This window comes from Pleurodeles waltl, chromosome 8, assembly GCF_031143425.1.
Source record: "Pleurodeles waltl isolate 20211129_DDA chromosome 8, aPleWal1.hap1.20221129, whole genome shotgun sequence".
Lineage (NCBI taxonomy): Eukaryota > Metazoa > Chordata > Amphibia > Caudata > Salamandridae > Pleurodeles > Pleurodeles waltl.
Genome location: NC_090447.1, coordinates 82143771 through 83297203, shown reverse-complemented (window position 1 = coordinate 83297203; position 1153433 = coordinate 82143771). Strand labels below are relative to the sequence as shown.

Genomic DNA, 1153433 nt, shown 5'->3' with positions numbered 1-1153433 from the left:
TTCCTGCATATAAACAATGATTGAATAATAACCAATTGTTATTTCTATGCGTGCTGCATTATGCAGCACACATAGAAGTAACAAATCGCCGTTATTGATTGTTTATGTGCAGGAAGGGACACCTTTCTTCCCATAAACAATCTTTCCCTACCATGCAGGCACCCTTGCACAATAGTGCCAGGGTGCCAGCGTTGGCACTAGGCAGCTAATTTTAGCACCAGCGCTAGGGGAAACACAGGGGTACGCCGTATTGTAGCAAATACGGCGCTCCCTACGTTTCTGAATTGACGCAGCGCGGTGCTGCAAAATTTTCCGCTGCACCACTTCTTTGAAAATGAGGCCCTAAATATGGTAGTTTACAAGTAGGAACAAATGAGTCTTTTCTGTGCTTCAGTAAGCACGGCACGGAGTAAGAAAGCAAACTGAAAACCTTTAAAATCATTTTTACTCGGAGAACATGCTTAATGGGTCGAAATGAGTACTAAAGTGGTTTATAAAGATGGTATCCAGAGTAGCAAACGGGGCATTTCGGGATTAGATAGAAAACTATAAATGGTAAAAATAATATACCTCAAACAGTTAAGGAGAAAACCACCCCGAATAAATGAACGAGCAGCATACAAAATAAAATTTTAATTAAGCTAAACCAAAGACTATCTATGTTCAAAACAATGACAGGATATGGGGGGGGGGGACAGGAGGACGTACCCCGAGACTTGCGTGCTTAACCCCGACACAGCTAGTGCGAGAAGGAAGTTTTGTTTGTGGTCAGAATGTGAGTCGGGGGTAATTAAAGGTTTTTCGGGGTATGAGGATGCCCTGTTTTGAATGTAATGCAGTGAAACTATGGGGCAATGAGAGATCAGTAGCAGCAAGATGAACTGGTGGGGTGGTCTGAATTCAGAGAACACGTACATTACATTTTTTTTTATAGTCACAAAAATAATCTACAGATGATGTGAATTTTCTTTCAGTTTATTGAGGTTCCCTTTCTCACTTAAGGATCTGTGATGCAGTATCACACACCCGCAAAACAGTATTGCATTAAGTTGTTAAAAAGTTTAGTCATCTCACAACCATGAGTCAGATTTTTATCTGATTTACAGCCTTTCTGTTTTACCTTAAATACTAGTGTTAAAAATAAAATCTGCAACATTTTTTATTTGCTGTTTTGATTTAGGACAGTACTGTATTTGAGCCTTATTCGAATTTATTTGGATTTCTTGGAATTTGAGAAACATGTCTTGTGTATATGTTGAACCTTCAGGCAGAGAGATAAGCAGGACTGTGTACATTTTGTTTTATTTCTTGATTGCATGATATATTCTCCAGATGGGGAGTAAAGTGAGTTTGGGTTTATGAGATGTTGCAAAAAGTGTCTTTTGCTTAATTCACAAGACGTACTTGGGGGTAAAAAGATTCAAGCCATAAGGTAAAATGATTCAAGCCAGGAACAAGTTTAAACCTAAAAATATATTAAATTTGACTGTATTTTAAATCGGCGTGCTTAGGCATGCACGAACGGTGAGTATGTATTGGTCATGCAGAAAATATTCTATAATAGCTTAATGTAAGCGGTCCTAAAATGATGCGTAAACATAGTGGGTGGGGTGGGCGTCTCCAGGGTCGAAAACTAGCAAGAAGGGTTCGTGTCGTGGAAGTCATCAAGGTCATGCAATGCACAAGGGCCACACAAAATCACATGTTTTTAGGGGAGTCACAAATGTTTTTGGCCCATTTTGCAGAACATTTTAAGCTTGAATGACAATAAATTAAAAAGTACAAAAAAGTGTACAATTAAATTTGGTTTTCATAGAATGAATGTAGGAGGGGATGAAACATACACGATTAATGTTGATTTAGCTATAAAAAGCACACAGTAAAACATTCAGAAGTTGGAGAAATTTCCAGACTCTATAGTTGTGTAATGTATGGACCAAACAAACGTGATAACCATTTAAAGCTCCCTTGACAACTCTTAAAATCGTATTTTTCAAAAACTACTGAATTGATATACACTAAACTACCAAAACAGGTTTCTGAGTAAAGTTTTAACTTAAAGCGAAGTTTGGTGTAAATCCATTCAGCTGTTTGGTCTGCAGATGAGAGCAACATTTATCATGGGAGCTAAAATGGGAAACTACATCTCCCTCCTTAACATTTCTCTGTGCATGGATGTGCATGCAATTGTCATGCCTGACTTTAGCTGACTGCCCAAAGGGATTCCCAAACCTGGTGGTGAACCATTTCTTGGCTAAGTTATAGGCACACACACACACCAATATATATATATATATATATATATATATATATATATATATATATACAGTATATATATATATATATATATGAATCTATTATGTATATATCTCTTCCTCTCTATATATCTATTAGGGGTGTGTGGGGAGCTCCACTCTACTGGTGGAGCTACCAGAGTTTTTTGAACTCCACGCTTCACTTGGAGCATGGAGTTGTCCAGAAAACTCCGCTAGACCCACCAGCAGAGCGGAGCTCACCCAGTGCGTGCTGCAGCCAGTATGGGCTGCACAGCGCAAGTGCAGACACTCTGCCCTTGTACTGTGCAGCCCAAAACTGGGCTGCAGCGCAAACTGGAGAAGAGGAGGGAGGCTGTCATACTGAGAGGAATCATTGGAGAGGAGGACCCCCGGGAAGACCCAGGTAAGTCCTCTTCTCTTTTCTTGTCATTGTTTGTGCCTACGGCCCTGGCCTGAACTTCCGGCCTGTTATGCACCGGCCTGTCTCGTGTGCACTACACACGGGGCAGGCCGGTGCACAATGGGCCTGCAGTTTTTGCTGCCTATGGCCCTGCACTGAATTCAGGCCAGGGCCGTAGGCAGCGAAAGAAAGCTGCCATTTCATGCCTCTTGTGCCCAAGCCTACCCGTGTGCACAGCACACAGGACAGACCGGTGCACAAGAGGCCTGAAATGGCAGCTTTCACTGTCTTCGGCCCTCCTGAATTCACCCATCTCGGAAGCACTAAGCAGGGTCGGGCCTGGCTGACCAGGCCCAACTCTGCTTAGCGCTTCTGTGATGGACGCATTCAGGAAGACTCAGTGGGGCAGAGAACTCCAGCTTCGTGGAATTACATGGAGTTTTTTTCAATTCCGTTGAATTCTGAAAAGCCGGACTCCTTTCACTCTGCCTAGGCCACACATATATATATATATATATATATATATATATATATATATATATATATATATATATACACAACTTTACCACAGGGGATAGTTCTAGTCAGGAGCTAGTTTCCATCGGTAAAGCATTTTTTCTTTTGCCAAAATCTTTGGCGCTGTGACGAATCTTCACAACATTTTCAACATTAGTTTGCCACTCACTCCTGCTGCTGTTTGGATAGGGTTATTTGTCAAGCAACGGCTAAGAAAAAGGAGGGTCTCAAAACATGTTTCCTCTATGCAATTTCCCATAACTATTTTAGACACAACTACATCCTGAACTGCTGGATGGAATTACACCAAATTTGGCAGAAAGCTGGCTCTTGGTCCAGAAAGAGTACATTTTGTGATTTGGTGTAAATCCATTCTGTAGTGTTGGAGTAATTAAAGAAAAAACAACATTGTACATCTAGGAACGCAGATCCTCCACAATTTAGGAAGAGCTCATGCAATCTGATTGGCTGCCTACCCTTCAACCAGGGAGGGGGACTGTGGGACCCCACTTCGTAGGCCCTTTATGGCCCTGGGGACTGCCACCTCCCTTGGGCTTGGCCTTAAAATAAGGAGTGGTGTGTGGACCCCCTCTTGAGCCCTAAAGTGCTCTGGGGACTACCACCTCCCCGGGGCCATAGTCATATTCAGAGAGGGATGGAGGTGGGTTGCTCCCCCGGGCCATATTTATCCCAGGGAGCAACCACCTCCCCAGGGCTGGCCCTACAAAAAACAAAAAAGGGACCGCATGGTTCCCCACCTGCAGCCATAATTGGCCCTGGAGACTGCCACCCCCCAGGGCTGGCTCCCTATATCCCAAGGTGCCCACCCTCAGCACTTAGTTGTTTGCTGTCGCTTGGTGGGAGATTTGACAGCTCCCGCCAAGCAAGAGCAAACAGCAAGTCTGCTCCCAGAGGGTGGGAGAAGTGACCCTGCTTCTCATCGCAGGAGCAAACATTTCATCTGTTTTCCTGCCCACTATCAAGTGGGCAGGAACAGAGATGAAAAATTGCTTTCACATACAAGGAGCAGCAGTTCTTGCTGCTCCCTCATATGCAATGCCAGCTCATGGTAGTGGAAGGGAGCCGGCAGGGACGGCAGTGGCGTTGAGGCTCCCAAAAAATGCACATGGGGTTCCCTGGGTGGGACCAGGGTAACCAGGATGAAGTGCCCACGCCTCAGGGGATGGGGCCCCCAGGACCGAAATCGGCCCAGAGAGGTGGGCGGAGTGGCCCTCCTTCCCCTTTCAAACTCTAGCCAGGCCCGAGGAGATGGGGTCCCTAGAGCCAAAATCGGGCCAGTAACTGCGGCCACCGCATGTGGTTGAGGGCTGTGCCTGGTGAGGGATTGGGTGTCTATTGGGGGTTGGCTGAAGGGCCTGGCCGCAGGCTAGGACCTGGAACTAACCCCCACCACACACAGCTGAAGGTCATGTGTGGGAGGGGTTGGATTAATGTTAAGTAATTAAATATTACTTAACATTACAAAAACATTGGAATTCACTAAAAAAACAAAGGTTACAGGGATGTTATAGTTAGGAAATAGAATTAAACAAAACCTTGGACATTCACTGAAAAAAACAAAAGGTTACAGGGCCGTTATAGTTAGACACATTTTACAAACACAAAACCACAGAAACTCAACATTTATAGTTAAACGTATCTCGAACAATTATAGCTTGTGCCCTTAGGTAACTATAACTTGCCTTCTCGTCATGCACTGCTAATTACCCCACATATTACATCAGACATGACATCTTCAATGACATCATTGAATATATCACTGCAACATGTGCAATAAAATTATTGGTGAGAAAATTGTGCATGGCAGGGGTGCAAGTTATGTGTGCCTTAGGGCACAAGGTATAGCTTCTTGAGATGAGTATAACTGTAACTGTTGAATTTCTATAGTTTTGTCCCTGTAACCTTTGTTTTTTTCCAGTGAATATATATACATACTGTTAGACTTTTCATCCTTGGCGTGGTCTCCCCCAACTTTTTGCCTCTGTTCCCCAGGTTGTTGATGTGTGCTGGACTCTGATTTTACTGTTTTTGTTACTCTGGGCACTTTACCACTGCTAACCAGTGCTAAAGTGCAAGTGCTCCTGTTTAAAATGTGTACATAATTGGCTTATCCATGATTGGCATATTTGTTTTACTGTTAAGTCCCTAGTAAAGTGCACGAGAGGTGCCCAGGGCCTGTAAATAAAATGTTACTAGTGGGCCTGCAGCACTGGTTGTGCCACCCACACAAGTAACCCTGTAATCATATCTCAGACCTGCCACTGCAGTGTCTGTGTGTGTATTTTTACACTGTAAATTCGACTTGGCAAGTGTATCCACTTGCCAGGCCTAAACCTTCCATTTTATTACATGTAAGGCACCCCTAAGGTAGGCCCTAGGTAGCCCCAAGGGCAGGGTGCAGTGTATGGATAAGGTAGGACATATAGTAATGTGGTTTATATGTCCTGACAGTGAAATATTGCCAACTTCGTTTTTCACTGTTGCAAGGCCTGTCTCTCTCATAGGATAACATGGGGGCTACCTTCAAATATGATTAAAGTGTAGATTCCCCTAGAGCAGTGTTCCCCAACCGCCGGGCCGCGGACCGATGCCGGTCCGTGGATCAATCGGCACCGGGCCGCCCCACTGTGGCGGGCGGTAAATGTTTGATAATTTTTCCGTGGCCCGCTTGTCACACAATGGGACAAGCGGGCCACGGAAAAATTATCAAACATTTACCGGTCCGCAGCGGTAAAAAGGTTGGACAACACTGCCCTAGAGAGTAGATGGACATGTGGAGTTTGGGGTCCCTGAACTCACAATTTAAAAATACATCTTTTAGTAAAGTTGATTTTGAGATTGTGCGTTTGAAAATGCCACTTTTAGAAAGTGAGCATTTTCTTGCTTAAACCATTCTTTGACTCTGCCGTGTTTGTGGATTCCCTGTCTGGGTCAGTTTGACAGTTGGGTTGTTTTTCACCTCACACTAGACAGTGACACAAAGGGAGCTGGGGTGTAACCTGCATTTCCTGATTAGCCATCTCTGCTAGGAGGGAGGGGTGGAGTGGTCACTCTCATCTGAAAGGACTGTGTCTGCCTCTGACAATGCAGACTCCAACCCCCTGGTGTGTGTCTGAGGCCTTGCCTGGGCTAGGCAGGATTTCACAAGTAGGTGTGAGTCCCCTTTGAAGAAAGGTGACTTCAAAGACTAAAATGGGTATAAGAAGGGCACCCAAATCTACAGAGTTTAGAAACACTTCTGGAACCATGAGGAACCTCTGCCTGGAGAAGAGCTGATAGCTGAGGAAGAAGTGCTGCCCTGCCTGTGACTGTGCTTTGTGGAGCTTTCCTACAGTGCTGCTTCTGCCAGAGTAAGAGGGCAAAGACTGGACTTTGTGTGCCTTCCATCTTGTGAAGAAATCTCCAAGGGCTTGAGTTAGAGCTTGCCTCCTGTTGTTTGAAGTCTCAGGGACAGCAAAGACTTCTCTCTGCCAGCACTTGGAGTCTCTGGAGAGACTCCTGCTCTGACAAGTGGTGTCCTATCCAGTTCCTGGGCCCTTGAAAGGAAAGCTGGTGGAAATCCAAGGAAATCGACTTCGGACGACACCGGATCGACGCCGCTGCTGAATCCGGTGACGCCGCCTGCACCCGACGCCGTGACCTTTGCTGGAACGCGACGCTCTTCGCAGGCCCGACGCCACAGCAGCCCCGCTGAAGTCCACGACTCCGTGGAAGTCGCCGCACCACGTCATGACCGACGCCGCTCGAAGTGCACGGATTCAACGTTTCGCACAGACGCCGCGATCCCCGACTTCGCGCATCGGCTTGTTTTCACTCTTCACCAAAGGTACTGTACTTGGGGGTCTACACGACTCCGTGTCCGGCGCCGCTGGTGTCGGCTTGTTGGGAACGACTCCGTCACGACGCCGTGTTACCATCTCATCGAAGCATTTTTGTTTCTAAGCGCTATTTTTTAGTTTAAACTCTAAAAATTCATAACTTGACTTGTGTATGTCGTATTTTTGTCATTTTGGTCTTGTTTTGTTTAGATAAATATTTCCTATTGTTCTAAACTGGTGTTGTGTCATTTTGTAGTGGTTTCATTAAGTTACTGTGTGTGCTGGTACAAATACTTTACACCTAGCACTCTGAAGTTAAGCCTACTGCTCTGCCAAGCTACCAAGGGGGTAAGCAGGGGTTAGCTGAGGGTGATTCTCTTTTACCCTGACTAGAGTGAGGGTCCTTGCTTGAACAGGAGGTAACCTGACTGTCAACCAAAGACCCAATTTCTAACACATACAGAGAGAGAAAGAACAAACACAGAAAACAGTGTTTCAGTAGTCATGTACATTAGAGATTTCCACTTGCAGTAACATATTTACAATTAATATCTGCCTGACCTGTTGTACCAACTCAAGAATGTAATTTAAGTGTGAACGCTGTTAAGCAATGGTAATCAAAATATGCAGATAAAAATTTTAGTGTTTCCCTCAACTGTGCAATAATCATGGTTGACACCTGACTAATGCAAGATGATACTGTTCCCTAGAAGACTGTAGAGAACAAATTAATGATCACAATGTGCCTCCCTGCAGATGCCATGGTACAGAATTTGAAAGGTCTCGACAAAAAGAGTAACATACATGTTAGTATAAACTATGTTTACACATTTGGGCATGTAACATTTTAATGCTTACTTACATAGTTGTATGTGTGACTCATGCATAATGTATGTGTTACATTGTCTACAGTACATTTATAGGTGGCTTTTTCTATCATACCATAATACTAGGCAATACACGTATTCCAAAACTAAAATCCCATAGGATGACAGAGACATTTCTCACATTCTCCCCTTTGGATCGATGTTCCAAAAGTGAAAATGTGCATCCAAGTGATCTGATTGGCTGTCACAAGAGGAAAATGTATTTTGCCGTGGCAATTTCAGGATGCGGGGCATGGCTCCTGTGTTCTGAACAAAAAACCTGAAAGGCCATAGAAGTGGGTAGGCTAGGTACATCTGACCCCCAGTCCATGGTGGGGGACCCTGGAAAAGGTCCCACATGGAATACATATTAAAAAAGAATTGAAAATGACTCATAGGGTCAGCAGATACGTTTTGGTATTTCAGAACACAGACACCTAAATTGATAGCTATGGTCTGCATAATGAAAACAGGTACTGTGGACCTCAGGCAGCATATGAGGAATTTGTGGTCTATGAATCTGAAAATGAAACACAAATCAAGGAAAAGCTTCATGCTCTGGTACCGCCAATCCAAGGCAAGCTTCATAACTCATGCATCACCTAAAGAGGATTTGCGAATATGGAGTTCAAGCCATGAACCATAGAAAGTAGCTGCATTGGTTGGTGAAGCTTGTCTTGGATTCAGTATTCCAAATAAGGATCTGTAAATCAAAAAATATATACATTCACATATATACGACCTGGCCACAGGCCAAGTTGTTTGTTCCAAGCTGAAGGTACAGTCAGAGAAAACTTCCTGCAGCAGGCTGGGCGTAGGGCATAATCTGCCATTATTTTCATCATCTTTAAAAGGGCCTCTCTACATCTCTGGACACCCATTTCCTCTTCCACCATTTCTTTTCAATGAGTAAGATTAGGGCCGGGAGCCTCCACCGTGTAATCACTTGTTTCAAAAAATATTTGTTACATTGCTCTATTCCCCTCTTCCGTCCACATTCCCTCTTTCTATTAGAACCCCTGCTTTTTAGGTTTTGCCTGATTAGCGCTTGTACTGTGGCAAAACATTCGCCTTTGAAGAAAAATCTAAAAAAGGGAGTTAAAGCCCACCCACCAGCTTGCACATCTCACTCACAGCCATGACATTATTTACCATTGGTTGGCTTCTCTGGTCACTCTCCTGTCCCTGCTTCTCATTGGTTAGCAGGAATACTTACGTCAAGAGGTTGTACTTTCTCTCTTCTCCTTAGGGCTTTGGCGGTTCTCTGGAGCTCAGATGGAGCTTGGACAAAGTACTCCTTCCGGTTGGGGATCAGTGGCTGGCCCCTGTGTCCTTCCATATGCTGTGTGCTTCTGAGGTACTTCTTTTTTTATTTATGCCCTCAGCGCCTCCCACTGACCCCCGCTGCATACAGACACACCAGATGGAGCCAAGTCCCAGGCCATCTCCCCATTCCCAGTGCACTTCTGAGGAACTTTTTTTTTGCTTTTTTCTTTGCCGGCGGTGTGTCTGCAAAGTCGGCATTTGTATTGCGCCTTTAAAAGACTCTCCATTCAGCAGCTTGAAGTCCTGTGCCACTCCCACAGATTCTTATCATCTTGGAGGCACGGCCGCCGATTTACCCTTGGTGCTCACCATGCACCCCATCCTGCACCTCAGCTCCCACAGCTACCCACCGAACAAAGACCAGAGATGGGGACCTGCAGCAAAGAGACATGCTGAGTCCTGCCAACCCACTCAGCTGAGATCTATAGTGCTCAGGGCAGTCCCAAGAACAGCATGAGCCTCAAACACTCTCAGAGCTGCCTGCTCACACCCTCCTTCCTGCCCCACACACACATATACTACGCACACACACCAAATGGAGCCGAGTCCCGAGCACCTCCTCGCTCCACAGTGATGGTCTGCCATCCCTGTGCTCCGCTCAGGACTCACCTCTGCCCACTATCACTCTCTTCCCCTTCTCATTCCATTCCTCTCCAGCTCTGTCCCCCTACAACCTTGCACTTGTCTTTTATGCAGCCCGGAAGAGACCACTCTATCTCTGGCCCCCGTCTGCTGCCAGGAGCTGGTTATCTCTGACAGCATCAGAGAGGTGAAGTGAGAGTGGACTAGAGGTTCTGGCCCAGCTGGGCACCAGAGGAGGGGTCCGGGTACATAGAACACATATGCACTCAGCATTGTCTGTTTCAGAGGAAGATACAACCTTAATATTACAAATGTACCTTCTTGATGTGTTCTTTCTTTCCTTCAGTGGATATGTCACATGACAGTGCAAGTCAGTGTCACCGCTGCCGTCCGCCCTTGCTGAACCCATATGTGAACCGAACTGCATGATAGGGGGTTGCGGTCAAGCAGAAACCCCCTCATAATGCAAAAAAATGCATGTTGTTGTGGGATAGTGTATGGTGCATGTTAACACTGCATGAAAGTCATTTGTGTAATGGTCACTTTCTATGTATAAGCAAGGGCCACCTGTCTTGACTCTGGGTGCAATTGCGACTGAAACTAGTCAGCATTCAAGAGAGTATTAGTTATGAGCAAAAACAGAAAATACTCACAGGAGTATGGCGGCTGTGTCCTCGTTTTACTACAATAATATATGACTGATATTGCAATATATTACATTGTGGTATACGCACAGAGGGAGATACATACTCATATCATTTGTGGACTGTATAATGGGCTGTTGCGTAAGTGTATAATACTTTATTAACCTGTGTATTACATTTGTGTTTACCATTGTGCCAGGCATTAAAAGCTCTGAAGCAATCCAACACAAAATAACACTGTCTCACATCCAGGCCTATGGCAGTAAACCTCTTCAATGCAGTTCAGTGTAGATCTCATCCCTCCCACCACACCCTGGTGTGGAATAGTTTCAGTGAGGATCATGCAAGCCACAAGTGAATCACAAAGCCCCTAACTGAGAGCTGACACTTCTTTTGGGCGTGCACTGTCTGTAACTAGTGCAACACAGTCAAAGTAATATTATTGTTAATGCCTTTAGCACATTTATTGCCATATGTGGACACATTAAAGTGCGCAGAATCAGAAATTCCAAAAACAAAATGCCGGTGTGCATATTTACCACTCCCACCCCCCCTACACACACACACACACAGACACATGCATATTTTTTATTACAGTATTTTCAATATCATATATCTCTTTATTTGGTACCACAACATATACACTTAAGCACACAACATCACCATACCATTATACTTGAATCTCCTTATATTTAATATCCTTTGCCAGTCTATTTATATATTGCAGTGTTCGCTTCTACTCTCTCGAACTCTGTCTGCCCCACCCGAGCACTCAGTGCTCCTTCTGTGTCCCCTTGCTCCTTCTAGGGGTTCCCCTTTGCTGCCATTGCCTCCTTTGAGGAGTTTCTATACTTGCTGTTTTTAGCCATGCTCCTTGGTTAGTTGTTCATGGTCCATATGCTCTCATCCTAGCTGCACTTTCTGTGTTTTCCTTTCTTAGCTGCTAGGTTCTCACACATGCTGTGTTCCTGCACTTTCGAGCTGTGATCCTTTTTAAGCTGCCCTCACACTTAGATTAGGTTAGATAGCTGCATGAATTGCAAAAAGAAAAATAATAGAAAACAATAACAAAGCCAAAGAAGAGGTTACATAGGCGAAAGCTATTGGCTTTGCCAATGCTTGTTTCATAAACAACGTAAGGGGTAATTCCCAAACCCTCATTTACTCAGCACCCATCTAAATGACAGTTCTTTTTTAGGTCTGGTCTTTGGAACAGCTTTAGCTGTCTAGCCTGACTACTGTTTTGAGACAAAAATGATTATGAATTATAAAGTAATAAAAGGTCTTTTTGGCAACCCTCTTCAGCTCTAGGTCTGTTCGTCATTGTCTCATCATCTCTTTACTTCTTCCCACCACAGCATAAAGCATGGGCAAAGTGTCAACTGACTTCAGTAATTGGCTTCCCTGAATGTGAGTCACGGCATTCTGATGGTGAACTACATACAGATCTACCAATAATGTAATCCCTTTTCCGTGCCACGGGCTCATGGGTTAGACTGTCCCTTTTTAAGAAAGATAGATTATATTCTCTTTTAACTAATTTTTGTAGCTTTTTTGTGTGGGCCTAAAAACACCCCACGTTCCCTGATGCTTGCAGTACTCGGGATCCTGTGAGAGCACTGTAATGGCGAACATCTATGAGTCCTTTTACATTTTTTATTATCTACTTCTAAAAAAAATACAGAATTTGTCCACATTTAAATAACTTTGTTACCTTTGTTGCGAGGCATATCAGCTTCCCACAGACTGCTACCATGTACTCACTGCATGCCACATCCTATGGGCTTATGTCATGTCACTCATAGGCACCATAATGAAAAAGAAAACTTTTGGCACTCTACTTGACTTGCTTTCCATGGACCAATCACTCAAATAACAGGGATGCACTTTTTAGCAGTAGCCAATGGGTGCAAGAATGGTTTGACACACCCAACCAATCAGTGTGAGCAGGGTGCTGATGACACACCCAACCAATCAGCATGTACTTTGCCTTTTGTACATCACTGAAGGCAAATAAATTCAGCCATGACTGTATTGTCTGATCTTCTCAGCATGAGTTAATATAGTTCTTGGATGTTTGGACAAAATATTGACTTAAAAATATCAGGAGAAAGAAATATCGGAAATTACATAGTATGACACAAAAATATTGTGATGCACAAACATTGTTGACAAAAATATCGTTTTTTGAGGTAAGTAATATCGTTTTAAATAAGATTGATGATTTGAATATCACTTTTATTAATATAGTGGTTACACATATCGGGGGTTCTTACAACTTTGGAGGAGGTGTTAATTCGTCCCAAAAGTGACGGTAAAGTGACGGATATACCACCAGCCGTATTACGAGTTCCATTGGATATAATGGACTCATAATACGGCTGGTGGCATATCCGTCACTTTACTGTCACTTTTGGGACGGATTAACATCTCCTCCAAAGTTGTAATAACCCCCATTGTTTTTTTATTATTTGATTGTGTTTTACTTGATATATTCATTTCATTTGTTACTATTGTTTTATAAATGTTATTTTTTTTAATATAGCTTGTAATTTTAAGTGATTTAGAATTTTCTATTTAATTGTATATAGTAGCCTATAGTGTCATAGTGGGTTTTTGGGTTTACAATGGGATCGGTTTGGAAGTCCATTAGGTTGTAATACATTATGAATTGTTTAATACATTTTATTTAATTATATGATTTATATTTATTATGTATATTAGGCAATACCGATTTATTTTCATTATGTATTATCTGTAGGTTGTTAGGTTTGTTGGAGATAGAGTGGGAAGTTAATTAAGTAACAATTAATTATTAATGACTTATTTAATTGTTTTTTAGTTATTTAATTTATGGAATACTTTTATTATCGTTTGGTTATGGGCTGCAACGTTTATAGGGGTGTAACGTAGAAAGCTAATTAAGTAATAATTGATTATTAATTCTTAATTACTTATTTAATTGTTTTTTTCTTATGATTTTTACACATTTATTCAGTCAGTGGACACAGAATTATTTAATTTACGCCAAGAAAATAAAGATGTATTGACACCTATAACAACTTTCAATAGATTAGTGGCAGATTCTGGCTGGCTCGAGAGTAAAAGAAGTTCTTTGTTTTATAATGGATTAAGAGATGAATTCAAAGACCTATTGGCTCAAGTAGTAGACCCCCAGAAAATCGTAATGAAGTAACAGAACTAGTTTGGAAGTTAGATCATCATTTAGCGACGTGAGAAAGGTCAGCCTGAGACCAAGATAGTAGTATATAAGGAGAAAAAGAGTTACTCTGAAAAAAATGATGAAATAGAGCCCATGCAGATCGGAACCTCAGAGGGCCATTGAGCAAGGACGAAATGCAGAGACATAGGGCATTAAAACTTTGCCTCTACTGTGGCAACAAAGGACATTTTCTACGGGATTGTCCTGTGAAACAGAAGAGGAAAGGAGAGGCAGGAAACTAGAGCCCCCGGAACTCAGCAAGGTGAGTATTTGATTTGTGAACACTAATCTAGTCTCAAGGACTCTAGCATAAACATTGTATTTACATCAGTACTGCCATCTATTTCTCACAGCTCCTCTTACATGGTATGGGGCAGTACAAGTTTCCAATTACTAGTTGAGTAGGGGGCCACAGGAAATGTCATAGATCAATTCCTAGTTTCATTATATGGCATTCCGCATGAACAGAAAGAACAGGTGGCCTAAATTAAAACAATTGCTGTTAGTGCCCTAAAGTTAGGTCCCATTAAGCATTCCACCACTAGCATAGGGCTCAACATACAGGGAACCCACATGGTGAAAATTATGTTTGATGTGATTTAGGCCAAGCAGTTCTAAGCTGTTCTGGGAATACCCTGGCTAGACTCCCACAATCCCGACCTAGACTGGAAGAGTTGTAAGATAACCTTCGGTTCTTCCTATTGTAATGAAAATTGTTTTCAAGGGGCCCTCAGCGTATGTCCAGAGAAAATAGTAGCAATATCCTCAGAGGTAAAGGGTCCTTCAATTTCACCATGCTATCAAGATCTAGCAAATGTTTTTGATAAGCAACAGATTTCTATTCTCCCTCCACATCACCAATATGACTGTCAAATAGATCTGATTCCTGGAGTACGTGTACTATGCAGTAGAATCCATGCATTGACTGAGAAAGAAACCATCCATCTCAGGGACAATCTAGATGAAATGCTACGTACAGGGTTTATCAGGCCATCTCGTTCCCCAGCTTCATTCCCCTTATTCTTAGCACCAAAGAAAGAGGGTGAGTTACACACCTATATAGATTATACAGCCTCAATGATGTTACAGTTAAGAATTGCTATCCCTATCCCTTGAGTACAAGAAGAAAGCCAAGAAAGGGCGTGGGGAACATGGCGGCCTGTGAGGAGGCAGGTGGCTGAGCCTGAGAGGAGGGGCTTGGCCAGAGGGTACGAGAGGAGAGGAGTGAGGCGCTCGGAAGTGCCGTTTTGCCTGTGGCATGGAGGAGAGTGGGGGCAGCTCTGGACTTACTGCGGTCTGGGCCCACGCAGTCCTGGAGCTCAGAAAGAGCTGTTCGGCTATCACGCGCTTCCCTCTCTGAGGAGGTCGAAGCAGCGGCAGAGTCAGCACAAGCAGAGTGCTGATGGTGACGGAAGGTGCAGCTGATGGAACGGCTGGAATCGGGGCGAGAGGAGGAGGTTTCACCAGCCAAACCCCATGAGCACAGGAGGTGGAAGTAGTGAGCTCGTCAGGAGGCAGGATGAGGTGAGGAGGTGAGGAGAGAAAAGCCTTTGGGGTAGAAAGGATGTGTGTGCCACTGGAGCGGAGGGCAGCACCAAAGATAAGAGTGAGGACTGGAGGGGTGTGCCAGGAGAGTGTGAAGAGAATACCCTGGCAGAAAGGGTGCAACAAGGGTTTCTTTTAGTACAAAAACTGGAAGGGAGCAGTGTATTTCATCCCTCCAAGTCAGGAAAAAGTAACTTGGGAGCAAAGTTGGGGTAGAAAGGGAAAGCGAAGTCCCCTATTCTTGGGAGAATGAAGATTACCCCTTTGTTAAGGTCCTATTTTAAAATCCTCCCTTCAGTGGGGTATATTGGAATTCTAAGTGATTTCTGCAGTCCAATGGAGGCAGGGGTACAAGTAAATGGAGTCTCTTTCCGAAACGGTGTTGGATAAGGACGCTGAGGTACAAGAGGTGGAGACGACAGTGGTTATGGAAAGTGATGAAAAAAACAAAAGGAAAGATCCCAGTCCTGAGTGTAAATTTGGAGATTCAAAATGAACTGGCTGAGGAGACCCCCTCTGAAGAGAGCCCCTTAAGCAGGGTTGAGGCACAGAAGGAAAACAAGGTACAAGATCAAATGCAGGCCACGATGATTGATGAAGTGGCACACACTCAAAAGAGCTCCCCTATAGAAGGTATGATTGCAAAGTTATCGGAGGAGATTAAAAAGGGGTTTTCGGTGTCTGAAGCTAACCAAGCCAATATAAGAAAGGCCTGTGAAATACTGGAATTATTTTTTGATTTGTTGGCTAAAAGAACACAGGTATTGGAAGACACAGTGGAAGTTTTGAGGGGTGACGTAGAGTCGAATAAGCGGGAGTTGCGACAGTTGAAATGTTTTGAGCAATTATTGCAAGAAAAGCTGGAACGGTTAGAGAATGTGGAAAGGAGAAATAACTTGAGAATTCTTAATATACCGGAGGGAGTGGAAGGAGACAATATTAAGACATATATAGGTTCAATTATAAAAAGTGCATTGCAGTTGGATGAAACTGATATGGATATTGTTGCAGATATTCAGAGGATTCATAGGGACCCCTTAAGAGAGATCCCGGTAAAAAGAAGCTGCATAAGATTTTGGTAAATTTTCAGACCTATGCATTGAAAGAGAAGATTTTGTTAAAAGCATTGAAGCATAAATCACTAAAAGGGAAGGACTTCTCTTTAGAAGTTAGGTCGGATCTTGCCAGAAGTACTCTCAATAAACAGTGGGAATTGGGGAAACCTCTTGAGTACTTCAAGAAATTAGGTGTTTAAGCGCAACTTTCCAGCCTTCCTGCGTGTGATGTACAATAACAAGATGAATAATGTGAGAAATCAAAAAACAGCGGAGGAATTATTAGAGACCATTAGGAATGGAAAATCCTAGATGAGAAGGTTTGTTGGTTCACTCTCTCACAATCCTCTGGCCAGGTATCCCAGAGACGCTCTAAAAACCGGGCACATCATCCGGCCTTTAAGGAGACAGGGATAGGTTCCCCATGGATGGGGTGTGGGGGGGATCACGGGGCGAAGTGGATGGGGAGCACAGGAAGGGGAGCATTAGGGAGAAAAAGAAAAAAAACCTCATTCATCGCAGGCATATTAGATGGCAAAATCACTTGCAAAAAAATGGGAAGTGATGATATGAAACAGGGGGAGATAGTAGCCTGTTGCAAATTATGACATGGAATGAGAACGGGCTGAGTATTAGAGGAAGAAGAAACAGAATTCTGCAGTACCTAAAGGATACCCCGGCGCATATTATCATCTTGCAGGAGACACATTTGACGGGAAGGGAATGTTCAAAATTGTTTAAAGCTCGAAATTGGGTTCAATACTTGGTGTGTACGGCAAATGATTGTAATATTAGGGAGGGGCTATAGTGATTAAACAACAGATTAATGCAGGAGTGTTGAATGTAGTTTCAGACAATGCCTGACGATGGACCATAGTCTAGCTTCAGGTATATGGCATTCACAGTAGTTTGCTTTTATGGCCCAAACTGTGATGACTTAGATCCAATGAGGAAGATGTTTTACCATCTTTTGGATTTTTCTGACCCAGTTATTATGGCAGGGGATTTCAATGTGCTGATGGATAATATTTTGGACATATCATTGAGAGCAAGGCTGATAGCTGTGCCAAGATCTCAGTGTTTCCTTAAGACAAAAATGAGAGAATTTGGTCTGTGTGATATTTGGAGGGTGAGAGCAGGAGGGCAACACATTTTCTCATTTTCGCCTCTAGGATAGACTACTTCCTGATAGATCAAGGATTGGCGGAGGCGGTTGACAAAATAGTTTATTTGGCAGCACATTTATCAGACCACTCAGCGGTGGTTCTAGTAATAAAACTTGCTACAAGAAGGGAGATGAGAAGGTGGATATTAGATCGATCTCTGTGGCTGGAGAATGATGTGGTGACACAATTGTGTATAGAGACAGAGGAGTTTTTTAAATTTAATTTAGGATCCTACCCTATGTGTGTGGTGTGGGACACGTTTAAGGCATTTATAAGAGGTAAAATAACAAACCTCACTATGTTTAGGAATAGGAGGTATAAGATGGAAATGAGCACGTTAGAAGAAGAATTGGCTGAATGTGACCGCTTAGATAAGGATGGGATGGAACCTTTGGATAAAATGGAAGGTAGGAAGAGACGGTTGAAAACGCAATTGGAGGAGGTACTACAGATGAGGTTAATAAGAAGATGGGAAGCCAGCAAATTAGCCCATTTTGAATATGGAGACAGTGTGGAAACTGCTGGCATGGAAAGATAGAACAGACCAAAAACCATGTTAGAGAGATTTCCGGCCAAGTGGGAGAGAGATGGGCAAATTGTAATGATATAAGAAAGGCCTTCCAACTGTTCTTCTCAGAGTTATATAAGGAAGATAAACTTGGGAACAAAGGAAGGGTAAGAAGCTCGGCAGGTACAGATATATGACCCAAAATTACTGCCAAAGAGAAGGAACTTATGAATAAAGAAATTACTCTGGGAGAGATTAGGGCTGCGCTCAGTATAGGTAAGGGAGGTAAAGTGGCAGGTCCGGATGGTATCCCGATAGAATTGTATAAGGTATTGGGGAAAATGATAATGCCAGTTCTCTTCTGTTTGAAGAGATTTATGATAACGGGGGAGTCTTCCAGAATCATGGAACGATGCAATAATAGCTTTGGTTCTGAAGCCATATAAAAACCTGTCTAGATGTAAGTCATACAGACCAATCTCGCTGTTGAATTCTGATTATAAGATCTTTGCTAAGGTGCTGGCAGAGAGGATGAATGGGGTGGTAGGTGATCTTCTTCATAAGGATCAGAAAGGTTTCACAAAGGGTAGGCATCTTCATGAGATAACATCTAGCTTAATAGGAGCTATCGACTTGGCAACAACGTTTAGTCTCCCTCTAGCAGCTGTTACATTGGATGCCTCGAAAGCTTTTGATTGAGTGAAATGGGTCTATTTAGTTACTATTTTAAAGGAGTATGGATTTGGGGATAAATTCTGTCGGATTGTGGGCCAAATTTACCTGAACCCTTCAGCTAGGGTGTTGTTGAATGGGAGTATGACCTTCTCTTTTAAAATAACTAGAGGTACGAAACAGGGATGTCCACTGTCTCCAATATTGTCCAAATTGTATATTGAACCTCTAACCAGAAGAATAAAAAAGGAGCAAAGGATTTTACCTTTTTTATGCAGTGGATGGGATAACAAAGTTTATTGATATGCCGATGATCTGCTGCTGTGTACACTGGTCCTAAGTACAGCTCTTCAAGCAGTTTTTGACATAGTTGAGGAGTTTGGGAAAGTGTCTGGTTATCAGGTTAATGCAGAGAAGACAGAAATAATGGTGTGGAATCAGAGGATGGAGAGCCCCCTAATTAAAACCGAAATGAGATACTTAGGCATTAATATTGTACAAGATATTGAGCAGATCCAAGTAGATAACCTTAAAAAAGTGCGTGTAGAATGTAGTAATTTGATAAGAGGCTGGATGCATCTGCCTCTGTCAATTCTAGGTAGAGTGAATCTGGTAAAGATGGTGATTTTGCCTAAGGTTAGTTTTTTATTTAATTCAATCCCATTACAATTGGATAAGAAGCTGACAGCTAAGATCCAACAGGATATTAATTCATTTATATGGGCACAGAGGGAGCAAGAATTTCATGGAAGACGTTATGTAGAAAGAAAGTCGGACTAGCCTTGACAGATTTGCAGTTATATGGTTGGGCCTTTTAACTTAAAAATGTAAGGATGCTCTTTTCCGCCCTTGATATGACAGATGTGGGATGCATGTTTAAGGCTATGTTAGGGGAACTGAAGAGGGCTGCAAACCATTTCTTGTTTAAATTCAGGGATCACAAATTGTTTAAAAAAATCAAACTAAAAGTGTTGAAAGATGCAGCAAAACCATGGTATAGTGCAGTGCTACTCAAAGTACGGCCCCTTTTGACCTTTACATGCGGCCCCCACTGCAACGGTAGCACTAGGATGCTGTTCACTGGACTCAACAGGCAATACTTTATTTAAACATTATTGAAGATAAAGAAAGGAAGTAAGGAATTTGTACTGAACCTTTTAACTGCAGGAACACTTTCATTGTTTAAAGAAATCTTGCAGCAAATGTCTGCAACTATGATAAGGGTTCTTATAAATTCAAAACGTGTTTTTCATTTACACGCAGGACCATTTCATCTTACTACTTAAGATTCTATCAGTGCATGGAGAAGTATTTATTTTAGGACAATAGATTTCAAACATAAATTCAGAAACATCCATTCATACCCCCACCTTGATAACAATGCCAATAATGAATTAAGCCAGTTGTTATCTGCACTCTTTGATAGGCCTGATTTGCTATTATACAAGAACAACTTCATAGTTTATTAAATAAAACACAGGAGAAGGGTTTGCACAGCACACATACTAAAGTCATGCATTGTGAGGTCCTCCTACATACAAAAATGAAGTAAATGAAGGGAACGTGAAATAAAACAATTGCCTAGGATCACACAATTTGGTAAAGTGGGGAAGCTGGGATTAATGCCAGGTTTTCTGGTTTCACATTGAGCGATTCAGCCACTCGATCTTTATGCTTTGCTGCCCCTACATCCCCCATAACGCCACAACCCCTCCCCATCCAGAGACCCCCCTCCTCCCTTTGATCGCCATGCTGCTAGCATCAGTGCGGCCCTCGGTCACACCACAGACCAAACTTTGTGTCCCCTGGGAAAATGTTTCTGAGTACCCATGGTATAGTGTAATGTGCACATGCAAGGTAGAATACTATAGTCGCTGGGTACCTGTTTGGGACTCGCCAGGCACACCAGAGTGTCTAAAGGACATTTTGGCTACTCCAATTAAGAAAGCAGGGTTTACAAAATTGGCATGATTTATTTAAGGAAAGCAGCTTACTCCTGTGGGAGGAAATGTGGGCAGAGACAGGTAGCTGAGCTGAAAGGATGGGCACAGAAGGGGTGTAGGAGTTTTGGTCTGAAGATAATGGGAGCCCCTCCCCCCAAAAAAGAAGTGGCCATTTGGTATTAGGAGATGATTGATGTGGTGAATGGTGAATTTAAGTTAGCAGATGATCTGTGGTGAAATTTCTTCCCGGGAGTACAGTTGCAGGATGTGTGGCAGACGTCTATGCGTACCTTGTACTCTGTGGTCCAACCGGCCACTTACAGAAGAAACCACTTGTTTTCAATGCATAGGGCATATGTGTCACCCTGTAAATTGTCAAAAATGGGGAAGAGCAATGTGGCCAAATGCAGAAAGTGTGGAATGGAAAAGGCAGCAGATGTACATATGTTTATGGAATGCCCGGAAATAAAACTCTTCTGGGAGGCAATGAGGATAATGATTTCAAATGCCCTGGGAGTTGATATCAAAATTAGCCTTCTTATAGCCCTCCTAAGCTAAAAAGCGACATTCAGAAATTGCTGTTTTATTTGTTGGCTAGGCGAGAAATTTGTAGGAAATGGTTAGGCTAGGTACCCCCTTCTTATATTGAGTGGCTGGAACATCTGGTCAATGCTTTTAGAATGGACACAGCAAGGGGGATCACTAAGGCGAAGAGATTCTGGTTACCGCTTAAAGCTTAGACAGACTAACATGTGGAGACGGTATAATACCTTGTCCTATGATTACACTCCTTCCGTTTTCTCTTGAAGCTGTTTAACCAGTCCTGTATATCAGCCCCCTGTCTGGGGTATGGTAAGAGAAAGGAAGGCCCTCCTGGCTAAGGCAGCAGGTGTTTTCCAAGAGTGAGGAAGGACCTGGAGCCTAGGGTGAATGAGGACACAAAAATAATCGCTATCCCTTACCTCTCATTTCCAGCCCATTGGATCAAATTAAGGAGGCAAGAGATTTCACCAAGTTAGATCAGAGAGGCACCTATCACCTGGTGTGGGTAAGGGAGGGTGATGAGTGGAAGACGGCTTTTTGCACCAAGTTTGGCTTGTATGAATATCTAGTAATGCCGTTTGGGCTGTGTAACACCCCAGCTGCTTTTCAGTTCTTTATCAACAAGACATTGAGGGATTTTGTGGATGAGTGTGTTGTGGCTTACCTTTATGACATCTTAATATACTCCCCTTCCATGGCAGAACATGAGAAACATGTTAGAGCCATACTACAATGACTAGGGGACAATAAACTCTTTGGCAAGCTTGACAAATGTGAATTCCATATTCCCAAGGTTTCCTTCTTGGGTTACATTCTATCCCCACAAGGAGTTAGTATAAACCCACAAAAGGTTACAGCAATCTTGCAATGGAAGTCACCTACATCAGAAAGACGTACAATGTTTTCTAGGATTTGCCAACTTCTATTGGTGATTTATTGATCACGTTTTCATAGTAGTAACCCCCATAACACAGCTACTAACAAAGGGGGTAATGTTTAAATGGACTGAGGCTGTGGAACACGCCTTCCAGCATTTGAAACAGGCTTTTGTCAATGTTCCCTACTTGCAACATCTTGATACCACACAACCATTTATAGTGGAGGCTGATGCATCTAGCGTAGCATTTGGGGGGGGGGGTTGTGTCACAAAGAAACAGGCCAGCTCCATCCCGTAGCTTATTTCTCTCATAAATAAAATCAGCAGAAGCAAACTATTCTGTAGGCGATAGATAGCTCCTAGCTATAAAGAAGGTTTTAGGGTTTTTGAGGAATAGCAACAAATTATTTAATGGGTGCCTTGCATACTGTTACTGTATTCACTGACCACAAAAACCTTAAGGCCCAGATTTAAAAAAAAGTGGTGCTTCACATCATGAAGCGCTACTTTTCTTGCGCCCCCCCTAACGCCACCATGTGTGTGCCGTATTTAATATATGGTGCACCATGGCGGTATTAGGAACAATAGCATCAACATTTTTGGTGCTATTGTGGCGCATTGCTCCACTGGCGTGGAATTCTGACGCTAGTGGAGCAAATTGCAAGGAGGCCCATTGATTCCAATAGGTGCTCTCTTTTTAAGTCTGCTTTCAGTGACGTAATGACGTCATATGACGTAAAAAATGGAGCAATGAAATTTTGCAGATTTCATTGCACCATTTTTGCGGACCTCCTTGCGCCGGAGTGCCTCCTTTGCATACATTATGCATCGCACAAGCATAATGTGGCGCAAAGGGTCACAAAGTGGCACAATGCATGCATGTAGATATGGCGCTGCATTTGTGGTAATCTAATGCCACATTAGCATCAGAAAAATGAAGCTAATGTGGCGTTAGGTGGCTCAAGGCCATCCTTAAATTTGGGCCTAAGTTTTTTAAATCTGCCATGGTCCTGTCTATGAGACAGTTACAATATACCCACTTCTTATCTGCTTATGATTTTGTTATACAGCTTCAGGCAGGTAGGCAGCATGGGAAAGCAGATGCATTATAATTTCTTGAGTATGAAGTGATTGAGCAAGAGACTGAAAGTCCTCTGATCATACCCCTGACCATGTCTTAGGGGCCATAATTTCAAAAAACTCCATTTTGACACAAGTAACTGCAGCACAACAAACTACAGAAGTAGAAGAGATTATACAGACACATGGTAACAAGCTATTGAATGATGTGTACTATGTACAGAATGGTCTATTTGTTCCCACTACCACCTTATACCAACAGGCATTGCAATGGTGCCATACTAATTTACTTGCAGGGCATCTGGGTGAAAAGAAAATGTTCAATTTGGTAAAGCATAATTTCTGGTGTACAACAATGTACTGTTTGTGCTTAAAACAAAAGCTTACACCAAGCACCTGCTGGTCTGTTGCACCCACTACCCACTTTATTACTTCCATGATACTATAGCCTTAGATTGTATATCAGAGTTACCAAAGACAGACCATGGCTATACTGCTTTAATGGTCACAGTATATATGTTTTCCAAAATGACACATTTTACACCTTTACCTGGTTTACCTACTTCTAGGGCATTAGCAAATGCTTTTTTACAATCCATAGTATGTTTACATGGTTTACGGGCAGAAATGGTGTCTGATCGAGATCCTCAGTTTATTTCTAAATTCTGGAGAGCCTTTTGGGAGGTTTTACCTGTGGTAAATTTGTCCACTGGTTATCACCCACAAACAGACGGTCACACTGAAAGGATGAATCAATGTCTAGAGCAATATATCAGGTGGCAGGTGTTAACTGATGCTGCTGATTTGGATAAGTTTCTTTGGGCTGCAGAGTTTGCATTTAATAATGCACAACATAGTTCCACCAAAGTCACCATTTCAATGTATATTGGTCTATATCCCTGTTTTCTGCTGTATTTATCCACTTTTACAATAGAAGTCACTGCAGTTCAGGACTATGTAGCCCAGATAAAAGACTTCCAACACACAGCACAAGTCAATTTTGATCAAGCAAAACTGACATATAAACACAATGCAGACAAACATTGGAAGGCAATTTCTGAACAGCAAGTCGGAGAGCAGGTATGGCTATCCACGCAACATCTCAATTTGAAAGGCGCACAGAAATTTCAACCAAAATACATAGGCACATACCCGATTGTCAATAAAATCATTGATGCCACCCTAAAATTACAATTATCCCCTTCAATACGAGTACACCCATTGTTTCACATGTCTTTATTGAAACTGATTGCCCCTGTAATATAACTCCCTTACAAACCCACAGCTATTGTTGTGAATAACTAACCTGAATTTGATGTCAAGATGATCTTGGACTCTAAACAAATATGTAATAGATTCTATTATTTAATCCAATGCCTCCCTAACTTTCACCTGCCCTCCGCGTCTCATTTCAGTCTGGTTGCTCTTGCGTTCCTTTTTCCTGCTGTGTTGGTGTTGACCTCATCTGGTTTGCAGCAGTTCTTCTTCTTCTGCTCCTTCAGCTGGATGATATCATCGCACCCTGCAAAAAAGCTGAAAAGGAACACATTGAGAATGACAGCGACTTCTACGATTTGGTAACGTGATGTTAGCATTTTTTGGAAAACATTGTAATACTTATCAGAATTGGGATTCTTGACATTCCTATGTGTAGCATTTCTTTTGCTTCTTCAATTACCTGTAAAATACGAGAAAGGAAAAGTCAGCAGTGAGAAGGAACTGGTGATTATTCCTTACTGGGACAAACTAAATTATCCTGGGAGGTATTGAAACTGTGTACCTTTAACTCTCATATAAAGTGGATACAAGGAGCATTAATTTTTACTCATTACTATGTTATTTTCTGATAAACTCTGAATGAGATGTATTAGTTTAAGTATTACTAGGACTCCTAAGGAAGCAGTATTGCTCACCTGTGCTGAATGTGTTTAGGTATATGTAGTAACATTAACAACACTCACTAGTATCAACGTACATGTATATTTGCTATTTGAATTTATATTTTGGGTTTATCATTATAGATCCAGTTATCATATCCTACATTCAATACTACACCTATCAAAATATGGAGAAGGGATATTAGATAAATCTATGAAGTAACTATATCCTAATTACCCTTATAGTACAAGCAGTCAGCAGTACTAAATGTTGGTTATTTTCCTGTAGAAGCTGAGAAGAGGTCAGACAAACCAGAAGTAGCGAGTTTCAGCCCGGTGTTCTCAGTTATTGTCCCTTCCCTCCAGTAGGCCAGGCTGATTCCTTACGTTTGGATCTGCTTGGTCTGCAGGGAAGAAGGGAATTGTCGTGTCCATTTCACCCCAGTGAACCGGTAAGAACCTGACAAACCTCTAAAAGGAATGTTTGAAGACTCCGACATCTGGTTAAAAGACAAAAGGTACTTTCTCATTTATCTAATCTTAATGCTCACATTGCCTTTATACAAGAAACTCATTGCTCTGCTGCATAGTTGATTACATTAAAACAACAATGGGTTAGCCAGGTTTTTTCTCTCCTACTATTGATCATAAAGGTGGTGTTGCTATACTATGTCATAAAATGTTGAAAGTATAGTTTATATGTACTGAATGTGACACCAATGGTCAGTGGGTACTGGTCAATGCCATTTTACAGAACCAACATGTTTTTCTCTTTAATAATATTTATGGTCCTGACAAATCCAACCTGGAGTTTTGGCACACTATTAAAGTAAGACTTGTTAAATTTGAGTTTACTTTCTTGTCTTATGTACATCATACAATGTCTAGAATGGATTATGTTTTAATTTCAAAATCATTGGTCCACAGTTTACATTCCTCTGAAATAGGCTCTATTTTCATTTCGGATCATGTGCCAGTTCTATCCTCTTTTGATTTTTCTAATTTTGACCCCAAATCAGGCAGATGGAGATTCAATAATTCCCTCTTGTATTATAAAAAATCATAACTGATGCCAATGTCTTTAAGCAAGGTTTTCTTTTAACTTTACAAATATATTGTCACTTCTAATCCTAATCATTGAGATGCTTTTAAGGCCTTCAGTGAGTCTGTGACTGGGTGCATGAGTGTGTGACTGGGTCTATGAGCGGGTATCTGAGTGAGTTTGTGACTGGGCAGGTGAGTGAGACTGTGAGTGGTTATGTACATGTGTCAGTAAGTCTATGAGTGGGTGTGTGACTGTCTAATTGAGACTGAGAGTGGATGTGTGAGTGTCTGACTGGGTCTGTGAGTGGGTGTGTAGTGTCTGAGTGGGTCTGTGAATGTGTATGACCTTTCTGACAAATTGTGTGTAATTCCGTACAGTAGTTTTGGCGCTATCGCTGTTTAAAATCCCTATGGAAAAATGAATGGGGAAAAGGTGTTTAAGGACCCCCCCCCTTTTCTCGCCCCCGACAGATCACCCTAAAACCTTACAGACAGCAGCTCAATTGCGCTTCATATTTTCTTGGAAATCTTCGGGAAGATTCATCAAGCAGTGGCAGTTATTATCAAAACAAAAACACTCTTTCTATAGAAACTTGGTCCTAACTATAACTACCTATATATAACAGAATCCTATATTAGCAGGCATCTTTACCTGCTTCAAAGCCCTAGCTTACAGGGAAGCACATTTACCAAATTTGTGTATATATATATATATATATATTTATACACACTCATATAGGCGCTTTGCAGGAGGTAAAGATGCCTGCTAATATAGGATTCTGTTTATCCACATACAATTCAATGTAGGGAACATGCCGGCACTCAAAACATGAATATCAGCCAATTTAATCAGTGACACATTTCAGGTTCAGAATGTGCCCACTTACCTAAAAGCATATACACTCAATTTAGTGGAAATAGGAGACATACTAATCCATCCCTCGTTTTAGTCTTCCTTTCAGCAGTCATGCATTCATTTTGCAATACATGGTATCTGGCTATTACATAAAATCTACTGAGTTGCATATGACATATAAAGAATTCATACATAATTTCCGATTATAATTGTTACGTTCCTCTGATTTGATCATACATAAAAACAGAGAAAATACTGCAGTTTCAATTGTAGTCTTTTTTCTCACTGTTATCAAATTATTTGGCTTTGTGAGATCTAAAGTAAATAAACATTTTCTCGATTTTGAGCAATTGATCCTGTAATCCATGTATGATTAAACAATACCATCAGAATGAATTCATAATCCAATGGTCTGGTTTTATGGAAGCCGTAAGATTACCTATTGAAGAATGCTCTAAGGTTTACCCTCCAACCCTATTGTTACTACCAAGTTTCCGTCCCGTACTCCATGAACTTCTTCTACAATATACTTTCCTTGTGAAAATACTATCAGTTGTTTTACATAAATCATCACACTCTCAATTAATAGGCCCTAGACTACAACAAAAAAGGGAGAGCAAGGAGAGGAAAAATACGAGGAGGGAGAGGACATGCATAAATGTACATGTAACTGCCCCACTGACCATAATATCCAGGCAGCCTCATCCATGCATCTATGTATATTGTAATTGTATTTATATAGCGCATACTACCCCTGACGAGGCGTTGAAGAACTTTTGGCAAGTAGCACCCTACTCCAGAACCCAAAAGGATTAGTGGTGAATTGGTATACAGAAATATGAGTGTACTATTAGTACTGGTATAGGGAGGTATGAGTTAATTTGAGCGGAGGGCGTGAGTCTGTTAATTGGATTGAATAGAATAATGGACGGATAGGAGAGCAAAGAATCAAGAAGTGTTAATTGGGAGATCACAGTAGTAAGATGAGGGTTGGGATGAGTAAAGGAGAAATGGAGGACGCAAGAGTGTAGAAATGGATTAGAGAGATCTTAGAAAATAAGGTTTGGAATGAGTCAAAGGAGAGATATGAGAGAGAGAAGTTTATAGGGCTGATTAGGAGATTATAGTAGTAAACTGAGGTTTGGGGTGGAGGGTTATTTTGGAGACCATAGTAGTAGAATGGTTTTGGGACGAGTCAGAGAGTGGAGGTAGAGGATAGATTGATAGAGGTACAGGGTGATGGTGAGACAGAGTAAAGCGTTTGAGAGAGTAGTTTCTTTTTCCTCTTGTGCAGAAGGACTAAAGTAATAAATATATAGATACATGATTACATAGTAGCAGAATATATGTGTAAGGAACATAATATATTTGGATTTATCGGTATGTTAAATTATGTCACTGTAATGCTACTGGCACGTGTTATTTGTGGAGGAGAATGTGTGAGAGGACCACATATATTCCTGGCGGTGCGATGTGTGGGCTAAAAGATTTTTCTCTGTTCCTCATGTAAATATTTTGTATAACCGGCTGCTTCACGGCCGGTCTTATGCATGGAAATCTACCATTTGCCCCCTGACTGTAAATATGTCGCTGCTGTGACCAATTAACCTGCTGACATACCGGACGCGGATTGGTACACGTGACCTGGGGGTTTACAAAGAGATCTCTGGTGCGTGAATGAAGTTTAAACTCCCTACTACGTGATCCATGTGGGCTAATGCCAGGCTGTAACCCAGGAAATAAATGGTTGGAAGGGTTGGAGTGTCTCTACTGTCAGTGAAGGGATGGAGTGTTACTATAGACACACTGGTCTCCTCATTAGTTTTTAGGGTGCAAGGATGATGCTGCCAAGGGTTAATGATTAATTTTCAAGTTGTCAGAGTTACTATTGCACCGGCTTATTGATTCATTTTTACAGCGCACAAATTTGATTTGGACTGGGTTACGGATTACTTTTTAGGGTGCAAGGATGAGTGTTGCACCAGGTTACTCTTTAATTTTCACTGTGTAGGGACGGGTTTTGCACTGGGTTACTAATCTGCTTCTAAGTGCATGGATGGGTTTTGCACCGGCTTAAAGATCCGTTTTTAGGGTGCTCGTACGGGCATTCCATTTGTTTACTAATTCGTTATTAGGGCGCAGGTATAGGTATTGCAACCAGGTTAGTGATTACCTTTTAGGATGCAGGGATGGGAATTGCACAGGGTTACTGATTAGTTTTTAGGGTGCCAGTATGGGTATTGCATAGGGTAATTCATTAGTTTTTAGAGTGCAGCAAAAACAATTTGCACCAGGTTACTGATTAGTATTAGGGCTCACGGATGGATTTTGTATTAGATTACTAATAAGTTTTTAGGTGTCAGAGATAATCTACATTGCTATGTGTATGCAACATTTTCGGTTAAGTACACACTCACTGTGTCACTAAATGTTTGTAAAGTAATATGCTCATGAGATGCTAATTATTGAGACTATCATGAAGGCAACAGCTGTACAAGTCTATGCCATGAATATATGTATCATTGATGTGAATATGTACATAGTTTAGCATATGTGAATGTTTTCGAGTTTTCTGGTATTGAATTAAGTAACATTTAATTTAGTGCAACATAACATAGATGCAAAACATAATTGATCTCTACTATGGTCATGGAATCCATATACTTTCTAAAATGTGGAATGAGTTTGTCATTTATCTATTCACAAGTACATGTTTTGAATCATTAGTATCCCCAATCCATGTCTCAAACGTTTGTTCAAAGTGTTAATCAGGAACATTAAGGGCCATATTTATACTTTTTGCTGCAAAACTTCGCAAACGCAGTTTTGTGGCAAAAAGTATAGCACCGACTTGCACCATTCCACAGCGCCAGCCACGGGCCGTATTAAAGGAATGGTGCAAGCCGGTACTAAACTTGGGCTAGCGTCTTACAAAAAGATGCTAGCCAGGTCGGGGTGGTGGTAGGGAAGGAGGGGGTGTGCGTCAAAAAATGACACTAGCCTGGTTAGAGGCAAAAAAAATGTCCATAACCTGACTAGCACCATTTCCTGGAGCACAACCACCAAAAACACTACTCCTGCCTTAGGAAAGACAGGAGTCATGCCCACCACCACAATGGCTAGCACAGAGGACAAGTGTCCCCTGGGCATGACCATTGCACCCTGTGCCAGGCAGGGGGTCCAAAGTTAGGGCCCCTGATGGCAAAAAAAAAGTATTAAAAACTACTTACCTGGCATGGGGTCCTCATCCTCCGGTGTCCCTCTAGTGGGGATGAGGGTGATCCTGGGGCTTGGAGTGGGCACCTGGGGGCCCCTTCCATAGCATTTAGCTGTGGAAATGGGCCCACAGGTGCTCTAATGCCTGGTCTGACCCAGGCATTAAATAATGGTGCAAAGTGAGCTTTGCACCTTCATTTAGATCCTCATCTCAGCACAGGGATAAATATGGGGCTATGGGGATAGCAACATTACTTAGATGGGAATGCCTACCTTGCATCTTATTGGCGCACAATAGGTTCACACATCCCAAAAATGGTGCAAACTCCAATATTTTGACACTAGACATGTCTAGTGTCAAAATATAAATATGGAGTTAAGTTTGTGCAGAATTTGCGTTAAAAAAAATGCAAGTTCAGGGCAGAGTATAAATATGCCCTTAACTGTCTAGTGCAGATACATCTGTATTTCCTTTAAGAACAAGCTTTTATTACTCTGCTCATTATATACCCTTGACAATTGGTTTCTATTAATAATTTATGATCAGCAGATGTGACTGTTAACTTTAACATACAGCACCTGTTTTGGCATCCCTAATTGCTTGTTTTTTATTCCCTTTTCCTTCCTTCAGTTCCTTCATTAGTGTCCTCCATCTCAGCTTGTCCTTTTGGTTGACTGTCTATTAACTTCTGTTTCTTGTACAGACTCACAATTGTGTATCCACCACCATCCTGGGGTCTTTGCCGTATTCCTGGTTGACTCTGGGGTTGTCATAGCATCCTTCACTGCTTGAACTGGGAAGGCTTGTTTTAGTTCTGACCTATATGTTACATTCCAGCTGGTGTCCATACTCACTTTCTGCCCTGTGTCTTGGAAACAATAAGCAGAAATTGCCTCCCTATTTCTGACATTTTCTGTCTAAAATTCATCAATTGACTGTGAGAATTTCTGATTTATATTTATGAAGATTAGACACCTTAAATGTAAAAAACAGGTGCTTGATGACCATTTCATAAAAATAGAGAAAAACGTAACAAGCAAGATAAAAAATGTAATAGTGAAATGGCACAAAAGGGGAACTGAGATATGATTTTTTAAAGTTTAAGGCAAAAAAATGCTTTAAACATAAAGCACCATTAAAAAATACTAGTTTGTGGTTCACTAGATCGGAGGTGTGATTGCAAGTTAACTGTAATGAATAAGAGATCAGAGGCACAAGGCAGGACACCCCATTCAACATTTTTATCTTCGGACTTCATATTTGAAATGGAAGTTAAAATCCTTGAGTGTGGCAAAGTCTAAGGCTGAGCCAGGCAAGGGTCCTCGAAGTCAGATATTATGTTGGCCAAAATCCTGGTGAAGCTGATGGTTTTGGCACCAAAAGCTCCCAACTAGACCAGGCTGGATTTCATAGCCACTGAGGTAGGTTCGCCAGTGGGATGGATTTACAACCTTGCCCCGGTTCAAATATTTACCTTCACTCAGAACCATTTGTTTGGTACTCAAACACTTCCAACGGGGGAGGCTTAAAGATGTATACAGGCAGGGCACCATGAGGATAGATACCTTCACCACGAGAATCAGCACTTTCCCTCTTCAGTTTTGTAGAAAGTTCGGAGTAGGTCAAACCTGGTGTTTTTGCCTAGTTCAGGTGTCACCACCCTGGGCTGGCTTAGAACCTGCCACCGTCCTTTGGAAGTTGAAACATTTCTAAGACCCAACTTCTGGTCATTTCTACTATCCCTACCATGCTAGGCAGTGTTCTAGGCCCTAGGTCTCTCCTCAACCAGGGCCCCTGAATGATGCAGTTCTCTGTGGTCAGGCTGGCCTTCCTGGAACCAAACGTCAACATGCCTTTTTTTCAGGGAAACAGGATGCCGGCCCCTGACACTTAGAGAGCAGCTCAAGTCCCTGAGTGCTATGCAGAGCAAGAGGTCTTCTTTCTTCCAGGAGGCCTTCTTCTTCAGGATTGTTGTCCAGGTTTAGCAATGTTCAATTGGGGGTGATGGTGAGGTACCAATGTTAACCTGTGCACTAGTTTGTGATTTTAGACATTTCGTTATCCAGTCCTGGCTACTTTCTCATCCTATGCCCACATCCTTTTGCAGCGCCTCCTATTCACTTCACTGTGCAGATTGCCAGATGTCCTCAATCCATGATGACTGAACTCTTCTTCCCCTAGAAGTGTCCCTGCCTGTCTCCAAAATCACTTCCCTATTTAGATGAGGGTCTCCTCCTTCTGGTAGCATCTAAAATGGTTCTCTCTCCTGAAGACAGGTGTCTAGAAGGGCCTTGGTGATTAATAGGAGGAGCTCCATTTGTGAGCTCAAAGTCTAAATAGGCAGTGTCAATCAAGGCTATCAGTTCTTTGACCCGACATCTGTTCCTGCCTCCTCCCAGACAGCTAGGCCCGTATTTAAACTTTTTTTGCGCCGCATTTGCGTCGTTTTTTGATGCAAAAACGGCGCAAACTTGCAAAATGCCATTGTATTTTGAAGGTTTGCGCCGTTTTGCGTCAAGAAGCGGCGCAAATGCGGCGCTAAAAAAAGTATAAATACGGGCCCTAATGCCTTTTAAGGGCCTCAATATAGCTAGGAGTAAAATTGTGCAATGATTCAAGATGGCCCTTGTCAGAGAAAACGGCTGATGTGAAGGAAAGGACAAACATTTCCTGCTGTAGAGGCAAGCGACTCATGCAATTTTACCAGCTGGAATTACCGGCTAGTAACAGTAACTCAGTTGTTCCTGTACCTGGGAAAACCTGGTGCAGGAATAGTGGGCCAGTCATGATCAGGTGAAGTTTATTTCCATACAGGAATTACGCTCCACCTAACTTGTAACCAGGACATTAGTGGCCAGTTGTTAACATCTCTTCTGCCTTCCGGGCCCGGAGGCCAGGCCACTGTCTTCTGTCAGACAAAGTCATTAAATCAAACCAGAAACATGTACCATCCACTCTGGGGATGTGATGAATGGAACTGATGGTTTTAATCCAGTTTTGGCTCAAGCAGCCCAAAATACATTTTTATGAAGTTACTTATTCACCAAAAATACCACAAAATCTGATTACACCCTTGAATTATATTTTGAAAATTGAGTGGAAAATAACTTTGATATTTTTCTAGCACTTTCCCAAGCAAAGATGTGACATAAATACTATAATTACACCTGCCCTATCTGTGAAAAATCTAGCCTAAACCTTCACAGTGAAAATAGATTTTAGACCTTTAGTCCCTGTGTGAGTACCTATTTCAAGTTTATAGCTTGCCATGTTTTATACACTAGCCTCCCTGCATTGACAAGGCAAACTTCAGACTTCACTTCTGTATAAATAAAAATAACTGTCCTTACTTTGTAAAGATATTGTCCTTGTCATGTGGTACTGGCCTTTAAACTGCACCTCAGCCAGAGCAGAGTGGTGCTCCTGGTAGCCACATATTTCTGTCATGTATGGTGGCTACTGCTGTTGTGAGGTTATTTTAACAGTATTTTATGGGCATGTTATTGTAGCCATAGGTCTGCAGCTTGTGCCCTTTGGCCTAATGATTATTATTATTTTAATTCATTTTATTTTCTGAGCAGAAGCTTCATTCTTCAGTGATGTTTTATTTCTTTAATTTTATACACGTTTAGCCTAGAAACTTTTTTTATTTTTTTAAGCTTGACATTTCGTTCTGTGCTTTGCTCAGTGCTGTATGCAATTTTGTTGCCGGTACAAAGTGGAATACCACAATCTCTGCCACTACACTGAAACATATTTGTTCTTAGGTTAAGGCCGTTTTCTTAGAACACCAGCTGTTTTATTATAAAACTTCTCTCTGCCCCCTGTACAGGCCTAGGGGGGCCTCAAGTGATTCCCAGGGGAGGAGGGGCAGGCTGTGGCCAAAAGAAGCATTATGCAGATAACAGTGCTATGTTTTAAGTAGAAAATATTTTATTGCATTATTTAAAAGGTAACAGAACTTAACTGCAATGTTTAAATAAGTCTAAACACATTTAAACATTGCCAACTTAACAGAATTATTGTGAAAATTTCTGAGTGGGGGCCCAATTATTTTTTTCCCCACTGGGGTGTTATGGCCTTAAAAAGTTTGAAAACCACTGCGTTAGAAGGAAGTTCCAGACCGAAATTTACACTGCATGCTGCAGCTTCATTGCAGCTGCCTGCTGAGACTTGATGTCTTTTTCACCTACATCGGAGATGACTTGGTAGACAAGCAAACCCCCTTCGCTACTACCAAATGCAGGTATGGGGAATGGTGTCTTCCCTGAGGTCCTGAAGGGCGGATTAGGGCTAACACTGATGTGCTCTATTTTAGAACCTTAGCAGTCTAGGTAGGAATTCTAACACTTAGCATTTTGACATTATAGTGGGACTTTTCTTATGTTTCACCTTCTTTGTCACCACTCTGTTGTTATTATGTTTCATTATCCTAATCATTGCAGTCCATGCCATTTTATCTAGAATGCAGCTGATTTGATAAAATACATTGAACCACTCTTCTGCTTCTGTTTGTCTTTGCATGTGTGAGACGAATGTAACTGAGAGAAAAGGATGAGATCTGTTTCATCACGATTTCCCTGAGAAATGAGAATGTCATGTTCATGGCTACCACAAATCACCACCACTTTCGGGTGCTGGTGAGGTACTGCTAGCTTGCCGGGAGAGTTAGGCCGACAGTTGTTGCACTGTGTTGGTTTGGTCTCAGTTCCCCACAATCCAGTGGTGCTGCAGCTCAAATCCAGCAGTCTCATTGTTAGAATGAGAGCAAACATGACAGTGCATACACTGCAGCACACAGATGACATTTAACTTCCAAGCCATTCATGCAATTTCTGCACTGTCTATCATGGCTTTAGAGGAAAGTTAAAGGAACTAATTGCTTCAAACCAATTTTAGCAATACCATTTAATGAACAGAGCAAATGCACTATGGCAGTGCATTGCAGTGTCACAGTGCACACGGTTCTAATATCAGTCACAAATAGAGTCCAGCAATAGGCAAAAAGTCAAACCATGTAGAGAAGGCAAATTTCCTTCATTTTGCTACAGTAGGTGTGTCAAAGGATTTTCAGTTTTTCTCTCCTGATTAGGTACATCATTTGTCCATTGCTTGCTTAGAATATAGTATTGTTATACGTAAACCACAACCCAGGTTTGTGATTTATGATGCAGTGTTCTACAGGTGAGTTTATTTTATGGGTATGCTGGTTCTATCTTTACGGTGTATGTTGGTGTGGTGCTTGACAGTGTCATTGATTTGACTTTAGTTTGCCAACAAAATAGCTTTAGAACCATGTTGTACACATAGAAGCGAGAGGATTTTTTGAGCATGTTTATCTGAATATGAGCAAGTTTATGTAGAACTGGAATATGGTGTGTTGTTTTATTCTTGGGCGTAATATGCAGTTATATGTATGATAAAAATCCAAATACGACTATCAGGCATTTGTTGATTGCAATAGAGATCCCATTCTCTGAGTGGAACTGCACACAATAGCAATGTTTAACCACAGAATAACGGAGTTAACAGAATATCAATATGGGCCCAAAACAACTTCAAAAGTGAATGAAAATTTGGTGCACAAACATTTCATCTACAGAGAAGCAAGAGCTGCAGAGTTTGAGAGCTGCAGATCATATTTACTAAAGCACAAACTCTGAAAGATGGCAAGCTTTTCCACTATTAAATGTCACTCCCTTGGAAACACAAATGTTCCCATCACCTTTCCTACAAACCACTTAAGTCCTTGGTGCATAGCTCTTTCATAAGAAAGAAAAATCATGTTTGCAAACATAATGAATACAAATAGAATCTCAAGTGCCAAACAATTATGCTAAATATCTCCATTATTCCTCTCAATGTGCAGTTAGAAAAACAGACCATAAGAGAGAAAAGCTATGTTTATTTTTGTAATGATTGCTTTAATTATGCTCCAAACCTGACCTGCCTTTTAACTCAGATGTTGGCTCAGGCAGCAGGCATTGTCATGACCGCAAAACTCATGGGTATGAAGCCACTGCCATGGTGGTGGTGTCCCCCCTACCTTATTACAATGTTCCCGCCAGTCTGACTGATGGAAACATTGTGATAGAGTGTTCCCGCCGGACAGAACGGCAGGAACAGTCCTACGAGATAGCACTCGGCTCCCTTAAAGGAGCTTAGTGCTATCTCGTAGCACAGAGGGGGCCAACCAGCATCCTCGGAGCCCAAACTGTTTGCAGTGCAGACAGTGCGCATCCCAATGGAACTGGGCAAGGGGGCCCATGCACTGGCCATGCCATAGGTATTTGGCCCCCAGTAAACCCTCACCGACAGCCTGTCCATGACAGTGAAACCACCATGGAAAGGCTGGCAGTGAGGGGGGTTGTAATCAGCCAGGCGGCGCTGAGTTCAGAGTCACCCTGGCTGAGTTGCACACTGACTGCCGTCATGCTGTCGGGAACCATGACAAAGGGTCAAAATTCAGGACAAAAATTCAGGACGAAGGGTCAAATTCAGGATAAAAATTCAAGAACAAACGTCAGTTTTACAGACACACCCACAAGAGGCCATACTTCATTACGTTACATCAGTGCATTTTTTACTCTTTTTTTTTTAACATAGCCCTATTTATTCATTGTGGTCTTTTTGTGATTGCCTTGTGATATGCTACATTCAGGTGTCACATTACGTCCTTGATCAGTAATAAATTAATGCCCTTCAGCACTGTGTCAATGTCATCAACCCAACCCATATCTACCCAATCTTTCTTAAAGAGAAAGTAACAACAACATTTTTATTATGTTTCTGAACATTTTAAAACCCCTGGCAAACAGTTTGGAAAACATTAAGGTAATTAACCTTATGCTAGTTTAAACAAATTAAACAAAAACATCTGGCTCACCCCAACCGCCCATGTACTTTCAACCTAAAAAAAATGTAATGAGGCAGGGCAGATGGTGTGGGTGACAGTCTCACACCTAATGTCAGGATGTGAGGTACCCACAACTTGTCTGTAGTCTCACAGCATTAGAGTGTATGTCTGGGACTCTATGTTTATCTCAGAATAGGGAGCCCGGACTACCAATCAAAGATAATAAAAGAGGAGGATGAAATTGAGATCAAAAGGGAGGTTGTTGCTAGGAACCGGATAAATAAGGAAGAGACGAACAATGTGGGACAATTGCTAAAATCAGACAAGATGGGTGCACCAAGACTATCGGAAGGTATTGGGTACCCGGGGAAGTGTCTCTGCAGACAGGAGGAGAGAAACAGAAGAGGCACTGTCAAGTGGTTGAATAAGCAGCACCCTCCCACCTTGGCAAACTCTTCTGGTGCAATGGTCCACTGTTCTTGCTTGTGAAGGGTGGGCAGGGACCAGATACCTTGCAAGGTTGGGCAAGGCAATTGTCCGCTTTGTCCATGTCTTAAAATGGTTTTGAAATTGAGCAAACGCCACAAACTAGTGATCTGGGTTATCCCTAAGTGTCAAGTATACATAAAATCTTCAATATATTTGGGATATAATTTGCACAAACAAAATGTAAAACATTTAAAATGTAATTAGTGTTTCTTTAACATATGTCACTGATTTCCTCTTTATAATTAATTAGACCTCAGATAGAACTGGGAACTCGTTACCTTTCAATACCTAGTGATTAATATCTACCATTCTCCCACTGATTTGCAGGATGAAAGTCTTGGCAGAGCGTCATGGTCCCTCTGAGCCCAGTTTGCTTTTTGGTCTTCTCTTCTGTTTTCTGTAGTGGGCCACGTGGCACTAGTGAAGATGGTGTGCTACCATACTGATAGTTTTATTTTGCAATCCTTCCTCTGCGCGTCCTTCTTTCCTTCTTCAGGCATGATACACTTCTAATTTGGTTGCTGGGACACCGTCGAGTAATTCTTTCCACTCTAAAGCTACCCGTGACTGCAGGTGGATTAGGCCTTCTGGACTTAGAACGCTATTATTCAGCTGCACAGGTCCAATGGGTGGCTCGCTGGATTTCTGACCACCCCCCTGCATGAGATGGGGTTTATTCGTAAAGTCTTTTAAGGAGGGCTTACTGCACTGCTCATTGTTTCCTACTGACCATTCTACGGATCACCATCTGGGGTTATCATGCACAGCTTTCTCTTGCTTTGCTAGAACCAGTAAACTCACTGACACAAAGAAACCCTGTGTCCTGCCCTACCTTTGCTAAGCCTTCCCACTCGCACAGGATGACTGTTCTCAGAGCAACTCCATCAGTGGCATGTTGCAGGTGTCTTAAAATTTGGGGATTTGTTTCTGGATGGTGAGCTACTACATATTAAAAAATTGTGGCAGATCATGCATACTCCACTCCACTCTGCTGTGCACCACTCCACACCACTGCACCCTACTCTCACTCCACTTTACACCACTCTATGTCACTGCACTGTGGGACACTACACTCTTCTCTACTCTTCTCCACTCCACTCTATGCCACTGCACTCTATGCTACTTCACACTATGCCTCTCTACTCTACTCTGTACCACTCTACTCTACGCCAATGCTCTTTACTCCTCTCTACACCACTGCGCTCTGCACCTCTGCAAGCTATACCACTCCAGTCTAGGCAACACCAATCTACTCCGCACAACTCCACTCTATGCCACTCTGCAACACTGCCCTGTATGCTACTGCACTTTATGCTAGTGCACTTTATTCTGTAACACTCAACTCTATACCCCTGAACTCTACATCAATACACTGTACGTCATTCTAATCTACTCTATGCCACGGCACTCTACACCACTTTACTGCCTTCACATTTTAAGCCACTCTATGCAATTCCACTCTACCCTGCACCTCTCCACTCTACGTCACTTCACTCTACTGTGAAACAATCAACTGTATGGCACTGCACTCTGCGCCACTGCATTCTATGCAACTGCACTCTACCCTACACCTCTCCACTCTATGCCACTGCACTCTACTCTGAGACAATCTATTCTCTATGCCACTGCATTCTACGCCACTCTGCCCCACTGCACTCTAAACCACTGCACTCTACTTCAATGCACTCTATATCAATGCACTCTAAACACCAGCTGTGAGAAAACAGGGCTGATTGCAGAGGCCCCCTAACTTTTTGCCCCCATTTTCCACTTTTTGCTGGTGTTTTCCTGACTCTGATGGTGCCCTGGGTACTGCTAACCAGTCCCAGGGACTGTGCTCTGTGTAAAATGGATATGCAAATTAGGCTAATTATAATTGGCTAAGTTAACTTACCTATAAGTCCCTAGTATATGGTAGGGCATGTAGGTTTAGGGACCACAGCATAGGTAGTGCACCCATGGGTGCACTGCTGAGGTGCCCAGTGTCATTTTTAAGGCAGGCCTGCCTTGCTGGCTGCTTTTAAAGTAAAGTTATATGCAAATTCGACTTTGGAATTAAAAATAGTTCCAAAGTCCTAAACTACCTTATTTTTACATATAAGTCACCCCTAAGGTGTGCCCTATGTGCCCCTAGGGCTGGGTGCCATGTAACTATAAGCAGGGACCTTATAAAAATAGTTTTATAAGCCTTGGTGAGGTAAAAACAGCCAAATTCGTTTTTCCCTCATTGTAGTAAATGGCCTTCATAGGCTAGAATGGGGAGACTTTATTTTAATTTTTAAAGTCCCCTTAAATGATGGATCCCAAGAGTTTGGTATCAAATTAATTGTTGTAATAAATCCCACAACTTCCAGTTGTGGGATTTAATATAACTTGTTCAGGTAAAGAGTTTTAAACTTTACCTGAAAGGTTGCCAATTTCAGCCCTGCATTGTTTTTGCTGCTGTGCTCTGATTGGCCAGCCTCTAGCAGCCTGGCCAGGCTGCATTGATGAGGTGTGAAGTGGCCTGGCTTCATACAAAGGAATGTGCCTGTGGGAGGGAATCTCCCCGCAGCAGATTGTGAGGCAGGAAGGGGGAGAGCTGCCAAACTGGTCTTCAAAGGCAGAGAAGGACATTTGGAGCAACCAGCAACACCCCCACATCCTGCAACCCCAGACAACTAGGTGCCCCCTTGATTAGATTAGGAGAGGGCAGGAGAGGGGTGTGTTTATGATTTTTAGCCACACCAGTGGGTGGGCTCAGCCAGATGTAACCTCCAAAAATCAGATTCAGCCATGATGGATTTTTGGAGAATGTTGCCTCCTGGGATTGATTTTTGCCACACTTCCCAGGAAGTGGTCATCACAGGGGGAAGGACCCTGCACCTGATTGGAGAACCAGGACACCCCTGCTTTTCACCCAGGAGCAAGGATAAAACTGGCAGACCTGCACCCACACCTCAGATCCCCATCAGATTCCAACAAGGAAGAACCAAAGGAGAAGAAGGACTGCCCTGCTGGACCCCTGGCCTGCACCTGGAACCTGAACTCAGAAGGACTGCACCAGCTGCACACTTGGGCTTCATCACAAGAAGGACTTTGCCTGGCTTCAACTGGTTCAAGGAGGCACTCCCTGTTTGCTACAGGTGAAAAATTGCTAACCAGAGTCCCCTGCACCAACTCCTGAAGAAATCAACCAGCTGGCCACTGCCCAGTGGCCAAAAAGGAGTTTGTGCCAGGTGCATTCTGGGAGTTGTAGTCCGCACCCCCAAGGACCATCTCAGAACTTCTGGGCCCTTGGGGTGAGCTGTGGACCTCAAAAGAACCTTAAAAGGACATCTGGGAGAAGCCCCAGAAGTTTGGAGAAGTTTGGAGAACTTTTGAAAAAAAGCTCCATAGAGGGACCGACCCGCCGCGGCAACTCTAGCCGGCTTGCCTCAACCGCGACCCGGCCTGATTTGCTGGTTCGTCCCGGTAAAGAAAATCTCAGAAAAAGAGACTAAGTCCGAAGGTAAAAATTTGACCGAGACCTCCCAGCCAGCGTATCCGAGGAGGGCTCCAGGGACGTCGGATCAAGATCCAGGTTTACCCTGGTCGAAGGATTTTCACCTCAAAAAAACGACTAAGTCCGAAGGTAAAAATCTCCACCGAGGATTCCCGCGACGCGTATCCGGAGAAGGGCTCCAGGAGGTCGGATTGGACTGGCAGGTTCGTCCCACTGAAGAAAATCTTCGAAAAAGAGACTAAGGGGGTCATTCCTACCCTGGCAGTCCGAGACCGCCAGGGTAGGGGACCGCGGATGCACCGCCAACAGGCTGGCGGTGCATCCAGGCCCATTCTGACTGCGGCGGTAAAGCCGCGGTCAGAAAAGGGAAACCGGCTGTTTCCCGCCGGTTTTCCCCTGGGCTGCAGAATCCTCCATGGCGGCGCTGCAGGCAGCGCCACCATGGGGATTCTGACCCCCTTCCCGCCAGCCTGGTTCTGGCGGTTTTGACCGCCAGAACCAGGCTGGCGGGAACGGGTGTTGTGGGGCCCCTGGGGGCCCCACATTGATTTCCAGTGTCTGCATAGCAGACACTGGAAATCGCGACGGGTGCAACTGCACCCGTCGCACAAAAGCAACTCCGCCGGCTCCATTCGGAGCCGGCTTCATCGTTGCTGTGGCTTTCCCGCTGGGCGGGCGGGCGGCCTTTTGGCGGTCGCCCGCCCAGCGGGAAAGCCAGAATGACCGCCGCGGTCTTTTGACCGCAGTACGGTCTTCTGGCGGTTCCCGCTTGGCGGGCTAGGAATCAGCCCCTAAGTGTGAAGGTAAACTTTTAACCGAGGCCTCCCACAGCCTGTAGCCGAGCAGGGCTCCATCGCGGTCGGCCTGAAACTTTGACTTTGCCCCAGTCGAGGTGCAACCAGATGACCCAATTGGCGCTTTTTGTTTCTAGGCGCTAAAAAACAATAATTCTTTAAAAATTCATATCTCCGGTTCCCCTTATCCGATTTTATTCATTTTTGTGTCATTTTAAAGATAAAAATATAATCTATATTTATAAATTGGTTTTGGATTTTTAAACTGTTTCCTGTGTTTTATTTAATTACTGTTTTGTGATATTTGAATGCTTTACACTCTGTCTCCTAAGTTAAGCCTTGACGCTCGTTGCCAAGCTACCAAGGGTTGAGCTGGGTTTAATTTACTGAGACCTAACTGGACCTAAGTGGAGGTTAGTGGCCTATTGCTAAGTGTAGGTACCTACCTGCTCTTACCAATGACCCATTTTCCAACACCAGCAATATACGCCACTGCACTCTGACACTCTACTCTCCAACACTGCACTGGCCGCCACTATACTCTACACCACTCTACTCTGTAACACTTCATTCTGCACCAATACAGTCTACAGTCTATTCCACTGCACTCTGTACCACTCTACTCTACATAACTCCACTCTACGTCACTGCACTTTACAGCACTATACTCTGCTCTGCACTGCATCACTCTGCACCAGTCTATGCCACTGCACTCTATGCCACACAAGTCTACTCTGCATTCTATGCCACTGCACCACTCTGCACTACTGCAGTCTCTGCCACTCTATAGTATGTCACTCTACTCCACTGCACTCTATGCCACTCTACTCTGCCCCATGCCACTCTATGCCACTGCACTCTACGCCAATGCACTCTAAACTGCACTGTATGCCACTGCCCGCTACTCTGCACCACTGTACTTCACGCCACTGCTCTCTGTGCCAGTCTACGCCACCCTACTCTGTACTACTTCGTTCTAAGCCACTGTATTCTTCAGCACCATACTCTACTCTGCATTGCACCACTCTACACTACTACACCCTGCACCACTCTACGTCACTGCACTCTATGCCACACGAGTTTACTCTGCACTCTGCCACTGCACCATTCTACACTACTGCACTATCTGCCACTCTAGTGTATGCCACTCCAATTGACTGCACTCTATGCCACTCTACTCTGTCCCACGCCACTCCATGCCACTGCACTCTAAACCACTACACTCTACGCCAATGCACTCTACATGACTGCACTGTACCCCACTGCACTCTACTCTGCACCACTGTGCTCTATGCCACTACTCCTATGCCACTCTACTCACTCTACACCACTATACCACTAACAGCAGCCACTGTGGTGTATAACATGGCTAAAACACATTGACAAAGCCAATAACTCTTAGGTAGACGAGACCTTTGTCAATGTTTGTTAGTACTATGAGGTACTGAGGTCCCTGAAAGAACTGTGAATGTGTAAGTCCTCATTTTAAACATGCATTACACACATCATAATATAGGCTGCTACAAAATGCACAAATACATTTCGGTTAAATAAATAAATAAAAAGCCCTTCTAAAATACAGATTTGAATAATATACCGTTTATACCTTGTACTAACATCTTTTTATAACAGTCCAATAAAACCACACACTCCACAGGTCACCTTGGAACACCCTTACAGTACCTCTCTAAAAGAAAATTTATTTACCATCAGAAAGCTTCAAGTGACTACATTGATTAAAGTCCATGCAGGTTTCCAAGCCTCATTCCATTTGCATTTCATTAGGGAAGGAGACACCCCAGCAATAAGGCCTGTTTCTTATCTGTCTGCATCTCCCTCCCTCCCTCAGAGCACAGGAGACTCCTTGCATTTCAATCCAGCTGGGGAAACTGATCTGTCCTAATTACATTTTGTCCTTTAGGTGAAAGGCTAAAATTACGTCCAAATGCTGTCCCTTAAGCCTTTCATCATGGACAACGGAAGGCAGGGCCAAAATACGGGCAATTCCCTGAAAATTACTGACGGGTGGTCACCCTGCCCCTCTCCTTTTCCTCGACTCACAGGGGCATGAGATGCAAAGGGTGCCACAGCTGCGAGAGTGGTATTGCTTGCACTTAAGCTAAAGCTTAAGAGTCAGTCCATCCATAACTGTTGCAAAAAAATAGATGCAAGCCTGAAGTACTTTCTAAATTCGTGGTGTTTTTTGTTCAACTCCTGCGGAAACGAAGAGCAGACCTTCCACTTCCGGTCTGATCGTCATGCATAACACCTGCCTCTCGCATGCACGTGCCCTGAAGCACTTATTTACAATTTCGCATTATCCTGGCCTGCGAGAACACGCTGCCTGGGAGCTGCTTGGAGTCACTGGACGAAGTAGGCGGCTCATCTGGACGTGGGCACTGGCAGGTGGGTGGGCTCGGTGTAAGGCCAATTACTTTCTGTAGGATATGGTGGTTTCAAAGGCCCATCACACATTCGGTGGGAGGCCCCTTCATTTTATGTCACACTACGGGGGCTGGGGCTCAAATGAGGACCTGGGAGGGAGCTTTCAGTTGTGGACCGTGGTACCCCATTTAGACCTAAAAGCTCCCCCCTAGTCCGCAGTTCACCAGGGTAAATGTCCGGGTGACTGGCAGTCGGTATTGTCTTTCTACGAACTCAGATGACTTCTCAGTCTACTGAGACTAATTACATAGCTAATTGCTACCCAGCTTGTTCTGTTCTCCAGTAATGCGTTTTTAACCTTATAAGAAGCCTAGAACGCGTATTGTCAGCTAAATTTTGAAAAAGCTAATTAAAGAGGAAGATTAGAGTCATTTTTCACCAGGCCTATTTTCTGCCAATTTACATGTGTAAAAAACTTTTTGTAATTTAAAATTTCGTTTTAGAGTATAGTGACGTTTCTAAAATGCAGCCATTTAACGTTGAGGTTATTTTGAAATCTTCTTCTACTAAAACGTTCCCGTATTCCAATCAGTGTAATTTTCAAAAGTGTAGGGACCCAATACAGTTTGCATCGACCATTGCTTAATTTATTTTAAAAGTACGATAGTTTGTAACAGTACAGATTTTTTTTAACTACTGAACAAAAATTACCAGTTTTAAATGAATCCCTTTCTATGTAAAAAATGATGAGTATTCTGTGCAATTAGTCGTGAAAGGAACTGTTTTCACTGTTACGAATGCTGTCCTTATGCAAGCATCAGGCAAGGTTCCAATTGTTGCTTTAGACGAGTTATCAAGAAGACGTGGGTTGTTGGTGAGGTTGTATTTGTTTTGAGGAGTACCTTGAGGATATTCTCTATGAATTGTAGAGAGAATTAAATGTTACACAATTGCATACTGGACTAAAACAATAAAAATATTAACCATCACTACTCTTATAACACAATATTTAAGGAATGACGCTAGCCGGTGAAAGGGCACTCATGAAGTATTCCTGTTCGTTCCTGGTGTGCATGACCTAGTTCCAGAATGTCGCCGATTGGCCTTCTTTGAAATACTTTTTCAGAAAATGATGGGAAAATAGGCCATTTGCCATCTCAAAGCCCGTAAAAAATGTCTAAAAAAAGCAATCAGTGAAACAAGTTGCTCAGTAAATACACTTTTACCTGGCGTATCATTTACCGTGATATCAAGCAGAAATTCTACATTTAATGTCCTTTCATTTTCCCCATCCTTCTCTTTCCAAGAACATTCCACATAATATGTTGAAATTTATCACCCACTGGAAGCAGTGAGGGCTGAAAAAACGTATCACAATCTGTATGAAATACCCTGCTGTGAATGTCTCTTCTATGTCATTTAGTTTTCAGATGTCAACAAATAACTCCCAGAAACGGGTTTCTAGTTTGTTTGGTGCATACAAACAGCCAGTGTGTTTACAGTTCTTCATGTCACTGGCTTATGACTAAATAACAGACATTATACTACATAAATAGTGCACATTTAATCAACCATGGACACAAGAAATCCAAGAAGGACTCCTTGAGACTAAGGACTGATCTAAGGGGCATAGTTAAGAAAAGTAGCACGGCACACAGTGCAGCGCCAATTTTCTTGCATCCCCTTAGACCCCCCCTAAAGCCATGTGTACGTTGTGTTTAAAATACATATAGTGCACTGTGGCAGAAGTTAGAGGACTAGCGTCTGAATTTTTGACAATAGTCTGGCACTTTGCAGGATCAGCGCAAGAAATTCTGATGCTAATCCTGCAAAACACCCAGTAGCCTATTGTAAGCAATGGAAAACCTCCTTTTAGCGCCTGCCCGAGCAGGCATTAAAAATGCTGAAATAATGGCGCAAGGAAATCTCTGAGATTTCCTTGTGCCATTTTTTTGCCCCCCCCCCATTTAAGGGAGGAATGCCCCCTTTGCATACATTATGCCTGGCATAAATATGGCACAATGTTTTTGGCCTTCTAACACCACATTAGCGTAAAAAAATGACACTAATGTGGCATTGGAATGGCGCTATGGCCACCCCTAAGAGTGTTAACCCACTGAGCTATTTCACTAGCTCTTTGCATGTACCTGTGAAATTTAGATCTAAGAATGAAAATGTATTTAATACTTCTTAAGTAATAACTTTTTATGATCCTTATTATTAAGGAAGACACAACATACTTTTGTGGCTCATCTTGTTACTCAGACTCTTGAATCTGGTCCAAAATATTTGAATCATTCTGTAAACCTTATCAGAATGCATGCATGTTAGCAATTATGTTTCTGGTTGGCAGAAGTATGCACCCTGTCCAAGCAGGAACCACAATACCAGTTAGGGTAAGACTCCAAAACACCCTTAATTAACCTGTGCTCACCCCCTGCTAACTTGGCACAGATCAGTCAGGCGTAAAAGGCTTTAAGTTTGTGCAATGCTTCAAACAGTAAAACAGTGAAAACACCACACAAAAAGATACCACACCTGGTTGGAAGAATAGTGCTTAATTTAATAGACAAAAGATGACCGAAACGACAACAATTCAATTTGTAGTACTTGAAACATGCATTGTAAAATAATAAAGGTAAAACAGCTCTTAGAAGCAATAAGTGCTTACTTGGGATATCTGGATGCACTGTACCGGGATAAAGTCAAAAGTTCAGGCCAAACGCGATGGAGCGCAGGCTGTCTAAAGGGTCCCAGGGAGGTTGCGCTGAGCAAAACTCCCTTAATCCCAGTTGTTTAGGTAAAGATGCGGGGTACAGAGGAGGCGAATCAGTAGTGTCGATCCCCACAGCAGAGCAGAGGTGTTTATTTTCCCCACGCAGTTGAAGAGGTGCGTAGATTTTCCCCATGCAGCAGTGGCAATGTAATGATACCCAGGTACAATGGTTCCAAAGGTGAAGCGCAGGTTCTGTCCTTGCAGCAGTGGTGATGCATAAAAGTTTATCCTCACAGTGGAGGCGATGCGTCAGTTCCAATCCATGCAACGGGGAATGGACTGGTTCTGTCCCTCGCACTAGCAGCGATGGATCAATTATGGATGGAGTAACACTTTGTACACCCTTCCAAGGGCCAAGGACTGGGTTGGTGGAACTTGGCAGGGCAAGACTCAGGGTTGGCAGAGTTGAGGTGCTGGAGCAGGTGAGTTGGATGTCTTTTGTGTCCTTGATACTTCAGAAAACAGAAGACCAGTCAGCTGGCCCTTTGAGCCACTCTGGTGTTGTGTTCAAGTGATGTGGGTCTTGTCCTTCTCACCCAAGCAAGGAGGGCAGCAGGCAGCAGGTCAGCACAGCAAGCAATCAGTTCTTCTAGAACAGCAGTCCGGCAGAGTAGCAGTCCTTGTAGCAGCACAACAGTCCTTCTTCCTGGCATAGTATTCAGAGGTCTAGAAGTGTACTGAAGTGGTGGCGATCAAAGTCCAGTATTTCTATTCCGGTCCCCTAGTTCTGGAAGGTAGGAGAACCTTCTAGACAGTGACTTTGAAGTGCAAGGAATCCCCTTCAGCTCCACCCCTGGTTTGAAGCTGGCTGGAGTAATAACACAGGGACTTTAGGCCTGTTGTAAGAAGACAGAGCACAGCTTATTCTGATGCAAGTGGGGTTGTGGTTAGCTCCATCCCCATCAAGCCAGTTAAGGCCCACCAGGGCCCAACTAGTCACACCTAAGCTCCCATTGTGTGTGGCTGTCTAGAGGAAATGCACAAAACCCAGCTACCACACATCCCCAGATGTGTATTGGTGACAGGATGCAGGCACACAGGGCTAACAGCAGGAAAATGCCAACTTTCTAAAAGAGGCATTTCCAAAACTGTAACAATAAATTTGACTTTCCGCTAAAGAGGATTTACCATTACAGTTCCATAGGTACTAAACATGACAGATCTTCCCCTTCCTAAGCAGGAATTACAGTTTATTAAATGTAATAAGGAATCCCCAATGTTATCCTATGAGAGGGGTAGTCCTTGCAGTAGTGAAAAAGTGAATACATGTCCTTCCTCTTTTAATTACACAGCACCCTGCCCTATGGACTACCTAGGGCCTACCTTAGGGGTGACGTGTAATAAAAGGGAATTGTAAGGCTTGGAAATGGGTTTTAAATGCCATGTCGACATGGCAGTGTAACTCTACATTCAGGGGCTGCAATGGCAAGCCTGGGTCATGTTTTAAATGGCTATTTAAAGGAGGAGGAGGAGACAGCAAGTCCTGGACAACATTGTGGTCAAGGTCCTTACACAACAGCTCAGAAAACTGGATGCAACCACCCATGGGTGGGTTCTGCACGGATACCCTTTGGACGTCGAACAGGCTGGCCTGCTCACCGATTCTGGGTTTGTACCAAACAGGTGAGCCGTGTTTTGTATCCTTGCCTGTTGTATTAGAGTGACTGCGTTTTGCCCGTGAATTTTTATTTTGCATTGTCATTTTTCACATACACTTGTGAAGTCGGACATGAAGTTTTCCATGAATAATCTTTTGTAGGACCCTGGGTTTGCCCCCTCTTTGTCAAGGTGACCAAGATATAATGGCTACATTTTCACCTCTAGTTTAGCTACATTTACACAAATCATGTACTGCCTAGGCATTTCCACTCTATAATCTGGCTCTCGAAATTGGGCCAAGTATGCCCTATTTGCACTTGACTCATATGTTATAAGGGCAAGCAGTCAAAGGCTTTACGGGGAGTTAGTGTAGTGGGGGTGCGAAGAGCTCTGAACTCAGCACTCAATCAGCAGATGCAATAACGTAATTTCCAGCCCAGTACTTATATTTCAGTCAAAAAGAAAGTAATCTCACATCAAACCAAAATACCAGACAAGGTTCCAAGCTCATGTACAGGTTCTAGTGAAGCACTACACACAGGGACTCTAAGTAATCTCACATCAAACCAAAATACCAGCCAAGGTTCCAAGCTCACTTACAGGTTCTAGTGAAGCACTACACACAGGGACTCTCCTCTCTGAGCAGGACGGCAGATCTCTGGGTGTTAGGCAAACCCTCAGCTTCTCCAGCAAGTTGCACAGATATCCTGTGAAGTCTCCTCACCACTGGGAGTCTGGCTGTCCTGCAGACACCAGCCCTGGTTAAACAGAAGCTCTTGCCGTGCTCTTCCATACTTATATTGGAAACAGGAACAAAGTGGGCTGTTTGGTTCCACTTTTACATTCAATTCCGAGACAGGGGATCCACTTCCTATGGTCCTGGAACAGTTTTGTGGTGGTTCTCTTTCAAATGCCACTTTCTGCTTGTAGTGAAACGCATCCTTTGTGCAGTGCCGATTCTTACTGTAGGTGGTGATGATGCTGGCTCCAAACAGGAGCATCCAAAACATGGGCACAGTGAAGTGTGGAGACTGCACCTGGCTTTTGTCAGCCTTCCTGAAGTAGCAATCAGGGACTGATAAAAGGGCAGGCCCTGTCTAGAAACGTTCCCACCTTTGCAACAGAATCTGCAAAGTCACCCCCTGCACAATGACAGTGATCCAGAACTCTAACCAGCAGTACCCTGCTAAAATGTCCTTTTGGAATCTCCTCACTGTCTGTGTCTCTACCCACTGACCACTGAAGTACAAGCACTACATTTCTACTGTTTGTAGAAGCTGGATCTGTCTTTCATCTTGTGCCATCGGCCACCATGCAAAATGAATTCCACTGATCCCACAAATATTCCCACATTGTACACAGTCTGTGTCATGTATGTTGTGTACAAATGCAATGTAAATATGTACTTGACATTGAAACTGAATGTTCATGCAAGGGTCTGGGTGCCACATTGAAGTGGAAATTCACACAGGTGGGGCTGGTAGTTTTTTGTCATCTCTGACAGGGTTATTAATTCACAAAGAAGCCTTATGGTGTCACCACTGCTTCAAGTTAACAACCCCTTGGCATTACCATAGGCAGGCATGGGCCATCAGTGCACATACTAGATTAGCCTGATAGCTTGGCCATTAAAATGTCAGGACACAAACTTCACTTGCAGTCTGGTTACTCAGGGCCATGGTACACATCCATACACCATGCAGGGACATTCCGGGTCCAAACCCAGCTCTAGTAAGTGACCTTCCTTACAACATGGTCAGTTTGTCTTCACTATTGATATGAAAGCTGAAACATGGTGGTTGGCCAATAACTTGGGGATTGTTTACCTCTGGTGTACACTGTTGGGGGGGGGGTGCAAAAGAATGCTAAGTTTTTTTTATATTTGTTAGTGTCTTGAGTCTTGTCAGATGACTTTTGTTTCTGATCTGTTTGTCTCTGACAGTGAGCCTTGAATTGCCTCTCCTGGTGTTTTTGTCCTTCAAGAAGGACATGCTGCCACCATGTCTTGGTGTATAGAGCATCATGTTGCACAAACTTACTTTTAGACAATGCAATGTCATTTCTAAAGCATGTTCTATACATACTGATTCATCTACCTCTAATAACAATGTGTGGTAATTCTAAGACTGCAGGTTACACTCTGCTGCTGTGTACACCCTGCTTCTCTCTTCCAGGACGACTACTCATCAGACAGGCAGCTGTGCTTAACATTAAACATGCACAGACTGCAGCCCTGGTTTAAAGAATAACTATTTATTTGAATACACAGCCCACCCAAAACAAAACGTACCAAGCATACTCTCTCCATACATACATTATAGGTAACATTTACAATACGCAACCAACATACTTCCAATATCCCATAATCTGTGTTTCATCGGCTATCCAAAGGCACTCAATAACATTACCACATGCCAACCTTCCAGATACCCCTACCCATGTCCATCCTCAGACAGAAGGGTGTCGTAGAGTGGGTTGTCGTAGAGTGGGGTGGGGTGTCATAGAGGGGGGTGTCGGAGAGTGGGGTGCCGTAGAGTGGAGTGTCTTAGAGTGCCATGGAGTGTTGTAAATTGGAGTGTTGTAGAGTGGGGTGTCGTAGAGTGGGGTGTCATAGAGTGGTGTGGAGTAGAGTTGAGTAGAGTGGTGTGGAGTAGTAGAGTGTTGTAAAGTGGAGTGGCATAGAGTGGTGCAGTGGCACAGAGTGACATAGTAGAGTGGAGTATTGTGCCTAGAGTACAGTGGAATAAAGTGGCATAGAGAGAGTTGTGTACAGTGTCGTATACTGTTCTAGAGTGGAGAGGCATAGAGTGGAGTACAGTTTCAAATGTGTGCGACAAAAGTTCTGGAAAATCACTAGAGTGACCTGGTTGACAGTAACAGACAATGTCCCCTATGATGAGGGAGCCGGTAATGTGTAGAGAAAGCCCAAGCAGTTCAAGCGTAAGGGACCTCAGGCTCCAAATGCCTTTAAATATTACTGCCAGCCTGTCTCTTCTGCATAAGCGACAAGGGAGGTACATTAATTTAAATCCTGCAAGACAGAAACCGGCTAGGTCAGGATTAGACTCAGTAGTGGTCCAGGTTTCAGTAATAAAAAGTATATCTAATTTCTCTGAATCAACACATCATGGATTTCCTCTACATCTTTTACAAATGAACGTGCTTTGATTAAGTCGGTATGGATGAGCAGGTGCCTCCTGACAGGGCACATATGCATTTCAAGGTAGACTCCATCACCAGACTTGACTAACGGGTCTGACACACTGAACTCTCAGGAGGTCAGTCTGCTGCATTCGGGACAGTGTTGTGACTCAAGCCTAAGAAGTTAGGAGGTCTATAGGTGTTTGAGAATTTAAGCCGAGTCTTCCCCAGCCTAATAGCATCTCCCTGGATTACCTTATGTGATCTGTAATAGAAGACATTTTGTCTTGTAGCTGGTAGATGGATAACCTGGTAGCATGGCTGGCGCTGTATGTGGCTGGTGGCATAGATGGGTGCAGACATGCTGCCTAAATAAGTGTGATCCTACCCAGACATCCAATGAACTAGAACGCCAAGACAAATGGCATCTAGTAAGGTGCCAAACAAAGATGGCATCTGCTGTCACGTGTTCACATCAGAAGGCCTCCAAAAGCAGTGGTTTCCAAAACGAATCAGTTCTCCAGGTCAGCAATGCAAATTTAGGACTTTAGGATTGAATATAGTTAACGTTAAAAATAGATGGTGAATGTCTGTGAAATAGCTGGTACTTTCAGAAAAGTGTCTCTGATATAGGCATGAATTTCCATGACTATTGAAACAAAACATTTTCAAGACGATGGATTTGTCCTTTCCACCTTTTTTGGATTTCATCGAATTTTGTGAGGGTTGTGATTTCTGCTACAGACAAAAAGCCCATTTCCCACCCATTTTTTGTGAATGTTAACACCACTATAAATGCCCAACACAGCAATTAACAGCTGTAAGGTGACCAGGCCACATTTGCAAAGTGACTGGCAAACTATTGTATCCTTTGTGTAGCTTTTTTAGGAAACTTTGGTCCCTCTGAGCTAGAACCTTTATTTTTTTTAATTAAATTCTTTGAACTATTCAGCAACAGTGAATTATGGGGGTTATTCCAACTTTGGAGGAAGTGGTAATCCGTCCCAAAAGTGACGGTAAAGTGACGGATATACCACCAGCCGTATTACAAGTCCATTATATCCTATGGAACTCGTAATATGGCTGGTGGTAAATCCGTCACATTTGGGACGGATTACCACCTCCTCCAAAGTTGGGATAACCCCCTATGTGTCAAGTGGAGCAAGTCCAGAAAGTTACTTGACTGTAGTGTTTCCACTAGATGGAAAATGCAGTTAAATTCAGTCTTTTATGAAAGTGATTGTTATTTGCTACAGTTGCAGAGGTTTAGAAATCCGAGGCAGCATTGAAGCTGGCTGAAGGGGGCCATGCTGGGTGCCCCCCCCCCTCGGGATAGGGTGGCCTCCCTCAGGCTTGGGTGGCTTGGGCTACTCCCCCCTCTGGCCTGTGCCTCCCTCAGGCCTGGGTGGCCTCCTCACAGGCCTGGGCCTCCCTCAGGCCTGGGTGGCCTGGATGCCCCCCAATCGGGCCTGGGCCTCCCTCAGGCCTGGGCGGCCTCCCTCTGGCCTGGGCCTCCCTCAGGCCTGGGCAGCCCCCCTCGGGCCTGGGCCTCCCTTGGGCCTGGGTGGCCTCTCCTCGGGCCTGGGCACCCCTTTCCCTCTAGCCTGGACCTCACTCAGGCCTGGGCGGCCTCCTCTTGTGCCTGGGCCTCCCTGAGACCTGGGCGGCCTCCCTCAGGACTGGGTGCCCACCCCCTCGAGCCTGGGACTCCCTTAGGCCTGGGTGGCCTCCCTCTGGCCTGAGCCTCCCTCAGGCCTGGGTGGCCTCCCCGCGGGGCCCCTCCCTCTGGCCAGGGTCGACCTCAGGCCTGAGCGCCCATCCCTCCTCGGGACTTGGCGGCCTCCCCTCGTGCTTGGGTCTCCCTCAGGCTTGGGTCTCCCTCTTGCGTGGGCCTCTGTCAGGCCCTGGGCAGCCTCCCCTCGTGCTTGGGTCTCCCTCAGACCTGCGTCTCCCTCAGGCCTGGGCCACCTCCCCTTGGACCTGGGCCTCCCTCGGGCCTGGGCCATCTCCCTCAGTCCTGGGCGGCCTCCCCTCGTGCTTGGGTCTACCTTGAGTCTGGTTCACACCTCTGGCCTGGGCCCAACCTCTGGCCTGGGCCCCACATCTGGCCTGGGCCTCCCTCAGGCCTGGGTGGCCTCCCCTCATGCTTGGGTCTCCCTCAGGCCTGGGTGACCTCCTTCAGTCCTTGGAGGACTCCCTGGGCCTGGGCCTCAGCCACCTCAGATGTTTCAGATGCACGTCTATTTATCCCGTGCGGGGTTCTGATTCCGGCTGGATTCATGCACCTCTCCCTTTGCTGGAAGGGGATCTTTACCTTAGCATTATAAAGGGCGTACAACAAAGCCAGGCCGAGCAAGCAAGCAGTGATTTCCGTGCGCGGCTGTCGCTGGTAGTTACTTTTCTCTGTTTGCCGAGGGGGCCTCCTGTGCGCTGTGCGAGCGTGGCAGATCCCAGGCTTGGATGCTAAATGGGATCTGATGCAGGAGAGGTGCGTGCTGGATGGGCTGTGCGCGCGTGCCGGGCTGTCTGTGCGCCACGAGCCATGTGCGCGTAGGCTGGGCTGTCTGTGCGTCGCGAGCCAGGCACGTGCTGCCAATAGACTGGGAATCAATCCATGTTTGTGCTAGGGAGAGACGTTTTAAGGCATGAGCCAAGAGGGCTCTGGCCCAGGGGCCCAGGCTTTCAGGGGTCCCCCTGATACAGCCAGCTCTGATCTGCAGAGTCTAACCCCAATGACCTTGAATAATTCTTAAACAGCTTGTTTTAAGTTTTAAATACCAGTTTCCTGTAATTCATTTTTAATGTGGGTGATGATTGAGAGTCTTTTACAGACATTTTACAGGACCTCACACATGAGAAATGGAGGGTGTTGCAGATTATTTGCAGTTATATTGTGAGCTGCTGATGGGTTAAATACTGAAAACACGTTGCCATCCCTAAATATTAGATGTAAACACATTTAGAATTTGGACGAGTGACCTGACCAAAGAGGGCATGAAAGAGATGAAACTGAATCATAAATTCAAAGCTGTTCTGAACAGAGGTCCCCAAAATCCGTTTGGCCCAGGGTCCCCAAAATCCTTAACATGTCCCTGGTACTGGGCCTGCTGCAGGTGGGAAGCCTCCTTGTGATCATTAGTACCAAGCAGGACCGGTTCTACAAAATCAGGGGATGCACAGTCCATGGGAGTATCCTTCCTCAAAGCTTGACGCTGAAGATTGACTGTCATGCTAAGTTTAAGCATAGCTAGTCTGTATTAAGACAAACATAAGTTTGCAGCATTTAAAAAGACTTCCAAAACCCGGCTTAAGCAACCAGGTAATACATTTAAAAATATCGACAGACATACTTAACTGTTGAATGAATATTCCTGCTGAACTTAGCATGCTTGATATGAAATGAACATACCTACCCTAGCAGCTTACTGAAAACAGCATAGTCACTGGAAGGTGTACACACTTACTGAACTGGGTATTCCTGCTGTGGCGTAAGCATGCGTTGCATACCTGATTTGTTTTTATTACCGTGAGAATGCATACCTTTTAAGAGCATGCTGACTGTGAAATGAGCTCCCTTGCCACAGCATGCTTATTGTGCAATTAACATACTTACTTTATATTTGAGGAAAGATAAATACATGTTAGAAAAGTACACTTATAATTTTACAAATCTTGAAAGTCTGTGTTTATACAATACTACCTTTCTTCTCAAATTATTATACCCATTTTTATATTTTTTGCTACTTTTCTTCTCATATTATTATACCCATTATTATATTCCTTGAACATATATTCCCTTACTATGTATTTACAGATCTATTTATTTATGACTGTAGTCCTATTGTACTAGAGAAAAATTAAATAAAAATTCATAAAATAAAATCTATAAACAAAATTCAAATCATAAATACGTTAAAGTAAAAAATAATAAGAAGAATAAGAATGAATAAATAAATTAAAGAAAAAATAAAAATGATTTAACAAATGCTTATATATATATTATATATATATATATATATATATATATATATATATATATATATATATATATATATATATATATATATAATTATAAATAAATACTAATAATATAAATCAACTCTCTTGTAAGCTTTACTTTGTCTTCCCATCACCCTATGTCATGTCTCTATCAATCTATCCTCCATCCCCAATCTGACGCATCCCAAACCCATTCTACTACTTTTTAATCTCCAAAATAACCCTACCTAAGCTCTTCCCTCCTCTTCTACATCTAGCGCACTCCAAACCTCAGTTTACTACCATGATCTCCCAAACAACCCTACTAAATTCTCCCTCATTTATCTCACCTTTGACTCATACAAAACCCCTGCTGCTACTACGATCTCCCTGACCCTTTCCACATACTCTTCCCTCCTCCATCTCTCCTTTATTCATCCCAAGCCTCATCCTATTACTCTGAATTCCCAATTAACATTTCTGGAGTCTTCCCTCCTCTATCCCTCCATTACTCCAGTCAATCCAACTAACAAACTCACATATGCTCTACCCAAATTAACTCATATTAATACTAAAACTATATTCATATTTCCCTATACTAATCAACCACTAATTTCTGTTGAGTTCTGGAGTAGTGTGCTACTCGCCGAAAGCGCTTCGACGCCTTGTTAGGGGTAGTAAGCGCTATATAGATACTATTACAGTTACAATTACAATTTAAGTGGGTGGCACAATCAGTGCTGCAGGCCCACTGGTAGCATTTAATTTACAGGTCTTGGGCATCTGGTTTACCACTCCACAAGGGACTTACATGTAGATTAAATATGCCAATCAGGTATATGTCCATCAAACCATGTTTAGGGGAGTGAGCACAAGCACTTTTACACTGGCTAGCAGTGGTAAAGTGCCCGGAGCCTTAAGGCCAACAAAAATGACTTCATCAAAAAAGTTCAGGAGAAAGGCAAAAAGTTAGGGGGTGACCCTGCAGATAGGGCTATTTCCAGCAAAGCACATACTGCATTGTATGCTATTGTAGTCCCATTTGTATAGATCTTTATACATCATTGCAAAGTGCTGAATGACAGTATTAGACAGGTAGCATGCTACAACGTGGTGGTGTGATAGGTTAGAAAGGTGTTGTACTTGACTGTCAGCCTATGTGGGAAGTGTTTTATAATTGTGTGCGAGTGACCAGAGTTTTGTGCTTATCGTGCTGGGTCACAGCTCATGGCATTGTGATGGAGGAGGATGCCTGAGAATTAGAGAGACTTCTAGTACCTTATCTGGCTGTTCTAAATTACTCAGTGAGCACTATATGTGGCTTATGGTGATGATTATAGAAAACCTATGCCCTCTCAGTGCTCCTTAGTTTTATATCATCCAAGATCCTCAGGACACATTCAAACCCTGAACTCTCATAAACACAACTGTGCCTTGACACCCTTACAACAATTCCACCGTGCTCTTTAGAACCTCATCCTTCAGTCATGTAACAATAGCCAAGCAACCCCTGCAGTGAGGGGGGCTGAGCTCCAGGGGCTCCTCTGGCACTGTGCACAGGTGGCATGCCCCTGGATGAGAGCTCCTGACTAGGTCCAGAGCATGGGGGTACCCCTCTATGTATTTTGCGAGGTGGGCTCCCTCAAGTTTGGTTACGCCACTGCCCCCCCTTTATCCGCGCCGACCTTCTCAGGTCTATAAACTGCATTCTTCAGGCCCTAGAAGATGTACTTCTTCTGTGTGTGTTGCTAACTCCCCTCCCCTGTACTAGTCAGCCTCCTCAGGCTCATCCCTGAGTTCTTCATGCCCAATAAACCTCCCCAGCACCACTGTCCCAACCACTTTTGTACTATTGACTCTCTTGAGAAGAACAATGACAGGTTCTTAGTGCCCCTTGAGCCACCTGTGCTTTTTAGCCTCACAGCCGCTTATCTCCTAATCTCCCAGTGCACATTAAGCGTGTTGTATTTCTGAGCTCTTCTGTGCTCTTGACGTGCCAGTATCCCCCCAGTTCCTTTTCAAACTTCATCAGCCTCTCAACACTCTCTACTCTGTAATCTGCAGTTGTCGGGACACCACAGGGCACTTAATCTGGCTGCCGCCCACTAAATTCATAGGTTCCATATTCAATCTGGGACACCCAGGAGTTCTTCCACCTTAACCGGTAGATGTAGTAGCGGCTCGCAGGGCTTTGGTGGGGCAGAGCGGTGCAGGAGGTGCAGGTGGGGGGGTTTCGGCGACGTATTAATCAATTAAAAAAAAAACACCTGCTTCTCCGCTGCTGCCTCGCTGCTCCTCTGCTGCACTGCAGGCACAGCCTCCCAGCCTGCCCTGTGACCGATCCAGACGCTGCTCAAGGCAGCGTTAGGGTTGGCTGGGAGCGCCCAGCCAGGGCGCTCCCAGGCAGACTGGGAGCCTGTACAGGCTCTCTCCAGCCCGGCAACAGTGTTGCTGGGCTGGAGAGAGACTACTGCACATGTATGTTTGTTTGGCCTTTACGGCCGGCCAAACATACATATGCAGTGAGGGGAGTGCACAGTGCATCCTCTCATCGTTGTCACCCCAATGCCCTGCCCATCTAACAAACAAAAGTATAATGAACATGGTTTATTATTGTTTGGTTTGTTAAATGTAATTTGCAGCGGCTGCTGCTTGTGGGGGGGGGGAGGGCAACACTCCTCTGCCCTAACGGAGGAGCCACACCTGGGTAGATGACTTCCTGCTGTTGCAGACCCATTACTCAGTTGTTCCCAGACCAGCCCCATCTCTTACACAACTGCTGCAATCTCACTCTCTGATGCTCTCTCTCACTCACTTTCTCATCCTCTCTGATTGCATTTCTCTCTCTCACTCTCTCATTCATTTGCTCACTCCCAGTCGCTGTCTCACTCTTCTTTCTCACTCACTCTTGTATTCACTCTCATTCTCACACCCATTCTCTCTCAGTCTCTCATTATTCTTCTCTCTCTACTCACACTCTCACTCTATCCTTTTCTATTTCTTACCTCTTTCATTTCACCCTGCACCTCCTTGTGTATTTCAATTAATCCTCTTGACGGATCACACCTCTCCCTCTGCCAGGCTCCCATTATACATTTCTCTACTTAGGGGGTCATTCCGACTCCCGCCGGCGGCGGTAACCGCACGCCCGGCGGGAGCCGCCGAATGACAGCGGTCAAATGACCGCGGCGGCCATTCTGGCTTTCCCGCTGGGCTGGCGGGCGACCTCCAGAAGGCCGCCCGCCGGCCCAGCGGGAAAGCGCCTTCAACGAGGAAGCCGGCTCCGAATGGAGCCGGCGGAGTTGAAGGCGTGCGACGGGTGCAGTGGCACCCGTCGTGATTTTCAGTGTTTGCTTGGCAGACACTGAAAATCAATGTGGGGCCCTGTTAGGGGGCCCCTGCAGTGCCCATGCCATTGGGGCCCCCACGACACCTGTTACCGCCATCCTGTTCCTGGCGGCAAAAGCCGCCAGGAACAGGATGGCGGTAAGGGGGTCGGAATCCCCATGGCGGCGCTGCTTGCAGCGCCGCCGTGGAGGATTCCCTGGGGCAGCGGGAAACCGGCGGGACACCGCCGGTTTCCCGTTTCTGACCGCGGCTGTACCGCCGTGGTCAGAAAGCCCATGGAAGCACTGCCAGCCTGTTGGCGGTGCTTCTGCGGTCGTTGGCCCTGGCGGTCGGGGACCGCCAGGGTCAGAATGACCCCCTTAATCTCATAACTCTCTCCGCACCTCACAACTTTCTATCTCTCCACCTCTGTATCACGTCACCTCTTTCCCTACCTCATGTCTCATCTTCACCTGATTTCTCTTTTTACCCTTTATGATCTCTGTCTGCCTTTCTCTCTGCTCCACTATCCCACCTTCTTTTCTCTTATTTCTCTTTGCACCTTTGACTCTATTGTAACCAACCATCTTACCTTATTTTACTGCCCTCTTTGCAAATCTCTTTACACAGCTATCTATCTCATATCTCTGTTTCGGTCTAGCTTACAACTTTCACTCCACTTGACAATGCTCTCTTCCTCGCCAGCTCTGTATCATCTCATCTCTCGTTCTCTACCTCTCCTCCCTCAAGTTCACTTCTTTTGCCTTTGCACTACATTTATCTTTCTACCTTTCAGGTCTTTATTTCTTCCTACCTTCCTTTCTGCCTTGTCACCATGTATATTTGACCTGTCTTTCTTTATCTTTTCTTAAGTTGGTGCTCTCTCTCCCTCACCACAGTCTCTACCTTGCTTTTCGCTATACTTTTCTCACTACCTCACCTCTCTACCCATGTACCTCAATCACTGTCAAACTCATGCCTCTTTTTACTTTACTCCTTTCTCTTGCCCCCCAGTATACTCTACCACCAATCCTCGCTCTACATTTCCTTCTCTTTTTCGCTAGCTCTCTTTAACTCACGCTGAATCCTTACCTATTCCCTAACTCTTTTGACCCCCAAATCAGTTCTGTACCTCTTTATAGCTATCTTTCTGGGTCCCTTGATTTCTTTCCTTATCCTACATCTTTACGTGACTCACCTATTGCCCTGCCTCTTTCTACCCTAACATTCTCCATATACTTTTGCCTTTTCATTTCCTGGTACTCTACCTTTTCCCCTTTACCTGACGTATTTACCTACCTCACCTATTTCTCTACCTCATCTCTAATAGTACTTCCTTCTTGCTTTAATTTACTTCTCTCACTCATCTCTAATAGTACTTTACTTTACTTTTCTCACTATACCATCATTTTTAGGGTTGAGCCTGCGAGTGCATGCGGTTGTCCATAAATCTCGTATTGGAGAGGCTGTTGTGTTCAGTACAAGGCCTGGAGCCCACCTGTCGCTCACCATTTGTTGGTTTGCAGGGCACTATTCTTTACAGCCTCGTAATTTGTCAAGGCACGCCTGGCATCACTTCCATTTCTCTGTGTGGAGCAGGGATCAAGCACTAATTGATGCAACTTAATTAGTGCCCATCCGCTGGTCGCGATGTGATCGAGGTGCTATTTTGTTAAACTTCCAGTGCCCAGCAAACAGAAGGCTTGTGCCTGGCAAAAACGTACCCAGCAGGCACAAAATTGCAAAGTTTTATAAGTCGTGTTTTCTCAGTTTCTTCCCGTGTTTTGTTTTGTTTTTTCTTGTGGGCGCTGCTGTCAAAAGATGGCAATTAACTTGTACGAAATATTCGAGACCTATTGCATTGCAAATGGTTGTTACCTGTTGGTATTTCTTCAGTCTCCAGCCCCTCCCATTTCTTACCCGACAAAGTCAGAAGCACTTTGAAGCCAGAGAAGTGTACAAACAGGAAACAACGAGAGGGACAGGGAATGGGAAAAAGAATTAAGGAGAAAATGATCATCTCAGATTTCACCTGGGTCGAATGGTAAAAATCCTCAGAGCAGTGCTTTGATTTTCACTGCCTCAACAAGGATGCCAGTTGTGAAACCGCAACTACACTTTCAAGCCAGTATGTATATTTTGTATTTTAATTTTATACACTACATCACTAAACTTAAACCAAGCCAGCTGTATGTTGTGCTTCAAATGAAGGAACACTTTTGGTTAGACACGGAATTCCAAATAGACTACGGCTCAAAACAAATAAACTAGTTCAAAAAGCAAAAATAAATGCTCTTACCAATGTGTGCTTGAGCCATCAGCTGTTTTTAGTTTGCCCCATACAAATCATTTATTCTTGGCATCACAAGAGTTTGAGGTACTGGAAAACGGGTGACACAGTTAAGGTTTTTCTGAGGTGGTGGCCCCATGTGTCTATGTGCTTACCCGGGGCATCAAAAATCCGGAAGGAGGCTTTGTCGAGGACTGATATCTAAAATCATTTTTACAAAAGGTTGTGGGCATCACTCAGCTAAAGGTATTTTTAGATAAGAGAGAACTCTGAAAAGAACGAAGCAATATCCTGTACTTAAGACACGCCAGGGTGAGCCCGACGACCCAGTGAGCAATGAGACCATGAATACATCTCACCAGTTGTGATGGATGATTGACAGGGGAGCATTAGAGCAGCAAAGTGTGTGTTTGGGGCATCTTTCGGGACTTATCCTTTCTCCAGAAGTCAGAGGATAAATACCATAGATGTGCAGCACTTGCACATTATTATTTTTACCTCTTTTAATGCAGTGAGACGGTCCTCCCGTCAGAGACAGAGCACGGCTGCTCCCCTGCCCATGGTGCACGGGCCAGATCCGTCCACTAAGCACGTGCTTGTAAATTATTCAGGGAATGACCTGCTTGTTGCCAAGGCAGAGAGTCATCAAAGTACAGGAGCTGAGGAATTGATTGATCTGCCTTAGGGCATTACGACCTGTATTCACAAGAGCATAGAAGGATGGAGGCTGTCTCTCTCGTTGTAAGTTTCTCCTTGTGTTTGGCATTTTTAATAGAAGCGCAGAAATCGTGCCTGTTAGCAGGGAAATGTGTTCATCGTTTTAGGCACGACCTTCAAACTCCTTATCCTTGTCTGACAATGTCATAATGTCCTCTGCCGTGTCAAATTTAGCATCTGATGATGATGAACTATATATACTCCTACATGTGCACAATCTCTGTAAGGCATTTAAACATTGGACTGTCACCAATTCTTTACCTTGGTTGGCTCTTTTCTAGTGTTCAGTAAACAACTGTAGTGCAATCGTCTGTGTTTGCAAATATTTCTATTTAGCTGGCACATTTCGACAATAAATGGGCTCCAGGGGCTGTAATACTGAAAATAGTAAATTGTGTATGTCTGCGCTGTATTTATAAATAGGGTGCTACCCCACAAGGCAGCTGTTAGAAATGGGGTTTTTGGTTGGCAGTCAGGTTACCCTCTGTCCACGCAAGAACCCTCACTCTATTCATGGTAAGTCACACACAATCCAAAATTATCCTGTGCCCACCCTCTGGTAGCTTGTCACAAGCAGTCAGGCTTAACTTAGAAGGCAATGTGTAAAGTATTTGTGCAATAAATCATACAATAACACAATATAGCACCACAAAAATACACCACACAGTGTTTAGAAAAATATATAATATTTATCAGGATAATTGTAGGTCAAAACAAATAAAGATGCAATGTGAAATTGTAGAGATATCACTGAAAAGTGATATAAAGTGTCTTAAGACTTTAAAAAGCAAACAAAGTCTCTTTCAAGCACAAAGTACCTGGTTTAAAGTGGAAACTCTCCGCAAAGGGGCGCAGAAGAAGAGATACGTGGAAAAATGGCGTATGCGTCGATTTCTCCCCTGCACACATGGACTTGCGTCGTCATTTTTGACGTGGGGAAGTTGTGCATTGTTTTCCGGCGCGCGGACAGTCTCTTTCTGTGGGTCGCGGGATTACCAGATGTCCCGGGGTCTGTGCGTGGATTCTTCGGCTTTTTTTTCCGGCTGCGCGTCGTTCCAGGAGGCTGTGCGTGGAATTCTCGTTCTCACAGCAGGTGTTGCGTCGATTTCCCCTCTGGAAGTCGGGCGGCGTTGTCCTTGCGAGGCCGTGCGTCGAAGTTCCAGTCGCCCCGAAGGTGTTGCGTCGATCAGCGTCGGTGTGCAGCGATTTTCTCGCCGCGGAGCAAGCTGTGCGTCGAAATATTCAGCGCACGAAGAGTCCAAATGAAAAAGAGAAGTCTTTCTGGTCCTGAGACTTCAGGGAACAGGAGGCAAGCTCTATCCAAGCCCTTGCAGAGCACTTTTACAGCCAGACAAAAGTTCAGCAAGGCAGCAGGGCAACAGCAAGGCAGCAGTCCTTTGTAGAAAGCAGTCAGGTGAGTCCTTTAGGCAGCCAGGCAGTTCTTCTTGGCAGGATGCATGTTCTGGTTCAGGTTTCTTCTCCAGCAAGTGTCTGATGAGGTAGGGCAGAGGCCCTGTTTTATACTAAATTGCGCCTTTGAAGTGGGGGTGACTTCAATGAGTGGCTAAGAAATGCACCAGGTCCCCTTTCAGTTCAATCCTGTCTGCCAGGGTCCCAGTAGGGGGTGTGGCAGTCCTTTGTGTGAGGGCAGGCCCTCCACCCTCCCAGCCCAGGAAGACCCATTCAAAATGCAGATGTATGCAAGTGAGGCTGAGTACCCTGTGTTTGGGGTGTGTCTGAGTGAATGCACAAGGAGCTGTCAACTAAACCTAACCAGACGTGGATTGAAAGGCACAGAAAGATTTAAGTGCAAAGAAATGCTCACTTTCTAAAAGTGGCATTTCTAGAATAGTAATATTAAATCCGACTTCACCAGTCAGCAGGATTTTGTATTACCATTCTCGCCATACTAAATATGACCTTCCTGCTCCTTTCAGATCAGCAGCTGCCACTTCAACAATGTATGAGGGCAGCCCCAATGTTAGCCTATGAAGGGAGCAGGCCTCACAGTAGTGTAAAAACGAATTTAGGGGGTTTACACTACCAGGACATATAAACTACACAGGTACATGTCCTGCCTTTTACCCACACAGCACCTTGCTCTAGAGGTTACCTAGGGCACACATTAGGGGTGACTTATATGTAGAAAAAGGGGAGTTCTAGGCTTGGCAAGTACTTTTAAATGCCAAGTCGAAGTGGCAGGGAAACTGCACACAAAGGCCTTGCAATGGCAGGCCTGAGACAAGGTTAAGGGGCTACTGAAGTGGGTGGCACAAACAGTGCTGCAGGCCGACTAGTAGCATTTAATCTACAGGCCCTAGGCACATATAGTGCACTCTACTAGGAACTTACAAGTAAATTAAATAGCCAATCATGGATAAACCAATCAATTGTACAATTTTTACAGAGAGCATATGCACTTTAGCACTGGTTAGCAGTGGTAATGTGCCCAGAGTTCAAAAGCCTACAACAACAGGTCAGAAAAAATAGGAGGAAGGAAGCAAAATGTTTGGGGATGACCCTGTCAAAAAAGCCAGGTCCAACAGCAGCCTTGAAAGGTGGACCAGTGTTTGAAACCATAGGTCTGCTTTTCAATAATTAGGGTCCTTCCTCAGGACTTAAAGAGGGGGTAGGTGATCCCTCTACTGTTAGGCACAGTTTTTAACTACATCTGACGAATACCTGGAGTGTCCCTTGGACCACCCATGGCCCCACTCCCAAGAGGTGCACTGAGAGGCACATGGACTGCACCATCGCATCACAATTAGTGCACCTCTCAACAGATTAATTTGCCTCTGTGCATGCATTTGTAATATAGTGCTGGAGCAAAGGATAAGGTAATCCCTCATTTGCATGTTGCCATGCCCCCAGTGAAATGAGGGAACACCCCCTTGGGACCACAAAGGTATTACAGAAGTGGCTTAACAACCACACACAACCCATAGAGAACAAAAATGCAATTATTACATCCCCAGGGCACTGTTGACCTCACTATGAGTTGGTGTATTTCACCAAGAGAGAAAATTCTGGGTGAAATACCCAAGTCACAATTATGAGTCTCTGATCCTATAATTATTGGGTTTGAAAACTCCGGGCCCAATAATTCTAGGCCCAGAGACACAGTAAGGCCTATTCACAAACTGCACTTATGTAGTAATTTTTGTAGTTACTCAATAGTCCTACTAAAGTTCAATAAAATGCTATTCACAAACCTACGACTGTAAATCTCCACCACCACCTCTCCTATCTTTTTCTATGGGGTGATTCTCACACATGTAAATTTGCTACTTAATACTAAATGTGGGAGGGACATGGGGAGTAACTGGAAAAAAAGGAATACTTAGTATTACATGTGAGACAATAAGGGAGGAGGAAGGAGAGATTTAGAGAGAGTTTGGTAGGGGTTTACGGATGGACATGCACCCTCCCACAAAAGAGTAAGCACATTGCTAGTCACAAACTGCACCACTAGAGTTAGGACAGCAAAAAGGGACCGAAAACAAAAGTAAATGACTCCTGCTCAGACTTGGAATAAGTTCATCATCACACATCACTAACCACTGGTAAGGCAACACACTCCCATAAAAAGGCAGAGGCTTAAAATAAAACCCCATAGGAAATACTGTTGAATTAAATGTAAAAGGTTTGACTAGCAAAAATATAATTTAATATAAAATAAATCTAAGAAAAAGCATATTATTATTTAATTACAGAGTATTTTAACAACCTTTTTTTAAATGAATAATTATTGTAACATCAACTGCTATGCACCAGAGATGTATATAATCAAAGCAATTTAATTACATTTAAAAAAAGTATAATTATATTAATTTTAAAATAAAAAAACCTGAAATATTTATAATTAAATAATACATATGTACAATTTGTATATATTTTTCTTAACATTAAATTACATTTATTTATAGTTTTAGCCACTTTAACTTTTTCAAATTTCATTTACATGATTTCCTATGGGGTTTCATTTTAAGTCTCCACTTCCCTTATTTTCAATAGGAGGGTGTTGGAGTATATGTGATTGGCCACGTGTGGTGCTGGATTTACTACTTGTTTTGCCTGTAGTAATTTACACACATAGATTACACTTCAATTTTGTGAACAGCCAAAAGTAGTAAAGTTGCTCAAAAGTCTAAGATTAAATTATATTTGCAATTTACTTTTGCAAATAATCCAGTGCGTCTGCTACTTTAGCTGCTACTTTAGCTGCAGAGGCTGCTGACAGCAACATTGCATGCCTTCTCCTATCCCCTACAGGAATCTGGGAGGAGTAGATAGTGTTCTCCCCCGGACAGGCACACGCGTGTCCTGCAATCCTCTACCAAACCCTCCTGTCCCAGCGCTTCATTAACACTTTCTTTCTGGGTAGAGCAGTCAGAGTGCCCTATCCTCCTTTACTGAACAGTACAGTGTAGATCTGAAGAACCCTCTTCCCCCACACTCATGATGCAAGTCATGTAGATACCTGAGGTAAGCAAATGCACCCGATATTGGAGTCCACTGTAATTTTCTCTCTGATTTAAACTGATCACTACTGTATGGTTTGTAGTGATATGGATGTTTGGAGGTTTGTTTGCTCGGTGCCTTAGGATTAAGTACAGGAAGCTACGCTTAAATATTTTCAATATTTTTATGTTATTATATTTTATCATGAACTAGTAAGATACAGTAATTAACAATACTTTGCTTTATATATCGTCTTCCACTGCAAGTCAATAGACAAAATCATACTGACACTTTAAGTATGTTCCTATGGGCAAGGACTCCAGCTGTGACAACTTAGGGGTCTATATTATCTTGTCCTGATGATTGCTCAAGACCACTGTTTGGCTATAAACTACAGGGCAGAAATATATTAAATTTGTAAAATAGAGACTATGTTGCGCCATGGGCGCTGCTTCGGCCTGTGTCGCAGGCGCTGCCTCGGCCCGCATTGCGGTCCTCACAGACCCCGCAATAACTTCACATCTGCGTTGACATCACCATAAGAGAAAGAGGCTGGCGGCAGGAGCCCAGGCATTGTTCCCACTGTGCAAATCACGATGTGCCTTCCTGGCAAGGCAACTGTGGTGGGGATTCCTCCACACCTGAGTTAGTGGATCGGAAGGGAAATTGAGGCAAAAAACTATCTTTTTCTTCTCTTCCACTTTCGTTTTCGACTGAAACCTGACCTGACAAGTCTTGAACTTGCTGTAGCCACTTGACCACGACTGAAAAAGACCCCATTGTTGCCAGACTCCTAGGTATTATTTATTTATATGTAGTGCTGCTTTGTCACTTAACATTAGCTTGGGACCCATGCCTTTCAATACATGTCCAATAAATATATTTCTAAAATGTTTGTAATGCATATGTGCTGGAACTAGTTGTGTCAGTATTGAAATGTAACACACCTGTATCAACACCTATTGAAAAAAAAATCTAAATGTGTTTTGGTGCAAGTATTTATTACCATATTGCATGCTTGCACCAGATACTCAGGCCCTCATTTTGAGTCTGGCAGCCCTTGGACCTCTAGACCGGCGGTAAAGACCGCCATATTACGATTTGGCAGCGTGGCTGAAGCCAAACTGCTGAAACGCCCCCTGTACCACCAGGGTGGTGGGACTGCCGGGCTAGAATTGAGCACCTCTGGCCTGGCGGTAGCCACAATACTGCCATCCGCATTACAGCATTACGACTCAGCAGGCCACCAGCATTTCTGTGGTGGTCTTACCACCACGAAAATACTGGCGGTCATGCACCCAGTGACAGGAATCTCCATTGCTGTCTCCGGCCGACACCCCACCACATGACCGACAACCTACATTCACGCACGCCCACTCGCCCACGCATTAACTTACAAACACCCTGTTGGACTTTTCTGCTTATGCAGGGTCATCCCCAATCTTTTTGCCTCCTGCCTCCTATCTTTTCTGACCTGTTGCTGTTGGCTTTTGAACTCTGAGCACTTTACCACTGCTAACCAGTGCTAAAGTGCATATGCTCTCTGTGTAAATTGTATGGTTGATTGGTTTATCCATGATTGGCATATTTGATTTACTAGTAAGTCCCTAGTAAGGTGCACTAGAGGTGCCAGGGCCTGTAAATCAAATGCTACTAGTGGGCCTGCAGCACTGGTTGTGCCACCCACACAAGTAACCCTGTAATCATGTCTCAGACCTGCCACTGCAGTGTCTGTGTGTGTATTTTTACACTGTAAATTTGACTTGGCAAGTGTCCCCACTTGCCAGGCCTAAACCTTCCCTTTTATTACATGTAAGGCACCCCTAAGGTAGGCCCGAGGTAGCACCAAGGGCAGGGTGCAGTGTATGGATAAGGTAGGACATATAGTAATGTGGTTTATATGTCCTGACAGTGAAATACTGCCAATTTCGTTTTTCACTGTTGCAAGGCCTGTCTCTCTCATAGGATAATATGGGGGCTACCTTTAAATATGGTTAAAGTGTAGATTCCCCTAGAGAGTAGATGTACATGTGGAGTTTGGGGTCCCTGAACTCACAATTTAAAAATACATCTTTTAGTAAAGTTGGTTTTGAGATTGTGTGTTTGAAAATGACACTTTTAGAAAGTGAGCATTTTCTTGCTTAAACCATTCTGTGACTCTGCCTTGTTTGTGGATTCCCTGTCTGGGTCAGTTTGACAGTTGGGTTGTTTTTCACCTCACACTAGACAGTGACACAAAGGGAGCTGGGGTGTAGCCTGCATTTCCTAATTAGCCATCTCTGCTAGGAGGGAGGGGTGGAGTGGTCACTCTCATCTGAAAGGACTGTGCCTGCCTCTAACAATACAGACTCCACCCCCCTGGTGTGTGTCTGAGGCCTAGCCTGGGCAAGGCAGGATTTCACAAGTAGGTGTGAGTCCCCTTTGAAGAAAGGTGACTTCAAAGACTAAAATGGGTATAAGAAGGGCACCCAAATCTACAGACTTTAGAAACACTTCTGGAACCAAGAGGAACCTCTGCCTGGAGAAGAGCTGAATAGCTGAGGAAGAAGTGCTGCCCTGCCTGTGACTGTGCTTTGTGGAGCTTTCCTGCAGTGCTGCTTCTACCAGAGTAAGAGGCCAAAGGGTAGGTCGCTCCCCCTGCCGCTGCAGCTCCTCCAAGTTCCCGAGTTCCTGTGTTCCTGAGACCCACCTAACTGTAAGTACCCCCCTCCTCCCAGCCCCTCGCCCTGCCCCGCGCCACTCACCTTCTCTCCTGCTCCTGCTTCTTTTCCTCCTCTCTGTCTCTTCCTCCTCGCTCCCCCTCTGCAATCTTCTTCTGTGTTCTTCTGTTCTTCTCTTCTGTTCTTCTGTTCTTCCCTTCTGTTCTTCTGTGTTCTTCCGGTCTTCTGTGTTCTTCTTCTCTGTTCTTCTCGGTGCTTCTGTGTTCTTCTTCTCGGTTCTTCTGTGTTCTTCTGTGTTCTTCTGTGTTCTTCTCTGTTCTTCCGATCTTCTGTGCTTCTGTCTTCTGTTCTTCTGTTCTTCTGTCTTCTGCTCTTCCGGTCTTCTGTTCTTCTGTCTTCTGTTCTTCTGTCTTCTGTTCTCCTGTCTTCGGCTCTTCTACCTCCTCCGTCTTCTTCCCCCGAGCCTGCCCTCCTGCTCCTTCCTCATCCCCCTCCCTCACTCGCCTCCCCCTCTCTCACCCCTAGCTAACCCGTTCGCTATCTACCTCCCTCACTCCTCCTATCTTCCTATCTCTCTAGCTCCCTATCTCACTATCTAACTCCCCCACTCTCCACCTCCTCCTACCTACCTATCTGTCTATCTATCTATTTCCCTATCTATCGACTTCTCTATCTATTTTCTCTATCTATTTCTCTATCTCTCCCCCCCTCCCGCCACCCCCTCTACTACCTATCTCCCTATCCTCTCACTCTACCTCTCTCCCTCACCCACCTCTACAACCCCCCCTCCCCTATCTTCACAACCCTACTCCTATCTCTCTCCCTAATCTCCAAACCTCCTAACACTCACCCTCCTCCACCCTAAACCCCCTCCCCCAGCTCCTCTCACTCTACCTGTCCCCCCCCTCCCTCGCGCTTTCCCGCCGCGACCTCCTGCACGCCCCCGCCCCCCAGCTCCCATTCGCCCCCAGCTGACCCCTCCCCCCCCTCCTACCTCTTATGGCGGCCGCTGCGCGACTGCGCAGCGGGCGCGCGCAGCGGGCACGCCCCTGGCGCGCCAGAGGCGCGCCAGAGGCAAGCCCGTCTGCGCCCGTCCGCGCCTGGCCCGCGCCCAGCGCCACGACCCCTGGTCCCCAGCTCCCCCAAGCCCCGCTGATCCGCTACGACCCCACCACCCTCCACGCCCTCAACCCAGGGCGCTCCAAAACCTGCTTCCTAGCTCACCCCAAACGCACCCATGGACCCTTCGCCTGCAACTCCTGCAAACGCATCTTCCACCACGCAACTACCACGACCACAAGCCCACGCGCCATCAACCACCTCAAGTGCATCCTGGTCAACGCTCGTTCCGTCCACAAGCACGCCGTTGAACTTTGGGACCTCCTGGACTCCACAGCCCCGGACGTCGCCTTCATCACGGAGACATGGATGAACGCCTCCTCTGCTCCAGACATCGCTACCGCCATCCCCGAAGGCTACAAGATCTCCAGAAAAGACCGCACCAACCAAGTAGGAGGAGGTGTCGCCATCATCTTCAAAGACTCCATCAGTGTCACCACCTCCACCGAAGACCCCCCCCTCGCCGCTGAACACCTGCATTTTCAGATTCGCACCGACCCAAGGACCACCCTCAGAGGATCCCTCGTCTACCGTCCTCCCGGACCTCGCGCCTCTTTCAGCGACGCCATCGCCGACTTCATCTCCCCGCACGCCCTCGCCTCACCGGACTACATCCTCCTAGGTGACCTCAACTTCCATCTGGAACAAAACAACGACCCCAACACCACCACCCTGCTCGACAACCTCGCCAACCTCGGCCTCAAACAACTGGTGAACACCGCCACCCACATCGCCGGACACACGCTCGACCCTATCTTCTCCGCCAGCAAACACGTCTTCTTCAGCCACACCTCTGCCCTACACTGGACCGACCACAGCTGCGTCCACTTCACATTCCGACGCGAGACCTCCCACCTCCGCACTCAACCCATCCCTCGTCGACAGTGGAACTCTTCTCCGCTCTCGCCGCCAACCAACCCACCCTCACCACCGACCCCAACGACGCAGCTCTCAACCTCACAAACTGGATCTCCAACTGCGCTGACAACCTTGCTCCCCTCAAACGCACGCATCGACAGACCAACACCAAAAAACCTCTCTGGTTCTCTGACACCCTCAAAGAATCAAAGAAAACTTGTCGTGCCCTTGAGAAGGCCTGGCGCAAGGACCACACCGCTGACAACATGACCGCCCTCAAGAACGCTACACGCGAACACCACCACCTGATCCGCACTGCCAAAAGGAACTTTTTCACCGACAGACTAGACAAAAACAGCCACAACAGCAGAGAACTCTTCAGCATTGTCAAAGAGTTCTCCAACCCCAGCGCCAGCGCCAACGCCGTCACGCCCTCACAGGATTTGTGCGAATCCCTCGCCACTTTCTTCCATCGCAAGATCAGCGACCTCCACGACAGCTTCGGACACCAGACCCAACCATACACCACTGAACCCGCTTCCCCGGACATCACCCTCAACAACTGGACCCACATCAACACGGAAGAAACCAAATCCATCATGAACTCTATCCACTCCGGCGCCCCTTCGGACCCCTGCCCGCACTTCATCTTTAACAAAGCCGACGACATCATCGCCCCGCACCTCCAGACCGTCATCAACTCTTCTTTTTCTTCTGCTACCTTCCCCGAATGCTGGAAGCACGCTGAAGTCAACGCCCTACTAAAGAAACCTACGGCTGACCCAAGCGACCTGAAAAACTTCCGCCCCATCTCTCTTCTACCTTTCCCAGCCAAGGTAATAGAAAAGACCGTCAACACACAGCTGACCACCTTCCTGGAAGACAACAACCTGCTCGACCCTTCACAAACCGGATTCCGAACCAACCACAGCACGGAAACCGCCCTCATCTCAGTCACAGACGACATCAGAACCCTGATGGACAACGGTGAAACAGTCGCCCTCATTCTCCTCGACCTCTCGGCTGCCTTTGACACCGTCTGTCACCGCACCCTAATCACCCGCCTACGCTCCACCGGGATCCAAGGCCAGGCCCTGGACTGGATCGCCTCCTTCCTCGCTAACCGCTCCCAAAGAGTTTACCTCCCTCCGTTTCGCTCAGAACCCACCAAGATCATCTGCGGCGTACCTCAAGGCTCATCGCTCAGCCCGACACTCTTCAATGTCTACATGAGCCCCCTCGCCGACATCGTACGCAAGCACGACATCATCATCACCTCCTACGCCGACGACACCCAACTTGTACTCTCCCTCACCAAGGACCCCGCCAGCGCCAAGACCAACCTACAAGAGGGTATGAAGGACGTCGCAGATTGGATGAGGCTCAGCCGCCTAAAGCTGAACTCTGAAAAAACGGAAGTCCTCATCCTCGGCAACACCCCGTCCGCCTGGGACGACTCCTGGTGGCCCACGGCCCTCGGCACCGCACCGACCCCCGCAGACCACGCCCGCAACCTCGGCTTCATCTTGGACCCTCTTCTCACCATGACCAAGCAAGTCAACGCCGTGTCCTCCGCCTGCTTCCTCACTCTCCGCATGCTCCGCAAGATCTTCCGCTGGATCCCCGCCGACACCAGAAAAACCGTGACCCACGCCCTTGTCACGAGTCGCCTGGACTACGGCAACACCCTCTACGCCGGGACCACCGCCAAACTCCAAAACCGCCTGCAACGCATCCAAAACGCCTCGGCCCGCCTCATCCTCGACGTACCCCGCAACAGCCACATCTCCGCACACCTGAGACACCTGCATTGGCTCCCAGTCAGCAAAAGGATCACCTTCCGTCTTCTCACCCACGCACACAAAGCCCTCCACAACAAGGGACCGGAATACCTCAACAGACGCCTCAGCTTCTACGTCCCCACCCGCCCCCTCCGCTCCGCTGGCCTCGCACTTGCTGCCGTCCCTCGCACCCGCCGCTCCACGGCGGGTGGGAGATCTTTCTCCTTCCTGGCGGCCAAGACCTGGAACTCCCTCCCCACCAGCCTCAGGACCACCCAGGACCACTCCGCTTTCCGGAGACTCCTAAAGACTTGGCTGTTCGAGCAGCGATAACCCCCTCTTTCCCCCCTAGCGCCTTGAGACCCGCACGGGTGAGTAGCGCGCTTTATAAATGTTAATGATTTGATTTGATTTGACTTTGTGTGCCTTCCATCTTGTGAAGAAATCTCCAAGGGCTTGATTTAGAGCTTGCCTCCTGTTGTTTGAAGTCTCAGGGACAGCAAAGACTTCTCTCTGCCAGCACCTGGAGTCTCTGGAGAGACTCCTGCTCTGACAAGTGGTGCCCTATCCAGTCCTTGGGCCCTTGAAAGGAAAGCTGGTGGAAATCCAAGGAAATCGACTTCGGACGACTTCGGACCGACGCCGCTGCTGAATCCGGTGACGCCGCCTGCACCCGACACCGTGACCTTCGCTGGAACGCGACGCTCTTCGCAGGCCTGCCGCCGCAGCAGCCCCGCTGAAGTCCGCGACTCCGTGGAAGTCGCCGCACCACGTCGTGACCGACAGCGCTCGACGTGCACGGATTCAACGTTTCGCACAGACGCCGCGATCCCTGACTTCGCGCATCGGCTTGTTTTCACTCTTCACCAAAGGTACTGTATTTGGGGGTCTACACGACTCCGTGTCCGGCGCAGCTGGTGTCGGCTTGTTGAGAACGATTCCGTCACAACGCCGTGTTAACATCTCATCGAAGCATTTTTGTTTCTAAGCGCAATTTTTGAGTTTAATCTTTAAAAATTCATAACTTGACTTGTGTATGTTGGATTTTTGTCGTTTTGGTCTTGTTTTGTTTAGATAAATATTTCCTATTTTTCTAAACTGGTGTTGTGTCATTTTGTAGTGTTTTCATTAAGTTACTGTGTGTGTTGGTACAAATACTTTGCACCTAGCACTCTGAAGTTAAGCCTACTGCTCTGCCAAGCTACCAAGGGGGTAAGCAGGGGTTAGCTGAGGGTGATTCTCTTTTACCCTGACTAGAGTGAGGGTCCTTGCTTGAACAGGGGGTAACCTAACTGTCAACCAAAGACCCCATTTCTAACACACCCCCACCCAAACACTCACCCATTCACCCATTCACTCGCACACAAGCACTCGAACATACACATCCACTCACATGTACGCACTCAGACATATGCATTCACTCACATGCGCACACTCAGACATACACATCCACCCCCATGCACGCACTCAGACATGCACATCCACTTGCATGCACGCACTCAGACATACACATCCACTTGCATGCACGCACTCAGATATACACCCCTCCCCCCACATTCACAAAAACATACACGCACTCACACACACACACACACACACACACACAACAGCCCGTTTGCCCCCTTGGCATACATGCACTTACACACACACACACACACACCCTCCCCCCGCATTCATACACACAAGCAGACACCACTCACATTCACAAAACACCCCCACCCTCCCACCTCCCCCTTTTCGGATGATCAACTTACTTGCTTCGGCTAGCTGGCCGTCCGAGGGGGGATGGATCCCTGAGCTTTCCACTGCTGGCACCACACTGCTAGGCAGGAAACTGCCCGCCGTATTACGGGTCGTAATACGGCAGGCGGAGTCCTGCTGGCGTGGCGGTGCCGGTGGTAGAAACTGCCTCTATTATGACATCGGAAAGGCTGATGGTGTCGGATTTCTACCCAAAATCGGGTGGAAAACGGTACAATATCGTAATATGGCAGTCTTCTCTGTCATAAAGTGGCGGTCTTTTGTCGCCTGCGCCTTCGGTGGTCTTACGAAAAGACCGCCGAAGTCGAAATGAGCACCTCAATGTCCATCACAATTGGCAGCAATGACAATGTTAGAACATTGCTATGGGACTTGTCAGTGAATGTGGTATTTCCACTAATGAATGGGAGTCAGACCATGTATCTCAGTGTTATATCAATCCCATTCCATTTAGACAATGAATTGTACAGCAATAATCAATGTGGGACAAACTTTGTGTAAGTCAAAAGTCTATTATTCTGTCATTCAATACTTCTCTCGGTTGGAAAGTGGATTATTGGTATGGGCAGGTAAGTACCTACACTAAGCAATAGGCCACTAACCCCCACTAGGTCCAGTTAAGTCTCAAACAATTAACCCACGCTCACTTCTTGGTAACCTGGTAACTTCGCAACGAGAAACAAAGCTTAACTTAGGAGACAAAGGCCCTCATTACAACCCTGGCGGTCGGTGATAATGCGGTGGTAATACCGCCAACAGGCCGGCGGTAACCAAAATGAAACTATGACCACGGCGGAAACCGCTCAGTCAGACAGCCACTTTAACACATCGACCGCCACAGCAGAATCAACAAGCACCACGGTGGTAACTGCCAACAGCCAGGTGGAAGACAATGTACTGCCCACTCTATTAAGACTGTCCAATCCGCCACCTTTTCAGGGGCGGTACCAACAACATCAAAAGCCTGGCGGAAACACTGCACAGAAGTCAAAGGACTCACCTCTGGAGACTCCGGGAACAACCACAACGCCATAGAGCCTGAGTTGCAAACATTTCTGATGCTCGTCTACCTTCTGCTGCATTATGAACACAATGCCGGCGAAGACGACCACGGTGAGTACTGCCGCCTAGCACACAGGGGAGGGAGGGAGGAAAAAGAGAGTGACACACACACGCAACACGCAACACCCCCACCCCCAACACCATGCACACAACCAGATGCAGTAACATTACATATTCACCCCGTACCCCTCAGGAATAATGCAAGAACAAAATGATTTGAAGAAAGTGAGTGTAATACGATAAAATAACATGAATAAGTGCATCAAAATACAAATGTATATACCAATAACTTTTATTCGGTATGAAAAAATTCATCCATTACAATAAATAATCTTCAATACATTTGTTAAAATTAGCAATAAAACCATAAATAATAAGAACACCCATCAGGAGTAAAAACATATATAACCACATACGTAAAAACAATAAAATAGAAGGATTCATTCTAAAAACTCTACATTGTTACGCCAAGTAATAGCTCCCTTCAGGAATGATCCCAGCCCCTTCCACACCAATACATCTGAGGTCATCTGCAGCCACATAAAAGCCGGACGATATTGCACAAAACCCTTGGGCTTTAGGAGAGGTAATAGAAAACGAGTTCTGAATGGTGCATAAAAAACACAAAACAAAGTAAAATGGGGCAAGGTCTGTTGGGACACCCCATCACAGGGGCAGGGTCTAATACATTTGTCCCCATACTGACCTAACGGGAAACACAAATTACTTCTAATGATCCCCAAACGGAAACGGGTTATGAGAGACCTTTCCCTCACATCCTTAATCTCTAGGAGATAGCGCTCAGGTCCTACCCACATCTTTAGCATAATGAAATCCCTGATCGATTTTTTCCTTAATGCCTCCCCCTCCCTCCTGTTCTTCTGGATTTTTAAAAAATTCTCCTTAACCCATTTCTTATCACACCTGGTCAGGCCTACAGGATAATCAACCAAATCAGGCCGCCCCAAATCATGAGCCATCTTCCTTATGTGCATCAGCCAGGGAATATTCTTTACATTGTCACAAGCCAGACAATCCTTTAAGATATCCCTATTCAGAGTGGCATCCTCATTAGTCCAAATTGAAATCCATAGCAGAAGGGGAGCCAACTGAATGGTGTCCTGGACAAACTCAAGCTCCAGCTCCAAGTGAAGGCTGAAACCAGGGATATTTTGTCCAACTCCCAATAGCCTTCTACAGAACTGATTTTCTTCCACCGTAAGGGCTCGGGAGTCCCTATACCCCCAAAGTGCAGCACTATACAGCAGGACGGGGAGGCATTTCCTCCTATAAATTTCAAGCAAGGGCTTGAGGGGTTTACTACCTACCCTTACAGCAGAATCAAAAGTTGTGCCAACTACTGCATGAAAAAGCGCACCCCTTCTGGCAATACAAGGTTTCCATGATCCTTTCTCATCAAAAATAATCCCTAGATATGGAAACTCATGGACCCTACTAATAATTTGATCCTCCATCCTTAGCTCCCCCACTCTACTCAGGGGTCTTCCACACACCATAAAATGAGATTTCTTAAAATTGACCTCTAAACCCAAAGCTGACGTAAAGGAGGCATAAGCTCTAACTGATTCCCGGAGACCATTCATAGTACGGGCCATAAGGACTGCGTAATCCGCGTACGTTAGTACAGGGATATCAGTACCATTCACCTTTGGAACATCCCTACAATGTTTCATCAGAAAATCAGACAATCCATTTGTATATAGATGGAACAAAGTAGGAGCCAGAACACACCCCTGGTGCACACCCCTTGAAAGCTTAAAGGCCTCTGAGCATTCCCCTTTTGACCCCACCCTAACATTAGCAATCGTCCCAGAATGTAAATATCGGAGCAACTCTACAATATTAGAATCCAGCCCTAGCTGAATTAATCTTTCCCATAATATAGACCGGTTCACCTTATCAAAGGCACAGCTAAGATCCATAAAAGCAAGATAAAGCGTACCTTTCCTAGCCTGCGTGTATTTACCGATCAGCATCAATAGATGAAGACATTGATCTTGCGTGCCAAGGCCTTCCCTGAAACCATACTGATCCCGGCTTAAGATATCATTCTCTATCACCCAGGACTCCAGGCGCCTTAAAATAATCCGTCCCAGAATCTTCACCGAAGAGTCCAGTAGAGAAATAGGGCGGTAGGACTTAGGATCATTTTGGTCGCCCTTTTTAAACACTGGGACAATACATGCCAGTCTCCAAGAGGCAGGGATACCCACAGTAACTGCTGCATTAAGGACATTCAAGAGAACAGGTGCCCATAACTGGGGGTTCGCTTTATACAGGTCCATAGGGATCGAATCCGGGCCCCGGGCTTTATTGCATGCACTACTCTGTATCGCATCCATAACCTCCTGGAGCGAAAACCTAATTGCTAGGTTGGGAGCCATCTCATACTCATTTTCCTGATTATTTCTTAGGGGAGAACCTTCAAAGATACTACAAAAGTGAGTTACCCATGCTTCCGGGGCGATGTTACAGCCAAGGCCCTCAGATGTATCTGTTCCAAAGGAACCTCTATTTACCACTCTCCAAAACAGGCCAGGATCTTTCAGAGCTATGGCACGTTCTAACTCTTCCCAGGCTTTATCTTTATGTTTAATCTTGCTATCCCTCAGGGCCCTTTTGTATTTCATTCTAGCTTCTTTTATGAGGACCCAATCTCTAGGATGTTTCTTAGTGGCCATCTTCAGGTTTGCCCTTGCATCATAGCAGATCTTGTCATACCAACCACAATTACGTTTACTAGGTTGGCTGCTTACTGAAAAAAGGCAGTCTCTCACTGCTGCATTTACTATTGTTATTGCATTCATAACAGTTTTAGGATTAGGGGCCTCCGTCAAGAGTGTGTCCATAAATAGATCTAAATTTTTCCCCACCACCCTTTCAACAATTTAAAGATATAGTCAATAGTGGATTCAAATCCTCTTCCCACATAAGTTGGGAGTGCCTGCGGCTTCTATATCACACACATTCAGAAGACCCAGCTTCCTGAGTTCCTTGATTAGAACCCTGCCTCTGGCGTCCTGCAGACCGTCCACTAAATAATCCTCACAGTCAAGAATAAAGGGATTAACCACAGTACTGAGCCTCCCCAGCTTAGCATTAAAGTCTCCAGAGACAATAGCACAGAATTCTAACCCCATCTCCTCCATTCTGTATTTCAAAACCTGAAGAACGGAAAACAGGGCCCCAATTTGGCATCCCATATCCCATACAGCATTATAAAAGTTAACCAGTAAAATATTAAAATTATTAGAGAAAATTACCCATACCAGCAATATACCTTGGTGATTGCAGTTAATTTGAAATGCACCCACTATCTTAGAGAGGCGAATTAGGGTAACCAAGCCACCTTTTGAGCGGCCACCAAGAGACTTCACAGCTGGAATTGCAAATCTGTTGTACCCATCCCACACAGACAACCCCTCTGACCAGGTTTCCTGAAGCATGATCACATCAAAATTCGTCACACACCTAATCCACGCCTTATCGGATAACTTAGCATCATAGCCCGCAATATTCCATGAGATAAGTTTACACTGTGTGGGCACCTCTTCCCATATAGCCAGGGTCTTGGCGCATTGTCAATCAAACCCCTTCCAAGGATAGATTACTGTTAGTGACAGTTCTTCTGCTGGTTGCCTGGTGACTATTCTGACCCAGGGGAGGAAACCTACCAAAGCCCGAAAAAACCCCGGCACTCAATCGCATGTGGTCATAAAAATAACCCAAAGGGACCATGCCAATTGTACCAGGTCTAAATACAGCAGGGTGGTAGGTAGAAAGGAGCCTTTGACTCAAGGCTGGGTATCTGACATTTATAATAATACAATCATCATCCCTCACCTTATTTTTGGGCCCAACCCATCCAATTCTTCTGGCTAACAGAATATCGTTGAAATCCTTACATGAGAAATCACAATTCTTACTCAACCAATATCCATGCTTGTTTATGAGTTGAGCCGTAGACTCAGTAACCCCAGGGGCAAGAGCAGGAACATTCGTTAATACCACCACATAAGGGGCACAAGCTGGAGGGAGATCCAAACAGGTCAATTCAGGCCTGGCTGTCTGGAGATTCAGATTATTATTTCCAACCAGCTGTTGGGCAGCCCCTCCGTTACCACAAATTCAGGATCAGGCTGCCTACTACAGCTAGGCCTATTGACAGTCCTATCCGCCCTTAATAAAGAAGTCGGTGCAGCCGGTGCAATCTCAGCATGAGCGCCCTGTCCCCTAGAATTTCCAGAATTAACCAATAGCTGAGATGGATTGCCCAGAGGCCCCAATGGCCCTGCAGCGTCCTCCGGCAGGAGCAACTCCTCACAAGGATGGGATCGTCTGGGCAGGGCCACACATCCACTAGTACAATGCCTCCCCTGACTACCTTGCACAGATATCAGAGAAACTGCCTTTTCTATGGCCGAAAGTTTTGCCACAACGAGGGATAAAATCTCCAGGATCATTTCACGAAATGTTTACAAAAAAATAGTAACATCACAACCCAGCTGCTGGCAAGGTGCAGGGTCACTACTCGTACCCTTAGGGAATTCCAAGGGGGATGTTTTCGATTTGGTAATCGATTTCTTTAAGGCCTTTTTTTTCCTTGGGGGTGGGCTGCATTTATCCAGGGGGCAGGCCGGGGGAGAAGATAATAAAAGCCATTTGCTTCTTCTGGAAGGGCCTTGACCACCAGAACCCTCTATAGTCTCTATTTGCTCAATTTGAGCAGGTTCAGCAGCAAGCATAGCAGTACCTTGGTCTCCCGCCGGATAAGTCACCTCCACATCCACAACCTCACGAGGACCACTATATATTGGGGCCAGACGCCAGTCCTCCAGTTCCATTGATAACCTCCTTTCTGCCAGATCAATCTCCTTTGTTACGACCCCGACAGCTCTTGCAAGAAAGGAGTCCAATGTGGTGGTACCATTTCCCTGTCTACTGCTACCACCACCCCCTCCCATGGGGCCAGTTAACGGACCTCTTTTCCTGCCCATATTAGCAGAATGTTACAATAACGAAATAACAAACAAAACAGACAAAAAAAAAGAAAATATTAAAAAACCCACTAAGACTCACTAAGAAGGCTCCAAAATTATCCCCAATATATAGTGAATATACAATAGTCAACATTTCACTGGAGAGGAAAGAGGGGTGGCCCAGCCCAGCCTCTACCGGGCGATGACGGGCGCAAGATGGGCCCGCCCTTGGCCCTGGCTTGGCCCGGGCGCCGCACACGCGCGTCCCGCGGTTGCGGGAGCGCGAAACAAATTTAAAGGGCTCCTGCCCGAGTCTGTGGTGCTGCTGGCCGCCTCCTCCTCCTGACGCGCTTCCCACAGTTGCAGGAGCGCGAAACAAATTTAAAGGGCTCCTGCCCGAGTCTGTGGTGCTGCTGGCCGCCTCCTCCTCCTGACGCGCTTCCCGCGGTTGCGGGAGCGCGAAACAAATTTAAAGGGCTCCTGCCCGAGTCTGTGGTGCTGCTGGCCGCCTCCTCCTCCTGACGCGCCTATACAAAGGTTGGGACACTGCCCAGTCCTCAGTGTCCGTGGGCCACAGGGCCACAACACATAGGCCAAGGCCCCACCTCACTCCTGCAACAACACGGAGAGAACACTGCAGGAGCATCAGGTCGAAAATACACAGGCACCTCAGGGGTACGTGGGAATGGGGGGGCACCTCAGCTGCAAGATGGTACAACACCACTGGTCCTGGAGGGAGTAACATGCCTTGTGCGATGTCCTGGGGAGTGCAAGGCCACAGTCTCTCAAGTTGGTGGTTGGCCCACTGCTTGGTCCTGGGGAGTGCAAGGCCACAGTCTCTCAAGTGGGTGGTTTGCCCACTGACTTGTCCTGGGGAGCGCAAGGCCACAGTCTCTCAAGTGGGTGGTTTGCCCACTGCTTGGTCCTGGGGAGTGCAAGGCCACAGTCTCTCAAGTGGGTGGTTTGCCCACTGACTTTTCCTGGGGATTGCAAGGCCACAGTCTCTCAAGTGGGTGGTTTGCCCACTGACTTGTCCTGGGGAGTGCAAGGCCACAGTCTCTCAAGTGGGTTGTTTGCCCAGTGCTTGGTCCTGGGGAGTGCAAGGCCACAGTCTCTCAAGTGGGTGGCTTCTTCTGGAGCCCAGTGTGTTTCATCCTGGGAAGGATGGGGTGAGTGGATGGCTTCTTCCATTGGTTCTGGAGGGGGCATTGTGCCCAGTGTGCTTCATCCTGGGAAGGATTATGTGAGGAAGGGTGCGGTGAGTGGATGGCTTCTTTCACTGCTTCTGGATCGGGCAGTGTGCCCTGTGATGCAGATCTTGGGGAGTGCAAGGTCACAATCTCTCACCTGGGTGTCAGACCCACAGGATTTGCAGGGCCCAGGCTGCACAACAGCCCATAGTTGCAGGACTACACACTGTCCGCCAGCAGTGATGGCTGCTCAGTGGTGGCAGTGGTGGTACTTGTATCAATGCTAGTAGCAGTGGGGGGAGGCTCCAGCCCTTCCACTGCAGCCTCAGACAGCTGCCCACTGGGGCTGCTAGCAGTGGTGCAGGTGGCGGTGCTGGCAATGGTGGGGGGAGGCTCCAGCCCTTCCCCTGCAGCCTTGGATGGCTGCCCACTGGGGCTGCTGGCAGTGGTGCTAGTGTCGGTGCTTGCAGTGATGGGAGGAGGCTCCAGCCCTTCCCCTGTAGCCTCGATTGGCTGCCCACTGGGGCTGCTGCTGCTGGCAGTGGTGCTGGCAGTGGTGCTAGTGGCTGTGCTGGTGGCGGTGCTGGCAGTGGTGGGGGGAGGCTTCAGCCCTTCCCTTGCAGCCTCGGATGGCTGAACCACCATGGTTGGTGGTGGGGCTCCGAATGAGTCCCAGCACCATGCCTCCTGTCCTTCCTGCCTGCTGATGCAGGCCCCTTGCCCTTCCTGTCAGCAACTGGGTATTGCCCCTTGCCCTTCCTTGTCACAGCTGGTGGTGCCTCCTTGCCCTTCCTAGACGCTGCTGCTGGTGGCTCCTTGCCCTTCCCCGTCGCAGCTGGTGGTGCCTCCTTGCCCTCTTTAGGCACTGCTGGTGGTGCCTCCTTGCCCTTCCCTGTCGCAGCTGGTGGTGCCTCCTTGCCCTTCCTAGATGCTGCTGGTGGTGCCTCCTTGCCCTTCCTTGAAGGACCTGGTGGAGGCACCCTTTCAGTGTGGCTGCCTGGTGTCTGGGATCCTCTCCCACCTGCAGTAGATATCGACACTACTGTGGCCGTGGACTGGGTGGCTGAGGTGCTCGCCTGAGTTCTGAACACCCTGGCCCGACGTGAAAGATGGGGGGAGTGGTAGGGAAGAGGTCAAGGGTGGAGAGGAAAAGCTTCTTAGGGACATTGGGGCGGGAAGAGGGTGAAGGTTTGGGAGTGGAGGAAGAGGAAGTGGTTGTAAGAGGTGTCTGTTTACTGATTTTGGGTGCAGGTGCATGGGCTGGATGCTGTTGTGAGGTGGATGGCTGTTGGGTGTCTGAGTGCATGTGTTTGTGTACTTTGGGAGGAGGTGGCACAGATGCAGTGGGAGAGAACACAGGAGACGTGTGCATGGATGTGGGGGTGGTGACTGCCAGTGAAGGGTGTGTACTAATAGGTGTGCTGGTGATGGAGGTAGTGGATGAGGATGTAGTGCATGCAGGTGTGAGTGTAGACACTACTGGGAGGGAGGTGGATGATGAGGAGGAGGGGGACACTGGAGGCAGTGGATGTTGGTATGTCTGCATCTGGATGGTGTTTGTGTGAGTGCCTATAGGATGATGTGTGGTGCTTGTGTTTTCCTGAACCACTCCTGTGTGTTGTCCTGGGTGCCTGCTGGTCTGCCTGTGTACTTGGGATAGGTTGGGGTTGAGGTGAATGGGATTGGGTAGAGGAAGTTGGAGGGGGGAGGCTAGAAACGGGGACAATGACTGCCATCAGGGAGGAGGCCAGAGCCTGGATTAATCTCTGTTGGGCTGCCATGCCAGAGTGAATGCCCTCCAGGAATGCATTTGTTTGTTGCTAATGGGCTGCCAGCCCCTGGATGGCATTCACAATGGTTGACTGCCCAACATAGATGGATTGCAGGAGGTCAATAGCCTCCTCACTCAAGGCAGCAGGGCTAACTGGGGCAGGGCCTGAGGCACCTGGCGCGAAGGAGAAGCCCACCCTCCTGGGTGAGCGGGCACAGGAAACACGCTGAGGGGCTGTTGGGAGGGTGGTGCTGGTACGGGGGTGGCGGTTGTACCTGTAGTTGGGGTGGGCACAAAGGTGTTCGCCAACACCAGGGAGCTTCCATCGAAGAAGGTATCACTGTCAGAACTGTCCCCTCCAGTCTCTGCCTTGGTGCTCCCCTTGCCCTCCATCCCACTGGTGCACTCACCATCGGTGGATTCGGCCTCCTGAGCCCTGTGGGATGCAGCTCTCCCCGTTGCCGGTGCCTCTGCTCCTCTGCCAGATGATGCTAATGCACATAACGACAGGGCGACAAAACAAAAAGGTGGGGGAGAGACAAAGGATACACTTGGTCATTGGCGCCAACAACACCACCGTTGGTGTACACAACATACACACACACAGGGAACAGCCCTACACACTAGGCAATGCACTCACAATGCTAGTCACCAGCCCATAGACAGTGATACCTAACGCCAATTGCAGCATACCTGAGACCCACAGACCCCTGCCCAGTAGTGGATGCCTACTAGCTTGGTTGGAGGAGGTTTACATCAGACCCTCCCCAACATGGAACCTACCCTGCAATGTCTGGCCTGGCCTAGGGGCACCCACAGGCCCACATCCCCCACCCAAATGCCACCCCACTACACGCAAGTAGTAAATTGGGGCACTGTACGCACCCCCTTGTGGCTGCTGTGAAGCCCCCAAGCGCCCATCCAGCTCCAGATATGTGGGCCATCGGGGGTCAAGGTTCAACGGGCACCCCTTCCTCGTTGGGAGGCCATCCACAGCTGGGCCTCCACGGTCTTCCATGCCCAGCGTCTCAGGTCCTCCCACTGTTTCCGAAAGTGGGTGCTCCGCCTGCCGTAGACCCCCAGGGTCCGCACGTCCTTGGCGATGGCACGCCATATACCCTTTTTTTGATGGGCGCTGACCTGCAGAGTGTATTTCTCTGCAGGTCAGCGCCCATCAAAAAAAGGGTATATGGCCTGCCATAGGAAAAGGTATCAGTCAGACCGTCCTGCCTGTTACACTCATGGCCCACCATAGCCCTCACATCCCCTTATGCACAGACATGGCCCACCATACATGCAGTACGCTGCCTAGGGCCCTTCCACCAACCCCCTACATGAGGCCCTCACACACAGCACTCCATGCATTCATGCCCCATGCATCGTGCTCACAGTGTACTCATCTGTTGGTCTGGAGGCCCATACAGCATTCGGTACTGGGGTAGGACCCCATCCACCAGTTTCTCCAAGTCTGCAGCGGTGAAGGCAGGGGCCCTTTCCCCAGTGACACGAGCCATGGTCGGTTCCAGACACTGGTCACAGCAGCACTTGCAGTGTAGGTCCTCTCCAGTTGAAGGTCAGGTAGCAAGTGTGTGAACAGATAGAAAATGGCGGTCACGTCCACGGCGGTGCGTACAGTCACCACCGGCGTACATCACCATTGGCCACTGGAACCCATAGGGTCCAATGGTATCCAATGAGGAGTTGTACAGTGGTTCTCGATCGCCTCCCTCAATAGCACACAACGTCAGCGGAATTACCTCATTTCCACCTGTCCCTCCATACAGGACAGGCAGACGCCATTTCAGGGGAGGGCAGGCCATGGCACCTAACTGTGTCACAGTACACATTGGGGGTGATTCTAACCCTGGCGGTCGGTGTTAAAGCGGCGGCCAACCCGCCAACAGGCTGGCGGTAAAAAATATGGGATTCTGACCCTGGCGGGAACCGCCAACACAGACAGCCACCTTAACACTCCGACCGCCACGGCGGTACAAACAAACAGCGCGGCGGTCACCGCCAACAGACAGGCGGCAGACAATGTACCGCCCACACTATTCCAACTCACCAATCCGCCACCTTTTCCGGGGCGGGAGCACTGCCGATAAAAACACGGCGGAAACAGACTACGGACGGGAAAACGCTCACCACTACGCACTCCAGGAGGAAGGAGGACAGCATGGAACCCGAATTAAACATCCTACCTGCTCTCGTCTACCTTCTCATCTACCACGAGTACGAAGTCCGGCGCAGACGACAACGGTGAGTACTGCACCTACGACACACGGGAGGGGGAGGACGAAAGGTTACGGGCACACACATATGCGACCCCCCCCCCCCAACTATGTACTCACCAATGCAGCGCACCAAGTCACAGTGACACCACCCAAACACCCCTGAAAAATGCTAGGACATAATCATATTTTGAATAAATATTTATGTACCAAAAAGCTCCAGAAAATTAGCGTACAACCATGAAAGATATCCACAACAAAACTAATGACACACACATCAGTGTATAACTGAAGTACCAAGTCCTGCACATCCTACGATTTCAGCATGTCCGTGGGCCAAAGTCTTGAGAAACAAGGGCAAAGCCCACACAGGAGACCTGAGTCCTTTGGAGAGAACACTGCAGGGGCATCAGATGTAAAAACTACAGGCACCTCAGGGGGAAGGGAAGGGGGGGGCACCACAGCCACATGAGTCCACGACGCCAGATCCACGAGGAGCCACCATGCCCACGGGACCATCCTGGGGAGTGCAAAGCCACAGTCTCTCAATGTCTCTACAGTGGGTGGATTGCCCACTGGACCATCCTGGGGAGTGCAAAGCCACAGTCTCTCAATGTCTCTACAGTGGGTGGGCTGCCCACTGGGCCATCCTGGGGAGTGCAAAGCCACAGTCTCTCAAGTCTCTGCAGTGGGTGGATTGCCCACTGGACCATCCTGGGGAGTGCAAAGCCACAGTCTCTCAATGTCTCTACAGTGGGTGGGCTGCCCACTGGGCCATCCTGGGGAGTGCAAAGCCACAGTCTCTCAAGTCTCTGCAGTGGGTGGATTGCCCACTGGACCATCCTGGGGAGTGCAAAGCCACAGTCTCTCAATGTCTCTACATTGGGTGGGCTGCCCACTGGACCATCCTGGGGAGTGCAAAGCCACAGTCCATCAGGTGGATGACAGTCTCCACTGGTCAAGGAGGAGGCATGGTGGGCACAGTGAACCATAAACGGTGCTTGAGACGGCGGTGCCCTGTTCAGCGGTGCTTGCGACGGCGGTGCCCAGCGGAGCGGTGCTTGAGACGGCGGGGCCCTGTTCAGCGGGGCCCTGTTCAGCGGTGCTCTTCTGCACCGCGGGCCCTGTTCAGCGGTGCCTATCTCTACGGCGGGGCCCTGTTCAGCGGTGCTCTTCTGCACCGCGGGCCCTGTTCAGCGGTGCTCATCCAGCAGGTCAAGGGAGCCAGACCTGGCCTCGACTCCCTGCTCAGTCGCCCTCGGACCGTGACGTTTCTGGACCCTTCGGGGACGGACTCCTGGCCTCCTTAGAGTCCTCCTTCCCAGCTGGGATGTGGCATGTGGGGTCCACCTTCTCCGCGCTCCTGCTGCCCTTCCGCTCCTTTGATGGGGCTCTCGGGCCCTTGCCTCCCCTAGATGGTGTGGGTGGTGAAGTGGCCGCACATTGCTCCTTGGGGGCAGTCCTGTCGGTCCTCGCACGGCGGTCCTTGTTTTTGCGGGTCCTCTTGCCGGGGGGGGCTGGACGTGTCCTTGCTGCTGATCGATGTGTCACTGCTGGCAAAGGGTGGGCTCCAGAACCCAGGCACAACAGTGACACCCGAAGCTGGGCTGGTGGTGGCTGCGGTGCTCTTGGGACTCTTTGAAGATGGATGGGGAGCTCATCGGGGGGAAAGAGGTTAAGGTTAGCCAGGAAACGTTTTTTAGGGCCAAGGTAAAGGGTAGGAGAAGTGGAGATGGAAGTGGAGGTAGAGGAGGTGGTTGTAGGAGAGTCAGGTGTGCTGTCATTGGGTGAAGGTGCTGGTGCTGTAGGCTGTCGTGAGGTGGATGGCTGTTGGGTGGGTGGCTGCCTGCGTTTGTGTGTCTTGGAAGAGGGGGTGACAGACACAGTGGGAGAGGACACAGGGGACGTGTACATGGCAGTGGGGGTGGTGACTGCACGAGTGTGGACTGTACTGGAGGGTGAGGTGGTGATGGAAGCACTGGCTGATGTTGGGGTGCATGCAGGTGTGAGTGTAGACGTCACAGGGAGGGAGGAGGGAGACGAGGAGGAGGGGGACACAGGGGTGGCAGTGGCTGTTGGCATGTCTGCATCTGGGTGTTGCTCGGGTGAGTGTTTGCGGGATCTGTGGTGCTTGTGTTTGGATGAGCTGCTCTTGGGTGTTGAGGTGTGTGCAGGCTGGTCTGATGGTGTGGATGGGATAGGCTGAGGAACAGGAGACAGAGACAGGCTGGAGGCAGTCAGAAGAGGGAGGCTGGAAACAGGGACAATGGCTGCCGTCAGTGCTGAGGCCAGAGCAGTGAACGCTCGTTGATGGGCAGCCTGACCCGAATGAATGCCCTCCAGGTACGCATTGCTCTGTTGCACCTCCCTTTGCACACCCTGTATGGCATTCAAAAGGGTCGTCTGCCCAACAATGAGCGTCCTTACCAGGTCAATGAGCTCCGCACTGAGGGCAGCAGGGGCAACAGGGGCAGGGGCTGAGGTGCCTGGGGCGAAGGAGACGCGCGCCTTCCTGGGCGAACCGGCACGGAGCGAAGACTGAGGGGCTGCTGGGAGGGCGGGGCTGGTGCGCTGGGTGGCGGCTGTACCTGTAGAGGCGGGGGGCACGGATGTTGCCGCCACCCCTAGGGAGCTCCCATCCGAGGACGTGTCGCTTTCGCTGCTATCACCAGCGGTCCCCGTCGTGGTGCTCCCCTCGCCCTCCGGATCACTGGTGCCCTCGGTGTCTGTTCCTGGGCCCACCGGGGCCTTGTGTCCTGCAGCTCCCTCGTGCTCCGATGCCATATCTCCTCCGCCTGATGATGCTAATGCACACATGCACAAGAAGATGAAGAGAAAGGGTGGGGGGAGAAAAAAGAAGACCAGGTTGAGTGCATGCAATGTCAACACCGTTGGCGGAGAGGACAGACACAGGTGCCTAATGCACTAAGCCGCGCATTCGGGGTACACTACTCAGTACTACTGACTAAGACAACAGGCCAAGAGACGTCAAACGCGCACATGGGAGATGCTGGACCTTCAATGGCTGTACTTGTCACCCTACCGAGGTGGGGGCCGGGGGCACAGGGCCATGCCTAAGGGAGAGGACTACACTACAGAAAGCGCCCTGGCCTAATGTCACCCACAGCCCTCCTCCCCCACCCAGACGCCTCCACTGCGCTGAAAGATAGGAGAATGTGCTGATACTCACCCCCTTGTGTCTGCTGTGATGTCTTAAAGTGCCCATCCAATTCAGGGTAGGCCACCGCCAGGATCCGGGACATCAGGGGGGTCATGGTGCGACTGGCACCCCTCCTAGGTTGGGAGGCCATCCCCAGCAGTGTTTCTGCGGTCTTCCTTGTTCCGCGGCGGATGTCCTCCCACCTCTTGCGGCAGTGGGTGCCCCGTCTGTTGTGGACCCCCAAGGTCCGGACTTCCTTGGCGATGGCACGCCAAATGTCGATCTTCTGATGGGCGCTGACCTATTAGACATGTACAGGGTGGAAAGGAGGAAATCATCAATGACCTGCATGTTAGATGTAATTGGCCCCCCCCCACCCACTTTGCCATATGGCACATGCTCTCATCTGTCGGGCGTTGCACTCCTCATTCGCCCCCCACCCCACCAACTTACATCCACCCCAATCCACACAGGCATAGCCCATTCCATTAGCACCCGGTGTACTCACTTGTTGGTCTGGAGGACCGTAGAGTAGCGCATACTGGGGGAGGACCCCATCCACGAGCTTCTCCAACTCTTCAGACGTGAAGGCAGGGGCCCTTTCCCCAGTCGCAGCAGCCATTGTATCTTCCAGACCGAGGTCACAGCAGCACTTGCAGTATAGGTCCTCTCCTGTGGATGATCAGGTCTCGAGTGATTAAGCAGATAGAAAATGGCGGTCACGTCCGCGGCGGTGCGTACCGCGACCGCCGGCGCACTTCGTTATTGGCTCCTGAAACCCATAGGCTTCAATGTTAACCAATGCGGCTTTGCGCCGCGGTCTTCGACCACCTACCGCCACGGTGTGCCCCGCCAGCGCATTGACCTCACATCCCATTGTCCCACTTCACAGGTCAGGCAGCCGCCATTTCAAGGGCCCACATGGCTTAATTTTGACTGCGACACACAGGCCTAGGCCTTGCATTGCCACACATACACGCCTTTCAACCCATTGCCATTCTTTAACTGTGCAAGCTGTCTGTACGTACCTGTGGTTTGGCTGACTCTGTGCTCCATGTTGTCCTTCCTAGGCACCGTCCGCTGGGACTTGCGATGAGAAGGAGGAATCCTCGCGTGTACCGACCGCTGGTGGACCTGTCGACAATGGAAGAACGCCATATAATACTTCGATACAGACTTGACCGTGCCACTATCCATGAACTGTGTGCCCAGCTGGAGCCAGCCCTGATGTCCCCCATCCGCCAACCCACAGGGATTCCCCCTCTGGTGCAGGTTTTGTCAGTCCTCCATTTTTTGGCCAGTGGGTCATTCCAGACCACAGTGGCCATGTCATCTGGAATGTCTCAGCCTATGTTTTCTAAGATTTTGAGCAGAGTGTTGTCTGCCCTGATGAAACTCATGCGGAGCTACATCCTTTTCCCCGAGGAGGGTGACTTGCCTACAGTGAAGGGTGATTTCTATGCCCTTGGACATATCCCCAACATCATTGGTGCCATTGATGGGACCCATGTGGCTTTGGTACCCCCAAAAGACGATGAGCAGGTGTACCGAAACAGAAAAAATTATCATTCGATGAATGTCCAGGTGGTCTGTTTGGCTGACCAGTACATCTCCCATGTAAATGCCAAGTTCCCAGGGTCAGTGCATGACGCGTATGTGATGCGAAATAGCAGCATCCCCTATGTGATGGAGCAGCTACAGAGACAACGTGTGTGGCTAATAGGTGACTCTGGTTACCCCAACCTGCCGTGGCTACTGACCCCAGTAAGGAATCCCCGGACAAGGGCAGAGGAACGCTACAATGAGGCCCATGGGCGTACTAGGAGGGTGATTGAGCGAACCTTTGGACTCCTGAAGGCCAGGTTTAGGTGCCTGCATATGACTGGTGGATCCCTAATGTACTCACCAAAGAAGGTGTGCCATATCATCGTGGCCTGCTGTATGCTTCACAACCTGGCTTTGCGACGCCAGGTGCCTTTCCTGCAGGAGGATGGTCCAGATGGTGGTGTTGTAGAAGCCGTGGAGCCTGTGGAGAGTGAAGAGGAAGAAGACTCAGAGGACGACACAGACAATAGGGATAGAGTGATACAACAGTATTTCCAGTGACACCCAGGTAAGAATCACCCACGCCATTTCCCAATTGCTTCTAGCCTCCTGCATCTGTACTTTCTGTAGTTCCCCACAGATGTTTTTCAGTAATTTTTGCCTTTCCCTTCCCTTCTCAGTGCTGTCTGACTCAGTACCTGACTTCTGCTTGGTTCGCCCATGAAATACAGCGTATTGACATTGGTATGTTGTCATGACTAATTGACAGAACAGAAATTGAACAGTAATATGTAATACATTTGTTAATAAGACAGCATGACTCAAAACAGATTAGTGTGCAAAATGTGATTTATTTACAGTGCTAGATATCGGTACATGTGATTCTAAGGGTGATGGGTGGGGGTGGAGGAATATCCATGGCAGAGTCCAGTTCTCAGTCTCACAGGTGCATTGTTCTTTTGCCTGTGGAAGGATGGAGCATAGGCAGTTCATGGTTGGACAGGGTGGCAATGTGGGACAGTGGGAAGAGTTCAGGGGATATGTCCTGCTGGCGGGGGTCTTGACATCCTACTCTGTCTTTTTCTTTGGTCTCAGGCTCCTCTTACGGGGTGGTTGTTCTTCAGCAGGAGGTGGGGTTCTGGGGGGCTGTCGAGGTGTTGGGACCTCCTGTCCACTAGCGCCGGCGGAGGTGGTAGGCTGTTCCTGGTCCGGCCTAGTGACAGGGGCCCTGTGTGGTGCACCATGGTCCCGCAACGCGTCCTCTATCCTGTGGAGGGCCAGGACGATGGTCCCCATTGCGGTCCCGATGATTCTCAGCTCCTCCCTGAACCCCATGTAGCGTTCTTCCTGCTGTGCCTGGATCTCAGTGAACCTGGCCAGTACCGTCGCCATCGTTTCTTGGGAGTGGTGGTATGCCCCCATGATGGTGGTGAGGGCCTCTTGGAGAGTGGGTTCCCTGGGCCTCTCCTCCCCCCCCTGTCGCACAGCAGCCCTCCGAGCTGCCCGGTTTCCCCCGGCCTCTGTCCCCTGGCCGGTGTGCCCGCTCCCACTGCCCCCAGGTCCCTGTTGTTGTTGGGGTGTTGGGTTAGCCTGGGTGCCCTGTAGTGGCGGACACACCGCTGATTGAGCTGTCCTAGAGACAGAGGCATGGGCCCGCTGGGTGGGAGCTGTGCTGGTGTCGGCAGAGGGGGTCGGGTCTGGTGTGGCCTGTGGCTGCCTGAGGGGAACCGACTGCCCAGAGGTCCCCGATGGTCCGGGCTGGTCATCAGGTTCACTGTCGACAGAGCTGCTATCCTCAGTGTGGGCCTGTTCCGGTGGTGGGATGGACACTTCTGGACCCTCCTGGCTGGTGTGTTGTCGTTCGGGTCCTGCATGGGGTAAGAGAGTTTGGTTATTGTTTCTGTGTGTGCAATAGCATGCGTGTTATGGGTGCCCTTGTTCCCCAGTGCAGGCATTCCCTTGAGGGAGGTGTTGTGAGGGTATTTAGTGGGGGGGAGGGGTTAGTGCAGTGGTCATGCATAGGTGATGGGTGCCAATGATTTGTGTTGGCATGCAGGAGTTGGTGTTGGGATGGGTGGGTTGTGCTGGTGAGACATTGTCAGGGAGGATATGTGCTGGGGAGTTGGGGGTGAGGGTGGGGGTGTGGGTTGGCATGCTGGTGGGGTGGGGGGGATATAGTAGTTGAGATGGGACTTACCAGAGTCCATTCCTCCGGCTACTCCTGCGAGGCCCTGAGGATGCAGGATGGTCAAGACCTCTTGCTCCCACGATGTAAATTCGGGAGGGGTGGGTGGGGGTCCGCCGCCAGTCTTCTGGACCGCGATGTTGTGCCTGGAGACCATCGATCGAACCTTCCCCCGTAGGTCGTTCCATCTTTTGCGGATGTCCTCCCTATTCCTGGGATGCTGTCCCACCGCGTTGACCCTGTCCACGATCCGCTGCCATAGCTCCGCCTTCCTGGCTATACTGGTGTGCTGCACCTGCGAGCCGAAGAGCTGGGGTTCCACTCTTAGGTCCGAAAAGCGTGGGTGCCTTTGGGGTGCCATGGGGTGGTGTGGGTGAGGTGTGGGGTGGTGTATGTGATGAGGAGTGTGTTGGTGAGTGGTGCTTTGTGCTACTATGTGGTGTGTGTGATGGTGTAGTGTGCCTCAGTGTGTCTTGCTATGGATTGTCTGCTGTGTCTCTCTCTCCTTCTCTCAGTAATTATGGTCGCAGGTGTTTGTGGGTGATGTGGGTGTGTGTTTTATAGTTGGTTGATTGTGTGGGAGTGGTGTGTGTATGTGTATCAGGTGTGTGTATTTCAAATTGTCCAATGTGGCTGTGTTTTGGTGATGTGTGTGTATTCTGACCGCGGCGGTGTGTACCGCCAATGGAATACCGCGTTTGAATGACCGCCGTGTGGATTCGTGGGTCGTAATGGCATGGGCGTATTTCTGTTGGCGTGACGGTGGACGTTTGGTCATCTCCAGTTTATCGCTGCCCGCCGATGTGGCGGGCTGCAGTGGAGGACGGATTTTTGGAGGTTTGGCCGTTGTGGGTCAGAATGACCGTGGCGGTTGACCGCGGCCGCGGCGGTGTTATGGCGGTCTTATGACCGGCGGTAAGGGCATTTTACCGCCGAGGTCAGAATCACCCCCATAGGCACCATTTGACCATTTGGGCCTATCCAACAATATACTGTTTGAGTCAAAACATGCAGTGCAGTGTAATGTTTGAAAATATGGAATACTGACCAGCTGCTCACCGTTTTGCCCCCTAGATTGCAACCGCTGCGGATGAATAGGAGATGGAGACATCCCCCCGTGGACAGGCCCCTGGTGGACTTGGCAACAATGGAGGACAGGAACATTATCCTCACCTATAGACTTGACAGGGCCCCACCACAGAGCTGTGTGCCTAATTGGAGCCTGACCTGATATCTGATATCCGTCAGACCACCGTGACCCTACTCTTGTGCAATTCCTATCTGTGCTCTATTTTCTGGCAACTGGCTCCTTCCAAGTGACCGTGGGCTTGGCAGCAGGAATGTCTCAGACAATGTTCTCAATAGTGCTGACCAGAGTGTTGTCTGGCCTGATTAAAAACATGCGCAGCTACATCGTTTTCCCCCAGGAGGAGGATTTAGCCACAGTTAAAGCTGATTTCTATGCAATGGGACATATCCCCAACATTATTGGAGCTATTGATGGTACACATATTGCATTTGTCCCCCCATGGAGAAATGAACAGGTGTTCAGAAATCGAAAGAGCTTTCACTCCATGAATGTGTAGATAGTGTGCCTGGTGGACCATTACATCTCCAATGTCAATGCTAAGTATCCAGGGTTGGTGCATGATGCCTTTATCCTGAGGAATAGCAGAATCACAAATGTGATGGCTCAACTCCAGAGGCACCGGGTGTGGCTAATAGGTGAGCCATGGTTCCCACCCAGTCGATGTTGGTGCATGCGTATGGTGTGGGCCCTAAGGGTTAGTGTGTGTCTAAGAGTTGTCCCTCGATATTTGCAGGTGACTGGTTACCCCAACCTCTCATGGCTACTGACCCCTGTGAGGAATGCCAGGACAAGGGCAGAGGAATGTTACAAAGAGGCACATGGGAGAACAAAAAGAATCATAGAGAGGACCCTCAGCCTCCTGAAAGACAGGTTTTGTTGCCTCAATCTAACAGGTGGATCCCTGTACTACTCACCAAAGAAGGTCTGCCAGATCATTGTGGCATGCTGTATGTTGCACAACCTTGCCTTATGTCACCAGGTGCCTTTTCTGCAGGAGGATGAGGCTGGAGATGGGCGTGTGGCAGCAGTGGACCCTGTGGACAGTGAAGATGAGGATGCAGAGGATGAGGACAACAAAAGTGCAATAATACTACAATACTTCCAGTGACACACAGTAAGACACTGTAACTTCACTTTTCATTGATAGTTTTGTGTTTGACATTGTCACTGGCAGGCTGATTTTCCCACTTCAGTACCCTTTGACATCTCTATTTGCAGATATTTGTGCCCCACTATCGCTCCTGGTGTGTTGACTGCAGCCAACTACAGGTCATTCCTATGTATACATTACTGTACAGTTGTATTGCAGTATTTAAAGCTTGTTAAACAAATACATAGTTAAATCATTTGACAGACTCCATACTTGCATTTTTTCAAATGGTGTTTATTTCAGTGCTAATAAGTAGAGGGGGATGTGCAATGAACTGGGGTGATGATGGAGGAAAGTCCAGGATAGAGTCCAGTTTATTTGTATCACAGGTGCAGTGTCCAAAGAGACATAGGAAGAGGAGCAATGGCAGTTCAAGGTGGACAGGGTGACAGAGTGGGACACAAGGGTGACAATCAGGAGAGTCTTATTTCCTGGCGGGTGTCTTGGCAATAGTCTCTGGCTTCTGCCTGGATCACAGGGACCGTTTGCGTGGTGGTTCTCCTTCTGCAGGGGGAGGGGTGCTGGTGGCCTGTTGGTCCTGTGGCGGGGCATCCTGTCCACTAGCAGCAGCGGAGATGGAGGGCTGGTTATCGGTTTGGCTAGTGGTAGGGGCCCGCTGTTGTGCCACTGCCTCCCTCATAGTGTTGGCCATGTCTGCCAGCACCCCTGCAATGGTGACCAGGGTGGTGTTGATGTCCTTCAAGTCCTCCCTGATCCCCAGGTACTGTTCCTCCTGCAGCCGCTGGTTCTCCAGCATCTTGTCCAAAATCTGGCCAATTGTCTCCTGGGAATGGTGGTATGCTCCCAGGATCTTGGTGAGTGCCTCCTGGAGAGTCGGTTCCCTGGACCTGTCCTCACCCTGTCGCAAAGCAGTCCTCCTAGCTTCCCTGTTGTCCTGTGCCTCTGTCCCCTGACACTTGCCAAGACCAAGACCACCGCCAGGAAATGAGTCTCTCCTGATTGTCCCCCTTGTGTCCCACCCTGTCACCTTGTCCATTTTGAACTGTCATTGCTCCCCTTCCTATGACCCCTTGGACACTGGACATGTGCTACAAACTGACTGGAACAGTACCCTGGACTTTTCTCCAACATCACCTCACTTATATAGCACTACAATAAACACCCTTGAACTAAATTTGAGTAACACTGTTTTATGTGTCTTTATTGTGCATTTGTGGGAACAGTCACATCGACTGCATATGATCTGAACACTGTAATAGCTAACAAATAATGACCTGGAACAGTCTGTAGTGGTCACATCAGGACAATGTTGTCATATCACCAACATCTGGAAAATGAGAAGCCATAGGTGACAGCAAGTTGAGATGCAAAGGAAGTGAATGCAATCATGCCACAGGCACACAGATAAATCAATAGTCAGAGTAACGGTCAATACCACTGCCTCACCTGTTTGTCATTGGAAGTATTGTTGTATAACTGATGTTCTGTTGTCCTCGTCCTCATCCTCTGCCTCCACATCCTCACTATCCTAGGGGTCCACTGCTGCCACAGGGTCATCTCCAGTTCCCTCCTCCTGCAAAAAAGGCACATGTGGTCTGAGGGCCAGGTTGTGCAACATGCTGCATGCCACTACTATCTGGCAGACCTTTCCGGGTGAGTAGCACAGGGATCCACCTGTCAGATGGAGGCACCTGAACCTGGCCTTCAGGAGGCCGAAGGTCCTTTCAATAATTCTCCTGGTTCGCACATGTGCCTCATTATAACGTTCCTCAGCCCCTGTCCTGGCATTCCTCACAGGGGCCAGCAGCCAAAATAGGTTTGGGTAGCCAGAGTCACATGCAAGTATTGAGGGACAACATTTAGCCTTACACAATCCTATGGGGAGAATACCTGAAGGCATTCACTGACATATAGTGGGTGGGGGATCTGGCTCACCTATTAGCCACACCCTGTGTCTCTGAAGCTGGGCCATCACATTTGGGATGCTGTTATTCCTCAGGACAAAGGCATCATGCACCGACCCAGGATACCTGGCAGTGACGTGGGAGATGTACTGGTCCGCCAGGCAAACCATTTGCACATTCAGTGAGTGGAAACTCTTCAGATTCCTGAACACCTGTTCATTATGGTGGGGGGGACTAACGCAATATGTGTACCGTCAGTCACACCAATTATAATGGGGATATGGCCCATTGCATAGAATCCTGCCTTTACAGTGGCCTAATCTTCCACCTGGGGGAAAGCAATGTAGCTGCACATGTGTTTCACCACAGCAGACAAGACCCTTGCCAGCACAATAGAAAACAATGGCTGTGACATTCCAGCTGCCAAGCCCACTGTCACTTGGAAAGAACCAGTTGCCAGGAACTGCAGCACTGATAGCACTTGCACAAGAGGGGGGATCCCAGTGGGATAACCAATAGCTGATATCAAGTCAGGCTTCTATTCTCTGTGATTGTGGACTGTCCAGTCTATAGGTGAGTATATTGTGCCTGTCCTCCAGTGTAGTCAAGTCCACAAGGGGTATGTACGTGGGGGTTCGTCTTCTCCTCCCATTCATCTGCAACTGTAGGTATCTAAAGGTCACAAGAGTGAGTAGGCTGTCACAATTTGAACAATGGAACCACAACCTAAGTGTACATGTTGCATTTATGTGATGGACAGTGGCAATGATAGGTATGTGCAAATCTAGGCAGTGACGCAGTAAAGGTTAATCTGATGGTTGTCCATCTCCATGACATTGCGTCTGCCAGCCCTTTATGTAGGGACAGGTGGAAGTAAGGTAACTCCACCGACGTTGGACATCGTGGCGGAAGGCGGTTTTGCACTACCATGCAATTCCTCATTGGATAATATGGGGCTCTATGCAGTACAGTGGCCAATGGGGATCAATGCCGGCGGTGACGGTGTACACCGCCGCGGATGTGACCGCCATTTTCTATCTGATTCCTCACTTGTTTCCTGACCTTCAACAGGAGTACACCTACACCGCGTATGCTGCTGTGACCTGTGTCTGAAACTTACCATGGCCCATGTGACCAGGAAAAGGGCCCCTGCCTTCCCTTCGGAGGAGTTAGAGCGATTGGTGGATGGGGTCCTACCCCAGTATGGTCTGCTGTATGCGCCTCCAGACCAACAGGTGAGTACACCTTGGGTACGATGCATGTGGGAAGGATGCATTGAGATGGTGTACATGGTGTGCGCCGGGCGATGTGTATGCCAATGGTGACGGAAACGGGGTTGGTGGGCCATATGGTTGACAGGCTGGATTGTATGTGTAATGGTGTCCTCCTGTATGTATCGCCTCTGCAGGTCAGCATCCATCAAAAGAAGGGATTATCGGGTGCCATCACCAAGGACGTGCAGACCCTAGGGATATATGGCAGGCAGAGCACCCACTGTCAGAAACGATGGGAGGACCTGAGACGCTGGGCACGTAAGACCGCGGAGGCCCAGCTGGGATGGCCTCCTAACGAGGAAGGGGTGCCCGTCGGACCCTGACCCCCCCCTGTTGGCCCGCATACTGCCCGTGGCACACCCAGAGCTGGATGGGCGCTTGAGGGCATCACAGCAGCCACAAGGGGGTGTGTACAGTAGGCATTACTACAATATTTGGTAGGTGGCATGGGATCCGGGTGGTGGGTGTCAGTTAGTGGGTGCACCTTAATACCAGGTGAGACACTGCAGCGTGATCCAGCTCCAAGGTAATGGTTAAAAGGGAAAAAAAGGTGACCTAGCTAGGTTGCATTCCATGTGAGACAGGGCTTAGTGGGTCCCAGGAGACATGCAGTTGGCCGTGTTTGGCTCTCATCTTGCTGTGGCATCTAGCTAAATCAATGGCAGTGCAATGCATAGTGCTCAATCCTGATTCCTGTGTGTGACGGTACTGAGTATGCCAACAGTGGTGTTGGTGCAGTAATTGACCCTATGTTCTCTTTCTCTTTCCTCCCCTTTATCTTCTGTGATCTGGTCCATGTGTGCATGAGCATCATCTGGCAGATGAGCAGGGGCACCGGCAACAGAGGGAGCTGCATCCTACAGGACCCAGGAGGCAGAGTCTACAGACGCCGAGGGAACCAGTGGGACGGAGGGTGAGGGGAGCACCACGGCATAGACAGAAGGTGACAACACAGACTCAGATACCTCCTCTGATGGGACCTCCCTGGTGGTGGCGGACACCTCTGTGACCACCAGAGCTACAGGTACAGCCGCCACCCCCCCTTATCAGCACTGCCCTCCCAGCAGCCTGTCAGGGAGTTGCCTGTGCCCACTCATCCAGGAGGGTGGGCATCTCCTTTGCCCCAGGCACCTCAGGCCCTGTCCCAGTGAGCCCTGATGCCCTGAGTGAGGAGGCTATTGAACTCCTGAGATCCATCTCTGTAGGGCAGTCAACCATTGTGAATGCCATGCAGGGGCTGACATCCCAGATGCAGCAATGCAATGCATTCCTGGAGTTCATCCACGGTGGATTGACGGCCCAACAGAGATTGATTCAGGCTCTGGCCTCCTCTCTGATGGCAGCCATTGTCCCTGTCCCTACTGTCCCCCCTCGAACTACCACTTACCCATCCCAGTCTCCTCAACCCCAACCCATCCCATGCACACATACAGACGAGCATGCACATAAGACAACACACAAGAGTAGCACAGTCATACACATGCACCACACTTCAACACACAAGCACTCACCCAAACACCAGGCATTTGTAGACACAACCACATCCACTGCCTCCATTGACTCCCCCTCCTCCTCCACCTCCCTCACAGTCACGTCCACACTCAGACCTGCATGCACTGCTTCAACAACCACCACCAGCATCACCACACCAAGCAGCACAAACACCTCACTAGCAGACACCTCCACAGCATCCATGCACGCATTCCCTGTATCCTCTCCAACCCTGTCTGTCCCCCCTCCTAAAGCACACAAACGCAAGCACTCAGACACCCAACAGCCCCAGCACAGAGAAATGGACATGGAGCCCCCTCCAGAACCAATGGGAAAGTCACCTACCTGAGAGACTGTGGCCTTGCACTCCCAACACAGAGAAATGGGCATGGAGCCCCCTCCAGAACCAGTGGGAAAGTCACCACTTGAGAGATTTTGGCATTGCACTCCCCAGCACAGAGAAATGAGCATGGAGCCCCCTCCAGAACCAGTGGGCAAGTGCCCCAACTCAGCTGAGGTGCCCCCACACCTCTTCCCCCTGAGGTGTGTGCCCACTTACAACGTGCCCCTGCAGAGTTATGTGCAGTTGATGTCAGGAGACAAGTTGGGCCTTCGACTGTGCCCTGTGGCTATGTGGGCCCTTTGTACTTTAGACTGGGCATTGGCCCTTTGTAGACAATTGTACATATCATGTTCATGTGGTGGCTTTTCCCTGGCTAATATATTTTCAGTACTTACGTACGTTTTATTGTGCTGTGTGTCGTGTGCGATTGGTTTACGTGTACAGCTGGTTGTGTGTATGGTGTGTGTATGATGTGTGTTGTGCGTGTGTATCACTCTCCTTTTCCTCCCTCCCTCCCTCCCTCCCTCCCTTGTGTGCTTGGAGGCTATACTCACCGTTCTCGTCTTCATTGGCGTTCTGTTCCAGGTGGAGTATGGCTTAGAAGAGCATTAGAAAGACTTGCAGTTCCGGTTCCATGGCAGCAGAGGAGTCCTCTGTGTACTTGTTGGTGAGTCTTTTGTTTTCTGTGTTTGGTTTCCACCAGGCTTTTGATGTGGCGGTGTGCTGTGTCATAATATGGTGGTGGTACATTGTCTTCCACCTGGCTGTTGATGGCGACCGCCGTGGTGCGTGCTTCCGCCGCCGTCAAAATACCCAAGATTGCACCGCCAGCCTGTTGGCGGTGCAATCGCCAAAACAGCCCTGGCGGTCTTTGAACGCCAGGGTTGTAATGACCCCCAGAGTCTCTTGACGTTAGCCTATGGAGCCCACTCACTACAGTGAGGTACAAAGAATTTGGCTATTTGTTCATCACCAGGGCTTATAAAATATCTTTTATAAGGTCCCTTCTTATAGTTACACTGCACCCAACCCTGAGGGCACCTGGGGCACACCTTAGGGGTGACTTACATGTAAAGATAAGGTAGTTTAAGACTTTGGAAGTACTTTTAATTCCTAAGTCGAATTTGAAGGTAACTTTAATTTATTTAAGCTAGGCATGCCTGCCTTTAAAATGACTCTGAGCACCTCAGTGCACATACAAGTGCACCACCTATGATTTGGACCCTAAACCTGCATGCCCTACCATATACTAGGGACCTATAGGTAGGTTGATACAGCCAATTATAATTAGTCTAATTTGCACAATCATTTTACACAGAGCACAGTCCATGGGACTGATTAGCAGTGCCTAGGGCACCATCAGAGTCAGGAAAATGCCAGCAAGAAGTGAAAAATGGGGACAAAAAGTTGGGGGCCCAGTCCAGTTTTTCCAACACTCTCGTATACATTATTTTGCCAATTTAACACATATGGTAGCAGTAAACAATGTTTGTAGGATACAATTTCTCCTGCCTTTGTTTCCCTTAACTTGTTGCCCACCTATAGTTCAGGGGCTTCTATTGTCCACATATCAGGTACCACAGGGCTTGTGTTTGGAAGGTGGGTAGGTGTGGTAATTGTCAAGGCAAGGTAGTGGAAGAATTGGGAAGGAGGAAAGAGGGTAGGAGAGGTGTGAGTGTATTTGCTGAGTGAGGTAGAGGGAGTTGGAGTAGGTGATATGGTTGTGTCTCTGTGTATGGCAATTGCATGTGGGTCTGGTGTTTAATGAGTATGTTTGGTTGTGTGATGTGTTGTTGCTGTATGACATTTAGGTGGGTGTGATTGGTTCTGATTAGTGATGTGTGCTTTCGTGTGAGTGTGTGTAATTGTGTTGGTTGGTCTGGTTGTGGTGTATGTGAATGTAGCGTAAATAGTATGTGTAAGGTGTATGTTCGGACTTAATATATTGTGTGTTTCCTGCAAGTAAGTGTTGTGTTGTGGTGGAATAGCAGAGGATTATGGTGTGAATGGAGTGTGTTGTATAGCGTGGTGTGCCGGTGGACACATACAGCCACTGTACCGCTGTGTGCTGCTGACATCCATTCCGTAGCCACAGGCATAGGACGATGTTAGACCCCTCCGGTACCGGACTCCCTCCATCAGGACACTGCCACCAGAACAGCGCCAGTACAACTGTGAAACCTAAATATGGTCGGCTAACCCACCATCCTGATGACAATGGATTATTGTTAGCCAGCATAGCAGTCCGCTGTGCTGTTGGCAGAGCAGCACTTACACAATGGATAACACTCATCGGTCAGAGGCTCAGCCACAATGCATCTAAATACGGCAGCCGGAACACATTTGGCTTGATGGAGTACTTGAGACCGCCACCACAGAGGGATGGGAGGAGTTCCGTCAAGATCTAAATCAGGCCCTAAAAGTTTTCAGCCATGAGTGGTGGTTCCCTTAGGGTTGCTGAAGACAGCATGGAAGTCAGGTATGCTTGGTCTTAGGTTGACTGACAAAAAAGTGAGAAGAGGGAAGTTCCCTAGAGTGGCTGGGCTCCTTCATGACTTCTCAGTTGCTGCACGGTATCCACCTCTGTGATGTGCATATTTTTAGAGTTTGCTGATAGCCTAGTGTGACAACATTGAAAATGTATGCAAGTAGGTGAAGAAGATTATCATTTGCATGTATTTTTAAGACACATAACCGTTATTAGGAGAATAAGGGGGCATAATTGATTTCTGGAGGAGATTAGTTTGCCCGTTAATTTTTACATCCACTTAGATTCTGCTTATCAGTGTCTTCTTTTAATTTCCTCCACTTAAGACAACTAAAGAAGTCTAAAGCCAAAGGGAATGGAAGCAAAATCATGTCCACAATGGCTGAATGTGTGTCCAGTGCTTTTAAGTCATGTTCATATACGTGTCTTTGGTTTAAAAATAATTAATCTCACCTCATGCTCGACTGGCAATTTAGCATGGCTTTCTATATTTTCTTTTTTACAATTTTCTTAATTTAACCTTTTGTCTCTTTTAGTTTCTGTTGAAACCACACACATTTGTGTTCTTTTTTTAGACCCTTCTGTTTCCTCAGTCTATTTCCTTCTGTCTCTTCTGAATTTTTGTCTTTTTCATACTGTGGCGGCAACCTCTTCTTTACCCTTTTTTTAGTTTTCTCCTCTTCCTTTAGGTCATCCTTCTCAATTGTTTTCCTGATTCTTTTCAATCCATTTCCCATAGTTTGTTTAAATGCATTGCATTGAAATTTTGATTATTTCATTTTTATAATGTAGAAATAGACCTTTCAAAGTGATGCTTTGTCTAGCAATTATTTCAACTCCTTTAGGATTTATTACTTGTGAAACTACTGTGGTTTGTGATGATGCTAATAAATAACTGTCTTTCGTCTTTGGTATTTATTAGAGTCAACCCTTGAGGATGAGGAAGAAAATGAGGATCAGAATTGGGGGACATGAACAGTGGCTGCTGGGGCAAGTTGTAAATCAAGTTGCTTTCTACAAGACAACTACTGATTTCTTTAACCCTTACAAGGTTTTAATTCCATGCCTCTCAGCCCGGTACCAAATCCTTTTTGATCACTTTACTATGTCTATGTCTCTGTCTCTTGGTCATTGGGTAGAAGAGTGTTTATTACCTATACTCACCATCTCCTGTTCTGTGAAGTCCTGTCCTGGCACATGCAACATTTCTCCTAAGCCTTCTTTCTTTAGAGCTGCTGCTCCCACATGAGGCCAGTCCCAGGAGAAAGATGAGGACCAATGTCAAAAGAACAAGCAGAAGTTAGTCTCCCACTTATACTAGGTGAAAACTGATTCCAATGTGTGGCCTTCCGACAACTAGGGGTAAAGGGCAAGAGTAAGCATCAAAGGACAGAGCTCTGCCAACTTCTCATCTGGATGGTGAACACCTCCGCCAACATGGGCAGTCAAGACAACCTCCACTTGCCCTACAGCCAGCCAAAGATGTTCCATTGTCCTCTCCCTACATGAGTTTCTTTGCCAGCCTACTCCCAATTCAAACAGCCACAATCCTGAAGTTGGTGTGGGACAGCTGACCATGCTCAACACATGCAACCTCCTTCATGATTTGTTGTCAACTTATACCCTTCCATTATTAGAGGCTACGTCCTGCATCCCATCTGTAGTAAGCATTAGGTCCTAGTAAACATGGAATAGATGACATGCCCCTGAATCCAACCCAAATTTTTCCCTCTTCACCTGAGCATGGATGGCAGTAAACTAAACCCCCCTGTGAGTAGTCATTGATGCGGAAGCTTTGCCCAGGGACTAACTGCTGATAGCTTGGACAGAGCTAAATGTAGAACACACAGTAAACTAGTTTTTTTACATTGAGTGGAGCAGGGGAACCAGTAATGGGATTCTGCAAAAAGAAAAAAAGAGTGAGTGGAAATCTAAGATATAGTCCATCCTAAAGCAACACAGTGCTGAGTAATTTACTAAGAATCCTGTATTATTTTATTATAGAAACTAAAACGAATATTGCATATAACAACAATGTTGTATAAATTATAGAAAACTAGAGATTATGGGGTTGATTACGAGTTTAATGACGGAAAACTCAGTCTGCCAAACTCCTCAAAGGTTGGCTGCCGCCTACACGGTGACCTCTCTGATGGAGCTAGTATGGGTTTCCTGCTAGGTTATCAGGCGAAACTAGGCTGGCCTAGTGGGAAACGGGCTACAGTATTGTCTCCAGCTCATAATCGAGCCGGCAGCAATGCTGTAGCCAGCAGGATGCACCAGGACTTGCAGACAGTGAACATAGCGAGGGTGCTGGTCAGGGTGGCCCCCGCACTGCCCATGCCAAGTGCATGGGCAGTTCAGGGTACACCTGGGGCCCCCTGTGCCTGTTCTATGCCAGCCTTTTTATGGCAGTGCTACTGCCATGAAACTGCTGGCAGAGAACGAGGTTGTAATGGTGGATTAGGACCTCCGCCACCACCAGACCTCCGGGATCCAAGATCCTGTTGGAGCTGGCAGTCCGATCTCCAGGGTTGTAATGTGGAGGTTGGAACGCCACACTCATAATGAGCCCCTATATGTCTCACCAGGACATAGATTTTGAATAAAAGTACACACTATCTAGCCTTATCCAACTATTCACTAGTATAATTTATTTTCAGTACTTGTATGTCTCTTGGTCATGGTAGGGAAGATTGTGTGGACAAATATGCAAGTTTTGTTACCTGAAACAGTTGGTCCTACATTTGGCCATACCACATCCGCTCCACCAAATGTGAGATTTATTGATGGTGGATATAAATCACAGTCTAATAAATCTCACAACTTGGGGGAAAAGGGTTAAATTATCAATTAATGGATGGAAAATTTATGAGAGAGACAGAGGCAGCATTCAGACACTCACGTAGATAAAATTATATAAGCAATCTTTATCAGCCCACCATCTGCTTCCAAATGAGTTATCTATGCTGCAAGGCAAAACAGTGATGGTACACAGTTCAAAATGATTTAAGATAATTAAAAACAACATCGCATAAAAATGGTGCAATTGGGACCAGGGCTGAACTGCTGAACCAAGAGGTTTCACAGTCAAGAGAAGACCTATTAAAGAAGAAAAAAGAACAATACTGTTTGAGAGTAGCGGTCATTATGCCATGCCAGGTACCAGACAGACAAACCTAAACTGGCATAAGGACTATAAACTAAAGGTCATTTTAATACCAATCCCAGAGACACGTAGAGGCGTACAACTGTGCAGAGAGAATAATAACCTAAACATTAAACTTAGCACGTATAGTTAACCCTCACCCTTCTGTTACATTAATCATTAGGCATTCAAAGAATATTCCAAATCAGCTCTTTCCATATTAGTTTGGTACCTATCTATGTATCTTTTTTCCATAGAAGCCCCACATATAAGCAGCACAGTCCTTTCAATTGTCACTGACCATTGAGCACAGGAAGCAAGGGTTAGACCTTGGAGGCACCTTGTTCATTTAGGAAATGGAAGAGCACATTGCAGGCTTAAATGTCATTGTTCATTGCAGTCAGTGCTGTGGGTGACCTTAAGGTTTGTGTATAACCTATTACCACTCAGCCAAAACAATGTGCTTAACAGATCACTCTGAATATGCCTCCATCTACCAGGGCTTTCGCGATGTTATCTCATTGTCAATGCCAACAAATCCAGTCCTGCGACGTCTAGGTTGCCGCCATTTGTAGACGTTAGTATTTAACTCTTACAGGATGTTGGGAGCTGTAGGTGTGCTTTCTCCATGGCGAACAATGCAACTGTTGAATGCTGGTAAACCTCTTTAAAAACATCAGTAATAATGAAATTGGGTAATCACCTTAGCAACCAATATGAGCACTTCACTTTGCAGCTGTGGCTTAGTGATGGTTGAAAAATAAGTCTGAGTTGGAGCTTTCAATTCTGGACAAAGGGCCTTCAGAAATTCAAGAAGCCTCTTTGTTTCCACCAAAGAAAGGAGGAGGATGTTGAGCATTAGCATTTTGGCAAGATCCCCTTTGCATAAATGGACCTTAATATATTTTAGTGGTAAAGTATTTCCTTGTTGAAAAAAGGAAGTCATGGTGTTCTTTGTTTGGGTGAAGCTACAATGATCCCACCACAAGGGATGTTTGTGGTGGTAGAGTACTTTGACACTATGGGGTGAGTATAATAAAATCTCCCACTTCCATGTGCCAAGCAGAGTTTACTGATGGTGATAAATGCACCTATGAGCAGCAGGGCTTCTTGTTATATCTCAACATCTCATCTTCCTAATCACCTCTTCCTCTCAGTTTGGGATTGTCTATCTCAAGAACTCTGAGGAATTGGGTTGTTGGTTGAAATCGTTCTCAAACAACAGCGGCCATCCTTGTCAGGATGAACCACAAAAAGTCACTAAACTAACATGTTCCTAAACCTCTGATACCTTGGCTCAAAAGTAGTCAGGCTTAACTTAGAGGAAGTGTGTATAGTATTTATGCAGCACTTAAACAGTAATGAAGTGAAAACACAAAACAAACACACACAATAATGTAGACACATAAAGTAAATTTTAATAAATGAATTGACACCAAAACAACAAAAATCCAATCAGTAAAACTTGAATTATGAATTTTTAAAGTTTAAAGTGAAACACAGCACAGAAGAGATCAAGGAGATCAGAGAGCTAGCCGCAGACATCTTGGCGAGCAAGTCCAGGCAAGACTGAAGTGTATTGGGCCCATCTCTGCTTGCCTTTTAACTTAAAAGAACGTTTGAAGAAAAATGTCTGAGAAGGTAAAGCTCAGTGGGTAAGGGAGCTGGTGGTGTCTGAGGAGTCATCATCATCAGGAGGCTGCTGGAACAAGTCACAGTGAAGATTTCTACATTTGGACTTAGTTGGGAGCAGTCATGAAGGCCAGTCAACCAGTGATGTACCTTGATTGGATTGGCTTGCAAATTGCTCCCAGTTTCCTCTCAGAACTATTTTTGGCAGAACATTTTCTATGTCCCAAGGTTTGGAGTTGCTCACCTACAGCACCACGTCTGAGGGTCCAGAACTGGAGACACACCATTTGGAGGGTCAGGCACACTCAGTAGCCTTTTATATCCCTAAGGCTCTGATCAGAAGGCCAGCCAACTAACTTTTGGAGTCACTCTGGAAGTCTTGGGTTCAAGCAGGTAAACAGGTCCCGGCAGCAGGGTAGTCCTCTGAAGGAACAAGCCAGGCTTCAAGCAGCAGAATATTCCTCTTGGTGCAGCAAGGTAGTCCTCTGAAGTACACAGCAACCCACATGTAACAGAGCAGTCAATGAGAGACCTTCAGCAGGTCTGGAAGTGAACTGAAGAGTGGGTCTGAGAGGCCTAATTTTGAAACTGGTGCCAGCTTCGAAGAGGAAGTAACATCTAGAGCTTCCCCTCCCCCCACAGGAGTGTTAGGGATTTCTTTTCTCCCACCCTCGCCTCAGTTTGTCTGCAGCTACACTAGGCTATTGGGAATCTGTTTGTGTGAGAGCTGAGTCAGGGTCTTTGAGGTACAAGTGAGGCTATGCATGGCTCCACCACTCTCATTTTGTTAGTATGGATCATCCTGCCAATGCCTATCCTTATATTATGTGGCTCTCTTGGAGGAATACATAAAGGCCAACTGCGGACTACACCTAGTCACGTGACCTAGAAAATAGGCTGCAGGCACCAAATGGTTAGGACAAGAAAATGCTAAGGCACATATTTATTCTTTTTCAGCGCTGCATTTGCGTCATTTTTTGATGCAAAATCAGCGCAAACTTACTAAATACAATTGTATTTTGTAAGTTTGCGCCGATGTTGCGTAAAAAAATGACGCAAATACGGCGCTAAAAAAGTATAAATATGGGCCTAACTTTCTAACGGTGGCATTTTCAGATTTGTGACTTTTCTACCTGTTTCCAAACACCTATTAAATGTAATAGGATAAACCAATGTTATCCTATGGGAGAGGTAGGCCCCATAGCAGTGAAAAACCTATTTGTGAGTTGTCCAACTTTTTAAATACAATACACTCTGCCCTCTGGGCTGGCTAGGGTCCGTAAGCACAATATATTAACTAGAAATATATGTGACAAAAAGAAAAAATGAGCACAAATATTGGTGGGCTTTTAAATGGCTATTTCATATAATGTTGTAAGCAGAAGGCTTTCAAACGTGGCTGAAAATGGCTAATAACCTATGATCTGACATTCACACTGGTTTCACAAAAGGACTCATAAGCTCATAGCTTTGCAAGGAGGAAGGCAGAGAGAAAAATGACAAAGTGCCCACCTATGTTTTACACATTGGTTTCACAAGAAGGTGAATGAGCATACAACTTGGCCAGGTGTAAGGCATGGAGAACAAACAAAAACACAGCCTATGAGGCACACACTTGATTCACAAAATAATAGATGAACATATGCTGAGCAAGGACGAGCATGGCAGACTTAGAAAATGTCACTTCCTGCCCTGGCTGGAGCCTTTCCCTCCATCAACACACACTTACAACAGCAAAGCCAGTACTGCATAAAAATAGACTTAAAATGTGCCTGTGCCCATCTTCTTGGCTTTACGTCACCATTAAAACAGTAATGGTAATGTAGAAAAATCGAGAAGATAAAAAAATATTAACAGCAAAGCAATATGGGAACTGACAAAGACATTTTAAAATAAACTTTTAAAATGGGCCACATGCAAACAGCCCTAGGCAGCAATTACCAAAGCCAAAGACTAAGGAAGTTTGAAGAATGTGGCTGAGAACAAAGGAAGATATATGGCTACACTGGCCTGGAGTCCTGGTGCCACCCCACACCAGCCACCATTAGGCACTTGCAGATGTAAAACAAAAGAAATAACCTACATTTGTCATACATTGAAGCCCATCCCGAAGCCCCTCAAATATATCTATCATAGTTTCAGTGAAAACATAAAATGTATTTCCCAGCCTGGTCTCATTTACATATCCTAAGGTCAGGGCCTCAGTTAACTTTCCCAGTCCTGCTACCAGGGAATTAGAAAACAAGTAGTCATCAGGGATTATGGTTATGTTTCAATATTTGTTCCTGTATTTCTATTTGTCCTTTCCCCATCACAGCCCCTAGTGGTACTATGACACTGTCTTTTGGGATCTGCACTGATTGCTAAGTCTCATATATGAGAGCTGAAGATGGCAATAAATATAGATTTCCCAGATGATCCCTAGAGACCTGCAACACCATGGCTGACTGTCTGGACTGGAAAACAGGTGAGTCAAACTGGGGTCATGTAATTAGGAGGCTATTGAGGGAAGTGTGTCTGTGTGTGTGTGTGTGTGTGTGTGTGTGCGTGCGTGCACGCACGCGCGCATTTGTGTTCCTGCATGTCCTGGATGCTGCCATACCTTTTGTCAAATTCCACCAACTAAATTTACATCCACAATATTCTAGGAACAGTTTTGGTCTATTCCTTCTTGTTGCTGTATAGGCAGCCCCACATGCAGCCCCACTGTTGAAAGATTGAACTGTGAGATGGCTGATTGGATAAAAGATGGTAGTCAGATATGGCTCTGCGGTGGTCTGTTCATCTAATTCCCTGAGTATCTGAAAATAAATCATCACTTGTGATTAGTGGGAGTCTGCCACTTTTGGTTGCAAAAACAATCTTTATTACTAAATATGACCCTGCCTTGCATGTCAGACAAGAGTAGAATTGCTTCCAATCTATTTTACTACTCAAGTCCCTGGTACCTACGTTCTTTCCCTTCATTATTCCTTTGTATTTTTAGATCATGGTTTATGTAATCAGTGTATATTTGTGAAGTATGTAACAGCTCTCCTGTGTAAACTGAATAAATTGGGTGAATTTTGGCATAAATATGTGGGTTCTATTGCCACATTACCTGGGTGATATTAAAGATTAAGGCCTTCATTATGAGCCTGGCGGACGCATGACCGCCAGACTTGCTGTGGCTTTCCCACCGCCAACAGGCTAGCGGTGGGACTGCCACATTATGACCACGGGGTGCCACCACGGTCGGACCACCGACACCACCAGGCTGCCACAAGCAGGTAGCCTGGCAGTCCCTGTGGTTTTCATCCTCCAGGGCAGCGCTGCTTGCAGCACTGCCCTGGGGATTACGAGTCCCCATACCACCAGCCTTTCCATTGGCAGTTTACACCACCATGGAAAGGCTGGCAGAATGGGGGCATCACTGAATTACGGCAGTGGAACGCGCAACGGGTGCTGCTGCACATGCCGCACTGCCACATTGGCACCGGCTCTATTAGGAGCCGACGTCAATGTTAAGGCCCTGTTCATTGCAGGGCCGGGAAGTGGAAACTTTTTTTCCGCCCGCCGGCCCTGCGGTGAACTCCTAATAGGACCGGCAGGGTTCAGGCTGCATAGGCGGTCTTTAGGCGGAAGAGTCTGGCAGGCAGCCTCCGCCGCCCCCAAACTGGTAATGAGGGCCTAAATGTATTAAAAGTCGCTAATCATGCGCTGTCAGATTATGTTCTTTGACATTGACTTGTCAGTGAATTCTTTGACTTTATTAAATACATTATGAAGCCCAGTATCGTGGAATCAAGTGCATCTTTGTCCTGGCCTAGCGATATTGAGTATGAGCCATGGACATTTGTTTCACATCGTGCTAAATACCCTGTTTGTGGAACCACATAGGAATTTGGCTGAACCTAGTGAGCATTGACCACAATCTGTCTTCAATCCCTCAAACCCCAACAGTACCCCCTTTAAACAGTATTGATAAAGACCCTGGCATGGCTTTCAGTCTGTTGCCCACCTTCCAGTATCCACTGGACATGGCTGCTGGACATGTTAATTCATTACCTGTTACAGGTCATGGCGTTTGAGAATGTTGTGCACCCCCAAAATGGCAACAGGTCACTGGCAAATTACCACTTTTGTAGCGCTCCATGGAAATGCCCACCAATTACTAGATACAGGTCATGACCTTCTGCAACAGTGCCGGAAATATGAAAGTATTAACTTATGTTTGCGATTGTTGAATATTTGCAATATCCCCACAGTTCTTCCATAAATATGGAACCTAAATTAACAAGCCAATGACCAGTGGCAAACATGCAACTAGGTTGCATTCAGCAGTGAGACATTTTGTATCTAGGTAATGTATAACAGTGTTATTGCCAGCATTTGTTGGAAACACAGGCTTTCAATCACCCTCTGTACAATTATCTGCCCAAGCCACTGGTGGGAGCAAATACACAGGTAGCTAACTAACTAACTAACTTGCACATGCAAGTAAGGACATTTTAGAAATGGGGTCTTTGGTTAGCAGTCAGGATAACCCCTGTCCAAACAAGGACCCTTACTCTAGTCAGGGCAAAGGAGAAACACACCTGGTTATCCCCCACTCACCCCCTTGGTAGCTTGGCACGAGCAGGCAGGCTTAACTCAGAAGCAACGTGTAAAGTATTTGTACTGACACACACAGTAATATAGTAAACACACTACAAAATGGACACCACACCAGTTTAGAAACATAGCCAATATTTATCTAAATCAAACAAGACCAAAACAACAAAAATCCAGCATACACAAGTCAAGATATGAATTTTCAAAAGAATAAGGGCCAGATGTAGGAAAAAAACAAATTGCGACTTGCAATTTGCGAGTCCGTGCGACTCGCAAATTGCAACTCACAATTTGGTATGCAGAAAGGTGTCTCAGCCAACTTCTGCAACTCGCAATGGGGTCGCAAAGACCCACCTCATTAATATTAATGAGGTGGGTCGCATTTTGCGACCCCATTGCGAGTATGGGCACTCACGGGGATGGTGGCCTGCTGGAGTCAGCAGACCACCATGTCCGTGACTGCTGTTTAATAAAGCAGTTTTTTTTTCTTCTGCAGCCCGTTTTCCTTAAAGGAAAACGAGCTGCACTTAGAAAAAAACCTGAAACCTTTTGTTTCGGTATATTTCAGAGCAGGCAGTGGTTTTTGTTTCCATTCACAAAGGGGAAGGGGTCCCATGGGGACCCATTCCCGTTTGCGACTGGGTTACCATACACTTCAAGTGGATGGTAACAGCGATTTCATTTGCGACCGCTTACGCAAATGAAATTGAATAGCATTGCGACTCGCAAATAGGAAGGGAACACCCCTTCCTATTTGCGAGTCGGAAATGCATTTTGCGAGTCGGATCCGACTCGCAAAATGCATTTCTGCATAGCAAAGAGGCTTTTGCGCCTCGCAAACGGCGTTTTTCGCTGTTTGCGAGGTGCAAACACTTTGCTACATCTGGCCCTAAGAGTCTTACTCCATGGAGAACAATGGAAATGTTGATTTTACACAAACTACCTGGTTTGCGTACAAAATAAAGCCACACAGGTGAGCGTGCATCAGAAAAGTCAGCGATGCTTCGTTTCCTTACTCACAAGTGAGGCTGTGCGTCGTTTCTTCTCTGGTCGGGTTGACGATGCGTTGTTTTTCTCACAAGAAAGTGATGCATCGATTTCTGGATAGGGCACCTCGGATCTGTGCATGGTCAGGATAATTTTGACGCCAGGGACGATGCGTGATAAATCTGGTCACACAGTGTTAGAAAAACATGCTGTGTGGTGCTTGCTTCATTATCAGCAGCTGCAAGTGGGTGTTGAGCGTTGTTTCTCCAGCTGTGCAGCGTCAATCTCCCCATCGCAATACAGGTGGAGCGCCGATTTCAGCTGCACAGCGTGCCATTTATCAGACACGTTGCAGATGGTGCATCGAAAATTTCCCTGCATAGTGTTCTGTGCATAGATTTGAGCTCTTGTTCTGCCAACTTCACCTATCAAGGGCCCAGGGACTGGATAGGACACCACTTGGCAGGGCTGGAGTCTCAGCAGAGAGTCCAGGTGCTGGCAGTGGAAGTTTTTGATGGCCCTGAGACTTCAAAACAGGATGCAATCTCAATTCAAGCCCTTGGAGATTCTTCTTAAGCAGTAATGCACAACAAAGTCCAGTATTTGTCCCCTTTCACAGGCAGAAGCAGCAACTGAAGGATAGCCCAACAAAGCACAGTCACAGGCAGGGGCAGCACTTCTCCTTAGCTCTTCAGCTCTTCTCCTTGGCAGAGGTTCCTCTTGAATCCAACAGTAATCTTAAAGAAATTTAAAGTCTTGGGTCCACTAATTATACCCCTTTCTGGCTTTGAAGTAGGAAAACTTCAAAGGAAACTCTCTGTTGTTCACAATATCCTGCCTTGCCCAGGCCAGGCCACAGACACACACCAAGCAGTAGGAGACTGCATTGTGACAGGGCAGGCACAGCCCATTCAAGGGCAGGCACATTCAGGTGTGACCACCCCTCCCTCCACTCTAGCACAGATAGCTCATCAGGATATGCAGGCTACACCCAGCACCCTTTGTCTCCCTGTCTAGAGGGGATTCACAAACAGCCCAACTATCAAACTGACACAGACAGAGAATCGACAAACAGGCACAGTCACAGAATGGTTAAAGCAAGAAAATGTCCACTTTCTAAAAGTGGGATTTTCAAACTAACAATCTAAAAACCAACTTTACTAAAATATGTATTTTTAAGTTGTGAGTTCAGAGACACCAAAATCCACATTTCAATCTGCTCCCAAAGGGAATCTGCACTGTAAAGTTATTTAAAGGCAACCCCCATGTTAACCTATGAGAGAGAGAGGTCTTGCAATAGTGAAAACCCAATTTAGCAGTATTTCACTGTTTGGACATGTAAAACACATCAGTACATGTCCCACCTTTAACATACATTGCACCCTGCCCAACGGGCTACCTAGGGCCTACCTTAGGGGTGCCTTAGATGTATAAAAAGAGAAGGTTTGGGCATGGCAACCGGGTACACTTGCCAGGTCGATTTGGCAGTGCAAGACTGCACACACAGACACTTCAGTGGCAGGTCTGAAACATATTTACAGGGCTACTCATGTGGGTGGCACAACCTGTGCTACAGATCTACTAGTAGCATTTGGTTTACAGGCCCTGGCACCTCTAGTGTACTTTACTAGAGACTTACTAGTAAATCAAATATGCCAATCATGGAAAGCCAAATATACATACATTTTACACAGGAGCACTTGCACTTTAGCCCTGGCCAGCAGTAGTAAAGTGCTCAGAGTATCAAAAAAGGCAAAACAGAGTCCAGCACACAGTCAAAACATGGGAAGCAGAGGCAAAAAAAAGGCAGGGGAGACCACGCCAAGGATACCAGGTCTAACAGAACAAGACTATTAGCAGCCCCTTCATACAACCAACCCAAAATTGGGGGCTGAGTGCTAGAAAGAACTGCTTCTCACCTGAAGAATAGGGTAAAAATAACTACATTCTTCTGTGGCACTTTCCCTGCTGGGACACCGGCACACTGGAGGGACAGAGGGATGACAGTGACATCATGCTCTCTTTTCAGGCTTGAAACAGGATCTATTGCTAACAAAGGGAGCATTCTGATTGGCTGGTCAACTCCCAAAGTTCCATCTAAGGTGCTAATTTAGGTTAGTGCTATACACTCTGGAAATTCCATTGTGAAATGAGAGTACTTTCCAACCTCTGTTTGTGTCTCATCCTATGATACCTAAAAGATCAATGTTTACCCTTTGTCCTTAAGCAGTACACAATGCACAAATGCTATAAATTGTCTATTGTCATAAAAATGACCCATGCAGTCCAGTGTCAGTTTAGAGAACATGCCCCTGGCCCTTTGTTACACCATTGGCAGGATAAAGGGATTACTGTGGAGTGGGTGCTAAAAATGGGTTAGTGCACCACGATTTTTTACTTTTAATCACCTGGTTTGTGGACCTTTACTGTGGGTGTGTTTCACTACCTGAGTCTCCCCATTGGTTATTTAATGGTAATTGAAATAAGCATGCTTCCTGCCAGTGTCTGCCTTTTAGGATAAGGCAAATAGGTTAAGGGACCCTTATCTGGTAACACTTGAACACTTGTCCACATGAGTGTGCACGTGCGTGTGGGCTGCATGTGCAAGACTACCATTGTGTGCAGACCAGTATTTGCACACAGGTAGACTGGCACATAAGGAACTCTGCAATGATAGATATAGACTGAGGCAAGCCTTATGGGTGAAATATGCCTTGAGGTTTGCACCACTTAGGCCTTCATTGTCCAGCAACCTGCCAAACTGGAGTAAAACATGCAAGCCAAAGTTGATGTTGCAGGTTCCAATAACATATATATGCCCCTTTTTGGTAATCAATAATCGTCATATTTCTCTGGCTCAGCTTTTATTCAGATTCCAAGCTTTTACTTCCCACACAAAGTTAGCAACTATCAGCAATTGACCCAGTTCCTGGTAGAGGGAAGGGGCTGGAGGGGCTGCATCTGATATTTAGCTGTGATTTTGCACCTATGCTGGGCCAGCACAGGCCCAATGAACAAAGGTGGAAGCGCAGGCATCTGGAGCCAACACAGGAGGGGCTTTGACATTTTGATAGGAACGGATTTGGCAGTGATGTCAGCTCACCACCACTCTTCAGATCACTTCTGGATCTTTGGAAGACTCAGAAGAAGGACTGCCCTGTTGCCCTGCTGCTGGAAGGACTGCTGTGCTGCCCTGCTTCCTGAGCAGAGAAGATTGGACCTGCTGCTTGAACTCTAGTCAACCAGAATGCCTCTAAGGGTTAGCTGAGCTGAATGAGTTCCTGTGTGAGATATAGGAACACAACAAGCTTTAAAGACCCTGTAACATATCTGCCTGTTGGTGCTGATCCCTGCTGGAATCAGTCCTAGCCCTCAAGTGGTCCACCAGGTCCTGGACCCTTGAAGTTGTGCTGGAGTGACTGGCTCCTACCAGAATCCAAAATCTGGGATTTAGAAAGCTTTTCACCAAAAACTTCCACGTGAAATTACAGGAGACCAGGACCTAGCTGCAAGCTGATCTGCCAAAGGTGCATCACCAGTGGTTCCCTATTGTCTATGGCCTCCTCTTGGCTACAGCCTGCTACCTTGCTCTGCTGAGACCATCCTTTCTCCATAACTTTTTCTTTTCTTGAAATTTCGTCTAAGTCCAGAAGATAAGCCAAGACTTGGCCTAATACACCCCTTGTATGCGATCTGCACTTCATCGCAGTCAGTCTTAACTTTGGACTTTGCCCCACTCTCATGCAAGAGACATCTTCTGTTGACGCTTTGATCTTTTAGGTGCTAGATTTCACTAAAAAAATTAAAAATCAAAACTACAGGTCTATTTATTCATTTTAACTCATTTTGGTGTAATTATTTATTAAAATGTACTTTATTTTTCTAAAGTGGTTTGGCATTTCTTATGTGCTATGTTTTCATTGTATTACTGTATGTGCACCTCATAAATACTTTACACATTGACTCTAAAAAAAGCCTGACTGCTCATGTGCCAAACTACCAGGGTGTAAAGCTGCAGTTAATTTAGTGACTTTTTATGGTTCATCCTGACAAGGATTTTGTTTATTTATTTGAGTAGGCCTTATGCTTACCTCAACCCTGGGCCTCTCATTTTCATCACCCCAGGGTTGCCTTCTCCACACACCTTTGGTCACAGCAGATTTTGGTTAGGGAGTTATATTATCCCACAAAAGCTTATGTTTCTAGGTGGAAACTGTAAATGTGCACACATATAGGGAAGCCATCTTCGAAGGAATTTTGTTGAGCTTTACAATTGTTTCAAAGATGGCTGCTGCAGAAGCACACATTTTGATGGCAGGCATCTTTGAATATATTTTCCTATATTACGAAAATTCATCGAAAAATGACCACTACACATGCATGCCATGTACAGCAGCCAGTTAGCAGCATTTAGAATCCGAGAGAACTGCAGTCATTAAGATGGAAAGGGGACTTTTAAAAAAGAGAGTGGGTGAAGAGCAGATAGAGAACAGGGAGAGTTAGAGAGGGACAGAAAAAAGTGCCTCTTATGCATTGCAAGGTCAACATCATCAGTGAAAGACACTGTGAGACCAAAATGCTCCTTCAGCAGGAGTAAGTAAAGCCACCCAATCATGAGTAAGGGGGGTGACCCAAGCCTTACTTTATGTAATGTGCTGCCCTTAATAGGTCTTCAACAGGAGACAATTAAACCTATCTGCAGGCGAGAGCTCATACATGTGGGTGCCCCTGAAGATGCATCTCCTCACTCTTCCCCTGTGCCACCTTCGTTTTAAACTATTGTGAATGATCCCCTGGGATGCAGAAACACTATACAAAATAACAATAAAATAATGTATGTGTCTTCTATTCTTTCTAGCAATATGTATTCTCAGTGATTGTCTGTGCATTCTGACCACCCATGTGGTTTGCTCCCTTAAAGAGTTTGACAGTGATATTTTTGTTTTCAAATCTGAACTCTTGTAATTGAATTATGAACACAAATGCTGGGTATCTGGCTTTTCATATTTTTGTCAGTGTGAAAGGTCACTGTATTCAATGTTCGGGTATACACCCTTCCTAAACATATATTCACACACATTGAATGATTGCTTTGAACTTGGCTCCAATTGAAACCTTTAAACTGAGGGCCTCATTTACAAGCCTTTTGTACCACTGCTGTGTTATTTTTTTTTTGACCCAGTGGTGGTACTAGCAGTGCACTCCTCCATATATACAAACTGACGCATTGGGCCTACTGTATCAGATTATACCTGCGCCAGGTATCATGAATGCGGAGTAGGCGTTCCTAGACAAAAGGCCATGCAGAACTGACGCAGTGAAATTTACAACATTTTAAGTGTTTGTTACATCACATCATCATATTTATTTCTACATAAGTGTATTTTATTAAATACTGGGCGCACCGCTGAAATAATGAATTACTTAGGCAGTTTATGATGACTGATTTGCTAGTAGCATGTGTTTTTTTTGTTCTGGATTGGGTGACCACTATATTGTTCATCTGCACATTCTTACTAGATTAATTGTTTTTTATGTTTATCTGTTTATTATTACTATATATCAGTATGTGTTGTCTGCTTTATACATTTTGATAGTACTCATAGACCCTCATTATGAGCATCCTATGAATGCTGTGATATTTATTGTACCTGATAAAATCAGTCTCCGCAGTGCTGGAAATTTATCGGGTGTGATATATTTCACCTGATTACTAGTTTTTGGGGGATAACATGCAGATTTTGTTGCTTACCAATACCAGGCATTTTTTCCCAATAAATTTCATCAGGTTTGACCTGTCGGAGTATATCAGGGGAAAACAACCAGCGTGTGATAACTCATAATTCCAGTCCCTGTGCCAAATCGGGTTTGCACTGAGACCGTTATTTAGTTTTAATGCACAACTAGTGTGTTCTTGGTGTGTAATATGGTAAGGAAATTCCAATCAAAATCACAATGGTTGTGATAATCACTATAAAAGATGTCTTCAATGTTCTGGTGGAGAGAGGAGCATTGTCGACAGGGGCGGCTGGTAAACTTAAAAAGTGGGGGCAAGCGAAATGCCCCACTACTTCCCAAAAAACCAAATAAAATACCCTCCCTCCAAAAGCCCTTACTAAAACACCCTCTCCCTTAAAAGCCCAAGATAAATTACCTTCTCCCTCCAAAAGCCCATAATAAAATATCCCCTCCCTCCAAAAAAATTAAAGTAAAAGGTACTTTCCGAACTTAGGACGTCCTCCTCAGTGTTCTGCAAACTGCAGTCTGCTGTGGAGCACCCCTGACCAATTCAGACACTGTTCTCGTGCTGTTAACCAGCATGAGAGAAGAGCCTGGATTGGATGGAGCAGGCTGGCCGAATGCTTCTGCAGTCCCTGGAGGCCTGCACTTTTTCTCCACCCAGCTCTCTAAGACAGCTGATTGGAGAGCTTGTGCATGTCTCTTTAGCCAGTGAAAAACAGCCAGCCAAAGTGACATGAGCAGTTTGGATCATCCAGCCAGCCACTGCTTCAATTTTCTGCTTCCCATCCACAGAAAAGGACACGCCCCCATGTCTTTTGCCTCGGGCCCGGCGCACACATCGAGGGAAAAGATAAAATTCAGTAGCAGCTTGCGGGGCGCTGAAGGGGTGGGCGGCGTGTGGGGGGAGGGAGGGAATAAATATTTATATAATTTAATAAAACAATAAAACACTTACCTTTCCTCGCTCCTCTCTTTCGACGGATGCTGTAGGCACAGGCTCCCACCCTGCCCTGCGCCAATCCGGACGCTGCTCAGGGCAGCATCAGGATTGGCTGGGAGCACCCTTGAGAGAGACTACTGTGCAAGTGTGTTTGGCTGGCCCAAGACAGCCGGCCAAACATACATGCGCAGTGAGGGGGAGTGCTTGCTGCTCTTCACCCCGTGGTCCAGCCCCCTTTATCAGAAAACGATCATAAACAAAGTTTATGATCGTTTTCTGGTAAAGGCTGTGCATCTGCCGCTGCTGGTGGAGGGGCAATGCTCCTCCATCCAAAAGGAGGAGCCTCTACTGATAAAATGGCAATGAAATTACTTCATTGACATTTTATGTTTGTCACCTGTGGCATGCAGTGGGCAGGGGGGCAACGCTCCTCTGCCCTCATGGAGAAACCGCCTCTGATTGTTGAATTCTAAAGACCTTGTTGTTTCTCTATCAAAGCTACTGACTTGTAAAACACTAGAGTCTCATAAAGGGGATGTATTTGACCTTGCAGGCTCCAGCACACCTTAAAACATTGACTTTGAGGCATACAGCACATGCAAGTCATCGCCCAGGATGGCAGACCTTTAAATGCTAACAATTGCTCATCAGGGTTTATTAAGAAAGGATTTCATACACTGTTAAATGTTGTATGTTTTCATATCATTCACACTTTCTTTGTTCATAATCCCCACACCTCATTTAATAGTTTTCAAAAATATTTGTTTGCAAACACTGCACTAGAATAGGTTATATTAAAATGTTATTTTCTGTGGGTGCTCTCATGGGAGAAGGGTGAAGGGAGACAGCTTAAATAATTCCTCCTGGTATATTCGGGGGACACAACCCATCGGTTTCCCCTGCTCTGAATGATAGATTGGTATTCCTACACTTATTGGGGGCGTGCAGAATTAAGTTAAAGTTCAACAATTCGCAGATTACAATGTAACTCAAAACTGATACAAAACCACATATATAATGGAACTATGCTGTGAAACAGTTTAACTAAATGACATTGTTGTCAAAGCTTGGAGGTACTTACATATATAAATAACGTAAAATAATTATTGAATAAAGCTAAAAAAACAAGATTAAACATTACTAAATTCTCCAAACCTCATGACTGTATTACATCACCAATTTATATTCATCCTCCTGAAGTAAAGTAAAATGCCATGCAGGAATGAGGAACTTTACAAACAAAATATAAATGTCTGAGACATTATGGGCCTCATTCTGACCTGCGGACGGCGGAGGCCGTCCGCCAGGGTACCGCCGCTGAATGACCGCACCGCGGTCAAAAGACCGCAGCGGCCATTCAGACATTTCCTCTGGGCCGGCGGGCGCTCTCCAAAAGAGCGCCCGCCGGCCCAGAGGAAATGCCCCTGCAACGAGGACGCCGGCTCAGAATTGAGCCGGTGTAGTTGTAGGGGTGCGACGGGTGCAGTTGCACCCGTCGCGTATTTCAGTGTCTGCTTAGCAGACACTGAAATACTTTTCGGGGCCCTCTTACGGGGGCCCCTGCCGTGCCCATGCCATTGGCATGGGCACGGCAGGGGCCCCCAGGGGCCCCGCGGCACCCCCTACCGCCATCCTGTTCCTGGCGGGCGAACCGCCAGGAACAGGATGGCGGTAGGGGGTGTCAGAATCCCCCATGGCGAAGCTGCGCCGCCATTGGGGATTCTAAGGGCAGCGGTAAACCGGCGGGAGACCGCCGGTTTGCCTCTTCTGACCGCAGCCGAACCGCCTCGGTCAGAATGCCCTGCGGGGCACCGCCGGCCTGTCGGCGGTGCTCCCGCCGACCCTGGCCCCGGCGGTCTTAGACCGCCGGGGTCAGAATGACCCCCTATGTGTGCTAGGTATATGTATTTTACAAATCAACTAACATTTCTAAGGCAAACGGTAATGTCTGAACCAAAGTACCTCTTTCAATCATGGGTTTTATAAATAAAATAATATACTTTTCGTGGGTTTCTTCCTAAAGCAGCGAGCTCGTTACACATCAAAATGAACTCAATCAAGAAATTCCAATCTATGGGAGGTTTAGAAAAATGGAGGAACTAATCGGCTTTGCATTGCTATAAAAATAATTCACGCTGGATATTGATATTTATTCTGGAGAAGTCAAATTCATTTATACAATACCACAGTTCTCCTTTTGCATACAAAGCAGAGGCATCGTGACTTTCGCAACTCTACATTGCTAAATCTTGCTTCAAATCTTAAAGGAGTGGACTGAAGTTGCAAAATGGCAAACATGCGGTGGCCGCAAATCTCAATGGATGGTTGAGAGGGGTCCAGGGGACGGGGAAAGAACAAAAATAAAAAATAAAAGACACTTACCTTCCGCCGCCGACTGCTGCTACCTCGCTTGTTGCTTCTCTTCTTGTGGCGTCAGGCAACAGCACAGGCTCCCCAGCAATCCTGGCGCTGCTTTTATGCTAAAGCTAGGATGAAAGCAACGTCAGGATTGCTTTGAGTGGCAGTGACTACCGCTCAGACATAGCGCTGGGGGGGTCTGTGCAGTTTCTCCAGCCCGTTTGTCAAACTCATCCAGGCTAGAGAAACCTAACTGCGCATGTGTGTTTGGCCGGCCTCGAAGCACATTATTTGGTCATCAGTTACTTCATTTAAGGCCACATTTCTTTGTAAAAAAACAAATGAGTATTAAATGGTTTCTAGGTTGTTTTAAATTTTGTTTATGATCTAGAAAGATAGCTCTGATTAAGGGACTTTACTACGGTAATCACTTAGTCCCTTGTGAAATTGTATTTAGCTGTGTAATCACATTTGTCACATAACACAATATAGTTAAGAGGGCGGTTTACAGAAGAAATCGTTCCACATTGAGTTGCATTTTATTCGACCATTGGTCGTGGGAAAGGCCAGTCCAAGGCATGGTAGTTTAGGCTGGAGCAGCATTATATGCTCCTCACATGGTGCTGCAGCAGAATTATCGGACATAGACACAGTCTTTCCATCCCTCAGTCCATGAAATTCCAAAACACATAATTATACTCCATAAAATAAATGCAAATTCGCAACATGGCACATAATTCCACACCTTATCACACTACTCCACACCATACCACATAATACCTCTCCAAACCATCCACATACTTTTACACAACACCACACAATTCAATGCCACACAGTTCTGCACCACACAACATAATTACACCCCACATAATACCACTCAGTGCCACATAGTTACATTCCACATAATTACACTTTTAGCAACACAACATAAAAATACCCCACAGAAATGCATTTTGTGCCACATACCAGCAATCGACATAAATACACTACACCCCATAGCACGTAATTCCAATAAGCATAATTACACTCAACACCATACAGCTCCACGACACACAATTTAACTCCACACATTTCTAAAACACACCACATAATTCCACAACAAACTACATATTTCAACCACACAACACAATTCCACAACAAACCACGTATCTCCAATACACACCACAAAGTTCAACATCATGCCACAAAATCTAGCAGCACACCACATAACTCACCTCCACAACATGCCACTCCACAAAACCATTCCACATAATTAAGTCCATAACACACAATCTCACTCTACATAATTCCACAATTAATACCATTTAAATATTATCCACATAATTCTCCGCTAGTTTGATTTCATTAGACCCCAAGTCTATGGCCAGCGCTAAGAAATTGTCAATTGATGACCGCAAGTGTGTTTGTGGGCCCGAGGAGGAGCCAGTATTTGCCTTCCTTTGCCCATATTAACAGATCTTCCCAGGGACCGAGGAGAAATCACAAGAGGCACACACAGATCTGTCACCTAAATGATATCCAAAAGTAAACGTAAAAACAAGACAAGATGAAAAAACAGCCTTGCACCAGGCACTTACAGTGAAAAGTGGTCCACAGAAGAGAGTAGGCCCAGCCCAGCCTTTGCCGCTCTATGACGGGCTAAGATGGGCCCGTCTTGGCCCGGGCATGTGCCAGGGCACGTCCTGTGCACGTCCCAAGCTGCGGGTGTCTGTGGCCTCCTTTATGCCCGAGTGCCTCCTGGCACAGCAAGATCGCGTTGGCGGCTCGAGCAGCGGGTGGTGCCTGGGTGTGTAGGCAAATGCCCCAGCCATCAGAGATATGGTGCCCCACGCTGAAGGTGTCTGTGGCCTCCTTTTTGCCCCCAACACCTCCTGGTGCAGCAAGATTGCATGGGCTGCTCCGGCTACAGGTGGTGCTGGGTGTGTAGACAAACACCCCAGCCAGCAAAGATATGGCATCCCACGCTGCAGGTGTCTGTGGCCTCCTTTATGCCACTGGTGCCTCCTGGCACAGCAAGATCAAGTAGGGAGCTCCAGGCATAGGTGGTGCTGAAGCGTGTAGGCATATGTCCCAGCCAGCAGAGATATGGCATCCCGTGCTGCAGGTGTCTGTGGTCTCCTTTATGCCCCCAGCACCTCCTGGCACAGAAGATCGGGTGGGTGGCTCCGGCTGCAGGTGGTGCTTGGGCATGGAGGCAAATGCCCCAGTCAGCAGAGATATGGCGTCCAGTCACTTTTAATCTTGCGAAGTACAGAATGAATTTGTTATTCACCATTATTCACCATTTGTCTTGTATTTGCAAAAATAAAGCATGAAACCAATTTGTTTCAAGATGTGTTTGTTTTTTAGATTGTTTTTATGAAATCAGAAGTGTGACGCGTTGCACTGGAGAATGTATTTATTTTACAAAACCTAAAGCTGCAGAAAGTAATCATTGCTCATCAAGACACTGTTCACCCTCTCTTCTTTCAGTGGTGGCTGCTGATCTCTGAATGTTGTGGAGAGTAATACTTACCCTGAATTGTAGTGTTCGGGGGTCAGCTTCTTCTAGGGAGAGTTTGACAGGAGCTCCTCTGAGAACATTTTGCACAAAATGGCGTTAAGTAGTGAAATTTAAAGCACAATGTTCACATAACTTTGTTCAGAAGCCAAAGGTTCTGAAAGGGCATTTAAGTCCTTTTAGGAGTTGCCAAGTCAATGAGACCTGACGCTCCCCAGATGTTGATCCCATTTTTTTCAGAAGGTGCTAAGAATGCCCTCTTATATAAAAAAATTACCTCCACTGTGAAAAGGTCTTTATTTTGTTATGGGTACCCCCTATCTACCATGGGTGCCCCTTTAGGCCAGAACTCACATATAATATGCCAGTACCACAAAGTTGTCATTGGACCATATACCATAGGTGACCCTTGAGTCAACAATTAACTCTAGTATGTCATGCAAGTATTTTGTAACAGTCGTCCTCCTTAAATCATGAATTACCGCCAAGGTGCCAGCTCCAGCGTTTTCCTATGCTTGCCCCATGCTAAGAATTATCTCCATTATGCATGTGTCAGCCTTTTGTCACAAGTACCTGTCATGCTATGAATTACCTTCAGTAAGCCAAGACTTACTTTCAGGATGCCAGGGCCTACATCATACTCACAAAATAACACCACATTTTCACTCACACTCATTTACATTTACTCAACCACACTTATTTTCATTCTCTCATATTCAGTTTCATTCACACTCACTCAGTCTGATTCCAACTCACTCATTCACACTCAGTCATACTCGTTCTCTTTCAAGGTTACTTTGGTCCCTCATAGTCATTCACACTCACATGCAACCCATCTACTCTCAATCACTCATTTGCACTCATTCTCATGCTCTTTGACCCACTCTTCATTCATTCACACTTACTTTCACTCACATTGCCTTTTACTCTCACTCGCTCATACTTACTCACTCTCACTTGCACTCACTCATACTCATCCTCACTTATTCTCACTCACTCTAACCCACTCATTCTTACTCACAGTTGCACTCACTCAAACTAACAGTTACACTCACTGTCACTCAATATCATTCATTCACAATCATTCTCACTCACTCTCCCTTATTCTATGTAACACTCCTTTAGTCTCATGTATTCTCACAAACATACTCTCACTAAATTACAGTGACTCTTACTCTTACTTATTCTTACTCAGTCTGACTCACTCACGCTCACATGCTGTTTGAAATGCGATCTCTAGTTGGCACTGGTTTGCACTCTGTCCAAGTATGGACCCTCACTCTACTCAGGGTAAGAGAGTCACACACTTAAGATTACCCCTGCTCAGCCACTTGGGAGATTGGCACAAGCAGTCAGGCTTATTTCAAAGGCAATGTGTTACGTATTTGTACACACACACACACACAAAGTAACACAGTGAAAACACTACAAAAGTACTCCACACCAGTTCAGTAAAATAGCCAATATTTATCTGAGTAAAACAAGACCAAAACATCAAAAAACCAACATACACAAGCAAAGATATGAATTCATAAAGATTGAGGTGGTCATTATGAGTTTGGCAGTGTTGGACCACCCCACCGGCGGTGGAGGTGCGACCGCCGATAGGGTGGCGGTCCGGACTGCTGTATTATGACTCCAGTGGGAAAATGTGAGCAGACCAGCCACTTCCCCGCTGCTACCACCAGAGCGGGAGAGCGGCCGACGACAGCAGTGGCCATCTTCAGGCCGGCGGAAAGGCCCTTCCTGCCCACCGTATTACGACACATCACACCGCCACGATTTCAGGGGCAGAACCACTGCCACACAAAGCCTGGCGGAAGTGAGCCGTACATAAGGAAACACTCACCGTAGGGACATAGACGACGCAGACATGGAGCGTGAACTGGAAATCTTCCCAGTGCTGATCCTTGCGATATTCCTCCAGGACCGTGACTGCCGATGTAGATGACAACGGTAAGTACAGTTGCCTAGCACACAAGGGAGGGAAGGGGAGAATTACACACCCACACACCACACGCATCTCACACACGCACCACCACATACACGCACACCAACACCTTTACACACACCCTCACCACCAACACCCCAATGCACACACACACACACACCTAAACTAGGTACACATTCTGTACAGGTAGACACTTACCTGACACATACACAGAAAGAAAATACGAGGCACATACCTGTGTACACGACCCTTCCACATTGAATGCTGGACTACGGACTACGGAAGAACATTGCACCAACATGCCTGTTGGCCAGATATATTAAACCAGAAACTGGAGGCAGAAAAATATGTACAGAAAAGGCCATAGGCCAGTCCTCTCCAACAAGGCCCCCACTTGACTCCTACCACGACCATGGCATCCACAGGGAAGGGGCATCAATGGGGCAGGCAGGCACCTCAGGAAGCAGGGGTATGGGGTGGCAGGGGTGGGGACTCAGGCTTGGAAACAGGGGTACTTTAGCTTATGTTTTGGAGTGGGTGGGGTTTTGGGCTTGCCCTGAGAAGGAGTGGGAGTGGGCTTGGACCGGGGGGTGGAAGAGGGATCAGGCCTCCTACATGTTCTTTTCCTCCCTGGGGAAGGGGCATGGGACTGTGAAGGGAGGGCTGGGGGGGATTCTGATGAGGAAGGAGTGGATTTGGTAAGGCCAAGGGTGTGTTTAGGGGTAAAATGGGATGGGCCAGTGGGTTCAAACAGTTCGACACGGGAAAGGAAAAGCTTCTTAGGTGCAGATGGAGGGGCTTTGTAGATAGGTTTGGGAGTTGAGGTTGAGGGAGCGTAAGTATGTGGTGTAGGCGTGCTGTCAGTGGATGCAGGTGCATGCTTAGTCTGCTGATGTTTGGTGGATGGCTGTTGCATGGATGAGTGGGTGCGTTTGCGTGTACTGGGAGAAGGGCCGGTAAAAGTGGGAGAAGACAGGCAGCTAGTGTATATGGATGTTGTGCGGGTGTCTGCAGGTCTGGTGACTGTGCAGCAAGTGTCTGTGAAAGTTGTTGTGGTGAGTGTGGGTGTGGTGTCTTGGGTGCATGCGTGGATGTCAGCAGTTGTGTTGACTGTGAGAATGGGGGCAGGAGCAGTGACTGAGGGTGCAAAGCATGTGGGTGTGCATGGTGAGGTGACAGACAGGGAGGAGGGGGTGGACCACATAGTGTGGGAAGTGGATGTTGTTGTGTGTGCACTTGGATGTTGGGTGTGTGCCTGCTTGTGTTGGGACCTGTGGTGCCTGTGTTCCTCTTTGAGTTCCCTGTGTGTTGTCTTGGGTGTATACTTGTCTGTATGTGTGCTTGAGATGGGTGAAGGGAGTGGGGTGCTGGAAGGGGCAGAGAAGGTGGGAGGGGGCACGGAAGAACCAGGGACTCTGGCTGCCATCAAAGAAGAGGACAGAGCCTTAAAAGATCCCTGTAGGCCAGAAATGGCACTGTGAATGCCTTCCAGGTAGGCATTGCATTGCTGCATCTGAGATGCCAGCTCCTGGATGGCATTCACAATGATTGCCTGCCCTACAGAGATGGTTCTCTGGAGGTCAATAGCCTCCTCTTTGAGGGCAGCAGGACTGACTGGGGCAGAGGCAGTGGTACCTGCGGCAAAGGAGACACCCACCCTCCTGGGTGAGCGGGCACCCGCAACTCATGGGGTGGCTACTGGTGCGGGCAGTGCTGGTACGGGGGATGGCGGAAGATGTTGTAGATCCAGTGGTCCCAGAAGGGTCCGCGACCACCAGGGAGCTGCCATCAGAGGAGCTGTCAGAGTCACTACCTGCAGTGGTAGTTGCCACCCCCATGGTGCTCTCCTCGCCCTCCATCCCACTGGTCCTCTCGGCGTCGGTGGTCTCAGCCTCCTGGGTCCCATGGGCAGCAGCATCCCCACTCACCCGTGCCTCTGTTCCTTCGCCAGACGATGCTAATGCACACAAGATCACAGAGGGGGAAGTATGCTGTCAATTCCTAATTGAATGCCATGTTGGCACAAATGCACTCTCACCCATCCCAGACACTATCCCTCAACATCACCCATTACATCAAGATAGGTACCTCTGATTGGTGGTCTAGCTCCCACACTACACTGACCTACCTACACTTTACTGGCCAACCACATCACCATCCATCCCCTACATCTCCAAATATGTTGAGTTGGCCCAACGGAGAGGGACACTGTTCCACCACAATGTGTCTAGTCTCAGAGGACATACATCAGACCCACTAGCCCAACCCTTGGAACCTATTACAGGACAAAGAACCCACCCCTTCCAAGCAGACTTCACAATCCCACTGACGGAGAGGGGGATGCCTGCATGGACACACCTGTGTACCACCCAGCCACTACTTGCCAACCACCCTTTTGCACCCAGCTATACTTCAGAAAAAAGTAATCTGAACAGTGGTGGTACTCACCCCCTTGTGGCTGCTGTGCTGCCTTCAAGCGTCCATCCAACTCCAGATTGGCCACTGCCAGAATGAGGGCCGTCAGGGGAGTCAGGGTCCGATGGGCACTCCTTCCTTGTTGGGAGGCTGTCCCCAGCTGGGCCTCTGCGGTCTTCCGGGTCCAGCGTCTCAGGTCCTCCCACTGCTTCCTGCAGTGGGTGCTCTGCCAGCTGTATTCCCCCAGGGTCCACACTTCTTTGGCGATGGCTTGCCAGAATCCCTTCATCTGATGGGCGCTAACCTGCATGTAATACACAGACAAAAATGTATCTGTGAGTGGAGGCACACTATTAACAAATGGGGTACAACAGCACCTGCAAATGTACCATGCAAAATGACTATCATCCATGAGCCACCACACATACACCCTGGCACACTGCACCTATCCATGCCCACATTCTACAGTCATACGCACAACAATCTGATGCATTGGCACACATTGATAGGACGCATGAATACCACTCACCTTGTCCTCTGGTTGCTCAAACAGCATTGCTTACAGGGATAGGACCCCCGTCCACCAGCTTCTCCAACTCCGCCAATGTGAAGGCCAGGGACCGTTCCCCTGTAGGCCATTCCATTTCCAGAACCAGAGCCAGGACACAGCAGCACACGCAGTGGAGTAGTGGCCGTCTCGAGGTCAGGATTCAAGTGGCATAGGCAACCCAAAATGCCGGTGTACACCGCAGCGGTGTGCACCTTCACCGCTGGCGGTGATCATGATTACCCCTTGTTTCCCATACTTACTAATATTAACCAATGAGGAGTTGCATGGAAGTGTACACTGCCTACAGCCATGACGACACACACCAGCAGTATGATGTCATTTCCTATTCTCCACAACTTGTATGACTGGAGGTTGCCATTTTATGAACAACAGGACAGGGGCAGTGTATATGGCGCCATTTCATCTACCGTCAAGGACCTAGAGGTAATATAACAAATGTGTAAACCCATATCATGGTTGCAAGTATTCCTACACTTTAAAATGTCCCTTCCACAACAATCACAAGACATTGCCCATTCTGGGTTTGATCCTGCTTTGTATCTGATACTGTGTAGTGTGTGTGGAATACACATACAATGGATGTGAGAAGTGAATGGAGAGTAATTACACCTACACAACTTGTATCTACCTTTTTTTCCCCATAGCCTCTGACTCATGTGGAGAGAGAGGGCTCCAGCTGTCTACAGACCCCTGGTTGATCTGGCAACCATGGAGGAGCGCCACATCATCATCAATTATTGCCTGAACTGTTACACAATCCATGAGCTGTGTGCCTAATTGGAGCCTGTTCTTGTGCCTGCAATAAGAAACCCCTATGCTATCCCTCCAACATTGCAGGTACTATCAGTCCTACATTTCTTTTCAACTGGGCCATTTCAGGTGACAGTGGGAATAGCATCCAGTGTGTCACAGCCAGTGTTCAGCAACATCCTAACTAATTTCTTGGGTGGCATCTTCCAACACATGCAGAGTTACATCCAGTTTCCCCAAAGCTCTGATCTCACTACTATCAAGTCAAATTATTATGTCATTGCCAACATACCACATGATTGGTGCCATAGATGGCACCCACATACCCCTAACACCTCCCAGAGCCTATGAACAGGTGTACAGAAATCGCAAGAACTACCACTCACTTAATGTGCAGTTGGTCTGTCTTGCAGATCAGTATATCTCACAGGTGGCAACACGATTCCCTGGATCTGTCTATGATGCCCCCATACTGAGGAACAGCAGTGTGCCACACATGATGACATTACTACAGGGGAGAGAGCCTGGCTAATAGGTGGGTGTGTATGACACTGTTTCCAGTCATACCTGACTGTTAGCTTGTTTGCATTGCAGTAAAGTGTATTTTGAACTCATTTTACCCCTCTTCCCAGGTGATTCAGGTGACACCTGTGAGAAATCCCAGGACAGATGCAGAAAACCGGTATAATGATGCCCATGGTCGCGCAAGAAGGGTGATTGAGCGGACCATTGGGCTCCTGAGGGCCAGATTCCGCTGCCTGCACATGTCCGGTGGATCACTGTGCTATGTCCCTGACAAGGTGTGTCAGATTGGAGTGGCCTGCTGCATGCTCCATAATTTAGCTTTGAGGAAACATGTTCCACTACTGGAAAGGAGGATGCTGCACTGCCACCCCTAGGATCTCAGGGGATGGATTACAGTGATGGAGAAGATGAGGGGGATGAATTTCACTCTAGGACCGAGCTAATACAGCTCTACTTCCAATGACTCTCAAGTACATGTTGCTCTGTGATATTAACTAGACTGGGCTAGATGTCAGTGGCAGATGTAGACTGTACCTCCACAGTGCTGTGTGGACAGGAGTATGTCTATGTGTAGATGTTTGAGGATCCACTATTGGCCATCTGCTGAGTGTTGAACAGAGTGGTCACAGTAGTTTTGCACATCATCATTATCTGCATGACACAGTGATGGCTCTTTTCTCCACATACCTCTGACCCCATTTCTAACAAGTAAGGTTACCCCTGTTCAAGCAAGGACCCTCACTCTAGTCAGGATAAAAGAGAATCACCCTCATCTAACTCCTGCTACCCCCTTGGTAGCTTGGCAGAGCAGTAGACTTAACTTCAGAGTGCTAGGTGTAAAGTATTTGTACCAACACACACAGTAACTTAATGAAAACACTACAAAATGACACAACACAGGTTTAGAAAAATAGGAAATGTTTATCTAAAAAAACAAGACCAAAACGACAAAAGTCCACAATACACAAGTCAAGTTATCAATTAAAAAGCAAAAAGAGTCTTCATGTAGTTTTAAAAACACACTTACACTGTTAGCGTGAAAATGTACCTTGGGTGCGTCAAAAATAACCCCGCACGGGCACGTGTGCATCAAAAAGGGCTTGTGATGGGTCGATTTCACTCACAAGTGAGACCTTGCGTCGTTTCTCCTTTCGTCGGGTCGGGGAGCGTCGTTTCTTCTCTCCGCAGGAGAGCAATGCGTTGATTCGGTCAGCACTCTTGGGTCCGGGCAGGCCTTGCGATGTTTTTACACACCCAGTGGTGCTTGCGTCAGAAATCCAGCCACACGCTGACCTGAAAATCACGCAGCGTGGGTTGCGATCTCCCAGCCTCTATCAGCAATGCTGCACGTCGTTTCTCCAGCTCCGTGCTTCGATTCATTGGTCGTGTTTCCGGCGAGTGTTGATTTTCAGCCGCGGAGACGGAGGCGTGTCGTTTCTTCAGCCGCAGATCGGAGTCGCGACGATCTTTTCCCCACACTGCACTCTGTGCGTGGATTTCTCACTCTTGGGCTGCCAGCTTCTCTTCTCAGGGTCCCAGGAACTGGGTGGGCACCTCAGGGCAGAGTAGGAGTCTCTCCAGAGACTCCAGGTGCTGGCAGAGAGAAGTCTTTGCTGTCCCTGAGACTTCAAACAACAGGAGGCAAGCTCTAAATCAAGCCCTTGGAGATTTATTCTCAAGATGGAAGGCACACAAAGTCCAGTCTTCGCCCTCTTACTCTGGCAGAAGCAACAACTGCAGGCAAGCTCCACAAAGCACAGGCCGGGCAGCTCTTCTTTCTCGGCTCTTCAGCTCTTCTCCAGGCAGAGGTTCCTCTTGGTTTCCAGAAGTGTTCTAAAGTCTGTGGTTTTGGGTGCCCTTCTTATACCCAGTTTCTCCTTTGAAGTAGGCCTGCTTCAAAGCAAAGTCTCTCTTGAATGTGAAATCCTGCCTTGCCTAGACCAGGCCCCAGACACTCACCAGGGGGTTGGAGACTGCATTGTGTGAGGGCAGGCACAGCCCTTTCAGGTATGAGTGACCACTCCTCCCCTCCCTCTTAGCACAGATGGCTCATCATGATATGCAGGCTACACCCCAGCTCCCTTTGTGTCACTGTCTAGTGTGAGGTGCAACCAGCCCAGCTGTCAAACTGACCTAGACAGGGAATCCACAAACAGGCAGAGTCACAGAAATGGTATAAGCAAGAAAATGCCCACTTTCTAAAAGTGGGCTTTTTCAAGCACACAATCTTAAAATCAACTTTACTAAAAGATGTATTTTTAAATTGTGAGCTCAGAGACCCCAAACACCACATGTCCATCCACTCCCAAAGGGAATCTATGCTTTAATCAGATTTAAAGGTAGCCCCCATGTTAAACTGTGAGAGGGGCAGGCCTTGCAACAGTGAAAAACGAATTTAGCAATATTTCACTGTTAGGACATATAAAACACATTACTATATGTCCTACCTTAACCATACACTGCACCCTGCCCTTTGGGCTACCTAGGGCTTACGTTAGGGGTGTCTTATATGTAAGAAAAGGGAAGGTTTAGGCCTGGCAAGTGGGTAGACTTGCCAAGTCGAATTACAGTTAAAACTGCACACACAGACACTGCAGTGGCAGGTCTGAGACATGATTACAGAGCTACTTATGTGGATGGCACAACCAGTGCTGCAGGCCCACTAGTAGCATTTGATTTACAGACCCTGGCATCTCTAGTGCACTTTACTAGGAATTACTAGTGAATCAAATATGCCAATCATGGATAAGTCAATTACACACACATTTTGTAAAGGAGCACTTGCACTTTAGCACTGGTTAGCAGTGGTAAAGTGCCCAGAGTAACAAAAACAGCAAAATCAGAGTCCGGCACACAGCAACAACTTGGGAAACAGAGGCAAAAAGTTAAGGGAGACCACGCCAAGGATGAAAAGTCTAACAGGTCGTAACTTTAAACTAGATTCCTATGCTGAAATGGGGGGTGAATTACTGGCAGCAAATGTGGCTTCTGTTGTATTAGTACAGTGCAGTTAAAATTGTATTACATTTCTGTTGCTGATAGTTGCTGCTATGGTGTCCTACCCCTGACATATGGCTACATCATAGATGATGAAGGGATGTATTTAGCACTCCCACAGTGTGCAGTGTCACGTACGTGCCATCCGCCTCTCTGTACCATGTGCTCCTACAAGATGTGTGTACTTAGGTTCATGTTTGATGATGTCGCATACATTGAAATTTTTTAAACTGGTATGAAATATTACCAATTATTTGTTGTGATCAGGTAATGTTTATTGATTTTGTGCATGACAAAAGGGATGGGAATGTGGAAGGAATTGGGCACATGGTGTACGGAATACTCAGTTTTATTTCCACAGCCGTTGGTAGCACAGGGGCAGAATCCATGGGACCAAAGTGAAATGGGCAAATGGTAGTGAATAGTCAACAAGGTGGCTCAGTCACACACACGGGAGACAGTTCAGGGCAGAGTCACTTCTTGGCGGTGGGCTTGGTCTTGGCTACAGAGTCACTGGGATGTCTGTTTCTCCAGCCAAGTTTGTGAGGGACTTCCTGGGATACAGGGGAAGAGATGCTGGTGCCCTGTGAGTCATCTGACAGGGCCATCATTCACTAGCTGCTGCAGATGTTGATGGCTGGGCTGAGTCCTGGCTAGTAGAATGGGCCTGCTGGTGGGTTTTGGACTCTGGCAAGATGTTAGGCAACCTCTGCAACACCCATGCAATGTAGGCCATGGTAGCATTGACTTGTTTCCATTGCTCCTTCGCCTCCTGGTGGTGTGCCACCTGCAGCCTCTGGTTGTCCTGCAACATGGCCAGGATCTGGTCCATCCTGTCCTGGGAATGGTGGTATCCCCCCAGGATCTCTGATATGGCCTTATGGGCAGCTGCATCCCTCCTTGGCCCATCCCCCTGGGCCACTGACACCCTCCTACTGGGCCTTGTCCCTGGTGCCTGTGTCCCCACCACAGGACAGCAGGTCCCACTTGCACTGGAACCTTAATCATTCTGCCTGGTGGTGGGTGGTGACTCCGGTCCCTGTACAGGTGGGCAGACAGTCTGTGACCTGGAGACACTGGTGTGGGGACATTGGGCGATGGATGATGGTGGTGACTGAGAGGTGGAGGTGGCAGTGGTGTCCTGTGTGGGGGTTCTGGAGGCTGACTGCCCAGGGCTGTGGGATAGGCCAGGGTATTCATCTTGGCTGAGATATCCAGCTGCCCTCTCCTCACTGGGGCCTTCTTCTTCTTGTGGGGGACTTGCACTTCTTGCCATCTCCGGCCAGGTGGCATGGGCTGTGGTACATGTGTGTCACATGAATGAGAATTTGGTTTCCTGCAATGTGTTATACATTGTGGCTATTGGGTGACAGTGCAGTGGCAGTGTTGGAGGGGTTATGGCATGGACAGTACTGTCCCTGAGTATTTTTGTCATATTATATGTGTTTGTTTTGTAGTTTTTGCCATTATCATGTGTTTTCTCCTGTCTTCTGCCCCCCTTGCTGTCATTGTCATATCCCTTGCAGCACTAGACACCTGTTTGTTGTGCTTCCATTCCCAGTCACTTGCATGCAGGGGCCCTTGGGGATAGGTGTGATGCATTTTAAGTTAAGGAATTGGTAGTGCATTGTGGGTGATGTAGTGCAGCATACATTACATGCAGGGGTTGGTGATTGTGCTCACAGGGATGGGTTGTGAGTTGGATGGGGGTTGTGGGCATGCAAGGATTCTGCGTACGGTTGTATTTGGGATGTTGGATGTGTATGGGATAGGGTGTTTAGTGGTAGTGAGAGGGGTAGGGTGAGACATGCATTACAGATGGGATACATGGTAGGGGAGTATATATGACTTACCCAAGTCCAGTCCGTCAGGGAGTCCAGTGAGGCCCTCAGGGTGCAGGATAGCCAAAACCTTCTCCTCCCAGTCGGTGTATTCAGGAGGTGGAGGGAGGGCCACCGTTAGCCTTCTGTACTGCAGTTTGATGTTGTGATGACATGGAACGTACCTTACCCCGCAGGTCGTTCCACCTCTTCATGATGTCGTCCCTTGTGCGTGGATGGTTTCCCACTGCGTTCACCTTGTTGACAATCCTCTGCCGTAGCTCCATCTTCCTGGCAAAGAATGTCTGCTGTACCCGTGCCCCAAACAGCTGCAGTTTGACCGTGAGTATTTCGTCCACCATGGTCCTTAGCTCCCTGTCAGTGAAGCGGTAGTGCTTAGGAGGTGCCATGGTGTGTGATGTGCATAGTGTTGTGAGGGTGAGTTGGTGGGGGTGGTGTGGTATGTCTGTGTATGTGTGGGTCCTGGTTGTGGGTGTGTGGTAGTTGTGTAGTTTGTGTTGTTTTGTGTGTGTGTGACTCGTATAATAGGTTTGTTGAGTGTGTGCATGGTGTTCTTGGCAATAGCCATGGTGCAATTGGCATTGCAAAAGATTGTGGGATGTGTGTGTTTTATAGTGGTGTGGGTGGGTGGATGTAGTGTGTGTATATGTGTCTCAGCTGAGGGGCTTTTCAATAACCCAATGCATGCGGTTGGTGTTGGTGGGTGCCATTACTGTCTGCGGCGCTCAGTACCACCAATGGTGTACCGCCGTTGAATGACCGTGGGCCTGATTTGTGGATCATAATTTGGTGGGCATATTTTTGATGGCATGGCGGTGATGGGTTGCTGAGTGCCGCCTTTCCGCCATCATTGTCCGTGGCAATGTGTGAGGATGTACAGCTTTTTAGGCGTTTGTCTTTTTGTACTCATAAAACGGCAGACTGCATTCTGCCGACACTGCCGGTCTTTTGGCAGCCGCCAGCACAGTGGTTGGCGGTGTTTCCGCCAAACTCATAAAGAGGGCCTAAATCCCAATAAAGCGCTTAGAAACACAATAGCTCGAACTAGGGCAATCACAGTGTCGTTGATGGAGTCGTTCCCAACAGTCCTACGGCACTCGCGAGGGAGTGCAGCGCCGGTCACAGAGTTACACTTACCCTAGGTACAGTATCTTTGAAAACGATGTTGCACAGAGTCGGGAAGTTAAGGCGTCGGTGGAGTCAGTGTGGCGAGGTTCCTCACTCCTACTGGGGAGGTGAGGCATCAGTTCCTTACTGTGAGGCAGGGTTCCTTACGGTTGCAGGGGAGGTGATGCGGCATTGGTAGCAAGGTGTCAGTTCCTTACGATCCGGCGGGCTTGATGAATTTGGCAGGTCAAGACACGATGGGGCAACCTCTTGGGGCTGCGGTCACACCACAGGCCCACAGGAGACACGGCGGAGTCCGGTGTCATGGATGTCAGTGACATAACATTCGGAGCTCATGATGTCACAGGACTTCATAGGTGCTGCAGTGGCTTCAGGCCTGCAAGGTCAGTCACGGAGTCACACTCCAACGGGACCACGGCTTTGGTGCAGGCAGTGGCGTAGAGTTGGGCAGCGTCACCAGTTCAGGAGTTGTCCGGAGTCGAGGTGCCTGGTTCTTGTTGTTTTTAAGCCATCTTTAATTTCTAAGGGCCCAGGAACTGGAATAGGCACCACCTGGTGAGTCAGGTCCTGAGCATGAGAACTCAGAGGCTGCTAGGTGAAGTCTTTGCTGACCTTGAGACTTCTTAACAGGAGGTAAGCTCAGTCCAATCTCTTTGAAAAACCTCACAAGCAAGATACACAGCAAAGTCCAGTCTTTGTCCTTTCCAAAGCAGAAGCAGGAAATGCAAGCCAACCTAGCAAAGGACACACACCAAAGAGGCACTACTCCTCCTCACTGCTCTTCAGCTTTTCTCCTAGGCAGAGGTTCCTCTTGATCCAGAAGTGTTCTAAAGTTGAGGGGTCATCAGTCCAATACTTATACTCATTTCTGCCTTTTAAATAGGCTAACTTCAAAGGAAAGTCTTTGTAGTGCACAAATCCCTTCTTCTCCCTGTCCTGGCCCCAGACACGCTCCAGGGGAATTGAGACTGTATTGTGTAAGGACAGGCACAGACCAATTCGGGTGCAAGTGTCAGCTCCTCCCTCCACTCTAGCCCAGGAATATCCATGAGGATATGCAGGACACACCTCAGCTCCCACAGCCCAACTGTCAGTCTGACCAAGACATGTATCCAGCAACCAGGCAGAGGCACAGAATGGTTAAGCAAGAAAATGCTCACTTTCTAAAAGTGGCATTTTCAAACTTACAATATAAAAACCAACTGTACGAAAAGATGTATTTTTGAGTTCCTAGACCCCAAACTGCATATGTCTATCGGCTCCCAATGGGAAACGGCACTTAAAAGAAATTTCGAGGCAATCCTCATGTTACCTTATGGAAGAGATAGGCCTTGCAACAGTGAAAAACGAATTTAGAAGTATTTCACTATCAGGAAATGTAATACACACCAGGACATGTCCTACCTATTAAATACACTGCACCCTGCCCATGAGGCTGCCTTGGGACTACCTTAGGGGTACCTTACGTGTACTAAAAGGGAAGGTTTGGGCCTGGCAAGTGGGTTCACTTTGCAGGTCGACATGGCAGTTTACAACTGCTCACACAGACACTGCAGTAGCAGGTCTGAGACATGTTTACAGGGATACTCATGTGGATGGCTCAATCAGTGCTGCAGGCCCACTAGTCGCATTTGATTTACAGACCCTGGGCACTCATGGTGCACGATACTAGGGACTCACTAGAAAATCAAATATGCCAATCATGGATAACCAATCATAATCACAATTTATACAGGGAGTACTTGCACTTTAGCACTGGTCAGCAGGAGTAAAGTGCCCAGAGTCCTAAAGCCAGCAAAAACAGGTCAGTAAAAAATAAGAGGAAGGAGGCAAAAAGTTTGGGGATGACCCTGCAAAAAGGGCCATGTCCAACACATGCTTACACTCACTCTCACTCATTCTCACTCAATACCTCTCACTCATTGACACACATATACATATAAACGGATATGCACGCTCACATATACATGTTTTCTCTCACACAAACACACTCTGATCACAGCATGCCTTTAAAAGATTATATATTTTTTTCTTTTACTGCCCTCCCATTTGAGCTTCTGGTGTGCCTTTTTCTTTTACACTAATAGTGAAAAATAACCTATTAGTCATCATTAGTCTAATAAAAGATGGGCAAGAAACAAGGAGGGTGGACCGATGCCCATAAGAGCAAGTTACCCCCGTGTCCTTGGTACGATTTTGTTACCTCTGAGGCCAGGGGTCACAAAGGCAGTGGTAGAAGTTGGAAGGGACAGGACAGGGTTGGCAGCTGGATTCCTTGGGGACTCATAAATGATGTCAGTGACGTCTGGGTGAACCCCTGTCAAATGAAGGTGAGAGGACAGAGACGGCTTTTGCATTCAGGTATATTGCCTTGATAGACTGAAAAAAGAGTGCACCTGTGTGCGGCAAGAGGTACAGTGGAAACATGCTCTGTGCATAAGAATCGATGGTCTGGTCCAATAAAGGCTAAAGGCCATGTGGGTTTATGCTGAGAAGCTAGACCCAGGAGTCACATTTTAAAAAATGGACACAGACAAGTCTTGTTGACCATTTGCAATTTAAGGTTGTTGTGTTTTGTATATTGTTATAGGATGAGGCTTACAGAGCTCTGCAGTCCACACAGAGAATGAGGATACCATGAAACAGGATTTATGAAACCGGGGAATCTCAAACCGAGGCAGATGGTGGAGAAAATGCTAAGTCTAGGGAGCTAGTGGCACAGGTTTGTGTCAAGAAAGATAGGTGCGATGCCAATGGAAGGACGAGAGAGCAAGGTCGGATTTGGGAACCAAAAGCAGCCCCGGCAAAAATGCTCAAACCAGCCCCTCGACCTTCATCTTCTTTTGCAATCTCTCTCTTTCCATCCATCCATTCTCACTATTTCCTTCTCTCCCTCTCTTCACCCTCTCTGATCACTTTCTCTCTACCTTCCCCTCCATGCCTTCCTCTCTCTCTCCTGAAGCCTCAGTGTGATTGATGCACTTAACCTTGGGAAATAGACAAAGGCACCAGGAGGTCTCTCGCACTTGAAACTGGCCCACAGGGGCTCCAGCCTGCAAAGGAAATGCCCAGTGGGATGAAAGGCCTGTCCGGCCCTGCTAGAGAACTTCAAAGAGATAATGGATCATGCATCATGAATTGCGCCATAGATTACGCACTGGAATATTTTAATGAGTGTGTCCTTCCATTTAATTTACTTCGAGTGTGTCATGTGCACGTAATGAATAGTAATGACACAGCATCATTTTCATAGTTATAATATTATTGTAATGTGTTAGTTTTCTAGATATGTAGGACTTGCATCATGAGATGCCAGAATCAATTTGTATTCCATGATATTTTTTATTGCAATAGTTATGCACTCATCACCGTGCCATTTTATGCAAAATCAAATATGCAATGCTCTGATAAGATCCAGACTGATTGTTGGAATGGACTAATTGGAATTTAATCTTGGCAGGAGAGTTATCGCCCATCTGCGCTATTGAATGCTAATGTTATAATTTTGCTGGGTGCCAGACATAATGGTTTTATCTGTTTATAAAAAAGAAAAATGTATCATTTTCCCCATGCCAACATATTCAAATCACTCAACCATCTGCATCACGGAAGGAAGTTGGCACCAGTCAACCAGATTAAGGTACCCACAAGCGGAAGTCAAACCCTGTGCTTTCAAAAAGAAAACGTTTTGTTTTTGTTAAGATTGGTTCCAATAATTGCATGACATGGAGAGAAGTATGCACACTTATGCACGGAAATTGCATTAAATTGGCCATCTAGTGAAAAGTAAAAAGCTTGTCTTGTTATACAAGTTTAAACCCTCAACATTCGCCAACAGTACGGGTGTCCGGAAGTCTCTTTGTTTGATGATGTCTGGTCCGGTGTACATTGGACTGTGACACCAATGACATCAAAAGATGGCAGCTCTGGCCGGGGACTTTTTTAAAAAGCTTTTCCAACAGTGCCGGTAATACCTCTCCTTTGCCCTCTTTTTAATTCCGGCAGAATAGAAAATAAACAATCACGTTTTGCTGCTAAATTATTGCAGTTAATGTAGCATAAGGTTTTGCATCACTGCAAATTATTTGCATAACATAAGCAGTCATGAAATTTAATTTTTAAATTTACAAAGAACTTGAAAATTCTTAACAGGATTATTCTGCCGTTTGGAAACGATTCCTGACAGATCACAGGAATAGCCTAGGAAATGTGTATAAGTCGTAGATTTCACATCCCTAAGAATTACTGTTGCACTTTTTCAAATATTTAGAAAATTTTGCGTGTGTAAGAGTGACAAGACAGACAAGTGCTTTTGCACACTCAATGTACATCTTTGACAAGTCAAACATATGTTTTCCATGGATTAAAATCTTTGCAAAAGTATTAGGATGTATCTGCATCATTTCAACCCCGGATGTGCATTCGATCCTGCTTTCTAAGAGAGAATATTTGCATGATTTTCTCACAGGCGCCGTCCAACAGTGCCCCTCATCTATAGCGCTAATCTTACCAGTGTAGGGTGTCACAGCACTTTACATCACACACACATTATACAGAGACAATGAATCATACATGTGTAAATAAGGTGGGATTGGGTTACTGCCATGAAGAGCCACCTTATATCTTGTAGCCCAGGTAATTAAAGGTGAAGGGAACAACTTATTTGTTCTAGATTGTAGAGTGTGAATGTTCCTGTAGAATTTCAGAGTATTGTCTATAATCTTGTTTTAAAATGGCGTTCCACCACCGAAATCAACTACATGTAAGTTTGAGACTCTAACCACCAAAATGGCAAGTAGAGCATTTGATGGAAAAATGCATCAATTAAAACATATTGGTTCCCAGTCACAACCTACCTTGCATACCATATCTGAAGTTTATCAAAAGAGTACTTTAAGCCACATAAGTAATATTTAATGGAAATACAAATGGGACAAAAAAGTCCTCCACAAAATGTCCTGCTCATAAAGGACAGACAATCCAATCAACGGCAAAACATGATAACACGTGAAAACCAAAAGCACAAATGAGAAAACCCAAATCCAACTCTCCATATTTCTTACTATTGTACTTTTTGAACGATTGATGACCTTGGTTTTTCCAACAGCTAAAGTTGTTTATAGCCAGACCTAAAAACATAAGGGTCCACCTTGTTAAACAACCTGGGGCGCATATCTTTATTATTGCACACTAACCAACTCTCACAATACCAACCTGCGTCCAGTAGGAGTGATGTGGAGATACTCTGCCCCCAGTCTACTTCAACAACCACAATGCTATGAATTCCTACACAGAATCAAGACTTGCTGAGTAAGTGGAATGAGAAGTGGAAGGGAAAGAATAAGGGTGCGTCAAATGAGTGAGTTGCTAAGAATTTCCCACGAAGCTCTGCCATTTGTTGAGGTCTTCAAGTCACCCACTAGCTCGCCCACATGGCAGCTTCAAAGCCTGACTTCAGATTTAGAGGGCTGGTGCTCCAATCAATATCAACAAAAATGTTCACCTGTTTATGCCCTGTCAAATCGCCTTACTATTCCAATACTTAACTACTCCCATCACCTGCTAATCTCAAGATCATCATTTGTCATTCAGGTTATGCAGGATGCTGGGTAATCTCCCTGCATTGAAAAGGAAATAATATTGTTAAAGTTACCACAGAGGTTTTGACAATTCTGAGTTAGCCAAGTGTTTACAAATTGTCCCCAGGTTTAATTTGCTGCTACTATGGAGGCACTGCTGAACAATTTAATCCTTGAACCATCTCCTTCTTCTGTGACTCTTTTAACAACTTTTATTTTCACACCAAATCAAATAAACTTCTCAGTAACAATCTGTTTTAACTTGCATATTGAATTCAAACGATTTCATCCGTATCCTCTAAAGACTCTAACATTGTCTTGTAAAACTTCCTTGTAATTGTTCTAGAGTTTTTTTTGTACTTAATGCTTTCTTTCATTTCACAGGTAACTTCCAAAGGAGAAGATGGCGTTAGCCACAGTGAGTAATAGTCAGCTATGGCACCAGTGCCTTACCTCTAATTGGTCAGTTTGAGTTTGCAAAAACAGGCCCTGATTTATACTTTTTATGCACAGCATTACCGTCATTTATTGATGCAAAAGCAGCGCAAACTTACAAAATACAATGTAAGTTTGCACCACTTTTGCATCAGAAAATGACGGTAATGTGATGCAAAAAAAGTATAAATCAAGGCCACAGTTCCTAACTTGTCTTCTTTTTATCCTTTCAGAATGCTGGGAGTCTAGGGGCCATATTTATACTTTTTCAGTGTCACATTTATGTCATTTTCTGACGCAAAAGCGGCGCAAACTCACAAAACACAGTTGTATTTTGTAAGTTTGTGCTGCTTTTGTATAAAAAAATGACGCAAATGCGGCGCTAAAAAAACATAAATAAGGCCCCAGATCTTTGCCACAGCCACTGAGCGGCCAGGAAAGCGGAAAATCGGGTAAATGGAATGAGAGCTTCTTTCTCATTGAAAACCATGATACCAGATGAAGTCTGCTGTTGTGGGTGTGGTTTAAATAAGCCATGCACAAGATGGCGCCCATTCTTGCAGGAATTTGAAGTTCCAGAAGAAAATCTCTTGGAAAAATGGGACATCCCTGAAGGTCACCACAGTGCTGTTAGCCACTATTGAAGAAACCAAGGTCCAGATGTGGGAAGGCATTAGCTCCTCGCAAACAGCGAAAAACGCCGTTGGTGAGGCGCTAATGCCCTCACGCGATGCTGAAACACATATTGCGAGTTGGTAAATGTGTTTCAGACTCGCAAATAGGAAGGGGCGTTCCCTACCTATTTGCAAGTCGCACCGCGATGTAGAGTTGATTTGTGACAGCGAAAGCGGTCGCAAATCAACCCGCAGTTACCATCCACTTGAAGTGGATGGTAACTCATTCGCAAACGGGAAGGGGTCCCCATGGGACCCCTTCCCCTTTGTGAATGCTCCCAATAATATTTTTTCAGAGCAGGAAGTGGTCCTATGGACCACTGCCTACTCTGAAAAAAAACGAAACTAAAAGGTTTCGGTATTTTTTTCTATGTGCAGCTCGTTTTCCTTTAAGGAAAACGGGCTGCAAAGAGAAAAAAAAACTGCTTTATTTAAAAGCAGTCACGGACATGGTGGCCTGCTGGAGACAGCAGGCCACCATCCCCGTGAGTGCCTAGACTCGCTATGGGGTCGCAAACTGCGACCCACCTCATAAATATTTATGAGGTGGGTCTTTGCGACCCCATAGCGAGTTGCAGAAGGTGTCTGAGACACCTTTCTGCATACCAATTTGCGAGTTGCAAATTGCGAGTCAGAAGGACTCGCAATTTGCAAATCGCAAATTGGTTTCTACCTACATCTGGCCCCAAGCGTCTATCTTTGGTGAGGATGGCAACAGTAGTTGCATCAGGCTCGGAGTGGCTGACTGCCAATTCACAGAGCTCCGGAATATGTGAGGAATGAAGGATCTGATATGGTGACTGTGAAAAATTGGGGTAAAGTAAGGGCCTGCATGCTTGTCTGTATCTCTTTATAATGTATTGAATGCAGTCCCAAACATCAAGTTTAATACTAAATTAAGCTACGGGTCTATACATGTACACCCCTTTTCTATGTCCACACACTGTATCCCATTTGAGTCTGATAAAGCAAAAGGAGAGCAAACTATGGGCCAGATTTACAAGGCCCTTCCGCCCCTTAGTGCCACATTTGCCGCAAATGTGACGCTAATGGGCCACTATCATAGCACCATATTTACAAGGTGGGGCAAACTAGATTTGCGCTGCTTTGTAAACCCTTTGCGCCACATCATACATAATATATGCATGATGTATGCAAAGGGACATTCTCTCATTAGAGGGCTGCTACAAATGGCGCAATGGAATCTACAAGATTCTGCTTAAAGCAGCCGTTTAAATGAGGCTCCCATTGATTTCAATGAGCCTCTTAACATTATACTGGATTAGCGTCATTTTTTTACACTAATCCGGTATAACGTTAGAATAGCATCAATAAAATTATGTTATTGCCCCTAACATGTGCCATAGTGCACGGTATTGTAAATACGGCGCCACCATGGTGGCGTTAGGGGACGCACAGGGGTCGCAAGAAAAGTGGTGCATCACAAGTGATGCAGCACTTTCTTGTAAATATGGCCCTTAATATTTCTATGACCCTTTCTTTTGAATTAATTTACCTAATCTAAAGCAAATTTCCTCAATAATTTACATTGTTGCACAACATAGATGGAGTTGACAATGAATGTGTTTGGTAACGTGGTTCATTACTTCCCATCATTAGTTCTTCTTAAAATAAAGAATTGTTTACCGAACGGACTGTAGTCTCAAACTTTGTTCAAAGCTCTTTTCAGACAGATAAATTGAGTGAGAAATTACCTGTGAAGGAAGGGAGATTTAGAGTGGGAATTTTTACCAGTTTTGTTTATGTGCCTTTCTTTATCTGTGATTCACTCTGGAGTAAATGAGACATTGCAGAGGTCTTCCTTTATTATGTACAAAGATTCTACTGAAGTTTGTATTGGGTTCAGTAAAACCCACAACCACCAAAACTCTCAAAAACTGTTTCTTTCAGAGTGGGAACATGATTTATAAGGGGAAGGCTTATTTCTTCTTTGAAAACACTTCCCTGACAGTGTCATTTGACATTACAACATGAGGTCTCTGGGTTTTTATTACGGATGACCAGTCTTGGGTCCAAACTAACTCGGATGGTTTGATGAGTCTGATTTTTTATTTTTGCAAGTGGAAAGTCTAAGTCATGAGGGACTATTATAGTAGGCAATTGTTCTGGTTCTACCAGGCGACTCTGGCACTCCTGAAAGTTCATGATAACTTGCATCTGTCATCTCCCTAGAGCGTCCCGGTTTTCCTTCGCTTCAACCCGAGCAGCTTTTGCCCAGCTTCGCCTCTCACATATGTGACCTGCCTAGAATGGCCCAGATTTCCATTGCCACTCACCTTCAGCTTCAACCCAAGCAGCTTTTGATCAGTATTGCCACTCGCATTTGTGACCAGCCTAGAGTGGCCCAGGTTTCCTTCACCGTTCATCTTCAGCTTTAACCTGAGCGGCTTTTGCCCTGCTTCACCCCTTGCATCTGTGACCTGCCTAGAGCGGGCCAGCTTTCCTTTGCCGCTCACCTGCAACTTCTGCCTGAGCGGCTTTTGGCCAGCTTCACCGCTCGCATCTGTGGCCTGCCTAGAGCGGCCTGGTTTTCCTTTGCCACTGAACTTCAGCTTCAACTACAGCAGCCCTCTTTCTTCTGCTGCTCACCTTCAACTTTAACCCAAGCTGCTTTTGACCAGCCTCGCCACTTGCATTTGTGACCTGCCTAGAGTGGCACAGCTTTCCTTTGCCACTCACCTTCAGCTTTAACCTGAGTGTCTTTTGCCCTTCTTCACCCCTCACATCTGACACTTGTCCAAAGTGTCCTGGCTTTCCTTTGCAGCTCGCCTTCAACTTCAACTGGAGCAGCACCGCTTTCCCTTGCTGTTCATCTTCAACTGCAACTCAAGCGGCTCTGCTCAGCATATCCACACACCACTCCTGCTAAGAGCACAACCAAGGACATTGCACACCCATGCAGAGGAGTCCCCGGCACTGCACCACCCCTTTGATCTATTACCTTTCTGCATATTAATCTTACTATTTTTGAATCTACAAAGCCATTACTTTGCTATTTGTGAATTGGAACTGTATTATGCTAAACATAAAAGTAACCAGATAAACAAGTTTTCTTTTTCTAAATCTGTGTGAAGTATTTTTCTGAGGTGTATCTCTAGTGACTATTAAGTGTGTTTACAAGTACTTTACACATTGCCTTCTAAGTTAGGCCTGCCTGCTCTGTGACAAAGCTACCAGAGGGTGAGCACAGAATAATTTATGACATTTCATTGACTTGCCCTGACTAGGATTGCAATCCCTACTTGGACAGGGTGCATACATCTGCCAACTAGACACCCAATTCCTAACACTCGTTTAATATACTATTATAAATAGATGTATACATATATTAAAGTTGTTAAATGCTGAATTACTATAGTACTGCAAATTCATTGTGTGGAGGCTAGTGTATTAGATAGATTTTTTTGCAACTACGAATTCCCCCACCTCAATCCTAACTTCACATGAATGGTGAATCCATGAATGGGTTAAATTCTTTCAAGAAGGCCTCTTCTTGAAACAATATGATTTAGAACCAAGATAGTTACAATGTCTTCCCTGCAATTCATAACATGTATAGCCTCCACCCACTTTGTAAAAACAAGTGAGGTTAGGCACAAACTGGTAAAATGAAATTTAGTTATTATTCTACTTGAAGGTCAGTTCAAAGAAGAATTCAATATTTGTTCCAGAGGAGTTGTATGTTTCGGGGAATTAGGCTGGCATTAGGCACAAACTTTAAGACTAGTGTACTATTTCTCTCACAATATGAATTGTCTTTTTGAGGCCCTGCTGCCCTCGTGATTGAGGGATGTGTTATAGCTCATGTTGCTTTAATGTGTAGTGACATCACATAGAATGTTATGATTGTAGCAGGATAAAGGTTCTAGCTAGAGGTAAAGCAAGTTGTTTGCTAGTTGCACTGAAGGAATAAAAGTCATTTCCAAAAACTGGATGTGTTAAGACTTCTTAAGAATGGGCATGATATAGCAAGTCGTCTGCAAAAAGAACATGGGGCTACCCAATTTCACAATATGGACTGCTCATATTGCGTTAGTAATTCGTTCTGAAATTAAAAGTATTCTAACACCTGAGCAGAATCTTCAGCTCTTCTTTCCATACATAGGGGGTCATTCTGACCTCGGCGGTAAAAGCCGCTTACCGCCGGTCAGAAGACCGCCACAACACCGCCGTGGCCGCGGTCAGCCGCTACGGACATTCTGACCCACAACTGCAAAACCTCCAAAAATCCGACCTCCACTGCAGTCCGCCACATCAGCGGCCAGTGGTAAACTGGAGATGACCAAACCTCCACCGCCACGCCAACAGAAATACGCCCATCCCATTATGACCCACAAATCCACGCGGCGGTCATTCAACCGCGGTATTCCATTGGCGGTACACACCGCCGCGGTCAAAATACACACACCTCTACAAACCCCTACCACATTGGACAATTTGAAAGGCACACACCTGAAACACATACACACACCACTCCCACACATCCAATACCATATAAAACACCCACCCACATCACCCACAAACCCCCACAACCAAAAATCAGAGACGAAGGAGAGAGAGACACATCAGAGAATAGAGAGCCAGACACACAGAGGCACACCACAACATCACACACACCACATAGAAGCACAAAGCACCACACACCAACACACACATCATCACATACACCACCCCACACCTCATACACACCACCCCATGGCACCACAAAGGCACCCACGCTTTTCGGACCAAGAACTCAGGGTCATGGTGGAGGAAATTCTAAGAGTTGAACCCCAGCTCTTCGGCACACAGGTGCAGCACACCAAGATAGCTAGGAAGGCGGAGCTCTGGCAGCGGATCGTGGACAGGGTCAACGCGGTGGGACAGCATCCCAGAAAGAGGGACGACATCCACAAACGATGGAACGACCTACGGGGGAAGGTGCGATCGATGGTCTCGCGACACAACATCGCAGTGCAGAAGACTGGCGGGGGACCCCCACCCACTCCACCCGAATTCACAGCATGGGAGCAAGAGGTACTAAACATCCTGCATCCTGCTGGGCTCGCTGGAGTACACGGAGGAATGGACTCTGGTAAGTACAAGCCCAACCACTTCACCCCCCCCCAGCATGCTAACCCCCACCCTCACCCCCAACCCCCCAGCACTCATCCTCCCTGAGAATGTCTCTCCAGCACAAGCCACCCAACACCAACCCCTGCATGCCATCCCCAAACTATGGACACCCATCACCTAAGCATGACCACTGCACATACCCATCCCCCCCCCCACAAAACACCCTCACAACACCTCCCCCAAGGGAATGCCAGCACTGGGGGACAAGGGCACCCATATAACGCAAGCCAATGCACACACAGAAACAATAACCATACCCTCTTACCCCATGCAGGACCCGAACGACAACACACCGGTCAGGAGGGACCAGAAATGTCCATCCCACCCCAGAACAGGCCCCTAGTGATGACAGCAGCTCTGTCGACCTGGACCCTGATGACCAGCCCGGACCATCGGGGACCTCTGGGCAGTCGGTTCCCCTCACCCAGACACAGGCCACTGCAGACCCAACCCCCTCTGGGAACAACAGCACAGCTCCCCCCCATCGGGCCCATGCCTCTGTCTCTAGGACAGGTCAAGCAGCTGTGTATCTACCACTACAGGGCACCCAGGGTAACCCACCAACCCAACAACAACAGGGACCTGGGGGCAGTGGGAGTGGGCACACCGTCCAGGGGACAGAGGCCCAGGGAAACAGGGCAACTCGGAGGGCTGCTGTGCAACAGGGGGGGGGAGGAGAGGCCCAGGGAACCCACTCTCCAAGAGGCCCTCACCACCATCATGGCAGCCTACCACCACTCACAAGAGACGATGGCGACGGTACTGGCCAGGTTCCAGGAGATCCAGGCACAGCAGGAGGAACGCTACATGGGGTTCAGCGACCAACTCACCAACATCTCAAACGCTATGGGGAGCATAGTCCAGGCCCTGAACCGTATAGAGGACACGTTTCGGGACCATGTGGCATCACACAGGGCCCCTGTCACTAGCCAGGAACAGGAACAGCCTACCACCTCCGCCGGCGCTAGTGGACAGGAGGCCCCAGCACAACGACAGCCCACCAGAACTCCACCTCCTGCTGAACAACAACCACCCCGCAAGAGGAGCCTGAGATCAAAAAAATCGACAGAGTAGGATGTCAAGACCCCCGCCAGCATCACATACCCCCTGAAGTCCTCCCACTGTTCAACATTGCCACCCTGTCAAACCTTGAACTGCCCCTGCTCCATCCTGCCACAGGCATATGGACAATGCACCTGTCAGACTGAGAACTGGACTCTGCCATGGACATTACTCCACCCCCACCCATCACTGTTTCACTATCATGTACCAATATCTATGCACTAATAATAAATCACTCATTGCACTTAAATCAATCAGGACTCAGCCTGTCTTATTTACAAATGTATGACACATTACATATCAATTACGTATTTTTAACATTGTGAATTACACATACCGAGGTAACTTAGCATTAGTCCATGGGCCAACCAAGCCGAGGTCACGCAGTGGCTCATACAGCACAGAAAAGGGAAGGGAAAATCAAACATCATGTTTATAGTTCTGGGGGGAAATCGACAAAGTTGAGATGCAGGAGGCTTTCAGGAAATGTAAAGTGGCATGGGTGATTCTTACCTGTGTGCTACTGAAAATACTGTTCTATTACTCTGTCCCTGTTGTCTGTGTCGTCCTCTGAGTCTTCCTCCTCTTCACTCTCCGCAGGCTCCACAGCTGCTTCAACACCACCATCTGCACCATCCTCCTGCAGGAAAGGAACCTGACGTCGCAATGCCAGATTGTGAAGCATACAGCAGGCCACGATGATATGGCACACCTTCTTTGGTGAGTACATCAGGGATCCCCCTGTCATATGCAGGCACCTAAACCTGGCCTTCAGGAGGCCAAAGGTCCTTTCGATGATCCTCCTAGTTCGCCCATGGGCCTCATTGTACCGTTCCTCTGGCCTGGTCCGGGGATTCCTCACTGGGGTCAGTAGCCAAGGCAGGTTGGGGTAACCAGAGTCACCTATTAGCCACACACGTTGTCTCTGTAGCTGCTCCATCACATAGGGGATGCTGCTATTTCGCATAACATACGCGTCATGCACTGACCCAGGGAACTTGGCATTTACATGGGAGATGTACTGGTCAGCCAAACAGACCACCTGGACATTCATCGAATTATAATTTTTCCTGTTTCTGTACACCTGCTCATCGTCTTTTGGGGGTACCAAAGCCACATGGGTCCCATCAATGGCACCAATGATGTTGGGGATATGTCCAAGGGCATAGAAATCACCCTTCACTGTAGGCAAATCACCCTCCTCTGGGAAAATGATGTAGCTCCGCATGAGTTTCATCAGGGCAGACAACACTGCTCAAAATCTTGGAAAACATAGGCTGAGACATTCCAGATGACATAGCCACTGTTGTCTGGAATGACCCACTTGCCAAAAAATGGAGGACTGACAGAACCTGCACCAGAGGGGGAATCCCTGTGGGTTGGCGGATGGGGGACATCAGGGCTGGCTCCAGCTGGGCACACAGTTCATGGATAGTGGCACGGTCAAGTCTGTATCGAAGTATTATATGGCGTTCTTCCATTGTCGACAGGTCCACCAGCGGTCGGTACACGCGAGGATTCGTCCTTCTCCTCGCAACTCCCAGCGGACGGTGCCTAGGAAGGACAACATGGAGCACAGAGTCAGGCAAACCATAGGTACGTACAGACAGCTTGCAATGTTAAAGAATGGCAATGGGTTGAAAGGCGTGTATGTGTGGCAATGCAAGGCTTAGGCCTGTGTGTCGCAGTCAAAAGTAAGCCATGTAGGCCCTTGAAATGGCGGCTGCCTGACCTGTGAAGTGGGACAATGGGATGTGAGGTCAATGCGCTGGCGGGGCACACCGTGGCGGTAGGCGGTCGAAGACCGCTATACGAAGCCGCATTGGTTAACATTGAAGCCTATGGGTTTCAGGAGCCAATGACGATGTGCGCCGGCGGTCGCGGTACGCACCGCCGCGGTACGCACCGCCGCGGCCGTGAGCGCCATTTCCTAGCTGATTGATCACTCGAGACCTGATCATCCACAGGAGAGGACCTATACTGCAAGTGCTGCTGTGACCTCGGTCTGGAAGTGACAATGGCTGCTGCGACTGGGGAAAGGGCCCCTGCCTTCACGTCTGAAGAGTTGGAGAAGCTCGTGGATGGGGTCCTCCCCCAGTATGCGCTACTCTACGGTCCTCCAGACCAACAAGTGAGTACACCGGGTGCACATGGAATGGGCTATGCCTGTGTGGATTGGGGTGGATGTAAGTTGGTGGGGTGGGGGCCGAATGAGGAGTGCAACGCACGACAGATGAGAGCATGTGCCATATGGCAAAGTTGGTGGGGGGGGGCCAATCACATCTAACATGCAGGTCATTGATGATTTTTTCCTTTCCACCCTGTACATGTCAAATAGGTCAGCGCCCATCAGAAGATCGAGATTTGGCGTGCCATCGCCAAGGAAGTCCGGAACTTGGGGGTCCACAACAGACGGGGCACCCACTGCCGCAAGAGGTTGGAGGACATCCGCCGCGGAACAAGGAAGACCGCAGAAACACTGCTGGGGATGGCCTCCCAACCTAGGAGGGGTGCCAGTCGCACCATGGAAGTGACAATGGCTGCTGCGACTGGGGAAAGGGCCCCTGCCTTCACGCGGTGGCCTACCCTGATTTGTAATGGGCGCTTTAAGATATCACAGCAGACACAAGGGGGTGAGTATCAGCACATTCTCCTATCTTTCTGCGCAGTGGAGGCGTCTGGGTGGGGGAGGAGGGCTGTGGGTGACATTAGGCCAGGGCGCTTTCTGTTGTGTAGTCCTCTCCCTTAGGCATGGCCCTGTGCCCCCGGCACCCACCTCTGTAGGGTGACAAGTACAGCCATTGATGGTCCAGCATCACCCATGTGCGCGTTTGACGTCTCTTGGCCTGTTGTCCTAGTCAGTTGTACTGAGTAGTGTACCCCGAATGCGCGGCTTAGTGCATGAGGCTCCTGTGTCTGTTCTCTCCGCCAACGGTGTTGACATTGCATGCACTCAACCTGGTCTTCTTTTTTCTCCCCCCACCCTTTTTCTTCATCTTCTTGTGCATGTGTACATTAGCATCATCAGGCGGAGGAGATTTGGCATCGGAGCACGAGGGAGCTGCAGGACACAAGGCCCCAGTGGGCCCAGGAACAGACACCGAGGGCACCAGTGATCCGGAGGGCGAGGGGAGCACCACAACGGGGACCGGTGGTGAGACCAGCGACACCGACACGTCCTCGGATGGGTGCTCCCTAGCGGTGACGGCAACATCCGTGCCACCCGCCTATACAGGTACAGCCGCCACCCAGCGCACCAGCACCGCCCTCCCAGCAGCCCCTCAGCCTACGCTCTGTGCCCGCTCGCCCAGGAAGGCGCGCGTCTCCTTCGCCCCAGGCACCTCAGCCCCTGCCCCTGTTGCCCCTGCTGCCCTCAGTGCGGAGCTCATTGACCTGGTGAGGACGCTCATTGTTGGGCAGACTACCCTTTTGAATGCCATCCAGGGGGTGCAAAGGGAGGTGCAACAGAGCAATGCGTACCTGGAGGGCATTCATTCGGGTCAGGCTGCCCATCAACGAGCGTTCACTGCTCTGGCCTCAGCACTGACGGCAGCCATTGTCCCTGTTTCCAGCCTCCCTCTTCTGACTGCCTCCAGCCTGTCTCTGTCTCCTGTTCCTCAGCCTATCCCATCCACACCATCAGACCAGCCTGCACACACCTCAACACCCAAGAGCAGCTCATCCAGACACAAGCACCACAGATCCCACAAACACTCACCCAAGCAACACCCAGATGCAGACATACCAGCAGTCACAACCACCTCTGTGTCCCCCTCCTCCTCGTCTCCCTCCTCCCTCCCTGTGACGTCTACACTCACACCTGCATGCACCCCAACATCAGCCAGTGCTTCCATCACCACCTCACCCTCCAGTACAGTCCACACTCGTGCAGTCACCACCCCCACTGCCATTTACACGTCCCCTGTGTCCTCTCCCACTGTGTCTGTCACCCCCTCTTCCAAGACACACAAACGCAGGCAGCCACCCACCCAACAGCCATCCACCTCACGTCAGCCTACAGCACCAGCACCTTCACCCAAAGACAGCACACCTGACTCTCCTACAACCACATCCTCTTCCTCCACTCCCATCACCACTTCTCCTACCCTTTACCTTGGACCTAAAAAACTTTTCCTGGCTAATCTTAACCTCTTTCCCTCCGATGACCTACCCCCTCCATCTGCAAAGAGTCCCAAGAGCACCGCAGCCACCACCAGCCCAGCTTCGAGTGTCACTGTTATGCATGGGTTCTGGAGTCCACCCTTTGCCAGCAGTGACACTTCGATCAGCAGCAAGGACACGTCCAGCCCCCCCCCCCGGCAAGAGGACCCGCAAAAACAAGGGCCGCCATGCGAGGACTGACACGGCTGCCCCCAAGGAGCAATGTGCGCCCACTTCACCAGCCACACCATCTAGGGGAGGCAAGGGCCCGAGAGCCCCATCAAAGGAGCGGAAGGGCAGCAGGAGCGCGGAGCAGGTGGACCCCACATGTCACATCCCAGCTGTGAAGGAGGACACTAAAGAGGCCAGGAGTCCGTCCCCGAAGGGTCCAGAAACATCACGGTCCGAGGGCGACTGAGCAGGGAGTCCAGCCCCACCGTGAAGATAGGCACCGCTGAACAGGGCCCGCCGTGCAGAAGAGCACCGCTGAACAGGGCCCCGCCGTGAAGATAGGCACCGCTGAACAGGGCCCGCCGTGCAGAAGAGCACCGCTGAACAGGGCCCGCCGTGCAGAAGAGCACCGCTGAACAGGGCCCCGCCGTGCAGAAGAGCACCGCTGAACAGGGCCCGCCGTGCAGAAGAGCACCGCTGAACAGGGCCCCGCCGTGAAGATAGGCACCGCTGAACAGGGCCCGCCGTGCAGAAGAGCACCGCTGAACAGGGCCCTGCCGTGAAGATAGGCACCGCTGAACAGGGCCCCGCCGTGAAGATAGGCACCGCTGAACAGGGCCCGCCGTGCAGAAGAGCACCGCTGAACAGGGCCCCGCCGTGAAGATAGGCACGCTGAACAGGGCCCGCCGTGCAGAAGAGCACCGCTGAACAGGGCCCGCCGTGCAGAAGAGCACCGCTGAACAGGGCCCGCCGTGCAGAAGAGCACCGCTGAACAGGGCCCGCCGTGCAGAAGAGCACCGCTGAACAGGGCCCCGCCGTGCAGAAGAGCACCGCTGAACAGGGCCCGCCGTGCAGAAGAGCACCGCTGAACAGGGCCCCGCCGTGAAGATAGGCACCGCTGAACAGGGCCCCGCCGTGAAGATAGGCACCGCTGAACAGGGCCCGCCGTGCAGAAGAGCACCGCTAAACAGGGCCCCGCCGTGAAGATAGGCACCGCTGAACAGGGCCCCGCCGTGAAGATAGGCACCGCTGAACAGGGCCCCGCCGTGAAGATAGGCACCGCTGAACAGGGCCCGCCGTGCAGAAGAGCACCGCTGAACTGGGCCCTTCATCTCAAGCACCGCTCCGCTGGGCACCGCCGTCTCAAGCACCGCTCCGCTGGGCCCTTCCTGTCAAGCACCGCTCCGCTGGGCACCGCCGTCTCAAGCACCGATCCGCTGGGACCTTCCTCTCAAGCACCGCTCCGCTGGGCACCGCCGTCTCAAGCACTGCTCCGCTGGGCCCTTCCTCTCAAGCACCGCTCCGCTGGGCCCTTCCTGTCAAGCACCGCTCCGCTGGGCACCGCCGACTCAAGCCCCGTTCCGCTGGGCCCTTCCTCTCAAGCACCGCTGAACTGGGCCCTTCCTCTCAAGCACCGCTGAACTGGGCCCTTCATCTCAAGCACCGCTCCGCTGGGCACCGCCGTCTCAAGCACTGTTTATGGTTCACTGTGCCCACCATGCCTCCTCCTTGACCAGTGGAGACTGTCATCCACCTCATGGACTGTGGCTTTGCACTCCCCAGGATGGTACAGTGGGCAGCCCACCCACTGTAGGGACATTGAGAGACTGTGGCTTTGCACTCCCCAGGATGGTACAGTGGGCAGCCCACCCACTGTAGAGACATTGAGAGACTGTGGCTTTGCACTCCCCAGGATGGTCCAGTGGGCAGCCCACCCACTGTAGAGACATTGAGAGACTGTGGCTTTGCACTCCCCAGGATGGTACAGTGGGCAGCCCACCCACTGTAGAGACATTGAGAGACTGTGGCTTTGCACTCCCCAGGATGGTACAGTGGGCAGCCCACCCACTGTAGAGACATTGAGAGACTGTGGCTTTGCACTCCCCAGGATGGTACAGTGGGCAGCCCACCCACTGTAGAGACATTGAGAGACTGTGGCTTTGCACTCCCCAGGATGGTACAGTGGGCATGGTGGCTCCTCGTGGATCTGGCGTCGTGGACTCATGTGGCTGTGGTGCCCCCCCCTTCCCTTCCCCCTGAGGTGCCTGTAGTTTTTACATCTGATGCCCCTGCAGTGTTCTCTCCAAAGGACTCAGGTCTCCTGTGTGGGCTTTGCCCTTGTTTCTCAGAACTTTGGCCCACGGACATGATGAATTCGTAGGATGTGCAGGACTTGTTACTTCAGTTATACACTGATGTGTATATAATTTGTTTTCTTGTAAATATTTTTCATGGTTGTACGATAATTTGCAGGAGCTTTTTTGTACATAAATATTTATTCCAAATTTGATTATGTCATAGCATTTTTCAGGGGTGTTTGGGTGGGGTCACTGTGACTTGTTGCTCTGCATTGGTGTGTACATAGTTGGGGGTGGGGGGGCGCATATGTGTGTGGCCGTAACCTTTCGTCCTCCCCCTCCCGTGTGTCGTAGGTGCAGTACTCACCGTTGTCGTCTGCGCCGGACTTCGTACTCGTGGTAGATGAGAAGGTAGACGAGAGCAGGTATGATGTTCAATTCGGGTTCCATGCTGTCCTCCTTCCTCCTGGAGTGCGTAGTGGTGTGCGTTTTCCCGTTCGTAGTCTGTTTCTGCCGTGTTTTTATCGGCGGTGCTCCCGCCCCGGAAAAGGTGGCGGATTGGTTGGTTGTGATAGGGTGGGCGGTACATTGTCTGCCGCCTGTCTGTTGGCGGTGACCGCCGCGCTGTTTGCTTGTCCCGCCGTGGCGGTCGGAGTGTTGAAGTGGCGGTCTCTGTTGGCGGTTCCCGCCAGGGTCAGAATTCCATTTTTTGGACCGCCAGCCTGTTGGCGGGTTGGCCGCCGCTTTAACACCGACCGCCAGGGTTAGAATCACCCCCATAGTCATTTCTGGTTAATGTTGTGGCTACAAAATATTTCACAAATGATTGAATACAATAAGACAAGCGGGTTATCCAGAACAGTGAGCAAATATGAATTTGGTAAATCTGCACTCATCTGCTAATTTGGCAGCTCCCCATTTTCTTCCACTTGTAACCAGGGAAAATGAACAGTGGAAACAGAGGTGCAATGTCACAACAGTCAGAGACTGCAAAGGACACATCCACAGCTTTCAGATACTTTTCAAGGCTAAGGTTTGGATTCTAGATATTGCTATTGCCATAAAAGGTATCCAGTATCCCCATATAAGGATCCACCCACTTGTTTTCCTGGACTTAAAATGACAACCTATTGTGTAGTAGGTCCTGATAAAGGTGGTGTAGAAAATGAGTAACCAGCGAAACTTATGTCGACCAACATTACATGGAAACCCTAGATCATCGTAGGACTAAGTGAAAAGTGGTCCCTATATTGAGTAAAATTGTACAATATTAATTTATTTCTGAGGTTTTTGGAGAGAGAGTGTGTGTTTTGAATGTGGATGAAGGTAGTTCAAAATGAGTGATGCTGATTCAAGTGGGGTGGTGAATTGTAGACTATACATGGATGCTTAATAATTATTTGAAATTTGTATTGCAATTGTTGGTGTCTTAATGAATATTTTGCTGAAATTTTGAGACACAATGAGCGTATAAATATTGAAGATATGTTTTTAAGAAAATGATAAAAAATAAATGCAATTTATAAAAAAAAATTGATTTGTTACACATTATAGTCAGAGACTTGGTCGGATATATTCCGCATATTAATAGAAATAGGTTATGCAGGAACAAAACAACACTTTGCTGTTAGTTCACAGTCGCACAAGCCTTGAATATATACTGTGGCTGTATGTATTTTCAATAGGAAATGAGGACATACACAGACTATTAGAAATTCAATAGGTGAACTTTATCCATCAAAGTTTAATCCTGGGGATTGGTGACACCTTAAAGATCTTAAATTGAATTCATTTTATACAATTATTTTATTTGAGATGTACTTACAACCAAATGTCAGTGGAGTGGTCAATTCTTAAAAGTTGCATTCAACTATCCCCTACATTTCCCTGAGGTCTAGCCAATGTCACAAGAGTTTTCTGGAGTACCAGCACCTTAGACACGTTCTTGGAACACGCAATTAGAAACATTAGGCTAATAACATTCTTGATACTTCAATGATAACTAAGGCCCTCATTACAACCCTGGCGGTCGGTGATAAAGTGGCAGTAATACTGCCAACAGGCCGGCGGTAATTACCGCCAAATTATGACCATGGTGGAAACAGCTCAGACAGACAGCAACTATAACACACCGATCACCAGGGCGGAATCAACAGGCACCACGGCGGTAACCGCCTACAGCCAGACGGAAGACAATGTTCCACCCACCATATTATGAGAGGCCAATCCCCCACCTTTTCCGTGGCGGTACCATCACCATCAAAAGCCTGGCAGAAACACTGCACAGAAGTCAAAGGACTCACCTGTGGAGACTCAGGGAACAACCATGCCGCCATGGAGCCCGAGTTGCATGTCTTTGCCATGCTCTTCTACGTGCTGCCCCACTACAAACACCAACGACGGCGAAGACGACCACGGTGAGTACAGCCCCATAGCACACAGAAAGGGGGGGAGAGAGTGACACACACACGCAACACGCAACACCCCCAACACCATACACACAAGCAGATGCAGTAACATAACATATTGACCCAGTACCCTTCAGGAACAATGCAATTTCAATAGAGCACAAAGAGTGTAATAAGAGAAATTAGTAGCAATACATGCATCCAAATCAAAAAGTATATACATATTTACAAATCAAGGGACACTGCCCAGTCCTCAATGTTCGTGGGCCACAGGGCCACATTACAAAGTCAAAGGCCCCACCTCACTCCTGCAACAACACAGAGGGAACACTGCATGGGCATCAGTTAGAAAATAGCCAGGCACCTCAGGGGGATGGGGGACAGGGGGCACCTCAGCCAGAAGATGGAACAACGCCACTGGTCCTGGAGGGGGCAACATGCCCAGTGCTTGGTCCTGGGGAGTGCAAAGCCACAGTCTCTCAAGTGGGTGACCTGCCCACTGGCTCTAGAGGGGGCAACATGCCCATTAGTCTGTCCTGGGGAGTGCAAGGCCACAGTTTCTCAAGTGAGTGACTTGCCCACTGCCTCTGGAGGGGGCAAAATGCCCTGTGCGCTGTCCTGGGGAGTGCAAGGACACAGTCTCTCAAGTGGGTGACTTGCCCACTGGCTCTGGAGGGAGGCATCATGCCCACTGAGCTTCATTCTGGAGAGGATGGGATGAGTGGATGGCATCTCCACTGGTTCTGGAGGGGGAATCGTGCCCTGTGATGCAGATCTTGGGGAGTGCAAGGTCACAGTCTCTCAGCTGGGTGTCATACCCACAGGATTTGCCGGGGCCAGGCCGCACAATAGCCCATGGATTCAGGACTACACACTGTCCGCCGGCGGGACAGCTGTTCAGTGGTGGCAGTGGTGGTGCTGCTGGTGGAGCTGGTAGTGGTGGGGGGAGGCTCCAGCCCATCCTGTGCAGCCTCGGACGGCTGCCCACTAGTGCTGCTGCTGCTGGTGGTGGTGCTGGTCGCAGTGCTGCTGATGAAGCTGGAGGTGGTGGGGGGAGACTCCAGCCCATCCCCTGCAGCCTCGGACGGCTGCCCACTGGTGCTGGTGGTGGTGCCGCTGGCGGAGCTGGTGGTGGGGGGAGGTTCCAGCCCATCTCCTGCAGCCTCGGACAGCTCCACCACCATAGTTGGTGGTGGGGTCTCCGACGGAGTCCCAGCACCAGGCCCCTTGTCCTCATTGCCTGCTGGTGCAGGCCCCTTGCCCTTGCTGCCAGCAGCTGGGGCTGGCTCCTTGCCCTTCCTTCCTGCAGCACTTGGGGCTGCCTCCTTGCCCTTCCTTCCTGCAGCACTTGGGGCTGGCTCCTTGCCCTTCTTTCCTGCAGCACTTGGGGTTGGCTCCTTGCCTTCCTTCCTGCAGCACTTGGGCCAGGCACCCTTTCCGGCTGGCTGGCTGGTGGCCGGGATCCTTTCCTATCTTGAGTTGCTGGGGACACTACTGTGCCCGTAGACTGGGTGGCTGAGGTGCTTGCCTGGGTTTTGACCACCCTGGCCTGACATGAAGGACGGGGGAGGAGTAGGGAAGAGATCAACGGTGGAGAGGAAAAGCTTCTTAGGGACATTGGGGCGGGGAGAGGGAGATGGTTTGGGAGTGGAGGAAGAGGGAGTAGTTGTAGGAGGTGTCAGTCTGCTGTGTTTGGGTGCAGGTTCATGGGCTGGATGCTGTTGTGAGGTGGATGGCTGTTGGGTGTCTGAGTGCTTGTGTTTGTGCACTTTGGGAGGAGGGGGCACCGACACAGTGGGAGAGGACACAGGGGACGTGTGCATGGATGTGGGGGTGGTGACTTCCAGTAAGAGGTGTGTACTCATAGGTGTGCTGGTGATGGTGGTAGTGGATGAGGATGTAGTGCATGCAGGTGTGAGTGTAGACGCAACTGGGAGGGAGGTGGAGGAGTAGGAGGAGGGGGACACAGTGGATGCAGTGGATGTTGGTATGTTTGCATCTGGATGGTGTTTGTGTGAGTCCCTGTGGGATGATGTGTGGTGCTTGTGTTTGCCATGTCCACTCTGGTATTTTGTCTTGGGTGCCTTCTTGTCTGCCTGTGTGCTTGGGATAAATTGGGGTTGAGGGGAATGGGATTGGGATTGGGTGGAGGAAGTTGGAGGGTAGAAACAGGGACAATGGCTGCCATCAGAGAGGAGGCCGGAGCCTGGATTGATCTCTGTTGGTCCACCAAGCCAGTGTGACTGCCCTCCAGAAATGCATTGAACTGTTGCATTTGGGCTGCAAGCCCCTAGATGGCATTCACAATGGTTGACTGCCCAACAGAGATGGATCTCAGGAGGTCAATAGCCTCCTCACTCAGGGCAGCAGGGCTCACTGGGGCAGGGCCTGAGGTGCCTGGGGCGAAGGAGATGCCCACCCTCCTGGGTGAGCGGGCACAGGAAACTTGCTGAGGGGCTAATGGGAGGGCGGTGCTGGTACAGGGGGTGGCGGATATACCTGTAGCTGGGGTTGGCACAGAGGTGTCCGCCACCACCAGGGAGCTTCCATCGGAGGAGGTATCCGTGTCCGAACTGTCCCCTCCAGTCTCCCCTGTGGTGCTCCCCTCGCCTTCCATCCCACTGGTGCCCTCACAGTTGGTGGATTCAGCCTCCTGGGTCCTGTGGGATGCAGCTCCCTCCGTTGTCAGTGCCTCTGCTCCTCCGCCAGATGATGCTAATGCACATAAGGACAGGGTGACACAACAAAAAGGGGGGGAAGAGACAAAGGATACACTTGGTCAATGGCGGCACCAACACCACTGTTGGTGTACACAACACACACATACACAGGGAACAGCTCTACGGACTAGGCAATGCACTACCAGTTACAATGCTAGTCACCAGCCCATGGATAGGGACACATACCACCAACTGCAGCATACCCGAGACCCACACACCCCTGCCCAGTAGTGGATGCCTACTAGCTTGGTTGGAGGACTGTCACATCAGAACCCTGCCCAACATGTGACCTACTCATCAATGTTAGGCCTGGCCTAGGGGCACCCACAGGCCCTCATCCGCCACCCGGATACCACCCCACCAGGCGTAAGTAGAAATGAAGGGCACTGTACTCACCCCCTTGTTGCTACTGTGATGCCCCCAAGCGCCCATCTAGCTCCAGATAGGCCACCACCAGTGTGTGGGCCATCAGGGGGTCAGGGTTCGACGGGCATCCCTTCCTCATTGGGAGGCCATCCCCTGCTGGGCCTCTGCCGTCTTCCATGCCCAGCATCTCAGGTCCTCTCACTGTTTTGGACAGTGGGTGCTCCGCCTGCCATAGACCCCCCGGGTCTGCACGTCCTTGGCGATGGCATGCCACATATGCTTCTTTTGATGGGCGCTGACCTGTAGAGGAAATGCACACAGGGAAAGGTATTAGTCCGACCGTCCTGCCTGTTACACTTACGGCCCACCATGCCCCTTCCCATTCCCATTAGAACAGACATGGTCCAGTATACATGCTGCATGCTGCCCACGGCCCATCCACCAACCCCCCCCACATGAGGCCTTCACACACAGCACTCCATGCATTCATGCCCCAGGCTTTGTACTCACAGTGTACTCACCTGTTGGTCGGGAGGCCCATACAGCAGTCGGTACTGGGGTAGGACCCCATCCACCAGTCGCTCCAACTCTGCCGAGGTGAAGGCAGGGGCCCTTTCCAAAGTCACACGAGCCATGGTCGGTTCCAGACACAGGTCAGAGCAGCACATGCAGTGTAGGTCCTCTCCTGTTGAAGGTGAGGTAGTAAGTGAGTGTACAGATAGAAAATGGCAGTCTCGTCAGCAGTGGTGCGTACCGTCACCGCCGGCGTACCATCACCATTGGCCACTGTACCCCATAGGGCCCAATGATAACTGATGAGGAGTTGCACGGCGGTTTTCGACCACCTCCCTTAACGGCGCATAACGTCAGCGGAATTACATCATTTCCACCTGACACTCCATACTGGACAGGCGGACACTATTTCAGGGGTGGGGGTAGGCCATGGATCCTAACTGCATCACAGTACACAATCTCACATTCTGGACATGTGCCACCAAAATATTGTAACAATCACAATATGCATTGAACTGTAGTGGTTACAACATACAGATAATGACCAGCTGCTCACTCTTTTGCCCCATAGATTGCAACCGCTGTGGATGAATAGGAGATGGAGACATCCCCGTGTACAGACCCCTGGTGGACTTGGCAACAATGGAGGACAGGCACATTATCCTCACCTACAGACTGGACAGGGCAACAATCACAGAGCTGTGTGCCCAATTGGAGCCTGACCTAATACCTGCTATCCTTCACCCTACTGGGATCCCCCCTCTTGTGCAAGTCCTATCACTCAATGAATGTGCAGGTGGTGTGATTGACGGACCAGTTCATCTCCCATGTCAATGCTTAGTATCCTTGGTCGGTGCATGATGCTTTTATCCTGAGGAATAGCAGCATCCCAAATGTGATGGCCCAACTCCAGAGGCACCGGGTGTGGCTAATAGGTGAGCCCTGGTTCCCGCCCAGTGGATGTTGGTGTATGGGTATGTTGTGGGCCATAAGGGATAGTGTGTGGCTAACAGTTGTCCCTCGATATTTGCAGGTGACTCTGGTTACCCCAACCTATCAAGGCTACTGACCCCGTGAAGAATCCCAGGTCAAGGGCAGAGGAAGGTTACAATGAGGCACATGGGCGAACAAGAAGGATAATAGAAAGGACATTCGGACTCCTGAAGGCCAGGTTTCGTTGCCTCCATCTAGCAGGTGGATCCCTGTGCTGCTCACCCAAGAAGGTCTGCCAGATCATTGTGGCATGCTGTATGTTGCACAACCTTGCCTTACAACGCCATGTGCCTTTTCTGCAGGAGGAGGAGGTTGGAGATGGCCGTGTGGCAGCAGTGGACCTTGTAGACAGCAAAGATGAGGAGGCAGAGGATGAGGACAACAGAAGTGCAGTCATTCGTCAATACTTCCAATGACACACAGGTAAGACAGTGTTATTTCACATTTCATTGACAGTTTGATGTGTAACATTGTCACTGGCAGGCTGTGAATTCCTACTTCTAGGACCACTCACTGTCCCCTTTGGCATCTCTTTTTGCAGATGTTGGTACCCCACTATTGCTCCTGGTGTGTTCAGTGCAGCCAACTACAGGTCTTCCTTATGTAAACATTACTGTACTGTTGAATTGTAATGTTTGAACCTTGTTAAATGAATAGATTTTGAAATCATTTGACATACTCCATACTTGTATTTCTTCAAAGTGTGTTTACACGTTTCCCGTATGGGTGTATAGTTAATGATATTTAGAATTGACAATGTGTTTCCAGAAAGCCATCTGCAGTACATCTTTCCAGAAATATTCTCTGATGTGTGCTTGGGGAAATTCCAAGCACATTTTACCTGTGTGGAGAATTATTTTCCTAAATAGCCATCAATTTTGAGAGTTCTGATCCAGTTCCAACTCTGATAAGGGATTTTCTCCTGCCATATTTCTGACCTTATTCAGGGTGTGGATGTGTCCAAGAGGAATTATTCAGTACAAATAAAAGAGTACATTTGTGGGTGCAAAATATCTTTCAGGGAATTTCAGTTCTGGACCACCCACCCCCAGACACCCCAGAGTATATTTAATTGTGTGCAAATCGTTTGGGTTTCGATATTGCACCATCTTGCTCACCTTACACTCTGAGGAGGCTAAGAAGCTACTCCTGAGAAGAATAGGGGAAATGGAATGGGAAAGACACAGATCACTCCTGAGTCAACTAGAACAGATAAATGAGCATTTATTATTTTATGATACTTCATTGTTACATCTCATATAAGGGGAGCTGCACCGATGTGAACTATATTTAATATAAATGTGTCTGGGTACTCAGAGGAAACACCCCTAGTTCCTCCGAGCTTTGTTGTTTCATTATCAGAGATGCTTACATTTCTTGGGAAAACTTTTTTTATAAAATTTGTGTCAAATCCACAACGCAAGCAACCGCTAAAGTCATGATGAGCCCCTAAGTACCACCATGAAACCTCTGATTGGGTCAAACCTGGTCCCTGTAGCAGACTTGTGCTCCATTGAAGTCGGCCTCAAATCACGCCTAGGACCCAGTGTGCTATGACCAGTTGATCTCAGTTGATCCTTAACTCTTTTTGGTGCAATTTGTATTTAAGATTTTTTTTCTAATCAATTCTTAGGTTTTTCTTATTGGATTTTTGTTGATTTGGTAACAGTTTATGTATAAAAATATTCTCTGTTTTTCTAAATCAGTGTGGGATTGTAATTGAGCTATTTTTTGACTTTATCACTGTTTTGGTACTGCGTAAATACTGTCCTCCAAGTTGTCTGTGCTCTGTGCCATAGCTACCAGGGGTTTGAGCTCAGGTGAATTTAGTGGTTCACCATGACCAGGACTGTTTACTACTTAAGGTGGGTTGTCACCCTGCTTAACTAATGACCCGTGTTCTTACTCACATCATAAAATAAAAATTTTTAGAGACTAAGGTTAAGAACCAAGATGTGCACCACCCATTATATTAGATACCATTAAGGCCTATTTGGATTGTGATCTAGTAAACACAGACACCCATTTAAAAAAAATGTAAACTACTTTGAGTTATAAATTGCACTAATTGTGAAGAGCAGTAAAGCATCCAGGAGCTGTAATTGATATATATTCCAAACACAGGAACTGCATCATGGCATTCTCTTGTGTTGCCCCTTTCCTGTGGGTACTGCACACCAATCTGAGGCAAAATGTGTCTATTCAGTACTGTAGACACAGGTGACCATCCAGAAAAAACAGCCACCTGGAAGTGCCTGCAAACCTGGCCCGGTTAGTAAGGCTGCCACTGGGTGACTCACACCACTCATTAGAGGCCCTCTCCCCGGTAAGAGGGCTAGTGAAAAATAAGATTAGGGAAATTCAGCCAAGAGTAAACATATGCAAACTACTTCTTATACATGTTTGCCGATATATAGAAATCCAGGCCACAGAAAATGTCCCTGCCCAGTCCACCCAGTGTGCACTCCATCCTGAACGAGTTTCTCGCCAAAGAGGGTCCCAAATAGCCCCTGCTGAGGTTTGCCTTCCAGGGATGACATACTTCTTGACTGAGCTACCACCTTTGATAAGAGTCCCTGCGATTTTCCATTGAAAGCCACCGGAGTCCATAACGTGATATGAGTATGTGTGAAATAGTCATCAAACTGATGGCAAATGTGCTCATCTGTGTAATTTTGACATAAAACGCCATTTAAATATAGTGCATTAGGACAAACTTTACAAAGTAGCAGAACATTTTCTTTGTACCTCTTGCCCTTGACTGGAAAGTCCAAAAAGTACTGTACAGGTACATTTGGAAATCCTGAAATTGAAAAGTACAGTGTGGTTCATTTAGTGCATAAATCGTCAGCCGACGGCGGGTTTGGGAATAATGTGTAACGGAGTAGTAGCAGCCCACGTCCTTCTGGTTTACCTTCTGAGCAGATAAAGATGTCAGCACGCGAGGGAGAAATGTACTGTCGAGTCAGGTTATCACACACTACGATGGAATTATGCACCTTTCAGACGGTGCTCATTACAGCCCCGCACACTGAAGCTGAGTAAACATCCTTCTGCACAGATGGGATCACCGCACAGGAAAAGCAATGTTTCCAATCTGCTTCTCAAATACAAAGCGTTGTATTTATGTCCTTTCAAAATGGGATTCGCAATCCTATTATAACCCTGGAAATAAGAAAACTGCTGCAGAGACATAAACGGTGATTACCCCGCACCTGTGTTCATTTCTTTCTTTCAGGAGTGAAGGGTTTTTGAGATTTTCTGTAAGTATGTATTCTGAGTTTAGAATCTGTCAACAGTTTGGTAACGCACTAAAAAAGGTCACAGAATTCATTCTTTCCAAAGGGCAACCATTTACAGCACTTGAATCGAGTGATATCAGTAACCAGTGCTCATATCCCACAAAGCCAGCTGGCCTGTTCCAGAGGCTGCTGCTGGCAGAAAGGGCTGGTGGGGCAGCGTGCAGAGCCTGGGGGTGGGAGGGTAGGGGGGGAAGGAGGGGAGTGGTGGTGGTGGTTGGGGCACCTGCCATGCCGTGCCATCTCGCCTCCGCCCCCTCGGTGCTTCAGCCTACCTCCCCTCTCCTCCCCATCCAATCCAGATACTTCTTTCATGCTGTGACACAGCATGAAAGAAGCACCAGGATTGGCCTGAGTGGGCTAAAATGCCTCTTAGGGAGGAAGTGGGACCCTGCACTTGGTCTCCAGCTGGCTGTGAAACACAGCTCGTGTGGAGAGTTCTAAGTGCGCATGGCATATTGGCCGGCCTCAGACAGCCGGCCTAACCGACATGCGCACTTGGAGTGCCCCTAGCACACCTTCCCCCCAACTCCCTTCGGATGTGCAGAACCCCCACCTAAGGGGACAAATAAAATGATAATAAAAGAGCTTTTATTGTCATTTTATTTTTCTGCTTTCCTGCTTCCTCCTTTCATCAGGGGCCAAAGCTCCTGTCTGTAACTTCTCTTTGTAACTGCATTGCTGCCCTTGTGGTACCAGCGTGCTATATTCCACTATACAAACAACACGTTTCGACACGGAATGAGTTAGGGAGTGTGTTAGGCACTGAGAGCAGAGAACGAGAGGGTGCAGGGTGTGTGCAGAACACATGGTGCAGGGGAGCACAGGAAATAGCCGGGGCACAGCCTGAAAAGTAGGAGTAGAAGTGAAAATGGGGAGTGTACACTTCTTCCACACTGACAGAGCAGATAAAGCTGCAATGTGTGCTACCTCCACAAGCACGTAGGTAACAGGGATAACGTGGGTATCAGCAGTACAGGCTCCCCCCGTGTGCACACAATGGGCCCGATTAAGAGTTACTTCATCTCAGCGTTGATGGGTATCCCGTCTGCCGAAATATAAATCTCATAGGATATAATGGAATTTATATTTCGTCGGATGGGATATCCGTCACCGTTGTGCTTGAGTAACCCCTCCGGCAAACTCTAAATCAGGTCCAAAGTCATTATATTCCAAAAGGGGTGGATGTAATTCTGTGTAGTGCAATCACATCGAATTACCTACGAACCACACAAGATTATGCATAAATTACGCAAGAAGAGTACTTCTGAGTTTAGTGCTATTTCATAGTGCAAAAATGCTCCCTCACATCTAAAACTGATATAAGGATAGAATTTTGAGCTAAAAAATTGTGGGAACTGCAACAGAACATAAAAAGCAGTGTGAGCAGCTACTCACACATGCTAAATGTCTTCTTTCAGTAGGACTTTCCCATATTTCTGTAGAGCAAAACTGTACCCTTGTTTCCAGATTGTACACAAGGATGCAATATGCTTTAAGAAAGATCACTAATTGCAGCAGGACACTAATAGAAAGAACAAGGGCTGCTGGTACTTGCTAATTCAGCTCTCACAGGATGATTTTCCCCCTAAAATGATTCTTAATTACATAAGAAGCTGTAATTGCATAATTATCTGTAATTCTCTGTCAAAGACTAAAGCAAAATTACCAAAATTACTCCAATTACTCCGCCATAGTCAAAATTCTGACCATGCCTATAATCCAGGTAGCAGCAGTGCAAGCTTAACTAACACAAAATAGCAGTATGTTGTGAGTAGCAATGGTGCAAGACTCAGTAACACACAGAGAACGGGTCATGAAGACACAGCAGCAGTGAAAACATCCTTCACATACACAGCAATATATTACACAGGCTGGAGCACAGATAACAGCACTGCAAGCTTCCCTCAAATACAATGATGTTATGTTTCCTCATCCACTGCATTCATTTTCTCTCAAGCCATTGGATTCACACTTTGGCAACCCTCAAGATTGTCATGAACATCCATAACAAGTATTCCTTCTACACCACGGTGAGCTAATTAATGCTAGTGCGCCTCTAAGCAACATTCACACTTCATGCTTTGTGAGTTTTCATACAGAGAACCCAGTCAAAGGCAATTCTGAACACTACAAGAATTTTTTGGAGCAAATGATGTGAGTGCCCTAGAGCAGTGGTTCCCAACCTGTGGTCCGGGGACCCATGGGGGTCCGCAAAGCCTTCACAGGGGGTCCTCGACTGCTCAGAAAATTAAATAATATTAACAGATTAGGTCCCCAGCTTTCAGTAATGACTAAGTGGGGGGGTCCCCAGATAGCAATTATGATTCAGTGGGGGTCCCCTGGTTTCAGTAATGATAAAGTGGGGGTCCACAGAAGTCAAAAGGTTGGGAACCACTACCCGAGAGTGAGACACTCACCACGGACCTAAAAGGAACTTTATTTCAATGGGAAGGGATGTGCTGGATGTGTTGGGTATCAGAGAGGGGACAAGACCTCAAACATTACTGAGGTTGGGGAAGAGGGTGCAGGGGAACAAGAACAATTGTGAAGGAAAAAGAAGGGGGGAAGTTGAGGCAAAGACAGAGAGTGAAGGAAAGGGAAAAATAAATAGAAGCCTCAAGGGAATAAACTCAGAGGTAATAATGGAAGGGCAAAATCTGGGATCTGGGAGAAGGCAGAAGCAGAGGTAGAATGGGACATTAAGAGACCAGCAAAATACAAGCTGGGGATAAGGAAGAAGCCTATGGTAATGACTACCACTTACCACAAGAAACACCCTAATGGGACATCAGGGACAATCAGACCACAAACAGGTGAAGAAGGTGTACCAATTGAGGGAATGCAGGTGCAACTCAGGGCATTGGGGCTGAATGGGACAGAGATGGGATGGTTGGTGCATAGAGCATAATGACATTGAGCGCCTTAGTAAGGGAGAGTAAACACCGCCAAATTCTAAATCTGACCCTTGATACAGGATTATCACATCATACTAGACTTGGGGGTCGACAATTGTGGGCGCACTATAATAAACACCACATGCAATTGGATTCTGTCTCTCTTCTGTGAGGCTGAAATAATAGTGGTAACTTCTAGTCAGCCTAGTAATTTGTCAGGGGTAATCTAGATCTGAAGAGATACAAATATTGTTTGGATATCTTGGGCCAGATTTACTATGCCCTCGCACCACATGTGCGTTGAGCAAAACCTGTTGCTAAAGTCTTTTGGCATAGGTGTTTTGCTCATTCATGGTGCAAAACCTGCTTTTCACTGTGTTATGTCAATGTTTTTTAAATATATGCAAGGACTACAAATTCCAAGGAAAACCTATGCAAAACACCCTACTATTCTTATGCGAAGTTATGCTTAGTAGGGCATAGGACAACTTGAGTAGAAAAATAATGCAAGGTGTAAAAAGTTGGACTAACCTCCCCTGTAGAAGACAACACTCCTTACACTGTGAAACAACCGTTGAGAGTGTTATCCTGTGACACAGTTGAGGGCATATTTAAGAGCCCCTAGAGCCACCGGAGTGTCATGTTTAGTGACGCTCTGGTGGCGCTATGCCCTGCACCGTATTTACAAGGTGGCGTTAAGCTTGTAAATACAGCCTCTTCACATGCAGCCCTTTACCTTGAAGGGGCATACAATGGGTGTTGCTGTGAGCGTGCCACAGCAACATCCATTGCATTTTGACGCTGCTTCAGATTTACGAGATTTCATAAACCTGAGGCAGCACCAAAATATAATGCCACCCCAGGGGTGGCATTAGCAAGGCGCAACGAGGAGGAATACTCTTATTCCTCCAAGTTTTTTGCTTTTTGTATGAGTGCTTGATTCTGCAGCATGCATAGAAAGAGTAAAATGCTGGACATGATTGTTTATGTGCAGGATGGTGTCCCTTCCTGCACATAAACAATCATTTCAAAATGACTCTTTGTCATTTTGCAGCACACACAGAAGCGCCAAATCGGCATTAGTGATTGTTTATGTGCAGGAAGGGACACCTTCCCTAAAAAATCAAACCCCTCAACACAGACATCCTTGCACAATGGTGCAAGGATGCCTGCGTTGGCGCAGGCAGCTTAATTTAAAGCCAGTGCAGGGGACAAGACAAGGGTGCGCCGTATTCAATTAAATACGGCGCATCCCTGCATTGTGAAAATGACGGAGTGCGGCGCTGCCAATACTGGCGCAGTGTCGCGCTCCGTCATTTTCTTTTAAATATGGGCCTTAGTGCCTACGCCCCTGCCAAATTGCCAGAAGGAGGCATAGAAAGGAGGGGCTCTTTTTACAGAGGTTCACTTTCGTTTAAAAGAGATGATGGCATTTTTAAATGTCAGAGACTAAACTTGGGGTCAGCTTGAAGCCCACCACAGTCAGATCACATGCCATACCAGCTCGTGTCAAGATCTAAGTATTACTCTTCCTACTTGGCTCTGGGTCATTTTCCAAGCAATGTGAAAATGGCAGCCATCTCACAAAGTGCACTCTTTGCATTCCTGCCACCGGCTCTTGATGCCATCTTGGAAATTACACACTAGCACCAATAATTACCAAAACCCGGAAGTGAACAGCTACAGATAACTCAAGGCTTCCACCAGCTAACCCAATTCCACCATGTGCTAAGTTAAATGGACTGTACCCACTACCAGACACCACTCACCTCTGCCAGAATCACAGTCAGTGTTCAGACCAAATGCAATGACTGATACTGCTTCACCAACGTCATGGCCAAATACCATAGGATTGAACGTGGCTCCTCCATCTTCTGGCACACCACTGTAAATAAATGTTTAGAAAGCAGTATGTATAGATACAGACTATTGCATGGTAAGTAGACATGAAATGTACATCTCTCACAGAAAAACATGTTTTGCTATGTTTGCTTCATCTGTGGATGACATAATGGTTATGTCAAGACGACTCAAGAGCTTCATGGCTCATCATACACAAGGCATTGCATGATACAACCTATGTGAACTATCAGCACATAAGGTACATAACCACTGTGCCTAAAGTCCTGCAAAAATCATAATGGCGCCAGCACAAATTTCAAACCCCTTACAGATTATGGCATAAAAATAATTGCCTTTGCGCTAACATACATTCATGCTGGAGGAATTCAGTAACCACCACAAAAGGATGTCATTAAGAGTAAGCACCATGTAACAGTTTTAGTGGTCTCAAACATTTCCAGAGAGACAATTTCAAACACAAACCTATTCACATATGTGTACGTCTTCAAGTACATATGTCACATTGGGGTGTGACACTCAGAAAGCCCCATAATGAATTTGTGACTCAATATTAGAAGAAAAAGATGAGCAAAGAATGCGTTGCCTTGAAAGTCTTTCACTAACATGGGCTTGTCATAAAAGCATCCAGAGAAGAAATGTGAACTTGTGTGTGATTGTTGATGTGTGTGACTGATGGCACAGTCTCCAAAGGTTAGGTGCATTTGAAATTACGTAATTGACATACCATGAGTACAATTACAAAGAACAGCTACATGCCTCAAAGAGTATTGATCAATGCCACCAGTAGTATTTAACATTTTAACTTGTGCACTCATGACAGAATAATGTGAGCATCCACGTTGATGTCACCTGCCAAAGAGAGACATGTCATTAACAATGATAGTATATTGTGAAATTCAACCCATCCTACTGACACATTCCACGTCTGTCAGCACTGATTCAAGTAGCTGAAAAATAATGCTTATATAAAGAGGTAACTATGCACAGACCGAAGATCCCCAGAAAATAATACGGAGTATATTCCGTGTAAATGCTGCCCCCTCTGGTTTTACAGTTCAAAAAAAAAAAAAATAACAAAGAAAAGCGGTCTCAGGGTCTTGCAGTGAACCAGAAATCCGCAGTTACCTTTAATATGAATATCATACGTCACCTAAGATGATCCAGTTAACTTGTTTATGTTTTAGTGATGTTTTTGTATAATTTGTTGTTGACCATCACCACATCTGACAAAGCTCAGTCCTGTTCGGTAATGATGGGGGGTGGTCTTCTCAAAATGTGACATTCTGTAACATAGACAATCCACCCATTGCATGGTACACTAATATGCATCTTACAAGTGAAAGGTGGACACGTTAAAAATATCAAATGACTGTTGTGGTGCAACATTCCTAACCTGTAACTCCACTTTCCTCAATAAGTGAGTGGGGCTATGTCCGGTGGCTATGGTTCATGACACCGTTTGGTACCTCCAAGACTCCAGTAGACATCTCATACGATGCAGTATGGCAATCTACTAGATCCATCATGGAAAGAACATTTAGGATCCTGAAGTCACAATTTTGTTGTCTGGATCTCTTAGATGGAAGGTGACTGTACAGTTCAAAAGAGTTACATAGAATGGTACTTGCACTGCTCCATACGCCACAACATTGCAGAGAGCTGGACAGTACATCTTGATGAAGGAGAACAGTTAGGGAAGACATTTTACAGTTGTTCTCTGATGTGGACTCTAACGCAGAGGAGGGCTAAAGGGGATAGCTGACATTTTGAATAATTTCTAGTCTTATGAATTCTACTTTGACATCCCCGCAGCCAATCGAAAAATCTAAATTATGAATGTATCTGTCCCCTGAAACACAGGCCGTAAGGGTATGAGGGATACCTTTGGAAAGGAGGCATCTACCCTTTCCAATTATATCTCTTATTAGTGGATGTCTGCTCAGGGATCATGACAGGATACCAGCCCCCAAAAAGGGACTCACCCACTAGCCACCTGGGATTGGGGCCCTCCAAGGTCACATTTTTATTCAAAAAGTGGGATTAGGGTCAACCCATCTTGGCATCTAGCCACATCCCCATAGTCACCCAACAGTTTTACAGTTCCTAACTGCTGAGTCTTCCTATGGAATGTATAAGAAAACAAAAATAATATATATGGTTTTAAAGAATAAACATATTTTTTAATTGAATAACACAGTAAATAATGGTATTAAGGGGGCGTGGCCAAGGAACATGGCCGGCGGGACACGCTCCTAGTGAACTCCAACGCCCGGCGACATCCTCCAAAGATCCTGGGGTGCCCAAGGCTGTGGGGACCCCTCTTCGGCAGTGGGACGTAGTGCCGAGAGATCGTGCACAGCACGGTTCCCCCTTTTGATACCGGAGTTGAGCCGGGGAGAGCGCGCCACTCCTGGGCAGTGCTAGAGGTGGTGGCTCGGCCCGGCCCGGGGAGCTCAAGTTGGTGCAGCACGGGGGCCCTTCTGGACCGCGAGGAAGGCAACAACGCCCCTGAGGGACCTGACAGTGACGGCTGTGCCCTAGTGGTAATCACGGTTGTCGTGAAGCCCTCCCCTGGGCTGATTGGGGATTGGCTGCTGGGCCCGTTGCTGGGTGCGGCCTACGGGGTCAGGCAGCGTCTCCCATGCTGCTGTCTTGGACGGGCCTTTCGGCTGTGTGGCCCCAGCATATAGTACTGGTTGTCCGGGCCTGGTGATGTGAGGCGGTGTTCTGGGGAGGCACCGGGGGAGTTGGCCGTACCCCAGGGGGGTCGCATTGAGTTCTGGAGGACTGCAGTTGCTGGATGGCGCCCCCCAGATGGGCATGAGCAGAAGAGGCCCCTGGACCTACATTTTTTTGCTTTCCTGCTCCTTTTGGCTCCTACCTGTGAGTACCTTGTGAGGAATCCTCTCCCATTGGAAGTACCTGCGGCCCCTGCGCTGGACACTTGGGACACAGTGGTGGATGGTGGTGCCTGACGGCCCAGAGCGCGGCTGACTTTGCTTTTGTGTCACTTTGTGATCTGGCCTTCACTAGTGGCCTCTTGCCGCAACAGGGACTGGGTTGGGGCCCTTGTCCGTGCGCGGGATGGGGATGCATAAGCGAACTGATACATCGCAGGGTAACACCATGGAGCACTATACTACCCTGGTGCCCTTGCCACAGAGTCCAGCCTGATCGGATGAGAATGGAGACAACATAAGGGCACCTGCGAATCCTGAGAAGCCCTCGCATGCAGAGCTCCTTGCGGCCATCCAGGGCTCTAGGGTGGCACTGGAGGGTAAGATAGAGACTGTGGCAGTGGAGGTGAACCTGCTTCGGGCTGACTTTCGGAAGTTGTTCGATAAGGTCAAAGTGGCAGAAGGGTCCATTGTGAAGCTACAGATGGAGGTGGGGGCCCTGTGGAAACAAATGGTGGAGGCTAATTCAACGGTCGGACGGCGGGAGGTGAGGTTGGAGGATGCAGAGGGGAGGTCACAGTGAAACAATGTCAGGCTGCTGGACTTCCCGGAGCGTGCGGAGGGGTCTGCTGTGGAATCCTTTGTAAAAAACTGGTTAAGAAATGTGCTGCAGCCTTCTGGGCTATCCAAGGTTTTTGTAGTGGAGTGTGCACCTAGGGACCTTGTTTCCCCCCCTGCGGCCTGGTGTTCTGCCCAGGGCCATTATAGCCCCTCTTCTGAACTATAGGGATCGGGACTGCGTGTTGCGGGCCACCCGTGAGTCTGATAAGGCCATCTATGAGAACCTGCAAGATATGCATTTATCCTGATTACACAAACAAGGTGCAGAGTTCTCAAAAGTGATTCATGGAGGTCAGGGCAAAACTTTGAGCCATGAACGTGCGATATATGCTTCTGTACCCGGCACGTTTAAAGGTGATCTCACTTCTTCGATCGTTCGGAGGAGGTGTGGCGATGACTGGAGATGTGGGATAAGGCGGTTCCGGGGAGGACAGAGAGAGCTGGAGGTGTCGCTTCCAGGGCCTCTGGAGCGGAGAGCCCAGATTGGAGATCACGTGAGGCAGGTTAGCCGGTGGATGCCGCGACTGGCGTGTCGGCTCAGGACTCCAGTCATAGAGTGGAAATACAACAGAACAGAACACTGCCGGTAGTGTCTACCGGTTTGTCTGGGGGTCAGGATGTGGAACTGGGGTGAGGAGCCGGAGGGGTTCCTGTGCAAGTCTGATCCTCGTGGTTCGGGGTGTCATTGTGTTCTTCTTTACAGGGGTGGTGTCAACAATGGATGTTTTCTTTTTTTTCTAGGGGAGGGCTGCGGCCTCACATACGGTTTGGTTCCTGTGGGGCCTTCTTTTCTGGATTGGGCTCCGTAGGTCATCAGGAGGGCTTTGGATAATTCCTGAACCAAGACTAAGGCGGTACTCAGGTCATCAGTGGATTGATGCTGGGGTAGGTCACTCCACTTCTGTGGTAGGACTTAAGACATGGTAAGTTGGGGCTTAGGCTGTTGTCCTGGCAGCGTCTATGGACTGGAATTACAGTATGATTTGCTCTGGTTGTTTTACTGTATATCCGGGATGGGTGGTTTGTGGGGTTTGATTGACCAAGTTTGTCAACGTTTGCAGTTTATTCAACAGTGCAGGTATGAGGGCGTGACATGTTATATGTGCTTTCCTTGTCTTCCCATTTGTGTGGGGCACAGGGGGAGGTGTTCAGCTGGGATGGAGGGCAATTCAGTATTACTATGGGTCCTCAAATCAACATGTTGACCTGGAATGTCCGGGGGTTGAAGAGTTACGCCAAGCGATATAGGGTACACTCATTTCTTAGGAGACATAAAATTCACATTGCCTGCCTCCAGGAAACACATATGACGGAAGAGGAAGCACAGAAGCTGTCTAAGAAGTGGCGGGTCAGATGTTTTCATCCTCCTTCTCCTCCTATGCGTGAGGAGTGTCTGTAGGGGTAGCACCGGGGGTTCCGTTTACCCACATATACAGCGAAGTAGATGTCGAGGGCTGATATGTTCTGGTGGAAGGAATGCTGGATGGCTTACACATAGTCATCCTCAACACATATGCTCCTAACACTGACGATCCCTCCTTTTACACCAGAATACCTGAGATCTTAGGGGACATTGTGGATGGGCCTTTAGTCTGGGCGGGGGATTACAATTGTGTGTTACACGGTGATCTGGACCGCCTTCCGGCAAAGCTGGGAACTAAGCCCTTGATGGTGAAGTCCCTTGGGGAGGTGATGACACATTTGGGTCTATGGGATAGTTGGTGGGAGCTGCACCCAAAGGGCAGGGAATACACTTGTCATTCCAAAACATATAATACACATACCTGATTGGACAGGTTCCTGATGGGAGGTCTTAATAGCTCGCAAGTACTGGATGTCACGCATATGGGTAGATTCTTGTCCGATCATGCACCGATGCGGTTACAGTTTCAGTGAGGTTCAGAGGCTGCCTTTCTAGTGCGTAGTTGGCGCATGCCTGCAGCCTTCCCTACTGATACGGGGTGTTGTGAACAGGTGGGTGAGGCCTTGAAACAGTACATGGAATTGAATTGGAACACTACACAGACTAAGGGCCTGGAATGGGAGGCTATGAAGGCAGTCATAAGGGAGGAGTGTATAGGCATGGCATTTGGGGTGCATAAACAATTGGAGCGGGATCTTACTGCGTTGGACGAGAAATCACCATGTGCGAAAATGGAAGAACGGGAGGAACTTAGGTTATACAAGGAGGTTAATAGTTGTTGGGATACTTTAAGCCGGATCACTCCTAGACGGTATAGACAGCGACTGCACCTTGAGGGAGATAAATCTGGCAAACTCCTGGTGTCGATTCTGAAACGGGAGGTGGAGGCCCCTCCTATACTGCATATTAGGAATGCTGACGGTGAAATGCTCACGAAGCGCGAGGGCGTTCTGTGAGAACTGGCGGCGCACCTTCAAAGGGTTTCGAGGGCTGGTGCTGTCTCATCTGAGGAGGGTGTGTTTTTTTTTTTAAGCAGATGTGTCTTCTGCACTTGTGCTTGGAAAGTAGGGATGCCCTTGAGACTGCGATTACTGTTGAGGAGGTGAGTGAGGCAGTTGCTGCAATGACTAAGTCCAAATCCCCTGGGAGTGACGGTTTTCCTGTTGAGTTGTATCAAACCTTTTCCTTGTCTCTACGGGAGAAGCTCCTGGAGGTCTTTGAGGAAGCTCAAGTGCACGGTAGGTTGCTGGACTCCATGCGTCAGGGTATTGTTAGCTTGATGCTCAGGCCGGGGGGATCCTGGAGACCCCTCCTCATATCGCCCACTTACCATGTTAAACAGTGATGTCAAGATACTTTGTAAGATCTTAGCCACCCGGCTCCGGGGGGTGATTGGGGGTCTAGTGCACGAGGACCAATGTGGGTTTATCCCTGGTCGCAGTACCTCCTATAATTTGTGCAGCTTGGCACATATCCTGCATGAGACTGAAGATGTGGAGACTGAGTTGGCGCTAGTGTCCTTGGACCTGGAAAAGGCCTTTGACACAGTTGAGTGGGGGTACCTCTTAGAGGTCTTGCAGGGCATGGGGTTCGGCCCCGGTTTCTGCAGTTGCTGTATACTACTCCTACTGCACAAGTCAGGGTGGGGGGTGAGCTGTTGAATACCTGGGAGATCTGTAAGGGCACAAGGCAGGGATGCCTGCTTTCGCCTCTTTTGTTTGCTGTGGCGGTGGAACCACTAGCGATTTGGCTTTGTGAGGAGATGGAGCAATGGGGGATCCAGGTGGGATAGTCTACACATGTAATCTCCCTGTGTGCAGATGATGCATTGGTTTATGTACGGACCCTTGTGTCTCGGGGCTGATGCTGCTGCAGAGGCAGGAGGTTTTTGGTGCTGTCTCTGGTCTTAGAGTCAACAGAAAGAAGTCGCTCCTGTTCCCCTTGGGGTCCCTTCGTGGGATTTTGTGTGCTGACTTGCCTGGAGCAGGACTTCGATGGGAGGTTGAGAGTTTTCAGTACCTGGACATATGGGTCACTAATTCTTTGGCTGAACATGAGAAACACAATGTCGAGCGAGTAATAGCTGGCCTGGAACCTCTGGTCTCCTTTTGGAACAGGTTGCCTCTCTCTGTGATGGGCAGGGCTACAGTGGCTAGCATGGTGTTCTTGCCACGGTGTCTATACTTGGTTCGGAACTTGTTATTTCCGTTGGCTGCCCTGCTCTTTCGTCGTTTGGATAGTCTGCTGATCTCTCTTGTCTGGGCTAGTCGGCGAAGTAGGGTGGCGCTGCCGGTGTTGCAGAAGGATCTTGAAGGGGGCGGGCTGCCGATCCCTAACATTAGACACTACTATTACGCAGCATACTTGCAATATGCTGCCCAGTGGATGAAGGACACTGATAATTGGGAGAAGAGGTTGTATGCAGGATCGTGCGATGGGCAGTCATTGGTGCACATATTGATGTTGGGGTAGATTTGACCCCGCTGCACCCTACCTGGTCAAGACTACTGCTGGGATTTGGGAGCAGGTAGTTAAACATGTACTCAGATGTGCCCCCTATGATAGGGAGCTGAAGTTGTGGGACTTAGCCCCATTTCAAGACATGGAAAAGTTAATGTCAGTAGAGGCATGGAGATCCGGAGGATGTGAGGTGGCTGGGGATCTCTACCCTAATGGAGAGTTTCTCTCTTTTGCTGACACTCAATATTTGTTTGATCTGGGTCCGGGTCATTTATGCATGGCAGGCAGTGGTAGCAGTGATTGTGGTGGCCACGGGATTGGCGTTATGGGTAGCACCGATAACTTGTCTTCTGGGAGTGGTAAGGAAGCTGTGAGGTCGGGGCATTCCATATAAATTGGCACAGCTCGCCCTGGTGCTGGCCAAGCATAGATTAACATCCAGCTGGATGAGTTCCCAGAGCCCAATGGTCTCCAGTTTGCTCAGGGACTTATTGGAATGTGGTGCAGCCGAGGAGCAGCATATGCGCCTGACACGAAGAGATGAGAAGGTACTCGCTGATGTAGCTGCTTGGGGAACCTTGCTGGAACAGTTCACTGGGGGGGGAAGACATAAGCTCCATAAGCAGTGCGGAGGATGAGGAGGGTGGGGACACTCCGTGGGTCCTATGAATAGGGGGAGGCCAACTATGGTTTAGATATGTTCCTGCTTGCTAAAGCTGTTTAATGTTTGGTCTCACAATGCTCTGGGTTGGGGTGGCGGGATGGAGGGTACTGTTCGTACAGTGGTTATGTCTCTCACATGACTTGAACTTGGACTTGAATGGCACTCTCGTGCCCCTTTGTAAGGATGATGTATTGTCTTGTTATTATCTGCACTGCACGTATGCTCTTGTTGGTTTTAATTTAACAAAACTCAATAAAAAGAGTTTAAAAAAGAATAATAATTGCATTAATATATATTTTAAATATAGAACAAAATGAAAAAATGCTACAGCATGATGAACTTTATTTTGAATTAACTTTAATAAATTAAATGGAAATTTATTAGATTAATTACAATCTGATGTTTAAATTAAAAAACATACCTAAAGAAAAAAGATATTTTAATGGGCACTACAATTATTGAAATTATACATAGAAATATTTAAAATACATGCATCTATATTTCAATAGAAATTGTTGCATTAATTTTTAAATTCAAAACAGTATATTACAATATTTTATAACTCAATAATAAATATATACTATTTCTATATATTTTTAACATTATATTACATTTATTTGTCCCAGGATTTGGGCCACCCAAACCACTTTCTAGACCAGATCCTGGAGGACACCGAATACTGTAGACTATCTAGTACAAAGGTTCCTCAAGGCAAGTAGTGCCTTCTTGGAAACAAGGAGTGTTGGCAAGCAACCAAGGTGGCAAAGTCTTTACAGCCACCACGGGGGTGGGTGTCCAGGGCTCAGAAAGGCACTGGTCACTGGTCCTGAGGTGTTTTCCATATCAGCTCCTGCTACTATATCCTTCTGTGCCACTGGTTGGCCTCTCCCTTAGATTGTGCAGATGATTCTACCTTAAATACACAAATAAAGAAAAACTGTAAGTTACAAAATGGCTGGTACCTGTAAAACAATAATTTTTTTAGTAATCATATGACAAAGATATGCTAAAGATAACATAAATCCCAGGGACTACATCATATTTCTTCCAATACCCAGAACTAAGGGCCTGATTTATACTTTTTTTAGCACCGCATATGCATCATTTTTTGACGCAATAGCTGCGCAAACGTACAAAATTCTGATATATTTTGTACGTTTGTGCCGCTTTTTGCATCGAAAAATAACACAAATGCAGCACTAAAAAAGTATAAATCAGGCCCTAAGAATAACATTTAAAAAAATGTATCTTCAATTGTTTACACATATTATAAATAAATTAGAACCAGCATATAAGTAATCTTTTTTTTAGACGTAAGCCATTCACATTCCGAATAAAATAAGGCCTTTTTTACACCTTGGCAGATGTATTACAAGTGACATTGACAAGTGAATTTGTCATATGGTGGATCCCCATCTGCCATGATTGTCTCATTAATGCACAATGCTTTATATTGATATATGTTATAAAACACAGTTTCAAATGTATCCTTTTTCTCATGAGGCACAGACACATTACATATGCTATTTTAACATAATCTGTGCTAGAGCTCTACCTCTACCTGCTCTACCTGTGTAAACATTTATGTATCTGTGGCCCTTATTTCGACCTTGGTGTGTGGCCCGATAGCCTGCCTTGAGTTTAGAGGTCATGACCTCTGGCACCCTGGTGGAGAAGTGTCCACCTGATTAATAGATCACTGCCTACTTGGAGGGACAGATAGCACCCTTCCACCCCGGCATCTCCTTTTACCAAAGTGAAGTATTCTAAGTGTGCATCCATCCTGGTTAAAGCACACTCCTTTCATATTTTGTTTTTAATAGCAAGAAACAAAGTTATAATATGGCATTTTCTTTAATGAGTGAAAAAATAAATGGGCCAAATGACCAAGGGATTTCTCCACTGTGCATGTGGAATCTAAATCATTTTCTTGACACACGTCCAGTATGCATTGCATATGGGACATGGGTAAGAAAGCCTAGTTAGCACTGTTCTTCTATAAATACATACTTGTTTTTCCAGATTGTGAGAAGCCCTGTTTTATGGCTTTCCTCCCATCCATCTAATGAAAAATCTTGAATGACTTCTTTAATGAATGACTAAGGGCCTGATTACAAGTTTGGCGGTCTTAGTACTGCCTTGGTGGTGGCATTGGACTCACTGCAGCAGCATTGGTTGTCCGACCTCCGTATTACAATGCATGAGGTTACATAGACGAAAGAGCACCACGGACCCGCCTCCAACAGCAGCCTCTCACCACTCACATTTGACGGGAGTCCAGCCCCTGTTCTCACTGGCGGTATTACGATGTGGTTCACCGCCAAGCCAACTGTGGCAGGAAGACCTCCATGCTCAAATCGGCAGAAACAAGAGAAATAAGGTAAGTTCTCACCTTATGTCCAGTTTCCACTCCTCTTCCCACAACGGAGCTCCTCAACAAGGTCCTCCATTTGCTGCAGACACTTGTCCATGAAGAAAATCCACACAGTATGGGTCACCTCTCAAGGTAAGCTACTCCTACATGTCATCATTTTTACAATGGCTGTTGTCCCGTGCTGTTGGACAAGGTATGTTTTGCATGGGTGAGATACATATGTGCGTATCTTTTTTCAGATTTGCTTCATGTACATACACACATATACATTTGCACTGTGGAACAATACTTGCAAATAATGAGGTTCCTAGCATGACGGTCCATCTCTGTGGAAAGACCACTGCTGCGAGATTGCAGGCACTGCAGAAACATCACAATACGTCGGGCAGAAGACCGCCGGCTCAGTGGTCTTTTTGGGACTTCCGGGATGGCGGTGGAACCACCAAACATGTAATAGGGCCCAAAATTTGTATTTTTTATTTTGATAGGTCAATGAAATATACTGTTTTAAATACCAGGAAATGATGAAATGATTTCAGTACATTGCAGAAGAACAACATATTCTTAACACAAGATCGTTGTGAAGTTACGTATTTTGTATCAACTATAAAGAAAGAGACTCATTTTGGTTTATTTATCAACCAAACTCATACCTCATGTTTTAAAGTCTAGTTATCTCATGTTTGAGGCTCACTTCTTTGGTGCTGAACTGTGGCCTGCAGCTGATCCACAATCCGCCAGGTCAGGGTACACTGTCTCCAGTACGTGCCACATCTGCTTTTTCTTTCGGGTTGCCCTTCCCTGCTGGTTCAACAGCAGGGGAGTGCACTTTCAGCGAAGTTTAGCCATGAAACCTGGAACCAGTCTTCCTTTCCCAGAGTGCAGAACAGACAGCTTCATTCAAGACAATTGAGCACCTTATCAGCATCCGTGAGAAAAGTATCTTCTCATATGTATCATTTCGTACCTATAGTAGTACTTGCAATAGTATGCTGTGGTTTCTGGAGGAGCGGCCTGGGATGAATTCTACCTGTCAGTGATGTGTCAGGCTAGGCAGGGCTTTCTTAAGTCTGTTCACTAGCAACTTGGTCAAGATTTTCATTGAGGAGTGTGGTTGAGTGGTGGCTCGTGCAGTCAGTTGGATCTTTGTTTGCTTTCAGAATGAGGCAAAGAATGGTCTTATTCTATTCAGCCTTCTTAAAACCTTGGCATATGATTGGGGTCACTATTTGCCTGTTCTGCTTGTAAAGCTCCATAGGGAAATTATTATCTCCCAAAGTCTTGCTATATGACATTTCCGAGATAGCTGCAGACACCTCTTCTTCTTTTATATCCCCATATAGAAGTTGTCATCCAGCCAGACACTATCCATTAATTCTCGTTCACCTATTGGAGCGTCTGGTGCTTTAGCTCTGTATGGGGTTCACACATAGTGGGTGAAGGTTTCTGCTATTCGTGCTGGTTGCATGACCAAGCGACTATCCCCGTCGTGAATTGCTGGTGTGGCAAGGTGAAACTCGAGCAGTCAGAACCGTGCAACCATTAGTCTGCCCTCCTCCACACCTTGTTTGTTGTGTTGCATTTTTAGGCACAGTAAGGTGTACTCTGCCTTGGATGTAAAAAGAAAAATCAGATCCATTTTTTCGGTGGCGTAGAACAGTGGGGGGGGGGGGGTGTTCTGTGTACTATGTCATCAGGGCTTGTACTTTATGTTCCAGGCATCTTTGTTAAGCAGATAGTTCCTGTTTACAGATTGCAGAGTCATGCACTAGATTGTCCTTCAGGACAGTCTTACTGGTAGCTCCTGCTTTACTAGAAGTTGTTTGCAATAGGACACATTGAGATGCCAGTGTTTTGCTGCTTGGAAAACATGACCCAGGTCCAGGTCTAATCGGTTTGGGAATGAACTGCTACTCCCCCTTCCAATATTCCACAGTACCTCAGTGCCACCAGGGTTGAGTGGTTCAGGAGAAAATAATCCATCCTGGAGCAGGTGCATGTAAGTGCATACCCTCTTCAAGGGATGGATAATCTTATCATGTATATTTTTTAATATACAATAACTATAATGACATTTGTACAGTTGTATTATTTAACATTATATAAATGCAGACAATTGTTACTCACACCTGTTTTTCTAATTAAACAAGATATGTTTATTCGGTTTTTGGTGGACAGTCCCCTCAACCCACCAGGGTGGTAAAGGACAAATTCTGCCACTCTGGGAGATGACTGTCCATCACGTTTAAGCATCTCCGCCTGCTAGGCTGAGATTTCTGTTTCTTTAGAATAGGTGGCGGAAAACAGGACATCCGTCGTGGTGATGGACCACCTCTTCCATCAAACTCTTCATAGGACCTTTGGTGAGCATGATGATGAAGTCACTGCTAAATATATATTTCCTTTAGGGACCCAATCTTGCTATATAATCCTGTTTAGTCATGTAGCTTGCTGGAAAAAAGTTTAAGAATAATAAATGTTCTGAGATCTCAGTAGAAAACCTGACTATAGTGGCCTGACAGACTTGAGTGTTTTCTTCTAATTGTTTGAAGAGGTTTTCATACATTAAATTACTTATATGTATTTGATGAAACATTGAGCCTCCTTTAAAACTTCAATAAAGTTAAGACATATATACCTCCACAAATCTTTGAAAAATGTAAAGTTACAGTTTTGAGCACATACTATTAATATTATTATGCACCCATGACCTCATAGGCATACAGTTCATGCAATAATTGTCTGTCTACACCCATGTTTGCCTGCTGGACCACATAACTAAGAATACTTTGACTGGGCACCTTCCGCCAGGATCTCCAGCTCTTCTATGGTGAGGTTGGGTGCACTGTCACTAGATTCTGAAGCCATGATCTCTTTTGTGCAGAATAATTTGCCAGCACCATCTGAATAGGTGTTATCAACTCATTGGTGGCAAGACAAATAAAATTCGTAATCACCGTTGTTGAGATGCTGCACATTGGTCGTCATTTCAACAGTAACTCCTTTGACAATGTCATCCTCCATAAACAGCAGACAAGTATGTCAACTGCCATGTTGTGTCCACTATAATCTCCACTTATTGTCACAAAAGTAAATGACTAACAAGTTGGTATATAGAAAATGTATTATAGGGCACAGCCGACATCAATCATGTTGTGTCCTTCATGTTTACTGGTCTTGTCTGCCATGATGCAGTGCATTTAAACAATTTACATTAATCAGAACAAATGACGGAAGGACCAAGATGGATGATGGAAAAGTACACAACTGACAGTGGATGACAAATCAAAGAAGAACAAATATCAGTCCTCTGCCAGCACCCATTGCATAATGGGCCTGATTTTGAATTTGGCAGGCGGAAATGTCTGTTTGCCAAACTCCTGACAGGGTGGCTGCTGCCTATGCGGTGACCTCCCTGCCGGATTTATGATGGTTTTCCCACTAGGTCAGCGGGCAGAAAACTGAGTTTCCGCCGCTGGCCTACCTGGTCCCTGCACTGCCCATGCAAAGTGTCAATGTTCCTTCATGCTAAGTGCATGGACAGTGAAGGGGACCCCAAGGGCCCCCTGCACTGGTTCTCCACCAGCATTTCCATGGCAGTGCTACCACCATGAAAAGGCTGGCAGAAAACAAGGTTGTAATCCCCAGCAGCGCTGCTCTGGTGGATTAGGACTGCCACCTACCACCAGACCGGCGGGATCCCTGATCCTGGCAGAGCTGGCGGTCCCCTGCTGGCCCGACTGGAAGGGTTGTAATATGGCGCTAGGATCGCTGCATTGGCTGCGGTCCAACAACCATCCATGAACCAGGTGGTCTAGTGACCACCAGGTGTGTAATGAGGCCCAATGTGTCTGCCAAAAAAACAGGGGACAACAGCCTGCATAGCATTACATAGTCAATCAAATGATGTTCCAGAGGATTTTTATTTTAATATAAATAATAAGAAAATAATTCTGAAGAGCATTTTTAATTTTTCATATTTAATGTAATAAACTTAAAAAGAATGAAAATTGTAAAAAGCATTAGTACGTTACATGTAAAACATATGTAACCACATTCTAACATGGGTTAGATTTACTAATGCATAATGTATAGTGAACGTCTGTTTAAGAAATGTAAAAGCTTTAAACACAAGCTAAAATTAAAATATCGTAACCGTGTACCACACATACATTACTTTGAACTATAATATGTTAGTTATATAATTATTTTGTTGTGTGATATGCATAGGTTTAAAACCGTACATTTTATATGTGCTTTTTAATAGACAAATACAGTGTTGTATGTTAGGTATGTAATGACTGTATATAGAGGTAATGTCATGATCGCCACACCATGCACGAAAGACATAATATTAGGAAATACAAAATACACCACAACACAATATTGACTTTCGAAAGCATCTTTAAAATATCTTGTATTATGTTTTAATATTTTTACTGCAATATCAACACTTGTTATGATCAAGGGCATTGTTACACTTGTGTGAAACTGGATCATTCCAAGGTACTGAATCAAATGGAATGTTGCAACCAACATTTTCTGCTGTGCTCAAAAAGGTTCTGGAAGTTATACTTGTACATTCGATATTAATGTGTTAACTTCACTGTTGATACCACAAAAACTACAACTTTAAGGCAGAGTTCTGTGCTTTAAGAGGAATTTCACTTGTGTTTGACATTATGGATTGTCCCTATGTAACCTTGGCTCTACCTCAAGACCAGAAGCAGGAGTACCACATACAAAAGCACTTTAACTCAATCAATGTTCAGCACTTTCACTCAATCAATGTTCAAACTTCTTCATTGCCAGTGTCTGTGCAGGCTTTCCAGGATCAAAATGACTCATTCAATGATGGTTTGCAATAGCAGTATGCCACAGCAGCTCTATCACCGAGGGGTGCTTGAATTGTTTTTAATAATAATAATAATAGTTCAAATGGTTTGAAAAGTCTTCAAAAATCTACTAAACTTGTAATGTATTTTATTGCACGACACGTAGCCTCTCTGAGGGTAATATGGTTTTAAACACTTAAAGAACTCAGCAGCACCAGGGAGGCTTGCCATAATGAAGCACGGGTCCATAGCAGAAGACCAGTGAACATACATTGAGCCTACTAAAGGCCAAGTTCAAATGACTTGGTAAGACCAGCAGTGCTTGAAAGTACTGTTGTGGCAAGATCTGTAAAGATTGTGGTGCTTTGCTGCATGCTGCACAACATTGCCCTAGAGTGAAACATACCATTCATCACTGATGAGGACTATCGGACACAGCAAGAGGGCGATGTTAGTTTTGGACAACAGCATGACTAATGATAAAGTCATCCAGGCAGATTATTGTGTAATCAAAGTTTTACTTCAAGTAAATGATATACACTTTAACCTTTTTGTGATTTTTCCACATTACAATCACACTTAGGTATGTACATCATGGTCATATGTATGTTGATTCTCTTGTCAACAGTATTTTGAGTTAATATTCGATACATATTAGGTTTTGCTTTGAAACCATCCTAAGTTAGTGTTGTTTCTTCATAGACCAGTTCATCTTGTCATCTGCTGCCTTGCCACAGAGTCACGTGTGGGGCCATTTAATCTTGAGCAAACATTGGAAATGAAGAGATGGCAAGTAGAAGATCCATGCACACTGTTTGAATGAATGAGCTTAGGGGTATGGTATTCCAATAGTTTGTCATGTTGTGATGTCAAATTAATATGGCTTTTCTCTTTTATAGCTAGAAAATGTGGAGTCCTTCTGCGAATGTACCACTTGCCTTTTTGACAGGCAATAAACAACTACACTCTCATCTACACACATACTCACACACAGGCACAAAAACACGCTCACAATGACAACCACACAACAACGCTCACCTGAATGTTACACACAGCAACACAACATACAACAACCATACACAATGACATTGAACTCACATACCGAGACAACTACATCATCCACTCCAGCTACCTCTGCCTCAACCAGCCAATCTCATAACACACACACATACATGTACTGACTCACATACATAACTAGTAGCACAGCATCACAGATAAAGGTCCCCTTGCAATGTCCACACATGGACATAGTCAATGGGTGTGAATGTACCGTCACTGTGGTGCCAGCATTCATTTGGCAATAAATACTGACACCACAATGACAGTTGTGTATGTGTGTGATATGTGTCATGTACCAGTGTATCCCCATTCATGTACCATACAAATGTGTCCAGACATATGCATGTAACTGTAATTAAACAAAATTACTGTGACATGTATGTGACTGCAGTGGTCCCGTGCCAATATGCCGTGCCCCTACCACGTAAATAGCCAATGCAGGTTCCTACCTTCAAGTCTGGTGACAGGGGGGTTGTGTTTTCTCCATGGTCCAGTGGCAGCAGCGAGGGAGGGTGTTGTCCAGTCAAAAATGGAAGCAAAAATAGCAGATATGTAGGAAAAGATAGGTTTTGGGCACCTCTCTCCTCCGATCCACTAACTCAGGTATAGAGGTCAAACTGCTGCAGTTGGCTTGGCCTTAAGGCACATCCAAATCTGCTTGGTGGTAAAGGTGGCTGGAGCACCGTCGTCAGCACCTATTCCCAATGCTGCTGTCGAAATTCTTGGTGGAGCCAGCAAGACTCAGGCATTCTTTCACCTATGGTCCCACCAGCATCTAAATCGCGGTGGCGACCACCAAGGTGGCGGGTGGGAAATCCAGTGGTATTTTGACGGTGGAACTGTTACTGCTTAGATCTAAATCAGGCCCTAAATGTATGTGTACAAACACAATTTTTATGCGATAAGTTTTGCCAGCAAAAAAAAGTTGTGTGTTACACTCTAATTCAATATCCAGCAGCTTACCTGCTCAGAAAAGTGCAACACACACAGGAAATGAGCCATTGGCTACATATACTATCTCATTGAACTATATTTAAATCATGGTATTTAAAAAAAAAATCTTCCAGTGTAGAAATATATCATGTAATTCTCAAAAATTTGTATCTTCTGCATAGCGTTTGAAAAACAGGGTGGGCTATACATATTTTGAAATGATTTTTCATTGTGAACATTTCTTTCACTTCTGCTGTGTAAGAATAAACAGTACAAAGTTTGAAACAGGGCCGGTCTTACTGCTGGTGGCCCCCTGTGCAAGTGTGTTTGCTGACACCCCCAAAGACCACCACTGCCACAGATTCCCTCACTACCACCCTTTAACAGGCCCCCTCAAGACTCCATAACTACTCTCTCTCAATTAGTTTTATAGCGCAACTCATAGTAGAGTAGGGTGTCAGAGTACTTTACTTTGCACACACATTACACAGAGACATTCAATCAGTGTATAAGAAATGTTACATAACAGAGGACTACAAGGTGTAGGAGTCATGGATCATCCATACTGATAGACTATATAGTTTGAGTGCTTAGTCTGGTGGAGCACAGACTCAGCATGTAAAATGTAACACCCTGGTTGGAGGTTTCACTTTGATAATAAGAACTGATTTATACCCAAATGAACCATTTTTGCAAAATTAGGATAAAGAAAGACGGGGAAACAGCATAATGCTCTAATCTATATCTTGCAGCATGCATGCAGTTCTTTGATGACAGTTCACAGCTCACATTTCTATATTAGGATTTTAACTTACAAACTGTAAGTAACAAAAGGACCTCTTTGACAAAAGCAGCAATTTACTGACCTGTCTGCATTATATGCACTTTGTGATCTGCATGGTACGCGTTACTTGCAGCAGGCATTTTAACCATCTCTGCTACTTTAAAACCCTTACTAGAGCAAAACTCCGATCTCTCTCCAGACAGAACATTAATCAGCAGAGTTATCTTGACATTTTAATTGTTGCCTGAAAATTGCTCGAGGCAAGGAACACCGCAGCAGCTGCTTTTAAAAACATAATATACCTGCACACACGGCACCCCCACCTGAAGCCAGCACCCAGTGCGGTGGAACCGGTCACACTGCCCTGCAGCTGGCCCTGGTTTGAAACATAATGTGATACAAACTTTCCTTATGAAATTAGTTATTTCTTTTCTTAGTGGTGGTTTCTCAGTGTTGTATCAGCTGAACCTGCAGAACAGCTGTGGTAGTGGCAATTGTGGGGCAGGATCTTGAACAGGGTTAGATCACATATTTTTCCCACTTTTGATGATCTCGACCCAGACTTATTAGACAATTGGGAACAAGAATTGGTGTCAAGTTCACTCAGACTTATAAATATTCTGGTAGAAAATTCAGAGAGGAAAGTGACTAAACTACAAGCAGAGATCTTGGAATTAGAAACAGATATTAAAAATATGAATATGGGAGAACCAACTGCCAAGAACTTTAGAATTCTGAATGGCTGTGTTTGCTGTATATATTCTTGAAATTCAAGGACGATTTTCTTGTATCAAGGTGGACTCTGTATGTCTATAATTAAAGAACATATGAACTCTCTATGGTGTTATTCCACACTGAAGATTTGAATAATTACGTACCTTCAATTGTACGATCATGAGTGCCCTGACAACCTTTTAGTTCATTGTTAGTTTCCCTTGAAACATTGGAGGATTAAGGAAGATCCTCTTGCCAGGAGCACCGTGACAGATTTGGATTGTCAATATGATTTATGGACTCACTGTGAGCGCCCAATTCCTATGACTTGCTTCCTATGTGCTTTTGTCTTAAATTGTTGTTGTTGACATAGGGGTGCTGCTCCAGCCCATTTGCATTTCTGTTTATAATATATTGTATGCCTGTACTTTATATCGTGAATATGGATCGTGAGAAATTAGCAGCGGATATTTTTGGTAGTTTAGAGCAGACAGGTACTATACCAAAGTCATACTCAGGCAGTACCCAACACACCAAAATGGGGCTCCGAGACAAGTTTTTCAAATTAGAAAAATTGAAGAAACAGGAGGTATCCAAATGGTGGGATGGGGCCACCTTAAAACAATATGTAAAGCTTAACAGGATACCTAGAGGGTTAAGATCACATATTTTTCCCACTTTTGATGATCTCGACCCAGACTTATTAGACAATTGGGAACAAGAATTGGTGTCAAGTTCACTCAGACTTATAAATATTCTGGTAGAAAATTCAGAGAGGAAAGTGACTAAACTACAAGCAGAGATCTTGGAATTAGAAACAGATATTAAAAATATGAATATGGGAGAACCAACTGCCAAGAACTTTAGAATTCTGAATGGCTGTGTTTGCTGTATATATTCTTGAAATTCAAGGACGATTTTCTTGTATCAAGGTGGACTCTGTATGTCTATAATTAAAGAACATATGAACTCTCTATGGTGTTATTCCACACTGAAGATTTGAATAATTACGTACCTTCAATTGTACGATCATGAGTGCCCTGACAACCTTTTAGTTCATTGTTAGTTTCCCTTGAAACATTGGAGGATTAAGGAAGATCCTCTTGCCAGGAGCACCGTGACAGATTTGGATTGTCAATATGATTTATGGACTCACTGTGAGCGCCCAATTCCTATGACTTGCTTCCTATGTGCTTTTGTCTTAAATTGTTGTTGTTGACATAGGGGTGCTGCTCCAGCCCATTTGCATTTCTGTTTATAATATATTGTATGCCTGTACTTTATATCGTGAATATGGATCGTGAGAAATTAGCAGCGGATATTTTTGGTAGTTTAGAGCAGACAGGTACTATACCAAAGTCATACTCAGGCAGTACCCAACACACCAAAATGGGGCTCCGAGACAAGTTTTTCAAATTAGAAAAATTGAAGAAACAGGAGGTATCCAAATGGTGGGATGGGGCCACCTTAAAACAATATGTAAAGCTTAACAGGATACCTAGAGGGTTAAGATCACATATTTTTCCCACTTTTGATGATCTCGACCCAGACTTATTAGACAATTGGGAACAAGAATTGGTGTCAAGTTCACTCAGACTTATAAATATTCTGGTAGAAAATTCAGAGAGGAAAGTGACTAAACTACAAGCAGAGATCTTGGAATTAGAAACAGATATTAAAAATATGAATATGGGAGAACCAACTGCCAAGAACTTTAGAATTCTGAATGGCTGTGTTTGCTGTATATAGTCTTGAAATTCAAGGACGATTTTCTTGTATCAAGGTGGACTCTGTATGTCTATAATTAAAGAACATATGAACTCTCTATGGTGTTATTCCACACTGAAGATTTGAATAATTACGTACCTTCAATTGTACGATCATGAGTGCCCTGACAACCTTTTAGTTCATTGTTAGTTTCCCTTGAAACATTGGAGGATTAAGGAAGATCCTCTTGCCAGGAGCACCGTGACAGATTTGGATTGTCAATATGATTTATGGACTCACTGTGAGCGCCCAATTCCTATGACTTGCTTCCTATGTGCTTTTGTCTTAAATTGTTGTTGTTGACATAGGGGTGCTGCTCCAGCCCATTTGCATTTCTGTTTATAATATATTGTATGCCTGTACTTTATATCGTGAATATGGATCGTGAGAAATTAGCAGCGGATATTTTTGGTAGTTTAGAGCAGACAGGTACTATACCAAAGTCATACTCAGGCAGTACCCAACACACCAAAATGGGGCTCCGAGACAAGTTTTTCAAATTAGAAAAATTGAAGAAACAGGAGGTATCCAAATGGTGGGATGGGGCCACCTTAAAACAATATGTAAAGCTTAACAGGATACCTAGAGGGTTAAGATCACATATTTTTCCCACTTTTGATGATCTCGACCCAGACTTATTAGACAATTGGGAACAAGAATTGGTGTCAAGTTCACTCAGACTTATAAATATTCTGGTAGAAAATTCAGAGAGGAAAGTGACTAAACTACAAGCAGAGATCTTGGAATTAGAAACAGATATTAAAAATATGAATATGGGAGAACCAACTGCCAAGAACTTTAGAATTCTGAATGGCTGTGTTTGCTGTATATAGTCTTGAAATTCAAGGACGATTTTCTTGTATCAAGGTGGACTCTGTATGTCTATAATTAAAGAACATATGAACTCTCTATGGTGTTATTCCACACTGAAGATTTGAATAATTACGTACCTTCAATTGTACGATCATGAGTGCCCTGACAACCTTTTAGTTCATTGTTAGTTTCCCTTGAAACATTGGAGGATTAAGGAAGATCCTCTTGCCAGGAGCACCGTGACAGATTTGGATTGTCAATATGATTTATGGACTCACTGTGAGCGCCCAATTCCTATGACTTGCTTCCTATGTGCTTTTGTCTTAAATTGTTGTTGTTGACATAGGGGTGCTGCTCCAGCCCATTTGCATTTCTGTTTATAATATATTGTATGCCTGTACTTTATATCGTGAATATGGATCGTGAGAAATTAGCAGCGGATATTTTTGGTAGTTTAGAGCAGACAGGTACTATACCAAAGTCATACTCAGGCAGTACCCAACACACCAAAATGGGGCTCCGAGACAAGTTTTTCAAATTAGAAAAATTGAAGAAACAGGAGGTATCCAAATGGTGGGATGGGGCCACCTTAAAACAATATGTAAAGCTTAACAGGATACCTAGAGGGTTAAGATCACATATTTTTCCCACTTTTGATGATCTCGACCCAGACTTATTAGACAATTGGGAACAAGAATTGGTGTCAAGTTCACTCAGACTTATAAATATTCTGGTAGAAAATTCAGAGAGGAAAGTGACTAAACTACAAGCAGAGATCTTGGAATTAGAAACAGATATTAAAAATATGAATATGGGAGAACCAACTGCCAAGAACTTTAGAATTCTGAATGGCTGTGTTTGCTGTATATAGTCTTGAAATTCAAGGACGATTTTCTTGTATCAAGGTGGACTCTGTATGTCTATAATTAAAGAACATATGAACTCTCTATGGTGTTATTCCACACTGAAGATTTGAATAATTACGTACCTTCAATTGTACGATCATGAGTGCCCTGACAACCTTTCAGGATCTTGAACAGGGTCTGGCTGTCAGGAGGAGCAATGTGTGGGACAGCTGTGCTCTCAATGACCAAACCGTCCAAACTAAAGGCTGTTAGTGTTGTATTAAGTTTGCCAGAAGATACATTGGTCCCCTTGATTACAGACTGTATTAACTACCCTTGTGGAAGACAGCCATCCATACCTATATATTTGCATCTGCCTGGCTGGAATCATAGTGAGTTAACATGAGGCACGGCCACATAAGGCAAAGCAGCTCTCATAGGCAACCACCGTGTTCAATGTGGGCTCTCACACTCTTTTTCATTAACTAAAGCTTACACATATGAACATATTAAAAAATGTGAAAATTATTACTTTGAAAATCACCTGACACTATTGTATTGTTGACCCAGCAAGTGTGTTATTTTTTCAACAATTCCTGTTTGGGTCTAACCGTCTTTTCATACCAGACCCAGACATCTTAATTATTTATTGTAAACACATGCAATCAAAATATAGGACCATGTGATGTACAGTGGCCAAATCCAGTACAACAAGATAGAGCAACCCAATGTTCCTCCAGGAGACTGAGTACAAATATATAAACACTGTTCGACCCCTGAAGGAGGAGAATTTACACTTATTTATTTGTTACGAGGATATGGTACCAAGAATATCCAACCCCACACATAATTCAATTCAAGCAAAATTCATAATAATTACATGAATTATACATTTACACTTGAGTCCTGTAGTCATGCTTCTCTTTCATAAACAGTGTTTATTTAACAAAATATTACACATATTCATAGTCAGTGAACTAGCACTAGGCCTCTGCTGAACACCAATCATCAAGATTCAAGAAATTAAAGATAGTGACCAGTGACAGACTGTTTTTTTAGGAAATAACTAATTGTAAATCCTCCTCCTTTGGGGGGGGATTTCTGTTTATATAGGTTGACCAAAGGCACAAGGCAGAAAAGACCATGCCACCTGTAGCCAGGATCCACATAAAGTGGTCAAATATATGAAAATACCCTAAGCAAATAATGTCAAAACCGGCAAACTAGTAGAAGGCTCACGAAACCCATTTCAAGCAACAATAAGCACATATCATCCAACATAATACCAGTTTCTTGAATCCTCAAAAAAGGAACACAGTTACCAAAGACTATGAATCCAGGAAGCCTTGTTCCAAACAATAAAACCTAAACTAGCTAAACAAATACATTATGTGCATGAAATATTAAGGAAAAAACTAATTTATATATAGAACAACCACCTCTAGACTACCTATACTCCATAGGTTTAACCCTATTATAAAGAAAGCATCAGAAATCAGATAGAAAACAGTAAAAGAACAGTTAAAATAAAAATGTGGTATTTCTTACATTTATTGAAAATATATTAAAATGTAATATTCAACAAATATAAAAATGCACATAAAAAATATAATCCATCAGTGCACAAACAAATACATATGAAAATATGTAGAAAAAAATAACTATTTTATTAATTCGAACACAATACAATTAAATACATTAAAACATATAACTAAATGTATTATATTAATATTAACACATACAAAACTTGTCTAGATTCATACAAATTAGCATATTATGTACTATATATTATATACTACACCAAAACATCAGACAGATCAGACAGGATTTGCAGAGCTTGGCTAATCACCCGTAAGCGTATCCAGGCACTGGGATCTTGCTACTGAAGGTGGTATCAGTCACAGAGCCAGGTCTTGAGTCCCTTTCTGAATTTTGGGAGGGAGGGGGATGTTCAGAGGTAGGGTGGAAGGTCATTCCAGGTTTTGAAGGTGAGGTAGGAGAAAGAGCTTCCTCCACTGCAGCTTCAGCTGATGCGGGTGGTGTGGGCAAGAGGAAAAGGATAGCAAGTGTCTGAAGGGTAGATGGAGGTGCAGGCAGTGGTTGATATATGCTGGTCCTTGTTCCTTAAGGGCCTTATAAGCATGTATTAGCATCTTGAAATGGCATCTCTTGTGGATGGGAAGCTCCTTGAGCTGGGGGGGTGATGTTTGTCCGATTCGTGAATTCGAGGATGAGTCTGGCAGCAGAGTTCTGCATCATCTGGAGTCCCTTCAGGAGTTGGGTGGTGATTCCTACATAGAGTGCGTTGACATAGTGCAGGTGGCTCATGACTAGGGCTTGCGTGACAGTTTTCTGGTATTGACAGAGAGCTAAAGCTGAGGGATCTGACATTTTTCAGAGTATGTGGATAGTGAGAAGCAGGTGGGAGAGACTGCATTGATCAGACTTCTTATGGAGAGATTGCTGTCCAGGATGATGCTGAGGTTGCAGGCATGGGTGAGGGTCTTAGTTCAAAGGGCAACCAGGAGTTGTTCCAAGAGGAGGTGTTGTTCAAGAAAATCAGTACTTCAGCTTTGTCATTGGTGAACTTCATGCAGTTGTTCCTCATCCAGTCCGCAATGCACTCCATGCACTTGTGGAATCTGGCTCTAGTGGTGGAGGGGTCTTCTGAAAGCAAGAGGATGAGCTGGCTGTTGTCTGTCTAAGATATGATGTTGAGACCGTAGGCTCTGATGATGCTGGCTTTGGGTGTCATGTGAGTGTTGAACAGGGTGAGATAGAGGAATGAGCCTTAGGGGACTCTGCAAATGATGCTCTTCGTTCTGAGGTGGAAAGTAGTAGGTGGATTCTCTGAGTTCTTCCAGTGAGGAAGGAGATAATCCATTTGATTGTGTCTCCTTGGATCACAATTTAATGAAGTCTCTTGATCAGGGTGTGGTGGGATACGGTGTTGAACACTGCTGAGAGGTCGAGGAGAATCAGGGCCGCTGTTTCTCCCTGATCAGTGGTGGTTCAGATGTCATCAGTGGCAGCGATCAAGGCGTTTTCGGTGCTGTGGTTAATATGATATAAGCAACATTTTACAAACAAGCCCTCCCACAATAAAAAAATCTAAAAACGCAAAATCACAATTTTTTGGCAGTAGTGCATTTTCATATATTTTTCTCAACAGCTAGTACCCCAAAATAGGAACCTAAAACACAATGCAAAAACTGAAATACAAAAATAAGTAGAAATAATAATGACTTCAATGCAAAAAAATCCATGCCACACAAATTACCCTTAAAACCCAAAACAGAAAATGGCTCCACACTGAAAACCAAATAATAGAAGGAATCACTTTAAAAACTGAGATCAAAAAACTATCTTTACTAATTCCCTTTAAAACAAACCCCCTCCCAAAAGAATCAGTTTTCAGTCAAAGAAAACAAGCTTGATAGAAGTCTTCATCATTTTTCTAAAAGAAACACATAAAATGTAATCCCAGTCGAACCCACAAACATTAACAGATAAAATAAATAACTCCACTCCAATATATTACATCCTTAAGCATATATAAATATTATAAATAAAACAAATTACATATACCTGTACTTCACAGTAACGCTAATATTCAAAGTAAAAAAATACATATACTAGTCAAATACAACATACCTAACCATTAAAAAACACAACTACACTGCAAAAACGTATAAATTACCTACTCCTCAAACTCTAAATAAAATGTAAACAATTTTTAAAATTAACCTTACCTGATCGAAAAAAGACATTTCCACCTACGTCCTCCATAACACTGAAAGCAAAATAAATGTAAAAAGAAAGTATACAAAGCAGTGTATGCTGAAAAAAATGGTGTCTTATATATATATATATATATATCTATCTATCTCAAAATAATGAAAAAATGTACAACCGTTCAAAACATGTGCAAAAATGTTATGCAATGTTACAAAATATAGAATATTTTTAATGTGAAGTATGTATTAGTGTGCATTAAAAGTTGGACATGCAATTTGGGAATTTTTTATGTAAACAATATATTTGTTGACAAAGAAAATTAACAAAAAATGTAATGTTATTTTTTTTAAATGTAAAACCTAAAAATATTACACAAATAAGAAAAAATATTAAATATACCTGTCCCATGTTTAGAAACATAAAATATAATTCAAAATGAAAAGTGTATAAGAAATATGATATTTTGTTGAAAAAAGTAAATGCATGTAATAGAATTATTCACATATGTAAGAACACATAACAAATATTAAAAAAATTAAACATAGTGTACCAAATGTTAATATATATTTGACAAAAATGTTGTGTTGCAATTCCTGTCTCAAAAATATCAAATATATTAAAACTAATTATCAAACTGAATATGCATTTTATTGCACTACAAATAGAAGAACTTGTACAATGATATAATATATTTTATTAGAAATGTCGTATATGCAAAAAAGAGCTGGGAACCCTGGATAGTTTTAAAATTTTAGGTGGAAAGCAGCTCCTTCATATTGAGCACTCTATAACACCACCAACACTTCAAATCTGCCCACATCCAAGGTCTGTTTTTCTAGCAGTTTTTAGGCATAGGATTAGCACAGTGCCACTCACACCGAACTAGAAAGTGAAAAGGCCTTTTGCCATTTTTATAGTAAAGTCTTTAAGCATAGAATTAGCAAGTGCCATTTGCACTGAGATGAAAAATGACAAAGCTGTTTTACCATTCCAGGCACAGTATTACAGCTTTCTAGCAGAGTTCATGGTGTAGTCGTAGGGAGGAAAACGCATATTGGGAAGATAATCTACCCTCTCTATAAATTGCTCACTGAAGGTACCTTAGAAGCTCAATGAGGCTAAAGGTCACTGTCTTTGACCAGAACCATTGGCACCCCAATGGAAGGCCTTGCCAAGGGCCAAACATATACTTATAAAACCTAAAAAAAATATTGAAAACAAATATTATTTGTTATAAAAAGTCATGGAAATTCACAAAAAACTTTGGTCAAATAGATGTCATTTGTAAATCTTAAAAGTAACTGACATTTGATAGTTATTCTAAGCAACACAACTACAACCACTGCTTAGTGGCTCACCTCGTTGTCATCTGCCACAACCTAGTGGACTATGTTAGGGACCAGATGACATCTTACAATTGTCATACTCGTTCTTGTGTTTCTCAAAGACTCTGTCCTTTGATGGTAAGCCACTGCCTCTACTTCTTAGTGTTGTCAGGCATATTAGCTTTAGGCCCAAATTCCTTGTCACCCAGGGACACTAGGGTTAACTCTGTTCTCCCCCCAAAACTAACTTGGACAATCACCTCCCCGAGCACTACACTTGAAATAATCAGTGAGCAGGCTGCTTCCTGTGAGGGCACAAGGCATCAACCTTTCTGTGCCTCAGCTGGTAGAACTTAAAGTACTTGTGCTGAAAAAAGCCCTAGGGTTTCTTCCCATTGAATTTTACAGTCTCCAGGTCAGGATTAGACTGGGATTCCTTCCCCGTTGTGGGCCTTTAGAGAGCTCCTTCTTGCTTTCCTTGCCCCCCTTTAGCTGGTGGCAACCCTGTCCACCTTTCTTGGAGTCCCCAAGGTCCCTTCGTGGACACTCTGGAAATAATTCAGAGGTCAGACTTCTTTGTAAGCTCTCTGGATACAGTGAGCTTGAAATCAATAAGGTTTTGATGCAGCTCTGCAAAACAACAATTAAACGAGCTCCCTCATGATTATATTGTACAGGCCATTACAAAAACTCACTTTTGTTACATTCCCAACCATCTAGTACCTTACAAATCAACCCAGGACTGGCTAGATGATTTCTGACAGCCCATAAACATTAAATTAAATTTCTCGGGGTCAGACCTAGCTTGACAATAGGAGTAGCTTTATGGGGTAATACCTCATTCTCAGCTTTCCCAAGGGCCAGCAAGGTATCTCAAACTAATTGACATATGTTTCCAGAAACGAGTCCCCCAATCCTGCTTTGGTACTCTGTACATATTGAAGGCCACTTCATAGGCCTCAAATCATTTGACAATGCCACCCCCTATCACAAAGCTAGGCACCAGGGTTTTGAGAATGTGGTCCCTCTTGTCTCCTCTAGGCACTGCAGTGTTGTCAACAGCTTCTTCACAGGACTCTGATCTTCCTTTTCTTCAAGTCCAGTTCTTTCTTGCTCATCTCATGGACCTGTGGGGGCTTCTTCTCTTCCAAAGCCAAGGTTAAACGTTTCCTCTCCAATGCCTGCTCTGGCTGTGTTTTCTTTGGGAGGAAATAATGCTCCCTGCTCTGGATGGGGAAGGGACCTCACTCTTAGAGCTCCATTTCCTCTTCCACTTCTGAGACCAGTGCTGTAATATCCTACTCTCCATCTATCTATGGGGCAACTGCAGGGTCATTTCCTCTTCTTCAAACGCTTCCTCATCTTCTTGTTCCTGTGTTGTAGGCTGCAGCATATGGATTTCCTCCCAGGCTCTGAGAGGCTCAGGTACTCCAGATTCTTTAAACCTTTGGCCAGCTAGTGCACTCTCTCCTTATACAATCTTCTCAGATCTGCGTTATTGAAGCCCTCAGTTTTGCTAAGACCCACCTCGATTCCTTCAAAAATTACAGGTGTAAAATATGAGTGGAATATTGAGGAAAAATGCAGAAATGGCAATTTAAAAATAGAAGAATTTAAAAAAGAAAAAAAAAAAATTTTGATGTCAATATTTGAAAGGGAATTTGTTGGTTTATACAAATCACTGAGTGGTATTGTACAAACATAAGGAACGGATTCCCACTGAATACCAATATATGAAATTAGATTAATAGATGAAGGGGGAGAGAACGCACTTCAAATAATAATAATAATCATTTTCAGGGTGAAAAAGAAAATACACTAAATAAACCTGTGTCAAGTCCCCTGATAACTTGGCACAAAGAAGTCAGGCTTAACTTAGTGGCAATATGTAAATTATTTGTGCATTACTAAAATAGTGATAAAGTGAAAACACAACGTAAGAAAAATCCTAAACCAGCTGAATAAAATTGAGAATATTTTAGTAACTAAAATGGCACAGCAATCCAATAAATAGAACCAGAGATATGATTTTTTAAAGTTTGACTTGTAAATAGCTCCAAACAGTACAAAGCACCGATCACTGGTATCTTGTCACACTAGACTGGGTCAAAGTCAAAAGTTAAAGCTGATTGAGATCGATCTCTGGTCTGATACAGGGACCAGATTTGTCCCAGCTGAAAGTTTACCTTCTGAATAAGAAACTTTTATGGAGAAAAGAGGTCATCCATGAGTGTTCGACAGGGCAAGTTGGATCTGAAGCACAGCTCGATGACGGTGGACTGCTGAAGAGTGAGGTCCCAATGCAGTCGTTGAAGGTGGGAAAGGTCTGAGTGGGTGAAGTCCGTAGTCTGTTACATGGAAGGTCTTGACATTTATTGGATGCTGTTTGGTGTCAGCCCTGGTGAAGCTATCTACGTTTGGACTTGAAAACTTTTCTAAAAGTCAGATCTCCTTCATTGGGACAAACTAGCTAGTTGAGGCTGACCTGCAAGTCAACAACTGTGGCTTTGACAATGACCCCTGGTACTCCAGGCAGAAAGATGGCAAAAAGTATCTTTTCTTGCAGTGTGGGGATAGAAGATGTACACTCTAATACCAGCCAAGGGTCTAGGATCAGAAGGCACTACTTGTGAGTTAGGATGCACTACAATAGAGGCCAGCAGCTGGGACAGGGCATGTCCATTTGGAACTGGTCAGCTGGGTAGTTGCAGGGAGAGAAGCCTCTGGAAGATTATTGTGTCACTGCTCAAGCTGAAGGCCAGTCTACTGGTACTTCTACTCACTTCTGGGATCCTAGGTTCAAGGCAAGTGGATCCAGTCATCCTTCAGGTTCTTAGAACAGCAGCGCAGTCCTTCTTATGATTCTTCACATTTCCAGGATTATGCCCAGTGACTGTATATGGGTCAAGGGCAGCCCTTTGTCTACACCCTAAACCAATACTTGTCACAGTTCCTTCCCTCCCACCGGGTTTGGAGCCAACCAGACTTGAAACACAAAAGGGAGACAGGCCTAGGTGTGAGCTTCATCTGCCAGTGACAGGATAGGCATTCTTTGAAGCTCAGGAAGAAGCTTGGCGCAGACCCCAGGTCATCCTGTCAAGGAAAGAGACCCTCTTCTCAAACCCAGAGCCCGTTGTCCACTGTCTGGGAGCAACACACATCTTACTACAGGGGAGCCATCAGGGGTCAGGTGGCAGCTGGACACTGACAGGAAAACATTTTTGGTTTTAGGTAGGAAAATTACAACTTTCTCAAAATGTTATTTCCAAAATAGTAATATAAAATTTGACTCAACCATCAATTTAGATTTCAAATTACTATTAAAATGAGCTCTTCAGATGTTGTTCTAGCAATTTCCAAAATAAATTTAGCATTTATTTAGTGTACTAGTGTAAACCAGTCTTAACCTTGACCCTTGGGAGAGTCAGCCTGGCCACAGATTAAAAAAGAGTATGAAGGTTTTCTCTGCCAGTAAAACTAAGTCAATAGGTCCTACTTTTCAATGCAATGCACCCTGCTGCCTGAGCTTTTTAGGCCTTCTTTATGGGTGACTTACAAGTATTAAAAAGGAAGATTTGTTCAGTTTAGGCATGACTAAAGGGTTATTTAAAACTGCACACCCCAGGCTGGGGTGGCCGACCTGGAGACATGTTTTCAATCCCTAGTTTCTGAGTGGCACAATGAGTGCTGCAGCCCACTAGAAGCATTTAAATTGCAAACCTTGGCTAAAGGTGGCACCATATACAGGGACCAACAAGCAAATTAAATGTGACAGTATACCAATTTTAACATGTTTGAAAGGGAGAGTACAAGTACCTTACCACTAGTTAGTAGGCATAAAGTGCACAGAGTTCTATGGCACAAAAACGGGTTCACAAAGGGGAGATAACAATATTGGGAAAGACCATGCAGAAGCTGTTCATTTCCAACAAATATCACCTCTGGCCAGGTGAAAGATGGGCTTCATGGGTCCGCTACTTGCAGCCCCTTCACATTCTGCCACAGTTTCTTTCCATTTCAGCCACTCCTCTTTAACAAGTTGCAAACAGGGAACTCTGAGAATGTGAATGGAGAGAACAAGGGCCTGATGTATGCAGGTTTGGCTTTGCAATTTCCTAATAGCAAATCTTAGCGATTCTCTATTAGGAAATCATAAGCTGGGATGTATAACAGTATGTTTAATACTGTTTGCGATTCCCAATGGGGCTGCAAATGACCCACCTTCTCAATATTCATGAGGTAGGTCGCAATTTGCGACTCCATTGGGAATGACCACATTCACAGAGATGGTGGCCTGCTGGGGACAGCAAACCACCATGTCTCTGTCTGCTTTTTAAATAATGCAGGTTTTTTAAAAATGCAGCCCATTTTCCTTAAAGGAAAACAGGATGCATTTCAAACAAAACAATGAAAAGTTTCCTTTTCCTTTTTTCCAGAGTAGGCAGTGGGACCACTACCTGTTCTGAAAAAATATTTTCACTTCCATTCACAAAGGGAAAGGGGTCCCATGGGGTTGCGAATTGGTTACCACTAACTAGAAGATGGTTGTACTGCGATTGCTATGCAACCGCATACACGGTTGCAAAACAATCTTACACCCCCCTGGGGTTTGCTATATGGAAGGGATGCCCTTGACACGCCCTTGGCTTTCATACATCTCGCCCAAGGTCTGCTATCCCTGACATTCTTTCATCTCAAAATTGGCAGCCAGTTCCATGGATGTGCAGAGGGGATACTCTCCATTAATATTCAAATAGCTAGATGTCTGCGCCTCCTTGCAAATATCCTATTTCATCGTGCTAGGTTACTTCATCCGATCCAGTTTAAAAAAACGAAATTAATTTAATTGTTGTTTAATGTGGGTTTAATGCAGAGGAGAAATACTGAGGCCCAGATTCTCAAAGGTCTAGCGTCGGTTTAGCGTTGCTTTTTTAACGCTAAACCGGCACTAAACTTTTTGGGCATTCACAAACCAGCACAAATAGGTATTTGCATTGGTTTGTGTGGCAAAGTCACGCGAAGCAGCGCAAAAAGCAGCTTTGCGTTACTTTGCGTCAAGGGGGCGCCACATGGGTGGTGCCTGGGCGTAGCCGTGATACCACCCATGCTTTTTGATGCTAAACCCTTTTCTGAAAGACCAGAATAAAGGGTTTAGTGCCAAAAACGAATGCCTTTTAAAAGCCAGCTCAAAACGGAGAAGTGTTTTCATTAGTCCCTGCTTTTCTGACTTTGCTTGTGTGCTGCACTGTACAGAACACATACAAAGTGGGAAAAGCATTTACACTTGTCTAGGCACAGTATTTTGTGCAGGAAGGATACCCTTCCTGTACAAAACCTATGCTGGACTCACGCACACACCCTAGCACTATGGCGCTAAGGTGTATGCGTGGCGCACGGCGCTGGGGAGAGGGGAGGAGAGAGCCGTTTCTATGTGATTTTTTGGGGATGCTGCATTGCTCTGCGGGACACCTTTCAGAATCTGGGCCTGAATGTTTTGAGTAAAGTGAATCTAGCATCATCATAAAAATAAGTGGAGTAAGTCCACCCTCTGCTGGTCATCCAAGCATTTACACATCTGTAACAATGGAAGCTATAAAACTCGCATAAACATTTTAAATTATGCATTTTATTAGGAAAATGCTGACAAGGGCAGAGTAAGATTTTGAGACAATAAATATATGACACAAAGACAGAGCCTTTGTAAATATGTCAATAATTGTGATAAGGTTAACGTCAGCTTGTGCAGTCCAAGAAGAAGGAACTGCTCTTGGGTAGCTCGTGGGACCTATGCTTTTACTACAGAATTCGGTGTGGAAGGAGAAGGTCCTAACATTAAACCGCGGAGCCTTTCATCCTTCTGAGGAGGATAAATGATTACTATTGGGGAGTAAATTGCACTTGCTATTGCTACGCTTTTACACTTAGGTACTAAAGGGGTATATAAACAAAGTTTGTATAAAAACAAGGGTACTATCGTGATTCTTCATTGCAGTATTTTTATTGGCGCTGCCATCTGTTAACAACATGAAAAACATTCCTTCTACAGTAAACGCTGTCACATTGACGCCCGCGTCCCTTCCAGACTGACCCTTTCATTGACAGCTCATGGAAAGATTAAAGAGCGGAGACTGCACTAAAATAAAAGTCTGGCCCCATTTTGGCAACAAGCAAAACTTTATGGTTGGGAAGCTGCTTGTTGTTCCTCAATCTGAAAACAAAACATTGACTAAAAGCAATAACACATAGTGGAGCAGCCAATGGCTGACGTGGGGCGAGCTGATGCCCTTTAATGGATGCTTGACTGGGTTGGGGGAAAATGTGAATGACAAAGCCACAGACATGTGTGTCCTAAAGCCACTGTAAGTAACTACGTGTTAATTTCTGTGGAAGCAAAAGGTCTTGGCTACCGCAGATCTATGAAAGCCAACCATTCTGCCATTGGCTGCCAACCCTTTGCCTTTAAGAAGGAAAGAATGATGGAAAGAAAGAAGACAGGAATGAAGTGAAGGAAAAAGGAATAGATGAGAAAAAAGAGAAAGGCAAGAAATAAGTAGGGAAAGAAAGAGAAATAAAGAGAAAGAAAACGATAGATAGATAGATAAATAGATAGATAGATTGATTTAATCCTGGGCAAAGTTTATTAACGACATATTGGTGAAATTGAGTCCATAGCAAAAGTGTTCTGAAGAATTATCTGCTCATGATTTTACATGTATAAAAATACTGAGACTCTCAGGGGCAGATTTATAGAAAGTGGCGCTGCACTTTGTGCAGAGCCACTTTCCCTGCACCTACCGCCACCATGTGTGCGCCGTATTTAAAATACAGCTCACCATGGCGCAGGGTAGGGGGCAATATAGTAATTTCTCATGACGCTATTGAAGTACTCTGCAGGAGTAGCGCCAACATATTGGTGCTACTCCTGCAGAGTACATAGGGGCCCATTATAAAAAATAAAAGCCCCTTTTTATAACGACTGCTCTGAGCAGGCATTAAAAGTGCCATAAAAAATGGCGCAAGAAAATCTCATAGATTTCTCTACGCCATTTTTCCGGCTTCCCTAACAATGGAACGCCTTCTTTGCATACATAAAGCCTGGCGCAGGCAGAATATTGTGCAAAGGGTTACAGAGTGGCGCAATGCATGCATTGCACAACCCTGTAAATACGGCACAGGGATTTCGGCCTGGTTGGGCCACATTAACGTAAAAAATAATTACATTAATGTGGCACAAGGTGGCGCTAGGGCATTATAAATATGCCCCTCAGTTCGTGTACTGTATGCACAGTGAAAGGATTATAACTTAATACAGAGCAGTTTCAAATGGATGCAACCTGTTATGCTGTGAAATACCATCAGGCCGATAATGAGAGTACATTGCAAAAGGAGTTTACAACAGCATTGGCATGGGACAGGAATGCATGAAGCATGGAATGTGACCTGTGCTAACATCTGGTTTCCCCCAGGCTCTAAACACAAAGGCAACACTAAAGTAATCAAAAAGTAAAAACATAAACACTGCCACTGAAGGGAACTATATTGTGCTCGTAACTGTTCATTGTAAGACTGTAAAATGCAGTCACTTAGAATGACGTTATCCAGATGCTGAAGTAGGCTGAACACTTGCCCCATGCTGTATGCTGTAGTGGGTGGAAGCAAAATATGAATGACACAACAACAGACCAATGGTGAAGAGAGGTTCTGAAAGTGCCTTTAAGTAAGTATATTATACATATAATTTTAATAAAATCAAAAAGGTCTTGGCTAAGGCCAGACCTAAAAACACTTTGCCGCCCCTGCTTAGAGTGAATTGTTCATGTGCTAGGTATACAGAAGTCTAGTCAAGTAGTCACTGCATAAATAAATCTGGATTTCTAGAGCGCAGCTAACCACCACCAGGGTCTCCAAGTGCTGAGAGCCAAGCTGTTCAGTTGGAGTCAGTGGAACAGCCACGTCTTGAGCCCCTTTATGAATTTCTTAAGGGAGGGTGAGGTCTGGAGGTGGAAGGGGATGTTGTTCCATGACTTAGCAGCAAGGTAAAAGAAGGGGCGTCCTCCACTGTTGCATCAAGAGCTCTGCACTCAGGCATAGAAGGGAAATGTGCACCAGTTTTGAATGAAATCAGACTTTTGAGTGCTTGTCCTATTCTAGTATCTGTACGAGTTAGGACTAGGCTCAGGCGTAATTTTAATTACGCTGGCAAAATCAGAGTAATTTTGGTAATTGTATTACCCTTTGACGTGGAATTACTAATAGTAACACTAATATGCCCGATCATATAATTTTGAGTAATTATGGGGGAAAACAATTCTACCACAAGAGCACATTTAGATGACCGTGAGCAACTGATCATGCTCGCTAATAGTGTGCTGCTGAATTAAGCACTATTTCTGAATGCAAAATGCCTCCTCGCTTCCAAGGATGCAAGGGTGGATTTTGCGCCAAGAAAACAGTGCTAAATGCCAGAAGCAAGTTTAGGGAGAAATTCCACCCCAACAGCACATTTAGCACTATTTTGTATTTCAAAACACCTTTTGGCACCCATTTTGAATGTGAGTGGGGCATTTTGCGATAGGAAAATAATGCTAAATGTGGGGGTTAAGTTGGGTGAAAATCTTACCCCCAGATCACATTTAGCCAGAGCGAGCAGCCGTTAGTGCTTGTTGTTCGTGGTCTGTTGCTTTTAACACAATTTCTTAGTGCAAATTGCATTCTCGCACCATTTTTGGCATTCAGGAATCCTGCTAAATGCAGAATTACTCTTCTTGCATAGTTATGCATAATCACTCATAATTTTGATGTAATTCTACATGATTACGCTATGCTGAATTACACAAATTATGCCCACCTCCAGTTAGGACGTGAGCTACAGATGGTACAGCTCGGAAAACAGAGAGCTGTGTTGCCATTCTGTGTTTCCCAGTTCCTTTTGCTGAGAAACAGAGCCATGAGCCCTAATGCAGGAAACTAAAACAGGCTCTCTGGGCCCATGGGTGGGCAATGAAAGACAGTCACAATTGGAGCAAAACAGATTTCTAGGCTCCAGTGTACCTGCATCTGCCTCACTACTGACAGCTAAGGGCGTGCTTGCTCACAGACAGGTGCCCATGGTGCCCATAATGGTATCCCCATGCAAGATCTCAGCCCCCACATCCTTCTTTTTCTTACCTCCCAGCTTGGCTATTTCAGAAATGTTAATAGGATCTTGACAAACAAAGAGTCAGGCAACCCAACCACTAACTCCTAGGCCTCCTTAGGAAATCACTGCCTTCATGTGACACACCCCATAATTGATGTTCTGGTCCTGATTTGTTTTCTTCCCTCTCTGCATTCATATCACAAGAGAGGGGTCTAGGTTTGAGTTGAGGACTGCACTGTTTAAGTGATAGCTGCTTCAGATAGATTCAGGAGGGGTGGGATAATCCAGCCTCATGACACTCTGGTGGGGCCAATTCACAAACTAGTACAAAAGTACTACTAACATCCTACAAAATGCTATTCACAGGCCTGAGTGTAAACCTCCACCACCATCACCACCTCTGCTATCTTTTCTATGGGGATATTCGCACACATGTTACTTTGCACACAAAGGGGTGTTTCCACCCACAGGCTGGCAGTGGGCATACAAGTGAGATCAATTGAACCTGAAATCAGAAAACCCCTGGACCTGAGAAGATTCAGAAAAAGGACTGCCCTGCTGTCTGAAGAAGGAAGATTGACTTGCTTACCTTGAAGCCCCAGAAGTGACCTTTTGGAGCTAAAGGGAAACAGCAAGCTTCCAGGGGCCTTTCCTGCTTTCGAGCAGACTAGACCCCATTGGACCTGACCTGGACCCCTCTGCTGGCCTCTGTGTAAGTGAGTTCTGACCCCAAACTGCTATCCTCAAGGTCCTCAACATTTGGCTGGAGTCCGGAGTACTTCTCCATGCAGAGCAGCACTTGGCGGTGCACAGCCTCGCATTGCAGCACTGCACAGATTCTGATCAGAGGCTTTACCAGACCCGAAGCAGAGCGAAGCAGGTCCTTGCATTGCAGCACCACACAGCTCCTGATCACCGGCTTCAGTGGATCTGATGCAGAACGATTTTGGGGGTCATTACGACCCTGGCGGCCGGTGGAACACTGGAGGTAACACCGCCAAGAGGCTGGCGGTGTTCTGCCAGTGTATTATGACCGTGGCGTATTAGCCACGGCCACACCTCAGGCCCCTCCACTATACCGCCAAGCGGTCATAATCCCCAACCTCCGGTTAACATCGCCATGGAAAGGCTGGCGGTAAGGGGAACTCGGGGTGCCCCTGGGGGCCCCTGCACTGCCCATGCACTTTGCATGGGCAGTGCAGGGGCCCCCAGGCACAGCCCCATTGCGCATTTTACTGCCCGAATTTCGGGCAGTGAAATGCGCGAAGGGTGCTGCTGCACCCGCTGCACATCAACATTGCCGCTGGCTCTACTATGAGCCGGCTTCAATGTTGATGTGACTTTTCAGCTGGGCCAGCGGACAGAAACGCTGTTTCCTTCCGCTGGCCCAGCGGAAATGTCAATATAGGGTGCCACCAATACCGCCAGCACTGGCGGTATTGTGGCGCCCGCGGCTTTGGCGGTCTTTTTTCAAGACCGCCGAAGTCGTAATGGGGGCCTTAGAGCCTTGCATCATAGCACCACACAGCTCCTGATTGCTGGCTTTACTGGATCCGTTGCGTGGTGAATCAGAGCCTCGCATGGCAGCACCACATAGCATCCACACCAAAGCCTCAAGATTCAACTCCCAGCGAGCCAAAACCAGGTCCCTTCCCAGGCCCACGGTCCATAACGGTCAGTCGTATCTACTGACTTTGTTCCGGTCTGGTCCAACTAGATGCTTAGCATATGCAAATCAGTCATGACCCAGCTCCTATAAGAACAGTCCAGCCAAACTGCCAAGCCAGGCGCTCTCTGAACTGCAGGTGGGTCTATCCTGAGTTGGCATAGTGGGCAAAAGAACAATGGGTTTGAATGCTACCCAGAGTGACTGCCAGTGGTTAGACTTATTGCAAGCATCCCCCATCACCTTTTGTGTGTTTGGTGTAATGCCCTTAATGGCCAAAGTTATGCCCATTGAGGGGTCCCTTGCTAACTATGCAACTGGAATCAAGCTACTTTTCACTGAAGATCCCCAATTAGAGAAAAACTGGTCTTGAGTTGCTTGCAGAATACTATATAAAAAGCATTAATAACTTTCATTAAACATTACATTATTTAGAATATCTTAAAGTAAAAATTGTTTCCACAATTTAAATTAAGAAAAAAAACCATGAAAAATATACATTTTTAGTTTTAAAAACTATAAAAAGGATGTATAGATTTAAATAATTAAAAGTAAAAGTAATTTTGGGTCTAATTTAGGTTTTGGTGTACGGGTTACTCTGTCACAAGGGTGACGGAGTAACTCATCTGCCGAAAATGAAATCATGCCCTAAATTATTTTGGTTCAAATGTAATGTTATCTCCTTTTTAAAATTAAAAAGTTATTCAAATGTTTAATTATGAAATAATAAATATGTTTTTTATGGATACTTTTTGAAACATTAAATTACATTTATTTATATGTTTAAATAGTTTACACAATTACATTTAATTTAACATTAGTTCCTATTGGTGTTTATTTCAAGGCCTACCGTCATTACTTTCAATGGTAGGGCATGGCAGTAGCAGTGGTTGGCCATGTGTGGTGATGGTCACACTCCATCTCTGAGCTGGCGTATACTTACTACTTTTTCAGGTCATTTTTGGCTGTCATAACTTTGGAAGTGCAGTTTGTGAATAGCAATGAGGGTACTCTTTTATGGGTGGGTGCATGTCCCTCAGTAAACCCCTTCATAGACCTCCATAAACCCTTCCTTTTGTAGGATGTTAGTAGTACTACTAAAAGTACCATAAGTATAGAGCCCCTAGCTCCACCTTGTGCTGCCATAGTTTCATTTTCTTTTTGTTTATGCTACGGCGGTGCTAAGGTGGCTTTTCTCCTGAGCCGTATTTACAAAGTGGTGCAATGCTTGCATTGCACCACTTTGCATCCCTTGCACTACATTATGCCTGCATCCGGCATAATGTATGTATTGGGGCTGTCCGACGAATAGGAAGGCCCGGAAAAATGGGTCAGTGAAACTCACAACATTTTACTGCAGCATTTTTTCTTTCATTTCTAACAACTGCTCAAAGCAGGCGTTCTATTGATGTACCCATTTTCATCAATGGGCCTCCCTATGCTTTGCTGCACTAGTGTCAAAATTGTTGACGTTAGTGCTGCAAAGTGCCACAGTAGCATACAAAATGTTGAGGCTAATGTCCTAATGACCACCATCGTGTGCTGTATTGTAAATATGGCGCAACCATGATGTCGTTAGGTGGGACAGGGGCGTAGAAAGAAAAGTGGCTCATCGGGACCGATGTACCACTTTCTTGTAAATATGCCCCATAGTTTGTGAATAGGCCCCCTTATTCGCACAGCAGTATTCGAAAGTGCAGTTGAATTATTTCATGAAAAGAGGGATGTATTTTTTAACTTGCTACAGTTATAACTTTTACACAGTTAGTTTGGGAAACTGTTTTGTGTGGGGATTCCAAATTATGAGGTGGGTGCACTATGTACATTAAAACATTAATAGGGCCAGATGTAGCAAATTATTTTACCCATGTGTTTGTACATATGGTCCTAAGAACATTTCCATATGCAAAACATGGTTTTCTTTGGTTAACAAAGTGTCATGGTGTCAGCACTCAGCATCAGTATTTGTACATGGAAATCTGATCATTTAGTTCAAATAACTCAGGTTATTTACTGCACTCCGAGATAAGTGTTTCCTCTTTGTTGTTAACAGGTCAGAGAAAAAAATGCAGAAGCTTAAAGTCTAAGCCAGCGGTTGCACTTCTGTTGGGGAACTGAGACAACAAACTCTTTTTTGAGTCTGGCCTAGAGAGAGCTTTACTCTTTGCGCAGCCTTGTGTTTATAGACAAATAATCTAAATATACACATTTAGAGAAAAGAGGCTTTGGGTCAGCCTTTCTTTGCCATTTGTTACTCTGAGTGTCAATCATACTTTCTGCCTAAATGGCACCTTCATTTAGGACCCGATTTACAAAGAGTTCACGCAGTAAGTAAAGCTGCTGTGCTGCATTGCATGAAGAGGAAAGAGAAGAACTGTGCCATATCTATTGTGATTGGGAACAATTCTGTTCTGACCCTGCGCAAGCGTGCTTACTGCAGTCATGCCCCATCGCAGGCACCTTTGACCCATAGTGCAAAGGTGTCTGTGTTATGATCAGCATAGGCTTTTTGCAGGAAGGGGTATTTTCCCCCATAAACACTATGCTGAAAAACAACATCCTATTTGCATGTTTGTTGTAGGATGCAGCAGACATGTAAAAAGGAAAAAATAACAATAAAATATATTTCTCCTCTTTACGCAAGCCTCGGTAATGCAGAGGGTTTTGGTACAAATCCATGTCTACATGCCTTTATAGAAATAGATTTGCATAAAAATGCATGGGTGGATACATTGGAACGCCCATGCATCACCAAAGGAACGCATACCTGAACCAAAGTAACATAAGTGCAGTTCACCATCATACATTACCCATGTCACGCCATTTGCGTTGGTTTGTATATACCAACCCGGATTGTGCATCGCGTCTGCATTAAAAAAGTAACACAAAATCTTTGCAAATTTGGTCCTTTGTGGATTTGTTCTTGAGAGCCATTGGTGTATTTCATATTGCATTTGATTGCTTTCATTAGGTGCTCCCAGTTGCTGTTTTCTTAAGTGAGGGCATTTTTCCTATATAGAAAAGTATGTGTGCTTGCCCCTAGTGCTTTGATTTTTCCTTCTTGTTTTCATATTCTGTGTTTACCATTGCATGCCACATTGAATGTGATATATACATTTTCCCCTAAAAAGTGTGCATCACACTTCAGTTGCTTTGGTCGCCATCTAGTAAGCACACTTTTGCATTTCTTTTTCATGGGTAAAAAGCGCATCCATTGTGCTAATAGTACAATAAATAGTGAGTCTTCACACATAACACTGTGATGCAAAGGCATTTATTGAGTGTTGTACAACATAAGCCTCATCCATCAGCAACCTACCAGCAATGACCTGTTCCTTATGTAAGCTCAACCCTCCTCAGCATTCCAACCAATACATTCCAATCACTTAGCAACTCTTCAGCTGTTCCAGAACTGGATGATCAGCTGACGATACAAGTGTATATCAAGGATGCTATACGCCCCCAAAACTGTAAAGCCTCTGGTTTAATATTTTTTTTCACTATTTCTAGTCACATATTTAGCTAACTCACATCATTTTGAACATTTTGTTGACCATGTTTGTGTTTGGAAGCCCTTAATTTACATTTTATGAGTTTGACATTTAATGGAGAAATGCTTCCATATTTCGCAGTAGATTTTACTGCCTGTTTATACTGACACCTAAGGCCCATACTCTATTATAAACTCTAGAACATGTTTTATACTCTTGTCTTTAAACTTTGTCAGAAAATATGCAGGCGGTACCCTTTACAATCTGTGTGCTGCTTCTCTGACGTCAAAATATTGTTACCTTCACATGGTGTCCAAGTGGTGGGGAAGTGCCAGAGAGAAGATGTCCATACTTCTGTGGGGCTCCTATTGTTTTAGGACTATATCCAACATACTTTGCCATCACTACCGCAACTTTGAGGAATACAATATGCGGTGCTTGGTAGTTATCAGGTGTGGCTCCCCCGCTATGGCGGAGGAGCATCGCCCTTCCACCAGCAGCAGCTGCAACACTTTAAAAATAAAACGATAATAAAGAATGTTTATTATCGTTAAATTTTTAAAGGGGCAGGGCCATGGAGGGGTGTGCACTGAGTACTCCCCTCAGTGCGCATGTATGTTTGGCCGGCCATCTTGAGCTGGCCAAACACACATGTGTATTGGGCTCACTCCAACCCGGCACTGTGTTGCGGGATTGGAGTGAGCCGGCAACACAGTGATTGGCCACAGAGCAGGCTGGGAGCCTGTGCCTGGAGGGTGGCGGAGAGGGGTGGTGCGGTGGTGAGCTTGAGGTAAGTTTTTTATTTTTATTAAAAAAAACATTTTTTGTCGCCCCTGCCCCACCACTGTGCCCAGTCGCCAGCCGCGATTGGTAGTTATACCCTCCCCCAACAGCCATAGGTGTTAATATCCAAATCTCAGGAGACTGTCACCCGCCAAACTCAAGCATGAAACAAGATGTCAGTAACACACAGGAAGAATATGGCAGCCTCTGGAAGAGGTGATGACCCTACTGTTACATAATAGTATTAGGTTGAGCTGCCAAAGGCAAGTAAGCGGAAATGTGTCAGCGTGGCTAAGATTTGTTAAGGGGGGGGCAGCAGATGGAGAGTGGTGACTAAGTTCATTGGCGGGCTGTGACCACAGGACTAAACACTCAAGAGGTCTGCCGCTCCTCTTCAGGCAACCCTGGGTCATGGCTAAGACAGCTTCTTGCATGGGTGTAGGAAGTGTGGGGGATGCGGGGGGATTTATCCCCCCCCAGATTTTAGAGTGGGGGAGACACCGAGGGCAAGGTTGAGAGGATGACAGGGACTTAAAACGTTACCACCCGAGGGCCTCCTCAGCCCTGCACTGACTGCTTTCTAAAAGTCCAGTTTCTCCGTAACAAAGAGGCCGAACAATGTGCAGCCCGCCCTACTCCTGCAGACTTGGGAGGCAATCTGCAAAAATTAAGCAGAAGATGAGTTTCTTTTTTCTTTTTGCATTTAAAAGAGTCAAAGGTTAAGAGTCAACACCTGCTTGTCAAAAGTTATAATAAAATCTGTTAGCATGTAAATCTGTGTTTAGCTTTGTCTTCCAGGAAAGCATGGGCATTTTCAAAGAGCTGACACATTGGGGGTCATTACGACCCTGTCGATCTTAAGACAGCCAGGGCAGCACTGGTGGTCGGACCGCCGCCATTGTGGTGGTCCGACTGCCACATGATGACTGTGGCGGTAGCACCACGTTCGGACCGCCAGCACTGCCAGATTATGAGTTTTCATCGATATGGCGGTGCTGGCGATCCTAATCCACCAGGCAGTGCTGCAAGTAGCACTGCCCTGGGGATTACGATTCCCTTCTCCTCCAGCACCACCATGTATTGGCTGGCGAAGACGGGGTGCAGGGGACCCCAGGGGGGGGAGGCCCTGCACTGCCCATGGACTTGACATGAGCAGTGCAGGGGCTCCCTGGACAGCCCGTTGCGATGTTCACAGTCTGCTTTACAGACAGTGAAAATTGCAACAGGTGTTGGTGCACCCTACGCACTACAGCATTGCCACAAGCTCCATTATGAGCCGGCATCAAGGTTGTAGGCCGTTTCCCACTGTTCACCAGCTGACCCATTGGGAAACTCTTAATGGGGCCCTTGAGAAGGCGGCTGCACTGGCGGCAACCTGACCCACGGGACTTCGGCGGACGTCCTTCTCCGTCCACTGAAGTCATAATCGACCCCATTCTATTTTGATTTCCATTATCAAGGAGCATGGCTCAATTAAAGGAATATATATATATATTTGTTGGCATTTAGCTGTTGCATAATTCATATTGTGTTACCACTGATGGACGGACACACAAATCAGTCATACTGTATTTTAACAATCTGCCATACTGGTCCGGATTCACAAAAGTAAAATTACATTTTTGTGTAAGTTTACGATTATTTTCTATTCACAAAGGTATTTTACTGGTAGTATCTTTAGGACAGTCCTGTTTTTCGATGTGTGTAGACGTCCCAGTCGTAAAGATTCTACTAGTAAAATACCTTTGTGAATAGGTACATCACTGGAGACTAATTTTTAAAAATGTAATGAAGGCGATGCCTGCACCCTATGGAAGGCAAAGGGTTCATTCATTGGCTATTTTCAATAATTCAGCACACAGGTACTTTCAACCTCCTTATTATTTGTGTGAGCTGACTCTAATGGCCAGTTCTTCCACTGTGAAAATTATTTCAGCTCCACTGCCAGGTAAGGGATTAATGTTGGTGTATCCATGTATACCTGAACAACGTCTGAAGTTTAGACAGAGACAGCGATGCACTCCCTGCTTAAACATCACTCCTTTTCAGTGCATTAAAAGCACTGGCACTGTGATTGTGACTACACGGGGGGCAGGGGTAGAGATGTGGAAAAATATAACAAAATATATTGTATTCATTTTGCTGACCTTTTACTTACAGATAAGTCAGGAATATACGTTTATTTATAGATCCAATGGTCTTTTTGCACCAAATTCAAAGTTGTTTTTTTTCTCTTATACAAAATATTTCATAAACACATTCTTATTTAAGAAATGAGGAGACCACGGGCCATATGTATGAACACATTTTCCCATAGACACAAAATGGGTAAAACTGTTTGATACATCTGGCCCCATGTCTTAAAAGGCATTTAAAATCCTTGAATGAACTATGCTCATTGCTTACTTAATTTCAGTATGGCTCTATTCATAAAGTGACCATGAGAGGTTCCTAAGCAGGATCTTTGATACCTGTGCAACACAGCCATATGCAAAGACCACACAGGCAGAGGTGGAGCTGAGTGTGTGAGTAAACCAACTCCTTGACACACAACACAATTGAATGTCATGTGGTAGGAGTTCAGGGCTTTTGTCTTGAAGCTTTATCATTCTCTCACCCTTTGCCGGCTATTTCTTTCAGTTCTGTGTTTTCTTACATGCTTAGAGATTTCATCTGCTGTTTTCGGAATTCATGATGGTGACTACATTTCACATAAGGCTGAGCATAGCCAGTCTTGACAAGTGCTATTGCACGGTTAGGTGCTTATATTCTGCACATATGTGTGTGGGTCAGCTTGTGACTTTTACTAATGTTCGGTCGAACAGTACAGCGTGAGCAGGGACACAGGAAAAATGTGATTCTGTGGCTCTTGCATTTTCCACATTAGTATGTATTTGCCACATTTGTCACATAATTTGCCATCTGCTGAATAATCTAGAGTTGAACTAAAATGTTGTTTCTAGATCAAACGGATAAAAAGTTACTAAAAATACAGCAACATGAACCACCATGCAGTACAAAATCTCTTCGCAAAGGTTGACCTTCCACCTGTCAGTTGCTTATTCCTGTATTTTGGCATTAAACTGGTACGAATTAGGTGAAACCTCTGCCCAGACAATGGTAACCTTTGTAAACATTTCTAATTAATTAAGTAACACAGTCACAAAATATGACCCATAATTTGCTTTTTAGTGGCACATAATTTTGTCAGTTGGTTAATATGATAATTTCAGATATGTGTGTGTGTAGGTGGTTGGTGCACTGGGACTAGTCATTTGTGTGTTAATACACCTATGAGGTCCCAGTCTGGGAGAGAAAGCACTGTGAATGTGCTGTTTGGTCAGTTAAAAAAAATAAATTACACTCACCATATGATGGGCTGCACCCAGTATGGATAAGATAGACAGACAGAAAATGTGCAAAAAGACCTGGTGGAGGGGGCAGAGGCTACCAACACTTTTCACCAGGTTTGCATTACAAAAGTGATGCAACGCAGGGCAAATTGTAGTGCTGGGATTTACTTTACAACACTTATTCTGAGTTGCAATGGAAAGGTGGGTAATGTAACACGAAGTTGTGCTACACCTTACTTTGCGGCAAGTGGACATTCCATGGGTTGTACATGGGCATGCCCATGTAACCACATGTTTTTTGATGATTTTGATGCAGTGCCCTATCTAGTTAAAAAATGTAGACATGACTTTATGCCAAAAATGTATGTCTCCTCAAGGCAGGCATAAAGTATGAGAAAAGTGTACCGCACTTTACAACATGCATACAGTGTTGAGTGTTACGCTATGCCAACACATAGGCCCTTATTTATACTTTTTTAGGACTGCATTTGCGCCATTTTTTGATGCAAAAGCGGCACAAACTTACAAAATACAATTGTATTTTTTAAGTTTGCACCGCTTTTGCGTCACAAAGTGGCGCAAATGCGGCGCTAAAAAAGTATAAATATGGGCCCTGGTTATTTGTAGTGGAAGGTCACCCTTCCATTACACAACCTATGCTTGGCATGATACACATCCTTGCACTATAGTGCAAGGGTGTGTGCATTGAAGCAAGGTAGCCAAAAGTGCACCAGCATAGAGAGAGACAAAGTAGACACCATATTTTAGTAGATATGTTGCTGTTCTACTCTTTCCTACTGTTGTGCTGTGTTGAATGAAAGGTAGAAATGTGCCCCTGAGTATGTAAGTAGTTACAGTGCTTTCAAAGTGTTTTCTCTTTTTAGTAATACACACTCAGGCAGTACTTTGTGCAAACCTTTCACAGAACTGGTAACTACCAAAAAAGAATAATTCATTGACATCAGGACGCTTCAAATGATTCTAAGAATTAAAATGTTTTCTGGCTCTAAAGAAGCCTTTAGACTTGCTGAATAACCAAGCCTCACCTGCACTCACAAGCCTGTGCCACTTTCCCCAGTCAGGGTTCAGCGTTTAAATAGGTCTGAAATTCCTCCCAGAAGCCACACAATAGATAAGTTGTGATTAACATGGTTGGCCCGAATGAGCAAAAATAAACCCCCTGAATCTCATAAATTATGAAGAGAGTGGGCTGTCATAATCATTTTTGACATTATATTGTCAAATACTGTTTGACTATGAAATCCTGCTGGACAGGTCTTCTGGGTTTTAGATGCACCACTTGGAGTGCACGTCAAATGGCAAAAACAGGATGCTAAGACGATTCTTGTGTATCCACTGTCTGGTTACTGGAAAACCCTGATTTTTTCTTACCAGAATTCCGTCTCTGGGTTTTACGCGCAACACTTGAGGAGCACTTCAGTGGATGAAAACAGCAACAATTAGCAAGGAGATGGTTGAACTCCCAGTAGGAGGTTCACTCAGAGGTCTACAACACACAGGGGGAGTTAGCCACTGTGGAACTCAGCCCCACCGGTCACTGTTACAAAATAGTTATCAGTATTCGCTTCTCCGGAACGGAGGAGCACCGTTGGGGCATGTTGACTTGAGTCGCCCTCGACAATTCCAGTTGCAGACAACGAGTTACTAGTTCTGGACCCCTTTACAAGGAGACTCCACATCTGGTGCATGAAGACTTGAGCTGCACCAGATGGTTACGCTCACATGTGAAAAGTGCTCAGTGTTGTACCTCCACAAAAATACGATACAACATCAGGGGCCAGATGACCTAAAACAGCCCGGCCATATGATCACTTCAAAGTCAATTCCCAATGGGGTACCTCCTCAGGAGGAGGCACAAGTCTGGTGCTTGATGACTTGAACTGCACCAGATACTCCAGGATGCTCCTAAAAAGAACATAAATCCCACACCTCTCTGGTATGAGGCACAACATCTAGCGCTCGATGACTTGAGCCAGATTAGATCCTCTGGTCACACAAGGAACTTCATTTCCGTAACTTTCTGGAATGAGGCACAACATCTGGTGCATGATGATTTTAGTCGCACCAAACTCCGCGGTCACACACTTCGATGCAAGTTCAGCTGTACCATACAAGGCAGTGTATAGCACAACTCCAGTTGCACCGCAACCTCTGAACGGGGCACAGCACGCAAAGCTTCAGCAGCTGAGGGTCACATGAGAGAAATGCGACTCTCTTGACAACAGCGGGGCATGCGGGGTCCCGCAACGGGTGATCCCTCTCACACCACAATACGTCTTGGCATGCAGTAGTCCCCTCTGGTGTGGGTGGGGGTGGGTGGGGGTATCCCTGGGCCAGGGAAGGGCACCTGTGGGCTCTTTCCATGGTCTCGGACCATGGAAACATGCCCACAGGTCCGCTAACTGCTGCTCATACCCAGGCATTAAATAATGGTGCTAAGCAAGCTTAGCACCATTATCTAAGGCCCCCATCCCCCATGCTAGATTTTAGCATGGGGGGATAAATATGGCACTAAGGCCAAACCGCCATTTTTTGGCCGGGAACGCCTACCCTGCATCTTATTGATGCAAGGTAGGTTTCCACGTCCATAAAATGACTTTAACTCCATAACTTTAGCGCTAAAAGTGCCTTGCGCCAAAGTATAAATATGGAGTTAGGTTTGTGCTGAATTAGCGGAACAAAAAAAAGGACGCTAATTCAGCGCAAACCAAGTATAAATATGCCCCTAAGTGCGGACAGTACTTGCATGCACCAGATGGGGTAATTCCAGTCTCCAGACACAATACTTCATCCACCCTCACGCCGCTGCTGCCTGGTGGAGTCCAGCTTACAATGTAAGCACAGAAGAGGACACCACCCTCCAGATGGTACCGGCAGACAATGTAAATCGCTCACAGGAGGTCTTTGATGTCCCTGAGATTTCTGCAGAGAACAGGGGGCAGCCAACCTGCCCTTGGACAGCACACTTTGGGTTGCTACACAGCAGCAGGCAGTCAGCTCAGGCCAGCCTTGATACAGGAAGGGTACGCGGATCCCTTCCTCAGACAGTTATCCTCATGTGCACAACAGATTTCTCTGGCAGTGTGCACCACGTGGTCTAGCAGCACCAGTGCAACATCGCCATAGATGCAAATATGCCTTGCTGAAGGATAGTGCCCCTAGTTATATTAACATGTGCCTTTGAAGTTAGGGGTGGTTCAAAGGGTTCTCCTTTGAACCACAAATGTCTCCCATAAACTTCCTCCCAATCTGCCCCAAAGACATGGAATGTAGATCTTTATCTTTAATGGGTCCATGCTCTGACTCCGAAAGGCCAATTGCCAGAAATCTCTCCCTCCAATCATCTATCCCAGGTCGTAAATGACAGAGGTGCTCTTCCCCTGCAACCAGAGGCATGAAGCTGAATTTACAGGACACATGAAACCTTTTAGAATTTAGGAATGCCCACTTCCTAGAAGTGGCATTTCTAGTGCATTAATAATAAAACCACCTGTACCACTAGAGGGCGTTTGTCCCTCTGAATCCATTGATACCAAACATCATGAGGTTGCTCATCTGCAATACACTATTGCAGCCAGACCTAATAAGGCTCTTTCCTCCCATGTTATCTTATTGGCAGAACAGCTCTTATGGGCAATGGGAACATGCATGGGTATTGAGCAGGCCAGAGGGACATGTGCCCCGGCACACATACAAGCCTGCAGAGGCAGGCTGGAAACTTTGGTTGCAGCCACCACAAGGGTGCAAGTGCGGTAATGCTAACCTGCGCTCAAGCTCAGCCCCTAATTGTGTGCAAGTGTGCACACTGTGGCATGTGATGCTAGAACCAATATCTACATGAAAACCACCCATGTGCCAGCATGCGCACACAGGATGGAACCAGACTCACTATAGCCATGGTGCCCTGTTGCAGGTAGGCACCTAGAAGCCAGCTATACCAGACTCAATGTATATAAAACCACCATCATGTAGGGGGGCATGACAGCCTGTTGGGTCAGGCTCTGCACCTCCAAAGGGCTTCTGATGCAAGTGCACACCCCGGGGCCACCCACGTTGGTCATCGCAATCTCTTTCTCAGTAGAGGACATGAACATATACTTCCACCCTGCACCCACAGGGGACAGTGCCCAAGGCTCCAAGGGCACTGCTAGGGGATCGGCCCATCCGATGTGCACGGCTGACCCCCCCAGAAAGGGGTCACCCACGTGGGGGTCTTCCCTACCAGTTCACAGTAGCCCTTGTATACCTGCCCTGCCCTAAGGGTACCACCTGCCTCGTCTTCGGGGTCCTCCCAGGGCGTAAGACTGGCCCAGGGTTGGCCCCTGCATGGGGGCTGCCACACTGAGCACAGGAGCACTAGTGCCCCGCCAGCCCTCGAATTGGGCCTGAGACATGGTTGAGAGGGTCTTCTAGGGGTGTCACACGCAGTGTAAAGTCCCACTAGTTGACAGAGCCATACCTGCCCTAGGTATGTGGGGTACCTTTTTTACAGGGTTTTCCTGGGTACAGCACCTCAACCATCCCCACACCCGACCCTTCGAAACATAGGTAGGAAGGGCGCATGCATTTTCCCACTGCCAAACATGAGGAAGTGCCCAGAGTCCTAAGGTCACAAAGATTGGGAGAAAAAAGCTAAATGTTTTAGGAAAATTCCCCAAGAAGTGCCATTCCAACAATGGCCTTTAGAAATCTACTCCTGTAGTTAATTGGTGTTAGGAATGGTGTCTTTGGTTGGCAGTCAGGTTACCCACTGTCCAAGCAAGAACCCTCACTCTAGTCAGGGCAAGGGAGAAACACACCCGGTTAACCCTTGCTCACTCCTTTGGTAGCTTGGCATGGACAGAAAGGCTTAAACCAGAGACAACGTGTAAAGTATTTGTACCAACACACCAGTAATACAGTGAAAACACTACAAATTGACAACACCAGGTTGGAAAAAAGCTAATATTTATCTCAACAAAGCAAGACCAAAATGCCCAAAATCCAACATACACAAGCAAAGTTCTGAATTTTTAAAGATTAAACTTCAATATAGTGTTTAAAAATACAAACACTTTGAATTGGTGATATCACAGCGTCATGACGGAGTCGTTCCCAACAATCCAACGCTAATGGCGCCGGTCACAGAGTCACATGGACCCTCAGGTACAGTACCTTGTTAAAATAAGGAAAGAAGCCGGAGCACGGAGTTGGGGATTGGGCTGTCGCTAGATCTGAGGCAGCGTCGGTTCTGGTGCTGTGGAGCGAAGGTGTCACAAAGAGGCATCGGATCCTTGCTGCGGTGTGGTGAAGGTGAGGCGGCGTTGGTGCAAAGCGCTAGGACCGCGCACTTCCAGCGGGGTTGATATCCAGTGGTCATAGCGTGGTACGGTGAAGTCGGGTGTCACAGATGTCGGTGACATGGCTCTTCAGCTCTTCTCCTTGGCAGAGGTTCCTCTTGGTTCCAGAAGCAAATCTTGAAGAAATCTAAAGTCTGGATGTTTTGGGTCCACTGCGTATACCCCTTTCTGCCTTTGAAGTTGCCCAACTTCAAAGAAAAGTCTCTTTTGTTTACAGGCTCCTGCCTTGCCCAGGTCAGGCCCCAGACACACACCAGGGGGTTGAAGACTGCATTGTGTTAGGGCAGGCACAGCCCATTCAGGTGTAAGTGACCACTCATCCCTCCCCTCTAGCCCAGATGGCTCATCGGGATATGCAGGCTACACCCCAATACCCTTTGTGTCAGTCTAGAGGAGATTCACAAACAGCCCAACTGTCAGTCTGACCCAGACAGGGAATCCACAAACAGGCAGAGTCACAGAATGGTTAAAGCAAGAAAATGTCTACTTTCTAAAAGTGGCATTTTCAAACCAACAATCTCAAAATCAACTTCACTAAAATATGTATTTTTTAAATTGTGAGTTCAGAGACCCCAAACTCCACATTTCTATCTACTCTCAAAGGAAAACTGCACTTTAAGAATATTTAAAGGCAGTCCTCATGTTAACCTATGAGAGAGATAGGCCTTGAAAACTGAATTTGGCAGTATTTCACTGTTAGGACCTTTAACATATGCTGCACCCTGCCCATGGGGCTATCTAGGGCCTACCTTAGGGGTGCCTTATATGTACAAAAAGGGAAGGTTTGGGCCTGGCAATTGGTCACACTTGCCAGGTCGAATTGGCAGTTTAAAAGACTGCACACACAGACACTGCAATAGAAGGTCTGAGCCATGTTTACAGGGCTACTCAGGTGGGTGGCACAATCAGTGCTGCAGGCCCACTAGTAGCATTTGATTTACAGGACTGGGCGCCGCTAGTGCACTTTACTAGGGATTTACTAGTAAATCAAATATGGCAATTATGGAAAAGCCAATTACACATACAATTTCACATAGGGAGCACTTGCACTTTAGCAGTGGTCAGCAGTGGTAAAGTGCCCAGAGTAACAAAAACAACAAAAACAGAGTCCAGCACAGAGAAACCACCTGGGAAGTAGAGGCAAAAAGTTAGGGGAGACCACACCAAGGATGCCAGGTCTAACAAATGGGATTTAAAGGACTGAAGCCAGAAGGTAAAACAGTTGACCTAGACAGATCCGATGGATGTATTGGACCAGCGGTCCCTCATGTTCAGCTTCTAATTGCACATAGGTCTCAATCTACTAAAACCATTTGCTATAATTTGGGCTATGAGATTTTTGCCGCTATTTCTACATAAATTGTTTCTGAATAGTCAATTTGCATTTTGAGGTTTAGGGATGGTCACTGAGAATATTTTGTTTATTATTCCTTTGTTACCGTCCAACCCTTGATTGCTTAGTAAATGAATACGAAAGTTTAATGTTTTTTTCACATATTTTCTAATTATTTGCAGAATGTAAAACCCAGTAAGGCTTACTGGCAAACTGTGATTACCTGCCGTCTTTATCATTGCTACACTTTTTCAATTAAGAGCTAAGGGATTTTATACGGTTATTGAAGCCTACTGCTCGTAGACCACTGGCAATTTGTACAGGGTCAATGGAGAGTTCCAACAGCTGTACCTGACCCCCCCCCCCCTCAAGAAATTTAGTGTCTCCTACACCTCTGGCTCCCTGCTAGGAAATTCATGTTGAAGTAGTGACTTTATTAGGGTCGGTGCAGCAGGCCTCCATGCAGCACATGTTGCTTGATTTTCTGAACCTTATTGCGGGCCATAAATGTAGTAGGCTCTGCAGGAGCTAGGCCCATAGCTCCAGCCTCTTGTTATTATCATATACGCTGGTGACCAATAACGTAGGACATAAATTCAGGGCCCTAAACATAACAGCAAAGTGCCTAGTTGGAGGAAACCTAAGCAGAGGTCACTGGGCCTGCTCGTTTCCCCCGACCTGTAAGCCACATCTAGAGGAGTGGTGGGGCTCTCCTGGAGCTAGACATTGCAAGGAGAATAGGATTCACAGGCAGACAAGCTTGAAATAAAGCCAGCAGGCACCTGTAAGGCTAGCTGGAAGTAAGACCAGTATTGGGTAAACAACTGGGCCTGGTATAATGCGATGAGAACCCACCAGAACTAAGTACTGCACACTAGGGACACAGGCCCCATCCAACTGTTTGTGTGACAATGGGGTAGACAGATGGTCGGCATCAGAAAGTGCTGTTTAAACCACAATGTGGCAAAAGAATGATGGCTGAGCATAATAGCTCAGTGGGTGCACAAAATGCATTGCGTGAACCTGAAGACATTAAATCCCTCTTCAAGTCCATGCACTAAAGCCTGCTGGTGACTGACAACAAAAACGACGCCTTCAACACTAGTGATTAACTACAAAAGGACATCTTCAACACTAGATTGGATTTGATATCGCTCAGGCTTAAGAAGTATGATGCTAGATTGAAGGAGGCCGAGCAACTAATATCAACTACAGAAGACAATATGCTGAATATAGAAAAAGTGCTGCAGGTCGCATCAGCAAACAATGAAGATCTAGAAGGCAGATCCCACTGCAATAACATTCAGATAATAGGCATTCAGGAATCTAGAAGTACATGTACATTGGAGGACTATGTGGAGGGCCTACTACTTGCAATATCTGGGGATGAAGCTTTCTCCCGACTCCTTGTGGTAGAGAGAGCGCACAAATCACTGGCTTCCAGACCACTGCCAGGAGATCCAGCCACACCTATTATGACATGCCTGCTCATTTATCAGGACACTGATTCTGATTTATGACTGGCTCACAGAAAGAGACACGATCAGCTTTGAAGGCAATGAGAGATCCCTGTATCCAGATTTTACTATTGCGGTCCAAGATGTCAGGCACAAATTTGCCTCCATCAGACAAAAGCTCCATAAGGCGATCATACACTGTTGTATCCTGCTTGGCTGTGAATCACCCAGCAGTGTAAACAACACATATTTTAAATGACACAGCTAGCAGCACATTATGGAGTGATACCATGGTCAATGGCGGCCGGCAGTTTTAGGAGGGAGGGGGGCGGGCGTGAAGCACACTCACACTCATTCTTTCACACACACATGCATGCATGCACATCCATTAACAACATTCATGAACATTCAAACATGCACGCACACACCAAACATTCATTTAAAAAGATCACACACACTTACCTTGAGCCTCGGAGATCCCAGGAGGGTTGGGACTGCTGCCTTCCCTCACTGGCTGACCTTATGTCAGCCAATGAGGGAAGGTATCAGCCCCAACTTCGTCACAGAGTGGGATGGGGTCAGTGAGACTGCTGACGCCACCTCACTCTGTGACGAGGTGTCACTGATTGACACTCGCCCAGGGCGCTTCAGGGCTTAAACCTGAAGCACCCAGGTCGAAGTCAATGGGTGACGCTTCCCTCGTCACCCGGGGGAGGGCCTTGAGGCACCTTTGCTGAGCCGAGAAGATCACGCCCATAGGAGCTGTGACCTCTTCAGCCCAGCAAAGTTCAGCTAAGGCAGCCAGGAGTCTGCGCAAATCGCGCATGTCTACTCCTGGCTGCCTGAGCTGAACATGAAGAGTGTCTGTCAGGCTGACCTTTGCTCAGCCTGACAGACACTCTTCACGAGGGGCAAAAGGTTGGGGGGCGTGGCCCCTCCGCCCTAAAGGACGGGCCTGCCTGACCATGGTGAAAGCCAGGAGCGGCTAGATTCTGAAAGCTTGACAGAGCTTCATGGACAGCAGGATGACACAATATGGACAACTGTAATGTTAATGGAAAGATCACTGCTGAATGTAAAAATGTTATTAAAATATGGCTGTGTGCTATGCTGAAGTAAGAGCCATATGATACATCTCCATGACTGGGCCTCCGAAGCAAACATAATTTTATGGTTCCAGACAGAATTCAGTAAAAACACGGGACCCGGACACCATCATATCACTGGCTCTCCACATCCACTGGACATTGGCTAATAAGCGTGCACTGCACGCCTGCTTTTTAGGTTATAAAAAAGACTTTGATAGCATTGACAGGTCAAGGTTGTGGCAGAAACTATGCACCTGGACGTAATACTCAATGACATCATCGCTCTTTCTTCGAACACTTGGTGCAGGTCAAACTAAGCATGGACGGGACCTGTCCAACAGAGTTCCTATTAGCAAAGGGTAAAACAGGGATATTTTAACAACCAGCCATTATTTGTCTTCAGTGTACCGATGATACAGTTTTGTTAGGTTTCTTGGGTATTGGCCTGCCATCTTCACTTAACAATTTGGCCATTTACTGCAGCACCCACAGGCTAGAAATAAATCCAGGAAAAAACTGAATAGTCACTTTTAAAAGGTTATGTCAGAGGCACCCTTGGTTGTGGAGACTTAGAAACCACATCATCGATAACTCAACTGGATACAAAATATCTAGGCACTGAGTTTGAGGTCTCAGTCGTCTACAGTCTCCACAAGGAAGCCTTGCAAAAAGGAGCCTCGGCGTTAGCCACCGGGCTTTCCCTTCTATTCTGCCTTAATTATAAGTTCTAAAAAGATACGTTTATGCCTTTGATGGAATATGCCTTGAAGCTTTTCCTGACAAAGTTGGGGATTGGCTAAATTGGCAGCATTCAAGGCTATTTCAACAAATATTCTGATTGCCTAATTCCTCCAGGGAAGCTCAGCTTTGTTTAGAATTCAGCCTCACAGACGAAATATTGAAACAGTGGGCCAGTCAATAGAAAATTATATTCTCACACTAAAATCTAAGGGGCTTATTTAAGGACCCCTAGCGCCTCCTTGCGCCACATAGCATAATTGTTTTTATGCTAATCAATCAATCAATCATAGCATTTGTAAAGCGCACTACTCACCTGTGAGGGTCTCAAGGCGCTGAGGAGGCTGCTGCTACTGCTCGAACAGCCAGGTCTTGAGGTGTCTCCTGAAGGTTAGCAGGTTCTGTGTCTGTCGCAGGTGGATAGGAAGAGTGTTCCACGTCTCGGCGGTGAGGTGGGAGAACGAACTGCCACCGGCAGTTGTTCTGTGGATGCGTGGAGCAGTGGCGATGGCAAGGTCAGTGGAGCGAAGCTGGCGGGACGGGGTGTGGAAGGAGAGTCGTGTGTTGAGGTATTCGGGTCCGGCGTTGTGCAGTGCTTTGTGAGCATTGGTGAGGAGCTTGAACGTGATTCTCTTGTTGATGGGGAGCCAGTGCAGGTCTCTCAGGTGGGCTGTGATGTGGCTGTGGTGGGGGATGTCCAGGATGAGGCGTGCTGAGGCGTTCTGTATGCATTGCAGTCTTTTCTGGAGCTTGGCTGTGGTTCCTGCATAGAGGACGTTGCCGTAGTCAAGTCTGCCGCTTACGAGGGCTTGGGTGACCGTCCTTCTGGTTCCAGTGGGGATCCATTTGTAGATCTTCCAAAGCATGCAGAGGGTTTTGAAGCAGGAGGAAGAGACGGCATTTACTTGCTGGGTCATTGATAGTGATGAGTCCAGGATGAACCCCCGGTGCCGTGCGTGGTTGGTGGGTGTCGGTGTGGTTCCCAGTGTGGTAGGCCACCATGAGTCGTACCAGGCAGATGGGGTGGAGCTGAGGATGAGGACCTCAGTCTTGTCAGAGTTCAGTTTCAGGCGGCTGTTCTTCATCCATTCGGCGATGGCCTTCATTCCTTCGTGGATGTTGGTTTTGGCAGTTGTGGGGTGAGGGAGAGGATCAGCTGAGTGTCATCGGCTTATGAGACGATGTGGAGGGAATATGACACTAAACCACTACTACCTAAACAACTACTACTTAAACAACGACTTCCCAACACCGAAAAAACTTATAAAACGAATTATTTTACAACGAAGCCTAAACAACGAAAAAAAACATTAACTAAATTATTCCTTAACAACAAACACCTATTTAACGACTACGAAAACCACTAAATCATGAATCTTCCATGAAACGACTACTATGTAAACGACGACTACCTAAACAATGACTCCACAAATAACTACTACCTAAACAACGACTACCCAAATAATAAATTACCTAAATAACGACTCCCCAAATAACTAGTAACCAAACAAACTACTACCCAAACAACGAATACTGAAACAACGTATCCTAAAAGAACTACTGCCCAAACAAATGACTAGCTAAACAACGAATACCCAAATACTATCCAACACCGAAAATGCCTAAACACCGAATATATTTAAAACGAACTCCAATATTAATAATTAATACCACAACTAAACAATAACCATTAATAAATAAAATATTAAAACCACTACATTACTACGTAAAAATTAAACGAAAACGAAAATAACTGTATATTTTCTACATACAAAAATACAAAACATCACAAAAATCCAAAACATATAAACACCGTTTTAAAATAAATTAAATAATACTTAAATAATTATAAAACAAACACAACACTAAAAAAAAAACCCACATAAAACGATAGTCCTACAAAACTTTCGACATGACCCAGGAAGTACTTTCTCTACTAAACAAACAAAAACCAACTTAAAAAAAAATGCAAACTACAAAACAAATACACTCCACAATTATATAAATCTAACATCACAAACGAATTTGCAATAAAAAAACACATCCAAAACACATTCAATTTACAAATAAAACAATAGTTACAAAAACACATATAAATACGAACCACCTCCATTTTCTACCCATTAATACACCAAACAACTTACAGAGAAGACGAGCATATCACTACGGAAAAGAATCAAAATATAATTTATCCAATACCGCCATCTACTGAGATAACAAGGTAAAATATTCATAATAAATAAATGTAAATAAATTTACTAACCTATAACACAGCTAAAATAATATATAATTAACATACCTTTCGTACTATTTTGTTACAGGCATAAATATCAAGAATCTAACCAAAAAAGATAAACACAACACCTTCAACATCAAAGGTAAACCATTACCATTATTCAAAAACAATTTCACTAAACCATAAACAAATGCATTTAAAAAATTGTTAAATAACGAATACCAAAATAGAATTAAAATATATATATAACATATTAAAAGTACAAATTATTTTTAAAAAAAGAGAAAAATCACCTAATAAATTTAACCTAAAACAAAATATTATTCACCAAATTTGAAACCTACTAAAACAATTACTCCTAAATCAAAATAACTAAATAATTAATAAAACAAAAGAATAAACTAAATAATACACTTTTTCTTATTTCTTAGAGATTCGAAGAACCCAAAAAAACACCAGAAAAGCTAAAAAATTGAAAGAAATCAATTAAAAAAAATAACTTCTAAAATACGAAAAAAAACTCAAAGTAAGTATAATATTTTCATTATCACATACAACCAAATTCTCTAGTTAAATAAAACAAAACAAACCCCTAGCCCCCACCCCCTCCCCAAAACTAAAAACGCCCCACACCCACAACCCCACCCTAAAACTAAAATCCCCTGACTCCACACCCACTCCCCAAAACCAAAAACGCCCCACACCCCCAACCTCACCCAAAAACCTAAAATCCCCTTACCCCACACCCACTCCCCAAAACCAAAAACGCCCCACACCCCAACCCCACCCAAAAACCTAAAATCCCCTGACCCCACACCCACTCCCCAAAACCAAAAACGCCCCACCCCCCCAACCACCAACCCCAAAACATAAAATCCCCTAACCCCACACCCACTCCCCAAAACCAAAAACACCCCACCCCCCCAACCATCAACCCCAAATAATTACAAATAGAATACATTATATATTTTAATTAACTTACTAAGTGGTAAACTAAATCCACCACAAATTTAATAATAAAAACCGCAAACTTCTTTTAACCTGTTTCTTTTATATTATTTACAGATATTTCACAAATGGCATCGCAAGGAGAAGCAAGTTACATAACCTCAAGAACCGGAAACCAGCTACTAAAGTATGAAGGTTATCTTTATTGCAGAGACAAGGTTGTCAACCTCTGGAGCCATTGGAGGTGTGTACAATTCTACTCTTCACATTGTAGAGGCAGAGCTGTAACTCTAGAAAACACTGTTGTTAAAACAACAGATCACAACCACTCTGCCTCTGCAATAGAAATTGAAATAAGAGAAAACATACAAAAAATAAAAAACATTGCACATACCTCCAATGCCTGCTGCGGACAGGTTATAAGGGAGGTAGTACAAAATATTCCAATACAGATTTCTGGTAGCATGCCTTCTGTACCAAACCTTAGGAGAATATTTCAACGAGAAAGACTGGCAAGTAATCCCCAACATATAACACCACAAACCTATGAAGACATTAACATCCCCTCAGAACTAACAATTACCTTCTCCAAAGAAAATGTCCTCATCCACGACAACGAAAACCCTCAAAAAAGAATACTAATATTCAGCACAACATCCAACTTACTAAACCTACAAAATTTGGATGATGGATAGAACCTTTAAATCTACACCCCATCTATTCACTCAAATTTACACCATACATGCCACAAAAAATAACACTACAATCCCCCTAGTGTATGCATTACTACCTGATAAACATTCCTCTACTTACAGTGAATTTTTATCAACAATCAAAAACAAAACAGTAAATAAAACACCTAGAAAAATAATACTAGATTTCGAATTATCAATGATCAATACAATACTAAAAATATATCCACAAACCCAAATTCAAGGATGCTTCTTCCACTTTTCTCAAGCATATTGGCGAAGAATACAAAAATCATCTCTAAGTAGAGAATATTTCTCAGATTGCATACTACAATTTGAATTAAAAAAACTCACAGCATTATGCTTTGTACCACCTACAAAAGTAGATGAGTATTACACCACAATAATAGAGTCTAACTATTATACACAAAATGAAGAAAAATTAGAAGCCTTACTAAATTACTTCGAAGAAACCTGGATTGGACACCTAAACAGATCTGGTCGCAGACGAAAGCCAAGATTTCCAATAGAATGGTGGAACTGCTACCAAACCTGTTTAGAAGGTGGTGCAAAAACTAATAATGCCATAGAAGGATGGCACAACGCCTTCAATAAAGTAATAGGTAAACCCCAGCCAAACCTGTATCATTTCATGGAAATTTTGAAAAAGGAACAAAGTTTCCAAGAAATGAGACTTGCTCAATCAATGTCAGGTAGCCTGAATCCACACACAAATAAAAGAAGCAAAATAATGACCAAAATAATTTTGGCAATAATACAACAATTTGATACAATAATACCATCAGACTACCTCAACAGTCTAGCATACATTCTACATTACTAACAACAACTAACCTACTTAAAAAATTACTTGCCAGTTCTAAAAAAAAAACAAACACCATGAATTAAATTAGCATTTTTCAAATTATTTTTACACTAAATTTGCACAACAAATATTGTTCCTACCTTTGAAGTTTTCATGTCTTTATCCAAACACATGATGGTTAATAAATCTTCTTGATTAATATAGAAAAAAGCATCTCATACTGAGAAAAGAAAAAAAAACATTAATCATCCAAAAACTAATCAAAAATATTCAGATTAAAATCTTGATACAAAAACCAACTCTATATACTATAATAACAATCAAAAAATAAAATATAATACTTCACTAAACAGGAAATTGGAAATATATCTAAATAATGTAAAATACCAAATATACTTTTTTTTTACCAAAAAAAAGTAAAAAAAAAAATCACATACTAACCAAAACCACATCATTTATTAAAAATTAACTATCAAGAAAAAGACATGAAAACGAAATAAAGGATACTACTAACACAAAAAAAAATAACCACATAACCTATTACAAAAACGACATTTTTTTAAATAAAACGAACAACTGATTCCCTCAAAAATCCCAAAAATAATTTTTTCAAAAATATATTCAATTCTTTCCAACTACAACAAAAGCAGTATAAGCATTTATAAGATATAACACTGCTAAACAAATTTGTTTACTTTTACGAAACCACTATCGTATACAAAACTATACGAAAAGAAATAATTCAACATAACAAACATAACTAACACCGAAAATCTACTTCCTACCTTGTAACTACCTCCGACAACCATTTCTGTAATAAAAATACCCGACTACATACTATAAAAAAAGTTATAATCCCACTTACCTGAACGACGTCTCCGCTTCCGTCCTATCTTGACCGCGACGCTCCTCCGACTGAATACAGAAGACGTCAAACAACGTAAACATGGAAGACCACTAAAAATAGAAAACGGACTATTTCACTCATAGACTATAATAGGGAAATTAAGAAAATAACACTAAAAATAGATAAAGATATATAAATAAATAATGAACAAATTTCAAAAAATATGTAAAAATCAAATAATACTTAAACATTTTTTTTTGCTTTTTTTAAACTTGCTTTTGATCAAAATAAAAAATATTTTGAAAAAAATGAATGGCATTTTTTTTTGTTTCATTTAATATGCATGGAAAAAAACATTATTGCAATTGCAAACATTTTTAACACCTAAAAATAATACAACTATTCTATATATAACCTAAAAATCATTTTTTAACTAATTCATTTTTAGAAATAATATGCAAACAAATGAATATATATAAAAAATTATACATCCTAAAAAATAATTAAAAAATATGAAGATTATTAATTACATAACATCAAAAAATATAATAAAAATAATACAAAAAAAATATTTTAAATTTTTTTTAAATTCACATTTTTAAAAAAAAATCTAATAAACATTAAAAATAAAAAAATATATAATTATTATATTCCAAAACCTACTATACCAACTACTATACTATTAAAAAATCAAATATAAATTTTTAAACATAACTATTTTAAAACTAATTTATTTTTACACCTTCAATAACCAAAAAAAAATACAAAACCTAAAAATATAACACAAAAATATAATTCACCCATAATAAAAAAATATAAACTATCAATACATGTCCAAATCAGAATCCACCAATAAAGCAAAGTGCATCCCAAAAAAAAATAATAACCTAAAGTAAAAAAACTCAAACATATAAATAAATACATATTCATAAAAACAATACCCCAACCATAAACCCTACATCCACCATATCCCACCCCTAATTCTAAATATACTTTCAATAAAAATAAAAAAAACAATTAATTAAATACAATAAATAATACCAAACTAATAAAATACAACTACTTAAATTAATACCCAAATATGTATACACTCCCCCACCCATAACTCCATCATCCCATATAACCCACACCAAAACCCACAAAAACAATTACAACATATAAAAAAACACAAGGACTTAAATTAATACCTAACTATTAATACACTTCCCCACCCATAACCCTTACATCCCACATATACCACCCCTAAACCCACAACATAAATTACAACAAATAAAAAAACACAAATACTTAAATTAATACCTAACTATTAATACACTTCCCCACCCATAACCCCTACATCCCACATATACCACCCCTAAACCCACAACATAAATTACAACATATAAAAAAACACAATAACTTAAATTAATACCTGAGTATTAATACACTTACCCCCACCCACAACCCCTACATCCCCTATATCCTACACCTAAACCCCCAACATAAATTACAACCTATAAGAAAACACAATAACTTAAATTAATACCTGAGTATTAATACACTTCCCCACCCATAACCCCTACATCCCATATACCCCACCCCTAAACCCCCAACATAAATTACAACATATAAGAAAACACAATAACTTAAATTAATACCTGAGTATTAATACACTTCCCCAACCAAAACCCCTACATCCCATACATCCCACCCCTAAACCTACAACATAAATTACAACATATAAAAAAACACAAGTACTTAAATTAATACCTGAGTATTAATACACTTCCCCACCCATAACCCCTACATCCCATATATCCCACCCCTAAACCCACTACATAAATTACAACATATAAACAAACACAAGTACTTAAATTAATACCTGAGTATTAATACACTTACCCCACCCACAACCCCTACATCCCCTATATCCCACACTTAAACCCCCAACATAAATTACAACATATAAGAAAACACAATAACTTAAATTAATACCTGAGTATTAATACACTTCCCCACCCATAACCCCTACATTCCATATATCCCACCCCTAAACCCCCAACATAAATTACAACATATAAGAAAACACAATAACTTAAATTAATACCTGAGTATAAATACACTTCCCCAACCAAAACCCCTACATCCCATACATCCCACCCCTAAACCTACAACATAAATTACAACATATAAAAAAACACAAGTACTTAAATTAATACCTGAGTATTAATACACTTCCCCACCCACAACCCCTACATCCCCTATATCCCACACCTAAACCCCCAACATAAATTACAACATATAAGAAAACACAATAACTTAAATTAATACCTGAGTATTCATACACTTCCCCACCCATAACCCCTACATCCCATATATCCCGCCCCTAAACCCACAACATGAATTACAACATATAAAAAAACAAAATTACTTAAATTAATACCTGAGTATTAATACACTTCCCCACCCAAAACACCTACATCCCATACATCCCGCCCCTAAACCTACAACATAAATTACAACATATAAAAAAACACAATAACTTAAATTAATACCTGAGTATTAATACACTTCCCCACCCATAACCCCTACATCCCCTATATCCCGCCCCTAAACCCACAACATAAATTACAACATATAAACAAACACAATCACTTAAATTAATACCTGAGTATTAATACACTTCCCCACCCATAACCCCTACATCCCATATATCCCGCCCCTAAACCCACAACATAAATTACAACATATAAAAAAAGACAAATACTTAAATTAATACCTGCATATTAATACACTTCCCCAGCCAAAACCCCTACATCCCATACATCCCACCCCTAAACCTACAACATAAATTACAACATATAAAAAATACACAATTACTTAAATTAATACCTGAGTATTAATACACTTCCCCACCCATAACCCCTACATCCCATATATCCCGCCCCTAAACCCACAACATAAATTACAACATATAAAAAAACACCTGAGTATTAATACAAAACCCCACCCATAACATCCACAACCCATATAATCCATGACTTAATCTACACAATATACTTTAAAAAATTAAACATATAATAATTAAACCCTAAACAAATAAAAAACAAAACACAACACTCACCTTAAAATTCATCAAAAAATAAATCACTTACCTTAAAATTCGTTGTTCTAGCATTAGTTGTTAAGGTTAAATCGTTGTTAAACCAGTAGTTGTTCAAAACTTCGTTGTTAAGACCCAGTAGTACTTCAAGATTCGTTGTTTAAACAAGTAGTAATTCAAACGTAGTTGTTCAGGTTGTTTCCCATGTGGAGGTTGTGTGATCAGACGATGTTTGCGAGCGGAGCCATGTAAACATTAAAGAGGGTCGGGCTGAGGGACGACTCCTGGGGTACGCCGCAAATGATCTTGGTGGCTTCAGAGCGGAATAGAGGGAGGCGGACTCTCTGGGCTCTGCAGTGAGGAAGGAGGTGATCCAGTCAAGGGCTCTGTTGCGGATCCCTGCATCGTTGAGGGGACTAGAGGTCCAGGAGGATGAGGGCCGCGGTTTCGCCTTTTGTCAAGTAGAGTCCTGATGTCATCGTAGCTGTGATGAGGGCCGTTTCGGTGCTGTGGTTTCTGCAGAATCTGGATTGGGACGAGTTCAGAGTGTTGTTCTCCTCGAGGAAGCGGGTCATCCACATGACACATGGTTGGCGTGTATGAGCTCTCTGTTTCAGGTGCATGAACTCTCTGTGTTTTAAAGATTTGAATGGTTTTAATTAGCCATCAAATAAAGATATGTTATTATTATTTTTTAAAAAGCCAGTTTGTTCAGGCTTGTGTTTTAGAGGGGGTGTCGGAATACTGTCCTGGTATATTTGGGCCACTAGTGTGGGAGGGAGAGGATATTATTCTTTGAAGGGTATTTACTGTTCAACTAAGTATAAGAGTCTCCATCATATTAGAACATAAGGCAGAGATGGCATGCTGCTATACATCGAAGCATTCCATCACATGCTGAATGCCCCAAACACCATAAAGACTGCATAATGTGCACAGGAACAAGCCAATAACATGCCTGACATGAAATATAAGGCATCTAAATAAACCCTGAAAACTCTGCTAAGTACTTGCAAACCTCAAGAAGCATCATATCAACATTGCTTTATTGCAGGAGACCCTTTCTTGTATCGAAAACAGATCCCAGGCTAGCTAATAGATGGGCTTCCTGTTGTATATCATCCTGCTCTGCCTACCCCCAGGCATAGTTATTTTAATGAAAAAAGATGCTGGTGTGACGAACATGGTAGATATGTTATAGTATGGGGTAAATTGGGACTAGCTCACTCACAATTGTTAATACATGTGGTCCAAATATCCATGACCCCAGATTTTATCATACACTCTGGGGTTAAATGCTTTCAACACAACCACAATCGTTGATATGGGGGTGATTTTAATTACACAGTTAATGAGCAGATGGACAGATCAGGGAACACTACAAGTACTAAATCCGTGGCATTCGCACACTTGAAAGCAATGATGACTGATCACAACTTGGCAGACCTATGGAGACAGAGGCATCCACTGATTAGGGAGGGTCCCTTTCACTGTCCTGATCATACTTGTTAAAGGCTAGTTTATTGGTTGCTATCACAGGACATGAGCCCTTGAGTACGTGAGATTAAACATGTGCACCCACCTCTCAGACCATGTACTAGTGCTATTTGTAGTGAGGATTGAAGGCTCAACGCTGATAGGGGGCTTGTGGCGACTAAGGACCCAATTCACAAATCTAAACTTACACCAAAAGTCTAAGTTTACGACTTTTGGTAGACACAAAGGTAAGTTAGGAGTAGTACTTTTACGTCTGCACTTGGGGTGGAGTTTCCACACTCGGAGTGGAATCTCCACACTCGGGGTGGAGATCTGCCCTGAGTGTGAAGATTCCACCCCAAGTGCATAGATTCCATTCCGAGTGTGGACATTCCACTCAGAGTGCAAAGTGGAATCTCCGCACTTGAAATTCCTCCCCGAGTGTGAAAACTCTGCCCAAGTGCAGACATAAAGATACTACTCGGAAATTACATATGAATACCGAAAGTCTTAAAATTAGACTTTTGGTCTAAGTTTACCTTTGTGAATTGGGCCCCAAGTCCAGAATCAGTGTTAGATTATTTCCTGAAGAGATAACAGGCCATAAGTATCATGCATTTTGCGGTCCTAAATGGCCTGATCGGGCCGTTTGCAACCACAAAAATGCATTTTGATATGTAAGCATACATACAAATTCATTATCAGGAAGGGGCGTGTCAAGGGCGTGCCTTTGATAACACGTCCCGCCCTAGGTAATTTACTTACTCTGGGACTCGTTTTAGGCCAATGAATCTTTTGACCCTGATTGGAGGCACCTTAAGACGAGATAACTAATCAGCATATCAATCGATAGATCAATAACCTCATCAATATTCACAATAGCGAATTAATCAAAGTAGTTAATGACATTATTAAGAATCCAAACTCACCATGACTTTTCAGCCACGAATAACCACACGAAATTTAGTAATAGTTATGATATTTATTACCTATTAATTACACTCTACTAGCAAGTTTATTAGTCTCAAAACCAGGAAACACATCAATAAGGTCACAATATGGCAACTTGGGTAAGATTTAAGCAAGGCAAACATTATAAACATTAGAACGAAACACGGTGTCAACATGGATCTACTTAGCAGAGTATCATTAGCGCATCTATTCAACACAGCAAAGATTCAGTCATTTTGTCTATTTGCATGTGTTTAATGAACTCCTTAACTAATCTTGAATTAGCATCAGCATGTTGGGCTTCATGCAAAAACAATTTAGTAACACAAATTTGGAAAACATCTAACTAGGGTCTCTGTCAAAAGCAGTTGGTAAACAGACAATTACAATTCTTATTATCATATAGTTACCCTCCGTAATGGGTCAGCGTACAGAGTCAGTCTTCGTCCTCAGGACAGTAGTCGATCCGCCATCATCCAGGACAGAACAGCAAAGTCTCAGCAAACAGGGCAGAAAGTTCTTCCCTCTTAAGGAGGTGAAGTAAATGTTGGGTAAAAGGATGGTTCAAGTAAGAAAAAGGTCTCTCAAAGTAACGATAGGTAATGACTTCAAGGAACGGCGAAGGATGGCAAAAGAGTGGGCGATTTCTCCTTGCAGCATGTCAATATATTAAATCCATCGAACAAACCCTCAATTTCCAATTGGGCAAAATTCTGGCGCACCACTATCTCTGTCCAATAGTTGATTGGTCACCTCACTAGAATTTTCACCAAAGGCAGGTCTCATACAGTTCATTGGCTCCTGTGATTTACGTCTTCATCGGGTGAGATGGCAGGTAAGAAAAAGTAACTCTCCTTGCTTCAGTCAGTAGCTCCATTGTCTTTACCGGTTTGGGCGACCTTGTACCTGTTTTGCGAAATACACTGTTGCATTCAGCAAGAATGTCTCCTTAAGCAAGTCGGGTCCCATGAGAAAGAATTTACTACGGTTACACACATCTCTACCTTCTGGAAAAGTACAGCTTCTCGTCTTTAGGAAGACAGCACATTACACGTTGGGAAAAAACACATTTAATATGAGACCAGGCAGCTAGGCCCAGACTCTTGCTAACCAAGGCCTAATGACTTATTCAACAAACCCTTAACATATAACTCTTAATGCTAAAACAGAATCATACATTAGTACATTAATAATTCATTATTAGTCAATTTCATTAATCATCGTTTACATTGGTGGCCACTCCCCATGGGCACATTTCAAATCTGTACATTAGAAACATTTAATGCATTTTCTAAGCGGCTTCATTGTTCCTTAATTTGCAAGTAGTTCATGTTAATTTTGATTATAAAAGTTACACTCTAACAATCCCTCCTCTGATGACTCTTGTCATCACAAGAATCCTTCCTTCAACTACTTTATCACTTCTTGATCTCTTTCATCTCAATTTCTTCCTTTTGTTTTGCCTTTTCATATTTTGCTCTGAACATCTTCTCCCTTTTCTTTTCTTCCCTCCTTGCTTTATGTTTCGCCAATTTTGCTTTAATCCTTTTGCTAATTTTGCATGATAACCATAGTCCAAATAAACAAGCCAGAATAATCACTATTCCCTGTATTAATTTTCCCAATATCCCATGCCAAATACTACTAAACCAACTTCCCACATTAGCAAGCCCTTTTCCAACCTTTTCCTAAACTCCTGGTTCCTTCAAATCTACACTATCTCTTGTTAGGTTAGTAAGCATACTTCTAATCTCATTACTATTGTCAGGTATGTAGACACAGCAGTGACGCTCATTAAGCATCTCACAGACCCCGCCACTCTTCGCTAAAAGAATGTCTAAAGCAAACCTGTTCTGAAGAGTCATAGCCCTCTCCGCAGCCAGTTCAGTATCCATCAGGGGTATAGCCCCTGTGAAGTTCGTCAACATGTTATCCACAATAGTAGACAACTTTCAAATCTTTACGGAGTTTAAGACAACTCCTACTGAAGGAATTATCGCTCCAAATATGTCTCCTACTACACCAGCAGCAGTTTCCCTCTTTTGTCTAGCACAAAGTAATTCAGTCACTTTCAGAAATTTCTTTAAGTCTTCCAGCTGGTAAATCTTTGGGAAAACTATCCCCAAGTAACATGTCCCATACCATCCCTTTGGAAGATGGTAATAAGCATTAAATCCACAAATATAGTAAACCCCTGGGATCGCTTGACCCATTCCATTTCGCATGAAGGTCCATTTATTCTGAAACAAAAACACATGCTTACACTCACTCGTTCCCACAAACACATTGTCATAATATGACTTTGGCTGTGTTATGCAAAGCTTACCTATATGTTTCGCATCTAAAGCTAGCTTCCCTTGTTCCCTAATCCCATCGTAATTACCATTATTAAGAAATGATCGTTGCTGCAAGCCTTTTTCTAATTTCCCCTTTAAAACCCTTCTTTTATCTTCAGTGTGATCTAGAAAACTTTTTTCTACGGGTGTAAGCAAGCATGTCAAATTATTGCAGTGTGCATATAATGTACTGATCGCTACTCTAGGTTCAAAGAGCCATTTAATCAACTTTATGGTGTAATATTTAGCTACATTATTCAGATCTTCTATGATAGGCACATAAGAGAATACTAGGTCACAGTTAGAGTAAAAATATTGCACTTCAATACACTACAGACTACAACTAATCCCATAGGTTAGTGGCAAGCTGTGATATGTAACCCCCTCTTGGACTAAAAGAGGAATTTGTGCACACACATAACAAGTCTTAGCATCCATAGTGTCAACATACTCACTCAGCAAGCAATAGAAAACGTCAGTAGACAGTTCCCCTTTTGCATTAGTTTCGTCATGCAGATACTTTGTATATTGCTCAAACTTCTCCCACGGTGTTAATGTAGCGGTCTCAGAAACTGTAGCATTGTTAGCTTAATTCTCATCCACCAATTGCATCTGCACAAACAAAGCTATAATGAATATCACGCACACAACACCCAAAGCAACACCCAAATAATTACATCCCCTCACTATCCTCTCCCGTACTAGGCATGATCTGTAAAGAATCAAAAAGTGAAGTACTACAAATGTAAACGACAATCAACAGAGGATGGCTAAAAGCTTTTTTCCCTTTTTTTTCTCTTTTACAGCAAAGCAAAGTCTCTCTTTAGCAAGTATTCACAACTTCTTCATTCGCTCCTAGGGTCCTTTGTCAATCCGGTTAGCAGCTTGTCACAGTCAATTTTCAAAAGTCACTTCAGGTTAATAGCGTCACATCCGGTAATTTATCAGTCTCTGTTTTCAAGTTTCTTTAATTCAATTTCAGCTAAACACAGTCTCTTTATCCCGTGGCTGAACTCAGGTACCATAGTATTGACCTGGAACTTCTCGATCAAAGCAAAATGCTAGGAACTCTTGTTGCCACTCTGCTGAAGTTGCATATGCCTATTCAGGACCTGCGTATCTTCTGTTTGCTATTCTCTTTCTTTTCAATTTGCGGTCCCCTTGTATTTCTCCTTCACTCAGGTCTTCTTTCCTTGTTGTATCTATATCCTCCTCAATTGTTTCATCAATGACCACTTTTCCTTTTACTCCTCGCGACTCTGGCCACTTATTTCCTTTAAGTGTCCCTTTGTCGTTTGGCCTTTCTGGTGACTGTTCAATGCCCTCCTCTTGTGCTATGCTGTTTTCTCTCGCTGGACCTGCAAGTGGCTCAGGAGGAGTCTGGATTCTTGGACTCCCTTCTGTCTCAACTCCTTCGCCTTCTGGATCTGTCAAGGGTTCGACTTCAAACCCGTATCCGTCTGCTTCTGGGAGAACCTCTCTCTGGGTCGGTTCTCCTGGTGCCTCAGCTGAGATAGGCCCACTGTCACCCTTCTGGATTTTGTTTACTGTTTGAGTGACCAGGCCGTCCTCAACAGGCTCTCCTCCAGTCTCAGTTCCCCTTTGATTACTCTCCGGCCCTGAGACTTCCTTTTCTGCAGCTGTTATTTTTGATAATTCAATTTCCTCATCAGTTGGACACGTCACCTTCTTTGTGTGACTGGCATGGATCCAATTTGGAATTCCCGCACACTTCACAGCAGTGGTAGTTGTTAGTATCACTTGATACGGCCCCTTCCAACGTGGCTCTGAACACGACTTCCTCACATGTTTCTTGACAACAACACAGTCACCAGCTTTCAGGTTGTGACCTGGATCATTTATCGGTGGCAATGTGGTTGCTTCCACCTGGTGAGAGAAAGAGCGGACCACGTCAGCCAGACCCTTGCAGTAGTCCAACACCATATCATCTGTGATATTCACAAGAGCATTCGCAGGTACTGCAGGCAATCACATAGCTCGGCCCATGAGAATTTCATGAGGAGATAGTCCTGTTTTCTTGTTGGGTGTGTTTCTCATTGACATCAACACTAAGGGCAATGCATCCGGCCATTTCAAATTTGTAGCTGCACACATTTTTGCCATTCTAGACTTCAGATTACCATTCATTTGTTCCACTAGTCCTGATGCTTCAGGGCGGTAACTGTAATGCAACTTCTGTTCAATGCTCAACGCAGCACACAAGAGCTTAACCACCTCATTGTTGAAGTGACTTCCTCTATCTGATTCTAGAGAGGTCGGAAACCCGAAACGTGGTATCAATTCCCTAAGCAGCAACTTCGCTACTGTGAGACTGTCATTCCTACGTGTAGGGTAAGCTTCAATCCAGTGGCTAAAAATGCACACAATCACCAACACGTATCTCAGACCTCCACACACAGGCATCTCGATAAAATCCAATTGCATCCTGCTAAATGGACCTCCAGATCTCCCAATGTGGCTCAAATTCACCACTGTCCCTTTCCTGCTGACAGATGATGCACCGGTGACAGATCACTTCTGCGGCTTGTCTGAATTTTGGATTGAACCAATCAATTTTGAACAATCTAATCATGGCGTCTCTCCCAATATGTGCTTGCCCATGGTAAAACCTTGCAAACTGAGACAAAAGACTGTTTGGCCAAACCATTTTCCCCTCATCTGAAACCCACAAATCATCTGGTCTTTGTACACACTGTATTTTAAGCCAAGAGCGTTTCTCCTCCCTGCTGGCACGACCCTGTAACAATTTTAATTCTTCCATTGTGTCAACCACCCTCAATGCGTAACCTGTGCATGTTTCATTTTCTGTCTCAGGTAACAATTTCCACTGATCCTTGAACAATACACAATTCAGTGTGCAAAACCTTGCGACTTGATCTGCATATCAATTTCCCATTGACACAAAATCTTGTGATTTCACATGAGCACTGCATTTCACCACAGCAATTTCAAGAGGTAACTGAAATCGCATGCAACAATTCCTTAATTCTTTTGACATTTTTCACCGGAGAACCAGAAGAGGTCATGAAACCCCTCTGGGACCATAGCTGGCCAACCTCATGGACAATTACAAACCCGTATCTGCTATCGGTATAGATAGTCACTTTCAATTTGTCAGTGGCATGGCATGCCCTAGTAAAAGCAATCAATTCAGCCACTTGGGCAAAATATACCCTTTCAAGCCAAGATGCTTCTAGGATACCAGTGATTGTACCTACAGAATATCCGGCTCTCAGTACTCCTACTGAGTCTCTCAGACATGAGCCATCAACAAAAATAATGTAGTCATTTTCTTCCAATTGAGTATCCTTAATGTCAGGTCTTGGTTTGGTGCACAGTTCAGTTACCTCAAGACAATCATGCTCTACCTCTTCGGCATCATCAACATCTGTATTTTCATTGGGAAGCAGAGTTGCCAGGTTTAATACAGTGCAACGTTTCAGTGACACATTTGGTGACCCCAATCTAATTGTCTCGTACTTGGTCAATCTAGCATTTGTCATGTGCTGGGTCTTAGTTCGGGTCAATAGTATTTCAACTGAATGTGAAACCATTACTGTTAAAGGATGTCCCATCACTATGCCTTCGCACTGAGTGAGGCTTTGACCAACTGCTGCAACTGCACACAGACAACCCGATAAGGCTGCTGCGACTGGGTCCAAAGTAGCTGAAAAATATGCTTCTGGTCTGTTTGCACCTCCATGGACCTGGGTCAGGACAGACAAAGAACAAGCATCACGTTCATATCAAAACAGGACAAAAGGCTTTATGTAATCAGGCATACCTAGAGCTGGAGCCCTGCACATACACTCCCTCAACTCAATGAACTCCCTTATCTCTTTCTCGGACATAGTTAGGGTATCTGGGCCATCCTTAACCTCCTTAGCTGTCAGTCTCACCAAGGGCTTGGAGATAATGGAGAAATTCGGGATCCACTGATGACAGTAGCCCACCATTCCCAGAAATATCCTGACATCTCTCCTGGATGTCGGGGGATTCATCTGTAATATGGCAGTCACTCTTTCCTTAGATATTTTCCTCGCCCCTTTCTCAATCAAATGGCCTAAATATTTCACCTCTTTCTGACAGTACTGCAGCTTCTTTGGGGACACCTTGTGCCCATTCTTTCCCAAGTGATTCAATAGGGCAATAGTATCGTACTTGCAATCATCTCTGGTTTTAGAGGAAATCAACAAATCGTCAATGTACTGTGCTAGAGTCGATTGGAAAGGCAGTTCCAATGACTCCAAATCTTTCTTCAGAATTTGGTTGAAGATAGATGATGACTCCGAAAGCCCCTGAGGGATTTGACACCAACTGTAAACCTTGTCCAGGAATTTGAAACTGAAGAGAAATTGTCTGTCTTCATGAAGAGGCACAGAAAAGAACGCTTGTGACAAGGCAACGACTGAGAACCATTCTGCGTAGCATGGAACTAGGAACATGATCACAGCTGGATTTGGCACTATTGGGCAACACTTCACCACTATGTCATTGATCTTTCTCAAGTCTTGAACAATTCGGACTTTCCCACAGGGCTTTCTTAGACTCATTATCGGTGAATTACATGGGCTGCTCATTACTTCCTTCAAGACCCCCTGTTTCACGAAGTCTGCAATTATCTACGTCACTTGTATGAGGACATCCTGTGCCATGTGGTACCGCGGTACCTGGGGAAACACAGCATTTGGTTTCACATTGACTTTGACTGGTTCTACTCCTCTTATCAGTCCCACTTCCTTTCCTGTCAAGTCCCACACCTTCTCTGCAGGCAAATCAGTCATTGTGAACATCAGGAAGAAGCTTATCAAGGGGTACTCCTCCCCTGTAGTCTCTGTTTCTGGCTCTGAGATCTGAGATCTGACCATCATCCCCCTCATCATCACTGTTTGTCTGTACCTCGATTCCCTCATTCGAACAGGTGATAGAGCACCTCGTCTTACACAGTAAGTCTCTGCCCAGTAGGGACATGGGACTTGAATCACAGACTACAAACCTGTGCAATCCCTGAAAGGTACCAATTTTGACTTTGAACCGGATCTGTGATCGGGTTGGTCAGGAGCTGGTTTGCCACTCCCACTACTTTTATTGTGCGTCCTGAAAGGGGTAATTTCTGAACCTCTGCACTTCTGACTGTAGAGCGTGTAGCTCCTGTGTCGACCAAAAATGAGACCTTGTGACCCATGACTTTCCTGTGCACATAGGGTCCCCTCTGATCTACTTCTAGGGATGCTGCAAGCCTGCACTCCTCACTATCTGAACTGTCATCTGACCATTCATCGTTTATTCCATTCTCACCATGCAATGGGAACTACTGCACTGTGTTATTTTGACCCATTCCTTGACTTGCGACCTGTTGAGGAAGCATCACCTGTTGCTGTCCCATTGGCGCTAAGAGCAACTGCATTTGCTGTCTAGGTACCACTGGAATCTGCTGTTGTACTTGCTGCATCTGCACTGGTTGCATATGTGGCATCTGCACCTGTTGCATGGGTTGGAGACCCTGCATTTAAACCATGTTATTCTGAAAATTTGAATTAGGACCCCTCATTCTTGGTCCTTTAACATTTTGAAATGCACTGACATCACTGCTTTGTTGAACCGTACCCTCCTGCACCATCATCGGACATTCCCGCTTCCAGTGTCCCACGCCCCCGCACGCGGGCATGGTAACACCTTCTTCATCCCTTGCACGTCATTTTGTACCACAACAGTATTCAAATCTGGACCACGGTGGACAAAACCTCCTCGACCTCTGCCTCTCATTTGCGTCTGAATCATTCCGTTTCCCTACAGCTGTTGCACCATCTGTTGTACTCTGTTTCCCTTCATCCCTGCTTGCGCTGCCTTAATTTGCATCACCATCACCTTCTCCTTCAACTTTCTCTGGTTCAAATCGATTTCATCACTACAGTATTTTGCATACTGCAACACCTCATCAATTGGCTTTGCTTGCCAGCAGATCAAATGATTCTTAATCATCTGGCTAATCTCTGGTCTTAGCTCTTCAACAAACCTCAACACAAGATGATTCATATCTTTCGGCTGTATGACCTCGGTACCACTGTAACGCTTGAATGCTTTCAACAACCTCTCATAGTAAGCATGTATCGACTCTTTGCCTCCTTGTGCCGTTCGATCAATCTTTTGCCAATCAATATTCTGCCGCGACACTTTCTGCTTCAAAAACTCAATCACCTTATAATAATGCTTCATTACCTCCGGAGAGGGTGCTCCGGTAACCCTATCTCTCGTCGGTTCTGCAGTCAGCCAGTCAACACTTCTCTTGCACTCAAGCCACAAATCGTCAGGAACTATAATCTCAAACAATGTATTCAAGTCTTCCCAAAGCCACTTCGCAAGCTTCACAAAGCTGTCTGTCTGCTGATACCACTCTATCGGCTTTTCCCTCAGCCTGGAGAAGTCATTTGTGATGGACAGAATATCACCTCTGGACCACGGTACGTGGACAAGAACCCCTACGGCTGTCTCTCTCATGGGTAGCATCTTTTTGGTACCGGTATCTGGCACTGGTTTTGCCTGCTGCTGCTCCAAGCAGTCACTTTTCCTTTTATCTCTCTTCTTTGCCCATCTGCCTTCCCACTTCTCTAAGGCTCCCCAAACCTGCGCGCTCTGCAAAATTTCTTTAAGGTGTGCTTTCATCCCAGTAGATCTCATGTGATCAAAATCTTTGGGTTCGAAGTCCAATCTGTAACTCCTCTTTAGATGCTTAGTATTGTCTAAGTCTATGCCATATTTGTCTGCTAGATTCGCCAACCTTTGATGCCCCTTGCTCACTTCTTTAGTAATTTTTGGACACAGATATCTCAATTCTGCTTCAGTGTATGACTCTAGCCTATTCACCCCCATGCTCCCTTCAACTAATTCAGCTGCTTCCACGCCCAACCTCACAAAATTCAGGTATACCTCTCTCTCGGACCGCTCTGCTGTCGCAGGAGTAGTCTGTGGTGAACTCGGCTTGTCCAGCCATTCATTCAGTTGTTGCGCAGTCAGACCTTGCAACTAAATATTTTTAGCCTGCATCATTGGTGGTTGCGACATGTTCGTACTGGGTATCTGTGGAGTTAGTAGTCCCAACCCAGCTTGTCTCATTGTCTCTAGAGGAACCCCAATCGGACTGAAATCCGACAAGGACCTAAATCTCTCTGCTATCTGTTCTCCTGGTGTCATCCCTTGGGAACTTCCTGTGAACCCTCCTCTTAGCACCTCTTGAGTCATTATCCCTTGGTCACATACACTAGGCTTCGCCTGTGCATACAAAGGTACGGGTGGACCAACTGCAATCGGCAAGGATATAGCAGCTGGCGCCTGCCTGTTTCCCAAACCCTGGGGAGCATTAGCTTCCTTAGTCCGATTAATTTCGGATGCGTCTTTTCTGCTTTTCTCATTCTCCTCTCAAGCTTTTGTTGCCTCAGTCGTATGGCCATTAATTCCCAAATTGCTAACGCCTCAAACTGTGCTGGCCTTGGAGGTGGCTTTTGCTCATTTAACGCCTTCCGCAAATTCTCTAGAACCCCTATGTTGAATGTCCCATTCTCTGGAAAAGCCAAACACCCATCTTTCTCTGTTAATTTTCACCATTGCTTTAGCCAAAGACATGGCGCGACTCCCTTCTCCTCCATCATGGCATAAGCCGGAGTATCCTCTGGCGGTGTAGGCTTCCCCACACTCGCAGTAATGTACATATCTCCCCTTAAAGCGCTCTTTAGAGCCTTGTAGAACTTAATTTTTACATCTCTTATTTCATTTACAACTGAATCAGGAAGTGACTTTAATTACCAGAACACCCTTTACCTACCGTCACAACCAATCACCTCTCACGTACGGCTGCCAATCCATGCGCGACCCTTCTCACTAACTGACATATCCCAGCACGGTTCCAATGATGTCACACTCACACACCCTGCGGCTGAAAAAGTCCTGCGGCTTGTCTTCCACACTCTTTATTCACGCAAACTAATGCAATATATTGTGAGCACTTTAACAACAAAACTCAAATTTGCCGGTTTACTACAGGAAGGGTAACACAATCGCTTCAGAACTTTACAGAGATTTCACTTGAAGCCTTGGCCGCTACTCTCTCCTTCTCAGATCCCGCACTCGCAAGCAAAATTTGACCCGCAAATTTCACTCTCGACTTGTCAATGGCTCGTCCTAGTGCACTTTAGAACTTACCAAATCTCCATTGAAGGTTTCATTCACTCACTTTGACTCAAACTCAACTCGTCAATCGATGGTTCAAGTAAGAAAAAGGTCTCTCAAAGTAACGATAGGTAATGACTTCAAGGAACGGCGAAGGATGGCAAAAGAGTGGGCGATTTCTCCTTGCAGCATGTCAATATATTAAATCCATCGAACAAACCCTCAATTTCCAATTGGGCAAAATTCTGGCGCACCACTATCTCTGTCCAATAGTTGATTGGTCACCTCACTAGAATTTTCACCAAAGGCAGGTCTCATACAGTTCATTGGCTCCTGTGATTTACGTCTTCATCGGGTGAGATGGCAGGTAAGAAAAAGTAACTCTCCTTGCTTCAGTCAGTAGCTCCATTGTCTTTACCGGTTTGGGCGACCTTGTACCTGTTTTGCGAAATACACTGTTGCATTCAGCAAGAATGTCTCCTTAAGCAAGTCGGGTCCCATGAGAAAGAATTTACTACGGTTACACACATCTCTACCTTCTGGAAAAGTACAGCTTCTCGTCTTTAGGAAGACAGCACATTACACGTTGGGAAAAAACACATTTAATATGAGACCAGGCAGCTAGGCCCAGACTCTTGCTAACCAAGGCCTAATGACTTATTCAACAAACCCTTAACATATAACTCTTAATGCTAAAACAGAATCATACATTAGTACATTAATAATTCATTATTAGTCAATTTCATTAATCATCGTTTACATTGGTGGCCACTCCCCATGGGCACATTTCAAATCTGTACATTAGAAACATTTAATGCATTTTCTAAGCGGCTTCATTGTTCCTTAATTTGCAAGTAGTTCATGTTAATTTTGATTATAAAAGTTACACTCTAACAATCCCTCCTCTGATGACTCTTGTCATCACAAGAATCCTTCCTTCAACTACTTTATCACTTCTTGATCTCTTTCATCTCAATTTCTTCCTTTTGTTTTGCCTTTTCATATTTTGCTCTGAACATCTTCTCCCTTTTCTTTTCTTCCCTCCTTGCTTTATGTTTCGCCAATTTTGCTTTAATCCTTTTGCTAATTTTGCATGATAACCATAGTCCAAATAAACAAGCCAGAATAATCACTATTCCCTGTATTAATTTTCCCAATATCCCATGCCAAATACTACTAAACCAACTTCCCACATTAGCAAGCCCTTTTCCAACCTTTTCCTAAACTCCTGGTTCCTTCAAATCTACACTATCTCTTGTTAGGTTAGTAAGCATACTTCTAATCTCATTACTATTGTCAGGTATGTAGACACAGCAGTGACGCTCATTAAGCATCTCACAGACCCCGCCACTCTTCGCTAAAAGAATGTCTAAAGCAAACCTGTTCTGAAGAGTCATAGCCCTCTCCGCAGCCAGTTCAGTATCCATCAGGGGTATAGCCCCTGTGAAGTTCGTCAACATGTTATCCACAATAGTAGACAACTTTCAAATCTTTACGGAGTTTAAGACAACTCCTACTGAAGGAATTATCGCTCCAAATATGTCTCCTACTACACCAGCAGCAGTTTCCCTCTTTTGTCTAGCACAAAGTAATTCAGTCACTTTCAGAAATTTCTTTAAGTCTTCCAGCTGGTAAATCTTTGGGAAAACTATCCCCAAGTAACATGTCCCATACCATCCCTTTGGAAGATGGTAATAAGCATTAAATCCACAAATATAGTAAACCCCTGGGATCGCTTGACCCATTCCATTTCGCATGAAGGTCCATTTATTCTGAAACAAAAACACATGCTTACACTCACTCGTTCCCACAAACACATTGTCATAATATGACTTTGGCTGTGTTATGCAAAGCTTACCTATATGTTTCGCATCTAAAGCTAGCTTCCCTTGTTCCCTAATCCTATCGTAATTACCATTATTAAGAAATGATCGTTGCTGCAAGCCTTTTTCTAATTTCCCCTTTAAAACCCTTCTTTTATCTTCAGTGTGATCTAGAAAACTTTTTTCTACGGGTGTAAGCAAGCATGTCAAATTATTGCAGTGTGCATATAATGTACTGATCGCTACTCTAGGTTCAAAGAGCCATTTAATCAACTTTATGGTGTAATATTTAGCTACATTATTCAGATCTTCTATGATAGGCACATAAGAGAATACTAGGTCACAGTTAGAGTAAAAATATTGCACTTCAATACACTACAGACTACAACTAATCCCATAGGTTAGTGGCAAGCTGTGATATGTAACCCCCTCTTGGACTAAAAGAGGAATTTGTGCACACACATAACAAGTCTTAGCATCCATAGTGTCAACATACTCACTCAGCAAGCAATAGAAAACGTCAGTAGACAGTTCCCCTTTTGCATTAGTTTCGTCATGCAGATACTTTGTATATTGCTCAAACTTCTCCCACGGTGTTAATGTAGCGGTCTCAGAAACTGTAGCATTGTTAGCTTAATTCTCATCCACCAATTGCATCTGCACAAACAAAGCTATAATGAATATCACGCACACAACACCCAAAGCAACACCCAAATAATTACATCCCCTCACTATCCTCTCCCGTACTAGGCATGATCTGTAAAGAATCAAAAAGTGAAGTACTACAAATGTAAACGACAATCAACAGAGGATGGCTAAAAGCTTTTTTCCCTTTTTTTTCTCTTTTACAGCAAAGCAAAGTCTCTCTTTAGCAAGTATTCACAACTTCTTCATTCGCTCCTAGGGTCCTTTGTCAATCCGGTTAGCAGCTTGTCACAGTCAATTTTCAAAAGTCACTTCAGGTTAATAGCGTCACATCCGGTAATTTATCAGTCTCTGTTTTCAAGTTTCTTTAATTCAATTTCAGCTAAACACAGTCTCTTTATCCCGTGGCTGAACTCAGGTACCATAGTATTGACCTGGAACTTCTCGATCAAAGCAAAATGCTAGGAACTCTTGTTGCCACTCTGCTGAAGTTGCATATGCCTATTCAGGACCTGCGTATCTTCTGTTTGCTATTCTCTTTCTTTTCAATTTGCGGTCCCCTTGTATTTCTCCTTCACTCAGGTCTTCTTTCCTTGTTGTATCTATATCCTCCTCAATTGTTTCATCAATGACCACTTTTCCTTTTACTCCTCGCGACTCTGGCCACTTATTTCCTTTAAGTGTCCCTTTGTCGTTTGGCCTTTCTGGTGACTGTTCAATGCCCTCCTCTTGTGCTATGCTGTTTTCTCTCGCTGGACCTGCAAGTGGCTCAGGAGGAGTCTGGATTCTTGGACTCCCTTCTGTCTCAACTCCTTCGCCTTCTGGATCTGTCAAGGGTTCGACTTCAAACCCGTATCCGTCTGCTTCTGGGAGAACCTCTCTCTGGGTCGGTTCTCCTGGTGCCTCAGCTGAGATAGGCCCACTGTCACCCTTCTGGATTTTGTTTACTGTTTGAGTGACCAGGCCGTCCTCAACAGGCTCTCCTCCAGTCTCAGTTCCCCTTTGATTACTCTCCGGCCCTGAGACTTCCTTTTCTGCAGCTGTTATTTTTGATAATTCAATTTCCTCATCAGTTGGACACGTCACCTTCTTTGTGTGACTGGCATGGATCCAATTTGGAATTCCCGCACACTTCACAGCAGTGGTAGTTGTTAGTATCACTTGATACGGCCCCTTCCAACGTGGCTCTGAACACGACTTCCTCACATGTTTCTTGACAACAACACAGTCACCAGCTTTCAGGTTGTGACCTGGATCATTTATCGGTGGCAATGTGGTTGCTTCCACCTGGTGAGAGAAAGAGCGGACCACGTCAGCCAGACCCTTGCAGTAGTCCAACACCATATCATCTGTGATATTCACAAGAGCATTCGCAGGTACTGCAGGCAATCACATAGCTCGGCCCATGAGAATTTCATGAGGAGATAGTCCTGTTTTCTTGTTGGGTGTGTTTCTCATTGACATCAACACTAAGGGCAATGCATCCGGCCATTTCAAATTTGTAGCTGCACACATTTTTGCCATTCTAGACTTCAGATTACCATTCATTTGTTCCACTAGTCCTGATGCTTCAGGGCGGTAACTGTAATGCAACTTCTGTTCAATGCTCAACGCAGCACACAAGAGCTTAACCACCTCATTGTTGAAGTGACTTCCTCTATCTGATTCTAGAGAGGTCGGAAACCCGAAACGTGGTATCAATTCCCTAAGCAGCAACTTCGCTACTGTGAGACTGTCATTCCTACGTGTAGGGTAAGCTTCAATCCAGTGGCTAAAAATGCACACAATCACCAACACGTATCTCAGACCTCCACACACAGGCATCTCGATAAAATCCAATTGCATCCTGCTAAATGGACCTCCAGATCTCCCAATGTGGCTCAAATTCACCACTGTCCCTTTCCTGCTGACAGATGATGCACCGGTGACAGATCACTTCTGCGGCTTGTCTGAATTTTGGATTGAACCAATCAATTTTGAACAATCTAATCATGGCGTCTCTCCCAATATGTGCTTGCCCATGGTAAAACCTTGCAAACTGAGACAAAAGACTGTTTGGCCAAACCATTTTCCCCTCATCTGAAACCCACAAATCATCTGGTCTTTGTACACACTGTATTTTAAGCCAAGAGCGTTTCTCCTCCCTGCTGGCACGACCCTGTAACAATTTTAATTCTTCCATTGTGTCAACCACCCTCAATGCGTAACCTGTGCATGTTTCATTTTCTGTCTCAGGTAACAATTTCCACTGATCCTTGAACAATACACAATTCAGTGTGCAAAACCTTGCGACTTGATCTGCATATCAATTTCCCATTGACACAAAATCTTGTGATTTCACATGAGCACTGCATTTCACCACAGCAATTTCAAGAGGTAACTGAAATCGCATGCAACAATTCCTTAATTCTTTTGACATTTTTCACCGGAGAACCAGAAGAGGTCATGAAACCCCTCTGGGACCATAGCTGGCCAACCTCATGGACAATTACAAACCCGTATCTGCTATCGGTATAGATAGTCACTTTCAATTTGTCAGTGGCATGGCATGCCCTAGTAAAAGCAATCAATTCAGCCACTTGGGCAAAATATACCCTTTCAAGCCAAGATGCTTCTAGGATACCAGTGATTGTACCTACAGAATATCCGGCTCTCAGTACTCCTACTGAGTCTCTCAGACATGAGCCATCAACAAAAATAATGTAGTCATTTTCTTCCAATTGAGTATCCTTAATGTCAGGTCTTGGTTTGGAGCACAGTTCAGTTACCTCAAGACAATCATGCTCTACCTCTTCGGCATCATCAACATCTGTATTTTCATTGGGAAGCAGAGTTGCCAGGTTTAATACAGTGCAACGTTTCAGTGACACATTTGGTGACCCCAATCTAATTGTCTCGTACTTGGTCAATCTAGCATTTGTCATGTGCTGGGTCTTAGTTCGGGTCAATAGTATTTCAACTGAATGTGAAACCATTACTGTTAAAGGATGTCCCATCACTATGCCTTCGCACTGAGTGAGGCTTTGACCAACTGCTGCAACTGCACACAGACAACCCGATAAGGCTGCTGCGACTGGGTCCAAAGTAGCTGAAAAATATGCTTCTGGTCTGTTTGCACCTCCATGGACCTGGGTCAGGACAGACAAAGAACAAGCATCACGTTCATATCAAAACAGGACAAAAGGCTTTATGTAATCAGGCATACCTAGAGCTGGAGCCCTGCACATACACTCCCTCAACTCAATGAACTCCCTTATCTCTTTCTCGGACATAGTTAGGGTATCTGGGCCATCCTTAACCTCCTTAGCTGTCAGTCTCACCAAGGGCTTGGAGATAATGGAGAAATTCGGGATCCACTGATGACAGTAGCCCACCATTCCCAGAAATATCCTGACATCTCTCCTGGATGTCGGGGGATTCATCTGTAATATGGCAGTCACTCTTTCCTTAGATATTTTCCTCGCCCCTTTCTCAATCAAATGGCCTAAATATTTCACCTCTTTCTGACAGTACTGCAGCTTCTTTGGGGACACCTTGTGCCCATTCTTTCCCAAGTGATTCAATAGGGCAATAGTATCGTACTTGCAATCATCTCTGGTTTTAGAGGAAATCAACAAATCGTCAATGTACTGTGCTAGAGTCGATTGGAAAGGCAGTTCCAATGACTCCAAATCTTTCTTCAGAATTTGGTTGAAGATAGATGATGACTCCGAAAGCCCCTGAGGGATTTGACACCAACTGTAAACCTTGTCCAGGAATTTGAAACTGAAGAGAAATTGGCTGTCTTCATGAAGAGGCACAGAAAAGAACGCTTGTGACAAGGCAACGACTGAGAACCATTCTGCGTAGCATGGAACTAGGAACATGATCACAGCTGGATTTGGCACTATTGGGCAACACTTCACCACTATGTCATTGATCTTTCTCAAGTCTTGAACAATTCGGACTTTCCCACAGGGCTTTCTTAGACTCATTATCGGTGAATTACATGGGCTGCTCATTACTTCCTTCAAGACCCCCTGTTTCACGAAGTCTGCAATTATCTACGTCACTTGTATGAGGACATCCTGTGCCATGTGGTACCGCGGTACCTGGGGAAACACAGCATTTGGTTTCACATTGACTTTGACTGGTTCTACTCCTCTTATCAGTCCCACTTCCTTTCCTGTCAAGTCCCACACCTTCTCTGCAGGCAAATCAGTCATTGTGAACATCAGGAAGAAGCTTATCAAGGGGTACTCCTCCCCTGTAGTCTCTGTTTCTGGCTCTGAGATCTGAGATCTGACCATCATCCCCCTCATCATCACTGTTTGTCTGTACCTCGATTCCCTCATTCGAACAGGTGATAGAGCACCTCGTCTTACACAGTAAGTCTCTGCCCAGTAGGGACATGGGACTTGAATCACAGACTACAAACCTGTGCAATCCCTGAAAGGTACCAATTTTGACTTTGAACCGGATCTGTGATCGGGTTGGTCAGGAGCTGGTTTGCCACTCCCACTACTTTTATTGTGCGTCCTGAAAGGGGTAATTTCTGAACCTCTGCACTTCTGACTGTAGAGCGTGTAGCTCCTGTGTCGACCAAAAATGAGACCTTGTGACCCATGACTTTCCTGTGCACATAGGGTCCCCTCTGATCTACTTCTAGGGATGCTGCAAGCCTGCACTCCTCACTATCTGAACTGTCATCTGACCATTCATCGTTTATTCCATTCTCACCATGCAATGGGAACTACTGCACTGTGTTATTTTGACCCATTCCTTGACTTGCGACCTGTTGAGGAAGCATCACCTGTTGCTGTCCCATTGGCGCTAAGAGCAACTGCATTTGCTGTCTAGGTACCACTGGAATCTGCTGTTGTACTTGCTGCATCTGCACTGGTTGCATATGTGGCATCTGCACCTGTTGCATGGGTTGGAGACCCTGCATTTAAACCATGTTATTCTGAAAATTTGAATTAGGACCCCTCATTCTTGGTCCTTTAACATTTTGAAATGCACTGACATCACTGCTTTGTTGAACCGTACCCTCCTGCACCATCATCGGACATTCCCGCTTCCAGTGTCCCACGCCCCCGCACGCGGGCATGGTAACACCTTCTTCATCCCTTGCACGTCATTTTGTACCACAACAGTATTCAAATCTGGACCACGGTGGACAAAACCTCCTCGACCTCTGCCTCTCATTTGCGTCTGAATCATTCCGTTTCCCTGCAGCTGTTGCACCATCTGTTGTACTCTGTTTCCCTTCATCCCTGCTTGCGCTGCCTTAATTTGCATCACCATCACCTTCTCCTTCAACTTTCTCTGGTTCAAATCGATTTCATCACTACAGTATTTTGCATACTGCAACACCTCATCAATTGGCTTTGCTTGCCAGCAGATCAAATGATTCTTAATCATCTGGCTAATCTCTGGTCTTAGCTCTTCAACAAACCTCAACACAAGATGATTCATATCTTTCGGCTGTATGACCTCGGTACCACTGTAACGCTTGAATGCTTTCAACAACCTCTCATAGTAAGCATGTATCGACTCTTTGCCTCCTTGTGCCGTTCGATCAATCTTTTGCCAATCAATATTCTGCCGCGACACTTTCTGCTTCAAAAACTCAATCACCTTATAATAATGCTTCATTACCTCCGGAGAGGGTGCTCCGGTAACCCTATCTCTCGTCGGTTCTGCAGTCAGCCAGTCAACACTTCTCTTGCACTCAAGCCACAAATCGTCAGGAACTATAATCTCAAACAATGTATTCAAGTCTTCCCAAAGCCACTTCGCAAGCTTCACAAAGCTGTCTGTCTGCTGATACCACTCTATCGGCTTTTCCCTCAGCCTGGAGAAGTCATTTGTGAAGGACAGAATATCACCTCTGGACCACGGTACGTGGACAAGAACCCCTACGGCTGTCTCTCTCATGGGTAGCATCTTTTTGGTACCGGTATCTGGCACTGGTTTTGCCTGCTGCTGCTCCAAGCAGTCACTTTTCCTTTTATCTCTCTTCTTTGCCCATCTGCCTTCCCACTTCTCTAAGGCTCCCCAAACCTGCGCGCTCTGCAAAATTTCTTTAAGGTGTGCTTTCATCCCAGTAGATCTCATGTGATCAAAATCTTTGGGTTCGAAGTCCAATCTGTAACTCCTCTTTAGATGCTTAGTATTGTCTAAGTCTATGCCATATTTGTCTGCTAGATTCGCCAACCTTTGATGCCCCTTGCTCACTTCTTTAGTAATTTTTGGACACAGATATCTCAATTCTGCTTCAGTGTATGACTCTAGCCTATTCACCCCCATGCTCCCTTCAACTAATTCAGCTGCTTCCACGCCCAACCTCACAAAATTCAGGTATACCTCTCTCTCGGACCGCTCTGCTGTCGCAGGAGTAGTCTGTGGTGAACTCGGCTTGTCCAGCCATTCATTCAGTTGTTGCGCAGTCAGACCTTGCAACTAAATATTTTTAGCCTGCATCATTGGTGGTTGCGACATGTTCGTACTGGGTATCTGTGGAGTTAGTAGTCCCAACCCAGCTTGTCTCATTGTCTCTAGAGGAACCCCAATCGGACTGAAATCCGACAAGGACCTAAATCTCTCTGCTATCTGTTCTCCTGGTGTCATCCCTTGGGAACTTCCTGTGAACCCTCCTCTTAGCACCTCTTGAGTCATTATCCCTTGGTCACATACACTAGGCTTCGCCTGTGCATACAAAGGTACGGGTGGACCAACTGCAATCGGCAAGGATATAGCAGCTGGCGCCTGCCTGTTTCCCAAACCCTGGGGAGCATTAGCTTCCTTAGTCCGATTAATTTCGGATGCGTCTTTTCTGCTTTTCTCATTCTCCTCTCAAGCTTTTGTTGCCTCAGTCGTATGGCCATTAATTCCCAAATTGCTAACGCCTCAAACTGTGCTGGCCTTGGAGGTGGCTTTTGCTCATTTAACGCCTTCCGCAAATTCTCTAGAACCCCTATGTTGAATGTCCCATTCTCTGGAAAAGCCAAACACCCATCTTTCTCTGTTAATTTTCACCATTGCTTTAGCCAAAGACATGGCGCGACTCCCTTCTCCTCCATCATGGCATAAGCCGGAGTATCCTCTGGCGGTGTAGGCTTCCCCACACTCGCAGTAATGTACATATCTCCCCTTAAAGCGCTCTTTAGAGCCTTGTAGAACTTAATTTTTACATCTCTTATTTCATTTACAACTGAATCAGGAAGTGACTTTAATTACCAGAACACCCTTTACCTACCGTCACAACCAATCACCTCTCACGTACGGCTGCCAATCCATGCGCGACCCTTCTCACTAACTGACATATCCCAGCACGGTTCCAATGATGTCACACTCACACACCCTGCGGCTGAAAAAGTCCTGCGGCTTGTCTTCCACACTCTTTATTCACGCAAACTAATGCAATATATTGTGAGCACTTTAACAACAAAACTCAAATTTGCCGGTTTACTACAGGAAGGGTAACACAATCGCTTCAGAACTTTACAGAGATTTCACTTGAAGCCTTGGCCGCTACTCTCTCCTTCTCAGATCCCGCACTCGCAAGCAAAATTTGACCCGCAAATTTCACTCTCGACTTGTCAATGGCTCGTCCTAGTGCACTTTAGAACTTACCAAATCTCCATTGAAGGTTTCATTCACTCACTTTGACTCAAACTCAACTCGTCAATCACGCCCGATTGACCTATTAAACCATGCAAATTACAACATAAACCAAGTGTCTCATACACTGATCAGTATACTCTGGAGTCTTAGACCACACAGGGTCCGTACATCACCAACAACCATGTGGACAATTTTTTAGCACAAAGCGCCACACTCACATGAAGTTCGCTGACTTCCCTACTCTCATACTGCGGATTACGCCCACTCCTACTAAAACATCACCTGGCCTAAAGAATTCTCACAGACCTCACAATTAAACTGCGATATGCATAAGCTGTGCAAGCGCAAAGCCTACTTCACTCATACCATCACTAGAACATCGAGAACATACCCAACTCACATCGGCAAGCTCCGTGGTCCCGGGAAAGTCATTTGGAGCTTAGGGGAACGTCATCTCTCCAATTTGCATCATTTCAAAAACAATCCTAAACAATGGACCCTCGTCTTAGGGCCCCAAAGGGCTGAAACCGTCCTCTGCTACCAGAACTGATAACGCGTCTCACCCTAGGTAATTTACTTACTCTGGGGCTCGTTTTAGGCCAATGAATCTTTTGACCCTGATTGGAGGCACCTTGAGACGAGATAACTAATCAGCATATCAATCGATAGATCAATAACCTCATCAATATTCACAATAGCGAATTAATCAAATTAGTTAATGACATTAATAAGAATCCAAACTCACCATGACTTTTCAGCCACGAATAACCACACAAAATTTTGTAATAGTTATGATATTTATTACCTATTAATTACACTCTACTAGCAAGTTTATTAGTCTCAAAACCAGGAAACACATCAATAAGGTCACAATATGGCAACTTGAGTAAGATTTAAGCAAGGCAAACATTATAAACATTAGAACGAAACACGGTGTCAACATGGATCTACTTAGCAGAGTATCATTAGCGCATCTATTCAACACAGCAAAGATTCAGTCATTTTGTCTATTTGCATTTGTTTAATGAACTCCTGAACTAATCTCAAATTCGCATCAGCATGTTGGGCTTCATCCAAAAACAATTTAGTAACAAAAATTTGGAAAACATCTAACTAGGGTCTCTGTCAAAAGCAGTTGGTACCTAGAAAGGAAAGGCAAACAGACAATTACAATTTAATTATCATATAGTTACCCTCTGTAAGGGGTCAGCATACAGAGTTAGTCTTCTTAATGAGGTGAAGTAAATGTTGGGTAAAAGGATGGTTCAAGTAAGAAAAAGGTCTCTCAAAGTAACGATAGGTAATGACTTCAAGGAACGGCGAAGGATGGCAAAAGAGTGGACGATTTCTCCTTGCGGCATGTCAATATATTAAATCCGTCGAACAAACCCTCAATTTCCAATTGGGCAAAAGTCTGGTTCACCACTATCTCTGTCCAATAGTTGATTGGTCACCTCACTAGAATTTTCACCTAAGGCAGTTCTCATACAGTTCATTGGCTCCTGTGATTTATGTCTTCATCACGTGAGATGGCAGATAAGAAAAAGTAACTCTCCTTGCTTTAGTCAGTAGCTCCATTGTCTTTACCGGTTTGGGCGACCTTGTACCTGTTGCGAATTACAGTGTTGCATTCAGCAAGAATGTCTCCTTGAGCAAGTCGGGTCCCATGAGAAAGCATTTACTACGGTTACACACATCTCAAGCTTCTGGAAAAGTACAGCTTCTCGTCTTTAGGAAGACAGCACATTACACGTTAGGAAAAAACACATGAGACCAGACAGCTAGGCCCAGACTCTTGCTAACTAAGGCCTAATGACTTATTCAACAAACCCTTAACATATAACTCTTAATGCTAAAACAGAATCATACATTAGTACATTAATAATTCATTATTAATAAATTTCATTAATCATCGTATATATTGGTGGCCACTCCCCGTGGGCACATTTCAAATACGTACATTAGAAACATTTAATGTGTTTTCTATGCGTCTTCATTGTTCCTTAATTTGCAAGCAGTTCATGTTAATTTTGATTATAAAAGTTACACTCTAACACCTTGCTAATACCGCACCCCAGCAGTCTGAAGTAATGTTTTGTGACTGAAAAGCGGTTGCAAAACATTCACATTTTACTACCTACTTCAAGTAGGTGGTAATCCATTCACAAGTGAATAGGAGCGAAAACATTTTTTAAGAGCAGGCAGTGGTCCCACAGATCACTGCCTACTCTTAAAATGAAAAGAAAACTTTTCGTTTTTCTTTTTCAAACAAATCCCATTTTCTTTTAAGTAAAATGGGCTGCATTAAAAAAAACAAATGCTTTATTTAAAAACAGTCACGGACATGGTGGTCTGCTGCCTCCAGCAGGCTACCATCCCTGTGATTTTTGCATTTTCTAATATGACACATATTGCAACCTGCTTCATTAATATTAATGATATACGTCGATTTGCGACCCATTAGGAAACGCTAAATGAAAGTCATGGAGTTTCATACATTCGAATAGCGAAGAATCACAACTAGGTAATCACAATTTGAAATAATTATATATCCAGCCCTAAATTTGAGATATTAGAATAATTTGAGTTTAATCTAGGATCAGTGGAGCATATAAATACGATTTGGGGTGCCTTTAAGCAACAATTAGAGGAAAATGCATTGCCAAACAAAACAGGGTCCTTAAAGGACTTCAAGCACATGTATGACATTTAGAAAACAAAATCACGGCATAAGGCAAGAAAGAGAGTGGGGCAAATCTCTGATGAAGCAAATTAAGGCCAAACTACTAAAATATATGGAGGTGGCAAATAGGGAATGTGTGCACATAATTAAATATGGAAGTCTCAGAGCATACGAAGAGGGAGAAGTACCAGCGAAATCCCTCACCAGCTCGATAAAAAGACCATGGCTCATATTTATGAAATGTTTGCGCCGCCTAAGCAGCATTTTTTTGTATGCTAATTCAGCGCAAACCTAACTCCATATTCATAGTTTGATGCTAGACCTGTCTAGTGTCAAAATATTGGAGTTAGCGCAATTTCTAGGAAGCGCTAACCCACCTTGCGTAAATGAGATTCAAGGTAGGCGCTAACACTCTAGTGCCATATTTAACACCCAGCTCTGAAACAACGATCAGGTGGGAGGTGGACAAAATAATGGGACTAACCCCGCTTAGCGCCACTATTTAACGCCTGGGTCACAACAGGCCTTAAGGTCCAGGTAGGCCCATTTCCATGGGGAAACACCGTGGAATGGGCACACCGTGGAATGGGCACAAAGATGCCCATCCCAGCACCCAGCAACACCACCACCCTCACCACAGGAACACTACAGGGGGATGAGCCCATCCCAGGTAAGTGTCTGGGTATGTGCGTGGTGTACCATTGGGGGCCCCTTACATGGGGCCCCCTGCCTGGCACTGGGTATGTAGGGCTTGCCCAGGGGACACAGGTTCCCTGTGGTGGTCATTGGGGTGGTGGTCATGACTCCTGTCTGTACTTAGTTGTGAGTCATTCTTTGGCTGCCTGTGCGTCTAAAAATGTCGCTAGGCTGATTAGCGGCAAAACGTTTGCCGCAAACCAGCCTAATGTCATTTCTGACCTACTAGCGCCATTTTGCCTAAAGCCATTCCTCACCGGCTGGCGTCATTTTGTTCAGACACTAGCCAGTCCTTTGCTGCATCGTGTTTTATTTTATAAATGTGGTGCATGGATGGCGTTAGGGAATGGCACTAGCCTGCATTAAAAAAAATGATGCATAACTGTGTTAGCGCAGTTGTGCGCCATTTTTCTTAAATATGGACCCATGTTTTGCCAGCCATATATTGGAAATCAAGGACACGCGGGTTACAGTACAATAGGTACATCAGGGTGCTGCTCAAATACATACAGTATTTGTGGACTATTTTTAAAACCTGTGTACGTTAACATGTAAGAGAAGTTTGGCATAGATAATAGAACATTTGAATGACGTGCAACTGTGCTGGCTGGGTGATGTGCAGCCCCTCTTTCTAGAGCAACCCTTCACAATAGATAATAATTACAAAGACTTCCCACATCTAAAGTGCCAGATGCAGGTGGCCTACCAGCAGAATTTTAAAAAAAGCAAATATTTGGGCCTATACTTACCATAGGTATTCTAGGAGGCTCAGGAGTGGAGGATGCAGTCACTTTGGTGAGGGAGGCGGTGCTTGTTGCACACCTGAAGCTGAGAAAGCCAACAACTCTTTGTGAATCATATCGTGGCATCTCACTGACTAGCTGTGATGCTAAAATACTGGCTAAATTGATCGCTAATAGGCTCTCCCTTGTACTGCCTGACCTTGTGAGGCCAGATCAGTCTGGATTCATTCCAGGAGAGTCAACAATACACACTCTGTGCAGTCTGTTTTCTCTGATACCAAAGCTAAACCCAGAAATCAGTACTTCCAACAGGTTTTCTGGATGCCTCTTTGGTGCGGAATTACCTTTTATTAATGACTAGGCATGCCCCAAGCATTTATAGACCGAATTTGTCTTATCTGGTGCGCCAGTGGTCAGAATCCGCAAAATAAATCCCCTATACAGTTTTCCCGTAGGACCCACCAACGTTGTCCCATCTCCCCACCCCTTTTTGCTGTGGCTTTTGAGCTGTTGGCAGCCAAGCTTCACCAGCACTATTCAGAGCACGCCTTGTGTAATATTCTCTATATCCAGATGATGAGACACTGTATGTTGAGAAGCTCAGTGAATGCCTAAACCCTATACTGAGAGAATGTATTACATTTGGTATGCTAATTGGCATTCATATTAACTGGGCTAAATCACTCATCTTCCTTCCGACTGTCGACACCATTCAATTCCAGCTTGACTTTCCCCTTTAATGATGCATGGGATCCTTAAAATACTAAGGAATATGGATAAACCAAGATAGATGTTATATACGTAAATGAGGGCACAATAAAGTCACAAAACAAATTAGACAATGAGTCTCACTTTCACCTTTACTGGCTGGCTGTCTAAGTCTAATGAAAATTGTGATTATCTGAAGAGGTGTCCATCTTTTCATGCACATACCCCTTTCACTCACAGCGTCAATCTTCACAGCATTCAGGTCCCAGTGGATTAGATCAGCATGGGAGGTGGACACAGGAGATGTGAAGTTTCGGATCTAGAGCTCTATTATTTAAGCACTAGGATGTACTTTGCAATATACTGGTACCGACCACCACCATTCCTACCACACTTGTGGGTCAGTGAGGATGGTGTAGCCCAGATTTCTCTTTTTTCACTAATTGGCACAGAGGTGTAGGTATGCTCTACCAACATGGCCACTACTACTTGTACAATCAGAGCATGGGATGATTATGTAAAAAGGTTGGTGTGATCCTTATTTACTCATGTAATCTACCAGTAAGTTACCGTCCACTAGTACCTGTCGGGCACGAGACAAAGGCTATAACCCAGTTAAAGGTACAACAGCCTTACACAATGAGGAGACCAATTTAAATATAACACATTCATTGCACTGGAGGATTTTAGGGTACCACCACATACACTCCCCTCAATGTCTTCTTATATTATCAGCCAAGAGGTATGTGTTAGTCAGCTGACCCGAACTTTCCGGGTGAACCAGATACCTTTCAAACCCTGGAGAACCTGCTGAAGGCTGCACAATATTGTTCATCCCAGGACTAACTACCATTGAGTACTTTATCACCCTGAGCACAGTGGGAGAAAGAAATGGGTGTAGATCTCTCTGATGGGGAATTGGATGCCTCATGTATGCAAGTAAGACTTAAAACCCAAGCCTACCTTGTTCTTTCAATATTCTGGAAACCTCTCTCATGAATACAACTCCAATGGCTCAGACAATATAACTTTTCTTATTCCTTCCAGGTATTATTCAATGCAAAAATATATGTTAATTTTCCTTAATATTCAATTTTAGTTCAAACATGATTACAGTTCTTTAGAAAACCATAACATTCTTCTCATCCATAACCATACAGACTACACAGTTTTCGTACTTCTCACCCATACAGCCAATAAATAAAAACATAATTCTTATGCCATTATAGGTCTTGAGGATATTTCCAGAGAATCTACGTGCATCCTGATATTTTATACCAAATATCACAATTACAGTAATCAGATCTGTCATTACTTCATTTTTATATTATTCACTTCTCTTTTTTTTTTTTACAGGTGATGTTTCTATTCTTTTCCACAACTGTGGTAAACATTTTGAGTAGTCCATAAGTGTTTCATTGTAAAAACCCTCTGTCAGGAATGCCACATTTCAAATCCCCTAGCACAAGATTCCAGAACCTGTGGGAACATAATATAATATCTTACTGAGCCACATCTTCTAGACATTCTACATAGATATACAACATAAAACATAGGACATCCCAGTGAGAACACCGCTCGCCTAGTCCTCGTTCCAACATACATAAACTTTTTGGTGTATGTGAGGGCCACTCTACCACAAATCCGCCACTTCAGTATTCCTTCAATGCAACAATCACAGTGGCTTGCACTTAGGTGATTATCCACCATCACCAAAACACCATGACACCATAAAGTGAGTAAGGGATTGAAGGCTGTAATAGGTTTGCTTTTCAAAATGAGGAATGTCAGACGAATCAATCTAGGAGGGAATCCTTAAAGCAATGACACCAAGTCCTCACTGTCTATATAACAGAAACAAAAATAAAATAAAAGCAAATGTGGAGCTAATTTAGGCCCTGGGTAAGTGAACGGTCTTATGCATATATACTCTACCTGGGTGGCTCCCAAAGAGTCATCAAGAGGGCTGGAAGAAATTCTTCCTTGAAACATGTGATCTTTTCAATACTCTTGTTGCAGTGTTAGATATGCCTCCCATAGAAGACCATTGGGAGATAAAGTGAATCACAAGCTTGATTATTCCCTTAACCTGATTTCAGTTCAGAAAGGGTACAACACTCCTGAAGGTGCAATGAGCTTAGGTGTGGCCCTTAGAGGTACTCAACTCATACTCTATCACTAGGGGCCTCATTTACAAGTGTCCTGCGCCGCCAGAACATCACTTTTTTTGATGGACCGGTGCTGCAGGCTGCAGGGCCACATCGACAGAGCCATGCAAAGCCACTTTTTGTTGCTTTACATGGACTTGTAGATATGGCCCCCTTTCACGCATTACTCTGCATGAAAGGGGCATTCCATGGGTGGTGTTGTCTGTGTCTCCACGCAACACCCATGGAATCTGACACATTTCAATGATTACAAGGTTTTGTAAACCAGGGAATGCGTCAGTTTCCTACGCCACCCCAGGAGTGGCACAAAGGTGGCATAACAGGAAGAAATAACATTATTTCTCCCCATGTTTTTCCTCTTTCTATGTGTGTTGCATTCTGCAGCACACATAGGAGGAAAACACCTGTTGTGATCTTTTTTGTGCAGGAAGGTGTTCATTCCTGCACAAAAACAATCATACCCGCAATGCAGGCATCCTTGCACCATAGTGCAAGGGTGCCTGCGTTAGCATATGGCAGCAATTTGTGCACCAGCACAGGGGACAAGGACATGAATGTGCCAATCACCAAGGAGGGGATCCAGGCGCTTTGCAGTTGGGTGGGCGGCTGTCTCCCTGGTTGGTTCATTGGAAAAGCCAGATCTTCTGTTTCTTAAGGAACTAAAAAAGCGCTGAGGAGACTCTGATATGATGTGGGAGGTCAAATTGGAGCTTCTGTTAGTAAAGAGGCAGGTGGCTTGTTGCTGGGGACAGGAGAAGACCCCCAGAGGTATTGCTGAATTACCTAATATTCAGCAACGAACAACTACACACTGAGCTCCTTCCACCTCCTTCCAGGCCTAGAGATATTTTGGATCTACTTTGATCCTATCTGCTTACCCAGCAGCATAAGGGATGGGGGGGCTTCCACTAAATACCAACTGGGACCTACTGAGATGCCTCCCAAGTTAGAGTTGAGTGAGTTTAACTGATTATGTACTGAATGACATGTTGTGGATTTAATAGCATGTTCTTTTAGATTATTTGATCCCCCCTTGTTTAAGGGCGTAAGGAGGGGACGTGTGTGCTGAAGGCGTATATGACACATGTTAGACCACAATACCATTGTGTGGAATCATGCTTTGTATTACGAAAATAACATTGAGTATCTGCATATGTCTAAATTCAGTGAGCCGTTTCCAGCTGACTTCAGTTTTCCAATGTGTTAATGCTTCAACATAGTGGAATACCTTTTGGGCCTGATTACAACCTTGGCGGAGGGCATTACTCTGTCCCAAATGTGACGGATATCCTGCCCGCCGTGTTACAAGTTCCATAGGATAATATTTAATTTTCAATTCAGCAGGTGGGATATCTGTCACATTTGGGATGGAGTAATCCCCTCCGCCAAGGTCGTATTCAGGCCCTGTATTGTTTACTGAAAAAGTGATAAATTACATATGAAAGACAATGGCAAAAGTGGTATTCATTTAATTGGCATTTCGCTATGGTGGCATGTGATTATTTCTACACCTGGCGCAGGCTTTGTTTGTATTCATTTGAGTGTTTAAAGCTGTAGCGCTTGCATGGTTATTCGTGAAAATTGGATCCATTGCAGCTTTTCTGCATGTGGTCTGTGTTGTGTGTACAACAAATTAGGAACAAAGGTGAAAACATGTTTTAACACTAAATTAAATGTATTTCTTCACATCTAAAAAGCCCATGTTTTTCCCACTTAAGTTGTTTTGTATTTATAATTACCAATGTTTATTTGGATAAAGATAGTATAACGCTTTTGTATACTACAAAACATTTTTTATTGCTTGGCTGAAAAAAACATGCACAATTACAATGTATATCCACCAAGTACTATGATTAGTATTCCGTTGCTGCTTCTTATGCATTGAAATACAGCTGCTGTAGCTGTAAGTAAGTTACAAGCACACTCACTTTTATGTTTCAAGGTCATGTCATAAAAACGTCTCCAAAAGCCTGAAACAAAAGCCTGAAAAAGGTCTATGGCATCTCAGTTATTAAAGTTAAATGTATCTCACTTATTACTATATTGACATCGTCGATGCAGATATAACAGTTTAAATGTTATATTCATGGAGGAGCCTTGTTGGACTTAGCCCTCTCTGCAGGGTCATCCTCAAACTTGTTGCCTTCACCCCTCCTGTCTTCTGAACCCATTTTTTGTTGGCTTTTAGGACTCTGTGGCCCGTATTTATACTTTTTTTGCGCCGCATTTGCGTCGTTTTTTGACGCAAAAACGGCGCAAACTTGCAAAATACCATTGTATTTTGTAGGTTTGCGCCGTTTTGCGTAAAAAAGCGGCGCAAATGCGGCGCTAAAAAAAGTATAAATACGGGCCTGTGTACTTTACCACTGCAAACCAGTGCTAAATAGGGCTGGTCTGGGAAACCAAGGCAGCTCTGGCAAATTTTGTCAGACCAGCCCCGTGATATAGTGAGTGAGATTGACCACTACAATGGGGCTTGAGGTGTTTTCCCTTCCACAAGAACATTTGGGAAAAATGGCAAAAACAGTGCATTCTACAATACATTTTTCTTCATATATTCAAGTGTATTAGTTAGTTTGTAAAGCACAGTAAATGATAACCTTACAGTGCAACAGGATATGGCAATCTTTGTTAGGTATCTTCAATGATTCCCTCACCATCACCCTCAAACAGTGCCTCACATCTCTCCATAGCCACTCGCTCACATGCATTTTATTTGGCTTATAGCACCTCTCTTACCAGCGTAGAGTATTGGAGCACTTGATATTACACACACAGGCTGAGGCAATCAGAGGCGGCCCCCCCTTATTAGGGGGCAGAGGAGCATCGCCCCCTGCTGCCAGTGCAGAAAACGTGAAAAATAAAATGGTAATAAAATGAATTACCATTTTAGTTTTCACTGCTGCTGACTGTCAGCAGGGGAGTGGCGCTCACTTCCCCAGTTTACACTGTGCATGGCAGTTTGGCTGGCTGCCTTTAGTCGGCCAGCCTTACATGATCAGTGTAAACCTCTCCACTCAGTAGTCTGAGACAGCCTGGTGGAGAGCAGACACAGGCACCCTGTGCCTGCTGGGGCGTCGAGGCAGCCCTCTGCAGGCAATCCTGGCACTGCTCTCATGCTGCTCATCTGCAGCATGAAAGCAGCGTCAAGATTTGGAGAGTGGAACTGCCTGAGGCTCCAGGAAGTGCCGTTTGGCAGACGGCACGAAGATGAAGATGAGCACAAGGAGCAGGAGAGTGTGTAAGTTAATTATTTTTTTTGTTGCCCAGTGACAGGATCTGTGAGGAACTCACATTGCCTTCGGCTTTAATTCCAGAGCTCTCAGTCAAGGCCCGTTATAATAACGAGCCATGATTAAAAGCATTGGAATTTGAGCCTAAAGGCTTTACCATGCTTGCTACTGGACTGCGGCTCGATGACCCTCCACTCTTGAGGGTCACTGGCCGCCACTGGAGACAATGGACCATCCTCGTGTAAATCAGTGTACAGAAAATGTTACATAAGGCAAAGGAAACTACAAGGTTTAGAATTCACCTCATCCATGCTGGTAGACATTATTTTACAGTGATCGGGTTTCAAAAAGTAACACAGTGGTTAGGGGTGACTTACTAATAACAATTTATTTCTACTGAAACAAACCCTTTCAAACTAAATTAGGATAATCAGAGACTGACAAAAAAACATAACTTGGTAACCTGTACCATGCAGATGCAGGCAGCTCTTTGTCTGCAGTTCAGAGCTCGCTGTGTTAGATTATGAACTGCACAGTAACAAAAGGATCTCTGTGACAAAAGCAGTATCCAAGTGAGCAGTGCCCATAAAATACTGTTCTGTGATCTGCATAGTACACTTACGTTGCAACAGGCAAACAGACTCTCAGACCCACTCTTCATTTGACGGCTGGGACCCCCAGAAAGACTTCCTTGTACTTCAGAGGACTGCCCTGTGGCTTGGGTCTGCTGTGTACCTCAGATGAAAGCCCTGCTGCTACCAGAGAACTGCCCTGCTGTATGAAGCCTGCCTTGTACCATCAGAGGACTCCCCTGCTGCTTGAGGCCTGCCGTGCTACTTTATCACAGGACAACCAAAGTGACTGCAAGGGCTAGTTGACTGGCCTCCTGTTCTTCCTTACAGGAACACAACAAGCTGCAGCAGCTTAAACCCTGGCACTGGACTCTGCCTATAGTGAGTCCTACTCTCCAAGTGGTGCCCACCCCATCCTGGCCCCTTGGAGGTGGTGCTAAATGTGCCCAAACAGCCAAAAACCAAAGCTTGGAACTTAGAAAATGTCCACCAAAAAGAGGCCTTGGAACCGACAGGAGAATGGGACCTACCTGCTCGCGGATCTGCTCAAAGAGCATTGCTGATCAGCCTTACTTTGCATTAGCTCCATCTATGTTATTCTCTGTAGCAGTAAATTCTGTTCAGCAGCTCCTCTTCAGAAGGGTTTCTGGCTCCATGGAGCCCTCGTCGGCTACTGTCTGCAACTCCATCCTGCTGGGTGTTTTTGACTTCTAAAACAGTGACAAAAGCTAAGGGTAGAAATCATCACAGGGACTTGGTCCAGAGGCTTCCTGACTATGACACCTCCTCCTCGGACACTGCTGGCAGCCTTCCCCTGCTGAACTTTACCTTCTCAGACATTTGTAAAATTTCTTCCCAACATAAGCAGAGATCAGGCCCAATAAACTCAATTTAGCAGAACTGTGCTCCACTGCGGTCCACCTTAAATTTGGACTTTGCCCCGTTCTCAAGCGACCAGCTACCAGCGGTTGGTGCCATTTCCTTTGCCATTTTTCATTTTAAACCTTAAAAAATCACAATATAGGTTTTACTGATATGCTTTTTGTCATTTTGATCTCCAAGTATTCAATAGGTGTTTTTCTATTTTTCTGAATTGGAATGGGATCTTTTGTGTGTTGTGCTTTCACTTTATTACTGTTTGTGTGCAGCATAAATACTTAACACAGTGCCTCTAGGTTAAGCCTGACAATTTTGGTGCCAAGCTACCAAAAGCTTAAGCACAAGTTAATTTAGTGACTATTGTTGTTCACCCTGACCAACATTATGGTTGTTGCTTGAGTATGGTTTCATTGCTCTCAACCAATAATACAATTTCCAACAAGCCGTAACTGCCATGATTTCCTAAACTTCCAATGCTGTACATGAAAGCGGTACCTTCACAATTTATGTGCAGTGTTTCCTGCACTACTATATCGACACTTAAATGCACATATAACATATGTTATTGTATCTCTGTGGAACACTGATCTAACATCTTCACAGTTCAACACTGTACCTACTATTGCACTGTTTTTCGTGGGAAAATTAAATTCCACCCCTCCAAAATCCAATTCTTTCCCTACTGTTGTACAGACTGGAGTGGGAGTAGTAAATTTAACCCCTCCAAAGTCCAACTCTTTCCCTACTATTGTGCTGTTTGGAGTGGGAATAGTAAACTTCACCCCTCCAAGATCCAACACTTTAGAATAGTTGCACAGACTGGAACGGGAATAGTACATTTTATCCCAGCAAAAGCCAACACTTTCCCTACTGTTGCATTGTTTGGAGTGAGAATAGTAAATTTAACCCCTCCAAAGTCCAGCACTTTCCCACTTGTTGTGTAGACTGGAGTGGGAATGGCAAAGGTACATTCACCTCTCCGAAGTCCAATGCTTTCTCTACTGTTGTACTGACTGAAGTATTAATAGGAAATCTAACTCCTCTGAAGTGCAACTCTTCCCCTATTATTGAGGTGACTAGGGTAGGAAGTGAAAATCTAACTCCTATAAAGTCCAACACTTTCCCTCCTTTTTTTGTAAAAAATAGAGTGGGAATAGTGTACTGAATATTCTTAGACTCTGATAGTTTTCATAATATTGGTTGAATTTAATTCAAGGTAATAATTGTTTTGTTGTTAATTTATTTTAATTTTTATAGTTTTTTGTTAATTTGTTTTTTTGGATTTTTCAATTTTCAATATTTTATTTATTTATTTTCTACATTAAATGTTATACTTTTTCTTATTCAATTGTTTATATTTGTTATGGTTTTATTGTATGCAAGATATATGGTTTTATTGTGTGCATATATTTATTAATATATACTTATATAAGTATAAATTAATATTTTGTAATAAATATTAGGTGGACTATATCTAATGCATATTATATTACATTTATATATTAAAATATCTAATATATACTACTTTAAACTCTGTTGATAGTCAAAATCGATATTTTTGTCTATTTTTGATGATATTAGTGTTAATAATATTTTTTTCCGATATTTTTGTACTTATCATTGTCTCAAAACACAATATTTTGGTAAACGATATTTTTGACATGACATTTGTGCCAAACGACACATCCACAAATAATTAGGACTATTGTTATTCATAAATTACATTTGCAACATTACTACAGCTCAAAACGCGCCAAATTAGGTGCAGACAGGTATAACTGTACTACAACCAAGCCTTGGAGTAATTCAAGAATCACACATGGCCAATAACAGGTACTACAACACACTCCTACAGAAAACAGTGGAGACAAAAAAAAAAGTGGCACCCTATAAGAATTAAAAAAGGAAATTAGCTTGACACATTACATTATTCTTTTTTTGAAAAGTTATTGTATATTCAAATTAATTATTATTTAATGCATATTTAATTTGATGAGTTAATGTGTGATAACATTTCATCTATTAGTTTTTGCATTCGAATACATATTTTGTCATAATTTACGTTTATAGTTTACATTAAAATATTTTAATGAATAATAAACTTTAATATTTTTTCCTATAATTGTTCATAGAGAGATCTCAACTACAGTGCCAGAGATCTCCATGTAGATGTGAAAAGTTATTAGTAGTAACTTTAAACTCATATATTCTGATCTTAATCTATATATAAATCTACATTCACAAATGGTGAATTGTAACAAAGCATATAGCTATACCTGAGTGTAGTTTTACGTATACATGAGTACATTTACCCTTGTGAATGGGCCTCTAAGATTTTAAATGAGTGTTGAAAGGTATTTCGAGGTTGTTAGGAATACTTGTATATGTGATTTTCTGTTAATATTTAGCGTCTAATTAGCAATTTCTTGAAAATGGGGAGAGGCAAAGTGCGTTTGCACACTTCTCCTAACTGTAAGCCTAGCCTATGGACTGGCTATGTCTGACCAATTTTTGAGCACAGTTTAGGGGAAATAGGTGTACATCTGGCAATCTAGGATTTTCTGTGGATATACCTACAAATAATGCAAGTCTACATCTATGGCAAGTAAACGTTTCCAAATCAGAGCATACTTCATGAAGGAAACACCTTGCATCTTTGTGTTTTACAGTGTTGCAATTACAAAAAGAATTGAAGGAATATTCATGGGATTTGTGAGAAATTGGGATGTTGGTTGAGGAGGGTTTGAGCCCTTCTCAAGCAGCAGCCACAATAGTTGTCAGGGTGAACCAAAAAAATCAATAAATTAACCTGCGGTAAACCCTCTGGTAGCTTGCCACAAAAGCAATCAGGCTTAACTTAGCGGCAATGTATTTATGCAGCACTTAAACAGTCACATAGTGTAAACACAACCCAAGAAAAATCCCACACCAATTTAGAACAAGCATTTGCAATGCAACGGGTCTCGCGTTTGCTCGTGTTAGAGCTGATAGCGTTGCAAACACCTAACCTGACTTTTCACTGGTAATGAAACCTATCGGCAAAAGTGCATTTATGTACGTAACCCGAAAAAGTGTAGTTAACTGTGTAACAGGGCCGATATTATGTAAAGCGCTCGACTTCTGCCAAGCGAGATCGGGCTGGGAAAATAGAGAAAAAGTAGTCCACGAGCCGGGCAGAAAACAGCGAGCCTCGCACGTTTTCTGTACTTGGTCTATGCACTCGGGGAGGGCTAGCCACCGGAAAAGGCATGACATGTGCATGCCTTCCACTAATGAAATCAAGCACATTCTAACAGGCAAGCCCAAAAGCCAATGACAGACACTGACATGAAGTGGACAGGGCTCAGAGCCCTTTTTTATTACTAAAGCGTCTCGCTTAGCGAAATGCATGCGCAAGCGCATGCGACGCAGGCTCGACCCTAAAAATAGAGTAAAATGCAATACTTTGACACTAAAGTGGCAAAAATTCCACCTTTGGACCAGAGTATGAATATTTAAATTTTAAAGTGAAAAATAGTGCTAAAAGAATCAAAACGCCATCCATTGCCATCTAGTTGCACGAGGACGGGGTAAAATCAAAAGTTATAGCCAACCGTGATGGAGCGCAGTTCAGACACACAAAGTGGATTGGGCCTGGTCTCTGCTTACCTCTGGACTTAGAAGAAATGTTGAAAAAAATGTCTTGAGTATGTAAAGTTCAGGGGGGAAGGCAACCAGCAATATCCGAGGAAGAGGTGACATCGTCGGGGAGCTACTGGACGAAGTCTCTGTGAAGATTGCTTTGTTCTGACTTAGTCTATTTTTTGGAAGTTGAAAATCTCCAGCAGGATGAAACTTTAGTTTGTAGCCAACTAGGGCTCCTTCAGGCCGGATGCCCATTCTGAGAGGAACTGCTGAACAGGATTTGTTGCTGTGGAGAAGAATGTAGCAGGAGCTACTGTAAAGTCAGGTTGATCGGTGATGCAACTTTGGTGGATCAGCTAGCAGTGAGGTACCGGTCTCCTTTTTGTTCCTAGGGCACGTTTTGGCTGAAATGTTTCCAAGTCTCTTATTTTTGATTTAGGTTATCTGGCCGCATTGATAACCACTTCCAAGGGTCCTGGACTGGAGGGGTACCACTTGTAGGGTCAGAACTTACTTAGGCTGGGTCCAGGTGTGGGTTCATGATGGTTGGACCTTTTTCTGTCCTTGAAGCTCTGATCAGAAGGCCAGCCAATTATCCCTTTGAGTCACTTTGGACGTCCTGGGTTCAAACAGGGAAGCAGGTCTCAACCAGCAGGGCAATCCTCTGAGGGCGCAGGGCAGACTTCAGGCAGTAATGCAGTCCTTTTGGTGTAGCAGGGCAGCCCTCTGAAGTACACAGAAGGCTACAGGTAGCAGGCTGTCTCGTGAGAATCCCCTGCAGGTCCAGAAGTGAACTGAAGATTGAGTCTGAGGGTCCTTATTTTAGACCTGATACCAGCTTTGAAGTGAAAGAAACTTTTGCATACTCTCCCTACAGACGTGTCTGGAATTTCCTGTCATCATGCCTTGGTCCCAGTAAATCTGGGGGCACAAAAGGCTAGTGTGAACTTTTGTGTGGGTGCTGAGACAGTGGCTTTTAGGTGCAAGTCAGACTTTGCATAGCTCAGCCGTTCCAATCCTGTCAGGCTGGCCCATCCTGCCAACACCTAATCCCTCTATTATGTGACTTTCTGGAAGGAATCCATAAAAAACAACTGACAACAAAACCTAGTAATTTGACCCAGGACACATGCTGCTGGTACCAAATGGTCAGGAGAAGAAAATGCTGAGTTTCTAAAAGTGAAAAAAGAACAGATGATGGATGTAATGCTGAACATTCACCCCCAGTCAGAGATCTGGGTTTAATTCATCATTTTTTTGCATGCCATGCCTTTCCAGAGTGGTCCCAGCCTTATGCAAATCAGTCTTGACACTGCTCTCCATGGGTACAGTCTAGCCCAAACTGCAAGGCCAGGTCCTCCCTGGACCAGAAACCAGCATCCTAAGACTGGTTTCGGGGTTTCCCCCCTCAACAGCCAGGCTAGCTTGAATCCGGGGCATAGTGAGCATGGGACCCACGTTTGGGCATACCCTTTCCACTTGAAGTGACAATGCATAAAGAACTGATGATGGACGGAATGCTGAACATATCAAACATTCACCCCCAGTCACAGATCTGTGTTTAATTCATTGTTTGCTTTGCACGCCATGCCTTTCAAGTTTGGACCCATCCTTAAGCAAATCAGTCTTCACCCTGATCTCCATGGGAACAGTCCAGATTGAACTGCCAGGCCAGATCCTCCCTAGACCGGAAACAAGCATCCTGAGACCAGTTTTGGGGTAAAACAAAGACGGCCTGGTACCAGCTCTCTTCTGAAGAAGGTGAAACCCAGTTTTCCAAAAAGCATCTTCAGAGCTGCTGTTCAAACCCTTGTGCACACTATCAGACCTCATTAAGAATTAGAAAAATGTAAAAAGAAGACAGCAAGCTTTTTCCATTTATGAACTCAAGGTCTGGAACTACATCCTCTTATTCATCAGGACTGCCTCAGCACTGCTCCAGCTTAGGAAAGAGTTGAAGACACACCTCTTTAAAGAACACTAAGGCCCATATTCATCAGGACTGCCTCAGCACTGCTCCAGTTTAGGAAAGAGTTGAAGACACACCTCTTTAAAGAACACTAAGGCCCATATTTAGGAAAATAATGGAGCGTGACGCTTCGCTAAAATTGGCAGCGCCCCGCTCCGTCATTTTCACAATGGAGGGATACGCTGTATTTAATTGAATACGCTCACCCCTATGCTTTCCCATGTGCTGGTGCAAAATTGAGCTGCTAAGCGCCAACGCAGGGATCCTTGCACCATCGTGCAAGGATGTCTGCATTGAGAGGTTTGATTGTTTATGTGTGGGAAGGTGTCACTTCCTGCACATAAACAATCACTAACGGTGATTGGCACTTCTGTGTGTGCTGCAGAAAGCAGCACACACAGAAGTGCCAAAGCGTCATTTTGAAATGATTGGTTATGGGCAGAAAGGGACACCTTCCCACACAAACAATCATGTCTGGCATTTCGCTCTTTCTATGTGTGCTGCAGAATGCAACACGCATACAAAAAGCAAAAAACTTGGAGGAATAAAAGTATTCCTCCTTGTTGCGCCAGGCTAATGCCACTGCAGGGGTGGGGTTCGACTTTGGTGCTGCCTCAGGTTTATGAAAACTCGTAAATCTGAGGCAGCGTCAAAATACAATGGGTGTTGCTGTGACACGCACACAGCAACACCCATTTCACGCCCCTTCCACGCAAAGGGCTGCGTGTGAAGGGGCCGTATTTACAAGGTGGCGTTAAGCCACAAAAAGTAGCTTAACGCCACCTTGTAAATACGGCGCAGGGCATTGCGCCACCGGAGTGTCATGAAAAGTGACGCTCGGTGGCACTAGGGGCTCTTACATATAACCATCCACAGCCCAGGAACCTCTCCTATCACTCATTAACTTTATGCTTGCCTTTGACCTAGTACATCTTCTCCGCCTTTTGGCTCAGTTTGCATTATAGAAATACCACATACATACATACATATATACTGTACATACAACTTTTTGTGCACGTAAGGTAAAACTATACTATTGTATTGTTTTGAGAATGGGATGGCTTGCGAGCACTGCCGCTTCAGAGCTCTGTATTTCTTGTGGCACATGTTTCTCACCCGCAGCAGGCAGCAGCGTAGCCCGCTCATTGCTGCAGGTGTTAGTTCGGCAGTCTCAGCATCTCTCCGCTCCGAGTCAGCGGGGGACCTGATTACTTTCAAGCTCCTTAACTCAGCCTGAAAAGAAATGGAGCCGAGCGCTCCGTGGACCGTTCAAGGAGGAATCCCATTTATTCTTCTGATTGCTTGAATAAATCCGCTCTTGCAGCAGCGAGGACATAGATGCCAGATTAAAAGGACAAGATTGTACAGATTATTACTGTCCCGATATAGATGGGGTGACAAGGAAAGGCATTAGAAACATATGTGCAGCGCCATCAGACAATGTGTCCATGGCAACAGCTTGTACACCGCAGGCCTCCAAACCAAAGGACCGCAGCCATGGACTCGTCAAACTGTGGCCATTTCTGTGGGTGGACTGGGGAGGGCATAGCTGTGGCAAGATGAACGGGGGGACGGGAGGAGGGGGGTTGAAAGTTTCTCATTCAGCCCATGTTGTTCCTTTCTACAGCGCCAAGAAACTCCTGTATGCGAGCGCTGTACAGATGCCAGCGTTACATATCAAAAGTGTCTCTGAAAATGGATAGCGGTTTTGATAATTTATTTGCCAAATATGTTTTCAAATGAAAAGGAGAGCATCATTACAACGGGATGCATGATGAATATGTTAATGTGAGAAGTAGAAAGCTGGGACCATCACTTCTGCATGACGAGGACAGACGTGCGTGCTAGCTACATCAAATTATTTCCAGAGACCAAGAAAATTGTATGTGGAGCACCCCAGCAGGGAAAAAGCTATTTAACCATAAAAAGCTTACAATCGAGGCACAGTTAAGGATAAAATGTAACAAGAAACATCAGTTTTTAACAACATTTCTTAACCAAGCCCTACATACTCGTACTTTCGAGAGTTTCTCAGGTGTTTCAAATCTTTTTCCTATATTATATTATATTATATTATATTATATTATATTATATTATATTATATTATATTATATTATATTATCATTTCACATACTGTTATGTGGTAAGGAATGCAGAACATAGCGTGTGATCTTTTCTTACAAGATTTCTCTCTGTTCACTTTTGAAATGTTTGGCTCACCTGGAGTGGTTTATAGGTTTCCATTCATAGTGATTCCTTGGAAAGTGTGCACTACAATATAATTTCCAAAATATCAACTATTGTGTCAAAAATATTTTGAAGTTAAGGGCATCCTAAGATAGAATATTGTAGATATGAATATAGTATTTTTTAAGTATGTTATATTGTTTTTAACGATAGTTGTTTATAATCTATTTTTTTTACATTATTTTGGCCCTCATTACGACTTTGGCGTTCTTTGAAAAAGACCGCCGAAGCCGCAGGAGCCAACATACCGCCAGTGCTGGCGGTATGGCTGGCCCCCTATTATGACTTTTACGCTGGCCCAGTCGAAAAGTCACATCAACATTGAAGCCGGCTCATAATAGAGCCGGCGGCAATGTTGATGTGCAGCGGGTGCAGCAGCACCGGTCGGTTATTTCACTGCCCGAAATTCGGGCAGTGAAATGCGGGATGGGGCTGTGCCTGGGGGCCCCTGCACTGCCCATGCCAAGTGCATGGGCAGTGCAGGGGCCCCCAGGGACACCCGAGTCCCCCTTACCGCCAGCCTTTCCATGGCGGTGTTTACCGCCATGGACAGGCTGGCGGTTGGGGACTCATAATCCCCAGGGTAGCGCTGGTTGCAGCGCTGCCCTGGGGATTATGACTGCCAGGCAGTAGCCTGGCGGTCATAATCGGATGGGCCGCCGGTATGGCTGTGGCTAATGCGCCTCAGTCATAATACACTGGCGGAACACCGCCAACCTGTTGGCGGTGTTACCGCCAGTGTTCCGCCGGCCGCCAGGGTCGCAATGAGGCCCTTTGTCTTTTTAATATTTAATATTTGTTGTGTTATCAGCTGTTAGTTTAATGTTATGCATATCCAATTATTTTTAGATTACATCATCGTTTTGGTTTCATAGTTTATTTCACAATGTTTTTGTTAGGTAATTTGAATGTATTTATTTATTGGCGAGTTGTTGGGTTTGATGGAGAATAGATCAATTGTTTATAAAATGTATTTATTTTACAATGATTAATTTCTTAATGTGACTATTCATTATGTAAAATATTTTATCTTCAAAATGTTGAATAGATAATCATTGAAAAAACTGCATTTTTAAAATTACTTTCTTAACTAGATAATTGACTTTGTAAATGATTTCCTTATTTTTAATAATTGTATATTCATTGTATTGTGGATTGTGTTTAATGTAACAATTAACTTTATGCAATTTTTAGTTTTTAAATTAAATATACTGTTGATTTTTTCTAATATTGTTTTTACTTGTACATGCAACTGTTGAATTTTTAGGATAATAGGATGGGAAGTATTCTAAATCTATTTTCTAAATATTTTTCAGCTGTAATTGTTTCGTAGAATGTTTTTTTAATTGTTTTTGTTAATTTAGTGATTTACTTTTTTCATTATTTACAATATAATGAAAATAATTTATAGATTTATTGAAATACATTTTTGATTATTTATTTTACCAATACGTATTTATTTTGTTAAATTTAGGAGTGGGAATAGTAAATCTGAGCATTCAAAAGCCCAACACTCTTCATACTACTACTTAGAGTGGATTGGAAATAGTAAATTTGGCACACAAAGTTGATAGAAGGAATGCTTTCAATAAGTCTAACCACTGGCCATTTCTTGGGGTAGCATTCCATTCCATCGCTCTTTTGCCCACCATGCTACCTCAGATTATACCTACCAACATGGAAATCAGTCTTGGTCCCGCCCCAATTGGAACAGTCCTGCCCAAACTGCCAAGCCAGTCCTCTCTGAACCAGGACACAAGCAGCCTAAGTCTTGTGTAGTTTGGCTCCATTGGCACAGTGAGGAAGGGATGTATGTCTGGCCATACTCATGGCCACTTAGGACGTTACACCACACACACAGAAGGTGACAGGAGGAATGCCTGCAATTTGTTTAACTGCTAGCAATCACTCGGGATAGCATTCCCATCCATTATTCTTTTGCCCACTGTGCCATAACAGATTAGACCCAGTCATATGCAAATTACTCTTGGTCCTGATCCAAGAGGAACAGTCCAGCCCAAATGTGCAAGCTACGGCCTCTCTGAGCCAGAACAAAAGCAACCTAAATCTTGATTTGGCTGTAGCTTGGTTGGCAGAAAAGAAGGAACATTACACAAGTCTATCACATGTATATGATAGATAACAACACATGTAACTACCACACTAAAGAGGGACTCAGAGGAGTGAAAGGACTGGTATACTTTTTCCATAAACATATATAAACTTTCAAGTGAGTAGAAACAGCCAAGCCTCCAATGGAATTACCATACACTCATGTCCTTTTATAGACTTATAGGATGATGAACCCTCACCAGCCAGTACGCTTTCCAGTATCAATATGTTCAACATCTAGAACTAGGAATCTTCAGAGTGTACCAAAGGTCACTGATGTACAGTCTTGATGTTATGGGTTGCCTAGTTTGGGTGAGGTGATGACCCTTGTAACAACACTTACGTTCTACCTTTGTTAAACTATCAGATCTATATTTAAGTTGTGTGGGTGTGCTTAGAATGTGTTTAACTGGTGTCTCCCTACCACAGGATTAAATACATGAGAAACGCATAACCGACCTTGCTTCTTTTTTCAGTCAACATTTTTTGGATCTTGCCTATTGCTCCTATGGAGTCTGATGCATTCCTCAGTAGTATAGATATCTCAAATCAAATATTGTGAAACTGTCCTGGGTTCATAAGGTATGTTGTGTAAATGCATTAAAGTATCCTTTGTTTTTTTATTTACATAAGGTGAGGCAACAGCAGTAGAAACATTCCTTTTCCATAGAACAGTTACATCTTGGTCAGAAATAATGTAAGCTTCTCTCCATCAAAGGACAGATACAAGTAGGGTGACAATAGCACAAACTATCACCATTACAGGACAGGTACAAATCAGGTAACCACAATGCAAGCTTCGCCTCCTCACAGGACATGTACAGCTTCCTTTTCTCACAGTACACAGCAAGTGAAAGCTTCTATCCCCTGCATAACGCATGCAACAGTGCAAACTAATTCAGCTTTTAGCTCACAAAAAAGGTATGTGTTAGACCTGACAGCCTTAGGGTGGTCTTCCCCCAACTTTTTTGCCTGCCTCCCTCCATTTTTATGATCCCATTGTTGCTGTTGCTGCTGGTTTTAGGACTCTGCGCACTTTACCACTGCTGACCAGTGCTAAAGTGCTTGTGCTCTCTTCCCTAAACATGGTAACATTGGCTCCTACCCAACTGGTATATTTAATTTACCAATAAGTCCCTAGTAAAGTGCACTAGATGTGCCCAGGGCCTGTAACTGGGATGCTACTAGTGGGCCTGCAACACTGATTGTGCCACCTTAACCATGTCTCAGATCTGCCATTGCAAGTCCCCTGTGTGCAGTTTCACTGCCACTTCGACTTGGCATTTAACACTACTTGCCAAGCCTTAGATTACCCTTTTATTACATATAGGTCATCCCTAAAGTAGGCCCTGGGTAACCATAGGGCAGGGTGCTATGTAAGTGAGAGGCAGCACATGTACAGTTTAGTACATGTCCTGGTAATGAAAAACTCTCAAAGTAATGTTCACTATTGGGAAGCATGCTCCTCTCATAGGCTAGCATCGGAAAATCTCTTATACACTTTTAAGTAGTAATTTCTGATCTAAAAGGAGTGGCATTGTCATGGTTGGCATGGTAGGAATGGAAGTGAGAAATTCTGCTTACAGGTGTATTTGGATTTAACATTACTATTTTAGAAATGCCACTTTTAGAAAGTAGGCCTTTCTCTGCACTTACTGCTCTCTGTGCCTTACAGCCTGCCTCCAATCCATGTCTGGTCTGCGCTGGTTGACAGCTCCCCTTGTGCATTCCACTCAGATAGCCATAAACACAGGACACTCAGCTGCATATGCATTCATCTGCATACTGATACACTTCAAAGGCTAGTGGCCTGACCTCACACAAAGGACTGTTAACCCCCCACAGATCTCCTGACAGACGGGACTGGGTTGAAAGGGGAACTGGTGCACTTCAAAACCATTCTTCAAAGTCTCCTCCACTTCAAAGTCACATTTGGATATATATACTGGGTCTGTGACCCCCTAAAATCAGACACTTCTGGACCTACTATTTGACTCTGTCAGAAGGATGCAGTGCTGCCCAAAGGACTCATCTGGACTGCTTTTCTAGAAGGACTACTGTCCTGTTTATTGCCCTGCAGCCTGCTGCTCCTTGACTTTGCTGGAAGGACTTTGCCCCCCCCCCCCCCACAAGTGATCCCCAAGGACTTGTCAGCTTGCCTCCGGCTAAGAGGTCTCAGGGCCATAAAAAAATTCACCTAAGGGAGAAAATCCACTGCACCAGAAAAATTGGCATAACCCCTGCGGAATCGTAGCAGATGCTGTCTCGCAACTAAAAAAACAACACAACGCCTGCAGAGTTGATGCTGCACCTGTTTCATCATGACAGCACATTTGGATTTTCCACACATCGTCCCTGGGTATCAATTTGTCACTGCACCACAGTAAGGAACCGAGGTGGAGTGACCGGAAATTGACGCATCATCCTTAATGCAAGGAAAAGATTGGTGCATCATCTCTGCTGCACTGGAGAATTGATGCATTGCTTTATTTTCCAATGCCTCACCCCCTCTGCGGCCCTACAGCATCATTATTTTTTATACATTTCAGGTACTTTGTGCTAAAGAGATACATCCAATGGTTCCTATGGATTAAGACTTAATTAAACCTCTAAAAAGTGATATCTTGACTTGTGCATATTGGATTTCTGTTGTTTTGGTCTTATTTTATTCAGATAAATAATATATTTTTTTTAAACTTGTGTGGAGTACTTCTTGTGATCTTTTCTCTGTGTTACTGTATGAGTTATTTCACAAATTCTTTACACATTGCCTTCTAAGTTAAGCCTGCCTGCTCTGTGCCAAGCTACTCGAGGGTGAGCACAGGATAATTTAGGGTGTGTTGTGACTTACCCTGACTAGGATTGTGGTCCCTACTTGAACAGGGTGCATACCTCTGCCAACTACAGACCCAATTTCTAACAGTACAGTTAAATCATGAGTGATGATAAGTTCACAGAACATCCTCTGGAGCAAGTGATTAGCTCATAGAGAGGAAATTATACTTGATGAGTTAGTGAATGGGCAAGATCAGACAGCATCCTCACATAGGTGATATTCCACATCAGCTTCTGGCAGACATCGTTTCCGGGGTTTGTGGATGATACGAAAATGAGGCTCTTGCAAAACGCCTGTAGGGAGAAGGGCGTTCTTGTGCCATTGGGGATTTCTATGTAAAGCGGCGAGGTGAGGCCTATCCTAGAGGCAGGGCGACTAATTTTAGAACAGCAAGAAAGGGGTGTGGTACTCAGCATTTATACCATACCTTCAGTTTTCCTCCCTCAGTTTGGATCAGCTGTAAGAGGGGCCTGGTTAGGATTTGTGAGGGTAGCCGTCCTTGATGAAGTAAGTAGGTTGATAGAGGGACCTGCTGTAATGAGAAGAGGGGGACTCTGCTCCGTTATTTATGCTCAGCAATTGGCTGAACTGCATGTGTGTTTTGCTGTGTTCTGCCCTTCCCTTACATAAGGAATTGTCCATTTAATTCACAGATAATGGAAGGGACAATATGGCATTTTTTTCTTAACCATTCTCTCTTATTTATATCAACAACCCCCCCCCCCTCCACCCCCTCAGTGTGTGACTACAGGAGGCGCCCACCTCCTACAGACCAGGAGGCACAGGGCCTTAGGTGATTAGGTAAAATGATTGTTAAAAAAAACAAAACAACAGCATGTATTTGCCTCCACGTGTGCAGTGCAACACTTTTTGAAGCATGATGTGTGTGTGTGTTATCATGTGTGCCACTGGTTTCTCTCTTGAAGTAAGATATACTGAAATAAGAGACTCTAAAATAGTATTATTTTTGACAAAGATACTATGATACTACTCATCCGCCTTTGGAATAGTGTTGATCTAATATAATATATTCTATCCTCTTTATTAGGTAAACTGACCTTTGGAGGGTATGGGACGGTAGGTCCTTTCCTTGAGGACATTATCAGTAGTGTTGCATGCAGGATCCACTGTAGCCCCGATGAATGCCCCAGACCTGGATAGGCCTTGAAATTGGCAGATACGTGTTGGCATAAGTGAGGCACATAAGGGCCATTGTACCCAACGTTGCCCTCCATTTTTATCTAGTGGTTTTTTAATCATACAGAGGGTACCACTTAATAAATAGATATATTGTGGTTTACCCTGATGTATTTTTATTAATGGTTATCTGGATCCTGGTAATTTGTGCGGAACAGTAAATATCTAAAACCTCCCTCAGGTACGACTCCCCCCTTGAGATTGAGTCCCCCTTAGTAGTATCACCTTACCAGGGTGGATGAGGGTGGCCATGATGAAGCATGTCACATTACGTGGGTGAGCCTTCCTCATCCAATTCTTGGAATTGTCCAAATCCATGACTATGGGTAAATAGGCAGATGAATGAGAGACTATGAGTGATTCCCTCTCCTCTTGTGGGGCTTGAAATAGTTATTTGAGCACTATATACAATGGGCATCGCACCTCTTTTGTGTATGTGGTAGTATCGCTTATGCCAGCTCTGAACCAAGCAAACTGTCAACATCTTTGGGCCATAGCATACCAAGTGCCCCAATGGAGCAACAGGTTTTTGCATCTGCACTGGGCACAGCACATTTTTAATGCATTATGGTGCAAACATGATAGTGTGCCAGCTAATATAATACAGTCCTGATGCCCCATTCTTGTGGATGTTTCCAGCCAGGAGACTGAGCTTTCATCGGCTTCCAAGAAATGCTCCAGACTCAAGCCTGGGTGAAGGAAACTGCTGTCCAATTGCCTAAGAGCCAAGACATCTGTCAGAGGCTGCACATGGCACAAGCTAAACCAAACTGAAGCAGTGAAGAGCGCAGTTTTCATGAGACCTCTTAACGATTCCAGCATCCATCCTTCTTAACTTAAAAAGTCGGAGTTTATTGTCAAAAAATGATTTAGTGAAGTTTTAAGTAGTCTTGTTTATGAAAAAGATACAAATGCAACTTTATAACGAATAAGTTCAACATTTTAAATATTATACAAGCCATTCAAAAGCTTTATAAATGTTTGGGTGGTTTGGTAAAATGCAACACTTTTAAAGAACTATAGCATTTCAGTAGTTTTTAAACATTGTCTTGTTTGCTGAAGTTGTAGAGTTTATTTACTAACTTTGCAACAAAAATTCTGACTTCTCCAAAGGTGATTTCAAAGTTAAAACATCTTAGAACATATGGGGAGAGAGTCGAAGGGGTCCTGCGAGATGTGCTTGGAGAAGTTATCTGGCTCAGCCCTAAGGTGACTGTATTAGGTGTCCTTGATTAAGAAGGCAGTCCCAAGTATAACCGTCTACTTCTAGGTCAGGGATGTAGTCTATAGCAGTGGTTCCCAACCTGTGGTCCGGGGACCCCTGGGGGTCCGCAAAGCCTCCACAGGGGGTCCGCGACTGCTCAGAAAATGAAATAAAATTAACAGATTAGGTCCCCAGCTTTCAGTAATGGCTTAGTAGGGGGTCCCCAGATTCCAATAATGATTCAGTGGGGGACCCCGGGTTCCAGTAATTATAAAGTGGGGGTCCACAGATGTCAAAAGGTTGGGAACCACTGGTCTATAGCACACAAATGGCTCTTAAATGAGAACCAGGCTATACAAGAATATATGAAAGTATCCTCTGCTTCAGACAACCAATATCTAAAACAGTGCCTACACATCATTCATACCTGGATGTCCAGCCCCTACCTGAAGCTCAAACCAATCAAGACAGAATTTCTATAATACATGAATAGCGAATGAGGATTCATTATTGCACCCATGTGGAACAGGAAGTAAATGAGGCTAGGGGATGCCTCCATAAGCATGAGCAGATCTGGGGCCCATAGGAGATGTGGGTGGTGACTAAGCCTGAAATCTCACGAAAAGCCATTGGGCAGCATATGTTGTGTGTTGTTTGTCAACAAAGTAATTAACTATGCATATGCAAACTTGCTGAGGGGAGAAACAGGAGGAATAGTGATGCCTGCTTTACCTGTTCTGTACTCATTACTGGTATTTTTTCATTTCTCTATGCCCAGGGTGTGGAGGACTAGTACGATTATTGCTGTGGATTGACTTGCTTCGCAAAACAATATAAAAATATATTCGAAGTTAAAACATTAACTCCTGTGTACCTGTTGAAGATACAATAAACAATTAAAGGCGATGGAGGATGTAATTGCAAACATCTACAAATTGTCTTCAATTTCACCACAGAATGTGGTCCTGGCACCCACATGTGGTGGAGAGTTGTACATAATAAAAGGAGCACGTGACCGGCATACATAGGCACAGAGGTTATGAGAGGATGTTTCTATTGCTCACATTGAGCATGTTTTGAGTTACTTAAAGCATTGTGTGGAGGTTGTGGGAAGGACAGGTGTGGTTTAGGGGTGGAGTAGCGAAGGAGTAGGGTTTGAATCAGTAGCAAACAAGCAGATAAATTATAGAAGAGACAGCCCATTAGTTATTTCTGTAGCCTTGCAGAGAGGGGATTAGCCTTGGACATAGAGGTGTACTTCCCACATGTCTCCAGTGTAGAAGGAGAACATTTGTTTCTTTGTGTGTCTGTGCAGTGAGGGGTCCGGCACTGGAGTCATCCTTTTCCCGTCTAGAAAATGGAGGGGTTCATCGCATGCAAGATATTTATTTTGTGGCCAGGGGGATGCCAATCAAGACAGTGAACAGTGCGTTGTGGGACAGCACAACACCCTGGAAGGTGGAGTGAAAGTTGTCTGTGGTTGCTATATAGTACAGCACACATACAGAATTGGAAATTACTTTGCGTAACTTTAGGGGTACTTCCAAGCACAAAACATAGCTCCCAGTACAAGTCTTTCCAAAACCTAGTGCAAAGTTTTAGTAAATCAGTAAATCTACCCCTAGGTGTATAATGGATAGCATGGATGCTGTCTTCTCAGTGCTGCAGCCAGGGATGGAACCCAGACCGGTAGCATTGGAGCAGCATGTGACAGACAATGTGCTCTTGGTGAGTCTGCCCCTTTACAGCTTTTAGGGATACTAGGATGATTTTGATGATGTTGAGGAAGGTTGCAAGATAGGAGAGAGGGTTTCATAAGGGAGTATGGTCATATCATATGTGGGTTCACTAAGGGAGTTTACTGCCTAATTAAAATGTTGCCAAGTTGAACATATGCTGCAGGGAAGGCACTTAGAGATTTATAATGATACACCGTGACACTTCTGTGACATGTACACGAATATTGTTTGTGACGTTGAACTATAAATTCTCCCCATGTGCACAGTGCAGTATATGTGCATGGACATACCTGATATTCTTTTGTATACACAACAGGCTATTTGTTGCGATCTTCAGGCTGTAAGGAGAAATGAGGCTCATCCCTAGAAGGGAAGGTGAAGATGGATTTGCTGGTCCATGATGTAAACCCTCTTGAAATCAAGAAGCAGAACTGTCACTGGGCAAGAGCAAGGCGTCTATTACCATAAATACCAAGAAACCATCTCCAAACCTGACAGATGATTTCCAGGAAATGGCAACTATCGGTATTCACTGCAGTGCACAAAATGACACCCATCAAAATGATCGGTAGAGAATACTGCCCAGGCACCACTGAAAAAAACAGAAGCCCATAAGCACTTTCACCGTGATGGTACAGGATTACCCGTTTCCGACAAAAAGTGGCTCTCGATTAGCACAGAAGTAAAACAAGAAATCAGATGTGAAGTACGGTAGTTTATAAATGAATAGCCATGGGCTATTTCAAGGGAGTTTAAAGGGCCCGATTTCCAGTTTTTTGTAAATAATGCAAAATGTAAATTCCAAGAGCATTCTGGAGACTAACGTTTGCACTGCAGCAATTAAGAGTAGAATGTAAGTCATATACTTGCACTGTAAAACAAAGCTCTGAACATGGCATTCCCAGTGCTTAATTTGTGCTTGTTGTTTCCGGTGCAGAGCACTGGCACTTATTTTTGAGGGCCGGGGCTTATTCTTCTGCCTCAAGCATTTGCTGCGAGCAAAAGACACATATGGGAAAGACGGATAAAAGGAAAAACGAAAAAGCGTCACAAAGGGAAAAAGCAGAAAGCTGCAAGAGTGAGCTAAAGGGGCAGGGAGTGGCTTTATATGGATTAAAGAGCCCTGAGATGGCTTCAGGATTACGCCGCCTCAATATTCCATGTTCACACATTTAATTGCAGCAGCCGCATGTTCAAGAGGAGGGCTTTGGGCACCAGCACCTTTTTATTTACAAATTAAGCACAGGTCATTCCTTAGTCCTGGGAGGTTTTCTTGATTTGCCGTAAAAAGTTTGTGTACCTCTGAGAATCTCTGTCTGACATTCTTGTGATCCTCAGCTCTTCGTGAACACACAAAACTCCATTTGCCATTTGGATAGGATGGGAACAAGTTCTGGGCCCTTGCATCTTCAGGGGATATTCAGAATAAAAACTCCTACTGTACTATTCCTATTTGCAAACGTACAATATCTATCTACCCTACGCTTGCTATTGACCCTTTAGGGCTCACCTTAAGTCAACAGATCGTTATTTTGTTAAGAATATAAATCCTTGTATTTCCTTTCTGAATATTAGTCTACAGTCCTTTTCTTAATATTTCTAATACAAATTTAAAATAATTTTGGTATCATGATTCAAACATTTTCAACATTCTGCTACAAATAGAATTGTATTAACAAGCGTCAAAGTTTACAGAGTAAACCTTAAAATTCACGTATAATATATACACATCAAAATATCTGTAAATATAAAAACATTGACGCAGCGTTTTGGTTGAATAGTTGGCCGACCCCACTTTCTTCAAAATAAATCTCTCCTAAAATGTTCACATTTTAAAAACTATTTGTGAGAAAACAGGGCTGATTGCAGAGGCCCCATAACTTTTTGCCCCCATTTTCCACATTTTGCTGGTTTTTTCCTGACTCTGATGGTGCCCTGGGTACTGCTAACCAGTCCCAGGGCCCGTGCTCTGTGTAAAATCAATATGCAAATTAGGCTAATTATAATTGGCTAAGTCAACCTACCTATAAGTCCCTAGTATATGGTAGGGCATGTAGGTTTAGGGACCACAGCATAGGTAGTGCACCCATAGGTGTACTGCTGAGGTGCCCAATGTCATTTTAAAGGCAGGCCTGCCTTGCGGGCTGCTTTTAGATGAAAGTTATATGCAAATTCGACTTTGGAATTAAAAGTAGTTCCAAAGTCTTAAACTACCTTATTTTTACATATAAGTCACCCCTAAGGTGTGCCCTATGTGCCCCCACGGCTGGGTGCCATGTAACTTTAAGCAGGGGCCTTATAAAAGTAGTTTTATAAGCCCTGGTGAGGTAAAAACAGCCAAATTCGTTTTTCCCTCATTGTAGTGAATGGCCTTCATAGGCTAGAATGGGGAGACTTTATTTTAATTTTAAAAGTCCCCTTAAGTAATGGATACCAAGTGTTTGGCATCAAATTAATTGTTATAATAAATCCCACAACTTCCAGTTGTTGGATTTAATATAACTTGTTCAGGTAAAGAGTTTTAAACTTTACCTGAAAAGTTGCCAATTTCAGTCCTGCATTGTTTTTGCTGCTGTTCTCTGATTGGCCAGCCTCTGGCAGCCTGGCCAGGCTTTCTTGATGAGGTGTGAAGTGCCCTGGCTTCACACAAAGAGATGTGCCTGTGGGAGGGAATTTCCCCTCAGCAGATGGTGAGACAGGAAGGGGGAGGGCTGCCAAACTGGTCTTTAAAGGCAGAGAAGGACATTTGGAGTAACCGAGCAACACCCCCACATCCTGCAACCCCAGACAACTAGGTACCCCCTTGATGAGATTAGGAGAGGGCAGGAGAGGGGTGTGTTTATGATTTTTAGCCACACCAGTGTGTGGGGTCAGCCAGATGTAACCTCCAAAAATCATTTTCAGCCATGATGGATTTTTAAGGAATGTTGCCTCCTGGGATTGATTTTTGCCAAACTTCCCAGGAAGTGGTCATCACAGGGGGAAGGACCCTGCCCCTGATTGGAGAACTAGGAGCCCCTGCTTTTCACCCAGGAGCAAGGATAAAACTGGCAGACCTGCACCCACACCTCAGTTCCCTACCACATCCCTACCAGGAAGAACTACAGAAGAAGAAGGACTGCCTTGCTGGACCCCTGGCCTGCTCCTGGAACCTGCACTCAGAAGGACTGCACCAGCTGCACACTTGGACTTCACCAAAAGAAGGACTTTGCCTGGCTTCAACTGGTTCAAGGAGGGACTCCCTGTTTGCCACAGGTAAAAAATTGCTAACCAGAGTCCCCTGCACCAACTCCTGAGGAAACCAACCAGCTGACCACTGTCTAGTGGCCAAAAAGGAGTTTGCGCCAGGTGCATTGTGGGAGTTGTAGTCCACACCCCCAAGGAGCATCCCAGAGCTTCTGGAACCTTGTGGTGAGCTGGGGACCCCAAAAGAACCTTAAAAGAACATCTGGGAGAAGACCCAGAAGTTTGGAGAAGTTTGATGAACTTTTGGAAAAAAGCTCCATAGAGGGACCCCACCCTCCGCAGCAACTCTAGCTGGCTTGCCTCAACCGCGACCCGGTCTGATTTGCAGGTTCATCCCGGTGAAGAAAATCTCCAAAAAAGAGACTAAGTCCGAAGGTAAAAAGTTGACCAGAACCTCCCAGCCAGCATATCCGAGGAGGTCTCCAGGGACGTTGGATCAAGATCCAGGTTTGCCCTGGTCGAAGGATTTTCACCTCGAAAAAACGACTAAGTTCAAAGGTAAAAATCTCCACCGAGGGCTCCCGCGAAGCATATCCGTAGAAGAATTCTAGGAGGTCGGATTGAACTGGCAGGTTCGTCCGGCTGAAGAAAATCTTCAGAAAAGAGACTAAGTCCGTAGGTAAACTTTTGACGGAGGCCTCCCGCGAGTTGTAGCCGAGCAGGGCTCCATCGCGGTCGGCCTTAAACTTTGACTTTGCCCCGGTCGAGGTGCAACCAGATGACCCGATTTTCGCTTTTTATTGTAGGCGCTAAAAAACAATAATTCTTAAAAAAATCATATCTCCGGTTCCCCTTATCCGATTTTATTCGTTTTTGTGTCATTTTAAGGATAAAAATATAATCTATTTTTATACATTGGTTTTGGATTTTTACACTGTTTCCTGCGTTTTATTTAATTGCTGTTTTGTGATATTTGAATGCTTTACACTCTGTCTCCTAAGTTAAGCCTTGTCGCTCGTTGCCAAGCTACCAAGGGTTGAGCTGGGTTTAAGTTACTGAGACCTAACTGGACCTAAGTGGAGGTTAGTGGCCTATTGCTAAGTGTAGGTACTTACCTGCCCTTACCAATAACCCATTTTCCAACATTTTTGGTGCGCAGTGGTGGGATCCTGTACTTGTATTCAGTATCACCTTATAGTTTTAAGTAAAACAAATTAAAAATCCTTTAAATTGTCCTAGTGCAAAAATTGGTTTTCATTTTTAATTTGGATTAATTTCAATTATTGAACTTTTGTGATTTTTCTAAATTCTTGTTTCCAATTTTTGCAAAACGTTTTTGTTGACACAAAACTAGGGAACTATGGAGCTTGATCTGGCTAGCCTACCCACACTGACAGTAGTCCAGCTTAGGGGGTTGTGTACTGAAAGAGGGTTGCCTGTAACCACTGACCTCAGGAAGTATGTCCTGATCAAATCCCTGACAGCATGGGCTGAGGCCCAAGAGGTAGACTCAGAGGAAGCTCCAGAGGAGGAAGAAGTAGGGGAGGATTCTAGCTCCAACCACTCAGGGGAGGGATGGCATCTGAGCCTAAGTGAGGAGGAGGAAGACAGGTCCTCACTTCACACAGTTACTAGGGTCATACCCAAAGCTAGTTGGGGGAAAGGGGTCCCTTCAGGAGGAGAGAACCTGTCCCTCAGAGAAAGAGAGCTGGAGGCCCAGCTAGCATTTATAGCGTTGGAAGCACAGAAGCTGGCCCTAGAAGAGAAAAAGTGGGCAAAGAAAGAGAAAAGAGATGGTGGTAGCGACAGAGAAGCTGAGGTGTCCATGGGTTTAGAGGTTTGCCCCAGATTACCCAAGGGGGTGGTTCCTCCCTATGTAGAGGAGGATGACATAGACAAGTGGTTGGAGGCCTTTGAGAGGGCACTCCAAATGAGAAGGGTTAGGCCTCAATACTGGGGTTCTCTTTTATGGGAGTTGGTCCCCAACTCAGGGAGGGATAGGCTTCTGACCTTAGATGGGGAGGAGGCATATTCATACCCTAGTATGAAGAGGTGCTTAACCAAGAAGTTTGGTCTGACCCCAGAGCAGTATAGGATGAAGTTCAGGGACACCCAGAAGGTCAATACCCAGTCTTGGGTAGATTTTGTAGACACCTCACTTAAGGCACTAGAGGGCTGGATTCATGGTAACAAAGTAAATACGTATGAGGGGTCATACAATCTGATAATGAGAGAGCACATCTTGACCAATTGTATACAAGAAAGGTTACGCCAGCATCTAGTGGACTCTAAGCTGACCAACCCCAGAGAGCTAGGGGAGGCAGCTGAGTGGTTGAGAACCAGGGTGGTTGTCAAGTCCCAGGGGGGAGACTCCAAGAAGGGGGGGTCAGGTCACCAAAAACTTAAGGAGGGAGGGGGTAAGCCCACCACAGAGACTCCCTCTGTACCCCGGAACCCTAAGAAGGAGGAGAGTAAATTCCACTCCCACTCTGACAAGCAGAGACAGGGAGACCCAGGGTTAAAAAAGCTCTTGGACAGTAAGGCTTGCTTTGACTGTCAGCAGACAGGTCATTTCAGAGGAGATGCTGCCTATCCAAAGAGGGTGGTTAGCACTGGGCTGTCCAGTGTAGCCATGGAGGAGGACTCCTCAGATGATGAAGTCCTCCTAGCATTGAGCTGAGAGACAGGACCATATGGTAAGCTGGTGATCCCTGAGGGTGGGAGTAGGCACTTCCACCCCATTCAGGTGAATGGGATCCCTACCACTGGCCTGAGAGACACCTGTGCCAGTCACACTATAGTGAGTGACCGGTTAGTGACCCCAGACATGTATGTCCCAGGAGAGACCAGGAAAGTCAGGATAGCCACAGGGGAGGTCACCTCCAAACCTGTAGCCATAGTGCCCCTAGAGAGGGAGGGTATCCTTGACTGGTTTAGGGTGGTAGTCAGTGCTGACCTCCCCCTAGATTGTATCCTGGGCAATGACCTCCTAGAGGTAAGTCTGGTCCCAGATGGGGCGGTCGCCCAGGGGGCCCCCCAACCCAAAGTCCTGGGGAGTCAGTCCCTACAGTTAGGAGACTGGGGTTCTTCAAGAAAAGGAAAGAAGAAAAAGAAGGGTGGGCCACTCTTAAAGAGAGTTCCAGGGAGCCAAAGGCCTTCTGCCCCAGTAGGGGGGGAGCCCAGAGTTGGCACTGGGGAGGCCTCACCTGACCCCAAGGAAGTCCTGAGTAGTCAGGCAGCTGTCCAGATGCAGGGTATTGCCCCTACACTGACAAAAGGGAGAGTGGAAGGAGGGTGTCTGCCACAGGAGGTGGTAGCCCCCCCCTCTAGACAGCAAGAGAGGTGCCAGGACCCCACAGTTGCCCCTAAAGTAGCTCAGCCACCTGTCAGTGGGGAGCTTAGGGTGTGGTTCTGGGTACTGACAGCTGTCAGTAGCCTCTGCTGGGTGATAGCCTTCCTGGCAGCACAGTACTTGGCCTGGGAGGCAGACCCAAGGGCCAATAGCAAAGTAGGCACCCTAACCCTGTTAGTCATGGTGGGGTTGCTCAAGTGTTGGGGGACCTCTTTGGGTAAGCTAGGTGTTGCCCTAGCAAAGTTAGGAGTAGGGGAGGTGTGCACCTCACTACCCAAGTTGGCAGAGAGAGAGGAGGAAGACCCCCCTAGAGGGAAGTTTCAGTTTGAGATGGGTCCTTCCACTGTTGGGGTGGGTTTACTACCCAGAGGGAGTGACCGTGACAGGAGGATATAAGGCAGAGTAGGTCCTGCAAAGGGACAGACAGTTTTCTTCACTGTCTTCCTCGCCTATCAAGCCAGGAAGACTCTCCCAGGGTTGGGCTGAGTCTCTGGGCGTGTGGGCTGGGGGGGGGAGGGCTTGTGTGAGAAAACAGGGCTGATTGCAGAGGCCCCCTAACTTTTTGCCCCTATTTTCCACTTTTTGCTGGTGTTTTGCTGACTCTGATGGTGCCCTGGGTACTGCTAACCAGTCACAGGGCCTGTGCACTGTGTAAAATCAATATGCAAATTAGGCTAATTATAATTGGCTAAGTCAACCTACCTATAAGTCCCTAGTATATGGTAGGGCATGAAGGTTTAGGGACCACAGCATAGGTAGTGCACCCATAGGTGTACTGCTGAGGTGCCCAGTGTAATTTTAAAGGCAGGCCTGCCTTGCTGGCTGCTTTTAGATGAAAGTTATATGCAGATTCAACTTTGGAATTAAAAGTAGTTCCAAAGTCTTAAACGACCTTACTTTTACATATAAGTCACCCCTAAGGTGTGCCCTATGTGCCCCTAGGACTGGGTGCCATGTAACTATAAGCAGGGGCCTTATACAAGTAGTTTTATAAGCCCTGGTGAGGTAAAAACAGCCAAATTTGTTTTTCCCTCATTGTAGTGAATGGCCTTCATAGGCTAGAATGGGGAGACTTTATTTTAATTTTAAAAGTCCCCTTACGTAATGGATACCAAGTGTTTGGTATCACATTATTTGTTATAATAAATCCCACAACTTCCAGTTGTTGGATTTAATATAACTTGTTCAGGTAAAGAGTTTTAAACTTTACCTGAAAAGGTGCCAATTTCAGCCCTGCATTGTTTTTGTTGCTGTGCTCTGATTGGCCAGCCTCTGGCAGCCTGGCCAGGCTGCAATGATGAGGTGTGAAGTGGCCTGGCTTCACACAAAGAGATGTGCCTGTGGGAGGGAATTTCCCCTCAGCAGATGGTGAGGCAGGAAGGGGGAGGGCTGCCAAACTGGTCTTCAAAGGCAGAAAAGGACATATGGAGCAACCCAGCAACACCCCCACATCCTGCAACCCCAGACAACTAGGTGCCCCCTTGATTAGATTAGGAGAGGGCAGGAGAGGGGTGTGTTTATGATTTTTAGCCACACCAGTGGGTGGGCTCAGCCATATGTAACCTCCACAAATCTTTTTCAGCCATGATGGATTTTTGAGGAATGTTGCCTCCTGGGATTGATTTTTGCCACACTTCCCAGGAAGTGGTCATCACAGGGGGAAGGACCCTGCCCCTGATTGGAGAACCAGGACCCCCCTGCTTTTCACCCAGGAGCAAGGATAAAACTGGTAGACCTGCACCCACACCTCAGTTCCCTACCACATCCCTACCAGGAAGAACTACAGAAGAAGAAGGACTGCCCTGCTGGACCCCTGGCCTGCACCTGGAACCTGCACTCAGAAGGACTGCACAAGCTGCACACTTGGGCTTCACCACAAGAAGGACTTTGCCTGGCTTCAACTGGTTCAAGGAGGGACTCCCTGTTTGCTGCAGGTGAAATATTGCTAACCAGAGTCCCCTGCACCAACTTCTGAGGAAACCAATCAGCTGACCACTGTGCAGTGGCCAAAAAGAAGTTTGCGCCTGGTGCATTCTGGGAGTTGTAGTCCACACCCCCAAGGAGCATCTCAGAGCTTCTGGAACCTTGGGGTGAGCTGTGGACCCCAAAAGAACCTTAAAAGAACATCTGGGAGAAGACCAAGAAGTTTGGAGAAGTTTGGAGAACTTTTGGAAAAAAGCTCCATAGAGGGACCGACCTGCCGTGGCAACTCTAGCCGGCTTGCCTCAACCCCGACCCGGCCTGATTTGCAGGTTCGTCCCGGTGAAGAAAATCTCCAAAAAAGAGACTAAGGTGGTCATTCTGACCCTGGCGGTCTTTGACCGCCAGGGCGGAGGACCGCGGGAGCACCGCCGACAGGCCGGCGGTGCTCCAATGGGGATTCCGACCGCGGCGGTAAAGCCGCGGTCGGACCGGCAGGTCCCGCCAGTGTACCGCGGCCCCATTGAATCCTCCGCGGCGGCGCAGCTTGCTGCACCGCCGCGGGGATTCCGACCCCCCCTACCGCCATCCAGATCCCGGCGGTCGGACCGCCGAGATCCGGATGGCGGTAGGGGGGTCGCGGGGCCCCTGGGGGCCCCTGCAGTGCCCATGCCACTGGCATGGGCATTGCAGGGGCCCCCGTAAGAGGGCCCCTACATGTATTTCACTGTCTGCTGTGCAGACAGTGAAATACGCGACGGGTGCAACTGCACCCGTCGCACAGCTTCCACTCCGCCGGCTCGATTCCGAGCCGGCTTCATCGTGGAAGCCTCTTTCCCGCTGGGCTGGCTGGCGGTCTGAAGGCGACCGCCCGCCAGCCCAGCGGGAAAGTCAGAATTACCGCCGCGGTCTTTCGACCGCGGAACGGTAACCTGACGGCGGGACTTTGGCGGGCGGCCTCCGCCGCCCGCCAAGGTCAGAATGAGGGCCTAAGTCCGAAGGTAAAAAGTTGACCAGGACCTCCCAGCCAGCATATCCGAGGAGGGCTCCAGGGACGTCGGATCAAGATCCAGGTTTGCCCGGGTCGAAGGATTTTCACATAAAAAAAACGACTAAGTCCGAAGGTAAAAATCTCCACGAGAGCTCCTGCGACGCGTATCCGAAGAAGAATTCCAGGAGGTCGGATTGGACTGGCAGGTTCGTCCCGCTGAAGAAAATCTTCAGAAAAGAGACTATGTCCGAAGGTAAACTTTTGACCGAGGCCTCCTGCGAGCTGTAGCCGAGCATGGCTCCATCGCGGTCGGCCTTACACTTTGACTTTGTCCCAGTCGAGGTTCAACCAGATGACCCGATTGGCACTTTTTGTTGTAGGCGCTAAAAAACAACAATTCTTTAAAAATTAATATCTCCGGTTCCCCTTATCCGATTTTATTTGTTGTTCTGTCATTTTAAAGATAAATATATAATCTATTTTTAAACATTGGTTTTGGATTTTTAAACAGTTTCTTGTCTTTTATTTAATTACTGTTTTGTGATATTTGAATGCTTTACACTCTGTCTCCTAAGTTAAGCCTTGTCGCTCGTTGCCAAGCTACCAAGGGTTGAGCTGGGTTTAAGTTACTGAGACCTAACTGGACCTAAGTGGAGGTTAGTGGCCTATTGCTACTTACCTGCCCTTACCAATAACCCATTTTCCAACACTATTAAAGAGAAACAGACAAAATTACCATTGTAGTATCTAATGATGTCACCTTATTTAATACATTTTTACATAACTGCATCTCATTTGTACCCTCTAGTTTGGTCTATCTAGTTCGGACCCTCAAACTAGGACTTCCATATTCTCATCCTCACAACTTTCACCTACTAGTCCATCTCCAGATCTGCCATCATCTTGTCACTATCTAAAGAACCTACATTTTGCCTACTAATTATTATTCCGGCTATGTCCACACACTCCTCCAAGCCTATGTAACATGTAAAAGATTATAGGTTGCGGTTACAACAGAAATGAGAACCTGAAGGAGTGATACTTGAGAAACTGGATAGATAGGCCACTTAGGGGCATATTTAAGAGCCCTTAGCGCCACTGGACCATCACTTTTCATGACTTTCCGGTGGCGCAATGTCCTGTGCCGTATTTATAAGGTGTCATGAAGCCACTTTTTGTGGCTTAACGCCACCTTGTAAACAAGGCGCCTTCTCACACAGCCCTTTGCTTGGAAGGGGCATGCACTGGGTGTTGCTGTGGGCGTGCCAAAGCAGCACCCATTGCATTTTGACGCTGCCTCAGATTTACGAGTTTTCGTAAACCTGAGGCAGTGCCAAAATCTAATGCAACCCCAGGGGTGGCGTTAGCAAGGTGCAATAAGGAGGAATACTTTATTCCTCCTCGTTTTTTGCTTTTCCTATGCGTGTTGCATTCTGCAGCATGCATAGAAAGAGCAAGATGCCAGACAAGATTGTTTATATGTGGGAAGGTGTCCCTTCCTGCACATAAACAATCATTTCAGAATAACGCTTTGACACTTCTGTGTGTTCTGTATTCTGCAGCACACACAGAAGTGCCAAATCACCATTAGTGATTGTTCATGTGCAAGAAGGGACACCTTCCCGCACATAAACAATCAAACCCCTCAACGCAGACATCCTTGCATGATGGTGCAAGGATGCCTGCGCTGGTGCTGGCAGCTAAATTTAGTGCCAGCGCAGGGGACAACATGGGGATGTGCTGTATTCAATTAAATATGGCGCATCCTTGCATTGTGAAAATGACGGAGCTCGGTACTGCCAATTTTGGCGCAGCGTTGTGCTTCATCATTTTTAGTTAAATATGGGCCATAGTAACTAAATTAATGACATCCACGTTATTGGAGCTAAAAAGGGCAGTGAGGGGGGAAGGAGATGAATAATAGATCCTCTTCCAGTGCTGTGAAGTGTACACAGAATTTGAGACATGATACAGGAAAAATCCAGAATTATTGAATGCAACCCCTTCTGGGTTAGTTTACTGACAGTCATGCCAGGATGGCTGACTATGTCCAGGGGAGATGGCTGTTAACAGTAGTCTCTCACTGTGATGTCCCCTTATTGACTGATCAGAGGACAACATGCTTAAATTCCCACCTTTGCATGGATTTTAGCAGGGTCGGACTGTGACGGAAAATAGGCCAGGTCACAGAAAAAAGCCTCCCATTAGTGAATTAGAAAGCTAACAAGTGTTTGCAATGCAATAGGTCTCGCATTTGCTTGAGTTAGAGCTATTGGCATTGTAAATTGATAATTTGACTTTTCTTGCCACATAAATTGGCCAACCCTGCCTCATAATTTCGTCTTTGCCTGCTATATAATTCCAGTGGCCCTGCATATAACTAAAGCATTTCTATTTACCTTCTTCCTCTATCTGCAGCAAAACAATGAAAATGTTGCCATTTAGCATCCTAATTTAAATCTGATGTGTTAATTCCTATAGAATACTACTTTCACCACCCATCATCAGAGCTGCTGGCTGGCTAACACAATTCCCCCTAAAAAGACACAAGACAGCCACAGAGGAGAAATAAACTAGAAGGGTCACCCAAGCATATCAAGAGTCTTCAAACAGTAATAGTGTAATAAGGATGTTAAGTTGGCCTGAGTCATGGTCATAATTGTAATAAGGAGAGATTATTACAACATATAAAATTATAATATAAACCTTTGTCAGAAATAAACTTTTGGCATTAGACTGTTATCCTCAAAACAGCCCCTAGAGGGCACCATACCAAAAGTATCTTTTTGTAAAAAACAATGTCATGTAACCATACTATTAGCACCTAGAAGGCATAAACCCTTGGAAAAAACCAAGATAACGTAATGCAGCGAAACCCTAGGGGTCTTTTTGGGGCTAGGAGGCCTACTGCAATGATTTTACAAACAAGGCCTTTAAAATAGAACATATTGTAGCTGTAAAACAAAAGTTTTAGCCATGAGAAAGCTTAAAAGACATTGAATGGTGGGAGGAGTTATTATTTTGGGGTCCCCACTAAACTAGTGTGGGGACCATTTTTAAGGCGGTCCCCTTGCTCGAGGACCACCACAGGCTGAATTATGAGTAAAAATGTTTTGTAAAAGTAATGCCCTCCAAAGCACTATGGGGCGAGTTTTCAAGCCACAAATATTATAGTACGTTGACTGCAATGCTCAGAACAGGCCCTAGAGGTCACCACAATAAAAAAAGCATTTGGAAGACACATGTAACCATACCGTCAGTCCTTAGAGAGCATAACCACATGAGAAAAGAATAGGAGAATGTAATACAGAGTAAACATGTATGTAGTCACTAGAGAGTGTGGTGCATTACACATTTTCAAGGCTAGCAGGCCTATTGCAATGATATTGCAAACAAGGCCCATAAAACATAACTTCTCCCCGCCGTAAAACAAATGTTTTAGCCATGAGAGAGCTTAAAAAGTTAATGAATGGTGGTAGGGGGTATTATTATGGGTCCCCAATAACATAGTGTGGGAACCCAGAGATGATGTAGACAAAAATATCTCACTGTGGTCAATGGTTTGAAGGTGGTCCCATTGTCCTAGGACCACCACAGGCTAGGGTATGAGCAAAAATGTTTTGTAAAACTAATGCCCTGCAAAGCATTATGAGGCAAGTTTCCATGCCACAAACACTTTAGTATGTTTATATGACTGTGATGCTTAGAACAGCCCCTAGAGGACACCACAATGTAAATAGCATTTGGAAGAAACATGGTCATGTAACTATATGGTTAGCCCCTAGAGAACATAAACAGACAAAAAGAAAATTACAATAAATAATGTAGTGTAACCATATATTTTGCCCCTAGAGGGCATAGTGTATTACACATTTTCAAGGATAGCAGGGCTATTGCAATGATAACAAGGCCCTTAAAACACAAGCTATTCCCAGCTGTAAAACAAAGGTTTCAGCCATGAGAGCGCTTAAAAGACACTGAATGGTGGGAGGGCTTATTATTTTGGGGTCCCCACTAAGGCAGTGTTGAGACCCAGAGATGACATAGACAGAAAGAGTGTGTCATGCTGAACGTTTTGGTGATGGTCCCATTTTTTCTTGGACCACTAGAAGATAAGTTATGAGCAAACATGTTTTGTAAAAGTAATGCCCTGCAAAGCATTGTGAGGCAAGTTTCCAGAGTGCAGTGAATATTGTAGTATCATCGCTCTGCTGTGCTGGCAGAGCAACTTTCACTTTGAGGATTTCTATTTTACATAAAGAATTTACCAATTGCAGGTGTTTAAAGGGGAGAGCCACAAGAAATGACTCTGATTCTGTAAATGTGTACAATGCAACCAGCGCTCCAATACCACCGATCGGGTTCACACTATTGTGCCTGTTCATGCTGTGAGTGTCCTGGCCGCCAAGCATCATGAAGGGGAGTGACAAAAGAAAAAAATTGTTTGCTTACACTGAAGTATACCGGCAATCATGCAATAATCCATTTAATGAGCAGTCTGCAAGGCTTGACAAAAAACAGCCTCAAGATGGCGCAAAAGTAAAGCTTTTACCAATGACATTAAATCATTTTAGAAAGGCAAGCCCAAGAACGAGTGAAAGTGATGGGCGTAGTTAAAAGCCCACAATACTTACAACAGGTCAAAGCACTTGCAAGCTTGACCTAAAAAAGTGGCCCATGTTTAAAAATTGGTGCAGTTTTAAACTTGTAAAAATACGCTGAATAAATATTTGGCAAGGTATGGGCAATTGCCTGAATTTGAGCTTCCTGCGGGCAATGCTTGCTTTACGGTCAGGGATTTCAACAGTAAAAACAAGCCTTGCAGAGCATAAAACAGGCCCATAAACAGCTAAGAAAACATCCAACACTCTGATCTGTCAGACCAGCTCATCGGTCACTGTGTAATCATTCTGCTAATCACCCTACACGCCAATCTGACCCTGGATTTTAGGCATGGATGTGAGAAAGGCTTTTTCTATTTTCCCATGTCCACCCCGGTACCACAGAAAAGTAATTCGGGTAGAATGTTTACTGTGTGAAAATTGACCTGCAGAGACCATCTTGCTCCCCGATGTGATGGCCACACCATAAGATATATCCAGGCATTTGTTGAGCTGACCAGTAGAAACAATATATGATCCAAGTGCTACTACACACAGATTGCAACACTGCTGCAGTGTAAGTACGCAAAGAAAGCTCCTTTACATACACTAACCACTCCAAACCCCACTTGCTTCCTGCTGAAGATTGACTAGTTCCTTTTCTTACTACAAACTTGTGATGATGTTCTCTATGCAGGCAATGGGTGGTGTAAGTATTGGAAGCAGGCAGCACCTGTAGAGGAAGTGGGTGGTGGCCTCCTAAGAAAAATTTGAGGGCTCCTTGACTTAATTTCTATGTTCAGCCCTGCAGTCAGGGTTTATACATGAATGAAAAATTGAAAATGAGCATCCTGACACTATGCTGGGGATCAACAGGGATCCTTAAGTGAGGGCATTGATTGGTTAGATAAGGGAGTGACAGTCCATCAAGGGCAGGAAAAAAGCAACATCTTCAAGAATTTTTTTAATATTTATATATGGGGAGTAGATTCCGTGAATGTTTTTCCTTTTGGATAGGAATGGGGCTGATTGGAGTGGAGCAGATTGTTTTGGATTGGAGTGGGGCGGATTCAAGTGCTGCAGATTGTTTTGGATTGGAGAGGGCAGGTTGGAGTAGGGCAAATTGTTTTGGACTAAAGTGGGCAGATTGAAGTGAGCCAGATTGTTTTGAATTGGAGTGGGGCTGATTGTTCTGGATTGCAGTGGGGCAGATTGGAGTGTGGCAGATTGTTTTGGATTGGAATGCAGCAGATTGCAGAGGACAGCTTGTTTTGGAATAGGATAGATTGTTTTTGTTTGGAGTGGGGCAGATTGTTTTGGATTAGAGTGGTCACAGTGGAGTAGGGTAGATGGTAGTGGGGGATATTGTTTTGGATTAGAGAGGGACATATTGTTTTATATTGGAGTGGGGCAGATTGGGGTGGGGCAGATTGTTCTGGATTGGAGTGGGGCAGATTTTTTTGGATTGGAGTGGGGTGAACTGGAGTGGGGCAGATTAGATTGGGGAGGGTTGGGGGATTGGAGTGGGGTGATTTGGCGTGGATTGGATCGGTGAGTGGTTTGGATTGGAGTGGGATGGATTGCTGTGGGGTGAGGTGGGCTGGAGTGGATTGTACTGATGCAGATTGGAGTGGCATGGATTGGGGTGTACTGCAAGATTATGTGTTAAAGCATAGTTTCAGAACTTAAACATAATAAAGAAACAATGTCACTTTGCAATATTTAGAACAAGATAATAGTCAGCACCCATGAACAAAAACAAAAGGAGAAAGTGTGCAAAGTGAGAAAAGAGGACTTGGCAAAATAAAAGAAAGTTAGGTATAAAAAGTAAAACTTTTGATATTTGTTTGTCCTGTTGGGCACATTTTTGCCAGTCATAAGCCTTCTGTTTGCAGGCCACTGGAAGATAAAAAAACAACAAAATAAAACCTGAATCCCATGGGGAGTAGTGGATGGGCACTGATTAAATTGAATCAATCAGTGTTTGGTCCCTGCCCCACAAATAGGAACGGAAATGATGCTTAGCCTGCAGTGATGAATTACAAGGCTGTAAAGAAGAGTGCCAACAAATGGTAAGTGACAGGTGGGCTCCAAGCCATTTACTGCACACAGCAGGGTCACATAAGCGAGATGCATGCACTTGCACATGCACTCGCAGGCTTGACCCTAAAAAATGTTGGACAGATGGATATTTTAAGAGAACAAAGGGGGCTTAAAACTTTTGTAAATTCCACCATTGACAGGAGAGATCCTTCCTCCCACACTATCTTTTTGTACAACAGGTGCACAAACTGTAATCCGATGGAGCAGAATTCATTTTCTCTTACAAAAGGTGGCACTAAATTGGCTTTTGCGATGTGTTCTGTTGCCTTGTTATGTTCTGGGGGGAGACCCAAGGATGACATGGTTTCTACTTCGTACGTGTTCCTTGGAGATTACATGAGCTTGATGAGAGATAGGGGAAATGTTGCAGTTTTCAAGGTAACAAGCCAATATGCTGGCGAGATACAAAGTAAACAATGCCTTTCTAGTGTCAGATCAGACAGTATTGCAAATGAGTGTACTTCTGGGGTTGCTGTCAGGCAAAGGTAAATTGAGTGGGCACATTTCAGTTACTGGTAATGCCCACTGGCGTACCCAGATATACAAAGTTAATGTACCTGTAGGTATAACCCTTATTTCACAATGAGGTATATAAGGTGGAATAAGTATTAGCTGTTAGTGGTATTGTACTTGATGTATCCTAGGTAGCCAGAGAGTTAATTGTATTGCCCAAATGGACATCCCAGATGCTAGCGGCATTAGTCGTATTACACAGGAGGGTATCTCAGATGGCAGCAGTGTTGGCTGTATTACATATTGGGGTATCTCATGTGGCAGAGGTTTTTGTTTCAAGCTGTATTAGACAGTGAGGTATTCCAGAAGACCGAGGTGTTAGCTGTTTTAGGCAATGCGGTATCCTATGTAGCAATGTATGATAGCTGTATTACACAGTGTTGTATTGCAGTTGGCAGCTTTGTTTCCTATTAGCTATATTATGTAGCAAGGTATCCCAGGTGTCAGTGTTGTTAGCTGTGTTACAGAGTGGAATATTACTGTTGTCAGTGGTGGTTCCTCTTAGCTATATTAAACAGTAAAGTATCTCAGATGGCAGCCATGTTAGCAATATTATACAATGGGGTATCCTAGGTGGCAGTGCTTTTTGACACCATGGGGTATCCCAGATGGCAGTGGCATTTGCTGTTATCTGTATTACACAGTGGAGTGTTCCAGAAGACAGCCCTGTTAGCTGTATTACACAGTGGAGTATCCAGGTGGCAGAGGTCTCAGTAAATTAAACTTAGCTCAACCCATGGTAGCTTGGCAACGAGCGACAAGGCTTAACTTAGGAGACATATGTGTAAAGTATTTAAAAATCACAAAACAGTAAATAAGTCAAACACAAAACACATTAAAAATCCAATACCAATGTATAACAATTGATTATATTTTTATCTGTAAAATGACACCAAAACTATTAAAATCGGATAAGGGGAACCGGAGGTATGAATTATTAAAGAATTAATGCTTTTTAGCACTTAGAAACGAATAGCGCCAATTTGGGCATCTGGTTGCACCTCCACCATGGCAAAGTCAAAGTTTGAGGCCGACCGCAATGGAGCCCTACTTGGATACAGCTTGCGGGAGGCCTCAGTCAAAAGTTTACCTTTGGACTTAGTCGTTTTTCTGTAGATTTTCTTCAGCGGGACCAAGTCGCCAGTCCAATCCGACCTCCTGGAACTCTTCCTCGGATACACATCATGGTAGCCCTCGGTGGAGATTTTTACCTTCGGACTTAGTAATTTTTTCGAGCTGAAAATCCTTTGACCGGGGCAAACCCGAATCTTGATCCGACGTCCCTAGAGCCCTCTTCGGATACACTGCCTGGGAGGTCCGGGTCAACCTTCTACATTCGGACGTAGTCACTTTTTCGGAGATTTTCTTCACCGGGACGGACCTGCAAGTCAGGCCGGGTCAGGGTTGAGGCAAGCCGGCTAGAGGTGCCACGATGGGTCGGTCCCTTTATGGAGCTTTTTTCCAAAGGTTCTCCAAACTTCTCCAAACTTCTGGATTTCTTCCAGATGTTCCTTTAAGGTTCTGTTGAGGTCCACAGCTCACCCCAAGGTTCCAGAAGCTCTGAGATGCTCCTTGAGGGTGCAGACTACAACTCCCAGAATGCACCTGGTGCCAACTTCTTTTTGGCCACTGGACAGTGGTCAGCAGGTTGGTTTCTTCAGGAGTTGGTGCAGAGGACTCTCGTTAGCAAGTTTTCACCTGTAGCAAACAGGGAATTGCTTCTTGAACCAGCTGAAGCCAGGCAAACTCCTTCTTGTGGTGAAGCCCAAGTGTGCAGCTGGTGCAGTCCTCCAGAGTGCAGTGTCCAGGTGCAGAAACAGGGGTCCAGCCGGGCAGTCCTTCTTCTCCTGTAGTTCTTCCTGGTAGGGATCTGAGGAGTAGGTAAAGGTCTGCCAGTTTTATCCTTGCTCCTGGGTGAAAAACAGGGGGTCCTGGTTCTCCAGTCAGGTGCAGTGTCCTTTCCCCTGTGATGACCACTTCCTGGGAAGTGTGGCAAAAATAAATCCCAGGGAGCAACATTCCTCAAAAATCCATCATGGGCGAAAGTGATTTTTGGAGGTTACATCTGGCTGAGCCCACCCTCTGGCGTGGCTAAAAATCTTAAACACACCCTTTCATGCCCTCTCCTAATCTAATCAGGGGGGCACCTAATTGTCTGGGTTTGCAGGATGTGAGGGAGGTGCTGGGTTGCTCCAAATGTCCTTCCCTGCCTTTGAAGACCAGTTTGGTAGCCCTCCCCCTTCCTGCCTCTCCATCTGCTGAGGGAAGATCTCCTCCCCCAGGCACATCTCTTTGTGTTGAGCCAGGCCACTTCACACCTTATCAAGGCAGCTTGGCCTGGCTGCCAGGGGATGGCCAATCAGAGCAAAGCAGCAAAAGCAATGCAGGACGCAAGTTGGCAACTTTTCAGGTAAAGTTTAAAACTCTTTACCTGAACACGTTATATTAAATCCCACAACTGGAAGTTGTGGGATTTATAATAACAATTAATTTGATACCAAACTTGAGGTATCTTTTACTAAAGGGGACTTTTAAAATTAAAATAATGTCTCCCCATTCTAGCCTATAGAGGCCATTCACTACAATGAGGGAAAAACGAATCTGGCTGTTCTACCTCACCAGTGCTTCTAAAACTTTTTTTATAAGGTCCCTACTTATAGTTACCTGGCACCCAGCCGTGGGTGCACATAGGGCACACCTTAGGGGTGACCTATATATAAAAATAGGGTAGTTTAAGACTTTGAAACTACTTTTAATTCCAAAGTCGAATCTGCATGTAACTTTAATTTAAAAGCAGCCAGCAAGGCAGGCCTGCCTGTAAAATGATACTGGGCAACTCAGCAGTGCACCTATGGGGGCACCACCTATGCTGGGGTCCCTAAACCTACATGTCCTACCATATACTAGGGACTTAAAGGAAAGGTTGACTTAGCCACTTATAATTAGCCTAATTTGCATACTCATTTTATACAGAGCACAGGCCCTAGGACTGGTTAGCAGTACCAGTGCACCATCAGTCAGGCAAACACCAGCAAAAAGTGAAAAATGGAGGCAAAAAGTCAGGGGGCCTCTGCAATCAGCCATGTTTTCCCCACAATCCCCCACCCCCAAGCCCACGCGCTAAGGAGACTCAGCCCAACCCTGGGAGAGTCTAACTGGCTTGTTAGGCGAGGAAGACAGGGAGGGAAATCGGCTGTCCCTTTCCAGGGCCTACTCTACCTTACATCCTCCTGTCATGTCACTCCTTCTGGGTAGTGAACCCAACCCAACAGTGACAGGACCCATCTTAAACTGAAACTTCCCTCTAGCGGGGTCTTCCTCCTCTCTCTCTCTGCCAATTTGGATAGTGAGGTGCCCCCCTCCCCATCCCTAACTTTGCTAGGGCAACACCTAGCTTACTGAAAGAGGTCACCCAACACTTGAGCAACCCCACCATGATCAACAGGGTCAGGGGGCCTATCTTGCTTTTGGCCCTGGGGTCTGCCTCCCAGTCAAAGTGCAGTGTTGCCATGAAGGCTAGCACCCAGCAGAGGCTACTGACAGCTGTCAGCACCCAGAACCACACCCTAAGTTCTCCACTGAGAGGTGACTGAGGTGCTTTAGAGGCCACTGTGGGGTCCTGGCACCCCTCTTGCTGTCTAGAGTGGGCGGGTACCACCTCCTGTGGCAGACACCCTCCTTCCACTGTCCCTTCTGTCAGTGCAAGGGCAACACCCTGCAGCTGGACAGCTGCCTGACTACTCAGGACTTTTTTGGGGTCAGGTGAGGCCTCATCAGTGCCAACTCTGGGCTCCCCACCTAATGGGGCAGAAGGCCTTTGGCTCCCTGGAACTCTCTTTAAGACTGGCCTACCCTTCCTTTTCTTCTTTCCTTTTCTTGGGGGACCCCTGTCTGCTAACTGTAGGGATTAGCTCTCCAGGACTTTGGGTTGGGGGGGGCGCCCTGGGCGACCGCCCCATCTGGGACCAGACTCACCTCTGGGAGGTCATTGTCCAGGATACAATATAGGGGGAGGTCAGCACTGACTACCACCCTGAACCAGTCAAGGATACCCTCCCTCTTTAGGGGCACTATGGCTGAAGGTTTGGAGGTGACCTCCCCTGTGGCTATCCTGACTTTACTAGTCTCTCCTGGGACATACATGTCTGGGGTCACCAACCAGTCACTCACTACATTGTGACTGGCACAGGTGTCTCTCAGGTCAGTGGTAGGGGTCCCATTCACTTGAATGGAGCCAAAGTGCCTACTCCCACCCTCAGGGATCACCAGCTTGCCATCTGGTCCTGTCTCCCAGCCCAATGCTATAAGGACTTCATCATCTGAGGAGTCCTCCTCCATGGCTACACTGGACAGCCCAGTGCTAACCACCTTCTTTGGACAGGCTGCATCTCCCCTGAAGTGACCTGTCTGCTGACAGTCAAAGCAAGCCTTACTGTCCAAGAGCTTTTTCAACCCTGGGTCTCCCTGCCTCTGTGTGTCAGAGTGGGAGTGGGATTTACTCCCCTACTTCTTAGGGTTCTGGGTACAGAGGGAGTCTCTGTGGTTGGCTTACCACCTCCCTCCCTAGGTTTTTGAAGCCCTGACCCCCCACCCCTTCTTGGAGTCTCCCCCCTGGGATTTGACAACCACCCTGGTTCTCAACCACTCATCAGCTGCCTCCCCGAGCTCTCTAGAGTTGGTCATCTTAGAGTCCACTAGATGCTGGCGTAAGCTTTCTTGCATACAATTGTTCAAGGTGAGCTCTCTCATGATCAAATTGTATAACCCCTCATAAGTATTTACTTTGTTACCATGAATCCAGTGCTCTAGTGTCTTAAGTGAGGTGTCAATAAAATCAACCCAAGACTGGGTATGGACCTTTTGGGTGTCCCTGAAATTCATCCTGTACTGCTCTAGGGTCAGACCAAACTTCTGGGTTAAGCACCTCTTCATACTATGGTACAAATCTGCCTCCTCCCCACTTAAGGTTAGAAGCCTATCCCTCCCTGAGTTGGGGACCAACTCCCATAGAAGTGAACCCCAGTATTGAGGCCTAACCCTTCTCATTTGGAGTGCCCTCTCAAAGGCCTCCAACCACTTGTCTATGTCATCACCCTCTACATAAGCAGGAACCATCTCCTTGGGTAGTCTGGGACAAAACCCCCACCCATGGACTCCTCAACTTCTCTGTTGCTGCCGCCATCTCTCTGTTCAATTCTTACCCACTTTATCTTCTCTAAGGCCAACCTCTCTTCCTCCAAAGCTATGAGGGCTTCCTGGGCCTCAATTTCCCTTTCCCTGAGGCCCAGTTCTGCTTCTTATTGGTCTGGCACCACATACCCTCCCCTCCCACTAGCTCTGGATGGGGCCCTTGCTGCTGAGATCACAGTGAGGCAATCATCCTCCTCCTGGAGGTTGGAGAGGACATCTTCCCTCCCTCTTCCTACCTCTGAAGCTTCCTCTGTCTCTTTCTGTTCTACCCAGGCTTCAAAGGACTTAACCATCCCAGCCTTTCTAAGGTGGTTAGTAGCAGGTAATCCCCTCTTTCTACACGCCACTCTAACCTCAGCTGCAGTAAGTGTGGGTAGGCCAGCCAGCTCAAGCTCCAGGGTCTCCCTTAAGTTTTGTGTCACTTAAAATACTTTGGCACCAATCGATCAGAACAATTTACAAAAATTAAGTAATTAAAAAAACTTAGTCCAAAGTTGAAAAAAAAAATTTTTTGCTCTAGATCAATTTACAGGATTTTTAACTTATTTCGCTTAAAACTGTAGTGTGACTTTAAACACAAGTCCTGGATCCACCACTGTGCACCAAAAATGTTGGAAAATTGATTATTTACCTACACTTAGCAATAGGCCACTAACCTTCCCTTAGGTCCAGATAGGTCTCACTAAAATAAGCCTAGCTCAACCCTTGATAGCTTGGCAACGAGCGACAAGGCTTAATTTAGGAGACATATGAGTAAAGCATTTAAAAATCTTAAAACAGTAAATAAGTAAAACACAAAACAGAATAAAAATCCAATACCAATTCATAACAATAGATTATATTTATATCTTTAAAATTACACCAAAACTATTAAAATTGGATAAAGGGAACCGGAGATATGATTTTTTAAAGAAACAATGCTTTTTAGCGCTTAGAAATGAACAGCGCTAATCTGGTTATCTGGTCGCACCTCGACCGGGGCAAAGTCAAAGTTTGAGGCTGACCGCGATGGAGCCCTGCTCGGCTACAGATCGCGGGGGATCTTGGTCAAAAGTTTACCGTGGGACTCAGTCGTTTTTCTGGAGATTTTCTTCAGCGGGACCAATTCACTTGTCCAATCTGACCCCCTGGAACTCTTCCTTGGATGCGCCTCATGGTAGCCCTCGGTGGAGATTTTTACCTTCTGGCTTAGTCATTTTTTTACGAGATGAATATCCTTCGACCGGGGCAGGCTGCCAGAGGCTGGCCAATCAGGGCAAAGCAGCAAAAACACTGCAGGGCGCAAGTTGGCAACTTTTCAGGTAGAGTTTAAAACTCTTTACCTGAACAAGTTATATTAAATCCAACATCTGGAAGTTGTGGGATTTATAATAACAATTAATTTGATACCAAACTTGAGGTATCTTTTACTAAAGGGGACTTTTAAAATTAAAATAATGTCTCCCCATTCTAGCCTATAGAGGCCATTCACTACAATGAGGGAAAAACGAATCTGGCTGTTCTACCTCACCAGTGCTTCTAAAACTTTTTTTATAAGGTCCCTACTTATAGTTACCTGGCACCCAGCCGTGGGTGCACATAGGGCACACCTTAGGGGTGACCTATATATAAAAATAGGGTAGTTTAAGACTTTGAAACTACTTTTAATTCCAAAGTCGAATCTGCATGTAACTTTAATTTAAAAGCAGCCAGCAAGGCAGCCCTAGGTTTTTGAAGCCCTGACCCCCCCCCCCTTCTTGGAGTCTCCCCCCTGGGATTTGACAACCACCCTGGTTCTCAACCACTCATCAGCTGCCTCCCGAGCTCTCTAGAGTTGGTCATCTTAGAGTCCACTAGATGCTGGCGTAAGCTTTCTTGCATACAATTGTTCAAGGTGAGCTCTCTCATGATCAAATTGTATAACCCCTCATAAGTATTTACTTTGTTACCATGAATCCAGTGCTCTAGTGTCTTAAGTGAGGTGTCAATAAAATCAACCCAAGACTGGGTATGGACCTTTTGGGTGTCCCTGAAATTCATCCTGTACTGCTCTAGGGTCAGACCAAACTTCTGGGTTAAGCACCTCTTCATACTATGGTACAAATCTGCCTCCTCCCCACTTAAGGTTAGAAGCCTATCCCTCCCTGAGTTGGGGACCAACTCCCATAGAAGTGAACCCCAGTATTGAGGCCTAACCCTTCTCATTTGGAGTGCCCTCTCAAAGGCCTCCAACCACTTGTCTATGTCATCACCCTCTACATAAGCAGGAACCATCTCCTTGGGTAGTCTGGGACAAAACCCCCACCCATGGACTCCTCAACTTCTCTGTTGCTGCCGCCATCTCTCTGTTCAATTCTTACCCACTTTATCTTCTCTAAGGCCAACCTCTCTTCCTCCAAAGCTATGAGGGCTTCCTGGGCCTCAATTTCCCTTTCCCTGAGGCCCAGTTCTGCTTCTTATTGGTCTGGCACCACATACCCTCCCCTCCCACTAGCTCTGGATGGGGCCCTTGCTGCTGAGATCACAGTGAGGCAATCATCCTCCTCCTGGAGGTTGGAGAGGACATCTTCCCTCCCTCTTCCTACCTCTGAAGCTTCCTCTGTCTCTTTCTGTTCTACCCAGGCTTCAAAGGACTTAACCATCCCAGCCTTTCTAAGGTGGTTAGTAGCAGGTAATCCCCTCTTTCTACACGCCACTCTAACCTCAGCTGCAGTAAGTGTGGGTAGGCCAGCCAGCTCAAGCTCCAGGGTCTCCCTTAAGTTTTGTGTCACTTAAAATACTTTGGCACCAATCGATCAGAACAATTTACAAAAATTAAGTAATTAAAACAACTTAGTCCAAAGTTGAAAAAAAAATTTTTTGGCTCTAGATCAATTTACAGGATTTTTAACTTATTTCGCTTAAAACTGTAGTGTGACTTAAAACACAAGTCCTGGATCCACCACTGTGCACCAAAAATGTTGGAAAATTGATTATTGGTAAGGGCAGGTAAGTACCTACACTTAGCAATAGGCCACTAACCTTCCCTTAGGTCCAGATAGGTCTCACTAAAATAAGCCTAGCTCAACCCTTGATAGCTTGGCAACGAGCGACAAGGCTTAATTTAGGAGACATATGAGTAAAGCATTTAAAAATCTTAAAACAGTAAATAAGTAAAACACAAAACAGAATAAAAATCCAATACCAATTCATAACAATAGATTATATTTATATCTTTAAAATTACACCAAAACTATTAAAATTGGATAAAGGGAACCGGAGATATGATTTTTTAAAGAAACAATGCTTTTTAGCGCTTAGAAATGAACAGCGCTAATCTGGTTATCTGGTCGCACCTCGACCGGGGCAAAGTCAAAGTTTGAGGCTGACCGCGATGGAGCCCTGCTCGGCTACAGATCGCGGGGGATCTTGGTCAAAAGTTTACCGTGGGACTCAGTCATTTTTCTGGAGATTTTCTTCAGCGGGACCAATTCACTTGTCCAATCTGACCCCCTGGAACTCTTCCTTGGATACGCCTCATGGTAGCCCTCGGTGGAGATTTTTACCTTCTGGCTTAGTCATTTTTTTACGAGATGAATATCCTTCGACCGGGGCAGGCTGCCAGAGGCTGGCCAATCAGGGCAAAGCAGCAAAAACACTGCAGGGCGCAAGTTGGCAACTTTTCAGGTAGAGTTTAAAACTCTTTACCTGAACAAGTTATATTAAATCCAACATCTGGAAGTTGTGGGATTTATTATTATAACAATTAATTTGATACCAAACTTGAGGTAGCTTTTACTTAAGTGGACTTTTAAAATTAAAATAAAGTCTCCCCATTCTAGCCTATGGAGGCCATTCACTACAATGAGGGGAAAACGAACTTGGCTGTTTTACCTCATCAGTGCTTATAAAACTATTTTTATAATGTCCCTGCTTATAGTTACATGGCACCCAGCCCTAGGGGCACATAGGGCACACCTTAGGGGTGACTAACATGTAAAACTAGGGTAGTTTAAGACTTTGGAACTACTTTTATTTCTAAAGTCAAATTTGCATGTAACTTTAATTTAAAAGCAGCCAGCAAGGCAGGCCTGCCTTTACAATGACCCTTGGCACCTCAGCAGTGCACCTATGGGGATACCACCTATGCCGAGGTCCCTAAACCTACATGTCTATATACATATACTAGGGACTTATAGGTAGGTTGACTTATCCAATTATAATTAGCCTAATTTGTATACTCATTTTATATAGGGCACAGGCCCTGAGACTGGTTAGTAGTATCCAGGGCACCATCAGAGTCAGGAAAACCCGAAAAGTGAAAAACAGAGGGGCAAAAAGTCCGGGGGCCTCTGCAATCAGCCCTGCTTTCCCACATTCACAGTTAGCTGTATTGAACAGGAGGTATCCCGTATAGCAGCAGTATCAGCTGTTTTACACAGTGGGATTTCCCGGTGGCAGCAGTATTAGATGTATGTCACAGTGGGGTACCCCAGGTGGCAGCAGGATTAGCTATACAACACAGTGGAATATCCCAGTTGGCAGTGCTGTTAGCTGTATTACACAGTGGGGTATCCCAGGTGGCAGCAGGATTAGCTATACAACACAGTAGAATATCCCAGTTGGCAGTGCTGTTAGCTGTATTACACAGTGGGATATCCCGGTGGCAGCAGTATTAGATGTATGACACAGTGGGGTACCCGAGGTGGCAGCAGGATTAGCTATACAACACAGTGGAATATCCCAGTTGGCAGTGCTGTTAGCTGTATTACACAATGGGGTGTCCCAGGTGGTAGCGATTTTTGCTGCAGTACACAGTGAGGTAGACCAGGGGGAAGCGGCATTTGCTGTTATCTATATTCCACAGTGGGGTGTCCCAGTTGAGAGATGTGTTTGCTGATAGCCTTGTTAGGCCCTCCTAAGAGAGATAGTATTTTGCTTTGCCAACTGTATGTAGTTTTATAATTGTATGTCTGATGGTTGTCTTTTTTGGAAGTTTGTGGAAAGCTTCAGCTCAGTACAGGAGGTCTCAGTTGGTTATGGTGACAAGCCACTGATGACAGCCATAGGCCTGATTGTTTGAATAGGAAATACATTCTGTCACCGTAGGTCTGATCTGTTTTTTATGCAAAGTTTAGATAAAGACATTAGGCATCACATATTCAATGTTAAAAGAGTACGATAATCACTTACGACTATCAACAGGAATTTAGGGTGAATTGTTATTTCTCTGAATTAAAGCCTATAGGTAGGATTTTTGTTGCACGAAATACCAAATTTCCTTTGTGGTGAATGATTTTGGTGATGGTTACTGCTATTAACAAACCCTAGGTGGAGAAGATTTGAACTGTAATAAGTATGGCTAGAATTTCTTCTGAGATGTCTGCCAGGATCTTGTAATACAAAATAAATTATTTAAAATCCATTTAAATACATAGAGGGCATTTGGGCCCACTCTTCTGACAATGGTCTATCTGAGTGTAATTTACACTCTGCTTCCATCATTGACAGTGAACTGCATGGGATAATGGTTGAGTCTTCATCAGCCATCAGCTCTTTTGCGAATAATGGAGCATCTCCGCTGTGATTAAATCCCTCTCACTGCCCTACAGAGCAAGGACCATCAGAGGCAGACCTGTATTTCCACCCCCCAGATTTAGATGGGAAGAATTAGGGGTCAGTTTTCACTATCTGTCACAGCCAGGGAACCCCTTGCAGTATTGTAGTAAAGTTTAATGTTTCCCTTGCCATGGGACAGTACTCCATGGTGAGGAGAACATTGTTTTTTTTAATTTCAAAAACGAAATCCAACTTGGCACTCATTTATAAATCTGGTAGGTGGACCGTCCACCAGGGCTAAGGAGTAATTTCGTTTATAATCCTGGCGGAACAACAAGCCATCCACCAGAATAAAAGTGGGCTCAAAGTCTTGTCTATACATGTTGGGTGTTTTTGGAGCTCCACTAGTGCCAGGACACTACTTGATGTATGGGTTGCGCATTAAAAATTTCACTCCAAAACATAATATACACCTGAAAATGAGTGTTCTTCACTATCAGGGCTGGTTGGTTTTGAATTTTCTCCTTTTATAACTCCCCTTTTATTTCTATGTTGCTCTTCTTTTTATTTGAATTTTTCTTAGGAGGATCCTACAGCTCTCAGGCACTTACACACATGCATCAGTCATCCGTGAGAGTGAGCTGTATGGGATAATGGCTCAGTCTGCATCAGTCGGTGGCTCTTTTGCTTTGTGAATGATGGCATTTCCTGATCATGCGTCTACAACCACCTGAAAATGAGTGTGCTTCAGTCTCGAGCATGATTGCCAATCCATGTTTTTTTAATTTTGTCATTTTAATCATCCCCTTCCCTTCTTCGCATCTCCTCTTTTTATTTTAATGTTCCTTAAGATCACACTAGAGCTTACAAGGCAATGCTAACCGGTTGTTTGCTTGCTGCAGTGCCCTTCATTTCTCGTGGACACTTCATCTGATGGAGATCATTAGGGAGTGCTGTTGCTCACAGAGAATCATTGTTTTACCATTCCCAGATGGCCACTGGCCATGTTTGCACTTCAAAACAATAGATTATTTACAATACATTTGCAAGAGGAGCATCTGCAGCTATGTTTACTCTTGGTATTGCAAACTTATCCCCATAATGTTTAGAAGGCAGCATGCTGTATTTTTTTTATTTGTAGTCTTTTAAATTATCCTGCATATGCTGCTGAGTTTGTATGTGCTTAATGGCGGTTGGGCTGGGAGATGAATGGAAGAATGAGTCAGTAGATTACTTAAAGGATGCATGAGTGCCAGGATGAGTGACCCAGTGCGTGTATGATGAATTATTAAGTGTCTACAACCATTAGTGACACAAAGGGCACTTTCAGAAGCCAGAGCTATTGGCATTGCCAGTGCTTGTTTATGTCATTAGGCTGCCTGGCTTTAAATACCCTCTTGCTTGAATGCAATCCAAAGTAACAAATAACCCCTTTGTAAATACAGTTCTACAACAATTTGATCAGTGTTAAATGACATCATCTTGACTTAGCCAGATGGCAATCTGTGACAAAAGAGATATGATTAACTAATGGAGGTCTGTTCCTGAACATAATGAAGTCGCCAAGGGCTTTGCAAATTGGTTTGTTTACATTCGCCACTTTTGGCTTCAGTTGCCATAGTGACGCAGCACATGAAGCTCACTGTGATGTTGTGCTCAGCTGTTCATCCTGGAACGGATACAGTTTAGATTCATATTTAGAAATAATCAATACTTAAATATTTTCTGAATACATATTTAGTGGCCACGCAGCCTATGAGATCGTAGTAAATTGTTGTGGTCACTTATTAAAGTTCTGAAAATTATAAAAGTTGTTGCACTAGTATGAAGACGGGTTTCCATGCAGGAACATTTGTCATATTACAAAACCTTTTGTCCGGCAAATGCAAACTTCAAGCTAATGCCCATGAAATATTCCTGACTCATAGCACTGATAAGGACCCAAAATGTGCTAACATGAATGTTTTTGTTTTGAGGTTTAACCCCCTCCTTCCTTACTGTCTGCAATAGATGCCTAAAGTAAATATGTGACATGTGCACCAGGTAGTTTTTTGGGAAAATGGCATTGTCACCAGGAATTCATCTAAGCCGAAATACAAAAGTAAATCAGGAGAGGTGGTCTAGGCAGGGACTCCACTTCTGAACCTTGATGGTACTTGGGGTCCAAAATAGAAGACTAGGGCAAACGAGAGTTAGACATGTAATAACCGACTCCACTTTGTCAAATGCAAACCGCCCAACAGAAAGGGTACAGCAACTTGGGTCCATTTGTATAAAGCATTTTTGCTGTCGGCCATTGCAATTTGTGTTTGCGATTCAGTGTTTGGAAGGGCCATGTTTTGGGCGTCCCTCCAAATACTGATTCTGAATGGGATGTAATAATGTTTTGCAAATGAATACCAGTTGCAAAATATTTTACCGACTCCTTGAAGGAGGTGGTAACCCGATCTCAAATAGGAAGGGTTCCCAGTGGGACCCTTCCCCTTTGAGAATGTAAAAAATATTTTTTTAAAGCAGGCGGAGGTCCCATGGACCACTGCCTACTCTTGAAAAATGGAACTTCAAAGTTTCATTTTTTACTTTTTAAATTGTACCCCATTTTCTTTTCAGGAAACAGCATGTATTAAAAAAGAATGCTTTATATAAAAGCAGTCACAGACATGGTGGCCTACCTACCCCAACAGGCCACTATCCCTGTGATGGCTCTCATTCCTAATGGGTCACAAACTGCTACCTACCTCATCAATTTGCATGAGACAGGTCGATTTGCTATCTTTACATTAGGGAACTGCAATTCCTATATGTTGTTCACGTGGCCCTTGGTGAGCAAAACACGATAGAACCAGGTCTATGAGATGCTATTTATTAACCCTCCTATATAGGAATAAGGAACAATGTGGAGGCACAGGCACAGGCACAAAACCTACACATGCATTGAATCGCAAAAAATCTGAAATAAAGAAGAGAAATGCTGCATTTCTACAAAGCCTTGTAGAGTATGTGCCACCTGAGTGTGCTACAGGGCTCAGCCTGGTTTGAAATGTTAGGTCCATTTATTTTGGTCTGGTAACTACATTGAATAAATCACTCAAGTAAAACATACACTCATTTCATTTAGTTTCTATAGTCCTTAGCATGTTGCAAGAAGTTTGTCATTTGCTTAGATGGTTCTTAATGGTATCACTTGGAATGTAATGGGATAAGCGAAACATGTGGGGTCATATTTACACACCTTGGGGCATATTTATACTCCGTTTGTGCCGGAATTGCGTCGTTTTTTTTAACGCAATTCTGACGCAAAACTAACTCCATATTTATACTTTGGCGTTAGACGCGTCTAGCGTCAAAGTCCATGGAGTTTGCGTCATTTTTTAGCGTGGACACCTACTTTGCGTTAATGAGATGCAAGGTAGGCGTTCACGTCTAAAAAATTGACTCAGAGGCATGTGCGTCAGATTTATACTCCCGGCCAAAATTCACGCCCGGGAGTGGGCGGGTCAAAAAAAATGACGTACGGCCGCTTTTGCGCCGTTTTTTAGCGCCTGCAAAAGGCAGGCGTTAAGGGACCTGTGGGCTCTGAAGGAGCCCAGAGGTGCCCTCCCATGCCCCCAGGGACACCCCCTGTCACCCTTGCCCACCCCAGGAGGACACCCAAGGCTGAAGGGACCCATCCCAGGGACATTAAGGTAGGTTCAGGTAAGTATTTTTTTTTTTATGTGGCATAGGGGGGCCTGATTTGTGCCCCCCTACATGCCACTATGCCCAATGACCATGCCCAGGGGACATAAGTCCCCTGGGCATGGCCATTGGGCAAGGGGGCATGACTCCTGTCTTTGCTAAGACAGGAGTCATTTCTATGGGGGTTGGGAGTCGGAAAAAATGGCGCAAATCGGGTTGAGGCGGAAAATTTGCCTCAACCTGACTTGCCCCATTTTTTGACACCCAAGCCCCATATCCCCCTACGCCGGCGCTGCCTGGTGTACGTCGTTTTTTTCCACGCACACCAGGCAGCGCCGGCGGCTAATTTTTTTGACGCAAATCTGCGTTAGCGCAGTTTTGCGTCAAAAAGTATAAATATGGGCCCTTGTGTGCTAGGTTTGCGTCAGAAAAGTGACACAAAACTGTGCAAAATACACAAAACTTGCTATCCACTAGAAAACTGACTAAAACTAAAGCAAGGCACTGCTTTGCATTACTCTGCATCAGAGGGGTGTTCCATGGGTGGTACATCAATGTTCCCATGCAACCACCCACAGTGCTTCTCGCAAAATCCTAGCTCTTAACAATAGTAGTCAGGGTTTTGCAACAACAAATAATGGCAATTCAAAGCAGGTGTTAAAAAGGAGAATGCTTTTATTTCTCCTTTCTTTTCCAATTTTGCTTTTGTACAGCATACTACAAGGTAAGAAAAGTTGTAAAGTTAGGCTAAGCATACTATTTTGTACTGGAAGGGTCCAGTACAGAATCTATGCTAGACTCTACAGAAACCTTGCACTATTGTGCAAAGGTGTGTGCTTGGGTCACGACTGAATGATTGTGTGCTAGCACTAGGTAGATGGGAGTAGATTGCCATATCTCTGTTGATATTGTGCTCTCCGGCTCTCTCCTTGTCATGCAACACAGCACAGCATATTTGGGTGCGGCACTACATTGCCTGGTATTTTGTTAGTCTCACCCTAAGTGGCAGAAAATGAAGCCATGTAGTGTCCAGCTTCAAGAGATACATCCACCTGAGACAGAACCCAAGAAACTGCATAGCTATAGTTTCCATTAGCCATCTGCATAGGAAATTATATAATTGAATTTCCCATCATCCATCTACACAGGAAGTGACTGGTTTTGTGACACAACTGTTTTTAACTGAAGAAGCCAATCAAGAGGACTTAATTTCCCATTATTTACCTATATAGGAACTGACATTACTGGTTTCCTGTAAAAATATCCTGGGAAGAAGATGCCAAGCAAGTGGATTTGACTTCCCATCAGCCATCCACACAGGAAGTGACACTACTGGATTTCACATCATCCATCTGCACACAAATCCCCTCATCCATTTGCACAAGCAGTGACAATGTCATGAGGACCCTTTTAGTACCCAGCTTGGGCACCCCGGTCTTAGCTTAGTTTAATGGCTTGTGCCTTTTTATAGTCATACATATTTTATCATGTTTTAGCAAGCTTGCTTTTTAGCAATAGCTTTTACATATTTTATAAGCTGCTTCATTCTAGGAAGGCAAGGTTCACGGTGCACATTTAATCAGTTGTTGTGCCATGCATAATATATGCTAACTTGTGTTGCCAGCCCAAGAGCCAGATCCTATCTCTGAGACACAGCATTACATCAGACTGTGCACCAAACGATGAATGGGTCATTAAATAAAGTGCACATAGGCCCAAGGAGGGTAGAGGGCATTCAGCCCTGATCATCCTGGGACGCATGCTACACAACAGACGACCAGGCTGCTGCTGACTTCTCAGCTTTCCGGGAGGATTGTCACCCACACAACAGGCAGGCCCCTGCTATTCGATTCAGATATGAGGCCAGGGCTAACCTCTCAGGTCGGACCAGGCAGAGGGTTACAACCACTAAACTCTAAGAAGCAGATTTGTTGTTAGGCAGGAACCTCTAGAACATCTAGAACCCCACAACATGGTGGGGTTGTTTATCTACTTGACTCTCACTGTAATGTTGGTTACCTTGCTTTGTGTCATCTGCCATATTATCACAGTACATGCTTTTTATACCAGAATGCAATTGCTTCAAAATACGCATTGAAATTCAGTTCACATTTTGCATTTGCTTTTATCGTGCATGAGTAATCAAGCAAAAAGGTTATGATCTGTTTCCACAACTTCGCTTCGGAGTCATAGTGTCAGGGTCAGGTTGCCACAAATCACCCAACAGGTTTGTAAGTTTGGGTGAGGCACTGCAAGCTAGCCAGGAGTCAGGCCAACAGCTACCAAGCAACATGAGTTGCACTCAGTCTCCAATGCTTGGTGGATCTGCTGTTCTAAACAAGCAGCTTTACTACTAAAATAGGAACCGCATACATGGCGCCACCAACGTATCAAGGTCAGGTGCTTATTTAACGGATCTCCTGAGTAGCTTTCTCACAGATCCCAAAGGTACACCATATCCAAATGTACAAAATCTGCAGGCAGTGGATTTACATCCCCTATATAATAACTTAGAAAATTTAAACAGATGTTTAACACAACTTGTATTGCGAACATTGAATACTGCCCCAGCGAGGGCTACTCCAGCTGTTCAGCAATTGGCTATACCAGGGATAAACCAAGTGACTATTAATGCAATTATGGGTAAGATTCCAACCAGATGTGAAGAAATTCTGTTATGGTTTGCAGAAAAAACAAACCAGCTGGAAGCAGTGTTTCCCCATGAAGGACCCCATGATATACATAGAATTCTCACAATATGCTTGCCATTTGGAATGGTTCTCTCAGTCACCGAATGTGCCACCTGGGGTACAGTATTTTCTGCAGAACATCATCTCTGTCTAATTTTGCGCAGGTTTTGAAACAAATTCCAAATTAACATGGGGCTGCCCCTGCCCTGGATTTAGGGTTGGAATTAATGGCCAATTTTACCACAGTAGCTTCAATGGTTTTAGGAAATGTTAAAGCGGCACCAGCAGCGTTAGCAGTATGCCAATGGCTCACGCAGATTCCTCAAATAGATCAGGAACCCAAACTTTTAAAAATAATTTCCGAGACTTATACAAGTATGGGTAGGGATAATGTGGGGGCCTAACCAAATAATCCACCAAGTAAGAATAATTCTGAGGAGGATAATATCAAACAAGGTTGGGAGTCTGAAAATAAAACACTGGCACAAACAAAAATATAATAAAGATCAAATTAAACAACAAGGAGAATCTCCGCATTCGGAGACCTCAGGGAAACTCTATATTTAAGAAATGCTGATAATCTGAAACAACCTGACAGGTATCAGTATACTGAGACATGCCCTTCTTGTTCCTTTTAGGACTCATCTGATAACAGGCTGAGAGAGGTGAAAGTTCAGAACGTAAGAAAGAGAAGTATGTGAAACCAAAGAAGGACTCACAATGCTCATCTGACTTCATGTCAAAAAAACAAGAGACACTTCGACAACAAAAACCACAATTTAAAAAGAAGAAGGTTGCAGGGATTTTGTACGTATTGGGGACATTACTGAAGAACAGGACATGGGCAAAGACTCTGCTAGACAGCTTGATAGAGGTCACGATAGTTCACCAGATTCTTCAGGAGTTTCTGGAAGGGAGGGCAACTAATGACTTCATTGAAGTCGAACCCCCAGATAGGATGCAAAAGACCCCGTGAGGAAAATTCTCTCACAACTAGAGTACCAGGGAGTAACTGAACCCTGTGTATCACCAATGAACAACCCTTTGTTCCCCTAAGCGCAGCTGGACCATTCCTACAGAATAGGCTTAGATTACATCCTTCATGTGGACCATGCACATAAATAAGGAGGAAGCATGGCTATTATCCATTAGTCCTCCTGGTCCAGCACCCTAGGCAACCAAGTAACACACAAAATATTGGAGCTGCTGATATGTAATTTCCTACTTTCTGCAACTCGCACTGTCACCTTCCATTTCATCTGCAGGCCTCCTGGGCAGAACAAGGACTTTATTGATGAATTCTCAAATCTCCTCACCATCTCGGCCATCCAATATGAGCACACAACCCTCTTCGGTGACCTCAACATCCCAGACAATACAAGATCAAAAAAGAAGAAACATCGTCTTCAACCTCATCAAGCAACTCAATGTGATACATGTCACACAGCCAATGAACTCCAATAACCACATCCTTGTCTTCTCAATATCACCAAACATCCACTGCTAAGCACCCATAACCCTGGACTGAGCCAACCAGTTTGCCATCCCAATTCCTATACGCCTACCATCCTAGCAACAAACCAAGGTGAACACAGAAGGGAATACCAGATCCTTCAAAGACATCTGCATAGCTAACCTGATGCTTGAACTTATTTCTTACTCTGCGTCCAATATCAGCACCCTTCTAAACAAGTTAAACAGTTGTTTGGGAAGCTATGTGAACATCCATGACCCAAACACAACACACAAGTGAAAATTAAAGTCTCTGCTATGTGCCACTCTAAAGATCATGCTTACAATAAACTATCCATCTGTAGAGAGTGAAGAAAATAGAAGAAAAGCAGAATTCATGAAGACCTACTAATACTGAAGTTCCTCTACTCAACACAGATATCTTATTATATCAGACAAAACAAAGTACTATGCCAACACCATCAACAGCGCTCCCAACAAAAGGAGAACACTGTTCAAGACAATTAAGCACTGCATCAACCCCTTGCTGTACACACCTATTCATCTCTTCACAGAAAAGTGAAATGCCATTAAACTCTTTTTCGATGAAAACATTCAGAAGATTCAACAGCACATCAATTACACCAAGCCTGTTTTAATTCTTAGACCATCCCTTCCTGTAGAATCTTGCAATGGCCAGGCTTCAAATCATTATCTCTCCTAGAGCTTGCTGGCATACTCAGCTCACTCAAAGGTAGTTCTTTTAAAGATGGTGTCTTATTATCATCCTTCTCTGGGGATGCTCTATTACTACTACTTACTTTTGTTAATGTCTTGCTTCTCGTTAAAGAAGCCTACATTAGACCCAATACCGGCCCTTCTTTCACCTATCCTTCATTGACAAGATCATTGAAAAAGCTGTCAATGTTCAACTTTAGGAGCACATCAGTTCTAACCATCTCCTGCACGATTACGAGTCTGACTTCATCTCATGCAGAATGAAAACCACATCATAGAAAATGCCTTTTTGACCGCAGATGAAGATGGCCCCTTCCTACTGATAATGCTCTACCTTTCAGATGCCTCTGATGCAGTCGACATATCCATGCATTATCATACCCACCCTGGAGACTCGAATGACATTCACTGGCAAGTGAGTTCATTAGTTCTTCTCCTACCTTTTCAACCAACACCAATTTATTCACATAGACACCTACTGGTTATAAAAAATCCCTATCACCTGTGTAGTCTACCAAAGTTCCTTACTGTCTACTTCTATTTTTAACTTATACAAGAAGCCACATAGTGATCTACTCACAAATGACAGCATCAAAATTCACCAATATGCAGATGACAAACAACTCTATTTGAAAGTCTCCTCTGCTTCACACATGCACTGCCTCAACCACAGCTTAAACATCATCCAGATCTTGATGTCTAGCAGCTACCTGAAGCTCAACTAAGACAGAAATTCGTTTTTTGCCAAAAACAATAAACAAGATACAGTACAAACCTGACTCAATGACACAGACCTTGACAGCTTCTAAACTCAATTTCACTGAATGCCAAGTCACTTGGAATCACCCTCAAAGAACACATTACAAAAAACAAACACAGCATGGTACCAGCACTCTGCTCAAGAAAGCCAACCCATTTCTTCCCGAAAGAAACTTCAGTAATGCAGTTAACATTTGGATGGTGGCACTTCCCTACTGGACTCACATACTCCAGACTGGCACCCGATAGTGGTATCCCACACTCTACATCAGGTCTCATCCAGGCCCTGAATAATATGATCATATTACCACCATCCTGATGAAACTCTATTGGCTCCCTTTCCCGAGCATACACCATCTACAAAACCAGGTGCTTCATTTACAATGCTATCTTGACCAACATCCTTCCTCAACTTGCAGACAAGTTCACCATCTCTGTTGAATCTCGGTACTCCCGCAGTCAGGACACTATCAAACAGCAGATTAAAAAGTGTAAAAAAAAAAGCATGACAACATTCCTTTTACACCGATGCACCAAGGATCTGGAAAAACTCTCTATAACCATCAGGTCTGCCCTAATGCTGCTCCAATTTAGGAAAAAGTTGAAACTCCCCTTTTTTAAGAACGCTTCATCACAAAGGAGTAATCATTCACAACCCAAGATCCTCTCCTCTTACTCATGCACTTGATGCTTCTCTTTCACCAGGTTCAACACTCTACTGCCTTTTGGCTATGTTCACTAAAGCACCTGACCCTTTCTGAAGGGTCACCCCCATTTTTTTTGCTTCCGATTGCTGAGCCCATTTTTATTTGCATTAGGACTCTGCGCACATAATTTAATAGGTGCAAAGTTTAGATTGGGAGCATATAGAAATATGCTCTTTACATTCAAAGAAATTGTAATCTAAACTCCCCCTTAATGACCATTTTTAGAAAGTTGCTATTTTCTTGTTCCAAACCATGTATGCCTTCTGCAAGTGTTCTGAGTCACATGACTGTGAATTGCTCTGCCATTGGGGTTTGTGTATGCCTTCACATTGGAGGCTTAGGTGTGGATATGGACAGGGTGAGTCATCCTAGTAGGATGACTAGATGGGGCTGTACCAAGCCCAACTTGAACTTCAAAAGAGCTTGCTCCTGCATAATCTGTCACACATCCTCCTCCACCTCGAATGAAACCCTTCACACCGTACTCACAAGATAATACTTCAGCAGAACTAACTATGTCCCTGTATTGAACCCAAGTTCCATCATGGTCAGCCTGAACAAGTGACTTTCCCCTAGTCTACCGAGACCAGATGACTGAGGCTAGCTCTATTGGTTGGATTAATGTCATTCTGGTATCATGGTATTTATTAAAACTTACTGTTTTCTTGTGTAGTGTTCTCACTTTAATACAGTTTGAGCGCTACATAAATACTTTACACATTGCCTCTATGTTAAGTCTGACTGCTTTGTGGCCAGCTACCAGAGGGTTAAGCAGAGTTTAATTAAGTGATGTTTTGTGGTGCACCTCGAGAATAATTGTGGATGTGGCCTGAGTGGGGCTTCCACTGCCCTCAGCCAACATCCCAATTGCTTACATTTTCACTACAAAAATACTCTATATGTACATACATATAAAATGCATACGTAATTTCTAGAGGGTAGGAGTAGAGTGTTAGCCAAGGACACCCTCAAAGGATTCAAGGTAAATGTTCTAACTCAGAGTGAACCGGATCACTCTCTGGATCAAAAACAGATTATTGTGTTTTCAGGGATTAGACTTTCTAGGGGTGATTTAAACCAATTATTGGATCCGATTTCTAGGTAAGAGATAATAATTTCCATCAAAGCGAAATGGATCCAAAATTTGAAACCAGGTAGAGCTCTGTTATACACCAGGCTACTGTATTAAACAATGATCTATTTGAAATAATCCTATTGCCAGCAATAGATGGATTTTAAATTCAGGTATGTATAAAACAGAGGGTTTGGTAAACAACCCTAACTCATCTTACTTGTGTAAATGGATTTAAATAGTTCTATCGCCTTTAATCAACAATAAGTTGAAAACATTTTAAGGACACATTAAGGAACATTATATGGCTTAAACTGCCAGAAAGAGTAGAGGCTAGGTTCTCTAGGTTTTAACTCAGGAATATTGACTACAATAAAGGGTATGGAAGAACAATACAGTATTAGTACATCTTGTTCTACCTGATACATTGTTGTACCTGCTCACTACATTGCTGCGCTGCTTCACAATTTGTCAGATTTTGTATAGAGCCATTCAAAAGCTGAAAATTTGGAAAATCGATTTTGTTCATTAAAATTGAATTAACTGAGATTCAGGATTGCTTTCCCGTAACTATTGTACCAACATTAATTGTGCCACCCAGACAACTGGGGGCGTATTTATTTGTGGGATTGCATTGCTCTTTCACCACGCAACATGGGTCATGCGTAACGCAAGCCCAAAATAAAAATTTTCAAGCCACACAAGACCACCTTCCATGGCCCTAAGTGGCCTGACAGATCCAGAGTAATGAAATGCAGCGCAAATCACTGCATTATGTTTCTCTGCCCCAGAGAGGGATTCCATGAGTATTGCATTAGTTATGAAAGTGGTAGACCTGGGAATGTGCCAAAATGCTACGCATTCCCAGGTGAGGTGTAACGAGAAGAAATATCTTTATTTCTCTTTGTTACTTCGTCTACGTGTGCTATATTCTGCAGCTCACATAGAAGGAGGAAAATGCCTCAGGAGATTGTATATGTGCAGGATGGTGCCCCTTCCTGGCCAAAAACAATCCTCTTTACAACATAGGCACCCTTGCCTGCTTCAGCACTCTGCATCCAAAATGGTGTCAGTGCAGGGACACAGGAAATCCTGACCTTTCCCTGTCACACAGCGGAGCAAGGTGGCGTGCTGCAGTGCGCAACTGTCATAAATATGGCCTTTGGTGTCTAATGCATTGAAAGGGGTGGGCATAAATGCAAGTCTCAAAGCTTACAAGCAAGCAAAGTCACAGAGCCAGACTTCGTCCGGCAAGGGGAGGAGAAACATGAAATATTCCAATAATGTCCTTGTGTGCCAAGCAAATCTTACCTTCCCCAGGGCTTTGGGGTCTTTACCTGCCAAAACAATATTATATTGAGCAAATTGTTGCAACGTGGTGAATGTTTTAACACAGATTACCTAGAAAAATTCTAAAAAGTCATAAGTGGTGTAAGTAGGACATAACATCTAATCTCTCAAGTTCTGCAATCATTGCCAACTCTTTTCTTTATTTCTACATTTTAACTACTTTTACTTTTCTATTCTATCCCTTTACAGTAGATTCTCAGTTTTGGCTGAAAACCTCCCCTGAAAGGGGGAGTGACTTAGAATCTCAGTCATGTATGACAAAATTAAGAAATACACAAATGTCACAATCACAGAGGATCTGCAGCGGGATAGCAATACAGCTGCGTACATCAATGCCACCATGCAGATTATGGAGACATATAGGTCTGGATAGCAAAGGGATTACGCCAATCATGAATGTGTAGGCTCTCAGAGAGCTGTAGTGATCATTACACAGATTCAGGCTTTAAACATACACTATAAATATGTTTTTGTAAATGCAATCAACTGTGCTTCCAAGTATCACCTTTTTAGTTTTAGAAAATGCACATATTTTGCATTCAAATACACGCTTTCATTTTGAAAATATTCATTTTATATATCACTGCAGTGGATATCCACAAAATGCTATTAACTTTCACCATGTTTTCGGGGCAAACATTAAACCAGGAGTGGCATCATCATTCCAAGACGATACCGCCATTATGCTGTGTGCAGCACAGTATTAACTATGGGCTCCATGATATCATAGATACTGCCAGGCCTCTACAACCAAAGCAGTAGGTCCATCCTTGCAACAAGTATTGCCGCTCCGCCTGGAAAAGCAGAATTCTGATAGTACTGGGAATGCACTGAAATGCCAAGATCCGCCATTTTAGGTCGGGAAACGCAGGCAGCAGCTCAGGTGAACAGTAAACCTTACGCCTGGGAGTTTGTGTGGGGGATGAACATCTTGTCTAGGCAGTACAAGTAGATGAGAAGTATTATACTTTTGATTTTAAAAAGGCTTAAGACTTTTATTACATTAAACACTGGGCAATGACCTTAAGAGGCTCTATGGCATCTAGTGACTTGGATTGTACAATACATATATGTATAACACCTTTCATTCTAAGTAGGGGTAACGTGCTTGGGAAATCAAGATTATAGTAATGCACTTTTATGATCGGATACAACTAAGACGTAACACAGATGTGACGGATAGCCTGTCCACCTTATTACAAACTCCTCAGGATATCATGGGATCATAATAAGGCAGATGGGAAATCCGTCTTGTGTGTGGCGGAGTATTCCCCTCCACAGAGACCTAAATCAGGCCCCACGTGCTCAGTCTGCTTTCTCTGAAAACAAGGGTGTGTTTATCTTATCATTTCTTCTATGTTACACAAGTATGCACTCCCAGAGAAGCTAATAATCTATGTAGTATTTGGGGCCTGGAGGATTTGTTCAAGTTGTGGAACAGGAAATGTCCTAAACAACACATCATCAACAAAGTGGACGTTTTCCACGCAAACGGAACAATGTTTGCCTGAACAACAACTGCCTTTTTCTCTGCCTTAACCATGTGTGTGCCAAACTACGCATATGCAGAGAGCAGTCTAGTGGATCCAGAGAGGACACAGTGAGGTAAGTGGGGCTGGGGCACAGTTGGGGGAAATCTTTAGGGGTGGGGGGTCGATTAAGGGCCGAGGGTGGGTGGGGGATCGGGGTAGTTTTTTTTTTAGGGGCAGGATGGGGGGTGTTGGGGTAGCTTTTTTTTTTTTTTTTTTTTAGGGCTTACGGTGGGCGGGCAGGGTAGTTTATTTTTTAGGGGCGGGGAAAGGTTTAAGGAAGGGTGGGAGGAGAGGAGGAAGGATCTGGAGAAGATGCAGGGAGGTAAGAGGAGCTGGGGTGGGGTTTGAGGTGGTATTTTGTAGGGGTGGGGTGGATTTAGTTCTTAAGGGGGGTGGGGGTCAGGGTAGTTTATTTTTTTAGGGGTGGGGTGGAGGGTGTTGGGGTAGTTCTTTTAGAGGTTAGGGTATGTTGGGGGGCTGGGGAAGTTTATTTTTTAGAGGCAGGGTAGGGCAGAAGGAGGGAGGAGAGGAGGGAGGATTCGGAGAGGACGCAGTAATGCAAGTAGGCCTGGGGCAGTGTTTTGGGGTAGTTTTTAGCATTGGAGTGGATTTAGGGCTTAGGATGGGTGGGGGATGGTGTAGTTTATTTTTTTAAGGGCGGGAGTGGAGGGAGTCGGAGTAGTTTATTTTTTAGGGCTTAGGGTGGGTGGGGGGTTAGGGGTAGTTTTCTCATTAGGGTGGGGGAAGGTTTTAGGGCTCAGGGAGGGTGGGGGTGTTGGGTTAGTTTAGTTATTAGGGCGGGTGGGGGTTGGGATAGTTTTTTTAGGGTTTAGGGTGGGTGGAGGGTCGGGTAGTTTAGTTATTGGGGTGGGGAAGGTTTTAGAGCTTAGGGCGGGTGGGGGATGTCATGGTAAGTTAGGTTTTAGGGGCAGGGGTTGGGGTAGTTTTTTCATGGCTTAGGGTGAGTGGGGGGTCGGGTAGTTTAGTTATTGGGGTGGGGAAGGTTTTAGGGCTCAGGGTGGGTAGGGGTGTCTGGGTAGTTTACTTTATAGGGGTGGGGGTAGTTTGGGGCCTCAGGGAAGGTGGGAGGGTTGGGGTACTTTTTTAGGTTAAGAGGGGGGTTGTATGACACAACCACGCATGCTGTTTCCACGTATACCAGTACTAAGCATGCTTTCACATTGAAATAGTTGTAAAGGCATGCGTGGTAAAGGCATGCATGGAAAAGACCCAGTCGTGATTCCGACCACATTATTAAGGCATACGTAGTTCCGGCATGCAAGAGTGTGGCACCCTGCCTTTACCTGGTTCCACGTCAAGGAATCTAGGATTTCTTTTTGATGACCACTTATCTTTTCAACCTCAGGTCAATCAGACCATTAAATCCTGTATGTGGATTTTGAGGAAATTGAAGAAAATCTTCCCCTATATTTTAAAAGAATGGAGAATTACTGCTACCCTGGCCCTGGTCCTGTCCAGATTGGATTATGGCAATGCCCTCTTGCTCAACATGGACAAAGGATCACAAAAAAAAACTGCAGCTGATGCAGAACACAACTGGTAGACTAATATTGAATTTGCCACGATCAGCCTCCGCTATGGAGAGCCTTAGAAATCTACATTAGCTTCCTATAGCCCAACGGATCTCTTTTAAGGCTCTCTGCATCGTACATAAAGCCACTCACGGGATTGGTCCCAAGTTTTTGACTACCAAATTACAGTGGCACCGACCTACACGACAGCTGCGCTCTGCCAGCACCTTTCAAATTCTAGTCCCCCGCACCAAGAAGGTGAAGTGGGGGGACAACGCTTTCATTTTCGCCGCCGCCATGATCTGGAATTCTCTCCCGTTGAATCTCAGGAAAGAGCACAATTACCTTACTTTCAGGAAACGGTTTAAGGCCTGGCTGTTTCCACGATAGCCTGTATCTTTCTCCTTACAGACATTGCACTGCCTCACCTTAGTCAGCACTTCAATGCCCCCGGGCCGGAATGCGCTTTATAAATACACCATACATACATACATACATACATACATGTTTGTGTCATACAACCCGTGGAACTGCACGTAGAGATACACAAACTTCAGAAGTGAGGGCAGACCAGACCATGTGGTATCAGTCAAACTGTAGCATTGTTGGCATTTGTGCTGGTGCTGAATAAGCAGTGTCAGAGGTCAGCTACAGAGTGCAGCTGCTGATCAACAATGCTGCTGGCCTTGGTGATGGTCATAGGCATGCATGGGAGACGGTGTCTTCTGTGTGAAGACCTTTCTACAGGGTAAAGGCAGTCCATAGTTGGGTTTGGTAAGGAATTGTCCTCTTCATGGAGACCTCTGTACAAGGTGAAAACTGTGCATATAGGGTTTGATTAGGGACTAGCCTATCTGCAAAGACCTGTGTACAGGAGAAAGGCTGTGCATAGTAGGGTTTGGTGTGAGACTGCCTATCTGCAAAGACCTATGCCCACCACTGACAACGGCTACGCCATTTGCACAAACTGCCTCTGGATATTTTGCCGATATCAACGATGACTTCTCAGACTCATTTGCCTCTGTGACAACTGACTTGTCAAGTGCACGTAAGCTAAAAGACTAGCTTAAAGAAAAGTATTTTATTTTTCCTTGGAACAATCTATGGCTCTCTTTGACTATGTTAACTTTTCTACTTTGGATTGGTTTTGTTATTACCTTTTTCTTACTAATACATGGTCACTTTCTCCCTGAGAAATCAACAGTTGAATTGGTGGAGGAGGTTTTAAAGTCACATTTTTCATCACATAAGGTCCGAATAGACTTATCTTTTGTGAACATTTCCGCAGTACCAATTCCTGATGGGATTGTTTGGGACAAAGTAATGTTTGATATATATAGTCCCACGGAAGTTATTCAAATACTGTATGTGTTCAAATTAGCAATTAATTATATTGTAATACCAGGCATTGTTTCTGATGATTGGGATGTGAAAACAGTAGATTCTATGATGACTGAATTACAATACTATACTGTCTTTGAGAACGAAGATGTGTAACAATTTAAAGAGAATTATGGTGATATGTTTTCTTTAATTATTATGGACACCATTTCATACACAGAGCGAGCAGTCTCAGAACTATTTTTAACTATACACAATGGGAACATTGCCCAACTCCACCACAAGGGAGTTCTAAAACATACTCTGAAAAATGTGCATATTTTTCTGGGCACAATGTGAATAATGCTGAGTCATATTATTTTAAGATACCGCCTACTAAAGATATACAAATATTAATGACTAATACGAAATGTATATATTCGGAATCCTTTGTTTCCCGATTATCAATAGAAGGCTATGAATATTGGCTAAAAATGATTGAATTGAAAAGAGTGTGGGGAACAAAAAATTGGCAAATTAAGGGAAAGCAAGCTTTGTTCAGAGCATGCCTTATTCTGGTACAAATGATGTTTTTAAATGAAACTGTACAACAGACGAGTTGTTTAGGCTTATCTAAAATTAAGGAATGAAACATGCCCAGTATACCTGCCCCCGCAAATTGTATAAATGGCAAAAATATATCAATGCAACTGAAAATCAGCTCGATGAATGGGTCCAGAATGGTACGTTTAATACATCACTGACACGTCCTGGCGGGTGGTTATTGTGGCCAATAGATACCAATGGGTGTCACCAACATTTTATTAACTCCTCGGGGGCTTTAGGACGAGTAGGCCAGACCCTCGCTATATATCATCCGAACATGCGGGTATAGTCGCAACATATAGTGTGGGCAAATTGTGCCAACAATGGTTAAAATCATCCTCACTAGATGCGGTTAGAGAACACCTCAGTCTCCTGTCTAATACCACTGATTTACAAGACTTCTTGTTAGGCCCCAGAATACCACGTAAGAAGCATTTCTTATATGAGGTATATAATGACATTTGGAAACTGTCCCAACAAGATGCTGCTGCCCGGTTAAGGCAAATAGATAAGGAAAGTCTTAAAAAGGCATTAGCTGTTGTGGATAATGGAATTAATACCTTGTCCGACCGGATATACACTTTAAATAATATTGTTTCTTCTGCAATAGACATTATACAAACAGATATGTCTTCTTTACACCATGGACAGAGTCAGATCAGGTCCATAATGCAGTTGGGTTGGACGCTTCAAACATTGAAGGCGGGTCGCGTTCCCTGGCAGCATGTCAGTGCAAGGGAGATATGTTCTTCCTTTAATCTAACGCGACAACAACAGCTAATGGCTAAGAAGGAAGCGACGTATGTCATGCTTAACATCGAGAAATTAGAAAAGTTGCCTTTTGCTGTGGCCGAAATACCATCTGCTGAGTGGTTAAAACATGGGGTTATTAATCTGCCTATTTCAACACTTCAATTCAACTCCTGTTTAAAACACATTCCAGTAGGCAGATATGAAAAGCTGCGCGATAGTTACATACATGAGGTATGGGAGCTTCCCTTCTCGTAGAAATGCTTCATTGGCATGAAAGAAGTCTTTCTTAGCGGTAGTGATTGCGAGACTTTGGTCAGCCACTCGATGGTTTGTAAACAGCTGTCTTTGCATGGGGCATGTAACGTGTTTGCTGCAAACTTGGCTTGTTATCTGAAGGGAGTTCTAGTCCCCTTGATTAGACCTACATTCCAGGTGCTTTCAAACGGCAGCTATGTCCTCCTTAATGGTGAAGACTGTTGTGGCATGCGGGCCGGAATAGTTTATGTTGTTTCTGTCTCTAAGGTCATTACATGCTGCGGGAACGTACTCTTTCCCCCCACCAAAATTAGGGAGGTAGCTGATATTTGGCCTCACATTGCTACTTCAAAAGTGAATTTTAACAAGTTAAGTAGACTCAAGGGTTTACTGTTTCAAAAGCATGTGGCCCTCACATCTGTGCGCGAGACCTATGCACTTCAAGTGGCAAGGTCATTGGCAGAAATACAGTCCCTGTTAAATACAAACTTTCCGAGACACTTTGGTGAACTTGTGGGACGAATATTCAATGCGTCCAGCACGACTGGAATCGCACATTTTTTCAAAGCTGTTGGTTCTGGTTTCATTCACACATTCTCTTTTGTATTCAGTCTAATACCTTCAGCTATCCACTCAATTTTCGGTAGTATTTTCGGGGGATTTCCGATAACTTTGGCTTTATTAGCTGGCATCTTGCTGTTGCTGTGGTTTATGCGCAATGGCTGTCCCACCGCAATGAGGAGAAATGATGGCGCTCCCATCAGCGCAGCTGTGTCGTGAGCGTATGATGCAGTATTTTGGAGCAACACTCCTGGAGCAATTGGAGTGAGGCTGGTCTTTGTCATTCAGACTGGTTTTGCATTGTGTGCAGCCCGTGTTTCGGTGCCTCTGGTGCTCTCTCGAACATGAACTGGAAATATGTCTCTGACGGCAGCGCTTGCCTGTAATGGACGCTGATCTATTGATGTTCTCGCTGAGGGTTCATTATTGGACATGCACATTGTGGTTGCGTCTGCTGCGTGAAGCTAATTATGAGTTACCCTTCCTGGAGGAAGTTGTTAATAACTCATCAATGGGCACACCATGGGATGCTGCCTTGGTTGACACCGGGGCTACGGAACACACCTGCTCCTTAATACTTCTTGGCGAGGACTTTCCGATTTTGACATCGGCCGAAGTGGAAGATCTCCTGTCCTATGTGACACGTATCTAGATTGGAACTTTTCAAAATTGACATATACTTTGCATTTGGTTACGTGCCACATGCTCGTATTTTAAATTGTCTCATAGGATGCTTGTGTGTCCCTTTGACTTGTCCAAATTGACTTTGCTTTATATATATCTTAAGTTGAGCTTTTTTAGCAATGCAATTTTAGCTTTGGCTTTGAACCACTTTCAACCAACAAGGGGAGGGTGTTGTGTAGCCATTTTAGTTATAGCTCCATTCACGTTATTTTAACACACTAGGCCGCTGTGCACTTTAACCTAGATATATTTTATTCAGCTTAGTGTTATTATTATTACAATAACCATTTTTACGGTCTTGTTTTATTTTCATTTATCTAACTGGCCTAGGCCAGCACTTTGTTCTCAAACAATACATTCTTGTTCTCTCTGTGCTTCTTTCAAGGCTGCAGTTCGGTACATTGCCGGTAAACGTGGTAGAAGTTTAGTCTCCAACATTCGTAGAAAATAAACATCCTTACGTAGGGACATTTTCTCAGAACATTAGTTGTGTTGTTATATAAACACTTCCTTGTCCCTTACATGTTAGAGGGAGATTCCAGCCAGAGAACCACGACTGTATGCTGATTGCTTCGCTACAGATGCTAATGCAGATCACAGGCCTTTGTTCAGGTGTGGGGGTTGATGTCTTCCCCGGGGAACCTGAAAGGCGGAATTAGAGCTTAACATGCTGTGCTCAAATTTTAACTTAGGCATGAGATAGTGTACCAGCCATAGTGCCAACATGATAGCGTTGTTTTTATGCTTCACTCTTCTCGTCACAATTTTAATACTGTCATGTTGTGTCGTTCTGGTTATTGCAGCTCACGCTTTGCTAACTAAGATGCAGTCGTTTTATTAAACTCATTATTAAAACTCATACTGCTTATGATTGTCATTTATATATGAGACTGAAGAGTAAGTGAGAGAACCGGATGTGACCTGAGTGACCACGACTTCCCTGAGAAGCCTTATATGTCATGTGCTCGACTGCCCAATCATCACTATCCATTGGTAGAGATGAGGCACTGCTAGTTGGCCAGAGCAAAACCCGGATTGTCATCCGCCGTGGTTTAGACCCAGTCTCCCACACTGCGGATGATTCTGCTGCTCAAAATCCAGTAGTCTCATTAGGATAGTGAGAGCCTACGCGACAGTGGCATGCTGTATGTTGCACAACCTGGCATTGAGACGCCAGGTGCCTTCTCTGCTGGAGGATGAGCCTGGTCATGGTCCTGTGGCAGCGGTGGAGCCTGTGGACAGTGAGGAAGAGGAGGCAGAGGAAGAAGATATTGACAACAGAACAAACATCATCATGCAGTACTTCCAGTGACACACAGGTAAGAGACTGTAACTCCTCTTCACTTTTCAGTATAGTTTAGGACATCGTACATGTCAGCCTCTTAACCTCTGTCTATGGACACTGACTGTTCCCTTTGGATTTCCTTTTTGCAGATCTGGGTACCCCATTCTGCCTTCTGCTATGTGTACTGCTGCCCAACAACTGTCATACATTGGTATGAGTAAATGGACATTTACATTGCAATTTGTTGCTGATGTTGTGATAATACATTTGTGAAAGATCAGACTGACTCCAGATTGGTTTGTGATTAAAGGGTGTTTATTTAGGTGCTAATGGGTATAGTGGTATGTGCAAGGGGCTGGGGTGATGGTGGAGGAATGTCCAGTTAGAGTCCAGGCTCTTGGTATCACAGGTGCATTGTCCAAGGGGACATAGGAAGTGGAGCAATGGCAGTTCAAGGTGGACAGGGTGACAAAGTGGGACAGAAGGGTGACAGTCAGGAGGGTCCTATTTCCTGGCGGGGGTCTTGGCAATGTTCTCTGTCTTCTGCCTGGATCGCAGGGACCGTTTGCGGGGTGGTTCTCCTTCTGCAGGGGCTAGGGGGGTGCTGGTGGCCTGTTGGTCTTGTGGCGAGGCATCCTGTCCACTAGCCCCGGTGGAGTTGGAAGACTGTTCCTTGGTTTGGATAGTGTCAGGGGCCCTTTGTTGAGCCACTGCCTCCCTCATCGTCTTGCCCATATCAGCCAGCACCCCTGCTATGGTGACCAGGATAGTGTATATTTTGGTGAGGTCCTCCCTGATCCCCACGTACTGTCCCTCCTGCAGCCGCTGGGTCTCCTGCAACTTGGCCAGTACCGTGCCCATTGGCGTCTGGGAATGGTGGTACGCTCCCATGATGTTGGAGAGTGCCTTGTGGAGAGTGGGATCCCTGGGCCTGTCCTCCCCCTGTCGCACAGCAGTCCTCCCAGCTTCCCTGTTGTCCTGTGCCTCTGTCCCCTGAACCGTGTGGCCACTGCCACTGACCCCAGGGTCCTGTTCGTCCTGGGTTAGTGGGGTTGCCTGGGGTCCCTGTAGTGGTGGACACACTGCTGATTGATGTGTCCTGGGGACAGTGGCATGGGCTCGCTGGGTGGGTGCTGTGGTGGTGTTTCCTGAGGGGGGAGGTTCTGTGGTGGTTTGGGACGGTGGCAGGGGAACCAACTGTCCAGAGGTCCCAGATGGGCCAGGCTGGTCATCGTTATCCAGGCGTGCAGAGCTGCTGTCATCACTGTGGCCTCTTCTGTGGGGGGACTGGATATAGCTGGCACCTGCTGTCCGGTAATGTTGGGTAGGGGCCCTGCTGGGATACAAATGCATTGTTATTGTATCTGTGTGTGACATCTTGTGCAATGGGGGTGTTTCCCTGTATAAATGTGTTTGCACTGTCGCCTTGGACTTGTGTGATTGCTGATTGGGAGGCTGGGTGAGTCTATCTAGTGTGCATGCTGTGGTGATGGGTGTCCATGCAGGTCAGTGATGGGTGTCCATGGATTGGTGTTGCACGCAGGGCTTGGTATTGGGATGGGTGGGTTGTGATAGTGGGGTATATGTGAGGTGTTAGAGTGGTGGGTGTGAGGGTAGGGGTAGGAGTTTGTGATGGCATGCAGGTAGGGGGGATAAAGTAGTAAAGATTTGCCTTACCAGAGTCCAGTCCTCCTGCTACTCCTGCGAGGCCCCCAGGATGCAGTATTGCCAAGACTTGCTCCTCCCATGTTGTTAGTTGTGGGGGAGGAGGTGGGGGTCCGCCGCCAGTCCTCTGTACAGCAATCTGGTGTCTTGAAACCACAGAACGCACCTTCCCCCGTAGGTCGTTCCACCTCTTCCTGATGTCATCCCTGGTTCTTGGATGCTGTCCCACGGCGTTGAACCTGTTGACGATTCTCCGCCATAGCTCCATCTTCCTTGCAGTGGATGTCTGCTGCACCTGTGATCCAAATAGCTGTGGCTCTACCCGGATGATTTCCTCCACCATGACCCTTAGCTCCTCCTCAGAAAACATGGGGTGTCTTTGAGGTGCCATCATGTGGTGTGAGTGATGTGTGAGGTGATGTGTGGGGTGGTGTGTTGTGATGTATTATGTGATGTGCGTGGATGGTGTATGTGTGATGGTGTTCTGTGCCTCTGGGTGAAGGTGTGGTCTTTGCTTTTCTCTCTCTGCTTGTTCTAATTTGTTCATTGAAAGGGTTGTGGGTATTGTGGGTGTGTGTTTTATAGTGGTGTGTGTATGTGTGTCAGGTGTGTGTACTTTGAATTATCCAATGAAGTTGTGTTTTGTATATGTATGTGTATTTTGAGCGCTGCGGTGTGTACCGCCAATGGTTTACCGGGTTTGAAAGACCGCGGCGGGGGTTCGTGGGTTGTGATACTGTGGACGCATTTCTGTTGGCGTAACGGTGTGGGTTATGGTACCGCCAGTTTATCACTGACCTTTGGTGTGGCCGACTTGTGTGGGTGTCTGTATAGTGACGGATTTCTCAGTGTGGGTCATAATACCCATAGCGGAATACCGCCGCGGTCACGGTATGTTGGCGCCCGTCACCACGGCAATAAGCTGGATTTACCGCCTGGGTTGTAATGAGGGCCTATGTCTATGGCACTCTCATGCATAGTGAGATTTTATCCAAGAGTTTTGCAACGTCATCATTTGGACCACTCACACACAGGACCAGATTTACTAAGTTCTCATGCAACGCAACACAGTTGAGTGAGAAGGAGAGAGCAGGACAGTACCATATCTACCATGATATGGGTCTCTCCTACCCTCTCCCCACACAGAATTTTGCTGCAGAGTGCCAAGCGCACTCCTCTGCACCATAGTGCAGAGGTGTGAGTGTGAGTCTAATGTAGGTTTTGTACTGATCTCCAGCAGGTCGAAGCTGCAGGCTGTATCTGACCAGGGCTCCAAGAGGCTTCCAGAGAGGAGCCGCTGACAGGATTTGCGTCTGTGTATACTTGATGTCAGATTTGAAGAGGAATAAACTTCTGGAGTTATCCCCCACGGACATGTCTAGAATGTCCCACCTCCCTGCCCTGGTCCTAGGATGTCTGGAGTCACAACGGACTAGTGTGAAGATCTTTGTGTTCTTACTGAGCCAGAGAATTTGAGGTGCAATTGGGACTGTGCCATTGAGGAAGATTCAAAATGACAATTCTTTAGATAACAAATACAATTTCTACCTATTCCCAAACAAAAGTTATTCCTTATTAGATGTAATAAGGTAACCCAATGCTACCTTGTGGGATAGGTAGGTCACACAGTAGTGAAAGATGAATTTAGGAGATTTTTTCACTACCAAGACTTATAACAGTTAAAAGTACATCATGTCCAACCATTTAAATACAGTGCACCTTGCCCAATGGGTTGTTTAGGGCCTACTTTAGGGGTGACTTAAATGTATTTAAAAGAGAGTTTTAGGCTTTGGATTAAGGTTTATTTTAGTAAGTTGAAATGGCAGTTTAAAGTGCACCAGTCTGCAAATGGCAGGCCTGAGATATGCCTAAAAGGCTTATAAAGTGGGAGAAAAATAAGTGCTGCAGGCCCACCAGTAGCATTTAATTTACTTTCCTTTGTACATGTAGTACCACATTACTAGGGACTTTAAGAAAATTGAATATGCCAATTGGGTGTACGCCAATTTTACCATGCTTGAAGGAGAAAGCACAAGCACTTTAGCACTGGTTAGCAGTAGTAAAGAGTGCAGCGGTCCTTAAAGCCAACAAAATTCAGATTCAGAAAACAGAAGGAGTGAAAGCATAATGTTTGGGGGTGACCCTGCATAGAGGTTCAAATCCAACAAATACGCATTTTTAATTACCTTTTACAATGACTGCCACCCATAATAAAATGCATCAGGCACCTTTGGGTCACCAAATTTTCACTTCCAATAAACACTTTGTAATAGGATAAATAAATTAAAATAAATAAAAAAACTGTGATGGAGTGAGCATGCTTTCCCTTGGCATTGTGTTATTTGGGTTTTCAGTGACTAGAGGTAAAGAGTATTCTTGTGATCTGACGTTTAAGGAGTATAATCAACGTGTGAAGGTGGTAAAATACTCCAATTTTGATTCTGGCAATATCGAGATCCTTAGGTGTTTATGATTAAGGTCTAATGAGCTCCTGATGTTATCAGATGCTTCTCTTTAGAGCAGTCACCCGAAAATGGATCACAAATAATGTACAATAGGCATGCTTTTGACAATGAGTCAAATAAATAATACATTATTCAAATTGTTTGTGGAGTGCATATAACAATCACAGATTCACAAATATTTTCCTCCCACTGTGCTGCACATTTTGCACATGTACAGATTGACACAATTAATCTGAAATTTGCCAGGTGTGCTGTGGGTTCTCTCTTTTTTTTTTTACAGCAGGTACCACAGGACAACATTTGCATTTATGGGTTGCCCCTTGAACAAGACAGGTACAGATAACATCACAATTCTGAATTTCAGACGAATGCTATGATCTGTGAACGCACACATTCAGTTCCCATCTGACAGTCCTGTTTTTGAACATGAGGCTACAGAATGCTGATGTGCCAACATGGCCATCCTTTGTGGACCTGTCCAACATCAGCCTCACCCGATGAGTGTGAGTACCCACACAAGCAGCCCAGGCCAGGCCCAGCTCTCCCCGTTCTGCATTGCTGTTCTTCATGTCTCCACCCTGCTTTTTCCCCTTTTTTTTAAAGTCTTCTCCTCGCTTTTCCCTCATTCTCACTGCTTTCTACTTGCTTATTCTTCCATTTTCAGTCTGCCTTCTCGGCCCTTTTCCCTCGTTTTCCCTGCTTTCTCCTTGCTTTTCTGACTTTTTTGTGTACCGCCTGTTATTTCCCGCCTCCCGTCTTGTCCCGCCCAACATCTCCCAGCACCCCTCCCTCCCCCCAGGACCCACTTAATGGAGTCCACAGCATGACCCCATTTAGCAGATGCCAGACCCAGCTCTCCTAATGCTGCTACATCGCTCTTGCTCATAGCTTCTCCTTGCCTTTTCCCCTGCTCTCTCATTGCTGTTTCCCCATTTTTTTTGGGTGCCTTCTCCTTGCTTTTCCCTTATTTTCACTGCTTTCTCCTTGCTTTTTCTCTTATTGTTTGTGTGTTTTATCCTTTGCCTGTTCCCCGTTTATACTGCTCTTTCTTTGCTTCTCCCACTTTATGTGCCTTCTCCTGGCTTTCTCCTAGTTTTCACTGCCTTCTCTTTGCTTTTTCCCTTATTGCCACTTTCGCATGCCTCTTGTTATCTCCTGCCTCCCAACAAGCCCTGCCCACTACCTCCCACCACACCTCCATCCTCCCAGGAGGTACTTAATGAAGGCTGCAGCAGGACCTCATTGATGAGGTCCCAGGCCCAGCTCTCCCGCAGCTGCATCACTCTTGCTTGTGTCTTCTCCTTGCTTTCGTCCTCCCATGTTTAGGGGGCCTGCTCCTTGTTTTTACCTTGTTCTTGAGGACGCTCTCTTTTCCTTCTTTTTTTTGTGTGCCTTCTCCTTGCTTTTCCCCCAATTTTTGTGTGCCATCTCCTTGCTTTTCCCTCATTTTCACCACTTTCTCCTTGCGTTTGCCATGTTTATTTGTTTGCTTCCTTCTTGCTTTTCCTTTGTTCTCACTGCTTTCTCCTTGCTTTTCCCCCAGTGTTTGTGTGCCTTCTTCTTGTATTTTTCTCATTCTCACTTCTTTCTCTTTGTCTCCCCCTCCCCATTTGTTCTGTGCCCTCTCTTCGGTTTTCCCTCGTTCTCACTGCTTTGTCCTTGCTTATTAGCCTGATTTTTGTGCAGCTTCCCAATGCAACTCTAGACCATCACCACACTTCCAGAATTCCAAAGGGCTCTCAAGACCTGGCTGTTTAAATAATTCTCTAGGATCTTCAAGAGCCTTCATACCCTGTCGGGTGATTAGCCATGCTATAGAAATCCTAATTGATTTGTTGAAGCAGTCGGACACCTGCTGGACCCATCTTCACCAGTTTCAACAACATCACAATAAACAAGCCCACACCAATCACATCCTAATCAACTTCAGCTTACCATTCCCACACCACTGCAGAAACACCATCACCAAATCTTCATGGCGGCCAGGAACATGATCTCAGAAGCATCTTGGTCTTCTGAACCCCACCGCACCAGCCTGGAGACATCAACAACCTGCACGATTCCATCTTCAACTTCAATTCCTGGATCACTGTCTATGCAAATATCCTGGCTACTCTCAAAGTCAACAAAGTCATGAGAACCAGAGCACAAGCAAGCTGGCACACAGAAGAGCTTAAGCTCAACAAACGTCCCAGCAAGCTACTTGAATGCAGCTGTGGACAAAGTCAGAACAATAGAGATGAGAGCACCTACAAATCTGCCCACAGATGCTATCATCAGCAAATCAGAGCTAACAAAACCTCTGTGCTCGCTGATCACATTGAAAGCAGCATAAACAGCACTAAGGAAAGCTTTGCCATAGTGAGAGTTCACCTCTACAGCAGAAAGCTCCACCAGCGTATCCCCCCCCTCGGGAACTCTGCACCCAGCTGTCATTCTTCAGCAACAGGATCATCAGCATCTACACAAACTACAAGCCCCACCCAGACCCTTTCAAATAGTGCTTAGTTTGTAACTGAATTAGTGTAGGTGCACAAAGCTCTGCTCAGAAGTCTGCGGCCGGTGCAATTAAATGTCAGTATGCCACAAACCAAAACTCAGTAGACTTTAATTCATCTCCGGCCTCCTTAATCCAGTACCTCACACTCTCTCCTCCTTTATCTTACTCTTGCAGGTTCCTGCTTTCTCTATTTGTGACATTTTTCTGCCTTTCTCTTTCTCCATCTTTCTGCTTTGTGTGGTTTTCCCTCTCACACTGTCGGTAAATGTCTGATGCAGAAAACTAAGGGGCATATTTATACTCCGTTTGCGCCGATTGTGCGTCAAAAAATTTGACGCACAATCAGCGCAAACGTTGCCCCATATTTAAACTCTGACGCCCGAGCCCGCGGACGACAAAAATCCGCTGTGTGCGTCATTTTTTGGATGCGGCAACCCGTCCTGCGTTAATGATATGCAGGGTAGGTGTTCCCGTCCAAAAAACGACGCACACGGCCGTGCGTCGTATTTATGCTTCCGGGCAAAAATGACTCTCGGCCGGGAGGTGGAGCAAAAGCATGACGCAAAGCCCGATGTGCGTCAAAATTTAACGCCTGGGTCAGGGCAGGCGTTAAAATGGGGCAAACACACCTGTATTTAATCAGAACACACAGAACAAACAGCAGAGCAGCAGAGCAGCAGAGCAGCAGAGCAGCAACAGGGAGACATGGAGGTGATCTTTATCCAGCGTGCACGTAGACGCAGAGCCCTGCAGCAACAACAGCAGCTACAACAACACCAGCAGGGACCCCAAAGGCAGCGCAGAAGGCAGGAGAGGATATTCCGCCCAAGAACAACCCTGCATGGCCTCAGGGAACACGACATCATACAGAGGTACCAGTTGAACTGGCAGGCCATTCAGCAGCTGCTGCGCAACATTGAACCGCAGTTGGCCCCCACTTTAGTGACACCCTGCACTATCCCAACAGAAACAAAGCTGCTTGCCGTAGTTCACCTGCTGGCAAGTGGCTCGTTTCAAACAACTGGTGCCCTGGTTGGTGGAATATCACAACCATCATTCTCCGCATTTCTGCCAAAAGTACTGGATGCCATCATTCGCCTGACACCCCTCCACATCTGCTTCCCTAACACACTGCAGAAGCAGCAGGAAACTAAACAGGGGTTCTACGCCATCAGTGGCTTCCCACACGTCCTTGGTGCAATCGACTGCACACATGTAGGCCTTGTGCCACCTGCTGCAACAGAACACCTCTACCGCAACAGGGAGCACACACATTCAATCAACGCGCAGGCCATAGTCGATCACCAGGGATTGATCACCAACATCGTGGCTAAATATCCTGGGAGTGTACATGACTCATTCATCTTCCGTCACTGCACCATCAACCAACATTCCAGGATGGACGGTATGGCACTGGACTACTTGTTGGTAAGTACAGAAACCTACTTATATACACACTGCACAGCAACCCTCTAGGACACACAACACATACACCACAACAGCAACATCTAGACAGGAACACACTGAGCTACTCACATCACTAGCCATGTTTCTTAACTCACCATTGAACCTGTCACACATTGGAATTTACTGTACAGCCCAATGTTAAGACATTAATGAGTGTGGTTGCCTAAATGTCACCTTGCAAATTGTAAGTGTCACAATAACCTTTACATTAATACATTGAATAAGTTTCAAGGGATGGGATGTACAGGGTACTTTGATATAAACGTGTTAACAACACTTTCAATTTTAAATGTGCATGGAACTATCATCTCACCCTCAGTGAAGACACACGGACACCTGTATCACAAGTCACAATGTTCGGGTGTCAGAGTTTAAATATGGGGCAACGTTTGCGCTGATTGTGCGTCAAATTTCTAAAAACATTACACACACTTGCAGCTGCTCACACCCCACCTGTCTGAAGAGGTCCCTGGAATGCCGATTTGTGTACACTCAGATTCCCTCATCTACACACACACACTCACAAGAGTCATCCAGTGTGCCACACCCTTTACTATGCCGACCATTGTCATACTACCATCTCACTGCATGGAACACAGCTCATATAATACATTGCCTTGGAGGTTATAAGGCCTGGTATCACCTATTAATTGATTCTTCTGTGAAAGGTACTGTAGGCTATTTATCAGACAATCCCATCTGACAGGACTAGTGAGACACAGATGGAGGCCACACCTGTGATCCCCTCCATGCACACCACCCAAATATACATGTCCCGTCCCTGCAGATGCCTCCTACTGCATACATGTTTGAATTTGAGCTATTATATCATTAAGCTTTGACACAAATGTTGCTGTTGAAAACTTTATCTGGGTTCATGTGTCACCTTGAAAGCAACACAGGACATACACAGTGTGACATCTCAACTGTCTAATGCTCCCTCTGACCAGTCCTTGTCAGAACACCTGATCATGTAATTAGCTTGCTCCTGATTGACCCAGCATCCTGTCAGTCTGACTGGCACCTGTCCGTTGGTCACTCTACAGATACCTGGGGTCCACCTATGGACCACACGTGCTGTCCAAAACCTTTTGTACCTCAGACACTAATTTGTCATTAGCCTCATCAATGTATAATCAAATACATAGTAGTGCATCATCTGACTGTCATTTGCATCCGATTTGTGACAGTGCCCATGAATAGCCAAATCTTGGCCCTTCCTTTGTCTGACCTTCATTATTGCCTAAACTTAAAAGTGTGACAGTGGACCTGGACCATAGTGTATGATGGTGTAAATGGCCTCCATCAAAGCCAGCAACCTCAGATAATGTCCATGAAAAGGTTACACATATGAGGACCCTGACTGTTCAAAACGCTGAGTAACACTTTTTCAAATGATAAAGATGAGTCGTGTGTTGAATACCAGCCATTTACTTCTGCACAGAGGCTATGATGTTTCATGATACATTACCATCCACAGAGGCCAACTGGAGTAGAAATGTGGCAATTACACATGCCAGATCCAGACACCTGAGACATTCTCTCACTCAGCACACCAAGGTTGCCCATTCGAAAGTCTCATTACACGTGTTCAGTGACAGGGTGGGACCATCCATGTGTAGGTGACCATGTCCTCAATGGCTTCTCTCCATTTTTGCTACAAACAATGCCCAATTGAAACAAGAATAGCTGCCACTAACTCATGAGGATACCTGGAAGTTACAGTGACATCATACACCCTGACAGTTGATAGTGGATCTATATTGGACCACACACATAAACATGTACCATCCAATCAACAAAATATTTGCAGGCAGCCGATCACAGTAGTGTCCCAGTTGTAACCTAGCAGGAAGAATGAAACATGCCACTAAACCAGGTAATGCATAAAGGGCCACATACATCAACAACCTATTTGTCATCAGCACATGAGGAACGTTGAGATTTAGCAAAAAATATCAATGCAAAATGGTATGTCAGATTGCTCCAAAGAATCAATAGGGCAAACATCAAATGGGCAAATGGGATTACAGAATGGCAAACAGTGAATCATACCCTATGTGCTTCCATGAGCCTGCTGCTGCAGGTTTATTATTACTGAATTTGGGAAACCCTTGGATAAATTAGCAAGTCTGGAAGAGCAAACCCTAGGGTGCTGGGGGCCTAAGACCACCTCTACCGCCCCCCAAATATACATGATATATGCACATGTGAAGTACACACATGCATAAGGCGCATGTGTGGCCTACATGTCAAAAGTAAAACACATATAAGATACACAAACTCATTATTAGGACATGGTTACCCCCTTAAAAAGTGTAGGTGACAATTGCACTACCTATTTGGCCTATATATAATTTTGATTACCGTGATAAATGTGGACACATTTTTGCTAAGGAATACATCCTGGTATCCCATTCATAATTTGAAATTAGCTATCAGCAATTACCCAAAATATGTGTACAATTATGAGTAATAACTATTCTGAGCAATCATTACTATTGCACTGTGAATACCTTCTATACATCCTATAAGGGACATTTGCCATAGCTAACCCCAAATGTGTATCACTTAGCACCGTTTGGTCATGACAAAATTATTTTCCCAATTTGACAAATTAAAGACATATTTGTCATAATGCGTCATATTTCCACGCATACAGCTTGGGCGTCATCATTTTTGACGCATAGGAGTGCACATAATGCTGAGTCAAAAAAATCAAATGAAAATAAATATATTAATAACCAGCATTACATGGTCACCATTTTCTTCTATAATGCGTCATATTTCCACGCATACAGCTTGGGCGTCATAATTTTTGACCTACAGGAGTGCACATAATGCTGAGTCAAAAAAATCTAATTAAAATAAATATATTAATAACCAGCATTACATGGCCACCATTTTCTTCTATAATGCGTCATATTTCCACGCATACAGCTTGGGCGTCATAATTTTTGACACATAGGAGTGAACATAATGCTGAGTCAAAAAAATCAAATTAAAATAAATATATTAATAACCAGCATTACATGGCCACCATTTTCTTCTATAATGCGTCATATTTCCACGCATACAGCTTGGGCGTCATAATTTTTGACCTACAGGAGTGCACATAATGCTGAGTCAAAAATATCAAATTAAAATAAATATATTAATAACCAGCATTACATGGCCACCATTTTCTTCTATAATGCATCATATTTCCATGCATACAGCTTGGGCGTCATAATTTTTGACCTACAGGAGTGCACATAATGCTGAGTCAAAAAAATCAAATTAAAATAAATATATTAATAACCAGCATTACATGGCCACCATTTTCTTCTATAATGCATCATATTTCCACGCATACAGCTTGGGCGTCATAATTTTTGACGCACAGGAGTGCACATAATGCAGAGTCAAAATTAATTTTCATATTTGGTTATCATATTTGCCAGCGGCTTAAATTTCAACTCTAGAACTGTAAAATAAGCCTCAAACAAATATAAGGGAACAATGATGAAAAACTTTTTGACTCTGCATTATGTGCACTCCTATGCGTCAAAAAATATGACGCACAATCTGTATGCGTGGAAAAATGACGCATAACGGAAAACAAAAACGGCGGCCATTTTATGCAGGATGTGATGTAATAGGATATCCTGTTTACACAATCTGTACTGTGGGTGTACTTTCACTTTCACTTTGCAGTCTCAGATTATTCTAGACTGTGTGGCTGTGTGGAAAGTGTTGTCCTGTGTTTTAGTGCTTTTGTGTCCAGTGTACCTTCTCTATTGTGCTTTTGTCATCATTGTCTTGTTGTTGAATACTGTCTGAGTCTGTATTGTATTATTTTGTCAAGTCCAGTGTTTCTTTTATTGTCTGTGGGAGTCTGTTGTGGGTAGTGTAATTTAGGGGTTAGTTGGGCTCTTCTTCTTAAGTTTTCTTTGTTTTTCACTACTCTACCTTTCCCCATTTCCCCCTTTTCCTTTTTCTCCAACTTTTTCCACTTTGTCAGTGCTCAGATGTCAGGTAGGCCACGGCTTGCCAGGATGGGTGAGGAGGAATTGGGGGGATTTATATGGCTTGTTTGCCATTTCCTCCCACTCATGATGGAGGCTGGGGGTCGTGTGATACAGGGGTATCACACGGAGGCCCGTAAAGTCCGGTGGGGGAAGGTGCGCCATCACTTGGTCCGTGTCTATGGTAGCCTGAGGAATGACCATCAACTTAAGCACGGCTGGGCTGATCTGATATCCAGGGAGCAAGACCTGCTGGACCACCTGGGAATCAGGATTGGTGGCCATGTTGGTGAGTACACATCAATTACATGTGCACAATTGAAAGCTGTGTGGGGACATGTGATGATTGTTACCCAATCTGCCAGATAAGTAGCTGACTGTGTGTAATGCTAGGGAAACCTACTGGGTAATTGTTGCACAATGTGAAGGAAGACGAATGCTAGCAGTCAGGTAGCTCATGTTTTCTACACATACCGGTTGCCTGTAGCAGTATGTAATGTAGTGCTGCCTTTGTGTCAGACAAGCAACGTTAATGACTCAATTTGAACTCTACAGGTCACAATAGCCAGTGAAAAATGGATGTTAAAACATCATACCTACATATGTAGACGCCATAGCTAGACTGACATTTGTAAACCCAATATGATGCTATGAATGAGTGCTGCCTTCACGTCAATTGAAATTAGCTATGTTGTCCACACATATGTCACATGTGTGTCTGGTTGGTGTGTGGAGAAAATGACCACATAGGCTGTTTGAGTTTGAGGGGTCATGCAGTCCTCAAGTAACCAGCTTTTGGATGTCTCTCTTGGATGCACATGATGAGATGAATGCAGCCCTATATTGTTGGGGCATACTAATGGAGGTGCATCTTTGACACCACATGACTGTCCAGGCCACTGCATGTGTGTAGTAGGGTAACTGTAGCCGGAGACTCATCCAATGTAAATGTTGCTCAAGAATTATTCCATGCAGTATGAGCATGTGTGAAAGTGTTTCATTACGCATGTCATATTCTCACATTGTCTTTGTAATTGCAATTGTTTGTCAGTGCACGGATTCTGAGTATATTCTTCCTTCCATGCTTTACAGATGGACCTGCACCGTACACTGTGGGAAAGGTGGCTCATTTTGCGGACCCCGACACCTACAGTGAGTGTTGCATGTGTGCTATTTTTATTGTTTGCTGGTGATGCATGATGGACTACTGTGTGTTCAACAGAATTCAAGGTTTGATGCGCTGCCCATTCATTAGTATTGTTCCATTAGTGGGATTTCAAATATCACTTCAGTTTTAGTAGACCTATGCTTATCCATCTCTCAGATTTTGGGTCTGTAGGCCATTCCAGTAGGGCCCACTATGGGGAATGGGATGAGTCATGTGGAATACACTGGTTAATGTAAGAGTTGCTCTGGGACTTGTCTCGGACTGAGTCTGCATTTCAGACTGACATTCTCCCAGATAGCTTCTGCAAAAGGCTTGTCTGAAATATGCAGCATCCCTAGTTGAGGATGGACTGAGTACACTGTAGGTTGGATCTTCCGGGGGCATGTACTTCCACAAGTTGAACTAGAAGTGTGTGGGACTAGAGTGCAATGGCCTAGGTGTACATTCTACTCATGATCATGGGTGTTCTTGCTCCTCTGTGTGTGTGGTAAAATATGCCTCACTGGTAGTATGTGATGTTGGCCTAAGTCAGTACATTTTGACATGTGTGGACCTTGGATAGGACAAGGTTTAGCTGACTCCAATTTGTTGCTAGCCCTTCACTGGTGTTGTGTGTGGAGGCAAATACTTGTTGACCTTTCTATACACTCCTGGGTGTGAATTGAATATGGGATTGTTGGTTGTTCTTCCCACCCCACCCTCAAAGACTGCCATGTGTTTGGGAATAGGGTACCTAGGACTGTAGCAACCAGTATGTTACACATACTTGTGACCATTTTGAACCTAGTGTACACACTCGGTTATGGCACATGAGCTCTATACTAGCAAAAAACAATTACAAATGGCAGATTTTGATGGTTGTGATTGTTATCACATAGAGTGACATATGTAGTGAAGTCAGTAGGCGGAAGAGGTGCAGCCATAATGTCAGCTGCATTACCCATTATATGGATGACAAGTTTAGGCTGATGTCACCCATCATGTAGAGACATGGATATGCTAGGTGTGAGATGCCCTTTTGTATGCAGGCTTCCCATGTACTTCCTCTGAGACTTTCAATGATCTATGTGGTGAAAATAGCTGTTACAACTACAGTAAAAGTAATGTGCAATTGACCCATTGTGCTATTACACCCAATGCATTTCCTATGGTAAATAGTTGCACTTTCTTTTCACAGCTGCAAACATGAGTGCCGCACAGAGGCATGATTTTGAAAGGCGGGCAATGAGATACCGGCACATCCTGCAGGTGCAGTCAGGGTTCCGAAGGACGGCCCGAAAATACCAAGCGGATCGGGCCTCCGGAGCATGGTGGGCCTCACCACAGGGTGGCCCAACATTGCCCACTACAGCCACCACCACCACATCCACCAGTTCTCCCCAAGTGGCCCCAGCAACGGCGGGGACAGTTGACCCTGCCTCTGCAGCACGACCTGGACCCAGCAATTTCCGAGCTGCAGGACAGTCCAGTGGGCTACCAACAACTCCCACTCTGCCAGCACACAGACAGCAGCAGCCCCTCCTATTGACCCTGCGGCATTCCTGGCTTTAGACAGGAAAATGGACAAGTTTATTCGTAAGGTGGACAAGCGGAGCCAGGATGTGGCCTACATTAAGAAGAGGGTTAGGTCCATTAAGCGGACCCTACGGAGGGCCAACCTCTAGGACTTTATTGATTGTTTTAAATGTATCCCTCCCCTCTCTCCTCTTTCCTTTTTTTCATGATAGTTGGGTTTTGGGGATTAGTGTTAGGTTAGTATAGGTTATTAGCTTAGTTAGTGTTAGGGAGGAGGGTGGGGGGTCCTTATTCTTTCTATTTTTCATTTTTGTGTGTGCGGGTGGGTGGGGGTCAATGTTGGGATTCCTGTCTGTTTAGAAAAAAAAAAAAAAAAAAAAAAAAAAAAAAATATATATATATATGATTGTTTAGGATAGTATAGTATGTGTGTAGGTTAGTATGTGTTGTCCTGCATGTGTCCTGTCTCATAATGGTGGGTGGGGGGTTGATGTTTAGATCGATTCGTTATATGTGTAGAGTAAGTTTAGCTTAGGTTAGTTAGGGACAGTTGTGGGTTAGGAGTAGTCAGGTTAGATTAGTGTAGGTATGACTTTTCCCTTAGTTGCCTCTGGTTTGAATACATATGAATAAACATATAGTTAACCCTTTGCATTATGTGTTAACTGCTACTTGATCATGGCCTTGACATCAGTGTAGGTGATTGTTTTTCTATGACATTTGGGTCCTATGCTACACACCAAAGAAAATAGAGGTTTAAAATGGCAGCTACCCCTGTGCTAACTTGGTAAGTATCCACCATTTGATAGACCCACCATTAGTAGTTTACATGGATCACCAAGGATTTGCGTTGATGAGTAGGTATTCTACATCACAAAGTGTGCATCCAGACTTGGTATTGTGGGTAATTTATTAGGTCGGACTAAAGTGTGATGTTCAGGGACATCTTTGTAGATGAGGTGTTGTTAACACTCTTTTCTTGTTGTCTTCATTGCTGACGTAGATCATGTGTGCTAAAATTCAGCATGACTTCCCTTCATGGAAGTATACTCAGAAAGGGTGATTGATGCAGTGTTTAGTTGTGTTTGCTTAGATTATACTGCATAATTTCATGTTTTAGTATTGCATGGTACCTACATTTATCAGCCACCATTAGTTGACTTTGATTTCTAGTGATGGAGCATAATTCTGTCCAACACAGCATAATTGTGTGTGGTTTGTCCCTTCATCAATTATTCTCCTCAGGATGGTCAGGCTATGATGCAATCCTGGCAACTGCACAGATGTATCAGACTACATGATGTCAGGAAAGTTGTATTGACAAGCTACATGGTTGTCACACTGGCACTTTAGAGTTATCTACTGCACAGTTGATGTGTCAAATAACACAGAGACATATTAGGTGTGCAAGTGCTATTTATTGATAGGTGCTGTAGTGCAAAATGTACATTGTCCATGTTTGCTGTGTCCGTTCTGGTGCATTCTTACATGGTGATCCTACAGAAGGGGTGTGGATGATGCTCCTGACATGCTGGGGTGATGTCACAGACAGTGCAGAGGGACAGGATTTGCCAAATAGTAGGAGAGAGACATTCACTGGCAATGCTGACAAGTCATACAGTGGTTAGCAGAACAGTCATTGAGTATAGTTGTAGTGAGACTGGCAATTGGCAAAACGTAGGACCTTGGTCAAAGTAGGCCATGGTGCAGGGACTAGTGCTTCCGGGTACTCTTCCGTGAGAATGTAATCTGTTCCATGTCTTCTTCTTCTGATGTGTGTGTTGCCTGCTTTGCCCTTGTTGTTGTTGGTTGTGAAGGGGCAACACACACCTCAGTGTTAGAAGACGTGGAGTCAGACATCCCGGTGGCTGCTCCCTGTGAAGTTCTTAAGGGCAGTACTGCTGCAAGGAGGGCCTGCTGGTTTTTGAGAATAGCAGCTACATCACGATGGTAGGCAGCCAAGTCGGCCCTGAGGGAGTCATGATTGCATTCGTGCATGCAGTGGAAAGTTTGGAGTGCGAGGTGTTGTGGCAACTCCCTTACTGCAGTGGTGAATTCCTTTATAGTTTCTTGTAGTCCTTGCAGTATGGATGTTACGGCTTGCATAGCTGCTGCCTGATCTGCAGATGACATCATGCACGAGCGCACCCCCTCAAGGCTGGCTGCCATATTTTGCATCCCCACCCGCACATCCTTGGCCAGCTCCCGCTGTACTCCAACTACAGTTCTTTCAAAGCTGGTGCCAGTGTCGTCAGAGTCCTCAGCTGTGTAGGAGCTGGCAGGTCTTGCAATTGGGGTGGTTGGTGGTTCTTCTGTGATGGCTGCTTGTTCTGTGCTCCTCCTTGTGACTGAAGGTGGGGTTTGGAGGGTTTCAAGGACCTTTTGGATGGTCTCCTGGGGAATGTTTATGGGCTCGTCATCCATGTCATCAGGGAAATCAGGGACAGGCATATAAGCAGGAGATCCATGTTCCTCTGCAATGAAACAGGGTACAATTAGTGTGTCTGTGTTGTGACAATTTTGCCGTAACATGCAAGCCTTTTGATGAATTTACTTTGTGATCTTGTTTGGTATTGGTATCTGCTGTCCTTCATATGGGCATTGTTATAGGCCTATGGCCCACCTGTGTGTCACATGTATGATATAGAGTTATCAGACTTGTCTGCCTAATCGCCTCTAGGTGTTGTTTTGTACCAAATAGGGAATAGCCATCGTTTTGTCCTACTCGACCTTCCGTGTATATCTATACTTATGGTGAGACCTTTCACTGGCTGTGGGTGTTTTGATTGCCCTGGCAGCACACTTGCCTCTCAGGACCTGCTCCAATCTCTGATTGTTCACATTGACCTAATTGTAATTGTTATGTGGCATATCCTATGCATGGCAATCAATGTTACGATGTGATATGGATGTAGACATTGTTAATGTTTCCAGCTGATGTTGGGTAATGTGTGTTTAATTGGATTGCCCTGTTTATCGTATCAATGTCCTATTTGGTCCTCTGACTGTGCAGGTGTATTTCAGTGACCAGTTGCATGTGTCCCCTCCTCAATGTTGTTGTCTGAGCAGTATGACATTTGTGATGTTGCCTTGTTAGCCAGGCACATGAAGGTCCCTGACATATGCAGCATGTGTGTGTCCTTAGTGCTGTGTGGCTCCTATTGCTGTTTACTTTGGCTGATGTATGTGTCAACTATGGGCATTGACATTTGAGTGTACTGGTGCCTTTGTCTTATTTCTGGAGATTGTTGCAGATGTCATCGTCACCCCCTAATTTAGGTATGTATGTTCCATGGGGAGGTTACTGCCATTGGCTACTATAGCTGCACAGAGATCAGAGGTGTTAGTGTCAGCTGTTGTTGCAGTTACATTGCAGTTGTTGTTTTGGCTACTGGACTACTGATAGGGACCTAGTTGATGTAGGAGATATTTTGACTGACGAGTGCCAGGATGTAAGTTTGACGTAGTGGCCTTCCCACCTGTCGAGGCTTTCCCTTAGCTCCATTGTTGTCATGACAGGATGCCCCCATGGGACTGTTGTTGGTGTTGTGTAATGTCGTGCCCCTGCTTCTGTCTGTGCAGGGCATGCCCCCCTGCCGTGCCCCTTTACCCATGCCACTCCATATATATGCTGACTTACATGCATTGTGTAGTAGGTATTCCCCACCCCGGTTGCAGTCAACATTATTGCATTATAATTCCCCATGCGACTTACCCTGCATGTGCGTTGTCTCGTGGTAGTCTGCGCTGTCCTGTCCTTGAATCCCTGTGACGATCTCCTCAGGGATGACGGCTGCGACCATCTCCTCCATGTGGTCCAGGGCCTCCTGGTGTGCTGGACTCCCACCTCCAGTCTGCAGTGCTGCCTTCCTGTTCCTGGCCATTTTTTCCTTTGTCCTACGTTTGCAGTCATGCCAGCGTTTCTTACACTCGGTGACTGTTCTGCGTACTTCAGCCACACTGTTGATCTTGTCAACAATTTGTTGCCATATGGCCTCTCTCCTACTGATTGGCAACTTAGGGGTGATGAACAGTTGGTGCTGGTGTTCCGTCACCTCTTTAACCAGGATTTCCTGCTCCTCTGCACTGAAGCGACACTTTCTTTTTTTTCTATATATGTCCTGGTTCCTGTATGGATCATCCTGGCTGGTTCCTGGTCTGCTGTCATCTTCCTGGGGTCTGTAGTGGCATCTGGGATCCATTTTGGCTCTCCTCTGCTGAAAGGGCAGTGTTCGCAGGTATTTTTGACGCTATTGCGTAAAAAAAAACGGCGCTTTCCGGGTTGCGCTGTCGTAAATCGACCCACAGTCATTTACGTCGCGTTAACGTCGTTTTCCTTTACGACTTGACGCCGCGATGTGCGTAAAAAAAATGACTCCCACCTGTTGGTTGCGCCGCCGTGCGTCAAAGTATAAATTTGATGCCTGCACAGGGCATCGAAATGGCGTTAGCCGGCGGTAAAAATTTTGGCGCAAAACTGCGCCGGCGCCGCTTTGCGTCAAAAAGTATAAATATGGCCCTAAGTGCTGGTTCTCAGAAATATCAGGCCATAGTATGCCACCTTTCTCAAGAAACCCTCAGCAGACCTGAATACAATATCCTGCTACAGCCTACCTGCCTGCTACCCTACCTGTCAAAATACATGAAAAAGATGATAAAAAAATGCCTAGCAACCAACCTCACAGGCAACCACTTCCTTAGCACCACTCAATCCAGATTTGGGCCCAACCACAGTATAGATGCCATCCTCATTGACACCACGGACACATTCAGATGAACATGGACAAAGGTGACACCACAGCCCTCATCCTACTAGATCTTTCAGCAGCCTTTTACTCTGTTTGCTACCACATCCTTATCCAACAACTGCACAAAATTGGCATCCAAGGTACTGCACTTCACTGGATTTGCTCTTCCTGACAGTCCACACTCAGCCAGTCAGCCAGACCCCTTCACCTCGAACACCATCAACCTCATCTACAGAGTTCGACAAGATCCTCACTCAGCACTACTCTGTTCAATGTCTACATGACCCCACTGGCCAGCATCATCCACACCCATGGAATCAATGTTGTATTCTAGGCTTATGACACCAATCATATACTCTAACTCACTGACAAGATGCCAAACACCTGGGCCAATTTCTCCACCTTCATGACCAAAGTTGCCAGATGGATGACAACCAACTTCCTCAACTTGCACACAGCAAGATGCAAGTAGTCATCTGATTTAAGACTCTACCTGGTGGTCTGTCGAACAAGGACCCAACCCCATCCCGGTAACCCATGGAAATACCTTTGGTATAGCAATTGACAGTCAACTCACAATGACCACTCAAGTAGATGCAGTCTCCATCTCGTGCTTTCACACACTCATAGTTGCCAAATGGTTCCCCACAAACAATCAAAGAACTGTCACTGAAGCCCTCATCACCAGTAAGCTCACACTCAGCAGCCAGGCTCCTCCTTAACATCCTACCCTGCACTCACATCAACTTGCACCTGAAAAAAGCTCTACTGGCTCACAATGCACAAACAAACACTCTTCAAACTCCGCAAGCACGCATATAAAGCCCTACACAACATTGAACTCATGTACCCCAACAAAGGCATAAACATCCACAAGTCAACCAGCGTCATAGAGCTTTTATCATTCAAATAAGACTGCTGGATTCGGGGCGCAGGCACCACAGCTTGTGTGTGACTGAGTCATTCCCACACCAGCTGGCGGCTGCCAGCTAGCAACACCTTGCCCAACCCAAAAAGAAAAGGTGACTTGTGACAGCCTATTGAATGACACTCTAGTGACCTCTCAGGAAGTCGTGGTGAACAGATCTCACCCCTTTCTCTCGTTAGCAAAAGTTCTCATACACACACACAGGCAATAAATAGATGCAGGGTGTTTTTCAATATAATTATATAATTATATATATATATATATATATATATATATATATATATATATATATATATATATATATATATATTGAAAAGACTGCAATCTGCAATGAAATATTTGAGCTGCAATTATTAGGATAGTGAGGCATAACAAATTTAGGATTGTGATGGTTGGTGAGAAGAAGATGAACAATCCCAACATATTGCAGTGAACATGTAATTAGAATTCCTACCTAACGCCTAGCATCTAGCTTCAAGTGACAGCACAGCAGTAATAGCCCACTCTGTCCATAGTCAGTCCATGAGGGGAGCCCCCACCCCCATTATCTTAGAATGAAGATCTGTCCTTTGTCTCCTTAGCTGGCTTGCAGAGACAAGGCTGAGGTCTTGTTGAAAAATGGCATGCAGCATAAATGGAAATACTGGTCGGAAGGACCCCTTTCAACCCCCTTTTGGCCTTTTATAGAAAAGCATGTTTTTGTTCTGAGAAATAAGCCTGGCGTGGGCACGTGCCTAAGTATTAGACTGTGTGAGTGCTCTTGTGGTGGCAATGCCAAACATTATCTCATCGTGGTCTCGTACTGTTCCTTCTCATCCTTAGGTCAGGAACACGAACATGATGAGAAATGTTGTGCATAGTAATAATAACAATGCTCTCGCAGAATTGAAGCTGATTAGGTAAAATAAAACATCCCTCCTGAAAAGCGAGCTATTCTAAAATGAATGAATGAGACTTGAGCATATTATCTGCGTAAAAGGACACCGGCTGCAGGCCTAAGCCAAGCTAACATACAGTATATGTGCCTGAGCAAGGTAGTAAAATGAACCCACTATACCAGACAACCCCACTCAGCCAGTACAAACACATGCTGTGGAATGGTGCACACCAATATTTAAATAGTCCAATGTCCAGAGTGTATTTCAATGTGTTCAGTTTCTTTATTACATCATCACAGCACAAAAACAGCCCACATGTTTCATCCAATTTGCTTGAACTTCCTCAGGGCTGTAATTAGCAAGTACAAAAATATGAATATAAAAACAATATATAATCCAAAACATAAATCTCCGCAAACAAACCTAGCAAAAGAGACAAGAGTCACAGCTGGAGGTTGTTACAATTGTCATGAAAAAGATTACAACCCACTAAAGACCAACAGTCTCCCTCCCACCAGCACCCTTCAAACAACATTTAAAAACTATGCTTACAATCTTATACAATAAAACACACGACTAAACAGGGGGTTTTCAGAGAAATCATATCCCCGCCAGATCCTTCATTTCTTAGCCAACCGTGAACATATGTGCAACACCAGTCATTGTAGGGGCACAATGTGCACCGCTAACAAAAAGAAAATCCATATGCCGGGAAAGCCCTTATCTTGCATCCCTTTAGCTCAAAGATAAATCCCACATCATGATAAATGGGTTCATATTTTAATTATTTCAAAGGCAGTACACAAATGAGGCCTCCCAAGACATGATAAACAGGTATGTATTTTCATTTTTTTATTTTTTATTTTAAAAAAGGGAGCTGATGGGCAAGGTCACATATGTATAACCCAACATGAGGGATGACCCCAACATTGTCCCCCACATAGTTTTAAAAACCTGTAATGTACCTCCTAATATGGATACATATTGCATTTTTTAAGCCAAGTAAACACTTTTTTTTTCACACGGTAAAACTTGGAACGGCCAAAACACCATATTTTATCATTCCTCCATCTAAACAGCTCAAACTATGAACAATATATGGTCAAACATAACCCCAGGGTTTATTGCTCAGGGCCCTTAATTCCTAATCCCGTGCCCTGCTTCCTCCACATCATTAACACACGTGTCCCATTACATGATGCACTCTACAGAACTATACTCTAGTCTGAAACGCACCACTCTACACTGTTTCACTCTGCACCACTCTATACCACTGCACTCTATGCCATGCAAGTCTACTCTGCACTCTATGCCACTGCGCTACTCTACACTACTGCACTTTCTGCCACTCTATTGTATGCCACATGACTCCACTGCACTTTATGGCACTCTACTCTGCCCTACCCACTCCATGCCACTGAACTCTAAACCACTGCACTCTATGCCAATGCACTTCAAACAACTGCACTGTACCCTACTGCACTCTACTCTGCACCACTGTGCTCTACACCACTGCTTCCATGCCACTCTACTCCACTCTACTCCACTCTACACCACTATGCCACTAACGTTTAGCCATGCTGACCAGCAGCCACTCTGGTGTATAACATGGCTAAAACACATTGGCAAAGCCAATAACTCTTGCGTAGACAAGACCTAATGGCTTTGCCAATGTTCGCTAGTTCTATGAGGTACTGAGGTCCCTGAAAGAACTGTCAACGTGTAAGCCCTTATTTTACACATGATTACACACATCATAATAAAGGCTGCTACAAAATGCGGAAATATATTTCGGGTAATTTAAAAAAGGTCCTTCTAAAATACAGATTTGAATAATATACAGTTTATACCTAGTATTAACATTTTTATAACAGTCCATTAAAACCACACACTCCACAGCTCACCTTGGAATACCATTAAGGTACCTCTCTAAAAGAAAATATCTTCAGATGTCATCAGAAAGCTTCAAGTGACTCCTTTGATTAAAGTCCATTCAGGCGTCGAAGCCTCTTTGCATTTGCAGATTTACCAGTTGCACACATTTGCATTTCTTCAGGGAATGAGACACCCTGGCAAGCAGTCCTGTTTCTTATCTGTCTGCCCCTCCCTCCCTCAGAGCACAGGAGACTCCCTGCCTTTCAGTCAAGCTAGGAAAACTGATCTGTCCTAATTACGTTTTGTCCTTTAGGTGAAAGGCTAAAATTACGGACAAATACTGTCCGTTAAGCCTTTAATCACGGACAACGGGCGGCAGGGTGAAATTAAAAGCAGTCCATGAAAATTACGGACGGGTGGTCACCCTAATTACATCCAAAGGGGCAAAAGTGTGGATGCAAAAAACAGAACCTGTCAACCAGTCACCTTCAAAAATCCCATCATACTGGAATCAAGTACACATATTATATGCTATACAGATCTCTTTATTTCTAAAGTAAATCTCATACCACTGTGCAGGTTATTAGCCATCACTTTACAACCACCCCATCGAGGGGCTCCCACCCCCATTGTACTCCAAATAAACCTTGTTCTTTGATTCTCAAAATCGCATGGCCATACCGTTGGTTGCATATGGTTACAACACATGTCTGTGATACATTCATAGGAAAAATGCTATGTTCCATGTCCCACACCTAATGCGCAGAAAGCCCAACTTCACCGTACACAGGAGAAACCATCATATTCAGCGCCCTAAACTCCCCACATCTGCCACACTTCCTGGCTCCGAAGCGCACTCCACAGGGGAACATTTCCTCCTCCCATCAATATGCGTACTCACCAGAATCCGTGTCCATTGCCAATAGTCCGGCATCCACCTTCATGGTAGGTTCATAAAAAATTAGAGATAAAATGAAACCCAGCAGACTGCCCTTTCAAATACTGCCCCCTTTCATCTAAGGTAAGCTGTGCACCTGCGGTAGACAAGTAGGGACCAACTCAAAAGTGCTACACCCTGCGGCACCGCAAGTGACTCTTAAGGTCACTTTACGATGATTATCATCTCGCAACGGGTCAGTGCTGACTCTCAATGTGGACTATATGCCCACTGCTACACTCCTGTCGCGTTTGTTGCCTAATTCGAAGGGGAAGGGTTTCCGCAGTTTAGCAGCGCTCTCTTTACAATGGGAATGCATGCCAACAAGACCCCAGCAGATCATAGCAGAATAGGGCTTAAGAAAGGGTGCAAGTAACCAGGCACCTTATTCTTAAGGACCTTATAACAATAGCAAATGCCTCTGAAAAAGAGAACTTTTTCTTCAGGGGTAGCCAGTGCAATTTTGAGAGTGAAGAGCCCATGGTGGTCCACCTAGGGAGATTCAGCAGCAGGCGGTCTGCCGCATTCAGCACATGTTGAAGTCTCTTCAGCCGAGACTGTGAGATTCCTCTATAAAGAACATTAAAGTAGTATAACCTGGATATAACCAGGGCCTGGGCTATCTTCTTCCTGGCAGCTTCAGGGAGAAGTCCAAGAATGTTCTTGCAAGATTTTAAGATCCTGAAACACTTCCCTGCTAAGGCAGTGACTGACTGTCAAAGCGAGCTTAGCATCAAAACAGATGCTGAAGTTCTTGACTTTCGGCTTTGGGGGGGGTAAAGGTCTGAGCAAGTATGGCAACTAGGCAGATGACCAAATTGAAGGCTGATTACCTAAGATATGGATCTCTGTTTTCCCAGCATTCAATTTGAGACAATTGAGGTCCATCCACTCGGCCGCCTCTGACAAACAAGTTCTTAGCAGAGTCGCTTTGTTAGCTTCCTTCTGTGACAGGGTGATAATCAGCTTCATATCATCAGTGCACGATATGAGGATGCTGAAACCATGACGCTCAATGATATCAGCGGGGGGGGTGTACAGATTGAATAAAGTAGGGCTCAAGGAGGAGCCCTGAGGCACCCCCTGCTGCAAGGTAGCCGCTGCCACGGAAAAACCTGAGATTGAAAAGGTTTTAGTGACACCTGAAAGGTGCAGTTTCCAACAAAAGAGGCAAACCAGTGCAAGGCTTTGTGGCCGACATGCAACTCCACAGCCATTCAAATAGGAGATTGTGGGATACGCTGTGAAGGCAGCACTGAGGCCCAGGATCAGCAGTGCTGCACTGTCACCCCTGTCAACAATTTGGCAGATGGACTCAGAGGCAAGCAACAACGCAGACTCTACTTTAATGGGGGTGAAAGCCCAACTGTGTCCTATGGAGATGCTCTTTAGGCTCAATAAAGGCCTAGAGCTGCTGACTTACATATTTTTTCTGCAGTTTTAGAGTAAAAGGTAAGCAGTGAGATAGGCCTACAATTTTCACGCTTGGTTGGATATAAAAGAGGTTTTTTTTAATAAGGGGAACCACTGTAGCGCATTTCCAATGCAGAGGAAACTGTCCCGCCTTAAAGGAGCAGTTCAGTATGTCACAGAGCTACCATTCCTTGTTCCAGGATGGCAAGAGATGCAGGATTAGAAGGGGAGCCCGACTTGACCCCTGCCACTAGAAAGGACAGTTCCTCAGGTTCACTAGCTTTAAAAACAATAATAGCCCTGAACTATCAAAGGAAGGTTTGAACCACAAATTGAGGCAGGGAACGCCCCCTAGACACCTTGAGAAAGGTGGAATAGATAGAAGCAGCTTCATCAGAAAAAAATGACGTAGGACAGCGTTCTTCCGAAGGAGGAATAGATGATGAAACTTGGTCCAAAGAGAATAAAAACTTCACAATTGAAAAAAATTCTCAAGAGGAATTCTGGCCCGCCTTGATTTTGCCAGTGAAAAAATTGCACCGGGTAACCCTGATATGCCTATGGTAAGATTTCAAGGCCAACCGATAGTTGACCTTGTCAGTTAGATTACAATTTCAGCACCAAGCGCACTCTAGGCATTTATAGTTCTTTTTCAGAGCAAGCAATTGGTCGCTGAACCATTCCACTGAGGGTTTGGTTCTTCTAATAGTATCATCAGTTAAACGTGCAATCTAAGGCATGAGTAACTTAGAGGATGATGCCATCTTATTTCTTGACCGTGCAACTCCAAGCATCATTTTTCTGGAGGCCATCTAATAAGTTTGTGATCTCATCAACAACTAGACTGCAACCTCCTTAATCAGTCCTCCTAAATCTTATTCTCAAAGGTGGAGGCCATGTTGGAAGAAAAAATGTCTGCCCATATTGGTATGCTATCTTATAAATCTTCAATTATCTCCTTTAAAGCAACTGGGTAGATCATTTTGATTGCTGGAAGTGTTCTGCCTCATAAATTACCTAAATACTTACTTCATTTTGCAACCTGCTTTTAAATAGAGTACCTGGTAATAATTAAACATTATCTGATATGCTCAAGGTACTGCTTGAATTTGTAGTGACACAGGATGCAATTAGGCTAGACTTGTGGAGTGGGAATAGTGATGGCTTCATTGCGATGGGCACAACCGACTAGGAAAAGGGATGAATATATGTCTAGATGGACACATCCAAGGTGTTTGCATATGACCCTGTAACTATTACAGGAACTACCTCAAGGAAATTGGGTTCTGCTTTTATGAAAAGGTATGGTAATGATACAAAAGTGTCTATGTATCTGTATCTGTTCTTATGTGAAGTGATCTATTTCCCATAGGGTCTATACTGTGTGTAAAACAGCAAATAAACACAATTTTATATTTTTTAAATTCTCAATGCAATTCTTTAGTTCTGAAATGCTTTCTTATGAATTGTGCTTCTCTAATCTTTAATGCGTTTTTAATATTTTTGCAGCTTAGAATAAATTGTGTTTTAGAACGTTTGATATCTGCTCCCAGAGCTCTTGAAATTCTTGCAACAGCCTCATTCTTGTAGTTTATATTAGGTTAGATAAGGCTGAGTTATGGTATTTTTATGGTGCAGTCTCTCCAATGAGTAGCTCATGAGCTACTAGCATCTCTCACTATACCTGTAAGTAGCTCTCCTGTGTCCAGTCCAGCCTATTAAAGTAGAAGCATTTGCTTGACAGAATTGGCAACATTGAAAAGTGTGTATTAGAGGCAAAAAAATGTGCATGTTCGGAACTGATAAGCGGATGTTTCAATTTCCAAAATGCATTGAAAAATGATACTTGAGTAATATATCATGTTGCACTGGGGAGGTTTATTGCTAATATTGTTACCTTGGTGCCAGGGGCATTTAAGCTATGACTGTTATATATTAGCCACTTAAAGGCATTCAAAATTTACAGAGCCTTTTTTTTTTACAAAATTGCTGGCAAACCTGCCTCATAAAGTGAGGTGAACACTGTGGGTAATTTCACATAGGGTAGACACTAACGTAATCTTGCCTGATGTGGTCACTAATACAACACTAATTATATTAGTAGCTCGGGAGGATTTTTAGTAATCATACATAGCTCTTATCACAGAAAAGGCTGGCGACCTCCTGGTATAGTGTAATTGTAATAGTATTTATATAGAGCTTACTACCCTTGATGAGGCGTTGAAGCACTTTTCAGCGAGTAGCACGCTACTGTGGAACCCAAGAGGAATTAGTGGTGGATTAGTATAGGGAAACGTGAGTTCAGTTTTAGTATTTTTATGAGTTAATTTGAGCAGAGGATATGTGTGCTTATTAGTTGGATTGACTAGAGTAATAGAGGGATAGAGGAGGGAAGAATCTAGAAGTGTTAATTGGGAGTTTATAGTAATAGGATGAGGCTTGCGATGAGTAAAGGAGAGATTGAGGAGGGAAGAGTCTGTGGAAAGGGTTAAGGGGATCATAGTAGCAGGAGGAGTTTTGGATGATTCAAAGGTAAGATACATGAGGGAGAATTTAGTAGGGATGTTTGTGAGATCATGGTAGTAAAGTGAGGTTTGGGTGAGTAAGATGTGGAAGAGGAGGGAAGAGCTTAGGCAGGGTTATTTTTGGAGATGAAAGTAGTAGAATGGGTTTGAGATGAGTCAGATTAGGGATGGAGGACTGATTGATAGAGACATGTCATATGGTGATGGGTAGACAAAGTAAAGCTTACAATAGAGTAAATTTATATTATTTTCATTTATTTATAATTGTGTATCTATATATATATATGTATGTATATATATATATATATAAGAACAACTTACTTCCCATTTTGGCAAAACATTTTGAGAAACATATTAACTATGAGCTTTCTATTTTTCTTCATCACTCTGGCATCTTAGATCGGTCTCAACAGGGATTTCGGAAGGCCCACAGTACCGAATCAGCATTGTTGATGACATCTGACACTATTTGCAGGTTGTTGGATGAGGGGCAGGAAGCAATTCTGGTCCTGCTGGATCTTTCTGCTGCATTTGATACCATCTCTTCTCAGATTATGGTATCTAGACTCCACCAAGCAGGGTTTAGAGATTCTTCCCTTAAGATTTTGGAGCCCTTTTTGGGTGGTAGACCGATTACTGTGTGCTGGGCTGACTTCAGGGCTCCTGCTTTTTGTCTGCCATGCTGGGTCCCTCGGTGCTCTGCTCTCAGTCCTACTCTGTTTAATGTCAATGTTGCCCCTTTGGCCAAACTGATCCATTCATACGGTTTTATGTCCACCTCCTATGTGGATGACACCCAACTGATCATTCCGGTGGCTAGGAATAACTGGGAGGAAGTGGCTGATCGGTTTTGTAACTATGTGTGAGATCAATAGTTGGATGGGTCAGAATTGGGTGAAGTTTAACAGTAATAAAACAGAAATTGTGCTTTTCGGATCCAGCAATGCGGTGTGGAATTCCCGATGGTGGCCCTCAGGGGGGAGCTTCCCTCCCCTATTGCTGCCACCAAAAATTTGGGAGTCATCTTCAATAACTGTCTGTGTTTTAAGCCTCAAGTAAACACCATGGTCAAAGCAAGCTATTGGATTTCAAAAACATTGAGGAAAATCCTTCCTTTTCTGCAGCAGTAGGAGAGAGTGACGGTCAGTCTGGCATTGATAATGTCCAGACTGGACTACTGTAACTCTCTGTTGTTGGACCTGGATAAAATGTCATTGAGAAAGCTCCAACTGATTCAATACAATGCGGCTCGGCTGATTTTAGATCTCCCTCGTTCGGCATCTGCCAGCAATAGCTTAAAACTATTGCACTGGCTTCCGGTCGCGAAGTGGATCATATTTAAAACTCTATGCCTAACGTTCAAGGCGGTACACGGAGGAGGAGCAGACTACCTAGCTGCTAGACTATGGTGGTACAGTCCATGTTGGCAACTTAGATCTAAAAACGTTCATCTGATTCAAATCTATTGCACTCGAAGGACGAAATAGGGAGATAAAGCATTTACAGTGTCAGCTACTAAGCATGAAATGGGGAGATAAAGCATTTACAGTGTCAGCTACTAAGCACTGGAACTCCCTCCCTTGGGACATTAGGAAGGAGGACAACTTCCTGACTTTCAGGAGGTTAGTGAAAACCTGGCTGTTTCCTCGTTAACTGGCTGTTTCTGCACCTGGCCCTTTTTTTGGACTCGCACTGCACCTACTCCAGCACTTCGATGCTAAGGCCGGAATGCGCTTTAGAAATACTTAAATACAAATACAAATACAAACATACTTTTTTAATCATTAATTTATTTTTGTTTAATTTATTTATTCATTATTATTAATATTTTTTTACTTTAATTTACTTATTTATAATTTGAATTTTATTCATAGATTTTATTGTATTTATTTTAATTTATACACACATATACACACACACATATATATATATATGTGCATATATATATATATATATGATATATATTCACACACATATATTTAATTGTGAGTAAATATACATTTGTTAAACAGGTTCAAAGAGTATGTGTGTAATTTATTGTTATGACATAGTAGCGATACATATTTCCTAAAGAACTATACTTATCTTGAATATACAAAATTCAGATTAATAATATTATCAACACAGGAATATGCAGTCCATTGCTGTTCGAATAGGGTGGTTATAAAGGAAAGAGCCAACTCTTGAGTATTCTTCTGAAGATAAGATAGTTATCCGTCAATCTTATATTTGGGGGTAATTAATTCCATATTTTGGGTGCTTGAATGGAGAATGGTGTACCACCTATAGTCTTTTTCTTGTATGGTGGTGTTCTAAGGCGGGTGCCAATCTTGAGTGGAGATTTCTTTGTTGAATGTATTTGGTTATTTTGTTTCTGATAAAAAGTGGTCCTGTTCTATGTATAGCTTTGTGAGTGATACAAAGCAGCTTGAAGGTGGATCTTCTGGCAATGGGTAACCAGTGTAGTGCTCTCAATACAGGGGAGATGTGGGCTTGTGGCTTTACATGTAATAGTAGTCTGGCAGTGAAGTTTTTAAAACGTAGTAGTTTTTTCATAATAGATAGAGATGATCCATGGTAGAGGCCATTGGCATAATCCAGTTTGGATAGTACAAGAGAGATAGTAGCCTGCACCTTGTGTGGAAATCTGAGGTGGGGGAAGATACGTCGCATGATGAAGCTTGTTTGTGCTAATTTGTCCACTGGGGCATTTATTGTTAACTTGGAGTCCATGGTAATTCCAAGGTTTTTAACTTCTTCGGATAATTGAGAAGGTGGTCCAAGATTGTCAGGCCAGGAGCACAGTGGGTCATAATTTATCCAGTCACCACATATGAGTATTTTCGTTTTGGAGGCATTTAGTTTGAGATGGCTCCAAGTCATCCACTGATCAACAGCTCTGGGGCAACTGAAGATTTGTGAGTTTTCAATGTCTTTGGGGCATTCCAATTTAAGTAGTATTTGTCTGTCATCTGCATAGTTGTAGCATGTGAGCTGAAAATCATTGATCAGTTCTGGTAATGATATCATGTACATGTTGAAAAGCAAAGGTGAAATGATTGATCCTCGGGGGACCCCTGCTTTTGTGAGGTAGGGTTTGAAGGAGAAGGGGGGGAGAATAGATAATATTGGTTCTGTTTTGATGGTAGTATGTAATCCAGTTGAGAGCAGTCCCTTCTATGCCGCCTTCGTGGAGTCTTTCAATTATGGTGTCATGGTCAACCGTATCAAAGGCAGCCAAGAAGTCCAAGAGAAGTAGTACAGCAACTCCGTATGCATGCCTTTTACAGGTCTTCAGGAAAAGTTCCTGTGGTTAAACAGTTGTTGATGATTCTACTTACAGGTGTGGCAGCAGAAGTAGATAAAATGATGTTCTTGAAGATGTGTGGTGGATCAAAAGGGCAACCAGAAGCCCACTTGCTTTGACCAAATCCATAAATTCACCTTGTGATATTTGTTTGAAGGACTGTAGAGGCTGGGTTGGTTTATTCTTAGAGGGTATTATAGGAAAGGGGTTGGTGCTGATGGCTTTCTTCTGTTTTAAATAGGAGTCCAATGTGTCTGCCTTGGTTGCGTAATGAGCTGCCAGTTTTTGCCACTTAGGTTTTTGAAATTCATTGAGAATTTTATCAAATTCTTTGGTTGCAGATTTAGCATTTTTATATTCTGTCTGAGTAGTAGCTTTTTTTAGCTTTTTGATTGATGATTTGTATATTCTGTTAGGTTTGTGTAGCTGCAGTTTGTCTTGAATGTTGTTGTTTTGAGCAAGGTCCGCTGCAACCTTCTGATTTGTTGCTTTATCTTTTTAAGTTCTGTGTTTCTCCAAGATGTTGGTTTTCTAATGTCCTGTTTAGTTTTTCTGAGTGGTATTAGGATATCAAAAGCTTCCTGTAGCCACTCATAAAGTTTTGAAACAGAATTAATTGTATCTAGATCTGTGTTGGCTGTTAGTTGTGTTTCTAACTCATCAAAATTGAGTTTGCTCCATAGTCGATAGGTGCATGTATGTACATAGTTGTGGGGTGTGCTGATTTGTGGTATTTTATGTCAGAAAGTTATCAAATGGTGGTCTGACCATGTGATTGGCATGATGCTGTGAATGGTAACTAGTTCAGGCTTAGCGAAAATGACATCTAGGATGTGTCCAGCGATGTGCGTGGGACTGTGTACAATCTGATGTAGGTTCAATGCGACTAGGCCAGTGGGGATATCTTCTGGATGGGGCATATTCGGTTTGTCAAACCAAATATTTAGGTCCCCAGGAATACATAGGTTTGAGTATAACGTAATAACGTTTGAGACTGTATATAGAAAAGCATCTAGGAATGTTAGGTTGATGTATGTAAAGGAGGAGAAAGTTACAGGAGGAAGTTGGAGTAGGGTGGCATCTGGAGAGGAGGGCTTCACAACCTTGTATGGAAATGTTGTCTGTTTTACTGAGATTTTTTGCTTGTTTGAATATTATTGCTAGTCCACCTCCTCTCTTGCCTATACGGTTGGTATAAGATGTGGTGCTTGTTTTTTAAAGTGATCGAGCATGTAGAAGTTTGCAGTTTAGAAAAAGTGTCTTAGCGGTGGTGTTGTTTTGTTTAGGATTAGGGTGAGCAGTATATTTTGAGCTTGTAGCAGGTGTGTTGTTGGTTGTGATAACTGTGTGAGGGTCACAATAGTCCTGTTTTTCAGAATAGTGTTCCTCTTCCAGCAGGGTTAGGATGCAGTTTTTTGGGTAAGTATGTGTCGGTGGTGGACTTGGTGGCTGAGAGAGACATGAAGAGTGTACATTGTTTTGTGGTTTTGCCTTATTACGTAATAGACAAGGGGATGCAATGTTGTTAAGAGTGGCATGTTGTTTATTTTGTTTGCATCTGTTCAGTGTGGAAGAAGTATGGGTTGAGGTGGTGGAGGAGCATGTGGATCATAATGTAGGGCTCTAAATTGTGCAATGGATGGGTGGCAGGTGAATGAATGTTGCTATGTTGAGGTGCTTGTGGTAGATGTTTGTGAAGAGCGACAATGTAGAGGTAAAGATAGGTCAAGATTTGAATTCTTTGTGTAGTCATGAGGGTGGGAGTGGGTGTGACGGAAAGTTTAATTAAAGTTAGTGTTATTTTGATGTGCGGATGTGTATGGTCTGTATTGTTTTTGTGGAATAGTGAGATGGATGTTTGTAGATGGTGCTTTGGAAGGCTGGGTTTAGGTATTGTCATGATAAAAGGGGGTCTGTGTGAAGCAAATAGAGGATAATGCTGTTGGTTTGTATGAACAGGGAGTGTTTATCTGGATGGCTGAAATGGGCAATGGCAGGTTGTGTTAGTGGGAATGGACAGAGCTGTGTTTGCTGTGAGATTGAACGTGTTTTACTGTTGTAGTTGTGGTGGATATGTGTATAGGTGTGGTATATGGGGTTTTGTGTTGGTTGATGAGAGATTGCAATCTGTAAGAGGTCAGTTTGTGATGCAGGAATTGGATGTCTTTGGTGATAATTGTTTGCATGTTGATAGAAGTAGGGAGTACCTTTCTCTCTGATAAATAGAAGATTGGGCAGCATTTCTGTCCCTAGGCCCTACCAGTCCTGAACAGGCCCAAACAGGCAACTTCCCTTGTCCTCTCCGCCCTTAGCCATGATGCCCGGGCTGAGACGCCCTGAGCCCTAGGCTTAAATAGCCGTACTGGCCGATAGAAACCTAGTTCTAACCCTAAACAATCAGACTTGTAACCCTAAATCTCACAACCAATGGGAGACCCAACCCTATTCACCAATCATACCCCTAATCCTGACAACCAATCACAACACCAACCCTAAAACCAGGAGCCAATAGGAATCTCAACCCTAGTACCAATCACAACCCCAACCCTAAAAACCAGGAGCCAATAGAAATCTCAACCCTAGTACGAATCACAACCCCAACCTAAAAACCAGGAGCCAATAGGAATCTCAACCTTAGCACTAATCACAGACCCAACTCTATTCCCCAAACCAATAGAAAGACCAACCCCAAGAACATATCACACTGCCATATGCAACAACCATTAGAAAGCTACATAAGGGCCAAGTTAACTGAAGCCCCAGCCCCTGTGGAAAGGGATGAGGCAGCTGCTGCTCTGTTCAGAATCTCTTTGGATACAGAAAGGCTCAGTCCACACTTCCAAGCTAGAAGAGTCTACTTTCCAGGTAAGGGAAAGATTGTAAAAAACACTGAAATACTGCGTGTCACACGCTCAGAAATTTTACTTTTTCAAGGCAAAACAGGTGATGCAGACAGTTTCTAAATAGAAACAGATTAAGCAGTCTCCTAAACACAGTCTGGTTAGCCACTGAGGGGTATGTTACCTTTTTACTTAAAAAAGAAGGGGGCTTCAAGCAGTCTTTTGCCACAAACTAGGAGATACATTTCAAACAGTCAAAGTTTTAAAAAAACAGCACTTTAAAAGGCCAAGTGGCCTGAAACACAGAGAGTCTACAGTAAACAGGCATGGGTAGCAGTAGAAAACACTTTTAACAAATAATAAGATTTCCTAGAAAAGTCTGGGGCTCCTTCCCTAGGTCTCCTAGGAATCCTTGATCACTGTGCTGTATTAAGGTGCAGGAAAAAAGCTGGCCTTGCAAAATGGAGGCAGCTGTCTTGGGATTCCCTCCACAAACTTAAAGGGCCAGGGCAGGTGTGGGAGGAGGGCTCAGGTTCCCTGGGACTCAGACATAGTGTAATGTTTGCCAGATGCTTCTTGGTGCTGTCTGCTTAAATTGTGATAACTGAGTGATTGATGCATCTAATGATTAGACAGGCAGGTCTTGAGAGACTTCTTGAATTGAATTATGTAGGCGTGGCTTTGAAAAGTCAGGAGCAGGAGTTCTAGATTTTTCCAACCTCGAAAGAGAAAGTCCAGTCTTCATTGGTGTGTGACTTTGGTACATGGGACAGGAATTAATTTTTAGATCGCAGAGATCTAATGGGTCTATATCAAGTAACTTTTTGGTCCATGCATTCAGTATACTGCTTTATAGACAATTGCAATGGCTTTTATTCTATTGTGAATAGGGAACTAATAAAGATTTGTTAAAATGGGAGTAATGGAACTGAACTTTGCAGTGCCAATTAGCAGCATTTTGCATGACGTGAAGTCGAGCAATGAGTTTCTGTCGGGCTTTTAAAAGAACAGTTTTCCCATAGTCAAATGTCAACAGAATCAATACATTAACCACCTGGATTCTGCGGTGTTTCTCTATAAGAGGAAAGATGGTATTTAGTTGAAAAAACATGTACTATTTTTAAATACCTTGGCAGCCAGTCCTAAGTTTGAGTGAGTGTGTGAAACCATCTTACAAATGCTAGTAGAAGAAGAGGCTTGGGGATCCGTCAATGAAGGCCAAAAAAAGTCGTCCACCATGATTTTTGCAGATGTCAGACACGATTCTGTTTTTGCATGGATACGCTTTAAGTTGCTCAATGATATCCACCAATTCATGAGAGACAGGCTTTCTGCTAGCATGGAAGATTTTATACTGACTCAATTTGAGTGGGGTGTCAACTTGAAAATGAGTTAGTGTCATCTCCATATATGAAAAATGTTGTGCAAATCCAGTGTAATAAGTGGGTCAATGGATGCATGTATATGTTAAAAAGCAGGGGTAAAATTACAGATCCCTGGAAATACCACAATCAATCTTTATGGGTTGAGAGGTGAAAAGAGGGACATTCACTAGTTGTTGACTTTCAACTAGGAAGACATTTAACCAGGTCAGAGCTATTTGCATACCTGACATCGAGGCATAGTATTCCTCCCAAACCTTTTCCTTTACCCATCCTGTTTGCTGAATTCCTTATTGCTGGCTTTATGACTATGTGTACTTCTCCACTACTAAACAGTGCTAAAGTGATTGTGTTCTTTCCCTCAAACATGGTATAACTGGCCTACACCTAATTGCCACCTTTAATTTACTGATAAGTCTCTAGTAAATGGTACTACATGTACCTCAGGCCTGAAAATGAAATGCTACTAATGAGCCTGCAGCACTCAATGGGCAAAAAACTAAAGTAGTGTCAGGCCTCCCTCTGCCGCCTGCAGTCCAGCTTTAAACTGCCATTTCAACTAGGCTAAATAAACATGTTTCTTTTTAATACTTATAGGTCGCCCCTAAGTAGGCCCTAACAGCTCCTAGAGTAGGGTGCATGGTATTTAAAAAGTAGGACATGTGTACTTACGTTTTACATGTCCTGGCAATGAAATACCTCGAAAGAAGCTTTTCACTGTTGCAAGGCCTATCTCATTCATTGACTAACTGACCTCCTGTGGGAGGGAGTTATAGGGACACAAAAAGCTTCAGGGGCCTCTCTGCACCTGCTCAGTTGACCTGCTGCAACTGGACCTGCAACTGGACCTTCCTGAACCTTGCTGGTCTCTGCTAGAGTGAGTCCATAATCCCCAAGAAGTGACTCCCCAGGTACTAAACCCTTAACTGCCGCCTGAGTGCATTCTCCTGAAGATTGGGCTCCTTGCGACCATTTGCGGGGCTGTTTGTGCCATAAATCTGCCATTCATGACAACTGCCAACACCAAGCTCAGGTGAGACCTAACCTTTGCACTACAATGACTACCAATAACTACCGGCAATGCGAGAGCCATACTTCCTACTACAGCAATGGCAGTCCACGGTGACCACCAGTGTGAAGCTACACCAACAACTGTCAGCAATGCCTGACCGGATCTTCGCACTCCAGTGACAACAGCCCACAACACCTTGCCTGCTCTTCATGCTACAGAGATGACCATCCACAATGCTTTACCAGCTCCTCGCTGGCTCCTCTAACACAAAGCGAACTCTCGATCCGGAATTGGAATGTATCTTTTCCAATGGGACTAACCTATGCCCTATATTTAACCCTCACTCCATTGTGGTTGGACTGAGCTTGTGACTTTCCTGCAGATGACCGTGAGTGGCTCTTTGAACTTCTAAGTGCCATTTTTACATAAAACACTGAAATTGTGCATCAATCGTTCTACTAATTACATTTTTGTCATACTCTATTTTCTAACTTGGTTTGGGATTATTCTTGTATTGTCTTTTCAATTTATTACTGCCGATGTGCTGCATAAATACTTTTGACATTGCCATTAATTTTGTGAGTTGTGAAGACAGGATCTCCAGCCAGTAGAACTGTAACTTGTATTTATGAAATTCAGATCAGGAACCAATAGTCCTATCTATTAATATGATAAAATACTTCATGCTGTTTGGTAAAACATGAAAGGGGCTAAAGAAAGTTACTGCAACTCTCTGCCACAAACTGTCTAGACACAAAACAGGAACGGGAGGAGGTATTGACATCACTAAATGTTTGTCACTATAGGAACATTGTCCACAGTCCCTCACCAAAATCCCCATAATGCCTGACTCTATATTTTATGGGAGACATTCCTAAGTGACCTGAATGAACGATTTTTTAAATTCTTTGTCTGAAGCACCTTGGTGGAACCAATATGTCTTCTCTGCGCAACAAATTATTTTCTAGAGACAGCTATTTTGCAAAAAGAACGTAACCCCATATCAACTGACTTTTCTTCCGGCCAACCTGTAGTTTTCAAATTTGATGACATGTCTTAAAATATCACCATCCTTGAGAGCATTACACGATGCATCCATGTCCAAACAAATCACATGATCCTTAACACTCATGATAATTCACTCTTCTATTTGCTCCTGTTCATTCTTATCACTTACACAATCTTTTATGGGTAATTTGGATAAAGAATCTGCCTTCACCTTCTTTCCTCCTTGCGATGTGAATGATCTCAAAGTTGAACTCAAGTAACTTTGTTGACAGTCTAGCCAACCTAGCCATTAATTTCTTTATTGTATTGTCAGACAAAATGTCCAACAAAGGTTTGTGGTCTGTTCTTAACCAAAACTTCCTTCCCCAAAGATACGGTTTGAATTGTTTTATACCCCATATACCAATTAACATCTCCTCTTCTACTTCTTTCATTCTCCTGGAGGCAAATTCCACAGTTACCTCCTTACCCCCAGTCGTCTGTGACAACACTGTCCCCATTCCATAAGAGCTGGTAACAACTGTTATGTATGTCTCACCACACTCAACATAAGCCTGGGGCTGCCACTATGCTTTGTTTAGTTGAAAGTTTTCTTGACATGCCATCACTCCAAGAGATATGAAAACCTCCTGAAACATTTTGTACAGAATTCACAAAAAGAGGCTACGCCACTGCCAACGCTGGATGCAGCACTTCGGTCAGGATGTTTGTCTTCACCTACGCAGCAGGAAGTGGAAGGTCCAAAAAGTCTGTTAGCTTCCTCACCACAGCATGAAAAGAAGCAGCCTCCTCCGTATACTCCCCCGGGGAAGCCAGGTCCCATTACGGGGAAGTGTCCAAGCCACTTGCTGTATCTAAGCCATGCAGGTCCCCTGAAGGCTCCATGATTTCACCTTCCTCCAAATGCTGTCTGTGATACTCCTCTTCTTCCAGCAGCCGTAAAGCCAATCTCCTGGATCGGAGTCTGGACTCGAGCCCCGGAGTCGATAAGGAGTCGGTCGACGCCGAATATCTTCGATGGCGCCGATCCTCTGAGCCATCCGAGGCGGGACCCTCCGGCGCCACAGGCAACCTCACGTCGACTGGATCCGCGGCAAATCCATTGGCGCCGGAACAGCAGACGTCGCCGGCGTCACCGGCCTTCTGGGCGACGCCAAGGGCATCAGCGCTGAAGCAGTTCCAGAAGGAAGAAAGGGCATAAAGGGTGTTGGTTTGTAAGGAGCCGGAGCACCCAAGTTAAAGGCCAAAGGACCTGATGGACCCGCATGCCCCCACCATGCGCCATGGTGGCAAAAATATTAAACATTATATTAAAAAATGCTGTGGAGTCCGTGCCTGGTGCCGGGAAAGCCGGATAACTTTAAGAAACCGGCGCCAGAGGGGAAGCCGATGATGGTCCAGGCATCTCCTGCTCTGCAGGAGCCCTCGGCTCCCGCTGTGGTTCGACTTCATACACCGACAGTGGAGACATCGGAGAAGCCGGAGTCGTTGGAGGTGAATGTGTGACAGTCGGACTGATCTCCCACGTCAGCCGGCGCCAAGCTGATGGCGATCTTGAACGGGAACGTTCCCTGCTTGATCGGCCCCGTGATTCATGACGATGCCGAGAGTCTCGATGGCGCCGATGAGTCTTCGAAGATCTTGAAGAAGACTCTCTCCGATGATGCCTCTCCTTCCTCTTCTTAGAACGGGCAAGAAACTATTTTGCCTCTCGTTCCTTAAGGGCCTTAAGATTCATGCGTTGGCATAAGCCACATGACTCGACCTCATGGTCGGAACTAAGGCACCATAAGCAATTTTCATGGGGGTCCGTGACCGACATTCGACCCCCACACTGTTTAAAGGGTTTAAAACCCGACTTCCTCGGTTGTGACATAGTTACACCGGAGTGAAACTGTAGCTCCCTGGTAGCCTCGAAGAAAAAACGTTACTTGAAGGCACAGAAAAAAGGGAACTGACATCTGCACATCAACGAGGGCTTCTTATTGCCTGGATTACATCATACGGCGTTGCGTGGAGTCGGGCAGTTGTGACTTCATCGTCGACGTGCAGAGCTAGAAGAAAATTTCCATCGAGGCTGGCGCGTGGGGGAAAATTCTTTAGGTGAGGAATCCACAGGTAGTTGTATCCATCAGAATATACATTTATCTTCTCTGACATTAAATCTGTTGTTCTGTAAAGTTAGCAACACTTTCTCCATGACACTACCATGTGTTTCTTTTGTATTAGCATGAACCAAAATATCATCTTGGAAAACTACAACATTAGGCATATCTTGCAACATTTTAGTCATGATCTTCTGACCCATGTCACATATAGTGATATAGGTGGTAGAATTTTATGATGTAGATTGTGGAATGTAGGTTGTGAAATATGGGACAGTTGGAGCTGATCTCTAGTGCCCAAACAAAGTTACAATACCTTAAAATGAGACCAGAAAATGTCCAAATATGCACCAGTCCAAACTCCAGCTCATTGCCAATCTGTGAAGAGAGGATTTCCAGCCAGTAGAATAGTTTCACTTGTATTTATTAAATTCAGATCAGGAGCCAATAGTCAAAGGTATAAAGGGCCCAGGAGATTAGCTCCAACTGCCCCACATTCCACAAACTACATCATAACTTTCTACTAGCTTCAGCACTACGTTCCCATCAGAATTATCTCTTATGAGCCCAACAGAATTATCTAATATAAACTCAAGACAGTACGGGCCTGTTTACGACCTTGGTGGAAGGGATTACTCTGTCCCAAATGTGACAGATATCCTGCCCCGCCTTGTTACAAGTTCCATAGGACATAATGGAACTTATAATACGGCAGTCACGTTATCTGTCACCTTTGGGATGGAGTAATCCCTTCCGCCAAGGGTGTAATAAGGCCCAACATGGCTTTTTGTGGTTCACCCGAACAAGGAATGTTGTTGTTGCCTGAGTGGGGCTTCTACCCCCTCAACCAATAACCCAATTTCTTACAATACCTGCTTTCTGAGAATCCTGCAAAGAGCTATTGTAATCAATGGTATTAAACACTGCCCAAGGTCCAGGCGGACATACATCATTTATTTGTTTTGGTGATCATCCAAATATGAAACCATAATTAATTCTGTACTCCTGCCAGAAGCCAGCCTGTCAAGAGTCCAAAAGGCCATTTTGTTCCACGTGGTATTGTAGTAGTATAAATACAATATTTTGAGTAGTTTCAACAGGTATGGAAGAACAGACATATAGGTAAAAAATTATTAGGAGCATTGGGATCGAAAGAAGGTTCTCTTTAATAAAGGCTTGATAAACACTTCCTTTTGTGATTTGGACACGAGCCCAGTTTCTTCAAGGGAATGTTTAAAAAAGTAGACTCTCTTTATTCAGGGGTATAAGTAACTGAAACATATATTTATCTGGACAAGCTTCCAGAGGTGGTTGTGTGGGGTTGATTTCTTTTGGTTACTTTGAGGAAAAGAGTCATGAAAATTTGTTGAAATTTTGCCAGGGTGGTAGAAGGAGCATCATTATGGGTGATGCTTTTACAGAATCCCGGTTTAGTAAGGCTTTCTGCCGTGATATTGCTTCTGAGTACCTACATTTTCTTCTGGAAAAATGTAGCAACATTATCACAAATGCCTGGAACTTGCAGTTCATTAACTATTCTAGAAACTCTTGTGACATATATGGAACATTGATTAGACAATATGAGAAATGTTGTTGTCTTACCTTCTTAATTTTGTGCTTGTACTCTTGAAACTTTCCAGTGTATTTTAAGTTGAGCTCTTTGCTCCACTAACATTCTAATTGATGTACTTCTAATTTACATGTTACAAGTTCTAAAGAAAACCAAGGGCTGCTTCTCATTCCAGTAGAGTTTATATTTTGCTGTATGGGTATGACAGTGCCTGGAACCTGGATGAGAGGGATATTAAACCCATTAACAAGGTCTGTAAGGTTGACTGGTAGATGATTTAAAAAAAACATTCTAAAGCCCTAAGAGCGATATCATATGAATGATCTCCAGGATTTTTCTATCATCATTGTTTTGAGGAGTTATTGTGTAAAACTAGGGGCTTGAGTGAAAAAAAAGAATGTCAAAGTGGCCCATCCATGTCAGTGGTGTGGGCTTGTTGATTCCTATTTCATCAAAACTTGAAACTTTGCAATCCAGAAGGTGACAGGCTGAGTATCTGTGTTCAGATGACTTGAAAAATAATTTAAATACAACAAAAGTCTCTTTAAACTCTAATTTGTGCCCAGTGGGATTTTTCCAGTCAAAGCTTTAAATTCCTAAGCATGGTTATATGGTTTTTCTTGGGTCAAAGTGAGACAATTTCTTTGGTAAGCTGGTCAAGCACAGAAATTGCAGTTTCAGGGGGATGGAACAGTCAAACAAACAGAATGTGTGCATTTTGAGGTCCATCTAAAAGGGGAGATTATCAAAATGAAGGTCAATTAGACAACTTTTCGTTTAATTGGTAATGCAGCACAGCACTCAAACACCCTGTTTTCCATCCCAATCAGCCTGAGTGATATTAAAACCAAATGGACACTCATCTAGAACAGGGTTATTATAAGGTGACAATCGAGTTTCCATCAAAAATGTATATGTCAAGCAAGGATGGTCGAAAAAGGTGTACAATTTATTTCTATGAGGTACTTCCAAGTGCATGTTACTTTACATAGCTTTAAAGATTTGGTTGGTAGATGTTATGTTATGGGTTTGAACGAGTTTAATAAATGGAGACATATAGGATTTGTCAGCCTCAACATGTATGCAATCACAGATTTTTAGTATGGACTTGACGTTTAAAGCTCTAGTTCCTGATTTATATATTGGCAGTATGCATACTCCATCACAACAGCGACAGAATATATATACTGCCACTATGAAGGTCTGTCCACCCTGCTTAAATGAGGGGAGACATTCAGTGTGGCTTCGGCGGAGTTGACTTTTCTCTGATTGGTTTTAGCGAGTGAGGGCCATCGGGGAAATGCCTACATTTCTGCCCACCAAATCTGTATGGGCAAACATGCACTCATTTTTTACTGTTTCGTACCACCAGCTAACTCCTGTTAGTAAGGAACAGCATAAATGTTGTAATGCTTCCCCCCACCATGGTATCCCATGGCTAGGGGAGCATTATATTTTTTTCTTTTCAAAATACTGTTTCTTATAGGGTTGCATCCTGTAGACAGAGCCCTGTAGCAAACAGTAAAATGCATTGACAGGAACCACTATGATGGCCAATGCCTTTATAAATGACTGCCTGCTTGGTGGTCATTTATAAATTTAGAGAGCGGTCTGCCAGTCATGTGGATGGATTAATTCACTCCGTCCCCACGGCGAAATGGCGGCCCGCCTGCTATGATATGAAGCAGCCTCTTAGGGCCTCATTATAAGCCAGGTGGTCTTCAGACGTGATCATGTCAGTTGCGCCATGGTCGGACCACCAGCACTGCCAGTTTCCCTCCACTGGCCAGACTGGCGGTCCTAATCTGAATGCAGCGCCACCCTGGGGATTCCTTTTCCGCCTGCCAAACTCATAATGATCCCCTTAGTACCTTTGGAGAGAGTTCCTAGTTGGCAGCTGGTATAATGTAAATGAGCCTTGTGTGCACTGCTTAACATGGTGTCTGACTGAGATTAAGCAGCATGACGTGCTGCGGACTGCTTTCTAGTGCAGATACTTGCTTTTTGCTTGGCTCGCCTTCGGCATGCAACCAGTGCACCCGCGGCATGCATCCGCTGCATGTGGTTGTGCTTTTATACAGGTGTACTGATTGACACTTGTGACTAGGAGTGTAGAACACTGACCTGTGTTTTCTCTGACAGGGTGACATGATAAAAATGAGTGACAGACTAAAGGTACAGTTGCTAAAAATTCAATTAACTAAAACTGAAATAACTACTTTAAATGTAATTTTTTAAAACACGTAAGTGCATACATCAAGCATTTGTATAAATCAGGCAAAATAGTGCAAGTAGGCTTATAAACTTGCTGCTCAGCTAAATTAGGCAGAGAAACATTAGTGTTCTAATAAAAATAACTAAATACCCAGAAAGGTTCAGTCAGGTATCTGATAGAATTTCAGCGTTCTTAGTGACAAGGCTTCAGCAACTCCTGTAAACTCTCTGACATTCATATTGGCCAATGTTCCACCTGCGCGTTACATGAGCAGTGGCCTAATCTCATTTTAAACATAATTTATACAGCATTTCTAGAAGCTAACATAATCTAAAAGCAGCTAAAAACAGGAACCTTATTATAGGCTACCTGCTCTGGCAACTAGCTCTTGGTAAGTGGAAAAATCATCTTGAGGGGAAGATGAGCTAGGTACCAATCAGGGTCGGTGTCTAGTGAGGCCTCAGCATAGTAAGTGTCCCAGAGCTCTAGCTGTGGTGATAGGAGAATTGATTCTTTACCCTCTGATTCCTTGTGGAATGGAAGTGTGGACCACTATCGCATGTATGAATGGGGATTTCCATGTGAGGAGCGTGGGGAAGGTGATTCCTGCATAGGCTAGGCTGGTGATGGAGAGTGAGGTAATGTTTGTCCGCTTTCTTCCTTGCTTTAGGAATGGAGGCTATATCCTACACTTCCTGGAAAGAAAGCTGTCTTTTCTGTGGATGTGTGGCAGATTTAGGTGGGTTGAGTAATGATTTCTCCCATCTGAGGAAGAATTGCAAAATGCCTTTGGAAGGCATCGAGTTCTTCTTGGAACGGGAGGAGGAATGGCTCGACCATTTTAGTGCTGACAGAGGTGGCAGCTATCTTTGGAGCCAAAGGCTTCGGTGCCGATGTTGCTTTTGCTACCGACGAGGTCGGTGCCGATGTTGGTTTTGGTGCTAACAATTTTCTGGCACTCAGCTGGGCATTATATCTGAAGTTGATGCTTGGTGCCTACCATGGCCTGAAGCCACTGGTAACCCATTGGAGTGTTTCTGATGTTCTTGGGTCTTTGTGCAGCCTTTTGATGAGGCCTACTTAGGATGCGGGCTGTATCAAGGAGGGGGAGGTTGTGTACTCACGACTTTCTGTGCAGCTGGTAAGTCCTCAATTTTCAGGTCAGAACTGTCCCTGTCCTCTGGAGAGAACACTTCTGTATCAGCTGCAGACACCTCGACATGGTGTTCTGGATGCTCTTCCACACCAAAGCGGTCCACCGGATCTTCACCACCCCTCCTGGACATCTCTGAATATCAGGCCTGGCGGTCATGGAGGGTCTTTTTAGTAGGGCTGGGTGGTACTCAAGGAGTTTCACTCCGCGGAATTCAACTTCACAAAATTAAGCTGAGTTCTGCAAACGGGTAGAAGTAGGCATATCGCACTGTTTGGGCTGAGTTTTAGTGCCAGGAGCTCGTTCTGTGTTGAAAGATAAGTGCAAGCAGCACCACGCGGCACACCAGATGGTGCTGCTTCTCGAATAGGTTTTCTACTCAAATGGCAGCTTTCTCACTGCGAACGGTCAAGACCCCCACATTGGGGAAATCATGCTGGGTGATCTCCTAGCAACTGAAAATTTAGCTACGCAGTGGTTGGCAGAATTTGGTCAGAATTCCATATTACAAGCATAATGTGGAGTGGCCAAAATTCCTCCAACTCTGCCGGCGGACAGTAATTTATCACCCACCCCTACTTTGAAAATCTGAAGGAGTGGCATGCCCTGCAGTTAGGCTCATTTTGCTCAGGAGAAAGACAAGGATTACGAGGCAAAGGTCACCCCTAAGATATTTGGAATGGCATCAAGGACAAAATCTAATGGGTGTTCATTCCATCACCATTGAGACATTTCATGGAATGATTTGAAGGCCCCAGAAACAAAGGTTCCCAAGGGCGAGGCCCATGTGGGCAAGACCATCTCAAGGATCATCCGGCAGAGATGGATTCTTCGACCTGATATGAATTGAAGAGAGGGATATGCATTCGAAACAACAATACCAATGGTCAGGAATATCATGGGAGACCGAAAGAGGGTTCCAACAATTGTCTCAATCTGAAGCACAGAAGCACATGTCTGAACATAATGGCAGAAATAAAACAATCTAACAATGGAGTTGATACCGATGCAGATTACCAGCAAGAGGAGGATTCATACAACCTTGTGAGTTGAAAGACTTCTTTGAAGAAAAACAACTTGTACACATCCAGGCCCAACAGTAGATGGCAGAAGTATGAACAGCATAAATATATACAGATACACCTGCCTCAAACAATATGTTCTACTCCTGGGCCTTTCAAGGATGCATGGTCCAGACAGGATGCCTTCCAATAGCAATCCACTTGAGCACACAATGGCACATACACCAGTGCTATTCTGGTAAGGTATGATTTGTATCGAGTAGCTTCTCTTAGTATGTGAAGATACAACAGTTTGCATTTAATCATGTGAATCACACACATTTTACATTTGTTACTGGTAGCTGATGATGTCAATTATTCTGCCCTGGACATTTCCTTACAATGTGAGTACTGATCAAAAATGTAGTCGCCTATTGACAAAGGAATGTTGGTGTATATTAAATAGTACTGTGGTAGTACTCTTTTAGTATTATTTTACATACTGTTGCATGCCTTTGTGAACTTGTCCCAAAATATCTGGAATCGGAATAAAATGTGAATAATCAGGGAATATTCATATACATTTAATACAAATAGAAAGGACTGTGCCCACTTTGCACTTTGGTTATTTCGGAGCAAATTGACAAATGCATGCAAGGGTATGTAAAAGAGTACTCCTTAGAACAACCTGTACTCATTAAAGCATTTGTTAATAGGTCACTTAGTAGGTTTTTGTGGATCTACATCTTTAAATGTCCTTTAAATAATATCCAACCTCAGGATGACCCAGAGTTTTTGTAATATTACTCTGAAGTGGTTACCGCTCAATCCAAAGACAGTAAGAAATGTTCTTATTTAAGATGATCCCTCACTAGAATCTGCCTCATTTAAAATTATTTCCTCCTCCCCTGCATCCACTGATGATCAAAAGATGTAATACAACACATTTTTCCCAGACATTGTCTGGCATACCTTCCCTTACATTTGCCCATTATAAATTCCTTAGCTTCTACATAAATACCAAATCCGAAGTTTTGCTTTTAACTATCAAATAAATAGATGCCACTGATGTGTTGGACACCTTCAGGTAGGAAAGTAGTCAGGGAATTTGTTGACTTGCTACCAATGATTAGTTAAGTCATCGAGTAACATCCATTATGGCTTCCTTTCGTGGTTATGTTATGTTTACACTTCTGATTACCAAAGTCAGGTATTCCAAATTTGACTGACGCTTGTTAGGTTGGCCTTCATCCAAAAGTTAAACTCCATATACTGAAAGTTTGGACACAGTAATTGCTGCAGTAATGTGGCACATTCATTTCTAGATATATATATATATAGGCCTTCTAATGTAACACACATTAATGGATATAAAAGTTGACAAAACAGCATACATTAAGTAGATGTTGCTGCCCACTGCTTAAAGGTCTATTCATTTGGAGCCTTATAGATATGGCCTAATGTAGATATTGGAATGCACAATGAAGGAGAAGTGAAATTAACAACTGTTAATGCAAAGCAGCGTGTGAGAAATAAACCTAATGACACCTGTCACCCCCAAACCTTAACTCCCAGTACATAAGCGTACATCTCCTACTCTCCTCTTTCACCTAATGTACTACTTCATTATGCAACAAAAAAATTCTGTAGTATAATTATGCACATTTTCAGCTAAATTACACAAGACTACGCAGAATTACGTCGGGAGCGCACCTCAGCATTTAGAGCATCCAAAATGGGCCTGAGGACGCAGTTTGAGCTAAGCAAATAGTGCTAAATGTAACAGAACAGCAGCAGCCAGCAGTCGTTCACACTCAATACATTCATTGTCCCTGTGTTCTTGCAGTAGGACTTTTTTAGCCTAATTACCCATAATTATGTAAATGGGTCCAATAGCGCAATTTGCAAACAATGTGCATCAAAAGAGTAACACAAATGTACTTAAATTTACTCTGATTACTTGAGCATTATTAAAATTTCAACCAGGCCTACTAATGTCCACATTCTAAGTCTTCTAATTGGCTGAGTCAATCATAGAGTTCCATGGATGATGCTTATATGATGCCACAATTAAATTCATTGGCACGGTTGAGCAAAAGTGTCCACTTCAGGTTCAAACAATATAAAAGTTAGAGAACAGCTGAAAAAGACACACAGATTGTCTGAGCAAAAACCTTTAATTTGTTTTACGTTTATTAAACCAGAATAATTAAACTAACATCAACCCAAAACATCACAAATGCAAGGGAGAGAAACAAAGAGCAGTATCAATTAACAGTACAAAGTGACAGCTTTACAAAAAGTTCCACAAAGCCAAATTATCTTTGAAAGAAAAACAAAAACTTAGCTTGCTTTAATTAAAAAACACATTCACATATCTGACTGTATAATTAACAAATAAAGGAGTTTTTATATATTAGACTAAAAACTACAGTTTGAAAAAATGGTGTATGGTTAGTGAAGATGTTGTGCACACTGCAGTACTGTACGCAATGTTGATGATACATTAAAATGTTTAACGCTCAGTAGTTTCTGCTGTAGCCTTATCTCTGCAGTGGTTAAAACCTTCCTAGTATAGTTGGTTCTTTAGGAGCTCCCTCTCTGTGCTTTTGTCACATTGTTGATGCTGTTGGATCAAATACAGATGCCCATGGACTGTTTCATTGAATAAATATTACTATGGTGGGGTTTAGATGTAGGTATGAATCTTTTTATAGAGAATAATAATTATCTTAGATGCCCCGAATTGCTGCCACAACACATATTTATGTGGAAATAATGAGCAATAGAGTGATAATTGATGTATAATTAAAAAGGTTAGCATCCCTCTCTATAATTCTTGATGGTAAGCATATTAAATCTAAGGAGTGATTCACAAAGTGTTTTGGGGGGGAATAAAGTGTGCTCACGTCTTTAAGGAATGGGTAGGTGAGTGAGCAATATGAAGCATACATTGCAACCAGAGAGTGGAGAGATGTGGCTCCTAACCAGACCCTTTTTTCCTCACAAATAACTGCTCTGACTAGCTGCCTTGTAATGACAGCCAACTAGGCTGTGTCTGACCTTGGAAAAGAGTCTCAAAGTTACATGATTTGCAGGGCACTTGCATAAAAATCTGTGCAAAAAGCTGTATGTCACTCACTTAGAATGGGTGTCTGAAAACAACTGCACAGTGAGATAACAATTAAAACAAATGGGAGACAAGTGGTATTCTTGCAGAACACAACATTCAAAGTTGTTTCCTGTATTAAGCAAAATGTATTTATCTCACAGTCTGAATCTCTGCAAGAAAATTAAACTACTCTAATGGAGATGGCCCATATGGATTTGTGTGGACAACCTACTCACTTGGATAGGGTTGCCCACAGTGGTAGAAGCTGTAGATCTAAGAAACTGCATTGGAGGAAGGCAACAATACACATGAGAGGAAGCCATTCTCCATTTTCTTGGGAAGTGCAGACTAACCGGTGGCAAGGAGGATGTTTGATGGCACCGTTTGGTTCAGATAAGTTGTGATTGCTAAGTGGTGTAAGAAGTATGAGGACATTGGGCTTCAGGAATAACTCATTGATTAGCTATTGATGGGAATCTGCTATTATTAATCAAACATGTTAATGGACCTGGCTTGAGTATGATTCAATACATAATTAGTGTATAAAAGGTTTTTAAGTGCTGTTAAAACAGTTTCTGAGACACAGAAGCCAACTCATATCTAACAGAACAGCAAGGGGATGAACACCAAAGAGCTTAAGCACCTACTTAGAAATCACAGAGAGCTTATAAATGCAATTTATTTTCTGCAGTTTAAAACTATCTCAAATTTTTCTACAGTGCAGTTTAGAGAATCAGTAACGGTTTTAAGTAGTATTGGGTAAGTATGTACCTACTTGTTTGCATGTCTACAGTAGGTGTGACCCATAAGAGTGTAATTTGTTAGGATAAGTGATAAATATGTGCATAAGATGCAAGGCCTGCATATGTGATACACATAATTTAGGGCTAGGATTGGAAAATAGGGCTTGCCTAGAGGAGTGTTCATGGAATGTTGATAGAAATGCAGTGCAAAGTTGGTGACTGCCTACAAAGTAGTAACATTTTTGCATTCACACACTAAGGGGGTCATTCTGACCCCGGCGGGCGGCGGGAGCCGCCCGCCTGGAGGGAACCGCCGAATGACCGCACCGCGGTCAAAAGACCGCGGCGGTCATTCTGGCTTTCCCGCTGGGCCGGCGGGCGACCGCCAGAAGGCCGACCGCCGGCCCAGCGGGAAACCCCCCTCAACAATGAAGCCGGCTCCGAATGGAGCCGGCGGAGTTGGGATGGTGCGACGGGTGCAGTGGCACCCGTCGCGATTTTCAGTGTCTGCTTTGCAGACACTGAAAATCCTAATGGGGCCCTGTTAGGGGGCCCCACGACACCCGTTCCCGCCAGCCTCTTCCTGGCGTGGAAACCGCCAGGAACAGGCTGGCGGGAAGGGGGTCGGAATCCCCATGGCGGCAGAGGAAAACCGGCGGGAAACCGCCGGTTCCCCTTTTCTGACCGCGGCTTTACCACCGCGGTCAGAATTGCCCCAGAAGCACCGCCAGCCTGTTGGCGGTGCTTCCTCCGTCCCCGGCCCGCCAGGGTCGGAATGACCCCCTAAGTATGCATTCCCTACATGTTAAAATCCCCTGCACTGCACCTAAATCTTTCAGGCGTAAGAAGTGTAGTAAGTGTGAGGACGTGCACCAAAAAAACAGCTTTTGAAAAGTTCCAAGTGTGAAACCAATGATTGTGCAACATAAAATATTAGAGCAGATAAAATAAATATATAATATCACATACCTTTATAAAGTCTAGGCATGCACAATACAGTTATTGAGAAAAGGTCCTAGCTGTATGTGAATACCATATGCATTGACAAGTACTATATACATGCATACATTCCACATAATACAGGTGAATGGGCATGAGTTGGCAAAACTACTAAACTATACACATCTGTAAGCATTGTGTGCTTTAAATGCCTCATTTGATACTTTGTGAATCAGCCCCTAGAGTAGACTGTGTTTTTGGAAAACATTCCATGTTGGAGTAAAGGGATTCTAAGCTTACAGTGCTCTACTTGTGTTCTTTAACACTTCGGTACTCATTATTGCCTCAGGTTTACTCTGTCATTTGTATAATAGCTAATGTTTGGCTGTGGTACATACAGCTCTGTAAAGTAAGCGATAATTGGATTCAAGACATCATGCAAAGTATTACGTCGTCCAACAATTATAAGTGGATGGAACAGTTTTAAGCCTTGGTGAATGTGTATATTGTCCTCCTTATCCTTGTTTCCATCCACCTAATTTTTTACTTTGCAATCTATGTGATATAATCACACAGAGATGCATGAAATACAAACGGGTAATACAAATTGATGGCTGTGCATTTATATGAATGGATATTTTGGAAGCATCTGTTTTCCCTAGTTAAAACACAAACTTGTATCAGGATCCACAAGCAATTAAGGCATATGAAACCTTTAATCTGCAAGTGATGGACATGCTGCATGACCTCCTTATGCTACTTGATTTGAAAATGCACCGTACAAATCTTACTGTGGCTGATACTCTGTACCAATTGGATGATTTTGAAAACAGTCATATAGGATGACGATAAGAACAGTAAGGTCAAGCTTTGGTGGCCAGCACTTGAGTAGATAATTCACACACGTTATTCATAAAGACATCAAGAGGTGGCAGCAGCTTTACCATCTACATGAAACAGGTGTAATGGTTCTATATGTTTTCAGAGAACATCGTCAAAAAGTTTAGTTAATGTCCTTTCAAAAATTTTTAGACATGTCAAGGATCAAGCAGGAAAAACCAGAAGATGTTGACTGTTTTACAGAATTCCACATTTGGGGAACTGAGTACTAAAAGAACATTAATGAAGGAGGTTGTGAGAAACTTATGAAAAGGTGGACAAATTTTTGGCACCAGTCAAGATTTATTCTCACACAGTGGCACACATCTCCACAATACAAAACATACATTGCCTTATTTTTATGAAGCTAAAATGGACTGGAGGCAACCTCTAACATCACTACTTTACATTTCTGTATTTGCAATTATTTTAGGAATACCAATTTATTGACAGTCTGCGTCAATTAAAAAAAGAAATGTGTCTACAACAGCTAGAAGAGCTAGTGATTTCAAAGGCAGCTTCTATGCCCACCATGTATGAAATCAGATATATAGGTGTTTAATAAAACTTTCATTAGTCAAGTGCATTAAAATAGATCATTATTCTCACTGAAATGTTTCATAATATGACACCTTATAGTAAACACTGAGTTTAAAGCTATTCTGTACAGCCAAAGTTGCTAAGCCTTCTGATCTCCCCCATATGTATTGAATTACAGATGATACTATTATTATACTCAAACCTTATTTTCCTTTTGTAAGTACATTTAGAAGTAGTCTATGAAAAATATATTACCAAAGCATGAGCATCACACTCAATGTGGTATTTGTGTGAAGTAATTGAAGGAGCTCCATATGAAGACTGATGTATGCAGACATGAATATGTATATATACATACGTATATTATTATAAAAAAGAAATGCACTTTTCTGTTTTATAGGAAAATATCACCCTGTAGCTTATTTAGGTTCTGGCAGTTTATTTCTACAGTATATTTTTAGCTTGCTAATGCTACAATGGAAACCATGCTTTTCAACTGTGTAAAGGCTACAAATATTTCTCCAAATTTTGTAGAAATGCCTAAGTACTGTTTTGACATGGATTGCCAGAGTAAATGAACAACAAACTGTTTTCATCCCAACTTTGTTTTTCAAAGGTGTGGCCTCTGTATGGTATGGACTGGCCTATATTCCACATAAGGAACATATGGGCCTCTTCTGAAGGCAATAAATCATTCAAATAGGAAATGCATATGAGGAATAAAAGAGAAACGGAATCTTACACCCAAGCGAAAGGGAGAAGATAAGGGACAACACCATTAGCTAGCTTCCTATTGAAAAGCTTAGTTTGTTGATAAGATCTACTCAATGTGCCAACTTTGATCTATACAATATATTTCTGGACATAATGCCTTAGTAATAATGCCTTATTGTATGAATATCAACTAAACGGGATGTTTTTCATATGAATAATAAGTTATAAGAACAAAGAAAAATAGCTTAAAAATAGTAATAGAAAAGCTGGAATTGTAACACATCCAACAGTCGGCAATACTGTAAGGTATAAAATGTATGAGTCCTAAATAATATGAGGGCCTTTTGGAAGATTCTCCCTTATTAAACAACTAATGAAAATGGAAACTGAGGTCAAACTTCAAATAAATACATTATCAATAGATGAATGGCATAAGCCGCTAGGGCATTACAGCAACAGTATCAAAATAGCCCACCTTCCCTTGAATAGAAAAAAAAACGGTACACAGTTTTCAAGACTTGCTTTCGAAGTCCTGTTTTTGGTCTCAAAGCAAGCTGTATGCCTGGTCAATAAAGTTCCATGTATGATTGATGAGATATACGGGCTGTGTATTGTCAGCCCTGGAGGTGGAAGAATGAGTGGGCTCTGCCACACACACATCCAACTCAGATAAATTAAGTGTCTTCATCAACAAACTTTGGAAGGCCAAGACCCTGGATACAATCTCTACACAGATTTTCCCATTAAGTTATTTGATAAGGTGGAACACTGTTTTAGGATAATATACATTTACTTTCTTCTACTATGTAGAAAATATTTTAATACAGAAGAAATATTTCATCATTGAAGTAGTACTTCAAACTTTTATTTTTCTTAACCGTTCTGCGTGTTGCTTTCAGATGAAATGGGGAACCTTTTTCATAAGGATGAATAATAACTTTGAAAAGGCTGGATAACATTTTTAATTCACAATGTCAACTCTGTATCTTAACAAATCGGCCAAATTGTGGATTATTATCTATCTATTGCCATAACTCAAAAAATGTTGCTCTCCCTCCTATATTATTTGTGATAGCTCTTAAATTATTAGATAGTTCCACTAGAGCTCATGTGTTTAATTCAGGAAAACAGTCTGTAAAACAACGTTAATGCATCATAGATAACTCATAATTTGCCTTTGCTGTTAAAAAATAATCCATTTTATGTTACTGGAAAATGTTATGACGCCCTTTGCATTTATAGCTCTGCACATATGGGATGCACATATGAATCACATTTTGGCATTTAGATGTAATTCATAAACACTTGTGCCTTCTAAGTATTCAGATACTTGCATTGTGATGGAACCAGAAAATCTTTTTGTGTTTGCCTTGAGACTTACAGTGCAAATAGAAACGTTCTGAAGCTTAATCGCTTTAAATCAAAACCAGTGATCAAAGCCAACTGCAAAAAAAACATATGCACACCCTCCCTGAAATGCATCAGGGAGAGCAGGTAGACACACTGAGTGAAAATAAAATGTATTGAATATTTCTGGAGTATTGAAATGGAAGCGGACACAAACATTAACTCCCACTTCTTATGGCCTTATATACATATGTGGAAATATACATTTTATTTGACAACCCAAGATAACATACTCTAAAACATCAAAAGGAGATCTTAGCATACACTACATTCATATCTAAATATGAGTCCTGAATCTAATGATAACATTTGATAAGGTCACATATGTCGTGTTTTCATACCCTGACAATGTTTTGACTATATTGTGTGCATAAATAGCCTTATTCACAATGGTAAGTTACACTTTTGAGTAAGTTTACACTTTGTAGTAAGTTTATTACTTGCAGTATTCATAAACTCTGAATGCAAACTTCCAACAAAAGTTTACGTTACATGTCTCTACCCCCAGAGTAAAGCAGTGCACTTACTCTTGTGTGGGTGGGTGATGTCCCCTCCTATACCCCACTTACTCCTCCCTAATCCCATCTTCTTTAGAGAGTCTGCCCCTTTTCCCACCCACTCCTGTGTGTCCCTCCTACATTTACAACTAAAATGTATATTTACATATGCAGAAACTCCGCAGTCAGAGGGGAGAATTCCACACTCTTGAGTATAGGCAAAACTTACATTTTGTAGTACGTTTCGTAGCACCACAAAACATACTAAAAGGTGCAGTCTGAGAATCAGTCCCTGGTTGTCCTACACCAATTATATATGTAGATGCACATAAGCAATATTTGCTCCTGTGCGGCCTTTTCAAACTGAATTCTGAAGTACAGTCATTATCATTCTGGGCCATCACCGGTGGGATTGGATATCTTGATCAACGCTCACCTAGAAAAGTGGTTTTCTTTTTGTTTTTTTCCTGTGCTTATTTTCTTTAACGCTTCCTTTTGAATTGGTCTTGACGTCATTTTCTATCTTTCTTTTTTCCTTTGAATCAATATTATCTTAATATTATCATCTGAATGAAAGAAGTGATTTCTTCAGCCTTTTATTTGTCTTACGTATATTTTATGCATGTCGTATTTTTCTTGCAAGTGTGTGTAACCTAAGTGGGGTATAAGACCATCACACAAATATCAAAACTGCTGGTCATGAAACTGTCAAGAGTTTAACTTGTCAGCCTTCCTCCATAACAATAAAGATCTGTATATAACTCCCAGAAACCCCTCAGCATGCACTTTGATGAGGGTAGGTTAACCAAACCCTCCATTTACATTATTTTAAATCCAAAGTCATACACAAGATGGTATTTTGCCTGTACTTTAGGAGCAGCATAGATGCCCGGAGATATGAGGAAAATATATTGAACGACCTGTGAGGCATTACGCATCTCCAGATCGTACTCTTTACTCCTTGTTTGTAGAAACTTGACAGACAGGGATTGGGAATGCTATTCTTTCCACATTTAGAGGCTTGCCAAGTGTATCCAGGTTTGTTTCTTAGTTCGTGTTTATTGATGAAGACTTAAGGCCTGATTTAGAATTCGGCAGACAGGTTAGTCCCTTACAACAGTGACGAACAGCCTGTCTGCCAAAATATAAATCAAATAGGATACAATGGGCTTTATATTTCAGCGGACAGGTTATGTGACGCAGTAACCCATCTGTCTAAATCTAAATCAGGCTCTAAGTCTATTGACCATTGGACCTTAAATCCTATTTTGGCTCAGAAGTGACAATTATTGGTACTAACATGACCTATTGAAGGTGGGGCTGATTCCAAAGGCATTTATGAGTATGTGAATTAGTACTCCTGTAGTACTACTTCACATACCCTTAGATACCTTTGTGAAGTGGTGCCAAATATGTGAAATGGGAACACTTGTGGAATACTTATATACAAATTGTGCAAACAGAAAAAACTTTGCCTTTTTTGCACTTTTACCACTAGGACATTTGACATGTTGAGACTGATTTACAAAGGAATTCATGAGTATATAGGAAGAGCTACTCCAGTTGTACTGCTTCACATACTCAAAAATGCCTTTGTGCATCAGCCCCTAACATGCCTTTGGTGTTTTATACCCAAATCTAACACTACTACAACCATTGTATTACAATGTAATAAAATGTTTCATCTTAGTGATTGGTTGCAACTGGCTTGTGATTGCAACACTCCAACACTAGAATGTGACATTCCACCTCTTACTCAACAGTAACAACAACTATATAAAAGAAATATGGATGAGGCTGGAGGTTCAAAATGAACCCAGCCACGATGAGGTGGAAAGGCAACGTAATGCCTTTCCTTGTATCCTATACACATATGAAAGCAGATTAAGAAAGAGGTGGAGGGCAAGGTGGAGAGAATGCTAGGCTGTCAAATACAGAGTAAAAGGAATAGAGACAAAATTAAAGATACACCAGATGATATCAGAGGGAAGGTGGGAGAAATGTCTTTCATCTTCAATCAAGACTTGCAGTTCCTGCCTAGCGGCCATTTTGAGATGAAGGCTAAACAAATATCATGAAAGGGAAAACATACTTTTCATTCCTCCCAAACTTCTAGAAGTGGTAACGCAGTAGTTATTTTATGGAGAACTGTTAATACTGGTAGTACAAAATGCATCAATGATTTAAGTCGTACAAAAGTAGTACTATTTCGCCTGTAGTACAAGGTTTGGTAACTCATTGCTGTACAACGTCTTCTTTTCTTTACACACTGCCAATGGAACTGATATCTAACGCACTGTATGTAGCGAGATGCAGAGTGACACTTAGAGCACAGCAGTAAGGTTATAATTGCTGCCCTAATCTAGGTTCTTCACCGGCCCCTGTTAAAACGCGAACACGAAGCCTAGTGCACATGTATTACACGACAAAGTTAAAAAGGGACCCTGCCTATCGGTCATTCATCTGCGGCGAGTTTGGCCCTTCTTCGTCTTCTTCCTTGTCGTCTTTCATTCCTTTCAGTCGCTGACGAGCAAAATCTTCAAATACAATGTCGTCATCACTAAAAATACACAAAGAAAGGGAATTGACATTCAATATTGGGCCTAAAAAGGCAATTTAACAGAATACACTTCTTTTGCATGTGTTTCTTTTGTAAGCTATAGATATATGGATTACCAATTTGTTTGCACAGTTGTATTTGACTGACTTGATATCTTTCAGATATAAAATTTGTTGATCCTCGATACTAATATTTTAATTTCGCTGGAATTCAAAATCAAAACGTCTGTCCATTTATTTGTATGCCCAACCTTTGTTTGTTAGAATTCTCCTAACTTAGAATGGCCTCCATGTTGTGACGTGACAAAATCTTGAAACAGAAAGTGACCTCAGAGGAGAAACTAAAGTGTCCTTAAAGAACCATGAAACCAGTCAAGTTATAAAGTAAAAGGCTGCATATTCTTGTTAGCAAATAGTCAAAGAAAGTAATCCTTTAAGGTAGTGCCTTTAAGAAGGTGATTATTTGGCACACTAGCATCTTTATTTTATGCTCAATTGTGGTGTATTCAGCAGGTACATGTATAGTTCTTATTGGGAGAATTTGGCCAATCCACATTTCTATGGATGTGCACAACCACAATAATCTTGACCTGAGGGTTACAAAAGGCAGAGCATTGAAGATCTCTGTGGAATTTCAACAAGGCCACCTAGGAATAACCAGTAGCCATGGAATCTGCAATTTCTGCTGGACCAGCGAACACTGCAAACCTATCCTGTGGTAATTTCACCTAGCTCTAACCAGCAGGTTTGAAAAGCAAATGTATAAACCTCAGGAAATAGTCCTTGATCCATCAAACCTGTACTGCACCTCTAGTTTGTTTATGTTACACAATGGTGTGGTCAGCTCATACCACATCCCTCTGAATTCAAGATCACTGTCTTTGATGCCCTTATGCAAAATCAGATCCCAACATCCTCCCTTTATTAACCTCTTAAATTAAAAGGGATTTGTTATTTACTGATTCGGCAAAGTAGAACAATTTGTTGTGTCTTCACTTCTGCAGCATGTCGGTGCAGTACGGCAACTCTACTGTTGCATTATAGAATCAGCAAAGCACAGCCAATACCAAAATGACTGAACATTTGATTTAACATATTCCTTTCAGAAGCAAGCATATTTACTACAACAGAAGTGGGTTTATATCTTCACTGCTCTGGTGTAACATGTCCTCACAGATCTCTAAAGGTCTGCATTTACATTCTTGAAGACTGTGGTTACATCAGATCCTGTAAATAAGGCACTTGGCCTAGCAGTTGGGGTCAGAACGTCTCATTTGGACCATCGTTGATTTACCCTTTCTTTCCCTTCTGGAATGGCACAGACAAGCTAAAATGAGTGGAATGGAAGGCATCTTGCCAGTACATACAACCATGATGTTTGGGGGCATTTGTTGCATAAAATACAGTAGCGTCAATACTGATATTTCACGAGGGCCCATGAAATCTGAAAAATATTTCCTAGATATATGTGGTACGCAGAAAATATGTGCTTCTTCATCACTGTGACATTGTTGGCATTGTGCTTTGTTTAATTAAAATGATGTTCGTGAAATCGGAACAAAATAAATTAAAATGAAATAAAATAATCATAACAATAAAATACATTAAAATAAGATAAACGAAGAGCAACTGCAGTACACGTTACCGCAGTGCACAGGTCACATTCCACGTTACGACCACAGCGCAGCAGAATTTAAAAAAATTAAAAAATGCCCTCACAGACTGCGTGTTACAATGATTTAACAGGCAAACAACTCCTCGGTTAACGGTTATGAATTATCTTTAATGGGATTTTCCTTACTGCTCAAAAGTTACCTCTTCCATCATGATTTTGGTTAAAAAGTTTAAAAAATAACCAAATACATATAAAAAATGCCAGAGCAAAAACCGCACATGGAGATGCACAAAGCGTATCATGGTAATAAATTTCCTGGGAGAGAAGAGAGCATCACGAGTCATGGTCCACTGGAGGCCTTGCCCTTCCAAACACTCCACAATTGTAATAATTAGCATGTTTATATATTTATCCAAATATCTACATTCATACCTTATTACTAGCTGCTATATTTTATAGACATTTTGAGGTAAATAATGCTGTGTTGGCAGGAAAGTCTGCACAAAATATCCACTTGGGGGCGCTCTTGCCTAGTCTAACAATATTAAACTTCAAGTTAACATACACTGCGCGCAGAAAACTAGATCATATCATCTAATGTATTAATACTCAAGGCCAGGGTAAAATGAAAAAACATTTCAGGAATAGCAAAGACCATACTTTGTCCTTTCCACTTTGCCTACAATGCATGCAAAACGTTGAGATCATGCAGAAAAAGACCGAACCAATGGAGAAGACGTAAAGGGGGGCATGCACACAGTGCTATCGGAGCGGTTTATAAGCATAACTCGATGAGTTATTCACAACGAGCAGAAGACAGGACAAGTAGATTGGAAAAGCCCCGCTTACTTCGTATCGAATTCAATCAGGTTCGTGTCCACCGGAGCCTCGTTCTCTGGAACTAAACACAATTTACCATTACACACTAGGAAACAAATCAAAAACATTCCCATTGACAGAGCAAATATCCGTATTTTTGTCAACAATTTTAATCGGTTTATTTTTCAGTAAAGAAATTGTATTTTGCTTAATTTTACGAATGCCAATATTTGAGTAGAATCTTATCTCATTTGCGGCAAAAGTTGCTATCATGGAGAGAATTAACCTTCTGTCATATGATACAGGGCTTAAAGTTAGGGGGTTTCCCCAAAAAGGGGCGTGACTGATGATATTAAGGGCGTGGCTTAAAAACATGTAAGCTAAAAATCTGTGCTTTGCAAAGTGTGTCGCCCGACTGGTACTTTCCTGCTTCTTTCTATCATAGAATCCAGATATGTAATACAACAACTGACATTACACCTAGAACAAGGCAGGACTCTTGGCTTTGTCAATGGCTGTTAGTTGCCTGAGATAAACAAGAACAGCAATGGCTTCTTTGTATAAGATATTGAAGATGCTCCAGTTCTGAAATGACGAGACTGTGATAGAACTATAACGAGCCTCTAAAGTTACAACAAAGGCAGCGATGGGTAAAATGGAGGAACTGCATGGCCTGGCCAATTTAAAGCCCATATATGAAGGCACAGGTAATAAACAAATTATAAAACTCTAATAGGGTCCAAAGGTTGGTGTTTATGGTTACTCCCCGACTTCAGGAGAAAGTCGGGAGTAAGTCACGAGGGCTACAAGAATAAGTCACAGCACCTCAAAGCAATTTCTCCATAGGTCCCCGAATGTCAGTGTGATCATTAAATGGTGCTCGGCATTTGCTCCAAAATATCTTTGCATTAAGCTTACTTTTTAAGAGTCACATGGACAGTTAAAGTCGTGCAAACATGGTACAGCCAAAAGCTGATACAACCAAAAGCAGCGCATAGATTTTTGGGAACCCATGGAAATTACACCTTATCTTTCAGGTCCCCTCTTTATCCCAGTGAGAAAGGCGTATTTTGAACTATTTGTTGTAATCTGGCCCCCTCTAGCTAGCGTCCTTCGAGGTGGTAACATGAGGCAGATTCCTGCAATGGATTTTATCAAGCACCTGATCCAACCCCAATTTAGGCCATATTTATACTTTTTTGCCCCGCTTTCGCGTCATTTTTTGACGCAAAAGTGGCAATAACTTACAAAATTCAGTTACAAATTGTAAGTTTGCACCGTTTTTGCGTAACAAATGACGGAAATGCGGTGCAAAAAAAGTATAAATCATGCCCATAATTGTGATTTGTAAGTTTGCGCTGCTTTCGTGTCAAAAAATTATGAAAATGCGGCGCAAAAAAGTGTAAATATGGGCCTTAATTTCGAATCACAACAACAGGAGTGAGGGCTTGTTTAGCTTAATATTCCGCTTTTGGAAACCCATTTATCCTTTTGGATTTTTTCATCACTGGCCTATAAGCAGCGATTGTTGCAGTGATGAATGCATCAAAGTACCTACCTCTCAGGAGCTTTGGGATCATACATGTGACAAAAGAACTCATACCTCGTCGACTACTATGTTTTCACCTTACCTATGACACCACTGTGAGATGTTCTTTAATCTCTTCTCGTCCTCTAAATTGCTAGGTTATGCCAAATTGTGGCACATCTTCACACTGGCCCTCATTTGCAGAGAGAAGAGTAATCGTATGTGCTATCAGCTCACGCATAATATTTTTTTATTTTTTTACTATTTTGGGGGGAGTTTCAGAAATGTAAAGTGCTATGCAATAAAATATAAGGGAATTGCAATATGTGGCGGACAACTGGCCTAAAAATCCTCCTGAATACAGAGTTAAGGTGCAAATTATGCTTAAATGTTTTTTTGAGTCATGGCAAATATTTTTCCATTTTAAGAACCCACTTCCATCACCACCACTGAAAACAAAGTGAATGTTTGAATTTACTTCTGTGAGTGATGGGGGTTTTCTCACACAGAAATCCCCGGTACTTTAGCATACTCACGAATACACTCTCACAAACCTGCTGTGATTCCTTTCCACACTGAAATTGTCAGACTTATTCCTGCTATAGGTAGGGAGGGAAAGAAACCAGCCCCAGACATGGTACGGATGTGGGAAAAGGGGGGTTTCCGTGGATGAAAATATACTACTTTCCAAGAAGTATAAGAAAAATAAAAGTAGCTACATTTGCACTTGCTCTGATTTTTGTTTCACGTGAAAAGACTTATTTGGGTATCTGTGCATCTGAAAATTTAATTTACAAACATTTTCCTGATGTAAACCTGGAAACCTGTGATAGGTGCTGGTTCACTGGAGTGGCCTGGAAAATGTTTAAGAATTCCTAAAATGTGTAGCCCTAACAATTGTGCCACAGGAGAGGAAAAGGCATTTGCGCCCACTTTTTCCAGCCTTGGTGCACTTGATATTTACAGATGGGAAGTCAAATGTGTGTACAGCCCCTTCTGCGTACTCTGGACCAGCAACAAAGGGACATTCTCGAGATTTCTTGGGGGTGTGGCCCATGCAAATGAGGGAACCCTTTGCTTTTGTGTCCACAAACAGATGCGAGCTCAGAGGAAAGAAAGCTGTCGGGAGGCATACAGATTGTGGTCCACATATGAGGTGGTGCACGGCCAATGTGCCCTGAGGGCACCCCTTGGGCCAGGGTCAAGTGGGTACCAAGGGCCCTAAGCATCCCCCATTCAATAAACCAATCAATCAGTTTTTGTAAAGCGCAGCTACTCACCTGTGAGGGTCTCAAGGCCATTACATACAGCACCTGCCTGGGGGGGCTGCTCCCAACTTCCATTAATCCTTCGTTTCACTAATGCACTGTTTAGAGTGCAGACGCAAGTTCACATCTGCATTTAGAACAGTGCTCTTTCGGAAAAGTTAAAGGTGCACCATGACACAAACAGGGACAGTGCCCCTAATCTATAATTCAGGCCCTGGTACTATTTTACTCATTTTTGTGACTGTTTGAGATGTATTTGCAAGCAATCTGCACACTTGCCCCTGCATTTCTTCGCAGACGTTGGGTGTGAACAATATTGACAAGAGGCAGCTTTGTGGGACAATACTTAATTCCCAGTGGTCAAACCAGGGATGACTTATGTTGCTACACCTAACTTTAAATGAGTAACTGGAAAATCTGCCCAAAAAGGGTTGTAAATGAAGTCTTTGGCTGTACATCTCCATGGATGATAATATGATGCATTTGAATCAGTGGTGTATGCCATGGGGCCTTGTTCACAATGCAATCTGATTTACATTCATAAATATCCATGTTTACGAGTGCATTATTGTGTGTGAGTAAATTATGATTGGGGAGTGGGTGTTGCAGGGAAGGAATCCTCTGTGTGTTTGTCAACGCTCAAGCACAGTCACATTTGTGAGTGACTGGCTTGTTTGCGTGATGGTCACACAGATTTCATACACTTCCACCAGTCTAGTTGCCACTAAGAGTAGATGCACAGGGTGGGTGTAATATGGCATTAGCAAGGGTTGTGAATACCAAAGGAGATGTTGATGCTGTGGATATTTACCATCTTCCCAATGGCTTGCCCCACCTACTTACTGAAAACACCCACGTTGCTACCACTAACACTGCGTAATTCCAAAATACACCCATTTGGTGGACTTTCACTGGAAACATGTCCTCAGACACTCTTCAGGTCCTGATACTACAGGTCTAAACTACCAGTCATTTGCACCCCCAGATGTCTAATTTTATTGAAACTTAGAGCACCACAAAGTTATAAGGATCTGGACCATTGTAAGATTGAGCCCCTCACACCCTATACACTTACACACACACACACACACACACACACACACACTGTTTGTTTTTACAAATGATTTATCAGGGTATCTGCATTTGTGACGGTGGCTATTCAGCATCATTCATAAATCGAATCATTTATACCAGTGAATATGAATACTTTACCCTAAACAGAGTTTTAGTGCAGCTCACACTTCTATAAATGTGTGGAATCCACTAGATTGTTGTAACTCGCTTATATGCTCACAGCTTCTGTGTCTGTTTGATCGTTTTTCCACTGAATGCTGCATTTACATCATCATTTTCAAAACTCAGTCCTCCATTTTCACATCATTCTGATAAGTGTGCCTGTACACCATCATTTGTATGATTAAGTCCTGCTTTTACCTTATCATTTTTACCACTGACTCTTGTATTTATATCATTTTCATTGCCACATCCTACATTGACTTTACCCTGTTTACTACAGAGTCCTGCAATTACAGCCCCATTTTTGTAAGTGTGCCCTGTATTTACATGATCATTCTTAGAACTCTGCATTTGCACACCATGTAAGCTTCCCTCTCACACACAGGGTAGATCAAGCTATGGTCAGACATGGATAATTTCAGATAAAGAAAGCAAGACTCACCATCCCTATTCAAAGGCTCTTCTGTTGGCTTTGGGTGCATCAATGTGAAAGGGAGCTCCACTGCAACATCACTAAAATATAAAAACAATGGTATTACAGGAGGTGGGCCAGGGCATTATCTAACCTCTCACGCAGCTTCTCCTCTTCTGTGGACATTTTTAAGTGCACAATAAAAACTTCTAGGCTCTTCTTTCAGACGTCATGCAGTGATAATCGGTTGTACTTCTTACATGCTTACGTATAAATAATAGCCATGCTGTGTGGTCAGATGTTTGTGAGTGGTCAATATCACGTCCTAACACCACAAATAGTGCATCAGTACTCATGGGTCTGTAAAAGGGCTTTGCCATCTTGTTACGCATTAGTGGACAGTCGCATAGAAGACTCAACCTGGTCTCCTTTCATCTCTTCCTGTCTCCATCCATCAACCTGGGGTTGTACTATTATACATAGTTCTCCAGGGGCGCAACCTGCATTTGCACCTGCTTATTGCACATCCAGGACCCGATGATATCTTTAAAGGAACCACGCTTGTGTGGCCCCTTCTGTAATATGGATCATGTCAGTGCTAAGGGAACATTCACTCATTTGCATGAGGGAGTCCTTTTGTGTTTGTGACCACGCCATAATACTGATGTGGACACAGAGACAAAGATGTTATTAACGCTTGCACTTACTGTGTGCCACATAAAGTAGGTGTACAGTCGGTGCACAGCGAAGGATGCCCTTTATGATGGGGTATGGTGGTGCCATGCATTCTCCATGGATGCAGACAGTCACTACATCTGCCTGCAGGGGAACTGTGACCCTGAAACAGAGGCTGTGTTGCTACCTGCAGTGAAAGGTATACCTGAAGCTTGAAACACCCAGTGCGCTTGTCACTAATGTACTGTTACCAGCACAGGTGTCGGATCGCGCCTGCATTGGGAATACCACATTCGCTCTGATACAGCATACTGTCCTGGTCTGCTCCCCGCACCCACACTTAGGGATGCACCATAGCACACAGTGCGACAGTGCACCATAACTTCCACATCTGTTCCATCTAAATCAATTACCAGCCACTTCCCCTTCTTTCACTGCACTGTTCATAAGTATATCACCCTCAAACGTCATTTCTGTAGCAGCTGTGCTCTGATAAAAGTGCCATTAGCCCATCTAAGCACTCTGGAATTCCCCCTGTTGTTTGTACCCCTAAAAAAACAAATACATTAATAAACAAATCTCAAAGGTGCTGAATTGTCAGTGTGGAAAATGGGAAGCCCCACTACTAATGCATGGAAAAGAATTGTGTAGTCAGTAGGGCCTGCACACAACAGCCTCACACTCTGTCCCCAGAATATGTCATTAACACTGTTGAAGAAGGGCCAGTTTTTTCCAGGAAGTGAGTGAGAAGTTCATATCCCATTTTCGTGTGAGATCATTTGGAAGAATACTCCAGTCCAAATTAAATAATAGGGATATTGAAGTGTGTTCTGCACTTGCACACAGAATCGCAGTACTAGTTTTCAAATTGAGGTGATAACACACTTACGGCCATGTTTATCAAGGGTTTTGCATCAAATTTGCATCACTCAAGGGGCACAAGGATGAAGCAAAACCTAAGTGAGATTTATCAAGCCATGCAAGGCCACCTTGCCTGGCCCTGAGTGGCTTGATACATCTGGAGTAACACAGGGCAGTGCAAATCGCTGGCTTGCATTACTGTACCCAAGAGATGTGTTCCATGGGTGGAGCGTTGGTGTCCCCACGCAACCACACATGGATTTTGGCACATTCCCAGATTTACCACTACTAGTAAATCTGGGAATGCGTCCAAATACTTTGCCTTCCCAGGAGAGATGCAACAAGGAGAAATATATTTTTCAGAATGCAGCAAACTTAAAAGAAAATGCCTCTGATGATTATTTTTGTGCAGGAAGGTGTCTCTTCTTGCACAAAAATAATCCTTCCTTCAGCGCAGACACCCTTGCACTATGGCGCAACGGGGCCGGTGTTGGTGCTAGGCAGTCAATAGGATGCCAGGGCAACGAAAGGACAGGAACGCACCGTATTATGATAAACCGCACATTGCTGTCCGTTCCCTTTCACAACGCGCAGCACAGCAAGGTGGCTTTCTGAGCTGCGTGAAAGATTGAAACATGTGACCCTTAATTTCACCAGTGATGACACCAGCATCCTTCAGTGAGGAATGTGTGGGACTTGTCTGTCTGAGGGGGGCTGGGGAAGCAGAGAAGAGCTATAGTAGATGGTATCAGGAAGTAGATGGGCTTTGAAGAGATGTGAGAAGCATTAGCAGAGTCAGAATGAAGGATGGTCTCTTAAGGAACGCAAATTAAGTAACTCAGACGACTGACTTGTTTCATGTGGGATTTTAAGACAGAATGAGTTTGCCAGAAATGCGAAGTTTTCAAAAGGCAGGGAGGTGGAGGCCAAGGGTGGGTTTACAGAATTCATTTACTAGTTTGGAGTGGCAATGGACCTTCATTCCAAGAGTTACTTACCTGAAAGTTTCTGAAATGAAACTGTGAGCTGCAGGGCACTGGCATTCTGAGGTTTGATTTACCAGTATAATTTTGTGAACAGAGAATTATGAAAATAGCAATGTTCCTCTTGAACCAAAGCTTTTTCAAAGGGTGCTATGTTTTACGAGCCCTGGCTTTCTGCCCCGTCCTAGAAGAGGCTCTTTCTAACCACGGGAGGGTGCTCCAAATAATCAGTGCATGAATAAAGAACAATGCTACATTTTGTTGTTTATTAGCATTCTCTGTAAACATTTTATACCCAGGGCCATTGCCTTTATTTCTCAGAGGAAATCACAGGCCCTGGAGCAGGAAGAGGACGACCCCATTAAGGTTTCCACCAGAAAGGATTTAATTAAGCCATTCCTCTTCCTCTGGAGCAGATGGCGTCTGCTGGTCACTGTTTCTCATTTCTTGAAATGTGGCCAGGCTCAGTCTCTGGTGGTGTGTGTTGGAGGGGGGGAGGATTGGGTTGGAGGAGGGGTCTGTAAGGTGGGCTGTGCAACCCGAAGCGGTAGCTAGCACTCAGCGGCGGTGCAGACACAGCTGCGCGAGCTGGCACCATGAGACGGCGTCCCGGTGCAATTAAGTGGCAACAGATTAAATTAAGTCACAGGATAATGGTGTATGGAAGATGGCATTTTTAAATATAATTTGTGACGTCTGTACTGTGTGTGCATCCTCAACTAGGCAGGAGGGGCACAGGGAATCATATTCCATTTTCCTCACTCTAATAGAAATATCTGATTTCACATTATGATTCTGAACTTAGACTCCTTACCAGTGCTGCTGGAAGCATTTTAGTAATATTGGTGCTGGCCAGCAGTATCCACTCACCAGAGCCTTATGGTTGTAAAAAATCTATGTGTTACCTAACCAGCAAGTGCACCAAATGAGATAAATCAGTAGTCAAAACACAGAATGGCTTTTGAGGGGGTAGAGGGGGCTTAGGGGATTGTGCACAGTCATGCAATCTGGAGCTCTTTTCACAAACACAGGGATGCAATCTGATGATGGGGTATTGACTTTCAGAGAGTGCACAACCTCCATCAATATCAGCGCCTAGATACCCTCACAGGTGAAAAGCAGCTCTACAAATCCACCTCCCATTACATTACAATATAACCCCAGAGTGACAGTTAAATCACCAGACACAACCAGTGGAAGACCAAATCGGTTATATTTGTTGCAAGGACTCGGTCCCTTTCCATAACAGACTGTATAAAGAAGAACCCAGAGAACATAACATCTACAGGAAAGGAGGGTAGAGTACATCTTGATCTATGTGAATGTTTCAGATGATAAAAATAGTATTAGAACATTGGAATGCTGGGGGCTTCATTGAAAACAATGGAGTGCTGCGGGCTTTTACTGGCCGGTAAAAGCCCGCAGCGCCAACATTCCAATGTTCGCTTTGTTCACAGCAACAGCTGTGAACAAAGCCTCACGGAGCCCGAGGGGATTTTAATCCCCTCGGGCTCCCTGAACATTTTTTTTGTTGATAGAACATTCTGCCCTGAGTGGCAGAATGTTCTAATAGCCTTAGAACCCGCCGTAGCGGGCTCTACCGGCTATTAAAGTCCCTCTCCCTTGTTAAATGCCCTCGCCTTCGGCTCGGGCATTTAACGCGGGTGAGCGGGCCTTTAATAGCCGGTAGAGCCCGCTACGTCGGGTTCTAAGGCTATATTCAGTGGCTTCTTGTCCCCCTCTTTGGGAATTGCTGCGCCACCAAACAAGTTTGGCACGTCCACAAAAAGTAACCATTGGTTAATTTGTGAAAAAGAAAAACAGTGCAGGGGCTCAAAATGATGATAATCTTATAATGAGGTTCTCTGTCAGGAGAAGTAACTTCTATAGTAGCATAAAACACATAGGAAGGGCTATTGCATCATAATAACTTTGCTTTCTAAAGGTACTGTGTGGCCAGTAGGGATAAAGGGCCACATGTACAAAGCCTTGTTCTAGTCACAATCGGGCCGATTCGTAGAATCGACCCATTCGCGACTAGAAAAATGCTTTTTGGGATATACAAAGCCCAAACTGCGATTTAGTAACTTGTTACCGAATCGCAATTTGGGTTTCGCGATTCGGTATTAGGAAAGGGCGTGTTCAGGGCCTCCCTCTCTAATACCGAATCTAAATGGTATGTATGATTGTTTTGTGACCGTGAATGCGGTTGCAAAACAATCGCAGTTCCATTCCCAAAGGGGAAGGGAACCCTAAGGGACCCCTTCCCTTTGTGAATGCATGCAAAAACGTTTTTTAAGAGCAGGCAGTGGTCCCACGGACCCCTGCCCACTCTTAGAAAATGAAACTGAAACGTTTCATTTTTTCTTTTTAAAAGCAGCCTGTTTTCCTTAAAAAAAAAGATTGCTTTATGTAAATGCAATCACAGACATGGTGGTCTGCTGACACCAGCAGGCCACCATCCCTGTGATTTTTGCGATTCCAGGTGGAATTAATATTAATGAGGTAGGTCTATTTGCGACCCACCGGGAATCGCAAAAGAAACTCAATGGAGTTTCTTACATTTGGAATTGCGATTTCCTAATTGCGATTCGAATGGAATCACGATTAGGAAGTCGCAATTCCAAATATTCGTACATGTGGCCCAATGTCCCTTAGAACTGGTCTACAAGGAATAATAAGAGGGGTCTCCAAGGTTGTGCATTTTTTTCTTGAAGTGCCACAAAATAATGTGAAACTGCACTTTTATAGTGAAATGGGGTTTGCAGGTATCTTGTGTAACGTCTGTCACACAACCGCACACTTGGCATAAAGTACCCTTGTGAGCTACAAGGAGGAGACTTGAATGAGAATAAAGTGTACTTTGCGAGGAACTTTCTGCTGGAACGAGCATGACTCCAAAGTTGCTAATGATAGATTTCATGAATTTCTTATAAAATTAAATTAGGAAATTAAGTGAATATTGCCATTATAATTAATATTTCACCATGGTGTGAAGAATATCCCTAAATAGTGTACCATGAAGCTGTAGTTCTGTAACATTTGACCAAAGCAAGAACACAAAATATTGTGCAGCAGGTGCAAATATATTTTTGCGGCTCTTGTCTGCTATATAGTCTTGGTATATCCCTATATTTGAGCAGGGCACCATGCTACCAAGTCCCTTTCATCTAAATAAAAAACATTATTTTCAGGTGTACTAGTATAATTGGTTTTCTTGAAAACAAATAAGATCCAACTGTCTGAAAGCACTGCTATATTATATGGAAGGCAAGCTTGGGTGAATGTGCCCACTGGTCCTTTGTCACTTGTTTAATTAATACAGTGCTTAAATTGCAAAAGAATAAGTGCCGGAGCCCAAAGTTGTGTTAGTAGCCCGCAGCCGGCGCTATTGTATGTGCGCGTGCTGAATACAACCGCTGTGTGGCCTTGCCTTCACCTCACGTCTATTTGGTTCATGACTGAACACTCCCGGCCCCTTCAACTCACTTTCAGGCTTCTGCTTTCACCCTCTGTCGTGTTGTTTCCGTCTATTTGTTCCTCGCTCATTTCCCCCGGGGGTGTTTTCCTCCCTCTTGCTATGTGTCATAATCTGATGAAGGAAAATAAGTGCCTGTCCCCAAATAAAAAAAAGTGCTGTGGGTCGCAGCTGAAAATATCGGCTCAAATTAAGCTCTGAATTAACACTATTTTTCTGTGGTTGTTGAAATCTTTATCAGCAGTTAAAGTGCAATTCTAACTGAATCCATAAAAGAAACGACTTAGTTTACTTGGACAGACACGCCCTCTGCTGCTTCTTTCTGGAGGGTACCCAGAAAGCCTGCGTTTGGAGCTGATAATTGAAACTGGTACGGCACCCCAAAAACTGGGTCAGTGAGACATAGCTTGTTACAATAAACAAGGGGTGCAATTGTCATTTTATAACAGCGTTGACATGCCTTTAGTAAGAAAATGTACCAGCTTATTAAGCTCTCTCACATGTTAGATGTACATTATTGAGTTGATATTTTTTTGTGTTTGACGTCATAGGTATTTTTTAAATTTACGTGTAATGAAATAGGAAACTTGTGGGCACCTAATGTTTGTGTGAGTCTTTGACACATGTTTAAGAGTATGATTTAAAATATTTCCTTTTAGTTTAAACAAACATTAGACTAGAGCAGTGGTTCCCAACTTGTGGTCCGCGGACCCGTGGGGGTACACAAAGCCTGCTCAGGGGGGGCCGCGACTGCTTAGAAAATTAAATAATATTAACAGATTAATAAAGTGTGTATAAATATAGTGGCTAAATGTATAATTGACAATTTTAAAATGTACTGTAAATTTCAAGGAATTTGAAATTGGAGGGTAAAAATTTAATTAGTATCCTCAGGTTGGTTCGTGGGAGCAGTGCAAGTGCAGCACATAGAATGTAGTTTGGACGATGTGTGGCTTCAATTGAATTTAGCAAAGCTCCAACCTTCCTATTAAAATTATTTTGTTTTATTTATATTTGTTTGCAAATTAATTAAAATGTGCTATTTGTGTATGTATTGGATGAATGCTTGTTTCTGTATTTGTGTGTATTGTTTTACATTTCATATCATTGACAATGTTTAGGCCGTGGTCCGCGGCTTCCAGTAATGACTCAGGGGGGGGGTCCCTGGATTCCAACAATGATTCAATGGGGGTCCCTGGGTTCCAGTAATGATAAAGTGGGGGTCCACAGAAGTCAAAAGTTGGGGAACCACTGGACTCGAGGCATTAACTTGTTCTCTAGGTAAAGTTTGATATTGACTATGTTGGCACCCCACTAACATCTAAGTAAACAGATCATAGAAACCTAGGACTGGAGGACTAGGAACCGGCTGAACCAGCTTTTGAGTGCCAAGAAATAATGGAACAGTTCAATGAGTTACTGCACATTCCACAGGAGAGAAACCAATACCAAAGTTGAGAACAATTGCATATGAGATACTGAAACTAAATATCTAGGAAGAGCAAATTAAAACAAAATAATGTTGTTAAATAGGGAACTAAAAACGGATAGCAGGAAAAAACTTGTCCGCTTGGCTTGAACTCCCGATCTTGCAATTTGTGAATGTAGTTTGCATGACATGACAGAGTCTTGCCTTGCTGCTAAATCAGTAGAGCGGTTTTATCTCTAAACTCTTACTGGGCACAAAAAGATATATGTGCACAAATGGTGTTTCTACACATACCTACTGTTTGGTGGCATAGGTAGGGCTTGCCTGCTCCATCCCCAAATGTTGTGAATTTTCGGTTGTAATTGTTTGACATTTTACACTAAAGCAGAAGATATTTAAAACACTTAAATGATGGATTTCACCTTATATAAAAGGCGCACAGTAAAATTAATGTGTCTTTCCTATGCGGATGGCGCACAAATTACTATCACCATCTCTGATGTTAGTCAATCAACTACTGTTCATTTTCGAGATTGTATGTGCATGACCAGCAGATGGATGGAATCCAACTGTCTTCAACTGAGTGGCAAAAAGACAGAGGTTCTGTTGCTTGGCAGAGACACACTCTTTTGGTCCAATGGTTGGTGGCCAGACGAATTAGGCACCCTTCTAGTGCCTGTTAACTGTGCTAGGAATTTGGGTGTTGTCTTTGATAACACCCGGGCCTGATTTAGAACTCGGTGGACGGGATTTCTCCATCACCACGGTGAAGGATATCCCATTTACTGAAATCTAAATCCCATAGAGTATAATGGGATTTAGATTTTGGCGGACTAGATATCTATCACTGTTGTGACGGAGTAACCCGTCCGCCGAGTTCTGAATCGGCCTGCTCTGTTTTTCTTCACATGTCAATAAGGTCACAGCTCTATTATTTTACAGGTACTAAGAAATTTTTTCCTTTCATCCACATAGCATCACACAGGAGAGTTGTGCAAGCCTTGATTGCATCTCTGCTAGATTATTGCAGTGCCTTGTTTTGGGGACTTAACCAAGCACTGCAATCTATGCTTCAAGTGGCACAGTTTGAGGCAGCTCACCTCATTCTTAATTTTCTGGGCCATCATTCAGTGGACAAGAGTCTACTTGAGCCCCAAAAGGGCCATGTGCAAAGCACTGTGTGGGGCCTACAAAGGCTGAACAACTCTGGTCCCAGATTCTTTGCCATGGGATTTCAGGGGTATACACCCACCTGCCATCCAAGATCTTACAGCAAGAAAGAAGTGGTGGTCCCCAAGATTAAACGCAGCTGTAGGGAGGTAAATCCTTTTCCCACCTTACGGTGAAACGTTGGAACTCGCTGCATACAGCTACTAAGCAACTGAACACCATAACACTTTCAGGAAACTCACAAAGACCTGTCTGTATTACTTTTGACCTTGCTCAAGCTGCCCTCAGGTAGCAATGTGCTTTATAGGTTTCTTTCATTTCATTTCTTGGTTTGTTTGACTTTACTAAATTACACTTCACCATTAGGAAACAATAGCCCTCATTTGATAAAAAATCTGACAAAATGTGTGTGTGGAAAAAGGCTTTGATTTGTAGTTAAGCAGGAATCAGTCACTGCCATTCCCCATTCTGAAGTGAAACCTCAGAATGTCACATTAATTCCAAGCTATTACCACACCCTGTGTGTTAGTAGCACTGTGTACAGGATTACTGATGCAGTGTTAGACTGCAGGACAGTTTCTGTAATTTCGACTTACCATGATCGTGCTATATTTTGAGGTATGTTTAAAATTTAGGCCCAAATTTAAGAAAAGTGGTGCTGCATTATATGCAGCGCCACTTTTCTTGCGCCCATCAGCGCCCCCCTAATGCCACCATGTGTGCGCTGTATTAAACGTATGGCGCACCATGGCGCAGGTTAGGGACAATAGCGTCAAAAGTTTTGACGCTACTCTAGTACATTGCAGGGTTAGTGCCAGAAATGTTGGCGCTAAACCTGCAACGTACATAGGGGCACATTAAGAATAATGATGTGACCCCTTTAAACGCCTGCTCTGTGCAGGCGTTAAAAATAGCTGCTAAAAATGGCGCAGTGGAATCTGGTAGATTCCACTGCGCCATTTTTGTGGTCCCCCTAATAGGGGAACTCCCCCTTGCATACCATATGCCTGGTGCAGGCATAATGTGGTGTAAGGGGTTAAAACGTGGTACAATGCATGCACTGCGCTACTTTTTAAATCTGGCATGGTGAATTTGGCCTCGTTGAGCCACATTAGCGTCATAAGAAATTACACTAATGTGGTGCAAGGAGGCACTAGGCCTTATTAAATTTGAGCCTGAGTATATAAAGCAACCACATTGTTTTATTTACATGTCTTTGAAAACCTCTGACAAAGAAGGCCTTTCCATTCATACTCTTTTGGAGGCACAACTCACTTTCTTGATAAGAGAAAAGCCCATCACACCTATGGCCTGCTGCTGTTACACACATTGTGCACCATGGGAATTTGTGGGTTGATAATGCAAATTGTTCATCTAATTTTTTCACAGATTTTATCTATGAATCTGCAAACATGCAAAAGTTATGAGCACAGATGAGGAAAGGATTTTTTGAATACTAGCGCATTCCAGCATTCCAGCCAGATACTGCTATGTCCCACATATAAAATGTTGGTCAGCCAATAATACTATTTGTCAAATGCTCTGAAAGAAAAACTCAAAGTATTCTCCACTGCACAAAGATACAGACCTACAACAGCTATTCCACAATGCACAATGGTAAACACCATTTACAGTTTGATGCTAAATTTGAGGAAAAGCTCCTCCTGGCCGCTCCTAAGGGCCCAGCACCACAGGACAGGTTTCTACGAACTGTGTCTAGCCAGGGCTCTTGAATTATCAAGTGTTCAGTGGTCAGGTGGGTCTTCTAGGGATCAGGAATCCTACAGCATTGTGTGTCCCTACACTGGGAGGTCAACCACTTCCAGTCCCTGATCATCATCTTCCAACAGTCAGACAGAGTCCTCTTTCCTGTAGATCTTTTCCTCCCAGGTTCCGGAGCCCTCAGAGGACTGGCTAGTACTCAGTCTTAACCTGTGCACAGGCCAATAATTGGAGAATTCCTGTCATCCAATTTTGACTAAATTTTCATACTACTCCCACCTCCTTTTTCAAAAATTATTTTCTTGGATTACTGCAAGCTCCCCATGGTTCTAAAAAGACGATGGATCCTTGTGATCCTCCATCTGAAGAAGATCTGGTACATCTCCTTGCAGCTATCCTATGGAGAGGTGTCCTCCTTTCTGTCAGGGTCAGAACTGGCTTCCCCTCATGCTGGGGTTGGAGCCAGGTAGTCTGGAAAGGCCTAGGAAATTAGCACTTATAAGCAGCCCCATCTGGAATCTACTAGTCGAAGAAAGAGCTGTAAAAGCTGCCCTTTCTTCCAGCGACTCTTCCAGCTGTCCGTCGCCCATAGGGCTAGCCACTGCCAAATTACCATCTGTTGACAACATACTTGCCTCCCTGGGCCCTGAAGCCAAGCCACTGTTCTCTATAATCAGTGTCACTAGAAGTCAGCCAAGGATGTGTACTGGGTCTCTGGAGTAGTGCAGAGAGGCTGATCAGTTCTAAACAGATTTTCTATTAGGCAGCACAAAGAAGATTTTCTTAAAGGTACCTTCCTACTAAAGTTACCCAAAATCATCATTAACAATTGAATTATACCTTTGAAACTCAATGAAAAGTAACTTTTAATCATTTTACGTACATTGTTGCAGAAGTAATATTAAATAATCTGATCTGAGGTGTTCCTTCAAAATGTAGCTTTACCTGGTCAGTAAAAACAGATTTTGGATAGTTGCACACTGTGAGGGCATGCTATTCCCACGTGTATGCATTAAAGTGGGCTTAGAAGGCTCTCTTAACTATGTACATCCACTGACCTTTGATGCTATAGGAAAACCACATACATACATATGTAGATACTTCAGAAGTGACTTGAGTGATGTACACAAGTAGGTTTCTCTCCAAAGGGACACTTCTCCATACCATGTGTTATTGCAGTGATGTTAAACTGCAGCCCACGCAGAGTACAAAGTGTACATTAGAGGTTTCTAAAGGCATATATTTGTGTCATATATATGGATGCTGTAAACGTACATTGGGGTCGTTGAAGACATTCCATGAGGTTGTTTGCACATCACTGGTGCCTGTCCTGCTCTGTTTAGTATTGCCAACTTACAGGAGAGGTAAATAAGCCAGTTAGGTCAAATCAATCCACAGTACATGTTTTAGGGGAAAAACACAGCCTGTGCCACTGGTGAACACTCCTATGTCAGCAAAAACCAAACTGGTAAAAACAGTGGGAGCATGACAACAATGATGTCCTTTTTTGCAGTCACCAAAGAACACAGATACACACGCGAGACTGTTGATCTAAAGAACACCAGTATTCGTTTAAGGTGTAAAATCTGGTCCTGCAGATCAGCAGCATTAAGGCAGAGGCAGCAAAGACCCAAATGTATTTGACAACAAAGTCAGCATCTATTACTAATCAGCAGCACCAAGATTAGCAAATCATGCTTCTGCATTTCACTTTCTTGTGTGTGAGTTCATCACAACCAGCAAAGTACATGGAAGAACAGCTCAAAGGCCTTATCCAACTGGTGGAAGGACCCACAATGACCCTCATTAAACTGATACAAGGTTTTAGAAATTGTGCATTCAACCATACTGTGGCTTCAGCCTCTGTTCACTCAACTATACCTGGCAAGCATTTGCAAAAGCAATTTGTGAGTTTTGCATTTCATTACATATTTTCATTCATTGAGAGCCCTTCTGCAGCTTAGCGTGCAGAAACGTAAACCAAAGCTCTCAGCTGGATTTGATGTACTTCTCTCTGTGCTCAATATTTATGTCTTAAGAAAATGCTTAACATCTCATACACTTTTTAAACAGAGTGCCCCTGATTTACAAAGAAGATAATACAAGTCAACTGATATTTCAATTTTAAAAGTGATTAGTATTGTATTGTCCTATGTATGATAGCAGAAACAAATGACTTTTACTTTGACAAACTGTCTCCCCCTCCCCCAATAAAGTTAGGAAATAATGCCTTCTGCCTTCCAACCTTGCAAACACACCTATGCTGCTATTTGTTGGTGTAAATTTACAAGGGTGACAAAACTGACTACGAAGGCTTTTTTCATTCTCAGAAGAGTTTCTGAAATGCTTTCCTGGTCAACTCTTGTTTGACCAGTTGCCCGCCCTCTTGATATTCTAATATAAAGGGCCTCATTATAAGTTCGGTGGATGGTTTAGACCGTCTGTCGAACTTCCGACGAGGAGGTTGCTGCCATAGTGGCTACCTCCCCTCCGGACCCATTAAGAGTTTCCTGCTAGGTTGGCCGGCGGAAACCTCAGATTCCACCCACTGTCTTAGCGGGAATCATCCTACAGCACTGTCTCCGGCTCGTAATCGAGCCGGCGGTAATGCTGTAGGATGCAGGGTGCACCAGCACCGTCGCAATGTTCACTGCCTGCACGGCAGACGGATTGTAATCCCCAGGGCAGCACTGCTTGCACCGCTGCCCTGGCTGATTAGGACCGCCGCAACCGCCAGACCGCTGGGATCTCCGATCCTGGCGGTGCTGGCGGTCCCACCAAGGCACGACCGCCGTGGTCTTAACATGGCACTCTGACCGCCGCATTGGCAGTGGTCCGACTGCCAGCGCGAGTCTGGCGGTGTAGTGACCACCAGACTCGTGATGTACAAAGGCAGAAAAGTGAGTGGTCATACCAGTAGATTTTCTAGCAACTTCTCTCAACTTTAACTTTCCAATAATTCTAATACTCGGAATCAGGATGTGACATTTATGACTGTATAACAATGATTTTGTGTACCCAAGTGAGGCTTAGCTGGGTGAAGGCATCTGTGATTTGCCCCAATAAATGCATGTTACAGCTACATTTCTGTGACTTGTTATTGTATTGCTTAGCATCACTGTGTAATATAATGATGTTTCATACAGATTCAAATAAAAATGTATTCAAGTCATTGAAACAATAATGATGGATTGTTGACAGCACAAGCAGTGTGATGTGTAGAACAAACAGGGATGAATAGTGTCTGAACAACCTTTGCATTTGATCTTTAAGGAATTGTAAAACAGACATAGTGAAAATGAGGTTTTAACCAATTGCTGAGGCATAGGTTGCAAGTTGATGAACAGATCCACCTGTTAATCAAAGTCTACGAGTTATGTGAAGTAAACTCTTTGGGAGAAACATGTAAAGCTCAAGGCAGACAAGAGATGGAATGGCTGTAACATTCAATGAAGTTTGAATTTGTTGTTGAAGTTTGACGAGACAATGTGCTTGCAGAGGGTTTGTCATGCACAGCCAAGAACAGGGAAAGCTTACAGCGTTACCTTGAAGCAAGATCTCCCAAAAGGCTGGCATTGTGAAAGCAGAGTGAACATTAGTCAAACAAGAAACACCTATGCTGAATTGCTCATTTGCTTGAAAGAAACACAGTAAATTTGATTAGAAATATTATGTCGTGCAAAATAACCTGGAGGTTGGGAAAGAGCTGGTTGTGTTCTTGTATAGCACACAATGGTTGCCGCAGACGACCCAACAAAATAATCCCTTATATAATTCCCCATTTTCAGAATGGTATTCAGAATAAATATTTGTATACAGTCACCATAAAAAATTATAAATGGCAAAGTAATAACTTGGCAGAGAAAGCATCCTTTTCATTAATAGCATCAGGTAATAGTTTTTCAGATCTTGCTTTTTGGCTTACAACCATACATACATTTCTTAAAAATGAAAAAGTAAAACAGATAAAGATGTACTCTGCAGGTAATATTTTTCATTAATGGCTAGAGCCTTTGGTTATTTAAAAATGTATCACCCTACAGCAATGACCATTAGAGTATGTCATAAAATTGTGCATTAATGTAGACTGAAGCAAATACGTAGAAAAAGTGCAATTTCTGTTTTCTCCTCCGTTGAAACAATTAATAAATTAAAGGTCACTCACTAATGTGCTATAATGGCCAGGTCTAGAGTAACTAATTGGCCTCCCAGCATTTATCAGCACAATCATGGCAGATCAAGTGATCACATCTACTGTAGAAGAGTGTAATAAAAATCTCCAATATATTTCCCTGGTGAGGGGAATGTGCTCAATATAGGTAATTCCCGAACGACATCCTCAAATATAGAACATGGGTAATACAATAGAAAAATGAAACCATTACTTACAAAGACCAAAATAATCAAATAAATATAAAGTATTCCGATAAAGCTGAAAGAAAATGTTATACTTTGTTAAGATGTTGTTCCTTGATTAACTATGCCTTATGTTTCACAGTTGGTAACAGATTTCACTATTTTGACCATAAATACATTACTTTATTCTTCCTTTCAAGATGATCTGTTACAAATGTATTCTGAAAGCATAGCAGAGATGCTCCACAGTTGGACGCAGGCTGATGTCACCTATAGGCTGATCCTTGCAATTGGGGAAGTTATTGCCAATTATTAATGCACTACTTTTAATGTGCTAGGTATACCACAATATTATAGTGGACTCTAATTATGACACAATCCCCTGCATTTATCTTCACAATTTCAGAAACACAAATATTACCGTATGTGGGACCTTGCCCTTTCTGCAGAGTCACAGCATACTTTTGCCTTCCTCAGCTTTCATACGCTGAACTAGGTTTTGTTGGGAGCAAATAAAAATATGATGTTTACACTCAAATGAATTGTAATTCAAAATCCTCTTTAACTGTGAAGTTGGATTTTAAGGTACCATTTTGTAAAAGCCACTTGTAAAAAGTTGGAAATTTCTTGTCCAAAACAACTGTGCCTTCCTGTTGGTGTCCGAGGTCACATGACTGTGAATGGCTCTGCTATTGTGGGTTGTGTTTTTGTTTACAGTTACTGAAACAAAGGGAGCCTAGGTGTGAGGCAACGGAGTCTGACAGGGTCCCTGGGAGGAGCTGTTCTTTGCCTGAGTTATACTTCAAAGGACCCTGCGCAGCACATACAAAGCCAGGCCTTCCCTGACTTTTGTCACCCTAGACAGTGTGGGGCCAAACCCTGGGGAAGAAGAAGACTTGATCAGAACCAGTTTTGGGGTAAGTTGGAAAATTCCCTCACACAAAAATCTAGCACCAAGTATAAGAAGTATGTGCATAAGAGGGCCTTCGGAGCCACTGATCAAAACACTCCTGGACCTGTGGAGGATTGAGCAGAAGGACTGCCCTGCTGCTTGAAGGGCTGCCTTGCTGTCTGAACAAGGAAGTGTGGAGCTGCTTGTCTTGACCCCAGGCTACCCTTAGTGGCTTCACAAGTCAGTTGGCTGACCTCCTGTGTGAGCTACAGGGACACAACAAGCTTCCAGAGGCATTTCTGCAACTGCCCAGCTGACTATCTGCAACTGGATCTGCTGAGTCCTGCTGTTGGCCTCTGCTGGAGTGAGTCCTGTTTCCCAAGTGGGGCCCCCAGGTCCTGGATCCTTGGCTGCCATCAGTGAGAGCTCCTCCTGAAGAAGAAGGTGAAATTTCTGAGGTTTAGGCTCATCACAACTGCAAACAGGGCTGTTTGTGCCAAAACTCTGATAGCCATTGTGAAGCTCCAGGGAGACACGATCTTTATGCCAACAGCAACCGTCTGCAACAATAGGCAATGTGATACCTGCACTTTATAATATAGCAACGACCGTCCTCCACACTCAACCAGTTCCTCATGTCTAAAGCCTCCTCCAAAGCGAACGGAACTCTTCAAGCCAAGACCTGTGAAGGCAATTTTTCAGCTTGACTAACCTGTTCCCTGTATTTGGTCCATGCTCCATTGGCCTGAACTTGTGAATTTCTTCTGGTTCAGCGAGCCCAGATAACTGCAACTGGCGCTTTCTTCTTCCTGGTGCCATTTTCATTAAAAACATTAAAATTAAATATATGTTTCTAGTGACTGGATTTTTTTCATTCTGGTATCATTTAAACCTTGAGGCCTCCTCCACCATGAACTGGACTCTTTCAGCTGGACTTTAGAAGATACCTTTTTCAGTGGGACTAACCTCCTACCTGTATCTGGCCCACGCTCCATCGCGGTCGGCCTGAATTTCAAGACCAGATAACTGTGGATGACACTTTTTTGCTTTCAGGTGCTATACTTAAATAAAATCTTTAAAATTACATATCTCTGGATCCACTGCTTGACTTTTTCTTATTATGGTGTTCCATTTTTTGTTAGATTTTACTTTATTTTTCTAAATTGGTTTGGGGTTTATCTTGTGTTGTGTTTTCAATTTATTACTGTTTGAGTACTGCATAATTACCTTACACATTGCCTCAAAGAAAGCCTGGCTCCTTTGTGCCAAGCTATCAGTGGGTTAGGCACAGGTTAATTTAGTGACTTTTATGATTCACTCTCACAAGAATTGTGGTTGTTGCTTGAGTTGGGCTTCCACCCCTTTCAATCAATAATCCAGTTTCTTACACTGTAATATAACAAGCAATTTCTCCCTTTTAGAGAATATACCCTTCCTGTGAAATACTTTTTTTAACATGGATGTAAAGGATAGAAATGCATTTACTAATCTCTGAACTAGTACACGTATGATTTTGGGTATGAAATAATGTACTTGTGTAAAACTGATCTCATTTAAGCAATCCTATAATGAACCATTAAAGCAGCAACGTCATCTTTCTGGAACATCTTTGGGATCCAACATATGTACGTTGTTGTACTGCACCTTGTCTGAGTATGCCAAGTTACAATACCAGCACATCCTGGATAAATAGTCATGCATTTTAACAATGGGTATGCCTACATTATGCCTGCATTATGCATTTAGGAATTTCTGTCTTTTTTTAGTCAATCACTAAGGGCCTCATCACGAGTCTGGCGGTCACTTGACTGCTAGCTCCACCAGGATCAGAGATCCCCGCGGTCTTGGGGTTGAGGCAGTCCTAATCCGCCAGCAAGCAGCTCTGCCCTGGGGATTATGACCTCATTTTTCGCCAGCGATTTCAGGGCAGTAGCACTGCCATGAAAAGGCTGGCAGAGAACAGGTGCAGGGGGTGCTAGGAGGGCACTTGGCATGGGCAGTGCAGGTGTTCCCCTGGCCAGCACCCTCACAATGTTCACTATTTGCTTTGCCACTATGGTGGCAACTTCCCCATTGGAAGTTCGGCGGACAGCCTAAACCATCAGCCGAACTCGTAATAAGGCCCAAGTGTCTGAAATATTTTTACATCTTAATTTTGTTCTTTTTGTGTAATGAAGTAAGTTATTGCATTCTTTTATTGGGATATTACTAATATTCATGATGCAGTACATTTCAATGACCATAACACTGAGATGTCCCAAAAGCACAAGAGCTATTTGCATACCCTCTGAGAGATCCAAGACCCCCATCCAAAGGCAGACTGAGAGCCTTATTACGAGTTCGGCAGACAATTTAGGCCATCCGCCGAACTTCCGACGGGGAGGTTATAGTGGCTACCTCCCCGTCTGCCCCACTAAGAGTTCCCGGCTAGGTAGACAATTTTATATATTTCACATTAGTGAATATGTAGTGTTATTGTAAGTCCCTTCCACTGTTATTTCTTATTGTAGTTTATTGCAGTACATGTAAGTGACCATGTGCGCCTGGGGTACATTCACTGCTATTTTGCAACCTTTAGAGTTGTAGATAATCTATCTGCACAGTTAGTGAATAGCAATGGGCTTACTCTTCTGTTGGTAGGTGAGGCTTGTAGTAGCCTGTCCCTCCCTAAACCCCTCATTGCTTTTCCATATACCACTCACATTTTGTTGTAGATATTCCCCATTTTTTGGCTCCTCCCGCATTTACTACTGAATATTAAACATAGATGTACGGGGATCCCTCCTCAGAAAAGGAAGGAGAGGTGGAGATCTTCACCGATAGGATTGTAACTTGCATTTTGTAGGAGGCATCTGTCACTAGTGTAGCACTATCTATGTACTACAAAGTGCAATTTAGGAATTGGGCCCCGAATCTCTGATACCAATAACATCACGAAAGACATAATAGAGAGATGTCTTCAAAATCAAACATACCTGAGCCAATAACTGAATTCCCAAGAGACCTCAAAATCGTCGTGATATTCCATACTACCTGGAAGAAACTTGCAATAGGTGATCTCTATTACACCAGAAAAATTCCAAACCCTGAGGAGTAGAATTTAATTGGGTGCGATACTTCTCACAACCTCGTCCAGGCCAATTGTAACAAAACCCACAGTCCCCTATCATTATGCTTTTACAGCTTGATGAAAGAAGATAAACTTGTGAAATGCATTCTGTCTGACACTGATGTGATTTTTGATGATTTGATTAAACAAATATATCAATAAAAAGCCTTAGAGCCTGCCGTAGCGGGCTATACCTGCGATTAAAGGCCTGCTCCAGTGTTTAACAAGAGAATAGGACTTTAATTGCCGGTATAGTCCAGTTGTGAAGGGCTATAAGGCTATTAGAACATTCTGCCACCAGGGGACAGAATGTTCTAATAAATAAAATAAAGTTCTCACGTAGCCCGAGGGGATTAACATCCCCTTGGGCTCCATGAGGCCTTTGATCACAACTGTTGCTGTGAACAAAGAACATTGGAATGTTGGCTGTTAGACTTTTTGCCTTACGCAGGGTCATCCACAGTCTTTTTGCCTCCTTCCTCCTGGTTTTTCTGACCTCTCGCTGTTGGCTCTAGGACTCTGAGCACTTTATCACTGCTGGCCAGTGCTAAAGTGCAGGTGCTCTCCCATCTAAAGTTGGTATGATTGGCTTATACCTAATTGGCATATTTAATTTACCTATAAGTCCCTTGTACAGTGGAACTCTATACCCAGGGCCTGTAAATTAAATACTACTAGTGGGCCTGCAGCGCTGCTTGCGCCACCCACTGAAGTAGACTTTTAAACATGTCTCAGGCCTGCTAGCGCAGGGTCTGTGTGCGCAGTTTTCTGCCACAGGGACCTCGCATCTAAACTTACTTGCCAGGCCCAGAACTCCCCTTTTACTACATGTAAGTCACCCCTAAGGTACGCCCTAGCTAGCCTTATGGGCAGGGTGCCCTGTATGTAGAAAGGCAGGACGTGTGCCATATTGCATGGCCTGTCCTAGTAGTGACAAACAGCCTAACTTGGTGTCTCACTGCTGTGAGTGCTGCCTCCTCAAAGGATTGCATTGGAGATGCCCTGCCTTATGTGTAAGGGGTATTGTCTGATTTATGAGGGGTAGCGTAGGCGTGTTTGGTATGGTTGTGATGGTGATAATAAATACTGCTTACTGGTGTATTTTTTATTACTATTACAGAAATGTCACTTCTAGAAAGTGCGCATTTATCTGTACTTATGACTCTGGTGTTTTGCAGCTTGTCTCCAATCCACGTCTGGGCAGAGTGACAGTTGGGCTTTGTGCATACTTTTCAGACAGCCTGTACACAGGGAGGGTGGAGGTGTCACAGAGGTCCATCTGCATACTGAATAGTCTTCCTGGGCTGAGAGAAGGGAGAGGCGGGGCACACCTGCATTTGTAAAGACTGTGCCCTGGCCTCACACAATAGGGTCGTTAACTCCCCACTGATGTTTGGAGCCTGTGCTGAAAGGAGAGAGGGGGCACTCCCAGAATCAGTTGTAACTGGCTGGAACCTCCTCTCCCTACCATTGTAAAACACTGTAAGAACTGACTATAAGTACAGGGGAATTTTCCCCACAATTTGGAGACTCTTGGAATCATCTTGGAACTGGACACCAAAGGCTGAAAGGACTCACCAGGAACCGCAATGGACTGCTGCTGATGTGCTGACCTGTGACCTGCCTGGTCACTGTGAAGGACTTGGCACTTGCTGCCTTTCCCTTGTGCTGGCCTGTAGCTGGGCCCTCCACCTGAGGACCTTGTCTTAAGATTCTGCTCCCCAGGGGCAGGGTGCTGTGGCCCCTGACCCCTGCATCCATTTCTTCACGAGGGGTGCTTCTCTGTGGTTGCGGCTGCCATAGCACTGATTGCAGCGTGCTTATGGAGCCTTGGGAGCTCGTAGGCTCCTTGCTGCATTGTGCCCCTTTAAATAAGATCACTGCAGCGGCCCGGGAAGCTGGAAGAACACTCGTGCACCACATCGGGTGCAGGCGAGTGTCTGCTCGGGCCCCAGGAGGGGTCCGATCTTCTTTTGGCTTCACGGCAGGACCAGGGGAAGGCACGGGGAGTGCCCCCTTCCCCCTGGCCTCCGCTCCTTTTCTGCTGTTAGGTAAAACGGGCATTATTGTGGCCCCCCCTTGGTGGAATGGCCAGTGGAGGCCCGGGGGGGGGGCCCCCAGAGATCGCAAGCTTCCGGGAGGGGCCTGTCGTTAAACCGGAGGGGGTGCGTGGTGCCCCCGTCCTGCCCTAAGTTGTTTTTGCTGGCTTTGGCCTCCTCGTGAGGGCCGGTTGAGGCCCTGGGGGGCCCCCAGTAATCACGGTCCCCGGAGGAGCCTGTCTATAAAAGAGAGGAGGTGCATGTCGCCCTCCTCTGACCCCAGAGTATAAGGGAGGCCCCCGTTTTGCGCATAGGAGCGCCGGGGGCCCCATTGTTCGCCTTCTAGGCACTGGAGGTGCTTTCATCCAACCAGGTACTGTTTAAAGGACCAATATAGTTGCAATCCAAAGTTCTTTCTACAGACTTTTGTTTGATTCATATATTACCTACCTGCGTTTGATGTTTTTACATATGTGTATGCAAATGTTCCTTTTATGGACATGCTTGCTAATATGTTTTTCTAACTTGCCATATGTTTTCTAATGTTCCTACTATGGGCATTTTATGATATTCTTATGACAAGTGCTGTGATGTAATAACGTGTTTTCCTGACTACTGCTTATGTTGCAGAATACTGAGTAACCTGTGTGTTATGTGTGACTACTGCTAGTTTGCAGAGTAACTAAGATGTAACGTTCTGACAACTGCTAAGGTAGCAGGATAGTACTGATATGTGATGTTTGGTCTGATAATTGCCTTGTGTACAATACAGTATATTTTCATATAATCTGGTGTTGTGTTTCCTTTGTGGTGGGATATTGCGTCATGGGTGTTGTGTGTGTTGTGCAAACGCTTTACACATTGCCTCTGGGTTAAGCCTGACTGCTCGTGCCAAGCTACCAAGGGGGTGAGCAGGGGTTATCTTGGACGTGTAACTCCCTTGCCCTGACTAGAGTGGGTAGGTTCTGCCTGGCTGAGGTGCATACCCTAGCCAACCAGAAACCCCATTTCTAACATTGGCGCTCCGGGCTTTTACCAGCCAGTAAAAGCCCAGAGCACTCCATCATCTCCAATGGAGCCCCCAACATTCCAATGTTCTAATTGAACATAAGCACCTGCATTGTCCGCATCAGCTACAGGCAGTGTAAATATAAATGTATCAACAGTGCAAAGGACAAGTTCCTAAAAAATGCCAAGGCAAATTAATAACACTCTAGATATATAATGATTGTGGTGATGGAACAAAAAGGGGAATATGTTAGGTGAAGGGACAAATTACAGCAGGTAAATGCTAGATTTAACAGTCAGTTCTTTTCAGTGTTGCGGTTTCAGCAACTACAGCAGACATGTTCTTCAAACTATTGATTTTTTTTTTTATCTCAACTAGGTTTACTCTCAGCTCCTGACATTTCTCTACAGCAATAGAAATGGGTGCAGGAACTCAAGTTGAGTAGGAGCAAAAAGGGAGCACAAATAACTTAATTGTAGTGTTCAGCGGCTGGTCTGTTTTATGTGGACTTTTGACCAGGCAGAACCTTGTCTTTCAATTAAAATGAGAGCACTGCTCAAACAGATACCAACAAATAAACAACAGTGTCAACATACAAAGACTCTGTTGGTGATAGAACAAAATAGCAACCATTTTGGAAAAAAAGACAAATGATGTCATAGTAATGTCCTAACACAAAAAAGTGATGTGTGGAATGTTTGAATTAAGGTCAGCTGCTGGCGTGTATTCTCAGGTGAATTCTATTTCATTGTTCTTCATGGCCTCTGCCCCATATCTGCAGAGGAACAACCATATGCAAATCAGTCTTGGCCCCCCCTGAAAAGAAGGGTACCCCAGCTAGATAGCCAAGCCATCGAGGCTCATATATTGGCTCTCACAGGTCAACTTTGTATGGTGATGGAGATTTAGGGCCTGATTTAGAGTTTGGCGGATGGGGTCAAACATGACCGATATCCTTTACGCCTATTTGTAAGTGCATTGTGATATAATGCACATTGAATTAGGTTAATGAGATATCCATCACGTTTGTGAAGGAGTAAATCATTTGTCATACTTTAAATAAGGCCCTTAAGTACCTGACATAGAAAGAGAGGCCTATAACAGGATGTAACTTACAGAGGGGGGTTAGTGAATTAAAAGAGAAAACTAAATTCCTTTAAATAGTCTTGTACATCAAGGCTTTTTCATTAAAAGGATGCATGTTCCTCAAGTATGCTAAGTGCCCCACTTCATCATATGGCCTCTGCTCTTCTCTAGGAAATTTGCTAATGGAGTCATGGGCTTCAAAAACAAGACATTTTAGAAATTATAGCAGATAACATTGTTTACTCCCACAAATGTTTATGTTTTTTATCTGAAGGCATTAGAGTTAACCACTGCTTATTACATATCTAAGTCATCTTAGAGCTTGGGTTTACTCTAAAGTGGTATAGGAGCCAAAAGGAAACACAAATAACATGGCATATTTTGTTGATTCTTGCTTAGCTGTAGGTCTATCTCATGGAGAGTGCATGGTCTAAATCAACCAGGTCTTTCACTGAAAACTACTGTATTCCATAAGTCCTGCACTGACTTTTAAACATGTTAAAACACAAGTTATTTTCATACAACAATGAAATAGATGAAGACAACTATAGGAAGATCCATAGCATACAAGGCCTCACCTGTGATGCTTGGACATATAAACAAGCTATTAAAATGAGGGTTTAACACTCTAGTGGGAATAGGCCCAGGAGAAATTTTAATTATACCGGCGTAATTTGTGCAATTATAGTAGTTTTACATTATGCTGGTTATCTGAAATTTACAAATGATGCCATTCACATAATTACACCTCGCTTGTGGTAAAAATGTAGCAGAGGAAGAACCAGGCAATCAGACCGCAAGTGGCTGCTCATGGCAATTGCATTTTTTGTGCTATCTTTAATGTAAATTATAACCTTGCACCAAATACTGACACATTTCCCACTAAATTATAGTAGTAAATGAAGGATTTGCATTTTGCGCAATTAAAGCAAGCTTGCATAATTATGCAATATCAAATTATATTAATTTCATACACCTATAATGGGAACTTCGTTCTAGAAGACTGGTTGCTGTGTTTAATGAGCCGCTCTGCGTACCTCTGCCCCCAACAGACACCAATGCACACATGGAGCTCCCTTCCTCCAGATGGATCTCAGTGAAGACATACAGCGGAAGCACACTGCAGCAGAACACAACACTTCACAATATTACATGTTTGTGCTAGCAAGTGGTCTCATGGTTCAGCAACTGCTGAATCACAACAACAGTGCGATCTTGAGCTTCAAAAACATGACCATCAGAAAGCAGTCATTGTCTCTAATGAAGCTCTCAACATTCCAATGTTCTAATGCACGTAAAAAAAAAAATTATATCTCCCCAAGTAGCAATACTGGCAACAGAGTAAAAGGGTGATGCCATGGTTGCCGGTTCCTCAGTCCCTGAAGACGAGGGCCTTGTTGGGAAGTGGAGTACTGGATCTCTGAGAGTCTATTAGACCTAGCTGGGAGTGGATTTCTAGGGACCCTTGGGGCATATGGATGCTCTCTGAAGGACAGCTGTCAGTGTCTACTAGAGGTGTGAGCTTGTTAAAGTGCAAATTATTATTATAATGTAAAATTTCCAAAAAAGTCCAGAAATTTTGGATCTAAATTCAATGAAAATGAAGTGGGTGATGCACAAAAAGTAATTATAAGTACTGGAAGTAGTATTAGAACATTGGAATTTTGGGGGCTCCAACAATGGAGTGCTCTGGGCTCTTACAGGCTGGTAAAAGCCTGGAGCGCCAACATTCCAATATTCTCTGTTCACAGCAACAGCTGAGAACAAAAGCCTCATAGAGCCCGAGGGGATTTCGGGCTCTATGAGGACTTTGTTAAATTTATTAGAACATTCTGCCCTCTAGTGGCAAAATGTTCTAATAGCCTTAAAGCCGACGGTAGCAGGCTCTACCGGTAATTAAAGGCTTCTCTCTTCTTAAAGGCCTATGGCTCTGGCCTTTAATGCCGGAGTAGGCCTTTAATGGCCGGTAGAGCCCGCTATGGCGGGCTCTAAGGCTATAGTACAGGAGTCCTCTTTTAAGTACGATAACACGCTTTTGTGAATCTGCCCTGAAATATCTGATTTTGATATCAGGCAGTACCTAAGGCTTCATGAGTCATTCCCCTGCTCCTAGACTGACATGTTTTAGGGTAAAGGGGCTACATATTGGGGCATGATCATACGTCAGCATTACATCTACAGAGCAAGGGTTTGACTCGATTTTAGAATTCATCATTCAAGAAAAGATAACAAATATGATTAAGCTACATAAATAAGCTAAAGATTTAAACTCAGTGTGATAGCCACATCAGTGTCTCCCCCTTATAGATGTTAGTATTATCATTATTACTATTATTATTTCTAAACTGGCTGACTGCTGAATGTGCAGCGGGGTTCCATCCAAAAAGAAGCAAAAAAGAATGAATGGTTGAATGAGCTCAGCACTGAGCTGGCCTGGACAGGACAATGGTGCATGGAAAGAAAAGGTGAGGGGACCCAAACACAAATGAGAGAGGGGAGAATGGAGGATGAAAGAGTGAAAATGGTGGGGCAACGTGTACATCGTACAGAATATTTTGAGGATTAAGACAGAAGAGACACAGAGGATATATGAAGTCTCCCTTTGCAAATATGAGGTTATTCAGCAGCCCACCATAAAGGGAACATCAGTTGATGAATAGGGTTAATTTGTAATCTAGGAAAAGCTAATGACAATGAACCTGAAATTGTGAACACAACAGAGGATCAGAACTTGATTGCACAAAACGTGCTACAAATATATATATTGAAAACAAGACAAATTTATATATATATATATATATATATATATATATATATATATATATATATATATATATATATATATATATATATATAGGTAAGAAGTGGATATTGGTAAAATTCCAATGAATGCAAGAGAAAGCATTATTGATTTGAAAAATACGACCCAGTAAATTCTAGAGCGTTAGAGGTGTGCACAGGGGAATATATTATCTCATTTCCCAGAGGGCTAACATGAACAATGTAATAAGAAGATGAAAAAAAGTATATATTTTAGAATTAGAGAAACATATAATAAACAATTTTACACTTCATTTTTTGTGATGTTATGACTTCCAATTGACATATTCAATGGGAAATAAACAAACGTATTGATTACTTAGTTACGTAGAGACTCTGGAGTTTTGTAATGTTATTGAATTAGTCTTAGATTTTGCAGAGAATATTCAGATATTCACGTTTAAATGATTTTTTAAGGATTTATTAGTTGCCTTTGCTCATGAATGTACATATTTTGTTCTCTGGGCGAATTTGTGGCACTTGGAATGTTAGCAACAATGAGTGAGGGAGGGATTCTACTGGATGGTGAAATGCCGTTGCAATGCCAAAGACACTTGCCATCTGATTTTTTACTATTACAGCCAAGCCCTAAACAGTAAACATACATGTGCTAAAAGCATTAAAAAATGTGGGAGGTTCAAATATTACAGATGTTAGGCGATAAATGTAAAACATGTAAGCTATTTAATATAATTATTTCTGATTCATACTTCTGCTATCTCCACAAGGAAAAAGATGAAATGACTGCCTGACTTACCTAAAAATATGTTTGCTCAACTAAACACACCTCCACATTGTAAACAGTCTATTAGGACATGCACAGAACTAAACAAAAATCTACAAAGACATCACTCAGGGACTCCACCATGTGCCATCCCCAAAGAGATTACCAAGCCCAGAGATAATTTAGCCCTGGAAATGGACAGACCAGAGTCCATTGCAAATCTCAAATTAGGACGCCAAGTCTTGATATGAGCACTTCTCCTACAAATCTGCATGCCCTCTTCCTTGGACTTCTGGTTTCTCACTGAACACCTCACACTAGGCGCTACAGAGGCTACTTCACCTAGGAAAACACAAGCTTTCAGAGACAATAAACAACCATGTCAGACAAAACCCATCAAACCAAAGGCACTATCTGCCAGTCAGCCACCTTACAGATGCTTGAAGCACTTGAAAGGCACTGTCCAGGTCTTGAGGGAACAGCCATCCCATACACAATCCCCAAAGACGTATGTGACTCCAAGACCAGTTCAGCCAGTCAAAGGGCAGCGGGTAAGTACCAGTGCTGTGCTGGGAGATCTTTACTTGTGGGAGGCCTCAAGTAATAGAACTAACATATAGGACCTGCATTAGGAAGCGAGCAGTGTGAATGCCACAGAAGGGTAAATGGCGGGGATAGTACCTATTTTGTTTTGCTTCCAGACTGGTGTTTCAGCCCTGCCTGGTATCTGAAATTGAAAGGTTGTGTTGTATTTAGAAGGTTTGTAACCTTTTGTTTCATTTTAGGTAAAGGGCATTGACGCACCAATGAGAGGCTCTGTGCAGCATCAAAAACATTACATAACTAAAATAGAATACAGTATGCATGGGAATAAAATCAAGACTACCTATCAATATCAATATTGTGCTTCAAAAGCATTAATTTGTAATAAATGTGTCCACACTTACCCTCCTCGTGAAACAACCAGCTTTACTTTAACCTTATATGAAACTATGATCCCAAGAATCTCCTTGTTAGCTCCATCTCTTAATCTGGAAAAGATATAAAAACAAAACTGAAACTGGGCTTCTGGCCATATAAAACATAAAAAAACAATGACTAACTGTGCATTCTTACAACTATATCTGTTTAAAAATGAATCGTTTGAGATGCAAACTATACTATAAAATAACCAATTTATAGACAAAATACACAACAAAGGTTAAACAATCTTAAGTATAGTATCCCTGAATAGGAGATTTGGGGCCTGATCTATAGCTTAGCAGATTGAGTGCAGTCTGTCATAGCTGCGGAGGACATTACATGTGCCACTCTGATGGACCACCACCTGCCACATTTATAGATCGCCACCAGCCCTGCATTGATCTTTATACCTTGATCGGAACTGCTGTAATGGTGGTTCCTGTCAAGTTGTGAAAAAGTTTGGCAGACTGCCACTGTCTGATTTGAGGTCATTCACTATATTTTAGTAAAGTGTTTTTTTTTCAAAAACAGACTCATGAAGTGGGTGTTTGTTACTGAAAAGCATATGAATTATGACCCCCACAATCAGGGAGCTCATTCCCTGGGTGTTCAGGTGATGGCTTGTCTTTTTGTGTCCAACCTACAAGGCTTATCTGGATGTGAAGAACAGAAAAAAAAAGATATCAGACTGTTCTCCCTAAATAGGGCAGATGGTGTTAAGCGCTTCCTCCGATGGCCTCAAATATGTCAGGCCATCAGAGGAAGCTTTCCATCGACTGAGCAACCAGGGGCACTGTTAATGGAAAGCTGGCTATCCTCCGAACCCTAAATGGACTGGGGAGCACTTTGTTTTGTGGACAAAGTACTGTAATTCACTTGTGATGGAGTACCCTGCCCTCCAAACTCTGAAATTGGGCTGCTAGGAAGGAATATCCAGTATCATCTTTTTCACTCACCTCCCTCTGTCCTCCTATTTCATTTCTCTTAAAAGTCTTCTAAGATGGCCACCAGCATTGCTCCACACTGAGTTACCCATCTATTACTTTTCTGTTTCTGTTTTTTTCAAAGGAGGCTTCCCCTCAAGATAACCTCCATAGACTATCCTTTCTCTATGAAACCTTCCTCATTGTTTCGAGGATACAGGAATTCAAAAAGGACATTGGGCAACTTGCTGGTCCATCTGCTTTGTTTAATTTTACTTTTTCTGTTATTAGAGTCGTATTTCTCTTTTTCTACTTATTTTCCCGTTAGTATCCTCTACACATGTGAGTATAGCATGGTGTTTCTCACCTTACATGTCCTTTCATTGTGTTACTCAATTCTCTAGTAATTCTTTTCTTTTGCTTATCGTACTCTTGAGCTCTCCATACTGTTTTAGTTCTAATGTGTATGGATCCCTCAATTTAATAGGATTGAGGCTCCATTAACTGTGTAGTTTATGTACCATTATTACCTTTACATATTGACCAGGAATATAATTAATGTACTTGTGTATTTCACATGTATATACCATTTATTAATATTTGTATTATACTAATGTTTCTTCTTATCTTTTGAACCAGGGACCACTGTTGTTTTCATTTTATATATATATATATATATATATATATATACTTTTTTACCCAGGTCCCTTACGATTTCAGGGTTATCACTGTGTTTCTTTGATGATTATTCAGTATCGTAAGCAGACAATATATGTCAAAATCATTTAGTTATCTGATGTACTACTGCCAGACAATATATACAAAGCCATTGGAGTTTGACAATATTTACATTATTCATATTTGTAGTTGATACAAATCAGGTTATTGTCAAAGAGTTTTATCTGCCAAGAGAATAATAATGGACAGTCTCCCTCCATCAGAAAATTGTTATTCACTTAACACAAAGTAAATGATGCATATTCAGTTAAAAGCAAGGCATAATGGTTCATCAACACTGAGGGCCTGATTATGAGTTTGGCAGACAGGAGTAACCATCGCCAAACTACCGACAAGGCGGTTGCCACTGTGCTGGCCACCTCCCCGCCAGCCCCATTAAGACTTCCCGCTGGGCTGACCGATGGAAACCAAGGTTTCTGACAATCAGCCCAGCAGGAAAATGGCAGTAACATTGTCACTGACTCAATTACGAGCAGGCGACAATGCTGGTGGCTGCAGGCGCTGCAGACAGTGCACATTACGAGGGTGACAGTGCACATTACGAGGGTGCTGGGCATGGGGAGGGCAATGGGCAGTGTAGGGGCCCCCCTGTGGCCCCCTGCACCTGTTCTCCACCAGCCTTTTCATGGTGGTAAACCATCATGAAAAGGCTGGTGGAGAAGCAGGTTGTAATCAGTAGGGCAACGCTGATTTCAGCGGCACCCTGGCTGATCCCAACCTGCAGCACCGTCTGCCTGTTGGGATCTGCCTGCCAACCTCGTAATGTAGCGGTCAGACTGCCACAACAATGGCAGTCCGACAGCCACCGCAAGTGTGGCGATGAGAGGACTGCCATATTCGTAATTAGCCCTGAATGTCTTAAACAAGGGGAAGCGGCCTTAGTCACGACTCCCTGACAACAAAGTCGTGGACAACGACGACTTCCTTGTTTGGTGCCTTAACCACACATGTGCTGAACCACGCACATGTGTGGTTAAGGCACAGAAGAAGGGAGTCGGCTGAGGAGGACAACGTGATCAGGTAAATGGGGCTGTTTTAGGTGTGGGGGTCAGGGTATTTTTTGTTGTAGGGGTGGGGTGGGGGCTGGGGTATTTTTAGTTTTATGGGGTGGGGGTTGGGGTGGTTTACGTTTAGGGGTGGGTAGGAGGGGTCGGGGTATTTTTAGTTTTAGGGGAGGTTTAGGTTTAGGGGCGGGAGAGGTGGGGTTGGGGTATTTTTAGTTTTAGGAGCGGGGTGGGGGTCAGGGTATTTTTTGTTTTAGGGGTGGGGGATCGGGGTGGTTTAGGGGTGGGGGTCAGGCATTTTTAGTTTTAGGAGGTGGGGTGGGGGTGGTTTTAGGTTTTAGGGGTGGGGGTTGCGGTCATTTTAGGGGTGGGGTTGGGGTGGTTTTAGGTTTTAGGGGTGGGGTGGGGGTTGCGGTCATTTTAGGGGCGGGGTGGGGGTTGGGGTAGTTTTAGGTTTTAGGGGTGGGGGTAATTTTAGGGGTGGGGGTTGTGGGGGTTTTAGGGGTGGGGGTGTGGGGTCAGGGTAATTTTAGGGGCAGGGGTGGGGTTTGGGGTGGTTTTTAGGTTTTAAGGGTGGGGGGTCGGGGTTAATTTTAGGGGTGGGGGTGGGGTTTGGGGTGGTTTTAGGTTTTAGGGGTGGGGTGGGGTAATTTTAGGGGTGGGTTGGGGGGTTGCGGTGGTTTTAGTGGTGGGGGTGTGGGGTCAGGGTAATTTTAGGGGCGGGGGTGGGGTTTGGGGCGGTTTTAGGTTTTAGGGGTGGTGGGGGGTCGGGGTAATTTTAGGGGCAGGGGTGGGGATTGGGGTGGTTTTAGGGGCGGGGTTAGGGTAGTTTAAGTTTTAGGGGTAGGGGTGGGGGTCAGGGGTAATTTTAGGGGCGGGTGTGGGGTTGGGGCAGTTTTAGGGGTTGGGGTAATTTTAGGGGTGGGTGGGAGGTTGGGGTGGTTTTAGGGCTGGGGGTGAGGGGTTTGAGTGGTTTTAGGTTTTAGGGGTGGGGGGCTGGGGTAATTTTAGGGGCGGTGGGGGGTTGGGGTAGTTTAGGTTTTAGGGGCGGGGTGGGGTGGCAGTGATTTTAGGGGCAGGGTGGGGGGTTGGGGTAGTTTTAGGGGCAGGGGTTGGGGATTGTTGTGGTTTTAAGTTTTAGGGGTGGGGTGGGGTGGGGGGAATCGTGGTAATTTTTAGGGGCGGGGGTGAGGGCCCAGGGGGGACGCATGCTGGAACCATGCATGCCGTTCACTAATGCCTTTACCAGGAATGCCTTTACAATGAAAAATCGTTGTTCCGACCGCGTTGTTCAGGCATGCGTTGTTCCAGCACGCGTTGTTCCGACATACATTCTTAAACAAGAGATCTTAAGGTTTTGATGGGGTTTGTTTATCTGGGTTTGGTTAGGTGTTTTTAATTAGATGCGTGTTAAATTTGTGAAATTGTTTTTTGACATCATTCTGAAGTTGGTATCACCTTCTTAATGTTAGCAAAAGTTTACAATACATTGTTTTCCAAAACAGTAGCTTAACCATGGTTCTACAAACTAAGGAGACTCTGGATGAAACCTTGCAAAACCCAATCTTTGCTGAACAGTTCTTTTGCAACAACGTTTCACTAAAAAGCAAAGAATTGGAAAGGTGTGAAGTCACAAAACGTACGTGGTGAAAATATAATTTTGATCCCCCATAATATTCATACATAATGGTGACAATTATAATGTTTTTTGTACTGTGAAAGAGTTACAAACTACTCCAAGTGAATGAATAGCAGAAAGGACAGTCATTCAACGACTCTCCTCCAAGGTTCTAGATAACCCAATATGTTCCAGAAAACGTTATTTAACATAGTTAGCAATTCGGACATCTGACACTAACTGGACATAAGGAAACACATTTGATCCAGATGATCACTTTTCTGAGGTCCTCGACAGTATTGGAGGTAAGTGCCCATCCTCTCTGATAACAGCCTAATGTATCATGGCAGAGCCCAATAAAATTGAACAAAAAAATCCTAATTGTGACTATGACAGATGTGGAGGTTCCATGTCCTTCCAGATGATAGACTGCTTTGACGATGGCACAGGCCTGCTTGAATTGACCCCTGCAACCACCTTGTTTCATGCTATTCTCATGGTATTGTGTTGCACAAGCACACTTGTGGGTTCTGCTTGGGTCCTCACAGTGGTGCTTTGGTACAGGAGCTGCTGAAATAGCTAAATAGTGAACCATTCTATGGATAGTAACAGATAGCAGAATGGGGCATGATCACTACTTGCTTGGTTGCAGAACACTAAGTTTTGCTATAAGGCTGGTGGCCCCACTTGGACAAAGAGGAGGTGCGAAGGCCACACCAGTAGGATTACAATGACAGCTGAAGTCCTTGCAAGAATTCACAGTGTCTGCCAAGGGAGTAGCTCCTACACCACTGACACATACTAGCCCTCCTCTGTCCTGCACAATGATAACATTCTGTCTACACCCACAAGTCCTTCTCTGAATTTGAGAACCTCATATGTATATACTATGGAGCATACGACAGGGCTACAGATCCTGCCTTCATTACATAGGAATGGCTGCCAACACCTTTCATCCTCTCCTCACTTCCTTCCATCTAGCAATAGAGCCTCCGGAGCTCAAAATGGTTTCTCCCCCCGTGTGTTTCAGCTGCGACAGACACAGGGATGAAGATAATGTAATGCAAACGTATGAGCGGACGGGGCGCTACAGCCAGAGCTGCCGACTTTGAAACTGGGGGACCAGGTTCCAGCCTCGGCGTCGGCTCAACAATCCGTGATTCTGGGCAAATCACTTAATCTCCCCGTGCATAAAAAAACTTTAATCTGACCACGTGTAATGTAACTGGTGCTCATGTAAAGCGCTCCAATACACTTGGGCCAAGTTTGCGCTCAATATAAAACAGCAAAAAAAAACATATACAGCCAGGGTTATATTAGTAGTAGAATGTGTAGGAAGGACTTGTTTCTGATTTCTAGATATTCTGCTAATTCTCTCTGGTTTCAAAGTAATATGCCATTGAAAACTGTATTTATTAACTTGACTGTTGAGCTGTAATCTCCAAAGAAGTAGTGCCTTTATAAACATTTTAAAGTGTGGGCTCTGCGCGTTTCCTGTTGCTCTGGTCTCATTGTTCAGGCTTGTGTTCCTTGCACCTTCTATGTACTATAGACCTCACTTGGACACAGTCTTTTAACGCAGACCATAGACTTCGGCTAGACATTGAGCGGGTGGCTGCCTCTTTTCTAATCCTCCTAGGCCCCATCTGTTTATGCTGTGTCCATTGCTTCTTTTTTCAAGCATGATGGAGGGATAGTTATTTATAGAACCAGCCAGCAAAGAAGGAAGAATGTTTTGAACTGCAATTTTGGGTAAATACATTCAAGTGTTTACCATCTTTTTACAAGGCGAGCCTTGCATGATCCTTGGTACTTCTGTTCTAGGAAGGCACCAGAGTAAACGTTTCTACTGAGCATGTTTGAATTGGTTTCTATGAATGACTCATTTATTTTAGAGCAGCACATTCGATCTACAGTAATGTCATTTCCCTTTTCTTAAATCCACCTACCACTAATGAGCAGATGAAGCTTTCTCTAAAGCTGAGGAATTCACTAGAGCACCAGAATTTAAAGACAGCCACAGTCTGTTTAAGTAGCCTCTGTCTGGGTCTACATTTTAACTTTATGCAAATTCATCTTATGCGGATACCATAAAATAAAAAATTGAACCATCCCTCTTGAACTTTTTTGGACAGGCAAGATCTGAAATTATAAAATTACCTGCGGCCTAACGAAAGTCAGAAATATTGCATTATGCTGATTTAATATAATATTTTCCTTTGCATACCACTTCTATTTGCTATTAAATATTTGACAAAGAAAATATCTTTTGGCCTGGTAATTTGGTGTGCAGCATAAAAGATACTGGATGTGGCACCCAAAGAGGAAAGATCTGCAACAATGACCTGTGGAAAATATATTTTTTATGACAGCTGTGAAAAAGACATCTTTTGGATGATTTCACCTTGTTTTGCTGGCATTAGGATTCCGTGGAATATGAAACTGGCATCCAGTACCATAGTGAATGCCCTCTATCCATAGAAAATAATGTCAGATTGGCTACGCCCACTTAGGCCCATATTTATACTTTTTTAGCGCCCCATTTGCGCCGCTTTTTGACGCAAAAACGGTGCAAATTTACAAAATACAATTGTATTTTTTAAGTTTGTGCCGTTTTTGCGTAAAAAAATGACGCAAATGCGGCGCGAAAAAAGTATAAATATGGGCCTTAATTTTTCCACACGGCCATGTCAGGTTAACACACAAAGGACACCAGAAGCTCAAGCTAATTGCCACATGTGGGTTGCAAAGTACATATACACCACCCGCCAGTGGCGTAGCGTGGGGGGTGCAGGGGGGGCCGGCCGTACCGGGCGCAACATCTTGGAAGAGACTAAATCCACGGGTTAGGGGGCGCAAATTACTTGCCTTGCCCCGGGTTAGGGGGCGCAAATTACTTGCCTTGCCCCGGGTGCTGACAACCCACGCTACGCCACTGCCACCCGCAAATGTAGCATCCATCCAGGATCACCACTGTGGCCTTGATGGCTGCAGTTTCAAACAAAGATGTAACACATGGCAGAGTAAAGTGATCTGACATGTTGGAAAACCTACATTTATACATTAGATAAGTCAATCCTAAGGGTGTCGTGAAGCCCACTCGACTGGTGGCCTAATGTATACAAATGAACAAACTAACATTAGATCATGTATGCTCCTACAGGTACCACTTGCAAAATTCTGTTTTCCCTGGATTTGTACATTTAGCTTTTACCTATGGAGAGACTGGTTGTAAGGAAACACTGAAAGAAGTGTTGAAAGTAGATGAACTAGAGTTTGATGACTATTTTTCTTTTTAGAACAAATCAAACTAAGTACAAGGCACTCGCAGTAATAATTTGATTCTGATGGCCTTCTGCTGAAAGTGATTAAGCAAGGATGAGGCATGAAAAGCTTTCCTGCAAGTAAAATAAAATGATATATCTGAGAGCTGAAAGGCTAGGACAAAATAATTATTAGGCACTTATGTGGGGAAAAGTGATATTCAGGAGTGGTTTGGTTTTGGATGTGTGTATGCATGAAGGGGCCTTCGGTGCTGCCGCAGGGACACAAAATGCTGAATAAAAACTTCGGGCCTGATTACAACTTTGGAGGAGGTGTTAATCCGTCCCAAAAGTGACGGATATACCACCCGCCGTATTACGAGTCCATTATATCCTATGGAACTCGTAATACGGCGGGTGGTATATCCGTCACATTTGGGACGGATTAACACCTCCTCCAAAGTTGTAATCAGGCCCTTCATCTTGTGTGGCAGAACCAGGAAACCAGTTAGCAGTGGACTTAACTGGACCCTTTAGGAGACATGGTTGGAGAGACACCTGGACCCTAGAGGGTATTCCTTAAGATATGGGAGCTGTATCTTAGAGTGGTTTTACGTTGTTAGGGTGTGGTCTAATTTGCCCCATTATATTGCTGTAGTGCTCTGTACAGCTGGTTGCTGAGCTATGATACATTTATCCTTCATGAGACTAGTGAGTATGTTTGGATCTCCTAGTATGTTGATGTTGTCATGTTCTTCATTGACTAAAGGCACCATTGTGAGTTGTTGGTCACTCGAGAAGTTAGATGAATATCCCTACAAATGGAAGGCGGTGGCGCGGACTGGCAGTGGACGTGCTCAGCAACCATGCAGCTGGTATGCCTAAGGTGCACCCAAGGCAAGACCATCTGTGCTCGTCCGCGTCTGTTCCACATCCACTGCCAACCATGTTACCCATGGTGGGCCATCTCCTCTGACTCTGTGCAGTTATTATTGCCACAGGCACTTCTGGCCATCGGGCCCCTAAAAACTGCACTGAGTGATTGTTCCGGAGCTTTTGCTAGAAAATATGCTCACTTGTACCTTCGTCCTATGAGTGCATCAAGTTGATGGAGGAGGGAAGCAGGGCTGGTTATTCTGAAAATCAGGGTAACTCACATTTTACCTCAGCAGCTTTAATTAATGCACATTCATCGCAGACATGCATTTTACATTCCCAATATTCTCTGGAAATTATGGTCTGACATTATTTTGACTGAACCTTGGATGATCATTCTCTCCTGATGTAGTGATAGCAGTTCCTTTGTGATACTCTTTTGTGCATCTGGGCAACATGATAGGTGGAAGGGTTGCTATTGCTTTTGAACAAGCCTTTCAAGGAACTACAATACAATTAAAGGAACTCTTGGGGGTGGAAGCTTTAAACCTTTGCCTGTCTCCTCATAGGCTATTAGCTAGAACACTGATTTATCGCCCGCTGGCGACACTGCAGAGTTCATTAAATCTCTGATGAGGCCCTGGCCCATTTAACCAGTCAGTGTGTCAATTTTACTCTGTTGGGGGATTTCAACACACGACTTGACAATTCCTCTGACAGTGTCACGGGGGCTCTGTTAGATAAGATGGCCTCTCTTAATTTGACCCAAGTTGTTGCCGCCCCCCAAGTCACCAAGAATGGCAGACCGTCAGCCTTATGTTAGCTAGGTTCCCTATCGCAGTGGAGGACCAAGGTCGCTTGGTCAGACCTTTCTTTTACTACATTTCAGTGGCAGAATAGGACACCTAGTACCTGGATCTTCCAGGCCTGGATTAAAATCAGGTACAACTAACTTACTCCACTTCTTTCCAATACACTTCCACAAGTGGTGGCATACCTGGTGGCATCAAACAGGATGAGGAGACAGTGGATGATTAGGCACAATTTGCCTCTGATACTCTAGCCCTAACGCAGACTTTGAAAGATCGCAAATGCAGTCCCTCAGCCCTGTGGTTTTCTCAAATCATAGCTGTCGAAAAAAGAGCCTGTGGAAAGAAAGAGGAGTAGATGCTACTCACCAGAAGGTGAAGCTTTCTATAAAACAGCCTTGAAAAATGTTCACCCCAAAATTAAAAGCACCAAGGCATCTTATATTGAATCTAAAACCAACACAGCTGTGAACAACCGTCATGAGATCTTCAAAATCTCCAAAAGTTCTTGGCACCGCAAGCTCGTAACAGCAGGTTCCTTCCCACTCAGGAGCACTGTGATATGTTATCTTTTTTTCAAGGAGAAAATTACAAAACTTCTGAATAACCTACTTGAGGGAACTTTGACACACTCCTGTGAGAGGCTACAAGTCATTGTGGGTGCTCCTAGGCACTCCCTTCTATCTCAATTTAAACCTAACTCTCTGGAGCAGTTCAAATTGGCGATTGCCAATTGCTAATCAGGGTCACTGGTCAATCGATGTCCTACATTGGTTCTGGACATGGCTGTGAAGGTACTTAACCCATTCTTGACCTTGGTCCTTAACATCTCCCTGTCTTCAGCCATGGTGCCAACTCTATGGAAGCAGGCACAAGTGTATTTTTTTGCTGTAAGATTGCACTGCTGACCCTACTGTCTTACTCAATTTGATACAAATATTGCTACTCCTGGCAGAATCCAAAATGCTTGAGAAGCTGATAAATAATTACCTACCTGACTATATCTAGCAACATAGACTTTCACATTCTAGCCAATCAGGTTTGTTTCCCAGACATAGCACGGGTACAGCAGTATTGGAAGTGTCTGACCACATCAAATTGATACTTGACAAAGATAATAATATGGCCTGATTTTGCATGAACAGCAGCATTTGATACTGTCTCACACTCTATTTTCCTGGAACACCTGGTAGATATTGGGGTACGAGGCCAGGCCCTTAGTTGGATTAATTATTTTTTGGACAACAGAAGGCAGTCAATTTGGCTGGCACCTTTCTCCTCAACCATCAGATCCCTCACTGCCAAGATGCTACAGGGCCTTTCTCTCAGTTCCACTTTATTTAGTATTTGCATAGCCCCACTGCCATCCTTGGTTGAGTTGTTTGACTTTAAGGTAGTGTTCTACACAGGCGATACCAGCTGCTTCTCTCTTGTCAGAAGGGGATGGTGGCTACACCAGATGTCTTTAAAGCATGGATATGAGTGATCTTTGAGTTGATGTGCATTAGCCACCTGAAATACGTATAAGACTATAATCTTCCTGTTCTGGTCTTTCCTTGCAAACTGTTGGGAGAGCTGTTGGTCGGAGACATCACCATCTCCACCTTAGCCTGCACTAGAGTCAATAAACTAGGGGTCAAGATTGACACCCTGCTTCCTATCCAACCCTAGGTGTCTTCAGTAGTGGGCTCATAATTTGTGCTGCTGCAAGTCCTCAAAATGTTTCTCTTTCTTCTTCCTTTTCACTCCTGTAGGACAGTAGTTCATTTATCTATCACCTCAAGACTAGACTATGTCAATGTTCTGTACCTATGTCTTCCGGTGTTTTTGATTAGACTTATGCAAGTCATAAAGAATTGGGAAGGATGTCTGATCTTTAAACTTCCTCCTTGGCATATTTCTGTGTCTTCTTACCTCAAGTCCTTGCTTTGGCTACTGATTAGCGAGAATTCTTCCCAAGCCTCTAGTTTTGTCCCATAGGTACTCTTCTCATTGGGCCCCCAATATCTCTTGGTTAGTGTAAAAATGGGAGTATTCACTGAAGGTGATAAAACCCACCTTAAACAATAATCATAATCCATGTCAGGGTGAACCACTAAAATCACTAAATAAGTCTGTGCTTAAACATTTGGTAGCTGGCACAAATCCATCAGGCTTAACTTAGAGGTGATGTGTAAAGTAGTTATGCAGCACTCAACCAGTAATAAAGTGAAAACACAACATAAGAAAAGTTCCAAAACAATTTACTAAATAAAAAATAGCAAACAACAAAAATCCAATAAGTAGACCTGGAAATATGAATTTTCAAATTTTTAATAAAAAAAAGCACCAAAAAGCACAAAACAGCAATAGCGGTACCTGGTCATGCTAGACTGGGTGAAGGTCAAAAGTTAAGGCTGACTCCAATGGAGCGCCGGTCTGATATAGGGAGCAGGTATGTCCAAGTGGAAAATGTCCCTTCTGACTTACAAACTTTTATGAAGAAAAAGTGCTTATTGATGAGTTGTCAGTGTGACAAGCTGAAAGCTGGATCCAAAGTGGGTCTTGAAAATGGCAGGTTGCTGAAGAGCAGGATCCCTGTGTGGTCACTGAAGAAGGTGAGAAAGGTCCGAGTGGGTGAAGTCCAAAGTCTGTGACCAGGAATGCCTCGATGTCGACAGGTTTCTGCTCGGCATCCGTCTCAATGAAGCACTCAACTTTAAGCCTTAACAAAATTTCTAGATCTCACATCTACTTTAGAAGAAACCAACAAGATGAGGCTAACCAGCGACTCAAAATCAACAGCTGTGGCTTCGACGGCAGCCCTTGTCTTCAGCGGTCCTCCAGGCAGAAAGTTGGCAATAGGTAGGTAAGGCCCACTTCTTGCAGCTTGGGAACAAGAACAGGAGGAGTACACTCTAACACAAGCTAAGGGTCCAGGAGCTTTGAGGCCCCATTTGGGGCTTAGGACTCACTCCTACAGAGACCAGCATCACGGTCCAAGGCAGGTCCAGTTGGTCCTGGTCAGCTGGCCAATTGCAGGGAAAGGGTCTCTGGAAGACTTTTGTGTCCCTGTAGTTCAATCTGGTGGTCAGACAACTTACCTTAGGTGCTATTTCTGGAGTCCTGGGATAAAAATAAGTAGACCCAGTCCTCCTTCATGTACTTCAGACAGCAGGGCAGTCCTTCTTCTGATTCTTCGTAGGACCAGGAGTATTCTGGGGAGAGGTGTGAGGTTCCCTTTTATGTCCAGTGTCAGCCATGGTCGGGGGGGAGCCTTTGCCTACTCCCTAAACCAGTTCTGTTCAGTTCCTCTACCCACACTAGGTTTGGTGGTACCAGCTTGATAAAAAAGACAAAGAGAAGGCAGGCTAAGGTGTGAACGTCATTTGCCAGTGACAAAGCAGTCACTTTGGAAGATAAGGAAGGGGATGGACACAGTACCTCAAACCATCCTGTCAAGAGATGAGTCCCCATCCTGACTCTTTATACCCTTTGTCTACTGTCTGGGAGCAATACACATCTCACAACTACGCTGCCAGGCTGCAATGGCCGGCCCGGAGACATGTTTTACAGGCCTACTTTTGTAGGTGGTACTATGTGTGCTGCAGCCCACTTCTTCTGTAGTACCTGTAACAAAATAGGTTATTGGTTGACTGGGATGGAAACCCACTCTGGCAACAATCACAATACTTGTCAGGGTGAACCACAAAAGTCACAAAATTAACCTGTGCTTAAACCTCTGGTAGACTGGCAAACAAATGCACTCAGGCTAAACTTAGCAACAATGTGTACATTGTTTATGCAGCACACAAACAATCGTAAAGTGAAAGCAGAAAACAAGAAAAAGAGCATCCCGATTTAGAAAAATAGAGTGAATTTAAATATTTAAAATGAGACCAGAATGACAAGAATACAAGCAATAAAACTAGAGATAACCAATTTCAAAACTTTCAGGTAAGTATTGTGCCTAAAAGCTCTAAGCATCACTTGGGATAATCCAGCTGTGCTAGACCAGCGGAAATTCACAAGTTCAGGCTGACCGCGATGGACCATGGGCCAAATACAGGGACCAGGTTAGTCCCTCTGAAATAGTTACCTTCTCAAAGTCCTGCACAAAGAGTTCTGCTTGAGGTATTGAAGGCCACATGGGGCAGGGAAAGTGTCACAGATGGTCATCTCTGTAGCACGAACAGCAGGCCAGACTGCGCAGGATGTCATCACTTTAGCTTTAAGAGTCGGTCGGACATCAAGGTCGGGCACTGCTTGAAGTGGGGTGTTGTTGCTGTAGCGTGAAGTGCAGATCTTGTAATGCTGGAAGTCCATGGCAGTCGCTGTAGCAGTTCAGTTTACCAGAGCTTCGTGCTGGCACTTGGTCCAGATGGCAGAGTATTGGCACGAAAATGCTAATTTGCAATTATCCCAAAATCTTCAGGATCAAACCTTTTTTCACAGAAGGAGCTCAACTGATGCCAGCCAAGGGTCCAGGACCTGGGGAGGCTGAACTTGGAGATCAAAACCTCACTCTATCAGAGGCCAGCAAGGCTCAGTCGGGTCCAGTTGTAGGTCCAAGGAGGTCCAGTGCATCAGGTCAGAATGGGCAGTTGCAGGGAGGCCTCTAGAGCTTGTTTTTTCCCTGAGGATCAGACAGGTCAGTCAATTTACCCTTGGAGTTTCTCAAGTTTGTCTGGGATGAAGGGAGCAGGTCCAGTTTCCTTCTCAGAAAGCAAGGTAGTCTTCAAGTAGTAGGGCAGTCCTCTAGTAGCAGCAGGGCAGTCTTCAGGTGGCAGGACAGATCTTCTGTAATGTCCATATATCTAGGCATGTAAACATTGCTGAGGAGATCCAATATTTATGCCTAGTACCAGCCTTTGCATGAGGGTAGAACACCCTGCCCTACCCTGCATCTGGCTCTGGAAAATTCATCCCTTCCCCTGTCAAGGCTCCAAACTGTCTTGGGTGACAAGAGCCTGGCTTCAGGGTACTTTGTGTGTGCTGGTGGCAAGCCCTTTGAAGTATAAGTGGGACAGGATGCTGCTCCTCCACCAGTCATCCTTGTAGGATGGTCCATGCTTCCCACTTCTAATCCCCTTTGTGCCAATGTATGGGAGGAATACACAAGCCCCAACAGTAGAACCATTCACAGTCATGTGGCCCAGGATACTGACAGAAGGCACAACATTCTAAAAGTGGCATCTTCAGAATTGTGACTTCAAATCCGACTTTACCATTACAGAGGGTTTTAAATTACAATTCAATTGAATCTAAGCAGTACATCTCTATCTTCTCCCAATCCAAAGTGATCACTCATTAAATGTAATGGGTAACCCAGTGACAGCAAACGGGAGAGATAGGCCTTCTTGCAGCAGTGAGAAAAGCCTTTAGGAGTTTTTCACTGCTAGGACATGTAAAACTTAAACACTCATCTCCCACTTCCTAAGTACAACGCCCATGCCCTATGAGCCTTTACGGCCTACCTTAGGGGGGAATTATATTTATCGAAAAGGCAGGTTTAGGTCTTAAAATATTATATTTTGCTAGGTTGAAACTGAAGTTTAATACTGTACTACAAGATGTGGTGGCAGACCACTACAGTGGGTAGCAAAATGATTGCTGCAAACTCGCTAGTAGCATTTAATTTACAAGCCCTGGGTACATGTAGTGCCACTTTAATAAGGGCGTAGAAGTAAATTAAATGTGCCAATTAGGTTTACGTCAATTGTACCATGGTTTAGAGATAGCAGAGTCCCATGAGCCAACAAACAAAATTAATCAAAGGAAGGGAGTGAAGGCAAAATGTTTGGAGTGACCCTGCAGAAAGGGCCAGGTTCAAAAGTACCATATACTGGGGGCTTAAAAGTAAATTGAATGTGCTAATTAGGTATATGCCAATTTTATCATTTTCAAAAGGGACCGCACCCAAGCAATTTACCACTGATTAATAGGAGTAAACTGTACAAAGTCCCATGGCCAACAATGACAGGTTCCGAAAAGAAGGTAAAATACTGGGGGAATGCCACAGGAAAAATGGTAATTACCAACAGATAGGTTACACCATCACTTTCCTTCAAGAGTTCTTCTTACCATCAAGGCATCGCTTGCAGTAGTGCTGAAAGTCAGACAGGTAAGGATCTCCTATTTGGTCACACATGCCTGGACCAGCTCACAGTTGAGCTTTGCACCCTTAGTTCTAAATCTCTATTAGAGAAGAAGTTGAAAACTTGGTTATCGGCCTCTGCCTGGGATGATGATGACTTTTACTTCTGCTATTCTTCAGAGCCCTGACGCTCTTAGGAGAAGTGGCACGCTTTATTGAGCAGCTCATTCGTTCATTCATGATCGTAATCATTCATTCATTCTATGGTCAACCAAAATACTAATTAAAATTATTTAAATAAAAAGAAGTGGGAGCTATGGGAGAGATGAGGAGGGGCTTTTCCAGCATCCACAAACAGTGATATAAGGCACCAGAGCTCCCTGCACAAAATGCTGGTGTGAGCTTACTTCACTGACGTTAAAGGATACTGCAAGCTCACCAAAATGGACAATAACAACCCCTGGAAATCCCTTGTAGGCTATTACTTCCTGCTTTTTCTCACAGGAGAATTCAGAATCCTGAAAAAAAGATTAAAGGTCTAATTTTGAGTTTAGGAAAATACCCCACCACAAACATGGCAGAGTAACATGTCCATCAAACTGGCATTTTGCATGCCAGAGACAAGCGAATCATCACGTTTCTACCAGGTGGAGGCTCTGCAGGGGGAGGCCTTACATCAATGGCACAGCAAACATCAAGCCAACAGTCTAGGTACTTCAGATCATCCGCTAAATTTAGGATGAAAGTTGTGATGTAGTTAATTTCCTGTTTGTGACCTCCAGGAAAAGACAGGGGTGAGACCAGAAAAAATAAAAATGATCCTCACCCAGGGGGAAAACTCCCAGAGTGTCAAGGTCATTAATTTTTTGTGTTTTTCAAATACAAACTAGGACTTTAGCAGTTTGTTTTCAAAAAATAAGTCGACTACATGAAACATGACAGCTGCTCAGCCTACCTTCAATATATTCAGAGCCTCTACCATGGCAGCAGCTTGACTGAAGGCACAAAGATCCCTGTCGTGCAGGAGGAGATCACCAAGGCCCTGGTTTACATATTGGTGGATGACGGATATCCTGTCCTCTGAAATCTAAATCCCATTCACTCCTATGTGATTTTGATTTCGGCGGACGGGATAACCATCACCATTGTGACGGAGTAACCCATCTGCCAATATCTAAATCAGGCCCCTAAATATTGTGAGCAGTAATCTGCCATAGGGATAAAGGTGTTCACCTCCACACTATTGGCAGATAGGGGACCATCCACTATAACTATAAATAACTCATATGTTTCAAGGTAAAAACATTTTACCTTTGTGACACATGCTTATCTGACATCGTTGCAGGTCAGATTCAAATGGCGCCTCTGTCCAACTCCACGGTTGACTTTAATTGTCCTCTAACTTCTCTGGATCCTTTAATTTTATATTAGTCATTTATGTGCAATTTTGCTTAGTAAATGTGGCCTGGTTTTTGTAAACTGATTTAAAGAATTCAATTCTATTGTGTTCTTGTCTTTAATGTTGTTTGTTACTGCTCAAACCTTTTTCTCAGGGGAAAAGCCTGCTGCTTGTGCCATAGCTAACAGTGGTTTGGCAGAGTTTTTTCAGTGAACTGTGTTGTAACCTAGCAAGATAGCGCTTTATTAATTTGGTGGGTTCACTCCATCCAAAAGTAAAAATTCATAGTCTGAAATGTACCGCTCCCAAAACTGTGTGTTGTTATTTGATAGTTTTTGTGTAGCACAATGCACCAGGTTGGTAGTAAGCAGCTATAGCAGCAAACATAGCCAGCAAGCTATCTCCTTGTAACAGGGATGAAAAAGGCTTCCTGTCTGTAATTTCAAAACAGACAATTCTAAGCATATATATTTGGAGAAAACACCTGGATAAGCAGAAAAAGAGTGGCTGGTGGTTAAACATAATATATGTCCCACAACCCTTTTGACCAGATGCTAAGGGAAAAGGCTAAGTCAAAGACTCCATCAAGTGCTCTTTTCTTCACCAGTAGCAGCACCCATCAGGGTCAAAGGTTTACCTCAACCACATGTGCTAAGTGGGAGCAAACATTAATAAGTATAACTGCATTCCATTTACAAGATAAATTCTTAGGTTCAAGCAAGGATACTTTCAAAGAGAATATATTCAACTAAAACACCTTAACATTTGGAAGGACAAACTAGGATAAAACACAAAAAAGTGTTCCTAACTATGTTATACCAAGGACAAAGAAAATCTTCAACCTAATGAAAGTTTATGGTTAACATCTAAGGTGAAGGTTCAAGATAAAAGTGACAACATTGGAGCTTCACTTGGAGCTGTCTACAAACAAGTCTACATCTCGAAGGGATGTGGCTGACCTAAGGTAGGAGGTAGGGATTGTGATAAAAAAAGCAAGTTTTGTGTTTGTCTTTCTTGTGGCACAAAATAATTCCAGCAAGGGCCAACTGTAAGCACTGTCACAGGGGAGCGCTATGAATCACGCCACAAATGGCAGGAACTCCCAGGGGCACAGTTTGAAGCCCTTGAATTGTTCTAGTCAGGGATGTCTGCCTTAGGGTTTCCAATGTTCAATGCAAGGACATCTGATTGCTGCACTGGTTTTCTCTGGTAGGCACTATCATCTGGCAGATGAGGTTTTTTCGCTTAGTTCACCTGTTGTTTTTTCAAAGGTGAAGCCAGTAAATATTCAAAGAGGCCGTACAGGCGGTCAACTTGTTATGCAACAGCTCCATCTGGGGTAATGTTGATGAGAATGCCTAGAAGAGCCTGGCTCTCCTGTACAGAGCCCTGAGATGCTCTGCTTTTGGGAAAACTGTATTCTGTGGCACACTAAAACAGGTGATGAACCAAGAGAAGGCAGATAGGACACACGTTAATTGTTTTGTGTGACTGTCCCATTTCCAACCTCCTCTAGTTCAGGCACTATGGTCATATCACTCCACAACTCTCAGTTTCCTCTGCATTTCATGCAGCTTGCCCTTACCACCACTTAGATTGTTACTTCCTTTCTGACGCTGTGTGGGATCCTGATGATATGCTTCCTCTAGTCCATGCCTACCTTTTCCCCTATGAGGCTGAACACCAGTAAACCTGTGCTTCTTAATTACACAGTTTCTACACAGCTTCTGGCCACAAATATCCACCCACTGTGGTAACCACCATAACCTGTGTTCACATGCAATACTGCTGGCCCAAGGAACGTTGCTGACTCATATTCCCTTAAACAAACATCACTGCCCTGTAACCCACTGTTATTTAGATCTCCACTCACAGTGGTACTTGATCCTATGGTCCTTATTGCTGCTTCCAGACTGAGAGGTGAGCTGTTGGACTTTTCCATATCAAAGATCTAGTTCCAGGTCATCTCATCTCCCTTGTGTCAAGTAAGACAGGAGTTACAACCAAAGGCAGAATAACATCTGCAGATCACAAAGTGACCCGTCTACTGATTCACTATAAACGCTCTCCAGTTGGAAGTAGGCAGGGCAAAAATCTAATTACACTGGAATAATGTGCATATTTTGTAGGATTTCCCACATTATGTTTGTTAGGAAAAATTACAGCCACTTGTGCCCAGCTTATACTTAGAATTATAATGTCCTTATCTCCACTCATCGGGAGAACATGTACATTTATGGGATGGACCATATCTCTGTACAGAGCAGTATATTTAGCACACATATGTAGAGGGAATAACTACTTCCATAAAACATTGACATACAATATAGTAATGTCCACATCCGATGAGAATGAAAATGAGGCAGGTATGAATTTCCACAAAGTTATGGGAATACAAATGTCCTATTCCAACCTTGCGTCCATTGTCTTCAATATTAACACAGTTTCTGTAGAGACTGAAAGGGGTCATTTATGCTTTTATCATTGCAGCTGAGACCTACCCGCTAGGGCTGAGCTAGTGCACTATATGAAGCCTTTGTAGGCTGAACTCACTGTTTCGCCCCTCACAGTGCCCAGCACTCCTTCTCTAGCCAACGACTGACATTTACAATCATATAAACATTGAAGAAGTGTGTGGTAATTTGAAAACGGCATACTTCTGGTGTTGTGCTGGTTTAGAAAGATGCAGTGAAGTGTTAATTAAATACAGGGGCATGTTAAGGTAGGGGACCAGCTGTTAAGGCAACTGGCCAGTTGTTGGGGGGGTAGGTATCTATACAGGAAGGCAAATGTGTGGAGATGTTCTGACCCCATGCAGCTTTCCATGTATGGCCGTACAATACTACTTCCTGGGGTAATAGTGTGCCCTCCAATAAGTTACTTTATTTCCGGTTTAGCACAGCACTGTAATCTAAGGCCCATGTGTATCTTGAATGAGGGAGCCATTCCTTCAACTACAGCCCCTAGACCCACACCCTTTGGTCTCCTCTCTGGAATGTTCTGCTGATAATTTTACAGGGGAGAGCTCTATGTACTTACACCAAAGACTAGAGGCCCCCTCCCCTCAGGAGATTACCTTAGTGAAGAATTAACTAGATTTGTTGTTTAAATAAAATGAGATAACCTCATTCAACATGAATTAGTATTTTACTGCTAAATCAGACCTGAAAAACTAAATGAAGGATGTGAGGACTACATCTACCTCAATGCCACAGGACCTTCATGAAGGTAGTTTCACTGGTGGCTTATACCTGTGAAAAGTTCTGTGCTGTACACATGAAATTATAAATGGCAATAATGAATAACTGAAATGTTATTCACTAAGGGTTTCTGAGTGTTTTCAAAGAGGCAATCTGAGGGAAGCACTGAAGGCCAAGTGTATGAAGGACCCAGTCAATAACTAGAAGCCATTTCTGCATATCACTTTTAAGGTAAGCAGTCATTTTTAGAGAGTCTGTGGCACTAATCCAGCACTAGTCAAAATGGGCATAGCCTGCCTCGTTATTAGTAATGAGAGAGGATTCCATATGCAAATCATTGCAAATGGCTGTGAATGGAAGGATGTAGGCCTGTGAGGGAGAGCAGACCTTTGTCTCTATATATCTGTGTTCACAAAATGCTACCATTGCAGCCTGGTCCCTTGAAAGAGATAGGCACTGCAATGAAAAGGGAATATATCACTGTCCATGGGACACTGAAGAGAGCATGCAGGAATTTCATTGACAACTGTCTGCTACCGCTGTTCCTTGCCACTGAGCTCACATAGTGGAAGCTGTCCCTCAACAAGTTTGCCGCTGGATACCACCCTCTTTCAGGAGTTGATAGTCTTTTTCTGCAGTTGCAAACCATTGTTATGTATCCTTACAATTCAGAAGGAACAGGGGACGACCCTTTTCCACACTCATTTCTGTTCCCTCTTCCTCACAATTTTCAAGGACTCCTGTTGTGGATAATGTGAGTTGCATAGTTTTTTGTGACTTGCAATGCTTCTTCAGCTCTTTCTAAGCAGGGTTTGTGTCTACGCACAGTCTGCCATTTAGCCCATTGCAGGTGTTGTGAACGAAAAACCCGTTAGTACACATGGCCCTGAGTAGCTTAATTCTACATTTGTAAGCCCTTAGACTCCAATGTAAGTTACTTGTTTTATGTCTGCTATCATAATACCAATATATTATATCAAAAAGCTGAACTTAGCAATGTGAAATGCAAATAAGCTGCACTTTATGTAAAATCATATGTTTAGTAGCAGTTGTAATGGTGTTGCATATCATAACACTGCATACATTGTTAAATACATAGCTTCAGCATTAAGAGAGTACCCTTACAATGTGCTTGATGCCAGGTTCGTATCTTCGTGCTTCAGCTTCCCATCGAGAGCCAGTCCTCGCTTCTCTCGGTTGTTGGCGAGAAATGGAGTCAAGGTGTAGACTTTGCAGAACGTTGAACTGGGGGCCACAACATCACTACTAAAAAAACAAAGATGAAGAAGGATAAAAGTAGAAAGTTGATTTAAAAACATATTTGTTTTAGTTTTTTCAAATTTTCTTGCACAACACTCGGTACTGGTCTTTATCTGATGACAGATGCAATTTGATTGACTATGTGGGTCATTATGACCCTGGTGGTCTTCTGACCGCGAGGGTAAAGGTGGCGGTACCACCCCCAACAGGCTGGCGGTGAACACTGCCATATTATGAGTGTGGAGGTTGGCCGCTGCCAACCTGCCACATCTCCACTCATACCCCCATGGAGGTCGGATCATCTCCGACCCGGCGGTCCACAGAAGACCAGCGGCAGTATTAGGAGCAGCCTTTCCGCCATTGTTTCCGTGGCTGTAGCACCGCCAGGAAGCCATGGTGGAAAGGCTTCTGGTACAGGGAATTTCTTGCCTGTCACCGGAAGACGACCCCCCCCCACCAGGAAGCACTAAACACCCCCTCCCCCCTCTATACACACTGACCCCCAACCCCCTCCAGGCACAGTGCCCCCTCGCACCATCCCCCTCCAGAGACAGCACACCCCTCCCCACATACATGCACATGCACACAGACACCCACACGTACCATGCATACACTCATTTACCCACACTTACATACACGCATTCACTCACACACATATATACATGCATCCATTTCAACATTCATACATGCATTCACTCAAATGCATCCATACTCGCATCCACCTCAGCACTCATACACGCATACTCACACCCATCTAAACATGCATACTCACATGCAGACAAACATGTATTCACCACAACGCTCACACTCGCATACACACACGCATACACACTTACATGCAAAACCTCTACGTGGACTGCTTTCCAATGCACTGTGTGATATACCTGAAGAATGGCTCAGCAAGCTGAACAAAAGCATCTGCACATACACTGTTCTGGAGGCCATGAGTTGAACCATGGCTCGTCTTTCTGTCCTTCCACAGTGGGTATATTGAGCCCACAAATCTGGCAATAGCAACATCTGTTATTTACAGCACTTAGCAATGAAAGAAGATAAGTTTTTAGTGCTACATTAAAATATATATATTTGATAATGAACTCGATTTTATAGAGTGATTTCACAAGTGCAGAATTCTGGGCATTCTAGAGTGCACCTCTGTACCTTGTAGGGTGTAACAAGTCACATTCACAAGGGAAATTACCAACATGTTAGGCTTAAGGTCCCATAGGGATGTATCTTTCTGTATCCCTCTCAGGATAACCAACAGGGACAATCAGCTTAGTTCACTGATACATAGAATTTGCACCTCTATATTGAATTTGGATCCATTTCTTACAAGGATAGAATTATTAGGATTTTTTGTAATAATGGCCTTTCATGGTAAAATAATGTAATGCGTCTAGTGTACAGAGAAGGACAGAAATGGAGAATAAGTTTCATTTAAAATTGTGGAGAGGCATGGGGCATTTCTTCTCCTTCCTGCTCTCCGCACCTTTAGCTTTCCTTTTTCCTCATTTTCCTCATAGGATATCTGTCCTTTCCTTTCCTTCTTAACCGCTCTTCTATTCCTTCACCCTCCTTGTCTTTCCACATTAACCTTCTTTCTTTACTCCTTCAGATTCTTCCTTGAGCATCCTAGGTTCCTGTTGTCTCTCTCTTACTTTAGAGTTTGCCTTATTGCATGATGATATATTATTAGATTTACAATTTCTTGACACTCTTGTTGTCATCAATTCTCTTGCTTCTTGGAATGATATCATGAATGTACAGCACAGAGATATTTTGAGATGGTGTGCACTTTATAAAAATATAAAATTAAAAAAGAAATGTAGACAGACATAAGACTATAAAATAAAATAAAATAAAATAAAATAAATAAATGTGGACAGGCATGTAGGATCTAGAAAGAGTTTTTGGGCTGTATTACATCCTTGATGGAGAGGTTTCCTCCATCACAAATGTGACGGATACTCTGTCTGCCGTATTATGATCTCATTTAATTCTATTGAGATTGTAATACGGAGGACAGGATATCCGTCACATTTGTGATGGAGCAAACCACTCCATATAGGTTGTAATAAGGCCCAAAGACATGTATGAAAAAGTACAGAAAGAGTTTAGAATATATGTAGACAGGCAGGGAGAAATAAAGAAAGTGTCTAGAGTACATATGTGAGCAATAGCTGAGAAGACTACAAGGGCTATTATCACTGATAAAGACTGGTCATGAAACAAACTTTACTGATACTTCAGGAGTGTCAGATGTGGTGAAAACACATAAATTTCCTAGTGAAGAAAAGAAGGATCTTGCTTTTTTCAAATAATTAAAATTGGTTGGTTTGACAGCTTTGAATGTAGTATACTAGTTGAACCTGGTAGAGCATGAATGGGAGGAGGTATCGTAGTTAGGCACCAACTTTCCAGATCAATTGAGTTAATCAAACTGTTTTGTGTCTTTTATGGTCTAAACTCTTGCTTCTAAAATGAACATTGAGCCCAATTCACAAGGCTCTTTGCACATCAAAACATAATTTGTGGTCAGAAACTCCATATTGTGGTTTGCAGATTCAGCCAGTACAGATCTTTTTTAATGGAAATTTCACTTGTGACCGGGGAAACTCCACATGTGGTTTTTACACTTCCATAACTTTAAGGGTAGTGGCAGATAAAAAGCAGTTTAGTGACCTGAAGGAGTGTGGCCATATGAAATTCTTAAAATGGCCAAGTCTCATCTTTGTGTAGAAAGATTTTGCATGAGCATTTTCACCCAGGGAATATATGTAATAATTGAACAATGTGACAGGTCTGGAACAGTCTCTTATTTCACAGGGGGGTATAAGAAGTGGATTTTCCAACTTGAAAAAAAAATATCCAGTAAACAAAAACATTAGCTTAAATGTAAATGTGAACTAGGGGACTTTCTGCCAGCAGACAATTTGCCAGTCTGAGGTTACGTCTAGACATAGAATTATCCAATGTTCATAGATTTCAATGACAACCCCATGGGATTTTCTAAATCTGAAAAGATGTGTAGTTACTGCGCAAAACAGGTAGACATACACACTAACCCTACAAAATCACACAGATGCAAAAAAAATTCATCAGCTTCACAATCACTAGGAAAAAAGGTACCTTCATGCATTTTTCCAAACTAAGAAAATCATTAAATAGCCCACCCATTTCTTAATTTTACAAATTAATATGAATATTTTGCAAACAATATCTTTTAATCTTGTAAAAATATTCTCAGACCTCTAACATGATGTCTGAGACACATCAGACTGCTGGGGACCATTGCTCCATTCGGTGTCAATCAGGAAAGGTACAAATGCCTGAGACCCGCATAGGCATAAGATGAAATAATATTAAATTTGATTTCAAGATTGCCCTGCTGTACACTCACTCTGCTTGAACAATGACATTTATCAAAAAGGTGCTGGTAGTAGTGTGGAAATGAATTCTAAAGCAATATATTTTCTAGTGCATGCAACTGTAGTCAGATTTTAATCTAACTGATATAGTCTGTATGATGGATGCTATGATTCAGAGACTATTTACTTGGTTGGCTATATTGGGGTCGCAGTAGTTTTAGGGGTGGGGGTGTCAGGGTATTTTTAGTTTTTAGGGGCAGGGGTGGGAGATCAGGGTATTTTTAGTTTTTAGGGGGTGGAGTGTCACAGTAGTTTTAGGGGCGGGTAGTTTAAGTTTTAGGGGTGGGGTCGGGGTAGTGGGGTAGGGGTAGAATTGCTTTTTGGGGTGGGGTTGGGCTACAGTAGTTTTAGGGGTGGGGGGTCGCATGCTGGAACCACGCATGCCGTTCCACATATGCTTTACAAGGAATGCCTTTACAACGACAAATCATTGTTAAGGCATTCATGGTAAAGGCATTTGTGGTAATAACGTGGTGGTTGTTGTTCCGACCGCGTCGTTTAGACATGCTGTGGTTCCAGCATTCGTGTTCTGACTCATATTCATGTGCCATTACATAAAAGTGTACTACTTCCTTACTCATAAATGCTTTTGTGTTTTGGCCCCAAAGAGAATACAAGTAAATGCTACTTTTATAAACCATGACACAAAACAGTCCTTGATGGGTACAGTGTTTTCTCTGACCAGTGTAGTTTACAAAAGACAAACCTTTGCATTCTCACAGAATTTACTGACTGCAATAGGGCCGAAACCAGTTGGAACAAATGTACACAGTATGTTAGAAACATTCCAGACCAGTGGCCACTGAAGCCAACAACTAGACCAGGCTAGAAGGACAGCATGCTATAATTTCCTCTTCCAGAGAAGAAAACAGAGACAATGAAAAGTGATATTCTATAAAACAGAAGTGTACAATACCAAGGCAGTGTTGTAGGACAGTGGTATTGATTGATACAGGAAAGTATAAAGATGATCTATTCCGTTCATAAGCTCAATATCAAAAGAGGGAACAAAGCAAAATTTGAAATAAATGACAATTAAGTTTTCAAAACCATTCGCACATTATTATTATCTGTAATTTGGACTTTTTATAATAAGTAAACAAAAGAGCCACTCAGCAGCTTCTGGAGGAAAACAGCAATATGTAGAATGTCTGGCCATCAGTGTGCTGCTAGTTGTGTGACTCAGTAGGATGTTGACAAATTGTTGTCATTTCATTGGGCTGCTGTGATGTTTTTCTAAACCTTAGATTGGTCAGGGGTGGGGTCTCGGCTCTGTCAAAAAGGGGATAAATGGAGGTTGCAAGTACACAGAGGACTTGTTCTAAGTGCACTGAAGGTATAAACCTATACTCAGCAACGAGAATACAAGATACTCCTTCCTGGTGAAGGGGTGCTAGATATGATCCACAGGAATAGAAATTAGAATGAAAGAATGGGTGCCATAGGCTCATCACCTAGATGTATTATCACCTCTGTTTGAGGGCCTCATTACAAGTTCCCCACTAGCTCGATGGAGAGATACTGCAACCAAATTTGATGATTCTAGCCGGTAACTTCCTGTGAGTTATTTTCACAGACACAAGCAGATCCAGGAACACCAGCTAAAATCTTGTGTAAACATTAACCACCTGCTTGGAGCAGGTGATAAATGTGTGGGGGGCTTTCTTCTTGGTTGTGGTAGGGTATGGATTGGGGACAGGAGTCGGCAGGGGAAGAAAGGTTCTTTAATTAGCTACTGGTTGTTTTTTAAGCTACTTGATAAAGTTAAAGGGCAGTTGGGGCAGGGCGCAGCAGCTGCCTGCAGTTCCCGCAGCTCAGCTGGAGAGTCTGGGCCCAGTGTCTCTGGGTCAGATTTATTGGGTCTGATGTTTGCAGAACAGATCATTCCAGGATTAGAGACACTTGAAAAGTCATAGTTGCCTGGAGCGATATCCCCCAGTGACACTGCTCCAGCCGCTCAGGCAACTCATAATGAGGTCTTAAGTGGGAATGATAAATTGGGTGATTTAATGGTCACAGGAACTAAACAAATACTAGAGAGAGTCTAAATATTTAATTTCTCTTAGTACCTCTCCAAGGAATGTCTTGTTAAAGTTGTGGTGAAACCTTGGTGAAATCTAACTGGTATTGTTCGTGTCTTGAGGGAATGAGTTTAGGAAGGCCTGAAAAAGAGATCTCACTGAATAACCAGGTTGTGCTCTTTGGCCGCAAGCCATGGTTTTAGGTGGCAATACCGTAGCCAGGTTAAGAGAAAACCAAGGTAAAACTCAGCAACGCATAAAAGATCTCTATCATACGTTCAGGTGGGGTTATTGGTCACAGACAAAATGATGAATGAATTGGCGGAAAAGATAAAACAGGTCAACAAGGATTGTGATATTCCTGCTCTCAAAGGCCTACATATTTGTTCTGATTCCCTTTTTTATCAGTGACTGGATTCAAATGGGATTTTGACATGGATTCCTTTAGAACTGTGTGGATTTCAGAATTAATTGTGTTGCTAAGACTAACAAGTTATGAGATGGAGACTAACAATTATTCTCATAATGGAGTAGTGAAGCTTCTAACCGGCCATTCATGGACATGTTTTACACAATTTACACTTCAAGAGTTACCAACCTGATGCCAACAAAAATAAGTGGCAAGGGGTACATGGTTGGGCAGCTAGGAACTGGTTAAGACGGGCCTGGCCCTTCAATTACACTAAAGCAGCACTGGATGGTTTATAGCTGCCCTGGGCCAGATGGAGCCCAGCGCAGGACACCTGGTCAAACAATGCTACACCGGACCAGGTCAGATCATGGTCACGAGTAGAGGGGACACACTATCCTATAATTCATCATCCCCATGATGTTGCCAACTCTCTGCAAGCTCCCAGGCCTGTTGTGATTCATTCTGCTTAGAATAAGATTCCATTATTCTTACATCATCTGCGACATTACCGAGGGCTTCAACCATACTGAAATGAACAGTAGCCATTGAACCAGCAGCCCTAGAGATAACTATTTGACCCTGCCAAGTGCTCTTTCATTGGTCTCCCTGTATCACTGTGTCCACTAGTGCTGCCATTAGGTGCATGAAATTGGAGATACAATGGTTGTTCTGTGGCAAACTCTTCAACGCTACCACATAGTCAACCTGCGTGGTTCATGTTCCCACAACAGACCCCACAGTGCCCTCTCAGACAGGCTCTCTGTCCTGTTCCTAAACCGAGGTACATTATTTCATACTCTGGTAGGCAGTGTTTCTCCTGATGCCTCTTAATGGCATCAACATCATTTTGAGTCTCTCCTGCTCCTCTCCAGTGTTCAGCTTGCTGCTGGAATTTGAGGTGAGAGGCAAAAACTGAAGCTCTCAGTCCCCACTTTAGTTCACCACGGATCATACCTGTGAGAAATGTGGTTGTTAGTTGAGGCACGTGAAACTGTGCTCATACAACAGCCAAAATTCTTGTCGGGTGAACCAAAAAAGTCAATAAATTAACCTGTGCATACCCCTCTGGAAGCTTGGCACAAAAGCAGTAAGCCTTAAATTTTAGGCTTTTTCAGAATTGTGAATTACAATCCGACTTTACCATTAAAGAGGGTTTTAAATTACAAAATTCTCAGGCACCAAACATGACTTTCATCTGCTCCTAATCAAAAGATATCACGTATTCAATCTAACCCAATGTTATCCTATAGGAGAGGTAGGACTTGCAATAGTGGAAAACACATTTAAGAATTTTTCACTATTAGGACATGTTAAACTTAGTAGTACATGTCCTACTTTTTAAATGCATAGCACCCTGCCCTCTGGGCTGTTTTAGGCCTAAACTATTGGTGACTTGCATGTATTAAAAAGGCATGTTTGAGCCTGGCAAAAAGTTTAAAACAGCACACAGAAGTTGCAATGGCTGGTCTAAGACATGTTCAAAGGGCTACTTAATTGGGTGGCAAGCCCATTAGTAGCATTTAATTTACAGGCCCTGGGTACATGCTGTACCACTTTACTAGGGACGTTTAAGTAAAATAAATATACCAATTGGGGATAAGCCAATGTTACCATGTTTTAAGAAGAGAACACATGCACTTTAGCACTAGTTAGCAGTGGTAAGCCCTAAAGGCAACAAAAACTAGATCAGAAAAATATGGAGAACTAAGGCAAAATGTTTGGGGGAAAACCACCCTAAGGCTGACAGGTCGAAGAGTCTTGAACAAATATAAATCTATATCCTGTGAATTTTAAAAGTGAATGTAAGCCTGTAAGACATGCCATTTACACATGAAAATTAAATGTACATATGGAGATAGCTTTGTAAATTGGGCTCTAACAGTGCAGCTAGTCTATGAGTTGGGTCCCAAATCACGATGCAATCTGTTGCCGCATTCTGAGCGCAGGTCTGCAGTTCAAGCTCTGTATTAACAGCTTGGTGTATTCTGAAGAAACCTTAGTTTGGTACTAACCTGAAGAATGGGATCATAACACTGCAAAGAATTCACATTTTAATTGCATACTTGACTTTATTAACTCCCCACAAGTCCTGGATATACCCATTTGTTAAATGAAAGCATAGACATTGATAAGGTGTTCTCTAAACATGAAGCTACTGGTCTGCCCTGCTCTTGCTGGAGCCCAGTTTTGATTCATACTACTGATCAGTCATTCGTCCCTGATTAAGGAGAGGCTGTGAAAGGAATGACTACTTCCTTGTCAGGAAATGGTAAATATAGATTAACATTAAAGTGACAGATATTTGTACTACATATAAATGTAAATATTCTACAATGTATATCGTGTTAACAGCTGTATGACATCAGAGTGAGTCGTGGCTTACTACCATACCACGCCTTGCACTGCCAGGGGTGTAGCTATCCAGTGCAGCGGGTATAGTGGCACCTCAGCCCAGGGGATTTAGGACCCCATTGCACCCCAGTTATTTCTGTATTTTACTACTCAACAGCAAATGGCATCACAATGTACTTAGGCCTCATCCTTTGTGATGTCACAGAACTCCTCTGATGGTGCCCGACATTACACAGTTACATGTAAGTTATTATACTGATAATAAATGAACTCCTCTGATGGTGCCCGACATTACACAGTTACAGGTAAGTTATTGTACTGATAATAAATGAACTCCTCTGATGGTGTCTGACATTACACAGTTACAGGTATGTTATTATACTGATAATAAATGAACTCCTCTGATGGTGCCTGACCTTACACAGTTACAGGTATGTTATTGTACTGATAATACATTAACTCCTCTGATGGTGCCTGACCTTACACAGTTACAGGTATGTTATTATACTGATAATAAATGAACTCCTCTGATGGTGCCCGACATTACACAGTTACAGGTATGTTATTATACTGATAATACATTAACTCCTCTGATGGTGCCTGACATTACACAGTTACAGGTATGTTATTGTACTGATAATAAATGAACTCCTCTGATGGTGCCCGTCATTACACAGTTACAGGTATGTTATTATACTGATAATACATTAACTCCTCTGATGGTGCCTGACCTTACACAGTTACAGGTATGTTATTGTACTGATAATAAATGAACTCCTCTGATGGTGCCCGACATTACACAGTTACAGGTATGTTATTATACTGATGATATATGAACTCCTCTGATGGTGCCTGACATTACACAGTTACAGGTATGTTATTATAGTGATAATATATGAACTCCTCTGATGGTGCCTGACATTACACAGTTACAGGTATGTTATTATACTGATAATAAATGAACTCCTCTGATGGTATCTGACATTACACAGTTACAGGTATGTTATTATACTGATAATACATATTTACATTATTTCTTATGAAATTTGAAGAAATGAGCATCCAGTACTTACTCTGCCTCTTCCACAGCAACTGGACATTTGTACTGGGCAGTGTTAAACAAGCAGATATCTGCATACTGGCGTACTGCGCACAAACAAGAATAAAGAAACATTGTCATCGAAGAATATGTTGCAGCAGACTAATAGCTCTATTAAGTTAAGTTGTTCATTAATATGCATGAAGCAAAGTGACAGAGAACAAGGTTCAAAAGAGATGTCCCACTCCATGCAATAAACCTCTGCTTCTGCCCCCATACATTCATTTTCTTGCACTTTTTTTTATAAAAACACTTTTTAAGGTCCTCAGTGTGGATCCCCTTCTTAAACCTGCTAGGGTAGCACTGTTTCAGTATGTTAATTATAGCACTTACCTATTCTTCTCCAAATCCCCATCTTGCACTAGTGAGACGTGGGACACACACATGGGGTGGGGAGTCTTCTTTAAACATAAATACCTGATGTCTCACAGTTAACATTCTCCAAAGGGATTGGGAGAAAATCAAGTGCCAGATGCACAATGCATGCAAATGATTGTGAGTGAGACACATCCATGATCAAATTATTTGTCCTTCTCTAGCAAATAAATACCAACATATCTTCTTGAAGGTACTTGAATGAGTCTATTGTAAGTGAGAAGTACTTGTAAAGTCTGAGCTGTTTTTGACATAGAATGGCTAATTTCTAAAATAGACTGGATTATTGTATGATGGCAAGAACTGGCACAGCCTCTTCACTGAAGCTCTTTAGCATGGCTTCCCAAGAGAGTGACTAATGAAAATACAAATAACCCTTCACTTATAGTTAACGCATTCTATTGTGTATTCACTAGTTACCCATAATCACTCTTCAATGTCCTAGTAGTTAATTTTATGGTAATGATAAAGACAATGGTCCAACAAAGTCTGTACACGGATAGCAATTACCATTGGTCCAGTAAGAGATTTTGTTTATCACAATATAAGAATTCCCCAAGTAATATTTTAACCAATTGTCTTTGTTTAAGGGTCATACGATATATCAGTAATAGTGAATGAGCCTCTTGGGAGGTGAAAAACAATAACAGTGGAATTTCCTATCCTCTTACAAAAGTAGGTTGGTACAGAATGATCCAAGTCTAAGTAGACTACCAGGCTGACAAACTCAGGTGGTGCTGCGCTCCGCTGCTAGAAATTCTGATCTTTGGAGGGCTGACTCTGGCCCTGACTGTCGGTCAAATTCCTCTTCTATTCCTAGTGGTAGTAGACATGCTATATTCGTACATAAATTAAGGTGCTATCTTGAGACATCATTGATTCAAGAAAGCAGTGACTGTTCTAATCAAGATGGAACATTACAATTTCAATCCATCTTTTTTTATAAGGAAAATTTCAACCATCTCTTATTGTAGTTTCTCTCATCCGTTGATTATCGTGGCACACCTGAAACATGGAAAGTCATCAATAGATTGTTTTGGCATATATCTAAACTATAAAAAGCAGTTTCATCCAGATGATAAACATGAACCAATTACCAGATGCCTCACTGAACTTTGATTTTGCCTTACCTGAAATTTTTATTTTCTTCACCGTCTTGTTTGTATTATTCGTAACATGCACATTGACATTGATGGGCTCTCCATGGTAATAGATCTGCAGACACAAAAAGGAAAAAAAAGATAAAATGAGTTTTACAAATACAGAGTTGGGCTGATGGATATCCCGTCCACCTTATTACAAGTGTAATATATCCAGTGGCCCCTAATTTAGAATTCAGTGGACTGGTTGCTCTGTCCCAAACATGCCGGATATCCCATATGCGGTATTACTAGTGCATTATATCTAATGGCACCTGATGTAGAGGTTGGCATTTGGCGTACAGCTTACTCCATCACAACAGTGACGGATATCCTGTCTGCTGCATTACAAGGGCAGTATAGCCAAGGGCAAACTGGATATCCATCACTTTTGGGAAGGAGTAACCCATCCGCCCAAATCTAAATCAGGACCCATGTCAGAAAATGAGTGCAGTTTCAGTGTATTTTATTTCGCTTGTGAAAGCTTTAAATGGAACAAACCAAGTACAAAATATGTTGCAGGTTTCCATTAATGTTTACATTTCAGTTAACGTAAGGTCTCAGTAACCTTGACTAGACGTGAAGACGTATTCATCCGAATCTGAATCACCTAATTTCTAGGTGATTGCCAATCCCACCCCAAATTGTGAAGGCCAAGTTCTTCAAAGGCACCAAAGGGCAAAGCATTTTTTTAAAGATGCTTCATAATGAGTGAAGGGCCCCTTGTGGCTGTATACATATTTTGTTAAACACCATGTAAGAAAGGACAAACTCCAAATGCTAGTTCAATGTCCCCTTTAGCCTCCATACACACATAAACATAATAATCTGTCTAAGTTATCTGAAAAGTAGGAGCATAGAGTTTCAGGCTTCACCCTTCATAGACATAATAGCTTATTATATCCATATCAACTCTAAGGCTGCTCTTGATGATGTTTGTGTAGCAGAAAGCTATGTTCTATGCCTCCCAATAAACGTAATAGGTAGGTTGTCATTCCCAGGACCCAACATAATCACAACAGTCTTTCTTTTATCTCACAAGGAGTAGCTCTTCAGACATGAAATATGTCTATTTTATCTAAGCAACCAGAAGCGAATGCAATGGGTCTTCCACTTTAGAAATAAAAAGATAAACTATTAAATTCAGGATGGGAAGTTAGCAGAGCACTGCATTATCCTACTGAGTCCTACCTGTCCATGAAAGACACGAAGGCTAGGGAGAGTTTACATAGCCCAAAGGTCATTAGATGAAAAAAAGCATGCACTTCTCTGCCCTGCCTCGAAGGAGTTTTGCATCTCAGAGGAGCATCTATAATAAAAATACAATCTCAAATTCCAGAAGTAGTTTAAAACCCCTTAGACGATTGATGTGGTGCCAAAATTTGGACTGGAAAATATGCTTTCTGATAAAGCAAGTCAAACGGCCCTAAACCTGATTTGGGCACAAAGACAGGGCTCAAATTACATATGATTTTGTTACGTACTGCTCTCAACAATAATGTACATGTCTTAGTCAGCAATACTATTTTAAATACCACCAACAATATTATGGTATGCCTATTTACTGTATAAAGTAAACATTATATTCACCAAAATCGAAGGCTACTGCTTATACATATAGGGGTCTACTCACAAAGGAAGTTATATTTTATGTATTTTTACTTGCCTTTGGAAATTGTCCCTAAAATAGCTAAAATTAGAATATTAAGGGAATATTCATATAGTTAGTTCAAATGCACTTTTACTAACAGTGAGTTGGACGTTTCAGAACTGATTCATAAAGGTGCATAAGAGTAAGGCCCCTTAGCCATTTTGGGACTGACTTAGATATTGGTGGATGTTTTACTCCATCACAACGGTGACAGATATCCCCCCGTCGGAATCTAAATCCCATAGGAAATAATGGGATTTAAATTTCAGCGGACGGGATCTCCGTCACTGGTGTGATGGAGTAACCCGTCCGTCAATATCTAGATCAGGCCCTAACTCTCATAAGAAGAGAAAGACATTTTAAGGCATTTACTTAAAATAGATTGGTAGCAATGGGACTCATCAAACACCTTCCTTCAAATCTTCTAAATGTAACATCTAATGGAGTATCATGTGTTTCTTTTATAATAGTTTTTCAGTTTTATGTCACGGACCAGATCCATGTGGGCATTCCAGTGCTGAGTAGGAGATACAGACAACAGGACACATAGACAGGACTTGATTCAGAAGTCATCTGAAAATAAAAATTTTGAGGTCAGATTCACAGAATCAGGGTCTGTGTGGGCCACACATGAAACTTAGTCTAGAGAACAATGCATTAGTAGCTAAGAGTGTGGCCAGTGTTAAGTTCATGGGCAAGGGTGGGAGACGAAGCATGGTGAGAAAACGAGTATGAATGGGACAAACATGGAAACTACAGAAAACACCCATAAAAAGCAAAAGGTACCTTTGTGACTATTAGCATTTTGCAGGCTGTGTATATGGGGTGGTGAAGGGTAGGAAGCAGCCATATTTCATTGGGGCAAGGTAATGGGAAAAGCAGACAAGGTAAAAAAAAATAGCTTTGATTATTTGTAAAAATAACTCACTCGTGTGGATTGCAGGCTCTTTGCCGGAATAAACTGACTGGGAAGACAAAGCCATGGAAATCATCGTTTTAAATAGATTTCCATGCATACTCTTGGGGACATATTTGAATCCCAAAAATTGTCAAAATGAGAGCACTCATAGGCCTATTTGATTTCTCACTTTTTCCTATTTGCCAACCAGCCGAAATAACTAGAAGTTATATCAGTTAAGTCTTTAGCCTTCGAAGGGGGCTTATGAGAGGAAAAGGCTATATGGAGAACTCAAAAAAAGAGAGTGTGGGTGACAGCATATGAAACTGATGAAATGAGTGCATAGAAGAGAATCAAACTATTAAGTAACTGGTGTGAGTGTAAAGTGTGTATATAGGTATGAACTAAGCAGAGGGGAAGCCGGGCAGATGTTAATTATTAAGGGATTTGTATAGCCACTGGTGGTCTGAACTCAGTTCTGCCAGGGCAGAGTGGGGATGTACTCGGCTGCCCTCAAAAATATTTAGAGATCTATGCTTTTCTGATTGAGATCACTGTGCCTTCAGAAGAGTGGCATCCCCAGGATTTCTCTGAAGGTACAGACATTTTGCTGTGCAAGCACATGTTCAAAGCCCCCACACAGCCAAGAGTTTTGTTGTTCTCCCTGTTCAGGATTGTCCCAAAGAAGAAAGACTTTACATTGAAGTATCCACCCTAAGTAGTGTGGACAGTATCAGGTCCTTGACTTTATATACAGCAGGTTGAACAGAAAATTTGGTGGACTGAGTACTTCTCACATTTGCGGTACCTTAGTCCATCTGCCAAACTCTGAATAAGACCCACGTCTTGTTTAACCCAAACTCCCAAAGCAGGAGTTTCTATGTCAAAAACAAAAAAAGGATGTTTTCACAGTGGGAGTTTCCATTGCCATGTGCGAGCCTTTAATTTGTTTTCCTATCTGGAACTGCCAGACACTCCCTGTGAGCCAGGATTGGGCAAATTATGAGTTTGGTGGACATGGTACTACGCGACACTTGTTCTAAGTAAGGGTCTATGTAATTTTGCTTTGAGAAAGAAAGAGGCTAGATCATCAGTTGTAGTCAGTTGATGGGGATGTTGGAGCTACACCCTACTAGAAATGTATTCCGTCCTTTTAAACTTCCGGAGCTGTAAAAAACAACTTTGTGCATCAGTATCACTACTCTAAACTTGCATATGTCTGTTTGACTAAGAGGCTCATCATACACAACAAATGCACTATAGGAATAGAGGGTACATGTAGATATAAAAAAGTATTGCTGTTGGAATCTGGAGAGCACTCTGTTTTTCTGTGTGAGATTGCCTGCATATACATATTTATGGATGTTAATGTGTTTATCTGCATTCCCTTGACTTTTATTTCATGACCAATTTGTGGTTATTTCATTATCACAACTGCTTTTGAGACCTGAGCAGTAGTACCGGTGTATGACTTGTATGGTGTGTCTAGTTCTAGTCCTATTATCAACATTCTGAAATTGTGAGATCAGTCAAATGCATTTTTTCCATCACACGCATTCAAAGTATATTGTTTGTGATACGAATGAGGCTCTAGAGAGAAAGGGGCAGGACAGAACAATGATAAGAGGCAGAATGCAGAAATGAGGGAAGTTGCTATCAAGATTTAAAAAAATTACAGGCCAGAGAAGTTGCAATTCCACATTTCTACAGAAGTATGTAATATGTCAATTATTTTAGTCCATTTTTAGGGGAATTGTCATGACAAATGCACTGTTTGCCACCATTTTACAAGGTTTCTTGGACAGAACAAACCACCACACCCTGGTAAGAGTAAGATTGTCTTGACACACTAGTAAATTATTGGCCAATATTGGTGGCCATTGTGCTGAGAAATTCACCATAGTGCCCCATTTTGTTTCAAAAAGGTCTTCAGGAAAGCCATCTGAGCCCATCAACAAAGGATGCTGAGGTCATACACTCTGGTCAGGTCAGGGCAGGTATTTTAAAACCCACCACTTTCAAAGTTTAGCTGCCATTAGATTCTAGTCAAAAGCTTTGATGACAGAGGCCATATATACAGAAAAAAGAAATTACAATTTCCTAATTGTGATTCTTACCAAATCGCAATCAGGAAATCTCAGTTCCTAATGTGCAAAATAAAGATTTCCAAAATTGTGATTTCTGATGGGTTCCTAAATGAGGTAGGTTGCCGTTTGCAACCCATTAGGAATCATAGCCATCACACAGATGGTGGCCTGCTGACGCCAGAAGACCACTATGTCTGTGATAATAAAGCAACCTTTTTTTCTAAATGCAGCTCAATTTCCTTAAAGAAAAACGGGATGCATTTAAAAAAAAGAAAATGAAATTCTTAAGTTTCACTTTTTAGGAGCAGGCAGTGGTACATGGTAGCACTGCATATTCTTAAAAAATATTTGTTTCAACATTCACCAAGGGGAAAGGGACCTTTAGGGACCCCTTCCCATTTGTGAAAGGTAGCCACCTCATTTGAGGTGTTGGTAAAAAATTAGTGTTTTATAGCTGTTAATTGGTCACAAAACATTCACACATACCACTGTGGTTCTGTATTTGGAAGGGGCACTCCTAACACATCCCTTCCAAATACCGACTTGCCACCACAAATTGTGATTCTGTAAGGTGTTACAGAATCACTATTTGTGATTTGTACATATGTAAAAGCATGTTGTGATTGGAAAACACCATGATTCGCAGAATCAGTCCATTTCTGACCACCAAAATGATTAAACATGCAGTCCAAGATGAAGACAATACCACAGTCATCAAGTTGATTAGTGGTACACCAGGTTGTGTATTCTTGACAACAACTTGTCTACCTGAACAGTGTGTTGAGGAATTAGCCTTAGGACACTACACTGCAGGATGCCACCTTCTAGTATGTCAGACTAATGTATGATCTCCTCATGTAGGGCGATTGTTGGTGCAAATTTCAAACCCAATTAAAATATGTGTTGTAATCTTCAAACAAAATGGTAGAAATCAACCAATTTCTCCAGATGACAATATGTCAAGTTTGTGAATAGCAGTATGCAAGATTCTTCACTGTGTGCCCAGCCTCTATATACCATATGTTACAAATTATTAGTACATACAAGTTCATTGTTTCTGAAGGTATTGAGTTTTCCTTTCCCCAGTCACTGTAATAGTTTAAGTATTTTAAAAAGGTTCATTGTATAGAATTACCATTAATATTCCTGCCACTATCTGTCCTTCTTTAGATTTGGTGGTTTCTGTGGAGACAAGTCAGGACAAATACAGGAGAAATGTATAGCCCTTTCTTTTAAAACAATCCACCCTTACTGCAAACAGTACACTCTTTAGAATATCTGGTCCCTTGGAGATCTTATGTCTGATTGTGATATTCTAATTTGAGAGCCTTAGAGAATATTAACAACATTTATTACCATTTCTTTTGACAGAGGTGTGACTGTCAACAAGTGTTTTTTAGTTTGTACTTTTTTTTTAAATGTGCTGCATGAAACTTCAGAGGGCCAACTAATACTGTTCTAGGCATAGTCTTAGTTTCTGGGATCATGGAAAAGATGGTATTGTAGAACTTTAAACCCACATGAGGTGCATGCCATTGTCTGAGGTAACTAAGAACATTATGAGACCGATATACAGAGGTTAATTTAAATATAAACCCATCTACAGGTGTGAAGATCTCTGATGCGATTGTAAAGTTCTTCGCACTTATAAAGTACACTTAAATGGTGGGAAAACAGGCATGTGGAGGAATTCCAAATGCGGTTAGATTTGGAAGTTTGTAAGTGCCCAAAAATAAGTATGTTAGTGTAAATGTACAAACTCCTCTCCAGTGGCGGCTGGTGTAGTGGGGTGTAAATGTTGGGTGTGATGTTCATGTATTAAGTGAAGCGGGCAAGCCTAATGGACATACGTAGAGTCCAGAGGGGTCCTCCTCCTGAGAAAAAATTTAAAAAAGGTAAATGGTGCATTTTAAAGCAAATTAATTTAGTAAGAAAGCAAGGTTTATAAAGCAGTGGGTAAGTATTGTCTGGAAATATTAAACACATTAGCAGTTACTGTAATGTGCAAATTGTACAGAGTTACAACTGCAGATCCTTTAAAGTATGTGCTTGCTCCGTGTCTTGGATTAGATGCGGAAACAACATTGAAAGAAAATGCTCTAACCATGCTTAAATATGTGGAGACAGTTTTTTAAGTGGGATGAAAAAAGTGGGGGCTCTCTAAAAGGGAACATGTAAAATAAATATCTGTTTTTTCCATTGTGTGCCACCTGACCGGTATTTTGGTTTCTCTCAGAGAAGTTATTGTATCCTGACATTTAACACAAGAAATGACATACTCCTAAAACCTACTAGTACTTTTGGCTTTGACAATGGTTGTTAGCTGTTTAAGATAAATGTGGAACAACGATTTGCCATAAATCATTAACATTGGAAATATTTGAGTTCTCTAATTATGAGTGTTAGAAATTGAGTATCTATTTGGCAGGGGTATGCAGCCTGTCCAGGTAGGGACCACAATCCTAATCAGAGTAAGTCAGTTACATGCCATAAATTAACATGTGCTCACCCTCTCGTAGCTTGGCATAGAGCAGGTAGGCTCAACTGAGGAGGCAATGTGTTAAGAATGTGTGCAACACTTAAAACAGTAACACAGTGAAAACACCACAAAAAGGCTCTACACCAAGATACATAAATAGATTATATTTTGATGAAGACAACAAGACCAACATGCCAAAAATCCAATATGTAGAAGTTGAGATATGAATTTGTAAAAGAATATCTGGAGATGTAGTACTTAGAAGTTTAAAGTGCCAACCGGGGCTATCTGGTCACTCTAGACTGGGGTAAATCCAGAAGTTCAGGCTGACCACAATGGAGCACTGGTCGGTTACAGGGACTAAACTTGTGTTGCTGGAAGAGTACCTTATATGGAGGGTTGGATCAATGTTGAGGATCCAATGCGAAGAGGGGGGGGCAGGTGTGAAGGTTATGCATCAGTTTCAATATGCGCAGTCGGGCATGCATTGCCTTCAAGCTGTGCAGTCGCTGATGCGATGTTCTTGAAGTGCAGTATAAAGCCCTTTGCGAAAAGGCAACACATGTTCATCGAGCTGTGCAGCCAGTGATGCAAAGGCCATGCATCGATCCTGGGTCGCGCAGTTGATGCTGCGATGTCCTCGTTCTCAGTGGCAGCAGCATTGAGGTGGGATATGGCAGTTCCGACTGGCGCAGTGATGGCCATGTGTGGGGTTTTGTGGGAACAGCTGCACAACCCACTTCCAAGAGCACAGTAAGACTCACCGTTGGCAGAGTCCAGAGGCTGTAACGTAAAGTCTCTGACGACCCTGAGACTTCAGAACTGGAGGCAAGCCAGCAAGCCCTTGGAGTCACTCTGACTTCAAGTAAAATGGGTCCAGTCCTTCCTCAGCAGGGCAGAGGGCAGCAAGGCAACACAGCAGAAAAGCATTTCTTCCAGAACAGCAGTCCAGAGTTGAAGTCCTTGTAGCAGAAGAGCAGTCCTTCTCCCCGGCAGAGTTCTGCATTGGTCCAGATCTGTACCAATTTGGTTGGGTCAGAGGTCCAGTTCTTAACCCATTTTGTGACATTTAAATGAGGTATACACACATTTTTCTGTATAAACACACTGCAATGTGTCTCAGTATGGCAATGGCAGCCGACTGAGATGGTTCCTCACCTCAGCCAGCTGCCACCTCGCCAAACCACTCAGCAAGACACACGCTCAACCCTGTCTTTTCCACCAGCCCCGACATTCCCGTCACCCACCCCTCTGAATTGCACTGGACTGATCACCACTGCGTCCACTTCTCCTTCACCAAATCCACCGAACACCAGTGTGCTCACTGCCACCCACAAAGAAGCTGGAACAAGGTCTCTGAAGACCAACTCGCCACTGCACTCTGCCAAACACCACCGCCGGCCACCACAGATGTCAACACATCAGTACGCAACCTCCACCAATGGATCTCCGATTGTACCAACACACTGGCCCCCCTCAGGAAACCCTCCAAGAAAGCCAGCTGGTTCTCTCACACCCTCCAAGAGTGCAAGCGCACCTGCAGACATCTTGAAAGAAGGTGGAAGAGCAGCAAGACCCCGACCGACTACACAGCCTTCAAAACTGCCAACACCACACACCACCACCTCATCAGTACCACAAAGAAAATGGCCATCCAGGAATGCATCAATGCCAATGCACACCACAGCAACTCTTCACCTTGATCAAAGAATTCACCACACCCAGCACGGACTCCGTAGACATCCCCCCTCCCAAGATCTCTGCGACAACCTTACCACCTTCTTCCACTGCAAGATCTTAGGCATCTACCCTGTCTTCACCACCCAAGACCCACCCCCTACACCCACAACCACCGCACCCAAATGCTCCAGTTCCCAGCCAATCCTGCTCAACTGGACCACTCTCTCCACTGACGACACCCTAAAGATCATGAAAACCATCCACTCCGGAGCTCTTTCGAACCCATGCCCCCACCACATCTTCAACTGAGCCGGCGCCACCATCGCCCTTGAACTATGCCACACCATCAACTACTCCACCGAAAACTGGAAGCACGCAGAAATCAACCCACTGCTGAAGAAACCCTCTGCCAACCCGAAAGACCTCAAGAACTACAGACCCCTCTCCCTGCTCCCCTTCCCAGTAATTGAGAAAGCCATCAACACCCAACTCATCATATTCATCGAAACCAACCACATCTTGGACCGCTCCCAATCAGACTTCAGAAGCAAACACAGCACCGAGATCGCACTCCTCACAGCAAGGGAAGACGTCTCCACTCTCCTCCATTGAGTGAAACTGCAGCCCTCATCCTCCTGAACCTCTGCTGCCTTTGACACCATCTCCCACCTCACCCTCTGCAATAGAGTCCATGACGCCCGCATCCGCATCAAAGCCTTAGAATGGATCCACTCCTTCCTCACCAGCCGAAGCCAGAGAGACAGGCTCCCATTGTTCTCCTCAAAACCAACAGAGATCAGCTGCAGAGTTCCTCAGGGCTCCTCTCTGAGCCCCACCCTCTTCAACATCTACATGGCCCCGCTCACTAACATCGTCAGAAACCACAGACCCAACATCGTCTCCTATGCTAACACCCAGCAGATCCTCTTCCTCACAGCCGACAACCGCAAAAAGCAACTTCCACAACAGAATGAAGGCAGTCACTGCCTGGATGAAGGACAGCTGCCTAAATCTCGACTCAGAGAAAACTGAGATCCTCATCTTGGGTTTCACCCCCTCTGTTTGGGGTAACTCCTGGTAGCCCTCAACGCTTGGAACTCTCCCACACACCGACCAACCACGCATGCAACCTCAGTATCATCCTGAACTCCTCCCCCTCAATGAACCGCCAAATCAACGCCATCTCATCCTCATGCTTCCACACACTCTGCCTGCTTTGAAAGATTTTCAAATGGATCCCAATCGAGTACAGGAGAACAGTCACCCAGGGGCTCATCAGCAGTAAATTAGACTATGGCAATGCACTCTGCGCCAGTACCACCCAAACACTCCAAAAGAAAACTGCAGAGAATCCAGAACGCCTCGGCCAGACTCATCCTTGACATGCCCTGTGGCAGCCGCATCTCTAGTCACCTGAGAGACCTTCACTGGCTCCTGTTGAACAAAAGAATCACCTTCAAGCTCCTTATGAAGCCACGCTCTACAGGAACCTTGTTTGATTGATTGATTCATTTTTTATGACGGAGGTAAGCGCGTGGATTACCCTTGTGGATTTCAGGTAGCATGGTCTTAGACATAATATGGAACAAGTCCATTGTTGCTTTTCAGGCGTTCACGATTGATTTGTGATTACGTATTGAGATTGTTCATACCCTACGACCACGCACAGAAGTAGGGGTTGGTCCTCTGGCGTGTTGTACATTTCAGAATGTTGAAAGGGGGTGAGTGTAATATCTTTGATGGAATTACTTATTTTGAGCGGTCCACACTAGCCTTTTAACCTTTTTTCTAATGGGTGTAATATTCTAAGTACTTTTCATTAATTATCTTTGGCCTGTGGTCATCATGGACTGTAGTGGATATTCCTGCAATTGAACTCGAGAAACTGGATTAGTATTTGGAGTTTATTTATACCTGATAAATTCACGACTACCAGCAAGATTAGCTCAATTATTTCCATTATAAATAGCCTTATTTTTTTTTTCGGGTCATTAGGACTATGGGGGTCATTCTGACCCCGGCGGTCTTTTCGCAAGACCGCCGAGTTACTGCCGCGGTAAAAACCGCCGACCGCGGCGGTATGCCGCTGCGCGTATTCCGACCGCTGGGAGCGTTCCGCCGGAATACCGCCAGCAGCCACACTGGCGGTCGGCGGGAAAGTGGAGGCTGGTCAACCTCCACCGCCACGCCAGCAGAACACCGCCCCCAGAATTACGACCCACATTTCTGTGTGGCGGTCTTCTGTTGGCGGTCTCCTGTTGGCGGTCACGTCCCTATGGCTCCCGTCGCCTCCCGGAGGACCAACGCACAAGGTAAGTTGATCGTCCGTGAGGGGAGGGGGTGGGGGGGTGTTGTGTGATGTGTGCGTGCATGGGGGTGTGTAGAGGGGGTGTGTGAGTGCGTGCATGCGGGCGGGGGGTGCTGCTGTGACTTTGGGCAATGTGTGTAGTTCGGCGGGTGCGCATGTCGGCATGTATGTGTGCGGGTATGTGCCCCCGTTGTGTATGTGTGTGTGTAGGGGGTGTGCATATGTGCATGTTGGGGGTGCGTGCATGTCGGGGTGCGTGTATGTGCATGTCGGGGTGGGGGGGGCAGGGGGTTCGTACCACCTCTGGGGGGTGGCAGGGGGGTGGAGGGTGTGGGGGGAGGACTCGTGGGGGGCAGTGGGGGGTGGGGGAGACCCCTATCAGTGCCAGGGAAGGAATTCCCTGGCCCCGATAGTGCCTACCGCCATGGTTCGCATGGCGGTTCCCGACCGCCAAAAAAAGCGGCGGTAAGCAGGGTCATGATACGGTTGGCGGTCTTGGGTCGACCGCCGGGCCGGAGTGTGCGAACTCCAGCCCGTCGGTCATGACCGCCATGGCGGTCGGAGTGGGGAAGTGGCGGTCGATCGCGGCGGTGACCGCCGCGGTCAGAATGCCATTTTTTGGACCGCCGGTCTGTTTGCGGTCCGACCGCCGCTTCTCCGCCGACCGCCAAGGTAAGAATCAGGCCCTATGTCCCTTCTTACAGAACCACACAGCTTTCTTCTCATACTATGTGCCTATAGGAGCGATGTGATGATTGATTCTGTTTGTGTTGTTCATTAATTGGTCTTTGTGGGAACCCCTTTTGACTTATTTACCAGGTCGATGGAGTCTAGGGACACCTTTTTTGCTTTTACTGCCCTGCTCTACTATTTCCTTTTAATTGTCTTTTTTTCTTTTCTTTGGCAGCACTGCATTTTCTATGTTGTACTGTCCTTGTACTAATGATAACCCTTAATTAACTTGGGTCGAAACATCAACATCCGACATGGCTAAATCTGGCTTGTTTTGATTTATTTCATGAGATTCTTTCAATTGCTTTCTAAATATTTAATCCATGTACTAAAATTGTATATATATTTTTTGCCTACGTGATGTTCTTTTCTGCTTCTTAACATGTTTAATATACGCCATTCACGAGCACTGGTTCACGAGCAATATGTGTTCACTTTGTGTGATTCACTACACATATTGTTGAGAATTGTTGATGCTGCTACATATATTTTTTGTTGTTTTTTTATTTAATACAAACTTAAGTAGTACTCTGAGTGCTCTCCTGTAGTGTTCTTATTCATTATGTATTAAATTGTTTTTTCTATTGATACCTGTTGAGACATTGTTGTAGATATCACGCAGGCCCACTAGTAGCATTTAATTTACATATCCTGGGCTTGTGTAGTGCAATGGTCTAGGGACTTACAGGTAAATTAAATGTGCCAACTGTGGATACATCAATCAATCAAACTATGTATTAGGGAAGAAGCACATGCACCTTTGCACTGGTTGGCAGTGGTATAGTGCTCAGAGTGCTAAGTCCAACAAAAAGAATTAGCAGAAACATAAGGCAGGAAGGCAAAATGTTCAGGGGAAGACCACCCTAAGGCTGACAGGTCTAACTGTGAGACTGTGATTTAAATATTACTGGAGCCTCTGGTAGGAGTGTTGGCCTTCAGTTACGCACCTTTGATGTTAGATATGGATGCCCTTTTTCTCTGCACATCTCATCCATATGCACATCTTGCACCTCATCTCTTTCTTAAATGCACTTCCTCGCATCTCCCTCACTTTAGCACCCCCAAACATACACTGCACTCACTCACATTTAGGCATTTTCACACTTAGGCCCTTTATTTTCTTTTACTTTTGCCTTGTAAATATTTTGACAGCTGTGTATCCCCTTCACACACTTATTTACATAGACGTTCAATTGCATATGAAGTACATGACCATTGTTCTGTATGTGTCGCAGTGCGGCCATCCCACTGACAGAAACTTTGCTTTGCCTTCAGCTCCAGCGCCAGAACTCTCATTCAAAGCCCTTCGTAAACGCTTTGCCCGACTCAAAGTATGGCCTATACAAGAGCAATAGGTGCCACGAACAAAATACAGAAAAACAACATGATGAAATATCTAACACTCTTCGGGAGTTCAAGATTAAGTAAAACATGTGAAACTAAAAGGAACTAAATCGCTGACGCATTTCCGTGAATCAATTGATGTTTTTGGCATTAATGTTAAATACATGAAGAAAGGCCCAGTTTTGATGCCATACTGCATTTAACTGTCTTTACGATGAACACATATTTCTCCCTTTGTACTTCACAAGGGAACAAAAACCCTGCTGAATAAATTTCACAAGGGGAACAAATACAGCAGCTCAATGCCTAAGGAGGCTGTCGACCTGCAGCCAGGGCCTGGGGCATCACAGTAGGGGATGTTAGCATGAACAGGAGTCTTAGCACAACAGAAGATTAGCATTACACCATGTACAATTATTGAGGACAAGGTACCAAATCACACCAGCTTGCATCGAGCCCTACTGTGTGATGAATGGGAAAGGGTTAGATCTATGCCTGTGAATGATGGACGTCTGGCCTCACGTAAGGATGCAGACTTCAATGCCCGAAACTGTGACGCTGACAGCATCACTGGCCTACAATGGATACCATCATAGACTACAATGGAAATGAAGGGCTTTAGAAATGTAAGCCATGCATTGTGCATAACATTGAATACAGTTGATTTACTGCCTGACATCGGTCTCCAGCTTTGGAGCAAGGTGGGGCAGGCAACCTGGGACAAACAGCCCAGACATAAATACATTGATTTGATTAGAGTGTCTCTAAATAAGTAAATCTACTTATTTTTAGGTAAAAGTGTAGAAATTTCAGATGGGCACAGCCCCTCAGCATGAATGGAGAATCCACCCCTGCTCCTCTCATTCCCTTCTCCACTCTGGAAAAAGTCATATTTTAACTCCAGTAAAGGGCTGGTGGAAATCCCTTTCCACAGTGGGAAGGGAATAGACCACCTCAGAAAAAGATTTCCCCAGTATAGGAAATTCTATTGCCCCTTTGAGGAGTTCTCTTCTTTACAAAACTCTGCACCGCAGACTTAGGATCCTCCTGGGGATGGCACATGAAAGTCCTCGGAAAGCTGCACTGGGACATGTTTCTAAACAGATTCCTGTGAATGTTTGCCAAAACTGGTAAACCTGCAACTAAATATTTATTCATTTCTTCGTGAATCAAGCCCACAGCTGGTACCCATACTTATTTGTCCCTTTTTCAAGCAAAACGCTACATATTTTACATCACTAAAAAATTCAAAAACTGTTTTTTTTAGCATTAAGGTGTGTCTTAACTGCTATAATGCTTTGTAGGTGTGGACTCCTGTGTACTGGGAAAGTTAACTATAGAGATTTTAAAATATGGTTGTGAAGATAATTGTGGGTTTAAACATGGTATCCTGTGTATCTTGTTCTCAGGGAATAGCACGGGCTTTCTTTCCCTAGTTGCATACTTTTGAAGCAATGTTCCTAACCTATAAATATGTACAAATCTTGGCTCCAAAATACCTGAATGCAAAGAGCAACTAGGATTCAGAGTCTAGGGGCCAGATCTCAAAACATTTTTGAGTGGCGCAATAAAATGCCCTTTGAGGTAAGTAAGGCAGCGCTTGGTGTAGACACCTTTTGCCATTGTATTATGAAAGCAGATTTGTGGAGATGGTAATGTGAGATAAGAATATTTGTGCATATTTGTACAGTTGCATTTTGTTGTGGTGGTGACATTTTGTGTTGTTTGTTCTGTTGAGTTGTGCTGGGTAAGGAAAGGCCTATTTTGCATGATAATTCCCACTTCTTGGACAAATGCTACAGGGCCTGTAAGTTAAATTGCACTAGTAGACTACAGCACTAAAGTGACCATGTAAAACATGATGCTAGGCCTGCCACAGAAGCATAGCATGGCAGCTTTAAAAAGGTAATTTTGACCTGTTTAAATCACCTTTTTAGAAGTCCCAAACGTCCTATTTTAATACTAATTAGTGTCCCTTTAAGGTAGGCCCTGAATGCTAGTATGATAGGGTTCAAGATATTTAAAAGGTAGGATGTGTGTTCTTAAATTTTACATGTCCTGACTGTAAAACATTTCCAAAGTTCTTTTTTACTGTGTCAAGGCTAACCCTCCCATAGTCAAGCACTGGGTTATATTCTAACACGTCCATGCATAGCTTCAGTTTTGAAATAATCAAAACCATGATTCAAGGACTCAAATTATTAGGAAGTTATAATCCAATCCGATAGAAAACTTGGATTTTGAATAACTATCTTGAAAATGCTACTTATAAAAAGTTGACATTTTCTGGCCTAAAGGCTCTTGAAGCCCTTCAGAGTTAATTCCCAACTGTCACCTGACAGCCTGCTGGCAGATGTTAATGGCTCCCTGGAAAGGGAACAAAAGAGCCTTGGCTGGTAAGAGTTGTGACCACCTCCTGACAGAATGGCCTGGGAAATGTGTCCACAAAATGCACAAGCTTCAAAGGGCATCCCCTGTCACAAGCAGGTGTAACTTACACCTCGGCCTACCCTTGCCAGTGTACAAACAGCCAACTGGCACCAATCCGAGTAGGGATAAATCTTGTTCGCGAACTGGTTTACAGAGGGAGGTTGTCATTTCCCTAGACACACCTTTTGGGTGTCACCAGAGCCCTGACCAGGGGAAGAAAGGTTCCTACATATTGGATTTTGGCAGAGAAGGATAATGTGGGATGATGTAGGCCAACCCCTCAGGAAGTAATGTCAAAGTAGGTAAGGTTGCCCCAGTGATCTTCTTACCTATTGGCTATGGAGTTTCACCCATCCACAAGCTAGCGCTAGGCATAAAAATGGCACTCCTGGGTACCTTCATCAGGAAACTGTTTGAAATGAAGACGATAGAAGGACTGCATCTGCTGAACCCTTTGCACATTGGAAAGAGAAGTTGAATTACTATAACCTGTGGAGAGAAACCACAAGGGCTGGATCTATTCCAACTTGAACCCAAGACAGAAGAATGGACTCAAAGGACTTGCTGACTATCCTCCTGCTAGTCTCCAGGAACACAAATGCTGCAAAAAGCCTGCAATTTCAAGAGCCCTACTGACCAGTTCCAGCTGGACTTGCCCAGGACGCTGCTGATTGGGAGATTGAGTCCTAACTCTCCAAGTGGTGCCAACAAGGTCCTGGACCCTTGGTTGGTGTTAAGAGTGCACTCTTCTCTTGGAAAAATTGAAAACTGGACACTTAAAAAACTGTTTCTAAACTTTTTCCAAAAAGAACCTGAGGCTACCTCCGGGTCACCACTGAGCGGCAGCCACTGACGTTGCATTGCTGGCCAGATCCAACTTGCAGCTTTGCACCAATAAAAATGGTTGGACTTCAAGAAAAATGCCCAAGTCTGAATATAGAGGGATTCCACCAAGGCAGACATTGAGAAGCAGCCAACTAGACCTTTCTGGACTTTAGACTTCACCCCCTTAGAACTTTTACACTGTTGATAGTGCACACTTCCATCCAAAGTCTAGGCTCTCTCTGAGGTCCTGCACTCACAAAACCCAACTACGATGAGCCCTTCTACAAATCCAGCCTGGAACCCGACTAACATTCTTCCCTAGAAAACAACTTGGTCAGAAGGTAAACTTTTCAGCAGGACAAACCCATGCTCTATGGTGGTGAGCCTTAATTTTTTACTTTGACCCAGTATATCACGTCCAGATACCTGGAGTTGGAACTTTGCGCTTTCCTGCACTAGAAACATCTAACACTTTAAAAAACAGTATCTCCAGTTCCCTACATCGAATTTTTGTTTGTTTATTTAAAGACTAAAACTTATAGTATTTTTATAAATTGGAGTGGGATTTTATTGTGCTGTGTTTTCTACTTATTAACTGGTTTGATACTGATAATTGCTTTGCTCTTGTTTTCCTTAATTAAACCTGTCTGCTCTGTGCTAATACTACCAAGGGTTGAGCTTAGGTATAAATGGTTGTGACCTAACTGGACCTGGTAAGGAATAGTGCCTTTATTACTTGACGAGGACTGTCATTCACTTCAACTAATAATCCACTTTCTGACATGCTGCATTATTGCATTGTGTTACTTTTGTGTGGTACTGTGGTTGTTGTGTTGCATTATGTTTTGCTGTAGTGTGTCCTGTTATGTTTTAATTGCACTGTTATGTTTAATAGTGCATGTTATTGTTTCATTTTCTATGGCTGACTTCAAATATGTCAACACATTCTGCAACATTTCCAACGAATAGCAACACATGCCTTTAAAGTTCCTATGACAAGTGTAGGAAAGTCCTCCTTTTTGCCCTGGTCACCCCCAAACGTTTTGGACAGGTACCGGTGGTTACTGACTCTTGGCTGTGCCCTGGGTTCTGCTTACCAGTCCCAGGGCCAGTGCTCTATGTCAAGTGGATATGCAAATTAGGCTAATTATAATTGGCAAAATTAACCTACCTATAAGTCCCTAGTATATGGTAGGGCATGGGGGTTTAGGGACCCCAGCATAGGTAGTGCCCCCATAGGTGCACTGCTGAGGTGCCAGTGTCATTTTAAAGGCAGGCCTGCCTTGCTTGCTGCTTTTAAATTAAAGTTACATGCAAATTCTACTTTGGAATTTAAAGTAGTTCCAAAGTCTTAAACTACCTTATTTTTACATATAAGTCATCCCTAAGGTGTTCCCTATGTGCCCCTAGGGCTGGGTGCCATGTAACTATAAGCAGGGACCTTATAAAAATAGTTTTATAAGCCCTTGTGAGGTAAAACAGCCAAATTAATGTTTCTCTCATTGTAGCGAATGGCCTCCATAGGCTAGAATGGGGAGACTTTATTTTAATTTTTAAAAAATCCCCTTAAGTTACAGAAACCACAGGTTTGGTATCAAATTAATTGTTAAGTTGTGGGATTTAATATAACTTGTTCAGGTAAAGAGTTTTAAACTTTACCTGAAAAGTTGCCAACTTCAGCCCTGCAGTGTTTTTGCTGCTTTGCTCTGATTGGCCAGCCTCTGGCAGCCTGGCCAGGCTGCTTGTTGAGGTGTGAAGTGGCCTGGCTCAAAAGAGAGAGATGTGCCTGGGGGAGGAGATCTCCCCTCATCAGATAGGGAAGCAGGAAGGGGGAGGGCTGCCAAACTGGTCTTCGAAGGCAGGGAAGGACATTTGGAGCAACCCAGCAACACCCTCACATCCTGCAAACACAGACAATTAGTTGCCCCCTTGATTAGATTAGGAGAGGGGTGTGTTTAGGATTTTTAGCCACACCAGTGGGTGGGCTCAGCCAGATGTAACCTCCAAAAATAACTTTCAGCCATGATGGATTTTTGAGGAATTTTGCTCCCTGGGATTGATTTTTGCCACACTTCCCAGGAAGTGGTCATCACAGGGGGAAGGACCCTGCCCCTGATTTGAGAACCAGGACCCCCCTGTTTTTCACCCAGTAGCAAGGATAAAACTGGCAGACCTGCACCCACACCTCTGATTCCAACAAGGAAGAACTACAGAAGAAGAAGGACTGCCCTGCTGGACCCCTGGCCTGCACCTGGACACTGCACTCTGGAGGACTGCACCAGCTGCACACTTGGGCTTCACCACAAGAAGGACTTTGCCTGGCTTCAACTGGTTCAAGGAGGGACTCCCTGTTTGCTACAGGTGAAAATTTGCTAACCAGAGTCCCTTGCACCAACTCCTGAAGAAACCAGGTTTGTCCAGTGGCCAAAAAGGAGTTTGAGCCAGGTGCATTCTGGGTGTTGTAGTCCGCACCCTCAAGGAGCTTCTCAGAGCTTCTGGAACCTTGGGGTGAACTGTGGACCTCAAAAGAACCTTAAAAGAACATCTGGAAGAAGATCCAGAAGTTTGGAAAACTTTGGAGAACTTTTGGAAAAAAGCTCCATATAGGGACCGACACGCCACGGCAACTCTAGCCTGGTTGCCGCAACCGAGACCTGGCCTGACTTGCAGGTTCGTCCCGGTGAAGAAAATCTCCAAAAAAGTGACTACGTCTGAACAAAGGAAGTTGACCAGGACCTCCCAGGCAGTGTATCCGAAGAGGGCTCCAAGGACGTCGGATCAAGATTCAGGTTTGCCCCGGTCGAAGGATTTTCACCTCGAAAAAACAACTAAGTCCAAAGGTAAAAATCTCCACCGTGGGCTCCCGCGACACGTATCCGAAGAAGAGTTCCAGGAGGTCCGATTGGACTGGCAGGTGCGTCCTGCTGAAGAAAATCTCCAGAAAAATGACTAAGTCCTAAGGTAAACTTTTGACCGAGGCCTCCCGCGGGCTGTAGCCGAGCCGGGCTCCATCGCGTTCGTCCTTAAACTTTGACTTTGCCCCGGTCGAGGTGCGACCAGATGACCAGATTGGCGCTTTTTGTTTCTATGCGCTAGAAAGCATTAATTCTTTAAAAATTCATATCTCCGGTTCCCCTTATCCGATTTTATTCGTTTTGGTGTCATTTTAAAGCTAAAAATATTACCTATTTCTATAAATTGATTCTGGATTTGTAAACTGTTTCCTGTGTTTTATTTAATTACTGTTTTGTGATATTTTAATGTTTTACGCTTTGTCTCCTAAGTTAAGCCTTGCCGCTCGTTGCCAAGCTACCAAGGGTTGAGCTAGGTTTAATTTACCTAGACATAACTGGACCTAAGTGGAGGTTAGTGGCCTATTGCTAAGTGTAGGTACCTACCTGCCCTTACCAATAACCCATTTTCCAAAAAGAAACCATTTATTAATGCCTCAGGTGGTAAAATACCACTGTTTCAGCTATTAATGACACCAGTAAGCCCAAACATGTGGCAGAGACCTGTCTCAAATTAGCATCCCCCTGCAAACTTAATGTGACAGGGCTCCAGAAAGTCTAAGAAATTACTGTTTGCTTATGCTTAAATTATAACGGTTCCTAACACCAAATGCTGTAGGGAAAAAGCATGGACTATCCCAGCAACCACAGTCAAAACCCATCTTTGCTATAATTTTGTAAAACCCTAATCTTCTCTCTATATAATGTGTTGCATTTAAGTTTATGTAGCAGGAGGGGTAATAACTGCATGAAAAAACACAAGCATCAGGCTACATATATGAATGCATTTAGCATGATAACATATGTGGTCAGTAAAGATACAGCCAGCAAAAGAGCATAGATTAAACAGCAGGGATGGTGCCTGTAGAACAACAGCTTGCACGAGTAACTGGCACTGTGGTTACGAAGCATGCAATAATCATGTTGTGGAAACTGGTTGTAGGTTTTGTCCATTTTCAGACAAGTTGAGGGTTTATCCTATTTTTAGAACCAAATTCCATCAAATTAGGGACATATTTTTTTCTGTAATGAGAACTGTCATTTGTAATGAAATTACAGATCGTAGTAATACAATTGCTGCAGGAAATAGCACCAGCCCTAACCCGAAGTAATGGGTTTTTCTGCCATGTGGTATTTTCTTGTACATCAATGGGAAATGCTTACCACCTGGCAGCACTTACCCATTACCACCGACTGTTTTCACCCACTAATGGCAAATTTGAAAAAACAAAATACCTGCTTGCTCTGCAACTGCAGATTCATTAGGGACATGTGTGGGGCGTAATGCAGGCCCAGTAGTAACTGTGGAGCCGGGGGGTTCCAACCACTAAGGGGGGCCTCATATACCCCAAGGCCACTGAATATCTGTGCAATATTGGAGTCTCAGGGGCCCCTCACCACATTTCTCAGGGAGGCCATCATTTTGCATTATCCCACTGGACGAGTGTGTGGAGGGATGTTATTGTCATTAAGAGGCCCTGATGAACATGGGAACATCGAGAAAAACTATGGGTCCACTTTAGAATGGCATACATATGTGTTTATGGCTACAAAATATCTCTATGGCTGCTAGAATGAACAAGAGGATTACAGTGTAAATATTAGGTGTTAGAAGGCATAGTTAGCCTTGTAAGTTGGGAGCGTCCACAAACACGTATGTTCGTGGGATTCAAAAACGCTGGTCCAACCCTAGAAATGGTCAGAAACATATTTAACCAAAAGGACATGAGTAACTCTCCTTCCAGGGGGGGAAACCCTCATGCTTCATGTGGGATGTTACACGACACTCACAGTAGTACACCTACAAACCTGCGCCTGCTGTAGCTTTCAGAGCGCAGTCCAAGGGGTGCATGTGAATTGCAAAAACTAATGAATAGTGACGCAAATTCACTCATTTGTGAATTAGGTCCTATGTTTATCGAAACTCCAGTGCACTATGTAGACAGTGGCCTTTGAAGTCTCCCTACATAGCAATTGTTTTTCTTCATTTTTAAAGCAGGAATATTGATCAAATCCTAATTCTAACAGTCGTGTGGTGATTCAAGTGGGCTTGGAGTTTCTTAGTAAACTAAACTTTAATTGAAGTCAACCTCATATGTAGACATCTGAGAGAAGGGTGTTTGTGTGAGTGTGCGCATGTGTGTGAATGAGTGTATGCTTGTGTGCCCACATATACACTAACTCAGAAGTTCATAGTTTGGGTCGGCCTCTGGGCGTAAAGCATCTCTCTGTGAGCAGCCCCAAAATTCACAAATGGGTGAACTCAAAGATGATTTTATTACTGAACTTCTTACTCATATGCCAGGGCCCGATGGATGCAGATCAGATGGAATGGAATCAGTGCTTAATTTGTGCTTGTTCTTTCCGGTGCGGGGCACCGGCACTTATTTTTGAGGCCAGCACTTATTTTTCTTCCTCAAGCATTTACTGCGAGCAAAAGACACAGGAAAGCGTCGCAATGGGAGAAAGCAGAAAGCTGTAAGAGTGAGCTGAAGGGGTAAGGGGCGGCTGAAAATGGATTAAAGAGGCCCAAGGTGGCTTCAGGATTACCCTGCCTCAGTATTCCATGCTCGCACATTTAATTGCAGCAGCTGCATGTTTAAGAGGAAGGCTCTGGGCACCGGTGCATTTTTATTTACAAATTAAGCACTGAATGGAATGGTCCTGGGAGAGGGAAATCTTTTGATATATTGGAAATGGACTCATAACAATAGAAAAAAGGAAACATGATTCCAGATACCGACAGAGGGTCTGAATGATGGACATATCTTTGGCTTCATCCAGACGTCACGTCCTTTAATGCTATTACTTTGTGAGTTGCCAGTGTTATTGATTCTACAATGGCTCCGACCTTTCTATAAACTATTCTCTCTTATCTATAATTGTATATTCCAGAACTAATATAATTTGGTTGTGCAACATAATGCCCTTTATAAATCTGAAAATGCAATGTAGTCCCTGCATTACATACCAATAGCACTGACAGAATATTAGCATAGAGAGAGCTTCTTCATGGAAAAGAAAGAAACAATCAGATACTAAAATGCAGATAGCTTTCCTCATCTGTGCATGATCATGGGCCATCTGGAGTTAAACCCAATATTTATAAAAACAACTCAAACATGGACCAAATCCTCCATATTCACCCACAAATGCAGGAAGGAGAGACCATATTGGAATGTCTCCTTCAGGGTCTCACTAGGGGCAGGAGGCAAGTAGAAGGCAAAAGGACCCATGAATAGTGTTCCCTCCCTCTACCTTGAGCCAGATGCTGATGTCCAGTGCACAAAAGCCAAGGACATAGGAAGGACTTTTAAGTGACAGCTGCAGCTTCTTGAGTCAAGGGCAGCACGGGAACCAGCAATTGGTCAGGACATAAATCCATGAAGAAGACAAGATTTCAGGCTTGGTCACTTCTCACTGGTGCAAACAACCAAAGTTCAAATATCTAACAAAGGCTTCCTTGTGAACAAAGGGGTCCCTTGAAAATGGAAGCTGCAGATTCTTTCAGATATTTTGGCAATGTGGTTTCTGATGTTTGTGTCAGATCCTGCTTTATACTCTTGCTGGCATCAGTGCCCATGCTCAGAGTGCATCATCATGGCAGTAGTTGAAGTCCTGGTGATAAATTGTGGAATTAGCTGCTGCATAGCAAATCTGACTCCTGGAGATATGGACAAGCTTATGTTTTATCATTTGAATGTGAAATTCTTCTCCTAACGTGGTGCAATTTCACCAGAATAAAAGGGTGGCAGAAGTGCCATTCTAAATCTTTTGATCAATACCTCTACAGACAGTGGCACCACAGTGATACCAATCTTTGGCTGCTGTCGTTTTTTAAAAACTGTCTTTATTGAAAGTGTAAGGCTCCTACATGGTAAGTAAATAGCAATAAACTAAGTGTATTGGATCCAACAGCTATACAAAGCTAGCAAACATATTTGGATTAAATAAACTACAGCTGTTGAAAAGCGTTCCACAGTGGTGGCAAGCACCAATAAATGGGCAGCCTGTGAATTCTCGTGCTGCTCTTTACTGGCATTTTTCACCGTAACCCTTCCTTACAACAAGATCACCTGTTTAGATGTTGTAGGGTGGCCAATAGACTCATCAGCTACACCCCTAGGACACTATTCACAGAGGTAAACTTAGACCTGAAGCCTGAGTTTAGACCTGAAGTCTAAGGGCCTGATTCAAAAAGGTAAACTTAGACCAAAACTGTAAGTTAGACCCGAAGTCCAAGTTTAGACCTAAAGTCTAACTTTACTAGTAGTAAAGTTAGACTTGTAGTCTAGGTTCAGACCAAAAGTCTAGCTTTGACCAAAAGTCTAACTTTACTACTAGTAAAGTTAGACTTTAGGCCTAAACTTAGACTTCAATTCTAAACTTCAGGCCATATGTACGGAATACAATTTTTGCTTTTCCTAAATAGTGACTCCTAAGAAATCGCTATTTAGGAAATGCTACACCTTTTGTTTCTCTGGGTCTAAAGGCCCATAGGTACGAATGGTGCTGCATTTCCAAATTTATGATTCCCTAATAGGAAATTGCAAATTAGGAAATACAAAACCAAGGGTGCCTACGGGCCTACAGCTCCCCTTGATGCACCCCCAAAAAAAGTGGTGTGCACGTAAAGAGCACAAATGCCCTAGGGGCATTTGCGTGCTATATGGCACTTTCAAAAATGCATTTTGGGTGCATTTTTTAAAATTACACTTGGTTACCCTCACCTTGGAGATGATGGTAATAGCATTTCCTACATTCCCATTTCGCATTTAGGAAATGCTTTGTACATGTGCTTAGGGAATCGCAAAAAGGAAATCCCTATTTGCGATATTCTATATAGGGAATCGCAGATTGCGATTTCTACTCAGTAAAAATCACATTTTTGTGATGTGATTCCCTACCTGCCTTTGTACATATGGGAAGGCAATTTAAAATTTCTTAATGGACTGAAATTGCGTATGGGTCCATTAAGAAATGCTAAATCCTTTCGTATATATGGGCCTTAGATGTTTGGTTTTTTTGTGTCGGTAAATTTTATGTAAGTGAACAGTTGTGCAATATAAATTAAAGAAACTCCGTAAAAGTGTTATGACTTGTGTTTTGAGAAAGGCAATATATTGTGCAGTATCTTTGTGGTTATATAAAGAGGTCCTGTACCTTTGGGTGATGTTGTGAAAGCCAGATTTATTAATTCTCTATATATAAATGGGATTGGACAGTGATGTGAAGTTGTGAATTCCATTGCACCACATTGAGAGGATCTTAGGCACTGGCCAAGAAATCAGACTTCATATTACCGACACAATTCCCCAAATATTCATTGCTCGGATAAGGTATTTAACACTGCATATAGAAAGAAAACTGAGAAGTAATGGCCTATTTTGTTTGTAAAATTAACTTCTAGCAAGCACTACTATCTAACAAACCGGCTGCACACAATAAGAGCAATTTAGTGAATTCTTAAAACCCTTCCCAAAGACTAAAAGAGGGGAGAAAAAAATGGTTTGTCGAAATCACACAATGTCTCTCAGTGGTGAAGGTGAAAAAGATTGCCAGGCTATTCCTAGTGCCATATTTGTCAACAGGAAACTAATTTAAATAAAAGGAATGTGTTACATGATTAGACATAAACAATGGATCCTGAGACCAGCCCAGAGTGGCAGAATGTTTACAGTTAGGAAATCACAGCTGTAGCGCACTGGAACCATCCATAAGTCTCCCCTAATCATGCAGCAGAGCTGCTCTTGGTTCAGCTTTGGAATGAAAATTGTCCTGCAGCACCTTCCCCTTCCATGTGCAACTGTGACCTCTTCTGGTTTGCACTCACTCTAAACAGTGTGTGGTCACTTCCAAATGACCAGCACAAGATGGTGACGTGAGCTATTCAGCCACCGTAATGTTCTCTGAAAAAAGGCAAGCCAGTTTTCCTGCTGCTGTGAAAAGGTTAGTATTGGTGTATATCACGTAACAAAACATTCATTGGAGATCTTGTGTTTAAATAATTACCTTCTGAAATGCATATACTCTGGCACTCAGTGGTTGTAGTGTTTTTTCTCCGAGTACATGTTTCTGAAGAAGGCCCAGGTGGAAGGAACAAGGGCAAGCAACAAGGGCGGGAGGGACGGTGAGGAGTATAGAGGCCTGAAAACATGTGCACTCTAATGGAGTGTTAGATTAATATTATAAACAAGCGCAGGCCTCTGATGCACTCAAGTGGATCCCTGGTTAGGCCCCAGGAGAACTGGTGAGTGTGCATCACATGTTGCAATCTAACCAAGTGCAGGGCTCTGTAGCACTTGAGTGGGTCCCTGCTGAATGTGCCCATGTGTAACATAACTGGTGCTCCTGTTGAGCATGTTAAGCACTTCAATACCTTCCAATCAGGATCATGCTATGTTATACCCTAAAAAAAAAGCTAAAAAAAAGCAAGAGAGTTTGGGATCACGAGGTCTCGAAAGTGGATGAAAAGAGTACGTGGTCCTCAGGAGACTGATAATAGAAAGACATGAGGAACAACAGGAAATAGAATGCTACAGCCAATAGACATGGAGGAAAAGTAAGTGGCAAGCACAGGAACCAATGAAGAAAGGGGGCGGGATGTAAGCCCCTTCTAAGATTTATATTAGCAATAGATTTCACAAGCACAGCACGAGCACTGTGCAGGCAATACCTAATGACATACTTTCTGTTAGCAGCAGGTCAAATTTAACTGAAAGGTCATTACATTTATTTTTTTGAGATTTGGCGTCTATCTTCTCTGGATTCCAAATACAGATCTTAATATAAATTTCATTTTCAATAAAACACAAATAATTAAGATGAGCCTAAACTAATAGCGGTGAACTGCATTGTGCCTGATCACAGATGCAAATCCACCTAAAAAAGTGCATGAAGAAGCGTAGGCAAGTAGGCCAATACATTACATTGCAGTGTATTTTCCTTTGATTTCTTTCCATTCTTTTACCTGTCTTACTATTTTAGTCATCCTTATGTTGTTAACCTACGTTTATCAAGTTATAGCAATGCAATGTCAATAGAGCCTTTTCTTTGCAGTAATAGGAATCATATTTTCCTGTGATATGCAATACAACTAAAACGGTTCTATACATATTCAAAGTTCACTAACTGCTAGGAAAATCCCACAAAGCTTTATTAAAAGTATATGCAAAGCTTTTTGTTTTGTTTTTTAATTTAAAATTTACATTGAAAAGCTTATAGACACTGAGTTCAAGTTGCCAAAAGTTTTCGATTTTGTTTTCTTTTTTGTGATGTATGCCAAATACAAAAAAATAACTATTCTATCAGCTTGTCAAAGCCAGATCAATTGGATTTGCCAATGCTAGGCTTTAGTTTGGCCATGAGAGGGAAGTAGGGTAATTTGCAAGCTTGCATGCTGCTAACAGCTTTGACATATAATAAATCAATACTTTCATCCATCAGTGTTCTGACCTAACATGTCATGTGAATGTGGAACCCCTCTGGGTCTTGACACTAGGCACCACTCAAAAGGTGATCAATTACCCTTTCCATCATACCAAGGAATTATGCTTTGAGGGTTGCATGGTTCGCTTCACATTAGAATTCAGTCGGTCTGCTGCATACAGCAACACTGATTAAAATGCACTCATAAATATATTCATTGCAGTGCAAATGAGAATGTTACTTCATAATGAATCCCTTTGTAAATTTACATTCACCAGGCATTGCTTAAAGGATACCTTATAATAATGTCATTAGTCAAGTGATAGTTTATTAAGAAAAAGACTGAATCCTGCTGCTAGAATCCAAATAGACAATCCTAATAAGGCAATAATTAAACAACACTGGAGGAAACACATTTAAATTGAAATACTCCCAAATTTGCTCATAAGCTCATTACCGTGTGACTTCAGGCCAAAGCATAATGTTGTTCAAAGTTAAAAAATGATTTGATCATGAGGACTTTACTGCAAAATGAGAGCTACATTTTATGCTCATGTTTTGTCAGTCTTTTTCTTTACATTTTGAGACCACAATGTTTGTAAATATTAAGACTGTTTTCAGAAAGTCGCATTGTATATGCTGCTAGACTAAAAATGCATTGACAAATCCAATAGGTTTTAGTTGTGTATAGTGGATGGACACAGCCACACTGGACAGGCACCCATTGACCTGGATGATAATAATTTGTTGTTATATTACACTTCATACTACACATCTGGCAGTTCTAATGGGTGTAAACTGCAGGTGTTAATAATACTTATTACATGGAACTCAATTTACCAACCTTGGAAGGCTGAGTTGACTCTGCTAAGATTTGACATGGTGACTTGAAGATACAGTGTCAATGAGCAAGTGTTTAACTCACTGAATAATCCTGGTGCGATGACTCATACATGTAAAAAACAAATAGAGATACATAACAGCAGACAGCTGTGTTCATATACAGACCAAAGGGCCACCAGCTCTTTCTCACCCCCCCCCCCCACACACACAGATCAGTAAATAGGTGCATATATGTACTACTTCAAAAGTACCAAAGGACACTAAACTTGGAGACCACCATACAAACATCCCACTGAACTTGCTCAGTCTTGTAGCAGGTGCTTGCATAGCGCTTTGTGCTGTTCTAAAGTCAGTTTCATGTGCTGTGCTATATGTGACAGGAGAGTGGACAAAAGGGAGACCAAGCACATTGATGAAAAAGGTGACTTATGAATGGAACAGCATACCCAAACACAGGCATCTGGGTGATGAGAAGAGATGTTGCATTTTAGGGCAGATTTATCAAGATTATGTGCCACAGCAAAGTCACACATTGTGATGCAAACTGGCACAAAAACTAGAAAGGGCATTTATTTTCCAGCACAAAAGTTTTTTTTGTGTTGAACAGTTCCTTGTTTTCAGTGCAAATAGTGCTTTGCGCTACTTTGTGCCACTTTGCGTCAAGGGGGAGTTACATGGGTGGTTCTTGGGTGGTGTAGGAAAGTAGCCTCTTTCAAGCCTTGTTACCCCCACTTTTGGCCTGTTTGTGAGTATATGTCAGGGTGTTTTCACTGTCTCACTGGGATCCTGCTAGCCAGGGCCCAGTTCTCATAGTGAAAACCCTATGTTGTCAGTGTGTTTGTTATGTGTCACTGGGATCCTGCTAGCCAGGACCCCAGTGCTCATATGTTTGTGGCCTATATGTCTTCCCTGTGTGGTGCCTAACTGTCTCACTGAGGCTCTGCTAACCAGAACCTCAGTGGTTATGCTCTCTCTCTGCTTTCCAAATTTGTCACTAACAGGCTAGTGACTAAATTTACCAATTCACATTGGCATACTGGTACACCCATATAATCCCCTTGTATATGGTACTGAGGTACCCAGGGTATTGGGGTTCCAGGAGATCCCTATGGGCTGCAGCATTTCTTTTGCCACCCATAGGGAGCTCTGACAATTCTTACACAGGCCTGCCACTGCAGCCTGAGTGAAATAATGCACACATTATTTCACAGCCATTTTTCACTGCACATAAGTAACTTATAAGTCACCTATATGTCTAACCTGCACCTAGTGAAGGTTGGGTGCCAAGTTACTTAGTGTGTGGGCACCCTGGCTCTAGCCAGGGTGCCCCCACATCGTTCAGGGCAATTTCCCCGGACTTTGTGAGTGCGGGGACACCATTACACGCGTGCACTATACATAGGTCACTACCCATGTATAGCTTCACAATGGTAACTCCGAACATGGCCATGTAACATGTCTAAGATCATGGAATTGTCACCCCAATACCATTCTGGTATTGGGGGGACAATCCCATGATCCCCCGGGGCTCTAGCACAGAACCCGGGTACTGCCAAACTGCCTTTTTTTTGGGTCTCCACTGCAGCTGCTGCTGCTGCCAACCCCTCAGACAGGTTTCTGCCCCCCCTGGGGTCCAGGCAGCCCTGGCCCAGGAAGGCAGAACAAAGGATTTCCTCTGAGAGAGGGTGTTACACCCTATCCCTTTGGAAATAGGTGTGATGGGCTGGGGAGGAGTAGCCTCCCCCAGCCTCTGGAAATGCTTTGATAGGCACAGATGGTGCCCATCTCTGCATAAGCCAGTCTACACCGGTTCAGGGATCCCCCAGCCCTGCTCTGGTGCAAAACTGGACAAAGGAAAGGGGAGTGACCTACACCTCCCAGGGAGGTTCCAAGAGCTCCTCCAGTGTGTCCCAGACCTTTGCCATCTTGGAAACAGAGGTGCTGGAGGCACACTGGACTGCTCTGAGTGGCCAGTGCCAGCAGGTGACGTCAGAGACTCCTTCTGCTAGGCGCTTACCTGTCTTGGTAGCCAATCCTCCTTTGTTGGTACCCAAACCTCCTTTTCTGGGTATTTAGGGTCTCTGCTTTGGGGAATTCTTCAGATAATGAATGCAAGAGCTCACCAGAATTCCTCTGCATCTCACTCTTCACCTTCTACCAAGGATCGACCGCTGACTGCTCCAGGACGCCTGCAAAACCGCAACAAAGTAGCAAGACGACTACCAGCAACATTGTAGCGCCTAATCCTGCCGGCTTTCTCGACTGTTTCCTGGTGGTGCATGCTCTGGGGGTAGCCTGCCTTCACCCTGCACCAGAAGCTCCGAAGAAATCTCCCGTGGGTCGACGGATTCTTCCCCCAGCTAACGCAGGCACCAAATTACTGCATCACTGGTCCTCTGGGTCCCCTCTCATCCTGACGAGCGTGGTCCCTGGAACTCAGCAACTCTGTCCAAGTGACTCCCACAGTCCAGTGACTCTTCAGTCCAAGTTTTGTGGAGCTAAGTCCTTGCCTCCCCACGCTAGACTGCATTGCTGGGTACCACGTGATTTGCAGCTGCTCCGGCTCCTGTGCACTCTTCCAGGATTTCCTTCGTGCACAGCCAAGGCTGGGTCCCCGGCACTCCGTCCTGCATTGCACAACCTTCTGAGTTGTCCTCCGGCGTCGTGGGACTCCCTTTTGTGACTTCGCATGGACTCCGGTTCACTTTCCTGCTAAGTGCCTGTTCAGGTACTTTTGCGGATGCTGCCTGCTTCTGTGAGGGCTCCCTGAGTTGCTGGGCGCCCCCTCTGTCTCCTCCTCCAAGTGGCGACATCCTGGTCCCTCCTGGGCCACAGCAGCACCCAAAAACCTCTACCGCGACCCTTGCAGCTAGAAAGGCTTGTTTGCAGTCTTTCTGCATGGGAATACCTCTGCAAGCTTCATCGCAACGTGGGACATCCATCCTCCAAAGGGGAAGTTCCTAGTCCTCTTCTTTCTTGCAGAACTCCAAGCTTCTTCCAACTGGTGGCAGCTTCCTTGCACCTTCAGCTGGCATTTCCTGGGCTCCTGCCCTCTCTCGACACTGTCGCGACTATTGGACTTGGTCCCCTTGTCTTACAGGTACTCAGGTCCGGAAATCCACCGTTGTTGCATTGCTGGTGTTTGTTCTTCCTGCAGAATCCCCCTATCACGACTTCTGTGCTCTCTGGGGGTAGTAGGTGTACTTTACTCCTACTTTTCAGGGTCTTGGGGTGGGCTATTTTTCTAACCCTCACTGTTTTCTTACAGTCCCAGCGACCCTCTACAAGCTCACATAGGTTTGGGGTCCATTCGTGGTTCGCATTCCACTTTTGGAGTATATAGTTTGTGTTGCCCCTATACCTATGTGCTCCTATTGCAATCTATTGTAATTCTACACTGTTTGCATTACTTTTCCTGCTATTACTTACCTAATTTTGGTTTGTGTACATATATCTTGTGTATATATCTTATCCTCATACTGAGGGTACTCACTGATATACTTTTGGCATATTGTCATAAAAATAAAGTGCCTTTATTTTTAGTAACTCTGTGTCTTGTGTTTTCTTATGATATTGTGCATATGACACCAGTGGTATAGTAGGAGCTTTACATGTCTCCTAGTTCAGCCTAAGCTGCTTTGCCATAGCTACCTTCTATCAGCCTAGGCTGCTAGAAACACCTCTCCTACACTAATAAGGGATAACTGGACCTGGCACAAGGTGTAAGTACCTCTGGTTCCCACTACAAGCCAGGCCAGCCTCCTACAGGTGGTTCTTGGGCATTCAGCTCAAACACCCATGTTTAGTGGGGCTTATCCAGGGTAGAGGTTGAAGTAAGACAATATAGCTCATGTTCCAAGTTAAAAGGAGGTAAAGTCGCCAAAGGAAAATACCGTAAGCTCAGCTTGCATGCATGTCCTCAGACATTGTTATCTCTCCATTTTCAATTCTACAAGTCAGAATGAAGGGGAATATGCGGGATTCGTTTTAATGTAGGTTAAAGCCATACATTTTCAATTGTTTTTACCTGTCTTCTCCACTGAGCATTCCTCTGATATTTGAGAGAGGAAAACTCAATGTTCAGTGTGGAAATACTGCTGGACTTTAGAATAAGGTGCAAACACCCCTTATTATTGTGGAATAAGGCTGTATGGCCAGAAAAAAGGTAGCCCTTTGACGGCTCTCCAAAACTACCAGCAGAAGGGTTGTCAGTGTGTTGGACGATAAGTTGTCTACGGTGGTACCTGGATATGGGAGAATCCTGTCATGCAGTGAATTTTTTCGGATGACAGCACATTCAGGTTAAATACAGGGTCAAAGTAATATAATGTGGGAAGTAAGTAGTCGTGCATGAACCACAAGCATGCAACTTGAACAAGGTCAATGAAAGCAAATGGACTGAAAAGAAACCTTTTGTTTGCACGCATTGAATTCTGATCAGCTCTGGATTCCCTATAAGTTGCAAGGTTCATTTAATTTTGGTAGGAAGGAGGTTCTAGCAGGTTGGAAGGGTTGGGCTAGGATGATGTATATGGGTGAAAAGGAGATGTCATTGGAAACACCAAAAGAAATTGTCTGTAAGATGAATGAGTCCCTATCAACAGAGTTTGCTATACACCTGATGAAACCGATACATGCATGTACATATATAGTATTTGCATAGTACAAGACTAGCCAAAAGATAGCCAAGTACTACATAGGCTCAAAGGTATGGTCAACATGTGATTGGAGGGTTGGCTGAGTAAATTATTATTGCAAAGTGGTGGTGCTTCTGCTGTTTCCGAAATTAGAGTAGAGTTGGATCAGTCGTGATGTGTTCCTTTAGGGTGAGTTCACTGTCGGGGTAAATCCAAGTTACTTGACATTGGTTGAGAATTGAGGTTCAAATTCATACAGGTTCATGTCATTGAGCCAACTTTGCACCACTTGTAGCTTAATGGTCTTTTTGAATAGCAGGAAGTCTGATTTCAGAGGGCTGAACTGTAGATAGGTACTAGCTTTCCAGATCTGCATGAAATGCAGGTAGTGTTTGAGGCACTGAAGTCTAGAGCAGAGGAGATTTTCAAATATAGTTGTGTCTCCACAGGGTATTAGAATTTCATGTAGTTGACATTGATTAGCTCATCAGGGGTATCCAAGCAGAAGTTAAAGATGACTTGTAAAAAAACACAATTGTGAATTTAAGGTCAACCAATGTGGTTCTAGTATACTTAATCAGCAGCATGTTGTGTAGAACATGCCCATGGGAAGAGATTGAACTACTCCCCTTACACTATTAGGTGCAAGACTGAATGCATTTTATGCATTTCTATGCCTATGTGATTAACGTGCAACATTAAATTGTTTTCATATAGTGCAAAGCCACCATAATGTGTGACATTTCTCCGCTAACACTCACGTGTAAGCAGGACTAGGACCCCATAATGACAGCTGAGGACTAAAGAGAAAAGAGAAGGGCAAAGGAAGGAAAGAGGCCAGTAGAACGAAAGGAAGCAAAGGAACATATCTCATGAGGCAAGCCCCTTGCCGATGTACCTCTGATGTCAATAAAGATATCCGTGGACCCCCATCAGTATGCCAGACTGTGATTTGAAGGACAAGGGAATACACAATAGTAGGAAACTAATAAACAATTTAATGACACTCAACCTTTAACCCTCAAAAGAATGAAAGGTTGAGTTGGCCTTTCTGGGTTTCCAGTAGGCCGATATCTGATGTCAATCACAAGATTATCTTGGTTGGGGGAGCTCCACATGGGTGTATTCACTTAGCCATTACATAATTTATTATTGCATGTATTGTTATAAGATGTGTTTTAAAAAGGGGACAACGCACATGAGTGTGTAGGGTGGAGAATAATAGAAAATGCAAACATATCCAAAGTTCTGCAGTGTTCTATCATCCTCCATGGTCCATTTAAAGAAATAATGTGGGTTTTAAAACAGGGTCTGCCAAACATTAGAAAAGTTTGGCAGGCCTCACAACCCTGAAAAACACCTGAAAATTCAGGTGATTTGGGCTCTGAAGAAGATGGTGCCAGACCTAGTCAGCAACTAACCTCTAACTTTGCTTTGTCAGCTTTTATTCACAACACTCTAAATGTATACAATGTGGGTCCAACTCTTGAAAAAGTAGTAAATCCATCACCAGTAAATTGACATGTACCTGCACGTGCGGATATATTAGTTTTGAAGTTCACAAACATTCCCAGAGGTAAATTTCGAAATCCGTACCTGATTCAGGTCTGCAGACATAGATGGAGTAACGTCATGGGACTATTCCTAAGGGCTCTTATTTTCATTAGCTGGGAAGCCCTCAGGGGGGAAATTGTGCCCACTGTGCAAACCACACTTAACATTTTCTTCTCCATAGGAAAAACATTTTTTCTGGTGGAGAAAACTCTTGCTCTATACACCACCAAATGTAGAGATGATCTGTTCTGCTTTCCAACCTGGAACAGGAGTCACTCTAGCTATGTATTAGAGTATATCTCTGAGCACTCCCTAGATGTAAAGGTAATGGATCACACTTAGGGAATATTCACAAATATACTAGTTTGCAGGGATTCTCAAAGGTCCACGGCAAACCATGCCTTAGTACACTCTTCCTACTCCTTCAGTGGCATTTACGGATGTGGATTTCACAACACTAGCAGCAGAGAAATCTGCACCTGTACATGCATCTAATCCCACAGGAAGCCATTTGTGGATTCCTGGCAGGCATAAAAAAGGTGTATGTGGTCTTAAACCTAGGTTTAGGGACAAATTTACCTTTGTGAATTGGCCCACGGATTATGTTTTAACAAGCTGTCCACATTTCTGATGACCCATGATTTTTTCTTACAGAACCTTTCTCTCCATGTCCCTTCTTCAAATGTCATCAAAGCTGAGATACAATAAAAGGAGACCTACCAGGCCATGGTAATCCGAAGTAATTCTGTTCGGTAGCTATATAAATGTATTGAGAAATAGTACATGCAAGGGAATGAATTGTTAAATTGTACCTCAAATCCCCTCCACAGTCACAAGATATTAACAGCTGTGATGGTTTTACCTCCTTGTCCAGCGATGCCTCCAGGTGAAGTGGTTTGTCGGACATCAGGAACTGTCTTGTAGTCTCAGCCATGGGCTGCGGACCTGGTCTCTCCGGTGCATATTGGACTTTACGAATAACAAGGCGCACCGAATTCCTGCAAGTATTTTTAGACACAAAAAGTATTTTTTCACATAAAATTAATCTCTTTTTCTCACACTGTAATCATTTGTTGCATTACATAGTTTCCTTGTCAGCTCAATTTGAGACTGTCATTAAGGCATGTTTTTGAGATAATAATGAAAAATGATCTATGTGAGTCATGACTGTTCACTGGGAAACAGATTACATCTACAGTGCAAGGAAGCTGAATACTAATAAGACAATTTTCTGGTTAATCTGAAAAGAGAAAAATATGCTCTGCAGCAGGTCTTCTTTTCAAATGCAAAGGTAGCCATCTCACTTCAAAATGCACCTTCATCAGAAAGATGCTACAAAGCCCAGAAGTAATTTCACAAAAAAGGTGGATGCAGAGATCATTTCTATTATGTAGACATTTCATAATTATTTTGTCTTTACCTTTTTCCTCAGTTCAACCTCAGGAATATAGGTGCATTGACTGAGAGTTTTGGAACTTACAATCATAAATGTTTTGCATTACGGGTGATGGAAAAGAATTTCAAGAAGGGTACATCAAGATATCGGAATATGGAAGCCAAAATATTGAGGACCAAAATATCGAAAGACAATCAAACATATGAATAGACAGATTTACTATACTTAACTTCACGTATTTGTACCTTGGTGAGATATACATCTTCGAGGTATGCAAATCTGAAGTTTATAATAAATCATCTACTTGCCTATGTATACTTAACTGACAAAATGTTGGTCATCAATAGGTTGGCTGTGATATTGTGTTATCTTAATAGTCCTTACTCAATATTCATTACTACAACTAGTATTCAGATTTTCAGGCATTCACCTGTTTTCTCATGAGCAGAATTTCCAAACTGTAGAAATTGGGCATGTGTAAGGTAAGGAAATTGATAATATATTTCTCCATAGTGATGGTTTAACTTTTTTTCTTCGCACTCATTTTTTAAAGTAAAGTCTCTCTTTTCCTCACACACAGGGTGGAGAAGGGGTTGCTGAAGCATTTTCCCACACTTTATGCGTTGTTTACACCGGAGTCGATGTGATGTAAGTGTAGCAAGGATAAGATTGAAAAGAGACTGTGTAAATGTGCTTGAATTGTTGGCTTCTCAGCTCATGTGTGTTGCATTTCCTACACCACCCTTCTGACAACCTTTTAGAAACCCTAGAAAGGCCTCCTGCTCCTGCTCTAGCATCGTCTGTGACCGAGCAAATACACGCACACTACCCTGATTCTTCACCCATAGCTATGATACCTAGAACCACATCACTCCATGTTATGATACCTACACTGGCCACTTTTCCAGCCTGGGTCATCTTCAAGGCCATCTGATTAACCTGTCAACCTGGCCACAAAAAATACCCCAGTTTACCTGAAAAATAAACCAGGTATAACGACAGACCAGGAGAGCAGTTGTCCCCAGACTTCAGACAAAACAACGAAAGAAGGAATTTAAAAAACAGAAGGCAAGCCTTCTCCGTTTATGCTACCAGGATCTGGAACAGCATCCCTAACGACATCACATCAGCACCAACTCACCTACAATTCAGAAAACTGCTGAAGGCACACCTCTCCGAAGAACAACACCGCTTACCCGGCATCTACCTTTAACCTTCACCCAATTTGTATCTTCAAGGGAGCCATGCAAAGTGTTCAACATGCTGCTGCTCGGGAGCTAGATTTGTGCTCTACAAATACCAACAAAGGAATGCATATACACATACAAATTACAACAATTCGCCCATTGTGATTCAGGTAGTTTGCAGAGTTTGCAAATATTTTCATGCAGATGACTGAATTTCATCTAGAACTGTTCGGAGAATCTGGTTTACAGGTCTGATTTACAGTTTGGCGGATGAGTTACTCCATCACTAACTTGACTATCCACCGTCCTGTCCGCTGTATTACAAGTGGCACTGGAAAAATTGCACTGGTAAAAACAGCAGACAATATATATCAGTCACATTTGTGGTGGAGTAACCCATCCGCCCAACTATAAATCTTATTCTAAGACTTGACGTAGTATCTGCATGTAATGGAAAACCTTGCAACTTATTCAGGATAATGCTAATACATAATACACCAGCTGAATTTAGGAAATTGAGCCATTGCATTCTTTGCCAAATTTAGCAATTTTTCTTGAGTACTTGCAGGCTTTTCCATGAACAGAAACTCTAAGGGGCTCATCTTGAGCTCAACGGGACAGGAGCACTCCCAATTTATGAGAGTCCTCCCTTCTCACCAGTCTCCTACATCCATTGCCCCCAATTATATGTGGGATACTGCAGGATTTCCACAAGTAAAGTCCCAGCTGGTTCTGACAAAATAATCCTCTCGCTTGGCAATCCACCCTTCAGGGCTCCAGTCTCAGAGATCATAGCCTCAACCCATTTACTATGGGGCTCCCATCACTCACGTTAATTCCATGGGACTGCGATGCAAAGCATGGTGGGCCCAGGAACAAAAATGTGGAAATGTCCCTGATCTACAGGGAGGAAACTCACTGCATGTCTGACTTTTTTCTTTTGCTTTTCAGCGACAAACATCTGCTTTTAATATTTGTTGCTGAAAAGAAAAAGAGAATGCTTGGTGGGTTGAATAAATATGACATTCTGCTCGGCAGTCACCAGAAATGGAAGTGCATCCACCAGACTGTCGGAGATATGGTGGGCATTTATCTGTAAGATAGATGAAGGACAGGGTATTTGCTAACCTGGCGGACAAGCAGATCATCCAAGCACATATATTTAAGGTGGCTGCTAAGTAAGACTTTAATATTGTTTATCTATAAATTCAGGATAAACTTAGACTGTGATACTGTTGTCTGTATCCTGTTCACTGCAGAAACAAATTAAGTATTGTTGGCACTGGCTTTTCTGAAGCATGGTAAATGTGTCACACTGGTGCTAAGGGGGGTGTGGCCACCATAAATACATTTCCAATGTTATACTTCATTCCTAAGTGGCAGGAAGGGTATTTATTTAAGAAGTTAGAATGAGAATGAAAAAGGTTCTGACTGGAGAGGTAAATGAGATATCACTTCTGTGATACTTCTCAGTAGATTGCAAACTGTTTCCTCTGGAATGATTAGGGAAAGCTTCACTGTTGTAAGACATAAAGGGGCAGGATTAAATGTTACGTTCAAAGGTTTGACAAAAACATGAAATTGAATTTTCAATCCCTGTTAGCACCGCACAATTTGCTTATGTCAAGAATCACTGATATATTTTGCACATCAAAAGACGTACTTGGTCTTTGGAGTGCAAAATATATAAAACTTGAAGAGTTTCCCTCTCCAATTTGCCAACAAAGTCGCACCTTGTTAATCAAATCACTATTTTCATGATAAAAAAAATATTTCTATTAAAAAAAAGTTGCACTTTGGCGTGAAAATAATGATTTAAAAGCAAAGTGAGATTGTTTCCTGAACTGGACACTTAGGCCCTGGTTATGAGTCAGGCAGAGTGGAAATACCACATGGAGTTCTATTGCACTCGATTCAGAGCAGGCTGGTGTACCCCCACCCAGGCAGGACCGCTGTTCCTGAACCCAGTTTTCCTGAGATGGAACGCTAGTGACAATTTTCCAGGAGGTAGCTGCACCTGCAAAAAACACTCCCAGAGTTTGTGGCAGCCATGCATTGGTTCCCTACCAGAGTTTACCTTTTCCATTTCTACCCTATTCCCCACAGCCCCTGCTGACTCCCACCAAGTGGCAGAAGCATACATTTACCCCCTAGTCAGAGTAGGCAATAAATGTATGCATTCCTCATTCCAAGAGGCTTGCTTGCATGGTACTGCTGCAGATTTACTGTAAGGCAATAATAAATTCATCTAAAAATTTAGAGTCGTGCCAGTACTGTGAAATTCGGAATTAGGACTACAGTGGTGCATTTCAAATTGTGCCAACTTTGTTCCAATAACAGTGATATTTTGTGGTACTGAAGTGTGCAGTATTTAATGGTTGGGAAATTAGTGCACCATTCTTCAGATCTCTGCCTAAGGGAAACACAGAAATAAGCATGTTTTTCCATTTCAAAGTTGGCAAACTGAGAATGTGCAGTATTTCTTTGCACAATATGCACCAGGATTTAGGAAGCAGACACTGTGCCAGCCAACACCCCAGCGTGCAGCAGAGTTGCAACCCTGACAATTGCACAAACAGCAACTGCTATGCAAATTAGGATCTGTGGCTAGCTCAGAATAAGGGCCTAAGCAGCTTTACTTAATGTTTAAAGTGACCAAATGCACCATTGAAGAGTCCTGGGCAGAATGAACAGAGTCCATCTTTGTGGAATTCCACAGAGTTGAAAACAAACTTCTTGGAATTCTGCGAATGCCCTGCAGAGTCCTCCTGAATGCGCCCATCTCGGAAGCGCTAAGCAGGGTTAGGCCTGGTCAGCCAGGCCAGACCCTGCTTAGCGCTTCCGAGATGGCTGCATTCAGGAGGGCCGTATACACTGAAAGCTGCTTTTTCAGGCCTCAAACGGCAGTTTTCACTGCCTACATCCCTGGCCTGAATTCAGGCCAGGGCCGTAGACAGCAAAAGCTGCAGTTTCAGTCCCTATTTGTGCACCAGTGTGCACAATGACCAAACAGAGAAAGAGACGAGGACTTACAAGGGTCTTTCCGAAAGTCCTCCTCTCCTCGTCATGCGATGGCGACGAAGAGCCCTCTCCAGCGGCTGACTGCCTCCTCTTCTCCGGTGCGCGCTGCAGCCCATACTGAGCTGCAGTGCACACCGGGTGAGCTCCGCTCCACTGGTGGGGCTAACAGAGTTTTGTTTGATAACCCCATGCACCAAGTGGAGCATGGTGTTCCAAAAACTCTGCTCGCTCTGCCAGCAGACCCCTACAATTGAATGATGTGCATAGACATTTACGCACAATATTGTATCTGACCCAAAGTTCCTGAAAAGCGTGTTTTTTGGGCTTTGTGATGTTTTACTTTTCTCCTCTTGTTCTCTGTAATAAATGCGGAATATTGTAGGCTTGGGATTTGCCATGTACAATGACTTGGTCCTGCATTGTGGATAACCATTGTGGTCCTGATTCACCAGTGATGGTGACTTAGGCCCTGATGGGTGTTCCCATCCGCCAAAATCCTGACAGGGTGGCCGCCACTGTAGTGGCGATCTCTGCCGGCTCCATTATGACTTTCCCGCTGGGCTGACGGGCAGAAACCAAGGTTTCCACCGGTTAGCCCAATGGGAAAGTGGTAGCAGCATTGTCATCGGTTTGTAATCGAGCCGGCAGCAATGCTGCCACCCAAGGGAGCACCAGCATGTCAAAGGCATGGGCAGTGCAGGGCCCCACTTGTGGCCCCCTGCAACTGTTCTCCGCCAGCCTTTTTATGGCGGTGAAACTTCCATGAACAGGCTGGCGGAGAAGCAGGTTGTAATCAGCAGGGTGGCACTCCGTGCAGCGCTGCCCTGGCGGATTGCAACCTGCACCTGACGTCAGTCCGTCAGGATCATCGATCTCGGGGGAGACGGCGGTCCCCTGGCAGTCTAACCGTCACCGCAGGTCTGGTGGCCATAGTTACACCAGACAAGTAATTAGGCCCATAATCTTGTAGTGTTCTTGAATTACAGAAGTAAGCTACGAGTAAGTCAAGAGTTCCCCTGTATTTTAGAAGTTAGGAGTAAGCAAGGACTACCGCAAGAGTCACACCAAGTCATACACCAATATTTGTAAACGGAACAATGTTTTTTTAATGCTTCGTTGCTGTCTGGCTGTGTTCAATGAAGGCAATGTGAGATTGCTGAGAGGTCCAAGAAATTGAGTAAATAGCACTTTACTACACCTACTTCACTCTCATCTCTGCAGGTGGCAATGACAACATGGCAATGCGAGCGTACCAGACAGGTACCCGGGGGAGCAGTGCAATGCAAAATATATATCTTAATCCATGTTCACTGCATGTGGCATTGATGCATGAGTAAATCAATCAGGTGCATGTGTCACATGAGGCCTTATTGTGTTTACAAGGCTTTTGGGAGCTATAGCTAACAAGTTGATGAGGTTCTCCCACTACACTGTAGCAGCTTATGGTGTGGCTACAGAATAGCATGCTGGAGATGGGAGTAAATTATTCCAGGAACCCACAAATTAAGGAAGTGAGAGACTGTGGTAGAAAACATATTCCTGATCCCGCCCATGAGATAATGGCCACACCTAACAAGTTAGTAAAGCCTTTCTGGTTTACATACACATCCAAAAGTATAAAGTGTGTCAAGATAGCAGAGGGGATTAAGACACCTACTGCAGGGATCTATGAGTTTCCAACAAGTCCCCTAATGTACGTAGAAACACTTATAATTAAATATTGAAACAACTGTTTTGCATTGTGTACCACACAAAGGCTGTGGCTATAGTTACATACACACCTGACGTTACCCCAGAACACACCTATACCTGAATGTAGCTAATATAGTTCCAAGACTTGAATAAGTGAAAAACACTTTAAAACTGCAGTTTATTTCTTGGTAATTTAGGAACTTACAATTGAAGTGTGCATGTGATCCCCTTGGAGGGGCATTGGGTCTGGCAGCGTCCAATGTGCTCCATGTGATTTGTAACAACTGTTCTCGGCTAAGACAGAGCTAAGATGAGAGGAATTACAGACGGTCTATTCACGAGGAACGCTCCAGAGAAACAAAGGTTTCCACGCTCAGTGTCCGGGAAACAATCTTTACAACGCAGCTTGAACTACATTGTGACTTAACAAAGTGGTCCAAACCACAAATGCATCTTTACAATACCACACAAGTCATTACAACGACCTGCCTTAAGGAAGGAGTTGTAGGACTGATATTGGACTTTCAGGCCAACACTTTTCCTACTGTTGCAGACTGGAGTTGGAATAGTAAATTATACTATTTAAAAGTCCAGCGCTTACCCTAAGGCAGGTCGTTGTAATGACTTGTGTGGTAAATTAACACATTGTAAAAATGCACTCATGGTTCAGACTCCGTTATTAAGGCATGTGTGGTAAATGCATGAGTGGTTCCAACATACAACTCTAGTGACCTGCAGGCTACAGGTCCCACACACACATGTATACAGGTGCCACCTCTTGTGTCCTTTTGTAGGTACACCACACAGTGACACAGTCAGGATGATTCACAATCTCAGAAATGGCTCCTGGAACCACAATGTAGTCCCTTTCACTCTTCTACACACTGCATGCACAGCAAGTCTCATTAGATCCGTCCTGCTTGTAAAATTTGTAAAATAATAAGTTCCGGCTCCATTTGGCCATGGCCAAAAGGTCGAATGTCGGGTGCCGAAAACCTTCGTAGTCGATTTCGTCTCATGCCTTTTTCATCCATCAGATGATCCCTGTCAATTATCTCAGATTCTTTTTCATGCCTACTTTCTTTCTTTGTCACTGTTTTCCCATCTTTATTTTCCTCTTTTTCCCCCCTTTTGTTCTTTTCTCTCTGTAGCTCCGGGTCAAAGCTAATGAGTTAATAGGAAGTGTTGGTCCCGAAAAATGTGTGCTGGATGGCCCCCACCTGCAACAACTGGCCCAAATTAAGCGCTGGGTTAGGACTAATTTTGTGTGTAAACAGATGAGTGCTAGATGCACTTGCATACAGGTCGTAAATAGTGATTTTCTATTGCACACTGTCTTAATGTCTTAAAAATGTCAAGTAGCACGGGGTCACAGTACTAGCTGTCTAATTAATATTAATTAAGTTGCTATTTGAGTCCCTCTCTGATTGGCTATGAAGGTATAGATGGTGGCCTGCAAGGAACAGCACCCCTGCCTTCACATTAAACAATGGAAAACATTTGTTTAAGAAGCCTATATTTGCTAAATGAACTGGTGTTGCTTTAAAGCAGCCTTTATTTGTTTCTTTTTTGGGGTGAAATGTGGGGAGCAGCCATAATTCTTTGAAATGTCAGTCATTTTTCAATGGTTTGTCACCTCAAATGCACTTACAGACCATTGATAATCTTACTACGTACCACAATTAGGAAGGGATGTCTCCTTCATGACTCCTTCCTAACTGAGATTTGGAATGAGTTGCAAAACCCACTTTTGCGATTTGGAACGTCTTTTCTAAATGACAAAAGCCATTTAGTACATTTGATAATACCATTTTGCAGTAGTAAAACTCTAGCATTTTGTGAATTGCGGGTTTGCAACTGCAAAATGCTTTTATTCATCTGGCCTTGGTGTTTTTAACTCTCACCTTAGGCTTTTTAACTATCTGCTTCGCTACAGCGGTGCGCTGCTGTCACGTATGCACATCACAGAACTCTCATTTTTCTCCCGCTCTCATTTATATTTATCTAGTTGCCTTGGCTGTAGACAGAAAGTGCCTCATTATGACTTCGGCGCTCCTTTTCCAGGACCGCCAAAGCCGCAACAGGCAAAAGACAGCCAGTGCTGGCAGCCTTTTGCCCGCCATTTTAGGAGTACTTGGAGGACTTCCACCCATTTCTGAGTGGAAGACTGACTCCGAAGTGGCGGGTGCATCGCCAGCACCGCCACGGCCGCAGGACTCCGCCCACCATATTACAAGCCGTAATACGGCTTGGCGGAGCCCTGCTGGCGTGGTGGTGCTGGCGATGCAAGAGCGCTAGGACCCATCCCCTCCCAGACGTCCTCCTCGACGGAGAAGGTAAGTGGCCATTCAAAAGGGGGGGGGGCGGTTCTGCGTGTCTGTGGAGGGGGGAGAGGGTAGGGCGGTGGTGAATGCATGCGTGTATGCAACTGAATGTGTGTGTGCATGTATGTGCGCGTATGGGGGTATTTACAAATCGTTCATAAACAAAAGCTAAATAATAGATAACTTCTCGAAAACCAAATACACCTAACACTTGTGAAATGTAAAAACTCTCCTGCAGTCAGTCGGAGGGGGCCTACCTGAAATTCAAAGTCTGCCTTGCTGATCTCACATTATATTTAATAGACATCGTACACGTGAATCAGATCAGCTGTTGCAAGAGACATGGACATGTAAACAGAACCAGGTCCTGCTCCTCAGAACTGGAAAGAGTAGAAATCTGTGCCTTGCAGGATAACCTCAGCCCACTGCCTGTCTTAGGATCTGATGTAGAGTTTGATGGATGGGCAACTCTGTCACAAAGGTAACGGCTATCTGTCGCTGTATTAAGAATGCCATAGGCAATAACGCACTTGCAATAAGGTAGACGGGATATCCACCATGTTTGCGACAGAGTAAATCGTCCACCAAACTACAAATCAGGCCCTTAGTTCCAAAAGGAAGCCCCTAGCTCTTAATTTGAGAAAGCATCCTACTCCTATGTGATAATTTAGCACAGTAATATACTATTGTGTTTTTATATTGTCCGAAGGCGCATCCACGGCGGTGTCTGCCTATTCTGGAATCATGACTTAAGACAACACTAAAGAGATTCTCCATTACTGCTTTCTTTTCCTACTCGGTCCATCAGGTCAAAGTCCCCCTCTCCCCAAGAGTAGCTCATTCTGCATGAATTTAGGATTCCACATTGTATAATTTAAACTTTTATTGACATTACGGAAGAGATGTTCACTATCATCTCTTGGTTAAATTCTCCTGATTTGGATTCTGGGGCAGTCAGCGAAATAACTTCTTTCAAAAACTGCACCAACTGATTTAACCTGAATTCCAGAGATCCCCCGCCTTAGCGTCAGACGGTGCTTAATTTGAGCGCGGGTCATTGCAGGTGGGGACCTTCAGCACGTATTTTTGGGGACCCAACTTATTTTTTCTCAACAGACTTTGATCTAGAGCAAGAAAGGCAAAAACAAAAAAGGGTGACAGAAGGAAAGGAACACAGACAAATAGTGTCAAACTGATAAAGCCTGGGTGAAAACGAAGCTGCAAAAATGAGATAAAGAAGCAGCGAATGTCTGGTGGAGTATTAAAGAGGCCTGGGAGGGAATTAAGACAGCAAAGCCTTGGTATTTGGCATGATGACATTTAATAGCGTCAGCCACAGGATTTTGAGAAATACTTTTGGTCCCAGCACTTGATCTTTTACAAAATAAGCATTGGTGTCGGACTGCCTGAATAGAGGCATCCTGATCATAGGGTAGTGTAGGAGGGGCCATTTATTTGTAAAATCATGTTAGAAACACAATTACTCCTCTTTTCCTGTGCACATTTGCCTCTATCAGTCCTGGATCAGCTCAATCAAAATCGCCAAGTGCAACCATTGATGACAATTCCAAATCCCTAGGAGTTATCCTTGACAAAATGCCACACTTAAAGCGACAAGTCAGTACCAATGGGCAGTAATCCACACTCATTGCTTCATTCCTGACAGGATCTCAAAACTTTGACACAATCATTGGTGTTGTCAAAAATCATCTACCATAATTCTCTCTCCACTAGTCTTCCCAAAATGCACCTAGTTCCAGTAAAAGTTGTTTTTTATGTGGCAGCACATTCCATCGATAGAGCCACAAGAGATCACAAAATCTCGATAGTTCTATTAACGCTCTGCCGGCTTCCCACTGAAGCCACAGTGAATTGAAAAAATGGCCTGCATCACTCACCAGGCCTTTACACTTGCAATCTCTATGACATGGTGGCCAAACTAGAGACATCTTGTGGAAGTAGCTGTCACAGAATGCTGAAACTCCATCCTTTAATAAGGCACATTTTATGGCTCTGTCCTTTTCTAGGAATGCCAGTAAAGCTGGAAACTCTTTACCTTCAAGATTATGCACCACTAACTCACAGACACTCCTTAAAACCAAGCTGGAAGGCCTTCTATTCAGATACACTACAAGTGACTTATTTTCTCCCTACAGCCCTTCTCGGACTCAGATTGTGCACTGAATCCTGGTTTACGGCTCATCCCTCTACCTCGATGTAAGATACTTTCTTGAGCATCATTGCTGTTTACAGTTGTTATTAAATATTTTTGACTGATATAATTTATGACTTTTATGTGATGTATTTTTTCTAATGTAAATCACTCTAACACCTTTGGGTAATGTCCGCGCCATATAACACTACTTAAAATAAATTTAATAAAATGAAAAATGCTGCTAACCGGTTGCATTATAAAGGCAACATAACCTCATGAGAGTGCTCCTTTCTAACATGCCGATCAACATGGAGTTCACATTATAAATTCTGCAAACGCAATATAAAAAAATGCACAAACGTTTATCTATCTCGGGGAAACTCATTGCCATCCTTCAAGGTGTAGGATAGATACTATCCTTGGTACTTCACAAATAATGTTATTTTGGTTTTGGTGCCATTTATTACATGTGCCTGTAAATTAAATATGTTCCCGTGGTGTTTACCTTCTTTAATTGTAAAGTGCTCTGATGCCCTGGACTCCAATTTGTACTATAGAAAACTATCAAATAAATAAATAATAAAGGCATTTTGAGAAACGGATCATAGCAGCGAGAACCAACTCGTTATAAGCCTACTGGTGTTATTAGAGGGGCATCATTTGTATATAAATGTATTTAAACACTTGGGGCCGTATTAAAGAATGTGCCCTGGGGGCCCAAATGGCATCTGCACTCAAACCTTGCGTACCCCAGGACAATTTGGTATTCACAGTACAGTCACCGATGCTTGTGCTGCCCCTTCTGTAATACTGATAGCACTGGTGCACATGTATCTCAACAGGGCAATCTCTTTGCCGCTGAGCCCTTGCCATATTACGGATGTGGGCACAAAAGCAACAAAGGTATCAGGAGGTGCACTGTCCATGTGCCAACTAAGGGCAGACGGTTGGAGGGGACAAAGATTGCACCCTGGACTTTCGGACATCCCCTGCAGGCAGGTGCAGTCACTCACTGTACTGCCTGCAGGGGGATCTCTGTCTCGTCTATAAAGTGGAGGGAGGTGGCGCCTGCACAATGAAACACTGAGCGACTGTACAAGAGGCCGTATTTCAGAGAGTGCGCTGCCCTCAGGCCAGTTCATTCATTGCAAACAGATGGGTTGTATGACAGAACGACGCATGGCAGAACGACGCATTACTCAACAACGTAGTCGGAACCACGACCGCGTCTTTACCAGGCATGCCTTACCAAACATGACTTTACAACAAATTTTGTTGTAAAAGCATGCTTAGTATAGGTATATGTGGTAACGCCATGCGTAGTTCTGTGACACATCCCCCCTGCCCCCTTTGCCCCACCCAACCCTGCAACCTACACTGTCGTAAAAAATACACCACCCTGTCCTAAAAACTACCCTGACCCCCTGACCTAAACCCTAAAACCTATCCTGCCCTGTTCTAAAAACTACTCTGACCCCGCCCTAAACTCTAAAATCTACCCTGCCCTGTCCTAAAACCTACCCCGCCCTGTCCTAAAATCTACTCTGACTCTCCGCCCTAAACCCTAAAACTTCCCTGTCCAAAAAACTATCCCACCCTGTCTTAAAAAATAACCCAACCCCCGCCCTAAACCCTAAAAACTATCCTGTCCTAAAAACTACCCCACCTGTCCTAAAAACTACCCCACCCAAACCCTAAAACCTACCCTGCCGTCCAAAACAACCAAGCAACCCCCAGCCATCAACCCCAAAAGCTAACCCGCCCTGTCCTAAAATACCCAGGCAACCCACCCCACCCTAAACCCTAAAACGTAACCTGCCATGTCCTAAAAACTACCCTGACCACCACCCTAAAACCTACCCCATCCTGTCCTAAAAACTATCCCACCCTGTCCTAAAAACTAACTCGACCCCCCACCCTGCCCTAAGGCCTATAACCTACCCTGTCCTAAAAACTACCCCACCCTGTCCTAAAAACTACCCTGACCCCACCCTAAATCCTTAAACCTACCCTGCCTGTCTTAAAACTACCCAATCCCCCTCCATAAACCCTAAAACCTACCCTGCCCTGTCCTAAAAACTACCCCGCCCTGTCTTAAAAACTACCCGACCCCCCGCCCTAAACCCTAAAACCTACCCTGTCCTAAAACCGACCCCACCCTGTCTTAAAAACTACCCGACCCCCCCACCCCGGCCATAGACCCTAAAACCTACCCTGTCCTAAAAACTAGCCCACCCTGTCATAAAAACTACCTCGACCCCCCTGCCCTGAACCCCAAAACCTATCCTGTCCTAAAAACGACCCCGCCCTGTCCTAAAAACGACTCCGCCCTGTTTTAAAAACTACCCGAACTCCCCCACCCTGAACCCTAAAACATACCATGTCCTAAAAACTACCCTGCCCTAAAAACTACCCACGCCCTGAACCCTAAAATCTACCCCACCATGTCCTAAAAACTAGCCCGAAATCCCATCCCTGCCCTAAACCCTAAAACCTACCCTGCCCTGTCCTAAAAACTACCCCGACTCCCCTGCCCCCAAAAAACCCTAAAACCTACCCTAGCCTAAAAACTACCCCACCCTGTCCTAAAAACTACCCCGGCCCCCTGCCTAAACCGTAAAACTTACCATGCCATGTCCTAAAAACTACACTGACCCAGCCCCTGCCCTAAACACCAAAACCTGCACCAGCCTGTCCTAAAAACTACCCCGACCCCCCACCCCGCCCTGAACCCTAAAACCCACCCTGTCTTAAAAACTACCCTGTCCTAAAAACTACCCCAACCACTGCCCTAAACCCTAAAACTTACCCTGTTCTAAAAACTACTCTACCCTGTCCTAAAAACGAAACCGCCCTCACCAACGCCCTATACCCTCAAACCTACCCTGGCCTGTACTAAAAACGACATCGATCCTCCACCCTAAACCCTAAAACTTACCCTATACTAAAAACTACCCCACCCTGTCCTAAAAACTACCTCGCCCCCCACCCTGAACCCTAAAACCTACCCTGTCCTAAAAACTACCCCAACCCCGTCCTGAACCCTAAGACCTACCCTGTCCTAAAAACTATCCTGCCTGTCCTAAAAACTACCCTGCACCCCGGCACTGAACCCTAAAATCTACCCCATCCTGTCCTAAAAGCTACCCTGACCTCCCACCCCTGCCCTAAACCCTAAAACCTACCCTGTCCTAAAAAGCAACCAGCTCCCCGCCCTAAACCCTAAAACCTATCCTGCCCTGTCCTAAAAACTACCCTGACACCCCTGCCCCTAAAACCGTAAAACCTACCCTATCCTAAAAACTATCCCACCCTGTCCTACAAACTACCCCGACACCTCCGCCCCAGCCTAAATCATATAACTTATCCTTTCATGTCCTAAAAACTACCCTGACCCCTCCCCTGCCCTAAACGTTAAAACCTACACCACCCTATCCTAATAACTACGCCACCCTGTCCTAAAAATCACCCAGACAGCCCACCCCTGTCCTCAACCCTAAAACCTACCCTGTCCTAAAAACTACTCCACGCTGTCTTAAAAAGTAAACCGCCCCACCTACCCCCTAAACCCACAGACCTACCCTGCCCTGTTTTAAAAACTACCCTGACCCTCCACCCTAAACCCTAAAGCGTACCCTATCCTAAAAACGACCACACCCTGTCCTAAAAACCACCTCTATCCCCCGCCCTAAACCCTAGAACCTACCCTGCCCTGTCCTAAAAACTATTCTGATCCCGTCTCTGCCCTAAACCCTAAAACCTACCCCACTCTGTTCTTAAAACTACCCCAACTCCCACCCCCAAACACTAAAACCTACCCTGCCCTGTCTTAAAAACTACCCCCTGTCATAAAGACTACCCCGACCCCCCACCCTGAACCCTAAAACGACCCCACCCTAGCCTAAAAACTACCCCGACCACACCGCCCCACCCTAAACCCTAAAACCTACCCTATCCTAAAAACTACCCACCCTGTCCTCAAAACTACCGAGAATCCCACACTAAACACTAAAACCTACCCTCTCCAACAAACTACCCCACCCTGTCTTAAAAACTACCCGACCCCCCGCCCTTACCCTAAACCCTAAAACCTCCCTCACACTGTTGTAACACCGACCCTGATCACCCGCCCCTGCCTCAAAACCTAAAACCTACCCCACTCTGTCCTAAAAACTATCTCGACCTTCCGCCCCCACCCTAAACCCTAAAATCTACCCTGCCCTGTCCTACAAACTACCCCACCCTATCCTAAAAACTAACCCGACCCCCCAACCTGTACCCTAAAATTTACCCCACCCTGTCCTAAAAACTACCTTGATCCCCCTGCCCTAGCCCTGAACCCTAAAACCTACCCCACCCTGTCCTAAAAACTACCCTGACCCCCTGCCCTGAACTCTAAAACCTAACCCGCACTGTCCTTAAAAATACCCCCACATGCCACAGTCCCACTTACCCGGCCGCCACATTCATCTCCCAGTTGTTCCTGCTGTGTGCCTGAACCATGCATATGTATGGTGCCTTAACTACGCATTTGTGTGGTTTAGGAACTTGCGTGGTTCATGCAAGTGTGGTAACGCTTGCGTGGCTACGTTATGCGTTGTTCTGGCTGCATAGAAAAGACTGTTTCCCAAACTGATGCACTGCTCATGTTTGCACCTTTGCATCTGTTTAAAGGTGCACCATGGTGCCAACGTGAACAATGCCCCCAATACACAATACTGCCCCAGGAGTACTCCAAGAGAAATTTGCACCTACTTATGCAACAATCTTTGTGAGTCTGACCCTTCTTCATGATTAAGGTATTTACAGAAACAACAAGAGACATATTTACACCATAAAAACCAACAAGATGTGCTTTAGGAAGCAAACAATAAAAGCTATTTTTAGGCACTTAAACATTAAGGGCCTCATTACGAGTTTGGTGATTGATATACCGTCCGCCATATTACAAGTTCCATTATATCCTATGGGAATCATAATACAGTGGACGGGAAATCCATCACATTTGTGACGGTGTAATTCCCTCCGCCAAACTCGCAATGAACTCCTACGTGTTATCATTACTAGTCTCAATAGTGCTAATTTGATCATCTCTGAAGCGCTGAGTGGACCACTATGGAATTCAAATTGTGGCCACTATAAATGTGCCGCGGCTTTCAGTCACTTCATCTCTATCATCAGTTGATAAGGCAGCCAGGTGCTGTCATACAGGCGCTTTCAAAGCGGTAGTAGACTGCGCAAGATGGAGGCAGAAGTGACATGTTTATTTTAAAGGGAGAGGAGGCAGGTGCATGATGTGTGTGGCTATATTATTGCAATGCTAGTAACCAATTATTACCAAAGCCCACCTCAAAGTACCACGAAGCGCTAGGTAAGTAACGTCTTGTATTTTAATGACACAGTGCCACAACGATGGAATAACAACCACTAGAACATTAAGGAGCCCAGTGGAATAGCCAGAACAGAGGCAGACTGTGCAGAAGTACAGACACAGAGATAAAACAATCTAAACAATTTGCCCGGATTATACTACATATCCCCCTTCAAACACAGACGAGAATTAAAAAGAACTAACAAAAAGAAAATCACACTGAAAATGTAAAACAGGAACAAAATGGATACAGTGGAGTTATAAAACAGGAACACTGATTTTACACATGCTAAGGCTTACAAAATATTTGAGCCTAACAGATAGTGGTACAAGTTGTGCCAAATCTTTGAGAGTAACAGATGACATTTTAACTCTATCTATGAGCTTGACTCTGGAGGCCACCGAACCACACTCATCTGTTATCCCTCTAGCCTCATCCAAGCCTCTCAAACTGTTTGAGCAACTCTTAGCTAAAGTATCATCGCCATCAACACACTCTGATTGAACAGTGGACGTTTCGATGACTGGTGATTTTTTCACTGCAAAAAATAAAAAAATCATTACCCACTTCATCACCAGATGGTACCTGCACACCCCCTTTATCAGCAACTCGTCTACCATGCCTAGCTACATAATTAACATTACAAACTCCACCGCCCTTTGTTATTACACCGTGGAGATTCTCCTTGACCCCTTTAAATGATTTAAAAAAATGTAATGCTGTCTTGGCAATAATCTCAGGTTTCAAAATACGAACCCACTATCCCACCTTGAAATTCAAAATACCACCTTGTCAACTTCATAGTGAATGTTCATTTAATCCTGCTTCCCAGCAGCTCTCTGCTCCACGACCATATTGCTGTCTATAGAAACATTTCTCAAAGCAACATTTTTTTCAAACACCAATGACTCGCACACAAAGCAGGCTCACATCCTTTTAGCAATTTAAAAGAACTCACTTCTGCTGTACTGTGCCGAATAATGTGATAACTCCATAGTTATCTTAGACCCACTCCTATCCACAATTCTTCTCCCTCTTTATGTAGATTGATTGATTTTTTCGACTTGCCCAGGACATTGAGGGTTGTAAAAGTAGTACTGTGCCTCACATTATGAGACATGAGAAAATATTTCATGCATGAGAAGTGAGCTGCATTCCATTAACTGTTCCCAGGGATCTGGGAAAACGTTCTATTGGACCTGTTCCTACAAGAGATGGGCTGATGGTGTTTCGCACTGATTTCAGTGATCAGCGGTGAGGACAGGATTTGAGTTTGTGCAGTGCCATTCAGTGACTTTTTGTATTTGAGTTTTAAATTCTCCCTGATTGGCCCTTTTTGCTTTTTCTAAATTAATTTCTATTCCACCTGACTATTTGTGCCTGTGACCCCACCTGCAAGGATGAAGTATGAGTTTGCCAATCTAAAGAGGGTGTAGGAATAAATAAAAGTGACTAAATAAACATGCATATATTTACCTTTTTGTATAGGACCCAATGTGTGATGATATTCTAATGTGATCCTCACAGAAAAATGACCAGTGCTTTCAAAAATATAAATTCTCTAAGTTTTCTATCGAAATTGCCAATGTTTACATCGAGTGACAGTAAAAACTATGTATGCCATGATACAATAAGTGCATTCAACACTTCCTGTTGGATCATGAGAATATCTTTATCAATATATTTTATGTTAAGCTCAATGCTACATAACAGATAACATTATTCATATATATTTTCCTTTTGTACCTTTTGTGGATTTTTTCTTCTAGGTTTTCTGCACAGAAAGCTTTTACTTCGTAGTCAACACCACAAGCCTGAGGAAGCAGATTAAAAAGTAATCAATAGTGTATAATGTAATGGCATTGTTAATCTCAACACCGGTAATAGAAACAACATAAAATACAACAATTACATACATAACTGAAATGCTACAACTACTATTACCATTTATACTACTACTGCAAATAAAAATAATTTTAATAACACCACTAATAATAATAAAAATAACAACAACAATAATAATAATATCATAATGATAATACACATTTTTGTATGAATGTTGTACTTTTTCAACATAAAGTAGGGATAAAATAGGAATAAAGCACTTCTGCCCTCACTGAAAACACACTGGTCCTGTTGAAACCATGCCTAGTGACCACTGGCCTCCTTTTACTTTCTTTCACTCATTCAGATCACATAATAACAAAGAGGCAAGGATTCTCTTGTCCAGATTTGAACTGCCTTCCATCTTGAATTTACCGAAAGCCATACCTTCAAGTGATTTGTAATCATCACTCACTATGTTTGCTTCAGGATGGTGAGTTTGGCAGATTTCACCGGTCCCCAGGACCCAGAAAGGTTTGGGCCAAATCCAGGATGTTATAAGGCCACAACCCCATTTGATGAAACGTGTTGGAAAAGCAGAAAGGAACACAAAAACGCTAATCCAAGTATGAAACCAGGATTAGTTGAATATTTGATATTGGACTTTACATGGACTTCTAGAGCTTAAGCCACATATACAGAATTAAATTATGACTTTTTAATGGTGTGCTAGCATCCAAAAAGTATTTGTAACTACTAGTGAGGTGATAACCGTGTGCTCTACTAGAACACAGAAAGCGCAGAGGTCATGTCAAAGATGTCACTTACATTAAATTCTCAATACCATAATACATTCAATTCTTGCCGAAACCTTAACTGTTGATGTTCCTGATCAGTGTTTGGTTCCACAGGTTGCTAAAACTTGAACAATTCAGTTATTCTTCTGTAGGCTTAAGCGAAGTAAAGGCTGTATGGAAACCAGTTAGAGCAAACACTGCAAACAGTCTTAGGTTTCTCTGCAGATTGTGTCAACACTGCAGTGTACAACAGCCTCCTAAAGGATTTGTAATACTTGTACTTAATTATGTGGATTGCGCTGTCTGTTATGCATGAACTGCAGTGTCCAGGTAGTTTAATTCACTTGCTTAAAGGCTTCAATTTATTTATTTTTTAGAGAGGCCATTTATTAATTACTGCTGGCAAATGTATTATTTAATATCTTAGTGCTATGGAAGAAACTAACATTTTAGGACTAAATACTGGCTGATGGGAAACAAAGTGAAGATAATGTGCATATACATTGTTTGGCTTATTTCTGGACATTTTTTTCTTTGGGTGCTGTTGGAAAGACCAGCTTCTAAAATCTAAAGAAACCTTAACCTCAAACTCTGAGGTTCTTGTCTCTTTTAACATCAGCTTTGAGAGCAGGTCAGTGTTGAATGAATAGTCATTTTATACTGCCAGATCCTCCAGTTGTGCTCTGTAGGGGCATAATATGTGAGTTTGAAAATCACCTGCCATAAGACTAATTGAAATTTATAAATATATATATATATAAAAAAATTACCAAGAGTTTTCACTGGACTCCACGAAGTATCAATGATATGTATTTTATTTAAGTAACAACCACCAATGCGTTTCAACTCCCCGTGGAGTCTTGTTCAAAGTTGAAACGCGTCGGTGGTTGTTACTTAAATAAAATACATATCAATGATACTTCGTGGAGTGCAGTGAAAATTCTTCGTAATTTATATATTTGGAGATTGGTCCTCTCTGTCACTGGGCACCGGCAGTGGAGTGCTCCACCCAGCAACTCTTAGACCATTTTGTTCGACTATATATATATATATATATATATATATATATATATATATAATTTTTTGTTTCTTCACAACTCAGCTCATCACCTCTCTATTTCGAATTTGGCCTGGAAAGGATTTCAAAAAGAACATATCAGCATCCATTAAGCTATTCGATATTGTCATGGACCAATTAAGAGGTCACATAGGAAATCAGTGAGAGTTCTGCTCTAAATAGACAGAGCTATTACCTTTCTTTGGTTGGTTTGTGTCAAGAATCTTGCTATTCCTGCCTTTGACCTAAACTGGACAATATTTCAAAGACTGACCACAAGATAGTTACTGACAAGCTATGAGAGTGGATTACTGTCCAGACTAAGCTTTTGGGTCTAGCTTTAGCAAGGGTTATTACAAAATTAATTCTTGGATGTGAAGCCTACTTGGATATGATTTGTCCAATTATCTATGTCTTCAATTGGAACTCCTCTTTTGGGTGGGTCAACTGACAAATGGAAAGGCAGAAAACATTTTTCTAGCATGTTCATATTGAATAAGGAATGCATTGCAACAAATATGCATTTTTTCCTGTTCTGCTCTCGTTGTAAAAGTGTAATAAATCAATGCCCAATTTCGTAGAGTTCGAGATATCATTAGCTTGGATGGTCAGGATTGACAAGGAGTCTTCCTTTGCTCTTTCTCTCAGCTCTTGATTAGTGACAGAGCAGCCATCTTTAAGGGGTATCCCACCCCTTTTGGGAGACGTTTTTGGGGCTCAGTCTGAATTTACCATATGGACAGAATTAGAGCTTAGGACAAGGGATTTTTATTCTGTTGATAGTTACTAATTTACCTTTTGTGTGGGGTCCTGTGCAATATTATATTTGATTTGAACTTTGTTGTAATGCATCTTTAATCAACTTTGTAAGAATCTATACAAGTTTTCTCTTCAATAAATTAATTTCATAAAGTATTGGCATGAAACTGTAAATTGTATTCTTTGGTATGCTGTTTTATAAAAGCATGATCGCAAAATAAATCAAACAGATTATGCTTTATATCTCAGAACCGTGGCCCGGCATTAGTGTAGGGGTGTACAAGTTAGCTACTTTGTAGATGAATATATGTTACTACTTTGTACAATGCACAGAAGCTGTGATTTTCAATATGCTCCATAAAGAAGTAAATACCATATCTTACCTTTCCTGTATCTTCAGGTCCAGGTTGCAGGGTGACGGAACAGGGCAGATTGGGAGGGATCTGTAAAATAGGCAGGAGAGCATTTACAAAATAACTCTATTTCATCTAAGACAGGTAGCAATGCAGAAAATAACCAAAAATGCCAGGTCAATTATGCTATTTTTTCATTTCAGTACAGCTGCTCTAAAACATAGGAACTGGGCACATATGATCATAAATGCTTAACGATGTTGAAGGTGGACCGGGTCCCGAGTCAGAAAATAAGAATAGAACATCAGAAAGTATGGATCTCCTCTGAAAACAATGGAGGGGCAACAGGTCAATAATGACTAGTATAAATAATCAGCTATAGCATTTTAGTATTTGTCTTTATGTTTCTTCCTTTGTAATTCATAACATTTTACCCTCACTGGTTGTAATGTCCTACTAGCACTATTAAGCCTCTGTCCCAAGCTATATCCATGTATTCAGGCCCTCTAACCGAGTTATAGCCCCTTACTTCCTGCTTGAGACTATAACAAGGGTAGAAGGTCTGGGATAGACTTTGGCTGTGGACTGTAATACTACAATGATTTCAATGATTTGCAATAACAATATTTCCAGGTTGCTAGAGAGTACAAAGAAGGTAAAGGGCAGAGGAGCCAAAGAAATCAGATGAATAAATGCCAGGATGTTATTGGTGAGTGGAGAAGAGCTACAAAATAAAACACCTCTCTCTCCTCTAAATGCAGAGTTAAATGATTTCAATTGATACTCTTGTAGACGCTCAATGGAGCGCTCTCTGCTCAGCAGACTGGTGCAATGTAGTACATCCCAGGTCACCACTCTGGAATGGTGTCCACCAGGTCCTCTCCCTAGGGTTTGATGGGTCCACCAGTCGCTCTCACACCTTCACAAGACCCACGGCGACAAGAGTGAGTTTGTATCGCCCAAAAAGTATGCAGAAAACTAGCAGCAAGGGCTCATCCTTCTATGGCCACTCTGTAGTTTCACTTAAATTGGATTACAACCCTCTTGGTAACAGGGGATGGGCCATATTCACATGTCCCTCTCCATGTTTAACAGCTGGCATGGGGCATACTGCCTGCAGACCATATTTTCCCCCTGTCTGCTCTTATGAAATGGGTAGTTAGTTACCATTTGTTGAAAATGTCCACTTACATTTGTAGAAGTCATCCCTAGGGAAGAAATCCAAAGAATGTTCAGGAGTTTTTGCACTCGGGCACCATTATGAGTTGTTCCGAGGGAGCAGCCTTAGTTTCATCTCTTATCAACTTTAACCACATTGCACAAGTTAACAAAAAACTGTTGCTGTGATGTATATGTACAGTATTGTGTTGTGTGCAACTAATAAAATACTTTTGCTTTTCAAAAGACTAGGTTTAGATGGATTACCAACATCTGTCTTTAACGCCACACCACCTCCCTCAGTAAGTCTTGGGCTGCTAGGGCTAAAGGATGTCAATCGGTGCACAGTTGTGGGTTCAATAGTAAGGTTAAACCCGAGTACACCGGTGGTAAAAGGCTCTACTACTCCTGATGCTCCTGGAAATCCTGGAAACGTTCCCACACAATCATTAAGAAATTTCCTAGATACAAGGAGCATGGATTAGGGCACACTTTCAGTGAATAACATGATGAACCTGGCTGCTTGTTTAAACAGGCTCCCTGCAGAAGAGTGGTGTGATACATTGAGCAGACTAGTCATTAATTGCCCCTTTAAACTAGAAAAGGTGTTGCAGGCCCAAAGTTCGGAAGTGGGAGTCTCCAAATATGACCAAGTGATAGACAACATTTGCTAACTGCTCTGGCTACACCCATTCCCCTGCTTATCTTGCAGCAAGCAGAACTAGTTTAGGGGGTGAATGCATTTCTGCAATCAGCCTATTTTTAGATTTCAAATTCTGATCTCGTTAAAATTTGTATTGTAATTGTTTGCAAATATAGCTACACCCATGTTCAGTTATTTACCCCTTGATATTAGACTATCTTGGAATATGGAGAAATCATTTATGATTTATAATTAGATTTGTAATTTATAAATAAATAATTTAGATCTGAAATATATTATATTTGAAATATTATTATTTTTTAATTTCCTTAGCGTCCTTGAGCCTTTATGTTATATCTTTTATACTTTAATTAATATGCATCATAACATGTGCATCATTTTGTATATGATTTTATAGTTAAACACTCAAATGAATGTGGTCCAGGTCAAAGTTCAATAAATATGTAAATATCGAATAAGCAAATAAAATTGCATAAGGAAAAAGATGCTTGTAAACTCAGTTTAGAAGCACCTGGCCTAATTTCCTTGATCTGCATCACTATTTTTTTAATGGAATGAAGATAAGGACTTAGCCAAATTTAAAGCAGCCAATCTGCATGTGAGAAATTGGGTTATAGGTTGATTGGGGTGTGGGCCTGGGTCAAGCAGCAACCACAATCCGTAGAGTATTTGTGCAGCACTTCAAACCATAATAAAGTGAAAATACAACACAAAAAGGATCCCACGCCAGGTTAGAAACATAGATCAAATTTGAATAAATAAAAAAGACCCAAACAACAAAAATCCAATCAGTGGAACAGGAGTTATAAATTATTATGTTTTGAGCAAAAATAGCGCCAAAAAGCAACAAAGCGCAAACTCTGGTTATCTGGTTGCGTTAGACTGTGTCAAAGTCACACTTTCAGGCTGACTGTGATGGAGCACAGGTTAGCTACAGTCACCAGGTTAGGCCTGTTGAAGTCTGTGCCAAGAGTCCCATTCAGCATTTAGGGGTCCACATGGAGCAGGAAGAGCGTTGCAGGAGGGTGCAGGGGTAGTGGGGAGAGCCAGCCAGGTCTCACAGGCGGGTGCTGGTGCATAGGCTGTCCCCACGGCGATCAATGCTGTTGCAAGAAGAGTCGGGCTGACAGAGCTTCAGAGTGCAAGAAGCAAGTTTTGGTGCAAACAGGCCCGTTCACGGTCAAGAAGAGCCCAAAAGCTTGATTTCAGCTCAATAAGCCACACCAAGGATCCAGGACCTGAGGGGCATCACATGAGGGTCTGAAACTCACTTTAGTTGGGTCCAGGAGCTGGTGCAGGATGTTGGGGAGACTTTTAGGTCCCTGAGGCTCAGATCAGGAGGCCAGCAGACTAGACTTTGGAGGCACTCTGGTAGCCCCGGGTTCAAGATGAAGTTGCAAGTCCAGTTCTTCTTCCTGAGGCAAGAGGGCAGGAGGCAGCACATCAGCAGAGCAGCGGTTCCTTCAGGGCAGCAGTCTGGCATAGTGGCAGTCCTTTTAGCAGCACAGCAGTGCTTTTTTTCTGGCAGAGTATCCACAGTTCCAGAAGTGTACTGAATTTGTGGTGTCTTAGGTCCAGTATGTATACGTAGTTGTGCCTCTGAATTGAGGAGAAGATTCTAGAAGCATGCCCTTCACGTGCACAGGTGCCTTGCCTTCCTAGCTCTGGCTCTAGATTAACTACAGAGGATATGAAGCCCTTTGTGTGGAGACAGGGCACAGCCTATTCAAGTGTAAGTGCAGCTGGGCCCAGTCCTCCCACCCATCCTGCCAATGATGGCACATCCAGTCACACTTAAGCTCCCCATTGTGTGTGACTGTCTAGGAGGAAAACATAGAACTCAATGGTCACCCACACCCAATCATGTTGCTTAGAGAGAGGCTGCTGACACCAAAAGGCTAAGGCAAGAAAATGCCAAATTTCTAAAAGTAGCATTTTCAGAATTGCAATTTAAAATCCGACTTCACCATAAGTTAGGATTTTAAATTGTGAATACAGCGACACCAAACATGAACTGCTTACCTGTTCCCTTTTGGAAATTACACCATATATAATATAAAAAGGTAACTCCAATGTTATCCCATCGGGAAAGGTAGGCCTTACAGAAGTGAAAGTACATGTCCCATATTTTAAATACATTGAACCCTTCCCTCTGGCCTGTCCAGGGGTGACCTATGTGTATTAACAAGGAAGGCTTGGGCCTGGCAAAAAGTTTACTTTGCCAGGATGAAATGGCGGCTGAAAACTGCACACACACAGGCTGCAATGGCAGGCCTCAGGCATGTTTAAAGTGCTACTTAAGTAGGCAGTACAATCTGTGTTGTAGGGGCACTAGTAGCATTTAAATGTAGGGCCTTGGCACAGATAGGGAACATTACTAGGGACTTATAAGTAAATTAAATATGCCAGTTGAGTATAAGCCAATCTTAACATGTTTTAAGGAAAGAGCACAATCACTTTAGCACTGGTTAGCAGTGGTAATGTGTGCAGAATCCTAAGGCAAGAAAAAATTAATTCAGCAAAAAATAGGAGTGAAGGAAAAATGTCTGGGGTTGATCCCAAAGAAAGGGCCAAGTCCAACACAGAATTTCTATGAATAATGTTGGAATTAACTACCTGTGATTCTACTTTCCAAAAAATCGGCCTTGTGACAAAGGGTTTTGTTATTATTAGTCGCCTGACTGTTTATCATTGGGAGTAGATGATTGTAAAGTTAGTTCTTGCTTCTATCACATATTAAGCTTATAAATAAATATAGGAAGGACAGTAGATAGATAGGTATGTAAAATGATATAGCAATAGATCTCTTCTGCATTGGTTTTAATCCACAAAGTTTCTTACTTTCTATACACCTCCATGGATGACTAAGGACCATATGTTCTAACATGCCAGTTGCAAAAAAGATTTGCAAATTGTATGCTGACGATTTGCAACCAGTATTTTATTAAGTGATGTGACCTATGTACCAAAAGGTCAGTTCATAAAATAAAGTATTTGTAGGGTGTAGCACAGAATGACCTGACTCCTTAACATTCATTAGACAGATTGCAATTTGTGGCGCCCTCTGATTAGCTGAAAAGGCTGAAGGCTCGGAAGGTGAAGCAGACCACCATCTGTCATTGCATTTCAAAATGGGAAACTTTCTGGGTTTTTTTAAACAGCCCAATTTCCTTAAAGGAAAAGGATTGCTTTAAAAGACAAAAACAAAAATTGTAGCCAATCCTGAAAAACTTCAGTGAGATTTGGCAGTGATACCCTGGATTACTGCCTACCTCCCCTCATGTTGGCACTTTGATTGCCAGAGGCAAGGGAGTCCAAAGGGAACTCCCACACCTTTATAAATAAGTTACCATCACAACTTGGGAGTCAGTAACTGATGAATGGTATGCAACTGGTATTACAATTGCAAACCATTGCATACCAATTCGGAAGGAATGCCCAAAACACATATGTTCCAAATCACAAATCAGAAGTCCACTTTGACATGAATGCTCACAGTATATACCAGCACTGTACTATTTCAGAAAAGCAAAGGAAGGGGATGTAACATTTTGAATACGCTTGCAGCAACATATTGTTTTTAAACCACACTTTTGTTATAAGATAAATATCAGCTATCGGTAATATGGAAAATCTTTTCTGGGTTTCACATGAATTCAGGTATCTCAATGCTAATGTACAAAATGTACTTGCCTGCAAAGGCCTCAGTAGAGGTTCTCGCTTTACCCAGCACAGCAGGGGACTTTACTTAATTGTCCCAGATACTGAACCTGTCATCTTCAGAGACAGTGGGGCAGTCATGCAGTCTGTCTTGCTCCAGGATCAGCTTGCATGCTCCTCTGACAGCCTCACTCTATAACTGCTTTTCCTTAAAAGTAGAGGGAAGAAGAAAGGCATGCTGGCAAAGATATCTGCCCTCTTGGAAATTAAAGGATGGATACTGGGAGATTGATCAGTTTTAAACCAATCTTCTCAAAAGGTGGCAGTTTCACACTATCGAAGGTGCCATTTAGGTCACCTTTGCATAAGCTTATGATTGCTAAATCTTATGCTTAAGATTCACAAAGAGTTAAAGAGATTTCCAATGTATAGGAACCCTTGAACAAGCCTTCCAGAACAAATATATGTCAGGTTCTCTGCTGCACTGACCAGCAGGCTAGTCACTCATCTTATATGCACTGACCTAGCTGTAATTTGAATCATCAAGTACGTGAAGTCTTGTCATTCAGAGTGGGCAGAGTGTAGTCCTGGAGACAGTAAAACCAGAACCCTGAAAGGCTTTAAGGGCTCTAATAGAAGATGTGGGAGCTATCGGTCTAATATCAACTAGGGTTAAGAGGGCTGTCAGAAATGCGATCATTAATTTGGGAGGGGGAGCCCCTACCAACTCAATAAGCCCAGCCTAGTACGTTCAAAAACTCAGTAATAAAAGAATATCTGCCTCACCCTCTGGTAGCTATGGCACAAACAGCAGGGAACTCGCATAGACGTGTGTGCTGAATTTGAGCAGAACAGCAAGTTTAAAGTAATACACAATTAAATTCCCAAATCTATTTAGATAAATTAAGAAATATGTAATGAGCAAAAAGACACCAAGATCATCAAAATTGGTTACAGAGATATTCGTTTTTGCTGTTTTAAGACGAATTTCCCGACAGATTTTCAAACATTCTCAAAACAGCAAAGAACTCTTTACCATCATCAATGAACTTGCCAAACCCAAAGCCAGCAACATAGACCCCACACACACACACACAGCCCCTGTGTGACGCCCTTCCAACCACTTCCTCCACAAAATCCTGGACATCCACAACAGCTTCATACCACACACACCCACCACACACACCCCTCACTCACCCAACCCAACCCCCACTCATGACCCCCCACCACACTCTCCACCTGGACCCCCACCACACACGAAGAAACCGAAAAAACATGAACTCCATCCACTCCGGTTCCCCCTCGGACCCCTGCCCACATTGCATCTACAACAAAGCTAGCCCAACCATCGCCCCCATACTCTATAACATAATCAACTCCTCTTTCGACTCCGCCACCTACCCAGACCCCTGGAAGCACGCGGAAATCACTGCTCTCCTAAAAAAAAACAAGCCGACCCGGAGATCCTCTCCAACTACCGCCCCATCTCCCTCCTCCCTTTCCACGCCAAGGTTCCAGAGAAATTAGTCAACGCCCGCCTATCCCACTTCCTCGAAGCAAACAACACTCTGGACCCCTCACAATCCAGGTTCCATAAAAACTACAGCACGGAAACCGCCCTCATCGCATGCACTGACGACATCAGGACCAAAGTCGACAAAGGCAAGACCGCCGCACTCATCCTTCTAGACCTCTCCGCAGCCTTTGACACCGTCTGCCACCACACACTCCGCACACGCCTCCACAACATAGGAATTCGCCACAAAGCCTTAGACTGGCTCACCTCCTTCCTCACCGACCGGACCCAGAGAGTCCACCTTCCACCCTTCCACTCCAATACTACCAAGATCACCTGCAGAGTCCTCCAAGGGCCCCACACTCTTCAACATCTACATAATCCCTCTAGCCAACATCCTCCAAGCACACGGAATCACTATCCTCTCCTATGCAGATGACACCCAACTCATCCTCTCCCTCACCCGCAACCCCACCACCGCCAAAACCAACCTACACGCTGCTCTCCTCAACACCTCCAACTGGATGACCACTAACCACCTCAAGCTCATCTCAAACAAAACCGAGATCATCATCTTCGGCCCCAACAAAACCACATGGGATGACTCCTGGTGGCCCACCGCCCTAGGCCCTGCACCCCCTGCAAACCACAAACGCAACCTCAGCATCATCCTTGATCCCTCCCTCTCCATGACACAGCAAATCAATGCTCTAACCTCCTCCTGCTTCCACACACTCCGCACTCTAAAAAAATCCTTCAAATGGATTCCCCCAGAAAGAGCAGACTGGACTATGGTAACGCCCTCTACGCCGGCACCACACTCAAACTCAAACGCAAACTCCAGAGAATCCAGAACACAGCCGCACGCCTCGTCCTTGGCCTCCCCCACCAAAAAACGAATCTCACCACACCTCAAATCCCTTCACTGGCTCCCCATAGACAAGAGAATCACATTCAAGATCCTCATCCACGCACACAAATCCCTCCACAACACCGGCCCAACCTACCTCAACGAAAGAGTGAACTTCCACACTCCCACACGCAACCTCCGATCAGCCGACCTCGCCCGAGCCACAGTGCCCTGCATCCAACGCACCACCACAGGAGGCAGGTCCTTCTCCTACCTCGCCCCTAAAACCTGGAACTCCCTCCCCACCGACCTTCGCAAAACCATAGACCTCCTGGTCTTCAGAAAGAACCTCAAGACATGGTTGTTCGATCAGTGACCCTCTCTGCTCCCCCTTGATTTCCCTCCCCCAGCGCCTTGAGACCCTCACGGGTGAGTAGCGCGCTCTACAAATTTTTTTGATTGATTGATTGATTGAAACATTCAAGCACCATGGAAAAAACATTGTGATAAACTGGGACTGAGGCACAATTTCAGGCTGACCGCAATGGAGAGGAGCTCAGATACACCAAGCAGGCCATACAAATCAAAGTTTTTACCTTCAGATTTAGGGCGTTTAAGTTTGGCAGATGGGATAGTCTGTCGAAGTGTGACAGATATCCTGTCCACTGTATGACAACTGCTGCAGGCTACAAAGCAATTGTAATACAGTGGGAGGAACATCTGCCAGATTGCGACACAATATCCCTTCATCTAAACTCTAAATAAAGCCCTTAGTATCCTAATGCTAGGAACGTTTTTTCTGGTCAGTCCGGCAGTCCCTAGATCATCAGGAAAGGCTTTTGGGCATGAAGTTTTTCTCCAGTCAGGTCTCCTGTTGGGACTAGTCCTGAGTGGTCAACTGGGCCTTCTTGGCATTATGAGTCCTTCTGCTAGTCCCGTTCGTAAACCAGGAAAACAGGAGGCTAACACTTGGCCCTTGGATAGCAGTTCTAGTCCCTGGGTGCCAGAAGACGGTAAGAGCCCTTGAGTCTATGTGTCAGTCCTCTTCTTCCCGCAGGAGTCAAGAGCCTTTTTCCAGCACTGCCTTCTTCTTCAGATGGAATCTTCCCCGGTTCAGGAATGGTCACAGGAGGTTGTGGTTTTGTGTCAGTTTCACACTGTGCACTGGCCAGTGACTGGAGAAATTCTACTCCCAGTATTAACTATTTTCTTGCAGAATTCTACCTCCTTTAGAAGCACCTTCTATTTACCTTACTGACCCACACATAAAATATAATTAATTAAATCAGAATTATATAATATACATAATTAAATCAATCATACACGTACATAAAAATGATTACTTAATTAATAGTTAAATATTACTTAGTTAACTTTCCAGCCTACCCCTCTACAAACCCAACAACCCACTACGACACTGTAAATTGCTATAAACAATTACATAAAAAATTCCAACTCACTTAAAATGACAAACTATATTTAAAAAATGAATAACAATTATACACACAATAACAGTACATACATTCATTATATAAACTAAAACACAACTATAATAATTTTAAAAATGATGTTCTTTACAATTATATTATTGAAAACAATACAACTACAATATTCCTGTTAACGATTTTAGTTGCCTGAAAAAAACAATATTCTTGATATATTATTTTAGCTCTAAAAACATCTGTGCTTACCCTGTAGATTGAAATAGATTTAAATCCATACAGGCCATTCAGTCTTTTACTTTTCCAAGGCTGACAAATTTAGTATCATTGCATTGGGCAATAATACCAACTTACAAAACTACAACTCCCTCAGTGGCATGCTGTCTGTGAATACTCAAAGTAGTTATCATTGATCCATCGACGAAGGGGTCTCACATCGATAAAGACAGTTTGACAAAAATGTCAATGTAAAATGTATCTAGTTGCAGCATTCACACATAGCATGTTTCCTTATTTATATTAGAGCTGGCCAATGCACAAGAATAAACCATTCTTTGATCAACATGTTTGGTAGAGAAGTTATGACCCAGAGAAAATGTAATAAGAGAATTTGTTGACTTACACCATACCTCAAATGTGAAGGGGTAGGCATGCTCGCCCAGCTTTTTGATGAGGCGTTCTTGCAGGCGTGTGAGGGGTTTCTTCTCCTCCGGAACTGGAGGAAAGGCTTGTATGTTGGCCACAAAAAGGTCCTTACGAAAGGTCAGGCCCAAGACATCCAGATCTTCTCGTCCATAGCGGAATGCACAGGTTAACGTCACAAACACTAGGATATTGTAAGAAAGGAGTTGTGAAGGAGAGAAAATAAAATAATTTAAATGGAGAGATTTCTTTACAAAGTGAAGACATTTCTTGGACTTTAATTTGGCAGTAGTGGTAACCTACTATCAATGGCAAGTGGCAAACAGCAAAGGTTTTCATATACCAATCATTTTACACACTGACTGCTATAAAATCCATTCTGTTAAATTGTGGTACAGAATCTCACTTCTCTATTACTACCTAAGTAATTATTACTAATTTCCCAATGAATAATTAGATTTTGTTGTCAGACACGTCCTGCAAACCCGGATTTTGTGAAACAAAATTTGGGAATTCCGTTTGGAAATTCAACAGTTTGTATATGTAAGTGACACTAAGACACACACATCATTTTGTAAATGAGGCTAAATTATACATAGATATACACACATACACAACCACACACGTGCTTGTGCACACATGTACAGAGTTTGGCGACATTGGAGTCGAATGATGATTCAGTGGAATAATCACAATTTGGCAGGGAGTACTTCTGATTCTGTTTTTGCAATTTAGGAAGTGGGTTTTGAGAGCATGTTTTATTATGAGAAGGAAGGCTCTGTGAAGAGCTCTGTGGCAAGGGCATTCCTTGTTAGGAAATACAATTGTCAGTACATTGAGGAGCCTCAGGAAACTGAGACCGTTTTACAGAAAAAAGGGTTTCGAGATATAATATGATAGTTGGATAGAGAGGGCTTTCAGTTGTTTGATCAACAATAGGATGTGCATGGCACTGATAGTACCTGCCAGAGCCAGAATGAAGAGAGTGTCTAACATGAGAGAGGTGATGCATGTTATGACTATGGATGTTAAGGCTGTTGGTTTGATAATTTGAGGACAGGATGCAGCATGGGTTAGCTACTTGGCATATAGGAATCATCTCAATGCCAAACTATGCAGAATTGTCTGGAGGAAAAGTGTGGTTTATGTGTGTGGGGTGCAAGTGGAGGATCTCAGTATATTTCATTGTGCTGCCCCTTGAGGAACATTGTGATGCAAGGCCATTGGCAACACAGATAGACAGGATATGATGGGGCATGGGAGCATGAGATGGTAGTCAGAAGATGAGACCAATCTAGTATTTTTATGTGACTGAATTGGGTGCTTTTGACATTGAGATCATAGAGAACATCTTTGTGCCAGATTTCCTTCACCTCTATCTGTGTTTTGAGGGCATGGTTGAAGAGTGAGATCTATGGCTGAGGGAGAGCAGTAGGTGAGGGGGAAGGTGTCAACATGTGAGATACTTTCTAGAACAGAATAGAAAGAGCTGCTGAAATTGTCAAAGGAGACAACATAAAAGAGATTACCAAGGACAGTGTGCATTATATTAAGGAAGACAGGAACTGAATCAGTGAGATTTTGTGTTAAGTAATGGGGGTTTTGTTGATGGGGTGGAGCTGAAATATGCTCACTGGCATCAGTGCTATGGAATGTTCACAGGGGACTGAGAATGACCCAGTGATAGCAGTAGCTTACTACACTGCAGAGTTACAATGAATCAAGTATAATGATAGAAATGTCTTTAAGGGTGTGCAAGAAGGTTATTGAGTATGTGGTGAAAATATGAAAGTGAGCACCGTAGAAACAGGTATATGCTACAAAGACAGCTCACTACCTTAAGCCAACCAATATTAATTCATCATGAGGTGATCAATACATGTGAAAACATTGTGGGAAAGGAGAAACATAAACTTGATAATTTGGAAAGTGGTTTTTGCATATATTCCCATTACTTTTCACAAGTCATTCATCACTTAATGAAGCGGTCATGACAACGCCTGCAACACGACACTACCATGCATTCAATTACAACAAACATTTTACCATGAATATGCCGTTACCACGCATGCCTTTACAACAAAACTTGTGTGGTAAAACTTTAAGTGGTAAGTATAGTATATTATTATAATATATATATATATATATATATATATATATATATATATATTATAATATATATATATATATATATATACACACACACATACATATGTTACTTGTTTACACAGATGCATAAATGTATATGTATGTTTGTGTGTGTATATATATATATATATATAGTTGATATTTGTATATGTACATCTATGTGTGTGTATCACCCAAAACCCTAAAACACCCTACTTGCATACACATACTACATGTAAATATATGTGTATATATATATGTGTGTGTGTGTGTGTGTGTGTATATCACCCTAAACCCTAAAACACCCTACTGGCATGTGTATATATATATATATATATATATATATATATATATATATATATATATATATATATATTTGTGTGTGTATGTGTGTGTGTGTGTCCTACCTGCATGCACTGGCAGCACAATTAGCCACTTTGTCACTTGCACTGCGCATCTATAGATACCCCAACAGTAGCTTCTGTTATAACTGACTAAAGAGGCCATGGAAATATTGTTCACTGCACTGTGGAGGGACCCCATAAGGCTTGACTGAGGGCCAAAACATGTTGACCTTATGTAAGGCTTGCATTGCATAAATCTTTCAGGATTATTGTTTTTAGAGATGCAAGGAAGAGGGCTATAATAAAGAATCGGCTTGGTGATCACCTTCCATGAATTTTATAGAACTCACAAGTTCTCTCTTGCAACACATTAATTTGAGTGAGTGTACTCACTCTGTAAGTGTATGGTACGCATTTTTCTTTAAAAAAAGCTAACCTGGATGAAAACTCCAAAGGGAGCCTGCACCATACATAAATAATTGTTGATTACAATAATGAGGCATGCCATTGGATTTGGGTGAGACTAACCCTCCTTTTTAAAGAAATATCTATGGAAGGAGGCAATAAGGTCTCGCTTGTCTGTACTAATCCATTGGGAACCCGATACTTTTTTTGTGGAAGCACATTACATAAAACCAGTGCTAGGATAAGATAGGAAAAGCCTTCTGGTGGACACAGGACTATTTCAAGACTGTAGGTGTTATCTCCTAGACTCCTCTCAATAAAGTTTAGTGCAGATCAATGCCATTTCTCAAAGTCTTAGCTGCTTCTTCCAACCCTGGAGTCCCTCAAAAAAGAGTGCTAAAAAGGAGATCCTCTATGAACCCAAGCAGGCTGAGTGCTTCTCCCCACTGAAGATATTGTTAAAGAAGTATCTCCTAATATGCAGAAGGGTGGTAACGAGACACCCAACAAATATTTTTGATTGTCACTTTCATCTTCTTTCAGTAGCGCTGCCTGATTCATAGTGTGGGACAATGGTGGTTTGTCAAAGACAGAGCACTACTAGCTCTGCCACAGGGAAAAGCCTAGCTGTGGTCTGGACTCTAACAGAACTGGTATTGAAGGGGTGCTCAATTTAAGGTGGGTCCTGTAGTGCCGTCTTCACTGGCATCCTTTCTGTATGTGTGTGGCATATATGTCATGGTGGCCCCAGAGAGATAAAATGTTCTTAAATGTTGCTGCAGTTTTTCTAAACAGAGTTAAGAATCAGTTTGACTCATTGAGACTTTATTAGTGTTTTTCTGTTATCTGACAAATGACCATGATGCGAGGACTTTAAAAACCATGGTGTTATGGGACCATCCTGAGGCAAGAAGAAGAAAACATGCCTGTGTTCAGTTCTGGGGGATGCTTGGTCTGAGCACAGACAAGTCTGTATATGCTGGGATTTGGGTTGTCGCATCAGACCTGCTCTCTTTACCATGATTTTCAAAGTGTGCTCCTACAGTAGAGAGGTGAGTAGGACCTTAGAAAATAATGATGGAGTGGTCTTTGAGTGGGGGTTTGCTAAGCAGCTTTGTCTGAATTCTTCATACCACTAAGGCCTTTTGTAATACTGCTTTTGCTCTGAGAAGCATGCTTGATCCATGATCTTTTCCTGTAGAGTTGTACATTTCTGTTTCTGGGTGGATGTGAGTCTTTGCCATCCCATGTCAATTCCATTCTGGATACAGCATATTTTGGCATCCTAATGTATTTCTTGTCCTGCTGCTCTTCTTGTTTGGTCAAACAGGTTTTCTGCTTCCTCTGATCATTTGGTGGACTTAGTCTCCTTCTTTTGCACCTTGGTTCCCAGTCCAGGGGTGTCCAGTTGTCCTTCATGCTGGCTTTATTTGAAAGTCTGGTTAGAAATGCTTGCTGGACATTCTTTCTTGCTGATTGTTGTTTCTGGACGTTGTCGGTCCTATGCTTTGCTGTTTTTGGTTCTTCTTAAGTTTCTGGGGTCACTATGTGTTGCTATGTATTCTCTATTATGCCTTGAGTTGTTACGTCCACTGTGCTTGCTGTTCTTCACACCCCTTGTGCGCCTGTGTGGCTCTGTCCTGTGTTACTGATCCTGTGAACAAGAATTTGCAAATTCTCCCATGTTAGTCCTTTACTGGTCCCTGGTGTGGTTTTTGTGTTTGCTCGTCCACTATTGATCCCGGCCCCATGACTGTGATCACACTGTTCTACATGTTTGAAGCTAAGATGTGGTTTGGTCCCTCCAAGACTTTCTTTGTGGTTTGGTCCCTCCAAGACGTTCTTTGTGGTTTGGTATGCCTTCCACGTAAGGACTGTGATGCAGAAGAGGAACTAGAGGTAATGCGCTGATAACATAAGTCATTTTCAAAACCACCTACCCATCTGAAACTGTCTGGTATTCTGAGCTGGCTTGGATAGTGCAGGAGGATGTTTGGATGGACAGCCACTTTATAGCATTCAACTAGGGTGGCCGGGGCTTCTATTCCCAGCTCTCGCACTGGGGTTTTGCCTCAGGGATGAGGTACACCTCATAAGTAAGTACAGCGATGAGTGTAAGAACAGATTTATTAATAAAGAATAATGGTAATTTTGGTGTGTACAATTTAGCATAGGTGGGACAAAACCTAACTTACTGAGCCTCTGATCTGGTTGTGTTGAAAGTTGAAGAAGTATGATTTTTTAAAACTGCACAGTGTGCATGATGTCTCTCTCTCATTCTGTGATTTTCCTTTTGCACAAAGTAGACAAAAAAGCGATCTGTTCTGTGATGCTGTTTATGTCCACTGTTTCAATTAACAATTTACATAAGTCCATTGTTCAGTTATACAATGTTACTCCCCCTGGTATGTAGGGTAAAGGGAATCATTGTGCATTAATTTGGGTGGGCTTTAGAGTAGCCTGCTTTATGTAACATAATTTCTGGTATGCTGATTGCTTTAGGTTATATAACTTTTCTTATTACCTCTAATCTTACCATCTCACATTATGTGGAGGGCATGATTCTCTACTGCTATGAAACTATGGAAAGTGCCTCATTTGGAATGTGTGCCAGAGCTTTTTTCTTATTCTTACTGAGCAGTCTTTGCTTCTATACTCACACATTTTTTTAGGTAAATCATATGTTATCCTTCTGCTGAATTGAATAGGCTTTTTGCTTCCTGAAATAATTCCTCAATTTAAATAAACCTTCATGATTTGAATTTTGAATCTTGTCTTGTGTAGGTTTTCTCTATTTGCCTACATCCTTCGCTCTTTGGGAATAATACGGTCAATCCGTCTAATCGGCCATTTTTAAAAAGTGAAGAGCAGACATGAGGAATAAGAGCTAAAGGTAATGAAGGTTACCATACATAAACGGGCATGAGTTATCAATTCCATGCACTGTTTAGATGGAATTTAATGAGGGAGTGTTGGACCTGGCTTTTTGACAGGGACATCCCCAAACGTTTTGCCTCCTTCCTCCTATTTTTTCTGACCTGTTGTTGTTGGCTTTGGACCTCTGGGCACTTTACCACTGCTAACCAGTGCTAAAGTGCATATGCTCTCTGTGTAAATTGTACTACTGATTGGTTTATCCATGATTGACTATTTAATTTACTTGTAAGTCCCTGGTAGAGTGCACTACATGTGCCTAGGGCAGGTAGATTAAATGCTACTAGTGGGCCTGCAGCACTGGTTGTGCCACCCACCTCAGTAGCCCCTTAACCTTGTCTCAGGCCTGCCATTGCAAGGCCTGTGTGTGCAGTTTCACTGCCACTTCGACTTGGCATTTAAAGGTACTTGCCAAGCCTAGAGCTCCCCTTTTTCTATACATAAGTCACCCCTAATGTGTGCCCTAGGTAACACCTAGAGCAGGGTGCTGTGTGGTTAAAAGGCAGAACATGTACTTGTGTGGTTATATGTCCTGGTAGTGTAAAACTCCTAAATTCGTTTTTACACTACTGTGAGGCCTGCTCCCTTCATAGGCTAACATTGGGGCTGCTCTCATACATTGTTGAAGTGGCAGCTGCTGATCTGAAAGGAGCAGGAAGGTCATATTTAGTATGGCCAGAATGGTAATATAAAATCCTGCTGACTGGTGAAGTCGGATTTAATATTACTATTCTAGAAATGCCACTTTTAGAAAGTGAGCATTTCTTTGCACTAAAATCTTGTTGTGCCCTTCAATCCACGTCTGGCTAGGTTTAGTTGACAGCTCCTTGTGCATTCACTCAGACACATCCCAAACACAGGGTATTCAGCCTCACTTGCATGCATCTGCATTTTGAATGGGTCTTCCTGGGCTGGGAGGGTGGAGGGCCTGCCCTCACACAAAGGATTGCCACACCCCCTACTGGGACTCTGGCAGACAGGATTGAACTGAAAGGGGGCTTGGTGCATTTCTTAGAGACTCGTTGAAGTCACCCCCACTTCAAAGGCACAACTTAGTATAAAACAGGGCCTCTGCCCTACCTCATCAGACACTTGCTGGAGAAGAAACCTGAACCAGAAACTACACCCTGCCAAGAAGAACTGCCTGGCTGCTCAAAGGACTCACCTGTCTGCTTTTCTACAAAGGACTGCTGCCTTGCTGTTGGCCTGCTGCCTTGCTGAACTCTTGTCTGGCTGTAAAAGTGCTCTCCAAGGGCTTGGATAGAGCTTGCCTCCTGTTCCCTGAAGTCTCAGGACCAAAAAGACTTCTCTCTTCCTCTTGGACGCTCCGTGCGCCGAACTTTTCGACGCACAGCTTGTTCCGCGGCAAGAAAAACGCCGCACACCGACGCTGATCAACGCGACGTCTTCGGGACGACCGAAACTTTGATGCATGGCCTCGCAAGGACAACGCCGCCCGACTTCCCGGGAGAAATCGACGCGACGCCTGCCGTGAGATCGAAACTTTGACGCACGGCCTCGCAAGGACAACGCCGCCTGACTTCCCAGGAGAAATCGACGCGACGCCTGCAGTGAGATCAAAACTTTGACGCACGGCCTCGCAAAGACAACGCCGCCCGACTCCGCCGGAGAAATCGACGCAACGCCTGCTGTGAGATCGAAACTTCGACGCGCAGTCCCGCAGAACGACGCGCAGCCGGAAAACAAGCAGGAAAATCCACGCACAGACCCGGGACATCTGGTACTCCCCGCAAACCACAGTAAGAGACTGTCCGCGCGTCGGAAGACGACGCCCGACTCCCCGCGTGGAAAATAACGACGCAAGTCCGTGTGTGCTGAGGAGAAATCGACGCACACACCAGTTTTCCACGCACCTCTTCTCCTGTGGCCCTCTGAGGAGATTTTCCACCAGAAACCAGGTACTTTGTGTTTGAAAGAGACTTTGTTTACTTTCTAAAGACTTAAGACACTCTCTATCACTTTTCAGTGATATCTTTACAAATTCGTATTGCAACTTTGATCGTTTTGACCTGAAGATACCCAGATAAATATTATATATTTTTCTAAACACTGTGTGGTGTATTTTTGTGGTGTTATGCTATGGTGTTGTATGATTTATTGCACAAATGCTTTACACATTGCCTTCTAAGTTAAGCCTGACTGCTCGTGCCAAGCTACCGGAGGGTGAGCACAGGCTGATTTTGGATTGTGTGTGACTTACCCTGACTAGAGTGAGGGTTCTTGCTTGGACAGAGGGCAACCTGACTGCCAACCAAAAACCCCATTTCTAACATTGGTGATCAGCGGTGAGGATAGGACTTGTGTTTGTACAGTGACATACAATAGCTAAGTATTTCACTACCTACCCACAGTTGAAGGTCAACTTGATTTTTCATCTTTTTTTTGGCTGTTGGTTCTCTGATGTCCTCCTGGATATACTATTGATATTTTGGACTTTGAATTTTGGTTTTTGCTGATAAGATCTTATCAGAATGGGATTGCTTACCTACTCATTCTTTGTTCGTACTGACCACCTCACTAAGGCTGACCTAAGGAAGCTTTGCAGAAAATGGGGCCTTCCTGTAGCAAGGAGATCTACTAAGGCAGAGATGCTCCATCACTACATAGTTTGGGGGGAGGAAAGATGGGCAGAGAGAGAGGCAGCAAGAAACCAAATGACTAAGTACCCCTCAGATGAGGAGGAGGACTACGCACCTGAGGAGGAAGACTACTCAGATTTGGACAGTGACCCAGAAATAGATGAATGGCTCCGAGGTCAAAGGCGACAGTAGCAACAATTAGAGGAGTATCTTGCAGAGGTTGAGGCAAAAAGACTCTTAGCCCTGGAAGAAGAAAAGATTGCAGCTCAAGAGCTGAGCTGTAAAGAGCTGAAACTGGAGGCCGGAAGGGCTGAGTCCAGTTCAGATGGTGGCAGCAAAAATCTTGCATCTAGTACTGCTGAGGAAGGGCACAAGCCCAGAGATGTGGTGCCCAACTTGAAGAAGGGAGTTGACACACCCCAGGCGGTTCAAGGGTATGAGGTAGTTCCCGTTATGCACAGGGTCCCTGAGAAGGATTGGGGAACTGGCACAGGGAGTCATATTCCTACTGGGGGGAGGGACACTTTACTGACTCTAGCAGAGAGTGACAGAGAAAAGGGTTCCCCCCTGGTGGACGTCCTGGATATAGAGTGTAGAGACATACCAGAAGAGTATGGGTTGAGTGTCAGGGACAGACAGATACTGTCTCACCAGTCTCAGGAGGGTGAAGTAGAGTGCTTTTCCAAGGTTGAGTTACTGGGTGGTTGGGTAAAGGGTGATGTGGTTAATACATGTGAAGGGCAGAGTGATGTAATTGCTGGAGAGCATATGTCTGGTCCTTATTTTCCAGAGCTACGCCAACACCAGGTGGAGTGTGAGTTCTCTGACCCCAGGGAACTTACAATGGAGGCAGAATTCTGGGTGAGTACCAGAGAGTCTGAAGAGGCATTTGGGGGTGCTCCTGAAGGGAGTGGTCTAGGTGGTTCCCAACCGAGTGTAGTGGGAAAGGATTGTAGTGTCCCAGGTAGGTCCCAGGTCCTAGAGGGTTCCATGAGGGAACACCAGGAGGGAAGCCTAACCTGTACCGTAGGGCCACCTTTTGAGGGAAGCCCAGCAGTGTCAGAAGAACTTGGGGGGGTGACTGTAGCCAGCATCCTAACAGTTCTGGTGTCTGGCAGTACCCCTCCTAGTGAGGGGGTGCAGAAGTCCAGACATAGGGTTGAGAGGGGATTGCAGACCCCAGTGGAGGACCTTGAGAGTCAGGGGACAGCTCTGAGAGCAGTGCCCCCCAGGAATGACCCTGGTGAAACCGTTTCTGGTTTGGGGGAAACCCAGACTCTGCCGGATGGGCAGAGGTCGGGAGACCTGCGCCAACCAGACTCTTGTGTGGCCCTTGGGGACGGTGTGTCCCTTGTGGGGGGTGAGAGTGCCCCCCAGGAAGTCCTGGCATGCCAGGCAAAGATTCAACCTCAGGGTGGTGACTCTGGGTTGGATACCCAGGTTCAGAGGTTAAACTCTGACCTGGTGGGAGGTAGATGTGCCTCCCAAGAAGTCCTGCTGTGCCAGGTAATTGTCCAACCTCAGGGTCTTGACTCTGGGTTGGATGACCAGGTTCAGAGGTTAAACTCTGACCTGGTGGGAGGTAGGTGTGCCTCCCAGAAAGTCCTGGTGTACCAGGCAGTTGTCCAACCTCAGGGTGCTGACTCTGGGTTGGATAACCGGGTTCAGAGGTTAAACTCTGACCTGGTGGGGGGTAGGTGTGCCCCCCAGAAAGTCCTGGCGTGCCAGGCAATTGTTCAACCTCAGGGTGGTGACTCTGGGTTGGATGACCAGGTTCAGAGGTTAAACTCTGACCTGGTGGGGGGTAGGCGTGCCCCCCAGAAAGTCCTGGCGTGCCAGGCAATTGCCCAACCTCAGGGTGGTGACCCTGGGTTGGGGCACCAGGCTCAGGGGTTAAACTCTGACCTGGTGGGAGGTAGGTGTGCCTCCCTGGAAGGCCTGGTGTACCAGGCAGTTGTCCAACCTCAGGGTGCCGACTCTGGGTTGGATAACCGGGTTCAGAGGTTAAACTCTGACCTGGTGGGGGGTAGGTGTGCCCCCCAGAAAGTCTTGGCGTGCCAGGCAATTGTTCAACCTCAGGGTGGTGACCCTGGGTTGGAGAACCAGGTTCAGAGGTTAACCTCCGACCTAGTGGGAGGTAGGTGTGCCTCCCAAGACGTCCTGGAGTGCCAGGCAATTGTTCAACTTCAGGGTGGTGACTCTGAGTTGAATGGCCAAGTTCAGAGGTTAAACTCTGACCTGGTGGAGGGTCAGTGTGCCCTCCAGGAAGTCCTGGCGTGCCAGGCAATTGTTCAACTTCAGGGTGGTGACTCTGAGTTGAATGGTCAGGTGCAGAGGTTAAACTCTGACCTGGTGGGGGGTAGGTGTGCCTCCCAGGAAGTTCTGGTTTGCCAGGCAGTGATGCAGTCTGAGGGTACAGACCCTGGGCTGGAAGACCAGGTTCAGGGTGTCCCCCCGGACCTGGAGGGAGGGGCTACTGATAACAGTGCCCCTACCATGTTGTCTTCTGAGGAGGCCACTCCTAGTTGGAGGGTGCTGGACCCCAGAAGGGAGGGCAGGGGGAGGGAAGCCTCACCCCGGGCCCTAGTCCAACCTGAAGGTATAGACCCCAGGTTGGAGGGCCAGTTGCAGGTTAACAGCCCTGCACTGGTGGAGGAATGGTACGTGGCGACTTCTGTAAGCACCCTGACCATGTTGGACTCTGGGGGTACCGCTCCAGGAGGGAGAGTACAGAGCCCCAGAGGGGAGGACCAGGTTCAGGCTGTCATCCCTGACCTGGTGGAAGGGAGAGTGGTTAAAGGGTGCCCAGCACCCGGGGCTACCGCCCCCCACTCTCCACAGCCACAGTGGTTGGAGAGCTTTGAGAGGCCTGGGGCCTGGCTCTCATCCCTGGCAGCTGTCAGTAATCACTGTGGCTTGCTGTCCGGGTGGACAGAGTTATCCCTGGGGAGGGGACAAGTGTCACACCCCGGGGGTAGAGTGGGCAACACCACTGTGTTGGTCATGGTGGTACTATCCTGCACCTGGGATACATCTGTGAGCAAAGTAAGGTTAGGTGCTGCACAGATGGGATCCGCAGGTAAGGAGAAAGGTTCCCCATGGGTTGGCTTAGTGGGCCCTGAGAGTATGGACAGAGTGATCCAATTGGAGTCAGGAAGGCGAAGAACTGGAGCATGCCCCTGCTGTTGTGGGCCTGGGTCCTTGTTCTGTCGCCTCAAACAGGGAAGTACATCAGGATAGTGATTGTTCTCCCCTGGCTTTAGGCTGGTAGGGGGTCATGTTGGACCTGGCTTTTTGACAGGGACATCCCCAAACTTTTTGCCTCCTTCCTCCTATTTTTTCTGACCTGTTGTTGTTGGCTTTGGACCTCTGGGCACTTTACCACTGCTAACCAGTGCTAAAGTGCATATGCTCTCTGTGTAAATTGTACTACTGATTGGTTTATCCATGATTGACTATTTAATTTACTTGTAAGTCCCTGGTAGAGTGCACTACATGTGCCTAGGGCAGGTAGATTAAATGCTACTAGTGGGCCTGCAGCACTGGTTGTGCCACCCACCTCAGTAGCCCCTTAACCTTGTCTCAGGCCTGCCATTGCAAGGCCTGTGTGTGCAGTTTCACTGCCACTTCGACTTGGCATTTAAAGGTACTTGCCAAGCCTAGAACTCCCCTTTCTCTATACATAAGTCACCCCTAATGTGTGCCCTAGGTAACCCCAAGAGCAGGGTGCTGTGTGGTTAAAAGGCAGGACATGTACTTGTGTGGTTATATGTCCTGGTATTGTAAAACTCCTAAATTTGTTTTTACACTACTGTGAGGCCTGCTCCCTTCATAGGCTAACATTGGGGCTGCTCTCATACATTGTTGAAGTGGCAGCTGCTGATCTGAAAGGAGCAGGAAGGTCATATTTAGTATGGCCAGAATGGTAATATAAAATCCTGCTGACTGGTGAAGTCGGATTTAATATTACTATTCTAGAAATGCCACTTTTAGAAAGTGAGCATTTCTTTGCACTAAAATCTTGTTGTGCCCTTCAATCCACGTCTGGCTGGGTTTAGTTGACAGCTCCTTGTGCATTCACTCAGACACACCCCAAACACAGTGTACTCAGCCTCACTTGCATACATCTGCATTTTGAATGGGTCTTCCTGGGCTGGGAGGGTGGAGGGCCTGCCCTCACACAAAGGACTGCCACACCCCCTACTGGGACTCTGGCAGACAGGATTGAACTGAAAGGGGGCTTGGTGCATTTCTTAGAGACTCTTTGAAGTCACCCCCACTTCAAAGGCACAACTTAGTATAAAACAGGGCCTCTGCCCTACCTCATCAGACACTTGCTGGAGAAGAAACCTGAACCAGAAACTACACCCTGCCAAGAAGAACTGCCTGGCTGCTCAAAGGACTCACCGGTCTGCTTTTCTACAAAGGACTGCTGCCTTGCTGTTGGCCTGCTGCCTTGCTGAACTCTTGTCTGGCTGTAAAAGTGCTCTCCAAGGGCTTGGGTAGAGCTTGCCTCCTGTTCCCTGAAGTCTCAGGACCAAAAAGACTTCTCTCTTCCTCTTGGACGCTCCGTGCGCCGAACTTTTCGACGCACAGCTTGTTCCGCGGCAAGAAAAACGCCGCACACCGACGCTGATCAACGCAATGTCTTCGGGACGACCGAAACTTTGACGCACGGCCTCGCAAGGACAACGCCGCCCGACTTCCCGGGAGAAATCGACGCGACGCCTGCCGTGAGATCGGAACTTTGACGCACGGCCTCGCAAGGACAATGCCGCCCGACTTCCCAGGAGAAATCGACGCGACGCCTGCCGTGAGATCAAAACTTTGACGCACGGCCTCGCAAGGACAACGCCGCCCGACTCCGCCGGAGAAATCGACGCGACGCCTGCCGTGAGATCGAAACTTCGACGCGCAGTCCCGCAGAACGACGCGCAGCCGGAAAACAAGCAGGAAAATCCACGCACAGACCCGGGACATCTGGTACTCCCCGCAAACCACAGTAAGAGACTGTCCGCGCACCGGAAGACGACACCCGACTCCCCGCGTGGAAAATAACGCCGCAAGTCCGTGTGTGCTGAGGAGAAATCGACGCACACACCAGTTTTCCATGCACCTCTTCTCCTGTGGCCCTCTGAGGAGATTTTCCACCAGAAACCAGGTACTTTGTGTTTGAAAGAGACTTTGTTTACTTTCTAAAGACTTAAGACACTCTCTATCACTTTTCAGTGATATCTTTACAAATTCGTATTGCAACTTTGATCGTTTTGACCTGAAGATACCCAGATAAATATTATATATTTTTCTAAACACTGTGTGGTGTATTTTTGTGGTGTTATGCTATGGTGTTGTATGATTTATTGCACAAATGCTTTACACATTGCCTTCTAAGTTAAGCCTGACTGCTCGTGCCAAGCTACCAGAGGGTGAGCACAGGCTGATTTTGGATTGTGTGTGACTTACCCTGACTAGAGTGAGGGTTCTTGCTTGGACAGAGGGCAACCTGACTGCCAACCAAAAACCCCATTTCTAACAGGGAGTTAAGTTCACACTGATATTGTCATCTGCACATTTATCTGAAAATCAATGTACTTTAATTCCTATTATGCAAACTGAGTGATAAATAAGGCAAAATTAGTTTGCTCCATTGTCTTGCTTGGTCCACAGTTTAGGTTTGAAGTCCATGCTGATATTCTTATCAGCACATTTACAACATAGACAAATTGTTAATTTAATGAGATACTCAAATTATGATTTCTAGGTGACTAAAAAGTTATATGTAAATTAAAGATTCTCTAACCAAGGTTAGCAAAACAATATGGTAACGAAGGGTTTGAAGAGAGACAGAGGAGTCCAAAATCTACTGTATTAGATGAATATATGCAACTATGGGTGAAATACATAACTAGCAACATTATACCTACTTTCCCAAGTTTTCAGTAGCAAATCCCAAAACAAACAAGTTTTACTAATTGCAGGTAGCCACTATGTGGATTTATAAAGTTTAGGAGGAATAGCATCACTCTCTCATGTAATCTGGGGGGGTTTGAATATTGATATTAGTGCATTTTATCTGAATTTTAGGATTGTTCAATGCTTGTTCAATTCTTTGTATGAAAGGCAATTCGCCAAAATAATTTAAAAAAAATAAAAAATGTTCTAACTCAACAAAAGACTGTGCAGATACAGCTGATTAGTGAGCCTGCTAGTTCCTCCCTGATCACATGAGAGGAAGGTAAGATGTGTGGGCTCTAAATCATCCAGGGTTCAGTCTGGCAGTAGGTAGCAGCTGTCACCTGAAGAGACAAGGTGGAACAAGAGGGCTGCTGGTAAAGCAAAGTTTATAGTTTATAGGGTAAGAGAGTGAGAGTACCTGTGGAGGTGGAAGGGTTGGAGTCCCCAAATGTGTTAGTAACATTTCTAATTTGGGTAATAAGATTTTGTAGGAAACTGGGTTACTGGTTGAGGGGAGTGAAACTCTACTCAAGCAGCAAACACAATTCTTGTCAGGGTGAAGTATATGCAAACCCCAAATTAACCTGTGCTTAACCCTCGGGTAGCTTGGCACAAAAGCAGTTTGACTTAACTTAGAGGCAATGTGTAAAGTATTTATGCACCACACATTAATAATGGGAAAACACAACACAAGTAAAACCCACACCAACTTCGGAAAATAGAGTACAATTTAATAAATAAAATGCAAAATTACAAAACTCCAATTCGTAGAACTGGAGATTTCCAAATTTAAAGGTTTTAGGTAGAAAGGCTTCTGAAGGCACAAAGTGCCTCTCACGGTTATCTGGTCATGCAAGACCAGGTGAATGTCACAAGTTCAGTCTGAGCGCAATGGAGCATGAGCTGGATATAGGGACAAGGTTAAACCAGCTGTAGCACTACGAATCGGGTTCACTGGAGCTTTGCTTGGAGTGGGTTGAAGATCTTGGCACGAACAGGACTGTTTGCGGTCATGAAGGGCCCAAAACTCTAGGATTTCTCATTTTCTTCAAGGAGGAGCTCAAATGATGCTGCACCGAGAGTCCAGGACTTGGGAGGCACTTCTGACAATCAGGAATTTATTCAAGCAGAGGCCACCAGAGCTCAGGCAAGTCCAATTGCAGTACCAGGCAGGTCTGCTGCAACAGGTCAGTTGCAGGGAGTCCTCTGGAGCTTGTTGTGTCCCTGTAGCTCAGAACAGGAGGTCAGTCGAAAGGCCCCTGTAGTCATTTCAGCATGGGATGCAGGGTACAGGTCTAGTCTTCTGCTCAGCAAGCAGTGCAGCGGGGGTGCTTCTTCTGTACTGTCCACAGGTCCAGGAGTGTATTGAAGAGTTCCGTCTGAGGGTACCAAATAGCTTGAACAACTTTCTAAAAGTGCTTAAAAATCCAACTTTACCATTAAAGATGGATTTATATTACTATTCTATAGAGACCGAACTTACTTTCCTACCTGTTCCCAATTGAAAGTTAGGACATATTAAATAAATGAAGTAACCCAATGTTGTGCTATGGGAGGGGTAGGCCTCATAGTAGTGAAAAATGAACTTAGCAATTTTTCACTACCAGGACATGTAAAATGTAACTGTACATGTCCAACTTTTTAAGGACGCTGCAGCCTGCCTCTGGGCTGATTAGGGCCTACCCTAGGGGTGACTTATATATATTAAAATAGAAGGTTTAGGCTTGGCAAAAGGTTTAATTTGCCAAGTAAAACAGCAGTTTAAAACTGCATGCACAGGCTGCAACGGCAGGTCTGAGACATGTTTAAAGGCTACTAAGTGGGTGGCAGTATAAGTGCTGCAGACACACTAGTAGCATTTACTTTACAGGCCCTAGGTGCAGGTAGTATTAATTTACTAAGGGCTTATAAGTAAATTAAATGTGACAATTGGGAGTAAGCCAGTGTTCCCATGTTTCAGGGAGTGAGCACATGACCTTTAGCACTGGTCCGCAGACGTAAAGTGCACAGAGCCCTAAAGCCAACAAAATGACTTCAGCAAAAAAAAAAAAAGCATTTGCGATGCAATAGGTCTCGCATTTTCTTGAGTTAGAGCTATTGACATTGCAAATTCATAACTGGACTTTTCTTGCCACATAAATTGGTCAACCCTGCCTCATAATTTTGTCTTTTCCTGCCATATAATTTCAGTGGCTCAGCATTTAACTAAGGCACTTCGATTTACCTTCTTCCTCTATCTTAAAACGTATACAATTATCATATAAACCTTTATCAATAATAAACTTTTGGCATTAGAGTGTAATGCCCAAAATACCATAACAAAAATATAATTTGGGATGGATTGGAGGGTGAAAGGAACGAGGGAGCCGGGAGTAAAGATGGAGAGGAAAAATGGCGTAGTAAAGGTGTCATGGGCCCTGGAGTAAGGAAGGAAAATGGTTGATGCAATTTCAGTAGGAAAATACAGCAGTAATTAGAGTTGAGTGAGGTCCATAGGTCTTTGGGCCCCGGTGCCACTGCACCTTTTGCTCCATTGATAACTAGGCCTCAGGAGAGAAAGCGGATGGGGCAGAAAAGAGAAACAAAAGGAATACAACAGACAAAAGGAAGAAAGAGAAGGGGTCACAAAGAAATAAAACAAAAAAGGGAAGGGAGCTTTCAGATGAAAGATAAAGAGGACAAATAATTAAAGAAGTGTCAAAAAAAGAGAAAAATGAACAGTAGAGAAAAAAAGATGGTGAGGGAAACAAACAGTGAAAGAACCAGGGCATGCATGTACTGACACATTTTCCACAGACACAGAATGGGAAAACCACTTTGACACTTTGGGGTGCAACAAGTAACTTGTGGCTTCCACATACAGATGGGGAAAAAGAGGGATTTATAGTAAAACGCGAATTGATAGATAAAGATAAGAAAAACACCAAAGAAAGAAAGGAAGAAAGTTCAGACAAAATGTGAAAGAGCAAATAAAAAAGACAAAGAAAGAATGAAGGGAAGAGAAAAAAATAGTGAAAGAATGAACACTTGATGAAGAAAACAGAGAGGAACGAAACAGGGAAAGAAATAACCACGTTTTTGCGAGTTTGAAAGATGAGGTAGCAAAAGTAAGAAGGAAATTTAAAAAAGGGACAGGAGTAGAAATAAACAGTGGAAAGAAACTGTTAACATGGATTTTAAGAGCTGGAAAGAGAAAAGTGGGGGAGAAAGAAAACAATGAGAGTAAACAGAGTAAAGGAAAGAATGCAGTGAGATAGGTGAAACAGACCCTCCTAAATAAAGATGGCAGCTAAGTATAGATTTAATTTGCTCCCCCACGTCCTCAAACAGAAGTCAGAGTGTGGAACAGCAAGGGGAACTGCAGAACAGCAGAAAGTGCATTAGCAGAGTTGTACGTGAACTCCAATACAGCAATACTGGGGTGCTTCAGATCATGAGGGTTAGGCTGGAGGTGCCCTGGGGAAGCTGCAAGTGGGGCACAGTATGGGAGTGGCATTGCCTCTGAACCACAGAAGCCAGGAGCCCTGAAGGGTGTGTGTGTATGAGCCTTAGTAGTGAGAAGAAATGTGCACAGAATGTTAGAATTGATGGATTCTGGGGGAGCTGTGGTGGTTCCCATCAACAGTTGTGTTGGATGTTAGACTTGAGGTGCACTGGCTGAGCTGTGTTTTGCTCTTTCGGGTCCAGTATTGGCTTGGCAGTGGGACTGAATATTAGAATTGAGCTGATCTAATGGAACTGTATGTGAGCGGGGTCCCTGTATAGGAAAAGAAGTGACCTCACCAGCGTAGAACTGAGGTGCACTGATGGAGCCTGAGGTCCTAGTACTGGAATAGCAGAGTTAACTGACTGTAAGAACTGAGGTGCTCTGTCAGGTGGCGTGTGTGGGGTTCTTGCCCTGGCACGGCTGAGGGCTTGGAGTGTGTGAACTGGGGTGAACTGATGGTGCTGCGCCCGAGGTCCCAGTACTGGAGCAGAAGAGTGTACTCACTGCGAGAATTGAGGTGCTCCGGCAGACAGTGTGTGTGGGGTTCCTGGCACTGGCTCGGCTGATGGCTTTGAGTGTGTGAACTGTGTTGCACTGATAGAGCTGTGACCGAGGTCCCAGTACTGGAGCAGCAGAGTGTACTGACTGCGTGAACTGAGGTGCTCTGGCAGACGGCGTGTGTGGGGTTCCTGGCACTGGGACAGCTGAGGGCTTGGAGTGTATGAACGGAGGTGCACTGATGGAGCTGCAAGTGGGATGCTAGTATGGAGCAGAAGTGGGCACTGTCTCTAAGGATTGTGGAACCCTGGTAGAGCTGGGTGCCTAGTCTATAAGCAATTACAAGCGATCCTCCACCCTTGCTCTCAGCACACAGGCAGGCACACTTGGTAAAGAAACCAAGCCAAGTAAGGGCAGGAGCCAGGCAGCTGAGATAGGGTGCAGAAAGCCCACAAATACATAATGGGACCAAGATAACAGTCTGATGTATAGCCTTGTTTACAGCTACGCTCAAAGGAAGAATGCTCTCCAAGTGAAAAGGGAAGCTTTCCTGGAAAGGAGCAGGAAACAAAGTTTTAAAAAGTCCCCTACAGACCAGTTAACATGACAAAGCATAATTATACAATAGCTGGATCCCACTCCCACACAGAAGAAGGTGGGACAAAGAGGCATGTCTGACCACCGGCAAGCAAGGATTTTTAAATGACACTGAAACTAACAAATGAAATAGCTGAAAGCCCAAAGAAGAAGTATACTTAAAAGTATACAAGAGGTCGTACGCTTACCCTCGACCTAATGATCAGAAGAATATAGGAATCTTTCCATGCTACTAAAAGTCCCCACAGCAATGGAGAAACTAGAGGAATCAAGAACCTGTTGATTTATACAGAAACGGTGCATTTTGCAAATGTCTTCTGGGATCGAACATTTTAATAAGCACAATGTGAATGTACATTTTTAAACTTAATTTCTTAACAGTGAAGAACATCAAAAATAGCACTCAAATTACACAACAAACGGAGACTTGTTCATCCCAAGTTGTTCCTTGTAGCAATGAAATCAATACTAGAGATTTACATATATTTCTCTTGTTCTATTTTGTTCAACAGTGATCCATAGATGGTGGATTCATGCCTGGGAGAGTTGTGTGCTATACTAGTACACATAACATATAACATAACATGACACTTGGAATGATATATATTAAAATTAGTCTAGTGGGATATATTCTACTATAAGTGGTTATCTGGAAAACATGGCACTGGCTCTCCTAGGGCAACACTGGACCACCCTACTTTGTTCCACACTGATCTCTAGGGAGGAGTTAAGGTCTAGTTTCATCCCAACCTGTACATATTTCTATAAAAGGATATCCTTCAATAGTCATTTGGTCATTTAATTTAAAACCATGATCAATTTTAAAATGTGACTGACACATTAGTACTTTTTTTATAAAAGGATGGAAGACAGTAGTTCTTAAACGTTTGACTTCTTTGGACTCTAACTGGACCACTACTGTACTCCAGGAGCCCTGGCCTAATTAATGTTTAGACTTTTAATCTCAAAACAATGCATAAAAATTCTGTGACAAACACATCAAATAAATACACAAATGATCAAATACTTTATTTAGTCCACACAAAAAAAATACAAAAATATGAACTCTTAAATTTAATGGGAAGGTTGGAGCTTTTCCAAATATAGTTCTACTTCTAAAAGACAAAGCAATCACTTTCCAACTTTTGTTCCTAACACATGCTTACTTTTTATTGTTACATTCATTTGAGACCACCAGTCAGCCAAACCAGATTCCACTTACTGTGCTGGCCCTGCTCTTAAGAATCAAGCTAAGGATACCAACGTAAATGTTAGCATGCAGTTTCAAATTCTTCCACATTTTCATAGGTGTTTTAAAGTTTTAAGTTTTACATTTTCCTTCTTCATGTAGATGTACTTTGTTACTTTGCTAATATCATTAAATAACTACACAAATTGCGGACTCCAGGTTAAGAACTGTTGACATAAGCTACAACGACTGCCTCTCTTTTAAGAATAATGTAGAACACAACAAACACCTAAACTTGAAAAAGAACGTATCTAAAATCCTTAAAAAACTTTTCTAGACAAACTCAATATGGTGGTTATTAGGATGTGGTTGAGAGGTGTAGAGAGAAGCAGTATTTTGCTATTAAGACATAGAAACAACAGATTTAATTTTAAATAGTTCTTCTTCATGCGAACTCAGTCATTAGAAAAATCAATGTACTTTAATTCATATTATGTAAACTGACTGAAAATAATGGAAAATTAAGGTGCTCCATTGCCTTGCCCTGGTCCACAGTTTAAGTTTGAAGACTATCCTATTTGCTCCATTTCTTTTTACGCAAACAGACAAAATAGTGACAAATGAATCTGCTCCATGTTTTGGAGTGTCAATGAACTTCATTTAGTAACAATTTCATAGTTTGTGAAATGATTCTCTTTCTTAAGAATCATACGAATGACTCTTGTGAATACCCACCCGTCCCTCCTATTTCCACGCTGTCATACTAATGTTGCCACTGTAGAACATCTATAAACCCTACCAACTTTTAATAGGTACAATGAGACCTTAAACAATAAGATTACCACCTAGACATGTATCATGACATTTTATTAAATAAAATCATCAATAACAAATTGGAAAATATTACCTTTTCTCTCTTTCAAATATTCAGGGTCAACCAAGACAACACCATCTATAAGAAAATAAACATGAGAAGATCACATAAGTGTGTTATATATGAACAAGTTTAGTAAAACAATGATTGTAATTGTACTACATATTTACACAGCGCCTTGGGATCCATATCAATTGTCTATTTCAATTTTCTCATTACATGACAGATGCTGATGCAACAATATATTAATTCTGCACATGTGCTATAATTGAAAGATGTTCTACAGGATAAGGAATGCAGATTTACAGGTAGATACTAAGATTTGAGTAAACACAATGATTATTTCTAGCAACATGGAGATGTGATAGGAGGCATCAATGACAACGGTTGGACATTTCCTGAAATTCTGCTTTTGAAGATCTAGCAGTGAAAGTGCTAACTTTAGAGTGTGGAGAATGATTTTAACATAAGTAGGCAATTAGTTAAAATACTAATAGAGCATATGACCATTCAGTTGTTCTGAAACTAATTACATACAGGTACATAAATCTGAATTCTGACCCGGGCAGGAGAAAATGCAGCTTAGATCTTGATCTAAGATGATCTGTTCCCCATGATGGTGGTATGCCTATCTCACATTGAAGAGGTCCTATGTTTATATAATCTTAGCACAGCGCTGGTGGACCACCAATGTGCTTTTAATTATTTTTGGATAGACATGTTCTACAACTAATTCCGAGCACAACACTGTCCCTTGATGAATATTATACTGATATTGTACCAGTATTCTTTCAAAAGTATCATAGGACCTGGGAGTAGGGGTGATTGGGGGCTGCAAATAGCCAAGCTGGAGTCCAGAATGTGAAATAGCAGTAAAAATGCCTTTAGATTTTGTGTTTATCTTGTCACATTTTCTTTGAGTTCAAAGAGAAAGGTCAAATGTCATGCTGGAAAATTATTAGTTATTCAGAAACGTGTTCATTTGTATTTCTCTGACTGAAATGTGAGAAGAATTTGTAAAAGTGACCTAGGTAACAATCTTGCTTCGGTACAGGAAGGGAAAAAGGCTATGTAGGTTGTCAGCTTTTTTCTAGCACACAGCAACATATAAATACCCGTATTTTCCGGCGTATAAGACGACTGGGCGTATAAGACGACCCCCTACTTTTCCTGTTAAAATATAGGGTTTGGGCTATACTCGCCGTATAAGACTACCCCTCTTCCAACGCACACCAAATAAAAATTAAAAAACATCAGATTTGATTTTAATATGGTAATTTAAATTCAAATACTTATGACATGCAGGTACGTAGTAAGAAAACTGTCACTTATAAACATAAGGCTGTTTGTCATCAAACATGTAAACATAAAACAGTGCAAGTGGATTAAACTTTTCCTAATTCACTCTAAAGCTGAAAGGAAGGATAAGACAATAAACCCATGGAAACTGCCATGCTGTTTGTTTTCTAAGCTGTCAACCAAATTGGAACTGAAGATGGTAGGAGGAAGATAACAAACAAACAAACAGAGAGAGAGAGCAAGTGCCGGGCAAGATCCTGGGGAGTCAGCAACGCCCATCATAACTCCTAGCTATTTTTACAGGACTTGCTGGCTTGACAGTTTCTCTTTAAAAGCCTTCAAAATCCTCCTGTTCGTCATCTGATATCATAAGTAAATCAATTACATCTTGTGGTACATTTGTAAGGCAGTCATCGTATGGATCTAATTCCGTATCAGATGGTGTGGTCTCAGCTTCGGCTTTCTCTTCATCTTGCCACAAGTAGTCGTCCTCCATACCATCTAATGAATTTGATATGCCACACTTCTTGAAAGACTTGATTACTGTTTCTGCATCAATATCATTCCAGGCTTTTATGACAAACTTGCACAAAACATCCAACTGTGGAGCACGCATGTTTCCTCCTTTTGTGAATGACTTTTCGCCGCTAACCATCCACTCATTCCACTGTTCTCAAATGCGATCTTTAAATGGCTTGTTTAGGCACACATCCAGTGGCTGTACCAACGATGTCAATCCTGCAGGAATAACTGCTGCATCTGTGTTTATTCTTGCCAGCCTTTGCTTGGTGCTGGGAGTTAAATGAGCCCTGAACATATCCCACACCAGTAGACTACGTTTTTGAGTCCACCTGGTCGCCTGCTCCATACATTATCAAGCCATAGCTTTACCCCTTCTTCATCCATCCAGCCTTTTTCATGTACATGTACAAAACAACCAACAGGAAACTTGAGTTTCGGCATTGTTTTTCTTTTAAAAATAATCATTGGTCTCAGTTTGGCACCATCAGCTGTGCATGCTAGTACACTGTAAAACTGGACTTCTCATGTCCTGTTGTTTTAATTAAAATTGTTTTTGCACCTTTTGGATGGACAGTTCTATTTCCAACCATATCAAAATTCATTGGAGTTTCATCCATATTTCCGATACTACTTAACGCATAGCCATGTTTATTGCGCTGTTGTATATCATATCGATGGAAACTATTTACTTTGGCTTCAAGATCTGCAGGTAATTTTTGTGCAATTTTCGTCTTTTGCCTCAGTACCAGATTATGCCTTTCAAAGAATCTAGTACACCAGGATACAGTGGCTTTAAATCTGTTGCTGTGATCTGGGTTAGATTTGGCCCACTGAAGGGCAAACAAAAGTATTTGATTTCGTGTCACTATATAACCACTTTGGCGATGCTCATTCACCATGTCTGCTACATGTTTTTCGAGTTCTGGCCAATGTGGGGTGCCTCTTCTTAATGCACACTTACCCCTTGGCATACTCCTTAATGCTTTTTCATTTGCTTTCCAGTCCCGAACCATCTTTTCTGTTACTCCATATTGTCTTGCAGCAGCACAGTTATTATGTTCCATGGCAAAGTTTACAACTTTAAGTTTGAAACTGGCTTCATATTTCTTTCTTCTTGCTGGTGGAGCCAGGATGGGGTCTTGTCTGTTAGCCATTTGTATACTGTACTGTATGTACTGGTGCTGTACTGTATGAACTGGTACAGATACTGGTACTGGTACTGGTGCTGTGCTGTACTGTATTCACCACCACATGTATCTGCTCACCAGATTGCCTTCCATCAGAATCACCAACAATACAACAACCAGCCAATCACGGAGAATGAATATTATATTTAAGATTGTTGAAACTGCAGTACAACCAAAGTTAAATGCGGTCAAAATGTATATTTTTTTATAATATTGTCATATCCCAATCGAAAATGGCCGTTACTATATGGTAATCTCCTAACATGTGCCATGCGCGAGAAGAAAGAAACAGAAAACAGAAAACAAATGTTGTTTCTATGGTACCGTAATAGCGCGCTTTGAATAGCCTGGGGCATGCGCAGGAACACGCGCCTGCCCAGACAACTGCCAGCGAGGACGCGGAACCCATCGTACGCTTGGAATTCATTTCCAAATGCAGCGTACGGTGGTTCAGCTACAGGGCGCCTGTCCCTGAAGTTTCGGCACGCCGTATACCGGCGTATAAGACGACCCCCGACTTTTGAGGAGATTTTCAGGGGTTAAAAAGTCGTCTTATACGCCGGAAAATACGGTACCTGTAAATAAATGATACACATTTCAAAATATATCTGCAATTAAGAGGGAACAAATGAAGCACATTTTCTTGTAATTCTGAAGTTTGATGAAAACAAAGATTTTAATAGGATCAAAACAAATCAGGACGCATTACTTGATGACGCGCAAATGATAACTATGTGATAAGAACCAAATTCCACTCACTATTGTTTGAGTGCTACATAGTTTTACCAATAAAACTGTATGCCTGTGCGAATTTAGTGGCCGTTTCAACGTAAAATGTGCTGTCTGTAAATGACGATGCACACTCATAACAGTGCCCCAAAATGCACCACTGTCCACATACATGCCACACCCTTACCATTCTGCTAATGAATTGGTGTGGTACATTTACTACGCATGTTTTTTGGTGTGACGCTTGGATTTTTCACAATCACTATGAATTTAGAAATGTAACATTATTGGCAGCATCCCCAATCTGAAAGTGGTTCCAGCACCACTGACAGGTATAGACGTAAAGCATGCTCTCAGCATCATTGATTTTCTGGGACAATAGCCAACACTTGCATGTCTGGATGTGGATGGCTGCCCTCAGGTATTTATTTTTCTGGAGGAGGATCTGGCAAAGATACAATGGTGCATGAAACAGAGCTGGTTATACCTCACTATAAAGAAAACAACTATTACAATTCGATTTAAATTAAAAAGAACAGAAACACACTCTGATCCATCATCCTCTCTTTTTAAATACAGCTTCAGCATCCATATAGACAATGATAAGACTGTGGCCAGGGCAGCTGGTAATTTGTATCTAGGATTAATAAAAACCCACACAATCACTAGCACCTGCTGCTCTAATCTAAAAGCAGGTAAAGTCCAGCAAAAGAAACACAATTTTCATTCCGAAGCGAGAAAAAACATATCACTGTTCCAATTCACCTGGGGTATAAAGGTTATGAGTAAAATGGAAGAAAACTTGTAAGAGAATTTCTCTTCAATGGTGCTAAGTATATCTATGGCTAAAGCCCAACAGTTGCAAATGACATGTAGATAGATGGTGATCTTTGCTGATACATTGTGTTTTGTTAACTGTTATGTTTCGGTGTTATGGTATTGTGCAGAGACATTTTAAGGAATGGACTTAGCGGGCAATTCCTGAGGCCCCTACCTTCCAAGTAGCTCACGGTAAAGTAAAGGTTCTATCTATCTAGCTTACCTCTGTCTATTTGAATATCCCAGCCTCTCTTCTGTCTGCCTACCTCCCCCTCCGAGTCTGTCTCTCTTTGGTCAGTGTTTTCTTAAGGATTTTTGGAGGTCCTGGAAAAACACATTTCAACTATTTTGCGTGGTTCTGAAAATTTGTTTGGCATCATGAAAGATTCAATTAACAGAAAATGAGTAATTATGTTCAAATTTCTTATGAACAGGGGCCCCAAAATATGTCTTGCCAAGGGCCCTAAAAATCCTTAAGAAAACACTGATGTTGTGTTACCACAAAACAATGTTAAAATATCACTGTCGAAGTTCTGAATATTTAAGTGATCCCAATCAGCCTAAAGCCATGTCCCAGCTCGGTCTCAAAATAACACTTATCCTGTTCACTTTATCTGATCCGCAGAGGCTGTTCACGATGTTGATCTTATTCGAAATAAAAACATGCTCAGGAGAATATTGTCATTTGGACAGCCAATCAAAATATGCAGTCTTAATTTGTGGCTGCAATACCAATCACCCTAGTGTGAGCTGAAGAGACTCCAATGTTGTCATAGCAGTCCCTCTCCCTTGTCCAGCACGGCTGACTATCAGTGAGGGTATCTTCTGGTGCTAGCAGTCAATGTTCAAGTGAGGGGGAAGGATGCTGTGCATCCCATGTGGCTACTGGTAAATCCCAAGCAGTCTTTTCCAGTCTCCTTCAGACTCATAAGTCAGATAGAGAGAAATGATTTCACAGTAAGGCCTCTGACATCAGGAGTCTGAAGCAAATCTTGACCATATTCCAGGATTTTATCCATTTATCTTTTAAACAACTTGCCATAATGATTGTGTGACAATTCACATTGCTTACTTAATCTAGGACCTCACATCTAACACACCAAAGGATGTATGAAGATTGAGAAGCTTTTATTTTTATTTGATGCCAATCTTTATGATTTTGTATCCGTGCAAGGCACCAGCTCTCCTCCTGCTGCTACATCACTCTTGCCCGTGTCTTCCTCTTGCTTTTTCTTCCGTTTTTTGAGGAGTGCCTTCTCCCTGCTCTTCCCTCATTCTCACTGTTTTCCCCTTGCTTTCCCCCCCTTTTTTTGTTCCCTCTCCTTACTTTTTCCTCATTCTCACTGATTTCCCTTTGCTTCCCCCTGAATTTTTTGTTCCCTCTCCTTGCTTTTTCCTCATTTTTACTGCTTTCTCCTTGCTGTTTTCCCCTATTTTTTGTGTGCCTTCTGTTTGCTTTTCCCTCATTCTCACCGCTTTCTCTTTGCTTTTTTCCCCTTTTTTTTGTGCACCTTCTCCTTGCTCTTCCCTCGTTCTCACTGCTTTCTCCTTGCTTTGCCCCCTTTTTTGTGTGCCTTCTCCTTGCTTTTCTCTCATTCCCACTGCTTTCCTTGTTTTATCCCTATTTTCTGTGTGCCTTTTTCTTGCTTTTTCCTCGTTTTCACTGCTTTCTCCTTGCCTTTTCCTCCTTTTTTGTGTACCTTCTCCTTGCTTTTCCCTCTTTTACACTGCTTTCTCAGGGGGCTGTAAGCGCCTGCATACGCTGTCGGGTGATTAAATGCTCTTTACAAAACCTCATTGACTGATATTGGATTTATAGTTTAGAAACCATAGAAGCCAGAAGCTTTGGTTTGAATGTCATTCTTACATCAAACACAGGTCAAAATTAGCACTAACAAAGCTATTCTTTCCAATAATTAAGGGTATTTATTTGTTTTATACTATATAATCATGGCCATTGCCATCCTTAATCACCTGAATTGCAAATCATACCATTCATTATTTATAATTTAATCTTTAAAATATAAATTATTCCACATCGACTGAACCGGTAAAAGGGTATTCACATCTGTACTGTATAAATTAAGGCGTGCAGTCTGTTTTTGCACTGCAACTAGTATGCAAGTTTTATTTCATATTGCGCTACTATTGGTATAGTAACCAGTCGCAGAACAAAATGCACATGTGCAGAAACTAATAAAAACTCCTGCCTCATTAATATGTATGAGGCAGAAGCCCTTTTTTGTGCACCCTGCAGCGCAAAGCCCTACGGTCAGTGCTTAATTTGCGCTGGTGATCGGCACAGGCACTGAATTGTTAATACCGGTACTTACTTATGACAGTCTATGATACAGTGGCAATGTATGCCCATTTTCTAGGGAAGCACATCAGTTTAACAATTAAATATGAATTTAAAACATAATTCTAGCACGTCCATATCATTCTTACTGTTTTGGGTGACGTGGAAGTGTCCAAAATGTCAGAGTTAAAGGAGTGTGCTATTTAGTAGGAAACATTTATGCTGTAATGAAAGAGGCAGTGGCCCCCGGAACAATACTTTGAGCCCTGGCACATGTTTATTTATAAATTAAGCAATGATTGCCTCCTCATCCATTCCTCATCTTATTTCCTACTATATGCACCTCATGAGGTGAGGCATGACCACTACCACACTTAGCAAGAACACTATAAAGTAAAAAAAGAAAAAAATACCATTAAAGGGAGACGAGGGCAAAGAACATGATGATATACTAATTCTCCATGGCCACTCCTTAAAAGAGAAGGAGGGAGGGAGTTAATATAAGTAATGGGACGAAGAATTAGGAATCAGAGTAATGAAGATTACCGGTAAGTAATCCAAACATTATGGTTTGCTGAGGATGCGTGGATGGAAGCCTACAATGGACATAAGACTTAAGTCCCTCCATTTACATTCCATGAACCTCCAACTTCAATTTTACCAGTCCCCTACACTACTGTATTCTCTCTAAATGCTGACGAACACCATTCAAAAGGTGGACGCTAAAGGGTCTCAGTAACTGATCATCCACAGTCATAAACCATTGGTACAATGCATTTCAACTTGCATAAGAGATGCGGGTGCCCATTACAAGCCCCCTTTCTTTCCAAGTCATTATGTGGCACAAAGGGCCTCATTATGACATTGGCGGTAAATACTGCCTACTGCCACCGCGACAGCCGCCAACATACAGTCACCATGGCAATCAACCACAAACCGTATTATGACCGTAGACGAAATACCGCCAGAAGGCTGGTGGTATTCCATCGACGGTCATGGCGGCAGACGGCGGTAAGGTGGCGCTCCTGCCAGCAGCAGCGCCACGTCAGAAAAACACTGCCCATCGTATCATGAGCCATGATACGGCCTGGCGGTGTTTTTCTGGCGGACGCTGCTGCTGGCAGCAGCGCCACGTCCCGTCTCCTGCCAGAGGACCCCCTGACAACAGGTAAGTCGGGTTCTCTGACAGGAGAGGGGGTGGGGGGGTGTTGTGTGAGTGTGTGGGGGTGTTGTGTTGGGGGGTGTCTATTTTTGTATGTGTGCATGCGGGTGTGAATGAATGAATGTGAGTGTACGTGTATGTTGTGTGTTGTGAATGCGTGTGTGCTACAATGTATGTTAGTGTGTGTTGCGGGGTGTGGGTATGTATGTGTGCATGCATGGGTGGATGTGGGCATGCATGTGTGTATGAGTGTGTATGTGTGTGAGTGTGGGTGTGTTGATGTCGGGGGGGTCGGGAGTGGAAGGGGGAGGGGGAAAGGGGAGACCCCTATCAGTGCCAGGGAAGTAATTCCCTGGCACTGATAGTGGCTACTGCCATGGTTTTCGTGACGGTAAGATTGCCACGAAAACCATGGCGGTAGGCGGGGTCATAATCCCGAGGGTAGGATTGTGACGGCCGCTGGGCTGGAGACTGAAGACTCCAGCCCGGCGGCTGTACCACCCTGGCGGACGGAGTGATACATTGGCGGTTTGGCTTGAAGCAAATCGCCAATGTCATAATTTGGGAAAAGGCACCGCGAGCCTGTTGGCAGTACCTTTCCCCAAATTACTGCAGTCCACCAGGGTCATACTGACCCCCAAAGTGTATTTTGTAATTAAGAAAGACATTTCCAACTCGCAAAGTACACTTTATACATTGCAACCTGCATTTCCACAGTTGTAAAACCTGAAAAGGTCATTAATTCAAAGGCTTAGGGTGCATTAAGCAGCCTTCTGTAAGACAAAAATACTCATTCGAACGCATTGTTCTCATAGTACAAAAACATGGACACCTACAGCTATTTAAGCTCAGTTACTTAATCTTGTCACTTTTTAACTCTTATTCTAACTTTAAATGAACATTTGTCCATTTCCAAAAATTAATGTAATAATTGAAACAGGTAATTTTTCTTTCAACTTATATGTAGTAAACAAACACAAAACCAGGGGCCTAAGTATAGTACCTGCACACTGAGACAAGAAACTAATGCCCACACAGCATAATTAAATACACAATTGAAGATGGAGCTACACATGTAAAAAGATATCCATGCAAATAAATACAAAAACACCAACAGAGACCTATACACACACACCATTAGACCCTCCAGCAGAGAAACTGACATAAACAGAGACAACTAATACATAGACCAACAGGCATTAAGGCTAAATACACAGAGGACTGCAGAGTAACAGCCTGTGACACACACAGACCAAAAGAAATACAGGTACAAAGAATTCAGGCTGGGGAGAGATATGGGGTAAAAAAATGGTTTGGCCCCATCTCTTGGCCCTGGCCGTGACTGTAGGAAACACACACACCCTGGTTAAAAAAATTAAACCTCCTGGTATGGTCAAGCGGCCAAGGAGAAGGTGTTTGCCCTGCATTGGCCAAGAACCAGGGAGGCAGAGTTTGCTTTATTTCCTCCTCAGCCTTGCCTTAGCTACCACCATCGAGGTAGCAAAGGGGAGCTAGAAAAATACCCCCCAAAAATACCCCAGAGTGACATGTCCATATAAATTCTCTCACCTTGGTAGAGGGTGAAAGGGGAAAATAGCCCCCGCCACCTCGCAGGTATGGGTGAAGTTCAGCACTGAACTCCACTTGCCCTTACGCAAAGCAGGTTTAATTTAGTTTTGACAACCCCTTCACCCTTGGACAAGGCTGAGGGGTGTGAGGGCACACACTTAATTTGCTCTTGAAAAAGACAGGTGTAGTAATCACACTAACCTCTGCCACAGGCAATGCGTGAGTGGTAAGTGTCCCTAATATCCCCCTGCTACTAGGCAAAGTTGGGTTGTAAAAAGAAAAAAACCTAACCAAACCACACATTGACATAACCTAATCATCACCAATGAAGCAAATAGGGGAACACCAAAGGAGGTGGAGGAGGTAGGCACTTAGAGGCACTACAACAGGGACAGATGTCACCTAGAAGGGCTGCGGGATGAAGGAGCATATATAGAGGGACTGCAGTGTATTAAAGGGCAGCACACAGCGTGTGTATTAGGGTGGTGGGCACATAGGTGCTGTAGTTGGCCTAAAGAGGGAATACAGGTGGGGTAGGGGCAAGTAGCAACAGCAGGAGGTCATGAGCACATACACGGTCTGCAGGAGCAGGGCAGGATGGCACACAAAGGGGCTGCGGGGTTGAGGCAGAGTGGAACATCACGGGGTGGCAGAAAGCTATAGAGGCCACGGGGACACAGGGAGCTATACAGGGACTGCGTATGGCACACACAAAAAAGGTAGCAGGTAGTTGGACAGTAGTTCCACCATCATACGTCATCACACACCACCTTATGTCTACAAATCTAATAATTCATGCCACTGCACCTACTAATAAATTCAAACACATTCAACATAGTTTTTCTAAAATAGCCAATATTATGCATGCATACAACCAAAATCATATGCAATACATTAAGCAAATCTCAAATTAACCTGTGCTCAACCCCCTGGTAGCTTGGCCCAGAGCAATCAGGCTTAACTTAGAGGCAAGTTGTAAAGTATTTATGCAATACTTCAAATAGTAACAGAGACAACACACCACAAAAGGAGCCCTAAACAGAGTTAGATTAATATAGTAGAATTTAATAAATAAAACAAGACCAAAACAACAAACATCCAACTAGTAGAACCAGAGACATTGAATTTTAAATGTTTGGGTAAAAAGAGCACCAAAAGGCATAAAGTGCCAACTGTGTACAGCTGGTCGCGCTGGACCGGGACAAAGTTACAAGTTCACGCCGACTGTGATGGAGCTCGGGCTTGCTACAGGGACCCGTTAGGCTCGCTGAACAAAAGTACCTTTATTACTAGTTTGCGGAGCGTTGCATGGATCCGATAAAAGATGTTGCACAACTGAGGTGATGCGTTGGTTCCTAGATGCAACAAGGCTGCAATTCGAGATCCTGTTGCATCGACATGTTGATGCGTCTTACAATGAGAAGTCTGGGCTTGGGGATGACGTGCAGTTGGGGCGCTGAGTAATGTTCCGAAGAGCTGCAATGAGGAGTCTGGAGTCATCGTCGAAGCTGCTGTTGGTGAGAGATGTGAGGGCCTGCGCAAGGGATATGTCTTGCAGCGGTGGGTCCGAAGGCGATATGGGTTATGGAAGCAATGCGAGACTTTGTGATGGATCCAAACCACACAGCAGCAGAGTTGCCGTTCTTCAGAAGCACAGCAGTCCTTCCTGGCAAAGCATCCACAAGTCCAGAAGTGTACTGTGGTGGTGGTGTCTGAGGTCTAGTATTTATCCCACAGTGCCCTGGTTCTGGAAGGTGGGAGAAACTTCTAGACAATGGCTTTGAAGTGCAAGGAATTCTCTTCCTCCCCTTCCTGGCTCCAAACTGTCTGGAGTGACAACACAGGGTTGAGATGCTCTTTGTGTGTGGACAAGACACAGCCCATTCAGGTCTAAGTGAGGCTGTGTCCAGCTCCTCCCTCCCATCCTGCCCGGGGAAGGCGGATCAAGTCACACATAAGCTCCATAGTTTGAGGCTGTCTAGGAAGAATACACAGAGTTCAACTCTCTGGCACCATTTTCAGGTTTGTTATATTGGTGGGATCCTAGACTCAAAGGTACAGTTGAGTATCACTGGTAAATTGCTGTTTGCAGATAGATTTGTCTTGGGGTTTTGTGGCAAGAGGTTCAATGTATAAGTTGAAATGTTAAGGTGAAAGAATGGAGCTTTGAGGAATGTTTTATCTTACTTCGAGTGTGACTGATTGAAGGGAGTCTAATTTTAAGTATCGATTTACTGAAGACAGAGAAAATATTTGACACCACTTTGAGATAGTTCCCTTGATTCAAATTCTTAATCTTAGGATATGAGTGAGTGAATATATATATAATTGTACTCACTTTTTGATAAACACAAAATGTTTCATGCATGAATTTGAAGTGTCACCTCTGCTTGCGAAAATGGCAGATATTCGAATCACTGTGCTATTAGTAATCAAATGCTCGCCAACTCAAAGTTTTTTGGCCCTTTGACAGGAAGCAAAGACTAGTGTATTTCAAAAGTAGACCTTACTACCGATCTTCTCACTGTAAATTATGACTAGCGCTATTCTGGTTGCAATAATCCTAATGTGCAGACCACAACTCTCCCTCATGGGAAACAATGGTGTTGATATAATTTTTTGATTGCTTCTTGTTAATCTCTTTATAAAGGCCAGAGGTTGTCTCAATATGCTGGTAGGGGAGGAGACCAAGTAAGGACAAAGAGAGATGAGTCTCTGTGTTTGATTAAATTTACTATAATGTTTGTAAAGACTACCTGTTCGTGTTCATTATTAACATTGCATGAAGTGCAATACAAAAGAAGCATTATGACGAAAACCTCAATTTAATCAGCAAAGCATTATCTGAAGCCAAATCTATTCTTAATACTTAAAAGGTGAATATTTCATGAAGAGAAAACCCTACCTAGGCCTCATTAATGCTTCCACATCCGGGAAGAACAGATCTTCAAAAGGACAGGGACAGATGTGGTTCTGAAACTCAATGTAAACTGACAAGTAATCCACCTAAGTGAAACTAGAACACAACTTTTGCGCAGCTTGTTACTGTCTTGTGGGCACTTCTCTGGCATACCAGAAAGAGGTTCAAGGTTAAGTCATATGTGATAACTGAGGATTAAACCACAAAGATGAAATAATGTTGATGTTAATGCAAAGGGTGTGTGCTCAATAGCTAGGGTTACTACTCAGCTCACCAGCATTTATGAGACTGGTCCTTGGAATGCCACCCTCTGGCTTCTGCTGGTGGGTACAGTGGGTTTCTCTGCACTCTTTAACATTATTTCTAAGATCTTCAAGCTGGCAGATAACTGCACACAATCTGGACAGAGTTTAAGCAGAGTGCTCCACCAAAGAGGAAAGGAGCTACAATGATTTCCAAACTCAATGAGGCACCAGGGAAGAATGCACAAATATCTGGCTTGGTACATATAATCAGTGCAGGCCACAGAGCTTTAGTCAGACAGCAGGTTTGGCCCCAGCCTGGGGGAAATTAGCATATCAAAAGTGATGAGCTTGAATTAATCTCAGCCAATTGTAATTACCTGGGCTGCATCCCAGACAACTGTTTTTTACACACCATGCTACCTTAGTTTGGAACCATCAACATGCAAATCAATCTTGTTCATGCTCCAGTAGGAACAGTCTAGCCATAACTGCCAGGCCAGATCCTCCCTGAGCCAAAACACAAACAAGCTAGGACCGGTTTTGGACTGATCTGCCAAGTATAGCTTGGTTCTAGTGACACAGTGACACAGTGTGCTTGGGACCTGCATCTGAGCATATCTTTCCCACTTAGGGTGACAAACTAAGGTATACAAAAGAAGCGATGGATGGAATGATTGAATTAATGTCATCCACTAGTAATTACTCAGGAACGACTCCCAGAGCATTTTGTTTGCACACCATGACACCTCAGTTTAGACCCAGTCATGTGCAGATGAGTCCTGACCCTGCTCCAATGGGAACAATCCAAGCCAAACTGCCAGGTCCTCCCGGAGCTGGAACACAAGCAAACTAGGACTGGTTTTGCCCTAGTTAGGGCTCATCAGCCAGTTATAGCTTCGTTTCAGTGTCAAAGCGTGCACAGGACCCATGTCTGGGCATAAACTGAGGTGGCATTCTGTGAAAAAATAATGATGGGTTGGGGTGTGACCTTGAGGAATTACAAGTGGCTGAGAATAATTCAAGTATTCCAGCTATCTCTTTTTTTCGTCAGTGTGGAGGAAATTAGCAGAACTCATTGCCACATACATTAAGGCACCAATACAGAACCACAGAATGTGGACTGGCTTATAGGTCCAATGTAAGGAAAAGCCTCTTTTTGCATGATCACCCCCAGATTGTTGGACTGATGCTGCTAGGTGTTTGACTCAGAAAGTGCATTGGGACCTGTTAACAAGACCCTAATTACAGCGCTCTAATCTTTAAAATGTATATGTGCAATTGAGAGACATCGGTTAACTTACTTCTAAATCCCTAGTATATGGTACCAGCAGTACCTAAGGTCTATAAGTCAAATGTCACTCATGGACTGAAGCACCTAGTGTACCACTGCAAGCATGAAAGAGCAAAGCATGACTCCCAGGCTGCCGTTTTAGACTGGCGTATTGGTTTGTAAACTTTGCCATTTCAGTCCTTGAGAGAGCCCAATCTTCCTTTTTAATATTTATCGGTCACCCCTAAGGTAAGCCTAAAATTCGGTAAAGGCAGGGTGAATTATATTAAAAAAGGACATGTGTCTTGATGAATTTATATGTCCTGACAGTAAAAGCCCCACATTGTAATTTTCATTGCAGCAAGGCTGGTAGCCCCATTGGCCAGTATGAAGTTACATGCTGAAAACTCATCAGTGCTCACTTCCAGCTTGGACTACTATTTCTGATACTTCAAGATATCAAAATAATTAACATTAAACGCCAGATTTGTTACCTAGGTCGAATTTAATGTAACTATATTACAAACAGTAGCTTTAGAAATGTGCCATTTTGTTGCCTCAGTTTTCCAGTAGCTATTTTCTGTTGCAAGCAGCATCTCTCCTCAAAACAGCCTGATGCCCTCCTGAGGAGAAGGGAAGAGTCACATGAAGGGGAACAAAAGATGTGCCAAGGGAAGAGGTGTGACTTCCTCCTAGTAGGATGGCCAAAGTAGGTCTGAACAAAAGCGGTTAGCTTCAAAGAGAAAGCTGCTTTTGGTGGGTAAATGTGAGTCACACTAGTAAAGGGCTGCTCTTTTGTTTAGGTAGACAGACTCATTTTGAGGCGAGGGGAGATGCCCATTGTCATACTGGTTTTTCAAGGAGAGTGTAGCCCCCCTCCCAGGTAGACATACCTACAGGTTGGGCTAGGGAGCTCCACACATCAAGAAAAGGGTCTGGTCAACAAGGAGAGAGGGGAAGCCCATTGCCAAACTGTTTTTTCAAGAGGTTATAGACCCCAAGTAGCTATACCTATGGTTGTGCACATCAAGAGAAGGGTCTTGCCATGTTAGGAGTAGGCAGAATAATCCACTCTGGGATAGCTAGATTCCACACTTCACAGGAAGTAGTCATCAGGAGGAGGTCCTGGTAGGCCATTGGCCAACCCCTAAGCTTGTAGCATGCATAAAAGTGGCACCCCTAACACCCAGAACTCATATTGCTACTGAACTGGGGAGAGAACTGAATAAGGAGTGCCCTTCTGCTCCTCGGACCCAGCAAAGAGAGGCTGCACCAAAGATTGGGCTTCACCTGCTGAGCCTGAGGACTGGCAAACAGAAGATTGCGTCTGCTATGCCCACTCGTGAAAAAGTTGCCCACATGTGCTAGACGGAAGAAATGACTCCAAGAGTCATGTGGCTGACTACCTATTACCGCCACAGAGTCATAAAAGCTAAGAGGCCTTGTGAGCCCAGCGTTAAGATCCCTGACTGTTGGTAGACACCAAGGTGCAACGTGAAAGACCAAGTCTTGACCCTCACAAGGTGCTCTGAATTTGCTGAATCCGTGAAGGCCATCAGACTGTACTCCGGTCACCCTGCAAGAAAGTTATTGCATTTAAAGGAAACCGCTGGCTTTGCTGTAACCAGAAACCAGTTGACCAGTGGCAACTTACCCACACTTGACATTACCCAGACACTATGAGAGATCGACCCCTGAGGCTAAGATGCCCCCCCCCCCAATCTTGTGGCCACATGAAAACCCATCACACCAGCCTAGCATCCTTCAGCATACTGTGCACCTTGCATCAGGACCACTCCATTGACTTCAATTGCGGTCTGACCTAAGGATTCAGAACTGGACTACAGACTGTTAAAGGTGACAGGCAACTGTTCCTCTGGACCTGTTTGGTCCCTGTGACTGGTCTTCTAACACAACTGGTCCATCCAAGAGTTCCAAATAGCCATTTTCAACCTGCTGGTTGTGACTAAATCTGAACAGCTATCACGGTCAATTATAATTATTTATTGCCTTGAGTGAAAAGCAGTGATTTGTTGTTTCTTTTAAAAATGATAACTCCAGTTCTCTCCAGTAGATTTTTTTTGATGAGGTGTCTATATAAAACTAAAAATATACAAAACATACTTTATTTTTATTAATTGGTGTTGGATTTCCATTATGTTATGTTTTGTTCCTATTCACTGATTTGGTACTTCTTAATTCTTTACACCTTTGGTAAGGCCTGATTGGTCTGTGCCACAGTCACCGAGAACTAAGCTAAGGTTTTACAATCAAAATGACTGGACCTGATTCAGAATTCTGATACTATTAAAAGGTGAGGTTGCACAACCACACCACATAATAATCTACATTCTCACATCCAGGGAAGGCCAATAGATCTCCGGAAGGGCAAGAGGCTTTGCCAAGGCAGGAGAAAAAGAGTCGTACTCAGCTCCATATTGAGGGGCAGTGCAGGATCCATGCAGATTTAATTGAAATTACCAGTCTAATTTTTAGCAGCTGGGTTACAAGTAGTTCATTCTCACCACACAAAATTCTAACTACTCAGGATGATAAAAGTTTCCCACTTCTTGGAAGGGAACCAATGTTGCGAGACAGATGTAGGTTTGTCCTGCCTCCAGATTGCAGGTAAGCACTAATGTGAAAGAGCCAACGCACAAATATTAAACTATGGTGTGTTAATAATGAATGAAATTTTGCATTTCTAACAAAACTGGCCATAGGGAAGAAGATGGTGAAGCATAAACAGGCCTTGTTGCTGCTGTGGTCAGCATCAATACTAAATGTTTCACTCCATGAAAAGACACCCTTGATCAGCTGTGAGTAACGATAACTATAAATATCTCAGGAATAAACATACTCACATTTCCATATGCATGTGTTCTAATGTTTGTGATTATGGTTCTACTTACAAACATGATATTGTCCACAGTGTCAGGTTTTTGGTGCACAGCCTCACTAAAAAATCCTGCCATCCCTGAAGACCTGTGAAAATGAGCAACGGGGAACTATTCAGTCACAACAGCAGTTCGGGGACAGACGAATAATGGAGCAAGAGATAATCAATGGACTGGAGTGCACTCTAGAGCTGGACTCGGTGTGGGTTAAGACCTTCTCTGATAAGAGTTTGGGGATTTGGTGCACCATCCATAATGAAGCAGGAAACCAAAGGTAAGAATGGGGAGATGTTTTGGGGGTATAGCTGTAGTACAACCATATTACAGGCCAACTAGTCTTGGTGGGGTATGTTGCTGTGATAAACCCTCTACAGGCCAGTCTACCAGAAGAGTATCTCTGGAAGCCACGACAAAACAGGCCAGACATAAGCTGAGGAAGTAAGCAAGAGGAAGAGGATACCCAGAGACACTGCAGACAAATATGCAGATAACAATAGGGAAGAGGAAGGGAACCTAGGGACACGAGAGAACCAAAAATAAAAACAACAAACGTGGGGGTACTAACTAGTATGGAAAGTAGAGCCACAACATCGAACAGAGGGCCAGGCTTACTCTCCATGTTTATGAGTCACCTAAATAGTGGCTCTACCCCATTGCCCTAGAGGTGTCTTGAAACCAAGAAGTGAGTAAAACGTCTCCAAAGTCTCCAACACTGACTCATTCTACAGCTTTTACTCTATCTCTGATGGAACAGATACCTGACACACGGCCACTACCCCTCAGTACAAAAAAGAAAATACAAAGGGGTCCTGTTACCAGAGGTCACTAGACTTAAGGATATAGTGGGAGTATGCATCACATTCTGCTTTAAATCTACAGCACCCAAAATCTATTTTATGGGGTGATACGTTTAGGGGTTCCCAGTCCAATGCATCACCAAAGGAGGCACTTTAGGTGACATATTTACATTTTGGAGGCCCTTTAGTTTAGATCAGAGGATTCTCATAGACAACAAAAACTAAAATACATGGGAACTTCTGGGGGACCAATGAAAACATGGTCAATTACGACAGCTGGGTCATTCACACGGCTCACCGCTTGAAGATTACAGAACAAGCAAAGACCTTAAATCCCCCAGGAGAGTCCTGTTCACCTAATTGGTTAAATTTGCTTAAATGTCCATCTACATTGCAGAGGACGTTCCATTGTATTCTATCAGTACTTTGTGGGTGTTTTGTGATTCTCAATCCCAGGCTTTTCCCCCAAACCAGTGTTTGAACCTCCGGTTGAAGCCAATGGATGATCAAGAATATCAAAAGTAGCAAATTTCTGGCCTCCTCTTTCAGTCAACTGTTCTCTATGAAGGGAACAAGCAGGCAACAGAGCCACGCTTCACTACCACAGACGTGAGCGTCATCTTTCCTATCTCACACAAATGGCAAAAGAAGCAGCATTGAGTCCTTGAACTGTCTCAGGTGATTAAGTCAGTTGCTGTTTGAGTTGGTAATTTCAACCTCTTCAAAGCTGTGCCACGATATTCTTTCTTTTAAATTGTTAATGCTGCTTAGATTTTTATTTACACATTATTTGCATTGTATTGATTATTACTTGCTTGATAGCCTATCATTTTTATGATTCTTCCTACCTGCACACCTACTAACTCCACACGGTTCTTAAATGTCTCACAATAAATTCTCAACTAATTATAAATAAGCTACCTTTGGGCCTCTCTGTACATTGGTTCATGCTGATAATGTTGGTGCACACAAGACTTTCTGAGGGCAATCTTCAGCCTAAAAATCTGGGTAAGATTTCTGGGCTTGGCATTGATTCACACAGGACAGTTTGAATAGAAAAATAAAGAAAATAGATCCAGAGACATATACACCAGGGCCCAACTATGCCCTCCCCAGACTTCTCTGTTTTCATCAAGTTTGCCAGTCCACCTCCTCTCTTCGCCCCATCTGCAAGTTTCCAAATTATCTTCTTAATCTTGGTTTACAGAAAGCTGTGTCCAGTTTAAAGTAAATATAACTCTTCTTCCAATAACTTTGTGAGGACTAAATGGCATTTATACTTCACAAAGAGGTCACTAAAGGCTCCCAAACATTGCGACCTCTCCTGCTATTGCTGGGTTGAGTAGACTATGTCAAGGTTGGTCCAAAAGTCTCAGGGGATTTACAAACCTCATAATAGGAAGATTATTTCACCCTTCCTTTCTTCCAATGTTTGAAATCATAATTGCAATGCATTCTCAGAATGGGGTAAGCATACAATTATTGCACACATACATCCAAGAAATCATGGACATTATCATGGGATAGAGGTATCCAATATTGATCAGTGAGGACCGATGCCAGATGTTTAATTCATCCATACAAGATCTACCTACACAACTAGCGTGAATGTGAATGAAATTTCAGAAAATGAGGTTTGCCTGCAGACCGATATGTAGCAACGTACAGTTGAACAGACTTACAATTTTTTCTAGAAACCTAGTTTTCCTTTTGCACCCCATCTATGTTTCATTTAATGTGTCTCTATTGCATATTTTTATGCCTGATGCATTAGCAACACTTTTTCTAATCTAATTCCTATTAAAATGGTGCTTGCACGTGAACTGTTTTCTTGTTTGGAAAATATAATTTCAAAAACGCAAAGATATTGGGAGGTGGCAAGAGGCATTCAGGACATCTGCATCTAAAATATTCAAATTAATGCGTGGATAAATTAATATCAAATTACAGGTTAAATCCATTTTGTCCAGAAAGAAATGAGATTACCTTCGAGGAGCTTGGCTGAGAGGGTTATAAGAAGGTAAATGAGACTTTGAAAATGTTCCTGTGCTAATGTGTAATCAGAGAATGCTTTGAAGTGGAAAAAGAATATCCTTGGATACATGATAGCAGAGGAATTATTCCCCCACTTCAGTAATAATCTATTTATCTGAAGCTATTATAAAACAATTCCTAACAAAGGATATAATGAATGTGCATGTTGGCAAACACTGAGCCATCTCTTCCTAGATGCAGCTAGTTAAAGCCTCATATGTCTGATTTACTTGAATAATATCAGAGTTTGTGTTATCAGTGTGCAAACAGATACATATATTGAACCAAGGGACAGAAAAATGTGAATTGTCATAATTAACTCGAAGGAACTAAGGGCCTGATTTAGAACTTAGCAATGGTGACGAACATCCTGTACGCCCAAATCTAAATCACATAGGAAATAATGCGATTTAGAGGTCGGCGGACGGGCTATCCTTTACGGCTGTGATGGAGTAACCCATCTGCCGAGTTCTAAATCAGGCCCTTAATATGGTTGTAGCCTAAGAGCCAGATTTCGAGTTTGGTGGATGGGGTTACTCTGTCAAACACACGAGGCATATCTCGACCACTGTATTTCGATTCCATTATGTTCTATGGAAATTGTAAGACAACGGATGGGATAACTATCACGTTTGTTACGGAGTAACCTATCCACCAAACTCTAAATGAGGCCCTAAGTTTCCAGTGGTTGACAGTGTTGACTCAGAATATAAAAATGTTCTGAAGTTTTTCTCTTCATAAACATTACAATTACTACCCACAGGTCAATCTTCTCTGCATCTGGATTTTCATGTGAAGTTGGGACTTTCACCACCCAGTAAGTTCTCGCCGGAAGGCAGCATCATACATCCAGTATTAAAACCGCAAGGGAAATGGATTTAAATTTAACTGGCGAGAGAACAGCACCAACTAATACCTGCAAGGAAATATTACGGTTTGGGGAAAAAATTATAGGACGGCGTAAGATTAGGGAAAATAATCAGTGAACTATAGGTCGCCAGCAATTGTGATCTACAGACCTGGCTAGCATGATAAAAATCTTTCCACACCCACTCTCCGAAGATACACATTTGTCAACTCATCTACTCTAATACTGCCTAACTTATGAAACCTTGGCTGAGGGGGAAAAGTGTCAATTGACAAATGGCCTTCACCTGACGAAAGAGAGGGGAAACTACCTTTTATCAGTGTCGAAGTGAATGTGCACGCGCCTCTAATGCAAATATTAGGAGAAATGCATTTTGGTATAAATCACAGTGATAAACAGAGTTTAACATTGGTGCAACGTTGCTGGGGTCTTGCTTTGCAATAAGCAATCTCCATCGAGATAGTATCCAGGATGCAGTGACTATGATTTGCGCATGTGAGGCAGTGCAAATATTTGTGCTTACTTAAAGGTATCCCAAAAACAAATGGAGTGCACTGGCCAGACATCAAAAGTGAAAAGGGACTTGCCTTATTCCACAAAAGTGTGCCACAGCTGCAGCGGGTGTGCAAGTAAAAAGACATTTGGATGGTGCAAAAAATGGCATTTTACACAGGTTTTCATTCCCCTGTGAAAATTTAAATTGGACTATGTGCAAGAGAAATGATTCCTACCTGAAAAGTATTCAAATAATACATGCATTTGCCATAAGCCAGTTTCCAACTACAGAACTGTTTCCAATGTCACGCTCTTGCACAGGATTACTGCATCATCTGTGGCAGCCCAGAGAAAGGTTTTATCTTTATCACACGATATCCTTGCCACAGGAAGGATGGAGAGGGACGAAGTTGAGGGTTAGGTGATGGGTGGTCCTGCTAAACATCTCTGGAGATTTTGTAATTCTCAGCCATAACTTATCACTATAGCAGCTAGAAAATGGTACATTTCTGCAGTGAAGCACTAGAATAAATTGTGTCATTGATGAGCAGTAGATAACGTTTAGCAGCACAACTTGAAGTTCTTCAGATGTTCTCTTCCTCCCCTACTCTATGTATAATCACTTCCATTCACTATCAGAATCCAAAGATACACTCCGCACTCCTTACACCAATGGCCCAAGGATGCTGACACCTCCCTCATCTTAGCATACAAATGTGCTGCAACAAAGTCACAACAGCCAATACATATTCCACACAATATACCAAAGTAAAAAGGTCTGAGTGTTCTCTAGCCCGTGGCAGTGCTTGAAGCGGTTTCCAATATCACACACCAGAGGCTGGGCCGTCTCCACGAAGACCTTCATTTTATTCCTACCCAGTCAGGTAGTCAATGTTTGCAGACAGTCTAAATCTGAACTGCAGACTCTAGGCAGAGGGTAAACCCTGGAAAATCATAGAAGACACATTAAAGCATCTCCAGTGAAACAATCAGTCACTGTCAAAGTTTATTGCTTAGCTTACGTTGCTTTATAATACAATCTACACAATTAAAACATGATGAAGATATGTCTCAATAATAAATTGTTACAAAACGTGTAACTACTTACAACACATGAATGCAAATAAATCAGATTCCACAGTGCTGTATTTACAACGCAATTATCTTATCTACAGAAGAAGGTATATGCACACCCCTATAGTCACACCTCCTCACTCTGCAAAACACACATTGAACTGCCACAGAAATCAGTCACAGAGAAGAACAGAGACCCTCCTTCTGCACGGAAACACAACCGAACATTGTGCTGTCAGAAGCCCTTGAAACACCCAAACACCCCCTCATCTTCAGCAAAGTCTTCAGGAAACCAATCAACCCCCCCCCCCCCCCCCCCCAGGACAAACACACAGTTCACCTCGCACTATTTACTAACTTCAGAACTATTTGTTACAGAAGAAACCCTAATTTGAGGTTCTGTGATGGTGATTTTGTAGGTTTATTCAGATTTGTTTCTCTCAAACATCTCTCCAACATATGACTTATTGTTCTTCCTTGTACACAAGGTGAATCCATCCTATTGATTCCAATCACTGATCCGGGCAGAGGATAATCAGTGTTTGTATTTGAGGACATAATCAATTGGGTCACTTTAATTAAGGCTATTGACGACTGCGATTGTGATGTAACAGATGAGCTGTTAAACATGCAGCCACAAGATGTACAGTACAAAAGGAGAGCAGATATTGACACGTCACCTCCTGGCGGACACTGATGCTGGCGTCTGCCTTTTATGCGACAGGTGTCACAAGCTATGCCAAATGCTCTCTTGCAGGACAGGCTACTATTGGACGAGGCATTGAAGCATTGTGCTCCATGCAGCACTGTCACACTTCTCCGGTGGCCTTCACAAAGAGCAAAACAATTATTAGGAACTGCATTAACCAGTGGTTTAGCACATGGAAAACTACAATGGCCACAATGCATCGGGGCGTCGAATTCTAGACCAATGAAACCTGTAAGCGTGATGTGGCATTTGAACTGAGACATACACTCGTCAAAGGCCCACAATGCTATAGGGGCAGTGGTTCCCTACCTTTTGACTTCTGTGGACCCCCACTTTTTTATTACTGGAACCCGGGGACCCCCACTGAATCATTATTGGAATCCGGGGACCCCCGCAATGAGTAATTACTGAAAGATGGGAACCATTTATGTTAGTATTATTTAATGCTCTAAGCAGTCGCGGACCCCCTGAGGAGGCTTCGAGGACCCCCAAGGGTCCCCGGACCACAGGTTGGGAACCACTGCTATAGGAAACTGTAAACAGAAGAAGGGCTAGTACGGCTTACGTGTAGGATTTGGTAGTTAATTTGAACGTCTCACAACCCATGTTTTTACCCTAAGAATTTACTTGCCTGGTTGAAATACTACACCCAATCATACCTCGGGTGTAGTCACAAGGGCCCAATTTACAAGAACGTTGTAAATATGAAACTACCCGCTTCAGGTGGTGCAAATTTACAACATTCTGGAAATCACCAAACTTTCCAGGATAATGCTTGGAAAGCTGCACAGGCGACATTTCCTGTCACAAAATATGTTTGCAGTTGTATTTACTTGCAAATAGATTTTTTTTTCACGTGTTTTTACTGCATAATGTAAGTTTTACTGACATTTTCTAAAGTCAAATCTGTATGTTTTTTTCAGTTTAAAAAAAATCTCTGTGAAGCTGGTGAAGTTTAACTTTACCAACTTTATAGATCGTTGGTTAAAGTGCCACCAAGCTGCTCAAAATAAACAGCAACAAATAAGCCCGAAGCTGTTGCCAACAGTAGCATCTACCTTGAGCAATAAGGTCAGGTTTTTATCGGTTTCTTTCATTTAGGAAAGGTGAACACCAGTGAAAGTGAAAGACTCCCTACAGTTTATGGATGCAATCTAATATTGTGCATTAAAGCGTGTCTCTCCTTAAATTAATGAGGCAATGTGAAAGACCACAATATATACATCCCTGACACTGAGGAAAAACAATTGAGAATGTGTTGTTTTTAAAGCCTCTCCTGGCAACCTGTGAATGCACTGCAAACCGGTGCCTCTTGGCCAAATAGGCACCCTGGACCATTGAGCCAACTGAGATGATCTTCAGGCTCTAGCCGAGAGGAATGGAGAAATGGCCCTCTTCCTGCTCAACTCAAATTTGTATCATTTTACCTTCTTCCATCGCTTCAACAATGTGGAACTTTATTACCTGGTACCTTGCGGGTCTGGCCATGTACCCTCTGCTTTTTTCCCCCACCCTCCTCCAGAACCTTAATGGTATATGTCACCAGGGCAATGCCTTGGAAAGAACCTCCTCCTCCTCTCTTGAAGACCACATCTAAACATCACTTTGTGGTAGACCGGATGACAGTAAATCCACACGTACCTTTGGTAGCTGCAATATCCTCTCATACAAAACAATACTACGAATTAATACACAATGACAATCCTTCCTACCCACCCACACACCCATTATCTATCTACTGTGTCAGATTTGCTATACCACAGGGCATCAGAGCACATCTCATCTGGCTCTCATGTCCAGTACCTACTCCCACAATCTGGCATCCTTGAAGTGAACATCACAAATTGCCTATTCATCCAAACTGTGCGTCACCAAGGAATTTGCATACAGTGTGCCAAGCGGTGTCTTTTGGAAGGGAGCACAACAGGTTCCGGGAACCATCCACAAGCTTGCGTGTGATGGAATATCTATACACCGTGTCCACTTCGGGTGGTCCCTAATGTTCTAAAATGTCAAATCAGCGGCCAACAGTGAGAGTATAGCGGTCTCAAACCACTGCTCTGTTTGCACTGCTTCAGTCTCCCACCCGCATGTGCTAGTCACTGCCCGCACTAGGCAGGGCACACTTCTTTCTGTATCTAGGCACACACTCCCAATCTGCACTGGGTAGACCAAATGGGGTTGTGCTTAGGGCTACTCAACCACATTTGTGTCACTTATACACATACAACAAGCACTGACAAAGCCAATAGGTTTTTCCCACACAACATCTTTTGACTTTGTCAATTTTTTTAGACATGTTGCACAGCAGCAAGTTTTGGGCAAAACAATAAAACATGGACTGCTTGAGGAGAGTGGGAGGGGTGAAACAACAAAGCATAGAGGGCAGGAGGAGTGGGGAACTGAAGCACGGCCAGCAGGAGAACGGCAGGGGTGGTGGGACAATCAAGTATGGACAGTGGGTGGTGAGCAGGGCGGTGGGACAAAACGAACAGACAGCAGGGGGGCAGGGAGTGGAACATTAAAGAATGGACCGCGAGAGAAGGACGGGGTGGGAGAGGAAGCAAGGACAGAAGGAGGAGGGCAGGGTAAGCAACAAGAGGGAGAAAGCAGAAACAGGGGAAAGAGGGTGGGGTGAAGGAGCGGGACTTGCATAGACATACACACTAAGAGTGCATGTAAAAAAAAAAGTACTTGTAAGGAGGCTGCGGCCAGTGGAAGGACACTGGTGGCAGGCAGGAACCTGTACTTGGTCCATGCTGCAAGAAAGAGACACAAGTGAAGCCCCAGGAGGAAGCCAGGTGAGGAGGAGGCTCTAACTAATAGGAAGTAAGGAAACAAGAGTGACCCTGGAGCCAGCCAATGGTAAGCAATGGTAAGTAAGGGGTGGGCTCTAATCCTGTTTTAATTTTTTTTTTTTAACAAGAGATATCAGGGGGCAAGTGCTGTGCAGATGAAACCTAAAAACGCAAATCTGTAATATTTCTGTATGCAGAATTAGGTACACTATCAAGTATTATAGGCAACCTGTAAACTTGTGAAATCCATATAAGTCACAAATGTGCTCAAAAGTACAAGTACAGTAGAATGTTGACGATTTCCTTTGCACTTTTGCTGATTGGACCCTCAGTAATTAGCACTGGGGCATTTAAACTTTATGAAAAACTGCATTCAAAAGCTTGCTTGAAAGATTTCAGACATACATTTTTCAAAATATATGCAATTGAAGTTATTCATCAAATGTTTGGCCCCATGTGCGTTTATTTCCATGCTGAGTGCACGGTGCATCTGTCCTCAAATAACCAATAGCCATGTCCTTGGTAAAACACTTAGCAGAAATCAAAGCCTGCAAATGGCTGCTATCCATTAGAGAGAATAACACTGGTTCCTTTTAGACTCTGTTGCAGTGCATAATTATTGATAACAAACAAAGGATGCACCTGAGATACTACTGCATTAGACTGAAAATTCCTAAAGCTTGAGACTTTCATCTGAAACGTTTTTTCTGCATAAGAAGATGCATAGACCCAACTTACCGACTGGATCCACTACATCTATGTGATCAACAAAGTCCCTCTTCCCAAGGTACACTGTGAGCTGTGAGAAGAGAGGGAGAGAAAACAAATTAGCCAATCTTCTATGGTCCAGTGGATTTATTTTCTTGATAATCTTCAAATCACAGTATACACCGCACATGTTGTGGTTCAGCGCATAATATACAGGGTCCAACTATAGCTTGGGTATGTCAACATAGGTAATCTGTCTTGTAGAATTCAAAACCTATACTGTAGAAAATATTCACATATTTGCAGGCACATCTTAGGATTCAAAGGGGGTTAAAGGATACAGTTTGTTTGCATGCTTCTTGACACCAAAATTCAGTTTCGAAGCCTTTTGGCATTGATGTAGTGAACTTTTCACCAGATGGAAATTGCTGGTTGCTGGTAATCAGCATAGGTGTAACATGCCTTGCTTAAAGAAAGCACTATTCTGACAAAAACATAACATAACAAAAAAGTACTCTTATGTACGGAAATAAGCAGGACCATCACTGAAACCACGAGGTACTCTCAACAACCACAAATGAGGACGCGTTGTGGCTTCGCACTCCCACGATAGAAGCAAACATAATACAATTGTTATTTAGCATTCAAGTGTGCTGCTGATCCATACTCGGTGGGTTTGAGTGATTTATCACTCTTAAGTGGCTAGCACTGGTGCATAGGAATCCAGATCTATACATATGGACATTAGTCTTGGGAATTACAAACCATTGCTCAGATTTTGCTTTAGAATAATCAATAAATACTCAACTAAGTGCCCCTAAATTATTGGGTTAAAGCAGAGAGACAGCAGACAGAATTTACTTGATAAATTTGGCAATATAACTTTCAGCTTCACCATGAAGCTTCTGTGTTCCAAAATACACAAAAAGGTAAAAATCCTCTCCCACCACTGGTTACTCAGTGGACAAGTGTACTTCCAAGGTGTAACTAGGGTGATCTGTCTTCAATATATTTTATTGATTTAAGGAGATATATAAATACATCAACAAGAAAAGCACAATATTAACAAAATGCATCATTTTTTTTTAAATATACCAATTTAGAGTGAAATAAAGGAGTAATAATTAGGGATGACATCTTAGCATAAAATAATGAACTTACCAAACACTTACAATGTATGCTCACCATTTTCATCAATGGGCAAATACCAAGACAAATTAATTGCATTTGCATAAAAGGAAGATAACATTGTGGAGTGAATTCCTCTTTTGGGGAACTCAATCTACTCCCACCATGTGTAGTAAGATAACGCACTGGATGACTTCCATTTAGAAGTAACAGACATAATATATCAGAAAGTCAAAACATTTGCATCCCTCTATAGTGAAATAAGAAATTAAACTTTTGGATAAAAAAATAAGATATTGTAATCTCTTTTTATTTGGAAGAATTATAAATATCATAGACCAAATATCCATTCCAAATAAGTCATAGTTTTTCAATAAAAAAAAATATTTGATGAAGAACCACCTTCAGCATTACAATTCTTCTAGACTCTCATTAACTTAAATACCCAGAGTCTTCCCTACTATATCCAAACTAAGGGTCTCATTACTAGTGTGGTGGTCTTCAGACCCTGGTGGGGTGGGGCCGCCTAAAGACTGCCGTCACCGCCAGGAACGTCGTTTCCGAACGTTAAAAGGCAGTCGAATTGTGATCAGCCACAGTGGCGCTGAAGACAGTGCCAACCGTGCTGCTGAGAACTCAGCTTTCCGCCAGCCTTTCAACGGCGGTCACCCTACCATGGAAACACTGGAGGCAAGATAGTGGCATGGCAGTGCTGGGGCCCCCCGCCCAGCACCCTCGGAATGCGCACTGTCTACTTTGCAGACAGTGCGCATTCCGAGGGTGCTGGTGCGCTACGGTATTGGCCTGGGCTTCCTTAAGAGAGCCAAGACTAATACCGTAGCGCTGGTCCCATTGGTCAGCCCAGCGGGAACGTCGTAATACAATGTTCCCACCGGTCAGCCCAGCAGGAGCTTTGTAATACGATGAGGGGGTGCAGCCCGCATGACAGCAGCATCCTCTCCGTGGCAGTGACGGTCAATGTCGTAATCAGGCCCTAAAACAGTGCCCAGGGGTGTAGGGAAGAAAATTCAGGACAGATGGGAGAGATTATAAGTAATGTGCAAAGCAGCGTTTCGGATACCCCGCTACCTGTTTGAAGGTTTAGAGGGTAAACACTAGCCCAGGTAAAATTGTACAGCTGCCTGGGCTGTGGGTAATCTGGCTTCAATGGAAAATATCTGACAACTTTTCATAATAGCTGAACGTAAAAAAGACACAGGTTGAGTTTTCTCATTTAAGTACTCAACATTTAGTTATTGACAAAAAAGAATTCCTTAAGTCTGAACACTAAGCAGGTCCTCGAAAGCCCGGTGTGTAGTGAGTTTCTCTTAAAGATGCTGCATTGTATCTTCTGATGCTTAATATCTGTACGAAGACAGTGCTTGATCCCCACGTTAACTGAGAGCTCTGTTTCCACTCATATGTTGATGCACTCACATGTATGTATGTGTCCTCCCACTCATATGTTGATGCTCTCATATGTATGTATGTGTCCTCCCACTCATATGTTGATGCTCTCACATGTATGTATGTGTCCTCAGGAGGCACAGAGCTTCTGGGCTGTGAACCTGAACAGGTCCAAGAAGACTGCAGAAGGTACTCCTCCATTGCCAATACCTTGAGTGTGCCTATGATCATTCAAGACAGACAGAGACTGAGGTCCTCATTTTAGAGGATGAGTCGAAGAGGCTTCACATAACTGTAGGCGGAGGTTCAGATATCCTCCTCACCAGACCACCACCTCATTTAGACGGTGGTGGTCTACTCTATTCCCTATGGCAGATGTTTCTCATACGGGTGTGTATCAGGGCCTTGCATAAGGATGACAGTTCAACCACACAATCATAGTTTGGCAAAGCTGATGACACTTCTTGTCTTATTTTTCCTTGAAAATGATCCCCATCATCTTTGAGGGTATGTTTCAGGGGTACAATAGCACCTGCAATATCTGGCATCTTTAAATGTGGCAGTCCAAGTGCCTCTCATTTGGTAGAGGCAACACCTCAGCCAAAATGGCCGTTTTGGGAATTGGCCCCCAAACCAGTGCTTAATTTGTGCGTGTTGGTTCCGGTGCTGAGCACCGGCACTTATTTTTGAGGTCCGGCGCTTATTCTTCTGCCCCAAGCATTTGCTGCGAGCAAAAGATACATATCGGAAAGACGGAGAAAGAGAAATACAAAAAAATGTCACAAAGGGAGAAGCAGAAAGCTGCAAGAGTGGGCTGAAGGGGCAGGGAGTGGCTGTAAAAGGATTGAAGAGGCCCGAGATGGCTTCACTATTACGCTGCCTCAGTATTCCGTGTTCCCATATTTAATTGCATCAGCCGCATGTGTAAGAGGAGAGCTTTGAGCACCAGCACATTTTTATTTACAAATTAAGCACTGCCCCAAACTAAAGGTGAACCTATAACATGAACGTCAATTCATCAAAAGGCCAGAGGTAGCAGAAGTGACATCACACGCCATTCGACCTTTAAGTTTGCTCACACACACACACCCATACTTACACATGCACACACACGTTTGCATATAAACACACTCTCACTTGCACGCACGCACACAACACACATTTGAAAACATTTTTTACTTACCTCAGCTGCCAGGCAGGGTCACTTTCCAGCTAATTGTACTCAATTTCTATTACACTTATAGTGAATGACATATTATATATTACTCAAAATTAGATTAGTAAAAAATGACAAAAAACAGGGAGGCTGGAGCTCCAACCGGTGTCCATAAGTTCGACCTGCCCCTAGTTCCTGGCACTGATTTTGCCACCTCTGAGGCCGGAGTCGCAAATACAGCGCCAGGGACCTCAAGGGGTGAACGAGGGGTCGAAGCTGCGACCCCTGGCGACCTCTAAATGACGTCCATGGCCTACAAACCCACAAAGGAGCCCTTCAGGAGGAAAAAGTCATGTGTGGGATGTATCTACGTGTGCTCCACAGTTATCTGATTTTTTCAAAGTGGTAACCCACCATACAGTGAAAAATCAAACAATAATTTACCTCTTCTTGCAAGTCATATTCTATCATAGCGCTCTCATGTTCTATCATAGCGCTCCCAGGTTCTATCATAGCACTCTCATGTTCTATCATAGCGCTCTCATATTCTGTCATAGCGCTCTCATATTCTGTCATAGCACATTCTGTCATAGCACTCTCATATTCTATCACAGCACTCTCATATCACTCTCATATTCTATCATAGCACTCTCATATTCTGTCATTAGCACTCTCATATCACTCTCATATTCTATCATAGCACTCTCATATTCTATCACAGCACTCTCATAGTGCTCTCATATTCTATCATAGCACTCTCATATTCTGTCATTAGCACTCTCATATCACTCTCATATTCTATCATAGCACTCTCATATGCTATCACAGCACTCTCATATTCTGTCATAGCACTCTCATATTCTATCACAGCACTCTCATATCACTCTCCTATTCTGTCATAACACTCTCATATTCTGTCATTAGCACTCTCATATCACTCGCATATTCTATCATAGCGCTCTCATATTCTATCACAGCACTCATAGCGCTCTCATGTTCTATCATAGCGCCCTCATGTTCTATCATAGCGCTCCCAGGTTCTATCATAGCACTCTCATGTTCTATCATAGCGCTCTCATGTTCTGTCATAGCGCTCTCATATTCTGTCATAGCGCTCTCATATTCTGTTTTAGCACATTCTATCATAGCACTCTCATATTCTATCACAGCACTCTCATATCACTCTCATATTCTATCATAGCACTCTCATATTCTATCACAGCACTCTCATATCACTCTCATATTCTATCATAGCACTCTCATATTCTATCACAGCACTCTCATATCACTCTCATATTCTATCACAGCACTCTCATATCACTCTCATATTCTATCACAGCACGCTCATATTCTATCACAGCACTCTCATATCACTCTCATATTCTATCACAGCACTCTCATATTCTGTCACAGCACTCTCATATCACTCTCATATTCTGTCATATCACTCTCAGATTCTATCATAGCACTCTCATATTCTATCATAGCACTCTCAGATTCTGTCACAGCATTCTTATATTCTGTCATAGCACTCTCATACTCTATCATAGCACTCTCCTATTCTGTGATTGCACTCTCATATTCTGTCATAGCGCTCGAATGTTCTACCATAGCACTCTTATATTCTGTCATAGCACTGTCATATTCTATCACAGCACTCTCATAGCACTCTCATATTCTATCATATCACTCTCATATTCTGTCATAGTGCTCTCATAGCGCTCTCATATTCTATCATAGCACTCTCATATTCTATCATAGCACTCTCATATTCTGTCATAGCGCTCTCATAGTGCTCTCATATTCTATCATAGCACTCTCATATTCTAGCATAGCACTCTCATAGGACTCTCATATTCTGCCATATCACTCTCATATTCTATCATAGCACTCTCATATTCTATCATAGCGCTCTCATATTCTATCATAGCACTCTCATATTCTAGCATAGCACTCTCATAGCACTCTCATATTCTGCCATATCACTCTCATATTCTATCATAGCACTCTCATAGCACTCTCATATTCTATCATAGCGCTCTCATATTCTATCATAGCACTCTCATATTCTAGCATAGCACTCTCGTAGCACTCTCATATTCTGCCATATCACTCTCATATTCTATCATAGCACTCTCATAGCACTCTTATATTCTATCATAGCACTCTCATATTCTGTCATAGCACTCTCATATTCTAGCATAGCACTCTCATAGCACTCTCATATTCTGTCATAGCACTCTCATATTCTAGCATAGCACTCTCATAGCACTCTCATATTCTGTCACAGCATTCTTATATTCTGTGATAGCACTCTCATATTCTGTCACAGCATTCTTATATTCTGTGATAGCACTCTCATATTCTATCATATTACTCTCCTATTCTGTGATTGCACTCTCATATTCTGTCATAGAACTCTCATATTGTATCATAGCAGTCTGGCCACTTTCATCTAAAATTGAAAGAGCATATTTGTTTAAGACTTACTTAGCAAATACAGTTTATTTTATTTTTACAAGGTGTTTGATTAGCTGATGTTAGCGGTACATTCATTTGAAATAAGGTAAAACATACCGCTTGTGTCTTCCTAATCCTTTGTGTGATGCTCGGCCTGCCACGAAGAAGTGACTGTTTCATAAATTAAATGAGTAATGTGCAGCCTCGATGGGCGCCATTTTGCACACTCTGGCTCGGCGCGATCTCCAGTCCTTTAAAGCTCACCGATAGGAAAAGCTCTCGTTAACTTCACATATTTAGCCATTCTTGTAAATGTTTATGAAAGTGGTGCCCGCACACATGCAGACGCAACGGGGACTTACACAAAGCATAATAATAGAAACTGCTAAAATTACAACTATTTTCCGAACATATCTTCGACAATCGGAGTTAATCTTCGTTAAGAACGCAAATTAAAATAGAACATACGTTTCCAAAACAATGTCATGAATCATTTTCTAATATTTAACAAAACGTGCTGCTGTTATGCAGTAGTCAAGAGAGTGTTCCAGCTCTAAATGAACTTTAACGAGTAGTTTTGACAGTTCTCTTAACTGAAGGTGCGGGTGATGTGAAGGCCTCCCTGATGCTGTACTTATGATCCTGGACACAAAGAATTAACAGGACTCGGAGAGACTAGTGCAGGATAACAATACAAGGTAATGTTGTCAGTATCCTGGTAACAGAGCAAAGGTATTAAACGGCAGAGCAGATTCACAATTAGCACAAATATTTTTTGCAGCGGGCTCCCCAGTTGTACCTACTTTACAGGGTATTTACTGTGGGGCCTCTGGAATATTTTATTGGGGAATAGCCACTCCAGTCAACTAAGCATCTGGGAGTCTATGCTGATCTCTCTCTGAGGATTCAGTTTTCCAAACTTACAGAGACATGACTTGATTAACTTACTCAAGGAGACAGTTCTCATTCAAAATCTCCTCCATCATAATAAAATCCGCATCACTATTCAGCAAGGAAAGACTACTGAAGACCAGCAGCGGATGCCGCATAACTCAAGAGGATGGGGAACAAGGGGTGGAGACGAGGTATAAATAAAAAATAAAAAAGCACTTACCTTGCCTCCGTCCCTGCCACCTGGTGCTCATGGGGCTCGCATGAAAGCAGCACCAGGATTCGTGTGAGCAGCAGTGACTGTCGCTCAGAATCAGCCCCTGGGCCTGTGCAGTTTCTCCAGCCCAGCTGTTAAATGCAGCTCGATTGGAGAAACCTAAGTGCGCACGTGGGTTTGGGCGGCCTGAGGTGGCTGGCCACATACACATGCGCACTTAGGAGCACTCTCTCCTCCTCCTCCCTCCCACCTCCAGTGGCTCAGCCCCGCCCCTCCCTGCTGGCTGTGCCAGAAGCAGAAAAATAAAACAATAGTAAACTATTGATTTATTTTTCTGCTTCTGGCTCAGCCAGTGGGGCGACGCTCCTTCGCCATAGCAAAGGACCCACCCCTGCTGAAGACAGCCATTCTGTAAGGAAAGAAGGACAACCTGTTCGACACCTTGCCTGAGCCCTCTGTTACCCAAATTCACAGTCTCAGGACTAACAATGTGCATGCTTACAAAGAGAACGGAACATGGGAGTCCTTGAAAACTACATCTGTAGCTACATTGGCAACTTCTCCGCTTTCAAATGCCCAGCAATATATTATCTTACTTTCTAATACCAGGGAAAGGAGGTTCTTTCATTTAGCCAATGGAGATGCTTGCTGTTAAATGTCATATTGTGGCAGAAAAAATCCAAAACATTCAAGTAAATGCCTGTGCAGAGCTACAGAGGACATGAAACACTTCCTACTGAACTGAAACTTGTATAACTTCACAAGATCGACCGCAATCAGGGAAGACGCTCCTAAGAGTACACCTAGATGACCCAGACAAACAGAGTATTTTTCTCTTAAGGTACCGTTTGGGGTATGCAACAAAACAAACTAGTCTGTGTATGAGGATAAAACTGGGACCATTGGTTGTAACTTCAGCAAAAGGGGAATGATCTAGTCCCCGCCACCTCATTATACTGAACTAATTATGGCTTAGCAGAAACGTAGTGGTCTACCACATTAAAAAAAACTCTAATGGTCAAAGAAGACTCATGGTGAACTGGGTCAAGAGCTAGCATTTTAAAAAATAGATATGTTTTTAAGTTTGCATAGTTTTTATCTGTGTATTCTAATATGTATTCTTAGCATTATATTATGTATGCAAAATTCTTCGCGTGAAAGACACATGCATTTAATTGTGGATCGAAAACACCTTTAATAAATCTCTACATCTCTTTCACACTCTCAGGACAATCCCTAAACCTCACAATCCCAACCCAGGCCGATGGGCTACGGACCATGTCAGAACCATCACACCCAAGAGAACTTGCAGCTCTTTTAAGAGCGCAAATAGTACAATCTCTTGAACGCCTCTTCAAAGGGGATTGTCCTGATTCTGGCTCTGAGACTTGAGTTCAGTGTTTTCACCCATGTGCTTGATAGATCACTGGCATCACAGCACATTTACTCTTAGGAGGGGATGTCCAACATAAGTATTGAATGGCCGGATCCAGCCATATTTTCACGATAGCTACATAAAGTACATTTACTTTAAGATATCTTTTCTTTATGTAGTGGGTATTCCTCAAAAGAGACATGGATCTGTCTCTCCTTGATTAATGTAGGAAACACCTGGCAAAGGGCACCAATTTAATAGAAACTATTTTGTCCCAAAATAGGCAGTCAATGGACCCTTTTGAGACCCCAAAGGCCACACAGATTCCCGGGATGGAGAATTACAGAATCAGGTTGAAGGTATCTTTCTTCCAATCTCTCTTGCATCATCTCTGGAGACAAAACCTAAGATTAGCTCTTCTTCTCAGAGAATTCACACTCCAGCTCACCAGCTGCTTGATTTGCCATAAAGAATAAATCCAAAATGGGGTCCACTCAAGTGGGTTTCATACATGGTTCTGCTTGCTTGGTCTGCATCTTGTTTCAACTGTTTCACAGGCTGCACAGTCAACACCTGCATGAAGAAGTGGTAGAACTTGTTTGAGTCTGAATTCAACCGAGAGGCAAAATTAGCTTTGAAATTCAGAGGTTCCCACTCCAGCTTCGGTAAGTCATTTCTTAAGATGCTGTCTGTAGGCACAGTTGGTCAGTCAGCTACTCTCAACTTTTATTTGAGATTGACCAAGGCCAATAGGAAGATTGTGCACAGTATTATGAGTGCTGATTCTCCTAGAAGTCTGACCTTGTAGTTACTGTACATGGGATACCTGTCTTTACATCACCATGGCCTGGATGGTACAATGTCCAGCACTGATGTTCTTGGGAATCCATTCACAAAGGCCTTATGCTCTCTACTTTCAGGAGTCTTGGGCACACTTCTGAAAATCTCAGGGCCCACTTCTCAAGGACGGAGTGGGTTCCTCTCCTCTTTCATTCCTTTCTGCCATAATTTAGTCCCACCTCAACTATACGTTTGGACAGGCAACTGGTAGAAGGCTTCTTTCTTCAACTTGCATCCCCACTCTTGTGATCTTGGCAGGAGTATTTGAAGTAAAAACAAAACACAGAGAACAGAAGGTTATTTACCTGTCTTGGGATCTGCCCTTCTTCCTATTTTCTTTACTTCCACCTCAATCCTGGATTGAATGGTGGGAGCCATATCCATCTTTCTTGTTATCAACATGAAGGTCTGGCTGTACACAAAACGCTAATCTAGTGGTTTACTGCTCTCTCTCTAGATCATTAAGATCAATAATGTCAGATTTATGTAGATGTTCTGGGACATGCTTTCTTAAGAGGTCATCATGAGAAACAACAATACTGCCTTTACGCCTGCCATGCACTGTTAGTGAGATTTGAATTGATTTTTTCAGGATCTTTTCAGTGGTGAACTGAAACCACCTTAACAGGACCTCCTTTATGTGGTTGCAATGAGTGTATTTAGCAGGTTATAAAGTGAGTATGGCATTCATGTCAACTGTATGTCCCCCCCGATATTCACTGTCAGTAGAATTATTTTTCTACGTGGTGCATGCAACAACCAAATGCAAAGGATTAAACCAACTGTAGTCTAAGGGCCTGATTACGAGTTTGGCGGTCTAAGGCCTGCCAGATTGGTGGAGAGGGTCAGACTGACACACTCCTGGCAGTCCGACTGCCAGACTAATATCGGACAACCAGGAGACCACCACCACCGGCAGAATCATGGATCCCGATGTGTTAGCGGCGGTCGGAGTTGTGGTCAGCCATGTCGGTGCAGAGTTCTGCACCGATGTGCTGATCATGACTACCCTTTCTGCCAGACTTTCCATGGTGGTTGCACCGCCATGAAGAGGCTGGCAGAAAGGTAGTGCTGGGGGCCACAGGGGTGGGGCCCCTCGGAATGCACACTGTCTGCGATGCAGACAGTGCACATTCAGAGGGTGTTTGTGTATGACGGCATTGGCCTAAGTTCCCTAAGGGAGTCAAGGCCAATGCCATCAAACTGTTTCCACAGGGCTGCACCAGTAGAAACATCGTAATGCGATGGGGGGTGACGCCGGCTTGACGGGGGAAGAACATGGCAGCTGGCTAGGTAGCGGGCTGTGGAGGAGCTCCGCCGGACCGAGGAGTGAAAGGAGGGCGGCACACGAGCTGTACAGCTCCTCAAACCCCTTAACACGAAAGGAGAAATTCAGTAAAAGACTTACCTTACCAAGTGGGCAGGGAAGGGTGGCTGGAGAGATGGGGTGGAGGGGGCACAGACGGGGCTTGGAGCGAGCCACGCTGTGGGCTAAAGTGGCGTCCAACCTCCGACGTGGGAGGCAGGCGGCTGCGAGGATTCCCTTCCGGGGGAAAGGCGGCAGAATCAGCACGTGCTAGAAGAACAGAGGTGAACGAAGATGCGGTCCGGTCTCTGCCAGCAGTGAATTTTGACACGGAAGGATGAGGTACTATATACTACCCCGCTTTGAATGCAGCTCAGCGTGGGAATTATGTTAATCCATCGGGGGGAAAGTAATAAAGCTGTATGTGACCCTAGGGGGTTGTTTAGCAGTAGAAGAGAGGGGGAGATGTGGTAACTAGTAAGCTAGGCAGGAGCCCAGTTTATTCCTTGAAAAGTGGTAGGTAGATATTCGCAGCCAAAGAGAAACTGACAACTACGGGTGGTGAGGCCCCCACTAAAATAACCACACTAGGATACCAAGAGGACCAAAGTAGCAGTAATGGTAGAGATAAAGCTATTCCCAAATTAAAAGGCGGGAGGCAACTGAGTAAGAGACCCAGGATCCCTTGTTGAGAACATATTTTAGAGTTTTGTCCAGAATGCCAGCCAGCGAGGAGAGAGAGGTGAGAGAACTGTTGCAACATCAGTAAATATAAGTATATATATAACTGATATATGGACATGGCTGCTCGGAGGAACAGTACGAGCTTGGGAGAAATCCAAATAGCCCCAATAGAGTATAGTCCAAATAGCTTTCAAGCACTGGTGGGCTTGGATTCAGTAGAGGCGCAAGATGCCAGACTCTCCATCCGTATAGGTACTATAGCTGACCTCACAGGTTGGACGTCGGATAGTAACTCAAAGAACTAGTGAAGTTGGACAGGGGTAATCAGCAGAAAGATCAAAGGCCCAGACTTATAACCCTGCCGGGTGAGACCCCACTCCAGGCATCGGTAGGGGATGAAGAAAGTCAGGAACAGAGTTGCGCAGAGGGGCCCCTTGACTAGCCTTTTACGCAAATGCTGACAGCCCTATCTTTGGAAGTTAGGGGCGGCTTCGAGAAACCAAACTCAAACCAGACGGAGATCAGAGGTCTATGTGAGGTTTTCCGCAAAAAGATTGACAACCTGGCAGGGAGGACGGCTGCACTCGAGGAGGAGATGGGGGATCTTAAAGCTGGAGTGGAAAGAAACAAGGAGAAAATTCAAAGTTTGAAAGTAGGGAAGCAAAGTGTTAGGACTAAACTTGAATCCCTGGAAAACAATCAGAGAAGGAATAACTTGAGTTTTCTAAGTGTTCCTGAGGGAATGGAAGGAGACGATCTGAAAGGACTTGTGGTCCGCCTGACTAAACAAGGAGTACAAATTGAAGACGGAGAGGTAGACATTGCAAGGGACACTCAAAGGGTACGCAGGGATCCTTTTAGAAAGCCCCCCAATAGAGATAAGCCCAGGAAAATTCTGGTGCTTTCACATGTATGCAATTAAGGAGCATATTTTAGCAGCTTTGTTAAAGAAGAAATAGCTATCGGTGAAGGGAGCCCTTTTTGAAGTTAGATCAGATGTCTCAAGTACAACACTAAACAAACAATGGGAGTTAGGGAAAAGAATCGATGTACTAAAGAGGGTGGGGGCCACGGCCCAATTTAAGTTTCCGGCTTCCCTGAGAGTAATGGAGAACAATAAAATGTATCATTTTAAGGATTACAGAGAAGTAGATACCTGATCAAGATTCTGGAGAAGGACAGTTGATATGCTAATTTTTTTTCCCCGTCCCTCGAGTTTAGTGTTTACATGTCAAGTGATATATAAGGACTGGGTTTGGCGGAGGTCCCCCTGAGGCTGTGATGCCTTGAGAAAGGAGGCAGGGTGAGTTCTCCCAGGGCAACATTGGAGGGGGTGATATGGGGGTGGAGTGGATGGGGAGGATGGGAGTCACTTGGTGGGAAGCATGAGGGTAAAAAAAACGTGTCCTAAGAGTGGTGAAGACAGGGGAGGTTTCAGGGGGTATCTAAATCTGGAAATAGTGGCAGTACATAGATGATGAGGGGAAAGGAACTGAGGTTTCTGTCTTGCAATATTAATGGTTTATGTGTGAGGAATAGGCAAAGGAGGTTGCTGCAATAACTGAGAGATGTACGAGCAAAAGTACTGGTGCTGCAAGAAACACACCTGCCTAAGCAAGAATGTATTGAGGTTTTTAAACCATTTAGATGGCTGCAACAGATAGTAAGCTCTAGCCAGGGTAGGGGTAGTAAAGGAGTAGCTATTTTAAATAAAAAACATCCTAATATCTCGTTTCAGGAGGGGCTGGTAGATAAGGCAGGTAGATGGGTAATTGGGAAACTGGTGGCGTATGGCTCCGCATTTACTGTGGTAGGACATTATGGGCCACACAAGGATGATACTGCACCTTTAATCGATCTATTTCAACATCTGCTGCAATTCTCATACCCTTTCATTTGGATGGGGGATTTTAATGTTGTATTGAACTACGAGTTAGATAGCTACTCAGGAAGTAGATCTAGAATTAATGGAAAATGTGTTTCCAAGTGCTATCTAAGATGTCCCAGTTGAGGTTGCATGATTTATGGAAAGAGAAGATGGGGTCCAAACAGGGATACACATATAACAACAAGAAATATAGACATCAGTCTAGGATCGATTATGCTTTGATAGATGGGAGCTTGAGGAAGAGTGTGGAGGAAGTAGTACATGTTGGAGCTCACTTATCACACCATTTGACAATCAGTTTGAAGATTCGGCTAACGGGGAATGTAAGCCAGGGCAGGTGGACCCTAGACAGGAATATACTACTGGATGAGGATGTGATAGCAGAATTGCGAGCAGATGTAGAGGATTTTGTTAACCTCAATGCAGGGTCAACTTCACCAGCCTTGGTGCGGGATGCCTTTTAGGCTTTTTTGAGAGGGAGACTGATAAGGGCAGCCACATTCAAGAGGAAGGCATATAAGGAAGAGATCAGTAGGTTAGAAGAGTGTGTGCAGCAAATAGAGCAAAAGTTAATAAACCTGGACCCAGATGATGGGAAATTGATCAACTGCACAAGCTAGATCAGGAATTACGATTTGAGTTGGCAGCTGAGATTGAGAGAAGGATTAAGAAGAGATGTGAGGCAAATAGGGTGGCACATTTTGAACAGGGGAAAATCTGTTACTTTGAGTGAGGAGGATAATAGAGTTTTGAATGAACAGATAGGGCTAGATGAAGTGGAGCTGGGAATAAAGTCCGGGAAACTAGCGAAAAGCGCCAGGCCCTGACGGTCTTCCAATTGAAATTTATAGTGCCCTGAGAAAAAGTATAACAAAGTTTTTGGCAAATTTGTGTAACAATATCTTGGAAGGAAGAGGCATGATCCCGCCATCCTGGAAGGAAGTCATCATTACATTAGTATTAAAACCAGGGAAGGACCCTAAATCCTGCGAATCAGCCAGGCCGATATCCATGCTAAATTGTGACTATAAAATCTTTGCAAAAATCTTGGCAGATAGATTAAGTGGAGTCATAGGAAAACTCATATATGAAGATCAAAAAGGATTTTTAAAAGGTAGAATTATGCACGAGTTGACACAAGGGTTGATAGGTTCAATAGAACTAGCCAACACATGCCAAGAACCTTTGGCGGTCATAATGGTAGATGCTACTAAAGCATTTGATACAGTCAACTGGAGTTAGTTAAGTACTCTCTCCGATGTTGTTAATCTGAGTGAGAACTTTGTTAGGGCATTACAAAAGATATATCATAATCTTGATGCAAAGAGTTTTGGTCAATGGTTCCCTAACTCGCCCCTTTAAAATCGAAAGAGGAACACGGCAGGAGTGCCCATTATCCCCATTATTGTTTGACATTTACATAGAGACCCTAGCTTGTAAAATTAGAGGAGAACAGAGGACAGCCCCGTTTAGATGTGGGAATTGGTGTAGGAAGATTTCCCTATATGCGGACGATTTGACAGTATATACGGCTAATTTAGGGCAAACTATACCGGCTCAGGAAGAACAGACGGCAGAGTTTGGGGAAATGGCTGGATATGCCATCAATAACAAAAAAACTGAAGTTATGGCCTAGAATATGCATACAGACGGGGTTACAATAAAAAAAGAGGTGAAATATCTGGGGATCACTATAACTCACGATATAAGCAATCTGGGGATCACTATAACTCACGATATAAGCAATCTGGGGATCACTATAACTCACGATATAAGCAATCTGGGGATCACTATAACTCACGATATAAGCAAAATAGCAGAAACTAATTTTATGAAGGACTCCTGTTGGTTAATGAAGAGCTGGGTTAATCTTCCCTTGACTATCTTAGGGAGAGTTAACCTAATTAAGTTGACGATTCTACACAAATTTTCATTTATTGTTAATGCGGTGCCTCTGATGTATAATAAGGAATGGATGAGCAAGTTTCAGGATAAAATTAGCAGTTTAATATGGGCCTCAAAGGGAGTGGGTATCACCTGGAAGATGTTGAGAAGGAAGAAGGAGAAAGGGGGACTGGCTCTGCCGGATTTGCAATATTATGCGTGGGCCTTTTAAAAAAAAAAATGCAAGTGAGCTACTGAATGAACCAGGGGATTCTGTGATGGGGCAGATATTCAAAGTGATGATGAAAATTGGTGGTGGAGCACAGACGGGTTTCTTATAAATTTGGAGACCCCAAATTCTTTAAGAAAGTGAGATTTATGGTAATGCAAGACTCAGCAAAACTTTGGTGTGCTGTAAGGAGAGCTACCAGATTATCATATTACAATAAGCATGCTCCCATTTTGGGTTTTCCAGGTTCGCTGGAATGGACCAGGGATGCTTTGGCTGTACCCTTGAAAGAGGTAGGGATTCTGGAATGGGGCACCTCTGCAACAATGGGGTCATGATGTCGTATGAGGACCTTAATATGGAGATGGGGGGTAAGCTCTCTAGATTTAAGTACCTCCAAATAATCAGCTGGATGAAGGGTGTGAAAGAAGAGGTGGGGGCTCAAATGACTCGGAAGAGCTATTATATTTGAAGGCCCAGTTGAAAAAGGATGTGACAGGATGGTACTGGCTGATGATGGACGTTGCAAATTAAGAATTCACCCTGCCAGAAGAAGTGTGGGGAGAGCACTTGCCTGGAATACAGATAAAAGATTTATGGCAAGTGTCTACTACTCTTCTGTATGCTACAGTAAAACCTGCTGCTGTAAGGAGAAAATAATCAATCCGTAGGGCCTTTTGGACCCCTGAGAAACTTTTCAAACTGGGGCATGGTAATCCGGCGAGTTGTAAGAAATGCGGTCTGGTCTCTGCTGACGATCTACATATGTTTTTGAAGTGCTCTCAACTTACCTAGTTCTGGAAAGAGGTTGGTGAATTAATAGGTGAAATTCTTTCCATAAACTGTCAGGTAGGCTCCCATCTAGTTATTTTTGGATGTCTGCAGAACTCACCAATGGTTAATAGAGATGGTGCTGAATTAATTTTTTATATGATATTAGCTAGGAGAGAGATTTGCAAACAATTGTTCAGTACCTTTCCTAGGTCTTCCTTGGAGTGGAAAGACTCTCTTGTCTATAAATTAAAACTAGATATGAAGAAGGAGAACAGGAAACGTAAGTTTTGGGGTCTACTACAAAAAAGGGCTGGAAGATCAAGATAACACTTATAATTAGTAATTCGGCATTGTCCTATGATTACACTAGTCACTGGTCCCGAGACATACTCTGTGATGGGCTGTAAAGGCTTTACATACCAGAGATTACAATCAACCCAGACAAGAGCCTCCTCGGGAAGACTGGTAACGAGTAAAAGGGTTCCCCCCACTTTCTTTTCTTTTCCGTAATTCCGAAAGGCCTCTTGAGGCGACTCCCCTGAGTCTGGTTGTTAAAGTGAATGAGGACAAGAAAACAAAAAAAACAGAGAACAGAAGGTTATTTACCTGTCTTGGGATCTTGGGATCTATTCGCTGTTCCACAGGTAGCCAGTGGAGGGTGGAGATGGCCACCTTGGCAGATAGATGTCTTGGTATGTTTAAGAGAAGCCGTGCGGAGGCATTCTGAACCACATGCAGTCTTCTGATCACGTACTTAGGGGAGCTGAGGTATAGCGCATTGCCATAGTCAAGCCAAGAGATAATAAGAGCCTGTACTATGAGTTTTTTCGCTGCAAATGGAAGAACTATGAAGTCTTTCCTAAAGAGTCTAAGCAGACTGAAGCAGGTTTCAGAGATCCTTTTTGCTTGGTGGTACATGGTGACCCAGGGGTCCAGCCAGACTCCTAGGCTCTTAATATTTTCTTTAGGGGGAGGCAGATTCTTTAAGGAGTCCGGGATAGAGGGTTGGAGCCCCAAGCGGGGGTGATACCCCCAATAGCATTACTTCTGTTTTGTCTTCATTTAGACTGAGTTTGCAGTCGGACATCCATCTGGTCACTGCCTGCAGACAAGGGGTAAGTGATGAGCGGTCGGTGCTGGAACTGGTGGAGAATGAGACGACCAACTGAGTATCATCTGCGTACGACACCAGAGAGAGACCGTAGGGTTTTACTATCTCTGCCAGTGGGTACATATAGAGATTAAACAATGTGGGGCTGAGGGACGAACCCTAAGGAAACCCACAGTTGATCGAAACGCTGTTAGAGAGGAAGGAACGGTCCATGACCTGATAGGTTCTCCCCTCTACAAAGGAGGAGAGCCATTTCAGGGCGCTGCCCGTGATTCCGTCCTTCACCATTCTCTGAATCAGCGTGCCATGATCTACTGTGTCAAAGGCTGCGCTAAGGTCAAAAAGAATAATGGCCACCGCACCACCCTGTTCAAGGCGTCTTCTGGCCTCTTCCATAACTGCAAGCAGTGCAGTTTCTGTACTGTGTAGCGGCCTGAGGCCTGAATGAGTTGGGTGGCAGATATCATTGTCCTCAAGGAAGCCTGAAAGTTGACAAGATCAATAATGTCAGCTTTATGTAGATGATCTGGGACATGCTTTCTTAAGAGGTCATCATGAGAAACAACAATACTGCCTTTACGCCTGCCATTCACTGTTAGTGAGATTTGGATTGATTTTTTCAGGGTCTTTTCAGTGGTGAACTGAAACCACCTTAACAGGACCTCCTTTATGAGGATGTAATGTGTGTATTTAGCAGATTATAAAGTGAGCATGGCATTCATGTCAACTGTATGGTCCCCCTTGATAATCACTGCCTGTGGAATTATTTTTCTACATGGTGCATGCAACAACCTGATGCAAAGGATAACACCAACTGTAGTCTAAGGGCCTGATTACCAGTTTGGTGGTCCAAGGACTGCCTGGAGGCGGCCAGACTGCCACAATCCTGGCAGTCCGACTGCCAGATTTCGATCGGACAACCAGGAGACCACCGCCACCACTGGAATCATGGATCCCGACGTGTTAGAGGCGGTCGGAGTTGTGGTCAGCCATGTCAGTGCTGAGTTCGGCACCGCTGTGCTGATCATGACTCCCTTTCTGCCAGACTTTCCATGGTGGTTGCACCGCCATAAAAAGGCTGGCAGAAAGGTAGTGCTGTGTGCCACGGGGGGCCCTGTACTGCCCACAACATGGTCCCTCCTGCCTGCACCCTCAGAATGCGCACTGTCTACTACGCTATGCAGACAGTGCGCATTCCAAGGGTGCTTGTGTGTGACAACATTGACCTAAACTCCCTAAGGGACTTGAGGCCAACACCACCACACTGTTTCCACAGGGCTGCCCCGGTAGAAACTTCGTAATACGACGGGGGATGCCGCCGGCTTGAAGGCGGCCTTCTCCCCACGAGTTTGGCAGTCCAATGGTCGGACCACCAAACTTGTAGTAAGGCCCTAATAGATAAGTAATGACATAACTGGTGCCAGTTCTCTTAGAAAGTTGCTATAACATATATGACAGGTCTTTCTTGATAATACATATGTGTTACATACAAGTCATGCCTTATTGTATGCCAACATGAAAGCATTAACTCTAAGTATGTGTGTCACCATTAAGCACTAGAAAACTAATGCTCTGAATGGTAATACTAACAGTATGTGTAAGATCGGGCATTATATTTTCAGAGCTACAATTTGATATTCGTTGCGCTAACAATACAAAGAATCAGCAATCAGCAATGCAGGCCTACTTGTAATGATTCGAGCTGCAAGGTCACCCAGCCTCACAGACATCAGACTTGGATGGAAATACATATGGCAATGTTTGCCTGCCTTCCATATGCTTCTGCAGCAAGAGGTACTGCTAGTGTTCCGGAGCGATGATGCAAGGAGATGCACAGGTGTGCCCCGGCATCCTCCATAGAGAGGCACTGGAGGAGAAGGCATGAAGTTCACAGAAAGTTTGGGTGAGGCAGCCACGAGGGCTGATTGCTACGATGGCATATGGAGGTTCTACCCGACTACACACCCAATGGCTTTCTAGGGTATGAGGGGATGCTTACATGTCTTGGCAAATAAATAGGGTAGTCTAATAACCATACAGCAAAAACAATAACTATGAGCCTGATAAGATATATTTGTAGATATTAAGAAGGGACTAGTCTGATCTAATAAAGAATGAAGGGATGTGTGATGTAAAATATTCAAAGTATTTCTGATGGTCACCTTGTTTTATATTATGATTGTGGGATAACTGTAATAAATACATCAGTGTGGACATAATATGTATATATGAATAGTGTAGAATAAATAATTGTTATTGTAAAATACCATCTAATGTGCATGTCTAATGTTTCTAGGGACCTAGGATCTTTATTTTACACACACAAGCATACATACACATTCACATACACACACCCCATGACTGACTCCGAACAGTCCTGAAAAAACAATCTGAATGAGCATAACTTGCAGTGTGACGTGAGAGAGGGTATTTTTGCTTAGTTAGAGATTTGCCGCATTTGCCACATAATCCATCATCTGCCACATAATCTGCAGATTTTAACAAAAAAACATTTTGTTTCTAGCTGAAACGGTTCAAAAGTTACTAAAATGCAGCTCATGCATTGCCGCTCAGTGGATGGCCCTTTGCAAAGTTACATTTTTGTTATTATATTGCTATATTTGGGTGTTAAACTGGTAGCAATGAGGTCCAACAATGCCCAGACAATGTTAACAAGTTTGAAAATGTAAAAATAATGAAGTAATGCTATCACAAAATATGCCGCATTGAGACACATAATTTGCATTTTCTTGCCGCATAATTTACTCAACCATGCCACATACTTTGGTCCTCCTCTGCCGCATAATTCCAGTGGCCCTGATTATGTATAACTACTCTCGAAGCTCAAAAGGTCTAACTGGGTAAGTGCTCAAAAGGTCTAACTGGGTAAGTGCTTCACAATGGGCTTTGATGTTCATCCTTTTTAAGTTCTCTCTATGGGCCGATGCAAGCTCCCTTTCTTCAATAACTAATTTCCAGTTGTGACAACGCTGCTTTCCTTTCTCCTGTATTTCCTTTTATCTTTATCCAAGGATGTTTGCTCTATTGCTAATTAAAACTCAAATTCCATTTTAGCAGTCCCTGCCTTCATCACCAGCCTCTTGCCTCCAGCTCACGGGGAGTGAGGATTAGGGCAGAGGTTCAGAAGCTGAATTTTAGACATACATCTCCTGACTCCGGAGGCTAATAAAGGCATGGAATAGATGCAGTGGTGGTCTTCAAGCACCTCCTCTTCGAGTTCTTTAACAAGATCTGCATCAGCATGTATTGCTTCTACCCATGAAATAAGGGATCTCAGTTGCATGGGTTTTCTTGTTTTCCCCCAAAACAAAATATCTGAATCCTGAGTATCTACATGGCTGACGATGTCTGGCTTAATTAGGCAACCAGGTGAATCCTCGTATTATCAAAAACATAAAAGTGGTACCAAACACAATAGGAAATGTGTTGCTGTTATTGCTATGGTGCCATTTGATGAGTGATGGGCACAAGATCCACACAGTCCTTATCAACAGTGTAACAACTGTTTGGAAACAAGGGGAAAGAGAACAACCTTGAGGTGGGGCTTTAAATAGAAATAATGACCCTGAATATTGAGTGAATGGGGTATTGTCGAGGGTTACTCCCTTATTAAGACTTTCATTTGTGTCTCTCAAAACTGCTACTCAAAAAGGCTGAAGGCTTTCAGGTGTGAGGACTTCACTACTGATTGAGCTCTTGTTTTGGATTCTCTCATTGGAGCCACCCCCCCATCACTCTATGCTGTGGCACCATCACCTGGAGAGACCAGCTGTGTCTGCTCTGGAGAGGGGGAAATACAAGAGCTGAGTGAATCACCTCAAACTGCTTCCAGAATGAGGACAGTGGAATCATTCTTCCCGTTTGGAAATTAACTATAAGAAGAAGCTTAAAACGTCCTTCAATGACTCCAGGAATTCTCACTAACTCCAGTGTGTCAGGGGAATGCTTAAGGTCTAGGTCTGATATTCACAACAGCCAGTCTCCCAAAGATGGGGGACCACCACCTGAAAGCCTACAGCTGGAATTCTAACCAGTACCATATTTGGAATTTAGGGGCATATTTACAAGCTCCTAGCGCCTCCTTGTGCCGCCCTAGCATCATTTATTTTTACGCTAAGGCAGCGTCAAGGAGGTATTTTCCCTGCGCCACATTTCAAAGTGGAGTAATGCAAGCACTGGTGTTCCCCCATTACGAGGCCCAGAAAAATGGCACAGTGAAATTTACAAGATTTCATCTCACCATTTTTCCCATCGTTTTTAACACATGCCCAAGGCAGGTGTTAAAGTGACGCTCCCATGGTTTCTAATGGGCCTCCCCACGCATTGCTGGACTAGCGCCATAATTTTTGGCACTAGCTGACTAATGCGCCACAATAGCAACAAACATGTTGAACACTATTGTGTAACATGCGCCATATTGTAAATACGGCACTACCATGATAACATCAGGGGGGAGGAAGAAAAGTGGCACATCATAGCTGATGCGCCAATTTCTTGAAAATATACCCCTTAGTGTGGTACATTACCTGTAGTTTGAATGAAATGCTATTCTCCGAAGGGGCACCATGTAGCACTGTGACTCTTCCGAGGGGCTAGAAACATAAATCCCTTACCAGACCAGAAAGAAGAGCATCACGCAGCACGTGCAGAAAGCCTCTTTCGCTTAAGTTCTAAAGAACATTAACACATTTACACCAACAGTCAGCTTATAAGAGTTTTTTTTTTAAATAAGAAACGGGGAGAAGTTGCACTTTCACCCGTGAACCTGGTTTACGGCCAAAGCTGCTGACTTTGGAACCAGTTGTGGCTTGTGCGAGGGAAAAGGGGCGGCAAGGGGCGTATTGGGGCAGTGGGAGGGGGGAGAAATAAAATAAAATATTTTTTAAAAAGAGCCCGTGCATGCTCTCTCCAGAGAGCCTACTGCGCCTGAGACAGCCGGCCAAACATACATGCGCAGTGAGTGCTGTCCCTGTCACAACCCTGGCCCCGCCCCTTTTAATACAAAACGATGACAAAACATAGTTTGTTATTATTCTGTATTAAAAGGTTTGTAGCTGCTGCTGCTGGCGGGGGCGATGCTCCTCTGCCCTAACGGAAGAGTTGTGCCTGTTTGGAACTGTCCTGTGATTCTGGCAAATTGCTTAATCTCTCCGTGCCTAATCCCCTTTGGGCCCAATTCGCACTATATAAAACTTCAAAAATCAACTATTAAATGTAGTTAACCTGGAGTACTGCAGTCCTTATGGGCCTTTACACAACTGGTCCTGCGTTTCTTCCCCAACACTCAGTCCGGCGTCGGTATATTATTTCTCATACAGTGGAGCGCTCAGTGGAAACATGCTCTTGAGATGGGGTTGGGTCTTTATAACGCTAAAGATGCTGAATGTTAGGGGCAGTAAAATTTTCAAAGATTAGGCACTAGTCCTTAAAGTAGAAATACAAATTTCTCATATACCAAAATAAGAATATTCATTGAGATTTGTTGGAACAGATGAAGAAGCATGTCATTGTATAGTGGGTGAGGGTTTTTGTCCTTGTAACACAATACAATATTTGAATGAGCTAAATGACTACAAAATGTAAAGATTTTCATGTTGCTCTCAATCTAAATCAAAACTAATTGACACTTGAGTCCTCAGCAGAAGAAAAAAGTATTTTCTTTACCTCATTATTTTCCCAATATTTTTGTGTGAGACTTAGGCGGTCACCACCATTTGTCAGCTCCACTGTCAAAAGACCGCGGCGGCCATTCTGGCTTTCCCGCTGGGCCGGCGGGCGCCCGCCAAAGGAGCGCCCGCCGGCCCAGCGGGAAAGGCCCTGCAACACAGAGGCCGGCTCTGAATGGAGCCAGCGGTGTTGCAGGGGTGCGACGGGTGCAGTTGCACCCGTCGCGATTTTCACTGTCTGCTAAGCAGACAGTGAAAATCATGCTGGGGCCCTGTTAGGGGGCCCCTGCACTGCCCATGCCAGTGGCATGGGCAGTGCAGGGGCCCCAAGGGGCCCCACGACACCCGTTCCCGCCATCCTATTCCTGGCGGTAAAAACCGCCAGAAACAGGGTGGCGGGAAGGGGGTCGGAATCTCCATGGCGGCGCTGCTTGCAGCGCCGCCATGGAGATTCAGCCCAGACAGGGGAAATCCGGCGGGAAACCGCGGAATCCCCTTTTCTGACCGCGGCTTTACCGCCGCGGTCAGAATGGGCAGGGAAGCACCGCCAGCCTGTTGGCGGTGCTTCCGTGGTCATCCACCCTGGCGGTCGATGACCGCCAGGGTTGGAATGACCCCCTTAATCTTGAGAGGCCATATCAGGTGAGATAAAATGTTCCTCTCCTGCCCCTCGTGCTATTACTAGACATCTATGACCTTCCACATCTATTACATTCACACATATTTCAAAGTAAATTGAATATTGATTGTTACAAATATATGAATTATTATGAGGGATTCCAAATGAACCAGTTATATTATCACAGTACACAAATCCAGGTTCCTCGTTGGTTTAAATGAAATCTCTATTATTAGGACCATCAAGTTACCTACTTCATATTGTCTAAATTTCCAGAGTGGTTTGTCTTTTCATTCAAACTAATCAACTCAGGAGACAAAGGAAGAATAATCTACTTAGCTAGTGTAATCAGTAAGTAATGTCCCACACAGGCCTGCCTCATACCCTCCTTGCTTTTCAATGTTTATATATGATTTTCAATGTATATGCATGATTTGATGGAAGCCTAGGAAATAGGATGCCATACTTATGCAGCCGTTTCTCCCTCTGGATGATCTTGTCGAGTGAGACACCAAGGCCTTGATCATTCTGGTTGACGTGATCTGGGGCTGGAGGAGAGGAACTGGGCTCACTCTCAATACCAGAAAAAGAGTTGGTGTTGGTGGGTCTCTCAAATCAGGTCAGGAAACTAAGGGAGTTGCCCTGCCATTTCTTCCAAGGGGACTTGATAATCTCTTTATCCCAATAGTTAAAGGCTTAAGGGATAGTACAATGAATACAGTAGGGCACATGAACTAAATAACCAAATCCTCAGCCAACTCTATCCATTTTAATTCAAAGTTACACTCTTTAGTGACAGAAGAGAATTGTTCAAAGATCACCATGGCCATTAGGCTGTACTGCAGTAGGGTATGTCCTAAAAATTTAAGTTGTGCAGCAAAAATCATAGCAGGTCTCTAACGATATGACCATGCAGAGCCATACCTTCTAAAGACTTCACTGATTACCGACTGCCAATTTTTTACGTTTAACAGTCTAATTATATTTAAAGTGATTTATCAGTGTGGTCTTTCCCATTGGCAAAGTAGGTTTGAGTCCCAAGTCCCAGACACTAAGGTCATCATCAAAAGGTTAGTCTAAGGTTCTAAACATTCAGCCTGTGAAAACTGTGGTAATCTCATCGAAAATATGGGAGCCAAGTGGCGTACTGAGCTACAGCTGGTTGTCTGAAAATCAGACTCTTTCCCACTGTTTACATGTAGGTGAACCCCATTTATTCTATGTGCCTAACTCTCATTGTTGCAATAATAATGGGAACCAAATACTCTCGAGTTTGGTGCACCATACAAATATTTTTTTCGAACTTGAAAATACCTCCAGATGGTGTTCTTTTTGACGTACACATCAAACTATGGAATGTATCAATCCCTGGCCTACACACTTACACCTTGTTTCAGAAAGCTTAGTTCAATTTTAGAACTCATGGTTCTAATTGAATCCATTGCCCTTAGCCATGTACAATGTTCAGCTATTCAGGACCGAATGATGCTGTTATGTTTATATTATTTAATCTTTCGTAACTTGTTAGACAATGTCAGCTGGGGGATGCCAGAGATACCCATCACACAGAGAAGGACTTTGTGGACTATTCACGTACCTAAGGACGTAGACACTCACAGAGTGATATGCTTGGAATGAGAGTTACTCTAGTCCTTACTTGCTGTGGAATGATGGTGGAAATTGAAGAGTGCCTCTACTTTTCTTGAGAACCAATATGGCCCAGAATGAACATAGCCCAGTTCAGTTTGAGTTCCAACGCCTTATGAAATAAATATTCCTTGACGTGATAACTAACCAGCTACATTATGGAAATGTTTAGCAGAAGGTGCTCCAAAAAGGAGGGGGTCCAAGCCACAAACTTCCTGTATAAAATGCCTTATTTGTAAGCGTGGGAGCTTTACCAGAGGACATGGACCCTAGTCCTCCAAGGGAAATACATTAGTAAGGAAAAGTTAAGGCCCCACTAGGTGAATGAAAATAATTAATGTCTGATTATCATAAATTCAGTGAAGTTCAGGGAAGGAACTGCAAAGAGAACCTTAGTTGCTCCAAGTCAAATTTTATTTTGGAAGACAGGTAACTCCCAGTTGAAATGCAACAAGATGGGTCCCACAGAAAAGCAGAAACTCAGCCAACACGGGTTTCGCCCCACAGGCATGTACGCCAGGGCTTTCTCAAGGCATACTGAATAGGCAATATTCATCTTACAAAACTTATCAGTTGTAAAAACACTATTTCATTGGATAATCTTATAGGGGTCGGAGCAGGTCTAATATTCAAACATTCACGGCCGTCGCCATAAATTTAAGCGGAGGCGAACCGTGATAACTAACCAGCTACATTATGGAAATGGCATCCTTTTTAGGTTCGAGCGCGCAAGCTCTCTAGCCTGTTGTAATCCCTCTGTGGGCTTTTAGCCACGCCCATGTCATGGCCATCAGTTTCGTTGGTTCGTGGACTTGCCTTTTAAAATTCACTTGATTTCATTAGTGAAAGGCTTGCATACGTCATGCCTTTTCCGGTGTTTAGTCCTCCTCGAGTGCACCGACCAACAACTGAAAACATACGAGGCTCCATGTTTTCTGCATGGCTTCTGGACTACTTTTTTGTCATTTCCTATGCAGCGCGATCTCGCTGGGTTGTAGTAGAGAGCTTAGCATGATATTGACCCTGTTACATGGATAATTACATAACTGCAGATAGGTTTGACTGCTAGCGAACTTCTGTTTCCTTTCCTATCTCTCCTTCTCGCTTCACGCTCATGCTGTGGTGCTTTAAATCGGCACGCTTAAGTGAGACTGTTTTACTTTTCATTTTCAATTTATGTGGCAAGAAAATTCCGCAGAGTTAGTGCTCTAAGTCGAGCAAATGCGAGAGCCATTGCATTGCAAATGCTTGTTGTAACTAGGCTCTCAGGTTGAGGTCCTTTCAAAATAAAACAGGTGACACTACCCAGGCATACACAAAGAGTTATATTCACTGAATCCTCGTGCTAACCTTGAGGATAATTCCCTCGGTATTTACCTTCTAAATAAGAACTCTGGCCCTAGAAGGGCACTTACAAAATATCTCCCTGCAATCACCCAATCAAACAATTGCATGCCAATCCAGCCATGCCATCCATCTGAACTCTGCAGGGTGCTTAATGCAGCAGGCTGTTGAGTTAGGGCGGGTATTTTATAAAACAAGATCCCCAGGCAGGGCTCCAAGGAAATGCTGAGCAGGGCGGGAGCGTATAGGTGTTTCAGGACAGTAATTCACGGTGTCGGTTTCACTGTGTCTGCGGCGTCCGCCAATCAAAGCCTGGGCATCAGCGCCTCCATTCACCTGGACGTAACTCTGACTGGCAGCTGATTTCCGAGGCACCTGCGCCCGGCGTGGGAGCTCAGCGTGGGATGAACAGAGTTTCAGCTCTGATAAACCTGACACTTATCAGCTCATTATTTTAATGGCTCTCGAGTGTTCTTGTTTGGGTGTAATGACCCGAATGCAACAACCACCTATTGGCATGAACAGACATTTAATTTGTACAGAAGTCGAGCCACGTTGCACTGCAGTGTGTTATGACAGCTTGGCTAGCGCTGCTACTTCTCGTTTGATGTTAGCTTTTATTATCCTGGACTCCTCGAAGCTTAACAATCACAGAGCGGTCAGGCGGGCTGTGTGGCATCGCTCAGAACAGGGCAGGGTACCAGTCACGCCAGAGGGCACGGCCAGAGTCACGACCACACTCGGGACTTCCACGCTGACGTGCTGCGAGTCCATGAAATATAATTTAGAAAGTTCAGTTTTCAATGCAAGCCCCGAGACAGGAGACTAGAGAGGAACATCTGATGGGGACATGCGCGCCACGGGATGCTGCTGATTGGCCTAAACATGCCACGTGCCACAACATTGTATTCTGCCTGCGTTTTGACAACTACACACAAAAAGCAGCGCGGATGCTACAGTGGAAAGAAGGAAAGTCAGCCGATTCTGCACAGGAAAGCCAGAAAAACACACCCAAATATTAATCAGGTGCTGGTAAAGCCAATAGGTCTGACTTTAATGCACCTCCAAACACAGACAAGTGCATATGTGATTTGTAAATGTTCATAGATGCTAAATCAGCTTTGTTAGCTATACGTTGCTTCCTCTCTTGAGTTTAAAACGAGGGCGTTTTAACATAAATCAGTTCATGTCACTGTACATAAATATACACCTTAACATTTTGTTTCCTACACACTTGAGAGGGTATTGAGATATTCAAATACATGGCTGCTCTTGGGGTTATCCCAAAGAGAATTAGGTAAAAAACAAAACAAAAAACTGGAGGGAGACTGTTTCCAACTCTGGGCCGCCACATCTGAAATAAACTTCCTGAAAGTATGAGAAACGAAGATGATATTTTGACTTTAGTTGTTTAAAAACTATTGTGGTCTGTAACAAGGAGGAAACAGGTGTGTAGAAAACAGAATGAGATATTACCCACAATGCTTTTCAAGTTAATTTTCCACACTACACCTATACATATTGCTGTTTAATGACTAGCACATATAACATACAGTATTTCCTTTTTCCTACAACTACTTTTTTCTTTAATAAAATCGTAAATCGCTCTAAATCTAGACATAAATATGATTTCATTCCGTTAGAGTGTGGCATTTATGCAGTCAACATCACCCATCACTTAATTTCTCTATCAATCAGAATTTGTAGAGACACTTTAAAAAAAGCTTTGTTGTTACTTGGAATGGAAACATATGTACCAAGAAACATAGACATGTTTCTCAAGAGATGCGCCCTATTGATGTATTTCACTTAAGAATAAGATGCAGTTTTCCTAGACATTCAATTATGCCCAAAGTTAATATTATATTCAGACGATACATTTTTCAGTGTTTGAGACACTCGATTATAGCAAAAGTTTCAATAAATATGTCTATTCTTCGAGCAGGTATTATGTTATTTGATTGGCTTTTTTTATTGCCATGTAGGATATGATAGTCTAAAAAATTGAAAACTCAAAAGTGGGACTTATAAATCGAAAACACTGAAAACTGCATTATTTCCTTAACCACAATTTGGCACTGCGGAACTTCGTCTGAAAAAATCTTCTGTTTTCTATACTGACAAACAAAGTGTACATGCTCATGTACTGAAAAAAAGACGTTCAGAGCCTGGCAGAGCCGAATGATCTATGCTATTGCCCGAGAAAAATACAACCACATATCTAACAGAATTAGAGGGATTTGACATTGAAATTAGGCAATTCAAAGAATCATAGGGAAAAAAAAACACTTTAGCAAGTTGCATATGTAAAGCATAAATTAATAAGATTTACAATGTAGTATGGAAAGTAGATTTAAAAACGACTGTAGTTATATGAATGTCCTGCAACAGTACTTGGTTACATTGCACCCATTTTTAGGTCGAGCACGCAAGCGCTCTGGCCTGTTGTGATTTATCTGTTGGCTTTTAACCATGCCCATCACTATCACTCGTTTGTGAGTTTGCCTTTCAAAAATCCTTTTTTGTCATTGGTAAATGCTTTACGTTTCTCCATCCTTGGAGCGATTTTGTTACCGCCGTGGCCATCAACCCTGCTACATGGATAATTGCATGTTTTCTGATACGTTTGACTGTGAGCAAACTTCTTTTTTCCTTTTGTGTCACTCCTTCATGCTCATACTCATGGCGGCCGTGGAGCTTTGAATCAGCTCGCTCATGTCAGCTGTTTTACTTTTCATTTTCAAGAAAGTCCAGTTAGGAATTTACAACGCTAATAGCTCTAACTCGAGCAAACACGAGACCCACTGCATTGTAAATGCTTGTTTTAGGTTTTGCCTGCACAGCACTTGCGCTGTGCTTGTGAAATCTATTGTACTTAATATAAATCTTAAAAGGGGCTTAGATCCTGCCCCCTCCCTTCCTTTCCTTTTCTGCCCTTGGCTTCTGTGTGTGCCACTTACTTTTCCTCCATTTCTATTGGCTGTCACACTATTTTTTTTCATTTACAAATGGTTGTTCTTTGTGTGTTTGCTGTTATCAGCATACTGGAGCCCAAGTACTGTGTTCATCAACTTTGGTTTCACCACTCACCACTGGGGCAACAGGCACTCACCAGTGTCTGCCCCCCGGGGTCGAAGCAGGCACCCAATCTAGTGCTCCTTTTTTTGCGACGGCTGAGCTTTTAACCCGTCGTCTTCAACAGCTCTAGTGGTCCGTACAGCATGACTGCCTCCATGCCAGATCTACTTCTTAGATCTATGGCTGCATTTATGTTAACTAAACTCCCTAGACAAAACATGCTTTCCCTGTGTGCAATCGTACAACATGTCAGCCACCTGCAAGGCTTTGATCATATAGCGCTGCTGTTTCTCTCACTTTGCGGCGTACGTAGTAAGCCGGTGAGTCACACTGTGCCGGTGAGGCCACTACTGCACTGATCAGTCGCTTGGCCTTTAATCCTCACCTCTGCTGTAGTAAGGAGGGGGAGTTCACCTTCTGTATGATCTGGATATCTAACCACACATGTTTGTCACTGGGGTAAGGACTAGAGAGATGTGTGAGATCACATGGGATATCAGTGGTAGCGCAGCCAAGTGGCTCGGTGTTTCATTCAACCACACACTGCATTCTGGTACACGTAGTTAGTTGTGGCATTGGCATTTAAAAAGACTACAACATTCAAAACGTGGTGTACCCTTTATGAACTAATTTACAGAGAGACTCCTTACAGTTGTAGTGTTTCTTAACGATTGCCAGCTTATTAATCACAGAAGCAGAACCATTGCATTTACCAATGCTTGTTTTTATTTCCATTCATATGCTATTGTACCTCCTTCTCCGTTATTATAAACAAACCTAACACTGGTCACACTTCAATCACTGCCACTGAAGACAGACTATGAAAAAGAGAAGCCAGACACAAAAGTAGTAGCTGGAGGCTGATTATTTAGTGCTACAATGTTCACCACAGTTTATCACTTCCCTCCTACACCTTGAAGCTGGCGGGCTGAGAAGCCGCATGGATGCATGCATGGCTTCCATGCAGGAGATTGGTGGTGCTCCTGCCGCAGTGATGAGTCATGCTAATGCTCTTCCAGTGGTAGTGAGGTTAGAAAAATGTCATGTCATGAGTGACAGTGCAGAGAAGGGATGGTTGATGAATGTTCCTGGCCAGTATGTGACTAACATACACCACAACCAAAGGCTGGGTAGAGGCTGACCCTTTAGCTCCTTTTTCTCTTTGTAGATGTAATATCATCTTGTAAGGTTCCTTTTCCTGAATAAAAACAAGATAAGAGGCACTAAAATCAAACCACTCACTTAAAATATACTTTTGGTTAGAATCTAAGCATGACACACATAATATTTGTCAAGTTTTATTCTGGTTAAAAGTGTTTACTTTGTATTTTTACTTAGCATGGTTTCATGCAAAAATTGTTTCTATTGAAAACTAACACCTGTCAAATATTACAGCTAATTTACATAATTATTTCCATTCCACTTAAATTAAATATCTGCTTATTATGCAGGGTGGGTTGCTTTTAGTAGGGTAGCATCGCCTTCAATTGGTTTGCCTGTTCATCTAATATACTCTGCCAGGCCCTGCTGCTCCTGAAAACAAAGCATCAGATTAATTTCCATGGAAACACTCTCTAGGAGGTGAAAAAACAGAATAGGCAACAGCATGGTATAAATACTCCTCTGGTCCCATCTAGGATGGGAAAGGCAATGTCTCGAAGCAGTGGCTAAAGGAGGCTGACTCAAAAGAACAAATGGTTCAAAAGAGCTGACCCAATGTCACTCCATGGGGTTTGGTTGGGGTTGCTCACATAGGCGCTGGTAGGTAGCTAAAGATGTCTGTAGCCTCCCCTAATGTTCCTACTGTGGATCAGCTGTCAGTCTGTCCTCCTTTGTGTTTATGTGACCTACAGGAATAAACAAACAACTTGTAATTACACCTCCAATGGGAATGTTAGCACCACCTGTAGGCATGTGGATTCATTCATCCAAGGCTATGAAAAAGTCTGCTGTGTGAGATTAACTTTTATCTTACTTTTGTGCTTATTTTCTCTATCAAAACCTAAAGAGTGGCGATGTTAGTTCTAAAAAGAGGTTATGTCAGGTCTGCTGGAGGATGGAATGCAACCAACTATCCACAGACATGAGAAAATCTGTTGTGCGTAAGCAGTGGACCTACCTAAGTGTTTAACAATAAAACACAAAAAGTGTAAATCATTCTTCTAAAGAGAGGGTTTGTAAGATGTACCTGATTAGTAAGAAAGCAAAGTTAACCAACTTCAAATTCCAACAGCCTGTTATGTGTACTTTATTTTCTTATCCACCTTTATGAAACACAAACCATGAAAATGAACTTGTAGGTAGACGTATGCCGGATATACTGGGGCAGGAAAGCAAAGACTACTATGCTATTATATCCAAAAAAATTGTTGTGGATGAGTTGTAGTTATAACCTGCGTTTGTTGTTTATGTGCTCTACGAAAAAAATCACAAATAAGCATTGACAAACTAATAGGTCTGGTTTTGGCTGCCAGCCTTTGCCAACGCTTGCTTGCTAGAAGATCTAATGTAGAGTAACTCTGCATTACACACAAGGCCATGTATGACAAAGGACTAGTATTTGTTTTTTTTACAAGCAACACTTAAGAACTACTCTCACAAAGGACCCTGCTTTGAAGAATAGCACCCCAGCCAATAATGTCACCTAGAGGAAGAAAACTAACAGTGGGATTGTACCTCTATATTAGCTGCAAAAATAATGGCACACACTTCTAGTAAAGAAACGAGTCATAGACCACCAACTAGAATTTAGGTGAATGGTGAAGACCTGGCTTTTTATTACATGAAACCACTGGTTGTGGACAGCCAAGCATCGCTTGAAGGCTAGAAATCATGATAAGATCTACTTTAATACTAAGAAAAAGAATCACTGACACATTGGGCCTCATTACGAGGCTGGCGGTCTTCAGCGGTGCCCTGCGGATTATGATCTTGTTCTCCACCAGCCTTTTCATGGCAGTTTCACCGCCATGAAAAGGCTGGATGAGAAAGCCTATGCACTTGGCAAGGGCATGCAGGGGTCCCCCTACCCAGCTGTGGAGACAGTGAACATTGCAAGGACGCTGGTGCACCCCGTGGGCTACAGCATTGCCACCGGCTCGATTATAAGCCGTAGACAATGCTGTAGCCTATTTTCTGCTAGGCCAGCGGGAGGAGACCGAGGTTTCCTCCCGCCGACCTGGGGGGAAACTCCTAATAGGTCAGGCGGAGTGGTCATCGCTATAGCGTCGGCCACTCTGCCTGGAGTTTGGCAGACGGGCTTTCCCATCCGCCAAACTCATAATGAGGGCCAATGTCTTTGCAAGGAATAAATGGTAAGTAAAAAATACCGGACAAAAAAATATCGTTGACTTTAATATTGTAAAAAATAGACAAAAATATTGATTTTTTAATATAAATAGAGTTTAATGTAGTAAATGTTAAAAATTGCATTCAATAATTTTGACATAATGCAAATCGAATTTATTCCACTAATATTTAATACTATCTATAAACACACACACACACACATATATATATATATATATATATATATATATATATATATATATATATATATATATATATATATAGCAAACTCAACACCAAAAGTATGCATGCTCATTCGGGAGGCAGTGAAACAAGTTTACTCCAAACACAGACCTGTTTCAGCCGTCACTACTCCCATGATCATTTGAACTTTCTAAGTGAAGACAGTGTATATAAAGACATAAGCAACAATTTCTGTGGGCACCATCTTAAATTGAGCAAATACAAAATAAAGCAAATGGAATGAAATGCATGAGTATGAGTATATGTAAAATGCATGATGCATTAAAGTGGGCTGGTGGAAACTGAAAGAAAATAGATTAAATTAACTAAACTGGAACCCACGAGCATAAACAGACAGTGTGGCAGAAGTACAACTTGGTGCAGCGAAAATAGAATGGAAAACCAACTGGCTAAATAACTTGCTGTGTAGCGTACAATCAAGCCCAAGTGGGCATATGATCTAGAGGAAAACAGTTCAACCCTGTTATGCATGGAAGTTCTTCCCAGCCCAACTGCAAGCATATCTATAAATTCTGTACATATCCGCCATTGCTCGTCATATACAGTATGGCTAACTCTCACCACCCAAAGGTAGATGAAATAACTATATAAACGCCATATATATCCACCAAAATATACATTCTATACACATTAATATAATCATCCCTCCGAGAGTTCAGATACTTATCTGTACTCATGGAACCCCAGTGGGTAAGGTCACTCTGACGAACCAGGATACATTTCAGTAACTCCACCTCCAAAACATTACTCAAAAATCAAAAAAACCTCCCTGATCACCCCCACACGTTTATATAATAATGAATTAATATAAGAAAATTAATAATGTAAAATATATTAATTGTACACAAGAAATAAAATATGAAAAATTGAAAATTCTATTCAACACATCTGCAAAAATACTATAAACATTAAAATAAATTTAAAAATAAAAACAAATAATGGTAAATATGAAACAATAAAACAATTATTGCTATAAATTCTATTCAAACAACATTAGTAAAACTACTGCAGTCTAAGAATTTTAAATATACTATAACTACTCTAGTTTATGCAACAGTAGAGAAAGTGTCGGACAATGGAAAAGTACAATTTACTATTCCCACTCCAGTCTGTGCAACAGTAGGGAAAGCGTTGGATTTCAGTGGGGCAAAATTTACTATTCCCACTCTAGACTGTACAATAATAGGGAAAACATTAGATTTCAGAGGGTTGAAATTTACAATTCCGATTCCAGTCTGTGCAACACTAGAGAAAATGCTGGATTTCCAAGGGGTGAAATTTACTATTACCACTCCAAACAGTACAACAGTACGGACAGTGTTAGAATTTGGAGGGGTATAGTTTATTATTTCCACTCCAGCCAATGCAGCAGTAGGGAAAGTGTTGGATTTCGGAAGGTTGAATTGTACTATTCAATCTTGTCTGTGCAACAGTAGGGAAAGTGTAAAATTGCAAAACAAAGTTTCTTTTTCCAATCCTACTGTGGTCTAAACAAGAGTAGGAAAATTACTTCACTTCAAACACATTATTATTATTATTATTATTATATATATAAGTAACACCATAAATGTAGAAAAACAATACATTCTTAATATAAAAAATAATAATTAACAAATATATGTAAACATTTTTTTAAACTAATCATTTCACATAATTACTATTAATTCAAATAATTATCAATAAATAAATGCCATTCAACTAATAATTAACTTAATTCCCACCCTATACCCCTACAAATATAGGAGTCCAAACCTAAAATATAACTAAAATAATTGAATAGTCCATAATTTAAATATTAAAAATTCAATTCAAATAAATTACACATATTAATTATTAATAAATCCCACCTGATAACTTTACAAATCTAGCATCCCACAACTAAAATACGAGTACAATAATTAAGTAATCCATATTTTATATAATTTAAAAATTATGAAATCATTAATTAAGAATGTGTAATACTTTCTTAATTATTACATAACTTCCCACCCTTCGCCTCTTCAAACTTAGCACTCCGAAACTAAAATATAAATAAAATAAATATTTCATTAAGTACATAACCAGAATCAATGAAAGAATCAACAACTAATAATTAATTGCTAATTAATTATCTCTTAATTTACATCCCATCCTATCCCCCTACAAACCCAACAACCCACTACTACACTATAAATTACTATCAAAATTAAATAGAAAATTCTAAATCACTTAAAATTACAAACTATATTAAAAAAAATAACCTTTATATGAGTAATAATACTAACACATACAATTAGTATATCAACTGAAACACATTCAAATAATTAAAAAATGATAGGCCATTTTATCATTGAAAACAATATTAGAAAACATCAATATTATTAAAAGCAATATTTCTTGCCTAAAAAACGATATTCTTGTCAGAATTGATGCATCACAATATTTATTTTCTGATTTTTCTGCCTCCTGATATTTTTAATCTGATATTTTTTTTCAAAATACCTATGAGATGCATCAAACACACCTTCCCCAGCCCAGATGTCACCCAGTTACAATCATGCATTCAGGACAGAAGAGGCTACAAGAATCACACATGAAAACAGTCAGTGTCAATGGCAGGACTCAGAGGTCGCTCTTGCAGTCTTGACTTCACTGCCTGGAGGTAAAGGCTTCATGATAGTAATCTACATGTAAGAAACAGGTGTCATTAAGAATGGGTTAAACATCAAGGGAAAGGCCCTATGTCTAAAACCTCCAGTCAAGGAAAGATGAACAAGAGGGTCTCCGAAGGTGATCAGACAGAGGATTGCACAACACTGAACTCAGTGGAGCTGAAGAGGATCTGACTTCAGGAGCTGAAGAAAATGACAAACCTAAAAGATGATTTAACTGGAAGGGGAAATATGAGACAAAAATAGAAAGTGTAGCGGCAAACAAATACTGCTCGCTGATGCAATCAATGGTGTAACGCAAAATGATGGGGCCCCCCTGCAGAATGTGATGATGGGCCCTGGCGTATCCCAGATTACACCGATATTCATTGGTCTTGAGCTCAATGAGGGCCCCCTGAACGGTTGAGTCCCCCCATCCCCATGCTGCAGGGGCCTGCTCAAGAAAGCAGAGTGGGTTTCCTGCATGTCTAACTATTTCTTATTCCATGTCATTGCACGCATTTTGCAAGGCATGCAATGGCATGACTTAGAGGATGAGGAGGTCCCCTCCATTACAAGGAACCCCAGCCCCCCCCGCACCACGTCTCTGAGGTGACCTCCGTTGTGCCCCTAAGCACAATGAGCTATAGCTGAAACCCCTTGTATAGAGAAACTATAGAAAATGGCCCAACAGTATCTTGAACATAAGGAAGTAAATTTGCCATTTTGGATTTGTCTCCCAGTATAATGACTACTGAAAAAAACTCCCTCGTGGATTATGCTAAGAAGACTCCTCCACAGAATTCAGATGAAAAATACTTCATTATAAGATGGAGACTGGTAATGTGCCACCCTGAGTCCCTGCACCGCTCTCCAAATGTAGAGGGGTCTAGCAGGCGTCAGCCAGCAAAGAGAAACCACGTCCAAATCGAAGGGACCCAAGAGTCTGCAGAGAAGGCAAAGGAACCTGTCACAGCACAGGATGCTGACATGAACTGAGAACTAGCACCAGACGAGGAGACTAGAGTAAACAAACAACTCTTTGGGTGGACGCCTGTCACGAGTACCTGAAGACGCTTCGGTGCCATGGACAAAAGATCCAACAGTCACGAGTAGAAGCAACCAAAATCTGTCTGACAGGCAATACTAGAGACAAGCAAATCGAAATAAGGGTACCCCTAAATGAACCAAATGGCTACAACTATTTAATAGCAATAGGCTTCTTAAATATTTGTGAATAATTATCGCAAAAGATACAAGCTGCTTTTAGACCATTACACAAGCATGCCCTACGAATGGAATAACCACGATAAATCACAGTCAAAACTATCAAAATGTCTGATTTTTAATTAATCATGAGGTCTATACTAGAATTTAAAACATCCATATTACATTTTTTTCTATGCCTTGCTGGTATTTTGCATGGTTTCCTAAGCACCATTAGGAGCAGTAAGATTCAACCCATCTTTCCCTTTCCTGATCACACCCTTGTTTCTTTAACCTGGCATGAATCAGATACTGTGCACCCTAGAATTAAATGTACAACATTTTGTGCCTGGAATGCTCCTGCTATAATAACAGTTCTCTGTAACCCCGCCTCCCCCAGGTCGACTAGCAGGTGGGACTTGACCCAGTTGTCGTGTCGCTTTTAGGGTGGGGCCATGACTGGTGTGCTTGGTCGCCCCACTCACTGCTGCCGCTCCTGCCTGCCTTTGCCGCCTCCTGCCTGCAGATTCCTTCGCTCGCTCGCTGCTCCTGGGATTTCCCGCCGCTGCCTCCCTGCGGCCCCGCCCCCCTGTGATTCCATTCGCCGGACCGCTCCCGCCACCCAGCTGCTCCTCCCTCCCGGCTCCTTACTTAAGGGGACCGTAGGGGACCACAGAGTGTGACCGCTCAGCCCTCCACAGGGCTTGGTCGCCCCACTCACTGCTGCCGCTCCTGCCTGCCTTTGCCGCCTCCTGCCTGCAGATTCCTTCGCTCGCTCGCTGCTCCTGGGATTTCCCGCCGCTGCCTCCCTGCGGCCCCACCCCCCTGTGATTCCATTCGCCGGACCGCTCCCGCCACCCAGCTGCTCCTCCCTCCCGGCTCCTTACTTAAGGGGACCACAGAGTGTGACCGCTCAGCCCTCCACAGGGCTTGGTCGCCCCACTCACTGCTGCCGCTCCTGCCTGCCTTTGCCGCCTCCTGCCTGCAGATTCCTTCGCTCGCTCGCTGCTCCTGGGATTTCCCGCCGCTGCCTCCCTGCGGCCCCGCCCCCCTGTGATTCCATTCGCCGGACCGCTCCCGCCACCCAGCTGCTCCTCCCTCCCGGCTCCTTACTTATGACGCCCCCAGAGCGACCGCGCAGCGGACGCGCGCAGCGGGAGCTCCGACTGAGCGCCGAAGGTGCGCCAAAGGTAAGCCCGTCTGCGCCCGTCCGCGCCTGGACCGCGCCCAGCGCCAGACCCCCTGGTCCTCGCCCTCGCCAGCACACCCTGCACAGCTACGATGCCAGAACCCTCCACGCACTCAACGCCGGCCGAAACACCGCCTGCTACCGAGCCACCCCGAGACGCACCCACGGACCCTTCACCTGCCTGACCTGCCGCTTCACCAGCCTACGACCCAACACTGCACCTACTAAACCGAGCCCCAGCAACAAACACCTGATGTGCATCCTGCTCAACACCCGCTCCGTTCACAGGCATGCCGTCGAACTCTGGAACCTCCTCGACTCGACAGCACCAGACATCGCCTTCCTGACAGAAACCTGGATGAACGCCTCCTCAGCACCCGACGTCGCCATCGCCGTCCCAGAAGGCTACAAAATCACCAGGAGGGACCGCGTCAACCAGACAGGAGGAGGCATCGCCATCATCCACAAGAACACCATCCGCATCACGACCAACTCTGATGACACCTTCACCTCCGCCGAACACCTCCACTTCCAGATACACACCAACCCCAAGACCACGCTCAGAGGCACCCTCATCTACAGACCACCGGGACCACGCACACAGTTCAGCGAAGACATCACAGACTTCGTCAGCCCCCACGCCATCAATTCCACCGACTACATCCTCCTGGGGGACCTCAACTTCCACCTGGAGGACGACAAGGACCGCAACACCACTGCTCTACTGGACAACCTGGCCAACCTCGGACTCAAGCAACTGGTAACCACCCCTACACACCACGCCGGCCACACGCTTGACCCAGTCTTCTCATCCAGCAAATATGTCACCTTCAGCCACTCCACCAATCTCCAGTGGACTGACCACAGCTGCGTCCACTTCAGCTTCAGTAAAACGACGACCCACCACCACCCTCAACAAACCCCCCGCAGGAGCTGGAACAAGATCACCGGCGACCAGCTCACCACCTTCCTCAGCCAGAACCCCCCCACCAGCTCAACGGACCCCAACGAAGCCGCCAACAACCTCACACAGTGGATCACCAACTGCGCAGACGCCCTCGCACCACTGAAGAAGAACCCCCCCAGCAGACGCAGCAGCAAGAAAGCCTCCTGGTTCACCGACGAGCTCATCACCTCCAAGAAGAACTGCCGCTCCCTGGAGAACACCTGGCGCACCAACCAGACCACAGACAACATGACGGCCCTCAAACACGCCACCCGCAAACACCACCAACTGATCCGCGCCACAAAGAAGACAGCCTTCAAGGAACGACTGGACAACAACACCCACAACAGCAAGGAACTCTTCAGCATCGTCAAAGAGCTCTCCAACCCCGACGCCGGAAACAATGACATCACTCCCTCGCAAGACCTCTGCGACTCCCTCGCAGCCTTCTTCCACGACAAGATCGCCAACATTCACAACAGCTTCGGCCCACCAACCACAAACCCCACCACCGAACCGATGCCCCCCACCGCCACCCTCCGCACCTGGACCCCAGTCAGCACCGAAGACACAACACGCACAATGAACACCATCCACTCCGGATCCCCTACGGACCCCTGCCCACACCACATCTTCAACACGGCTGACCACATCATCGCACCCCACCTCCGTGACATCGTCAACGCCTCCTTCAACACCGCCACCTTCCCGGAGTGCTGGAAACACGCCGAGATCAGTGCCCTGCTGAAGAAACCAACTGCAGACCCCTCCGACCTCAAGAACTACCGCCCCATCTCGCTCCTCCCGTTTCCTGCCAAAGTCATCGAGAAGACCGTCAACAGACAGCTAGCTGCCTTCCTCGAGACCAACGGATCCCTCGACCACTCGCAATCCGGCTTCCGAGCCAACCACAGCACGGAGACCGCCCTCATCGCAGCCACAGACGACATCAGATCCCTAATGGACAATGGGGAAACTGCGGCCCTCATCCTCCTGGACCTCTCCGCAGCGTTCGACACTGTCTGCCACCGCACCCTGGTACAGCGCCTGAACAACACCGGCATCCAGGGGAAGGCCCTGGAGTGGATCGCCTCATTCCTCGCCGGAAGAACCCAGAGAGTCCGCCTCCCCTCGTTCCGGTCAGCGGCCACCGAAGTCATCTGCGGAGTTCCACAAGGGTCATCGCTCAGCCCCACCCTCTTCAACGTCTATATGAGCCCCCTCGCAACCATCGCACGTCAACACAACCTCAAGATCATCACCTACGCCGACGACACCCAGCTGATCCTCTCCCTCACCAGCGACCCGGACGCCGCCAGAGCCAGCCTACACGAAGGGATGAAAGACGTCGCCGAATGGATGAAGAACAGCCGCCTGAAACTGAACTCAGACAAGACGGAGGTCCTCATCCTGGGATCATCACCATCCGCCTGGGACGACTCCTGGTGGCCCCCCGCCCTGGGAGCCACCCCCAAGCCAACGGACCACGCTCGCAACCTAGGCTTCATCCTGGACTCCTCCCTCTCGATGACCAGACAAGTCAACGCCGTCTCATCTTCATGCTTCAACACCCTGCGCATGCTTCGAAAGATCTTCCGGTGGATCCCCACCGAGACCAGGAAGACGGTCACCCAGGCCCTCGTCACCAGTCGGCTGGACTACGGGAACGCCCTCTACGCCGGCACCGCCGCCAAACTCCAGAAGAAACTCCAACGGATCCAGAACGCCTCAGCACGACTCATCCTGGACATCCCCCGACACAGCCACATCTCCGAACACCTGAGAGACCTGCACTGGCTCCCCGTCAACAAAAGAATCACGTTCCGACTCCTCACCCACGCACACAAGGCCCTCCACGACCTGGGCCCCAAGTTCCTCAACAGCCGCCTGACCTTCCACAAGCCCACCCGCCAGCTCCGCTCCGCCAGCCTCGCTCTCGCCACCGTCCCCCGCATCCGCAGAGCCACCGCCGGAGGAAGATCCTTCTCCTACCTGGCAGCCAAGACATGGAACTCCCTCCCCATCCACCTCCGGACAACGCAAGACCATCTCGCCTTCAGGAAGCAACTCAAGACCTGGCTGTTCGAGCAGTAGCGTTTCCCCCCCCCCCCCCCCCCAGCGCCTTGAGACCCTCCGGGTGAGCAGTGCGCTATACAAATGCCTTTGATTGATTGATTGATTGATAATGGCTGGTACATGCATGTTATTCTCTGATTGGGTCCTGCTCATTGGATGCCTTCAACCTCCTTTGAAACTACTGGCTAAACTCTGAAATTCTATTAAATCTTTTGTAAGGCTTTACCAACTTCTTACCACCACACACGATTCAAGGTTCAAGTTGTCAACTTTATATGGCTATGGCTGAGAGATGTCCCGGGTACTGCCTAGTGGGTTGTAGCACTTTACAAAAAAATCCCTATGGGACAGACAAGCCAAAAAACAATGGACTGGAATGTGGACAGAGAGAGTATCTAGAGTTGACATAAAATCAGGTATTCCATCCATCACTTTTCATGCTTTACATCAGCTCCACTGATGCATCAACTACCTATAATAAAAGAAAATAAGAAATTGCTGGGATGCAGAAATCAGAGTCAGGTTAAAATAGGTCAACCCTGTGATGGCATTTAGGGTCAAAGGGTGCAGAATGCCACTCCTACTACCCCTGGCATTTTGGGGGAATCTACACCAATGCAACATTACATATATATAAGACATATATATATATAGAGAGAGAGAGAGATAGAGAGAGAGAGAGAGAGAACAGTAACTCCTCGGGGACCCAGTCGACTTTTTACTTGTATTTTTGTCGATGCATTCATGTGTTTGTTCTTCACAAACAAAAACTGTACAATATAGCGGTCTAGAGGGGCCATAAGGAACCCACAAAGCTTTTCAGCAGTAAGCAGGTGGCGTTGCTTTAACAGGGATGCACACGTTCCAACCAATCACGTCCCACGTTTCCCAGGTCCTTTCAGAGAGCCAGAAGGCGCGAGGCAGAGCCAATGACTGGAGTGACGTGCGTCATCAGGCCCGTCTTGGCCACGACTTCCAGAAGCCAGCGGGACAACCTCGAGAAAGCGGGATACAAAGTTAATGGATGTTCTTAGAGTGGTTTCAGATTGCAAAAGTACAAGAATGAAATGTAAACAAGAAGGAAGAGGATAATGAGCAGATCTGAGATTTAAAAAACGGGCTGCAGGCTCTAGGACAAACACCATATGGTTCTTCTAATGTGCTTCGCGCAGGAGACAGAGACAAAGCTAGCGAGGGCCCCGTTTGCAAAGATATTCGAAAAACACACTCAAAGTGTAGTTTATTCGGATTGCTGGAATTTTCCACGGCGTTTAGGGTGCGTCTGAGGACGGCCAGGAGGTTCAGAGAGCCGTAGGTTACAGTGGCGTGGCTTGGGTGCCAAGGGCCTTACCGCAAGCAGGTAAAGTGGGTCCCTCCCCTGCCCTTCGGATCGGTGGTAAAAGACAGTTATAGTGAACTACGGATTGAGTGGGGCGGTAATACCGCAGGATCACGGTGCCACTGCACCTGCTCAGCAGACACGAGCAGACCAGAGGTCTCTTCTTTGGGTTCTGGTGCCAATCAGGAGTGACGCAGAGCACACCGTGCGCCTTAGTACCCTGCCTGTTACTGTTGTGTTTAGATTCCAAATAATGGTTTTATTTGTATGCGCTGCAACTTTAGTACTTCTAAGCCCTTTGGCATGCCTGAGAGGTTGGGACTATGCCCAGGAACAGGCCTCCTTCTTCCCATATTCAGGGTAACTTTCACCTTCTCTCCCCATCTGCGGTGCCACGCCCCCTTCAGCTGACGTGCACTTCAGTGTAGCCATCTTTTTTACTCTACACGTCTTTATTTCCACGCCTTTGTCTCTCCCGTGTTTCTTTTGTATTTCCTTTTTCTTCTCTCCCTCTTGTTCAGTTCTTCTGCCGTCTCTTTTTGTCACTCGCTCTCTTTCTGTCTCTCCCACTACCAAATAAATAAAGCAGTGCTCCATTAAAGACAGGGAAAAGTCAGCTTTGCTGGGCAGTTTCTCCCGCAAGTACAGAGATGCACAAGTTTTTATTTCACTTGCATGTGTACCTGTGCCTTTTCAATGGGGAAAATAAACGCACAGGTACTAAAATGCAAATTAAAGCCGGGTTAACTACTCACTGCGGATATGGGCCAATCTGAGATCTCTGTGGTGGCAGCGAAATGCCAGGTGAGGTGAGGAAAGAACTGCTGGTGGCATCTTTCACTTGCAGGTCCCTCCACAGGTTCTTGCATGGTCTGATGAAGTGGGAGAGATGCTTTGGCTGTCATCAGTAAACTCACACCCTTAAAATGTGCAGATAAGCTCCATTTTGATCCATCAGAGGGGTGTTCAACTTTGTTCCAGTAGTGCTAGACAGTGCTTAATTTGCGTGGGTGGTTTCTGGCACTTATTTTTGAGCGCCAGCACTTATTTTTCTGCCTCAAGCATTTACTGTGGGCAAAAGACAAATATGGGAAAAATGGACGAAGAGAAAAGCGAAAAAGAGTCACAAAGGGAGAAAGCAGACAACTGCAAGAGTGAGCTGAAGGGGCAGGGAGTGGCTGTAAACGGATTGAGGAGGCCCGAGATGGCTTCAGGATTACGCTGCCTCAGTATTCGGTGCTCGCACATTCAATTGCAGCGGCCGCGTGTTTCAGAGGAGAGCTATGGGCACTGGCACGTTTTTATTTACAAATTAAGCACTGGTGCCAGATGTTAAGATCACCATACAGACAGCAGATCTGATTAGAGCTGTTTTGCAGTGCTAGAGTTTACCATCAAAACCTGACCTACACCAGTCCCTCCTGGACCTAAGCTGGACGCTCCAGATGTTATTACCACTCCATTCCAGCACAGCCAGGCTTTTAAATGGCTAAGTAGCTCAGTAAGTTAGTGTGCCTGTTGTGCAAGTGTACATTCATGTCATATTTGTATGTATTTATAACTTGTACGGTTGCATGGCAGCAGAACAAAGTTTGTTTGAGTTGACATGTCACAGTTTTGAACACTGACACAGTGTTGATAGCTTTGTGTGTCCATGCTCCTGCTGCAGTTGTAACAGTTGCAATATTGGGCTTGCTTAAATACTCAACTGCACAAATCATGGCACTGAACTAATGAGAACGCATTACAGTTATGTTTGCTGAAGTAGGAGTTTTGTAAAGCACTGATAAGTAGCCTTTTGATGACCTGGAAGTGCTAACTTTCTGCCTTCATGTCAACATTTCATGGCTTTTCGGTCTCATCTCTTACCCCACAGACAATGTTGTATCGCTTAACAAATTCTATGATATGATTGCTATTACGTAGGTGCAAACTGATGCCAGCTGATGTAATTGGGAAGTGCTGTTTGTGTCTAGTTGATGTAAGCGTGGATTACTAATCATCTGGAGGATTTTGAGCTCTCGGTGACTCCCATTAAACACCAATACTCCGAGGATCAGAACATCATGTGTGGGGTGGCTAGCACTTATCACCTTTAATCATGGGGCTTGACATGCAGATCCTGGGGCTTTCAGCACCAAAATCCACATGTCCTGCTTCCTCTGGGTCTTTTCCCTTATTACATACTTTTCAGCGGAAAAATGCAAAGATGGGGTCTTTTTGGCATCCAGTTATTACTAAGCGCTATAAAGATTGTACCACTTGTAACTGCAATCCCTGCGCAAGTGTTTGTGTAGAGATCATTAATGAACAAGGCACTGTCAATAAAGGCCTCGGGATGCTCTCTCCTCAACCTTTACTACATAATGTGACCCTGTGACTGAATGACTTTCTGCACAGCTGTTTTGTTAATGTTGCCCTTAGCCTCACAAGGAGGTAGGTCGGTCTGGCTTCTCTGGAGGACTATGGGTAGATTTCCATACCAGCAAAAGTAGCAGCCACTTGAGAACACAAATAACAACAACATTGTCTCTTGCCATTTCAATAACCTGTACTCATTGTCCGAGTCGCCAGTACTCATTTTATCAAAATGTAAGAATATGAAAAAGTGGGTTCATTCATTTCCGGTTCACGCTTGCATACTGTTGGGTTCACACACAAACGTATTCGGAAGGTGCTCATCTCACTGAGCCACCAAACTGCTTGAGGATTGCACATCGTGCTCCTTCTCTGCCCACATTGTGCTCTTAAATCTAAAAAAAAAAAAAAAAAAAAAAGTAAATTGGAAAAGAAAGTAGTATCATTTTGTATCAGGAATAATTCCGTATTGCAATTTGTGAGCAACTGAAACTGAAAATAATCGCGTGGATTTTAAATAGAACAGTAATGAGGGGAGGGCTGAGAAGATGGCTTGGTGGGTTAATGTGCCAGCGTCATTAGAAGCCATGCCACTCACCCGGGCCTGTGCTGACCAGCCACCAGCAGACTCCACATTCGCAGACGAGTTTGCCAACTTGGCACCGGTCCTCTGCCCCTGCTGTAGTTGAGCTGCCTGGTCCCGAGTGATGGACGGTGTAGCCATCAAATTATAAAGCATCATTGTTTTTTAATGACAAACAGGTGCCTTCTCCACCGTAGAATGCACCTCTGGAATCAGTGCTCCACTCTGTCCCCTAACCCATCTGTACCCCGGTGCCACTGCACCAGCCGCACCACTGGAAGGTACGCCGCTGCTAGTTTGCATAAAGTCCTCGAAAATATGTGAGAATGGAATTTCCATTTACGCAAAGGCAAATACATTTTCATTGGGCTAATTTGACTAAGTATACAGTCATAGGAATTATTTTGTCTCACATGAGCACACAGGCACTTGTTATCTTTTTGTTTTCCGGAGAATTGTGTTCCCTTCTCAGCCCTGTTCTGCAGAGGGGTTCAGATCTGTCTTTGACACCGTTCCATTCCAGCCTGTTTTCAGGAGTGTTCGGAGACTGTAGGTGGGAGGGCATGCACCATGGATGCACCTGCGAAGAGATTCTTCCCTCGCACAAACACGTCCCTCGCCGCGCGGGGGCAGGAAAGGCCTCGCCCCACAAGCACACCTTGCTGCCTGGGCGGAAGCTGTGCTTAATTTGAGGCGGTGGTTGCCGGTGGGGTACAGACACTAATTTTTCAGGACTTGCAGTTACTTTTCTGCCTCAGATATTAACCGAGAGCAAGAGAGACAAAAACAACTCAATAGGAAGATGTAAGAAAAAAGACCTAAAACCCGTCATAAGGTGAAAAAACAAGACCCTGCAAGAGTGAGATAAAGGCGCACGGAGTGACTGGTGGTGCAATAAAGAGGCAGGAGGAGGATTCAAAACTCGCAGCCTTAATATTGGGTGCACCAACATTTAATTGCACTGTCCGCGAACTTCTGAGCAGGGTTTTGGCCACTGACACGCCTTCTTTTACAAATTAAGCACTGATTATGGAAGATTACATTTTTCAGCTCCCACAGCAACGGGTTACATCTCAATGGGCGGGCAGAGGCAATGAGGACGTTGCTGCACGAGCTCTCTCTGCTGCGTCAGCGGAAGGATACACTTTGCAGCCCGATACCAATGGCTGGAGGGGTATTCCAGGCGTCATGCTGAATACCTATGTCGATCGACAAAAGTTTTTGCTTCAAGTTGCCACTGCTAGGCAAATGGGTAAAGTACAGCCATATGTTAGATGTTTATCACAGTGCTTAATTTGTGATTGTTGTTTCCGGTGCAGAGCACCGGCACTTATTTTTGAGGGCTGGCACTTATTTTTCTGCCTCAAGCATTTATTGCGAGCAAAAGACACATGTGGGTAAGACGGAGGAAACGAAAAAGAAAGCTGCAAGAGTGAGCTGAAGGGGCAGGAAGTGGCTCTAAATGGATTAAAAAGGTCAGAGATGGCTTCGGGATTACGCTGCCTCAGTATTCCATGTTCGCACATTTAATTGTAGCAGCCGCGTGTTTCAGAGGAGAGCTTCGGGCACCGGCACGTTTTTATTACCAAATTAAGCACTGGTTTAGCTCCTATCTGAAAAGTCTTAGCAACACTGTTCGTCAGATGTGCCAGAAAAGTTCTGTCTTCAAGAGATCTCTGAATAATATTGGTTAACTTATGCTCTCAGGTTCGGCTTCTTGGCCTTTTGGACTAAAGCCTTGGCCCCAAGTGACCTGTGATCAGCCACTGGAAGGTCCATCAGTGGATCAGGTAAATTTAAAGCACTGTGTAACTGTCTGAGGTCTAGCGTGTCGGTGGGTTTTGCAAATCAGGAGCTTGTGTTCCAATTAGCCTTAAGAATGGTGGAAAGAGTTTTAACTATGACTCTTGCATCCTATAGGCAGCCAGGAGACAACTCTAAGGCAACTCTAATAGCTGCTTTCACATAGCAATCCTTCTAAGGATTCAGACAAAATTTAGCCACCTGATTTTTAACCTTTTCAGTTTGTCTATGAGCTTTTTTAGGGGGCCGTGGTGGGCTATGTTACAGTCATCGAGGTGCCACAAGAGTCGGGCAAACGCAAACACCACCTGATGCTTGGTTAGCAGGAGTGAGAATCTGTCAGAGAACAGAGAATCTGGGATTTATACCCTTCACTATGGTGTTGTTTTGGGCTATTTATTCTATTTATTCTAATGAGACTACTGGATTTTGAGCGGCAGATTCACCCGCGGTGTGGGAGACTAAGTATAATCCACTGCGGGTGACGCCTGTCACTCCAATCCGGGTTTTGCTCTGGCTAACTAGCAGTGCCTCATCTCTACCCAAGGACAGAGATGATTAGGCAGCTGAGCGCATGACATAATTGGTTTCCAGGGAAGCTGTGGTCATTCTGGTCTCATCTGTTTTTCTCAGTTACATTTAGTCTCATATATAAATGACAAACAGAGGCAGTATATGTTTTAGTAATAAGTTTAATAAAACAACTGCATCTTAGATAGCAAAGCGTGAGCTGCAATAACCAGGATGACACAACATGACAGTATTCAAATTGTGACAAGAAGAGTGAAGCATAAGAAAAACGCTATCATACTGTCACTATTGCCAATAGACTATCTCCTACCTAAGCTATGATAGAGCACAGCATGTTAAGCTCTAATTCTGCCCTTCAGGTTCCCCTGGGAAGACATCATTCCCCATACCTGAGCAAAGGCCTGCGGTCTGCATTAGCATCAGTAGCGAAGCATTCAGCAATCAGCAATCAGCATACAGTCGTGGTTCCCTGGCTGGAATCTCCCTCTAACGTGTAAGGGACAAGGAAGTGTTTTTATAACAACACAGCTGATGTTCTGGGAAAATGTCCCTAAGTAAGGATGTGTGTTTTCTACGAATGTTGGAGACTAAACTTCTACCACGTTCACCGGCAATATACCGTGCTGTAACATTGAAAGAAGCACAGAGTGATCAGGAATGTCTTGTTTGAGAACTGAGTGCTGGCCTAGGCAAAAACAGATAAACAGAAAATAAATCAAGACTGTAAAAGTGGCTATTGTAACAATAATAAAATGAAGCCAAATAAAATATATCTAGGTTAAGGTGCACAGCGGTCTGGCCTAGTGTGTTAAAATAACGTGCATGGAGCTATGGCTAAAATGGCTGCACAACAAGATCCCACGCTTTCTTTACTAAGGCATTGTGAAGCACCAAGTTTACTAAGGCATTGTGAGACACCAGACACTGCATTCTCAGTCAATCAATCAATCAGGATTTATAAAGCGTGGCTAATAACCCAATAGGGTATCCAGGTGCTTGCAAGTCCTGAAGGCTTATTTGAGCAGCCAGGTCTTGAGGGTCATTCGGAATTCTGGAAGTGAGGTGATGGACATGGGGAGGATGTTCCAGGTTTTTGCTGCAATGTGAGTGAAGGAATGTCTTTCAGTTTTGCTCCGGGAGATGAGGGGAGCAAGTGAAAGGGAGGCACAGCTTAGTCTTCTTGATGGTTGGTGGAAGTTCAGGTGGTGGTTCATGTACGCGGGTCCTTGGTTGTGTAGAGCCTTGTGTGCATGGGTCAGCAGCTTGAATTGGCATGTCTTCTGTAGAGGGAGCCAGTGGAGTTGCCTGAGTTGGGGCGTGATGTTGGTTTGTTGGCGGAAGGCAGAGGATAAGTCTGGCTGCATCATTCTGTATGGTCTGAAGTCTCTGTAGAAGGCGTGTGGCGATTCCTATATCGAGGGTATTGCCATAGTCCAGTTGCCTGGTGATCAGGGCCTGTGTCACGGTGCATTTCATATGTAGGGGTAGCCACTTGAAGATCTTATATAGCACGCGCAAAGTGAAGAAGCAGGCAGAGGAGACGGCATTGATCTGTGGTTTCATGGTGAACTTGTTGTCAATGATGATTCCGAGGTTTCTGGCATGGTCGGAGGAGTGAGGGCGGGTCCTAGATCTGATGGCCAGCAGGGGTCATTCCATGTGTTGCTGCTGTTGCCAAAGATCAGTACTTCCATCTTGTCTGTGTTCAGCTGCCGGCAGTTGTTCTTCATCCAGTCAGCGACACTTACGCATCTGTGGAAGTTGTTTCTGATGGTGGAGGAGTCGTCGGTGAGTGAGTGGTTGAGTTGGGTGTCATCTGCGTAGGAAATTATGTTGACACCGTGGGATCTGACGATGTTGACCATTGGAGTCATATATGCATTGAAGAGCATGGGCCTGAGAAATTAGCCCTGGGGGACACTGCAAGTGATCTCCTTGGGTTCGGAGGTGAAAGGTGGGAGGTAGATCTCCTGGGTTCTTCTGGTGAGGAAGGAGGTGACCCATCTGAGCACGTCCCCTTGATGCCGATGTGGTGGAGTCTTTCAATCAGCATGTGGTGGGATACAGTGTTGAAGACTGCCAAGAGGTTGAGGAGGATCAAAGCTGCTGTTAATCCTCAGTCGAGAAGGGTTCGGATGTCGTCTGTGGCGGTGATCAGGGCAGTACCTCCAGTACCACCATAATACAGGAATTCTTCTCTCATCCTGTGATTTTTGTTACCTTTTGTATTGCAGACTCCTCAGCCCCTATGTATAACACTGGATTTCAGTGGTGGAAGGAGCATTTCCACTCTACTGAGCTACTGGCGAGATCCCAATTTGCATTACGTATGAGAGTATTGTGAGCAAGAGTATTAGAAGGTAAGTGATTTATTATGAAGCTATATAACAGATATTGTCACCTTTACATTAGTTTGATATGCCAAAGAAAAATAAAACTAGAGTACAATTGCTTTATTTTTATTTTCCATTACTTACTCTGGTCTTACAATTTTGGCTGCTAATATTGTGATCCAAGTGTAGCTAATTCAGCTCACACTCCCCTGCCAATGCAATTAGAGTTATGAGACATTAAGAGGTAAAGGGATCTGCTCGAGATCACACAGTGTATCAAGAGTTGAAACTGATTATTTATATTTTATTTTGTGTTAATGCTCCCATGCTGTGCAACAATTTGTCTGTGAACATGTACAAAATTAAATGACCAATCAGCTTACAAAACAAGCAGAACCCCACTTCTTGTTATAGACCTGTCCTCGTGTTTGGCCTTTTGACTACAAAGCTGCCACAGTCATGTTGCAGTGCTATATAAACACGATTGCACTGGATTGAATAAACCCTCAACGTCTGACTCTAAAATAAGTGCTTAAACCTGTTTTTGGTGGGACTGAATGAATATGAGACTGTTTTGTGGTTTGCTTTACTCGAGACCAAAGTTTGTCAGAGCAGGAAGCTAGCGTAGGTAGAACAGAGGCATTTTTAGCTAACAAGACACACACAGGAATGGAACAGCTTTTATGAACAGGTGAGCCTTCTGAGTAAGTTCAGAGTTCATGTGGGGAATATGGAAGAATTTCAACAGATCGACTGCCCTGCAGCTAAAAACATGCCTGCCAGGCAGCATAGGTTGACATAAGAGGGTGTCTGGGTGAGGCTAAAGAGGTTTAACAGACACTAAGTTCAAAGTTAGGTCCTGTCAGTAAAATACTTTACCTGGGATCAAAACATATGACAGCAGATGAGGCAGCAGACCTTGGAGTGTAAATTGTGCCTAAACAAGAGATTGTTCCATGTCTGGAAAACTGGGATCATGCTAATAAGAGACAGTTCTGGGTCAGGACGGAAGGAATCATGCCAACAAGAGATAATTTCATGTCTAGAAGGGAGGAATTGTGTCAACAAGAGATCATTTCATGTCTGGAAGGGGTGGGGGTCATGTCAAAAAGAAATTGTTCCATGCCTGGAAGAGAGGGATTATGACAACAAGAGATAGTTCCATGACTGTAAAAGAAGGATCATGTCAGCAAAAGAGCATTTCATGTCTGGAATTGAGCGATCATGTCAGCAAGAGATAGTTTCATGTCTGGAAAGGAGGGATCATGTCAACAAGAGCTACCTACATGTCTGAACAGTATGGATCATGTCAACAAGAGCTAGCTCCATGTATAAAGGGAGGGGTCATATCAAAAGAGATAATTCCATGTCTAGAAGAGAGGGATTATGTCAATAGGAGATTGTTCCATGTTGGAAGGGAGGGATCACGTCACCAAAGATGTCTGGAAGAGAAGGATCATGTCAACAAGAGACAGTTCCTTGTCTGGAAGTGAGGGATCATGTCAACAAGAGATCATTTAATGTCTAGAAGTCATGGATCATGTCAACAAGAGATCCTTCCATGTCTGAAAATCAGGGATCATGTCAAGAAGAGATTGCTTCATGTCTATAAAGGAAGAATCATGTCAACAAGAAATTGTTTCATCTCGGGATGGTATGGATCATGTCAACAAGAGACTGCTCCATGTCTGCAATGGAGGGATCATGTCAAAAGGAAATTGTTCTATGTCTAGAAGGCAAAGATCATGACAACGAGAAATCATTATATGTCTGGAAGGGAGGGGGACCAGGGGCTCATCTCAACAAGAGATGTTTCGATGTCTAGAAGAGGGGGATTATATCAACAAGAGATCATTCCATGTCTCGGAGGGAGTGATTATGTCAACAAGAGATCATTCCATGTCTATTAGAGAAGGATCATATTGACAAGAAATCATTCCATGTCTATAAAAGAGCAATCATTTCAACAAGAGATTCTTCTATGTCTGGAAGGGAGGGATCTTGTCCAGAGATAGTTCCATGAGTGAATGTGAGGGATCATGTCAACATCATCTGACTGCGGCTTCTTGAAAGCTATAAAATGCAGTACAACTAGCTTGTGTGATAATAGTGCTACTAGGAATCTTACCACTATATAGGTATACCTTACACTGATTACCAATAAAGTGGTGTATACTCTGTGTCTCCTTAAGAGGGGGCTTTACCAGACAGATGGGTCGAGCAGAATGATGGGGGTCCATTTGCAGCTGCGCTGCCTCTCGCTTTCATTGCAAACCAGGGGAGCACAACATGTGCAAACCCTATTTGTGGGGCCAGTGCAACATACAAACAGCTATATATGCACAGCCCATGCTCAGACCTTGAAGAAGAGATCCTAGTGGCCCCACAAGGGCTGGGTACCTGGTGCCTCATTTCAGGTGTACAGTGCACGCACACCTGGGGCAGGCACTAGCACACCTTCAAGGAGCAGTGGGTAACACAGCCACTCCTTGGCACAGCATGGTGTGCATTGCTGCCAGGCATAATAAAATGGGGAGCATGTTGTCTATTTGGGTATGGCACAGTGCTCTTGCACATGTGAAGACTGAACTCATGTACCCGTAGACATGATGCAGCTGTGATTTCTTACATTTGGCATTTGACTAGCACTACAAAATACTTTTCCTAAAATAGTCATTAATTATTCCCTGAGCTATTCTCCATGCCCCATGCAAAGGAAGTCACCCACTGCTAAAATGAAGCACAGTGGTTAATCCTGCTGTAAAGGAGATCAGCTTGATAAAGGTCAATTTGTGTCATGAGCACTCAATCTGTACTTACACTCTGCACTTTTTATTCCTTTCTGATCTCGCAGAGGTACTGGGTTCCGTGCCAAAGGATGGCTCGGTGAACCATACCAGCAGGAGGAGATGGGATCTGGGCCTTCTAAAGATTGTGCAGTTTCTGCTCATGTTGCCATCCGTGGCAGCTCTTCCATGTCCTTCCTTGTGCATGAGGTTTATTTATTCAGCAGCAGGCAGTATGTTTACCTCTACTCACATCATGGACTTTCTTTCCTGCCCTTAGTTATCCTTTTATCATTCAACACCATCTCTGCCTGGCTCATGTTGCTTATGGATTACTGGGCCTTCTCTGGTTATCCCCTCTTCTTTGGTATGCATACATTGAGCATGCTGCTGCAGATGCTATGTAGCTGCCTGTGTGTTTTAACCCTTATTGCAATTATAATTTATAGACCTATCTCTTACATCACTTCACACATCACACTGCCTGACACTGTGTCAGATAATACGATAACCGCACCTCAGTGGTTATCACACATGGCATGAAAATAATTCCCATATAGGCTCAAAACAAAAACAACACCCCATCACCACACACCCTGCATGGTGTAGCTTGTTGTTCGTGAGGGTAACAGCATCAGTTCCCTACGTAGGTGTAGTGCACTACCAGCAGGGGTCTCCAACGAGAAGCTTGTGAGCTACTAGTAGCTCTCGACATACCCGTAAGTAGCTCTCCTGTGTATAGCTCAGTCTACAAAACTGAAAAGTGTATGTTTAAAACAAACATGTAAACTTGTCTGATGTGGTCAATATTAAAAGTCTAATAATATTCATAGCTCTGGATGTTTTTCATCAACATAAGTAGCTTTTACTACAAAAAAGGTTGGAGGCCCCTCTATGCTAAAACTCAATGCATTCTCTACTGCTATATTAGAGGTGGGCGATCCCAGAAAAGCTCGAGCCAAGTGTCTGAGTCAGACTAGGCACCTGTCCTCTGGAGACTGGCGAGGCAAAACAGAGCTGAGTCGAAGTTCCACATTCCAGCTGCCCCTTGTCTCCCTAATGCAGATTTTGACTGTATTAATAAAATGTAAAACATTTATTTTCTGTTTGAGCTCAAAAGCAGAACATGGAAATGAATGTCTCCAATTAAGACCTGTGGGAGATCTCTGTGGGATTTCCTTGCCTCTTTTGTTTTGCTAATCAATGTAATTACTGCCACAAAGGTGTTGTGTTCCTCCTGAAATTGTTCTATTTTTGTTAAGACAGCTAGTACAGTGACATTAACATAAAAATAATGTTAGCTCAGAAACAGATGGTCTCCTCATTTTACCCTGCAAAGCAGAAAGCAGTATGTGAATGTGAGTATGAAGAATAAGTGATAGGTTAGACATTTACATTATCACAGTTAGAGTCCAATGACCAGTATCTACGGTAACGTCTTTTGTTGGGACACAAATGTCCTCTGCATGGTGTACGGGCATGTACCCCTGTGCAGTGTGACCCGAGTGTATAGGATGCTGGCTTACCTGACGTGCTAATCTAGAGGGTGTGCTGATGATATTGTCAAGGTCCAGAACCTGTCTGTGACCTAGTGGGGGCGTACCAACTGTGCCCTCTTTTGTGGATAAGGAGCTACTGTCTATGTCCTGGGTTGCTGACATGAAGCAGCCATGGCAGCATATCAATTGTTGTAAATTAATAGTTCTGAACAGGCCTTTTTTCTGTGTTGACCCCACTCATGTAAAGCTCTGCTTCCATGAAACACTCTGACCTTCTGTGTGCATGTCAAATGAGAGTATGCACTGTGGATGTGTGGCACACGTATAGTAGCTAGTTGCATGTGAATTGTGGGCAATGGATAAAGGTTCCCCAGTCAGTGGAAGTGCATTGCTTGCATTCCTGTAGCTGTCGGGGGGGGCCTAGACATTAAAGAGAAGAAGAATGGAGACAGGGCTACACTTAGAAATTCTATTAGGGGGATTGCTGATTAGATTTTCCTGAGCTATGCTATTTGGTGAATGGCTGGGGAGACAGGGTGAGTCAACAGCTTCTGTTGTTAAGAGTGAGTAAGTTTCTAAACAGGGCCTGCCCATTTGTCTGTCCTTGATTGCTACTTCAGGAAGGCTGGTAGCAGTAATGTGTAGAGACTTCAGGCTACATTCTACCCATATTTTATATACTCATGCTTGAAGCTCACATCATCACTATCTGCTGTAAGACACATCACCTTGCACAAAGGCTGTGTCTGTACTACAGCCAGCAAACATTATGGAACCACCTCAGTCCAGTTGCGGGAGCCTAGACAGTGGATTTTATCCGCTGTGTGGAAAATACCTATAAAAGTGGGGCACAACCACAGTGCGTTATTCAAGTTCCAAGTTCTTTTGATGACCAAGGAAAGGAGTGCTCCAATACTTGAGGAGATGTTGTGAGACTAGGGCTGGCGTCTGAATGACAGCCAGTCACCCAGAGGTGGAGATGCGTCGATTGAAGTCTGCACAACTCGCTGCTCGAGCTTTTGCTCAGTTTAGTGCTTAAAAGCCTCCATGCCTGGCTGCTCAGAAACGAAAGGAGGAGATACTGTCCAGGAGATGAGGACCAGTCATCTTCCTGGCCCATAGAGCATCCAGAAGAAGCAGACGTTCAGCATACATGATGCCAGTCTAGCACATCGACAGCGTGCAATGATGACTGGTGCTGCCACTTTCCAACATGTGTCATACCCTGCAAAGAACTGTCATCACAGAAGAAGAAGACCTGCCATACAGCACGGTGGCTGCAGCAACAGAAGATAAACATGCACCGGATCAGCTCCCATCCCATGCTGATTAACTCAGAGGCCCAAGAGATACGTGAGGCTGCTGCCGACCTTTCCGCTACACCAGAGAAGATGCAAACTGTGCAGTCTTGACAATCATCCAGCACAGTAAAAGCTGAGTTTCCACTGAGCAGGTAACATGAGGACTGAGCTCAAAACACTATGATAATTTGTCTTGAGATAAAAAAAAAGATAATGCAGCCACTGGCAAATTAAATGGTTGCCTGCTTAGTGAACTGACACTAGTGTCAAATCTTTGCTTATGTCCATCTCTGGAAATTCAGCATAAATACTGAAGGGGTCCCCTAGTGCGGGAGGAAGCACCGTAGAGTCAGTGGTACTTGATACTACCCATAGGTGACATTGTAGACCCTGAAACTGTACCCTCATCAACTTGTGTAGTATTTTGTTTTGCTTCAAAATTAAAGTATGCATTTGTACTAAAGACAAGCACTGGGCCAGACATTGATGTTTTTTCTGTTGTTAGGAGTTTGGACCTTCTGTACCCCACACTCCCTCCACAGGAAGCCTTTGATTGCTTGCCTTTGCTTCCCTGAGAGTCAACTGCAGAAGTGATACTCTTAGCCCAGGTTGTAGAGCTATACTAGAGCAGACCCCAGGAAACCAGTAGCAAAGGACCCAAATTACCACAATTGTGGCAGTATTCCCTGGCTGCCCTGTGCCCCCCCCCCCCAAACAGGTTCTTACATTGTGGTTTTCCTTATAACTACAATGCTTTATCCTTTGGTTCTAAACAGAAAATAGAAGAGGATATTGATCCAGTGGCTAAGTTGTACTTTGTGGAACTAAAAAAGCTTTGGCTCAGCTTTTTCTTCACCACATGACCAAACTGGGTGATGCTGGGCAAACCACTTGCCAATATGAGAGGACCATGAAGTAAATCAATTCATTAAGGGAGATAGGCAGAACCTCACTATCATTTGATTTATTAAAAATTGATGCTGTTCCACAAACAGTAATGTTATTTCCCTTTCGCGACTCTGGTTGAATCATTTGGTGTACACATTGTCTCATACGCTGACGATACGCAGCTCCTCCTCACATTAGACCATAAAACTCCCAAGACTTTCAGCAATTTTAAGGCATGTACAACTGCCATGTTCCAAAGGATGTGCGATAGCAGCCTCCAATGTAACGCCAGGAAGATGGAAATCTTGCATTTGAGCCTTTACTGGGGGGTGCCTGCCGGAGGAGACTGCGGCTAGTGCAGAATGCTGCCACCTGAAGTCGGCTGGGTCTCCCCAGGAGAGCTCACGTCCAGCCAGCCCTAAAACATCTTCACTGGTTACCTGTGAAAGAACGTGTGAGGTTCAAAGGCTTAGTTGTTATTCACAGAGCTTTCTACCGTAAAGGCCTTCAGTACCTGACCATCAGATTTATTCTGTATGCACCGGTTAGATCACTTCAGTCTTCCAATTCACTGCGGGTGGTTATCCCTTAGTTCAGAATGAAAAATTGGGTGGCATCTCTTGTTCCTGTTTGGTTGCCAAGGGGTGGAATGCTCTTCCACCACAACTGCGGGCCACAGAGGAAATTTTGTTTTAAAAAAAAACTTCACAAGACTTGGCTCTTTGGGTATGGAGTTTAATTCCTGTATTTATTGGGTCTAGACTTCACTGTTCGCGCCAGGACACTATTGGAGCAGCTGTTGCGCTGTATAAATCCTTTAATAATAAAAGAATAATAATACAGTGCACATGACAATATCAGTTTCTTGGTTCACTCCTGGCAATTTTCTCAGGGCATGGGGTATCCCTGAACGTTTCTAAGTTCATGTTAACAAAACAGTACTTTTAATAAATGTAATTCAGTGTGGTGATTTGAGCTAATATACTAAATTCAAACACAAATTTGAAGAAATGTCCTTTTTATTTTTATTTTGATGAGTATTTACCATCTGTTTACATGCCAAAACGTTCAGTCTTTCAACTCGCATTTTAGCCTTCGGTGCCAACACGGGCCCCAAACTCGGCTCTTGCGCACTTCTATTTATGAATTTGCTGGGTTGCCCTCCACCCCCCCCCCCCCCCCCACCCCGTGCATTATGCAGGAATCTGAAGGTCACAAGTTTATATTTCTGAAAGCCTGAGTCATTTTTCCATTGGTAAATTGAGGACTATTCAATTGGGCATATGTAACACGTGTTATTTACACCGAGGTCAAAATGGGCGGGACCTGCACTGCATCAACAAAAACAATTCCCCTACTTCCGGTTAAAAGACAGTCATCCCTGGATGGTTAGTTCTGACAGTCTGGATGCCTCGGCTGAAGTGGAGGGGAGGGAGTCTCCTGTGCTGTGGAGACGAGGGAAACAGACAGCCGAACAACAAACCCGCCTGCCTGCCAGGGTGCCTGCTGCCTGAAAGAAATGTACATGTTTGCAATTGGTTAATCTACAAACGTAAATGTCGCTTGGAAGCTGGTATTGTCAAGTGAAGGAGTTCACTTTAAGCTTTCTGGAGAGAAAGATGTATTATTTTTTAGAGGTATTGAACGCGTGTTACCAGCTGAGCTGTGTAGAGAAGACACAGAATAACAACAAAACAATCTGTCAAAGTATGGCCTTCTATGGTCGCTTGTGTCAACCGGAAGGAAAATGCAGGCCTAACGCTGCTAATTGTTGACACACAGAAGACAACCATGACATTGTGATGCCCACGCCAGCCCAACGTTCGCACTGACATAACAAAGATAATCCTTCTATATTTTGGGGAATTTGGCAAGAGATTGTCAAGCCATAATTTAATGCTTGCATTGTTATAGCATTGTCAATTCTTGTCATTTCAATGCCATTATCACTTCTTCTGAGGTCTCGACTGTCAACATCTGCAAAATCTGTCTGCATCCATTGATGCACTCACCCCTTAATTATCCATCCATTCAGTCATTATTCATCATCTATGTACTTCCTCGTCTATCCAAGTATTTAGGCATTTTCAAATTGACCTACTTGTCCTCACAACCGCACACAAAAATTTGACAATGAAGGAACACGTTCACGTCGAAAACATACAAACCTATTGTTTTTGCCAGGGATTGTTTTCACTGGTAGTTCAAAGCAAGCGTGGAAGTGGTACCTGCTGTACACGAGGCGACCTTTGAGCTGGCAGGAGACAGCGCCTGTAGAAGTACCTTTAGCCCATATATGATGCTACTCTATGGGGCATCTTTCTCCACTAGTGCTTTCAGAGCTGCATGATAGAGTTGCCCAAGATAAACCACCTCAGCACAAACTCTGGGGGAAGGTCACATCAAGGTTAAATGCCTGTATGAAACTAAGAGCCAGCTAAATATGTTTTCCTTCCACTTGAATGCATCTCCTGCCGTGCCTTTTTCGTTTTTAAACCATAATCTGAATGCTTTTAAATTTTCATATCTCCCATAAATTGATCCAAGTGAAGAGTTCTGCTATTCATGTAAAACCGTATAAACACAGTTGCAGAATCTATTCTCTGGTGTTCCAGTGAGGCAATTAGCTCTCTGCAGGTTCCTCGCTTCCTTTCAGTATACTTAATTACTGGAACAGAACAGACATTTGATAATTGTGTAAAAAGCCTGATTTCCTAAGAGTAAATCTTCTGTTCTCAATAAATGATTAAGAAATGCATAGAGATTGCTGGAAACATAAACTACTTGGTAGCATTTGAGAGTAATGTAAGTACCAAAAGGCAACCTGCTTACAGAAATGTGACTTGATGTCGGACTGTCGCCTCCCCAGCCCAACCGGCATTCAGCAGTCAAAGGGTTGATATGCTACGACAATGTCTATCCTTACCAGCCATCTAGAGCCACTGGCCTAGCAGTTGACTGATGTGAACTTATCCTGAGACCAATTGATAAGCAGACATCGAACTGACGCATGACCAACTCTGGCAAAGTTTGACCCACCTGCTCGGGGTCTCTCGCTGTGCCTGTGTCTGACGCCATCCAGACTTCCTGCCCTTGGAGAGGCAAATATTTAATAGGAAACTGACTAGGTCCCAGCCCTGAGGAGGTTTGGACTCTCATATGGTTGGTTCTTCACCAGCCCCACGAGGCATCAACAAACAGTGATACACAATATGAGGGGACAGAGGAAACCTAGCCCTACTCATTCACATTCCAAGGCAAGAATGGTCCAGATGTGGGGAAGTCTGATGAAGCATGCCACAAATAGTACGCAAGGCCTTTCATTTTCCAGGGAAGAGTCTCCACGAAACCCTGTAGGCAGACTAGAACAATTGTGGTCCCACTCATTTTCTCCTAAGTGATGTGTATCAATGAACTGATGTGGTGCTGTTTCTGCCCCATCATTACTTAGCAGCCAATAACTCCACCTGAACCACATAAATCCATTAGGACATTCCTAGCTGATGATTATCCCGCCCCAGATATCTTAGTCTTTTTACAGACAATTGCCCCAAATTTGATTTACTGTGCTTCTTCTCTTCTCTACTGGCTTTTCATAAACATCAGTTCTGTGCATGATCACCTCTACCACCACTGACTTTACCCAGCCAGGTTAGTTTCTCATAGTTAAAATCTGGCACGAGATTGGATCTCAGACTAAGGCGCACACCTTTCTTGGCCTCGCACATGAGTAAATTATCTAGACTCATCAGTCTGTCAGGTAGCTGACTCCGCCTCAGTCGTGCTAGCCTTTCAGATTGGGGTGCTAAAGTGTCTTAGCTTCTGTTGCATTCAGATAGTGCCTTATTTTGCCCACACACTACTTATGCCCAGTGGATTCTTGCTTGGTATGCATTACAGAATAATGTATTCATCCAACTGTTTAACAAAGCCTAGTAGGAGCTGCTTATGCAAGGGTGAAATGACACTGGCTCTTTATCTCTTGGACCTAAAAATGGCTTCTTCTGTTTTCAGGGATCAAAGATGTCAGTGCATGGCCTGAATAGCTGTCAAGATGGTGGCTCACCTCTGAGCTCTAATAAGCCTCCGTTGCTTTCCCTGGTGCAGGGGACCATAGTGCATGTTCAGGCGGGCCATGTGAACCTGTAGTGCCTTAGAAACTGTTGTTACCATCTTGGCCGAGCCAAAGATGAGAAGTGCGCTAAGAAGCCGCACAGCTGTGCAACATTGGCACAATGTGGCTCTTAAGATGGCGGTGACCACTTTGGAGCTCTGTAATTGGCTCTAGTTAGACCTGGCATTCTTAGCGTGGTCTATCCTAACTTTTTGCCTCTACTTCCCAGGTTGTTGCTGTGTGCTGGACTCTATTTCTGCTGTCTTTGTTACTCTGGGCACTTTACCACTGCTGACCAGTGCTAAAGGGCAAGTAATCCCCATGTGGAATAGTATGTGTAATTGGCTTTTCTATAATTGGCATATTTGATTTACTAGTAAGACCCTAGTAAAGTGCACTAGAGGTGCCTATGGCCTGTAAATCAAATGCTACTAATGGACCTGCAGCACTGATTGTGCCACCCACATGAGTAGCCCTGTAAACATGGCTCAGACCTGCCACTTTGACTTGGCAAGTGTACCCACTTGTCAGGTCCAAACCTTCCCTTTTTATACAAGTAAGGCACCCCTTAACTGCTACAAGGCCTATCTCTCTCTCATAGGTTAACATGGGGGGTGCCTTTAAATATTCTTAAAGTGCGGTTTCCCTTTGAGAGCAGATAGAAATGTGGAGTTTAGGGTTTCTGAACTCACAATTTAAAAATACATCTGTTAGTGAAGTTGTTTTTTGTATTGTTAGTTTGAAAATGCCACTTTTAAGAAGTAGACATTTTCTTGCTTAAACCATTCTATGACTGTGCCTGGTTGTGGATTCCTTGTCTGGGTCAGACTGGCAGTTGGGCTGTTTGTGCATCTCCAATAGACAGTTACACAAAGGGTGCCAAAGTGTAACCTGCATATCCTGATGGGCCATCTGGGCTAGGCTGGAGGGAGGAGTGGTCACTTACACATAAATGGTAGTGGCTGCCTCACACAAAGCAGTCTCCAACCCCCTGGTCTGGGCCAGGCCTGGGCGGGATCCTGTAAACAACAGAGACTTTTCTTTGAAGTTGGGCAACTTCAAAGGCCGAAAGGGGGATAAGTTGTGGACCCAAAACCCCAGACTTGAGATCACTTCAAGGATTCAAGCAGAACCTCTGACAGGAGAAGAGCTGAAGGAGAAGTGCTGCTCCTGCCTGTGACTGTGCTTTGTTGGGCTATCCTGCAGTTGTTGCTTCTGCCTGAGAAAGGGGACAAAGACTCACCTTTGTGGTATATTCTTGCTTGAGTGGTATTTCCAAGGGCTTGGACTGAGCGTGCCCACTGTTCTGAAGTCTCAGGACCATCACAGACTCTCTGCTGAGACTCCTGCCCTGCCAAGTGGTCCCTAATCCAGTCCTTGGGCCCTTGAAAGGAGAAGCTGATGGAAAACCAAGAAAAAACAAGTGCACTGACTTCGGTCGATCCCGGACTGACGCCGCTGCTGGATTCCACGACTCTGCCTGCAACTGAAGCCATGGTCCTCGCTGGAGTGTGACGACCCCGCAGACCCGACATCGCAGCAGCCCCGCCAAAGTCTGTGACTCCATGAGTCCCAAAGTGCTGTGTCACCGACGTCCGTGACACCCAACTTCGACGCACCACGTCGTGACCGGTGGAGTTGAAGAGCGCGGAACCAACGCTTCGCACAGATGATGCACAGCAGCACCGGAACTGACGCCGCACCAGATCCAGCGATGCCGCGATCCCCCATGCGCCCATGCGCCGCTTGTTTCCTCATCGTCACAAGGTACTGTACCGGGGGGTCCGTGTGACTCCATGACCAGTGCCATTAGCATCAGATTATTCGGAACGACTCTTTCACGACACCGTGATATCAGCATTTCTAAGTATTTGTGTTTCTAAGTGCTATATTGAAGTTTAATCTTTAAAAATTCATAACTTTGCTAGTGCATGTTGGAGTTTTGTCATTTTGGTCTTGTTTTGCTCAGATAAATATTGGATATTTTTCTAACCTGGTGTTGAGTCATTTTGTAGTGTTTTCACCCTATTTCTGTGTGTGTTGGTACAAATACATTGCCCCTGGGTTAAGCCTTTCTGCTCGTGCCACGCTACCAAGGGGGTGAGCAGGGGTTAACTGGGTGTGTTTCTCCTTTGCCCTGACTAGACTGAGTGTCCTTGCTTGGACAGGGGGCAACCTGACTGCTAACCAAAGACCACATTTCTAACAGCTCTTGGTGAACGCACAGCCATGAATCAAGGCAGCCAAAGAGAAGCCTCCCATCCGATATGGAGATGTCTCTACCTCCGGTCCTCTTCAATGGCCAGCTTTAACCAGCACCTCCTGAACTACAAAGCTGATGTGGAATGCCTCCGTTTTGGAACAGTGACCTTGTGATTTAACAAGATGCAAGACGGCTGTTAGGAAAGGCATTTATTTATCTCCATGTATTAGCTGCTTGAATCTTGCACCATTTGTACTTGGGGGACTATTGGATCCTTCTCCTTCTCTTTTCACGACCTAAACCAGCATAAGTATCCAGAGTAAGACAGGGCTCTATTGATAAGAAAAGAGGACTATAACTTAGTTTGACTGTGCCTCAGATATAACTTACTGGTAACACCGATCAACTTGGAATTCTCCTATTGCTTACTAGATACTTGGGTTTAATTTATTTGAAGATGGTTCTAATCATATGATAACAGCATCTCGTATACTACCCCGGAGGGGAAGCTGAACTTAGCGTATCATGATGTTAATGACTATTTTGTGTTTTACCTTTCTCAATTGAATATTGCTGGAGATTGTGCTAAATTGTGTGAGCTCTACTTCCAGATGTTGCTAATTGCTACCAAACACTGCCCAGTTCAGCTCTGTGCCTGGTTTATCTTCTAGGCACTGAACACACACACACTGGGGTCCCATTGCCATGGCCAAAGCCTACACAGTTGTCGTGTTGCTTACCTCATTTCTTGGAGACTGCCTATGGTGGGAGGGGGAGTAGGAGTTTAAGTGAGCTTGGGAAACCCTTGTCTTCCTACATCTACCACAAGACCGTGTCTGGTCCACTGTATGTCGGCCTTCTGCTTTCCACAATTGCTCTTATTTGTTGTGTTGTTGCCCTGCCCCTTTTTGTTTATTTAGTCAGATTCAAAGGGATAATTGGCTATAAAAAACTTGCAAATGATGAGTTATGTCATATCTTAAGATAAGTATTGAACCTTCTTGTCAAGAGAAGGAAGATATCTTTGGAGAAGATTTGATCAATCATTGGGCATTATCTTGGACTGTCACTCCTCATTTAAGTACAGACCCCCGAAAGCGCACAAAGAGATGTTAAACCTGTGCAAAAATCATGGTTTCTCAGATGCTTGGAGGTTACACAATGCCAAAGGTAACAATTTCACTTTTTTCAATGTCTCCATCTACACTACTCTCGCATCGACTAGCTGCCCTGCTGTTGCACAGGTTACAACTGATGTGTCGATTCGGCCTATTATTATCTCAGATTTGCTGCCATACGTATCAGAATTCTCATTGCACCCATCTCTCTGAAGAATAGATCCTGTTGTATGAACACTTACCTGGTATCCTTCAGAGTTGCTTTGTGGGATGTGTTTAAATGTACTATCACAGACCAAGTTATGAACCATATGGCCAGGAAGAATAAGAACATCAAAGTCCCGCAAACAACTCTCTATGTCCATCAAGTCGAAAGAAATTTCCTATAAACTCCCATCTTCTGGATGAAAATAAACAACTAAATTATGAATATAGTACTATTATTAGTAAATGTGGATATTTGTGAGTATGTGCATGGAAAGCAAAAAAGCTCCTATACCTCAACAAAACCGGGAAAGTATTAGCTGCAACCCTCGAATACAAGAAAGGAACCACTGAATAAGCCCTTAGAAACAAGAGAAATATTGGAGGGCATTAGGAATATCCGTACCGGCAAAGCACAGGGACTAGATGGCTTCTCTATTGTATTTTATAAAATATTTTCGGAGTCCTCGAGAAGATGTACTCAAAACTTTGCCTTGCAAGGTACGGTCTCTGCAACAGCAGCAGAAGTTTAGATAGTGGCCATTTCCAAAGGTGTTAAAGATCACTCTGCTCCTAAAAACTACAGACCAATATCCCTATTAAATATGGAAGCTAAATATGTGCCAAAAGAATGGTACCCCTCATCACCAAACTGATATATAACTCCCAAATGGGATTTGTTAAGGGCAGGCTTGCTGGTGATAATATACACACCCTCTGCCATGTGAGAGAAAGAGCTAGACTATGTTCGCACCGGGCTGCTGCGGTAGTCGTAGATGTGGAGAAGGCCTTTGATAAAGTTATATGGCCATTTGTGGAAACTGTGCTCATGAAGCATAATATGGGAGACTTGGGGCCCGATTACGACATTGGCGGTCCTCGTGGTGGCTGTTGGACTGCCCCGGTTGTGGCAGTCTGACTGCCACATTTTGAGGTTGGCGAGCAGACCTGCCAACCTCTGCCATCCCCGCCAGGATCTAAGATACTGACGGGCTGACGGTGGTGCAGGATGCAATCAGCTAGGGGGGCACTGAACTCAGCGCCACCCTGCTGATTACAACCGTGGGCTGCTGGAAAACAAATGCAGGGGGCCACAGTGGGGGGCATGGGCAGTGCAGAGGTCCCCCCATCCAGCACCCTCGAAATGTGCACTGTCTGCTATGCCGCGGACTGTGCAGTGCTGCTGCCACTTTCCAACTGAGCTAGTAGGAAAGTCTTAATGGTGTAGGCTTGGAGGTTGCCAGCATAGTGCCGACCACCCCGTCGGGAGATTGGCGGACGGGTGTTCCCTTCCACCCAATTCGTCATAGGGCCCTTATTTATAAAGATGACCATGAGGCTCTTCTCCAACCCGGTAGCGAGGAGAATTAGAATTAATGGTTGTTTCTGTGCCCCTTTCAGCTTACATCAGGGTTCACAACAGGGCTGCTCTTTATCACCACTCCTATTTCTGTTGTTTGTTGACCCACTAGTTCAAGTTCTGAAGAATTTGCCAGAGATCAAAGGATTTTACATTGGTAACATCCTATATAAAATGGCAGCACATGCAGATGATATCCTTATCTTCTCTGATAAAGTGACTTACGCCATACAGCCATTAATAATTTAATCTGCCAATTTTCTACAGTCTCTGGATATACTCTACAAAAAGACAAACTAGAGGTCCTCCCTCTCAACCACCACTGCATGCCAGCTTATCTCAGAGACTCCAGTCTTAAATGGCAACCCAAAGTCATCAAATATTTAGGTATTTGATTTTGTAATTATCTAACTGATTCAGTCAGACACAATGAACTAAAAACAATAGAGAAAATCAAAGATCTCCTATCTTCGTGGGCGCCTACACATATATCCTGGTGGGGTAGGATAGAAATGTTGAAAATGATGGTTACACCCCTCATAAATGTCCTCACATCCATGCTCCATATTCATCTCTCACTATCTTTTTTTGCCACTATGAACAAAATTACCTCGGCTTTCCTATGGAATAACAAAAGAGCAACAATGACTTATACATTTCTTTGACTAGATTGTTTACGGAATGATTGTAAATTCATTAACAGATTCCAATACCAAGCCACCTCCCTTGCCTCGCAGGGTGCACATTAGCTACTAGAGGAAACCATCAACTATCCTCAATGGCTATACATTGAATTATCTCGGTGCTAATCCTATCAGGGTTCCTCCATCCTCACCATGTCTCATTATTCTGTTCCCCATTCACAGAAATTCTTAAGGACACAAACAAAGCATTGAAAACACTTGACAAATGCATGTCTAATCCCATCACCAAATTTATATGTATTTTTCTTTGGAATAATACCAAGCTTTACACCAAAACGGCATCCCACCTTGAGCCAAAAGGGGCTAATAAAAGGAATATGTCTTCCTAAGAACTCATACAATGAATCTACCCCATAATTATCTGCAGTTACCAAGCAGTTTTTACTCTAAATAACATTGACTTATACGACTTTTTGAAAATCAAAGGTAAACTCTCGAACTTAGGGCCAGATGTGGAACGCGTTTTGCATGGAGCAAACTGTGAAAATCGCAGTTTGCGCCATGCAAAACGTGCATCGCAATGCACATTCCCATTTTGCGAGTCGGTACCGACTCGCAAAATGGGAATGCAACTCGCAAATAGGAAGGGGTGTTCCCTTCCAATTTGCGACTCGCACCGCAATGCAGAATTGCTTTCTGACCGCGAACACGGTCGCAAAGCAATTCACAGTTACCACCAGTGTCACACTGGTGGTAACCCATTCACAAAGGGGAAGGGGTCCCCAGGGGACCCCTTCCCCTTTGTGAATGTCGCTATTAATGTTTTTTCAGAGCAAGCAGTGGTCCAATGGACCACTGCCTACTCTGAAAAAACGAAACCAAATGGTTTTGTTATTTTTTTTGTATTGCAACTCGTTTTCCTTTAAGGAAAACGGGCTGCAATACAAAAAAAAAAACTGCTTTATTTAAAAAGCAGTCACAGACATGGAGGTCTGCTGTCTCCAGCAGGCCACCATCCCTGTGAGTGCAGGGAATCTCAATGGGGTCGCAAAATGCGACCCACCTCATTAATATTAATGAGGTGTGTCTTTGCGACCCCATTGAGATTCGCAGAAGGTGTCTGAGACACGATTCTGCATACGATTTTGCGAATCGGAAATTGCGAGTCGCACCGACTCGCAATTTCCGATTCGCAAAATCAATTTTTACTACATCTGGCCCTTGGTCCCTTCTGATCACTGAGTCATGATTTCCCACTCAACCAGCCAAGTTGCTTAAAAAATATATGAAATGATCAACACATATACACTAAAAACCCCACCATCAATGAAACTAAAATGGACCAAATATTTTGACTCCTCACATTTAGAACCCCCGTCAACAGACGTGTTGAATACTATTTGTGAAAAAGCTCTAGGAAACAAAATTATCCTCTCACTGGCACAAGCTAAGTTCTTCACTATGCACCTATTGCATTAGGCACTGGAAAAACAGTCCAAACTAAATCTAAAAGACAAATGGGCTCATTACAACTTTGGCAGTCCGATGTGATGACCTCCAAAGCTGCGGTGAGGAGGCGGCCATCATGCCGGCGGCCTCCCCCTCGTCGTAATATTATGTTTCCACCGGGCTGATATTTAGAAACAGTGCCACACCATTGGCTTCGGTTCCCTTATGGGAGCTGAGGCCAATGCCGTCACACTACAGCACCCTCAGAATGTGCACTGTCTGCACAGCAGGCAGTGTGCATTTAGAGGCTGCTGGCAGGGAGCCCACTGTACTGCCCAAACCTTAGGTATGGGCAGTGAAGGGGCCCCCCCTTGTGGCCCCCAGCACTGGCTTTCTGCCAACCTTTTCATGGCAGGAACCCCGCCATGAAAAGGCTGGTGGAAAGAGGACTCGTGATCAGCACGGCCGCACTGACCACAACTCTGACCGCCGCCACCCTGTCGGGATCTATGATCCTAGCAGTGGTCTCCTTCTGGTCCGACCGCTAAGAGTGTGACAGTCCGCAGACCGCCAAACTCGTAATAGAGCCCAAAAATGTTTGTTGGACTTCCCCATGGACTGCAAAACACATTGTGTTAGTTGCAGTCACCTCAGTCCATTTTGGGAGAAAACTACAGACCAACTCTCTAAAGTGTTTAAGATGGTGATCACTTTGGATTTCCCATCAGTTGTATTAGATTCCAGATTATCCATGTATGCTTGATCCTTAACGCAATCAATTTAGCACTTCTTGATTTCCTTCTAATTATAGCTACAAAAACTCTCACTGAATTGAAATTGCACACTCACTTTTCCTATGATACCTGGTGAGTACAGGTTACTTATTTAAGGAGCGCACACAACTCTCAAGAGGCTCTTCCGGGGAACAGCAGAAAATTACAAGGGTAGACTTTGGACAAATGTATACATCACAATCCCCCTGTCCCTGTGTTAACGTCTCTAATTCTCTTATGGGTGATAAACACAATGCCACATTTAATAATTTAAACTTATCCCCTACGATATCCCTTAGATTTACTACTCTCCCTTTTTTAAGTTGTCTCCTTGTTGCTATTATTAAGCCTTCATTGATTCTTCAAGTTACAGTTTAAAGCATAAGCTCCATAGATGCCCCTGATTATAAATGTACAGGTATAGATATGGTATATCAGTTTTTTATCAGCTGTATTGATTTTCTAAGCATTTGTTTTATCTCTGCCCATACTATTTTCAGTCCGTGGTGCAATCTTATTTGTAACAATTAGTACTCAAGGGACAATGCCTCCTGTTACTACAAGTTGTATATACACAGGATCTGTATCATGTATACCTTTTTATGTTTCTATTATTTGCTGTTTGCTTCACAGAAATTTTCAGTAAAGACTCGCTGAAATAAAGAAAAACGGGGTGGAATCTGTCAGAGATTGCCATTCACTGAGATTAAAGAAGTGTCTACTGCCCACAGGCTTCTGTTTTTATTAAAAAGCTCTGTCTTTCCCTTTAATTACCACACATAAGATCTCAATTCCAACCAGTATTGGCACAGCCAATAGATCTGGCGATTTTAAAGGTCAAAGTGTTTCTTTATTGATTGGCTGAATTCTGTGTTGGTTGTGTGCCTGTGCAATTGGGTGGATGTGAACATAGGTTAGGGGTTGGGGGATGAGTGAGTACATGGGTGGATGGAATGGCGAGTGAGTGACATGGCTAAGTGTCTTTAAGCATGCACATTTGTGCATGGATGGATGAAGGCTGGATGGAAGGAGGAGTCCATAGTTGGACACAGATGTTACAGAAATCTTATAGGTTGAACTTCACAGAGCATTGGTGAACTGAGAGGCAGCAGAAGCCCAAGCAGAAGCATCAATGTGTCTGACCATATTGTGCATCTGTAACCCAGTTACTTTATGTGTGAACCACTGACTTCACTGAACAGTTCATAAGAATTGTTCTATTCTATAAGAGATATGGCGCATTCCTGTCCTTGCCCCTGCGCAGTGGGGCACAAATTGCTGCCTAGCGTCAATGGAGGCACCCTTGCACCATGGTGCAAGGATGCTTACGTTGGAGGGATGATTGTTTATGTGCAGGAAGGGACGCCTTCCTGCACATAAACAATCATTAATGGCATTTTCCTCTTTCTATGTGTCCTGTGGCATGCAGCCCCCATAGAAAGAGTCAAAAACAGGGAGAAATAATGTTATTTCTCCCTGTTTTGACACTTTACCACAAAACTGAGGTGGCATAGGAATCTGAAGCATTCCCAGACTTAAAAATCTGGGAATATGTCAGATTTTTTCGGATTCCATGGGTGTTGTGCTGGAACACCCACAGCAATACCCAGTTCACGCAGTGTTATGCGTGAAAGGGGTCCTTATTTACAAGGCCATGAAAAATCTACGCAAGGTGGCATTGTGTTGTCCTTGTAAATATGGGCCGGCACAATGCGCTACCACAGCGTAAAAAAAAATTACGCTCTAGTGGCGCAGTGTGCTGCTAGGCCTCGTAAATGAGGCCCTAAGTTTCAGCAGGCACTAAAATGTCTCTGACAGCCTATATGTTCTTGAGAAATAATGCTACCTCACTTGGGGCCTCATTTACAAGGAACTGATGCATCGTCATCGATGCGTCAGATTTCTCGCACCTGCCGCACATCCCGATGCCAGGGATGCACTGTATTTACAATACAGACCTCCATCACGCACGTTTTCACAGATGCCTCAGAAATTCTGATGCATCTCTTGCCGCTAAAATTACGCATTGCCGGAGTTGCATCAATAAACTGACGCAACTCCACCAATGCAAGGAGATTCCCATTGGAAAAAGGCCTGCGTCAATTTTATGCCTGGTCTGAGCAAGTGGTAAAATTTTCACGCAGTGAAGTTGTAGAGTGACGCAATGAAAAGTTGTAAATTTCACTGTGTCAGTTCTACATGGCTTTTACTGTGGGAACGCCTACCCTGCATACATTATACCTGCCGCACGTATAATGTGACTCAGGGCTTTCCAACTGATGCATTAGGCCCAATGCGTCAGTTTGTAAATATGGAGTAGTGTAGTGCACTGTTAGCACCGTTGCTGCTGCGTCAAAAAAATGAAGGGGCTTGTAAATGAGGCCATTGAAATTTATTTTTTTAACTTACGTTTTCATAAAAAATATTAAATTCCTCACAGTATCTCTGTGTTTTTTTCATAATATTGGTGTTTACCCTGTCACCCTTTCCTCAGAGACCATCCATGCTTTTACCCACAACCTCAACCACCCACCAAAGGAATTGCTTGCAAAAATAGTTGTCCTCATATCAACTATTAGAAAAGAAATCAGGTGTGTATGGGGAATGTCCGGTCCATATGAGGGGCTTGGGTGGCAGAGGAAAGAATTGACTAGACAGAAAACTTTTTTGTGTGACTGTTCAAACATCATTTCAGTCGTAACCTTGAGGTATATCACAATATTTTACGAGGCTGGACCAGCAAACTCAAGAAGGGCCCTCATACGATGAGGACCCATTGGACAGCATAAGAACAATGTCATTCTATTAAAAAAAACATGCCAGATCCATCATCTGCCACCATCAGTGGTATAAGCTGTGTTAGTTTTTTTAATAAATAGTTCAGGTTTGCTTTAAAATCTGCTAATAAATGTTGTGGCATGAGTTGTAGCGCCCTTAAAAGTGTGCGCTCTGCGAAATAATGGTCCCTTCTATGCCCTATTCTCATGGGTTTGCTGCTGTTACTCAAGGATAATATTGCGCTATTTGGGGTTGTAACATAAGATATTGACTTTTAGCCCTGACTGGATAAAGGATATCTTAGTTAGATGGCAATCCATGACTGCCAGTAAATTCTATGGTCTATGGGGTTCTACTTTTTTGTTTTCATAGATATGTCCCTTTCATGCACTTTATTATAACACAACATGTTTGTGCCTGCATGGTTGGTTTTATTTCTGATGTTTTATTGTCTGTGCCATTAGCGATACCAGATGTTCTGTTCTTTTGAGCTGCTTTTTTGTCTTGGCGCGATCATATTTGGAGAATTTCATTTGTGTAGTGACAAGGACTCTACCCTCTCTAGTGCATGTTCTTGGCATTGTGATTTCCTTGCTGACTTGACTTCTGTAATGCTGTTGAGAGAGATTTTGTTTGATAAGTGATCTTTAAATATTCAGGAGTTTGTTTGGAGGAACACAGTAAATGAACACCAAAAAATGTGCATGTCCAATCTACACTCCTCCGGGTTATGTCATCCTTTTTAGAGGATGGTTGATGGCAGCCTTCCCAATGGTGGAACCGGGACTATCTCCTCTATTGGCGGAAGGGACAACCAAGCACTATCAGAAGTGAGATGTCTGGTGTTTCCCACTAAGGAGTATATCAGGCACTTGGTTTGACTTTTCACATTGTAGGAAATCGTGCCAGGCACACCGCCCTAGTACAAAGTAGGTCTTTAACATGATGCCAAGATATATATGCATAATGAGCTCTAAAAAAACAAAAAATAAAAAGGAACTCTCATCCAGGGGGGCTAGAGATTGTGGGTCAGTGGCTACACACTTAAGGGGTTCAACTCAAGTGTTAAAGGGGTACACCCAAGTGTAATCCACAAGGAACACACTGTGAACTGCCCAAGTACAAGGCCCAATTAGTCTTTACTCTAGCTCGCTTGGTGACAAACTGGAACCTGGGCGTGTGCTCACTTGCAAAAGTAGCTCTTCAGAGCAGCCATCCTCCAGTAAACAAGTCTGTAAGTGCAGTGCCCATGTCTGTATGCTGATTGGACTGACAGAAGTGAGCAGTAGTCACCTCCATGTTCTGGAAGCAGCTGTCCATTAAGCAGATGGGTGGTCCAAGTTATATTTCCTGGCAGTTGGGCATCGACAATCATTGTCAGTGCATTATTTAAAGTTTAACAATTTAACCAATTCAACCAACCAGGGGGTTCTGGATTAGTACACCATTACCTTTGAGTAAAAGGCAGTGTGATGGCCACTTCCTACGTGCATCAAGTCATGTACAAACTTCAGGGACCTGCTGTAGTGTAACACCTTTTAAAGTTCTATAGAGTTAAAAATAAAGGGGTGGACGAAGTCGAAGATGCACTTTCCTTGTTGGTCTCTGTGGGCTGCATTTGTCCTGCATTTTGCATTCACTATTCTCACACGTGTCCAGGCTTATGGGATCAGATAAGTGTCCACTAGTTGTGGAAACCAATGTCTAACCTTAGTGCACATCAACGCTGTTCGTGAACTACACTTTCAAAAGTCCCTTCAGGGGTGAGGGACCCCAAATCTGTGACAGAAATAAGTGATACAGTGGAACATGAAAGCTAAAGTGAAAAGGTGGCTTGGGTATCTGGGGACCTTTGCACACCTCGTGTAGTGGCTTCAACACTGAACAAGGTCATGTTACGCTAGTCATCTAATTTGTGGTGGCCCATCTGATACTATTTCTACCAACCTCCCTTCCCTGCAAGACCCTCATTTTAACCAGGGTGGCCTCGCAGAAAAGTATGAAAATGTCCCTGATGCACTTGTAGGGAACTCTGCACAGGTCACGATTATTGCAGGTATATATCCTGCACTGAATTGCTTCTTTGGAGGTACATTGCTTACATTTGGCCTGGTGTAGCGGTGTGGCAGCAAAGTCACGAATGCATGGTAGGACTGATGAAAACAAGGGAAAGAGTCATAGGGTACCAATGGACTTAACGGGTGGCGTCACAGGGGACAGGATGATAATTTATTGGAGGCAAATGACCAGAGTCCCATGAAGGGCCTGTGGACTGATAGAGGTAAGGGATCATCCCAAAAGTTGGGAAAACAGAGGAGTCATGCAGGACTTAACATGGAGGCAGGACCCACCAGCCGCCATACTTATTTTTCATCCTGGAAGCTCCCTCGTGTAGACAAAAACCACCAAGCATCACAAAGCTCCACCATGTTGGTGGCAAGGGCTAAATGTGGCAGTCCTTCTCGTGCTGGTGTGGTGAACCTGCTGCTCCACCATACAGATAAGGCAGCTGTAATTCTGTGGAAACATAAATTATTTGTGTATTTGGATGGGCTTCTGGTTAGTGAAGAGATGGAACTGATTTGTCTCCTTGTACATGTCTTGAAGCCACTGTGTTTCAGCTTTCAGTGCCTCGCAAATAACAAAGGAGACAAAATCAAACCATGAAGGTGTGTGGCAGAATAGAAGCATGCAAAATGATGAGGGTTACAATGTCAGGACTGCCTGAGTGTGTTAAGTGAGAGATGGAGCCACTTTGTAGCACCGCTTAGGAGGTGACAGGATGTGACTAATAAATGGGCAAGAGGTTTATCTATACGGACGAGAGCTGGATTATTTCCTGGATTGGAAGTAATTGGGATATTATCTGCCTGGCACACCTTGTGTGCAGTATTGGACTCAAGGATGGCGACTTCATAAATAAACATGACACAACAGTGTGCGGCTCCCAAGTGACACCTGCTGCGATAGGTCCCAATTAAACTCCACTCACCTGCTTTGAATGTGAAAATAACATCTTTTCCAGGGGAAGATGCGTCAGCCAAAATTACAAATCTTACATTACAGAGAAGCCTTTCTGAATGTGGGCCTTGTTCAAAGGTGTAATCACAGAGCGCCTGCTCCCACTCCGGATATTTTAGATGACTACACATTTTGCAGGCAACAAGGAAAAAATATTCATCGCAAACTATTACAGGCACTAAGGCATCAAAGCCTTTCTGAAGAAATTCAGAGCTTCAGTTGTGCTGTAAATATTAAAAGTGCCCTATAACCCTATCAATCTGGAAAAGTTCAATAATCAAAATATTTGCAAATTTCTAGAAGCTGTGGGTGGTGGGCTTTCAAAATTCCTGGTTGTGTATGAATTCAGTGCTGCCCACTTAGGTACATTTAAAAGATGTTTTAACCAAGTTCCTCTGCATCTTTGTGCCACTGACCAATCATTAATATAGATAGCATTGTCAGCTCTACATGGAGCCACTTGGGCCTCAGCTCACAGAGCGCGTCAAGATCCACCAGTAGGCCCATGATACACAACTCTACTTAAAAGCCTCCTCTTTTTCAGACAACCAATGCCTCGAACACTGCCTGCACATCATTCAGATCTGGATGGCACGTACCTTGAGTTCAACCTCAAAAAGATGGAATTCCTGGTATTTGCCAGGAACAGCAAACAAGAAAATGTAAAAATTTGGATGAATTACTTGAACCTTGATAGCTTTAAACCCCAGTTTTTACTGAGTTCCCAATCAAGTTAGCTTCACCTTGGACACCAACCCCACCCTCAAGGAACACACTGCCAAAAAACCAAGAAGGAGTGGTACCAGCCAGTGGCGTAACAAAACTGGAGAGGGCCCCCCTGCACAGTAAATGGACCCCCCCCCCGGACTCACGCAGGAGCTCCGAAGTCAGAGTACTCTGCTGAGGGGGCCTACTGGAGCTTGCCCCACACCCACCCACCCCCATGGGGCAGCAGGGGCCTTTGTTATGCCACTGGTACCAGCTCTTTTGTCTAAAGGAAGTAAATCTGTTTCTTACAGAAAGCAACTTCCAAACTGCTGTTCAAGCCCCCGCACTGCGAAGATGACCGACAGAAGCAACAAGACATCATTAATATTCCTTCTCCTCTTTATCAAGGATGTTCACCTGCCACGAGGTATCGCTTATACTCGTCTCTCATTGATACCCAGGTACTTCCCTGTGGATGTTCCCATATGTTCTTCCCCAACAAAGGTATTAATTTCCGCTCTTTCTAGGTATTCACAAGCAAAGAGTGTGTGGGGCAACGGAGGTGCATGAGGGGCCAGGGTAAACTGATGACACTTCAGAGTATAGGGTGCATTGATGGTTGAATTATTGAGAGCTTGGATAGGTGAGTCAGTGCATGGGTGATACTTAGGTGAATAGGTAGAAGCATGAGCAGGGTAATAAGCACCAAGGTTGAGTGGGATTTAAGGCCAAAGTCAGAAGGGGGCATGGGTAGGGTAGTTTAATGAGGGATGCGGTGTGGGAATATGGCATTAAATAGAGTAGGACAGTGAACGAGTGAGATAGATAGTTATATGTGTCAATGCATGCATGTATGGATGGCTAGGTTAATGGGTGAGTGCATGAATGGATAAAGTTAATAGAGTGTGTGGACTAAATGGAAGTGTGAGGAGCAGTGTGAAAGAAGGGCCAGTATATGGGCTAAAGGGCAGGGAATGTGTGAGTGCGTGAATACATGAATGGAAAGTGGATGGCTTCTTTAATAATGGAGTACATGAATGGATTGGGGTCGTGAAGACAGTGTGTGGGATAATGGCGGTAATGTGGGGAAAGGCAGTGTGTGGAGTCAATGATAGGGTAGTGAGGTGGGGTGAGACTGAATAAAGTGTTGCATACAGAGAGACTAGTGTTGCCACCTTACTGATATTGAAGCATCATCTGAAGAGAAGCAGCACACCTCTAGGACCACTGCCTGCTCTTAAAAAATATTTTCCCAACCATTCTCAAATGTGACTCCTCCCATTTGTGAATAGGTTACCACCATCTTTCAATTGGTGGTAAATTGCAACAGTTTTGCAACTGCATTTCGTTCACAAAACATTTGTACATAACTTTCCGATTCGCTACTAGGAAGGGACACCCTCAACATACCCCTTCCAGATTCCAAATAACAAAACCCAAATTGCGATTCTGTATTAAGTTACCAAATCGCAATTTGGGCCTTGTACACTCCAAAAAGCATCTTTGCAGTCTCAAACAGCCAGATTCTGAGAATTGGGCCATTTATGACCTCAAAAGTGCTTCGTGCATCTAGCCCAAAGTCCTTAGCAGTGCTTCAGGTGGCTTCTTTTCCAGTTGTCCATGATTCTGCTGCCATCGCCTCCCACCTCCAGGCTCTTGCTCATTGTCTCTGCTTTGTGTAGGGGTTTATATGTGGGGGTGAAAGTTCTAGATGCCAGACACCTCTGGCCAATCCTATGATGGCACAACATCATTCTACCCCTGCCCCAACCCTCCTGCATAGTATTCTGGATAAATCCAAAGTTTTCTCTGTGAAACATTTCTCTGAGGGCCTCTGCTCCACCCCTAGCTGACATCACTGCCAGATAACTTCCCACCAAACTTCAAAGCAGAGCCCCTCCTGTGCCGGCTTCAGGTGTCTGGGATTTCCTCTTTGTTCAGTGGGCCTGGGTTGACTTTGCTCAGGTGCAGTGTAAAGGCTAATTATCACCCCTTCTGTCTCAGGAATTGAGTCATTCACTGATAATTGCTTCCTTTGGATGGGGAGGCCTTGGTTCCCTCTGCTGGGGAGCAGAGTAATTAACTTCAACTAGAAGGGGGCAAAAGCCCCGGAATCTGATTTTAAGCAGAGCCGGAGAAATATGAACATTCTTGATGACTCATTGGATGTACACATATGTTAATTGGACACGAATATTCAATCTTGGCATGCATGTTTTACACCAGTTTGACACCTTATTGGTTTGTGTAGGCCTAAGTCGAGTGAAACTGCACTTTAAGGCAGATTTTACCTATGTGTATAATACAGTGAAGCACTACATATTTTCCGGTAAACCCTACTGGCATATCTATGAATGTGCACTGATATTATAAGGCCTACCCAGATCAGTACCTATCCTGGCAGATTCTCTTTTGTACAAGGCTACCTGTACGAAGTTACTGGGCTGTGCACCACAGCAGTCTCACACGTGTATCCCACACATGTGTGCACACATGTAACCAGCCCAATGCCCCTTACCCTGGCTGCACTGCAGAAGTAAAAGGCAGACACTGGAGGTAAACACACACCGTCCAATTACTGTAAATTACTGTGGGTGAGACTCACCCACAGTAAATGTCCAAAAACCAGGGGATCAACAGCGAAAAGTCCTGGTGGACTAAACGGGCAGAACCCATTTTGCTGCAGTCTTCGTTGACAAAGTCAAGAGATGACACCTATCAGCTTTGCCCAATTATTTTTTTAGTAAACCACATATTTTGTTGATGCACATTTCATGCACCCCATGCCCAACCCACCATGTGCATCCAAATCACACTGTGCAGGGCTTCAGTTTTGTGCAGAAGATTTTGGCACAGAGCGTGGCCCCCTGTACCCCACCCATGACATCTGTGCAACCCCTGCTGTGCATAGTCTTCGCCCACGCGGAGTGGGGGTTCGGCTTCAATGACTCCCCTCCTGCCAGACTATGCACCCTCTCCAAATGTTCAACCCCCACTGCATGTGTGTTATAGCCCTGCACAGCAGGGAATGGCCAGCTCCTGTCCCAATGCTCTTCCGGTGGGTGGCACATTGCCTGGACTCTGGCCACGCCCCGCCTCCAACCTTCCACAGCTTGTCAACGTTTGCTATGCATGGCCTTGGCAATGTATAGTACAGGTTGCCTGCAGGGTCAACTGCATCCCTTTGGGCCCATCCACACGGGCCTAGGTGGTCAAGTGTGCTCACCGTGCTCAGTTACGTGCCTTTTCCAATTTTTATTTCAGGACTGATGGACAGAGTCCTTACTCCTGTAATAGCTGCTGCAACATTTTATCTCATGTTGCAGACAGCCTATCAGATAATTTTAGATCTGAGAATCCAATGATCCAATTTTGGATCAGTGTATCCAAAGTGGCAGATAGGATAAAAGGTTTCCTTGGTTAATGGGATTTGAGTATTTGTTTTAAAAAAATGCATTTGAGATAGGCACATATTTGTAATGGCCCAGGTATATATATTTTTTTTCTAAAATATAACCTCTTCATAGTAAGTTTGGTGGACAACAGCTCGTTAATGGAGTACTGCACAATATAACAAGCTTCTTGTGTCTAATGTGTGCTTTTATAGCAGTGTTTTTAAAAGACTGACATCTTGCCTAATAACAAAAGTAATACAAATGAGGGGCAATTGAGTGTGTGTGTGTGTGTGTGTGTCCGTCTTCCAAGGTCACCCATGGCATCTCTTGGCCTCTGCACACACAATGTTATCATATTTTTATCATGAATATCTGGGACACCCTCAATGTCGGTTTCACTGAGCCTCTTTCAAAAAGTGTTTGAGGGTTTCCCTCAAAACAGTCTCTATTTCAAAAGAGGATGAAATATTGAATTTAAATGTTAAACAGTTTGCCAACTGCACTGGTGAATGTTATTATACATTTGTGCCAGACATTATTCTGAATAAAACAAATATGTTTTTGATAGCAAACGTCAGTAAAAAGTTGTGTTACTAAAAGCAGTGCCCCTCAATATGCCTGGTGAATAATGTTTACAAACCTAGTCGCTTCCAGTCTTCTAACTCCACAAGACATTCTTTTGTGTATTTTTTTTAGGTAAAGAAATCTAGGTACAGCGCAATTTAAGATGAGACGTGGTTGAACCTCGGCTTCTCAAACTTGACCAGCGTGTGTGATCCTGGGCAAATCGCTCTTTCTACATTTGCTTAATTTCGCTTATCCTTTGGAACCAACTGGAAGGAACTCAATTTGGGGTCACCTATAACATAGCAAATGAAGAGTCAACACTTGTTTTGCCACTCAGGTATAGTGAACTGTTTGCATTTGCAAAGTTTTTTTACGTTTAGTTGGCAGTTATTTTTTAGTTATAGTAAAATAGGAGACAGGCGAAGCAAATCGGTGGAGGGAGGGGAGTGATGGTGCGTATTTGTCACATTTCAGCCATGTTTGAGCATCGGTTCGGCATGTCACACGTCACTACGGAATTGCAATTGGTTTATATAAAGAAAATAAATGTATTTGTTTCCCTTCACTTTAAGGTTAAAGCAAAATTAGAGGCTCAACTTTTTACAGCACTTAAGTAAGAGTATATGTATTTTCGGTGAACAATATTTCAGTTTATTTCTGAGTTTGCAAGAAAAAAAACATTTCAAAAGACATGGGACTGGCATAAAGTTGTCCATAGGTTAACAGTAACATTTACATGGCAGATGCTTTAGAGCCCTCCGGTGACATGTGAGGCCCTGCTGCTAACTCGCACACATGCTGACGGCATATTGTGAACTCACTTAAGATGCAGAGGTCTGCCAACTCATGTGTCTGCTAACTGACAGTCCAATAGCCTGACACATCCTTCGAAAATTGTTCACAAAATTAGGGACTTAAGTCACTCAGAATGAAGTCATTAAATGCGACTGCTCCCAAACCCAGGGGATGGATTGTAGCTTTAAACATGTGGATCAGACCTTAGGGTGAGATGAGCCACCCTTCAAAACTGATGGCCGTTCGCGCCATATTTTTGGCACCACGGGGCCCTTCCACTCACTGGGAACTGATGAGCAATTCTAGTGTGCGATAGTAAACATTGACATGTAACAAACTCTGCCCATGTCTAATGGCTGTAAATGCGAGTGCTGCATGAAATGACAGGGTGACTTTTATTTTGGTTCACGTAGCTATTTAGTTCAAATTAAAAGATGACATTTTGGGCCACAAATAATGTTTCATTAAGATGCCAATGTTTTGTTTGACTGTGGAAAAATGAAAAGCTTAGCTGCAAACTGCCTTCGCTGCTTTGTACATGCTGGGAACGCCTTCCACATGGATCCGGGCTGTGGTGACTTCGAGGCTCTAGCAGAGGTCACTCCTATATACAAAGTTCTTCATCTCGATAAAAGTAGCACAACGTGACCAGCCTGAGGACCTCTTTAACATGCTATTCCTACAGGCCACTAGGGATATTATAAACTTTGGAGATCTAAGGACACGCTGCTGATCGGGAATTAGAGGGGGGCTATGGACAGATGCTCTTTATCAGAAGCCCCATACATTGTGAAGGGTCTCTGCTCCTAAGCACGCCAAAATAAGGTGCAGATGGCGGACTCTGGGATGTTTTAGGGTGCTGTGTTCTGGCGTTGTACTGGTAGTCACTATTGAAAACATGTCTCATATTATGACTGCAGTCTGTCCAGTTTAAAATGATAATACAATATATTTATAAAAAAACATAAAAACGTATATGTGATAGAAAATATGTATATTTTCAGAAACTACATGCTAATGCTTGGGGTTAGAATGATTGCATATCACAGTAGATGTAAAGGTGACATTAGAGTGATAATAATGCTGACTTTGGCAGACTGTTGCTGATGTTGTTTCATTGGCGCCAGAGGGCACTCACCAGCACATGTGTTGGCCTATGAGTTCAGCCTGGCATTTCATTTTTAGGTTAAGTGTGCAAGCGCTCTGATGTGTTGTAATCTATCTGTGGGCTTTTAACCACGCCCGCCGCACGCCCATCACTATTATACGTTCATAGGCTTGTCTTTCAAAAATCCTTTGTTATCATTAGTAAATGCTTTACGTTTGTCCCTCCTTGGGGCACTTTTGGTACCGCCTCGACCATCGACCTTGTTACATGGATCATTGCACGTTTGCCGATACGTCTGACTGCGAGCAAACGTTTTTTTTTGTGTCTCTCCTTCACGCTCACGCTCATGGCTGTCGTGGCGCTTTGAATCGGCTCGCTTATGTCAACTGTTTTATTTTCATTTTCTAACTCGAGCAAACGCGAGACCCATTGCATTGCAAATGCTTGTTTATATTAATAACGTTTTTATGCCATTATCACTACTGCTGTCTGGGGCCTGTGTCTGGTATAAACTAACTGCTGTATAAACCAGTCGGGCTGCCTTAACTAGTGATAAATCTGGGAACAACTTTTCTTTTCATTTCCTCCGCTGTTGTGCCTCCAGTCTGCTGGTTTCCTGGCTCTAGTTGTGCGGAGAGACACTAGAAGTAGTGCGTTTGTCAGCTGGGAAGGCGAGGCTGACGCATGTGATGTCTGTGTTTGAGGCAGCCGGTTCTGATGATGGGGAAGGCTGGCAAACAGGAGCACGTGGGGTTCCACCAGGGTGGGTGTGTTGCGTTTTATGCACTTATTGTTACAGGCTAATATACTTATTTCATGTGAAACAACTCTTGTAGCATTTCATAAATGCCTCGGTTTACCTTTTGTTCTATGTTCCTCTATTACAGTGTAAATCAACAATTAAAAAGGCTCTCGTGGAAATGGCAAAGCAAAACTCCAACGGCTCAGACACCAGACAGGTGGCCAATGAGTGATGTGCAGAGATACAGAGACGACGTCATATTTAAGGCAGCAACGGGTGAACTACCTGAATACTTAAGAAGACCATTTTATTTGCCAAATATTTTGGTACTATGTTTAAACTACAAATAGGGCACTTCCAATTATTACATAACATCGTAATAAGGGAGTTTACTTTGACAGACCGTAGCAAAGTGTTTCACGATGTGATGGCACTGTGACTTTGGAAAGGTGTCAAAAACAGATGTTCCTTTACCCATCTCAACAGAATTCATGATTGACTCGGCAGCAGGAAGGATGAAAGGTTAAGTTGGCTCCTCCGAGGTGGCGCACAAACTTCTGCAGCAGTCACATTGATCAACGGAACTACCTTACTAGCTTTGGTCTGCATTTTAGATTTAAGTGTCTCAGTGACAATTGCCTGCAGTAAAAGACCATTTCTACAGAGCATTTGAATCACGCTTGCAAGGCATGAAAACTACAGCTGATACGTCGCCCAGTCACAAAAGTCAATTACTTACTGTAATATTTATTTTTGATTTCTCTTGGATCTAAGCAATGGTGGTAAACAACTAGTTTCCAATCTGTTTTATAGATTTTTGGAATGCATAGGCATGTACAGATCGAGGGGCTCTCATTTTCCGGATAAAAATATGGGAAACAAGCATTGGCAAAGCCAATAGGTCTGGCTTTTGCCATTTTATCATTTTTATTGCATGCATATCTCAAAAAAAGAAGGCCTTCTTAGCACGCAAGTATGGTGGCAATTTGCTTGCAATAAAAAAAATCGATAAAAAGGATTAACAATTGCATATATGTTTAATTCAATTATGCACTTCTTGCTAGCTGGCATGGATACTTATACAAGAAATAGAAAATCTGTATCGTTGTAAAGCACATTACAGGAAAATAGGATTCTTATCGGCACAAATAAAAAGAACTACTGGCCTGGAATTACTGTCCCCTAAAGGCATAGTTTAAACACGCAAGGGTAAATAAAAAGAAAACAGAAAATATAAAGCACGGAAAGAAAAAAAACTGGGAAAGTAAAAGTATTTGTCAACTAGCCCAGGCACTCAAGTGCACTTGTTTCCTAGCAGATGTGCACAGATGATTAGGAACAATACTGCCCCTCGCAGTGCAAGAGAGGTAATGGCTGGAATGCGCTGATGCAGCGACCCCTGCTGGATGCTGCGGTGGATGGAGCAAAATGCAATGGGCAGTTGAGCAGAAAAGCTCTGAAGTAACACACTCCTATGCATATATAAAAGTAGGTATCTTCTATTTATGATTTTATTTTATTTCATCAAGTTAATGAGTCGACTAACGCGATCGCTAAGTCATCCTTAAAAAGCTAGCCTTCGTGAAGTACCAGTTACTGCCTGGGTGGGTTATAAATATTCCTGCGTTTGTAATTATTGTGGATAAAGAGGGATTATACAAATGTATCCCTCGCCGCTTACTCCGGCAGTAAAATGAGACCTTTGAAGGTCAGTATCACCTTCTGCATTTGTTCCAGGGGTACCCCAGTGGAGCACACTGATCCCAGTGTTCTGAGGCCCACAGCTCCCTCCCACAAACGAAATCCACGATTAACCAGCAAAAGACTGGTCTAATTTGACTGGTGAATGCCGTGCAATCCACATGGGGGGGCAAGATCGGTGGTGATGGAGGGCAGACCTCATCTGCATAGGACACACCCCTTTGCAAATTAGGAATACAATTAAGGACTCAGAGATGTGCCCCTCTGTGTGTTACATAATAGCAGGTGGACAATGGAAGTGCGGTTAGGTCCATTTGAAATTCAACCTATGAGGCAGGTTTGCAAAATAAATACACCCCTCCTAAATTGGGGCGCATCCATGCAGACCTATATGATCCGGGTGCGTTATTCCCCTTTCTCAACACTCTCACTTGTATCGCTTTTATCCAGAAAACTCAAAAAGTAAACTTCATGGGCGGTGATCTAGTCACCTACATTTTATATCATTCGGGTGGTTTAGAGCCATGCGGCATTGCCGCATATTTTACACCAGATAAACGAGGGCCTCGCCGGCATTCTTACCTTGCACTCCTCCTCTTCTCCTAGAGCATCCGCTCCGACTTTCAACACCGCAGCCTGCTCGGTGCTCTCTTCAAAGCAAACCTTCTTCCTGGAGCCCGAACCCTTCACCGGGGTCTTCTCCGGGGTCTTCTCCGGGGTTTTCGGCTTCTGAGTGGCCGCCGAACCCTGGCCAACCTGCAGTCTTTTCTCTCTGGCCCCCCGTTTCATGACGGCGGGGTGGACTCTTGGCTTAGTTTTCATCAACCTTCAAAGAGAGCATCCCCCTCGTCCAATCCGAAGGATGCCCCCTCCAGGCTTTCCAAAGAGCCTTGTGTAGTCTAAATTCCGAGGTTTAACCAGCCCTTGGTTGGATGGCCTCGCGCCTCCTTGCCCGACCTGGGAGTGACCACCTTATGGTGGTGTGACCCCTGGCACCCCGCGCGCCGATCTCGGAGCTGGACCCCAGCGCCGCAGCAAGCTTTGTAGTTTCTGCCAATATTACCCTTTGTGCGGTACTCACGTTACCAGATCTGGAGACTTCTGTTTGCCGTCTGTTTTGCATTAGATACGCTGATTGCAAATTGGTAATTGCGCGGGGCTGGCCATGGCAGTAGACCGTGAATTCTATTATGGGCCCATCAGCATTACCACTCACTCCAAATATTTCATTCAGAAAACATCTGAGCCGTGGGATTGTCATACCGGAAGAGGAGGCAGGTTTCCTCGCTCACGTGCTAGAAAGGAGCCTGTTTTTGTTGTAAATGTGGAGAAATTTATCGTACTGTGTCACATTGCACAGTCAGTCGGAGCGTGGACTGGAGAGAGGTCCCGTCCCGGTCTCACCTGCAACACCCGAGAGTTGTGCGAACGGAGCTAGGACTGGGCCGTGTCTAGCAGGGTTCGAAGTCAGCGATGCTTCCAATTAGCACCGAGGGCCGAATATATGAGATAAAGTACCCTCTGCTGTGTGGTATAGATCTGTGACCGGACAGCAGAGCGGGCCAAAGGCCAAATTCCTTTACCAAGTCCCAGAATTCTTTGGTGACATGCAATATCATTCTTAGGTTTGGCCTGCAGGCAGCTTCAGCGATCTGCTGGTAAACAGACCTAATGTATACAATACGGAGTGGCCCCTCATTATGAGCGGGCTTTAATTCCAGTTGGCCCAGAAATAATAATTCTGAGTTGGAAATAACAGCGATTATCCTGTGCCTCTCCTGTAAGTGGGCTTTGCGTTCTCCAGTCACTCATTATTCATTGACTTTCTTGTCCAGCTCACATCCTTGGTCCTGATAGGATGATGTTGAATAGGTCTCCAGGGGTCGCAGTTGCGACCCCTGGTCTCCCCCTTACAACTCTGGCATTGACTCTGCACCCCTTGACATCAGAGGTGGCAAAACTAGTGCTAAGTATTGTAAATGGGCCTGACGAGCCCTGAGCTCCTTCCTCAATGTTTTATTGCACTGATAGTAAATAATATTGTACATTCCATTATTACTGCAAAGAGAATGGAGCGCAGTTTGATGAACGTGCCCATCGCTAGTAGCAGAGATAAGTAACAAGAACTTCTTTAAAATGTATGTAGTGAGTGTGCTTACAGGCGAGAGTGTGTTCACATGAGGGAGAGGCTGTGCAGAAGTGAGCATATGTGTCTGTGTAGGCATACATATATGAGTGACAGTAGGACAAAGTCAGTGACACGGAGTGAGTAAGAATGACCGGGGTGGAGTGTCAGTAGGAGTATCAAAGTGAGAATGAGTGAGTTAAAATAATTGTGACTAAGTGAGGTGGTGTGTATGAGAATGAGTGATTGAGAAAGAATGAGTGTGAGAGCGTGTTAGAGAGCGTGAGGAAGAGCGAGTGACAATAAGTGAGTGTAATTATGCAAGAATAAATGGGGAGTGGGGGTAGGCGAGCAAGTGAATGCGAGGGAATGAGAAAGCGTGAGTGAGAGTGTGAATGAATGCAAATGAGTGAGTTAGAGCAAGAAAGAGTATGTTTGAGTGAGGATGAGGAAGTGACAGTAAGTGCAAGTGAGAGAGTGAGAAAGTATGAACGAGGCTGAGTAAGAATTAGTAAGAGTGAGTGTGAATGAGTGAGAGAGAGTGAGGGAGAGACGAGTGACATGCAAGACAGTGAGTGAGAAGTGATAACAGATGAGTGAGATTCCTTGTAAGAATGAATGTGCATGAATGTAAGTGAGAATGAGTGAGAATCTAGTGATACGTTTGCAAATCTGCTGTTGTCACTGGCACTCTGAAATTAATACCTGTCCAATATAGGCACCCATGACAAAATACTAACACTAGCATACTCCAGGCAATTTCTAGCATACTGGGCACCTATGATTCAAAACCGGTGCCTGTATTTGTGAGATAATTCATGGCATTAGGGAGGACGCTTGTGGCCTAGGTAAGGAAGGGGGTGTAACCATGGCAAAATGCTGACCCGGACATACAGCAGTATGACATAAGGGTCACCATGGTATATGGCAAACATTAATGGCACTGGCATATTGCATGCAATTTGTGGAATAAGGGGGCACCCATGGAAAACTGCTGGCCCAGTCACAATTTAGGTAGTTTTTGACATATGGGGGCACCTATAGCATATTTTGTAACAATGGAGTCAACTCCTTGGGATCATCAGGTTTACTTGGATTTGCACTTAATGAAGGGACTCGACTATTTACTGAGTGCCTTTTCAGAGGCTGTTGAGGTTTAGCAAATGTATGTGAACATTATGCTTCAAAAAGCACTTCTTGACTCAATGTTTTTCTGAATTTTCTTGGTGGCAGAACCCCTCTGCTCCTGGTCTTGGACTCTCCTAGAAGAGGTGACACTCCCTCTCTTTGCCCTACTTACAATCCAGAGCAAACATTACACCCTGGTACTTTCAAAGATCCTATCAGCACTCTAACATATAAGTAGTATCTAAAATAGACAGCTGCCTGTGTAATGTTGTTATACTGATCAGCAAGGTCAATTGTTCTGATGTCACCAGGGTTAAGGTCATGTGGCATACCTTCCTTAGATGATGCAGGTTTAAAAGTCGTAGTGTCACTTGCTGTGATGTCACTAAGGGCAAAGGGTGTGTGATGTTACTTCAGCTATCCCTAGAATTTTGGTAAATTGACGTCCATGGACAATTTAGTAGATTTTCTCAGTCTGACAAGGTTCAGTCAAGTCACCATTACACTTTGTGCACAGCTCTCCATGTTACACATATCCTTGGGGCCTCAGGTCTTTAGTGGGTGGTCCCTGTAGGTGTATCTGATTTGAACGATGCTGCCAACTTCCTAATGAATTCAACTGGCAAAACTGTAATCAAGGGGAAAGTAACTTCATCAATAATTTCAACAATGCTCTCACCTGTCTATGAACTGTATGAATTTATTTTAAGTATTTTATGTAACTGTTGCAAATGGGTTCTGCGTATGTAGTATGCCCAATTTTTGTTGCTTTTTGACCACCTGGTTTTGGACTTTTTACTGTGGGTGAGTCTCACTACTTGTGTTTCACCCACAGTAATCACATGATAAAATGGACTGCACATGTTTACTGCCAGCGTCTACCTTTTAAAATAAGGCTGCTGCAATGCAGCTAGAGTAATGGACATTTGGCTGGTTACAGGTGAACAGGTGTGCATATATGTGCGAGTTGTGCATGTGAGACTACCATTGTGTGCAGCCCAGTAACTGTGCACAGGTAGCCTGGCACAGAAGGGGTTCTGCAAAGTTAGATGTTGACCTGGGATAGGCCTAAAAATGTTTATACACTGTTCCCAAGAACCTACATGTACACCTTATGAGTCGTCCAGAATTGTCTTAGTTCTCTGGATTGGCACAGGATCAGATTGCAAGGCTTTTGTTACCCTGCTGGGCCACGTTAATCACTCTGCTCCGCATCAGAGGGAAGAACGGCCTTCTGACACAAAAAGAAAATTTAACAGTGCTTCTCTCAGCTTCTGAGGTGGAATGGCATAGAAAATTGGCATCTGTTAATTTCCCATCACAAGGTACCAGGGTTGGGACAGCCCAGGCCCACTTAACAAAGGAGGGAGCCCAGATGTTTGGAGCAAAAACAGGAGGCACCCCCTTTGAAGTTTTGTGGGAAAGTCCCTGGCAGTGATGTCAGCTAGGGATGTAGATAAGGCACTGGAGGACATGTACACAGAAGAATTCTTGATGGTGCCATCTTGAGCTGCCCCAGAATGCTGTGCAGGAGGGTTGGGATACAGATGGAGGGGTGACGTGGCACCTAGAGTTGGCCAGGTGTGCCTGGCATCTAGAACATTTTACCACAATTTTAAAACTCTTGCATAAGGGAGATAGAGAGTCCCAAACTCGACTTGGACAGCAGAAACACCATGGAGTGCTGGAAGGACAAGTCCCCTGATGCCCTAATAAACTAAGGACACTGCCTACTGCTGCTCCCAGGACCAGTGGTTCTCGCTAGGACCAGTGAGTCTAGTTTCCTTAGACTCCCTGAGGACCAGTTGGGGGAACACTTGGCTCCACTGTCTCCCCAGAAGCCCTGCACGACTGCCAGGAGCAATGGAGTCTTAGGAGGGCACAGCAGAGAGGAAGGCTGGTGTAATGAGCCAGTGAATCCAGCTCCCAGCAGAGTGCAAACCCTTTTGAAACCAGTAAGTCTTCTGGAAATTCTCATGGTGGCGAGGACTGACCACCAGAAGCAAAATGAGCCCAAAATATCTGAAATCGGCCCATTGTGACCTAAGTTATGCCCACTGAAGGGACTTGAGCTTTGCCCCATGGAAGAGAGCGCTGATGTTCCTAAACCTTACCTCCTGAGTGGGCCTGTGCCCAGTGGTTGGCAAAAGATTTATTTAATTATTTCTTCGGGTAGGAGGCATGAGTAGGACCTGCTCCCTACATTCACTCTCGGCAGCAGGACACCATTTTCCAGGCCTGTGGCCTGGGACCCATATCCATATCCTGGCCCAAAGACAAAGACTGGGTCCCAGGGGACCACATGAAAAGGGCAAGAGAAGCCCAACCACTCCGGCCCACTGCCTGTTTCATGGGCCTGGGATGAAAGAATGCCAAAGATTAAGGCTGCTCCCGGCCAGCGGGAAAAGAAGACAACGCATCTGACTCCTGCAACCAGGCCACAGGGTGCCTGGGCCCGCCATTAAAAAAAAAAAAAAAGAAGCCCAAACAGCTATATTACTACTAAAATATGTATTGCCCTGAAGTGGGAGCATCCCATACTGCCCTTCAGGGCTGCACTTGCCTATGTCTTAACTGTGGTGGGACCCTGGAGGGCAGGGCCAGCACCAATATACATTTTAAGTATTGTAGGGGATGAAAGGAGTAGAGCAGCCCCCTTACCCCAGAAGTATCTGGCAAAGTGACCTTAAGTTTCTGGGGTCATGAAATGCATGACTCCCATGGTTGTCAATATTATTTTCAAGGCTGGAGAAATTGTAGACCTATAACATGTACAAGCCTCACATGCTGTATAACTAATAATCCAATTTCTTACAGCAATGTTATCTATTCTTTTATAACGTTTATGTTATTTGGTTAACCAAATATTAAACTAAAAATAAAAAGTAAGTAAAAATAATTGCTTCTTATACAAGTACAAGTGAGAAACGCATCTCTTCTCAGGTGTTTGGGGCGCAATACACTTTAAACATAAATATTTGATGTATTTTGGGGTTTCCCTTGTAAGCTGTCCATCTGTAAAGAGCTTTATTTCCCATTCGTGTCTGGTTCATACTATATAAAGCCACAAATAAATAAAACAACATAAGTAAATGTATTCATAAATGCTTAAAAGCCCTTCTCTCCCTCTCATTTTGCACTTTTCGTAAATAAAGTTGATGCCCTTTTCAACTTCTCTTTTTCACTGAGCTCATTTCATTGGTTATGGATGATGTGGGCACTATGAATGAAGAGGAGTTAATAAGACTATGATGGAAAGAAGGTATAGAGTCATTAACAGATGAAAAACTACAAACACAGTGAATGGAGAGACACAGTAATAAAAAAGAGAGGGATACTGAGTCTTTAATGAATGAAAAGTCCAAGATAGAAAGAAGAGACAATACCAGCCATCACAAAGAGCACCCTCGGCCCCCTTATCTTGCTGACAAGCTCACCACCCCTGGTGGTCCTCAGCACACAGGCAGCCAGAAAATGATCAGACTACAGACTAAGAAATGGAAAAAAAGGAAACACAAAGCAGCAGGTATTCTCCATCTAAACACCCAGGATGTGGAACAGCATCCCCACTTCCTTCAGGACCACCGAATGCTTCCCCAATCTAGGAAACTGTTGAAGAAGCCATTCTTTAGAGACTACTACATCATAATGCATTATCAGTCTAAATCCAGCTACCTTTCCTATCACTTGACTCTACACTAGTCTTTGACACGGTATAGAGCTTCGCTGCCTTTGGCTAGGTTCACGTTATAGAATTACCACTTGCATACATAAATACAGACCGAAACGTGTAAGGCAGCATTAATTGCATGTAATCGAATTGAAGCCCAGAAAATAAAGAAGCAGCATATACATCAACTTTGGAGTGCGGTTTATTCCTTCAATTTGATAAAGGAATCTGTGTTTCACATAAATACATACATACAGAGAGAGAAAGCCTAGATTAGTGAAGGTTGGGTGAGCATTAGAGAGAATTGAGTCACAGAGTTTGTGATAAATTGAGGGATGGAAAGAGGAGAAAAGCGACAAAGAACGTGATGATAGGAAGGGTGAGACTAAGAAAAAAAAGGTCAAGACGTCTGTTGAAACAGAGTGAGACAAAACAAATGGAAGGCCTGTGGCAATGCAGATGAGTGAGAAAGGGTAGGAAAGGCAGTCTGTGAAGAATGACACGGGAAAAGAGATAAAGGAGGCCCAGAAAACATAACTTGTGATGAAAGAAGGACAGAGTGAGAAAGACGTAGAAGCAGCTTGAGATGAAGGTAGGAGCAGAGTGAGAAACGAGAAGCAAGGGACTGGGTGATAAAGAAGAAGCAGAGACAGACAGCGTGATATGAAGAACGCGGTTCAGTGAGAAAGGTGAGCAGGGGCAGTTTGAGATGAAAGAAGGGACTGATTGAGAAAGGAGAGGCAGAGGCAGCTTGAGACGAAGGAAGGGGATGGTGGAGAAAAGAGAAGGTGGGACAGAGAAACCATGGTGATTAGGAGGAGAGAGTTAAGAAGTTGAATTGTCAAGAATGGAGGAATTACTGTGGGTGGGAGGGAAACATGGAGCTAGTGATGTAGATAGCTATTGGGTGAGGTGGAGATTAGAGAAAGACAATGTGCAAAGAATTTGTAGAAAGGGAGAGAAAGAACAAGACTAAAGAGGAGATGATTGAAGGAATGGTGTCAGACAGTGGTTCCCAACCTTTTGACTTCTGTGGACCCCCACTGTACCATTACTGGAACCCGGGGACCCCCACCGAATCATTATTGTAATCCAGGGACCCCCCCCCCTCTGAGTCATTACTAGGGACCTGGGCCTAAACATTGCCAACGATTTTAACCACAAAACAATTCACAAAAAATACAGAAACAGGCATTCCATCAAAAACATACACAGGTGATAACACATTGTATTTAATTTGCAAACAATATAAAAACAAATAAAATAATAATTTTAATAGGAAGGTTGGAACTTTTCTAAATTCAAATGAAGCCACACATCATCCACACTATGTTCTGTTTGATGCTCCTGCGCTGCTCCCAATAATCGATCTAAGGATACTAATTTAATTTTTAGCCCCAATTTCGAATTCCTTGGCATCTACAGAACGTTTTAACATTTTCAATTGTACATGTAGCCAGTTTATTTGTATACACTTTATTAATCTGTTAATAGTAGTTAATTTTCTAAACAGTCACACGCCCCCTGAGGAGGCTTCGCGCGCCACTGGTGTGAGGGAGGTATCCGCGGGTCATTTGATATAGTCCTTTTCAGCAAGCCTGTAGTTTGTGCCTGAGAGCCACATTAATAAGAGGCTGCGTGTATCACATGGGGTAATAAAGACCATTCCTCATAACATTGAATCAAAAATGAAATCCATGAGTTACAGTGGCTAAATCTATGTTTATACTTAATTATAATATGTGACACTGTTCAAACCCTGGTGGAACCTATACTTTCACACAACTGTGTAGAGTGGGCTGCACATAATGATATTTGAACCACTCTTTATCTAAAACTGTAACAAACAAAGAGTTAACAAAACCAAATGAACAACCCTAATATTTAAAATTATGCAAACCTAAATAATGAGCTGTGAATTACTGCAATTCCTCAGGGTCCCTATTAAAGTACAGGTTCCGGGACCTCACCTTTCCTATACAATCACAGTTGTCATTTGTTGTGGGACATCATGCGAAGACGCAGTTTGTTGTTAAGGCAGGATCGGACAGGCCTAGAACAATTAGGCAGAGCCTGAGGGCTGGTCTGACAGGTCAGTTTGTGGGACAGATTTTTGGGCGTCTATGGGACTGTTTTATGGTCTGGTGAGCCAATCTGACTATTGAGTTCCCTCATAATTACACAATCATTGCCTGCAGCAAGCATAAATGAATGCAACACCCATTGCTTATACAGTGTTACTTTACAAGTTCAAAACTGCCTTGGTTTGAAAACATGGGCCATTTTGTTAGCTATATGATTCACCAGTGGGGGACACTTTTATTTGCTGCCCGGTCTATTTTCTGCCCCAGTACGACCCTCTTTTGAGGCCAGATCATAATGAAAGTCAGATTCAGAATTCCGAATGCAGAAAAGTAGGAAATCTGCTCCTGTAGAGCAAGTCATTTGAAGAAGAGTTTCACATTTGTAGAGTTTCCCCAAAAAATATCCATGAGCACTCCAAGAAAGGGACAACAGTTCTAGATTTTCTTAAGTACAGTATGTTTCACAGTGGAAGTTCCTCTGCCCCCACACCCCAAATGAATATGGGGTTTCTCTTCCCTTTCCCATCCTGGAAACAAATTTAGCCCAGCTTTTCACAGGACCGAAACATATTTGTATTTGCAGAGCGACAGCTTTTCTGAAAAAAGGTGCATAAACAGCAACAAAACAACAGCGGCCACATTGGTGAATGCATCATCAGTCTTTCACAGAACTCCTCCAATATGGCCTCCTCTCTATGCCTCTGCCTTGTAGTTGTCGCCAAGTGGATGGTCTCGAACTGTCTTAAGCTAAATGCTGGGAAGACTGAGGTACTGACCTTAGGCAATTAACCTAATATCTGGTCCACTGCTCGGTGGCCCAACAATTTGGGACCATTACCACTTCCTAAGCCTAGAGCCAAGTTTTGGGGCATTTGATCTGATGAGGAGCTTTCTTTTGACAACCAAATCACAGAACATGCAGAAAATTATTTTGGGATGCTCAAGACTGTAAATAAAATCTTTTGCTTCATGTCAGGGTCTGCAAAAAAATCAGTAGTTCAAACCGTGATTATGTCCAGGCTTGTCCAGGCTTGACTACTGTAATGTTCTGTGTCTCGGGGTGTCACAGTCTTGTGTGACTAGACTCCAACGAGTGCAGAACGCTGTAGCGCGCCTTCTGTTGAATCTTCCAAAGCGTACCTCTGTTGGGGCCGCGCTCGAGAAGCTGTATTGGACCCCCTGAAGCTGAGATCTTCTTTCAAATCCCTATGCTACTGCTAAAAGTCATTTGCCAACAAAGGCAAACCTTTGGCAGAACCTCCAATTCTGATCAAGCCATACATACCATCTTGGAATCTAAGATCCACAGGTGCCATACTTGCTAGTATTCCCAAATTAAAGAGCGGGCGCATGGGTGGCAGGTTTTCAGCTACTTAGCGCCTAAACTTTGGATCTCTCTTCCCCTTTCAGTCCGTTAGGCCCTGTCAGAATCTCTCTTTTGGAAAAACTTAAAACTTGGCAATTTAGATCTGGCGGACCTTGAGGTAACTGCTGTATTCTTGGCCTGTTGGAGTCTGGACCTTAGAGCTAGGACATTTCTTTTAAGTAACCATGAGCCAGATGTATCATCACAGCCCTTTGCGATTTGCAAATAGCGATTTCCGGCTCGCAAAGTGCCATGTATCACATTTGCGAATCGGTAATAGCGATTTCTTAAAAATCGCAAATGCTATTACCGAATCACAAATTGCGATACCGGACCTATTCGCAGCTATGGGCCTTTTGGCCCATATCTGCAAATTTTTTGCATTTCCAAAATTGTGATTTCTGAACCAGAAACCGCAATTTTGGAAATGCAAAACCCCAGGGTGCTGGCGGGCTAAGGCCCCCTCTGCTGCACCCCAAAATATTTTGGGGGGACATGTAAGGTGTACACATGCCAAAAGGGCATGTGTGCTTTACATGTACAATTTAAAAATGCATTATAAATGCATTTTTAAATTTTGCACATGGTTACCACCAAGTTCAACTTGGTGGTAATTAGCGATTCCTAAATGCCAAAATCGCATTTAGGAATTGCTTCATACATGTGCTAAGAAATCGCAAATAAGGAATCCTTATTTGCGATTTCTAAGTTAGAGAGTCGCAATTTGCGACTCTCTAAACAGGGTCGCAATTTTAAGGAATCGCTATTTTAGCGATTCCTTAAAATTGCATTCAGGATGTATTTCATACATTCTGAAATGGCATTTTGCATTCGCAAACGGGGATTCGCACCGTTTGCGAATGCAAAATGCTTTCATACATCTGGCCCTAAACGCTTTATAAAATACATTATTATTATTATTACATTGATGTAAGGTGACACAAGGGCAATGCGATCCATAAATCAGATATACCAAGCGATGCAAGGCCATCGTGCGTAGCCCTGCGTGACATGGTAAACCTGTATTAACGTATTGCAGCACAAGTTGCTGCCCCGCGTTACTGTGCCCTGCGTGACATGGTAAATCTGTATTAACGTATTGCAGCACAAGTTGCTGCCTCGCATTACTGTGCCTTGGGAAAGCGTTCCATGGGTGCAGCGTGGGTGTTCCCATGCATCCACCCATGGACTCTGAAGCATTCCTAGTTTTACCAACTTTGGGAGACCTGGGAACGCACAAGAATGCTGCGCCTTCCCTGGGGAGGTACAACGAGGGAAAATATCTTTCTCCTCATTGTTTCCTCTTTCTAAGTGTGCTGCATTCTGCACCATGGCGCAAAGGTGTCTGCACTGGCACTAGGCATTATATTGCAGAGAGCAGGAATGGCACATATGAGATATGGCACATTCCTGCCCTCCCCATTCCATGCAGCCCAACAAGGGGTCTTGCTGCATTCCATGAACAAATTGTACATCAGGGCCCAGGTTTGTATGTCTTCACCTACATACACAGGGCACCCCACTTAAAAACACCCACAAACCTGATCCACTCCCAAAGATGGGTATTTGGCAACTCGGGCATGCTTTCCAATGGTCCCCAATCGGAAGTGCACTTTATGGACATAGAATTTCACTAATCCAGATTATGAGAATTAAAGTGTGCAATTCACATTTCCTAAATTATTTTGGTGCATCTCAGTTGTAGACATGTGAGCAAAAAAAGATATACGATTCTGTTCTGAAGTCCCTTGTGCTGATGAAAGGCAGAGCCTTCAGCTGGCTTACATTGCCTGGTGAGGTACGAGGCAAATCAGAGTTCAAATGTCTCCATAACTTTGCATCCAGGAACCGCTTATCTAATTTACTAATAAAAAATCAATCCATAGCTTCATGAGGTTATGTTACAAAATTAGCTTCTTTTTCCATCACATTTAATGTGCCACCGTGGGATAATTACAAATACAAGATGATCTTTCTTTAAAGTTATAATTAAATTTGGGAAATAGCATTACTGTTCGTGACAAATTACCACTGCATAGAAAGCAACAGGAGAGTTACTATAAAGAGCAACTCGAAACAGGATTGATGGTGAGTGATGCTGAGAAGTTGTAGGAATCTGTTCTGGTGCTAAATGCAACTACCATTGGTGATAAAGGAGGGACATACAGAACATGTAGGTTTTCTGTGTGCGCAATTGTGTGTGTGGCCGTCTGCGCCTATAGATAGATAGAGAGACAGACAAGCAGGCAGACAGAGTGATAGATAGATAGATATAGATAGATAGATAGATAGATAGATAGATAGATAGATAGATAGATAGATAGATAGATAGATAGATAGATAGATAGATAGATAGATAGATAGATAGATAGTTTTTTTGTCAAAATCTAAACAGCATTAACTTGGAAAGATGGACAAATTACACGTCCCATAATGCACTGGTCATGAACTCACAAAATTGTATATTGTGAAATCACAAATTATATAATCGATTACATCACTGAGAACATTTTTTAAAGAGTAGTTCTGTTTGTTAACCACCTCACTCTGGGAGCAAAGCCTTCAGGTACTGGCTTTGGGACATGCTTAGAAGGTTGAAAGGTGGTCTTCAGCCATTAATTCTCACACCCACCGCAGCTATTCGCTGTGCCCTTAAACCTACAGGGCCTTCAAGCATCCTGGTTTGCTCACTTGCAAACATGCAAATTTTATTAAATTGACTGACAGTCAGAATATGGGTTAGGGTTGGACCACCCAACCCTTTTGTCAAATGCCAGGCAGAGGTATTTTGATGCGTGAGCCTTGACCTGATTTTTAAACATTCTTTCTAAAATGTAAAATCCATTCTACTATACTGTTTAATTTTGAATGTAAAATATTCCTCTCCCTTGTTAATGGATACATATATATATATATATATATATATATATATATATATATATCTCCATCAACAAGGGGAATACATATTCCTATCCTGTGGGAGAGGCAGGCCTTACAGTAATGAAAAACAAATGTGGGTGACATACCAGACATATACATTTTTTTAAAGTACCTGTCCAACTCTTTGAATAAACTGCACCCTGCCCAATGGGTTGTTTATAGAATACCCTAGTGATGGCGTATATATATTAAAAATTGAGGTATAGGCCTGGTAAAGGTTTATTGTGCCGGGTTGAAATAGTAGCTATAAGTGCACACACATGCTGCAATGGCAGGCCTGAGGCATGTTTAAAAGGTTACTTAAGTGGGTGGCACAGCAGTTGCTGCACGCCCACTAGCAGCATTTCACCTACAGGCCCTGGTTACAGGTAGCACCACTTTACTAGGGACTTACAAGTGAATTAAATGTGCCAATTGGGCGTAATCCAATTTCACCATGTTTAAAGGAGAGAGAGCACAAGCACTTTAGCATTGAGCAGTTGCAAAGTGCAGAGCATCCCAAGGCCAACAAAGAGGAATTCAGCGAAAACAGCAATCAGGTGGTGTCAGTGATGTTCCACCTATCTGGATGCAATGTTTTTAGACAGTATCCAGAAGTTTTCTCTGTAGTACAGTAGTTGATATTTAAGGACATGTTCAACAGGGAAAATCGTCAAATCTGATAGCAAATAGTTCACTTAAAAAACCAAAGGTGACAGGGAAGTTATAGTTAAGTTCTGAATTTACTGGCACAAAACCACAGAAAATTCAGCAGTTAGAGCTATTTCAAGTGACTATAACTCGTGCCCCCACCATGCACAGTTTCCTTATCAATAATTTTATTTCAAATGTTGCAGTGATAATATCAAAGATGCCATGGAAAATGTCATCAATTAAATAATATGTTGAGTATTTAGCTGTGCATGGCAAAGGCGCAAGTTATAGTTACCTTAGGGCGCGAGTTATAGTTACTTGAAATAACTCTATATCTGCTGAATTTCTATGGTTTTGTGAGAGTAAATTCAGTGAATTTCTATGTTTTTTTAACGTAAATTAATTGTAATTACTATACGTTAATCCAACCACTGCCTTTGTCTAGGCCCTGCATCCAAGCCCTTATTACCACCCAACCCTGTGACGTGCACAGCATTTGGCCGTGTGCAGCGGGGGTTGGCCTCAGGGCCTGTTTCTGTTAGTGGATCTGTGAGTGGGTGCGTGAGTGTCTGAGTGGATCTGAACGTGTGTGTGAGTCTATGAGTGGGTTCGTGTGGATGCATGAGTGTCTGAGTGGGTGCGTGAGTGAGCGCATGAGTCTCTCAGTGCATTTGTGAGTGAATGAATTAGTGTATGCGTTAGATCTGGCATTCTTGCCGTGGTTTCCCCTGTCTTTTGGCCTCTGTGTCCTGTGTTTTTTACTGTGTGCTGGACTTTGTTTTTGCTGGTGTTGGTACTCTGGGCACCAGTGCTAAAGTGCAAGTGCTCTCTGTGTAAACTGTATTTGTAATTGGCTTTTCCATGATTGGCAAATTTGATTTACTAGTAATTCCCTAGGAAAGGGCACTAGAGGTGCCCAGGTCATGTAAATCAATTGCTACCAGCGAGCCTGCAGCACTGATTGTGCCACCCACATGAGTAGCTCTGTAAACATGGCATAGACCTGACACTGCACTGTCTGTGTGTGCAGTTTTAACCTGGCAATTCGACCTGGCAAGTGTACCCACTTGCCAAGCCCAAACCTTCCCTTTTTGTAGAAGGTAGACCCATGACAGGGTGCAGAGTATGTTTAAGGTAGGACATATACTGATGTGTTTTACATGTCCTGATGGTGAAGTACTGCCAAATTTGTTTTTCACTGTTGCAAAGCCTATCACTTGCATAGGTTAACATGGGAACTGCCTTTGAACATGTTTTAAGTGCAGTTTCCCATTGGGAGCAGATAGAGATGCGGAGTTTGGGGTCCCTGAACTCACAATTTAGAAATACATCTTTTGGTAACGTTAGTTTTTAGTTTGAAAATGCCACTTTTAGAAAGTGGGCATTTTCTTGCTTAACCATTCTGTGCCTCTATCTGCTTGTGTATTCCACGTCTAGGTGAAATCCCTCTTGACAGTGACACAAAGGGAGCTGGGGTGTAGCCTGCATATCCTGATGAGACTCCTGGGCTAGAATGGGGAGGGAGGAGCTGACACCTGCACCTGAAAGGGCTGTGCCTGTCCTCACACAATCCAGTCTACAACCCCCTGGTGTGTGTCTGGGACCAGGCCTGGGCAAGCCAGGATTTTGTGAACAACAGAGACTTTCCTTTGAAGTTTGCCTACTTCAAAGGCAGAAAGGAGTATAAATAGTAGACCCAAAACCCCAGATTTTGAGATTACTTCTGGCCTCAAGAGGAACCTCTGCCAAGGGGAAGAGCTGAAGAGCTGGAGAAGGAGTACTGCCCCTTTGCCTGTGACTGTACTTTTCCGGGTTGGTCTACAATTGCTGCTTCTGCCTGAAAGAGGACAAAGACTGGACGTTGTGGAATATTCCTACTTGCGAAGTGTCTCCAAGGGCTTGTACTGAGCTTGCCTCCTGTTTTGAAATCTCAGGGCCATCAAAGACATCCTCTGCCAGCACCTGGACTCTCTGCTGAGACTCCTACCATGCCAAATGGTGCCCACTCCAGTCCCTGGGCCCTTGAAAGATGAAGCTGGTGGACCCAAGGCGGAAATCCACACACAGGTGCCATGCAGGGAAACATCCAATGCACCAACAGCAATGCGGTTGTCAAAACGATGCACCACCTGCACTGCGGATGAGATGTCGATGCACCACCTGCATCACAGCTGGGAAATCAATACATTACCTGCATCGCGGCTGGAGAAACGACGCAACATCCACTTGCGGCTGCTGAAATCGACGCAACACACATGCAGCGCAGCTCCTCATCACCGTGCGACCAGATTGTCACAAGGTGATCGCATGCATCGTCGATGGGCACCAAAATCAACGTGAACCTGCCTGGATCCGAGGTGCCCGACCGAAAATCGATGCATCGCTCTTTTGCATGGGAGAAAAACAAAAATGTGCCTACCCGATCCGAGAAGAAACAACGCACAACCTTATTTGCAAGTAAGGAATCGATGCATCACTGACTTTTCCGACGCACGCTTGCCCATGTGGTTTAATTTTTACACAAACCAGGTACTTTCTGTAACATCAACTCATCCATTTTTTTCTATGGAGTAGGACTCTTTTTAATTTATAAATTCATAACTTTACTTGTGTATGTTGGATTTTAGTCATTTTGGTCTTGTTTGATTTAGATAAATATTGGCTATTTTTTAAAACCTTTGTTGTGTCCATTTTGTAGTGCTTTCACAGTATTACTGTGTGGTTTGGTACAAACACTTCACACACTGCCTCTGAGAAAAGCCTGACTGCTTGTGCCAAGCTACCAAGGGGGTTAGCAGGGGTTATCTTAGGTGTGTATCTCCTTTACCCTGACTAGAATGAGGGTCCCTGCTTGGACAGAGTGCATACTGACTGCAAACCAGGGACCCCATCTAACAGTATGAATGAGTCTGTGAATGTTTTTTCAATTTTTTTTGCATATTCTCAATTATTCTCGAATATCCTCAAATATTCTTGAATATTCAAGAATATTCTCGAATATTCGAGGATATTCGTGAATATTGTGCATGGTGAAAAAAAATCATTTAAAACCCTTAATCTGACCCCAAAACACCCCTATATCACATCCCTGGAGTCAGAGTACCTCCACCCGAATCCTTATACCACTTATCATTTCTATTTTCAGTCCCGGGGGCCCTCTCCCATAATAGAAAATGGTGGCCACAACTTTCTAGTCATGTTGTGGCTAGCCAATCACAGGGCTTTTATTAGCTCGTGCATTCATGAATATTTGCAGCTAGAGATATAAACATTTAGATTTCTCATAAACTAATGAACGGATTTACACCCAGTAACTGAAAATACAATCTGCATACCGAAAGCTAGCTTTCTGACAAATTTGGTGTAATTCCGTCCAGCGGTTCGGGCTGCAGTTGTGGCTAAAGGTCCTATGGAAATTAACAGGGGAAACACAACTTTTTTGACTCCCCCTTTTTCTTGGCCTCCGGTTGACGGATAACCCCAAAACTTTTCATGGGCAACAAGAATCACCTGGGCACAGTTTTTGGAACATTTTGTGAAGATTCATTAAACCGTGCCAAAGATATAGGCAGGTAAAAAAACGCTTTTTCCATGGAAACATGGTCCTAACTATAACTACCTACTGGGGACCGCAAGTCGGTAATATATATATATTTACATTTATATATATTTCTTACTATATTAGAAACAGGTTGTGTGTGAAGGAGCTGCTTGGGCTTTGGTCCCAATCCAAGATGCAGTGCCGAAATGCGTCATCAATCTCCATGTTCCTTTAATAAACAATGTGCATTGATAAATACGCTCTGAAGTGGCTTGATCTTCTGAATTGTAAATGCACCAACCAATTTGGTACTAAAAATATATATACAAGTGTGCACATCCAGATAATTTCCTTGTGGGCTTAGAGTGTTAGAGTGCTGCATAACGTATGCAAAATATAGGGGGGAACCATGGGTAGTTACCAGTCTTTAGGTGGAGAGCTGCACCTTTATATGCAGCCCACCTAACACAACACCAATCTTCTAAAGTTGGTAAAATAAACACCCTTTATATCAGCATACTTAAACATAGGAAAAGCCCATTGCAAGCTGAGCTAGAAAAGTGAGACGGCATTTTTGCCATTTCTGTAGCATTGTTTGTTGTTAATGGCATTTCTATTGGTATACCTCCTTACAGGGGACATAAAGAAACATGGGTGAAAGGAGTGGTAAGATTCCTGCTTATCTTCTCTATGGTCCACTGCTAACCCTTCCTCTAGCTAATGAGATGCAAATTGGAAGGTGTTGTGGGGCTATGGCTTGGATAATGGGTCAACTCTCTGGAATCAGTGTGATCAAAGTTTAAGTGATGTAATTTCCTGTACACCTGGCATTTTGGTGAATTGTCATACATGTCCTGTAGCCACAAATACCTTGTTTTCTGGTGGTTAGTGGGCCTTCTTTGTACCCCATCATCTCCTCAGCCTCACGTGTCTGCTTTTCCATGGCATCCCACTGTGCTTCTTTCCAACATGAGCCATTTTATACATCCTAGGCATGGTGCTTGTCTATAGAGTACTAACTTAACTGACTTATTCTTGGGAAGAACACAGAATCCATCTATGGAAATGAAAACTCCTCACAAAGATGATGGTAAACACATTTATTTCTCCAAAACGCAAGTGTGGGTCCCAGTCCCAGCAGGTTCACCAATGAACAACCATAGAAACCTACTCTGGAGTAACCCATACACCCTGTTAAATTTGTTTAAAAAATCAATGCAAGGGCCTGCGTCAGGTGGCCACTGCAGCTGACACCACTTATTTCCTCTGCCACCGATGACAGTACCAACACAACTACATAATATCACTCCTACAAGTGTGACAATTCAGACTACGCAAGGGCCCTAAAACTATCTGTCCATTGATTTAGAAAACAATTGCTGTTTTGCTCATCTCTAAATTAGACAACAGCACCACCAAGTGAAAGACTGTAATGAATTCTGGTGTTGGAATTTAGGTGCTCGTGATGAGCACCAGAAACCACTGGCTCAAATTAAACAGTTTCAATATAAAGAACGTTTTATGCATTAAAGGCATAACATATCTTCTCCACTTCTGATGTTAAACAACTAGAACAAAATACATTAACTCCAAACATACAGATCCTACAGAACACAGAATATTACAAGGAAAGACTTATGTACTTTGTGACTGGTATTCCTGAAAATGAAGTAGACACTTTAAATCAAGGAAGAATGAAAACGCATATGCACAGGGACACTCCTTAAAATGGAAACAAAAGTAGGAGACAGAATGATATCCACAAGGAGGCGGAGCCTACCAATCCATGGTCTGAAAGACAAACCCAGGAAACGAACCTATCCTGAGAGGGTGTGCAAACCACACACTTAACCTTCCAACCAGACAACTGCTCAACTTATCCTACTTCTACCATTAATTCACATCCATATATTCACCACGTCACCTAATTCTGTACCCTCACAGCACCATTTCTACCAAGCTGTATTCACCAACATGCACAGCTACACCAGCACGCCTCATTTCTGCATCAGTCTCAACAAGATCCCACCGCCCTGCTCCTCAACTCTTCTTGCCCGCAAGCCACCTCCACGTTGACAAATCTCTATGCTCCTGCGATTTCACTTCTAACTACCCTTTGGCACCAGATGTTTCTCTCGAACCCTCTTCACCTGGCATGGGTCACAAAACCTTGAAAGACCTTCAATCGTATGCCCTGGACTCACCTTCACCCACTCACCAGCTTTCAACCCATCCTTGGCACCACACTGTGATAACCAAAACTCCCGAAGAAGATTATGATATACTGATGTTTCTTTCCCATAACTCTGATTCCCAGCGCCAGCCAGCTCACCCACTGACAACCAGCCGTGGAGCACAGACATAATTCTAGGTGGTCTTAAATGCATTAAAAATCCTTTCACCTACAACAGCGAGTAAGGAATTATTTGCAAAAAAATGCTTCATTGCTTGCTATTAAAAATGTTCTTCACTTTGCATTTGGAGGTTAACTCACATACACTGCTTGTACTCCAGGAAAGGCATCCTTCTCTGGAGCTCTCTTTTGCGTTTTACAAACACTATCAAAACAGAGAAATAAACAAATGGCACATGAATCGGCCCACCCCCAACCAATTTACATCCTGCTGTAACAAAAGGGATGTTCAGCATTCTGAGCCAAAACGCGAGACAATTCACAGCTGGAGTCCTCTCCAGTGGCTAATAATACATTCTGCCTGCTGAGCAGATGCTGTGAATGTCCAGCCCACCCATCCATCCTGCGCAGCTGGAGACCACCAGAGACTTCGGAGCCACGCCTTCCTCGCAAATTGTGGGTGGCGACGGGTTAGCCTTGAAACAGTGGTTGGCAGGAGATGGGAGGAGAAGCGTTTTGAATCAGACGGGCAGGGGCGTTAACGCAGGCCCCTGCTGCGCAGGGCGGTCCCCAGCCCTCCAGGGGGCCACCAACCATTCAAAGGTGGCCCTATCAAGCCCAAGGGCAATGAATATCAGTGAGATATGGGAGACTAGAGGACCTCCTTCACAATCTGCGGGGGGTGCATCATTTAGTGTTGCATCACTGCAGCCAGGCACAACTGGAAACGACTGGTTTACATATACAATTTACTATCAGAATTGTTACAATGTGTTGAGTTACTAGCCATATCATGTAAAGAGACTGATGTCATAAGCATTTGAGTGTGTCGTCAATATAAGTGGTGGCTGACATATTTATTTATCAGTGGGAAATTGAAAGGACTAGAGCACTGTCAAACTCTAGACACATAAATGACCTCTACATATGGAATTCGCTGCAGGACCAGAAAAATGGTACAAAAGAGGTGCACAAATGAAATGAGAAATTGAAAATAGATCATGTGGAGCAATAGTGATTTTCCTTCACTAAAGGCAAATTGGTTTACTGTTTTTGTACTTGGGTGTGTTTCCTATTGTTTAAATCTAACGCATATTCAGTACTGTTTAGCAATTATTACTATCGGAGAGCTGCTGGAAGGATTCTCTTAAAAGACATTGCCATTTCCTTCCTTCGCCTGGAGTTCACAGTTTTCATTTTGCACAACAAACTGTCCTCGCAACAAAAAAATAAGCACTGGCAAAGCTAATTGGGCTGTGTTCAATGTGCCAATTCATGGATCATTAGCACATAAAGGTAGACAAGAAACTAAAGCCCGACTGTATTGAAAGCTCAATTGCCTTCGATAAGTCCTGTTTTTGTTTTTATTTCAAATAAAGAGGGCAATATGTGTTGGAAAGTGGATTATTGGTAATGACAGGTAAGTACCTACACTTAGCAATAGGCCACTAACTCCTACTAGGTTCAGTTAGGTCTAAATAAATAAACCCCAGCTCAACCCTGGATAGTTTGGCAAAGAGCATCATGGCTTAACTTAGGAGACAAAGGGGGTCATTCCGACCCCGGCGGTCAAGGACCGCCGGGGCCGGGGATGCGGGAGCACCGCCAACAGGCTGGCGGTGCCCCACCGGGCATTCTGACCGCGGCGGTTTGGCCGCGGTCAGACAAGGAAAACCGGCGGTCTCCCGCCGGTTTTCCGCTGCCCTTGGAATCCCCCATGGCGGTGCAGCTTGCTGCGCCGCCATGGGGGATTCTGACATCCCCTACCGCCATCCTGTTCCTGGCGGTTCGCCCGCCAGGAACAGGATGGCGGTAGGGGGTGCCGCGGGGCCCCTGCAGTGCCCATGCCAATAGCATGGGCACTGCAGTGGCCCCCGTAAGAGGGCCCCACTGTGTATTTCAGTGTCTGCAATGCAAACTGCACCCGTCGCACATACCCACTCCGCCGGCTCCATTCGGAGCCGGCTTCCTCGTGGGGAGGGGTTTCCCGCTGGGCTGGCGGGCGGCCTCCTGGCGGTCGCCCGCCAGCCCAGCGGGAAAGCCTGAATGGCCTCTGCGGTCTTTCGACTGCGGAGCGGCCATATGGCGTCTCCCTCCACGCGGGCGGCGACCGCCGCCCGCGGGGGTCAGAATGACCCCCAAAGTGTGTAAAGCATTCAAGTATTACAAAACAGTAATAAAGCTGTGGAAACAGTTACAAAATCTAAAACCAGTTTATTAAAATATATATATTTTTTATCTTTAATTTGACACCAAAACTAATAAAATCGGATAAGGGGAACTGGAGATATGAAGTTTTAAAGAATTAATGTTCTCTAGCGCTTAGAAACAAAAAGCGCCAATCTGGTCATCTGGTCGCACCTCGACTGTGGTAAAGTCAAAGTTTCAGCCCAACCACGATGGAGCCATGCTCGGCTACAGCATGTGGGGGGCCTCGGTCAAAAGTTTACCTTCAGACTTAATCATTTTCTTGAAGATTTTCTTCAGCGGGACGAAGTCACCAATCTGATCCGACCTCCCTGGAGCCCTCTTCAGATACACGTCGCCGGAGACCTCAATGAAGATTTCTACGTTTGGACTTAGACGATTTTTCGGGCTGAAAATCTTTGTCTGGGCCAAAGCTGAATCTTGATCCGACGTCCCTGGAGCCCTCTTCGGATATGCTGCGTGGGAAGTCCCGGTCAACTTTTTACCTTCGGACTTAGGCACTTTTTTGGAGCTTTTTCTCTCCGACGTCAGGCGACCGTCCACAGCAAGCCGATTTCGAGTCAATGTCATCGGATTGCCTTTCCAGGAGCCCCCGTTGAAATCCTGGAAGTCTGGGGCTCCGGAGCTTTATAGCAGGACAAACCTGCAAATCACGCCAGATCACAGTAGACATAAGCCGGCTTGACTCTCGACTATAAAGCTTTTTTTACAAAAGTTCTCTAAACTTCTGGATCTTCTTCCAGAAGGTCTTTGAAGGTCCTTTAGAAGTCCACAGCTCAGCCCAAGGTTCCAGAAGCTCTGAGTTGAAGGTTAGGTCTCCATCTTCCAGAATGCAGAATGCACCTTGCACAAACTCCAAAATGACCACTGGAGAGTGGACAGCTGGTCATTTTCTTAAGGATTTGATGCAGGGGACTCTGATTAGCTATTTTTCACCTGTAGCAAACAGGCAGTCCCTTCTTGAACCAGGTGAAGCCAGGCAAAGTCCTTTTAGTGGTGAAGCCCAATTGCGCAGCTGGTGCAGTCCTTCTGAGTGCAGTGTCCAGGTGCAGGTCAGGGGTCCACCGGGGTAGTCCTTCTTCTTCTGATGTTCTTCCTTGTAGGGATCTGAGGTGTGAGTGCAGCTCTGCCACACTTATCCCTCCTCCTGTGTTGAAACGCAGGGGGGCCCGAGCAACATTCTTCAAAAATCCAACGTGGCTGAAACTGATTTTTGGAGGTTAGATCTGGCTGAGACCACCCACTGGGGTGGCTAAAAATCCTAAACAAACCCCTCTCCTGCCCTCTTCTAATCTAATCAAGAGGGCACCTAATTGTCTGGGGTTGCAGGAAATGGGGGAGGTCATGAGCTGCTCCAAATGTCCTGCCCTACCTTTGAAGATCACTTTGGCTGCCACCTCCCCATTCTGTTTCATCATCTGCTGAGGCATATCTCCTCCCCGGGCACATCCTTTGTGTTCAGCCCAGGCCACTTCACACCTCATCAAGGCAGCCTGGCCAGGCTACCAGAGGCTGGCCAATCAGAGAAGGGCACTACAGAGCTGAAGTTGGCAACTTTCAGGTAGATTTTTAAAACTCTTTGCCTGAACTATTATATTAAATCCAACAATGGCAAGTTGTGGTATTTATGATACCAATTATTTTGATATTTGATACCAAACTCAAGATATCTGTCTTTTATGGGAACTTTGTTCATTAAAATAAAGGGCCAGATGTAGGAAGCATTTTGCATGGTGCAAACTGCAAAAATTGCAGTTTGCGCCATGCAAAATGCGCATCGCGATGCTCATTCACATTTTGTGAGTCAGTATCGACTCGCAAAATGTGAATGCGACTCACAAATAGGAAGGGGTGTCCCCTTCCTATTTGCGACTCGCACCGCAATGCTAAATTGCTTTGTGACCGCGAATGCGGTCGCAAAGCAATTCGCAGTTACCACCCGTGTCGGACACCCATTCGCAAAAGGGAAGGGGTCCCCATGGGACCCCTTCCCGTTTGTGAATGTTGCCAAAAATGTTTTTTCAGAGCAGGCAGTGGTCCAATGGACCACTGCCTACTCTGAAAAAACGAAACCAAATGGTTTCGTTATTTTTTTTGTATTGCAACTCGTTTTCCTTTAAGGAAAACGGGCTGCAATACAAAAAAAACTGTTTTGTTTAAAAAGCAGTCACAGACATGGAGGTCTGCTGTCTCCAGCAGGCCACCATCCCTGTGAGTGCATGGAATCGCTATCGGGTCGCAAAATGCGACCCATCTCATTAATATTAATGAGGTAGGTCTTTGAGACCCCATAGCGATTCGCAGACGGTGTCTGAGACACCGTTCTGCATCCGAATTTGCGATTCGGAAATTGCGAGTCGCACCGACTCACAATTTCCGAATCGCAAATTCAGAAATTGCTACATCTGGCCCAAAGTCTCCCAATTTTAGCCTATGGAGGCCATTCACTACAGTGAGGGAAAAACGAACTTGGCTATTTTACCTCACCAGTACTTATAAAACAATTTTTATAAAGTCCCTGCTCATAGTTACATGGCACCCAACGCGAGGGGCACTTCGGGCACACCTTAGGGGGGACTTATATGTAAAAATAATGTCGTTTAAGACTTTGGAAGTACTTTTAATTCCAAAGTAAAATTTGCATATAACTTTCGTTTAAAAGCAGCCAGCAAGGCAGGCCTGCCTTTAAAAGGACACTGGGCACCTCAGCAGTGCACTTATAGGTGCACTACCTATGCTGGGGTCCCTAAACCTACATGCCCTACCATATACTAGGGACTAATAGGTAGATTGATACTGCCAATTATAATTAGCCTAATTTGCATATCCACTTTCCACAGAGCACTGGCCCTGGGATTGGTAAGCAGTACCCAGGGCACAGCCAAGAATCAGTTACCACCAGTATCTGTCCAAAACGTTTGGGGGTGACCAGGGCAAAAAGGAGGCCTTTCCTACACTGCCCCCAGATGAAAGGTGATGGGTACCAACCTACACCCTGGTAGTCCTCAGTAGCTAAGTGGAAAAACCTGGAAAGGCCATCTGCTTTGGCATGGACACTCCCAGGTCTATGTTTCACTGTGAAGTCCATACCCTGGACGGAAATGGACCACCTTAACAGTTTTGGATTTTCCCCCTCATTTCCATTATCCATCTGAGAGGTCTGTGGTCAGTTTGAACACGGAAGTCAGTGCCAAACAGGTATGGCCTCAACTTCTTCAGGGACTGGACCACAGCAAAGGCCTCCCCCTCAATGGAACTCCATCTCTTCTCTCTGGGGAGTAGTCGCCTGCTGATAAAGGCAACTGGCTGATACTGGCCCTCTCCATTAACTTGTGCTAACACTGCCCCAATCCCTTCCTCTTAAGCATCTGCTTGCACTATAAACTCTTTGCTATAGTCAGGGGCCAGTAAAACTGGTGCTGAACACGTAGCCTGTTTCAGAGTGTCAAGGGCTTTTTGACCCTCTGGGGTCCAAATCACTTTCTTGGCTGTTTCTTTGAGGTGAGTTCTGTCAGAGGGGCCACTATGGTCCCATAATTTTGAACAAACCACCTGTCGTACTCAGTCAGGCCAAGAAAGTACCGACCTGAGTCTGGGTTTTAGGAGCCTCCCAATCCAGGATAGTCTGGATCTTGGGCTGGAGAGGCTGTGCATAGCCTCCACCAACAAGGTGGCTCAGGCACACCACTGAAATCTGCCCTATCTGGCACTTGTTTGCCTTGATAGGCAGGCCTGCTTGGAACAGGGCCTGAAGCACTTCCTTTAGGTGGATCAGGTGATCCTCCCAGGTGGAACTGAATACAGCTATATCATCCAGTTAAGCTGCACTGAAAGATTCCAACCCAGACAAGACTGTGTTCACCAACCGTTGGAAGATGGCAGGAGCATTTTTCATGCCAAATGGCTTCACTTTGAAATTAAAGTGGCCCTCTGGAGTGGAAAATGCTGACCTCTACTTAGCTCCTGGGCTTAAGGCAATCTGCCAGTATCCTGAGGCCATGTCTGTACTCAGGAACTTGGCACCCCTAACCTATCAATGAGCTCATCAGCTCTAGGTATGGGGTGAGCATCAGTTTTGGTGCCTGCATCTAAACCTCTGTAGTCTACAGAGAATCATAATTATTTTTTCCACCTTGGAGATTGGTTTTGGGTACCAGTACCACTGGACTGGCCCAAGGACTATCAGAGGTCTCATCACCGCTTTGATGTTGGATTTGACCTGGTCAGATAGCCTGTACAACTTATTCTTGACAGATAAGCTGTCACTAGTGTCAATGTCATGGACACATCAATTGGTGAGTCCAGGGGTCAGTGAGAACAGATCAGCAAACTGCTCTAAAACTTGTCTGCAGTCTTTCTGCTGCTGGGCTGTCAACTTGGGAGACAGTACCACTCCATCCACTGACCTATCCTGTGCGTTTGTGGAGAGGAGGTCTGGCAGAGTTTCACTCTCCTCCTCCTTTCCCTTATCAGTGACCATAAGCATGGTCATGTCTGCCCTTTCCTGGTGGGGTTTCAGTCATTTTATATGTAAGATCCTATGAGGATTCCTGGGGGTGCCAAGGTCCACCAGGTAGGTGACCTAACCCTTCTTCTCCAAAATGTAATAGGGCCCAGTCCATTTGGCCTGAAGGGCCCTGGGAGCCAAAGGCTCCAAAACCCACACAGCTGACCTGGGTGATACTCAGGCATGGTAGCCTTCTGGTCATGCCAGAGCTTAATGAGCTCTTGGCTGGCCTCCAGGTTGCCGCTTGCCTCCTTCATATACTCAGCAATGCTTGACCGCAGTCCCAGCACATAGTCCAGCACATTCTGCTTGGACTCCTTGAGAGGCTTCTCCCAAGACTCTCTCACCAAGCGCAATGGGCATCTTACAGGGTGCCTGTAGGAAGTTGGCTCTGTATGCACTATTTCAAAGTAAGGAATAGTATGCACAGAGTCCAAGGGTTCCCCTTAGAGGTAAGATAGTGGCAAAAAGAGATAATTCTAATGCTCTATTTTGTGGTAGTGTGGTCGAGCAGTAGGCTTATCAAAGGAGTAGTGTTAAGCATTTGTTGTACACACACAGGCAATAAATGAGGAACACACACTCAGAGACAATTCCAGGCCAATAGGTTTTTGTATAGAAAAATATATTTTCTTAGTTTATTTTAAGAACCACAGGTTCAAGATTTACATGTAATACTTCAAATGCAAGGTATTGCAGGTAGGTACTTTAGGAACCTTGAATTAGCAAAATAGCATATACAGTTTTCACATAAATCACATATAGCTATTTTAAAACTAGACACAGTGCAATTTTCAACAGTTCCTGGGGGGAGTAAGTGTTTGTTAGTTTTTGCAGGTAAGTAAACCACCTACGGGGTTCAAGTTTGGGTCCAAGGTAGCCCACCGTTGGGGGTTCAGAGCAACCCCAAAGTTACCACACTAGCAGCTCAGGGCCGGTCAGGTGCAGAGGTCAAAGTGGTGCCCAAAACACATAGGCTTCAATGCAGAAGGGGGTGCCCCGGTTCCAGTCTGCCAGCAGGTAAGTACCCGCGTCTTCGGAGGGCAGACCAGGGGGGTTTTGTAGGGCACCGGGGTGGACACAAGTCCACACAAAAAGTACACCCTCAGCAGCACGGGGGCGGCCGGGTGCAGTGTGTAAACAGGCGTCGGGTTCGCAATAGAAATCAATGGGAGACCAAGGGGTCTCTTCAGCGATGCGGGCAGGCAAGGGGTGGGCTCCTCGGGGTAGCCGCCACCTGGGCAAGGGAGAGGGCCACCTGGGGGTCGCTCCTGCACTGGAGGTCGGATCCTTCAGGTCCTGGGGGCTGCGGGTGCAGTGTCTTTCCCAGGCGTCGGGTCTTTGAAGCAGGCAGTCGCGGTCAGGGGGAGCCTTGGGATTCCCTCTGCAGGCGTCGCTGTGGGGGCTCAGCGGGGTCAACTCTGGCTACTCACGGTCTCGTAGTCGCCGGGGAGTCCTCCCTGTGGTGTTTGTTCTCCACAAGTCGAGCCGGGGGCGTCGGGTGCAGAGTGCAAAGTCTCACGCTTCCGGCGGGAAACGTGTGTTGTTTCAAAGTTGCTTCTTTGTTGCAAGGTTGCAGTCTTTGGGGAACAGAGCCGCTGTCCTCGGGCGTTCTTGGTCCTTCTAGATGCAGGGTAGTCCCCTGAGGCTTCAGAGGTTGCTGGACCCTGGGAACGCGTCGCTGGAGCAGTGTCTTTAGAAGTGGGGAGACAGGCTGGTAGAGCTGGGGCCAAAGCAGTTGGTGTCTCCGTCTTCTCTGCAGGTTTTTCAGTTCAGCAGTCCTCTTTTTCTTAGGTCGCAGGAATCTATGTTGCTGTGTTCTGGGAGCCCCTAAATACTCAATTTAGGGGTGTGTTTAGGTCTGGGGGGTTAGTAGCCAATGGCTACTAGCCCTGAGGGTGGCTACACCCTCTTTGTGCCTCCTCCCTGAGGGGAGGGGGGTACATCCCTAATCCTATTGGGGGAATCCTCCATCTGCAAGATGGAGGATTTCTAAAAGTCAGAGTCACCTCAGCTCAGGACACCCTAGGGGCTGTCCTGACTGGCCAGTGACTCCTCCTTGTTTTTCTCATTATCTCCCCTGGACTTGCCGCCAAAAGTGGGGGCTGTGTCCAGGGGGCGGGCATCTCCACTAGCTGGAGTGCCCTGAGGCATTGTAACACGAAGCCTGAGCCTTTGAGGCTCACTGCTAGGTGTTACAGTTCCTGCAGGGGGGAGGTGTGAAGCACCTCCAACCAGAGCAGGCTTTGTTTCTGTCCTCAGAGAGCACAAAGGCTCTCACCACATGGGGTCAGAAACTCGTCTCTCAGCAGCAGGCTGGCACAGACCAGTCAGTCCTGCACTGAACAATTGGGTAAAATACAGGGGGCATCTCTAAGATGCTCTCTGTGTGCATTTTTTAATAAATCCAACACTGGCATCAGTGTGAGTTTATTATTCTGAGAAGTTTGATACCAGACTTCCCAGTATTCAGTGTAGCCATTATGGAGCTGTGGAGTTCGTTTTTGACAGACTCCCAGACCATATACTGTTATGGCTACCCTGCACTTACAATGTCTAAGGTTTTGCTTAGACACTGTAGGGGCATAGTGCTCATGCACCTATGCCCTCACCTGTGGTATAGTGCACCCTGCCTTAGGGCTATAAGGCCTGTTAGAGGGGTGACTTACATATGCCATAGGCAGTGTGAGGTTGGCATGGCACCCTGAGGGGAGTGCCATGTCGACTTAGTCATTTTCTCCCCACCAGCACACACAAGCTGGCAAGCAGTGTGTCTGGGCTGAGTGAGGGGTCCCTAGGGTGGCATAAGACATGCTGCAGCCCTTAGAGACCTTCCCTGGCATCAGGGCCCTTGGTACCAGGGGTACCAGTTACAAGGGACTTACCTGGGTGCCAGGGTTGTGCCAATAGTGGAGACAACGGTACATTTTAGGTGAAAGAACACTGGTGCTGGGGCCTGGTTAGCAGGGTCCCAGCACACTTCTCAGTCAAGTCAGCATCAGTATCAGGCAAAAAGTGGGGGGTAATTGCAACAGGGAGCCATTTCCTTACAGTGCCCAAATAGTAAATCAAAGGGGCTGAATCCAACCCCTTCTTGTGGCACCTTCCGGTATGCAAACATTGGGCATGAAAGGAGAACATCCCATCTCCTCCTGAGGTTGTCAGACAAACCCATGATCATTCCCCTCAGGGTCTTGTTAAACCCCTCCACCAGATCATTGGTCTGGGTATGATAGGGGGTGGTGAACTTATATGTAACACCACACTCATCCCACAATGCTTTCAGATAGCCAGACATACAGTTTGTGCCCCTATCTGCGACCACCTCCTTTGGGAATCCCACTGTGGTGAACACACCAAGAAGGGCCCTTGCCACAGTGGGAGTAGTGACTGTTCTGAGGGGTATTGCCTTAGGGTACCTAGTGGCATGGTCCACAACCACCAAAATGCACCTGTTGCCTGAGGCAGTTGGAGGGTTTAGGGAACCAACAATGTAAATCCCCATCCTCTCAAAGGGAGTCCCAAACACCAGCAGTGATATCAAGGGAGCGTTTGGCTTGCCCCCTGTCTTGCCACTAGCCTGGCAGGTGACACAGGAGCTGCAGAACTCACTGACGGTTTCTGACATGTAGGGCCAACAGAAATGGTTGACCAGCCTGTTCTAGGCCTTGGTCTGCCTCAAATGTCCAGCTAAGGGAATATCATGGCTCAATGTTAGGAGGAATTTTCTATACTTCTGGGGGACCACCACTCTCCTGGTGGCCCCTGGTTTGGTGTCCTTTACCTCTGTGTAGAGAACTCCATCCTCCCAATAAACCTTGTGGGTCCCACTGACATCCCCTTATTCTTGCCTGGAGGCAGTCTGCCTCAGACCCTCAAGAGTGGGACACTCTATTTGTCCCTAGCACAATTCCTCTCTGGTGGGGCCACCTGCCCCTTGCAGTTCTATTAAGTCAGGCAGAGCTAGCAGGGAAAGGGTCCCTCCCGCAGAGGTCAGATCCTCCCCCTCAGGTTTGTATTCCTCCTGAACCTCTGTACTTGTTGGGGCTGGTAATCCAGACCCAGTGCCCTTTTTCTTTTCTTCTTGGAGGCTTGGCCCATTGTTCCAGGGTCCTAGTGTCCAGCACTTCCCTGTTGTGCTGCCTGTGACCTGGTCACACCACACACCCATTTTGGGAGGTCCAACATCTGCACATGGACCCTTCTTTCCACCTCTGGCCAGTCAGATGCTTCCAGATTATTTCCCAGCAGACATTCTACTGGGAGGGCAGGACCTACTGCTACTTTCTTAGAGACAATCACACCTCCCCATTCCAGGCTCACCATGGCCCTGGGATGGAGTTTGGCTCTGCTATCTGCATAAGTTACTTGGAAGACACCAGGTAAGACCTGCTCTGGAGAAACCATCTTTTCTGTGACCATTGTCACAGTGGCTCCTGTATCTCTCAGAGCTTCCACCTCAGTCCCATTGACTTTAGGCTTCTGCCTACACCTCTCCATGCTAGGAGGTAAGGTGACAATAGTTGCAATGTCCACCCCACCCACAGACACTAAGGTGACCTCTGTGTACCCTGATCCCAGCCCTGGGCCAACTTCCACCCCCACCCCCACACTTTCAGTCCCATGGGACTGCCCACCAGTGAGAGGCTTCTTGGGGCAGATAGCATCCCCTCTTTTGTGTCCAAGCTGATGACACTCAAAACACCTGCCGGCCTTAGCAAGCTCCTGAAACTTTCCTGCCTTAACAGGATCATAATGCTTCCCCTGGAACTCCTTCCCCTTAGAAGTGGCATGGCTTTGGGCTCCCCCACTCGGATAAGGTTTTGGGGACTCTTGAGAGGACTCCTTGGACTTTTTTCATCTTTCCCTTGGTTCTTCCCCTAACAAGAACCATGTCCTCCCTTTCTCTGGCCACCCCTAGGGGTTTCTGGTTAACTTTGGTTCTTAACCAGTCATCTGCTGCCTCCCCCAGCTCTCTGGGGTTGGTCAACTTGGAGTCAACTAGTTAATGGCAGAGCTTCTCTTGGGCACAATTAGTTAGAATGTGCTCCCTCATAAACAAATTGTAAAGACCCTCAAAGGTATTTAACTTATTGCCCTGTATCCAGTACTCTGGTTCCCTGACTGAGATGTCCACAAAATCAACCCATGACTGTGTAGCTGTTTTTTGGGTGTCTGTAAACGTAAGCTGATATTGTTCTGGGGTCAGACCAAACTTTTTAATTAACTACCTCTTCATACTAGGGTCTGAACCTCCCCACTTAAGGTCAGAAGCCTATCCCTCCCAGAGCTGGGGACCAACTCTCATAGGAGTGAACCCCAGTATTGAGGCTTAACTCTCCTCATCTGGAGGGCCCTCTCAAAGGCCCCCAGCCATTTATCTATATCATCCCCCTCTACATAGGTAGGAACTACCCCCTTTGGTAGTCTGGGACAAAACCCTCCATCCATGGACATCTCAGCTTCTCTGTCACTGCCACCCTCTATTTTCTCTTCGCTTGCCCACTTTTTCTTTTCCAGGCCCTGGTAACTGTGTGCAGTGAAGACCGGTCTTCCTCGTCCTCACCAAGGCTCAGATGCCCTCCCTCCCCTGAGGGGTTGGAGCTGGCATCTTCCCCTACTTCTTCCTCCCCTGGAACGTTCTCTGTGCCTACTTCTTGGGCCTCAGCCCAGGCTGTCAGGGATTTAACCAAAACATTTTTACTGAGGTTAGTGGCAGCAGGCAACCCCCTCTCAGTACACAACCCCCTAAGCTAGACTACTGTCATTGTGGGCAGGCTATTCAGATCAAGCTCCATGGTTCCCTAGTTTTGTATCAACAAAACCTTTTTGCAAAATTGGAATCAAGAATTTAGAAAAATCACAAAAATGCACTAATTGAAATTAATCCAAATTAAAAATCAAAAACAATTGCAACTGCTACTAGGTTTTATATATATATATATATATATATATATATATATATATATATATATATATATATATATATATATATATACCAATACAAATATTAGTGCATTCTAAGCTTTTAAATGAAATATAAAGAGTAGTTTTTAAAGTACTAGCGCAATGAATGTGCTATGGTTATCAATTTGTCTTTCTTTTCTTGGTGATATTTTGCCTGCTCATGCTCTATATTGCAAATTTCTATCGGCTCTCTGTGAATACCATGCAGGAAAACATATAGAAGGTGCTTTCATGTATTTTCTGTTTATGTAACATACTCCAGGCCACATCTGTGGGGGGTAAAAGATTGAATGACATGTCCCTTAAAAATGCGTCCAAGGAATACCACATCTAGGCATTTTTATCTAATTTAAGGACCATATCCTTGCTTCCCTTTCAGCTTCACTGAGTGTGATCCATGACTAGCTATATCAGTATATTTGTTGTAGGGATAAACCTAACCATGAACAAGCAGGATTACCCCCTTGACAGAGGATAGACACTCAACAAGTGGGCTAGTGGCAGCTATAGATGATCTCAGGATGGGTTTAGATGACAGTATGTCTGCATTCCTCATTCACTTGATCGGTCTACTGTCTTTGAGATGGTCAGTCACTCCATACCACTTGATCATCTCTACTATGTTGAAGCGTGGACAATTCATTTAGCTTGATGTGTTCATTCTTAGCAGACATAACTTAGGCAGTTTTTCTTCCACTGTTTAAGTTTTCCATTAAAAGGCTGTCTTGTAAAGTGCCACAGGGTCTTTAATTGGCACGTGGTTCCCCTTGTAGCACTCAAATGTTGCATGGCTTCAACGTATAAGTCTATCATCCGCATGAAAGCTCAGTTTAATGTAAAGCAGTTTCTTACGGCCATTTTTCCAATGGATGGGAAAAAATATTCTTCATCCTATCTCTGATAAGGCTGGGGTCCTCATATTCAGGAACCATCCATCAAATGGACTCTAGAACTGAGAGTGGCACCTTACCTGTTGATATTACACCAAATTTAGAGGACATTTGTGACAACTTATCATGCACATCCCATATGAATAAGTTACATGCTTCATTTTTATGGGGATTACTGAAAAGGTTTCTCCAAGTTTTGCCTCCAGACTCAAAGCTACAGAGATGCAGACCACTGTCATCGTTCACCCTGATATTTATAACTCTCTATTTAGGGATACCTAATAATTTGCTTTGAAGACTGCAGGAGGCTCTACGTGTAGCCAGTCACAGGTTTCTGGGTTTGTGCCAGTGCTCATTCGTCCCGGCAATGTGTTTTTCTCTTTGCTAAAGTCACAGAACCATTTTTACAGTGGGCCTCCTTCTTTTCAACACAGACTTTTTAGATATATAATAGTGACTTCCCTTCATCAATCTCCTGCTGTTGGCTAACCTCAGGTCAAAAACAAAGGGGCAGATTTAAGTGCCCCTAGCGCCTCCTTGTGCCACATTAGCGTCAATTTTTTTTAATGCCAATGTGGCTCAACGAAGGCAAAATCGCCACAACAAATTTACAAAGTGGTGCAAACCATGCACTACACCACTTTGTTACCCCTTGCATACATTAGGCCTGTGCCAGGCATGATGTATGCAAAAGGGACGTTCCCCTGTTTGGGGGGTGTGGGGGGGCTACAAAATGGCGCAAAGAAATCTGAGAGATATCTTTGACTCATTTTTTTTCGCCACTTTTAACACCTGCAAAGAGCAGGCGTTAAATAGAGGCACACCATTGTTTACAATGGGCCTCCATGGGGTTTTCAACATTTTTTATGCTAATCCTGCAAAGCTCCGAACTAGCGTAAAAAGTCTGACGATAGTTCCTTAACTACCGCCATGATGCGCCGTATCTTAGATACGGCGCATACATGGTGGCTTTAAGAAGCGCTAGACAAGTGGTGCTGCACTGTTCGTAAATATGCCCCAAAGATTTTTCCAAACCCTCTGCCAAAGCTTGTCTCTTAAATAATTCATCTAGTTCAGATGGTCCTTTTCCCATTGTCTGCAGTTACTTGCCCGATTTGGCATCCTAAAATGATAGTATTCTAGATATACATTCAAGGTTACAACGAGCGTGGGGGCGAGTAGATATGCTTGTCTACCAGAAAAGTACAAAAAACCTCTAACCATTCAGAGGTGTCTTATCAATACCACTGCATTCAAGAATATATTTTCATTTTCGTGGCTCAATCATATTTGTTAAGAACATATTCAGCTGCTTCAAAATGTGCAGCTCAAGTTTCATTTTATTTTCCACTTAGCTCTGGCACAGGGCAGCAAATCAAAGCATTTGTTGTGGAAAGATGATTCTAATTGTGGCATATTGCACTTGTATTTTAATATGAGAGGGGATTAAGGGGAATGAGGCCTGAGATAAACTGATTGTGGTAATTGAGTTAAGCAGAGGACTGGGATTTCTATTTTTAGTTTCTTTTATGAGATCTCTTTGGAACTTACAATCCAGAGTGAATAACTTTTTGAGCTTAACAACTGTTTCCAATTTGTGCTCGAGGCAGTGTCTGCTGTATTCTCTACCTGTTTTTTTGTGTGGATATAGAACTTTTCATTAGATGAAAATTTGCAAGAGTAAAATTCAATACTGAGTACAGAATATTCGTTGACTTTCAAGACAGTTATGCAATAATTTTTTATAAATACTTATTAGCCCAAAGCAAATATAATTGGGCCTGCTTCATAAGGTTTGTTTGCTTATAAGTGGAATTCATGTACACAAAAACAGTTCTGTGGTTGCAAAGTTTGTGATAATGATTCATAGAATGAGATTCTGCCTTCAAATCAGATTTGCTTTCGCAGATAATCTGCTAGTTTTGAGGTTGGCGTATGCACTGGAAGTAGAGGTGTGCGGGGGTGCTGCAGCACCCCTAAAATAACTATGAAGAAGTTCAGGAGGTGAATGAGGAGGTGAATGAGCAATAGAGATTTCTTTAAATTTTGTTTTTATCATGTCAAATTTGCTTTGAGTTCAAAGACAGAGGCCCATATTTAAGAAAAATTGGTGCATCAGAGCTGATGCGCCACTTTTTCTGCACCCCCATACAGGCACCTAACAACACCATGGTTTCACTGTATTTATAATATGGCGCACCATGGCGGTTGCTGGCAAAATAGCGTCAAAATGTTTGATGCTATTGTTGCGCTTTGCTACACCAGCATCAAAAATGTTGACGCTAGTGTGGCACAGAGCAAGGAGGCCCATAGGTTACTACAGGAGCGTCATTTTAACTCCTGCTCTGAGCATGCGTTAAAAATGACGCAAAAATGGCACAGTGAAATCTTTTAAATTTCACTGCGCCATTTTTGCGGGCCTCTTAGCGCAGGAATGCCCCCCACCCTTGCCTACATTATGCCAGGAGCAGGCATAATGTGGCGCAAGAGTTTACAAAGTGGCGCAATGCATGCATTGCACCACTTTGTAAAAATATGGCGTGGGGAAAAGCCACTTTATCGCCGCCTTAGCATAAAAAAATTACTCTGTGATGGCACTAAGGTGGCGATAGGGGCTCTTAAATATACCCCAGAGTTTGAAAGTCGGGCTATGTCTTTTGACAGACTGCTGCATATCTTTTAACCCCTACGGTGCCCTGGGCAAGCTGGTCTCACCCTCGGCCACAGTCGCCATGTGCCGAGGACGAGACCAGCTCGACCTGCACCGGGTCCAAGGTAGGAGCGCTAGCGCTCCCCGTGGGCCTCCCACCCTCCAGGGCAGGGATGAAAGGATCCCATCCCCACCTCCCCCCCAGTCACGTGCTGACCTAATCAGAGGCTGCACCCACCGCGCTGATCCGAAGAGAAATGCAGAGCATTTCTCTTCCTATCCGGGGGTGGGGCAGGCCGAGGCATGAAAGGATAGGAAAGGCCTTTCCTTTTCTTTCATGTCTCTGTGAGCATTTCTGCAGCCCGATCATGATCAGGCACCAGAGTTCTTTTTTTTAATTATTTGTTTTTATGTATAAGGGGAGCGGCCCCGCTGGCAAGGGCCGCTCCCAGAAGGCAATTAATTATTAGACCTTTTCTGCCCTCCCACACCCCCTGGGGGCAGTTCAGCCTATTTTAAGTAGGCCAATCTGCCCCGAGGGGGGTCAGAACCCACTAGACACCAGGGATTTTTTTTACGTCAGTTTCACATAAGGGGAGTGACCCCTTAAGCAAATTTATTTTAGGCCATTTCTGCCCCCTTTGGGAGCAGATCAGCCTATTTTAATTAGGCCGATATGCCCCCCCAGGGGTGGCAGAAACCACTAGGCACCAGGGATTTTTTATTTTTTTTATTTTTTACAGATGGGGAGCAACCCCTTATACAATGGTCGCTCCCCTGGGGGGCAAAATAATTTTAGGCCAGGGGCAGAAACTACTTAGGCACCAGTGATCGGTGTGTGTGTGTGTATTTATGTGTGTTTTGTTTGGGGGGGCAGCCCCTTGTGCAAGGGCCGCTCCCAATGGGGGCACTTTACTGCTGGCCATTACTGCCCCCAGGGACCAGGGAAGATTTATTTTTCAGAAAAAGAGGGTGGGTGTATGGCATACCTCCACCCCAAATAAATGGGGACAAAGTTGTTCTGCCCACAGGTGGGCATATAGGGCAATTACCCCCAATCCACTTCCCGGGGGTTTCAGAAAGCCTACTAGATGCCAGGGAATTAAACAAAATTGTGGGGTGGTGGCTACCAACCAGTATGGGCATGGTTATGTCCCCAACCCAACTGAAGGGGGTAACAGTCTTTCAGCTCTCCCCCCACACACTAAAACATCTTAGTCCACAGCAAGCAAGCAGACATTGGATTATTTTAGGTTTTGGTTTTACATTTGGGTCATGAGAGCTTGTCAAACTCTCAAAATCGTCCCACTTGGAATAGTGGGGGTTGCACTTTATGGGCTTTGGGACGCTGTCATGTAGAAAAACCTATGAGACCTAGACATCTGAAAACTAAACATCTGGGTGAGTCCAGGGTGGTGTGCTTCACATGCACCCCGCACCATTTCCTTACCCACAATGCCTTGCAAACCTCCAACTTTGCTTGAAATCACACATTTTCCCACATTTTTGTGATGGAACCTTCTGGAATCTGCAGGAATCCACAAAATTCCTACCACCCAGCAGTGTTGCATCTATACCAATAAAAATTCTGCCCCACTTGTCAGCCTAAAAACGTTTTTTTTTCAAATTGCCCTTTTGGACCCGCTTTGGTTCCCCCTCCTTTTCAACATGTTTTTGGCTCTTCCCTGTCGCAGGCACTTGGTCCACCTACACAAGTGAGGTATCATTTTTATCTGGACACTGAGGGGAACGTTGGGTGGTAGGAAATTTGTTCCGGTGTGGTGATCCCACAGAGAAATGTGGGATTTTGTTTTTGCTAGATTTGAGGTTTGCTGAGGATTCTGGGTAAGAAAACACTGGGGGATCCAAGCAAGTCACACCTCCATGGACATTCTGGTGTCTAGTTTTGAGAAATGTCTGGGTGTGGTAGGTTTCTTTATATGGCTGCTGAGCCCAGGACCAAAAACTCAGGTGCCCCCCGCAAAAACAGATAGTTTTGATATTTTAGATGTGTCCCCGTAGTGTTTTGGGGCCTTTCCTGTTGTGGGCGCTAGGCCTACCCACACAAGTAGGTACCATTTTTATCGAGAGACCTGAAGGAACGCTGGGTAGAAGGAAGTTTGTGGCTTCCCCCAGATTCCAGAACTTTGCAGCACTGAAATATAAGAAAAAAGTGGTTTTTTTGCCAAATCTTGAGGTTTGCTAAGGATTCTAGGTAACAGAACCTGGTGAGAGCACCACAAGTTACCCCACTCTGGGTTCCCCTAGGTGTCTAATTTTCAGAAATGTCCAGGTTTGCTAGGTTTTCCTAGGTGCTGGATGAGCTAGAGGCCAAAATCCATAGCTAGGCACTTTGCAAAAACCAGGTCAGTTTTCTTTGGGGAAAATGTGATGTGCCAATGTTGGGTTTTGGGGCATTTCCTGTTACGGGCACTAGGCCTACCCATACAAGTGAGGTACTATTTTTATCGGGCGACTTGGGGGAATACTTGGTGGAAGGACATTTGTAGCTCCTCTCATATTCCAGAACTTTCTGTCACCGAAATGTGAGGAAAAAGTTTGTTTTTTTTGCCAAATTTTGAGGTTTGCAAAGGATTCTGGGTAGCAGAACATGGTGAGAGCCCCACTAGTGATCCCATCCTGGATTCCCCTAGGTGTCTGGTTTTGAAAAAAAAATGCACAGGTTTGGTAGGTTTCCCTAGGTGCCAGCTGAGCTAGAGGCCACAATCCACACCTAGGCACTTTCCAAAAAGCACTCAAACACCTTATCTTGTGCCCATTGTGAAAATGCAAAGGTTTCCTTGGTACATATTTTTCACTCTTTATATTTCACCAAATGAATTGCTTTATACCCGGTATGCAAAGAAAACCCATTGCAAGGTGCAGCTCCTTTATTGGCTCTGGGTACCTAGTATTCTTGATGAACCTACAAGCCCTATATATCCCCGCAACCAGAAGAGTCCAGAAGACGTAACGGTATATTGCTTTTGAAAATCTGACTGCAAGAAAAAGTTACAAAGTAAAACGTGGAGAGAAATGGATGTTTTTTTCACTATGTTTAATTTCAATATGTTTTTATTTCAGCTGTTATTTTCTGTAGGGAAATCTCGAAGGATCCACACAAATGACCCCTGGCTGGATTCAGAATTTTGTCTACTTTTCAGAAATGTTTAGCTTTCTGGGAACCAGCATTGGTTTCACACCCACTACTGTCATTAACTGGAAGGAGGCTAAAAGCTAAAAAAAATAGTAAAAATGAGGTATGTCCCAGTAAAATGCCAAAATTGTGTTGAAAAATGTGGTTTTCGGATTCAAGTTTGCCTGTTCCTGAAAGCTGGGAAGATGGTGATTTTAGCACCGCAAACCCTTTGTTGATGTCAATTTCAGGGAAAAAACACAAGCTTTCTTCTGCAGCCCTTTTTTTCCCATGTATTTTTTTAAAAAGGAAACATTTGCTGTATTTTGGCAAATTTCTTGGTTTCCTCCATGGGAACCCATAAACTCTGGTTACCTCTAGAATCCCTAGGATGTTGGAAAAAAGGGACGCAAATTTGGCATGGGTAGCTTATGTGGACAAAAAGTTATGAGGGCCTAAGCCCGAACTGCCCCCAAATAGCCAAAATAGGCCTGGCACAGGAGGGGGGAAAGGCCTGGCAGCAAAGGGGTAAACATGGAGACTGGTGTTTATCTTTCTTTCTCTGACTGCAAAGTAAGAGAATCTTTTTAAGTGAGCTTTTCCACAAACGTGCTGGGTATAGGGAATTTGACTTAAAAGCTGCAGGATGTTCATTTACTTTGTAAAGTGTGGTGGAAACAAAGATAGGATTGAAACAAATCTAGACAGTGATATACTAATGATAATGTTCACTGATATTTGCATATCTTCCCTTTTGTGCTACTTAGTTTCATCAGTAAATCTGTATGTCTGTGCATATTTAGTTTCCATTTCATTGGAAGGTGTGCTATCTGTAAATTACAGTACCTACCACACCATGTTTCAGGTATACATTTGCAATAGTGTGCTCGACTATACACCACAGGCCACAGGCCACACGCTTACCACACTCCTGCTGAATGCGTGTGACTCATTTGCTGCACTTTGAGTGACGTTTTGGTTTTCACAATCTCTTCCACAATTCCACAATGGATTCAATGATATAACATTGATGACAGCATCCCCACTCTGAAAATTGTTCCAGCATCATTTGCAGTGATGGTTGGCTGGTGTACATCTTCGTCCAAGGCTGGACGAAAGGACATTTTGGGGTGATAGTCCAGTAAATGACTGGTTAATCTCTTACCAACTCGTAAGTTTGATAATATATTCACAAATGTCTTGCAGGTCCTTTCCACCTGGTAAATGTACTCCTAAAAAAGTCAGATCCTTTTCAGGGTCGACATTGATGAGTGTAAAAGAATGGAATCTTTCAAGAGTTATACAGTTTTTCCATGTGGGAAAGAAGATTAAGGGCCTCATTACGAGTTTGGCGATCCCACCATGGGACCACCAAACTCACGGTGAGGACGCCACTGCCATAGCAGTGATGTTCCCCCCCCAAGCGTATTACAATGTTCCCACCGGCTGACCAGCGGGAACACTGTAATACGAGTTCCCACCAGGCTGATCAGTGGGAACAGTGTTAGGATATTGGCCTCGCCGAGGCCAATATCCTAACACTCCAGCACTCTCAAAATGTGCACTGTCTGCAAAGCAAACAATACGCATTCCAACGGTGCTGGGCAGGGTGCCCGCAGCACTTCCTTCCCACCGGCTTTTTCGTGGTTGGCTCCCTGCCATGAAAAGGCTGGCAGAAAGAGGGATTTTAATCAGCCCGGCGGCTATGAGTTCCTGGTGGGGACGGCGGTCCTTTGGCAGTTCGACCGCTAAAGCTGCAGCGGTCCGACCTCCACCGCAAGTTTGGAGGTCTTCTGACCGCCAAACTCGTACTGAGGCCCTAAGTAAAAAGAAACATTCCTTTGAACATTTCCCCCATGCATACTCCAGCAGAGCATCTGCCATGCATGCAATCCAGTGAAGCTGGCGTTGGGCCGTATGAACACCTAGTTGGCATAGCTTTCAAATGCAAACTCATTAGGATCATTCGAGAATCCAATCATTCAGTCAAATCATAAGCACAATTCCAACATGCACAGGTCTACACATTTTCTGTGAATAGGACATCAAGTCCATTTGATTTCATTCTTAGTTTTGCAGCCTTTATATCCACCTTCTTATGAGGCTTTTTGAAGCAGTATCGTACAGTAGATAAGAGCAGAAATATTCAGAGGCCCTAGGGTTAGCTGTGGAGGAAAGAAATGGTTATATGTTCTTCTATATAAAAGGAACATTTTTGCCAATTTCGAACACCGTAATTAGGGTGAGAGAATTAAAAAAATATCAGCCAAATAGCATTTTGACTGTTGGAGTGCTCCCCATTCATTGCAAAAAGGCAGGGTTTTTGCCTCTTATAGTAATATGGCACCAGGACATTGGTGGCTGCTCACTTCACCTCAAGGAAGGAACAGCCTATCTGATAACTAGTATTTGCCGTGCCCAACCGAGTAGTATTCCAAGCATCAACCTCAGAAGAATGATAGGCTAGGTTGGCCCTGCATGGATTTAACCTTGCAGCTTGTAAATAACATATAATGTTAGCCCATTTGCTTTGAAATGGAATGCAAATTAATCACAACTGCAGGAAGAGAATTGTGACTACAAAAGAAAACTTGCGGCTGATATATTTTGTGGACCTTATTCTCCATCTTATATTTCATAGTTGTTTGTTATGCTACCTTGATTGGCAGCTTGATTTAAGACAGAATGGCAAAGAACAGTGCCCCTATCCTGGAGGACCAACAGGACCCCGGGCATTACTGAAGATTACAATATTTTACAATGTTTGGTATTTTTGACCAGCAGGGGTGTGTAGACAGTTCTTGTTCCATTGACATTAAGTTGCATCTTTTGAAGTTAGAATAGTAAACAAAGAACTGACATTGGAAGCTGATTATATTCTAAATTTGTGGAAAGCACAAGCTAGTGTGTCCATCAGGGGTGTGACAAATTAAAAGGTTTTCTATTCCAGATTCATTCATTCACCCATTCAACCTTCCATCCATGACACATTCATTTGATGTATCCGTCTATATGTATTTAACATAATGATGACTACGTTTTTAAAAAGTCAAGTATAAAGTTGTTTTCCTAGTAATCAGAACGAGTTGAACATCTGTGACTGTAAAACGAGCATTACAGCATTGAATACAGTGACACTGTTCCCCTCGGTAGATCTTGCGGTGGCAGCACATTGTTATGTTTCATGAGACCACAGTCAATACCTCAGGACACTTCTGTGATGCTGCATTGATTTTATTGGTCAATGAAAGCCCAAGAGCACGCTTGAGGTAATTGCTGTTCAATGAGGCTTGTCGTCTATTCTTTACGTGGTTTGCGTATCTCTACTTTTTCTCTAAAAGGCCTCAGGCGAAAAGCTGAAAGTACAAGTGTGGTCTATAGTGTCTTTGTCTCGCACCCTCCAGCTTCCAAGGAAGTGTAGGTGTGTGTGGGCATGCATAGCCCACGCTGTGAGGACCGGTCCGGTCCACATAGGGTGGTTAAACACTGTCAGTTCCAGACAAACAGTGTCCTTGTGAGGACCGGTGCATTAGGAGGCCCGGTCCCTGTAGTGTTTTAGGTATTTTTGAGTGAACGTATCAAAAAACTAAAAGTGCAGTTATATTTGCCTCGGTCCGCTTTATAACCTTTCCTACTATCAAAGCGCGCTTGGAGTTAGAATAGTCAATACACACATTTCATTACGGTCAATGGCCGGTCCTCATAATTTTAGGTATGTCATGTTGTGTGCATGTGTGTGTTTGTGTGTGTCACCACTAAATCCCTGTGCATATAATAGGCTCTTGTATAGTTAAAGCCTGTAGTTCCCTTACCCTGTGCAATGATGTAATTACTAATAAAAACTCCACATTTGTTTCAAGGTGCACCTATGCAGTTGTTCAGATGGAGGGGACATCGATATAGTGAGCAGGATATTGAGATATCCTGCTGGCGCGAGCGGTCTGCGTGGTGAGCCTGATCTCTGAGGGCCTCTCTCTTTTGTTCTGCCTCCAAATGACAAACTTTGGGTTGGTATACTCATGCAAGAGAAGAGATGGAGCCTGCCTGCCCATAGCTACCCTGGTAGCTGTGTTGGTACTTTTTTATGGCAGATACTCGGTGGCTTGATACCTGTTGGGATTGGACTGCGCCCCTGGATAAATGTGTGCTGTAGTGTGCCCACAGACTTAGCAATCATTTCTTATTTGGTGCATTGCAAAGCATCATCCACCTCTTGAATGAACAGATGCTGGCCTTCAAATGGCATTTTAATAACTTGTGTGTGTACCTCAGGTATAAACCCAAACAGAAGCCATGCGCCCTGACTTAAAACAAAACTCGTAGTTGGCTGATTATTTGTTGTTTCCACATAATCAAAAGACACCTTGGTACGTGTGGTTGTATCTAATGAGAAGAGCCACAGAATTGGTGATATGCCATCAAATATGTGCCCACAACTCCTTATTCGTAAGCACAGCACCCATCTTTTTATCATCCTTTAACCACAGTGGACCATTCTAACACTTGGGATGAATTACCTCTTTGTGGCCATTGTTAGGGCCAGCAGGAGCACAGACAGAAGCCAGACACTTCGCTGCTCCCTTGTTTTCGCCTGTTCTTAAGGTGCCCAGAGGCAAACAATCTTCACATTTCTGAAGCACCTTAGATAACATAGGTGTGAAGGGCTTCTCCTCTGCAGGGATAAGTGTCTCAACCAAGAAGGAAGCATCTTCTTCCTCGTACACTGACTGTGCATCATACTGATGGGCAGGTTTTTAATTGGGTATTTTAAATGCAAATCTCATCAGGTGGCGAGGGCTTAACAGCGATGGATTTGCCCTAATGTTCCTTCCACATTTGTTCATAGATCTTCCATTACATTCCGCTGTTCTTTCAATGTTTTGGTTGTCCATCTGATGGTTTATGGCATGAATATTGTTCTTGGTCCAACACTCATCCTTCTCTTGTGAAATGAGTGTGCATCATCAGTGAAGATGGACTTCTCCCGAAGCCTCTTCTGGCCGTGTCCGTGGAGCATATAATATACTCCAATGTCGACCTCAAGAGAAACTTCTGTCACCTTCATCATGGTTGATTTTTCAGCATTGGAACTCTTAATTAATCTTTATTTGCCATTCTCTTAGGAGTCATTTTTAACCAAGAGCAATTTTCTTAGCTGTCTCTGATATCTTAGACACAAGGTGACTTAGGGGTCTGCATTGACTCAGAAGCTGCCTCAACACAATGGGTTTCCAGACCAAAGATCAGATGTAGTTACGGGTTTTCTTTACATTTTGACCTCTGTCTGCATTTCTTTATGACTTGATGCCCTTTCAGAGTAGTATATTGTCTTCAAGCATTTAGGTTTTGTTAAACTGACCAGGTGATGTTCACTCCTGGTCCCTTTTAGCATCCATACTTACAGTTTCCCACAGCTCTACTACTCAGCCACCTCCACGGCCAGTTGGTTTCCATTAATTGTGTTGGAAGTTTAAACAAACTGAGGTCACACAGTGCCAGTCACTAGTCATCTCCTAGAACATATAATCTACAAGCAATTTCCCTATATTCACTATGCAACATACAGAAGCCCAAAATTTAGTGTCATCTTTATTGCAAGTGGGATTTCATTTATACCCTAGTGTAAGTCTTTCTATGGAAACTCCAGGCGACACATATGTCAAAATATACAGAGCATCTTTTCCATACCTGACACTGGAAGACTCTGAGGAGATACACATGTAGTAATTTTTGCCATCAGCCTCACAGCACTAGTGCTTAAAATGGGCAGGTACTGTCCGGGACTGAGTACCTCCACTTCTTTAATTTGAAAGGGGGCAGTGTCTGCTCTTCTCAGCGCTACTTCAGTACATTTAATGGAGGAGCACGGCACTTCTCAGAAGCAAACAGGTACTCTGGGTAGTGAGTACTAGCACTTCTATATTTCTATTTGAAGTACTGCACAGCACTAGTACCGCCAAGTCCAAGATGTCCACAAATCCGATCTTGAAACCTCTAAGGTCACTAATCTGTGTCATCAGGTGTTGCAAGTGCTCCCTGAGTGGTTGAAATGGGTGTTATAAAGAAACATTCTGAAGAGCAGGTTCGGGTCACTGCCATGATGAATTAGTGATGCCACAATTCACAATTGTAAGATTTCACTCAACAAGATCATATACCAAGTCCAACCACTAGATGGTGCAATGATGCACAACATGTGGATCTACAATACATTAGTGCTCCAAAACCTGAAATGCACAAACCACATCCAGACAGCCTCCCCATCATTTGTAGGTCACAGAATACTGACCCCATAAATATATATATAGGTTTCTCGAAACAAAATGAAACATCTCATTTGCAAATAAGCCAAGTGAAAGAAACAGAAATAAAGGAAACTGCTTACCTTCCCATTTGGACTTGCCTTCTTAAATACTCTGTAAAACATAGCAAGAAAGGGATACATTAATATGTATAACTGTGACATTTTATTCCAAAGTCTTCCAATTGGATCACAAAGTAAATAAAAGAGCACAACATGATAATTTGAAATACATACCAAGGTTGTTTCTTATTGTCATTTATTGACCTTTGTAACAGCTAGAAGGCATGAACATATGTTTTAGTTCTCAATGGGGAACTCTCCTCTTTGCTCCCTGGGGGCCAGGGTTACCAGCCCAGAGTCCGGGAGCATAAGAGAATGTTGGTAGCTATAATAGTTAAGGTGATGGGAGATTGCTTGCAATTAGTCTAACCACTGGCAATCGCTCAGGGTAGCATTCCAATACATCTTTCTTTTGCTCAGCATGCCACCTCAGATTAGATCCAGCCAGATGTAAATCAGTCTTGACTCTGCTCCAATAGGAACAGTCCAACCCAAACCTCCAGCCAGATCCTCTCTAAACCAGAACACCAGCAATCCAAGACCAGTTTGGGGCTCATCTGTCGGGTGTACCGCAGTTCCAGTGGCACAGTGTAGGAAAGTACCATCTTGCCTGGCATGTTACCCCCATTTTTCACTGTATATATGTTGTTTTAGTTGTATGTGTCACTGGGACCCTGCCAGCCAGGGCCACAGTGCTCATAAGTGTGCCTGAATGTGTTACCTGTGGTATGACTAACTGTCTCACTGAGGCTCTGCTAATCAGAACCTCAGTGGTTATGCTCTCTCATTTCTTTCAAATTGTCACTAACAGGCTAGTGACTAATTTTACCAATTTATATTGGCTTACTGGAACACCCTTATAATTCCCTAGTATATGGTACTGAGGTACCCAGGGTATTGGGGTTCCAGGAGATCCCTATGGGCTGCAGCATCTCTTTTGCCACCCATAGGGAGCTCTGACAATTCTTACACAGGCCTGCCACTGCAGCCTGAGTGAAATAACGTCCACCTTATTTCACAGCCATTTTACACTGCACTTAAGTAACTTATAAGTCACCTATATGTCTAACCTTTACCTGGTAAAGGTTGGGTGCTAAGTTACTTAGTGTGTGGGCACCCTGGCACTAGCCAAGGTGCCCCCACATTGTTCAGGGCCAATTCCCCAGACTTTGTGAGTGAGGGGACACCATTACACGCGTGCACTACATATAGGTCACTACCTATATGTAGCTTCACAATGGTAACTCCGAATATGGCCATGTAACATGTCTATGATCATGGAATTGCCCCCTCTATGCCATCCTGGCATAGTTGGCACAATCCCATGATCCCAGTGGTCTGTAGCACAGACCCTGGTACTGCCAAACTGCCTTTCCCGGGGTTTCACTGCAGCTGCTGCTGCTGCCAGCCCCTCAGACAGGCTTCTGCCCTCCTGGGGTCCAGCCAGGCCTGGCCCAGGATGGCAGAACAAAGGACTTCCTCTGAGAGAGGGTGTTACACACTCTCCCTTTGGAAAATGGTGTGAAGGCAGGGGAGGAGTAGCCTCCCCCAGCCTCTGGAAATGCTTTCATGGGCACACATGGTGCCCATTTCTGCATAAGCCAGTTTACACCGGTTCAGGGACCCCTTAGCCCTGCCCTGGCGCGAAACTGGACAAAGGAAAGGGGAGTGACCACTCCCCTGACCTGTACCTCCCCTGGGAGGTGCCCAGAGCTCCTCCAGTGTGCTCCAGACCTCTGCCATCTTGGAAACAGAGGTGCTGCTGGCACACTGGACTGCTCTGAGTGGCCAGTGCCATCAGGTGACGTCAGAGACTCCTTCTGATGGGCTCCTTCAGGTGTTGCTAGCCTATCTTCTCTCCTAAGTAGCCAAACCCTCTTTTCTGGCTATTTAGGGTCTCTGCTTTGGGGATTTCCGTAGATAACGAATGCAAGAGCTCATCCGAGTTCCTCTGCATCTCTCTCTTCACCTTCTGCCAAGGAATCGACTGCTGACCGCGCTGGAAGCCTGCAAAACTGCAACAAAGTAGCAAAGACGACTACTGCAACTCTGTAACGCTGATCCTGCCGCCTTCTCGACTGTTTTCCTGGTGGTGCATGCTGTGGGGGTAGTCTGCCTCCTCTCTGCACTAGAAGCTCCGAAGAAATCTCCCGTGGGTCGACGGAATCGTCCCCCTGCAACCGCAGGCACCAAAGAACTGCATCACCGGTACCCTGGGTCTCCTTTCAGCACGACGAGTGAGGTCCCTTGAATCCAGCAACTCTGTCCAAGTGACTCCCACAGTCCAGTGACTCTTCAGTCCAAGTTTGGTGGAGGTAAGTCCTTGCCTCCCCACGCCAGACTGCATTGCTGGGAACCGCGACTTTTGCAGCTACTCCGGCCTCCGTGCACTCTCAGTGGAAATCCTTTGTGCACAGTCCAGCCTGGGTCCACGGCACTCTTACCTACATTGCACGACCTCCTAAGTTGTCCTCCGGCGACGTGGGACTCCTTTGTGCGACTTCGGGTGAGCACTGTTTCACTCCACTTCGTAGTGCCTGTTCCGGCACTTCTGCGGGTGCTGCCTGCTTCTGAGAGGGCTCTTTGTCTTGCTCGACGCCCCCTCTGTCCCCAGACGCAATTGGCGACATCCTGGTCCCTCCTGGGTCACAGCAGCATCCAAAAACCCTAACCACACAATTTGCAGCTAGCAAGACTTGTTGGCGGTCTTTCTTCAGGAAAACACTTCTGTACGACTCTCCACGGCGTGGGGGATCCATCCTCCAAAGGGGAAGTCTCTAGCCCTTGTCGTTCCTGCAGAATCTTCAGCTTCTACTGTCCAGTAGCAGCTTCTTTGCACCCACAGCTGGCATTTCCTGGGCATCTGCCCATCTCCGACTTGCTTGTGACTTTTGGAATTGGTCCCCTTGTTCCACAGGTACCCTCGACTGGAAATCCATCGTTGTTGCATTGCTGGTTTGTGTCTTTCCTGCAGAATTCCCCTATCACGACTTCTATGTCCTTTGGGGAACTTTAGTGCACTTTGCACTCACTTTTCAGGGTCTTGGGGTGGGCTATTTTTCTAACCCTTACTATTTTCTAATAGTCCCAGCGACCCTCTACAAGGTCACATAGGTTTGGGGTCCATTCGTGGTTCGCATTCCACTTTTGGAGTATATGGTTTGTGTTGCCCCTATCCCTATGTGTCCCCATTGCATCCTATTGTAACTATACATTGTTTGCACTGTTTTCTAATACTATTACTGCATATTTTGGTATTGTGTACATATATCTTGTGTATATTTGCTATCCTCATACTGAGGGTACTCACTGAGATACTTTTGGCATATTGTCATAAAAATATAGTACCTTTATTTTTAGTATATCTGTGTATTGTGTTTTCTTATGATATTGTGCATATGACTCTAGTGGTACTGTAGGAGCTTCACTTGTCTCCTAGTTCAGCCTAAGCTGCTCTACTAAGCTACCATTATCTATCAGCCCAAGCTGCTAGACACCCTATACACTAATAAGGGATAACTGGGCCTGGTGCAAGGTGTAAGTACCCCTTGGTACTCACTACAAGCCAGTCCAGCCTCCTACACACAGTGAGCACAAGACCCATGCCTGAGCATACCCTTGGCCACTTAGGGTATTATTTCAAATACAAAAAAGGTGATAGGAGGATGGCTGCAAGAAGTCTAACCTCTGGAAATCACTTGGAGTAGCAATACATCGTTCTTTCGCTGGGATTTGTTGCCCAACAGTTGCTGACATTTGTCTTAAACAATAAAACACTTTGCTATCATCTTCACCCAATTTAGTGGTACTCAGATAGCCACCTAAGATGGATGAGGGGCTGATGCATTTCTTCATGGATTCAAATTGGTGCCATGCGTGTGGCACACAGATATGTGCAATGAGTGCTTTACTCAGTGGGACATGTTACCAGCTGAAGAAACTTTTGAGTTCCTCAGATTTCAGGTTTCTACATATGTTTTGTTATCTTAATGTACCTTATATAGCACAAACTGACTCCCAGATGTGTGTCCTGGCACTCAAGGATCTATTGAGATGGTAATCAGCATAAGTGATAGACAAAAGTAACTTTAAGAGGGCAGTTTTAAGGTACAGACTCTACAGTGTGGGTTTTGTGAAGAAGGGCAGATTCAAACTGTTATTTGATGTGGAGGGCAGCGAACGAGTTGCCGCATACTTTTGATACTTCTCCTGCAGAGAAGCAGGGCCGAAACTGCACTGCACGATTCATCAGACAATTTTGGAGGATATCCCAGAATCCACAGGAAGCCAATGAAGAGTGGACCTAATGCCCAAGTCAACAATCCAATGCACATCCATGTTTTGAAGAAGTTTGTAATTTCACATTCAGTTTCTTGGAGGTCCCAAGGTAAAAGGTGATGTAATAATCATGCCTTGAAGCATCAAGAGCTTGATAGACTACCTTTCATCACACATTATCAGGTAGGAGAAGGCTTTCTTCAAGACCCTAAGCTGGAAGAAGCAAGCAGAAACAGACTTATTGATTTAAAAAGTCCAGGAAAGGTTATCCTCTCGAAGAAAACTAAGATATTTTGCTATATTTGTGGGAGGCAACAGGGGCCCGATTTCAGATGGCCACCAGGTGGGATCAGGTAATGTTGAGGTCTAGGTGAAATTCTCATTACGCTGGTATCCTGTCGCATAATTACAGTAATCTTGAGTTACTCTTGCTAAGCTATCATGGATCAGCATTAACAACCTGAACGCATAATAGTGCAAAATAGAGGAAAAAAACAGATGCTGTTTGCAGACCTTGTGTTTTTACAACTTTTTTTAGCATGAAATGTTCCATTGTGGCCATAAATAACACAGAGATTAATTTTGTGCTAAAATATAGCACCCAATGCCAGTTAAAGACTATAAGATGTCGTTCCAGTGCTTCTCAATAATTTTAAGGGAACTAGTAAAAGTGAGAACGAATGATAATTTCTGGGAATAGATGGATCTGGGAAGGTTTCTTTAAGACTGAAGAAACAATTGCGCGCTTCCTGCAAGAGGAACCACCGCAGTGGGTAGGGAGGCATTAGAAACTCTAGTGAAGCCCGGAGAAAGTGAGTGAGTACCAGTTGCTGAGTTCCCGCCGGGCATGGGTCACAAGCCGTATTTAGTCTAGCGCAAGACATCTTTCAAAGAGGCTGGAAAAATACAATCAAGGTACAATAGTTATTGATCAGAGGACATGGGACTTTCACTTAACATTTCACTAAGCTTGTTAGAACTCATGCTGTTTTATAATTAGAGCAAACCTTTCAGTTTCTCATAGCAATGCAAAACTAACACATTCGAAATCTGTTGAGAGCTTGAGATGACATCTAATAGTCTGGATAGGAAAAACTGAATTAACAATTTGAAAACATTCTTCAGTAGAATTTTTAGCTGTTTCTATTTGATCTTTAAAATATCCAGATTTTCTGTTTGATCATTCTGTTCTATTGAAGAAGTGTTGTTTGTAGGTATCCACGTGTGTATTACAAGGTGTACAGTTGGCGCGTGGCCCAGCAGTAGGTTTAGACGTCAGGGCCTTTTGTTAAGTCTCATTGAGCCCCCATACACAGTTCACGGTCTCTGTACACCTGAGAACAAAGCTCCACGGGTGCTAGAATAGACGCACTTCATTCATTGATTCCTGCCACACGATCAGTTTCAGGCTCCTTGTGAGTGGCAAATGCTGCCCTTGAGAATGGATCCATAAAGAACATTTGTCAGTTGCTGATCGCATTCCCCTCCCACCTGTCAATGCGCAATTGAACCCCTCTGAGGAGGTCAACCATATTTTGAAACCAGATCGCTGGAGACTCTGTCATTACCGAGACTAAGGCCCTCATTATGGCTTCGGCGGTCTTTTTGAAAGACCATTTGTGGGCGGAAGTCCAACTCCGAAGAGGCCAGTGCATCACCTGCACTGCCACGCCAGCAAGACTCTGCCCGCAGTATTAAGAGGCGTAATACGGCTCTTAATACAGCGGGTGGAGTCCTGCTGGTGTGGTGGTGCTGGTGGTGCAAAACTGCCAGGACCCATGCCCTCACGGACGAGCAGCTCACCAGAAAAGGTAAGGTGATTGTCCAAAGGGGGAAGGGGCAGGGGAGTGTTGGGTGCATGTGTGCGGTGTGTGCGTGCATGTGTGCAAATGGGGGTGTATGAGTGCGTGTTTGTGAGCGAGTGAGTGGGGGTGTCTGTGCAGGTCTGCGACTGGGTGGGGGAGCATGTCTGCAAGTGTGCACATGCGGAAGGGGAGTGTGTTAATGTATGCGTGCGTGGAGGGGGTGGGGGTGTGCATGAATGGGGAGGATGTGGGGCTATGAATGATTGTTATGGGGGTGCATGTGTGAGTGAGTGTTTGTGGATGGGGAGTTGGGGGTGTTTGCTGATGTTTGTGTGCGTGTGCATATGTTTGTGTAAGTGGACAGGGAGAAGGGTGCATGTTTGTGTGAGTGAACAGCAAGAGTGGGTGAGCGTATATATGTGGTGCAGGGGGGTGGGCGGGTGGATGGATATGTATGGTTGGGGGTGCATGGAAGTGTGTGGATGGGTGGGGGGGTGTATGTAGGTGTGTGGACTGGTGGGGGTGCATGGAGGTGTGGAGACATGTGTGCATGTGTGTGCCGGGGACAGTTGTGAAGATTCCTGTCGCTGGGTGCGTTACTCCAAGGGCTTTCGTGGCGGGGTGACTGCCACAGAAAGCCTGGCGGTCTGCAACTTTTTAATCCTGCCAGTAGGCTGAGGCCTGCTGCCGGGCTGGAGGTGCTCACCGCCGGCAGCGTCGGTTCGAATGCACCGGTGGGCCAGACGGCGTTGTGGTGATTTGGCTTCTGCCAAATCCCACAACTTGTAATGCGGCAGTCTTTACCACCGGGTCCGCGGCAGTCAGACCGCCACAGCGCTGCTGATCACCTTCAGCCTTGTAATGAGGGCCTAAATATTGAAACAATATGTTTATTTAAATTTGCAAGGACTGCAGGGGCACAGCTATCGAAAGTGTAGCAGGTGCAGTGGCACCAGTGTCCAGGGGCATGAGGGGCCCACTGGACCATAATTATAACTGGGCAATTTCCTTTGCTTACGTTAAGGCTGGGGTGTGAAGTATAGGTACATGTGGTACGATATCCTTAACATATGCATTTTATCTCCTCTGGTTCTATAAAGCTGCTGCTGAGTACAGAAAAGAGTATTCCAGAAAAGCAGCATGAACGTTTAATAGGACCTGGCGGTGTGGGTGAAAGAAAGGTGACTTATACGCTGACATTGTCAAACACAGGACAAAAAGAGCAGCACAGACTATCTGCCCTTGGAATCCATGTTTATGATTTGGAGTTGGGTTGCGATGGGATATCCCCATTTTCTGGAGGACATGATAAGCCAGAAGGGCAATCCTTTGCCTGCATTCACTTCTCAACTATCATTCAGGATATCCAGCTGGGGGATTCTCTTCCAGATTTTGCAATTTCCTCCAGGAATTTGAGCTTTTTCTATTACTACTCAAGCAATATATTAGTACGCTTTCTCCTAATATTCAAGGTGCTTCCTAGAAATTCACAAACGCTCTTTCTTTTCTCACCTTTGCGAAGCGTGAGCTCCTCATAAAATGAAACCTTCCATCAAATTGGCACCTTAAAGGCTAATCATTGTACTGTGAAATCACACTCCACTCGCTGAAACTATTAGCTTACGGCGCAGTAGTTGCAACTGCCAAATCTTGAGAACAGCAACATCTGTAATATGGTTAAGCATAAATGATGCTCCAGTGGAGGATGGAGAGCTTGCTGGTAGCAGAGTTTACAGATCGCTCCTTACAGAGTGGATATAAGCAGTGAGCAGGTCACTAACATGTGCTCTTACTTGGAGAGTGGGCGAGATCTGTGTGCATTGATCCCTTTAGGTGGCAGTGCTGTCTTCAGGCTACTAGAGGCAGATAAGCTGATTGATGTGCCCTAGCAACAGGAGGATGCTCTGGCAATCTGCAATAGTAGGTTCTTGGATGGCAAGCATAAGGTGTCTAAGCGGCGTTTGTCAAGACCGCATGATGCTATACAACTGTATGATTATCTGTGTGACCACTGGTCATGCAAGGTGGGTCAGCTAGCAGCCCAGAGTCAAGAACTTTCAACCCTTTTCTTAAGGGATATCAGCCCACGCCCAGATGTTTTAAGTCCCTGCATAATGGAGCGTTGGTAGAGTCATAAGGAGGTCTGGTTGTGCAGTTCCCAGATACGATAAAGGCACTATGTGCCAGATGTACGAAAGGATTTTACCCATTCTGTGTCTAAGGGAAAAAGCTTTCGTACATATGGCCCTATATTCTTTTCAGTAGGAGCATCATCAACCCCTTGTATGAGAACTAAACATTTGATACAATTAGTACGTGGAAGAGTCACACGTTTCCCCGCGCACACACCTAGTCCCACGAATAAAGAAGAATCCCTTGTGGACTCTAAAGCAGCAGATGCTCTACAAGTGCTTGCTTGAGGTTACCCTGGGTTTAATAGTTCTAAATTAGTGCATTGGGATCAATGCTCACCTAACATCTCTGCACTTGTATCTATACCCTCTCTCCTTTCACCTGCATGATGTTTTATTTCCCTTAAGCAGGGATGTCAGAAGTTTTTGGTAGGTCCAGATTCAAAATGTAATGAGTGCCCTACATAGCATAATCATCTCTTCCTAATTTAAAAACAAATACTGGCCAGGGAAAGAGAAAACACTACCGCTCCACCACTTGGGCGCCATCTATCGCTGTAGCCATTGCCAATAAACAAGGAAGATTTGCTTCAAATTCTAAAAATACATTAGACATCATGTATGCTTGGCCCTGAGAAAGTGAAGGTCTGGGGAATAAACCTCCCACATCTGACTGCCCTGCTCTTCATCCTTTTTCACTCTCTACCCACCTCTCAGATATCACCTGGACTACTCTCAGCTCTCCCGTCACAAACCGTCACCTCCCCCCCAGACGCTGGCTCACGCCACCATGTTGCTGTCCCAGAATACTCTTCGTTAAGCTGAATGTAAATATCAGATGTTTTGCATATTTTTGTGATGTTGATACCCTGCCTTCCCTTCACTCTTTGCACCTGCACATATCATCAATTGAAAAACTCCACAAATTGTGCTCAGAAATGTAAAGATCTGCTCAACATATCTGATCGAACAGCAGTTGTTTTGCTCCACTGCCTGCAGCAGAATGTCAGAAAACCCAGGGAAGTAGAACTATTACAAGAAAGTGACAAATTGCAAGAATGTCCTAATGTGCAATGTAAGTTTTTAGTTATATTTGATTATAGACAGAACACTTCATACCTCTTTGCTAAAGAAAATAAGAAAATAAAGATTTGAAATACTGTTCAGGTCGAGGAAACAAAAGTGAAGCCTCTTTCAAAGGGATGACTCCTTTTATTTGAATAATATTTTCAAGTAACAGGTTGATTTTACATATCCGTGTGAGCTATCTGGACTTCAGAGGACTTCTGATATATAAATTAACTGTACCAAAAGACGCTGCAGTAAGTATCTTCATGTGTTGGGATTGGAGGGTCTGAAGAAGTAGATGATGTCAGTTGTGAATAAAGTTTATCAAACACTGGGACAGGGGTGTCCAACGTAAGTCTAGGAGGGAAGAAAACATACTAGATACCTACATAAGATATACTTGCATACAAAGGAACTCAATGGAACTAATATAGATACTCAGGCCCTCCTTACGAGTCTGGCGTTCCTAGGACCGCCAGACTTGCGGTGGTGGTTGGACCACTGCCAATGCGGCTGTCCAACAGCCACATTATGACCGTGGCGCGCCATGGTCCGACCGCCAGCGCAGTGCTACCCTGGGGATTACGACTCCCGTGTCCACCAGCTTTTGCAAGGCTGGTGGAGATGGGGTACTGGGGGCCCCCTATAGGCAGCCCAGTCACGCTTTTCACTGCCTGAATTACAGAAAACTCCGTGTCTGCCCTCTGGCCCAGCAGGAAACTCATAACAGGGCCAGCGGGCAGAAGACCGAACTGGCGTTCTTCTCGCCAAACTCGGAATGAGGCCCACAGTATTTATCTTGAAGATCGGGCATTTTTGGGCACCCCTGCATTAAGCAGAAGCAAAAGTGTTTGTCAGAGTTATATAGTGTTCAACTTTCCACTTCGGGACCAGGAAATAACAGTGTCATGTGGATGGCACTTTATGGCTGTAAAAAATATATGTAGGTTGAATTGCTATCCCTATATGTTCTAAAGGGTATGTGGAAGAGAATAAAAAGTCATGCCTGTGGCATAATTCATTATAATCCATATTTAGTAGAGATTGATAGAATATCTCAGGTCAGAAAAGAGTGGTTCTAACATGAAAACATGGAATCGCATGAACCCATGGTTCAGATTAAAGCCAGCAAGCCTGGAGTTGAAAGATATAAACTTGTTTTCAAATATGACTGAATAAAGCCAATACATATTTGAGAAATAAATATCAGCTTTATTCTGAAATTCCTAAACATCTGCCTTAGTTGTCATTATGGAATTTATGGAATACTGATTTATTTTACTTATATTTTAGTTGGGGGCTGCTAGGTTTGTAGGGGTATAGGCTGGGAAGTTAATGAAGTAATAATTAAAAAAATATTAATTATTATTTGTAAATTAACTATTTAATTGAATCTTAAAAGTGTAAATTGTGGAATGCTTACTTATTTTCATTTTATTTTAGTTTCAGGAAGCTAGTTTCGTGTACATATATATATATATATATATATATATATATATATATATATATATATATATATATTCATATTAATACAGTTAAAGTATTAAAATAATAAATTGGTAAAAATACATATTTTTTATTCATTATATTATATATATATTCATTGGAATACATGTAAAATATAAAAAACGTAATATAATGGAAAATAAATATGTAACACTATAGATATATTTATATGCATACAAATATATATGTGGGTTTGGATGGTTCTATAAGTATAAATTTATAATACAGTAGTAGATATTAGAATATATTTACTGTACATTATAATATGTTTATATTAATACATTTATATAATTTAATATTTAACTTTTACTACTTTAAACTCTATATCAGGGTCAACAATACTTTTTCCCAATATTTTTGTACTTACTATTATAAGTATAGGAAGAGTATATTGTGGTAAATGACATTTTTGATACAATATTTTTGTCAATTATATTGTTTACCACTATAATGTGTCAGTGATCCAATTGTGTAATTCAAAGATACAAATTCTCACTTGATGTACACAATCTTGTATTGTCTCTGACCTTTCCCTCATCCATAGCCTTATAGTTTACAGCAATCCTTTGCTCTTCTGCTAGGTTTGCAGTATAAAAATACAATATATACATATATTCTGCCCACATCTTGCTAATACTTAATACACAGTTCATGTGGAACTGTGTAATACCTACTTTTGGATTTAAACTCATCTCCATCCACTCATTATGGTCTAGCTTGACAGTGCAACTGTCACCAACTATGTGAGCATCACTAAAGAGAGGCTTTGGCTCCACCCACATGTTAGGAGCCAGTAGTACATGATTTGATTGGGCAGAAACTTTGTGCTTCCACAAAAAAGTGCTTGCTCTCCTCTGCAGCTGTGATCATTTTATTTATCCAGCTGTCTGCGGTTGAACTTACAGGAGCACACACATGTCATTGTAATGCTGTAATTGTCTCTTAGATAACTAGATAATTTATTGTGTTTGTCTATCTCTGGCAGCAGCACAGATGGGAGAAGGACAGTCATTAACCTACATCAATGTTTTAGATCAGACTTGACAGTTCAACTGTCAACTAACATTTTAACCTACACCAATATTATTTTACACGTATTTGCTTCCACAAAAAGACATATTCATTCCCATGCTCTTTATATGTAATGCTTCACATTACCACTCAACATTCCTTTAAAGCCAAGCCTATTGGCATTGCCAGTGCTTACATTTTGATGGCAAGTAACAAAGCACTTTCTCTGATCAAAGGATGAACAAAAACTCACGAACAAGTAATGAATATTTAATTTAAAAAAATTTGCTGCAGCATGCAGTCCTGCTTCCTAATGTAAATAAAGTGTTTTGGATACAGCAGAGAGGAAAATTAGGAAGCTGTGTAAGTCTAAGCAGGAAGTATTGAATCTACAAGACTCATCTGTGCAGTGCAGTTCAAAAGAGAATTCAGAACCTGATGCCTCAATTTACAACTTGTAATGATGCATGGCTAGTCGAGAAAGTATATACCAAACATTCAGCAGTAAACAACAGTTGTGTGAACAACATAAGAACTCTGGGGAAATCCTAAATTATTCAAGCTTCAGGGCTAGGACATATCAATGTAAGTTAAATGTTATGAATTTAGAGGATGGTGCCTTATAAGTATACTTTTTAGTGGATTTTGATTCATAAAAATGATTTAGCTTGGATAATAGAGGGCATGACTAAAAACATACATTTATATTACACATATCGATCCTTTACTACCACGGGCCATGTGGTCCTCCTTATCTCGGGATGTGTCAGATACAACTAACCAGCAAATTCCACATTAAATGCTAAACAAAATGTTGCACAACATCCCTCACTGATTGCAGCATAACTGGGTGACTTGACTGGTACCCTTTCAATTGTACATGTGGATCACACCACACAAACAGCCATGAGCTTCTATGCTTATTACAAGGACAACTTGGCATGGAGTCCTAATTAATTGTATATATTTAGAAACAGGAACTTGCACAACTCCGTGTATTACAAATTCCTTTTTGTACAGCTGGTAGAGACAAATGTCGTGTTATCTTGGACACCAAGCAGCAGTATAACAAATGCTAATCAGCAAAAACATAAATAAACATTCAGGGAACTAGCCTTAACAACACATTTCTTTATGGAGTTAACATGTACCAGAAGGGAGCATTGAGTGGTTTGCTTTTGTTTAAAGTACTGTGACCTCAGTTGGTTTCATACAAAGTAATTCTAATTATGTAACTCCATCTATCATCATGAACAACACATTTTAAGATTTCCTTAATAACATGCAACTGGACTGATTCTCTCATCAACTCAACTCTTTGACTTCATCGTGGACTTACAACCATCCTTTAAAATGTAGATTGCAAAGAAAACACAGACAGCATGTCATTAACTCGCTCTCCTGCACACCACCACTCCCTGCAATGGTTGCATGTCTTAAAACCATTAGCTTTGCCTTCTCCAGTCTGGATGGAGGCAACACTGTCTCACAGGAGTCTTTGTTTGACTGTAGCATCAAGGAAAATCCTTTGTGATATTACTCCCCTTAACAAGAGAACCAAGAAATAGTACCTGATATCATCCATCATGCCTCCTCAAGCCTAAACATTGCCTCCCCAGCTCTCCCCTGCAGAAAGGAAAATATATCTCTGAGGTTCACTGCATCACAGGAAGCCAAGACATCACCAGAATGGAGATGAAGAACAAACAAATAACCCAGAAACCAGACTTTCTAACTATATCTCAGGTTAATGTATAGCATCCACCAATACTTTACTTCTGCATTGCAGGGAAGATCTGAAAACACATCTTTTTAAGAAGGACCTAGAAAAAACAAAAATAAGGTATCACCACCTTTATCCCATGGACCATTATCAAAGTCAATCTTCCCTTAAACCCAACTCTCCAGCAATGCACAAAATCTTCTCTCGTTTTATTTCTCGTTTACTTTCACATTGATGTCTTAAGGGAATGCTAAGTACTATTCTGAGCGTGGTTTGCAGCATGTAACTTCACTCATGAGGCACCAAGCATCTCTCTAATGATTCCTCTTTATCACAACTGGATCACCCACGATAAGAGGAAACTGCAGAAGGGCCCCACTCTCATCCGCTATCAATCTGCAATACGCTGCGGCGTATACAGCCCTTTTGCCAAGTGCACACTCACTCTCCTGCCTGCACTCACTCCCTTCCACATTAAAAATATGCTTCCCTGCTTACTTGATAGGTGAACGTTTACTCTGCACTATGCAGACATGACATTGTTTGGCAAGAGGTGTGAGTGGGTTCTGTGATAAAAGGGTTAACCTGTTCTTGGTGTCACAGAGAACTAAGCCATGACCTTCTGCCAGTAAGCAATCACTTGCATGAGAGCATATGTTGTGCCTTTGTGTACCTACATACAATCTACCATGCACATATCTGTTCATTGCTTTAGATACGTCTTGATTCTAGTAGCCCTGACCTGCAATTTTCTTTCAATTCCTCTTCATATTCGTTCATGCTCTTTGGAAGCAAATTCTTGTAAATATGGCTCTTGCTAAAAGAGTAATGAATAAAAGAACTATGGGCAAGATGTTTCAAAGGGTTTTTCCCATTCTGTGTCAATGGGAAAATGTGTTCGTACATATGGCCCTATGATACCAAACTACCAAACTAAAAGACATTTCTAGGAAATCAGGAGAAGATTTTAATAATGCTAAAATGAGGCATAAAATTACCCAAGAAAATTGATACATTCAGAAACAAATAACCTTTTCTTCGGTAAAGAAATTAGTAGAACAATTACCATATTTACAACTTCATGTCTCTTGCTTTTACTTGCAAGGATGTGGCTGTTCTTCTCTTAATGATGCATTACCTCTTCTTTTCTATGTTTCTAAATCTGTATTGTATTTTGGTCCCAAAGCACTATATTTCCCCCCTTGATTACCATTGATGGTTTTACTCAGTTATGAAAATTGTATACTGTGATAGTATGATGGTACATCACACTTTGGTCCTTGAAGTTGGGACTGTATAAATTAAGTAATAAATATTTTGGCCCAATCTAAAGTAATTGGAATAAGGCTGCGTCGAAACTGTTCCTTTTGTCTGCAGCATGACAAGTGAGAAATACTTCGGTATGCTTTTATATTTCAAGTTGTCACCATAATAAGCTGTAGAATCTCGGGGGATCACAGCACTGCAAAAACAAACACACAAGCATCTGTGTGCACTAAAATATTGTACTGATCGAATACTACAAGTAAACCTTCAGTAAAAATGTTACTTTAATAACATGTACACCTGCATACCTCTCTAAAAACCTGTCATGTCTACTTCTAAATATATTCCTAGACATCCTATTTTAATTGAATGCTGAGACCATCAATGCAGAAAATAGGGGGACACTGGGCAAAAAGTAGCTGTCTTGTACTGTCACAACTAAATGTTTACACCTTTGCATTGCACCATGGTATCTTCAATATAGTTTAGTGTCCCCACACATTAAGTAGTTGTATGTACAGCATCTCATGTTTCAGATTCGTCGGCTGCGCTTGGAGTTAGGTCTATCAAATGAAAACCAAAACTCAAGAGATGGGTTCCAAAATCCAACAGTCATATATTTTGAGATTGTTGGTGTACAATGCCAATGACTGTACATGTGCTGTAATGCATCTTAGGGATAAAATAAATGTTGTGATTGCAATTGTGCCAGACATTCAAAGCTGATAACACCACTGCCATAGTGTTAGGCTGTCCAAGACATTAGTCAGCAAGGGAAGATCAAAGCTGGAAAAGCACTTTGCCAAAATCACAATATCTTTATGTGGTCAACAGATTAACCATAAAAGCACAAAATACACTTAAAAACAATTTGATACCAATCAATGTCGCCCAGCTCATGGGATACACACGCGTAATGAGGCAAAACGTTATAGAAAACTCCTACTTTTGTTTTTATTGTTTAAAAAAAGACATTAAAACCATGCCAGTATAGCAACAAAAATGTATATGTGCATGGAGACAACAAATAACGAGAAACAAATATCTAAGAGGCTAATATCATATCATTAAGTCAGTTGCAATCTGATAGCAATCTGAATAAACTTGGCCGCCACCCAACAAATGAGAATCAATGGTAATGACTGAATAAAAAACATGGAATGTCTACACTGGAAAAATTGTTTGGGTCTCAAACCTGGTGTCAGCAAACATAAAATGGGAGTGTTTTGCAGTAACGCCCAGATTTACTAAATTTTGACACAGGAGAATGCTGCAAGGGAAGTCGATGAGCTGCATTATATGAAAGGGAAAGAGATGAAATGAGCCATATCTAACAGAATATGGCTCAGTTCTGCCCTGGCGCACTTCTGGCTGCCTAGCGCCAATGTGGGAACGCTTCGCCACGATGCAAGTGGCCCTCCTTTGTGGACAGAACAGTTTTTGTGCATACTGAAACACCTTTCAGTATGTGAAATTGCAATTTTATTCTCTTTGTTTCACAGAAAAATATACTTTCCCCTGAGCACCTCCAACTTTGGGGGTGCTCTAGTAGCATGCCCACCCTGGGTATAGTTCAGCTTTGAAAGGATTTACACCTTCTCCTGACAGCAGTAATTATTCGCCAATTACTGGGTGGTAGTGGGTGAGAAAAGCTGCTGCCATGAATTTAAAGGGAATAACAGCTATAGTATCAAAAGGCAAAGAATAAACCTGGATTGGATGAGCGGCTCCTTTAGTAGCATCAGAGAGTTTGAGAGATCTGAGGCAAGTCTCATGAACAGTTGTGCTGGCTCAGAGCAAAGGCGAACATCTCGTTGTATGCGCTTTCATTAGCTAAAGTGCATTTAAAGTGCTATTTCTCTGAGTGCGCAGTTCTAAACAGCACACCCCAGAGGCAGAAAGACGCAAACCTTTTTTAGTCTTTGTGAGCAGTTCTATAATCATGTTCTAATACTCACAAATATCCATGTAAATGAAAGGGCATAAAAACTTGTGTCGAGACGCGCAGCTGTTCATGATACAGCCAGTGCTTAATTTGTGCTTGTTGTTTCCGGTGCTGAGCACCGGCACGTATTTTTGAGGGCCGGGGCTTATTCTTCTGCCTCAAGCATTTGCTGCGAGCAAAAGACATATATGGGAAAGACAGAGGAAGAGAAAAACGAAAAAGCGTCACAAAGGGAGAAAGCAGAAAGCTGGAAGAGTGAGCTGAAGGGGCAGGGAGTGGCTGTAAATGGGTTGAAGAGGGCCGAGATGGCTTTGGTATTACTCTGCCTCAGTATTCTGTGCTTGCACATTTAATTGCAGCAGCCGTGTGCTTAAGAGGTGAGCTCAGGGCACCTCACATTTTTTACTTACAAATTAAGCACTGGATACAGCCCAAGGATAGATCTGTCAGGTGCAAGCAGTTTGCCCATGCCATAAACAAAAACAGATCCCTGGGAAGCACAATCACTGAAAATGTGGGAATTTTCTTAGAATCAGAACCAAAGAGTTTGGCAGGGATTGAACACAGAGGGGTCCAATCAAGTGTAGAAACAAGATGAAGTGCAATGAAGAAACAAGGTCAAAGAGACAATACAGCACAGATGTCTGGAAAAGGGACAACAGTACACAATGGAACGCTCACGCAATCAGCACATCATGAAGTACCAATTGTTGACGCTCACAATCACAGCAGAATGTAACATCTCCCATTGTGCTGCTGGCAAAGTCACGCCTGCATTCACCCTTCCTAACTGAAGTCCCTTGAATGATAATCAAAAAAATGATAGCCGGTCAAATACACCTTTAGGAGTGAACAAGCCACTCAAAATTCAATTACAGGATGCCCCCCACAGTAGACACCACTTAAGAGACACTTGCAAAACCTGAAAGGATCACACCAGGGTCTCAAGAAATGCTGAGCGATAAATTACAGAATGCGAAAAAAAAATCATAGCTGCCAACTGGCTGTATCATTTCTGGCACTTTCAATTGCTTCAGGTTTGTAGCAAAAAGGTCATCACATTCTGAGTCTGATTTTTAACACTATAAGCATTGGTCAGAAGTTACAGCATGGACCTTTAAGCACAAGGGAGAGAGTGTAATTTAAAGAGCATTGCATTGTCCTCCCAATCACAATATCCACTAACCAAAACTATGGTGGCCTGATGAAGGCCGCTTAAGGTGGGGATCACTGTGGGTAGGTCGCTCCCTCTGCCGCTGCCGCTGCAGCTCCTCCAGCTCCTCCAGGTTCCTGAGTTCCTGAGACCCACCTAACAGTAAGTACCCCCCACCTCCCAGCCCCTCGCTCTGCCCCGCGCTACTCACCCTCTCTCCTGCTTCTTTTCTTCTTTTCTTCTTCTCTATTCTTCCTCCTTGTCTGTAATCTTCTTCTGTACTCTTCTTTTCCCCGTCTTCTCTCTTCTTCTCTTCTTCCTCATCTTCTTCTGTGGTCTTCTGCCTTCTGTTCTTCGTTTTCTGTATCTTCTTCTGTGTTCTTCTGTGTTCTTCTGTTCTTCTGGTCTCCTGTTCTTCCGGTCTTCCTTTCTTCTGTTCTTCTGTTCTTCTGTTCTTCCGGTCTTCTGCTCTTCTGTCTTCTGTCTTCTATCTTCTGCCTTCGGCTCTTCTGCCTCCTCCGTCTTCTTCTCCCCGCGCCTGCCCTCCTGCTCCTGCCTCATCCCCCTCCCTCACCCGCCTCCCCCCTCTCTATCACCCCTATCTAACCCGTTCGCTATCTACCTCCCTCACTCCTCCTATCTACCTATCTCTCTATCTCTCTATCCCACTATCTAACTCCCTCACTCTCCACCTCCTCCTATCTACCAATCTCTCTATCTATTTCTCTGTCTATCGATTTCTCTATCTATCGATTTTCTCTATCTATTTCTCTATCTCTCCCCCCCTTCCCGCCACCCCCTCTATTACCTATCTTCCTATCCTCTCACTCTACCTTTCACCCTCACCCACCTCTACAACCCCCCCTCCCCTATCTTCACAACCCTACTCCTATCTTTCTCCCTAATCTCCTAAACCTCCTAACACTCACCCCCCTCCACCCTTAAACGCCCCTCCCCCAGCTCTTCTCACTCTACCTGTCTCCCCCCCTCGCGCTTTCCCGCCGCGACCTCCTGCACGCCCCCGCCCCCCAGCTCCCATTCGCCCCCAGCTGACCCCTCCCCCCCCTACCTCATATGGCGGCCGCTGCGTAACTGCGCAGCGGGCACGCCGGAGGCGCGCCAGAGGCAAGCCAGTCTGCGCCCGTCCGCGGCTGGCCCGCGCCCAGCGCCACGACCCCTGGTCCCCAGCTCTCCCAAGCCCCGCTGATCCGCTACGACCCCACCACCCTCCACGCCCTCAACCCAGGACGCTCCAACACCTGCTTCCAAGCTCACCCCAAACGCACCCATGGACCCTTCGCCTGCAACTCCTGCAAACGCATCTTCCACCACGCAACTACCACGACCACAAGCCCACGCGCCATCAACCACCTCAAGTGCATCCTGGTCAACGCTCGTTCCGTCCACAAGCACGCCGTTGAACTCTGGGACCTCCTGGACTCCACAGCCCCGGACGTCGCCTTCATCACGGAGACCTGGATGAACGCCTCCTCTGCTCCAGAAATCGCCACCGCTATCCCCGAAGGCTACAAGATCTCCAGAAAAGACCGCACCAACCAAGTAGGAGGAGGTTTCGCCATCGTCTTCAAAGACTCCATCAGCGTCACCACCTCCACCGAAGACACCCCTCTCGCCGCTGAACACCTGCATTTTCAGATTTGCACCGACCCGAGGACCACCCTCAGAGGATCCCTCGTCTACCGTCCTCCCGGACCGCGCGCCCCATTCAGCGACGCCATCGCCGACTTCATCTCCCCGCACGCCCTCGCCTCACCGGACTACATCCTCCTAGGCGACCTCAACTTTCATCTGGAACAAAACAACGACCCCAACACCACCACCCTGCTCGACAACCTCGCCAACCTCGGCCTCAAACAACTGGTGAACACCGCCACCCACATCGCCGGACACACGCTCAACCCTATCTTCTCCGCCAGCAAACACATCTTCTTCAGCCACACCTCCGCTCTACACTGCACCGACCACAGCTGTGTCCACTTCACATTCCGACGCGAGACCCGCCACCTCCGCACTCAACCCATCCCTCGTCGACAGTGGAACAAGATCCCCGAAGAGCAACTCTTCTCTGCACTCGCCGCCAACCAACCCACCCTCACCACCGACCCCAACAACGCAGCCCTCAGCCTCACAAACTGGATCTCCAACTGCGCAGACAACCTTGCTCCCCTCAAACGCACGCATCGACAGACCAACACCAAAAAACCTCTCTGGTTCTCTGACACCCTCAAAGAATCAAAGAAAACTTTTCACACTCTCGAGAAGGCCTGGCGCAAGGACCACACCGCTGACAACATGACCGCCCTCAAGAACGCTACCCGAGAACACCACCACCTGATCCGCGCTGCTAAAAGGAACTTTTTCACCGACAGACTGGACAAAAACAGCCACAACAGCAGAGAACTCTTCAGCATCGTGAAGGAGTTCTCCAACCCCAACGCCAACGCCGTCACACCCTCACAGGATTTATGCGAATCCCTCGCCACCTTCTTCCACTGCAAGATCAGTGACCTCCACGACAGCTTCGGACACCAGACCCAACCAAACACCACCGAACCCGCACCCCCGACCATCACCCTCAACAACTGGACCCACATCAACACTGAAGAAACCAAATCCACCATGAACTCTATCCACTCCGGCGCCCCTTCGGACCCCTGCCCTCACTTCATCTTTAACAAAGCCGACGACATCATCGCCCCGCACCTCCAGGCCGTCATCAACTCTTCTTTTTCTTCTGCTACCTTCCCCGAATGCTGGAAACACGCCGAAGTCAACGCCCTACTAAAGAAACCTACGGCTGACCCGAGCGACCTGAAAAACTTCCGCCCCATCTCTCTCCTGCCTTTCCCAGCCAAGGTAATAGAGAAGACCGTCAACAAACAGCTGACCACCTTCCTGGAAAACAACAACCTGCTCGACCCTTCACAAACCGGATTCCGAACCAACCACAGCACGAAAACCGCCCTCATCTCAGTCACAGACGACATCAGAACCCTGATGGACAACGGTGAAACAGTCGCCCTCATTCTCCTCGACCTTTCGGCTGCCTTCGACACCGTCTGTCACCGCACCCTAATCACCCACCTCCGCTCCACCGGGATCCAAGGCCAGGCCCTGGACTGGATCGCCTCCTTCCTCTCAAACCGTTCCCAAAGAGTTTACCTCCCTCCGTTTCGCTCAGTACCCACCGAGATCATCTGCGGCGTACCCCAAGGCTCATCACTCAGCCCGACACTCTTCAATGTCTACATCAGCCCCCTCGCCAACATCATACGCAAGCACGACATCATCATCACCTCCTACGCCGACGACACCCAACTTATACTCTCCCTCACTAAGGACCCCGCCAGCGCCAAGACCAACCTACAAGAGGGTATGAAGGACGTCGCAGATTGGATGAGGCTCAGCCGCTTAAAGCTGAACTCTGAAGAAACGGAAGTCCTCATCCTCGGCAACACCCCGTCCGCCTGGGACGACTCCTGGTGGCCCATGGCCCTCGGCACCGCACCGGCCCCCGCAGACCACGCCCGCAACCTCGGCTTCATCTTGGACCCTCTTCTCACCATGACCAAGCAAGTCAACGCTGTGTCCTCCGCCTGCTTCCTCACCCTCTGCATGCTCCGCAAGATCTTCCGCTGGATCCCCGCCGACACTAGAAAAACCGTGACCCACGCCCTCGTCACGAGCCGCCTGGACTACGGCAACACCCTCTACGCTGGAACCACAGCCAAACTCCAAAATCGCCTGCAACGCATTCAAAACGCCTCGGCCTGCCTCATCCTCGATGTACCCCGCAACAGCCACATCTCCGCACACCTGAGACACCTGCATTGGCTCCCAGTCAGCAAAAGGATCACCTTTCGACTTCTCACCCACGCACACAAAGCCCTCCACGACAAGGGACCGGAGTACCTCAACCGACGCCTCAGCTTCTACGTCCCCACCCGCCTCCTCCGTTCCTCTGGCCTCGCACTCGCTTCCGTCCCTCGCATCCGCCGCTCCACGGCGGGTGGGAGATCTTTCTCCTTCCTGGCGGCCAGGACCTGGAACTCCGTCCCCACCAGCCTCAGGACCACCCAGGACCACTCCGCTTTCCGGAGACTCCTAAAGACCTGGCTTTTCGAGCAGCAGTAACCCCCTCTTTCCCCTAGCGCCTTGAGACCCGCACGGGTGAGTAGCGCGCTTTATAAATGTTAATGAATGAATGTGTGTGTGTGTGTGTGTGTGTATGCTGTGTACACAGAGGAGGTCATTCAGCCCAGGCTTTCCGTAATGTAACTGGCATTCCTGGGTACTTTTCTCAGGATGATCCATGCAGGAACGAATGCCATATTAAATACCACAGGCAACTTGGCCTATGAATTTCAGATTGCCCAATGAGTTAATGCCTACATCTGACAACCAAGCTCAGCTAATCTAAATTTACAGTCACTAAAGGGTTTGATAAAGGAATAATGACTAATTGTGTGCAGTACACCATTTATTGATGGCAGATCTATCCCTGGGAACTCTGAGCCTCTCCCTGAGACAGGGGCTTAACTATCAATAGTACAGCAGGTGCAGCTGCACCTGGGCACAGATGACATAGGGGCCCAGTGGACCTTGATTGTGGCTGTATTTCACTACATGGTGAGGTGTCAGGTACCCATGTTCCTTTCTTGCACTGGGGCCTGCAAGAGCGGTTTAGCTAAAAGAAAATTAATGCAATTAACATGAAGTAAACCTGTAGGCCTTAGACAAAAAGCAGTATTTTAAACATAAACATGAGCAGTAGGCTTTCAGCAAAAGCACTGACTAAAGTATCTTTCTTTCTTTACCCTGACCTAGGTCGGGAATGTGGGATGCAGACTTTCAATGATGCAAATGTTTTGGGACAATGGACTGAATAGATGTAATGTTATACTCCAACTTTCCCATTGGCATAAGTTTAATAAAGTATAATAATGTATTAAAATGTTTAGTTTAATTTCCGCAGAATGTTTCTTTATGAATGAGTTTTGCAAATAGAAGCGTATGGGAAATCGAATGGATTTCACCTAGGGAACCAAGACATATTTGATAGTCACATTACAAATTGTAGAACGTTTGTATTTTATGCTTGGAAGCTCTTTGTTCAGTTTGCGTAGATGACAAATTAGTCCTGTACCCATGATGAGACTGCTGCCTGATTGGATGAGACAGCTCTGAACTGCCACTGTTTGCTGCATTTACTGATATGAAAATATTATATAACTGTGTGTTCCTAGAGCAAGAAGAAGCCACTGCCGTTCAGATCTATTCTGACCCAAACACCTTGCTGATGCTTCTCAGATTTAGGGGGTTATTACAACTTTGGAGGAGGTGTTAATCCATCCCAAATGTGTCGGATATACCACCTGCCGTATGACGAGTTCTATAGGATATAATGGACTCGTAATACGGCTGGGGGTATATCTGTCACTTTACCGTCACTTTTGGGACGGATTAACACCTCCTCCAAAGTTGTAATAACCCCCTAATTCTGGAAGACCCTTTATTTCCCCTACTGGAATCTATGCTGCTTTGAGATGCGACAGTTTTTTTAACCTCTCTTTATGGGAAGGTCTACTGATGATCTGAAACACATGCTAAAATCTTCATGCTTTCACATATTGAATTTTGAACTCTCTAAGGGTTCTGACTGATGCTTTTATCTTATTCTCCATAGCTTAGAATAGGGATCAATTTATATGGAAAGCGCTTTATGCTTTGTTCTGTATGGTAGTAATATTTTTATTGACTAATATTGATGACTTTCAAAAAAGAAATAATTACTGAAAGATTTAACAAAGCTTTGAAACTCGCACCAAAATCTCACCATTGACTCCCATGAAAACGGAATTGATTTATGATAATAATGAAATTGTTTTGATTTGCAGCTTCTAAGTATTTCCCTACTTGCGTCCAAGGTCCGTTTCCCTTGGACCCAATATCGGAGGGGGCACTGTAAGTTTACGGATAGGTTGGTAAACTTTATGCTGTAAACCAAAATTATTTATTTGAGGTCCCACTGCTCCTTCAACCCCATGGCACACTTGGTACGCCACTGCTCTGAGGAGCAATTCTCTATGAGATCTGGCCTATTTAGAGTGGGAATTCTCTCAAAAAGCATCTGCAATGCCTCAGAGTGGGTGAAGCAGTAAACCAGGGCCTGGCACAAGGGTGACACTATGTAAAAGTAGAGAAAGTCTTGCATAAAACTGACTGAGTGGGAAGGTGCTTCTGAGCTGTTTATGCACAGAAGATACCTGCAAATGTGATTGCATGTTAATGTGTCACATTATATTTGGCGAGTAAGGCTCGAGTGCTAGGCAGCTAGAAAGTCAGATTGTTGAGTAAATGCTTCTTAAGAGGAGCTTTCAATTCACAGGTGACAACTATGGGCATGGATGCCAGACCTGATTTTGCCATTTATTCCTTTGGGCATTTTACCAGGAAGCTGGTAGGTCGACATCTGCTGTCTCCATCTCCAGCCTGTTGAGGTTCATGGCAGCAAGCAAGCAGGGCGAAAGAAAGAGCAGGAAAGAGAAAAAGAGAGAGTGAAAGACAGAGAGGGAGTCAGAGAGAAGGAGAGAGAGCGAGATTAAAAGAGACAGACAGAAAATTAAATCACTATGCTTGTTATGCACAATCACTTATACTATGCTATTGTACCATAGTTACACTCTAGTTCATAGTAAAATTATAGAGCAGAAGCATGGGACCAACCAGAATGTATCTGTCTGCTGTGCGCAGTAACTGTGCTTTTCGTACTATTTTTGTGACCTTGTCTCAAAAATTGACAGGAGGACACATTTGTCTTTAAAATATAGCATTAAATGTGTATTTGCATTTCACCTAATTAAACATAATTCCATGTAATTGTCCCAAAGTTTCACATAGAAAACTGGGCTCGAAAAATCCACTCCACCACTGGCATTGGCCAGTCTTAATTGATCAGGTCTAGCTATTTTTAGGGTCGAGCCTGCGTTGCATGCGCTCGCGCATGCGTTTTGCAGCGAGACTCTTTTGTATTTAGAAAAGGGCTCGGAGCAATTTCAACTTCACGTCAGTGTTTTTTATTGGTTTGTGGGCTTCCCTAATAAAATCTGCTTGCTTTCATTAGTCGAAGGCATGCATAGGTCATGCCTTTTCCGGTGGCTAGCCCTCCTCGAGCGCATCAACCAAGTACAGAAAACATGCGAGGCTCGCTGTTTTCCATCGGGCTCGTGGACTTTTTTTTCTCTAATTTACGAGCCCGATCTCGCTTGGCAGAAGTCGAGCGCTTTACATACTTGATTTCACTATTTCGGGTTATGTACATAAATGCACTTTTGCCCGATAGGTGAAAAGTCGGGTTAGAAGTTTACAACGCGATCAGCTCTAACATGAGCAAACGCGAGACCCGTTGCATTGTAAATGCTTGTTAATTCTTACTTGTCCCTTCTGGCAAGTTGACACTGAACAGGTGTTCTGTCCAGTTGAAAAGTGGAGGGACAATAAAAGATGGCTTTAAATCTTGTTCCTATGTCACATTTGCTCCTGTTCACAGACAGAGGTCAAAAGTCAGTTTTTCTTACAATTAATTTTCCCCCTGACTGCAGAGTTCCAGGACTTTGTAAGGTGAACTGTGTGACCTGCTGCTTAGAATGTAAAATAAAAGGATATAGGGTGTTGGTTTTTTCTAGCACACAACATTTAAATGACTAAGCCAACTGAAAAAGTGTGGTGCAATGGTTAGCGTGGCAGACCCTGATGCAGAGATCTGGCCCAGGGCCAGGGTTCAATTCCCACTTTGGTGGGTCTTGAGCTCAGTTCCCTTGGACCAGATAATTTTCGCCTGGGTACCTAATCTAATTAATGGGTCCCACTCTGTAACTCTGGGCAATAGCTTGCTTAATCTTCACAACAGCCCTCACAGCGCTTGGATGCCTGGCTTCACCCTGGGGTTGCCCAGGAGTGGGCGCCTCACAGGGAAAAGCCAGGAAGGGTTCCACAGTGGTATGTGTACAGCACCTTGAGACCCTAATGGGTGAGTAGTGCTATACAAGTGTGAAATTTACATAATTTGAGACCCATTTACAGGTCAAGTACATTACAGTTAGGTGGAGTAGTTTATTTAAGTTACTCGACCTGCAGGTCTAGTAACATTTTTATGATTTTTTGAGCCCTGAATTATGCAAATTTCTTACATCACTAGTAAGAACACTAATGCATGATTTTACCAGTAAGTTCAGGCCTAGGAGAGTAATTTAATAAGGATACAATTTGTGAATCCTGGTCAAAGCTCCACACTCACATGGCGCTGACACTGGTTGACTGATGTTCATAAAAAGAAAGACTGTTGACGTGGCGTGAGTGTATTTAATGATGTGCTAAAGTGGGACAGAACATATTTAGACCAACTTGGAAACATTTTAATTGCCTTCTGGTTTATATGTCAAAGTGACTTAATTATAAATATTGGCAAATATATGGTGCATGTTGCAAGTTGAAGGCATGTCAGCACAAGCACCACTCACAACTTTTAGCCCTATCAGTAAGACGATTGGTGAAGTAGTTAAAATGTTTCAAAGGCCCTTTGAGAAATATAGACGTGGTCTTAAGCAATAGGGATATCCAAGAGAAAAAGAAGGCAGTGCACGGTGTGACATCACACCACCAGGTCATCTATGTTCTGAGGCTTAAGGAGGTTTAAGGAGCACTGTATATAAAAATGTAATCTTTTTACAGAGAAAGATGCTATGATATGATATGCTAGGCATTTGTAAAGCGCATGACTACCCAACAGGCCTCCCAGCTCTAGGTGTCTTGGCCGTCATGGCACCTGATGTAAACTTATTTCTTGAAAAGGTAGGTTTTGAGGTGTTTCCTAAAATTGATCATTCTCAGGGGCGATAGCAGTGTGTTCCAGAGTTTTGATGCCAGGTAAGCGAAAAAGCAACCCCCCCACTTCTGGCTTTGTTACTTGTGGGCACTTTGAAAAGCCTCTGTTCAACAGACCGTAATGATCTCTTAGGGTTGTAGGGGGGTAGCAATCGCTGTATTAAAGGAGAGCTTTTGTTGTACATTGCCTGATGGGGTAATTCCTTGTGTGGGATGTGTTGTCCAGTGAGTAAGCCATTACTAAAAACCAGAAAGCTCTGGGACCGAGTAATTTTCCAAGTAACTGGGTGGTGGAGTGCTTAATTAGTGTAGGTGTTTTCCAGTGCTCCACACTGGCACTCAGTCCCTCATTCTGACCCTGGCGGTCGCGGGCAACGGAAGCACCGCCAACAGGCTGGCGGTGCTTCATTGCCCATTCTTACAGCCGCGGTCGGAAAACCGGGTCCGGCGGTTTCCCGCCGGATTTCCCCCGGCTGGGCGAATCCTCCATGGCGGCGCTGGATTCTGACCCCCTTCCCGCCACCCTGTTTCTGGCAGTTTTTACTGCCAGGAACAGGATGGCGGGAACGGGTGTCCTGGGGCCCCTGGGGGCCCCTGCACTGCCCATGCCACTGGCATGGGCAGTGCAGGGGCCCCTTCACAGGGCCCCAGCATGCTTTTCACTGTCTGCTACGCGACGGGTGCAACTGCACCCGTCGCACTCCTGCAACACCGCCGGCTCCATTCGGAGCCGGCTTCAGTGTTGCAGGCCCTTTCCCGCTGGGCCGGCGGGCGCCCGCCGGCCCAGCGGGAAAGTCTGAATGGCCCCAGCGGTCTTCTGACCGCGGAGCGGCCAATTGGCGGTTCCCGTTTGGCGGGCGGCAACCGCCGCCCGCAAAACTTGGAATGACCCCCTTAATTCCTAACACCGGCTCTTTGTTTAATGACAGTGCAGCACATGGTGGCGCTGTCTGCCTATTTTCAGAAGAACACATCAGTTTAGCAATTCAATATATTCTAAGGAATAATATTAACAGTGTGCCGCGGCAACTAGTACTGTCACTGTAGAGCCCTTTTTGCAGCACTAGTAGGCGCAATGGAGGTGCGAGCTGCAGTGACATCCTCAATGGTACCCTGGGCCCTGGCACTTATTTATGTATACTTTAAGTTCTGGGTGGGGGTGTACTTAATCTTTCTTGAACTAGTTAACTTGGTCAGTTTTTCAGTTAGTTGTATGTTAGAAGAAGTGGTGTAAGTATTGCTCTTCTTACTCCATTCTATAGCATATCCGTATTTGTAAAAGGCAGACACTAGTGTGAAGGCTTTTTGCTTAAAATCATAGAACATTAAAAAAAATAGATGATGATCAAAGGAAGCAATTTCTCTGGGATCACACCAATGAAGATGCAAAAAAAGCTGCAGAGCATTTTCAAGCATGAAACCTGAATAAATGACCAGACACAATGGAGTATAACTCCTGGCAGGTGGTAGCAGTTCAAGCAAAACACACAAGCTAAGGGCTGAGAGGTACCCCTCCTCTTCCATCCAGACCAAAGCTTGGGGTGGAGCAAAGGTTTATTTGGGTTCGCTCTGGTAGACACACAAACATTGAGAGGGATCCACTGAGCAGATACTCTAATTAAAACTACCTCCGGGATGTCCCTAATTCCAGGTTAATGCTGCCCCCCCCCCCCAGGCAGGATTAAAATAAATCTCCTGTGAGAAATTGTGGAAATTAGTGCTCCATCACCATGGACAGCAGATGCACCCCAAGCGCTGGTTTGGCCTGGGGTGTTGGGGCACACCTTATGATGAAGCATGCCACTACCAGTGGTTGAGGGCAATTTTTAAACCTTGTTTTGGTTTCCATCCTCTTCCCCCTTATTTGTGTGTTAGCATTTCAGAGCACTCATTGTGGGAATTGAACTATTGGTCTTCAACCCTTAACATTGTAACTGACTCGACAAGCATAAAATCAGGTGCTAAATTGTGTCTTATGAACTATTGAAGAAAGCTTTAAACATCTGAGCCATTTGGTGATAAATGGTTGTACCACAAAGAATGATCATATTGAATTAAATTATATTGTATGTAGCTGCAGAACAATGCCCACCATTCATTGTCACTGTGGAGCCATGTAGAATGCCAGATGTACGTGGGTGCAGTGCCACCTGCTGTTACTAGAGATCTCTCTGGAGTCACACATAAAACCTGAGTGCACAGACTGCACTACCAAAGCTGGTAGCTAGATGTCACTGTGTAGTAAGGCACCAGCGCTACATATATCATGCTACAGTAACGTAATGTATTACTAGATCCCTCTCAAAAGTCCAAGCCACACAAATGGTGTGCTCTAGCCAATGACATAACAAAACTTGAGGGGCACCCCTGCAAAGTATATGGTGGGGCCCCCGCAGACTTAGGAGCTCTCAGACCTGGGGCTTGCTGCCTGTGCACAGTGTCAGCTGTGCTGGGGTGGCCCCTGGAACTCAGGGGCCTCTCTGCACAGCGGGGGCCAATGTTACACCACTGGCTCTAGGAAAAACGTGTTCCTCCATCGGTCTCTTAGTAGAAGGCCCTGTGAGGGGAAGGACAGAACGGATGCGGGTAGGAGCGGGCATGAATGAGGAGGAGCTACATTATCATCCTTCCAGGAGCTGGGAGCTCCACCCACACAGACCAGCTGTGCTTTGGAGGCCACATACCTATAAATATCGGCTGGGGATGCTTGGGTGTCTTTCGGCTCTCCAGCTAGCGGCATGACCTCACAATCTGTGCTCAGTCACACTCTAATACGCTGTGACTGCGCACAGAGGCTCTGATATCCCTGCTTTTGTGTCTAAAGTGAGGGTAGCCACTCACCCCTGGCCTAGTCATCTGGGTCCCACCGTACAGGGCTTTTCTATTTGCAGAAAAAACAGTTCCTTAAAACGCTATATGGGAATACCGTGGAGGGCCAGGGTGAGAGTGAAGGGATGCTGAGCGAGCCATGTTCAACGAAGGAGGCAGAGAAGGAACATTGAAACAGGGACAGGCAGGGCTGCAAGTAAAATGTAAATTAGCACTTGTATAGCGCACTACTCACCCGTTAGGGTCTCAAGGCGCTGTACTCATACCGCTATGGAACCCCTCCTGGCTTTTCCCTGTGAGGCGCCCACTCCTGAGCACCCCCAGGGTGAAGCCAGGCATCCAAGCGCTGTTGGGGCCATTGTGGAGATTAGGCAAGCTATTGCCCAGAGTTGGACCCATGAATTAGATTAGGCACCGAGGCGAGAATTATCTGGTCAAGGGGAATTGATCCCAAGACCTGCCGAAGCAGGACTTGAACCCTGGTCTTGAGCCAGATCTCTGCTTCAGGGTCTGCCGCTCTAACCATTGAGCCACACTTCTCCACAAGTAGAGTGAGCGGGAGAGAGGAAGTAAAAAAAATAAGGCGAGGAAAAAAGATGGTCTACAGAAACTGGAATGAAGGGAGGAGGAAGACTGGAAAAAAGAGTGACGGGGAGGAAACATGAAGGGGAGGAAAGGTGAAAGAAATGATTAAAAGTAGGACGGAAGAGTGAAAACTACAAAGAAAAGAAGAGTGCACAGTAGGATGGATGGACAGATGGATGGACTGATGAACAAAAGAGTGGGTAGCTGGGGGAAAGGCAAGGAGATGGATGGGATGGTCAGTGGATGGATGGAGTGGGGAAAGTACGGAGGGAAGGGTGAAAGGGAAAGAAACATGTATGGATGTGTGGGTGAAGGGGAAAGACAGATGGAAAGATGGATGGATGGGTGAAGGGAAAGGAGACATGTAGGGATGGATGGATGGATGGGTGAAGGGAAAGGAGACATTTAGGGATGGATGGGTGAAGGGGAAAGAGACATGTAGGGATGGATGGGTGAAGGGGAATTAGACATGTGGGGATGGATGGATGAAGGGGAAAGAGATATGTAGGGATGGATGGATGGGTGAAGGGAAAGAAGACATGTAGGGATGGATGGGTGAAGGGGAAAGAGACATGTAGGGATGGATGGATGAAGGGGAAAGAGATATGTAGGGATGGATGGATGGGTGAAGGGGAAAGAGACACGGAAAGATGGATGGGTGAAGGGAAAGGAGACATGTAGGGATGGATGGGTGAAGGGAAAAGAGACATGTAGGGATGGATGGATGAAGGGGAAAGAGATATGTAGGGATGGATGGATGAAGGGGAAAGAGATATGTAGAGATGGATGGATGGGTGAAGGGGAAAGAAACATGGAAAGATGGATGGATGGGTGAAGGGAAAGGAGACACGTAGGGATGGGTGGGTGAAGGGGAATTAGACATGTAGGGATGAATGGGTGAAGGGAAAGGAGACATGTAGGAATGGGTGGGTGAAGGGGAATTAGACATGTAGGGATGGATGGATGGGTGAAGGGGAAAGAAACATGTAGGGATGGGTGGGTGAAGGGAAATTAGACATGTAGGGATGGATGGGTGAAGGGGAAAGAGAGTTGGAAAGATGGATGGGTGAAGGGGAAAGAGACATGTAGGGATGGATGGATGGGGGTGAGGGTGTGGGATGAGTGGGTAGATGGGTGGAAGTGAGGGCTGGGAGAGAACATTTCCAAAGGATTTCAGGTTCCGTGTCGTAAGATCAATGTGCACCGCCCCGGGATTTGAAGCCTCTTGATTATCTCTGCTCCATTAAATTATCCTTCCAGGGCAACTTTCCTCCTGCTGCGCGCGCACAAACATTGGTTCGCATCATCAAAGCTCTACTAACCGATGGCCCCCCTGAGCCCCTTCACAGAGCCTCCCGGGATGCCGTGCGGCAGGACCGCACATCGCCCAAGCCTTCTGATTGGCTGCGGCTACATCTGGAGCACCGACATTTGAATTATTGATACCCCGGAACACGTGGCGGATAATTGCCTCGAGTCGCTTTATGGACTTGGAGTGCGCTGGGAATAGTTCATTTTGCTCCAAAGAACACCAGCTTCATCTGCTCGGTGTAATAAATCCGAGCAAGCACCTGCATGCTGAAGGCCACAGCAGCCCAATGCACATCCGCTCACAAAATGCAATTACTACACGCGGTGGGAGGGATCACATGGAGAGAGCCCGCATAGGGGATGCTATGGGACACTGTGGGTGCTACAGTTTTCCTCTGATTGGTGTGAAGTGACATTGTGGCCCTGGAGCAGCGGTACTTGCACTCTGGTCTGTGAGCACTGGGAAATAATTAGCATAAAAACAATGGCAGAACTCCACAACAACACAGAAAAGCTATCCACCACCAAAATACCAGAAGAATCAAACTCAAAAGAGAGCACAGAAGTGGAACAAGCAAATAACATCAAAGGTCATACACAGTCATAATAAAACATAATAAAGCTCAGTAAGACCACAACAAAGCGCCACCAAACAAGCCTAACAAAACCACAAAACAAAATACAAAGAACACTACAACATTACAGAAAAACCACAACAGATCTTAGCCTACAAGCCAGTACATTTGTAACGTGCTCGGATTGTGTGTTGCTGTGTTTTGCTGTAGTATGTTTTTGTGTTTTACAGCTATTGTGCTATTGTGTTAATAAGGTGGTGTGTTTTTGTGGTATCTTGTTTTGCTGTCCCTCAACAACAATGAACTCAGTCTCTTACCTCTAAAAAAGATCTACCACTTTCAGGACACTGCGATAAACGCTACTGACACCAAATACTGCACCCCCCCCAACTACATTTCATAGTAACAACGAAAACATGTTTGGGGTTCGAGTTGTAGGCTTCTGTCCAATGCGGAAAACCATGGGCCTGATTCCCAAAGAAAATGTACTGACTTACACCTGTAAATAAGAGGGATGTAGGCTCTTATAGGCTACACAGTAATAACAAACACTAGAAAACTGATGGAGGTCAGTCAGTTTAGAGGAACTATCTTAGCTGCATGAATCAAACTTAAGCTTTTCTGGCTTTTGCTCATGAGTGTTCCCAATGGTGGAATAGGGGAGTGGTTGTGGAAATTTCACACAAATGTGTTACAGGCCCTTCGCAGTGTGACTTGTTTTATATTCACACTCATTTCTAAGAGTATTTCCACACTGCGCTCTAAACGTAAACTACAAGTGGAAGCTCCTGAACTAAGTGCTGCAGTAGGCGTGGGAAGAATAATCAGTTCCAACAGTTGTGGCGGAAGGAAGGGGGGTCGAAGAAGAAAGGACAAGTTAAGGGAAACATTCTAAGTATAAAAACAAAGGGTTTCGGTGAGGAACTGGGTTATTGGTTGGAGCAGGTGAAACCTTTTCTCAAGCAAGAACTACAGTCTTTGTCAGGGTGAACCACAAAACTCTCTAAATTAACCTGTGCTACCCTCTGGTACATTGGAATGAACGCAGCCAGGCTTAACTTAGAGGCAATGTGTTAAGTATTGATGCAGCACACCAACAGCAATACATCTAAAACACAGCACAAGAAAAAATCCCAACCAATTTAGAAACATAGATTATGACTTAATAATTAAATTGACTCCAAAACGACAAAATTCCAACCAGTAGACTGGAGATATTACATTTTAAAGGCTTAGATAAAACTAGCTCGACAATACAAAAGAACCAAAATCTTATGTACACCGCTCCCAAATTTACAATATTATCCAACAAATAGCCCTACCGTTACATAGCCATGCTCCCGTGGCATATCTTCCAACCAAAGACTCATATATATATATTCCCAAATAGCTGAGCTCAGTGAGTGAAATCGCACAGGCATTTAAATGCTTCTGTGAGCTTCAGTAATGCAACCCCCTTTTTATCGCGTTACCAATGCAAAGGTTTTATTTCAGCGAACTTCAAATCATAATTTCCTTGTAATTTGGCAACCATTCCTATTACAATTATGTAATTCATCCAAATAAATCCATCAATGCAGTGTCGTTGATTCTTCTATCATGGTCAATTAGTTATAAAGCCCCAAAGTATTTCAGACCACCAAGGTCCTTCATCTGGAGGACACCTACTTTCAGCACAGAAATGTCACCCTGATTGGTTGCATACAGTGTTATGCAGCAAAGAAAGCAGCAATTTTCATCACAATATCTTCGAGTTTGTCAAGTTCTACATCACAGATATTTGTTTTTTTAGATATGCAAACTGAGCCTGATTCACAAAAGTAAACTTAAACGTTGTAGTAAGCTTGCTACTGCTTTGGTATTCACAAACTACAAATGTAATTTTTACTATACGTAATTTTATGAGTGCAGAGTCGATTCAGTCGTAATATCACTGGCAGTAAAATTACACGTGTAGTTTGTGAATACCAAAACAGTAGAAAACCTACTACAAAGTGTACAATTACCTGTGTGAATCAGACCCTAAGTTGCTTGTTCCCTCTTATGAATATCATAAATAAGTTCATACTATGTATTATGGAGGGTATTATTGAATGCCTAATGCAATTCTATTCCACATTGTTACTGTTAAGACCTAGAACTTTTCCTTACAGTCCATATAGTATCTGGTCACAATGCCCATAAAACATGCAAAAAATTTATTTCTACCAACTCTTTGATTTTAATTAAATTTTGTGTGTTTTGGAATCCCATTCTACAGGATACTTTTACAGTTCAAGAATGGAGAAAATATGGTTATGTAATGTTTCAAGTTGGTTATCATCTTCTCTGTGACAAACAAGTTTTTTTTTATTTTAAACCATTATTTTTGGTCTCCTATTAAATATTTAAAGGAAAAATAATTAACAGCTCAGATTGTAGGCACTGCACTAAGAAATCAGGTGTGTTCAAAAGATTTTGAATCTGATTGCCAAATTACTTCTACATTCCTGTCTGATGTTTGGGATACAATCTCAAACTTTTTGAACTTGAACATATCTATTTTTACAAGCTCATTCTCTGCAAATTTACTGTTATTGTACCTCTTATGTATTAAGAAGAAATGAAAGTATTTGATCTTTTGATTCCTTCATCTATCACATCTATTACAACAAACTGCAAAAAATGTTAATGCTTTATCTATTAACGCTTGGTGGGTAAAGATATTATTTATGAAATTGAGGTTTCTTTCAACAAGAACTGTAAACCACCTTAAATAAGTTTTAAATATTTTCAATTACATAGGTATCCTCAAACTTCATTGTAGATATATGTTGTGGCACTTTTGCTGACGCTTTTAAATTATTGCAAAAACATAATTAATGTATCAATATATTTGCTGATTTTTTTGTGTATCCTATTATCATGAATAAACGTCAATGAAACACTTTTCACTTTTTTCAGCAGCCAATAAAAAAACGAAAACACAATGGGAGACAAAGAATGAACCTAGATATTACAGGTTCTGGCATTTAAAGCAAACAATATATATCATGTAACAATATGGAGAAAGCTATTTACATTTCAAAATGATTATTCTTTTTAAATGCATATTTTGACTTTATGTATGGTATAACTATGCTGAGTGTAATTTATTAAAAGTACCACTTTAAAATTATAAACTAAAAGACATTCAAGAAACATCTGTGCCCCATAAGTGCACTGAAGCACTTTTCATGAGTAAGCCTAATGACAAGTCAGCCGGTCCTGTGTGCTCTATATCTCACCCATATTCTTATAAATACACTGTAAACATCACAGTGTATTAAACGATTTAGGAGAGAAGGTTTTGTACAGTGCGCACAACATAAACTGAAATATCTCAAGGCACTGTCAAATTTAACAGCCAAAGAAAGTGAGATACAAGGAAGTAAAATGATTTGCCAAGAATCACCCGCTTTGGCAAGGAGGGAAGCCAAACCTTAGCCCAAGTTAAGACACTGTTCAATTCAGCCGCTAAGTACAAATCTTCCCTTTCAAGTTCAACACCACAGAAGACTGTTCAGTTTAATTTACATCTAGGAGCTACATGTGCATACTCCATTTAAAAAAGCCAGATTGAAAACATACCTATGACAAATTGAAATAATCTCTCATTATATATAAAGTCTTTCCAGAAAAATAATGTTTGCATAATTTAGAATCAAAAGGGATAGACTCACAAAAGAGTATAGATATTTGAAACACCAACAGCAGTCCATCAAATTGCATGAATTCAAAATACATCTGAGCAATTACATGAGCAAAATCAGGAGGTTACAGAGACGTCATAAAGTTTGATCTCAGGTTACAAGACTTCCATGAAGAGCAGGTTGGTGCAGACAATGGACATCCTTTAAATTAGACTCTGTACCTTCAAAGAAATATTTCACAGGAAAAGTTTAAATATGTGGTGTATGCCCATGAGCAGAATCATTTCCAGCTGTCCTTTATTTAGTATTTTTTGCGTTTGCCAGTCCTATGTTGACATGCGCATTACCTTGAAGATATTTTTCATTACCCATAATGCACTGCCCATTTCACGAACAGAATAGCCAGATTCTACTAGTCAAGATAAGCTTTTCGAACTGTTGTATTTACTATTGGCTGTTGGCACCCTTAGGGCGCAGGCCCCTATGTTTCAGCAGTCACTTGCACCTTACCTGACACTACTACATGCTCAGTTTAAAATACATAATTAGATAAGCGTTCTGACTAAGCTACAAACAAAAACCTTGTAAGACGCACTTCAAGTACCCCGAGGAAACCGCTACAAAATCAGAGCGCTTCACGATCTGAACAGGTGTACGGAATAATACCCATCTTGACTGAAAACAGCCCTCTTTTCTTGCTGCTCCTCAGTCAAGATAAGTATTATTTCGTTTTTCTCCTCAATTTTAATGTTGGCGCGTCGTTTTGTATGAGTTTGGCATTGAGGTTTTGACTTTCGTTTTCTTAGAGGTTTACTAGATCGGCTTGTCAGCCGCAAGTGTTTTCTGTCCATTTCCCGGCTCGCGCGCGGCCGGTAACGGTCTCGGTGACCGTTTGAGTTTCTGCAGCACGCGTTGGCATATTTCAGCCGACGCGCGTTGAAGAAACTGTTCGCTTACCTCGTCGCTGCTCCTGGGGCCCGGCTGAGGCTTGTCGGAGCACGTTCATCGGCTTTGGGGTCTATTTCACTTCCCGGCTCCGTTTCTTTTTGGTCAACTCCGCCCGTGGGGTTGGCTAGATATCTCCTTTCCTCTCTGGGTGAGAGGTTTAACCCTTACCGGCCAGATACTTTCTTTTCTCTCTGTGTGAGAGGTTTAACCCTTACCTGGTTTTGCTGAAAGAGGATTGTGTTTCACCTTGTTACCATGGATAGTTCTCAGCCTCAGTTAACTCATGAGGAGGAGGAAGATGTTTTAAAGGAACATTTAAATGATTTTATTCAGTCTTCTGTGGATCAGGCTATGGCTACCTCTTGGCAAAAACTGTCCAAAAATTTGGAAAATTCGGTAGTTAATATCGTGTCCAAGACCATGCTGGCCCATTCTGCGGGGGAAAGCAGAAAGCGTCCAATCTCCTCAAAAAATAAAAAAGAGACGCTAACTGGAAGTGACAATGTTTCACACATGGCGGAGGACGTGGTTCCTCATGGGCCTCCTATTAAGGAGGGGTTAATAGCTAAGTCTATGAGAAAATGCATGGTTAAAACCAAACACATTTCTTCTCCTATCAGAATAACAAAGATTTTGGACACGGATGAGGAAGAAAACGCTCCAGAGTCGGATGAGGGTAGTTCGGATGAGGATGTTGGAGGGTTGCTTTTCCCTCCTCCTCTTAAAAAGCCCAAATACGTTTCGGAGTCCTCAGCCATTCTGGATTCTGAAGGGGTGCCTATGTTTGATCCGGGAGATATACAACATCCGAATTCCACAGAGTGGCTCCCCTCAGAACATGTGGCGAATTATGTCACTGCAAGACTTCGTTCTCCCTTGGATAAACAGGTCCGGGCGAAGTTAAAATCGGAGTGTCCCCGCCCGGCTCTGTCTTCTAAGATAACGGCGACTCCAGCGATTGATTCTTCGCTCCTGACTTTCTTTACCAGATACGGCAAAGATCCCCGTAAAGGAGTGGATAAAGCCTGGTCCACATGTCAGGATAAGCTTTTGGACATTGTGGGTCCCTTGACACGTATTTTTGATATAGCGGAAGCAGCTCGGCTGGAACAAGTCGCTATTGACCCTGAAGAGCTCTCTTTATGGGCGCAGCGAGCTGTTTGTTTGTTAGGAAATGCTAATTCCTCTATTACTCACGAGCGGAGGAAAGGACTCTTGCTCAAGTTGGACCCAAAGTTGGTTAACTTAGCCGGTTCGGATCCGGGGGTGAAAGCAGAAGGATTACTGTTTGGTGATTCTTTCATTAAGCAGTTAAGCAAGTATGTGACCACTTTTTCTTCGTTGGATAAGGCGCAGCAATCTTTGAAGAAGATGTTCGCTTCTCAGGTTTTCACCAGGGCCGGCAGAGGTAGGAACCGCTTTGCCGGCCGAGTTTATGCCAATCAAGGTTCCCGCGGTACCTACCAGAACACCTATCAGGATTACAGGCCTCAATTCTATCCCCAAAGAAGCAGGGGCTTCAGGGCAAAAGGAGGCCGTAACTCCAGAAGTGCGACCCAACACGGTAAGTCAGACTTCCTTTACCCCGGTGGTGGGGGGCCGCATTGCGCTATGTCTGTCAAAATGGGAGGATCTCACAAAGGATCCTTGGGTTTTAAACACAGTGCAAGGTTATGTTATAGAACTCTTGTCAGAGCCTTTTCAAGAGGTTTTTCCTCCCCCTCCTCAGTTTTCAGGTCAAATGACAGATTTAATTTTGTTGGAGATTCAGTCTCTACTGCAAAAACAAGCTATTGTTCCTTGTTCTCTAGATCCTTCAGGTTTCCTCAGTTCTGTTTTTCTGGTTCAGAAAAAGAACAAGAAAATGCGTCCGGTCATCAATTTGAAACAGTTCAATCAGTTTGTTCTTTATCGGCATTTCAGGATGGAGACTATTCTTCATCTCAGAGATACCCTTCTTCGGGGCGATTGGTTGGTAAGGTTGGATCTTCGGGATGCTTATCTGTCAGTTCCCATTCATCCCGTCTCGCAAAAGTTTCTCCAATTCCATTGGGCAGGTCAGTATTTTCGTTTCACCTCTCTTCCTTTCGGCCTTTCCTCCGCCCCGTGGTGCTTCACAAAATTAATGAGGCCAGTAGCGGCTTTTCTCAGAGCTCGAGGCATACGCCTGGTGATTTACTTGGACGACATTTTGATCATGAGTCAGACTCGTGCTTTGCTTTTGTCACAAGTGCGTCTAGCTTGCGTTCTGTTGGAGGATCTAGGTTTTATCGTAAATTACGAGAAGTCTTCTCTAGATCCAGTTCAACAAATCGAGTTCCTAGGCTTTTTGGTAGATTCCGTATCAGCTACTCTCCTTCTTCCGTCATCAAAGATCAAATCCATAAAGTCCGAAATTCTCCTAATTCTTCGCAGTTCTTACATATCCCTCAGATCTTTAGCAAGAATCGTAGGTCGGCTTTCGTCCTCAATTCAAGCGATTTTTCCGGGTCCCCTGCATTATCGGGCATTACAAAGACTAAAGATTCGGCATATCCAAAAAGGTCTAGCTTATTCAGATGTTATAGCTCTGGATCAGGAGTCTCGGGCAGAACTCCAATGGTGGATAGACCATTTAGACGCCTGGAACGGCAGAACTATCTTTGCATCAGCCCCAGATCTTGTATTAGAGTCAGATGCAAGTCTGACGGGTTGGGGTGCCCGGTGTGGTACAATCTCGACTGGAGGTTCATGGTCTCTAGAGGAGTCAAAATTGCACATAAACTGTTTAGAGATGCTTGCAGGCTCCTTTGCAATCAGGAGCCTCGCAAGAGACAGGATTTCTTGTTCAGTTCTGCTCAGAATGGACAACATTTCGGCGGTGCGCTACATCAATCGGTTGGGAAGCACAAAGTCCAGGCCTTTAGCGGAATTAGCGAAAGGGTTTTGGGAGTTTTGTCTTCAAAACAAAATCTCGGTTCAAGCTGAATATTTTCCGGACAATCTCAATTTGGTAGCGGACTGGTACTCCCGTTTTTTTCGGGACTCCAGCGACTGGATGCTCAACTTACAGGTGTTCAACGTCCTATTACACAAGTGGGGACCCTTCCACATAGATCTCTTTGCTTCACGGTTAAACACTCAGCTCCCACGATTTTTCAGTTGGCTTCCAGACCCTCTAGCTCTAGCCTTCGATGCGTTTACTCAGGATTGGTCGTCTTCCCTCAATTACGCCTTTCCTCCTTTTATCTTGATTCCCAGAGTTTTGGCTCAAGTCAGACGTCAGCAAGCTTCTCTAGTCCTCATAGTTCCTTATTGGCACTCCCAGGTGTGGTTCCTTTCCCTCCTGGAACTGTCAATCGAGTCCCCGATTCTGATACCCTCCTTTCCAGATCTCCTGACCAATCATCAAGGCCTCCGTCACAGTTTAATTCTTCAAGAGTCCCTGATTTTATCGGCATGAAAAATTTCGGGGAATCTCGATCTAGCGTTTCAATTTCGGCAGAAGCTGCAGCCTTCATTGACCGGGCTACAGCTCCTGGAACAAAGAAGGCTTATAGATCAGCTTGGTCTCTCTGGTGTTGCTGGTGTTTGGGAAGACAAGTTGATCCCATTACAGCGGATGTGTCTTTGATGGTCAATTTTCTGGCGTCGGAAGCCAGTAAAGGTAAGTCCTTTCGTACTATTAATTTGTATAGATCTGCGATTTCTTCGTCTCATGATTACTTCCAAGGGAAGCCTATTGGCGAACATCCGCTGGTTTGTCGTCTATTAAAGGGAGTAAAATTTTCTAATCCGCCAAAACCTAAATACAGCTGTTTATGGGATGTCAATACAGTTTTAACGTTGTTTGTCTCTTGGCCCGACAATCCTTTGTTATCTTTGAAGCAGTTATCGGCTAAGCTTGCTATGCTTTTATGTTTGGTATCTTTTAAACGGTTATCCGATGTTAGAGCTCTCGATGTTACTGCTCGTTATTTTACTCCCTCCGGAGTTCTGTTTAATGTAGTGAGACGTACCAAAACTAACCTTTCTTCAGTTTTTTATCCCTTTTTTCCTGATCATCCCAAGCTTTGTGTGGGTCAATGTTTAAAAGTTTATGAACAACGGACAGCCGATTTGAGAAAGTCCTCTTCTACTCAGTTATTGATCTCTTTTAGGAAACCTTACAATCCTGTATCCTCTCCTACTTTGGCCCGTTGGGTTCGCTGGATTATGACTTTAGCTGGTATTGATTACGCTGCTTTTGGTGCGCATTCAGCTAGGGGAGCCATGGCATCTAAAGCTTTTTGGGCTGGTTCTCGTTTGGAGGATATTCTCAGATCGGCTGACTGGTCTAATGATAATGTATTCAAAGTGTTTTATTGCAAACCGATTCAGCATGCTTCATTTAATGTGATTGATTCACTTTAAAATTGCATAATAGGAGCCTCCGGTCTTGTCATAAAATGTAGATTTTCCTAGTAATTTATGAAGGAAAGTCTTAATTTTATTAAAGACACGGAGGCGAGTATTATCCCACCACTATAAATTTTAACTCTGTGATTTTATTGCCCTCCCTTTTAGCTTCTACTTCAACACAGCAAACCTCTGCATAGAGATCGTTTAGGTGCGATGGCTTCCCTGATGTTTCCTTTCAAGGATTCTCAAGCGACGAGTCGACAAGACCTGACGGTTTTCCTTCAGAGACTTATATTTTATCTACAAGAAGTTTTCTCGCTTTGTTTGGCATTCTGTGTTTGTTGGGTTATTATTCCATTGTTTACTTCTTATTGAGTTTCGCACAAGAAAAGAGGGCTGTTTTCAGTCAAGATGGGTATTATTCCGTGGAATCGACGGTGATTGGTGCACTGTTATGGACTACTGTTGTTCTCCCATTGGCTACTTGTGGTTTGCCTTATGGGAGTTGTAGTGAATCTTGACTGGAGCTGCTATTAAAATAAAGAAAAGACAACTGCATAATAGGAGCCTTCGGTCTTGTCATAAAATTTACATCTAGGAGCTACATGTGCATACTCCATTAAAAAAAGCCAGATTGAAAACATACCTATGACAAATTGAAATAATCTCTCATTATATATAAAGTCTTTCCAGAAAAATAATGTTTGCATAATTTAGAATCAAAAGGGATAGACTCACAAAAGAGTATAGATATTTGAAACACCAACAGCAGTCCATCAAATTGCATGAATTCAAAATACATCTGAGCAATTACATGAGCAAAATCAGGAGGTTACAGAGACATCATAAAGTTTGATCTCAGGTTACAAGACTTCCATGAAGAGCAGGTTGGTGCAGACAATGGACATCCTTTAAATTAGACTCTGTACCTTCAAAGCAATATTTCACAGGAAAAGTTTAAATATGTGGTGTATGCCCATGAGCAGAATAATTTCCAGCTGTCCTTTATTTAGTATTTTTTGCGTTTGCCAGTCCTATGTTGACATGCGCATTACCTTGAAGATATTTTTCATTACCCATAATGCACTGCCCATTTCACGAACAGAATAGCCAGATTCTACTAGTCAAGATAAGCTTTTCGAACTGTTGTATTTACTATTGGCTGTTGGCACCCTTAGGGCGCAGGCCCCTATGTTTCAGCAGTCACTTGCACCTTACCTGACACTACTACATGCTCAGTTTAAAATACATAATTAGATAAGCGTACTGACTAAGCTACAAACAAAAACCTTGTAAGACGCACTTCAAGTACCCTGAGGAAACCGCTACAAAATCAGAGCGCTTCACGATCTGAACAGGTGTATGAGGCACTATATAAGTAAATGAATCAGCTCAACCATAAAACCACTTTAAATCTGTTAAAGTTATAGAATACAGCACACAGCTGCATCCATACCAATTCAGCATGAAATGTAAGATTTTATTAGTAAAGTGCTAGCAAATTTTTAAAAATCCTGACAACCCAGATTTTCTCTCACTTCCACATTAATGTTATATTATTTTAATTTAGTGTTTTCTGTCATGCCGCAGTGGCGACTGGTAAGTACAAATGAGAGGGGGTGGGAGTGGGGAGGCGCACACACATGTGCCCTCACTCACACTCATGCAGACACGCGCACACACACTTATTCACAAGACTCACTCACAACACATACATTCATAAATACACACACGCACCAAACAGTCAATAAACAAACAACACTTACGTGCACTGCAGCTTGGGAAGTATGACGGGGTCAGAGGGACTGTTGACCCCACCCACTCCGTGACGAGGTGTCAGTGATAGACACTCAGCCCTGGGCACTTCAGGGCTTAAACCTGAAGCGCCCAGGTACGAGGCTATCACGGATGCCCTCCCTCGTCATAAGGGGTAGAGACTCAAGGACCTTTCCTGAGCTGAGGAGGTCATGCCCACAGGAGCTGTGACCTCCTCACCCCAGCAAAGTTCAGTTTAGGCAGCCAGGAGCCTGCGCCTTTAGCGCATATCTCGCTCTTGGCTGCCTGACCTGAAAATAAAGAGTGTCTGTCAGGCTGACCTTTGCTCAGCTTGACAGATACCCTCTATGTCGAAAAGGTGCGGGATGTGGCCCCTCTGCCCTTAAGGACGGGCCGCTTCTGCATGCCTCCAATAATGACCGTGTTTCTTGTTAAGCACTATGACTCTATTTTTGGACTCAGGCAGTGCTATATAAAAACGCAATTAATGCATTCAATAAGGAAATGTCATACATTGTGCTGCTTAAAGTTTTAACACTCCAGCACAGTTTCCATGACAGTGTTTCGTACACAAAAGCATTGCTTGTATGTTTCATGGAGAGATCTAAGGACATTTTCTCAAAGATTTAGCGTTGGTTTAGCATTGCTTCTGTAATGATTAACTTTTTTTGGCATTCACAAATCAACGCAAATAGGCATTTGTGTTGGTTTGTGTAGCAAAGTAACACAAAGCAGCGCAAAATGCTGTTTTGCACTACTTTGCATCAAAGGGGTGTTACAGGGGCGTACCGATGGTACCACCCATGCTTTTTGACGCTAAACCCTTTTTTGAAACATCACAAGAAAGAGTTTAGCACCAAAAATTAATGCCTTTGAAAAGCAGGTGCTAAGTTGAGAAATGTTCTTATTTTTACCTGTTTTTCTTCCTTTGCTTGTGTGCTGCACTGTACAGAACACAAACAAAGTGGGGAAAGCATTTCCACTTGCCTAGGCACAGTATTTTGTGCAGGAAGGTTATCCTTCCTCTACAAACTTATGCTAGACTCACACACATACCCTAGCACTATGACGCTAAGGTGTGTGTGTGGCGCTCAGCAGCTGAAACCCGCGCCGGCGCTAGGGAGAGGGGAGGATAGAGCCTGATCTCTGTGAATATAGCGCTCTCCTGCTCTCTCCCTGTCACGCAGTGCAGTTCAGCTTTTTTGGTTGGTGCACTGCAGAGCGCTGCGTGGCACCTCTCAGAATCTGGGCCCTAATCCTTGAATCTTAGTATCAGACAGCCAGAGATGGGCAAAGTGGGCTTTCACCCAGGGTACCAGCCTTTGAAGAGTGGGGGGGCTACGAGACAGCTGTGTTGTGCAGAGAGTCATGCCCTGATGACCTTGAATCATTTTCGAACAGATTGTTTTAAATACCGTTTTCCTCTACTTTATTTTCAATGTGGTTGATGTGTGACATTTTGCAGAGAAATGTGTTTTTGTTACATGCAACAGCCATAAAAAAGTTTCTTTTAGATCAAATCAGGACCTCACATATGGAAAATGGTAGAGTGTCGCAGAAATTATTTGCAGTAATATTGTGAGCAGCTGCTGTACTACAATATTGAACACACATCACTATCCTTGAATATTACATGTAAACACATTTAGAATGTGGGCCAGTGGGCCTGTGCACTGTCAGTGACTCGGCCAAAGAGGGGATGAAAGAGCTGAAATTGGATCATAAATTCAAAACTGTTCCTAGCAGGGGCCCCCAAAATATACTTGGCCCTAGGCCCTTAAAGTCCTTATGGTGTCCCTGCAGCCATCAATATGCGGTTTATTTTCATTCCAAATGTTGCGTTGAATCACAAAAAAAGCAATTTCCAGTGGCTGGCAAATCAAAATGAAATGTTCCACTCCTCAGGCTGCAGGTGCCACTGTGATTATCTCTGGGCAGAAAACACAAAGCCACATTTCACTGTAAATTATCAAGAAATATTTCTGTTTCATGCAATAAAATTGATTCCGTTATCTTTGTTGGGTCTGCCGGGAATGCCAAATGGCTGGTCGTATAAAGGGGAAATACCTAATCTGGCACTCGTGATGGGTATTTTAATTCATTGCACTTTTTTTTTTTATACATTATTTTTGGTATTTTTGTTTATTCGGTTACAGCAGCCTTGTTCTGCTGTAAGCTGGCAGAAGGCAGAAGGCTAGTAAAATAAGGTGACATGATATGCAGAATGGCATGTCCCATTATCAACATGTCTATTATTCTTTTGTTATTTAACTGGCAATATTGCAGCTGGTTAGGTGCATTTGTTTGAAAGAAAGAAACAACATGAACCGAAGGGACGATGAACAATGCAGAGCAGACAATACCAACAATCAGAAAGAGAGAGACGAATACTGATGGTGAGGTCAGAGAGTAGGAACAGAAAAGATCAGAGATATGTAAGGACATGGAAAGAGAACAGTGCCTGTATCTGTATATATATATACATAAAAAAACAAAGGTTACATGGTCTTTATAGTTAGGCTCACATTTTAAATGTACCAAACCACAAAAATTCACCTGTTATTCTTAGAGTTATCTCAAGTAACTATAACTCGTGCCCTAAGGTAACTATAACTCCGTTTTTGGCTAAATAATTTTACTGCAAACGTTGCCTTAATATTATCAATGATGTTATCAAAGATGTCATGAGTGATGTATTATGTGGGTAATTAGCAGTGCACCGAGGGTGCTTGCCCAAAGGAGAGGGCGGTCCACAGGGCTGTTGGGGGGGGGTTGGGTGCTCCCCAGCATTCATTGTTATTAAGCACTCGGGAGGTGGCGGTCCCCAGGGTTGTGGGGGGCCAGTTGGCCCCCTGCATTTCATAAAACATTAGCCCAGAGGAGGTAGCATTGATAATTCCAATGCCCCTGGGACTGGCACACCCAGGGGCTGCAGTTAAACAAGCCCGTGTTTTTTTTTATTTTTTTTATTTCCAGCGGATCTGCCGTGTATCCTGCCAAAAAGTTTTTAAACATTCTTTTTTGTTCTGGCTCTTAGCGCCAAAGCTAAGGGGTCAAGGTGCCTCCACCCTGGCCCCTCTTCTTATTTTTATTTTTTTTGTCTGGGACTACTCAGCTAAAGCCAAGTCACAAGATGATTGGCAGCCAATCAGATCTGAGCACAAGATCAGGAGGGTTCGCCAAGCCATCGCATCCCTAAATATACAAAAAGGTCTCTTTCTGGATCAAGATCTACCTTTCTGCCAAATTTGGTGTAATTCCGTACAGTGGTTCAGGCACTATCGCTGTTCAAAATCCCTATAGAAAAATGAATGGGGAAAATGTGTTTTGGGCACCCTCCCCCCCCACACCTTTTTCTCAGCCCCTGCTTGACAGATCATCCAAAAACTTTCCAGACAGCAGCTCACGTGAGCGTAAAATTTTGGGGGGAAATTTAGTGAAGGTTCGTCTACCGGCACCAAAGATATAGGCAAGTAATTAAACGCTTTTTCTATAGAAACTAGGTCCTAACCATAACTACTTTTTGGTGACAGCCACCAGGTAATGTGTGTGTGTGTGTGTGTGTGTGTATGTGTATGAGAGAGTGTGTTCTGTGTGTAAAATATAAGGTATATACAGGGACACTTGAATTATGAGGCAGAGGAGCACCAAATTATGTGGCAGGGTTGACTAAACTATGCAGCAAATAAAGACAAATTGAACAGCATAATGTGCCATTTTTTTTATAGCAATGCGTTATTATTGTTTTTACACATGGTAATATTGTCTGGGCAAAGATTTCACCTCATTAGTATCAGTTTAACAACCAAGGGCCAGATGTATCAAGTTTTTTTTGCATTCGCAAACGGTGCGAATGCCCGTTTGCGAATGCAAAAAGCCAGTTCAGAATGTATGAAAGACATTCTGAACGCAATTTTAAGGAATCGCAAAAATAGCGATTCCTTAAAATTGCGACCCTGTTTAGAGAGTCGCAAATTGCGATTATTTATAAATAAGCGACTGAAACATGACCACTGTGCAAAGGGCCTCCATGGGAGCACATAGCTTTTTTCTCTCTCTCTCTCTCTCTCTCTCTCTCTCTCTCTCTCTCTCTCTCTCTCTCTCTCTCTCTCTCTCTCTCTCTCTCTCTCTCTCTCTCTCTCTCTCTCTCTCTCTCTCTCTCTCTCTCTCTCTCTCTCTCTCTCTCTCTCTCTCTCTCTCTCTCTCTCTCCCTCTCTCTCCCTCTCTCTCCCTCTCTCTCTCCCTCTCCCTCTCCCTCTCCCTCTATACTAACCACTGCACTCCTGCCCTCCCCCTGATCAGCCTCTGCTGTCTCGAACTTCCCTGATATCTTCTTAAATACTTTTTGGAAACTATTTTTCACATTTTTATCTATAGTTTATAGTATAGTATAAGTTTTAACTATATATGCACCACTGTGATGCTCTACCGATGACCTAACATATTACAACAATGATCAGATCTTAAATCTATGGCGTTGAAAGGTATACTTATGTAAGTTACGTATAACAGGGGAAATTCCCAGTTTTTTTGTTTTCAAACGGTAGTGCTTTTTCAGTAAATTTCCAAGTTTTTTTTTAACATAAGTTAAACACTTACTACCTTCCTCACATATAACCCTACTTTAACCATTGTTTTTTCAATAAACTTGGACAGACGGATGGAAAATAGATGGATAGATGTTTTATTAGTGTTATTAGTATAGTTATTATTCATGCATTGAATGACAATATGAGTGATAATACTATAGTCAGAATTGCCATGATTATAATATTATTTATAGTTGCATTGGTAGCAGCAATCTTAGTATTATCATTGCCATTGTTATTAATATTATTTAAATGATAATGATGGCTATTACGAGTACAATTGTTACTAACATTAATATTGTGGTTTCTGGCTGTGTGTGGAAAATTGCTAGTATGTGTACCTGACTTCTCTGAAAAAATATGGGTTATGATACTGTGCTTTAAGTTTGTTGATGACCACATTTGGCATTGACGTCATTCGATTGTAAAACAAACTTGCTAAAATACACATAATAAGCAATGCTTTGTCAGCTGCCTGAGATAATCACGGTTGTATACTGGTGGAAGCCAGGGAACAAATATGCAATACACTTCCACAGCAATGATCAGCTGCCATTGAAACATGTGTCTTTCTCTGATGGGTAATCCTGCAGGTAGGTCTCATCAATTTGCTGTTTTGCAGTTTTGTACAGGGCTTGCCAGTCCCTTCGAGGTAGCAGAGAGATTTACATGAGAGCAGCAGATAGGCGGTAAAGGGTAAAGTATTCAAGTACAGATATACAAGCATTTTAGAAACCTAGAATAAGGTGGTGCATGCCTTTCTTTACAAATAATCAGGGCCATTGGAATTATGCGATTGTGCGGCCGCGCTGATTTTCACATGATTATAGGCGTGCCGCATTTGCCACTTAATCCATCATCTGCTGCATAATCTCCAGATTTTGCCACAAAAAAATTGGTTTCTAGCTCAAACGGTTCAAAAGTTACCATAAACGCAGCAGCTCATGTTGCCTCGCTGTGGAAGGCTCTTTGCAAAGCTGGACTGATCACCTATCTATTCCTTATTGCTATATTTGGGTATTAAAATGGGACTACTGAGGTGCAGCCAATGCCTAGACACTGTTATCAAGTTTAAAAATGGCGAAATAATGATGCAACACTACTTCAAAATGTGCCGCATTATGCCCTATAATTTGCCTTTTCTTGCTGCACAATTTACTCCACCCTGCCGCATAATCTGGCCCCTTCCTGCCACATAATTCCATTGGCCCTGCAAATAATACAGATCAGGCAGGTGATTGATTGATGTTACACAGCCTTTTGGCTCCAGGTACCCACTTTATACCTAACACGCACCTGTTAGAAGATGTTTTTCACACCCTAGCTGTCAGCTCATTTGAGGTTCTGGGCATGGATCTCAAGATGTTCCTTGTTTGGTGAGAGCTTGAACATCAGTGTACAAGAATGGCAGGGATACTGCAAGCGACTTCAAGCACCATTTGGCCTCCTCTGATGTCCCAGGGCTTATCCCTACTTCCACCGTTTGGCTCCTCTGCAACCTCCTACTGGTAGCTGAGGTGGCAGAAGTCAGACAAAGAGTGAAAAATGTGGCTCTCGGGTCCCTGTTTACCTCCAATTGCTGCCAGCGCCATCATTACCCATGAAAGCAGGGTTAGTAGCAGTTCAGAGGTACCAAGTAGCAGCAGAAACCTCTGGTCCCCCCCGGAACGGTGAGACGTCCACCTGTGAATATTTGTTGCTCTTTTGTGCCTTTATACTCACTACTCCTCAGGGCTTCCCGTCAGCCTAAGTAGTACCTGGGAAGCACCCGCCGCTCGGCAGCCATGCACTGGCGTTCCCCGGTGCTGGGCCTTCCCTTAGACCTGTGGTTCTTAACTTGTTTTTCGAGGACCTGGGGGTCTGCGAAGCCTACTCAAGCGGTCCACGGCTGCTTAGAAAATTAAATTATATCAACATTTATAAAGAAGAAAAATGTAAAACTGGAGTTTTGAGACTGATTTAGATCTTGGCGGAGTGGGTTACTCCATCACAAACGTAACAGATATCCTGTCTGCCATATTACGATCCCATTATATCCTATGGGGATCGTAATATGGCGGACGGGATATTGGTCACGTTTGTAACGGAGTAGTCTCTCCAAAGAATCTAAATCAGGCCTTAAGTTTGCATCCTCTGATAGATTTGTGGAAGTAGTGCGACTGCACCAAACAAGAAATGGAGAAGATGATGAGAGCTCAAACTGAAATTAGAAAAGCTCCAACATTTCCAATATATATATATTTTTTAAATATATATTTGTAAATGTATTCCAATCTTTCATCATTTGTGTACTGTATTTATGGTATGAATGCCTGCTTCTATATTTTTTGTGTATTATTTTGCAGTTCACATCATCAAAAATGCTTAGGCTGGGGTCTCTGGCTTCCAGTAATGACTCAGTGGGGGGAGTCCCTGAATTCCAAAAAAGATTCAGTGGGGGTCCACAGGTTCCAGTAGTATTTACGTTTGGTTCCCCAGAAGTCCAAAGGTTATTTACCACTGCCTTACACAGTAAGAAATGTGTCCTGCTAATACACAGGACTCCTTTATATTACCCTCCTTTTCTCAACATTGCCAACTTGGTACATAGAGAAGCCGCAGGAACTGTAATGAGAATGTAATTTAACGTTTGAGACGTAATGCCGTTTTCTCATGACTGGTCATAGTGATGTCACAATATCACGAATGGACCATTAACTTTATTTATCAGATTTATATAATTGTTTAAGACTTCACCACCTATGACACCACTAATCACTGGGCAGTTCCACATATCTAACCCCTTAAATCCTTGAGAAGGCTTAGGAATAGTAACTCTTCTCTCTTCATGACTTGTTTCCAGATACACTTTTGGCGGCAAGGCCGGAGGAGATAATGAGAAAAACAAGGAGGAGTCACCTCACACGCCAGACACACGCCAGGTTCATGAGTGGTCTGATTTTTGTGATTTCTTGTGGACCAATCTTCCAGCAGCACCCTGACGCTACAAGATAAAGCAGTTTTTTTTTTTTAAATGAATTAACGCACAAAAATCAATCCATGCCATCCTTGCAGCAACAGCATTAAAACACTCTAATCTATTCATTTTCGGCCATTAGTTCACTTCCTGGTTGGATGAGTCACTCAGCAATTGTGATTTGCTTCCAATGAACCTACTGTAAAGCACAACAAATATCACGTTGCTGAGTTGTGATGCTTAAATACTGCAGTAACACCCTGTTTTGAACGAGTCAACAGGAAGGAGGGAAGAAAAAAGCAATCCGGATTTTCATTTACAAAATATTTTCTACCTAACAGCAAAATTACATGGGTCTAATAAAGCCCGTTATCCTTCCTTCATAGGTGTGGCGATTTGCGAATAGGGAAATGTGCCCGAGTACGTTTCCGCACATGAAAATATCACTTTCATTTTTATTTACCAGTTTTCTTTTCCATCTATACCTCCAGCTAATGTGTGAGTCTTTCTCTCCTTTCGCATTCAGCATTTACTCCAGGTCTTGACAGGAGTAACATTAAGACTGTTTTCAAATTATGAAACTAACACAAATAGTTGGTTTGTGGATGTTGGTAAAATTTTGGAGGAGTACCCCCTTTGGGTACAATCACAGACTTTCCTGAGTGAGTGGACTTTCTCATGCAAAACCTCTGCCATTCTGGTGGATTTGCCATTTAGCAGTGTAAATTTGCACTATCCCTGGTTCTAGGATTCACAAATGGAAATTTGCACTCATAAATGAAACGCACCTCACTCAAACTTAGCTGCACACCTATTTTTGTGAATGAGTGCAAGCCTTTTGATAGGGCGATGAATGGACCCACCTGCCCCTATGCACCAATCATATCCTTCAAGGTCAGCCTGAGGATTGGGCAGAAATTTCTTTAGTTAGTTCCAGGATGTAATAAAAGGCGGTAATGCTCATAATTCCTTTAGGGAATAATGCCGTATAGGTAAACAAAATACCAACATCTTGGGTATGTGCACAGCTGCAAAGTCAGGGAGTAACAACTACTTTAATCTTTTATGGTTTGGGCAAGGCCAGACTAGGGTAGCAAAGGAGCCCTGCGAACATGCTCAAATCCGCCCACCCCTTTCATCACCTTCTGCAATCTCGCGTCGTCCATCCTCCCAATCGCTCTCTCCTCTCTTTTACCAACTTGATCGCTTCCTCTCTCCTTCTCCCCCAACCCCCCCAGCTCTTGAAGCTTCCTGGTCCTGCTGCAATTAACTTCAAGGAGTTGGGGAAAGTGACAGAGGGCCCTACAATGGCCATCTGCCCTAAAAATGGGTCTTGATGACTCCAGCCCACTGAGGAAATGGCAAGTGGAATAAAGGGCCTGTCTGGCCCTGGGTCTGTGGGATTTGTGAAGTGGTAGTTTGTAAATTTTAAAAGGAGCTTTATTGTTCTATCATGGTAGCAGGGAACCATCCCCGAGCCTGCTCCAGGAAGTGAGTCACAGCAGATTGGCTGTGGGTGGGACATCCTGCAGCAAGAAATCATCTCTCTCGACAGGAAAGGTGGGCTGAACCTATTCTCAGGTGCAGTTGGGAAAATTAATCTACCCTTAGTTGAGAAACTTTATCCTTCCTCATGAAAAGCAAAGTCTCCCACCTTCACCTGAGTTTGTGGAAGAAGTTTTAAGTTAACGTACTCTTAGTTCTTTGAGGCTATAAAGTTTATTTATTTAATTTAACAGCAATAACATCCTTTTCAGAAACACAATGGCTAAGACAAAGCCAAGCGACGCCCTTCGTGTGTAACCAGTGAAAGGATTAAGACATAGTCCCATTCAGGCAAATGTAAAACCTGCTTCATACAAAATTATGCTGCGGCGTCCTTAACATGTATATATTGGTATTTACGAAGACAGAGTCTACTTGTGTCACTCTGTGTGTAGCTGACACAAAATTGAGAATAGTGGTAGAAACTAAGCCATATTTGAATAAACACCTTCTAGTATTCTTACTGGTTAGGGTTACCTTATCGTAGCTGTAGCCAATATCATCTGGTGCTTACAATATCATATGGTGGGCACAAAGCTGTAAATGAAACACAAGGGCCTCATTGGGAGAAGGGTGGTAACAGGAGACCCACTTAATTTAGAGTGTGGTAAATGCAGGCGTCACTATCGTTCCCTCACTGGGAAAGCCCTTGCAGTGCACGTGGGATCAGTGAAAATGGGGTTGGAGGTCTCCCCGTTCTCTGTTCTGCCTGCCACATCTACGATGGTGGTCTACCAAGAGAAAAAGTTCAGATATGACCCTACACTCCGGGAGAGTGGACAAGATAGACAGTTGTATTATTTTTGCTTTGGGGGAGGGGGTCTTTGAAAAGATCTGCCATCGTAGGGAGGACCTACTGTTGTCTCTCAGACATGACAGGGAGGCAAATTTATTTTCTGTAAAGTTTAAGTGGGACACTTGATAAGTTACCATCAAGAAAAGAGACATTGACCAATGCATAGAACGCTCCTTGTGAGCATCACCATTCTGAAGAATTGACACACTTTCAGAAGAATAATAACATCTATTGGATCAAGCATTCACCACCATCCTCTTCCATCAAGAAGCCCCTACAGTGGGATTGGTCTTCACTGTAGACACGTGGCGCTGCGAGCTAATTACACATACAGACACGATGCATTGCTGCCCCACTCGGAACTGCGTCACCACAGTTCCGTCCTTTATTTATACACTCGTGCTCCGTGCCCCTCCCGGACACGTTGAGCACGTTAACATGATACAGAGAGCCCGTATGGCTCTCAGTTCCTCTTTACATCTCCCCCATGTTTTACTCCACATGGATAGGGCTTAATCAAAGGAACCTAAGCGAACACTAAACTTTGTAGTACGACACACTTTTAAATGAAAAAATTAAACTAACTCGTTCTCGTTAATAACACATTTTTGAAAACACCCCCACTATGTTTCTGGGCACCCAGATCATTAATGTCACTCACAGAGTCCCTTTTACATGGCCGGGGTTGTGGTACACTGTTCCCAACATTTCTTTTCTTCATGCAGGGCATTTACGCTTGAGCAAATTGTTCACCAAACAAAATCTTTTAGATGACTACTCGGCACAGGATTAGGGCGTAAGTTATATCTTCCCCTTCTGGTGTTACCGCTTCCATGTTCCAGAACCGAACCAGGTTCCACCGGGTCAGTCCCAGTAGGCTCCGGGTCATTCTTCCTCTCTTCACCCAGAATAGGTGACTCCTCAAAGATGTCCTCCATCTCCTCACTTCCACTGGTCAACTCTCGTAGACCAGCCCTTTTGAAATGTGACACGTTTCTCGTGACTCTTTGTCTCCCTCGGGCTGCTGTTATCATGGATCCCTTTATGCCGATCAATTCCCACACCTCAGGCTCAAAAGGCGTTCGGAACTTCCATCCTCCGCGCCTACATTTCACCACCACTCGATCTCCTTCTTGGAAACCCCTATACTTGGATCGTCGTTGGCTACTCGCCCTTTGGTTGGTAGCTTTTCGCTTGTTTTGAGTAGCTTTTATATCCAATGCTGGAGGTTTCCATTTAGGGTAGGCGGGAATGCAGTCGCGTGGAGACACCTTGAACATCAATGATGAGGGAGCACAACCAGTCGTACTATGTGGGGTTTGACGGTAAGCACTTAGAAATTGATAAAGACATTGTTCACTGTTCTCATGTTTCTCCACTCCAATCCTAAGAGCCCTATTCAGAGTTCGCATGAACCTTTCTACATCTCCATTAGCCTGAGGCCAATAAGGCATTATCTTACGATGACGAATCGCCAGTCCATCAAGGTATGACTTAAACTCTTGTCCATGAAAAGGGGGACCATTATCTGTTCGGATTTCATCCGGCAGACCAAACAAAGCAAAAGTCTTTTGCAGAATGGGTCTTATGTTTTCAAACGACGTCGACACCACCACCTCCACCACTGGGAATTTGGTATACGAGTCGATTAACACTACAGTCAGTCTGCCATCTGGGAAACTCCCAAAGTCCATGCTTATTTTAGCCCACGGTTTCAGAGTGGCCGGTTCAGTTACTACTGGGCAAGTCGGAGGTTCTATAGACGTGATTACACACGAATGACATTTCCCTTCCATCTCATCAACCTGCGTATCCATGCCCGGAAACCAGACCTTCGCTCGTAACCTCGCTTTTGTTTTAGCAGCCCCTTGATGTCCTTGATGAGCCAAATCGATGACCCTTGACCAGAGACACTGTGGAAGCACAATTCGCCGTCCTCTCAGAACCAACCCATCACCATCGGTAGACAGCTCATCTCGCACCTTCCAGATGCTCTGCATGGCCACCTTTTGTACAGGGCATGACACATGGGTCTTCTCTAAAAAATACTTCCACTGTTTGCAACCTAAGGCCTCTTTGACGCTATTCAACAGCTTATCGTCCCATGTGGCGTTCACAATGTCAGTCACAAGGAGAGCATTTGGACATGCCGACTGTACCACCATGCTCACGAAAACTTCCGTATTCTCTTCTTCTTGTTTCTGGCGACCATCGATTAGGTCAGGAGACGGATGTCGAGACAGATAATCCGCAGGATTATTAGCACCAGGCCGATACACCACTGTGAATCTGTATGGTTGAAGTAAAACAGTCCACCGCTCAATTCTCAGAGGTGCAAGACGCGGACTCCCCGTAAACAATGGGACTAAAGGCTTGTGATCGGTTACTACTGTAAACTCATGTCCATACAGATACAGGTGGAAATGGCGGCACGCCCATCGAATTGCTAGCGCTTCCCGCTCGATCTGAGGGTATCGGGTTTCCACCGCCGACAACGCTCGGCTGGCATATGCAACAGGGATCCATTCATGATGCCTCTGTTCCTGTAAGAGCACAGCTCCTAGCCCGACGGGGCTCGCATCAACCACCACTTCAGTTTTCATACCTGGGTCGAAATATGCCATAGTTGAATTATCTAGTAAGGCATTTTTAATCTCTAGAAAGGCCTGTTGAGCACTTGAAGTCCAATCCCAACGGTGCTGCCCTTTCGTGAGCTGTCGAAGCGGTTCAGACATGGTGGGCAGTTGAGGTATGAATCTTCCACAATAAGTAGCCATTCCCAGAAAACTACGAACTTCCGTTGGATTCAACGGAACAGGGGCTTGACGGATGGCTTCAGCCTTCTTAGGATCCACTTGCAGACCTTCTTTAGAAAACACATACCCAAAGAACTCTACCGAGTTTTGAAAGAAAGCACACTTCTTCTTATGAAGTGTTAGTCCCGCTTCAGTCAATCTTTTTAAGGTCGCCCTCAGATGGCGATAATGTTCTTCTCTAGTTTTAGAATATATCAAAATGTCATCACTCAAATTAATTACTCCCGGTAATCCGGACAGCGTTTCTCGAATAGCATTCTGAAATACTTCGGCCGCTGACGACACTCCAAAGCTTAATCTCTTGTACCTTCGTAGCCCTACATGTGTCGAAAAGGTAGTAATATTCCGACTTTCCGGTTCTAGCTCCAGCTGATGGTAACCTGCATTAAGATCTAACTTGGAAAACCATTGGGCCCCGTTCAAATCTGCAATCATCACTGACCTGCGCACAGCTCCATCCATTTCTCTGGTAGCGCAAAAATAGTTTTCTAAGCGATTTATCCACAGACGCCACCTAGGCGCAGCAGTGGCCGGGTCAACCAGTTGGCCAAACGGTGGTAACGAAGTAATCGAGGAGTGAACACTATTATTTAAGTGTGCTGGGAGTTGTGGATTCCCTGGTGGTTGAGGAGGATTGGCATTGTCCACATTATCTGGTGGTGGGGCACTCATTTTCACACCCCTTTTAGTCTACTGTGCTACAAAAGTCAGTGATGCTCCTGTGTTCCTTTATTTATCAACTTTTTTTTTCTTCATGCACTCTATTCAGCCCTTTTTTTATTGCGGTATTTAGTCTCTTTGTGTTTTTTTTTTTTATTTCTTCAACCGACGCCCGTGTCCGTGTCAGCTGATCTCTCAGCTGAGACGCTGTTACTTGCAGCGCTCAGCTGAGAAGACACATCGTCCTCGTTGGCGCTGCTCAGCTCAGGCCAGACGCGCCTGCGAGCAGCGCGTTCTCAGCACTCTAGCTGCCCCACGTGGCAGTCTGCTCCAGGCGGGGCCGGGCTATCCCTTTTAGCCTGCCGCGATTGGGAAGCGGCGCGGCAGAGATCGTATTGCCTGGGGCGGGGTCACGCTGCCAGGGCCGGGCTTTTTTTCTTCAGTCTCCCGGATTGGGAGACCGCGGGGCACGTGACGGTCTTCCCCGGGGCGGGTCGTGCCGCCGGCTCACCTTCTTGTGATTTCCCCGACCGGGAAATTCACGCCTCACCGCCTTTCACCAGCAGGCCCTCGACGGCTTCACGACCAGGTACCTCCAGGGGTCACTTATTTCACTTGTTTTCTTGGCGGCTGGCTCCACCACTCTCCCGCAGCAACACCGGTACTCAAACCTGTGCGCTCCTTCACGCCAACGTTACTTTCCCACTAGTTTTTTTTTCGGATCCCACCCTCGTCGCCATTGTAGACACGTGGCGCTGCGAGCTAATTACACATACAGACACGATGCATTGCTGCCCCACTCGGAACTGCGTCACCACAGTTCCGTCCTTTATTTATACACTCGTGCTCCGTGCCCCTCCCGGACACGTTGAGCACGTTAACATGATACAGAGAGCCCGTATGGCTCTCAGTTCCTCTTTACATTCACAGCGGCAGCCGTCAGAGTCTTCATTCAAGGCTTGCAGTGCTCGGAACGAGGTGGCAGTCATAATGGCTGCTGCAACTATCAGTTCGGTGCACACTGGGCCAGATCAAATACATTTGACCAGTGGTAGGAAGTTCAGCTCTGGCAATTGTTTACCTTCGCTTGAATAAAAATTTACTCCGACTGAGTGGCATAAAATCATGTTTCACGCTGGTCATTCAATAAAAGTGATATTATAGGGGAAGCAGCCTGAAGAACGACACCGGAACAATGAGAGTCGTCCACGAAAGCGGAACAACGCTTTCCTAAACAACGACCCTATTTTCCTCTGCCTTAACCAGGCATGTCCGGAACAACGAACATGGTGGTTAAGGCAGAAGAAAACAGACTCGGGATCGGAGAGGACGCGGTCAGGTAAGTGGGGCTGGGGTAGGGTTGGGGGTAGTTTTAGGGGCGGGGTGCAGGTAATTTTAGTTTTTAGGGGCAGGGGCGGAGGTGGGGGGTCGGGGTAATTTTAGGTTTTAGAGGCGGGGTGGGGGTTTCAGTACTTTTAGGGGCGGAGTGGGGGGGTTGGGGTAGTTTATGTTTTAGAGGCAGGGGTTGGGGGTCGGTGTGGTTTTAGGGACGGGGTGCGGGGTTGGGGCAGTTTAGGTTTTAGGGGCGGGGATGGGGGTTGGGGTGGTTTTAGGTTTTTGGAGCGGGGTGGGGGTTGGGTACTTTAAGGTTTTAGGGGCATGGGTGGGGGTTGCAGTAGTTTTAGGGGTGGGGTTGGGTGCTTTTAGGTTTTAGGAGCGGGGTGGGGGTCGCAGTAATTTTAGGGGTGGGGGGTTGGGGTGGTTTTAGGGGCAGGGGTGTGGAGTCAAGGTAGTTTTAGGTTTTAGGGGCGGGTGGGGGTTAAATTAGTTTTAGGTTTTAGGGGCGTGGTGGGGATTGGGGTAATTTCACGGGCGTGTGGTTTTAGGTTTTGGGGCAGGGTGTGGGGTCCCGGTAATTTTAGGGGCAGGGGTGGGGAGTTGGGGTGGTTTTAGGATTTTGGGGCGGGGTGGGGAGGTTGGGGTGGTTTTAGGTTTTAGGTGCGGGAGTGGGGGGTTACGGTAATTATAGGGGCGGATGTGGGGGGTTGCCGTAATTTTAGGGGCAGCGTGGTGGGTTGGGGTGGTTTTAGGTTTTAGGGGTGGGGTGGGGGTCGGGGTAGTTTTAGGGGCAGGGTAATGGGTTGGGATGGTTTTAGGGGCAGGGTCGCAGTAATTTCAGGGGCGGGGGTTGGGGTGGTTTTAGATTTTAGGGGTGGGGGGTCACAGTAATTTTAGGTACGGGGTGGGGGTTGGGATGGTTTTAGGTTTTAGGGGTGAGGATGGTGGGTCGCAGTAATTTTAGGGGCGGGCTGAGGGTTGGGGTGGTTTTAGTGGCGGGGTAGTTTAAAATTTTAGGGGCGGGGATGGGGGTTGGGGTAGTTTTAGGTTTTAGGGGTGGGGTGGGGGTTGGGTGGTTTTAAGTTTTAGGAGCGGGGTAGGGGGTCACGGTAATTTTAGGGGTGGGTGGGGGGTTGGGCTGGTTTTAGGGGCAGGGGTGGGAGGTCGTGGTAACTTTAGGGATGGGGTGGAGGTTGGGGTGGTTTTTAGGGACAGGGTGGGGTGGGGTTGTTTTAGGTTTTAGGGGCAGGGTGGTGGGTCACAGTAATTTTAGGGGCGGGCTAGGGGTTGGGGTGGTTTTAGGTTTTAGGGGCAGGGGTGGGGGGTCGGGGTAGTTTTAGGTTTTAGGGGTGGGGGTTGAGGTAGTTTTAGGTTCTAGGGGTGAGGGTTGAGTTAGTTTTAGGTTTTATGGCGGGGATGGGGGTCTCGGTAATTGTAGGGGTGGGGTTGGGGGGTTGTGGTGGATTTAGGTTTTAGTGGCGGGGTGGGGGTTGCAGTAATTTTAGGGGCGGGCGGGAGGCTGGGGTGGTTTTAGGTGCAAGGGTCAGGGGGGTCGCATGCTGGAACCATGCGTGCCATTCCACGCATGCCTTTATCAGGATTGCCTATACAACGGAAAATCATTGTTAAGGCATTCATGGTAAAGGCATTAGTGGTAACAACGCGGTCGTTGTTCCCGAGTGCGTTGTTCAGGCTTGCGTGGTTCCAGCGTGCGTTGTTCCGACATACATTCATACTATAGCACTTGTCGTGGAAACAAATGTCACTAGACAGCTGCCTCGCTGCATTGCATATTTGCCCAGATCCAGTGAGCATTTCCTGGCATGCGTGCAATTTCTATGATCTGATCTGGAAACTCAATGGGGACTAAGCACACTGTGAGCTTGCGCCTTTGGATTAGGTGAGCAGAAATACTCCTTATGTTCATTGTAGGCTCCCAAAGAGAGGGTGCAGAAACACACACATACAGAGTCACACACCAACAAACACACACACAAGACATGGAAATACATACATGACAAGTGCACACACAAACCAACATACAAGTTACTTATCTTTAGACTGACATGAGAAAAATAGGTGTGCCCTGATCAGTTCCATATGGGTGGTCCTGGAACAACAATCAAGATTACTTTCACACAGACAAAGATACCATTTTGGTGCATTCATAAACACAAGCCATCTGAATTGGGCACCACATTTACATCTGAATGTTGTAGGCATCAGCGATTAATAGTGGAAAGAGCATCAATTTGACCATTTTTTTTACTGGATGTGTTTATCAAGAGGTCACAAGTACCCAGGTACCATGAGCCCATAAAAGTATGAAAAGATATGAAAGCATCAATTCATGTAAGTGGATTGGTGGTCTGTGTGTGTCTTTATAGGTATTTGTATAGAGTAAAACCGGGTAATGGCAATGGAGGTCTGCAGGGCAGGCTCCAGGAGTGCCTTTGAAAGGTCACTCACAAAAAGCGAAATGGATGAAAGGAGGCAGGGTCTATAGTGTTGAGATGTAATATTCTTTCAAGAGAACAATCTTTCCTTGCTTTCTGGACAGCATCAGATTGGTGCAGTTCTAGTGTGAATGGGCATCCCAGGAGAACACACAGTGTTAAAGCGGTCAACTAATCAATGATGTCACAAAAGACTTTACAACTCAAACAAACATCATGAGACAAAGAAGCATTCTCGAACCCATGTTGCTGGTGATTGTGGAACTGGAATGTTGGTGATTGTCAAAACCTTTTTACTTTTGACTAAATTAACCTTTTAAAAAAGCAGCTGGAAATGTCCACTGCCCTTGAACAAATCAACAGCTGTAAAGTTAGCATTGGCCAAGGTCTACCCTGATCTTAGCACACCAGCACCATCTGCTATCATCAGTCTCCTCTTCTGTTCTGATTCAGCATCCATTGCCCTGTGTGCTAACTTTTCAAAGGCTACACATCAATATCAACTATGAAGTAGGGCAAAAAATTTCACATGCAAATGAACTGCTTACTTACTCGATCACGTGACGTTCATCTTCCAATCAGCCCCGAGTGTGGGGGTACTCTCAAGAGGCAAACGGGGTGAAGTAGACGGGGGACCACACAAGTAGGGCTGACAATACAAAAGGGTAGCATGATCACACACATCAATATCTGTCACATCCCCACTGACAGCTGTTGAAAGCCCAGCCTCTGACGCTAAACAGTCATGGCAGGCAATTAAATAGGTTTTCAAGCCATCTAACTGTGTGCCTGACAGCCGCCATTTTGTAAAAAAAATTCCACTTGTTCAGTTTTTTTTCATATAAAAAAAAATATATATTTTCTCTGGCTGAAAAAGTATAGATGAGATGTGATTTCAGCATTCAGCACTGCGGCAACCTTACCAAAGTAATCAGCAGAATAAATTTGAGGGTACGGAACACAGCGTATCAGCCTGCTGCCCGCTGCCGTACGAATGAGGAATCGTCGCTGAATGCGAATTGGAGGCTTTTTTTTGTTAAAACGAACAGACACTGCACGTAAGCCAGCTGTCGGCTTCCAGTAGAGTCTGACTCCGCTTTGCGACGAGCAGTTTCTATCAGCGATGGATTGAGCACACATTACCGACAGCTGCCGAACCATCAGAAGATTGAGAATTTAGTAATGCACGCTTGGTGTGTGGCCTCGCTCCTTGGTGGCATAGAATGGATAGAAACTGGTGGAAGCTATTGTGGTCTGCCAATACCATTTTCCTGCCTACAACATGGGCCCATCTATAGACTTGTGCTTTGCACCATTCATCTGGGAGAGATGGAGAGGAGGGGGTGAGCATGTATGGTACGCAGAGTGAAAGAGGCAGGCAAGGTAGGTATATTTGAAGAACAGTCATGGTTTTTCACTGTATACCTCAACATTTTTTTGTAAATTTAGCACAAGTGCAAGGTGAATAAAGACATATCCGGACAAGTCTTCATGTCTACACATCCAGGATTAATTTGCTGCACTCATTCAGAAGCAATTTTAGTAACATTATACAATGTGGCACATTATCCCAATGCTAACTTCCACAAAAATATCATTCTTGACAGTAGAGAGCCCAGTTGTCACCCATTTCCTATTTTGGTGAATGCTCTCAAATAGATCATTCTGTGTTTCACAATCACTGCAGAATTGTAGTCCTACGTCTGTGTCAGTGGCTCATCGTGGTTTTTACTTTTCAAAATCCGGCTTCCTTAGTTAGAGAAGGTTTTTAGGAGGAATCTACAATGTAGAGCATCCAATGAGAAGTCTGGATCAAGGCCAGATTTTGATGGTGTCCAGGTTAGGTAAGTTTGCTTGCAATTAACTGAAAGGTATAGTATTTACACAGACTGTGGCTACTACGACAGGCTGGCATGGCTCCATCCACTCAGGACATATGCTGATCACTCCAGTTTTATGCCACTCCTGGTGTGACTGAGATGGGGAAGATAGTGCAGTGGGTTGAAGTAATAGCTTGCAATGTGATAGAAATATAATGGTAAAGCACTTTGAGGGGGGTGCTGGTCGGTTTAGTCTGTCCATTTTGCTTCTGCTTGTATTCAGCAAACAACCGTGACTTCGTCATTATTTTAATACTATTTTTTTGCTTATACCAAACGGAATATTGATGATATCCTTTAAATAAAACTGTTATTGTACTTCAAAAAAATCCAGGAACAGAAAAAAAAATGAGTCTGATCATGCCTCCAGAATATACCAATAGGGAGTGCTAATCCAAGAGCCATTTTCGAAAGAGTTTCAGATGCAGGACTCTGGGAGGATGAAGGCTGCAGACCCAGTGCTTGTGTTGTGTCCATACTTGTACTAGCAAGGACTGCTCTTAGCTTGAGGAGGGTGTACAATACAAGACTGCACAAACCCAATTAGGCAATGCAATTAAGACAGTGAATCAAAGTATTATGGAACAAAATACAGAAATGTGACATAGAGAAATGGTGTAATATTTGGGAAAATACAGTACTCCAAAATGCAGTATATAATAAATAGTAACGGAGAACGTTTTCTTTATTTTGTCAGAAACTATAAAACTTTGGGCGCAGAATTACAAAGTGTAGATTGCAGTGTGGTGAGGGTACACTCATAAGAGAAGGTCAGGCAACACATCTTTTGTTCCTAGTGAAGCTTTTTCAAGGCTGAAAACATACATATTATCAATATGTACTGGTTCTAAAGTTTGAAATCAAAAACGTCTAGAATTAGCATAAGAGGAAGGAAAACAGCTGCAAAATGTATTTTGGTGGTAAAAGGGAAAATCGTTTAAAGAAGTAAGAAATGCAAGTGTAATGGAATCCAAAAAAACATGTACTTAATCATAAGCAATGAATGAGGAAGATGAGTGTCATTGGGTCTGGCCTTAGAGACAGGCCCAGCAATTAAACGATGAATCCATTGAAGACTTAACAGAATGTCCGGTGAGCTGAGGAAAAATGATCCATATATGAAGAATAAGAAGTAAAATGTGAGAGTAGATCAATGGAAATAAACAGAGTGGAGACCAGCTGCAATAGATGTGGAAATCGAAGTAAATCATGAAAAATCAGTTACCTAAAAATGACATCCTAGACCAAAAGGAATTGTTGAAAGTGACAACAGTAGATGTCATTTGAAACTGAATTAAAGACTATGCATGGTAAAGGCATGCGTGGTAAAGGCATACACTTTGTAAAGGATGTGTCATAAAGACATGTGCGGTAATGGCATGCGTGGTTCTGTCATACCACGAAGGATAATCAGTATAACGTAAAGGAGGTAAGCAACTGAGTATTTGGGTACATAACATGCTCTGTTATCAATATGTAAGGACAAAGCAGTTGATATCGAGGCTGCCCTGAAGAAGGACTGCTGCCTAGTGAAATATTATTTTTCTTCAGCCCTGACCGTAGAAGGACAAACATTTTGCTAAGCATAGCACAAAGACACTATTATTCGTGTAAATCTTTTAGCACTTGAAGTATGCGTTGATGGCTGCAGCCAGGGCTTTATGCAGGCCGGGTCCCTCTGGGTCTCATACCCAGCAGTAGTTAAAAGCTGACACTGAAAGGGGTCCTTATCGGGCCTTATATTCGTGTTTTTAACTTTACAGACAAAAATAAGGATCAGTTTCTGAGTAACGTCTGTAAAAAACAGTAATTCATGTCAGAGATGTAGTTCTGTTTATATTCCACATTTTACTTAATCTTTCATTCTTGCTTTTTTCCAGGATCCTGTGGTTACGTAGTTTTATTTCACGCAGCACATTACTCTTGTGTAGTATATTATTTGAACCGAGTCGCCTCCAGGTGTTTAGAACCCGCTACAATAGACACCTCAGGCCCTACAAGGATGGGCCTGGCTGGCACAGAGTAGAGCCGAGCATCTGTCATCATGCGCGCGCTGTGTGGAGGGTGAACTCATTCATCCTGTGGTTTCTCTGAGTTATCACTTTATATTACACAGTAGGGCTCAGAAACAGAAAGAGACCAGCCTTGCTCACACTTCTTGAACTGGACGGTGTGAAAATAGAGAAGATACACAATTTCAGAAAGGTGTGAGAAGGTGAAGGGCATCCGCGTCTAACAAAGGCCTGAAAACCAAACAGTGTGAAGTGGTAACCGGACAGCATGAGAGACATTCTTCCTTGCACAGGCCTTGTTGTTAATTGTTAATTCACAGCCTAACATTATCAGGATTGAACCATTTTCAATGCAGTTTACAGCAAAACCATTGTTGTCGCTGATTTATCTTAAACAGCGAACAACCATTGGCAAAGCCAGCATGTTTGAGGCGTACATAAGTTGTGCTGTATCTCTGGATGCCAGAACAGACAGCTCTCGGAGAGGCACCAAAATACCAGTCAGGTAGCGCTGCACGTGGAGCACGGCATTTAATTTAAACGTCAGGCCACGCCGCTTTAGAGTCCTCCCGCTTTTTGCATCCACCCTTAAGCGCTTGATCTGCTCTGACAACCGAACAACACGACAACAGGTTGTGTACATCTGTGCAGGTGAGGCACATTATTTCTTGAGGTCCCTCGACCACACACCCTGCAGCACATCAGTTCTTGAATATCTCCGGACGCCGGCCTGCCCAGTGATTGGCACAGCACACTGCGCCTCGGGCATTAGTCTAATGTCTCTGCCAATCAGCGATGGCACATTATGAAGCAGACACTTGCTGTGCAGTTGTTATGCCCGCGCTCCTCTCTCGGGGGAAGGGTACCGCTTCAGACCGGCATCCCCGGGGTGCCATCTTCGCCAACCAATCACCGGCATTATGATAAGCGGTCGCAGCCTGAGAGGCAGAATTAATGAGCCGAGCGCTCGCTATTGATAATGGAGCTGATTTCAAGCACTCCGGGGCTGCTGTTCGCAAACACACGGGGACCAGGATGACTCATCCGGGCTGCAAGGGAGCGTGTTATCACAGCACAACACCGTCTGGGGAGGGGTGCGAGGCGTGGCGCGTGCCCGAGCACCAGGCGGGCACGATGCTGCTGCTACAATGTGTGCCCTACCACAGGACCACGCAGCGTGTGTGTGTTGGGGGGACGGTGGGGCGAGCTCCAGGGGCCCCCTCAGCACTTTGTTTGAGCGCCTCCGGAGTGGGGGAGGCATGGGCTCCAGTTTCGTTAGTGGGCAAGGAGTGTAGGTTTTAAATAAATATATATATATATATATATATATATATATATATATATATATATATGTATACAGGGAGTGCAGAATTATTAGGCAAATTAGTATTTTGACCACATCATCCTCTTTATGCATGTTGTCTTACTCCAAGCTGTATAGGCTCGAAAGCCTACTACCAATTAAGCATATTAGGTGATGTGCATCTCTGTAATGAGAAGGGGTGTGGTCTAATGACATCAACACCCTATATCAGGTGTGCATAATTATTAGGCAACTTCCTTTCCTTTGGCAAAATGGGTCAAAAGAAGGACTTGACAGGCTCCGAAAAGTCAAAAATAGTGAGATATCTTGCAGAGGGATGCAGCACTCTTAAAATTGCAAAGCTTCTGAAGCGTGATCATCGAACAATCAAGCGTTTCATTCAAAATAGTCAACAGGGTCGCAAGAAGCGTGTGGAAAAACCAAGGCGCAAAATAACTGCCCATGAATTGAGAAAAGTCAAGCGTGCAGCTGCCACGAATGCCACTTGCCACCAGTTTGGCCATATTTCAGAGCTGCAACATCACTGGAGTGCCCAAAAGCACAAGGTGTGCAATACTCAGAGACATGGCCAAGGTAAGAAAGGCTGAAAGACGACCACCACTGAACAAGACACACAAGCTGAAACGTCAAGACTGGGCCAAGAAATATCTCAAGACTGATTTTTCTAAGGTTTTATGGACTGATGAAATGAGAGTGAGTCTTGATGGGCCAGATGGATGGGCCCGTGGCTGGATTGGTAAAGGGCAGAGAGCTCCAGTCCGACTCAGACGCCAGCAAGGTGGAGGTGGAGTACTGGTTTGGGCTGGTATCATCAAAGATGAGCTTGTGGGGCCTTTTCGGGTTGAGGATGGAGTCAAGCTCAACTCCCAGTCCTACTGCCAGTTCCTGGAAGACACCTTCTTCAAGCAGTGGTACAGGAAGAAGTCTGCATCCTTCAAGAAAAACATGATTTTCATGCAGGACAATGCTCCATCACACGCGTCCAAGTACTCCACAGCGTGGCTGGCAAGAAAGGGTATAAAAGAAGGAAATCTAATGACATGGCCTCCTTGTTTACCTGATCTGAACCCCATTGAGAACCTGTGGTCCATCATCAAATGTGAGATTTACAAGGAGGGAAAACAGTACACCTCTCTGAACAGTGTCTGGGAGGCTGTGGTTGCTGCTGCACGCAATGTTGATGGTGAACAGATCAAAACACTGACAGAATCCATGGATGGCAGGCTTTTGAGTGTCCTTGCAAAGAAAGGTGGCTATATTGGTCACTGATTTGTTTTTGTTTTGTTTTTGAATGTCAGAAATGTATATTTGTGAATGTGAGATGTTATATTGGTTTCACTGGTAATAATAAATAATTGAAATGGGTATATATTTTTTTTTTGTTAAGTTGCCTAATAATTATGCCCAGTAATAGTCACCTGCACACACAGATATCCCCCTAACATAGCTAAAACTAAAAACAAACTAAAAACTACTTCCAAAAATATTCAGCTTTGATATTAATGAGTTTTTTGGGTTAATTGAGAACATGGTTGTTGTTCAATAATAAAATTAATCCTCAAAAATACAACTTGCCTAATAATTCTGCACTCCCTGTATATATATACATACATATATATATATATATGTATATATATATATATACATAGAGAGAGAGATCTGCTGTCTCCATAAAAAATCACAACCTTTTTAGTCCCACAGAGAGACTTTTATATAGCTGCTCTTTGAAAGTATCTCCAATGAGCAACTTCTATCTACAGCACAGAGCTGGACAAAGGAAAGTAGCAAACATTTGTGAGAAGTTTAATACAAGGTAAAAAGGAAATACTAACTCTTGTCAAATGTAAACAAAACAAGCATTTGAAATGCAACGGGTCTCGCGTTTGCTCATGTTGGAGCTGATAGCGTTGTAAACTCCTAACCCGACTTTTCACCTATCGGCAAAAGTGCATTTATGTACGTAACCCGAAAAAGTGCAATTAACTGTGTAAAGCGCTCGACTTCTGCCAAGCGAAATCGCACTAGTAAAATAGAGAAAAAGTAGTCCACGAGCCGGACAGAAAACAGCGAGCCTCTCATGTTTTCTGTACTTGATCGATGCGCTCGAGGAGGGCTAGCCACCGGAAAAAGGCATGACGTGTGCATGCCTTCGACTAATGAAAGCAAGCGAATTTTAATAGGCAAGCCCACGAACCAATGAAAAACACTGACGTGATGTCGACAGGGCTCTGAGCCCTTTTCTAATAACTAAAGCGTCTTGCTGCGATACGCATGCGCGAGCACATGCAACGCAGGCTCGACCATAAAAAGCAACATAAACGATATTCAGAATTTAGCAGGGGCTACATTTAGTAGACTTGGAGATGCCTACCAGTAATCTAGGGCCGGAGTTAGACATTGGTGGACTGGAATCCTGTCACAAATGGGGCAGCTAAGTCAGGGAAATTCGGGTGTCTGAGTTTGAAATTTCCCAACCACCTCTGCTGTGTACTCTGACAGCCCTGCCAACTTTCCCAACCACCTCTGCTGTGTACTCTGACAGCACTGCCAACTTTCCCAGGTCAATGCGTGATGTGCTGCTCCAGTCCAGGGTTTTTCTTTGAATTCTGGGACTTGTGGTCTTGTTTATTACATTATAAAAGAAGACTACAAGTCCCAGAATTCAGAGGGGGAAAAAAACTGAAATTGGAGCACCACATCATGCATAAACCTGGAAAACTTGGCAACTATGCGCTAATTAGAAATATTTTTTCGGGATTGGGGTGTTCAGTGACCAGCTTTGAGAGGGTTGAATTTTGATTGTCATAGGTGTCAAAGTTAAGAATGGTGATTTTTTGAGAATTACTCAATATTCTTGAAGCCCTTCAAATCTATTTGTTCATTTTGTGTTGGACAGAAAGAGCTTGCAAACAGCCAGTGAAGACTGGTAAGTTAGGCACATGATGTTAGAAACTACATGTAGGGCACTCTCATCTGTGCTTTAAATGTTCCAGTTAGACAGCTCTCAAGGTTACGCTCCTGCTCTAGTAACCTGTGGGTGAAAACTTTCAGGTCATAGGTTCCAAAGGCAGTAGGGCTACTTCATGGGCAAATGCACCTGCTGAACAAAGCAAATGTCTGTGATATGTGTGTCTTGTCGTGTGTGTTGAGTTTGCATGTGTGCATTAGTGCATGATGATTTTTTAGATTTTTTTTATATATAGCATGAACCTTACTCCAAGAGGCAGTAGACTGATTTTCAGCAGTTTTGTTCAACATGCAACATTTCAAGCTTGAGGTGCCATCATTATTTTCTGTGTATTGAGTCTAAAGCCAAAATGTGATCAGAAGGTGGAGGATATCAACATTACCAAAAAACAGTAAATAATTTCCATTCTACATGTTCCACAACTCAACTCTCCAACAGTAGACAGCTGTGTCTTTCCCCAAAAATTGTTTCCAGCTCAAACAGTTCAAATGTTAGTAAAAACGCTGTATCAAGTGTTGCTGTGTAGTGGAAGGCTCTTAACAAAGGTAGACTGGTCTCCTTTCTGTTGCTTATTGATAATTTTGGTGTTAGACTGGTACTAATGAGGTATAACCAAGTGTAAAGTTGACAAAATTATGAAGAAATACTATCACAAAATGTTCCACATAATGCTGCATAATTTGTCTTTTCTTGCCACGTAATTTGGCCCTCCCTTGCTGCATATTTTCAGTGGCCCTGGTCCTGATTACCCTGCATGAAATAGGTGTTAGGGCCACGTGTAGGGTCTCATTGCTGCAATCTACAACGGAAGAATGAAAGTCCTAATTTATACAAATGCCAGCCCCTACTTCCTACAGCTAACAGCCTAGAAGCTGATTCTTTCAGAGGCGGCAATACGCTGCCAGAATGTTAAGCACTGTTTTAATCGCCCTATCCTCACCCTAACCTATCAAAGAAAGAAAACAAGAAGAAGCAACAAGCATACTGTGGTAAAATCCTAGTGTACATAATCTACTAAAAATACTCCTGGGACCTCCCAAACACAGAAGTAGAGGATAAACTAAGATACAAATATATAGACGTCATAAACCATTAGATTGTTATGAATAAAGTTTACTCGGCATGATTACAAGCAAAAATGAGTACTTCTGGCATGCAACTAGTGATAGAAATTGTAAAGTTACTGGTATGAGCCCTTGGTGACAGCAGAAGCAAGGTCTCAATCTACGGAATTTTCAATCTCCGACGACTGACTCGGCAAGAGAAAGAAAAGCAGGTAAGCACACATTTCTGTACTTTTTTCTAATGATAAAATTAGCAAACACTGTCATAACGGGGGCAAATACTGGATTAGCTACGATCTGGAAATTGCATATGCGGAATTCATCAGTAGTCACCACAAAGAAAATGACAAAGATCCCAGGCAAGACATAGGGCCAGACGTACCAAAGGATTTTACCCATTCTGTGTCTATGGGAAAAAGCTTTCGTACATTTGGCCCATACTGAGGATAACTCAGAAAATATGCTATGCACAGAATACATTACCATGTGACTCATAAATAATGTAAATATTGGCTACGTTGCATGTGTAAAAGATAGAGGTGGGTGGAAGTTGCGGAATTTGAATTCACGGATTTCTGCGGAGTTGCAAAAAAACTCTGTGAGATTCTGTACTGTTCCGCCCATGGGAGGAAATAGGCTTGTCGTGTAACTGGCACTGTGGTTTAGTGTCAGGACTGCGTTCTGTGATGAAAAATCAGTGCAAAAGGCGCCAAGCCGCATGCTAGAGGAAACAGCTAGTTGACTTGATTTTGCTGCCGCTCGAATCGATTTTCTACTCGAGTGACAACCGTCTGACTGCGAACCGCCGCGACCGCCAGCATTGGAAAAATCTCACAGGGTGTATTCCATGCAGCAGAAAATCACGCTTGGGGACGCCAAATCTTGCTCACGCTCACTAGCTTACTGTTTTGTGCAATCGCAAAAAGTAATTCCAGCAACCAATGATTGGTAGAATTGAGCAGGAACTAAAGAATAACACAAAGTTGCAAAAAATCACCAATTCTGCCAATGGAATATAATATTTTGTTTATTTTGTCTACCCCTATTAAAAGGATGGCAATCACATAGATTAGGGACCTGCAATAATTTTCCCAACCCTGGCTGAGTAATGGACACAATTTGCTGATTACAATTTTTTAGGTTTAGGGAAATCCAGCAACTTGAAATGTGCTTTCTCAAATGAATTTTTAACTTCTTTCCTGCTCCACAGATCTGGTAGATAATGGATGTATTGAAGCAGTTCACATCACCTCTTTGCACTTCGTGCACATCACGCACCACCTCCCACATAGGCGTACAGCATCCAACACCGTATTAACTATGCACTTCAAAAGAGCACCCAGAAAACTGATGAAAATCTGAGTGCCTCGGGCCTTTTCAAAGCCTTGTAAGGTGTAAGAAGCGCTATATAAATTCTACAATGGAAATCAATATCTGGCTGCTCGTAGGGGATCAGCATAGAAGAAGGCATCTTTCTAAGCAACATGATGCCTTGTTTCAGAGGAAAATCGATGAGTCCAATGATATTGTCCTATAGCAGGAGATTTGTTCAGTAAGATAATGTGGCACTTTAAAGGTGTTCTCCTTCTTCAAGCTGCCCTTTGCTGACCCCATATTCCACGTGAGGGCTCAGACATAGCAAAGCCCCAGGAATAATACCGTTTTAAAGCACATGAAAGCCACCTTCCCCAAGCACACCTTTGTGCCTGTGCTGCACTGCGATTGGCTGAGAGAAAATCAAACGACCAACAAGTGAAACATACACATTAAAAGTGTTTTTCCTCCCAAAGCCATCTTCCTCACAGCACATACTAATGCCACAGGAGAGATTAGAGAGAAAACACTACTGGATAAAAAATAAATAAAAATAAATAGATAAATACATACATAAACAAATTTAGTAAAACAAATTCAGCTTCTGGGAGACCACATCGGAGCTGATCCCAGTGCTGCCTGGTGATTGCCTTAGAGCAGGTCACATGTATCCCAGCCTCAGGTTGTCCAACCTAAACACTCTCAGCAAAGCCCAAGCAAAGCAAAGAGCAACCCCTAATGACAACTGTTTGGGCCTGATAGGTTCAGGAAGGCTCAAGTTCTAGGCCTGGACCCCTGCACAGATCTACCACACAGGAAAAGATGTGAGTTTTAGCACAACTTCACAGTTCATGCGACCCCTTACCTCACTCAAGGGTGCAAATCCACCACAAAATGTGTGTCTGTTTTCTGCCTCCCCTTACACTGCACAGCAACATCATACCACATATCACCACTTATCCTCCCAGAGGGCCCCATTCATCAAGGTAAATTTGGTCGTAAGCCACGGTTTACTGCCAGATTTACCTTTTCTGTGCCTGCTAGTGATTGCAGACGTATGCCTGGCAAATGCGACTGTAAAATGGCACTGGGTGATATCATTTCCCCTACTCCTGACACATTGGTGAATTAACAACTTGTATTTTGTAGAGTAATCCTGCACACAATCGCAGAGTTTTTATATGTGAATTCGCCTCAGATGAGCGAGATTATCTGCAAGTGAGCATGCACTATACAAATGTCAAACATATTGGCTTAATCAAGGCTTCTTTTATTAAAGCTCATCTCACAACACCGTACCTAATGAGAAAATGATGTACAATTGTATACAGGTATTGAATATCCCCCTTGTATTTAACCCTGCTTCCATGATAACGTGAGTCCTCCTGCTGCAGTGGGCACACAATCTAGAGCAGATGTCTGACTTTTATGGGGTTTCTAAAACGGACATGGAGAACTCCTATAAACCTACATCATTTATAGATTTGCATGAAAATTTCACAGTATTAAATTTCCACATGGACGATTTCCACATGTTAAAAAATCCCACAGCAGCTGATGAAGATGAAATGAGTGATTGCATAATGATTCTGTTTTTTTCTAAAAGATCAGTACAATGCCCTGTGTAGATACCAACTCTCTACCCATACATTAAAGATCGGGTTCATTTTCATCTACTTTGCACTCTGGAAAGGCAGTTGCTTCTGTCTTTCACAAGTAGTTTTCCTGCATTATCCAGGGTGAGAACTATCTGAAAATTGAAAATGGCAGTCTATAAAATACAGGGTTTTGACTGTTCATTGGAAATTTGGAATTTCCCAAAGTCAGGCCCCCATTTTGAGCATGTTTAGCTAGCCTGTCTGCCTTTGGCCCACATTCAGCATGTTGTTATCTTTCACAGAACTCGTGAAAGTGCCAATTAAACTAAACAATGGTGTTGCTAACACGTTAGGCAACACACATCTGATGCTATCTAATTTCAAGGTTTGACAGTGGATGTGAAAATTAAGCATGTAGTTCATCAAGCTGGTTCATACCGGTTATGTCTCAGATTAATGGGAATTCCCCCACTGTTGGCTAAAAATCAGCAGTCAGCCCATTATAAAACCAATGAATTGACCACTAAATGAGAAAGACCTTGGCACCAGGTGACCATGAGAAGTCCTGCCAGTGTGCTACAAACATCAAGCTTATGCAGGGAGTCGGTACAGGCAGGAGAGGAGCAGAGCGCAGTAGATTGTGTGTTTTCCTTCCAAAAGAACACTCTTGCCTAGCTGAAGTCTGATTACCAAAGCTGATCTGCTGTGACTAGGTATGCAATGTGCTGTGCCCCAAGAAATTCTAGAGCCAAGTTAGCTACTCCATGCTCTCATATTGTAGCATACAGCAGTAGTCTTTAGCATGTTAGGCTGCTAGGAACATTCTAATTATGTTAGAATTATTTAATTTTTTTCACTGCTAGCAACATGCAATAGTGTTGTTTTCATTACATTATTTGTAGTTATCACTCGTGTGGAAAGCAAATGGATGAGACTGTTGAAATAAAACACCTTCAAAGGTATATAGGGGGGCACATGTATTTATTTACGCTTTATGATTCGGTAATTGGTCGCATCACTATTTGAAACTGAGAAAACGTCAAAAGGTATGTACAAACCCCATTTCCTAATCCCAAAAAGCGATGCGGCCAATTACCGAATTGCTAAATTTTGTGACTGGATATTGCGAGTCGCAAATAAGGAATCGTAATTTGCGACTCGCAAACCATATGCTCATATCGCAATCAGCGACTAATCGCAAAAAGACCAGTGTGCACATCCAGATTAGCAATAATTCCATACAGGTGGTATGCAGATTTAAACTATAAAAACAGACCCAGAATGCATCTGGGTTTTCCACAATGGCTGCACTCTATGAGACTGAATTGAGGAAGCGATCCAGGCTGCCCAGAAGAGGAGACAGAGATAAGAGAGGATATACAGAACCAGGTAGTGCCTTGTCACGTTTCCTCAGACGGTTCTTAGATGGCGTACTCTCACACATGTCCAACTACATTTACCTTCCCAGGACTGCTGAAGAAATACACAACACCAAACTGAACTTTTATAGGATAGCCAACTTACCCCATGTATTAGGGTGTGTGGATGGGACACATGAATCCATCTGTCCTCCTGCACATCTAGAATATGTGTTCAGCAATAGGACAAGTGCTCATTCACTGAACATCCAGGTGGTATGTGATGCCCACAATGTCATCACAGATACAGTGGCAAAATACCCAGGGAGCACACGTGACACATATATCTTCAGGTACAGTGGAAAACACCAACGCCTGGAATGTGGGGAATTTGATGATGGATATTTACTAGGTGATGGTAGTGCATAGTAAAAATAAAATGGTGGTCCATTACACACTCCTACGGCTGTGACCACCATGTCCTTTGTCTGGTTGGTCTACAGATGTGTGGCAGCACAGGATGCGGGCACCAGAGGCTGAAATGCTGCTCATACTTGACATATCCTCACTGTCCTGAGGGGTGTCTCCATTGCCTATTGCTGCCTGGGAGGTCTGTAGTAGCTCAACAGCTGCAGTAATGTGGCCTAATCCCCCAGCCACATCACCAGCAAAATGGCCCATATCCACCTGGAGTTTCACTGTGCGTCGCAACAGGCATGTTGCTGATGTTGTGGTCAAACGCCCTATGGACTGACTGAAGCAGTCCATCCATGCAGCAGCGCTGCACTCGTGGCGCCTTACAGGGGCACTGTCCACCACCATTTCCCTACATAGGTCATGGATGGAAGTGGTGAGGCTGACTATGTTGCCATTTATGGTGGCCAAATATGTCCCCATGCTCTCAAAGCCCTGTGTCAGGGTCTGCTGCATGTGATGTAGGTTTCTGTTCATCATGCGCAACTGTTTGTTTTGCAGACGTTGATTGTAGAAAAGGGATGCCTCAAGAGCCAGGAACAGTTGTGTGCTCCCATCCTCCTCATCAGCATAATGCACCTGACGATGCCTTCTGCGCCCACGCCCTGCAAGTCGCTGTGGTTGACTCACACTTGTCTGTCTTTGTGGACTAGGACAGAGGGTTACATCCTTGTGGTCCATTTCTGTGTGCTCTGTGGGTTCTGGGTCAGTGCAAATGTGGGGTGGTGTGTTGCACTCCTCTGTATCAATGGGGACTGGCTCCTCTGCTGCCATGTTGGCATCATCCACTCTCTCCACACTGGGATCCTCGATGGGTACCTGAGGGAGATCTGTGGGACATAGGAGATACATTGGGAATACCTATATGGTGTATTGCTCAATAAAGTCACATTTCATCCTTAAGCTGACTACTGGACTACCTTACCCATAATGCACAATACTTGCAATGGACTTGTAAGCTTTGAAATTTATGACTGAGGCATGCTTTTTTAATCTGTTGTTGTGTGCATCGTGCCCTGAGGTGTGTGAAAAGGGAATATCTGCCACTTACGTTTGGAGGTTCCTAGTGTTGAACTGTCAAGGTCCCCAATTCCCACGACAGCCTCCGGCTCCACTGTGGTCTCTACCATGCTTTTTATTGCTGTTGGTGGTGGTACTGTGGATGGTCCGCCACCTGTTCCATGTGACTCCTTCCGTTGCTCCACAACCTTTTCTTTGGTCCTTGACCTGAAGTCATACCACCTCTTGCTTATTTCATCAATTAAGCCAGCTGACTCAGATGGCATTTATTTTTTACTGTATTTACTGCCATATTTCTTTTTCTGAGAGTCAGGTACAGTCATTGCTGCCCTCCCAAACAATACATCATGGTGCAGACAACACTCCTCAGTGAGGACTTCCAACTCCTTTTCAGAACACTTTAGCTTCCTCCCTGATGGGTTTGTGTCGTTTGTTTGGCTGGCCATGGCTGAAGTTACTCTTCTCTGCTTGGTGAGCCTCTGCTGTGTGTGCTGGGTAGACTCCTCTCACACTCACGGGAGGCACTTCCTGGTTCATTCCCCAGAACCAGGAAGTGTAGTTCCCCCTGTTATTGGGTCCCATTTGCTATTTGTGACTCGCAGTCACAGTCGGGGAGTCAAAGGCGCATTTTGAGATTCAGTAACTGGCCTAATTAGCAATACATAAATTGCAATGCAATTGTGTACCGAATCACAAAATGGTTAGTCCCTGCCTATGCACATTCCAAATTGCGATTCGGTAATTGCAATTGCATGGATTCACAAATACAGACTCACAAATTTTGGATTTCGTACATGTGGCCCATAGTGTCTTTTCTTAGAACACTGCTTGTGTGTGGTACACTAAACAATGAAATTGGGTTTGAATTACCACTGCATGTCTGACCCCGTTATAGGACTCTTAGTAACCTAAAAAGCAGGGGCAACATATGTAGTATGCTCAGTAGGGTTCCGTGGGGCTACAATAATCTAGACTCTCCCACTCAAGTGATGGTGCACTGAACTCAGTCCAGGCACCCCTGGTGGGGGAGAGGGAGCCAAGCCTTGTAGACCTGGGCCAGAGTCTCAGGTTGCAAGGCATGGCACCCAAAGTGGAGCGCTTTGTTGCGTATACTGAGACTCTTGCCCAGGTCTACAAGGTTTGTCTACCCTGCACTTAACCCAGCCCAGGCACCCCTGGGTGGGGAAACCAAACCTCATAGACCTGGGCCAGAGTCCGAGGATAAGCAGCAACACTAGACTGAATACCCTCACTACTGTTGCATTTAGAATGTTAAAAGTCCAACTTCCTTTCATATTATCCCTATTCCTAACCACCACTTGCAAGAGTAAAATTCCTTCTACGAATCAGCATGTGGCATTTACTGTTACAACTTTCTGATTTTATGCACCTGGGTGGAACAGAGAAGCAGAATACATTTGTGAATTGGACCCACAAAGAGAAGGCAAATTATCTTAAATCCATTTGCCATTTACACTACACCACACAATGCTCATGATTACTATAATAATAAGGACACAAAACACTTAATCTTCCATGACCTTGTATGACCTGTTGGAAGCTGAGGTAGAGGGAGATTGCATGGTTGGGCAGGATCCCTCAATTTGATCGAGTGGAAAAGCCTGGATTATGAAACAGGGTCAGGTTTTAAAACCTGGAACTGTACACAGTGGGCCACACCAGCACACACATTGTACAACCCTGCCAAGTACCACGCATCAGGGGTGAGACCAGCGCATTTTAGTGCTAGTGTCCCCATCACCTCACTAAAGTGTATCAGTCAGGCATATTAGAGCGCCTCGTGATGACATGTGTGCACTGAGGCGCTGCAGTGTTCCTAGAAACGCGTTCAGATCGCTCTGCGGTGCTGGCTGCACTGCCCAGCCAGAATATTATTGGGAACAGGGCAGGGTGAGTGTTGCTAGGCTACTCATTCGTGTTGAGTGAATAAACACATTGTCCCAGCCTCCCTGGGCCACGTGGATCCAGCATCGCAGTGTGTTGTGGTAGAATGTGAAGGCGCCTTTTTGTTCACTTACATGTTCTGACACCTCATGACTGGCCCAGACAGGCAGTCTGTGTTTTTTCCTGCTCATGTGTGCGCGCCACACCGAGGAAAGGTGGCGCTGTGCAACCATGTGCTCTGTATGGCAATAGCCTGCAGGTGGTCGAGATCGCAGGTTTGGCAACGGGCTTACGATGTGGTTTTTGCCAATAGTAAGACATTATCACTGCCTGCCAAGAGCAGGCCTTCTGACAGGTGCACAGCCTGCAGTCGGATCAGCACGCCAGTCGGCATTCTGGTGACGAGCAGCATGGCCGCAAATCATCTTTTTTTAAAAAGGTGAGTCCAGGAGCTTGGAAATTAAACACAGTATGGGCAGCGTCAGAGCGTGCAATACGGGAAGGGTCAATTTCAAGATGTGACTAAAAAAGGTAACTTCTGCATATAACAATGGCGCACACATTCCAAAGTGAAAGACAAATGCAAGTTAAGTAATCAGTGGGAAATGCAGGCTTTACAAAAGAATTTTTGAAGCACAAACTATTGTTTCAATCACATCTGCTATGAAACAGGAAAGAATTAAAAGGAAATTAATGTTCTTGTCTATTCTTTATTTTGCTTGACATGTGGAATGTTATTACACCATTAGGAATGCTTTGGAGGGTTATACGATTTAAGCACTGGCCCCTTTGGACTGAGACAGAAAATAGGCCCAGGCACCAAAATAAAAGCAGCCCCCCATTAGTGAATTAGATACCTAAAAAAGTGGCCCACATTTGGAGATTGAGGCAATTTTAAGCTTGTGAAGACAGACTATGGCCCTCATTACGAACATGGCGGGTTGGCCCGCCATGCTGGGCATTGGCGGCTGAATCCGCCTGCCGGCATGGCGGGCCAACCGCAGCCCTCACTCACCGCTAGGCTTCTGCCATCAGGCAGCCTGGCGGTGAGTGGAAACACTATCCGCCAGGGGAGCTGTGCTACCCTGCGGATAATGTTCCCATTTCCACCAGCCTTTTCCTGGTGGGTTATCCCGCCAGGGAAAGGCTGGCGGAGGTGGTGCCCCGGAGAACCCCTGGGGGCCCCTGCACTGCCCATGCAGTTTGCATGGGCAGTGCAGGGGACCCGGTGCAGACCCCCGTCGCGCAGGTCACTGCCCGATTTTCAATGTCCCGGCCGGGCCTTTCTGTGAGAACAATGTTTTCGCCCGCCGGCCCACAGAAATGTTCGTAATTTGGCCGGTCGGGGTTCCGGGGTCGCTAGCAGTCAGTGTTTTGACCACCAGCATGAACACAGCAGTTGTTACCGCTGTGTTCATAATGACCCACTATGTTTGCAAACAGAGGCAATTTTAAGCTTGTGAAGACAGACTGTATGCTAGCAGTTCTAAGATCTTCTTAGACCTCATTGCTCAAAAGGGTGCAATTTCTCTTAAGACTTCCCATGGACTTCATTGCTTGGCTTCACTCGTGAGAAAGTGTCACACGTTTGGCAGTTGAATGTCACTCATAACTACATTGAATACTTGAAAATATCACATATAAGCAATCTGAAAACTTGGTAGCCTTGGTTGTACTGTTTTCGAAAAGGCTTTGGTACTGTAAAAAGGTACACCATTACAGCACCGCAATCATTTTGACCCACAGAAGCAGCAACGAATAACTCATGAATGCTGGAATCCAGAAACAGCACGCTGATCCCTCCTTTTGATGGAATGCTCACCACCTACTCTACCACAAATGATTCTGTTCCGCTTCTGAACACTGACGTAGCACCTACATAGCTACTGGTCACCTCTGCTGTAACCAAATAATAACAGCCCCACCCAGTGGCGTAACTAAACTGCAGCCCCCCCCGCACAGAACAAGAGGGGGTCCCCCTCTGGACTCACTCAAGCCAGTAGCTGTGATGAGGGTGCCCCCTGGTGCACGAGACCCCCTCCCGCACTGCAGGGTTGAGGGGGCCTTTGTTATGCCCCTGACCCCACCTTGATGTCACACACTGTATTTAACCACTAAACAAGTGCATATTGAAACCTTTACTCCTTTGTATGCATGGTAGCCCATAAAGGCTGGAAAACTGGATGGTGGTGAAATAATAAAATACAGTAAATTAAATAACAAACATAAAAGTGGAAGATTTGTCACTTTAAAATGAATAACAGATCAATTCATTTGTCTCACGTTTAGTGAGAAAGTCAGTTTCTTGTGCGTTAAACATTTCTGCAACCAAATTGTTTACATGGATTATCCTCTATTTTTGGAACCGTTTTCAACTTTTGTAACAGTAAATGACATCGTACATGGGCAGGAACTTCAGTGTGCAGTTCCATTAAATTAGTAACAAAACAAATGCAATCTGTTTGTTGGCACCTTGGCTGCTATAATGGATCTAGAGACTGTAGTTTAGTCGTCCTCTGATGTCACTTCCTGTTTCAAAGGTTGAATATAGTTCACAAAATGGGCAACAGCCTATGCACGAATGAAACAATAAAATAAGAAGAATGTAATAGCAGTTGAAGTGATAGGTCTATTAGAAGTGCAATCATCAACAGTGAGAAAACTATTGAATTGTTCTATACAGTTTGTGCTTCCATTAAATTGTAGGTGTCTAATGCATCCTTAGAGACCTAACACCAGAAACAATTTTCTAGTCCTAGAAAGAAAAAGAGCCCGTTGGATGGCTAAACTGAGTCACCAATAAAACTTTTGTTAGACCCGACAGCCTTAGGGTGGTCATCCCCAACTTTTTGCCTGCCTCCCTCCACTTTTCCGACACTGTTTTTCCTGGTTTTAGGACTCTGTGCACTTTACCACTGCTAACCAGTGCTAAAGTGCATATGCTCTCTCCTAGAAACATGGTAACATTGGTTAATTCCCAATTGGCATATTTGACTTACTTGCAAGTCCCTGGTAAAATGCACTACATGTGCACAGGGCCTGTAAATTGAATGCTACTAGTGGGTCTGCAGCACTGATTGTGCCACCCACATAAGTAGCCCCTTATCCATGTCTCAGGCCTGCCATTGCAAGGCCTGTGTGGGCAGTTTTCACTGCAATTTCGACTTGGCATTTAAAAGTATTTGCCAAGCCTTAAACTCCCCTTTTTCTACACACAAGTCACCCCTAAGGTAGGCCCTAGGTAAACCATAGGACAGGGTGCTATGTAGGTTAAAGGCAGGACATGTTCATGTGTGGTTTATATGTCCTGGTATTGGAAAACTCATTTTCCACTGCTGTGAGGCCTGTTCCTTTCATAGGATAGCATTAGGGCTACCCTCATATACTGTGTGAGTGGTAGATTCTGATCAGAAAGGGGTAACCAGGTCATGTTTAAACCAGGTCATATTTAGTATGGCCAGAATGGTAATACAAACTCCTGCTTATTGATGAAGTTGGATTTTATATTACTTTTTTAGAAATGCCACTTTTAGAAGGTGAGCATTTCTCTGCACTGAAAATCCATCTGTGTTTTACAGCCTATCCTCAATCCACATCTGGACTGGACAGCTTCCTGTGCGTTTCACCCAGACAACCACAAACACAGGATACTCAGTCACACCTGCGCCCATCTGCATACTGAATGGGTCTTCCTGGGATGGTAGGGTGGAGGGCCTGACACATTTCAAAGGACAGTGTCCTGCCCTCACACAATGGACTGCCAAACCCCCTACTGGGACCCTGGCAGACAGGATCGTACTGAAAGGGGACCATGTGCAATTTAAAGACACTCTTTGAAGTTTCCCCCACTTAAAAGGCATCTTTGCGTATATAAACTGGGTCTCTGACCCAACCAACTCAGACACTTCTGGACGTGAACCTGCAACCTGTCAAGAGAAACTGCCTGGCTGCCCAAAGGACTCATCTGGGCTGCTTTGATGTGAAGGACTGCTGCCCTGCTGTTGCCCTGCTGCCCTCTGACTTTGCTGAGAAGTGCCCTCCATGGGCTTGGATTGAACTGGCCTTCTGTTTTCTGAAGTCTCAGGGTAAAAAAGACTTCATCTCCTCAAGGAACTCCTTGTGCACCAAAAATTGATGCACAGCCTGCTGGAAACGACACACAGCCCATCTCGCAATAAGAAATTTGCCGCCCAGCCGAACCGGAACCACGCAGCCTGACTTCCTGAGTGAAGAATCGATGCAGCGTCTGCTGTGCAACAGAAAATTTGACGCATCACCATACCGGATCGATGCAACGCCTGTGACTTCGTCCCGCATGCCCAGGATTTACACACATCGTCCCTGGGCATCAAAAAGATACCCGCATCGCTGTGAGGAACCAAGCCTTTGCATGGGAAATCGGCGCAAAGCCCCTTGCAACGTGGAAAGAAATGACGCATCATCTGTGCTGCAGCAGAAAATCTGACGCACACCCTATTTTTCCATGCAACTCCTCCTCTGCGATCTCCGTGCGTGTCTTTTTTTTACGCAAACCAGGTACTTTGTGTTAACAAGAGACAACTGTTGATTTCTAAGATTTAAGACTCTTTTTAATATTGCAAAAGTGATGTCTCAACTTGTGCTTATTGAATCTTTATTGTTTTGACCTTCATTTAACCAGATACGTATCATATATTTTCCTAAACCTGTGTGGTGTATTTTTGTGGTGTTCTCACTGTGTTACTGTATGATTTATTGCACAAATACTTTACACAATGCCTTCTAAGTTATGTCTGACTGCTCCAAACTACCAGAGGGGGGGCACAGGATAATGTGACTTATCCTGACTAGGACTGAAGTCCCTGTTTGGACAAAGGTGTATACCTCTGCCAACTAGAGAACCAATTTCTAACAATTATGAGTCTGCATTTTCTGTAACAGTTGAAGAGAAGCAATTTAGTTCTTCAGAAACCCGCCGTAGTGGACCTTGGTGCTCACTTCAGAATGTAATAGTCATTTCACAACATGGGATTGTTTTTGAAACAATGGAATATACGCTGTTACCAAAAGGTCAAGGTGGAAAGAAAAAAACATTTATCTTGTGATCTTTGTCTGTGATATCAAGATTTATAAACAAACCAATTGTCAACAGCTGCTGATACAGATGGTTGTTAGAAAAGCACTGCTAATGCCGATGAAAAGACATTGGCTGAAATCAAAATCATGCTGCAAAGAGGCAAACATCCGTAAGTCTTCTGTTAGCAATGCCCCTGGAGCTTAGAAGAAGCTCTGTGACACCTCAAGTTGCTCTGTGCCTCCCACACTTCAAACACAATCTCAAACAGTTTCTGCTGTCAAAATTATTACCACCCTCCAACTGAGTTCACAGTAGCCAGCAGTCCTCTGAGAGTCCTTCCACAGGTACACTGGTAAACTGGGGAGTGGGTCTGAGAACCCTGTTTTTTTATACCCTGGTGTGCAGCTCCTAGCACTGGTGAGCTGCTACTAGAAAGTGGGAGAAGTTTCCAGAGACACTCATTGAAGTTCTAGGCATTTTCTGACCCCCCTCCCTTTGCTCTAAGCTGGCTGCACTGACAATATAGGGTCATTAAGCCTACTGTGATGAGACAGGACACAGCCTATTCAGGTGCAAGTGGGGCTGAGCTGAGGTTCCTCCCCCCGTCCTGCCAGTTGATGGGACATTCGGGCTCTGCTAATCCCACTATTGTGTGACTGTCTGGGGGGAATTCACAAAGTTCTAACTGTCAGCTACCACAAGTCATTTGACCCAAGACAGACTTCAGGCACAAAATGCTAAGGGCAGGAAAATGCCAACTTTCTAGAAGTGGCCTTTTTAAAATGTTAATGATAAATTTGACTTTACCAATAGAGAGGGTACAAGTTCATAGGCATCAAACATAACATATCTACTCCTCTCATTTAGGATCTACAGCTTATTAAATTTAATAAGGAATCCCCAATGTTATCCTATGGGAGGGGCAGGACTCACAACAGTGAAAAACGAATTTGGGAGTTGTTCCCTAACAGGACATGTAAAACTTAAAAGTACATGTCCTACCTTTTTAATTACACAGCACCTTGCCCTATGGGCTACCCAGGGCCTACCTTAGGAGTGACTTTTTTGATAAAAGGGGAGCTTAAGGCTTGGCAAGGGGTTACAAATGCTAAGTCGACATGGCAAGGGGTTTTAAATGCCAAGTCTACATGGCAGGGTGACACTGCATTCAGACTGCAGTGGCAGGCCCGGGTCCTTTTTAAGGTGTTACTTAAGCGGGTGGCACAATAAGTGCTGCAGGCCCACTGGTAGCCTTTAATTCACAGGCCCTGGGTATATGGAATACCACTCTACAAATGACTTACATGTGAATTGATCATGTCAGCCAAACCAAGGTTAGGAGAGAGAGCACAAGCACATTAGCACTGGTTAGCAGTGGTAATGTGTGCAGTCCTAAGGCCAACAAGAGCAAAAATACTAGGAGGAAGGCAAATAGATTAGGGGTGACCCTGAAAAGAAGGCCATTTCCAACAGAAACCATGATGTAATTATTCCCAAAGGCATCCTCTACCACCACCTTTCCTTTACCTACCAATGTAATTTATCCCTTAAAGTCCATTGAACTAAAGTAGTGTATCCCCTGAACTGCCAGATACCAAAACGTTGTGCCACCCAACTGCAGCATGCCATACGGTATCCTCGACTCCATCAGGTACCAGTTGTACCTTATCCCCAAATCATTTGTAGTCATGCTTTGTCCAAGACGTACTCTGCTTACGTAACATCCTGCTCTGTGTTTTGAAATAATAACTCAAGACATGTATACTGAGCACTTTATTTTGAGAATACCCAGCAAAAGCGATGGATATTAGCCATGCAACTGAAGTGGGGGATCTGTTGAACATTGTTAGAAATTGGGGTCTCTAGTTGGCAGAGGTATGAACCCTGTCCAAGTAGGGATCACAATCCTACCATCTGGTAGCTTGGTACAGAGCAGGAAGGCTTAACATAGCAGGCAATGAGTAAAGTATTTGTGCAACCCTTAATTACAGTAACCAAGTACAGACACCACAAAAAGACTCAACACAAGGTTAGAAAAATAGAAAATATTGATCTAATTAGAGTAAGACCAAAACAACAAAAATCAAATCAATTAACCATGAGTTAACCCGTACATTAGATTATAAGAGAGTTGTGTTACAAGTTTATGTGCCAGGAATTTTTCCACTTAAGTAGCAGTCCCCAGGATGTCAGGACCGTGTCCAGAGTGAGTGCTGGGAAACATGGGAGGTGTTCTTTTAAGCCTCCCGAGGCCCGGTAATACCAATGCACTGTGCTTGTTGTCCGCAACCTAAATCAGGGCAAACTGGCAAGTGCTCCGTTTAGGGGGATCCTAGTAAGCAATTATGCGGTAAGAGTTGTGATCCAGTTGTTGAGACCGCCCGAGTCCAAAGTAGCAGAGGCGGAGGAAAGTGAGGGGCATTCCGGTCAGGGGAATTACAGAGCGGTTCCCTCCACGGCCGACATGGAGCTTGAGTGCTGGAAGACACTGCCACAGCCTCACGATCAGAGGCAGAGAGACTCCCTCGCGGCGCCAGAGGTGAGTTCCACTTTCTCTGATGTTCCTCCAGCTGCAGACAATGGGGGACACGGAGCCTGCTCCTATGGCGCAACACCGCCCCGGGGTTCTGTCATTCCGAAGCCGGTGCTCCTCTAGTCTCACGTCCCTGGCAGGGAATGGAGCTCCGGCATTGCCTTGGGGAGGTGGGCAGTGCCCAAACATGTTGATCCTGATTTCAGCGAGCTCTTGCACAGGGCCCATGCTCTCGGGAATGGCAGCTCAGTGATCATCGGCCTCATCAGTGGCCCTGGGGGAAATTAGGGCACACTCCGCTTATCCCGCACTTACTCCTGCAAGCAGGGGGATGTGCTCCGACAGCCAATGGTGTGCCGAAAGTGGCTGACAGAACCTGGAGCAAGCCAACAAGCCCTTGGAAACTCTTGGGGGGGCAAAGACAGTTTTGAAGAGTCCAGTCCTTCTCTTGTGGGGCGGGCACAGCAGGCAGTAGGCCAAAACGCAGAGCACAGCAAAGTGACAGGTTCTTCTACAAGTCAGCACACAGCAGCAGTCGGCCAACACAGCAATGTATTTTAGAGCGGCAGTCCCTCTGGGCAGCACATCTGACTTCCTGGCAGGGTGTCCTTGTACCCGCAGACATCTGATTTGGTGGGGTTTGGGGTCCAGCATCTATACTTTGGTGTCTAGGTTCTGAAAGGTTGAAGAAACTTCCAGACCTTGCTTTGAAGTCCCCAGGGTCCCTTTCCTGCCCTCCCCGACTCCAGACACCATGCAGAGGGTTATGCAGTCCTTTGTGTGAGGAGAGGCACAGTCCTATCCAGAAGTAAGTGTCAGCTCCTCCCTCCCGCCTAGCCCAGGAAGACTCATCAGCCTGGTGACAGGCCATCAATGTGCAGTTATCAAACCCAAGCTCCCTTTGGGTGTGACTTTCTAGTGGGAATGTACAAAGCCCTGCTGACATCTACCCCAGACGTGTATTCAGAGACAGGCAGACGCATAGAATGGTTAGAGTAAGAAAATGCCAACTTTCTTACAATTTAAAATCCAACTTCACCATAAGTTGTGATTTTAAATTGAGAGTCCACAGACACCAAACTCAATATTTCTATCTCTTCCCATTTGCAAGTTATACTTAAAAGATGGTTTAAAGCAACCCTGATGCTATTCTATGGGAGGGATAGGCCTTGCAATAGTGAAAAGCGAACCTAGCTGTTTTTCACTACCTGGCCATTTTAAAATTAAAAAGTACGTGTCCAGTCTTTTATATACACTGTGCTCTACCCTTGGGAGTAACTAGGGCCTACCTTAGGGGTGACTTGCATGCAATAAAAGGGATGGTGTGGGCCTGGCAGGTGGGTATACTTCTGAGGACTAAGCTAGAGTTAGCCAATGTGCGCTAGTCCCAGCACGCACAGCTGTGAAGCCAGTCACCTTAGCCAATTAAACACTTTCCATGCAACACTTGCCAGGTCAAAATGGCAGTTTAAAACTCCACACACAGGCTCTTCAGTGACAGGCCTGAGATGTTTGAGAGGCTAATGTAGTGGGTTGCACAATAAGTGCTACAGGCCCACTAGTAGCATTTCATTTACAGGCCCGGGGCATACATGGCACACTTTACTAGGGACTTACACGTAAATTAAATATGCCAGTTGTGGAGAAGCCAATGTTACCATGTTCTAGAGGACAAAGCACATGCACTTTAGCACTGGTCAGCAAAGGTAAAGTGCACAGATCCCTAAAAGCCAGCACAAATAGCTCAGAAAAACAGATGGTCAGAGGGTATAAAGTTAGGTGAGACCACACTAAGGATGCCAAGTCTAACAATCATTTAGAGCATTGACCTTAGAGACAGCTGGAGTGAGAAACCCGAAAGCTGGTTTGCTCGCTCTGCTGAGCTACTCACTTGCATAGAAGCTTCAAGGAACTTTTCACCAGTAGGGTGAATCTGGACCTTTGAATACATTGTAGTCACCAGCTGCAGTACCATACCTGTGCCACCGCCAAACATGTTTGTCTGTGTGATACAGGAGAACAGTGAGACCACCCATACATAAGTTTTCTTACATCATCCACTAAGACTTGGCTTAAATGAAAGACAGGCAGAACTAATACTACAAATACCAGTACGGTCACTAAAATGGCTATAATGCCCATAATAGACTATTTAGCCACAAAGTTTACCATTCATTTTTCCATTAACACCCAGTGCGTGATTTGAGCCAGTGGTTTTCAGTGCTCAGCACCAGCACTTGTCAAAATCCGCACATATGACAGTCTGCCACATGGTGGTGCTGTTCGTTTAATTTAGAGATGAACACAACAACAGTTATTTAGCAATTCAATGCACTTTAAAATGACTAATACCTGCCACCAAAGCCATTCTTATAGCTTTGGGGCCTGGAATCGTCTGAATTGTCCCACTTGTAGGAGTGTGATGATTAGTAGTTGTGTTGGTACTGTCACTGGCAGCACTTGCAGGGGAAATGGGTGATGCAAACTGCAGTGGCCTCTTCACAAGGGCCCTGGCACTGTTAACACCATCATTACTTGTTCAAGCCCAGAGCCTCACCTTCTCATTAACTCGTGCCTTGATTTCACACTGTAATTGCTGGTATGGTAGACAGTCTAATACTATATAAAGCTGCCATATTGTAAAGGAAGGTGAAAGAGGAGGCTCCTCTCTTGTTTGGCCCTTTGCACTAGGAAATGACAGCATAATTGGGCAGCAACTGCAGAATGCAACTCTATTACATGTAATGTTTCAATAAATCCATCAGTCTGCATCTTTGCTGCAGTAATGGATCTAGAGACGTTTCTGTACCTCTCTGATAACACTTCCTGTTTCAGAGGTAAAACGTGGCACTGATCTAGTTTTGTTTTTAAGTTGGGCTGCCTTCAAATATCACTTCTCAAAGAGTTTACTTTTTATAAGAAGATGTACACCACATAGCACACCTAATTTGCCTGACAAGCTGGATCTCCATTAAAAAAGCCCTTTCGCTGTACTTCTTCCCCAGAATCCCTCTGAACCACAGAAAGCATTGCTGGTTCAACAACTGGGATGCTTACTTATGTGCTGTGATAGGTGGGTAGCGGATAATTGGGTGATTGGAGGCACCCAAGATTAGGCAGATCTCTCTGCACCTGATGAATACTAGCATCCTAATTTAGAGTTTGATTGGGGAAAGCTTCCTCCTCCAACGGCTGCTGATTGCAATAACGCCCGGGGGGGGGGCAGGGGATTCATGCGGGGATGGGAACAATAACACTCAGTGTTCCTCGCCGCCTCAGTGCTTCTCTGCTTCTTCTCTCCCCACCAAATCCCGACGCTCCTCTCATGCTGGTAGCCATCATGAGAGAAGCGCCTGGATTGGTCGTGAGTGGCCTGAAATGCTGCTAAGCTGGGCACTGGGAGCCTGCACTGGTTGTTCACCCGGAAGTGCAACAAAGAATTGTGGAGAGTTCTAAGGTCGTATGTCGGTTTGGTCGGCTTTGGACGACCGGCCAAACTAGCGCCTCCCCCTGCTGATGTGGATCGCCCTGCCCCAAGCTGTCTTATGAGGAGGAAGCAAAACAAATGCTAATAGAATAGATGTATTATCATGTTATATTTCTGCTGCGTTTCAGCAGCGGGGCGACGCTCCTCCACCATGTCCTCTTTTGTGGAGAATTTTTCTCCTCCATCAAGGCTTCAGTGGAAAATGCCTAATTTACAAATGTCCACCGGGGAAGTCAGAAGTTTCTGACTACGCTGGTTGCATCCATCGTCAAAGGATGCACCTCTCCTGAAAACTTTACCAATTTTTGTTTTGGATTGTGAAATTTCCATCAGCAAATATCGGCCCTTGGAATACACCATCAAGGTGCGAGTACACTCCTATTGACCCCACACCTACTTTCACCAACATGCTGGGGTGTTTTCTCAGCATGCTAGAGGAATGGTATTCACTTTGTTGTGAAAGTTCTCCATCATGGTGGATGATGGACTTCCATGGACCGGACACCACCAAACATAACGTTGGAAGGGCATTTAGGAGCAGATAGCTTCACCTATCAAGACTTCTGGTAGACTTACCCCCCACTCTTAGGGGTCCCGATGGCTTAGCCAGAGTGGTCTCCGCCAGTAGGACTTCCACTGTCCATTTACGTCCGAAGGAAGGGGCTATAATGCTGCAGGCGATGGTTGAGGAGTCAGTATGCATCGGCAGATTTTCCTTTACTACCCCTTTTCAAATCAATGCTTTGGTCTTAAGATCAACACTACTCCAAAACGGCGTACCTCGTCCACCTCCAGGGTTGTCGAAGAACCTCTTCTGCTGTGACTACGACGCACGTGGCTGAGCCACAGCTTGCATCTTCATCTCACATTAGGTTAACAAATGACCTTTCCTGCTCAGGGCAAACTCCTTTATTGAAGCACTTTCCATCGGCAAACAGGCCGCTGCCTCCCTGAGCCGGCTACCTGCGTTTCCACAGAACGTCCCCTCACTCGAGATTTCTTTATTTTGGTTTCCTAGGCAACGCAGAGCATTAGCAGTCAGGCAGCGGCCCTCGTCTCGCTCAAGGATGCGTGTTCTGTGCTCTAGGTTTTGACTTTCATTTGAAGAGCAGAGGTTTTCCATGAAAGCCCGTCGGCTTGTTAATATAATATTTGGTAAGTGGTGTCATGCACCTGAGCTGGGGCCATTGTTCCCAGCAGGCGGGTAGAATCTACGGATGCAGGAGGCAGGGACACCTGAATCTCCATCTAACTCATTTTCAAGAGTGATGATGTAAAGATTTTTATCTCTTCCATGAAATAAGAAATGTGTTCCTTGTTACCTAGAGCCTGGATTCTGGGAAAATCACTTAATCTCCTACTGGGTTGTCTAATAGAACCCAAATTACATGTGCCTACAGGGGCATATTTATTGTTAGTGTATCAAGGCCTAAGAGGGCCAGAGTCTCACTGGCTCCAAAGGTATCTCTCTTTTACTATCCAGTTATGGGCCCAGGGGACATTTAATGGTCTGGCTTGGCAGCGTACCTGTCACCAGGGAATTATGTAGTCATCACTAGAGAGAGGTCTGGCTAAACCCACATGTTGGGTGACAGGAGTGCATGTTTTGATTGGGTAGGAGCTCCCACTAAAAAGTGCTTTCCTTCCATACAGCTTTGATCATTTTGTGTTTTTTTCCAGCTGGCTGAGCCTGAACTTCCAAGGGCACACACATGACATTGTAATGCTGTAAAAGTGTCTTAAATAATTGGATAATTTATCTTTCCCTGGCAGCTACACAGATGGGAGGGGGCAGTTATAAACCTACATGGATTATTATTTCAGGCTTCACAGTGCAATGGTCACCTAGCCTTTTAACCTATACCAATATTGTTCAACAGTTCTTTGCTTCCACACAAGTACATATTCATTTCCATGCTATTTACTTGTAATGCTTCACATTACAATACCACATTCTATTAATGACAGGCCTACTAGCATTTCCAGTACTTGTTTTTGCCAGCATTTAGGCCCATGGCATCCATGAAATACCACTCTGTAATCCACTCTCAACTAGACTCCACCCACTATATTTTTCTAAGGATTGTACTATGGGATATGGAGGCTAAGTATGTCTCGATACACTCATATTGTGGACAGAAAATAAAAGGACATAATGTTGGAAGGTAAGTGCATATAAAGGAAGTATAGATGCACTATTCTTCACGCCACATCTATGCACCTTGAAGATATATATATATTTTTTTTTTTTATGTACATATATGTGGAGTTAGGTATAGAAAAGCTAAACGTACCTACCTTTCGATATTTTGTTCTTCCATATTGTGTCCACAACGTTTGGTGTCATCGATATTCTGGGGCACACCATTCGAAGCCCAGCCACTCCTCTTTGAGAAGCTCCTACTACAGTAAAACATGTTCTCTAAAGCACCCTGCTATACCTCGGAGGTAAGTCTGTGTATTATATAGTTTGTTATAGATTTTACACTGGGTGGACTTAAACATAAAAGGCATTACATACAGCATCTTCAATTCATGCCACTTAATTAATATGAGTACAAAGTCCAATAAGAACATACTTATACATTTAAAAAAACAAGTCTTCCCCCGTATGATAACATTCAGAAAGGATTCATGGAACCATTAAAGTAATGAGTTTATGCTAGTCAGTCATTGGTGCAACAAAACTTTGGGGGCCTCCATGCAAAGAACATGAGGGGTTTGCATCCGGATGCACTGAGGCCAGGTGCTGTGCTGAAGGGGGCCCCTGGAGCTCAGCCGCACACCGCACTGCAGGGGGCTTTGTTACATTGCTGTTGTCAGTAGGAGTGCACACATTTTTAAATACACATGCCTATAAGGAAAATTGTGAAATTCAGGCCTATGGGAAATAGTTGAATAGTTGTGATAAAATCAGAATGTTTCAATGTATAGTGTAAATTGTCTTCTTCAGCACCTATTAGTATTTCTTCCATTGGTTCTTGGAATGCTGCAACCTCGTCTGCCAAGATACTTGCTATCCACCTAGGCTCAAGCTAGAGCAGAAAAAGGTGGTGCCATTTCTTGCTCCAAAATGTCTCTGTGTAGGACATCACGATATGGCTGATGGATGGAGGCAATCTTAGTTTGTCCTGCTTCCCACTGAGGTCCATGGGCAGGACATCAATAAAGCAAGAAATTACCCACACCTACCGTGCTTTCCAACGGAACACCTGACGGTGCCAGAGAAGCTAGAGCTGGCCCTTGTAAGAAGCGAGATGCCGGGTGCACTTTCAGGCTGTGGCTTGGCGTGGATGTTCTAGGCTGATTTACCCAAGGTCAGGGTACAGCGTGGCATCAGAGCAGCGGGGATGTGTACGCTGATAGGCCCCTATTTTTTTAATTTAATTTTTTCATAGTTATAAACTTTGCGAAACTACTTATAGTTTTAAAACTAAAGTATTCATACAGAGTTGTGATGCTCCAGGCTTCATAATTTTGTAAACCCCTAATTACTTCTTTTCTATGTTGCCATTCAAGAGATTGCTAGCAATAAAGTCATAGTTCCGCTGAAATCTAGCTAACAGCGATGACCAGGGACACAGCTTAGTTAGTGAGATTCTGGGGGTGTGAATCTCAAATTTCCCATCTAAAAAAGTAGTGGGCCAAAGAGTTAATGTGTGAGGTGAACCAGGTTTGAGATTTATCATTCCTTTGGGGTTGATTTAGTTTGCCAGACAGGTACTCTGCTGCAATGGTGACCATCTACCCTGTCCACCAAACCTAAAGTCTGCTTGCCCTATTTTGTGCTGGGCAGAGCCACAAGGTTTATGCCGGTGGAGTAAAACTTACCCTGTCAATGTAAAACTTCCTTCAATGGCCAGATGGAGTAGGTGCCATTGGGTGCAAGCTATTAAATGTCGGCCATATTGTTTTTTCTTTTTTACTGCCTGTCACCACCAGGTGTATTCTGATGGTGAGGGACAGTAACAAAAAGAGAACATACCTCAACACCAGAAGAGAAAACTGGTGGGGGGGTCATTAGTTTTTTTTCAAAAACAAGCCACCACTTTGAGAGAGTGAATTTGAAAAATAAAGAAACTTTGGAAAAGTTTGCAAGCCAACCATCATGTTTGACAAAGCCATCTGTTAAACTTTTCCTGCATAGAGAGGAACTGCCATGATGGCAGTTATGGCAAATATATAGAGACCGCCGTCGGGCTATTAGGCAGTAAAATCCTACGCCCCAGTCTGCCTTCACTCCAGCTGCTAAATCCTAAATCAGGCCCTCTTTCTAGAGTGGCACAGTGGGAAAAAACAATGGTTTGGAATATGACCCTAAGGGATTGCCATTGGTTAGACTATTTGCAAGTGTTCGTACAATTGCTTTTTGGGTGCTTGATTGACAGTAGTATACGTGGAAAAATTAGACTGATGTATATTTCTAAGTCTACTACTGCCACTGTTTGTGGAAAAACGTTGTAAATTTCCATCTATTCAAGGTGTACTTTCATGGTTGCAGATTTTCTACTTTTTTTGGTAAACCGGTCACTAAGCACCCTGTGTATCTAGACCCTGCAGTCTCTAGGGATGATATGGTAACTCACAACAGTCCCCGATTCTCGTTAGACACCGTCTCTCCGCAACTGATGGTGCAGTGCCTTCATCAAGCTGGGGTAGGAGACAATACCCTAGATATCCTGGAGTCTTTCCTTTGTGAAAGATCAACCATTGTGAGCTGTGGTGATTTCAGAGCTGCCCGTTCCAACTTCCTTGTGCGGTCCCCAATGGGTCTTCTCTTAGCCCCACTCTGTTTAATCTATATGTGGCACCGCTGGCGAAGTTGGTCCACTCATTTGGCTTTCAGGTTTCCTCATATGCTGATGATACCCAGCTCATTATCCGGGTCAATAGGAACTGGAAGGAGGTAGCAGCCAAGTTTCACAACTGCATGAATGAAGTCAATAAATGGATGAGCCAAAATTGGCTAACAGTGAATGGAGAAAAAACTGAAATCCTGTTTTTCGGCACTAACAGCTCTTTATGGAGCTCTCGCTGGTGGCCATAATCTTGCGGAGACCTGCCTCCGCCCATACCAGTGGCGGAAAATTTAGGGATCTTATTTGACAATGTTATGTCTTTTGACAAAAAGGTTAATCATACTATTAAAACCTGTTATTGGGCGATTAAAACCCTCCAGAAAATTCTACCCTTCTTACAGAAGGATCTTAGAATCTCGGTAACTCTTGCTTTAGTCATATCTAGATTGGATTAGTGCAATGCTTTGATGTTGAACATCAACAAAGGCTCTCTCCACAAGCTGCAACTTATACAGAATAGCGCAGCCTGCCTGGTGTCGGATCTTCCGAGGTCGGCGTCCGCCAGTGGAAGCCTGAGGCATCTGCATTGGCTACTTGTGGAGAAGCGCATTTTCTTTAAAGCTCTTTGCCTCACACATAAGGCTCCCCATTCCGAAAGGCCCAAATACCTTTCCGCAACTCTGATAAGATATGTGCCTAGTCGCCACATTACGTCCACCAGTCTCTATTTGGCCTCAGTTCCCCGCAGCCAGAAGTCTAAATGGGGTGACAGAGCTTTCTCGGTGGCAGCAGCTAAACTTTGGAACACTCTTCCACTCCGTATCAGGAAAGAGGGAACTTGTATGCCTTTTCGGAAACAGCTAAAAACATGGCTCTTTTCCCTCAAATTATAACTTCTTTCCATGAAAGTTGCTGCTGCTCCCTCATCTTCTTTTTGCTCTCACTTGCTCTTTTTTCCACTTAGTGCTTCAATGCTATGGCCGGAAGCGCTCTACAAATACAATTACAACTACCAAGGAGCATATGGTGCAATGTCGAGCAGCATGAAAAGTTTGCGCACTGCATTGTATCACTTGAAGAGAGCGGAACTGCACCATATCTTCAAAGAAATGGAGCAGTTCTGTTCCTTCAATAACTGGAGCACTTTGTACTATCTAGCACCAACGCAGGCACCTCTGTGCCATAGTGCAAGTGTGTCCGTGTAATGGTCAGGATAGTTTTGTGCAGGAAAGAGTACCTTCCTGCATAAACACTATTTAGGAGCCTTTTCCCTACTTGTGCATTGCAGACCGCAGCACACATGCAAGGAGTAAATAACTAGGAAAATTAAAGAAATTTCTCCTCATTATGCCAAACCTCAGGCAGGAGCAACATTTAGTTGATAATCCATGTCTCCAACAATTAGTAAATTTGGGTTTGCGTAAAAATCTATATATGGATCCACAGGAACGCCCATTCAACACCCATGGAACGCCTACCTGATGCAAAGTAATGCAAGGCAGCACAATGCTATGAGCTGAGTTTTTCTTATAAAGCTACACAAATTGGCATTTGCATGGTTTTGTAACTATCAAAAAGGATTTTACATAGGGGCTGCATCAAAAAAGTGACACAACCAAGGTGCAAAATCTTTGTAAATCTGGATCAATGTAAATATGGGTTTGCATCATGCATTACCCATGGAAGGATTACCTGATGCAAAGTAAGACAAAGAGCATGATGAGCTGCCTTGTACTACTTTCCCTTACAAAGTCTCACAGATCAACGTTTGCTTGGCTTTGTAAATACCAAAAAGGATATTGGACTGTGGCAGGGTCAAAAAAGTGACAAAACCTCGATGCAAAAGCTTTATAAATCTGGTCCTAAATATATTTAAGTTAAACCCCCCTAGAGGAATCAGGATGACAAGAAAAACTGGCACAAAAATAGCAGACCCGATTCAGGGCTGCCAGTCCCACCTACCAAGCCAGGAATATATTTATTTGGGGGGTGTCACGCCCCAAACACCCCTGTGAAGCTATGCCCCTGGCAATGACATCTCCTATTTTTACTTAAACACATTAGAAACATTACATACTCATTGAAAAACTAACAGAGGGAAATAAATCCACAACACGTATATATATTTTGAGTAAATAACTCATTTTAACCCAGGGTAAGAGTAGACGAGAACTCATTTCAATTTTAATCCCAAACAATCTGAAAAGTCTCTCCAGTGATGACAACCGTTATAATCAAACACCCACAACATTCAATAAATAAAAGGCATAACTTTTTTCACTCTATCGACCTCTTAAAATAGGTGTGTCCCCATCTTCCATTTTGGGCCATACAATACAATTGATGAGTCTTTTTTCTGGTAAGCAAAGTTAGATCCCCTACTAAAGCAAGGGCATAACGCAGCTCCCTACGGAGCTGTGGGGTACCAATCCAATCGGGGGGCCCTCAGACCTTCAGGCCAAGATTAATGAATATTTATGAGAAAAGGGGACTTAGGACTTCATCACATTTTGCATGATGGCCCCTTTGTTTTGCGTTACGCCACTGTATTCTATCACAGTTTTTGACTGACGTATGTTGAGTATTTTCCTACGCACATTTTGATATTCATTTCTCGTCTCTTGGCTGGGTGGGAGTGGCCAAATTTCACATCCTAATTGGTGTTAAACTGGGTGTCTTCTGAAGTTTCATAGTTGCCTAAAGCAGCAAGGGATAGATCATATTATAACCCATTAGCAGCTGTTAAAGCTTCAGCCCACATATTGTCTAGACCTACAGGTTGTATCACCACATTACCACAGTGAAAACTGGATTTGTAGTTCACAGGATGTAAATCCACGTTTGACTATGAACCATCCTGGATATATGCCTTACTTTTCCAGTCAGGAGATTTGCTCTCCAAAGGATTGTTTCCAGGAGTAGTTTGCTGACTATTTACAAAAAGAAAAAACACTGTTTGATGCTTCAACTTTGCCACTGAGTAGTGGGTCAGAGGTGCTTGCTGTAAGCCCTCTGCCTAGAAGCAGTGAGAAACAGTGAATAGTTGTTGTGGGAAGCAAGAACCTCTAATCAAGATAATGTAAAGATGTGCCAGCCCAGGTTTAGAGGTCAAGATGAAGGGCCTACAGTGGACCTCTACATAGCTGTCAATCATAGGCTCAAGGCATGTAATTTCATTGTCCAATGAAACCTACAATTACTTTAAAGCCCTCAAACTATTTTCCATCTGAATCTGCACACTGCTCAAAACAGAAATTGCTTAGAAAAATGATCAAACTCAAAATTCTTCATGAACCTTCATTGAGTCTTTCAAGACTATAGATCCTTCTTTAAACACATCTATGACCAGTTCACACTCAAAATAACTTTGGCTCAAACCCTGTGTTCAAAAGAATTAGCCAGGGAAACCACCAGATCATATCTTTGGCTTGATATGCTGCTTAATCCTCCAGCAGCACCCGGCCCTACCTAGAACCTTTTCCTTACATGAGTCCTCTTCCCAATGCTCACCTGTTGAGTTTATCAGAGCTCTTGGGTCTTTATTTGACACCACTTGCCTGCTTGAGAGAACTAACCTCTAAACACTGAAGTCAGAATGTGACTATCTTTAGCTGTACTTTGGCGCATGTATATGCACAACAGTTGTTCACTATGGTTTAATTTGTAAACAACACTAAACAGTTATGAGCAAAGAAGCTTTTTTCACTCAGGACAATTAATGCAGCTCAAAAAATTTGAGAGACCAACCTACATATAAGGATATCTAATGAACAAAAACAAAGTACAACATAAAAAAGTGCTCAGTGTCCCAAGTGATCATACAGTGAAGGAAAATATGTGTGTGTGTGCGCTTGCGCGCGCAGTAACAAATGAGTAAACTCATGGAATTTAAGTTGCATTTATAGTTATAAATCTCACAAATATATTTCTCACTAAGTGAGCCACAACCCAGTCTGTCTGTTACAGCGTCGATGATGTTTCAACCCTGTTACTCATTTTTAAGGCCCTCATCAGGACAAAGACAATTAGGAATATGAAATGGCCAAATCTCATTAAAGACATGTCTTAGTTAAGCACATAAATATTTTACATTTAGGAGTACCTTGAAAAATGCTTTGTTCATATTGAATTCAAAGTACAGCCTGATTATTACTAAGATTCGGAAAAATTATGACATAAATTCTGAGAACAATGCATTCCCTTCCCACCATGTTGACCAGCAGTGCAAACGGTCATTCTCTGAGGCAGGGTAAAATGGCCTTGATTCACATCTCTCTGAAAAGAATGTTCAATATTGGACCAAAGTATTGATGTCTCCAAGGAAAAGTGGCAGGAAACATAATGGAAATTAAATGTAATAGGTGTATTGTAAACCGGCTGGTGACTATTTAAGGCATTAGCAAAACACTATCATTATTAGAAGTTCTTTTTGAGAAATCACTGGGTGTTGTATTAGAATGTCAGAGAATTGTCTGACATAAATATTGAGTCCTAAATTTTGTTTGCAAAATACCGCCCTATTAGAGTTAATACAAAAAGTGCATTCAATGAAATATATTTTTGTACTCAATATTTAGGTTTCATTATGTATTAAGAGAGGATATTTCGGACAACCTTATTGCAACGTACAAGCAACCACTGCGGTAGGCTATGCCCCAGTGGACAAGGGACGGGCAAATATGTTAGTCACCGTCAGTTAGTCACCTTCAAAAAATGTAAAAACATAGCGAGCAGATCTACAAATACAAATGTATATGGGAGGAGCATTCGGCAGTCTGTGACCTATTTAAATAGGAGCCAGAATACATTAGAAAATGATAAATAATTTCAATTTAATCTGGTTTTATTTATTGGCCAAATTCCAACTGTGCTCGCCCTGGAAGGTGCAATTACATTTCTCTAATTTGGCTATGGTAAGAATCTCAGACTATACTAAATGAACAGGGCTGGGCTCTGAAACTCACCAAACAGTCAAACCCAGTCAGGTTTTCATGAATTTTAATAGAGATAATTTGCATTTTCTTTGGTCAGCATTGCAATGTGACTAGATTGATCTCTTTGGTGGTGCATCCTGAAATAAGATATAAACAAGCAAGTTCTGGTAGGATTCAAAAACTTTTAAGATTGCAATAGACACAGTGTAGCTGTAAATGGGGCCACTGTATTACAGGTGGTACAGCAGAAATCTAGAATAGCATTTGACACCCTGCATGGAACACCAGTGCTTAATTTGTGCTTGTTGTTTCCGGTGCGGAGCACCAGCACTTATTTTTGAGGGCCAGCACTTATTTTTCTGTCTCACGCATTTACTGTGAGCAAAAGACACATTTGGGAAAGACTGAAGAAGAGAAAATCGAAAAAGCGCCACAAATGGAGAAAGCAGAAAGCTTCAAGAGTGCGCTGAAGGGGCAAGGAGTGGCTGTAAATGGATTAAAGAGGCCCGAGGTGGCTTCAGGATTACGCTACCTCAGTATTCCATGTTTGCACATTTAATTGCAGCAGCCACGTGTTTAAGAGCAGGACTTTGGACACCGGCACGTTTTAAGCACTATGGAACAATATGATTGGCTCTGCAATTAGAATTATAACACTAGCTACATTTGTTTTTTTGCATTCCAAGTTCGGTGAAAGTGGTAAGCATGGATATGCAACAGACAGGCCTGCTAATCTGTCCGTGTAGGGTGAGATTAGGGGGCAGGTGCTAATACAGTTATTGCTTTCTTGTGTTAACAGTTGTTAATTGCCCTTCCCCTGATGAGAAGGCCCTTATCTTCAGTCGAGGCCATTAATTGCAGTTCAGAAAATTAACAATGGTAGCGCCCTCTGATGAATGTGTTAACCATGCAGGACTATGCAAAAAATAAATTCTTTCTGCAGCGGGCAAAAGTGTACAGTAGTACAATCTGGGTCATTTCACAACTGTCACAGATGTAACAAAAAGAACGTAGCTACCATCATCACAGATAACAACTGTCATGAAATACTCTAGCATAAGGACAACACATTTGTGAATAGGCTTCCATCAGCAAATTAGGAGGGTGCAACCACACAGACCCTTTCTAAATGACAAATAACAACCAGTCAGAATTCCTAAAAGACAGTGAGCCTGCAGGCTCCTTTAACAGTTAGGACTGACTGCCATCAGTCAATCAGAATGAGTCACTTTGGCAAGACCTTTCTCATTAGCTGATGAGCTAATGCCCATTTACTGAAACAATGGGCACCCCGTGTCTCCCTGTACTGTTGTGCACTTCAGGGTAGCACGTGATACACAAAGACAAGTGGTTTTACACGCTTCAGGATGGGAATCCAGCCTTGCTTCCAGTTATCCTACTAAGCAGATTTAGGCATTTTTCTTTCCACATTAAAAATTGAGATTATGCCTAATTAACAGGGGGGGCTGCTGCTAGGAAGGGCTGGTGGTGCAGCGGGAGGAGTGCAGGAGGAGGCGGGGGCAATAATAAATTTTAAAAAATAACACTTACCTGCTGCCTCCGCCACTCCTGCCGCCTCGGTGCTTTGGCCTTGCTCCTCTCCCCACCCAATCCAGATGCTTCTCTCATGCTGTTGCACACCATGAAAGAAGCGTTGGGATTGGCCTGAGCGGGCTGAAATGCCACTCAGGGAGGGAGTGGGAGACTGCGCTTGGTCTCCACTTGGCTATGAAATGCAGCCGGGTGGAGAGTTCTAAGTGCGCACTTTCGTTTGGCCGGCCTCAGACTGCCGGCCAAACTGACATGTGCACTTAGATCACACCTACCACTCCTCCTCCCTGGTGACGTGGAGGATGCCTGCCCTGCCCCACCCTACCTAAGCAGAAAAATACAATTATAATAAAATGCTTTTATTATCATTATATTCTTCTGCTTACTTAAGGGGGGTGATGCTCCTCTGCCATAGTGGAGGGGTCACCCCTGCTAATTAACAAGTATGCTAAATATTTTCTGATCCTTCATGTTAAACGCTATTTGTCCTATAGGGAGTGGGCAGAATTGGAAGATTCAGAGCTGTCTTCAATTTTTGTTGACTTCCATGTATTTGCAGATATTTTCAAATCAGTGACTCTACAGGTTTACACCTCAAAAAGGAGCTCTTCTGTTTTTGCTGTCTCGTGTACACATGCTCTGCCAGACTAAGTGACAATTTCCACACAGTTAATAATAAGACAGAAATAAAGTACCAATGGTACAAAAAAAGAAAAAGGAATTCAAACTTAAAAATATATGTTTTCCAGCTTACAAAGTAAGCATAACTATTAATCCCTACAAGTGCCATTCCTCTCAGCATTTCTAAGCATTGGCAAAACCATTAGGGCGGTCATTGGAAACCTTGTGAAATGGTTATTTTGTTAGTTCCAGCAAGTGCAATATTTACTTGACCTTCTGTGATCAACAGAATAAAAGCTTAAACAAGTACTACTGGGGGGGGGGAGGACTGTACCCACAGGTTGGCTTCCTTGAGCACACAATTTGATTGAGCAGAAGTTGTGTATTTTCCCTGAAAAAGAGTGCTTACGTTGCAATGTTTTGTTTTGTGGAAAGCTTGTGCTCCGTTCCACAGGTCTACATTGTTTAGAAAAGCAAATGGATATATGACCAACTTGTTATTATGAAAAGTTATGACAAAAAAGTTCTCCTGCCATACTTATTATGAAAATTCAATTAAAAGTGTATTGTTATTACACTATGTTAATGCTGGAGACATGCAATGTGTTAGACAGAGTCTCACAGACTGTAGTAAGCAAGGGTTTTGGTGGTGGACACCCCTTCTGATGAACGCTGGCAGTAGAAGCTATGTACATTTAAAACCATTTTTTACTCCTCTTAGATGAGTTTGTATATTGTTTTGTGAACTGCTATCTTTGACTTGTAGGAAAGCTTATGCTTAGTTCGGTACATCTGAGTTGGTTATGTTGGCAAGCCAATATTAAAGGCTACAGATCTTATTGGTTCATTGGGAAAAGTTACAGCAGATGACCTAGATCTAATAATTATGGAACGTTTCGGCAACAGCAGTAGGCCTGTCGTGTTTACTGTGAAAAGCATATGACAAAGCCAATATGGATTTGAACATGGATTAATATTATGCAGTATTTAACCCTGTAAACAGGTGTAAGACGTCACTGCACACATGTGAACTTCCAAAATCAAGTTGAGTTTATTCAGTTTTCCTCAATATAAACCCCATCCATCACAGCGCATCTCGTACGCCCACCTCCTCGCTCAGTACCGGTTGTTTTCCTCTATGTCCATTCTGTCACTCAGGGAACTCCTCAATATTCCAGAACTGACTATCATGCACTTCAAGGTGGACAGGAGACCACATCTCCCTCCCAATGCAATTAAATAACTAAAACTTAAAGATATTACTGTTTAAAAGATGGATAAAACATGGGGAATAACAGTTTATATACACATTAAAAATATTATTTATCATACACCCGCTAAATAAAAGTGTACAAAGAATCTCTTAACTTAGCATTATACATAGTGTTTCAAATACAACAGTGTTTTCCCCACTCTTTTCATCAGCTCATTTCCCAGATGAAAGTTCTTATATAGTCCCTCTGCAGTTCTGTTAGTACTATCTTTCTTTTCAAATGACTTCCACACTGCAACACGCTCCAAGTTCTATATGTGAAGATCACTAGTTTTCACTGAATTTTTGAAAACATTAATTACTTCTACGAGCTGATTGAACTTGTCATTAAACCCACCATTCCTAGGATGTTTTACTCTTATCCAATCTCCCACTTTTACTTTTGTTTTTTCACAGCCTTTCTTTTATCATAATTCTCTTTCCTTTTCTGTTCTATATCTGTTTCTTTCTCCTTCCATTCCCTCAAAGCCTCCTTTATTTCATTCATTCCTCTTCCTTTCAATTTCTTTACCCACACAGGTCCCACCTGATGATTGGGAACTCTTTTCTTAAATAAAAGTAAAGGACTCACTCCTGTTGAAGAATGAGGTGTCGACTGTATACTCTCAACTTAGTTCTAAGTTCCATGACCCAGTTCAATTTATTAGCTAAAGAGTGTTGAATGCTTTCTTTCAGAACTTTGTTGAAGCGTTCAATTACCCCATTTGTAGCTGGACGATATAGAGATGGTTTTGTTGTGTCTTATGCTTCTCTCTGATAAATATGTTTGCGTTCTCTTTGATGTCAATTGCACTAAGTAAGTAAGTATTAAGTCTAGAAAACCTTTTCTCTCAAAAATCTCCTAAAAAACCTCTACTATTACACCTGTTTCTACATAGTTCACAATTTTAATCTCAGGCCAGCGGGAATACAAATCTATGCAGCAAATTCTGAATCTGCCTCCTTTGGAGATCTTGAGTGGTCCTACTATATCTATGGTTACTTCAGACCATGGACCTGTAGGTTTCTCCCTGATCACCATGGGTAGCGTTCTACATTTGAGAATTTTAATACTCTGTCTGCATTCAAAGCACTCTCTTACCACTCTTTCTTTAAGAAGATTCATCCCTGGCCACCTGTAATTTTATCTTAATCTTTTCTTTGCTTTACAAATACCTAGATGGCCCTCATGTGCATTCTCAATTAATTATGACCTAACTTTCTTAGATGGAATGAGCCTATTCCCTCTCATGATGAGCCAATCCACTTTTGTCAATTCATTCTTCACATTCCAAAAACCTTTGAAGATTTCATTAATTTTGTCAATGGGCAACCACCCCTTTTACTTTGGTCTCAAGCAATCGCCATTCTTCATCAGACTCCTGCTCTCTTCTCCACTTGTCTTCCTGTACAATTCCTTCATTCACCAGACAAACTTTCATGTCACTTTTTCCAAACACATCTTCTTCAATCCCTTCCTCACCTTCATTCTCCACAAATAGTCTCGAGCAACAATCTGCTACTGTGTTCATTACGCCAGGCAAATAGCCCACCTCAAAATCTAATTCTTGCAGCACTACAATCCACCTTCTTATTCTATGCAATACGGCATCTATACCTTTTTTTCACATACTTCTACCAACGGCTTGTGATCTGTTTTTACTATGAAATAACATCCTCAAATAAATTTATGAAACTTACTTATAGCCCAAAACACTGCTACCACTTCTTTTTTAATCACTGACTAGTTAATCACAGCTCCCTACAGATGTCTCAATATAAATAAAATGTTGTTATTCGTCCCATCAACAATCTCTTCCAACACTGAGCTGGCATCAGTTCTCAATATGATCTTCGCACCTGGTTCAAAGCTTTTTAGTTTAGCTGCTTGACTTAAATTGTCTTTTACACTCTGAAATTCTTCCTCAAAATCTACTGACCAGATAAAATGTTATCCTGTCTTTATTAGCCTCTGCATGCTGTCACACTTATCAGAGAAGTTGGGGACAAACTTGCAAAAGTACTCAACTGTACCCAAAAATCTGAGTAATTGTTCTTTCTTTGGGACCTGGCATGCACGTTATAGCACTTAATAAATCTTCCTTGGGTCTAATGTTATTCCCAGTAACTAGCTGACCCACATATTCAATTTCCTCTAGCCGAAATTTGCATTTGTCAGGCTTAAATCTTCATCCACTAATCTCAAGTGTAGTTAATGTCTCATGTAGTCGTGCATCATGTTTTCTCGTGTCTTACCATATACTAATACAGTAACCTGATATTTTTACTCCATATACACATGCTAAAACTCTTTACACATGCCTTTGAAAAACTGCAGCTGCCGAGATTAGCCCAAATGGCATGCGAAAAAATTAATATGTACCAAATGGTGTTATAAAAGCAGTGAGATCTTGTGAAGATGGATGCAAGTTAATCTGATGATATGTGGACGTGAAATCCAAAGAAGAGAAATATTTGTTCCCTTCTAAACTGCACAGCATTTCATTAATATTGGATAGGGGGTAATGATCTACTATTACAGCTTTATTCAACTCTCTCAAGTCTAAACAAAGTCTCACATCTCCATTAGCTTTATGCACTAAAACAACCGGGGACAACCATTATGTGCCTTCAACTTCTTGAATTATCCCTTTGCTCAAGAACCTCTCCAGCTCTTTCTTCATAGCATCTCTCATCATAAGCAGAACACACCCTACTTTGCATATCCTAGGGACAACATTTGAACATCCTAAACCTTTCTTAAAAACTTCAGGAAACATTTGCTCAATTCTCTGTTTAACACTATTTTCTCCTACTGAAGAAACTGTTGCCTTTCTTGTCTCTCAACATTATCGATGGTATCCCATAAGGATCCAGATAAACTTCTAATTCTTTCTGGTGTGTCCAACTAATTAGTGAGTCACCATTGCAAGACACATATACCTTCCCCAGAATAATCCTGTCTTGCAGATCAATTATTCCCACACAATAACCCAACAATTTTATGAGTTTACCCCATATCCTTTAGGTTTTATATCTGGTTTACACAATTTAACTCTTGTTTTGAAATGTTCATCATAAAATGTGCTGGGTATTAAATTTATTTTGGTCTAAGGGTCAAATAACATATTAACTGGGCTGCCATTGACACTTACTGTCTCATAAGAGCCCTCGTCAGAACTTTCCCTCCCTTGCAACACAAACTCATCAGTCTCACAATCACATCCATAAACTACTTTCTTCACTTTTTCTTTGTCCCTTTAACACCCCTGCAACATGATGTGAAGTGACCCTTTCTGCCACAAGTTTTACAAGTTGTTTTCCATCTGGGACCGTTTTTACTATTGGCCAAATGACCAACAGTCCCAGATATGAAGCACTTGCCTTGAAAACTTTTTATTGGGTACACTGTTTGTTTTTTAATATAGGCAGTTAATTTAAAAACACCAAGGAGTTACTTTTGCTGTCTTACTTCCATTCGCATCTAGTTATATGCACTTTAAACTCGATATAAAATACACATACTGTCAATGTCACAGCAGTATTTCCGAAATCACACACAGAAGAAAGTGTGCACTTCTGACAGTTTACTTGACGTGAAATACACTCTGGACAGAAGCATGAACATCACCAGTATTTCTTAAACGACGTAAGCAGAATTAAAAAAAATGTCTTCACACAGCTGGTGATGGAACTCAACCTCACCCATTACCTGCATCTAGGGATGTCAGAGCTAAGGTCCCTCTGTAAGTTAAAAAAGATCAAAACAGGGTCCAACCCTACCAAGGTCAACCTCCAGGAGCTCTTGGCAAAGTATACAAGGGACCACCCACTGAGATGGAAGACCCTCCCTCAGATGGGGAAGAAGTTAGTGAACAGGAGGAAGAACTCCCCTCTCCTGTCCTAATTAGGGAGACCAGGGCTCCAAGAACCCTGCCTCCACAAATCAGAGTCAGAGATTCTGGTACTTCCACAGGGGAGTCCAGTTCCTCTGTGAACATTGAGGGCAGCCTCAATGAAGCGGACATCCTTTTAGCAAGGATGGGCAAAAAATTTGCCTTGGAGAAACAGCTCCTGGCTATGAAAACGGAAAGAAATAAAATAGGTTTAGAACCCATAAATGGTGTCAGCAACAAAATAACTTGGGAAAGAGAGTATTCTGACACCCCTAAAATCCCTAAAGGGATTGTCCCCAAATATGAGGATGGCGATGACATCACCAAGTGGTTCATAGCCTTTGAACCACTGTGGAGCCAGAAGATTAAAAAAGTCTAATTGGGGAGCTCTCCTTTGGGAGCTGTTTACTGGTAAGTGTAGGGATAGACCCCTCACACTCACTGGTGCAGATGCTGAATCCTATGACCTCACAAATGCTACCCTGATCGAGGGCTTTGGATTCACCACTGAGGAGTATAGACTGAGGTTCAGGAGGGCTCACAAAACCTCGAGCCAGACCTGGGTTGATTTTGTTGACTACTCATTGAAAACACTGGATGGCTGGATAACTGGCAGCGGGGTGCATGACTCTGATGGGCTTTATAATTTGCTTATGAAGAAACACGTGTTAAGTAACTGCTTCAATGACAAGTTGCTTCAACATCTGGTAGACCTAGGTCCAATTTCTCCCCAGGAATTGGGAAAGAAGGCAGACCACTGGGTCAAGACTAGGCTTCCACTGGGAGTGACCAGAAGGAAGGGGTTACAAAGCCTCCCCAGGAGAAAGTCGGTGACACTCCTAGAAGTAAAGAAAAGGAGTCCTCCGTAGGCCCCCAAAAACCTGTCCAGGTGGATGGGTCCCAACACATATCCCAAAACAAAAGTGGGTACCAGGGTAAGAACTGGCCTTTAAAGTTGGACTGTTGCTTCGCTGTTTAAAACCTATTGATAAATATTGTGCAACACTTAATCCCACAATTTACCTTGGTGACTTGATTATTAGAAAGAGACTGTTAAACGTAATAGGACTTTGAGCGTGGGTTATTATTACACAATGGTAAAACCTATAAACGGGTATTTTGTTACGTGGAGCTCTCTGGAGTTGGTTTGCCATCTTATGTCACTGGCTCTATTACACTGTGAGTGATGGCTTTTTTGCATGTTCGCATGTGCACATCTGCCTGAAAATAATGCACAATTTTCATTGTCTTTTTATAGGCCCCCTCTTCATTTCTATCCATCTGCTTTTACTTTGTTGTATTTTGTTTTCTTAGAGCATCCTCTGTCTCACCAGACAGTGCTACCGGGCCACTCAGTTGCCACTTCACCTGCTGTGCACTGCAACCCAAGTGGCCACCATTTTTAAATGGTGCGGCAGGCTTGCAATCGATTGTTTGTAGTGTATTGCTGTCTTACCCATTTCAGGATAGCCACCAAGTTTATACGCATTATATCAGTCATCCTGAATCTGAACAACAGGAATAGACTATGCGCAATACTATTTCAAGCTGGGTACTCAGTGTGACAGTTACTCAGTGGTTATCATTCATTTACAGCTCCAAGGTGGCCCATACATTGCTTTTAAATTGTATTTGTTATTGCAAGATTGTATCTGCCAAGTTTAGATGTTATGTTTTCTTTTTTCTACATTGATTATTTTTTATTTATCTTGGACACAATTGTTGAGTTTGTGTGAGTGTTTAGTTGGGGATATTTAAGTCAGTTAAGAGAAGAATGAGCCAGTAGGTGAAGGAACAGCTGCATGAACCCAAGAACGATTGACAGAGTGAGTGCATGTGTATTGATGGCTTATGAATGCCTAATCTTATAATTCACTGAAAAGGCAGTTTGAATTGAAAGCCAGACCTCCGATCATGGTGCCAATGATTGTTGTAATGTGCAATGTGTACCGCAAGCATATACTACAAAAAGAGAAAACATTCTGCCTAAAATAGGTAAACATATGCGAGGGACCTTCTTAGCAGGCAGGTGTTGGTAGTACAGTTGTGGAAATTCTATTTTTAATCTACATCACAGGAAAACATGACTTGTAAGTGCCACAAAGAAAGTGCGCTTTCGGTTTTGAGTTTCTGTAACCTAAAAAAATAGTTTAAACCTGTTTTGATTTTGTACTTATTTTGTTATTACACGATGCTGGTGAAAGAGTGAAAGCTCTGTCTAGGTCAGACCTGAAAAAAGAGTGAGTTTAACGTGCCCTGTCAAAATCCTGATCTGGATACGTGGTTTCAAATCCCTCAGAGCAATTTATGGGTCCCCTCATCACTCTTTAGCAAGCACAAAGCAGCGCGCGCGCACGCCTCGTGAAGGCTGCTAAAAAAAGCAGGCTGATAAACAATGCCATATTACCAAGAAAAAGCGCGTCCATCTTTCCCCGTATAAAAATACAACGATTTAGCATCTTCAGATAAATGCAGGACGGCGTCCCGTTGGGGGCCGCGGTGCGTAAATTGGATCGCAGCCGTCTTTCTGAGCTGCGTCTTTAGAATTACAAGCGTAGTACAGCATATTTGGCATAAATGCTCGACTGGCTGCCAAAAATTCTATCAAAATATCTTTTTGGCGGCTAGAATTGAAATATGTGCGCCCGGGGTGTATCTGTTGCTGCTTGTGTCGGAAAGAGGCCACGCTGCTTTCAAAGGAGGCAGAGCTGCGTCAAATCCCGGATCAACGACGTCCATCTTGTAACGGGACTGAAACAGATCTAGGAAGAAAAACATTGGCTCTTTTTATCAGGAGTCCTGCTCTGTGTGCATCAGGGGGACTAGTGCTGGTATTAACAGACCAAGAGTAGGCAGGTGTAGGATGAGGGAAAAACCTTTGGCAATCTAATGGAGAGAACACATTTGTGTCACCAAAAATGGGACACTGGCGGGGACAGCATGTAAGGAATGGCCCCCTTCAATGGACAGAGCCTGCAGCATAATTTCAGGAGATTTTTTGAGTGGGAAGAAGGACCTCTCACAAATATCTATATGAATAAAGGATTTTTTGAGAATTACTATTGATTTTTAAAGCACATTGAGACAGATAATTCATAGGTTCAACTACTTTGGACATAATTGTGGCTCCTTTACAATAGGCTGCCCAGGTGGATCCGTGCACCATTTCCAAAACCTCAAATAATCTCTTTCAAATTTTGAAGGAAGGCGCATCTTTGCTTCATCAGAAACAGAACTAAAGTCCATGAGCTATAGCTCAAAGCTAATTACGTGCCTGTTGTGTGTATCACATATGCATGCTTTAAGAGAGGCTGCCCAGGTGGATCCGTGCTCCATTTCCAAACCCTAAAATAATCTCTTTCAAATTTTGAAGGATGGCGCAACTTTGCGTCATCAAAACCAGAACTAAAGTTCATGAGATGAATCTCAGAGGTAAATACGTACCTTTTGTGTTTATCATGTTTCTGTACTTTATGGAAAAGCAGTATTCCAAAAAAAGAACCTAAACATCCAATACTTTTGAGAAAATTGATCAGTGTGTCAATTTACGTGAAGAATGTTGATTATCCTGTGCACACACTCTGGTATCTTGGCACAGGCAGGCTTAGCTTAGAAGGCAATGTGTAAATTATTTGTGCAATAGCTTATACAGTAACACAGTGAAAACACCACTAAAAGAACTCCACCCAGTTTAGAAAAATAGATACTATTTATCTGAATAAGATAAGACCAAAACGATAAAAATCCAATATGCACAAGTCGGGATATCACTTTCTAGAGGTTTAAATGAGTCTCAATCCTTAGGAATCACTGGTTGAAGCCGAAGAGGAGATGCATCGAAAAGTAAAGAAATGCGTCGATTTTTCCGATGCAGCAAAGGTGATGCATTGATTCTTTCCACACTGCAATGTGATGCATCAGTTTCCAGGAACGTAGCCCTGGTTCCTCACTGCAATGCAGGGATATTTTGACACCCAGGGACGATGCGTGGAAAACCCAGAATGCGTTGAGCAGAGGCAACAGGTGCTGTGTCGATCCAGTAGGCAATGTGGTGATTTTTCAGCCGCGAGGTAGGCTCTTCGTCGATCTGGCAGGCGTTTTCAAATTTTACAGGCATTGCGTCAGTTATCTTCCACGCTAAATTTTATTCTCTTTAGTGAAGTCTTTGATAGCCCTGAGACCTCAGAACACGAGGCAAGCTCAATCCAAGCCCTTGGAGAGCACTTGAGGAGGAAGGTAGAGTCCTTCCAGCAGACTCAGGGGTCAGCAGGCAGCAGGGGGACAAGCAGTTCTGCAGTCCTTCCAGCAAATCACTCCAGATGAGTCCTTTGGGCAGCTAGGCAGTCCCTCTGACAGAGACCAGTTGTAGGACCAGAAGTGTCTGATTTGGTGGGGTCACAGACCCAGTATATATATATATACAAAAGTGCCTTTGAACTGGAGGAAACTTCAAAGAGTGGTTTTGAAGTGCACAAGTTCCCCTTTTATCCCAGCCCTGTCTGTCAGGAGCTCTGTTGGGGGTTACCAGTCCTTTGTGAGAGGGCAGGCCACTGGTCTTTAAAATGTAAGTGAGAACCCCTCCACCCTTCCTGCCCAGGGAGACTCATCAGTATGCAGACAAATGAAGATGCAGCTGAGTGTCCTGTGTTTATGGCTGTCTGTGTGGAATGCACAAGGGGAGCTGTCAACCATCACAGACCAGACATGGATTGGAAACAGGCTGTAAGGCACAGATGGCAGTGAGGGCAGAGAAATGCCTACTTTCTAAAAGTGGTATTTCTGAAATAGTAATGTAAAATCCAACTTCACCAGTAAGTAGGATTTCTCACTGCCATTCCAACCATACCAAATATGACAAGACTACTCCTCTTAGACAGGAAATTACCACTTAAAAGCTTATAAGGGAATCTCTAATGCTGGCCTATGAGAGAAGTGTGCTTCACAGTAGTGAAAAACAACTTTAGAGGTTTTTCACTACCAGGACATGTAAAGCTTATGAGTACATGTCCTGCCTTTTACTTACATAGCACCCTGCCCTATGGGTCACCAAGAGCTTACCTTAGCGGTGACTTATATGTAAGACAAGGGGATTTTCAGCAGGTCAAGTAGTTTTTAAATGCCAGGTCGTAGTGGCGGTGAAACTGTCACACAGGCCTTGCAATGACAGGCCTGAGACATGGTTAATGGGCTACTTATGTGGGTGGCACAATCAGTGTTGCAGGCCCACTAGTAGCATCTAATGTCCAGGCCCTCGGCAGATGTAGTGCATTTTACTTGGGACTTACAAGTAAATTAAATGTGCCAATTAGGTATGAGCCAAGGTCACCATGTTTAGGGGAGAGAGCACAAGCACGTTAGCACTGGTTAGCAGCTATAAAGTGCACAGAGTCCTAAAACCAGCAAAAACAAGATCAGAAAGATGGAGGGAGGCAGGCAATAAGTTGGGTGAAGACCATCCTAAGGCTGTCAGGTCTAACACTTATAATCCAAAATATTTTTATTGTAATTCTGGCATGGCATTTGCCGCTAGGCATGAAATATTTATTTACCTGCCTGAATCATTCTGCATTTAGCTCAATTCCCTGTCAGGGGGGCTCATCTCAAGCCTGTATGCCCCAGGTTTATAGGTACTGCACTGATGTCATCCACAGACATACAGCCAAATAAAAGGACCGAAAGACATGTGGAACCTTCCAAGCACATGCACAAATGCCATTCCAAAGCTACTTCCAGCTGAGGCATGTGCTGCACTCCACGTTTTGGCCAAAACATGCATTTCTTTTGAACAACTTCAAATCTAGTAGTTATAAAATCAAATAATGTCCTCTATTGGGGAGGGAAGCTATCAGAACGCACCTGCTTGATTTACTGCAATGATGAAAGCACAGTACAGAGTAGTGAAAAAAATACTTCTTCTTCTTCTCCTGTGGTCAGTCACTGATCAAGCAGGATAATTTTAAAGTGATCATAGGCAGTTAAAATAGTTATAAATGTTCAATCTTTTAAAAAAGCAGCTTGGTTGTTACTGAGTTCCAGAATGGAGTATTTGTCTGTTTGCTTGTTGACTTCTCACCTCTATCTCATTGTCATATTATTTTACCCAACTTTGTGCAACAATAAAATACACAAAGTGAGAAGCGATATAGCAAATCCGTATTTTCTGCATGGTCACTCCAGATTGCTTTTTTCTTCTTCTGTACCATAATTTGGATTGCTTTAGGATTCTTTGAACTTTCCCACTGCTAAACATTAGTAGAGTTGCTGTGCTTCCCCTCTAAAATACTTCAACTCCCTATTTCGCTTATTTACCTTCCCGATAAATCCATTAAGAATACTGCCTAAAGTTTGCCTATTGTATGGAAAATTAAAAGTGATATGTGAATTGCAATGCATATCTACATACTACCCACAGATATAACAAAAATATATATCTACCAGGAGCACCAATGTGCTATGAGTGGGCCACAGCTTAAATGCACTGAAGTGAATACATGGCATAGAAGTGCCTTTGCTATAGGAAAAAAACTATTTTATATACTACAAGTCATCCCTTATGCCTTGTAAGCCTGCGAGGACTAATGCACAAAAAATGATACTCTAAATATTGGGATTAGTGTGCTCTCATAGTGAAATAAATTCCAGAATGTATTTTACTGCATAGGCCTCACTAGACTTTCCCTTAATCAGCCTAGGTGGAACAATTGTCTTTATTTTCCACCTACGCTTAGGAACGGGCTACCAAATTGCTTCAAAGTTGTTCCCTGGTTATTTAAAAAAAAAATCAACTTAATGGTGAAGTCAGGCTTTTGATAACCTAAGCAGAAAATAAACTTTGTAAAAATGCACTCTAGGATGCCTGAGCCAGAGATGACTTGAAACCAGTGATTCTGCTCATCACACATCCAGAGCAGGAGCACACACCCTTGGCTGGGAGAGTTAAAGACCCTGGCTCAGAGAACAATAGTCTGCCTCAGAGCCCAGGAAAGGCCAATGGGTGTTAACTGCTGACCACTTAACAGGGATTAGATACCTGGGAGTTGACACGAACAGTTGACAGAACAAAGGGCAGTTTTAGTAGCAAAGTCATTTGACTTTGAGATGCCAGAAAGGGATTTTCTTTTCCATCCTCAGGATCATCCTAGACAGTCAGGCTTCAGCCGCAGTGGGAGGGAAACCAGTTTTGTCCATGTCAGCTAGAGGAGTGGCCAAGAATCTGAAGACAGGCTCGTCTGGTAGCAGCTGGGTACTGCTATGTTAAAACAGAGAATCTTCAGTAATATTATGGTAAGGCAAAGATGCCTTACCTTACCTTACCTTTGTTGCAAAGATTTTCCCCAAAGTGCTGCAAATGTTGGTGGAGGTCTGCAAGAAGAATAGTTAGGATAGGGTGGTAGATTTTCTCCAGTGAGTAGCTAGTGCACAGGATAAATGTGGAACCTCAAACATCACCTCCTTGGAACATTCATGGTCTTGAGAACACTCCACCTGAAGAAGAAGGTCCTGCTGGAAGAAGCAACCTAACTTCTGATTCCAGACACCTATTGGATAGAAGAAGACTCCCCCAAGGACTCATGGACTCAAAATTACTGCTGGCACCTAGAGACTGGATCTACCCTCGAAGGGTGAAGTTGTTGGCCTCCTGTTTTCCTGCTTCAGGGACACTAAAAGCAGGAGGACTCCTGATTCCCAGAGGGTCCAGCTGACTGAAGTGTGATCATGAACTAAATCTTGCTGGAAAGAGACCTGGCACCCAGAAACCTGTTCTGAGCAACTAGGATTGGAGACTACGTCTGAAGATAAAACTATTGCCCTGCATGACACTATTGGTGTATCCGACCTCCTCTCCATCGTGGTTGGCCTGAAATTGCACCTAAATCCTGGTCCATCATGTACTGTTGTTTTTCCATCACGCATGTCTAATGTCTTCTAGCCTCCTTAACCTATTTTGATGATTGTGATATCTTAATGCTCATTATATTTCTCTCTATTGTTTTAAGTTTGGGAATTTTTTGTGTTGGGTTCTTTTCTTTACAATTGTTGGTACTGCTTGCACACCTCTCTGTGGACTGCCTGCTGCTTGTGCTGCAGCTATCATGACTGAGCAGAGATTCTCCCAAACCTGCCTGTGTTTTAATCTAACCAGAGTGGATGTGTTAAGTTGGTAGTGGTGCCCCCTTCTTATCTTAATAACCCCATTTCTGACAAGCAGAAATGGGGTCACTCTCTTTACAATGAGGTCAGGAGAGCCCAAGTGTTTGCATGATTCACTCACTTTCATCTGTGGTTCTCTGCTCCTGATGCTCATAAACACGTGTTGTTTCTGCAGCAAAGGATGGTTGATCTCCACACAGCTGTTTGAAAATGTTGCCAGATATTTTGGGAATTTTCTATGTAGTTTAATGAAATAACAATTGCACCATATGGTGCCCTGGAAAGCAGTGTGAGGTCTTGCAGAAGCATGCAGTGGCTGGTATTGACAGAATGCTGGTCTGCTGATGTAATGCCTGTCTGCCAGTCCTGGGAGGAATACTGAACATGTGTCAACAACATGAACATGAAACAAGCATTTCCATATGTAGAAGCCGAAGCTCTGCTTAGACCACAGCAAGGCTCGGTAGGCAGAGACAAATGCCTGATGCACTTGATTTATTTTCATAGGCATTTCAAATTTTCTTGTATGGGAAACACAATATCCTGGACATTGTGGTGATTTACTGTCTTCATCTTTATTAAGAAAAATATTGGCGTATTAAGGTGCTTAAAGGTAAAGCCAGTGAATTATAGGGTTGGCATTGTGGTAGTCTAACAGTGGCAGCAGGGGTGCAGAAATGTGAATTTCCTTTTGCTTATCCAATCTACAATTCTGGAAAAGAAATTGGACATCTAGTGTCCTGTTCACAAGGCCTTTAGGCATACGTAAGGTAGTACCCCTGTAGTACTCTTTTATATACTCCTGAATGCCTTTGTGGATTAGCTCCAAGCATTTAAAATGGAAATATTCAAGGTACAGACATACACAATTAAAAACAGTGTTCTCTTTGCACTTTCTGTAGGCAGGTGGACATTTCAGGCTGGTTCACAAATGCATGCAAGATTATGTAAAAGAGTACTCTTGCAGTCCCACATTCTGTGTTCATGTATAGTTGTGTGAATCAGTTCTATACTCATTATGCGTATGTCTAGGCACTAAGGGCCTGATTACGATCTTGGCGGACGGGATACTCCATCTTAAACGTTACGGGTATCCCGTCCGCTGTCTTACAAGTTCCGTTATATCCTATGGAACTTGTAACTGAGTATCCCATCCACCAAGGTCGTAATCAGGCCCTATGCAGTGAATGTGACTTTTTGTGATTTTCAAAGATTTTGAGTAGTGCTCTGGGTAACATATGACTATCAGAGTTTCTCACAAGTATTTACATAGACAATTATGTTTTATACAGATCTACACATATGTAGATTTCGGCATGCAAAAAAGTCACTCTGAATTACATTTGCCTTTTAAAAAAAACATTTTTTTAATCACTAGGGTATTGCTTTTAATCACGGGGAAAAAACTCTTCCCTTGCACCCCCCAACTACCTTGGGGTGCTCCAGATGATACTGGAATAGGCTTGAAAGTCCGCATTCAGATCCTTAAAGTGCTTTGGAACACCTAATGAGCATAACATTTTTCTCTGATCTGACCCTACGCAATAAAAACTTCAAAATTGTGTTCTCAAAATTCACAAAGCTACATTCTGCATGCAAAGGTGTAATTAAGATCTGCATGGTGGATATAAAGTACGCGTAACTTACGCACCCAAGGTCTATGTGTATGTGAGCAAGTGTCGGGGGGTGCTTGAAGGGGGTGGGTCAGAAGAGTCCCTGGGGACATGCAATGCAAAATGGGTGGCCACCCACACTTTAGCAACGTCCCTGTGTTCACAACAATAGAGATGCTTTATTACACACACCGCCAGAGTGGCTGATTTACACCTATATGAGCAAGGTGTGGCACCAGATTATTACTGTCAGACTATCGCCTAACATAACTCGTGTGTCCTAAAATGGTTTACAAAAGCATGGCCTCTTTGGAGTTAAAGATCGAAAATCTGTACCTAATGGGAGTGTGTGTGAGGAGACAATGTTTACATCCTTCGATATTCCGGTACATGAGCAGTGTAGAGTGCTACAGAATGGAAAAACACAGACAGGTTGTGACCTCTATGGGATATTTTATTTCTTCTTCAGAAAGAATTATGAGTAGAAAACAGCTTGTATTTGTGTCACTTTTCAAAACGTGAAAGGGTGAAAAGTCAGTCATTTCGTGCATCAAAGACATCTAAGGTTGAAGGGGTAAATCTATGTTCTGTTTAAGCAAAATGTAGCTAAATTCACCCTTCTTGATTTCGAGTTATGTGCGCACTTATGTTCAGTTTACAAATGCCAGTAGCATTTTACGTGACAAAGCCACATTTGTGATTGAAAAGCATGAATTTATATTCCTAAAACGATTTATTCCTGCTTCATTGTTTGTGAGACAATCTTCACCCAGAGGCAAGTTGGGGGTACTCCAGGATGGGAAAGAACTAAAAACCTGGGGAACACTCTGAAACATACTTCTTTGTGTGCATGGTATTCACATATGTTGCCATGGCCCATTCTGACCCTGGAGAACCCTGATGTTTACTCCTGAGCAGGACAGGAGCATATCATTTCCAAAAGTGGGAATGGGAAGGGGACAATCCTAAAATGGGGTGGGATCCAGTTAAAATGATTTCTTCACTAAAAAGAAACGTTTTCTCCTCGAAGAAAAACAAATCAAAACGCAATTTTAGTAATGCAATGCAATTTCACATGGGTAAAATGTCATGTGCATTTTCACATACTGGAATTGGTGCATAAATGGGAATTCTTAAAAGTTTTCAGGGGTTCTCAAAGGACTAAGAAAGTCCAAGCATGTTTCTGGAATCAACTGTGAATTCCAAGAAAAAAATTAGTTGGAAAACCTTGGGGTTAATCAGTAGCGGCTCGTGGCGCGTAGCGGGAGCAGGGCGGCGCGCGGGGCGGTTGGTTGAAGAAAAATTTATAAATAAATAAATAAACTTTCCTGACTGCCCGCTACCGTCGCCCCCTTGCGCTCATGCCTTTGCCGCAGGCCGCAGGCACAGGCACCCAGCCTGCCCTACAGCCAATCTGAACGTTGCTGTCATGCTGCTGCCAGCATGACAGCAGCGTTCGGATTGGCCATGATGCCCAGCCAGGGCGCTCTAAGGCAAACTCTCTCCAGAGCTTAGTGCGCATGTATGTTTGGCCGGCCTAAGACGCCAGGCCAAACATACACGCGTACTTTTTGTGCTCGTCATGGCCCGTGGGCCCACCCCTTCTACACTACAATGATAATAAACGCAGTTTATTATCATTGTAGTGTAGAAGTTTGGCAGCTTCTGCTGCTGGTGGGGGGGGGGGGGGACGACACACCTCCGCCCAAACGGAGGAACTGCCCCTGGGGTTAATTTAGGGTGACTGGAATTTTAAAGACAAAAAAACTGAACTTTTCATAAAAATATAAGAAGGACTAGACTTTTACTTCAACCCAGCGCACAGAATGACAGCGCTCATCATCATAAAATTACAAAAAGGTACTTAGCAGATAATTAAAATGCACATTTTAAAGCATGTTAATTAAATTGCTTTCTGATAACACCGGCTAAGTATCTCTGCTTTAGAAAACAAACAAAAAATCACCTCCCACCGTTTTCAGGCGACCCTCTTTAAAAACCGGGACATGAGCTAAATTTCCTGAAATCTGCCGGGACAGCTGGTGGTGAACCGGGACTGTCCCGGCAAATCCGGGACACCTGGTCACTCTAGTTGATTTCGGAAACGGTGTGTTTTTAAGCAGGTCTATAGACTATGCCATGTGGCTGCCTAAACTACCCGTGTCCTTTTGGCTGGTCTCGCAGATTTTACAAACTTCCAGTTTACAGTTCAACCCCCCCCCCCCCCCCCCCCTTTTTTCTTGAGGGTACTATTAATGAAGAATCAGATTTCACACTTGTTTCATTCGTGTTCTTTGCAGTTCACACCACAGCATCCTTCCATTGAGTGTGATTCTCCCAACTGGATTTAAATGACGACGCTTGGCAAGTTGTGAACAAAAGCAGCACATACTAACGAGACAACTAGCGACGGACTACTGTGTGTAAAACTGTGAACACACACACTTCCTGCAGCCATGATGCTCACAGCAAGAGTTTATCTCGTGAAAGCTTTTACAGATATTACCAGCTTGTGATTCTTGCAGCCTTAGTGTCATTAAAATGCACATACAATCATTTCCGTTCGGCCCATGGAACTGAAGGCAAACGTTTCTGATATGCTGTGATGTCACAAGTGTAATTACAGCTGTAATTTCTCTCTCTGACTGGCATCGCACGCTTTTAGGATGAAGACGTGTTAAGTACACAATTCCGAGGGCGTTAACAGATGATATCTGCCCTCTGTGCAGTTTTGATCTTAACTTGTTATCGAAATAGCGCTACTCTATAGCACTTTAGACTGCACGCCTGTAGTTCCGAACTGCTGTAATTAACATATTATTGCAGTTGTATGCATTTTCCTTTGCCTGTTTTGTTAATCCTGACATGAAAAAGTATTCGATTTCTATGAAATCATATTATCATTTTAAGAGGGAATTAACTGTATGCAGGACAACAGGAATTGTGCGATTGTGCGGCTGTGGCGATTTTCGCATAATTATAAATTTGCCACATTTGCCATATAATCCACCATCTGCTGCATAATCTGCAGATTTTAGCCGAAAAGAAAACTTTGTTTTTAGCTCAAATGGTTCAAAAGTTACTAAAAACACAGCGGCACGCTTTACCGCGCAGTGGAAGGCCTTTTGCCAAGGTAAGCTGGTCACCTTTCTACGCTTTTTTCTAGATTTGTGTATTAAACGGGTACTAATGAGGTACCCCCAATGCCCAGACAGTTTAAACAAATGTAAAAAAAAAAGGACAAAATTATGAGGTAATACTTTTAAAAATATGCCACAATTTGCCTTTTCTTGCCGCATAATTTACTCAATTCTGCCGCATAATTTGGCCCTCTCCTGCCGCATAATTCCACTGGCCCTGACTATATGTTTCCATCTGATCTGGAATACCAGGTTGTAAAACAGAACACAAACTATGTTGATCAAGTGCCTTCTACCAATCCGGACTATTTTCAAGAAACAGCAGTTTCAAATTGCATGAAAACATGCAGAATGACTGGGAAAATGTGGAATGCCCAAAGTGCCACCACCGATCAAGAAATCATAACAAAGGATTTTTAATTCTGCACTAACTAATCCTAACCAGAAACCTAAACTCGTTCCAAACCTGAGCCCTAACCCTACCCCTTATCCTTTGCCCCATTCACTTACTCCAACCATAACCTCACCACTAAACCAACACAGACCTTAAACCTCCCTTTTACCCCTACGCTAAACCTTTCCATAATATTCACTCTTTCCTTAATCTCAAAACTAACTCCAAAACCATCCCCAAGCCTAATACTAAATATATGTGTAATCCCTATTTTATCCCTAAATGTAACTCTAATTCTCTTTAAATTATTATTACTTTTTTTGACAGTTTACATGAGCTTATAGTTCTTTATTATTTTCTTCGTTATTATATTTTATTATCATCACCTTTCTCCATTTTTGGTTTGTGGTAATATTCTTTATTATAGTCAAATCCACTGGACGTGTACGACAATTGAAAACCAAATTATGCTGCAGGGCTGTCAAAATTATAATACAATAAACAGAAAGTTTTTCGGCATAATGTGGCAAAACCTCTGGCAGTATTATATTTTTCATCTGGAGTGGAAGAGGCAATAGTCTGCTATTTGGAGACACAAAGCGAACATGCGGGCCATGGAGTGGGAAGCGTTCAAGGTGGTAGTTCGAGGGGAGTGTATGCCCAAGACATAGGACACAGTCCGACAGTTGTATCAAGAGCTCCATGAAGAGGCACAGAAATTGGTACAGCCACAACGTCGGGATCTGCTGGAAGGTGGTGGTACTGCTGAGCTCACAGAAACCCAGCGCAAAGTGAGGGAGGTATGGGACAGAAATGACAAATTTCCAAAAAAGGATTACAGACAACTGCTCTTTAAGGAGGAAGGTAAGCCGGGCAATTTGTTAGCCTGGCTGCTGACCCGGGAACGCTGTACGGCAACATTCTTATGCTGCGGGATGGCCAAGGGGGACAGGGTTGTAGCCCAGGCTGCGATCAACACTACGCTTTGGCACTTTCTGACTACTTTGTACAGATTGGGGCATGGGGTCCCGCCAGGGAGGCTAGAGGAGTTTGTAAAGCTGCTGCTGCTGCCCGGAGTCTTGAGGAACCATCTGGAGATATTGGAGAGGGACCTGTTAAGGGAGGAATTACTCAAGGTCATGAAGGATATACCCAGTGTAAAGTCACTGGGGTCAGATGGCCTAACCTTGGAATTTTATTATACGTTTATGGGGACCATATCCCACAGATCACTAGAAGAATTCAGGGAAGCTGGGGCACAGGGGGAACTCCCACCGACCATCTGTGAGGCGGTCATTGTAATGGTTCTAAAGGCAGATCAAGGTCCAACAAGGCCGGGGGCGCACCTCCCTCTGCCTATGATGAACACAGATGTGAAAGTGTTGGCTAAACTGTTGGCAAACAGACTGAAGAAGGTGGTCGGCTCCGTGATTCATGAAGACCAGTGTGGCTTTATTCCTGCTAGAAGCACCCTAAAGAATATCAAACAGCTTATGCATGTCAATCATTCGGTGCAGGGAACGGAGGCAGCGGTAGCACTGATTGCTATCAAGAGGCATTCGATACGATGTGCTGGGACTATATGAGGGCAGTCCTCGCCAAACTGGGCGTTGGCCCTAAGTTTTTGGGTTGGGTCAAACTAGTAAACTCAGGGCTAATGGCTCGGATGTAATCAGTGGCTGGAAAAAATGGAGTATTGAGTGAGGCACCCACCACGACAGTCCCCTCCCACATCTCCTCTTCGCGCTGGCTATGGAGTCAACGGCGGAACACCTACGAGTTGTGCTGGGTGACTTGGAGGGGGTTTGGGTGCACACAGTCTTGCTCACGCAGATGATGTGCTTCTTTATCTCTGCAGTCCTGATGTGGGCGTGCCGATATTGGTGCAGGAGCTGCAAAGCTTTGAGGGGGGTGGTAGCCTGAACGTCAATGTGGATAAGTCATTGGCCTTCCCACTGGCTGGGCTGGCGGACAGACTGTGGAAATTGCTCCTGACATTGGAGGTGTGAGGCAAAATGGACAAATTCCGCTATTGGGGCATATAAGTGGCCCGCGCACGGGATAAACAATATTAATATATCTGGGGACGGTACTTACGGGGATGCAAGGGTTGGTGACATTTTGGAATAAGCACCCTCTGTCCGTAGCTGGGCAGGTGGCTCTTGCAAAAATGGTTGTGGTCCATAGGTGCTTCTACTACCTGCAGAACGCAGTGTGAAATACAGCGGAGCACTTTCAAAAGGCCAGATAATATCCTCATAGAGGTAGTATGGGTGGGCAAGAGTAATAGCGCGGGGCTTCAAGTTCTGAAGAGAGACTTGGACCTAGGTGGGTTGGGACTCCTGGACCTCGACCTCTCTTACCTGGCAGCCCAGCCGCAGCATAGGACTGCAGGTGCGCAAAGGGAGAAAACTGGAAACAGAGGTTGCCATCAGAAGTCCTTGCGACAGAAAACTTACCAGTGAGTTTAATGGCAGGAACGCAACCTGTCGCATCGAGCCCACACGTGGTCACGTATGGTGGTAAGGACGTGGGAACGTGCAATCAGAGCGCTGTTGCACAAACCCCCTTTCTCCAGGCAGTTACCCATCTGGAGGCTGTGGCCCTTCTTGGATATGGACAAGCACACGTCCAGGGCAAGATGGCGAGAGGGAGGGTGCGAAATGTTGAGGGATGTTTATCCAGGAGGCCACTATCAATGGTCACAAAATGTACTAGAGTTGTCGGTTTGAGTGTCCCCGTTTCTCATATCAACAGAACCATTTTTGTGGCCACATAATGCAATCTAACACCGTCCTTTGGCCATATGTGATGTTGCCTTAGGACAGCTGCCTACAGAGGCCGCAAAGTGACTCCACCCAGGATTTGTCAACCTGCCTCGGAAACCTTTGTTATTCACAAGAAGAGACTGGATGTTATTGCAGTGCTTCAAAAGCGAACTATACCTTTGTTAGGATTACAAAAGTAACAATGTGCTGAAAGGCGACTCCACGTTACACCAAATCCCTCTAGGTGCTTAACTAACACACAATGTTTACAAATTCACATACTGGATTTATTGTGAGACTAATGTAATAGAAAACATTCCTTTGACGTTTGCTTTGAAATATCACTTGCACTGGTTGACATTATATAAATATTTAACATAAGAAATGAATGCCTATTTGTGGATATTATTTTATGTCTAGATTTCTTGCAGGAGAGTGTCTGCTCCCCCCCCCCCTTGGCCCCACCAATGTTTTAGCATGATTGCTACATTTAAGATTCTACATTTTAGGTAGAAGGTCACGTGGGTCAGTGCAACAAAATTGTTTTATTCATGAGGTGATAGTTTAGAATAAAAAGTATGACGACTGTAAAACTGCAAAGGTGCAAGTATGTAGGAGGTGACCCACAGATGCAAATTTAAAGACTCTCTAACTCCAAGACACAGCTGTTTCAGAAAGATGTTCAGAGGAGGGGAGCCATGATTTTTACCACACCAGACAGGCTGATATTCTCCCATATTAAACTCCCTGACAGCAAAGCTATGTTTCTGGGCATATGCAGCACTCTGGCACTCTCACGTGGTGACTGTAGGGAACACCCTAAAGCTGCTGTTCACATGCGCCTTACTATAGCATTGGCCCTCGATATTGAGGCCATAATGTGGAAGACAATTTTTTTGCAGGTTATTCTCCACTTCAGCAAATCTGGATAACCCCCTAAAAATATCTCACACTGCAGTACCACAAAAGTTATTCTTATGCACTCGGACATGTAAAGCCATGTTAGAAGCTGACATGTTTTCCCTCTACTTTAATTATTCCATATCAAACCCCCCGCAACCTTCCAACTGAGAATCGGCTTATGCCTATTTGTGATGCTTCTCTGCACAGTTGACAAATGTAAGTTATTGTGTTTTTTTCTCAAACAATCTTTTGCAATCAATGGAACTGCTCTAGTACAGTTTGACTCCTTCCCCTCCAATTGACCTCACTAAGTGGTTCTTAAAACCTTCAAATCTTAAATTCTGATCATCCTGTGTGGAGTAATTCAAGGTCTGCCTTGCCAAGTGGCATCTTCAATATCTACATGTTCCAGTGAGTTTGTATGTTACACAGCTACATGATTGGATGACAAACCTCTGCTGACAAAAAGATGCAGCTCAAGCCACATCAGAGATGGAGACCTTCACTCTATCACAGACTGCTTCCCTTGTGAGCTGGAGCAATGCAAACTGCATGCATCCAGATCAGTATCTAATAAATTGTGACTGTGAACACAGAAATAATAACCAATGATCTAGTCCAGATGCATCACTGGTCCAACAGCCACTGACTGATGGAGTGGTGTGCATTAATATAGACCATACACATTTATGAAGACAAGAGGGGGGGGAGGATTCCCTACAGTTGGGAAAATGTCAGCACCATCCATGGGAAAGGCTTTTAATGGGAGTAGTCTTAGAATTGCAGTTGCTCCATAACTCAAGTGAAATAACACAGTTATGATCCAGATTATGGTAACTGCCAATATAAGCAGCTCCAGCCCCCACCACGACTGTAGGTGAAGCAAAAACGTACTTACTCCCTGTGCTTAATTTGTGCAGGTGTTTGCAAGTACTGAGACCTGGACTCATTTTTGAGGACTGGATTTTATTTTTCTTTATAAGACTTTGACACACAGCAAAAGAGAAAAGAGTGACAACAGAAGAAAGAAGGGATGAAAGAAATTTGCAAAAGTGATATAAATAGACCGGAAGCAGAGGGTGTAGAGGCACGAGGTAGGATGAAGACTACACAGTCTGGGTATTCGGCAATCCCGGCATTTGCCCGAACATCTTTCACCTTTTGCACTTAGTTCTAGGGGTGGGTGTGACTTGCATAATTTGCTGTAGCGTAATTACGTGAAATGGAAGCAAAATTATATGAGATTATGCAGAAGTGTGCGAGGAGCATAACAAGGGTATAGCACTAAATGCAACAGATCAGGAACAGCGGCAGCAAGCGGCCACTCACACACCATTCCTGTGCTCTTGAGTAGGCTCTTTTGCCCAAAACTACACAAAATACGCAAACAAGTGCAGTTGCATATTTTTCAGTAATTCTGCATCACAAGAGTAACGCAAAACTACACAAATTACTCTGATTACTCCAGCATAATTAAAATGTCACCCAGGCTTACTTATTTTATTTTTTAATATTTTTTTCTCTAAAACAAACACTGGGTGATCTTCATAATCCCATGACTTCCCTTTGCGGACATTATTTTTGTACTTGCATTAGGTCTGCAGGAGGACCATATATCATATTAATACAGTTTTGGCCACTGTTTGGTCGGTAGGCAACCCAGGAGTGCCACTGTCCTCACACCATTATGAAGTTTATAACAAGTAAAAGGGAAAAATACAAAAAATGAAAACACAAAACGGAGGGTATCCTAAACACTAGGGGGGTCATTACGACCTCAGCGGTCTTTTCAAAAGACCGCCGAGGCCGCAGGAGACAGAATACCGCCATTGCCGGCGGTATTTCTGTCTCCCTATTATGACATTTCCGCTGGGCCAGCGGAAATGTCACATCAACATTGCTGCCGGCTCGTAATAGAGCCGGCGGCAATGCTGATATGCAGCGGGTGCAGTAGCACCCGTCGCGCATTTCACTGCCCGAAATTCGGGCAGTGAAATGCGCGACGGGGCTATGCCTGGGGGCCCCTGCACTGCCCATGCCAAGTGCATGGGCAGTGCAGGGGCCCCCAGGGGCACCCCAAGTACCCTTACCGCCAGCCTTTCCATGGCGGTGTGTATCGCCATGGACAGGCTGGCGGTCGGGGACTCATAATCCCCAGGGCAGCGGTGCTTGCACCGCTGCCCTGGGGATTATGACCGCCAGGCGGAATCCTGGTGGGAAAGTGGAGGGGCCGGCGGTATGGCCGTGGCAATTCCGCCACGGTCATAATTGCTGGAGGAACACCGCCAGCCTGTTGGCGGTGTTACCGCCAACATACCGCCGGCCGCCAGGGTCGTAATGACCCCTAGGTTTGCTCAAAATGATGATAAATAACTTCTACATTGCACTATTACTTAAAATAATGTGTACCAAATTACAAAATTACACTGTTTCTGAACCACGTAAGACCAAATCTGTAATGAATCCGAGGACCACAAAGCAAAAAAATATAAAGGGTTTAGGAAATTTCATATAATCTCCACAATTATGTATTTAGTATAGATATTAATCAGAGTGAATGGAATTATGCAATTGTGCTGCTGTTGTGTTTTCCGCATAATTATGGATTTGTCACATAAACTATCATTCGCTGCATAATCTGCAGATTTTAACAAAAAAATGTTTCTATCTCAAATGGTTCAAAAGTTACTAAACATGCTGAGACACATGCCGTGCAGTGTTAGGCCCGTTGCAAAGACTGACTGGCCACCTTTCTGTGGCTTAGTCATATATTTAGCTGTTAAACTGGTACTAATGATGTGCAACCTATGCCCGCAAACAGTTAACAAGTGTAAAAACAACAAAATAATGAAACAATACTTTCACAAAAAGTGCTGCATTATGCCGCATAATTTGGCTTTTCTTGCTGCAAAGTCAACCCTGACACATAATTTGGTCCTCCTCTGCTGCATAATTCCAGTGGCCCTTGTATTAGTTTTAAAGATAAAACATACCATTTGAAGCCATCTGCCATTACTTTACCATTGAAAAACTGCACCAGATTGAACTTTGCAGTTGTCTATCATGGTTAGAGATATTTTGGAAGTGGTGCATTTTAGGATTGTGGGAACCGGGATAAATCATACATTAAATACATTTCATGAAAATTCAGCAGGTACGGTATGTTAGGAGTACATATAGAATTGGGAGTGAACTTTCTAGGGTTGAGTGAAGGAGAATAGATAAAATACCTTGTGAAAAAGTAGTGTGGGTTGCAAGTAGATGGGCAGAGGTGACCCGTTAATTAACAAAAAGTGTATCTCTCTTTCTCCTCTCTCTCTCTCTCCCTCTCTCTCTCTCTCTCTCTCTATATATATATATATATATATATACATATATATATATACACACACACACACAAATATGGCTCTTGTGAAGTGATTCTTGCGAAGTTAATTTTTTCGTATTGTAGGCATTTTGATGCCCTTTTGTTTATTTCCATTCACTTCAATGATGGCTTTATTTTCTTTTTTTGTGTTTTTTTTAAATTTGAGTTTGCATTTGCGTGTCTAATTTGCAAGAGCCACGCCTTTAAAAGCATCATATCATCATATACATAAGCGAGCTCTTAACCTCCAGAAGACATCAGTTATTACTTTGTGCAGTTGGTAGCAGGGGTGCCCCCAACACTTTTTGGGGGGCTGGGACTCATTTTTCCTTATCAGACTTTGAGCTGGAGGACAAGGGAAAAAGTCAGAAGAGGGAAGAAAGAAAGATAGGAAAACAGTGACAAATGAAAAAGCCAGAATGAAAAAGAACCAGAATGCATGAAATAGAGAGCTAGGAAGTGCCGGGTGATAGAAGAAAGAAACTTGAGGTGGAATCAGACGATGCAGCATTGGTATTCAGCAATCTCGGCATTCGGCGGTGCTTGAGGTGGACTCCTAGAGAAACTGTGGGCTCTGCACTTATTCTTCTCTTTTTCTTAATAGCTGCAGACAGAGTCTTTGATCCTTTCAAGACATGTCTCAGGTCCAAGGTTTCAGGCTGCTTCTCCCACTTTGGGAGGCTTCTTCTCACATCTTGGCACATGACTGTCATTATAGCATCTCTACGTAAACTCTGCGGCTTTCCACAAAGCTGATCATAGTCTTTATCACCTCTGCAGGTTTTTCCCCTGCAGCCTTATGCTCATTCAAAAGGCCTTTGTTCTCTCTGTGGGAATTGATGCTCATGTTGAGAAGAGGAGATGTTTGATCATCTTCAGAGATCGGCTCATACTGTGTGCTCACCGGCTCAGAAGCATACAGCGATGCGAAGAGCAAACAAAGAAAGCGTAGGTGGGGTCAGAAGCCATTTTAAAACACAGATAGAATACATGTCCTCTCTTTGCTATCCACAGTAAAGGTTGTGCCCTCCAAGAAGTGATCAACTTAACTTTCTACCAAAGACTTTGGAAAAACCATCTGTAAGAAAGAAGCTGAAGCTAGTCGTGCACTACGGAAGCCGTCGTCCTTGCCAAGACGCGAGGAAGGTTGAAGGTCACCTTAAGGATGGGGGCAGGATGAGTAGAGCCAGAAGCTAGACTTGGCGTACCCAAGCTAGAGACAGATACCCAAACTCTCTCCTACTACGCTACACAATGTATCACTGCCCCAACAGCCAACTGGAAGGTGGAACTCGGACGTTACTATCAAGGGCAAGCACCCATGGGGATTCACGGACGGGTGAAAGCAGAATACATGGGTAACCTGCGAGTTTCTTAATTTACCTGCATCCATATACCCTTAAGAACAAAGTAATTAAATAATATCCTGACAAGTTAGATTGCAAAAGGGCGGGTAAATGCTAGAGGTTTAAGATGTTGATATGGTTGTGATAATAGGCTTGTGTGGAGTTTACTTGAATAAACAGCAGTTATTTTAAGATCAACATATTGGCTTTGCACACTAATATTTAGCAAGACTTTTTAATGTGATGTATGTGCATACTACCATGTGGCATACATGGGCATATATCTTTACACGCTCACAGGCATGCATAAACTACACCCACCCAACAGTCTTTGCACTTTGCAAGATTTGCGATTTCATGTCCCTCTTTGGTTCAGTTGAATGTTAGGTGCTTGGAACTGGTGGCATTATTACATAGAGTAAACAAACAGCAGTTCAGGCTGGACTGTTCCCATGGGGAACAGGATCAAGACTGATTTGCATATGGCTGGGTCCAAACTAGAATGGCATGGCAAGCAAAAAAAACTGATGGATTAAACCCAGATCTGTGTTGGGGATGAATGTTTGATTTGCTCTGCATTCTGTCCATCATCTGTTGTTTTTGCATTTATGGGAACGGTATGCCCAGACGTGGGTCCCGTGCTTGCTATGCCACCAGATTCAAGCTAGCCTGGCTGATGAAGGGTGATATCCTGAAATCGGTCCCAGGATGCCTGTTTTTGGTCCAGGGAAGACCAGGCCTGGCAGTTCGGGCTGGACTGTTCCCATGGGGAACATGGTCAAGACTGATTTGCTAATGGCTGGGTCCAAACTGGAATGGCATGGCAAGCAAAAAAACAGATGGATTAAACCCAGATCTGTGACTGGGGGGGTGAATGTTTGATTTGCTCTGCATTCTGTCCATCATCTGTTGTTTTTGCATTTGCTATTACATAGAGTGACACACACACACATAGGTGTGTACATTTGGTTTGCTAACAAGATTCACCCCTCAGCTTCTCTCACAACACATAGAGATTCAGTGATAAAGTGATAACTGAGTGTCCTAATTCGGGTCTCTGTTTATACATTCTTTGTCATGAAAGAGATTGTCAATATATGCTAATTATGGACGTCAATTCACCAAAATGCCAGGAGTATTGGAAGTGACATCACACGCCCTTTGACCTTGACTTTCACATACACATTCACAAATACACACAGTCTGACATAAACACCCACTGCAAACATGCACACACATACACTTAAAACCACTTTTTTACTTACCGCAGATGTCAAAAAGTCTTATTCCAGTTAATTGTACTACATTTTTATTACACTAATAGTGAATAATCTAACATTATTTACTACTAGTGTAATAAAAACTTCATAGAAAACAAGGAGAGTGGAGCCCCAACGGACATCCATAAGGACAGCTGCCACTGTGTCCCAGACACTGATTTTGCCACCTCTGAGTTTAGGGGTCACAAAGGCAATGCCAGGGGTTGTAAGGGGAAAGCCAGGGGTCGCAGCTGAGAACCATGGCGACCCCTAAATGACATCCATGCAGTAGCGGCTCGCGGGCCACGGAAGGGGTGGGGAGGCGCGGGAGGGGGGAAGAGGGAGGGAATAAACATTACATTTAATAATTAAAAAACAAAAAACACTTACCTCCTCCGCCGCTCCTCTGTCCCTCGACACTCCTCTGCATATGCAGGCACAGACTCCCAGCCTGCCCTTCGCCAATGCTGATGCGGCTCAGAGCAGTGTCAGGATTGGCTGGGAGCGCCCAGCCAGGGCAGACTGGGAGCCTATGCAGGCTCTCTCCAGTCCAGCAACTGTGTTGCTAGGGTGGAGAGAGCCTACAGCGCATGTGTGTTTGGCCGGCCCGAGACGGCCGGCCAGACACCCATGCGCGGTGAAGGGGGAGTGCAAGGCACTCTCCCTTAGTGCACGTCACCACCGTGGCCCCGCCCCTTTAAAAGAAAACGATAATAAACATAGTTTATTATCATTTTCTTTAAAAGGTTTAGCAGCTGCTGCTGCTGGCCTGGGGCAACGCTCCTCCGCCCAAACGGAGGAGCCGCCACGGCGTCCATGCTGCTAATAAGAAGATATAACGACAAGAAAGTATATTATATGTGTGACCAGTTCAAATAACTGGGGCACTGAAAAAACGGATTCTTGCACAGCAAAGTCAATAGACAGAAAAATCAAACCCAAATACTTGGTATATTCTGAAATAAAAAGAGTGACAGATGGAAAGTCTTGTGTTTTGAGTAGTTGTGTGTTACTGTGGGTTTAGTATGGCTTATTCATACATTTCTAGGAATGTTTTCATCATGAATAAGCACTTTTGCTACTGGAAATTTGACAGGATTCAAGCACATAACAGGAGTATGAGAGAAATATTCAACAAGCACTGGCAAATCCAATAGGTCTTGACTTCGTGCCAATTGCCTCTGCCAATGTTTTTTAGAGATGCTGTACAGCACCCCCTAATGTTGTACAGAATGGCTAAAGAACAATTAAAGAAAGTCTATGATGTGCTAGTCTACATCATTTTCTGTAAATTATGATTGTTCTATTTCTTTCTTTTTGTTTACTGGTACAAGGTAGATCTGTAAATAAAGTAAAAAAAGGCACAAAAGTTCTTTTTTTTCTGTTCGTCAAAGTGTGTGATGGGGAAGCAATAAGAGTGTGGAAGCAACATGAGTGGGTAAGGGGAATAAAGCAACATGGGGGGGTGAGCTGTGGGAAGCAACACAGAGTGCTTAGGTAAGTCAGAGAAAAGCAAAGAGAAGAGAGTGAGAGAAATATGGAGCACAGTGGGAGGAAAGCAAACAGGCAAGAGGCAGAGCAACATGGATCTGAGGGCTAGAAGAACATGGGTGTGAAAGCAACATGGGGGGAGATGTACACAAGCTCATCATAGAGGGGGCCCTGGAGAAGAACACAGGCGAAAGAGAGCTAAACGTAGTGCTGGGGGGGGAGGGGAGAAGCACACTAGGGAGATGTACACTCGTGGAGTGCTTAAGATAAAATAAACAAGTAGTTCCTTAAAAGGGAGCAATGGAAGGACACATGTAAGTTATCAATGCTCCTGGGGAGGGACAGACACAGGAGGAACAAGGCAAGCCATTTAATAAGAAGCAGGCACATGAGAGTGAAGGTAAAGCCAATAGTAAGCAATGGGTCAGCTGCAAGCCCCTTTAAGTTCATGGTAAGTTCACAATAAGTCTTTTGCAGCCATGCAGCTGCACTGTCTGGTAAGCTTGACCTGAAAGGTTGCTTGGTGAATCGGGCACTGATGGAGCCCCAGTGTATGTGTATAGAATTCATAGACGAAATATGCAAAATAGGGAGTCAGAAGGCGGCAATAGAACAGAAGCCAGCTCATTTATTTGTTATCATATATTCAACTAGTGGCTAATTCACATATATACACTGGTGTGACGTGGACTTATGCCAAATAAAGACCTCATGACCACACACATTAAGCGTCCATAATTCACACATGTAAAGACAATGTGTGCATGCAATGGAAATGTGTATAGTGTGCACACACATTTTAAAAGGGCTTCACTGGTGGCTGATGGTAATGGGCGAAGGATTAATGGCCCGCCAGCATCGGGAAGGAGACAAAAGGGAGAGAATGAACACCAGGGAGCAGCATCAAAGAAGTGCTTACTGCTTGGTGCTTCTGAGTGAAATTAATTCAAAATTCTGTTTTTTGTGAGGAAGGGGTGAGGTTGGAGGTGTCCTGCGCATGTGCTAGCCAGGCAAGGACTACTCCTAGGAAGGTCAGCTGAGCTCTGCAGACCACTATGTGTCAGTCCATTGGCAGGTGTTTTTCCCAAAGATGAGGACTTCCATTTTTTCAGTGTTGAGTTTGAGATATTTGTCCTTCATCCAGTCCGTTACGTTCATCCTGCATCTGTGGAAGTTAGCATTTGTGGTGGAAGAATCCTCGGGCAGTGAGAGGATGAGCTGTGTGTGGTCGGCGTAGGAGATGATGTTGAGTCCGTGTTATTTGAAGATGACGGCCAGGGGGGTTGTGTAGATGTTGAAAAGGGTTGGGCTGAGGAACGATCCTTGGGGGACTCCAAAGATGATCTTCTTGAGCTCGGAGGCAAACGGTGGGAGATTGATCCTTTGGGTTCTGCCCGTGAGGTACGAGGCGATCCATTTGAGGATGTTTCCTCGAATCCCGATGTGGTGGAGTCTGTTGATCAGGCTGTGGTGGGAGATGGTGTCAAACGTAGCAGAGGGGTCCAGGAGGAGGTATGTTTCCTTTCTAATGTTCGAGGGCGGACACTATAGAGCAGCTCCTTGTTTCTATGCAGACTCCCAGTGAGTGCACCAGCTCAGTGGCTCCTTTAGCTTCTGCAAATTGCTTTTGTTTCAGGGAAAACATATCTATTTTGCTCTGACTGGGACAGTCCGGCAAGAGAATTCACTCAGCCTCAAAGCTTGTTTGCTTAATGGGTTGAATAAATAGGGCCTGGTGCGCGGTCGTTTTTTGCCCCCTTTTATCGGTGTTAGAGTCTTCTACTAATGTTGAGACAAGCTTCACTGGGTGGAGTGATTGGTTAAACTCTAATGCTTGGTGTCTGTGATATCTGTTCTTTAACACATGAAGATGTGCGTTCCGAAGTAAACGGATTCGTAATAGAAGGGTTTTCCTTGGGGTTGTTGTTGAAAACATCAAGGGGGTTATTCTAACTTTGGAGGAGGTGTTAATCCGTCCCAAAAGTGACGGAAAAGTGACGGATTTACCACCAGCCGTATTACGAGTCCATTATATCCTATGGAACTCGTAATACGGCTGGTGGTATATCCGTCACTTTACCGTCACTTTTGGGACGGATTAACACTCCTCCAAAGTTAGAATAACCCCCCAAATCTGTTTTCTTAATTTATTTTGGGCCCCTCTATTAATGGTTCCCCATTGGAGATACCTGTCCACCATTTGATAACTCAAGCTCAATCCACGCAAACATGTCATTTTTTGGTAAGGAAGAAAGTATAGGTTGTAGTAAAACATTTTGATTACACAGCAGTTTGTACGTTGAAGGAAATGGCTCCATATAGAGTAATTCATATAGCCAAGTTTTCAAATTGGCCAGTGAAATGCTGGAGTTTTGCTTGGGGGACAGACATATATATAGAGAAGCGAAACAGACATTGTTTCTTTCGATCCATTTAAGGATACATTCTGAATAAGTTTTGTATATTCAGCTCTTTGAGTGATCACGTCACTTCTTGTGATGGGCCCCTGCAGTAGTTTTTGTCCAATTAGTAAAACCAACATTGTCTTCCTAGAAGGGTTAGGGCTGGGACTTCTTAACTAGGGCAGGCTGGGACAACCTGTTAATATCTATTTATAAAGTCGTTTTGCAAAGCAGCGACTTCAGCCCTCTTAGTTCTCCAATGTCATGTCTTGCATGGATCAGTAGATTTATGTTTCAAAGATTCATAGTTCTCTACAGAGGATGGATTCTTTGTCCTTCTTTGGAATTTGTGCCCAGGAAGTTTTCTGATTCCACTTGAATTTTGGCGTTGAAAGTATCTGAAATTAAACATAGAAGAGCAGGTACACACTATCCAAGAGGACTTGTTTGCTACTTGGGACTGCTGGTACTCTCTCATTATGAGTGCTGGCACTCTTCCTTTCAAATTAGATAAATTCAAGAACTTAGTACTAGAAGATGAGTTGAGTGAGGGTAAATATATTCCAACTCTGTGTGATTAGCTTCTCCAATCCAGTTTCTTTACATTCTAGGACTCATGGTCCTTGTTTCATTTAAGGGGATTGAGAAAAAAACAAGTTCTAGAATACAGATAAAGAAAGCTAGAGCGGAACAGCTTGCCTCATATAGACCCGGGAAGCTCAGCAGGGCTGACCTACATAATGGCTTGATCTTATGCACCACCACTTTCAAATCTCACCAGCTTTAAGATAGTGGTCATAACACCAGACACCAAAATGGCTTGAAACAGTCTATCGTGGCTACCCAGGGGCCTCCCAGCGCTAAACAACCGGATTGACTGCAGTTAATTTGTGGAACCATTTTTCCGGCTAAGATGAGAAAAAACTGAGGAGAGGGGACTAAAACCATTCTGCTTCTATAACACCAGAGAATTTTTAAAGGAAAAAAATTGCAAAGTGAACAAAACTAATATAAAATTGGTTATTAGGTGTAAGTAACTATTGTACATGAATACCATTCATATTGATGGGAGACGTAGGCCATCCATGTCTTATGCATGAGCCACACAGTAATGTAATTGAACAAGAAAAAAGTTGTGAGTACTGCACATGTTCAAGCATAAATTGAGCTCTTCATAACGTACACGTTTTTTCATCATCTCACCTTTGTGGAAAGGCCTCATATCACCTGCAGGTGTCATTAAATCTATACGTTGTAAATTCCCTTAGTGGAACTCAGCAAGGAATCTGTGGGCCAGTGCCATAACACAAAGTGATGTCTCCAGTCCGCAGAATGTGATGAGCAGTCCCTGAATCTCTCGTATCTCATAGATAAAATGTGATGAGGGGCCCTGAATCTACCATATCTCATAGATAAAATGTGATGAGCAGTCCCCGAATCTCTCATATCTCATAGATAAAATGTGAAGAGGGGCCCTGAATCTCCCATATCTCATTGATATTCATTGGGTTTGGGCAGAATAGGGTGCCACAAGAGGGCACAAGAGGGCCTCTGTTATGCCCCCGCTGCAGTGACTGGGAAGACTTTAGTCTACTTTATAGTTGGGTTTTGTGAAGAGTTTTCAATTTCTGGAGGAAGTTCTTGACTAAGAAGGTAATCTACTGCGGGAATTTCCTCCACCGGTCTAGGTCAATGGTGTTGGAGCTACCCCTGGGTACAGCATGAAGAAGCCCCACCTCAGTGTCTGGGTCACATGGCTTGTCTGCTCTCATATCATCCGAAAGGCCATTCACAGGACAGCAGCACATAGCACTGATTCATGCACATCAATGTCAGCCATAGAGATAGCCCGCAGAATGGCCAGCAGTGATGAACAGAAGGCCAGTTAATCTGCGGTATTGAGCACACCACATATTGCTAAACCTGGTCAACAAAGGACAAAGCCCTGCGTTAATCAATAGCGAGATGCAGGATTATGAAAAGTAAATGTACCGGTGGCCTGCTTTGGAAGATTGTTCTGCACGCCATGCGCTAATCTCAGGGCAAATTATTAAGTATATATTTGATGCAGATAATTTAAGAAATGCTTTATTGTGGATCAAAGGTGTCGGTTTTGCACCCATGTACACATTGCCACACATCATATAAGCAGTGCTGGCAGGGCATCTGTTGCAAGCTGCCTACAAGGTATTCTCGGCTCATCTTCCATCTTTCTATGAAGGTTCTGCATCTGTGTAAAGTGGCGGTCACCACTTTTTAGAATCCTAGATCATCACTGATGCACTGTTTTATCCTGATATGCGCATCCTCTCTGTTTCTCCTTCTCACTGATCTGACTATTAAAATATCTGGTGTTTGACACCTGAACCAGGATGCCATCTCCTGAGCTACTCTTTTGACTATTACTCGGTGCTCTTGTACACAATGCTCTTTGGCATACACGTGCAGCCATTAAAAAAGTTTCCAAGGTGTAATAACTCTAGTACATAGCTACTCACAAACATTTGCCCAGGGGCCACAAAGTAAGAACCGTGCTGTGACCGAGGGCCACACTGATGCCAGCGGGCTGGCAGTATGGGGTTCGGTGGGTATGGAAGTGTATAAGGTGGTCATAGGGGAAGCAAAGCATATACATCTAGTTGCTGAATTTCACAATGTAAAATCCCAGCTTTCCCCTTGACCAAACTGTGTGATCCTAGGCAATTTTTCCCACTTTGTCTCCTTTTAATTCATTAGGGAAAATAAGAGGACCTTAAAATATATGAGTTCAGAATGTGTGCTGTACAAAACCTTCTTCTGTGCTTGATTATAATATTGTCCACACATATTAGCAACTTAGGATCCCAGAGGGTGCACATACCAAGTGATTTTCCTCTTAGCGCATGTAAAGGTCACGAGGGCCTCAAGCGGCCCGGGCGTACTTTGAGTACCACTGATCAAGTACAACCTACCAATTTTACTAAAATTATATGTATAATATATTTACTTATAGGTTCTTTAAACCAGCCCTCTTCATCCATTTGTCTGGAATTGTGCTGGTCACATTTGTCTCCTGCCCTTTACAGCATGGAGCAGTGGTTCAGCTTACTTCAGACACTGGCTTACTTTCACAAGGAAGACATCCACACACAAAGCAGGTCCTTTAGGTGCATTGGACTGCAGTGGCAATGTGTGCTTTTTTTAATTTTAAAAAATCAGTAAACAGAAACGTGACTTTTTGCTAGCTCACTTTAATCCGCTTCAAACACTAGGCTTCCAATCATCACTGGTTCATGAAGTCCCTGTGATATCCCATTTCAGTTAGTTTCATCACTAGATTCATTTGCTTATATTATTATTATTATTATTATTATTATTATTATTCGCTTATTATTGGCATTCTCCATCATGGTGAAACATCCATCATCAGTACGTGAAACCCGAAAGCTGGTCAGCATTACCCCCAGCTAAAAAGGCGATGAACTGTTTGTCTGCTGCGTAATGCACAATTACACATCCAGTTAATACACGATACAGGCATTCACACCTATTCGCCCCTCTCCACTATTTAAATGTGTATGTTACTGGGGCTGTCCTCCTGGTGTTTCACTTTATGTCGAGTCGCTTCCCTTAACAAAGGCTTCTGGGACTAGAAGTCATGTCTCAAAAGTCCCTAAATTAAAATGATAAAGGATGACTGACTGGCCTTCTAGTCGTTTACACACTATGTTGTTCACTGGATGGTTAAAGGCAACTCTATCAATCCTACATTTCTATGGTGCAAAGGTGTGTGCGTGATGCTCAGCTGCCTGATTGTGCACTGGTGCTAGGGGAAGAGGAGGACAGTGCCATATCTCTGTATATATGATACCTTCCGGCACTCTCCTTGTCACGCAACGCAGCACAGAAACTTTGGCTTATGCTCTGCATTGTGTGAACCTTTTGATAACCTGGGTCTATGACTTTTATAACGCAGAGAACTGAGTTACACAGGGGCAATAATTTGCACGTATTCGTTCTTACGTGCCCTTAAGTAATCACTCGGATGAAAAGATGGTTATTAGCAGACTTGTGTCGTTATCGTGAAACATATAATCCTGGCATTGTTCATAACCATAAGCTTCTGTTTAAAATCGTACATATTGTTGGTCTCCATTATGTTTCAAACAAAGTCATTCAGTCCATGAATACTGTTGTCAATGTTCTTTTATTATGTAGGCATCAGATTATAGTTTCTGTTAATTTAAATGCCCTGATTACAAACATGTGTTTGCTAAATATGTCTTTGCTGAATTTTAGTAAGTTTTTGAGTCTAGTCTTTCTCTGGTATAACATTCAATGTATTTAACATTCAGTTATAAAATCTGCCTCAATCTATGATATAGGGGTTCATGCGACAAGTTTTATGTCACACCCAAACCATGAATAGCAGGTGCAAATGACTTAAAACACACTATTGGGCAGACATCATCTGCTGAGCACGATTTGATACTTTAAATGCATTAGAGGACTTTCTGAGTAAAAAGCTAAGAAAAAGAGGAGAATCAGCATCCCTAGAGGAAGGTGTCGGGGGAGGGCCGATAGGGTATGGCTGACAATGGACCCCATTCTTGGAGCTTCTTATACTATGATGATATGATACATGTTTATGTCAGAGTGTTTTACAAGCTGTGAGTCTCACCCTTTTTAGGTCTAGCAATAGGTAGCAACATCTGCCTTTTACTGAAAGTAGATGTATACTATAGTTACGTCTAGGGGCTTTCAAACACCTCTCTTCCTTCAAAGTGTGTTTTTTGGTACCAACATTTTTTGTGTGCTTTTTTTAATAATTATTTTTGTTTCTATATTGGAGGGCCTTGATGTTGCTGCAACAATTTTTATGAAACCCACAGCAAGACAAAACAAGCACTAACTGTGCCAAAAGACTGATAGCCAATGCCAGACAGATTGGCCTTACCAATGTGTGTTAGGTCTGGTGTTAGGCAATACCTTTTTGAGTTTACAGGTATAATATACTTGCTTATAGGGACCTTTAGCCAGCCCTCTTCATCCATTGGTCTGTTACTGTGTTATTCACACTTTTACTCCACCAACTGAAGCATGAAGTGTAGGTCACTGGGTCAGCCCACTTCAGCCTTGGGCTAACTTCAGTGTGAGAGACGATGTTCTGCCCTTTCACAAGAAGAACAGCCGCAAACAAAGTAGCTTGTTAGAGTGCAGGAGACTACTTTGGCAACATATTATTTTTGAGACCATACACATATTATTTTTGATTTTAGCCAGTGTTTTTTTGTTAAGAATGATGGAGGCATGTGCTATGGGAAGTTTCTTGCTATCCCTTCACTCCCGCGTCTTGTTCTTGCACACGCATTGTAGGAAGTTGGAGAGTGGAGAGCCCGGATCCCGGGAGCTACACTGGACACTTGTACCTTCTCCTTATTTGTACTGCTGTCCCTTTTCAACCCCCCATTCTTCAACATATACTCCTTGTCTTTATCAAACCACTTCCTTAAGGGATTACACAGAAACGTTCAGGTAATTCCACCACCAGCAGCCTGACAACTTCCTCAACTAAAAGCTTTGCAAAACTTATGACAAAACAAAATACGCACTGACAAAGCAAAGGCCTGACAACCAATGCCAGATCTATTGGTTTTGTCAATGCTTGTTTCATATTGTTCCCAGACCTGTCATCTCCCCCGCATATTTCAGGTAGTGTAGACTTGCTTTCATGTATTGCACTGCACTGCTGCATGTATGAAACTAACACCTCATCATTCTGATCAGGATATTTATTGAAGTAACCTGCTAGAAAGCTCTTTTAACTAATGTAAACTTACTTTTCCGATTATATGGCACATACTTAACAATCTAAATAATGTTTGTAACAATAAATTTGTTATGATTGAAAGCCAGTGGGGTTTCTGCGATAGCCACATATCCCGCAGGTCTAATAACAGGAAGGTAGACTATTTCTCTAGAAGGGCTCTTGAGCACCTCAGTGTTTTCTCCATGTTGTCCTTCAGGTCTGGGATATTTTATTGTGTTCTACCCCAACTACCTTACCTACAGCAATCCAGGATCCTGATTGGACCTCCTCCAAAGACATGGAAAGGGCAGACATTACTTCACTTCCTGTTATACATTCTACTAGGAATCCCATGCACTTGCACTGTGAAGGCATGCCTAACATGACGTCAGTAACCGATATTGCATGGAGCGGTGTTGGTTTTAAAAGGTATGGTATCTTATTATTAAGCCGTAAGTCTTCTATTGACAAGGGCCAGGGCCTGGAATTGTGCCTTCTTGCAGCTGGTACACATATCCTGGAGTGAAAAGCAATATGGTTTGGTGCCATATGCCCTCTGCATTACCTGATCACAGCAAGAAAGTGTCAATCTCAGCCCTTAGGCATGGACCATCCTGGCCATACCAGAATAGCCAACCAAGTAGCATAGGTTGATGGTTAGAACATTGAGAGCCCACCCTGTGCTACTCTGACTTAAGTGAGAGCCAGCACTCTATGGAGAATAACTAATACAATCTGGCCCACTTGGCCATACAACTGGCCTAAAACTGCTAACACAACTGGCACATGCACTGGTTTGTCAGACCAGCCCATCAGGCACTGCCTGACTGCCATATAGGCCAGTCTGACCCTGGGAGTATTCTGATACTCCTAGAGCTGGGTAATTTGATCTTCAGCTCTCCATTAAGTGTTTCCTCTGATCCTTGCACTGTCATCCATCAACCATCTCTGAATTCTACCTCTTTCCATTTCTTGCTCCATCCTGCTATATCTAATCCTTTCCTTTTCCAATCTCTAGCTTTTCTCCAACCAGAAATGCCTTATCCTGGTTACCCAAAGTGCACTATAGCCCTATGCAGTGAGATGTATTTTTCAGATTGTTGGACATCTTTGATAGATACTGGTATGTGAATGGCAGACATATTTGAGGGATGCCAGTCTGTAACTGTTGAACAAGTTTGAGAAATTCCTGTCAGTGGTTTTTTCAACATGCACCAATATGCTATAGTCCTCAAAGGGATACTTCTTAGTGCATGGCAACTTTTTAGACTATTATTTTCACTTTTTCACTCACAAAACACACCATGAGAGTCAGTAAACAGAATCTTTTGATAGCCACAAGCCTTTCTCACCCATATGAATGTTCACACATTAGACAGTCCACCCATATCCTAAGTAGGTGCCTCTTTTCAACACAGCATTGAACATCATGCAGCAAGAGAAATGGAAGGCCCTGTGGCACATGTACTCACTTGGACACGACTCCATGAAAATGCAGACACCGAAGGACCACATTGGGATTGTGAGAAACTGTGTTGTTGATTGGCTGGGGAGAGAACCGGGGTCAAAAAGCAATCACAATCCTAGTTAGGGTAAGGCTCAAGCATACCGCAGATTAACCTGTGCTAACCCCTCTGGTAGCTTGGTACAGAGCAGTCAGGATTAATTTAGAGGCAATGTGTAAAGTATTTGTGCAACACTTCAAACAGTTATACAGTGAAACCGCTACACAAAAAGGACCCCACACCAAGTCAGAGACATGGAGCAAATATTAATAAATAAAATGGATCACTGACAGAATATCTGCAACAAAAATATTGTGTGGACAGAATATTGTGTCAAAAATATTGAAGACTAAAATATTGAGATAGTAAGTGCAAATTGGTAACTATAGATTTACTATTCTTAGCTCCACAAATATGTACCTTGAAGATATATATCATCAAGACATATATATAAATAAATATATATATATATGGAGTTACATAAAGTTAAATTTTGCTTAGCCCTAGATACCTACCTTCACAATATTTTTGGCCTCGATATTCTTGACATGATATTTTGTCCACACAATATTTTGTCTGATATTTGTCCAATGAAACAAGATCAAAATGGCAAAAATCCAATCAGTAGAACAGGAGCTATGATTTGTTAAAGATTTTAGTGGAAATAGCTTCAAAAAGCACAAAGTGCCAACTCTGGATATCTGGTCCTACTAGACTGGGCCAAAACTACACTTTCAGGATGGATCGCCTGTCAGAGACAGTTACCATGTTAGGCCCGCTGATATTTACCTTCTCAAGTCCGTACTAAGAGTCCCATTAGCATCAAAGAGGGATGCTAGGGGCAGAGAGAGTGTTGCAGGAGGCTGTCAGTGTCACGTGAAGAGCCACCCTGCATCACAGGCTGGCTTTGCTGGAGATTCACGTTGGCGGTCCCCTTGAGCAGTCAATGATGGAGCGCAAGGAGCGTGAGAAAGCAAGCTGAGGGAGATTTCCACTGAATTGCAGTGCGAGTGGCCAGGTTTGGTGTGAATGAGCCAGTATGCGGTCGCAAAGAGCTCAAAAGCTAGATTTCTGCTCACTGAGCCACACAAAGGTCTAGGACCTGAGGGGCACCTCTTTGGGGTCAGGAACTCATTGCATCTGGGTCTAGAGGCTGGTGCAGCACGTTGGAGGGCCTTTTTTGTCACTGTGCTCAGATCGGGAGGCCAGCAGACTAGCCCTTGGAGTCATTCTGGGAGCCCTGAGTTCAAGGTGAAGTTGCAGGTCCAGTTCTGCCTCCCCAGGCAAAAGGACAGCAGGCAGGTCAGCACATCAGGAAAGCAGTTCCTTCAGAGCAGCAGTCCAGAAAAGTTGTGGTCCTTTCAGCAGCACAGCAGTCTTTCCTGTACGAGTATTCACAGGACCAGAACTGTACTGATGAGTATGTGTCTGAGGTCCCCTTTATATACCTTTCTGCCCTGGTTCTGAAGGGGGGAGAAGCTTTTAGATAGTGCCTTTGAAGTGCATGGATTTTCCTGTCTCCTCTGCCCTGGCCCCAAGATGGCTGCAGTGACAATGTAAGGGCCAGTAGGCCCTTTGTATGAAGGCAGCGCATAGGCTATTCAGTTGTAAGTGGGGCTGTTCTCAGCTTCGTCCCCCATCCTGCCAGCAGATTGCCTATTCAGGCACACCTACAACCCTCTATTGTGTGACTGCCTGGCAGGAATTAACAAAGTCTAACTGTCAGTTACACCCAATCATGTGACCCAGGCCAGGCTGGCTGGAGTGCCAGGCTGTAGCCCCAAAAGGGCTAAGGGCAGAAAAATGCTAACTTTCTAAAAGTGGCATTTTTAAAACAGTGAGCAAAAGCCGGGCTTTACCATTAAATAGGGTTCTTCATCACAATTTCAGAGACACCAAATTTGAGATAGCTACTTATTCCAAATTGGAAATTACAGTGAATTAAATGTAATAAGGAATTCCAAATGTTATCCTGTGTGGGGGTAGTCCTTGCAATAGTCAAAAAAGAATTTAGGCGTTTTTTACTACCTGGACATGTAAAACTTAAAAGTACACACCAACCTTTTTAATTACACAGCAACCTGCCCTATGGATGACATATGTAATAAAAGGGGAGTTTAAGGCTAGGCAAGGGGATTTTAATGCCAAGTTGACATGGCTGCAGTGGTAGACTTGGGACATGTTTTGAAGTGTTACTTAGGTGGGTAGCACAATAAGGGCTGTAGGCCCACTAGTAGCATTTAATTTACAGACCCTGGGTATATGGTATAACATTCTAGAAGGGAGTTATAAGTAAATTAAATATGCCAATTGGGTATAAGCCATTTCCACCATGTTTAAAGGACTGAGCACAATCATGTTAGCACTGGTTAGCAGTGGTAAAGTGTGCAGAGTTGCAGGACCAACACAAATGAATTTAGCAAAAAAATGGAGGAGTGAAAGTAAAAGGATGACCCTGCAGAAAGGGCCAAGTCCAACAGGGATCCTTTGACAAACCACCATGAAATATCACTAAATGCTACACTGAACAAACACCCTGTTACAAAGACATTATAAACAAATAATTGGATACCATGAGAGTGCACAATAGGAAAACTGAGACCACGTGGAAAGGCAGGATTAGATGTCAACAGCACTGCTTGGCCATATAAATGGCAAAAATGAGTTATACAAATGGTTGTAATATATTAACAAAACTCCCTGCCCCCTTAATGGTCCAGACAGCCTAGTGTTTCAAAGTCTAGCTTCAAACGAAAGGCCAACAATAGTTCAGCCATTGAGAAGCACTGTGAAGCACTGGCATTGAGGTCTAACATGCTTAGCCATTGGCAAGCATTGGCATTGAGGCCTACCAAGCTAATGGGTGCATATTCTGGCTTTGGTAGCAAGCCTAATCTTTCTGAAAACTTTTACCATCAGTCTTGAATGCAAAAGAGATGTCTAGGTCTGTTACAGGTCTTACCCATGAATATGGGGCAGAACGTGTAGATTCTGGTTTGTACCATACCAAAGTCTGCTTGGCCTGTTTTGTGGGTCATTTTTTCCCCCAGTAAATATCAACAAATTTGACCTGCTGATATTCACATAGGGAAAACAGCACCAACTTTCCACAAGGCATCCTCTAGAGATGGCCAAATTTGTAAGGCAGGAACTCTTCAACCATCAGAAGGGAAACTATAATGTTCCTATTTTGTGCATAAACATAAGTTACCTATATTGCTTTCGAGACTTTGAGTGTCAATTGATTATGTTTATACTTGTCTTTGTGGCAGTAGGTGTATTGTTATTTCTCTCCTTAGTTGTCTTTGTACATAATTGAAAATTGTGATCTACTACAACCATTGTTCTTCTCCACGTAAATTTTGTATTATGAAAGGGAACACGTACAGCAGCCCATGCACAGCCTTAGAAAGTTAGGGGAGACTGTTGCTGTGGGGCTGTATGAACTGGTAGTTTCTTGATTGCACCATAAATACATATAGTACTTACTGAAACGTTGCTATTCACAACGTCATTCCCCGCAACGCGAATTAATGATTAATATTTTTTGATAATATGACGTCTTAATATTCAGTGTGGGCCATTTAATTAGCTTTCCCTTTTCAATGGCAGGAAACAAACTTAGATTTATAATGGATTTGTTCTTAACGTTCTTAAAAGCTTCTGTTGTGTTCTTTGATAGTGTACACGTTACTTCCAGGATTGATGGAAGGAGTTTCTCCCTAAGGCCTACTGATCTGTTTGCTATTTACCCTGCTTGAATTGTATACCAGAAATTAAACACTACCTCATCCTACTCTGTAGTTCAAGGATTACAATGTCATGCCCCTAAGTGACCTTGGCAGTTGAAGAATTTGGGGTCTCATTACAAGTGCAGAGCTAAATTATGATCATGGTGCTACTGGAATATGAGTTGAGTGATAATTATCACTTCTTCATCAGTTTTCCCTTGATAGATTCCAGCAGGTCAAACCTGTCAAAATGTATTGCTGAACAAAATCTGTAACAAAAGGTAAAGGATTTGATATTATGTGTGGTAACTACAGATTCTGCATGTTATGCCTCATCTGCAAGATAAAACTTGCATTAAGAGGGATTTACCACATGTGGTAAATACCTCACCCCAGGATAGTGGTATTGAGCACATGTGGTAAACACTTCACCCTACTCTATCTAAAGTGCAATGAGGACCTTGATTGATGTGTTGTTCCAGACACTGAAAATTTGACATCATGAGTCAGCACGTCTGATCTCACGCATGAAGAAGAGGCAACGTATCTTCCAACAATAAAACATTGACATTTGTAATCAATGATTGTAAAGATCACTTAGACATAAGCAAACCCAGGTATCCCCAAAACATGGTGGGTGTCCTCTCTACCACCCTCACAGTTGTCTCTCCTCCTTTAGAAATTTAAGAACTCCCAGGTTTCCTCTGGAGGAGGCTCACCTGAATAAGTGGCCCTTTGCCTGGAGGACTGTCCAACACTGTCTCTCTGGCCCAATTTGGGGGTCACCGATGACCATAACTGGATTCCCCTGCCAGCCTAGTCATGGCTCTCCAGGGAGTGGAAGCAAACAGTGGCCCTGATGTGCAGGAAGAACCCTCCTTGAGCATCAAAGCCATTATTTTTATTTATTTATGAAACAAATTCCCAGTTTGGTATTTTGTTTCAGTAAAACAAACAAGCATCGACAAATCCAAAAGGTTTTACCTATGTGAGATCTATTGGCTTTGTCAATGTTTTTTAGACATGTTGCATAGTAGCACCGTGAGCTGCTTTGCAGCATGACTTAAAGAAAAAAAATAAAGTGCTATGATGCTACCCGCATTGACTGCATCAGAGGGAATTGTTTTTTTTCCTTTAAGCCATGTTGGACAGCACGCTGCACTGCTGGGTGCTGTCTGTAGAAACAGCGCGGAGGATCGGAGGGTGAGCAACACGAGGGCGTAGACCCGGGAAACAAACCCCAAGAGGAGGGAGTGGGGACAGGAAACAAGACAGACAGCGGGAGGATGGTGGAGGATGGGGAACGAAACAGACAGCAGGAAGGAAGTCAGGATTACAACGGACCGTGGGGGGAGGAGGAGTGGGGAGTGAAACGGACAGCTGGAGGAGGGAAGGAGTGTTTAGGAATGAAATGCACATACGGAGTAGGGCGGGGTGTTGCAGAATGAAACAAACAGTGCAAGGAGGGTGAGGAAAACAACACAAGTGTGCTGTGGGAGAAGGGAGGAGAGAGAAGCAACAAAGGACATCCCTGGGAAGAATGTAGGAAGAGGTGAGCAACTAGCATGACCAGTAAGAAGCATAAAAAAACTAGAGTGATGTGGAAGTCAACCAATGACAAGCACTGGTATGCGATGACCCAGCTCTAAGTTCATTTTAAAGCTTTTTTTAACAATAGCTTTCGCTGACAGCGCTAGCGCGCTGTAGGCAAAACCTAAAAATAAAAATGCATGCCTAGCAGACCAAAAAACATGGCACATGCTCTGCACTGAGCTGTGTCCTCAGTGCATCCGCAACACCAGTAAAAGTACTACATGTCCAGAGATCCCTTTCAGCAGTCTCTGAAATATGATTGAGAGCCCTCCAGCAGAGGGACAGAGGCCTGAGCATCCATTACCTTTGAAGGCTATTAGCCCCCTGCCAATGTCTAAATGAGTCCTCATGTACTGAAATCCTGGAGTCCAATTTAAATCAGTCTTCAAAAGATGATCTTTGCTGAGACACTTTTGATCTGACCCTCTTTCCGTGTCATGTTGTGACAGAAAAATCAAACTAAAATATTTTTTACAGTTTTAGAAAGACACAGATAAAGGGACACCACGATGCTGGAAAAACATGGAAACAGACCTGAACAAAAATCAGAAATGGAACATATGAAGCCAAGAAACAGCAGCTGCCGTTCTTCCGCTACTTAGTCAAGTGATGTTTTTCATTTTTAAGTTGAGTGACAGAATTGAGATTAACGCGGTTAGGAGTGGTTAATTATGGATCAATTAGTAATCAAAGACAATATCTACATTCACATCAAAGAAATATCATGATCAGTCATGACCAGTAGGTAATGGGGGATCCAGACACTTTATTCACTCCAGTGGAGAGAATGACTGGTCCCTGCCCTCTGGAAGAAGCTCATGCAGTGAACCAGAGGCAGAGTGTCATTCATCTTTAATTACAAAGGTAGGTTTTGCACAAATTCACTTTCATTATTTCAACCTTCTCAGTGAGTTGTTTCTGGCAGGGTAGCAATTCAATGCACATTTGTAGGTCTAGCTTTTGTGACAGGTTTAGCTTTCTCACCAGATTACTATTTTTCCTAAGAATTCGTACAGAATATACCTACAAAGAGGGACCTTTGGGCAGCATGCTTGATCATTGGTCTATTAAATTGTCATTCACATGTTGCTTCTGCCCACCACAGCCTACAACCTGGGGCACTGGGTCTGCCCACTTTACACAATGCTTCTGTTCACTCTGAGTAACTGCACATGGCCTGTGAACATTGATCACATCTGCCTAACAATACTTACAATATCTTCAGTTCCAAACCTAGTTGAAATTTTGTTTTATCATTTTATTCTTTTTTATATTAACTTTAAATACCAGATGTTTACTTTGCCTGCACTACTTTTTGTAAAGTTTATGTTATACAGTCCTCAAGTGGCAATGAAACATTGTAGGAAGGTATAGTCTGAGTGCATGTTTAGGGGGTGATTTATTCTTGCATCAACAAATCATAATGAAATGTACAGTACAACTGAAAGGTCTGTGGTTAAAACAAATGTTTAAAAACATTTGAAGTAAGTCATGGTACTGGTGAATGTTATTTAAATTTAAATTTATATTGCACACATTAAGGCAGCCATGTTTAGGTGAGGACATTATACTTTTTTTCCATTTACTTTTTTTGTGGCATATGCTTGCAAAAACAATTACCATATCTCCGGCTTGGACAGACACATTGGCTTTGCCAATATTTGTTTTTGGAGCAGCTGCTTTAAGTATCATTGGTAGCAGGAGTAAGTTCTCCTGCAACAGGAAACCCTATCCTTCTACAAAAAAGATACTATACGTAAAATAATGTAGAGAAACTGTAATGTCGTTGGGCTTTGAATCAGCTCGCTTATGTCAACTGTTTTACTTTTCATTTTCAATGTATGTGGCAAGAAAAGTCCAGCTAGGAATTTACAATGAGAATAGCCCTAACTCAAGCAAATGCGAGATCCACTGCAGTGCAAATGCTTGTTTGATTTCTGCATTAATATACATTTTACTTTCACATGTTTGACATAAGATTGCCCATACCAACTGGTATAGTCTTACACATGACTGATGCAAAACAGGTTTGCAGGCTCTTGTGAGTGTGTTGCCTGGGTTTGCACCAGAAACCTCCTGCCCAGTAGTGGGAGGCCCTGAGATTGCCACACAGGTCTGTAGAGCAATCTGGAATAAGCAGAAGGGCTTGTCTGACAGGTCAGTGTGTGGGTTATTTTTTGGCTGCTTGTGGGCATGTTTTATGAGCTGGTTCTGCAGTTATTTACTGTTGAATTCTCCGATAATGCCACAATCGCTACCTGCAGCAAGCACACATGCCTGCAGTCCCTCGTATCTTGCAAAACACCTATACAGCTTGTCTTTACAAGTTCAAAATTCCCCTGAATTGCAAATATGGTCCACTCAGATTTGATAATAGGGCCACTTTTATCATGCTGCCAGGGCCTAGTCCGACATAGATGACACGGTTAGTAATTGGTGTTACAAGGGTGCACTATTATCAGTGAATTGAGCAGCCACCCAGATGTGGAGATACAAATGACAGAGGACCTACAGGACATAGCTTGGTCAGTAAGATGGCAGGGGGTGTGAACTTCAGATTTCCCAACAATTAAGCAACACATGAATGGGACAAGAGGGGCAGTGCGTATTGTTAGACACAATGGGCCAGATTTACAAGACCCTATCGCCACCGAAACATCACTTTTAGTGATGCTTCTGTGACGCTATGCACTGTGCCGTATTTACAAGGTGGTGCTAAGCCAGTTTTTGTGGCTAAATGCCACCTTGTAAATATGGCCCCTTCACACGCAGCCCTTTGCGTGGAAGAGGCGTGCAATGGGTGTTGCTGTGGGCGTGACACAGCAACACCCATTGCACTTTAAGGTTGCCCCAGATTTACGAGTTTTTGTAAACCTGAGGCAGCGCCAAAATCTAACGCCACCCCAGGGATGGCGTTAGCATGGCCCAACCAGGAGAAATGCTTTAATTTCTCCTCGTTTTTTGCTTTTTCTATGTGTGCTGCATCCTGCAGCACACATAAAAAAGGCAAATCGCCATTAAAGATTGTTTTTGTGCAGGAAGGTGTCCCTGACTGCACAAAAACAATCTTCCCCACAACGCAGCCATTCTTGCACCATGGTGCAAGGGTGTCTGGCTTGGCGCTCACCAGCAAATTTAGCGCCGGCACAGGGGGGAACACAGGGGTGAGCCATATTGTTGTTAATACGGCACATCCCTGCGTTTTGAAAATGACGGAGTGTGGCACTGCCAAATTCGCCTCAGCGTCACGCTACGTCCTTTTCTTGTGAATCTGGGCCAATATTTTTCAAACTAACCAACATTTTTAAGGCCTCAAAAACATGAGAGAGCGAGCGTGTGTTTTTGTCTATGTGTATGTAAAAATCCCAAGTGAAATCCAACAGACACCTCACCATATACGACTGATAACCCTTGTGCCCAACTATTTACAACGGAATACATTTTTAGGGTGGGGGGGTGTAACCCCCCAAACACCCCTCCGAAGCTACGCCCTGACCTGGCACAAGTGCTGACAGGGCCAGACAGGGGAATCCAAAGCTGTTCTAGCAAAAAGGCTCAAACCAGGCCTGCCCTCTGTCTCATAGCTCCAGCTCTCTCTTTTCATCCATCCAATCTCTCCTCTCTCTCTCTCCTCCCTCTCTGAGCTCTTTCTCTCCTCTCCCCCCACCTCATTGGCGCACCCACACCAGCTGCAGTTTATCCTGGGGAGCCAGGATAAGGTGACAGAGTCCCTGGGGTTTCAAAACCAGCCTCTAGTCGCTTTTTCATCCCAGGCCCTTAATGGTCAAAATAAAACTAACAGCCCCAGAAATAGGGTGACCAGGCATCCCAGATTTCCCAGGACAGACTCGCTTTTTCACCAGCTGTCCCAGAAGATTTATGTAATTTTGGGGCAGGTCCCGGTTTTTAGTGAGGGTCGACTTCAAACAGTGAAGGCGCGTTTTTAGGTGTTACAAGGCAGTACTAGCTAGCAGCTGTTATTACAGAGCCGATTAAATAGCACTATACGGCTGGGCATTAAAACTGACATTTCAATTATTCCACTAGTGCCTTCTCATGAGCGATGTCATTCTGGGGTGAATGGTGAATTGGTCCTTCTTCTATTTTTGCTAAATGTCCCGGTGTTTGGCTTTCCAAATCTGGTCACCCTACCCAGAACACAAATCTCTGTTAGCTAAAACGCTGGAAATGGCTGAAGGTGTCACACGTGCCATTGGACAGTTTTTGGGGGGGGGCGAATAGCCCAAGTATAAATGTAAACAAGCACATCACACTAACAGGAGCACATAGGTGCGCACGCTCCTAAAACGTTACTTACAAGACTTGACCAGAATTTTAAAGTAAAAAACGGGGACATTTCATAAAAATGAAAAAGGGACTAAAAATGTGCTTTAACCGAGCGCGCATAATGTCAGTACTCATCAGCATAAAACTAAAGCAGAGGCACTAACAACATAAATAAACTGCAGTTTTCAAAGACCCTATTATGACAGTTAATTAAATTGCTTTCTTATTACAACTGCTAAGTATCTCTGCTTTGAAAAACATAAAAGGCACCTCCAACGGTATTCAGTCGACCCGCCCTAAAAACCAGGACATGAGCTACATTTCATGAAATCTACCAAGCCGGCTGATGAAAAACCGGGCATGTCCTGGCAAATCCGGGACCCCTGGCCACTCTATTACAAGTACTAAGAATTGCGAAGTCCACCTGTGCTTCCAGGGGAGGGTCGGCTGTAGGTCATCTCAAAACTGGAAAACTTTACATTCCTAGACAGTTCTAATTTATGAAACGTCAAATGTTTTTGCACCGGACCGAGATTATTATGCAGGGGTGGGGGGATTCTGAACTAGGGAAGAGCTGTAAGGCGTGGTATGGAATGCCAAACTTCCGGAAAGCAATTCCCAGCCCCTTGGAATGATGCCCCAGGGACATGGGCACCGTTTTGCTCCACACTTTCCAGCCACTGGTAAAAACAGAGCGGTATATATTCCAGAATCAATAGGCACCGCTGTTTTTTTTCTCGATGGATGTGTAGAGCCAAATCATTTGATGTACTCGTGTGTACTTTCTTTAAACTTCTATTTTTTCACGTTTTTCTCGGCTACCTCCTGCGGCTGACCTCGCGGTGAAAAAACCCTGAACTGGTCTGCCTGTTTATTGCTTTTGTAATAATGTTTGCTGTATGTGGTCCTAATGTGGACTTTCTGTACAAAAACAGAGGGCGGTCAAAAACTTCAAAACAGGCCTCGCTTTGAAGTGCGTTCTTTCTTCAGGCTAGTTCACGTGTAATATATTTAGTCAGGCTGCGGAGGCCTCTGGAGGGAAGCGCTGTTGGGCTCAAAGCGCCGGGGCCGTGGGATGCAGGCTTCTAAAGGGATGGGTAATTAGTGCCTGGGATGGCCTTGGCGGCGCGCGCCTGCGTCGGCGGGCAGTCTCAGCGCGTGAAGGTTCCTTTCTACTTAATTAGGAGCCCCACGTTGTGGCTCATCCGATGCAATTATCGTTACCACTGTCACTGCGAATTAGCCACTGGAGTGAAACTGTAGCAGAAACTACTCGTCGGAGTTGATGGCCACTTTAACCAACACAAACGTGCCAGTTTGCAAGCTTTTATCATATGCAAGTCGGAAGCAGTGCTTAATTTGTAAATAAAAATGTGCCGGTGCCCAAAGCCATCCCAAAGCCCTGCTGCATTTAAATTGGCGAGTACAGAATACAGAGGCAGCGTAATCCTGAAGCCATCTCTTGCCTCTTCAATCCATTTAAAGCCCCTTCTTCCCCTTCAGCTCACTCTTGCAGCGTTCTGCTTTCTCCCATTGTGATGCTTTTTCGTATTTCTCTTCCTCCGTCTTTCTCATACGTGTCTTTTGCTCGCAGTAAATGCTCGAGGCAGAAGAATAAACCCCGGCCCTCAAAGATAAGTGCTGGTGCTCAGCACCGGAAACAATAAGCACTGGTCGGAAGTAGATTAGGGTGAACAGGAGTCTCGGATTTGCCAGGACAGTCCCGGTTTCAGTGGCAGTCCGTCCTTTAGGGCGGAGGGGCCATGCCCCCCCACCTTTTGCCCCTCATGAAGAGTGTCTGTCAGGCTGAACAAAGGTCAGCCTGACAGACACTCTCCATGTTCAGCTCAGGCAGCCAGGAGCAGACATGCGCGATTTGCGCACACTCCTGGCTGTCTGAGCTGAACTTTGCTGGGCTGAGGAGGTCACAGCTTCTATGGGCGTGACCTCCACGGCTCAGCAAAGGTGCCTCGAGGCCCTCCCCCGGGTGACCTGAAGTGCCCAGGGTGAGTGTCAATCAATGACACTTCGTCACAGAGTGGGGTGGGGTCAGAAGTCTCACTGACCCCATCCCACTCAGTGACGAGGCTGGGACTGCCGCCTTCCCTCATTGGCTGGAAGGCAGCAGTCCCAACCCTCCTGGGACCTGGAGGCTGAAGGTAAGTGTGTGTGTGTGTATGTGTGTGATGTTTTAAATTGAATGTTTGGTGCGCGCGTGCATGTTTGAGTGTTATGAGTGTTGTTAATGGATGTGTGTGAAAGAATGAGTGTGTGCGATCTTTTAAAATGAATGTTTGGTGCGTGCATGTTTGAATGGTATGAGTGTTGTTAATGGATGTGCGTGCATGCGTGCATGTCTGTGTGTGAAAGAATGAGTATGTGTGTGTGTGTGTCCCGCCCGCCCCCCTCCCTCCTAAAGCTGCCGGCCGCCACTGCCCGGTTTTTCATCAGCTTTCCAGGCACTTTTCAGCAAATTTGGCTCGTGTCCTGCTTTTCAGAGTGGGTCGACTGGTAAGCAGTGGCGTAACAAAGGCCCCCCGCAGCCCCTGCGGTGCAGGGATTCCTGAGCTCCAGGGGGTCCCTCACCACAGTACCCTGGCCTGAGAGCTCCTGAGTGAGTCCAGAGTGGCGACCCCTCTATATACCCTGTTGGGGCAGGGGAGGTCTCAAGTTTTGTCAGGCCACTGCTGAAAACTGATGGAGGCATGATTTTTTATGTTCCAAAGCAGGACTAGTTAGCAGCTGTTCTCAGAAAGCAATTTAATTAACAGGTGTAAAAGTGGCTTAAAAAATTGCACTTTATTTATTTCCTCAGTCCTGCGTCTATTTTTCTAGCTTGATGCGCGCTGTTGCTCTGTGCCCGTTGGGTGACCAAAAATTGTAGTAGTTCTTCTATTTTAGTGAAATGTCCCGGTTTCTTTTTATATCTGGTCACCCTAACCTAAGCATTTGAGTGGGAGTAAATTATGCATGTGTAAATTCCTTGCGCTTCACAAAGTCCAAAACTTTGAGCCTAATTCAAGAATATTGCGCTGTAAGTAGGTGTGACTCGCTCTTGTTGTAGTCCTGAATTTCAGGGTTGGACTGGCCCTGCTGGCTGCAGGATTAGGACGGCTGTTAGAGCAGGAGCGGCTGCCAAGACCCAATCCTAAAGGCCACCTGGTCGTTCTACTCGCTGCCTCCTGCAGTGTGGGGCTGGTTTCCACATTTTTCCAGTGATAGTTTTAGGACCTGTTTTACAAAGAGTGCATCCGCAAATCCTATTTACAAATAGGCCAGTTCACAAAATACTGAGTCGCAGGAGATCGAAGAATGACTTGCCTAATCAATATTCATTAGACAAGTCACAGCTTGCGACTCCCTATGACTGGCTACAATCACAGGGATGGTGGCCTTCAAAGGACAGCAGACCGCCACCCACATGATTTCTTTCTAAAAAGAATTAAAGGAACCCAGGCTGCTTTCAAAAGAAAACAGGCTTTCTGTTTTGGAAAACTGGACCACTTGATACCCCCATGATAATGCCATAATCATTCCCAAAGGGGAAAGGATCTCAAAGTTACCATCTCAACCCAGTAGTAGATAATAGATGAATGGTTTATGACAGGACCAGCGATACATAAATCACTAACCCATAACACGCACCATCCAAATTGTGCCTCAATAGAGGTTTCTAAACCAATTTTGTGATGGGTTAATACATCAAGAAAGTGAATTAACAATTGCAATCCCTGAAATTCTGGGTTTTCCAACCACTGTATCACTCTGCACAGCAGCCCTTTAGTTTCCAGTTTAGCCCTGCTGAAATTAAGAAGTCATCATTTCTACTACACAAAGTCACAGTGAGCCGGTCCTGTTTATAACACTAGTGCATGAAGTCTAAAACTGCTCAGCGACAGGTGTGATATATGTACATACTGATTTTTGTAGAAAGCAGGCTACCTTGGAACAAGAGTGCCCTTCACATTATGGAGAGGGTGAGACAAGATTGTGTAGATTAAGGGGACATTTACATCCTCAAAAAACACAATTACGTTTCACTTATTTCCATTCACATTTCGTGTAATGACAGCTTTAGGCATGTGCTGATTAAGTGATTTGTCCAGAAACACATGATTCTCAATGATGTACTATGGTGACTTGACAACCACAACCCACCTTAGTCACCTGAACACTAGACCACATCCTCACTGCACAAAGAGAGCCTTGCACTAGGTGAATCGTAGAATCAACCAGTTTGACTAGGGAGATCTTCAAAATAGTAACCTCTTTTACTAATCTGGAATGTCAAAATGAAAACATTCAGAATGTGCAAGGGATTTGGGATTATTTGGTGGCATTCTTGTATCAACAAATACCTAAGGTCTGTGAGACATTCCTCAACTCTGATGAGGGAGAAGTGTCAAGATTGGGGGAGCCCACCACTGCCAGCCTGACTTCAGAAAGTACAATTTTACATTTTGAGCCTCTCACCCTTAAGGGGCCCTTGACTTACTGCTCGCTGTGAAAAGAGGATCCCAAATGATCCCCATCTTGTTAAGCAGTTAACTTAGATGCAAAATCATTGGTACCAGTTCTGATGGACCTGTGCAACCCCTCTGTAAGATCAGCTGCAGTTGCATTGAGGTGGAAGCAAACAATCATCACCCCTACCCTAAAAAATCACAACAGCTGATCCAGCTATCCTTGCAACTTTTTGACCTATATCTTTAATGCTGGCATCAATTAAGATGCTGGAGAAGCATGTGAATGGCATTTTCTCCACATTCTTACAATCCAATTATTGGAAGCTGCTCAGTTTAGTTTCAGAGCTGTGCATAGCATTTTGTCAACATCAATATCAGTGGGTTTTGGATAAATGAGGTGAGACAGCCCTCATACTGTGAGCTCTTTCAGCTGCCTTTGACACCATCCTCATAGGAACCTACTTGATAGGCTCTCAGAGATAGATGTCAGAGGCCAGGGCCTACATTGGCTCAGTGGTTATCGCCAAGTGCCTATGTAAAGAACGAAGACAACTCAGCCTTGTATGACATATTTCCTGGAGAACAGTTCTGCAGCGATCATCGCTAAATTGAGCTCTTTTTAAATATTTATGTAACCCTATCAGCCAACTATTGTTCCATTTTTCAATGCGTGCTGATGCTACCCAGTTGATTTTGAGGATGGATCGTGACCATAGGTTTAGAAAGGCACAGTTTAGAATGTCTGTTCACCACATCACAATGGATGTTCAAAAATTAACTAAACTTATCTCAGCCGACGAAGACAATTTGGTCAAAGCAGGATTGTCAACACTTTAGGTGCTGCAGAATGAGGAAGGGCACTTCTAACTGCATTGAGACATAAACTACATAGTTTGACTGTTGAGAAACGTATCCTATTTAAGTCCCTGTGTATTGTCCATTGGTGTATCTGAAGTACAGAACCACAGTATCCGTAGGCAAATATTTTGAAGTATACCTCTAACTGCCCTCAACATAAGCCAGTCATGATCTTGTCATCTTGTTGGAAATGGCCATTTTTGCCGGGTTATCCCCAAACCTTTTGCCTCTGACCTTTTGTTTTTGACTGTGTGTTGCATTTCTTTTTTGCTGGGTTTAGGACTCTGGGCACTTTTCCACTGCTGACCAGTGCTAACGTGCAAGTGCTCACGGTTTAAACGGTATGGGTGATTGGTCTATCCATGATTGGCATATTTGATTTACTAGTAGGTCTCTAGTACAGTGCACCAGGTGTGCCCAGGGTCTGTAAACCAAATGCTACTAGTGGGCCTGCAGCACTGACTGTGACTCCCACATGAGTAGCCTTGCAAACATGTCTCAGGCCAGCCATTGCAGTGTCTGTGTGTGCAGTAGTTTTAAACTCCCATTTCGACCTGGCAAGTGTACCCACTTGCCAGTGAAAAAACTTCCCTTTTACTACATGTAAGTTACCCCTAAAGTAGGCCCAAGGCAGCCCCATGGGCAGGGTGAGGTGTATTTAAAAGGAAGGATATGGACTGGCAGTGGTGGCTGGTGACCACTAAACGTGGTGGGGCGTGACCCTTGACTTTATTTCCAGTGAATAAGATTGGCTCACTTACTTGGAGGTTTCGAGGGGTTCGCTCACACTTGCTGCAGTCAGTCTTAATCTTTCACTTAATCATCACTCACACTTAGTCACTAGTCACTTTTACTTACCTTCACTCAGTTTCATTGATTCATGCAGTCTCACCAGTTCTCACTCAGACCTACTCAATCCTACTCAATATAAGTGATTCTGATTGACTCAAACTCACTCTGACTCACTTAGTCTCACTTAGTTTCACTCAGTCTCACTCTGACTTACTCATTCTCACTCATTCTCACCCAGTTTCCCTGAGTCTCCCCATGACTCGCTCGCTCTCCCTGATTCACTCAGTCCCTCCCACTCCGATTCACTCAATTTCACTGTGACTTGCTCATACTCAATCAGTTCCACTCATTCTCACTCAGTCCCACTCATTATGACTCACACAATGCCACAACAACTCACTCAGTTTCACTGTCTCACTCTGACTCACTCATTCCCGCTCAGCCTCACTCATGTTCACCTAATTTCCCTGATTCTCCTCATAACTCACTCATGCTCCCTTATTCACTCAGTTCTATTCATTCTGATTCAATCTCACTGTGACTCACTCATACTCAGTCTCACTCATTCACACTCAGTTCCACTCAGTCTCACTCATTATTACTCACTGTGACTAAGGCCCTGATTATGACCCTGGCGGTCATGAGACTGCCAGGGCCTCGGTGGAGGTCGGATTGCTGCCAAAGCAGCAGTCCGGCCTCCACATTATGATCCTGGCGGAGCCGCCACGGTCCAACTGCCGGCACCGCCAGGTTGCCGCCAGTCAACAGCCTGGCGGTGCTGGTGGTCTTAATCCACCATGGCAGCGCTGCAAGCAGTTAGGCTTATCTCAGTGCCACTGCCATGCAAAGACTGGCGGAGCTGGGGGGGGCCCTGCACTGCCCATACACTTGGTGTGGGCAGTACAGGGGCTCCCATGGATAGCTCTGTTGCGCTTTTCGCTGCCCGAATTATGGGCAGTGAAAAGCGCGACCGGTGCTGTCACACCCAACGCACCACAACATTGCCGCTGGCTCGATTACGAGCCAGTGTCAATTTTGTGGCCCATTTTCCACTGGGCCAGCGGGCGGAAATGTTGTTTCTGCCCGCTGGCCCAGCGGGAAACTCATAATAGGGTCAGCGGGCAGAAAACAGGAGTGGCAGTTTTCCGTCCAAAGATTTTGGCGGGCAGCAGACTCAAAATGAGGCTTACTCATTCACAGTGAGCCTCAGTCATTTGCACTCATTCTCACTGAATCACTCAGTCATACTCATTCCGATTCACTCTGAATCCCTCAGACTCACTCAATCACACTCATTCTGACAAACTCACTCAGACACAATCATTCTCATTCAGTCTGCCTCACACTTACACTGAATCACTCTGTCCCACTCATTCTCTAACTCACTAAGACTCACTCAGGCTTGACTCACTCAGTCTCGCACACAGTCACATTCAGTTAAACTCCCCATCATTCTCCCTCACTTAATCATTCTTACTTGTACTCACTCTTTATATCACTCATTGCCCTCACTTTGACGCATTCCTTCACTGACACTCAATCAATTAATCAATCATGGATTTGTATAGAGCGGCCAATCACCCATAGGGTCTCAAGGCACTCTCACTTTTACTCACACATAGGCACATAGACACACAGACATGATCACATATACACACTCTCACAGACACAGACCCTCACACATACATATGCGGTATTTCAAAGCATTTTTAATTTACCTTGCTGTCTGTGCAGGTCTCGTTTGGAGTCCTGCTGCTTCTTTCAGCTTCAGTCACTTGAAATTGAAACCTCAAACCTGCGCAGTCACAGATTGAAGTTTTCAGTAACTGCTGATTCACCCCACCCTTTCCCAACTCTGGGACGAGTTGGGAAAGGGAGGGGTGACTGCCTGAGTTACATGTAGCCACAGGCACTGCAGGGCTTAAGCCTGCATCGGCCGTGGTAAACTTTATCTGTGACGCTTCAACCCATCACAGATTGGGAGGAACTGAGGTGTGCCTGGGGTCTGCGGCCAGGGCTGGAGGTTTCACTGATGGCGGGTGCAGGCGCCTTTGTACACCTGCGCCAGACATCAAACATTCTTTCTAGCAGAGCCACCTAGGGCTGCTCCTAGACGCCATTTTCTGTTTATACCAAAAGTAAATAAAAGATTGTTATTCGCTATTGGAATAACAAAGCGGGAGGGGGTAGCCCTGGAGCCCTAACGGGAAAAACCGCCACTGTGGACTGGTGTGCTTTACATGTCCTGATAGTGTAATACTGCTAAAATTGTTTTTCACTATTGCAATGCCTATCTCTCCCCTAGGGTAACATAGGTATTGCCTCGAAATGTCTTTTAAGTGTAATTTCCCATTGGGCGCAGACAAAGATGTGGAGTTTGGTGTCTCTGAACTCACAATTTAAAAATACATATTTTGGTGAAGTCGGTTTTTGAACTGTGAGTTTGAAAATCCCACTTTTAGAAAGTGGTCATTTTCTTGCTTAGGCGCTGTGTGCCTCTGCCTGCCTGCTCAATACATGTGTGTGTCAGGATGACAGTTGGGCTGTTTGCACTTTCACTCTAGACAGTTTCATAAAGGGAGCTGAGGTGTGTCCTGCCTATCCTGATGGCCCATCACCAGGCTGATGGGTCTTCCTGAGCTAGAGTGGTGGGAGGCACTGACACTTTCACCTGAATAGGGCTGTGCCTGTCCTTACTCAAAGCAGTCCCCAAACCCCTGAAGTGTGTCTGGTGCCAGGCAGGGAAAGGCAGGGTCTTATGCACTATAGATACTTCTCTTTGAAGTTTGCCTACTTCAAAGACAGAAATGGGTATAAGTACTGGGCCTCTGACATCACATAGTTAGAATCCTTCTGGACTGAGGAAATTCTACCAGGAAGAAGAGCTGGATGCTGTAGGAGGGACTGCCACTCTTCCTGTTGTTTTGTTGTGCTGGCCTGTTGTTTGCTGCTTCTGTCCTGGGAGTGAAAGGACTGGACTTGGCTTTCTACACCCTGCTTCCAAAGGTTCTCCAATGGCTTGGACTGTGCTTGTCTCTTGTTGAGAAGTCTCAGAGACATTAAAGCCTTCATCTGCTAGCATATGGGTTCTTTTGTTGAGGGTCCTGACTTGCCAAGTGGTGTCAAATCCAGTTCCTGGGCCCTTGGGAGTGAGTTCTGGTGCAATAAGGAAGAAACTAGAGCATTGACATCCAGAACAACTTTGAAAGGGTGCTGCTCTCTGACCCTAAGCGTCTGCCTGCACCGGAACAGTGGTCCCCGCTGAGTGCAACAACCGTAGCCTACAATTCAGGCTAGACACCACCCCCTAAGTCTTGCCACAGCGTGCGTCCAGAGTGCTGTATCACAGACATCCGTGGCATCGGACTCTGCCACAGCACCTGTGGCCCCGTGGTGTGATCGTGACACTGCAAAGTCAACACCTCGCGTCTTGACCTGCTGGATTCATTGACCCTGCCTTGTCGTAAGGAACTGCAACCTCGCTGCCAATGTTGCATCACATCCTCTGCAACCGTAACAAACTGATGCCTCACCTCCCTGTGGCAGTAGGGAATCTATGCCACACTAGCTCCAGTGACTGCTCACCTCCCTGACTCTATGCAACATCTTTGTTCCCTAATCGTTTTTCAAGATACTGTAACCCAGGTTTACATGACTCTGCAGCCGGCTGCGCTCCGTCGCCGGTGGTGCCGGACTGTTTAAAGCGACCCTGTCCAGCCGTTTTGATAGCCACAGGTGGAGCTATTGTGTTTCTAAGCGCTATACTACATTTAATCTTTGAAAATTTGTATATTTGCTGGTGTATGTTAGATTTTTGTTGATTTGGTCTTGTTTTACCCAGATAAGTATTGGCTATTTGTTCTAAACTGGTGTGGAGTAATTTTCTGGTGTTTTTACTGTGTTACTGTGTGTTAGTACAAATACTTTACACATTGCCTCTGAGATAAGCCTAACTGCTTGAGCCAAGCTACCAAGGGGTTGAGCAGGGATTATTTTAGCTGTGTGACTCCCTTACTGTGACTAGAGTGAGAGTCCCTACTTGGACAGGCTGCAAGCCACTGCCATCTAGCGACCCCATTTCTGACAGAGCCTGAGGTTTAAGAATAACTTTCAGGAGTCAAAAAACTTTATATTGTGAAAATACTGTGATGCATTACTACATACACTAGAAGAGATTGCTTCATACCTTCCTTTGAGAGAATTTCTTAAAACTCAGATTTTTGCCACACAATGATTTAGAGTTACTGTTGTGCTGTGACCATCTTTGATCTCAGGACCGTGATTCTCTTTATAAGTAGCAGTTTGCACTCTACTAGAATCACTAACATAATATAAAATAACACATCATGCTCTCCCCAGTACATAGGAAATGAAATAATAGACTAAGAAAAATTTCAACACTTTTCCATTAGAGGTGTTCTCAATTAAATAATTTCAAAATCAGCTAGAATTTCAATGATTCATAACTGGGATATATGTGCAACATACCTTTGCAAAGGCTTGAACTAAATTTATGTATTGGGCCCTTAACAGCATATTCCTTGCTTTATCCATATTCATAATTAATTCATTTTCATTGCACCATATTTTGACATTGATTTATTGGCTTTTGCTTGGCTTGCTTTGCTTGGATCAGGCTATTTGTATTTAATAGATCAAGAATATGTTCTAGAACAGAGCCTCAGAGCCCTCACCCCAGGCACACACGCTGAGAGCAGAGCAGTGCTTAATCTGTTAAAAAAAACAAGTGCCAGGGCCCTTGTCGGGAGGCCACTTCAGCTTGCACCACTCATTGCCCCTGCCTGTTCTGCAAATGACTGACAGTACCAATACACCTTCTAACCATTGCACTCCTGCAAGTGTGACGATTTGGACTATTTCAGCCCCCCCAAACTATGAGAATGGCTTGTGCGGCATGTATTTGTCATTTTTAATGTATATTGAAATAATGAACAACTATTGTTGTACTTATCTTTAAATAAGACAAACAGCATCACCTTGTGGCAGATTGTCATAAGTGCCGGTGTTGGCAATTACGTGCCAGTGCTGAGCACCGGAAACCACAGGCTCAAATTAAGCACTGAAGCCAAGACTTTTGGCCCAATTCACAAAGATTTTCCTATTTCCTATCAGATGGTGTGCCTAGCTCTTGTAGTACAGCTGGTTTACCCTAAACTCCAGGAGTAATCTAGGAAAACTCCTAGATTAATCCTGGCATTCACGAGTAAGCTAGGAGTACTACAGAACTATGTCAAAGAAAAATATTTGTGAAGCAATCCGTGTGGTATCCACCTCTCTCCATCTACCAGAGGTAATTCGCTGCTTTCCATGCCCTTGATGGGATATTATTGCCCTGTTCCCTTCCTCCCAAGTTTAATAAAGGAAGAAATAATAACACAGTAGGTAGCAGTCATGATGCATGGTATAGTGATAAAATTTCTTTGGGCTCATTCTTTTGCCTGAGTGAGAAAAGTGAGTGGGAAAAATCTGAAACTTGCTCCCAAAGACTCTTGTGTCTTAAGCAAGTTTACTATATTTTATAACTCCAAAGAGCCTGATTCTTTTTGCATACTTGAGTATAACTAAGGTGTGAAAGACATATTTGCAAAGGTGAACTTACATTGCTGAAAGACTGAGGCCAATGCCTAAATCTGGGATTTAAGGAAGGTGTGTTGGCCTTTGAGGTAATATTCAATTACAAAACTTGTACAATAAACAAAAATGGATACATTTAGGTGTGTTCAGTGCCAGGTTGGAAATTGATGAAAATGTATACCAACTGTTTTTTCATTTCATTTTTTTAACAGTAAGTAATTTTAATTACTTTACGTTAATCCAGCCACCGCTGTGCACCGCCAAGGGGTTGGGTGCAGATCCTGGCCTGAGGTCAGGCCCTGCAGCCTATTCAGTAAAAGCACCCAACCCCGCACCATGCACAACCTCACAACCCCGTGCCACACAGGCCTTTGGCTGTGCACGGGAGGGGGTTGGCCACAGGGCTTGGCCTAATTCAAGGCCCTGTGGCCTACTTCCTACAAGCACCCAACCCCACGCCACACACAGACTTTGGCCGTGTATGGCAGGGGTTGGCTGCTTGGCCCTGTGACCAAAACCCCATTAAGCGGCCAACCTGTGCTATGCACGGCCTTCGAAAGAAAAGAAAACAGGGCAGGGTAGGAATACCCTGAATCCCTAGCCCAGGTGCTGGGGTCCCCAAGAGACACCACCAGGGCAAAAAAGCATGTTATTCTTTTGCATCTTTGGTGAATTTTGCAGCGGGTCAGCGAATCCAGCAAAAATTTAACAAAAAAAAAAACAACAACCGTCCTAAGGCATTTACCATTTAAAAAAGCAGGAGGTGCACAGGACCCCCTCATTTTTTAAAAGAAAGCCCTAGGTGGTTGAGGTCCCCTTTCCATGCCGATTTCGGGCCCGTGAACCCCATCACCCGGGGCTCGGCCATTATTAAAAAGGGGAGGGGTGCAGTGCGGCCTGCCTCCCTGGCACAATTTCAGGTCCTGGGAACCCATACCCCAGGGCCTGGCCACGTCTAGTTGGGTGCCGTGGTCCCCACCCAGGGCACCCAGTTTGCAATGAAGGGGACCGTGGGGGAAGCCTGAAGGCCCCTGCTTTCCCAGCCATCTCCCCACCTCCTGTGGAAGCCGACATTGCTCCACACGCAGGGAGCTGCTAAATATGCAGCTCCCTGCGTGCGAGAGCAATCTTTGATCTGTTTCCCTGTCCACATGACAGTGGGCAGAGAAACAGATAAAAACTCCACTCCCATCAAGTGGGAGCAGTTTTGCAGCTCCCACTTGCTGAGTAAGTATTTGTTCTTGCTTGGTGGGAGCTTTCACAGCTACTGGCAAGCGAAAGCAAACTGCTATCTCCCAAGGGTGGGCACCTCGGGAGATAGCACGAGCCGGCTCTGGGGGATGGTGGTCCCCGGGGCTGTATATGCACAGGACGGGAGCCCCGTGGTCCCCTCCCAGTTTCAATTACACGTTTGGCCCTTGGGAGGTGGTGGTCCCTGGGGCACAATAACGCCCATGGAAGGTGGTCCACGTGAGATGTGGAGGATTCGCGAAGGGTTTGCGCCTATAAATATACACATTTGGTTTTCTTTTTCTATCTCAAAAAACGACTGAATGGATTTACAACAAATAACAAAAAGGGCACATTCTGGACCAAGAGCTACCTCTCTGACAAATTTGGTGTACTTCGGGACAGTGGTTTGGGCTGCAGTTGTGTCTAAAATCTCTACTGGAAACTGCATAGGGAAAAAGCCATTTGGGCCCCACCCCCCTTTTGTCTCTGCTCCCACTTCACGAATCAGCACAAAACTTTAAAAAAGCAGCTGAAATGAGTGGCCAACTAGTTTGAAAATGTTGTGAAGATTTGTCAACCAGCACCTAAGTTATTGGCAAAGCAGCACTGTGGAAAGTAATGTGGACACAAACAAAAAAAACACAAAAATGAAAATGGTGGGGGTGCGAGTTCTAGTTACCTTAGGGCACCGGTTACAGTTACTTGGGATAACTCTACCTATAACAGGTGAATTGCAATGGTTTGGTACATTTAAAATTTGAGCCTAACTATAACGTCCCTGTAACCTTTGTTTTTTTAAGTGAACGTATCCATATATATATATATATACATATATATATACATATACATATGTATATATATATATATATATATATAAACCCACACACATATATATATGTATATGTGTTTATATAAGAATATATGTATATATAGAATTAAATATTAGTGAGATGTATTTAATCAACATTATATTAATGGTATACTTTCAACCATATATATAAATAATATTTTTGTATGTTTTCTACTTACCAATTATTTTAGTATACAATATTTTTGACCCCATATTTCTCTAACATGATATTGTAGATCCGACATTATATTAGTGATCCAGATGTCCATCACAGTGCAGGCTCCATGTATGATTTTCCGCCAAGCGTACATTGATTTTGACTAGGCTTTTCTGTCTGTTTTTAAATGACCCTTTCCCAATATTAAGTTCTCTGACGCACTTCGGCCCCTCTTCACCCGCACGTCGCCCAATCTGATATGCAACGTTATTCCGCGTCCCAACGTGTAAATACTGTATACAATGTTTGTGAAATTATGTCTCTCTAATCTAACTTCATATTTTGATTTTCTTCACAAGTTTATTTATTTATAACCACTGTTTGTTCTTTGGTATTTGCAGGTAAGTTTTTTCTTTTCCTTGTACGCACCCTGCAAAACCTCAAAAATAAGGAAAATGCAGTGAAATAAAATGAAACAAACTGTATCTCAAATCCTCCATCAGAAGTCTACTTTTGTTGTTCTATCTGGTGTGTATGCACACGTGTAGGCCACGCTCGAGAACAATATCCATTTGCAGTTTTTCATCCTTACCTTGAATATCATTTGCTGGCTTTGTATTAATATACACCCCTCGTGACTAATAGCGACTCGGGTCAGCGAGTCACAAGCGTGTGAGCAGACACTGTGGCTGAGCTTTAATTGGACATTTTTCTCGGTGAACAGCCTGGCAGACATGTTAAGGAATGCTAAGCTCGGTTATTTAATAAGCATACTGTGTCTGTCCAAAACAATTGCTCTGAGGTCAGCAGAGAAGCCTGCCCCGGCTGATTGGCATTTGGCTCCACATGAGCTGCATGTTCCCTGCTCTTGTGAAGGAAAGAGGTTTACAGCATCAGACAACCTGTTACCAGTGCATAATTGACCTGTCAGAATATTCATCGCCGAAATCGATGCAGCAAATAAGGGCCTTTTACGGATACTCAGACCGCACAACCGAAGCTGGCGGGCCTCTGGAGGGATGGGTTCTGTGCATTAGCACCAGCCCATCAGGGGGGAGGATGGCAGGGTCATTCTTCCTTCTTCTATGAGCTTCATGCTCGGCAGGGAGTGCATACTCAATGCACACCTCTTATAGCAGCATGAGAGAGAAAGGATACAAGACCAATGTCTTTGTTTTTCGTTCTTTGTACTTTACTTAGTGTATATATTTAAATACACACAAAAAATATATATATTTGGGAAAATGCCACAGTGAAAAACTGGCTAAAACGTGCAAAATAACTGAAATTCACTATTATGTTTACCAATGCATATAACAACATTATAACTTGTGATGCCCTCAGGTCTGTCCCCTTGGTAGCTGTTTTCTTTTTCCTTTAATATTGAACACTTGTTTTTTAGAGCTTGGTGGACAACTAGAATTATGAGGCGTGTTAGTGACCATAACTGGCAAATTTCAGTGGTTTGGTCCATTTGAAATGGTATTTATAACTGTGTTTTTTCCAGTGAATTTCACTTGATTTTGCTAGGCTCTCCCACACGTACAACAGAAGGAGTCGTCTCCCAGGCCCAGTCCAGGTGATCTGCCAGACTCACTGCAGGTGACTAACCCGCTGCTCATGGCCTAGGGCGGAGCACAGCAGGGGTTTGCAGCGGGACCTGGCCTTTAGCTAGGCCCTGTGCTCCACGGACCAGGGGTGGTTAACCCCTAATGTGCGTTGCCAAAGACCGTCACGACGGGGGTTAGTTGCAGGGTCTGGCCAAACCGAACACGGGCAGCCAATTCCACTCTCACCAGGTGTTTAGACAATCTACTGTGAAAAACATATTGCGATGACATAATATTGTGTCAAAAATTTAGAGGCCAAAAATTTGTGAAGGTAAGTTTCTATGGATAAGCAAAGTTTTAGCATATATAACTTAACATATACAAATCATCCAGGTACGTAGATTTAGTGTTAAGAATAGTAAATCTACACTTACCTATTTGCACTTACCTTTTCAATATTTTGGTCCTCGATATTTTTGGCACAATATTCTGTCCACAGGATATTTTTGTAACCAATATTCTGTCATTGGTTTCTCTCCATGGCCTGTGGCCAAGCCCTGCCCCTAAACTACTACAGAGGTCACTTATCAGGTTGGATAACTCTGATTCGTGCAGCCTTGGGCCATGTTCAGAAGGGTTGGTCACTATGCCTGACCTTTGGCCTGGCCCCTGTACCCATTCTGCACAGACTGCAAACCTCCTGCTGTCCAGAAAGGTTGGCACATGGAGCTTGGTCTTTGGAAAAGCCATAATTATTCATTTTGCAAAATGTTTTTGGATTCCCAGAAACTAATTTGGAACCGTGAATTCAGGGCAAGCTTCATGCCTGAGTGCCCCAGTATTGGAAACATAGGGCAGGTTTCTAAAACCAAAGCTACCCTTTAGAAGGGTTGTAGCTGTGACTCCATGTTCACGAATCCAGGATAGCGGATGCATGGGTAAGAGAAGTTTTCCCTGGGTTTGTATTACCAGGGCATGAAACTTACCCGGGATGCTCTATACCTTTTTTTACAATTTGATGACCCTGGACTTCTAAAATGGAGGCCGGATTCTGCTGCACCTGTTTCAGTATGGCTGACCGTGGTCACCAATTTAGGGCTCGGGGTTTCACAAACCCTGAAAAGGATCTTCCGATCCTGCAACACATGTACATTTCTTTACACATGAACTCTATCTCGGGTTCATCCCTCCACTGTGTTTGCATTACTAGGACATGAAACTTACCCAAGATGATGGACTGTACCTTTTTTAGGATCCAATCAATGTCCCTGGACTTCTAAAATGGAGGCCGGATATTGCATTACCTGTCTAGGTATGGCTGACCATGGTCACCACCTGCCTCACTACAACTGGCCACGGTCACCAATTTAGGGTTTGTGGTTTCATAAACGCTGAAAAGGATCCGCAGACCCTGCAACTCATTTAAGCTTCTTTCCTATATTGACACCATCTTGGGTTCTTTCCTCCACTAGTGACCAGGGGTGCCTACCTTTGCCTTTGTAAGGCCTATTTGTTCAGGACAATTAGACCATGCCCCGCATCCTGAACTGTCCACAACAAGAACAAACAAAAAAGTCATTTGCGACAGCCAATCGGATCACTCGGGTCGGCAGTACTACTTCATCCAGTCTGTCATTGTTGGCATGAACTTCAACAATCCAACAAACAAAAAGCAAAGTATAGGTATGTCTATGTTATCTGAGACACTGCAACCCAAACACAGACAGAGTATATTTAATATGTCATAACTGTACTAAATCTATCTCATAACTCGACTCTATGCTCAATACTTATCTGTTTCAGCTTAAGTTGTCTATCTTTTCAGCTTAGTCTACCTGTATACTGTAGGATGCAAATCTGATGTTGATACCACTTTCCATCCACAGGTTATAAATACAATATCACATTGTATTCCATATTGGAGGACATATGTCCTGTGGTATATTCTGGCACAAGCATGTGCAGCCTAGAATCACACATTATGCCTTAGATGCAGATGGGAAAATAAATATTTCCCATCCCTGCTTCTCTTTCCTGCAGTCTGTGCATCCACTCAGGCACAGATTGACAGTTCGGGATTTGCAAATAAAAATACCTATGTTTTGCGCAGACTGCAGCCAGAACACTGGTCAAATGTCACATGTACCCAGCAAAAAACGAAGTATAGGTCTGTCTGTTGTTTAAACGGGCCATCCAGTGCAAACAAAAACAGTTCTCTTTCCCCATTCCTCCACCTCTAACAATCACCAATAATAAGCAATGTAGAATGGTGCATTTAAGAAGGTTATTCGAGAAAGATGAACTTTCTAATTGCAATCGGTGCTTCTTGTTTGCTCTTCCTTGCTATATTTTCGCCATGCCAGTGAAAACAAATGTGGCTAAATGGCCCATCATTCAGAGCAACTGTACGAATAAATTCACACTCACACATGTATCTACCACAATGGAAATGTCAGTTTCCATGTAATTGACACAGTGCAACAAAAATGACTTCAGAACTGTGTTTCTGCCTCACAGTGAATGTAACGGACAATTCAGATGATAATCATGAGGCCTCTTCAATGTGCTTGCATCTCACTACATAAATTTAACCCCTTGCATCCCAGTGCTTGTGAATATGTTTCGTGAAACAAATACGCATGGAACAATGTCATTGTATAAACTATAACACTTATGCAGATGTGCACAGCGTAGTTTGCTATTCATAGCCATAGTTGAGCGAGGGGAGGGCATCATGACCCTCTCAAGCCTTTGCCTCATATAAATCACCCCTCCTTCCCAAGCTCAAAAATTGGAACCTGACGTGGCCCTCCAAGTCTCAGGGACCTCCTCTCTGAACGTAGAAAGTTGTTTCATATTCTGTGCTACATGTCCCACTTAGCAGGCCAAATGAAACACCTCCCTGCATTCCCAGCATTGTGTTGTCAGTCCACTGAACTGACAGCTAGAGAGCTAGGTCATCGCAAAGAGCTAAATGAACGGTATTTCATACAGATATGTGTATGTTATTTGAGACACTGCAACGGAAACACAGGCAGAGTATATTTAATATGTCATAACTGTACTAAATCTATCTCATAACTCGACTCTATGCTCAATACTTATCTGTTTCAGCTTAAACTGTCTATCTTTTCAGCTTAGTCTACCTGTACACTGTAGGATGCAAATCTGATGTTGATACCACTTTCCATCCACAGGTTATAAATACAATATCACATTGTATTCCATATTGGAGGACATATGTACTGTTGTATATTCTGGCATAAGCATGTGCAGCCTAGAATCACACATTATGCCTTAGATGCAGATGGGAAAATAAATATTTCCCATCCCTGCTTCTCTTTCCTGCACTCTGTGCATCCACTCAGGCACAGATTGACAGTTCGGGATTTGCAAATAAAAATACCTATGTTTTGCGCAGACTGCAGCCAGTACACTGGTCAAACGTCACATGTACCCAGCATCAAAACTAGTGCTAGAAGGCAACTAAAACTATTTTTTTTTCTTGTAGCTCATGAGATGCCACATCGAGTTAATGCACCAACTACCGAGATCTGTGAGGACCGAGCAGGTCAAAGATGTTAATTCCGAAGGGGACCACCTGATTTTTCTCTATCCGCGGTTTGAATAAAAAAGAGCAAGTAAGATGGGTAATGTAACATCAGCTATTGAAGTACCTGCTTATTTCCACACCTGTGCACTCTATGAAAGAATGCCGTAATAATACTACCTTTGTTGCTGCCATCGCTGCTGCTGTTGTGACAGCCAATCAGAACGCTTCGAATGCTGTTTTTCACGCGCATCTTGCTGATGCAGGAACATTTTGTCTCCCGGTGATGGGTAAGATGAGAGGGGGGGGTGCGAAGAGCTTTGTTGCCCAGGCCGCGTGATGCCGGACAATAAAAGCTGACAACTGCTCTTCATATCATTATGGACCTTCCGCTTCAGCTCAGGCCCACAATGGAAAAGTGGTCTTTTTAGAGCCGTTTAGACCCTCTGCAGCGGATTTTAACAGCTGTGAATGCTCTGAGCTGCGGGCGATAAAGCTTAGATGTAAGTATGGCGGACCTCATCTCTCAACTTTAAAACCCCATATTTCACAGCATGGCCTTTCCCTCATTTTATAGGCCTTCCCTGAGGTTTATGCACGTTCCCACTCACTCCTGGGCTTGTGTAATTAACAAACCCTTTATCCAGCACAGGCGCACTGCTAAAAATAGTGTGACCTTTGCAGGCCAGGACTAACCGTATTTACATAACATTTTTTTTTGTTGGCAGTGCGCGTTTGAAAAGGACTGCTCATCACTGTGGTAGTCATTCCTGCCAAGCTTTGGTTAGCTTCTAATACAGAGGCAAGAAGTAATGTTTAGCTAATGGGCATGGTTTCATGTTCCTAAGCAGGTACGTAGGTTTCAAAAGGGCAGCAGGTGTAGTGGCAGTGGGGCAGACCCACACGTGTGAGGGGCCTCGACACCTCAATTATGGGGGTTTGTTGCATTACCAAACCAGTAGGGAGCCATACTCCTTGCTTGGATTAGGACCCATGACATTCCTGTAGCACCGAGGCCACTGGGAAAATGGGAGCTCTGAAACCTCCTAACTTTCTGGACATTCACAAAACCTTCCCAGAAACGTTTCCCAATCAAGTGATGCACTTGACGCCAAAAGAGTGGAGCAAGTGTGCAATCTGAGAGTGAAAAACAGCTCATCGAGCCCACCAGCACCACCGTCCCTCCTCTCCACACACACACACACAGTTTCAGGGTTCAAAAGTGTGAAGGAAAAGAATCCTCCACTTAGTAAACAAGCATTTGCAATGCAATGGGTCTCGCGTTTGCTCGAGTTAGAGATATTAGCGTTGTAAGTTCCTAAATGGGCTTTTCTTGGCACATAAATTCAAAATGAAAATTAAAACAGTTGACATAAGTGAGACGATTCAAAGCGCCGTGGCCGCCATGAGCGCGAAGGAGAGACACAAAAGGAAAAAGAAGTGCGCTCGCAGTCAAACGTATCAGCAAAAGTGCAATTATACATTTAACAGGGTCGATGGCCAAGCGGTTACAAAACTGCTCCAAGGAGGCACAAACGTAAAGCATTTACCAACGATACCAAAGGATTTTTTAAGAGCAAGCCCATGAACTAGTGATAATGATGGGCGTGAGGTGGACATGGTTAGAAGCCTACATAGATCCCAACACATCGGAAAAGCAGCACTGGCGGGCTGCTGTGCTCAACCTAAAAAGCATCCAAGGAGAGAAAAAAGTTTCGTTGAAAATGCACCTTAGCAATAACCTTAAACCACCAGTAGAGGGTTACGTCTTTACACTGACAACCAGCATTTTTTATAGATTCCCAGGTGCATCCCAAGAAAAAGTACAGTAAAAAATACATGGTTAAATGTATGAATCATACATGTAGACTATTCTGTATGAATCTTCCTCATCAACCATATTACCGCTAACAATAAGCACAAATCAGTGCTGATGAATGCCTACCTAGCGCCAATGTAGGTCAAGACACCGGGGCCTTGTTCTGCGTAAACGTGGTTATTGGCTCCATCGGGAATGCAAAATGGCTGTGTTTTACAGCAGCTTCCTCTGGGCGAAATACTCTGGAAACATGCAGGAGTTGGCACAGAAATACTGATTCCCACATGTTATTCCCCAAAAAACTTGCAATCACAATTATTTCCAAATCATCATAGTTACCGGGACCCTCAGTTACGGTGATTCCATGGGCAGAAATAATGAGGATTACAGAGGCACAGAGTCACCTCAAACGCCCTTAGCACAAACATAATAGAGGTACGTAAAAGAGAAAGCACAATTTTAACAGTTTAATAATTGAAGTACAAATAAGTGCCTATATTCTAAAGTGAATAAAACCAGTGGCATGTATTGACGATCAATAGGGAGAATGAGAGCAGAAGAAAACATAACCTAATGGCGGAGGGTTGTCAAATCAATATGGGCCCTATTCAGAAAGGAACTGTTAAGAAAGTTGAATATTTAGCTCCCACGGGCTTACTCCTAAATTTGGAACAATGTTTAGAATATCTTGGAATTTTAGATACATTCCAGGATGGTCCTGAACACCCATGACAGTTGCACATGTGGAGGACTACTGAAATTCTTTCATTTTTCCGCATAAAACAAATGGACATTTCTACAAATCACAGGCTTTGGAGTTTGCCCTTATTAACTCATTTTGTAGGTTTCTCCCTGAGGAAAACATTTTCCCTACGGAAAAATCTCTGACCCTAAATCACCACCAATTTTGTCTGTGTTCCCACCTCTATTCCACCGGTCTCAAGACAGGAGTACATCTGCTGCAAAAGTTTTGTGGATATGAGCAATGATGGAAGTTTGTGCATGTTGAACAACTTTTCCGAGTGTACCCAGTCTGAAACACCCTCAATCCAAGCATCTGAGTAAATCCATGTACGAGGGCAGAATCACTCCATTACTGATTCTGTGACTCACAAACAACAGTTTTCTCATAAAAATCATTTTGTTTTGCTCACCAAAATTAGGTGCACACACAGCTATGTGAATAAGACCAAGAACATTGACAATAGGAATAGTAAGGGCAGTCCCAATCGTACCAAAAATAATCCAAGGCTGGCATGGCTACAACTGTCCACCAGTAATTAATATCCAAGGACATATTATAGTGTTGCTGAAGTCATAAACTACTTTCTTATGATGGGTTGGTGTAGTACCGGTACTGAAAGTGAACTGCTGAAGTTGGGCCAGAATACCTTTTTAAGAGAGACTCTTGAAATTTGATTTAGTGGTTGTTTAATTTCATCAGCCTGTTACCATCATCTTTGAAAGCTCGTTTCTTATTTTCCTAACTGGATAGCTCAGTGAGCTGGACTCTTGTGACTGACGTGAAAATTCAGCCTGCCACCATTCTGAGGTCGGTAAACTGAATAATATAATATGGGCAATAATGTATGTTATTTATAACACTTAGAAGTGGCGTAAATGTGGCATGAAACACTCTATAAATAATATAAATGATTAACTGCAGTTTTGTAGTAACTTGCACTTGCTGTAGTAATTCCACTTTTGTTCTACGTCCAGCATTACCCATGGCTAACCACTGGTCATGCAAAACCCCATAGAAAATAATGGAGGTAGGGACTAACTACAAAAGTCTATGTTACTACAAAAGTGCAGTTTGTGAATACAGACAATTAGTAAACTTACTCAAAAGTGTGTCATTACAAAAGTGCAGTTTATGAATACAATTAGTAAACTTACTCAAAAGTGTGTCACTACTAAAGTGCAGTTTTTGAATACAGAAAAGTAGTCAATTTACTCAAAAGTGTAAGTTACTACAAAAGTGCAGTTTGTGAATAAAGAAAACAAGTAAACACACCCAAAAGTGTGTCACTACAAAAGTGCAGTTTGTGAACACTAAAAATTTGTAAACTTACTCAAAAGTGCTAGTTATGCCTGCTTTTATGTGCTGTCCCTGTCTGTTTCCTATCACTCACACAGGTTAGGAGAAACTTGTTGCCAGGCCTCCATTTAACAGGCAGGTGGTAGTTTGTTTTGTGACCCATTCCATACCTTTGAAAAGCACTAGATGTGGTATTTATCAAACATTTAACTTACCTCATGTATTTTATTGTCTTACCTTATCATCGTGACTAAAATAATAACTTTATAGAATAACATATAAATCTTTCTGGAATGTTTATCTGGCAGAGGAAGCAGAGGTTAATAAAAACGCATCCTGGGATGAAGATATAAATGCCAATAACATGGGATTGCTTATTTAAGATTTGTAGATTTTCACATTCCTCAAGGGGTGAAACAGTTCAAGGTTCACACATGGTACTACCACTGTTTCCTAATATTTACTTTATTTTAGAAGTGAAACTGTAGAAAGTACAAATATTATACAAGTAATGCGTGACTGTCATTCATTGCAATGTCCTTGTTCTTCAGAGCCAAGTGAACAGATGTCCTTTGAGTTATAGTTTCATATTTTCAGCAAATTAATAAACTTTTCTAAACTTTTTTGCAGGAAATGTGATGGTTAAAGACTCAGGCCACCGTTTTTCCTTCAACATAACAGGGCTAGTTGGTGAGAAAAAGCCACTGTCTCACGGCTGCAGGAGACTGATGTGCCGAGATCAGACCCCTACCCATCCATCCATACCTGTCTTCACATAGCACTGGGGCCACCTACTCATCCATCCATACCTGTCTTCACACAGCACTGGGACCTAGAGGCCCCCTACCAATCCATCCATATCTGTCCTAACATAGCACTGGGGCCTGGAGGCCCCCCTACCCAAGCACAGGAGCCTGGAGGCCCCCTACCCATCCATCCATATCTGTCTTACCATAGCACTGGGGCCTGGAGGCCCCCTACCCATCCATCCATATCTGTCTTAACAGAGCACTGGGGCCTGGAGGCCCCCAACCCATCCATCCATATGTCTTCACATAGCACTGGGGCCTGGAGGCCCCCAACCCATCCATCCATATCTGTCTTAACATAGCACTGGGGCTTGGAGGCCCCCAACCCATCCATCCATATCTGTCTTAACATAGCACTGGGGCTTGGAGGCCCGCAACCCATCCATCCATATCTGTCTTCACATAGCACTAGGACCTAGAGGCCCCACACCCATCCATCCATATCTGTCTTCACATAGCACTGGGGCCTGGAGGCCCCAACCCATCCATCCATACCTGTCGTCACATAGCACTGGGGCCTGGAGGCCCCCTACCCATCCATCCATATCTGTCTTAACAGAGCACAGGAGCCTGGAGGCCCCCTACCCATCCATCCATATCTGTCTTAACATAGCACTGGGGCCTGGAGGCCCCCTACCCATCCATCCATATCTGTCTTAACAGAGCACTGGGGCCTGGAGGCCCCCAACCCATCCATCCATATGTCTTCACATAGCACTGGGGCCTGGAGGCCCCCAACCCATCCATCCATATCTGTCTTAACATAGCACTGGGGCTTGGAGGCCCCCAACCCATCCATCCATATCTGTCTTCACATAGCACTGGGGCCTGGAGGCCCCCAACCCATCCATCCATATCTGTCTTCACATAGCACTAGGACCTAGAGGCCCCACACCCATCCATCCATATCTGTCTTCACATAGCACTGGGGCCTGAAGGCCCCAACCCATCCATCCATACCTGTCGTCACATAGCACTGGGGCCTGGAGGCCCCCTACCCATCCATCCATCCATACCTGTCTTCACATAGCACTGGGGCCAGGAGACCCCCTACCCATCCATCCATACCTGTCTTTACATAGCACTGGGGCCTGGAGGCCCCTCCACCTGGCCTCGCCTCCAGGCTCGGCTTTCAGCAGCCCATGCTATACCTGGTCTGCCCTATAGGTAAGCTTCTTTTGCAGTTGCCCAGGTTGTATATCGTTGTGCTAAGAGAAGCATGCACTCTGTGCCTGTTCTGTGTTTGAGGGGAACCCAGTGTCACCCTAAGGATTTTGTGTGCCATACATTAACGAGCATCATTCAGACATATATGTGAAAAGAATGCGTTCTTAGGAATGTGTATATTAAAGCAGACCTTTCATGCAGATATAAATTAAATATATTTTTCAGGCATGCATATGTTTAAAATGACTTTTTAGATATAAATATGCTTCACACATGCATAGTTTAAAGAGAACCATTCGTGCATGTATATGTTAAAGGCGATCTTATAGGCTTTATATATGTTGAAGATGACCTTTAGACAAGTATAAGAGGGCATTCATATATATATATATATATATATATATATATATATTTATGATTAAGAGTACCTTTAAAGTATGTGTATATTAAAGAGGATTTTCAAACATAACCATGGTACAGTGGGCCTATCAGGAATGTTTATATTAAAGATGGTCTTTCAGGCTTGTGAATTGTGGAGGTGATTGTTCATATGTATAGATGGAGAGGACCTTTCAGGAATGGTTATGTTAAGGACTGTCTTTTGGGCATGTATATGTTAGAGGGGATCGGTCATGCTTGTACATAATGGAGAGGACCTTTCAGGAACGCTTAGGACTATTCTTCAGCATCTATGTTGGAGAAGATAGTTCACACATGTACATGTTGGAGAGGAACTTTCAGGAAGGCATATGTAAGGAACTATCTTTCAGGCATGTATATGTTAGATGGGACCTTTCAAACATGTACATGTTGGAGAGAACCTTACAGGAATGTATATGTAAAGAACTATCTTTCAGGCATGCATATGTTAGATGGGACCTTTCAGGAATGTTTATGTAACTCACTCCTTCAGGCATGTATAGTATCAGGCATCTTTCAGGCCTCTACATGCTAAAGCAGAGGTCTCCATCTGAGTAAATCAAAGTGATGCGAGGTGCTGCAGTGCTTAGTGGCGAACACTGAATACTGCTGAAGTGCTGTTTTAGAACATAAAAGGTTTATATGGATATTGTCAATTATCACTAAACATGCATGACACCCTGTACAAGCATGGCCGATCCCCTCTAACATATACATGCCCAGTCCTTTACATAACCATTCCTGAAAGGTCCTCTCCATCTATACGTATGAACAATCACGTCCACAATTTACAAGCCTGAAAGACCCTCTTTAATATAAACATTCCTGAAAGGCCCACTGTACCATGGTTATGTTTGAAAATCCTCTTTAATATACACATACTTGAAATGTCCTCTTAATCATAAATATATATATATATATATATATATATATATATATATATATATATATATATATATATATATATATATATATGTATGTGAATGCCCTCTTATACATGTCTAAAGGTCATCTTCAACACATATAAAGCCTATAAGATCGCCTTTAACATATACATGTACGAATGGTTCTCTTTAAACTATGCATGTGTGAAGCATATTTATATCTAAAATGTCATTTTAAACATATGCATGCCTGAAAAATATCTTTAATTTATATCTGCATGAAAGGTCTTCTTTAATATACACATTCCTAAGAACGCATTCTTTCCACATATATGTCTGAATGAATGATGCTCGTTAATGTACGCATTTCATTGGCATCTACCATATCAGATCTCACACGCACCAGGATTCAACCCATCAGTACTTCATATTGATGACGGACCTGGTGGCTGACAACCAGTAGAGGATCACTTTCTCAATATGTCGAGGTGGACAAAGGAAAATTGCATCTGGATCTTATATGAATCTAGTATCTAGGTCCCGTTCCTGCACCTTGAGGCCCCTCCTCACATTCCCTGTGATGCCGGCTGTGTGGACCCTACCACCCGACTCCGCAACAAATCGTTCAGCACCAGAAGTGTCACCTTTGATGTCAAAAGCACTTCACTCCTCAAGTTAAGAGACTGTCTGCAGTTCCTGTTGCGTATCGTCCACTTCATGCCAACTGGATTATCCCCCTCGCGGAAGTAATGCAACAACGTCAGAAATGCAATGTTATCTTTACCTCTTGCATGCAAAAGCATGAACAATTCTATGGAGAGTACAAAATCATGACCAGAGCTAATCTTTGGGATCTAACTCAACAAGCAAATCCCATCAGCAACATTGATCCTACATTGGTTGCCAGAATGGATGTGACTCGGTACTGATGCCATAGTTAATGGCCTGGCCCATAACACCTTCTGTTGCCCATCCGGGTTACCTTGCTATTGTTAGCCAATCAAAACCAAATTGAAACCTGCTAGATAAGGAACAAATGCTTCAAGGGGCCTTCACTCTGCTTTCAAAGCTCCACATCTTCTATCTCCCATACAATTCACCATCAGACAGAACATGCTCTTCAGAAGATATGAGGTATAGGCAGCCCAAGTGGACACTTGCACTATCTCCAGCATAAGCCAAAAGGATCCTCTCACCATCCTCACCACCAGGTACCTGAACTATGTGTACCTCCTTTCCACTCTTCTGCCCTTCACCTGTGCCCTGAATCAGCCACTGCAATCAGTCCTGCATTAAGCTCTAAATATGAATAAAGTCCTTCGTCGGTTCCTCAGTTGACTGACAGATCTCAGGAGCCCCACATGCAAAGTGGGTATATGTCCTCAGATGCAGCGACGGGCCACCTCACAGTCACCTGGGATGGATTCAGCGTCTTCTGGGTCTTGGCCCGTAACCACACCTGTTCGAGTGAAAAAGCCCCTTTGCCAGTGTGCGACAATCATAATGGAAAGGGATGGCGGTCTCACCCTTCCGGTCGTCCATTATCCCCTAGGGTGTAAATAGACTCCTCGTGCCAGAATATACCAATAGTCTGGTGTCTTGCACATTTTCCAAGACAGAGAGGGCATTCATTCCAAATGCACCACACCTTTGCACCTTGCAAACCTTAGCGTGTGATTTGAAGAAACTAAACATGCTGTGAAATGCAACTTCAGGGCACAAAATGATTGCCTTAACCACAAGGACACACTTGATATGGTGAACAACCAGCAAGGAACAGAAGGATTACTAAAGTCCATCTTTGCGCCAAATTTAGGTGGCACATTTTAAATACCTGTAGACATTTTACACTGCAAAAATAACTATTACTCATGATCTACTGTTTCGGGCTAACGATGGGGTCAATGAATCCCTTTTCTATGGTATTTCTGATTGAACAAAATATAAAGTAAGCTGATATTTATTATAAATTGAGAGAATGAATGAAACTGTTAAGGTATAACTCAGGTTTCGATTATTATTTTTTGTACACACAATCTGATTTCTATCATGGTAGAGGTGAATAGGTTAAGTTGTTTTATCAATGTGGAAGATAAATTATCAATTCTTTAAATATACACCGATGGGGCTTTGCCTCCACCCAGGGGAGTATTAGTCTCGCTTCTCACGCAATTGGTTAACTGGGGTATCATTTCACCTTCTAGGTGGTGCACTCAATCCTTAAATTGTTTGCCATAATCAATTATTGATCTCCTCTTGCATTCTATAAAAAAAGTAATCGTTTTTTGCTACATCTTCCCAAGCATTGGCAAAACCAGTAGGATTGATTTTAATGCGGCAAGCAGCATTTGTGCATGCCCATGTTAAGATGCAGTTTAAAGTCAGACCTAGTGATTTTGCCAATATTTTTTTAGGGTCGAGCACGCAAGCGCTCTGGCCTGTTGTAATCTCTCTGTGGGCTTTTAACCACACCCACTCTTGCTATTCAATCTTTGCTGTGCTTGTCTTAAATGCTTAATTTTATTGGTGCATTTTGTGAAATGTCCCTCCTTTGTGTGCCGAGTTCCCTCCCAGGCGATTTCACTAAGTGAATATTTTTGTTGGCCATCACACTATGTCACACTTCCTCCTGTTACAGGGTGTGATGGCTCCTCCTCCGGTTTTGGTTTCCCTTTCATCCCAGGTGCGATCCTTTCTAGACATTCACGCAGGGAGCCAATAACTTTCGTGCCCACGCTCATGGCGACCGTGGTGCTTTGAATTGACTTGCTTATGTCAACTGTTTTATTTTTCATTTTCAATTTATGTGGCAAGAAAAGTACAGTTAGGAATTTACAATGCTAATAGCTCTAACTCGAGCAAACACGAGCATTGCAAATGCTTGTTTAATATATGATCAAGTTGTCTGTGGCATTTACAGTAGTGTAGTGTATGATAAAATATGATTACCTTTCCAAAAAGGAACCCCATTGACTTTTGTTATTAATAATACATTTTAAATAATTGGAGGCCAGATCTGTAGGAGGTATGGGCTTTTGGAAGACATAGGATCAGTAATTGTGAACCAAACTTCACTAACGAAAATGTCATTACATGTCACAAGGTAAACAAATGTTGCCTGAACAGTTGACCTTGGATACAAAAAATGCACTTGAATTAAGATTTTATTGCAGGCTAGTAAAACAGAAATAGTCCAGCCAGATTTACATTTCAACATAAACAATGTTTTTCTGCCATTTTAGATTTCTACAGCTACTTTGTCACTATGCAGTACAACCATGACTTTCTACTTGTGATTACACATTTCATGCTGTGTTTTCTGGCTATAACAGATATTTGATTGAGATGACAACTCCGTTTCAGGACAGGGAACAGCTCCTTAGTAGTGCTATGAAGAGGCATTTAATTGGATTAGGCGCTAACGGGATTATGTTTATCCCTGTTGCAGATCTAGCTGTTGCTGACTATGGCATGCCTGGAGGAGATGACGTCAATGACCTATTGAAATAAACACAGGCCCTCGGCACAGCTGCTGTTCTTGGCATAGGATGCAGAGAGGTTTGGGAGAATCTGAATGAGTTCCCCGCAAAAGAGGATTATGGGTCTTGATATCATCACTTATGTGCTCCTTCATGTATTTCATCGATCAAACTGTAGTAGATGCAGATGAAGAACATATGTGTTTACAATAAAAAGAAGACGCACAGTGATAAACATCAAGACAACAGAAAGTAAAAAAGTGACAATGTAATCATAGCCGGGTCCTTTCCCTTGTAATCAAACCCGGTTTGTAAGAAAAGTGTTGTGGTTTGTTGTGATTTGGGGAACTAAGGAAATTAACAAGATAACATTTCAATGTGAGCATTGGTACCACCGTAGCATTAATGAGCGTTCAGGGGGCATTATTATGAGATAAAAGCCCACCACCCACATTATTAATTTGAAGTGGAAGGCAAAGGTGTGCAACAGTGGTGCAAGGCAATTACTGGAGTACTAATTGCCACTAAAACATTAATCAGTGCTATTATGACATGCTTGCTGCGATCTGCTTGGGTTCGGAAAACCTCTGAAACTTTATTGGGTCTTGCCTCCGACAGCGCATGCTTATAGTGAGCTTAGAGCCTGCCCATTGCTTACCATTGGTTGGTATTTCTTGTCGCTCTCAATTGGTTGCTTCTCATTCGCTTGCACGTGTAGCTTGACTTACTCTTGTTAGGTTTTCCCTCCCCTGGAGCATGGACCCGTTAGATGTGGCTCTCCACTGCTCCGTTTCCAGCCGCTGCGTTTTTTTTGTTTCTGCTGTCTCCCTCGTGTACATCTCCCTCTTGGTTGTGCTTTCCACCCGTATTGTGACATCTGCCTTCATGTGTTTATCGCACCCACTGCATTGCGTTATGCATTGTGTGTAACCCTTTCCCTCATGTACTTACCCCATCGCCCCACAAGCTTGTTTCCTGTGTACTTCTCTCCCCATTCTGCTCCTCCAACTTGCAACCCCTCAGGGTTGCCGACCCTTGTTGCTCCCTCCGTGCATTGTGTTGCTTCATGCACCCACTCCAGTTACTTCCCCTTCGTCTGGTTGTTTTGCCCCACACTGGTTTTGCCCCCACTTCTCCCCATTTGCTTCTTCCTCCTTTTTTTTGCTTCTCCTACCTGTGCTACTTTTTTTTGTTTACTTATTCAACTCAGCTTGGCAAAAACAAAAACAGAGTACACGTGTGAGCCTACAGAATGACAAGTCCAGCCGCACCTGGATTTTTTTCTTTTTTAAAAGCCCTTGTGCGTAGCATTGGGGGTGACGCACACCACTCCTAGGACCACTGGCAAAACTAATAAGCCCCACATGAAAGACCTACTGGCTTTGCCAACGCTTGTTTTTAAAATGTTGACACAACTGTCAGAACACTGAGCAAAGCACATGTTTTATCTGACATAAATCATGTGCTGTACTCAATGTTCTGGCTAAGCATTGTTTGATGGGTTGGTTAAGGAGTTGGATCTAAACCATCATGAGTAGATTGAGAAGAACTTAGCAGCAAAGCGAAAAAGGTTGTTGGCGTCAGTTTCGGGGCTGTATCACTAGTGACACCAAGGTGGATCTTTAAGAGGTGACGTTTTAGTGTTTTTCTGAAGGTGATGAAATTAAATTACGGATGATGGACATTTTTCTGACTCGCCCTGAGAAAGATGACATAGGAAAGGTTGAGAAAGAGCACATCAGTGACTCAAGCTCAGAACAAATCTAGCTCAGCATGTTACCCACCGCAGCTTCGGAGCTACAACCTGAAATAGCTGAGCACAGTGCAGGGGGCAGGTGCTAAAGTCGGGAAAGGTTAAAAGCAGCTAAACATTTTGACGGTGGAGGCCCTGGCAGAGTTGTTTGAGGATGAAATAGAGTGGTAATCTCTTGAGGTTCTCCACGGGATGATACAGGAGTAGTCTAGGTGTAGTTTAAGCTACAGTGAACTTCATTTTTGCTGGGATGGGACAGTGGCACAGTAAGCCCTTGGCCATGGAGGCTTGTCCTGGCTGGGACTCAATCTCTCCCAGTACCATAATAAGGGACCAAGGGCTAAGTTATTGGCTTTGCCATTGCTTGTTTGTAAAGCATAGATGAAAATCTAAAATAAAAATCGTGACTTGCCTGTGATGCACTGCATATCAAAGCAACAGGGGCCAAACTGAGACTTTTTGTCTTCATTAGAATAGCCTAGTACAATGTGGCCACCAGTGCATGCAATGCGCATGTCTTGGCAGCCATTTTGTCATTAAAAGAAAACGTATTCCCAAACTGTTGAAAGTGTTGGCGTTTGTATCATGGTGTTATGATGCATGCATATGAGTTGTAATGCACCAGAGGCCAACTTGTCTGTTTTTTAAAAGTTTCATTTAATATTACAAGATGGTTTGCAGATATTTTCGAGCACTAAATTAAGGGACAAAAAATGTAAGTGCAGGAGGACAAAAATAAAAGCTTAAAAGGCTCAGTAGCATTACTTAAATGTTGCTCCACACAAAAATATTTTTAAAAGAAAAATATAAAGAGAGAAGGGGCAGAGGGAGAAAGTTTGACGATTTGAGAGATTGGGGAGCCCAGTAGTAATAGACAAGAGTCTACGTTTGGCAGAGCAACGGAGGAAATGGTACTGAGGCAAAAAACAATGGGTGAAGAGGGGAAAAGCAACATGCACAGTTGAAAAGGAGGGAACATGTAAAAAAACAAGCAGACAGGGTAGGTATAGAGAGAGAGGCATGCATTCACTCAAAGTGGCAAAAGAAAATGCAAAAAAGTTGTGCCCTGATTGTAAACAGTGGAACCATACAGTTAATTTAATCACAAGCACTATTAAATAAATATGCTGTGGAGGAGCAACAAGCATAAGAAGGATAAGGGAAACCATTGAATAAGAAGACAGCAAACCAGACCAACAAGAAAATCAACCAATAATAAGCAGTGGGGTTACCTAAAGCCCACTCTAAGTATAGGTACTGTATAAAATGTATTTTAACACATCTACAAAAATAGGGTTAGAGGGCAGAGAGATGAACATTCAGGCAGACTGGAAGGCAGGGCAACAGACAGACAAGTAGACAATGGATAGATGGATACAGCAATGATTAAATGGACTGAGAGATAGATACACAATCAGATTTATAGAGAGACAGACAGAGGAAAATAGGTCGATATAAATAGATAATCAGACAGCTGGATAGACAACTAGATAGATAGGTAGACAGACAGACAGAGAAACAGATAGATAGATAGATAGATAGATAGATAGATAGATAGATAGATAGATAGATAGATAGATAGATAGATAGATTGATTCTCGCCTCTGTGCCTAATCTAATTAATGGGCCCCACTCTGTAACTCTGGGCAATAGCTTGCTTAATCTCCACAACGGCCCTGACAGTGCTTGGATGCCTGGCTTCACCCTGGGGGTTGCCCAGGAGTGGGTGCCTCACAGGGAAAAGCCAGGAGGGGTTCCACAGAGGTATGCGTATAGCGCCTTGAGACCCTAACGGGTGAGTAGTGCGCTATACAAGTGCGGAGCTTTTACAGTTTTTATAGATAGAGAGATAGACAGATATATAGATAGATAGATAGATAGATAGATAGATAGATAGATAGATAGATAGATAGACAGATAGATAGATAGATAGCTACATAAACAGATAGACAGATAGATAGATAGATAGATAGATAGATAGATAGATAGATAGATAGATAGATAGATAGATAGATAGATAGATAGATAGATAGATAGATAGATAGATAGATAGATAGATAGATAGATAGATAGATGCTAACATGAGAGGAGCATGCTTCATTTCAAAAGTCCTCAGCAGAAGCCGCTAAATTCATCTTCAGTATTGCAATCTCTTTTCTATATCCTTAAAAGCCTTGCCTCAAACTAAGTTGGAAATAATAGTATCTTCCTGGATAATCTTTTCAAAGCCAAATTCCTTTAATGCCAGAGCGTCTTAAAGGATAATCTGCCATGCATCAGCCTGGGTAGAATGTACCATATGGGACAGCTGCATAACAGATTTAAGGGTTGCATTATTGATCGCGGTGTTGAGATAAATCTAAAACCAAAAGGAAAGATTTATTTCAATCTTACAGAAGCAGAAAGGCTGTAAAAGGACAACTAATTGATAGAGCAGAACATGCTTTCCAAAGAAAGGCATATAACACAGCCTGCCGTGATCACAGGGTCCTGTCATCGTGCCAGGTTTACCTGCTTTCAGTATCAGACCCATTCTAACCAACGTAACACACATGGAACACAATATTGCATATCCATATCGTTTGGAGTGGAATACTGAAAATAGTGCAATACAGATCACTGCACCTGTTAATCGCAATTTAAACTTTATAAGTTTAAATTCCAATTAAAAAGCAGAGCTGCAATTATGTACTTCAACTCTTTGGATGTAAGCCTAGGAAAATTCACACGTTTAGCTTTACAGCAAATTAATAAAACTCGGTTTTACGCAATTATGAATATTTTTTTTGCTTGCAACAGACTAGCCTGAGCAGAAAATGTCTTGCCTACAGACATGTTCAGCTCGAGCCAGTCTCTTGCGGACATTTTGAATTAATTTTTTACGCGAGGCATGCCTTTGGGTCAGGGTCTTCTTTACTCCACCTCCCTGCGGCTGAAATGAAATGCGGGGGGGAAGGGTACGCCCCCCCACATCCCACCACCACCTCCACGGAGCACTAATTATAAACAGTGCGGGTGGCATTGTGGCCCCTCTGCAGCCTTGGGTCCACCACCTCCCCAGGGCACTAAAGACAAAGGAGCGGGGGTGGCTTCCATGCATCTCTGGGGACCACAACCTCCCCGAGGTAAGGAGACTGAGGAAACTGCTCTTACAGAAAGGGCGCTGCTTAAGCAATGCCCTTTCTGTGACAGCAATCACAGCTCCCACAGGAGGTGGGGAGCCAGCTAGGACCCCGGGGACCTTCAGGTTCCCCCCATGATCCACAACATTGCCACTGGGTGCCCTGGGGGATGGGGTACCCGGGGCTGAAGTAGGCCCTAGGAAGGGGGCCCACATGGCCCCCCGCCCACAAAAAATAATAATTATACTGGGCCAAGGGGGATGGGGTCCACTAGAGGGCTACGAAGGGGGGGGGGGGTGGCACACGGCTCTCCTTCCCAAAAAAGAAATAGGCCAGGCCTCAGGGGATAGTGTCCTAGGGGCCAAGATTGACCGGGGGCGCTGGTGCAGCCGCCCGTCCAAAAAAAACTAAATATTTATGCTGGGCCCCACGGGATCGTGTCCCTGGGGCCCAGATAAGCCTGGGTGGGCCATACGAAGTGCAGGTTTGGGTCGTTATAGGGGTGGCTACAGAGACTGGCCACACGCCAGTCCCTGCGACAAACTCCCGCTGCGTACAGCCGAAAGCTCTGCGCAGCATTGGGTTGGGTGGTTAAAGGGGTTGGCCACAGGCCAAGTCCTGCGGCCAACCCCAGCACCATGCGCAGTGGTGGTTGAATTGACAATTAGTAATAAAAATTACTTTACGTTAAAAAACCATAGAAATTCCCTGAACAAAAAAAAGGTTATAGGGACGTTTTAGTTAGGAAACAGAATTTTTTTAAAACAGAGATTCACTTAAAAACAAAAGTTACGGGCGTTAACCTTAGGCTCACATTTTACACTACGAAACCACATAAATTCCACCTGTTAAATTAGAGTTATATCAAGCAACTTTTTCCTGTGCCCTAAGGTAACTATAACTTGTGCCCTCGCCATGCACTGCTAATTACCCCACAAATTGCGACACTCATGACATCTTTAATAACATCATTGATAATATCCCTGTATTAACTGCAGTAAACTTTTTGACAAAAAAACTGTCCATGGCGGGGGCGTGAGTTACAGTTATCTTAGGACACGAGTTATAGTTACTTGAGATAAAACTATAACAAGTGAACTTCTATGGTTTTGTACGTTTAAAATGGGAGCCTAACTATAACATCACTGTAACCTTTGTTTTTTTCACTGAATATATGTATATATATGTATATATATATATATATATATATATATATATATATACAGACATATATATATATTCTCATGGTACATATATCATAAACAAGGGCACTAGTTCTGCACAGAGCTGAGATATAAGTGCATATTAGAATTTCTCCAAGTAAATGTATTAATTGCAGAAAATACAAATTGGAAATAGTTTGCAGCGAATGCCCCTCCCTGTTTTAGAGTTGCATTGCCTGCATGTTAGCTTAAACACAGATATTGTTCCCCTTCAGAAACAGTAAAGTAACAGGATCCTGACATCTCATAAATGGTACTCAAATCACTCAATTGAAGCAAGACATAGTGAGAGATTATAGGAAGGAAAACAGACTGGTCCATTTGGGAAGACTGAAAGCCTACAATCACCAGATTTTGGCATGAGCAAATCTACAAATGTATATTTGCTCATGCTAAAATGCTGTTCACAAATATTTTCTAAGAGTATGATTTCTTGGTCTACGTCTGTAAATTCTTGTGAATTCTTGAAAGCCGGAAATCTGTACCAATGCCAGGGATTATATCATGGGTGCACTTTTATGGCTTTCTTTAACAATCGGTCCCCTAATGTGGTCTGGTGTTAACTGAGATCACTTGCTTTTATCAAAAATCTATCTATCTATCTGTCTATCTCTGTATCTATCAATTAATCAGCTGGCTTCATTGTAAGCAACAGCATTCTGCTCTTTTAAAAGGAGCATATCGGCACACAAAATAGTTCTGTTCAGTGCCAGAGACTACTGTGGCAATGTGTGCTTTTTGAGATAAAAAATATTTCGCTTTTTGTTTTTTGTAATGGGGAGGACCCAGCAGCTCCCACAACAATAAAGGTATACAAAAACTATATCAAAACAAGACACACATTAACAAAACCAAAGGGGTGACCAACAATGTCATATACCAATGCTTGTTTATTTTCATGTTTCCCATAATCTTGTTAAAACTGGTTACACTGATTTTCTACTATGAATATCTTTTGCAAATATTAGCATGCATCAACACATTTCACTAAATGATGCTATAAGGACATGGTACTTCACAGTAGTTTAGCAAAATGTTTTTTCATAGTTTTGAGAGCAAAGAATCATCAATCTTGCTTTCAAGCTTCTGAAAATAGTTACATCTAATCAGAGAGCATTCTGGGAGCATTGTACATAGCCTCATTTTTTTAAACTTTGCAAATGTGTATACACATTTTATACTGGAACCACTGTCAGTAGAGCAGTCCGAGCTTACAACTTTTCCTCAGAGCACCCACCCTAATAATAAAGGCTTTGCATTAATAATCCATAAATTCAGGTTTGAGCAGCATTAATATATGGACACAAGTATTACCCTAACTGTAAATAATGCCATTCCATGATCTACAATGCAGTACAGTAAATTGGCAGCCAATGCTTTGTGCTGTAGAGGGTTGGGGCTACTTGTCCCAAGGACAAAATAAACATGAAAACATATTGTCCTGGGCATCAGGCTATAGGAATTACACACCCCTGTCATATTGTCTGTATTATTACAATACCTCTTGTTTGGCAAGCTTATTTTATGTCATTTTTTGATGTTTTAGATAAAACATATTTACTTGGGAGAAATGATAAACCGCATGTGGTGACATTAATTGAGTCACGCCTAGGCATCCAATTCCATATTAAACAAAGTGACTTTCTATAGTAACCTGTTATAATTTGCCAATAATTGCTACTACACATCAAGGGTACAACAAAGAACACTATGCACTGTATAAATGTGTACATTCCAATTCCCTCGTGCTATGTTTGTGCTACACCAGTACCTTTATATACATTCATGCACAAGACAACAGGGCTTCAAATAACATTAACACACAAGAGATGCTGAAGGCGCTGTGCTTCATCCAGCAAGGAAACAGTGCAACGTACCCATGTTATTAGGTACTCACCATTGAATTTCCTCAACTTTTTGCCTTCTTCTTCCATTTTTGCTGACCTCATTTTTTGCTGGCCTTAAGACTCTTTGAACTTTACTACTGCTAACCAGTGCTAAAGTGTATGTGCTCTCTCCTTAAAACATGGTAATACTGACTTATCCCCAGTCGCATATTTAATTTATTGTAAGTCCCTAGTAAAGTGGCACTATGTGTGCCCAAGGCCTGTAAATTAAATGTTACCAGTGGGTTTCCTGTGCTGATTGTGCCACCCACCTAAGTAGCCCTTTAAACCTGTCTCAGGCCTGCCACGGCAGCCTGTGTGTGCAGTGTCTAACTGCCATGTCGACCTGGAAAAATAAACCTTCTGTCAGACCCAAATTTTCACTTTTTATACATATAAATCACCCCTATGGTAGGCCCTGGACAGCCCGGTGGGCAGGGTGCAGTATATTTAAAAGGTAGGAGATGTATTTTTAAGTTCCATGTCCTGGTAGTGAAAACCTCTTCAATTGATTTTTCATTGCAGCAAGGCCCATCTCTCTGATAGACTAATGTTGGCGGTACCTTAAAACATTTATTAGGCTATAGTTTCCAAATCGGAGCAGGAACCCAGTTCATGTTTGGTGTTTTTGAAATTGTAATGAAAAATCCTAACTAATAGTGGATTTTAAATTAAAGTTTTGAAAATGCCACTTTTAGAAAGTTGGCATTTTCCTGCTTTAGCCATTTAATGGCTGCAGCCTGCACCTGGGTCACATGACTGGGTGTAGCTGACAGTTGAGCGTTGTGTATTTCTCCTAGACAGCCACACACAATAGGGAGCTTGGCTGTGCCTTGATAGGCCATCACTGGCAGGAAAGGAGGGAGGAGCTGGCGCCCAGCTCCACTTACACCTGAATAGGCTGTGTTCTGCCTCCACACAAAGGGCTACATATCCCCTGTAGTTAGTCTGGAACCATGGCAGGGAAAGCAAGGCATTTGTGCCCTTCAAAGGCATGCTTCTAGAAGCTTCTTCCCTTCTCAAAGGTACGACTGTGTATAAAAGAAGAACCACAGACACCAACTCTTCAGGCAAAATTGTTGTTTAGACAGTAGTTGTTCAGTACTTCGTTGTAGAGACTTTTTAGTTGTTTAGTAGTAGTAGTTTAGGCAAGTAGTTGTTTAGGACCTAGTTGTTCAGGATGTTTCCCGATGGGAGACACCTGGGTTGGCAAGTGGAGCACTCAGGGAGGCGGTAGTCCCAGTTAGCTTTGGGGAACAAACATCTCCTTATCCCCTCGGTTCCCTGGTGATAAGGAGATGGTGCCAAAAACCCATATGCATGCCAATACGTTTACGTGCAGGCAGTGGGTCACCATCAATGGGCACTGGGTGGAGGCGCTGCAAGACACAGGAGCCAACATGACTTCTGTAAGGTGTCAGCTGGTGTCCCCAGAGCAGGTCCTCCCTAACACATTTCATCAATCTTAGGGACACAACCGAGAGTCATCTACCAGTGGCTCTGGTTCCCTTTGAGTGGGGAGGGGGTTCAGGTTTTCTAAACGTAGCTGTGAGATCTTCTATGCCTGTAGATTGTCTATTAGGCCTTGCACTGCAGCCCCACCGCATCTCGGAACAGATGCATCACGTTGGCTGTGCGACACATCTTCGTCCTGGATCCACGCAACACCCGCAAACTAGGATTGAAGGTACTTTGTTCAGCTGGCCTAACTAGGTCCCTTTAACTGGCTCATACTCCATTGTGGTGGGCCGGAACTTGTGTCTTTGTCCCGGGCCATAGTGGGAGCTCTATGCCCTTTGGAGATATTTGTACTCAAATCTTTCAAACTGACTATCTCCAGTCCTACTGAATTGATTTTTGTCATTTTGGTCTTGCACTCTATTTTGTTCTAACTCTGTTGTTGGGCTCTTTTTGTGGTGTGTGTTCACTGTGTTGCTGTTTGAAGTGTTAAAAAATAATGTACTCATTGCCTGACTACTTTGTGCCAAGCTACCTGAGAGTTGAGCGCTGGTTAATTTAGGGTTCCTTGTGACTTCACCCTAAGAGGAATTGTGGTTGGTGCTTGAGAAGGGTTTCCCAAACCCCCCACCCCCAACACTACAAACCCAATTTCTTGCAGTCACTGCAAGTCTGTGACAGAAACCTAATCTATGAGCAGCATTCAAGCCAATGATACTGAGAAAATTCATGTGTTCTTCAGAACATAATACTACAAACCACATTTATCTACGCAAAGACATAAAATAAAAAAATTAACACATTTATCTGCACAAATCATTTAAATAAGTAAAAAATGTGAGTATAGATTAACCTATAGACATTTATTATTGATTTACACATTGCTGTATGTCAGCCTCATGTTCTATTTCCCAACCGAGTCCATATTTTGGAAAATGCTTTTTCCTAAATTCTTCCAATCTAATGTAGTAAAACATATAAAATTGACACATGTGGTTTACCCTAGGAGTTCCCTATTATTTACCTGCTACACAAGAATATGAATAAGACCAAACACACACACACAAAGATGTTATGGTTAGTCTAAGGAGAGAAAACAAGATTTTATGGATAGTCTGATCAGAAAAATAATCATAGATACATACTGACCGTCCGTATTTAATGAAGACCTACAGAAGATTTTGATGATTTAGAAAATGTTGATGCTGTGGTGATGTTGTCCAGCAACAACCATGCCATGATCAAGTTATTTGACTGCAGACTTTAATATTAAGGCTCACATTGTTGAGTTCAGGAACAAATGTTCCATGCCCAATATCTCAGCCCACTCTTAGCAGACTTTACCGTATGGCTCCACTTTAAATGTAATAATTTCAGCTTTTATCCCTGCTACAGTATTAATCATTGGGCCAGACAGATCAAAGAGAATGTCAACATGCAGATTCTAAAAGACTATTGATGCCCTATTAAAGGTCATGTCAGATGAGGCGGATGAGATTCACCTTGAAGTCACTAGGACTCACTGCAGTCTAATCAGCCCTTCTTCCTGGCCCCTGACAGGTGGCAGCATAAAAGAACTTTCCCATTCCTGCCCGACACCCCTAAGTCAATGAAATGACTGGAGGACTGACAAATGCTTTCCAGATACCTCTGTACTGTCAGATCTCATAACGCTAAAAAGACCTAAGTGAACCTCTCCATCCTGGACCAGACACACCGAGGCTTTGCCTCTCAGAGAGCAAAGTACCATTACTTAACACAGGAACACGCGTCATGTTAACTTTCATGAAAGCCATGTGGGATGAGTTAGGAACGGCATCAAAGTTACATGCTGCTTTGATCCACTGCCAATGTGCTTTTGAAGACGTTCAGCAAGGCAATGAAAGGCATGGTAGGTCAGCAGGGAGATGGCACAAGGAGGACGTGAGCTATTATTCTGCCTTACTTTTGTGTGCCAATAGGTAGAGACCACATAGGAGATTAGTCATTTTTTAGCTTCTGTATAGAAATGCTGTGAGCGCTTGCATTAGTATTGTGAAGATATAGTGGCACGTCAATCTGAGCAAACACTAACATGGCATTATGAACTATGTGCTAGCCTTCATTTCACACATGCCCAAGGAAGCGTAGAAAAATACCACAGATCTGTAGCAGCCCCAAAATTGCTTGAAAATGAGTAAGTCATACTGGCACATTAAAAACAAGGATGACAGGTTTGAACTGTTGAGCTCTTGAGTTCAGGACCCTACAGGACAAATGGCCCAGACATTTCATGGTGCTGAAAAAGACCAATGAAGTAAACTACTTCACTGAAGTAAAGATACTTAGGATGCCCACAGGTTCTCCCACATCAATGGGTTGAAACTATAGTAAGGCAGTGGTGATACGGCATGGATTCTTTGATGCACACCCAGTCCTTTCCAGACTAGCACCGCAATGGTTGCAATGAATGGCACAATGCAATATACTCATATGAATCCTATATACAAGGTCATTTTAGACAACTACTAAAGACGTAGGGCCTCATTACGAGGCTGGCGGTCACAAGACTGCCAGCCTCACGGTGGCTGTTGAACTGCCGCGGCTATGGCGGTCTGACCGCCACATAATGAGTTAGGTGGGCGGACCCACCAACAGACCTTCGTCTCCACCAGGATCCATGATCCAGACGGGGTAACGGTGATCCTGGTTGCAATCAGCCAGGGGGGCACTGAACTCAGTGCCACCCTCCTGATTACAACCTTGTTCTCCGCCAGCCTTTTCATGGCGGTTTCCCCACCATGAAAAGGTTGGTAGAGAACAATGGCATGGGCAGTGCAGGGGCCTTTCTGCCCAGCACCCTCGGAATGCGCGCTATCAGACAGCGCGCATTCCGAGGGTGCTGGTTGGCCCCCTCTGTGCTATGAGATAGCACTGGGCTCCCTGATCTGGCCAACAACGTTCAGGAGGAAAATACAAATAGGAAGAATTATTACGTGTATATTTTGCAGCATTCTGAAAGAAGTTGTTGCCACCTATGAAGGTTTAACTGATTACAGAAGGAACTACAAACTGCCTTTAAAAAAAAAAAAAAAACATTTGGCTACTCACTCCAAAAAAGACTCCATCACACTTGTTCAGTTGAAAGGACTGGGCCCCATCGCCCTTACTACACTCCCACTGGACCACACCGTAGCCATTTTGGCCCTACCAGCAGCTGTACCACCGACACAAGCACACTTCATGGGGCACATGCCTACACAGGTGGAGTCAGTGCCTCAGCAAAGCTCTCTCCGTCCTCTAACAAAGTCAGAGGCCTGCAATAAATGCCACTAAAGTTCTCTTTAGCTGCTGCAACATAATTGACTGCTAAGTAAACTGAAGTATTTCATCCGTATCTATTACATAACAAGTCCTCTGTGCACATAGTTATGGCCTACTGTTCGGTAAATACTTCATCGTCAATAAGAAACTGACTAAGGATCTGTTGTGGAATTGGGTGGCAATCGTGACTGACGTCTGTCACATCCCTGGATGTCTGACGATGTCTTTGGAGGACTCGTAAACAGAAAGAAGGACAAACAGCCACCCCGCTCGCCGCCCCAGCAGCTCAGTACTTTGCGCATGACGTGGGCGCGCGCTCTCTCAACTCCGGTGAGTTGCGTTAATCCGGGGATGGAGTCCCACAGCACTCCCCGCTTGAATGCGCAGATTTCCTCCCCTCACTCACCAGCAACCCATGAAAAATGCATAATACTCATTACTGCAAAAGCATTTCCTGCCCTCCACCAATGCACTGCAGCAGATCCCCGCTCCGCACCTTCTGCGGAGGACAATGCAAAGCGGCCGGCGCGAGGCAGGGCGCCTCGCGCATACTCACTCACAGGGATATGTTCTCCATAGGGAAGGGCCTGCCGCACCGCCGGCGCGCGCCCACCAGGTCCTCCCGGCTGCCTCCCGGCGCGCGCAGCTCCAGATCCTCGGCTCGCCTCCCTAAGGGGGCGACGTCTGTCCCGGCAGAGTACGCTTGGCAGAGTGCATTCGCATCCTTCCAAACTAGTCCGCTACCCAGGCGCTTGCAGGACACCATCCAGGCGCCCGGCGTGTGCCCCCGCGGCCGCGTGCTGGTGCGCAGGAACCGAGGCTGCCCATCAATAGGGAAGCAGAGGCATCCCGCGGCGGCCGGCCTGCATCCAGGCGCTGTGGAGGCTCAGCATCTTCTGGACGCCTCTCCCGCCAGCCTGATTGGTCCGCGCCCCTGCTCGCCTCCGTCTGCTGCGCTCGGCAGGCACGGGACCTGCATGACAAATCCCTGCAGCCCCGGTCTGGGCGAGATGTCTGCACTGCACGGTGCTGTGTGTAGCAGCACATATAGATGAGGCTGGGAAATGGAGAGGGGGAGGGGAGGGGCGCGAGCTGCGGCAGCAGCATTAATTATCAGCCCTTTGGTGATGCAAGGTAGGTGCATAGATGGGTAGATGAGGTGGCCAGCCAGGGCAGGTAGATAGCTGGATAGAGAGACAGACATGTAGGTAGGCACGACTGGCAAGGAAAGATCCACAAAATACAAATGGCAGATAGATAGTTAGATAGATAGATAGATAGATAGATAGATAGATAGATAGATAGATAGATAGATAGATAGATAGATAGATAGTGTTGCTGGAGAGATGGGCCGGCACTTAGAGGGTCAGACGTGTATGTAGTACTGACAAGGACAAATGCCACAAATAGATAGATAGATAGATAGATAGATAGATAGATAGATAGATAGATAGATAGATAGATAGATAGATAGATAGATATACATTAGGTGGACTAATGCATCACCAGATAGATGGACAGACATGTAGACTGACAAGGACAGATGCCACAAAATAGAAAAGGCATAGATAGATAGATAGATAGATAGATAGATAGATAGATAGATAGATAGATAGATAGATAGATATGCAGGAGCACAGATGGACAGACAGTTGGACAGCTGGGAAGATAGATGCATGGGCAGACAGCGTGAAAATATAATGGACTAACAGAGAGATGGCGCATATGTGAAAGGAAGGACAAAGATGAATGGACAGACAGTCGGAAGGAAGAAAAGAAAGATACCTGGCAGCAGTGCACGGTGTTATCATCATTGTTGAGTGTGGGGAAGGCCTCGGCTCGGGGGGGGGGGGTCATGCTGCCCTCCTCTCCTTCGACAGTGGCAGCAGATAGCATGCCACTCTCTGCACATATGCTCTTATGGTACATGCCATTCTGTTTTTTCAAGTGCATTAGGCATGAACACCGGCATTTCAGCTCCACCAAGGAACTATCTCGTAGGAGTGGCCCATAATGTCAGGAGTGACCATCCAAGAGCGAGGTGGTGCAGGAGATCACAGGTTTGGAGTTTATACTGTAGTAATGGGTGTCAGAATCTGTGTTCATTACTACACTTGCTCTAACATTTTTGGGCCTCCTTTACATTTTCACAGACACGACATAAATTAACATACTGATAAACTCTTAAGAACGAGTAGCCACAGGGATACACATGGACAGACAAGGATAATCCCAGAGGAAAACTGAGCCCAACAACGAGATAAAAAGGGCTTTAGGGATATAAACTCATAAAGACATATACCGACACAAAGATATTTGGAAATATCTATACACAAAGTATGGACACTTGAAAAGACCTGGACAAAGGCAGACATAGCAGATAGTAAAAGACAAGTGAAAAGACATACAATCAGAAAGAAAGTCCAGAAAACTTCAGATTAGCATACTGAAAAATGAACAACCAACAAAATGTGGAAAGAGAAATAAGTTGATATAATTTCCTGTAAAGCACATGCCAACCTATTGAAGGCATCTTGGTACTGCACAAAGTGGAAGGCAGGGGAGATGGCCATGGATTGCTAGATGCATGTACACAGATTGTCAGATGTGAGTTTGCCATTTTCTAGGCATGGGGTGGCAGGCAGAGAGTTCCAGGCAGTGCTTTATTTGAGCCGGTGGTTGCTGATGGGGGCTGCCCGCACTCATTTTTGGGGACTGGCACTTATTTTTCTGCATCAGACATTTACCTTATAGGAAAAGAGAGAAAAACAAAGAAAATGGAAAGACGGTGGATGGAAAAACATTCATGAAGAGAGAGAGTACGAACCTGCAGGAGTTAGATGAAGGGGCAGGGAGTGTTGGGTAGTGGATTAAAGAGGCACAAGGTGGAATAAAGAGTACACAGCCTTGGTATTAGGAACACCAATATTTAGTTGCGCTGACCAAAGGATTCTGGGCAGAGCTTTGGGCACCGGCACTCATTCTTTCACAAATTAAGCACTGGTTCCAGGGTGCATTCAGCAAGACCGAAAAACCCACTGTGCTTCTAAAAGTGAAAGTGGGCAAAAGCAAAGAGTCATCATCGTGAATCTGAGATCTTGCTGTGGTTGGAACAGATGAAATTTGTTCCTCTGGAACAAAGGTCTGATCCTGGTTACAGCCTGATATGTAAGAAACACTTATCACAGCAGCAATATGGAATGAACTGATGACTAAATATGTAATATGTATGGATAGTCCTCCCGTCACCTCCTCTAAAACTCTTAATACTCAGTAAAACTTGACCACTCACCTCCTGAAAATCAAATCTGATTCAAGTTTGCAATGGAAATATTTTGAAAGTCATACTTTAGACTCAGTGCTTAATTTGTAAATAAAAATGATGTGCCGGTGAACAAAGCCCTCCTCAAACGTGCGGCTGCTGCAATTAAATGTGTGAACACAGAATACTGAGGCAGCATAATCCCGAAGCCATCTCGGGCCTCTTCAATCCATATAAAGCCACTCCCTGCCCCTTCAGCTCACTCTTGCAGCTTTCTACTTTCTCTCTTTGTGACGCTTTTTCGTTTTTCCCTTCCTCTGTCTTTCCCATTTGTGTCTTTTGCTCGCAGCAAATGCTAGAGGCAGAAGAATAAGCCCCGGCCCTCAAAAATAAGTGGCACCGGAAACAACAAGCACAAATTAAGCACTGCTTAGACTACTAAAGAGCTCTCTGATGCCATACTAATGGGGGACTGTGCACTAGGTAAGTCATAGTTAGCAATAATAATAACAATGCCAATAAAGAGAGATTTAAAATTACCCTTAGTTACGCTGGAAGGACCTGCAAAGAGCTTAATCAAGGGGAAACACTTGAAATTTTGTCAGATTGGGGAACAGTCCCACTCCTGTGTTCTCGGTGCTTTGCAGATGTATGTCTTTCTATGAGAGCCCCAATTATATGATGTTCATAAAGTCCAGTCTATAAGATACAAATGCACTGACAGTCACAACTCTGCCAGGAAAGGAGAGAAAATGCAGGATATGGTGAAGAAGGTGAGAATGAAGTACCTTCCCCACAGCATGTAAGTGTGGCAGAGTGAACATTCTGAGTTTAGCAACTCCGGGTTCCTAGTGACTGTGACTGGCATAGAGGAGTGCCAAAGTGCTGTCCCCATAGATGTGAGTGTCGGACCACGTTCAGAAGACCATGGAGCAAGCAGGACCTACTGAGCCTCAACCATGTGGGGATAAGGTCCTTTGTCACTTATGTCCTTGGGCCCATTCTACTATGTCTCTACAAACTGGGCTAAGTACAACCTCTTCCACAATTGGCTCTCGAGATAGCATGGGTAAGCATTCAAAGGCTTCTTGGGGAGGTCAGATCCACTGTCAACCAATCAACCCAATATGGTGCATGTCCAGCCAAGTGTTGATCTAAAGGCGTGATGGCAGAAGGGTTACTCCATTACAACAGTGAAGATTATCCTGTCTGCCGAAATATAAATCCCAATATATCCTATGGGATATTTCGGCGGACGGGATATCCATCACCGTTGTGATGGAGTAACCCCTTCACCAAGCTCTAAATCAGTAGCGTGAATTCCGCTCAGGTGCATTATCAATCACCAACAGATAACAAGATGCGCTCAGTCTGTTTGTTTTACCCTCTTGACTGGTAGACGAGTCTCACAAGTCCTTTACACTATCACCCTGCACTGCAAGGTGTTCTCCTCCTTGGAGAGGAAAGCCTCTTGCAGTCTCTTGGCCAGGTAAGGGCTATGTTGCTCAGCCTATCCATCCAGCCATCTTTTTGTGGTTGCTGCTCTGGGTCCAGTGCTGCTGGGGCCTTTATGATCGCGGACCAAGCCAAAGCAGGTGCAGTGTGTAGCTCGGACATCACAGTCCTGAAAAAGTCCTCCATGATCAGCAATTGTAACCCATGTCCCGGCTGACTGTTCCAGAGATACACTCCAGACTAGGCCTTCCGTAATTTGGCAGTTACCTTCAACAGTTCACCAGCTGCAGCTCCACTCAGACCTTTAGTTCAGCCATTGCAGTCCCCATGGGCCTTCAGGATCATGCACTGGAAGTCCAACTGGGCCTTTGGCAATGCACAATTGCCATATTGAGGTTCCTTCGATGAACCAGAATGAGAAGCTGAGGGGCCCAAAGGCACAAGAGTCCTCCTTGATTGCTTCAGTGCCAATGTTTTTTTTTTTTTAAATGTATTACTTTGGTGTTGGCTTTGTGCTTACTGTCTGATGTGACAGAACAAGGCTTTCTACTAGCTCTTCCTTGCAGAAGGCTCATTCTAGCGTTATCAGTTCCCATTTCCTGCTAATGGTGTTGTAAATTCCTTTTGGAGTGGCCTTTGTTTAACTGATTGCTGCTGCTTTAATGGCCTTTGTTTAACTAATTGCTGCTGTTTTAAAGTAGAATACACTGTGTCCATTTGGGACTGTTGTTGAAGTTGTCATTTTTTATTATGCATGCAATGAAGTGCATTTTTAACTGCACTCCCGTATGTAAAGCTGGTATGTATTCTAATTGAGGCCTACAGATGTATTTGTGAACCAATTTAGTTTCTATGTTTGGCTTCTAGCTTTCTAGTTTGCTTTCAGTGTTCCTGTATGTTAATATATTTCTAAACCAATTTAGTCTGTAAGTCCTGCATCTATCTATCTATCTATCTATCTATCTATCTATCTACCTATGCAACCCTATGTGTCTGTATTTGCAACACTATCAATCTTTGCAACACTATCTATCAATTCAACTCTCACTATTTATCTGTCCTTACAGATGTCTCTGTCTGTCTTAGCAAGCTTCTCTATCTGTCATTACAAGCTTCTCTGTCTGTTATTACACGCTTCTCTATTTATCTGTCTTTGCAAGCCTCTGTATCTATTTGTGAGAAAGGTTTACAAAAATATAACAAAAAAGCATTAGCAAGCAGATGGCAGCTAGCGCCAAACTGATTGCCTTTTTTTAGGTCTGGTGTTAGCCAAGGCCTTTGGATTTTACCAAAACCGTGTGTATAACACAGTTACTGACAGGTGTTTCCAGTCAGAATTTCTTTATTAGTCTGTTTTTGTGTCAGTCACATTTTTGTTCTAGCCACTACAGTATGCATCATGGGGCAGTGGGTTAGAAAACTTCACTTTGAGTTACAGCAGGCTTTCTTTTCACAGGGAGCACATCCCCACACAAAGTAGTCCCCTTCATTGTCAGTACATACTAGGGTAATGTGTGCTTTTTTGAATCCAAAAATATTTTTGCCTTTAGCTAATGTAATTTTTTAGATTGATAATGGCCTGGCTACTTTCCCAATAATTAGTTTTTGCACACACTATGCCACTAAGACATCGGCCAACGCCAGACCTATAGGCTTTGCCAATGCTTGTTTAAAGATGATGTCTGTAGACAGGTAAGTGGATGGCATGCAAGAGCCAGCAATTTTGCAATCAACAGTTAATGCTGCGGCAGAGTGTGGCATAGTGTGTCTGAAGGTTTCGAAGATGGTTGAGACCTTGAGTGTAGAAGTTTCTTACAGCAACCTACTGTTGAACAACGGGCTGCAAGCTACCATGCGAACCATTCATTTTCCTTTTATCTTTATGCCCATCGATCAATCAGGATTAATAAGGCGCAGCAAATCACCCATGAGGGTCTCAAGGCGCTGAAGTTGCTAGCTGCTTTGCGGTGCTCTGTTCATTCGAACAGCCATGTCTGGTTTCGTGCCACGTGCATGCTAAGTAGGGGAAACGAGAAGCTGTGCACCCGGTTCCATATTTTGCAAATCCCAGTCTTTATTTTCTCTCTGGCATGCATGCACATATTTTCCATGTGCACTAACATGTATAGAAGCAATGGGAAAGCCAACAGGTCTGGCCTTGGCAAGCCTGTGGTCATTCTTTTATGTTTTATATTTTGCAAACATGTGCACTAGGCATTCAAAAGAATGAAGTAAAAAATGCCGGTAATAAAAAGGTAACATGCATATGTTAGCAATAAAATATGTTAAAATAACCTACCGCAAAGCAAAAAACAGGACAAGAAAGAATAAATGAAAGCAGAGATTGGGCCACACGCCTTGGGACTGAAATGAACGACTTCTTAGGATGATGTGCGCATGTGTACAGGCAAACTTCCATCATTCACAGTGAAGAGAGTTAATGCTGATCCATTGTCTCATGTTGTATTCTGTGATGGGTGGAAGCATAATGTGAATTACACTTAAAAAGAAAAAAATGGATGAAGAAAACTGATGAAAACAGCTGAAGGGCTTAAAACAATCAACAGTGCCCCCAAAACATTTGTGTCCTGCCTGAGAGGGAAACAGCCTTTACCTTGCAGTCTTTACAACATAGAACCTTTACCACGCAGGTAAGTAGCATGCAGGCAAATATTTGTACTTTTAACTCGCAGCACTTTACAATGCAGGTAACTATTTTTTTAAATAACATGCTTTTTATGTTACTTGTTATGCTATTTAAATTACAGTGATTTTATGGTTTAGGGATGGGTAGAGTAAAAGGAAGCTAAGGGTGACTTTACGGTTCCAGGGAGGGTAGAGGTGAAGGGAGGTGAGGCTGACTAGAGGGTTTGGGGTGGGGAAGTGAGGATGACTTGAAGTTTCTGGGTGGGCAGAGGTAAAGGAAGGTGAGGATGACCTGAGGGTTCAGGGGTGGATAGAGGTGAAGGGAGGTGAGGGTGACCTGAGGGTTCAGGGGTGGATAGAGGTGAAGGGAGGTGAGGGTGACCCGAGGGTTCAGGGGTGGATAGAGGTGAAGGGAGGTAAGGGTGACCTGAGGGTTCAGGGGTGGATAGAGGTGAAGGGAGGTGAGGGTGTCTTGGGGGCCCAGGGGTGGGTAGAGGTATAGGGAGGAGAGGGTCACTGGATAGATCAGGGGTGGGTAAAGGTAAAGGAAGTTGAGGGTGACCTGAGGGCTCAGGGGTGGGTAGAGGTAAAGGGAGGAAAGGGTCACTGGATAGATCAGGGGTGGGTAGAGGTAAAGGAAGGCAAGGGTATCTTGAGGGCTCCGGGGTAGATAGAGGTAAAGGAAGGGGAGGGTCACTAGATAGATCAAGGGTGGGTAGAGGTGAAGGGAGGTGAGGGTGACCTGAGGGCTTAGGGGTGGATAGAGGTAAAGGAAGGTGAGGGTGACCTGAGGGCCCAGGGGTGGATAGAGGTGAAGGGAGGGGTAGGGTATCTTGGGGGCTCAGGGGTGGGTAGAGGTAAAGGGATGGGAGGGCCACTGGATGGATCAGGGGTGGGTAAAGGTAAAGGAAGGTGAGGGTTACCTCAGGGTTCAGGGGTGGGTAGAGGTGAAGGAAGGTGAGGGTGACCTGAGGGTTCAGGGGTGGATAGAGGTGAAGGGAGGGGAGGGTGTCTTGGGGGCTCAGGGGTGGGTAGAGGTAAAGGGAGGGGAGGGTCACTGGATGGATCAGGGCTGATAGAGGTGAAGGAAGGTGATGGTGACCTAAGGGTTCAGGGGTCGGTAGAGGTAAAGGAAGGTGAGGGTGACTAGAGGGTTTGGGATGGAGAAGTGAGGATGACTTGAAAGTTCTGGGTGGGTAGAGGTAAAGGAAGGTGAGGGTGACCTGAGGGGTCAGGGGTGGGTAGAGGTGAAGGGAGATGAGGGTGATTTCAGGGCTCAGGCGTAGGTAGAGGTGAAGGGAGATGAGGGCGACTTTATGGCTCAGGGCTGATAGAGGCAAAGGAAGGTGACGGTGACCTGAGGGGTCAGGGGTGGGTAGAGGTAAAGGAAGGTGAGGGTGACCTGAGGGCTTAGGGGTGGATAGAGGTGAAGGGAGGTGAGGGTGACCTAAGGGGTCAGAGGTGGGTAGAGGTAAAGGGGGGGGGAGGGTGTCTGGGGTCTTGGGGGTAGGTAGAGGTAAAGGGAGGGGAGAGTCACTGGATGGATCAGGGGTGGATAGAGGTAAAGGGAGGTGTAGGTGACTTGAGAGCCCAGTAAAGGTAAAGGGCTGAGGGTGACTTACTGGCTCAGGGGTGGGTAGAGGTAAAGAGAGAGGAGGGTGGCTTGATGGATCAGGGGTGGGTAGACGTAAAGTCAGGTGAGGATGACTTGAGGGCTCAAGTGTGTGTCCAGGTAAAGGGGGATGAAGGGTGGATAAAGGTACAGGGAAGCGAGGGTGACTTGAGGGCCTAGGGTTGGGGAGAGGTAAAGGGGGTGAGGGTAAATTGATTGGACACTATGATATGGTATGGCCTGCAATTGTCATTGTACAGTATAGTATACTATAGCATGGTATGGTATGGCCTGTAATTGTATAGTATGATATGATATGGTATGGTTTGTTATCGTATGACATGGTGTGTTGGCATTGCTTCTTGTATAGTGTGTATGGTGTGTATGTCATGGCCTGTTATTGTATAGTATATTATGGTAAGAGTGTGGTATGACTTTTTATTAAGGCGTGCAACCTGTGAGCTACTAACAGCACACATACTCATGCATTGAGGCAAGTGCCAATATCACCAGCTGAAACAACGTAAAAACATGGAACTTACCTTGGGTTTTCTAAATTGGGTAGGAAAGCGGCATTACACGAATTCGACCGAAACAAAGAAGCGTACTAAGCAAACATACTTTTAGCGATTGCTGAAAAATGTAACTTCATTAAGGGCCATATGTAGCAAAGGTTTTTACCCATTCTGTGTTCTTACATATGGCCCTAAATGTATTAAATTGTCTTCTCATGCAGCACGGAAAATAGTGAGCAGAGAAAAGCAGGTTACTGGAAAGTGAAGTTTTGAAAAATGTGGAAAGCAAACAACGAACGAGAGAAGCTGCGGGCCCAAGACAAAAAAGGAAAAAGAAAGGGGTACAAAAGCAGCTAACAAATGAGACAAAGCAGATTAGAAGTGTGTTATATGAACATACAAACAAACATTACAAACTCACAAATAAAAAAGTACCACAATCCAAGCGTAAGCAACATGGAAGATCACTAGTCAAGAACTGTATCCATGCTCTACGGAAGAAAACAACAAAAAAAGGAGTCTAGGTGAAGCTGACGCGCTCACCAATGAAAAGAAAGAATTTTAAGAGTGACAATGAATGACAACCAATGGTAAGTAATGGGCGGGCCAAAGGCCCCTTCTAGGAGGTGTTTTTTTTTTTTTTTTTAGAAACAATAGTCGCAAGCAACAGCACCTATATGCAGCCTCAAGTGAGACGTAGAAGTAGATTGTCTAAGGTGGCTGACCAATTCTCCTTCTGTCTGTACAATGTGTGCTGCAGGCTCAAGCTCTGGAAGACATCTGTACCTATCCTAACCTAAAACGTGAGCAACGGTAAACACAAGCTTATGTGCATGCCTCTAGTGATTCTAGAAGGCCGTTAATGCAAGTTGTGCTCAAATACTTTGCACAATTAATTTTCCAGTATTAAGTAAGGGATGTGATGTGGTCTAATTTCTACATCTGCTGACTTTGGAAAGAGGGGAACCAAACTCCAATCCCACCCTTGACTCAACATCCTGTGATTTTGGGCAAATCACTTAGGGCCTGATTTAGATTTTAGTGGAGGGGTTACTCTGTCACAACAGTGATGGGTATCCCTTCCACTGAATAATAAATCCCATTATTTCCTATGGGATTTATATTTTGGTGGATAGGATTTCCATCACCGTTGTGACAGAGTAACCCCTCGCCAAAATGTTAATCAGACACTTAGGGGGTCATTCTGACCGCGGCGGACGGCGGTCGCCGCCCGCCAAGCGGTTCCCGCCAAAAGACCGCAGCGGTCATTCTGGCTTTCCCACTGGGCCGGCGGGCGACCGCCGAAAGTCCGCCCGCCAGCCCAGCGGGAAACACCCTTCCCACGAGGACGCCGGCTCAGAATGGAGCCGGCGGAGTGGGAAGGTGCGACGGGTGCAGTTGCACCCGTCGCGAATTTCAGTGCCTGCAAAGCAGACACTGAAATTCTTCGAGGGGCCCTCTTACGGGGGCCCCTGCAGTGCCCATGCCATTGGCATGGGCACTGCAGGGGCCCCCAGGGGCCCCGCGGCACCCCCTACCGCCATCCTGTTCCTGGCAGGAGAACCGCCAGGAACCGGATGGCGGTAGGGGGTGTCAGAATCCCCATGGCGGCGGAGCGCGCTCCGCCGCCATGGAGGATTCTCAAGGGCAGCGGGAAGTCGGCGGTACACCGCCGACTTTCCGTTTCTGGCCGCGGCTGAACCGCCGCGGTCAGAATGCCCAGCGGTGCACCGCCAGCCTGTTGGCGGTGCTACCGCCGACCTCCGCCATGGCGGTAATTACCGCCAGGGTCAGAATGACCCCCTTAATCTCCTTGTGCGTAAAAAGGAAATAAAATGTGTAACATAGTCGCGTTCTGGTATAAAATACTCTAATGCCCTATGTCCAGTTTCATCCCATAAAAGAACTGCTAAATAAACAAATAAAATAGGTTGGAAAAAGAAAATAACCCACACTATTATGGCATGCCAATAAAGGACTGATTTGTGGTCTTTAATAGTTTACTTTTAAGAACCTCAAGTTTCCACCTGAGGAAGTAATTTCTTTCACTAGATAAATTGAAGTACCGAGTTGACCTGCCTTAAAGTGTAGCGATGCACATTAAGATCCGTCTGCTCTAACAGGACCCAATACAACCTCCGAGTGAAGCACTGTAAGGAATAAGATTCTAGTTTCTAGGGCCAGGGTATGTATCTAAGCCAGACAGACCCACCACTCTAGTCAGGGCAAGTAAGTTACACACCAAAGATAACGTGTGCTCACCCCCTGGTAGGTTGGCAAGGAGCAGTCAGGCTTATCTCGAGAGGCAATGTGTAAAGCCTTTGCATAACACACTGACACCAAAGACACAATAACTTGCACCACAAAAGATACTCCACACAGGATTATATAACAAATATGTTTCTACATTATTATATATATCTCAAGGACCAAAACAACATAAATCATAAATATTGGGCAGATTATGTAAACACTGACATGTCACCAATTATCCTGATAAGGTAAGGATCACCATGAGATACATTCCAACATCTGTACACCCCAGGGGCATGAAATGTATCAGAAAAAGCACATAAGTGTCAGTAAAATCCATTGGTTATGAGTTACAGCAGGCTATGAGAAACACAGAAAGATATATAACCTACCACATTTGTGTATGGAAGGTCTCTTGGCCTCTCAATGCACACAAATCACCAATGCCATTATGGGGCACTGTGACACCTACGCTCCTATTAGGGGTATTATGATAATCAGCTGTCTCCGACAAAAATTGCATCCATCAGCCAGACCGGGCACAGGAAGCCCTGCATGCCTAATATTTGTTGTGTGGTAACTGTCCCTGTAATGAGCTCCAGAGCGGGGGCCTCCTTGAATGACTTAGCCCACAACAGTACCCTCAGCAGGCACCACGGCCCCCAGGTATGGCCCATCAGGTAGGGGGGCCCACACACTGTTGGTGGTGGAAGAGAGACCTCACAGGGTTCCCCGCATGCAAACTTGCAGATAGGCATCTGTATTCTTCAGCGGAGGAGAGCAGGGAGATGCCACCAAGACCTCAGCAGTCTCATCTCCCACTCTCCGCTCTCACCCGCAGGCTAGGCCACTCTCCCTCCCCGGCCATACTCACCCACAATGTCTGTCAGGGGAGGAGTTCTGTAGGCCACGGGGTTTTCCTGGTGGGGTGGGCGCATCAAGGACTCCGTGCCTGGCCTCACTGAGATCAGCGGGCAGGGCCAGCCAGGCCACCCTTCGGAGTGCTGGACTTCCCAGGTTACAGAACCAAAAGCCACGTGCACTGGGCCGGCCTGTTTTGCTGGTGCAGTCCCACACGCCACTTATGAGACTTCTTTTATAGAAACAACAGGAGTGCTCAATCTGTGCAGTGGGAGGCAGAAAGGAGAGTTCTGGCCCGCACTGGTTCCTCCAATGCCAAGCTCTCCCCACGTACTTCTGCCTCAAGCCTGCGTTATGCACAACTTTGGAAAGATGTGGGTGGCTGGACATGCAAGTCCCAGAGCCACTTTCCAGGGGGTTCCCAATGCAATCGGTCTGAATCCTGGAAGAGCCACACTACAGCACAGAAGGGGCAAGCTCACCCTTACCTGGAGAGCACTGGGGGCACAAAGCAGGGCTGCAGGCCTGCTCAATCAGATATTGGGGTATCACTTTCTCCTGGCAAAACAGCAGTGCCCAGTTAACACAGGGTCTGGGAGCTCATTACAGGGACGGTACCCAAAGATAAGCCTCACTGCTCTGTGCCAAGCTACCATGGGTTGACCACAGGTTATCGTTGGTGTGTAACTTACTTGCCCTGACTAGAGTGCTGGGTCAGCTCAGAATTTATGATCTATGTTGTTTTTGTCTATGATGTGCACATAGCTAATATAGAAACAGATTTCTATAGTCCTGTGTGAAGTCTCTTTGTGGTGCAAGTTATTGTGTTTCTGGTGTGAGTGTGTTTTGCAAACACTTTACACATTGCCTCTGGAGGTAAGTCTGACTGCTCGGTGGCAAGCTGCTCGGGCAGTGGTTGCCAACATTTTGAATTCTGTGGACCCCCATTTTCTCATTACTGAAACCTAGGGACCACCAATGAATCATTATTGGAACCTGGGGTCCCCCCCACTGAGTAATTACTAGAAGCTGTGGACCTAATATGTTAATATTATTTAATTTTCTAAGCAGCCATGGACCCCCGGAGGAGGCTTCGCGGACCCCCTGAGGAGGCTTTGCGGACCCCCAGGGGTCCCTGGACCACAGGTTGGGAACCACTGTACTAGGGGACGAGCACAGGTTATCTTTGGTCTGTAAACTACTTGCCCTGACTAGGGGGGTTCTGCTGGGCTTAGATGCATACACTAGCCAACCAGGAACCCCATTTCTAACATGCACTTATTTGATCGTTTCCATAGCATTCTGGGTAAAAGGACCTGGATGTCTTTACATGGAGGTTCTTAATAATATGATGACCCGACTTGCTGAAGCAACTAGTCTGACTGCAGCGTGAGCGGAACATGCAAACATCTTTACCAAAAACTGCGGGCGAAGTCTGGTGAGGGCGACCCCATTAAGATGAAGGGAGAATTAACACTTCTTTGAAGGATGATAAGGGTTTCAAAAGCGATTGACTCCATGAAATTCGATTGAGGCGCTTTGCTCGTCAGGCAGATAAACAGAAGAACAAAGAGGGTGACACCCACCAAAGTAGAATTGACAGGTATGAACACGTGGAATTTGTGAGACCACCAATGGCTGCATTACTAGACCAGCTGTGAGAGGACCATTGCCTGAACTACAGTCTTAAGATGTTTGCATTTTATAAATCAGATCAAAATCATTTATCAGTGTTTTGAACTGTGTATTTTGTTTCTAGGGCTGAGTATAATTGTGATTATTCTGGTGAAATTCCTGAATTTTGAATTATGTGAAATTTCTTCAAAGTTCGCTATACACACTTTCGTTTAACTTTTTTTTGAGCGAAAACTTATATTGTATACAAATATCCCACGAGATAACAGTGGCCTGCTCAGACAAAAATGGCCTCCTCCTGTTCAAAAGTGTCTTCATCCGGTACCTAACAAGGCTTTGTTATGCAAAGTACCCGCTGGCTTAAAGAAAAGTTATGCAAGATACTGGCGAACCACATTTCAGTATGAAGGAGTCCTGTCTCATAATCTGAAATCTAATCTCAAGATAAGAAGTTATGCAACATCGCGGAACCCTAGAACTAGTTTCACTAATGTCCCATCACCAGCTGAAGGATTATACCTATATATCAAAGGAGAGACCTGGGCCGGCTATAGGGTGGTGCGACTGGTGCAGCTGCACCTGGCGTGGGCCTGGAGGAGGCTCTGTGTTTTAAAATAACTTATGGTGTTAAACGTGTGCTGCAGAGTTCCTTGTGTTCCCAGCAGCTTTTGGGGAACAATATACATCACAATACAACTCTGGTGATTAATGTTCCTGCTGGAAAGAGAAGTACAATGGAAGGGTTAACTCATCATAAAGTAGTGCAGAAGTTTAATGTGCCTGCTGCAAAGAACGTGTACCATGCAGATCACAAAAATGAATGTGAATGAACTATGAGTAGCGCTATAAAAATAGAAATGCGTGTCAGAGAGGACCTATGGAGAGATGAGGGGCACTGTCGGAGTGTGGTAGAGAGGGAATTTCTGGAGAAAGAGGTCAGTGGGTGCCTTAAAAGCCGACCCTGGCAGAGACTGTGTACCGGTATCTCACTTGTTTTGCAAACAGCCGAGTTGTTTTACTGTGGAATTCAAAGTAAAGCGCTTTGAAGCATACATCTACTTTTCCACTTCTGCTTGGCTAGTGATGTTCTCAGCTGTAATATTTTCTAGTTATTGTTTCTCAGAATATAAATATTTTCTGTGAAAATGTGCTTCACATAATTAACCGGTGTTACTGGACTAATTAATCACAAATAATTACATTCAGGAGAAAAGTGGCTCAGTACCGACTGAATAATGGTCTAGTGTTGGAGGTGAATGTATTTTCGAGCAAATTTGGATCAATGTAAACGCCTGGCGTGACATAAATCTCTGACTGTCGGACAACCGGTTTAATGGGCAGTAAAAACAATGCATTCTGTGGTCCTGGCCTGTAAAAACAGTATTATGCACGGTAACTGGAGGGGAGAAACATGCAGTCCAGTGGCAGCCTGGTGTGCAAAGGAAAAACCCCACCCCTCTGAAGATATTCACGCTTTATAAACAATGGGAAACAAAGAGGGGCGCAAAGCCTTCAATTTCAATATTTAATCTGTAGGGCAAATTGCATGCCTTTAATTTGGTAATTAAATAAAAAAGCTCCATGACATTTCCCTTCTTGCAGTGAAACCTCATTAATAAACAAAACCCTGCTAGCCATTCAAAAACCAAACACAGCTTGTGGTGACTTCGGTGTGCCTTCATTCCTCAAGCAGCAAAACAACTCCACGGTTGCAGTGTTCCTCTTTCTATGTACATATTATTTTAGTGCAGTTTGTAATACATAGGGGAAGATTTAAGGAATGAGGTGCTGCCTCCAATGTAGAGCCACTTTCTTTGCGCCCCTTAGCGCCCCCGGCTGCCACCATGTGTGTGTCGTTTTTAAAATACAGCGCACCATGGCGCAGGGTAGAAGGCAATTGCGTAATTTTTTTGACGTTATTGATGTACTCTGCAGGAGTAGCGCCAAACGTGTGGCGCTACTCCTGCGGAGTATATAGGGTCCCATTATAAATAATGGTGTGCCCCCCTTTTAACGCCTGCTCTGAGCAGGCGTTAAAAGTGCTGGAAAAATGGCGCCAGGAAACCTCTTAGATTTCCTTACGCCATTTTTTCAGCCCACCTAATGAGGGAACACCCCCCTTCCGTACATTATGCCTGGCGGAGGCATAATGTGGCGCAAGGGTTTACAAAGTGGCTCAATGCACGCATTCGCCACTTTGTAAGTATGTCGCGGGGAAAAAGCCAGTTTAGCGCTGTCTTAGTGTCAAATAAATTACGCTATGGTGCCGCTATGGTGGAGCTAGGGGCACATAAATCTGGATCACTGTCTCATGTCATTCCGTGGTTTCCTGATTTTTAAACAGAATAAGAATGCCATAAAGATTTGATTACAAGTTAAGGGCTCAAATCCCATGCTTGAGTAACAAGAGTTGCAGGGATTTACAAGCTGTGTGGTAATTATCAAACACGCTCAGTTTTCCCCATAGAGTCCTGCCAAACTTAATCAGAGGGGCTGTGGGCGTGGGTGTGGGGTGAGGGTGTCCCGGAAATAAAGGCACAACATGAGAAATTGTGTGTCAAAAACCAGCTCAGCGTGTAAGGCTTCATTTGGATTTTAAAAATTTGGAATGTGTCATTTATCGCACATGGTAAGTATTTAACTTGAGGTAATCTGCATTTTACTGATTTCCGCATGGCTAGTTTATCCAAGCAGCTAGACAAATGCCTTACGGTGCCACCACTAGGCAGAGCAATAGCACAATAAACGACCAGAAAAGTTGTTTTTTCCCCCTATGTGATAGAGAGCACTCCAAAGCCAAAATGATTTTATGCTGGGAGTGCCAAACTTCGGTCCATGATTCCTATTGCTTAGATGTAAACCCTGGTGCTCTGGTTCTGATTAAATACCTTTGTTTTTAACTTCTACAAATGATGACAGTCTGGCTTAGGCCACATATGGAAATGTGCCAAGAGCAGCAGGCCATTAACATTGTTGGGGGAGGGGCATCATGACAGACAGGTGGCTTTGCCTCTCATGAACCTTAATCCCATCCCTACACTTTACAATGGCAATAAATAACATATTACACTCTGTGCACCTGCATACACGACTGACGTACGGGATAAAGTGCCACCTGCAGTACATTATAAGGATATTGCAAGTCACCGAGGAGTTCTATAAGCAAATAGAGGATCGAGGCCGAAGGCTGGGCTCCTTCATAGGGTTATGGAACTCCAAATATGGCGGGGGTACTTTATCCCATATAATACATGGTCACACCATCATCTTTCCCTCAAACAACTTTAAACCTTGGTGCATAGCTCCTTCATATGAAAGAGCGACTATATTTGCAAACATGAAAAAAAAAAATACAACCTCAGGTGCAAAATTAAACACATCAAAACCCTGTTAGATATTTGTTGCAAACAGATATAGAAACAGTTCAATACAAGTCAGTTTAAAAAAAAAAAGCTGCGCCAACTGTGAATGCGTGGAATCGCGCAGAAAGGTTCTAGCATTTTTCTATTTAAGAAGTACAAAAGATAAACATAAATAATTAAACATATTATCTCTGCTTGTCATTGTAAACTATTAAAATAGAGCACAAGAAAGAAAAGTAATTTTCTGTTCCTGGTGCTTTAAATAGCTGCTTTTATTATGCTATGTGACCTGATCTGACCTGCCTTTCACCTGGCTGCTAGCTCTGGCAGAAGGCATTGTGAACTCAGAACATGACTGGAACAACTTACAGTAGTCGAGTTCTGAGGTCTTTTCTTTATAATCGACAACTGGGTGCATCACAAGAAATAAATTAGAAACTGCCATTTATACTAGGATTACAGAATCTCATGTAATATAGGTATATAATATGATAATTATGGTGGTTCTGTCGTGGGAAGTGGGGATTATTTAAAAGCAGAGATGTACATGCAATTAACATTGTGCTGAATACCTGTGACTTTGAAGAACTCTATGGCAATTTATCTCTGCTAAAACTGACAATTAACATGACACATAGCAAATAAAGCAGTCTTTAAAAATATGCATGAGCATTGCAAGTTCTGACAAAGAGTCAAAAACAGTGAAATTCAAAAGAAAAAAAAGCATGCACAAGCTAGGGGAGAGGAGACCTGCACACGACTGGTGCATTCAAGAACCTAAATTCAATTATTTATTTATTTACTTTACTTTATTCGGTTACAAATTTGAAACCAGATACGACAGCTACAGATACAATTAGAAAAAATATACACAATAAAAACAATACAAGTTAAAAACATTTGTGAAATAAAAAAAATAATTAAAAACTCTTAAAAAACATCCTCTAAGGTGCTCCGAATGAGAAAAGCAGCATTCAAAAATGTATGCACGTTAATAATCACCCACGCCCCCGACAACATTTGTAGGTATAACAGGGCTGGCCTCACCCGCCTAAATCCACCCCCTTTCAACAAGGGAGCGATGTAGCGGATCCTCGGGGCCTGGTAATACTTGTAACTCAGCATCAAATGTAAGGTATCTTGGGTCGAATTACCATCACATCTACAGGGCTCCAATCAGTTAGGATCATAACCTTTAGGGAATGCACGAGACAGGTACAACAAATGTAATGCAAACCAAGTGAGTGAGCACCTGTCCTTGTTTTTCACCATCTACGGCTCAGTATCCCAAGTGGTGGTTGTCTGGACATACTGGAGGACTCTGGGCTTTTTCAACTCAATCTCTTCCCAAAGTAATGAAGTAATGAAGTAAACAATACCATCCGGGTTGAAAAAGATCCCTTCTCTGCCCAGCATTACAAAGGATTCCTTTAAATACTTAAACCATGGAATTTTCATTGCTTGGGTCATTTGTAGGCAACCCTGTATTATTTGAGGGTTTAAAACAAGCTCCTCCTTTGCACCATTCCCTGATCCAAGACAACAAGGGCCGTAACGCTATGGAATCACTCGGATACTTGATCCCTAACTCCTTGTGGACCGCAAAAATTGCTGCAGATTGGGCGACACATAAAAGGCGTTTTAAAAATGTATTCACCTCAGTTTGTAATTCCTGTGATGGTAAATACCCCCATTGCTCACTCCAGTGCAAAATCTTAGAAATGCACTTACCTTTTAGGACTTTTGTTAGTGCCTTCAATGAGCAGCTACCTAGTCTGGCCGCGAAACTGAAAATGGCATCTATAGACTTCCTAAAGTCCATTATTTTTTATCCCTCCATCAAGGGCTTCCAATTTAATTCTGAGTCGAACGGGACCCCAAAATAAGGAAAACTCTCAACTTTGGTTAAGGGCAAGTCTTTTAACAAAAATATCTTATTTTTTGAAGGCTTCGGACCCATCACCATCATATATGATTTTGACAAATTTATTGAAAGATCTAAATCACTCATAAAATTGTCAAAAGCATTTAATAGCTTATGCAGGCCATTTGCGGTTCTTGCCATCAAGACCCCGTCGTCCGTGTATAACAAGACAGGTGGGGGGAGGGTGCGGGGGGCAATTTGAGGACAATCTGACTTAGTATCTGCTAGCGCCTTGTCTACACTATTCAGATATAAACAAAATAAGAAAGGAGCAAGGATGCACCCCTGACTAATTCCAAGTATTGTTTTGAAACTCTCTGAACATACCAGATCTATTGAATATCTTACGACGGCATGAGTGTCTGAATGAAGGTCACACAAAAAGTACACAATATATGGGTCAAACCCCATTTCTAGCAACATTTTTCATAGTTTATCCCAATTTAGCCAGTCAAACACAGACGTTAGGTCCATTAATGCGAGATACATTGTCTCAGATCAGGTGATGGTATATTTACAAGTTACCAGATAAAGATTTAAACACTGATCTATGGTAGACTTGCCCTGCTGAAACCCTAATTGACACCCCACAATGATGTTATTTTCTACCGCCCAGGAGCAAGCCCGACTACGGCAACGCCCTCTACACCAGCACCTCAACTAGGAACATCAAAAAACTACAACTCATCCAGAATGCCACCACCAGACCCATTCTGGACCTCCCTCGCCGAGAACACATCTCCCAACACCTGAGGTCCTTCCACTGGCTACCGGTCGAGAAGTAAATCACCTTAAAGCTTCTAACCCACTCGTACAAGGCCATACACAACGCAGGACCAGCCTACCTGAACCACTGCGTCTCCTTCCACACCCCCGCCAGATCCTTCCGCTCTGCCCAGATGGCCCTGGCCATCATTCCTCGCATCCGCAAAACCACCGCTGGAGGACGATCCTTCACCTACACTGCAGCAAAGAGCTGGAACAACCTCCCCCTGCACGTCAGACAAAGCCCGTCGCTCACCATCTTCAGGAAGGACCTCAAGACGTGGCTCTTCGGATGATGCCACTGCCCGCCCCCCCCCAGTGCCTTGAGACCCTCACAGTGAGTAGCCGCGCTGTAGAAATATTGATTTATTTATTGGAGTGCATCCTATCCAGTAACACCCTCCCCAGGACTTTTACAACAGAATCAATAAGGGAAATTGGCCTACAACATTCCAGCCTACTCCTGTCCCCTTTCTTGAATACAGCAACAATAGCAGATAAAGACCAGGAGGACCCACCCTGACAGGTGCGTTTAACACCAGGTAATATCAGTGCCCAAACCTCAACATACAGTGCAACCTAAATTCATTCAATAGAGGACACAATTTCAGTGAGCAGTGTAAAGGTGCTTGGTTTTTTCATGTCATTTGGCTTGAGCATGTATAGTAAAAGCTTTTCCAGTTGTGTGTTCAATGGGGAGGAGCACTGTTGCTGTTTGAAATGGACACTGAGACACAGTCAATAAAATGATGTGTGATGAGGTTTTTGAGACCAGGCATGAAGTCAGGCCTGTCAGCAGAGCACAGCTGTGCATGCAGTTCCATGAGCCACGTGTGCTCATGTGGAACATGTAAACACTCGCTGAGGACAGACTTGCTTGCAGTCAGAGAGGAGCGCGTGCACACTTGCAGTGCACGACTGTGCTTACACTTCAACAGGTAGCGTATGCACACTCTCGGAGAACAGCTGTGCTTGCAGTCAGTGAGGAGCGGGTGCACACTCGCAGTGCACGACTGTGCTTACACTTCAACAGGTAGCGCATGCACACTCTCGGAGAACAGCTGTGCTTGCAGTCAGAGAGGAGCGCGTGCACACTCGCAGTGCACGACTGTGCTTACACTTCAACAGGTAGCGCATGCACACTCTCGGAGAACAGCTGTGCTTGCAGTCAGTGAGGAGCGGGTGCACACTCGCAGTGCACGACTGTGCTTACACTTCAACAGGTAGCGCATGCACACTCTCGGAGAACAGCTGTGCCTGCAGTCAGAGAGGAGCGCGTGCACACTCGCAGTGCACGACTGTGCTTACACTTCAACAGGTAGCGTATGCACACTCTCGGAGAACAGCTGTGCCTGCAGTCAGAGAGGAGCGCGTGCTCACTCGCAGTGCACAACTGTGCTTACACTTCAACAGGTAGCGTATGCACACTCTCGGAGAACAGTTGTGCTTGCAATCAGTGAGGAGCCCGTGCACACTCGCAGTGCACGACTGTGCTTGCAGTCAGTGAGGAGCGCATGCACACTCTCGGAGAACAGCTGTGCTTGCAGTCAGTGAGGAGCGCGTGCACACTCGCAGTGCACAGCTGTACTTACACTTCAACAGGTAGCGTATGCACACTCTCGGAGAACAGCTGTGCTTGCAGTCAGTGATGAGCGGGTGCACACTCGCAGTGCACGACTGTGCTTACACTACAACAGGTAGCGTATGCACACTCTCGGAGAACAGCTGTGCTTGCAGTCAGTGAGAAGCGCGTGCACACTCGCAGTGCACAACTGTGCTTACACTTCAACAGGTAGCGTATGCACACTCTCTGAGACCAGCTGTGCTTGCAGTCAGTGAGGAGTGGGTGCACACTCGCAGTGCACAACTGTGCTTACACTTCAACAGGTAGCGTATGCACACTGTTGGAGAACACCTGTGCTTGCAGTCAGTGAGAAGTGCCTGCACATTCGCAGTGCACAACTGTGCTTGCAGTCAGTCAGGAGTGCATGCACACTCGCAGAGCACAGCTGTGCTTGCAGTCAGTGAGGAGCGTGTGCACACTTGCAGAGTACAGCTGTGCTTACAGTTCAACAGGGAGTGCGTGCACACTTGAAGTGAGCAGCTGTGCTTGCAGTCAGTGAGGAGCGCGTGCACACTCGCAGTGCACATCTGTGCTTACAGTTCAACAGGGAGCGTGTGCACACTCGCAGAGCACAGCTGTGCTTCCACCTCAAAAGGGAGTGGATTCACACTCTCGGAGAACAGCTGGGCTTACAGATCAACCGGGAGCGCGTGCACACTTGCAGCGAGCAGCTGTGCTTACACTTCAACAGGCAGTGGATGCAGACTCTCAGGAGTACAGCTGTGCTTGCAGTCAGTGAGGAGCACTTGCACGCTCACAAAGTATAGCTGTGCTGGCACTTCAAAAGGGAGAGCAAGCACACTTGCAGAACACAGCTGTGCTTGCAGATCAACAAGGAGCATGTGCACACTTGCAGTGCACAGCTGTGTTTGCAATTCAGTGTCATTTAGGAGCGTGTGCACACTTACAGTCAATGAGAGCACAAGCACACTCGGAGAGTGCAGCTGTGTTTACAGTTCAACAAAGAGCATATACACTCTCAGAGTACAGCTGTGCTTACAGATGAACAAGGAGCGCGTGCACACTCCTGGAGTATAGCTGTGCTTACAGTTCAACAGGGAGCGCATGCACACTCGCAGAGCACAGCTGTGCTTACAGATCAACAAGGAGTGCGTGCACACTCACAGAGCACAGTCCTGGAGTATAGCTGTGCTTACAGTTCAACAGGGAGCGCATGCACACTTGCAGAGCACAGCTGTGCTTACAGTTCAACAGGGAGCGCATGCACACTCGCAGAGCACAGCTGTGCTTACAGCTGTGCTTACAGCTGAACAAGTAGTGCATGCACACTCACAGAGCACAGCTGTGCTTACAGATGAACAGGGAGTGCGTGCACACTCCTGGAGGGCAGATGTGCTTACAGTTCAACAGGGAGTGGGTGCACACTCGCAGAGCACAGCTGTGCTTACAGATCAACAAGGAGCGCGTGCACGCTCACAGAGCACAGCTGTGCTTGCTGTTCAAAGAGGAGCACGTGCACACTCGCAAACCACAGCTGTGATTGCAGTGCAACGAGGCACACTCGGTCCACCAGCAGTGCTTGCAGTCAGGGCTTAAGTGAGATAAAAAAAGTGGGGGTCTCCAAAAAAGGCGTGGCCTATGTAATTATATGTGTGGCTTAAAACGTAAACTAAATATTTGTGATTTCCATAGTGTGCAATCCCACCGGTATAGTGGTGTCTCTCTGAGCTTTCAGTTTTTGCATCAGGATATATAACGCAACAACTGACAAACACCTTATAGTTACTTCCAATATCTCTCACTATAACAGGTGAATTTCTATAGTTTTGTACATTTAAAATGTGAGCCTAACTATAACATCCCTGTAACCTTTGTTTTTTTGAGTGCATTTCTATGTTTTTTTCTAATATATAGTAATTTTCATTGCAATACATTAATCCAACCAGCCCCGCCGTGCACATCTTTCGGCCGTGCGTGGCGGCTGTTGGCCACAGGGCCTGGCCTATTGCGAGGCCCTGAGGCCAACCCCCAATAAGCACCTAACCATGCACGGCCCTTGCCTGTGTGTGGCAGGGGTTGCCCACTAGGTCTGGCCTGCAGTTAGACCCTGCGGCCAACCCACCCTAACAACCTAACAATACTCTGCACACAGCCCTTTGGCCGTGCACGGTGGGAGTCGGCCGCAGCCTGTTTCTAGGTGTGAGAATAGGTGTAAGAGGGTGTATCTGGAGGTGACAGTGGCTGTGAGAGTCTCTGTGTGGGTGTGGGAGTGTGTGCATCAGTCTTAGTGGGTGCATCAGTGTCTGCACAGGTCTGTAAGTGGGTACATGAGGGTGTTAGTGGGTCTGTGAGTGGGTGCGTGAGTGTCTGAGTGGGTCTGTGAGTGGGTGCGTGAGGGTCTGAGTGGGGCTGTGAGTGGTGCACAAGGGTCTGAGTGGGTCTGTGAGTGGGTGTGTGAGTGTCTGAATGAGTGGGTGTGTAAGGGTCTGAGTGGGTGTGTGAGTGGGAGAAAGGGATTGAAAAAGAGAGAGAGAGAGAGAGAGAGAGAGAATGAGAGTAAGAGGAGAGCGAGAGTTTTTTAGGCTTTGAAGGATGATGTACTTAGAATGAGATATTTCAGGACAAACTAAAAAGGAAAATGAAAAATGTATTTGTCAATTAGTATGACATCACCTTTCAGTGCGAGCCTTAAACGTTTGAAGTTGAAAAGACAACAGAGAAGGGAATAGATGATCACAGACACTCCTGGAGTAGAACTCTCAACTTTCAGTGTGATAGTCAGAGACCTTAACCATTAGGCTACAGGTGTTATTTGTTTTTCTGTTTTTTGTCCTTCACGGGCTATCTGGGACTGGGGGAGGCTCACGGCTCCCCATGGTGCAAGTTGATTTTTTTCCTATTTTTGCCATTTACGGGCTATTTGGGACTGTGGGGGAAGCCTGCTCCCGACTCCTGCGTGAGCTGGCATTGCTCCAGCAAGCAAAGAGTTGCTTTTAATAGCAACTTCCTGCTTGCTGGAGCAATGTTTTCATCTGTCTTCCCTGCATGCATATCTGAGTGCACGGAAGACAGATGAAAGCTCTGCTTTCTGACAGAGGGACCTGTTTGACGGATCCCGCTGTCAGAAAGTGGATTTATATTTGCTTTTGCTTGGTGATTGAAGCTGAGTCCCAAGATGACTGCCAACACTTCCTGGTTTGAAGTGTTGGCAGCCAATTAGAGCTGTGTATTACCCTGCATGAGCTCATCATTATTCGCGAATCATCAAGAAGGATCCGTGGCCCTAGATATACAGACATATTTTTCCTTTATTATCTCCAAAACTACCGAACGGATTTCCACCAAATAAGTGCAAGCATGATCTGCATACCGAAAGCTAGCTTTCTGCTAAATTTGGTGTAATCCCGTCCAGCGGTTTGGGCTCTATATCATGTCTAAAGGTCCCATGGGAATTAACATGGGAAATGCAAGGTTTTTTTTTTACCACCTTTTCTGTCAGCCCCTGCTTGATGGATCACCCCAAAACTTTCCAAGCGCAACAAGAATCACCAAGCTACTTTTTTCGAAAAATGTCATGAAGAATCATCAAATCGTACCAAAGATATAGACAAGTCAAAAAGCACTTTTTCTATGGAAACAGGTCCTAACTTTAAATGACAAAGAACTTTGCAAGAGTCTGATGAAGAGAAAGGAAGTACAGAATGGTGAAAGAAGGAGGCACGAAGTGGAAGCAAGAGTAAGCAGCTGTGAAGCTGGCAAAGGTGCTGGGCTCCTCTGAAGGACATTTGGGCCCAGATTTATGGTGGCCTTGCGTCATTCCAACACCACATTAGCGTCATGTTTTTGACACTAATGTGGCATTGGAAGGGCAAAACCGTTGTGCCATATTTACAAAGTGATGCAATGCTTGCATTGCACCACTTTGTAACCCCTTGCGCAACATTATGCCTGTGCCAGGCATAATGTATTGAAGGGGGGCATTCCAGCACTGTGGGGGGGGAGTAAAAATGGTGCAAAGGAATCTGTGAGATTCCTTTGCGCCTATTTTATCGGCATTTTTTAACGCCTGCTAAGTGCATGCGTTGAACAGAGGCTCCCATTGGTTACAATGGGCCTCTGGGTGCTTTGCAGGATTAGCCTCATCATTTTTTACGCTAATGCTGCAAAGCATCGGACTAGCATAAAAAATTACGACCTGACTACCGCCAGGGTGCACCATATTTTAAATACGGCACACACATGGTGGCATTAAGGGGGCGCTAAGGGGCACAAGAAAAGTGGCGCTGCACTGGTTGCAGCGCCACTTTTCATAAATCTGCCCCTTTGCCCGTACTTTTATATTTTTTCAAATTAGGCACGCAGTTGCATAAAATAATCCATTCACCCAGACCTTCTTGCTCGTTAATAAAATAAAAAAAAATCTGAATTGTGTCAGTTGAGGTCATTTAATATGAGTAACAGCAATATAAGGCTTATAACATTGGATTAGCAAACAAGACTACCAGAATTGAAACCCCTGTCAGCGCAATGAAGAAACATCACTCGCACTCACGCGTGTCTCCCCCATCACGAGGAAGCACTGCCATAGCGTTCATTTGTAGGTCTGGCTCAACAGTACAGCTGTCAGTAACAACTATTGCTTACAACACACTTAGAGTGGGCTTTGGGTCACCCCCTTAAATTATTGACCATCAACCCAGCCTCTTGGAGAAATCCCTTGAGACACGGTCAATCACGTCTTGGGCCAGGTACTTCTGTATTATCTTCATGCTCTTGAATCTTTGGGTGTATCATTCCGCCTTGTAGTTAGTGTTTCCATTGAAATGCACGAGGGACTATTTCACATCAGAAAGTAAAGTCAATGATAAGACTTTTTGTCACATTCCATTCTTTATCTTATCTGTATTGAAAGAGTAAGTGGTCCCTCTAGCCCTTACAACATGCACTACACAGCAATGTGTCATGGAACGCAATGCATCAACAAAATTTGGCACATTAAGCCAAAGAGAGAGCCCGAATCAGGGCCACATCTATATAAGATATAGGGCCTGATTACAACTTTGGAGGAAGGTGTTAATCCGTCCCAAATGTGACGGATATACCACCAGCCGTATTACGAGTCCATTATATCCTATGGAACTCGTAATACGGCTGGTGGTATATCCGTCACATTTGGGACGGATTAACACCTCCTCCAAAGTTGTAACCAGGCCCATAATGTGGTTTCTCTGCCTTCGTTTGTGGGCCCACTTTAGACTGCTTTGCACAATGTCCTGTGTAGATCTTGTTCTGGAAGGGTAACCTGTAGTTAGCTTGCATGTAGCTAATAATTGGTCCAATGTCATGATACCATTTCTGGCTTTTAACCATCAGTGTGAAATTATTATAATTTTCTTTTATGTGAAATTCTGCGATAATGAAAAATGGTAGGAAATGCAAAACCAGCAATTAGTGCTGTTTAGCACACCATTTCACGCAAAAACATTTTTTAAAAACCACAAGCGGCATAAACATTAGTCACTCTCATCATGGTTATTTTCGTACTGCTGCACTTAATTTTGATGGAAGCGTATCATGTTTACACCACGTGGTGTAATAGGGTAATTTGTAGAATTTTGCATCACAAGCGATACGTGGAATTCCAAAAACTGTGCAAGATTATGCCTGTTAACAGAAATTTCGCTTCAGTCTACAAAGTTTTATCCAACAAGACATTGCATTCTGTTCTTGTAGTTTCACTTTAGCGCTCTGAGTTTAATACAAATAAGAATCTCTTGTAAACTCATCACTGGGCCCTTCAATTAATTTATTTACATATTTTTCCATGAACTCAGTCATCGAAGCACTCATTCACATGTGTTTTTAATTATCAATACACTTAGGGCTATATGTACAAACACATTTTCCCATTGACACAGAATGGGAAAAACCCTTTGCTACATCTGGCCCTTAGTCATTCTTTCATTCATCAATCTATTCATAAATCTATCCAACCTTTGAAAGTGTTCCACATTCATTCAGTCTCTCCATCCATCACAAGCATAGAGGCAAATGTGTCAATCAATGAAGAAGTACGTTCACTTAGAAAGAAGCCAGACCTATTGGCTTTGCCAATGCTTATTAACGTGGCTATTTGTCCTCATGCCATATCCGCGTGCAGCTGAATTCCCTTCTTGTTTTGCACAGTGCTCTTTGAGACAATTTAGGTTTTTGATTCTCTGCTGTCTAGCATAACAAGCCATAGAGAAGTAGAAACACGCTGTGCGCACAACTGGGCCACTTAAATAGAACATGCACAATTGGATCTAAATTGCTATTAAAGGTTAAAACTGTTTTCCTGGGGTTACTTTGAACTGGACAGCGCGTACTGATCTCTTTTCAGCAGAACACATTATGCAAATCTTTCAGTCCCTGACAAATACACAATGCATCTTATAAAATCTGTACAAGTCTCATCTTGCAGCTGTGAGCAGCATTACAATATGTAATTTGTTTACGTTTGTTTTTGTACAAAATGAGACCCAGTTATTACTGACCATGAAGGCTGGTGATGTTTGCATGAGAAATGAGTTCATCTCCTAAAATCTTACTTCCTGTAAACCTTTTCCAACTGAAGCAGAAACGGATGCAGGGGATGTAACCGAGTATATCATACAATACAGGACTACTGATATTTATTATATATACTATATGACGCTATGCTATACTGGACTATATGCAATACCACACTGACCAGTGCATTATATTTCACCGTACTACATTATATACATGGAATTCTGTAATCTCTATAAATGCCAATATCTTTTCTTTCTGATTGGTGAATTGTAACGCACCCAGTCACCGATTATTAAAAAAAATGACACTGGAGCTCGACTATTAGAAGTCATGACAGTCGAGTTCTGACATCACAATGCCTCCTGCCTGAGTTAGCAGCCAGGCAAAAGGCAGATCAGGTCACTGTGCATACTCAAAGCAGCTGTCTAAAGCAACGAGAACAGTGCGTTGCTTTTCTTTTATCTGTTATTTTTTAATAGCTTACAAGGACAAATGGGAACAGGGTCAAAGCTGATTTGCATATGGAGGGGTCCACACTGGAATGGCATGGCGAGCAAAATAACAATGGTTTAAACGCAGATCTGTGGCTAGGGGTGAATGTTTGACAATCTTCAGCATTCCATCCATGATCTTTTTGAGTAGCATTTTCACCCTAAATGGAATGGCGTAAATGCCCGGACGTGGGTCCGGCGCTTACTATTCAACCTGTTTCAAGCTAGATTTGCTGATGAGGGGTGATACCCCAAAACCGGACCCAGGATGCTTGTTTTCCAGTCCAGGGAGGACCTGGCCTGGCAGTTCAGGCTGGACTCTTCCCATGGGGAGCAGGGTCAAGGCTGATTTGCATATGGCGGGTTCCACACTGGAATGGCGTGGTGAGCAAAATAACAATGGATTGAACCCAGATTTGTGGCTAGGGGTGAATGTTTGACAATGTTCAGCATTCCTTCCACCATCTTTTTGTGGTGCAGCCTCATTCTGCAACCAGGATCTATAAATAAACATTCCAGACTATTAATCCGGTCACAGAACTGTTTATAGAACAAAAAAATAAAACACTGCTTTTCTTTCTTCTGCTCTGTTTGTTTAGCTGTACATTAACTAGAATAAAGGAGATACTCAGGGAAACATGTTCATTTTGGTACTCGCTGGGTAACTATAAAAGAGCTAGTATATTTCTGCAAGTTTCTACTGCCCCTTCTTGTTTAACTAACTTGTATTAAAATGCTGCTTCTAGCATCTTTTTTCAACAAATATCTAACTGAACAGCTTTTTTGATTTTGCACTAGACAGTCTATTTTTGTTGTTCATGTTTGCAAACATACTCTCTGCTTCATATGAGAGAGCTATGCACTAAGGATTTAGGTGGTTTGGTGGAAGGGTGATAGTTTAGCCATGTATTTATTATATGAGGTAAAATACCCCTGTGGATATTATAAGGATATTGCAAATTACCTCAGAGTTCCAAAACCTCACAAAAGAACTTGGCCTGTGGCTTCACTGTTCTATAAAGTCATGGAATTCTTCTGTGACTTGCACTATCCTCATAACTTACGGAAGGGGGGTACTTTATCCTGTATATAGGAGATGAGTTCCGACATCCAAAGTCACTTACAAAAAGAACCTTAGTGATTACTTACAGGAAGATTCAAGCCTTCCATGTAGGATCAGTGAGTAGTAACTCTTAGGATATGTAGATAAGGACAGCAACAGTGGCTTGGAGGTGCCACAATGTGAAGCCTGACAGAAAACGCAGAGGTTTAGCCCAAGTTATCAGATTCTAACTGTTCCTCTTTCATTCTAAGATCAAGGCTAATCTGCTCCTAAGTATTTCATCCTGGGCTTCCTCAAGCATTTACTGTGAGGTGATTTGATCTTTCTGGCCATCTGCTTGGGGATGAAACTTCTAATTATTCAATTGAAATTCATTGTTCTGGACCAAATATTTAATTTAATGGGAAAGACTTTAGAAAGACCTCCTGTTCATAGAAAGTGCATCCTCGCTCTGTAAAACACTGTAATTATCTTTTTGGGACATTGTGAGCTGTTAAACATTGTTAAACAGTATCAACTGTCAGTGTTAGAATCAATCTCAACAACTCCAGAATACTGACACTGCCAACAGTCCCAGGGTAATGTGCTTTATAAATCTTCATGCATGCCTCTATCTTTCAACCATACACCTGCAGAGGTAGGAGTAAGGAAAACATGCACTGCAAATTTTTTCTTTTTCCCCTTTTTCACCTTAGAAAAAGTCCCTTTCCCTTTACACCTATGAAGAAAGGGGGTATTAATGGTGATTTCCTCCTTTTGTTACATCACTTTCCTCCTTTCCTCTACTTTGTTTTGGTTTTTGGTAGGTATTCAGACGTGCAGTGAGGTCATGGTATAGACTTGAGCAGTGCTTAATTTATAAATAAAAATGTGCCGGTGCACAAAGCCCCCCTCTTAAACACGCAGCTCCTATATTTAAATGTGGGAACACGGAATACTGAGGCCGTGTAATACTGAAGCCATCTCGGGCCTCTTCAATCCATTTACAGCCACTCCCTGCCCCTTCAGCTCAGTCTTGCCGCTTTCTCCCTTTGTGATGCTTTTTCGTTTTTCCCTTCCTCCGTCTTTCCTATATGTGTCTTTTGCTCAGAGTACATGCTTGAGGCAGAAGGATAAGCCCCGGACGTCAAAAATAAGTGCTGGTGCTCAGCCCTTTGACACCTGTTTCCTTCAGCAAACCCTGTAGTTCCCACCCTAGATCAATTGACCCTGCCAGGTTACTCATCTCTTGTACAAGGGCCATCACACTGGTGATCACCAGTGTGCGCAGACAGTGGGAAAGTACGTGCACTTTAAAGGAAGGAACCAAGTATTATGAGGAAGCTCTAGCTAAGGATGTGTGTCATTTCACTGTTGGTATGGTGTTGCCCCGTGTCCAGGCAGTGATAATGATTGTAATTGTCAGCTTATGCTGAGTTGTGCTAGCTGGTTTCACCAGAGTGGTCAGTATCAAGTGTTGTCCCCTTGGGTCAGGTGTATATTAATAATTTTCTCCTGGTTGGTCTCTCTCTCTCTCTACTATGGGATGTTCCTCTGTTAATGAGGCCAATTCATCCATACAGCACCGGTGGGGACCCATGAACAGGGTACTCAAGGCCACTACAGTTCTGATGCCATCTTTCCACCTCAAAGGACACTTTTCTCTGTTGGATCAAGGTTCACAAAAGTCTCCAAGTGGGAAGGAGGATACCTTTGCTTATCCCATCTACAAAAATGTAGGGAAACTATCTGCTAGAATACGAAATTAATAATTATGTAAATTGTATAAGCAACCATGGTAATCCCTTTGCCAGGTGGTTACAAAGGCAGACAGCTGCTACCCGTGCATTGTTCTCATATAATGCACAGTAGCACAGATCCACTTCCATGACAAGAAGGACGATGGCAAATATGGAAGAACATACGGACTTGGTCTTGGGATTTTTTTCTATTGATTTGACTCTATTGCATACAGGGCCGGCTTTAGGGCGGTGCGAGTGGTGCGGTCGCACCGGGTGCTGACCTCAGGGGGGGCTGTGTTTAACAACAACTTACAAAACTTGCGATTTAAAAGCACCTGCTGAAAAGTTCCTTGTGTGTCCAGCCTTCAGGAAGCACTTAACATGTCAAGATATCTCTTGTGACAATGTTCTTGCTAAAGAGAGAGATTGGAGGTTTGTCTAGCGCAGCTTTGACCCGCCATCAAGTATTGTAGAGGGTTAGTATGCCTGCTGCAAAGAACAGGATGATATTTTATGTGGATAGCTGAGTGGATTAGTAAAGCCAGCCTTTACAAGCACTTTAAAACAAATGCATGTATGTGGAAGGGGGCTGTGGAGAGATGAGGGGCACGTTTGCCGGGTGGTAGTGAGTGAATCCGAGGAGGTGGTCATGGGGTGGGAGGTGTCAAAAAAGGCTGTCGCACAGGGCACCACCAGCGCTGTTTGCATTAATATAATATTAATAGGTATGAGGAAAATATATTTGTATATTCTGTTCATAGTTACATTAAAGAACATTTGCTCATTAAAGTGTTTTGGGAATCAGTCTAACAGTTAGCATCTGTTACATCATGTTTGTTGTTTATTTGTTTTGGGGTGGCAGATACCACATCTTGTTGCTACAGGATGCTGAAGAAGAAACTGGGTTCTCCTGCTGCAGCCAGAGCAAATTGTAGGCTAGGTCGTGGCTAACAGGGTGTGATTTGTAGCCTCCACCCAAAACCCCATGTTCCTTGCCCTATTGGTCCCATGTCACTAGCAGTGAGCTGTCCTGAGGAGTTCAGTTTTCATGAGTTTTCTGAGCAGAGGTGACTTGGTTTTGCTCTCATATCGGGTTTGATCGCATTGCAGCCTCTGGAACCCTGGACACCCTGTGATCTCCTGGTGTACAGGGGCGCAGCTTGGTCAGTAAGAGTGGTGGGTGTCTGAGCTTCAGTTTTCTCAACACTCATGCTGGCATATCATGGTAAATACATTATACAACAAGCAGGCACATGAGGTGGGCTAAAGGGGCAGAGGAAAGTGGGGGGTGAATGCAGATTGGTAGGGGCACTAAGTGAGAGAAAGCACACTCTTTTGTGTCATAACCAACATTTTTGAAGTGTTTCCAAGCAAAGAGGGGAGTGTGTGTGCCTTTTTTGTCTCTGTGTGTGTAGAAATTCCAGCTGAAATTCGGCAGACACTACACCATATTCGACTGAAAGTACCTACACCCAACTATTTACCACACAATACATTTATTAAGGGGGGGGGGATTTCTTTCCCTCAAACAACCCCCCCCAAAGCTACGCCCGTGCTGTAAGGTTAAGGTGGCTGATCACAGGTTTCTAGAGTTAGCCACCTTTAACAGGTACTTGGCTCCTTTTCTTCAAACGGCCTTGGGGATGGTACAGGAGGTCGTGTATTCCTGGAGTGTATGTAGCGCACATCAGCGGCTGCTATGACGTTTTACATGTATGGGTAGTATTGGATGTGCTCACATGCACGCTGTAGGCTCTCTGACTTTGCATTTGTTTGCATCTCTCAAGCCAAGCTAATAGTTTCACATCCTGGTAGCACCTGCGCAGATGGGCCTGTGCGGCATCTGGTCGTGTTGGTGGTGATGCTGCGCATGTTGGCTTCCTGGCTTCAGTCGGGAGGGTGCAAAGGACTACTCTTGAGTGTGTACGTTTAGGTGTGATGTGAAGTGGCACAGGACGCAGGATATTTGTCAGAGGAGGGCAAGGTGTAGTGTGAGGCTGGGTTCAGAGTGACACACTGCCAGAGGGTTGGCATGTGGCAGAGTGGCAGAATAATATAAAGGACATCCTGAGGTTTCTAACATCAGGCTACATTAATTTCATTTCTTCTAGGCATGAAGTTTTTGTAAAACTATATGCAGAAAAATAATGAGAGATGCTGAGGCAAGTCGCATCTGCTCCAAGAGTTCCAATCATGCAACATCTTCAACTATAAGATCTCAAAGATAAGTTGCTATGAGACATGTATAAATTTGTATCCTTGTGATATACTGTGCTTAAACTGCATTTCATATTAGGCAAATAATTCCGGTGTTAGTATTAGGAGGAGGGAATTATTCTTCATTCTTGTGCAAGAAAGAGATCTACTTGCGCCTTCGGACAGCTGAAATTCCATTAATCAAGGTGGAATCCTGCACCTACTAGACAGCGCCTCTTCTCAGGGTGGCTGGACAAGATTGTTGGACCAGGGAATCCTCAGGGACAGATCCCAGAATCTGAAACTCGATCTCCCTCCCATCAGGACCAATCCCTCCTTTGAGGACCGCAGGAACGAACTAAACGCCCTTCTCTTTCAGAAGCTTCTTCAGCTGTAACTGGGACATCCCAACCCCAATGACCTAGGTGGAGATGAAGCATCCTTTAATTCTGATAATATCTGTGCCCTGTAGAATGCAAGCTGGATGAGTCTCACTGCACTGCTCTATTCTCTGTACTACTACTGGACAAGAAGCGACCTCTCTGCCATTAGTGTTTCCCATGCAAAACCCTCTGCTGTAATTGGGGTGTCTGATCCCCACCTTATAGAACTGCAAATAAATAAGTAAATACTGGTACATAGAGAAAGGCAATATAAACAAACTGAATACAGCTTGCCTCCAGCAGGGAAAAGCACTTCTACTTCCAAGAAGCGTGGTGGGTGCAGGCGGTAGGGCACTAGCCCTACATGGGTTGTCGCCTACCCGTGTTTTACCATTGCAGGTATCCTACACGACTTGCCTTTTTCTAGTACATCCTCTGCAAGTCCAGCTTCAGACTCCTCTTCAGCCTCCATATGACCCACAACCAATAATATCCAAATCATTCCCTAGGAGATGTGTGGCTCCTTGATGTGGTGTCATAGCTCTGGTCCAGTGCATATTTGGGAATCCAAGCCTCTCTTCATAGGCGTTGTGGTTAGTGCAGTACCAGCAAAGCCGGCTTTAGTGTGGTGTGACCGGTCCATCTGCACTGGGCGCTGGCCTGGGGGGCTGGCTGTGACATCGGGGGAGGAGGTGGGTGGGTTTCTGTGTTGAGCCAATACTTACCTTTTAAAAGCACCTGCTGCAGAGTTCCTTGTGTGTTCAGCTTTCAGGCAACAATAAAAATGCCAAGATATCTCTTGTGAATAATGCTGCTGCTAGAGAGAGAGCTCAAGTTTTGTCTAGCAGCAGTTTTGACTCACCATAAAGGAACACAGAGGGTTAATGTGCCTGCTGCAAAGAACAGATGTTTATTAGTAAAGCCAGCGCTTCAAAACAAATGAAATGTATGTGAGAGAGGAGCTAGGGAGAGATAAGGGGCACTTTTGCCAGGTGGTAGTGAGGAATTTCGGGGACAAGGTCATGGCAGGGGTGCGGCCCGGGGGGCACCAAAAAAAGACTGTCGCACCGGGCACCTCCAGCGCTAAAGGTGGCCCTGGGTAGCAATAAGTGAACTGTAGTTGATTTCAGTGACAGATAAGGACGCATTGCAGCTACTGCAGAAAAAACATGTGCTTTCAAGATAAAAGCCACAGACCTATCAATTAATTAATTAATCAAACAATTAATATTCTTCATATTTTGACAATAAAATCGCCCACATTATAATATAAAAACATTTAATAATTGAATACATTTGCACACAGTACAGCCTTCGGTATAAAAATACAAAATAATCAATAAAACATAACTGGAACATTTTCGCTATTTTAATTTGCTGTTGGTTAAAACTGACTACGGCTCAACAGATCTTGACAGAATTTAACAGCTGTAAAAAACAGAGCGAATCTGTATTGCCTAAAATTTACCTTATTAGGAAGTAGTGTCATACAGTGTATCCTCGAGCCCTTATCATATTTACAAAAAAGCATAAAACCTATGTTGTGAATTCGTCACCACTTCAAGATAAGATGACATCCTGTTTCTGGTTGACAGAAAGGAACGTGAGGTTACCATGGGTCCATTGGACGCCCTCAGAGCCCTCCCTTCATCACAGAATTTAGCAAATAAAAAGTTAGGGTCTGATTTAGATCTTGGTGGAGGGAATAGCTCGATCTACGTAGGATATAATGGGACAGAAGACAGGATATCCTTCATGTTTGTGACAGAGTATTCCTTCCGCCAAGATCAGGCGCTTAATGTTTCCTTTACAAAGGTCCTGATAGACTCAGGATGCTCAAAGAGATCAGTTTTACCCTTGCTCCCGCACAGCTTTTTGATACAGCCTAGCCCTGGATGCGAAGGTGTGATCAACAGATAAGCAAGCAGTCATGAAGTACCACCCTATTAAAAGTGGCCTCTGGTTTGGTCCTTTTTGAATGTCACAGCAGGAGAGGACAAAGTCCAGTTGGCCAATTCCATATGAGAAATGTAAGTCGGACCGCAGTGCAGCACAGCCAGCAGCCTTCTTACAAAGGCATTTTCTGTCTGTTGCTAATTGCCAACATCACTATATCCCAAGAAACCCGCACCAGAACTGGCCACAGAAACACACTTGTTCCTGTACACATTACACATTTCCCTTATGGGTTTCATCCCTAGTTTTGATGCAAATCTGAAGAAAATGCTTCAGTGACCTTATCAAACTGCTGATTCCTAATATTTCTCTAATGCACCCACTTACCAACCCAATCAATTTAGATCCCCAGCTTTGCAAAGGTGCTTTGATAATCTCCGCTCTATAAACTGTATGAGAATGAGTTGTTTATAGCTCCAGGACCACAGGTCATAATAAACGTTTTACTTAGATAAGTTTTCAGGTCCAATTGATCCATAAAAAACATGAAGGTATCTAGGAATTTCTGGAGGCCATTGGCAATTTTCACCATCAGAACAGCGTCATTTGCATATAGCAGAACCAGAATCAGTTGGGCACCTATCCGTGGCATAACCTTAGTATCAGCAATTTAAGCCTTTCTAGGGGCCACATGTACAAAACATGTGAGAGGCCGCAAATGATCTGATTCACAGAATCGAGCCATTTGCCACAGCTAAAAAGCATTTTGTATGTACCAAGGCCAAATTGCACTTGGGTAACCTCTTACCAAATTGCAATTTGGCTTTGCGATTCGGTATTAGGAAGGGGAGTGCTTAGGACGTCCCTTCCTAATACAGTATTGTAGTGGTATGTATGAATGTTTTGCAACTGAAATGCGGTCGCAAAACATTTGCCTATTTGCAAATGGGAAGGGGTAGCCATGGAACCCGTCCATGTTCATGGTTGTACAGCACATCATTATGGTCATTAGTCCAAATACCTTGAAAAATGGGCTTCGAGGAAAACGGCAGCGAGTTGCCAAAAGCGCGTCTTAATCCGACGTCGGATTAAGACGCGCTTTCGTCAACTCGCTGCCGTTTTCCTCGAAGCCCATTTTTCAAGGTATTTGGACTAATGACCATAATGATGGGCTGTACAACCATGAATATTATATTGCCTTGAAAAAGCCCCAGGTGGCATCACCGTAGGGGGCGAAACACGTGTCGGCTGCCGCAACTGTCTTACATTCACTCAATTCTCTGGATATATTTATGCATCAATGACTGTTCCTCTTTGGCTCAACTTCTATCTACCATATTAGAATGGATTCATGAACTTATAAATAAATACTGTGCACACCAAAATTTTCTACGTGGGTTCTCATTCCTTTATACGGTTTGGATTCTTTTACGAAGGGGTTATGGTCCATACCCCTTAAATTTTTGAGTCCCCACACATAAAATGTATTTAAATTGGGCAATCGATCAGGATGGGAATCTTTGGACCTCTCACATATGATAAGAACGGTATTACAGAAGGGGCTGCAAATGCTTGGGATCACCCCAGAAACATATAGCGGCGGCGCGATTCTGAAGGGGCCTTCATAGGCCCCATGCTAACAACTGAAAAACGTTGCCTTTGCGCCCGTCCCATATTATGGATGTGGGGTAGAGGCTGAGAGGCTGTCAGGAGACCTACAGTTAGCTCACCCTCTGAGGCCAACCCCTACAAGAGGGGAGAAGGGTCTCATGGAGCCGTTAAGCACTCCTCTAATGGCCGGTGCACTAATTTCCAGCACCCGCATTCTGGGGGACCACTTCCCCCTTTTTAAGTGAAGGCCTTGCAGTGTGAAAGAAGAAACGGCTGCTTCAAACAGCAGCTCTGCCTTATACTAATGTGTTGCATCGGGGTAATTGCTAGTTCGCGGCGGCGTTAAGGCCAGTGTAATAGGGCAAACTGCCCAGGCCTGCACCAGGTGCACCTTTTGAAGGTCCACTGTGGCTTAGATCAGGGCAGTGCACCCTTTCTAAATTACAGCCCCTAGTGTCTGTTGTGGTCCAACACTATCAACCACAATTGCCGCCCCATTTTTGCCGTACCATGGTACATTTGTGTCCGTCCCCAGTATCTGCCATATCCTATGGAAAAATGTCAATACCAAAAAGGTATCTCTTTGTCTCCATCTTGCCAGAAGGGTTTGTGGAACCACCAGACGTGAGCTCTATGACTTCCACCTATTAATTTCCAGTGCCCTTCCCATAAGAATTCTCATTGCTGGAGCTGGGAATCTCACTCCTGTTATGTGGCATATATTGTTTAGAATTTCTTCCCTAAAGGCTTGACCCTGAGACAGTGCCATATTATATGCACCGCAAGTCCTTTCCCCTACACCCCCTCCCAGAAGTGTTGGGTTGTTTCTTAATAAAAGATAAGGGTGGGTGGAACTTGAAGAGTTTCACTCAGAAGAATTCTGCAGTTACAAAAAAACTCAGTAAGATTCAGTGGAGCTCTGTGAACTGGCGAAAATTGGCACATCGCATTGCGTAGATCACACTGATCTGTAGCACCCGGAGCTCCACACTGAAAAATCTGCACAAACGGCAGTGCCGGAGGGGGTTGCCACTCAAGTTGATTTTGCTTCAGCTGGAGTAGATTTTCTACTCGATTTGCGGGCTTCTGACCGTGACTGGTCACAGTCTCCAGAAACCATTCACAGTGAGAAAATCTCACCAGGTGCCCTCCCAGCTTCGGAAAATCACCCTAGGGAGCGTCAGTTCTCACTTGCGCTCGACAACTTACTGTTGTCAAGCCCTTTGGCTAGAACTCCACGTGTGACCAAAATTACACCAACTCCGAAGGCAAAGTGAAATTTATCACCCACAGTTCTTACATGCATCTGGTGCCACCAATTAAAATGTTTTGACTAACCTTCAGCCACATATATTAAGAACGCACAACTTCAGCCCTGTCCTTGTTCGAGAATGAGACACCCAAATCCATTTTCCACGAGTTCTGCAAACTTTTTGAAAGAGGAATGTCCACCAAGGGGCAGCATCCAACATACCCTTGATGTCAGGCATTTGTTAAATCATTTTGTCAAAATGCGCCTTCCCTCGTTGCCTCAGGTCTAATTGTGTGGTGTAGTCCACAGTGTCACCTCTACGCTTCCTCTAAGATGAAATCCCATCTAACTTGTGTAAAATATTTAGTAGAGTTCTTGCTAAAGAGATCCCCTAATTTCAGGCATTATTTCTTATGAATAGCACTCTATCCTGCGCTGGCAGGAAGTCTAAGTTACCAAAGGTTGGAGGGGGGTGGAAGGGATGGGGGGGGCAACAATCAAGATGGGGAGCTGGTCAATTCTTTCCGGATCGTAATTGCCCTGAGTAATGAACATCAATGACCTAGTAAACAAAGCTTTGGGGGGGTGGAGTTGCGGTCCATCTTCCATCTCAGAAGCCTCATAAAGAGATGATGATAAAGCAGCTTAGTGGATTATGCAGCAGCTGCTGTGATCTGTTGGTAACCTTGTGATCAAAGCTTTTTGATTCATTCATGAGACATCTCCACCTTTTATTTTTTTATGGTCCATATTGCTATTAATAAAATGGGTAACAAACAATGAGGCAAAAACCCTCTAACCCTTATGACCAGGGTAGTAAATGCAAATAGAATAATGGTCAATGCAAGGGGGAAGTAACCTAGACTTCCTCGGTAATCCTATGACTAAAGTAATTCTATGCGTACAAACAATGTGACATCAATAGAAATGTTATTCCAGACATAAAGTGTATATTTCTTTAAACATGTTATTCTAGACATAAAGTTCGCATTTGTCTGAATAGGTGCTCCACTCTATGAAACCTCTTTGGAGAACTCTACATGGTAATATATTTTCAGTGAACGTGATACAACTGAATGACCAGAGCAACGACTATTTTTAAGCAGAAAAAAATTAGGCCTGGATGAAGTGAACAGAGTCAGGCTTCATGGAATTCCACGGAGTTGAAAAAAAACCTCCGTGGAATTCCGCCAAGTCGGAGTTCTGTGCCCCAAGGAGTCCTCCTTAATACGCCAATCTAGGAAGCGCTACGCAGGGTTGGGCCATTCCAGCCAATCCGGTCTTCCTGGGGGTCCTCCATTCCTCATTGTCTGACGGTGACAATGAGTCCTCCTCTCCAGCGGCTGCCTCCCTCCTCTGCTCCGGTGCACTCTGCCGCCCAGTTATGGGCTGCACAGCGCATGCACAGACTATCTGCGCTTGCGTGTCCAGCCCAGATTGGGCAGCAGCGTGCTCCGAGTGGCGGGGCTAATGGAGTTATTTGGATAACTCTGTGCTCCAAGCAGAACACGGAGTTCCAAAAACCCCCGTTAGCTCCATAAGCGGAGCGGCGATCCCCGCACAGGACTAAAAAAAAAATTATTTTGCAATATTTCGTTTCGCTACATTACATAAGAAAGTTTGAACTTTCCAAAAGTGGCAGTATATATCAAGATTAAACAATATTCTGTGCCAAAAACATTATGACTATTTCTAAATATTTATAGAGATGTGTTTACTTTAGCACACCCTGCCACAAATAACTTGAAAAATGTTCAAAATAGAAACGTTATTGGAAGTATTTTTGAGAAGTTTTGCACAAAAACACAAGGGGTAAATTCACAAAATCATTTAGGAACTTGGGAAGTATTACCACAGTGGTATTTGAAGTACTCTTACTTGCATTTGTGAATCAGCCCCGAAACATCCAACATCTTATTAGTAAAGGTGCGAAGAAGGCGCATTCCTTTCTGTCTGTACTAACTGTATGTAAATATTCCTCGAGTATTCCAATTTAGAGGTTTTCAGGCAATTCACAAAGGTATGCAAAGTGCATGAAAGAGTACTACAAGAGTACTTCTTTACATATTTTCAGATGCCTTTTCGAATCTTCTCCATAAGGATGGGCTGGTAATAAAATAATTAATTATGAAGCACAAACAGGCCCCCTTCATCAAATGGCCTCTGCCACCGTCTTGCTTTCCCTTTACACCCTGGGGTAGCCGAGGAGAGGAATTGCTACCCGTGTACCTTGCAACCCCTGTGACTTTGCTAGACTGCTGTTGTCTGTTTAAAAATGATGCCGCCATCTGCATGTGTTTGTATGTTCTCCATCACTGCTTATTAACACGCATCAGCCTCAGTCACTGTATTTCAATAAAGCTTGTTTAAAATAGCTCACAATGGCTAATTATCAAGATGAGAGGGTAATTGAATGTTACATCATGTGATGTCATCAGGGATCAAAGCCCATCTGATGTCACTTCTCCAACCTCTAAGTAATGTGTGAAAAGATGCATTCTGCTATCTGATGATCCTACGTTTGCTTTTGCATGTATTTTAAACGCAGATCTGCAGGTACCAGAAAGCAAGCACAAAAACAAAACAATCGTTTGCAATGCAATGGGTCTCGTGTTTGTTCGAGTTAGAGCTATTAGCGTTGTAAACTCCTAAATGGACTTTTCTTGCCACATAAACTTATAATGAAAAGTAAAAGTTTCACATATGTGAGCCGACGGTCGCTATGAGCGTGAAGGAGACACAGAAAAGGAAACAGAAGTTCGCTCGCAGTGAAACATATCAGCAAAAGTGCAATTATCCATGTAACCTGCAAAAGTAGAATTATCCTTGTAACCAGCAAAAGTAGAATTATCCATGTAACAGGGCTGATGTCATGCAAAATGCTCGACTACTGCCCTGTGAGATCACACTGCATAGGAAATAAAAAGAAATAGTGCAGAAGCCATTCGGAAATCACGAAGCCTTGTATGTTTTTAGTAGTTTACCTGTGCTGTAGAGGAGGACTAAACACCGGAAAAGGCATGATGTATGAATGGCTTTCACTAATGAAATCCAGCAAATTTTTAAAGACAAGCATTCGAACCAACCAAACTGATGGGTGTGGTTAAAAGCCCACAGAGAGATTACAACAGGGGCCAGAGCGCTTGCACGCGCTTGACCCTAAAAATGAACAAAGCTTACTGAGCTTATCACACATGGTATAAGTCCACATGATGTCGTGGATAAGCAAGAGCAGCTCTTTATTATCACTGATGTTTACATTTTCTGTATGCTTTTCCCACGAAGACCAAATGCAGAACTCCTTAGCCAGCTCTTTATCCAATTTTGCTCAAAATAATGCAGTGATATCCCTGCCAATGGCAGACTCTCCTTTTCAACCATAATAAATTAGTGCCTGCTCTCAGTCTAAGAGTTCAGAGAAAGTCCCAAGGACTCAAAGAATGGTGTTTATTGTAAATAGTCTCTCAGTTGTGTCTTCTCCTGGTGGTGGGTCAGGATCCTACCTTCCCGCCACCAGGTGAGGCTCGTGAGGGCCCTGCGGGTCTTGACGTCAGCTATTCCTGCTATGGAACATTTTCTGACACATTTCAATGTTTGCTCCTCTTTTCATACCAGTCCATCATTTCATTCTCACATAGTAATGCATTCAGGTCCTTTCCTACGTCAAACATTGAAGATATCCTGTCATGGGGTGGAGACCAGCTTGTCCTATTGTTTCCCGATTCCTCCAGAGCACTAAAAGATGCTTATTGACTTTTATGAGCTTACGCTGTCTCGGCTGTAATTCCTGGCTTCCATGTTGCCCTCTTATGCCTTATGACGTCAACAGGGACTGGCTCTCTGCTTGAACTTGTGATCCTTCCCTGACCTGCCTGCTAAGTAATCCCTGTGCATCCACTAGCCTTTGTATTCACAACTGTCTGGGCCTACTTGTTGGTGTCCTCTAATGCCAATTTCTTGCTCCCGTGTGCTTTTCAGAGTTCTTAACTGGGGCCCTGGGCCAGAGCACGCTTTGCCCATGCCTTGAAACATCTCTGTAGGTGGTTCTTTTCCTGGGTACTACAGGGCTGCTTAAACCGTTCTGTTTCTAAATTCTTGTAATACTTTTACTTCTATGTTCACTGCTGTGTTACTTACTTGTATGCAGATTCCTGTTCTGAATTCTAGAATTCCGTATTCTTTCGCCATAAACCAGCCCTTCCTTAGTTTATTGCTTGCCTTTCCTAATTTCCTAAGTCAAACTTGCTAGCATAGTTATTAAAGTTTGGTCTTTCTGTTCTGTCTTTATCAAAATAGAGTCCTGCATCCCCTGGAGCAATGTTCCAGACTTCTGGTCCATTTCCTTGAGTTCCTTCATCCTCCCTTCTGTTTGTGGGACAATTACCTTAGCTTTCCTCATCCATAAGACTATTAAGTTATGTCGAAATAATTTGCAAATGTCTTATCGTGATCGCTTTTGTTTACAGATCAGATTCAAAGTTTATCATATTATCTCTTAGAAGACTCTATAGTTCTCCTGCTTTGTACTTTCCATTGCTTAGCTAGGTCCCTGAAGGTGTTTCTTGCATTTCTTCTCCATTGTATCACTAGGTTTGTGTAATGAATATGGTTAGTCCTAGCCTTTCACCCGAAGGTACATCCTAATTTCTGCCTTACCTTCTAAAGTCTTCAGCCCTAGTTCAGGCTTCCCTCTTGCTGCCTATACTACTCTCAGATGTATGATGCCCTCCTTCTTCCCGAAATCCCTTATCGATGTAAAGAGTAAAGAATTCTATTTCCATTCCCATCACGATCCCTGACATTCCTGCATCTACAACCTACTCCTGTCATTGTCTTTTTCTCTTTGCAAGACAATGAGCACCTCAAAGTTTTAATCAGAAATTATTCCCTGCTTTCAAGCTAGGTTTGCTCTTGAGGAAATTTTAGAAAAACAATGTTTCAATTAACTTTACTTTGAGGTGTAATGCAAAATAACACTTCACTTTCGAGTTCTGACTTTTAAATGTTAATTTCTATTACCTCCTGGGGACTTATAAATATGTAATTCCTCACCGCATATTTGATGATTCCGTGTTCCAAATATCCATGCCAAGAAGTTACAGTGAGGCCTGCAGGCACACAATGTTGAAACATTTACGTTTTTCTGAATGAAGAATCCTGAATACTTTTCTTTTTCCTTCTTATAAACACACTTATTGGCTGCAGCATCTGGATTGGTTAGCTGCCCTGTCAGTCATTAACTGATTTAACTAAGAGGAGTGAAACTAGGGATAGATCGTACCAGGCAAGCACCTATAGCTGCTGCAATGCAAAAGACCTGACAGAGTGAGTTTTGAAATTGTGCAAGCCCTATCAATCACTTCCTTCATCTATACAATAAATAAGGCACACAAAAGAACCATTCAAAAAATAGGTGTACTAGTGGCTTTTCCATTGGTTGTTCAACTTTCAGGCCGAGTGGAGTCTCTGGGATTTTGTGGTGTCTGCCTGCTGTTTGGAGCCTATAGGCCAGATTTACCAGACCCTAGCGCCTCTTAGAGCCACACTAGCATCATTTTTTTATGCTAATGTGGAATTAAGGAGGCCATTCTCCTTCGCCATATTTACAAGCATAATGTATGCAAAGGGGGCATTCTGGCGCAGGGAGGCCCGTAAAAATGGTGGAGTGAAATTTATAAGATTCCACTGCGCCACTTTTTGCGTCATTGTTAACGCCTGCTGAGAGCAGGCGTTAAAATGACGTGCCCATTACTTTGAATGAGCCTCCCTTTACTTTGCAGGATTAGCACCACAATTTATGGCACTGATCCTGCAAAGTACCACAACAGCATCATAAACTATGATGCTATTGTCCTAATGTGCGGCATGGTGCGCTATGTTGTAAATAAGGCACACAAATGGTGTCTATAGGTGCTGATAGGGGGCGCAAGAAAAGTGCTGCATCACAACTGATGCGCCACTTTCTTGTAAATCTGGCCCCATGTGTCTGGTGACCTACACACCGGCCTGTTGGCTCTGTGATCCTGGAGGCAGCACAGCCTGAACCTACAAGAGTCCTGAAGACAAGGTTGGTGTACTCTTAACCCTGAACCTCACACAAGTTACAAAGACTTCTGGATTTACTTTCTAAATCTGTAATCATTTGCCAGAAGGTACAAGTTCACTCAAACCAGCTATGAATATTTTGAAACTTAGCTTAAGGTGCATATCATTAAAGCACTGCTGCGTGGTAACACATCATTTGAAGAAATGTTATAGAAGTTCATATAACCAACTGAAAACTGGAACAATCCATCAGTACCCATCCAGAAAAGAAATGATGGGCCAGTTGATGTACTTTTTCACAGTCACAAACATCTCTTAATCCAAGTTTGCAACCACAAAGAAAGATTTGTTTGCTATGTATCAAACTAATTTAGAGCTGCCATTTTACCAACTCCTAAATTGTGATTGTGCTTGGATAGTGATTCAGTATTTGAAATGGGCATGTTTTAGATATTGCTTCTAAAGACCACCTCTGTCCCCTTTATATTGCTAGTTTGCACCTGTAATTATGGTCACAAACAATTGAATTCCCCAACTTGGAGTGATAACTCATCCGCAAAAGGGAAGGGATCCACTTTGCACTCAGCCCCATAAAAAAAGTGTATTCGTTCAATTCTGGTTGCAAAAATACCAGTCACAGACTGAGTTCTACTTTTGCAACTTGTACAACGATACACGTGGCCCGATGTCCAGGGACTGATCAAGTGCCTCCTCCCTCTAGGAGTAAATCAAAGCCCACAAAGACCTTCCAGTGACAGTTTGTGAACCCATCATCCAAACCTGAGTGTGGAGCCCTGCTCAACTTTAAGCCATGAGCAGCATTCACTTTGCCTGTCCAAGCTACAGGGTATCCATAAGAAAAGAACCAACTGCAGGAACTCTCCATCAAATAGCAACACAAATTCTTGACCTTTCATGCTGTGAATAAATCAGATAAAGAAAACTAAGAGGAGAAACCCATAAACTCAGTTGAGGCCTAGGTGAATTGTAGTAGCATACAACGTCTCAATATGTAATAACAACACAATTTATCCCCAAAAATATAAATTGAAAAGAAAAAATTCGAAGTACGGATGATAAATCAGATGCACACGAGTCACAAACCTGTGTTAGCTGTCTGGTGATTTACTGTTTTATGCACTAAAAACATGAATAAAGAACAGTTATACCATCCTAATTTTGAAACGTTTTCTATGATTATTGGTTTCCATGGATACAGATACAGACATGGTTGTCAATCATGGGTACTAAGTGGAAGCCATTACTTGCCCTGTGATGTCCCCTGGCAGTCCTCTGCCTACACCTGGTCTCCTGGGCCATGAAGGGTGCAGTAGGGCCACAATGTAAATGGTTCTGAAATCGAATTTTCCTCCTGTAACTCCACCTCTTCCACTTTGCATCGCCCATCCTTAGCAAATGTCAACTGTTCTGCGCCTCAGTGTGAGGCAACAAGATGATATCATCAAGGCCGGACGGCCGGACTGTGCATCGGGTGTTTCCCCGGGAGGCTGGAAGGGTGGGGGCTGCTTTGGTTACTAGGGGGGCGGTTTTGTAGCAGTGCAGCGGTTTTAAAAGCACTGCAGAGGTCCCTGTATATTCAAAAGTATTTATTCAACTATAAAAGTGCCAAGATAACTCTGGTGATTAATGTACCTGCTGCCTACCAGTATGGATGACGTGAATCCTACACCTTCTAGTCCCCTTTGACTTATGTAACATTTTCTAAACACTGATTTACACATGCATGATTCACTGTCTATGTGTGTGATGCAAATTGCTGCAAAACCCTATGATGGTAAGAGAGGTGCAATAAAACAAATGAAATACATGTGGGAGAGGGGCTATGGAGAGATGAGAGGCCCTGTTAGAGGGTGATGGTGAGGGAATCAGTGAAACGCCCTAATCAAGATTGACATATCCTGGTGCACTCTAAGGTCATCATTTACTATGCTTTAAAAACTAATACAACTGAATACATAATGAAAAATGTGCTATAGAGTGCACCGTTTTTGCCACTTTTTACTAAATGTTCTTTGGAGGGGGAACCCCAAGTACAGTTGTAGTAGTCAGACTTGCTCGCTATGCACCCTCTGGGCGATAGTCTGACAAAATTTGCCAGGGCTGCTTTTGGGTTCCATGTCCGGCCCTGGATATCATAAGGGGTCAAAGGGCATGTGATGTCACTTTTACTACCCCTATTACTTGGTGGATAGACTTTTATGGGCAGAAATGTCTACTTCCACTCACTCAGTAATGGTTACAAAGAACAAAACAGAAAGAATGAACAAAGTGGAAATAAAATCTCAAACTAACTTCAAATGAATCAAACCAAATTGAAAACATAAAACCTAGTCAGAGTAGTAAGTTGAAGCTTCCAGGAGACAGGGGAAATCTCATGGGCAAGTCATTTACTTTGCTAAAAAAGATTTGAGTTCATATTCTACGCTGTCAGTCGCCTTAGATGTGTGATCTGGGGCTCATCATGTTGTGTTCTTGCCCTTCAGTTCCCTAATGTATCAAAAATAGAAGCATTTAAAATGAGCAGTCAGCAGTCAGTAAAAACAAATGATCAACTGGAACTAGAACAGGAAGTGGTGCAAAGCAGGCCATGTCAGCAGATTGTCTCTTTACTGCTGCTCGGGGACCCTTCCTTTCAATCAGCCTCTAAAACTCCATCTGAATTGGGAGCACTCCTGCAGCTGATCTCCACCACTTTGGCACCTTCTGCATCCTTCCCATGCTCTGACAAAGCTAATGGCCCTGCCTTTGGAGTGAAAAACATGTTCGGCTGCTGAGCACTTTGTATTTCATTTGGAGAAAGCTGTAAGGTGTAAAGAGGTTATTTTCAAAAGGCCACATTGGTGAAGAGACACCCTTGTAATACTGAAAGAAGAGGACAGGTGTAAATTAAAACCCATTACCAAAGAGAATAAAAATATTCAGCTACAGACCCCTGGAGATGTTTGAACTTTTTTAAAGTATAACTTTCAGTTTTGAAATACAGATGATGTTTGATAGAGGATTTAACATAATACAGAGTCTGCAAGGTAAACAATGCACTTTTCTCAAGCTAAGCGACAGACTGAACAGTTCCCATATTCAAACAAGCATTTGCAATGCAACGGGTCTCGCGTTTGCTCATGTTAGAGCTGATCGCGTTGTAAACTCCTAACTCGACTTTTCATCTATCGGCAAAAGTGCTTTTATGTACGTAACCTGAAAAAGTGAAATTAACTGTGTAAAGTGCTCGACTTTTGCCAAGCGAAATCGCGCTAGGAAAATAGAAAAGTAGTCCACGATCCGACAGAAAACAGCGAGCCTCGCATGTTTTCTGTACTTGGTCGATGCGCTCGGGGAGGGCTAGCCACCGGAAAAGGCATGACGTATGCATGCCTTCCACTAATGAAAGCAAGCAGATTTTACTAGGAAAGCCCACGAACCAATGAAACACACTGACGTGACGTCGACAGGACTCCGAGCCCTTTTCTAGTAACTAAAGCGTCTCGCTGCAATACGCATGCGCGAGCACATGCAACGCTGGCTCGACCCTAAAAAAGAGCAGAAAGGCTGCTGCTGGCATTGCCAATACATGTATATATCACATCAGCATTTCTTTGGCTCAGGCAGCCACGGCTTCTTTATTGAAGTTTATGAGGATTGATTCATTGAACTCTTCAAAGGGACGCGCTAGAAACTCGCATGCAGCTAATGAAAACTTTCTCAAATTGTGGCCCGTGCTTTTGGCAGTTAAACCAGCAGGCTGCTTGCCCTCCCTCCGGTACCAAGCTGTATTATCTGCCAACAATGTACTTCCGGGCTGGTGAATGGCGAACTCTGAGAACATGGCGTCCGTGTCAGAGCAGGAGCCTGCAGCAGGCCACCGAGGCCGTGAACGCACGCGCCAAAGGATGCCATCAACCAGAAAGCAATGGGTTTCAGAAGATAAACAGGCCTTGAAACCGAGCAGCACGGTGCCCTCAAAGATGGCGATCGCTGGCACTGCTTGCAAAGATCTGCCAACGGAACCAAAACAAATCCTAGAACGAGTTTAGGTCAGCACTTTTTGGCACTGGCTATGTTCCAGAATATCGTAGTTATAGAAACATATTCTGACGTTAACATCGTGGCCTGGGTATCTTTCACTAAAGTATCTCATTGAGTGTTAAGTTTTCTAATGTTAACTCCTGCTGGTTGATGCTTTGTCAAGGTATTTAAAAACAGAGGGGCATATTTACAAGAAAGTGGTGCATCATAGATGATGCTCCAGTTTTATTGCGCCCCGCCCTTACCGGTACCTAACGACACCATGGTTGCGCTGGATTTTCAATACTGCGCACCATGGTGGTCGTTAGCACAATAGTGTCAACATTTTTTATGCTATTGTGGCGCTTTACTACACTAGCATCAACAATTTTTACGCTAGTGCAGCAAAACACCATGAAGGCCTATTGAATATAATGGGTGCGTCATTTTAACGCCTGCTCTGAGCATGCGTTAAAAATGATTCTAAAAATGGCGCAGTGAAATATTGTAAAATTCACTGTGCCATTTGTTGGCCCTCCCTGCGCCTGAACACCCCCCTTGCATACATTACGCCTGACGCAGGCATAATGTGGCACAAGGGGTCCCACGGTGGCACTTTGTAAACATAACGCAGCAGAAAAATCACCTTAGCGTTAAAAAAAATGACGCTATGGCAGCACTAAGGTGGCGCAAAGGGCTTGTAAATATGCCCCATAACATTTATGTTAGACAATATTCCGACTATGATATTTTTGTACCAGACCGTGACAGACAGACAGAGTTCCAAAAAATAATAAGTGTTAATGAAATAAGGCGTACATACTGAGAGCAAATATAAAAAAAATATATACATGCAAAGCAAGTTTAGATATGGCTTACCAGAAGCCCTCAAAGCTTTTTGCCCTTTGAATTTGTGCTCAGATGGAGGAACATAACATTAAGGTTGTTATTTACTAAGGTTGTTTTCAGGCACTTGTGCCACAAAACATCTCATAACATTGCATCGATTTACCTACCATTATACAAACCTGTTGTGCAGCACCATGTGAGCTCTCGCACAGCCCTTACTAATATAACAATTAAGTGTGTTTGTAAAGAAATTAAAGGCTGACCCCCATGGCGTATCTTGGCGCTGAATAATAGATGTTTACTGTTAACCGACCGCATAGTGTTCATTAAAATACTGGGGTCCAAAAACCCTCAATATATGTTGTTGACTGCTGTTTAAATCTAATCTTTTTCCATCCTAAAGCATTGAAGAGTATTTCATAGGATGCCTTTCCTGCACAGGTACCAAGCAGTGATCGATTAGGTAGCAAAGAATGGTACCTTGAAAATTCAGATACCTATTAAAGGCCCATATTTATACTTGTTTAGCGCCGCATTTGCGCCGCTTTTTGACGTAAAAACAGCGCAAATTTACAAAATATATTTGTATTTTGCGAGTTTGCGCCGCTTTTACGTCACAAAATGACGCACATGCAGCGCTAAACAAGTATAAATATGGGCCAAAGTGTCTACCGATAGTCCAAAATGTGTATGCTTCAATAATGCAACACAAAAAGATGATGGACAGAATGCTGAACATTGTTAAACATTGACCCCAGTCACACATCTGGGTTGAATCCATCTTTTTTTCGCTCACCACGCCACGCCAACCCAGCCATATGCAAATCAGTCTTGATGCTGCTCTCCATGGGAACAGCCCAGCCCAAGCTGCCAGGCTTCAATAATCACCAACAAGCACAAGTAAGAGTCTATCTCAACCATGCTTTGGATACACATGGCAACATGGATCAAATCCAAGCCACTTTGCCTAGGATACCCCGGCTAATACATCCCTGGCCCATTCTTCTTGAAGGCCGCATTGAAATGTTAACATCCCGGGATGGACCCTCATATCAGATTTCTTGACTCTTAGGTAGATGGAGGCCGCGTAGCAGATCCTTCACCATCTGGCTCCTTCCCTCTGGAACCAGAGCCCATGGGAGTTTCAGAGTCTGCTTCATTATCACAAGCTGCACAAAGCCTTGAGGACCTGGCACTTCTAGACCTCATCCTCTATCATGACATATAGTTCTAAAAAGTCCACTTATAGTGTACGTGCACTCTACAAAAGCCCTATGTTATAACATAATTGTTTACTTGTTTGGTTCTGTTTCTCCAGAACATCAGATACTACCTTAATTGTCTACAGGTTTCCACAAAGATTTATTTAAACAAAGTTTTATTTACTGAACATTTTGCTGTCCAAGGGCCTCATTGCGAGGTACCCTTTAACTTTGTGGTCCGGTACCGGGGACGGAGTATTTCAGCCAGTATCTCCCTTCAGTTAAAAGGGATCACAAGTTAACCTTCCTGGAATGGGGAATAACAAACAGCACCAGGAATTACTGGGCCTTTTGCACAGGTTTTGTGTGATTCTGAGGAGAGTAACTCCCCCATTTAGCACCAGCCTACACTGAGAAGGTGATAAGCGGAACCTGGGGCTACAGAGGTTTGCCGTGCAAGGGGGTTTGCGTCGGAAGGGCGGTGGGGGCTGCAGGGGTTACTATAGCATGCTCTCCCATTTGCTCAGGGTCGGGGTTTGGTGGGGACCACCCTCAGCATCTACTCTCTGCCAGCCCCAAAACCCCAATGGTTTTACTGGGTCTAAGAAAACTGGGCCACTCAGAATTTACCAGAGCAGTTTTCCCACATGATACCACTCTGGCCACCTCGTAATAAGGCTCTAAGGGCCTGAATTAGAAATCAGGAGGTCGGTTACTCTGTCACAACAATGATGGATAGCCCATCCCCCGAAATCTAAATCCCATAGCGTATATTGGGATTTAGATTTCAGCGCACAAGATGGAATAACCCATCTGCTGGGTTCTAAATCAGGAGCTAAATGTCTGCCACACTCATTTGCAGTTTGCCTTTGAGTCTGGTTTTAAATATGTTGTCCTGCCAATACTGCCACTCATGCTTGTGTGCTCTTATGCACGAATAGAGGATTTCTTTGTCTGGGTTCTCCTCTTATTGCATCAGACAATGCTCCACATCCTCTGGTATAATGGCAGCTGTGTCAGATGGCGTCTTCTGTTTGCATTGCAATTCTTTTCTGGTTGCAGGGGCTTGTGTCTTCAGTGGTAGTGATTAAGTTGCCATATTCAGGTGTTTTTCATTTTGTTTGCTCTCTAAATGAACTTTGCTTATCTTGTATCACAGACATTTTGGTTTTATTTCCCTTCTATGTTCCCATCTCACCCAATGCTCATAGCATGTTGCTCTCAACACTGTTTAGTCTAATGTGTTTGTGTATAACGTCTGTCATCACACATATAGCTTTCTTTTTGCTGTTTGCCATTTCTCAGTTGAGTCAGCCGGTATGCTTTCGTGGTGTTTGTATACAAGTCAAAATCTGTCTTGTTAGTTCAGTGTGCCCAAAAACTTTCTGAAATGACTTTTCACAGTCAAATGTCTGTTATTAGCTTATGTAGCTGCTTTATATAAAGTACACAAATGTCCAGCAATATCAACCAGTTGTTCCAGAAGTCAGTACCATTCTAATCAAATGGTAGGTCGAAACTAAAGTTCCAAACCAAAAGCTTAGAGTGGGACAAAGTCAAACACCAAGGCAACCCACGAACGCATGCCATCAGCCTTCGTGAAACTGGAGTTTGTCATGATTGTTTCTTCTGCAGGGAAACCTATGCACCTATGTGCCTGTGGAATGAAACCGTGACCTGTAAAGACATGGGCAGCATTCCAGAATCCCCTGATGATTTTTCTGTGCTCTCTACTACTTCTGATCTCCACTGATGAAAGGCTAAACCCCAAAACAAGTGTCTAGCGATAACAGCACTACGTGCACCAACGTTGGTGAAAAACTACAGCAATTTTGAAGTAAGTGTACTGCATTTAGTAGGATGCAATGGGGTGCACTGTGCTGGGGTGAGAGGCAGTGTGCTCCCCCACCCCTTGAGGCCTGCAGTGGATGTGCAAGGCTATCAGTTTCAAGGAAAGGGATAGCTAGGAACATGTGAGAAATTTGATTAGAGAGGAATGCAAAATCTGAGAGGGAGGCATGGATATATGTGGGACCTGACATCCTTGGCGTGGTTTTCCCCCAACCTTTTGCCTTCCGTCGTCCTGTTTTTGCTGAGTTTCGTTTTACTAGCTTTAGGTCTCTGGGCACTTTACCACTGCTAATCAGTGCTAAAGTGATTGTGCTCTCATGGTAACATTGGCTTACCCCCAACTGGCACATTAAAGTTACTTGTAAGCCCTTGTAAAATGGTAATACATCTAACAAGGACCTTTAAATGAAATGCTACTAGGGGGGCTGTAGCACTGATTGTGACACCAACTTAAGTAGCCTCTAAAACATCTGTCAGGCCTGCCATTGCAGCCTGTGGGTGCAGTTTTGAAATGCCAATTCGACATGGCAAAGGAAACCTTTTGCCAGACCTAAACCTTCTTTTTTAATACATAGAAGTCACCACTAGGGTAGGGGATTAAGCAGCCCATATGGCAGGGTGAATGCATTAAAAAGTTTGATATGTACTTTTCAGTTTTGCACGTCCTGTTAATGAAAACCTCTTATATTTGTTTTTCACTACTGCAAGGCCTACCTCTCCAGTAGAATAGGATTGGATTATCTTACTATGTTTAATAAGTACTAACGTTCAATCGGGAGCAAGAAGGAATGTTCAGTTTGGTGTCTAAAGAATTGTAATTAAAAACACTTTTTAATGGTAAAGTTGGGTTTTAGGTGACAATTCTGAAAATGCTACTTTTAGAAAGTTGGCATTTTCTTGTCTTAACCATTTGATACTTGCATCCTGGTTTGCATGACTAGATATAGATGGTAGTTGGTCTTTGTGTATTGAGCCCAGACAGTGAGAAAAAGCAGAATGGGTGTTGGCAGGGTGGGCATTCTCTGACTTAATGAGGGGGAGGAGCTGTCACCACATTTTCACATCACAAAGGTTCTGCCTGAGCACACTTATGGAGGGTTTGACACTAGTCTATTGTGACCACAGACAAACTGGGGTCAGGGCAGGGAGGCAGGACATTCCAAGCACCTCTGGAGGTGGAAATCTCCAGAACCTTCGCCTGCTTCAAAGTGGGCACGAGGTATAAATAATGGACTCTCAGACACAACTCTTCAGTACACCTTTGGACATGTGGCAGACTCAGTAGGACTGCTGTGCTGTTCTGCAAGACGGACTCTGCTGTCCACTGCCAGAGTGAATAGTCTGGACCTCCCTTTGAACCCAGGACCACCGGAGTGACTCTTAGGGCAAGTTGGCTGGCCTCCTTATTAAAGATTCAGGGACAGAAAAGTCTCTGTCTGTTTTGAGTTCGACCCCCCAAGTGGTCCCACCCCAGTACTGGAATCTTGGAATTGGGCCTAAAGATACTCTGCTGGTCTAGCTGTGGAATTGTTGTCAGAACTGATGCAGCCAATGCATCTCTTCGCAGCTCCACTTCGGAACTGACGCAGTGCAATGCATTTCCTCGCAACTGCACTTGGAACCGCCGATGCACAATGCTTCCTTGATGCAGACCTTCACAGCGCAAGCGCCTTGCTAATGACATCCTCGATGATGATGCAGGACTCCACATCCCAGCCCCGCCGCTTCTTCGGAATCATTGGTGCATGATGCATCTTTGACACAAGACTTCACATCACAAGCCCCTTGTCAGTGGCATTCTTGATGATGCAGGTCTCCACATTGCAGCCTCGCAACTCCTTGGGACCACTGCTGCATGACACATCCTTGACACAGTATCTCGCAACACTCTGAAACCAGGATCTACAGTACTTTATTCAACAGGCCTAACTTGGTCCCTGCATCCAGCCAACACTCCATCATGATAGGCCTGAACTTATGACTTTGTCCGGGTCCGGGGTGAGCAAATAACCACCGTTGGTGCTTTGTGCTTCTAGGCACTATTTTCACTTAAAAACTTGAAGTTGCATAATTCTGGTTCTACTGATTGAATTTGTGTCATTTTGATCTCAAACAATGTATTAAGTTTTACTTTATTTTTCTAATTTAGTGTGGGATATTTCTTGTTATGTGTTTTTTGCTGTTTGAAGTGCTGCATAAATACTTTACACATTGCTCTAAGTTAAGCCTGACTGCTTCATGCAAAGCTACTAGAGAGTAAAGTACAGGTTAATTTGGGGTTTTCTTGTGTTTCACCCTGACAGAGATTCTGGTTGCTGTTTGAGCCTCAACCTAACCCAGTTTTCTTCAAAAAGGAAGGTAGGATTTTTGCTCAGCCCAGACGACAGAGAAGATGAGGGGAGAATTGGCGTAATATCAATAAAAGTCCATCTGAGGAAAGAGGTGTAGCAGAATGGTTCCTTGATATTCCTGTATATTAATTAAACAGACAAAGGGTATAAACAATACGAGATACTTGAAATGGGAAGATTATGGCCTTTGCTTGGCACCCGAATTTTGGGTGTTATAGACAAATAGCAAATATAGTGAGAAACAGAGGAGAGAAACTGAAGGTGCAGGATGGTTCCAATTATTTTATAGGCAAATTAAAAGGACTTGATAGAGCATCGGTAATATTTGGAATGTCTGTAAGAAATTGGATCCTTGATGAAAGGACAATGGAGTTGATGTATGAAAGGGTTTTTCCCATTCTGTCTCTATGGGGAAGGCCATTAATACATATGGTCAATATCTTGAATAAAATCCACCCACAGCCCTTTGTACTTCTGTGCTCCGAGAACGTATGAAGAGAGCAGCAAAGAATAGACAACTTTATAAAGTCAGTTTGTCTGAACTGGCACATGGTGGAGTGCTTTACACCCCATCCGGTGACAAATACAACCCATTCACTAGCACCAGACACATACCATCCAAAGGGTTTTAGACCATTTATGACATAAAGTGACCACCTGCCGTACATTATAAGGGCATTGCTAGGCTCTGAGGAGTTTTGTGACCATATGAGGAACAAGGCAAAAGGGCAAGATCCTTTTTATGGTCATGGAATTTCGTGGTGACTTGCAATATTCCTATAACATACTGCAGGGGGTACTTTACTCCTATGAGACATGGTCACAACATCACCCTTCCCAGAGACCATTTAAATCCATGCCGTGTTGCTCTTTCATATGTATAGATAGGATGTTTGCAACGTGAAAAATAAAAGTAGTTGATAATTTGTTGCAAGAAGGTATTAGAATGAGTGGAAACATGCAGCAAGATTCCATCTCACCTGTAAAGCCCTACAGCATGCAAAATAAACGTTGCCATTAGTATATCCTTTCTGCTGGGCACTGTTCTTGTATAAAAAGAGATCAGAAGAAAAAAGGCAGTGCTCATTTCGATTGTTTAAGTTGCAACTACAATTAGTCTCTGTGGCTTGCCTTTCACTATGGTGGCAGGCAGTGCTTAATTTGTAAATAAAAACGTGTCGGTGCTCAAAGCCCTCCTCTTAAACATGCGGCTGCTGCAATGAAATGTGCGAGCATGGAATACTGAGGCAGGATAATCCTGAAGCCATCTCGGGCCTCTTCAATTCATTTACTGTCACTCCCTGCCCCTTCAGCTCACTCTTGCAGCTTTCTGCTTTCTCCCATTTTGACACTTTTTCATTTTTCTCTTCCTCCATCTTTCCCATATGTGTTTTTTGCTCGCAGCAAATGTTTGAGGCAGAAGAATAAGCGCCGGCCCTCAAAAATAAGTGCCGGTGCTTAGCACCGGAAACAACAAGCACAAATTAAGCACTGGTTGCAGGTATCATGACACCACAATTCATCTGTAATAAGTTATTACAGTTGAGCAGCTACATCATTTTTTGTATTACAGGTGACAAGAGATTACACAATTCAACTGTAGTAAGGACATTAGAGATGGGCTTTTATGCAAGGATTGCAGACTCCCGTTTTTGTAATATATGTACATTGTCATGGTTCTGACATGGTATGGTACATTGTGTCCTTTAAAGAACACACAGGAAGCAACAGACGAAAGAGGATTCCAGGTTCTATGTTTTAAAAAAGCACAAACAGTACCCCAAGGATGGCTCCTATCCAGATTGGCTCAGCTGTGACAGTGTTGAAAATGAATGCCCAGCACGTATACATTGACAGTACTCATAACCTACAGGCCTTGTATGGTAGAAACTGACAGTGGATTCCAGAGAAATGGAAGTCAGGCAAAATGCAATAGTTTATGATTCTGACCTAAAAAGCCTTCACTATGTATCTGCATTGTGTATCTTCCAAATTATGCTATGACAGCTTTGACTCGTGGTATTCCACAGCAGAGAAGTGGTCCCCTTGCAAATGTGCAGTACGTTTTGTAATATTAATAGGTCAGTGGCTTGTTAACTTTACAATGTAGTGTGCTCATGTGTAAACTCTACAACTATGTAACGGCTCATAGGACGCAAACCTAGAATCCTCGTACCCAGTTTCATCACATGGAGACTATGAAAACCACTACTATGGCCAATAGCAAGCCCTTTCTTTATTCCACATTCCATAGCGCCTAGTTGCAAAAGCAATGACTGATGTGCTCTATGCAAGTACCAATAACTTAGCTAAAATGATGCTGAATCTCAGTCACAGTGAACACATGAGCTCAGGGTCAGGATCTATGGCTCGCCATGTTGCTCTGATCTGCAAACATGGTGAAAACCTCAGCAAAGGCTTGGTTCTTCAGGCTTAGTTGGATGTCTAACAAGAACACCCAACTACGGAACTCCCCTTTGCCCCATGCCAACCCAAAAACTATATAACAAACAAGCAAGAACATGGCTTTTTGCAATAAGCAAGGAATAAACAAAAATGGCCTCAGCTGAACTCTTTCACATTGAGGCCGATCACCTATCAGAAGGGAGTATTCCCAATGGCCTCATCTAAATCCATTAAAACTGAGGCTGACTGTCAATAAGAAGGGATTATTTCTAGCGACTTATCTAAACGCATGCACAATGGTGCTGTTGGCCTAAGAAAAGGGGAGGTACATAAAGGCCTTATCTTAACCCATTAACATTGGTGCCATCCACCAATCAGAGGGGAGTACTCCCAAAGGCCTCATTGGTGCCATCCACCTATCAGAAGGGAGTATTCGCAAAGGCCTCATCTAAACCCATGCACATTGGTACAATCCACCTATTAGAAGGGAGTATTCTTAATGACCTCATCTAAACCCAAGCACATTGGTACCATCCACTTATCACAAGGGAGTATTCCCAAAGGCCTCGTCTAAACCTATGCACATCAGTCCCATCCACCTATCAGAAGGGAGTATTCTTAATGGCCTCATCTAAACCCAAGCACATTGGTACCATCCACCTATCAGAGGGGAGTATTCCCAAAGGCCTCATCTAAACCCATGCACATCGGTACCATCCACCTATCAGAAGGGAGTTTTCTTTATGGCCTCATCTGAACCCAAGCACATTGGTGACATCCACCTATCAGAAGGGAGTATTCTTAATGGCCTCATCTAAACCCATGCACATCAGTCCCATCCACCTATCAGAAGGGAGTATTCTTAATGGCCTCATCTAAACCCATGCACATCGGAACCATCCACCTATCAGAAGGGAGTATTCTTAATGGCCTCATCTAAACCCATGCACATCGGTACCATCCACCTATCAGAAGGGAGTTTTCTTTATGGCCTCATCTGAACCCAAGCACATTGGTGACATCCACCTATCAGAAGGGAGTATTCTTAATGGCCTCATCTAAACCCAAGCACATTGGTACCATCCACCGATCACAAGGGAGTATTCCCAAAGGCCTCATCTAAACCCATGCACATCAGTCCCATCCACCTATCAGAAGGGAGTATTCTTAATGGCCTCATCTAAACCCATGCACATCGGTACCATCCACCTATCAGAAGGGAGTATTCCCAATGGCTTCCCCCGAACTCATGCACAGTGAGGAAGTCCACCTAAGAAAAAGAGGTATTCCCAGTGGTAAATCCAGAGGGAACACTGGACCTTTTCTGAGTTAACAAAGCCATTCCACACAGCTGACTCATAAATGGGCTGAAAGAACCAAAATCAAATGGCAACTGGATTCTCTTAGATTTACCCAGACACGGAATACCTTACAGAGCACACTAGAAAGGCAGTTTGTAAATACTAATATACAGGGAGTGCAGAATTATTAGGCAAATGAGTATTTTGACCACATCATCCTCTTTATGCATGTTGTCTTACTCCAAGCTGTATAGGCTCGAAAGCCTACTACCAATTAAGCATATTAGGGGATGTGCATCTCTGTAATGAGAAGGGGTGTGGTCTAATGACATCAACACCCTATATCAGGTGTGCATAATTATTAGGCAACTTCCTTTCCTTTGGCAAAATGGGTCAAAAGAAGGACTTGACAGGCTCAGAAAAGTCAAAAATAGTGAGATATCTTGCAGAGGGATGCAGCACTTTTAAAATTGCAAAGCTTCTGAAGCGTGATCATCGAACAATCAAGCGTTTCATTCAAAATAGTCAACAGGGTCGCAAGAAGCGTGTGGAAAAACCAAGGCGCAAAATAACTGCCCATGAACTGAGAAAAGTCAAGCGTGCAGCTGCCACGATGCCACTTGCCACCAGTTTGGCCATATTTCTGAGCTGCAACATCACTGGAGTGCCCAAAAGCACAAGGTGTGCAATACTCAGAGACATGGCCAAGGTAAGAAAGGCTGAAAGACGACCACCACTGAACAAGACACACAAGCTGAAACGTCAAGACTGGGCCAAGAAATATCTCAAGACTGATTTTTCTAAGGTTTTATGGACTGATGAAATGAGAGTGAGTCTTGATGGGCCAGATGGATGGGCCCGTGGCTGGATTGGTAAAGGGCAGAGAGCTCCAGTCCGACTCAGACGCCCGCAAGGTGGAGGTGGAGTACTGGTTTGGGCTGGTATCATCAAAGATGAGCTTGTGGGGCCTTTTCGGGTTGAGGATGGAGTCAAGCTCAACTCCCAGTCCTACTGCCAGTTCCTGGAAGACACCTTCTTCAAGCAGTGGTACAGGAAGAAGTCTGCTTCCTTCAAGAAAAACATGATTTTCATGCAGGACAATGCTCCATCACACGCGTCCAAGTACTCCACAGCGTCGCTGGCAAGAAAGGGTATAAAAGAAGGAAATCTAATGACATGGCCTCCTTGTTCACCTGATCTGAACCCCATTGAGAACCTGTGGTCCATCATCAAATGTGAGATTTACAAGGAGGGAAAACAGTACACCACTCTGAACAGTGTCTTGGAGGCTGTGGTTGCTGCTGCACGCAATGTTGATGGTGAACAGATCAAAACACTGACAGAATCCATGGATGTCAGGCTTTTGAGTGTCCTTGCAAAGAAAGGTGGCTATATTGGTCACTGATTTGTTTTTGTTTTGTTTTTGAATGTCAGAAATGTATATTTGTGAATGTTGAGATGTTATATTGGTTTCACTGGTAATAATAAATAATTGAAATGGGTATATATTTGTTTTTTGTTAAGTTGCCTAATAATTATGCACACCTGATATAGGGTGTTGATGTCATTAGACCACACCCCTTCTCATTACAGAGATGCACATCACCTAATATGCTTAATTGGTAGTAGGCTTTCGAGCCTATACAGCTTGGAGTAAGACAACATGCATAAAGAGGATGATGTGGTCAAAATACTAATTTGCCTAATAATTCTGCACTCCCTGTACAAGGATCAGCAGCAGATCTGAAGCAACCATTTAGTTCATGAAAAAGTTCTAAATGAGCAGATTTTAATGGCAATAAAAAAAAATTAATTAAGGATCAGGGGCCGTGTGATGAGAGGGTGATGGAAACGGAGGACCAGATGGAATGAGAAAAAGAAAAGTGGAGCCTGAGAAAGAGCCTGGGGAAGAATGTCCTTCAGCTTTTTGTTTTTTTGCAGAAAACATCATTTCAGGTATCTTAGATACTTCAGAAAACACAAGCCCTATCAGTTCGTAAAAAAGACTCCCATGGTTGAAGCACTACTGAGAATCGTGTGTAAAATAGGATACACGGGTTAAAAGCAGGGTTAGCTCAGCCGTTTATCATTCAAGGGTTGATAACAATGAGCACCATTGACCCGAACAGTAATTTATTTGGGCACCAGAAGATAATTCGGGTTGTGCTGTGTAAACGGTTGATATTTACTGGCATTCTGAGGGCCAGGCTCTGCTTTGCTGGCTCAATCAGACGACATAAGATCACCAATAATGACTCTTGTTTGCAAACCTATGCCCCGTGAAAGTTTAATACAGGTGCTTGAAACAGAGGGCGATAGTTCACTGGTTTTCCTCCTGGGGAGGACGCTTGGGTGGTGGGGAAGTGCTCAAAGCCTTTGACAACACCTAACCACCGGTTAAAAGCTGTTCATTTCCTGCGTCGTCTCTTTATGTGGCCTTTCCTTAAGATGGTACCCATAAATGTGAGATGGGCATTTAACACAAGGTAACGCACTCAAGAAAGGGAAATCACTTTTAAATATCACACGAGCTGCGCAAAGTCACCGAGTCCCTCTGTTATGTTTGAATTATTTAATCCACAGAGGATGTGTAGGCAGGGCTTAATTTGAGCCATTGGTTTCCGGTGCGGGGGGCCGGCACTTATTTTTGAGGGCCGGCATTTATTTTTCTGCCTCATGCATTTACTGCGAGCAAAAGACACATATGGGAAATATGGAGGAAGAGAAAAACGAAAAAGCGTCACAATGGGAGAAAGTAGAAAGATGTAAGAGTGAGCTGAAGGGGCAGGGAGTGACTGTAAATGGATTAAAGAAGCCCAAAATGGCTTCAGGATTACGCTGCCTCGGTATTCCGTTGCGTGTCAGAGGAGAGCTTTTGGCACCGGCACGTTTTTATTTACAAATTAAGCACTGTGTGTAGGTTAGTTTATACACATATGTTAAGAAATGAGATTCCTAAGACTTTAGTTCCACTGAAATAATGTTTTATTTTTTCCTTGTGACTAATGATGACAGAGAAATGTTAATATTATTATTGGACAAAAAACAGCTGGGAGATCACCGCGTGACAGTAATATACAATTGTGTCTCTTAAATGTTCATTTTTTAGGTGAAATCCACGTTCTGTTTAATGTAACATTAAGGGAAAGTAAAAAAAGACAAGGGGCCTTAGTAAGCTTTGGCAAAGGCAATAGGTTTCGTCTTTGTCTTTTTTTTCTATATAACTGGCTTGCGAATATTTGAAAAATGTATAATAATGTTTGTTTTAGTGAATTAAAAACAAACATTATTATAACACTTTTCTAATATTTGTAAGCCAGCAACATAGAAAAAATGACAAAGGTGAAACATATTGGCACACAGAAAAGACGGAAAAAGGCAGCAGAACACAGAGGAAGACAGAAGACAGCAGAAGACAGAAGACTAAAGATGGAAGAAGAGGGAAGATGGAAGAAGAGAGAAGGCATGAGAAGACGGGAGAAAAGAGAAGACGTGAGAACAGTGCAGAAAAAAAAGAAGATGGATGGCAACAAAGAAAGAAGACATCAGTGAAGTAAGAAGACGGCATGAAGGAACAAAAAAGAAGATCGTAAAGAAGAAAGAAGACGTCAGCGAAGAAGGAAGACGTCAGCGAAGAAAGAAGACGGCAAGCAGCCAGCGGGAAGAACACTGGCCGGTATCCAATAGGACGTGACCGGAAGGAGTAATAGGTCCACAAGCAATTTGATGGCAAGATCGGCGAAGAAGACGATGACAGGAAACGATGTAAAGACAAGGGGCTGGCCAATCCAAAGTAGATAAAGCAGAGCGACCTTGGAGTAAGCTAATGGTAAAGTAAGTAAGGGGCTGGTTTCAAGCCCCTTTTAATTTTTTTACTACCAAAAGATTTCACACGTGCAGGTGAAACCTAAAAAGTGGTGGCTAAAACAGAAGAAGTGAAGAGTGCACGTTTTTAGGAATAAATGTCGACTTAATGCAGTGGGATTTCCTGGAACACCAGAAGTTTTTCCCCGTACTGCATTTTCACTTAAAAAAAGGCCGCGAAATGTACCTAGCATCAGTGCTTAATTTGTAAATAAAAACGTGCGGTGCCCAAAGCCTTCCTCTTAAACATGCAACTGCTGCAACTACTGAGGGGGCGTAATCCTGAAGCCATCTCCGGCCTCTTCAATCCATTTACAGCCACTCCCTGCCCCTTCAGCTCACTCTTGCAGCTTTCTACTTTCACCCTTTGTGACACTTTTTCGTTTTTCTCTTCCTCCATCTTTCCCAGATGTGTCTCTTGCTCCCAGTAAATGCTTGAGGCAGAAGAATAAGCCCCACCCCTCAAAAATAAATGCCGGTGCTCTGCACCGGAAACAACAAGCACAAAATAATCACAGCCTAGCATACGCGAGGATATGCCTACTCGCAAACGATCACGTTTGCTTCCGTTAATATTTGACGTTTTCTGAACATCGCAAGACACGAATAAAAAGTAGAAAAATTTCAGTGATATCAGTTATGTAGATTGTGGGAGAAGGGTGTTTCCTGCTGCCTGCCAATGCCCATTGTGCCAGCTAACCTCGGTTCTATCCCGTTATCCCTCCCTGACACAATGTGTGATTGTGAGCACATCATGTTTATTTTCCAGTTCTTCAATATCCCTCAAACCTACCACTGGTTCCGAGTGACCCAATACATTCTACATCAATGTAGACCTTCCCATGCTCCTATTGTAAACTCATATGTGCTTGCAGCTTTTTGTCTCTCTGCCTTTCCTTTGCCATCAAATTTATTACCAGAAAAGAGATAGGAATGTCTCATGTTTTGCACTGCATTCTTCAAGGCCTCTGTAATTTATTCTAATATACTGTATGCTGTGCAGATTAAAGTATTAGAGGGGTTGAGACAGGAGTTAATCAGCAATGCAATATTACAATTTAAGAGTGTGGGATAATTGGATTTAATTCTCCTTTAAGCAGCGCAGTGGCAATTCCCTTAAATGAGCAGCATCCCTCACAATTCTACAAGGTACCAGCACTTCGTATGTCCCAGGCTGCTATTACACTACACTTGAGCTTAGCTTTCAGCCTTTTTTCAGATGACTTTGTGCTTTGGCTTGGATCATAGCCATGTCAGGTGGGATGCTCGTCCAGTCAGCGCCTACAAAAACAAGCATTTGCAATGCAATGGGTCTCACATTTGCTCGAGTTAGAGCTATTAGCATTGTAAACTCATAACCAAACTTTCTTGCTATGTAAATTGAAAATGTAAAGTAATAAAGTTTCACATAAGCGAGCCAATTCAAAGCGCCACGGCCGCCATGAGCATGAAGGAGACACACAAAAGGAAAAGGAAGTTTGCTCACAGTCAAACGTGTCGGCAAAAGTGCAATTAGCCATGTAACAGGGTCCATGCCCAAGGCGGTAACTAAACCGCCCCAAGGAAGGACAAACATAAAGCATTTACCAATGACAACAAAGGATTTTTGAAGGGCAAGCCGACGATCGAGCGATAGTGATGGGCGTGAGGTGGGCGTGGTAAAAAGCCCAAATAGATAACAACACGTCGGATAAACAGCGCTTGCGCACTGCTATGTTTGACCTAAGAATAACAAAGCACCCAAAAGCCTATCTAGTAAACTGTCACTTAACAGGGGACTGCTGGACTGCATGATCACAATGAACTGTGAACCTGAAGAAGTAAAAATGACTTTGCATAGTCGGGTTCCAGGGTGAATTAGACAATAAAGGCACCAGACGCATCCTCATGTACAGTACATAATTATATAATAACTTGCATGTATGCAGTATTTATGTGGCGTTAATCGTGCCGAAAGGCAGTAGACCCTAGCTCTTGCTACCTCTGTGGTTTCTAAGAGATGCGTACTATTAGCTCCCAACTTTAATGATACTCAGTTTACCACCCTCAGAATGACAGAAGGCTGAATGTTTGAGTTGGTATTCAAACTCACGACGTTCAGATCACTGCCGATGTCAGTGGCAAGTAATAACTTACCGAGCCACCATATACGCTCAATGATCAGGGCCACTGAAATTATGCAATTATGTGGCTGCAGCATTTTCCCATAACTATAGGTTTGCCACATTTGCTACATAATCCATCATTTGCTGCATAATCTCCAGATTTTAACAAAACAACATTTTGTTTCCACCTCAAATGGTTCAAAAGTTACTAAAAACCCAGTGACTCATTTTTGTGGAGTGCAAGGCCCTTTGCAAACGTTGACTGGTCATCTTTCTGTTCCTTATTACTATATCTATGTGCTAAACTGGTACTAACAAGGTGCAACCAACGTCCTGACACTGTTAACAAGTGTAAAAATTACGAAAAATAATTAACATTATCACAAAATGTGCTGCATTACGCCGCATAATTTGTCTTTTCCTACCGCATAATTTACTCAATCCAGCCACAAAATTTGGTCCTTCCCTACTGCATAATTCCAGTGGCCCTGTGTTGGACTTTTGCTTATGCAGGGTCATCCCCAGACTTTTTTGCCTCCTGCCTCCTATATTTTTCTGACATGTTGCTGTTGGCTTTTCAACTCTGAGCACTTTACCACTGCTAATCAGTGCTAAAGTGCATATGCTCTCCTGTTTAAATTGTATGTAAGTGGTTTATCCATGATTGGCATATTTGATTTACTAGTAAGTCCCTAGTAAGGTGCACTAGAGGTGCCAGGGCCTGTAAATCAAATGCTACTAGTGGGCCTGCAGCACTGGTTGTGCCCCCCACATAAGTAGCTCTGTAATCATGTCTCAGACCTGCCACTGCAGTGTCTGTATGTGTATTTTTACACTGTAAATTCGACTTGGCAAGTGTACCCACTTGCCAGGCCTAAACCTTCCCTTTCCTTACATGTAAGGCACCCCTAAGGTAGGCCCTAGGTAGCCCCAAGGGCAGGGTGCAGTGTATGGATAAGGTAGGACATATAGTAATGTGGTTTATATGTCCTGACAGTGAAATACTGCCAATTTCGTTTTCACTGTTGCAAGGTCTGTCTCTCTCATAGGATAATATGGGGGCTACCTTTAAATATGATTAAAGTGTAGATTCCCCTAGAGAGTAGATGGACATGTGGAGTTTGGGATCCCTGAACTCACAATTTGAAAATACATCTTTTAGTAAAGTTGATTTTAAGATTGTGAGTTTGGAAATGCCACTTTTAGAAAGTGAGCATTTTCTTGCTTAAACCATTCTGTGACTCTGCCTTGTTTGTGGATTCCCTGTCTGGGTCAGTTTGACAGTTGGGTTGTTTTTCACCTCACACCAGACAGTGACACAAAGGGAGCTGGGGTGTAATCTGCATTTCCTGATTAGCCATCTCTGCTAGGAGGGAGGGGTGGAGTGGTCACTCTCATCTGAAAGGACTGTGCCTGCCTCTGACAATGCTGTCTCCAACCCCCTGGTGTGTGTCTGAGGCCTTGCCTGGGCAAGGCAGGATTTCACAAGAAGGTGTGAGTCCCCTTTGAAGGAAGGTGACTTCAAAGACTAAAATGGGTATAAGAAGGGCACCCAAACTTACAAACTTTAGAAACACTTCTGGAATCAAGGGGAACCTCTGCCTGGAGAAGAGCTGATCGCTGAGGAACAAGTGCTGCCCTGCCTGTGACTGTGCTTTGTGGAGCTTTCCTGCAGTGCTGCTTCTGCCAGAGTAAGAGGGCAAAGACTGGACTTTGTGTGCCTTCCATCTTGAAGAAGAAATCTCCAAGGGCTTGATGTAGAGCTTGCCTCCTGTTATTGAAGTCTCAGGGATAGCAAAGACTTCTTCCTGCCAGCACCTGGAGTCTCTGGAGAGACCCCTACTCTGCTCTGTGGTGCCCTTCCAGTTCCTGGGACCCTGAAAGGAGAGGCTGGCAGCCTAAGGACAAAAATACACGCACCGAGCACCGTGCGGAGAAAAGATCGACGCAAATCCGATCGCGGCTGAGAAAACGACGCGACGCCGGTTCCGCAGCTGAGAAACGACGCCGCAGGAAACGCGACCGAAAAACCGACGCCCGGAGCAGGAGAAACGACGCGCAGCATCGCTGACGGAGGCTGAGAGATCGCACCCTGCGCCGCGGGACTTTCGGATCGTCGTGTGGCTGGCTTTTTCAACGCGCACCGCCGTGCCGAGTTGTTTTCGACGCACACAGCCGTGCAGGGTTACTTTCGACGCACACCGCCCGTGCGGGGTTATTTTTGACGCAAACCAGGTACATTTTCACGCTAGCAGCGCTAGTGTGGTGTTACAACTACCTAAAGACTCTTTTTATTTTAAACCTTTAAAAAATCATAACTTGACTTGTGTATGTTGGATTTTTGTCGTTTTGGTCTTGTTTTGTCTAGATAAATATTTCCTATTTTTCTAAACTGGTGTTGTGTCATTTTGTAGTGTTTTCATTAAGTTACTGTGTGTGTTGGTACAAATACTTTACGCCCAGCACTCTGAGGTTAAGCCTACTGCTCTGCCAAGCTACCAAGGGGGTAAGCAGGGGTTAGCTGAGGGTGATTCTCTTTTATCCTAACTAGAGTGAGGGTCCTTGCTTGAACAGGGGGTAACCTGACTGTCAACCAAAGACCCCATTTCTAACATTGGTGACCAGCGGTCGGGATTGGACTTGTATTTGTACTTGACATACAGTAATTAAGTGTACACTACTGTTTTGATCTCAGACCACTACGTGACCACATACTACTTGTTTGGTGATCTTTTGATTTTTCTCTTAAGGACTCTTTTTGTTCTACTTCCATGATTTTGCTGATCCCTTGACTGATTCTTTTTACTTCATTGGGAACTTATTTTCTGCCTTTGGAACTTTGCACTTGTGACCATCATGTCTCAATCTGGAGATGCAACAGCTGGAGCTGTGTTTGAAATGGAGAAACTGAAGGAGTACTCAGTTGCTCAATTGAAACAGTTCCTTAAAGATCTTGACTGTCCCACTAAGAGCTCCACCAGGGAGGGGGAGCTGCAAAAGGCACAGAGGGCCGGGGTGACAATCAAGAAGGCTGGACGGCACACAGAGGAGGAGAATGTGGGTGGGGAAGTGCAGAGGATACACAGTGGTGTAGTGGAAGAACCTGTTACGCCTGGGGGGAGGGTCCCCAGGAGGGATGGCAGGGTGTCACCCAAGGGTCTGACTCCTGAAGAGTTACAGGACAGACAGGCAGAAAGGGTTCGCCGGTTGGAGGCAGAAAAGTTGAGGATGCAAAGGGAGTATGACAAGTGGGAAGAGTTGGAAGAAAGGAGGAGGAACTTAGAGATTAAAAAAATGATTTATGCTTACGAGCTTAAATTGAAAGAGCTGGAAGTCATGAGGGCTGAGTCCAGCTGGAATGGTGGCAGCAACAATTGTATATCCAGTGATGCTGCAGAAGTGCACATGCCCAGAGAGGTGGTGCCCTACTTGAAGGAGGGAGTTAACACACGCCAGGAGGTTCAGGGGTATGAGGTAGCTCCAGTGATGCACAGGGTCCCTGAGGTGGATTGGGGAACTGGCATGGGGAGTCATATTCCTACTGGTGGGAGGGACACTCTACTGACTCTAGGTGAGAGTGACAGGGAGAGGGGTTCCCCCCAGGTAGAAGTCCTGGTTATGGAGTGTGAAGACATCCCAGAAGAGTGTGGGTTGAGTGTCAGGGACAGTCAGGTACTGTCTCACCAGTCTCAGGAGGGTGATGTGGGGTGCTTTGTCAAAGCAGAGTCACTGGATGGTTGGGTGAAGGGTACTTTGGTTAATTCATGTGAGGGGCTGAGTGATGTAATTGCTGGAGAGCATATGTCTAGTCCTTATTTTCCAGAGCTATGCCAACACCAGGTGGAGTGTGAGTTCTCTGACCCCAGGGAGCTTACAATGGAGGCAGACTTCTGGGTGAGTACCAGAGAGTCTGAAGAGGCATTTGGGGGTGCTCCTGAGAGGAGTGGTCTAGGTAGTTCCCAACCAGGTGAGGTAGGGAAGGATTGTAGTGTCCCAGGTAGGTCCCAGTGTAGGGGGATGGGTGAGGGACCCCATGTCCAGTCTCAGAGGAGAGGGAATGGGGATGGGTTGAGGCCCAAGGTGCCTGAGATCCGGTCCCAGGTCCTGGAGGGTTCCCTGCGGGAACACCAGGAGGGGAGCCTAGCCTGGACCATAGGGCCATCTGTTGAGGGAGACCCCACAGTGTCAGGAGAACTTGGGGGGGCGGCTGTAGCCAGCGTCCCACCAGTTCTGGTGTCTGGCAGTACCACTCCTAGTGAGGGGGTGCAGAAGTCCAGACAGAGGGTTGAGAGGGGGTTGCGGACCCCAGTGGAGAACCTGGAGGGTCAGGGGTCAGCTCTGAGAGCAGAGCCCCCCATGAATGACCTTGGTGAGACCATTTCTGGGCTGGGGGGAATCCAGACTCTGTCACATGGGCAGAGGTCAGGAGACCTGCGCCAGCCAGACTCTTGTGTGGCCCTTCGGGACAGTGTGTCCCTTGAGGGGGGTAAGTGTGCCCCCCTGGAAGTCCTGGTGTGCCAGGCAATGGTTCAACCGCAGGGTGGTGACTCTGGGTTGAATGATCAGGTTCAGGGGGTAAACTCTGACCTGATGGGGGGTAAGTGTGCTCCCAAGGAAGTCCTGGTGTGCCAGGCAGTGGTTCAACCGCAGGGTGGTGACCCTGGGTTGGATGACCAGGTTCAGAGGGTAAGCTCTGACCTGGTAGGGGGTAGGTATGCCCCCCAAGAAGTCCTGGTTTGCCAGGCAGTGATCCAGTCTGTGGGTACAGGCCCTGGATTGGGAGGCCAGGTTAAGGGTGTCCCCCCTGACCTGGAGGAAGGGGCTACTGCTAACAGTGCCCCTACCATGTTGTCTTCTGGGGGGGCCACTCCTAGTTGGGTGGTTCAGGACCCCAGAAGAGAGGGCAGGGGGAGGGAAGCCTCACCCCTGGCCCTGGTCCAACCTGAAGGTACAGACCCCAGGTTGGAGGATCAGTTGCAGGTTAACATCCCTGCACTGATGGAAGAATTGTGCAGGACTGCTTCTACAAGCACCCTGACAGTTTTTGACTCTGGGGGTGCCGCTTCTGTAGGGAGGTTACAGAGCCCCAGAGGGGAGGACCAGGGTCAGGTTGTCATCCCTGACCTGGTGGAAGAGAGAGTGGTCAAAGGGTGCCAGGCACCTGGGGCTACCACCCCCCACTCTCCACAGTCACAGTGGTTAGAGAGGCCTGAGGTCGGGCTCTCATCCCTGACAGTTGTCTGGGGCCACTGTGGCTTGCTGTCCTGGTGGACAGAGTTGCCCCTGGGGGGGGGAGGACGAGAGTCACACCCCGGGGGTGGAGTGGGCAACACCACTGTGTTGGCCCTGGTGGTACTATCTGCCCATTGCAATACATCTGTGAGCAAAGTAAAGTTAGGTGTTGCACAGATGGTGTCTGTAGATGTGGAGAAGGGTTCCCCATGGGTTAGCTTAGTGGGCCCTGAGAGTATGGACAGAGGGATCCAACTGGAGTCAGGAAGGCGTAGAACTGGAACATGCCCCTGCTGTTGTGGGCCTGGGTCCCTGTTCTATCGCCCCAATCAGGGAAGTACATCAAGGTATTGATTGTCCTCCCCTGGCTTTAGGCTGGTAGGGGGTCGTGTTGGACTTTTGCTTATGCAGGGTCATCCCCAGACTTTTTTGCCTCCTGCCTCCTATATTTTTCTGACATGTTGCTGTTGGCTTTTCAACTCTGAGCACTTTACCACTGCTAATCAGTGCTAAAGTGCATATGCTCTCCTGTTTAAATTGTATGTAAGTGGTTTATCCATGATTGGCATATTTGATTTACTAGTAAGTCCCTAGTAAGGTGCACTAGAGGTGCCAGGGCCTGTAAATCAAATGCTACTAGTGGGCCTGCAGCACTGGTTGTGCCCCCCACATAAGTAGCTCTGTAATCATGTCTCAGACCTGCCACTGCAGTGTCTGTATGTGTATTTTTACACTGTAAATTCGACTTGGCAAGTGTACCCACTTGCCAGGCCTAAACCTTCCCTTTCCTTACATGTAAGGCACCCCTAAGGTAGGCCCTAGGTAGCCCCAAGGGCAGGGTGCAGTGTATGGATAAGGTAGGACATATAGTAATGTGGTTTATATGTCCTGACAGTGAAATACTGCCAATTTCGTTTTCACTGTTGCAAGGTCTGTCTCTCTCATAGGATAATATGGGGGCTACCTTTAAATATGATTAAAGTGTAGATTCCCCTAGAGAGTAGATGGACATGTGGAGTTTGGGATCCCTGAACTCACAATTTGAAAATACATCTTTTAGTAAAGTTGATTTTAAGATTGTGAGTTTGGAAATGCCACTTTTAGAAAGTGAGCATTTTCTTGCTTAAACCATTCTGTGACTCTGCCTTGTTTGTGGATTCCCTGTCTGGGTCAGTTTGACAGTTGGGTTGTTTTTCACCTCACACCAGACAATGACACAAAGGGAGCTGGGGTGTAATCTGCATTTCCTGATTAGCCATCTCTGCTAGGAGGGAGGGGTGGAGTGGTCACTCTCATCTGAAAGGACTGTGCCTGCCTCTGACAATGCTGTCTCCAACCCCCTGGTGTGTGTCTGAGGCCTTGCCTGGGCAAGGCAGGATTTCACAAGAAGGTGTGAGTCCCCTTTGAAGGAAGGTGACTTCAAAGACTAAAATGGGTATAAGAAGGGCACCCAAACTTACAAACTTTAGAAACACTTCTGGAATCAAGGGGAACCTCTGCCTGGAGAAGAGCTGATCGCTGAGGAACAAGTGCTGCCCTGCCTGTGACTGTGCTTTGTGGAGCTTTCCTGCAGTGCTGCTTCTGCCAGAGTAAGAGGGCAAAGACTGGACTTTGTGTGCCTTCCATCTTGAAGAAGAAATCTCCAAGGGCTTGATGTAGAGCTTGCCTCCTGTTATTGAAGTCTCAGGGATAGCAAAGACTTCTTCCTGCCAGCACCTGGAGTCTCTGGAGAGACCCCTACTCTGCTCTGTGGTGCCCTTCCAGTTCCTGGGACCCTGAAAGGAGAGGCTGGCAGCCTAAGGACAAAAATACACGCACCGAGCACCGTGCGGAGAAAAGATCGACGCAAATCCGATCGCGGCTGAGAAAACGACGCGACGCCGGTTCCGCAGCTGAGAAACGACGCCGCAGGAAACGCGACCGAAAAACCGACGCCCGGAGCAGGAGAAACGACGCGCAGCATCGCTGACGGAGGCTGAGAGATCGCACCCTGCGCCGCGGGACTTTCGGATCATCGTGTGGCTGGCTTTTTCAACGCGCACCGCCGTGCCGAGTTGTTTTCGACACACACAGCCGTGCAGGGTTACTTTCGACGCACACCGCCCGTGCAGGGTTATTTTTGACGCAAACCAGGTACATTTTCACGCTAGCAGCGCTAGTGTGGTGTTACAACTACCTAAAGACTCTTTTTATTTTAAACCTTTAAAAAATCATAACTTGACTTGTGTATGTTGGATTTTTGTCGTTTTGGTCTTGTTTTGTCTAGATAAATATTTCCTATTTTTCTAAACTGGTGTTGTGTCATTTTGTAGTGTTTTCATTAAGTTACTGTGTGTGTTGGTACAAATACTTTACGCCCAGCACTCTGAGGTTAAGCCTACTGCTCTGCCAAGCTACCAAGGGGGTAAGCAGGGGTTAGCTGAGGGTGATTCTCTTTTATCCTAACTAGAGTGAGGGTCCTTGCTTGAACAGGGGGTAACCTGACTGTCAACCAAAGACCCCATTTCTAACACCCTGTCTATGGTGTACGATGTCAGCAGCAGAGGAGGAACCCTCCTCTGTGAGCTGATTCGGCCTAAATTTGACTCGCTAGCCACAGTGCGAGTCGTTACTGTGCCCCCCACACTGACAAGAAAAGGATTGTTTATTGCCTCACTTTAATGCGGGAATATCTTTTAACACGTGCCACATAATGAATCAAATCCACATTACTGACTCTTAAGAAATGCATATGTGAGGAGTATGTTCGGTTTATAATGAATTTAAATAATTGTATTATTTCATAGAAGGCTAGGTATAATCAAAATGATTCGGGAAACAAGAAATAGGGCGCCCTCTCACTTTTATTAAAACAACAATAAATGGCCTTATCCATGTATTTAGCTCATTTCCTCTGAACCTACATTGATGACAAGTATGTGGAGATATGTCGTTCTCTCAGACTTTCTACCTGTCAGGGGTGTATCCGCGGGACACATCTGATGGGGGTGCCCAGAAATCTAATTAATCCAGACAAGTCCTGCTTAGGTTACACCTGTTCCATTACATCAGTAGGTTCCATTCTGCAAACACAAACTGGGGCAGAGAATATTAGGACTCAGTAATGTTCCCATGGAAACACCCTGTATTCATTTTAGGGTGTATAGGTCCTGAGGAAGCTGTCCACAATTCTTGGCAGCGAAACATGTTGACACCACTTTGAGCACACATCTAAACATGTGCGTTGTTTTAATAAGTGCTAGACAACTCTACCATTAATGAAAAACAGGGTTTTTAAAGACACGTTGTTGCACTTTTTTGAGGACTCACCAGGTGCCAGTGAACTATTGGTCCACTGACGTTAAGCTAGACCAGTGAAAACACACTTTCAACAGCTGGGAGAATGCAACAGGGCCACCTGGTGAAGACACAGTCGAGAATGACATCATATAGGGCCATATGTATGAACACATTTTCCCATAGACACAGAATGGGTAAAACCCTTTGATACATCTGGCCAATAGTTTCTGAGCTCAATATAGCTGGGCCCACCATGGAAAGAGAGTCTACAGCTGATGGAGATTGCAGGGCGGACTACAGGTGCAGTTGTGTCTGTTGTTAGTAAAGTTTTATACACAATGACTGTGCTGAATCTGTTCTCCTTTCCGGAATGAGAAGAGTACACATATATCGAGGGACCACTGTGACTTGACTAACGCTCGGCATCATGATACATCCTGTGGGTCAGAGATGTATAACAGTCCAGGGAGTTGGAGTGTTGCTCTCTTTGAATTGTAACCCAACCTTGTAACTAGCTGAGACACCAAGCCCTGCAGGCATACGTTTGGACTGCATTGAATGTATCCAGGCTGCACCCCTTATATTTTCCCCTCACTGAAATAACTGTGTACTAATTGTAAACATCTTAACTTTTTTTTTGAAAAAGTTGAAATAAAAAGATTCAAGCAAAAAAAGAAAAGAAAAGAGTGCCTGCACAAATGTTGAGAAGCCCAGGACACGGCATGTGCCCATTACCCACCCAGGTATAGTGCCTCCTCTGTGCACCATATGAATTGGGACTTCTCATACTTTTAATAGCCATGATTTAGGTATGAATTTTTTTTTTTTTTTATCTGGTCATCTAAAAGACATCCCTCCACTTACTGGTCATTATCCTAGGTATAAATGATTTAAGGCAATCTCTGCATTATGCCAGAATGGTCTCATGTTGTACTCTCCTTATATAAACCTACGTTCACCTGCACTTTGGTGTGCACCTAGGGGTGTGAAAACGAATATAGATCCAGAGGAATATATTCTTGGGAGTCTGAATTCAAAGAATCTCCCTCCACCCTGCAATCCTATTTATCACATTTTATATACAGCCCCCGATTTTCCATTTTCAGCATAAAGTCAGCCAAGTGCAGATGGAAAAACGCGCGAGGTGTTTACTTATGTATGAAAGGCAATGGAAGTGCAAGCCTTCTGGTTGTAGATTACACCGCTAAGCAGAATTCTAAAAATGTCAAGTTGCATTCCTGAAGCTCACCCATGAACCACATGTGCATTCAAATGTGGAAAATCTGCTCAGCTCTGCATGGACAGGCCGTGCCATTAAAGAATGGCTGAAATATGCAGATGTTATAAAAAACAGAAATGAAAAATTCAGACAGAAAGTCTGCGAGCAATTGAATGCATTAACAACGTGATTACTTATACAACTCACTCTAAAGATGGAGCACACCTAGGGGGAAAGCTACTAAAATATAGCAAATGGAAAAAAGCTGGACATTCTTTTCCAGTGGAGCACCCAACAGACTGAATACAGCCATAGGCGAGCGTCCTTTTTAGATAGACAGGCAGTCAGCCAGCCAGACAGACGGACGGACAAATAGATAGATAGATAGATAGATAGATAGATAGATAGATAGATAGATAGATAGATAGATAGATAGATAGATAGATAGATAGATAGATAGATAGATAGATAGATAGATAGATTATCCTGTAGGTTCATGGGCTATCAGGTGTGAGGTCATCACACGTGATTGTGCTCAGGTTTTGGGTGCTCCATTTTGGGAAACCCCTCATCACTACCTTTTGTGGACAATAAAACATGAAACAAAGACAAACGGCCTGACTTAGATTTCGGTGGATTAGCTTGTCAGCTGAAATATAAATCCCATTATATCCTGTAGATGTATATTTTGGGCCATCCGCTGAAATATAAATCCCTTTATGTCCTATGGGATTTTTATTTCGGCGGACGGGCTATCCATCACCGTTGTTTACATCAGGCCAAAGTCTTGAAACAAAGATACACCAACAGTGAGAATCACTTTGGCAGGTTTCTGGACCTTGACATTCCTTACAACATGACTACACTTGGTTCCAGATTTCCCACTCACCACAGAGTGCTAGATGAGTCCTGAGATCCAGGACTGGTGTTGCAATGTGCCAGAAATGAGGCCACACAACCTGGAAAGTCCACAAGGAGCTGCTGGAGAGGTTGTGGGACTACCTTGATACCAAAGCCTACCTGTCCCGTCAGTAGCAGAAGATACCCCTGCAGGAGAAGCCTGCCTACGGATGCCCAGCCACTGTCCCAGAACGGAAGGGGCAGCCCAAAAAGTGTGGGTTACCATGGGAGCAGTGCGAGAGCCAACCTCAGTGCTATACTGGGCCCCTAGATCACTACTTAAACCATAGCCAGTCTGCCAACTAGAAAGAAGGAGGGAGTGTGGCCACATCCAGGACATCAAAAGTCTGCTCCCAACCCCTGACATCTTGTGTAGACTCTGCCAGTCAGACAAGGACCGTCTTTACAAAGAATAACCAGCACTGGAAGATTGACTCCTCACTTATTTGAGATGAAGGCTTTTGCTTTGGGCCTGTTCCACAGACTAAGCCTACTGCAGCGCACTCTGGCTACTGTGGTCTGCATCGAGCTCTGTAATAATGATGGAGAAAGGAGGACCATTGCACATGCACAGAAAGGGCCGTGCGCTCTAGACGTTGCTGCTGCTGCTTTTCTCAGGTAACCCCCAAATCCTTGCAATTGTGCTTCCGAGACATTAGGACTCTCTGGCCTTTGGAGAAAGCTATGGTGTGGGTTGTCAGTGGCTGCATCATTCAATAAATGGTCTATGGTCTACTGACACTGAGGTCTGCCCATGGTCGACACAGTAGGCCTTCACCCACGAAAATAGTCAAAGCATGATACACTATTGCCTATTGTTCAAGTAGTACCTGTTAGAAAACCCTGTGCCCACATACATAGTTCCTTGTGCGGCATTTTGTTTTAGTACAATAACACACTTCTCCTTCATAAAAGACAAGCACTGGATTGGACAATCACTACAGAAAGCTATTTGGCAACATTTCAGCTTTGAATCTCTGCCCTGCGTACTAGCTCCTTGAGAACTGCTCACCCCAGAACCTAGCGGACAAGTGCTAAAAGTGTGTATTTGGTGTTCAGTGTACAGTGCCATAGTAGGTCAGGTCCCAGACAGTGTTAAAAGGCCACAATCACCACGGATGTGGCGCAATAACCCTTGATTTCAGTATGGGTCCCAAACAAGTTCTGACAGTGTGAGACACATGTTGGGCTGGTCAAGAGTAGATGTCTTGTGTGAACTGTAACTTAGGGGATTAGGAGAGAAGGAGGGAGGAAAGACCATATGGGGGAGAGATTGAGGTGTTGTTAAATGCATCCTGGATTCTCAATTAGTCAGTGAAGATAGTTATATCTATGCTCACAATATATTGGGCCAGTCAAAGTTCCCCAGCCTCTCCACGGCCCTTCTGCCTGCTGCTGACAGCTCCGCCCGCATTCCTGAGCCTGACTGTGGCAGCTCCGCCCGCATGCCTGAGTCTGATTGTGACAGCTCTGCCCACATTCCTGGGCATGATTGTGACTGCTCTGCCCGCATCCCTGAGCCTGATTGCATCTGCTCATGCCCCTGCCAACACCTCCTTTGCACCCCTGCCGTTCCCCCCTCCCACCATCCTGCCTCCCACTCCAACCCCTCCCACCTCGTATAATGGAGGCCACTGTGCCGGTGTGCAGCGGATGTGCCAAGCAGGTGTGCTGCAGGCGTGCCAAAGGCAACGCCGTATGTGCCTATTCGCACCTGGATTGCACCCAGCACCAGGACCCCTGGTCCTCCTACCCACCATCACTACACCACCAAGGAGCTTCAGGCCCTGAACATCAGACACCCCATCAACAGCTGCTTCACGGCCTCCCCATGCTCAACCAATTACCTTTCACCTGCCTACACTGCTGTTTCTCCTGCAATGTGGGCCCTCCTGCGCACACTAATGCCTGCACTACACCGACACAGAAGGCTACTAACAACCAAGTACCACTCCAGTGCATCCTGCTAAACGCCCACTCCTTATGCAAACATGCCACGGAAATCGGAGTCACCATCATCACCCACGACCCGGACATCGCCTTCATCACCGAAACATGGCTAACACCCTCCTCAGATCCTGACATCGCCATGGCCATCCCTAACGGCTACAAGAAGATACACCGAGACTGCACCAACAAACATGGTGGGGGCATCACCATCATCTTCAAGCAAACCATTCAATGCACCATCAACGACGACGACCCAAAGCCCCTCATGGAGCATCTCAACTTCTGACTCCAGGCCGATGCAAACACCACAATGCAAGGCACCCTAGCATATAGACCTCTGGGATCACACCCAGCCTTCTGCGACGCCATCGCCCCCATGCCATCGACTTCCTCCACTACATCCTACCCGGCGATCTAAATTTCCACTTTAACTACCCCGACACCAACTCCACTTCTCTTATAGAGATCCTCCGCAACATCAGCCTAATCCAACTGGTCACCAAACCCATGCACAAAGCCAGACACACACTGGATGCCATCTTTACTTCTAACGACAGAATCAATTTCACCCACATGACAGTACTCACCTGGACCAACCACGTCTTTATCCATTTTACCATCTCCAGTTCCCAGCACATCACCTCCAAGCATCTCAGCACCCCCCACTGAAGCTGGGGCAAGGTAACCAAAACCCTATGGGCACAGACCCTAGGCACCGCACAACCCAAGCCCACGGCAGACCTCAACTTCAACCAGGCTGTCCAAAACTTCACCACCTGGATCGCCAAATCTGTCAACAGAGTCACCCTGCTGAAACCAGCTAAAACCAACACCACCTCCAAGCCAGCGAGATGGTACACCCTAGAGTTTGGAAACTCCAAAGGCAACTGCCACCGACTCGAGAAACAATGGCCTGTGACCAAGGACCCGTCCGACAGAGCCGCTTCCAAAGCAGCCCTCAACAACTACCACCACCACATCAAGGCAGCAAAAAGAGCAGCAATCACTGCCCGCATCAACTCTCCAGCCAACCACATGGACGAACTCTTCAGAATCATCAAGGAACTCTCTAACCCGATAGCCACAGGGACCACCATCCACTCATCCCAGGAACTCAGTGACAACCTCTCGGACTACGTCCACAGCAAGATCACCAGCATATACCAGAACTTCGACCCCCAACCCTCCACCTCCAGCCTAGAGAACATCTCTCAAGCAGCAAACACCAACCATATGATAACCTCTTGTCCCTGATTGCCACATAGACCAGCACAGCCATCATATCATACATCCACTCCAGGGCACCCACCAACCCCTGTCCCCACCGCCTTTTCAAAAACTACAGACCAATCTGCCTGTTCTTCTTCCCGGCCAAAGTGCTTGCGAAAGCCATCAACCAACAGCTCACAAACTACCTCGAATGAAACCACCCTCTTGTCACCTCACAATCAGGATTCCTAGCCAACCACAGTACAAAGACTGCACTGATTTCTGACACGATGACATCAGGACCCTCCTCGACCGAGGAGAGTCAGAAGCTCTGATCCTTCTGGACCTCTCCGCAGGGTTTGATCCAGAATTCACAGCTCAGGCATTCAGCAAAACGCCCTTAAGTGGGTTGTCTCTTTCATCTCAGGCTGCCTGCAGAGCATCCACCTTCCTCCCTTCACTTCTACACACAAGAACATCACCTGCAGCGTATTCCAAGGATTCTCCCTCAGCCCAACCCTTTCAACATCTACATGACCCCCTTCGCAGACATCGTCAGATCCTACAGACTCAATATAGTCTCCTATGCCAATGACACTCAAGTAATCCTCTCACTCCCGAAGATCCCCACACCGCCAAAGCCAACGTCCACAACGCCATGACCAATGTAGCAACATGGATATAAAACAGTTGCCTCAAACTAAACACCAGTAAAACGGAAGTCCTGATCTTGGGGAAGAACACCTCTGAATGGGACCACAGCTGGTTGCCAGCAGAACTCAGACCAATGCCCTCCCCATCAGGCCACGCACGAAACCTCTGCTTCATCCTCGACTGCCAACTATCCTACATACTCTGTATGCTCCACCAAAACATCAAATAGATCCATACCGACCAGAAAGTCATTCACCAGCCACCTCGACTATGGCAAAGCTTTCTGCACCAGAGTGTCCTCCCAGCTACTTAATAGACTCCACACTCTACAGAACACTGCAGCCAGACTCATCCTCAACCTCCTCAAGTGCTCAAGCATCACCCCACACCTCAGGAACCTCCACTAGCTCCCCCCCCAGAAGTGATGCCAATTCCATATTTTCACAATCACGTACAAGGCTCTCCACAACCTAGGGCCGTTCTACACAAACCATCGACTGAGCTCCTGCGTCCCAGCAAGACAACTACGCTCTGCCTTGCTAAACCTAGCACACACCGCACGCATCCATCGAAACCTCTGTGAGGCTGCTCCTTCTCCCACACAGAAGTCAAGTCCTGGAACAGCCTGCCCCTCCACATATAACAGCTCCCTCCATGGCGGACTTCAGAAGGAGACTCAAGACGTGGCTTTTCGACTGAGACAAGGCACCCTCAGGGAGTGATAACGCTGCACTTTACAAATGCTATGATTGATTGATAACAGACTATGCTCATAACAGACTTTTCTAAGCATTGCCACAAACACACCATATACAATAGCAACAATTGTTATGACATGTGGGAGTGTTGCATTACCTCTGCGTAAGTATGTTGAGACCAAGCTAGGGATTCCCATGCCATTAATGGACTGTATGGTGAGTTAATGTAGTTTTATATGTTATATGCACGAAAAATTGCAATTCCCTATGTCGGAGTGAAATTCCTTAGTAATTTGGAGTAGAATTTAGTCTACTTAATTTTGAGCCCAGACAGTAGGACTTCAAAGGACTGACATAAGAATATGCACCCATCTGTATTTTTAAATGCTACCATGAAAAATTGAATTTTTTGTGTGCCCTTCCCACATTTTGAGTTTATTTGTGTTTAAATATTTTGACTCACGGCACTGTCAGGCTGCCATGTCGTCCAAAACTGTGGGGGTCATTCCGACCCTGGCGGTCCAAGACCGCCAGGGCCGGGGACCACGGAAGCACCGCCAACAGGCTGGCGGTGCTTCCTAGCCCATTCTGACCGCGGCGGTAAAGGCGCAGTTAGAAAAGGGGATCCGGCGGTTTCCTGCCGGATTTCCCCTGCATGGGCTGAATCTCCATGGCGGCGCTGCAAGCAGCGCCGCCGTGGAGATTCCGACCCCCTTCCCGCCATCCTGTTTCTGGCGGTTTTTACCGCCAGGAACAGGATGGTGGGAACGGGTGTTATGGGGCCCCTGGGGGCCCCTGCACTGCCCATACCACTGGCATGGGCAGTGCAGGGGCCCCCTAACAGGGCCCCATAAAGATTTTCACTGTCTGCTTAGCAGACAGTGAAAATCGCGACGGGTGCAACTGCACCCGTCGCACCCCTGCAACTCCGCCGGCTCCATTCGGAGCCGGCTTCCTTGTTGCAGGGCATTTCCCAGTTTTGCCCTGGTGAGGGATCATCAGCCAGGTACAGTTTGGTCCTAAGTTGCTTGAGTTCTAGTTCAGGGAGGACCTGACCTGACGCTTCGAGCTGAACTGCTCCCATTGGCGCAGGATCAAGACTGATTTGCATGTGGCACGATTAATTACCAGTGGCTAAGCTTAATTCAAGTATTCCATGCTTCACCTTTTGTCTACTTCTTTAATAATCCTGGCCTTGGCAGCAATTGAAGATGTTTCTTTCATGTATCAGACACCTTCTTATATTGCACTATTGGATATCACTCTTCTAGCAAAAACTGTGCAAATGAGTTTTCACAGGTTCCTGCTTCAAACCCCACATACATCAATCCATACCTATATGTACGAGGACAGTTCACTGACTGTAATGTACTATTCTAAATCCACACGCGTCTTGCTAGTGGGGTAGGCTATACAGTGGACCAAAGTAAATATAAATGTGCCTTTAGGTTTTTATGCAGTTGTTTGACCGTACCTAAACTCACTAGGTGGATGTGTCCTCGTACGGCGCCGGTCCTCAGGGAGATGGTGTCTCTCTTGGTTTATCATGGTTTAACAACACTGCTGTAGCTGTGCTCGAACCTATCCCATTACCCTTTAAAAGGACACCTTGCCTGGCCTGAGACATGGAAACAGCATGTAATTGCTGTGCTAATTGAATTTCAGTCAATTATTTTGATGCTGTAGTCAGGACCAAATGGAATAACTACAGACATCTGTGGGGAGAGGTTCATGTCTGAAAATGCAAAACACAATTTTTATTAAATTACACTATGCTGTAGTAGATAAACACCCTGAACCTTTCAAACAGGAGAGATCCAGCAGGAGTGTTCAAGGCTTGAAACTGACACTGGAATTTTTAGGCTTGAGTGGATGGATAAGAACCAATCAGAGAGCTCCGCTGTCACAGACGAGACCTGGATGCATGTTGCAACCATGTAAAGCATGGGTGTGAAGGATGGAGATTAAGGTTAGGTATGATAAGCGACAAATAAAATCTTTACAGAAATGTTTTATGAAATTGTTTGAAGAGACTACCTAATAGTAAATATGCCTCAGCACTGTACTTTCAAAGTAGAGTAAATTCTTAGTACATATTAGTGATACAAAATACAACTAGCAGAGCATGCTTGCCATGAAACTCACTCTTACCACATCCTGTGAGGCTGGTCAATTTATGTGCATTGCGAATTCACTCCTGGAAGCCTTCAGCTGTCTGAGCTTTCCAGATATAGCCTTGGAAAATATCACTAATAAAAATATGTAAAACTTCAAAGTGAGGGACTAAACCTGTGGGCCAATATTTTAGATTTCTTATGAGAATCGAGCCCTATCTTTCCCATAAGCCTCATTTTTACTATTGATGGTCAGTTTTTTTGCATGTTCGTGCACTGTGCAAGCTTCAAAACATAAAGTGCTAGATTCACAAATACTTGTGTGTTGCAAATTGCAACGTTTGTTCTCAAAAAGGTATATGTCATCCTTAATTGCACGTCCAGTCTATCAGAATCACGGTCCTAGCGATTTTAGAGACATAAATTGCACTTGTGATGATGAGGAATCCACCAAACAAAAGATTTCCCATTACAGTAACTTTAGGATTGGGACTGCAAAGAGAGTACATTGATGAGAACATGCAAAGAAAACCCACAAAGCTCTCTGGCTGTTCACATTCACAAAGGGCCTGAAAACCACCCCTCTTGGGAACTCTGGTAAAGCTTACCCTAAAATATTTGGAGCAATGTACTTCCAGATCGTGACTGGAGGTGTTGGAATACCCCACGGTGTAGGTGAAGACGTTTATCCACGTTAGAAATGGGGTCTTTAGTTGGCAGTGGTCTGCACCCTGTAAGGACCCTCACTCTAGCCAAGGTAAGGGAGTCACACGGCTAACATAATCCCTGCTCACCCCCTTGGTAGCTTGGCTCAAGCAGCTAGGTTTATCTCATAGGCAATGTGTAAAGTATTTGTACACACACACATACACAGTAACACAGTGAAGACACCACAAACGTACCCCACACCAGTTTAGAAAAATAGCCAATATTTATCTGAGTAAAACAAGACCAAAAGGACAAAAATCCAACATACACAGATACAAATTTTCAAAGATTAAATCTTAGTATAGTGCTTAGAAAAACAGTAGCTCTAACTGGGGCTATCATGTCACCATGACTGAGTCGTTTCCAACAGTCTGCGGTCACTCACGATGGAAAGCGGGCCGGTCACGAAGTCGCACGAACTCTGGGTACAGTACCTTGGAAGACGATGAGGAAACAAAGATGAGGCACTGGGTCTGGGAGGGGAAGTGTTGCTAGAGCCGATGTGGCATTAGTTTCTTACTGCCACCAGGGAGATGAGGCATCGGTTCCTTACTGCTAGGCAGGAGAGATGAGGCGTCGGTTCCTTACGGTTGCAGGGGAGGTGATGCGGCATTGGCAGCGAGGCGTCGGTTCCTTACAACAAGTTGGGGTCGATGGATCCAGCAGGTCAAGATGTGAGGCGTTGACTTTGTGGTGTCGAGATCACACCAGAGGGCCACAGGTACTCCTGCGGATTTGGGTGCCATGGATGTCAGTGGCACAGCGATCTGGACTTACGCTGTGACAGGACATCAGAGATGCTGCGTCGGACCTGTGTCATCGGTCATTGCACCCAACTGGGACCACAGCTCCAGTGCAGGCAGCCGCATGGAGTCAGACAGAGGCACTGGTTCCCAAGTTGCTCTGGAGGTGATGTGCTTGGTTTCGTCCTATTTGCAGTAGAACTCACTCCCAATGGCCCAGGAATTGGATTTGGCACCACTTTGCAAGTCAGGACCCTCAGCAAGAGAGTCCAGGTGCTGGCAGGTGAAGTCTCTGGTGTCCCTGAGACTTCTTAACAGGAGGTAAGCTCAGTCCACACCCCTGTAGAACCTTTGAAGCAGGATGTAGAAAGCAAAGTCTGTTACTTTCACTCCCAGGACAGAAGAAGCAAGCAGCAGGCCAGCAAAAGCAACAGGCAGAGTGTCAGTCCCTCCTACAACATCCAGTTCTTCTTCGTGGCAGAATGTCCTCAGTCCAGAAGGATTCTAACTATATGGTGTCATAGGCCCATTTCTGTCTTTGAAGTAAGCAATCTTCAAAGAGAAGTCTTTGTAGTGCACAAGACCCTGCCCTGACCCCAGACACACTCTAGGGGGATGGAGACTGTTTGTGGGAGGACAGGTACAGCCCTCTTCAGGTGCAATGGTCAGCTCCTCCCACTACTCTAGCTCTAGTAGACCTATCAGGATATGCAGGGCACACCTCAGCTCCCTTTGTGTGACTGTCTAGAGTGAATACACAGTGAGCCCAACTGTCATCCTGACCCAGACGTGTATTCTACAGACAGGCAGAGGCACAGACTGGTTAAGCAAGAAAATGCCCACTTTCTAAAACTGGCATTTTCAAACCCACTTCACCAATACAATTTACACAGGGAGCTCCACTTTCAAAAAACAACTTCACCAACACAATTTACACAGGGAGCACTTGCACTTTAGCACTGGTCGGCAGTGGTAAAGTGCCCAGAGTCCTAAAGCCAACAAGAACAGGTCAGAACAAATAGGAGTAAGGAGGCAAAAAGTTTAGGGATAACCCTGGAAAAAGGGCCAGGTCCAAGATCCAACAATCCACAAGAAACAACATCTTCCCTGCAGAGAATAGACATGGAAAAAAACCTTAACAAGCAATTTCACTTTTCAGCCCTCACTCTCTCAAGCATATTTTCTTTGCGGTGGAAAATACCTAGACGTCAGTTTTGGCCAGTAGGAGAACTCCAGGAACTCTGTGACTGTCTAAGGCTATTTTAAGGGGGTTTGTCAACCCCTCCCACCCTTAAACTCCCATTGAATAGTCATAAATTTAGGAGTAAAACTTGCAATAGCTGACTACTGATTTCTAAAAACAGAATTTTATGAATTGAGCCCTGTCTTTAAAGGACTGAAACTGCCGACTGCTTAATCCTAAGGCTAAATCAATAGTCAATAAAAGCTGTAATAAATAGAGACAAAGTGGACTGCCACCTCCTTCACCCAGTCGATAGTAAGAACAGCATGGTGCATGCGCGCCTTGCAGGATTTGTAAGAGGGCATGGGAAGGGAAGAGCTTTGCAGTGCAGCACTGGTCATCGCTGCCCATAGCAGCTGACACACTGTCTGCTGTTGTTATTCTCTAATAGTGAAACAAGTATTTTGTAATATTCATTTTTATTTACCCTTCCCAGTTCTCCTTTACAGTGTTGGCCCTTTTCAGAAGTGCAAGATTTAGGGCCTGATTTAGAACTCAGTTACTCAGTTACTCCTTCACAACAATCTTGGATATCCCGTCTGCCGAAATGTAAATCCCATACAATATAATGGAATTTAGATTTTGTTGGATGAAATATAACACCGTTGTGATGGAGCAACCCGTCTACTGAGTTCTCAATCAGGCCCTTAGTCTTTGGTCAGGAACTGCTGACAATTTATTTCGCTTTGTGGGTAAGTGTGGGGTAACTGTGCCTTGCTGGACATTATAGTTGCCCACCACTCATGCTTGTGGGGATCTATTACATAAGGTCTACCATTGGGTGCAAACACTATGATGGGTGCTATATTGCGGTTAGCGTTGTGGAAAGTTAATTTCACCTCCAGCAAGGTTTTGCAAAATTCATCCTTCATGAAAGTTGCCAGGTTTCCTAGTTTACTTTCATCCTCACCTGTGAAAAGTTTTTTGCACATCGTTATTAGTGAATAACGACATCATTATTTTCACCGTGATCTAATCCAACCAAGCTAGAAAACGCATGCAGAATTTTTCTCTACCGGTTTACTGATTGCAATGCTTTTGTATGCCGAATGGGGTTCCAGAATTTTTCTTTACAAAGTTACCTTTTGCCTACTTCGCGCACACCGTTGTAATTGGTGGCTTTGGGGAGGGGGGCGGGATCAGAGATAATACCAGGTGAAGGAAGGTTACTGTCTCCCTGTGTTAAGATTACAAAAGAGGTGAACTAGGAAACAAAACAGGGCCCTGGAAAACAAATGTGGGGAGCAGAACCCGGGGAAGTTAAGTCAAGACAACCAACGTGGCCACCAAATACCAATAGATTTTTAATTAGTAGACATTTTTGCTCATTATTTTGTGGAAAATAGTAGGTGTACAACATAGCAGATATAAGTCTGGCACAATATACTCAAATCACTATTTTCCACAAAATGATGAGAAAAAATATGTGGACAATAGGAGAAAAAGGTTGAGAACAAAAAATAATGAATACAATATATCTGTATATGATTTTGATGATTATATATGTTATGGCTCAATGTTTTGAATAATGATTTGTTTCTTGATCTATACTAATGTAAGAAAATATGGGGTTTTGGTGATTTTTGTGGCTACATTAGAGGGGAATAGAGATCATCTGCTAGAGAATGCCCTTTCCCCAATGCTTTGCTATGATCCTCTTATAGAAAACAATCCACTATTGAGAGCCGCCCATCTAGAATTCTGCGCATCACATCTTCAAGAGGACTGTTCTCTATAAGTGCCTTTTCCTTTTTTTTAATCATGTTGCTAATCCTCAACTAAAACCAATACAACTCCATATAGTGATTCTTAGTTCAAAGAAAAACATAATAAAACCATTATTTTGTTAAGTTTCTGGCAAAGTTTGAAGAAAACCACAAGAATTACCGAGACATATTTGTTGGTATATGTCTCTCTTCTCCATTTTTCAGAACTTCTTCTAAACAATAGTAACTGTTTGAGAAGCTCTATGAGATTAGTCAGAGATCACTTCTGTCTTGGGTCCTTAATAATTTATACTCTTCTCCTGAACTCCAAAAACCAATTATATAGTAGTCCCTTGAGTGTGAACGCAGATGTGTTTAGGCTTACCCAGCCAAGGATGTTAAGGCTTAGTGACCACAAACAACTATGGTCAGGTGAGGTAAAAAAATAATGAACTCCAATCCCTTGTGTAGCCGTGCACCAGCGTCCTCACCAAGGGCGTAGTTAACCACCCGCTGTACCAGCTAAAGCGAGGGTGTTGCAGGACCAGATTCAATTGTTTGATGGTCCTTTTTAACTTATATCTTGGGCTCGCGGGTCGAAGTGACAGACAGAAAGAAAAAACATTAAAATTGTAAAGAAACAATAAGATAAATGCAAATGCAGTGAGACAGCATAAAGTAAAGAAAGTAAAATGTAAAAAATGAAAGAAGGAAGGAAAAAGAAGCATGAAGGAAAGAGGGTACAAAAGGACATGGAAAATAAGGAAAAAGATGTAAAAGAAAAAAGCAGGAAAAAGGCGGAAAAGAAAGAAAGGTGGAAATAAGAAAAGGAAGGAACAACAAATTAAATAAAATGAAAGGAGAGAAAGAAAGAAAGCAGAAATATATATTGAAATGCGAGACAAAAGGTGACTGAAGGAAAGAAGAGATAAAATAATTAACTAATGGACGGAATGCAAAAAGAAAAGATGCAAAGAAGGTGTGAAGAAACAAAATAAGCAGGATAAGAATAAAGGGATGGAAAGGAGGATGGAAATCTAGAAAACGGTCAGATGGAATGTAAGAATGAAAGAACAGAAGGATAAAAAGATGGGAACAAAGAATGAAATCCACATAAAAACAAAGGTGAGACGATAGAAGGAAGAAAAGAAGCATAAAAAGAAAAAAAGAACATGGAAAGGATGAATGAGATAAATAAGCCAGTACTATAAATGTTTCGTTTTTTGCCATATTTCTTTAAATCTTTCCGTAAGATTCGTAATTTGCACCGATTTCTGTTATTTTCCCGAAGGGTACAATTCTCATGGTACTTCATAGGAAGAGTTGGGATCACTCAATTACTTGTGCTTTTGTTGTTATATATGGGTGAAAGTGGGAGGTATTTTATTTTTCTGGCTACTCCCTTGGTCCTCACAAAAGCAAAATGTTATCCTGGGAACATGTTACATCACACTGGATCCCACAGCATGGTAAACGGGTTCACTGTAAAGGAGTGATACCCAAAAATCAAAGTTTTTCCAAAGGACTAAAAAATATAACACATATTTGTTTGTCTGCCCTGATCTAGGGAGACTATATCCACAAATAACCGTGAAACACTGAATAGTCCAACGATCGAGGAGGATTTACTTTGGTAGACATGGAGAAATATTGTGTTTCCACCGATCTCGCCTTGCATGCAGTGCTTAATTTGTGCTTGTTGTTTCTGGTGCTGAGCACCAGCACTTATTTTTGAGGGCCGGTGCTTAGTCTTCTGCTTCAAGTATTTGCTGTGAGCAAAAGACACATATGGGAAAGACGGAGGAAGGGAAAAACGAAAAAGCATCACAAAGGTAGAAAGCAGAATGCTGCAAGAGTGAGCTGAAGGGGCAGGGAGTGGATGTAAATGGATTGAAGAGGCCAGAGATGGATTCAGGATTTTGCTGCTTCAGTATTCCGTGCCCGCACATTTAAATGCAGCAGCCGCATGTTTAAGAGGAGGGCTTTGGGTTTTTATTTACAAATTAAGCACTGCTTGCATGGTTATCAATTCACCAGGCTTCATTGGCTGGATTGATCCCTGTAAAAGTACAATAAGATAACGCAATAAAAGCCCTAGAGTAACAGAAATGACACCATGCACCCATCCTTCTGTCCTCATGACATAATCTGAAGGGATGTCACACAACATTGGACCACATAGGTATGAAAGGAAGTGGTATCATGTGACTGATGCAAATGATCAGATAAAGGATGATATTTTTCAGGTCTGGCTAGACGGCGTTAGATATTAGGATTGATCTAAGCAAAATCTACATAAACATACTGTGTGTTATTAGGCATAGCATTCCGCCTCCTAGGGAGAGCTCGCATTAGAATGTATGTGGTGCACGTTTTTCAGCACGAGGCAGGTACTTTAAGATGTTTCCACATAATTATGAGAAGGCTGGTTTTTAGGAGTAGTACTACACCCAGTATTGCTGAAGAATCTCTATTAAGGTCCACTTGCAGTGGAAAATAACATGCAGGATTCTGCATTCCTGCACAAATTAAGGTATGTCAATGCAGAATTGCAGTTTTTACAGGGAGCAACATTCTATAATTATAACCTGCAGGGTGTGTCTCCAGAAACAAATGCAGGTTTACTACATCGGGGAATGTCTTGCATTAGTTATGATTGTCACTCACGTTACTTATGATGCTACCTTGCATTACTTATCATTCTCACTCTACTCTACTCTTGTGTGTGGTGATCGGTTTCTTGCATTGCTTATGATTCTCACTCTACTCTGTAATTCTTATTACCAGCCGGACCTAAAATTCGGGCCAATCATAATGAGGGCGTGGTGAGAGAAACTATTTAATAGAAGTTGTTTAGAAGGAAAAATCCTCAAAAAACAAACTTTTAGCACGAGATTCCACAAGATCATTCACTTGCAATTATTTTTACGCACAAAATGTATTTCACATCCAAGTTGAATAAAGTTGGTAAACTCTGCAAATACTGCAAGCTCAGCTAAGTGTGACATTTACCAATCACTTCATCGAACTTCTAGGACAGAGATTGTGTGTGGTGATCGATTTCTCCAACATGATCACCTGACTGATGCCCCTTGGGAAGCCCTACAACAAGCTTGAGAAGTTCAATAGCTGTTGGACTTCATAAACAAACCAAATGACAGGACAGAGGCATCTTCTCTGCATGGACGTCATAACCATGACAGCTAAAGAAATATTGTGACTGATAGTGATCTCTGGAGTCTGACAGTCAGTCTTGGTTGAAGTTCTTACTGTTTAAACAGAATGATAGTGATGCAGCCGAGATAATGACTTCATATATTTTGGCACAGTATAGTTTTAATAGTGACCATATAAGAATGTACTTGTACTAATGTCTAACTGTTCAATAGTGAAGTGGTGAGTACTCGAGAACCTTAGTAATGTGCATTCACAATGTGATAATTTTGTTATACTGACAACAAACTATGCAAATAAATTTGTTTTGCTATATTATGAATCTTTATCATGTTAAATAATAGATTTTCTTGAAACAAATTTGTTTTTCTAAAGTTAACCCCTTGTTGTCATGTATGAGTTTATTCCTAAATGCAGTTCTGCCTTATAGTGACCGGTATGAATTTCAAAGTGCACTTTTCTTTCTAAATGTGTTTAACGTGTTCCTATTGTGTTTACCAAATGGAAAAGTAAAATAATTAAAGGCTAAATGAAGTCATTTGACTTTTTAAAATAGCACATTTGTTTTAATGCTTAGCTTAGCCACTGTAGTTGGTTAGGCCCATGATTGTGCAAGAATTTGTGAGAAGATGCCCTTTCGACTTGCTAATGTGACATTTCTTTCAGGCTGCGTTCATACAATATGTTATTAATGTTCCATATACCTCCGTTCTCACCAAGTATTGAGTAAATGTTCTACTGTATTCCAGGGGTGTGGAATTTATTAAAATATCTACTTGTCCCGGGGACAGATTGCTTCTCAAATCTACTTGTCCTGTAAAAAGATCTACTTGTCCCTTTGGTGCCATGTAGTGTGGCGACAAATATGGCAGCAATCTCCTTATGTAAGAGCTCTGATAATAGCCTCTCTGATTATGCCAGGGCTACTACCTTAGTAGGGCTTGAATACTTGCAGTTTCAATCCCTACTGTAGCAATTTCCTTATTTTTCCACCTTTCTGCAGATCTGCATACTGGGGCTGGAGGAAGCAGTAAGCAATAGTTCCAGGGCTGAAATGCCTTTGAGTCTGCAAACCTACTAACCTGCATGTTTTAAAGATTTTCACCAGCTTCTCTCTAATATTTTCCCATAATAAGAAAGGTTGGACATTTACTCCTGACAATGGCAGAATTAGAACTTCTTCCAGGGTTGGGAAGAAAGTGGCTGGAGGGAAAATGAACTTGCAAATGCTCAATAGATTTTCACATGAGCAAATCTACACATCGTATTTACCCATGCTAAAATACAGTTCACAAATATTTTATAGGGGTACGACATATACCATGGGTGCACTTTTGTGACTTTCTTTAAGAATTTGGGGCCACATGTCAGTAGGTTCAGATTTGCGACCCGCAAATTACGAGTCAGAGAGACTCGCAATTTACGAGTCGCAAATCTGAATGTAGGATGGCACCATCTGTGATTCGCAAGGGCTTCGCAAATGCCCACCTCATGAATAATCATGAGGTGGGTCGCAATTTGCGACCCCCTTGCGAATGGCGGCCCTCACAGGGATGGTGGCCTGCTGGAGAAGGTGGGCGGCACGTAGATTGAATTAGTAACAATTAATTATCTGTCTAAGCAGTTGCCTATACCTGCTGATCACCGTACTGCCTGGGCACGGGTGGGTGATGATTCGGCTTTACTGTTGACTGGAGGGAGATACTGTACTCTATTTCAGTACTTCAACAAAGGGAACGATGTATAATTAATTTATCAATATGACTGTATATTATTGCTTACTTACATTTATGATGTGAATGTTTTTGTGATAACACACTGTACTACTTTCACTTATTTTTGACATAGAGGTGCCCTTTCTGGTTGGAGGTTTTAGCGTCCTCATGATGCCTTATCTCGAAATGGGATGGTAAGCCTCTTCACATCATGCTGAATTAATTTGATTATTACTTCTGAGTTATGATTTCTCACCATGTTGATGTTGGGTTACTTACCCATCTGTGTATACTAATATCAATCTTGCCTTTCTGTATATCTGCCTGTGTTCCTTTCTTCAGGGCGACCCAATAGATGACTGACCGTGTCTGTTTACTGTAAGTGACCTTCCAGTACTTACTGTTATTTGTTCTTAAGGAGAAGTTGCTGTTTTTTAAGGTCCTGAAGAAACGCCATTGGATCTTTTTTAGACCGCTCAGGCGTGAAACATGTCGACCTCCGAGTGTTAGGAACGAGTATTTCTCCTTCTTTTCTCACTTTATGTTAGGAGTATAGGGTACATGACTTCCCTTTGGACTCCTTGATTCATTTTTAACCTTGGCCTGACTCCTATATATAGTATTAAAGACAATTGGTGTCCACAGCCAATTTTAATACACCCCTCACTCTCCTTTTTCACAATTTCACTTCCTTCTGATTTCATTTGATCAGTAATACCATCTTCGGTCATAAGAGCCACCACTTTTTGAGTGGTGGCCCGTCGGACATTGCAGTGCCGGTCCGGCGAGGAGGTAGCCCAATGATGATGCCTAGCGTCATAACTGATGCTTGAGGGCACTCCTAAACAACATCACCCGCCCGATAAAATTGCACAGGCCCACACCTTTGGAACAGCATACCTTTGTTATTTAGGTCTATTTGTAGGGAGTACGTATGCTGGACCATTAATTCTCCCTGTCCCTTTCGTTTAGTAGCATATTGAACAGCAGGTTTGCTGTGGGACTATCCTTTAACTAAGTGACCATGGATAATTTCCAAGGCCTCAGCTTTGACGACGACATTGTCTCAGCTATTCTCCAGACCCCGTCCATCCTCTCCAATGAAGGTACAGTTCCTTCTGGTAGCTTGAAGGAGGACTGGGATAAACTATCCTCTCTCAAACGAGATCTGATTAAAACCATCATGCATGGGACAATCATGACTGAATATTTAAGAGCCAATATCGCACCAAACGGGTTGCTAGTCTCCAATATGCCCAGGATTTTCCTGCAGGATTTAGCCTTCAGGAGGGATTGGGCTCAGGTGGCTTGGAAATGCACCCGTGATTGGTTGGTATTGATTATCAACACCTCGAAACGACTAGCTGAATCTATTACTATCCAGATCAATTGTGTGGAAAGTTCCATTAAAACCACAGTGACGTTGGCGGCCTTTAAGTGCCGCTTGGCGGAAATCAATACGGAACTCAATGACACCAAAGAGTTCCTTACACAGCAGAATATTTCCAAACTTCAAAAAGATATAGGCAAATTTGAACGGGAAAAGGTGTATCCATACATTAAAGATGATTTTGAAATTGACACTCAGTCTCGATCATCTGATGAGTCCACAACTCTCTATAAACAAAAATCACGCAATTACAGTAGTAGCTCATCCTCAGATGGATGGAGCACCGATGAAAGTATGCCTCAACCTTTTTACAATCTTCCTCAGTACCCCCATAATCAGCCGATCTTCTGGCAACCTCCCTATCCATTTTTTCAGCCCCGCCCTATGCCACCATATGGGCCTTTTTTAGGCCGCGGCCCGGGCAGGGGCAGAGGCAGAAGGAGAGGAAGAGGCAGAAGAGTCCATTGGGGACGAGAAGAACCACAAATGATTACCAGGAGCCAGAACAAGATCGCTCCACCAAGGACTTAGTGGTGAATCTGTCCCATAGGCAATTGTAAGAACAAGAATCAAGGGTTCTGAATAGAGGTTTAGGCTTTGTTCCAACTCCCCAGGAAGATCTCTTCCGTCTGAATTGTGAATTATCCCAATTTTTTAGAAAAGTCCGGTTACATTTCTTTTTCAAAGACCGACCTGAACCCCAGATTGTCACTGATACAGGCCTAAAGAAACCTTCCACCTTCATACCTCCACCACATTCTCTTCCCTGTGAAGTCCTGGCTTTTGAAAAGGCTGTTCTATCAGATCTTGACAAGGTGACACCTAAGCAACCGTACGTTAATTTGCCTAACCTAGAACGTGAAGCTCTTAGGACCCTATCAAGAGATCCCTCTATAGTCATCAAGCCAGCTGACAAGGGAGGTGCCATCGTGATCATGGACACAATTGACTATAGACAGGAATGTCTTCGTCTGTTAAGTGATACTACGTATTACGCACCCCTGAATCGGGATCCAACAGACAATTTACAGTCCCAGATTAAATATATGGTTAATGAGGCTCAAACCAATGCTTGGATCACCACAAAAGAGGCTGATTTTCTAATCACCAGTCATCCTCGGATCCCATACTTTTATTGCTTACCCAAAATTCACAAAGGGACCTTACCTCCACCTGGACGCCCTATAGTGTCAGGCATTGGTTCACTCTTGGAACCACTCTCAATCTTTTGTGATGCATTTCTTCAGCCACTAGTGAAAAGTTCCAGCACCTATCTTAGGGATACAAAACATGTCCTTAACCTCATTGAGAACATCAATTCGTCTATACAGGTCGATGTTCTGATTACCTTAGATGTCGAATCTTTATACACAAACATCCCCCAGGCTGCTACTCTGTAGGTTGTAGAGTCCGCATTACTCCATCAACCTTGGACTTCTTCAACTCCGGTACACTTTATAATGCACTGTGCTGACCTGGCAATGACACAGAACTTCTTCCAATTTGAAGACTCACTATATCATCAGATCAGGGGTACCTCGATGGGTAGCACTTTTGCTCCCAGCCTGGCATGTTTATACATGTACCAGTTTGAAAAAATTTTCATCTTACCATCATCTAATCCCTACTTTGGCAACATCAAATTATGGCGTCGCTACATAGACGACATTCTGATTATTTGGCAAGGACCCTTACAGACAGTCGATTCATTTACCAAATGGATCAACACCCTAGATCCCTATTTGAAATTTACAGCTCATGTATCTAGGACACAAGTCCCGTTTCTAGACTTGAGAATTCAAAATGTGGAGGGCAAACTGATTACTGACACATACAACAAAATCACTGATCGAAACAGTTTGCTCCTTTACAAGAGCCATCACCCGAGAGCTCTACGTGACAACTTACCCTTTGGCCAGTTTTTAAGACTACGTCGGAATTGCTCTACGGTAGAATCTTTTGACACACAGGCATGCGAATTGAAAATCAAATTACAGGAACGACACTACCCTACCAAGGTCATAAAACCGGCCTACAAAAGAGCTCGCAATAACCACCGTGAAGCTCTATTGGCGCCAACTACACGGAATGAACCGACACAGTTGACCTGTGTCTCTACTTATACACCATTGTCAAACACTGTCAAAAAATGTATCAATAAACGGTGGACCATTCTACAGAGTGGAGGGGCCCAATTAGACAAACCACTGTTTTCTTTTAAAAGATCTCCGAATATCAGAGACATGGTAATCCATACACGCCCTCTTGAACTAGATAATCCGCATGAGCAGTCCACCCTGTGGAATTTACCTCCTGTCTCTGGACACTTCCCGTGCGGTTCCTGTAATGTATGTCCCTTAACTAAAAAGTTGGATACAATTGATTTGAAACATGTAGGTCCATGGCGATTGATTAAACACACGAATTGCAACACCCGAAATTGCATCTACCTGATAACCTGCCCCTGCGACCTACAATATGTGGGCATGACGACAAGACCAGTTAAACAACGCATTAACGAACATCGTAGCAACATTAGATGCTCCAGAATAACAACGAAATTGAGCACACACTTCCTGGAAGCTAAACATGGCCCTAATGACCTTTGGTGGATCGTCTTACAAGTACCCAGATCTAATGACAGGGATCCCAAATATCTGCTGAGGACTGAACAACGCTGGATTTTTAAATTGAAAACAGCCTGTATAGGCCTCAACGACGAGATCCCCTGGGGTACATTGTCACTGTAGCAATTTAGCCATCTACATTGAATACCACTCTGGAGATAGTCCTTTTGAACTAATCTTCCGCCCATGATACAGTTTAGGGCTGGCCTGCCAGTAGGGCGTGCGTATGTTTTTTTCATACATTGTTTACCCCGGTCATGACACACAGCCCTTTTTTCATCATTGACTCTTCCCAATGCCTTAGATTTGTGCCAGTACTACAGTAATCCTGTGACAGACAACATTTTATTATGTCGTAATGATGCCCAGTTCAATCACTAGCACAAGCTAGATGACCACTCCTGAACTAATGTTCTGTGTTTTTTCGCTCCCACTTTTTGCTAGTAGAGCTTTTCATCTTGTCTACTTTCACATTTTTTCGTTTCTGGTGCTGTTATTAATGTTGATCGAGCCATCCCAAGATGGCGGCCGCCATTTTTTCTTTATATCATGTACCTTTGTTTTTAGTCCCTCATTGATGTCTACCCTTTGAGACATCCTCTTCCCATACGACGCGATAATTGCCCATAATCACCTTTTTAAGCTGACCGGCACGCCGCATCCCTGGTTTCGAGGACGCGCCCCCGGGTAGGTGGATTACGGACCATAGCACGGACAGAAGTAAGTTGCTCAGCAATTGTTGTGGCCACACCCGATGGTCTAAGAAAACGTTTTTACAGTCGAGACGGCAGTGTTTGACTGGGATCCGCCTCTACTCTCATTTTTCATGCGAACATAGACCTCGGTCAAGTGCGAAGTCGAGGCACTTTTGACTAATACAGTTTTTCACCTCCCAGAGAAGGTGGGCGGCACGTAGATTGAATTAGTAACAATTAATTATCTGTCTAAGCAGTTGCCTATACCTGCTGATCACCGTACTGCCTGGGCACGGGTGGGTGATGATTCGGCTTTACTGTTGACTGGAGGGAGATACTGTACTCTATTTCAGTACTTCAACAAAGGGAACGATGTATAATTAATTTATCAATGTGACTGTATATTAATGCTTACTTACATTTATGACGTGAATGTTTTTGTGATAACACACTGTACTACTTTCACTTATTTTTGACATAGAGGTGCCCTTTCTGGTTGGAGGTTTTAGCGTCCTCATGATGCCTTATCTCGAAATGGGATGGTAAGCCTCTTCACATCATGCTGAATTAATTTGATTATTACTTCTGAGTTATGATTTCTCACCATGTTGATGTTGGGTTACTTACCCATCTGTGTATACTAATATCAATCTTGCCTTTCTGTATATCTGCCTGTGTTCCTTTCTTCAGGGCGACCCAATAGATGACTGACCATGTCTGTTTACTTTAAGTGACCTTCCAGTACTTACTGTTATTTGTTCTTAAGGAGAAGTTGCTGTTTTTTAAGGTCCTGAAGAAACGCCATTGGATCTTTTTTAGACTGCTCAGGCGTGAAACATGTCGACCTCCGAGTGTTAGGAACGAGTATTTCTCCTTCTTTTCTCACTTTATGTTAGGAGTATAGGGTACATGACTTCCCTTTGGACTCCTTGATTCATTTTTAACCTTGGCCTGACTCCTATATATAGTATTAAAGACAATTGGTGTCCAGAGCCAATTTTAATACACCCCTCACTCTCCTTTTTCACAATTTCACTTCCTTCTGATTTCATTTGATCAGTAATACCATCTTCGGTCATAAGAGCCACCACTTTTTGAGTGGTGGCCCGTCGGACATTGCAGTGCCGGTCCGGCGAGGAGGTAGCCCAATGATGATGCCTAGCGTCATAACTGATGCTTGAGGGCACTCCTAAACAACATAACCCGCCCGATAAAATTGCACAGGCCCACACCTTTGGAACAGCATACCTTTGTTATTTAGGCCTGCTGGAGACAGCAGACCACCATGTCTGTGACTGCTTTTTAATAAAGCTGTTTTTTTTTTTTTGTAATGCAGTCCGTTTTCCTTAAAGGAAAACGAGATGCATTACAAAAACGAAAAATGAAACGTTTTTGTTTCATTTTTTCAGAGCAGGCAGTGTTCCGCAGGACCACTGCCTGCTCTGAAAAAATGTTTACAGTGACATTCACAATGGGTGAAAACTGTGATTGGTTTGCGCCCGCATTCGCGGTCACAAAACAATCCTACATTGCACTGCGAGTCGCAATTAGGATGGGCACACCCCTTCCTAATTGCGAGTTGCAAACCCGTTTTGCGATTCGGTAACCAGGTTACCGAATGGCAAAACTGGGTTTGTGCATCGCAATGTGCTTTTTGCACGCCGCAAACAGCGAAAGTTGCTGTTTGCGACATGCAAAAAGCTACCTACATGTGGGTCTTGGTCCCTAATTAGGTCTGGTGTTAACAAAACATTTTGTTTTTATTAAACTTGTATTTCTCTCTCTTTCGGCTGGCTTTACTGTGAGCGATCGCATTCTGCTCTTCCACAAGGAGCATATTGGCACACAAAGTAGTTTTGTTCAGTGTCAGGAACTACAGTGGCAATCATTGACGTAACGAAACTGGAGGGTGCCCCTTTGCAAAGAACATGGAGGAGCCCCCTCTCCAGACTCACTCAGGCCAGGTGCTGTGCTGAAGGGGCCCCCAGGAGGGCAGCTGCGGGGCCTTTGTTAAGCCACTGGTGGCAACGTGTGCTTTTAGAGTTCAAAAACGTTTTTTTTTTTTTTTTCCAGTGTTTGTTACAGTGTTGAGGGCCTGATAGCTCCCACAACAATAAAGTGTTACAAAAGCCATGTCAAAACAAGACACGCATTGATGAAACTAAAAGACTTATAAAAATATGTCAGATCAGTTGGCTTTGTCAGTGTTTGTTTATTTTCATGCTTGCCATAATCGTGTTGAAAATGGTTACACTGATTTTCCATTAGAAATATTTTTGGGAAATACTAGCATGCACCAACACATTTTACTAAATGACACTTCATTTGCATCTAATCAGAGAGCATTCTGGGAGCATTATACTTAGCCTCATAGCCTAAACTTTTCAAACGTGTATACACGTTTTTTTTTTTGTACTGGAACCAACATCAGTAGTGAAGTGTGACCTTAAAACATTTATTTACAGCACTCACCCTAATAATGAAGGATTTCAAATAATGAACCATAAATACAAGTTCGAACAGCATTATCTTTCAGAAACACATTACCTCAACTGCAGAGAGTTCACTCTCTGTAAACAGGCAGCCAAAGGGTTTGTGCTGCAGAGGGTTGGGCCTACTTGTCCCAAGGACAAAGTAAACATAAAAACTTGTTGCCCTTGACCCCAAACAAGATGTCCCGGGCGTTGGGCAATAGGAATTCCACATCCCTCCTATCCTGTGGATCCTGAGCGGAACTTTGTTGCAAACTAACGTGACGAAGATGGACCCTTTCCCATGACAAGGATGGGAGACTTTCGAAAAGTTGCAAATGCCCACCATGTGATGTCTTTTGTTTGGGTAATGGAATTGTTCAATCCAAAAACTGAGAACTTTCAATGAATCAGAACAATTTGTGGTTTTTAATTTATCGCCTCTTGATGAACTTTGGGCATTCGTATCCTGACTTTGCTGCTGTACTCTTCACTTGAACCTGCTTGAAAGAAGATCCCTTTTACTGTTGCCCAGCTAGAGTCTTCAAGCTATTGCCCCAGCTCATGGACACTTTGTCATTTTTCCCAAATGCTGATGACGAAAGAGTTTGCTGATTTTGCCCCTTGTCACTATTGCTCGTGACTCTTTTCTGCATGGTATAAATTTGCAAATGGCTAGGTATAGATTTGATTGGCATGTGCTTGTTTTTTTTTTGTTTTTTTCCTAAACCATCCTTATGCTGAAGTTTAGGCTTAGGATTTTTCTGACCCTGAGTGAAGAATCTTTATAGAGATTGAAATGCTGACTTTGCCTCTCTTTACTAACTTTTTGCCAATTTTAGCTAGCTTGTTAGCCCAGATGTCACTTCTCCAAATTATTTTTGTCCTGTTTTTGCTTTTTATACCCAAATCTGACTTGCCCCATCTATGCCAGCTAGTGACATTTATGTAGGGATATCCCAGCTTTGTAACTAAGTCAATGTATTTGATATTATTTCCATGTTGTGTGGTGGTTTACGTGTATTTAGTAATCACCAAGTTATTCTGTTGTTATTCTGTATCACAGGCATTGAGTGTTTGGTGTGCTTGAAGCAAATAAAACTTAGATTCTTTCAGCATTTGGGTTCCCCTTTGGTGATTCTATATTTTTTTAGCCTGTCTTGAGGACTGTTTATATTAACCTATGCATTTGTTTGTAATAAAGCCCGTTGAACTTATATTTCGACTACGTTTTTCTTGTGTGTGCCGCATTGGGCATACTGTATTGAATAATGGTGATTGTTGACTTGTGAAAGGTTTTTGTTGTCCCTAAACTTCCTCTTACCTCTGGATGGGTGAAAAGGTTTGTCGACCCCCCGCAGAGCATCATCACTTGTGAGGCTGAGAAATGCTGGAACAATAGTACATAGGAAAGGAGTGCCTGATACTGGCCAAAGAAAATATTCTATTGTGGTTTGAAGATTCAAATTCCATGGTTCCGCCTGGAGCCTATTATCAGCCTCAGATGACATCACCAGTGTTTATCATGTTAAAAGTTATGAAACTTCAACAACTAAAGCGAAGTCCAACAGGAAACTATGTTGGGAATTACAGTTTTACATCTGCAGTTTGTTTCAAGTCTTTCTTCATATTACAGAAAACAAATGGTTGGTTCCAAGTAAAAAAAAATTGTTTTGTTTTTATGTGAAAGAGTGTCCAAAAAATAGTATCCCAAGAAAAGAAATCCATTCTGAGGAAAAACGTGATTATAGCCATGTGGTCCAGCTTGAACAAACAACAAACCACAATGTGTTTTTTTCTCCTTAAGATTACATAAACATGTTGGAAACAAACTGTGTCACTATGTATGTGTACTTTGATTGGGCAGACAAGGGGGCAGGTTTATCAAAATGTCATGCAATGCAGTGCAGAAAGACACCTTCCTGTGCTGCGTTGCGTGACGGAGAGGGCAGGAACGCACCACATTTAGGATCATATGGCGCATTCCTGTCCTTGCGCTGGTGAACTATGTGCTGACTAGTGCCAACACATTGTAGGTAGGATTGTTTTGTGCAGGAACGCACACCTTCCTGCAAAAAAAAAAAAATCCTCTCAGACTTTTTCATCTTTCTATGTGTGCAGGTGAATGCATCACACAAAGAAAGAGGAAAAAACAAGGATAAATAAACATATTTTTCCTCGTCACACCACCCCTGGGAAGGCATAGCATTCTGATGCATTTCCAGGTCTACAACTAATGGTAAATCTGGGACTACGCCGATATCCATGGGTGGATGAGTGGGAACACCCACACATCACTTATGGAGTGCCTTGAATGGCTTGGTAAATCTCATTCTAGTTTTACGTCAACCTGCGTCCCATTATGCGGCTAAAACCTTTGATAAATATGCCCCAGAGTGTTTGGCCGGTTTGCTTCTCATAGTTGTGTTTTGCTCCCTAATTAAAATAATTCCATGGAAATTGTTTTGAGAATGAGTCCTACGAGTTTGAATAAAATAAGACATTAACAAGAGTGCTGAAGCTGCCTACCTTTTACAGACATCAATATAACTTTGATAAAAAGATGGTATATCATATTGGTTATGCAACAAGGAATTGTGTATATTTTAGAAATGTGCATCTATGACTTTCAAAAGCTTAATTTTAGCTCCAAGGTGCAGGGAACACCTCTATTAATCTCTCCCTTCTATAGACAGAAACAAAGGAGACATAGATCTTGTAGACAGACAGATAGATGGATGGATAGATAGATAGATAGATAGATAGATAGATAGATAGATAGATAGATAGATAGATAGATAGACAGACAGACAGATAGACAGATAGATAGATAGATAGATAGATAGATAGATAGATAGATAGATAGATAGATAGATAGATAGATAGATAGATAGATAGATAGATAGATAGATAGATAGATAGATAGATAGATAGATAGATAGATAGATAGATAGATAGATAATTTGTGTAACATAATATTCCACAAGACCAAGATGTCAATTTAGGACCATATTACATTTTACTAGTTAAGGATTTTGTATATTATATGCTTATTTTTGGGTACTTAGCTTGATAACGCTGCTTTTTTCACAGTCCATTAACAATGGATACTACATGAAATTAAAATATTTAGAATTTGTTTACCTTTCACAAACAAAATGGTCAGAAAACAATGGGCAATAGTAAGTCAATTTATGCGATTCTGTGGTTGCATCATTTACTCCATCATTATGGGTTGATCACATATGCCAAACAATTTGAATATGTCACAAACCTATTGTTTATAACTCAAATGGAAGCAATAAAACCCTCAGAGAAGATGCTACATAATTAGCTTACTTTTCCTTAGGATTGCATGTAAGGTTCAGAGGATAGGCACAGACTGTTTACGCCATGCTGTTTTTTACAATCATTAGGTAAAAACAAAGCTATGGAGCAGGCTTCTCCAACGAGTAGCTCGTGCGCTAGTGGTAGCTCTCTGGCTACCTGTAAGCACCTCTCCTGTATGCAACCCAGATCACTAAATTAGAAACTTTTCTTGGTCGAATTATTATATTTAACCAATTTTAAAATTGTGCATTGGAAATGAAAATGTGTGTATTTTCAAAACTCATAAGCTGATGTTTAAAGAAAAATGGTTGAATTTCCAATTACATTTCCAGTTCAATTTCCAATTCAACAATTCCAACCACTGAGTTGGATAACAAACATATGGTATTATTTCAACATCACTATACCCTTTAGAGAGCATGTGCACTTTACAAAGCCACGTGTTATATTTAAAGCTAATATTTGAATGATAAATCATGCAGCGCTGGGGAGCCTTGCTATTATCTTGTGCCAGGGGCATTATGGTATGTCTGTTTTGTATCACCCATGTAGAGGCATTGTAAATTTTATTAAAGCCCTTTTCACATCACTGCTAGTATCCCTGACTGATGAACTGATGTGATCACTGCTGATGGTCTTGAACGGCATGGCCACCAATATAATATTGTTTGATGTGATCACTATTACAAAATTAATTATGTTAGTAGCTCGAAAAGATTTTCATTTCCGATAAGTAGCTCTTAACACAGAAAAGGTTGGAGATCCCTGATATAGATCCATATTAAGAGCACACAGGGACAACTCTGTGTAGTAATATAGAATCACTACATTTGAACGTTCTGTATTTATCCCCAATTCTCTTATGTAATTTGATTCTAGAATATAATCTGTTATATATTATAAGCATTGTTTTGTGTCAGTTACAGTCTACTGTGGTAAGCACAAAGTATTGCTCATTTGCCCGGTTGTAATAAATGGATGTAAGTATTTTATTAGTACATTTATTTAATATGCATCAGTTATCTATATTTTACTCTCCTTTAAATTCATGCAACTGAGATTTCGACTTCTAAAGCAGGGCAATGTGCCAGCAAATTGGAGTTCAAAATGGGGGAAAGTCCTGTAAATGTTACAGAAGATGCAGCTACAAGTGTGAATCATTGTCCCACATTTTATGTGTGTGCACTTAATTATCTAGCCCAAGGGTCAACTTATTAAGGCCTAAGACTTGGGGTACCGGCAAGTGGCATAACAAAGGCTCCGGCAGCCCCTGCAGTGCGGGTAGGGCCAGAGCTCCAGGGAGCCCCCTCAGCACAGTACTCTGGCTTGGGACCTCCTGAGCGAGTCCAGAGGTGGGGCCCCTCCATGTACTGTGCTGGGGGCCCCCTTCCAGTTTCATTACACCACTTGTACGTACAATTAAGGAGACCACCGCTTCATGCGTTATGGGTCAGGACACACAGCTGATCTGCAGAGCAGTTAAATTACTCGAGGTGGTGCTTGGGGACTTGAATAAGGCAATAGTCAAAAACCATGCCAGAGACTGTAAGGAGGGAACTTCTAAGGAATAATGTGTAATGTATTTGCGGTGTGGCACCACCTGGAGTTTATGAGCAGAATATTTGTGTCAGAATGCACTTTGATAATCAGGAATGCACTATGAGTGCCACCTTGCATAGGAAACTAACTTTAGTCATAGGTTTCCACAAAATACATATTTTTCAGGCTGATTCTGCTTTCGGCTCCTATTCTCACATCAAGACCTTCCGTCCTGGGACCAGTAGGCTACTTTAGTAAACCTATACCTCCTGCATACAACCACTAGGGCAAAATGTCCAAATGTGTAAACGGTTTTAGTCATTTGATGTATTTTTTCACTTTTAATACGCTCTCCAGCAAATGCCAGAAATTGAATGTTTTTTTTACTTGCACCATAGCCTCTATTATGAACTGATTTCAATTATTGTTCCATATCAATCAATCAATCAGTGCTTGTATAGCATAACTACTCACACGTTAGGGTCTCAAGGTGCTTCTACAATATATGTAATTCTTAATGCACGAACACACTTAAAGGTAGATTTTTTTATAGTCAGTTGATTATTTGCGGGATTAGGAGATTAATCAATCATTTTTATAAATCCTAATTATTCGGATCAGTATAAATGTAAATGTATGCATTTTGTAAAATTTATAATGAATATGAACAATGCTAAATGGTATTAGGAATAGGTCTCAGCAAGTTCTTTTTAGAGACCTGGATCTTGACCTTTGTGTTGCTGATGGTTTTAATTAATCAAAACAATAAACCTTATTTTACTGCATGTCTATACTTTACCATCCTTTACACATCACCATGCATGGCCCCAACCAAAGTAAAAGAATTAAATCCCTTGTGTTTACGCGGTGCTGTTCTGTAATGAGAAGTGAGTGACATGGCTTTTGCATGGGTGAGCCAGACAAGGAGGCCAACTGGGATGTCTTTGGATTTGTTCTAAGTACTAAAATAGTTTGATATTCATTAGCATCGCTATTGTGTTAATCAAAGTTATTTTGCAAGGCGGGAACCGTCAGCTGTCAAGGCCAGTGGTCAGCGATAGATAGTGGAACAGGTGCAGTGGCACCAGGCCCAGGCTTCTGAAGGCTCTCTTGATCCCAATTATATCTGTGTTTCAATACCCAATCAAGGGGAAGTGGGGTTCATTTTGAAAGCTTGCACTAGGGCCTCAGGCATTCTTTCTATGCCAATGGTCAAGACATGCCTTTCTCTGAGAATACAAAGCAGTAGTTGTTGAGCTGATGGTCTAACTCTTTCAGAGATTTACTTGCTGAAAATGGAACTACAAAAATTCAACCTTCTACTAATTCCACGCCCTGAGGTTTCATGACCAACACAACAGGAGTGGGGAAATTACTGTGTCCATAGTATTGATTTTGCTATAATGGCACAAAAAATGCTAGGTAGATTGCTTGAATTAATCTCAGCCACTGGTATCCTATGAAAGGAGAGATGCAACTGGCACTGCTAAGTCAGAGTTGACATATGTCAGATATGCCAGTATCAGAGGTCCTCACATAGATTTTCTTAACAATCCCAACTACTTCCAACATATGCTGACAATATTACGAAGCACCTATTTAAATCATCTACTAAAGAACGGGACCTACCACAAGTCAACCAATCTGGAGGTTTCATGAATGGTGAAAACTATACATCCTGATAATGATCTTGTCCAATTCCAGGTACTAAAGGAACTGGCAAGCTTTTGAGCCTGATTGTTTCTCTTTGATTTTCTGACTCTTTGACAAAGATAAATAACATGTTCGATACCTCTACACGTTTTGTAAACACTCACACCCATTTTCTGGACACAGGCTGTACACAGTTAGGTAGAAAAGTAATATGGTTGTTACATGCCACTATGTAAACTATAAAATAAACTAACACACACATTGGATGATGTCATCAGTGATGTTTTCAGTGATGATATCAATGATGTCAGTTGAGATGTAATCAGTGATGTCATAAATGAGGTAACAGAACATGTCATGAGTGATGCAATATGTGAGGCCAAACGCAGTGCATGGCGGGGGCCCAAGTTATAGTTAGTTCTGCTAACTATAACTGGTGAATTTCTGTGTTTTATTTAGTACAAAACTTCAATGTTATCACTGACATATTCAGCTAACTATAACGTTACTTTAACCTTTGTTTTTTCAGTGAGTTTTAAAGGTGTTTTTAAAGAAAAACAGAAAGCCAAATAAAAAGGAAAGAGGGGCATGTGGCCCCCCTCCTTGAGCCTTTTTGGGCCCCGGGGACCGCATCCGCCAGCGCTGATTAATTAATAAAGGGAGGAGATGCACGCCGCCCCTCTCCTGAGCCTTTATAGGGCCCAGGGATTACATACCTCTGGCTGTGCCTTATTTAAAAGGGGAGGGGTGGCCCCCTCCATGAGCATTATTAGGCCCCAGGGATGGGCTCCCGAGAGCCAAATATATTGAAAAAAGGGAGGAGAGCCACATGCCCTCCTCCCCCCCCAGAGCCTGATTAGGCCCTAGGGACCCTTTCCCCAAGGGCTATATTTATTTTAAAGGAGATGAGGGGCCACGTGGACCCCTCTCTCTGAGCCATGTTAGGCCCCAGAAACTCCTTCCCTGGGGACATGTTTTTGTAACACAAATGGGGGGAGCATGCCCTTTCTCTCTCCAAGCCTTCTCAGCTACTGGGGACCCCATTCCTGGAGGGACCTATTGGTTTTTAAAGGGTGGGGCCTGCGTGGCCCCCCGCTCCGAACCTCATTAGGCCCTTTGGATTCCAGCCCCCAGGACTGTATTCATTTTAAAGGGGAGGGTTGCTGCATGGGCCCCTCTCCTTCAGCCTCATTAGACCATAGGACCCCATCCCTGCTGCTGGCCCCCTCCATGTACATTTTGGGGGCCACAAGGAAGCCCTAGAGACCCTGCGGCCCCAGCCGGCTTCCCGCATTTTGTGCGAGCAGGCATTGCTCCTGGGCAGAATGGGCAAATATTTATGCTGTTCCCTCCAGGCAGGAGCAGTCAGTTGTTTTGCAGCCCTGCCCGCAGGAAAATAGAACACAAGTCTGCTCCCAGCCGGCGGGAGCATTCTTAAAGCTCCCGCCCACTGGAAGCAGACTTTGTGTTTGCTCCCATTTAGCAGGAGATTAAAAAATGCTCCAGTCAGAAGGGGGGAAACATGTTTCCCTGCCCATGCAGGTGTGGGCAGGGAAATGACTGTGTTCCAGGGGAGCGCTTCCCAGAACACAGCAAGTGAGAGCTAACCCCAGACCAGAGGATGGAGTCCCCCAGGCCATTAAAGGGCCGGGTACGAGGACCCACAGCCCCCATCCCTTTTTTTAAAACTCATAGCACTGGGAGCTGAGGTTGCCAGGATCCTTTAAGTATTTGTGGAGGTGGGCCGTGCTACCCCCTCCGCTTAAAAAAATACTTGTGCCCTGAGAGATGGGGTCCCGTGGGGAATATGGCTTGAGTACAGGGGCTGTGCGCCCTCCTCACCATAATATTTAAATTGGGCCCCAGGGATGGGGTCCCCTTAATTAAAGAATGCAGCACTGGGTGCCATTTTATTTTTTTGCAATCTCACAGTAGTCCCGCAGGATTGCGGCAAAAATTGTCAGTTTTTTTTTTCAGTTTTCATCCTTGGGAGGTCTCTCTGGGTCCCCCATGGGGTCCAGATGGACAGGGCCCAAGGATTAAAAAGCTCCCTGGGCCAATCAGTACACTCCGTTTTTAAACTGCTGCTCCTCTGAGTCTCTCACGAGTACCTCACGGGCCCAACAGTCCAGATATAAAAATATTTTTAAACCTTAATTTTTCAAATAAATCACAAAAAGCACAGTGTGTGGACTAATAGCTTCTTAAAGAAATCTATTGAAAATGCATTGGATTTTTTCATTTGGGACACCCCTTTTATCTCATCCTCCGGCTGACGGATCACCCCGAAGCTTTTCTTGCACAAATTAGGAAACAAAAAGCACCTTTTTGAAAAGTTTCGTGGAGATTCGTCAAACAATGCCAAAGTTATTAGCAAATGAAAAAAGGGTTTGCTATAGAAAAGCTGAAGGGTAAAAACAATATATACAATATATACACATATATATATGTGTGTGTGTGTATATATATGTGTGTGCGTTTATATATGTGTGTGTCTATCTGTGTATGTGGGTGTCGGTGTGTGAGTGTGTAAATATATATATATATATATATATATATGTATATATATATATATATATAGATTCACTTAAAAAAACAAAGGTTACAGGGATGTTATAGTTAGGCTCACATTTTAAATGTACAAAACCATAAAAATGCAGCTATTATAGTTAGAGTTATTTTAAGTAACTATAACTCGTGGCCTAAGGTAACTATAACTCACGCCCCCTGGACGGAATTACAGCAAATTTGGCAGAAAGTTAAGTCCTGGTCCAGAAAGCGACCTTTTTTGTTTTGGTGTATTTCCGTTCAGTAGGTTTAGAGAAATTAAAGAAAATCCAGATTTGTATATATAGGGACACAAAGGATCCGCAAACCCTTCCAAGCTTGTGCAGAGATCTGATTGGCTGATAACACTTCAACAACAGAAGCAGATGAAGTGTTGTCAGCCATCTTGGGACTCGGCTGAAGATGAGTCCCCAAAACAAAAGTGAAACATAAAGAAAAGGGGCCAGGTTATGAACACCCTGACCCCTTAGCTCTGGTGGTGCACTCCCAATTTTTTATTGATTTTACAAATGGGGATGTGGTGTATCCGCGGATCCACCGTAAAATAAAAAAAAACAAAGCGCTGCCTCCTGTGCTCCATTATCATAAAGTCCCTAGGTGAGCCACGTCCTGGGGCATTTCGTTACAAATGCAGGTGGGGCGGGCTCCTGGTCCCCTCCCACTGCCCCGTGGACCGCCACCTCCCCGGGGCCTATAATTGATATGTGGGGGGCACTGACCTTCCCTTTGGACCACCACCTCCCCAGGGCCGGCTCCTCCTATGTCCCAGGGTGCCCACCCCCGGGACATTGCTGTTTGCTGTGGCTTGGCTGCAGCTCTGCAGCTGTACCAAAGCCACAGCAAACAATTCGGATTTGACAGTGGGACCTGTAAAGCAGGTCTCGCTATTAAAATCCAAAGCTTTCATCTCTATCCCCTGTAGGCGTGCAGGGGACAGAGATTAAATGCTTCAGCAAGAAGGGAGCTGCTGTTCAAGCATCTCCGTGCTTGCTGAAGCAATGGCAACATGAGGCCTGCAGTGCCAGGTAGCCCACAAGAGCATTTTTATAAAATATCAATTAAAAACAAAAATAAATAAATAAATATTGAGGGGCTGCCTCTCTGTTCCAGATAGCCCATAAAGGCTAAGATTTTTTTTTTTTTTAAACAAAACCACAAATAGTTCGGTATGAAGGCCAGCCGGACTCGCTTCCCTTTTTAAAAAAAAATTACAAATTATTTTAATTTGTAAAAATTACAGATCCATTTTTTCTTTTAAATTGTACAGAAATATCTCATTCTAAGTAGATCATACATCAAAACCTAAAAAAAACACTCTGGCCCTCATTCTGACCTTGGCGGGCGGCGGAGGCCGCCCGCCAAAGTCCCGCCGTCAGGTTACCGTTCCGCGGTCGAAAGACCGCGGCGGTAATTCTGACTTTCCCGCTGGGCTGGCGGGCGGTCGCCTTCAGACCGCCCGCCAGCCCAGCGGGAAAGAGGCTTCCACGATGAAGCCGGCTCGGAATCGAGCCGGCGGAGTGGAAGCTGTGCGACGGGTGCAGTTGCACCCGTCGCGTATTTCACTGTCTGCGCAGCAGACAGTGAAATACATGTAGGGGCCCTCTTACGGGGGCCCCTGCAATGCCCATGCCAGTGGCATGGGCACTGCAGGGGCCCCCAGGGGCCCCGCGACCCCCCCTACCGCCATCCGGATCTCGGCGGTCCGACCGCCGGGATCTGGATGGCGGTAGGGGGGGTCGGAATCCCCGCGGCGGTGCAGCAAGCTGCGCCGCCGCGGAGGATTCAATGGGGCCGCGGTACACTGGCGGGACCCCGCCAGTGGTGCCGGTCCGACCGCGGCTTTACCGCCGCGGTCGGAATCCCCATTGGAGCACCGCCGGCCTGTCGGCGGTGCTCCCGCGGTCCTCCGCCCTGGCGGTCAAAGACCGCCAGGGTCAGAATGACCACCTCTGTCTCTCCCCCTCTCGCTCTTTTTCTCTCTCTCTCTTTCAATCTTTTTCTCCACTCACACATGCACTCAGTCCCTTATGCATCCACTCACAGACCCATTCAGACCCTCACACACCTACTTACAGACCCACTAAGATAGTTATGCACCCACTCACAAACCCACTCAGACTCTCATGCACTCACTCACAGACCCACTGACAGCCTCATGCATCCACTCAGAGGCCCACGCACACACTGACACATCCACTAAAACACTGATGTACGCACTCTCACACCCAGACAGACACTCTCACCCCTAGATACACTCTCACACCTATTCTGACACCCAAAGGGCTGTGCACAGCATGGGGTTGGGTGGTTAGCGGGGTTGGCCGCGGGGTCTGGCTGCAGGCCAGGTCTTGCAGGCAGCCTCCGCTCCGCATGGGCGAAGGCCATGCATGGTGCAAGGTTGAGTGCTTATAGGGGGTTAGCCTCAGGGCCAGGCCAACCGCTGCTGCACATGGCCGAAGGTCATGTGCGGCGTGGTTGGATTAACATATAGTAATGCAAATTACCATAGGTTAAAAAAACATAGAAATTCACTGAAAAAAATGAAGGTTACAGGGGCGCTATAGTTAGGCTCACATTTAAACGTGCAAAACCATAGAAATTCACCAGTTATAATTAGAGTTACCTCAACTAAGTATAACTTGTGCCCTAAGGTAACTATAACTCTCACCCTTGCCATGCGCTGCTAATTACCCCATAAATTATGGCACTCATGCCATCTTTAATAACATCCTTGATAATAGTTACTCTCCCACACAACACTGTTGCACATACATTTTTTTGCCCCACCGCACAGGGAAGGTGTAGCCCAGTAGTTCTTAACCTGTAGTCTGGGGACCCTTGGGGATTCTCGAAGTCTGCTCATGGGGGCCAAGATGGCTTAGCAAATTAAAATAATATGAACAGATTAATAAAGCATATATAAACAAAGAAGAACAATGTAAAATTTAAAAATGTTCATTGTTCTGTAAATGTGAAAGAATTTGAAATTAAAGGCTAAAAAAAAGTTAATATACACATGTTGATTCGTGGGAACACAGGAAGTGCATCAAACTGAATATTGTGTGAATGATGAGTGGCCTCCATTAAATTTAGAAAAGCTGCAATTTTCTCATTACAATTACATTTTGGATTTTTTAACATTTGTTTCTTAATTAAATAAAAAACTTCAGAATTTGCGTATTTGGTAGATGAACGCTTGTTTCTAGGTTTTTTTGTGTATGGTTTTGAGGTACCAAATCATCCAAAATGCTTAGGCCAGGGTCTCTGTCTTCCAGCAATGACTAAGGGGGGATTCCCTAGGGTCCAATAATGATTCAGTGGGGGTCCCCAGGTTCCTGTAACAATTAAGTGGGGCTCCAGAGAAGTCAAACATTTAAGAATACTGGTCTAGCCCACACTTGTCATGTCGCTTCTCAAGAGGTACACCTGCACCAGATCGGTTTTATTTTCCTTTCCTCGGTGCTAAACATTTCATGTTTTTTCTCTGAAATAGCATGCTCTGTCAAAATAAAAGAGAAAAGTTTTGGAAAATTTTAAGCAAGGCTAGGAAATAACTTCCTAGTTACTCTGCGACTGGCTTCACTTGCTAGAGATTGTGATGAAAAACATTTTCTTTCTCATAAGGTTTTTTCGCGGTTGTAAGCATGGGCACTATTGTGAATTTTAATTTTTGTGTGTACCGCTGGCATTCTGTGCATAGGTTTAAAAGAGGGATTCGAGGAAAGAAATCAGACTCTACGTAAAATTTGACAAATATAAGGCAATTTAAATTTGTATCTGTTTGGCCCCGCAGAGAAATAAATAGGGGTAGCAGCAAATTCACATGTAGGAAATGCTATAGAGTACAAAAAGCTATTTTGTGAGCTTTCATGAAGCTATTTGACCGTTATCCTGTTTTCAACTCAGAGAGAAGTACTTGAGGGCAGAATTGTCGAAGAACAGACTTATTTGCCAATGTGCTTGAAGGGCTCGACTTCAAAGCTTCCTTTCAATTTTAGCACAAATTGGACTCATAAAAGCTGCCTTTTGATGCTATTTTAGTGGTCTCTCTGTCCGCTCCTCTCTCCTGTTCCTCAGTGCCTACTTCACACATTTGGACTTTGTGGTATGCTTGGTTCCACAAGGGAAGCACTCTAGCTAGCAGGACCGCCTCCTTTCTCTGCTTACCCAGAAGCCTCCTCTGCGCTGGATTCCGCTGGCCCGCGTCTCTGCGGTGGGGACCTTGTGAACAGCTTGTTTAATATTTATCTCATTCCACTTCCTTTTTTTGAGTGAAGTCGTTTTGTGGTCCTGATGACAGGAGATCTGTCTTGCATGGGAAATTCCTGGCACCTACAGACTCTCCCGCTGCCATTCACAGCTCCTTGGTCGCTGACCCATGCACACAAATGTAAGTTCACTAGAGGAGCCTGAGTAGGCCGATAAACTCCACCGCTTCTTTTTGGCAAGTTTCATATCCTGATGGGTGGCTGTGAGAAAGTAGCCTCTTTCTAGCCTTGTTACCCCCACTTTTGGCCTGTTTGTGAGTGTATGTCAGGGTGTTTTCACTGTCTCACTGGAATCCTGCTAGCCAGGGCCAGTGCTCATAGTGAAAACCCTATGTTTTCAGTGTGTTTGTTATGTGTCACTGGGACCCTGCTAGTCAGGACCCCAGTGCTCATAAGTTTGTGACCTATAGGTATGTGTTCCCTGTGTGGTGCCTAACTGTCTCACTGAGGCTCTGCTAACCAGAACCTCAGTGGTTATGCTCTCTCATTTCTTTCCAAATTGTCACTAACAGGCTAGTGACCATTTTTACCAATTTACATTGGCTTCCTGGAACACCCTTATAATTCCCTAGTATATGGTACTGAGGTACCCAGGGTATTGGGGTTCCAGGAGATCCCTATGGGCTGCAGCATTTCTTTTGCCACCCATAGGGAGCTCTGACAATTCTTACACAGGCCTGCCACTGCAGCCTGAGTGAAATAACGTCCACGTTATTTCACAGCCATTTTACACTGCACTTAAGTAACTTATAAGTCACCTATATGTCTAACCTTTACCTGGTAAAGGTTAGGTGCAAAGTTACTTAGTGTGAGGGCACCCTGGCACTAGCCAAGGTGCCCCCACATTGTTCAGAGCCAATTCCCTGAACTTTGTGAGTGCGGGGACACCATTACACGCGTGCACTACATATAGGTCACTACCTATAAGTAGCTTCACAATGGTAACTCCGAATATGGCCATGTAACATGTCTATGATCATGGAATTGCCCCCTCTATGCCATCCTGGCATTGTTGGTACAGTTCCATGATCCCAGTGGTCTGTAGCACAGACTCTGGTACTGCCAAACTGCCCTTCCTGGGGTTTCACTGCAGCTGCTGCTGCTGCCAACCCCTCAGACAGGTTTCTGCCCTCCTGGGGTCCAGCCAGGCCTGGCCCAGGATGGCAGAACAAAGGACTTCCTCTGAGAGAGGGTGTGACACCCTCTCCCTTTGGAAAATGGTGTGAAGGCAGGGGAGGAGTAGCCTCCCCCAGCCTCTGGAAATGCTTTCTTGGGCACAGATGTGCCCAATTCTGCATAAGCCAGTCTACACCGGTTCAGGGGACCCCTTAGCCCTGCTCTGGCGCGAAACTGGACAAAGGAAAGGGGAGTGACCACTCCCCTGACCTGCACCTCCCCTGGGAGGTGTCCAGAGCTCCTCCAGTGTGCTCCAGACCTCTGCCATCTTGGACACAGAGGTGCTGCTGGCACACTGGACTGCTCTGAGTGGCCAGTGCCACCAGGTGACGTCAGAGACTCCTTCTGATAGGCTCCTTCAGGTGTTAGTAGCCTATCCTCTCTCCTAGGTAGCCAAACCCTCTTTTCTGGCTATTTAGGGTCTCTGTCTCTGGGGAAACTTCAGATAACGAATGCAAGAGCTCATCCGAGTTCCTCTGCATCTCTCTCTTCACCTTCTGCCAAGGAATCGACTGCTGACCGCGCTGGAAGCCTGCAAACCTGCAACATAGTAGCAAAGACGACTACTGCAACTCTGTAACGCTGATCCTGCCGCCTTCTCGACTGTTTTCCCGCTTGTGCATGCTGTGGGGGTAGCCTGCCTCCTCTCTGCACCAGAAGCTCAGAAGAAATCTCCTGTGGGTCGACGGAATCTTCCCCCTGCAACCGCAGGCACCAAAAAGCTGCATTACCGGTCCCTTGGGTCTCCTCTCTGCACGACGAGCAATGTCCCTCGAATCCAGCGACTCTGTCCAAGTAACCCCCATAGTCCAGTGACTCTTCAGTCCAAGTTTGGTGGAGGTAAGTCCTTGCCTCACCTCGCTGGGCTGCATTGCTGGGAACCGCGACTTTGCAGCTACTCCGGCCCCTGTGCACTTCCGGTGGAAATCCTTTGTGCACAGCCAAGCCTGGGTCCACGGCACTCTAACCTGCATTGCACGACTTTCTAAGTTGGTCTCCGGCGACGTGGGACTCCTTTGTGCAACTTCGGCGAGCACCGTTTCACACATCCTCGTAGTGCCTGTTTCTGGCACTTCTCAGGGTGCTACCGGCTTCAGAGAGGGCTCCTTGTCTTGCACGACGTCCCCTCTCTCTGCTGGTCCAATTTGCGACCTCCTGGTCCCTCCTGGGCCTCAGCAGCGTCCAAAAACGCTAACCGCACGATTTGCAGCTAGCAAGGCTTGTTGGCGTTCTTTCGGCGGGAAAACACTTCTGCACGACTCTCCACGGCGAGACGGATCCGTCCACCAAAGGGGAAGTCTCTAGCCCTTTTCGTTCCTGCAGAAACCTCAGCTTCTTCTGTCCAGTAGAAGCTTCTTTGCACCCGCAGCTGGCATTTCCTGGGCATCTGCCCATCTCCGACTTGCTTGTGACTTTTGGACTTGGTCCCCTTGTTCCACAGGTACCCTAGATTGGAAATCTACAGTTGTTGCATTGCTGGTTTGTGTCTTTCCTGCATTATTCCTCTAACACGACTACTTTGTCCTTAGGGGAACTTTAGTGCACTTTGCACTCACTTTTCAGGGTCTTGGGGAGGGTTATTTTTCTAACTCTCACTATTTTCTAATAGTCCCAGCGACCCTCTACAAGGTCACATAGGTTTGGGGTCCATTCGTGGTTCGCATTCCACTTTTGGAGTATATGGTTTGTGTTGCCCCTATCCCTATGTTTCCCCATTGCATCCTATTGTAACTATACATTGTTTGCACTGTTTTCTAAGACTATACTGCATATTTTTGCTATTGTGTATATATATCTTGTGTATATTTCCTATCCTCTCACTGAGGGTACACTCTAAGATACTTTGGCATATTGTCATAAAAATAAAGTACCTTTATTTTTAGTATAACTGTGTATTGTGTTTTCTTATGATATTGTGCATATGACACTAAGTGGTACTGTAGTAGCTTCACACGTCTCCTAGTTCAGCCTAAGCTGCTCTGCTAAGCTACCATTATCTATCAGCCTAAGCTGCTAGACACCCTATACACTAATAAGGGATAACTGGGCCTGGTGCAAGGTGCAAGTACCCCTTGGTACTCACTACAAGCCAGTCCAGCCTCCTACATTGGTTGTGCAGTGGTGGGATAAGTGCTTTGAGACTACTTACCACTCTTGTCATTGTACTTTTCATAAGAGAAAAATATACAAAACAAGGTCAGTGTATATACACATAGCCAAAAAGTTTTGCATTTCCTCTTTTCACTCTTTTCTAAGTGCTGAAAAGTACTTCTAACTTTCTAAAAAGTTCTAAAAAGTTTTAAAAGTTTTTTTTCTCTGTCTTTCTAAAAGCTCTGACAAACTTTTTATCTTTTACTATCACTTTAACTCTCTCTAAAAATGTCTGGCACAGGCCAAAATGTTGATCTGTCCAAACTTGCATATGATCACCTTAGCTGGAAAGGAGCAAGGAATCTCTGCATAGAGAGAGGTTTGAGTGTAGGGAAGAATCCTTCCTTAGAACTGTTAATTAACATGCTTAGAGTACAGGATAAGGCCATAAGTGCCCAATCTGTAGAAAAAGTAGCTAATGGTTCTCAATCTGATCCAGGGACTCCCCCAGGAAAAGATTCAGGAAAGAAACTTCCTAGCCTGCCCATTACTAGACAGTCTAGCATAGTTGGTAATGATGATGAGCCACACCATATAAATAGTGTTGTCTCACATCATAGCAAAAGCATTTATTCTCACCATACTGGTAGTGATGTTTCTGTTAGCCAAGCTGTTAGGGTGGCTCCTGTAAGGGACAGGTCTCCTTCTGTCCATTCTCACCATACTTCTGTTTCAAGGCATGTCCCTCCCACCCACCCTGATGACAGATTGTTAGAAAGGGAACTCAATAGATTGAGAGTGGAACAAACCAGACTGAAGCTCAAGAAGCAACAGCTGGATTTGGATAGACAGACTTTAGAAGTAGAGAAGGAGAGACAGAAACTGGGTTTAGAAACCCATGGTGGCAGCAGCAGTATTCCCCATAGTCATCCTGTAAAAGAGCATGATTCCAGGAATCTGCACAAGATAGTTCCCCCTTACAAGGAGGGGGATGACATTAACAAGTGGTTTGCTGCACTTGAGAGGGCCTGTGTTGTACAGGATGTCCCTCAAAGGCAGTGGGCTGCTATCCTATGGCTATCATTTAGTGGAAAGGGTAGGGATAGACTCCTTACTGTGAAAGAAAGTGATGGCAATAATTTTACAGTTCTTAAGAATGCACTCCTGGATGGTTATGGCTTAACCACTGAACAGTACAGGATAAAGTTCAGAGAGACCAAAAAGGAGTCTTCACAAGACTGGGTTGATTTCATTGACCATTCAGTAAAGGCCTTGGAGGGGTGGTTACATGGCAGTAAAGTTACTGATTATGAAAGCCTGTATAACACAATCCTGAGAGAGCATATACTTAATAATTGTGTGTCTGATTTGTTGCACCAGTACCTGGTAGACTCTGATCTGACCTCTCCCCAAGAATTGGGAAAGAAGGCAGACAAATGGGTCAGAACAAGGGTGAAAAGATAAGTTCCTTCCGGGGGGTGACAAAGATGGCAATAAGAAGAAAGATGGTGAAAAATCTCAAGATAAGCATGGGGATAAGGGTAAAACCAAAGATCCCACTTCAAATCTTAAACACTCTTCAGAGGGTGGGGATAAAACAAGTTCTTCCTCTTCTTCCCAACCTGCACACATTAAAAAACCTTGGTGCTTTGTGTGTAAAAACAGAGGCCATAGGCCAGGGGATAAGTCCTGTCAAGGTAAACCCCCTGAGCCTACCACCACTAATACATCAAGCTCTAGTGCCCCTAGCAGTAGTGGTAATAGTGGTGGGACTGCTGGCAACAGTCAAGTTAAGGGTGTAGTTGGGTTCACTTTTGGGTCCATAGTAGAAACTGGGGTAGTCACTCCCAAGACAGTTTCTGTCACACCTAGTGGCATTGGCCTTGCCACACTGGCTGCTTGTCCCCTTACAATGGATAAGTACAGGCAGACAGTTTCAATAAATGGTGTTGAGGCCTTGGCCTACAGGGACACAGGTGCCAGTATCACTTTGGTGACTGAAAACCTAGTGCACCCTGATCAACACATCATTGGACAACTATATAAGATTATTGATGTCCATAACTCCACTAAGTTTCTTCCCTTAGCTATAATTCAGTTTAGTTGGGGTGGAGTTACTGGCCCTAAGCAGGTGGTGGTATCACCTAGCTTACCTGTAGACTGTCTCTTAGGTAATGACCTAGAGGCCTCAGGTTGGGCTGATGTAGAGTTTTATGCCCATGCAGCCATGCTGGGCATCCCTGAGGAATTGTTCCCTCTCATTTCTACTGAAATGAAAAAGCAAAGGAGAGAAGGCCTGAAAACTCAGGATCCCTCTCCATCAACAGGTAAAAAGGGTATCACAGTATCCCCTAACCACCCTGCCATTCAGGATAGCATTCCTGTGGTGGGAGAAACCTCTCCTGGGGTGGCACCTGTTCCAAGGGAATCATCAGCTGGCAAAGCTGGACTCCCTGAGGTAGAAGTACCTCTCTGTGGGATAACTAACATTGGTGAGAAAAAGAGCACCATTTTAGTTAACATTGAGCATCCCTCCAACCCTCCCAGAGAAACTTTAGTGCAGAAACCCTGCACTGCCTCACAACACTTAGGACAGCATCCCTGCCCTAGTGTGGAGCTCATAGGACAGCATCCCTGCCCTGCTCCAACTCAAGAGAAACAGCATCCCTGTTCTCTCTTCCAGCCATATGGACAAAGTTTTTGCCCAGCTATGGCTTTTCTGAGACAGCATCCCTGTCTGGCATTTCCATCACTACAAATAGGTTCAGTGGACAATTCCCACTGCTCTAAACTAAAACTTACTGATAGAAACTCTGAAAATACATCTTCACATTGTTGCTTAGCTAAAAAAACTTCAAACAGGGTGGTTTACATCCCCACAGGGAAGTAACCATATAGTGGATGATAAAGGGAGTAACCAGTCTATTGCAGAGCTACTCTCTACTTATCACCACGTAGACAATAAAGTCTCAACTGGCCAAGGTTAGCCTTATTGTCCTTCGTTTGGGGGGGGGGGGGGGGTTGTGTGAGAAAGTAGCCTCTTTCTAGCCTTGTTACCCCCACTTTTGGCCTGTTTGTGAGTGTATGTCAGGGTGTTTTCACTGTCTCACTGGAATCCTGCTAGCCAGGGCCAGTGCTCATAGTGAAAACCCTATGTTTTCAGTGTGTTTGTTATGTGTCACTGGGACCCTGCTAGTCAGGACCCCAGTGCTCATAAGTTTGTGACCTATAGGTATGTGTTCCCTGTGTGGTGCCTAACTGTCTCACTGAGGCTCTGCTAACCAGAACCTCAGTGGTTATGCTCTCTCATTTCTTTCCAAATTGTCACTAACAGGCTAGTGACCATTTTTACCAATTTACATTGGCTTACTGGAACACCCTTATAATTCCCTAGTATATGGTACTGAGGTACCCAGGGTATTGGGGTTCCAGGAGATCCCTATGGGCTGCAGCATTTCTTTTGCCACCCATAGGGAGCTCTGACAATTCTTACACAGGCCTGCCACTGCAGCCTGAGTGAAATAACGTCCACGTTATTTCACAGCCATTTTACACTGCACTTAAGTAACTTATAAGTCACCTATATGTCTAACCTTTACCTGGTAAAGGTTAGGTGCAAAGTTACTTAGTGTGAGGGCACCCTGGCACTAGCCAAGGTGCCCCCACATTGTTCAGAGCCAATTCCCTGAACTTTGTGAGTGCGGGGACACCATTACACGCGTGCACTACATATAGGTCACTACCTATATGTAGCTTCACAATGGTAACTCCGAATATGGCCATGTAACATGTCTATGATCATGGAATTGCCCCCTCTATGCCATCCTGGCATTGTTGGTACAATTCCATGATCCCAGTGGCTGTAGCACAGACCCTAGTACTGCCAAACTGCCCTTCCTGGGGTTTCACTGCAGCTGCTGCTGCTGCCAACCCCTCAGACAGGCATCTGCCCTCCTGGGGTCCAGCCAGGCCTGGCCCAGGATGGCAGAACAAAGGACTTCCTCTGAGAGAGGGTGTGACACCCTCTCCCTTTGGAAAATGGTGTGAAGGCAGGGGAGGAGTAGCCTCCCCCAGCCTCTGGAAATGCTTTCTTGGGCACAGATGTGCCCAATTCTGCATAAGCCAGTCTACACCGGTTCAGGGGACCCCTTAGCCCTGCTCTGGCGCGAAACTGGACAAAGGAAAGGGGAGTGACCACTCCCCTGACCTGCACCTCCCCTGGGAGGTGTCCAGAGCTCCTCCAGTGTGCTCCAGACCTCTGCCATCTTGGAAACAGAGGTGCTGCTGGCACACTGGACTGCTCTGAGTGGCCAGTGCCACCAGGTGACGTCAGAGACTCCTTCTGATAGGCTCCTTCAGGTGTTAGTAGCCTATCCTCTCTCCTAGGTAGCCAAATCCTCTTTTCTGGCTATTTAGGGTCTCTGTCTCTGGGGAAACTTCAGATAACGAATGCAAGAGCTCATCCGAGTTCCTCTGCATCTCTCTCTTCACCTTCTGCCAAGGAATCGACTGCTGACCGCGCTGGAAGCCTGCAAACCTGCAACATAGTAGCAAAGACGACTACTGCAACTCTGTAACGCTGATCCTGCCGCCTTCTCGACTGTTTTCCTGCTTGTGCATGCTGTGGGGGTAGCCTGCCTCCTCTCTGCACCAGAAGCTCCGAAGAAATCTCCCGTGGGTCGACGGAATCTTCCCCCTGCAACCGCAGGCACCAAAAAGCTGCATTACCGGTCCCTTGGGTCTCCTCTCAGCACGACGAGCGATGTCCCTCGAATCCAGCGACTCTGTCCAAGTGACCCCCACAGTCCAGTGACTCTTCAGTCCAAGTTTGGTGGAGGTAAGTCCTTACCTCACCTCGCTGAGTTGCATTGCTGGGAACCGCAACTTTGCTGCTACTCCGGCACCTGTGCACTTCCGGCGGAAATCCTTTGTGCACAGCCAAGCCTGGGTCCACGGCACTCTAACCTGCATTGCACGACTTTCTAAGTTGGTCTCCGGCGACGTGGGACTCCTTTGTGCAACTTCGGCGAGCACCGTTTCACGCATCCTCGTAGTGCCTGTTTCTGGCACTTCTCCGGGTGCTACCGGCTTCAGAGAGGGCTCTTTGTCTTGCTCGACGTCCTCTCTCTCTGCTGGTCCAATTTGCGACCTCCTGGTCCCTCCTGGGCCTCAGCAGCGTCCAAAAACGCTAACCGCACGATTTGCAGCTAGCAAGGCTTCTTGGCGTTCTTTCGGCGGGAAAACACTTCTGCACGACTCTCCACGGCGAGTGGGATCCGTCCACCAAAGGGGAAGTCTCTAGCCCTTTTCGTTCCTGCAGAAACCTCAGCTTCTTCTGTCCAGTAGAAGCTTCTTTGCACCCGCAGCTGGCATTTCCTGGGCATCTGCCCATCTCCGACTTGCTTGTGACTTTTGGACTTGGTCCCCTTGTTCCACAGGTACCCTAGATTGGAAATCCACAGTTGTTGCATTGCTGGTTTGTGTCTTTCCTGCATTATTCCTCTAACACGACTACTTTGTCCTTAGGGGAACTTTAGTGCACTTTGCACTCACTTTTCAGGGTCTTGGGGAGGGTTATTTTTCTAACTCTCACTATTTTCTAATAGTCCCAGCGACCCTCTACAAGGTCACATAGGTTTGGGGTCCATTCGTGGTTCGCATTCCACTTTTGGAGTATATGGTTTGTGTTGCCCCTATCCCTATGTTTCCCCATTGCATCCTATTGTAACTATACATTGTTTGCACTGTTTTCTAAGACTATACTGCATATTTTTGCTATTGTGTATATATATCTTGTGTATATTTCCTATCCTCTCACTGAGGGTACACTCTAAGATACTTTGGCATATTGTCATAAAAAGAAAGTACCTTTATTTTTAGTATAACTGTGTATTGTGTTTTCTTATGATATTGTGCATATGACACTAAGTGGTACAGTAGTAGCTTCACACGTCTCCTAGTTCAGCCTAAGCTGCTCTGCTAAGCTACCATTATCTATCAGCCTAAGCTGCTAGACACCCTATACACTAATAAGGGATAACTGGGCCTGGTGCAAGGTGCAAGTACCCCTTGGTACTCACTACAAGCCAGTCCAGCCTCCTACATTGGTTGTGCAGTGGTGGGATAAGTGCTTTGAGACTACTTACCACTCTTGTCATTGTACTTTTCATAAGAGAAAAATATACAAAACAAGGTCAGTGTATATACACATAGCCAAAAAGTTTTGCATTTCCTCTTTTCACTCTTTTCTAAGTGCTGAAAAGTACTTCTAACTTTCTAAAAAGTTCTAAAAAGTTTTAAAAGTTTTTTTTCTCTGTCTTTCTAAAAGCTCTGACAAACTTTTTATCTTTTACTATCACTTTAACTCTCTCTAAAAATGTCTGGCACAGGCCAAAATGTTGATCTGTCCAAACTTGCATATGATCACCTTAGCTGGAAAGGAGCAAGGAATCTCTGCATAGAGAGAGGTTTGAGTGTAGGGAAGAATCCTTCCTTAGAACTGTTAATTAACATGCTTAGAGTACAGGATAAGGCCATAAGTGCCCAATCTGTAGAAAAAGTAGCTAATGGTTCTCAATCTGATCCAGGGACTCCCCCAGGAAAAGATTCAGGAAAGAAACTTCCTAGCCTGCCCATTACTAGACAGTCTAGCATAGTTGGTAATGATGATGAGCCACACCATATAAATAGTGTTGTCTCACATCATAGCAAAAGCATTTATTCTCACCATACTGGTAGTGATGTTTCTGTTAGCCAAGCTGTTAGGGTGGCTCCTGTAAGGGACAGGTCTCCTTCTGTCCATTCTCACCATACTTCTGTTTCAAGGCATGTCCCTCCCACCCCCCCTGATGACAGATTGTTAGAAAGGGAACTCAATAGATTGAGAGTGGAACAAACCAGACTGAAGCTCAAGAAGCAACAGCTGGATTTGGATAGACAGACTTTAGAAGTAGAGAAGGAGAGACAGAAACTGGGTTTAGAAACCCATGGTGGCAGCAGCAGTATTCCCCATAGTCATCCTGTAAAAGAGCATGATTCCAGGAATCTGCACAAGATAGTTCCCCCTTACAAGGAGGGGGATGACATTAACAAGTGGTTTGCTGCACTTGAGAGGGCCTGTGTTGTACAGGATGTCCCTCAAAGGCAGTGGGCTGCTATCCTATGGCTATCATTTAGTGGAAAGGGTAGGGATAGACTCCTTACTGTGAAAGAAAGTGATGGCAATAATTTTACAGTTCTTAAGAATGCACTCCTGGATGGTTATGGCTTAACCACTGAACAGTACAGGATAAAGTTCAGAGAGACCAAAAAGGAGTCTTCACAAGACTGGGTTGATTTCATTGACCATTCAGTGAAGGCCTTGGAGGGGTGGTTACATGGCAGTAAAGTTACTGATTATGAAAGCCTGTATAACACAATCCTGAGAGAGCATATACTTAATAATTGTGTGTCTGATTTGTTGCACCAGTACCTGGTAGACTCTGATCTGACCTCTCCCCAAGAATTGGGAAAGAAGGCAGACAAATGGGTCAGAACAAGGGTGAACAGATAAGTTCCTTCCGGGGGGTGACAAAGATGGCAATAAGAAGAAAGATGGTGAAAAATCTCAAGATAAGCATGGGGATAAGGGTAAAACCAAAGATCCCACTTCAAATCTTAAACACTCTTCAGAGGGTGGGGATAAAACAAGTTCTTCCTCTTCTTCCCAACCTGCACACATTAAAAAACCTTGGTGCTTTGTGTGTAAAAACAGAGGCCATAGGCCAGGGGATAAGTCCTGTCAAGGTAAACCCCCTGAGCCTACCACCACTAATACATCAAGCTCTAGTGCCCCTAGCAGTAGTGGTAATAGTGGTGGAACTGCTGGCAACAGTCAAGTTAAGGGTGTAGTTGGGTTCACTTTTGGGTCCATAGTAGAAACTGGGGTAGTCACTCCCAAGACAGTTTCTGTCACACCTAGTGGCATTGGCCTTGCCACACTGGCTGCTTGTCCCCTTACAATGGATAAGTACAGGCAGACAGTTTCAATAAATGGTGTTGAGGCCTTGGCCTACAGGGACACAGGTGCCAGTATCACTTTGGTGACTGAAAACCTAGTGCACCCTGATCAACACATCATTGGACAACTATATAAGATTATTGATGTCCATAACTCCACTAAGTTTCTTCCCTTAGCTATAATTCAGTTTAGTTGGGGTGGAGTTACTGGCCCTAAGCAGGTGGTGGTATCACCTAGCTTACCTGTAGACTGTCTCTTAGGTAATGACCTAGAGGCCTCAGGTTGGGCTGATGTAGAGTTTTATGCCCATGCAGCCATGCTGGGCATCCCTGAGGAATTGTTCCCTCTCATTTCTACTGAAATGAAAAAGCAAAGGAGAGAAGGCCTGAAAACTCAGGATCCCTCTCCATCAACAGGTAAAAAGGGTATCACAGTATCCCCTAACCACCCTGCCATTCAGGATAGCATTCCTGTGGTGGGAGAAACCTCTCCTGGGGTGGCACCTGTTCCAAGGGAATCATCAGCTGGCAAAGCTGGACTCCCTGAGGTAGAAGTACCTCTCTGTGGGATAACTAACATTGGTGAGAAAAAGAGCACCATTTTAGTTAACATGGAGCATCCCTCCAACCCTCCCAGAGAAACTTTAGTGCAGAAACCCTGCACTGCCTCACAACACTTAGGACAGCATCCCTGCCCTAGTGTGGAGCTCATAGGACAGCATCCCTGCCCTGCTCCAACTCAAGAGAAACAGCATCCCTGTTCTCTCTTCCAGCCATATGGACAAAGTTTTTGCCCAGCTATGGCTTTTCTGAGACAGCATCCCTGTCTGGCATTTCCATCACTACAAATAGGTTCAGTGGACAATTCCCACTGCTCTAAACTAAAACTTACTGATAGAAACTCTGAAAATACATCTTCACATTGTTGCTTAGCTAAAAAAACTTCAAACAGGGTGGTTTACATCCCCACAGGGAAGTAACCATATAGTGGATGATAAAGGGAGTAACCAGTCTATTGCAGAGCTACTCTCTACTTATCACCACTTAGACAATAAAGTCTCAACTGGCCAAGGTTAGCCTTATTGTCCTTCGTTTGGGGGGGGGGGGTTGTGTGAGAAAGTAGCCTCTTTCTAGCCTTGTTACCCCCACTTTTGGCCTGTTTGTGAGTGTATGTCAGGGTGTTTTCACTGTCTCACTGGAATCCTGCTAGCCAGGGCCAGTGCTCATAGTGAAAACCCTATGTTTTCAGTGTGTTTGTTATGTGTCACTGGGACCCTGCTAGTCAGGACCCCAGTGCTCATAAGTTTGTGACCTATAGGTATGTGTTCCCTGTGTGGTGCCTAACTGTCTCACTGAGGCTCTGCTAACCAGAACCTCAGTGGTTATGCTCTCTCATTTCTTTCCAAATTGTCACTAACAGGCTAGTGACCATTTTTACCAATTTACATTGGCTTACTGGAACACCCTTATAATTCCCTAGTATATGGTACTGAGGTACCCAGGGTATTGGGGTTCCAGGAGATCCCTATGGGCTGCAGCATTTCTTTTGCCACCCATAGGGAGCTCTGACAATTCTTACACAGGCCTGCCACTGCAGCCTGAGTGAAATAACGTCCACGTTATTTCACAGCCATTTTACACTGCACTTAAGTAACTTATAAGTCACCTATATGTCTAACCTTTACCTGGTAAAGGTTAGGTGCAAAGTTACTTAGTGTGAGGGCACCCTGGCACTAGCCAAGGTGCCCCCACATTGTTCAGAGCCAATTCCCTGAACTTTGTGAGTGCGGGGACACCATTACACGCGTGCACTACATATAGGTCACTACCTATATGTAGCTTCACAATGGTAACTCCGAATATGGCCATGTAACATGTCTATGATCATGGAATTGCCCCCTCTATGCCATCCTGGCATTGTTGGTACAATTCCATGATCCCAGTGGCTGTAGCACAGACCCTAGTACTGCCAAACTGCCCTTCCTGGGGTTTCACTGCAGCTGCTGCTGCTGCCAACCCCTCAGACAGGCATCTGCCCTCCTGGGGTCCAGCCAGGCCTGGCCCAGGATGGCAGAACAAAGGACTTCCTCTGAGAGAGGGTGTGACACCCTCTCCCTTTGGAAAATGGTGTGAAGGCAGGGGAGGAGTAGCCTCCCCCAGCCTCTGGAAATGCTTTCTTGGGCACAGATGTGCCCAATTCTGCATAAGCCAGTCTACACCGGTTCAGGGGACCCCTTAGCCCTGCTCTGGCGCGAAACTGGACAAAGGAAAGGGGAGTGACCACTCCCCTGACCTGCACCTCCCCTGGGAGGTGTCCAGAGCTCCTCCAGTGTGCTCCAGACCTCTGCCATCTTGGAAACAGAGGTGCTGCTGGCACACTGGACTGCTCTGAGTGGCCAGTGCCACCAGGTGACGTCAGAGACTCCTTCTGATAGGCTCCTTCAGGTGTTAGTAGCCTATCCTCTCTCCTAGGTAGCCAAATCCTCTTTTCTGGCTATTTAGGGTCTCTGTCTCTGGGGAAACTTCAGATAACGAATGCAAGAGCTCATCCGAGTTCCTCTGCATCTCTCTCTTCACCTTCTGCCAAGGAATCGACTGCTGACCGCGCTGGAAGCCTGCAAACCTGCAACATAGTAGACGACTACTGCAACTCTGTAACGCTGATCCTGCCGCCTTCTCGACTGTTTTCCTGCTTGTGCATGCTGTGGGGGTAGCCTGCCTCCTCTCTGCACCAGAAGCTCCGAAGAAATCTCCCGTGGGTCGACGGAATCTTCCCCCTGCAACCGCAGGCACCAAAAAGCTGCATTACCGGTCCCTTGGGTCTCCTCTCAGCACGACGAGCGATGTCCCTCGAATCCAGCGACTCTGTCCAAGTGACCCCCACAGTCCAGTGACTCTTCAGTCCAAGTTTGGTGGAGGTAAGTCCTTACCTCACCTCGCTGAGTTGCATTGCTGGGAACCGCAACTTTGCTGCTACTCCGGCCCCTGTGCACTTCCGGCGGAAATCCTTTGTGCACAGCCAAGCCTGGGTCCACGGCACTCTAACCTGCATTGCACGACTTTCTAAGTTGGTCTCCGGCGACGTGGGACTCCTTTATGCAACTTCGGCGAGCACCGTTTCACGCATCCTCGTAGTGCCTGTTTCTGGCACTTCTCCGGGTGCTACCGGCTTCAGAGAGGGCTCTTTGTCTTGCTCGACGTCCTCTCTCTCTGCTGGTCCAATTTGCGACCTCCTGGTCCCTCCTGGGCCTCAGCAGCGTCCAAAAACGCTAACCGCACGATTTGCAGCTAGCAAGGCTTCTTGGCGTTCTTTCGGCGGGAAAACACTTCTGCACGACTCTCCACGGCGAGTGGGATCCGTCCACCAAAGGGGAAGTCTCTAGCCCTTTTCGTTCCTGCAGAAACCTCAGCTTCTTCTGTCCAGTAGAAGCTTCTTTGCACCCGCAGCTGGCATTTCCTGGGCATCTGCCCATCTCCGACTTGCTTGTGACTTTTGGACTTGGTCCCCTTGTTCCACAGGTACCCTAGATTGGAAATCCACAGTTGTTGCATTGCTGGTTTGTGTCTTTCCTGCATTATTCCTCTAACACGACTACTTTGTCCTTAGGGGAACTTTAGTGCACTTTGCACTCACTTTTCAGGGTCTTGGGGAGGGTTATTTTTCTAACTCTCACTATTTTCTAATAGTCCCAGCGACCCTCTACAAGGTCACATAGGTTTGGGGTCCATTCGTGGTTCGCATTCCACTTTTGGAGTATATGGTTTGTGTTGCCCCTATCCCTATGTTTCCCCATTGCATCCTATTGTAACTATACATTGTTTGCACTGTTTTCTAAGACTATACTGCATATTTTTGCTATTGTGTATATATATCTTGTGTATATTTCCTATCCTCTCACTGAGGGTACACTCTAAGATACTTTGGCATATTGTCATAAAAAGAAAGTACCTTTATTTTTAGTATAACTGTGTATTGTGTTTTCTTATGATATTGTGCATATGACACTAAGTGGTACAGTAGTAGCTTCACACGTCTCCTAGTTCAGCCTAAGCTGCTCTGCTAAGCTACCATTATCTATCAGCCTAAGCTGCTAGACACCCTATACACTAATAAGGGATAACTGGGCCTGGTGCAAGGTGCAAGTACCCCTTGGTACTCACTACAAGCCAGTCCAGCCTCCTACATTGGTTGTGCAGTGGTGGGATAAGTGCTTTGAGACTACTTACCACTCTTGTCATTGTACTTTTCATAAGAGAAAAATATACAAAACAAGGTCAGTGTATATACACATAGCCAAAAAGTTTTGCATTTCCTCTTTTCACTCTTTTCTAAGTGCTGAAAAGTACTTCTAACTTTCTAAAAAGTTCTAAAAAGTTTTAAAAGTTTTTTTTCTCTGTCTTTCTAAAAGCTCTGACAAACTTTTTATCTTTTACTATCACTTTAACTCTCTCTAAAAATGTCTGGCACAGGCCAAAATGTTGATCTGTCCAAACTTGCATATGATCACCTTAGCTGGAAAGGAGCAAGGAATCTCTGCATAGAGAGAGGTTTGAGTGTAGGGAAGAATCCTTCCTTAGAACTGTTAATTAACATGCTTAGAGTACAGGATAAGGCCATAAGTGCCCAATCTGTAGAAAAAGTAGCTAATGGTTCTCAATCTGATCCAGGGACTCCCCCAGGAAAAGATTCAGGAAAGAAACTTCCTAGCCTGCCCATTACTAGACAGTCTAGCATAGTTGGTAATGATGATGAGCCACACCATATAAATAGTGTTGTCTCACATCATAGCAAAAGCATTTATTCTCACCATACTGGTAGTGATGTTTCTGTTAGCCAAGCTGTTAGGGTGGCTCCTGTAAGGGACAGGTCTCCTTCTGTCCATTCTCACCATACTTCTGTTTCAAGGCATGTCCCTCCCACCCCCCCTGATGACAGATTGTTAGAAAGGGAACTCAATAGATTGAGAGTGGAACAAACCAGACTGAAGCTCAAGAAGCAACAGCTGGATTTGGATAGACAGACTTTAGAAGTAGAGAAGGAGAGACAGAAACTGGGTTTAGAAACCCATGGTGGCAGCAGCAGTATTCCCCATAGTCATCCTGTAAAAGAGCATGATTCCAGGAATCTGCACAAGATAGTTCCCCCTTACAAGGAGGGGGATGACATTAACAAGTGGTTTGCTGCACTTGAGAGGGCCTGTGTTGTACAGGATGTCCCTCAAAGGCAGTGGGCTGCTATCCTATGGCTATCATTTAGTGGAAAGGGTAGGGATAGACTCCTTACTGTGAAAGAAAGTGATGGCAATAATTTTACAGTTCTTAAGAATGCACTCCTGGATGGTTATGGCTTAACCACTGAACAGTACAGGATAAAGTTCAGAGAGACCAAAAAGGAGTCTTCACAAGACTGGGTTGATTTCATTGACCATTCAGTGAAGGCCTTGGAGGGGTGGTTACATGGCAGTAAAGTTACTGATTATGAAAGCCTGTATAACACAATCCTGAGAGAGCATATACTTAATAATTGTGTGTCTGATTTGTTGCACCAGTACCTGGTAGACTCTGATCTGACCTCTCCCCAAGAATTGGGAAAGAAGGCAGACAAATGGGTCAGAACAAGGGTGAACAGATAAGTTCCTTCCGGGGGGTGACAAAGATGGCAATAAGAAGAAAGATGGTGAAAAATCTCAAGATAAGCATGGGGATAAGGGTAAAACCAAAGATCCCACTTCAAATCTTAAACACTCTTCAGAGGGTGGGGATAAAACAAGTTCTTCCTCTTCTTCCCAACCTGCACACATTAAAAAACCTTGGTGCTTTGTGTGTAAAAACAGAGGCCATAGGCCAGGGGATAAGTCCTGTCAAGGTAAACCCCCTGAGCCTACCACCACTAATACATCAAGCTCTAGTGCCCCTAGCAGTAGTGGTAATAGTGGTGGAACTGCTGGCAACAGTCAAGTTAAGGGTGTAGTTGGGTTCACTTTTGGGTCCATAGTAGAAACTGGGGTAGTCACTCCCAAGACAGTTTCTGTCACACCTAGTGGCATTGGCCTTGCCACACTGGCTGCTTGTCCCCTTACAATGGATAAGTACAGGCAGACAGTTTCAATAAATGGTGTTGAGGCCTTGGCCTACAGGGACACAGGTGCCAGTATCACTTTGGTGACTGAAAACCTAGTGCACCCTGATCAACACATCATTGGACAACTATATAAGATTATTGATGTCCATAACTCCACTAAGTTTCTTCCCTTAGCTATAATTCAGTTTAGTTGGGGTGGAGTTACTGGCCCTAAGCAGGTGGTGGTATCACCTAGCTTACCTGTAGACTGTCTCTTAGGTAATGACCTAGAGGCCTCAGGTTGGGCTGATGTAGAGTTTTATGCCCATGCAGCCATGCTGGGCATCCCTGAGGAATTGTTCCCTCTCATTTCTACTGAAATGAAAAAGCAAAGGAGAGAAGGCCTGAAAACTCAGGATCCCTCTCCATCAACAGGTAAAAAGGGTATCACAGTATCCCCTAACCACCCTGCCATTCAGGATAGCATTCCTGTGGTGGGAGAAACCTCTCCTGGGGTGGCACCTGTTCCAAGGGAATCATCAGCTGGCAAAGCTGGACTCCCTGAGGTAGAAGTACCTCTCTGTGGGATAACTAACATTGGTGAGAAAAAGAGCACCATTTTAGTTAACATGGAGCATCCCTCCAACCCTCCCAGAGAAACTTTAGTGCAGAAACCCTGCACTGCCTCACAACACTTAGGACAGCATCCCTGCCCTAGTGTGGAGCTCATAGGACAGCATCCCTGCCCTGCTCCAACTCAAGAGAAACAGCATCCCTGTTCTCTCTTCCAGCCATATGGACAAAGTTTTTGCCCAGCTATGGCTTTTCTGAGACAGCATCCCTGTCTGGCATTTCCATCACTACAAATAGGTTCAGTGGACAATTCCCACTGCTCTAAACTAAAACTTACTGATAGAAACTCTGAAAATACATCTTCACATTGTTGCTTAGCTAAAAAAACTTCAAACAGGGTGGTTTACATCCCCACAGGGAAGTAACCATATAGTGGATGATAAAGGGAGTAACCAGTCTATTGCAGAGCTACTCTCTACTTATCACCACTTAGACAATAAAGTCTCAACTGGCCAAGGTTAGCCTTATTGTCCTTCGTTTGGGGGGGGGGTTGTGTGAGAAAGTAGCCTCTTTCTAGCCTTGTTACCCCCACTTTTGGCCTGTTTGTGAGTGTATGTCAGGGTGTTTTCACTGTCTCACTGGAATCCTGCTAGCCAGGGCCAGTGCTCATAGTGAAAACCCTATGTTTTCAGTGTGTTTGTTATGTGTCACTGGGACCCTGCTAGTCAGGACCCCAGTGTTCATAAGTTTGTGACCTATAGGTATGTGTTCCCTGTGTGGTGCCTAACTGTCTCACTGAGGCTCTGCTAACCAGAACCTCAGTGGTTATGCTCTCTCATTTCTTTCCAAATTGTCACTAACAGGCTAGTGACCATTTTTACCAATTTACATTGGCTTACTGGAACACCCTTATAATTCCCTAGTATATGGTACTGAGGTACCCAGGGTATTGGGGTTCCAGGAGATCCCTATGGGATGCAGCATTTCTTTTGCCACCCATAGGGAGCTCTGACAATTCTTACACAGGCCTGCCACTGCAGCCTGAGTGAAATAACGTCCACGTTATTTCACAGCCATTTTACACTGCACTTAAGTAACTTATAAGTCACCTATATGTCTAACGTTTACCTGGTAAAGGTTAGGTGCAAAGTTACTTAGTGTGAGGGCACCCTGGCACTAGCCAAGGTGCCCCCACATTGTTCAGAGCCAATTCCCTGAACTTTGTGAGTGCGGGGACACCATTACACGTGTGCACTACATATAGGTCACTACCTATATGTAGCTTCACAATGGTAACTCCGAATATGGCCATGTAACATGTCTATGATCATGGAATTGCCCCCTCTATGCCATCCTGGCATTGTTGGTACAATTCCATGATCCCAGTGGCTGTAGCACAGACCCTGGTACTGCCAAACTGCCCTTCCTGGGGTTTCACTGCAGCTGCTGCTGCTGCCAACCCCTCAGACAGGCATCTGCCCTCCTGGGGTCCAGCCAGGCCTGGCCCAGGATGGCAGAACAAAGGACTTCCTCTGAGAGAGGGTGTGACACCCTCTCCCTTTGGAAAATGGTGTGAAGGCAGGGGAGGAGTAGCCTCCCCCAGCCTCTGGAAATGCTTTCTTGGGCACAGATGTGCCCAATTCTGCATAAGCCAGTCTACACCGGTTCAGGGGACCCCTTAGCCCTGCTCTGGCGCGAAACTGGACAAAGGAAAGGGGAGTGACCACTCCCCTGACCTGCACCTCCCCTGGGAGGTGTCCAGAGCTCCTCCAGTGTGCTCCAGACCTCTGCCATCTTGGAGACAGAGGTGCTGCTGGCACACTGGACTGCTCTGAGTGGCCAGTGCCACCAGGTGACGTCAGAGACTCCTTCTGATAGGCTCCTTCAGGTGTTAGTAGCCTATCCTCTCTCCTAGGTAGCCAAATCCTCTTTTCTGGTTATTTAGGGTCTCTGTCTCTGGGGAAACTTCAGATAACGAATGCAAGAGCTCATCCGAGTTCCTCTGCATCTCTCTCTTCACCTTCTGCCAAGGAATCGACTGCTGACCGCGCTGGAAGCCTGCAAACCTGCAACATAGTAGCAAAGACGACTACTGCAACTCTGTAACGCTGATCCTGCCGCCTTCTCGACTGTTTTCCTGCTTGTGCATGCTGTGGGGGTAGCCTGCCTCCTCTCTGCACCAGAAGCTCTGAAGAAATCTCCCGTGGGTCGACGGAATCTTCCCCCTGCAACCGCAGGCACCAAAAAGCTGCATTACCGGTCCCTTGGGTCTCCTCTCAGCACGACGAGCGATGTCCCTCGAATCCAGCGTCTCTGTCCAAGTGACCCCCACAGTCCAGTGACTCTTCAGTCCAAGTTTGGTGGAGGTAAGTCCTTACCTCACCTCGCTGGGTTGCATTGCTGGGAACCGCGACTTTGCTGCTACTCCGGCCCCTGTGCACTTCCGGCGGAAATCCTTTGTGCACAGCCAAGCCTGGGTCCACGGCACTCTAACCTGCATTGCACGACTTTCTAAGTTGGTCTCCGGCGACGTGGGACTCCTTTGTACAACTTCGGCGAGCACCGTTTCACGCATCCTCGTAGTGCCTGTTTCTGGCACTTCTCCGGGTGCTACCGGCTTCAGAGAGGGCTCTTTGTCTTGCTCTACGTCCTTTCTCTCTGCTGGTCCAATTTGCGACCTCCTGGTCTCTCGTGGGCCTCAGCAGCGTCCAAAAACGCTAACCGCACGATTTGCAGCTAGCAAGGCTTCTTGGCGTTCTTTCGGCGGGAAAACACTTCTGCACGACTCTCCACGGCGAGAGGGATCCGTCCACCAAAGGGGAAGTCTCTAGCCCTTTTCGTTCCTGCAGAAACCTCAGCTTCTTCTGTCCAGTAGAAGCTTCTTTGCACCCGCAGCTGGCATTTCCTGGGCATCTGCCCATCTCCGACTTGCTTGTGACTTTTGGACTTGGTCCCCTTGTTCCACAGGTACCCTAGATTGGAAATCCACAGTTGTTGCATTGCTGGTTTGTGTCTTTCCTGCATTATTCCTCTAACACGACTACTTTGTCCTTAGGGGAACTTTAGTGCACTTTGCACTCACTTTTCAGGGTCTTGGGGAGGGTTATTTTTCTAACTCTCACTATTTTCTAATAGTCCCAGCGACCCTCTACAAGGTCACATAGGTTTGGGGTCCATTCGTGGTTCGCATTCCACTTTTGGAGTATATGGTTTGTGTTGCCCCTATCCCTATGTTTCCCCATTGCATCCTATTGTAACTATACATTGTTTGCACTGTTTTCTAAGACTATACTGCATATTTTTGCTATTGTGTATATATATCTTGTGTATATTTCCTATCCTCTCACTGAGGGTACACTCTAAGATACTTTGGCATATTGTCATAAAAATAAAGTACCTTTATTTTTAGTATAACTGTGTATTGTGTTTTCTTATGATATTGTGCATATGACACTAAGTGGTACTGTAGTAGCTTCACACGTCTCCTAGTTCAGCCTAAGCTGCTCTGCTAAGCTACCATTATCTATCAGCCTAAGCTGCTAGACACCCTATACACTAATAAGGGATAACTGGGCCTGGTGCAAGGTGCAAGTACCCCTTGGTACTCACTTCAAGCCAGTCCAGCCTCCTACATTGGTTGTGCAGTGGTGGGATAAGTGCTTTGAGACTACTTACCACTCTTGTCATTGTACTTTTCATAAGAGAAAAATATACAAAACAAGGTCAGTGTATATACACATAGCCAAAAAGTTTTGCATTTCCTCTTTTCACTCTTTTCTAAGTGCTGAAAAGTACTTCTAACTTTCTAAAAAGTTCTAAAAAGTTTTAAAAGTTTTTTTTCTCTGTCTTTCTAAAAGCTCTGACAAACTTTTTATCTTTTACTATCACTTTAACTCTCTCTAAAAATGTCTGGCACAGGCCAAAATGTTGATCTGTCCAAACTTGCATATGATCACCTTAGCTGGAAAGGAGCAAGGAATCTCTGCATAGAGAGAGGTTTGAGTGTAGGGAAGAATCCTTCCTTAGAACTGTTAATTAACATGCTTAGAGTACAGGATAAGGCCATAAGTGCCCAATCTGTAGAAAAAGTAGCTAATGGTTCTCAATCTGATCCAGGGACTCCCCCAGGAAAAGATTCAGGAAAGAAACTTCCTAGCCTGCCCATTACTAGACAGTCTAGCATAGTTGGTAATGATGATGAGCCACACCATATAAATAGTGTTGTCTCACATCATAGCAAAAGCATTTATTCTCACCATACTGGTAGTGATGTTTCTGTTAGCCAAGCTGTTAGGGTGGCTCCTGTAAGGGACAGGTCTCCTTCTGTCCATTCTCACCATACTTCTGTTTCAAGGCATGTCCCTCCCACCCCCCCTGATGACAGATTGTTAGAAAGGGAACTCAATAGATTGAGAGTGGAACAAACCAGACTGAAGCTCAAGAAGCAACAGCTGGATTTGGATAGACAGACTTTAGAAGTAGAGAAGGAGAGACAGAAACTGGGTTTAGAAACCCATGGTGGCAGCAGCAGTATTCCCCATAGTCATCCTGTAAAAGAGCATGATTCCAGGAATCTGCACAAGATAGTTCCCCCTTACAAGGAGGGGGATGACATTAACAAGTGGTTTGCTGCACTTGAGATGGCCTGTGTTGTACAGGATGTCCCTCAAAGGCAGTGGGCTGCTATCCTATGGCTATCATTTAGCGGAAAGGGTAGGGATAGACTCCTTACTGTGAAAGAAAGTGATGGCAATAATTTTACAGTTCTTAAGAATGCACTCCTGGATGGTTATGGCTTAACCACTGAACAGTACAGGATAAAGTTCAGAGAGACCAAAAAGGAGTCTTCACAAGACTGGGTTGATTTCATTGACCATTCAGTGAAGGCCTTGGAGGGGTGGTTACATGGCAGTAAAGTTACTGATTATGAAAGCCTGTATAACACAATCCTGAGAGAGCATATACTTAATAATTGTGTGTCTGATTTGTTGCACCAGTACCTAGTAGACTCTGATCCGACCTCTCCCCAAGAATTGGGAAAGAAGGCAGACAAATGGGTCAGAACAAGGGTGAACAGATAAGTTCCTTCCGGGGGGTGACAAAGATGGCAATAAGAAGAAAGATGGTGAAAAATCTCAAGATAAGCATGGGGATAAGGGTAAAACCAAAGATCCCACTTCAAATCTTAAACACTCTTCAGAGGATGGGGATAAAACAAGTTCTTCCTCTTCTTCCCAACCTGCACACATTAAAAAACCTTGGTGCTTTGTGTGTAAAAAAACAGAGGCCATAGGCCAGGGGATAAGTCCTGTCAAGGTAAAACCCCTGAGCCTACCACCACTAATACATCAAGCTCTAGTGCCCCTAGCAGTAGTGGTAATAGTGGTGGGACTGCTGGCAACAGTCAAGTTAAGGGTGTAGTTGGGTTCACTTTTGGGTCCATAGTAGAAACTGGGGTAGTCACTCCCAAGACAGTTTCTGTCACACCTAGTGGCATTGGCCTTGCCACACTGGCTGCTTGTCCCCTTACAATGGATAAGTACAGGCAGACAGTTTCAATAAATGGTGCTGAGGCCTTTGCCTACAGGGACACAGGTGCCAGTATCACTTTGGTGACTGAAAACCTAGTGCACCCTGATCAACACATCATTGGACAACTATATAAGATTATTGATGTCCATAACTCCACTAAGTTTCTTCCCTTAGCTATAATTCAGTTTAGTTGGGGTGGAGTTACTGGCCCTAAGCAGGTGGTGGTATCACCTAGCTTACCTGTAGACTGTCTCTTAGGTAATGACCTAGAGGCCTCAGGTTGGGCTGATGTAGAGTTTTATGCCCATGCAGCCATGCTGGGCATCCCTGAGGAATTGTTCCCTCTCATTTCTACTGAAATGAAAAAGCGAAGGAGAGAAGGCCTGAAAACTCAGGATCCCTCTCCATCAACAGGTAAAAAGGGTATCACAGTATCCCCTAACCACCCTGCCATTCAGGATAGCATTCCTGTGGTGGGAGAAACCTCTCCTGGGGTGGCACCTGTTCCAAGGGAATCATCAGCTGGCAAAGCTGGACTCCCTGAGGTAGAAGTACCTCTCTGTGGGATAACTAACATTGGTGAGAAAAAGAGCACCATTTTAGTTAACATGGAGCATCCCTCCAACCCTCCCAGAGAAACTTTAGTGCAGAAACCCTGCACTGCCTCACAACACTTAGGACAGCATCCCTGCCCTAGTGTGGAGCTCATAGGACAGCATCCCTGCCCTGCTCCAACTCAAGAGAAACAGCATCCCTGTTCTCTCTTCCAGCCATATGGACAAAGTTTTTGCCTAGCTATGGCTTTTCTGAGACAGCATCCCTGTCTGGCATTTCCATCACTACAAATAGGTTCAGTGGACAATTCCCACTGCTCTAAACTAAAACTTACTGATAGAAACTCTGAAAATACATCTTCACATTGTTGCTTAGCTGAAAAAACTTCAAACAGGGTGGTTTACATCCCCACAGGGAAGTAACCATATAGTGGATGATAAAGGGAGTAACCAGTCTATTGCAGAGCTACTCTCTACTTATCACCACTTAGACAATAAAGTCTCAACTGGCCAAGGTTAGCCTTATTGTCCTTCGTTTGGGGGGGGGGGTTGTGTGAGAAAGTAGCCTCTTTCTAGCCTTGTTACCCCCACTTTTGGCCTGTTTGTGAGTGTATGTCAGGGTGTTTTCACTGTCTCACTGGAATCCTGCTAGCCAGGGCCAGTGCTCATAGTGAAAACCCTATGTTTTCAGTGTGTTTGTTATGTGTCACTGGGACCCTGCTAGTCAGGACCCCAGTGCTCATAAGTTTGTGACCTATAGGTATGTGTTCCCTGTGTGGTGCCTAACTGTCTCACTGAGGCTCTGCTAACCAGAACCTCAGTGGTTATGCTCTCTCATTTCTTTCCAAATTGTCACTAACAGGCTAGTGACCATTTTTACCAATTTACATTGGCTTACTGGAACACCCTTATAATTCCCTAGTATATGGTACTGAGGTACCCAGGGTATTGGGGTTCCAGGAGATCCCTATGGGCTGCAGCATTTCTTTTGCCACCCATAGGGAGCTCTGACAATTCTTACACAGGCCTGCCACTGCAGCCTGAGTGAAATAACGTCCACGTTATTTCACAGCCATTTTACACTGCACTTAAGTAACTTATAAGTCACCTATATGTCTAACCTTTACCTGGTAAAGGTTAGGTGCAAAGTTACTTAGTGTGAGGGCACCCTGGCACTAGCCAAGGTGCCCCCACATTGTTCAGAGCCAATTCCCTGAACTTTGTGAGTGCGGGGACACCATTACACGCGTGCACTACATATAGGTCACTACCTATATGTAGCTTCACAATGGTAACTCCGAATATGGCCATGTAACATGTCTATGATCATGGAATTGCCCCCTCTATGCCATCCTGGCATTGTTGGTACAATTCCATGATCCCAGTGGCTGTAGCACAGACCCTGGTACTGCCAAACTGCCCTTCCTGGGGTTTCACTGCAGCTGCTGCTGCTGCCAACCCCTCAGACAGGCATCTGCCCTCCTGGGGTCCAGCCAGGCCTGGCCCAGGATGGCAGAACAAAGGACTTCCTCTGAGAGAGGGTGTGACACCCTCTCCCTTTGGAAAATGGTGTGAAGGCAGGGGAGGAGTAGCCTCCCCCAGCCTCTGGAAATGCTTTCTTGGGCACAGATGTGCCCAATTCTGCATAAGCCAGTCTACACCGGTTCAGGGGACCCCTTAGCCCTGCTCTGGCGCGAAACTGGACAAAGGAAAGGGGAGTGACCACTCCCCTGACCTGCACCTCCCCTGGGAGGTGTCCAGAGCTCCTCCAGTGTGCTCCAGACCTCTGCCATCTTGGAAACAGAGGTGCTGCTGGCACACTGGACTGCTCTGAGTGGCCAGTGCCACCAGGTGACGTCAGAGACTCCTTTTGATAGGCTCCTTCAGGTGTTAGTAGCCTATCCTCTCTCCTAGGTAGCCAAACCCTCTTTTCTGGCTATTTAGGGTCTCTGTCTCTGGGGAAACTTCAGATAACGAATGCAAGAGCTCATCCGAGTTCCTCTGCATCTCTCTCTTCACCTTCTGCCAAGGAATCGACTGCTGACCGCGCTGGAAGCCTGCAAACCTGCAACATAGTAGCAAAGACGACTACTGCAACTCTGTAACGCTGATCCTGCCGCCTTCTCGACTGTTTTCCTGCTTGTGCATGCTGTGGGGGTAGCCTGCCTTCTCTCTGCACCAGAAGCTCCGAAGAAATCTCCCGTGGGTCGACGGAATCTTCCCCCTGCAACCGCAGGCACCAAAAAGCTGCATTACCGGTCCCTTGGGTCTCCTCTCAGCACGACGAGCGATGTCCCTCGAATCCAGCGACTCTGTCCAAGTGACCCCCACAGTCCAGTGACTCTTCAGTCCAAGTTTGGTGGAGGTAAGTCCTTACCTCACCTCGCTGGGTTGCATTGCTGGGAACCGCGACTTTGCTGCTACTCCGGCCCCTGTGCACTTCCGGCGGAAATCCTTTGTGCACAGCCAAGCCTGGGTCCACGGCACTCTAACCTGCATTGCACGACTTTCTAAGTTGGTCTCCGGCGACGTGGGACTCCTTTGTGCAACTTCGGCGAGCACCGTTTCACGCATCCTCGTAGTGCCTGTTTCTGGCACTTCTCCGGGTGCTACCGGCTTCAGAGAGGACTCTTTGTCTTGCTCGACGTCCTCTCTCTCTGCTGGTCCAATTTGCGACCTCCTGGTCCCTCCTGGGCCTCAGCAGCGTCCAAAAACGCTAACCACACGATTTGCAGCTAGCAAGGCTTGTTGGCGTTCTTTCGGCGGGAAAACACTTCTGCACGACTCTCCACGGCGAGACGGATCTGTCCACCAAAGGGGAAGTCTCTAGCCCTTTTCGTTCCTGCAGAAACCTCAGCTTCTTCTGTCCAGTAGAAGCTTCTTAGCACCCGCAGCTGGCATTTCCTGGGCATCTGCCCATCTCCGACTTGCTTGTGACTTTTGGACTTGGTCCCCTTGTTCCACAGGTACCCTAGATTGGAAATCCACAGTTGTTGCATTGCTGGTTTGTGTCTTTCCTGCATTATTCCTCTAACACGACTACTTTGTCCTTAGGGGAACTTTAGTGCACTTTGCACTCACTTTTCAGGGTCTTGGGGAGGGTTATTTTTCTAACTCTCACTATTTTCTAATAGTCCCAGCGACCCTCTACAAGGTCACATAGGTTTGGGGTCCATTCGTGGTTCGCATTCCACTTTTGGAGTATATGGTTTGTGTTGCCCCTATCCCTATGTTTCCCCATTGCATCCTATTGTAACTATACATTGTTTGCACTGTTTTCTAAGACTATACTGCATATTTTTGCTATTGTGTATATATATCTTGTGTATATTTCCTATCCTCTCACTGAGGGTACACTCTAAGATACTTTGGCATATTGTCATAAAAATAAAGTACCTTTATTTTTAGTATAACTGTGTATTGTGTTTTCTTATGATATTGTGCATATGACACTAAGTGGTACTGTAGTAGCTTCACACGTCTCCTAGTTCAGCCTAAGCTGCTCTGCTAAGCTACCATTATCTATCAGCCTAAGCTGCTAGACACCCTATACACTAATAAGGGATAACTGGGCCTGGTGCAAGGTGCAAGTACCCCTTGGTACTCACTTCAAGCCAGTCCAGCCTCCTACATTGGTTGTGCAGTGGTGGGATAAGTGCTTTGAGACTACTTACCACTCTTGTCATTGTACTTTTCATAAGAGAAAAATATACAAAACAAGGTCAGTGTATATACACATAGCCAAAAAGTTTTGCATTTCCTCTTTTCACTCTTTTCTAAGTGCTGAAAAGTACTTCTAACTTTCTAAAAAGTTCTAAAAAGTTTTAAAAGTTTTTTTTCTCTGTCTTTCTAAAAGCTCTGACAAACTTTTTATCTTTTACTATCACTTTAACTCTCTCTAAAAATGTCTGGCACAGGCCAAAATGTTGATCTGTCCAAACTTGCATATGATCACCTTAGCTGGAAAGGAGCAAGGAATCTCTGCATAGAGAGAGGTTTGAGTGTAGGGAAGAATCCTTCCTTAGAACTGTTAATTAACATGCTTAGAGTACAGGATAAGGCCATAAGTGCCCAATCTGTAGAAAAAGTAGCTAATGGTTCTCAATCTGATCCAGGGACTCCCCCAGGAAAAGATTCAGGAAAGAAACTTCCTAGCCTGCCCATTACTAGACAGTCTAGCATAGTTGGTAATGATGATGAGCCACACCATATAAATAGTGTTGTCTCACATCATAGCAAAAGCATTTATTCTCACCATACTGGTAGTGATGTTTCTGTTAGCCAAGCTGTTAGGGTGGCTCCTGTAAGGGACAGGTCTCCTTCTGTCCATTCTCACCATACTTCTGTTTCAAGGCATGTCCCTCCCACCCCCCCTGATGACAGATTGTTAGAAAGGGAACTCAATAGATTGAGAGTGGAACAAACCAGACTGAAGCTCAAGAAGCAACAGCTGGATTTGGATAGACAGACTTTAGAAGTAGAGAAGGAGAGACAGAAACTGGGTTTAGAAACCCATGGTGGCAGCAGCAGTATTCCCCATAGTCATCCTGTAAAAGAGCATGATTCCAGGAATCTGCACAAGATAGTTCCCCCTTACAAGGAGGGGGATGACATTAACAAGTGGTTTGCTGCACTTGAGAGGGCCTGTGTTGTACAGGATGTCCCTCAAAGGCAGTGGGCTGCTATCCTATGGCTATCATTTAGTGGAAAGGGTAGGGATAGACTCCTTACTGTCAAAGAAAGTGATGGCAATAATTTTACAGTTCTTAAGAATGCACTCCTGGATGGTTATGGCTTAACCACTGAACAGTACAGGATAAAGTTCAGAGAGACCAAAAAGGAGTCTTCACAAGACTGGGTTGATTTCATTGACCATTCAGTGAAGGCCTTGGAGGGGTGGTTACATGGGAGTAAAGTTACTGATTATGAAAGCCTGTATAACACAATCCTGAGAGAGCATATACTTAATAATTGTGTGTCTGATTTGTTGCACCAGTACCTGGTAGACTCTGATCTGACCTCTCCCCAAGAATTGGGAAAGAAGGCAGACAAATGGGTCAGAACAAGGGTGAACAGATAAGTTCCTTCCGGGGGGTGACAAAGATGGCAATAAGAAGAAAGATGGTGAAAAATCTCAAGATAAGCATGGGGATAAGGGTAAAACCAAAGATCCCACTTCAAATCTTAAACACTCTTCAGAGGATGGGGATAAAACAAGTTCTTCCTCTTCTTCCCAACCTGCACACATTAAAAAACCTTGGTGCTTTGTGTGTAAAAACAGAGGCCATAGGCCAGGGGATAAGTCCTGTCAAGGTAAACCCCCTGAGCCTACCACCACTAATACATCAAGCTCTAGTGCCCCTAGCAGTAGTGGTAATAGTGGTGGGACTGCTGGCAACAGTCAAGTTAAGGGTGTAGTTGGGTTCACTTTTGGGTCCATAGTAGAAACTGGGGTAGTCACTCCCAAGACAGTTTCTGTCACACCTAGTGGCATTGGCCTTGCCACACTGGCTGCTTGTCCCCTTACAATGGATAAGTACAGGCAGACAGTTTCAATAAATGGTGTTGAGGCCTTGGCCTACAGGGACATAGGTGCCAGTATCACTTTGGTGACTGAAAACCTAGTGCACCCTGATCAACACATCATTGGACAACTATATAAGATTATTGATGTCCATAACTCCACTAAGTTTCTTCCCTTAGCTATAATTCAGTTTAGTTGGGGTGGAGTTACTGGCCCTAAGCAGGTGGTGGTATCACCTAGCTTACCTGTAGACTGTCTCTTAGGTAATGACCTAGAGGCCTCAGGTTGGGCTGATGTAGAGTTTTATGCCCATGCAGCCATGCTGGGCATCCCTGAGGAATTGTTCCCTCTCATTTCTACTGAAATGAAAAAGCAAAGGAGAGAAGGCCTGAAAACTCAGGATCCCTCTCCATCAACAGGTAAAAAGGGTATCACAGTATCCCCTAACCACCCTGCCATTCAGGATAGCATTCCTGTGGTGGGAGAAACCTCTCCTGGGGTGGCACCTGTTCCAAGGGAATCATCAGCTGGCAAAGCTGGACTCCCTGAGGTAGAAGTACCTCTCTGTGGGATAACTAACATTGGTGAGAAAAAGAGCACCATTTTAGTTAACATGGAGCATCCCTCCAACCCTCCCAGAGAAACTTTAGTGCAGAAACCCTGCACTGCCTCACAACACTTAGGACAGCATCCCTGCCCTAGTGTGGAGCTCATAGGACAGCATCCCTGCCCTGCTCCAACTCAAGAGAAACAGCATCCCTGTTCTCTCTTCCAGCCATATGGACAAAGTTTTTGCCTAGCTATGGCTTTTCTGAGACAGCATCCCTGTCTGGCATTTCCATCACTACAAATAGGTTCAGTGGACAATTCCCACTGCTCTAAACTAAAACTTACTGATAGAAACTCTGAAAATACATCTTCACATTGTTGCTTAGCTAAAAAAACTTCAAACAGGGTGGTTTACATCCCCACAGGGAAGTAACCATATAGTGGATGATAAAGGGAGTAACCAGTCTATTGCAGAGCTACTCTCTACTTATCACCACTTAGACAATAAAGTCTCAACTGGCCAAGGTTAGCCTTATTGTCCTTCGTTTGGGGGGGGGTTGTGTGAGAAAGTAGCCTCTTTCTAGCCTTGTTACCCCCACTTTTGGCCTGTTTGTGAGTGTATGTCAGGGTGTTTTCACTGTCTCACTGGAATCCTGCTAGCCAGGGCCAGTGCTCATAGTGAAAACCCTATGTTTTCAGTGTGTTTGTTATGTGTCACTGGGACCCTGCTAGTCAGGACCCCAGTGCTCATAAGTTTGTGACCTATAGGTATGTGTTCCCTGTGTGGTGCCTAACTGTCTCACTGAGGCTCTGCTAACCAGAACCTCAGTGGTTATGCTCTCTCATTTCTTTCCAAATTGTCACTAACAGGCTAGTGACCATTTTTACCAATTTACATTGGCTTACTGGAACACCCTTATAATTCCCTAGTATATGGTACTGAGGTACCCAGGGTATTGGGGTTCCAGGAGATCCCTATGGGCTGCAGCATTTCTTTTGCCACCCATAGGGAGCTCTGACAATTCTTACACAGGCCTGCCACTGCAGCCTGAGTGAAATAACGTCCACGTTATTTCACAGCCATTTTACACTGCACTTAAGTAACTTATAAGTCACCTATATGTCTAACCTTTACCTGGTAAAGGTTAGGTGCAAAGTTACTTAGTGTGAGGGCACCCTGGCACTAGCCAAGGTGCCCCCACATTGTTCAGAGCCAATTCCCTGAACTTTGTGAGTGCGGGGACACCATTACACGCGTGCACTACATATAGGTCACTACCTATATGTAGCTTCACAATGGTAACTCCGAATATGGCCATGTAACATGTCTATGATCATGGAATTGCCCCCTCTATGCCATCCTGGCATTGTTGGTACAATTCCATGATCCCAGTGGCTGTAGCACAGACCCTGGTACTGCCAAACTGCCCTTCCTGGGGTTTCACTGCAGCTGCTGCTGCTGCCAACCCCTCAGACAGGCATCTGCCCTCCTGGGGTCCAGCCAGGCCTGGCCCAGGATGGCAGAACAAAGGACTTCCTCTGAGAGAGGGTGTGACACCCTCTCCCTTTGGAAAATGGTGTGAAGGCAGGGGAGGAGTAGCCTCCCCCAGCCTCTGGAAATGCTTTCTTGGGCACAGATGTGCCCAATTCTGCATAAGCCAGTCTACACCGGTTCAGGGGACCCCTTAGCCCTGCTCTGGCGCGAAACTGGACAAAGGAAAGGGGAGTGACCACTCCCCTGACCTGCACCTCCCCTGGGAGGTGTCCAGAGCTCGTCCAGTGTGCTCCAGACCTCTGCCATCTTGGAAACAGAGGTGCTGCTGGCACACTGGACTGCTCTGAGTGGCCAGTGCCACCAGGTGACGTCAGAGACTCCTTCTGATAGGCTCCTTCAGGTGTTAGTAGCCTATCCTCTCTCCTAGGTAGCCAAACCCTCTTTTCTGGCTATTTAGGGTCTCTGTCTCTGGGGAAACTTCAGATAACGAATGCAAGAGCTCATCCGAGTTCCTCTGCATCTCTCTCTTCACCTTCTGCCAAGGAATCGACTGCTGACCGCGCTGGAAGCCTGCAAACCTGCAACATAGTAGCAAAGACGACTACTGCAACTCTGTAACGCTGATCCTGCCGCCTTCTCGACTGTTTTCCTGCTTGTGCATGCTGTGGGGGTAGCCTGCCTCCTCTCTGCACCAGAATCTCCGAAGAAATCTCCCGTGGGTCGACGGAATCTTCCCCCTGCAACCGCAGGCACCAAAAAGCTGCATTACCGGTCCCTTGGGTCTCCTCTCAGCACGACGAGCGAGGTCCCTCGAATCCAGCGACTCTGTCCAAGTGACCCCCACAGTCCAGTGACTCTTCAGTCCAAGTTTGGTGGAGGTAAGTCCTTGCCTCACCTCGCTGGGCTGCATTGCTGGGAACCGCGACTTTGCAGCTACTCCGGCCCCTGTGCACTTCCGGCGGAAATCCTTTGTGCACAGCCAAGCCTGGGTCCACGGCACTCTAACCTGCATTGCACGACTTTCTAAGTTGGTCTCCGGCGACGTGGGACTCCTTTGTGCAACTTCGGCGAGCACCGTTTCACGCATCCTCGTAGTGCCTGTTTCTGGCACTTCTCCGGGTGCTACCGGCTTCAGAGAGGGCTCCTTGTCTTGCTCGACGTCCCCTCTCTCTGCTGGTCCAATTTGCTACCTCCTGGTCCCTCCTGGGCCTCAGCAGCGTCCAAAAACGCTAACCGCACGATTTGCAGCTAGCAAGGCTTGTTGGCGTTCTTTCGGCGGTAAAACACTTCTGCACGACTCTACACGGCGAGATGGATCGGTCCACCAAAGGGGAAGTCTCTAGCCCTTTTCGTTCCTGCAGAAACCTCAGCTTCTTCTGTCCAGTAGAAGCTTCTTTGCACCCGCAGCTGGCATTTCCTGGGCATCTGCCCATCTCCGACTTGCTTGTGACTTTTGGACTTGGTCCCCTTGTTCCACAGGTACCCTAGATTGGAAATCCACAGTTGTTGCATTGCTGGTTTGTGTCTTTCCTGCATTATTCCTCTAACACGACTACTTTGTCCTTAGGGGAACTTTAGTGCACTTTGCACTCACTTTTTAGGGTCTTGGGGAGGGTTATTTTTCTAACTCTCACTATTTTCTAATAGTCCCAGCGACCCTCTACAAGGTCACATAGGTTTGGGGTCCATTCGTGGTTCGCATTCCACTTTTGGAGTATATGGTTTGTGTTGCCCCTATCCCTATGTTTCCCCATTGCATCCTATTGTAACTATACATTGTTTGCACTGTTTTCTAAGACTATACTGCATATTTTTGCTATTGTGTATATATATCTTGTGTATATTTCCTATCCTCTCACTGAGGGTACACTCTAAGATACTTTGGCATATTGTCATAAAAATAAAGTACCTTTATTTTTAGTATAACTGTGTATTGTGTTTTCTTATGATATTGTGCATATGACACTAAGTGGTACTGTAGTAGCTTCACACGTCTCCTAGTTCAGCCTAAGCTGCTCTGCTAAGCTACCATTATCTATCAGCCTAAGCTGCTAGACACCCTATACACTAATAAGGGATAACTGGGCCTGGTGCAAGGTGCAAGTACCCCTTGGTACTCACTACAAGCCAGTCCAGCCTCCTACATTGGTTGTGCAGTGGTGGGATAAGTGCTTTGAGACTACTTACCACTCTTGTCATTGTACTTTTCATAAGAGAAAAATATACAAAACAAGGTCAGTGTATATACACATAGCCAAAAAGTTTTGCATTTCCTCTTTTCACTCTTTTCTAAGTGCTGAAAAGTGCTTCTAACTTTCTAAAAAGTTCTAAAAAGTTTTAAAAGTTTTTTTTCTCTGTCTTTCTAAAAGCTCTGACAAACTTTTTATCTTTTACTATCACTTTAACTCTCTCTAAAAATGTCTGGCACAGGCCAAAATGTTGATCTGTCCAAACTTGCATATGATCACCTTAGCTGGAAAGGAGCAAGGAATCTCTGCATAGAGAGAGGTTTGAGTGTAGGGAAGAATCCTTCCTTAGAACTGTTAATTAACATGCTTAGAGTACAGGATAAGGCCATAAGTGCTTAATCTGTAGAAAAAGTAGCTAATGGTTCTCAATCTGATCCAGGGACTCCCCCAGGAAAAGATTCAGGAAAGAAACTTCCTAGCCTGCCCATTACTAGACAGTCTAGCATAGTTGGTAATGATGATGAGCCACACCATATAAATAGTGTTGTCTCACATCATAGCAAAAGCATTTATTCTCACCATACTGGTAGTGATGTTTCTGTTAGCCAAGCTGTTAGGGTGGCTCCTGTAAGGGACAGGTCTCCTTCTGTCCATTCTCACCATACTTCTGTTTCAAGGCATGTCCCTCCCACCCACCCTGATGACAGATTGTTAGAAAGGGAACTCAATAGATTGAGAGTGGAACAAACCAGACTGAAGCTCAAGAAGCAACAGCTGGATTTGGATAGACAGACTTTAGAAGTAGAGAAGGAGAGACAGAAACTGGGTTTAGAAACCCATGGTGGCAGCAGCAGTATTCCCCATATCATCCTGTAAAAGAGCATGATTCCAGGAATCTGCACAAGATAGTTCCCCCTTACAAGGAGGGGGATGACATTAACAAGTGGTTTGCTGCACTTGAGAGGGCCTGTGTTGTACAGGATGTCCCTCAAAGGCAGTGGGCTGCTATCCTATGGCTATCATTTAGTGGAAAGGGTAGGGATAGACTCCTTACTGTGAAAGAAAGTGATGGCAATAATTTTACAGTTCTTAAGAATGCACTCCTGGATGGTTATGGCTTAACCACTGAACAGTACAGGATAAAGTTCAGAGAGACCAAAAAGGAGTCTTCACAAGACTGGGTTGATTTCATTGACCATTCAGTGAAGGCCTTGGAGGGGTGGTTACATGGCAGTAAAGTTACTGATTATGAAAGCCTGTATAACACAATCCTGAGAGAGCATATACTTAATAATTGTGTGTCTGATTTGTTGCACCAGTACCTGGTAGACTCTGATCTGACCTCTCCCCAAGAATTGGGAAAGAAGGCAGACAAATGGGTCAGAACAAGGGTGAACAGAAAAGTTCATACAGGGGGTGACAAAGATGGCAATAAGAAGAAAGATGGTGAAAAATCTCAAGATAAGCATGGGGATAAGGGTAAAACCAAAGATCCCACTTCAAATCTTAAACACTCTTCAGAGGGTGGGGATAAAACAAGTTCTTCCTCTTCTTCCCAACCTGCACACATTAAAAAACCTTGGTGCTTTGTGTGTAAAAACAGAGGCCATAGGCCAGGGGATAAGTCCTGTCAAGGTAAACCCCCTGAGCCTACCACCACTAATACATCAAGCTCTAGTGCCCCTAGCAGTAGTGGTAATAGTGGTGGGACTGCTGGCAACAGTCAAGTTAAGGGTGTAGTTGGGTTCACTTTTGGGTCCATAGTAGAAACTGGGGTAGTCACTCCCAAGACAGTTTCTGTCACACCTAGTGGCATTGGCCTTGCCACACTGGCTGCTTGTCCCCTTACAATGGATAAGTACAGGCAGACAGTTTCAATAAATGGTGTTGAGGCCTTGGCCTACAGGGACACAGGTGCCAGTATCACTTTGGTGACTGAAAACCTAGTGCACCCTGATCAACACATCATTGGACAACTATATAAGATTATTGATGTCCATAACTCCACTAAGTTTCTTCCCTTAGCTATAATTCAGTTTAGTTGGGGTGGAGTTACTGGCCCTAAGCAGGTGGTGGTATCACCTAGCTTACCTGTAGACTGTCTCTTAGGTAATGACCTAGAGGCCTCAGGTTGGGCTGATGTAGAGTTTTATGCCCATGCAGCCATGCTGGGCATCCCTGAGGAATTGTTCCCTCTCATTTCTACTGAAATGAAAAAGCAAAGGAGAGAAGGCCTGAAAACTCAGGATCCCTCTCCATCAACAGGTAAAAAGGGTATCACAGTATCCCCTAACCACCCTGCCATTCAGGATAGCATTCCTGTGGTGGGAGAAACCTCTCCTGGGGTGGCACCTGTTCCAAGGGAATCATCAGCTGGCAAAGCTGGACTCCCTGAGGTAGAAGTACCTCTCTGTGGGATAACTAACATTGGTGAGAAAAAGAGCACCATTTTAGTTAACATGGAGCATCCCTCCAACCCTCCCAGAGAAACTTTAGTGCAGAAACCCTGCACTGCCTCACAACACTTAGGACAGCATCCCTGCCCTAGTGTGGAGCTCATAGGACAGCATCCCTGCCCTGCTCCAACTCAAGAGAAACAGCATCCCTGTTCTCTCTTCCAGCCATATGGACAAAGTTTTTCCCCAGCTATGGCTTTTCTGAGACAGCATCCCTGTCTGGCATTTCCATCACTACAAATAGGTTCAGTGGACAATTCCCACTGCTCTAAACTAAAACTTACTGATAGAAACTCTGAAAATACATCTTCACATTGTTGCTTAGCTAAAAAACTTCAAACAGGGTGGTTTACATCCCCACAGGGAAGTAACCATATAGTGGATGATAAAGGGAGTAACCAGTCTATTGCAGAGCTACTCTCTACTTATCACCACTTAGACAATAAAGTCTCAACTGGCCAAGGTTAGCCTTATTGTCCTTCGTTTGGGGGGGGGGGTGGTTGTGTGAGAAAGTAGCCTCTTTCTAGCCTTGTTACCCCCACTTTTGGCCTGTTTGTGAGTGTATGTCAGGGTGTTTTCACTGTCTCACTGGAATCCTGCTAGCCAGGGCCAGTGCTCATAGTGAAAACCCTATGTTTTCAGTGTGTTTGTTATGTGTCACTGGGACCCTGCTAGTCAGGACCCCAGTGCTCATAAGTTTGTGACCTATAGGTATGTGTTCCCTGTGTGGTGCCTAACTGTCTCACTGAGGCTCTGCTAACCAGAACCTCAGTGGTTATGCTCTCTCATTTCTTTCCAAATTGTCACTAACAGGCTAGTGACCATTTTTACCAATTTACATTGGCTTACTGGAACACCCTTATAATTCCCTAGTATATGGTACTGAGGTACCCAGGGTATTGGGGTTCCAGGAGATCCCTATGGGCTGCAGCATTTCTTTTGCCACCCATAGGGAGATCTGACAATTCTTACACAGGCCTGCCACTGCAGCCTGAGTGAAATAACGTCCACGTTATTTCACAGCCATTTTACACTGCACTTAAGTAACTTATAAGTCACCTATATGTCTAACCTTTACCTGGTAAAGGTTAGGTGCAAAGTTACTTAGTGTGAGGGCACCCTGGCACTAGCCAAGGTGCCCCCACATTGTTCAGAGCCAATTCCCTGAACTTTGTGAGTGCGGGGACACCATTGCACGCGTGCACTACATATAGGTCACTACCTATATGTAGCTTCACAATGGTAACTCCGAATATGGCCATGTAACATGTCTATGATCATGGAATTGCCCCCTCTATGCCATCCTGGCATTGTTGGTACAATTCCATGATCCCAGTGGCTGTAGCACAGACCCTGGTACTGCCAAACTGCCCTTCCTGGGGTTTCACTGCAGCTGCTGCTGCTGCCAACCCCTCAGACAGGCATCTGCCCTCCTGGGGTCCAGCCAGGCCTGGCCCAGGATGGCAGAACAAAGGACTTCCTCTGAGAGAGGGTGTGACACCCTCTCCCTTTGGAAAATGGTGTGAAGGCAGGGGAGGAGTAGCCTCCCCCAGCCTCTGGAAATGCTTTCTTGGGCACAGATGTGCCCAATTCTGCATAAGCCAGTCTACACCGGTTCAGGGGACCCCTTAGCCCTGCTCTGGTGTGAAACTGGACAAAGGAAAGGGGAGTGACCACTCCCCTGACCTGCACCTCCCCTGGGAGGTGTCCAGAGCTCGTCCAGTGTGCTCCAGACCTCTGCCATCTTGGAAACAGAGGTGCTGCTGGCACACTGGACTGCTCTGAGTGGCCAGTGCCACCAGGTGACGTCAGAGACTCCTTCTGATAGGCTCCTTCAGGTGTTAGTAGCCTATCCTCTCTCCTAGGTAGCCAAACCCTCTTTTCTGGCTATTTAGGGTCTCTGTCTCTGGGGAAACTTCAGATAACGAATGCAAGAGCTCATCCGAGTTCCTCTGCATCTCTCTCTTCACCTTCTGCCAAGGAATCGACTGCTGACCGCGCTGGAAGCCTGCAAACCTGCAACATAGTAGCAAAGACGACTACTGCAACTCTGTAACGCTGATCCTGCCGCCTTCTCGACTGTTTTCCTGCTTGTGCATGCTGTGGGGGTAGCCTGCCTCCTCTCTGCACCAGAATCTCCGAAGAAATCTCCCGTGGGTCGACGGAATCTTCCCCCTGCAACCGCAGGCACCAAAAAGCTGCATTACCGGTCCCTTGGGTCTCCTCTCAGCACGACGAGCGAGGTCCCTCGAATCCAGCGACTCTGTCCAAGTGACCCCCACAGTCCAGTGACTCTTCAGTCCAAGTTTGGTGGAGGTAAGTCCTTGCCTCACCTCGCTGGGCTGCATTGCTGGGAACCGCGACTTTGCAGCTACTCCGGCCCCTGTGCACTTCCGGTGGAAATCCTTTGTGCACAGCCAAGCCTGGGTCCACGGCACTCTAACCTGCATTGCACGACTTTCTAAGTTGGTCTCCGGCGACGTGGGACTCCTTTGTGCAACTTCGGCGAGCACCGTTTCACGCATCCTTGTAGTGCCTGTTTCTGGCACTTCTCCGGGTGCTACCGGCTTCAGAGAGGGCTCCTTGTCTTGCTCGACGTCCCCTCTCTCTACTGGTCCAATTTGCTACCTCCTGGTCCCTCCTGGGCCTCAGCAGCGTCCAAAAACGCTAACCGCACGATTTGCAGCTAGCAAGGCTTGTTGGCGTTCTTTCGGCGGTAAAACACTTCTGCACGACTCTACACGGCGAGATGGATCCGTCCACCAAAGGGGAAGTCTCTAGCCCTTTTCGTTCCTGCAGAAACCTCAGCGTCTTCTGTCCAGTAGAAGCTTCTTTGCACCCGCAGCTGGCATTTCCTGGGCATCTGCCCATCTCCGACTTGCTTGTGACTTTTGGACTTGGTCCCCTTGTTCCACAGGTACCCTAGATTGGAAATCCACAGTTGTTGCATTGCTGGTTTGTGTCTTTCCTGCATTATTCCTCTAACACGACTACTTTGTCCTTAGGGGAACTTTAGTGCACTTTGCACTCACTTTTCAGGGTCTTGGGGAGGGTTATTTTTCTAACTCTCACTATTTTCTAATAGTCCCAGCGACCCTCTACAAGGTCACATAGGTTTGGGGTCCATTCGTGGTTCGCATTCCACTTTTGGAGTATATGGTTTGTGTTGCCCCTATCCCTATGTTTCCCCATTGCATCCTATTGTAACTATACATTGTTTGCACTGTTTTCTAAGACTATACTGCATATTTTTGCTATTGTGTATATATATCTTGTGTATATTTCCTATCCTCTCACTGAGGGTACACTCTAAGATACTTTGGCATATTGTCATAAAAATAAAGTACCTTTATTTTTAGTATAACTGTGTATTGTGTTTTCTTATGATATTGTGCATATGACACTAAGTGGTACTGTAGTAGCTTCACACGTCTCCTAGTTCAGCCTAAGCTGCTCTGCTAAGCTACCATTATCTATCAGCCTAAGCTGCTAGACACCCTATACACTAATAAAGGATAACTGGGCCTGGTGCAAGGTGCAAGTACCCCTTGGTACTCACTACAAGCCAGTCCAGCCTCCTACAGTGGCTGCCAAGACCTTATTTTTTATCTGAAAAATGCTTGACCATATGAAACCACTGAATTCTTTTGATACAATAGAGTAGATGAACAGATGTTCCCTTCATTAAAGAGTGCAAGGTGTTTGGGACACATCCCCTCCCCATTTCAACATCAGAGGAAGTGACATCATTTTACCATGGACTTTCATGAAATAACAAGAAGTGACACCACAGAGCCTTTATCTGGAATTAGGTTATACAAGTCATAAGTCAAGGTGTGCTATTGAGGTGTCTGTTGCATCCTTGCTTTGCCCTCCCTCTGAATAATTTGCCATGAAATAGTTACTATGTTTTGTAAAAGAGCTGATCTTCCAATCTCTACTCTGGAGAGTTTAAATACTCAGCACATGGCTCATCTGCTCGCTGGTAGTTTCAGGAGCACAGCATTGCTAGAGAAACCACAGTCACTGCATTCAGCTTGCAACAGGAACACCCTCTCCTGCGGGAACACTAAGCAACTCACTAGAGGACTACACACCATCCAGAACTCAGCAGCCAGGCTCATCATATACTCACACAGAACTCACATCACACAACAACTGCTGGAGCTCCGCTGGCTCCCAATACGCAAACAAGCTCATTTCAAACTCCTTACACACACAGTCAAGGTGCTACACAACTTATACCCCACCTACCTGAACAGCAGCATCTCCTTTGCCAATCACCCAGACACCTTCATTCCACAAAACACTTCCTCACACACATCCCAATCATGAACAGAACCCAATCACGAGGGTGGGCATTCACTTGCATCGCTCCTCAGTGCCAGTACACCGTCGGGGGTGATCGTGCACTTTACAAACTCATGTTTAACTTAACAAAGGTTGCACATGTGATTAATGGCAAGTAGCAAATGATGTCTAGGTTTTGAGGCTCCTAGTCTCAGTATTTGGAGGCAGACTTCATATTTTGAAATAAAAAACAACTGATTGACAATACTAGGCCCAGAAAATATGTGAAATTTCTCCATTAGAATAGGCACACAGTACAATGTTCGATGCAAGCCTCAACTGCAACCATCTCCTCTCAGTGTAACCATCTGAAATACAGAGCTCGAATGTACATGTTGCTTGGTTCAAAAATACAGTTCGTTATTACAAATCGCAAAGAAACAGCAAGCATTGACAAAGACAACACTTTTGACCTTTGTATGGGGCATACACACATTCAGTAGCACACAACACGCACATACACATTGACACATGCAGACAGAGCAACATATGTGCAAATATCCACTAACAGACGAATCAACAAACCAAGGATGCCTAATCACAGAAATCAGCAGTCACCTACATACACAAACCTACAGACACACATGCATACAGACCATCAGATATGCAGTGGCCCATGTACACCAACCAATGGAGGTTGTTTTATGCTGGTTACTTGGCTAGTACTTTATGCCACCTCAAATCACTAGAGATCACAGTACAGTTGTAAGGAGGGGTGAAGAGACTGGATAATAAAAGAACTTTGAGAAGGAAATATTCAACATAATAGACAATCTATTTTTAAAACAAACAAATTAGGTCTATAACCTTTACTATTGGATTATCACCTTAACCAACACAGGCCTACCCAAATGTGCATAAGTTGGCAACTATCATGCAAACAGCTATAAAATTACAATTAAGTAGAAAAATACAGTTTGCAAAGGAATATACAACACCTCTCAATAGGGCTTAACAAAGATTATCATAGTTTAATTCATCTACCCCCAGGGTTAGTCAGAATAGGGGACCAACACCAAAACCCTTCCAAACTATGGTATCCTGTGAAGTTTAATGTAACAAAATACATGTCGCCACTCTGTAACTCAGGGTAGTAGTAACCTACCCAAATGTTTATCACAATAAATACGCCAGGCCTCTTGCCTTTGTCATAACTATTCAACATAAACAGATCAGACCTATGGCCTCAGACATAAATTAACAGGCCTATGTCTTTTATCATTGGCTTGCCACGATTACCAACGCAGGCCTACAACATTGAGCATAATCTTTCCCACAAGGCAACCATCAGGAATGCAACAATAAAATGACAAATATATACAGAGTTACAATTGACTAAACAAAATCCTTTCTTTTCTAAGAGCGCTAAACAAGAATTATAACGAGGCAACTCTTCTATCCCCATGGTTTGTCAGAAGGGTAACCAACACCAAAACCCTGCCTACTTGGGTAATTTGTAGGTTTCCATGTAACAAAATGCCACCCTGCAGGGTTTAACATAAAGAAAATTCCATCCTTCGAAGCCTATTGACTTTAACATATGCATTTCACAATAAATAATTTAGGCCTTCTGCATTGGTTGTAACTTTTCATAATACACAGATCAGTCCTATAGCTTTGATCATGGCTTGCCACCACAACCAGCACAGACTTGGTGTATGGAGCATAAGCGTTCCCACTAGGCAAACAGTGCATACAAGCAGTCTTTTTCAGCGGAAGCTGTAATCAATATGTGTGCGGAGACAAGAACTCTGCCTATGTGGCGCTTCCGAAAACTATTTTCCTGTGATTACATGAGGTAAGGAGCTAGAGGATCTGTGGGCCAGACCTAAAAACACATTTGTTATTTTGTCATTTCCACATTCTATGATAAACTCACTATTTCATCATCATCAAATAGGTTATGGCATTTAAATGGGGCTTTCTTTAGCTTCCTTTCCTTCAGCAGCAGCATGCTAAAGAAATAACCAAAGGTTATTGAGGTTAGATAACATATTTTAGGCAGAAGAGGGTGGCTGTGTGATTACACTGGAATATGTGATTTCTGCTACAGGAGTGAAAATTTAAAGTTCCCTCTGCAAGTCTATGGCCCTCATTACGACTTAGGCGGTCTTTTCGTAAGACGGCTGAAACCGTGGACACTGAAAGACCGCCCGTGCTGGTGGTCTTAAGACCGCCCTATTAGGACTGATTTCGGAATTCCGCCTGAAATCGGGTGGAATGCGGGCATCAGTCGTGCTGGTGGTCGGCAGTGAAGAGACGGTTCCACCACCGGCACTGCCATGCCAAAAGGACGCCACAGGTTGTATTACGACCCGTAATACGGCGTGGCGGTGTCCTGATGGTGGGGCGCTGCCAGCAATGGAAGCACCGGGACCCGTCCCCTCCAGGATGACCTCCTCGACGGACGAGGTAAGTGGATCATCCGACAAGGGAGAGAGGGTGTGTGTGGGCTATGTGAGTGCGTGTGTGAATGTCGTGAATGCGGGGGGAGGGTACTCCTTGCTGGAGGGGGGAGTGAATGCGTGCATGAGTGCAGTGTTTGTGTTTGTGGGTGCGTATCTGCATGTGTGAGTGATTGTGGATGGGGCGAGGGGGTGTATAAGTGTTTGTGGATTGGATGTGGGGGGGTGGGGTGCAAGTGTGTAAGTGGATTGGGGTGAGTGCAAGTGTGCGGGTGTGAGCGATTGAGTGCATGAGTGCGACTGAGCAGATGAAAGGGGTGAGTGCGTGTATGCGGATAAGGGGGAGAGAGGGTTTGAATGTGTGTAAGTGCGGGCAGAAGGGTGTAGGGAGAGTGAATGTATGTATGCGCTGGATGGGGGAGGGGGAAGGGAGTGTAAATGTATGTATGCGCTGGAGGGGGGAGTGAATGCGTGCATGAGTGCAGTGTTTGTGTATGTATGTTAGTGTGAATGGGGTGTATGACGCGAGTGCGTTGGTGAGTGGGGGTATGTTTGTTTGTGTGTGGGGGTATGTGGCTGCATGTGTGCGGGGGTATGTGGGTGCATGTGTGCGGGGGTATGTGGGTGCATGTGTGCGGGTATGTGGATGGGTGTGGGGGAGTATCCCGGTGACAGGAATGCAGATTCCTGTCACCTAGATACAAGACCGCCAGCCCTCTCTGGCAGTGCGACTGCCAGGAAAATCCTTGCGGTTTTCCGTGTCATAATACCGCTAGTGGTATTACGCCATCCGCTGGGCCGGAGGTGCTCACCTCCAGCCCAGTGGACAGCAGAAAAGTGGCTGGACGGGCATAGAATCGCGGTTTGGCCTAAACCTCGTAATTTGGTGGTCTTCACCACTGGTCCATTGGCACTGAGACCGCCACTGCGGCCCTGGCGGTCTAGAGACCGCCAGGGTCGTAATGAGAGCCTATGTGTTGTGTATCACAGAGCATGTGTGTGCATAGTACAGGAAGTAGTGTGCATGGGTGTGTGCATGTGGTACAGGAGGAACTTTGGCATGGATTCTGTTTGATGGTTTTGGGTGTGTGTATGTTTGTCTATGTGATTGTGTGGGTGTGTACAATTTTCTATTTTTTTGGATAACCTATATATTTGACTGGTTTTAAGGATAGATCCTGATTAAGAGCAGGCCCTGTCGGATGTGATAATGATCACCCCCAATAAAAATCAGAGGTATTAACTGCATTGTAAGGGATTCAATAGTTACACACCAAGTGAGTGTGAATGTGTCCTTTCTGTAATATCTTGTACTTCCTTAGCTCAACTAAGATTTGTGTGCTTCTTACTTTCTCTCCAGTACCATGATTTCCCTCCAATAGGTCGTTACTTCCCTTCCTTTCCCAAATTCTTTTATCCATCGCCACACTCTCAACAACCTGATGCATTCTGCCACTGCCCCTCCTCAATCTTCCTCTCACCACTAAATAGCAAAAAACACAATCAACTAACAAATATTTTAGCTCTACAAAAAGAAAATATTTAAACTCTGAAGAGATTCCAGATACTGGTCGAAGCTCTGGTGCCTTCAAGACTGCACTCTGGCAATATCTTGCACACAGGCCTCCCCAATGCTATGGTAGGTGCATGAAAAGTCTTACTATTTCTGACAAGCAGTGCTTAATTTGTGCTGGTGTTTGCCGGTGTTTGGCACAAGTGCTGGATTATTTACACCAGTGCTTTTTTATGGCCATCCACCATATGCTAGAGCTTTCTGCCTATTTTCAGCAGCACACATCTGTTTAGAAATTCTATATGCACTAAAAAAAAAAAATAGAAGCGTGTAAAGGCCACTGGTACTGGCATGTTGCAACACAGGCAGGGGCAGTGGGTAGTGCAAGCTGCACTTATTTGTTTGGAAATTAGGCACTGCTGACAATTTGGTGGAACTAAGAAAGCAATCCTCACCTCTACTTTCTGAGATGTCCCCTTCTGTGCCACAGAATTATAATCAACCCATTTTATTTAGTTGATCACAACAAACACCTCAGATACCACTTGCAAAAATGAAAAGAAAGAAATTGTTTGTTCACTGACCTCCAAGCCACACAGATCCTATGTACTACTAACTAAACCAGCTATCCATACGAAACCACAGACTTACTGGAATTTCAGGGGCACCAATTTGGTACAACTGGATCCGCCCAGCCCTTCAAGAAATAACCTAGCAGCTACTGAGCATGCATCTGCTTCACAGCTCCACCTTCTTAGCTTATGACACCATGTATGCCTACTAGCCCTATCTAGTGGAAGGCCTCACTATTCAAAACAAGCATTGGCAAAGCGAATTGTTCTCACATATGCAAGAGCTATTGGCGTTGCCATTGTGGTTTAGCCATGTTGATTACCATTGTGGCTGCTGTTCAGCATGGCTAAACGTTAGTGCCGTAGAGGAGAGTGGCGTGGAGTGTCGTAGAGTAGAATGGCGAAGAGTGGAGAAGAGTGTTGTAGAGTGGAGTGGCAGAGAGTGTTGCGTACTGGAGTGGCATAGTATGGAGTTGCATGGAGTGGCATGGAGTGGAGTGGACAGGTGTAAAGTGCATTGGCATAAAGTGTTGCAGAGTATACTGGCTTACAGTGCAGTGGCATTGAATTAAGCAGCGTACAAGGCAGCATCGTAGAATGTAGTGGCGTAGATTAGAGTGGTGCATAGTGCAGTGGTGCTGGGTGGAGAGGCTTAGGGTGGAGTGGTGCAGCGTAGAGTGGTGCAGAGTGGAGTTGTGCAGAGTGGCATAGAATGCAGTGGTGAGAGTGCAATGGCGTAGAGTAGAGGGGCATAGAGTGGTGCAGAGTAGTGTGGTATAGAGATGAGTGATGCGGTGGGTAGTGGCACTGAGTAGAGTCAAGTGACATAGAGTGCAGTGGCATAGAGAGGTGCAGAGTACAGTATAGTAGAGTGGTGCAGAGTAGACTATAGTGCAGTGGTATAGAGCGGAGTGGTGCAGAGTAGAGTAGAGTGGCACAGAATCCAGTGGCACATAGCAAACAGTAGAGGGAAATGGCGCAGAGTAGAGTGTTGCAGGGTAGAGTGCAGTTGCATAGAGCAGCATGGAGTGTAATGGTGTAGAGTAGAGTCCTGCTGACTGCAGTGGCATAGAGTGCAGTGGTGCAGAGTAGATACGAGAAGTGTAGAGTACAGGGGCATAAAGTTGAGTGTTACATTGGCGTAGAGTGTATTAGCATAGAGTGCAGTGGCGTAGAGTTCTGTGTTGCAGAGTGGCGTAGGGTACACTGGCATAGAGTGGAGTTGTGCAGAGTAGATTGGGGTGGCCTAGACTGGAGTGGTGTAGAGTGCAGTGGTGAAGAGTGTATTGGCATAGAGTAGAGTGCTACAGGGCAGAGTAGAGAGGAGTAGCATGAAGTGGCATAGAGTGGAGTGTGCAGAGTGCAGTGGTGTGGAGTGGTGCAGAATAGAGATCAGTGGTGTGGAGTGGAATAAAGCAGAGTAGAGGGGAGTGCTGTAGAGTGCAATATTCATGGTGTGGTAGCACACTGCCATTAGAGACAACACATTTGCAATTGAAATTACCATTACATTTGCACAGATATACAGTTCTACTAATAAAACGATACACTGCACTGATGAAAATGTGTGGAATTTGCATCATCTAGTATAATGATATGTTTTGATCATAATAAAGTATTTGTTTAAAGCACACTTATGAAATAAAAAATGTGCTTCATTTGTGTTCCTAATTCTAATATATTCTGAAATACTTACATAGTTCATTTAAATGTTGTTGTGTGCTGCCCCTATTACTCAGCAAGACTGTCACATAAATCCTCACACTTTGAAATCAGAGAAAGAAAAATAAACAAACATCCTTGGAAGACAGCACTTGACATTTGACCTCATTCTTTGAATGCACAGCAAGTGTGACCAGCTAACAACATGATTTACAGGCCTGTTTACAGAAATGGAGCACTCGGAAGGGTACTGTAAATAAGGTTTGGGCAAGGGAAGGCCTGAACTCAAACTGGACTGCCTAAATCAAATAAAGCCAGCCATTGGAAAACAAGACAATGTGAGTTACAAACCACAAAGCCACTGGCAAGCAACGGGCAGAATGCATCCCTAGGTCAGCTTTCGGAATGTCTCCAAGATGTCTTTAGCAAATCTGGAAGGTTGCGACCTAAAAAGGAGTGCTGTTGATTGTGCATGGTCATTCAAAGAATGCTGACAATACCACATTTTTAAGATGTGTATTGCGCATGGTGAACTTGCTGAGCCAAATACATTTTGCCATCTGACTTGTGTATACTAGACTCTGCTCATGTGTACCTTTATGTGTGCGTGCGAGAAAGAACGAGAGGACAGAAAGATGGAATTGGAACTAAGCAGGAGTTGGTCTTTTGCAATCATGCTCACAGAGGACCATACTTTTAGAAATATGTTCACGGATGCTATTTTTAAAGGATCGGTAATCTATCCAAGTGCTCTTGCATGGTTTGATGGCCTTGGATTGCTTTCAGGAAGAGCACTTCATAGCTGAGCTGATAATGAGCAGCTCTGCAGCAGGTTTCAGTGGATGATGGAAATGTTACAAGGAGTTGGTGAGCAAAGCCGAAAGATATTGATGCAGCGTGTTTCTCTACTATTTCCCTATTATAAAGGAGAGGGCCTATTTTTTTTAAAGATATATTTATTGAAATTTTTCCATTAAATGAAGTTCTCATAGGATTAACAAGTCATGTTGCAGAGCATCTAGGTCACAATACAATCGTATCAATATCCGCAACGTTGAATATGCAATACAGGCGATCAATTACAATGTTAGTATATATAATTTATGCATCGTGTTAGCTCTCCTGTCCTCTGTTGCGGTAGCCCTCGTCATATTCCTGATCTATGAGATGCCCCGCTCTGCAACAACGTATCAACATGTCTAATATACCATGATAACTAGTAAATTTAACTTTGCGTTGGTGAGACAATTCTGGTACTGACATGCGGGTCGGGGTAAACAGGGCCAGTCCACCATAAAGGAGAGGGCCTATAAGATGAAAAACCCTATTTGAGGCACAGAACATTTCAGAGAAAATTCTTTCACAAATAGGGCACCAATGTAAGTCTTGCAGGGTCTTAGCTCCTCTGATTATTTAGGGCCCTGTTTGCAATGTCCTGTTATTTAGGAGATAATGTCTCACTTCTTTAACATTGTGGAAGCAGATTCAACAAATTAATTTATTTAATAATAGTGAGCGGCAAATATTATTTTGTACTATGTTTAATATAAAGAAGTTTTGCTAGGTTGACTCGAGCAGGCCTGGGCCTACTGGTGTTTTTAAACTGCACTTTTAAAATGTGTGTGAGGCGCAGTGCCCGGCACTAACTTGTTTTCTCCCTCCCTGCCTGAGCATAGAGAAGCCTCAAATATGACCTTCAATACTTGAATAATTGCACTAAATTCAGTTAGCGCCAAGGTTTTGCTTGCACTGCAACATACTTGAAATGTATTTTTCTCTGTTCATGATGCTCCTAGGAAGAACGAATTTACAACTGTATTCAATTAAAGGCCACGTCCTTAAGCTGAGCATTTTTGAATGTGCTATTGTCTTCTTTGTAACACATAAATACTGTGTTATTCAGCAAATGTAGATTAAAAGTATTTTTATGATGTGAAGTGTTTTCTATTTTACTACTGGGTTAGGTGATGTAACTTTCTTCATGGAACCACTGTGATGTGAAACAAGCCACGTCTTCCTCTTTTTCTCTTAGAGAGCAGACTACATGTTAGTTTGTTTATCAATATGCACTCACAATATTATTCAAACTTCTGTCCTGACTTGCTAAGCAGTCCTTATGACAATTTGCTCTCATTTACCTTGTGCTATGATATTTTTGAATTGACTAACCATTGCATTTTGCTTTCTCTAATGATTCTTAGATTTTAAATAAACCTTCGTGGTTTGTACCCTGAACTATTTCCTGTGTGAATTATCCAGTGGGGGTTCCCTTGTGTGGATTTTTCACAGCAGTTTTCTCTGGGTTTACTGTAACTTGTGTTTAAAGACTCATACATAGTCCCAATCCATCAATCGGCCCCTTTAATGTAAAAACAGACATATCAATGCTGTAGGATATGGTATTTTACTCAGTATGTAATTGTGTACCTTATTCTGAGAGGTATCATATAATGTTGCTTTGTTTGCTCTGGGCTATAAAAGTCACGTTATTACAATTCTTCAAGGTAGTTTTTGGTCAAATTTATGTGGAAAAGAAAACTCTTAATAAGCCCATAAGCAGCTTTTAGACCCTATTCTAAGCCACAAAGTAAAGTCTATGCACCCACTTGTACAATGCTGTAGAAAGTGTGTCAATGACACTAATGCATGCAAGAAAATGTATGTATCTATGTATATGGTATGTCTATAGCGCAAACCTAGGCACCGGAGCGCTGTACATGCTAAAAGACAGGCATCATTTGGGCAAATCTTTGGAAATTCGCACAATGTCTAGAAGCGTACGATATTGTGAATTCGCTAGCCTACATAGGCCTTAATAAAACTGTACTCACCCCTAAACTAGAGTTGAATGTGAATGTCAGGCTGGTTCTCATTTCCACTCATGTTGATCACTCCAGTTGCATGTAAAATGGCACAATGCTACTCTGTTGTAAAACCAACTTAGCTGGTTTGTAAGTATGCCTTGTGTTCTTATACATGCCTGAAAATGGTTTATCTATTTATATGTACCCAATGCCTTTGAAGTTCTACATCACATCAATCTTTGTAGCTATAATGTTTATGTCAAAAATAGACTCTGTAATGCAAGCATCATTTTTTCCCAGATTCGCTGGAACAGAGCACAAGGGGAGACGATTTGTTTTTCTGAACTGCTCCTATCAGGATATCCTGCAGCATTTATCAGCCAATTACTTCTCCAGTGGGCTGGGCAGCATTATTCAGCCCAGACTGAGCAGTTAGAGCATGTTATTTTGATGTTCATGCTCTCATTAGAGGCTGTTGTTAAGAGGCTGTCTATCTGTCTATAAAGTGCCCGCTGGAAATGAGATGACAGTCTTCCAGGCACAGGACTGCCTGATGGGATGTATTGTTTGTTGCAATTATTATACTTTGTTTAATAAAGCAATCGCTTTTGCAGTTGGTGTGCTTGCAATGCCAGGTCAGAACAGAGGAAAAATGTGCTAATCAGTATTCGGATGAGAAACCAGGCTTCAAATAAATCAGAGATGGCCCAGTCTGAATATGAAGCATTTTATGAAAGATGCAAGACATCTCATTAGGATCTCAGCCTAAACCTCCCTTTACCAAAAGGTGTATGACTGGTAGCGTCTTTGAGACTAGTTCTGTTTTCAGTAGGATCGAATGAACAAGTATCCTTATCTGTCCATTTATAGCTGGTATGCAGGCCGATGAGAACTAAGGCCCATATTTATACTTTTTGGTGACGCATTTGCATAATTTTTTGCCGCAAAAGTGGTGCAAACTTACAAAATACAATTGTATTTTGTAAGTTTGCGTTGCTTTTCCATCAAATATAGCGCAAATGCAGCGCAAAAAAAGAATAACTATGGGCCTGTATATCCTATGCTTTTCTCTCTCATTTCTGGGTGTGGGAGGGGCCATGACTCACGAGAGGCGGACCCTCGAATGGGCCGTGATTAGGGCTCCTGTTTTTATGATATTTATTTTTTAGCATTTCCATCTGTATTTATCCTATCTTTTGTCAATCTTATTGGTACTTATCCATATTTATTTTATGCCCATCTTATTGGTGTTTATCCATAGTTATTTTGGGATTTGAGAATAAATGGAGTTGCAAAATGGTATATGTCCACATGTATTTATTGACTGATAAATAGGCACTCATACTTCAATGGCTGCCACATTTTAGCACATTTAACGGGCAAATATAACAAAACACTATACCCAAGTGTGTATATTAGCGGTATATACAGATATATGTTAACATGTGGCTGTATTTAAAGCATTCTCATCCAGGTTTTTTAACTCCTTGTGCAGTCTATCTGCTCAATTATTGACCTGGATTTTAAGAAGACAGCATAGCGAGTAATTTACAAGAAGCACAATTTTCTGTATTTTTCTGCTTTTAAAAATAAATAAAGATAGGAAACACATTGTTTTCTGTCGGTATTTATCTGTAAAATTTAGTAAAAACAGAAAACTGGGAGCCTTAGTCATGCTGTCCCTCGCTCGCTGCAAAAATGCTTATGAAAAGCGTATTACACGCGGCGGATCCGCATGGATGGTTCATGACATGCTGTTTCCTTGTCTGTAGAAGTTATAAACACACGCATGTAACCCAAACCAGGATACAAAGGTTAAGTTTAATTTACGCAAGGAGCCGAATTTCATGCTGAATAGGCTCTTGACTTTAGCAGGGTTGTTTTTGTCCTTACTGTGAAAGAGTGGGGATTGTTTTCTCCTGTCTTTTATGTTGTTCTAGTAAAGACATAAAATTTAGGGGCAGATTTAAGAATCCAGTGCAGTGCCACTTTTCTTGCGCCCCTTAGCACCACCCTACCGTAACCATCTGTGCACCGTGTACCATGGCGCAGAGTAGGGGCAACAGTGTCAAAGTTTTTGATGCTATTGATGTACTGGTCAGGGTTAGCGCCTGAACAGTTTGTAGGGGCCCATTATAAATAATGGTGAGCCCCCTTTTAACGCCTGCTCTGAGCAGGTGTTAAAAATGCAGAAAAAAAATGGTGGAAACAAATCTTTTAGATTTCTTTGCGCCATTTTTTTGGCCCCCTAATGGGGGAACGCCCCCTTGCATACAGTATGCCTGGCGCAGGCATTATGTAGCGCAAGGGGTTACAAAGTGGAGCAATGCATGCACTGCACCACTTTGTAAATATGGTGTTGTTATTTTGGCCTCGGGCCACATTAGAGTCAAATAAAATGACGCGAATGTGGTGCACGGAGGCGCTAGGGACTCAGTTTGTGTTTAGTAATACACTTTCGTCAGTTAACAGCTGTTACTGTGATGCATGGATGGATGGATTCAGCAATGCTTAAATAGCACTTTCCATGAACAAAGATTTTTTCATTTGCTTAGTGTCATTTGACAAGTTTGCATGAAATTTGACAGTTATTTGGCACATCTAGCCAAGTTTCTATGCAGCAAATGTTGTGTGCATCACTCTAGAGAGTACAATGTTCTTTGGGATGTCAAGAGTAATGGTTTCCATTTTAACTCCCTTCACTACATCAAAGGCGTTTTTTTTGGCCTACATCCATTAAGTAGCTTTCCCACCAGTTGTTTACAGAAATGCGCCCTTGGGCTATGAAGGGTTGTTGTAAGTATGCCTGTGCTGCACAAAGCATAAGTGGATCCGAGGGTGAGGAATTCGACTGGACTAAAACATTTTTTCATGTTTGACATTTTGGTATCTACGAGTCTGGTCTGGATCTAGGAATCTAAAATTCACACCAGCCCACTGATGGTAGGGGGCTTTGTCGTCGTCACATTATTTTTGTGGATTTTGTTTGAGAGGCTTGGATGGGAAGAACGGAAAGAAAGAAGTTCGGACCCTGCTCCCCAAGCCACTGTGCGCCGCTTAAGGCCATGTACTGCGGGTGTTCAGGGCTCTTCGGACCCTGCTTGCTGAGCATCATGTGCATAGCTGACGGCTATGGCAACAAGGATTGTTGCCATGGGAACTGGGCACAGGCTTGCCTGAGGATCTGTCGTCTGCCCACAGCCCATTGTGCAAAGTCAAGGTGCATAAGCACAGGACAAAATGGAAGACAAGGAGCCAATTCAAAGAAGGTAGGCTTCCTCGATTGTGGAATAGAGTTAAACTTAGAAGAGATTTCCAGCCAAATCAGTTCCAGGTCAAGAGGGGTATTTGACATTTGGGATGATATTACATCTGGAAGTGTTCTTAGAAATTGCAGCCCTCCAGATGTGCAGGCTGATTGTTCATCCAAAAGGATAAATGTTACAGCCATGGTGGAGATTTCATCTCCCCTCGTGGGGCACATAGTGAGCAGACACTTGGGCAGCCCATCTGACTGGAAGGTGTCAAACCCCAGCGTTGTGGAAAAGGTATATAAACTTTCAGCGAGGGGATAGTGTAAAGGCTGCAGGTCCATAGTTTCATACCAAGATGCAAGGCACTGTAAAACATTGATTCTGGCTGAAAGAATGTGGGAGCCAGGCATGCTGGCTGTAAGAAGTTGCCATATTATCAAGAGGCTTCCTGTGCCTCTGGTTTTAGCAGTGGCGGTTCGCAGAAGGGGCAGGGCGGCACGCGGAGCGGGGGGAATAACCTTACCCATTTACCTTACCTCCCTGCTGTTGCACCGCTCTGCTCCCCCGTCTTCTTGCTGCAGGCACAGGCTCCTAGCCCAACCTGCAGCCAATCCTGATGCTGCGCACAGCAGCGTCAGGATTGGCTGGGAGCGCCCAGGCAGACTGGGAGCCTGTGCAGGGTCTTTGCAGCCCAGCAACAGAGAGCCCTTGTGTGCATGTGTGTTTGGCTGGCCCAAGATGGCCGGCCAATCATACATGCGCAGTGAGGAGAGTGCTGTGCACTCCCCCTCAGTGCACGTCACCCCCATGGCTCCACCCCTTTAGTTTATTATAATTTTCTTTGAAAGGTTTTGCAGCATCTTGTTTTTAATATGATGTGAATTGGAAAGCAGAGCCAGAAGTGTTCCATCAAGGTGGTGGCGATGTGGTAATATTTCTTTAGGCCCTTTATGAGGTTTGCTGCAGATGTAGGATGCCCAGAATTGGCTGATGTGGAGCGGAACAGGGCATTGGCACCAGGGAAAACTGAAAGTATGAGAGCTTGAACAGCTGTTTTAAGGTCACTTTTTGGGAGCAGTAGTTTCAATTTCTTTAGTATAGAGAGAGAGAGAGAGAGCAAATACCAGGACACATTGATTTTCTTGGTTTAGTTAGAAGGTGACCAATGTCCAGCCTAATGTTATTGACCCAGGTTTGGACCAGATGTTGCTTGTTGTTCTTTATGAATAGTGGAAATTCCTTTTTAGTGGATTAAGCATCAACTAGCTACTGTACATCCAGGAGTGGATGAGGTAGAAGCAGTATTTGAGGCTCTGGATGTCCGGGTAACAGTAGCTTTTCAAATATAGGTGTGTGTCAGCAGAATATTGGCAAATTTTATCAGTCAATATAGTCCAAAGTGGCTCCATGCAAAGGTTAAGATGGAACAAAGAGAAACTCCACAGGTTTAAGGAATCGTCTGAGACCTATAGGTTCCCATGTGACTGAATTGGTGTTGGTTAGATGTGTAGGAGGAGAACCAGTGACAATATTGCCAGTGGCCAGCATTCAAGACGTCAATGTGTGGACGTAGTTGGGATGCTCAAAAGCATTCAAGGCAGTTAAGAAGGCCACTAATATCATGAGGAAGGGGTCATTTGCACCTGTTGTCAGGAGGGCATTGTTTATGACTTGCAAGGTAGCTGTCTCCATGCGTCAGAGTGATCTGAAGCCAGAATAATAGTCATGTAGAAGGGTGGATGAGTGATGGGCTGATAGTTGGTAAGGTCATCAGGGTTATGAGCTTCTTCTGGGGTGGAAGAACCTGGCATTTTTTCAAGCTGAAGGATAGATGCCTTGAGTAAGGGAAACATTGAAGATGCTGAGTAGAGATGATAGAGCCACCATAGAAATGTCTTTGTTGAAGGACAAAGATATGACTTCTTCATAGGTAATGAATCTGAGGGAGTTTAGAATGTCAGTGTGGTCTGACAGAGGGACAGTGGAAAGAGGACGATTGTCCGATTCAGTTTGGAGGTGTGGGTATCGGAGGAGAAGCAGGGGTATTGTTGTTGGATCTTCTGTAATTTTTCAATAAAGTGGTGGTTGGTTATTGTTTGCGGTAGTCTGAGAAATGAGGGTAGAAGGGTCAGGTAGGGACGGTAGATGCGGTGCTTGATTTTACTGAAAAGTCTTTGCTTCTCTTGGCAGCTTTATTGTCGGAAATTGGCTTTGGCTGATATGAGCAATTGTCTGCATGTTATGCGGAGAGTCAACAATAGCATGAGGTCGCAGGGGTTATATATTTCTTCTATTTTCTTTCCTGTATGTGGATGAAGTGTTAGTTGTCTATAAGGTTTTTGGGCACTGTGGTGCTGATGATGAAAATTCAACTTGCCCTTGTGTGTCTTGGTTGGAGTGCAGATAATGATATTATTTGACAAAAATGTGTTGCATTCATTTAATTGTGTGACAATGATTACCACTGTTAAATGTGGCGCTGGACAGCCTTAGCTTTATGCAAAGCCTTGAATGGGGTCTTGATGCCTGCTCCTCCTTTAACAATCGTAAGAAATAGGACATTTGTCATGGCTGATCAGTGGTTACAGTTTAAGAAATACCACTTTCCATGAGTTGAAGATCTGAGCAAAGAGTTTTAACCAGAGACAGAATACAATGGGTTAAATTTATGAAGCAAATTAAAAAAAAACCATTAAATGCTCACAGTTGTTTTCCTCTGTAAAGTGACTGTAACATGATTTTGTCTCTTTACTTTTTATCAGTGGGCCTTACCAAAAGAAATGTTGTTACTTCAATGGTCACTTCTCCTTATCAAACTTTTGTGACTAAAATTTGCTGATCTATGTGTATTTTCTAACCTGCTGTTCTACAATAAAGAAGAATATGGACGTGGTTGTCAGCTTCTGTGACATCACAGTTGTATACAATCAAATTGATAAAACTCAGGTGTGACAAAACAGTGCTTGGTACCTCGTTTCCCAACTTTCTCCACAGAGCGGAGCAAGGTGGGGAAGAGGACGGCTGCTGTCAGTGTCGCCTTCGCCTAGCACCAGAGACATTCATGTTTAATTTACCACCGTCTCCTGATACTTCTCCTGAATCACCTCTTTGCTTCTCCGTTGGGATAGCAAGTAGTTACATTCCAGTCAATCTGTCTTTCGCCCGATCATAGTACGGAATAGGCAGTACTGGTGATTTCCGACCATATTAGATGGTTATTGGACTCTGGGACAAATGTTGTACTGATCCTTCTCGATCTTCTGCCGCCTTCGCTACCATCCCACTCTCTATCCTCCTGCACCCACCATCTGTTGTGGGTGTGGGGGGTGCTGGGTGGGACTGGTGGTGGTCCTTCTCAGCCGAAAGAGGCCAATCAGTCTGGCTTGCCCCTTTCTCCTCGGAAGTAAAGGCAGTTGACCAAGGGGTACCACAAGGCTCTTCGTTTAGCCCTACTCTCTTTAAGGTTTTTATATCTCCATTGGCTTCTGTAGTTGAGTCATTTGCATGTAAAATCTTTTCATACGCTGATGACACTCAGCTGCTGTTTGCCTCTAACAGTTCGCATGCCTCTATTGCAGCATCTTTCACGGGCTGTATGTGTGCCGTCTTTGATTGGATGCAATGCGGCAAACATAAATGCAACCCAGAGAAGACAGAAATTATTCTATTTGGTTCACGTGAGTCCAACTGGTGGGATGATCCATGTCCCTCTGCGTTGCCAGCCCCACACCCTCTTTCTTTGGTGGTTAAAACCCTAGGAGTGCAGTTGGACACCACCCTTTCCATGAGGCCACTGAGATCTGCGGTGGTGGGTCAATGCTCCGCGATGCTCTGCACTCGCAAGACATTCCTCCCCCTCCTGCCACTGGAGGCGAGAAGAGCCGTGATCCATGCTTTGATCATCTCGAGCTTGGATTACGTGAACACCTTGTGTTTAGGAGTAGGGGAAGCTCCGGTGAATCGCCTGCGAGTGGTGTAAAATACGGCCTGTAGGCTTCTTTTGCGCCTTCCGAAGGATTCCCCGGCCTCGCTGGCACTAAAAGCTCTCCGCTGGTTGCCAGTTAAGAACCTGATTCTGTTCAAACCTAAGCTTTGGTTCACAGACAGTGTAACTCTCTAGCCCAGGCGATTTAGCCAAGAGATTCCTCCAATATCGCCCTTCCAGAGAGCTGCGATCGGCTTCTGCCTCACTTCTGTCAATTCCGCGCCTCTAGCGTGTGCACAGGGGGCTGCAAAGTATTTTCTTTTCTCGCTGCTAAGGCTTGGAATAAGCTCCCTCGCGATTTGTTTGATCTCTTCTGAGACCACATTGAGTACAAGACTTAAAACCTGGCTCTTTTTTGCACGGCAGTAGGATTTCTATGGGTGGACATGTACCTGGGCTTCACCAGTCAGCGCTGGGACACTCTCCAGAGTAGCTGTGCGCTTTGAAAATTCATCCATTCATTCATTCAATGGTTGAGGAGAGAATACAAAGGAGTATATTAAAGGAAGAGATTTTACATGCCAAAATAATAGCAAGGGGATTTTTCTACTTCAATATATAATAGTGAGATACACTATTGTCTATGATATCACTTTAAACCCCTTACTGGAAACCATTCCCAATTTTGATACATACCCACATTTAACTATTTATTTATTTGTGTATGCATTTATTTATATGTTGAGGTGTTTTCTTTAGTATAAAGCTACTACCACAGATAACTATGAGAAAGCTTGCAGAGAATCGTTACATCTTGGGGAGATGCAGTGTTAAGTAGGAGTAGTCATGTGTAGTTCTTAAGCTAAGATCTAGTCGAAAGAAGATGATGTCCCTGTTCTGGGTTGTATGGTTAGTAGCGCAGATCTTGGTGATAGTTCATGTTGGAATTGGCCTACAGGACCTTGAGGACAACAAGAAGTTGGACACCAGCATTGTGCTTCCGTAAATAGGTAGATGGGTGGTGCTTCAAAGGTGGGTTGACGCTTTTACTCTACTACTAATTACTTGCCCTGGGTCTGGGTTCCAGAACAGGAATTAGCAATTGACAAATAACATTTACCATACGACTTTTGGTAACATAAAATATATAATTATGTTCACAATGCTGTGCCAGGCACTTATTCTTTGCTGTAATAATCTACATTCAGTACAAACACTGTATCTACAGAAAGTGACATATAAGAGGAGATGCCTCTGTGGGCATGTTAAGCTAAATGTTATGCAGAACTACTATTTGATATGATATTGAGGAGTCACAAGCACTGCTTGCAAACAGGGAGAAGCAGGGAGGCAAAGGGGGAGCTCTCTAATGGGAGTCAGAAGACTGTAATTTAAAGAAAGGTTGGGCAAAGTAGATCTTCAACTGTGGTAAGTTTTAACATATATAGTAGAAACTTCCACAGAACAAAGGATTTGCTCGAAACAACAACACAAAACCTTCATTTGTGGTAAAACTTTGTTCTCAAACATAGATTTTGCAAGGAAAAAACTCCTTCATAAATTCATCAATTTGCAAGGTTAGGCACCTCCATACGACTTCAACAGGAAAATGTAAATGTTTTCTCTTCTAGTTTTAAGCAGCCGCTTGGTTCATTCCTCACTTGGTCTGCTAAGGCTCTTCAGATGCTGGCCAAATGAGGTCTGATGGTAGTAATACCACTAGACTGTAGACACAAATGAATATCTCGTGCTCAACATAAGAGCAGTTAGTAAGTGCACTGCTGAATGGTACGTCACTGAGTCTAAAACACCAAATCAGCACAGAAACTAGGTGATGTTAAATTCATGCTGCATCGTAGCAACCACAGCAAACACCACTTGCTTCACTGATGTGGTTGGACAATAATTACACAAGTCCAGGCACTGGGTGGGCTTTTGCCTGAGACAGATGCCATCATGGCCAGGGACATATCAGAGGCCCCCACAGCTCCCACGTTGTGTGTGTGGGGGGGGGAGGGGTGCTGGCCTTACCCCCTACTGATATCAGTGTGGGGGGCCCTCAGCATATCCTGAAGGGAGGCCCGTTTTGTTAAGCCACTGATCAGGGCTAGTGAAGGATATGGGCAATTAATGATGGGAAGAACATGCTCTTAAGCGCACCACTTTGGTCTGCTTCTGGCTATTAAAGTGTTTTCATCTCCATGATTCATAAAATGAGAATTCTAGATCTTGTTAAGTGACTAGATTCTGCAAAAACATGTTTTCGTCAATGCACTCTTCTACCATGATGCAGCAAGGCATATTGGAGGAGGCAGATATTTTCCATTTCACACTTCCTCTCTGCCATTTGACAAAGCCACAGGAAGCCATCTTTGCTTTTTGTCTCTTACAGCTGGTGTGCTGGTCCTCTCGATCACACACTAACTGCGCTATCTAGGCGCTTAGTTAACAGTTCTGTTCAGGTACCAGTCTTTCCACTGGTGTCACCGGGCTACCAAGATGCATTCGTCCTGCCCTCACCTGGTGCCTCATTCCAGCACTCATTACATAAAGTGAAGAACATTTTGAAGGAAAAAAAGGAGAAGAGCTCGTGCTGCTTAGCTCGGTTTGCAGGAGATGCCAAGACTGTAGAGGAAGTAACAAAAATAAACAATAAGTTGTAAAGAAAATAGAGAAGTAAATTAGTGAAGGGGGATTGCCAGAAAAATGTTCGCATTTGACTATTATGGGTGTCCCCATTACCCCCTCCAGGTTGGCTCTGTGGCCATTTCTGTGCCCACCTTAAATCTCATTTCTAGAGAAGCCTCTGAGTGTTTGTGAAAAGGGGGCAACAATTCCACATCCACTGTTGGCATCAAAGCAGCACACTTTCCAGAAGAATTTGCTTTAAAACCATGGCAAGCACATTGCATACCAGTAGGATTGTGTTTGTCAACCCTACTTAACATTAAACTCCAGCTTGCAGAACAAGTCATAAATTTGCAAATAATCAGTGAAATTCAATGTTCGACATTTTGTTTTATCCTTAGTCATATCTATATGAATTAAGGGAGCCAGCTGCACCGGCTATTACTCTTGTCTTGCTCTTTGGAAGCCTGGATCTAAGTGGTCATGGAGATAGTGGAAAGACTGAAATCTCTAAAGTCTCCACGAGCTGTTTCACTTCCTGTAGTTAGCGCTCCTTGACCTCCATACAGCCCTCAGCAGAAAAAATAGTAAGCTATTTGGGGAACTGATGGTGGGGCAGGGATTCAGTCCTTTAAATTCTTCGAGGGGCAAACAGTGGGTGAGGTCACTCCCGCTCCCCTTGGCACTTTGGTGTCCAACCCTTTTCACTGTTACTATCTTACAAATCTGATTTCATTTTAGTCTTTGTGGGGTAAACAATAACCCGCTACATCCCAACATCCTCCGACTTTGTGATCACAACATTCATTCCCATCCTATCATGTTCAGAACGCTTCTTCTTCTAATGATGTTATTTCCCACCACCCACCCTTCAGAGCGCAATAGTTACTCATAATTACCTGAGCCAAAGGCAGGAAGAAAAAGATTAGACTAATATTGTTACTTCAAAAGGTTAATTGAATGAAAAGTTATGTATGAGGAGATAGGCTTGGACAAAGGTCAAGATTGCCTCTCAGTTACAGAGTTCTGCATCACCTTCAGCTTCAGATATTGTTGGCAGTAAGGTAGGGGGTCTCATAGATGCTTTTTTCCTCACTTTCTGATACTAACAAGCTGTTTTCACTCCTTCTTCAGAGTCACACCAGTAAATTTACATAATAGACACAGCGATTAAATGAAATCTTCTAAGCAAGGATTTCATTTGGAGAGGGAGGGAACATTTAACAATGGATCATTCAACTTCATATTGCAAAAACATGAGAGGATTTGTCCGTCTTGATGGATTTTTGTCTTGAAGATTGACGTTATTTCTAGACTTGGACAAAACTTTCTCATCAATACAAATCTCCTGGTTTATCTGTAATAATTAGAGTCTGTCTTTGAAACTTGATTCACTGTGTGTGAGAAAAACAATGCCAAAATACTCATTTATTTGTCAACCTCTTAAAATATGTAGAGGTCATAGACTGAGTTACTTCGAATTACTTTAGGAAAAATAGTCCGTTGAATTTACTTTGGGGAAATTAGATTAATGTTTCATGGTCTATTGAGTTTTAGACCAAGATGTGGTTAAAAATGTATAAAACCTCACATGGAGCATATACCAATGTATTCTTTGCATACAATTGATTGTTTCTTACACCTTCCTTCTTATCGAAATGACTAGAGATACAGGTAAATGTTGGGCAGGTAATCGATTAAAATGTGATCTATTTTGTATGTTTTTCTCATGTTCTGATATGCATATGTTGTGGTCAAAGTTATGGCAGCAAATTAAGCCAATATCTATGTTGACATTTCTCTCACATTACAAATGACGTAAAGGCAGTTTATCTAACATTTGGGGGGTCATTTTGAGTTTGGCAGGTGGAAAAGCCCGCCTGCCAAACTCCCGCAGTCAGGTTGCCGCCAGTGGGGCTGCCTTCCCGCAGGCCCTATTACAAGCTCCCCACTGGGTCAGAAGGTGGAAAGGGTGTTTCTGCCCGCCGGCCCTGCGGGAAACAGCCCACACATAGACGCCGGCTCATAAATGAGCCGCCGGCAATGTTGCCGTAAATAGGGTGCAACAGCACCCCTTGCGCTTTTCACTGTCCTCAGACAGTGAAAAGCGCTACTGGGCTGTCCATGGGGGCCTCGCACTGCCCGTGCCAAGTGCATGGGCCCCCTGCACCCCATCTCCACCAGCTTTTACATGGCAGTGTAACTTAAGCTGGCGGAGAGGTGGCTCGTAATCCCCAGGGCAGTGCTGCCCTGGTGGATTAGGACCGCCAGCACCGCCAGCACCACCAGCACCACCAGCACCGCCAGTTCCTCCAGTGGCAGTCATAATGTGGCAGTCTGACTGCCGTCAAAGTGGTCGGACCACCACTTTGGTGGTGGTCAGACTGCCACCGCAGCCATGGCAGTCAGAAGACCACAAGGCCCTTTTGGTCTCTTCTCCATGTGCACTATTTTAAATTAATTTATTAATAGTAAATGTCTTCCAGGACATTACAGCAAAATGGAAAAACACAGATAATAAATCTTCCAAGGCCTGGTAGTATGGTGTGTGCTACAACCACAGACTTTAAAGAGATTTTCTTTCACCTGTGTCTTTAGCTATTGAGAAAGATATGTTATGGTAACTGCTTGAAAACTTTCTTAATACAGCTTCAACTTGATCTGCCCTTCATCTCATCTAAAATAGCATGGTACACAAACCTCCTTAACTATGTTTCAAGTACTTTAAAACATTTCTTATTTGTTATTGAAATCTCAGTATGAGCTTTACCTACTATTTAATATTTAAAGCTTCTAATGTTATTTGGTTATTTATTATAATGTTGCTTCTTTTTTTTCTTCCTTCGACCAATATTCTCTTTTATTATTCAAACATTTTAAATCCTTCTGTTGCTCAACTATTACATGTCAATCTAATTCGAAATTAATGTCATATTTATATTCTTTGTTTATTATTGTATGTGTATATATGCTTATTATGAGGTAATATTACATTTTGACATTTCTTGTTTATGTTATCGAATATTTAATTCAGTTTACATTTTTAAAAATGATTGTATTTATTTAACACAAAAATCTGGACCTAACATCTCTCCTCAGTGACACACTAACACAAATGTAAATTTATTAATGAAAGATTTTGTTTCAAATTAACCCTTCATATATTGAACAATAACATAAAAAAATGCAACTAATTGTATTTCTTATCTATTTCAATCTTCGTAAAAAAAAAGGTATATTACATTGATTAAATAACTAATAAAATCAATTGCATTCAAGATACACAGATAATCACAATACTCACATCGCATTTCTCATGTCTTCATTTACCATTATTTCATACAAATTTGATCATACTAAGAAATTCCCAAAATGACTCAAATTGATCATAAAAACAATTCCAAAATTGCCTTTTTCATTTATCTAACAACACAAAACATTTAACGTATTTATAATAATCCTTGCTTAGGGCTCCATATTTTTAAAGTAATCTAATTTGCAATAACATTATTAAATATTTAGCATATGTTAGTCTGACTGTAGCCTTTAAAATGTAATTTATTTAAATTAATATAGTGAAGTATTTAATGTGTTAAACTTAGTGGTATTTCTTTTATTTTAATTTAGTTACACATCTAACATTTTAGGGTTGCGGTACTGTATTTTCAGTTTTAATTCAGCCAATATATTTGTACATATTGAACGTGTATTAGTGTTGGAGTTAGTCATGGGGTTAGGCGCAGGGTTAGGTATAACACTAATGTTTGGGGTAATTTTATGTTTTGGTTCGTGATTAGTGTAGAGGTAATGCAGATGTGATCTTATTTTACTGTCAGTGTTTAGGAAAGTGCAACAGGTCAAAGTGATGCTGTTCTGTTCAAGTAAATGGCATTTTATTTTTAGAGATAAGCTTGAAGTAATGGTATGTAGAATGCTAGCAACTGGCTGGTGAGACCCACAAGTGGGGTATACATCTCAGGGCCCGGGGTTTTAAGCTAGACGTCTTTTGTTATTGACCAAAAGAATAACATATAATACCTATTTTGTGAAAATATAGTTTATTAGCTAATAAAAATCATAAACATAAAACAAGGGAAAAAAGATAATACATTTGGCATACCATTCGATCAAGATTTAAAAACAAGGATACATCACACCTATCCCTAGGGGAACCTAGTCTGGGCCTCCCCTTACCTCCCTCCCCATAAAAGCTGGGAGAAGTTTCAGCATTGCTATGGTCCTATAAAGTGCAAGGTGCAAAGCAACGTGGTCCTATGGCCCACCTGATGAAATAACGGGGATTCGGGGAATCCCGCCAGTGTAGAAGGTAACTATGCAACATTTAATACCTTTGACAATCTGCTTCTACTGTGACTTTCTCAGGTTCTGCATCTTAAACCTGTTTAAGTGGTACCTATCCCAAGCATATTCTGGTCTTGCTTGGCATAATCGGAGTGAGCAGCTCACATTCAACTTTAAGGCATTCAAGCTCACTCTCTTCGGCATGATTATCCTATAATATCTCTGGCAATATCCCATATAAGCACCTTTCTGATCTTTGATTCATCTCTACTAAACCTTACAGGTCTTTGTCACTTTTGAGGCCTCTATTATGATCCCCTTAGGGACAGTAAAGCAACATTTGCTCCATGAATACTTAGATTATACCCTTCTGATCCCCTTATACATCATTTAGTATAACCAAGACAGACCAATATGAAGGATGATGACGCTGAGTGATAACTGGATGTGCCATGAGAAAGTGAGGCGAGATACCTCCTGATGAGCAAATACACTCTTGAATTTGTCTTTGAATGATAAGGTTTAAATATACCAAAAAAACTAGTTTCGTTTCTTTTTTACAAATTTGTGAAGGCCCATAAATGACCTCTACATTAGAGGTATCTAATGAACAATATAATAGCTGGAGTGTTCCTTGTGCAAACAAACAGACTGCAAAATATTCTTACTAATTCATGGCTTTCTATAAATTTCTCCAGACAAATCCTTAAATTTAAGTTTAATTTCCTTAAAATTATCTTCCAATGTATTTTAGCACTGGGCCTTTTACTAATTTGATTCCAATCCTAGAATATTTGAGGGCATATGATTAGTAAAACATTGAACTAGGGAAAATTACTTTGCTATTCTTTATGGTCTATGTTTTTTGCAAAAGATATTTTTGTAATCTGTGTTCATGTGCTACCTGCTGGAGAGCCCAATATTTGAGAATGTCAATCTAAGAAGCAATTGTTGATACAGGTTCACAACTCAGATTCAGCACTTAACAATAGACCTCACTTCACACTCTGGAAAATTCCAATGTGAATCAAACGTACCAGCATTAGCTGAGAAGCTAGAACAATCTATTCTGGTAATATAGCTGTAAAACTAAACTAGGACTGACTTGAAAGAAAACTAGATGAAATAACACCATTCCTAGCTAAGAGGTTATACATGAATTTTCAATTTCCAATTCTGCTTTTGTTCTCAATTTACATTCAAAATGAGCAAGGTAACCACAAGGGAGACCTATGTCAATATTCTTTTTTCTGTCTTTTCTATTTCAACCAATGGGAAAAAATGTATTGTCCCTCTCACAGGTCCATTGTGCCTTAAGAGGTTTGTGGTAGCCTTTCCTAGTCTGTAAACAAGCTGCTAATACCCAAGTTACGTATTTGCTAGGGTACCTTACATATGTTTGCCTGTCAAAAAAAGGGTCTCCCATTCAATAGATAATGGCTAGGTTATTGTGGGATTAGTTTCAATTTGTTGCTTACTGTCTTCTTTTTCACAAAATGTACCATTTGCACCTATGCGAGTATAGAACTGAGCTCTAGGTTTACTTATGTTCATGCACGTTATCCCTATTTGTATGTATCCAACATACTGTTCATATTGTATTTCAATGAGTGCACTTAAAATGGGTTTTATTGACCTGTGCCCCAAAATTAACTGAATGTGATTCACTGAGAGTATGGTTAGTCAGATGAGTCTATTACATCAGGGGGAGGGCATCGCATTCCAGTGTAGATTTTTCTTCTGTGGATTCCTGCAATCTAGAACTGACTTTCAGCTGGAATCACTGAAGATCCCCTGGACTATGACATCAATAATAATTTGGGATCTTCAAGGAAAGCCCAGGGCCAGAAATTTGGGGCATCTAATAACCTAAAATTAGGGAAATGTTTTTCAATGTTTAAATCGGTGGTTCCCAACTTGTGGTCCAGGGACCCCTGTGAGTCCGAGAAGACTCATCAAGGGGTCCTTGACTGCTTAGAAAATTAACAGATTAATGAAGTGTATTTAAATACAGTGGCTAAATGTACAATTGAACATTTTAAAACACACTTTAAATTTCAAGGAATTTGAAATTGGAGGCTAAAAATTCAATTAGTATCCTCAGATTGGTTCGTGGGAGCAGTGCAGGTGCAGCACATAGAATATAGTATGGACGATGTGTGGCTTAAATTACATTTAGAAAAGCTCCAGCCTTCCGATTGGAATGACATTTTTTTTTTTTTTTTGGGTAATTAAATAAAGTGTGTTAGCATTTGTGTATGATGGAATGCCCGTTTCTATATTTTTTGTGTATTGTTTTGCGTTTCAAATAATCAACAAAGTGTAAGCCTGGGTCCCACGCTTCCAGTAATGATTAAGTGAGGATCCACAGAAGTCAAAAGATTGGGCACCACTGGTGTAAACTACTATATCCACTGAAAATGGCACTGCCTCGGCCCTAAAAGGCCTGAATTAGGTTTACTTCTCATCATGGTAAAATACTTTATGATCCTTTACTAATTATTTTTTTCTAGTAATTTCCCTCGTGTACTCTGATACTTTTTTCATATCCAATATACTATAATATGAATGTTGCTTTATTTACTGTGCAGCGTCTTCATGTATAGGTTCCCGATTAATGCAACTCTCAAATAAATAAATACAAAAATAATTCCCAGCTGAAGTGATTTTCCACATAAGCCACAACGAACACAAATATATGTGTAGGTTCAGCTGCACAGAACAATACATTCTGCTTGCTGGAGAAAAAACGTCAGCACTGCCACCGATTTTAAAATAAGATTAACTGCATTAGAAGAAACCGTAACCAGACAACTTAATTAATTACAGGTTGTAAACTCAGCACCGGACACAAGAGCAGGGCATTGAGGAAATGTGTGATGATTAATGATGGCTGAATCAAGGCCGCTCTTTGGAAGGTGAGTGCGTGAAGGGGAGATAGCCTCTGGGCAGGAAGAACATGCACAGTGTTCACCTATCCCAGCGGCCTATGACAACAGAGGTCACTTCCGGCTCGTCATCAGCTGGGAGGAGCATGCGCATTGTTCTCGCTATCACGGCGGCCTATGACAACAGAGGTCACTTCCGCCTCGTCATCTAGCTGACCTCTTGAGGCCTGTGAAGTCCCTTTCACGCCCTTCCCGCAGCTAGTCCACCCTTCCTCCCCAAAGACTCTTCCTCAGTTTACCATGTCTAGGGCAGCAAGGAAACCCCTTTAGTGAGCACTCATGAGCAGTCCTAACTCCAAGGAGAATTATTTGGCTTTAAATTAGATGGTAAATTATCACATTCAGGCATAGGCACCGAGGACTCTGCTGCTTGAGAACTACAGTCAAAAAACTTAATGATAATAACAAGCATGCCATTATGGTCTTGGTGATGCTCATAGTCCGCTGCAAGAAGGCTACAGGCAGAAGGCTGCAGAAATTATGTGATCCTGTGGCTGCTACTTTTTTCGCATAGTTATGGATTTGCCACATTTGCCACATAATCTATCTCTGCTGCATAACCTGCAGATTTTAACCAAAAAATGTTTGTGTCTGTGTCAAACGGATCAAAAGTTACTTAAAACATGCCAACATGTTTGCACACACTAGATGGCCCTTTGCAAAGGTTAACTGGTCATCTTTCAGTCACTTTTTTCTGTACTTGGTTGTTAAACTGGTAGTGACAGGGGCAGTTCCTCTCCAATGGCGTAGGAGCGTTGCCCCACTGGCTAGGAGCCAGCAGCAGAAAAATAAAACAATACTTAAATATCATTTTATTTTTCTGCTCCTGGCTCAGCCAGCATGTGAGGGGAGGGGTGGGGTTGTGCCTCGGAGGTAGGTTGTGATGAGAGAGTGCACTAAGCGTGCATGTGTGTTTGGACGGCCTAAGACGGCCAACCAAACACACATGTGCACTTAGGTTTCTCCAGCCGGCTGTATACACAGCCGGCTAAAGAAACAACACAGACCCCAGGGATGTGTATGAGTGGCAGGCCAAGCTGCTCAGACCAATCCTGGCGCTGCTTTCATGCTAGCTTTAGCGTTTAAGGAGCACCAGGATTGCTGGGAAGCCTGTTCTGGTAACACCAGATCAGGAAAGGACGACGAGTGAGGCGGCAGGAGAGGATGGCAGTGGCGAACGGTAAGTCTTTTTTTTTCAATTTATCCCCTGCTCTCCCATTGTCCCCCTTCTCCTCCCTTTAATATTTGCAGCAGCCGCCGCTGGGTACTAATGAGATGAAATCTGTGCACAGACAGATTTAAAGATTACAAAGTAATGAGGAAATACTATATAAAATTATGCCTCATATGCCACATAATTTGCGTTTTCTAGCCACATAATTTAGTCAAACCTGCTGCATAATTTGGTGTTCCCATGCCACAAAATTCCAGTGGCCCTTGCTGTAGAGCTGAAGCCATATTTATCGACAAATCACTCAAGTGACCATACCTGTACTACGTTATCAATCAATTATCAATCTTTTGTCTCATGTATTTTATATTGGATTTTCGCAATTTGCACATTTACGATAAGCACTATTGCGCACTTTACGGAACTTTACCATTGTATGAACTTCTGATGTGTTTTTTCGTTTTTGTTTAAATGTACTGTTCATATTGATTACTTTTATGTGGACCTCGGTAGAGATCCAAAACATAAATACAATTTAATTGATTGGTTGGAAACTGATTGGTATTAGGTTATCACGTGTACTGACCTTTGTCACAATACTTTCAGATATAAAACGACACAGCACAGATCTCTAGATTTGAATATATTAATACACAGCCTACGGTGGCTTTTTTTGTGAGGAGGTGGGCTATTTTTTTCAATTTTATACTTGGACCGGAGAGTGTGAGAGAAAGGAAGAGAAGAGAGAAAAGGGAGGACGTGAAAGAAAGTTCGGAAAGCAGCGGTAAAGGGATAAAGAAAGAGTTAAAGGACTGGTGAGAGTGAGATTAAGGGAGAGGAGGTGTAGAATAGTGGGACTGAGAGGCATCAACACCAAGCAGCCTCAGTATGTGCCATCCTTGGATTTGAGCACCACCAGAAGAGGGACCCCACCCGAATTTGTGTTTTTTATTTGGCAAACACCTAATAATTTCTCATGGTCAGCAAGGTCCTAAACACTGGCTTATGCGCCTTATTTAACTTCTTTGCACATAAAAATATACATAAGGACCTACATATGTATGATGATAGATATGGCCTGGTATGTACCTACAGGAGCCTTTCATGTTCAAATCTGCAGTTTTAGGTCATTGAAGCGAAGACCGTGGAAGTGCAACCTGAGTACAACTTTGTTTCTAAAGATGCCCATGAACTAAAGTCCCATTGCAGTATTTACCAGGAGTGGAGTCCCCACTTCAGGTCGGTAATTCCTTCCCTACGAGTTTTTCAGCCAGAATGTGGAAAAATATGCAGGACCAGAGTTTATCTGACCCACTCATCCATGTTTTTTCTGATTGCAGTGTTGTTTCTGTGCACACATTCCTCCGGGTGCAGAAACACAGAGGGAGACACCTGGTGCAGAATCCCTCTGACCGGTTGATAACCAGGTCCTAAGAGTACAACTGATGCATTATTCAACTTTTTATATATTCTATATGACAATACCTAAATGTTGACTGTTGTAGTACAACTTTAAGTTTTCTTGTACTATTGCAGGGAATTCTATAAATGAAGAGTGCAACAGCAGCCGCCTTTCATCCTTGTATGTTGTGTGATGAGAACACCTAGATGTTGACAGTGGTCTACAGCCTTGGAATATTTAACACTTGTAAGTGTAACTGCAGAAAGGTCCATGTATTCGAAGCTAGCCTATCTAGCAAGTGAAAGTGGTACTGCACCCCTAGAAGTGCATTAAATGCCTGTATCAACCAGTATTTACTTTTAAACAGATAAGTGTTGCTGTCCACGTTTTTCTTAGGAGACCAGCCACCTACTTCTAAAACTGGTGCGGCCCACTTCTACCACTGTGGAAGGCCGCTAATTCATAGGAATCTCCATAGATTTAGGTAAAGTGGTACTTTGGTTGTGGCTGACTTCAGGGCATTTACCACAGTCAGACAATATCATTTTGGTCACTATATATGTAGTTTGCTATGAATGGTTAATGCTTCCTTTCTGGCACTATTGGGTGCAGTTCGTAATGTCATCACAAGGTGGTGTTACTGGAATGACATAACCATATCTAAAGGTGTGTTCCGTTCCAAATTTTGATAACCAAGTCCTGGGGACAAATGCAAACTGTCCCGGTCTCCAAAAATAAGTGCTGGCAGTGCCCACGGAAACTCCCAGTTCAAATTAAGGACTGGTACCAACATAGATATATTTAGAGTGCAACTGTAGCAGACGCTTTCCTCTACACATCTTTTCTCTCCCACGACCTCTACAGTATGACAGCAGTACTGCATCCTTATAACATGATTTAATGTTATTGAGGATGGTAGTACTTGTAAGTGAAACTGCAGAACTTTACCTCCAGAATTTCAGAGCCACGAGTATGGTCATTTGAGTGTTATATCAGCAGAGATGTCACCAGTTGTGTCAGTGATGATGTATTAGTGCAGTAATCTCCTGTGTCAATTGTAAGATTATAAGCAGTGCACGGGGGGGGGGGGGGAGTGGTAGGTTTTATAGCAATCATAAAAGGGGGCCTTCACAGCCTTGTTGCCTTTAAAGGTCCTTTCGACTGAAGATTTAGGAAAAATGTATGTCCCTTTAATATGGCAAATGTACATTAATTGTTCTTAGGCCTTAGGCAGTTGCTCTGATCCTTGCAAATGCAAATTACAACATATTTAAGAAAACAAGGCATAAAGTCGATATGATGTGGATGCAGAAACTCCTTATTTTACTGATTGCTGTTTTGTTTTTTTCCTTTTATTAAAAACAAAAGTCTATATATTGCTTTTGGACCCATTGGCTGTGTCCATCTTTTTTTACTCCATGCTCAAGCCTCCCTACAACTGGGAGTGTCGTCCCTTAATTCTTTCCCTCGTTCTAGTTTAACACCTAGAGACTTGCCCCTATAATGTTTTTTCGTTCTTTTGCTTCCTTTTGATTGCCTTCCTCTTAGCACAACATGCTGAGAATCTACCACAGTACAATTCGTGGCCTGAGGTCGATCGTGCAGTTGAATGAAAGGCCCCGTGGGAGTCCGCGCGGCACCGGAAGTCATTGCATGTAAGATGGTGCAGGCTTACAGCTGCAGACAATGGATGCTTCCCTGTGCAGGAAGCACGTATTTACCCCCGGCCTCATTTTATCCGACGATCCACTTCTGCATCAGCAGCGAAGCTGCACGTGCTGTTACAGAAATTAAAAACTCCCAAGCACCCCTCCCCCCTTCAAATATGTTCCTTTATCCTTCTTCTGTAAGAGTAAAACTATTCGTACACACGTCACCAGGTTCTTTAATGTCTGGGGAACTCCACGAAGCACGTGCCGAGGCTCACTCAATCATTTCTCCCAGTGTGTAGGAAATTAATGCAGTGTCTGATATATGGAACAGCCATTAATCCCCTTTGCTTAGCACTGCGGAGAAACCCAGCTAATTGTCTCCTTTTGATTGGCACAAACAGATGTCCATTGCCACCTCGTTCCGCCCTCCCTGCTGTGTTCACTGACACATGCTGTCACGTTTCCTTGAATGATACCCCTGCCATTATATGTAGTGCTTGAAATGGAAAAATAAAAGTGCAGGTAGTGTTTCTGTGAAATGCCGGCCAGGGCCGGCTTTAGGGCTGGTGACGCCTTGTGATATAGCTAATTTTGGCACCCAATGTCCACCCGGCAAATATGCCCCTCATCTCTCCATCTCTCCCCTTTCACATACATTCATGTGTTTTAAAGCACTTGTAAAGGCAGGCTTTACTAATCCATTCAGCTATATACATAAAATATAGGGGCATATTTCAGAGCCCCTAGCGCCATTCTAACGCCTTATTAGCGTAAAATTGTTTTACGCTAATGTGGCGTTAGAAGGCCAAAAATACCATGCAACATTTGCAAAGTGGCGCAATGCATGCATTGCGCCACTTTGTAACCCTTTGTGCTACATTATTCCTGCACCAGACATAATGTATGCAAAGGGGACATCCCCTGTTAGGGAGGGCCCAAAAAAGACGCAAAGAAATCTGTCAGATTTCTTTGCGTCATTTGTTTCCGGCACTTTTAACGCCTGCTCAGAGCAGGCATTAAAAGGAGGCTTACATTGGTTACAATGGGCCTCTGGGTGCTTTGCAGGATTAGCGTCAACATTTTTTGGGCTAATCCTGCAAAGCGCCGGACTAGCGTAAAAGATTCTGACGCTAGTCCCCGAATTACCACCATGGTGCCCCGTATTTTAAATATGACGCACACATGGTGGCGTTAGGGTGGCACTAAGGGGTGCAAGAAAAGTGACGCTGCACTATGTGCAGCGCCACTTTACTTAAATATGCCCCACAATTCTGTTTTTTGCAGCAAGCATATTAACCCTCTGTGCTACTTTATGTTGAGTCAAAACTGCCGCTAGGCAAAACTCCCATCTCTCTCTCTGGAAAATTAATCACAAGAGGTATCTTGACATTTTAATTGCTTCCTGAAGGCTGGATGCACAAGAAACTTTTCAGCAGGTGCTTTTAAATCACAAGTTTCAGAAGTTATTGCTAAACACAGCGCCCCCCCCCCCCCTGAGGTCAGCGCCCGGTGCGGTTGCACCGCCCAAAAGCCGGCCCTGGTGGCAGTACTCTCCAATTAGAAGTATTATGTTTTTCTTGAGAAGTGCAGGTACTCTCCCTCTCAAAATAAAAAGACGCCGGTACTCAGTACCGGGCAGTACCGGACCATTTAAAGCACTGATTATATGTTATATCCCAGCAGCAGGCTTGTTAGCAAATTGGGATCCCCCAAAAGGTGCCCTTTACAAATTGCTAATAAGGGCTTTCAAGATCTGGGCATAGAGATAAGAGAAAAGCATAGCGTCTTAGAACGCAACCTAATGACCTCCTGTAAAAAGATAAAGCTGACGTATCACATCGGATGAATATCCTGTGTTCTTTGATAGGTCAACCCGCCATTTCTAGAATGATAACCCTTCTGAGCTCGAATACCTGCTTCAGGATACCCCATTCCAACCCTGGCATGTTCTTTCAAGAAGAGGTAGACACTGTAACTAGAGTTCTGTTGTGGGATGAGGGGATAGCCCACATTGCACTCTTCACCCTGCAATGGGGGTATATGTTGGGGGCATTGTATTTCTGAACCTCCGAAAATATTGTTGGGCCTGACAACTTAATATAATAAATGAGTGAGCATTGGATGAGCAGCAGGAACTATCAGTGATGGCAGCCAGATTGGGTGGAACCTAAGGGATACTTAAGAGCATTGCATCATGGTCGACACTTGAAGGCGTGACCAACATACAGCAAAGCAGTATTCAAAATATGAAGAGGGGCAAGCCTTCACATTGTATAGGGAAACGCCCTGACGCTGGTGACACCCGTGAGGGATTCCGCCATATTGGAGCATCCACAGATGCTAGACGGACAGCATTCTTGGAACACTATTAGGATCTCACAACTAGAGGATATATGGGGACCAGATTGTTTAAAAGAAATTAAAGATCTCCGGGAGGAATAAGAAACTTAGGGCCTGATTTATACTTTTTTAGCACTGCATTTGCGTAATTTTTTTATGCAAAAGCGCTGCAAACTAACAAAATACAATTATATTTTGTAAGTTTGTGCCTGTATTGCGTCAAAAAGTGACGCAATTGAAGCACTAAAAAAGTATAAATCAGGCCCTTATTTTATACAATATAAGACTTATACAAGTTTTTTTATCTCCCCCTTGCTCATGAATGGATGTCTTTTTTGCATATCTGTTCCCTCACTCCTGACTTTCTGGCTTTCCTCCTTGTTCTTTGGTTTGTCCCAACGGAGGAGCATTGCAGTCCCACAGTGTTTCTTTTGGATAAGTTCTATACTTCCGCTGCTGATGTCATAACCTTTTATGGCAGTGTATGAGGGAATATATTTTCTTCCTCTGTCTCCTTGCTCTGTCTGCCTATCATTCAGCCCGCTCTCTATTTAAAATGTCCCCATTGCATCTTGCCCATCTTCGCAGCACACAGCTAATACAGAGGCGGGACTTACAACTTCAAATGGTTTTAAAACAATTGCAAAATGGCTTCCCAAGCACATGCATGCACCACCACCATCTAATAATGTTTTTTTTCTTTAGTTTTCTGAAAACCAATAAAAGATGACCACCATGCAGGTGCATGCATGCATTGTTGCCGTCTAATGGTAATTTTTTTAAAAAAAGGTTGAGTAAAACTGTAGCAAAGTAGCTGCTGAGCGTGGCAGCCGTATTGCCAGTCAGATGTGTATGGGTTCCCGAATCCTGTGTTTTCTTCTTTGTACATTTGTATTCCATATTATGCATATGGAAATACAATAACCAGATTCAGTGCTAAAACTGGAATGGATAACTTCCTTACTACTGGCAAGAAACCACTTGAAACCTCTTAGGGAAAGACAAAATTCCCTTTCATCTCACTATTCCTAATTTGTAATTAAATCCATCAAGGAAAAAATCATCATGCAATCGCAGCATATCCCAGTTGGAATATCCTCCCTGATCCCTGTGCACTTGGCTGCAAGTCTATGGGCCATATGTACGAACGCATTTTCCAATAGACACAGAATGGTCAAAACTGCTTGCTACATCTGGCCCTATACTCCCATCTTCCAGCACTTTATGAAATGACACCTGGTGGAATCACAGCCTAGTATGCAGTGAAGACTGTTTTAAGTAACAAAATACTATTAGCACTCACTCACTCGCTCACTCACTCAATCAATTGCCTTGCTCTTCTGTTTGTTCACTCATAGCCTCAGTTTGACTCTGAATTATATAGATCTTTAAACAACATCCAAAACACATATTTTATCTCACTAGAAAGAGAATATTAGAAATATAAGAGGGTACCTATTAGATGGAAACAGTAAATAGATTAGACGAGAAATCTAAAGACCTGATTAAGAGATGTCAACTGAATGAGCCAGTGAAGAAATAATTGACCAAGCGAGTTCACAACTTTCTACATACTTTTATGGTTTTCTTCGAATTAACATGCTGGAGTACTTCTGCCCTAAGGTTGTGTAAAGCTTTTTTCCTCCGGAAGTATGCATAAATCCCACAAAAAACATGAAAATCTGGTGAAGCACTTGTAGTTCACTATTAGCGGTGCTTCTGCATGAAAATCTGAACTTCTGCAACCATGATTTATGCAAGTGGTTTTTGTGCTGATGCACTCATGAGAAAACATGACTAGTAATGTATGTGCTTGCATACAAAATATATGCTTGTTACCGGTGCAACATGGTCTCCCAGTACTCGCAGGAAACAGCAACACAAGAATGTCTTGGAGATATCAGCTCCATCTAACCCTCATGATAGAAAGCTATACAAGTGAGTAGGCATGGGAAGAAGGAAACTCCAAGAGCAATAGGAAGGCCAGTAATGGAGCGCTTCACAAGACTACCCTGGCTTAATAAAAGCTTTCGGAGGTCCTAATCCTGAGATAGACAATTTCTGCTCCTGTATTTGTAAGTCTTCCTTCAGCTACTTTAGGAGGTAGTGTTTTATCCACTCGCATCCTTGATCAAGTCATGCCATATGACTATTTGGAGTCATGTGCTCTACTGGGCATCAGCACACGTCTGTAAATAATTTAGTGGTCAACATTTCACAATATTTCATCACAGTAGGCCCTTGGACTCTTCTCCACGGCTTTGACAGCTCACCGGGATCATCTCAGATGTGTACTTTCTGCTCTAATGTTCTCTGCTACAAATTGCTAGATTGGGTCTCGCGTCTCGACTGCTATTTGTACACATATGGGGGGATATTTATAGTGCCCTAGCGCCACCTGGCACCACATTACCGTAATTGTTTTTTACGTTCATGTGGCCCAACAAAGCTGAAATCCCCACGCCTTATTATGGGTGGTGCAATGCATGCATTGTGCCACCCTGTAACCCTTTGTGCTACATTATGCCTACGCCAGGTATAATGTATGCAAAGGGGTGTTCCCCTGTTAGGGGAGCCGGAAAAATGGGATAAGGAAATCTATGAGGTTTCCTTGCGCCATTTTTTGCAGCACTTTTAACGGCTGCTCAAGAGCAGGCATTAAAAGGGAGCTTCCATTCTTTAGAATGGGGCCCTATGTAGTCTGCTGGAGTAGCGCCAATATTTTGGTGCTACTCCTGCAGAGTACATCAATAGCGTAATGAATAATGATGCTATTGTCCCCTACGCCATGGTGCACCATATTTTAAATACGGTGCACATATAGTGGCGGTAGGGGGGTGCGAAGGAGCTCAGGGAAAGTGGCGCTGCACTAGGTCCAGTGCCATTTTCCATAAATCTGCCCGATGATCTCTCATTTAAAGCGCTCTGAGGCTACTGTTTAGTGGCTTGCAGAGCTTTACAAAAAATCACACATAAATAAATAGCTATACAAAATATTTAACTTCTCGTAGGGGTAGTAATGAAAGTTCAGGCAAAACCAAGTCCCCACTTCCACACTATGAGTTGGATCGAACAGCAAGTACTTTGGTGTTACTTGCATTGGGTTTTCCACAGAGTAATGATTCGTGGGAGTTATTTGGTAGATTACACACCAACCAGTGAAGATTTTGTGCTCTTTTTACCAACTGTGTGGATAGAGTTACACTCCCACCTGCCACCCCCACTCCCCGGCCAATATGTTTCCAGCATGGTTTGTATTTTTATAACAACGCTGGTAAAAAATCAACTGATTTGCATATGGCTGGGTCCAAACTGGGGTGGCATGGTGAGCAAAACCCAGATCTGTGACTGGGGGTGAGTGTTTGCATTGTTCAGCACTCCGTCCATCATCCTTTTGTGTTGCTAAAGTTGCCCCAAGTGGGAAGGGTATGCCCAGACGTGGGTTCCTTGTTCACTGTGCCACTGGATTAAAGCTAACCTGGCTGATGATGAAGGGTGAAACCCTGAAACCGGTCCCAGGATGCTTGTTTCCGGTCCAGGGGGGACCTAGCTTGGCAGTTCGGGCTGGACTGTTCCCAGGAGGAACAGGGTCAAGACTGATTTGCTTATGGCTAGGTCCAAACTGGGATGGCATGGTGAGTAAAAGAACGATGGATTAAACCCAGATCTGTGACTGGGGGTGAGTGTTTGCATTGTTCAGCACTCCGTCCATCATCCTTTTGTGCTACCAAAGTTGCCCTAAGTGGGAAGGGTATACCCAGACGTGGGACCCATGCGCAATGTGCCACTGGATTCAAGCTAACCTGGCTGATGAAGGGTGAAACCCTGAAACCGGTCCTAGGATGCTTGTTTCCGGTCCAGGAAGGACCTGGCCTGGCAGTTCGGGCTGGACTGTTCCCCGGGGGAACAGGGTCAAGACTGATTTGCATATGGCTGGTTCCAAACTGGGGTGGCGTGGTGAGCAAAAGAACAATGGATTAAACCCAGATCTGTGACTGGGGGTGAGTGTTTGTATTGTTCAGCACTCCGTCCAGTTTGCATTAAAATATAGACGTAGAACTGCAAACACACAAATTAGTTATCCTGCTTGATTAATGAAGCAAAATTGAATTAAAAAAGAAATCAAATTCAGAACAAATCCAATTAAAGTAACAACTACTCGTCCTCTTAGAATCTGACATAAATTAACAAATGACCAATATTTTTATCTATTTAGCTCTACTTGTTCAAATCGTATCGTGCAAGAAGAAATGAGTAATTATGACCATACAGCATTTTTTACTAGTTTACTATTTTTTGTCCTGGGCCCGCATTACTGGTTTGGCTTACTGCCCTGGTTAGCTCTGCAGCACACCTTTAACAAATTCTCATTGGGAGAGGCCACCCGATTAGTTAATGCGCTGCCCCTCATGGAGCCATGAACTTGTGCCTCGTGGACATCATTTAGGGATTCACAGGGGTCGCAGCTGCGACCCCTGGCTTGCCCCTTGGGACCCCTGAACCTTCCATTGCGACCCCTGGCCTCAGAGGTGGCAAAATCAGTGCCTGGTTGGGGCTCCACTTCCATGGTTTTCTGTCAGTTTTTTATTACACAAATTGTAAATAACATTTTTCACTAGCAGTGTAATAAAAATGGAGTACAAATTAGCTGGAATATGACACTCTGTGGCAGCTAAGGTATGTAAGAATGCTTTTAAGTGTATGTTGTGTGTGTGCTTGTGGGTGAGAGTGTGTTTATATGAGAGAATATGTGAATATGTGTGTAAGTGTGTTTGTGAGTCAAAGTAAAGGTCAGATGGCGTGTGATGTCACTTCTGCTACCCCTAGCATTTTGGTGAATTGACAAGCAAATGGTCCCGGCCCTGGCTGGGGTTATTGTATTAGTAAAAGGCGGGATAGCGGTTTGAAGCCACCGCTTCCCTTTCACTGTGCTGGCAGCAACTGGCCTAGAGTTCAAAGAAGTACAGATATCCCCCCTTGTAGGTGGGTGCAGAAAGAGGTAACTGCACCCATCTTCAGGGGTATCTCTGAGGCAGTCCTTTGGACCCCTTGCCTCCCTTTCAAGGGCAGCTTTCAGGAGGGGTCAAAGGGTGCACTGCCTGTCGCCACCTCAAGGTGAAGCACCGTAGGTGCATCCCTTGACAGCTGCTCTGCCTCTGCGCTTGTCTGTAAAATGGCACAACCGCAGAAGCAAGGTGTTTCCTCATTTGCAAAAGTCCACGCCCCCATGCAAATGAAGGACCGTCTTCTTGAGATTGCATCAGCGCACATATAGCGCCAGTCTGATCTGTATTGCAGATAGGAGCTGCACAAGAATAAGAAGCCCCTTCTGTAATACCAAAGTGCCCCTGGGTGCAGAAAGAGGTTGCGCATGGAGCACTTAGCGTACTACAGCCCCCGATGTATCACACTCCCCACCAATGAAACGTGGCCTTCGATCTCTTCCACATCCCCCAAGTCAGAGTCCTTCCTCCTTTCAAAAGCTAGAGCTCGCCACTTTGCTTCCATCCACCAAAAGACTTCATTGGCCAGAAATTCTTACGCTACTTCCCTATTTTTGTGTCACTACAGGGATCCCTATCACCTACATACTACTTGGTCCTGTTTGGTTAGCTCACTTTTCTAATTCCTTCACAAGTGTGATACAGTTGTGCAAGCTGATTCCTGGCAGGGTCAGTGAACTGAAGATCATTAGTTTCAAGAGGCTCTATTTTAGAGCTGTAACTTATTTTTTAGTAAAAAATGTATCATATTTTCTGTTCTCAACCTCAGGCAACAAAGCCTCGTGTTCCCTTACTTCCTCTAATTTCTGTTTGTTTACTTTTTGTCAGATGCCACTTTGTTGTTTCGTTTCTGTGTATCAACTTTCCTGTCACTTTCAATGCTTCTTTCATTCCTAATACTTTGTAAATTTGTTTCAGCATTGTCCTTACCTCTCCATGGACTTGATTTGTTTACAAAAGATTTACACTGGCACATAAAACAGGGCACAACCACTTTTCATCATTTTGCTTCTGAAGTACTACAAAATGGAGCATACAAATTGTGCCCCAGTCTTTCTCGTGGAGAAGGTTTTTTACCAGGTCAAAAATTAGGATATGGATTGCGGAACAATTGACAACAATGTAAATTGCACATTTTAATGTAAATCATTTTGTAGAGAATGAAACATTTTAAACTGAGCTAACCTGATTTTGTATTGATTGTGCTCCTCGCGTAATAAATGATGGAACAGCTAGAATACCTAAACTAAAGGCAATATTTAATGGGTGAAAAGTAGAGAAAGTGTATTTTCGCCAGTTCTTATTATGTTAATAATAGTAAAAACTAAAATAAAATTAGCTTATGCCAGGTTTTGGTGCAAATACCACCTTCTCCAGCCCGTATCACGCAAGAAGCGCGAATGCTGCAAATAGATGTCCTTGCTTTCTAAACTGTGCAAAGTTTTAGTAATGCACCAAAATCATATAGTCATGTCAAAATACAACCCTAGCACCACATTACAGACGTTTTGCAATGAAGGGAAAATCCGGAAATGTCCATTTGCAGTATTTTTTATGCTAGTTTACTAAGAAATGGTGCAAACAGTATTTACGTGCACAACACAGACCAACAATATTTTATGCTATTTTTCTCATGCTCCTATAAAAACAAATTAATGAAATATATTTCGTTCACTTTTCAAAGGAGAAAAGATGAGAAAAAGATTTCAGACAATATCAATTAATTCCATTTCATTATATAAGTAGCAGAATTAATTCAAAATCACTTCACCATGTGTTTTTAAAAGGCCATTCATGGGGTGGGATCACTTAATAGTCTATCATAAAAGTGCAACTTCGTTGCATGGATGCCAATATGTCTCTGAAAAGCTAGTTCGAGTCTAAACTCATAGCTTCCTTGGATCCATCTTCCTCCCCAGCCATTTTTGTCTCACAATTCAGATGGCTTTGTTACTGCAATAAAATATCTTTTGAGGGTGGTGGTACCTCACAAATTAATAGCACAGCAGCCCAATGCTGCAAATGCTACTCTAGGGTGGCAAGTCATCGCCACGAAATTGTCCTTCAACTACTACTGATGATTCCCTTCACCTTCCTGATCTTGCATCAACATTTGCAATAACTTCTAGTCCTGGGCTCTCAGAACACAGTGGCATCGATCCTTTAAATGTTCAGACTGATCAGTACTGTTCAGCTCTACTTTCTCTTCGGATATTGCTTACACGATTGTCTTCTGATGCCCTCCATTTGTTTTAACTCTCTCTCCTAAAATTTCCGTATAAGGCACAAAGCAAACGACTTAGGGAGCCATCTACTCAAATTGTAGCACTACATGCCATACACACTTGACTTGTTTCTTGTGGGGGTGGCACCAGGTTCATCAAATGGCACAAGGGTATACCTTTCCCTACTGTCCACCCACCCCCCAGTGCCTAGAACTTCTACGGCCACTGCTCAAGTCGCTTCAAGTTATAGAATCTACAGTAGACATATTGCTTCCCACTGGCAAAAAAACTCTAAGCAAGTCCTGGTGCTTCCACTAATGTAAGGCCTGGGGCTCAGGACACGTTCCTTTCTGATTCGATAACCCAAAGTATGTCACATGCTGTCTCTGGTCATGATCTAACTGTGCCTAGAAACCTTGTTGTTGCGTGTCATGGTCTTCTTGAGCTTGCAAGCACTTGACATGCTCCTCCTGGTGCTGACCGAATATCTTCTTCTCATCCTACAACCAGTGGTGTACTGAAACTTGAGTGGGGTACCCCTGCCAAGTGCATTGAGTGCCCATCACCCGTGCACTGTTTACTATCTTGAGAAGGCCCCCTGGAGGTCTACGGTCCCCCCGCACCACAGGGGCTGCAGGGGCTGTCGTTACGCCAGTGCCTTCAGCCATGGGCACCTTCAAAAGCTCTTCACTTTGACCGCCTATCAGCTTAAGAACAAAAAAAGACTTCGAAACTGGAGAAAAAAAATTATGTCTTCGAATACAAAACTAGGCCTTCCCAAAATTTAAATTATGTGTGTGTAATTTGCATACTTTTGGGAATTTCATGTTATGCTTCTTATGCAAAATTCTGAAATTATGCCACTACACCACTTTGTGTAATTATACACTACTGGTAGCAAAAATTTACAATAACTGCAATATGCAGTAAACATTTACCATGAACAGGCAGGCACAACAGAACACAAGTGGCTGTTGTTCCTGGTTCTTTTGTTTTTCCATAATTCTTTTCACGCATATGCGTTCTCACATCAACAATTGACATAAAGACTCCTGTTGCACTAAAACAGAGCATAATAGTGGATTTTCATTTCAGTATTAACACATAATTTTGCATAATTATGTGAAAGCCAATGAGACAAACTTTGCTCACCCCACTTTGTTGAATCTATTTAATTCTACCTGCTGTGAAACTAACATGCTAAATACAAGTCAGTTTTCTGCAACAGCAGCTTATCAGACAGCTCTATGATTACTTCAAACATCAAGGTTCCTCGGTCTACCACTGTCATAACTTCTGAAGCTCCTTCCAAACCAAAGACATTTTGTGCTATTCCAGCCTCCACATTGAGTCAGTCTCAAATACTGGGCTCCTTGGGATTTGACTCTTTTAGCTTTAATGCAAAATATTCAAATTTTCACCTCCTATGTTTTTTTGCTAAACTGCTCTGCTGTTCGCCAAGTAACCCATGGTACTTCACAGTTTCAATGTAATTTATTTAATTTCTTGCACATTTATTACATTGTTTCTTTTGTGAGTAACTCAATCCTCTCTCCTAAAGAATTGGCTTGGGCCTAGTTTAACAGTGTTATCTGTAAGATCCCCTAAGCATGTATAGATGATCTTTTCACCACATCACGTGTAATAAAGGGTGCATCTGGTACCATCGTGAACATGCACATAAGTGATGGGTTAATAATCCAGGGAGTTCCACACAGTCCACTTAGGTATGATTTGAATGCTACTCTCCATATATTGAGCTAAGAGCGAATCGCCAACACCTCAAAGACTTTGGAGGCAATGAATCTGGTTGGAATCAGCCTGACAGTGAGTGTTACCTTTCCCGAAAGTTAGAATCTGGCATCTTTAGAACTGCAACAACCTCTTGTATATAAATTGCATCAGATAATTAGTGCTCCAACAGTGTACCCTCCTAACTAGGTTATTCTTCAGGTAAGTCTCTTGTCCTGGAATGTTGCCCGTCTTTCCCGCCAATTCTCAAAGCCCTACTTTTTGTCAGCTAATTTTGAAATACTCTAGATTGGTTTTCCATAGTGTATACCCAACCAAAATATTCCAGATGTATTAGTATTTTGAATTAAGGTCTACCATATGGAGGGCTTGGCATAGCTATTGCTGATAAATGATGCTCTGCTCCCAAGGGTTCATTTTGTTTTCTCCCGGTACTTTAGCTGTGGAGGTAGGCATTGCAATGAATTACAATTACAATGTGTTCTATTCTTAACTATTTTCCAGCTTGTAGAAGCAATACGTTGTTGCTAAATAAGATTTTAAAATGCAAAATGAACTATGTTCTCACTAAATGGAAAAAAGTGTGATATGGAAAAACTATTTTAATAGTAACATACAAGCCTTCTGTCCAAAAAATGATCTTGTGTCATAATATGTTTCACTTGGGTTCCAGGGCTTTAAATGGGCCGAGTCCCTCTGGGTCTCATACGCAGTAAGAATTAAAAACTGACATTGATAAGGGTCACTATTGGGCCCTATATGTATGTCCTCAACTTTACAAGAAAACATACTGATCAATTTCTGAACAATGAATGTAAAAAGGTTAAGGCAATCCATGTCAGCAATTTAGTTCCTGTTTACATTTTACATGTTTACTTAATCTTGTATTCCCTAAGAGTGTTTGACATTTGCAGGATGATGTGTCTCATTATTTTTTTCATCTGTGTAACATATTACTCTTGTATAGTGCATACTTTGAATCGAGTCACCTCCAGGTGTTTATAAAGGGATCTCGAGTTCAGACTGAAGGCAGTGCAAATTTCTCTCTGTGCCTGTCAGTGGGTCAAAAAGTTGTTCACAATCCATGCCCATCCAATCCCCGTTCTCACTGCAGCGCACATTGGGCAACGGTGGTGTGTTCCAGTTGCATTTGATATTCTGTGCAGGGTTCGCTGTGTGAAGAGGGTACAGAGTTGTCATAATATTGTCACGGCGACAGTAAAAGAAAATGCAGTGTTTGCAGGTGAGTGGGTGCATTGTGTGTTTCGGGGTGGAGAAGTGAAGGAGATGCGAGGAAGTGCATTCAGGAAAAAGTGAAAAGAGAGCGATGAAGAGGAAAGAGATGAGGTACAAGATATGCTGATGCAGGCAGTGCTTAATTTGAAAATAAAGAGGTGCCGGTGCTCAAAGCCCTTCTCTTAAACATGAGGCTGCTGTAATTAAATCTGCCAGCACTGAATACTGAGGCATCATAACCCTGAAGCCATCTCGAGCCTCTTCAATCCATTTACGGCCACCACTGCCCCTTCATCTCATCCTACAACTTTCTACTTTCTCCCTTTATGACGCTTTTTAGTTTTTTGCTCGCAGCAAATGCTTGAGGCAGAAGAATAAGCCCCAGCCCTCACACCGGAAACAACAAGCACAAATTAAGCACTGGATGGAGGAGATGTGGAGAGTAAAAGGCCGTATATTTCTAACATAAAGAGAACATTATGGGAGTGACTGAAACACTTTGAAGACCACTATCCCTTCCGCAGGACTCAGTAACTTTTAATTCAGTCTCAGAATTTAAGAACATTTTTCATTATACCCATATACAAAAAATCATTGTGGTCACTCATTTATCCTAAACAGCTAATAACCATTGACAAAACCAATAATCCTGGCTGGTTTTAGGTGTACGTCAGTTATTGTGTTAAATAACTGTATGCAATAGCTGAAAGTTCAGAGAGGCACAAAAATATCAGCCTGGTAGCTCATATGGAAATTACAGAAATGTAGTTTATATGTGTAGGTCACACCCTTAATTACATAGGACATGCCCCGGTTAGGGTCCCACCCCTCATTTTTTTCACCTCACTTATAGCCTTGGTTGGTTCACTCCACACGTTTATTCATCCAAAGAGTACAAGTGATCACTGAGTTGAAAAACTGTTCACTGACAAGATTAGCTTGTGTTTGATGTATAGTCAGTGTGCCCCGGATGTACAAGCTGTGTAAATTGAGGGCCAGGTCTGTCATTTTATGTTTTAACTTAATCTCCGGACATCTCTCCCATTGCTGAAGTTTATCATCCAAAAGTCTATATCATTTATGACTGTACAGACAGAGTGCATTGTAGATCAGCTTATATTAACACCTGTGAAATTATTTTTATACCTGCAAAGGTTTTGATTCTATATGAAAAAATTAAATGCATTTGCGGAGAAAAACCTCCCTACAAATTTATCAGATAAGGGTTCCTACCACTTTGCGTATTGCAGCTCTGCCAGATCCATGGGTCATGTGCTGCTCCAGTCCAGGTTTCATCTCTTATTTTTACGACTTGTGGTCCTGCTAATTCCAAGATAGATTTAGACTGCAAGTTCCAAAATTCAAAGGAAAAAAAACCCTGGACTGGAGCTGCACATCGTGCATGAACCTGGGAAACCTGGCAGCCATGGTGTTCCTTCACATCAATTGAAGATTTCCCAAGCATTTATTACTATTTGACATGAGGTGTGTGCGCTTTGCAACCCAATGCATTCTGGGCGTTGTAGTCTGAATTTACTTTCTGTGAAATATTTAGACTAAGACACCCAAAAGCAATGAGTTCTAAGTGAAAGGCCAGAGACTGATTACAGAGTGAGGTGGCTGACCAAGTTTTACCCCCTTCCGAAGGGCCCACGCTGCCCCACCCTTGACCTTCGACCCCTCAAATGGCCAGAATGATGGCGACTTCTGTCCTGAGGCCAGCACAGCTGGAGCACTGGGATGGATGGCGGAGCCGAGGCCTGGCTCGCGCTATCGGTTACCAATCAATGCCCTCCCAGTATCCAGGGCTGCTGCATCCGCTGGACTCAGTGTAAACACGGCGCGGGGCACGGTGCCAGCTCGATGGCTCCAGTGGACACGACGAGGCCACGTGCGTCCCCGGAGCATCACGGGAGATGTCACCCTCGACCACACGGGAAGCTGCGGCCCGGCCCTCGCCTCCACGACAGCCTTCCTGTTTCTGAGTGTTAATGCCGAAGTGTTACCACGCTGTGCGCGCGCCACAGAGATAAAGCTAGCACGGGGCACAAGTTAAGCGAAGGCGCCAAACTTCAGACTGAATATTGAACTAAGTACCAACAAAGAGAGTCTCGGCTATCACCCCAGCCGTAGGTACAGGACAAGATTACTGAGCCCTCATGGGATTTCTATTTCAACATGTTTTATTTTTGCTATTTCAAATTGGCAGATGTGTGTTTTTTGATATCTTAAAGATATTCTGTCCATTGAAAATCTAGAGCGGTGTGTTTATTTTACTATTGCCTATATGTACTTATATTTGCTGTTTTGATCAATCTATTTAAATACATTTTTTAAGTTAAATAATGCAGGTTTACAGAGTCGACGTGTGAAACTCTGTGTGCCACATGCCTCCATGAAAACGTTACACCCTGTGGGAACCCAGTACTAAACATGCTTTGGCACATCCTGTCACTCGAAAAATGGGCCCAGAGATGAAATTGTGATTTCAGAAATAAAATACAGACATCCGCTTTTCGACCTAACCAAACTGTTTGATCCTGGACGAATCACGTTATAAACCTAAGTTTTAGCCACTTAAGCTGTCAAAACATGGAGCTAGTATAGAAACTGTCAAAGCGCCTAGAGGCGATCCGCAGCACTGTCGTGTGGACAACTGGCCTCTCCCGCTGCCCGTGCCTGGTGTTTTGAGGCAAGTGAGGGAATAATTCCGAGATGAGATGAGTCCTCTCTTGAGGTACACGTGTTTCCAAGCAGGCACTGCTTAGAGCTGTGACAGGGGCGCCGGGTCGGGTAACAGGACACGGTCCATTTGCACCACACACACGGGCTTCGTGCTTCGCCATTAGAGCGATCCATACACCATATTTCTAAGCAGCGTGATGCGTTTAAGTATTAATGCATTTCCGCCGTAGTGGCTCGCCGAGGCATCCCAGGCTATGTTTTGTAATTGCACAACCGAGCATCATAGCCAGTGCAAGCGGCGGCGGTGATAGCCATTTTGAAGAAATACACACAGCATGATTGGTAATACATGTCCTAAAAGCAGCCAGCCAGCGGCGCCTGTAAATGAGAAATGGACCACACGGAGGGACCACCCTGCTCTCCTGCCCCCGGGGCTGCCAGGAGCCAGGGCAGGAACGCGCCGCCTGAAATCAGTGCTCTAGAAGCGAATAGAGTTCCTACCTGGTGCCTTTGTCGCCCATGGCCACTCCTGTCCGCCTGACACTTGTTAGGACCCTGCCGGCGGGGCAGGGGCGGGGGTCGGTGTCAGTGGCTCCCAGGCAGGGGGCGCAGAAGCCGTGGACGGTCTCCGCTCCTCGCTAATGAATTGATGCTGGCTTGTCAGTCACCCAAAGTCCTCTCGCCTTCTGCTGCCGCGCCCTCCCTTCCTCTTCTTCGGAAGCAGAACAGGAAAGCAGCCCCTGTGCCCGAAGTACCCCGGCTGGGGGGGCGTGGGCGCACCCGAGGATTTTATCTGTCTGATCTCTGTCTCCTGATTTACGCGAAAGCTGCTCTGAGATCAGAGGCGGAGGCGGCGGTAGGATGACGGGGGCAGAGTGTAGCGCCCAGAGGGGGAAGGGATGCTGAGTGCATGTGTGGATGAGGGATTCCGCGGAGGCAGGACCCCGTCAGGCAGCCTGCCTCATCGCCCCACAGCCCAGGCTGCCTTCGGTTCCTGCGGAGACCCACCCCAGCACAGCTCACAGCTGCACTGCCCCGTCTCCTGCACAGCTCACAGCTGCACTGCCTCGTCTCCTGCACAGCCTCACAGCTGCACTACCCCCTCTCCTGCACAGCTCACAGCTGCACTGCCCCGTCTCCTGCACAGCTCACAGCTGCACTGCCCTGTCTCCTGCACAGCTCACAGCTGCACTGCCCCGTCTCCTGCACAGCTCACAGCTGCACTGCCCGGTCTCCTGCACAGCCTCACAGCTGCACTGCCCCATCTCCTGCACAGCTTCTAGCTGCACTGCCCCGTCTCCTGCACAGCCTCGCAGCTGCACTTCCAGGTCTCCTGCACAGCTTCTAGCTGCACTGCCCCGTCTCCTGCACAGCTCACAGCTGCACTGCCCGGTTTCCTTCACAGCCTCACAGCTGCACTGCCCGTTCTCCTGCACAGCTCACAGCTGCACTGCCCCATCTCCTGCACAGCCTTGCAGCTGCACTGCCCGGTCTCCTGCACAGCTCACAGCTGCACTGCCTGGTGTCCTGCACAGCCTCACAGCTGCTCTGCCCCGTCTCCTGCAAAGCTCACAGCTGCACTGCCCCGTCTCCTGCACAGCTCACAGCTGCACTGCCCGTCTCCTGCACAGCCTCACAGCTGCACTGCCCCGTCTCCTGCACAGCTCACAGCTGCACTGCCTCGTCTCCTGCACAGCTCACAGCTGCACTGCCCCGTCTCCTGCACAGCTCACAGCTCACAGCTGCACTGCCCGTCTCCTGCACAGCCTCACAGCTGCACTGCCCCGTCTCCTGCACAGCTCACAGCTGCACTGCCTCGTCTCCTGCACAGCTCACAGCTGCACTGCCCCGTCTCCTGCACAGCCTTGCAGCTGCACTTCCAGGTCTCCTGCACAGCTTCTAGCTGCACTGCCCCGTCTCCTGCACAGCTCACAGCTGCACTGCCCCATCTCCTGCACAGCTCACAGCTGCACTGCCCGGTTTCCTTCACAGCCTCACAGCAGCACTGCCCCGTCTCCTGCACAGCTCACAGCTGCACTGCCCGGTCTCCTGCACAGCCTCAGAGCTGCACTGCCCCGTCTCCTGCACAGCCTCACAGCTGCACTGCCCAGTGTCCTGCACAGCCTCACAGCTGCACTGCCCCGGTCTCCTGCACAGCCTCGCAGCTGCACTGCCCCGTCTCCTGCAAAGCTCACAGCTGCACTGCCCGGTCTCCTGCACAGCTGCACTGCCCGGTCTCCTGCACAGCCTCACAGCTGCACTGCCCGGTCCTGAACAGCTCACAGCTGCACTGCCCCATCTCCTGCACAACCTCACAGCTGCACTGCCCCGTCCTGCACAGCTCACAGCTGCACTGCCCCGTCTCCTGCACAGCCTCACAGCTACACTGCCCGGTCTCCTGCACAGTTCACAGCTGCACTGCCCCGTCTCCTGCACAGCCTCACAGCTGCACTGCCCGGTCCTGCACAGCTCACAGCTGCACTGCCCGGTCCTGCACAGCTCACAGCTGCACTGCCCCATCTCCTGCACAGCCGCACAGCTGCACTGTCCCGTCCTGCACAGCTCACAGCTGCACTGCCCCGTCTCCTGCACAGCCTCACAGCTGCACTGCCCTGTCTCCTGCACAGCTCACAGCTGCACTGCCCCGTCTCCTGCACAGCTGCACAGCCTCACAGCTGCACTGCCCTGTCTCCTTCACAGCTCACAGCTGCACTGCCCCGTCTCCTGCACAGCTGCACATCCTCACAGCTGCACTGCCCTGTCTCCTGCACAGCTCACAGCTGCACTGCCCCGTCTCCTGCACAGCTCACAGCTGCACTGCCCTGTCTCCTGCACAGCTCACAGCTGCACTGCCCTGTCTCCTGCACAGCTCACAGCTGCACTGCCCCGTCTCCTGCACAGCTGCACAGCCTCACAGCTGCACTGCCCCGTCTCCTGCACAGCCTCACAGCTGCACTGCCCCGTCTCCTGCACAGCCTCACAGTTGCACTGCCCCGTCTCCTGCACAGCCTCACAGCTGCACTGCCCGTCTCCTGCACAGCCTCACAGCTGCACTGCCCCGTCTCCTGCACAGCCTCACAGCTGCACTGCCCCGTCTCCTGCACAGCCTCACAGTTGCACTGCCCGTCTCCTGCACAGCTCACAGCTGCACTGCCCCGTCTCCTGCACAGCCTCACAGCGCGGGGCCGGCGTACGGTTCGTCTTTCCTGCCTCTGCAGGGCTGCTGTGCGGCTGGAGCTCCCAGCAGTGAGTGTGGCCCAGAGTGGGCTCTCTGGGGGTGGGGATGTGCTTACCAACACGGCCTCAATTTTATTTTTTTCAAATTCTATCTTTTTAAAAATATGTTTTACGCCGCACCTCACCTGTTTCGAAGTGCTACGAATAACAGGTGGTCTCTTTACACGCGAGCACTTTGAGCTTAAATAACTTGTTTTTAATGTACATTTTCTGTACCTCGGAAGGACGTGGAAGTGACCCGGCCGTGCTGAGATTAGAATTTGTGAGCTACAGTTTTCCACAGTTGTGAACTGCGAGCTCTGATCCGTTTTGCTGGGCGAGGAGATTACACGCAGCCATGCTTGGATGTTCGTGTTACATAACAGTTGCCCGCAGCAATCAATTCTACACAGTTCGACCATCTAGTTTTGGTCTAGGTGGACGATTTTTTTATTTTTATTTCAGGAGATTTATGGAGCACCACACACCACTGTACGGCCACTACAGTCCTCCTCAGTAAACAGAAAAGTGTACAAAAAACAAATAAATTCAAAGGTACCTGAAAGACCTTATGCCATACATTATTGCAATTCACTGAGGACCTCACCACAATACAGAGTAGCAACACCAAGTGCGGAGGTCCCTTACAGGGTCATGGAATACCGAGGTCGGTTGTAGCATCCTTTTTACATACCGCAGAGGGTGTTTTATTCCTTATAATACATGGTCAGCGAGTGACTACTTCTCGCCAAATTATTATGAACACTGTCTCCAGTCCTGAACCTTTCAACTACAAATCACCCCTTTCAGGTGTGTTTGTCAAATGGGTTAAAAGAAGAAAAATAAGATTACAACATCTACACTGCAGCTGCTATCAGAAAAAAGCTGAGGCCTGGACACAGTGTTCAAAATGACCTAGAGGGAGGTGGTCACCTGCATGGAAAAAACATTACAGTCCCCTAAGGATCACTTTAAATATTTTGGGGCTTCATATGAAAAAAGTGTGGGTGGAAATATGTAAAATGAATGTGGCATTTGTAGGGTGCACCAATATCAATCTAGTAATTTGTTTAACAAGATATGCTGTTTATTATTAATTACTTTAAAAAAATAGCTATAATCTATGATGAGTGGTAACATGCAAAAAAATTCCTACTTTCATGTAATGAACTACAGCAGGCAAAGGAAAACGTGTTACCATAAATGGCTCCTTTCTGCTGTTGGAAGTTCATTTCAGGAGAGCATTACCAGAACTAAAAAGCAAGTTGTAGTTTGCATTGTTGAAACAGTATCCGTAATCCCTTGGGCATCACACATTTCACCTTGGCTCCTGGCACTGGCAGCGTGCAATGTGAAAGCACTACTCGGATGTAAAATGTAATTACACTTAAATAGCCATGTCATTTCTTTTCACAGGTGACTAGCAATATATGTAATAAGAAAACTAGAGGCAGTTTTTTGTACAGGGATTGCAGTCTGTCATAATCTAACCAGTTGAAAGGTATGAGACCCTCCGCCCCCCAGTATTCAAGAATCACTACCCCACCACCGCATCGTTTCAGTCTGAAGAGTTCAGTCTTCAGATGTTTGCTGAAATGGATGCGGGCGAGTTTTGATCTCAGATTGTCTTGAAGGCATCAAGACCTGAACCCAGAGATCCGTCCCCATGTTTCTGAAAGTCCATTGGTGAATCAGCTACATGTTGGGGTAACATTGGTTCCTGGTAGGAGTCTAACTTGGAGCCAGGTTGTACCACCTGGCACATCCTTTGCTTGGCACACCTGTGGACAACGAGGAGAGTTTTGCGCCTGCTCTAGATCGAGGTTCAGATGAAAGACCAGCAACAAATTACATGACCTTTTCACAATATTGTTGTCAAGGTGGATGCTGGAGGGCGAGGGTGACCTCATACATCTCCATTCTGTAGGACAGGGTGTCTCTCCGGGGGGCCCGGTGCTCTTCAGGTGGGCACAGTGGTTAGCACCTTCCGAACCAAGTACTGAGTGGGTATGAAACATGCACCGAATTTACTAATGATGACTCCTGCATGTTTTTATCAACTGCCTTGCTATGTTTAAGTTGGTGAGTGTTTACATAACATGTTTTATATTATAAGTGTTGTGCATGGTGTAAATGATTTGCATAAACTGTGTCAATACTTTATAGTTGTGAATATACTACTGTACTGGGTACAAATATGGGGCTGCCTGAGGTCTGAAAGTATTTCTTCCGTTGCATACAGTGAGTCAATGGTGGTGGTGTCAAATTGTAATTACAGCTACTACGATGCGATTAAATGTCGCTTGCTTTTTGCAGTGGCACAATATCTGGCATGTTTTTAAAAGTGTCTCTGGAAAGACTGTTAAAAGCTACATTACTTTTGGAGCTGAGAGTAAGATTGTTTCTTTCCACGTTACTTCCTTACATTGAATGCCACTTTCCATAAGTTACTTAGTTAGATTGCATTCTTCTTTCCACAGGTTGCATGCTTCTTTCCACAGGTTACCCCCTTAGACTGCATGCTTCTTTCCACAAGTTACTTCCTTAGACTGCATGCTTCTTTCCACAAGTTACTTCCTCAGACTGCATGCTTCTTTCCACAAGTTACTCATGCATGCTTCTTTCCACAAGTTACTTCCTTAGACTGCATGCTTCTTTCCACAAGTTACTCCCTTAGACTGCATGCTTCTTTCCACAAGTTACTTCCTCAGACTGCATGCTTCTTTCCACAAGTTACTCATGCATGCTTCTTTCCACAAGTTACTCCCTTAGACTGCATGCTTCTTTCCACAAGTTACTCATGCATGCTTCTTTCCACAAGTTACTCATGCATGCTTCTTTCCACAAGTTACTCCCTTAGACTGCATGCTTCTTTCCACAAGTTACTCATGCATGCTTCTTTCCACAAGTTACTTCCTTAGACTGCATGCTTCTTTCCACAAGTTACTCCCTTAGACTGCATGCTTCTTTCCACAAGTTACTTCCTTAGTTTGAATGCATCTTTCCACAGGTTACCTCCTTAGACTGCATGCTTCTTTCCACAAGCTACTTCCTTAGATTGAGTGCTTTCCACAGGTTACTTCCTTAGATTGCATGCTTCTTTCCACAGGTTACTTCCTTAGATTGAATGCTTCGTTCCACAGGTTACTTCCTTAGACTGCCTTCTTCTTTCTACAGGTTACTTCCTTAGATTCAATGCTTCTTTCCACAAGTTACTCCCTTAGACTGTGTGCTTCTTTCCACAAGTTACTTTCTTAGATTGAATGCTTTCCACAGGTTACTTCCTTAGATTGAATGCTTCTTTCCACAGGCTACTTCCTTAGTTTGAATGCTTTCCACAGGTTACTTCCTTAGACTGCATGCTTCTTTCCACAGGTTACTTCCTTAGATTGAATGCTTTCCACAGGTTACTTCCTTAGATTGAATGCTTTCCACAGTTATTTCCTTAGATTGCATGCTTCTTTCCACAAGCTACTTCCTTAGATTGAGTGTTTTCCACAGGTTACTTCCTTATAGTGCATGTTTCTTTCCACAAGTTACTTCTTTAGATTGCATGCTTTCCACAGGTTACTCCCTTAGACTGCACGCTTCTTTCCACAAGTTATTTCTTTTGATTGAATGCTTCCTTCCACAGGTTACTTCCGTAGATTGCATTCTTATTTCTACAGGTTACTTCCTTAGACTGCATGCTTCTTTCCCCAAGTTACTCTCTTAGGCTGCATGCTTCTTTCCACAAGTTACTTCCTTAGATTGAATGCTTTCCACAGGTTATGTACTTAGATTGAATGCTTCTTTCCACAGGTTACTTCCTTAGATTGAATGCTTTCTACAGATTACCCCCTTAGGCTGCATGCTTCTTTCCACAGGCTACTTCCTTAGATTGAATGCTTCTTTCCACAGGTTACTTCCATAGATGGAATGCCACTTTCCACATGCAACTTCCTTAGATGGTATGCCACTTCCCACTTGTAACTTCCTTAGACTGCATGCTTCTATCCACAAGTTACTTCCTTTGACTGCATGCTTCTTTCCACAAGTTACTTCCTTAGATTGGATGCCACTTTCCACATGTTACTTCCTTAGACTGCATGCTTCTATCCACAAGTTACTTCCTTAGACTGCATGCTTCTTTCCACAAGATACTTCCTTAGATTGAATGCTTCTTTCCGCAGGTTACTTCCTTAGATTGAATGCTTCTTTCCACAGGTTTCGTCCTTAGATTGAATGCTTCTTTACACAGTTTACTTCCTTAGTTTGAATGCTTTCCACAGGTTACTTCCTTAGACTTCGTGCTTCTTTCCACAAGTTACTTCCTTAGATTGAATGCTTTCCACAGGTTACTCCCTTAGACTGCATGCTTCATTCCACAAGTTACTTCCTTAGATTGCATTCTTCTTTCCACAGGGTACTTCCTTAGTTTGAATGCTTCTTTCCACAAGTTACTCCCTTAGACTGCATGCTTCTTTCCACAAGTTACTTCCTTAGATTGAATGCTTTCCACAGGATCCTTTATTAGACTGCATGCTTCTTTCCACAAGTTACTTCCTTAGATTCATTGCTTCTTTCCACAGGTTACTCCCTTAGATTGCATTCTTCTTTCCACAAGTTACTTCCTTAGATTTAATGCTTCTTTCCACAGGTTACTTCCTTAGTTTGAATGCTTTCCACAGGTTACTCCCTTAGACTGCATGCTTCTTTCCACAAGTTACTTCCTTAGTTTGAATGTTTTCCACAGGTTACTTCCTTAGACTTCATGCTTCTTTCCACAAGTTACTTCCTTAGATTGAATGCTTTCCACAGGTTACTCCCCTAGACTGCATGCTTCTTTCCACAAGTTACTTCCTTAGATTTAATGCTTTCCACAAGTTCCTTCATTAGACTGCATGCTTCTTTCCACAAGGTACTTCCTTATATTCAATGCTTCTTTCTACAGGTTACTCCCCTAGACTGCATGCTTCTTTCCACAAGTTACTTCCTTAGATTGAATTCTTCTTTCCACAAGTTACTTCCTTTGATTGAAAGCTTCTTTCCACTGGTTACTTCCTTAGTTTGAATGCTTTCCACAGATTACTTACTTAGACTGCATGCTTCTTTCCACAAGTTACTTCCTTAGATTTAATGCTTTTTTCCACAGGTTACTTGCTTAGATTGCATTCTTCTTTCCACAGGTTGCCTCCTTAGGTTGCATGCTTCTTTCCACAAGTTACTCCCTTAGACTGCATGCTTCTTTCCACAAGTTACTTCCTCAGATTGAATGCTTTCCACAGGTTACTTCCTTGGACTGCATGCTTCTTTCCACAAGTTACTTCATTAGATTCAATGCTTATTTCCACAGGTTACTCCCTTAGATTGAATGTTTCTTTCCAAAGGTTACTTCCTTAGACCGCATGCTTCTTTCCACAAGTTACTTCCTTAGGTTGAATGCTTTCCACAGGTTACTTCACTGGCCTGCATGCTTCTTTCCACAAGTTACTTCCTTAGATTGAATGCTTTCCACAGGTTACTTCCTTGGACTGCATGCTTCTTTCCACAGGTTACTTGCTTAGATTGCATTCTTCTTTCCACAGGTTGCCTCCTTAGGTTGCATGCTTCTTTCCACAAGTTACTCCCTTAGACTGCATGCTTCTCTCCACAAGTTACTTCCTTAGATTGAATGCTTTCCACAGGTTACTTCCTTGGACTGCATGCTTCTTTCCACAAGTTACTTCATTAGATTCAATGCTTATTTCCACAGGTTACTCCCTTAGATTGAATGTTTCTTTCCACAGGTTACTTCCTTAGACCGCATGCTTCTTTCCACAAGTTACTTCCTTAGGTTGAATGCTTTCCACAGGTTACTTCACTGGCCTGCATGCTTCTTTCCACAAGTTACTTCATTAGATTCAATGCTTATTTCCACAGGTTACTCCCTTAGATTGAATGTTTCTTTCCACAGGTTACTCCCTTAGACTGCATGCTTCTTTCCACAAGTTACTTCCTTAGATTGAATGCTTTCCACGGGTTACTTCCTTGGACTGCATGCTTCTTTCCACAGGTTACTTGCTTAGATTGCATTCTTCTTTCCACAGGTTGCCTCCTTAGGTTGCATGCTTCTTTCCACAAGTTACTCCCTTAGACTGCATGCTTCTCTCCACAAGTTACTTCCTTAGATTGAATGCTTTCCACAGGTTACTTCCTTGGACTGCATGCTTCTTTCCACAAGTTACTTCATTAGATTCAATGCTTATTTCCACAGGTTACTCCCTTAGATTGAATGTTTCTTTCCACAGGTTACTTCCTTAGACCGCATGCTTCTTTCCACAAGTTACTTCCTTAGGTTGAATGCTTTCCACAGGTTACTTCACTGGCCTGCATGCTTCTTTCCACAAGTTACTTCATTAGATTCAATGCTTATTTCCACAGGTTACTCCCTTAGATTGAATGTTTCTTTCCACAGGTTACTCCCTTAGACTGCATGCTTCTTTCCACAAGTTACTTCCTTAGATTGAATGCTTTCCACGGGTTACTTCCTTGGACTGCATGCTTCTTTCCACAGGTTACTTGCTTAGATTGCATTCTTCTTTCCACAGGTTGCCTCCTTAGGTTGCATGCTTCTTTCCACAAGTTACTCCCTTAGACTGCATGCTTCTTTCCACAAATTACTTCCTTAGATTGAATGCTTTCCACAGGTTACTTCCTTGGACTGCATGCTTCTTTCCACAAGTTATTTCCTGAGATTCAATGCTTCTTTCCACAGGTTACTCCCTTAGACTGCATTCTTCTTTCCACAAGTTACTTCCTTAGATTGAATGCCTTTCTCCACAGGTTACTTCCTTAGACTGAATGTTTCTTTCCACAGGTTACTTCCTTAGATTGCATTCGTCTTTCCACAGGTTACTTCCTTAGATTGCATGCCCCCGGAGAAAGTCTCCACCTACTATATTTCTTTAAATCCTGCATGAAAAACGGACCTTGATTTCAACGTTTATTTTTTCCCACCCTTATTTACTTTGAATGGACCTCTCCTCCTCTTCTACTTTCTGCGTGCCTTTCTGTATATAAACTACAGTAAATCTCTTCTCTGTCTGTCTTAAGCTTTTTTTTTTTAAATCATAACAATATTAATCCCAGCAAGCTTTTGCTTCTTACATAGCCTCCCCCAAATTTTCACATGTAAGTCACTAATATACTGCAAATGAACTGGAGTAGATGCATGGAATAATTTCCTTTAGCATGCTAGACCAACCCTAATAACCAATAACCTGACCACTAACTTTGGTCTCCCAAGTAGCGTGTTACTCACCATAAAACACTTCAGTGCCTTGTCAGGGGTAGTAAACCTTATATAAATGCAATTTCAATATAATGGCCTTGCATCTGCTTGTTATATTGTCAAACGTGTGTAAGTGACTATCTATTAAACCATTTATGATGATGCCTGCAAAACACAGAGTGGACTTAGCTAAGACTTCACACAACCTGCATACGCATTCGAAAGCAGTATTTTTAAAGTGCTTGATATCCTTTGCGAAGTTTCCAGGTGCTTTTATGATGCCTGAGACCAAGTGTTGCAAGGACGGTCCTAGGAGTACCAAAGTGCATGCTGGGGGAGGGGAGGTAAGTGTATTCCAGGGCTACCCCTAAATTGACGCCAATGTCTTGGAGGGTGTACAAAATGAGCCAGCTGACCTGGATGATTTCTACCTGTGTACTCCACCTCCACAAAGGGGCATAACCCACTGAGAACACTTAATATTGCATTTATATATTTTTATCTTCAGAACAAAGCCTTTTACAAAGGGGAAAAAGGAATCATAATTTCTAGAAAATACTTGAAAGATTATTCAGTAAAGTGCAATAAAGTGGACAGTAGTGCAACTATATCTAGTTACAAAAACCACAGCGGTGACAATCACAGTGCCAACAGCAGCAACAAGTCCAAGGAAGGGACTGAGTAAGCACTGTCATAGTCCTTCCTCCCTCTCTCTAGTGACTCAAGGGGTTCAGGTTCAGGGATGCGTACACCAGCCGCAGACACAGTAGGCTCTAAGTATACACAGGGGGTAAGCAGCATGAGTGGACGGTGCCCAAAACCCATGTGAGACCCTTCACACTTGCATTAGCTCCACCCGACAGCATAGTTACACTGTAGACCACCCTGGCTCTAGATCAAGCCCGATCAGAAAGCTTAGTCCAAGACAAGGTGAGGTTTTAACATTTTTGGAAAAGCAAGTGATCTGAGGCAGAGCAAAGAGGAAGAAGGAGCTTATTCCAAAGAGGGAAGGCTCAAGCAGAGAAGCAGGGCGGTCCAAGTGGATAAGGAGGGGCAAGAATGGAGATAGAGGAGAAACAGATAGACCCAGAAGAAACAAGGGCCCTTATTTACAAGGGCATTGTGCCACCGGAAGTCACCTTTACTGATGTTCCTGTGGCACAATGCCCTGCCCCATATTTACAAAGCAGAGTTAAGCTACTTTTTGTGGCTTAACGCCGATTTGTAAATACGGCCCCTTTACACACATTACTTTGCGTGAAATGGTTGTTGCTGTGGGTGTTCCACTGCAACAGCCTTTGCATTTTGATGCTGCCCCAGATTTACGAGGATTAGTAAACCTGAGGTTGCACCATGAAGTAGTGGCGTTAGTATGGTGCAACAAGGAGAAATACTTAGAATTCTCCTAGTTTTTGCTTTTTCTATGTGTGCTGCACCATGCAGCACACACAGAAAGAGCAAAACACCATTAATTATTGTTTATGTGCAGGAAGGTATCCCTTCTTGCACACTGTCATTAAATAATGATGATTTGCTACTCCTATGTGTGCTGCATCGTGCAGCACACATAGGACTAACAAATGGCCATTATTGATTGTTTACAAAACAATACACTTCCTTAGATTGCATTCTTCTTTCCACAGTTTACTTCCTTATACTGCATGCTTCTTTCCATAAGTTACTCCCTTAGACTGCATGCTTCTTTCCACAAGTTACTTCCTTAGATTGAATGCTTTCCACAGGCTACTCCATTAGACTGCATGCTTCTTTCCACAAGTTACTTCCTTAGATTCAATGCTTCTTTCCACAGGGTACTCACTTAGACTGCATGCTTCTTTCCACAAGTTACTTCCTTAGATTGAATGCCTTTCTCCACAGGTTACTTCCTTAGACTGAATGTTTCTTTCCACAGGTTACTTCCTTAGATTGCATGCCCCTGGAGAAAGTCTCCACCTACTATATTTCTTTAAATCCTGCATGAAAAACTGACCTTGATTTAAACGTTTATTTTTTCCCACCCTTATTTACTTTGAATGAACCTCTCCTCCTCTTCTACCTTATGCGTGCCTTTCTGTATATAAACTACAGTAAATCTCTTCTCTGTCTGTCTTAAGCTTTTAAAAAAAAATCATAACAATATTAATACCGGCAAGCTTTTGCTAAACAATCATTCCCAGCAATGCAGACGCCCTTGCACAATGGTTTTATTGCCAGTGCTAGGGATAAAACAGGGGTGTGCCCTATTGTATTAAATATGGCGCATCCCTGCGTTTCTGAAGTGATGCAGCAAGGCACTGCCAAATTTGGCGCAACGCTGCTTCTTAGTAAATGTGGCCCTTAGTTCCTAGACGTGCCATAAGGATATGGACGGGCAGAGGGATAGACTTCCCTTTGCGCAGAGGACAGGGTCTCAGTCATTAATCTCTTTCCCACTGGAAGCAAATGGAGCTTAGCTAAGTGGGACATGATGGAGGAGTGGTGAGGGTGACAGAGAACCATATGAGCTACAGTGTTATGACTACCCTGGAGACGGGAGACCAGGTATGGTGGAGTCCAGTAAACGGTGTTACCACTATCCAAACAGAAAGCAACATTTACTTGAATAATCATGCTTTGCCCTCAGCATGGAGGAAAGGTGCGATGTTCGTAAGACCCTGCAGGAGGAAGGAGCAGGAAGAGGTAGCCTTATAAATCTAATAATTAATAAACTGATACCCAGTTGCAGATTGGCTCGCTGTCATTCTGTTTTGTTTTACTGGAACACAGCACTGTTTTTAGCATGATGCTCCTGTTGGCCAGTGCCTAGAGACATCCTGAGATCAATCCACTGCCCCCCCATATCATGGGGCCTTCCCTCAGTTTGATGACCTCTGCACTAGAAGTAGACACTTCAAGGGCGTTCAATCACCATCAAATCTAGTATGTAACTGTTGCTGCCTCCCAAGAGGGCTTGCTTCAAGAAATCAGCATTTCTAAGTGCCTCATTGCAGGCTCCCACTGATTCAATTTAAAGAATTGTAGCACTGTGAAACTGATCTGTGGCCATTCAGAAGAACTTTACAACTGAACGTTCATAATGGAATTGACAAAACAAGACCACCAATTCCACCAAAGGGCTTTACCCGCTAGTTTGACTGTTAGCTGCTCCATCTCCCAGGTACATCTTTTTATATGAGCTCAAGTCTAATCCACTGGAAGGACCCACCAGCCGCACCCATGTTTGTATAACCCCTGAGCTGTTGAAAGTTAAGTGAACAATCAAACTCCAGATACAAACCTTTGTTTTAAAACTCATAACCCTAAAGCACAGTTGACTTTACATTTTTTCTTACTTGCTTCCAATTTTTTTTTTGGACTTTTCGTGACATTTTGATATGATGGGGCCAATTCACAAATCCATGTAAGAATACACAAAAGAGTACTACAGGAGTACTATTTTTGCACAATCTAAAATGCCTTTGTGACTAGACCCTCCCCCATGAATAAAAGTACTAACAAGGCACAGTCTTTTCTATGTGTGCTAATAGTATATGACAATTCCCTGAGTGCTCCCATTTTAGATGGTTTGAGGGCAATTCACAAAAAAGAATGTAAAAAGTGTTAGTAGAGTACTCTTTTACACACTCTTAAATGTCTTTTGTGAATCAACCACAATGTTATTTACTCTCTATATGTTTTTCATAGTCTTTACCTAGTACCTTCTGTACCAGTCTCTAGTTCCTCTTGAGATATTATATCTTTTTAACTCAACAAACAAGTACTAAACAAAAATATAAACAGTAGCATTAGAAGTGAAATATCATGCAACCTGACCCATCATCAACAATCCACAATAGCTGCAAGACATGCCCAAAGGTGTACATATATTGTTGTACCACAAGTTACTTCCTTAGATTGCATTCTTCTTTCCACAGGGTACTTCCTTAGTTTGAATGCTTCTTTCCACAAGTTACTCCCTTAGACTGCATGCTTCTTTCTACAAGTTACTTCCTTAGATTGAATGCTTTCCACAGGATCCTTTATTAGACTGCATGCTTCTTTCCACAAGTTACTTCCTTAGATTCAATGCTTCTTTCCACAGGTTATTCCCTTAGACTGCATGCTTCTTTCCACAAGTTACTTCCTTAGATAAAGTATATGCCCTCTCAGCTTTAATAGACACATAATTCAGCATCTACTAACCCAGTAGCTGACTCTATTGGATCAAGGATGATCCCTTGTTACTGAGCCTAAGCAGCCAATATTTTGGCATAGTATTTTCGAGAATAGCCCTTGGGAATGTATATTGATTTTTAAGCTCATGCAAAGGTCTATCCCTTGCTGCCAGTTGACCATAGAGAGAGGGCTCTTCTTCAAGAAATGATGCACATCTTCTTTTCCTAACAATAGCCCCAAACAGAGCAAAGTCAACTTGTAGCAGTTAGTATCCAAGTCTCTAGTTATATGCAAAAGGGCCATCTTCAGTCAGGTTTTAGTGTCCAATCCAGAACAGAGCCCAAACAGCACAGTATTTTTTCAGGACCGGGTAGCCCCATGTGGTGTGTATGCAGTCCCCATCTCATGCGGAACAGCCTATGCAAGAAGTGGAAGCCACCAGACCCATCCTCCACAATCTATGCCTTGTGGGATAAATCGTATGAAGGTACATTAATTGTATGAGCATAACTTGGCCACTATCGCTGATTCCTTAGGGGAGTCTGAGTTCCTCCCCAATCTTCATCTTCAAGGGGGACCAGCTCAGTTTATCAAAGATGCCAGACATATTATTAATTAAAGAATGATAGACCTGAGAGATTTCATGATCTCCCACTTCTCCCATAAGTACTTTTACTTTTAGTGGACTGAACTCTAGGAGATGTTCTAGTCCCGAGACACAAGGCATTACTGCTCGCCTAAATTGTAAATAATGAAAAAATTGACTGTAATGTAAATCGTATTTACTCTGGAGGTCTTGGTAGGATTTTAAGAGCATACACACCATCACATCCATAACACTAAAGATCTCTACAACATCCTACTTCTAGAACCTTTTAAGTGTGATAACCTATTGTGATGGCATTCCTACTTTGAGCGGCATTTGTTGAGTTAGTCACCCATCCCATCCTAGTTTTCTCAAGGCATCTCTCCAAATTGTGGAGACCAGCCTAGCAAATGATCAATCCTGCCACCATCTAATATATGCTATACAGGTTCTGTGCCCGTCACCCATTTTTCATTAGTATAGGCAGGGTGCCCAGGGTATTGTACCACTATTCATTTATGATCTGTAGTTGAGAAGCTCTATAGCAAGATTAGATGTCTGCATCCTCAATCCCCCCTCATAATAAGATTTAAGGTACTTAGCCTGAGATATCCATGAGAAGCCCTGTTTCAATAAGAAACTTTGCAGGATAGAGTCTAGTTTAGTAAAGAAGGAGTGTGGTAGCAATTTTGCAGTTGCTAGAGAAATTGTGGCAGCACCACCATTTGCAAATGGCAGATCTGCCTAAAAGTGAAAGCGGGAGCTGCGACCAATTCTTAACATTTGCTGCCAGTTTTTCAGTCAATGGTTGTATGTTCCACTCCCATGTGACAGTCTTGGCTAGGGTGACATGAACTTCCAAATCTTTGAAACAGCTTGTTACCACCTGTAGATCATGAGTCCATCCCAGATCTTAAATTTTTGTGTTCAGGGGGAGAAGGACAATTTAGCCAGTTGATGTGTAGACCTGTAACTTTGCCAAAAATGCAAAGGATCTGGCAAGCCTGAGGTCCCAACATCTCTGGGTCTGTCAAGAAGACAAGGTCATTGTCCGCATGGAGGGCCACTCTATCAGAAATACCAGCATCCCAGTCATATCCTCTTACTTGGTCATCGATAGGCAGTAATGCCAGCAATGGTGAAAAAGTAGGGTGAAGGGGGCAGCCCTGCCTCTTTCTCCTTTGGATGGGGAAGCACTCTGATGTCTCTCGGTGGACAAAAATCTTGACCATCAAGCCTGTTTGCAACAGTTGCATATATGCAATGAAGTTAGGTCTGAAATTGAGTCACCGAAGAAGAGTGAAAAGGTATTCCCACCGCACTTAGTTAAATGCCTTTTCGATATCTGCTATCAGGACCACTGCCAGGCTTTGTAGTCTGTCGGCCAGGGAGAGGGCATTGTACAGCAGACAGATATTGTGTCTAGATGCTCGTCACGGCATGAATTCCTATTTAGCATGATGGACCAGTGAGGGAATCACTGTGATCAGCCGGTCAACGTATACCTCTATGATAATCTTGATGTCTTTACTGAGGATAGGGCAGTCGAATGAAAATAATTCCACTAGACATCTAGGTTTTGGGAAAATCATGATTATGATTTGAGATGTGAAAACTTCAGTTCAACTAACCCATTAAGGGACACAATAGAGAATCTTAACCAACTGCTGTTCTTGTATACCTGCATCTGTGTTTGGTTGTCAGTGACTTGCAAAGGCAAATAGGACTTGTTTTTCAATGTGTTACTAGTGCTGTCGAAAAAATCCTACCTGATACCGAAAGTCGATTGATTGTACCATTTTAGCATACTATAATACTTTGCTGCAGTATTATGTTGGTTATTTTAACCACGGTGCATGTGCTAACATTGGGTGAGGGTGGTATTTGCTTCCATATTAGCACTTGCACCCATTAGAAGCTGCATTTAATTTTTAGTTTGAATTTATTGGAACTATAAGTGGCCTTTGGCTGCACAAATTTGTATGCATAGTACAGTGACTAAATGTAAGGAAATGCCTCCTTGGCATGGTTACCCCCTGACTTTTTGCCTTTGCTGATGCTATGTTTTGAATTGAAAGTGTGCTTAGGCCTGCTAACCAGGCCCCAGCACCAGTGTTCTTTCCCTAACCTGTACTTTTGATTCCACAATTGGCACACCCTGGCATCCAGATAAGTCCCTTGTAAGTGGTACCCCTGGTACCAAGGGCCCTGATGCCAAGGAAGGTCTCTAAGGGCTGCAGCATGTCTTATGCCACCCTGGAGACCCCTCACTCAGCACAGACACACTGCTTGACAGCTTGTGTGTGCTGGTGAGAACAAAACGAGTAAGTCGACATGGCACTCCCCTCAGGGTGCCATGCCAGCCTCTCACTGCCTATGCAGGTATAGATAAGTCACCCCTCTAGTAGGCCTTACAGCCCTAAGGCAGGGTGCACTATACCCTAGGTGAGGGCACCAGTGCATGAGCACTGTGCCCCTACAGTGTCTAAGCAATACCTTAGACATTGTAAGTGCAGGGTAGCCATAAGAGTATATGGTCTGGTAGTCTGTTTTACACAAACTCCACAGCACCATAATGGCTACACTGAAAACTGGGAAGTTTGGTATCAAACTTCTCAGCACAATAAATGCACACTGATGCCAGTGTACATTTTATTGTAAAATACACCCCAGAGGGCACCTTAGAGGTGCCCCCTGAAACCTTAACCGACTATCTGTGTAGGCTGACTAGTTCCAGCAGCCTGCCACAACCGAGACATGTTGCTGGCCCCATGGGGAGAGTGCCTTTGTCACTCTGAGGCCAGTAACAAAACCTGCACTGGGTGGAGATGCTAACACCTCCCCCAGGCAGGAGCTGTCATACCTGGCGGTGAGCCTCAAAGGCTCACCCCTTTGTGCCAGCACCGCAGGACACTCCAGCTAGTGGAGTTGCCCGCCCCCTCCGGCCACGGCCTCCACTTTTGGCGGCAAGGCCCGAGAAAATAATGAGAAAAACAAGGAGGAGTCACTGGCCAGTCAGGACAGCCCCTAAGGTGTCCTGAGCTGAAGTGACTCTAACTTTTAGAAATCCTCCATCTTGCAGATGGAGGATTCCCCAATAGGATTAGGGATGTGACCCCCTCCCCTTGGGAGGAGGCACAAAGAGGGTGTACCCACCCTCAGGGCTAGTAGCCATTGGCTACTAACTCCCCAGACCTAAACACGCCCTTAAATGTAGTATTTAAGGGCTTCCCTGAACCTAAGAATTGAGATTCCTGAAACTACAAGACGAAGAGGACTGCTGAGCTGAAAAACCCCTGCAGAGGAAGAACAGAAGACACCAACTGCTTTGGCCCCAGACTTACCGGCCTGTCTCCTGCCTTCCAAAGAAACCTGCTCCAGCGACGCTTTCCAAGGGACCAGCGACCTCTGAATCCTCTGAGGACTGCCCTGCTTCAAGAAAGGCAAGAAACTCCCGAGGACAGCGGCACTGCTCCAAAAGAACTGCAACTTTGTTACAGAGGAGCAGATTTAAAGACCACTGCAAATCCCCGCAAGAAGCGTGAGACTTGCAACACTGCACCCGGCGACCCCGACTCGACTGGTGGAGAACCAACACTTCAGGGAGGACCCTCCGGCGACTCCGAGTCCGTGAGTAACCAAAGTTGTCCCCCCTGAGCCCCCACAGCGACGCCTGCAGAGGGAATCCCGAGGCTCCCCCTGACCGCGACTGCCTGAACTCCATTTCCCGACGGCTGGAAAAGACCCTGCACCCGCAGCCCCCAGCACCTAAAGGAACGGAACTCCTGTGCAGGAGTGACCCCCAGGAGGCCCTCTCCCTTGCCCAGGTGGTGGCTACCCCGAGGAGCCCCCCCCTTGCCTGCCTGCAACGCTGAAGAGATCCCTTGATCTCTCATTGAAAACCATTACAAACCCGACGCGTGTTTGCACACTGCACCCGGCCGCCCCCGCGCTGCTGAGGGTGTACTTTTTGTGCTGACCTGTGTCCCCCCCGGTGCCCTACAAAACCCCCCTGGTCTGCCCTCCGAAGACGGTGGTACTTACCTGCTGGCAGACCGGAACCGGGGCACCCCCTTCTCTCCATTGCAGCCTATGCGTTTTGGGCACCTCTTTGACCTCTGCACCTGACCGGCCCTGAGCTGCTGGTGTGGTAACTTTGGGGTTGCTCGGAACCCCCAACGGTGGGCTACCTTGGACCAAAAACTGAAACCTGTAAGTGACTTACTTACCTGTGAAAACTAACAAAAACTTACCTCCCCCAGGAACTGTGAAAATTGCACTGTGTCCACTTTTAAAACAGCTTATTGTGTTTTATGTCAAAAGTATACATGCTAATGTAATGATTTAAAGTTCCTGAAGTACTTACCTGCAATACCTTTCAAATGAGATATTACATGTGAAATTTGAACCTGTGGTTCTTAAAATAAACTAAGAAAATATATTTTTCTATAACAAAACCTATTGGCTGGATTTGTCTCTGAGTGTGTGTTCCTCATTTATTGCCTGTGTGTATGTACAACAAATGCTTAACACTACTCCTTTGATAAACCTACTGCTGGACCACACTACCACAAAATAGAGCATTAGTATTATCTCTTTTTGCCACTATCTTACCTCTAAGGGGAACCCTTGGACTCTGTGCATGCTATTCCTTACTTTGAAATAGCACATACAGAGCCAACTTCCTACATTGGTGGATGAGCGGTGGGGTACAAGACTTTGCATTTGCTGGACTACTCAGCCAATACCTGATCACACGACAAATTCCAAAAATTGTCATTAGAAATTGATTTTTGCAATTTGAGCTATTTTTCTAAATTCTTTAAAGTCCTGCTAGGGCCTTGTGTTAGTCCCTGTTAGCATTTCTTTTAGAGTTTAAAAGTTTGTTAAAAGTTTGAATTAGATTCTAGAACTAGTTTTAGTTTCTTAAAAAGTATTCCAACTTTTAGAAGCATAATGTCTAATACAGATGTGAATGTGGTGGAACTCGACACCACACCTTACCTCCATCTACAGATGAGAGAGCTAAGGTCACTCTGTAAAATCAAGAAAATAACAATGGGCTCTAGACCTACCAAACAACAGCTCCAGGAGCTGTTGGCAGAGTATGAAAGAGCCAACCCCTCTGTAAATGGCAACACAGAGGAAGAGGATAGTGACTTGGAGGAAGATTCCCCCCTACCAGTCCTATCTAGGGAGGACAGGGCCTCTCAAGCCCTGACTCCACAAATACTAGTCAGAGATGCTGGCTCCCTCACAGGAGGGACCAACCTCTCTGAAATCACTGAGGATAACTCCAGTGAAGAGGACATCCAGTTAGCCAGGATGGCCAAAAGATTGGCTTTGGAAAGACAGATCCTAGCCATAGAAAGGGAAAGACAAGAGATGGGCCTAGGACCCATCAATGGTGGCAGCAACATAAATAGGGTCAGAGATTCTCCTGACATGTTGAAAATCCCTAAAGGGATTGTAACTAAATATGAAGATGGTGATGACATCACCAAATGGTTCACAGCTTTTGAGAGGGCTTGTGTAACCAGAAAAGTGAACAAATCTCACTGGGGTGCTCTCCTTTGGGAAATGTTCACAGGAAAGTGTAGGGATTGACTCCTCACACTCTCTGGAAAAGATGCAGAATCTTATGACCTCATGAAGGGTACCCTGATTGAGGGCTTTGGATTCTCCACTGAGGAGTATAGGATTAGATTCAGGGGGGCTCAAAAATCCTCGAGCCAGACCTGGGTTGACTTTGTAGACTACTAAGTAAAAACACTAGATGGTTGGATTCAAGGCAGTGGTGTAAGTAATTATGATGGGCTGTACAATTTATTTGTGAAAGAACACCTATTAAGTAATTGTTTCAATGATAAACTGCATCAGCATCTAGTAGACCTAGGACCAATTTCTCCCCATGAATTGGGAAAGAAGGCGGACCATTGGGTCAAGACTAGGGTGTCCAAAACTTCCACAGGGGGTGACCAAAAGAAAGGGGTCACAAAACCTCCCCAGGGGAAGGGTGGTGAGACAACCAAAAACAAAAATAGTAAAGAGTCTTCTACAGGCCCCCAAAAACCTGCACAGGAGGGTGGGCCCAGAGCCTCTTCACAAAACAATTCTGGGTACAAGGGTAAAAACTTTGATCCCAAAAAGGCCTGGTGTCGTAGCTGTAGTCAGTCTGGACACCAAACTGGAGACAAGGCCTGTCCCAAGAAAAATACCACTTCAAACTCCACTCCAGCTAAAACTGGAATGGCCAGTCTCCAAGTGGGATAAACAGTGTGCCCAGAGCAAATCAGGTGTCACACTGAAGCTACATTAGTCTCTGAGGGTGGGGTGGATTTAGCCACACTGGCTGCCTGGCCCCCTAACATGCAAAAATACAGGCAGCAGCTCTTAATTAATGGGACAAGTGTAGAGGGCCTGAGGGATACAGGTGCCAGTGTCACTATGGTGACAGAGAAACTGGTTTCCCCTGGCCAATACCTGGCTGGACAAACTTATCCAGTCACCAACGCTGACAATCAGACTAAAGTACATCCCATGGCTATGGTAACTTTAGAGTGGGGAGGGGTCAATGGCCTGAAACAGGTGGTGGTCTCCTCAAATATCCCAGTAGACTGTTTGCTTGGAAATGACCTGGAGTCCTCAGCATGGGCTGAGGTAGAACTAAAAACCCATGCAGCCATGCTGGGTATCCCTGAACTGGTGTGTGTCAAGACAAGGGCACAGTGCAAGGCTCAGGGTGAAAAAGTAGAGCTGGAGTCTGGAAGAAAGGCCCAGCCTACCAAGAGGAAAGGAAAGTCAGCTGGGAAACCAGCTGCAACACAGCAAGAAAAAGAGAACCTCTCTTCTCAGGAAGAAGTTCTGCCCTCTGAGGGAACTGAGCCTATGGAGCTGGAACCTTATCAGGTTGAGCTCTTAGGCCCAGGGGGACCCTCAAGGGAAGAGCTGTGTAAGGGACAAGAAACCTGTCCCTCTCTTGAAGGCCTTAGGCAGCAAGCTGCTGAAGAGTCCAATGGCAAGAAAAATGGAACACATAGGGTCTATTGGGAAGATGGACTCCTGTACACTGAGGCAAGAGATCCCAAACCTGGTGCCACTAGGAGAGTGGTAGTGCCTCAGGGTTTCAGAGAGTTTATTCTGACCTTAGCCCATGATATTCCCCTTGCTGGGCATTTGGGACAAACCAAGACGTGGGAGAGATTAGTCAACCACTTCTACTGGCCCAACATGTCCCAGAAGGTTAAGGAGTTTTGCCTCTCCTGCCCCACCTGTCAAGCCAGTGGTAAGACAGGTGGGCACCCAAAGGCCCCCCTCATTCCACTTCCAGTGGTGGGGGTCCCCTTTGAAAGAGTGGGTGTGGACATAGTTGGTCCACTAGAACCTCCCACAGCCTCAGGAAATATGTACATCCTAGTAGTAGTGGATCATGCTACTAGGTATCCTGAAGCTATTCCCCTTAGGTCGACTACTGCCCCTGCAGTAGCCAAGGCCCTCATTGGTATCTTTACCAGAGTGGGTTTCCCTAAGGAGGTGGTGTCTGACAGAGGTACCAACTTCATGTCAGCATACCTAAAACACATGTGGAATGAGTGTGGAGTGACTTATAAATTCACTACACCATATAATCCACAAACTAATGGCCTTGTTGAGAGATTCAACAAGACATTAAAGGGCATGATCATGGGGCTCCCAAAAAAATTCAAAAGGAGATGGGATGTCCTCCTGCCATGTCTGCTTTTCGCTTACAGAGAGGTGCCTCAGAAGGGAGTAGGATTCTCACCCTTTGAACTTCTGTTTGGCCACCCTGTAAGGGGACCACTTGCTCTTGTTAAAGAAGGCTGGGAGAGACCTCTTCATGAGCCTAAACAAGACATAGTGGACTATGTACTTGGCCTTCGCTCAAGGATGGCAGAGTACATGGAAAAGGCAAGTAAAAACCTTGAGGCCAGCCAACAACTCCAGAAGTTGTGGTATGACCAAAAGGCTGCACTGGTTGAATTTCAACCAGGGCAGAAAGTCTGGGTTCTGGAGCCTGTGGCTCCCAGGGCACTCCAGGACAAATGGAGTTGCCCTTACCCAGTACTAGGAAGGAAGAGTCAGGTCACCTACCTGGTGGACCTGGGCACAAGCAGGAGCCCCAAGAGGGTGATCCATGTGAACCGCCTTAAGCTCTTCCATGACAGGGCTGATGTAAATCTGTTGATGGTAACAGATGAGGACCAGGAAGCTGAGAGTGAACCTCTCCCTGATCTCCTCTCATCAGACCCTAAAGATGGCTCAGTGGATGGAGTGATCTACTCAGACACCCTCTCTAGCCAACAGCAGTCTGACTGTAGGAAGGTCCTGCAGCAGTTTGCTGAACTCTTTTCCCTAACCCCTGGTCAGACACACCTGTGTACCCATGATGTGGACACAGGAGACAGCATGCCTGTCAAAAACAAAATATTTAGACAGTCTGACCAAGTTAAGGAAAGCATCAAGGTGGAAGTCCACAAGATGCTGGAATTGGGAGTAATTGAGTACTCTGACAGCCCCTGGGCTAGCCCAGTGGTCTTAGTCCCCAAACCTCACACCAAAGAAGGAAAGAGAGAGATGAGGTTTTGTGTGGACTACAGAGGCCTCAACTCTGTCACCAAGACAGATGCTCATCCCATTCCTAGAGCTGATGAGCTAATAGACAAATTAGGGGCTGCCAAATTCTTAAGTACCTTTGACTTAACAGCAGGGTACTGGCAAATCAGAATGGCCCCTGGAGCAAAAGAAAAGACAGCATTCTCCACACCTGATGGGCATTATCAGTTCACTGTTATGCCCTTTGGTTTAAAGAATGCCCCTGCCACCTTCCAAAGGTTGGTGAATCAAGTCCTTGCTGGGTTGGAATCCTTTAGTGCAGCTTATCTTGACGATATTGCTGTCTTCAGCTCCACCTGGCAGGATCACCTGGTCCACCTGAAGAAGGTTTTGAAGGCCCTGCAATCTGCAGGCCTCTCTATCAAGGCATCCAAATGCCAGATAGGGCAGGGAACTGTGGTTTACTTGGGACACCTTGTAGGTGGAGGCCAAGTTCAGCCACTCCAGCCTAAGATCCAGACTATTCTGGACTGGGCAGCTCCAAAAACCCAGACTCAAGTCAGGGCATTCCTTGGCTTGACTGGGTACTACAGGAGGTTTGTGAAGGGATATGGATCCATTGTGACAGCCCTCACAGAACTCACCTCCAAGAAAATGCCCAAGAAAGTAAACTGGACTGTAGAATGCCAACAGGCCTTTGACACCCTGAAACAAGCTATGTGCACAGCACCAGTTCTAAAAGCTCCAGATTACTCCAAGCAGTTCATTGTGCAAACAGATGCCTCTGAACATGGGATAGGGGCAGTTTTGTCCCAAACAAATGATGATGGCCTTGACCAGCCTGTTGCTTTCATTAGCAGGAGGTTACTCCCCAGGGAGCAGCGTTGGAGTGCCATTGAGAGGGAGGCCTTTGCTGTGGTTTGGTCCCTGAAGAAGCTGAGACCATACCTTTTTGGTACTCACTTCCTAGTTCAAACTGACCACAGACCTCTCAGATGGCTGATGCAAATGAAAGGTGAAAATCCAAAACTGTTGAGGTGGTCCATCTCCCTACAGGGAATGGACTTTATAGTGGAACACAGACCTGGGACTGCCCATGCCAATGCAGATGGCCTTTCCAGGTTCTTCCACTTAGAAAATGAAGACTCTCTTGGGAAAGGTTAGTCTCATCCTCTTTGGTTTGGGGGGGGGGGGTTGTGTAAGGAAATGCCTCCTTGGCATGGTTACCCCCTGACTTTTTGCCTTTGCTGATGCTATGTTTTGAATTGAAAGTGTGCTGAGGCCTGCTAACCAGGCCCCAGCACCAGTGTTCTTTCCCTAACCTGTACTTTTGATTCCACAATTGGCACACCCTGGCATCCAGATAAGTCCCTTGTAAGTGGTACCCCTGGTACCAAGGGCCCTGATGCCAAGGAAGGTCTCTAAGGGCTGCATGTCTTATGCCACCCTGGAGACCCCTCACTCAGCACAGACACACTGCTTGACAGCTTGTGTGTGCTGGTGAGAACAAAACGAGTAAGTCGACATGGCACTCCCCTCAGGGTGCCATGCCAGCCTCTCACTGCCTATGCAGGTATAGATAAGTCACCCCTCTAGTAGGCCTTACAGCCCTAAGGCAGGGTGCACTATACCCTAGGTGAGGGCACCAGTGCATGAGCACTGTGCCCCTACAGTGTCTAAGCAATACCTTAGACATTGTAAGTGCAGGGTAGCCATAAGAGTATATGGTCTGGGAGTCTGTTTTACACGAACTCCACAGCACCATAATGGCTACACTGAAAACTGGGAAGTTTGGTATCAAACTTCTCAGCACAATAAATGCACACTGATGCCAGTGTACATTTTATTGTAAAATACACCCCAGAGGGCACCTTAGAGGTGCCCCCTGAAACCTTAACCGACTATCTGTGTAGGCTGACTAGTTCCAGCAGCCTGCCACAACCGAGACATGTTGCTGGCCCCATGGGGAGAGTGCCTTTGTCACTCTGAGGCCAGTAACAAAGCCTGCACTGGGTGGAGATGCTAACAACTCCCCCAGGCAGGAGCTGTCACACCTGGCGGTGAGCCTCAAAGGCTCACCCCTTTGTGCCAGCACCGCAGGACACTCCAGCTAGTGGAGTTGCCCGCCCCCTCCGGCCACGGCCCCCACTTTTGGCGGCAAGGCCGGAGAAAATAATGAGAAAAACAAGGAGGAGTCACTGGCCAGTCAGGACAGCCCCTAAGGTGTCCTGAGCTGAAGTGACTCTAACTTTTAGAAATCCTCCATCTTGCAGATGGAGGATTCCCCAATAGGATTAGGGATGTGACCCCCTCCCCTTGGGAGGAGGCACAAAGAGGGTGTACCCACCCTCAGGGCTAGTAGCCATTGGCTACTAACTCCCAAGACCTAAACACGCCCTTAAATTTAGTATTTAAGGGCTCCCCTGAACCTAAGAATTGAGATTCCTGAAACTACAAGACGAAGAGGACTGCTGAGCTGAAAAACCCCTGCAGAGGAAGAACAGAAGACACCAACTGCTTTGGCCCCAGACTTACCGGCCTGTCTCCTGCCTTCCAAAGAAACCTGCTCCAGCGACGCTTTCCAAGGGACCAGCGACCTCTGAATCCTCTGAGGACTGCCCTGCTTCAAGAAAGACAAGAAACTCCCGAGGACAGCGGCACTGCTCCAAAAGAACTGCAACTTTGTTACAGAGGAGCAGATTTAAAGACCACTGCAAATCCCCGCAAGAAGCGTGAGACTTGCAACACTGCACCCGGCGACCCCGACTCGACTGGTGGAGAACCAACACTTCAGGGAGGACCCTCCGGCGACTCCGAGTCCGTGAGTAACCAAAGTTGTCCCCCCTGAGCCCCCACAGCGACGCCTGCAGAGGGAATCCCGAGGCTCCCCCTGACCGTGACTGCCTGAACTCCATTTCCCGACGGCTGGAAAAGACCCTGCACCCGCAGCCCCCAGCACCTAAAGGAACGGAACTCCTGTGCAGGAGTGACCCCCAGGAGGCCCTCTCCCTTGCCCAGGTGGTGGCTACCCCGAGGAGCCCCCCCCTTGCCTGCCTGCAACGCTGAAGAGATCCCTTGATCTCTCATTGAAAACCATTACAAACCCGACGCGTGTTTGCACACTGCACCCGGCCGCCCCCGCGCTGCTGAGGGTGTACTTTTTGTGCTGACCTGTGTCCCCCCCAGTGCCCTACAAAACCCCCCTGGTCTGCCCTCCGAAGACGGTGGTACTTTCCTGCTGGCAGACCCGAACCGGGGCACCCCCTTCTCTCCATTGCAGCCTATGCGTTTTGGGCACCTCTTTGACCTCTGCACCTGACTGGCCCTGAGCTGCTGGTGTGGTAACTTTGGGGTTGCTCGGAACCCCCAACGGTGGGCTACCTTGGACCAAAAACTGAAACCTGTAAGTGACTTACTTACCTGTGAAAACTAACAAAAACTTACCTCCCCCAGGAACTGTGAAAATTGCACTGTGTCCACTTTTAAAACAGCTTATTGTGTTTTATGTCAAAAGTATACATGCTAATGTAATGATTTAAAGTTCCTGAAGTACTTACCTGCAATACCTTTCAAATGAGATATTACATGTGAAATTTGAACCTGTGGTTCTTAAAATAAACTAAGAAAATATATTTTTCTATAACAAAACCTATTGGCTGGATTTGTCTCTGAGTGTGTGTTCCTCATTTATTGCCTGTGTGTATGTACAACAAATGCTTAACACTACTCCTTTGATAAGCCTACTGCTCGACCACACTACCACAAAATAGAGCATTAGTATTATCTCTTTTTGCCACTATCTTACCTATAAGGGGAACCCTTGGACTCTGTGCATGCTATTCCTTACTTTGAAATAGCACATACAGAGCCAACTTCCTACACAAAACAAATGGAATAGAAAAAATATACAATTCTTGTGGACAACCATAAAGATCTAGCCATCCAAAAAAATACACTTGTATGCTAACCTATTATTTTCTGAGTGTCATTCTCTCCTTGCTGGAGTGACTTAAATGTGAAAGTTTAAACTTCTATGTTTAACATTCCCATATACCCTTCCATTAGTAGCGTCTATATCCTGAAGGTTCTATTTCCTTCTGTCCCACATTTAAGGTTCCCGAAGAAAGGTAGTTTTCTTCTTGTGATGCTCTTTAGATTTAACCATCATGTGACCATTGTCTTCTTTTATGCGCGAGTGACTCCATTTTGTGCCCTGCTGCAGCTGCAGAGCAGCGTAGGTGTTTTTCCGTACAAACTTGTTTTTCTCTTAACTAGCAAAGAATCGGACAGTGCTGGAACATATTATGTGTGATGCGGACATGATAAGAGTTCACAGGGCTGAGACTGTTTTTATCAGAGGAATGTACGAATCTGTCTCAAAACAAACATTGGGAGCCTGGCCAGCTTCTATGGGTATTTTGACGCAGATTAAGTACAGCCAGCGATTAATTTCATAACAGAGGGGAGGGGGTTGCTAGAACCTTCTTCTTGAGCTGTTTTAAGATTTAAAAGACAGGGTAACTTGGTGCTCAGGCAGGAACTCACCTGTGGAGTGGACGTACTGCCCAGGATCTGATTTGTGATCCCAATTGGGGCTCCTGCCTTGGCTGATCGAGGGTACTCTAGTCGCGCTGGCGCGGATGATGTCAACCACCCCTTGGTGATGTATTCTAAATCTTGATTGTTTAGCTCGTGTATACATGCTCTGTTGAAGTATTGCACATTTCTTTTTTAAGTCTTGACCACTTGATAAATGAATTTATCTTTGTGTATTCACTTGACCTGCTGCATTTGAGTTATATGCTTATTTTCATATAATTGTATGACCTTTATTTGATATTTGGGAAGTGCCTTAATAAATTCTTTATTTAGACTAAGAGTACCAAATTCTTTTTGGCATCGTGTCCTCTTAGTTTAAGTGAGATCAATATACTTATGCCCATTGTATTTCCCTGTGCTGACCACTGCTGCAGCATCTCTTAGTATCCTGAGCAGGATTTGAGCACATTTACCTTCAACTTCTTGATGGTGTAACTCTAGCTGGACTTCAGCATCTGCCTTATTAGCTTTGACTCTGTTCTCCTTACTTATTGTTCTCCTTTCTTATCATTTGCTAGAGCCTCAATGGAACTTGAGCACCCTAAGCGTCTCTGGATTAAGGAACATATATTCAAGCAAACCCTTGAGAAATGAGATTTAACTTTTACTGTTATCTCCTTCCTTATCTTGTTCTGAGGTTTCTCCACCCTGAGTGTGTCTGAATTGAGGACAGTGAGGATTGATGTCTCAAAATATTATCAGTGGAACAATCTCCTCATACAATGATACAGTCTTTCTCAGAGGACCAAGTCCAGACTTGATTTATGATATATCCAAACAAAGGGTTGACTCTTTAGTATCTCTCCTGAGCCACTTGAGGGATCTTAAGGACAGTTTTAATCACAGGGATTACTTTATCAATTATTTGGGATCAGTGCTCTTGGTTGAGGGCCTCAGCCACATCACACTGTTTTACAAAGGTAGTCCCACTTCTGCTCACTGGATGCCATCTATTTCTTTCTGTATCACTGCTTTTGATTTTCCTTTCTTACTGAGGCTAGAATATGTACATTTTCACAGTCACACATTGCTTACCGACTTTTACCGAATTGTTTTTGATGTTTCAAACTGACCTATGTACTAATAGGTCAGATCACAAAATAAAAGATGTGAGTCACAATTTGCTGCGACCTGCAGGCCTCATCAATACTCATGAGTTAGGTCACTAATTACAACCCACTATGATTGGCCACAGTCACAGGGATGGTAACCTTCTGGGGTCAGCAGACCATCATGTTTGTGATTGCTTTAAACAATAACTGTTTAAAATACTGCTCAAATGGGGTGCCTTAAAAAAAATCAGAAGTTGCACACACCTCTTTTAGGCGTAGGCAGTGTTCATGCCACTGCCTACTTCAAAAAAACTTTTTTTGTCAACATTCTTCGTGGGGAACGGGTGCCCTTCACATTTGTGACTGTATTACCACCTCCTTTAAGTTGGTGGTATAATATAAATGTTTGCAACTGGATTTTATATTACAAAACATTAACACATACCTTAAGGAATCAGCATTTGGAAGGGACGCCCTAAACATCCCCTTTCCAAATACCAATTACGCATTGACCCATTTAACGATTCAGAAAACTTTTATCCAAATTGTTAATCAGGTTTAGTACATTTCAAAAAGTGTTATGGAGGTCGCAAACCCTCATTTTTACAGAATCTGAGAGTTTGCGGCTTTTAAAGCACTATAGGGCATATTTACAAGAAAGTGGCGCATTGGTCCTGATGCGCCACCTCTCTTGCATCTCTCTGCGCTGCCTAACGACACCATGGTTGTGCCTTATTTACAATACAGTGCCCCATCGCGGTCGTTACCACAACAGCGTCAACATTTTTGGAGCTGTTGTGGCGTTGTTGTAAGTGCAGCAAAGCACAGGGAGGCCCTTCGGTCAATATAGGAGCGTCACTTTAAAGCCTGCCTTGAGCAGGTGGTAAAAATGACAGAAAAAATGGTGCAGTGAAATCTTGTGAATTTCACCGTGCCATTTTTTGGACCTCCCTGCAAGGGAATGTCACCTTTGCATCCATTATACCTGGTGCAACCATAATGTGGCGCAAGGAGTTAAAAATTGTCGCAATGCATGCATTGCGCCACTTTGTAAATATGACGAGGAGGGATGGCCGCCTTAACGCCTCCTTAGTGTAAAAAAAAATGATGCTAGGGCGGGTCAAGGCAGCGGTAGGGGTTTGCAAATACGACCCTTTGTACACGAGGACCCTAGAGTGAAATATATTTGATTGTTTACCCATAATGCAATATTGTAAGACGCCTTGTGAATAATTGTGGACATAAAGTTCAGAGGTTTGGACTTCACATGCTTATGTCTTTTTCGAAGATGCTGCCGGCTAAGTATCCCAAGACCTGATGCTGTTCTGGACCAGAGACAATCTTGTGTTCTTCATTAGAAAAGATGTAGGACCTTTCTGATCCCACAGTAATAACTATTGTAAGAAAAGGCAAAAAAATGAGGCGCCTCCAGTTTTTCAGTCCTGAGAGTGTTTCCTGCGAATGTTATGTAATCAGGTCCACTGTGTGCTCTCTATGAGTCACTGCCTTTCAGGCAACAGAAGGGAAAATCAATACGTCTGACACTCTGCTCAAAATGTTTAGGTCATTAAACAGCAAACGCTAAGAGAACAGCAGCACGAATGTCACAGGTACCTCGGCTTAGCAGTAGGATTCGGGCCAGTTTATTGGAGCCTTTTATGAAAAAGGAACTGGCTTGATGGAAAATGGAAATAATGCTCAATAGATGAGCCGAGCAATAACACCTTCAACATAATGACTTTCTTTCAATATAGTGCTTCATGTTGCTTCTTGGAGCTGTACATTATAGTTCTAAGCACGGTACATAACACATGGTATTCCTAACCAATTTAATGATGCTCATTATATAGAAGCTCAGAAGATAAAGTGAACGCTCAGTAAGCTTTGCTGTTTGAACTGGCTTAATTCAGTCTAGGCTGTGACATGAGTGTTCAACTTAATGAGACATCCTGCCAGCATCTGTACCAAGCTGCCAGGAGTACCACTGTGGCCTAGCCCAGTGGTTCCCAACCTTTTGACTCCTTATGACCCTCACTGAATCACTACTGGAAGCCGGGGACCCCCAAGCAATTTGCACGATTTAAATATCAAACATTTAAACAGTAATTTGCAAAAAATACACAAGTACAGACCAAACAAATACTCAGATGTAATTATTTTATATTGAAAAAATATGCAGAAATAAAATTAGAATACTGGGAAAGTTGGTGCTGCATTTCGGCGACCAACTTTTCAATGTTAGGTTTTATTTAGGAAAGCTGAAGCCTCAGGTCAGATTCTACGTTTCCCAAGCAATTTCTGTTTTTTAGATACATAAGACCTGAGAAAACTCTTTCACATAAATATGTGGTGTAGTAAGGAAGTAAAACCATGGGAGACTCTCCTCACTCCATAGCCTCTCTATCACATGTAATTCATTTGTTCTAAAGCGTCTCTCATACTAGTGTGCAGGGTGTCAGAGCACTTTACAGGGGACCACAAGGTGTTGGAATCACATGTCATCCACACTGGTAGGCATTTTCTAAGAGTGCACAAGCTCAGGATTCAGAACACATTGGTTAGCTTTGACTTTAATAATAAGAATGTATTTCAATAAAAGCAGACATTTTTGAGCAGCATAAGGTTAATGAAAGACTGGGAAAAACATAACTTTCTAATTAGAACATTACAGTTTGCATGCAGTTCTTTGATGGCAGTTCATAGCTCACTGTGCTAGATTACGATTGTAACTTATTAACTGCACAGTAACAAAAGAATCTGTGACAAAAGCATAACCAACCGTGTTATGCATGTACAATACAGTTTTTTGCATGATACACATTTTTTGCAGCAGGCATATTAACCATCTAAGCTACCTTAGATGAGTCAAAACTGCCACTAGACAAAACTTCCATCTCTCTCCTGCAGCTGCATTAATCACCAGAGTTATCTTGACGCTTTTACTTTCCCCCAAAAGCTGCTGGATGTACAAGTAACTTTGCAGTGCTTTTAAAACTGCTGCACAAAGGAAGTAATACATATAAAAACACAAACGTTTCTGTGGAGAGGCCCCAGCTGGAGAAAGGCCTTCCTGCCAGCTGGGGCCAGTGGACCCTCTGGGAAAGTATCATGGACACTTGGGGGGCAGCGAACCACAGGTTGGGAACCACTGGCCTAGTTGATAAGAGACGCTCCAAGAGGTGGTTATGACCACGTCACCTACCAGTAATCTTCATTACTTCGAGCCCTCGTCTCCCTCATCACAGTCTTCACATATTGAGATTGCCCCATCTACCAGACAGAAATTGCATATATTGGGCTAGGAAAAGTCTGTGTCCTTGAACCTATAGTTTTTCTGTATGTTGCCCCCTAGGCCTTGCTCAAACTAGAAGTAAAAAGGAAGGGCACACCTAGGCTACTTCCTGTCATAACAAGGAGTTCTCAATTGATCTGATTGTTTCTCAAAGGGAGCGAGGTAGGGAAGTTCAAGGCCTCTGTTGAGGAAGATCTGGGCTTCTAGTAATGAACATTCCAGGTAAGTAACCAGTTCATTATCTCCTTACCTGTCTTCCTCATTCTAGTCCTTACTGGTTGAGGAGACACTCAATCCGCAAAAGAAAGAGGAGCGGCTACAATAACCAATACCACAAGGGATAGCCCAAGACCAGAAAATAAACAACACTACACTGATTCATAATTGCCAAAAACAGCAGATTAACTCCTGCCAGCTGTAACGATTCATGAAAGTGTGGGGCGACGCCTAGGTGGCAGTGTTACAAACTTTCTTTATGGATGTTCACTTAAAGGCCACAAAGATGAAGAAACTCTTCTAGTAGATACTCTTTGGATAAATAATGTCAAATTAATTCCGGCAATTTAATATGATGCTGAAATGGCAAACTTAATCCAGTGGCTCAAAGAGGCCATCATAGGACAACATCTCTGGCTAGATAAACCAAAGATGACAAACAAAAGCTCCACTTCTCTAAGGCAAACTAACCCATCCAGATACATTGAGAGGACCCTCTGCATATCCAAGGTATGAAGAGTAACCTCCCATGAGAATAGGAAAAGGGCTAGAAAACGGAGAGAACCGAGTCTAGAGAAAAAAGAAAATCAGAAGGGATCTTAGGTATAAAACGAAGGAGCTAGATGATAGACCACCTTGTCCTAAAACAGTTGTAGAAAAGGTGGAGAGGAGAGTAAAGCCCTCAACTCCCATAATCATTGGTTGTGAAAAGTATCCACCAAAACAGTACCTTTTAAAATCCCACCTTATTCAAAGGCTCATTGTTTTTTTTTTTTAATGTCCTGAAGAATCAGTAGAAAGTCCCAAGGTGAAACAAGAGAACATATACTATGTAGTTGAAGAGAAAAGCTTTTAAGAACATGAGATGATAATCTTGCTACTGTGCTCTGGAACTCAAAAAGCCTGGATTGCTGCCCAACAAGTTCTAACCGAGGAGACTGCCAGACCAAAAAGTAATCCATCTTTTATAAAATCCAAGATCTTCACTGGAGCATAGAAAGAACCCTGTACACCTATAGCGATGCATCAAGATTCAAAATTATGCCAAGTGGCGATTATAAACCCTAAGGGTCTTCAATGGAAATGACAGTCTCACAATTGACTTTATTCAGTGTTTATTGGTGTACCCAAAGGTCAAGGGTGAAAGGAAAGGGGTATATTCCAACCCACTTCAAGGAGGTCAACATGTCTCTGTTTGTGTTTAACCAGAAACAGGGTTCGAAGGTATTCCTCATGACCATAACAATACACGCTGTCAACAAAATAAATGAAAGGACTAATGAAGGAATGCAATCAGTGGTGAATTAAATGATGCTCATCCACTGGTGGCCAGACTCTCTGAGTGTAGGCCTCAGCTCAGCTCTTCTGGTCAAGTTTATGGCAAAATGCTTTTGGTGGATGCAGCCCTAAGCGCTACACAAGACTGAAGAAACCTTTACTAGAACAAGCACAGCAACTCTTCTCTTTGTGTTCCTGAGGGTCACAGCTTATTCCCAGCTTCAAATGGAGACATTTGCTAGCAGAGTCCTGCCCCTGGAACATAGGTCTGTCTGCTGTACTGTTGTGTAGCTCTGCTTGGAATGTAAAGAAATTCTGTAAATACTTACAGGTCATATGCAGGAAGCTGGCTCTTTATGTGGTGTGGCTATACTGTGTAAAGAGTCCAGGGATTCCCCAACAAGTGGACAGGGCTTGCTATGCATTCCCAAGTGCTCTATTTGGAGGAAGTGTGGTCGAGCAGCCTTAGGCTTAACAAAGAGGAGTGCAAGACTTCCACAAATATACACAATAGTCAATAAATGAGACACACAACTCAAAAAGGAGATCCACACCAATGTACAAAAATAGCAAGTATCTTTATATATGTTTAGGCATCAGAGAAATATAATTCCGGTAAGTACATTTTTAAAGATACATTCTTTTCAAAAGTGGGCACAATGCAGTTTCTGAGTTCAGCAATGTTATCCTGTGGGAGAAAAAAACAAGTTCTGCAAACAGGTAGAGTACAGCGACTTGCAAAACCAATCTCCAGGAGTTAAGGTGAGTGGTGGGCAAAGTCCAAGGAAGCACAAGCAGTACACTACCAGCAGCATATGGACGACCGGCTGCAGAGTGCAAAACAGCTCGGGTGCATTGCAATGGCAATCAGTCACTGCAAAAAGAGGCTGTAGGCTCTGTCTAGGAGGCATATTGGGCTGAACCAACAGCAGGGCTCAGGTCTCATGATGCTCGGGAACAGGCAGACACCAAAACAAAGAAAAGGGTGGTGTTTGGCCTACCATGGCATTGTTCCAAAAACCTCCACCCAAAAGGGCTAACACAGTCTTTCTGCATCCCTGGGGGCAGATATGAGGTTTGCACCGACTGGGGTTTGTTGAACTTGGCCCTTTCTGCATGATCACCCCAGATTTTTGCCTTCCTTTGCTGAACCCCTTTTTGTTGACTTTTAGGAATCTGTGCACTTTTTCCTTGCTACCCGCTGGTAAGGTGCTTTTGCACTTCCCAAAAACATGGTAAAATTGGACTATACCTGATTGATGCATTTAATTTACTTGTACCTCCCTGGGATATGCTACTACATGTACCCAGGGCCTGTGAATTAAATGCTACTAGTGGAGAGCAGCACTAATTGTGCCACCCATTAAAGGAGCCTCAGGACTTCCAATACAGTCTGGAGTGCAGTTTTAAACTTCAATTTTGACCTGAGAATTTAAACCTTTTGTCAGGCAAAAAACATATTTTTTAATGGTTGTAAGTCACCCCTAAGATAGGCCCCAATTACTCATAGGGATGATTACATGGTATTTAAAAAGCATTACAGTTTTACATGTCCTGACAGTAAAAATTCCTAAAATTGTTTTTTACTGTTGTAAGACCTATCTCTCCCTAGACTGTCATTGAGTTACCTTATTACACCAATAAGTGCTAGCTCTAGGTAGGGGCTGGATAGTGATTTACTGTCTACAAAGAAATTAATTATAATTTAAAATCCTCTTCAATGGTAAAGTCAGATTTTAAGTTATTTGTTGAAAATACCACTTTAAGAAAGTTTGCTTTTTTCTGCCATACCATTTGAGCCTTTCTGCTGGTGTCTGGAGTCATAGGACTGTGAATGATTCTCCTGTTGAGACTTGTGTGCTGTGTGTTCAAGACATTGAATCAAAGGAAGCCAGGGGTGGAGGGGAGAGGGTCTTCCTGACAGAATGGCAGGGGAGGAGCTGGGCCCTGCCCTGATGTAGGAAAGTACCATCTTTTTGCCATGGTTACCCCCATTTTCTCCCTGATGTTAGTGTGCTTGACTGTGTTCACTGGGATCCAGCTAACCAGGACCCCAATGATTATGCTCTCTCGCCTCTAAATTTTGTTGTTGCATATTGGCAACCCAGTATTTCACCGACAATTGGCATACTGGTGCCCCTTTATAAGTCCCTAGTATTTGGTACTTAGGTACCCAGGGCATTGGGGTCTCAGGGAATCCCTATGGCTGCAGTATATCTTTTGCCACCGATAGGGACCCCATTCAAAGGCTTCTGCAGGACTGGCATTGCAGCCTGTGTAAAAAGTTGCATGCACCCTTTCACTGCCATTTACACTGCACCAGGTCACTTATAAGCCACCCCTATAGCAGGCCCTCCAGCCCTGAGGGGAGGGTGCAGAGTACCTGTGTATGAGGGAACCCCTGCACCAGCAGAGATGCCCCCACGACCCCCAGGACCATTTTCCCAGACTTCATGAGTGCGGGGACGCCATTTTACGTGTGTACTGGACATAGGTCACTACCTATGTCCAGCTACATAATGGTAACTTCGAACATAGGCATGTTTGGTATCAAACATGTAGGAATCATACCCCCATGCTTTTGCAAGCACTGGTTGTATGATCCCATGCACTCTGGGGGCTCCTTAGAGGACCCCCAGTACTGCCATTACAGCCTTCTGAAGTTTTCCAGGCAGCCCCAGCTGCTGCCACATCTCAGACAGGTGTCTGCCCTCCTGTTGCTTGAGCAGCTCAAGCCCAGGAAGGCAGAACAAAAGATTTCCTTTGGAAGAGGGGTGTTACACCCTCTCCCTTTGGAAATAGGTGTTACAGGCTTGGGAGGGGTAGCCTCCCCAAGCCACTGGAAATGCTTTGAAGGGCACATTTGGTGCCCTCCTTGCATAATCCCTCAATCCCTGCTCTGGCGCTAAACTGGACAAAGGAAAGGGGAGTGACCATTCCCCTGTCCATCACCACTGGGTTTTGCCATCTTGTATTCCAAGTTGGCAGGGAACTCTGGGAGCATCTGAGTGGCCAGTGCCAGCAGGTGACGTCAGAGCCCTCCCCTGGTCAGTGCTTACCTGTTTAGCTGACCAATCCCCCTTTCAGGGCTATTTAGGGTCTCTCTTTTGGGTGGTTCGTCAGATTCAGATCGCGAGACTCCAGCAGGAATCCACTGCATCCTCTACTTCACCTTCACACCGAAGAAACTGCATCTGGACTCTCCAGGAACTCTACAAACTGCAACAAAGAATCAAAGCCGACTTCTGCAACAATGTATCTTCAGCTCCTGCCAGCAACTGCAACTGTTTCCCGGTCATGCTTTCTCAGAGGACAGCCTGTCTTCAGCCTTCACCAGAAGAGCGAAGGAATCTCCCTTGGAGTGAAGGAGTCACTTCCCTGCTTCAGCAGGCACTTCACTGCATTGATGACCGGCTGCGTGGATCCCCTCTCCTGACGAGCTGTGTGGATCCTGCATCACGAGTGGTGGACTGAAGTGGTCCTGACGTCCTACTGTCCAACCTCGGTGGAGGTAAGAGCTAGCCTCCCCACAAAAGACAGTACCCCCGTGCACCACGTGTTTTTCAGTTGCTAAGGCTTGTTGGCATCCTTCCACGAAGTTCATCATGCACCGTGCAGCTCTGGCCCCCAGCACTCTATCCTGCGTCGCACATCTTCAGGAGTGGTTCTCCGGCGGCGTGGGAGCCTTTGTCGTAGTGCTGAGTGGGCCTCCTTTTGCACCTCCTTTGTCCTCGTGTTGTGGGACTCCTGTGCACACTGCCTGGTCTTCAGTGAGCTCTCTAAGTTGCTGAGAGCCCCCTCTGGCTCCCCCTCCTGGGTAGAGTCCACCTGGTCGTTCCTGGACCCGGGCAGTGCCATTTTCTGCTAACCGCAAGCTTAGCATGTGCCAAGGCTTGTTGGCGTACTCCAGGGACGCATACCAGACTGCAATCCTCTATCCGGCGTGGCACATCATCTGCACCAACCAGGAACCCGAATCTGTCTTCTTGGGTGCAGTACTGACTATTCTCCTCACCTGTGGTTCTTCTTTTGCACCTTCATCCGGGTTAGCAGGGGGTCCTGTTCCCCCTGGACTCTTCAGTGCTTCTTGGAGTTGATCCCCTTCTTCCACAGGTCTTCACGTCCAGTAATCCACTGATGGTGTCTTGCAGTCTCTTCTGGTTCTTGCATAATCTTCTTTTTTGTGTTTCTGTGTGTTCTATTAAAGCTAATGTGTTTTACTCCTGCTTTCCTGGGCTCTGGTGTGGGTTCTATTACTTACCTTTGTTTTTTTCTAACACTCCCAGCGCCCCTCTACACACTATGCTTGCCAAGGTGGGAAACCGACTTTCGCATTCCGCTTTCTTAGTATATGATTTTTGTTCCCCTAGGCCCATTTCTAACTATTGTGATTTTCACTAATTGCACTTTTTTCTAACTGTTTTATGCACACTTCTACATACTAGTGTATATAGTTTGTGTATTACTTACCTCCTAAGGGAGTATAGTCTCTAAGGTATTTTTGGTAATTGTGTCACCAAAATAAAGTACCTTTATTTATTTTCTTTCATGTGCGTGAGTACTGTGTGACTACAGTGGTATTGCATGAGCTTTGCATGTCTCCTAGATAAGCCTTTGCTGCTCAGCTACAGCTACCTCTAGAGAGCCTGACTTCTAGACACTACCTACATTTTCCTAATAAGGGATAACTGGACCTGGTATAAGTACCTTAGGAACCCACTACAAACCAGGCCAGCCTCCTACACCTGCTTACATTTCAAAGGGCTCTGCCTGCAGCACACACAAAGGAACCTGACACCAGGCCTACCCCTGCTTTTGTTACCCTAGATAGTTTGGAGCCAGGACCAGGAAAAAGGAAGAACTGACCACAACCAATTTTGGAGTTAGATCAGGGAATTTGCCGCACACAAAGGCTGTCACCAGGTATAAAAGTGGAACCTTCAGACACTTTAATCAGAACACCTGGATCTGTGGAAGATTTGGAAGAAGGATTATTCTGCTGCCAGAAGGACTGACCTGCTGCTGAAAGAACGGTGTTGTCTCAAGAAGGAAGTTTGGACCTACTTGCATTGATCCCAGGCTACCCAGAGTGACCCCAAGGGTCAGGGTGAGGCACTGGGACACAACGAGCTTCCAGAGACTTCCCTGCAACTGCCCCAATGACCTGCCTGGATCTGCCCGAGCCCCGCTGTTGGCCTCATGGAGTGAGTCCTGGTCCCCAGGTGGTTCTCCACAGGTCCTGGACCCTTGGCTGGCATCATTGAAAGCCCACTGGACACAAGGGATTTTACCTTTGGGTAAAACAAACGTGTGCAGACATCCTCTAATGGCATTGGACCACCCTCCACCTCAAAAGGGGCAACCCAGTTTTCCACCTGGGGCTAGAAAACCTATTGGATGCCAGGAATACTTTTTACAAAATAAACGGGTGGAGTCTGGCCCATCCTGACATCTGTCCCCACCCCACGAACAACCCTAAAGCCCCAATAGTCTTTCAGCTCCCCTAGGGACTAAAGCAATTCACCCCTATGGCAAGTGGTAGGAAATTTAAATTCTTATGGGTTTTGTTATTATAGATGGTCCAGCAAAATAGGGCTAAATCCCAATATTGTCCCAATTGCTTTGCTGAATGGCTCACCCTTCGGGCTCAGTATTGGCCACCACCTGAGACACACGGGAGAGTTCAGGGTGGTATGCTTTGTGCCGATTCTAAGAGGTAATCTTACACACAATGCCCTGCCAACCTCTAACTTTGTCTAAAATTATGCATTTCCCTTGCATTTCTGTGGTAGAAACCTCTGTAATGTGCACGGAACCACACAATTCCTATCATCTAGCATTCTTACACTTTTGTGTGGCTGGGCCTAGTGCCTGAGATAAGAAAAGTTCAAATCAGGCAGAATACGAGTCCTTCACAAGTACTTGCATTGTCCCCAGCTTGATCCAGCATCTGACAGTACTAGCACCAGTACACTTTAGCTCCTAGGTTGGTGGTGCATGGGCCCTCAGGGCAGCCAAGGCAGATACACAGCTCCCCCCTGCCGCAGGCACCGAAGAAAGGAACTGAAAGCTTCCACGCACGACTTAGTCATGCACAGGCTTCAGCTTTGAGTTTCTTGTTTTTTTCACCTCTCTTTCTCCCATCTCTACAGATGGTGAGTAAGGTCATTTTGGCTTCTAACCCTCGATTAACTGGCATCCTTAGGCACTGCAGAGCTTAAGCCTAAAGTGCCCAAGGCTACCTTTATTGGTGACGCTGCAGCATTTCACAAATGGGGTGACCCCGTGGAGTATAGGCAGTGCTTAATTTGTAAATAAAAAGGTGCCGGTGCTCAAAGCTCTCCTCTTAAACACGTGGCTGCTGCAATTAAAAGTGCAAGCACATAATACTGATGCAGCGTAATCTTGAAGCCATCTCGGGCCTCTTCAATCCATTTAAAGCCACTCCCTGCCCCTTCAGCTCACTCTTGCAGCTTCCTGCTTTTCCCCTTTCTGACGCTTTTTCGTTTTACTCTTCCTCCATCTTTCCCACATTTCTTTTGCTCGCAGTAAGTGCTTGAGACAGAAAACTAAGTGATGAGTGGTGGTGCTCCGCACTGGAAACAACAAGCAAAAATTAAGCACTGAGTATAGGTTCTATGAGGACAGATTAGAAATCTGCCGGCCCTAGACAATCTGTCTGAAGGTTGATGCAGACACTAAGGGCCATATTTATACTTTTTGACGCAGTTTTGCGCCAAAAAAATTAGCGCCGGCTAACGCCATTCTGAAGCGCCATGCGGGCGCCGTATTTATTGAATGGCGTTAGCCGGCGTTAGCCGACCGGCGCTGCCTGGTGTGCGTGGAAAAAAACCACGTACACCAGGCAGCGCCGGCGTAGGGAAAAATGGCGTTCGGGCGTCCAAAAATGGGGCAAGTCAGGCTGAGGCAAAAAAAACGTCTTAACCCGATTTGCGCCATTTTTTTTTGGCGCCCAGACGCCATTAACATGACTCCTGTCTTAGCAAAGACAGGAGTCATGCCCCCTTGCCCAATGGCCATGCCCAGGGGACTTATGTCCCCTGGGCATGGTCATTGGGCATAGTGGCATGTAGGGGGGCACAAATCAGGCCCCCCTATGCCAAAAAAAAAAAAAAAAAAAATACTTACCACAACTTACCTTTTCTTCCCTGGGGTGGGTCCCTCCATCCTTGGGTGTCCTCCTGGGGTGGGCAAGGGTGGCAGGGGGTGTCCCTGGGGGCTTGGGAGGGCACCTCTGGGCTCATTCTGAGCCCACAGGTCCCTTAACGCCTGCCCTGACCCAGGCGCTAAAATCCGGCGCAAATGCGGGTTTTTTAGTCCCGCCCACTCCCGGGCGTCATTTTTGCCCGGGAGTATAAATCCGACGCAAAGCATCGGAGTAATTTTTTTAGACGGGAACGCCTACCTTGCATATCATTAACGCAAGGAAGGTGTTCACGCAAAAAAATGACGCTGACTCCATGAACTTTGGCGCTAGACGCGTCTAACGCCAAAGTATAAATATGGAGTTAGTTTTGCGTTGCATTTGCGTCGAAAAAAACGACGCAAATTCGGCGCAAATGGAGTATAAATATGCCCCTAAGCACCTGCTTCTGTCATCAGATTCAGTGCCTGAGGCTTCTGCTATAGCAAGGGTCAGCATTAATTTACTATACAAACAGTGAAGATTAGGCTATCATTCATTATTGGGATAATAAAAAGTGGGAGAAAATAACAGAGGGTGGAGTTCTGATACCCATAATGGAAGTCACCACTCTCCCCAATAACAGAGGGTAGAGTCCTGATACCCATAATGGAAGTCACCACTCTCCCCAATATGCAAGAATGTTTCTCATAACCTGACTGCTTTTCACAATTCAAACGGTCATATGTATTCATTTAGCAGCATATCTAATGCAGAATCATGTGCAGAAGTCTGGATGCTGCACTGCAAACTGTTGGTGGTAGCTGTCATGCAATATGTAAATGCCACAGAGATGATCAACAGTGGTATAATGATACATATAAAACACTTGATGGTTGATAATGTATAAGTGTCTGTTGGCAGGCATATTGTTTCCAATGCTTAAAATATACTTAAGGCCTGATTATGAGTTGCACATATCATTCTGACCCATGCATTAACCCCAGTTTACACGAATTACCAGTCTGAAGGTATTTAACTCATCCAATATTTATCAAATGCGTTAAATAACTCAACCTTCATTCCTGCCGAAATTTAGCTGGGGAAAATATAAAGTATTTACAGTATCATGCATTTTTTGCACGCTAGACACCAAAATATGCATGTTATTTCCTATAAACTCGTAATAGGTGTTATTTATTCGACCCAATAAAAACGGATTGCGTGGTATTGTTATTTATCAGGGACAATAAATAATGTCTCAACTTGTAATCAGGCCCTTAGAGTGAGCTCTGGATGAGCCCCTTAATCATGATTGGTTGCTTTGGTGTCTCTCTCTCAGACCTCTTTTTTGAGTTGATGCTGTTAGTCCTTTTTCTTGCGTTTGACCTGCCTAAGAGCATTTCAGTCTAATGATGTTGTAGTTGGATGAGTTCTATCCGTCCACTTCTAACTTCAAGGATCATATTTTTTTTATTTGCAATGTAGCATTCTTTAGGGGTGCATGTTTTGTTTTTCCTTCCTCTCTTCCCAATTGTTCTGCTGCTCACCTCTGCTGCACAATCTGTTTTTACTCCCATCCACGATACTCTCTGTCCTGCTCCCCATTTTTAAATATTTCTATTAACCAAATAATCAATTAATTTATCTGTGCATTTATTCATGAGAGTTGACCAATGAAGAGTGCTACTGAGCTGCTTAGTTGCTTTTTTGCACTGGAGGACACTGTGCAATTCACTTTGTTTAACCTTAATTTGGCATTCTAACATGTCTGTTTGTCATGTTACAACAGTAAATTCAAAATAATGAAATTATCTCCAGGAGGCATGATGCTTGGGCGGTTATTCGTCAGGTGCATAAGAGTTGGCAGCAATCATGGAATGGATTTTCTTTCATAGAAAAGCCATTGCAAGGTGTCATGCATGCACATGCGTCATGGAGCATTCAATTGCATTGCTAGCCATATTGGGATTTTTTTAAATACAAAACTGATCACATAGTTGCCAGACTTTTGTGCACATGAATCCTGTTGAATGTGTTTGCGTTCAAACACCAGTGAAAAAATATTTAGCAAAGCCAGTAGCCCAACATTTTAGAACTGTAACCTATTGGTTTTGCCAAAGCTTGTTACATTTCATGAGCATTATGGAAAATACAAATTATTTGGAAAATCCAGAGGGTGGATGACTTGTTATCTACAGTATAAAGTCCCCCGTGCCATATAATATAAGGATATTGCAAGTCACTGAGGAGCTCCTTTGTGAGGTTTTGGAACTGTGAGGTGACTTGCAATATCCTTATCATGTAGAGCAAGGGGTACTTTACTCCTTACAATACATGGTCAAACCATCACCTTTCTCATAGCCCTCTTAAATCCTTGGTGTGTAGGTCTTTCATATGAAATTGAGAGCATGTTTTTCAAACATGAAGAATAATAATAGAATCTCTAGTGGAAAATTAAACACATAAAAAAAGCTGTTAGATATTTGTGGCAAAGAGATATTAGAAGCGGTTTAATACAAGTTAAGGGCCTCATTTACAAGAACTGATGCACCGCTAAATTGCGGTAGTGATGCATCAAAAATACTTGCTTTGTGGCAAGAATGCTTACAGCTCCATTAATGCGTAGTATTTACAATACAGCGCACCATGAAGTAGGGTCCCAGGATGCTCCAGAAATACTGACACATCATAAGAAAGCATTTTGCACTGCACCTGTTTAAAAAGTGACGCACTGCTAAAGTTGGTCTCAGAGCTGAAGCAACTTTGGCATTGCATCAGAAATCTGAGGCGATCCGTCAGTTCAGATTGATGCAAGATGGCTAATGTGTGAGGACCAAGGTAAAAGACTGCATGAAATATAAGCTTCTACACTTTTACACTGGTCCTGGATGTAAGAGGTAATGTATGCAGTATGGTTATGTGTCACATTACAGTGGGCATAGTCTATCCATGATTATGTAGAGATCTGAGTATGTGTGACATAGTGGGTGACAGTGTAATGTAAGTGAATAAAGGTATGTGTTGGAATGTGAATTGACACTAGATATATTACATACCTTATGTTTGTACTTACCTGTTGTCCTTTAGAGTACGCAGGCCTGGACTTGGGGACCCCTTCCTCTATGGAACAGTGACACCCCTGGCCTATCCCTTAAAAAAAGTACAGAATGTCACATAGCCTTGCTGCAGTGGATGATGAAATCATAGGTGCCTCTTTCCCAGATTAGTGAAGGGGTTATATTAGATGATTTTCACGTGTGAAGACCTGCTACAGCTAGTAGGGATGTAAAAAACAGACATCTTCCAGGGTGTGAAGTGACTTCAAATTAACAGATTCCTATTTTAAAGCCACTGCGTCAGTCCATACGCCTGAGTTTTGGAGGTATAGGAATTCTGACACGTAGGCTATGCGTGACGCATCTTGAAAAAGCATCAAACAATGAAACTTTTCTAAATATCACAGCATCAGTTGTGAGTGACTTTTTCCGATGGAATTCCCACTCCCCATACATTAAAATCTCCATGAGGCAGCCGGATCCCCCACAGGTTTTTTCACGGAGTGCCTGAAAAACTGTTGCATTTGGCAAAATGCAACATGTAAATATGGAGCTAACAGTGCGCTGCCGCTGTGTCAAAAGAATGACTCAACTGTGGCACAAGCTCTTTGTAAATAAGCCCCTAAGGGGCAAATTTAGCAGCCCCTATTGCCTCCTTGTGCTACATTAGTGTCATTTTTCTAGGCTAATGTGGCCCAACGAGGCCAAAATAGCTGCACCAAATTTACAAAGTGGCGCAATGCATGTATTGCGCCACTTTGTAACCCTTTGCACTACATTATGCCTGCTCCAGGCATAATGTATGGAAAAGGGGACTTCCACCGTTAGGGGAGCTGAAAAAATGGTGCAAAGAAATCTAAGAGATTTCTTAGCGTCATTTTTTTGGCACTTTTAAAGCCTGTTCAGAGCAGGTGTTAAAAGGAAGCACATCATTATTTATAATGGGCCTCAATGGGCTTTGCAGGATTAGCGTCAACATTTTTCACGCTAATCCTGCAAAGGTCTGAACTAGCATCAAATTTGCTGTAAAAACCTCACTTTCATTACCAGAATATGTTGGATGTGAAACAAGGGACTTTGTCAACTGTGACAGAATGGGTTAATAAAAAATGTGTTTCATATGCGAGATCCCTAGTAGGAATTGCATGCCTTAAGTGTGAGAAAATATCCCTACTATTGTGTCTGCAGGGTTGGAATGACTTTATGCTTGCAAGGGCATCATGTTTCAGTTTTTAGCTTTTATTTAACAACCCGATGCATTCTGGAAGATGTAGTCTTGGTTCATTCACATCGATTGAATGAAAAGTGCAGTTTTCAGTGGCATTGGGCAAAAATAAAACTAAACTGAAATTCAATGTTCCCTGCTGACATGGAGTCATGCGTTAACCTTATCTATCACCTTCTCACACCGCTACATTTGTGTCAGTCTGGAAGTAACCACAGATTAGTAAGGGATCACATTGTCCCTTTCTCCACAGATAGTCTAGTCTCATCTCCTCATATCCAAGATATGGTAAATTAAAGGAATGTTGCATGCCGATCAACAACACCACACACACCTCACCAAGCAAAGAAGCGGGCACCTCCAGTTACATATGGGCCTTCCGGTGAATGATGTCACAACATGTCAAAGCCCCAGCAGATGTCATCAAACAAAGCAATGTTCTGGAACAGTGGGTCCCAAGCTGTGGTCCAGGGACCCCTGGGTGTCCACGAAGCCTCCTCAGGGGGGTCCGTGACTGCTTAGAAAATTAAATAATATTAACAAATTAATAAAGTGTATATAGATAAAGTGGCTAAATGTACAAATCAAATTTTTAAAACATACTGTAGATGTTAAGGAATTTGAAGAGAAAGAAGTGCAGGTGCGTCAAACAGAATATAGCATGTGTGGCTTCAATTGAATTTAGAAAAGCTCCAGCCTTCCTATCAAATTTCTTTTTTTTTATTTTTTTTATTTATACTTGTTTATAAATTAATTAAAAAGTGTTGTCATTTGTGTATGATGAATGCTTGCTTCTGCATTTTAATGTGTATTGTTTTGTGATTCAAATTATCGACACTATTGAGGCCTTGTCCCCGTCTTCCAGTTATGACTCAGTTTGGTGTCCCTGGATTCCAATAATGATTCAGTGGGGATCCTCAGCTACCAGTAACGATAACGTGGGGGTCCACAGAAGTCAAAGAGTTGTGTACCACTGCTCTAGACTGTCTACTATTGGTCATTGTTAGAGATGGAGGCTTGGTAAAGAGATTTACTTGTTGTTTCTATACTATGCGGCCCCTATAAACCTGGAATATCGCTTTATCGCTTCACTTATTAGCTGCACCTTGGTATGTATGTGTTCATTTGCATTACTGTTTTCTAACTCCATTTGAGGGGGGTGTGATAGCCTAGAAATGGTTACCACCTGCCCAAAATGTCTCTCTGGGGCAGATGCTGGGGCACAATAAGAACTGTACATGCACAAGTAAAGGCCTTATTGTGATAGTTTGGCAAATCCGGATTGCGTTGGAAGCTTCCATTTGAGCTTGCAATGGGCTTATAACTGGGCTAAATGCAGCACTCCCTGCAAGTTTTTTCCTGAAGGAATTTCAAAGGGTAAAACATTGCACAAATCATGTGGGCAAAGTGCAAACATTTTGTGTTTCTTCATTTTTAAATGGAGGAAAAACTTGCTATTAATGCATTATCCCCCGTTCTGGGACCCGAAACTTGGAAAGGGGTGTTAATTGCACACCCAGTAAATACCTCACCTGATATTATTAGTACTTACCAGTAACTGGCAGATGTTACTCCCATCCCCCTCCCCATTCACACCACATTTCAGGGCTTATTTATGGGTAGTTGGTGTGGGGCAGCACTGCAAGTCTTCTTGTTGCTCTGCCCTACGCCAAGGTGAAAGGGCAGGAATGCACTGTATTTATGCAATATGGTGCATTAGTGTCCTTTCCCCTGCGCTGGAGCACAATTGGCTCCCTAGCGCCAACGCATGCAACCTTGCACCTTGGTGCAAGAGTGTCTGCATTGTCGGCAGGATTGTTTTTGTGCAGCAAGGGGCACCTTCCTGCACAAAAACAATCTTGTGAGGTGTTTTCCTCTTTCCATGTGTGCTGCAGAATGCAACACACATGGAAAGTGAAAAAAACGAGGAGAAACACAAATATTTTTCCGTGTTACATCTCCCCGGGGGAGGTGTAAGGTATTGGCGTTTCCCAAGGTTTACGTGATTAGGTAAATCTGGGGCAGCGTAAAAACCCATGGGTTTCTCGTGGGAAAATCCACTGCAATGCCCATGGAATGCCTCCCTTGCGTAGAGTAAGGATACTCAGCGACTTGTGCTTCTTTGTCTTACTCCATATCTATGAGGCCATTCACAGCCACGCACAGTGGCTTAGCGTGGCCTCGTAGATATGGCTGAGAGATTTGCATCGCTGGAGCGTCATGAAGAGTGACGCTGTAGAAGCGCAAGCCTCTCATAAATAAGCCCCTTTGTCTGAACCACAGTCTAAATACCTCGTTAAATGCTGTCTCTTTTTCATTGGACAATGAAAGGCTCATGGGTAGTAAGTCCTTGTGAAAATGTTTCGTTTTCGAGGCAGCAGCAATTTACTAAGAGACTGGGAAACATAGCTTGCATCTCAAGCGATGCTCAGGCATGCACATCTCCAGAGGCCATTACACAGGCTGCTTCCTTTTAGCTGTCTTCTAGATGTGTGCGAAGAAAGAAAATGAATTATGACCACTGAGTACAAAGACAGATACATGACTTGCACTTTTCCCAGGGTACAGTTTCTCTTATCCAAGAAACAGCTTCATGTGCTTGCAGGTGGTCCACGCTTGCCACTAGTGGCGGCCGGTCATTTTAGGCACTGGGGGGCAGGCGGGGCACACATGCGCACTCACACTCATTCATTCACACACACAAAGATCCATTCACAAAACTCATTATCAAATATTGGAACATACGCACCAAACATTCATTAAAAAAAAAAACATGCACACACACTTACCTTCAGCTCTGCCTCGGAGGTCCCAGGAGAGTTGGGATTGCTGCCTTCCCTGACTGCCTAACCTAAGGTCAGCCAATGATAGAAGGCAGCAGTTCCAACTCGTCACAGAGTGGGATGGGGTCAGTGAAACTGCTGACCCCACCCACCCACACTCAGGTGTCACTGATTGACATTCGGCCCTGGGTGCTTCAGGGCTTAAAACTGCAGCGACCAAGTCCGAAGCAATCTGTGACATTCCTCCTCGTCATGAGGAGGAGGGCCTCAAGGCACCTTTGCTAGGTTGAAGAGGTCACGCCCAGAGGGCTTTGACTTCTTCAGCCCAGCAAAGTTCAGCTCAGGCAGCCGGGATCCTGCGCAAATAGCGCATGTCTAGCTTCTGGCTGCCTCACCTGAACATGAAGAGTGTATGTCCTGCTGACCTTCGCTCAGCCTGACAGACACTCTTCTTTAGGGGAAAAGGTGGAGAGCGTGGCCCATCAGCCCCAAAGGATGGGCGACGGCTGCCTGCCACATTACTTCATTCATTCATTTTGTAAAAGTAGTTTTCTATTTGTAAATAATAAGTGCCAGTGTTTCTCAGAAGTCGACTACCAGCACTATAGAAGGATGGTTGACAAATACAAATACCAAGGCTGACTACTTTTAATTCCACCTCATGGCTCTTCCATCCATCTCCGCAGGGCCGGCTTTAGTGCTGGTGGCGCCCAGTGCAACAGTCGTTTTTTTAATTCCCTCACTACCGCCCTCCAACAGTGCCCCTCATCTCTCCAAAATCTCCTCCGACATACATTTCATTTTTTCACACTCAAACTCAGTTTTGTGATCTGCATGGTACACATTCTTGCGTCCACGTGCTTGACTTACAAATGAGGACAATTCTGAAGTATGGTGCATCACTGGGCGGGGGCGGGAGCAGGAAATGAGCCATTCAAGGGCAGGAATCATGCAAAATGCTGCGAACACTCACAAATGTGCACAGTCTGTAGGTAGCTGCCCATCCTAGGTACATGCATAAAACTGCTCGCAAAAAAAGGCAAAAGTAAGCGCCTTTCGTACCTGCATATGGAAAAGATACTCCCCCATATTTCATGGGGATGCAGGGATTGGGTTTCTTCCATGGCAGGAAAATAAAGAAGAAACCTCTTTGTCTACGTCAGCTATGAGTACTGCAGAGCATACACCCATGATGTTTGAGGAGTTGAGTTCCTAATGCTTTAAAATCAAATCTATGCAAATAGTAGATGTACATTTAGGATGGATAGATATGCATTCATGTTGTGAATAGCTGAATGAAGTTGGCAGGAGACTCGAGTAAAACCATTTTGAATCAAAAAAGAAAGAAATAGTCTACAGGACAGAATTTGTGAAATGTTTTATTGCATTGTATGTATAACAAACCAGTCAAAATAGGGATCATAATACCATTTAACTTTTAAACAGAAACAAGTTGCATTAGTGGTTCCCAACCTGTGGCCCTGGGACCCCTGGGGGTCCGTGAAGCCTCCTCAGTGGGTCCACGACTGCTTAGAAAATTAAATAATATTGACAGATTAGGTCCCCAGCTTTCAGTAATGACTCAGTGGGGTTCCCTGGATTCCAATAATGATTACGTGGGGGTCCCCGGGTTCCAGTAATGATAAAGAGGGGGTCCACATTAGTCAAGAGGTTGGGAACCACTGAGCAACATTATCCTCCTTATGCCCTGAGTAGCAATAATATGATTAAAGGCCAGATCCGTCCATTGGAATATGTCATATGATAATGCCCTCCCTATAAGGTTCTACCCTCGAGGCACTTGCCTACTTCCTGTAGGTCTGTAATGAGGATTTGGAGCCCAGAGTCCATGCACCTGCAGAGAGGACCTGGTTATGCATATGTATCGCTTTGGAAACATACATTGTGTGGCTTCAGGTAAGAGGTCACAGCATTGTCATCATCTCAAACCTTGTTGCTTTAATGGTAAATTCATCAGTGAAATTCAGCCATTTCTCAATGACTTTCAACTATCATAGGTCTGTTTTGGGGCCTGTTTGGTGTATATCCAGTCACTGTAAGAAAGTAAGAGAAGGAGAGCAGGGGTGTTGCATATGGAGCTCTAGAAAGGTCAGATCCAGCCCAGATGTTCATGCTAACTGCTGCTGATGCAAATGGGTTTCTCTTAGATTAAGGGGCTTATTTACAAGAGGCGTGTGCTGCTGGAGGTCACTTTTTAGATACTCTGGTGTCGCAGGCCTCTCAATCATGTTTCTGAGGCGATGCAAAGTCACCCTGCGTGGCTATGTATGGCTTCATAGATGTGGAGTAAGAGAAAGCAGCGCAAAACACTGTGTTGCCTTACAGTGTGTCAAGGAGGCGTTCCATGGGCATTGTGGTGGGTGTTCCCACGTAACACCCATGGATTTTGATGCTACCACTGATTTACAAAAGCCTGTAGACCTGGGGCAGTCCCAAACCCTTACTCCCCAGAGCCGGCTTAATGAGGAGACATGTTTTCATTTCTCCTCGTTTTTAACCTCTTTTCACGTGTGCTGCATTCTGCAGCCCACATAGAATGAGGAAAACATCTACATGGATTGTTTTCGTGCAGGAAGGTTTCCCTTCCGGCACAAAATAATCCTGCCAACAATGCAGACAACCTTGCACCATGGTGCAAGGGTGCCTGGAAGGTGCTAGGCACCAAATTGTGTGACGGCGCTGGCTGAAAGGACAGGTATGCACCCATCTTGTAAATACACTGGGTTCCTGCCCTTTCGATTTGTCATAGGGCAGTGTAGCAAAAAGACTTGTGCTGCTGCCCTGCACCGGATCCTTTTAAATGAGGCCCTAATTTTATATACATTTATTTTTTGTGGCTATCCAGCAAGTCTGGCAAGGATCTGGCTCTCCAGACCTTAGTTGGATGATGGATGCCCAAAGATGGATCATGAAGGCTGAAATCAAGGTAGGTTTTCTGGGTAAACATTGACCACATAAATAGTTCAACTTTAGATTGCCTGTTTGTGCATTTATATTCTGTGTATATCTGAAATATCTGGCATTTCCCTAGCCATCGGGGAGCAGTGTAGACTAAAACACTCCTTAATCCTTTAATAATATTCAGATTTTTAAAACAGCATGGGTCGAAAAACAGTGCTATAGAACACACATATTTGTTTTCTTATGTTTTCCAATTTTCATATTTGTCATGAAAATCTAGACATTACAAATAAATAAACCACTTAATAGAAAGGATGCAGAGATGCATCGGTCTAATTGCAGTGGGCTACATCCGAAGCTCGTGTACTAACTCACTGAGCAACCGAGTTAAGGCATTGCGAGACTGCACTTTCTTAAAAAAAACTAGAGCACAGATATATTTTTTGCCTGCACGCTGGTGCAGAACGAGTTTATGACGAGGCCCCTGGTATGCTAAGGATACACTCAGGAGAAGAGTTTCTAAGTAGATGTAAAACTTGCAAACATTGGGACAGATTTATCATTATTTCAAGCAGCACAGCAAGCCACCCTGCTGCATGGAAGGGAAGTGGCAGGGATGTGCTGCAATTAACATGATACGGAACTAAAGAACTAAAGATATCTCTCCTCATTGCACCTCCTCTGAGAAAGCGGAGCAGTCGGATTCATTCCCAGGTTTACCAATGTTGAAAATTAGGGAATGCTCAATAATCCTTAGGTGAGTGCGTGAACACACGCATGCTCCATCCATGGAATGCTTTCCTGGGGCAGAGTAACGCAAGGCCTTGCGTTATGCCAGATTTATCAAGCCACTCAGGTAGCCTTGCATCGTTGGATAAAACGTGCTTTGATTTGTGCTGCCCTTGGTGCTCCCTCACATGGCGCAAAGGCGACACAAAACCATGATACATTTTCCCCTTTGTCGTCAGTTCTAAAAACGCCATGCATTGGATGGTACCTGTTGTGGTGAGTATTTATGGTGGTAAACCTGACTCTGTGCCGGAAATATAGTTAGGCCTTCATTCTAACGTAAATTAGATTACCGCATGAGTATTCCGTCACCTCAGAATTACTGATGTCTGGAGTAGATCTGTAATTCCGACGGGGGGAAATGCAGGAATACAAAGGTATTATGGCTTGTATGAACCGAGGGGCGTAGCTTCCATTAGTGCAGCAGGTGCAGTGGTACCGGGGCCCAAAAGTTCACTGAACTTTGAATATTGGTGTATTTTGCAATTCAAACAGGGGCCAATTTCATTCCTTGCATTAGGGCTCATGACCACTGGCTACACCACTCTATATACCCAGAGAGATAGGAATCAGGGTGGCAATCTCTGTTTTCCCACCTGATTCTCATGGTAATTCCTCATTTGCTTGCTGTTTTGTGCTCAGACATTTCATCTGTTATTAGGTGAAATGTCCAAGAAGTGAAAACACTGGAGTTACTTTTAATACTGGTTCAATTGGTAACTCCTGTTACTGGCCCAATCGGGATTGCCTCTTAAATTGGAATACGGGCGTTAGTAGATTCTCATACTAGTCTACACAGTGAATTTTCGCACATCTTCTCAAAATTTGATTAATTAAAACTTCACAAACGGTTGTCTGATACAATATCATAGCTAAAAATATTGCGTGGACAGAATATCGTATCAAAAATATCCAGGACCCAAATATCAAGACGATAAGTGCAAATAGATAAGTGTAGATTTACAATTATTAACTCCATATCTACGTACCTTGAACATATATACATCTTCAAGGTACATATATGTGGAGTTAAGTATAGTAAAACTTTGCATACCCATAGAAAATTACCTTCACAATATCTTTGTCCTCGACATACTTGACACTATATTTTGTCCTCGTGATAGTTTTAACTCAATCTTTTGTCCAATCACTGTTAAAAATATAAAAAGCTGCTGCACTGCCCTAGGAGAACAGAGCAGCACAGAGCTGTATTTACTAAATATGTGTTCCTGCTGTTTTCTTCCACAGCGCTGATGCACAAACAGGCTGCCTAGCTCCATGCAAACTCTAGCCTCATAGTTCAAAGGAGTTAGTGCAGTACTTAATTTCGAAATAAAAAGGTGCCGGTGCTCAAAGCCCTCCTCTTAAACACGTGGCTGCTGCAATTAAATGTGTGAACATGGAATACTGAGGTAGTGTAATCCTGAAGCTATCTCGGGCCTCTTCAAACCATTTACAGCCACTCCCTGCCACTTCAGCTCGCTCTAACAGCTTTCTACTTCCTCCCTTTGTGATGCTTTTTCATTTCCTCCGTCTTTCCCATATGTCTTTTGCTCGCAGCAAATGCTTGAGGCAGAAGAATAAGCCTCGGCCCTCAAAAATAAGTGCCGGTGCTCAGCACTGGAAACAACAAGCACAAATTAAGCAATGTGTTTGTGTGATGTCTCCCATGGGTTTTGCTCCGGAAGGCTACCTTTCCAGTACACAATCCCATTCCTAAACAGACTTTTAAACATTTCACATATTTAGTTTGTTCTGTAGAGTGCAGCAGGCATGCGATGTGTGAAATTAAAGGTGAAATATAAAACTTTCACCAACCTCTTCATCTTCCCCCAGGAAATGTTACATTTTTTTAATACAAAACCCAGTTTAACAATTTTAGTAGTTGGGGGCTTTTTGTAAAAAAACAGGGGTTATTGTGCTGAAACGCCCCATTACCACCCATGGAACGCCCCCTTGATGCAAAGAGCTATTTGTGCTTAAAAAGGGTGCTTTTTGATAACAAAGGGGATTATCTGCAAGCCTGTTGCGCCAACGGAGCGTCACTTTTTCCCATAAAGAGTGACGCACCAGCAGCGCGCGGGGCTTGTAAATAAGTCTCAAAGCTTTGCACAGGAAAGTAAAATACCATATCAAGGCTTTGCGCCTCTTTGCGTGATGATGAGGTGGCCCAAAGTCTGGGTAAATCTGCCCCTTGGACTCTTAACAATTGCTGCATGGTGCTATGGAATGCACTATTTTCTTTTGCAGGCAATAAAGAATGTTGTTTTGTGCATTTTACCACTTGGCATTACCTGCAGGAACTTTGAGATGAGCACAACGGGGATGGACATGATTTCTGGACACAACTGCTCCAAATGTGTTTCAGTGGAAGGAGGGAGCAGGTCAAACTGTTATCATCCAAACAATACGTTCCTCTTTTAGTGGGTTAAGAGGTTGTAACATTTCTTGTGTGCTTTAAAAGATACTCAGCTTGCTTTTAGATTCCTGAATTTCCTTGTGCGATTGTGTCACACATATTATTAGTGTGGCCCGAACTATGGATGAGAGTGTCCACCTCAAAGTACCAATGTTTCAATGTCCTCCTGTTAGCGTGTTATATTTCTAGAGCACTGTGTCCCAGTGTTTATCTGTGGACATTTCCCATCTGTCCACTGAGAACGTGGATTGCTTAAAATACAGATGTTTAGCATCTTAGAATTCATATTTCTTTAACTTAGGACAACCCTGGCATCATCATCCATCCTTTCATGATGTTGCAGGCTAACACGTGACTCTGTCTGCTGTTTTATTGTGTCATAATCATGACCTGTACACTTCCCCAGGTTAAGAAATAAAGGGACTACCTATGCAGAGTGTACCTTCCCAAGGACAAAGCAACTGTCCCAGCCTGACTGACATGCTATATAACAACTCATATACCGAGGGCAGATGCTGTGAACACTAGAACTCCACTATTAGAAGACTGAGTGTATTTATTTACTAACTGTTGCACTTTGCTTTATTTCTATTGGTTATGAGCATGTGGACAATGTACAATGTACTAATGTAGTAAATGTATGAATATTTTGTCTAACGCATTTTGAAAGGGTCAGTTTCTCAATTTTGGGAGACAGTTCCCCGCTCTCTGAAGTCAAATCGACATTGACTAGAAATCTACTGCATTTTGGTGTATTTCCTATTAAATCTAACGCCTATAGATTATCCTTGATGGCCCAGCTTGAGAATCATTTGTAATTTAATGTAAGTACATCTTAAAAATGAAGATCTTTGTCTGTCGTTCTTTACCAGAAATGCTTTGTTATCGCCCTCAGTACCTTTGCCACTCACCTCAGACACGGGTCCAACAAGGAGCCCCAAAGTCCAGTAGGGACTACACTGCTCCAGGTCTGGTGTTAGTGCACCAGAAGGACATTTATGTATGGGTTCGTGCTTCTAGACCATCCCAGTGTCAGCATGTGATAGGCTAATTATTACAGTGTCCCTACCCCGTCGACCCACAGGAGATTTCTTCGGAGCTTCTAGTGCAGAGAGGAGGCAGACTACCCCCACAGCATGCACCACCAGGAAAACAGTCGAGAAGGCGGCCGGATCAGCATTACAAGGTCGCAGTAGTCGTCTTTGCTACTTTGTTGCAGTTTTGCAGGCTTCCAGAGCAGTCAGCGGTCGATTCCTTGGCAGAAGGTGAAGAGAGAGATGCAGAGGAACTCTGATGAGCTCTTGCATTCGTTATCTAAAGAATTCCCCAAAGCAGAGACCCTAAATAGCCAGAAAAGGAGGTTTGGCTACTTAGGAAGGAGGATAGGCTAGCAACACAGGTAAGAGCCTATCAGAAGGAGTCTCTGACGTCACCTGCTGGCACTGGCCACTCAGAGCAGTCCAGTGTGCCAGCAGCATCTCTGTTTCCAAGATGGCAGAGGTCTGGAGCACACTGGAGGAGCTCTGGGCACCTCCCAGGGGAGGTGCAGGTCAGGGGAGTGGTCACTCCCCTTTCCTTTGTCCAGTTTCGCGCCAGAGCAGGGCTGGGGGATCCCTGAACCGGTGTAGACTGGCTTATGCAGAAATGGGCACCATCTGTGCCCATGAAAGCATTTCCAGAGGCTGGGGGAGGCTACTCCTCCCCAGCCCTGACACCTTTTTCCAAAGGGAGAGGGTGTAACACCCTCTCTCTGAGGAAGTCCTTTGTTCTTCCTTCCTGGGCCAAGCCTGGCTGGACCCCAGGAGGGCAGAAACCTGTCTGAGGGGTTGGCAGCAGCAGCAGCTGCAGTGAAACCCCGGGAAAGGTAGTTTGGCAGTACCCGGGTCTGAGCTAGAGACTTGAGGGATCATGGAATTGTCTCCCCAATGCCATTTGGGGTGACAATTCCATGATCTTAGACATGTTACATGGCCATGTTCGGAGTTACCATTGTGACGCTATACATATGTCGTGACATATGTATAGTGCACGCGTGTAATGGTGTCCCCGCACTCACAAAGTCCAGGGAATTTGCCCAGAACGATGTGGGGGCACTTTGACTAGTGCCAGGGTGCCCACACACTAAGTAACTTAGCACCCAACCTTTACCAGGTAAAGGTTAGACATATAGGTGACTTATAAGTTACTTAAGTGCAGTGGTAAATGGCTGTGAAATAACGTGGCCGTTATTTCACTCAGACTGCAGTGGCAGGCCTGTGTAAGAATTGTCAGAGCTCCCTATGGGTGGCAAAAGAAATGCTGCAGCCCATAGGGATCTCCTGGAACCCCAATACCCTGGGTACCTCAGTACCATATACTAGGGAATTATAAGGGTGTTCCAGTATGCCAATCTGAATTGGTGAAATTGGTCACTAGCCTGTTAGTGACAATTTGTAAAGAGAGAGCATAACCACTGAGGTTCTGGTTAGCAGAGCCTCAGTGAGACAGTTAGGCATCACACAGGGAACACATACATATAGGTCACAAACTTATGAGCACTGGGGTCCTGGCTACCAGGGTCTCAGTGACACATAACAAACATACTGAAAACATAGGGTTTTCACTATGAGCACTGGGCCCTGGCTAGCAGGATCCCAGTGAGACAGTGAAAACACCCTGACATACACTCACAAACAGGCCAAAAGCGGGGGTAACAAGGCTAGAAAGAGGCTACTTTCTCACACCCAGTATCAGTGTCCCAGTATGAGTGTGTCCCAGTATCAGTGTCCCAGTATGACTGTGTCCCAGTAACAGTGTGTCAGTGTGCAGTGTGAGTGTGTCCCAGTATCAATGTGTCAGTTTCCCAGTGTGTGTCCCAGTATCAGTGTGTCAGTGTCCCGGTGGGAGTATGTCCCAGTATCACTGTGTTGATCTCCCAGTATGAGTGTGTCCCAGTATCAGCATGTCTATTTCCCATTATCAACCTGTCAATGTCCCAGTGTGATTGTGTCCCATTATCAGTGTGTCAGTTTCCCAATGTGTCCCAGTATCAGCGTGTCAGTGTCCCAGTATTAGTGTGTCCCAGTATCAGTGTGTCAGTGTGCCTGTGTGTGTCCCAGTATCAGTTATCAGTGTGTCATTGTCCCAGTGTGAGTGTCCCATTGTCCCAGTATCAGTGTATCGATGTCCCAGTATGTGTGTCAAAGTATCAGTGTCCCAGTATGAGTGTGTCCCAGTATCAGTGTGTCAGTGTCCCAGTATGACTGTGTCCCAGTAACAGTGTGACAGTGTGCCAGTATGAGTGTATCCCAGTAACAGTGTGTCAGTTTCCCAGTGTGAGTATGTCCCATTATCACTGTGTCGATGTCCCAGCATGAGTGTGTCCCAGTATCAGCATGTCGATTTCCCAGTATCAACGTGTCAATGTCCCAGTGTGACTGTGTCCCATTATGAGTCTGTCAGTTTCCCAGTATGTGCGTCCCAGTAACAGTGTGTCAGTGTCCCAGTATCAGGGTGTCAGTGTCCCAGTATCAGTGTGTCGATGTCCCAGTATCAGTGTCCTCCAGTGTCAGCGTGTCAGTATCCCAGTATGACTGTTTCCCAGTATCAGTGTGTCAGTATCCCTGTGTGTGTCCCAGTATCAGTTATCAGTGTGTCAGTGGCCCAGTGAGTGTCCCATTGTCCCAGTATCAGTGTATCGATGTCCCAGTATGTGTGTCACAGTATCAGTGTGTCAGTGTCCCAGTATGACTGTGTCCCAGTAACAGTGTGCCAGTGTGTGTGTGTCCCAGTATCAGTGTGTCAGTTTCCCAGTGTGTGTCCCAGTATGAGTGTGTCAGTGTCCCAGTGTGAGTATGTCCCAGTACCACTGTGTTGATGTCCCAGTATGTGTGTCCCAGTATCAGTATGTCAATTTCCCAGTATCAACGTGTCAATGTCCCAGTGTGACTGTGTCCTAGTATCAGTGTGTCAATGTCCCAGTGTGACTGTGTCCCAGTTTCAGTGTGTCAGTTTCCCAGTGTGTGTCCCAGTATGAGTGTGTCAGTGTCCCAGTATGAGTGTGTCCCAGTAACTGTGTCAGTGTCCCAGTATGAGTGTGTCCCAGTATCAGGGTGTCAGTGTCCCAGTATCAGTGTGGATGTCCCAGTATCAGTGTGTCAGTATCCCAGTATGACTGTGTGTCAGTATCAGTGTCCCTGTATGTGTCCCAGTATCAATTATCAGTGTGTCAGTGTCCCAGTGTAAGTGTCCCATTGTCCCAGTATTCAGTGTATCGATGTCCCAGTATGTGTGTCACAGTATCAGTGTCCCAGTATGAGTGTGTCTCAGTATCAGTGTGTCAGTGTCCCAGTATGACTGTGTCCCAGTAACAGTGTGTCAGTGTGCCAGTGTGAGTGTGTCCCAGTATCAGTGTGTCAGTGTCCCAGTGTGAGTATGTCTGTCAGGGAGACCAGATCCTCGGGGCCTGCGCATGTTCCCAACATGTCCACCACTAGACAGCTCCAAAACTCCAATAGATATAACCACAGAGCCTGGGAGAGTCCAAGTGGGGGAAAAGGGGATTAGGTAGGGAACAGCTGAGAAGGAGACCTGTAGGAAGCAAGAGGTTAAACAACACAATGTCAAGATAATGATCACATTGACTTTCAATAGACCATGGTTCTGAGAGTTCTTATACTGTAATCATGGATAACCTAAGAAATGACTATAACTAGACCTCAAGAAATCTAGGTACCTGGAAAAATCAAGAATGGGTTAATACAATGTTTCATATGAGCTTTTCAGGAAATATCACATACTGTCTAGAATACAAGAACCTTCATCAATAATGTATCAGAATAAACATTGCATTATTACATGAGGACCAAAGGCTATCTGAACATTCCCTGAAAACAACAGGGACTGTACTAGGAACTTAATATGCACAAAGAATGTCGCACTTTGAAATAAGCGTTTTCAAAAGAAATCCAAAAACTCAGGATAAATGTGTGCACCTCAACAAAACACGGCACACCAAGATTTCAATGCTATGAAAAGATCACGTGCTCAGCCGATCTGAAATTCGAGAGTTTACTGCCTGGAATGAATCACGCACCTTGCTGCCAATTCGTAATGCACAATGCAAAAGTCATGTAATGATCGCGCACACTGCTGATCTAAATGCCAAGAGTTTTATGCCAGAAAAGGAATCGCGCACACTGTTGCCGATTCGAACAAGAATATGCAAATGCCATGAAATGATCGCGCACACTGTTGCCGATCTGAATGCCACGGGTTAAATGCCAGAAATGAATTGTGCACACTGAGGATTCGAACAGGGCAAATGCCCTGAAATGATCACGCACACTGGGGCAGATCTGAATGCCACGGGTTAAATGCCAGAAATGAATCGAGCACTTTGCCGATTCGACCCAGAATATGCAAATGCCATGAAATGATCACGCACACTGTTGCCGATCAGAATGCCTAGGATTATATGCCAGAAATTGATCGAGCACTCTGCCGATTCAAACAAGAATATGCAAATGCCATGAAAACACACTCACGCACACCAAGAGTTTCACAACTAGGCCCAAAACTCAAAAGTCTTTGAAAACGGGGGTCGGGTGCCCAGCCCGACCTCCGCCTTACCGCCCTGCTCAAGGATCACCAATATAATGAGGGCAGGCCTGGAATATCAAAGTAGGACTCCAGGAACAGGAGATCAGGAAGTTGCTGCTACTCTGCACCGGGACCTCTGAATAGTGAGCAGGTGGAGCCGGGCTGGCTCCCTTATATAGAGTCAAGCCCAACCCACAAACCACACCCAGTCATGCTGCAGGGAAAGCTTCTAGAAGGTCCTAGAAAGGGACCACACCCTGACACACTCAGTAAGCCTGCAGCAATACCTTGCAAATGAACAGTTATTTCAAACATCATTAATAGAGTTTTTCAAGATTAAACTCTGCAATGCAAAAGGTTAACAGACTGCATATAAACACAATGCATGAATTATGCTCTTGCATAAAGACTGGGTTTTTGCATTTTTGGCGCCCGTAGAGCGCGCACTGTCCTGATATTGACAATGTACCAATATCACTGTGTTGATGTCCCAGTATGAGTGTGTCCCAGTATCAGCATGTCGATTTCCCAGTATCACCGTGTCAATGTCCCAGTGTGACTGTGTCCCAGTATCAGTGTGTCAGTGTCCCAGTATCAGTGTGTCAGTGTCCCAGTATCAGTGTGTTCCAGTATCAGTGTGTTGATGTCCCAGTGTGTGTGTGTGTGTGGTGTCACCCAATATCAGTGTGTCGATGTGCCAGCGGGAGTGTGCCCTAATATCAGTGTATCAGTGTCCCATTGTTAATGTGCAGCAGTGCCAGAGCAGTGTGTCCCGATGTCAGTCTGACCCAGTCAGTGCTTAATTTGTGCTTGTTGTTTCCGGTGCTGAGCACCGGCACTTATTTTTGAGGACCGGGCTTATTTTTCTGCCTCAAGCAAAAGACACATATGGGAAAGATGGAGGAAGAGAAAAACAACAAAGCGTAGCAAAGGGAGAAAGTAGAAAGCTGCAAGAGTGAGCTGAAGGGGCAGGGAGTGGCTTTATATGAATTGAGGAGGCCCGAGATGGTTTCAGGATTACGCTGCCCCAGTATTCCGTGTTTAAACATTTAATTGCAGCAGCCGCGAGTTTGAGGAGGGCTTTCGGCACCAGCACCTTTTTATTTACAAATTAAGCACTGGACCCAGTACTCCTGTCGTCCTTCCAAGGTACCACCCTGGGAGTATGGCAGTGTCACTGAGGTCCAGCCCTAATGTCAGTATGTCCCAGTGTCAAAGTTGATATGGCTGATTCCAGATGTTGGTGCACAGGTATTCAGGTCTCAGTGTTGACCCAGCACGTACTTTGGTCCTCCTTACAAGTGTCCCTGCCAGGGATACTTTATTTATTAGCCCTGGTGAATGGTGATACCCCTAGGACTAGTAGTTAACAAAGGTTTAAATAATTCCAATCACATGTTCCCTCATTCAATTGGGGAATAACATGCAGATTGTGATGTGGTATCACCAAACTCCACATTCTTGGGTTTACCGGGCATTTGTGTACCTGTTAAATTTCGGCAGGTTTGAGCTGCAGCGATTTAACTCCAGTGTTGGAAAACTCTGACTAATTTATAATTCCAGACACTGGCAAAAAATGTGTTGGCACACAGGCTGGGATTTACTAGTCCATTCCTAACGAGGGCCTATGTCCTCTTCAGTAATCCTTTTTGCTGCGGTCCCACAGTATCCTCCTATTGAGGTCAACGTTATAAATTGTAACCCTTTAGGACAATATATTTACAAATGATATTTAGTGCATGATCTCTAGATATCACATTAAAGAACTGTAAATCCTATTTCATTACAAGACCCGAGGCTACAATTATGCATTATTCCTTTAATGCCACTCCACGCTGCACTTGAAAGCACTTAAGATCATGAAGAAACATTCCAGAATAGAACATTCAGAACATATAATGAGTCCAAGTAGACAACATTCTGCCTCTTTGAAATGCTGCTCCTGGCAGATAAGTATCATTTGACTTTTGCTGAGCCTAATAGTGTTGTTTGCTTTGAACTGATTCTTTCATCCAGCTTCCAATTTATGGAACCCACTAGTATAATGTTGCCTTATTAACCCTAAGATTTGAATGTTTATAAGGTTAAGTTTGAATGTTTAGTTATAGGGCCTCATTAATGATTAAATATTACCAAATATTACAGATTTTAGTTAACTTGGAATGTCTTAGTGAGCGAGGCACGCACACTCACTTTCGTCTAACCTTGTACTATCGCTACCTTGGGTTCTGGCGAAATCATGCCAGTGAGTGCGGTCAAGCTCTGAAGTGCCCGACTCTGACGGTTGCTGCTGAGAGAGCGTAGCTTATATAATCTATATTAACATAAAATGTTTATGAATTAAGATGTGATACTGCTGCATAGAAACTATAATAACAGCAATCTTGCTTAAACGTGCGCTTGATTTATGACCACGAAGAGTGGCCACCAATGTATATGCAAACTAATAATGATGATCAAAATGTTTATGTTACTTTCAAATGAGCTTATACTAACATTTGCGTTATTAAATCTGTATTGAAAACCTCATAGGCCTTAATGTAGCATGAGCTGCAGCTTAGCTGTTTGGCTCTCATATTAAATGCATTTTTCTATTTTTCAGTGTGCTGACTCACAAGGGGCCATGACCCTGTTTGTTCTTTTTCTTCAAACTTGGAAGATAAATGTAACCATGTAGATCCGTTTCCCAATGCTTCTCATTGTCTTGAAAACTAAATGTTATAAATGAATTGAAACAGTGTAGATTTATGTAATGTACAAGGTCATTCAAACCGGTGAAGACAATGGAACTGCTGACCAAAAGATGTGCAAAGAATTACAAAGGGATGAAGTCACACCGGACGTGCCACCTCTGAAGACGTCAATTATGAAGACCAATCAAAGACTTGTAAACCAATATGGGGTGAAGATTAGGATTACCTAATGTTTAATTTGATAGGTTAAAGATAGTGGGGTATAGCAAATCTACAATAGAATTTTGGGGGAATGTACTACGAAAAAGGGATAAAAACCCATGTCATGAGAAGTCGTTTAGAATTAGGTAAAGAATGCTTTTGATTTTATCCAGAAACTCTGTCACTCTGTCTGGTGACTTGAGATTTTATTAAAACCATCCTCATCCTTAGATTGCCCATTTTACACTTTACCTCCTTATGAGGGAAGTGCCCTTTTTGCCCCAGAACGGAGTCCTGACTGATGGCGATTTGACTGATGTCCTGGAGACGAAGACTGAACCTGTGCGCTGACCTAATCCTTGGAGGGTAATTATGACAATGCATTTGTGATTTGTCTGTTTGCTTTTCCTTTCTAGGTACCAACTGCTTGCTTTTGACAGAGTCCATAACTAGATGTTTTCCAAATTGGTGTTTTAAATTGTTTTGCATGGAGCCCAACAGGCTAATG

The 1153433-nt window shown here is 44.2% G+C and overlaps 2 protein-coding genes across 5 annotated transcripts in view; one reads left to right on the top strand and one right to left on the bottom strand.

Moving 5' to 3' along the window:
* Window positions 1-1602, top strand: part of TPBGL (trophoblast glycoprotein like) — a 10094-nt gene extending 8492 nt beyond the window's left edge. Inside the window, exon 1 of the mRNA XM_069203798.1 lies at window positions 1-1602. This exon is cut by the window's left edge and continues 8492 nt beyond it. The gene's annotated coding sequence lies outside the window, so the exon portion shown is untranslated.
* Window positions 1603-388566: 386964 nt separating this feature from the next.
* On the bottom strand, window positions 388567-1090949 carry LOC138249738 (beta-arrestin-1). 4 transcript variants are annotated; one of them, XM_069203796.1, is made up of 16 exons: window positions 1090392-1090949; window positions 700539-700569; window positions 571561-571621; window positions 545163-545207; window positions 524107-524303; window positions 514218-514277; window positions 511144-511211; window positions 493113-493248; window positions 458335-458419; window positions 456804-456876; window positions 447380-447520; window positions 426333-426416; window positions 412896-412919; window positions 399063-399133; window positions 394619-394670; window positions 388567-392155 (listed from the first exon to the last, which is right to left on the bottom strand). In XM_069203796.1, the coding sequence occupies exons 1-16, from the start codon at window positions 1090409-1090411 to the stop codon at window positions 392044-392046; spliced, it is 1260 nt and encodes a 419-aa protein (XP_069059897.1). In that variant the 5' UTR covers window positions 1090412-1090949; the 3' UTR covers window positions 388567-392043. The 4 variants fall into 4 exon arrangements, with proteins under 4 accessions (XP_069059897.1, XP_069059895.1, XP_069059898.1 ...); XM_069203794.1 differs by lacking the exon at window positions 1090392-1090949 and adding an exon at window positions 892299-892806; XM_069203797.1 differs by lacking the exon at window positions 412896-412919 and having other exon boundaries at window positions 390062-392155; window positions 1090392-1090906.
* Between the last annotated feature and the right edge of the window lie 62484 nt (window positions 1090950-1153433).

Excerpts from the sequence above, each read along its gene's own strand:
- LOC138249738 (XM_069203794.1), bottom strand. The coding sequence starts at position 892,504 with ATGGTGTCCTGCAAGCGCCTGGGTAGCGGACTAGTTTGGAAGGATGCG. Across the intron at positions 514,278-524,106 it reads CCTACCCCTTCACATTTGAG|ATCCCTCCCAATCTGCCCTG; the intron begins GTATGGTGTAAG and ends CCTATTTTACAG. Across the intron at positions 493,249-511,143 it reads GAAGAAAAAATCCACAAAAG|GAATTCGGTGCGCCTTGTTA; the intron begins GTACAAAAGGAA and ends AAATACTTGCAG.